General features: G+C 45.2%; 18 protein-coding genes, 4 long non-coding RNA genes and 2 other non-coding genes across 72 annotated transcripts; 12 read left to right on the forward strand and 12 right to left on the reverse strand.

Moving 5' to 3' along the window:
* The first annotated feature begins 34079 nt into the window (after positions 1–34079).
* On the forward strand, positions 34080–40383 carry LOC142924224 (uncharacterized). The gene is made up of 2 exons (XR_012941405.1): positions 34080–35370; positions 39400–40383. It is a non-coding gene; the product is annotated as an uncharacterized LOC142924224 (long non-coding RNA).
* A 30421-nt stretch (positions 40384–70804) lies between these two features.
* Positions 70805–116697, forward strand: LOC116940961 (zinc finger protein 385D-like). Its single transcript, XM_032951420.2, has 9 exons — positions 70805–70862; positions 76655–76853; positions 87695–87805; positions 93899–94043; positions 100732–101010; positions 107786–107970; positions 108616–108720; positions 110711–110815; positions 114271–116697. The coding sequence occupies exons 2-9, from the start codon at positions 76671–76673 to the stop codon at positions 114520–114522; spliced, it is 1365 nt and encodes a 454-aa protein (XP_032807311.1). The 5' UTR covers positions 70805–70862; positions 76655–76670; the 3' UTR covers positions 114523–116697.
* Positions 116698–130404: 13707 nt separating this feature from the next.
* Positions 130405–152937, forward strand: LOC116940960 (uncharacterized). Of its 6 annotated transcripts, none has more exons than XM_032951413.2 (19): positions 130405–130574; positions 131030–131063; positions 133211–133380; positions 134677–134780; positions 136337–136456; positions 136937–136981; positions 137228–137254; positions 138780–138860; positions 139315–139377; positions 141770–141796; positions 141940–141984; positions 142279–142314; positions 143770–143850; positions 144387–144480; positions 146692–146828; positions 148542–148661; positions 149576–149681; positions 150753–150855; positions 151535–152937. In XM_032951413.2, the coding sequence occupies exons 1-19, from the start codon at positions 130568–130570 to the stop codon at positions 151602–151604; spliced, it is 1470 nt and encodes a 489-aa protein (XP_032807304.2). In that variant the 5' UTR covers positions 130405–130567; the 3' UTR covers positions 151605–152937. The 6 variants fall into 6 exon arrangements, with proteins under 6 accessions (XP_032807304.2, XP_032807305.2, XP_032807307.2 ...); XM_032951414.2 differs by having other exon boundaries at positions 136355–136456; XM_032951416.2 differs by having other exon boundaries at positions 130406–130613; positions 130929–131063.
* A 19456-nt stretch (positions 152938–172393) lies between these two features.
* On the forward strand, positions 172394–185464 carry LOC116940959 (NF-kappa-B inhibitor-interacting Ras-like protein 1). Of its 2 annotated transcripts, none has more exons than XM_032951411.2 (4): positions 172394–172691; positions 176089–176191; positions 178541–178785; positions 182587–185464. In XM_032951411.2, the coding sequence occupies exons 1-4, from the start codon at positions 172653–172655 to the stop codon at positions 182821–182823; spliced, it is 624 nt and encodes a 207-aa protein (XP_032807302.1). In that variant the 5' UTR covers positions 172394–172652; the 3' UTR covers positions 182824–185464. The 2 variants fall into 2 exon arrangements, with proteins under 2 accessions (XP_032807302.1, XP_032807303.1); XM_032951412.2 differs by having other exon boundaries at positions 172661–172691; positions 176089–176187.
* Positions 185465–193413: 7949 nt separating this feature from the next.
* On the forward strand, positions 193414–205877 carry LOC116940958 (pituitary tumor-transforming gene 1 protein-interacting protein-like). The gene is made up of 7 exons (XM_032951410.2): positions 193414–193630; positions 195684–195733; positions 199073–199181; positions 200365–200476; positions 201139–201201; positions 203852–203898; positions 204352–205877. Exons 1-7 carry the CDS (start codon positions 193522–193524, stop codon positions 204390–204392), a joined length of 531 nt encoding a protein of 176 aa, XP_032807301.1. The 5' UTR covers positions 193414–193521; the 3' UTR covers positions 204393–205877.
* An 11350-nt stretch (positions 205878–217227) lies between these two features.
* On the forward strand, positions 217228–352686 carry CDK14 (cyclin dependent kinase 14). Of its 9 annotated transcripts, none has more exons than XM_032951406.2 (16): positions 217228–218244; positions 218804–218889; positions 221774–221805; positions 247264–247521; positions 251069–251163; positions 252765–252844; positions 265872–265966; positions 267414–267476; positions 270833–270956; positions 274301–274421; positions 280809–280902; positions 283490–283553; positions 288219–288267; positions 308084–308223; positions 309856–309964; positions 342313–345498. In XM_032951406.2, exons 2-15 carry the CDS (start codon positions 218835–218837, stop codon positions 309939–309941), a joined length of 1356 nt encoding a protein of 451 aa, XP_032807297.1. In that variant the 5' UTR covers positions 217228–218244; positions 218804–218834; the 3' UTR covers positions 309942–309964; positions 342313–345498. The 9 variants fall into 9 exon arrangements, 8 of the variants coding, with proteins under 8 accessions (XP_032807297.1, XP_032807298.1, XP_032807300.1 ...); XM_032951407.2 differs by having other exon boundaries at positions 218232–218328; XM_032951409.2 differs by lacking the exon at positions 217228–218244 and adding an exon at positions 218251–218657.
* LOC142924226 (uncharacterized) lies at positions 247422–291971 on the reverse strand. The gene is made up of 3 exons (XR_012941408.1): positions 291680–291971; positions 289623–291185; positions 247422–247546 (listed from the first exon to the last, which is right to left on the reverse strand). It is a non-coding gene; the product is annotated as an uncharacterized LOC142924226 (long non-coding RNA).
* An 11066-nt stretch (positions 352687–363752) lies between the features above and the next one.
* Positions 363753–367398, forward strand: LOC116940954 (frizzled-2-like). Its single transcript, XM_032951399.2, has one exon. It carries the CDS (start codon positions 364294–364296, stop codon positions 366088–366090), a length of 1797 nt encoding a protein of 598 aa, XP_032807290.2. The 5' UTR covers positions 363753–364293; the 3' UTR covers positions 366091–367398.
* Positions 367399–430568: 63170 nt separating this feature from the next.
* SUMO1 (small ubiquitin like modifier 1) lies at positions 430569–439794 on the reverse strand. Its single transcript, XM_032951400.2, has 5 exons — positions 439546–439794; positions 433864–433941; positions 432943–433020; positions 432113–432184; positions 430569–431621 (listed from the first exon to the last, which is right to left on the reverse strand). The coding sequence occupies exons 1-5, from the start codon at positions 439555–439557 to the stop codon at positions 431553–431555; spliced, it is 309 nt and encodes a 102-aa protein (XP_032807291.1). The 5' UTR covers positions 439558–439794; the 3' UTR covers positions 430569–431552.
* Positions 438293–449358, forward strand: LOC142924225 (uncharacterized). The gene is made up of 3 exons (XR_012941407.1): positions 438293–438830; positions 444688–444839; positions 447956–449358. It is a non-coding gene; the product is annotated as an uncharacterized LOC142924225 (long non-coding RNA).
* LOC116940953 (sodium-driven chloride bicarbonate exchanger-like) lies at positions 446313–526787 on the reverse strand. 12 transcript variants are annotated; one of them, XM_032951391.2, is made up of 29 exons: positions 526171–526787; positions 504288–504369; positions 499660–499809; positions 491194–491332; positions 490531–490691; positions 486061–486249; positions 482383–482817; positions 479737–479837; positions 478819–478884; positions 476998–477155; positions 475624–475711; positions 474222–474368; positions 472920–473020; positions 471094–471268; positions 469450–469583; positions 465759–466004; positions 463134–463239; positions 461744–461905; positions 460683–460796; positions 458707–458868; positions 455615–455866; positions 454425–454493; positions 452645–452818; positions 451686–451823; positions 451243–451272; positions 450558–450658; positions 449766–449870; positions 449143–449170; positions 446313–448300 (listed from the first exon to the last, which is right to left on the reverse strand). In XM_032951391.2, exons 1-28 carry the CDS (start codon positions 526234–526236, stop codon positions 449149–449151), a joined length of 3873 nt encoding a protein of 1290 aa, XP_032807282.2. In that variant the 5' UTR covers positions 526237–526787; the 3' UTR covers positions 446313–448300; positions 449143–449148. The 12 variants fall into 12 exon arrangements, with proteins under 12 accessions (XP_032807282.2, XP_032807281.2, XP_032807278.2 ...); XM_032951390.2 differs by having other exon boundaries at positions 446313–449170; XM_032951387.2 differs by lacking the exon at positions 449143–449170 and having other exon boundaries at positions 478819–478881; positions 526171–526785.
* A 2350-nt stretch (positions 526788–529137) lies between these two features.
* Positions 529138–529209, reverse strand: TRNAE-CUC (transfer RNA glutamic acid (anticodon CUC)). Its single transcript has one exon. It is a non-coding gene; the product is annotated as a tRNA-Glu (tRNA).
* Positions 529210–530033: 824 nt separating this feature from the next.
* Positions 530034–530105, reverse strand: TRNAE-CUC (transfer RNA glutamic acid (anticodon CUC)). Its single transcript has one exon. It is a non-coding gene; the product is annotated as a tRNA-Glu (tRNA).
* A 6999-nt stretch (positions 530106–537104) lies between these two features.
* On the reverse strand, positions 537105–590430 carry LOC116940952 (uncharacterized). Its single transcript, XM_032951385.2, has 6 exons — positions 578451–590430; positions 566333–566487; positions 563363–563484; positions 558520–558678; positions 546989–547050; positions 537105–542954 (listed from the first exon to the last, which is right to left on the reverse strand). Exons 1-6 carry the CDS (start codon positions 579293–579295, stop codon positions 541979–541981), a joined length of 2319 nt encoding a protein of 772 aa, XP_032807276.2. The 5' UTR covers positions 579296–590430; the 3' UTR covers positions 537105–541978.
* Positions 590431–590575: 145 nt separating this feature from the next.
* On the reverse strand, positions 590576–617723 carry PSMD14 (proteasome 26S subunit, non-ATPase 14). Of its 2 annotated transcripts, none has more exons than XM_032951382.2 (11): positions 617569–617723; positions 615294–615348; positions 611807–611878; positions 608173–608292; positions 606018–606088; positions 604300–604450; positions 596602–596709; positions 596350–596424; positions 594801–594926; positions 593411–593473; positions 590576–591754 (listed from the first exon to the last, which is right to left on the reverse strand). In XM_032951382.2, the coding sequence occupies exons 2-11, from the start codon at positions 615342–615344 to the stop codon at positions 591656–591658; spliced, it is 936 nt and encodes a 311-aa protein (XP_032807273.1). In that variant the 5' UTR covers positions 615345–615348; positions 617569–617723; the 3' UTR covers positions 590576–591655. The 2 variants fall into 2 exon arrangements, with proteins under 2 accessions (XP_032807273.1, XP_032807274.1); XM_032951383.2 differs by lacking the exon at positions 617569–617723 and adding an exon at positions 617434–617519.
* A 1761-nt stretch (positions 617724–619484) lies between these two features.
* Positions 619485–630508, reverse strand: LOC116940950 (uncharacterized). Of its 3 annotated transcripts, none has more exons than XM_032951380.2 (9): positions 630189–630507; positions 628164–628552; positions 627352–627480; positions 624988–625117; positions 624343–624521; positions 623870–623949; positions 623591–623715; positions 623266–623459; positions 619485–623096 (listed from the first exon to the last, which is right to left on the reverse strand). In XM_032951380.2, the coding sequence occupies exons 2-9, from the start codon at positions 628470–628472 to the stop codon at positions 622974–622976; spliced, it is 1269 nt and encodes a 422-aa protein (XP_032807271.1). In that variant the 5' UTR covers positions 628473–628552; positions 630189–630507; the 3' UTR covers positions 619485–622973. The 3 variants fall into 3 exon arrangements, with proteins under 3 accessions (XP_032807271.1, XP_032807270.1, XP_032807272.1); XM_032951379.2 differs by having other exon boundaries at positions 630071–630507; XM_032951381.2 differs by lacking the exon at positions 627352–627480 and having other exon boundaries at positions 630071–630508.
* Positions 630509–636050: 5542 nt separating this feature from the next.
* LOC116941150 (zinc finger CW-type PWWP domain protein 2 homolog) lies at positions 636051–644699 on the forward strand. Its single transcript, XM_076066129.1, has 6 exons — positions 636051–636749; positions 640934–641241; positions 642170–642320; positions 642408–642519; positions 643191–643286; positions 643501–644699. Exons 1-6 carry the CDS (start codon positions 636729–636731, stop codon positions 643749–643751), a joined length of 939 nt encoding a protein of 312 aa, XP_075922244.1. The 5' UTR covers positions 636051–636728; the 3' UTR covers positions 643752–644699.
* A 1072-nt stretch (positions 644700–645771) lies between these two features.
* On the reverse strand, positions 645772–936030 carry LOC116940948 (RNA-binding motif, single-stranded-interacting protein 1-like). Of its 12 annotated transcripts, none has more exons than XM_032951373.2 (17): positions 935964–936030; positions 935177–935273; positions 838877–839053; positions 707835–708022; positions 690738–690796; positions 681584–681675; positions 668830–668987; positions 667794–667873; positions 660910–661016; positions 658365–658408; positions 658062–658155; positions 656974–657024; positions 655835–655879; positions 652784–652894; positions 651832–651912; positions 649154–649223; positions 645772–648266 (listed from the first exon to the last, which is right to left on the reverse strand). In XM_032951373.2, exons 3-17 carry the CDS (start codon positions 839036–839038, stop codon positions 648208–648210), a joined length of 1401 nt encoding a protein of 466 aa, XP_032807264.1. In that variant the 5' UTR covers positions 839039–839053; positions 935177–935273; positions 935964–936030; the 3' UTR covers positions 645772–648207. The 12 variants fall into 12 exon arrangements, with proteins under 12 accessions (XP_032807264.1, XP_032807266.1, XP_032807267.1 ...); XM_032951375.2 differs by lacking the exon at positions 935964–936030 and adding an exon at positions 935666–935746; XM_032951376.2 differs by lacking the exon at positions 935964–936030 and adding an exon at positions 935477–935551.
* Positions 936031–972626: 36596 nt separating this feature from the next.
* On the forward strand, positions 972627–979984 carry GCG (glucagon). Of its 2 annotated transcripts, none has more exons than XM_076066132.1 (5): positions 972627–974730; positions 976387–976509; positions 977836–977955; positions 978433–978559; positions 979708–979984. In XM_076066132.1, exons 1-5 carry the CDS (start codon positions 974609–974611, stop codon positions 979714–979716), a joined length of 501 nt encoding a protein of 166 aa, XP_075922247.1. In that variant the 5' UTR covers positions 972627–974608; the 3' UTR covers positions 979717–979984. The 2 variants fall into 2 exon arrangements, with proteins under 2 accessions (XP_075922247.1, XP_075922246.1); XM_076066131.1 differs by having other exon boundaries at positions 972801–974730; positions 977833–977955.
* Positions 979985–981568: 1584 nt separating this feature from the next.
* On the forward strand, positions 981569–993699 carry LOC116940946 (uncharacterized). 2 transcript variants are annotated; one of them, XM_032951363.2, is made up of 4 exons: positions 981569–982221; positions 984787–984934; positions 989604–989840; positions 990506–993699. In XM_032951363.2, exons 1-4 carry the CDS (start codon positions 982153–982155, stop codon positions 990889–990891), a joined length of 840 nt encoding a protein of 279 aa, XP_032807254.2. In that variant the 5' UTR covers positions 981569–982152; the 3' UTR covers positions 990892–993699. The 2 variants fall into 2 exon arrangements, with proteins under 2 accessions (XP_032807254.2, XP_075922251.1); XM_076066136.1 differs by lacking the exons at positions 981569–982221; positions 984787–984934 and having other exon boundaries at positions 985957–989840.
* On the reverse strand, positions 991944–998704 carry MRPL10 (mitochondrial ribosomal protein L10). Of its 2 annotated transcripts, none has more exons than XM_032951364.2 (5): positions 998602–998704; positions 994472–994635; positions 993772–993936; positions 993501–993645; positions 991944–992692 (listed from the first exon to the last, which is right to left on the reverse strand). In XM_032951364.2, the coding sequence occupies exons 1-5, from the start codon at positions 998702–998704 to the stop codon at positions 992472–992474; spliced, it is 798 nt and encodes a 265-aa protein (XP_032807255.2). In that variant the 3' UTR covers positions 991944–992471. The 2 variants fall into 2 exon arrangements, with proteins under 2 accessions (XP_032807255.2, XP_075922252.1); XM_076066137.1 differs by lacking the exon at positions 998602–998704 and adding an exon at positions 997832–997949.
* Positions 994995–997825, reverse strand: LOC142924228 (uncharacterized). The gene is made up of 2 exons (XR_012941411.1): positions 997596–997825; positions 994995–997494 (listed from the first exon to the last, which is right to left on the reverse strand). It is a non-coding gene; the product is annotated as an uncharacterized LOC142924228 (long non-coding RNA).
* Positions 998705–998864: 160 nt separating the features above from the next.
* LOC116940945 (hyccin 2-like) lies at positions 998865–1027916 on the forward strand. 3 transcript variants are annotated; one of them, XM_032951359.2, is made up of 11 exons: positions 998865–999003; positions 1010021–1010102; positions 1010701–1010802; positions 1012623–1012811; positions 1017800–1017880; positions 1019872–1019987; positions 1020392–1020487; positions 1020640–1020753; positions 1020902–1020989; positions 1021490–1021649; positions 1021896–1027916. In XM_032951359.2, exons 2-11 carry the CDS (start codon positions 1010031–1010033, stop codon positions 1022732–1022734), a joined length of 1857 nt encoding a protein of 618 aa, XP_032807250.2. In that variant the 5' UTR covers positions 998865–999003; positions 1010021–1010030; the 3' UTR covers positions 1022735–1027916. The 3 variants fall into 3 exon arrangements, with proteins under 3 accessions (XP_032807250.2, XP_032807253.2, XP_032807252.2); XM_032951362.2 differs by lacking the exon at positions 998865–999003 and adding an exon at positions 1004635–1009129; XM_032951361.2 differs by lacking the exon at positions 998865–999003 and adding an exon at positions 1009204–1009352.
* Positions 1027917–1032485: 4569 nt separating this feature from the next.
* LOC116940944 (thyroid hormone receptor beta-like) lies at positions 1032486–1058145 on the reverse strand. Of its 5 annotated transcripts, none has more exons than XR_012941409.1 (9): positions 1057704–1058145; positions 1044983–1045166; positions 1042934–1043034; positions 1041884–1042031; positions 1038785–1039011; positions 1037535–1037672; positions 1035876–1036134; positions 1035369–1035506; positions 1033552–1033761 (listed from the first exon to the last, which is right to left on the reverse strand). XR_012941409.1 is itself a non-coding variant. In XM_032951358.2 (8 exons), the coding sequence occupies exons 2-8, from the start codon at positions 1045140–1045142 to the stop codon at positions 1033435–1033437; spliced, it is 1275 nt and encodes a 424-aa protein (XP_032807249.1). In that variant the 5' UTR covers positions 1045143–1045166; positions 1057704–1058144; the 3' UTR covers positions 1032486–1033434. The 5 variants fall into 5 exon arrangements, 3 of the variants coding, with proteins under 3 accessions (XP_032807249.1, XP_075922248.1, XP_075922250.1); XR_012941410.1 differs by having other exon boundaries at positions 1033588–1033676; XM_032951358.2 differs by lacking the exon at positions 1035369–1035506 and having other exon boundaries at positions 1032486–1033676; positions 1057704–1058144.
* Positions 1058146–1070519: the final 12374 nt, after the last annotated feature.

The following is a 1070519-nucleotide window of genomic DNA, read 5'->3' on the forward strand; positions in this document are numbered from 1 at the left end:
GGTATCTCCCATGTGCCGCGAACGTCGCTGCAATCGATTTCTACGAAACGCCGATTTTTTTTTATCGGAAGAAAGAATATCCCACGGGGATGAAATCAATGTCACACAAGTCTACACACAGCGGGTACAAAGAAACTAGGCGACCATTAACATTTGTAAGTTGATGTGTTATTAATCACCTACACTTGCTTTTTTTGTGGCGCACCTATAACGGCATTACCCGGAACGCAGCCGGTCTTGTGAGCTCGGCAGATGTGACGCTAAAGAAGTGCTTGGATGGAGGACCGCCATGTACGGATTGGCTGGCATAGGGCAACAGGACTGTGTGGTGGGAAGCAAGAGTGTAGTGCAGCAAATGCATTGCAGTACTGTACTTGGACGCTCCCACACATTCTTCGCCTTCAACACGCAGCACTCTCCAACGTAATGAAGTGTGCTCAAATAAATCCCATAACCCACACGGTGCAGGTAGAGCCGCCACCAACAACGGGTTGACAGCGGGTTATGCATACTCTTTGCAGCATCGAGCGGGTTATGTATGTGCGCGTCTAACATTGACGTACTGCACTGCAGAAAATGTGCAATGCCCGGGCAACTAGCGAGCTCTATATTATAACAAAGGCCCTCCCTTCAATACCGACTGAGCAGTAAGGGGTGTAGAAGTCTTATTTATTGAGAGTTCTTGGTCGCAATAACGTCACCTGCAGCGATTTTGAATACCAAAAGCAGCATACAGATGTCCATAGCATCGGCCCCAACGAGCGGTGATTATTACTACATCGACATCCTTCACATTATCTTTACGCACACCCATCGGGGCACCACGACTTTCTGGGATTGCGTAATTTCAGCAGCATTGATTCAACACAAGCAAACGCCTGACCGGTTTTGACAGTGTCTCATCAGCAGAGCCAAGCTTGCCTGAATAAATGCTGGTGAATTGCCCAGCTGATTTCTGACCTTTAACATCTGGCGGTTCAACCAGCATTGGTTCAAACAAGCCTGACTGTTAATGAGATACTGCGGAAACCGGTCCTTGCCTATAAAACAATACTCAACAGCATTGGTTCAGCAAGCCTGCCTGATGGTGAAACACTGTGTTCATTGATCCAGAGTTTGCTTGTTACTGTATTCCCAGAAGGTCGTAGGGCCGATGGGTTGTGTCAAAATGTTTTTTTGTTTTATGTGGAGAGACAGATAGATATATGAAGGATAATCTGTTTATATTATTTATATTCTCCACAATCACGCTAAATTATTATTTTGGGTGGTGATAATGAGCATTTGAAGCAAGCCATTAAACTTGTCCATTGACCATAATTCACCATGCTGGTCAATGCGAGTTGGTGGAGGAGGGGGTCACGACCAGATCTGATAGCACTCACTCTCACTTTTCTCCGCAGGGCAACGCCTGCAATGGAAATGCATTCATGTACAATAATGATTTATTCCTGTGACGAGAGCTCCGGAGTAAATGTAGTTCTGTTTTTATACACCAGGTGGAGACATTGCAGTGTCTGAGTCGTCTTTCATATCGTCGCATTGCCGGTTCGTGCAATCGTGTGGTGATGATGGTGATTGACGGCGATGATGATGTTGATGATGATTATATGCCATACCCGTCAACCCATACGGTTTACCCGTATTCTTGTACAGGGAAATTTAGTTTTCAGGTTCATACGGCGTACAGCCGTTTCAATACGGGCAAACATGTTTTGTCTGTGTTTCTCCCTTGTGATCGGACTTTATAGGATGAACGTTGAGATTTATAAGGGCACGGGGTGACCAAAAAGGTTTGAGATTTGAAAAGTTGTAGATTTGAGAGGGGTTTTGTAGATTGTAAGGGCACCACGAGAGTGGATACAACCTTCGATTATGCAGCTACCACGTAAGAACAATCTCGGGTCATAAATAAATCATGAGCAACAGCCGTGTTCGATCCACTGCTGGATGAAGGCCTCTCCAGACCATCGCCATATGTTACGATCCTGTGATGCAACAATCCACCTAGGACCTGCACACGAGCTGATTCGATCGCTCCATCTCTCTGATGGGCGGTCCTCTCGTACGCGTTCTCTTCTTTGGCTCATTATTCCTGACCACTGACCATCATACCTTCTCGTCTGAACCTGTCCTGCTCAAGCCACACTTATACTCATCTTAACAGTCGGATGTATTTGTTTAACCTGCGCATTAAATGTATAGTTTCAGAAAATCGCCCCACCCACACACTCCCGTAATATATATTTCCTGTGTAATACTGCGTTGGACAGTGTAACAGAAGTACAAATACCCACCAACAAAAAACTCAACACATTGGACGTTTCGGGCAATCACCCTTCTGCTATAAATGACCATTTCCCGAAACGTCGCTTGTACACATATACACTATTCCTATCAGAGGCAGGGCTTTTGACGAATGTGTTGAGTACCCCCCCCCCCCCAATAAATACAGATGCATTATTTCTCCAGCAATGATCGCGACCGAGCATGTACTTGCATAACCACTTGCCAGGCATTAGCCCGGCGGACTTATGGCCCCATAACCGTCGCTTTGATGAGCCTTCTAATAACTATTGATTGCCCCCGGGGCCACGGTTCGCGGGCATGTTTCGAGGTGCATGCCAATGTTCTTGAAAATGGATGCGCATTCAATGAGCAGGCAGCTCCGCTTTGTTAATCCTCATCAAAACCAACGGAGCGTCAACACCACTGCCACCAATCAATGAGCGGGGCCCCACTGCATGCAATCATTAAAGGGTCCGGCCCGGGACCGTGAGTCTCCCCCCCCCCCCCCCCCCCGTAGCCACGTGCTCTCCACGTGCTCGTGTTTGCAGTGGGGTCTTTTAAAGAGCGCCTGCGGGCTAAATGCACGATTTTCAAAAACACGTGTTACCTCCGTGCTAGCGGCAGTGTTTAATTAAAGCCCGAACATTCCGAAACGCTGTTCCGGAATTTATTTTTGGCATGCAACATCCATTTCGCCTTATCTTGTCCATTTAACCTGTTCATTAGATTATATAGGAAATATATAATATACACGATTAATCTTTTCGAGTATTGGATACAACAGTATCTAGTTAATTATGGATAGGCGTACCTATCACAGTCCTCTTAGTGGTAGTGTCTTATGCCGGTAATTCATACTTCAAACCAGCCTATAGCAGCTGCGTTCCTGAAAATATCCAGTGAGAGATGAAGCCCTGGCCATAGGCGTGTGTGCGTATTCAAGAGCGTCTCCCCTGCCTTTCGACGGATCCCACACGTTGTGCTTTTTAATCTCGCGTTGTCTGAACTCCTGCGTTACAGGAGCACCCCGATCAACCCCTTTACTGCTGAAGGGAGATTGATCCCTCCCCTGCTGCTGAAGGCTCAGCTCCCCATCCAATTCCGAAAGTCAAGCGAGAGCAGAATGCATTCGAGACACATGCAGATAATATCGTTACTAATTTCGTTTAGCATTTAACATTTGCTTAAAGTTATATATATATTTCAATCGACTGTCGTGCCTTCCTTTAGTTCTCGTATTTCCCCTTCCCCCCTTTCAAGCAAGGCGACGCTCCAGGGTGGGTCGACGCGTGTGTGTGTGTGTAGGCGCGTGTCCACGCGTGTGTTTCCCCAGCCTCCAGCAGCATTCCGAATGTCGGAGCTGTTCAACCTCGCGTTGTCTCGCCCTGGGCGATAGATTAATCCGCCTGGCGCTACAAGCCACGGCTTTCGTGTAATCTGCTGCAGATATGCCCTTTGGTAATCGCTGGCGGCGCATCACCCACGGCGTTACTGCTGTAAACTCTCTCACGTGGCCAAACTAATGCGTAACGCGTTGATAACGCCTCGTGAAAACAAACCACGCTTTAGGTACCGAGTTGATGTCCCTTTTGTCCGTTGCGTCGACTCTACAGCAAATGCAGCCCTCTCTGTACACCCCACCACCTGCCCCCTTACCCCCCTATAAATTAGTATAGGAAGACGACAGCGGGAATTGGACCATCAACTCCGTGAAAAACAGCCCAGTGAATGACACAATAGATGACGGGTCACTGATCAGTGGCGTATCGTGCCTAGTTGGCATGGGCCCTGGTGCAATGAATGATAAGGAATGACATGCGGTCCCCCCAGTCCAACATCCATGTAGCTCAGCGCCTGTGCCCTCTGGCTCATAGACCGCGATGCAATTGCACCGCCTGCACACTCGATAGCTAAGTCACTGTCAATGATGTCAGACTGATGTAACATCAGTGATTCACAGATTGACCTTCTGAGGGTTCATAATGACCTGAGCCCCACGAGATAATAAAGAGCCTTTTGCCACCATCCTCACAGTCATGGCCATTAGGGTATCCCTGCTCTTGTGAGACATTGCTCATCTCCGTTCACGGTCCCAAGTCATTGTTAGTGAAGATTCTACATACATGCGGCGGGAGACAGCCGTCACGTAATAAAACAACCACAAGTTAGTGCTAGTTTTATCGACCCCGAAGGGATGAAGTGTTGAGTCGACTATGAATTAGCGTTCACGCGTCGTAGATAAATCTATTTAATTACGAGGCATCATGTGAAAAATGAACCAGATCAGTTTTAGTGACGCTATCTATTAATACAATTCGATATGTAAGTGTGTGCATGTGTGTGTCCGTGCGTGTCTGTGCGTCTGTGTCAAAGTGGGGAGCACGGAGGGTGCTCTGAGTCAACTCATCCACCTGGGCTTGTCCCGTGATCTCGTGCCAGCGAGCATTCGACACTTCCCGTGCGCTCAAAGTGCACCAAGCCTGGCACATGCGCCTTGGTGATGTCGCAGTGGCTGGCGTTCCGAGTTCGATTCCCGCTCACGGCCAACATTCAGGGGCGAGTATCTTACCGGGTGCCGGGTCTCCCCACGGTCGACTCAACCGTATTACATATCTTGTGAGGGTGAGTAAATATTTGCTTTGGAAAGACAAAGGCAGCCGGGCGTGGTGCCGACCACCCACTCCCTTATGTGCCGTGCCGGGTTTAATCGGTGCAAGCTAACAGCACTTGACCAGACAATCTGTTACAGGCTACACGGGAGATCTCTGTATTTTCCGTGTATGCATCAGCGTGAATGTTTCATTTTGCCTGCTCGCTGCATATCAGGGCTATCTCTAACACTGGATCGCGCCTACGATCACCCGCGCCTCTTCCAGACAGGAAAATCCCCTCTCGGCGTGGGCTCTCGCAGATCCCTCCATTTACGGCTGAGTTTTGCCAGCGTCTCACCGCGGGGAGGCGGCGGGAGGTATTAATTTATGTGTATTAATTTCGGATACAGCATGCCGTGATAGCGTGCAGTCTGGCCCGTCTGGGGGTCATTCCGTTGGTAAACGTGAAGTATAGCCTCGTACAAAAAGAACCCACAGTGGTTCCCGTGAACGCAAATGGAAAATCTCGGGGTAAAATCTGTGATCTATCAAGTCTGCAAAATTCCTACACAAACGCACGCTCTGCACATTTCTCTGCAAATCATACACAAAGACGAAGAAGGGTGCTCCGTTGAGCCCATTGTGTGCTGTGACGGTGCTTTAATATATGCTCGCTAACAGCACTCGCCCCTCCCCCCACCTTGCCCCCAACAACCTCAACTTGACATACGCGCACATACGAGTCAACGGGCCCAACATGATACCCTGGAAAACGAAGACAAAGTTCCCCCGCGTAGCCTGTAACAGACTGTTGGGGAAAGTGCTATTAGCGAGCACCGATGAAGACTGGAACGGCTCACGAACGGGTGGGTGGCAAGCACCACGCCCAGCCGCCTTTGTCTCCCTCGTGGCGATGTTTTACACACCGCACCAGGTACTTATTTGAAGCTGAGTCGACCTAGGGGAGGCCCAGGACCGGTTCAGATAATGGTTGGGCGTGAGCGGGAATCGAACTTGGTACGCCAGGTTAGTAGCGCAGTGCACTCACCGCTACACCTCCATACGCATATGCACACAAAGACGCTTTCACAAGCGCACACAATTACAAAGACCCCCCCTCTTGAGCCGCTACTGACTGTTAAAACAAGTGCTGTGAGTGGCGCCACGGTGCAGATATGTTAACTCTCTCGCCTCGTATGCAGGAGATCGTGGGTTCGATTCCGACGTTGACGCCTGTATATTTGGACTTTGCATGTTCTCCCCCTGGTCGCGTGAATTGTCTCGGGGGCCATATTTCGTAACATGCGTTGAGAGTATTTGTTGCCAGGTCGCTTCTAAAAAGAGCAATACTGTATAGCTCAGTGGGCCTTACCTGGTAAATAAAAAAATGTATCGATAAAATAGATAGTGAGTACATATAAAGGCCGTGAATGGCGCACGAAGTGGTAACATGGCCAGCACCACACCCGCTCTCCTTTGTTTCCCCCGAACTGATGTTTACACATCGCACCAGGTACTCATTAAGGCCGAGTCAACCAACGAAGGTCACGTACTATGAACACGACGGCTTGAATTCCATGGCTAACATCAGTGGCGGGTACCCAACCGGCCCTGCACCACCACCCACCCCCACCACCAACGCCCCATCAAACATTCTCGTCACCAGCATGGTGAAGTATGATCAGATAAACCTCAGTGAATTGACAAAGCGATGCCAATTATGCGATCTCTTTTTTAAAATTTGCAGTCCTTGTGAAAGTTGAGGTTTAAATACATTGGACGATGTCCAAATGTGAGATTAAACCGAACTACTGCCAAAACACGTATTATAATTTGGTGCTTTATCGATTAAAAGCGCTTTTTGCAACTACATATACATTCGTGATGACGTTTAGAAATTAGAATGGCTTAATTTATGGATTTCAATTCAACATCCTCCTTCTGACTTGGCAGCGTTGGACATATACGTGTGTTAACAAAATAAGCTTCTTAGCAGGATTGAGACGGCAATTTATGCTCCATGCTCTTTTAATTCCCCACAGAGTGGTAACAAAGACACATTTTGGCCGGTGTATGGATATAAGATGCATGCTTGGAATTACATTAATAGACCGAAAGAAGAAAACGTGGATTAGAAAACATATGAAAGTTAAATACATCATTGTAGCTGTTCAGGATAATAAGCATGCGTGGAGGAAGGACAGCATCGCTAGAAGAGATGATACATGGCTGATGGCCAAGAATAATGATGGATTGACAACCAAGGGAGGGAATGCACCCAAGAGAGAATCCACCAATGGAAGATGTAGCGATGAACTCAGCTCGTGTGGAAGTCCTAGGTGGTGGTCTGTGACATCGGCACACAATTCCTACTCATGTGAAGGTCACAATAATTGTCATTTCAACTTCATGGTAAATACATACTTGTGAAAACAATGGACGAATAGTTTAGAATTTTCCATTTCCTGGCCACTATTTACATCGTAGGAACGTAAGAGATTGCTTCGGCTTGGGAAGGGGTCTTAATTCAGCAGTGGATTGATCATGCCTGATAATAACAATTATGGCCACTATTTTAGAATCTTTATCATTTCAAGACCAACACTGGATGGTCACATGTACTCAGGTCTTCGGAGAAGAGTGACATTTGGAGTGGAACATTTTCACCTGGAAATTCCCTTGAGATGGAACGTCTTGTTTGCTAGGGTGTCCATGGATTGATGATAATATTATTATGGCTGATGAAGACGATGATGATGATGATAAGGTTACACGGACGCGTAACATTTACTTAGCTCCACACACAGCAAATATACACACACTAAAGAGCGTGACATTGCACCCACAGATATGCCCCGCATGCGTATTGTTTATCGCGATGTAGTAGGCTGCGGGCAGCGTATAGCGAGGCGATCAGTTTTAAAGGACAAGGCACGACTTGGCAATTTCCACGATAACAACAGTCACAGGCAGCGCAAAGGCGTTTTCACACAACCACATCCACGCCTGGCAGTGATTTAAATATCCTATTTACAACGCCCCTGACTCTATATACAGGAACATGTTGACGTCTTGGACTCATCCATTTTTTTTGCAATGCCGCCAAAGGGTTGGAGAGGTCCTTCTTGGCAGCCGCCGCGCGATGACTGTTAATACGGAGAGGATTGAAGTCATGCGAGACGATTGTGTTCGCAATTGCTGCTGGCAGCAATTATTACTGGCAAGAAGGGGGAAGGCAGTGGCTGCTCACTTCATGCAGTAATAATTATTATCCTTTGCAATATATGCCAAGGAGAGACTCGTCAGTAGTCTGTGTCAAGAGGGCCCTGCTTGAGGAAACGTTTGTTTAATTATTTGACTTCGTAGGACGCAAGCGGAGTCCCCTAAGAAAACTCACGCTATGCCTAGAGGCTAACATTAAGAGATCCGCACACACAGGCCAGAAACCTACATGATGTCAAGCTACGTGTTCCACCAACCCCACCATAAATTACAAAACCTGCATTTCAACACCGTGGCAAATCGATGATAACAGTAATAAGTTGCGACTTGTGTCAGCAAATGTGGAAAACTTTGTGAGCGATAGATGATCTAGCAGTTAGATAAGGTGTTGGAGGGAGAGCGGTGGTGCAGTGGTTAGCGCTCCTGAGTGTTGCGTTAAGACTAACGGAGTTATGCACCTCCATGCAGGAGTTCGTGATACACATATCAACTAAAATCTTGCCACTATCTATACGCAGTTGTAAATTTATGAAGGGCCATTGCAATAATGACCAAAACTAGAATGCAATGAAGAGTTATGCTTTTCTCTCTAAGGAAGGGTAAACAATAGGAGATAAGTGTACACAAATGAAAGGGACATGAAAGGAACAGATTGCAGCATTGTCTATAACTGAGACCCCAGCAGCAACATTTCAAGAAAATAACGGCCATAAATCAGTGCCCGCGTTGGTACTGCTCCTCTCCCCGCTGGCAAAAGATTCACGATTCACCAGGTGGTACCGCTGCATTTTATGTCTGGTTTCCCAGCAAGCTTATGACTTGGAAATGTGCGAGCGAGCAATTGAGCATGTACAGAAATAAATAACCAAATGAACACATTACAAGAAGTCTGAGGACGCTAGGACTATGTCAGCGGTTCTAATGTATTATAATGTCTCCCGTATGGCGCGGGTGATAGTGGTGGTGGAACCCTCCGGGAAACGAAATTGATTTATAAATCTTGAAAATAAATAAATAACGATATATATTTTTTATATATACTCAGGCCTCTGCGGCTAAAATCGTCCACACAATAAATGTTGAATTCTCCGCATTAAACAACCAACAAACACTATGCAGTGGGCTATAGGGAAATGTTTGTGCCAGAGGAAATGCGAGCAATTTCGGAAATACATTACGCCTAAATTATTTGTTGCACTTCTGCACGCTATTTATAAATCATGCGCACAGCTATTCGTGCAGGTCGCTCGCGCCGCGCCTGCCTGGACACTGCTGCTCTGGCCACGCCATGATCTGACAGTTCACCATTTATTTCACGTGATGTCATGAAACCGCTGGCGTGTATTTCGCGCCTTAGCGGGACATGATGGATCGCTGTTGACTTTTATTTGCCCTCTTTTTCTATACCCCCAGAGTGAAGTGAAGTGCCCGGCGCAAGATTTCCACCGCGAGTGTTTGCTATTGCTTAACCCCTTGGTCCTAAAAGAAACATTCCACTGCCCCCCCCCCTCCCACTGTAGCAATGTGGTGGCAGCCAGCTCTTTGCTAAACGTTTATTTCCCGACGCGTTCGCCCAATGAATAGACGCAATTTTGATTTCAACAGGGCAAAGCTGTTTCTCATCTTAAACGCAACTAATCTCATCGCATATTGTATGATAAACAGGTTTTAAACTCGATTAGTATTTATATGGGTGACCACCAGGGCTTGCCAGGTGCTGTAGACGTGGGGGAGCTGCGAGGTGTAGCCAGGAGGTGCCAGCCTGAGTGTCAGCCACCCCGTGTGTGTTGTGGCGACTTTTCTCCGGGCACTCCGGTTTCCTCCCACGTGAAGCTAAACATCCATTAACGGAATTCGACAAACATTCCAAAGCAGGATCTCGCCTGAAACTTAGTCTAGAGGTTGAACGAGGCTTTTCTGCGTAAATAATCGGCATTATTATTGTCTATGGCCTATTCAACAGGAATGCGCCCGATCTCTTCATATTCCGTAATCTAGGTATATCTACGTCTGGATAGTGCTTGGATGAGTGAAAGTAATATGCGCAAACATGATGTCATCGGGCTGCGGGGCGACGTTATGGGAAGCAAAATCAACTGTTGAATATATGTTAAACTTATTTTGCACCACACGTAACCAAATAGCTGCCACGTCTATGTTCTCTGCCGTTACCAGACACAACTGACAAGCGTGCTTAAGTATGGTCCAGTAATCCTCAAGACACACACGGCGTTGGGAAGGCTTCATTCAGTAGTTGATTGACTGTACATGTGTATTATGATTATATTCTCCTGATTATGAGACGCACTTTTCTCTCTGTATTTTAAAGAAATATTTTGGGAGTGCGTTTTATAATCTGGTGTGTGTGTACGTGGCTAGATTTTAATAACTTTATTGATAGTGGGAACAACTTGGGATTGCGTTTTACTTTCCCGCGCATCTCTTAATCCGGATAATATTGTTTGCATTAAAAAAAAACCGTGGTGGTCCATGCTATCTAGGGTACAAACATGACTGCTGTTAGACATTGGCAACTTGACTGCTTCCTCTCGCCTGCCCCTCCATGAACAGGTAACTCTATGGAGAAGGGTCATTGCCCGAAACGTCGTCTATTATATTTTTTCCTTTTAATGCCACACACGCGGTCACTCACTGCGTTGAGAAGTTTTTTTTTCGCTCGGCTCGGGTGCGGCCGATTTCTGCAGCGCCCCTCTGTCCCGCGAGGCCGCTGTCCGTGGTGCTGATTGGGGCCGCGCGCGGCCTCCCAATGTTTATGTCGTGAATTATTTATCGCTGTTGTTTTATTAACTCCGCACACTGATGAACAGTAAGTCTCGGCAGTGAGGTGCAATCCTCGCGATCCACCACCACGCTACGTCTTTCCTCGTTACCAATTTACTCCCCATTTCAATACAAATTATATCGTGTCACGCTGCACGCGCCCGACGATTGTTAAACACTTATCATGTGACGCGTTAAGCAATGGACGCTGTCTGCGTCACGTGGATCACGTGTACACACGCGCGCGCATGTAGGATACGTGCACACACATGCACACAGATCTCAATCTTCATTCGAATCGGTTCTATTAACGAAGACAGCGTTAATTTCTTAGCGCGTTCACGTTGGACGTGTTTAACAATCATTGGGTACGTGCAGCACAACACGAGTTAATTTGTATATGAATTAGCATAACTTGGCATACATTGATAAAGGCGGAGAGACGTAGAATGGTGGTGGGTCGCGAAGACTCGAGTTTGGAAACCATTGCTCTAGGGTAAGAAAAACATCCAATCAGATTTGTGGTGAAAAACATCCAATCAGATTTGTGGTGAAAAAGAGCAGCTCACTTGTAGCAGAACCATTCAACAGGGTTTCAAAAAATGGAGACTTCGTGACCCACCATGGCCTTTCAATGTTTATCAAACGTCTCCCTCGCTCGCACTAAAACGATGTCGTAACACGCTCAACGCGTCCGATGATTGCTAAGCACGTCCCACATGACGTAGAGAGCTCCGATTCAGATTCAGGCGGAACTCTTTGTGTGCACGTGTCTGTATAGGTGTGTCTCGCATAATGTAATGCGAGCGTTCTCAAATTGAATCCGCTCTTTCCTCGTCGCGTGAGACGTGTTTAACAATTATCAGGAGCGTGCAGCGTGTGAAGATTTAACTTGTATTTTAGCGATGTAGGCTACGTAATCACAGAAACGCCTGCTACCAAGCAAGGTGGATCGCCAGGACTGGAGTCTTTTTTATCATAAGCGTTAGCATTTGTTATAAATCAAGGCGCTGTGCCGAGTTGCACCACGAGTGTATTTCACTGAATGCTGCTATTAGCCGCAGATCAATTTGTCTGAGGTTCCAATTTTTCTCGAGCAGAAATTATGAAAACACAATAAATGAAAGCGATCAATGGAACGCGTGCACTCCCAGTGGTGCACACGCGCGAAGAAGAAAATAAAACTCGCCATTAAAACTGCATCACCGCATAAGAAAATGCAAATTGTCATGAACACTGCCTTGTAGCATACTGTATATAAGAGACTAACGGTTCGTTCTGGAAAATACATATCTAAAGTATATTTTAGAGAGAGATAGCCCAACGATATTAACTGCCTTATACATTTGTGTAACATTCTCAAGCAGTTGTGCAAACGATTGGTAAATTTCACGGATCAGAATGCAAAATTAGGAACACGATGACGTACAGGAGAAACATAAATAGATAAGCGTTATTAATATTCTTGAGGCTTAAGTATGATTATTTAAGACTACACGCAGCCGTCTAATTGCTGTTATGAATATGCAAATACCCTGCGCAGGTGTGGCCCACTAACGGTTACTGAAACGAGCTCTGTATGTCGCTTCCCTTCCAAATGGACTGCGAGGTAATGAAGATCACATTTAATGCTTATCGGAGCTATAATACGCCTATTTGTTTCCATCGTTGTCATATATGCATTGCACGCTCGCCAGATCTTATAAGCAAAGCAAGGTACAACCTGGATAGTGTTTGGATGGGTGACCACGACGCATGGCAGTCGTCATAGGCGGCTGTGCTACGTGTGGTGTACAGGTGAGGGCGAGTCACAGTACAACAACATCTATTGGTGTACTGTCATTATATGCTCTCCGCCTCTACAAAGCCGCACTGATCAGCGTGGTGAATATGGTCTAATAACCCCCCCCCCCCATGACCGACGTTGCATGGGGAGGTCCTCATCCAGTAGTGGATTGACAAAGGGCTGAATGTGCGTGTATGATTAATTGTATTCTTGCATTCAGTTGAGTCCCACCGTACACGTTCTCTTCGCTGCTTCATTCGCAGATCTCTTTTGTAAAAGAAAAAGGCACGCGTTTTTTTTTAAATAAACGAGCACTCAGCTAGTTAATTCGTATTTATTGATTGACTTTATAATGACCACACGTGGTGTGCTTGGCTTCTCTAAAAGGAGGAGGGAGAGCGGAGGAGCGTGGGGAGTGTAAATGTTTTGGGTTGAGCGGTTTTACAAACAAACCTAAAAAAAAATGATCCAGAAATGTAAGCATGGCACGTTTTGGTGATTATCACATCGAGATTAAGCCGCTGTGTTGATGCTTACAGATATTGACTGCCCTCCCATTCCATTCTAAACATTGTTCACACTTCCTTGACAAATGTTCGCAAAACCCCGTGGCGCTCTTACTTTCATGCATTCGCACTGCGTGGCAATTGAATTCACAGGTGGATGTGTGCACTGAGAATATATTGGTCATCGCTTTCCTGTTGTGCAAATAACATTGATATTGCCGTTTGCATTATTGTTGTCGCATGTGCTGTTTTACAGTCGCGGTGAGTTTACATTTGTGGTCGTGATCTCGCGATGTATTGGTCCATATTTATTCATTTTTTTCCCATTAAAACGACCACGTGACCTAACCTCCAAAAATATATGGACCAGAGTATTGGCTGCGAAAACCTACATTTTAAGTTCGCATTGTATTGTCAAGTTGAGTGGCGATCAGAGGCGATTTTTCATGGCGATTCTCCCTGCGTGAAGCAGACACAGCCTCGCGGGCAAGAATTCATTGGCATGGTTCGGATGCAAACCTTGATCCACAACTCCACGTGGCCAAGAACGGCGTGACTTGGCTAAAACACGGTTCACTGATACATTTGTCGCTACCTCATTGAACTGATTAGTGGCAATGTTCGCGCGAAATTGTACTTGGTGCTGTGACCCCAAAAAACCGAAAAGCTAACACAACGTGAATTGGGGTGGTGATGAAGCGCTCGAGGGGGTTGGGGCGGGGGGGTTAGTGAGAGAGCTCGTTCTCATGGCTGGTTGGTTCGCATTCGCAGGAGAAGCGGCGAGTATTTTTGGCTAGTAGGTGATTCAGGGTGAGTGGAAAGCGTAATGCGAGTGGTTGTTTGTAAAGTTGGTTCGGGTTAGAGTCACTTGGCAGGTTAGTACCAGCAACCGGTTGGATAGCTGGTTAGGGCTATAATTTGGTTGGTTCGTGTGTGTCGGTGGAGCAGCGGACAGCGCACTATGCGACAAACCCGGTCACCCAAGTTCGATTCCCGCTCACGCCCAACATCAGTGACGATTATCTGAACCGGTCCTCAGCCTCCCCTAGGTCGACTCAGCTGTAAAGGAGTACCTGGTGTGGTGGCTACACATCATCACTGGGGAAATAAAGACGGCCGGGCATGGTACTGGACACCCACCCTCTCGTGTGCTGTTTTGTACGTTTGCCCACTGACAAAGAAATGATCAGTCTATAATTTTAATGGTAGGTTTATTTGAACAATGAGATACAAAATAACAACAACAAAATCCAGAAAAACGCATGTCAAAAATGTTATAAATTGATTTGCATTTTAATGACGGAAACAAGTATTTGACCCCTCTGCAAAACATGACTTAGTACTTGGTGGCAAAACCCTTGTTGGCAATCACAGAGGTCAGACGTTGCTTGTAGTTGGCCACCAGGTTTGCACACATCTCAGGAGGGATTTTGTCCCACTCCTCTTTGCAGATCTTCTCCAAGTCATTAAGGTTTCGAGGCTGACATTTGGCAACTCGAACCTTCAGCTCCCTCCACAGATTTGCTATGGGATTAAGGTCTGGAGACTGGCTAGGCCACTCCAGGACCTTAATGTGCTTCTTCTTGAGCCACTCCTTTGTTGCCTTGGCCGTGTGTTTTGGGTCAATGCCATGCTGGAATACCCATCCACGACCCATTTTCAATGCCCTGGCTGAGGGAAGGAGGTTCTCACCCAAGATTTGACAGTACATGGCCCCGTCCGTCGTCCCTTTGATGCGGTGAAGTTGTCCTGTCCCCTTAGCAGAAAAACACCCCCAAAGCATAATGTTTCCACCTCCATGTTTGACGGTGGGGATGGTGTTCTTAGGGTCATAGGCAGTATTCCTCCTCCTCCAAATACGGCGAGTTGAGTTGATGTCAAAGAGCTCCATTTTGGTCTCATCTGACCACAACACTTTCACCCAGTTGTCCTCTGAATCATTCAGATGTTCATTGGCAAACTTCAGATGGGCATGTATACGTGCTTTCTTGAGCAGGGAGATCTTGCGGGCGCTGCAGGATTTCAGTCCTTCACGGCGTAGTGTGTTACCAATTGTTTTCTTGGTGACTATGGTCCCAGCTGCCTTGAGATCATTGACAAGATCCTCCCGTGTAGTTCTGGGCTGATTCCTCACCGTTCTCATGATCATTGCAACTCCACGAGGTGAGATCTTGCATGGAGCCCCAGGCCGAGGGAGATTGACAGTTCTATTGTGTTTCTTCCATTTGCGAATAATCGCACCAACTGTTGTCACCTTCTCACCAAGCTGCTTGGCAATGGTCTTGTAGCCCATTCCAGCCTTGTGTAGGTCTACAATCTTGTCCCTGACATCCTTGGAGAGCTCTTTGGTCTTGGCTATGGTGGAGAGTTTGGAATCTGATTGATTGATTGCTTCTGTGGACAGGTGTCTTTTATACAGGTAACAAGCTGAGATTAGGAACATTCCCTTTAAGAGTGTGCTCCTAATCTCAGCTCGTTACCTATATAAAAGACACCTGGGAGCCAGAAATCTTTCTGATTTAGAGGGGGTCAAATACTTATCTCCCTCATTAAAATGCCAATCAATTTATAACATTTTTGACATGCGTTTTTCTGGATTTTTGTTGTTGTTATTCTGTCTCTCACTGCTCAAATAAACCTACCATTAAAATTATAGACTGATCATTTATTTTTCAGTGGGCAAACGTACAAAATCAGCAGGGGATCAAACACTTTTTTCCCTCACTGTATACGGGTGATATTTGTATTTGTCTTTGTCCATTCCCAAAACTGGATTTCCCTCCTCACCCATGAATATATGGCCCTTTCAGTTATGCCCATTTTTCGTTTGTGGTGCTCACGGACCCAGAACGTGCGCTTTTGCATCGGTGCAACACTGCGCGTGCTGCGTATATGAAATATTGTACAGCTTTAATGAAGTCACCTCTCGACATGAGTGGGATTGATGTATTTTCTGCCCACAGGAGCCTTGCACAGAGATGGTTTTATACAAGCATCATGTGTGTTCATTTGCCTAAAAGGTGAAGCGAGCGACCCATGAAAGGTTATTCAAAAATAATAATGAAAAACCTAAGACGCCTTCCACAAAGCGGAAAAATAATGTCATCTACAGGGCCTCAAACCCATTGCGTTGGAGGTGACTGTGGAGTATCATTGCAAAACATGAAGAAAGTCGCCAAATATCCCGATACAAGACCTGCATGAATTGTAATATTGACAATCACCGACGCGTTCCCGCATGAACAATTGTTATGAGTATTCTGTTCAAGGGGACCAAACAACGGCAGTACAGCGATGGATTCTTGAATCTGTAAAGAGCTCTGAGGGTCACCCCTCATGTGCCTGGTGGGTTCCCCGGTATTCTCCCACGTAAAGCCAAGCAATCCTCAAATGGACATGACCCCAAGTCCAGTGCAGGGTCTTTTATAACGATAGTCGTGAGTCTCACCGAATATTTTCTGGGTAGAGGGCATTATTATTATTGGGGATTGGAGCAGTGGTGTAGTAGTTGGCGCACAGTACGGGGTGGTCCAGATGTCTTGTAACCCCGATTTAATGATCTAAAACGTAATATTTTCTAATTAATAAAAAAATGTTAGGGGTCAATTATTCCGGGGTCACACGACATCTGGATCACCCTGTAGACTGAGCTTACATCAGCGGGGAGTGAAATCTGAACCAGTCCAGCCCCTGCCTTCTTCACTAACCCAGGTTGACCCGCGTGGTGAAGTATGGTCAGACAACCCCCGACACGGCGTTTGGAAGCCTTCATCCAGGAATGGTTTAATAAAATGCTCTAAATTATTAATATTATTGGCATACAGGTTTATTGATGTGCAGTTATGCGACACTAGTTTCTGGATGCACTCGGCAACATTTTCACAAACATTGTCGTCCCACAGGATTAGCGTGCAACCGCGCTCTGCGATTATCTGTTGCACAGGGTTAATCCACCAACAGGCACACCACGAAAATAATATACATTTTAAACATTGCTTTTAAAAGTCCTGTACACCAATTTAAATACGTACGCGTATTGCACATATGACATGTCCCCCCCTCCCCCTCTGTAAGATACACGGTCATCGCTTTCACGACATTCAATCACATGTTGAGAAGAGGATCATTTGAAGTCATAGGGCAATCTATACATTGTTCATCCCTTGCATATTTGACCACGCGCGCGAGTGTGAGTGCATTACAGCGGAGAGCCTTAACGAATAAAACGGAATCGCGGCAGATGTTACGACCCTCAAGAAAAACACTTTGCTTCACGTGGCGGTTCTTATCGGTGCATCGAGCCCCAGCGTTACCTCCAGTGGCGACGCAGGCGGTGTAACTGCGCGGGACCCATGCCCGATGGCTCTTAAGAGGGAACCGTGGGAAATTGAACAAAGGGGCCCCCTTTCATTCCTTGCACTCGCGTGCCCCCCCCCCCCCCCCCCACCTCTACCCACCTCCTCTCTCCCCCAGGGATGCCGCCGTGCTGTAAAGGTTAGCGTACAGGGCTTGCAATCCAGAGGTCACACCGGATTGATTTGATCTTCTGGCGTGGCAGTTGAAACAATGGGCACGTTTCTTCAGCCCCCCCCCCCTCTGCCTCTGTCCACCCAGCAGTGTTGAATGGGTATACCGCAGTTAGTCGAGCGGCAAGGTCATATTTTGTCGGGGTAAAGCGTGAGTAGTACTCCCTCCCCCACCCTTTCCAAGATGTGTGACTCGCGTGGAATAGTAGGATATCGAGGCGAGAGGTGGCTCTGTCGAGCTCCCTCCAGCGACGGTGGCGTGAGATTTATATTTTTTACAGCGCTGCAGCTTTACCTTTGCATTCGCACCATGGGAGCTCGACAAAGAACGCGCGCCTAGCCCAGCCACTCGCGATGGTGGCAGAAGCTTGCAGCAGAGAGTGGGGAAGCGTGGTGCATCGCGGCGAATTTAAGGTTCGGGCACGCATCGCTGCGTTTCCATTTCCCGGCCATTATACACGCCAGCGAGCGCGCAGCAGAAATGCAGCCTCCGGGTTTCAATGGGAGGAGGGGGTAACAAGGCGGCACTTTGAGTAATGAGCGCCCGGGGTGGTACACAGAGAGGGGAGAGAGAGGCGATGCCGGTCTGGCACACTCCCGGCCAGCCACGTTCCTCCCCACCACCAAAGCCAAGGTGGACTGACTGACTGCCTGACTGCCGAGTGGAGAAGACTCGAGCTTCAAACAACACAACGACGTCTACAATAACGCACTCGGCCGTTTGTGCATTAATGCGCAAAAAAAACCCCATCGACAGGTGCTGAACAACTGCACTGTGTCCCTCATGCTGTCCTTAGGTCACCGCCAATCTACGTTTCAGCGAATGTGACTGACTGACAGGCAGCAGTGAGACAGAGACAGACCGGTGGGCCCTTATCATGATGACTCATCGCTACAGCATTGTCACCAATGCCTACTGCCTGCAAAGTCTCCCTCTGGGATCACACAGGGGGCAGTCATGTCGAGTCCCCACTGCTGCACTCAGAGGCCCGTGAGGCTGGCAGACACTGAACAGGAGCAGCTGGATATGAGCGCCTTCCTCCTGCGGGATATTATATGTGCTTGTATCCAAACGTGTGCTTGTATCAGACGTTTCCAGCAGCGTAATGTAACTATGCTGGGGGGGAGGGGGGGCGGTAAAAACCCTTTGCACCGGTGTGCATCACGACGCGCTGTTTGTGTTGTGCGTGTTGCGTCACGTGCCGCGGGTAGCGTGTTTGTGACGTGATTCTGTAGTCTATGTGAATTGTATCGAAATCGCCTCTAGTGCTTTTTTTTCTGCTGGCAGTAATAAAGGTGGTGTAAAAGTAAAAGTTAATGTGTTGCTATATAGCCAGTACCATACAGTGGGATAACATACGACTTTTTTTTATGGAAAGGTATCCCTTGTATCCGAGTGGTATATTGCCTTGTGTCGGTAATCGCTGCTCCAAACCAGTCTAGCAGCGTCCTGGAAAACATCGGGTGAGGAATTATAAGCCCCGCTAAAACAAGAACGGCTAATATTAGGTGTGTTTATATCTAGCGTGCACTGGTGCTTCACTTCAGGATTGAGAGGGAGAGTCGGGGTATACAAACCAGGCCCTTAAATGTATAGTGGTGCATTAGGGTGCCATGCAGATCGATAAGTGTATTACCTCATTATCATTTGTGGGGAGCGGTAGTGCAGTGGTTAGCGCGCTGCGCTACGAACCTGTTGACCCGAGTTCGATTCCCGTTCACGGCCACCACCATCACCCGTGACGATTATCTGAACCGGTCATGGGCCTCCCCGAGGTCGACTCAGCCTCAGGTCGACTCAGCCTCAAATGAGTACCTGGTGCGGTGTACAAACATCGCCAATGTGGAGGCAAAGGGCGTGGTGCTGGCCATCCACCCCCTCGTGTGCCGTGCCGGCCTTAATAGGTGTTCGCTAACAGCACTTGCCCCAACAGTATGTTAAAGCCATAGGAGGATCTTTGTATTTTTTACCTCATTAAGATGGTCACGTAACTCATTACCTCATTAAGATATCACATTACAAATGAGCAGGTTTGTCTATTTAAGGGCACCTGGTAGCCATGGTTGTGGATCTGCTTGGAGAAGATGCCCCTTGTACCTGTTCTTTATACTGCACCAGTATATGCCTGGCTGATTATTGAATAGCCATTTTGGCCTTACCAGTACTTTTGTGTGCGTCTGTGTCTCTACACACGGGAAAAAACATGCTCCTTGAGTTAAACAAATGGGGAGCGATATTTCCCGTTCATGTGGGTTGAATTTTATGTTCCTGATAAATGTGTGGCTTATTGACCAGAGCACCCAGAATGTCGCATTTTTTTGGGCGTTTTTCAGATGCCAAGCAGAGACTGAGACCAACCAGCGCTTGGACAGAGGGGTCCGCATGGATAACAGGTGTTATAGGCTGCGAGGCTACGTCGTGGGCAGCGACAGAGACCAGTGCAGCATCATCCCTTCTTGTAGAAAGGCCGACGTGATTGCTACCCACCTTCAACCCGCACTGACTAACGCATGGTCAAATAGCCCCACAGGGAGGGGAAGGGCGGTGAAGGGTGGCTTATCCAGCAGAAGATTGACAAAAGGCTTCACGTGTATATATGTGCTGCATGGGTATTTTCATTGGCTCATTTCCATCCGCCACTGTGCGAAAGCCTCAACTGTGTTATGATGAGCAGCAGTCAAAATAAAACATAAACGCGATCCTTAAAAGTTTAGATGCATCTGGAAGTATTCGTTTATTTCTCAATGCAATTACCCACAATGTCACCCCACTTGCTCTACTTCATGATTATTGCCTTTATATATGGCTTAAACATAAATCTAACATTAGGCCAGAGCGATATTTTGTAATGTGTGTCTTAAAACATTTTACCACCCATATATGTTGCCGAAAATGATAAATGTTTTAATTATATTTTTACATCTTCTTCTTTGGTTCTTTCGGCAAAGTCACGTAGAATGAGAATAAAATAAAACAATTAAATTCTCAAGACGTTTCGGCCACAACACAAGTAGCCTTCTTCAGATGAAGGTACAAAACTGTCGGGACGACAGAGCTTCAAGGAACGCTGCTAAGATTCGTAGCGTCTTTAAAGCTGGTTGAGAAAAGTAATACCGGAAATTAGATGCCACAGTCAATCAAGGAACTTAGCATTGCAAACCCATCATTGTGAACATGTTATTTTAAAAATATGTTTTTGCATTCCCCCCCCGCCCCCCCATTATACAGTATTCCGGTTGTGGGTGCTAAATGGATCGTTACAGCTTGGGGAGACCTTCGTCCAGCAGGGGAATGACCATGCCTAATGATGATTAAAATTGTGCAACTGGCACCGTGCCATTAGATGAATTATATCAATTCAGAACTCTGCAGCGAACATTGCATCAGCCTGTGTCAGAGAACAGTCCCGGAAGGTCAGTCAAGATGATTGGTACCTGAGATCCATAAGCTGGCTACACTTGAGAATCTGGTTTGATCACGGGCGTCTGCCTGGAGTTAAACTCAGCGTCTCATCGGCACCGGCTCAGTGCTCCAACCCCCGAGCCACCTGGCCCCTCTATGAAAGCATAATGAGCCAAAGAAATCGCACGAAGTGACGAGAAAAAATCCCGGACTCGAGATATTTGCACAGTCTGCAACACCAGCATATGATAAGCCAATGCCTTTGTAATACCAGCATTGAACAAAGTTTAATTGTTTTAGTGTTCAAACAAGATTTTGCCGAAGAATGTGAAGCACTCATATTTGGTACGCACGTATGAAGTATAATAACGTAGAAACTCCTAATCGATCCACTGCTGAATGAAGGATGTTGTTTGACCATACTTCACCACGGTGGCCAGCGTGGGATAGTGAATGGGGCGATGGCGCTGGGGTCCTGCAACGTCACTGACGTTTGCAGAGCACGGTGCGCTCGCCTCTGTGTGCACATTTGAATGACAGAATCGTGGATGGGAGTAAAAATGTAGCATTCTCTATGGGGAGGACTTTCAAACGGCTGCCATTGTTCGGCGTTTAGAGTTGCAATTTCCATGAATGCTGCCAGAGAACATTATAATTAATATTTTATTGCAATGTGGCCGCACGCTCTGCCAAACAAGCAATTTTTTAAATTTACATTTTATCAGAGGTACTTAAATCCGTTTAAAAAGGAAGCCACGTGACCTGTCGGTCATCATCATTGCACAATTAAAAAAAAATATCGGTTACTGACGCGGCCGGGTGGTTACAGAAGGTGGAGCGTTGAGCCAGCACCTCTGGGATCCCGGGTTATACCTTGAGTTGACAGCCGCACATGATGAAATTGAAATTGGGTTCTCAAGTGCAGCAGGATGATGGTGTAAATCCGGTCATTAAGGACTGCACATAAAAAGCATGATTAAATTTGGAGTTGCATCTAACTTCGGCTAATTTTCAGCTCTGAATTTCATAAACATCAGTTTGGCTATATTGTTGGTTCTTTCGGTAAAGTCACGTAGAAGGGAAACAATAAAATAATAAAAATATAAAACAATAAAATTCTCACGACGTTTCGACTGCAACACAAGCAATCATCATCAGGTATGAACACCACAGCAAGAAAAATTTGAAAAAAAGTGGCGGGTTTTTTTTAACGTTAGCACCACGGAGAGCGATTTGGCAGTTATTCAGATGGCCGAGTCCATCTATGTTCGGAAAAGAGGAGGGGGGAGACGAGAATAATGGGATGCGGTCTAAAAGCCACCGTAAGCGTGAACAATCAATTAATACCCGAAATGGTTGATCAAATCCTTCCAATGATTGCTAAGCCAGAATACATCTTCTCGGTTGAAATTGTCTCTGTGTTTGTATATGTGGATAGCCTCATGAACGAATCTCTCATGGTAGCCAGATGGCTTGCAGAGAACCTCTGTCTTGGAGAAGTCAATGTCATGTGAGCCTATTGAATTATAACAGTGATCTGCCACGGCCGAGGTGTTGGTCCTACCGTATTTTAGATCTGCTTTGTGTTCACGGATGCGGTCCGAGACATGTCGTTTGGTTTCTCCAATGTAACTACTACCACAGAGGCAACTTAGTTTGTAGACGCCAGGGTACTGTATGTCCGGAATCACATCTTTTAAAGACGGAACCAGATCACGAATTTTATGTAATGTGTTTAATCGGACCTGGATCTTGTGTTTATTTAAGATTTTGGAGATTTTTTTTGTGATCCCCGCAATGTAGGGTAAAGTGATGGTTTAGAATGGCTCCTCAAGAGGGTTCTTCTTCATGGTTGGAGTGATAGCTTTGCGGATTGTGTAGTCTGAGTAACCATTAGCCTTAAGAGCTTGGTGTACGTGCTTGAGTTCACTGGCTATGTGTTCCTGGTCGGATATGCATTGGGCTCTATGCTGCAGAGTCTTGATGAGGCAATTCTTCTGGGATGGATGGTGGTAGGAATCCGGTTTCAGATAAGCATCCGTATGGGTAGCTTTCCTGTAGACAGAGTGGCTCATTGAATCATCAGGTCTCTTTTTTATTAGGACATCCAAAAATGGTAGCTTGCCATCTTTTCGACTTCCATGGTAAATCTGATGGCTGGGTGTATGGAATTTATGTGGTCGAGGAATTGGTCTAAAGCAGGCCGGCAATGTGGCCAGATGACAAAAGTGTCATCCACGTACCTCTTCCATAAGGTTGGGCGCAGAGTGGCAGTCTGGATGGCGTCCGTCTCAAATTTCTCCATGAAGAATTCCCTCATCAAGACTCTGCACCATAGAGCTCAATGCATATCCGACCAGGAACACATAGCCAGTGAACTCAAGCACGTACACCAAGCTCTTAAGGCTAATGGTTACTCCGACTACACAATCCGCAAAGCTATCACTCCAACCATGAAGAAGAACCCTCTTGAGGAGCCATTCAAAACCATCACTTTACCCTACATTGCGGGGATCACAAAAAAGATCTCCAAAATCTTGAATAAACACAAGATCCAGGTCCAATTAAACACATTACATAAAATCCGTGATCTGGTTCCGTCTGTAAAAGATGTGATTCCGGACATACAGTACCCTGGCGTCTACAAACTAAGTTGCCTCTGTGGTAGTAGTTACATTGGAGAAACCAAACGACTTGTCTCGGACCGCATCCGTGAACACAAAGTAGACCTAAAACACGGTAGGACCAACACCTCGGCCGTGGCAGATCATTGTTATAATTCAGTAGGCTCACATGACATTGACTTCTTCAAGACAGAGGTTCTCTGCAAGCCATCTGGCTACCATGAGAGATTCGTTCATGAGGCTATCCACATATACAAACAGAGACAATTTCAACCGAGAAAATTGATTATAGGCTTAGTAATCATTGGAAGGATTTGATCAACCATTTCGGGTATTAATTGAGTGTTCACGCTTACGGTGGCTTTCAGACCGCACCCATTATTTTCGTCTCCCCCCTCCTCTTTTCCAAACATAGATGGACTCATCCATCTGAAAAACTGCCAAATCGCTCTCCGTGGTGTTAACGTAAAAAAACACCCGCCACTTTTTTCTAATTTTTCTTGCTGTGGTTTTCACACTTGATGTTGATTGCTGGTGTTGCAGTCGAAACGTCGTGAGAATGTTATTGTTTTATATTTTTATTATTTTATTGTTTCCCTTGTACGTGACTTTACCGAAAGAATCAAGAATATGAATCCCTGCAGTCATGAAAGCTTTAAATACAAAATCAGATTGACTGTTTACGTGTAAGATATTTTCAGAGCAGCGTGTGTGGGTAAGTTGCGACTCATCTTGTGTAAAGAATCAAAAGGACACTTGACAGATTTATTTTCTCTTCTATAGCTGTACTCTGACAAATTTCACAAATGCTCTATGCAAATTGATTATTTGTCTAATGACAGCACAATTTTTATAAATTGGTGTAAAAAAGATGTAAAAATACTGTCTACAAAGTGACAAATACTAATAATGTAATTTTTAACATTAGCAATATTTGCTTTGTATAAGAGGTATTCTGTATCAACAGACTTGCTAATATTAATTCGTCCTTGCCAGCAAACACCTTACTAAACGAAAACGAAAGAGAATTAAGAGAAAAGGCGGAGGACTGTAATGGCTTTAATAACCACTTTTTTTCCGACGTAATGTGTTGTGCAGCTACCTCTGCGTCATCCCAGCGGCGTTGGCACATTGGCAGATTGGGCTGCCACTCTAGAACGCGTGCCGATATTTTTAGTTTTTGTGTCAGCCTGCAAATTTTCAAAACGCTGTTCGAGGCATTAAGCGTCCACGGATGGAAGGTGGATAATGGACGGCTTCAGTTCCCTTCACACTCAAATGCAGTTTAGGTGAGTCAGCCGTAAACTGCATTATTTTCCTCTTACATAACCTCTAAATCAGTGGTTCTTAACCTGGGGTGCAAGCACCCCCTGGGGGTGCGAGATGCCCTTTCTGGCATGGCAGACATGCCAGATTTTTAGAAGGTAAATGATCGAAAACACAAATTGAGCATGGGCACTTAAGTACAACTACTTTGTTTCATCAAACCCACGTATTTATGAGCATAAAAACAATTTACGATTGAGAACCAAAGGGTTGCAGGCTGCAGTAAAGGTTAAGAACCACTGCTCTAAATGCACACGGACAGTTCGTTGTTGTTGTTGTTGCATTCCACTACTGGATGAGAGCGTCCCTATGTAGTGGAGGCGATTTGCCCATACTTCACCACGGTGGTCTCTGCGGACTAGTGAAGTCGAGGAGCATAAAAGTGCAATGCTACAATTGGTGTTGCTGCCCTTGTCCTCAGAAAACAAAGTCCTCCTGCAGGAGTTTACAAAACCTGCTTAGCTTTATGCATGACGGTCGCTCATCTCAGAACTATGCCGGGCTCAAATCCGCTTAGCTTTATGTATGACGGTCGCACATCTCAGCACTATGCCGGGCTCAAACCCGCTTAGCTTTATGTATGACGGTCGCTCATCTCAGCACTAAGCCGGGCTCAAACCCGCTTAGCTTTATGTATGACGGTCGCGCATCTCAGCACTATGCCGGGCTCAAACCCGCTTAGCTTTATGTATGACGGTCGCTCATCTCAGCACTATGCCGGGCTCAAACCCGCTTAGCTTTATGTATGACGGTCGCGCATCTCAGCACTATGCCGGGCTCAAACCCGCTTAGCTTTATGTATGACGGTCGCTCATCTCAGCACTATGCCGGGCTCAAACCCGCTTAGCTTTATGTATGACGGTCGCTCATCTCAGCACTATGCCGGGCTCAAACCCGCTTAGCTTTATGTATGACGGTCGCTCATCTCAGCACTATGCCGGGCTCAAACCCGCTTAGCTTTATGTATGACGGTCGCGCATCTCAGCACTATGCCGGGCTCAAACCCGCTTAGCTTTATGTATGACGGTCGCTCATCTCAGCACTATGCCGGGCTCAAACCCGCTTAGCTTTATGTATGACGGTCGCGCATCTCAGCACTATGCCGGGCTCAAACCCGCTTAGCTTTATGTATGACGGTCGCTCATCTCAGCACTATGCCGGGCTCAAACCCGCTTAGCTTTATGTATGACGGTCGCTCATCTCAGCACTATGCCGGGCTCAAACCTGCTTAGCTTTATGTATGACGGTCGCGCATCTCAGCACTATGCCGGGCTCAAACCTGCTTAGCTTCCGAGAATTGATGCGAGCAGTTGCATTCTGAGTGATTTTGTCATAGGACACCTATACAACGCACGCGTTAAGAATGTAATGATTCATCGCTGCCCCAGAAATTTCATGGAATGCCATAACTCGGGGTCTTTATTGGATTCAATAATCACTTGATATTGTCTCGTTTTTGCCATTTCGTTGGCATTGTTTCTGATTTAATCGTCTCGCCTTCATAGTTTTGTTCGTATATGAGCATGAATGCAACATTGGCATAATTTAATGTATTTTACCTACAGTGCACACACGAATAAAATGTAAAATGGTTGAATGAACGCATCATTTACCTGCCAATCTCACAGCGACACATTGTTGTTACAAAAAATGTTGTCCAGAGACGAGTTTCCCGAAGAAGCCCCCTGCACGTGGAGTGGAACGTCGGACATCATTGCTGAACAACGCGGCATCAAAACCTGAAAACAAACGGGGGGGGGGGGGGCGGGGGGTGTGGCACGACACAGCACAACCACGAAAACCTTACAAAAACCTGTGGAAAGGAGAGGCCATTCCTCTCGGGTAACTATACAAACTTCTACCGTGTGAAATGTCACAACATTACCGTTATATATACTGTATATATGTAAAAAAACTTTCAACCGTACGTATCGTACTTTCATGTTGTCAAAAGTTATTTTGGTATGTCGGGCAGCAAGGCGCTGGCCTCGTGGAACTCGTGCGCATGGAATTGCCACAAACACAGCGGTCGGGTAGGCACACCAAGGCAGCGTGTTTAATAGACGTGGCAGGTCAGCCAGGGGTGTACCGCCAGGGGACACGCTCTCGGTAAGCCGGTCGTTTAATTTTAGCAGGTAGCAAGACCTTGTGTTCTTTTCCGCGCTAAGTTGATGTCACGCATCGCTGCAGGCACTGTAACGATAACGCACAAATAAGAATCGGAGGAAATTGAACGTATGGGCAGGGTTTTTGATTTGGGCTCTCGCTCTCTGTTTTCTCCCCCCCCCCTCCCTCCGCACCTCCAACTCCGTTTTACCTCGAAGCTCACGATCTCGTCTATTGATTGAATAACAGAAATTGCGGTCATACTTGAGCGAGCCGTTTTTTTTTGCTGCATGATCCGCCGATTGAAAATATTTCCCGGCGTACTATTGAAAAGGTCTTTTGACGTGCTGCTCAGTTGCTGTTGGGTACGGATGGGTTGGTCATACCAGCCGTGGTCAAATGCACCTCCTCTAAGGTCAAGGGGTCACCGATTTCCAACCCCGATCTCAGCCGTCCCAGTGACACGCTGCTAATGCAGCGACTAAGCTCACGTCACCTCTGGTCCCTCGCAAATGGAAACAATCTTCGCTCTGTTTGTTGCGAGAATGGAACGATGGATTGATTCATATTCTGTGCTCATATCGATTCAAAATTTCCGGGGTGGGCTCTCGCTTGCTCTCAATTGCTTGGGAACCATGGCTTTGCCAAGCCTCGTGCTGCCGAACGAAGCCCCCCCCTCCCCCCCCCCACACACACACATGTGGTGCCTTAATACACGGGTGTGTCAATCTTTGCTGTCTCTCTCTCTCTCTCTGTTCCTCTTCTCCTTGCGCTCAATCCACACTTTCGCTCTTTTCTCGTCTTGCCCACCCCCTTTCACTGGAACAAACTTCCCCCTCCACATCAGGCAGTCACCTTCGCTCACTAGTTTCCGCTCCGCAATCAAAACTCACTTATTTTCCCTCGCTCTCCCCACCACCCCTCAATCTCTCCTCTCTTAACCACTGCCGTTACTCTTCCGTCTTCACATTCTCATTGTATGGCTCTCACTCATTCCCCATGCATCCATTTAATTCATCATCATCATCTACTGTCATCAATTTCGCTCATCGAATTCACGCATCACAGATTTTCCCATTGCTTCCTCTCATCTATTTCATTCACCTCATCTCCACCATTACATTCACATGTTGTACCGCTGTTAATTATTTGTAAAACCCCTTGGTGAAGACGCTATGTACATTCCTTTAAAGATAATAAAAGGTAAACACCGGTGCCTTAACACACTGCCCCGGCAAGTATAACCACCTCATGCTCGGCCACGTTTGTATACCTGGGTCGTTTTGCTGTTGCTCTTCTGTGGGTCTGCGTCTCGCTCCCTTCCTCTATGAAATGAACGTGCTCTAATTACCTCTGACCAAAGGTAATCACTCGAAGCTCTTCAAGAAACGTACTCCTGTTAATGAACCTGTATCCCAGCACTTCTTAGTGCCGTGATCATTGTCCTCGGTGAGTTTACATGTCCACAACTGTTTATGTATCCAAGAAAGCGACAATACGAATGAAGTTGGCCGTGAAGGTTTGCAATTGAGAACATTAAAAATTAAACACACGTTCGTTAATTATGCTACTTGCATACCAGATTCTATCTCAAACCGGCCCAGTACCTGAGATCGGTTCGTAACTTCTGACCCAACTCCACACACAACTGGCACTCCTTAAACCAACTGGGTACTTCTGACCACTGTGTTATCACTGTTAAGCACCTCTAGACTATTAGAACTTAACAAGGCTAAATATACTATTTGTCAAAAGATCAATTATGATGGCCTCAGTGGCTTTATGCTTGCATCCATTGGCACATAACCTGGATTTCAACAAGTGATGCATCCCACATGTGCCTTGACTGTTACCCAGTCAATTAATACTTCACGTAAGACTGACAATTCCACAGTTCCTCCCACTATATTGAACGATGATATTCTTAGCCATAGTAAAGCCATTGATCTGCTTGGAACAACAATCTCGTCTGACCTGTCATGCCATGGCTTTACATTGTTACTAATCTGGCTAAGGAGGCATCAAAGAAGCGTGGTTTCCTTGTCCCTGCATAAGCCTTCTGTATCTTCGAACAATTATTACTACTGTACTGCTGTACAGAGCACAGATAAGGTCCACGCTGGATTCCTGCTGTCCTCTCTGGGATAAAGCCCCAGTACTTATTTTAATTGAGTAAAGCAGTCAGAGTGATTGATGAACCGATTCACTTCAGTCACTCGCTCACCGGTGGTCAGCCGCCTACTTGTCACTCACCTATCGCTACTACCACGGTGACTTTTCCCGTGAACTTCACCCATTGCTTCCTCCACCCACGTTGAGGACCCGGTCTACGAGACACTGACTTTTTCGTCTCTCATCCATAATACAGTGTGCAACCGCCACACTGCAGGTCAACACACTTCTGTTTCTGGATCTTCCCTGCGCACTGCTCAACATTCCTCAATTCAAGAAACATGCTCTTATCTATAACAACTTTGATAGTGATGTTTGCTGCTGGTCATTGGGCTTGTAAAAAAACAGTTTTCTAATTGTATATGATGGGTTCATGTGATCCCTACAGCCACTGGAGGATACTACCATTCACGAACAATGTGGAAAAAAAAAGATTCCTTGATTGAATAGTGACCCTGAATCGCAACGATGCATTAAATGGCCGTGGTGTAAATCATTCTATTCCCAACGGTCGGCATTAGTCAGTCAATGTGTGTCGATTCTATTTACCTCTACCCTTAAAGGCGACCAGACCGTACAGCGTATAAAAGCCCTCAAGCTAAGAAGAAAATTCAATTGAATGCGGAAAGCAAAGATAACACGTGAGGCCGAAGCGACACCCAGCCAAGCCAGCATTTGAAATTACACCCTTGCAATGCTACGATTTAAAGTACTATACGTGGATATGCGACTTCAACTCCAAACACCTGCTCGACTCGTCAGCATGTGTGACGATCCCAGAGCCAGTCGCTCCACCACACAGATGGCAGCCAAACACTCAAATCCCTGAGCGATGTGCCCCACCAGGTTTGTACGAAGAGGGTATATAGGTCAAAGCAACTCGATGCCAGAAGAAAGATATCGCGTTAAACCTTCGGAAAGCGCCGAACTGTAACTTATTGCAAAGTGTGTGTGTGTTTTTTTAACCGCCCTGTTTGCAGAGCCTCTGGCCAGGCTTGCTTCGCGGTGCCAGCCTTCCAGCTCGCCAGATTTGTCATGCTTCTTTTATATGCCATTATATTTCAATAACAGAGAGGAAGACAAAGAACCAAGGCAACGTATTTTTTCCACGCGACCGGCGTCAATCGACGACGATTATTGCGAGTCCAGAGAAGCAAAGACGACGAGGAAGGGAAAATTAAGAATGTGATTACAGTCGACTCTCGATTATTCGGCTAATGACGGGGAGGGCACCCGGGGAAACAATGAAAATCGCGGACAATGCACAAATATTCATTTTCCACGGATCTCTATGCCAAAACCCACGAATATAGATACAAATTATGTTTAAATTAAGAAAACACACTTTCCCGCTCCTGCGCAGAAGAGTCCACCCCACTAAGTGGATTGCAGAGCCGCGTCAATCAAAATCAATCAAACTCCACCACACTGTTGGAAATACATGCAACTACTGTACTTGTAGAGGTGATCACGTGGATTTCGGATTAACCGGAGCACATCTTTGTTCGGTTTAAGCACGTGACTTGTAATACACATTCCCAAGAATAAAAATGTATAACTGTTTGTAAGATAATAATTAATTCGGGGCTTAAGGGAAAATCCATTAGTTATTAATTTATGTGAAAATCTCAGGTGCGTGGTTAGTCTGGAAATCTGATATACCCACGTTGATAACCGATAGTCTACTGTATATAGATAGGGATGAATCGATTAAAATAAAAGAAAACACTGAACAAACGGAAATCAGATCGGGAGCGAATCAAGAAAATTATTTGAACTAGAGGAATCCGATGAGCTTTGAAGCTCTTTGTCCAGAATCAACCAGAAGGTACCAAATAGTCATACAAACGATGAGCAAAATGTGCAACAGACACCCCCCCCCCCCCCCCAGAGAAGATTTATCAGGCTTAATAAACAATGTATAATATATGGCAGCACTAATGCCGAACAGAAAAAAAACTTTTTTTGTGGAAGCAGCCAGCTGTTCCCACGGTAAGGGCGGCTGATGTCCAGTGTTAGTGCACACAGATCATTTGACTGAGGTCATGGGCTTGGGTCCTTGGGTTTTTTCCCTTGAGAAGGTTTAAAAGTACAATAAGTTTGTCAACCCGGTCACTGACGAGTGCACAGAATCTGTAAAAAAAGAAAATGCGCATTAAAACTTAATCACAAAGCATAAATATTTTCGTCAACAGAGCGGAGCAGCTGCTTTAGATCAAATATTGTTATTATTATTGGTGAGGACAGAATTGATTTTGTATTGTTGTTATTTCTAGAAAAAGCAATTATTAGTTCAATAGATTATTAAAAAGCAAAATAATTACGTACAGCCTTCTGTAACTGGAGGAAGGCCTTTTCATGTTGTGTTAGTTGTGCGGGCTGTTTGACCATACTTCACCACGCCAATATGTGTGAGTTGGTGAGGTAGGTGATCGGGACCGGTTCAGATATCACTCACCATTAATGTTAGCCATTGCTGGGAATCAAACTCTATGGGTTCATAGCACTGTGTGCTAACCACAGTGTCACTGCACCACCACCACCACCATATAGATTATTTAAGTCGCCTAAGATCTATAAATGCCTTCCTTTTGCATGTAGAAATGATGGAATTAAAGAATAAATGTAAAAACAATTGGTTTTCTTTTCTTAAATTAGCATTCTGAATTTAAAACAATTTCACACCAGCTCATTGTACCATGCTCCGTAATCTATTTGGGTTCAATGTGTGTTAATAGTATTCTACAGAATTATTGAATAGAGACTCTATCTGAGAGAAGAAACCTTATTTATTGCATAGCAGAGAGCATGATAAAAAGCACACTATTAAACGCCTTTGAAACTGAAAATGTTGATATATCTGAGGCACAAAGCCCACATGATTTTTTGTTTATCATTTCTCTTTTCATGACTGTTATTATTTTTGTTACACGAGGAATTGGATTCTTGTTCTCTGGCGATATTCGCTCACCAGGTGATCCTTTGTCATGATACACATGGTAATCAACAAGCTCTCGCACGCAGGCCCGGTCTCCATCCTCAAAAGCCCCCCCAACCCCAATCCCTGGCCTTTGAGGCTGCCAGAATTTGCAGGTGCTTCGGTATTTGCAACCGTCTTAGAAATCATAGGCAATTTAATTTCCATTTCGGGAATGTTCCACGACTCATTGCATTTGAAAAGAAAAGAGTAAAGGGTGCAGCCCTGTAATTTCTTGCTCACGTCACTGCTGGCGGATATGCCTCCACCACTGGGTAGAGCTCCAGAGAGCTCTTGTGCCAGACGTCTTGGAAGAGGTGGGAGTTTCCCACACTTTACTCCACCACACATGACCCCCAGTCTATCGACTGACTGTGGTCTGTCCATTTCTACTGTTGAATGAGCAGAGCTGGGGGGGAGCGATTAAAACAAAACTTGCCCAGTGTTTCAACGGCTGCGCTGGAATATTGGATCGCCTACCTCTGGATTGCGAGTCTTGTGTGCTAACCTTTACAACCGGGCAGCATCCCCAGCTCTTTAAGGATAAGAGACATTTTAAGCTCTCTTTTCATGTCAAGTGCATTATGCAATTCATTGGCTTTGGAATGTGTTGAGTTTAATGCTTAAGCTTCCTGAACACACAATGACGTTGCTGGTTACTTTAATAACATAGATAATTCGTCTGTCAGCTTGCACATTTTTTTGGTCATCCAACTTGCACGATGGAGCATGGTTAAGAAAGGGAAAGAATTCTGAACAGCTCCGTTAACCGCTGATAAGAGGATAGTCGGAGTGGAGGGAGAGGGCATTGGGAATGCGTGCACTTTAACCCCTACCCCAGCAATTGAAGGGGCTACTCCAATAACGATCTCAGGGCTGGGGAATAATCTCATTTCAAATGACCCATCCTTTGACGTGATTTTGGGTTGTACCTCGTGTTGTTCGGCACAATATCTGACATTTGCTGGGCGCTTCTGCAGGAATATGCGGACACCGTGCTGCGCCAACACGCGGTACAACCCCCAAAACACAGCAGAGAGCCAAACAGCACAACCCTAAAAAATGTACACGGTCACGTTATCCATCACATCCCAGATGATTTAATCAGGTACTGTTGGGCAATACTTTTGACCTGGCAACAACGCTCTGTTTTCAAATTGCATTAAGGTTTGTCATTTGTAAGGGCCTCTTGCAGGAGGGACAGACGTAGCTCAAGGTGCAGTGTGTTAATGTCCAACGGTATTTGAAAGTCCCACGTTGCCTGCGGCGAGGACAAGATTCCCGATCACGGGGGCCACGTGTATTGAGGGGATTCGCCGAGTTGGTCGTTAGGCCACAGAGATGCGACAGGACAATTGGAGCATTCAAAGTGACTGCAGGGAACAGCCATGAGAGTTACAGTTGCCTCGTTAATTTATGTTTCACAAAAACAAATTGGATTCGTTTGCAGCACTCCTAAGTGTTAATTGTTCCGGTTTTAGGTCGTAAATTGAGACGTGGTGCTGTTGTTGCTGTCAATGCGAGTCAACGAGCAGACCGGCAAAAACAAACAAACAAACAAACGAACGAAAACATGTGTTTAGGTTGCGCACACAGCGATGCATTGCATAATTACTGTAGATACACTATTAATGTGACGGGAACGGCTTGTACAGGCCGTTAGACAGGATGATGGCCGGTGGTCGAGAATATAATGGAATGGCAGCTAGGGGAGGGAACGTGGCTGAGAGGATGTCTGTCGTGTCAATGCAGCGATGAGATCAGCCGGTATGTGGGTGCTCGGTGAATTATTACATCACAGGATCACGAGAGATGGCGACGGCTTGAGGAGGCCTTCATCCAGAAGTGGATTGACCATGGCTGATGGTGATTTATTTTTAAAGAAGAAAATATGCTTGAGCTGTACTTGATTTATCTTCATCTTCCAACCGAATGCCTTTGGTAACAAATAACTAAAAATAGCACAGAGTTGTGTAGTATCCAGCAGTGGACTGATTGTGATTAATTATGGTAATGATGGCAAAGGGTTGAACAACCCTTGCCTTTAGAGTTTAGACATTTTGTCTATAATTGAACAAAACTCAGTTCGATGTCTCTGCATATTAATGCAAATATTATTTAGTCAATCAGCGTCTTGGCTTTCCTGTTAAATATTATGCAGCAGCATTTGTTTGAGCAAGGGAGCAAGCTGTGTACCGGTTTACGTATCTAGAATTGAGGTCCATTGTCTCAAATGTTCGCCCAGCTGTGAGTCATCAATTTACATTGGGGTCACTACAGTGATTTTGAGTCGAGGGAGGTTGGGGTAGATCCGACGGAGAGGGGGAGATCACGTGGGGGGAGAGGCGGACGGAGCAGTGGGTGGGAGGGCAAGGCAGCTGCGTACACTTGTCCCGCAGATAGGAGCCCAACGGGACCACAATAGGGACCTCTGAAAGCACAATATTTATTTTAGTCTGGCTCCGCGCAGCGAAAGGTGGAATACCCCCCCACCCACGCCTCCCGCCCCGCTCTCTGTATTCCTCTCCACTCCAACGCCTCCCTTCCCACCGAGAACGAGCAGCACCACCCTTCCTTGCCACCATCGCGCACCATTCCTATCTCTCAGCGGCACCGTGTGTCGCGCTGTTGATGTGGGAGGGGAGGGCAGGGGAGATGAAGTGTCGAGAGACGACTTTCCGTGTGGTGTTAGCGGCCACCGAAAAGTGGCATGATCCGATGAAAACAACCCCCCCCCACGAAATATAATAGGATGCTCCACAGATTATTGCTTATCCTCTTTAGGCCTCATTGAGGAACTGTTGCAGCTGCGCCCCGATTACCAAGTGAATAGGTGTGTGTGTGTGTGTGTACGGTACACTCTCTTTGAGGATGCTTCTGTGGTGTCATGGTTATGGCACTTGACTTGCAAGCCAGAGGTCTCCGGTTCGTCCTCCCCGTGGCAGTTGAACCAATGCTGCAAGTTTCTCAAATCTCCCTCCCCCCGCCCCTGCGTACCCAGCAGTACAAATGGGTACAACCACAGTGAGTCGATCGGCGGGTCGCGTGTGGTGGGGGTAACGTGAGTACTTCCACCTCTTACATCATGTATGACAAGTGTGTAAGAGTAGGCCATCCTACCCACTAGATTGGCTTTCTAAAGCTCCCTTTATTTTTTATTTTACGTGTAATTTAGAGGGGTTTTCTAGAGCTCTTTCGAGTAAAGATTAATTGTCCAGCAATGGAGCAAGCAGCAATTTCAGGGCTTCACCTTGACGTTCCATCCTTCACACTTTGTTAAGCGTTTGCGTCCCTTGAAAGCACAGACCTGGTAAAGTGGAAACCGTAATTCATTTGTACAATGGAGAGAAGCCAAATTGCATTAATTAGTATAAAATATAGTCATCACATTCTTAATAACCTTGATCAATGGGATGAGACTATTTTTGTTACTTCCACCCCCAAATGTCACTCCTCCCAGAAAACCTGGTAACATATACCCGTCAAATGTGGGTCTCAAAATGATAAACAGTATAAAATAGTGGCCATAATTGTCTATATACTTTTTTTTTTATCAGGTAAAGGCCCTCCAAGCCATCCCCATCTCTCACAATCCTGCCATATAAATAGTGACCATGAACAGCCAATTGAAAACTGTATATCCATGGTGTTTTAAAGTACTTGTACAGTATGTAATTTGCTGTAAAGTTCACATCCGAAATGGTGTGACCTTCAGACTAATAGGCGCTGCGTTTGTCGATGCCATAGGCCAAATCACATTTTTTTTAATTACCCGCAACTAAACAATAAAAATGGATAACTGTCACTTTGTAATTAGCCACACAGATCTTCCCTGAAATTGAGGTAGTGAATCTCAAAGGGTTTTCACGTGGTTAAATAAATGACAATGAATTTAATTACCCCTGCAGTAGATTAATTTCCTTAGTTAAAATGTTTAACTGAAGCTGGTTTGAATTAAGTTTCTGCGGCGCAGTGTACTGAGTACGTTCAGCAGGGTTATTTTAGGCACACGTAATAATCTGGACGAATATTCCTTCACCAAACATCCACGACTAAATGAGCACCGCTGCACGATGATTCTTCTGGCCCGTGCACGGGGCCGTGGCCCTAATTAATCAGCGCACGCGTTCACAAGTGGCGTTGCAAAGGGATCAGGATTATGGCTGGAAGAGTTTTGGTTTTTATAACAAGATGTTTCTGCTTTGCCCCACGAGTTCATCGAAAGTGTTTTAATTTACTCGCTATAGTAATGTGACAGCGCCATCCTTTCTCGCACGTGTTTCTACTATGGAAGCTTTCCTGAAAAGTTCTAACTTTCATTTAAAAAAAGGTTCACTCTCCTCTTCATCATGGGCTACTGAAGTCGGCTCCCATGTGCTCGCTTCCTTCATGCGGTAATGCTGATCCATGTTAAATAATGAAGAAAATATAAGATTGCATGTAACGGAATGTGATAAAGCAGCCAAAGGAGCTCAGTTGACCATCACTGGCAATGGTTGACAGGGGCCCAGGAATGTGAGCAGTTAATCCTTCTGGAGAGATGCGCTTTGGGCACCGTTAACGTCCACCTCCGTTTGGAAAATACTCTCCGTGCGCTTCGCGGTTTAATGTTTCCCGTGGAAAGCAAACGAGACAGCTGCTCCACTGATGGTGCACAATTATCAGCGGGCGGTAACAACATAGAAGGGAAATGTTGAAGTCTCGGGTGTCTCATTCAGGCGGCTTGCTGACGGACGCCACGTTAGCCATTTCATTCCTCCTAAAATAAACAAGGCGTTGAAAGTCCATGATTAATTACTATCGTGCAAATACAGGCACTAAATTAGGCCGCAATTCCAGTTATTGGGTGGACTTGACCCAGTGTTGTATTCATGTCCGAACCCATTTTGTTATGGCTATTGGGAGTGCACAGCAAGGGAAGGGAGGTGGGGTGGGGGAGAGAAATGTTGACAAGGAGCCCGAAGTGCAGAGCTGTAATAACGACATGGGTGTATATCGGTCTGGGTTGAAGCCTCGTCACCCTCTGAGGGCTCGTTGGTCCTCAGCCTGCCACGCGCCATCGTCACGCACGGCGGAGTGGTGCACCTAGCAAAGCATTTCAAGGGGTGGGGGGAGTGTGTTTCCCCTGTAATACAAATAAATTATTAAATTTTTACTTAAAACTTTCGTGACTGCAGGAATTCATATCCTATTGTTCTTTCGATAAAGTCACGTAAATATAAAAAAAAATAATAAAAAGAAATAAAAAATAATAATTATTATTTATCATTAGTTTGATCAAAACATATCTTCATTATTTTATTGTTATTTTTTATATCTACGTGACTTTACCGAAAGAACCATAGAAAATAAATTATTAGTAATACACGTTTTTTCTGGGAAGAAAATGTATTGCAAATAATTACGTTTTCGTTTACCGTATACTGCTAAAGGTATTTAAAATCAGAATATGTATTGATCTTGAAGGAATCCAATTAGCTATACAGCTCTTTTTCACAGATGTCCAGTAATTTCATAGATGCCCAGAAGTAAAATAAACATTCGAGATAAATTATTATACATTTTAAAAACTTCGTGAAACAAAAATCTCAGGAAGGACATACGGCATAAAGTAATTGTCCCAATATGTTTTTGGAGGGGGGCGATTAACCTTTGTTCTCATTCTGGGATCTCCATCGCCCATTACTCCCCCTTGCTCCCTCGCTCCCTCCCATGGCTCTCCCTACCCCCTCTCACATCGCCTGCTTCACCAGTGGTGTCACTCGGACGCGTAAAGCGCCTCAAGACGCTGTCGTATTCGGAAGCTATATCAGCAGAAATTGTTGCGGATGTTGTTTAACCGTTACAATTGAATTTTAAGTGAACGATTAAAAAAAAATACTTTAATGCATAGCAATGCATTTAAAATATCCGGTGGTTCATATTTGAGGGACAATAATGGGTATAATAAGCGGTGGAGCATAAGCGCAGTGAATAGCACGCGGCACGCACACACAATGAACCCAGAGATTTGAGTTCGATTCCTGACCAAGGCTTAATATCAGTGATGAGTGACATCCGGACCGGTCCCGGCCACCCTCTGCACCAACCCACACTGACACTGACAGCGTGGGAATCCATGGGGGTGGACACAGCTCTCTCGTGAGAGTGGACACACACAACGAGGGTCCGTGGGAGTGATGTAATCACATTTATTTTTTTGAAGACTGTGGAAAAATACCAAAGAACATTTTGGGCGTGTGGGGGGGGGGGGCGAGGTTGTGGGGGGGGGCAAAAGAGAACATTTGTATATGGTACACGAAGAATAAACAAATACGATGCATTATTTTTTTTTTAATTAAGACATGTAGCTCTGTTACTATCATTTTAATTTGAGCAATATAAACGATACTACGTTTATGGTTTGTTGTTTGTATTGGAGTGAATCCCGGCAGGGAGGGTTGGCGATTTTTTTGTTTGTATTTGTTTGTATTTGTACTTCTAATGAGGAGCGATCGTGTCGTGTGCTTGGCGCACTGCCCTACGAATCCGGCCACCCGAGTTTTATGCCGCTCATGGCCAATATCGGTGACGAATATCTGAACAAATCCTGAGCCTCCCCTAGGCTCACCCAGCCTTAAGTGAGTGCCTGCTGCGGTGCATTAACATCACCACTGGGCAGCACTGAGGAGACGAAAGGCGACTGGGAATGTTGTTGATCACCCACCTCCCTCCAGCCTTCAAAGGTGATCGCTTACAGCACTCGGATGTTAACCACCTCGCCTGGTATACAGGAGGCCGTGGGTTCGATCCCGATGCTTGTATATTTCGAGTTTGCACGTTCTCCTCGTGGTCGCGTGGATTTTCCTCCGCTTTTCCCTCCACATTTAGAAACATGCATTGAGAGTATTCTTCCGCTATACATTTCCACACGATAAGCCGCTTCGTTGAGCTCTCATTTGTGGCCAGGTCGCTTCTGACAAAAGAGCTATAAAGCTAAGCGGACCTTACCTGGTAAAATTAAATAATAATAATAATAAAATAGCTACGTTTTTACTTGCCTTCACAGTCCGTTAAAGGCTGTCTTTGTCTTGTTGTGTGTGTGTGTAAGGGAAGGGGCAGAGGAGGTGGACGAAACGGCGGGGTACTCTTTTCTTCTCCAGCCTTGAACCCAACCGGAATCGTCGTGTTCCTCCTCGGCACCCACAGTGACACACAAAGAACGAGGCCGTTGCCCGTGACGCACACGACGACCACGCCTCAAACGCCTTCAAGGGGACGACGAGCCCCAAGTGAAAGAGCGCCCGCAAACATCGCCGCTCTCAAACACCCACGTTGAGTCTCCGTGTGTCTGTGTGCGCGCGCGCGCGCGCTATTAACGGCGCCCTGTAGCAATACGCGTGGCGAATGATGATTGAATCGAAATGGCGCGCGCCTTGTTTGTCTTCCCTCGAGATGGCTCGTGCTGCTACCCCCCCCCCCCCCAATATTTCGCTGGGGCAGCGGGGGGGGGGGGGAAGACGTGGCGAGCTGACTGACACGCGCTCCTAAAGCTGAATGTGATACGTGCTTTGTACGCATTCATATCAACTCGTAGGGCATTTGTCTACAGCCTGTAGTCATCTAGGGCTTAATGCTGGGGATGGCCCGAAATAATGAGATGTTGTTGTATTCGTGAATATTTTTTCGTGGAATTCTACATTGCTTACCTAATCCTGTTTTATACTCGCAAATGTGTCTCATCTCCTTATCTACCCGGGTCTCTGCTGCAGACAATCTCAGTGCCTGGGGAGCTCAGCCCTCACTGCACCTCATCCCAACGAAATGAATTTTGTATCAATCTCTTCAGCATCTCAGCATCACTATTAATTTAGCTTTAATGGCTTGGGCGCTGGGTCAAAGCAAAGAATTGGGACCCCCTGTACAATATCCACTGTCGGAGCTGCCCCCCCCCCCCACTCACATATTTGTACCTCCTTTGCCTGGGCTCCTCTGCCCTCTGGAGCAGTTGCATCTCCTGCACACTTAAATTATTTAGATTATTTGGTTTCTTTAAATTATTTTACCTGGTAAAATAAAACATAGTTCAGTTTTATTTGTACGTGTTGTGTGATTTTCTTACCTTTCCTATACTTTGCACTCCTAGAGTGTTTTTGTATTGTTGTTGTTATAACACTCTGACCCGTCCCTCTTGGACATCTGTAAAAATAAGAGCTTTATAGCTCATCGGATTCCTCCAGCATTAATACATATTCTGATTCTGACATCGAGAGCGACACCACTGTTTGGCAGCACATATGATACAACGCAGAAACAGAGTTGGCTGCGTGTAGACTCAAAAACGCATGAATGAGGCCATTATTCCAAACACATTACAGTATTTACACTTCTTTTGCAACACCGAGTGGCGTCTCTGAGGCGCGGCATCCACGGTGGATATGATCAGAGCTTCACAGTGCTTTGAAGGGCTCATGAATTATTTTCATGGTTGCAATTTTCTCCAAACTCCTAAGGAACTGTAATGGTCAATATCAGTCTGTTGTTACGTGACGTGGTTTTTAGGCACATAAATGGCATCTCTGGAAAGCTATCTCAAAGTAAATACGTTTTATTGTGTGGGGGCAAAAACACATATATAATCCGCATATGGGTATTTGTGGAAAAAAATAATAATATACTGGGTGCTTCAAAAAAATGTTGACACTTCGGAGAATTTGCAACAATACCTCAAGAAATGTGACGCCTCTGGGCTCTGGAGACCACCTGGAGAAGATGCCAGGCCACGTGTTGACAATGATGGCGAACAAGTGGACACCCTTTGACTTTTTGAAGCTATTCGCATACATCTGTTATCATGTTACAGTGTATTATTCGTTATTTTTCCATTAAAAACGATAGTCCCGTATAAGTGTTAAAACATAATTGAAGCACCCTGGAGTTTCGTTTTGTAGAGCGTCGTTCATGAAAATTGCATCTCACAATCGCTGAAGAACCACAGAGGAGTTGCAAGGCAGCAGCCAGACAGTGAGCCGGTGCCAACAATTGTCACAACTCTGCGGTCCTCTCTTTATTCAGATGTTTCAGCCATCTAGTGAGTGCTAATACATGTGAGAGGAAACCAGAGCACCCAAAGAAAACCCACGCGTGCAATAGGGCAAATACTCTATCCCATACAGATGAGAAGGATGGAGATTAGTCCACGCTTTCTCAGTACACTGATGTTCACTGATTACCAGCAATTACACACATGTAGTGACGTAAATGGAGTCACTATGGTGTTTAGCGCCAGCTACTGTCACAAGAGTGGAACTGTGCGTCTTGAGCCTCTCTCTGGCACCAGAGTAGGTATGGCATGGAAGCGGGCCCTAGGGGGCATGGTTCTGGTGATGGGCAGACAGAGAGGGCAAGTGAGGACGTGACAGTCTGGGTGAACCCGAGAGGGCACGTGACCAGGAGAGGGTAGCGAGGGGGGCCAAAGATTGGCGAGAGGGACACGTGATATATGGCCCAGAGCCTTCTCGTAGGATTTAGAAAGGGGCGTTGCCGAGGGCGGAGCCAGGCTACGCTCAGAGGCATAAAAGGGAAGTCCTGAGAGCCGATCCGGGCTGTCTGTTGGAATGGAACCTGTCGGTGCTACGTCTCTTTGATCCTCGGTCTTCAGTCTTTACGCTCGGCATCGTGGGTCAGGCAGTGTGTTACTGACTGACCCGGTTATGTAGTTACCCCATTGTGGTCTAGTTAACCAGTGCACGTTTATGTAGTTACCCTGTTTGGGTGTGAGAATAAACGTGTTGCCTCCAAGTTCAAGTGTATTCCTCCGTAGAACGCACTACACATAGCTCACCAGGTTCATATCGTAGTGTGCTAGCCACCATTCTCTTTGCAAAAGGAAATCATTGATTGTTTTGCAAGCCTTCGATTCGTCCATTGTGAGCTTAAAAATAAAGATAAATACATTGATGCCTTTAGATACCCCTAGAGTATATGAAACCTATACTCTTTGTTTCTTTCGGTAAAGTCACGTAGGTAGAAAATTTAATTAAAAATATATATCACGACGTTTCGATCACAACACAAGCGGTCGTCCTCAGGAAAACATTTTTTATCCAGTAGTGGAACTGCTGAACCAGCGAGAGAGATGTTACAACAAGAGGTTATTTATGTGGCGATGGGCAAGCAAGCGGGGTCTGAGCTGGAAAGGAATTCCATCACCGGGGTACTGTAAGTCAGGAATGACATCCTGATCCCATCCGTAAAGGATGTCATTCCTGACTAACAGTACCCTGGTGTTTACAAATTGAGTTGTACCTTTGGTGACTGCTATATCGGGGAGACGAAACGACATATTTCTGACCGAATTCGCGAGCACAAATCAGATTTGAATCACGGCAGAACGAATTCTTCGGCCGTGGCTGATCATTGTTTCACCACAGCGGGTTCTCATGACATTGTTTTCTCCGATACCAAAGTACTCTGCAAACCTCAAGGTTATTACCAAAGATTTGTCCATGAAGCCATCGAGATATACAAACATAGACACAACTTCAACCGAGAGGATGGTTTTAAATTGAGCAACCATTGGAAAGATGTCATAAACCAAGTGAAACTTTAGCTGCCTTATAATTGTACAGCCATTTCCATTTCTACCAGTGGGTTGTACAGTACTCGCCCTCGTGCAGCACGCCATCGCCTCCTCCCGAACCCCCTGCAGCATAACAAAAGGCGGCTTAACTTAGCCCCTCCCCACCCACGACCCCTTCCTGGCTCCTCCCCCCCCTTAACTTAGCCCTCCCACCCACCCACGTCCCTTCCTGGCTCCTCCCCCCCCCTTAACTTAGCCCTCCCCCCCACCCACGTCCCTTCCTGGCTCCCCCCCCCCCCCCTCAGAGCTCTTCACTTGATACAGCTATTTTGCTATGACTGTTTCACCTGAAGACGGAAGCTTGTGTTGCCTCCGAAACGTCGTGATTCAATTTAGTTGTTTTCATTTATTTTATTTTACCTATGTGACTTTACCGAAAAAAAACAAAGAGTATGAATCCTTGCAGTCACGAAAGCTTCGAATCTAGACATCTTTAATCGTTGCTTTCCATACGCCATAATGAAGCAGAAGAACAAGAAGACATTCTACGCGTTATGCTATTAATGCACGCATTATTACGTCTAGACATCTGAAATATTCCAATTATCATCACATGCCCAGAACACGCACACACACTCAAATGCATAGAAACTTATTCCCGTGAAATTGTGCGTGCATATTTTTTTTTATTAAACTGGTGGACCAACAACCCCATCAGAACATCAAAAGGCCGCTGCGCACATTTGGTTCATGGATGGAAAATCAAAGACACAAGCCACAGCAGTGCGATTCTGGCCATGCAACCCAACACTATGGCCCACATAGTAAACTCACTGTAGCCAGATGAGGAATTGAAAGACTACACGAATCCTGAAGCCCTCTCGTGGCTATCAGACCTCAACGTTTGTGTTTAGCTCCTGAGCATGTTTCATGCCATAGGCAAGAGTAGAATTGAAGTAAACGAGAGGAGAGAGAACTGTGATACAGTCGCGCTCACTCAAAACCCCATGTGCTGCTCACCACTTATTCTGGTGACTGTTTGGTGAGACTTTGTGTGAGTGCAGAGTGTGAGGCTTTGTCAGAGTACAGAGTGTTGAGTCTCTTTATGAGAGTCAATTTCAAATGTTGGATTCTCAGATTTTGGGGCCAAATTTCCGATTTTTATTTTGGACTACTAACTTGTGTTGTTTTTGTATTCTAATTATTCAAGCAAAAGTAACTTCTTGGATCGTCAAAATGACATCACGTGATGGTACTTTTGGCCGGAAGAGTCACAACTGGACGTCATGGAAGTAACGTCACATTTTTTCAAATTCATCCAAAATTACACCTTTTTATGGTACAAGTGAAAACTGAACCAGGATGCGAACTCAGATTTTCACATATTGGACCCAGATTAATCTGGAAAATCTAGAAGACGTCCCGAGCAAGTCCACAGAATGGACGAACCGCACTGCCCCCATGCCTCTGTGCGTGTGAGGTCCTCGTGGGAAAAGCAGGAGCCCAAGGAATGCCCTATAAATAGTTCGCTATGCGGCCGGCAAACCTGAAAGTTACGAAGCCTCTTCTCTGGGTGCCCAAGGGAAATGTTACAGTTACACTCATTCCGATGTATGATAAGCTTTTGGTGGCGAAAACTAAAGTGTTTTTTAATCGTAAAGGTAGATTGCTTTTCACCACCACCGCCACCATAGTCACCCTCCCACCTCCGCAGCTACCGCCACCACATGGGACCTTTATTGCCAAGATCAAAGTATGAAAATCTGTTTTAAAACCTGTGCACATCTTAACACCTGTTTTTATTGCCAGAAAGGGTAAAACCTATTCTTATTATTTTCATATCACCACCACCAACAAGATCGCAGCAACCACCCTCGCGAGTACCACCACTCAATTACCACCACAAATTACACCACCAATACCAATGACAAAGATCCTCTGTGTAGCCTTAACAGGCGATCGGGGCAAATTATTTCAGCGAGCACCTATGAAGGCCAGAAGGGCACATGAAGGGGTGCGTGGCCAGCACCATGCCTGACTTCCTTTGTCTCCCCATTGGCGATGTCCACACATCACACCAGGTACTCATTTGAGGCTGAGTCGACCTCGGAGGAGGCCCAGGATCGATTCAGATAATTGTCACTGGTGTTGCCGTGAGCAGGAATTGAACTCGGGTTACTGGGTTCGTAGCGCAGTGCTCTAACCACTACACTACCGTTCCCCACAATATCAATACCACCAACAACAACACAAAGACAAATATCCCATATATAGCCTTAATAGACTGCTGGGGAAAGTACTGTTAGAGAGCACCAACAACACAACCACCACTTTCACCATCATTACTACCGCCCGCCACTGTTATTACCACTCCCGCCAACCCCAAAACTAGCAATATCATAATCCCACCACCATCACAGCTACAAACACCACTGTTATTTTCACCACCAACACCACTCCCGCTAATAATTGTTAACACCACCACCATTACCGTTATTGCCTCCACTACATCGCCCAACCTTTATAATCAACACCATAACCACTGTCACCACCCACCGCCACCGTTATTATTATCATCATCAGTGTCACCGCAATCACCACCGCCATCACCGAACGCCACCGTTCGGAGTCTGTCGCGTGGAGCGGCGGGCTAGAGGACACCTTCTCTCTGGCTGAGTGGGCACGGGTGTCTTCCTGGCGGTCGTTACCTTGACGGAAATGCGCGTGCAGTGGGCTCGTACAAGTGCCACAGAGCTGTCAAATGGCGTAGCATTTAAATATTGAAGAGCCGAGCAAAGCGGGGCCTGAAAATTGACTCTTTCATGCTTTCAAACATTTCTTTAATCCTTAATGTATTCCAATTAAATGATATTACGGTTTTTTTTTTACATTTCTTACGCGTGACCATGTCTTCCTTTCAAGGGGAATGTATTCCTGCGTCATGTTTACACGCATGTGCCTTCCCAATCTTTTTTTCTGGTGTTGTCACATGATCGGTGTTCTTTTTTATATCAGCGCGGGAAACTGTGTTATTTTAGTCTAGCTGAGCATTTGTTCAATTACCCAATGTTACCTTCCTGCTCTGTGACCGAGCGTGACATAATTGCCTTCGGAGTCTCCGCAACTCAATGAAGGCCTCATTCGGCAAAATGGTGAAGGTCACGCATTTAGGACACAAACACACATTTGGAAGTAAAGCATGGTTGTATCCGTCATACAGATTTGGATGGACGTTTTTTTGTCAGAATACAAATGAAAGCTCACGAGTGCGGTTTCTGCTTCAATCAAGCAATGGTGGGGGGGGGGGGTTGGAACAGCGAAAATGTTCCCGTGACTGATGGATTTTTCTCTTCCCCTTCCCATCTCGGGGTCGCGTGCCTCTCATCCGCTCATTACGTCGCCAAAAAAAGCACCGAATTAAACGCTTCCTCTTTGCTCCAATGCATTTTTAATTGCCATTGCGGACGACGCGTTTTTTTTTAGTGCCACTAAGAGGCAGAAACAAATAAATAAGCAAATAAATCGTGCTGATGAATTCGCTAAGAGCTCATCATCGTGTCGTCGTCAGCAGTTTAAGCTCTGGCTCCATTAGTGGCCGTCCCAAGCACTGCGCCTTAGGGATCAGGATGTGGCGGGAGCGCCGACAGGTTTGGGAGTGAATAAAATGTTAACTCATCCATCCGCTATTCCTCCAGTGGCGGCGTGGCATTAGGCAGTCGACGGAAGCGCACTTCGCACCTTGTTCTCGCCAGAGAGGGCATTTGAAAAGGCAGCCACTGTGTTTTGCATACCGGGCTGTGTAATCCGACAAGCAAGGATTATTCTCTCACTGAATATTGAACCAGTCGGGTCGGCTCAACAGTAAAACGAAGGGATGCGAGTTCAAATCCTACTGGGGAATTGATTCAGCCCAACATCCCTCCTGGCTCGATCCAAATGAGTACCACTCATGGGGAAGTCAACAGTGGTTGTCCTATAAATAGACTCACCCATGCCATAGGAATGTGATATTTCCACGATGCCATAGGAATGTGATATTTCAACGATGCCATAGGAATGTGATATTTCCACGATTGTCTCAGTGCTTCAAACAGGAGATGAGCGCTGCCTCAATGCTCATTTAAGCAGGAAAACACTTTTACTTTTGACTTGAATATTTCTGGATTGCTTGAAGTAGGCGGCACGTGGCTAGACTGGCAGCCAGTCACAATGAGAGGTGCATCGTGGACGTGGTATGTCGTGATTACAAATGTTTTCCCAGGTTGCTGTCTCAGACGGACAGACAGACTGAAATCAAGCCCCGTCTATAATACATTTTTTTCGTGTGTTTTGTTTTTTTGACGGGTAGAAATAACCTCTTTCACTCTTTTCAATGGGCTACTCTCGTTGTTATTGCAACGTTTGTCAGTTGTTCAATTAAGTCCACTGCTACCAACCACGGGGAGTGTTTTCGAGGCTGTTAATGTGTCCTGCAGACAATGCGAGCGGCTGCACTCCTGTGCCAGTCGAAGGTGGAGGACGTTCCCTGGGTCTGTTTGATGCGACCGAGTTTGGCGCCGCCAGAGGTTCGGCATAAACAGTCGTGGTCTAAAATATGAGTTTTCAAAGTTTATGCTGCGTATGGGGACGTTAGCGTTGCGGAGTAAATTATGGATATTCCCAGCTCTTACGAGACGTCTGGCTAGTGTGGAGGAAGAGGCCAACAAATATTTCTAGAATGTGCTCTCTCGCGCTTCCTCTAGTGGATGCCCTTTTGCCAGCAATGGTGAGAGCCAAGTGATTTCATGGCTCTCCCCTTCACCTCTATATATGTCTACTGTGGACTTGAGGTAGGGGTGCTGCAGCGGTAAGCTTACTGTGCTATGAATCCCAGCACCCCCGATAATTATCATGGTTGGCTACGTACGGTGCGAAAGAAGTTCAACACGGAGCAGCCCCAGTTCAATTCCCGGCCACGGCTCACATCAGCGTGGCAGAGTATGGTCAAACATCAGTGGCGCGACAAAAGGCGGTAAAATAGAACTTAAAATCATCATTATTATTCATACAGGACATTTCATACTTTAAAAGAGAGAAAATCGCAATTCTGCGGGAAGGTCTTGATAAAAAATGAATTTAAGATAAGAACAGAGATTTCCTTGTTAATGACTTGGGCGAGAATACGCGATTTTATTAATTACTGATTGAGGCTGATTAGGAATTGTCCGCCTTTGGGGTCCCACTGCTAGCAGCTGCAAGCTGAAGATGGGAATGATTATGACAATTACTCGTTCTTTGTGCACCGAGACATTATGTGATTTGAAAGATAATACTGTAAATGATGTGGTGCAGAAGTGGCTTACGTGCAAATAATCAGTGATTTAAAAAACACTTGGAGATGTTGGTTTTCGCAAGCATCAGGTAACCATTGCCTTAGAAAGAACACTTTAAAAATAGTGTGCCACGCTGTGTTAGTTATTTTCACTCTTGCCAAGAATTAAAGTTCATGTCGCTGTGATCGCAGTTGGTGACAAATGCTTGCGAACCAGTTATGCAACAGTGATCTCATCTTTGTTGGTTGGGTTTGTGTAACATTTTCGCTGTAGCAGCTTTTACTTTTAATGAAGGTAAACCTTACGTTATTACTATAGTGGGTGCTTGATTATTCATGGGCGGGTTATATGTGTTATGGATTAACTGCACTTGCCAATATATTTTTGAAAATACAATACATCTCTACAAGGCCTGGCTTCATGAGTAACTGCTCCTCACTCATTGGGGGTCAGTGACTCAGTCATTTGGTGGTTTATAGATATATGTATGATGTTTTGACTCTGGGAAGCCGCGTTAAATAGCATTTGCGAAATAAAAATAGTGCCTCAGTTCCCACATGGCCTCAAACACGCAGACTACTTTCAGTGACAATACAAACGGAGCCACATTCTACATATTCACCCCTATTCTGCATATATTACTAACATTGTTTTTGCATTAATTGCCTAATGTACATATATTGTATAAATTTGCACTATTCAATGAATGTATTGCCTTTTATCTATTACACTTTGTGTAATGTCGTTTGTTGCTGGCCGCTTGGCATGTCGGGCCTTTGGGCTGATTTAAACGTACTTTATATACTCCTTGGTTTTTTTCGGTAAAGTCATGTAGGTAAAATAAAATAATATAATAATAAAACAACTAAATTAAATCACGACGTTTCGGAGGCAACACAAGCTTCCGTCTTCAGGTGAAACAGTCATAGCAAAATAGCTGCATCAACTGAGGGGCTCTGAGACAACCGAGATTATATACAGGTTAAGGGGGGGGGGGGGGAGGAGCTAGGGAGGGAACGATGATGAGGTGCAGGGCTAGGTTAAGCCGCCTTTTGTTATGCTGAGGGTTCGGGGGATGCGGTGGTTCACTGCACGAGAGCAATGGACAAGGCTGTGAACTTATAAGGCAGCTAAAGTTTGACTTGGTTTATGACATCTTTCCAATGGTTGCTCAATTTAAAACCATCCTCTCGGTTGAAGTTGTGTCTATGTTTTTATATCTGGATGGCTTCATGGACAAATCTTTGGTAATAACCGGGAGGTTTGCATAATACTTTGGTATCGGAGAAAACAATGTCATGAGAACCCGCTGTGTTGAAACAATGATCAGCCACGGCCGAAGAATTCGTTCTGCTGTGTTTCAAATCTGATTTGTGCTCGCGAATTCGGTCAGAAATATGTCGTTTCGTCTCCCCGATATAGCAGTCACCGCAGGTACAACTCACTTTGTAAACACCTGGGTACTGTAAGTCAGGAATGACATCCTTTACAGATGGGATCAGATCACGGATTTTGTGTACTGTATTGAACCGGACCAGGATTTTGTGTTTGTTTAGAATTTTGGAAATATTTTTGGTAACGCCTGCTATGTATGGCAGTGTGATGATTTTGATTGGAGTGTCAAGTGGTTGTTTCTGTATGGTGGGAGAAACAGCTTGGCGGATAGTACGGTCAGAGTAACCGTTCATCTTGAGGGCCTGATGTATATGTTTTAATTCACTGGCCAGGTGGTGTTGGTCAGAAATGCAATGAGCCCAATGGTATAATGTTTTGATGAGATCATTCTTTTGACATTGTTTTCTCCGATACCAAAGTACTATGCAAACCTCCCGGTTATTACCAAAGATTTGTCCATGAAGCCATCCAGATTATCAAACATAGACACAACTTCAACCGAGAGGATGGTTTGAAATTGAGCAACCATTGGAAAGATGTCATAAACCAAGTCAAACTTTAGCTGCCTTATAAGTTCACAGCCTTGTCCATTGCTCTCGTGCAGTGAACCACCGCATCCCCCGAACCCTCAGCCCCGCACCTCATCATCCTTCCCTTCCTGGCTCCTCCCCCCCGCCCCCCCCCTTTAACCTGTATATAATCTCGGGTGTCTCAGAGCTCCTCACTTGATGCAGCTATTTTGCTGTGACTGTTCCACCTGAAGACAGAAGCTTGTGTTGCCTCCAAAAAGTCGTGATTTAATTTAGTTGTTTTATTATTATATTATTTAATTTTACCTACGTGACTTTACCGAAAAAACCAAAGAGTATGAATCATTGCAGTCACGAAAGCTTCAAATCCGTACTTTATATGTTTGCCAATTTTGCCATGTTATTTGTCTATCTGGGCCACCCTTCACCACCATTTCCCTGGATGATTAAAGTTCGCGGACATTTTACACAGCCGGAGTGGTAAAATGAGTAACCCCATTCCTCCTCTACAAATGGCACAACCCGCCGGCTTTGCTTGAGGCCTCCGGAGAGCCTCCCCCCCCTCTCCGTTTGGATTAGTGGTATGCCCCCTTTGGCTGGTTCGACTCATCCTGGCAACAGGTGCGGGATTTGCTGTCCTCGGTCTTCTCTTCACCCCCTCCGCTCGCATCACCCACCCCGCAACAAAACGGCCCCAGACCCTCCACCCCACGCCAGGGACACGGCCACTGGGAGTGTCCACTGAGTCTAAGCTGGACACCCCCATTCATTTTTAGATGAGGCTAAACAACATTTAGGACATATTGTATATCATGAGTGTTTTTGAGTGGGGCATTTTTCTTCCTTCAGCCAAGGGGCCGTAAATACTGATTGTGCTGATGATTGAACCTTTCGAGACGCAGTAACGAAGGAACAGTCGGCTCAGTACTGAGCCAGCAGCCAAGTAGTTGTGCACATTTACTACGATTACAATGCAGCAGAACGTGTCTTATCCGTGTAAAAGTGGAGGGCGAGCCTTGTAGACCCTATGTTGATTTGAAGCTTTCGTGACTGCAGGAATCCATACTCTTTGGTTCTTTCGGTAAAGTCACGTAGATAGAAAAATAAAACAAAATAAAAATATATCACGGCGTTTCGATTGCAACACAAGCGGTCATCCTCAGGCGGAAAAAAAAATCCATTAGTGGAACTGCTGAACCTTCCACTGCTGGAATATATATTTTTTTCCGCCTGAGGACGACTGCTTGTGTTGCGATCGAAACATTGTGATATATTATTTTCATTTTGTTTTATATTTCTACCTACGTGACTTTACCAAAAATACCCAAAGAGTATAGAGACCCTATGTGTAATGTAAAAGTGATGAAAAAAAAACTTGAGTAACACTTCGCTTACTTTCAAAGTGTAGATGCAGCCCTACATATACATCTAAAGCGACCTGATTCACTCTTGCAGAGATATGTTAACTAACTAATCAATTGGGACTACACCCCCAACTGGCAAACTAATGTCTTCGATCACTCTTGCAAGTGAGACTCTTATCTTGAGTTGTCATCTAGTTAAACAAAATAAAATTGAACATGCTTTGGTAATATATGCATTGTGGTCATCTATATATTTCGCCTATTGGCGTTCTCTGGTCTTAGACTATTTTAGACTAGGCCCTAAAGAAGGCTGTCTCTGGTGTAGACCAATCAGTTTAATCGACAATGCATCATATTACCAGAGCATGTTTTTGTTTACATGTTCACCACAAGTATGTGTGGTTAATGCAGACATGCTTCGTTGCAAAAAGTGTTATGTTTGGTGTTTTAACATCTTAACACCTCATTAGACCTCCTTTTCCAGTACCAAAATGTAATAATAGGATTTTTCCTCTTTTTTCTGGTAACAAAACTGAAACTGATAGTGCATTGTCTTTGAGCTGTACACCTTTTGGCGTCCTCTGGTCAAGCACCAATTGGGTCGAGGCTCAAAAGAAAGCCGTCCCTTGGTGTGGACCAATCAGTTTCAAGGACAATGCCACATATATTATCATAGTATGTTTTTTGTTTGCATTTTGACTGCAGGTATTGTGGTTAATGCAGACATGAATCCTTGTAAAAAGGTTTCAGTTTTGTTGCCAGAAAAAAGGGGAAAACCCCTATTATTATGTCTCAACACCTGTTTTATTTTTATTTTATTGCCAGAAAGGATAAAACCAATTCTTACATTCCAGAGCGTGGCTGTGCCCCTGCCCCTGTGGCAAAGCTCCTTGCCCCTTGCAGCCTCCATGGCCCCAGCGACGGTGCCTCGACAGTGGCACAGCGATTCAGAAAATATTCTCAGCATTGTTGATATTTGCCAGCATGTTGATACACCGTGCGTGATGTTCACACCGATAATTTATAGTCAACGATTCGCCTTCGGGGACACACATGCCACACTGGGTTTAGTGTCTTGGCACCAGTAGACGTTACAGAGCTTGGTTACAAAATTTCCACGTGTCGCGCACACACAAACAAGGCACTTGGTATACACAAACACAAGTACATAAATGCGTGCAGCAGATACGTGAATACTTTAGATGCTTAGGACACATAATATACAGTCCTGCTGGATGAAGGCCTCTGTTACACTGTGTCGGTCATGAGGGGTGTTAGACTATACTTCACCGTGCTGGTCAGTGCGGGTTGAAGGAGTGCCCTGCACCGTTTGAGATATCAGTTAATGCCACTGATGTTAGCCATGACCGAGAATTGAATTTGGCCACTTGATTTTAACCAATGCATCACCGCTCTCCGGGTGTTTTAAAAGATGAACCCAATTTCAAAGCAGTATATTTCACGATGGCAACATGTTACAATTACACAGAAAGTTACAAACGGTTTAATGGGTTATCAAGTTTTACTAACCATTTTATGAATGCTCTATGTGCCCTCTACCTGCTGTACGGACAACATCGAGACGATAGTTGAATTCGTCCCAAACGCCTCTCAAAGTGTCTTCTTGTACTGAAGTCACCGCTGCCGTGATTCTGTTTTTGAGGTCATCCAGATTAGTCGCTAATGGTGGCACAAAAATACCACGGTCTTTGACGTATCCCCACAATAAAAAGTCGCAGGGTGTGATGTTTGGGGATCTTGAGGGCCAAGAGTGTAGCGCCAAGTCTTGGGGTCCCGTGCCACCTATCCAACGTTGAGGCAGTGTGTCTTGCGAATGACTGAGGCTAGGGGCTGTTTATGCGCTGGGAGAGGCATCTAGCGATAATCATTTGAAACTCTATGCCCCGCCCTTTCAAGTGGTTGCAGAGATATAGCGATTTCAAATCGGATCCATCTTTTTAAAACACCCTGTATTGCTCGTGAGGTTTTTTAAAATATATTTGTATATAACCTCTCAGGCAAGCTTGCGGGTTGTACCACGTGCTGTTCGGCATGATGTCTGACGTTTCACGGCACGTGCCAAGAGCGTCTTCAGGATCTACAGTGCATTGTTTGACATATGTGCTATGCAGCTTTTTTGGCTTCTCTGTATCTATTTTGTTTTAACGTAAATTTGTTTTAACGTAAATTCTCTGTATCTATTTTGTTTTAACGTAAATTTTACGTAGATTGTCCGATGGCCAGAGCCTCATGGCTATGCTGTCGGTATGAAGGAGAGCGCTGGGCGAGGCTGCTGGCACCTTCGTTGGAGTAACTGTAATAGTCCACACGGTTATTCTCTTTGTTCTGGAGCAATTGCAACTACATTCATAGCTGCACATTTTCGAAATGTAGCCGAATATTGTGACAAATGAACGCCTTGCATTGTGACTGATTAATGCAAACCGATGCGTGCCGGCTGCCTTTCTGTGCCCGAGCCAATTGGTAGGCATCAGATCATTTTTCACACGGTTGATAAATTTACACTTAAATGATTAAATAACAAGCAAGAATACTTCGTCAATCCACTGAGAGTTTGGACAAATTGTAACTGTGAAGCTAATCAAGTTTTAAATAATGTTAATAACATCAATATACGGGCCTTTGTAAATCCAATTCAAGACCAAGGCCTCGCCACATGGGATTGTTTCATCATACTTCATCAGCCTGGTCTTTGTGGAAATGTTATCCATGGCCAGGAGCTGAACTCAGGTTGCCGTGCCCATTCTCCAAATACAGTTTAAATTTGTATTATTATCATCATGGTCATTATTTTCATTACTTTTAGGTTGTGCACAGTGCTTCAGTTTGACCGACTGAGCTCAGCCATTCACCGAGTCACAAGAACTGGAACATAAAATATTCACCTCTTATAGAGCTCACTGTAATTCGGATTTGGCGCTAATTGTTGCCAAGTTAATGCAATTGCAATGATTGGTGGCCGATTTTTTTGCGTGTTGCGTCAATTATCATTGCGCTTGAGTACGAGGCAATGCAAGTGTGATTGTTACAAATTGTCCCCTGTACCGCAAACCCCACGTGTGGTTGCCTCTCATTCCCATGGAACTCGATTATTCACGCCGATGACTCAACCCAGTGGATTACTTTTCCTCTGCCGCTGGCGTCTTTGGGGCCAAGTTAGTGTTCATTATTTTAAATTAAATGGAAATGTTCCTCCCGGTGGACTTGGAGTACCCATAATGCATTAACACCGGTAACAATTATTCCAATACGATGAAATCTAGGAGTGGCCTGCGCGCCCGAATTGGGCCAGGAATCGAGCATACTCGTAGCCGAGTGCATGCAGGCCCTGCCCGTCCCGTGCATCTGGCCCCAGCTCCTGATTACTCCCCACCCCCCCCCCCCCTCTCTGATATGTGATGCAACCTCCGACCTATTTAACAGGCAGGCAGTCGGCGGGGGTAATATTGAATCAATTTATTCCTGACAAGATCTTGACGTCTCGTTAAGCGCCCGGTGTTCGGCCGTAACGTACGGGCGTCGGTCTGCCGTCAAGTAGACTGGACGAGTACCCGCCGTGGCTGATAGTAGCTGCGCTATAAACCTCCGGCGAGTCCCGGCATTATCCCCGCAAATGAGCTATGCCGTGCCCCCCCCCCCCCCACCTCTGCCGGGCATTAATTTTTCAGGTCCACGAATGGGCGAATGGAAGGAAAGGGGGGGGGGGAAGCGCCGGGGAAAGGTGTTTTGAGCCGATAAGGGAGCTGCATTCACTCCCCCGCGCCGTAACTTGAGCCTATCGCAGTCAGCGACAGCCGTGTGTAATTGTGAGCCGCTTCCACTGCTCACAGCCCATGAATCAGTCCGTGCGGCACCGTGCCTCTCTGCTCTGCCGCGCCCATCATTCCTCGTCCTGAATTCAGGCCTAATAATGCTTTGGGAGGGTAGCGTTGGCCTGCTTGTTTGTTTTTTCTTGTAATTGTAGATCAACAGCAATATGCACATATTGTATAATATGCATATATGAGAGTGTCTGTCTATATGTATGTGTGTGCATCAGTATCATGTGCAGTGCATCGGCCAGTCATCTCAGTTAGTCAACCCATGGCACCTGGGTCTGTCCCGTGACCTCCTGCCAGCGGGCGTTCGACGCTTCACGTGGCCTTAAAGTGCACGTAGCCTGGCACAATCACTTCGTGACGAATAGCTGCTGCTATTGTTGCGTGGTCGTTGCCACGCGGCGAGTCATTTTTAAACGCGTTCCAAACTTCTCCCGCAATCTGACTTTGTCCTCTAGTTCTGTCCATGGGTTTTGCCTCTGGCCACGCCAGAAGTACTCTTCTGTTGCGTTCGCTTCGTCTCCGCTGCCGTTTCCTACAAATTAATTCATAAAAGCACAATTTACTTGCGTGCACGGAGCGTAACGCAGTGGCAGATGTCCGTTTCCGCCTGCACCATGAGGTTCAAAACATAATTGCTCTCTCCTCCCTTGCGAGCGCGGGTGCTTTTGTCTGCACGCTGTGATATAAGCGTTAGTTCATCCATTGCCTCATTCACGTAATAACGTTTGGGACCTGTGGTGTCGCTCATTAATGCAGCGCAGGAAAAATACAAATTCTCCCTCCATTTTTGTACATTGTGAAGTAATCCCTGGCCTGCTGACAGTTGCATTTTGTTATATAATTGTCGCCACATATAATTGTCGCCACATTTGGTTGCATTTTGCATTGATTGGAGGTTGAATACATGCAGTTCGACGATAATTGCATTTCAAAAGTCATACATTATGAAGTATATCAGAGCGTGATGCATTCACGTCCCCTATTCGTGCATACAGTGAGGGAAAAAATATTTGATCCCCTGCTGATTTTGTACGTTTGCCCACTGACAAATAAATCATCAGTCTATAATTTTAATGGGAGGTTTATTTGAACAGTGAGAGACAGAACAACAACAAAAAATCCAGATAAACGCATGTCAAAAATGTTATAAATTGATTTGCATTTTAATGAGGGAAATAAGTATTTGACCCCCTCTAAATCAGAAAGATTTCTGGCTCCCAGGTGTCGTTTATACAGGTAACGAGCTGAGATTAGGAGCACACTCTTAAAGGGAGTGCTCCTAATCTCAGCTTGTTACCTGTATAAAAGACACCTGTCCACAGAAGCAATCAATCAGATTCCAAACTCTCCACCATGGCCTCGACCAAAGAGCTCTCCAAGGATGTCAGGGACAAGATTGTAGACCTACACAAGGCTGGAACGGGCTACAAGACCATTGCCAAGCAGCTTGGTGAGAAGGTGACAACAGTTGGTGCGATTATTCGCAAATGGAAGAAACACAAAAGAACTGTCAATCTCCCTCGCCCTGGGGCTCCATGCAAGACCTCGTGGAGTTGCAATGATCATGAGAACGGTGAGGAATCAGCCCAGAACTACACGGGAGGATCTTGTCAATGATCTCAAGGCAGCTGGGACCATAGTCACCAAGAAAACAATTGGTAATACACTACGCCGTGAAGGACTGAAATCCTGCAGCGCCCACAAGGTCCCCCTGCTCAAGAAAGCACATATACATGCCCGTGTGAAGTTTACCAATGAACATCTGAATGATTCAGAGGACAACTGGGTGAAAGTGGTGTGGTCAGATGAGACCAAAATGGAGCTCTTTGGCATCAACTCAACTCGCCGTGTTTGGAGGAGGAGGAATGCTGCCTATGACCCCAAGAACACCATCCCCACTGTCAAACATGGAGGTGGAAACATTATGCTTTGGGGGTGTATTTCTGCTAAGGGGACAGGACAACTTCACCGCATCAAAGGGACGATGGACAAGGCCATGTCCCGTCAAATCTTGGGTGAGAACCTCCTTCCCTCAGCCAGGGCATTGAAAATGGGTCGTGGATGGGTATTCCAGCATGACAATGACCCAAAACACACGGCCAAGGCAACAAAGGAGTGGCTCAAGAAGAAGCACATTAAGGTCCTGGAGTGGCCTAGCCAGTCTCCAGACCTTAATCTCATAGAAAATCTGTGGAGGGAGCTGAAGGTTCGAGTTGCCAAACGTCAGCCTCGAAACCTTAATGACTTGGAGAAGATCTGCAAAGAGGAGTGGGACAAAATCCCTCCTGAGATATGTGCAAACCTGGTGGCCAACTACAAGAAACGTCTGACCTCTGTGATTGCCAACAAGGGTTTTGCCACCAAGTACTAAGTCATGTTTTGCAGAGGGGTCAAATACTAATTTCCCTCATTCAAATGCAAATCAATTTATAACATTTTTAACATGCGTTTTTCTGGATTTTTTAGTTGTTATTCTGTCTCTCAATGTTCAAATAAACCTACCATTAAAATTATAGACTGATCATTTCTTTGTCAGTGGGCAAACGTACAAAATCAGCAGGGGATCAAATACTTTTTTCCCTCACTGTACATTCTCCCACAATGAAGCACGTAATTTCACATGACACTTGTGAGATAGCTAATAACGTAAACGCATTTCTCCGCCCGATGAATACGTACAAAAAATTAGGGCGGCATGGCGCAGTGGTGGAACTGACTGTGGGCACACGCCACCTGACATTTTTTAGCCAAGTTATGAACTCGGCAGGTCATCTGTTATCGCTCGCACTGAAACTTGCGCGCCGCTGTGAAGTCATAAATCTGAGGCAGACGTCTGCGTTTGTTGATGTGGGTGGGCGGGGGGGCACCGAGCCAGTGTCTCAAGGTAATGGTGGTGTGGCAGGTGACGTGGTTGAGCCAGCAGTGCCCACGTCCTGGCCCTGATGTGCCAGCTCCATGGATTGGTTTGAGTCGATGCCCACCCAGCTCAAGGACGATGCCCAGATCATAAATAAAGCACTGATTGATCGTTTTCTTATTAATTTAACTGCAGGCGAGGAATCTGTTGTGATTCATTATTTTCTTCTTCAAAGCCAGACCTTGCTGACTGCAGTTATATAAGGTGATTTTTTTTAAAAGAAAAAATAAATCGATGTTGTGGACAGTTTTAGATTTTTTTTTACTTGAGCTGTGTTGTCAACACACACACAATATCCTGTGCACATCAATCAAAGCCATACTTATTTTTTTACAACTTAAAATCAACAAACGTGCACAAGTGAAAGGTAAAGGCGCAGCCCTGCAGTTGCTTGCTCAACCACTCCTGGCGGAGGGCCCTCCACTCGAGATAACTCTCGAGGGTATTCCAAAATATCAAGTACAGCATTTTGTTTTTTTAAAGGCAGATTATTTAGAAATCGACTTGAAAGTGCCACATAATACCGGACCTGGAAGTTTTAAATTTCGGTGACAAAAGTTTCAGCACAATTTACACCTTAGAGCATTCAGGTGAAACCTCCAAACCTTGTGTTTGTCTCAGGGTCTTGTTGATGCCAGAGGGAGCCCGACTCCCATTTGTAACCTGCGGTGGAGCCCTGCCCAATTTCCATGGAGAGTGACCGTTTTCCACACACACACTTGCTTTAAGAACTGGGATTAGCATGCCTGCAGCATCTTGCTCGCCGGAGCAACCATAAACAGCAAACAGCGACAGCTACCTATTAATAATTCAGCTGGTGATTTACGCCGGCGACACTGCCCGGCTTGCTGTGCAGATAAGTAAAGCCGAACTGTTCCATTCACACACGCAATCTGGGCGGCTTTTTACCGCTATTCGCGTGCAGCCACGGTGTCATTTTGAACCTGCCAGAAAAAAATAATCTGGAGGCTTCTAAATGATTGACGGGGGGCCTTTCCGGAGTCCTGATTATTTGGCGGCACTGTATTCTCCTAGATGAGCTGGTCATTTGCTTAATATTCCATTAAGTCTTATTGAATATTTGTGACTCTTAACTGTGTGTCACGTTTGTCATCTGTCCTGTTTTTTTCAGGATCGTCATCCTCTCGTTTGAGATTGCGGTCCTGGGAAATAATATGCCACTTAAGGCAATTCATTTACATGTAGCCCCCCCCCCCCCCCACTTCCGCTAATGTGAGATATTCGTCGTCCCAAGATGCGTACTGGATTTTTATACAACGAAGAGTGGTGGCAGGGTTGGCACTAGGCCTAAGCAAGCCCAGCAAACATTTAGGGTCCCAAATAATTATAAGGGTTCCCAGATTAATGAAAACATAGGAGCAAACCAAAAATCACCACGAAAATTTTATCCTAATAAACATAAAACAACGTAATGAACATAAGCTCATTCGTCTTTTATCACCTCTATTTTGTATTTCTCTTCTATCATCTAACTCTGTCTCTGGTCTATACCAGTTTACTGCCTTCTATCTCACCTGTATGTTTTCTCTCATCTCACTGCATTCCTATTTCTTGTCTCCACCTCTCTCATTTTACTACATCTCCATCTCATTTGAATCAGTCTTCTTTCGTCTGCCTACAACTCTATCTGCTGCCAGTATCTCTTCCAGGGAGGTCAAGTGGTTGTTCTACGGAAGAGACTCGCCCCCCACTCCCACCATCACCATAGGAACGTGGAATTTCCACCACTGGCTGAGGGCTGTAAAGAGGACATGAACACCGCCTCAATGCTCATTTCAGCAAGAAATCACTTTGACCGGACATGTCACTCGGATTTGATCAATGCAAGGTGAGAGGAGGGTCCCTAATTGTTTAGGGATCTCAATGGGCCAGCATCACCACCGATGCGCGTGCCTGTGGTGGGATGAGAGGGGAAAGGTCGTCTTTATGTTGACAAAAGTCGCTCTCGCCAAGAGGAGGCACTGGTCTTCAGCGCAGCACTCAACTCCCACGTGCGCGCGGGTATCGATGTAATTATAATGCTTAGAGGCAGCAGTTCTTTTTTTTTACAGCAGTTGCTTTTAAAAGACCTTCACAATTGACTCCGTGTGACGCCACTGATTCACGCTCATTACCTCGGGCTCGTTAACATTCAGCTTGACCTGGTGTTCTCCACCGAATCGCACTGTAAATTGAAATGTATCGTTTGTGATGGATTTTTTTAATTTTACACGTTAATTTTGCCCATTCCAATCGATTTGTTTGCATCGATACTCTTATTTTTTTCTAATTTCAATTCACACAAAATAACTTTTCGTTCTTTCTTGGGGGGATTTTTAGACGTTTACATTTTTCTTTCGTGTGGTGGGCAGTTGATCAGCGATGTTTACACAAGTTTTCGTCGAGGTTGGTGAGTGAGCCAGCGGACGGCTTCATGAGGAATCTGGTCAATATCTGAAATTCTCCTGGATAATGATCTAAGTGAGCTTTAGTGTTACTATGTGGTCCATGGTTGGAGATTGGTGACAGCAGCCACCACACTTGTGGGCTATTCTCTATGGCCTCTCAGTGTTGGAGATACCTGCACCTGCCACACTTTGTTCTGTTTGCAAGGATCAGTGGCACGGTTCCAGTTGCTCTCTACTGAGCCTCAGGATCGAATGCGAGTGCTTTGAGAGCTTTTGCTCGATCCAAAAGTTGGATCAATATCAAGAAGTGAGCCTGGCCAAAGCCGTTGATGCCACCACACCTCACCAATGGTTTATACCCTGTGCCTGATACCGCAGCTGCTCCACAGTGGACACACGGCCGCCAAAATTTGCCCTAATAGTGTCCAACCATCCTGTCCGAGGTCTTCCCCTTGGCCGCCGGACTTGCGGAGACCACTACAATGCCAATGTAAGTGAAGGACCTCCTCCCATCCTGCACACGTGTCCTACCCAAAGCAAATTATGCTCAGAATCATACCTACAATACTTATATTTCGGACTTCTGCATTGCTCATCCTGTTTTGCCACAATATTCTACTAATCGGATTCCTCGAGTTAAATAAACATTCTGATTCTGGCATTTCTAGCATCTGTCTCAAGTTTCAAGTTTCATGTATTAGGTATGGCCCTGTGAGCCATGCGGCTCTTGAGTCGGGTGCAACCGCAACAAACAAAATACAAACAGAGAACATCTTAAAGCAACGACGCGCACCAGAAACATCCTGGATAAACCAGCAAATCTTCCAGAAGAAAAAAAAAACGCATCACAACGCTGTGTGCAAAAATCCCAGTGTGATGCAAGTCAAGCAATAACAACCATAAGAAAATTTAGATTAAAGTTATCAAGCCAACTCCGAACTTCTGCAAGTAACATGGCTTAACCATATGTTTTCGAAATCACCAAAATAAAGCTATAAAAACAATGTAACAACAGTAATCATAGGAACTGTGATTCAAATTTAACAACAAACGATATACATAACATGTACGACCAAACTTTCAGCCATAGCTGGCAGCATGACACTCCCAGTGTATGATGTGTGAGTGAGTCAGTGGTAGTGTGAGTGAGTGTATGTATAATATGTGAGTGAGTCAGCATATGATGAGTGAGTGTATGATGAGTGAATCAGTGTATGATGAGTGAATGGGTCAGTGGTTGTGTGAGTGAGTGTATTATGTGTGAGTCAGCGTATAATGAGTGAGTCAGTGTATGATGTGTGAGCGAGTCAGTGTATGATGTGTGAGTGAGTCAGTGTAAGATGAGTGAGTGTATCACGGCCTCCTCCACCGCCATCACGGCCTCCTCCACGCCCATCCCGTTGCGTCCTCGTGGGCGATAAACGGCGAGACTCGGTGGCGACGGAGATGCCAAGCGCTGCCGCGTGTGTCAGACACCTGTGCTCAAATGCCACAACCAACGTCTTTCTTTTCGGGCTGCTTAGACGGAGTCCCGCTCTCTTGATCCATGCGGTAGTAGTAGAGATTCATTAATTGGTGACGCTGTTTTTGGCAGTGGTGCATAAATCACGAAAGACTCAACACGTTCATCGATAACACTACTTCGAAATGAAAATGTATGCATTCATCGCTAACACAGGCAGTACTCCTGGATTGTGGGACTCGAATCCAATGTAAGTGCTACTTGCGGCAGTGTCCTCTTCTGCCGTTCGTACACCTTGTTGTATTTGTGCAATGCGAGCAAGTAAGTGTCAGTCTAAAGACAGCTGTGTGGCGACGCATCTGTGGCTTTTGGACTGCACGGCACTCCGTCGATGTAAAACCACGAAGGCAAATTCCGCCACAAAAAAAAACAGCTGTTCCCACCTGGTCGTCTCCAACCCCCTCCCAGTCTGTTTCCATCTCTTCCCCTCCCCCCCCGCTCGTTTACGCCTGTGATAGAACCTATGTATATATGTTGAACTTCTTTCGCACCGTACGTAGACAACCGTGCTCATCATAAACCATTTAATTATTCATCATACACCTGCGTGTGGTTATTTGATGTAATCTCTTAATTAATTTAGAAATGTAAACAAATCTATTTCTTTTATTAGACACATACTGTACGTACACGAGTACAACGCAAATGTTCCATTCAGATAAACAAATGTTTGCAAGAATGTTAAATATTCACAGCAGCCAGTTGTCTGCTATAAACAATTCAGCTACAGTGCAACAACAACTTTCCAGTGACCAAGTCACCCGGAATGCGCTCGTTCTCATCACTCCAGCTTAGCTTCCACATCTTGGACGTTAAGCTGGCTTGAGCCTAGACAGTGCTTGGATAGGCGATAGCCACACACACAAACAGCAGGCGTTATAGGTGCTGTGGGCAGTAGAGGGCAGTGCCGCAATAGCCATTGTTGTTCTGCACACGCCTCCCAACTCGCACTGACTGATCAGCGTGGTGAAGTATGATGAAAATAACCCTTGCCAACTCGCAATGAGTGGGAGGCCCACATCCAGCGGTGGAATGGCAAAATCGGGCTGTGCATGCACTGCATGCACCGCATATACAGGTGTAGGGGTGTCAGGGGAAGGATTCCCACCAATAGGAGGGTTGGTGGGACGGTGACAGGAGAAGGGGGAGGGGTAATCGAGGAGATATAAGGAGAGAACTGGCGGGAAGAGGGGGCCTTGGGCGGGAACGAGATTGAGAGACGGCTGGAGGGAGGTGTGGATGACAGAAGAGGAATAAACACCAAACCCCCTGCAACCCTTGTGTCGACTCTCCCTTACATCTGGTGGCAGCGGTGGGATCTGGCAGGACGCCGGCGGTGCCTGGTGGTTCCGGAGTCGCTGCGTTGACAATTGGTCATGGATGTACACTGCTGCCAGCTGCTGCACCTGGCAGGGTGGAAGACACTGGGCACATTACAGGGTCGGTACTTTTGGCCAGGCATGACCGCTGACGTGCACCGATGGGTCGCTACCTGCGTCGAATGCGTGCGGCGGAAGCCACCACCCCGGGTTAGCCGGGCGCCCCTATAGCCCACCAGGGTGACCAGGGTCAACGAATTGGTTGCGTTGGACATCCTGGGACCACTGCCGGTCACGCCACGGGCAAATGAATACCTGTTTGTTGGTGTCGAGTACTGCACGAGGTGGCCGATGGCGTGGGCCCTCCCGGACCAAACGGCACAGACCATCGCCGATGCCTTCGTGGGGGGCTATGTCCTTGATAAGGGGGCACCAGAGCGGTTGCTCACGGATCGGGGCAGGAATTTCTCCTCACAGCTATTGAAGGACGTCTGCTCTATCCTGGGCACTAAAAAGGTCCGAACATCTCCGTATCATCCCCAGACCGATGGGATGGTGGAGCGGCTTAACCTCACCAATAGTGGCCATGCTGTCCCAAGTGGTGGACGAAAACCACTCCGACTGGGACCTCCACACTCCATCGGTCTTAGCAGCGTATTGGGTGGCCCCGCACGCGGCAACGGGGTTCTCACCGTTTTTCCTGATGTATGGACGGGATCCCGTTCCGCCTATTGAGGTGCAGCTGACCGACATTCCTGCAAGAGCCGACGCATGGCCCAAGGCACTAAAGGCCTCCCTCATTTATTTGAGAGAGGCCCGCCAGGCAGCCGAGGCCGCATCGGCCACCAGCCAAGAGAGCAATGTACGGATACGGGAGAGGACAGTGACAGCCAAGCGCTTTAAAGTCGGAGACCAGGCATGGCTACACTGTCCTCAGGTGCCGGTTGGCCTCTCACCGAAGCTGCACCGACCCTGGAAAGGGCCGGTCGAGGTCATTAAAGCACTCCGACCGCAGTGCGTCCAGGCGCAACTGGGTAAGCGACGATGGTTTGTACACCCCACCCGCCTTAAGCCATACATCTCTTCATTATCGTCACCGCCATCATCATCACCCCTACCTGGGCCAAGGTCGCCGGCCACCACTCGCCGACCGGCAGGGGGTTTGGTGCCCTGTGTTCCCTTGTCACCTACAGCGCCCCATGTGAGGGCTGACGGAGGGGCGGCACGACCGGGGGTCGCGGGGGCTGGAGAGACAGCAGCACCAGACGAGGCGACACCGGCGTCACCGAATCGGGGACCGCGACGAGACGGCGTTCGAAGGAGGGGGCCGCCGCGGTCATCTGCTGCCTGTGGATGCCCGGGCTGTTGCGGGACTCTGGCTGGAGAACCGGGCAGACCGGTTAATTGATTTTGTTGTATTGGATTGTATGGTTGTGGGGGGTTAAGGACGGTCGTCACTGTCAGGGGGGGAGGCTCGTGGGGAGACTCAAATGGGCCATGGGGTAGACAGAACCGAGGACGGATGTTTTTTCTCCGGGGGGGGGGGGGGGTGATATAGGGGTATCAGGGGAAGGATTCCCACCAATAGGAGGGTTGGTGGGACGGTGGAGAGAACTGGCGGGAAGAAGGGGCCTCGGGCGGGAACGAGATTGAGAGACGGCCGGAGGGAGGTGTGGATGACAGAAGAGGAATAAACACCGAACCCCTTGCAACCCTTGTGTCGGCTCTCCTTTACACAGGCAACAACTTGCAACACAAAAACTGAGTGAAATGAACTTTGACAAGCAGCTCCAAGCTTTACTCGAAACAAAATAATCCTTGACTTACAGAGACGGCGTTTGTGTGAGACTATAAATGGTCAACCCATTACTGTCCTTTACAATTACCCACCCAGACACGCGTGTGTATACACATGTAGAAGGCATGCAAGTGGTTCGCTACTCTCGCGATTCACAATACGGGGGAAAGGATTTAATGAACACTGTGATCGTGCGACCGCTCGTGACTGTAAGGGTCACGTGAACCAATTACTTACAACAACTTCTTGTTCTTCACGTTGGATTAGCGGTCGTCTGTTCCGGAGGTACAGCCATGCCACTTATGTGCCACTCAACATACGCGAATAAGAAACAAAATTATTTTCCGACGCAACCATCGTAAACCTCTGATTAGCACCTCAGATTCAGCACGGTTGGCTACGTACGGTGCGAAAGAAGTCCAACATACATACGAACGTAAGAATCAAATTCAATCCATGGAATGTGTGCATCGGTAGCTGTCCGTTTTTTTGCAGAGGGTACGGGGCTTCATTATGCTTTAAAAGCAAGCAGCAGGGCATCGGAGAATGTGGTGTAAAATATGTATAGTCATATTGCACTTGAAGCAAATTTAGAGGTATATTTGTGATGCATGCGAGTAGCACGTTGGGAGGCCCACGTCAGCATTTCGGGCCCCTTCGGCAACGCATCATCACGTCCCTCAGATCGCCAACCCGGTGTGGGATGGCATGGACATCGGCGCTCGTTGCAGCACAGATAAAATGACAGCCTTTGCTTAATCCTCGATAATGAAACCAAAGCTGTAGCTATTTATAACTGTAACAAAACCCCGTGTAGAGTTCATGGCTTGTTGCTGCCCAGCTCTCCGATGTTTCCAGGTTGTATAGCGGCGTGTGTTGCTCGGCTTGAAGTCTGACGTTACCGTTTTACTTGCTGGGAGCTTCTTCGGTTTTTGCTCCACGTTCCGCGAACTTCTAAAGGAACTGACGCTAATGCCGAATAGCACACGGTACAACGTGAGAGCACGCGGGAGATCCATCCCGTGCTTCGTCGGAGCTTTCTTGATGTATCCATTGCTGCCCAGCGCTGACCGACAACGACCACATTTATAAAAATGCAACATTTTCCGGTGTTTTTTTTTTAAACATTCCAACTTTCTCGTGCATCTACCGCAACGGGAGCAAGCTAGGGCGCGGCGTCAGATTGTGAAGTGGGCAGTGGTAATCCGGGTACATGGGGGCTCGAGTGGGGAGAGCCATGTGCACGAGGAATAACAAGTGGGTCTCCCAGTCCTGGTTGTCCCCACGCCCTGCCCCCAGCCGTGGCGTGCCATGGGTAATGATGGGGCCCCCCTCCCGGGCCAAGGTAGGAGGCGGCGCCGTGGTCAGAGGCCCGTGCTGCGGTTTTCGTCGGACCGTTGGATGGCGGTGGTGGCGGTGGGGGTAATGGGTTAGTTGGCGGTGGTGGGAGCCCTGGTGGCTCGAGAGTGGTCGGTCTCTGGCTGTGCGTGCAGCATGCATAAATCTTGCAGGCTGGATGGACACGGGATGGGACGTGTTTATGGGCTGAGGATTAAAGGATTCTCCCCAAAGATGCTTAGATTTACTGCGAGTGTAAGCAGGATGCAGCCTCACGCTTGCAAAGCCCCGGATATGCCAAACTGCTAACGTGCTCGTTGTGTGATTATATTTTTCTTTGCATTACTTCACGGTTCACTTTGTAATGTTAATGCTGATCGTGGTGCTGAGATATTGATATTGTGTACTTAGTCATGCTGGGATATCCGGACAGGTGGCCCAGCTGTAGAGTGAGCGGCTTGCATTTGGAAGATTTGCGAGTTGAAATCCTGGTTAGAGATTGACTCAGCCCATATTCACTTTGCGATCGATAACATGATTATCACTTGGTAGGGAAGTCAACAGTGGATGCTCTATGGATAGAGTCGCCTCCACCATAGGAATGTGGAATTTCCACCACTTGTTCAGGGCTGAGATCAACACCGCCTGTCCAACCAGCAGTGTAAATGGGGACACCACAGTTAGTCGATCAGAGAGTCGCCTGTGGATACTCTCACCGCTTCCAAGACGTTTGTCCAGTGTGAAAGAGCAGACCGAATACCCTCTAGAGGGGCTCTCTAGGGCTCGCTCTAGTGGAGGCCTTTCCACCGGCAGCGGAGCGAGCAAGCAACTGGCAGCGCTGCACCTTTGCTTCATCTCTGTGAACACCACCTGGTCATCGGGCGGCTGTCAAAGACGTGCTGATGAGACTTGATTGAAGCAAACGGCTGTTTGCACCCTTGTTCACATATGCTGATTTGACTGTGTTTTTGCATATCCCGTCCACGGCATATCAGCGGCGTTAGTTACCAGCTGAATAATTTAGATAATTTCCTCAGTGGCAGCGGGCGGGTGAAGCAGTGAGGAAGGCGTCGAATGTAAACGGTGGGGGCGGGGGGAGGGGGTTAGGGGGATAGTGGGGAGGGGGATAGGGGGCGGGGGAAGGAGGGCGTTGGGGTGGCAGCTCCTGCTTCTTTGGTGTGAAAAATGCTTGCGAGCATTTTTCGCGTGTACGAAGGCAATGAAATAACACTGCTCAACAATAATTAGGCATGAGGCTGTGAATTATTTAAATAGTATCTTGCCCCTGTTTTTTTTTAAATATATATCTACTGAATGCCTACGGTGCGGTAACCGCTACGTGCATTAATCCAGCTACCGTTGCAGTAAGGTTCCGTTTGACTTCAAACACCGTTGAGACTCTGTCCAGTAAATTGTCACAGGAATTACGTGAAAAGGCAAACACTGTAGGCGCCAGTTATGTGGATTAGAGGATAATGAAGAGTGGCGTTGTTCCACCGCCATACATTTTTACGCACATCAGTCACACCTGATGTGTGTGATTGAAAAAAATCAATTCTGGAAATATTTCACTGGTGCTAGATGTAGACAGGGAACTTGCCCTGAAGTAAGTTACAAAAAAGATATACAGCTCTCAAAATACACCCTTCAAATGATGTGATGTCAATTCTTTAGAGGGTTTTTTTTTACCATTCTGCTTCAGTTCAAACAACGGAGGAGCGATGGTGTAGGAGCCACGTACCTCGAAGGCTTTGGAGGGAAAAAAAGCATAGATCCATCAAATGGTGGCTCTTAAAAAAGATTTCACCAATTTTTTTTTGACAACTACGAATTTCTGTACAGATGGTGGCAAAGCAAGTAAATGAATTACTTGAGCAGGAGGGTTGATTGCAAATGGCCATGACCATTTTTCACCGTTGACTCATTCATCATTTAGTCATTCATCAGGCCCTGCTGACTGGGTTTGGTGTGGTGCCGTAGTTGGAAGCTGCAGTGCACTTTCTCTGCCTAACCGCTAATGGATTGGTGAGCGCCTGTCTAGAAAGCCGACCGACATATGCGGCCAAAACAAACGTTGCTGCGAAGTCCATCAGTGTTAAAAAAGTGTTTTCCTAAAGGTTGTTGGTTTAGTTACAGCGGTGGTGTTGATTTTATACAGGCTCGAAGCTCCAATTGACCTTGCTTGATAATATACAGGATGGCCCAGATGTCTTGTGACCCCCCCCCCCCACTAAATTCTCTCAAGCTTGAAATATTTTAACATTTTAAAGTATGGTTTCTTTAAAAAAAGAATGAATATATAGAGAAAACATGTTGGGGGTCAATTAATTGGAGGTTACAAGACATATGGAACACCCTGTAGGACTAAATCTCCCCAGATACGTCTAATCTCATCAGATCTCGAAAGGTAAAACAAGGTTGAGGCTGGTAACTACAAGAATAAGATACTTCCTGGGAACAGCAGGTGATGTCGATTTGGGTTGTGAGGTGGTCAGATGGTGGCGGTAGAACGATGGATTGTTAAATCCATCATTTGCGCGAATGGTTTTCTCTCGTTGCTTCAGTTTCGTCCCGCACGAAGCCAACAGCCTAATGCATGGAATTAGTCAAACATCCAGATGCAGGACCGTCTTTGATAAAGAAAAGTATGCGTCAATAAGTCTTCCAGCACCCACTATTGACATTGCTACAATTATCACCGTCATCCCGTCACCATGCATGATAACTGCAGGTTTATGTTGCCGTTCACCCTCGCGGTGTATACATTATATTATATTTCATTGACTCGAGTGCGTGCTGACGCAAACAAATACGAAACGCCGTGTAAAACGATCAGCGCACGGGCACGAGAAAATGATTTACATAACAATACGCAAAGTATATCTACAAGTATCGAATGACTGCGCCAGGCTATGTCAGTAGAATCAAAGGGAACAGCCGTTGTTGCTGGGTTTAGAAAACTCAAATCCTCTCGACCCACCGCCACGCTCCATCTTTCCGCGTTTAACCAATTTTCTCCTCCATTCAAATCGACTTGTTCCACGCTGCACGCGCCCGATGATTGTTGAACGCGTCCCACGTGACGCGCTAAGCAATTAACGCCATCTGCGTCAATATGGCCGAGTCAAAATTAAGTCCTCAGTTTTAAAGCTTTCGTGACTGCAAGGATTAATCTTCTTTGGTTCTTTCGGTAAAGTCACGTAGAATGAGAATAAAATAATAAATTGATAAAATAAAATAACACAATAATATTCTCACGACGTTTCGGCCACAACACAAGCGGCCTTCATCAGGTGAAGGGGACGAGACTGTCTGGAGGACAGCGCTGGAGTGAGAAAGCCACGCTCAGATCACGTCGTGATCTGTAGAAATTTGTCGTGATCTCAGCGTGGCTTTCTCACTCCAGCGCTGTCCTCCAGACAGTCTCGTCCCCTTCACCTGATGAAGGCCGCTTGTGTTGTGGCCGAAACGTCGTGAGAATATTATTGTGTTATTTTATTTTATCAATTTATTATTTTATTCTCATTCTACGTAACTTTACCGAAAGAACCAAAGAAGATAAGTCCTCAGTGTGTGCGTGTTCCACGAGACGCGGACGCCGTTAATTGTTTAACGCGTCACGTGGGAACGTGTTTCAGAAGCATCGGGCGCGTGCAGCGTGAGACGAGTTCATGCGTTCGTCAATGCTGGAGAGGGGGGGGGAATAACATCGGTAAACGCGGGAAAGATGTAGCGATGTGGTGGGTCGCGAGAACTGGAGTTTGGCACTATATATATATAAAAAAACAGCCTTACGGAGTCGGTGGTGACTTATCCGCTAACTCAAACGTGTCTCCCCCCCCCCAACGGGCTTGCTCTCAATGACAACGCGTGTGTGTGTGCTCGCGCGCAGAGAAGTCGCGCACTTATTTATTATTTATCTCACGTTTCTGCGGAGATGATGATGATGCTCCGTCGGCCGGCGTGAGATGGTGGGTTAGTGTGTGGGTGGTAGAGTCATGGCGGGGGGGGGGGGGTGGTGTCTGTAGAAATTTGATCCAGCTGCCTCTTAACGGCCGTTGAGAACAAGATGTGGATACGGTGCAATAAACACGCGCGCAGCAGCACGGTGGGAAATGAAAGGGGGGGGGGCGATGACAGCTCCCGGGGGGGGGGGGGGGCACGCTCTTTCACAGCGAGCCCTGCCCGCCACGGAGGGCAGGGAGCGCCTTGGCATCGAAGAAAACGCAACGCAGAGAGGGCGCTTCGTGAGTCGTCCATTCGTAGAGGAGGGTCGGGTATTTTTTGTTTGTTTGTTTTGCATATTGAAAACGGGGTACAAATTGTGTGTGTGTGTATGTGCTGCGTTTGGTTGTATGTTCCTAAGAGCAGAAGCAGCCACGGTGGTGGAAGCATTAGCCACCAGACGAGTTACCGCCTCTCCGCTTGTGAAGGAAGAAGCAGCCTTTTTAGTTGTACGGTATAACCACCTCTCTCCCTCGGCATTCCCATCTCCGCCACCCCACAGCCTCATTCCTCCCTTTTCTCTGCCCCCCCCCCCCCAAACGCCTTCCAACCCCATCACAAACCATTTCCTCCTCCTCATCTCCTCTCCTCCCACGATTCATCGCCCTGCCCTCCCCACAGCGACTCCCTTTCCCTTCCTACAACCTCTCCTTTGCCTTAAGCAAAAACCTTCCTCTCTCTCTCTCTCTCTCCCCTCCGCGTCTTGAGCCGCTCGCTGAAGGCGAACGGAATTACTCCGGCAGCTGGAGTAACGCCTCGATTGGTTGGAGCTCTGGAAAGGCAACGGGGGGGGGGGGCGGACGAGGTGGTGGGGGGGGGCGCCGGTAGCCCCTGGATTGGCCACCGCACTGCAAAGCAAAGAGAGCATCGCGATCGACTCCGCGCCAGAGTGACACACAGAGAGGAAAGGCAGAGCCAAGCACTTCAGTTTAGCGAGTGGGTTCGCCGGGTGCCTTCGGCGGCGTGCGTGAGTCGTAGGTACAGCGCGTTACTATTCTCATCATTATTATTGTTTTCATTTTCCATTATTTATTTTCCGCGTCCGCTAAACTCACCTTCGAGCGAAGTCGCCGTCCCATGAGGTTGCTGCTGCTGCTGTGTAAACGTTGCGATGGCTGCGATTGGACCTGGGCACCCAGCCGTTGTCGTGGGACTTTAGGGCTTCAAGATTCGTGCATCGCAAAGGTAACGATGGTGGATGGGGGGTGGGGGGTTGTCTTTTGTGTTTGTCTTCGAGGTAAAGCACGGGGGGGGGGGCCTCGTTTAGCTAAGCTAGGCTGGAGGCGTCAAAAAGTACGACATTGTGCCCTACAGGTATTGTGAGGATGCAATAAAGATTACCGTGTTGGCAAAGTGATTATGCGACGACATGTTTGTGAGTATATTATAAATAAAAGGCAAAAATAATATCGAAGCTAAGTCGCTGATGTGTAAATGAAATTTGAGGTATTTTCAGTAGAATTCACGTTTTGTTTACATGAAGTATCAAGTGGTAATTCTAAGGGTCAACGAAGTGTTTGGTGAGCTGGTCAGTTACATAACTATCAATCTGCTTTAATATACTTGTACTGTCACAATCTGTCATGGTGTTTGTACATTTATATACATCTCATATTAATAACAATGAAATCATAATGAAAATACATAATCGTTTTATATATAAATTGCTTGCCTAGATGCTGTTGATTAAATTATATCTACTTTCACCCACACCATTCTGAAAATTGTCGTAAATCTAATTTTAATATACTTCTAATTTGATTGAAGAAAGACAAAACAAAACTCCCCATGGTACAATTGTAAATATAATTGGTCTTATGAGAAGTTTATGTTTTACCCTGAAGAAAGAATAGAGTTGTGAAATGCTCATCGGTGAAATTCCTAAAACATGAAGATTGCATTATCCCTTGTGGTAATACATTGTTGATTTTTTAATTTAAAATCATGGAACTGTCAGCTCGGTGCCGCTAATGAGATTTTACTATCAGTGATAAGTGTTGACGATTTCCGTATCAACTGCTTGCGATAATATAAACAATATACCCACTCCGATTATTTGCGTAGTTTTCAAATAAGTGGATTAAATGTTGTGAAGCTAATTTCCCAAGTGTATACCATGCGTGCTTAATATTATGGAAAACAAATTAAATTCGCTTTCATATAAACATTTGTTCATTAAAGATACACTTTTCAACTAAAATGTTTGTTAACCATATATGTTGCATCTAAACTAAGTAATAGTACTTGTGTTCCGAGGGGAAATGAGTTTTATGCATTAATTAATTCTATTTATGAGACAGTTGACATTGCACAACATTTTCAGACTTATCTGCAGATTTGGTTATACGTTGGTGTCATATCATTACGCATCCTAATTTGGGCCTGAATAATTCAAACATGTTACCTAGCAAATGTCCTCGCGGCACTGGATTAATTTCTCACTGAATATTTTTTGGGTCGCTGTTAAGACGGGGGTAGGCGGTACGGTGACTGGTAGCCACAGCCACAGCAAGAGGTATGGTTGGTGTGGTGTGCCGATTGCGGGAATATTTATCTCGGGCACGCCAACCCGGACAGACCTCAGCTGAAATCATGCCACTGTGACACCACTCGCCATGCTTGTAGTTTTTTCTTGACCCTTCCTGCCGCCACCATCACCGCCACCGCCACCACCGTCGCTCAGTTGATTGGTGGTGCTGGTCACGGACAGCCAAAATGTGGAAATTGCAGTTGATTTTCTGACGCCCCGTGGAGCCAGGCAGCCCGGCGCGTAGCGGCAGCGGTGAATCCATGGCGATTGGCGATTACGATCGCTTGTGCGGGACGCGCATTAGTGGCTCTCACCCGACGAGCTAAACAAAACAAAAAATTCGGTTGCCGAAACGATGCGAGACGGGGGGGGGGACGCCTTGAAATTGCGCGCAGAAATTAAATTTACGTGATCGATCGTTGGTGGGCGCCGTGCATGAGTGAGAGAAGATGCGGACGGGACGTTCTTGTGCGCACACTGGCGGCGAGAGGAGCGAACGGGTACCACCGCGGGGGGATTGATTGCTCGGCCAACTTGTACGCCAAGTTTGCATATTAGCATCTCCTGCAGTTCGTGTAAAAGTCGAAGAGTTTGTTAAAAATGTGTGGATGGCAATATCGATTGACGTTTTTCCTTACGAGTGTTTCGTTTATAAATGATTTTCCTATCGGTGATCATTTATTTGTATAATTTCATCGAAGAATAGCTCCTCAAACTACATTGCTGTGTGTTTAGATGCTTGCATTCCCTATGCGGAATGGTGTTTAATGTACTTTGTGCATTCACAATTATATTGTAAATTTAATATTTAATTCTCCTAAATGCGCATATATTATGTTGTGTGTTTAATCTATGTGTAGGTGATGTGTTTATATGTAGGACACTAAATTATGTGATGACACCATTGGTCAAAACAGTAGATATAAATCTTCAATTGATTTTAAAGATTATTATTCACCTTTTCAGCTGCTGGGGAAAACACTACGAAATTATGAATTAATAATAAGAATGAATGCTTTTAATTATATATGTTATAACACTCATAAATGCAGTGAATAAAAATATATATATAGAAATGGTGATAAAAGCCCTTTCAGTGGAACAACGGGCAATGACTGAACCACATGAACTAAATTTGAGGCAGTGATGGAATATAAGATTAAGTACTACGGACACGTGAGCCCTTCATGATCTTCCCAATCATGATTCTTGCCGAGATAATTAGGTCGACATATTGGGGGTGGTGTATTTGGTAGACAATACCTGCCTTTGCCTACAGCAAAGTCAACCTCTTGTTTGAGAGCTCAGAATCGACCTGTACGGTGCCTGCAGCAGATTTCGGTTTGTATGTGTGTGAATTTTTTTTGGGGGGGGGTTAAGTACATTCTAATGCAGTCTTTGCTGGATTCGTGCGTCAAGTGCCGTGCACATTTTTGCATTCACGCTGCATTAATCAATCTTCGTGACAGCATGCGGTGTTGACAATTTATTATCGACAAAATTCTCGGTCGGGATTGTATGGGCAAATGGACCACAAAGTGCCTTGGCTTCCAATTACCCTCGGCATGCGGAACGTGTGGTCACAAAACACTTGTATGTAATTTGCGACGAGCAGTAATGCATGCCTTTCGCTATCGGACACCGCATTTTCTCAATCGTGTTATCAGACGCTGGAGAAAACAACAAACAAAATTACAATGACCCGTGGCGATTTTTTTTGCCGCACAGCGTTCTGGAGCCGACAATTATTACAGCTCGCGTGTTGAGATGCAGCGCTCCCACTCTCCATCTTAATGCATCAAGAGCTTTTCTTGTCAACCGCCGCTTCTCAAAACGACAATAAAACATGACATTGCCGTAGGGACAAAGCGTTGCTACGTGGCTTCTGCTTTGTAAGTTAAAAAAGGATATTTCCCCCCCCCCCCCCAGCAATGCAAATGCCGCGATTGAAAATTAAGCCAGGCCCTGGGTTTGGGTTCCAAGGAGCCCGTACAATGAGAAATGGGCACTGCGCCTCCCTTGCGAACCCTTCCCTTCGCAGTTTGGCTCGACTCATTTCCCTGGTTTTTTTTGCTCGAGCTCAATGTTTTCAGATAAAATGCAATCACAACATATATTTCTCTTTGGGGAGTGGAGCGGTGGTACAGTGGTTAGCACTTTGCGCAATGAATCCGGGGACCGGACTTAGATTGACAGCCACGGCTAACATCAGTGGCAGGTTATATCAGCATTGATCATGTCCTTACTGGTACCCTCCCTCCCCCTTCATCAACCTGCATGGAACCCATGACCAACATAGTGCGGGGGAGGCCGTCATCCATCGGTGATGGAAAATAGCTGGAATTTAAGTTCTCTTCGGAGGCTTTTAAAATACTTGTTATCGCCAGCACATATGGTATCGGGATCGGGGGTAACATTATTTGCTATTGTCTATACGCGCGGGAATAAAGCACGTATGGTTGTTGTATGCTATATGTGCGGTGAGTATATGAGGAACGTGTGTATACATTATTTTGTGTGCATTTGCATACATGTAATGTGTAGTGCAGGGCTTAATTTCATCTGCATTTGTTCATACTGGGGACCCGGGAAATATGTCTGCACCCTACGCACCACATCAAGCATATTTCTCGCTATGGCTGTGGCTACTCGTCATGTGCCAACGCTAAGCTACCAATTCGGCAGCATTGGTATACTGATGTACACGTGCCCACGTCTTGGTATTTTACTTATTTCGAACGGTTAAGTACCTGCCGTGGACACACCGGCGCTCATTCGCTAAGTGCGACCCATTGCCACGAATGGAGGAGACTTAGATTCATGGTAGACTTTGTGGCATGCTGCCGGCTCGGCCAGCATGTCAATTCATACCGACGGTGCCGCTAAAACCTACGATAAAATCACCCAGGGATGCACCCAATATCTAAAGATTTTGGAAGCTCAGCAGGCCAAAGCCTGGATGGACTGCCACCATGCATAGCAGGTCTTACAGACTGTGGGGCATATGCAGTAAAGGGAAATGCAGGAAAAAACATTTTACTGTAATCTGTGCTCCCTGCCTTCACCAAATCCATGCCCACTAGTGTCGTGACGTAATGTAAAATAAAACCACCATGGTTAGCACGGAGTGGGGAGGTCTTCATTGGTGGATTGACAAAGAGTCCGTAGATACAAACATATGCAAACATAGCGACACCATGAAAATACAGACATTTCCTCGCATATAACGAACAAGGCAGCAGATGGCGAGGTTTATTTTTAATTTGTTATGGGGCAATCAAGAAAAGAAGACGTCACTACAGTTAAATATAAGTGATTATTACAGATCACGTATTCGTGGCCTAAAAATAAATAACGCAACGCCAGTGGGGCATGTGCTGCAGTTCACCTAATGATTATAGTCAAACAATACACTACAACGTCCGTCTGTATTTTCCACCCCCCGGACCGCTCAGAGTTGACCACCATTGTCGTTGTCGTTCTCCTCTTGTGTCCACTCTGCAGGTGGCCGGGCCACCACATGCAGCTCAGCGCGCTCCTCCACGTACCGCTCCCAAACCCGACTCTCGCCTCCACCCCGTGCCACCCGCTGTGCCACCCGCTGTGCCACCCGCCATACCCGGCGGTCATGGACGTGAAGCCGATTCTGCCGTTCCAACTCGGGGCCACCGCTCCCATGGGCCTCTTCCAGAACTTCAGCAATGCAAGTAGCTCGCAGTGCGCACCCACAATGGCAAACAAAGATGACCCGTATATCCTCGGCAGACTGTTGGGGCAAGTGCTGTTAGCGAGCACCTATGAAGGTCGGCATGGCACACGAGGGGGTGGGTGGCCAATACCATGCCCAACCGCCTTTGTCTCTCTCGTGGCGATGTTTACACCCCGCACCAGGTACTCATTTGAGGATGAGCCAACCTCGCGAAGGTCCAGAACTGGTTTAGATATTCACGCTGATGATAGCACAGGAATTGAAGTTGGGCCACTGGGGTGTAGTGCAGTGCATTAACCATTGCACAACTTCTTCCAAAAATGACAGAGAATAAAGATCTCCCTTGTATATCCATACAAACCATTGGAGAAAGTTTTGTTAGTGAGCAGCCTTCAGTGCTGGCTGGCACGGCGCACGAGGTTGGCATGCACGTTAAAGACTAAGACACACAAACCCAAACACGAAGCGGGAAGGTCTCGCACCCATATAGCTTTATATAGGCAGCATGTTCTATTCTATTGAAGTTCGTTTTTGTTTTCAAGAAATGGGTTAACATGTACTCACGCTGATTAGCCTGCCTGCATTATAAATAGCAAAGACAAAGATCTCCATTTAGCCTGACAGACTGTTAGAAAGACGTGCTATTAGTGAGCATCCTTCGAAAGGCTAGAACGCCACACTTGCTTGTGTGGCAAACATGACGTCTAAGTATATGCCTTCCCGTTTAAGGCCGAGTTAACCTAGGGGAGGATCAGGACAAGTTTAGTCACCACTTGCTATGGATGTGAGCCATTGTCAGGAATTGAGAAACCTCTCTTTAGAATGGCTGCACCCGAAATCCACAGTGGAGCAGGATCGAGGGAGGTAAGACTTTCTCTGCATGAGACAGTTGAAATTATGGGATCAGAAAAATAGGAATTAATGACATGGGGGCATAGGCCATAGGCAAAGAGGCCACTTGCCCATTCATTTTTTGGAAGGGAAGCGGATAGAGTACATCTTACAAGAATAATAATGTAAAATTCTATTCAGGATAACCTCACTGAGCCTTAGGACTAATTTAATGAGGGTCCTAAATTCGTATGTTTGACTGATTCCTTTTTGAAAGAGCGTTTAAAAAGGCAAGTGGAGAGAATTCAGCGTCCTCGAAGAAATCCCATTACACATACGAGGAAATCACACTCAAAGATCTGCACAGACAGACTCAAGAATTCATCAATGTACTATGCGACACCTCGCAGCTCAGCAATTGTGCGAGGTTATACGCTGCAACAACTCTTCCATCCAAAGTGCTGGATTAGGGGCATGCCTTGCCGTGCTCAGCGCATTCTGCGGCCCCTGAATTAATATCCTTCATGGTTCTTTGACATGCCCCCGACCCCCCCCCTTCCCCCCCCCCCCCATAGCTGTTTGGCCCCCGGACTGCAAAATTGTTCCCACGCGCCTGATTGGAACAGCACCGGAGCATTCCCTGCGGATCTACTCGCTCCAGCTTGTTCCGATTTGCCATAGTTCCACTCTTACCCCTCCTGTCTCCCCTCCACCCACTCTCAAGCTCCCCCACCCGGCCTTGTTTTACTCCCGCCTCTTCCGCCTCCTCCACCTTTAGCAAACAATGGCCCCTTCTTAGCAAGTTTTAATGAAGGGATTACATCCACTATAACGTGCACCGCGTGAAGGAGTGCGGCTCTGCTTATTTAAATAATGCATTTACCACGAGTGCACTCAGATAGAAAAGGCTGTTCAGCAACGGGCATGTCACGGACATCACCACCTTGCCACTGATTGGCCACCATCGCGTCGCACGGCAGCGGATAACTTTGGAAAATGGGATTTTTTTCTTTGCGCGGAGCGTGATTGACTGCCCCGCAGGTTCAGTCAATCGGCCGACTCTTGCCGCTGCCACCGCCGCTGCAGCTGTACCTCTGAGATTCGCCCGTCTCGGTATTGGCAGTCCAGCGAATGGTATGCACAGTCCGCTAACCAATGTGTGCGGCAGTGTTGATAAATTGCACATTATAATTACTCTTACTTCTGTGCATCACCAATTATATGGCACTAATTCGAAATTTGTAAAAAAAAAATGTTGCACAACCGGTTGAATGGAGATGTATTTTTTCAAGTTTCACTGCCTATTTCATGCCCCGTCAAACAAGCACCCTGGGTTCATCCCTGAGCAGAGCTCGGTCTTGAGCCACCGTATAATTAGGTGATAATAAATGTATCTGTCATTCATGGTGGTGGGGGCGTGGGGGAAATCTGATAAAATAAAAAAGATCCAAAGTGATTGCCTTTTGCGTGCTGTTTTTCTGATGGAAGATTCCCGACATTCTCTGGAGACATCGTGCATTTCCGAGGAGAACTCTGTGAAAGTGATATCTCTTTGATTGTCATGCGCATCGGCCACTGGTTGTGCACTTTAATTTTGTATTCTAATAAGCCTTTGATTTTAGGCCTCTGCCACACGTGGCGCACGATTACAACAATGCAACTGTCACACGCCGATCGTGATTGGGCTTAAATGCGGGCATTCGCGTGAAATTATCATTCATCACCGCTCTCGGCCATCTCCGCTGTCCATTAGGCTGCACTTGCTCACATTAGCCCCGAGTGCTGGTAGCGCTGCGCTTCAGAAAAGGTCAGCAGATGTACTCGATAATTGTGGTAAGGCAGTGAAATTTTAACTCATGGGAGAAAAATAAGTGAATCGAGGATGACATTTCTGCAGCGACGTGGGTATTTTTTGTCGTCTGAATATTGCGCATTCTGGTGTCCTATGTGCATGAAAGTGGGCTTGGACAGAGCGTATTATGGTGAGAAGGGATGGTGGTCAATAGATGAGACTCATAATGGAACGTTGGGTAGAGGAGAGAACGTGCCTGAAAGGATGACCGTGATGGAGATTGAACAATGAGATCAGTCCTGCGCAGGGGGTAGATGTATCTTGCAAACCGCAGGACCACGATGGACGGTGACCGCATTGGATGGCCTTTTCCAGCAGTTGATAGTCAATGGCTGATGATTATGATGATTTTCATGTATGTGCTGTGTTTGCATTATATATATAAATAAAAACAGTTAACTCTTACGACAGCTGATGTGTGCCTGACACTAAAAGATCACATTAATTGCACATGCCTGCATACCCAATGCTGCTTTAAAAAACAAAAACTGTCTGATTTGTGAGAGTAAAAAAAAGTTATTTAACCCTTGATTTCATGGTTTCATCCAAAACGACGACACACATCCACCTGGGAATTGAACGTTTCATGAAACCAGGTGCTTCAGATACTGGTAAGGGCATTGCAAAGTAGCTGGTGGTGTTAGAGACATTCATTTTGATATTCTTGGTTCTTTCGGTAAAGTCACGTAGAAGGGAAATAATAAAATAATAATAAAACATAATATATTGTGAGAATTTTATTATATTATTGTTTTTTTATTCTTTTATTATTTCCCTTCTACGTGACTTTAACGAAAAAACCAAGAATATAAATCCCTGCAGTCACGAAAGCTTTAAATCGAGACATTCATTTTGAGTTTGTTTTTTTTCCCCACTGATTTCCAAATCCTCGTAAAGTTGCATCATCACACCATATCTATGGACATACAGTGAGGGAAAAAAAAGTTTTTGATCCCCTGCTGATTTTGTACGTTTGCCCACTGACAAAGAAATGATCAGTCTATAATTTTAATGGTAGGTTTATTTGAACTGTGAGAGACAGAATAACAACAACAAAAATCCAGAAAAACGCATGTCAAAAATGTTATAAATTGATTTGCATTTTAATGAGGGACATAAGTACTTGACCCCTCTGCAAAACATGACAGTACTTGGTGGCAAAACCCTTGTTGGCAATCACAGAGGTCAGACGTTTCTTGTAGTTGGCCACCAGGTTTGCACACATCTCAGGAGGGATTTTGTCCCACTCCTCTTTGCAGATCTTCTCCAAGTGATTAAGGTTTTGAGGCTGACGTTTGGCAACTCGAACCTTTAGCTCCCTCCACATATTTTCTATGGGATTAAGGTCTGGAGATTGGCTAGGCCACTGCAGGACCTTAATGTGCTTCTTCTTGAGCCACTCCTTTGTTGCCTTGGCCGTGTGTTTTGGGTCATTGTCATGCTGGAATACCCATCCACGACCCATTTTTAATGCCCTGGCTGAGGGAAGAAGGTTTTCACCCAAGATTTGACGGTACATGGCCCCGTCCATCGTCCCTTTGATTCGGTGAAGTTGTCCTGTCCCCTGAGCAGAAAAACACCCCCAGAGCATAATGTTTCCACCTCCATGTGTGACGGTGGGGATGGTGTTCTTGGGGTCATAGGCAGAATTCCTCCTCCTCCAAACACGGCGAGTTGAGTTGATGCCAAAGACCTACATTTTGGTCTCATCTGACCACAACACTTTCACCCAGTTGTCCTCTGAATGATTCAGATGCTCATTGGCAAACTTCAGACGGGCATGTATATGTGCTTTCTTGAGCAGGGGTACCTTGCGGGCTCTGCAGGATTTCAGTCCTTCACGGCATAGTGTGTTACCAATTGTTTTCTTGGTGACTATGGTCCCAGCTGCCTTGAGATCATTGACAAGATCCTCCCGTGTCGTTCTGGGCTGATTCTTCACCGTTCTCATGATTATTGCAACTCCACGAGGTGAGATCTTGCATGGAGCCTCAGGCCGAGGGAGATTGACAGTTCTTTTGTGTTTCTTCCATTTGCGAATAATCGCACCAACTGTTGTCACCTTACTCTTTGTTTTTTTCGGTAAAGTCACGTAGAAATAATACAAAATAAAATTATCACCTTCTCGCCAAGCTGCTTGGCAATGGTCTTGTAACCCATTTCAGCCTTGGAGAGCTCTTTGGTCTTGGCCATGGTGGAAAGTTTGGAATCTGATTGATTGATTGTTTCTGTGGACAGGTGTCTTTTATACAAGTAACAAGCTCAGATTAGGAGCACTCCTTTGAAGAGTGTGCTCCTAATCTCAGCTCGTTACCTGTATAAAAGACACCTGGGAGCCAGAAATCTTTCTGATTCAAAGGGGGTCAAATACTTATTTCCCTCATTAAAATGCAAATCAATTTATAACATTTTTGGCATGCGTTTATCTGGATTTTGTTGTTGTTATTCTGTCTCTCACTGTTCAAATAAACCTACCATTAAAATTATAGACTGATCATTTCTTTGTCAGTGGGCAATCGTTCAAAATCAGCAGGGGACCAAATACTTTTTCCCCTCACTGTATATACAATATATATTGAATCGTACAACCAAATCACCCTGAACGCACCCGCCTGTATCCAATATCACAAAGCTAAGCAGTTTGAGCCTGGTTAGTACATGGATGGGAGATTGTTTGGTCATTATTGAGGCGATTCGTATGAGGATTTGATGAAAACAGAATATTGCTTCATGTAACATCTTGGTGAAGGTAACACCTCCTGTGGCTGCAGGGGTCACATTTACCCTATTTCACACAATATATTCACATTAATAAAAAAGCACATTAATTCTTACACATGTAAATCAATACATGCAATGTGAAATAAAAAAAAATCAATATCATTCTATGAATTGATTTTTTGTTACACCTATTCTGGGCCTACCAGGTATTTAAAACTTGGGCTATAATTTGGCCAGGATTCGGTAGTAGTAGAGCAATAGATTATTAAACCCATCTGTGCAGAGTTCTCGTATGCGTGGGTTTTCTCTGGGAAATATGGTTTTCTCCCACATACCAACCCCTCATACATAGATGTATCGACAGTAGATATCCCCAACGCAGTAGCAATTTAAAAGAGAGTCTGGAATAATAGACGTATCATCGCAATTATCTGATTGAATTTGTGGGGCATTACCGCTTTATTTAGTCATTGCGGACATCATTGAAAGAGAATAAAAATATAATTTCGATAGACAAACGGGTCATGAAAAATTCCCCTTGTGTTCCCACAACTACGTTTAGAGAAACTGAACGTAATTATAGATGTTTGCTAGACGTTCCATTATCATCGCCATCCATGCTCAATGCACTGCTGGATAAGGCCTCCCGAAGTTGCTACCACTTCTCAGGATCCTGCCAGGTGTTTATGTGCACTCGCATGTACAATTGCCGAAGAGGAACTCTTGTGTGGCAGTGTACATTCTGTGTCTGGGTCCCCTTTTAAAAATTCAATTAAAATACATACAATTGCAGCCGTATTCAATCCTCCAAGGGATGAAAGCATCCACATGCCATGTTGGTGATGGAGGTCTTGTGGCCACACTTGCACCACGCTGGTCAGTGTCAGTTGGTGAAGTGGGCGGGTGAGTGGTGAGCAGGATTGCTTATGATATGACTTGCTACCGATGATCGCGGTGGACACGAATAACAGCGCGCTAACTACCGTACACCTTCACCCACATAAATTGCCATTAATAAAGTCCAAACGCTCATTAATTAAACTGATCTAACACCCTGACGTAGTGCACTAACGAAACACGGTCTCGAGACTCTGTGGTCCCAATACTCTGGGTGAATACGAGCATTATTATGTTTATTATGTTGCCCACTCTCTGTCCACCCAGAAGTATAAAATGAATAAACCGCAGTTATTCGATGAGCAGACCTCATGTGGTAGGGTAAATTGTGGGAACGTTTGGCCAGCATGGAAGAGCAGGCAACACCCACTGGAGGCGTTATCTAAAGCTCTCTCTCGTGGAGGCCCTGCAAATAATTGCAGGGAGGCACCTTTGCTACCTTAGCTATTGTTATGATTATCCTTGTTATCAGCATTGTTATTATCATTGTTATTATTATCATCGATATTATAATCATTGGTGTTCTTATAATTGTTATGATTATCATTATTATTATCGTTGTTATTATTATCATTTTTATTATTATCATTGGTATTATTTTTATTATTATTAACATTGTTATTATAGTTATTATTATCATTGGTGTTCTTATAATTGTTATTATCATTATTATTGTTACCATAGTTATTATCATTGTTATTATTGTCACTGTTAGTGGAAACAGTGGTGTGTGTGTGTGGAGCTATGCTGGCTCCATGGGCGGCTTGAGGTGCAATCATTTCCCTCCCGGGCACTAAACGAACCTCACCAAGAGAGGATTATTTTCCCCGATGCGGTAGGCTTTTTGTGACGACCTCATACCGGCTGAGATAAGCAAGCGAGTAAGCGAGTGAGGATTTTTTTCTTTTAAGCTGCTAACATTAAAAAAAGCCCCATTAAGCAAGATAAGATAGGAACTACCGTAGAGTATATTAGTATTTGAATTTCTTGATTGCTGATTATAATGGTTCCCACATTTCCCACAATTGTTTTCTGATGTGCATCTCCATGTGCGCTTTTAGAAAGATGTACACGTGGTGCAAATTGTACACATGCAGTTTTACGGAAAATTTCTGCACGCGTAAATAAAGCTTCGCAAACACAGATGTTATTACCAAGGTTATGGGCGGGGAAATGGAATTGTCTCATATCTTTTTTTCTTTGAAGCTCATGATGGAATGTTTTTTTTGTGTGTGAGATTAAAAGCCTTTATCAGAGCCAGCAGTTCTCATCGTTAATGTCAGTGAAGGAAGTTTGAGTTGTTTTCATGTAGATTTAATTTAGCACAAATAACAAAGATTCCTTGAAAAGCCTAGACAGGCTGTTAGGGCAAGTGCTGCCTGCAAACGCCTCTTCCAGGCTGGCATAGCCCATGAAGGGGTGGTGTGGCCGGAACCATGTCGAGCCAACTTTTTCTTCCCAGAGATGATGACCTTCGAGATGGACCAGGACCAGTTAAGATTTTTACCACTGATGTTGGACATGAGTGGTAATCAAAATCAGATTGTCAGGTTTGTAGCGCATTTTGCTAGCCACTATATTTACGCATAAAAAACACACACACACACAAGCACCCGCATATATGCACCAAGAGAGATTAATTAGTTCAGATAATGAGACATTAAAAGTATGCTCAGAATTACACTAATAGCACTGACTTGAACATAAATGAACATGGATCATTATTATACGATTATGACACAAACATTGTCAACATCTGCTACAATGATGCCAGCTTATGTTAGCGTGATCAAATATACATCCACGTGCACGGGTGTGCATGGCGCGTGCATATTTTTCCAAAATGTTTTAGGGGCTGTCCCACAAATTAGGCCACCACAAACTTTAAATATGAACATCGTCATAAACACAGGGTGTCATTTTGAAGACAATTATCTCCAGTTTTTACAAAACATGGCTTATATATGGTGTAAGCTAACGTTTTGACGCGCACACGAAACTGGACATGCCGTCACCATCCCAAGGTGTCCGTCCGATGTTTTTTTTTTCCACAAGCATTTCTCCCTTATCGATAAAGGCAGACAAATGATTCATATCTGAATCACAGTCCTAATCGGTTGATATACTGTTCCCAAATAAAAAAAAGCCACTTCTTGATGATAACCGACTGTCACCTACAAATATTTTTTTTAACGGGTCCGACCTGTACGTCCAATATCGTGAAAAGTAATAAGGTAAAGATACAGCCCTGCAATTGCTTGCTCGTGCCACTACTGGCAGATGGGCCTCCGCGAGAGGGATTTCTTAAGAGAGTCCCATATATATAAAAGGGTGTTTTGCTTACTTGACCATGCTGACCAGACATCTTTAGAAGAGGCAATCGTTTAAATGCCCCCACTGTTAAAATAAACTGAACCGGGGCGCTGTGAATCTCGTTCAGGAATTAATCTTGGCCGCGCTTGAAATGAAGTCATTGGTTGTGTCGTGCCGGCACTTTGATTTTTTTATTTGGGGACACGACACCCCCCCCCCCTTCTTCTTATTATTTTGTCCCCTGCAGCAGTGGTGCGGATGGGAGATGCCAACACACAAGGTGAATATGAATCCAAGGTGACTGCAAGGGAAGCAGGCGTATAAATTAAATTTTTGCATCAGAGAATTGATTTCAATGTGCTCCTCTTTTATCACGGTGATGGACAAGCCGATAAATGTGGTGATTAAGTTGCTAGCCGTGAGAGCGGAGCAGTTTTTTGCGGCTGAGTGCGACGGTACATTAATCCTGAATTGCAGAGCATGACCAGGATTTAACCTCGCCGGACCCGGCCAGCCAGCGTTACCACATGCTTTGTGATCATCTGCTTCAGCTGTGCCAGGGGAGACATTGCATTGGTGCTCATCAGCAAGTCTGGCTTGTCTTAGACGTGGCGTTCGTTGGGGGGTGGGTTTTGGCAGATGGGAAGAATTGGTATGTTGTATATAAATATTACCCTTTTGCACAACGTACATACGACTGGGCTACGTTGTAGGCAGCAAAGGACAGTGCAGCAATATCCATTGTTATGCTGTATTGTACTTCTATGCTCACACGTCCATGCCCTCTGCCATAATCGACTGGTACTGCCTTGCATGGTGAAGTATGGTCAAACACCCCTCTCCCATGACCGATGCGGCGTGGAGAATCCCTCGTCAGGTTGCGGATTGACAACAGAGCCGTGTACACATGTACACGTGCATGTGGTGTTGCACGTAGTGTTACATGTGGTATGCATGTGCACTTGCAAAACATGAGTAATCACGTTCTGCCAATGCCTGTGGGAAATGTCAATTGTGAGAGTCTCTCAGCTCAAGGGTCAATTATTCCTTCTGGGAATGAATTTTATTTATTTGTTTGCTCCAGCGTTTAATCTGATAAATCGGCATTTCGTGATTTATATGTGTGTGTGTGTGTTATGTCGAGTAAATCCCGGTCTTTCACTCCAGAAGACCGAGTTGTTGTTGTTGTTGTGTACACGGTGTGATGGACACAGAGCTGGGGCAGCTCACAACAAAAGCAACTTTCCCTGTGTTGTCGGTTTTAGAAGGGTGGAATTTATGTACGGCACTTCTGTTACTTGAGTCAACAATGCAACGAATTTAGACTTCAAAGATAACATGTGCAGCCCTGACATTGCTTTCTCATGTGACTGCTGCCAGAAGCACCTTCACTGGTGAGTCTGAATTGGTTGATGTAGTATGCCAAGTAAAGCATCAAATTCTTGGTTATTCTGAAGGTAACCTACATCCTTAACTGGTCGGAGGTGTACGTCCAAAAAGGTTATCGGTAAAGGTGCATCACTGCAATTGCTTGCTCACGCCACTGCTGGCAGAAGGGCCTCAACGAGAGGAACCTTTTAAGACAGCCCCAAATAGAGGGGATGTTGTCCTCCTCCTCCAAGCTGACTAGACATCTTAGAGGACAAAGTATTACCCACACTTTAACTCACCAACAACAACTTGCCCATCAACTAACTGTTATTGTTTGTCTTGCATCACACTGGGATTTTGTGCACACAGCGTTGTAATACGGTGTTTTTTTTCTTCTGGAAGATTTGCTGGTTTATCCCAGGATATTTCTGTTGCGCGTCGTCGCTTTAAGATGTTTCTCTGTTCATATTTTGTTTGTTGCGGTTGCACCCGACTCGAGAGCCGCATGGCTCACAGGGCTATACCTAATCAATGAAACTTGAAACTTGTGGTGAACCCATTTATACTTCTGGGTGGACCGAGGGGGTGGGTGGGGGAATTTAACGAACTTGCTACATAGTTTTCAAATGCGATGGAGAATTGGGCAGTGTACTGGATTTGTATTGTTCCAGGTGAAACGAAGACAGTACTTTCCTTCTGAGCTCCATTCCGTCACCACAGCGGCTTCACCAGAGGAAATGTTTAATAGCTAAACAAATAAACGAACGAATTAGGGACGACTCAACGTTCACATAATTCGGAGGAAGATCTAGTCCCTGTACTGACGGCTGTGCCCTGCGTTTCCCCACAGATGGATCCGGTGCAGAAGGCAGTACTCAACCACACGTTTGGGGTTCCCGCGCCACCCAGGAGGAGGCAGCTCATCACCTGCAACATCTGCCAGCTGCGCTTTAACTCGCAGGTCGAGCACCGTCGTTCCCGTCGCGTGAACACAGCAGGAGCACAAGGCGCGCCGTCGGCGCGACGGTTCGCCATCGCTTTGCCGCCGACGCCGACGCAGCGCTGCGGCGCGTTCCCTTGTGCGCTCTGCTAAACATTTACTTGTTCTCCAGATTTTTTTGTTTTGTTTTAAAGCATTCATTGCTCGTTGGCTGCCCGTATTGTTATTATCGCGTAGGACAAAGGAGACTGCTCCACTAAATAGAGCATTGATCTCTTTCAGCGGCCGTCTCGGCAGGGGGATGCTCGCGCGCGTGCGCTATGTGCAGGCTCTTTTTTTGTTTTCTGCATGCAGCGCGCATGAGTTTCCCATCAGTTATCTGGCTTAATAGACACGGAGAAGATCGATATGCCAATTTACTGTCAAACCAGAAGATGCTCCCAGCTCCAAGGTGGTGGGGGCAGGCGGGTGGTGTACGATAGGACGAGGTGTAAAAGGAATCTGGCTTCTTGACTCGTGCACTCATTAAATAAATCGCAAGTCACGGGAGAGTGCCCGCCTAATGAAATGGAGAAACAAGTTGCGTAAATCTGCTGATGTCTTTGAACTTTGACGTAAAGGACTTTTTTTTAATACTTACTCTGTTTTTTATATATATTTTTTATATTGAGGATTGCATTTTGCTGTCATCGCTTGTCCCCAAAAAGATTTTGGATATCGGCTTGTCCAGTTAAAATACCCCATTATAATGGAAGGTCAACGATCGGCGATGGGTTGATGGCTTAAGAGGCACTTGGAGGCACACTATTCCTATCACAGCACCTCATTAGCGGGTGGAGAGAAGTCTGGCAGACGCAGCAGGAGGGGATAAAACAAAGTGAGAGACACTGGCTCCTGCTAAGTGGTAACAGGAACATAAACCTCACTATAGAATAAAAGGAATACATTTTTAATAATTAAGTAATGTTGTGCAGGGACTGATTTTGGTATGGGATGCAGGACATTGTGGGGTTTACATTCGAAAGAGCGATGCTAATTATGCACAGCACCGTGAACACAAATGTAAGGCAAGTATTCATTTTTGTGTGACTTTAAGGCTACATAATTTTATGACACACACAACAAAATTCTGAATATATAAGACATCGCAAACTGATGTGCGGTCCTTCGACGGTGCATTGAAACCGATTCTGTTCACAAAACGCAATGTCTGCTCACAGGGTGGTGAATTGCAGTGTTTTACTACAAAGTCCTTGTGCGACAGAACAAATGACCTGCTCCCCAGGGCAATGGGCGGCTTGGGTTGACTCATCATTTCAGCTTGGCCATTTTCCTACGCAGTTTTAGTTGTCAACATCAAGGCCTGGCCGCCCGAATGAGCGGAACAAAAGCATCGGCGGCAGAGCCTGCTGCGGCGCAGTCAGACACACACAGGCACGCCGGCGTGACGGGTGGTGCACCGTGGCGAACAGCAGGCTGAGCTCGGCAGGCTGGCAGGCTGACAGCATGCGCGGGGTAACAGAGACCACATATGGGCATTTAATTACGGCTGTCAGTTTAATAAAGTTTTTAAAAGGATCCTCGCAGAGATAGGGTTTTCTGGATTGATTCTGCCCTCTGAGGTTTTCACGCGCGCGGTGCGGTTCTGCCAAGGGCTCGACCGCTGCTGGTCGCGCTACACGCGCCACGCCGGCTGAATGTGCGGACTGCAGAATAAAAGACCGCTGTCAGGGAATTGCCGTAAGCTGCCGCAGCAATTGCGAGAGATTCTTAAATAACGTTGCATGTCGACTGCTAATTATCACCTCATGCTTCAACAATAAAGGTTGTCTGTATAGGTATATATATGTACGTGCATTGAATTATGCGCGTATGAATGATTTGTTTATTATTTATGTATGTATGTTACTTATACGCTGCTTTTCATTTCGGACCATGCAAAGAAACGAGATGTACAAAGCAAGCAACAGATAATCTAAACGACAGAGAGTTAACTGAGACAGTAAAAATTGGATAGCAGCCAGTACAAAGAACATGCGTTTGTGAACAGCACAAACGAGTCAGTATTTACGAGACAGAGAACCAATTCTTGAATCGAACATTGCCCCCGAATCGTGACAATTAATCGAATGACTGAGCAAGTGCTGAATTGACGAATGGATTTGTGGCTTTTAATGCATTCGTGGGCAAGTTGCTGATGAACAAAGTACCAAACTGACAAAATAACTTATCAGATTCTCGTTAGAAGATGTGGTCTTGTGTTCCCTTGATTCTGAGACATCTGTGCCTTCAATGCATGTGGGAAAACGTGGCATCGCTGTTTGGGGAAAAAATATATATTTAGACGTGATTGCATTTTGATGTAATATTAATCTAAATTGCACTGTACTGTTCTGGAAAAAAAAAACTAATATCGTCTTACTCTTTGTTTTTTTCGGTAAAGTCACGTAGAAATAATAAAAAATAAAATTCTATAATAACATACGACGTTGCTATTATATAATTTTATTTTTTATTATTTCTACGTGACTTTACCGGACAAAACAAAGAGTAATACCTGCAGTCAGGAAAGCACCTAATCAAGTTTTAATATCGTCTTGTCTTCTGGAAAACGACTCATACTTTTGTGACAATTCCACCATTGACTCCAGCATTGCAACCAGGAATTGAACGGAGGACTTGTTTTTCCTGCTGCCAAACGGGTGGGGGGGAGAGGGATACGCAAGCGCAATAGCTGCAATTTCAGGAAAGTGCCACGTTTTGAAGCCATCGGTGTTGTCATTATGGCACTATTACTCCATCCCCGCTTCCCTGCTGCTGCTGCTGCTGCCCGGCCTTCGCTACGCCCCATTCCTTCAGTTCTCCCCGTGGCTCTAACCTGCTGCTGATGGGGGTCACAACGCTGTTTATTTTCATTACCGCAGGACCCCGCAGGCAACGCTACAGTCCCGCAAACGCAGCGCACACTTTGCATGGAATATTAATTGCCTACGATTTTAGAACGCTGGCTGCTCGTACTTTGTGGAAGAATTTGACACACACAAAATGTGTTGCTTTGACGTATGCACTCTTTTCTCTCTCGCTTTGATTTCATTACTGTAACATGATATATATTTTTTTTATTACGAATTGCAGCTTAATTGCGGTGACAGTATTAAGAGTCATACGTTGTAATTAAACCAAAATTATGAATGCAACATGGGCAAACACATGCTCACGTTCGCTGCCACTTTCATATTGAAATATTTTTTTACGGTGGTGTTGTACAAGAGGCCAGGCTTCAGTGTGCATGGGTGTTTTCACAATAAGCCAAACATTGATGTAGGAGGCTTGTTCCCCTGGGGAGAAATTGATGTGACTGGCTGTCAGTTTGACGTTTTGGAGCGAGGAATCACTTGGGGTGCCGCTCTGCCAGGGTGGCTGACTCGGGGATGCGGAACTAGGAAGCCACTGGGGCATGAAGTCAAGTAATTGGTTAATTATTACCGTGTACATTCAACCCTCGATCAATACTAATACAGTAATAATAACGATCGTCATTATTACTGAAAATAAACCTGGTCTGTAATACATTAATGGTAATTTCAACGTGTTTGCCTTTCATGTTTTTGAATCGTCTGCATTTATTTGTGTTGATTGTGTTGCGAATTAGATGCTTAGCTCAGGTCCATGGATAGCGCTATAAGACAGAATAAAAGCAATGACAATCCTAAAAACAATTTACATGGTGATGATGATGATGAGAATGCATTATTAGGTACTAGATTCCCTATTTAGTGACATCATAAGCTAAGTGATTTCTTTTATTTAGCACCGTATAAAATAAACCTCCAGGATAATCCGAAGCTTTTATGCTTTATCAAGAGCATGCAGGCATACAGCTTGAATCAAGGAATACACTTGTTCACATTATTAAAGCAATCAAATAAAATGTCAGGGTACGTTCTAGTATCCTGGCTTAACTAATATTGACTGACATCAATATTCTTTGTCTCTAACATGCTGCTTTCCATAGGCCAAAGTAAGCATTATAAAGGTAGGCTGGAAACCTTTGAAGGGAATCCACTAAAATATTAATATAAATGGAAACATACGTATTGCAGTTGGGTCAGAGATTTATTTTGTATATGCAGAGCTGCATTACGTACTCGAAGCTATCCAATCGAAGTACTTTATGTTGTCCCACTGGCATGTTTATGATTAACAGCTGGCATAAACGGAGCAATTTATACACGTTATTATTGCAGTATTTTAATTATATTCCAACTTTCAGGCCATTGAAGCACTTACCAAAGTAATACACTCTGTTTTACGTAAAAGCAGTTACGTCCGTCACAGATACGGTGCAATGCGTGTGCATTTAAAACGTCAAGACACAGCAGACTTGGCGAGAACTCACTCGTCGGTACATGGCCGAGCAATCCGATCCAGAGCTCGTGTGTGGGTTTACTTGCCACGTATTTTAGAACACTCGAACATACATCTGGGGAAAAATTAAACTATATTTATTGGAAGGCCACAATATCCATCTTTACAATGTGTGCGTTTTTTTAATTGATATTATTTCTAAATACACGGCATATGCATTTGAAGGTGTTTCCGCAATCTGTCATTTCCAGTGACAGTATTGTCCAATTTGTCAATGTGCAATCCAACAAAATGCATGCATTTCGCTCGGTTTTCTTCTGGCGAATGCTGGCGATAGCCAAGCCTGTGCATGCTCGTGGCGCAATAACGCAGCGACGTTGCGCCTCCTAAATTAGCTGTCAGCAGGTGCGGCCTGCTCAGTGCTGCACTTTGTCTGGCAAACCGGGCCTCAGCCCGCCGCACGCCGGAGCACTTATCTCCTGCCTCCGGTCGGCTAATTGAGGGCACCGCTGAGCCAATCATTAGGTACGAGCGCCGCACATCCATCACGTTGACTGCAGATTGCGTGGTTTTACTGCAACGCTGGCACCGAAGCTGAAGCCATTCTTGGCGATTCTGTCATCGCCCCACCACAGCTGCAGCCTGCACATCGACCCGATTAACAGATGTGCAAGGCCTAATCTAGGGTTTTCAAATGTGTGGGTCAAGTTCAGTGGCATAGCGTGGTTGACATGGGCCCTGGTGCAAGTCATTTAAATGGACCACCTATACAATATCCCCTCCTCCTCCCAACACCTGAGCCCCTTCCAACTCGTAGGCTCCGGTGCAGGTGTGCTGTCTGCACACCGTAGTTGTGCCATTGGTTCGCATGGCCAAGGAAGCATTGTGGAGGGGGCTCTGGGGAGCTGTAGAGGAGTCTCAATTACCCCCAAAATGAACGATGAATTGATATGTGTAACGTAACCAAAGTGAGCAGCTGGATGAGATGTTTGTGTGCAAGCCAGTTTAGTTGTTTTATTGAGTGTGTGGGGTCCGAGTTGTGGTGTTTATCACATATAATGCCCCTTGGGGTGCACTATTCTAAGAAAAGAGGGGACATAAATATGAGGTATGCAGTCATTCACTCCCTCACCTCTCACCCCTCTGATCAATTCGATAAATTGCCCTGATTTGAGGTTGTGCTTCGATTTTATAATTGGTTATTATTTTGTTTAGTTTATACTACCATGTCTACAGTCCTTGCCTTCACGAACCTGCACTCATCAGCATGGAGAAGTATGGTCAAATTAATTCCCATGACCCACATGATGTGGGGCAGACGTTATTCAGCAGTTGATTGACGCATTGATTTAATGGCATGAGCACAGATGGAGAATATAGTGGTGGGTAATTTTCAGGTGTGGTTGGAGGGTGTGCTGGGTCACAGCTGTAGTTATTGTTTTATACCCACACGTCTCATTGTCCTACCACTCCGTGCCATTCCCCTGATCTGTGTGTGCTCAGTCCAACGGCATATGCAACCATTATTGAATAGGGCCCTCACAGACAGGATTGTGGTTAAGATCCGGCCATTGTTTCTTCATGATAGCTGTGGAGAAAATCTGGTTATTGTGTTGAATTCAGTTATACCCTGCTCTCATCATTGAACAGCAGACGGACAAAAGGGCTTTACATATACAGTATATCATAAGTAGTAGTATTTGTATGCGGTAGTTAATGCTTGTACTGCCTTGTTGATTGTCACAGAACCAGGCCGAGGCTCACTATAAGGGTAGCAAGCACCTCAAGAAGATGAAGACGGCCGAAGCTGAGAAGGTGAAGCAAGGATCCCCGCCTGCCGTCCCCTCAGCCCAGGGACCCCCAGCCCTGAGCCACAGCGCCAGCCCGGCAGGTGACTGCAACAGGCCCAGGTTTTTTTTGGGGGGGGAGGGGGGAGGGAGGAATATTTTTCCTGGGACCCCAGACTCCAGAGGGAGCCACGGACAAAAATATGCAAAGAATAAGGACTAATTTATTGATATTATTGCTATGTTTGCATCGGTTAAAAAAATCTTATGGTTCAAATCTACTTTTGTTATTATTATACGGTAGTGTGCATCTAACCATTGCTGAAACTGGTTTGTAATTTGTATTGTATAATACACACAGATTCCTATCTGAAACCTGATTCCCACCACCATCCGGCATTTCTGACCAACACCACCTAGCCAGTGAATTGGAACACGTACACCAGGCCCTCAAGATGAATGGATATTAGGACCGCATTATCTGCAAAGCTGTTTCTCCAACCATGGAGAAACAACCCCCTGAGATGCCGATCAAAACCATCTTGTTACCTTACAGGCGTTACCAAAAAGATTGCCAAAATCTTAAACAAACATAAGATCCAGGTCCGATTCAGTACAGTACACAACATCCGTGATCTAATCCCATCTGTGAAGGATGTCATTCCTGACATGCAATATCCCGGAGTCTACAAACTAAGTTGCTCCTGTGGTGATTGTTACATTGGGGAAACGAAACGGCATGTGTCGGACCGTGTTCGTGAGCACAAGGCAGATCTGAAACACGGCAGGACTAATACCTCCGCCGTAGCTCATCATTGCTATTGTTTTTTTCCGAGACCAAGGTGCTCTGCAAACCTTCCGGCTACTATCAAAGGTTTGTTCATGAAGTGATGAAGCCATCCCGATATACAAACACAGACATAACTGCAACCTAGAAGATGGATACAAATTGAGCAATCATTGGAAGGATGTTATTAACCAGGTAAAACCTTAACTTCTTTATAGTTTGCCTTCATAATCGCATCTCCAGTTTTCTTCAGCCTCCTATTCCCAGCCCCGCTTACTTCCCAGCCCCTGCATTGTCAGCTCCCCATTCCCCCTACCCCACACCCCCACCCTCTCTATCTCTCTTCCCTGGCTCCGCCCCCCCCCTCTCTTACCTATATAGCCTCTTGACACAAGCAGCCCTTTTGCCCACTGCAGCAATTGTTTCTTGCTGTGGTTGTCACACCTGATGACGGACGCTTGTGTTGCGCCCGAAACGTCGTGATTTAATTTATTTAATTTGAAACCTACGTGACTTTTACCGAAAGAACCAAAGAGTATGGATCCCTGCAGTCACGAAAACTTCAAATATAGATTGAAACAATACACACAGTTTGTTGTTTACGCCGGAGTGCGTGCTGGTAGCGAGGGTGGGGGATTTTGCGCGTGGGAATCGGACCCTGCAACCGGGGTTCGATTCCCGCTCATAGCCACAACCAGTGACGATTATCTGAACCCATCATGGGCCTCCCCTAGTTCGACTCTGCCTCAAATGAGTACCCAGTGTGGTGTATGCACATCACCACTGGGGAGACAAAGGCGGCCGGGCAAGGTGCTGGCCACCCACCCCCTCGTGTCCCTTTCCGGCCTTCATAGGTGCTCGCAAACAACACTTGCTCCAACAGTTCTGTTAAATACCGGGGATCGTTGTATTTAGAGGAAAGGAGAGGGGGGGGGGGGGAATTTTCTGCTCTAGTGTCCTGGGAAAAAGATACCTGAATTGCAGCAAAGTGGTTACATCATTGTCCTGTTGGCAAGATACATCATTGTTCCAAGAACCACTCCTCAGTCACGAGTTAATTATGTGATCTTAATGAAATAATGCATGAGATATGATTGATGGCTGACTGTGAGTTTTTATTTGAAGTGGAATATGGGGACCACAATTACAAACCGATCATGTCATGATTGTATTTGTTTTCATTCGAGTGTTCAAAGGACAGGAGGTTAAAAGGATTGAGAGAATTCACTTGGCCTGCACACAGACCCCGACCATCTTTGTCTGTTCCTTTTGTTGTTACACGGGCGCTCTGATGATTAATTCACCGTGGCTTGTGATTGTTCGTGGTGCGTAATTGCCGCACGAAAAAAGAAGAATGGGTCATTGTAACATCGTCAATGTTACATTGACCTGAATAATTGTGCGGCACCAGTACGTTCGGAGAATAACTGAACATTTGGCACAGACCTATGCGATGCAATTCAGGGCAAGCGTCTTCTGAGCCACGTGTTTGTGTATTAAACACAAACGCTCGTGTAAACACTGTAACAATATCCCTCAAAGGACGCTGCCTCAAATGGTAAACCGATTTTACTCGGTGTCTATTTATACCATACATATGGCGAGGTGCTAAAATGACTAATTGAATCTGTCAGTTGTCACATTTTTTCTGCCTTTGAGATGAGCACGTGTCATGGAAATTTGAGCAGATTGCCGAGGGGGGGGGGGGGGGTGTTCTATAATTTCCGGTGTCTTATCGTACATGTGTGTAACACGTATGTGGATTATGTTTTCACGTGGTCAAATAAACCCTTTTTGTTTGCATGCAATGTTCACTTGTTACACGCTCGATATGAAGGATGTGGGCAAGTGCTCCAAATCGAGGGCAAAACACATTTATTGTGGTTAATCTTTGAGTCCTTTACCTGTAGAATGCAACAGCACGTGGTGTCACACACAGCACTCCTCAACCGAGTCGCCAATAACCACGTGACTGGTGTACAAGTCCAGCTAATCAATAACCCTGCCAGCCAACCACAGGCCCAACCCAGTTATCGCATGCTGGTGTACACACGTGCATTGATGTATTGCACAGCACATAAGGACTTTCACAAAACCACACTTTACTCCTTTGCTGCACGAGGAAATAATTAAAAGAGTGGTCCATTCCGAATGTGACACACACTGCTGCCAATTGTCTTTGAGAGGCACGCTGCTGTTTTGTACAATTCAGCACGCAGCAGAGGTGCATTAACGCGATGATTGTTTTGGTTCACTGGGAATGTCTCCTGGTGGAACCAAACCGTGCCACTCTTTTTCAGCGTTGCGTCAAGAGCAAACAAAAACTGGTCCAAAAGGCACGTGACAAGTATTTCTGTTACAACAGAAGTGCATGGCTTACCAGCACCTCCCCAGATGCCTTTGTCTCTGCCACAGAATGAAAATAAGGCTCAGAGGATTTCTAATTCTTGAGCTGCTTGATATTTCTAGGATGAGTAACAGCACCGACTTCACTCGTGCAAGCATGCACTAATAAAGCGTCAAGGTGCTGCCCTGGAAATGCTTGCTCATGCCACTGATCACAGAAAGGCTTCCACCGACGGGAGCTCTTGAGAGCCTCGCTGGAGGGTATGTGGCATACTCTATCACACTGGCCAGATGTCTTGGAAAAGGTGGGAATACCCACACTTTACCCCACCACGCATAACCTACCTATCAACTAAATGTGGTGTATTTATACTGTTGGGTGAACAGATGCAGGAGGGATGTATTAGATCCATTGTTGCAACTGCTGTGTCGGGAAATCGAACTGGCGACCTCTGGATTGCAAGACCAGTGTGTTGACCGTTACAACTGGGCATTTTATAGTCGTCGACATTCACATTGTTCATGTTGCTCAAGTTGTTGCCGTTGTAGCCGTCAGCGGTGCTGGCTTTGCCATTGCACTTGTAGCAAGGTAATGGCGAAGTCGGTTCCTGAATGACACCGCAATCACCGTAAGCCGGGTTTCATTCGCCACCGTGCAAAGCAATAGCACTGAGAGTGTCTGGCACGGTGCCCGCCGCGCCCCCCCCCCCCCGCTCAAGGTTGACTGAGCTGGAAATGAGCACTTGTCACTGGGCATGTTTACCGAATATTGAGGGGCGTGTGTGGTCTGCAATAGATCCGGCCTGTGTATGTATGTATGCTGATCTTCCTTCGCACCGTGCATAGCCAACCGTGCTAATCGGAGGTGCGGGTTCTCATCTCATCAGCGGCACAGCTGTCGAGTGTGCAGGCGATGCAACTGCGCTGGTGACCACAGACCAGAGGCACGGGCAACAAAAGGGGAGGGGAATTGGAAAGAGGGCCCCATTTTATTCCTTGCACCGGCGCCCATGCCAATGATGCTACGCCATCGCTTGTCATGTGCCACTTCCTTCTAAATGAATGCATCGCAAGAGCGTTTAACCCTTAAGTCGTGCAGACGTTTGCTGAATTGAGATATTTAGCTTTTTTCTGCCTTCGTATATGGGTGCGTATGTAATTGTGTATGTTTATGATGTGATGCGAAGCGACAGTGCAGTGGTTAGGGCACTGCACTATGAACCCGGTGACCTGGATTAATTCCTGGCTGTGGGTAAAATCAGTGGCAAGTGGTGTCTGAATCTGCCCTCTCCTTGGGTGGCTCAGCCTTATGTGAGCACCTGATATGATGAGTCAACATCGGCACTGGGGGAGGACACAAAGGAATCCAGCGTGGTCTGTCCACAACACTCGCTTGTGTGATGTTTAGGCCTTAATAGGTGTTTGCTAACAGCACCTGCTTTAGCAAACACCTGATTGTATTTATAATGAGGGTATGCAATCCAGAGTGAGTAGTGTTAACACATCTTGTAAAAAAAGCATAATAATATGCAGTCACCTAGAACATCTGCTGTGCCCATGACAGGGTGCTGACATTTTTAAGAGCCTCTATAAAGCCTGTCTCTGTGCATCAGCCAACAACAAGCCATCACTCTTTTGTCCACCTTAACTTGTCCATCTTTTACATTTCTTATGCAGGGTGTAGGAATCATCTGCTGAGGAAATGATTTGCATTGATTTAATGACGTTACTTTACCGTGTTCCTTTGTTAATAATCAACCGTGTGAAATCTTCAAATGCAGACTTTTAATTTTTATGGTAACGATTGACTTCAAAATTGCCCTTTTAAGTGTGAAGCTGTATTCATCAATTGATGGTTAACACATGGGATTTTGGATTAACCTAGCTGTTTCAGTGGAGATCAGTGAGTAATTGTGCATTTAAGCCCCTCTGATAAAATTGGTTAGATTTTTCGGTTTATTGATTTTCATCAAATGTATTCAATTCACAGAGGAAAGAAAACTGCCAAAGAGGATTACAGATTCCTTTTGTTCGGGAAATGTAGACATCGAGAAATAAAATAAAATATAGTATTGTACAGACCTCCGGCACTGTTTCATGATGGCCTCCCCATGCCACATTAGTAATGGCAGTTATATGACCATACGTCTACAAATTGATCAGTGTGGGTTGATAAAAGTAGGGTGGCCCTGGACTGGTCCAGATATCACACGAAATACATTTTAAGCATGGCCGACAATTGAACTCAGGTCTTCGGATTCATAGCACAGAAGATGGAACCACTGCGTCACTCAAAATATATGCGCCATATATAGTGTACAAAAATATATAGTTCATAAAAAACACGTGAGACAAGTGCATATCAAGCAGATCTCTCATCAATTTGCTAATTAAAGATGGAAGAGTGACATTTTAAAGAATGACATTTTTTTTTTACTTTTCTTTGTTCCTTAAGGAGACACTCAATTATCTGTTACATTATCCACTCACCATCTGTTCATGAGCTTTAGGTTTATGGCATGTCATCCCCATCTAGTGTCTGCAGCTGCAGTCTTGGCTAGTGACAAAAGGCCAGCCAGGAAATAATTTTCTCCTGACACGCAAGAACGACCGCTAATATTGTTTACACTTTGTTGCCTGATGCCATATTTCTTGAGGACAGTTCTCTACCCACAGCGATGCCCCCCACCACACCCCAATTGGCGTATTAGCGCGGAGCACGGTGGACACAATTCCTCTTCTGGTGGAATGATTCCAGAAAAAAGGCGGCGAGTCCAAGTGCCGCCGTATTCACTCCATGGCAGGTCAAAAGTTATCCGCCAGGACAACAATTGGGCACAGCGCCCTTCAGTGTGGGGTTGATTTGCGAGCGGTGCACGTGATTGATGGAATTGACATCACAGGTAGAGCTGAGCGCACGCAGTTCTGGTTCCCTGGAACGATATTTCAAACGCTTTCCCATGGTGAATCATTATTTATTTTCCATTATTCTAACTGCGCTGATGTACACATATTTAACACTGTCGTCGCTTTGCATGAAATATTTCAGGAATGTATAGGGCTATGCAAGTCATGAATATGCATTTTAACACCTCATAAGTCTAATTTCCTGATTTATTTTTTTAATGCAGATTTTAAAAAAAATCACCGTTATTTTTTTTCTTTTTAATTTATCATTCCTGAGCATCGGCCCAAAAATGTCAAGCGGTCAGCAACATTGTGTGGATGCCGCAGTGTTGCAGTGGTTAGCACACCAGTTCGGTCTAAATGAGTACACCTCAATTAATTAATCGTCGCCTATGGTTTGGTAAAGTGTGGATACTTTTGCTTGTGGATGAGTAAGCCAAAATACACTCTGGAGCCCCGTCTAATAGAAGTAATTCTGTCGTAAAATTATTGAAGTCATTCTGCCAGGAATGGCGTGAGAAAGACATTGCAGCGCTGCACCTTTATCTTTTACTAGCACTGTTCATGCATGTGCGAAGTTCTTGCAGTTATTCAGCCCTAGGCATATCAAACAGCACAAAACAAAAAAGCAAAAGCTGTGAGCCCATTTTGACATGCAAACAAGAAATTGCACCTTTCATCTCTTGCCTGATTGTGCGGTCCAATCAGCCTTGCCTTTAATTTACCCCCCACCCCCACCCCACGGTGTGCAGACCTAAGCAGTCAATCGTCCTCGCTGAGCCAACTCAATGAGGTCATGAACCGGGAGCTGGAGACATCGCTCCCAGCTGCCGCCGTTGCCGTCACAGAAAGCAACGACACTTCCCCGGCGAGTGACGCGGCGTTCCTCCCGCAGCCGCCTGGCCCCACGGTCCCTGCCATCACCGCCGACGGGCCTCCATCGTCCGAAGAGGGGGGCAAGGGCCAGCTGTTCTGCTCGATCTGCAAGCTGGCCGTCAATTCCCAGTCGCAGCTCGTGGCCCACAACAATGGTGAGACGCTGCAGCAGCAGCAGCCAGACTCGGTTGTGCACGGGGATCCAAGCAGCAACCCCTGTAGCGCGTAACCTTGTGTAAGGAGGGGGGGGGGGCATAAAAACCTAGGGGAAGGTGGGGGGAGGGCACAACACCATCAATATTAAATTAACAAACGTTCATGGTTAAATAGAATGATTCATGATATAATCTGACATTGGTTGTCATGCATTCTGCTCTAGCTCTCAGCAACTATGTACATTGAGGAAAGGCTGCAGCACTCATCGCTTAATTTGTACTAATTGTACTACTACCAACAGTTATTTTACTTCACCATAAGAATTTAGCAGGAGGGATGTGCCCCCCCCACCCTCGCCACCATTGATGCTATGGGTTTGCCAAGCAATGTGGTATGTGTTAACGCGCACAGAGATTCCAGTATTCAGTCCAGATACCATCTGGTGTTAGAGCCGCATTGTAATTGGCACCAGAATGTGATGTAAAATGTAATGCAACGTACAGCCCTTTTTCAATCCACTGTTACAATTATGGCCTCTCCACACCGTGTCGGTCATGGGAGTCGTCTGACCATACCTCGCCACGATGGTCTCCCGATTTCTCTCCTGGGAGGACCTCACGAGAGCTACAGACCGGACCGTACGGTGCTCCCCATACTGGACAAACCTATGACTTGTGGTGGCAGGACGTAAGAAGAAAGTGAAGCAGAAAAGGCAGGGTACTTTTAGATATCGCTCGTCGCTGATGTAAGGGCATGGCTTGAGAACTGAATTCGGCTTTCCCGGGTTCACAACACTGTGTGTTAACCGCTGTGACATTGCTACCACCCCATAATGTAGAATAATCGTGTTTTATCTATGGCACCCTATTTTTTTAATCAATAATAGTGTTACTATAACAGCGTTTGACCTGAAATGTTTTGTGGAAATTAGGATATTTATGCAGCATACAAAGAGGTAGAGATGCATTGATTATAAATCTCAGTAAGAGGAGGCATTAAAAAAAAACACACAAGAGATTCACCGTTAGTTCCAGCATCTTGTGTTGCTGCAGAATGTTCATATGCACGAACACATTGCCCTTTTCAGCGAGAGTCAGTGCAATGAGCGGTAATTTGGATATATTTTTCTCCGTGTAAGATGCCCACTAACAATGTGTTGTTGGTGAAAATAAGTGTACTTGCCAGAAAGTTTGTTCCGAGGCTATTTTCTTCAGTTTGTGTAAGAAGTTGTTACTGACGTGTATAGCCCTTCAGAGATGAGGTAAATTGCAGGAAACATGCCTGATGTTAGTGTCTCTCCGTGGGGATAAAACTGAAAATAACTTTAAGGGTCTTCAAATCAGATGGAAGTGGGGACGGGGGAAGGAAGAGCATCGTTGTTCTGTTAGCAGCATGTGTGAAATAAACAACAGATTCTCTGGGGGGAGTGGAAGTGAAATATAAGGTGAGTTGTCCTCAGCTTCCGTCGATTTGACACTGAAGCTTACTAGGGTGCCTGCTCTTTCACGCATTTTTATTTTTATTTCACATTTATTTGTGCACTGAAAATGTCGGCCGGATGCACTGTTTAGAAATGTCACGTTTAATATATATCAGAATGGCAAACGAACCATCAAGATCTAAGTGCTAAATTACTGTGAATTGCACCTTTTTGGTTTCATTGAAATAATGACTAATAATTTTCTCAATTTCACTATCGTTAGCCGAATGAAATGTCTCAGCTCATTAGTTTCGCAGATCTGTTGGATCACCTATTCTTAGGCAATTATTCTCCCCAGCTGCCTTTCCCACTTTAAAATTGAAGTTGATCTCGTGGTGTTCGTGCCAGACAGAATGACACTCATAGAAATTAGCCTACAAGGTCCTTGCAAGGTCGACACGAGGAGTTTAGGAGTTGTCCCGAAATTAAATGATACTAATGTGAAAAAATGTAAAACAACCATCTGACCCAGCAGGAGAGTTGGAGATTAATCCCAATATTCAAGGTGACTGGGAAACATTGTGTGTCCGTCTGAAAACACTTAATACGTTTTCACAAAAGCTACATAATCCCTACACCAGTCAGTGATAAATTCACCACACAGCTCACATATTTATGTGGAGAGATTTGTATACTGTAATTTGTGGACTAACTTGGAAACAAAATAGTTTATTTTTTTTACATTTAATTTGAAAAAATAGTGTGAGGCTTCATACGAGCAGGCATAGTGTATGTTAGGTTTAAGCAATCAGTCCGCCCCTCGCATTACGCGCTACGTACGTTCCTGAAAAACAGCGCGTAAGTGGAATCGCGCTGTATGAATCCTATTTTCCCATAGACATGTTATGAGGGGGGGGGGGGGGGGGCTGTACATCACCGAATAAAAATGAAGTATCATATTTTATTTCGTTATTCTAGCCCTGGATGTACAAAATACGTAAACAAATGTAATACTTAACAATAATATTGTTAACATCACAAAAATAACTTAATAAGAAGTTTAATAGTAAATACAATTTAAAAGTTTACGACTTACACAAATTACTTATTATAGTAATAGGTTTTACCCGTTCTGTCTATAACACATTCCTGCGGAGGGGGCTGGTAGGAACATTGGTTGCTCGATCAGTGGCCAGGGTCAACGGCGGCACCACGTGGTGTATTCCCCAAATATGCCCGACTGTGAGGGCGGGCACAAGCCGGCGTGAGTAGGTTAAACGTTGAGTTTTATAAGGACACCACGGGGTGACCAGCCCATCCCCACCCAGCCCCACCCCACCCAGCCCCACCCCACCCAGCCCCACCCTCCCCACCCAGCCCCTCCCCACCCAGCCCCTCCCCACCCTCCCCTCTCCACCCAGCCCCACCCCTCCCACGTGGACAGACATCCACAGACATACACAATTAATCCCCTGCCTCCTGTGAATTATTCCTGGTTGGGCTTCCAGTCCACTACGTTTCCTACCAGTAAAACAGGTGTTAGGATATTCAAACACCAAACAGAAACCTTTTGCAAGGAGTCATGTCTGCATTAACTACACATCCTTATGGCGAACATGCAAAAAAAACATTGTCTGGTAATATGATGCATTGTCTTTGAAACTGATTGGTCTACACCAGAGACAGCCTTCTTTAGGGCCTAGTCTCACCAGTGTCAGACCAGAGAACGCCAAAAGGAGAACAGCACAAAGACAATGCCACTATCAGTGCATTTATAGCTCGGGTGCAGCAGCTACATCGTGGGATACCTTTCTTTCCAGTATCAGTTTATTGCCAGAACGGATAAAACCTATTATTATACTTTGATACTTGCAAGAAAGGTCCCATGTTAAAGATTACTTAATAACGAGTAACGTCAGGGCTTCTTGAACGCTTCTGTAGGCTGCTTGCTTGCAGCAGCAGCAGCAGCACGACTCATGGCAGTAAGAGATCTAAGATACCTCTGCCCAATCCGTGAGACTGGGGCCTTGCCATCAGGCGGTGACGCCATCAGAAATATCTTTCGTTAGTAGAATTGAAAATTATTACTTTTATTTCTAAAAATTAAATGTTTTCAAATGTTTGTATTTCTTTTTATTGAGCACGTAACTGTGAAACGCATAGGGTGAGTGTGAAGTACGTCCTTAAAAGGTGAATCGTGTAACTGAATGCATGCTATAGGGGGGGAGGGGACGCGTTACACGAGGAACGCCTGTATTGGTAATTGTTTCTTTATACACATTACTGTGTCTAGTCAAAACCCCGAACCAAATCTAGGCTTATTTAATTTACTGGCTTGCCAGCTTGTTCATTGCTATTCATGTGAGCGTCAATGAGTGACAGCTGTGAGGGAGAATTCCTACCACAAATGGTTGCCAGGTAACAGCACTGGGTTTGACATCTCCAGGACAAGGCAGAGAAGAAGAGGCATCACTGTGCCCCTTAAATAGGCCTCATCCTAAAAACTAAACTGACAATGCAATCACGTTTAGTTTATAAAAGCGTTGGTTCATGCAAATAGAATCTCACAATCGCTGAGGAACCACAGACAGACAAGCTGGAAGGCAGCCAGGTGGTGCGTTAACACCAACAATTGCCTTAGCTCTGCAGTCATCTATGTATTAAGATGTTTTCAGCCAATGAGTGAGTGTTTATGTATGTGGGAGGAATCGGGAGTACCCAGAGAAAACGCATGTGGGTGAGGGAGCAACGCTCTATCTCATAAAGAAGGGGCAGATGATTGTATTCCGCACTTTGCTGTACCACATTCTCAGAAGGCCTTGGCTACTGGTGCAGGGGAGTACAGAGAGATGAAAGGGGAGAGTCAGGCAGGGGTGAGTTCACTCTCTTCCCTCGGCCTCGCCTACAATTCAACCTCTTCAGCAGGCCTCATCTTAATAACCAAAGTTCAACCTCTTCAGTTGTATCTCACCCTAGCAACGAGAGTTCACCTCCACAGAACCACCCATCAATCACTGCTATGCACTTACATTGATTTTGGCTGTACTGCAGTCTAATGCTACATTTCCAGTAGACTTTTTCTTTGAATAGGTGTTATCTATATTGTGAAGATGTGCTTGGAAAACGTATAGGATGGTAAACAATGTCAACACGCATTCACCTCATGAACAGAATAAAAACATCTACATTTTTTATATTATGTCGATGTATTTAGTTATTTGCGGTGCAGTGCAGGAGTATTACGCTGAAATAAGCTGCATGTGATGGATTCCAACTAATCAGAGTTATATTCAGGACACCACTGTAAAATCAATGTGTAAATCACAGCACATGAAAGCAGAAGCCGGTTTTAAAGAGAGAAACAATTCGGTTCTGAAAAACAGTAATACGTCAAGTACCACCGTTACACATGAATACCTTGAGTTTTGAAATAATTCATACTCGCTGTTAATGAAACTCACTTCAGATCAAGGAGACAAAGCAAATTTTTCGCTTGTCCACTGGCTCAGTGAACCAACAATGACACTTCCCCACGAATAACTTCCCCTTCTTCTAAAATTTAAGAAATGTCTCATGAACACTTAACACAACATTGCACTGAAGTTCTGAGAGGATGTGACTTTAAACTGATTATAAATTGTTTTAATGTTGAGTTTATGGATTATTCATATTTATGTATTCACTTTGGAAATTCTAATTTTTTAAATAGAGTTTCTGCTTGCGAAGTTTTGCAAAGATGAAACCAGAATGCCTGGAGAAAACCTATATTACAAGACTTAATGCATAAGATAATAAGTATTACAACGAACCGTTTTGATTAATGCAAATGCTTTGTGCATTATTACTCTGGCTTCCTCTCACATGTAATATACTCAATAAGGAATCAAATATTTAAAGCAGATCCATTCTTAAAAGGAGTATTGGCACCTCATTAGGTTATTGCTGAATAATTTAAGGACACTGATTACTATAAATTGAAAACAACTACATTAACTTGTGATAAAAGTATGTGCATCCTCAATAGATCGTGGGCAACAGAGAACAATATCAAATAAAAACACAGGCATATGCTTCTGGATTTTCTGGTGTGAAACAGACTCCCGTTTGTTTATATTTTGTTATACCCCACAAACTGCCAAGATAGCGCAGAATAAATTAAATACATTTAAATGCCTTTTGCCATTAACACGATGCAGGCCAGTGGCGTTTGTTTATAAAGCCACACCTAGACCTGCCATCCCTAAATTTAATCAAATACAGTAGGAAGAAAGATCGCGCACATATGTTTTGTACTTAAAAGCAATGTATCTTGGCAAATAGGTGTTTTGGAAAATGGCGTCAAATATCACAATCAATTGAATGAGCCAAAATAGTGGTGATGGAACCCATGTAACTTTTCTATTGTCCCTACTAATTATCAGAGGGTGAATTGGTTGTGCTGCAGTTCACGCATTTCACTGGGAAACCGGCGACCTGCGTTCCATTTCTGACCATGGCAAGTGGTGAATGATATTTGAACCAGACCTGCCAACCCTGCCACCCAACCCGCACAGGCCAGCATAATCCAACAGTGGCTTGACAAAGGTCTGAGAATTATACTAATTAGATCTGGGTGGCAATCATATTGCCACACCCTACTGATGAGACGCACACAGTCAAAACCATCGTAGGGTTTGCCTGCTTAACCAAATTATGCCTGAAAACATTGGTGAAAATTGGCCTGCCGCTTTTTTGTCAGCTAGCTGGACACACATTCTCTGTCATCCAGTGTTGCCGTGGATGTCTGGACTCGGGTTCATATTCTTATTTTTGTGATGGTGACAGAGTACAAAGGTTGAACACGAAATTTAACACTCTTCTGAAATTCGTGGTCCGCCAGGAAGTGTCTGTGTTGTTGGCCTGACTGGATGTGCTTCACATCCAGTTGAATTCTCGTCTCTCATCTTTTTGTTGTATTTACCTCCGTGATTTGTTCTTGACACCTGATGAAGGTCGCTTGCGTTGTGATCGAAACGTCGTGATTGTTTTTTGTTTTAATATAATTTTATTGTATTTCTACATACGTGACTTTACCGAAAAAAACAATGAGTAGTGAGGTTTACATCCCTTTATGCGGGTTTGGTTTGTGCAATTTTGCAATAAAAAAATCCAAAAACATTCACGGTACACTTCGAATTCGCGCATATGCTGCTTGGGGACCACATGTTGTGAAATTTCTGTACTACTTGGCAGGCAGACGCCTCCTTGTGCGGTTTCGCTTTGTGCGCCCCCCCCCCACTCTTACCGCGTAGAGAGATTAAAAAAAACCTCTACCTTGTTCGTAAATTTAAAACCGACCCTGGTGGTTGTGACAGGTGCGAGGCACAAGGCCATGATGGAGGGCAAGGAGGTGAAGGCGTCGGGCAGACCGTTCCCTCGCCACTCGAGCCGGCATAAAGCGGCCCGAGCTCGCACCAAACTGGGCCCGGCGCCACCGCCAAAAGCCTTCCACTGCCAACTGTGCGACATCAAGGTCAACTCAGAGACACAGCTGCAGCAGGTGCAGTTGTTTCGGTTAAATTTGCAAGCTTTTTTTTCTCTGAAATTTGTTTTGTTATGTCACAACTTGGGTTGTCTCTAATTAGCAAATGTGAACGTATTTGTTTTGTATTCGGATGCAGACTTTTTGATATGGTAATGTCTGATTAAAATTGTATTACGAATCATAACTGTAATTTCAACTATTGTATTTTGCTCTTTCTTAATTACTTTTAATATATACATTATTTCATAGTCTGCCCTATTATTAATTCATATTTGTAATGTTCATTTAGAATACATTTTCACATGTTTGTTCAATTACTGTTGTTTTTTTTCTATACCAAGGTTGTTTTTTCAAGTTAATTGCTTCGTAGTGATTCCATGCACAAATCCACTGGTCCATTACAGTTCATGGTAATGTGGCTGAGAGGTGACACAAACCCTATACATCCTTTATGAAGTGAGACTTTATTGAGTCTCAAAACCTTATCACCAGGGTCCTCCTTTGGCGTGACACGAGGTTGATCAGGTTATGTACTGATCCTTGTTCGGCCAGTCCAATGATCTGGTTCGATTCCATTTTTTTTTACCACAAAATGGTTCACCCCCTAATTTAAATACAGCGTAAATAACTGTGCGGTTGTAATTTACCTGTGTGCAACAGCACATGGCCAGTCGGAAACACAAGGACAAGGAGGCAGGGAGGCCCCCAAAGCCAAAATTCAGCCCCTACAACAAACTCCAACGACGCCAAGGGACACATCTCGTGGTGAGATTGACACCAGCATTTTTGGTATTTGCTTCCACAAGAGAATTGAATATAGGTTTGTCTCGCTTAACGGGCATTCTCTCTACGAGAATTCAGCATAACGAGAAATTTGAAATTTGACTAATTTGTTCGCAAAACGAGCAAATGTTCACATAACGAGCAGAGACTGATCGATCAAATGCGTTCCGTGGTGGCAGGGAGCACACTGTGGCCTCCAGCTGTTAGTTTACCAGTTGTACTGTGCTGAGTGTGCACGTGATTCACCATGTGGGGGAGGGGGGGGGCCTTGTGGTGGCGCTGTAATGGGTGGAAGGGTGAACAGGCACCTGCAAGCACTGTGGTTCTTCATGGGTGTAAAGTGTTATATTTGATGTTTTATTACTTTCTTTTTTAAAATTAATTTGTATTTCTCACGTAAAAAAAGTTTTTTGTAGAGTGGAACATTGTGTGGCTGAAACGTAACTCGGCTGTTAACATGGGAGTTAATGGGAACACGATGATCGTTTAATGAGGTTCACTTCGCTAGAAATTTTCGAGGAAGGTACTTTGTTCCTTTAGCGAGACACGCCTGTCAAACTAATATAAAATGTGACCGGTTGATTCCAAATCAGGTATCCAAAATAACCCACATTGTATATTTCTAGCGTTATTATTTGTGTGATCAATGTAATTCTGCGAATTTGATCTCTTGAGGGCCAAATGTTTTCACCATCTATTAGTAGCACCAGGCATTGGTGATGGATGAAAATGCATATGTTTGGCTAACTGCACACACCGCTTAAACGAGAACCCATTTGGATGACATTGACAAAAAAGTAATGAAGACCTCTTAATGGGTTTTTCCGAGGTGCGCGGTTCATTGTCCGAAGACTGAATTTTAATCAACATAAAGGCAGCCATGGAAAGCTGGCAAGCGTTAATCGTAAATACTTATGCGCATAAAACCGGTCTGCATGTAATTGCTAACCGCATGTGGCACAGCCATAATGCCACGTGTGTGTGTGTAATGCAGGGGTTACTAAAACAGCTTCCCATATTAGTATTGTGTTACTAAACCCTTACGACTGTAAGCAATTTGGCGACTGGGCATTGCCAGGTGTATTCCATTTCTGTCCGATTTTTTTACTCAGATTAGAAATGAAATCTGGCTACAAGTTTGGATTCTCATAAATTCAGCCCGGTTGTTGACTGGCTGCTGGAAGAAAAATCAGTTTCTGTCCAAATTCGATCCCTACGTCAATATGGCCCGACACTCGGTGTGTTTTATTATGCGCCGCCACTACCGCCACAAACCCTTAAAAGCATTCACGGCCGGCAGTTAGAAAATAAAAACGGGAAAGCCTTGGTGTAATCTCTTTGCGGGAGTGGCTTTGCACCAGATTGCTCTACTTTTCCAAGATGTGCTGTACTGAAGCACTGCAGATTGTTGGAACAGAGAAGACGCGGTGTGAAATTCTGAAATAGAATTCACAACATTCGTCTGAAAACAATCGATGAACTCCAATACAGGGAACCGCTGATAGAGTGTCAATCCTCACTGCTTATCTTCAACCGAGCACCGTGCTTGTGCTGCATGTGGCTAATGACAATTGTGAGCCCCTGTGGAGCAGCGTTGGTGTGAGCCTTGCTGCATTGCGAGATTCCACAGACTCGGGTTCGAATCCAGATTGTGGTGATGGAAATCATTGTCTACGTACTCGATAGCTATGCCACGATCTGCATCTCATCTTAAGACAAACGCCTTGTGCAGTATTCCAACATCAGCACTGGGTGTATCAAACGTGGCCATTTTTACATAGTACTGGCCACATAACCTCTTTGTGGTTTGTGTGGACCTGAACATGAACTTTGTGGTTTGTGTGGACCTGAACATGAACTCGCTTACAGCACATTCCTATTTATGTCCATACATAAAAACAGGGCTCTGTTATTATCGTCACACTATGTACATCCTGTAAATCACCACTACTGTGCCTTCTCTGTGTGGCAGCACAAGCTGGGGCTCACGAAGGAGCTGGCCGGGCCTCTTGCCACGCGCTTTCTGCCATCCCATCTCGCCGCTGCAGCCTTCCAAGCCAGCAGCGTTCACTACACGGTAAGGCCGACTCCACATCGCCTTTACCTCACCTCACTGCAGCCTGTAGCGCGGGGTTCCTTGTGGCACCAGTACCAATGTGTGTTTGTTACACAGCATATGCCATGAAGTAGGGCTCAACCCCTCATCGGGTCTACAGGAGGGTTGCCACCTGCCGCGGTTTTCCAGCTACCTCAAGAAGAAGAAATCCTCGTCTTGAAGTAGCTGTCTTGGGAAATCTATGCGTCTCCCAAGGACATTAACATTCCCAGTTTGTGTTACTTGCATAATAATACACCACACAAGCCAATATGTTTTCATCTAGTTCTTCCTTCTGGTATGAGATATTCTTTATTCATCTTCTTTGGTTCTTTCGGTAAAGTCATGTAGAATGAGAATAAAATAATAAATTGATAAAATAAAATAACACAATAATATTCTCACGACGTTCCGGCCACAACACAAGCGGCCTTCATCAGGTGAAGGGACGAGACTGTCTGGCGCTGTCCTCCAGACAGTCTCGTCCCTTCACCTGATGAAGGCCGCTTGTGTTGTAGCCGAAACGTCGTGAGAATATTATTGTGTTATTTTATTTTATCAATTTATTATTTTATTCTCATTCTACGTGACTTTACCGAAAGAACCAAAGTAGATGAATCCTTGCAGTCACGAAAGCTTTAAATCGAAATATTCTTTATTCCTTTGATACGTCTCAGTGTTAATGTACCATAGGTGGTAACCATAGGCTACAGTGACACATCTTCAAGGCTGCTGGGCATGATGAGCTCATGTTTGGGGAGGGTCTCATGAGCTCATCCATTTAGGGCCTGATTGCTCAGTGGCCAAAGAAGGCATTGATGGGTCCAACACACAGTTAGGCCTCGGCAAGGTAAGGTAATTTACCTTTTTTACCGGGTAAAAGGGTAAAGGTGTCGACATGCCAAGGGGTAAGGTAAAGGGTAGTAGGGTAAAGGTAGCTCAGAAGAATTACCCGGTAGGGTAAAGGCAGCGCGAAGTATTACCCGGTAAATACGGTGCCTTGTTTACTGCTAAAAGCTCTGTGGCGCAGTCCATGGCCGCCATTTAATAAGTAATATAAAAAAAAAATTAAACACTCTGTTATGACATCTACGAGTAATGGCAGAACTCCACGACTCCAGGAAGTGGCCCCGAAGCTTGGCATAACGTAAGGGACCGTGGCCAATTACAGCCAACGTTAGCTGACCGTGGACAATTAGACCCAAGCCGAAACATAACATGAAAAATAATGTTTAAAAATATGTTTTTATTTTATTTTTAATGATAGAATACAGTATTGTCATCAGTATGGCATAAGTATACTAAGTTCGCAGTCGAAACCACATTGGGAAGTGGGTTAAAATTGAGTTACAAGATTTGAGGATACAACAACGACAACGTCAACAACAGAGTGAGTTTAAAGAAAGCGTGTAAAATTGGAATAATCGAGAGTATTCTATAGATGAATAAAGCACTCTACCTAGCATTTACCTGTTATAAACCTTTTTCATGTGTGATACACCAGTAATTACCCTGTAATCGGGTAATTTGTATGGGGTAAGGGTAAAAGGTAGGGTAAAGGTAGGCTCGTTGCTTTTACCTTTTACCTTACCTGCTGAAGGGTAAAAGGTAGGGTAGAGTGATTGTATTGTGGTAAGGTAAAAGGTAGGGTAAAGGTAGGCTCGTTGTTTTTACCTTTTACCTTACCTTGCCGAGGCCTACACAGAGTTCAGAATGTGGTGGACAATGGCAGAATCCAAAGAGGCCAAAAATAAATATTGTCCTGCCTTAGAGCCTAAAATTACCTTAATATAGGCATGTGCCACTGACTAATATATATAAATTGAGATAACGTAGCTATCTAATGCAATGATTTTCTATGTAAACCAAAAAATATAATTAGGCAATGAAATTACCTTTTTTTGCGACTAAAAAGGTAAAAAAATCCCCACAATAGAAATAGCTGCACATTTCAATTGTGGGGATTGCAATGGAGCTGCCTCTCTTCATTCGCTTTACAACCGCAACACAAGTGATTTGTTTCGTGGAATTGGATTATTTTTATGTAAAATTAACATGATTTATGTGAAATTATTTCCCCCGCGTGTCGCCTTGCTTGGAACCCCGCGGTATTGCTGCCACCACCGCCACCACTGCCGCCGCCGCCGCCCCCGCTGCTTCTGCCCAGTGCTCTGTTAAATTGGGCTGTCTCCTCACCGGGCTATAGTGTGATCCATGTAAATTAATTTCAGGATGAAGGAAATAAAGGAAAAAAAGGCATGCATTTGAGAATATTTATTAGAATTTTAAAAAAATAGTTACATGATAACGATAATTTATGCGTAAAATAAAAAATTAATCAACTGTCGTTCTGTCACATTAGATCAATAAGGGATTAACTGATGGGATTTATTGTGGTTTGACTGGCAGTACTACAGCTAATTTATAAGATAATTACAAAATCTAATTTCATCCAAGTCTAGTAAATCCTTCATGGCCCAGAAAATGGCTTGACTCAGACTAAACCATCTTTAACACCAGTGCCTATTTTCAATCAGGTCTGCCCAGATAAGCAACCTGGAAAAATATCTGCACCCAGCACACCACATCCAGTATACCTCTCGCTATGGCTGCAGATATTAGTCACCTGCCTCCTCCAGTCTACCAGCAACCCAAAAAGTATTTATAGAGAAATTGAGCCCTGGCGGACATCAACGTAATTATCCTATTTGCATCATCAGTGCAAACACTTATCTCTTTTCCATAGGCACATCGAAGCCAAGCCAGCATGGGGCTCCCATGGTACAGATAGTTTTCCACTATTGTGCTCAACCAGAACCAACCCATAGTGCACTGGTCTCACAACACATTGATTTTGGTTCGGAACCAAACAGGGCCAGGGGCGGGGTTGATAATTCACGATGTAACACGATTTTTGTCCCTGGGTAGTAAGTGTTATATTTTTTATTGTTTATGCCTAGGAAGTATAGAAAATGGCTATTATTCCCCACGAACTTTGCTTTTGTGACCAGGACTTTATGTGAAGGAATGACACATGTACACGTTTTCTCGTTGAAAATAGGTACATTTCAAAATATCACTGGCCTGGTCACAAAAGCAAAGTTTGTGGGGAATAATAGCCATTTTCTGTACTTTTGAAGCATCAGCAATTATGAAACAACACTTACTACTCAGGGACATGTTTTTTGTTACACAGTGTAATGCATTAATTGCGTGTGATGTCAGTGGTATGGCTCAGTTTCTGCAGTGGGAAAAAAAACCTGGTGCCTCTTTGAGCTGCGCCAGGCTAGCTTGGCACAGCCCCTGCGTAGCTCAGTTGTGCTGTGGAAAAAGACGTATTTATTCAAGACGTATTCGTTCAGATTGCTGCTAAAACCGAGACATTTCACCGGGGTAGCATGGGTGACTCTTCCTGTGGCCCACTGTTTTCGGCGCAGGCAAAGATGGCGCTACATAAAGACCTCAGCAAGCCACTGATGGCGGCGATGGCGGCAGCAGGGTTCCTACCCTCGCCGCTCACCGCCACCGCCGTCGGCATGGCCTCTCCCATGGCCCTCCGCAGCGCCGCTGGCACCGCGGCCTCGCTGCTTGCGGGGCCAGGCCTCTCTCAGGCCATCCTAAGACCTGCACCGGGGCCAATTAGGACATCTCATCCGTGCACACGGCACATCGTCTTTGCCCCCTACTGAGTCCCTGGTTTTTTGTTTTACAGTTTCATGGAAATGTCTGGAATTGTTACATTTTTTGTCCGACTTATGTTTTGCGTGTTATTTTTATTATGTTTAAGTTTTCATGTTATTTCGATTTTTTTTCCCACCGCATCTCCTGCTGCTGTTTCTGACACCACTGTTGCAAGTGCACGGGTGTGTAATGCAACAAGACAGAAAACACGTGTTTTCCAAAAGTGATAAAGTTAACAATGACTAGTAATACGACAAAAATATATACTTCCAACTGTGTTTCAATGTCATGGTTTAAAATGAGAACCCATGCTAGTGCACTTTTAAAGACGAAGGCATTAAGTTTAAAAATGACGTCGCTCCTTCCTGCCAGTATGAAGCCGATTCGTCCAGCAAAGGATCTTCACTGCTTGGACAATGTCGGTGACCCATGGACGGCACTACTTCATGATAACCCTGCTCGCTCGCTACAATACTCTACCGCCAATAATTGTGGGATCGCTTTCCACTGTTTGTTTCGGAACTATCTGCCTTTGCACAAAATGGCTCCTTTGGACGAGGACGTGGAAAGTGGCATCTGCTTGTGGTGAAAAGTAGTATTTTTTTTCCAAAACGTGACCACAGGACCATGAGATGAATGAATGAATGCCTTGGACCTCTGCACTGTGTTTGGCTACATTGAACCAGGCAAGGCTGACTGCGGGACCTATGCAGGGAGTGCAAAAAAAAACACGTGGGCAGTTTGGTATTGAGGAAGCTCCCTCTCTCCCTCGTAAGCAATAATGGTGTACATGTTATTGTTTGTCAGCGCAGACGAGTTACATATTAGATGTGAAGACCGTATCTGTCCGTGCTGTTTCGTGTACATGAAGCCCCGTCTTGTGTGAAATGATAAGTGTGCATTTAAAACCCCACATTTAAACAAGGCGTCTGTTACGGATACTAAAACATGTTGTAAAATGTCGTAAGTCTTTTTCAAGTGTATGAGCGTGCGTGTCAATTATTGGTAAGAGTCGTTTTGTAAGCTTCAGTGTTAACAAGGGCGTCTCAATATTGGAGCATATTGAACATAAGTGCTATAGTTTCTGATGGCTAGCTGCTTGATCTGTGCCCGCAGACATACCCCAGGAGGCGCTAAGGATAATCAAACCCTCTCCTTTTAAACACAAATATATGTACGTACGGAACTAGTATGTAGTCTAATTCAGCACTATCACTTGAGAGTACAAATGTCTCAGTCACCCTCCGTTTTCCCTCCACAAAACACCTCTTCCCTGTTTCTTTCACTTCTCTAGACGTCCACCTTAAGTACCCTGTGGGTGCACCTTGAGTACCCTCATGTGGTGTCAGGATGGCTCAGAGTTCAGAGCGCTGAGCTGGCACTACTGAATTTCTGGATCCCAATTCTAGGTTTCAGCCACCTTTGATTAAACCAAATTCACAAGTGAATTCGTCACATCAACTCGTTCACCAATGACTGCACAAAAATCCCCATTCCATTAAATTTGGTCGGTGATTGATTTTGGCAGATTCCAGTTCTGAGAATAAAAAATGTTGGTTTGATTGCCATTCAACGAACTCCCAGTGGCAAAGCGAGTATGAAGCGTTAACTCTGTAATATCCGCTTCTGCGGGCTATTCTCCAACAGGAATTATTGCATTGCTCTGATAAAGATCCAAAAAGATACTCCGTCTCATGACACGACACCGATAGCACAATCGGAATACAATTGTGGCAAAACATATTTCTTTTTCTAAAGGTACTCTATGGGTGGACATTACGTGAGTGCATTTGTGCGCGCGGCGTGTGTGTAATAATAGCCAGGGAGCACGCTTGACTGTGTTGTACTTGCCTCTGTGTGCGCATCTTCGTGTATGTACTGTGACAGAGGCCCAACGGAATCAATAAAACCTTCAGTCTTCCTGTAAATAACGTAATGCATGTATGTGCTTTGAGAGAGGTGTGTTTTGGCAGAGCGAGGGCATGGAAACTTTGGGAATGTTTGCGTAGTTTGGTAAATTATTGTGTTCATTTAACGAAGCGCAAGGGACAATGTAAACAGCATCGCTCCAGGGCTGCTGTGCGCTTTAATGGCTCTTAACTGTGTAACATGTGCACTTCCACTCCAGAAAAGGCCCATAGGTACAGCGAAGAATACTAAAATGTATTAAAGATTCCTGCTCACGTGCCAGTTTCTGAACTTTAAAAAAGAATCGTAGTCATGCTGGTTGAAACTTAACTGTACGGCCCACATTTTCAAGTGCAGGCGTTAAAGTATCATTGATGATGGCGATTTTGTTTCGCTGTTTATCAGATGAATGCTGGTGGATGAGTGAACACGTGTTGAGGAGAAAGCTCTTCTCCCCTTTCAGCACTGCCAGTCAAAGCCACCAGGGAACACTCTTTTAGGAACATCACTCGTCGCCTTCACTTTAGTTGATGCGGTGGAAACCCTTTTAGAATCACTATCTCTTTCACAACAGAGACACGGGAAGCTCCAGTTTAGTAGGGACAGTGAACATTAATTACAAAAAAAAAACTCTTAAGAAAATAAATTCCAGCCATTCTCAATCCACTGATGGATAAACGCCGCCTCATTGCATGTCAGTCATGTACATTCTTTGACCCTACATTGACATGCTGATCAGCGCGGGTTTGGCCCGCTGCCTCAGGACGTCAAGTTTATAACGCAACCCGCTCATCACTGTACTACCACTATCCCAAAATACATTTTTATAACAGTTTGGGATTTTATCTGTGATGCAGTCACAACAATGGGACATCACGGTCATTCTCCACAGAAATAACCCGGGCAATTGTGGTAATCCACCTGTCGACGTTTTGCAAGCTAGCTTAGTGGTAAGGAGTGAGCTCAACACTAACCTCCCCCACCCACGACAGTGAGAGGGCAAGGTTTCTCATCAAGATGGGTCAGGATGTCTCAAAATAATCAATTCAGGCCTTTTTGTCTGTGATCTATAGAGGTCACCCAACATGGGGAGGCTCACACTGTCTGATCCGACAATGTGCGTGCTTCCACCAGGCTGTGTTGGCATTGACTTATGTATTTTGACATTAAAATGTAATTGATGTGATGGTTTTTCACTTCATGCCATCATCTGTGATTAAGCTGTGCTCATCAGTTCTGCTGGAAAAAAATTCAGAACAGTCAGAAACGTTCTCTTTTTCCTACTTATTAACCCAATTTTTAAGTCCACTTGGCTACTTGCAAAGAATCACATGCACCATGTCTTCCCTTTGATTCGCACCATTTTACAAGACAAATTAAGGAAAATTGTCACCAATTGCTTTTTTTCAACCAGCTACTGTACAGGATATGTCGCTGGTTCTCTAGTTAGTGATACTGAAACTTGGTTTCGAACTGGGGTTCTTAGCGATGCCAGCTTGATGCTCCGACCCTTGAGTCACCTGGCAACTTGACAATTTGGCATTTTACTCCACATAATGTTAAGGGTTACTTTTAATTACTCAAATCAAGTTTGGTTACTTTTAATGTTCAGTTTCGTGTCAGAGCCAGACTTTTTAAGCATTGGGGCACCGCAGCGGCGAAATTCTATATTCTCCCTCACCGAGTATGGAAGAGGTCATGGGTTAAATTCTAACCATGACTTCTGCATATTTGTAGTTTGCATGTTCTCCCCGTGATCACGTCGACTTTTCTCCGGGTCCTCCAGTTTTGCCCGCCACACTTAGAAATGTGTTTCGATTATTTTTCTACGATAAATGTACACATGTGATAAGCCACTTTGATGGGCTGTCATACGTGGCCAGGTTGCCGCTGAAATATAACTATGATCTCAGTGGGCTTTACCTGGTAAGTAAAATAGTTTTAAAAAAATGTGGTAACTGTGACTCCACGTAAGAGACAAACTCGAAGGATGTCGTGCTGCTGTGTTCTCTCGTTACTTCCGTGGTAATTTTTGTGCAGAAACTTTTCAGACCTATGTGGAGATGGCGACTCACTGTTTGAGAAACTCTGCATTGGAGTTTAGACAGAGAATATGGACAATGTTAAGAAAAACACACATGTCGATGAATGGTCGCACCTCCGAGAAGCACGGTCGGCTACGTACTGTGCAAAAGAAGTTCAACACACATACAGTTTTTTTCCGTCGCTCACTGCTTAACGGCCTGGCATTTGGAACACCTCTGGATGAAGAACCGATGTGATTTCCTCTCTCAAAGTACATTTTTTCCCTTCCACTAAAAATGTTTTAATTTAACCGGCTGCACCCTCCACCCTGCACCACCTAACTGCGCGTAGTGCTGGAATTCAATCCATGGCGCACTTAATGAACCCCATGTCTGGTATTTGCATGCATTATTGGCACTGGAGCGTGGAAATGGTTGTAGACACTGCAGTGTTGAAATGATGACATGCCAACAGAAAAAAAAAGCAACAGAGACAGTAGCGCTGCTGCATTGTTGCAATGGACGGCGGAATATTTAGGAAACCAAGGGCTGTGGTTTTCTCCCCTCGTTGCACAGTGCGTTTTCAGTCACGCTCCTGTCGCAGGTCGTCTGATGGATAGCGTTCTGCCTTGGACACCTTTCACCACACTGCATTAACTCGTGTATGTGTTTGTGACCGTAAGGCGATGCAAACCTCTTAAAGAGATGTTTTCACATCTGAAGCCCCATTATGTGAAATCTGATATTATCTGAATGTGATTGACGATATACCGGTTCTCACTTGGTGACCCGTTCCCTTCCATTATCTACTTGCAGAGTAAATGTTAAAGCCTCTTAAAAGAGTTTTGCAAGCAGCGATCAGTCATTTACTTTGTTTTATTTGAAAATCATTACACTCGAGCGGCTCCATTAAGTTCTGCACCACATGTTTACAAGAAGGCAATGTTTGGCACCTGGGATTGTTAATTTGGTGAAACCTCGGCGTACAATTGTCAATGCTTGCAAAGTGACCACATTACCCCCCCTCCCCCTCAGTTCAAAATCAACTATAATTCATCAGGGATGAATTCACATGTCAAGCCATACTCAATCTTGAACTAAATAATCTGCAGACATCGCCTGCAGCTTAAAAAAACATCCACGGAGATTTACATCAAAGGACCTCTCCCGATAATTATTTTTTTTGCATTTTCTTACTTGTACAGATCACACTATACATCCCTCTGGATGTGCACATGAGAGTATGTAGTGAGCTCCTGGGTTTTTTTTGTTAATCAGTCAGAGCTGGGCATGACTGGATTACACATAATAACCAGGCCACCCCCCACCCCCCACAGCTATAATCTTGTCTGCCAGGGCCCTATTCATTAATGTGGCTGCATAAGCCATTGGACTGGCACAAACTCAGTTCAGGGGAAGAACAAGGGGTGGTATGACAAAGGGTTACGGGCATAGATAAAGTATCATCTATGCCAGCAATTCAACACCATCCATGTATGCCCCAGTAGTCATCATCATCAGAGTCAGCGTGAGCCGTGATCGTGCTAAATAAATGCATCCCCAAACCGTCACAATCTGTCCTCCGATGAAATAATCCATCTAGCATCTGTAGATGAGCTACTCTAATCGCGCCATCTTCATGGTGGGCGTGAATTCCAGCACGTTCCCTTCATTGGCTGCCACTTCGCATTTAGTGTCAACCATTTGCTATTGTCCCTTGTTGCTTGTAAGGATGAAATTACGTCTCGAAGATGCATACATTATAATTCATGGATTCCTCTTTCTAACCAAGCGTGTTAACCTCTGATTAGCACGGTTAGCTGTGTATGGTACGAAAGAAGTTCAATATACATACTAAGATGCATCTCCCCATCCATGGTTATTTAGCCACTTTTGAGCTTTTTTGTTCCTCCCCCTTGTTTGTCATTGTCCTTGTGTTTATCCATATGCGTGAGCAGTACCGAGTACTATGCTTTGTACTGGAACTCACACTTTCATAATCATAATAATAAGGATCATAATCATGCCCTTTATTTTCCCAGGAAAGCCTTGATATCTGGCAGGAAACTAGAGTTCCCGGGCAATGGCATAAATACAAACGCATAACAATAATAATAAGCACATCTATTTGTCCAGCGCCATATTTCAGAGACAATGTTATGAGGCCGAGGCCTGTGGCAGTCCTCGAGTGCAGAAGCGCCGGTAACTTTTGGTCTAAGTTCTAAAACCTACACAAAATAATGCTGATAGACTCAGATCGAGTCAAGAGTGCATTGCAAAACGGCCCATAACCTGACTACCTTGCAGTCCAAGTCTGCAAACACCTGGCATTGCCAGGCAGTTTACAATTCAAATTCTAATCAGACTCAACTATGCTTCACTTCCAAGAGTTGGCGAGATTGGACACATTCCGAATGATTTTGCCATATGACAGGGGGTCGGCAACTAACATAACAAGTAGAGCCATTTTTTCGAATTCGGTAAAAAAAAGAAAAATATTTTCAAGAGCCGCAATGCACTGTGGTGGTGAATACGAGACGGTGGTCCTTAATAAATTAACGTCAGGAAGCAGTCCTTAAAGAGCCCCATGCGTCTCCAGAGCCACAGGTTGCTGACCCCTGCCATAAGACATTGAGTCACATGTGGAATTGCACAGGTTTTCCCTGTAAGTGCCGCGTGTTGCATATCTTTTTAGGATGCCGTGGACGTTCCTGGGGCTTGTAGAGCCCCAACTTAACCTCGTTGCAATGAAGATGCCGAAATAATGGCACGGCGTGGCACGGAATTTCAAAACAAACATGTTCTGAAGAAGCGTTTTAGCCCTTAGTCACCTGCCACCCTCTCGCCGCCACCACCGCTGCTCTCTCCTCTCCCGCCCCTCCATCTTTCCACAGCCTGACATCTTCAGGAATGCTCTCAGCGGGGACAGTAATTCCTCTCAGACACTTACACCCAGGCCGCGCCGATAACGGAGTTACTTTAGGACGCCGGGTGGCAATGCTGCTTGTGCAGAGACATGATGGTGAATGTGACATTCACCATCATGACAAATGCTATACTGGCAAAGTAAATATAACATATTTTTACTGGTTTTTCGTTAATTATATTTCAACTATTCCATTGGTGTCATGGTATGAAATGACGAGATTGAATTTTGGAAACATTGCAGCCAACAGTGAATTACCCTGTGTCATGGAATAGCCATGAAAAAGTATGGCACAGAACTACTGCTGAAGTTGTTTAAGTAGCCCTTTTTTACACTCAGGACACAGCTTTTATATGCCCTCAATAGAGTTTTCATTGCATGCCAATCGAATAATATAAAATCATTCTCATAGCTGGAATATGCCACGTAAAGTAAAACTCCATGTGCTTGGTTCTTTCGGTAAAGTCACGTAGAAGGGAAACAATAAAATAATAAAAATATAAAACAATAACATTGTTAAAAATATAAAACAATAAAATCATTTCATATCTTTATTATTTTATTGTTTCCCTTCTACGTGACTTTACCGAAAGAACCAAGAATATGAATCCCTGCAGTCACGAAAGCTTTAAATCAAAATTTTAAACTCCATGCTTTTGTGTGATGTTTTTTATTGTGTAGTCATCGGTGACCAGGCTGAGACCATCAATTTGCTACACTTGCGAATCTGGTTTAATCATAGGTGGTGAAAACTCACATTCGAACTCAGGATCTCAGCAGTGCTGGCTAAGTGCTCTGACCCCCGTATCACCCAGGCACCTCAACATTTGTGATATCTTCTACAGTTATTCTGAAACGTTATTTTAAAGTTGGCATGCCTGTTAGAGCCATGGTTCCCAAACATATGGTGAACCGAAAGTGGCTGCAAGAGACACACTCTGGGGATGTCATTCTATTCTAGATTTGAAGCTTTCGTGACTGCAAGGATCCATACTCTTTGGTTCTATTCGGTAAAGTCACGTAGGTAAAAAAATAAAATAACAAAAATATCACGACGTTTCGGCCACAACACAAGTGGCCTTCATCAGGTGAAGGGACCGTGCTGTCATGAGGACAGCGTTGGAGTGAAAACAGCCAAGCCCAGGTCGCGTCCTTTAAGCTGTGTGGGAGGAAGCAAAACGCTTTGACAAAGGAATTAGCATAAAAATGAGCATAATGTACGTAGGAGGTACATGGACCATGATGGACCAGGCGCGGGTGGGGACCATGACGGACCAGCAGCAGGGGGGGGGGGGGGGGGAGTAGAGTGAGTGAGTGGAGTGAGTGAGTGGAGTGAGTGAGTGAGTGGAGTGAGTGAGTGAAGTGAGTGAGTGGAGTGAGTGAGTGAGTGGAGTGAGTGAGTGGAGTGAGTGAGTGGAGTGAGTGAGTGGAGTGAGTGGAGTGAGTGGAGTGAGTGGAGTGAGTGAGTGGAGTGAAGTGAGTGAGTGGAGTGAGTGAGTGGAGTGAGTGAGTGGAGAGAAATAAGCAGCTGTGAAAGTTTGGGATACCACTACTTGAAAAAAATATACTGTACCACTGAAAATTAGTTTAATGTTTGGTTTGATTTAGAACATCTTTCCAATGATTGCATAATTTGAAACCATCCTCTCGGTTGAAATTGTGTCTGTGTTTATAAATCGGAATTGCCTCGTGGACAAATCTCTGATAAAAACCCGTGGGTTTGCAGAGAACCTTGGTATCGGAGTAAACTATATCGTGATCACCCACAGCGTTGTAACAGTGGTCAGCTACGGCAGAAGAATTCGTTCTGCCGTGTTTCAAATCCGATTTGTGCTCGCGAATTCGGTCAGAGACATGTCGCTTCATCTCCCCGATATAGCAATCACCACAAGTGCAGCTCAATTTGTAAACCCCGGGGAACTGTAAGTCAGGAACGACATCCTTCACGGATGGGATCAGGTCACGGATTTTGTGTACTGTATTGAACCGGACCAGGATTTTGTGTTTGTTTAGAATTTTGGAGATCTTTTTAGTAACGCCAGCTATATATGGTAGTGTGATGGTTTTGACCGGAGTATCAAGTGGTTGTTTCTGTATGGAGGGAGAAACAGCTTGGTGGATGGTACGGTCAGAGTATCCGTTTCTCTTGAGGGCCAGGTGTACATGTTTTAATTCACTGGTCAGGTGGTGTTGGTCCGAAATGCAATGTGCCCTGTGGTATAACGTTTTGATGAGATAATTATTTTGAGCTGGGTGGTGGTGGGAATCAGGTTTCAAGTAGGAATCTGTGTGGGTGGGTTTCCTGTAGACAGAATGCCCCAGTGAGCCATCAGGTCTCCTCTCAAACAGAACATCCAAGAATGGTAGCTTGCCATCTTTCTCCACTTCCATGGTGAATTTGATGGCGGGATGTCTGGAATTGATGTAGTGTAGGAAACGGTTCAAAGCTGGGAGGCCATGTGGCCAAATTACGAAAGTGTCATCCACACATCTCTTCCACAGGGAAGGTCTGAGGGTGGAAGTCTGGATGGCGTCAAATTCAAATTTCTCCATGAAAACATTGGCTATGACTGGTGATAAGGGAGAACCCATGAGGGTACCCTCATTTTGTTTGTAGAAGGTGCCATTCCAAGTAAAGTAGGTATTGGTGAGGCAGTGTCTCACCAGCGCAGGTGTTTCGGAATCTAGTCCATGTTGTACCAAATTTTCAATTATTTCAATGGTGTCAGATACCGGGACCTTGGTGAACAGGGAGACCACATCGATGCTGACAAGGATATCGTCAGGGGACAGTACAACGTCTTTGACCATAGAGACCAAATGGGCTGAGTTAAGTACTGCTGAGGAGGTCTTGCCAGTGAAAGGTAGCAAGGTATCTGACAGAAAACGTGCCAGCTTATAGGTAGGGGAGTTGATCGTGGATACGATGGGTCGTAGTGGAGTGCCTTCTTTATGAATCTTGGGAAGACCATAGAATCTAGGGGGTCTTGCAGCAGAAGGTTTTAAGGAGGGACGTTTAGTTGGTTCGATTAGGGAGGTCGAACTTGTGATGATCTTGTTGATTTTTATAGTTAGGCTATTAGTAGGGTCATTTTTAATTTTGGAGTAACTTCCAACGTTGAGTAGGTTCTGGATTTTGTTGTTGTACGAATCTTTATCCATAATTACAGTAGCGTTGCCTTTGTCGGCAGAGAGGATGACTATATCACTTGTTTTTTTTATTCGCGAGTTCAGAGCGTTCATTTTTGCTGATGTTGCTAATGGGTTTCTTAGCATTCTTAAGAATAGTGGCTATTTCAGCTCTCGCAACGTCTGCTTGGATGTGTCCTATGCCTTTAAGGGCCACATCGACCTGAGAGATGATATCATCTACAGGAATATGTTTCGGGGTGACAGCAAAATTTAGCCCTCTAGCCAGTACTGTTTTCAGATTGTCCGAAATCGGGGTGCTACTCTGATTAATGACGATTTTGTTAACGTCTAGTTTTGTTATATGTAGGACTGGGTTCTTCTTCGATAGGTGGTTGAATTTAGAAATCAGGTTAGCTTTGTATTTGACTGAAAGTGAATCGGCAGAAGAAGCAGTCATGTTGTCTACGTGGTTCCAATCAGAAGGTGACATTTTTTGTGTTAGCGTTAAATGAGCTTGTAGGAGAGTCCTGTCTAAAGTATCGAGTTCATTAAATTGGTGTTCATTTTGGTGCAGAATGAGACCATTTCAGACCCCTCTGGGAATGGGAACCCACAGTTTGAGAAACCCCATATTGGAGTTTAGACAGACAATATGGTTAAGGCCAAGGTAACTCTCCAATGTGTCTTTGGTTTGTACCGCGGTACAATCTGAAAATGCATTGGAAAGCTAGACAGCACCATTGTGAAGCCCTACGCAGTAGCATTATGGCAAACCCACATTTCCATGAATTCATCATTGTCTCTGTCACTCGTTGCATCACTCATGGACGGTCACGGAGAATACCAATAGATGAAGAGGCGATGTGATTTTCTTTCTCAACACGACCCTCGCTCATAAGGACGTGACAGTAGCCGTCACGGGGGGTTTCAGCAGGAGTGGGCAGACAAATAACGTCAATAAACATGAAGTGGTCATGCGTACGAGACTTGTAGCACAAGCAGCGCTTGCTTACGTATTTAATGGCGCATTCCACCACCCTTGATCAGAATGCACCGACACAATCAGCTCCTCACCAATTCCACCCATACTGCTGCTAATTATAATAATATAGTGGTTAGTTTAGTTCTTTTTCAGCTATGGCAGTCAAGGGGGGTTGTTTGGCCATAATTTACAATACTGGTCGGCGCAGGTTGGTGAAGTGGGGTTGGGGTAAGGGGGTTGGACTGGTTGAGATATTACACACCACTGACATCAACCATGGCTGGGAATTGAAACTAGGTCAACGGGTAAAGAGTGCAGTGCAATACCCTCCCACCCCTTCATAATAATAATTATGCCTTTAATTTCTCCAGGAATGCCTGAGTCTCAAGACTATTTTTCAGGAGGATCCTGTTACATTGGGATGCTTGATAATGTTCATCAATGATTGTTTGGATTAATGTTGGAGGAAATAGGAGTAGTGTACCTGTATAAAGACGCATACAAGGGGTGTGACACTCAGAGTTAGGTTCAATAGTCAATTGCTGTCCTGCCATTTCCTGGACATCTCACAGCCCAAGCCTACAATACATGATATTCCTTGGCAGTCTCCCATACAAGTGCTAACCAGGCTTTAATTCCGCTTAGCTTCTGTGCGCTGAAAATAATCTGGGCATATTCAGCGTGATTTGGGTTTTCCTGCTGCTACTGCTGCACTCCAAAAACCTCCCACCTTTTGCTACGCTGGGTGGGTGACCTCACAGCCACAATTACACATTCCATTAGTGCCATGCCGAGGCCATTATGTGACCCCCAGAGGTGGGGGCAAACACGAGGGACAGCGCCAATTTGTGTGACCAGTCCGACGGCGTGAAGCCAATTTTCCTGTCGAGTTGAGACCATTGACCGTGATGATGCAGGCGATGGTTGCCTCCGTTTTGGAAGTGCAGGAGGCACCAATTAATCTGTCCCATCTCTCCAGGAAGATCCCAAGAACCTGCAGCCTTCTCCCTGCACCTGCCGCATTACCATACAAATGCGACTACCCTGCATGAATGTTGCTTGACAAAGAGCATTTGCTACATCATATTTCAAGCGGCCGTAATCTGATTTCATCCCGTTCCGCTTATTTAAAAGGTTTGAATTATTATACAGGTGATAAGCCACGGTGCTCCTACCCCAAAAATAACCCATAAAAAATACCCCACAAAGGCAAGCTGGGACGAAACGTGACTGCCACATCACTTATGTGTGTTTGCTATCCCGAGTGATTTCAGAGCTCTTGCATATTTGATGGATGTAAAAAATGATGTTCTATGGTTTTTACTGTCCATTTTGTGATGCGCGTATCTCTGGAAATGTCAATGAACGTTGAGCTCTTTAATAATGTTTGTCATGAGCACAATAGCTGCTTCCACATATCTGATTGTCTACATCCATATATATAATTGCAATATGGCCGTTGAACAGATCACCAGGAAACATAGTTTCTCATCTCGGAAGCTAAGAAGGTGTGAGCCTAGATAGTGCATGGATGGGTAACCACCATGCAAATTAGATATTAAAGGCTGAAATACCGAAAGTCGTGGGCAGCAGATGCGGGATTTTTAATTACCGGCGACTGTCATCATTAGCGTGGATAATCGAGAGTCTACTGTATAAAGGTTTGTTATTTCGTTATCTGGGTTTGGTGGTGCACGCCTGTGATTTAGCACTTTAGAGGCAAGGTTGGTTGGATCACAAATAGGTTTGTGAACCTCCCACACCTGCTGGGCTGCGAGGTGGCCAGGAGATGGAAGCACAGCAATCGAGGTTCATAAACTCGTGTGTGTAGACCTTATAAGTGCTATTATCCCAAGGTGTGTGGTGAATTTTCTGCAATTTTCTCGCCTACACAAATACAACTTTATAAAAAAAATTATATCATTTTCCAAACATCGCAACGTAGCACGACCCTTATGAAGTAAAATACTGAAACTCAGTGAGGCTTTACTGGATAAATAAATGGCATCATCATTAATATTAATGTCCACATGCCAAACTTTACCTGGATCTGTTGAGCAGTTTATACCAAGCAGCCATGTCTCTACCGGTCTACGTTCTGGAAAATATTTGTACCCCCAGTGGACCACATCCAGTATACCCCTCGCGATGGTTGTGGCTACTGGTCATGGACCCACCTCCAGTATACTTTATGATCCCAACAATATTCAGTGAGCAATTAATCATTGGTATCAAGTGAACATCACAGGGCCATGAACTACTTGTAAAAATGAGCGCCCGCCGTGGCCCAAAAAGCACCAACATTCGTCATCTGCCGGGCCGTTTAAACGCGATCAGTACATTTAGCCAAATGGCTCGCGTGCAATTAGTGGGATGTGGCTTTTGACGGGCAATGACAAAGGTGCAAGCGCAACTTGTCAGTCAGGTGACCTCATGGGTTTGTGATGGACCCTAGGCAGACTATCCCACGGGCCGTTGTCAGTCAAGCATCTGCTGACGTCGTCTCTCTTTACGCAGCGCTGTCGCCTTCGTTGCCTGTCCTTGGCGGCACAGACGTTTGTTTCGACAGCTCATGCTCACGCTGCTGTGCTGCGAAGTCGCTTGTACGAATGCTTTGTGACTCCGTTGTCTTTAGCTCTACCGCCCTCTGCTGGCTGTGTTTTTTTTTAATCGCTTGCTAAGGAAACAGGTGGAAACGCGCAATGACGCCTGAACCTTATGGCGGGACCCCGGGGTCTCATCAGCCCCCCGGCTCTCGCATGAACTGCGTTGCGACGTCATTGTATGTCTGTTGAAGGCGAACGATACGGCAATCTGTTCCTCTCGACGATGTCTACACGATGCGCTAATCAAAGTTTAAAAGTTTTGTTTATGACTACGGCAATTTTGGCAACGACGGGTGCTTGGCGAAGAACTAGGAGAGGATTGATTTATGGTGGGTCGCGGCGTTTATGCGCGCGGTGGGACGGAGTTGCCAAAAAGTAAATTAATTCTTTACGATTTTGACCTCCGTTTATTCTGGACCCCCCCCCCCCCCCCCCCCGGGGTCCCGCCATGAGGTTCACCTGCCTGAAACCCACAGACGTCAAGAGCGCCACCAGACACGAGGGGATCTGCGGCTATTGGTGCGGAGAGGACATCAGACGGCGTCGACACAACCACGCCACGTGCAGTCAAACGCCCGAAGTCACAGACAAGATCTTCCCAACGACACGGGCACAGGAGGAGGTGTCGCGGGGCAGACATGGTGATTTAGAAAACGTTTTGGTTTAGCCGTATTTGTTTGTTGTAGTACAGAGTTAGACTGATGACTTTAATCTAAATTGGCTTATGGTTGTTATTGTTTGACTTGCATCCCACTGGGATTTTTTTTGCACACAGCGTTGATGTACGGTGCTTTTTTTCTGGAAGGCTTTGCTGTTTTTTTTTTCCCCTGGATTTTTCTGTTTGCGCTTAGTCACTTTAAGATGTTTTCTTGTTCATGTTTATGTTTGTTGCGGTTGCACCCGATTCAAGAGCCGAATGGCTCACGGGGCTACACCAAATAAATGAAACTGAAAACTGACACGGATAACCTTGGTGCTGAGGTCAGCATGGGCATCACGGCGAGTGATCAGCTCCTCACGGGAGCAATGGCGCGATGGACCACATGGACAACTCTGAATCGGATTCGCACCCAAAGTGGGCAGGTGAAGACCCCACTTGGCTCCACCAAACCACGGAGAGAGCTGCGACTGCTGTGGCGAGAATGGGGACCTCTTGCTCTGTTCGAGGAGGGCCCCAGCAGTAGGCGACCTGCGAACGCTGAGATGTGCTCGCCAAGGCGAAGGGCATTCGACTTTGATGGACGGACACGAGAAGATGTGAAACTATGGGGTCTCCATTCGAGTCTCTGTGAGTCTATTGCAGTGGTGGATCAGAGGTGGGTGGTTTGGCATGGGGGCGATTAACCCCTCGTTCCCTTGAGACCCCGAACATTTTACCTGAGAAAATTCGTAGATTGCTAATATCATTATGAGTATAATAAAAAATAAAAAGGCAATCTTATCCTTCAGGCAATCATACAGGTGTTCAGATGTTCAAACAGTAAATTAACACCTATTGCAAGGCAATATAATTTTGATACCGGCAAAAAATGGTCTCATACATATGCGTACTGTATATATAAAAACTATAAACTAAACAATTTTTTTATTTTCCCAGGTAAGGCCAACTGAGCTATGGTGCAATTTTTTTTAGAAGCGATCTGACCACAAATGATAACTCAGCAAAGTGGCTTATCATGGAGACATTGATATCAGCCACCTATTCTAAATGCACGTTTCTAAATGGGGAGGGGAAAAAAACCGGATGACCACGGGGAAAGAGACACCGCAAACCCCAAATATACAGCAGCAGGCGTCAGGGTCGGGATCGAGCCCACGACCTCCTGTATACCAGGCGAGGTAGTTAACATCTCACCACCGTGGCACCCTATGTGTGCGTCAGTAGGTCTCTCATTAGCTGTCCACGTTATCTATAACCTCCTTAGCCCAGACATCCGTGCTGTCGACTCCCCTGTCCTTGTTCATGTCCAGACTCAAGAACTTCCTTCCCCTTTGGCCTCTCGATGACTGCCTCACTCGTTCTGTCAATACAATAAGACAATAAAGACATCCCCACAGTTTCTGTGCAATGTCTTCAGATGCGGCAACATTTGGACGACGTATAAAATGCGCATTATATTGGGTTTTTTTTTTGCTCTATGGTTTACAACCGAGCGATTACTTTCCGATGAGATAACCAAAAGGGCCCCAAAGTTGGTCATGGTTGGCTGCACGCTACCAGCAGGGGGTGCCGGACCGACACGGCCCCCCCCCCTCCTCCACCACCCCCCACCACACCCCCCACTAAGCCCCCCTTACCCGCCCCTCGTCCTCACTCGCATCTTCCAACTGAGACTGGCCAAGTGGTCACGGATTGAGAGCAGCAGAGAGTGGTTGGTGGCGTCCGTGCGTGTGACCTCCTTCCTTCCTCCCTCCTTCCTACACTGAGATGCTTCACTGCATCCCGGCGGATGAATAGTCACTTGTGGGGCTGCTATGCTCGGTACGATTATCTCTTGATTCACAGCTTGGAGATGCGAAGGTTGGTGTTGGGGAAGGGTTATATTTGGAATTGATCCTTGATTAGAGGGGAGTCACCCCACCTATAACATGTTGAAATAAAACAAGTGTTCGTTTTTTTTTTAAATCAAGCCTGGCTCTGCTGATGAGACCCATCATGTAAATGCCGCTCCAGAGTTTGTTTGCTTAATATTATTGCCGATGCTTTGATATAAGTCTGGATGTAACGCGTTCATTGGCTGATGAGACTCAAGAAGCAAATTGTATGATCATGTTGAGGTATATAGGTTCGGAGGTCGCTTTATCCTTTATACGTACACGTCTCCATGAACTCTAGATAAGGCTGGTGTGAAACTCAGGCTGAAGCTCCTCTGCGGCTGGTCGAAGTTCCCACTGGCTGCCGGGAGCTGCTGTGCTCAGATCTTGATTTTCTTCCAGGACAACCGTGGGCGGACGTCTTCTACCGAAAAAGGTAAGGAGGGCATTAGTAGCGGCAAACGTGCTGTAGTGTCAAGGGGTGAACCTCTGTGCCTTCACCAACCCGCACCGGAGAGACCGGCGTGGGGAAGTATGGTCAAATTAAGCACCCCCACGACCCGCACGGCGTGGGGAAGCCTTCATCCAGCTGTGGATTGAGAACTGCGACTTGTACGCGCACGCGACCAATGTATTCGTCATTATACAACACTACATATGCATGCGCGATATGGGTACCTTAATTCCTACTCGGGCTGCATATACCCTTCTTCTGAGCTGGATATCGTTGAAAGGATGCATTCATTATTCCTCGGTATTTATTATTTCACTTGCACTGATGTAAATTGTAATGACAAATTAAGTGGAAGATTCCACTTAGGCTATTAAACAACCCGGCACTGATCACACGTACGAGTGAATCAACTTGCCATGTAAAATCTATATATATCACAATCGCTTATTCATATTTTGATGTCGTAGAAGGCATAAAATCTGCGGAGCTTTCAGCAAAAATGTTGCTGAGCCTCTGGTCATCACGATCAGAGGGGAGAAATAATTCAGAAAACCGAAGTTTTGAATTATAAGTCCTCCAAAGGGTAAGTCCGGGATTAGGTTGATTGGTTTCACTCGCAGGACAGGCTCGTGACGAAGTTCTACGTTGCTCCCAAGTCGCGTGCGAAACACTGAACAAAATATACGATCCCCATCGCCAGTGAAGCAAGCAATTGGCCTCGAGTGGAGGCGGTGACCCTAAAGGCAACAGAACGCTAGCAGTCCGCGTGACCTGTTGTGAGACAATGCCTTTCCACGGTGTTAATGATGCAGTTCGCCGGTGACCACATCACCTGGATTGTGCAAGATCTGCTCAGATCTTGGAAGCTAAGCAGGTTTGAGCCAGGATCGTGTCAATGGTGTGTGACCACCATGCCATACCAGGTGGCATAGGCTATGGGGCTACGTGGTATGCTGCAAAGGGGGGGGGGGGTGCAGAGAGAAACAAAAACATTGTTGTACTGTACTTGTGAACTCCCACGTCTATGCTCCTCCGCCTTCACCGGACTGCTACCGCCCGGTGTGCATAGTGAAGTATGGTCAAACAACTCCCAAGACCTGCGCCGTTGTGGGGAGAGACTCATCCAGCAGTGGATCGCCACAATGGCTGTGCAAGTTAACGTGATGTACATGTGTAGTGTAAACACGCGGGGAGAGTTGCCCGGTGCACGTGGAGTTACAGTGAGGTAGGTGCCCCTGTGCTGTAAATAGCGTCCGGAACATGAGGTGGGGGTGGGGGAGCAGGGGTTGGTCTCTGCGTCTCGAGTGGCATTTATTAAAATAAAGGGCATTGCAGTAGTGTGTCATTGTTATTGGAGACTATTTACGTCTTCCACGTTAAACACACGCGCACGGTGTATTGATGTACATGTGCATCCATTTTCTCCAATCGACTGCGAGATGAGGACCTCCCCACGGCTGCGCGGGTCGTGGGGGCTATTTGACCTTTATTCACCACACATCGGTCACTTTGGGTTGCTGAATGAGTGGGGCAGTGATGTGGAAACAGAAGTGCAGTACAAAGATGTATTTCGCTGCACGACCCACAACGTAGTCCCACATCCATGGTGCTCGCCCATCCCAATCGCTATTCCTGCTCGTGCCTGCTTGGCCAGCGAGCTGTGATGAGATCAGGCGCATTGTGGGTGAATTGGTCAACGGTGTTGTATTGATGCAGGCGCACAGCCATTGTCGTGGGTGTTCGGACACCCCACCCCCAATTTTTTTTTTAGATATAGCTAAGAGACACCCGCAACACTTTGGACAAAAACAATGTAATTTTGAGTTTGCAACGTTTTTTTTTCTCATCAGCAAGGTGACGTCACTACTGATTATGCTGATGACGGAGGCTCGACACACACAGTAGTGCACTAATAGTCGGCTAGCAGCGGAACAGATTTATAATTGTCGTGCAGTAGAACTATTTTCCGTAATGAAGTGGCAGAGGGGAGACGTTTATGAATCCTACCCGTAATGTAACCAATTACTACCGTTTACTAAGAGGACACCCCCCCCCCCCCCAAGTTCCACAGCGAGGCTATGCGCCTGCGTTGATGCCCACGTGAATCTGCCACTCTTGCGTCAAACCAGGTGCCGGGATTACAGGACGAGAGCCAAGGGGTCTCCGGGCCACAGGAGGAGCTCCTCTACCTCCCTCGAGATGTGGCGGCCTCTGCGCCCCTCCTCACCGCCTCTTCTCACCCTCTGCCTCCTCGCCGCCTTCGCACGATCCGCGCAGCACGCGCCGCGCTTGCAGCGAGGTGATCACGGTTGGCCGAATGATCAGTAGGTCGATTGTGCTGTCTCTTCAGGAGAGGCTGGAGGCCACGGATCCCCAAACTTTTCCCTCGTCTTGAGGCCGCTCTGTTTCACAATGTTGCCCATTTTGTCAGCGTCAACTTCTTGCTCGCATTCGGTGTCTTCGCTGTGGGGGACGTCTTTTCTGCGGGAACGTTCGAGACAATCTCTCACCACCGGCGAATCGATCTTGGTCGCCGGGTTCGCAGTGGGGTGTGCTAACCACTGCGCCAATGCTGCGCTTCAGATCGATCATAAAATATGGCAGATGCCCCAGCACTATGATCATGAATGTAAACTATCAACATTCTTAGAGCACAGGGTGAGAAGCCTCGAGATTGTTATTGATAATTTGAGCAAGTCACAAGAGGATGCTGCACTGTGTTATGCATAGACACTGGTGGCACTGTGGGTGGCACAGGACTGCGTGATGACCCCGATTCCCAGCTACGGTTGACATCAATGGCATTTATCATTACAAAAAAACACCTGTGCAGTTTCCTTTAGGTTGACTCAGCTTTGAAACGAGTACCTGGTGCAGCGTATGAACATCATCGCCAGGGATACAACGTTGGCAGGGCGTTTGTGCTGGCTAAACCACCCCATCATGTGCTGTGTCAGCCTTAATAGGTGCTCGCAAACAGCACTTTCTCCAACAGTCTATGAGGCAATATGGAATGTGTGATATACATCCTCTTTGACAATCTGCTTTGCTGTGTCATTCCTTGCTGGGTCATATTGTCAACTCTCGATTATCTGGGGTGATAGAGGGGGAGGGGTGGCCCAGATAAAACCAGAACACAGATACTCATACAAAACATATATAAGTTACGCTATAAAAACAGAAGTATTGCTTTACCTATGTAGCATGGGGCGGAGATAAAGAACGTGTTTTTGTATTTAAATAATTAATAAAATGTATTAAGGTATTGGGTTATTGAGGCAAGATTGACGAGCTTAAGGTGTGAATGATCGTGGAATTCCGAATTTAACTTTTTTACTTTTGTCCCCGAACACATTAATCCGCATCCCGGAGAATCTGTCCACGGACAATATTCGCGAGTTAGCAATCCGTTTTTGCATGCATTCTTCATAATTGTGTAAACATCTACATTGAGGCATGGTACTCTCATTTGACTCAAAAGCTCAGAGGCATCGTGCACTGAATTATAATAAACTCGCCAAGAACCCCCCTCCCCAGTAACTGAATGAACGTGGATGCAGTCGTTTGTGATTACATTTGACTCCGCGCCTTGCAGATGAACGCAGGACTCCTGTCGCATCGCCATGCTGTCACCTCCTGCCCCCACCACCGCCGCCCCCACTGTCGCCCAGCTTCCTGCAGCGTCGCAGTGTTGAGAAGGTGGCTTCAGAATTTAATCCACGGTTTAAGTCCCCTTTCAGATGATATCTGTCCCCCATATGTACGGCGAATGTTTCTTCATTTTACAAAACTATTCACAACTCTCTAATCAAACAATGTAAAGAATTGAAATAGAGTTCATACATTTCTAAAACAAAATGTTATATTATGGTCTTCTTAGCTTAGGTCATAGATCTTATATAGCTTATCTACAATACCATAGGACCCTGGTTTGTTTCAGTCAGTATGAGATATTTGTACTTGTAAATTACCCGCTTAAGTGCTGTGAATAACAGACTGGCTCACATTTGGACAGATGGTGTGCCTAATACTGTTGATGTATTTTAATGGCAACATGCACTGCAAGAGATAAAATTCCATCAGATGAATTGGGTGTATAAGTATTAACAGTTTTACCCCGTTTCCATGGACAGGTTTCTGTAATTGGGTTTTGAGTGGCATTGGATTAGAGACCCTGCTATTGCCAGGGTTCACAGCTCGTGTGCAGTGTCAGTTTATCGAAACAACATTCATAAAACTGTCCGTCACAAAAGTGGGTATGCGTGTAGCTGAGCTCATGTGCAATGAAAATCATTCGAACATGCCTTTCAGAAAACCTTGTTTAAAAGTTTTGGCATGAATCTTATTTTTTTTAAACCCACACAGCCTTATATATCATCATCATTAGACCTCCTTTGCCAGTACCAAAATATAATAATAGGGTTTTCCCCCTTTTTTCTGGCAACAAAACTGAAACCTTTTTACAAGGATTCATGTCAGCATTAACCACAATACTTGCAGTCAAATGCAAACAAAAAAAAACACTATGATAATGTATGCATTGTCCTTGAAACTGATTGGTCCACACCAAGGGACGGCTTTCTTTTGAGCCTCGACCCAATTGGTGCTCGACCAGAGGACGTCAGCTGTACGCCTTTTGGCGTCCTCTGGTCGACCACCAATTGGGTCGAGGCTCAAAAGAAAGCCGTCCCTTGGTGTGTACCAATCAGTTTCAAGGACAATGCATACAATATCATAGTGTGTTTTTTTTTTGCATTTGACTGCAAGTATTGTGGTTAATGCTGACATGAATCCTTGTAAAAAAAGGTTTCGGTTTTGTTGCCAGAAAAAAGGGAGAAAACCCTATTATTATAGCCTTATATAGTATTCTAATTCGACATACTGTACCTTAACATGATGTCAGTGGGGATGGTATCAAGTGCACAGGCGGTGCAACTGGACTGGAGCCCATGGGCTGGAGAAACCCAGGTGCCAGGCTAGTAAGAGGGAAAGGAATTGGACAGGGGGCCCCATTTCACGTCTTGCACCAAGGCCCCTGCCAACCACAATATACGCCACTGCACCGATTCCATCCTCCGCAATTTTAGTTCCGAGTGCTTCCAGCATTGCTCCACTGACAGAGCACACTGCAGGACTTCACGCTCATTCGTTTGGTTGATTTGTTCCTGGAGAGTTGGAGTGAAGGGACAGGGGGAATTTATTACTGAGATTGTTTGAACCTAGTGTGCCGTTGAAAAGTCTGATTGATTCCTTAGTTTGTACACGGCGATCAGGAGAAAAAGCTACCGGGACCCGGTGAGAAGGTTCAGAGGCCGTCCACATCTATCGCAGGACAGCCTGGTCCACCAGGGCCTCCAGGACCCCCAGGCCCTCAGGTATGAAACTTGATATAAAGATAAAAAATAACAATCGCTGAAATAATACTTTAAAATCACATACAGCCCTTTATCAGTCAAGTGCTGGATCAAGGCCTCCCTTACATCGGCCTGTCGTGAGGGTTCTTTGACCATACTTCACCATGCTATAGTATCGTTTGGTGAAGGAGGGGATCCATGATTCATTGGTTCAGATATCACCTATCGTTTATGTCAACCATGGCCAGGAATCAAACTCAGGTTGCTGGATTGATAATTCTAGAAAATGTTGTGTCCCACGATGAATGCTGTTGTGGACTGTGTAAAATGTTTCGATTTAAAGCTTTCGTGACTGCAAGGATTCATCTTCTGGGTTCTTTCGGTAAAGTCACGTAGAATGGAGAATAATATTATTTTTATTATTTTATCTCCATTCTACGTGACTTTACCGAAAGAACCCAGAAGATGTGTAAAATGTGTTTTTATTTTGTTTTATCTTAGGGTCCCCCAGCATTGCCTGGATTAATGGGACCTAAAGGAGATCAGGTGAGTGCAATGGGAATACAGCATTCTAATTTAAGTAAGCTTTTGAATGTGAGGTATGGGGAGGTGTAAGATAAGCATGTGAAATGTAAGTCACTACTTTGTAAAGTGGGTGTGAATGCAAGCGTTTTAACAGAGGTCTAGGTTTTTGTATGATTAAGTATACGATGATTTCGTAGGATACATGTAATGTACTTTTATAAATGTACCTGTGCATTGTCTAATGATGTTATTATGCTTTAATTAAAGGGGATGATCGGAAAGCGTGGAAAACAGGTGAATTCCTTCATCGTGCACATATGTGTATAAACACACAATAAACATACGTACATATATCAATGTACAAATACTGTACACATATGCAGTTACACAAACAGACCTTTTCTCAATCGGCCACTGTATGATGGTCCTCCCTACGTGTGGGACGTGGTGGTTATTTGAACATACTCACTGGTCAATATGGGTTGGTGAAGGCAGGGAGCATAGATGCATAAGTACAGGACAGTACAACTGTGGGTGTTACTGCACCGCTGTCTGCTGCTCACCAGGTAGCCCCGCAGCAGCCTATAGCAATTTTTGTTGCACGTGAGCAGGGCCGGATTAAGGTTCCTGTAGGCCCTATGCACTTTTGTTTCATAGACCTTCAGTGATAACTTTCTACAGTTGGTGCTGCTGTCCATGTTACTACCGCCGCTGTCACTGGCTTGTTTCACGCGCACTTCGTCCAGCTGCTGGACAGATGTCGTTACTGATACGTTCATTATTTAGTCTGTACCCCAATTTGATTGGAGGGCGCTGTGTGCCGCAGAAATCTCAATGGTAATTTCTCTCACCTTATGGAGAAAAAAACGATTGACATGACTCTGCCTCTTTGTTTCTACATTGTGCCTATCATTGCTATATACGTAGATTTATTCACGAAGATACCGTGGTTACGTTTTTTTATAGTAGATGATGACGCTGCAAAGTATTATCTGTATTTTGATTTAGCGTGCTGATCTTAAAGGTGCATTGAAACATGTGATACTCCGACTGATGCTTCTGTTGTTGTGGAGTAACTCATGCGGCCAGCTATGGTTTCTAGGGTTTGGTGTTACATGTTATTTATGTAGTTTATTTTTTAAAAAATTCGGTCACAGTCCCTATGATCACTGTTACGTTGCAATTATGGATTTATTTTTTGGTGATTTCTAAAACGTTTTTTGGTTTGGACATGTTTGTTTTGTTGTAATACGGAGTTAGACTGATGGCCTTAATCTAAGTTTTCTTGTGGTTGTTGTTTGACTTGCATCCCACTGGGATTTTTGCACACAGCGTTGGTGTATGGTGCTTTTTGAGGAATATTTTGCTGTTTTTTTCATGGATTCTCTGTTTGCACAGTCACATAGTCACTTTAAGATGTTTTCTTGTTCGTGTTTTTGTTTTGTTTGTTTGTTGTGGTTGCACCCAATTCAAGAGCCGAATGGCTCACAGGGCTATACCAAAATAAATAAACTGAAAACTGAAACACGGTCAGTAATTTTTTTAGTAGGCCCTTTAGTTTTCGTGGGCCCTAGGCACAGTCCTCCATGCCTCCACCTACTCCTCCACAGTGCATACTGTGCCTATTGGATAATATGGCCCTACACATGGATCACCTATCCAAGCACTTTCAAGGCTCCATTCTTTTTAGCTTTAAAAATCCGACAGGATCGCGCACACTCCGGACAATTTGATCGCAGGCAGGATCGGGAACACCCAGGGCAGGATCACTGTCGCGATGCTGCTGGGAGCACGACTGATGACCGCGTGTTTGTGCCAGGGCCGTCGTGGAACACCTGGGCCCAAGGGTGAGCAGGGTGGCTCGGGGCCCATGGGTCTGCCAGGAGCAATAGGGCCCAAGGTAACACATTGCACTGGCTAGGGTCGTGCCTGGAGTAAAGGTGAAGATGTGGGATTATTATTTTTCTTTTATTATATTATATAGATTTGCTATGATGAGCAACTTTTTTACAACATGTTGTTTGACATCACATAGGTGTCGGGAAAGTTGCACATTTCACGTCGCGTTAACGTGGTTAGAACGATTTATGCGGAGAGCAACCCGACATCGCGACAGCACATCTATCGATTGCTTTCTTTAAAATATAAACAGAACGCACACCGAAAGATATTAGCTCGTGTAAAGAATCACTACAACAGCGCGTAAAAAATAACTTTGCAGCCCCTGAAAGCAGCTGCAGCTGTAAGTACATTAATTCCACAGAGGGTGGCTGTGGGAAGGACAGGGGCAGTAATGAGTGTGACTTCCCGCCGCGGTGCGTGAGTGAGTGTGATCGTTGTTGTTCTGCTCGCAGGGAGACAGTGGAGAACCGGGCGTCCTGGGGATGCCAGGTCCCCGAGGGCCACCTGGTCTCAAGGTGGGCATCGGCTCGATATGGAAAACACGATGTGTGTGGCAGCTCCACTCTGTCTGCTCCACCCCAACAAATAAACACGATTGAATACACAAGATTTTGAACAAACTAGATGTACGTGCAATAACTTAACCCTCTCGTGCATGAATTATTCAAAGAAAAAACACAAACGAATGTTTATTTCAAGTGATTTTAGGAGTCAAAAGAACCCCCACCCCCCTCCCCCCCAGATTTGTTGAAAACGTTTCATATGATTTCACAGCGGCTCTAAAAATGATATCACGACAGTGAACATGATGTATGAATGGGTTAAACAAACAACAATTAACACACGGTGCGACCTGCAGGAGGCTTCCCTGCTAATTACTCAATGATGAAACGACTCACCCCCTCAGCTCGGCCATTAGATGCTATGATTCAGGGTCGTGATTGATTCAATAATGTTTTTTTACATTGTGGTGAATGCCGAGGGGACTCGTGGCTCCAGGGGTCACGTGAATATCTTAGATACAAAATATATGAATCGAACAAATATGGATGCTGACAGACATTCTTCGACCCATGTATCATGAGCTACAATTCGATGTTAATTAATCCTCACATCCTTTTTACTTGAGGCAGCTGCAATATCTTAAACAGTGTTTGGTCTTCTCCCACCAACCCCTCCCTCTGAGCAACACTTCCATGCTTCCACCGACTCCTCCATGCCTCCACCTTCTCCATGCCTCCACCTACTCCTCCATGCCTCCACCAACTCCTCCATGCCTCCACCAACTCCTCCATGCCTCCACCGACTCCTCCATGCCTCCACCTTCTCCTTCATGCCTCCACCGACTCCTCCATGCCTCCACCGACTCCTCCATGGCTCCACCGACTCCTCCATGCCTCCACCTACTCCTCCATGTCTCCACCTTCTCCTTCATGCCTCCACCTACTCCTCCATGCCTCCACCGACTCCTCCATGTCTCCACCTTCTCCTTCATGCCTCCACCTACTCCTCCATGCCCCCACCTTCTCCTCCATGCCTCCACCGACTCCTCCATGCCTCCACCTTCTCCTCCATGCCTCCACCTACTCCTCCATGTCCCCACCTTCTCCATGCCTCCACCGACTCCTCCATGCCTCCACCGACTCCTCCATGCCTCCACCGACTCCTCAATGTCTCCACCTTCTCCTTCATGCCTCCACCTACTCCTTCATGCCTCCACCTTCTCCTCCATGCCTCCACCTTCTTCTTCATGCCTCCACCGACTCCTCCATGCCTCCACCGACTCCTCCATGCCTCCACCGACTCCTCCATGCCTCCACCTACTCCTCCATGTCTCCACCTTCTCCTTCATGCCTCCACCGACTCCTCCATGCCTCCACCTACTCCTCCATGTCTCCACCTTCTCCTTCATGCCTCCACCTACTCCTCCATGCCCTCACCTTCTCCTCCATGCCTCCACCAACTCCTCCATGCCTCCACCGACTCCTCCATGCCTCCACCGACTCCTCCATGCCTCCACCTTCTCCTCCATGCCTCCACCTTCTCCTCCATGCCTCCACCTACTCCTCCATGCCTCCACCTTCTCCTCCATGCCTCCACCGACTCCTCCATGCCTCCACCTTCTCCTCCATGCCTCCACCTTCTCCTCCATGCCTCCACCTTCTCCTCCATGCCTCCACCGACTCCTCCATGCCTCCACCTTCTCCTCCATGCCTCCACCTTCTCCTCCATGCCTCCACCGACTCCTCCATGCCTCTACCTACTCCTCCATGCCTCCACCGACTCCTCCATGCCTCCACCGACTCCTCCATGCCTCTACCTACTCCTCCATGCCTCCACCGACTCCTCCATGCCTCCACCGACTCCTCCATGCCTCCACCGACTCCTCCATGCCTCCACCGACTCCTCCATGCCTCCACCGACTCCTCCATGCCTCCACCGACTCCTCCATGCCTCTACCTACTCCTCCATACCTCCACCTACTCCTCCATGCCTCCACCGACTCCTCCATGCCTCCACCTACTCCTCCATGCCCCCACCTTCTCCTCCATGCCTCCACCGACTCCTCCATGCCTCCACCGACTCCTCCATGCCTCCACCGACTCCTCCATGCCTCCACCTACTCCTCCATGCCTCCACCGACTCCTCCATGCCTCCACCTACTCCTCCATGCCTCCACCTACTCCTGCATGCCTCCACCGACTCCTGCATGCCTCCACCGACTCCTCCATGCCTCTACCTACTACTGCCGTGGAAATGTACAGCCATACACCATCCAGCCCATTTAAACCACTAAATTGCATCACCATATCGAAACCTCACATCTCTAAACTATTACGTGATGTATTTTAAAATAAATTGCCCTTGAAAAAATAGAGACATTATTGCGTGTTTTTTTTATTTCAGGGTGAACCTGGATTAAATGGAGACAAGGTATCTGGTTCAGTTACTATCTAATGGTTTTTGGATGGTTTGGTGTTGTGAGTTTGACCTCATCTACCTTTTGAAATTTAAGATAATGGAACTTAGACAATAATCATGGTATGTGCCCTTGCTTTACTTGCACTTTACGCCAGGGTGATGCAGGAGAGAAGGGTCAAACTGGCCTGCACGGAGAGAAGGTATGGGCATAGTTCTTTAAAAAATTAAGATGTGTACGTAGCTGTGTGGCTAAGGGGACAGATTGCTGAAGCGGCACCGTTGCGATCCTGGGTTGGAATCTTGGCTATAAGTATAAGTCTCAGCCTGGCCACCAATGACTTCACAATAACATGACATTTAGAAATAAATTAACGCACTAAGGTTTGTTTTACATTGTGCTTATGTATATGAAATAACTTTGGAGAGTAATGCCAGTAATATGAAAAATTGTATTGTACTTCTAATTCCATATATATAAACTGTATTTTTTGTAGGGTGAAACAGGGAGTCAAGGAATGTTGGGACCAAAGGTACAATCATCTATGTGCATTAAGCAAAATGAATATCCATGATACCGCTCGAACAATACATTTATAAAAAAAACTTAATTACCAGTGGTTAAGATGGAATTATTTATAACGTTGATTAAAACTCTTCAACTTCAAATAAAACGTAAATAAATTACATGACCTATATACATGTTATAAACAACCTTTGATGTTGTGCATGAATAAATGGATTTCATGTCTTTAGCTACTAATCATGTCATAGATGTCTTTAGGTACTAATCATGTAATATATTCATTGTGTTGAAGTTGAGGGTTTTGTATTGAACTGAGTAGTAAATACTTAACCACGTTAGAAACCTTGTTGATGGCTGCTGTTAATGTGAAAATACATTGGGAGTGGTGGCAGAGTGGTTAGTGCACTGCACTATGGACCAGGATACCTGAGTTTGATACTCAGCCACGACTTACAGGGGTCAATAATATCTAAACTAGTCCTGGGTCTCCCCCTCTTCACAGCCTTAGTGTATCGCCAGCATGGTAAACTATCGTGAAACAAAACTGATGACTTACAAGGGATCGGGAAGCCTTCTCCCATCAGTGGATTGATAAACAGTGCCGGATCATCCGAGTAGCAAAAGTAGCATATGCTATGGGCCCGCACTTTCAAGGGCCCCGCGCTAAATGCTTTCAAGCTATCAATTCCGGTTCAGTGATTCTGCACTTGCTCTATTACTATAGTACTATACTGCCTTGAACTTTGATGAACGACTGGGTTTTTAAGGTTAGCGATTTGTCGTATTATCTGGCTGTATAGAAAATGAAAAAATACAATAACTTTACTATGCAAGTAAAACATTTGTGTTTTATTATTTACGTGTTTTTTTTTTATTTAGGGCCCCATTATAGCATATGCTACAGGCCCCGCACTCGCTTAATCCGACACTGTTGATAAATGGCTATTAATTATGATCATTATGAGAATACATATAGACATGGCATGAAACACATGCTCAAGTGTCCTTCGAGGTATATTATAAATGGAAAATACCAGCCTCAGACGTGCTAATCACAAACATCACTGCTTTAGTATGTTAAGCTTTTTCACCACACCATCTTAATTCCTCCACCCATATTGAGCACTCGATCTACCAAGCGGACTATTTCATCTCATCTCTGCTGTGTTCAACCACCACACTGCAGGCCACGACATTTCTCTTTCCGCTTCATGTGCTCCTCGACTGGAAAGCGCTCCTGTCATCGAATTTTCATGAACATTACAGCTTTGCTCAATGAAAGAAGTGTACCAACTGTTACCAGTCATACCTTCAAGAGTGCTGTTTCTTGCTGGCCACTTGGCAACTTGGGCATTTAGGGCCCATTCTCGACACCCTCGATTAATTCAACAAAAATCGCAGGTTGTTTATGAAGCATTGTCTTGACACAAGTGTTTACATACGTGGGTGCACTGTGTGACAGGGCGACATTGGTCCGAAGGGGAGTGATGGACCTGCAGGTTACCGGGGCCCCATGGGAAAGCCGGGCAAGCGTGGAAAAGTCGTGAGTGCTGCACGTGGCAAGGCCATGACCCACACTCACGCGGCACGGTTAAATCGCGGCATCGAATGTGGCAGTGCATGTGTTTCCTTTCTCCTCACTAAGGGTTGCCACCTACGAGGTACAAAAAAAAAACCATGGTGTATAATGAGGATGTCTTAATATACCGGAAATAAGGAGAGCTATACATGTGAATGAAATGCAGTGGTGTCGAAACGTATTCTGTGGATTATAAGAGGCTCCGGAATGTAAGACGCACCCCAAACTTGTGCATGGTGTCATTTAAGTTAGGCAGATCGAGTCACATACACTCTGGATTACGAGACATTATCCCCAGTTATCGCTTTAAGAGAGAGAGGAAAAAGTGTGTTTTGTAATTCGGATAATACAGCATGATGCAAATTATAAAAACACGGATTTTTTTAATGTTATGAGAAGACTCAGAGATTCCCACCAACCCAACAAGAGGATGATCCTGGAAAAACCAGGACAGGTGGTAACCATCGTCACACTGCTCTTCTCATTTTGTCTCCAAGCAGGGCATGAAGGGAGAGCTGGGCCCTCGGGGACCGCCTGGGTTGCAGGGAGTTGTGGGTCCCCCGGGTCCTCCCGGACGGCCCATACTACCAAGTGGTACGTTGTGGCCTGCCCCCTTCCACCTGGGTGCCCACACCACCTGCTACCCCCGCCCCCAACCCTGCACTCCCCAAACAATGCAGCCTACTTCATTGTGGTTGGCGTTAAAGCAATCATTGGAAGGATTTGATAAACCATTTCGGGTCTTAATTGATTGTTCACTCTTACGTTGGCTTTCAGACCACATCCATCATTTTCGTCTCCCTCCTCCTCTTTTCCGAACATAGATGGACTCGTCCATCTGAACAAACCGTCAAATCGCTCACCGTGGTGCTAACGTTAAAAAAAACCGCCACTTTTTTCAAATTTTCTTGCTGTGGTTTTCACACCTGATGATGATTGCTTGTGTTGCAGTCGAAACGTCGTGAGAATTTTATTGTTTTATATTTTTATCATTTTATTGTTTCCCTTCTACGTGACTTTTCCGAAAAAAACAAGAACATGTTAAAGCACTCGTTAAATAAATGAAAATGAGCGCAATAATTTTATGCTGCATTGCATTGTGCAAAATTAATCAAGTGAACGATTAAAGTTTATTTGGTGAAATGGTACAAATTTTTTTAAGTTCTGCGAGCTCCGTTGATTTTTTTAACGAATTTAGATAGCTGTTTTATGTATGTTGTAACAGTAGTCATTTTTCACCACAGATTGCAATATCTCGCTGGGGCAATTTTCTCAATGGATGATGTCGTTTGCCCAGGGGAGATGCCTCTGTGTCAGTGAAGCAATGAGCACTGAGGTAGCCGGCCGTCAGGAAAGCCTGCACTGCCTCGAACGAATGCATACCCAACACGGCAGTTAATTGAATTGAGAAATGTCAATACCACTTTGCCGAATTAGTCTATAATGCAGCCATGGAAGGAGCAGAGCTTGCACTCCACGCTGCTGCTGCTGCTGCGTTATTTGAATACAAATGGCTCAATTCCTAAATTTGTATTTAAAGCTTTCGTGACTGCAGGGATTCATATTCTTGGCTCTTTCGGTAAAGTCACGTATAAGGGAAACAATGAAATAATAAATAAATATAGAATATATAAAACAATAAAATTCTCACGTTTCGACTGCAACACAAGCAATCATCATCAGGTGTGAAAACCACAGCAAGAAAATTTGAAAAAAGGATCAATTCCTCTCTAAATAAAAACTAGATTGACCTTACCTGCTTCTAAATGTATCCTTTATTATGGCGTTACTAAAGGACGAGGATTCATTTGCATATTGTTACAAAAAAATCTATAGCCATTCCAATTCCCTCACAAGTCAATGTGTTGTGTATGTTTTCCTAATGCGGCACAACATTAAATTATTTTCAGAGTTTGAAGCAGTAAGTTAAATAAAAAAAAATGCAATGACTATAGTAGTAATTTATAGCTCAGCGTCAATCCTGTGCAGCATAAATGTCTTCCCATACTGAGTTGGTCATTGTGTTAGTTTGTCCATACTTCACCATTCTGGTCAATACAGGTTGGTGAAGAGGGAGGGTGGCATAGGACTGGTTCAGATATCTCTCGCCACTGCTACAAGCTGTGTCTGGGAATCATACTCAAATGACCAGGTTTTGTAGCCCATTTCGCAAACAATTGGCACTTACTTAACAACCAGCACTGATCAACGTGGTGAATTATGGTTAAATAACCCCCATGACTGACATGGCATTGAGAGGCCCTCATACAGCGGTGAATTTACAAATGGCCTGCCCACGTAGAATAAAACCTGTGTACATATACTGTATATGGAAAAAAAAAAACTTCCAATTTCTCTCCCCCTGCCGTTTACTACTTCCAATTTATCAGACTTAACTTCAAATTTAGCAATCTTTGGAAGAACGTAATCAACCCGGTAATGTGTTCACTGTTGTGTTAGCCGACTCTCTGTGTTGCATTGCATTACATTTCTAAGTTTACTAGCTTTGTTTTCTCAAACTTCCAATTTCTCTCCCCCTGCCGTTTCCGTTTATTTTCTCTGCCCCACCACCCCCATCTATATAATGCCTCGCCACAGAGGCGTTGTTCTGTGTGTCTCTCTCTGTGTCTCTCTCCGTGTCTGTTTTCTCTCTCTCGCTCTGTCTCTCTCCGAGCTTGCATTCTTTAAAACCTGATGATGGTTGCTTGTGCTGCAATCGAAACGTCGTGTATTATTTATTTTATTTATTTCTACGTAACTTTCCAGAAATAACCAAAGAGTACATATATATGTTTTTTTTTTCAGATCATACGATCCAGACGGCCAAGGGCGAGCGCGGTTTTCCGGGAGTACCAGGCCCCCCAGGGAGGTGCTCGTGTCCCAGCCAAGGCAACTCCCTGCAGACACGCGCAGCCGGCGTGCCGTACCCCGCCGTGCAGGCCGTGAGTGGCATCTTCTCGAGACCCCCACTGAGCAATCAGCTGTTAAACCACGACCCTGCACAGCGATCTCCAAGCCGCAGGCGCGCGCTCGGTGCGAGCCGCAGACAGACCGAAGAAATCCTTGAGGACAGACCCATAGCATGCACAGGCTGCTTACAATAACAGTTCGAACTATCCATTTTTGTACGTGCACATTTACAGCCCTTCATCAATCCACTGCTGGGTGAGGGCCTCCGCATGCTGTGCGAGTCGTGCGGATTATTATACCATACTTCACCACACTGAACAGTAATGGACGTTGAAGATAGGTGGTATAGATGTGGGAGACTATAATTACAATACTAAAATTTGTATGCAATGCCCTCTCCTGTCTAAAGTGCATCGTATAGCCTATAACAGCTTTCATGCATGGTGGGCACCCACCTCAGCAGTATCCAGGCTCAACCGAGCTTAGGTTCTTAGATCTGATGAGATCTGATTATCAGAAATTGCCTTTATTCGAAATGTAATCAAGAATCAGTTATTTTTTGTTCCATTTTTGCAGTCTCGTTAGAAGAGTTGTATTCACTCCATTAGCCTAAATATAACATCTTCTATATTAATACAGGCCTTGATCTGGATGTCTCAAAAACCTCCAGGGTACTTCGCGACAAGGTAGAAAGCTTACATTTGGTAATGAGGTAGCTTTTAAGACACAAACAACATGAAAAATCAGAAAATTCGAGATTTTTCATTTTAAGGCCCCCACATCTCGATTTTTAAGTGCCCCATAAACATGTTTGTGCATCTCATTCAGAAACCGTTCAAAATATAAGATTGCGGTTTTTTTTCCTTTGATAGAGCATTTAACAGCAAATAAAATTAAAGCGAGAACCATTGGGTCTCTCCTTTTCCTGAAGACGACCGCTTGCATTGCGATCGAAACGTCGTAGTGTTCTGTTATTTTTTATTATTCTCGTGACTTTACCGAAGGACCAAAGAATATACATTGGTTCTATCTTTGATCATTTTTCAGATATTTCCAATTCAAGCGGATTTGAACCAATGAAGTTCAAATCTGAATAATTTAAAAACGGTAAAAGATAGGCGCTCATAGAGTATTAAGATCATTCATTTTTGTTCTTTCTAATAAGGAATGGAATATTTAAATTGAGTGGTTTCCGATGGGTACGTCTTTAAATATAACAAGTTGAATCAAGTCGTCAACACTTTTTGTGTTTTTTTTGCGGTAAAATACACATTTTTGGAGTAGTTGTTAGTGTCTGATCGTAGATAAAAGTTGTAATAGATCATATCAGATTAATTATTATGTTGATTAAACGTTTGCCTGGCGAAGACACGCTTCATTAACTAGTTAGTAGATACTTTAGGACACCTAAGGGTCGAAGAGGTTTATGTGTACCAAACGATTTTCAGCCAGGTCTGTCCAGGTTGGCGATTCGGAAAATGTTTCCGCACCTGGTACACCACATCCAATATTCCTCCTGCTACGGTTGTGGCTACTACGAGTCACGTGCCTACTCCAGTCTTCCAGCAACACGAAAAATGTTGTGTGACATTAACCCCATGTTACGGCTGTCCGAAGCTTTGTGGACAACTGCATGCCTTAAAAATGCAGTGTAGATCACCCAGCTGCTGGATCCAAGTCCCTTTGTTCTGATAGCCCTGAGCATACGCACAGTGCAGCTGAGCGTTCCTCTCTTGTGGCTGCAGATCTATGTGGTGAGCAGCCAGCAGGAGCTGGAGCTGCTGAGCTTGCCCAACACCATCGCCTTCTGCCGAGACGTGCGCTCGCTGTTCTTCAAGGAGCCCACGGGCTGGGTTCCCATCCAGGTGCACCCCTCATCAGTTCCTCCCTGAGCTATGCGGCCAAAGCCTCTAGTGAATCGATATCTCTGCATGTGTCCACTCAGTATGACCCAGTGTTTCAATAAGGTGTGCATGTGGTGATTCCGATGCAACTGTGTGCATTTTGCTGTTTTGTCACATTTTTGTTTTGTAAATGTCAGGCATCATTCAAGCGTAGCTGTGCAGATTTCATGTGAATGCACTTCTGGATGAGGCCTTTCCATGCTTTGCGAGCAAAGGGGGTGATTTGACCATACTTCACCATATATATCTTTACATGAGGAAATCTTCATATAATTTTCAATGTTTCTGAAAAATACATATATTTGATTTCTAAGAAGGAAAAACATTTTTTTTAGATATCTTGTAAATAATGCAATTGCACACACATATGAATGACGATGCTTTGCTGGATAAATTACTCTATTACTTAGGTTTATCCATTGGCTTTGATCGATGACTGCTCACTACGTCATGCAACATTTTGTCAAGCATTGTAAAAACAATCGTGCTCGTGGCCACCCTTGTTTACATTCAATATTCGGTGGTCATGCTGAGGTCATCAAACTCGCTGCACATACGAAAAGCTTTAGACTGTGGAAGACGACGTTCATTTATTCTCCAACGGAGGTCTTGGATCTTATTCTCATGGAAATGCTGGCTCAGGACTGCCAACCACAGACATTAGACCACCCCAAGCCATCCAATCATCTCGCATTCAAGACAAATTGCATACTTTAATATAAAAATAAGCTGTTTATTTTCACGACTTGATAGACGTCTGCAAATAAAACAACTTCGCTTATTAGTGAAATCACTCATTTGTAAGCCATAAATGCCAGCTGTTGCGTATATACCCTTCACCCCCTGCCATCATCGTTCCTCCACCGTCCTGTCAGCTCGCCCCTCCCCACCTCACAGGGTTCTGCGGAGACGGAACCGTACAGGAGGTGAACGGAGAAGAGTGTGACGACGGCAATGAGGTCGGCTCTGATGCCTGCGTGGGTGAGTCCTTGCATCTTGCTAAGCCAGGGGTGAGGAATATTTTCCTTACTGAGGGCCAAAGAGGACTTTTAAATACCTTTGGGCAGTAACCACACATTAGCACACACACCTCGACCACTTATGTCATTGTAAGAGACCCATACTGTGACAAAAGCGACTGGGCATGTTAAAATTAGAAACATGCTGTTCTAGGTCAAAAATGTTCCCCCCTAGTAGCCAATTAGTGCTTTAAGTGATGGTTAAATATTGTTATCGGGGCTGTTTCGCAGTGGTATGCCTCATGTGTTTATCCCATGGGTTGTAGGTTCCCCACCTGTATACTAAGCCCACGTTCACAGCCTAAACTCTTCGATCATAATTTCTACATTCCTAACACCTTGCTCCCCAACCTGTGACCCTTACAACAATGTACCTGTGCGCTTAACATGGAACAATTATCCTGACCCCTTGCAATTTTAGGAATTTCCACAGTTTGAATACACAATTAAATTCAAGCATCGATCATTGTTTAGATTGTGGTGAATACAGTTGCCTCTGGTGTTGCTGCAGGGTTTATATTACACACAAAATAAAAAGTAAAGCCGTGGATGAACACAAGGCAATTTGTCAGTCGGCCGGATCATCATCTTCATCGTTTATTTTATATATATGCCTCCCATGCAGTGCATCTCAAAATACCATCTTGAGGATGAAGATTATCCATGGTGTGTCAGTCATGGGAGTTGTTTGACCATATTTCACCACGTTGGTCAGTGTGGGTCAGTGAAGCGGAGGGGCCCAGACCCAGTTCAGATATAATTCGCCATCGATGATGGCCATGGCCGGTAATCGAACTCTGCTCACCAGGTCCATAGCACAGTGCACTAATCATCCGCTTCCACCCACAAACAAATGCACAACTTAAAAATAATAATCGATTTTAATCGGTGCGTCATTATTTACAAGGCAACTGTGTAAATATTCTGGAGCCAAATCCCTGTTCTACAACACCTACAATTTGCAGCTCACTCTTGTAAGACTGCGCTGCTTCGACCAAGATCAGCATGCTGTTGCCTCATGTTCCCTACGTAGACTGCAAACGCGCGTTCTGCGGTGACGGCCACCGGTGGGACGGGCTGGAGGAGTGTGACAGTGTCGATCTTGGCCAGCAAACTTGTGCCACATACTTGCCCGGGTGAGCACAGCCATCTGGCAACACTGCCCAAAATACGTCTCGTTTTGCCACCATTCGCTAATTACTAAGCCGGAGTCAGCACGTTCCTGTTCAAATGAGTGCTGCTGGGCAGTAATCAGTTGCATTGGGAGTCCTAAGCCAGTGGTGCAAATTCCACATTCACATGGTGGGTTTCAGTCTCTTCATAGGACAGCCACTGTTGACTTCCTACATTGGTACCTATTTTATTGACCCGAGGGGTGATGAGCAGAGCCTGTCTCTGATAACGGGGATGTGAATTCCGCCATGAAAATGTTCGATGACCACTCTGTATGGCACCTTTGATAAATCACAACAATTCACAGTCCATTGTCATTTCACCGCTGGATGTTGGTCTCCTCAAGCTGTGCTGGTCGTGGAGGTTGTTTGATCATCCCTCTTTACACTAAACAGTGCAGGTTGGGGAAGGGTGGACCCAGGACTGGTTCAGATATCACTCACCACTGGTGTTAATATATATCATTATATATAGGGAGATGATATTCTTTAATACAAACATTTGTGTGCAGTTTAAATTATTCCTTTGCATTTCTTGCACTGTGTTAATACAATATAGATGCCAACCACTTGAATAATTTATATGATGAACGTTTAACATAATTACAAGTGTGGTGTTGACTTCCGTGTTGTTACTTTGCAGCTCATATGGACAGCTGCGGTGCACCATCTTCTGCAGAATTGACTCCACAGCCTGTCGCTTCTTCTCTTGATCTGAAATCGTCACACTGGGTTGAAGATCACGGTATTACAAGGAACAAACAAGCCTTATATTACGGACATAGACATAACTTAACTTCTCACTAAATATTGTCTGGGTCACTGGTAGACTGGAGGTGGCATGTGACAAGTAGCAACAGCCATAGCAAGAGGTTTTACTGGATGTGGTGTGCCGGGTGTAGAAATATTTTCATGTGTTACAGACCTTGCCAGACATGGGCTGAAACAAACCTCTGGGCATGTATTTTTAAGTTGTCAAACAGAATGCCATTGAAAACTCCTGGAGGATTTATCGTGAACTAAGGTAAATTGAGACACTAATATACCTCACATTTCATCGAGCTGTGAAACATTCATACGCAATATAACATATCCAATCCATTGATGGTACCAAGAACAATTTGGTGGAACCTGACTTATTTGGACAGCTGTGGTGAACTGCTAGAGACACTCATCGGCCTCATGCAAAAGTTAAAGATGTGTCCTGCCATATTTTACTCACACCATTGTTGGGAGAAAAAAAAACCTGTCTTCCACCCTGGCCAAATGGAACCTGTACAAGTTATTGTTTCATTGCTGCTTAGCTACTAGATATTAGGAATTGCATCGTGCCTATGAATTATGCTTATGAATTACATTATGGTACAACGTATGCTATCGTAAACAAGTTCTTTTAAGTTATTTAAGGTGCTTTGAATAATACTTTACTGCTATTTGAAAAGACCAAAATGGGTTTTTGACAACGTGGTACAGTACTATGAATTGATTTTTTATAAACACTTTTAATGATACTTCTCTGTTGATGTTACACATGTTCTATTTACCTCATTTTTTAAAGTACATTTTCATCAATAGCAGTCTTAATTGTATCACGGTTGTATTTATTATGATTATTTTGACTTTTTTCATGTTACTATTAATTGGAAAGATTTAGTTTATACCGGATTTTATTAATAACAGTACATCATGTATGGCCTAGACCACTTTGTCATTGTCTCAAGGTATCCGAATGTGTAACAGATTTCAATATGCAAAATTTTGACGAATTTATTTTTTCATAGGCTGTGATAATGTTTCAACAATTGTACGCGTCTGTCCTTGACTGCTAGTGTGTAAATGAGCAAATTCAACTCAGCATTGCCGACATATCGCATATTTCTCAAGTACTGTACTGGAATGAATACTGTACAATGAGTGTAAAACGTGCACTTGTAGAATGCATGCTCCACTCTCCCCCCACCGCGTGTATGTTTACGCTTTGTACGCTAAAGGGAGAGTGAGTGTCCCGGGGCCCACGAAGAGGCCCGAATAAATTAAATTGACTCACCCAGGGAGAGACCTTATTTTCATTGCATGTCCTTGCCAGAGTGCATTTTTAAGTCATGAATTCACTTCCCTGCACCTTACTCATGGCTGCTACTCCATTAACTGATTGCTTCCTGTTCTTCCTAGCACCGGATAATGAACGATGTTTCTGTTTTCAGCCTTGGCTAGAAAATTAATGGCAACGTGAAAGCAACATACAAAGCATGGTGCAGGGTTGCTTTGCGATTTTTAAACCTATGAAATATTGTGTTCACTTAACGCTAAAAAAGGATAGATGTAAAAAAATGATAAAGGTGCAGCCCTGCAATTTCTTGCTCATACCATTGCTGACAGAATATACTCCACGAGAGGAAGCTCTAGCGTGCTTATATTTGGCCTCTGCTTCCACCCTGGCTGCAGGTTTGTAAAAGAGGTGGGAGTGACCCACATTGTATCACACCGCACACCGCCTGCCTGCCGATTGGTGTTACTAATTTATACTGTTGGGTGTAACAGGCAGGGCGGGAAAGTATACGGTATGTTTAAACATTTTTTAAAGGAGGGGTTCACAGCACAAAAAGGAAAATTGAGTGGCTCTGCTTCAAACCGCCACCTACCTTGATGTCACGGGCTTTACCCAGTTAAAACGGAGTCCGCAACGTACATGCATGGGTCCCTATATTTAGCGTTCCTGTCACCCTGTCCACAACAACTGCTGCCTCTGTTTTCACGACAGAGATGACCCGGCCATGGTGACGGGATGCAAATGCAATGCTAGCAACTTACAGTACTTGCCGCAAGACATCAGGGGTACAGTCAAACCTCATAAAGCCGACACGGTTAAAGCTGTAAGCTTCCCACTGCGTCGCAGCACAGTCTTACATTTCTTACATAGTTTCCCACAATTTACGGTTATTAAAACCCAGGAGCAATTTGTTTGGGCATTTTTTTTTTACATCTTAAAGTGTTCATTGTTGCATGAATGCTAAAAACCCTTCAGGAAAATTGCAGAAAATATTGTTTATCGAAAGCAACGTGAAGCCTTGATATTTAAGCACTTAAGACCTCGCTAAGAATGTTCTGTTTCGCGTGAAAAGTAATGGTTTATAATGATTAGATGTAAACATGACATTTTGGCAACCAACATTACAATTTTAAATAATACTGCAATACAGTATAATTGTGAATATAGTATATTGCCTATATTTAAAAAAATGTTTTTAATTCTTGAGGTGGTTGGGTCACTCAGGTAAAAGTGTTGAACGGACACTGCTGTGATTATGTTTTCCAATTTGGCCAGCTGTGACTAAACAGGGCTCTAAAGTGCAGGGAGTTGATGGTCTCCACCGGTCACCAATGACTACTCAAAAAAACCTGATCATATTAAATTTGGTTTTGTACTTAATTCGGTACATTTTACAGCTCTGACAAAAAAATACATTGCTTTGACTGTCATGCAACAAACAGTATGGTAGATAAGAGGTAACTTGAATACATTAAGTAGTCCTGTGATAATTACTTCTACAGGCTATTCCATAAGATGGTATGATGCACTGTTTACAACATTTGAAAACAATCTGAATGACACTCGTGTTAATAACCACAAAATATCACAACACTCATGAAGTTGATGGTCTCCACCGGTCATCAATGACTACTCAAAAAAACCTGATCATATTAAATTTGGTTTTGTACTTAATTCGGTACATTTTCCAGCTCTGACAAAAAAATACATTGCTTTGACTGTCATGCAACAAACAGTATGGTAGATAAGAGGTGACTTGAATACATTAAGTAGTCCTGTGATAATTACTTCTACAGGCTATTCCATAAGATGGTATGATGCACTGTTTACAAAAACATTTGAAAAAAATCTGAATGACACTCGTGTTAATAACCACAAATTATCACAACACTCATGAAGTAGTGAATTGTTAAGATAAACGATAGATCTATATAAATAATAATGCTGTACATGGAAAAGATGATTTATAAACAGCAAAAGGCATGATCGTAACTATCAGATTAGGCCTCCCATGATGTATTGCATGTCATGTGACAATCATACTGTGTGTACAATGCACAAGAGCCTTATTTTAAATGACCAACTCTAGAGTCAAAGTTTCAACAATATCTTAGCAACAGGACAACACCGATTTCAGCATTGTTATGAATAGTCAGTTCGATGTCATTAAAACCTACATTATATTTGAGCATAGAGAAGAATAAATGTATTAACTCTCATCAATTATACATTCAATAGTGCAGTTTGTTGTCGGCATTTTGGGCCTTTGGCTTGTGGTCAGCAACTGTTATAAAAACATGTATGTGTATGTTAAAAACCCACGAGTTGCTCGTTCATCCTTTTGGCCACGCTCGCCTTTCGCTCGTGCGGTTCCTGCCACCTGTTCCAGATGTATTAACAAACCGTCTAACCAATCTCCACGGGGAGCAGCATTTGCTCTCAAAGATACCCTGCCAAGGCCACCCTTGTCCAATTGTATGCCAAGGCTTAGACACGTCTCTAGAACGGCACATTTTAAATTACTCCATGGTATTTGTAATGGTATTTGCCTACCCACTGTATAATGCTCAGTGTTTCAAAGCGCCCCGTCCGGCGCGTTTAATGCCGGCGTATTGCTTTACGTCTACTTTGAGGCTGTTTTGCTTTGCACTTGATAAGCATGGAAAGAACGGCAAGCATCCGAGCTGGGACAAAGCCCTGACATCGGAGAATCCGTTGGGATCTCCGTGCCGTTGGGGAATACAAAACACCTGTTCTACATTCCACAGATGCAATTGTATTGTTTTATTTAGGTTTTTTTCGTCTTCTCAGAACGGCAGAATGATGACACAATTTCAATGGGACTACGGGTTGATGCTTGTGTAATATTGGAAGAGTGCAGTGTGTGTGTGGATAAATAACCTGAAATATCTGGAGGGCACGTTTGGGAATTTTTTTTGCTTGCAAGTGAGTCTAACATTACGGAAAAGCCAATAGCCTCTGCGCTTGAGTTACTGGTGCTGCAGATACGGAATGCGATATTCGCCTCCCTGCAGGAGCCGTGGGTAGATGATACCTACAGCACACCCCATGACTGATGTCAACAGCAATTTTTGAGAAAGCCAATAGCAGTGAAATTGGTCACCATCACAAAACAAAATTAATTTCAATAATACTAGCAGCCCGCACGTCCTTTGAACGTGACCGTCCGTCCGTCCTGCCATCCAGCCAGCCAGCGAGCAAAACTGTTTTCTAGTACATATAGTACAATGCTAGTTGTATTCTGCGCGTGTGTACGGATGCACGGTTAGCGCGCTGCGCTACGAATCCGGCGAAGATTGTCACGGCCAACACCGGTGGCGATTGTCTGAACTGGTCCCTGAGCCTCCCGTTGGTCGACTAAGCCTCAAATGAGTACCTGGTGCGGCGGGCGTGGTGCAGGCTACCCACCACCTCGTGTGCCGTGCCAGCCTTCATAGGTGCTCGCTAACAGCGCTTGCCCCAACAGTCTGCTAAGGCTACACGGGGGATATTTGGTTCAACGCTGTGGGATGCGGGCGACCTTGTCACGCAGATGTGCGCGGCGACGTCCCTACCGTGAATCTAGCCAGCAAAACTGTGTTTTTAACTGTATATATAGTATATATAACATAGCATAACACAATGGGGCAGTAGCGTACAGATATCATATATTCGGAGCGGAATAGATTTTCATGATGGAGGCCGTTGCCCAGTGAAAATCACTATCAGTTAATTGCTGGATAATCATCTGGCAACGAGCTGTAGCTGAAGCCTTGGTTCTCTATGCGGTTTACACTAATACACGCAAATTGTTCTTTGTATGCTACACACCACCAATAATTATAAAGCGATCAGGTATTCAGGTTGGACTGCACTGTCAGAGCGCAGGCAACATTAAAAAGATGCATTGCATTTGTGGTACTGAATAACACATTGGACTCATACTTAGCACAGGGAGGTGCACTGCGGCTATGTGAGCCATTTAGCTGGGCAGAAATTCGCCCAGAAGGTGTTTTATATGCCTCTCCTGTTGAAACTCCGCGGTCGGGGTTCTTTGCTGTCTTGAGCGAGATATGTGAAGTGTTTTACTGCCCCCGTCTGTTAGATTTTGGAAACGCCAGAAATTTAACTACAAACAATTGAACAAGGGATGTTATAATAAAAGGAGAGGATGCAAGGAGTTTGGCAGTGGGGACCACCTTATCCCAATAAGCTAGCATTACCCTTGGCTCTGACCAACTAGCTAAAAGCAGCTCCAGTGGTACTAACCATATCCCTAACTAGGCACTATTATTAGCCCTATCCATAAATGAGCAACCTGCCACCAGTACTATCCCCCTTACGCCACTGAGAAGCCCTCCCACTGACCCACAGCTCTGCCCCCATCTCCAGCGGGTGCGTATGGCTTTGTATTTGTTGCTAATTTTGTTATTCTCCGGTTAATGTGTTAAATCAAACAGCAACACACATCATGCCATTGCCGCTACGTCATGGACGTTTTACTCGGCGAAATGTAAGTATTACAAAGAGCTGGAGAGCTAGCGGCACCTGATGGTCACCAGAGTATATAAAAACTCATCCCTGTCACACTTCTGTCGAGTTATGTGGACATCCTGCTGTTTGCAGAGAAGACGCTTGGTTTCAATAAATGAAAAACACAGAGCAGTGTTACAAATGAGCAGCAATGAAAATAAACGAGCATATAAAAGGAGTGCACGTGTGGTGCAAGATCATCCTGAAGAGTGAAATAGGTATTATCTCGTAGATAAGAGCATCCCTCGGTCCACACCCAAGTTGCAATGCAACAAATTCTCCTGCGGAAGGAGCTGGTAGGAACGTCGGGTTGCTCGGTCAATGGCCAGGGTCAACAACGGCGGCACCACGTGGTGTATTCCGCAAATATGCCCGACTGTGAGGGCGGGCACAAGCCGGCGTGAGTAGGTTAAACGTTGAGTTTTATAAGGGCACCACGGGGTGACCAGCCCCTCCCCACCCAGCCCCACTCCTCCCACCCCCTACCCTCCCCACCCAGCCAGTCCCTCACCACCCAGCCCCTCCCCTCCCTCCCCACCCAGCCCCTCTCCTCCCCACCCAGCCCCTCCCCACCCAGCCCCTCCCCACCCAGCCCCTCCCCACCCTCCCCACCCAGTCCCTCACCACCCTCCCCACCCTCCCCACCCAGCCCCTCCCCACCCTCCCCACCCAGCCCCACCCCTCCCATTTTTGGATGCACGACGGACGGACGGACACAATAATCCCCTGTGGGCTGGTGTAGTAACCAGGAGGTTCCTACCAGTATCACTGCAGTGTCGCTTGCTGCGTGACGACGGTGACACTACTGGAGTGTTATGGCGATGCTCGTCAGAGTCAAATTAAAGTAGTTTTCTTCTCATTTACCTCACTTTAAATTCGTGCGTGTCTGTTCATCTCCTGCAAATGCATTTTGTAGCTACAAAAATGCTTTACTTTTATTTAAAGATACCCAAAGGGGCCGTCCATAAATGACGTCACGCACTGGGGGGGGGGGGGTCAGACATTTGTGACGATGTGTGACGAAGGGGGGGGGGGGTGAGAAATGTGACGTCACATCAAAATGCGCAACTTTAAATAAATATAGACAACACGTTCTACTTAATTAAATATACGTTTTAGTAAATGTTTTCTCCTACAACATCAGAGTGCAGCGCCACATTAACTTCGCACTACAATGACAATAGTTTAAAGCGATTTGAAGCATGTTTTATATTTTTTTTGGGGGGGGGGGGGCAGAGCTTTGTGACGTCATATTTGAGGGGGGGGCAAAAATCGTCCAAAATCGCGAGACGTCATTTATGGACGGCCCCAAAGCAATTCCATTTCGCAGCATGGATAGATAGTCCTCGGCACAGTGGTGCCAGATCTGGCTTTTTGTAAACCTCCATTCTAATATTAGTTACTGTCGTGTAAGACAAGTTGCAATTCTCACATTATAAGATAATCTGCATAAGGCCAGAACCTATATCAGGTGATTCACATACCACCACAAGTATACCATGACCTCAATGGCTCTATTACAGCCACAACCACCACTTTAAATGCACTGCCACAACCACAATCTCCTTCAATACCACCACCTTAATTATTACCATCATTTCCACCACAAGTGGGCACCACTTTTACAAACATCACTGCCAATTCCATTACACTGGTCTACAGCCAAAATGCTTCCGAAATAAATGTAGTCCAACATGGGACCTGCTTTCCAGTACCAAAATATGATAATAGGTTTTCCCTTTTTTCTGGCATCCTCTGGTCTAACACCATTTGCGACTAGGCTCCAAAGAAAGCTGTCTCTGGTGTAGACGAATCAGTTTCAAAGACAATGCATATTACCAGAGTATGTTTTTTGTTTGCATTCTGAACACAAGTATTGTGGTTAATGCAGATATGATTTCTTGTAAAAGGTTTAAGTTTGGTGTTTTAACATCTTAACACCTAAATTTCGATTTAAAGTTTTCGTGACTGCAAGGATTCATCTTCTTTGGTTCTTTCGGTAAAGTCACGTAGAATGAGAATAAAATAATAAAATAAAACAATAAAATTCTCACGACGTTTTGGCCCCAACACAAGTAGCCGTCCTCAGGTGAAGAAACAGGACTGTCCAGAAGACAGCACTCAAGCGCTGTGTACGGCTACTTGTGTTGTGGCCGAAACGTCGTGAGAATTGTATTGTTTTATTTTATTATTTTATTCTCATTCTACGTGACTTTACCGAAAGAACCAAAGAAGATCTTAACACCTGTTTTGTTGGCAGAAAAAAGGGGAAAATCTATTCTCAAATGTCGTCCAACTTGACTAATTCTGGGTCACTGAGAATGAAAATTATGCTTAAAATCTTTGATTGGCTCTAGTTTTCAAGATATGCTACTGGGTCAGTATATACGACCTTTGACTTGGGAATGGCGGAGGATTAGTGAGTTATAAAGGGAAGGGATTTCAATTGAAACCAGAAATTACTCAAATACACCTTTGACTGGATCTATGAATAGATCTATGACTGGGTATGGACAGTACTTGCTTTTTGAGCAAAACAATGAATGATGAAATCTGAACCTGGTATTGTGTCATACATGACATGAATTGCATCATGTTATTCCTAGAAGTCATGAATGGTGACATCATAACTAATCTTACAACCCTCTGCTGAACAAATTGCCCTATATCAGCTCTAGAAATCATACAGTGTACTGCTCTCTTATTTGTCAGTGTTTGATTTTGCAAAGGGACACATTTCTGGTTAGCCAAAGTGTGTGAACAAAGCAGATAACTTATGCTATGTTTGTGGTGAAGTGACCTTTGCATGGCAAAAGTGCAGCATAACCACTATGGTTATGGAAGCCTATCACCTTTATTTTGGCTGCAAAATTGGAGATCAGGAAAAGATGTGGGCCCCACACATATGCTGCAACACTTGCGCAACAAATCTTCGCCAGTGGTTGAACAGGAAAATGAAATCTATGCCTTTTGCAGTGCCAATGATTTGGAGAGAGCCAACATATCATATCAGCAATTGTTACTTCTGCATGGCACCTCCAGTTGGGAAAGGTGTGTCAAAGAAGAAAAAGTGGACTGTGCATTATCCAAACATTCCATCAGCTATACGCCCAGTACCCCACGGAGAAGGACTGCCGGTTCCTGATGCACCATAATCATTCTCAATTGAGTCAGACAAGGAAGAGGATGAAACTTATTTTACTGAACTATTAGGTCACATGACCCAGATTTTATACCATGCTCCTCCTCTGAACCACACCTCATAACACAAGGTGAACTGAAAGACCTTGTCAAGGATTTGGAATTACCCAAGAGTAAGGCAGAGCTCATATTCTTTGGTTCTTTTGGTAAAGTCGCGTAGATAGAAAAATAATAATAAAATAAAGTGGATAAAAATAATACAAATTAAAAAAACACTATTTTTTTATTGTATGCACTTTATTTTATTAATCTGTTTATATCTACGTGACTTTACTGAAATAACCAAAGAATATGAATTTACTTCACCAAGACATTGCAACAATGGAGAAACGCTATCAGGGCAAATGGAGCCCATCAATGCTTGCAGACTATTGCTGGACAGTGACAAGAGATGCTCCAATTAATGAATACAAGAGACAAGCCAAGAAGCACCGAGTAGACACTGAATAAGGACTAAACTATGTACTTATACTGTATATACATAATCGTTTTTTGCCTTTTGTTTCATAATAAAAAAAATTATATAACCTTTTTGCTGATTTTAAAAGTGTTACATGAACAGGACAGGTGACATGTTATCATGTAAAGCAACCATGAACATATGAAAAGACCTAGGTTTACAATTTATCAGTAAAACTCTATCTACGCAAATATCTTGGAAACAGTAGCCAATCAGTTGTTTTAATTGTCTTAATTGAATTCGGCACATCAAATTCCATAAACAGCACATTTGAAGCGCACGACGTCTAAAAAATTGCACACCAGTATTATCACCAAAATTCTGAATGTTACCATAAATGAACCTTATGGCGGTATCCCGGGGTTCCATAGTACCCCGGGGTTCCATAGTACCCCGGGGTTCCATAGTACCCCGGGGTTCCATAGTACCCCGGGGTTCCATAGTACCCCGGGGTTCCATAGTACCCCGGGGTTCCATAGTACCCCGGGGTTCCATAGTACCCCGGGGTTCCATAGTACCCCGGGGTTCCATAGTACCCCGGGGTTCCATAGTACCCCGGGGTTCCATAGTACCCCGGGGTTCCATAGTACCCCGGGGTTCCATAGTACCCCGGGGTTCCATAGTACCCCGGGGTTCCATAGTACCCCGGGGTTCCATAGTACCCCGGGGTTCCATAGTACCCCGGGGTTCCATAGTACCCCGGCTCTCGCATAGTGTCCGCGAAGCAGTCATTTTTAGTCTGTTGATGGTCGGCGATACGGCAATCGACTCATCTCGACGAGCTGTACACGATGCACTATTCAAAGCTGAATTTTTCGATAACGGATTTCGGATTGATTGGTACCCCAGTCGCGGAGTTAAGTTCACCCCTAGAAAAAAAGTGTCCCAGAAATAAAATATTTAATTGCCTCGGCCATTTTGTATTATTTGGTACCCCGGAGTACCGCCATAAGGATCAAATAACTACGATCGCTATAATAAAAATAACACCATGTCCAGAACACCATGTCTAGACTAAACCACTTCAAACATACCCAATCTTATTGGTGTAAGGGAAACAGGCTTAAGCCTGATTAGTACATGTGTAGTGGAGTAGAAGATACACATGGGTAAATTGGCCATATACAGTACATACAAACATACAAACAGTGTGGGTCACATAAGGTCGAGCAGGTGGTGAAGTCACGGGTGGCGTAATCAAACCAAAGTAATTAAGGGAGTCAAGGCACGAGGGCTGTGATTGGTCGAGAGGCTGTTAACGTTAAGTGGCGGCGTCACGAAGTCTGGGCCGTTGGACAGGTGCGAGCTGGCGGGTGAGGCACGTGGCAATTAATTAAGGCTGATTGGAAAGGGGATAAAACGCTAGGTGATTTGGACGGGGAGTTGAGTTGTTGTTGGGGAGTTGTTGGCGAGAGGTGGAGAGAGCAACGAGAGGTGGAGAGAGCAACGAGAGGTGGAGAGAGCAACGAGAGGTGGAGAGAGCAACGAGAGGTGGAGAGAGCAACGAGAGGTGGAGAGAGCAACGAGAGGTGGAGAGAGCAACGAGAGGTGGAGAGAGCAACGAGAGGTGGAGAGAGCAACGAGAGGTGGAGAGAGCAACGAGAGGTGGAGAGAGCAACGAGAGATGCGAAGAGGAGAGCCGGCAAATGTTAGTGAAGAATAGATTGAGAGCCGAACCCAGAGGACAATGAATAGCGATAGGGAGAGTTAGCGTTAGCAGAGTGGTAGTTACGGTATAGATAGGTACAGGGAGAGTTAGAGATGGACAAGTCACTGTGTGTGCGGAGATAGAGAGAGAACCACTGTGTGTGTGGGGAGACTGTGTGGGGAGACAAGGAGTATGAGCGGACGGTGCTGAGGGGAATTCGAGTGTTCGAGTTGGCGGAGCGCGGAGAGGAGAAATTATATATAGTGTGTGTGAAATTATATAGTGTGTGTGAAATTATATAGTGTGTGTGTGTGCGGAACAATGGATATAAAAGTGACGGTGGAAGAAAGGCGATTGTCGTCCGAGTGAATCCACGGCACCACACATGTGTAGTGACTTAACTCGGAGACGCTAAGACTTGGAGGCACTTCTTTGAATTAACCGAGCACCCGTTGCACAACACACACCCTACGCTGGTACACACTCTTATGTCGCTCGCCTATACACAACTCGACGTGGGTTAGCTAGCCTATACACAACACGAGCCGTCTAACACTGACGGCGCTGAACCGAGACAGCCAACTACCGTCTAGCAGCGCAATATCGAGTGAAGACGACAGTGACGATGGCGACGATCTTCAACAGCACGACGGGGATCTCTCTCCAAACGACAACCCCGAGCTCTCGCTCAGGGCCCCCTTTTATGCTCCCAGCGTGACCTCGCTCCGCCCTGGCCACGCCCTCTCTCTAGAACCTACTAGCGGGTTCCCGGGCTTCCCTCACGTGCCCCTTCTGTAACCTTTCCCCCTGATATCCCCTCTGGTGTATCACCTGGCCTGCTGACGTCAGGGCTGCTGTGAGCTGCAGATCCCCTTAACCCGCCAGCAGCCAGCGCTATGCTGCCACATTACTTATTCTTTGTCACTACACATGGGTGGGTGTTGTGGGAGTGGAGCTGAAATGTAGCCAGGAGATAGCAAGCAGTTGCTTAGTGTCACCCCCATGTACATGCCTGGTGGGCTTTCTCTTGAGATCTCCGTTTTTTTTCCCCACAATCCCAAACAGTAATCAATGGGATGTATTGGTAAAACATCACAATGCAGCACCATCCTGAAAAAAAAGTATTTAGACTAATTGAGGCTTTGCTGGGTAAACAGTAGGCATTACGGTGTTATTTATACATCATTCGGGTTTGAATAGTAAAATACATAGAGCAGCTATCGGTTTCCAATTGTAAGTATGAAAACATTACTCATGCAAACAAAAAAACATATCTTATTGACTACGTGATGCACATAATTATCAAAACGAGTCGATATTTGTCCTGGCCCTAAGCAGGATCATTAGTTTCATCCATAACCTCTCCAAACGTATTCAGATAACATTTTTTTCTCCGTGCAAAAATCGCAAATGAGCATTTCTGAAAGTCTATAAGACAAAATAAGAAAAAAAAGGTACAATATTTAGAAATGTAGAGAGATGTATGCTACATATTCAGTAAATGCAATTGAGCAGCCCTTCTGCTACGGCAGCGCGGAGCGGTAGTGCAGTGCTAAGTGCTCTGAACCTGGTGACCTGCATTCGATTCCCGACCACGGCTAACATTCGTGGCGAATGATATCTGAACCGATCCTGGCACCAAATCGCATTGACCAGCGTGGTGAAGTATTATATATATAAAAAAATTATCCATGACCTACACGGCTCGGCGAGGTTTTCATCCAGCAGTGGTTTAGCACAATGATGGAATTTATGTTTATCTTACAGTACATGAGCTTAAGAATTTTAATTACTCACACGCCCAGCATAAATCAATACTCTCGTTATGCATTATGTATTTTTCCCGTCCAATTGCAGCAGAGTGCTTGCGTGGCCATACAAAAGTCATTCTCACATCCTTCATACCAAAGTGTAGGAGGTCAGAGAGCACACGTGCGGTATATTATTACACACATACCCACATTCTCACGTACTGTATATACACAATTATATACATAACATACACTTCAGAGACAACTGCAAAGATCGAACATTGTAGCCTGCTGTGCCTTGCGCTGTTAGCGAACACCTAATTAAAGGGCGTTGCCTGCGTACGTGGTTCATACACGACGCCCGGCCGTCTTTGTCTCCCCAGTGGCAACGCTTATACAGTACTACACATCGCACTGAGGTACCCATTTTGAGGCTGAGTCGACCTAGGGGGAAGACCCAAAGGACCGGTTCTGGGAATCGTCACTGGAGGCTGTGGCGGTGTTGCGTAGCGCAGCGCGATGTTGCCGCCACACGACCCGCTCCCCCCACAGCCCTTTAACACGCAGTGACAGACACACTGACACACACACACTGACACACGCACTGACACACTGGCACACTGGAACACTGGCACACGCACTGACACACACACACTGACACACACACTGACACACTGGCACACGCACTGACACACTGGCACACGCACTGACACACACACACTGACACACTGACACACACACTGACACACTGGCACACGCACTGACACACTGACACACTGGAACACACACTGGAACAACAACAACCGCCATTCGCCACTAAGTGGCGGTGACGTCACCACGGCGCTTGTGCCAGGCTATGTGCACCCTGAGGCCACGTGAAGTGTCGAACGCCCGTTGGCAGGAGGTCACGGGGCAGATCTAGGTGCCACGGGTCGACTGACTAAGATAACTGGCTGATACACCACCTGTGCCCCCTACTGTGGCAACCTGCTGTGCTTTAGCCACCGGCGCTCCGCTCGTTGTTGTGAGCGTCGCTCCTCCACCCTGCATTGTTGTTGGAGGGCGACTACCTCCAACTTCCCAGTAGCGTCCTTCACGAGCCTCCTCCACAGAGGCCGATCTTGACACCGCTGGTACCAGTCATCGGCAAGTACACTCAGCTCCACATCCTCTTGTACCACATCACTCCATCTCTTCTCTAGCCCGTGCCACGCCAGTTTAGCCCCCTCGATCCGGCCGAACAAAAGCTGTTTCGGCATGCGGTGGCTGGGTTAAACCCAGGATGGATCATAGGCAGGCTTGCCTAAATGTTTCTAACCGGCGAAGATGTTCCATTAGGGGTGTCCACGTTTCGCAAGCGTAGAGAAGGGAGGGAATGACCGTGGCCGAGAAGACCTGAAGCTTAGTGCGGAGCGACAGACCAGGTAGCTTCCACACAGCGTTACGCAACCGATAAAAAGATATTGCCGCTCGACTGATTCGGAGACCTCTGCTGTTAAAGTGGAGCCGGTCATAAGCACACTGCCCAGGTATGGGAAACTCTCCACTCTCTCCACAACTGTCCCATCACCGATTGGGAGTTGTGGGGGTGGAGTGTCCGATGGTACAAAATACCCAGGCAGGTGCTTAGTTTTGGTGGGGCTGATGGTAAGGCCCCACCTCTTAGTGGCACGCTCCAGTCTCAGCAGCAGCGTCTCCAACTCCTCCTCTGAATGAGCAGCTATTACCAAATCATCAGCATACATAACGTGGTTGAGCAATAGGGAGCCATCCCTTGACCGCACCCGGGCATCAATCAGAGTTTCCCCGGTACAGCTATTGAAGGCTTCACGAACTACGTGGTCGAAATAGATGTTAAATAATGTGGGAGCCAGAGGACATCCCTGTCGCACCCCAAGGTGTACAGGGAATGGCTCTGACTCCCGGCCGCGTAGTTTTACCCGGGCCCGCTCACCATCATGAAGGTCCTTAATGATCGTGAGCAGAGGGTCAGGGACTCCAAATAGCACGACGAACAACCCAGAGCCTACTGATGGTATCACAGGCCTTGACCAGGTCAATAAAGCAGAGATGTAGGCCTTGTTGGAATTCCCTACACCTCTGCTGTAGCAGACGGACAGAACATATGGCAAGCCTCTCCTCAGCGTGCCTGGCAAGGCGATGTTGAATAATCCTTGCCAGGACCTTTCCCGGCACACTGGGGGGGGGGGGGGGGGGGGAAAGGTCCTGGCACACACACTGGCACACACACTGGCACACACACTGGCACAAAGACAAAGATCCCCCGTATAGCCTTAACAGACTGTAGGGGCAAGTGCTGTTAGCTAGCACCTATGAAGGCCGGAACGGTACACGAGGGGGTGGGTGGCCAGCACCACGCCCGACCGCCTTTGTCTCCCTAGTGACAATGTTTACACACCGCACCAGGTACTCATTTGAGGCTGAGTCGACCTAGGGGAGGCCCGGGACCGGTTCAGATAATCGTCACTGGTTTTGGCCGTGAGCGGGAATCGAACCCGGGTCGCCAGGTTCATAGCGCAGCGCGCTAACCGCTACACTACCGCTCCCCACACTGACACACACACTGACACACACACAGACACACACTGACACACACACAGACGCACACTGACACACAGACACACACTGACACACACACACAGACACACACTGACACACACACACTGACACACACACACAGACGCACTGACAGACACAGACGCACTGACACACACACACACACTGACACACACACACACTGACACACACACACTGACACACACACACACTGACACACACACACTGACACACACTGACACACACACTGACACACACACTGACACACACGCTGACACACGCTGACACACACACTAACACACGCTGACACACACACTGACACACACACTGACACACACACACTGACACACACACACTGACACACACACACTGACACACACTGACACACACACACTGACACACACAGACACACAAACTAAGACACACACACACAGACACACACTGACACACACACACAGACACACACTGACACACACAGACACACACACACTGACACACACAGACACACAAACTAAGACACACACACACACAGACACACACTGACACACACACACTCTGACACACACTGACACACACACTCTGACACACACTGACACACACACACACACTGACACACACAGAAACACACACACACAGACACACACAGGCACACACAGACACACACACACAGACACACACAGACACACACACTCAGACACACACAGACACACACAGACACACACTTGACACACACACACAGACACACACTTGACACACACACACTGACACACACACTGACACACACACAGACACACACAGACACACTGACACACACAGACACACACAGACACACACACACTCTGACACACACTGACACACACACAGACACACACAGACACACACTGACACACACACACTCTGACACACACTGACACACACACAGACACACACACAGACACACACACACACACTCTGACACACACACTCAGACACACACACTCAGACACACACAGACACACACAGACACACACTGACAACAACAACAACAACCGCCATTCGCCACTAAGTGGCGGTGACGTCACCACGACGCTTGTGCCAGGCTATGTGCACCCTGAGGCCACGTGAAGTGTCGAACGCCCGCTGGCAGGAGGTCACGGGGCAGACCCAGGTGCCACGGGTCGACTGACTGAGATGACTGGCTGATGCACCACCTGTGCCCCCTACTGTGCCAACCTGCTGTGCTTTAGCCACCCGGCGCTCCGCTCGCTGTTGTGAGCGTCGCTCCTCCGCCCTCCGTTGTTGTTGGAGGGCGACTGCCTCCAACTGCCCAGTAGCATCCTTCACGAGCCTCCTCCACAGAGGCCGATCTTGACACCGCTGGTACCAGTCATCGGCAAGTCCACTCAGCTCCACGTCCTCCTGTACCACATCACTCCATCTCTTCTCTAGCCCGTGCCGCGCCCGCTTAGCCCCCTCAATCCGGCCAAACAAAAGCTGTTTCGGCATGCGGTGGCTGGGCATGCGGGCTACATGACCCAGCCATCGCAGCCTTGCCTGCCGGAGGAGCTCACCGATGGGACCCTGCCCAGATCTTTCAAGGATTTGTGAGCTCCTCACACAATCCAGTCTGGTTAAACCCAGGATGGATCGTAGGCGGGCCAGCCTAAATGTTTCTAACCGGCGAAGATGTTCCATTAGGGGGGTCCACGTTTCGCAAGCGTAGAGAAGGGAGGGAATGACCGTGGCCAAGAAGACCTGAAGCTTAGTGCGGAGCGACAGACCAGGTAGCTTCCACACAGCGTTACGCAACCGATGAAAAGATATTGCCGCTCGACTGATTCGGAGTGAGACCTCTGCTGTTAAACTGGAGCCAGTCATAAGCACACTGCCCAGGTATGGGAAACTCTCCACTCTCTCCACAACTGCCCCATCACCGATTGGGAGTTGTGGGGGTGGAGTGTCCGATGGTACAAAATACCCAGGCAGGTGCTTAGTTTTGGTGGGGCTGATGGTAAGGCCCCACCTCTTAGTGGCACGCTCCAGTCTCAGCAGCAGCGTCTCCAACTCCTCCTCTGACTGAGCAGCTATTACCAAATCATCAGCATACATAACGTGGTTGAGCAATAGGGAGCCATCCCTTGACCGCACCCGGGCATCGATTAGCCTCCCATTATATCTGTACCATATGGAGATTCCCCCGGTACAGCTATTGAAGGCTTCACGAACTACGTGGTCAAAATAGATGTTAAATAATGTGGGAGCCAGAGGACATCCCTGTCGCACCCTAAGGTGTACAGGGAATGGCTCTGACTCCCGGCCACGTAGTTTTACCCGGGCCTGCTCACCATCATGAAGGTCCTTAATGATCGTGAGCAGAGGGTCAGGTACTCCAAAAGCACGAAGAACGACCCAGAGCCCAGGCCTACTGATGGTATCATAGGCCTTGACCAGGTCAATAAAGCAGAGATGTAGGTCTTGTTGGAATTCCCTACACCTCTGCTGTAGCAGACGGACAGAAAATATGGCATCTGTGCAGGACCGCCCTTTCCTGAAACCGCATTGGGGCTCCGCAAGCCTCTCCTCAGCGTGCCTGGCAAGGCGATGCTGAATAATCCTTGCCAGGACCTTTCCCGGCACACTGAGGAGTGAGATGCCCCTGTAGTTGTTACAGTCTGTGCGGTCCCCCTTCTTAAAAAGGGGGACCACCAGGGCATCCTTCCAATCCTGTGGAACCCGTCCAGTGGTCCAGACTGTTGTTATGATGTCATATAGGGCAGTCTGTGCACAAACGCCACCCTCCCTCAGCATTTCGCTTGGGAGATCATCTCTGCCCGCTGCCTTTCCTGGTCTCAGACTCCGGATCGCCTTCAATACTTCCTCAGCAGATGGCACCTCAGCCAGCCACTCACAGGGGGTGACTTCATCCAATATTTGAGGCACCGCAGCCTCAGCAGGGTCATCCTCACTTTGTGCCACGATGTTTTCCTGGCTGAGGGATTTTCCCTCCCCCAGGACCTCACAGAAATGCTCAGCAAATCTGCGAACCTGTTCCTGGGGGTCGGAAATTGGATCACCGTTTTTTCCCCTAATGATGGTAATAGGTGTGGCGCTGCAGGTTACTTTTTTGATGGAGTTAAATAGAGATTTGTGATCACGGGCCACTGAGGCAGACTCCATCTCCTCAGCAACCCGCGACCACCACCCATCCTTGCAGCGCCTCACGGCTCTCCGAACCTCCGAGCGAAGGCTGCGGTAAGCCTCCTCATTCTCTGACGTGGGATTCTGTAGCCGATGACAGTGGGCCTGTCGCTTTTTCTCAACCATCCTGAACAACTCCTCTGTCATCCAGGGTGTCTGGGGAGGTCTGGACCGCGTACCCAAAGCAGCCATTGCAGCTGCATGAGTCACAGTCCTAAACCTCGCCCATTTACCCTCGACATCAGGAGGAGTCGGGGACGATGCCAATCCCAGCCGCAAGCGATGATGAAATTCTCGCTTGCAACTTTCATCAGATAACTGAGACCAGGCCACTTTAGGTTGGAATGGGGTCCTGGGTGTACACCCACCACCGGAGTGGAAGAATGGCAGGCGCATCTTACAGATGACTAGTCGATGGTCAGAGGGCAGATCAGCTCCACGGTAGGTCCTGGTGTCAAGGACATGGGCTCGCATTCGCTGGTCCGTCACTATGTAGTCCAGCAGATGTTCTTGCTTGGACCCGGCATGCATCCATGATGTTGTGTGGATGCGCCGATGCCGGAACAGCGTGTTGGTAATTACAAGCCCATGGGCTGCACAAAAATCTAGCAGCCTCCTACCGTTGTTATTGAGCTGATCTGGCCCATGCCCTCCAATCACTCCAGACCAGGTGCCAGTATCATGACCAACTCGGGCATTGAAGTCACCCAACATGATGACTCTATCCCGAGGGGCCACTTTAGCCAGCACCTGTGACAGGAGGTCATAGAAGGCATCTGACTCATCGGCTTTGCCTGCATCCCTCCACGGATGTTCATCTTCGGTGGGGGCATAAGTAACCACGACCACCATTCCTCGCCTCCGGTTGATGGGAAGGCGAGCCCAGAGTAGCCTGGAACTTACAGCTTCCCACACCTCACCGCCACGCTCCCACGCCCCCTTCATTCTTTTGTTCAAAAGAAGACCCACACCCTGTTGTTTGGCAGTCTGCTGCCCCGAGTAGAGGACTGTCCACCCCTCATGGTGGCAGGAGCCAGAACCGGTCCACCGGACCTCCTGAATGCCGCAGAGATCCAGGCGGTACCGGTCCAGCTCCCGACAGAGGAGTGGCAGCCTCTCCTCTGCAGTGAGCGTTCGAACATTCCACGTGGCCACCCGTAGTGGCTTTTCGTTGTTTCTGGAGTAGCCCCGAGGGTAGGTATTCAATCTCCTGGCTCCGCCAATTGGGGTTTGGCCAGGAGACGTCATAGACGCCTGGCCCCCCGGGGCCTCCGGCACAAGCTTAGTTGTTACATATTTCAGTTTAATTCGTGGTTTCGTGGTAATTAATTGAAGGTGGAGGGGTTACCAGCCCCTCGCACCCGTCCAGAGCCCCCGTTTAGCCCCTGTGGTGGACACATATGCCATGAGGGGAGGAGCCAATCAAAATTGGATCTCCCCCCACAGCGCTGTCCACGACAGAGTTGCCCGTCCGGCACCGCGAGGAGGTAGGGGGTTGTTTTGCCGGACACACACACTGACACACACAGACACACACACAGACACACACAGACAGACACAGACACACACTGACACACACAGACACACACAGACACACACACTCAGACACACACAGACACACACACACACACTCTGACACACACACTCAGACACACACACACACAGACACACACAGACACACACAGACACACACACTCAGACACACAGACACACACAGACACACACACACAGACACACACTGACACACACACACTCTGACACACACTAACACACACACAGACACACACACACACTCTGACACACACACTCAGACACACACAGACACACACACACAGACACACACAGACACACACACTCAGACACACACACTCAGACACACACAGACACACACTGACACACACACACTCTGACACACACTGACACACACACAGACACACACACACTCTGACACATACACTCAGACACACACAGACACACACACACAGACACACACACACTCTGACACACACTGACACACACACAGACACTGACACACACACTCTGACACACACAGACACACACTGACACAGACAGACACAGACACACACAGACACACACACACAGACACACACTGACACACACAGACACACACTGACACACACAGACACACACTGACACACACAGACACACACTGACACACACAGACACACTGACACACAGACACACACACACTGACACACACAGGCACGTATATAAACTCGGCAAAGTGACGACAGCAGCAGAATTCTGCGGCAAGGGCGAAGCTGACGACGCCGCTGACGCCGCTGCCGCTGCTGTGCTCAGTTCGCTCCTCTCGAGCGCCGGGGCATGTTGTGAGAAGTGCCCATGCCTTTCCATTTCCCCAGCAGTCCTCTCTCGGAGCGGGTAAGTCTCATCATGTCGACGTGTTGTGCGTGTGTACACTCTACTGTATATAGTTTACACACACACACTTGGTGTGTGGATGTTGATCCTGCTGGTGGTGGTGTGCGTTGCCCATTGCCGCTGCTTGTGTTGTTTACAGAGTGAGACGCGCATCGTGGTTGACGTCCTCTGTAGTGCGGTGTTACGATGTCCATCGAGTACTTGTGGTTGTGGTTGTTATTATTATTAAGCCGTGCTGGGCGCATAGACACACCACGCACGCGTACTGTACTCTGCACATGCGACGCACATGTATGTACACCGCACAATACACATGTATGTACATCACACAACACACATGTACGTACATCACACAACACACATGTACGTACACCACACAACACAGAAACACACCACAGACACAACGCATACACACCACGCACAGCACATAGACACACACCACATACACGGCACATAGACGCACATAGACACACACCACATACACGGCACATAGACACACACCACATACACGGCACATAGACACACACCACATACACGGCACATAGACACACACCACATACACGGCACATAGACACACACCACATACACGGAACATAGACACACACCACATACACGGCACATAGACACACACCACTTACACGGCACATAGACACACACCACATACACGGCACATAGACACACACCACATACACGGCACATAGACACACCACATACACGGCACATAGACACACACCACATACACGGCACATAGACACACACCACATACACGGCACATAGACACACACCACATACACGGCACATAGACGCACATAGACACACACCACATACACGGCACATAGACACACACCACATACACGGCACATAGACACACACCACATACACAACACATAGACACACACCACATAGACACACACCACATACACGGCACATAGACGCACATAGACACACACCACATACACGGCACATAGACACACACCACATACACGGCACATAGACACACACCACATACACGGCACATAGACACACACCACATACACGGCACATAGACACACACCACATACACGGCACATAGACACACACCACATACACGGCACATAGACACACACCACATACACGGCACATAGACACACACCACATACACGGCACATAGACACACCCCACATACACGGCACATAGACACACACCACATACACGGCACATAGACACACACCACATACACGGCACATAGACACACCACATACACGGCACATAGACACACACCACATACACGGCACATAGACACACACCACATACACGGCACATAGACACACACCACATACACGGCACATAGACGCACATAGACACACACCACATACACGGCACATAGACACACACCACATACACGGCACATAGACACACACCACATACACAACACATAGACACACACCACATAGACACACACCACATACACGGCACATAGACACACACCACATACACGGCACATAGACACACACCACATACACGGCACATAGACACACACCACATACACAGCACATAGACACACACCCCACATACACGACACATAGACACACACCACATATACAGCACATAGACACACCACATACACAGCACATAGACACACACCACATACACGGCACATAGACACACACCACATACACGGCACATAGACACACACTACATACACGGCACATAGACACACACCACATACACGGCACATAGACACACACCACATACACGGCACATAGACACACACCACATACACGGCACATAGACACACACCACATACACGGCACATAGACACACACCACATACACGGCACATAGACACACACCACATACACGGCACATAGACACACACCACATACACAGCACATAGACACACACACCAGGGACACGGCACATAGACACACACCACATACACAGCACATAGACACACAACACATACACAGCACATAGACACACACAACACATCCACACACCCCAAACAACCCAACACATACACTACACAACACAGGCGAACAACACACACGTAGACGCCGGTTTGTTTACGAGCTGGAGCCAAAGGAAATCACTTTCACAAAAAGAATACCTCCAAAAGTATTTCAAGTTACAGGAATGTGCGGGCGATTTGTACCCAGAAAAGAAATCCGGTACATTGTGTTTTTATATCCAACCGGATTCTTTAGGGTAATTACGTGTATACACTGTATCAGCCTATTTGTTATCTTACGTCGTAACAATTTCATTCAATCCCAATACTCGTATATGTCAGTTTTTTTAAAATCTATGCGTGCAAAAAAAAACACTTTGTTGTACTCTACTGCTATGCCTCCACGTCTATGCCTCCCCACCATCACCAACCCAGCGTAACCAGCGTGGTGAAGTATGGTCAAATAAAACTCGCCACCCGTGCGGCGGGGTCAGGCGCTCATCCCGCAGCGGTTTGAGATATGGCTTTTAATACTAAAGCCATATAGACACATTAAATCAAGTAACCAAGGCCGTAGCCAACATTGGGGGGGGGACCAAATCTTCCTGGGGTCCCCCCCCCCAGAAAAAAAATCTAAATTTGAAAACTAATTTCCTGCCTAAAATATTTAAAAATTCACTAACAAATGGGATGGGCTTTTTATTTATGTATTACAATAATGTCCAATAGTGTATTGTATTATATTGCTCTTTTTTACCTTTTCTTGTTTCATTGTATGTAATGGCAGAGATTAGGGATTCATAAAGTACAACCATAACCACAATCACATCAACATAAATCTATGCATTGTTATATGAAGACAAGTCCAGATATTTTGGCCAAGGTTTAGCCAATTGTTTTTTATTTACATAGCATAGCAATTATTATTTTTAAATATTTTTGATAAAGGCATCTTGGACTTGCAAGGAACAAACACAAATCACCACGGCTCCACCCCAACTAATGATATGGTGTGTTGTATAAATAAGTAATATTTAAAAATACTTTTTTTTTAAACACGCTTTAATGAAATGTACCGTGCGAGTAATGGCAGAACTCCACGACTCCAGGAGGTGGCCCCGAAGCTTGCCACAATTTAAGGGGCCGTGTTCGATTACAGCCAACGTCAGTTGAGCGTGGACAATTAGACCCAAGCCGAAACATAACCTCTAAAAAAGATGGTTTAATATTTTTTTTTATGATAGAATATAGTATTGTCATCAGTATGACATACGTATACCAAGTTTGCAGTCGATACCACATTGGGAAGTGGGTTAAAATTGAGTTACAAGATTTGAGGATACGACACCAGACAGAGTTGAGGGATACACAAGACAGAGTGAGTTAAATAAAAGCGTGTAAAATAGGTCTACTTAAGCGAGGAATGGGGGATACTTGCTCCGCATTGACCTGACCCTCTGTTCCACAGAGCGCAGCCATGGGCAAAGGCTGCAGGGTGGTGGTTTGCGGACAGGCGTCTGTGGGCAAGACAGCCATCCTGGAGCAGGTGCTCTACGGCAGCCACGTGGTCGGTATGGTCACACACAGCCGTGGCAGGGCACGGGGGTGAAGTCACTCATTCACTGTGCCCAGTGTTATCCTCTCATACCCTTGGTTTTATGTGGACGCTCTTGTTTCCCCCCCAACATGTATACCAAAATACTCAAGCATTGACCAAAGTAGAATTTCAAGACGCCCATATCTATAGTTACACTCGTGCCTTGATATATATGTCATTGAGAAAACACTTTAAGACGCAGTGGAGAAAACAATTTGAATTGCACTGCAAGATGCCTTTGTCGTGGGAAACACCAACCGGAGGCGAGAAAAGATCGTAAAAGTTGCTCTGCACGTTTCAGACAGGGACCAAACACCTGAAATCTTGCTCACGCCACTGCTGGCAAAAGGGGCCTCCACGAGCTCTAGAGAGCCCCTCTGCAGGGTATTTGGCCTATTCTTCAACACGGGCCAGATATCTTGGAAGAAGTGGAATTACACTTTATCCCACCACACAAAGCCTGCCTATCGACGAACTGTGGTGTACCGATTTATGCTGCTGGATGGACAGAGGCAGGTGGGATTTAAGATATTTGGTGTTTGTTTCAACTACACCCATGCTGGTTTCCAACTCCAGTGCACTAACCATTACACCATAGCATCCCCCGTAATCATATATTTGAACTTTGCAAAAATCGAAACTATGTTCATCAATAATCTATGGCCATACATGGACAGTATTTCTGTGCCAATGACTAATAGCTCGTCATCATTTATCATCTACCTTTGACAGACACGTGTCTTTATTTTCCAGCTGTCTCATTCCATTTTAAGTTGCATATATTAAAAAAAACATACAACATTTTTTTAAGACCATAATTTAGCTCGGATGCCTTGTAAACTGAATCTCATTTCTGTACGCAGTTGGACAAATGCTACATTTGTAAAAGCTAAATTCCAAATGGTGAATTTTGTCCATTCATTTGGCAGTGCACAAAGAGCTCTTGTACACATGTCGAAATGTGACCGGTGCATGCACAAAGTGCTTCTTGTAAGTGACTGCTGCTGGATCCATTAAGTTGTGATGGTTTGAACAGTTGAGAATGAACAAGGCAAGAATTTGGCATCTTATATTACACTAAAATGAACTAGGAGACATCATCTATAGCACTGAGTTGGGTTATTGCCAGGGTTAGGGGTTAGGAATCAGTTTGGCCAATTATTACCATTCTGCCCTTTTTTCCCATTTGAGGGGTTCCAACCCGTTCTGAATTAATTTAAAAGTTTTAGAAGCCACTTAATAGTTTATATAATATAATTTATCTACAGATAACTGCATCAATGACCTTAATAACTTCTGATTCAATTCATCTGCCTACTCAACAAAAGCCTACTTTTTTGCCTAATTGCAATGTGGTTGTAATTTTTTAGGAACACCTCAATTATAGATACATTTTATTACCGGCTATGCCACGCGTTCTTTTAATTATTCGTGATGAACTGTCACTGCAGTGCATCAACCTGCGTTAGAGTACAACCTCAGAAGATAATGTCATAGAACTTATTTTGAAGCCTCTTCAGTCAGCCTCTTTATCCACATGAGGGCAACACAGATTATATGGCCTGGAGTAAGCATTTGTTGAATGGCAATGAAACAAAAACAATTATCATAGCTGGAATAGTCCTAATTCAGTGGAAACAAAAATTTTACGTAATAAAGTCTTCGTGCAGTTTTTTTTTTATGACCAGGTCTCCCAGACTGAGACAATACATTCATTACAGTTTTTTCGCAGGCAGCTGAAACCCAGATTCGAACTTGGGAATATATTAACTGTGATTCGGTGCTTTCGTGACTGCAGGAATTACTCTTTGGTTTTTTCGGTAAAGTCACGTAAAAATACATGACTTTACCGAAAAAAACAAAGAGTAATATTAACTGTGCCGAGTCACGTTCCGACACGGCCATAATGAGCCCCTTGGCCCACCCAGATCCCGTTAACTTGGCTAGTCATTCGAATTATAAAAACTGCCCCAACAAGAGTCAAACATAAGCTTGGATTCTGGAGTGATAGCATGTGTATGTGCATCCCAGGCATAGTGGTTAACGCACTGTGCTATGAACTTGACATTTTAAGTTAGATTCAAAGCAATGGATAAATATCATGGGGCATTATCTTAACCAGTACTGGGCCTCCCTTCGGGTGACTCGGTCTTAAATGAGTAGCATAGCGTGTAAAGAGGACTGTGGCAACAACAGCGAATGGACGTGGCGCTGGCTACACTGCCCCCTCGTACACCTTGCAGGCCTTATTAGGTGCTCACTAACAGCACCTGCCCAGCCCCGGCCGCATGTGTAGGCAACTTGGCGGATCTTTGTCCCCCAGGCTCCCAGATGCACGAGACACAGGAGGACGTGTTTGTGGCGTGGGTGGAGACGGAGCGTGGCGTGCGGGAGCAGGTGCGTCTCTACGACACGCGGGGGCTGCGCGACTCGCCCTCCGAGCTGCCCCGCCACTACCTGGCACTGGCCGACGGCTTCCTGCTCGTGTACAGCGTGGACAATGTGCAGTCCTTTCGCAAGGTGGAGGCACTCAAGAAAGAGATTGACCGAGCAAGGGACAAGAAAGAGGTGCCTTGATGCATTGCGTGTACACTGGTACCTACAAAGCTTGCTCCGATTTATAAACGTGCCCTGGACTAACATTCAAATAAGGTAAATGCACAATATGGTGGAGCAGTGGTGCACTGGCTAGCATACTACCCTTTATGCACCCAGTTATAATTATTATTTTAAATCAACTGTGTAAATCTACAAATACACATTATTGCTCTGCATGAAAGATATATCATATTTTAGGCTTATAATAAAACCTTGTCTTTATATACTAGTCATATAATATAATTAAAGGTTGTAAGTAATGGGTTGTTTTGAAAAATGGAATATTAAGTGCAAATTTACAGTACAACAAATCTAAATTCTTCACCAACCTCTGTGGATGGCTTATATCATTGTATATCATGAATATAGGTCATGAGGCATTGGCATAATCGTTAATGCACTATGCTATGAACCCGGCAACTCTAGTTTGGTTCATGGCCAAGTCTAACATCATTGGTGCATAATATCTGAACTGGTCCAACGCCCCACCTTCAGCAACCTGCACAGTCCTGCGGGAGGAAATATGGTGAAATAATTCCGATAACTTGCACAGTGTGGCGAGGCCTTCATCGAGCAAATGAATTATTGTAAATTGTATTATGGTATGTATATATATGCACAATGGATGTTGTCTGTCGATATGTAAAAATTATATCGTAGGAAAGTGTGAGTGCTGGAATTTTGATGAGTCTTAGTTAAGTGCATAACAATTATATGGCTAAGTGGCCCAGTTTTACATGTGTAGTGTTCTTCACGGAGGTACACACTTGACTTGGAGGCAACACATTTATTACACAGCCCCACAGGGCTAACTACATAAACGTACACACACTAACTAGACGCCAACAGGGTAACTACATAATCGGGTCAGTCAGTAACATCCTGACTGACCCACGATGCCGAGTGGAGACCAAAGATCGGAGAGACTAAGCGCCGAGGGTTGATTCTAGAGAACAGCCCCGATCAGGGCTCGGGACTCGACCTTTATGGGCCGTGGCGTGGCTGGGCTCCGCCCCTGGTCACGACCCCTTCCAGATCCTTCCCGAAGACTCTGGCCCCTACCTCACGTGTCCCTCTCCCCTCCTTTTGTGCCCTCCTTTTGGGCCCCCCTTGCCACCTGGTCCAGTCACGTGCCCTCTCGGGATCACCCAGACTGTCACGTCCTCACCCGACCTCTCTCTCACTATCACCAGGACTATGCCCCCCTCGGGCCTGCTTCCATGGCATATCCACTCTGGTGCCAGAGAGAGGCCCAAGACACACAGCTCCACTCTTGTGACGGCAGCTGGCGCTAAACGCCATAGCGACTCCATTTACTTCGCTACACGTATGGTTTTTCTCGAGGTACTCCGGTTTCCTCCCACATGGCCAAACATCTGAAAGCAACTCCCTCATTCATAGAAGTCTTAATATAGATTGAGGCTTTCCTGGATAAACAAATAGTAAAGATGGAACAGCAGGTCTTAATTTAAAATAGAATAACAAACCCAAATATAGATTTTAAAAAATTTGTGGATAAATAAATGACACCTATAACATATTTCTCGATATAGCCAGTTCCCTAAGGAAACCTAAGCATATGTGAATGGTTTGGAGTGTACCCCAAGCCTGTCTAAGCCATCTGCTACCCCCCTAAATATTGGCAGTGGGATAAACATAATTATTTTCCATGCATATTGAGTTAATCTTCACTCTGTGGAAGGTTGCTCATAGTTTGGAACTCCCTTCCCCTAGTCATCCATGCTGTTGTCCCTGCCCATGTAGAAGTGTGGACTCAAAATCTTCCTTATTTCCTCTTCCTGTGACTGATAATTTATTTCTCTACATTAATTAAATATGACCGACTGTTTTTATGACGTCTTGAGATGGAGTTGCATTTAGACGTCATATCAATCTAAATTGTGTTATATATCACATTTGGGCATCTTGCTAAATTACACTTTGATGAAAGTGCCTGCAGAGCAGTTTTTAAGAATCAAAGCAATCTGCTGCAGCATAACAATGTATTTAATGAAACAAAATCGAAATGACATGTGCATTAATTTCCAAACCAGTCATCTGTTTTGCTTTATTATGTAAGCCAGCCCAGGAAAGGGCACCTTCATCCTGCCAGAATTGTGTGGTATGTTTCAGAATTAAAACCAGTTGTGACCAAATTCTGGGTGGTTCTTGTTTTTCAATTGCATTCCTCACAGTCAGAATTCTAAATGTGTGCCAGCGATATGTAAAAACATTTACAGTGTAGGTTTTGTCCACTGTACAGTAATACGTTTATTTAAAATCGATTTTTTTTTTGCAATAAAACATTACGGGATATGTAACAATAAAACAACGTATTAGCCGAAGCTTATGCCGTCGAGGATGGGAAGATCAAACATAAGCCAAATCTTGGAGCCTTGAACCAAAAAAATGTACACTCGGACCTGTTAGACAGGACTTGCTTGATATGTAAGAGTGTGATAAATCGATGCAAAAAACGTGGTATGCTTTGATGCCACGTAACTTTTTCATCTAAAATCGGATAAGTATTGATGTGGATGAATTGTATATATAAAAAAATAGACGCACAGTAGTACAGTAGTAAGTGCATCTGCAATATGAAGCCGGTGATCTAAGTTTAATTCCTGCCTACAGCTAAAGTCAGTGGCGAGTGACATCTGAACTGGCCCTGGACCCCTTTTTACAAACATGCACTCACCATCGTTGTGAATTACAATAAAGGACTCATGACCAGTAGGGTGCTGGTTTAGGATGCCTTCATCCAGCAGTAGATTAATAAAGGGCTGTAAATTATAATCTTTTTCTTATTTTTTTGTAACCAAGAAGTCCAGCCTCCCATAACATAATACAAATTACATGTAAATCAGGTTACGAAATCCTTCCACCACATCCACATTGCATGGATGTTAATACCAGAATTCTTCACATTTCTATGCTGGAGTTCTTGTCTTATAAATAATGATACAAAAAATAAAAACCTTATAGACCCCACGTGTGCCTTTATGTAAATTTATTAAGTTGTGAACTAACTCCATACACAAAGTTATTTAATTCTATATAAGGCAATATGCCTTTGCTAAATGTTTGATGTTTTGATAATTTGATTCACTCTTCAACACACCGGTGGGTTAAAGTAGTGAACTAATTGTCTTTTATCAACGTGACACTTCTTTGCTGATTGGCCGTGTCAGGTGGTGGAGGGTTACGACACATTTATAAATACCGCGATCTAACCCAAAAACCTTTATTATGAATACATGTATAATGTCTGTTTTCTGATCCAGGCCTTCCTTGAAAGTAGACGTGTATTCTCAGCCAAGCTCTCACATTGTATAAATAAAGGACTTGTTTGTATGTATGTTGGTGAAATGCTTGTGGTAGGGCAAATCGTGGGTATGCTTAACTGATATGGATAGGCCAAGGGAAACCACTGAACACTGTAAAGTCTCACTGAGAATGAAAAAGAAATTGCGAATTTTGGCATGGGTGTTTCTCAACGTCAGTCTGCCTTTTCGTGATTACCAATCTTTCCTGTCATATGCAAATTAAGCCACTGCACATACCTAATGTTGATGTATGACAATTCTCTTCCGGTGCTGGGAGCTCTCTATATGGAGCAAAATGTCAGACTTGCTGAACAGCAGGAGGTGCAACCCGAAAAAACATTTGGGTGCTATACAGCAGAACTGCAAAAACGCTGTAGATGATACCATATCCGAAACAAGCCTGCTATGCCTCACCTCTTTTGTCCCCCCCCACCCCCAAATGCAGGTGACGGTTGTCGTCCTAGGAAACAAGAGTGACCTCCGCGCCAATCGGGCCGTGCGGTTGGATCAGGCCCAGCAGTGGGCCCGGATGGAGAAGGTGCGTCTCTGGGAGGTGTCGGTGACAGACAGGAGGACCCTGTTGGAGCCACTTGTCTTTCTCGCCAGCAAGCTAACCCAGCCACCCAGCAAGCCCGCCTTCCCGCTGCCCCGCCGCAGCAAGGGGGGCACCTCCGAAAACTGAGGATGCGTTTTTTTGCAGGGGTGCAGTCACCAAAAGTTATAGCCAAAATCATTGTACTTTTGAATCAGCATATTTTTCCCTTCAACTAGGCAACATAAATGTTGATTATGCCAATTATGGAACATATAAATGCAATGTAGCGCACATCGTGCGCTTAGAACCAAGTCAATAACCAGTAGTTGTGTAAATTTATATAAATATAGTACGGTAGAATTCCACGTATCTGTGGCCCTATTGCCCACGACTCCAATTATTTATTGCACCATATTCTAACGAATAGCCACCGGGAACCATTTGCTAGTAGGACATCCCTCAACTTCTGAAGTTGCGGCTGCACCCCTGGTTTGAGACATGGCTTGTCTTCCAGTTGCCTGTGTATTTTAACTCTCTTAGTTCTATCATTCTCATTATGTTATCACTTATTGTGTTCTTATTTTGGATTTAATGAAGTGGTTTGAGTGCTTTGCCATTAGGGCGCCAGATTGTGAGGGTACAGTGGTTTACATCCTGGCTTCTGTTCAGTGCTGCCGATAGACATTGTAATGTCTGCTGTGAATTTTTGGCATTAAATACCCTAATGCAATGATTAAGTTTTTACCACGTTTGAGTATCCAGTATTCCAGAGTTGTAACACAAAAAAAAGAAAAAAATATGGGTTCCTTATATTTTCCAGATTAAAAAGACCCTGTCATTACTATCAAGGTAATAATTGGCAATTGATCGTGATTAATATTCCTGACCTTCAGCAGTGTTTATACATTCAATCTCATTTCTGTAAATGAGTAGCTTGCGTTTGAAGAACCTTAATGACTTCCTGTGCCTCATACCGAGTCTTGCAATAATTATGGATTAAAATGTTGCTGCTTATGCGCATGATGCAATGTAATTGCGAATGTTTATTTGAAGCATTAATCTATATATTGAGCTGCTTGTATATACGGTGAAGTTTTAACCTTTGGCTAAAATCCATTCCCAAGGTGCTGAATTGTTTTTTTCTGCAAGCCGCAGCTCGTTTGAACGATTTCTGGTCCGATCCGATAAATGGCTGAATGTCTGGGTAATGTCGGTGTAACCTTCTACAAAATATTTTCAACAAATGAATTTCATAACTTGAGTGGATTATGATTGCAAGCATAGACTATGCACATACATGGACTAGAGCTATCATTTGGAAGCTGCTGCTCTGCGCTAGAAAGGGCATAGATTATAATAATCGGCTCAGAGAAAAATGAAGTGCTAACCTGAGATGAAATAGTTGGGGCTGCTTTTTGTTTAGTCTTTACTCGTGTAAACAAGTTTGTATTTTCTCGTCATATGCATTGTAGTGCACCATATGTTGTTACTATGTTTTTTGTTTTTTTAGAGTCTGCATGCTGAGTCGTATGTTGTTTGTTTTAATACTGAACTCTCACTTACAGGAAGTCTTACGCTTTTAAATCAGAATATAACGAGTCCCGAGTGCTGTAATTCGAGTGGTAAGCAGCTGCACAAAGGCTCCTTTACTCTTGTAACCGCATGCCCTTACCGCTGATGGTTATCACAATGACAAACTCCCTTGTTGTGCAGAGCCACGGTTTGCTGGAAAGTGGGATTTGTGCTGAGTGCGAGAAAGAAAAGGAAGTCACATGAGAAATGATGAAAGTTCATGAATTACGCTACACGAGTACAGTGCGTTATTTAATTAATTACATAATTACACTAGGTTTATGAAGTTAATCGAAAGAGAATGTGCAGTCCTCTGACAATCCACTGCTGGATGAATGCCTTACCACACCACGACGGTCAAACGGGTTCTTTGTGGTGTGTGGTGTCTAAACCCAAGTCTTAGGACTCACCCCTTCACTAACTCCCACTGACCAGTGTGGTGAAGTATGGTCAAACAGACCCTCCACCACGGTACGGGGAGGCCTTCATTAACATAATATTGGCAGTAAATTCCAGAAATAATGACAGTATATGCATTAAGCAGTATTTGTGTTGGGTCCGTACCTTAAAATGAGAATATGTTTGTTCTGCTCATTTGTTGCTGCCGTGCTGTTTTGTGTTCCAAAAGACACAACCAAAACAATGCCGTGAATTATTACTGCACTATTGTATTAACAAGCCTTTCATTGCATGTTCATGTTGGTCATAAAATATGCTGTGTTATACCTGCCATACCCAGAGAAAGATTTGCTGTGTAGGTTTATATGCATGCCAAATACAGTATATGCAATGCATTGTTATAAGCTATACATTTATTTATGACAGTGTTATTCGAGTTGTTGATGTATTACTGCGAGTGCTTGACTTATGTGTGAGGGAAATTTATTAATTTCGTCAACCTAACACGCAGTTCATTTACATATGGTTGATCTTTTGCATTTATTGCTTGTTGTTTGCAAATGTCTCCCTTTTGCAGAGCACTGTGAGTGTGGCATTGGTCTGTCTGTAGTTCTAGGAAAATAGCCTAATACTATAATATACTTTGGTGCTTTGATCCTGGTTTTGAAAATTGCTGTTCAACAACGATGACCGGTATTTTTTCATGCTCGGCCAAATGCTAAACGAACCAAAAAGGGACTTGTACTTATGGGAATGCACATCGCATGTAATCAATATATACCTATACATGCACAATAAACAAAACATTTTACACGTACACGTGGTTTGTTATATTGGAAAAATTACGTGCATCATTCCTTTCTATTGTGATTCTGTAAAACTATTTTCACCCCAAAATGTCACGACACTATAATATCAGTTTAATGACTAGCACATTGGATAGTGGATCATTCTTTTATATATAATTGTTCACGTTCTTTGTGAGACTCCCACTGATTTTACCCCCATCTTAACCACATGTCATTGCCTCATACAATAACCGATCCATGCCAGTTAGAGGTGCCTATCCAAGTCCCATTCTACATCATATTTGCCCGATGTAATGGAGGCAGGCACGGCTGCAGGCATTTTCACAAGTGTGAATTACTTTACTGTAGTTGGAATTGGTGTTAGGAGTCGGGTGTTACTGAGAGCGTTGTTTTTTCACATTGATATGCCATGTGTATTTGTGTTATGCAGTGGCGTACAGTGAGGGAAAAAAGTATTTGATCCCATGCTGATTTTGTACGTTTGCCCACTGACAAATAAATTATCAGTCTATAATTTTAATGGTAGGTTTATTTGAACAGTGAGAGACAGAATAACAACAACAAAAATCCAGAAAAACGTATGTCAAAAATGTTATAACTTGATTTGCATTTTAATGAGGGAAAAAAGTATTTGACCCCCTCTCAATCATTAAGATTTCTGGCTCCCAGGTGTCTTTTATACAGGTAACGAGCTGAGATTAGGAGCACACTCTTAAAGGGAGTGCTCCTAATCTCAGCTTGTTACCAGTATAAAAGACACCTGTCCACAGAAGCAATCAATCAATCAGATTCCAAACTCTCCACCATGGCCAAGAACAAAGAGCTCTCCAAGGATGTCAGGGACAAGATTGTAGACCTACACAAGGCTGGAATGGGCTACAAACCCATTGCCAAGCAGCTTGATGAGAAGGTGACAACAGTTGGTGCGATTATTCGCAAATGGAAGAAACACAAAAGAACTGACAATCTCCCTCGGCCTGGGGCTCCATGCAAGATCTCACCTCGTGGAGTTGCAATGATCATTTGAAACGGTGAGGAATCAGCCCAGAACTACACGGGAGAATCTTGTCAATAATCTCAAGGCAGCTGGGACCATAGTCACCAAGAAAACAATTAGTAACTACGCCGTGAAGGACTGAAATCCTGCAGTGCCCGCAAGGTCCCCCTGCTCAAGAAAGCACATATACATCCCCGTCTGAAGTTTGCCAATGAACATCTGAATGATTCAGAGGACAACTGGGTGAAAGTGTTGTGGTCAGATGAGACCAAAATGGAGCTCTTTGGCATCAACTCAACTCGCCGTGTTTGGAGGAGGAAGAATGCTGCCTATGACCCCAAGAACACAATCCCCACCGTCAAACATGGAGGTGGAAACATTATGCTTTGGGGGTGTTTTTCTGCTAAGGGGACAGGACAACTTCACATCAAAGGGACGATGAACGGGGCCATGTACCGTCAAATCTTGGGTGAGAACCTCCTTCCCTCAGCCAGGGCATTGAAAATGGGTCGTGGATGGGTATTCCAGCATGACAATAGCCAAACACATGGCCAAGGCAACAAAGGAGTGGCTCAAGAAGAAGCACATTAAGGTCCTGGAGTGGCCTAGCCAGTCTCCAGACCTTAATCCCATAGAAAATCTGTGGAGGGAGCTGAAGGTTCGAGTTGCCAAACGTCAGCCTCGAAACCTTAATGACTTGGAGAAGATCTGCAAAGAGGAGTGGGACAAATCCCTCCTGAGATGTGTGCAAACCTGGTGGCCAACTACAAGAAACGTCTGACCTCTGTGATTGCCAACAAGGGTTTTGCCGCCAAGTACTAAGTCATGTTTTGCAGAGGGGTCAAATACTTATTTCCCTCATTAAAATGCAATCAATTCATAACAATTTTTAACATACGTTTTTCTGGATTTTGTTGTTATTTTGTCTCTCACTGTTCAAATAAACCTACCATTAAAATTATAGACTGACCATTTCTTTGTCAGTGGGCAAACGTGCAAAATCAGCAGGGGATCAAATACTTTTTCCCTCACTGTAGCTATCCAGAGTGAAGGCGGTGCAATTGCACCAGGACACATGGGCTGGAGGGGCATCGGTGCCAGGCTACAAAGAAGGGGAAATTTGACGGGGTCATGCTTCATTCCTTGTACCAAGGGCTATGTCAACCTGCTTCGCCACGAGTGTTGAGTAATTTTATTTGCTGGCCAGAGTAGTTAACTCAGGCATTTTCTGTCTGTATCTTAGAGTAGGTCTCCTATAATAAATATACTTGTCTAAATTGACGTTGACTTGGTTGTAAAGGCAAACAAAGATTAATATAATTACCATGGTGGTTTTATCATCTCCATTAATATTATGAGCTCAATATGATAACAAGAATGGTGGTTATAAAACATCTTATCAATCTAAGGGATGAATGGTGGTATTCTTATTGGCTCTGACGATAAGTTTTCCCTGTTGCGATCAACAGCGCGGCTGTTCCACTCTCAGGATGCTACTGTCTGCTAATTCCGAGCATCCCATTGTGATGGCGTAGCAAAAGGAGTGAGGGCTACAGTTAGGTTCATGTACAGCCCTATGTCAATCTGCTGATAGATAATGGCCTGCAGGTCATGAGAGTTACTTCACCTCTTAGGTCAGCAAATATGGGTGTCATAGATGTGGGAACATATTAGATGTCCTGCCTACAACGTAGCCGCATAGCCAATGGCACTTGTGTGGTCACCCATCTAAGCACTATCCAGGATCATCCCAGCTTAGTTTTCGAGATCGGATGACTTATCTTAGACGATAATAAGAAGTTCAAGTTATGTTAACCAGGTGAGAAAGAGACCACGATTGTGCCATTTGTAAGAATGACCTGGGCAATAATATACCAGTAAGGGGCGATGATTGCTACGTATAATCCCAATTGAGTAAAATGCAGGTCACTTACGACAGCACACAATGGTTTACTCTAACAAATAACGTCAGGAGATATTTAAAGGCACCTATGGTTATTATAACTGAAGTGCGTTTAAAGTATTTGGCCACTATACATTTCCACATGATAAGCCACTTCGTTGAGCTATCATTTGTGGCCAGGTCGCCTATGAAAAAAGGCTATACAGCTAAGTGGGCCTTACCTGGTAGTAGTAATAATCAGGGCAGCCACTCGATTCAAACCGTGAACCTCTAAAACAAGGGGCGAACACGCTACCGCTAGGCCATGCGACCGCCCAAGAATACTCACGTAATTATTCGTCTTTACGTGGACATTCCTTTCAAACACTAAACCCTTATCGATAAAGTGGGAACATAAAATGCATTATGCATTAGTAAGACATTTAAGTGCAGCACTGCATTTATAATCAGCATGAAAGGTTGTACATTACTGTACAGTATATATACCTGACATCCCTGTGTGGTTCTAATACACCTCTTATAAACGAGTGAGCATGCCCGTTGTGTCCCCACCTGACTATTGAGGTGTCAACACGCTCAAATCGTATGCGTTTACAACACTAATTGTATTACATCTATTTGTGGGCTCATCGAATGCTGCCTTATCTCGATTATCGCCGAGTTTTAGGTAATGAGTGCTCTCTCACTCCAAATATGTGTACAAAAACACCGTGGTTTATTTATTACAAGAAGCCAAATCCACACATTAAAAAGTTAGACGTTGACAAGATTGTCATCAATCAGAGTAACAGTCTAATTTCCGACAGCCTAAAATCGGTACTAGCTAACGGGTTGAATTTTTCAGTAACCCTAAACACATCCCAGTGAATGATATTGCCCAGGTTGATGTAGCACTTAAGGGTTTGGGACACATTACTGCAGACGTGGCAAGATCGGAAATCGCTGCAATCCTCAAAAACACTAAGACACCTATTAGCAACATAAGTAAGGATGAGCGCTTTGAGCTTTCTCAATTAAAAAAGAAAAATGACATTGTCATCCTCTCAGCCGACAAGGGCAATGCCACAGTTATTATGGACAAAACCACATACAAAAACAAAATTCAGGACCTACTTAATGATAGTAGCTATACAAAAATTTCAAGAGATCTCACCAACAGCCTCGTTACGAAAACCAACAATATCATCACCGATTCGACATCTCATCGAACCAACCAAGCGGTTTTCCTTTAAACCCTCTGCTGCTAGACCACCCAGATTGTATGGTTTACCAAAATCCATAAAGAAGGTACACCCCTTCATCATATCGTCTCCACCATTGACTCACCCACCGACAAACTGGCCAAATTCCTGTCTGAGACCTTACAACCATTCACTGGTAAGACCGCCTCAGCTGTACTTAACTCAGCTCACTTGGTATCGTTAATTAAGGACATCTAAATATCTCCAGGTGATTTGCTCGTTAGTTTAGATGTAGTCTATTTGTTTACCAAAGTTCCTGTGCCTGACACCATTGCAATCATCGAAGATTTGGTCCAACAAGGAGACACTGCCTCACCAATTCACACTTCACCTGGAATGGAACATTCTACAAACAAGTTGAAGGTACCCCAATGGGTTCTCCCTTATCTCCAGTTGTCGCCAATGTTTTCATGGAAAACATTGAGACAGATGCCATCCAGGCATTCACTCTATGTCCGTCCTTGTGGAAGACGTACGTAGATGACACGTTTGTCATCTGGCCACATGGCCGACCAGCTCTGAACCAATTCCTCAACCACATCAATTCCATACATCCAGCCATCAAATTCACCATGGAGGTGGAAAAGGATGGCAAGCTACCATTCTTGAATGTTTCACTCGAAAAGAGACCAGATGGCTCAATGGGACACACTGTCTACAGGAAATCCACCCATACAGATGCCTACCTAAAACCTGACTCCCACCACCATCCATCCCAGAAGAATTCCCTCATCAAAACTCTACACCATAGAGCTCGATGTATTTCCGACCATCATCACCTAGCCAGTGAACTGGAACACGTACACCAAGCTCTCAAGATGAATGGATAGTCAGACTACACAATCCGTAAAGCTATCACCCCAACCGTTGGGAAAGAACCATCTGAGGACCCAATCAAAACCATCACCTTGCCATACATAGCAGGGGTCACCAAAAATATTTTCAAAATCATGAGCAAACAAGATCCAGGTCCGATTTAACACAGTACATAAAATTCGTGATTTGATCCCATCTGTGAAGGATGTGATCCCTGACATGCAATACCCCGGCCTCTACAAACTAATCTGTGTCTGCGGCAGTAGTTACATTGGGGAAACTAAGCGACATGTTTCGGACCGTGTTCGTGAACACAAGGCAGATCTGAACCACGGTAGGGCCAATACCTCGGCCGTCGTTGATCATTGTTTTAATGTGGTGGGCTCACACGATATTGATTTCTCTAAGACGAACGTACTTTTCAAACCCACTGGCTATCAACAAAGATTCGTTCATGAAGCAATCCATATATACAGACACAGACACAATTTCAACCGAGAAGATGGGTACAAACTTAGCAATCATTGGAAGGACATTAACAACCAGTTTAAGTCATAACTGGCTTTGATGTTCCCTTCCTGCCACCTTCCGATGTTAGTTGTTATTTTCGGCTCTCCGATTTTACATCAACAAGTTATATTTCTCACACCAACACAGCCACCTTTGCGTGCCGTACCTCCACGTGGCGGTGGCTCTGCTATCTTACATTAACATGCTAATCTGTCACATTAACATAGCCACCTCAGCGTACTCACCATGGAGGCCCCTCAACGATCTTAAATTAACATGCTAATTGTTACCTGGCAGCCCTTTAATTGGTGGAAACCCACCGCCAATCGCAGTTGCTGCCCATCACTTACATTAACATTGGCTGGCCCACCCATGCTGCTGCCATTTGGGCTATGCCCATTTGAAACCTTTATAAACAGTTTCCCTTTAGAAGCTAACCCCCTTTTCCTGATGACGACGGCTTGTGTTGCAATCGAAACGTCGTAATTTTTTTTGTTATTTTCTTTGAACCTATCTACGTGACTTTACCAAAAGACCCAAATAATATTATTACACTATGTCTGCAACATTTATCGATTCATTTCCACTCCCATAGGCTGCCAATGCCAAGACTGCTATCCACCTACAGTTATATTACAGCGCATTGTCATTGTACATGCTGTGCTGAATAATTGTCTTTCATGTCAGGATGATGTCATTTGTTTTATATATGTCAAATGTAGCTATTAATGATTATAATTGAAGGACGAATAGACAAATTATAAATATCCATACATTTACTTTCAAAGAAGTGGTTTCCCAACTCAAACAAGTATGGGACAGTGTTTATGTGTCCTTCCACAGCCAATGATGTATAATTCCACCCTTCTGTGGCAAATGTATTAAGAACAAAACCTATAGGCAGGTAAAATGTTTTCAATGCTGTCGTCATCCTATACCACGGCGTATTTTGTACTAAATCCAAGTTGTCCAACAAAATCAAATGGCCACCATAATCTCATAAATTGCATTTCTGCAGCTTGTTAAGTCTGATAAATGTTTCATATATTTGGAGTTGATAAAGTCTATAAGCTTTACTGTGCTAATTAGTGCTCAAATTTAGAGAGCCAAACATCTAAAATAATTTTTCTTTTCAACTCAACGTTTCATGAGATGTTGTGATATGTGCCAGGTGTGGAGGTGTTCCATGCAATGCAATAAACTCAGACACTGCATTTATAAACGATTAAACGTGAAAGGTTAAATAATCCTTTGGCAGAGATGAACACCTTATATGCATGCCTTGTGACATTGTATTGTCATGACACGTGTCAAGTACAGTATTGACAAATAATCTTACAACCTTCATATGTTCTTCACGTGTTATTGAGTCTTAACGAATTGCAGATATATGTAAACTGGACTTATATTTATATCAATATAGCAACCACCCGATTTCAGTCAGTTGTCTGTTTTCCATAGATCATAGAAATGACAAAGACTATATCTCAGAAGAAACTTCAGCTTGACTTGCATTTCTCCAGGAAGTTTATCGTAAATGTTTCACTGTTGATAAAAGCTTATGAACATATAATGAGCCATCATATGTTGAATTCCAGTTCGCATGACTGTCTAATGTCACAGTATTTTTTGGTCCACAGAGGTTGTTGAATTATTACACATTTTTAAACGGCGTCAAGCGTGATGAAGTCCAGACCAAATAACTCAATCATTCACATTCTGATTCTGTTGAGTCCCGTGGTATCGGGTGGCATATTGGCCCATTTAGAATTCCCTGAAAAACTGGCAAAGAAGACGTGGATTTTTATTTCGATTTAAAGCTTTTGTGGCTGCAGGGATTCATATTCTTGGTTCTTTCGGTAAAGTCACGTAGAAGGGAAACAATAGAATAATAAAAAAATAAAACAATACAATTCTCACGAAGTTTCGATTGCAACACAAGCAATCATCACCAGGTGTGAAAACCCACAGCAAGACGTGGATCTTATCGTATTTGTAATTTGGAGACAAATTATGACTGAACAATACTATAATGGTTGACTGGGGCAGTGTTCTAAATAAAATTATTTCAGCAAACTCAGAACTCCTCTAGACAAGAAACTATGATGAGCAGAGCCAACTACTTTATCTCAAGCGGCAGTACAATATACTTCGATAGTTTTTTGCGAATTGCATGACTTATTCTTACTAAACCAAATTGAAACCTGAGACGGAAAATGCCCCTCTCTCGGTGTCCCCCATGACATTGACGTGCCCACCACTCGCGACGTTCGAGATGAGCGTCGCAAGATTCAATCTTGAGATTTTTGCAAGATTCAATCTTGAGATTTTTGCAAGATTCAATCTTGAGATTTTTTGCAAGATTCACTGTTGCAGATTCAGCCTGGGAGGCACCGCAACAAGCAATATCGCTGCGCCGCCACGCCGGGGCGCTCGAGGACCACACAAGAGGACACACCGAGCGCTGGAAGTGATCTTATTGCAAAAAATATATTTATTTTATTATTACTACCACTACTACGACGACGACGCCGCACTGTAAGGAAGACCCGTCGACGTAGAGTTTGGGATAGGTTTGGGCATTCGGTGTGCGTGGCGATGGAGGCCCTGTGGACGATCCTGTGTGTGCTGGGCATCGCTGCCCAAACCCTGGCCCAAGTGAATTTCCCCTGGGACGGCCCAGGCCCCGGCATGGAACGGGGATACGGTGAGGAGTTTGACTAATTTTTGTGTACAACTCTCTGCTGTGAGAAAAAAAAAATCGATTACGGCGGTCAAAACGCGTCCGCAGATGTGGCGGTGTGATCTCACGCACGAGCATTGTTTGCCTTTTACGCGATGTAGGGGCCGTTCCTCGTGATTATTCACATAATTAAGCTTCGTCGTGGATAGGGAGGTGTGAGGGAGGTGGGGTGGGGGGGTTTAGTGTTGTGTTGTGTTATAGATGCGCGCTTTAATAACGTGGTTGTGTGGAGCGTTGCAAAGATGATGCGGTCGGTATACGGGACTGTAATCGTAGAGCTTTGTGGACGCCCTTAATAACACGTCCGAGAGGATTCCCTCTCGAGGGGGGAGATGGAGCGATGAAAATAAGCTCGTGCGATTCTGACAAATCTCAGGGTTATGAGAGAGAGAGAGAGTTGGTGCTTAGGAGGCCTTCGTCCCTTCGTGGACGATGGTGATGATGATGGCGATGAGGCACTCCACTGTATAATCTACACGACGTGGGGGGGTAGCGATGTATCACGGGTTCCGATTCCGCCTCTAAGCCACAGTTGACTGGGCAGAGTTTAAATGGAAATAAAACAAATATAAATAAAACACAAATAGAAATAAAACACAGGGCAGCCGTCGTTCATCGCTAAACCCCCGTCACCCCCCGCCGCCCCCGCCATATGGTGGGCGATGTCAGGAAGAGCGAAGCGCCTCGTGTCCCTTAGCCCCCGACCCCCACTAACTTTTACCACTTTATATTCACTCGCCCCCTACTAACCAGTGTGGTGAAGTATGGTCAAGACAACCCGAGCCCCCCCCGCCGCTACCGATACGGCGTGGTCAGCGCAGGGCTTCGTCCAGAAATGGGATTGACTAAAGGGCTGCAATGTTTTAAATGTTTTAACACTACTGTATAATAGTGGCTTCCTCGAGTCGAATTGACGTAAAATACCGTCAACAACATCGACGCTTGATTACACACGGACTAGTTGTATTGATACCAAGAGCAGCACTTTGGGATTGGCCCGATGAGAATAATATGGCATTGAAGCTAAACCATGAACGAACAATGCCCCTCTCATATCCCCGAATACACATTGTCATTTGGGATTTAATATTTTAGCTAATGGCCCCCTCTATTCTACACGACTACGCGTGCTAATGTGGACTCGAATTCTATAAAGATATAGGATTGATACGTTATGTATTCTGATACCACGAGTTTTATTCTAATTGGTGGTTAGTATCAGTTGCGTTACTTATTACGGACCAATTCAGACCTTTATTGGTCACCCCGTGCCCTTATAAATTGCAACGTTCATCATACAAAGTCCCATCACAAGGGAGAAACACAAACAAATAGACAATTTTTTTTGTATTGAAACGGCTGTACGCCGTATTGACCTGAAAACTAAATTTTCCTGTACAAAAATATGGGTAAACCGCATGGGTTAACAAGTATGGGATTTAAGTTCATTAGCCCCATTTGTAATTGGATCACAAAACCTACGGATAACCCTGTCCCTAAACAAATGCTTAAACCCTAAAACTAAGTCCTGGCTCCATGAACTCAGGAAGCATTTCCATATCACGGTCATAAATCCAGTCATACGTCTGTACGGCAAACAAATGTAAGCACATTTTCGATTTGCATCTAATACAGCAGTATACAATACGGGTTTACATCAGTGTAAAAATACAGGTTCATCCAGATTCAATAGAGTGAGATGCAAAAAAAACACACGACGTGGAACTAAGCCATTCTAAAGTAATTAAGTTATAAGAACCACTCACGTGAACAGTATTCTATTCTGGTGTATATCTATGCTCAGGAGCTAAATGCGAGATCTGCTTGTCTCGAGAGGTCATCAGGAGACTCATTATACTGTAGAGTTAAAACGCCTAATTGGTGCACATGATAGATGTTATTTTCAGGTTATATGGCTTTATTTTAATTCTATGACCATAGAACTAACCGTATGTAGTAAATACTAAGGTATTTTTTTTATTATAAATCATGCCCTTTGTGACTTTCTGTCGTGCAGGATGTGATGTGCACAATGGAAGTTGTGAGATGTGCGTAAGGGATCTGAAGGTAAGCCATTCATTTCTCCCCCATTTTGAAATGTGCCGCTGGCATCCTGTTAAGTGGCAAAGACATTTAAAGGTTGTCATTCAGAACTGTTACACCTTGCAGTGCACCAGCATGTGTGAGGTCAACCCTCAACAGTTGTCACAGAATACAACAGATTTCACATTAATAAGCCTTTTTTTCAATACTTATTGCACAACGTTTGTCTTCCCTGGAAGAAAGTGTTCATCACATCTCATTCAATACTGGCTTTTTAACGACTCTTGTGTAGAATGTTGCCATAGAAGTGAAACCCCAATTTTAACGGCCATTGGTGACTTTACCGAGATCGTCAATCTCATTTCACGTGAGAACTCGGTTTAATCACAGGTAAATGAAACCCAGATTCAAACCCAGCATCTCACCAGAGCTGGCGAACTGGTCTAACCCATGAGTCACCCGGCAATCTCCTAATTAATATTAATGTGGAAGTTAAATGTCATTTGAGTGCCACCCAGGATGATGCGTGATTAACAAACACATTAAAATGGTGGGTATAAGAATAGGTTTTCCCCCAACAAAACAGGTGTTAATATTTTTATTTAAAGCTTTCGTGACTGCAGTGATTCATATTCTTGGTTCTTTCGGTAAAGTCACGTTGAAGGTAAACAATAAAATATATATAAAACAATAAAATTTTATTGTTATTTTATTGTTTCCCCTTCAACGTGACTTTACCGAAAGAACCAAGAATATAGGTGTTAAGATGTTAAAACGCCAAACTGAAACCTTTTTCAAGAAATCATGTCTGCATTAACCACAGATACTTGTGATGAAAATACAAACAAAAAACATACTCTGATGATATATGCATTGTCTTTGAAACTGATTGGTCCACACCAGAGACAGCTTTCTTTAGAGCCTGGTCTCAAACAGTGTTAGACCAGAGGACGCCAAATGGCGAACAGCACAAAGACAATGCCACTATCAGGAGAATGAGAGCTCGGGGTGAGAAGCTACATCATGGGACCTCCTTTGCCAGTGTCAAAATATAAGAATAGGTTTTCCCCTTTTTTCTGGCAACAACAAAAGGGAAAACCTATTCTTATATGGAGCTGCTCACCCATTTTAACACTGGCAAAGGAGGTCCCATGATGAAAATGTTGGGTGCTTGTAATCTTTAGATACAACATTTTCTCTTCATAATAAATCCTTATTTTCATTCCTTTGTCAATCCACTTCTGAATGAAGGTCTCCCAATGGCTTCTGAGTCATGGGAGGTTGTTAAACTCTTATTTTACCATGCTGGGCAGGCAGTACAGGTTGATGAAAGAGGGACCCAGGACCAGTAAAAATATTGGTCGCCACTTAAGTTAGCTGTGACTGTTAAACTCTTGATTCATAACGCAGTGCACAAGCCAGTGCACCACCTCTACCCCTCTATATTCTCTTTTAATACCTTAAATGTTAGAATAATTGAGTTTCAGGAAGTCCTTGCGAAATGTCCTACCTATTTATGAAGCACTTGGAGTTCGAAATTTTATAAGCATGGGTGCGTTTAAGGCACTAGGCAAACACTTGCTTGTAAGCATCTTTATGTATTTTTTATATAAAATATTCTCTACTCGGAAGCAAATCTTAAGTGTGAAATGATAACCAACTTCACCATAAGTTGGCTTTGCAGAGTGAGTGGATAACTGTAGGGACATCTTAAAAATAATGAAAGGCTATTAGATTGGATATGCCTGATACATTAAACTGTCAACTGTATTACGGCAAAATATCACTTTGAACGGACATGTTACAGTTTAAGTTGCTGACGTATAGCATTTTAGGAGTCAGACTCGCTGCACAGCCACTCTGATAATTACGTCGTTTGAGAGTCCTGTGCTTTGCTGAAATAATAAATTTGTTTCATTTTCATAATGTAGCAATATTGCTAGTTGCCGATGACAAGATCACCTGGAATGTCCCCAATCCCATTAGATAAAGGAAGGTAAGCAGAGTTCAGTGTGGATAACGCATTGTATGGATAACAATGCATTAAACAGATGTCAGAGGCTATGAGGTCAGGTTGTGGGAAGCAGAGGGCAATGCATACAAATCTATCGTATTGTACTTCTCCGCCTCTTCATTAGTGTACCCCACCTGCACCAAGAGATGTAGGCCTGAAGGCCCAAGTGAACGCCCGACCAGGAATTGTACTCGCAAGGCTCCAATTATGAGCTTAGCATGCTGACCACCATGCCATGTTGGCAGGATAGTGAATGATGGTATATTGCTACAAAAGTGAAAGGGGTCCACCCGTTAGCATTATTATTGTATATCTCAAGGCTGTTGTTGGCTGTGCAGCCTGGCAAAACTAATGTATTTATGATTGAATGTTTTTTGTTTGGGCCCTCTAATAGTCTGTATACGCCAGGGGTCGGCAACCAAAATAACAAGAGACATTTTTTCCAATTAGGTAAAATTCAATATTTGAAGACACAATACACGTGAATAACGCCACGAGCCACATGCAGCTCCAGAACCGCAGGTTGCCGACCCCTGGTGTAGTAGGCTGTCATGTGTCCTTCAAACTTTCATTGAAAAATGACATGCATGCCTCCATTCTCTTGGAAGGTTGGATATGTTTTCGAATTATTAATATTGAAGGATACTCTGGACTCCTTTTGGGTTGTATTGATGTTGGTATGTTTAATAACAAATTACATTTTAAATTTGTTCTATAGAAATAAAATATATACGGAACTGCAATTGGCTGTGATGTACACGCACAAATGGAAAACCTTACCACTTTCATAAACATAACAAAAAATGTTTACGTATATTCATATATTTTATTTCAATAGTTATATTGGCATCTTATGAGATGGAGTGTCCATTCTGATCACGCATAGACCAGTGAGTCACCCTCTGTCTAAGTGACACACAATGCAAATTAACAGTTGTCACAGCTGAAATGTATCCACTTTAAGTGGATGTTTTTCATGCGATGCTTTTTTGTTGGGTTTAAAACACTAATATGAACCATTGTAATTTTATTGAAGCAACCTGGCCACAAATTATAGCTCAACAAAGTCGCTTATCGTGTTGAAATTTAAAGCGGCCAAATAGCCTTAACATATGTTTTTAAATGTGGAGGGAAAAACCGGAGGACCCGGAGAAAAAGCCACACGACCACGGGGAGAACATGCAAACTCCAAATATACAGGTGTCAGGGTCGGGATAAAACCCACGACCTCCTGTATACCAGGCAAGCTAGTTAACATCTTGCCACTGTGGCCCTGTGTTTAACTGCGTGTTGTTTTCTGTACAACAATGGTTTCTCACTCTGTGGGTGGTGTGGTGTGTCTCTTTCAGTGCCTATGGTGCAACAACAGCTCACTGTGCCTTGATTATCCGAGAGGCCACATTCTGCCACATGGGCTGAACTGCTCACTGTCCGATGTTCACTGGGGCATCTGCTGGAGTGGGTGCCACACCTCCCCGCCCCCCGGGGGCATGCTTCGAACTGAATGCAGAACATTCCTGCATGCACACTCATGCAGCCACGCTACTCACAATCGTTGTAACTTGGTGTATTTTTACTTTCGATAAAAGGAAAGAAACATGGTCCACTTGCAGAAAACTAAAACACGTCATACAATGAAATGTTATTGTTACGGTCACCTGAAAACACTCCATTTGTCCCCCTCGTCTAAGATGGATTCTTGATTTACACAACTGTTTCCATTTCTCAGCTCGTAAATTTGAATAATTTAGACATTTCCAAACTCCATAATATTAGGATTATGAAAATGTTTGGTTACTTTTTTTGGTTTTAACTAGATCACAGTCATAGATAATCATACATGCTACATAGGTACCTGGTTACTTTCGGTCAGAACGAGCATTTACGAGGCTCTATACAATAAAAAGAGATGTGCCTGGCATACTGACCATAGACAAATATTATCATTCTGCTTGCTCACCCATGAAAGGCACTGAGTCTCTTGATTCTTATTCAGGAGTTTCCTGCCAAGTTTTTGCAGTATAAGGAAAATGCATTGCTATGTCTGTTCAAATTCAGTATTTTGCAAGCAATTCAAATGTGGCAAATTTAGCCAATTGCACCAGCACACAATTACCTACTCTTGTGAATGACATCACAGGACCTTTTAATACCCACTGTGAAGCAGACCTTGCATATTTTTACGGTCAATCACCTGCAGTATTAATCAAGGTGGCCGATTCGAACCATAAATATCTGCAACAAGCTGGGAATGGGATAGTACTAGGCCATGGTTATAGACTTTTTTTGAAAAAAATACTTCACTAGTATTTACCCAGAATATAGTATATAAACTTTGAAAAGTAAATGTATTGAGATACCATATAAATCCCCGTTATATTTTAATACAACTTATTTATAGACCATATTTCAGCAATTTTTTCAGGTTGAATACCTTTGCCAATTAGTAGAATGAAGCATTGTTCATTAAATAAATTGAAAGAATGCAAGGAGAGGTCAGCATGAGATTTATCTTAACACGTGTGTGCATCTCAATGAAGCCAAACCGGAGCTCTGAGAGAATGATGGAGATGATTTTGTGGATGCATCTGTTGGGTAAATGAAGCTGAAAGTGTGTGTTTACGTGCCCATGTGCTTGCAGTAAATTTAGAGGTGATGCTCATCGCTGCAGCGGTCGTGGCTGGCGTGCTGGTAATCACCATCGTCGTCTGCTGCTGCTGGTGCTGCTGTCACTGCTGCAAGCAGCCTCAAAGGTAAGAATCTAAATAAAGCTAAAGCCAGTTATGCTTTATGGATGGCCAATGTACTTTTTATGACGACAAAATCCATTTATACATATTTAATTTAGTTGAATGCATGTTTGTTTTGTCTAATTTCTGAAATGACAAATGAATGCCATCTAGTCAAATGCGATTTTAATATCTGCCCATATATCTTTTGTAATTCCGTAGACGCTTTACAACAATACTTTGGCAAAATGCTAAAAATGTGGTATGCTTTGGCATTGTTCGTATTTCTTATTCAGTGATTAAACCTTTTGAAATCAAAGTAATGTAGACGAGTGTTCATATTGAACTAAATATAAGAAAGTATTGCAATGTAATTAAAATGTATAAACAGGGAAACGGCTCCTTGAATAAGCTTTATTAGCGTGACAGCTTGCACGATTGCACATATGGCTCCTTTCTAATGATTTTATAAAACCAATTTTCAAAGCTCTTAAGTTGTAATGCATTGCAACAATATTTTCAATATATGTTCTTGATTCAAGGGTGGATGATATGATTTAATTGATTGGCCAGTTTCATTTGTAGAATATTGTAATAATCTCAGAATTCACAGAAAATTCAGGACCAGCACACTGAACTGTATTGGACATTGCAGGCCAGGTTGAATGACGTGAGGTTGTGATTAGTTCTAGGGATGAAGAGCAGTGGTCTCGGGAGCAGGAGGTGAAAAAGCGGCAGGCCCAGAAGAGGTTTGTGTCTTTCTGCCGAACTCATTATATGCGGTGTTGGGCAGTACAACTATGCATATCCGACTGTCACGTAGCCGCCAATTAACCGGCCAAACCCAGTCCAGTATTTGTGCATGGTATAAGTGCCATATTCTATAGATGATCACTTATCTGACATTTTAACATATTTATCCATACCGGAGTCCCCAATGAGTTGGACATGCGACATACTGTATTTCGTGAAACAGTGTGTGTATGTATATACTGAAAATGTCATCAGTTTTCTGACTTTAGCTACTAACAAAAAAAAATATGTTATTGTCTGGATCTCTCTATATCATGCTACCACATTGAATTGCTATAATATGGATGTATAGAAATTCATTTTGAGTCGGAGCTTTCCACAGTCTTATGGATGTAACGTCCAATTCGTCACGCTAATTTGGGTAAGAAAAATAATGTATGCAACATTTTACGTAAATTTTATACGAGACTATATGTACAATAAAAATTCAGGTTATATAATCAACAAGCAATTTTCATATTTTTACTCTGTACATGTACAACCCTTTGGTCTATCTGCCGTTTGATGACTCCCCATGCCGTGGGGAGAATTTTACAATACTTCAACACATTGGTCAGTGAGGGTCGGTGAAGGCTCGAAGCATATATGTGTATACTTCAAAATATAGTACAATAATGGATTTGTTACTTTGCACTCTTCCGACCACGTAGTGGAGTCCCTATGTCACCTATGACAAACTGGCGTAGATAGTGGTCACCCATCCAAGCACAAAGCCTGCTTAGTTTCTGAGATCCAGCAAGATCAGACACATTTTAGGTGCTTGTATACTTTTTGTTCAGTGAGGGAAAAAAGTATTTGATCCCCTGCTGATTTTGTACGTTTGCCCACTGACAAAGAAATGATCAGCCTATAATTTTAATGGTAGGTTTATTTGAACAGTGAGAGACAGAATAACAACGAAAAAATCCAGAAAAACACATGCCAAAAATGTTATAAATTTATTTGCATTTTAATGAGGGAAATAAGTATTTGACCCCCTCAATCAGAAAGATTTCTGGCTTCCAGGTGTCTTTTATACAGGTAACGAGCTGAGATTAGGAGCACACTCTTAAAGGGAGTGCTCCTAATCTCAGCTTGTTACCTGTATAAAAGACACCTGTCCACAGAAGCAATCAATCAGATTCCAAACTCTCCACCATGGCCAAGACCAAAGAGCTTCCCAAGGATGTCAGGGACAAGATTGTAGACCTACACAAGGCTGGAATGGGCTACAAAACCATTGCCAAGCAGCTTGATGAGAAGGTGACAACAGTTGGTGCGATTATTCGCAAATGGAAGAAACACAAAAGAACTGTCAATCTCCCTCGGCCTGGGGCTCCATGCAAGATCTCACCTCGTGGAGTTTCAATGATCATGAGAACGGTGAGGAATCAGCCCAGAACTACACGGGAGGATCTTGTCAATGATCTCAAGGCAGCTGGGACCATAGTCACCAAGAAAACAATTGGTAACACTACGCCGTGAAGGACTGAAATCCTGCAGCGCCCGCAAGGTCCCCCTGCTCAAGAAAGCACATATACATGCCCGTCTGAAGTTTTCCAATGAACATCTGAATGATTCAGAGGACAAATGGGTGAAAGTGTTGTGGTCAGATGAGACCAAAATCGAGCTCTTTGGCATCAACTCAACTCGCCGTGTTTGGAGGAGGAGGAATGCTGCCTATGACCACAAGAACACCATCCCCACCGTCAAACATGGAGGTGGAAACATTATGCTTTGGGGGTGTTTTTCTGCTAAGCGGACAGGACAACTTCACCGCATCAAAGGGACGATGGACGGGGCCATGTACTGTCAAATCTAGGGTGAGAACCTCCTTCCCCCAGCCAGGGCATTGAAATGGGTCGTGGATGGGTATTCCAGCATGACAATGACCCAAAACACACGGCCAAGGCAACAAAGGAGTGGCTCAAGAAGAAGCACATTAAGGTCCTGGAGTGGCCTAGCCAGTCTCCAGACCTTAATCCCATAGAAAATCTGTGGAGGGAGTTGAAGGTTCGAGTTGCCAAACGTCAGCCTCGAAACCTTAATGACTTGGAGAAGATCTGCAAAGAGGAGTGGGAAAAAATCCCTCCTGAGATGTGTGCAAACCTGGTGGCCAACTACAAGAAACGTCTGACCTCTGTGATTGCCAACAAGGATATTGCCACCAAGTACCAAGTCATGTTTTGCAGAGGGGTCAAATACTTATTTCCCTCATTAAGATGCAAATCAATTCATAACATTTTTGACATGCATTTTTCTGATATTTTTTGTTATTCTGTCTCTCACTTCAAATAAACCTACCATTAAAATTATAGACTGATCATTTCTTTGTCAGTGGGCAAACGTATAAAACCAGCAGGGGATCAAATACTTTTTTCCCTCACTATGTATGTATGTTGAACTTCTTTCGCACCGTACATAGCCAACCATGCTAATCGGAGTTGTGGGGAAGGGCAACAATCTAAACACAAAGCATTTTTATAATAACCAGGTTTTAGTGTCATCATAAAAGTGACTTCACATCCATAATACCGTCGAATGTGTAGAATCTTATCCACTGTTCACCTTCAAGTCTAACTGCGTACGTATGTTTCCACTCAACAGGAAAGCCGAGCGAAGGGCTAAGCAGGATCAAATCCGCAAGAAATATGGTGAGTTGTTTTCGACGAGTCTGCACATTACATCATAGAGTAGGTACACTGCAGCTCTGCGTGTCCTGTTTACTGGAGGAAAACGCCTGATGATTAACACAGCTCGTTGCTTAGCAAAGCTCCACTGAGAGTCGTAAATGACACCAAAGTGCACTTTATTCAAAACATATCATAGCCACATTGGAATATTGGTTAATTATTCATTCCTGCAGCAGTACTAAACTATAAAAAAAGATATTTAAAATGTAGTTCATGTGAAACCAATGTGTGCGTAATGGACGATTATTACACACAGGCTGATTTACTGATTACGTTTTAATATTTTCTGTTTTTTATGCAGTTTGACAAACCCCATGCATTCGGTCTCTATCAAAAGTAGCTGTTATTGGATGCACTTGAGTAAAATCAGTGAACGCTGTACCACCAAGTGGGTTTGTGTGTGTTGTGATTCAGGTTTGCTGAAGGATGAGGAGGCTCACTCGCTGTTGATCTAAGAGCCGGGGCACCTACCCTTAAGGAGCGGTGTTCTCTGCAAGGTCAACCCTTCATCTAAACAGCACACGGGAATTTCTGTTTGCACGTTGGAATAAGCTGCTATCAGTGGGAGAGAGAGAGGGAGAGCAGAGTAGGTGGAGGAGGGTGAATTAATGACCATCCTGGGAGATCAACACATCAGCACCACTAGCTCATCTGTACATTTACTTCATCTTCCCCACCGCCCCGGACATCCCTCGCCACATTCTCAACCTATTTGTGATCTGACACGCGGTGAAATTGGTTTAAAGAGAGCCAGTGGCGAGCCATTAGTCTCATTTGTAGAGCCCCTTTTGTGTTTTATTAATCGCGACCTCCAGGTGCTTGGAATCGAAGCAACTGAAGAATTAACGTAAATTAACGTGCTCGTGTCATGGAATCAATAAGCTCGACCTGACATGATTGTAAAACAACAGCCGCTGTGGGCCTGTGTTTCTCAACTCAGTCCTAAATCCACCCCCCTCCCCCCTACTAGGGTCTGCCTTTTCTTGAATGACCAGTCTTTATATTTCTATTCAAATTAAGCCAGTGCACAGTGCATCCATGATACATAAAGATTCTGATTCTGAATGGTTGGTGATCCTGGAAAGCTGGAGTTGAGAAACATTGGTGTAGATGGCAGTAAGGTCACGTCTCGCCACTGATGAGTGATAAGCGGTGAGTGCAACCCAGCATCCGCCCTTCCTGCCTATCCATCCTGCCTGTCCAACCACGTCCACTATCACTATCCTGCCTGATCTGTCCACTGTGTGTAGCCCCAATGTCCACCCTCGCTACCTGTCCACCTTGCCCATTGAACCACGTCCACTTTTAAAATCCATCCTATTCATCCACAACATACATCTGCCTGCTGTGGCCCCCCATTTAACCCCCCCCCCCCACTGCCCATTCACTTTGGTTTTCCACCCTTTCTATTCACATTCATTACACTTGCTACAAGGATGGTGGTCTAATTGTCACAGGACACAGACACATTTTATTAAAGATAGAAAATAAGAAAATCATGAGTGATATTTTTTATTTAATCTTCAAAAAATGTGACCGTTATATTGTGCACAAATACTGTATGTATCTGAGATTATATTCCCATCGCTATTATGTATGCTACACACTGCACGTTGTTTATTTAGTTATTTTATTTTCTTCACTGATAAAACCCTTTTCTTTTCTCGTGTGTTTCAAAGCTAAATGTGAAAAGTTGCGTATTTTTTTTGTGTTCATAAAAATACACTTTAGTAATCAAATGGAATGCGTTTGTGAATTAACAACAGCTGTCTATATTGAATCTTACATTCCATGTTTTATTCTTAACGATTTACTTAGGTATCTTTGTATATCTCATGTGTATATGTGGCTACTGGAATGGTTTTGTTTAAGCTGTGCACTGGGAATTAACAAATGGTGTTGGGTTCAAATTAGCCTGCAAATAAATGTCCCTGAATCTCTTTTCCCTGTGGATTATGCTTTTGTTTCATTGTATGATGTTGTGTAGAATGGTAATGAGAATTGATCAATTTAAATTGTGATTACATTAAAAGAAGTATTCATGCCTTGAAATGATAATGATGCTTAATATTATAAACTGACTTTAAAACATAAATTAATTCACCAGGTGCAGTAGTTTATTTAACACAAATTTTTGGGACTTGCAAATATGTTCATCTCTTATATCTCAGGAATATCACTCCCTGAGTTGTAGGCTCTTTCCTGAGAACAGAGACATGGTTATGAATATTTTTTAATGAAAATGCTTGAAAGTTTTGTGGAAAATCATGCTTCAAAGATTAAAGATTATTCAGAATGCCTAGCACAAGGTGTTCCTGCGGACAGAACAAAGCCATGTGGCAAAGTGACCAAACACGGAAATTCTAGTTTGGATGGATTACTTTTTTAAAATACAGAATTGGATTAGTGTTTTTTCAAGCTGAATACAGCATTACGTTTTGTTTTGATACCAAATTTAGATTTTTGTCTTGCCATTTTTTCTAAGTGTGCACTCAGTATCATGGCATGAGATTGTGTCAATTTGGAACTCGCAGAGCATTGCATCACTGTTCGAGAACATCCCGAGTAGCGGATATAATATAACTACTTCTGAGATCACTAATGTGACCTTTATACTGTATACACATTTCCATATACCCTGCCTTAGACAAATGTTAATCTCATGACAGTGAAACCCTCCTCAGAACCATGAACTCGCTACACATTTGTTGACGTGTGGCTGAATTCAAACACGAGGGCTCTTAGCAGTGCTGGCACAGTGCTCAGCCACCTCCTTGCTCTACAACTTTATAACCTTGCATTTTTTTTGTGGTTCGTATTCATGAAGAACATTTGTTAATAACTTAAGTTTTTGATTTAAAGCTTTCGTGACTGCAGTAATTCATATTCTTAGTTTTTTCGGTAAAGTCACGTTGAAGAGAAACAACAAAATAACAAAATATATATAAAACAATAAATTTATGCAAACCGACACACCTGATGATGACCGTTTGAGTTATGGTCGAAACGTCGTGAGAATTTTTATTGTTTTATATATATTTTGTTATTTTGTTGTTTCTCTTCAACGTGACTTTACCGAAAAAACTAAGAACTTAAGTTTGCCAAGATGTATCTTTAAAGAAAAGCTATCTTCAGAAAAAAAACTGGCAGTGGATTGATCAGCAAGGTATTGTGGTTCATTTGTGGAAAAACAGCTTTTTAGCTTATCAGATTCCTCCAGTATAAATACATATTCATATTCTGAAATTTTGGCAATTTGACGTGATACCTCGAGATTTATTAAAGTATCACATCTTTCATTTCAAACACAGTTGATTGAATTTGTGCTTTGGGTCGCTTATCCAAAGTCATGTTCAGCCCAGTGTTAGTCCACTGCTGGATAAGGGCATCCTACCACTTTAGGTAATGGTTTTGTTCTACCATACTTCACGCTGGTCCGTGCACGTTGAAGATTGGGGGGTCACTTGGTCCGATTCCAATATCACTCCCCACCGATGTTAGTCGTGGATGGAAATAAAAATGAGGTTCGCTGGGTTCATCGCGCAAGATGCTAATCACTGCACCATCGCTTCGTGCCACAGCCCTCTGAGAAACAGTTCAATAGAAGTTCGCGGATGACGCACGCATTATTATGGCTGCAGTAAACGGTATCAAGCCAAGTTGTGCGTTTCCACGTGGGGGCATTGCTGAGACATAATTCACAACCTTTAAAAAAGTAAAAGCTTAGTCCCCCCGTAGCCTCGCCTCGCGAATCCTATTTTTGTTTTACCATTTCAAATTACTAAAGAGTTAATCTGTGCGTCGATTTATTAAACTCTCGTGCGACATTGCCTAAAGAAAGTTTGTTGTTGCCACGGTTTAAAATCACTCGCTCAATGATTTGTGTGCCCAATTGCATTCCCATTTGGATAGATTTCTATCCAGAAATCGGCACGTCGGTGATTGCGCGTTCTGCCGCAGCCGCGTGGTACTGGATCTGCGAGCGTTAGCAATAATACTGGGTGCTGAAATGGGCGAAGCTGGAATAAAATACGGGAGGCTTTAACCTTGTGGCTGCCAGGTGTGGTCTCAGCGGGGCTTACGGACACATGCTACATGGCAATGAGGCTCGGCTTACATTTACTGCCGTCTGGCCCACCGTTTATAATGATGGGCAGGGTGGGTCTTGAGATCCAGTTGCATTTATGTTTGTACCTTACTTTGTCAATCCACTGCTGGATTACATTGTACGTTACATTGTACCTTTGTCAATCCACTGCTGGATTAAGGCTTCCCGCGCCATCTCTGTCACGCGGGGGTTTGACGTTGTATTTTACAAAACCGCAACGCCACCAGTAAGCGTGCCTTATGGGCTTCATTAAATAATGAAATCACTTGTCAGTGTGAGTTGTCAATAGTGTTTGTTTGGTGTGTTATATGAATCGTATAATGCGGATACCTCTCGATCCACTGCTGGATGAAGGCCTCCCCACGCCCTTTTTATTTTAGGGGTGGTTTGACCTTTGCCCATAATTTACCACGCCGGTCAGTGTAGGTTGGTGGAGAAGGAGAGGCCCCGGACCGGCATATATCTCTCGCCACTGATGTTATCCGTGGGCAGGGATTGAACTCAGGGCGTTGGATTCAGAGTGCAGTGCGTGAACCACTGTTAAAGATCGTGTCCAGTGCGTATGGAATGAAATTACATTTTTGCCTTCAATTATTTTGCTCATCCTGAAATGTTACATTTAATTCTCCATTCGCACATGTTGCTTTGTAACAGTGTAACACGACGTGACATCAAAACGATTGTGACTGCTACTCAATACTTATGCTAAATTATCTAAGCTAACCCCGGCCAAGAGTCTAACCCTTCAGAAGCAGAATCTTCATTGAGACTGGAGGAATCCGATGAGATAAAAAGCTCTTTTTCACGGATGTCCAACCAAAAACATGTCTTCCGTCAGTGCGAACATCAAAATGCATCTTGTAAATGTGTCATCTGACAGATGTAGGCTACTGTGTAGCGGTGGCGCAGTGGTTAGTGCACTGCGCTATAAACCAGTCGACTTTGAGTTGATATCCGACCACGGCTAGTGATAATCTGTTATCTGTTTGTATTCGATTAGCCTGTACGTCATTTTACACATGAACAATTTGATTCAGATCCAATGTCTGTGCCTTCATATGAATACTGGCACAGTATACCAATATTCTATGCGTGCAACAAAACCCACCTTTGAACGTATATGTCCCCATGTAATCTATTTTCTCTCCCCTTCACCACCCGCACTGAACAGCGTGAAGTATGGTAAAACAACCCGTCTGACTGAGCGTGGTGGAGGACTTCATCCAGCAATGTACTGGAAAAGGGCTGAAGATTAGTGTTAATAACGTGGAATCAATACGTACATATTGATCCTGATGTTTAAAAAATACATCAGTGGTCGAAGTTTGATTTTTGCACACATCATTTGGCATTATAGAACACATGTTCCTTATTGATATACATTTTCCATATATATAAAACATCACATCGTTCGGAAATAATTTAAGCATTATCAGAATAATGGGAAGTAACATGTCATTCTGGCATGTGTATACATTACGGCCTTTACCCTATGATTTAGGTGCCCTGCAAATTCGCAGCCATCTCGCTTGCCTTGGCTATTTCCAATAGGATGAAATCTTTACCTCACGATACGTTAATCGAATCTCGGTTTTTATACTCATATGTAACATGCAATGAGTTCGCGTGACCCCTACATCATGCATCGATTGTTGGATTGTATCATGATTCGCTAAAATTAACCAAATCTCACCCCAACTATTTTCACTGGTCAGTGACAACCAAAATATGGTCATGCATCGATTGTTAGATTGTATCATGATTCGCTAAAATTAACCAAATCTCACCCCAACTATTTTCACTGGTCAGTGACAACCAAAATATGGTCAAATAACCCCCACAATCTGAGAGGTGTGGGGAAGCCCTCATACAGCACTGGGTTGACAAGAGGGCCGTACATGTACAGGGTGTTTAAAAATATGGACCCGTTTTGAAATCGCTATATCCCTGCAACCACGAACCGCCCATGAATGAAACTCTTACCACTTGAAAGGGCGGTGGCATAGAGTTTCAAATGATTGCCGCTAGACGCCTCTCCCAGCGCACAAACAGCCCCTAGCCTCAGTCATTCGCAAGACAAAACTGCCTCAACGTTGGATAGGTGGCACAGGACCCCAAGACTTGTCGCTACACTCTTGGCCCCCAAGATCCCCAGACATCACCACACCCTGCGACTTTTTATTGTGAGGACACATCAAAGACCGTGGTGTTTTTGTGCCACCATTAGCGACTAATCTGGATGACCTCAAAAACAGAATCACGGCAGCGGTGACTTTAGTGGAAGAAGACACTTTGAGAGGCGTTTGGGACGAATTCAACTATCGTCTCGATGTTGTCCGTACAGCAGGTGGAGGGCACATAGAGCATTCATAAAATGGTTAGTAAAATTTGATAACTCATTAAACCGTTTGTAACTTTCTGTGTAATTGTAACATGGTAACATCGTGAAATATAGTGCTTAAAAATTGGGTCCATCATTTGAAACAATCTATTATCATTGCAGGTGCATAGCCCATCGTGGGGAAGCTACTTCCATGAAGTTTGCTAACTTCAACTGCCATGTGCCACTTAAAGTATGCATTTTAGAAAAATATTGACCGTACATTTCTGAATAATGCAAAATGTAAGGTTGACAGCGTAAATGCATTCGCTCTGTCCGCCCGTCCGTCTGTCTTGAGGCAGGGAGGGGGTCACGACAACTCCTTTAAAGACTGTCCAAATGTTAATGGATTTGTATAATGCAGTGGTGTTGCTATTACAGATTCACCCTATGGACAAGCGGGGCAAATGGCTTTCATTGCCTCTTGTGATGTTGCCTTGGTGTGTCACCTATCACAGACCGTTGCAAGGCGCAACAGCTCTACAAACCACCCTGTCTGCCGCTCTATTACGCACAGAGTGTCACCAGTTGGCATTGACAGGTTCTGTTTGGCCATGGCTGCCGTGCCTTGGCTTGTAAGGGGTCAGAGGTGCGGGCTGAGGTGTGAGGGGTATTTATAGTAGAACCCAAAAATCTTGTACACAATGTTAAATATTTATGCGAGCGCACACACGTTTACGCGAAGGCACCGCACGAATGCAGTGCGATGCAAGGGCAAAGACAAAGCTGAACCGTGTAGCCTCCAGATAATGTTGGAGCGAGTGCTGTGAGCGAGCACCTATCAGGTGCATATGAATGTTTCGGGGTTGTGGTGAGTCGCCTTTTAAAGTGAAAGCACCGAGCACGTGGAGCGAACCGTCGAACATTGTGGCGAACAAGAACACGGTGCAACCCGAACACACAATGGAGAGAACCTAGGAAGGCCTGCACAGAGCACACAAGTAAGTGCTGCAGAGAGAACCACGCCCGGCCGCCTTTGTCTCCCTGAATCTAATGGACGAGCCTTTTTGCCCGTCCAAGGACGGGTGTATTGCAGTAAATCTGAAACTTGCAAGCGAAAATCAGACCGCGACGTGATATGTTCATTGCATCCATTCGTGTGTAATTTGTAAGGGCGCGGTGACACAGACTTATTTCATCTTAAAGTTATAATACCTTACTCTTTGGTTCTTTCGGTAAAAGTCACGTCGGTAGAAACATTTAAATTATTTAAATTATTTTTCTACCCACGTGACTTTACCGAAAGAACCAAAGAGTATGAATTCCTGCAGTCACGAAAGCTTCAAATCAAGATTATAATCCCTTGTTCATCATGAGGGTTCTGCCTTTGTAGTGAGGGGTTGTGTTGACGCCGAGGAGGGGGGAGGAGGCGCCCCCCCCCTATGTGGAGTGACGTCACCTGCTCGTGATTATTAATGAGGGGGCGGTGCTACATGTGGAGTGACGTCACCCGCTCATGATTATTAATGAGGGAGGGTGCTACATGTGGAGTGGCGTCACCCGCTCGTGATTATTAATGAGGGGGGGGTGCTACATGTGGAGTGACGTCACCCGTTCATGATTATTAATGAGGGGGGGGTGCTACATGTGGAGTGACGTCGCCTGCTCATGATTATTAATGAGGGGGGGGTGCTACATGTGGAGTGACGTCACCTGCTCATGATTATTAATGAGGGGGAGCTGGTCGACGTGGAGTGACGTCACGCGCGGGACACACAGACATTCTTGGCTCATTATAGTAGTAAATTACGCAATACACCAGGTACTCATTTAAAGTTCCAGACCTGTAGAGCAGCCGAGGTGATGTTTCTGATATCACTCGTCGTTGAATGTAAGCCGTGGCCAGGAATCAAACTTCAGGTTGCTGGGTTCGGAGCAATGCGCTAACCACTGCACAACTTCCCCGCACACATGCAATCGCACACAATCCCGTTAAGGTGGGCAACGTTTTAGCAAATCAGACTATCGACTAGAAACTGCGGGTATTGCCAAATCCATAATGGGCCACAGATTATAATTAATTGATGGGGTAATTAGCAATTAGTGCGGGCAGATGGAATCTGACCCAGAGCTCTCTGTTGGCTATTGAGTGGCACCCGTATTCCTCCGTTGTATGTCCGGTGGAAATACATTCTAGCCGTGAGAAGACCGGTCTGTGTATTTTAGTACACGTACAGCCCTTTTGTCAATCCACTCCTGTCCGAGGGGGGCTGCTTGACCCCGACTTCACCACGCTGCTCATTATGTGTTGCTGAAACCATTGAAAAGCATATCGACATTGGAGCAGATATAGTACGCTACAACAATTTAATTTTCCGCAACGCCCTCTGCTGACAAAGCGTCCCAGAAGCATTCCACAACACGTTTGTGTGTATTTTTTTTTATTACACGGCGGTCGCCTTTCAAATAAATATGCCAGGCTCGGCTTTGCTTAGCTTCCGAGATGTGGGGCATATCGGGGTACATTTACTTCCTCCTAATTACAGGCAGGCTTACCTGTGCGGGATGTTGAATATGCTTCGTGATTGTTCTTTAACGGCATCCTCCGTTGCGCATGACGATGTATATTCAGCGAGCTTCAACGTCCCGTGACTTCTGTCCATAGTGGCTGGTGCGCAGTGAGGGTGTGACGATGCATCCATTTACCGATCAACATTGATTAATTGTTCATCTAAACGTGGGAGATGGTGACGACTTGGGGGTGGACTTCATCTAGCAGTGGATTGGTCATGGCTGCTGCTGCTGATGATGCTCAAGCTAAACTATGCGTTGCATGTTATCGCGTGCGCATGAATCGACGTTTTTGCTTTCGTGTATGTTCTATGCAGTACGGATTATCACTTCTGCATCCGCTAGAGACCGCTATATTCATCGCAATATTTAAAGCGAATCTATCCTTGCAGCAATTATTGTGGTGTTAGTGCGTTTGAAAGGGTGTTTGGAGTGTTCATGTTCAGGCAAAATACATCGCATTCATTTGACTCAGCCCATGACTGCCTCTTTCTGCATCACATATTACCACTGTTTCTGAACAGCGCCTTCAGGTGCGTTCACATTTAGGCGCTATATATAAATACAAAATGTATTGTGCTGATAGGTAATTTGTCGCGTATAATGTATTTTTTTTAATATGGAAGAAAAAAACATGACAAGACAAAAATAATATTACATAAAGCGAAGAAAGGTCGATCTTGCGAAACCCTAGCTGCAAACGTGAGTTTAAAAATACGAGACTTATAGAAAAATAAGCAAATAAGTAGGCAATACGTTACCTTCACATTTCTGTTCCACCCCATAAAAAATAGCAGTTTTTGTTTACACATCCCATCGACCACACACGCGTAAAAAAATACGTTTAATGTTTATGTGGAGGAACATATATGTGCAGGAGGCGTATCGTCTGCGTATTTGTCGAACGGTAACGTTTTCATTCCGGCTAAAATCGGGTGAAAAGAGACTTTCGCCGGATTGAGAAACGGGCCCTCGTGTCGTGGAGCCCGCAATGCGATCCGGCTTCGTTGCAGAGGAAGAACCCACGTGAAATTGCACATTAAACATTTAAGGATGCGTCTTTGCCAGCGTCTAAAATTGGAGGCGTAACACGAATTAGGCCACGTGCACTTCGTCTCGTGCCCTCGTATTCAATAAAACCTTCCTCGATGCCCCTCACCTGTGCGACGATCTGATCACTCCGCTGCTGAATGAAGATTTTACGAAACCGTTGCCATAACGCACGCTCCTGCGATGGAATGCAAAGACAAAGATCCCCCGTGTAGCCTTAACAGACTGGTGGGGCAAGTGCTGTTAGCGAGCACCTATGAACGGTACACGAGGAGGTGGGTGGCCAGCATCACGCCCGACCGTCTTTGTCTCCCCAGTGACGATGTTTTTACACACCACACCAGGTTCTCAATTGAGGTTGAGTCGACCTAGGGACTGGTTCAGATAATCGCCACTGGTTTTAGCTGTGAGCGGTAATCGAACTCCGGTTGCCGAGCTCGTAGCGTAGTGCGTTACGGTTACACAACCGCTTCCGTTGACTACTGCGAAGTCATCATCCACCTAGCGCCTACACACGACCTGATTTCATTACTCTATCTCCCTGGTGGATGTCCTTTCGGATGCGTTCCATTCCTTGGCTGCCACTCTATCATTAGTCTTGCCCAATGTGCATATTCTCTTCGAGCGACAGTTTTAATCATTCTGAACGCGACGAGGCGTGAGTAACAGCGAACCCGCATGCCTAACACATCACGGCAGCATACAGCGGGGATAAGTACAACAAGGCGCTAATGATGCTTGCACTAAATTTCGATTTAAAGCTTTCGTGACTGCAAGGATTAATCTTCTTTGGTTCTTTCGGTAAAGTCACGTAGAATGAGAATAAAATACTATAAAATAATATAATAATATAATAAAATAAAATATTTTATTCTCATTCTACGTGACTTTACCGAAAGAACCAAAGAAGATGCTTGCACTCTTTTCCCGTGCATTAAAATTTCGTGGATAATTTGCGTCTGAACTTTGTAATGCGTTCGTGTGATTTAGGAGCGTAGTTGCATACAATTCAGTTCTCGCGACTCCACCACGTCACGCCTTTCTACGTCTCGCAATTTTAGGTCAATTAAAATTGACAGCCTTACACGCGGTACTTGCCTGATGATTGCTAACGACTTAATTCGCGTTTTTAAGCGGAGAAGATTGGTACACGCGAAAAGCTGTGATGGTCCGCGAGGAAACTCTGATTTAAGACAATGCCACCCATCACATCAAATTTTGTTCCGCACTTAATTCCGCTAAACAACAGCTCTGAGAATGAAAATAAACGGGTTGACCTTCATGGCAAGATTATTATTTTTAAGTGGTAGAGCAGGTGGGAAAGTTATTCACTCTACTCTGTTGATCAGAGGCCACTGAATGAATTTCAGAGGAAGCTCTGCGGTATCCACTTCCGTGGGTCGTTCTCTCACATGATGGGTTCCACTGCTCTACGACAAATCCAAATGAATACTTCGTCTCATGCAATGACGACGATAGCACAATCGAGACAACAATGGGGGAACAGATAATCAGGAAGAGCTGGTGTGTGCAATGAAGGGGCACGGCCCCACGTGGCGAGATGAAGCGACTCGAGTCGACGTGCCTCTGCATTCTCAATCCAGCACCACCGCATCCTCTTGCACTCCCTGCCCCTACATACACACGCTTCCAGGCCGAACTCATACATGCGAACGTACACAAGCACACACACGCACGTGCATTCTCATAATGGCATACATGTAGTGAAAACATAACTAGATTTTTGAGAGAGAAAAAATGCAGAAAATCCGAAATATAGTATATAAAAATCGGACATAGCAACTTATATCATGCCATACACCACAAGTGTACAGATCACGAAAAGTAACGCATTCAACATACTAGATTTGAAGCTTTCGTGACTGCAAGGATCCATACTCTTTGGTTCTATTCGGTAAAGTCACCTGAAGAAGGCTACTTGTGTTGTGGCCGAAACGTCGTGATTCTTGTTGTTTTATTTTTTTACCTACGTGACTTTACCGAATAGAACCAAAGAGTATTCAACAGACTGTTGGGGAAAGTCCTATTCGTGATCACCGTTTAAAGTCTGCACGGCACACGAAGCAGTGATGTAGCCAACAACATGTCCGATGTTTACACACCACACCAGGTACTAATTTGAGGCTCAGTCGACTCACAGGAGGCCCAAGACCAGTTAAAATATTCGCCACTGTTACTGGTCTTGAGCGGGAATTGAACATGGGTAACCGGGTTCGCAGCCACCGCTCCCCCCAAAGACAAAGACCCCCTGTGTAGCCTGAACAGACTGTTAAGGAAAGTGCTGTTTGCGAGAACCTATGAAGAACGGCACACTAGGGGTCACCACACACGCAGACACAGACGTGCATAACTCAAGCAAAGGCCAAGACAAATAGCCCCCGTTTAGACTTAACAGACTGTTGGGGCAAGTGCTGTTAGCGAGCACCTATGAAGGCCGGCACAGCACACGAGGGGGTGGGTGGCCAACACCACGCCGGCCGCCTTCGTCTCCCCAGCGGCGATGTTTTGACACCGCACCAGGTACTCATTTGAGGCTGAGTCGACCTAGAGGAGCGCTAACCGCTACACCACCGCTCCCCGCACACACATACGCGTCCAGACACAGGCCGCGAACACACGTGCACGCACACACACAGGTGCGCACACACACACGTGCACACACACACGTGCACACACACACGTGCACACACACACACGTGCACACACACACACACACGTGCACACACGCACACACGCACACACACACACGTGCACGCACACAGAAGCAGTGCACACACACTTGCACACACACACGTGCACACATACACGTGTACACGAGACCCGGGTGGGGTAAATGGAAACAGGTGTGCGGGGCTCGTGGGAGGCGCTGTGCTCTCGCTCTGAGCGCCGCGCTTTGTCGCCGTGCGCGCAATTCACTTCTCCGTCGCCGCTGCGCTGAAGAATTCGCGGGGTGCATCGCGCATCGAGTGATTAACATTGCAGGCGACTCTCCTTAAGCAGGACCTGGGAGAAAAATCAAAACAATGTCTGAAGATGGCGAATATGTATGATAATTGAGAGCACGCAAACCGGGTTTGGAAATATATTTTTATTGATTAATTCTGATTCATGCCCCGCGCGCCAGCCACGGCACCAATCAGACCCCTTAATTGGAACGTGTATCCCATGCTAGTCATTTGTCTCAGTTTATTTAATACAAGGGGAGCGGTGGAGCAGTCGTTAGCGCACTAGGCTCTTTCGATTCCTGACCACGGCGAACATCAACGCCGGGTGATATCCCTGAACCGTTATACACACCCCCCTCTGACAAACCCGCATTGACCAGCACGGTGAAGTATGGTCAATCAACCTTCTATGACCACCGACAGCGGTGTTTTAATTTGCAAAGGTCTGTATGTTATTATTCGTGTTATTATTATTAATCATCGTCGTCGTAATTTATCTTTGTATTATTGAACTAAGCGTGAACTCTGGACACGTATACGAACAACGTTGACCTGCATGAGTGTGTGCGCGCGCTGCCACGAGCGAGCACGGATGAAGATGATGCTGGCAATGATGATGATGGTGGTGGTGGTCATGATGATGACGATTGGGCTATGAGTGTGCTGGCCGCACGTGTGCTGGCTAGCGCTGCTATGGACCGGCTCTGGCCTGGCTTGAGAGAGAGAGAGAAGGAGGAGGGGGGAGAGAGAACTGGCTCAGAGAGACTGCCGCCCCTCTCTGCAGGCAGGCACTGCTACTCTGCGCGCTCGCAGCCACACGGAGTGAGTCAGTGGCCCGTGTCATTTCCGCCCCGTGTGCCCGGGCTGGAGAGCGCCTCAAACTATAGAGGATCGCTGCTCGCCTGATCGTTGTCTCTCTCTCTCTGCGCGTGCTTATCTCTCTCTGTGTATGTGTGTGTGCGCACGTATTTTACGCATACGAGTTCTGCGAGGTTGGCGGGTTAGATAGGAGATGCTGGAAGGGAGGTGCGCCAGCAGTCGATTTCCAAACCCGAGCCAGGCAACGATTTTAATTTCCGAGGCGTTCCCGAAGATGGGGCGATCTTAGCGCTGCGAGGAGCGGGCGACATCGACGCGCAGACCCAGCCGCAGGAGGAGGAAGCGGAGCAAGGGGAGGAGAAGGAAGAGAGAAAGAGAGGAGGAGGAAGGAGGGAGGAGGAGGAAGGAGGAGGAGGGAGGAGCAGCGAAAAGAAGAGCCTCTTCGCGTCTGCTTCCCAGCGCAACCCAGAGCGGTCAGTATCGCAGAGGCGCAGTGCACCCACCCGCGTCTCTTGCTAAAGACAGCCGTGCGGAGAGATCGCTTAGTAACAATACAGGCACGCATTTGCTCCTGTGTTGGTCATTTAATTAAATTTATACGTATGTTTTTTTCTTCCATTCGTGGAAGTACAGTGCATATTTGGATCTCAAAGACTTTGTGTGCTAGTGGAGCGGTTAGCGAGCTGTGTGCGCTACGAACCCGGCGACGCGAGTTTAATTCCTGCTCACAGGCAACACCAGCGACGATTATCTGAACCGGTTGTGGGCCTCCCCTAGGTGGGGTCAGCCTCAAATGAGTACTTGGTACGGTATATAAACATCGCAACGAGAGAGAGACAAAGGCGGCCCGGTGTGGTGCTGGCCACCCACCCCCTCGTGTGCCCGTGTATGCCTTCATGCTAACAGCACTTGCCCCAAACGTCTATTCAGGCTATACGGTGGGGATCTTTATATCTTGTGTACGCGTGATTACTTGTTTGTTAATTACATTGGCGCGTTTGTGTTGTTGTCCCCCCCCCCCCCTTTTGACAGTGTCGGTGGGACGGTGGTGGGTACAGAAAATATGAGCAAAATGAAGAAACTACGGCGCACACTGTCGGAAAGTTTCAGTCGGCTGGGTGAGTCTCCATCTATTATCCCGCAGCGCACGTTCCAAGCCACTCGCTCATCCTCATCATCCTCAGGCCGCCGCTATACAACGCGCTACTCGCATGGCCGTGATTACCAACATTCGGGTGCGTGCAGTGTGCGTTGGCTTAACCTGCCCGGGTAACGGGGTCACAGATAACAGGAGTCCCACCAAAACCATTTCCACTGAGAATCACGCGTCCGTGCCTCCAGTAACCGCAACTCACAATCTACAGTTGGGTAGACTCCAACATTGTATCATGTGTACCACTCACCACGCTACATGTCTATGCCCACGTCAACCTAAATGCGAACCTCGTGGGTGTTTGAACTGTGTGTATGTTGAACTTCTTTCGTACCGTACGTAGCATAACCGCGCTAATCGGAGGTGCGGGGGAAGGACAACAATCTAAAGGCAAAAAAAGCAGTTGTGGATAGCGACGTTAGTTCATCACAAAACGTTGGACCGTGGTGGAGAACTGTAGTTGACAAACACCACTGACTGACTCCAGTTGACACTCAACAGAGGTGGCACGGTCCCTACCGAGTTCCCCGAGGGCTTGGAGATGGCTCCCCCCCCCCTTACTAAAGGCTGCCATCCCCACCCCCCACTCCACATTCGTCTTGCCAAATCAAATATTGTTGGTAACAATATTGAACACCAGTGACAACTAAGCGACGACAGTCGAAGCTTACAGCCTTCCCTCGTATCCTACATTTGGGGGTGAGAGGCAGAGCAGGAATTACGATCGGGGAAAAAAAAAACAGATTGTATCGTTACTAATTCGGTTCAGCGTTTGACGTTTGTCTAAAGTTCGTATAACATTGACAGTGCCCTCTCCCCCGTTGGAGCTTATTTAATGCCCTCCCACCCTTCCCTTTAAATAAGGTCATTCTGCACGGCTGTGCTCTGAGAAAGCAACACACGTGATGTTTAATCGGGCACATTAATCTAATACGGAGCATTGATCTAATGTACCTGGCGTGGGCACTTGTAATTAAGGCAACTTGTACGAAATCTGCTCCACGCTGCTCGAGTTGTAATCGCTATTGCGGAGTGTGTTTCATTGTGAAGAGCCGTGACACTGTTGTTAGATGCGCTATTGTTCAGACGCGACGACATTCAAGCCCTGGGATTAACAGTGGCGTATGTCAGCAATACTACTCTACTGCTATTGTGGCGACTATGTTGGCCGTATCGCTTGCTTGGTGTTGATCGGTGGCACAGTGGTTAGCGCGCTGCGCTGTAAACCCGACGACCCAAGTTCAAATATAGGCCACGGATAAAGTAAGTCGTCATGCCCGTGTTCTTTATTGCAAGGCCCATGGGCCACTGGCGGCCCCTGGTGGCATTTAGTGCGGCCCCTGGGCATGCGGTCCCCGACAATATACAACGCGTGACACCACCCCCCCCCCACCATCATCATCATCTTGCTACTGTCAAACCCCCGATGGTTTACAATGTGTGGCGGCCCTCACACTGATGTCTCTCTCGGCGAAAGTGGCCCACCCCCCTCTGGAAATTAGTGAAGAACAATGATGTATGTCGAACTTCTTTCGCATCTTACGTAGCGAACCGTGATAATCGGAGATGTGCGCGTGGCGAGTGATATCACAACCGGACCTCACCTCCTCCGCCTCCACAACCCTTTCACCAACCGGCATTGCCTAGCGTGGTGAAATATGGTGAACCCCCTCCTCCCCTCACCGATTGACATGGTGTGGAGAGGCTCTCAATCAATGCAAGAAAGGATTTCTGATTATGTTGCCACGAGCTTGTTTGCCTGTCCTAGGACGGAAGCTGTAATATTTACGAAAAATTGGAGCAGAGTAATAATTGTACAGTATCTCGTGTAAATGTAATGGCAGTGAATCTTGCACAAAACATTGTCGTCAAACACTTCACTGCAAGTTCACTGTAGCACTGTATTAATGGCCGTGAATTGGCACAAAACGAAGTCCTAAAACACTTCACTGCAGTTCACTGTAGCACTGTATTAATGGCAGTGATTCTTGCACAAAACTATGCCATAAAACACCTCACTTCATGTCACTGTATCACTGTATATAACTGACCTTCAATTTGTTCAAATTCACTGCTCTGATACTTTATTCTCTTCTGCTTTCGTTCGCTGGGGTTGAAATAAATTGGAATTCGATACAATATCTGGAAAATCACTGAGAAATGTCTATTTTACCATAATGTAAAAGCATACATTAGACTTACCTTTTGTCTTAAGTGCTGAAGAAATAAATAAAGACACCAAATCCATATTCTTTGGATCTTTCGGTAAACTCACGTAGATAGGTTCAAAGAAAATAATGAACCTATTTATGTGACTTTACTGAAAGACCCAAAGAATATGAATTCCTGCAGTCACAAGAGCTTTAAGTCAATATTTACACCAAATCCTATTTGTTGCTGCGTATGATTATTTATTAGAATTCCCTTTCAATAAAGAAACGTGAAACTGAAAGCGAATTTGCTTAAAAAAATGTCTTTTGGCTCGACCTTATGCGTGAGTGTAAAAATCCACCCGCTCATGAATATTAATGATGGGGGCGTGCAGCATGTGGAGTGACGTCACGCACATTACACACAAACAGACATTCTTGGCTCATTGTAGTAGTAATGTGTGTATGTATGTATACATGTGCCAGTGGAGTGGTGGTTTGAAGCTCACTTGGCAGTGTTGTTGGTTTCATTTTGGAAACTTAGTGCAGCTCGTTGTTTATTTGCGTGCAGACTGAGCAATTGATTTCACATGTGCGAACGCAACGCGCGTATGGACGTATACGCTGATACGGGGTTACAGCATTTAATAAATGAAATTAACACGTCGCACGTGGGCGCATGTGTGTTTGTTTCACCAGCTTTGAAGAAGGAAGAAGTGGTGAGTGAAGAGGTGAGTGGACACATTGGGTGCCGAGTCGGTCTGTGCACGTGTGTGGTTGCATGTAATGTGTGCTCATGAGCGGAGTTTGGATGAAAGAAACCTCAATGTGTACAGACATGGACACAGTCCAATGTTTCCGTGACAGGCGGCCAACACATCGGTTGAATTTTCAGACTCCAATTTGCAAGTTGATTGTGGAGAGTTGGGTGATGAGCAAAGATGAACTCCACCACAGTGTGAGCCATTTGCAGCGCTGTCCATTATCCAATTCGCAGCCCTTTTTGGATCCACTGCTGGACAGTTGTAAGGGTACTACTGCACAGGTTATCACGGTAGTGATGTGTAGCTCTCCGATGTGTTTCCACGTTGTACCGCGTGTTTTTTCGGCGTAATGTCCGACGTTTTTTGCCTGATGTTCTGGGAACTTCAGTTCCTGATGAAATTCCCGAAGACGCTCTCAGCACGTGGAGCGAAATGTCGGGCGTCATGCCGCACCACACACTATACAACCCCAAAACACATCGGAGTGGGTCATAGGTATTGTTTGACAATACCTCACCACATTCGTGAGTGTGGGTTGATTGGGAATTTTGGCAGGGGGGGGTGGGCACAGATTCAAATGTCACGAGCCACCGATGATAGCCATGTCCGGGAATCAATCCCGGATAGCCAATTTTATAGCACAATTTGCGAAACACTACCCCACAACTCCACTCCATCCAGAGTAGCGGACAACATACATGGTGTGAGAACGCGAGCATTCCATTCCTGGTGTTGGCCCTCATTTTTGATGGGACAATCTCGCACGAGCGTGTGTCTACACAGCTGTGACAGCTCAGACCTTAATCCCCTTTTGTATTGATAACGAGTGCTTGTTTTTCTTAATGGTGTGCTTGGGATATAGTGCAGGTGCCACAAAAAAATAATCATGAGCTAATCATTGCTGTTGGCCTGCGTCGGAGTCGCGCGCAGCTTCGGTAAACATCCAATTGTAGGAGCCCAACGAAGCCGGAGAGAAGGCAGAGGCGGGCGTTAATCCGCTTGATTCGCACGACCAACCCTGCACACAGTCACGCGGCAGTGAACATGATAAATAAATAAATGGGAGAGTCAAAACGAGTGTTAAATATTGATTTGAGTGAAAAACACAAGGCAACCGTATACAGTGGTTCATAAAAAAATGATATTGGTTATTTGTGCAGTCACAATGTCGTTTAAATTCAACTTCGCGGCAAATTGCAGGCAACATGAAAGCAGCCCTTAAGGGGCATAATGTTTAGTTCTCCAGGTCAAGTACGTCTTTATAATTGGCAAACCACTTGTACAACGATAATAGCTCCTTCTAACTGACCTGCTGCAATATTCATCAAAGCATACTACTTGACGTGCTAAATATAAGACCTAATTATGGAAACTTCATGTGGCAATTTAAGTGTAAAATCTGCTTTCAGGCAGCCAGTTTGGAAGTTGGCCAGCTGTAATATATTGCCGTGGGGTTGTTAACTCGCTACCACAACGTGGCTTGATAGTTGAAGAGCGATATGTTTCCTTTCAATATTCAACGTGTTTAAAATGTAGGCAGAGTAAAACATCGCTTTTTTTTTACTTGAGGCCCATCGTTCTGCCGCTCTCTGTCACGCCCTGTGAATAGCGACGGGTCTCATTCCTCAGACCAATTAACGGCGACCAGTTGTGCGCAGAGTTACGGCAGTGTCATCCAGGCTTGGCAGGGTCACGCAAACACATCACGGCGACCCCCACGCTGCTTGTTCGCGACGTCGCGGCTCTGTTGCCACTTGCCCGGGTGCGAGAGAGGAGTGTGAGCAACTGGCAGCCCAAGGACTCCGATTATGTTAGCAGGAGAGAGAGAACAAATATCAATACAGGAATTACAAATGAGGCCGGAGAAAAGAATTGCTCACAAATCAAAGTTTTGTCCAAGTGCTCTTGGTTTGAACGGGAGATACGCCGCAAAGCAGTATATATTTAGACGGGCAGCAGAAGGAAAATTATAGTTCCGCGCAAATGAAAATGAGAGGTATTGATTGATTTCTGTACTTGACCTCTTTGGGTTATTGTGGGCAGAGTTGTAATTAGGGTCGTCTCGTCAGCCCGACTGAGAGTAACTTTGGCTCGTTTGTCCCACGGTACAGAGGGCTTGTCCACTCAATAATGAATTCTGAGCTCTTTCTGTCATGCAGTTTTGTGGCTGCTGTGCTTACAGACCAGTGATGGGCAATGAAATGTGTTTCTCTGCAATAAAACAATATTTGCCTTACAAAATATTCCTGCAATTTAATTAATGTTTCATTTCCGCCATTTATATGCCACATGTGAGTGGGATTTTTATGACAGTAATCGACAGTAGATTGTGGACTGACTTGAATATACCACCCCAACAATGCTAATTCAATTTTGAGATTAAAAATGTTTGTATTTCGATGGCCTCAGTTGTCTCATTTGTGACTGTCATTATCATCATTACGCAAGTTGCTGCTATCGTTTCCAATCCTGCAATGTAATAATCCACCCAGCCCCTGCACATGAGCTGATTTCATCATTCCATCTCTTCACTATACGTCCTCTCAGATGCGTTTCATTCCTAGGCTGCCACTCCACCGTTATTCTTAACCGATGTCCATCATCACTTCTTCACAATTACTGCTGGGTTTCTAATAATGGTTAGCACTGCCACGGACTGTTCTCTGTCCACCCGCAGAAGATGGCTCCTTCGACCAAAACGCTGCATCTCAGTTACGCAGTGTGCTATATAAACTTATGAATGAATGAAGAAACAAATATACCACCTTCAGAAATATCCCATCTGTAACCCAGCTCAGAAAAAAAGCAGCACGTACTCATGCATTCAAAGACAAGTCATGCAAGTTCCGCAATTTAGCGAAACGTGACAACGAGCGGCTCACGTAAAGGTCGTTTGGTCTCGGTCATAATTTAAACTCGCGATGAAACATCTTCAACGCGATGAACGCGAGTTCACTTGCTCGAATGGCCGGCCGTGCTGCCGCTTAGCCACGGCTTTCTCGGTCGACGACGTATCTGAAGAGGCAGCCGCCATTCAGCTCCGTGCAGCTGTTGAATCCAGACATATTTGCTCAGTCGTGTCCGAGTGCACCAGCCGCATATGTTGGTAGTGCCGGCTTTTTGATGCAAACCAATTGGGAATGAAGTCAGCGCTTCGGTCTGCTTCGCAACGGAATGCTAAGAAGCCGCTGCGATTCATCACACAATCAATGCTTGGCTTGCCATATGGGCTGATATTAAAATTGTTCTGGTGTTGCGTGTATTATTCGTGTATTGTTAAACAAGAATTCGTTCATCGCAGGCATTTGCATTTACCAAAGGCTTTACGTATCTGTGAGTTTTCAAACCCGACACGAAGATCGTAATGGATGGACTGGTATACATATTTTATGCGTAAAGTGAAGCTATCAATATTGCGAAGTTTCACGTTGTGTTTTTTTATATATTTGATGCGATAATTCAATATAAAGCAATGTACAGTAATGTCAGGGAAATTATAATTATTTTCCAAGATGGTCCACAAATGGAAGAACAAAGAGGAATTCATTAATTTATCTCTTTCCCACTTTATATTGAAATTTGAAATTATGAGAAAACGCAGGGGGGGCATAGGAAGTTTTAAACAACTGTTAAAAGTCGAGCTAAACATTGCAGTGATATATGTTGACCCTTTTTGTCAATTGGCGGCTGGGGAGAGAGCGAGTGTGAATGTGCTTTCGTAAGTGCCGCCTGTTACATCAAACATTGCGTTCCCACGTTTAAACTTATGATTATTTTCAAACAAAGAGCACCAGCAGCAGAAGTTAAATATAAACCTCACTCAAAGTATTTACTTTTCATTTAACAAAGTAATACATTGACCAAATTTAAATGACACGCTTACTGCATGTCGATATTTGTCAAACACGAGTTGTGTTTCAACAGCAGGGCCCTGGAGGGGGGCGGCGGGGTTGATGTGGTCATCAGTCCCACGTGACTTGACTTCCCATACTACGGATGTTTGTTAGTTGTTTTAAATATATATTTGTATTGTATTTGTGCCGAATATAATGCCACATATTCGTTTATTTTCACACGAATCAAATAAGTTTGATAACAATGTAAATATTGTGTGCCCTTGCCACGTTTTGTGGTTTTATTCACGTGCCTTTGTATTTTTTTCCATTTAGAAAAAATATACTTGCGATTTATAACGTATAATGGATATTTAATCTTGATTTAAAGCTTTCGCGACTGCAGGAATCCATACTCTTTGGTTCTTTCGGTAAAATCATGTAGGTAGAAATAAAATACACAAAGGGGAGAAGCTCTTCACAAGGCAGCAGATATCGTTGCTGCTGGCAACAGACATCGTGACTATCGCGATTTTCACCTGATGACGGGCGCTTGTGTTGCGTTCGAAACGTCGTTATTTATCTTGTTTTATTTCTACCTACGTGACTTTACCGAAAGAACCAAAGAGTATAATGGATATTGTTTACGACATTTGTTTACTTTCATACATTTTATTTGTCCGAGTATTTTTCTAAATTATTATTTGGCAACAGGGATCTCTTTTGTACCATCTGTGGAACGAGCGTGTTTGCCAGTTGGCAGTATTCTTAGCTCAGCCTGGTAAACAGTCAAAGTAAATTATACATGCAATAGCTTCCTGTCAGCTTATGGGAGTACAGTTTGAATATGCATGTGAATTTTTTTTTATTCTCCCCTTTGTGTATTTTCGGCCCAAGCAAAACAAACAGAACTTTAGTTTTTATTATGCATCCATCAAGACCATTTACGTGCATTCGTAATTCAACAAATTTCCTTTCAAGAAAAACAGTTCTGGTAAAGAATACGAATTTAAATGTATAAAGCGCCCTTAAAACAATCGTTCTCGGGGGGCTTCACGACGTATCGTGCAAGCGTTAAAATGTTTTAAGGCTTTGCACGCGTTTGTCATGAAATCCCTTTTCCCATTTTCCAAGGTTGAGAAGGGCTCCTTCTGTGTGTGGGCACAGCTTTTCCAGAAACAAGTTCCCCTCCATTGGCCAGGTTCCTCCCTCAGACATACACATATACATTTCCTCCAGATTCACGATCCATGCCTTCAAGAGAAACGCATTCCCGTGTTATATTCAGTTATAAGAAACTTGGAATGTTAATATGGTAAATTATATTATATTTACCGCTTTGGTTTTCTTTTATATATAATATAATTAAAAAAAATGGATTCAGCTTGTCGATGCGGGTCCAGGTACATTTTTGTCGCCAGACAGAGTGGCGCACTCCTCTGATCTCGCGCTTTGGAGGCAACGGTTGGTAGAATGGTGCAGACTTGTTAAACTCTAAAACCTTCGGTGCTTGCAGCATGGCCAGGAGATGGCCGTACAACACGTGGGGCTGCGTGCCCATCTGTGTGGACCTCTGAATGTTGTCACTTTGATATATGTCGGTTTTTCACCAGGTACCCCCGGTTTCCTCTCTTATACAAAATAAACCCCTTAAAATTAAACCAGCCAAACATTACAGAATTGATGGAAGTGTGGGAGAGGCATGTAAACGTTCAGAGTGCTCGATGTGCCGCTGCAGGACGCAAGAGTGGAGAAACGGATCTGACAGAACAATCAAAATACACGCGGGGAGAAACTATATACAGGAGGCACAATTACTAACTTTCTTTAAATACCATTGTCAAACAAGGACCACTTTCTCCATTAGGTACTGATTCGTTTAACAGAACCGCTTCAATTGAACCTCATTTATTCTTCACCAAACGCAAATGAGAGAGCACGTGAAACCGTAAATGATGTCCTCAACCCTCGAAAATATTTTTGACAATGGCTGTGAGTAAGCAGAATCTGCCGAGGTTTGACTTTAATTAAGGTGCTGCGCGTGCGACTGATTGGCATGATTGTTTGCACAAGGTACACATGGACAATTGTTAATAATACATTCCGATTGCACAATGTGCCGGTCAATTCCTTGACGACTATGCCTGGAATCTGCCTTGAAGTACCAGAGCGGCACTGATTAATGGCTCCTTTTCTGCGACTTAACCTTGGGCTGACATTAGTTTTTTTACCAGAAAAAAATACTTTTGGCCTCAAATGGATTTCAATTTGTTCATGAAGTCAATGAAGGCAACATTAAATGCAGAGTAGCGCTCTGCATTTTGTTTGGAGGTGACATTTCTGTGTAATTTGTGATATTTGGAAAGCACGTGTGTGCGTACATACCACCGTCTTTGCGCACAGCGGTAAACATGGAGGCTATGTTATGTTCCTTACGATTACATAACCTCTAGGAAATCATCGCCTCCTGCGGCAATCGCTATGAATGCGATTACTTGTTAGGAACTATTGATTTTGACTCCACCAGAACGAAGACAGCTACAGAGGGTCAAGTGTAAGAAGCGCAAGCGAAAAACTCTGAACAGTCGGTGGTGGGCGGCATTCCGTGCTTAAGGGCCAGCTGAGGCCACTTGGCTTGTTCCGCTCTAGAATGTGGCTCATTATAGAGCCTTGTCGTTCAAGGGATATCGTTCCTGTCATTCCAGAGCCAATTCCAGTCTTCCCAACTCTCATCCTGCAGAGCCTCTGCTTACAACTATTTTCACTCCCTGTACCGTCGACTATAGATCATGTTTTTAATGAGTGCATTTAGAATTTGTAATTGGACGCAGAATAATGAACTCGATGTAGAGCTGCCGCCGGAAATGTATTATGTGTTGCCAGGATAATTGGATGCATTTGCATTTATTTGGGTGGTGACGGGGCGAGTGGTAGTGCATTCCCACCCCTTGTTTGCAGAAGTACATGATTCGAATCCAGCATTCCCCTCCCCCTCTCCTTATTAACACCGCGGGTGTATTAAACATGAAAATGCACGCCGTCTTCTTCACAGTGGACGTCAAAGATTCTGTGATGTACAAACGTGTCAAATTTGAAAGACCCCCCCCCCCACACATCCCACAATTAATCGATTTAAACATACACGACAACCATTGCCCCTTCAATGAAAAGTTGTCAGGACGCTCGTGAGAAAGAGTCACGAGCCTCAGTTCGGCTCTCCTGGGTAAACAAGCGTGATGCTAGTTAATATTATGACATTGCACAACATGCAGGCTTTAATTTCAGACAGATCTGTCTTGGTCAGTGACCTGGAAAATGTTCGCAGTCGACACAACACATCCAGTCGACATCTGGCTGTGGTTCTGGCTGCTAGTGACACGCCATCTACACCAGTCTACCAACGACGCGTACAATATTTAGTTACACATTAAGCCTTGACAACATGTGAAAGCCTGCTAACAAAGTCAATTAATGCTCGGATATCACTGGCTATGGAGCAACTGTGCCGTAACGCTCATGAGCCCCAGTGGTTGACGTCACGCACCTGGGGGCGGGGGGGGTCAAACATTTGTGACGATGTGTGACGAGGGGAGGGAGGGTTTGAGAAATGTGACGTCACATCAAAATGCGCAACTTTAAATAAACATAGAATTAATCTTCTTTGGTTCTTTCGGTAAAGTCACGTAGAATGAGAATAAAGTAATAAATCGAAATAAAACATAGAATTGTTATAACAACGCTAATTGTTATAACAACACTCCTACAACATCAGAGTGCAGCGCCACGTTAAATACGCGCTACAATGACAATAGTCTAAAGCGATTTGAAGCATGTTTTATTTGAGGAGGGGGGGGGGGTCTGACTTTTTGTGACGCCGTGTGACGAGGAGGTGGGGGGGGGGTCAAAAATTGTCCAAAATCGCGTGACGTCATTTATGGACGGCCCCTTTGGTGCCCACTCACCATCATCGCCACAATCTCAAGAGCCGCTTTCCCACCGCAATGTCTCTTCGGCAAACAGACCAGCAGCACGCCCGGAAGGAGTAGCGTGATGTACTCAACACACCTAACTTGTACGTCTTTGCTTTAGCTCACGTAAGCCTGGTGGGTGCAGCAGCACGATGCACGCTCCAGGCCGAACATCGTCAGAAACAGCAGGGATTCGGCCAGCGGTTGTCGTTTGCCATCTCGGGAGCAGGGCCAGATTTAGGGGGGGTGTAACAGGACATTTATCCAGGGCCCAATATCCAGAGGGGCCCGATACAAATTTAAAATCCATTTCATGTTTATTAAGAAAAGTTAAACAGATTTTGCGTATTATGAATGTAATATGACACTCGTTGTAATTACTGGCGAAACGTCGTGCTCAGATTGTAAATGTTGTGGCTTGGCTCTCCAACACACCGGTGTGCTGTACTAGTGACGAATTGGCATGTTCTGTTTACGTGACAACCCTTACTAGTTGGCTGTGTCGGGTGGTGGCAGGTTTTAACGACACATTTATATATTTACGGGATCTAACCTAAAAAAAACCCTCTATTATTAACCTTTTAGTAATCCACTGCAGGATGAAGACCCCCCTCCCATAGTGTTGGGTTTGTTTGCCATACTTCGCCATGCTGGTCAGTATGGGTTGGTGAAGGGGATGAGGTGAGGGAGTTTCCATGACTGGGTAAGATATCCCACTCTGCCGACATTAGCCGTGGTCAGTGAATCAAACTCAGCTTGGGTGGATTCCTTGCACAGTGCACTGACTGCTGCACCACCACTCCTTTACAAATTCGCGAATGATATCTGTGCCCCCCCCCCCCCCCAGAGATCCAGAGACCTGGGTTGTGAACCCCCTTACCAGGAACCCCTACAGTCTGGCTTGCTTCAACAGAAAGCTGGACTTGACGAAGGCAGCTTTTTGCTCCACCTTGATTGATGCTTCGTACATGTCCGCAAGGAGTGTGCGGAACATCGCGATGAGCGGTAGCGCTATGTGATGCGCAGGCAACAGCTGTGCTTGCGTGGGCTGTGCGCGCTTGACGGTAATGACATGTGGCAGGCAAGATGTGCTCGTGAACGTGTCGCATTTGCGGGTCAACGGTTGAAGCAGGGCTACTTTGCCAACGAAGTTAATGGTGTGAGCATAAGTACAATGGGATCCATATTATCATTACACCACTTGGATCTCAAAATGCGTGTCATGTTAGTGGAATGAGAGTGAAAAATGAGAGCAGCAGAAAAAAGGTGAGAGAGCGCTGGGCGTATCCGTGACCTTTGTGGATTGGATGGTGAGCTTTGTGCTGGGGCAGAGTTGTGGGCAAGTATCCAACGCCAACAATTAAAGAGATGGGCTTTTTGAGGTGGACGGGTGGCAGAGAGGTCACAGCGCTGAACTGGCAACAGTGAGATCCTGAGTTAGAATCCAGGCAGCGGACCCCTGTGATTAAACCGGTTTGTCAAGAGCAGTCTGTTGTTGATCTCACTAATTAATGCACTCAAAATTTTTATCACGGAAAATTGTTTTCATAATTGAATATGGGTAATTGTCAGGTCTCAGAATTTAAAATATCGGTTGCTCTGACATGCAGTGAACATTTCCTTCTGTAGCAGAGTAGGTGGTAAAGTGGTGGTGTCCACTGCTGTGTGACTTAGAGGTTACTTGAAGCTGTCTCAGAAGTATTTCTGTGAAAGCCACTACTGTGGGTATTTTTCTAATGAAAGTTCCGAATTGATTCTTTGTCTTATGACTTGCCTCCTGAGGCACAATCGAGGTCACATTTTGGCAAAATACAATATTTCTTAAAGGCTGCATATTCAGTCTCGCCAAATTTACCATTTATGCAAAGGTGATGAGTGTATCAGGCACTTAGGGGAAGTGCAACCCATCATATTTTGAAATGTTTGTTCCGATTGTGATTGGGTTGTTATTTAGGAAGGTTGCTGTAGTTACAATGACAGGGTGGTCGGGTTTTTGTGTTTGTACGCAGCTACTGTCAAGGCCAGTATGGAATGGAGGGACGATTTGTGGGTTTGGCAATAATGTGGCTCTCAGGGCACAATCAATGGTGTTTGGCTTGGCTGGGCTTCTTTCTATTGTAAACTGCCGGTTTCAGGTTTAACTGCTGGAATTCAATAAAACGCCAGCAGCATTATATTCCGCAAAGCTGTTTTAATTTCGCTTGAGCTAATTCGGGGCAAGTCGCGGTTGTTTTTCTGCTGAAATGAACAATGATCTGGTATTCATTGCTATCAGTAGCCATGAGCCATTGGTGGATATAGCGAGGGAAAAAAGTATTTGATCCCCTGCTGATTTTGTACGTTTGCCCACTGACAAAGAAGTTATCAGTCTATAATTTTAATGGTAGGTTTATTTGAACAGTGAGAGAATAAAAACAACAAAATCTAGAAAAACGCATGTCAAAAATTTTATGAATTGATTTGCATTTTAATGAGGGAAATAAGTATTTGACCCCTCTGCAAAACATGACTTAGTACTTGGTGGCAAAACCATTGTTGGCAATCACAGAGGTCAGACGTTTCTTGTAGTTGACCACCAGGTTTGCACACATCTCAGGAGGGATTTTGTCCCACTCCTCTTTGCAGATCTTCTCCAAGTCATTAAGGTTTCGAGGCTGACGTTTGGCAACTCGAACCTTCAGCTCCCTCCACAGATTTTCTATGGGATTAAGGTCTGGAGACTGGCTAGGCCACTCCAGGACCTTAATGTGCTTCTTCTTGAGCCACTCATTTGTTGCCTTGGCCGTGTGTTTTGGGTCATTGTCATGTTGGAATACCCATCCACGACCTATTTTCAATGCCCTGGCTGAGGGAAGGAGGTTCTCACCCAAGATTTGACAGTACATGGCCCCGTCCATCGTCCCTTTGCATGTGGTGAAGTTGTCCTATCCCCTTAGCAGAAAAACACCCCCAAAGCATAATGTTTCCACCTCCATGTTTGACGGTGGGGATGGTGTTCTTGGGGTCATAGGCCGCATTCCTCCTCCTCCAAACACGGCGAGTTGAGTTTATGCCAAAGAGCTCCATTTTGGTCTCATCTGACCACAACACTTTCACCCAGTTGTCCTCTGAATCATTCAGATGTTCATTGGCAAACTTAAAACGGGCATGTATATGTGCTTTCTTGAGCAGGGGGACCTTGCGGGCACTGCAGGATTTCAGTCCTTCACGGCGTAGTGTTACCAATTGTTTTCTTGGTGACTATGGTCCCAGCTGCCTTGAGATCATTGACAAGATCCTCCCGTGCAGTTCTGGGCTGATTCCTCACCGTTCTCATGATCATTGCAACTCCACGAGGTGAGATATTGCATGGAGCCCCAGGCTGAGGGAGATTGACAGTTATTTTGTGTTTCTTCCATTTGCGAATAATCGCACCACCTGTTGTCACCTTCTCACCAAGCTGCTTGGCAATGGTCGTGTAGCCCATTCCAGCCTTGTGTAGGTCTACAATCTTGTCCCTGACATCCTTGGAGAGCTCTTTGGTCTTGGCCATGGTGGAGAGTTTGGAATCTGATTGATTGATTGCTTCTGTGGACAGGTGTCTTTTATACAGGTAACAAGTTGAGATTAGGAGCACTTGCTTTAAGAGTGTGCTCCTAATCTCAGCTCGTTACCTGTATAAAGACATCTGGGAGCCAGAAATCTGTATTATTGAGAGGGGTTCAAATACTTATTTCCCTCATTAAAATGCCAATCAATTTATAACATTTTTGACATGCGTTCTTCTGGATTTTCTTGTTATTATTCTGTCTCTCACTGTTCAAATAAACCTACCATTAAAATTATAGGCTGATTATTTCTTTGTCAGTGTGCAAACGTACAAAATCAGCAGGGGATCAAATACTTTTTTCTCTCACTATTCCAAATTGCCATGACAGGGCACATATCTTGTTGTAGGGCAACCGCTGTTGAAAACTAATTAGACGCATTAGGGGGTCTTTGAAACTTCGTTTGAACTGTTCACCCTAATTATTGACTTGAACACAGGATTTCAGTTTAAGAAGTCTGTATTTAAGTGTCTGTACACAAGTGTCCAACTGACAGAAAAATAACAATACATAATCATTAGGCCTTTAGAAGTCCTCTGCTGAATGAAGGCATTCGCAATATGCCACAAACTGTCATGCTTCTGAATAATAATAATAATAATAATCCACATTGCACCTTCACACGACCAGCATTCATCACTCATTGTCTTCAATGTACGTCCTCTCGGGCGAATTTCAGTATTTGTCACTCCATCATTAATCCAGTTTTTTTATGTCGTAGACATAATTAAATGACGATATAGATTTTAACTTAACATTTTAAACAGAAACTTGCATTTGGGTCAGGTTGAATGATGTTCAAGTTAATTTGTGCGACAAAGCAGTCCACATTGAAAACTGACAAAAGCTGAGTAACTAAGTACTGGAATAATAAAATATTTCGTGGGAAAATGAATTTAAACATAGCATGGACTCGACTCACACTGCCAATTTGTGATCCAGCAGGAAATAATGTAAGCACTGAAACATTGCATAAAATAATTACCCACATACAGTGATGAATTGCCTTTCAGAATTTAATCTCAGAAATGCACTATGCAAATATCGTTGTTTTTTGTAAAGGTCAATTCTCCAGCTAGCGTTACAATGCTGGGGATGCTTATATTACCCCCCCCCCCATCTATCAGGCAGCAGGGCTTACTGTGAGATTTCTTTTAACGCCTACACATTTTTGCCAGAGTATAATCCCAAGAATATTGCCATTGACCGCCGTGTTATCGCAGAATTGTTTTCCTCGCAAAACCTTGCCAAGTCCACGGTAGTGGAAACGAAGTAAACAGTCAATACAATCAAGAATTTGTTCTTCAGCTAAAATAATATCTCTCAACCTCCTTAAATATTCGATTACCGATGCAAATTAAGAGTCTGGTATGTCTGCAATAAAAATAACCGTTTTTTGATTGAACAACATGTTAAAACAGCTCTACATTTTGACCTGACCTTGTTAAAGGGTTTCATTAAAGACACATCTTCATCATCAGCAGCCACAATAAATCTGCTAACTGAAGGACCTCCCCAAGCTCTCTCCACTTCTTGCGACGCTGTGATATAATGATCCGTAGAGTACCTGCACACGAGCTGATTCCATCGTCCTCGCAAACCAAGGCCTAAAATAAAATCTATAATTTACAATAAATATCACGTGCCTATTTTGTCAGTCGTAGGCAGCCTGCTGTTTTATAAATTATCTGCTGCTCGACACCGTTGATTTAATTTGGATACGTTCATTCAAATGAAACCTTGGCCAGGCCCTCGAGAGTAGCAGAGTGCTGCTGCTTGAACGTGTCACTCATGTGTCTCTCTTAGCATCATTCCTCTGGCCCATCTTGTCTACTCCGTTCTCCCCCACCACCTCCAACTAGGCTGCACAGGCTTTGAATCCAAACCGCTTCACAATAACCCTTTAAATGTAACAGCAAAAAAACCCCATCAAGGCTAGCTGATCGAAGAGTATTGTAACGTGCAATGTGTACATGCACGGATGGCTCTTTTGCATTTCACTTTTGGATGATGGGAGGGGGGCGGCTTCATTCAGTAGTGGGTTGTTAAAATTTTATTTAAAACTTTCGTGACTGCAGGAATGAATGTTCTTGGTTCTTTCGGTGAAGTCACGTAGATAGAAAATGTAAAATTTAATCAAAATTTAAAATAAATAAATAAATAAAATGGCTTTCATTTTCTATCTGCGTGACTTTACCGAAAGAACCAAGAATATGGGTTGTTAATGTAGCTCGATTGCTGCATGTATATAATTAAACATCAGCATCGATATGGTGAAAACGATTTTACGGAACTGTAATAATGAACAGCCCTTTTGTAAATTCCATCGCTGGATTATGGCCGCCTCCACACGCCGCCGCACGCAGGTCGCTGGCGTTGCTTGGCGATATACTTCCCCATTCTAGTCGGTGTGTGGTAGGGAAGGTGGGGAGCATAGAAGTATAATGCAACAATACATTTCGCTGCATTGCCCTCTGCTGCTCACCACATAGCCCAGCATCCTACAACACCTGTTATACCACGGCGATCACCGACCATGGTAGGCTCGAGTGTGCTTTCGAGATCATTCACAATGAGGTTGGTTTTGTTTTCGGCATCCCTAGTCTGATTAATACGTGTAATATTGTACTCACCCATTGCAATTGGCCAGGCCTCTCTCTATTGTCCCTGTGACTGCTCTACCCATTACCTCCCTCTCATTCTCCCTCTTGCTCCCTCCCCATTCCCCATCCCTTCCCTCCCGAGACCCCCCCCCCCACCCACCTCCTGCCCCCCCCACCCACCTCCTGCTCCCCCCCCACCTCCTGCTCCCCCCACCCACCTCCTGCTCCCCACCTCCTGCTCCCCCCCCACCCACCTCCTACTCCCCCCCCACCCACCTCCTGCTCCCCCCCCACCCACCTCCTGCCCCCCCCCCACCCACCTCCTGCTCCCCCCCCACCCACCTCCTGCTCCCCCCCCACCTCCTGCTCCCCCCCACCCACCTCCTGCTCCCCCCCACCCACCTCCTGCTCCCCCCCCCACCCACCTCCTGCTCCCCCCCCCACCCACCTCCTGCTCCCCCCCACCTCCTGCTCCCCCCCACCCACCTCCTGCTCCCCCACCCACCTCCTGCTCCCCCCCCCACCCACCTCCTGCTCCCCCCCCCACCCACCTCCTGCTCCCCCCCCACCCACCTCCTGCTCCCCCCCCCACCCACCTCCTGCTCCCCCCCCACCTCCTGCTCCCCCCCACCCACCTCCTGCTCCCCCCCCCACCCACCTCCTGCTCCCCCCCCCCACCCACCTCCTGCTCCCCCCCACCTCCTGCTCCCCCCCACCCACCTCCTGCTCCCCCCCCCACCCACCTCCTGCTCCCCCCCCCACCCACCTCCTGCTCCCCCCCCCACCCACCTCCTGCTCCCCCCCCACCCACCTCCTGCTCCCCCCCCCACCCACCTCCTGCTCCCCCCCCCACCCACCTCCTGCTCCCCCCCCCACCCACCTCCTGCTCCCCCCCCCACCCACCTCCTGCTCCCCCCCCACCCACCTCCTGCTCCCCCACCCACCTCCTGCTCCCCCCCCACCCACCTCCTGCTCCCCCCCCACCCACCTCCTGCTCCCCCCCCACCCACCTCCTGCTCCCCCCCCCCACCTCCTGCTCCCTCTCATCCTCGGCGTGCCAGCTTAGCATGCCGAGGCGCGGCCAAGCAGGAAAATGCACCGCAGCAGCAGCAGCGGCAGCAGCTCTGCTTCCTCGCTCGCCCGGTGGGGCAGAAGCATTGAGCCCTCTGCCTTGTGAGGTCGCCCAGTCTCCCCCTCGAGCTCGAATGTTTATATATCTAGAGACGCCGCACGTGAGCACATGCATGCGTGCGTACACGTGCGCCTTGGTATGCGGTTCTCCCTCGTATCCCCTTGCAGTATAACCCCGTCGCTAATTTGTTTCCTTGTAACTAATGCATTTTCCAATACCCACCGTTCTGTGGTTAATGTGTGCGACTTGGTGAGTACCATTGAGCGTCGCGTGTGCTTCTGTGCTTCAGATCAGGCTTACATGAAATAAAACATATATCTGAATACTGTACTTTCAAATCACCATATTTAACATTAACCACACGTGCTATCATTTCCGTTTAGGAATAGGATTGACAGTATTGTGTATGTGAATGTGCATGCCTCATGTGAGCTCACTGCACAATTGCAGGACCGATTTATTCTGCTTTTTATTTTTAAATTGTTTCCATTACATTATTAGAGCAATCGGTGATGTTCTGAGCACCCTGGTTGTTTCGTGCATTAAGGACGCTTCTTGGGATTTTATGATGGGCTGCATTCAGTTGTGTGCTCTCGATTGATCATCGTCATTATAACCAATGTCATGGCCAGCCACCGGCATCACCATTATCGTGAGTGGGCTGTCATCATCGGTGCTAGTGACTCGGTGGAACATTGTGGTGATAATAATGTTGGTCACCAAAAATTGTCTCATTTTTTATACACCATATTCTGCAGCATTGATTTGATGAAACAAAAACCGTCAGGCACATTCCCTGCAAATTGTTAATCATGAGCTCGTTGGGTGAGCATTTGCAAAGGGAATGAGTTCCATTCCTGCCAATAATGGGTTCTGATTGATGCCGGCTATTCAATTCTATCTCCGAAGGACACTGCTTGTCAGTCATAGGCTTGGATTGAAGCCAAGATGATTGCATCACAGAGTGATGTAGTAATGTTCGTACAGGGGGAGAAAAAAAATAGGTCAGATGAAAAGCAACTGCAGCTGAAAGCTGTGATAGCGTCACTGTACGAGCGCTGCTTGCTGTAAACAGCGCCGCTGTGATGCATCTCTTGATTAAACGTATCGACGCCAACGACTTCCGTTACCGTGAGGGTCCTGCGGCAGGACTTTTCCTCAATCGAAGCAATTATAACCCGGAGTAAATATTTAATGGCGCGTTTGGTGTTGCGTTGCGTGGCGAGGTTGGATTGCGTTCGTTAAGATTCCCCAAGCGCCGCCGTCGAGCCTCTCGGTGCCTTTCCGAGCGATGATTCGCGACGCCAGCGGGGAGTCGAGGGTGGTGCACGATGGGCGCAACGCGCCAGTTGCAGTTCCACTTCCTGTGGCCCCCCCATCATGCGGCAAGCAGCCCCCCCCCCCCACCACCCACCGGCAGCTCCAAGAGCAGTCAATGATATTCCACGGTGATGGTTACCTTGCACCAACGCGCGCGGACGTGCACGAAAGAGTGCAGACTCGCAGAGGTGGCTAATGGTTCATGTTGCATCGGTCAAGGTTCCCGGCAATTGCCGGGAGAACGCCGAGCGCGTGGAAAGGATGTGGGAGCCATGAGAACGTGCAAACCTGATTTTTTGTGAAACGTTGGTACCATGTGAGCGTAGAGCATTCCCCATTAAGGTTAACAGGTTGGTAGGGATGCAGCAGTCGTCTGTGCGCAGTGTTTACGCTGGTGGTGTCTGTTGTCGATGGTTGTATTGAACAGTAGCTGGGAACTGCACGGTGGCGAGCGTTGCCTTTAAGGTAAAGACGCAGGCCTGCAATTTCCTGCTCACGCCACTGCTAGCAGAAGGGCCTCTAGTAGACGGAGCTATATTGAGCCCTCCTAGAGGATAATTATCCTCCTCTTTCACGCTGGCCTTATATCTTGGTAGAGGTCTTGAAAGAAGCTGAGGTGCCCACAATTTACCCCACCAACCACAACCTGTTGGGTAAACATAGGTGGGGGGGGGCGGGGGGGGTAGGAAACTTGCCCTTTATTTAACTTGTTATGCTGAATCTGAATGTAAAATTTTTAATGTTTGACAATTTGAACGATATACTCTTTAACTGGAGATGATTCTTCTGGGAGATGTACGAGCGCTCGTGCACATCTCATTTGTACGAGTAATTTGCATCTTCCTCAGCCACAAATCTGTCAATTGTCAAGTGGTCGCCACTCGCCCGAGCTATAAAGCGTGACAAGAATTTAATGACATTGCTGCTATGCAAGTTTTTTTCTTACGCGTTTTTTTCTTCATAAAAGTGATTATCCTAATTTAAATTTCCATTCTAATCCCATACAACATCCATCCCTATATGTTTTTTGTCATTATATGTGAATTCTTGCAGGACAGTTTTCTCTTTTCTCAACCCGTCCTTTGATCACCTCTTCTCAGCCGGTCTGATGACGCTGCCCTCCTATCTGAATGCCACAATGACACAGCGTAGTCCGAATTAGGGCACGTGAGCCCATATCAAATGCTACCAAAGGTGCTTGTAGACGAATACATTTTATCGCATGGTATTAATGTGTAATGCTATTAAGCACAATTGTTTCTCAATAACCATATCTTCAGGCGTTGATTTATCGTCCTCATTGAAATACTGTACTCAGTGGTGTGCCGTTGGCCTGGCGTTATTAGAACTAATTCAGTCAGTATATATATATTTCCTTATAATCGGGTGATAAATCTACGAGGTCACTTGTCTCCCTTGCAAAGGAGGGAAGAATACGAAGATTATCGTGGACAATTTAATATTGCAAAAGCGATGAAACGTGTAACATTTAAGGCGATGAAAAAATGCAAACACCGTTTGTATTGCACAACATGCTAATGCAATTTCAGTGGCATCTAAGGGGGAATCTGCAATTACCCGTGTTCACTCCCAACCATTTCACCACCATTCACAAGCACTTTGACTCGTGACCTGTGTACTGATGGGTGTGGCACCTCTCGATCGTGCGTTCAAGGCAAGTGTGCATGGTCACCGCACACAATCACGCGCCCCGCGCTGACATTTGCCGCACTGACATATTCGGAAGCCATTGGGAGTTACGCACTTTGAAATCTAAATCTGAATTGAACACTCATTTCTTGTGTTTCGTTTGTTTTCCTTCCCCTGCACACCTTCTGCTGCATTGGGATATTTGGCCGATTCCGCCAACGGGGAGTTGGGTTTTTGCGTGGGAGAAAACCGGAGAATCTGGAGAAATCCCACAGCGTACAGCAGGGGGGTAACATTCAGCACTGCCTTCTCCCTGTTCCCCTCATATCCACACACCCGTAACACGTGGCAAGCCGTGGTGGTCACGCATCCAGGTACTAACCAGGTCCAACCCAGTCACATATCAGGCAATTTAACGACGTCTGGCGCGTTTAGGGTGATTTACTCGTGGGTTCTGTCGTTTTATTTACATGTGGATACGTTCACGTGTCACTTAAATGGCATGCATGCAAACAGCAGTGTAAGAGAAAAATCACGAGAAGGAAGCATCCATTCTGAAGTGTAACACCTCAGAAAATGTAGCGCCTGCGATTAGCACGGTTGGCTACGCACGGTGCGAAAGAAGTTCAACATACATACTCAACCTTATTCAGTTGTCAAGCTATTGGGGAGTAGAACGTAACATCTGTCTCTCACACGCAAGCCGTCGGTCGCACGGCCTTCTTGGAGTTGCCATCTTGTCAGTAGCGTTGGTTCACCACAAGCATAAAAAAACACTGCACCGGTGTCGAAATTCGTTGTCTCGTCAACAGTGCGAGGCCTGCTTGAACCAATGCCGGTGAGCTGCCATTTGCTTATAGGCAAGGACTCGTTCTGTGAGCAATGGCTCCTGGTTTGACGCAAGCTTAATTATTTATTTGTGGCAAGTAAAACGGTCCCTTTCATTCTGGAGCGTTTCAGAACCACCGCACTGTTCCTGCAGAGTCATCAAGAGTCTCTGTGTGTGCATGCTTGCGTGTGTAAGGATAGTGTCGCGGTTAGCGCGCTGTACTACGAACCTGGCGACCCGAGTACGATTCCCGATCACGGCCAACACTAGTGACGATTATCCGAACCGGTCCTGGGCCTCCCCTAGGTCGACTCAGCCTCAAATGAGTACCTGGTGGTGCTGACCACTCGCCCCCTCGTGTGCCGTGCCGGCCTTTATAGGTGCTCCCTAACAGCACTTGCCCCGACAGTTTGTTAAGGCTACACGGGGGATCTTTTTTGTGTGTGTGTACTTTCCCTAGGACAAATGACGCACGAATACAGAGGCCACCCTCGCAGGGGGGGGGGGGGTCCAAGCTAAAGAATGTCAAACAATTACAGAAGTTAACCTGGCCTATTGAGTGATCTAAAACTGGCCCAATGAAGCTATAATGTAGCGTTGTGCGTGCGTGCGTGTTCACCACATTTTAGAGAGTGGTAGGGTAAAGTGGCCAGTTCACTGCCCTGCAAACTCGACGACCTGGCGCCTCGACCACCGCCACAACAAGTAAGGGTATGGGTGGGCAGGCTTGCGATTTAATTTACCCGGCTGCCTGGTTAATCAGTTAAATCGGTCAAATGAACACACTTAAAAATGTAGTTTACATTTACAGTGAGGGAAAAAAAGTATTTGATCCCCTGCTGATTTGTACGTTTGCCCACTGACAAAGAAATGATCAGTCTATAATTTTAATGGTAGGTTTATTTGAACAGTGAGAGACAGAATAATAACAAGAAAATCCAGAAGAACGCATGTCAAAAATGTTATAAATTGATTTGCATTTTAATGTGGGAAATAAGTATTTGACCCTCTCTCAATCAGAAATATTTCTGGCTCCTAGGTGTCTTTTATACAGGTAACGAGCTGAGATTAGGAGCACACTCTTAAAGGGAGTGCTCCTAATCTCAGCTTGTTACCTGTATAAAAGACACATGTCCACAGAAGCAATCAATCAATCAGATTCCAAACTCTCCACCATGGCCAAGACTAAAGAGCTCTCCAAGGATGTCAGGGACAAGATTGTAGACCTACATAAGGCTGGAGTGGGCTACAAGACCATTGCCAAGCAGCTTGGTGAGGTGACAACAGTTGGTGCGATTATTCGCAAAAGAACTGCCATTCTCCCTCGGCCTGGGGCTCCATTCAAGATCTCACCTCGTGGAGTTGCAATGATCATGAGAACGGTGAGGAATCAGCCCAGAACTACACGGGAGGATCTTGTCAATGATCTCAAGGCAGCTGGAACCATAGTCACCAAGAAAACAATTGGTAACACTACGCCGTGAAGGACTGAAATCCTGCAGCGCCCGCAAGGTCCCCCTGCTCAAGAAAGCACATATACATGCCCGTCTGAAGTTTGCCAATGAACATCTGAATGATTCAGAGGACAACTGGGTGAAAGTATTGTGGTCAGATGAGACCAAAATGGAGCTCTTTGGCATCAACTCAACTCGCCGTGTTTGGAGGAGGAGGAATGCCGCCTATGACCCCAAGAACACCATCCCCACCGTCAAACATGGAGGTGGAAACATCATGCTTTAGGGGTGTTTTTCTACTAAGGGGACAGGACAAGTTCACCGCATCAAAGGGACGATGGACGGGGCCATGTACCGTCAAATCTTGAGTGAGAACCTCCTTCCCTCAGCCAGGGCATTGAAAATGGGTGGTGGATGGGTATTCCAGCATGACGATGACCCAAAACATTCGGCCAAGGCAACAAAGGTGTGGCTCAAGAAGAAGCACATTAAGGTCCTGGAGTGGCCTAGCCAGCCTCCAGACCTTAATCCCATAGAAAATCTGTGGAGGGAGCTGAAGGTTCGAGTTGCGAAACGTCAGCCTCGAAACCTTAATGACTTGGAGAAGATCTGCAAAGAGGAGTGGGACAAAATCCCTCCTGAGATGTGTGCAAACCTGGTGGCCAACTACAAGAAACGTCTGACCTCTGTGATTGCCAACAAGGGTTTTGCCACCAAGTACTAAGTCATGTTTTGCAGAGGGGTGAAATACTTTTTTCGCTCATTAAAATGCAAATCAATTAATAACATTTTTGACATGCGTTTTTCTTGATTTTTTGTTGTTATTCTGTCTCTCACTGTTCAAATAAACCTGCCATTAAAATTATAGACTGATGATTTATTTGTCAGTGGGCAAACGTGCAAAATCAGCGGGGGATCAAATACTTTTTTCCCTCACTGTAAGAATGGGTAATAATAATAAGAGCAATAGGTGGGTTGTGGGGCACCTGGTTGTGAATACGGGCACTGAGTTCAATTTCTTGGCCATGGCCAACATCAGTGGTGATTATCTGATCGGGTTCTTGGCCTCCCATTGGTCATCTCTGCCTTCAATGAGAACCTGATGCATGGTGTAAAGATTAGCACACAGAGAGAGACAAAGGCAGCCGGGCATGGTCCTGGCCACACCACCCCCATGTGATCTGTGACAACCTTTAGAGTTGTTGCTTTCGGATGTAAGTTTGTCCTCAACTTTGACTCTGTGGACCACACTGGGGACTTGTGTCTTTGTTTACCTTGTTATGTGTTATTTGCCGTAATGAAATAAAGTGCTCTTCGTTTAGGAACAGATACAGACAGCCTTTGTGTGTGGGGGTTGCAACGGGAATTTTGTTCATTGCAGTAAACCACATACCGGCTTTTCAATCCAGACGCTAGTAATGGAATTCATTTTGTACGTTTCCCGTAGAGCTCATTGACGCTCTTTGCGTGAATGAGGAGCAGAGGTTGAGTGCTATAGGGGGAAGCCTATAAAAAATAATGAGCAAACGCTCCGTGGCTACGTGCGTGTGCGCGCCCCTTCTAAATGTCACGGCACTTTGGAAATATAACGTCTGAAATCGCTCCGATACGGATATCCAAACACCCAACGCGGCGACGCGCACAGGTTGTGTTTAAACACGCGGATGTGATGCATCTCTCTCTGAGTTGATGCTGGCATTTCCAGGATAAATAGGGTTTTGTGTTAGCAACACCAACCAGTCCTAAAGCAAGTGAAAAACATCTTTGTGTTATTTATTGTTCTTGTTGTTGAACAATTCAGTTATTTCCCTTTGGAATGTAAAGCATAAAAGCCCATCTTGTTTTCATTTCTGCATTAATAGAGAAAGACAAAGGCAGGAAATGCACTTATTTATATTTTACCCCCCTTTCAGAATGCAAGACATTTTCATTCAAGTGCAATTACATTCACGGCACAACAGCCTCTCCTGTAATTAGGTCTTCGGTGAAGTGAAGCTTCGACTAAGTTCCGTTGGTTTGCGCCGAAGCCCCTTTTAAATGCCCGCTCTTTCATAGTCAACACCAAGAGACGACTGCGTGACTGCAGATGGAATGGAGAAGAAAACAATAGAGCTCTAGTTTTATTCAATGAGCCCAAAACACCGATGGTTCCGTTCACAATCGACCGGCAACCGCTAGAAAGAATCGCCCTTGTTACCGGGCCACGTGGGGCCATTGAGGGGTGGGTTACCGCCATGAAGTATTCCTGTCAGCGTTTCTCAATGCGAATTGAATTGATGGAAGGGCCTGCCTCGCTTTGCCACTGCCCACGACATCTGCTGCGTGTTTACGTGAAACGAACATGCATTCCTTGTTTTCGTTATAACTGCACATTGGCAAAAACAAAAAAATCCTGCAAGCAATTCTTATAATGTTTAGATACTTATTTCTTTACTCCACTTTGTATACGGTAGTTATTGTATATTTATTTTGCAGTGGAGGGTGGGGTGGACTGCTCGAGTGAAATTATAGTAACCAAACAATAACCATTACCTACATGGTGGGCAGCCGAGGATAGGGCAGCAAAATCCATTGTTGTACTGCACGTCTATGTGCCGACATTTATACTCTCTGCCTTCACAAACACACTGCCCAGTGCGGTGAAGTATGGTCAAAAAACCTCGACAACCCACACAATGTGGGGAGGAACTGTGCAGCAGTGGATTGACAACCAATCAATACCTCTACTCTCGTTCACTGGGTCTCTCTCCTGCCTGTCATATGTAGCAGGGCATCATTTCAGCTGGGTCTGGCTGGGCCGGCGACCCGGAAAATATTTCTGCACACAACAACCCACATCCAACATACCCCTCGCTATGGCCGCGTGGCTATTAATCAAGTGCCACCTACACCATTCTACCAGCGATCCGGAAAATATTCAGTGGCAAATGTGAATCTTTGATCCTTATCCATCTGCATCCTTGCTGCGTTACACCGCGTGCTCAGCACAGGGTGCCCCTTGACCTTGTTTACATGAGCCCCATGCACGACGCAGTGTGTGATGGGTACAAAACGGCCGTCTCCATTTAATTTGCCAAATATTTCACATTTTTCCAGCCAAATGCCAACAAAAATAGGAACCAGCGGTGCACTGTGTAACCACGTGTCAGAGCCATTTGAAAAGGACTGCACTGTAGACATGTCATCTGTCAAGGGCAGTGCTGTCATATTATTAGGTTTATCACTACTCCATTGAGTTTTTCTTCATTTTCAGTGCTATTTTGTCGATGTGATAAAAATGTAACCTTAAATCTAAATGTTTTTCTATTGGTGTTTGATATATATATGTATGTGTGGGTATATATTTTCTGCCAGTCAGCATTGTTTTTTTTTAAGATTAATTTATCAAGTTGGATATTGACTAGCATTGTATAAAATATATAGTAATGTGAAGATATAATTGTATATGTGTGAATATATATGAACCGTCAAGTTATCATACTATGTTCAAATTATTATGTCAAATTTATATTCAGGTTATATATGCTCTGAGGTCATTCCCGCTATCTCAACCATTTCTTTATATCAATATATCTCTCCATGTATCATTGTTAAATATTGAATAGAATTTTACGTCCAGTAACCCTAAACTTGTATTATCTTTTCTAGATTTAAAGCTTTCGTGACTGCTAGGATCCATACTCTTTGGTTCTATTGGGTAAAGTCACGTAGGTGAAAATAAAATAACAAAAAATCACGACGTTTCGGCCACAACAAGGGGTACCTCTGCGGATGTGTATACTTTAACTTAGCTATTTCAATGAGCCATTTCAATGCTAAATTATATGCTAATTCCTTTGTCAAGGCGCTTTGTTTTCATCTCACACAGCTTAAAGGTCGTGATCTAAGCGTGGCTTCTCTCACTCCAGCGCTGTCCTCCAGACAGTCTCGTCCCTTCACCTGATGAAGGCCGCTTGTGTTGTGGCCGAAACGTCGTGATTTTTTGTTATTTTATTTTCACCTACGTGACTTTACCCAATAGAACCAAAGAGTTTGTATTATCTTCTCGCCTTGCTCCAGTTTTCTCCTACAAATGAGAAACATGACAGGAGATCCACCTACCTTTGTCTACCAATCTTCAGACATGTCTACCATCCAATCTACATACTTATCAACCAGTCTACCTACATCGCACTCCACTGTCCACCTCCCTATCTATCAACAAATCTAGCCACCCATCCATCTGCCTTCCGAACCACCTTCATCCGTACACGAGAGATGTTTATTATTATTACACTTGTGGTATTTCAATAAGCACTTCATATTTGTTCAAGCGCTGCACATTTTGTGGCCAACAGCAGCAGGACACACAAAAATAATATCGTCAGTCAAATTGATTTTGGCCCTGCACTTGGGAGGTTACCTCCTCCGTAAGTGGGGAATTAAGCAGTCGCCTAATTGTGACTTGCAGTAAAGTGCAATGCATCACTCGCATCACTGATCTTTGTCCAATACTGGACACGCTTTTGCAAGATGTGCAAATGGAATTTACTTGGCAAACCCCAGACACCATCAAATAGCTTTCCATCTGGTGACCCTAGACACCATCATCGTCATTACCGTCATCATCGTTGTCAGCATCATTAATCATTATCATCACTAGTGCATAGGTTTTCGCGGTTGTGCGGTATAGCTCTCTGATTATTTGCCGGGTTGTACTGCACTCTGTTCGACGCGACGTCCGACGTGTTGACAGCACGTGGAGCGGAACGTTGGACATCGTGCTCAACGACACCCGGTGTAGTTGAAACTCTTGCTGCTGTTGTCATGCTCGGCGATGCTGTTTCCACGTGAGCTCGATTGCTACCTTCACTGGAAATCAATGCCAGGCCTGTTGGAAGCCATGTACAAACACCGATGTGCCTGAGCACACCGCCCACACGGGCAAAGGCACAATCATCGGAAAGCTAATCTGTGTCGGTATAAATCACCCCGCGCTTCCCCAAACGCCCTACTAAATAAAGAAAATTACACGAACTCTGTTTGTTCTTCAACCCCCTTTTGTCGCAGATGTCCGTGTCGAGGATGTCGGGGGGCCGTGGCAGCGTCCTCGCCGCCGACCCTGTCATCTCCCAGCTGGAGACGATTCCCGAGGACCGGCGCGCCAAGGCGGCGGCGGTGGCGGCGCAGCGGCGCGTCCACAGCGCCTCGGAGCCGCCCGAGAGGCCCCCGGGCCGCGTGAAGCGTGCGCCGTCCGACACGGACGATGGCATCCGCACGGCGGGCAGAGACTCGCCGAGCTCGCTCCGCCATTCCAGTCCGGGTTCTGTAAGTGCTTGTGCCATCCGTCCACCTGTGTCATCCGTCCATTGCCATGGGACCATCCATTGTCATCAATTATTATCATGAGGATCATCAGGGTCAGCATCATTATTTTCTTCATTGTCTTTATCTTCATCATCATCATCCAACATCATAATCCTCCTCCTGACACCTCCACCCCTAATTCAATAAAATTCAGAACAAATGTAGATTTATATAGTGTCTAAATGTGACCATATCTCAACATGTTGTACAGGAACAGTGGGTATATTTATTTGTAGAGAGAGGCAATCCATCATAGGCAGTGGAATAAAAAAAGGTCTTGAGCCTGGACCTGAACATTTTGACTCGGAGGCCAAATGACAAAGACCACCCTTTCCCCACCCCCAGTTAAGCCTTGTACACCATAAGGGTGAGTGCTGTTATCGAGCACCTTTGAAGGTTGGCATGGCACAGTGCTGATGTTTGACATACTGCACTGGACATTTATGTGAAGCTGGTTTTTGCCCTAGGGGAGACCAGGGTAGGTTCAGATGCCACTTGCCACTTATGTTATCCATGGCTGGGAATTTAACCCAGGTCATAGGGCATCGTAGTACAGCGCAATAACTGGGGGGGGGGGGGGGGAGGGATATACTCCCCCCCTCTCCCCACTCCCCCTTTAGAGAAATAAAATACCCCCCGATATGCATACAAAGATTGTTGGGCAGACACCTGTGTGATTGTAATGTTTCAATGGATATGGGGCAGTGTTCAAATTCTGTGACGGTCCTGAAACATTGGTGGAAATTCCATGTTCTTATGGCAAGGGCAGTTTATTCATGGGACAGCCTAAATTAACTTTCCCTATATCTGTATTTATTTTAACAACCACAGAAGGATTGGCTGAATTGGCCACCAATCATCATTTGAAATTGCAACGTTCCGACAATATACCAAGTGATCTTACAAGTGCATCTCCCAGCCACTGCGGTACTTGCTTCTGATTGATAATGATAACGTTGTTCGATACATCGATGTAATGCATTCATTTGTTATCCCCCCCGCCCCGTTTCGATGGGTAACGGCATTTGCCCGCGTTGGCGGTGTGCTTAGGCTCGTCATCAGTGTCTGTGCGTGCCTTCAACTGGGCTGGGATTGATTTCCAGTGAAGATAAAAGCCGAGCTCACCTCTGAAAGGCATTGCCAAGCGAGAATACAGGACTAGCGAGGGTTTCAGCGCTAGACACATTTACGATAGGGTCTAGCGTTTTTTTTGTTCATCAAGCAAAGCTGAACAAACTATTAGAACACAGGATGATCAGTCAATATTAGAAATACAAAAACATTACAAAGAGAGTTACAAAGGAATGTAAAGACGTGCTTGTAACACCACTGTAATCTCACAACATTTTCCTTACAGGTGTAGATGCTTTTATTTTGTATTAATAATGCAATGTGGGTTTGGGCAGAACATGATGCTAGCATGGATGATGGCAAATGGTCGAGACTAACTATGGACTGGCAGCCAAAAATTGAAATACGACCAAGATAACGTGCACCCCAGAGATGGAGCGGTGAAATCAGCTCTTGTTGAAGTGCTAGATGGATTGTTGTATCGCAAAACCATGAGATATGGCAATAACATGGGGGGGGGGGCTTAATTCAGCAATCGGTCGATCCTGAGTCAAGATGATGATATCATTGTTATGTAATTCAATGAGGTAATTGTGCGGCTCAGAGGTTAGAGTGCTAAGTTGGCACCACTTAGACCTGGGTTGAAATCCAGGTATTTGCCTGTGCTTCAACTGGGTCCTCAACTGTCGTGAGTTGATGGTCTCAGTCCTGTCACCAATGTCAGCACGCAAATAAAACACGTCCAATTAAATTTAGTTTTACACCTAATTAGGCTTAAATGTCAGCTCTGAGAATTGAAAAGATCAGTTGATGTCATACTGCATGCAACTGATGGCTTCAATGTATCTCAGAATTATCTCCGTGATATCCACTTCTGTGGGCTGTTGTCTAATATCAAGGGTTACACTGCTGTGTGAGAGATCTGAATGGATTCTCTATACCTCGATGCCGATAGCACAAGTGGAATAAATTTGGAGAAAAAGATAACAGCGTTTTTTCTTTAAACAAATGTTATTTAAATGCAGACGTGCAAGCAAGAATAATGTTTAAAAGAACCCAGCTATCTTAGGAACATGAGGGCTTTGGCAATAACTGCATGCTTATCTGTCTTGTGCTGGATGAAACAGTCTTTGGTGAACACCCAATGCACACAGGCAGAATAAGGCTCACTGGCACAGTGGCTTATGTGCTGCAGACACGGCACACACATTAACCTGCCTGGCCTGAGGCTATGTGCTGCTTTCTCCTCTAATAATAATACTTGGTACGAATGTTACAGCCAGATAACTTTAACTTCATGTCACATACATCCATTATATTAATACATTATCGCATGCTTTTAAATGCTGATCACATCTCCCGTGCCCATTTTGCAGCGGAGGATTGGGGAAGCAATGTGGGGGTGGGTTCTTTCTTTTAGGGCATCTTCTGTTGTAAGTTTTCACCCAACGCTCTCTCTGTGGATTCGCTCGGCGCTTCTCACGCTCTTGTTCTATCTATCTCTCTATCTCTCTCTATCTCTCTCTCTCTCGAGAGAGATAGAGATAGATAGAGATAGGAGGAGAGTCGTCTATGCCTCGTGGAGTTGGCAAGCTTTAAATGAGCGCTAGGGACTCGCTGGCACTCATTCCCGTGGGTTCTTTGCCCAGCAGCCGGCTTTCCTTTCAACTTAAGAACTTCAAATGGGACTGCGCGCCCAAGGATTCTGTCTGAAGGAAGTGGATTTCTTTGGCCACCGCAGTGCAGGGCTTGCGGCCTGCCGTGAAGGCACTTACTTTCGTTTTCATTACGTAATAACCGTCGCGTGGGAATTATTTTTCAGCAGCTTGTGCATGCTGGTGAATAATTTTAACATGCTCCTGTGTGTTTGCAGACATTTCCATACCTACGAGTGGTCGTGAGTCATCGTTGTCTCCCTTCATTTATTTTTAGTCGTAACATTGCTTTGATAAATTGGGGTTAGATCTTGGCCATGGCTAACATTGGTGGCGTGTGAATTCCAAACCAGTCCTTGGGCCACCACCTTCTTTAATCCGTACTGACCAGTGTGGTGCAGCAACCAATCCAGGGGCAATGCGATGTGGGGAAGCCTTCATCTAGCAGTGGAATGACAATGGGTTATAATGATGTAATTACCAAAAACAGTTGCCTCGAAATCCCTGTTACATTACTTGAAAAAGTAGGCCCAATTCCGTGCTTATGTTGTAGCCAAATCTGGAACACCTGTAGCATCTAATCGTCTCTTCTTAAATTCTAGCCTTTCTGGGTTTAGGGCAGAGTTAAATGTCACAAGACATTGCTTCAAATAAAGATGAGGATGACTTTCTAGGTGCAACGCGATATACAGCAATAGCGGATAAAATTACAGCGCAGTTTAATGTTTTAAATTTTTTTTTTAAATGCTTGTGACTAACAACGCCCATGTGGTCTTTTACAGCCCACGAGCCCGAAGTTTGGGAAGGTGGATTCATACGAGAAGCTGGAGAAGCTGGGCGAAGGATCTTATGCCACCGTCTACAAGGGCAAGAGCAAGTGAGCCACACTACTTAGAGACCCCATCCATAACTGGCCTCCTAAATCTATTTTTTTATCTATCAGTTTGCTCAAATTCCAGCCGTATATTTCACAATTGTGTACACACACACACACACACCTTGCTTGCTGCATGTAGACGCTCCTGCACACACCACAAAACCCTGCCACCGGACGGATAAACATGGCAGCCGGTCTTGTGTAACCTTAAAGCCAGTGCCCTAGCAAGGGTGGGGCAGGCAGGGTGGCTGCCCCAGGCGCCGCCGGAACGTGCGGCCCAATTTCCGGAAGCCAGCTGTGCCTGCCGGTGCCTCAAATATTTGGTGGGGCTGTGCTGGCATTGCAACAGCAAGGTGGTGGGATGGGGGGGCAGGCGGGGGGCAAGGATGGCACCCTGTCCAGGCTCCACAATGTCCAGCTATGTCTAGCTTACGACTCTACCTAAAGCCGCGGATCCATTGGCAATGTTTTGCTATGTAAAAGATTAATACACACGTCACGTAACTGGAATTGCTCGTGTTGAAAGTTATTCAAATCGGCAACAAAATCACATTACACGAGGTGCTCTCAGCAAGCCGAGTTTCGAATGGGGGTGTGGGGCGTAAGCAAATTGAGCCCAGCAGGATCGCATCATTTTCCGTGGCCACAGGTGCTTTTCGCATGTTAATGCTTGCGAGCGATAGGGAATGCAGCGCAGCGTCTGCACTGCACTCCTGTGAATCTGATCATTCGCTTGTTTTGTGCACTGTGGCATGAAAAATAGTAGCTGCTCAGAAAAAAAGAGTTCTGCAGCCAATCAGTAGGCCCAGACACAGCCTAAGGGGGTGTGCGATGAGGAAGTCCGAGCAATTCACAAAGCTGTGATGGATGCCAAAAGTTTGAAACTTTACAATTTGTTCGCAATTTTACGGATATGTCTTAAAGTGTGCATATGATGACCACCACTTACATATGCAAGTCGCATTGATATATAACAAATTGCAACAAATGTATTATTTGTCAGCAGAAGATTACATTTTAGGAATGTAAAATAATCTCTTTGCCCAGGGCACGACTGTATTTACCTTAAATCCATGCAGGAGTGGTCTATCCCTCACCCTGTCCCTAACCACAAACCCTGTATGCCCCATTTCTGCCATTCATGGTTCTAGCACTCCCATTGCACACCCACGGCTGCACCCTCTTGTACCTCAAGGCCAATGCTGATGGTCGCAGCAGTGTTTTTCAAAACAGCGGTGTATTTCACGAAAGCTCCCCTTCCCCCTAAACCAGGTGGCACCACCACCATGTGTTATTGCTTTATCCAGGAACACCCGCACGGATCTCCGTCATGCACTCTTTAAACAGAAACCAAATGCTCCGGAGCCCAACCAGCGGGGTAGTAGCGTGGTTGGTATGGGTCCTGGTGCTAGGAATGAAATGGTGCCCCCACCCCACCCCTCTTCAATTTCCACTCGCCTCTTTGTAACCCGGTCCGTAGGCCCCGCTGTGCAGTTGTACCACCTGCGCACACGATAGCTACGCTGCTGAGCCGTAACGAGGCGAGGGAGTGGGTCGGACGGAGGGTGCACGTGGGGTCTCACTGCTTTGTTGTCATGCAGGGTGAACGGGAAGCTGGTGGCACTCAAAGTGATCCGGCTGCAGGAGGAGGAAGGCACGCCCTTCACTGCCATCCGCGAAGGTAAATGCAACGCGGGCGCCCACACTCCTCCCCCTTCCCACTGTCGCCTCAGAAGGGCCCTTTGTGCGTCGAGCTGGGCCACGAGTTATGGTCATGGATGTTTGTGTCTCTCGCTGGCCAATTGCACCTTCCTCCAGTCGCTGCCTGACTAGAGAGTGTTAGCCATTGCAAATTGAGAAACTGCTTCCCGGACAACATCCCTGGCCCTGCCCAGCGTTTTAAGTGCTTTGAAAAAGATGCCAGAACGCATCGAACAAATATACAATGTAATGGTATTCTACCGCATTGAATATATGCACTGTAAACTCCATAGCATGGAAGAGTAGGCCAAATTCCATCTAGAGGCACTCTCTAGAAGTCCCTCTAGTGGTGGCCTTCTGTCAACAGTGGTGTGAGCAAGTAATTACAAGACTGGACCTTTATTATTTTACCTGTATACCATGTAAGGGTATTATAGTAGATTTAACATGCATGATACACTACGTAACAGTATTCCAGTGCATTTAAAATGCATTTTATACATAATGCTCACCTCGATGATATCCTGACATGAAATCTCAAGTTTGCCGGTCCATCATATAGTCTCTTTGCTTCTTACTCGTACGCTGCGTATGCATACCGGAGCGTTCCGCCCCACTTGAAGCTCCGGCCTTGCCTCCACGGTTACCCCTTTGGCATGAATTCTCAGAATGCGACAGGGAACCCCATGCCGCCTACCACCCATCTGCATCTCGACCACGCGATGCACTTCAGCCCTGTGTGTATGCCGCTTGCACGCCACACCGTGTCATGGTTGGACTTGTATTAGCGAGCAAAGAGGGCGTCTGTCGACACATTCAGTGATAACACTGTAACGTCCTGTGTCTGTGACAGGCCATCTTGTGTCACGTGTGGAGTTGGGTGGCATGCGCCGCGTAATTTCAGCCCAACCGATGAAGCCCATGTTTGTAATGACAGGAAGCCCAATGATGTCGGTGTAGTCGTCCGAGCTGTCATTGCCATTTATTTTAAATAAGCGGCTGCGTTCAAAGTGAAATGGGAACACACGTTGGCCGCTTGACGTGTGCGTCGCAGTAGGAAGTTTATTAAAGCGTTCGAGTATCCTCGCACGTGGAGGATACAGCGCTGGACACACGGCACATGGCACACAGTGGGCACACACGAGACACAGCGGAAGGGTTTCTACTGCAAGGAGCTCAATAGAGCCACCCTAGAGAGCATTTGGCCTACTCTTCCACTCTCACCAGACATCCTGGAAGAGGTGGGAATACCCACCTTTTACCCCACCACACACGATCTGCCGATCAACTAGCAGTGCTGGACTCGTGTACTGCTGCGTGGACAGAGGCAGGTGGATTCAAGAAACTTTACCCATTGTTGAAATTGCTGCACTGGGAGATTGAACCGGCGACCTCTGGATTGATTGCAAGTGCAGTGTGCTAACAATTATACCGTGGTGAACACAACCCACCACAAATTATGCGACAACCATACAGGAAGAGAAATAATTGGGCAGGCAACTCTTTGAATTAGTCCAAGATATTAATCTTGGTAATGTATGAGTTGGTTTCTATCAAACTCTTTAGATTCCGATTCATTTTCTTCTGGCACCAACCCACAAACCTGCAAATCCACAAATCCTGGCCACTCGGGTAAAAAAAAAGGAAAAGTCTCCGGTCTCTTGAGCCGTGTGACAAAAAATGTTAAACTCTGAAGCCAACCCATGCGTATAGCAGTTGACGAACGCATAACATCACAGTGGGACCGAGGGCACTTCTCTCCCCGTTTCATTCCGCCTCATCAGACACAGCCGGCACACACAAAAAAAATGGCTACATTTTAAAACATCGAAATCCGGTGTGCGCACAGCAGGATGCATGTAAATGCCCTTGTTAAATTACACTTATTCATTTGCATTTTCTTTTGATTAAAACCTTTTTTTCTTTTAATGCATTGCAAACAACGTTTGCGCCAATTATCTGCGCCGCTCGGCCTTTCTATTACCGCCTCTGCGTTGAAGTTAAATTACCAGTGGCATCCTGCGCCGGGGCCAGAGGTCACGATCATTACGGTCTGCCCTGCTTTCCTGCCGCCTCGCATGCCTGCCTCTAATTAACTGTGCCGTGCTCACCACGGCCCTTTGGCGCACCCCGGCCACATCTGCCGGCTAAAAAACACCGCACGCAAAGAATGCGTCGCGTAGTTTTTATTTATTTATTACATATATACACGTACACCGGCGCACTCAATGAAGCAGTCGACGTGTCCACTGACCTCATGTGAGCATTGAGTGATCCCCCACCCCCCACCCCGTCGATCTGCATTGACACTCCTGGGCTAGAGGAGGTGAGAGTTTCATTTTCTCGTGCTCGGTATCCACCTCTCTGTTTGGCAGTGGTGCTGTGGTGGGGCACCTTTTCCTTACTGGGGACCGAATAGGAATTTCAAATACCTTTGTATACATGAAACAGACAGCTCAGGTCATGGTACATTTGAGTAATACAAATTTTACTATATAATAAAAAATATATAAAAAAATCCTAATTTATTGGCTGAAAATATCTTAAAACATTGAGGACTCCAGAGCTTGGGCAACTGTTTGGGGCTGGCTCACCCGTCTAGCTGTCTTCCAGCTTGTGGTTGCTCTGCGTTTGCAAGAATCCATTTGCATCAACGATGCTATATTAAACTAAACATTATTAATACTGTACATGTGGTGCCTAATGTATGGGTTGCTATATTACACAGTCGTGGTGCATTGGTTCGCATACAGTGAGGGAAAAAAGTATTTGACCCCCTGCTGATTTTGTACGTTTGCCCACTGACAAATAAATGATCAGTCTATAATTTTAATGGTAGGTTTATTTGAACAGGGAGAGACAGAATAACAACAGAACAATCCAGAAAAACGCATGTCAAAAATGTTATAAATTGATTTGCATTTTAATGAGGGAAGTAAGTATTTGACCCCTCTGCAAAACATGACTTAGTACTTGGTGGCAAAAACCCTTGTTGGCAATCACAGAGGTCAGACGTTTCTTGTAGTTGGCCACCAGGTTTGCACACATCCCACTCCTCTTTGCAGATCTTCTCCAAGTCATTTAGGTTTCGAGGCTGACGTTTGGCAACTCGAACCTTCAGCTCCCTCCACAGATTTTCTATGGGATTAAGGTCTGGAGACTGGCTAGGCCACTCCAGGACCTTAATGTGCTTCTTCTTGAGCCACTTCTTTGTTGCCTTGGCCGTGTGTTTTGGGTCATTGTCATGCTGTAATACCCATCCACGACCCATTTTCAATGCCCTGGCTGAGAGAAGGAGGTTCTCACCCAAGATTTGACGGTACATGGCCCCGTCCATCGTCCCTTTGATGCGGTGAAGTTGTCCTGTCCCCTTAGCAGAAAAACACCCCCAAAGCATAATGTTTCCACCTCCATGTTTGACGGTGGGGATGGTGTTCTTGGGGTCATAGGCAGCATTCCTCCTCCTCCAAACACGGCGAGTTGAGTTGATGCCAAAGAGCTCCATTTTGGTCTCACCTGACCACAACACTTCCACTCAGTTGTCCTCTGAAACTTTCAGATGTTCATTGGCAAACTTCAGACGGGCATGTATACGTGCTCTCTTGAGCAGGGGGACCTTGCGGGCGCTGAAGGATTTCAGTCCTTCACGGCGTAGTGTGTTACCAATTGTTTTCTTGGTGACTATGGTCCCAGCTGCCTTGAGATCACTGACAAGATCCTCCCATGTAGTTCTGGGCTGATTCCTCACAGTTCTCATGATCATTGCAACTCCACGAGGTGAGATCTTGCATGGAGCCCCAGGCCGAGGGAGATTGACAGTTCTTTGTGTTTCTTCCATTTGCGAATAATCGCACCAACTGTTGTCACCTTCTCACCAAGCTGCTTGGCAATGGTCTTGTAGCCCATTCCAGCCTTGTGGAGGTCTACAATCGTGTCCCCGACATCCTTGGAGAGCTCTTTGGTCTTGGCCATGGTGGAGAGTTTGGAATCTGATTGATTGATTGTTTCTGTGGGCAGGTGTCTTTTATACAGGTAACAAGCTGAGATTAGGAGCACTCCCTTTAAGAGTGTGCTCCTAATATCTGCTCGTTACCTGTATAAAAGGCACCTGGGAGCCAGAAATCTTTCTGATTGAGAGGGGGGCAAATACTTATTCCCCTCATTAAAATGCAAATCAATTTATAACATTTTTGATATGTGTTTTTTTCCGGATTTTCTTGTTATTCTGTCTCTCACTGTTCAAATAAACCTATCGTTAAAATTATAGACTGATCATTTGTTTGTCAGTGGGCAAACGTACAAAATCAGCAGGGGATCAAATACTTTTTTTCCCTCACTGTACTATGCTATTATCCCAGTGAGTTAAATTCCCGGCCACGGCTAACATCAGTGGCAAGTGGCCACTGACCCAGTCCTGGGCATCCTATTCACAAACCCACACGGACCAGAGTGGTGAAGCATGGCCCAACAACTGCCACGAGCTATACGGCATGGGGAGATCTTGATTCAGCAGTGGGGCGACAAAGAACTGTAAATTATTACGATTTATATAACACAGAATAATGCGATCAGTGGAAGGTAATGCATGATACGCTCTCATGAATTAATTATCTGAAACCCCCCCAAAAAACATTTTTGGTTTTACGTGATTTGAGAAGTCAATGGAATGACCCTCAATGTGCTGAACATTTTTCACGAACTGTAATTTCATAGCCAGTCTTACTCATCACATCAGACCCACCGCAGTGGGCATCATTCACGAGCGGGTTAAAATGAGATGAGCCCAGAGGACGTGCTCACTGGTGTGTGTTGGTGAGGAATGGGGGGGGGGGGGGGATGGGCGTGCTCACTGGTGTGTGTTGGTGAGGGGGGGGAATGGACGTGCTCACTGGTGTGTGTTGGTGAGGAGGGGGGGGGGATGGACGTGCTCACTGGTGTGTGTTGGTGAGGGGGGGGGATGGACGTGCTCACTGGTGTGTGTTGGTGAGGGGGGGGGATGGACGTGCTCACTGGTGTGTGTTGGTGAGGAGGGGGGGGATGGACGTGCTCACTGGTGTGTTGGTGAGGAATGGGGGGGGGGGGATGGACGTGCTCACTGGTGTGTTGGTGAGGAGGGGGGGGATGGACGTGCTCACTGGTGTGTGTTGGTGAGGAGTGGGGATGGACGTGCTCACTGGTGTGTTGGTGAGGAGGGGGGGGAATGGACACGCTCACTGGTGTGTGTTGGTGAGGAGTGGGGGGGGGATGGACGTGCTCACTGGTGTGTGTTGGTGAGGAGTGGGGATGGACGTGCTCACTGGTGTGTTGGTGAGGAGGGGGGGGAATGGACACGCTCACTGGTGTGTGTTGGTGAGGAGTGGGGGGGGGGAATGGACGTGCTCACTGGTGTGTGTTGGTGAGGAGTGGGGGGGGGATGGACGTGCTCACTGGTGTGTGTTGGTGAGGAGTGGGGATGGACGTGCTCACTGGTGTGTTGGTGAGGAGGGGGGGGAATGGACACGCTCACTGGTGTGTGTTGGTGAGGAGTGGGGGGGGGGAATGGACGTGCTCACTGGTGTGTGTTGGTGAGGGGGGGGATGGACGTGCTCACTGGTGTGTTGGTGAGGAATGGGGGGGGGGGATGGACGTGCTCACTGGTGTGTTGGTGAGGGGGGGGGATGGACGTGCTCACTGGTGTGTGTTGGTGAGGGGGGGGGGATGGACGTGCTCACTGGTGTGTGTTGGTGAGGAGACACTGTGTGTGTGTGTGTGGCTGAGCAGGAGCGAGTGAGCGTTGCCCGTTCGTTGTTGCGACGCGTGGCTGATGAGCATTGGGCAGCCACCGGCAGCTGGGCGTGGGTGAGAGATGGGGATGATCGGGAAGGGCTGCTGCATGGTCCGTGGACGCTGCTCGCAGCACCGGTGGCAGTAATAATTCGCGATGTAACACGCTTTTATGTTCCTGGGTAGTAAGTGCTATTTTCTAATTGATTTTGCCTCGAAAGTACAGAAAATGGCTATTATTCCCCACAAACTTTGCTTTTGTGACCAGGACTTTATTTACGGGATGGAATGACACAAATGCACACCACGTTTTCTCATTGAAAATAGGTAAGTAAAAAAATATCACTGTCATGGTCACAAAAGCAAAGTTTGTGGGAAATAATAGCCATTTTCTGTACTTTTGAGGCATAAGCAATTAGGAAGTAACACTTACTACCGAGGAACAAAAATATATATTTTAACATCTATTTCTATGACCAGTCACAAGCTAATCCCTTAGCTATTTCAATGCTAAATCACTAGTTGCCTCTGTGGATGTGTAGGTTTTGACTTTAACATAGCCATTTCTGTGACCAGTCACAAGCTAATCCCTCAGCAATTTGTACAAGCTAATCCCTTAGCTATTTCAATGCTAAATTACTAGTTGCCTCTGTGGATGTGTAGGTTTTGACTTTAACATAGCCATTCCTGTGACCAGTCACAAGCTAATCCCTCAGCTATTGATATGTAAACCCCTTTGTCAAGGTGCCTCACTTCTCCCAACCAGCTTAAAAGTCGCTACGAATCTTAACATCGTTCATTGAAGCTCTGTCGTCCCGACAGGTCTGTACCTTTCACCTAAAGACGGCCGCTTGCGTTGTGGCCGAAACGTCGTGATAATGTTATTGTGTTATTTTATTGTTTTATTCTCATTCTACGTGACTTTACCGAAAGAACCAAAGAAGAAGAAAATTTAGCATTTCTTTTTTTGTTTCACAGTGTCATGACATTGATAATTAATCTCGGCATGAGCAAGGGAGGCTGCTGTGCCCCAACACACGTGCACTCAGTGCAAATTAACACGCACGCGCGTACATACGTAGATAAAATACAGCAAGTTGACACAGTAGGGGCCACAGCTGGGTGCATCTACCAGTCATCTCAGTCGTTCAACCCATGGCACCCGCTGGGTCTGCCCCGTGACCTCCTGTCGGCGAGCCTTCGACACTTCACGTGGCCTCAAAGTGCACCTAGCCTGGCACCGACGCCGTGGTGGCGTCACCGCCACTTGGTGGCGAATGGCGTGGTATTGGTGTGTGATCTCTATTCCATGTACGTCCGTGGCCAAATCGCCCGATCTCGTCAGATCTCGGAAGATAAAGCGGGGTTGAGCCCTGGATTAGTGCTTGGTTGGAAAGGTGACCGCCATGCACAAACAAGTTGCCATAGGGCTGCGGGGCTACATGCTAGAGGAGTGCAGGAAAATCCATTATTGTACTGTACAGCTATGTGCCCGTGCATATGCTCCCAGACTTCACCAACCCACGCTGCCGGCGCGTGGAGAAGTGCGGTTGAATAGCCCCTCATAGCCCACACACCATGGGGGGAGGCTGTCGTCCAGGAGTAGAATGCCAAAGGTGCTCTATGTGCGCATTTAAATTGCATGATTTTCGGTACGAATAGGTCTCTCCCTTTGTGAAGGGCTGTAAATATTCCGTACGTTCCACACTCGACACACTGTGTATCAATCATGCACGTGAGGGTTGAGTAGCTTTCGCTTATTGCCACGATGACGGAAATAAATTCTGATTTTGGTATTCGTGCTGGAGCAAGCGCTGTTAGCGTGGCCGTTTTGTTATTGTTGGCACACAAAACACCAACACCATTTTAGGTTGAGTTGGCGGAGGAGATGCCGAGGCAAGATTCACTTACCAGAGGCAACTTATGTGTGTGTGTGTGTGCTCAGGAGTTGAACCTTGGCTGCAGAGTGGTATTTTTGTTGCTTATCACTCACCCCACTGTTCTGAACGACTTGAGAGAGAGACACACACAAATAGGTAAATTTAGATTGTTCATAGTTGGATTATCCAGGTTGTGAATTAGCGATGTTTTGGAAAAATAAACATCTTCATGGACACATTGGAGTAATAGCTGCTGCTCACTCGTCAGGGGTCAGTGACTGAGTGCCCATGTGACCTCACACATGTCTGCAAGTAAACCTATTTCTTTATAAAACAACAATAACAGACGAGTCATCCTACGCCTTCACCCGTGTTCCCAGATAATCGATTTCTGACGACAGCTGCAGTCTCTGATGTGTATGTTGCCAAAAGTTGTACCTGGGATGCAGGGATCCTGGTATACATATTGCGCTAATCGCCACTTCACTAGCACTGACCCACCTGTGATATAATAACTCCTGTAAGTAAAGGCCTCTCTCTGTCTTGGTGGTTTATTTATGGGAACATTTCTATTTTGTTTCGTCATGGGTGTTGATTGAACATATTTCACCATGCTTGCGAGCGTGGGGGGCTGGGGGGGGGGGGTTCTGATATTAGGAAGCCACTGGAGCGATGCATTTTTAAATCTAGTTTAAAAACGCATTTATTTTAAACTGCTTTTTGTGTTTAGTTTATTGTCCTTCCCCCCACCTCCGATGAGCACGATTGGCTACGTAGGGTACGAAAGAAGTTCAACATTCGTAATACACTGTACTTGTACGCGCGTGCAGGGCCAGATTAAGGTTCTTGTAGGCCTTCAGTGATAACTTTCTACAGTTATTGCTGCTCATGTTACTACCGCCGCTCTTACTCGCTTGTTTCACACGTACTTTGTCCAGGTTGTTACGAATACGTTCATTAGTAAAGTGTATACAAAGCCCTTGCCGTGTGGCCATAAGTAGGCAGGCAGCCAATGTAAGTCCGCAGTACACAACAAAATGTGATACTCTGACTGATGCCTCTGTTGTTGTGGAGTAACTCATACAGCCAGCTATGGCTCTAGGATTTGGTGTTACATGTTATTTATGTAGTTTATTGTAAAAATTCGGTCACATTCCCTGTGATCACTGTTACGTTGCAATTATGGCTTTATTTTTTGGTGATTTGGAAAACGTTTTTTTTTGGTTTGGACATGTTTGTTTTGTTGTAGTACGCGTTAGACTGATGGCCTTAATCTAAGTTTTATTGTGGTTGTTGTTTGACTTGCATCCCACTGGGATTTTTTGCACACAGCGTGGTGTACGGTGCTTTTTTCAGGAATATTTTGCTGTTTTTTTCTTGGATTTTCTATTTGCACAGTCACACATAGTCACTTTAAGATGTTTTTCTTGTTCGTGTTTTTGTTTGTTGTGGTTGCACCCGATGCAAGAGCCGAATGGCTCACAGGGCTATACCAAAAATAAAGAAACTGAAACTGAACTGAACTGATTATTTAGTCTGTGCCCTAATTCGATGGGAACGCGCTGTGTGCCACATAAGTCTCGAAAAGTTAATCTCCGGTGTTAATTTCTCTCACCTTATGAAAAAAAAAGATTGACATGACTCTGCCTCTTTTGTATATACGCTATCCTTGCTATATAAATAGATTTGTTCAAGGATATATTTTGATTAGATTTTTGTTATCATACAAACCAAAAAAATAGTCAAAAAAATCGTAGGCCCTTTAGTTTTCATAGGCCCTAGGCACAGTGCCTATTGTTTGTATAATAAAAAATGTAACCAAGATCTTCTTGAAAAAATATATTTACATAGCAAGGATAGGCACAGTGTATATATGGATAATACGGCGATGCGCGCGTGCAGTAAGAGCCCACGCTGTGTGCACCATGGCTCACGGAGACACAGGCTGGAGTCCTCCATCACACAATCACTGCAAAGGGCCTGCTTCTTTCAGCCGCAACCAACAGTGCGTGCTCTTCCCCCATCACATAATAAATTCATTTCTCTCGGACTCGTCTGCCAAAAAAAACCGCCCTCGTTTCCAACACATTCGGGATGACTTTGCGGCACTTAACTTTCTTTAATACACCTTGGTTGTCGACATGAATCCCCACAAGTGCCAAACGTGCACGCAAAAATGCTTTCTGCCGGCAAATGGGTGCAAAATGTTTACGTATTATGGTCGTTTTCACAGAATTGCAGCTACTTGAACCCGATGTCAAGCTGTAGCCCCGTTGAAATCACCATGGGGGTTGTGCACGATACAGAAACGAGCCTGCAACCTGCAGTTCTCCATTACGTGGTATTGGATTTCAGCTCGTTGAACCAATTTGGTAAAGATTTGTGAGGTCTGTTTTGAATTACGGATTTTGGTGTACAAGCGAGCACCAGTCTCCTTTGTGAATGTGCTGTGCTGCTTCTGAACATCTGTGGACATCTGTGAAAAAGTGCCATATAGCTCATCGGATTCTTCTAGTATACATCCATATTCTGATTCTGAACGGGATGCGTTGGCTTCTCCAGTGCTCCTGAGAGACACGAAGCCACTGTCCAGCCACTGGACCAAGCCCCTGGCTGGCATGATCCCTGGTAAAAGGAACGAAATGGGCCCACTCTTCCTGTCCAATTTCACCTACTCTTTGTAACCAAGTGCCTGAGCCCCTCCAGCACTTGACCCGGAGTGCAAATGCACCACCTGCATCCTCGATAGCCATGCCACTGCCCTACACTTTGTTGCCAGCCATTAGTCAACACAGCAGATATCTGTAGAAAGTAGGGCGCTTTGAGAAGGGACACCAAGAGCCGCCTGGACGTGCTTAATTTGGCAGCTGTATGTACGTTGAACTTATTTTGCACCGCATGTCGCCAACCGTGCTAATCCGAGGTGGTGCATGAAGTTGCACATTTTCTTAGGTGTTATACCTCAGAATAGATGCTCCCTTCTTCTAATTTATCTCTTACACTACTGTTTGCACACATGCCATCTAAGTGACACGTGAACGCAACTACTTGTAATTAAATGATAGAACCCACGAGTAAATCACCCTAAACGCGCCGGACGTCATTAAATTACCTGAAGTTTGGCTGGGTTGAGCCTGGTTAGTAGCTGGATGCGCGACTACCACGACTTTGCCTCGTGTTACAGGTGTGGAGATATATGTACTCATTGGCTAGCAATGAGTACAAATTAACTCCTGAAAGCATTTTCCGTGTCTTGGGTGGCTAAGTTTTTTGCCCACTTTTCTGTCCAGCATTTCGATAAACCCCAAGGAACAATCGGTTTATAATTGGATGGGACGTAAAGAGTATGAGCTCTGCTGTCATGGCCTGAATTTTTCCACTGAGTCCTTACTTAGGAAGGGAGTCGGGGTTGTGTGCATGGTGGCTGGATCATCTCAGTCTGTGCCAGGGCATTGGAGCAGTTCCTATTGTGTCTTAAATCTTTCCAATTGCCCGGGAAGTGTAGCATTACACACTTGAACAATCAATCAGTCCTTGACCCGGAGACTTGTCTTACATTCTTGTCTCCCTGATTTAATCTTCTGCTGTATGTAAACAAACCTGAAGTAGTCGGTTACATTTCCCCACCATATATGGAAATATTTTTTTTATTTGTCTGTTATTCTATATATATATTTAAAAAAAACCTAACTTACCTGATTTCTCATTATCACTACCTTATAACCGCACACAATATAGAATGCTGACGTTCCAGTCAATGACATACTAAAATGAGTGAATTAAGACTCATTTCAGCCCTTTGTTAATCCACTTGCTGGATGAATGCCTCTCCACGTTGCGTCAATCATGGGGGTTGTTTTGTCCATACTTCACCACGCTAGTCAGTGCGGCTTGGTGAAGTGGGGGACCCAGGGTGGTCCGGTTATCCCTGGATACTGTGGCCAGGGATACAACTCAAGTCTTCCGAGTTCACAGTGCAGTGTTTTAACCTTTGTGCCACTACTCCCCTACCAATGGCCTACCATACTATATTCTAATATACGTATATACATACATTTATTTATTTTATAATTGAGTGTTACAAACAAAACTAGTCTTTTTTATTGTACTTGCATACCACTACTCATACAGTCCCTTCATATCTGTAAACATTGTTATTTTATAATTTTGCTGAAAGCTCTGCAGGATTCCAGATGACTTTTTTGCATGCAAACATTACCAATACGCATAAATACGCCTCGGTACATCGAGGCATTTACATGTAAATCCACTCTCAGCGTCGTCGAACACTTTAAAATATGATAACAAAGGAACTTCACGCAGCTTATGTCAAGATCATAAATCTACGGGTTCTACAAATAGTGGTGGCCAGGTGAGGAAGCCATGTACAAAAAAACGAGATTAAACTAGGGACACGCTGAGTGGCCCTTGAGGCCCCGACTAAGTCGATATGTCTAACTAACGTCCTCAGGTTCGTTGACACGACATGCTGAAGTGCTAGTCCCACGGTGCTGCAGGCCGTTTGTGGGTGTGCGCGCTGATGAAGAGGTGGAACGGAGGACTCGTTTGTGGGTGTGCGCGCTGATGAAGAGGTGGAACGGAGGACTTGTTTGTCAGGCAGGGCTAATTGAGACGTTCTGAGGGTGACGCAGATAATCTGCAATGTGGTGGCTGCGTGGGAGCTTGTCTCCCCGCTTGTAGATTTTGGGATTTTAATGAAGCACTGAGCCAAGCCCCATGTTGGTGTCTGCCATTTGAAACAAACGAGGAATGTGAGCGATGTCTGCTTGAGACCTCTTCACTATACATCCTCCACTTATTACCTGACAGTCTGTTACAATGTTTTCGTGCAAGTGCTTGTGCATTAATCATGAAACGTGCGAATAAAAAAAATATTATTTAATCAGCATACTCATTGATTATCATGACGGTTTGTAAGTGAAATTTGACATGCAGGCATTTGCGACAAATATGATTCATAATAGATTTTTGGGTCAGGTCGCGTACGGTTTATAATTTGCAATGTGACCCCTAATATTAACCAAGTAAATAACGTGACCGCAAATAAAAAATGGATGTGGAACAACACTTCAAAGAGACCGGCCTGTTGTCGTACATTTTGATTTTAAAAAATCGTGATATATTCCTCTTTCTTAATGGCATTTTTATTCCCTTGCATTTTTCAAAACAAAAGAATGACATTACTGAAGTAGCAGCTATAAATACAGCGCCATCAATTTGACAAATGCGATTTTAAATCGATCGCCGGAGCCACCACGTTATTTTCTTCAACGCATTTGCGGTTCTGTTGGGGTTACTTGGTGTCTAGAGAATAAAGTGGTTTTCCTTTATTTGTTTTTCCAGCGTCGCTGCTCAAGGGGCTGAAGCACGCCAACATCGTCCTCCTGCACGACATCATCCACACGCGGGAGACGCTCACCCTGGTCTTTGAGTATGTGGTGAGGCTACCCTCACCGCGCCACCACCCCCTCGTCCTGGCCCCCCTCTCCCTCCCCCCATCGCTCCGTGACATTTCGCCAAAACGCAGCCACATGCACCACCACCACCACCGCTCCCTTCGCCCAGTGTTGGATGTCCTTGACCACTGTTCAAAACTTACAGTGGCGATATAATCAGAAAAATAAATGTAGGGGTGACGGTGCAGTCCTGCAAATTACCGTGCTCACACCACTGATTGCAGAAGAGCCTCCCAGAGCCCGTAAGGGCTCTTCCAGAATAATAAAAACAATAGTAATACTACTACTTTTCATCCACTTTGTCAATCCGCTGCTGGATGAAAGCCCCGCCATACCGCGTCATTCGTGGAGGTTGTTTAACCATACTTCATCATGCTGGTTAGTGTGGGTTGGTGTAGGGGAAGGCAAGGACTGGTGGTTTAGATATCAGTGGCCAGGAATTGAACTCGGGTTGCCGAGTTTACAGCGCAGTTCGCTAACCACTGGAAGAATATGCAGTGTCGAGTTTAACGATTCACGCCCCTTGCTAACCTATGAAATGTCACGATGGAGGGTTCCAAAGTCAACCAATAATTGATTCTCATCATCATCTCGTTACTTGCTACTCTTTGTCTTGTTTGATTTGTTTTACAACTGGCTCATTTGTACAGTTTTGTTTGCCCTATCAGCCTAAATGTAACGGTAGCATATATTGTACTTAATTAATTTTTTACATGCACAATTTTACACGCATGTCATGAGCATAATACACTCCTTTCATCCATGAATCACCTTAACGTGCCTAACAAAGATCATGTCATATCATTGAGTCAAACATTTATTGTATCTTTTAAATACGTGGTAATTTTTTAGCATAGAGTACTAAAATGTATTAAATGTGTGCATATCTCTCTGTCTTTATGCGTGTCTGTGTGCGCATGTGTCGTTGTGTGTGTCATCGTCTGTGAGTACATATCTGCGTGTGTGTGTGTCTGTCTGCGTGCGCGCGTGTGTGTGTGTGTGCATCTGTGTGCGTGCCTGTGTCTGTGTGTTTTTGTGTTTGTGGATCTGTGTGCGTGCCTGTGTCTGTGTGTGTTTGTGTTTGTGGATCTGTGTGCGTGCCTGTGTCTGTGTGTGTTTGTGTTTGTGGATCTGTGTGCGTGCCTGTGTCTGTGTGTGTTTGTGTTTGTGGATCTGTGTGCGTGCCTGTGTCTGTGTGTGTTTGTGTGTTTGTGGATCTGTGTGCGTGCCTGTGTCTGTGTGTTTTTGTGTTTGTGGATCTGTGTGCGTGCCTGTGTCTGTGTGTTTTTGTGTTTGTGGATCTGTGTGCGTGCCTGTGTCTGTGTGTTTTTGTGTTTGTGGATCTGTGTGCGTGCCTGTGTCTGTGTGTTTTTGTGTTTGTGGATCTGTGTGCGTGCCTGTGTCTGTGTGTGTGTGTGGATCTGGGCAGCGCACCGATCTCTGCCATTACATGGAGAAGTACCCTGGAGGCCTGCACCCTCACAATGTGAAGGTGGGTGACGTCTCGAGGAGCCACGCCACTTGGCTCTTCTCCTCCTTCTCCTCCTCCTCCTTCACCTCGTTCCGAATGTAAGGGGTCATCGGCGGCTCTGCTCTTCATTCTCCACTCTGCCCTGTTTGGGGGCGTCTTCCTGCCTTAGACCAACGCTCGCCATATCTTCCCAGATCTTATCTCTCCGTCTCATGTCTACCCTGCCTGTCTTCTGACTCTTGCCTTGCACGTCCCATCAGCAGGACTGTCCAGCCCACATTTTCTGGATCTGTCCTCAGGATGAGTATCCACCACCTCAGCTGCGCTTCTCTCATCTGTTCATTGTGTGCTGTTACCTTCATCGTTTATCTAGACTTCTCATTCCTAATTCTATCTGCTCTTTTTTTTTCTCTATGTGCAACATCTGTCCCTCTCTTCTTCGCAGTGCTCGCATTTATCCATTTATTTATTTATTTAAGTCTGTCACCACCAACGAACGTTAAAGCGATATGTTAACCATGTTTACACGATCACTCTCACTGAGTGTAAACAGCAAGGTGGTAAAACAACAACAACAATAGCAGTGTTGCTGCCCCACATTTAGCCATCCAGTATTACCGCGCGGGCTGAGTTTCATTTGTATGCCAGTGCTGTTGAGCGCTCCGATGAACTACGTGCGACATCCATGGGCATATACCAAACACACTTGAGCAGAAATTTTCCATGGTTTAGTTTTCACTGAAACTTTTCCATTCGCTGAACAGAAAGAAACAGAATTGTACGGCATATACCAGTAAAAAAAAAAGTAGCTATATTAGCAATTGGATCATGAAATGCAACTCGAGTTTGTTCCGTGTAAAAGTGTATGAAGTTATAGATTATGCAGATGTGGTTGTTGATTCGCCCAGGAATATATCGTTTGGTTTTCTTTTCATTTTTTTGGTGGAGAATACGAATGTGTAACAAAACAAAGTACAGATTTCAAGATTCAGCATTCGAGACTTCCCTTGGATTCGCATGCTCCAGTTCCCATGTTATGATGAGAAACAAATGTTGAGATGTGAGATAACAAATCCATTCCATAGCCCTGGTGCATTTTCACAGACATGGGAAAGAGTCCTTAACACAGCAAGCTGCCAGTATTATTAAGGACTTTACCTAAACATTAACAACTGAAATCGTGCCAAAACAAAACATACGTAGACGGTATATGTATACACATCATACACACACATACACAAAGAATGTGCAATTAACATTACGGCTACGGAGTCAGCTGAATTTCTAGGCACATGTGCGCACACTGTACACTGCGATCCCAAGAGCCCCTTCCATTAACCGGCAGAATGTCTCATAGCCATTTAAAAGTTATAACTTGTTTAACCATAAAAAAATTGTTGTAAATTTTATCCAGTTAAATGTTTGCAGTTTGTTTTTTCGAATAAGCAACTCTTGCTGTACAGTAGTGTAAACAAAGTAAGCTGCTCATTGTGGTTCCGATAGATGCTTCAAGCGTGTGCAGCGAAACGTTGGATATTGGGCCATAAGGACCTGCCGCGGTACAACCCAGAAACGCAGCACACCCGCGAATACATCCGCAGTGGTGTAAATCCATTTGACCAAGGTGTTGAGTTTCGTCAAAAAGATAGAAAATGGCACACCGTTGTGGCATAGAAATGGAGTGTGAAGGCCGGTGCAACTGCACCGCGGCCCACGGGCTGGAAGGGCCAAGGGGCCCGAGCTATGAAGAGGGGGGGGGGGGGGGTGGATGTGAAAGGTGGCCCCACTTCATTACTTGCACCAGGGCGCATGCCGACCATGCTACAGTGTGGTCAAATAACCCCCATGACCCACATGGCATGGGAAGGCCCTCATCCAGCGGTGGATTGCCAAAAGGGCTTTACAAGAGTATGCACATCATCATTATCATAATTTAAGTGAAGATAAGAACCCACCGAGATGTGTTTTACTGAAGCAGACCTCGAGGACAAATAATATTCGTGAACAAAAAAATATGTAACACCATATGCTCAAAATACATCACAAAAACGTAATTTGATAATTAAATCAAGCATGCACAAAATAATAATGAGATAATGCAACACTGAGCTTTTGTTGCACTGAATATAAAAACCGTTCCGGAAAATAATGCATTAAATCAGTTAAGTCACGTAGGTAAAAAATAAAGTAAATAAATACATAACCAACTTAATTTAGTTGTTTTTTCATTTAATTTTTATTTTATACTTTTTACCTATGTGACTTTACCGAAAAAACCAAAGAGTATGAATCTTTGCAGTCACGAAAACTTCAAATCTAGCATTAAATCAGGTCGTGTACAGGTACAAGAGATGGATTGTCGCAGCATCATGAGAGATGACGACGGCTTGGGGAATGCTTCCTCTAGCTATGGTCATGGCTGAAGATGATTATGATGATGATGTACATTTTAATTAAATAACAACTAATGTAAACATGCCTAAAGGTGGCTATATCAGTATCAATGCCAAGCTGGTCATATTGCGTGCGCGTCCCTCTGCACAGCCGTGGGCCCTGTAATGTCGCGACGTCGAGGCTTGGCTGGGATTAGAGCTGGGACGATTGGTCAATAAAGTTGACTTAACGAGTACAAAAGTACGATCGACTACTTTATTGGCCATCCCAGCCAATCCTTCACGAAATCGACTGCTTTATCGGCCACATCCAGCATAACATGGCTGATTATGCCTATGAAGTCATGAAGCACCGTCCATTACCTCTCATTCAGAGACACATGTGGGAGCAGGAGACTTATTCCCAACCATTCATGTTCTATACAATTGGTCAAGTGATCAATCCGATCATTTCTAGAGTAATACATCAATACATTGCCTACATTTTTGGATATGCCACTCGAGCTGAGACCCAGGGTCCTCACCCCAGCCCCGGTCCATTTGAAGTCTGCGGTGGTCACCGCAATGCTCCGCATGGCTGATGTCTCATGTGTTTCCTGCCCAGGCGAGTGTGACAGCCAAGGTCACTCGGTCGCCCTGAAACATATAAGTTGCATTCACTGAAAGGCGGCCCCTGTCTGTCACTGCTGACCGATATGGAGCGGGCGCATTTCATGATTCATTTCCTCATTGACATTCGAGAGCAGTGGGCACGGCGAAAAACCAGATAACCGGGGAGAGGGCGGCGGTGGGAGAGACACAACTTACTTGCACAGTGCGGGTATCGACAACAACGCAACGCGATCAAGATAAGCGTAAAATGTAATCGTCGTAAATAAAGTGCGTGGCGCGCGGGGGACTAACGGCAGTCTCGTTTCTCATTCCGCCTCCACCCCGAACCGCCATGATCCATGCTCGCGCCGCCACTCATCCCTTCCACCGCAGCTCTTCCTGTACCAGCTGCTGCGCGGCCTCGCCTACATCCACCAGCGCCGCATCCTGCACCGTGACCTCAAGCCGCAGAACCTGCTCATCAGTGAGACGGGGGAGCTCAAGCTGGCTGATTTCGGTGGGTTCCGGTGGCATCGGTGGGCGCAGTCACGCCGCTGGATGCACGCCACCGTGACGTGACGGGTGACCTCTATCGACTCTCCCCCCCCCCCCCGAGCCAGTGGCCAAACTCCATTTCTCGTGATCCACCACTGTACAGCACTGCTCCAAGTTCACCGGTTAACGTCAGTTCAAATACACATGAGGTGGTTAAGTGCTGCATTTGCCTGATGATTGCTGAATGCGTCACACCCAATCTTAGGGAATGCTTTCTATTATGATTGGTCTGTATCATTGCAGCGCAATGCAATTTGGATTTTTATAGCATCTAAATGCGACCACTTCTCAAGAGGTTGTACAGAAACAGTGGGCGTGTTCATTTAGTAGAGATAGGCAGTCGTTCATGAGCAGAGGGAAAATGAAGAAAGGTCTTCAGCCTGGACTGGAAACGGAGAGTTGAGTAAACAGCACAGATTGCGGTGGGAAGACAGTTCCATATTATTGGGGCAGTCAGGTCACAACCGACTGAAGGCTGAGTGGAGGCTTGCAACCACCCACACAAGAACTCTATCTTAACTTGATTCAGCACTTTCTACATCATGTGTACCACGCGCATACATACACACACACACAAATATCTACATTAATTAGATTCAGTGCTCGGTATGTTACGTGGGATGTGTTTATAAATCAGCGGGCACATGCAGTAACAACTTAATCTGTATTTGAATGGATGTAAATTGATATACTCTGAGAGACGTATTGTGGTAGGTCACCCTGAGCCAACGCTGCTGTCCTTTATCCAGACTGACAATTCAATTAGCATTTCCTAGCTTGAGGAATGTTGTTTAAACATGTGGTATAACAACAGTTGGTGTCCTATGGAAGAAATCGCCCCTGGCATAACAATGTGGAATTTTCTCTACGGACTCAGGCATATAAACAGAGATGAGCAGTTCTTCTTCATATGGCTGATGATGATATAGAGCAATAGCCATAATTTTACACTGAGGTGGCTGAGCCAGATAGTTGCATCAGGAGTAGCCGAGCGGAATCGCTGTGATCCCTGCCTTCCCATTTGTGAATCGGGCATTGCGTCGTTTTATGTTCGATGGTCTGTTCTGGGTGATCACGGTAGCACAATGGAGAGTTTTTTTTCGTCCACTTATGCATAAAGTGACTGCATTTGCTATGGTTTGTGCGGATTCGGTTTAGGGTGGCACGTAAGCTTCACAGAAGATCGTAGCCAAGGGATCTTCTGCGTCGGGTCCTTCACAAGGTGTTACCCCCCACACTTGCTTGGGTTGGAAACCGCTTTGGTTTTTACTAAAGTGTATCGCCGATGACCAAATCACTCCCACTGATTTTGTTAGATCGCGGAAGCTGAGCAGGGATTGATCCTAGTTAGCTCTTGTTTGATGGGAGATTGCTTGGGAATACCAGGTACGGTATCTGGGGGGTGGCAGTACAGTACAGCAATGCATTCTTTATTATATCTGTGTACATGCTTTGAGTGTAACCCACTCGTATGGTGGATGTATTCTATTGTCTGGGTACTTTGGTTTCCTCCCAGGCAAAGTCAAACATATGTTAAGGAAATTGGACAAACATTACGATTCAGAATCCCGATGAGTCTTTCCTGGGTGTATATAGGGCATTATTAATATTATAACTTCGTGAGGAGATCTTCTTCACGTATTTGGTGAATAATTTAATTATTTGCACAATATGCCTCATTTTCCCTCTTGCTCTTCAGAAGGTGCGAGTTCAGCCGAATGTGTGTGCAGCATCGCCGTGCGTTCACAGAGCTGTTATTTAGGGTCAAAATAGAAAACGCCTCTTGGTTATTGGTTGCCGAAAAAAAGAGCAAAAATACTGAGCGCCGAGAAGGATAAAGAGGGCCCTGTTCTGCGAGGCGAATGAACAAACAAACGAGCGATTGAGCGGGCGAGCGATCGTGGGGTCTCAGGTTTCCAGGAAGCGAGTTTGGGCCTTCGCCGATGAAAGAGGCTCCACAAAGGCAGGATTGAGCCCGCAGCGTCCTATAGCCCCCCCCTACACAGCAGAACGGTGGGGACATTTTAATGCTTCACAGTAATGCTGCCCTGAAGTAATGGTTGGCACACTGCGCTTGCAAATTCAGAAATCGCCGCTTCGATCTCCTCGCGTCACAGTTGATACAAGAGACACGTTTCTTAATTGTCAGTATAAATGCATACACCACGGTTAATCGACGATTGGCAGAGTCAGGTGTGGTGGGGTAGTGTGGATACTGCGTCTGACCAGTGTTAAAGAGTAGGCCAAATACTCTCTCTAGGAGCTCTCGAGAGCCTGCTCTTGTTGACCAGGCTCTTGTTGACGGCCCCCTGCCAGAAGTGACGTCAGCAGGAAATTGCAGGTATTCAGCTTTGCCTTTTAGTCATTAATTCTCTACCCAGTGTCTAAGGTAAACGAATTATGCACCAACTGCTTAATTCTAAGAACCAAAGAGTAATTCCTGCAGTCACGAAAGATCCAAATCAAGTTTAATTGTAAATATTTAGAAATTAAAAGTTTTGAGACATCACATTATAAATGTCTGACCATGAGTCCACAATCTTGGTCTCGCTTGCTCTCTCTCCATATTTTTTTTGTTCATGAACCATTGCTCAATCCGTCAGCGAACTTAATGCGCGTGATTTAAATTCCAGGCAGCATTAATGTTCGTAAATTTGCACACATGATCCCTTGTATAAAGGTGTCAGTTTTGGTGCCAGATAAAAGAGTAAAAACCTATTAATGTTCGTAAATTATTTTCGGTCTTTGTTTTTCTCGGTCGCTGCCAACGCAGCCCACAAAAGTTTACGTGCAGTAAATATACACTGAGGAAAGAGATTGCTGCATTTTTATTCTTCACATTGTTCATAATAATGCGGATATTTTAATGCAAATAGATCATGTAAATCATGTAGATCATGTAAATCATGTAGATCATGTACAAATGTGTTATTTCAACCTGCATGAGGTATCACTATAATTGTTTTGCCAATTTTAGAAATTTCCTGTAAATTACTCCATTGGGATTATACATAGCAATCACTGACCCCTACTGGCAGGCGAATGGCATTTGCAGGCCTCTGGGTGCTGATTCACCTTGTTCCCACAAGGGACAGCTGCCACTAGGGGTGCCCATTCAAATTTGTTGAGAAGAGAGGTGATGTAAATTGCTATGAGACGCCCTGGGTGTATAAGGAAGCACTATATATTAAAAAAATCATAATGAACTGTGTGGTGCATCTCATGTGCTACCACGACACGCGCTAATGAGCTGGCTGCCGTGTTCCTCGCGCGCTACTGCTGCTGGTGCTGTCCGCACGTCTGCAGGTTTGGCTCGCGCCAAGTCGGTCCCGAGCCACACATACTCAAACGAGGTGGTGACGCTGTGGTATCGGCCCCCCGACGTTCTGCTTGGCTCCACGGACTACTCCACCTGCCTGGACATGTGGTGGGTCCCACCACCCAGCCTCCACACCACACCACACCACTACTGCTCTGCTGCCCTTCTTGCCAGCACACTCCATGGTTTCTCATTTATTTCCCCGTGTGTGTGGCGCAAAATGTATCACACATGGCCTCTGATTTATCTGTCAAGGAGATCTTTAGATCTTGCCTGCTATTGGTAGCGTTTGCAAGCTATTGAGTCTGGAGAGAAAGTGCTCACTTTTGCAGGGGTTGCACTCATCTCACTCTGTGTCCCACTTCTGTCATGTGCTGCGCACTTTCTTACGCCGGGATGGCAGCTCCCATTTCTTGCAGGTCACCGCACCACGGCTTAATCACATAATTGCTCATCTCTGTGCAGCCGTGCGGAACGCCTCTGTTCGTTGTGCACATTCTGCAATGCCAGGGCCTGTGCCAGGACACGGGTGGCTCTAAGGTCTGAAGAATCACATTTAATTGACCACTAAGGGAATGAAACTGGGGACTAAAATGGCCAAGGAAATTTACTTTCAAAGAGTTATTTGTCATTTTATGAAATTAAGTTGTTGGCTCTTGACACCTGTGTGTATTCCTGTATATGCTTGTAAACAAACAATTTGCAATAACAGGTCTTGTGACCTGTTAAAAACGTATTAATTCCACTGCTGGATGAAGGCCTCCCCACACTGTTGGTCATGGAGGTTGTTTGACCATAAGGTTAGCAGGCTTGTGAGCGAGGGTTGGTGAAGGGTCGTACCACTGATGTTAGCCATGGCCTGGAATCAAATTCAGTTGGCTGGATTCATAATGCAGTGTGCGAACCACTTACAAATGTCGGTACTGTGACTCATGTGAGACAAATATATTTGCATGTACCAAACGCCACCAGGTCTTATGAATCGCAGTGGGATGTCATCTGAACAAATACAATGTACATTGAATTATTGTTGAATTTGTGCATTCTTCACTGAGTCAAAAGATGAAACTCAACTAAACCCAGTTTCCTGATCTTCTATTTGTGACCACAAGGGACAGCATTAGTTTTAATTGTCATTTGTTCTAAGGCATAGCAGTAATGAAACATGTTCGTAATTGAGGATTGCATAGAATGGCTGATATTTTCATGCATACAAAGGATGTCCTCCAGTTCTCAATTTCCACTGCAACCAGAGTGCATTGGTAAAGCTGAGCTTACACATTTGCCAGGCAGTACTCTTACTTTGAAATTCACAGACGATGACAAAATCTTTCGCTGTGGGATTGAGTATTAAATATAGATTCCCGGCTTTGTCACAAATTAATTATCCAATACTTTTACTTTTTTGATAAGGGACTCTGTGCTGCATTATACTAATGACTGTATAATTTATTAATGTAATTTAACAAGAAGTTTCATGTTTGGAATGTACTTTTTTATGAGATGGAACAAGAATAAATTATTTGCTTGTAAAACACTGTACTATCGGTGTTGTGTCTGGAATAATCGAGTAATAGGTTGGGGCTTTTCTTTTTATCATATCTACGGTGTTAATTGGAAAGTGCAAGGATAACGGTACAGCCCTTAAATTACTTGCTCATGCCAATGGAGGTAGACGGACTTCCCTGAGAGGGAGCACGAGAGCCCCCTTCTAAAGGGTAGCTTTGGCCTACTCTTTCACACTGGCCAGACACCTTAGAATAAGTGAGGGGTGCCTACACTTTACCCCACCACATGCGACGCTTCCCATCGGCCAACTATGATGAGCCCATTTCTACTGTTGGGGTGTGAACAGAAACGTTCCCATTGTTTACAGCAGCATCGCCTTCATTTAGATGTAAAAGTCAACCCATCACCTGGTTGGAACTTGCATGCATAGAGCTTGGAGGGTTGGGGAGGAGGGGGCATTACGAGTGAAGTGGCAACGTGACAGCATTAGTGTCACCGAGTGGAGGGGGATTTAATTCCTTATACTTCCATTACGTTGGATAGTAAACAACAACACAATCAAACGATTGTACATGCTCCTTTCCAATGTTGTTCATATCCAGAGAGCGGCGCATGTAATGAGCTGCTGCCTGGGCTGTTAAATCCATCTCCCGTCCTCCCTGCCGACCTTCCATCTTGCTCGACACAATTTTGCCGACGGCTTCTTTGCAGCCAGACCAGTGGCCTTATCTATTAAATGTGCAGGCCCTGCAACTGCGCCGGTGCTCACGGGCCAGAGGGGCACAACAGGCGCTGGGCTACTTAGAAGGGGGGAAGGGGAAATGGGAACTGAGGGTCATAGTTCATTGCTCGCGCCAGCATCGATGCCAATCGCATTACGTAGCCACTGAGACAGATGCTGAGCGCTAGTGAGGAGCCGCAGGGCAGCCGCTTGCGCAGATTGGACTCAACTTTTGGAGATTTTTTACATGTCGTCTGTGAATTGCGGTTCCTTATTCATTTGCGCTATAACATATTATATTGTGACGTATTACCCGCCGTGACATATGGATGATAAATCTGGGCATTGGCAAAAAAAAATGGAACTTATGCTGAAAATAAACATGGAGAGGTGTATGCTTGAAATTACGCTGAGAGACAGGAAGAGGAACCCATGGATTCGAGAACACACACAAGCAATGGCGGAGCCAGGATTTTCAGGTAGGGGGGGCAACCCCTCCAGAAATGAAAAATGATAGAGGAGTTGTTAGTAAGTAAGGACTTGTCCCTTGCTTTTTATTCGACACGGCTATGACGCAGCCATCGACCGAGAGTCGAATTCGAACCGCGTTGTGTGATCGGCATCGCGCTCGCTGAAGGTGTTGATGCCTTCAGGGAAGTCGTGGACTCTGTATATGCAACTGCGCACAATTTTGTGAGTCACTTATAACTGCTTTGCCGTTACTTATTGCCGGTTATGGACTCAGACTATTGTCCTATCATCTCATAGAGTCCCTGGCACGTAATAATATGCTACACAGTGGCAGTGGGGGTCGTAAAATGCCGATTTATTACTAATAAACCCCAATGATCTGATCGAAATTAAGGATTTCGATCGGATCATTGGGGAGGGCATGTGCCACCCCCCCCCCCCCCCCCCCATTGGCTCTGCCAGTGCACACAAGTGAGAAACGTGGTTTTGACTGTTCATATAAGTAGATGGGTAAGGGCAGGTTATTTTATTGGAAGGGATGATCGCTGGTGGTCGAGACTAGCGATGGAATGACAGCCAAAGGATGGAGCAACAGGACGGTTTTTTTTTCCGCGGAGATGGTACAATCAAATCAGCTCGTATGCAGAAGGCCGATGGGTTGTTACATCACGAGACTGAGAAACGGCGAAGGCTTGGGGATGCTTTTATCCAACAGTGGATAGATCATGGCTGATGACGACGATGATGAGTAGTAGATCAGACCCGTCTTTTACTCTGTCGCCAAAAATGACGATATTAAATTTGTAAGGGGTCAGTATTTTGCGCTTTCTCTTTTTATTGTTCGATAAGCAATGCAACTTTATTTAATATAGCGCTTTTCACAATAAAATTGTGACAGAGCTCTTCACACGTAATCATAACATTACATCAATACAATTTGAGATGCACAAACTAGTAAAATGTATAACAACAGTAGCTCGGGCTAGATCTGTATGCACGTGTAGCGAATGAGGGCTATTGTGCGCAAATGCATTTCTCTGTTGAAGACTCCTTGGTGTAAAGCTTTTATGACAGCGGGTTGCTTTCCATTGTCACGTGGCTGTGTGCACTATGAGGGCGCGTAATGAATGGATCTCAGTTTTTTTCCCATTTGGACTGGAGCGCTATTGTATTGGCACAGGTGTTTGTGCGCTGTGATGAAAATTGAATGGTAAAACAAATGAAGAAAATGCTTAGATTTTTTTTGCATGGCGTCTTTGAAATCAATGTGGCGCCGACAGTGAATCACAGCCGTTACACGTGGGCACATTTTACACGTACACACCACGCTGCTTTGAAAGGTTGCATGATGTGCTTTAGATAAAAATGAAAGATTTAATTACGTGCAAGGTGCTTATTGGATCTTACTCACCCGGTAAATAGAGATATTCTAATCATCATAGGTCGCGTCTGTGCTCATTGTATATATTAATGCCGTTGATATACTGCCGCCGTAATGTGCTCAGAAATATACGAACATGTTTATTCATTAGCTGGTATATCAAAGGCCGTAATGTCTCTGATGTGCATATAATTTCAGTTTATGGATGATTTAAACCAAAAAAATCCCATTCCGGCCAGTTAAGAATTTTCCAATACATTGAGTCTCAGCAAATTGTTGTAGAAGTAATTTTTAATTCCCCATGTACTTGAGTCTCAAGTCTCTCTCTCTCAGGCGGGCCCTGCATTGGAATGTTTAGCCAAATCCATCAGTAAGTGTTTGATTTGTTGGAAGTAACCAGACAACCGAGAGAAAACACACACATATGAGGGTGGCACTCAACCACTGCCGTTCCCTGGCAAGCACGACACAGCCCCATGCCTACAACACCTGGCAAGCACTGTTGGTCACCCAAGTATTAAACAAACTCAAAGCCTGCCTAACTCTAGATATCTGATGAGAATGGGGGCATTTAGGGCGATTTGGTCACAGGCAAGAATGACGACAGGTTTGGCCAGTGGTGGTAGGCATCTTGACATTTGAAAGTGGTCCAATGTGAATGTGTGCAATGGTTCTCGGTCTCAGGACACTACATTGTTTTACTTTCATTATTAAATTAACACCATCATTCCGCTTCGGTGCCGAAGCTGAACTTCAAAGCGGACGACAAAGGAAGGGCTTAAGTTACCAGCAGGGAGCAGAGGGCGGTTGGGGATGTTGGCGGAGCTTCGTAAAAGTGTGTCCTTGTAAGTCAGTCTTACATGAGCAGCGCAAACTTTTATTAACTCCTTGCCATCACGGACTTACCCACTCCCTGACTCCTTCCTTTGCCCTCCCCTCCACATCTCCTCAACACCTCATCATCCCATTCTCATCGTCCATCCCATCCCATCCCCCAGCTTTCCTTTTCTCCACGTCATCACGGGAGAAAACAGAAAGTGGGGTGAGGAATGGGGGCGGGGGGGGGCACTTTCCCGTCCGCCTTCTCGTGCTCGTTATGACCCTGGGAATGTTCCACGCCGGAAGCCAGTTGCCGAGTGGCCATCTGTCTTTCATCAGGGTTCAGTGGGAAGAGTTTTGCTTTGTTTAGGACCTAGCGGGGGGGGGGGGGGGGGGGGGGGTAGGGTCACGCTTTTTGGTTGCTCACGTTTTATTTCGTGACAATCCTCATTGCCCTCCACGAATCTTTGCTATTTTACATGTGATTAGAATTGCAATAAACTTAGTTTACCCATCGGTTTAGTCGATGGGTTGATTGCAATGCTCAGCTTGCCTTCGTGTATGTTGTTGTACAAAGACGAATAAGGCCTCCCTCTGACTGGGAGGTATCAGGCACTTATGATATTGATAATGACGAGTTGTGTATTACCGATGACCTTTGACTTAGACGTTTTAATATCACCAATTTTCACCATGCTAATATTATTGGATTTTCGACATTTCTGGACTGTGTTCCCTTCATATATATTTTTAAATGAAGAGTTGGGTTGAATGGTTTTGTAAAATGGTGAGATATCCAGGAAAGTTTTCAGGGGGGCTGAGGGGAGGAATTTGAGTATTTTGTGGAGTATTGAAATCCCATGGGCATTTTGTAGTTAGAATAATACACAACTGCGTAATAACAACACTGCATTTGAGTTTAGCTGTGGCTGAAGTGAGAACCACAAGGTGGCGGTATTGGCATTTATTGCTTTGCTTTTTGAACCAAGTCTTCCTTGACTGTACTCCTATAATAGGTTTTATTTCCATATGCAGTACAGTGCGAGCCACGTATTTAACTTGCTTTGCAGTATATGCAGAGCCCACGTGAGATTTAGTGGAGAATTAATGAAGCAACACGCGAGTGCAAACTCCCCTCGGCGAGAATGTGGAAGACTCAACAATTGTGCGACACATTTATACTTAACACGATCTAACCCAAAAGCCTTTATTATGAATAATACTGGTCGCGAAAGCCACCGTGTTAAAACGAATTGTGCGCTCGTGCTAACCAAATTATTAACATTATTCACGGTCCGTTACCAATCCACCGCCTCCTCTCCATATATCTCTCGGTCACGGGACTTGTTTGACACTACACTTCAACCGCGCGCTTATCGGTGCAGGTTTGGACACGTTGACCCCTGGCTGATGTTAGGCCCTGCGTGAGAATTCAACTCCGGGTTGGCTGGGTTCACGAAGCAACCCGTGCCGTCGCTTCCCCCATGCCCCCCCCACGACCATTTCGAACATTTGGTCCAAACTCTGTGGATTGTGCCGTCGGCTGTCTCGTTGACTCTCGATTCGCTTGTTACACCCCTCCCCCCTCTCGCAGGGGCGTGGGCTGCATATTCGTGGAGATGATTCAAGGCAGTGCTGCCTTCCCCGGACTCAAGGACATTCAGGACCAGCTGGAGAGGATCTGGATGGTGAGAACCCCAAAGAAACGCGCTGGCCAAACGAGTCATGCAGCGCACTCTCGTGTTGCGGTGGTGGCATTGGTGCACGCACACGGCCTGGCGCAGTGAGTAAAATGTTGAACGTGAAGAGGGTGGGGAGTGTGCCCCACATTTTACCCCAATCGTGTGTGGACCTGCCGAGCCGATTAAGGTGCTGCACCTCAATCGGCTGCTGGGTGGACAAGCGGCGTGCGGTAGAGGTTGGATTTTAGATACTTGCCCGTTGTTAAACCTGCCTTGCCGGGAGATCAGATCGAACCGGCGACATCTGCATTGCGAATCCGGTGTGTTCACCATTGCATCGTAGCAGCGACCCGCTCGACGACAATACATTCTTTATGAATTTATCATTCCATTCCGTGTGCTCTTTCCTTCCACCCAACGTCAGTCACCGCTCTGTAGGACTTCATCGCTTCGTGGCGGTGCGCACCCGTCGCTGCCTGGCCTGTGGTTGCCACTCAGTCGGCGGCGTTGCTGCTGCATAATGTCGAGCCCGGAGATTGGAGTGTTTGAAACCGGTGGCCTGTAATTAAATTCGTGCCATTCATGCCCGTACCGTGTCAACCCATACGGTTCACCCCATATTCTTGTACGAGGAAATTGAGTTTTCAGGTCCACACAGTGTACAGCCGTTTCAATACGGGCAAAACTATTTTTTTTGTCTATGTTTGTGTTTCTCCCTTGTGATGGGATTTTGTAGGATTAACGTTGAGAATTACAAGGGCACAGGGTGACCAATAAGGTCTGAATTGGTCTGTAATAAGGTAGCCACTGATAAGGGGTTGACAGGTATGCTGACCTGATGGGTGCACTTCTACCCCACCCCACACCCTCCCACACACGATGCAGACATGAAGGGAAATTTGGAGTAAATCAGCGCAGATTAAAGGGAGGTTTAATCTGCCAATACTATACTTTGATTTATTTTTTCTTGCATTTTAATTCCGTCTCCTGCCAATTACATCCCACTGTTGTGGTTATGACGAAATCACCCACCCGGTCTTGTCAACCCTCGGAAGCTAAGCAGATTTTGAGCCTGGTTTGTGCTTGGATGAGCGATCACCATGGACGTCGGGTTGTGTCATGGGCACCTGTAGCACTGTGCCGTGTGGTGGTCAACAGAGGGCAGTTTAGCAAATGAAATGTTTGTTTTCTGCTTTCATTTCCCTATGTCTATGCTCCTCTCACCAACCCGCGCTGACCGGCAAGGTGAAGTATGGTCCAATAACTACCATGATGTGGGGAAGCCCTCATACAGCAGTGAATTGGACACTCTTGCTAAAAGCAATATAGCATCACCTAATGTTATAACAGTCTGTATAAGATCGCACTAAAACTATTCAAAACTAAACTTTTTTTTATTTTATCAGGTACGGTCCACTTAGCTATATAGCTCTTTTTCAGAAGCGGCCTGGCCACAAATGATAGCTCAACGAAGTGACTTATCACGTGCAAATATATAGGAGCCAAATACTTTAAACACGTGTTTCCAAATCTGGAGGGAAAACCCGGAGGACCCGGAGAGAAAATCCACGCAACCACGGGAAGAATATTCAAGCCCCAAATCTACAGGCGTCAGGATCGGGATCAGATCCACAACCTCCTGTATACCAGGCGAGGGAGTTAACATCTCACCACCGTGGGGTACTAGATGGTGTGCCGTCTCGATTGCACTGCTATAAATGCGTTTCTCCCATGCCAATTAAAATGTTTTTATTTGTTGGCGTTCTGAAAGCTCAGATATGCCAATGTAAGTAAAAACCCATATGCTACAGTCATGGTAGACTGAGCTGAGACCATCAACCAAAAATTTTACCAAATACTGATTCAAACAGAAACTGATTAAACCAGAATCTAGAAACTGGTTTAATCACTCGTGGATAACCAATCAGTGGCGTGAACTCAGTGTTTTGACAGGATTCTTCTTCTGTGCCATCTGGCGACTTATCCAAAGGTTTGAATTGCAAAGTTGTGTTGCCAATTTATTTTTGCACATATGCGGGATCAACGGAGCGTGATGCTGCCCTCTCCTGGTATATGACTATAAAACCCAGAAGGTTTCTGCCGTGAGACCAAAAAATATTGAAACCTCACCATGTGGCTAGTAAATCGAAAACGTTTTTTTAAAATATCTTAACTACATTTTCTACGTTGTTACATTGCAAGTTTGTTTTATTATAACAGCTGTAATGTATTGTGCTATAGCTTCTGTGTGTTTTTATGCACAAAGGAAAACTATCATTTGAGACTGAATATATTTTGCAAATATTGCCGCTGATAGATAAAGAAATATTTTTATTCTGGAAATATATACTGTACACACACAGCCACACACACATGCGCACAGTAAAATAAATGACAGTGCTTCATTTCAACCGACGGGGGGAAAAAAATAAATTCTACTTTGAATATAAACATGAAAAGCCATTTTAGATATGACCACCCTTAAATTAATTTCACCTGCAGCCATCATTTCATTTACTGAAGAGCGGGGCCATCATACTGGATTCATTCTATGATGACAAAAGCCAATAATGTGAGCGTGTCTCTATCCCAGGTGCTGGGGACCCCGAGCGAGGGAAGCTGGCCAGGATTAAAGTCGATGCCTCATTTCAAAGCAGGTCAGGAACGGCGTGTGTCGTTTGGCTGCGTGTGTCTGTGTCGCGGCGCTCCCACTGCATTCTGGTCTTGTAACAGATTAATCAAGCATGATACACGCGTTGAGTCGTGTGTGTGTGTGTGAGAATCACAAGTTTAGATTAGTGCAAAAACATATTTTACACAGGTGGAAGAGTTAGACGAAACTATTGAGACAAAATCAATGAGACAACAAAGGAGATAATTGGTGCTACACGAAGAGAGAATAACACGGCACAGCCAGTAAAAAATAACACATTCCTGCGGAGAGAGCTGGTAGGAACGTTGGGTTGCTCGGTCAATGGCCAGGGTCAGCGGCGGCGTGGTGTATTCCGCAAATATGCCCGACTGTGAGGGCGGGCACAAGCCGGCGTGAATAGGTTAAACGTTGAGTTTTATAAGGGCACCACGGGGTGTCCAGCCGCTCCCCACTCAACCACACCCCTCCCACCCCCCACCCAGCCCCACCCTCCCCACCCAGCCCCTCCCCACCCTCCCCACCGAGCCCCTCCCCACCCTCCCACCCAACCCCTCCCCACCCTCCCCTCCCCACCCAGCCCTCCCCACCCAGCCCCTCCTCACCCTCCCCTCTCCACCCAGTCCCACCCCTCCCATTTTTGGATGCACGACGGACGGACACATTAATCCCCTGTGGGCTGGTGTAACCAGGAGGTTCCTACCAGTATAAACATAGTACATAAAGTAAAGATGAGACCAACACAATAAAACTGTGGCTGTCTGGAATGCTCTTCCGATATTAGGAAGCCACTGGAGCTTTGCACTTTTAAGTCTATATTGAAAACTATTTTTTTAAGAACTGATTTTTTCGTGTTAAGTTTGTCGTCCTTCCCCCACACCTCCGATTAGCACGGTTGGCTAAACACAGTGTGAAATAAGTTCAACGTACATACATTCAAGTGAAATGAACAGTACAGTACATACGAGACGGTAAATGAGATTCTATAATGCAATCGTGACCCTGAATTGTGAAAATCCATCCAATCATAGGGAGGGAGCGGGAGTTATTCTTCCTTTCTGTGTTCAGCGTCACTTCCATACATGAGCACTACAACCAGAGACTGAGCCAATGAGCCTCGCATACCAAAAGCCCTCGGGTGATCCCTCGGAGTATGGCAGACATGACACCTATCGCAAGTCTCACCTCCTTTAGCGCATGATTAGGCGAATTGTCATCGTTCGAGGTCACGATTCAACTGTTTTTTTTGTCTCATTTTAACTGTGTCGACTGTATCCACGTCTCAATTACACTGCCCAAGCCGTGTTGTTTGTACTGCTGTTGTTTGTACCATTATGTTGTTAGTCCCATTCGTTCTGTTTAATTATGAACAGAGCATTTGCATATAGCTTGCATAATTTGAGATTTATTCTCGGCAAACTTGATAACCCACACAACCTCATTGTCCAGAAAGTGCCCTTTTTTGAGAGTATGCAGATTGTTTGGCTATAGACTTTTTACAGCACACCCCCCGCCCTCCGCATTTGCAGACGATTGATTCGTATGCCCTCTTATTTAGTTTATACATAATGAGCGTAATCATTCTAATTGATACATTTATTATTTGATACATTGGTTGGTAGACAAGTGAACAGTATCGATTAAAACATCGATTTTTGTTTTGCTTTAGGAAGGCCGCTTAGAATGCAGTTGTCTATTTTGAGCCTCCTCCGTCTCCAGGCGGAGTTTTTATTTGAGCCTCGGAAGCCACACATGTTGTCTTTAAAAATAAGAGGATGTGCATGGGTGGGTTTATTTTAACGCAGGGTTTATATACACTAATTAAAGTGCTCCACCAACAAAAACAACGTAATGTAATTGTGGGAAGGGGTTATGTTTTAAAAGTGTTCCTTAATGCTGATTCGTGGCATGTATATTTTATTGCTTTTGCAAATGTCATTTGTATATATTTACGCAGTATTTAATGCATATTTACAGATCATATTGAATGTGCTTGATCTCATCAGATCTCAGAAGCTAAGCAGGGTTAGTAGTTGGATGGGTGACCATCATGCACAGGTTGTCATAGGGCTGCGGAACTACGTTGTGAGCAGCAGAGGGCAGTGCATAAAAACGCCTTTTGCCATGCTTTTATATTCCCACATCGATGTTACCCCACCTTCACCAACCTATCCTAACCAGCGTAATGAGGTATGGTAAAATAACCCATCTGACCCACACGGCATCGGGAGGTCCTCACCCAGCAAAGGATTGACAAAAGGGTTGTACATGTACATTGTCTAATACAAGTTGGGTGAGTAGCCACATAACCACTGGCAGTCTCATAATTGCTTTGCAGTATTGTAGTTTACACACAAATAGGCTATCCGTGAGTTTGGAAGTTTTGGAAGTCGCATTTATTTTATGTCCATATCTTTGCCTTTACTGCCGTAAATATATTCACCAGCAAAATGTTTTGGACACGTTTTTGTTGCCCCCACCACTAGAGGGCAAGAGATTTATAAACGCTGCTCTCAAAGCCTGGGCTTTTTGAGAAAAAAATATATTCCGCTGAAATCGAGACCCACAAAACACAGTGGTTTGTCAAGGTACTCAAGTAAACAAGCTGTAAAGTCTCACAGAGAAGGCCACATTTTTGCATTTTTTGGCTTAAATGTGTAAAACGGTCAACACCTTCACTCTCGGAATTCCAGCATTGCCAAAACTTTCTTGCCAAATACTCGCCGCATCCAGCACAGCCCGTGGGTTTGTCAGATCTGTCAAGAAAACCGACAGTGAAACGTAACTGAACCAACGAAATAGGAATGAAAAATTACACCGTTGTTCTTTCATCGGGGGAAACATTGAGGCGCATACTTTAGGCCAAAAAAAACCCCCACATAGACTTTTTAATTGTACATTTTTCAAACGTGACTTTGTTCATATGATCAACGCTGTTTTCCAGAGGAAGCCTAAAAGCTGCATCCCGTGATTACGATCTGCAGCGCTGCACTTATTGTGAAAGGGCCTCCCTGCCGCTTCTCGCATTCCACCTCCCCCAAAAAGAAGGGGATGATGAATGATGTCACGAAAGTTATGACATAGAAACGGCTGCCGCTGAAAGCAGCTCGGTCTTCTAATGAATGCTTTACAGTCGTTCGGAATGGCCCGTTGGTAAAGGCAATACTGAACCTCCGGCCAGCCTCCCTGGGGGCTCGGTCTTTTGGGTGTTTCTTTGCACGCGCGGTGGCCGCCTGTGAAAATAAACGAAGCTTGCAGGAAGCTTAGTTGCCGGTTGTCTGTAATTTTCTCCGATACCCTGGCAGGACGGAGGGATTGCAGATGACGTGCGATGTTTCCCCAAAACGCTTGACTTAATCCTTTCGCAGCCTCCAGTGATGAACAGTCAAGACGACCAAAGTCAATGAGCCAATAAAAGAGCGGCTCAAAATCCTTATGCGGATATCCCAGCGCTGAAACGCCAAACACCTATTTCAGACCATGCATATATTCACTGTATTATGGTGTGATTTATTTAACTGGGTAAAAATAAACTCCGGTTGTGAACTGCAATAGCATGACAAACAAACCTTTCCTCGGTACGTCCATTCAATTTGTGAAGTTGACACGGGGGCTTTTTTGTGATTGTCTTTTACGTTTCAAAAATTACTTTGAATTGCCATTTTAAAAGGGGGATGCAGTCCTGCCAGCTTATCGCGCAGCCAGTCATTGTGACGGACGTGATTATTGGGCGCCGCGGTGGCGAGATGTTAACTCCCTCGTCTGATATGCAGGAGGTTGTGGGTTCAATTCCAACCCTGACGCCTGTGTATTTGGAGTTTGCATCTCTGTTCCCGTGGTCATGTGGATTTTCCTCCGGGTGCTCCAGTTTTTCCCTCCACATCCAAAAACATGCATTTAGAGTATTTGGCTGCTACAAATCTCCACATGATAAGCCACTTTGTTGAGCTATCATTTGTGGCCAGGTTCCTTCAGAAAAATAGCTACATAGCTCAGTGGGTCTTATCTGGTAAAATATACATTTTTTTTTTTAGTTTAGATGTGCTTTCGTCGTGGTTTAAATGCACGGTCAGTTGTATCGTGCTCTCGGTTCCGTTGTTTTATCCTCGGTCGCTTTATCTCGACTAGATCTCCCACCGAGGTAGATTTCAGCGGCAGTGCTGGAGCCGGCTTGCCTGCGTCTGCTCTGCGGGAAGACCGTTGCGCATATAGATCGTGCTGATTACTTCAACGCAGGGTTTTCTTTCCTTCTCGTCATGTGTTTATCACAGCAGCTGTTTCCGTAGATGCGCTCAGATTGCGAGCAGGTCACGAGGGAATATCGCAATCTTGAAATGAACGTATGTAGATCAGTTTCTCGACAGGAGCATCTTGTCTTTTTTTACGAGAGAAAATCGAGGATTCATTGCATTACACTGTGTATCACAGGTTAGGTGTAACAATATTGTATGTGCTTAAAAATATATTAAACTTAATATATTAGTGGCTGGTGAAGGGTGGCGACCCAGGACCAGGGTTTTTAGCTATGGCTGGGAATCAAACTCATGGTGCAGTGCGCTAATAAATTGTATAAGAGTTCTTCAGCCATTTTCACGATGGGCCACGTGTGTAATGCATTAAACGTTTGTCGTTGAAGTCTTTCCAAACTAAAACCACGATGTTTATTTTGCAGATCGAAACCCGCAATTCAAGCCCAAGAGTCTGGGAAAGGCCTGGACGAAGTAAGTTCTACATGTCGCTGTAAAATCTTGATACAAACACATTAATTCAGCACAGTTCTGATAGAAGCAATGCTTCCTTTTACATTGCACTCTTAGGGGGAAGAGAGAGGGCAAATTCAGATATAAGCACAGCACCTTGGATATCATCACACCTGGCGAGTCCAATAGGGTATACATATTCTTCTACTGTACTAAATGCACGTGTAATGATGTATTAATCAATCAATTTAATATATTTTTATTCTCACAATGTATGCATCAAATAATGTTGCATTGTAATCAGTTATTTACATTCCAGTTTAACACGTAGGCTTTCGCGACCAATATTATTCATAATAAAGGTTTTTGGGTTAGATCGCGTTATTTATAAATGTGTCGTAACCCCCCTACCACCCGACACGGCCAATCAGCAAAAAAAAAGTATCACGTTGACAAAAGACAAATAATTCACTACTTTAGCCCACCGGTGTGTTGAAGAGTGAATCCACAACATTTACAGTTTGAGTACGACGTTTCGCTGGTAAATACATCCAGCATCATTGGGCAATTCGCCAGAATGGTAAAGCCCTCGCTTGCTTTGTTGTGGATTCACTCTTCAACACACCGGTGGGCTAAAGTAGTGAATTATTTGTCTTTTGTCAACGTGACACTTTTTTTGCTGATTGGCCGTGTCGGGTGGTGGAGGGTTACGACACATTTATAAATAACGCGATCTAACCCAAAAACCTTTATTATGAATATTTACATTCCGTGCAAATGATTGTAAATGCTAAGTGAATGTTACATTTAGGATAACGGAGCAAACACAACTGTACAAAAGAGGCAGGAAAAATGAGAAATAACGTAAAGAAGGTGGCAAAAAATGAACACGCGAACATAATAGATTTTTTTGGATAATTTTGACAATGAATTGTGACATCAATTAGTTGCAAGCCTTAACAGACTTTTGGGGCAAATGCCGTTAGCGAGCACGGCACACAAGAGGGTGGGTGGCCAGCACCAAGCCTGGCCGCCGTTGTCTCCCCATTGGCAATGTTTACACACTGCAACAGGTACTCATTTGATGCTGAGCTGACCTAGGGGAGGCCCAGGGCCAGTTCAGAGAATCCTCACTGGTATCGACTGTGAGTGGGAATCCAACTTGGGTCGCCGGGTTTGTAGCGCAGCACGCTAACTTGTTACACAACCGCTCCCCAACCACACTGATGCACAAACACACACACGCACGAGCTGAGCGGAGAGCTGGCCAAGAGCGGGACCCGTCTTGCAATTCATTGTCCGTTTTTTTTTTTTAAGCCGAAATTTTTAATGGGAGGGAAAACTGGCACGTCGTTTAAAAAGCATTATTTTCTCACGTTTGGCAGCGGAGTTGCAGCATGTGTCCTTGTGCTTCATGGGCCGGCTTGGCACCACGCATTGTCCGCTGAATCATACGAATCCCAGGAAACCTTTAGACAATTTATGAGAATGGGTTTTCGTTTACTGAAATGTGCAGTTGTGATTAATGCTTATTAAGAGTGAAAAAATCCACCCGTTCGAGTTCACAAACGCTTGTAAACAAACGCACATGTGCCCGTTTGCGCTTCGCCAGAGCGAGCATTCAAATAACCCTTGAAACTCCACCCACTCCTATGGTTTATGTTTTGCGTCTTCAACAAAAAAAACTGTGCTCATTTTAATAGGAATGCGCTCATCTGCACGCATGCAACAAACATTTGTGGTGGGGCGGGTGGGCGGGTGGGGGAGGTGGTCTTGCGTGGCACACATTCAATTTGAGCAAAACGAGAAATGTCGGAACGATCAAAAAGCTCCGTTCGTCCATCCCAGAGGGCAGGAGATGCCGGGTAACTCCCTATCCGCTTTGAAAGGGAAGCTGTTTACGGGCACTGGGAACATTCATGCTCGCACTTGCAGGCTCGCACAACGGAATTGGACAGAGTGATTGGCGAGCACGCGTCGCCGGCCCTCACCTCCCCCAACACTGCACCGCCAGACGTGTGAAGGACGCGACTGCGTTTCATCAGCCAGGAAGATGGCGTGGGTGTGCACGGATCAACTTTGAAGTGGTTGAACGTGCACCTCGCCTTGTTTTTGCCCCCAAGTGCGTGAAACGCCCTCGCAATAAGGGGGCAGTTTGTCAGGAATATAACGCAATTCAAAGGTACATTACAAACGCAGCCCCGATGTCAATCGCTGCTGGGTGAGGGCTTCTCCGAGTTTGGGCTGTGGCGGTTATTTGACCATACTTCACCAAGCTGGTCGGTGCTTGTTGGTGAAGGAAAAGGGCATAGATGCGGGAAGTACAGTACAAGAATGAGGTTTGTTACATCATGGGACTTAGTTTTGCCAGTGTTAAAGTATGACAAATGAGAATCGGTGTTACCCTTTTTTAGAAATGACAGGGTTTGTCACACTTCCCACAGCGTAGCCCCCAGAGTAGCCTACAAGAGCCTCTTATAGGCTTATAGCAGTGATTGCCCATCCAAGTGCTAACCAGGCTCAGACCTGCTTAACTTCCGAGATCTGACAAGATGGGCGGCATTTCTAGATGACTTGGTAATAAGCCTAATTGTGCATGATATACTTATATTCTTTAAGCACACCCAGCAAAGGGGAAATTCGGCATTGTCCAGCGGTGACGCTAAATTGCGTTCGTCATGCAGATGCTCCATGAGCGCAAGTGTTAAATAAATCCAACTTGAATGAGTCGGGGCATCCCGCTGGGTAGCGGTGTCACTGTGGCTCATCCGGGAAGAAACGATCCAGTCCACGTTGCGCCAATGCACCACGGCTGGCGAAGCCGGCTCGTGCCACTTTAACGGTGCCTCCCCGGGGCCCCATCCCACTGCGTGTGCGCGTGTGAGCTCGTACACAAGCGTGGGGAGATCTTGCGACACTGCGCCCTGTTAGGTCGCCACCTGTTGAGGGGACATTAACAAAAGCTGTGTCAGATCGCCGATGACTGGCACTCGGGAGTGCTTCCTTGCCCGTGCGACGTGACACGTTGTTGACGGTGTGAAGGCCGGTCTTAACTCACGTGGTGCCCTGGGCGGATGCAAATTGTGGTGCCCGTAGGGGACCCCGGTGGAAGGGTGGTTTGGCGGGAGAATGGGCAAGTCTGTGGCCGGGTTTTTGTCCCTCTGTGCATCTCCTTTTCTCCGTGGCGGTATTCCTCTGTGTCTCTATTTGGTTCAACGGGCATCATCTATCGTGTCTCTCGTCTCATTCATTTTCAGTACTCCTTGCGGCTTTATGCCAAGGGTGGCCACGCTTATCGCCCACCTCCGAGGTCAGGCATTGGAAGTAGTGGTGCACGGCAATAATCGATTACTTCATTTAAAATCGAGTCTTGTGTCCATGTTATCTGTGTAGAATCATGTGGGTAATAGTAAATTGTTATTAATTTGCATACCTTTTAGGCATTGGGTTCAAGTAACCCCGACTGCCATTGGAGGTCCCACATTTCCTGCAGTAGAAATGAAATAATCGATTTGTGATTATTCATCGCAAGGAAGTCAAATTGTAACAGGCTTTATAGTACAGTACACATACAATACAAGATATAGCATTTGTTTCATCCTTTTGCTTGCTTTCAAACGGTTTAGTTAGCTACCCATAACTGCGACGGAGAGTCTTCTGAAGCTCACTTGTGCTTGAATGCACGTGCTCAGCGTCCGCTGAGCCATTGTCGCGGCGATTAGCACACTGCGCGACAGTGTCGGTGACCTGAGCTAGATTCCCGGCCGTGGCTAACATCAGTGGCAAGCAGTGTCTGAACTTGTCCCTGTGTCTTTGGTGTGGTTCGCAAACGTCGGTACTGAGGAGACGAAATGGCCATGCATGGCACCCACTCCTTCGTTACCGACTCTGCAATGCTGGCCTTAAAGGTGCTGCTCACTAACGGCACTTGCCCCAGCAGTGTAATAAAATTACACGGCGGGGTGGGGGGGGGTGTCTCTGTATGTGTGTTCGGCATGCACTATTGCTGCTGGGTGTAAAGTACTATATTTGCCAATTTTTTTTTAAAAAAAGATGCTTCGAATACATGCAGCACATATGCACCAACATGAGTATGTGTGTACTGTATATATATGCATACAGCTGAGGCATTATGAACTGGTGCGTGTGAATGGCGTGAGTCAAGCTTGCACAGCCTAAATCCCACAGTGCTGCATTCACTTGCCAAATGTTGTGTGAAAAAAGATTAATGTGAAGCACATGAGCACCTGGCCAAACAATAGGACTGACAGAGGAAATGACAGGTGAAATGCCTTATTGCCTTATCCGGTATCAATCTGTCCAGCAGTTTAACTCAATCTGTCCAACACCAGTGAAATCAGGTGGGAAATGGTTTGACATGAGTAGAAATGTACAGTTAATAATGTCAGATTACTTTGATTTGCAGCAACGTTTTTTTTGTGTCGTGTTCTTGCAGTGATTTAAGGCACTTGCTGACAACCCTCTTACAGACGCTGCCCTCTGACGCCACTCTTGAGATGTGAGCGCCAACGACACTCGCACATTGCTTCATCTGCCAGGTGTGGCAGCTGAAACAATGGGGCAAGTTTCTTCAGCCTACCCGCTCCTCTCCACCTATTACCTCCGATGAGCGCGGTTGGCTACGTACGGTGCGAAAGAAGTTCAACGTACACCACAGTTAGTCATTCGCTGGGTTACGTGTGGTGAAATATGAGTACACTCGCCTCTTCCAAGGCAGCTGAAACGCATGGAAGAGTAGGCCAAAACACCCCTCCCCTAGAGGGACTCTCTAGAGCTCCCTCTAGTGGAGGTGCTTCCACCTGCACTGGCATGAGCAAGCAATGTCAGGGGTGCAACTTTACCTTGACTTTTAGTCCCAGCCAAATGGATAAAGGGATGCACATAGGCGGGTGTGGTGGGCAAATCTCGCGCCCTGAAGGTAGCAAGCAACTCACTGTTATAAATATATATTTAATAAAGGTACCCAAACGATTAAAGAGTCTCTTCGTCAAACTGTGAAATCTGTTGCTGAAGGGCATTGAGCATGCTAGTGAACATCTTTCGCTTTTCTGATAAAAAATCTCAGCTAGATCAAATATTTGTTTCCTTGGATCATTGTGAAGGGTTGACTCTTAACTCATGCCGTGCAATCTTTGCTGACTGCTTGTAAAGGATAGCAACATATTAACAACAACAACAAAACCCTCGTCCATTTTTTTCAAGAAACTGTATCTCCGTCCAAAGCGTTAGTGCAAACATCTCACTTGAAATTACGTTTTCCCAACTTTTCCCCTGGCACAAGTTGGAATTAGCGCAAGCCCAGCTCGGTGACGCACTGGCGGTGGTACGACCTCGAGTGAGGACTTTTTTGTGAATTTAATCATCTTCAAGCTAAAACGAGTAAGCGAGCGAGACAGCGGTGGCTCTTGATTCCGCGTCAACAATGTTCGCCCGTGCAGGCCAGGCCAGAAGCTTCAAGTACTGCCAGTTCTTGTGCACGCTTTTGCTCGCTAGCTCTTTTAGAGTTGAGACCACCCAAGGAACCAAGTATGTCAACCAAATTTGCAATTGTACGTCTTGGAGAATGTCAATAAGAGTCACAATTTGTAACCATAGAACACAGTTGGCACCTTTTTAAACTGTTTTTTTTTATTATAAATTCCTAACATCTTCAAAACAACACCCAGTTGGAATTATAAATATCTCTCCACCCAAGGTGCTTTGCCAGCGTTGAGCAAGGGAAGAGAAACGGTTTGTGTGTTTGTGTGTGTGTATTTGTGTTTACATTCCATCTGTGATGTGCCAGGTGTGCCATAGCTTGGTCAAACAGTTGGTGTTGAAGGAAAACTACTTGGCTGACCGCGACACATTGAAATATTATCTCTCAACACCACAGCCGCATGCTTCTTCGTGCATTCGTGTGCGTGTGGATTTACTAGGGATGGAGCTATGCAGTGATTTGTTGATTTAAATATTGCAGCTAAAAAGAAACACTTGGATTGGAGAACTTACCCAAGTAAAGAATCGTATTTTACGTATGTACAGTATGTATGTTGAACTTCTTCCGCACCGTACGTAGCCAACAGTGCTAATCGTAGGTATTGACTGTCAAGAAGAATTCAGTAAGTGGGCTTGTGCAGGAAGTTGATGGTGAGTCGCGGTTGAGAATAACGATGGAGCGGGAGTCAACGGAGGGAACAAGACTGAGAGCATGTCCACCGTGGAGAATGAGCAATGGACACCTGCTGATGATCAGGAGCTAGATACATTGTTGCATCACCAAGACTGTGAGGGTGGTGACGCCTTCATCTAACAGTGAATAATACACGGCTGCGGATGATAATATTGACGATGACATCTGTGGGAGTGTATAAACATATTTATTCTAAAAATACACAGTTTTGTTTCGAATGAGCTTCTGGTAACAGCTCAGGTTCATATGCTTTTTGTAGAATAAAACAGGTTCATATGAACGACCCGATCTCTTCATAAGAGCAGCAGATCGATTTTGAATGACAGTGCACAGCACTTATAGGCCTATAAGCCCCTTCTGAAAGTTATCCTGGTGCAAATTAATATGATTATTAATATAATTAGAATTATAAATAGGATTATTAATATAAGTATGAATATAATTATGAATATGATAATGTACATGATTATGAATATGATTTTTAATATGCGTATGCTTATGAATACGACTATGAATACGTATATGAATACGCTTATGAATACGGTTATGCTTACGATTTTGATTATGACCTTGATTATAAGTGTTTTTCAGCATAAATCAAGATTTTTCGTGGCAAGTGACGTATCGTCCAGTGCATCTTCGCATTTTCTTGGCATATAAACCTACGCCAATGTTGCCATTTGCCAGCAGCTTTACAGCTTTCGTGATCACTTGTGAATAATTGCACATTTCGGCAGCAGTTGTGGTTTATTCTTCTGATTTAGAGTGTTTCGAAAGGGGATTGAATTAAATGTTATGGGGACATAAGACATCTGTGCAGGAAGGAGTTTTTCAAGAATTTGCACTTCACTGGAAGCCTGCAAAATTAAATTACATCTCTGGGTTTTAAAAATTCCAGTGAACACCAGGTCTATGATAAACGAATTGGCAATGAACATCATTGATACATTCCCTCCAGGATTCTTTTGCAGAAAATAACTCAAGAGTTTTGGTCTCCTCTGCCTTGAACATAAATACGTATTGCACGTTCATTTTTTATTTCTAATTCAGCCATAATCTATCCACGGCTGAATGAAGAGGTTCCCTCAAGGTGTTACTATGTTTTGTGGTCTTGCAATGCAACGATCAGTCTGGCTTCCACACCTGAACTAATTTTGTCGCTCCATTTCCCCGATAAACATAACCTGCTCGCATATTTCCTGCTTTGCTTGATCCTCTGCCAGTAGTGTTGACCACCGACCAACATAATATGATAATAACTTATAATCATCTTGATTTGAAGCTTTCGTGACTGCAGGAATCCATACTCTTTGGTTCTTTCGGCAAAGTCACGTAGGTAGAAAAATAAAATAAAACAAAGAATACTATATCACGACGTTTCGATCGCAACACAAAGCAGTCGTCCTCAGGCAGAAAAAATAATCCAGCAGTGGAACTGCTGAACCAGCAAGAGAGCTGTTACAACAAGAGGTTATTTATGTGGCGATGGGCAAGCAAGTGGGGTCTGAGCTGGAAAGGAATTCCATCCCCGGACGCAAGCACGTCAGTTCTGTTAATGGGGGAGATAAAGGAGAGAGAGATTAGGGAGCTAAAATTAGCATGAAATGAGCTTCCGTCGTCGCATAAGAGTATCGCCCCCGCATATGTGCACAACAGCAGTGTTAATGGGAGATTAGCACTATGTTGATGGGAGAGATTAGGCAGGGAGATTAGGGGGATTAGCAAGTTAATGTCATGTCTATGTGTAACACAAGCTGCGGCGCTGCCAACTGCGCTGTGAGGCAAGCGCGTCCATGCAAGAGAACCACCACAACGGTGGTCGCGTCAGTGAGACACACAGCCCATCACACAGCCAGAACCATCGATACATCGAGGCTAAGGGAGCAACAAGATTGTCAGACAATCAGAGTAACGGCCCAATTTCCGATAGCCTAAAATCGGTACTAGCTAGAGGGCTAAACTTTGCAGTCACCCCCAAACACATCCCAGTGGATGATATCATTGCCCAGGTTGACGTAGCCCGCAAAGGTTTAGGTCACATCCTGCTGACGTGGTAAGATCTGAAATTGCCGCCATCCTAAAAAATGCTAAGAGACCTATTAGTAACATGAGCAGGGACGAGCGCTCTGAACTCGCTCAATTGAAAAAGAGAGATGACATTGTCATCCTTTCAGCTGACAAGGGCAATGCCACGGTCATCATGGATAAACCCACATACAACAACAAAATCCAGGACCTTCTTAATGATGGCAGTTATACCTAAATCAACAAAGATCCTACCAACCGCCTGGCTACAAAAACCAACAATATCATCACTAATTCGACTTCTCTAATCGAACTGACCAAGCAGCTCTCTCTAAAACCTTCGGCTGCTAGACCACCAAGATTTTATGGTCTTCCAAAAATCCATAAAGAAGGTACTCCACTCCATCCTATCGTTTCTACCATCAACTCACCTACCTACAAACTGGCCCGATTACTGTCTGAGACCCTGCTTCCATTCACGGGTAAGACCACCTCAGCAGTACTTAATTCAGCTCACTTGGTTTCTCTAATCAAGGGCATTTCACTGTCTCCAGATGATTTGCTTGTCAGCTTTGACGTAGTCTCTCTGTTCACCAAGGTACCTGTACCTGACACTATAGCAATCATTGAAGTCTTGGTCCAACAGGGACTGAATCCTGATGTACCAACTTTGGTGAGGCACTGCCTTACCAACACTTACTTGGCAGTGCCGCAGCTTGTGTTACACATAGACATGACATTAACTTGCTAACCCCCCTAATCTCCCAGCCTAATATCTCCCAACAACATAGTGCTAATCCCCCATTAACACTGCTGTTGTGCACATATGCGGGGACGATACTCTTATGCGACGACGGAAGTGCATTTGATGCTAATCTCTCTCCCTAATCTCCCCCATTAACACAACTGACGTGCTTACGTCCGGGGATGGAATTCCTTTCCAGCTCAGACAACGCTTGCTTGCCCATCGCCACATAAATAACCTCCTTGTTGTTGTAACAGCTCTCTCGCTGGTTCAGCAGTTCCACTGCTGGGTTATTTTTTCTGCCCAAGGACGACCGCTTGTGTTGCGATCGAAACGTCGTGATATATTATTTTTGGTTTTATTTTATTTCTCTACCTACGTGACTTTGCCGAAAGAATCAAAGAGTATAACTTATAATAATTAAAACTTTTAATGTGTCCTTAAACGACCTTCTCGAGATGTGTCCTGCCCAAGTTATTTTATTATTTTAAACAATCAACGTAGATGTCTCTCACTTGTGTATGTTCTTTGATCCACGCGTTCCTCGTTCTATCTCACAATGTCATTCTAAGCATGCTCCCCTCCAAGTTTTTGTTGTTGCACACTATTCGTCTTTCTGCCCATTCTCTGCGTCAGTTTCCATGTGTCTAATCCACATGTCATAGCAAGCGAGAGACGTCGGTTAACAGTGTTCTTCTTTATGCAACTCGCTACAGCATATTGCCTTTTTCCCTATCAAGGTGCATTTTCCAACAGCACGCAACCTGCTCGTGTAAACAAAGTATAAATAATCGGATGCGTTTCCCAGTTCTATTCCTCCAACATATATCTTCAGTTGTTTATCAAACCTGTTGTACGTGACCTACATTGGACTCAAATGTATGGTGAGCCCAACTTTACATCATAGTTACCAATTTTGCACTAAAATAATAGTTATGTGTGCTTTTTATTTTAATTGTCAATGTGATTACATAACATGTACACATCGACTGCATTGTTTGACAATGCTTGGCTTGTATGTATGGATGAATGTATCTTCTGTGCTGCAGATGTCTGGAAAGAGTTTACTGGAGAGTTATGTTATTTAGGGCACTGCTAACTCCCAAGTGTTTGACAACCATTGTGTGCCTTCGCTGCTGCATTATTTTGTGAACGAACATTTTAGCCCCTTTAAACTTTGAATCGCAACTCGGGCAGTGCTTGTGTTCGGGTGTTGGTCAGTCTGTCATTTTATTTTATGATCACCGTGTGTTAAAGAATACATTCGAATGTTTAGCAGCTATATGTATTTTCCGACTACCTTGACCATACATTTGCCTAGAGCCATAAAGCTTTCTGTTCAAGCTTATCTGGCCCTCGTGCCAAGATTTAGCACTTGGTCAAGACACTACGACTACAAACGCATACCGCGGCAAGGGCATACCACTTTAGAGAAGCTGATACCTGCAGCAACGTTAGTTTCAAACAGCTCGCCAGCTCGCGGTAATCTGATCTTTTTAAATCCCATTAAAAGACTGAGCTGAAGCTTTTGCTTAATATTTATATATATTTTTGTTGTGCTCCCCAGTGGGTTGTAGGCAAGCTGATGCCAGCTTTAAAGCCATTTGTAAACTTCTCAGTGTAAAAAAACATGTTGTGTTCATCACGTGCTGCCGTAAGCTCTTTAGCAAATTCTAATCGGATGAGTTTGGGGCTTGGTGGACGAAATCTCCCGTCAAGGCGCCGTGATCAGCGTGGCCGCATTTGCAGCATTTGAGCTGTGCTCTAATGAACCCATTACTCGCTAATCCCATGCATTCCACGAGGATGAAAATTCATCTCCCTTATTAAGCAGTTACCTAACTTACTCTCTGCTCTACATTGCAATGTGACTTGGGATGTCTTTAAGCAAATCGATCAGATATTCTGGTGATTATGTCTTGTAAGTTAGAGGAGTGGCGTTATTGGTTACTGGTTAGCATATTGTGCTATGGACCCGGTGACCTGAGTTCACTCCTGTCCGCAGCTGATAGCAGTGCTGTGTGCCATCTGAACTGGTCCTAGACACCCGTTAATAACCCTGTGCTGACCAGCATGGCGAGGTATGGTCAAACAGCCTCTGGGACTCAAGGGTATAGGGAGGCCATCATCCAAAAGTGGATTGACAAATGGCTAAATTATATTTTATTTGTTGTCATAGTTTTATTTTTAAATGAGCTGTTCTCACTGATATTAGTTTGGTTAAACAAAATGGCCAAACAAAATCAGGCTAATCTTTGTTATGAGAATATTAATCTCGAATATTCATCAAGGAAAGCCTCACAATGCTCTTTAAGGTAGATCCTGCATTGGGTTGTTTGGCCAATCCATGTAATGAATGGTTTACATACGAGAGGCAAGTGGAGTACCTAGAGATAACATCGCTCTTAAAAAGGGATAACGTTTTAAAACTCTTTTTGTGTACTGCCACTTCACATGAAAATAGGTTTGGGAATTTTAAAGATCAATTTGGAGCCAACAAACCTATCCTCTGAAATGCTTGTTTATAAAAAAAAGTTATTACGTGGGTAGAAATTAGATACAATTTATAAAGAAGTGATTAATGTGGTTAAGCTGAAGAAAGTGTAAACCTTTGTCAGATTTTGAAACGGTGATAATACTGATTCATAACAGTGATCAGCAGGAGCTTAGAGGGCATTTTCTGTTGCACACCATTTGGCAAATTTCATTTGAAAGAGGCTTCAGCAAAAGTGCCAAGCTGTGTTTATCTAGAATTAAAACATTCTTTGGTATAACATTTCCTTCCCTCATAACTTTACATTGAGTTTGTGTCTCTCTCTCTCTCTCTGTATACAATTATGCTGGAAACCCACTAAGTCTCACTCAAAATGTGTGATGATAATTATAGACAATTATATTAACAACGGGGTGGGGGGGGGCAGAGGATGTCCAGGGTTCGAGCACTGCATTGTGAACCCACCAACCTGACTTTGATTCCTGGTTAACGTCAGTCGTGAGTAATATCTGAACCAATTTTGGACTCCCCCCTCTTTGCAAATCCGCATTGACCTGCATGGTGACATCTGACCAAACAACCCCCACGAATGACACTCCATGGAAAGGCCTTCTATCCAGCAGTGGATTGACGAAGGGCTGAACATAATTGATATTTATTTTATATGAACACCTCGGATACATGTGATTTAATTAATCCAGTGGCTTTGGAGTTGAGGGTTGGTGAATCACGCAGGTTTGTGAACATTCCAAACTTGCTGGGCTAGAAGGTGGCCCGGAATGAGCAATTTTTGTCGAGTGAGTTCTAGAGCTTATCTGTACCCCCCTTTGAGTCTTATTTACGAATGTGCATGTATGCTATGGTTTCATCTCTCATGTAAGATGCTTATTAATAAGTATGTGTCCTGAGTTCCTGAAGAACCTGGGACTATATGGGCAACAATGGCTTACAAATCCCTTCACCGTCATACACAGGACAGGCAAAATACAGAAATAAAGAAACAAGCCAAAGTCATCGCCGTTCTGAAACCCAGATAGCCGCAAGACTCCAGCTGCAGGCCAATATCCCTCTTGTCCTGCACCTCTAAGCGAATGGAACGTGTCATCCTTGCCAGACTTTCCCCCATTTTCGGCCCCCATCTGCCTCCAGAAAATCTCACCCAGATCCAGCTGAAAGCTGGCAAACATACCCAAACATTGCACCTCCTGGCTTGGACATTCCTTCTCGAAGACGCCTGTGTGACTATCAACCGCATCAGATTATCAACAGATCGATGTGCAACATCTCCTTCATTAATGGAAAATTAGAGACAAGCCACAATGTGACTGTGGCCATGCAACTATAGATCGTATAGTAAACCACTGTCGTCTGTGCTATTGCAATGGAGGAGGAATAGCAAAAACTACACAAACTCTCTCATGAAGCCCTCTCGTGACTGGCAGACCTCGACATTGACATTTAGCTCCTGAACATATTTCCATATACAAGAATAGAATTGAAAAAGCTATTGGTCAAATTGCCCAATTATAATACACATAAATGATGCTAAAGAGGACTCATGTCATTTATCATGTAAAAGTCTTCTTGCATCTCCTTGAATAATCACATTACCGGCTTTATTCAATTTCCATACGTTTGTCAATCCACTTCTGGATGAAGGCTTCCCCATGCCATGTTAGCAATGGGGTTGTTTAATTGATTTAACCACACTGGTCAGTGTGGTTGTTGGTGAAGGGGGGGTGGCAGGACCGGTTTTGATAACATTCACCACTGATGTTAGCCATGGCCATGAATCAAACTCAGTGCCCGCATTCACAACACAGCACGCTGCCAGATCCCATTGTTAGTATTACTCTTCTTAAGTGGAAACTACATTTTTATGTTTGGTCATGTATGTTGAACTTCTTTTGCACCGTACTTAGCCAACTGTGCTAATCGGAGGTGTGGGTTTAACAGCTGATTGACTATGCAGCCGGGTAAAGGAAATTGCCAGCCTGCCCACCCCCCGCTTGTTGTGGTGATGGGCCGACGTGGGCGAGGCGGCAGTGAGACTCGATGTTCATGTTGTCACAGCTGTCTGGCCACAGCGGCGGAGAGAAAACCTGGCACTGGCGTTAATCAGGGTCAGACGTTTGGTTTCACACACACGCGCCATCTTTGGTGGTGGTGGTGACTCCGGAGGTGGCTGGGGCTCTGGGGGCCCTGGGTGTGGGGTGGGAGCGGCCAAGCTTCAGGCTGAGAAGGCAAATATCAGCGCAATCTATCTCCTAATCCTTGACCTGTGGTGGCTACTGGAGTGTATATGTTACATTGCACCCGTCTGAGCGTTTGGCCTGTTTTTAAGTTTCTCTCTTTAGGTATCCGGCCGCCATGGTCCCTTATGTTTACATATTTCTGTGTATATACACTGTGGGTGTGTGTGCATGTCCTATGTGTGTATACACGCTACCATGAGTGTTTGCGAGACATTGGAGCGGTGAAGTGGCGTTTGACACACTGTGTTACAATGCCGGTGACCTGTGTATGATTCCCGGCTACGGCTAACTTCAGTGGCAAGAATCGTAACCAATCCTGGGCTTCTGCTAAGGTTGGCTCCAAAAAGTGTGTGGTGATATGTTCCCTGTATGCAATAATATAAACAAAGGTATCTGTTGTAGCGCGTGGTGTGTAAACATCAGCACTGGGAAGACAAATGTGGCCCGGCACGGTTCTGCCCACACCACGCCGTCGTGTGACATGCAGCCATCAAATTGTGGTGCTCGCTTCACAGCACTTTCCTCAACAGTCTGCGGAGGCTACGCAACGGGGGGAACTTTGCCTTTTTTTGCTACCGGGACAAGTAATTCTTTAGCGTGTCCTACATGAGAACGAAGCAGGACAGGTTTTTTTTTTAAACAAATTAATTATTGGGAAATAGCGTGGGGCGGCACAACGTGGCAGGTCGACAGCAGTCTGGGGTGCGTTCTGCTGACAAGCGTTCCGTCGTTCAAAACTCCTCCAGTGCTGTAAAATAATGGGGGGGGGGGGGGTGCAAACGTTGAGTTTGATTTAGAAGTGGAAAGGAGACTTGGCAGCCAAGATTGGTAACAGCATCTCACTTATGTTCTGCCATTGCCGCGACATACTTTTGACATTGTTTCATGTTAACATTAAAGCTTTTATCAAATGCTAAATTAACTTAAAATGTAGACCGGTGCGGCAAGACGTACATGCTTTTCCTTAAATATAAAAAAGGACAATCGCTTAATGAAAACAAATACGCAGGGTAGAAATTATACCTCTTCGATTCGTATTTTTCAAAAAATGTTTTTGCAAACGTTCATTCGTAGCTACAGAACGAACACGTGTTGCCACACAGGCGGACTTCGGCTAAATTCCCAGCAATGCGTGTTTGTTTTGGCACCTTCCTGATCGAATACATTGGCTGCATGAGCTCTTGTTTTTCAACTCTTCAAGATTAAAGTTTTTTAGTTTCTGGTTAATCTGCCTTTTGTCTGGGAGTTATTTGTTAACCACCCTTTGGAGGACGAGTGCGGACCGACCCTTTGCAGCAGGCATGGACAGGCACGGCCTGTTGGCCTTCCGTAACCTGAGAAAATCTCCAAAATTCTCTTGCTTAATCCTCCCAAGCAAGGAGTGTCAACATGTGGCTCATTGTGCAAATTCAGTGACATTCAAAGCAGCGTCATATGTTTGGCAAGATGAGACCGGATTGATTCCCATTACCATTTGTATTACTGTCTTACACAGGGCTAGTACAGTATTTATAGGAACGAATTCATTGGAGGGCAGGTGTAGGATTTTACTTTGATAATTGGCACGTAGCGGCTCCCTCTTGCAAAGTAAGTCACGGGGTCTGAACGTTTCGTTTCACGAACAATAAGCGCGAGTAACTTCTGTAGCATCATGGAAGACCTTCTTGGTTCTTACGATAAAGTCACGTAGAATGGAAATAAAATAATAAAAATAAAACATAATAAAAATTATTATTTTATTGTTTCCCTTCTACGTGACTTTACCGAAAGAACCAAGAAGATGAATTCCTGCAGTCACGAAAGCTTTAAATCGAAATCATGGAAGACGTTCGAGAAGACTCCCACCAAGGAGGTGGAACGATGATATCAGCTCCTGTGCAGGTGCTAGGTTGGATTGTGTGGTCACAGGATCGTGAGAGGTTGGCGACAGCTTGGGGGGAGGCCTTCTTCCAGCAGTGGAGATATCATGGTTGATGAAGATAATTAGCTTTATTAACTAATTATTAACTCAACAAATTACTCTGAGAGTGAATCGGATCTTCGTCTGTGTGAAAACTTGCTCGCTCAGAACATCTTAACCATGTGGTTAGTCTGTCCAGACATCCTGGATAGCCTAAAAGTTACAGAATAATTCACCTACAATTTGATTTACTCTGCCCCTTTGGTGGTGTTGGAACTGGAAGTCCGTGGAGGTTTTCATTGCAGCTTGCTGTCTGCTTTATTTCCAAACTTCAGGAATGCACGTAGCCATTTTGTCAAATGTTGAATGAGGGCCTCCCCTCGCCATGCAGGGTTGTGGGGGTTATTTGATCATTTGATCACTATGCCTGGCTGGTGAAGGTGAAGGGCAGGACTTAATTTCACCCAGATATTATCCAGGTCAGCGACCAAGGACATATTTCTGTGCCCGGCACACCGCGTCCAATATACGTTTCACTGTGACTGGCTACTCCTCACACGCCGTCTATAGTTTATCAGCGACCCGGAAAAATATACAGTGAGACATTAAGCCCTGAGCGGGTAGCCATGGACATGGACGCATAGAAGCACAATACAATATGTACATACAGCAATGTATTTTTCTGCACTGCCCCCGACTGCCCACAATGTACCCCGCTGCCCACACAAGCACACACAAAAACACAGAGGCCCCGCAACAAGCAAGGGGCAGGAATGCATGTCCACTTAAGCTTTATAGATGACCCGGTGACCTCTGTTGCTCAGTGGACATGCTGGACATGCTGAAGTGCAGCACTTATAATCAGTTAGATATATTAGGAGGATTATTAAGAGTCAAGTGATGGGTCTGTGAACCCACACAATGGCCCGTGCAATATATCAGAGCGCACTCCACTTTATGAAGTCATTCATAGGGGGTGACTTTGTACGGCTTGACCTAGTCTCACGCATGCCACATAGCCGAGTCTCCCAAGGTCACATCGTCTACAATAACTCAATGCAAATAAATAACCGGGCAGATCACACCGTGGCTGAAGACATCACGTTGAGATGATTTTGTGAAAGTGAATTTGATATCATGTTCCTGAATCCATCGTGCAGAAGAAATAAGTGGCAACCTCAATAATGTGTGTTGACTTTTAGCAAGGCTATACGCTACAACGAACAGATGTTGCCATTTATTATTCTTAGTATAACGATGATTCCAATTAAGATGATGGTGGATAGCAATGGGTCCTGTTTGTGTTAATGCATGGGCAGCTGACGTGTAAGTAGAGCATTTATTAACTATTTTTTATTTTACCAGGTGAGGCCCACTGAGCTATATAGCTCTTTTTTAGAAGCGACCTGGCCATAAATGATAGCTCAACGAAGTAGCTTATCACGTGGAAATGTATATCAGGCAAATACTCGAAAACGCATGTTTCTAAATATGAGGGGGGAAACCAGAGGACCCGGAGAAAAATCCACGGAACCACGGGGAAAATATTCAAACTCCAAATATAGAGGCACCAGGGTTGTAATCGAACCCACGAGCTCCTATATACCAGGCGACATAGTTAACATCTCGCCACCGGGCAAGATCTTATCCCCCACCCCCCCCCCCCCTGCATGGGAGGAGGAGGGGGGGGGTACACTGGTTAGCACACTGCTATGAACCCAGTGATCTGAGCTCAATTCACGGCAACATCAGTCGCAGGCGATATCTGAACTGGTTCTGAACAATTGCCTCCCCCACTTCAACAACGCGCACTGACCAGCGTGGTGAAAAGTATGGGCAAACAACCCACATGACTGACTTGGCATGAGTCGGCCTTCATGTAGTATTGACTAAGTGCTGAAAGTGTATTGACTAAGCGCTGAAAATTATTATTGTCGATTATTTAAGTTTCTTTGTAGGCAACGCAAAGTAATTTAGAGTATTTGGAGAAAAGAAAAGAAAAACAGATGGTCAACAACACTGGCTTCCATCAGCAGTCCTCAACGTTTTGGTCGACACGTTGGCTTTGTGAAACGTTATATTCTGGGTGTTTATTGATTCCTACTTGTGCGGCACATTTAATTTGAAAAATCCCACTGCACTGACACAAAGAAGTGGTCAAATAATTCAAAACTACAAGCATTACTCCTAAACCCGCCTAAAGAAAGAAAATTCCGAAACTTTTCCTTTTAATTTCAATTAGTAAATAAGCACTGATTAATCTTGGCAGGTTCACAAGGAGTGCCAGAAGAGATGAATAGCAAAACCAAAAGTCCAGAAAATGAACAACGACGTTCATTCTTTTTGTGTCTGAGTGCACACACAGTTGGTTGCGCGCAGACTCCTGCAGGTGGGTTTTGGTTACGCACATATGTGTGTGCGTGTGTGGGTGTGTGTGTGTGGGTGTGCGTGTGGGTGTGTGGGTGTGCGTGTGCGGGTGTGCGTGTGTGGGTGTGCGTGTGTGGGTGTGTGTGTGCGTGTGTGTGTGGGTGTGTGTGCGTGTGCGCGTGTGCGTGCGTGTGTGGGTGTGCGTGCGTGTGTGGGTGTGTGTGTGTACACAATGATGGGGAGTGGTGGGGGGGCAACCATTTAGTACGTACGCATGGAGGGGGGAGTGGGGAGGGTTAACCCAAATGCGCACGCTTGCGTATGGGGGGGGGGTCTACTGACAATGTACGCAAAGGAAACGGGGGAAGGGGGAGTGAAGACTCGATAATAAACAATTGGTCTACATTGGCCTTCAAATGAGTTAGATAGTCCGGCGGTGGACTATCTGTTGCTTCGACACGTTCATATTATTAATCCTTGATCGATTCTGTGAGAATTAAATATTCGGGGGGTTGGGGGGGTGCGTCAGGCGTACGTGCGCAGGTGGGGGGGGGGGGTAAAAAGTCCGCGTGCGTACAGGGAGGGGGAGAGGGGTCAAATTTTGACAGACTTTTGCGCACCCACGAAATGGATGGCCCCTGGCTTTGTGGTTATCGCACTGTGCTACGAACCCAGAGGGCTGAGTTCGATTCCCAGAACACAACTAACATCGGTGGTAATGACACAAGCCAGTCCCGCCCCTCCCCTAAGTCAACTCGGCCTCAAATAAGTACCTCGTGCAACATGTAACCACCATGATTGGCCCGGCCACACCCACCCCTTTGCGCACTGAGTCAGCCTTAATAGGGTCTAAGTATACCATATAGGGGATTTCTCTCTTTGTCCTATGTGCACGTGTGTGCTGTGTGTCCTGTGTTTCGTACCCTGTGCGTGTGTGTCCTATGTTTGTTTGTGTCTCATGGTGTGTGTGCGTGTGTGTCCTATGTTTGTTTGTGTCTCATGGTGTGTGTGCGTGTGTGTCCTATGTTTGTTTGTGTCTCATGGTGTGTGTGCGTGTGTGTCCTATGTTTGTTTGTGTCTCATGGTGTGTGTGCGTGTGTGTCCTATGTTTGTTTGTGTCTCATGGTGTGTGTGCGTGTGTGTCCTATGTTTGTTTGTGTCTCATGGTGTGTGTGCGTGTGTGTCCTATGTTTGTTTGTGTCTCGTGGTGTGTGTGCGTGTGTGTCCTATGTTTGTTTGTGTCTCGTGGTGTGTGTGCGTGTGTGTCCTATGTTTGTTTGTGTCTCATGGTGTGTGTGCGTGTGTGTCCTATGTTTGTTTGTGTCTCATGGTGTGTGTGCGTGTGTGTCCTATGTTTGTGTGTGTCTCATGGTGTGTGTGCGTGTGTGTCCTATGTTTGTTTGTGTCTCATGGTGTGTGTGCGTGTTCGGACGGGTTTGTGCAGCGCTGCGCTAGTCCGATTCCCGCGTATGGCCATCTACACCAGTGACGATTATCTGAATCGGTCATGGGCCTCCCCTAGGTCGACTCAGCCTCAAATGAGTACCTGGTGCGCTGTGTAAACATCGTGACTAGGGAGACGAAGGCGGCCTGGCATGGTGCTGGCCACCCACCCACCCCCTCGTGTACCCTGCTGACCTTTAATAGGTGCTCACTAACAGCACTTGCCCCAACAGTCTATTGAGGCTTTACGGGGGGGGGGGTCTTTGTGTTGTGCGTGTTAGCATGTGCATACCTGTGTTATCTGACAGCACTTGCCCCCGACAGCTGACTGTCGGGGGGGGTGGTAGGGATCTTTGTACTGTGTACACAATGACCACATGCTGTGTGTGTGCACGTTGTGTGTGCGTGCGAGCAGGCTGGCACTCATTCCCGTAGCGGAGGAGCTAGCGTCGCGCCTGTTGCAGGCGCACCCCAGGAGCCGCATTTCAGCTATCGACGCACTCAGCCACCCGTACTTCAGCGATCTCCCTCCCAGGCTCACGGAGCTCTCTGACAGTGAGTGCACACGTAGACAGAGAGAGAGAGAGAGACACCGGAGTTTCCAACGGAGAGCCGGGTTCTCTTTATCCGCTGAAAAAAAATCTATTATGAAGTGTGTATTTTTCCCCCCGCCTTCTCAAAGTAATTACAAATATTGCAATTATGGCGGTGAAACAGGCTGCTAACGCAATGCATCATTCAGTCTAACCTTACTGCGAGGTGGGGAAGATTTAGCAGGGAAACTATTGATCTCGGCACACTTAAGAGGGCCGAGTAACACCTCACTCTGACCCCTACCCCTGTGAACTGAGCAACCTTTAAAGCCCCCCGCCCGCTGTTGCATTAATTCTGAGCTGTGATACATAGAGGTCTGAGCAGCGTCATCACTCTTTCAGCCGGAATGCCGAATTCAAAAGTGGTAATGGCAAATATTGATGGCTTCGTACGAAAAAAAACAAAAAATGTTGCGCACATTACATAATGAAAATCGTGTGGCGTGAGGTATCAGCTTTCTGTTGCTGTCAAAACAGAGGCCTAGCCCAATTATTCCATCTCGCAGGGCTTGGGAGATCCATCACCATGTTGTGACAAAAATAAAACCCTCGCTGCCATGTTTGTGCAAGTGCATAAGTGTCGCGAGTGTATGCAGGCGAGCACATGAGTGACCGAGCACAGGCGTGTGTGTGGCCCTGTGTGTTGTGTGTGAGTGTCCTGTGTGTATGATCAGAGTGATTTTGTGTCTTCCGAGTCTATGTATATGTTATGCATGTGCGCGTTTCCTGTGTGTGTCATGTCTGTATGTGTGGGGAGCGGTAGGGCAGTTGACAGCTCACTGCTCTATGAACCTGGCATCCCAAGTTTGATTTCCGCTCACAGCTAATATCAGTGGTGATTTATATCTGAACCTGTTCCGGACATCCCTTAGGTTTATTAGAGCCTTAGATGGGTACTTGGTGCAATATGTAAACAGCTTGCAGTGAGGAAATAAAGACAGTCGGGCGTAGTGCTGGCCACCCACCCCCTCATGTGCTTTGCCAGCTTTGATCGGTGTTTTCTTACAACACTTGCCCCAGCCGTCTATTAAAGGCTATATACGGGGGATCTTTGTCTTTTTATGTTGCGTCCTATGTGTATATATGTCTATTTTGTGTGTGCTCACTCGCAGCGCTTGCCCCAACAGGCTGTACAGTGATAGGGGGATATTTGTCTTTGGCTGATGTATGTGTGTGTCCTATGTATGCGGAGCTGTGGCGTGTAGTGGTTTGCGCACGGCAGTGCGAACCGAGAAACTGGTTGTGGCTAATATCAGTGGTTCATGATATCTGAACTGGTTCTGCATCTCCTCTAGGTCGTCTCAGCCTTAAATAAGTACGTGTACATGAGCACTGGGGAGAAAAATATCGTCAGATGTACTGGCGACATCACCCCCCCCCCTCCCCGTGTACAATGTCGGCCTTAATGGGTGCTTGCTAATAGCAATATTTGTCCTATGTGTGTATTTGTGCTGATGCCGTCTGTTGTTTCCTGTGGTTACATGTGCGTCCTATGTGTATATGTCCCATTTTGTGCGTGTGCGTTATGTGACCACCCTAGCCCCAACAGTCTGTTAACCCTTTGCGGCTGGATCTTTGTCTTTGCATCTGACAGTGACCTCGATATGCTCCGTGCCGGAGGTGAAGCTGCACGCGGAGGACAGCGTGGGCTTCTATGGGAAATTCAGCCAGAAGCACTGAGCAGCCTCCATACTGCTATGCAGGTACTGCCACACCACCACTGACGCTTATGCCTCCTTTCTGTTTTACAACTGAGCAGCAAAGGAGACTGCAGGTTTTTTTTCCACTGCAGAACTCGAGTCATGCTACTGACGTCACACACAATGAAACGACTTATGTCATTTGATTGCGTGTGGCCTGCTTGACCCCGAGCCAGATTCAGATGTCCAGTGAGGCCAGGGTTTCACGGGTTTGGCTCTGGCTCGGCAGGGCAAATGTCCAGTAGAAAACCAGCCATACAATGAGCGGGGGGGGGGGGGTCATGCTGGCATGGCTCGGATTTCCCTGTGGAAAAGGGGTATTTGACTCAGGTAGTAATGGCCGAGACTTGCAAAGTACTGCAGCGTTGTTATCTGAAGCCTCCTCATCGACATCTTGCACACGACGGGGAGCAGGCCAATCTTGCCGATCCCTCTATACACACACACATTCGTTTAGTGGTCCGTTGCGCTTGTATTACAGTCTGGCGAAGAGGGTTCCGCTAATTACAGGTTTCCTGTACAGGGTCATAGTCTTGTGAGCACGCACCACGCAGTACGTACGTACGTTTGTGTGTCCCCGGTTGTGCACGCACCACGGTCAGTATTTACGAAGTCTGTTTTTAGTCGCACGCACGTGACGCGTGCGTGCAGCTGCCTACACGCACCACCCCATCCCCCCATCGCCACTTGGTGTGCACAGGCAAACGCGGTGGCTTTTCGGCACGTCACTAGAGCAGCTGGTGTCCGGATGCATTTCAAGGCCTGCAGCTACACAGATTGCTCAGTGGGATCGGGGATTTGAAAAAAAAAGGTCAGGGCTGGGCTCAGAGGATGAATGTAGTTATTTACTTGTGGAGGCGTGAGGAGGGCCAGATGATCCCCCCTCGGTGGCCACCCACGGGATGGGGGACAATTTGGTTGGGGGGTTGTTTGGGGGCGGGGGGGGATACGAAGCACAATGGTGGTTACACTGAACGCGTGTCACATGGCATCAGCGTAGGCCTGGTATGTTTTTAGTCGGCCGAATATGAGAATGTGAACTCGAGCACAATGAACCATTCGAATGGATGTTAACTATTAGGCGTGTGCACTGCACGAAAACTGGAAAATGAATATCTCGTATTGTTATGTACTGACGTGCTGTGCTGCCAAATCCTAGTTTACAATTACTAATGCCAGCAAATTATGTATTATTACTCGCTATCTATTCATTAATCGGACTCGCTCATAAACCACACGTCCCTGAAAACAAATAAACTGTAACTTTCCAACTTCGTCATCACACTCCAATAGCCCTACTCTGCCATACGGCCGTTAGTTTTTCTTAGCCCATACTTAATTGAACGCAACACTGACAGGATCGTGTAATTTTTTAAATTTACTTTTAAAACAATTAGAAATGCATACATGAATTACGTTTAGCTGCTTTCATTTAACATTACAATATTCAAAGCATTTCATGCAAATGCAAGAAATCAAATGCAACCAAGTGGAAATAAACCGGTGGGGTAGTGTTATATTTCGCACACACTGAGATTAAACCTTACGGGATCACATTTTTTTTTATTTCAGAACTGGAGTGCCAGGTAGCTGGGTGTCCATGTGCGTGTCCTTGGGTGTGTGTGTGTGTGTACCCTCCGTGGCTTAGCGGTTCGCGCAATGCGCTACGAACTCGGCGACCCCGAGTTAGTTTCCCGCGTACGGCCAACACCAGTGACGATTATCTTAACTGGTTCTGGGCCTCCCCTCGTTCGGCTCAGCCTGAAATTAGTACCTGGTGTAGTATGTAAAACATCGCCACTAGGGAGACAAAGGTGGCCGGGCGTGTTGTTGGCCGCTCACCGCCTCATCTGCCTTGCCGGCCTTCTCAACGGTGCCTGCTAACGGCACTTGCTCATACATTCTGTTCAGGCTATATGGGGGATTTTTGTCTTTTGTACCCTCCCCCGCCCACCCGGGAGAGTGAAAATTGGCTGGGTTGATGTGAGTGCTGAATGTCGTCAGGGTCTCAGCAGGGGCAGATTAATTCTGTGGCGGCTGGCTGCAGCGCGACAGGTTCAATCGGATGGCAATCACGCGGGCGCTCGCCGCCGCCGCACAGTGAGGCGCGCAGCATTTTGGATTGCATTTTATTTATTTATTTGCTTACTTATTTATTGTCTTTGGCTTAAAATTTTACATTCTGGGACCGTGGCAGATTTTTCGACAGGTTGCCTTCAAGAGCGCATGCCCTTTTGTAATTGTTATTTGTGCGCTTTGTCGGTTTTTAATTTTGCTTCCTTTGTTCTGGTTGCACGGCGTGCAGTTTGATCATGTAATTCGACTTAATTTTGTCTTTTGGCCACGTTAGGGTGATTTGTCTTTCACTCCGTTCTTAGTCAATCGGCAGGACGCATGTGGTCGGGTAAAGTATGGTTAATCTCACTTCTATCTTGATTTGAAGCTTTCGTGACTGCAGGAATCGATACTCTTTGGTTCTTTCGGTAAAGCCACGTAGGTAGAAAAATGTATATCATGATGTTTCGATCGCAACACAAGCGGTCGAGCCTCAGGCGGAAAAAATAATCCAGCAGTGGAACTGCTGAACCAGCGAGAGAGCTGTTACAACAACAAGAGGTTATTTATTTGGCGAAGGGCAAGCAGGCGGGGTCTGAGCTGGAAAGGAATTCCATCCCCGCACGCAAGCACGTCAGTTGTGTTAATGGTGGAGATTAGGGAGAGAGAGATTAGGGAGAGAGATTAGCATGAAATTAGCTTCCGTCGCCGCATAAGAGTATCGCCCCCGCATATGCGCACAACAGCAGTGTTAATGGGAGATTAGCACTATGTTGATGGGAGAGATTAGGCAGGGAGATTAGGGGGTTTAGGAAGTGAATGTCATGTCTATGTGTAACACAAGCTGTGGCACTGCCAACTGCGCTGTGAGAAGCAAACGCGTCAACGCAAGAGAACCACTGCAACGGTGGTCGCGCCAGTGACACACACAGCCCATCACACAGCCAGAACCATCGATACATTGAGGCTAAGGGAGCAGAGGTGGCCATGTTATTGAGACCCAGCCCATTAATGCAGAGGCACCCAACAGGGCAATGTAACTCAGAGAGTCGGAGATAACAGCCAAACGGCAGAGAAGAATGGAAGCACCACAGCAAGTTACGACTTTGCTTGGTTAATAACATCCTTCCAACGATTGCTCAGCTTATACCCATCTTCTCGGTTGAAATTGTCTCTGTGTTTATATATCTGGATGGCTTCATGGACAAATCTTTGATGGTAGCCCGAAGGTTTGCAGAGTACCTTGGTTTCGAGAAAAACAATACCGTGCGAGCCCACTGCGTTATAACAATGATCAGCCATTGCAGAGGTATTGGTTCTGCCGTGTTTTAAATCTGCCTTGTGTTCGCGAACACGGTCCGAGACATGCCATTTCGTTTCCCCAATGTAACTGCTGCCGCAGACACAACTTAGTTTGTAAACAGCAGGGTATCACATGTCAGGAATGACATCCTTCACAGGTGGGATCAAATCACGGATTTTGTGTACTGTATTGAATCGGACCTGGATCTTGTGTTTGTTTAAGATTTTGGAAATCTTTTTGGTAACACCTGCTATGTATGGCAAGGTGATGGTTTTGATTGGGTCCTCAGATGATTGTCTCCCCATGGTTGGGGATACAGCTTTGCGGATTGTGCAGTCTGAGTATCCATTCATCTTGAGGGCTTGGTGTACGTGCTCCAGTTCACTCGCTCGGTGGCGCTGGTCGGAGATGCAGCGGGCCCTCTGGTGTAGTGTTTAGATGAGGGAGTTCTTCTGGGCGGGATGGTGGTGGGAGTCAGTTTTTAGATAGGAATCCGTGTGGGTGGCTTTCCTGTAGACGGAATGTCCCAACGAGCCATCAGGCCACTTCTCGATCAAAACATCCAGGAATGTAGCTTGTCATCATTTTCCACTTCCATGTTCAATTTGATGGATGGTGTTATTGTTAACCTGATTTAGTAATCAGGTTAACCTGATTTAGGAATCAGGTTAACCTGATTTAGGAATCAGGTTAACTTAACCAAATGTAAAGTTAACCTCGATGTATCGATGGTTCTGGCTGTGTGATGGGCTGTGTGTCTCACTGGCACGACCACCATTGCGGTGGTTCTCTTGCATGGACGCGCTTGCCTCTCACAGCGCAGTTGGCAGTGCCGCAGCTTGTGTTACACAGACATGACATTAACCTGCTAATCCCCCTAATCTCTCTGCCTAATCTCTCCCATCAACATAGTGCTAATCTCCCATTAACACTGCTGTTGTGCGCATATGCGGGGGCGATGCTCTTATGCGACGACGGAAGCTCATTTCATGCTAATCTCTTTCCCTAATCTCTCTCTCCCTAATCTGCCCCATTAACACAGCTGACGTGCTTGCGTGCGGGGATGGAATTCCTTTCCAGCTCAGACCCTGCCTGCTTTCCCTTTACTACATATATAATGTCTTGTTGTAACAGCTCTCTCGCTGCGTTTCTTCCTGGTTCAGCACTTCTACTGCCGGATTATTTTTTTCCGCCTGAGGACGACCACTTGTGTTGTGATCGAAACGTGATATATTATTTTTTATTTTATTTTATTTTTCTACCTACGTGACTTTACCGACAGAACCAAAGAGTAATCTCACTTCTTCTATGACGTCTAGCCAACGTGGAAGAGTAGTCCAATTACCCTCTAGAAGGCCTCTCTAAGAGATCGCCCTTGCGGAGGCCTGTCAGTAGTGGCATGAGCAAGCAATTGCAGGGCAGCACCTTTACATCCACTGCCTTGTGCTTTGATTACATTGCATTCCTTTGTCAAGGCTCACGCGTGTTAATTCGATTTTCATTAGAAAAAAAAAACCTTGCTTAATTAAGCAGCCTTCCTCTTATAAATATGATTTACTTTTATTTTTTTAAGCATTGAATCATACAACTGCCAAGTTCTGGGCTTTTGGTGAAGACTTGTCATTTTCTCTCACTTCCATAGAAACATTTCATTAGGCTGGCATGGTTAAATCCCAAGGTGTAATAACTACAGTGAGAATTACTGAGGCGTAAAGGTGGAGACCTGGCATCGACTAAGTTGGCACGCTGGGGCTAAACCACAGTCTCAGTCCCATTATAAATGCATTAAAACATTGGAATGTTATTTTACACTAAATAAAACTAACTTACAGTGAGGGAAAAAAGTATTTGATTCCCTGCTGATTTTGTACGTTTGCCCACTGACAAAGAAATTATCAGTCTATAATTTTAATGGCAGGTTTATTTGAACAGTAAGAGACATAATAACAACAACAAAATCCCGAAAAACGCATGTCAAAATGAGGGAAATAAGTATTTGACCCCTCTGCAAAACATGACTTAGTATTTGGTGGCAAAACACTTGTTGCCAATCACAGAGGTCAGACGTTTCTTGTAGTTGGCCACCAGGTTTGCACACATCTCAGGAGGGATTTTTTTCCCACTCCTCTTTGCAGATCTTCTCCAAGTCATTAAGGTTTCGAGGCTGACGTTTGGCAACTCGAACCTTCAGCTCCCTCCACAGATTTTCTATGGGATTAAGGTCTGGAGACTGGCTAGGCCACTCCAGGACCTTAATGTGCTTCTTCTTGAGCCACTCCTTTGTTGCCTTGGCCGTGTGTTTTGGGTCATTGTCATGCTGGAATACCCATCCACGACCCATTTTCAATGCCCTGGCTGAGGGAAGGAGGTTTTCACCCAAGATTTGACGGTACATGGCCCCGTCCATCATCCCTTTGATGCGGTGAAGTTGTCCGGTCCCCTTAGCAGAAAAACACCCCCAAAGCATAATGTTTCCACCTCTATGTTTGACGGTGGGGATGGTGTTCTTGGGGTCATAGGCAGCATTCCTCCTTCTCCTCCTCCAAACACGGCGAGTTGAGTTGATGCCAAAGAGCTAAATTTTGGTCTCATCTGACCACAACACTTTCACCCAGTTGTCCTCTGAATCATTCAGATGTTAATTGGCAAACTTCAGACGGGCATGTATATGTGCTTTCTTGAGCAGGGGGACCTTGCGGGCGCTGCAGGATTTCAGTCCTTCACGGCGTAGTGTGTTACCAATTGTTTTCTTGGTGACTATGGTCCCAGCTGCCTTGAGATCATTGACAAGATCCTCCCGTGTAGTTATGGGCTGATTCCTCACCGTTCTCATGATCATTGCAACTCCACGAGGTGAGATCTTGCATGGAGCCCCAGGCCGAGGGAGATTGACAGTTCTTTTGTGTTTCTTACATTTGCTAATAATCGCACGAACTTGGAGCACTGTCGTCCCAACAGTTCTGTTCTTTCACCTGATGAAGGATGCTTGTATTGTGGCCAAAACGTCGCGAGAATTTTATTGTCTTATTTTATTTTATTATTTTATTCTCATTCTACGTGACTTTACCGAAAGAACCAAAGAAGATGTTGTTACCTTCTCACCAAACTGCTTGGCAATGGTCTTGTAGCCCATTCCAGCCTTTTGCAGGTCTACAATCTTGTCCCTGACATCCTTGGAGAGCTCTTTGGTCTTGGCCATGGTGGAGAGTTTGGAATCTGATTGATTGCTTCTGTGGACAGGTGTCTTTTATACAGGTGTAGTGGAGTACGAAGGTGCGTGGTGGAGGCAGCGTGATTGCATGATCACACAGACAGTACGGGTTATCTTGGGTCAGCCTGTAGGGAAGGCAAAAACAGTATGGGTCATGTTAGGACAGCCAGGTGCAAGGGCTGGGATGATGAGGTAACGGTTGGGCCAATTAAGCCAGAGGACCAGCAACGGCGGTGATTGGCTGGGGCTGTTGTCAAGGGCGAGGAGGCATCGAGATGTCTGGAGAAAGACAGGTGTTTGAGGACGCGAAGCGTGGGGAGGCACGCGGGCCAATTAATTAGGGGTAATGAGAATGGGGATAAATTGGGGGAGACACACAGAGAGCGGAGAGTTGGAGTTGGGAGCTGGACGAGGCAAGACGTGGAGTTGGGAGAGCTTGGAGTCAACAGGGGGAATTGAAGTGTGGAGAGTTGAGAGACAGAGTTTGAGATACAGAGTTGAAAGGAGAGAGCTAAGCGATAGCGAAGCTGAACAAAGACAAAGTAGTTAGCAGTGGAGTGAGCATAGCGATAGCGGAGCTGAAGAGAATAGCCAGCAGTGGAGTGAGCATAGCGATAGCGGAGCTGAAGACGCTGTGTGCGAAGTCGCTGTGTGCGAAGCAAGCGAAGTGATCGTGGGGGAGTGGAGAGACAAAGGTGGCGAGCGAGTCGAGTGAAGCACGGCGAGCGAGCCGTGGCGACCTGGATATTGTGGAATGTGGAGGACATAATGAGAATTGTAAATAATGCGGCGTTGGAAGAAAGACTGAAGTTGTCCGAGTGAAATCGAACACTACACAGGTAACAAGCTGAGATTAGGAGCACTCCCTTTAAGAGTGTGCTCCTAATCTCAGCTCATTACCTGTATAAAATACACCTGGGAGCCAGAAATCTTTCTGATTGAGAGGGGGTCAATTCTTATTTCCCTCATTAAAATGCAAATCAATTTATAACATTTTTTACATGCGTTTTTCTGGATTTTGTTGTTATTCTGTCTCTCACTGTTCAAATAAACCTACCATTAAAATGATAGACTGATCATTTCTTTGTCAGTGGGCAAACGTACAAAATCAGCAGGGGATCAAATACTTTTTTCCCTCGCTGTATGTGTTCACTAAATGTAGGCTTCATCGCTCAAGTGTTTAGCTATTGCTTGGTTGATAGACCACCTTTAAGACAAATAGCACCAGTTCACTTCTCACTCATCGCTGACGATAGTCATGGCCGGTAATCAAACTGAGGTCGCCGGGTTCACAGTGCAGCACGTTAAGAGCTGCGTCATCACCAAGTTAAGATATAATTATAAAAGAGTGAGAACACCACATTGGTAGGGGGGGGGGTTAAACAAAAATTATGTGTATAATGTAGACAACATCTTAGGCTGCAGAAAGGTCACAAGGTCACAGTAATCTAATTACAAAAGGTCAGCGAACGAGGATGAGCTGCATTTGAGGCGGGTTTTGTTTTATCGATTGAAAGGACCTTTTGAGCTGTTTCCCAACCACTGATTGATTGGTCCGTGGATGAAAGGCCCTCTGACCTAATGGCCACCTCTTTGGCTTTTAATCATCCTTCCCAAGGGGGCTCATCCTGACCGTCATAGTGCCCCGTTAAAACCTCTCGTTAGCTGGATTTTATAGATGGAGAGAACACGTCCAAGAAAATGCCCGCCACGGAGATGGAATGATGACATCAGTTCATATGCAGGAGTGAGCTGGAAGGTAGCAGCACTAAAATTGTAAGGGATGATGACAAAGTGGGCTGGTGGCACTGTGATGCTAGCCACGGCTAACATCAGCCGCGACTAACATAAGGGGCAATCGATATATCTCAACTGTACCTTGGGTACCCCACTTCATCAACTTGCACTGACCAATGTGACATATGGTCAAAACAAGCCCACATGACCAACATGGAATGGGGAGGTCTTCATCCAGCAGTTGATAGACGACGACGATGATGATGATGATGAGGAAATGTAGATCAAAGTATTTCATTAAAAAAACACCTTTACGGAGCAAGGGGCACCTGCACAGCATGACCTGTCATTTCTGATGTTGAAATCGAATGGTTTGAAACAGGGTTGGCTGAATTATTAATCATACCATCAGTAACTTCAATAACCCTCTCAAGGAGTATCACTTCATAGTAATGAGCACATAGAATTGCTAATTCCTTCTTTGGTTCTTCCAGCATATTTCATTTGTACATATACATGCAGGACTAATTTTAGGTGAAGAGATGAATTAAGGTGATGAGACTGCAAAGTACAAAATTCGTAATTCTCACAAAGCTAAACTTGGACTGCAAAATAAATAGCAGGAAAAGTACGTAGAATCATACAATATAAACCTATGACTAAATCACCTGAAGCTTGCCCAATATCATCAGATCTCAGAAGCTAAGTAGAGTCTGAGCCTGGATAGTGCTTGCATGGGTGGGTAGTTTTTACGACTGTCATCAGAAAATCAGAGGTGGTTAATATTTTCTCCATTTCTGGTTTTTACGTTATTTCTCCAATCCAATTTTTTTCGGAAGACATTTTAGAATGTGGCTTTGAATATAGTGCATAACGATCCACATGCTCATTTCATAAAAAAACAAAGAATAGCATGGAATTTTTTTTTTTAAAACACGTCTGAGTAATGTCAACAGAGCTAAATGGAGGGCCATGATTGCCGATATCTTTGAGTAAGGATGCACGGCACATAGACCAAGAGATGTTTCAAATACAGATGTAGTAATAGTAAAGTATAGCCTTATGTTTTAAACGTAAAATTAGCAAAACATTCAGCACTGATATATATTTGTAACTACACGGCTGAAAATGTTTAGTATTGATGCATACTGTTTCGGTGCAATGATTTGATACATTTTCATATTCACAATGAAAGAAGATCACAGCTACAATAGCTATTTAAAAGAATAATAAATATGGCTTTTTTTTGTTGTGCATATTTCCAGTAACAATGTTTTTAAATATTTACACATTAAATATTAAACTTCATTTCTTGCCTTATATATACATGTTTTGTAAAAAGCAACGTCCAACATGACTATTGATGTTACAACAGCACAGCGAGCAAACACTCACTTTACAGATGTTTCTCTAGGGCAGGCCAGGCAAGCCCACAGGAAATGTTGTCCGACTAATGCATTACCTTGTTTTTACACGAGCGATAATTAAAAGGGAATGTCTCCAAGGCACTCACGAAACCAGCAAGGAGAAGAGGAGGAGGCACAAAACCCCCATCCCAGCAACCCCCATGAGCCACTCAACATCACCCCCCTCCCTCCCCCTCTAGCCCCCCCCACCATTCAGCCATTTTACCATCACAAGCTCATTCAGGATGGGAATTAATATGTATATATGCCTTCATTCATTTGCTGTGTCCTACCGATTGCATAATGGAATTAATTAACGCGTGTGTCCATTTGTGAATAGGGCATCAGCGGGACCACAGGGCAGTGTGGTCTCAAGCTCTGAATCAATCCACCCACAAACGCAGATGGTGGAACATGAGCCTTGACCGTGGAATCCATAGGCAGTGACTGTGGCATGAATGCAATTTTGTAATCACAGACCCCAGACCAGCAGCGGCCTGCTGTGCGTTTGTTTATCGCATTAGCCAAACGTTTGGACGGTTATTTAGCAGATCCCCTGTGGGACTTTGAGGCATCCCCGCAGAGCATCCTCCACTTCCTCCAGTCTCGTCCCATCCTTGTTGCCGCCGCCGCTGCTGCATTCCTTGTATTACTTTTACTACACAAAACACAAGCTTGGCTGAGGTTGTAACACGATTGTGATGCTGCGTTCCATTTCAACTACGTGTCAACCGTTTGACATATTCCATAAATGAGACATATTTTCTAAAACTATAGAACATTACTTGGAAAATCACACCCCTCGTGTATTTAAGATTCTGGCTAATCGCCTGATGAAGCTGGTTGTAATCAGAAAAACGTCGGACTCGAATTGTAAATGTTGTGGGTTTACTCTCCAACACACGGTTGTGCTGAAGTAGTTACAAATTGGCGCGTTTGTTTACGTGACAAACCTTACAAAACGGCTCTGTCGGGTTTAACGGCACATTTATATTTACCCGATCTACCCAAAACCACCTTTATTGTTTAGGATGATTTCGAAATTCTATTGAGGCTGTCTAATTTGTAGAACGACCCGTATGTAAACTATACCCATAATAATCCACATTTAGCATTAGCCTACTTGGTTATTTAAACATTTGCAGCAGATCACAGAGCCGCAATTCAGATTGGAGGAGATCATGTGAGAGGCAGCGAGCCAAACAGACGCGTGATACGGACAGCCTGGGTTCGCGGCTCTCGCTCGACCCGAGCGTCCGCTGTGTTTGCGTGTGCAGCTGTGCCCAAGGCAGGTGCGTCCTCTAAAGTCGTGTGGTGGGTTCCTTTCCTTTAAATAGATCCACTGCTGCTGCTACATTGTTGTTGTTGTTGTCGTTGTCAGCCTGTAACTTCCCACCAGTGGGCAACAGCCTCTCCCTACCCCCCCACCCATCCCATTTTATTTCCTTTCCTTCGTTGTTCTTGTCCAGCAGTGGCCTCCAAATAATTGTATTCATCTCGCTGCTGCCGTCTCTTCCGCTGTCTTCCTCTTCTTCTATCTTGCCTTCTTTCGGTATCCGTTTCGCAGTTTAATGTGTCCATCCAACGTCAGTTGTTCTCGTGGCATTGGTGACCTCCATTGTTTCTTTATTCCTTAACCTGTCTTTGAATTACTCCTAAATAATAATTTCTAAATATTTGTAAACTACTGTATTCAATGTGTTCCTTTAGAACAAATCTCCTTTGAGCAGTATTCATACTACAAACGATAATGCTTATTCTATAATCGTAACATTTTAACACCAATGTTCTTACTAATACTACCACTAAACCTACCAATTCTATTAACGTGACTAGAATGTTAATTCCTACAAATGAAAACATAACACTTCTTGTTGCCTAAACTTTATTGTCCTCTAAAAACAAGATGCATATAAAAATGCATCAGGTATTGCCATTCATGTTTATTTAAATTTCAGAGCCCTTGATGATTTTTTTCTATTAAAAAAAATCGATGTTTTACTTAAAAGATTTATCATCATCATGGAACAAGGTTTGTGCAAGACATGGCTTGGCTCTACTGTGTTTGGCAGAATGATGTGTGGAAAAACTCGCTTTAAATTAAACCGCAATTTAAGCGCACACTCTCTCCAACACTGTGTATTGACCCAAAATAACAAAGGTATAGAAATGTGAGATAGCTTGCAGCAGGCGAGACGTTTCGCAAAAGGAAGGCGCCCCATTCACGATCGGCCCCCTGGTCCACTCCGGCCTCGACGAGCTCTCTTGGCAATCTGTTTTCAATGATCCCCGCAGTTTGTTTGCACGGAGATTTGGCAGAAAGTTCTTCCTTTACTCTCCACACATTCCAAGGGCTCTAGCCAAAGGGGCCCCATGTCATGGTATTCGGGCCGTTTGAGCCACGCAACCCTATGTGTACATGCGTTACACTGATGGATATGTGTGTCGACATTGATGCGCACGTGTGCGTTCACACACTGTGCTGGTCTTAATAGGTGCTTGCTGCTTAACTAGCATCGCTTACGCCAACAGTCTTTGACTTCATTGGGAACCTTTGTATTTTGTTTTTTTTCGAATGTGCATACACTTGTTTGTGTGTGCGAGTGCGAGTGCATGTTTGTGCCCCACACACAAACACTTGCAAAAACACATGTGCCTGCACACATATTCATACAAACTCGCACATGAACAACAGCAACCGCCATTCGCCACTAAGTGGCGGTGACGTCACCACGACGCTTGTGCCAGGCCATGTGCACCTTGAGGCCACGTGAAGTGTCGAACGCCCACGGACAGGAGGTCACGGGGCAGACCCAAGTGCCACGGGTCGACTGACTAAGATGACTGAGATGAGTGGCTGATGCACCACCTGTGCCCCCTACTGTGCCAACCTTCTGTGCTTACGCACCCGGCGCTCTGCTCGTTGTTGTGAGCGTCGCTCCTCCGCCCTCCGTTGTTGTTGGAGGGCGACTACCTCCAACTGCCCAGCAGCGTCCTTCACCGCTGGTACCAGTCATCGGCAAGTCCACTCAGCTCCACGTCCTCCTGTACCACATCACTCCATCTCTTCTCTAGCCCATGCCGCGCCCGTTTAGCTCACCGATGGGACCTTGCCCAGATCTTTCAAAGATTTGTGAGTTCCTCACACAATCCAGCCTGATTAAACCCAGGATGGATCGTAGGCAGGCTAGCCTAAACGTTACTAACCGGCGAAGATGTTCCATTAGGGGGGGTCCACGTTTCGCAAGCGTAGAGAAGGGAGGGAATGACCGTGGCCGAGAAGACCTGAAGCTTAGTGCGGAGCGACAGACCAGGCTGCTTCCACACAGCGTTACGCAACCGATGAAAAGATATTGCCGCTCGACTGATTCGGAGTGAGACCTCTGCTGTTAAACTGGAGCTGGTCATAAGCACACTGCCCAGGTATGGGAAACTCTCCACTCTCTCCACAACTGCCCCATCACCGATTGGGAGTTGTGGGGGTGGAGTGTCCGATGGTACAAAATACCCAGGCAGGTGCTTAGTTTTGGTGGGGCTGATGGTAAGGCCCCATCTCTTAGTGGCACGCTCCAGTCTCAGCAGCAGTGTCTCCAACTCCTCCTCTGAATGAGCAGCTATTACTAAATCATCGGCATACATAACGTGGTTGAGCAATAGGGAGCCATACCTTGACCGCACCCGGGCATCGATCAGCCTCCCATTATATCTGTACCAAATGGAGATTCCCCCGGTACAGCTATTGAAGGCTTCACGAACTACGTGGTCAAAATAGATGTTAAATAATGTGGGAGCCAGAGGACATCCCTGTCGCACCCCAAGGTGTACAGGGAATGGCTCTGACTCTCGGCCACATTGTTTTACCCGGGCCCGCTCACCATCATGAAGATCCTTAATGATCGTGAGCAGGGGGTCAGGGACTCCAAAAGCACGAAGAACAACCCAGAGCCCAGGCCTACTGATGGTATCATAGGCCTTGACCAGGTCAATAAAGCAGAGATGTAGGTCTTGCTGGAATTCCCTACACCTCTGCTGTAGCAGACGGACAGAAAATATGGCATCTGTGCAGGACCGCCCTTTCCTGAAACAGCATTGGGGCTCCGCAAGCCTCTCCTCAGGGTGCCTGGCAAGGCGATGTTGAATAATCCTTGCCAGGACCTTTCCTGGCACACTGAGGAGTGAGATGCCCCTGTAGTTGTTACAGTCTGTGCGGTCCCCCTTCTTAAAGAGGGGGACCACCAGGGCATCCTTCAAATCCTGCGGAACCCGTCCAGTGGTCCAGACTGTTGTTATGTCATATAGGGCAGTCTGTGCACAAATCCACCCTCCCTCAGCATTTCGCTTGGGAGATCATCTCTGCCCGCTGCCTTTCCTGGTCTCAGACTCCGAATCGCCTTCATGTGCATTCGCACATGAATGCACTCACACACACACATATACAGGTTGTGGGTTAGATCCCTGACTCCTGCATATTTGGAGTTTGCATGTTTTCCCTGTGGTCGTGTAGATTTTTCTCCGGGTCCTCCAGATCTTCCCTTCACATTCAGAAACACGCAATGAGAGTATTTGGCTGCTATAAATTTCCACGTGATGAAAACTATTTTGCTGAGCTATCATTTGTGGTCAGGTCGCTTCTGAATAAGAGCTAAATAGCTCAATGGGCCTTACCTGGTAAAATATATAAAAAAAATTGTTTAGTAGTTTTTACATGCATGTACGTATCTTTGCATGTGTTTGGGTCTGAGTGTGTGCATGCGTGTGACACATGCAGGTACTCCCAAGCATGGCTGTGTGTCTGAGTGCATGCATGTGTGTGAACGTGCATGTTGTGTCAGGGGAACGGTAGTGTAGCGGTTAGCGCACTGCGTTACGAACCCGGCGACCCGGTTTCGATTCCCGCTCACGGCCAACACCAGTGACGATTTTCTGAACCAGTCCTGGGCTTCCCCTAGGTCGACTCTGGCTCAAATGAGTACCTCGTGCGATGTGTAAACATCGCCACTAGGGAGACAAAAGCGGTCGGGCATGGTGCTGGCCACCCACCCACTCGTGTACCATTCCGGCCTTCATAGATGATCACTAACAGCACTTGCCCCAACAGTATGTTAAGTTTATACTGGGGATCTTTGCCTTTGTATGCGTCTCTGTGGAGGCAATTCCGGTTAAACTCAGGGTTTGATCCCAGTGTACTGACTTTGTGCAACCTATTTTTCAACATTTAATGCAACCTTTCTAGTTTCTGTGAAAAATGTTTAACTTTTTTTAAAAACAATTTTGCATGTTTTGAGAGTTTCCTAGAAAAAAAACCTGCCTATGATTGCAATAAGTCGAGAGGCTTACGTTTCCAAAGTGACCTTTTATTTGCAAATGTTAGACTTGTTGAGGCATATTAGTGGCTCATGTTGAAAATAATTACAAAATAATAAGACAGCTCTTTGTGAATCCATTGTTGGGCGAAGGCCTCATCACACCAAGTCAGTGATGAGGGTTGTTTGACCATGCTTGTTCGTGTGGGTTGGTGAAGGGGGGGTGGGGGGGTTAGGGGGTTCAGATATCACTCGTCACTGATGTTAGCTGTGGTCGGGAGTTGAATTCAGGCCGCCAGGTTCACAGCGCAGTGTACTAAACCACTGCGCCAAACGCTTAACCCGCTTGAAAATCCTTGCAATCATGTGAATCGACATACATTTACAAGTCATCTTGCATTGCGTCCCTCCTGAAAGTATCACATGCCGATCTTTAGCTCACCACGTGTTCGACCCGGTATTGATATGAAAGAATTTACGTCTTTTAGCAAAGTATGCATACCATACTCAAGGAGGCATTTTTCCAAGTAAAAATACTTTCTCTTGCAAATATGCTCATCTTTTCATTTAAGGTAGACTTGCGTGCTGTCAGGATCTGCTTACAAATGTTTGTTGGCAATTACGTCGCCCATGCAACACTGGAGTTGGATGGAGCGTGGTCTCTTGCTTGTTTGTATCCCCCGTTACTCCGCTGTAAAGCTTAAGCGGTGCTGCCACATGGAACGTTATATGCCTCGCAGGAAATACTGCCAGTGTGCAGCTGCAGTGGGAGCATTACGCTTTGATCTGTCTGAGGTATGGATTTTTTTTTTTTGCATCGTACATAGCCAACCGTTTTAATCTCTTCTGTTTACACATTGTTATCCCGAGTTATTTTCCATGTTATCGCTGGCAATATGAAAACATTATTTTTTACATTGTGGTAAATGTTGCGGCCACTAGTAGCTGCAAGGATTATGTGACTCCATAGCATACAACACGTGTTTAATTATATGTGCATTGCCTTTTTGTCAATTAAATGCTTGACTTAAAGCTTTCGTGACTGCAGGAATTTATATTCTTCGGGTCTTTCGGTGAAGCCATGCAGATAGAAAAATAATAAAATTAATAAAAAACACATTTTTTTTATTTTTCTATCTACGTGGCTTTACCTAAAGACCCAAATAATATTAAATGCTGTTTGAGGGCCTCCCCAAACCACGGGTCGTGGGGGTTGTTGACCATACCTCACGATGCTGGTCAGTGCTGGTTTGACGTTGAGCACGTGTAAACATTGACATTGGAGCATATAATACAGTACAACAATTGATTGTTCTGCAATGCCTTCTGCTGACAATTTTGTCCCACAAGAGCCTTCACCACCTGCTATATGCATGGTGGTTGCCCATCTAAGCAGGCTATCCAGGCTCAATCTGCTTAGCTTCCTTGATCTGCCAGGATCGGGTGCATTCTCGGTGAATTGTTCACAGGTGTACAACATGTACATAGTTTAAAACATTGATTCTTAACACACCAATTCAATGCACATATGGTGAGATGGAAGAATCGACCTTGTACACTCTTAACATTCCCCAGCTCCCCTGATGCCTTTGCATCAATCAATCTTTATTTTACGTGCCAATATCGCCCTCAATAAAGTAGGCATCAGTGCACATTACAACGGAACTGAAACGGTAGAGGGGGCGTGGAGCAACAGGAATTAAAAAAAGGAAACCCGTCACGAACCTCAGCGGCTAACACCGACTGAGCAAAGTAGTATTGCAACTACTAGCATGAGAAAAGTAAGTAGTAAATTAAATAGTTGCCAAGCACCTTGCCTGTCTCGTTACTAAAGCGTCTACTCCACTGCCAGCACGATTCCTTTTCTCCATGGGAGTGCGTCCCCTTGTCTGCACCCGGCGCAAGTTGCCGCGCCCTCGCCCAATTGTGTCATCTCAACTGCCCGTGTGCCTTTTGCTTGGAGCCGTTAGCTCGCGCGAGAAAGAACAATTGTAATTGCAAGCCTACTCGAGCGCTTGCTGTGGCACCACAAAGACAATGCTGCACCTCCTGGGCAGAATGGAGGAGGAGGCACGCTGGCAGCTATGCAGGCCGTGTCGTGGCGGGTACCACGAGTATCGTGTCGTGACGGGTACCACGAGTATCGTGTCGTGGTGGGTACCGCAAGTATCGTGTCGTGGCGGGTACCGCAAGTATCGTGTCGTGGCGGGTACCACGAGTATCGTGTCGCGCGGGTACCACGAGTATCGTGTCGTGACGGGTACCACGAGTATCCTGTCGTGACGGGTACCACAAGTATCCTGTCGTGACGGATACCGCAAGTATCGTGTCGTGGTGGGTACCACAAGTATCCTGTCGTGACGGGTACCGCAAGTATCGTGTCGTGACGGGTACCACAAGTATCGTGTCGTGATGGGTACTGCAAGTATCGTGTCGTGATGGGTACTGCAAGTATCGTGTCGTGATGGATACCGCGAGTATCGTGTCGTGACGGGTACCGCAAGTATCGTGTCGTGGTGGGTACCGCAAGTATCGTGTCGTGACGGATACCACGAGTATCGTGTCGTGACGGGTACCGCAAGTATCGTGTCGTGACGGGTACCACGAGTATCGTGTCGTGGTGGGTACCGCGAGTATCGTGTCGTGACGGGTACCACAAGTATCCTGTCGTGACGGATACCGCAAGTATCGTGTCTTGACGGTACCGCAAGTATCGTGTCGTAACGGGTACCGCAAGTATCGACCGTGTCCGTCCAGTGCTCGTTGAGCTGCATTGGCTTCCAGTTGCCGAACGAATAGATTACAAGGTAGCCCTCATTACACACAAATTGCATGCTGCAAATGAACCACAATACCTTGTTGATCTCGTCAAGAAGCTTAAACCATCACGCAAACTCCAGTCATCCTCGCAGCAGCGGCTTTTGGCCAACCATCAAACAAAGACGTTCACTGCAATGTGCGCTTTCAGATGCGCTTCTGCGGCTAGCTGGAACTCTACCTTCCGATATTAGAAAGCCACTGGAGCTATGCACTTTTAAATGTAGATTCAAAACTCATTTCTTTAGAACCGCTCTTTGTGTTTAGGTTATTTTCTTTCCCCTCCACCTCCAATTAGCATGGTTGGCTACGTACAATGGGAAAAAAAAAGTTCTACATACATACATACGTACAAATGGAAGACTCCAAGTTTTACATGAAAGAGGCATGGGGGTGGTGGCAGGGAGAGAGCAGAGACTGGGCCATTCATTCTCTGGGGCTGTCGTGTGATTTGCAGCACTTGGTGTGGGGGGGGGTTACATCGCCCCTTGGGGCTCCGCAAGGCTCTTGGAATCCAACAGAAGGCAGCGTACAGTAATTCCTGGGCAGAACCTGACACTTTTCAGTTTGAGGGCATGCGTTTGTCTAAGGGTCACGCCCTTTGCCCCCCCCCCACTCCTCTCCCAAGTCATCCCCCTCTGCAAGGATAAACGAGCAATGAGGTGTTGCGGAAAATGCTTGGACTTATCTGCCTCTTGGTCTTCCCATAGTTTGCACTCTGCAAGAGCAGTGATTGATAGATGCCCCCTTTATTTATAATTTGCCATGTCTCCCTATGTGTCCCAATCCTGCTCAATCACGTTCATGTCTCCGGCGAGTCAATCACACCTGCATCTGTACAACATCGTTTACTGCATGTGCATTATTGGCATGTGTGTGCATCACGACATGTTATTTTTACATTGATAATGGTGATATATTTCGCGATAGAGCTGTCTCTGTGGACCCTTGTTGCCTGCATTGTTTTTCAGCCAGTTTTACATTTTCTGCACATTTCATGCTTTTTTATTAAATGTTTTTTTTATTGAAATGCTGTCCTCTAAGAAAACTAAAATATATATTTGACGGGCGCTTGTGTTGCGCCCGAAACGTTGTGATTTATTTTATTTAATACCTACGTGACTTTACCGAAATAACCAAAGAGTATGTATTCCTGCAGTCATGAAAGCTTCAAATCAAGATTGATATATATATTTAGTGCAATCCGAATTGTGTAATATAATTACATGGACTAGAACCTAACATATATTGTCCTTACTCTTTCCTTAATCCACGATTCAGCAGCAAAACGGCTCGCTTTAAAAATAAAAAAACGAACTTTCAAAGTCAGAATCAGAATATTTTTTGATACTGGAGGAATCCAATGAGCTATAAAGCTCGTTTTCACAGATGTCCAGGAAAGTAGCCTACACCTCAATAATAAACCAGACTCGTAAGAACATAACACAATACAGCTCTGTAACAGAACGCTGTCGAATATGCCGCTAGTATATAGTACTATACATGTAAAGCAGCACTGCAACTCAAATATGCGCGATTATTCTCGCATGGACATTGGTTGAGAGCATTACTTTTAATGTGAGCTGCCCTATGAGAAGGGTGCCCTCCATGCTCTGCGTTGCCTCGCTAGGCCCCTCCGCCGGGCTACCGTTTGGTATTAATAATAATCCTCGAGTGGAACTAATCCTCCCATAATTGTGTGTCGGGGGACGCCGGCAAGAAACAGGAAAGTCATCTGTTAGCCTCCTGTGGAGAGAGACGCTATTGAGAGTGTGACTTGCACGCAAGCGAGTGCGTGTGTGCGTAAGTAGGGAGCGGTGGTGCAGTGGTTAGCGCGCTGCGCTACGAATACGGCGACCCGAGTTCGATTCCCGCTCACGGGCAACACCAGTGACGATTGTCTGAATCGGTCTGCTAGGTTTACTCAGCCTCAAATGACTACCTGGTGCGACAAAGGTGGCGTGGTGCTCGCCACCCACCCCTTCGTGTGCCTTGCTAGCCTTCATAGGTACTCGGTAACAGCACTTGCCCTAACATTATGTTAAAGGCTATACAGGGGATCTTTGTCTTTGATATTTGCACATGCATGGTCCCACGTGGAGCACACCTCTGTGAGCATGTGTGACTATATGCAAATTAGTGTTTGTCTATATGCGCCTAGCTTAGGAGTGGTGGCATAGCTGTTAGCACACTGCCACTATGAACCTGGTCACGTGTGTTCGATTCTCAGCCACAACTAACATCAGTGGTGAGTGCTATCTGCACTAATCCTGGCCCTCCCCCTAGGTCCACTCAGCCAGAAATGAGCATCTTGTGCAGTGTGTAAACATCAACTGTGGGGTGAGACGCAGGAGGGTCAGCGGAATTCCATCCTGGCAACACCCCCACACCCCCAGCCTCTTGTGCAGTGTCCGCGTAAATAAGCACTCGCAAACGGCAGCACTCACTCCAAACAGTCTGTTAAAGGCTACGCGTTTCCCCCCCCCCTCCTCCCAATGTATGTTTTCACGTGCGTACACACAGCTGTGAGCACGTGCGTACACGTGCATACACGTGTGCGTGTATTCGTGCGTGCACGTGCGAGGGTATGTTCGCACATGTGCGAGTCGATCGTTGTGCACAACAACGGCACGCACATGTGCGCGCTCACGATTATACTGCCCGACAGAGAACATTTCATCCGTGGCTCGTGGTGTCAGTCTGCAGTGTGTCTGGGCACTTGTAGTTACCGGCGCGATGTACCGCACGAGTCAACGCGGCTTGCGCACATGTTGTGACTGTACATGTGTTTTTTGTGCTTGCACATGTCTGCCTATTATGTGCGCAACTCTGTGCCTAGTACATACACACACACACGTGCGCACACACACGCGCGTGTGTGTGCGCGCACGTGTGTGTGTGTAGTTGCATTCGAGAACGCGGTAGTGCAGCGGTTAGCGCGCTGTGCTACAAACCCGGCGACCCGGGTACGATTCCCACTCACGGCCAACACCGGTGACGATTATCTGAACCGGTCCTGAGCATCCCCTAGGTCGACTCAGCCTAAAATGAGTACCTGGTGCGGTGTGTAAACATCGCTAGTAGGGAGACAAAGGCGGCCGGGCAGTGATGCTGGCCACCCATCCACTCGTGTGCTGTGCCTGCCTTCATAGGTGCTCGCTAACAACACATGCCGTCAAGGTATGTACAGGCGAAATGGGGAATCTTTGTCCTTGCGTGGTTGCATGAGCGATGGTACAGTGGAGTTGACATACTGCATCACGAACCCAGCTACCTGAGTTTGATTTCTGGCCACAGTCAACATCAGTTGTGGTTATGTAAACTTTTTTTTTTAAATCGTGCTAGGCATCCCTTCGGTCAACTTGGCCTTAAACGAGTACCTGGTACCATGTGTAAATAAACAGAGTACTGGGGAGACAAAGGCGGCCAGGTGTTGTGCTGCCAGCCCCAGTAGGCTTTCGATTGCAGCTCTTGCCATAAACAGTCTGGTAAAGGTTGGAGCGTGGGGGATGGAGGATCCTGACTTTGTTGTTGTTACATGAACTATGGTTATCTCTAAAGATAAGAGATTAACTCATGGTGATAAAGCACACTTTCCCAATGAAAGTGGAAACCTAACCAGCCTTCTGTAGGGGATGGTGGTTGTTGTTATAGCATGTGTGTATGCGGATGTGTGTGTGTGGAGATGCAGGCAGTGTACAACAGAAAATTCCAAAACCGTGAGCTAGGTTTGGTTAAGGTCATCTGATAACACTGACCTTCAGTGGATTACCATTTAGGGCAGATCTTTCCGCACAATCACCGTAAAAAAGCCGTCATCCCTTGCATTTGTATGTGGCGCTTGTCCTACCTTTCACCACGTAGAAAAATTCGTTCATGGATTCTAAAAAATAAAGACAACTCCGCACGGCTTTGTAAGCTTTCTGCGCGCTTTCCATACACTCAGGATCCTGCCTCGGTGTGATGTGGACTTTTGGAGGTTGCCGATTCTTCGATGTCCTGGCATGGCAGTTGAAACAATGTGGCAGTTGAAACAATATGGCAGTTGAAACAATGTTTGGCGGTTGAAACAATGTTTGGCGATTGAAACAATGTGGCGGTTGAAACAATGTGGCGGTTGAAACAATGTGGCGGTTGAAACAATGTGGCGGTTAAAACAATGTGGCGGTTGAAACAATGTGGCGGTTGAAACAATGTGGCGGTTGAAACAATGTGGCAGTTGAAACAATGTGGCAGTTGAAACAATGTGCCCTCTGTCCCTCCAGCAGCACAAATGGATAGAGCCACAGTTAGTTGATCAGCCGGTCGCCTGTCGTGGGGTAATGTGTCAGTACCTCATCCTCTACCAAGACATCAGGGACAGCATGCAAGAGGAGGCTAAAATTACCCTCTGGAGGGGTTCTCTGCAGAGCTAAACTTGAAGCAGTGGCATGAGCAAGAAAAAAACTATCCGGACTGCGCGTTTACATTTACAAACGCAGTTCATTGGTATTCGGTAAAAGTAGTAAGTACTTTTTGTTGTTTTCTTTCATTGGGTAGTTTTAAATAAATAAACATGTGACCTCTCATCCAGCTGGCCTCCTTCAGAAAAATAACATACCGACGATGCTCCTGAAGAATTCCAGCTGGCCAAATCGTTTTATGTCGTCAAGATGTAAAAAAAATAAATCCTATAATATTGTTTTAAGACAACAATACAATATTTGGAACAGCAGCAGCACAATCACGTTAGATATGTGTAACTTGTTCAGCTGCACATCATATGGTGCTCGGCAACTTGCTTGATATCCATCATGCAGAAATACATGTGCATGTACGATCGATCCACTGCTGAATGAGGGCCTCCCGACGATATGCGGGTTGTAAGGTTTTTTTTTTTACCATACTTCACCACGGTATTCTGTACAAGTTGGTGAATGCAGAGAACCAAAGATGTGCGAGCGTAGAAATACTGCACAAACATTACTTTTTTTACTGTACTGTCCCCTGCTTCCCACCACGTTAGCTATTGCCTCCTGTAGCAGCGTGCTGTGCAAGGTAGTCGTCACCCCCATTATTACTGGACATCTGTGAAAAGGAGCTTTATAGCTCATTGGATTCCTTCAATATAAATAAAAAATTCCGATTATATTTCTTGAGATCCGACGAGAACGGGTGCATGCCGGGCGATTCGGTCAGATGCTATTGTGTGCTGTAATGTGGTATAATTACTTGAAATGAATAACGAATGTCACGCTTCTTTTGTCGGCAAGCAATCTGCGGTCCCTCTGTTCCGCTGCCACGAATGTGTTTGTTGTCCTGTCAAAGGATGCGCGAGTGACGCGTCTCGCGCTTCGCAGGATCCCATTGCAATTACGCTAGTGTCACTTCACGTCTGGCGCATCCCGTGAGGTCATCTTGGGTTCAGGGGGGCCAACGGTGACAGAGTTGCAGATAAGGTGGACGTGTGCCCTCCCCCGCACGGAGCGCTCACGCCTGCCCACCCCCCATCATCCCCGTTCGGCAGATTAAATGTCAATTCTCAAGGTATAACCTTGCCGGTTTGGTGAATTCATACAAAGAATGTATCCGCACATGTAGAGACCCTTTTGTTAGGCCACTGCTGGATCAGGGCCTGCGCAAGCCCTTTTGCGTTGTGCGGAGCTAGTTGACCATATGTCCGCCATGCTGAACAGTGTGCAGGTTGGTGAAGGCGGGGTGCATAGATGTGAGAGCATAGAATTGCAGTGCAATAATTGGATTTGCTGTGCTGCCCTATGTTTTTTTCAGCTTGTTTATTGAGTGTTTGAGCCTGCTGGTCAGGATTCGGCAAAACCTAGCTCACTGGCTACCAAGGAGCCCCACAGCCTATAATACCTGTTATTCATGATGGCCATCCATCCGAGCACTATCCAGGCACAAACCCGCTTAGCTTTCAAGATCTGATACTATCAGATGCATTTGGTTACAGGCACATACAGGGAATACAATGAATAACATTAAATATAATAACGGGTATCTTTTTTTACTGTCATCGTTATCAGCAGTCGTGACCTATTGACACAATGCTGGATGAAAGCTGTCACCATCTCTCATTGGTTCTGAGATGCAACAAATAATCCATCTAGGTCCTGCACACAAGCTTACTATTGTATTTAACAGGGAGTAAATTCCTCCTGTGTGCATTTTCTGCAATTTGATTTTTTCAGGAAGGTCTTTGTTTTCCTGATGACCAACTAATCAAGAACACATTTGTATGCTTTTTGTCGTTGTTGTAATACCTTGAAACTGAACCAGTTTTAGTGATAACCTCCTTCATTATGTATTACTCCAAAAAGCACAAGCGATGGAGATTACGAACTTTGTCAGGTGCTCGAGTCATGTGGTGAAGGCATATAGAGAGGGGTAGCCTCCGGATGTTTTGTCTCATTAACACCGATCTGATCACATGCGTAGAGTGAGCTGTTAATTTCGTCATTGACATGGTTGCATCTTGAGCTGTGTGTGTGTGTGTCCAGGCCAATTACACAATTTCTCTCTGCCTGTTTATCCAGCCTAATGGAACGACCGCACCTCCGATTAGCACGGTTGGCTACGTACGGTGCGAAAGAAGTTCAACACACGTACATGATGTGACCGATGCGGTCACACACAAGGGCCATGGGTGCAAGCCAAAACCTGATAGAATGTTTGATTAATAATTTCCTATTTACCGTACGGTTCGTGACCAATGCTCTCTGAACCTTTAAAAGTTAATTACAAATCACACTGAAAACCCATTAATTACCTTGCATGAACTTTTTCGAGGTGCAACAATTCATTTCATGGCAATTACTTACTGAGCCTAAAGACTCTTCTTTTTCAGGAGGCTCCTGCTACTTTGGCCAATTATGTTGAGGAGTTTTTGGCTTCACGTGGAAGGAAACTGAAGTACACAGAGAACACGCACGACACGTACGGCACTCAACCCTGCCATCTCCTGGCCATCTCGCAAGCCCCATGCCTATAACAACTGGCAGCTTTATTGGTCACCCATCCAACTCTAATCAGGCTCATCAAGCACATTTAAGGTGATTTGGTTGAAATAAAATGAATAAATGCCTTGCAATCGGCGTTAAATTCAAGCAACCAGCCAAAACCATATTTGTGCTTTGATTTAATTTTTGTAAGGCAAGCACAAACATTGTTAACAACAAAAACATACATTTCTGCGGGTTTCTGTTTGAATCCCTAGTAATGCATGAAGTACATGTTGCATCTGTTACGAGTGCAAAGTCGGAGACGTAAGGATGGCCGTTTTTATTGTGGTATTTCTAATACCCATGGGATCTGAGTACATAGAACTGTGACTAAAAGAAACCAGGCAGAGAGGGGAATGCATTAGATGTTCAACATCTGGGCCGACGCCTGCCAACAAATGACAAAACACGGTCATGTAGGAACACGCCTCAGATTATATCTTGTTCCTATAGTGACTGATGGGCTGTTTTGCCAGACTTTATCCTCTGCTTTATGATGCTTGACATGTCAATACATAGGCCGTTTTGGGCATATTTCATTTTCTGCTATAGCTTGTTCAATGATAAATCGCCTCCAAAGTGTCCGTTTCGTGACGACCGTCATTTCTTTCCCGAGCGAACTGTTCAGTACGAACGTTATGCTCGCACACTCGACGAGCACGCGCTATTTTAAGGCACGGGCGACAACCTCGATCAGTGGCAGCAACTGCTTTTCCTCTCTCCTTATCCGGGCCAGCTAGCGTGTGTTTTCTTGCAGCCGGCACGCGATCAAGAGCCGATGTGGCCGGCGAGCGTTTGTTTGATGTAACCAACACATGGTTCGAGGAGGAGTTTGTCGAAAAGGCTTGTGCGTGCATGCGTGTACGTGCGCGTGTGTGTTTGCGTGCGTTAGTGTGTGTGTGTGAATTGCACGTGAATGTGTCCGTGCGTGATGTATAAATCAGAGGGATTTATGCCTGCTGGGATCGGCCGTGCTCCACAGTCTTGCTGGCCAATTGTCCCTGGCTGGAGGGGGCCTCTTTATGGCCAACGAGTCCGGCTTTGATGATGAATAATTTGGCAAAACTAAGCCTTTGGTGGCATCAGCTGTGTCGATACCATGACAGCGGTGTCTGTTTAAGAAAGGAATTTTTATTGTGTGGAAATGACCTTGTTGTAACAATGCGAGCCTTAAAAGTCACAAGAGATCATTTCAGGTTATGCCACATTCTAGAATTTTTTTTCCATTACTCTTGCATTTCTCAAAATAATTTTACAGCGTTTGGGCAGTGGCTCTAATTCACATGCAAGTAATAGAGAATTGTGTGCATTAAGAGCCATTATTTGAACATTCTCATTGGATAACTACAACTGTCCAGTTTTATAAACAATTCTACTTCACGTGGGGAAGCAGTGGCACAGTGGTTAAGAGCACTTTGCTGTGCACTCAGTTGATTTAAGTACGTGACTAACATCAGCGGTGAGTGATATCTGAGCCGGTCATAGCCATCCCCTTCACCAACCCACACTGACCTGCATGACGAACTACGGTTAAACAACACCCTTCGGTCAGCAGTGTATTGGCAAAGGGATGAAAAATACTTAGCGTGTGTTGTAGAGACATTGAGCAGGTTGTGAGTTAAGGTGATGTAAGCATCAGTCTGTTGTTCATTTCTCGGGACAGCTCTCGATGCCACATTCAGAGAGAGCACTGCTACATAATGGGCTGAATGCGACACATAACCATCAGTGTCCCTGCATCCCGCCTGTGTCCTTGCCCCCTATGTAGGCAGTGTGCATCATGTTAATTAAATAGTTGGATTTACTGAACCATAAATGTTATGGTGCAGCACTTTTGCCTAAGCGCTGACTTCTTCTTAAACCACATTTCGTGGGTAGTTCCTTCCTATTCTCAGTTTTCATTCCTTCTCTGTTATCCTTTGCTTTATTTTGTCCCGGCATTCCATCTTCCATAGCTCCTCCCTACTCTCTTGATCTGACATCGCATTCTCTGTCTTTTTTCCATTTTTTTTGCACCGCAACCACAAACGTCAATCTGCTCTCCTCCTCCTGCTCAACCATCTCTGCTCCCTGCACCCCCCCCCCCCCCCCCCGCGCATGTCCAGGTCCCGCTGCCTTCCATACCCTGCCTTGGCGTGAGGCACCCCACATCCTTGCGTGCCCATATGGTTTTGCGTTCGAGACCCCGCAGAGCTTCTGATCTGGGTCCCTGCATGAACATGGCCCTCATTCTTCAGCATTTGCCACGGCCGTCTTTTGTCTCCCACCCGGCTCGCTATGGGCTCCCGTGTCGCTGAATATGCATGCGCCCTTCCCCCCCCCGCCTCCCACCATTGTGCCTGTGTTCCCCCAGACCCAGGCTCCCGCTTTTCACTGTAGCGCACGGGGGCTAAAGAGTTTTGCCCCCCCCCCCCCGCCGCTATTCATCATCTCAAACAGACTTCTTTTCTCCCTCTTTTTTTAGTTTTTTTGTCGAGTCGTCACTGGCTGCTTTCTTCCTCCCCCTTTTTAGTGCCGGCAAATTTTCAGCAGCCGTATGCAAGTGCCTTCGGAGGGCCTCTCAAGGTCAATAGATGTGGCCGTCCTAACGCCGGTTAAGGGCGTTCTTCAATGCAAATTTGATGAGTTCATAAAAGTAAGAGTAGATGATTTTTTTTTTAATCCAAGCACTGGACAAAAGTAATACTTTCCACTGTTTTATCCTGAATGTGCATGTTTAGGTAAATTACTGTATTTCACGGTAGAGGTTAGGTTCCAGTTGGCTGAATTTTGTAGGCAGATTCTAATGGCACACGTCAATTTTTCCAGACGAATGTCAGGAGCAGGAAGGCCAGTGCTGTCCATATTATTTACTTCTTGTTAATACGAGGGTTGCTCAAAATCATGTTGGGAAAGAAATATAAAAATGGAACACTCGCCGATCACTTAATGATACACCACAAGTGAAGCACTCGGCGCTTAGAATACACACACGACGGATGGTTACAACAGTATTCTACACCTCATTTTTAGAAATGTTTTTTCACGCGCATACTCCAATGTAAAGGGCCCAAAAGGCTCTTCTGCTGCCCTATTATATGACTGCCTGGGACTGTGCATAGATTTACGACTGTGTCGCGCCTCGATAAGAGGCTGGTGTCTCCGCAGGCTGCCCGTTTCTCCACGGGTCGCAGGACACTTGTCTCATGCCGACAGCTTGAGATGGCCCTTTGTCTGCGCCTCCCCGAGCCTCCTCAAGGCACTGTGGTCGATGTCGCCACCACTACCGCCACCGCTGCCACCGTGCTCTATTTCTCTTTGACTTGAGCATGTGTTACTGTGGATAAGATTGGAACTCACAGAGTCCCCTTGTTCATTTTGGGTGCCTTGGGAGATGATTGCTTGTATCCACGTGGTAGCTGGCAGTCACAATTTCATTATCATTATTGTTACCACTTCTAACAGTAGCTCGGTATAAGGCTGGGGTGTTTGGCAGAACATCGTCAAGCTCAAATCCTGGCCAGAATCGGCTTAGCCCATTATTTTTCCAAGGCCGGTAAAATGAGCACTTTTAAGTTAACTTTATTTAGTAGGTAGCCAACAAGGGCTGTCTTACAGAAATACTGGCCCTTACGATATAAATGTGGATTTTCTACCATTGTCCATCAGAATAACCATGCATCTTCACTTCTGGATACAGATCTCCCTTTTTCCCCACTATTGCTCAAGGTCCCGTGATGCCACAATAATCTCACTCCCGCATACGAACTATTGGCCGTAAGAGTATTCCATTGCGGTGCGACTGCTGCGAGGTTTCGTAACCTCTCCTCCCTTCATTCCATTGAAGTATTTTGCAACCGATGTTACATTGTCAATGAGACCCCCTACTCGCCCATGCTGAGTATTTACACATTCCTGGAGGGAACCCACCACTGGCCTTTGCGCGTGGTGTGCTTTGGTTTTTCTCTGCGCAGCCCCAACCCCCCACCACCACCGCCGAGTAGGACTCCGCAAAAAGGACTCCAGGCCTGGGATTCCAAAAGCTCTTTTAAACAGTGGCGGGGTTTGAGCTGTAAAAGCCATTGAGGCTTGAACTGTCCAGCATTAACATATCGCAAGCTGCTTAGCAGCGGGGCGTACCCGAAGTATTTACCACTGGTTGTCTCCGGGGTTTACTGTAAGGAAGCAGCTGTTTAAGCTTTGACTCTGCTCATGCAACAATTTCTGACAACTTAAAATTGCCCGTCTGCATCACACACACAATTCGCCCGCATTAAGCCACGCATGCTCATTTACACACAATTATCGTGGCACCACCGTGTTATCTTCGGAGAACCAAGCGGCCTCGGCGCAAAGAAAGTGTTAAAATGCGTTACGATCTGTAATTACCTCTGATGGATAGACCTCTGATGGATAGGAGTTTACGCTGTTTGATGAGGTAATTTAAGGTGGGGGGAGTTGTGGGGGAGGGGAGCTGATTGACAGAAAAGGGGCACTGGGGCAAATATTTGCTGTTTACTTTTGGTTAGCACAACATTTTGGGAAATAACGGCTCCAGGGGTGACCCATTGGGTTCATTGTGTGTGTGTGTGTGGGGGGGGGGGTGCACACAGTTGCCCTGGGAGGACCATTGGGAATCTGTGGTGAGATAACAGGGAGTGAAACGTAGTGCAGTAATGCATTATCTCTCGCCGCTCTTGTAGTTTGGCAAGAAGGGGAGGCAAAGGATGCAAACCAGAGCAATTGGCTGGTTTTGTTTTTGCATTTATCAGCAGATGCACAAGGGTGGGCTCTGCCATCACGTGAAGAAGGATTATGGGGGTTACACAATGGATGGTTTGAAGGGAATTAAAGGAAAGCCTCAGCTAAGAAAACTGCGTGATGTCACATACAGAATACAAAGTATAATAATTAAAATATCTGTACGTGTAGGTCAGCAACCTGCCAGCCTTGTACAAGCCATCTGAAAGCCTAAAAAAAAAGCAATACAGTAATGAGAAAATCTAAATGTATTCCCAACAGTGGGCTAGCATTATTGGCACGAGTCCTGGCGCATGAGAAAGGACTTCAATTCGAGATCGTAGACGAAACATTCTTTAATTCAACCACCATAATGTACAGCCACAGCGACCCCAGCATGAGAAAGGCCCCCTTAGCGGCACCCTGCTCTCTCTTTATATAGTCCCAACCAGTTCCACCACCCTTGATTAATTGCCAATTATCCAACCCACCCATTAACTACCTGTACACGTGTTGCCTATTATGGATGTGAGTGCAGACTACTCTCCCAGCCCCATCATTACTCAGTTGTCTTTGACAGAAGAGTTCTACACAAGGGATGAAATGGGGGGTGCCCTGTCCATGTCTTCCTCTCTCTTACTTGGGGCCCCTCTGACGAGTTGGCCTCTCTGGCCCAGGAACTGCTGGTGCAGTTGCACCACCGGCACAATGGATGCGTTTATTAAAACAACATTGACAACTTCTTCTTGGTTCTTTCGGTAAAGTCACGTAGAATGGAAACAAAGTAATAAAAATAAAACATAATAAAAATAAAGTAAACAGCAACATTCGCTGTGACTGTGAAATATAACCTCAGTTTCCCTGGGTTTTTTTTTACCTTTATTTTTCCATCGCAAACTCCGTGGCACTGTGCGCAGAGTGGCTTGCTGAGGTAATTTCCTCGCGGCGGCGTGCGAAGTGACGCCGTCGGTGGCCTCCAGAACAAACCATTGGCCCTCGACTGAGAAGGAAAACACATGCTAGGGAGTTAACAGTTTCCAACTAAAGTAGAGCCCAAGTGCCTGCCTATTCTAAACACACTTCCGAAGCAAGGGAATACACACGCTTGCATTAATGCTGTTTAGTGAATGAGTAAATATATGTTTTTAGTGGGGTTGTGAGGTGGAGCGGTTGGCGCAGTGGATAACGCATTAGATTCCTGGCCATGGCTGACACCGGCTGCAAGTGACCTCTGAACCGAACCCGCACTGACCAATGTGGTGACGTATCGGTAGACAACATAACGGTGTCATGATTCATTGATTTATTGATAGATTCGCTCATTATGAAACAATTTCTAAGGTGATTACATACAGGCATAGAATCATGCGTGCGAGAATCTATTTTTTTTCTCTTCAAAATGCAACCCTGAATCATTACATTTTAATTCATTGAGAGGAGAGCAAATACTCATTGCAGGTCTAGTGTTTGTCATCAGAAACAACAGCAGAAACAACGGTAACGCTTTCAAAGATTCGCGATGAAAACAACGTAGAAGAGCGGAGACGGGTACACACCACTCGGCCAGCCACTTTTGCTTCAAATAGTTTGAGGTTTCGATTGAGACGAGGAAGTCCGTGCAATAAGAGGGACTTGTTACGGCGGTGCACGTAATCGGGTGCCTCAGAGTCTCGGTTCTCGCTTGCTGCGAGTGTCTCGGAAGGTCGTGCACACATTTGCGGGCGAACTTCACCCCGCGAGAGCTCGAGCCAACAACAGCGGTGGCCCGGGTTAAACGCAGCCACGCCGAGCAATCGCAATATTCCTCCGTGGCGCCAGGAAGAGGAAACTTCAACTTCCACTGAATCTTCATCGTCCGTGTCAGGGGGGGGGGGTGAAGGCGCACACTGTGGTGCCACTGTTGGCTGTCAGTGGGAGAGCTATGACAGGAATGTACAAGAAATGCCTCACTCTGGCTCGGCTACACCGGGGGAAGCAAACGCTTTGTTTGAGTGGAACGCTCGTGTTTCGCCCTGTGCTCATTTACATTGCCCCCCCCCCCACAACCCCGATGTGATTTGTTTAAGAAATAACGTGTTGAGCAATTGTCCGGGCAAAATTGTATATTTGGTTTGTGGTTGAACAATATATTTCAACCCCTCCCCATAATAGGTTTTTGTGTGTGTATTAAAATACTTAAATGCCAATGACCACATCACCATGAATCTTGTTAAATCTCAAGCTAAGCAGAGTTGAGCCGGGACATTGCTTAGGTGGGCTATCATAAGCTGCTGATATTGTGGGCAGCGCAGTAAAGTCCATAGTTGTACTGCACTGCTATGCTCCCACATTATTATCCCTGCCTTCGACGATCGCCTTGGTGACGTTTCATCAAACAACTCCCATCATTGGCACGCAGTGCCCCGCGCTAAATACTTTGAAGCTATCAATTCCCGCTCAGTGATTCTGGACTTGCTCTATTACTATAGTACTATACTGCCTTCAACTTTTATAAACGACTGGGTATTTAAGGTTAGCGATTTGTCATATTATCTGGCTGTATAGCATATAAAAAAATACAATTACTTTACTATGCAAGTTAAAAATGTATGTGTTCAAATGTTACGAGTTTGATTTATTTATTTAGGGCCCCTTTATAACATGCTACAGGCCCCGCACAAGGTTAATACGGCACTGTTGGCACGGTGTGTCCCTCATCTAGTAGTGGAGTGATCAAGAGCTGCACGTGTATAAATGATGGAATAGCTTGTCTTGCCATGGTGCTCAACTTGAGGATTGTTTTCATTTTTGTTTTAATTTCAGCAGCAAGGAGCTGTGCAAAAATGGTGCCGGCTGGAAAGTAAAAAGCTCCCCTTCAGTAACACGTGGTGAATCAGCCCTCCCACGACCCCCGTTGCATCCGTGCAAGTATTGAAGCTGAAAGCACCTTCTCAAGAAACGCAATATATTTTAATAAAATGAGCTCCAAGAGATGTGTTATTTGGGTAACCAACATTTTTTTTGAAAGAAATAAAACAATCTAGTTCTTTTCGGTACCAAAAAGTTGTTATGAAAGGGATATTTTTGCCTTACCTAAATGTCAACCAAAAATATCAACGGACGCATGCGTGAGAACATCACGGCCTGCCCCATAAACGTTTCTGTAAATGGATGCTTATGTACAGAATCGCGCAATATTTTTGTTGACTAAAAAAATAAAAAAGTTTGACATATCTCGTCAGTGCTCATAGAGAACAGAATTATGTATGCCCGGCATGAATATGTTCGATTTAACTTTTGTCCCATTTCGTTACCCTCGAGAATATTTTTTGTTATTACTGCGTGGCTTTTCGCTGTTGTGCTGGATAGCTCTCTGATGTGTTTTCGAGTTGTTCAGTATCATGTCCGATATTTCGCTCCATGTGCTGGGAGCTTCTTCAGTCATGGAACAGAAGCTCCCGTGGAAGGCTATGTCGAACGAACATCATGCTGAAGAACACGTGGCACAATCTGAACATTCATCGGAATGTAATCACTTTTTTGAGAGTAGCTCTGAATGGGTGCACACTGATAAATGTCTGAATAATTGTCTATATATTCGGTACTACGCACCTATATTTGGCAAAGCAGCATTCATTAGTCCATGCGATTTGTAACAGGAATCCAGAATGTTATTTTGTTCTGTCGGAGTTGATTTGCAACTCCCATTTATTCAGCCACCAGATTCAATAAAATGTAAATAAATGTGCACGATGGAAGCTTGCAACATGACAGCACCCAATGCAACCCAAGTATTTGTTTCATGCGAAGCACCAGCTCTCAGACACTGCTCCACACGCCTCCCCTCCAACGTCTAATGCCCCAACATGTTCCCCTTTATCAGTTTACTTTCGTTGTATGCACATTATGATATTGGTAATCAAATGAACGGAATGGCAATTACGCACTACAATAATAATTGAGGAATGGGGAACCCCAGGGCCTTTGGGCCATCTCAGCCCATGACTTCATTTAATATGACCCAGGGGCCACATGAGCCCTGTGACTTTAAAAAAAAAAGTATTTATCCATCCCTGCAAACATCTCGGCTGCACTAATTCGTAACCGTGGTTGATTTTGACCTGGAAAAGCTGTATTTCTCATTTAAGCGTCATGCTCTTGTCACTCCTGTCAATGCAATTGCTTCTTTATACTCGGTCGACGTGCTTGTTACTTTTCGCATTATTATGATTTGGTTACCCAACGGTGTGTTAATGTGTGGCCTACCGAAAAGTAACCTAAAGTAGTTTTTAGCCCAGCTTAAGGAAAGGGCACACACCCTTGTGTTAATTGGTCGATGTAGGAGGCCATGTCCAGGTGAAAGAGCAGCACTGGTTGAGAATCTTGAGTGTGAAGGAGGATGTTTCATCCTGTATGTATGGTTGTCAACTGTTATGCTTTTCCCAGGGTCATCAATGTGTTTTTTTATAGTTTTCCCCTTTTCAAGTATTCTGAGATTATTCTTTGTCCCATTATATGACCCAGCATTTTGTATCTCAGAGATAGAATCCCTGCCTGTATGACCTGGCCTATGCCATCATACATTACAGTAAAGCCATTTTGGCAAAATGACAGGCCATATTTAAAATTGCACACGAAAATTTACAGTATGATATTTTTGTACCATTATTATTGACACACAAATGCACACATCCACATCGATGGCTCTATAACCATGTACAGTATTATCTCTTTTTTTACATTTAATTTTTTATGTTTATTTTGATTAACGTACTTACTCGCACTCTCTATTTATGTTCACATTAAATAATTATGTTTCAAGAAGGTCATCATCACAAGGTAGAGTTGGTTCCGGCCAGTGCGCCTGTGATATGAAACTGGGATGGACACAGATGGGAGGTGAAACGCACCTGGCCCATAGACTGATATCTTTTGCTACGCCATCCCAGCCTCTCATCCCACCGCCACGTTTATTCTCCTCGACTGGGCGCTATTTTCAGAGATAAAATCCCCCCACACTTTTAAAATCATGGCAATGGATCAATAACATTGCAAGCCAACGTGGAGCCTGTTGCAAATTTTGGGTTTTATTTATAGCTGTAAGAACATTTGTGGCTTTTGGAATCATTCCAGTTTAATTTTTCTTTTTCATTAAACAAAATCTGTGTGTGAATTTATATGCACAGTGTATGCTCACTCGAATTAACGATGACCAGGGACGTGTTCATGACATTATGCTTACATTACAACACGTGACAGCTGTGATATATGAACTTTAGCCTATGTGACCTATCCTGAATCGAGCTGACGTCGTCTGAAACATGGCAGGCCTGTGCAATATGTACATTACCAAAGTCACATATCAATTTACACCTGGTCTGTGTGCCAAAACAGAAAATTGGATCGTGTGAAAAATTCACCGCAGGTGGGCATCAGGCACGAAAGTTCAAAACAGCGTTTTGCAGGAGTTTTATCTCCTGGGTGACATTGGGTATAATTTCAAATTTCACAGCAGTTGTATTACCATCGCAGAACAAGTTGTCACACTGGCAAAATGTAATTAGCAACACCTGCAGCAAAGAAGAAAAAAAAACCGCTCAGGTGATGGCTTGCTCTAATTGTAACACACAGAGTCATTCCGACGATCGCGTGATATTTCGTTTCAAAAATCAATTTTCACCTCATTGCACCGCCTGCACTAATTTGGTAATGTGTGGCTGTTTACCTGTGAGAATCACAATGTGCTGTGTGCAGTGTGAAAGGTGGCAAGCAATTTTTTTGAGGTGTTATCAACTCGCTGCAAACTGGTTAATTTGTTAACATGAATATAGATATGGTTTTGTACATATATAGTATATATAAAATTATAACGAATACGTCAATTTTGGGGAACTATATGAAATATGCCCCTGATCGTGCCACAGTAATGTTTTGGTGTCCTACGTAACAGTTTAATTTTGTATTATTCTGATTTGTTCATGTTTGATTATAAACCCAAATTAAACCACTTGTCCTGTTTGGTTGTCGGTTATTGCCACTGATATTGAATGTTTGTTTTTTGTTTCCCTCCCATCTGCCAATTATTTCGCCTGCCACTCAAGTATGTATTGACCGATGCAAACTTGCAATGGGGGGGGGAGGGAGAAAAAAAAACAACTGGCACAGCGGTCCACATTTTTTTTCTTCAAAATTGACATTCAACTACAAAGATTATCTTCATCAGATATCCTATTGAAGCTGACCGACGTAAAACAGCGCTGAGCTTACGGACGACCTTGATTCTCAGGGCGAGTCCGTTGGCCCGAGTGATCACCTGACAGGGTCGCAGCACGTGACTGGCCCCGGTAGGGCACACACAACTCTTGCACCACGCACTGGGGACCTCAGCACCCAACCTGCTCAGCTGAGCCTTGGCCTTATGTGGGCATGGCTTTGTGAGCTCGTTGACAAATGTACGCGAAAAGGAGTTGTAAGGATATTATGAGCACAGTGCTGGACCTTCTGTATGGCGAGTCGGCATTTAATGATTCGCTGGTGAGATGTATCAACATCAACAGTGGATAGACAAAGCTGTCAGGCACGGTGCTGGCCACCACTCCCACGTGTCACATGCTGTGCCAGCCTTAACAGGCGCCAGAACTTTCCCCACGGTCTGTGTGTGTGTACAGGAAATTTTGTAGCATTTTCAGCACAATTACAAGGCTTCGTAGGAACACAACGACCTACGCTTAATGGAACGAGGGTCAACTGTCTCGCCTCGTCAGCATGGTCATAACCAAGGTCGTGGGAGTTGACATTGGGGCTCGTGTCTGGCGCTGTGAGCACGGGAAAGGAAAAGCAGTCAACAACTGAAAACGCCATGCATTGGCAATGGGGTGGAGGTTGAGCAATTTTGGGGTGGAGCAGACTGACCAATCAAATGTTATCTGAATCCTTAACTAACCAACTGGCCATCCAGCCTCTGGGTCAAGCTATAACCAATCAGCAAACCAACCATGAAGAATAACCCTGCCAATGACCATACTACGACTCTTAGCGCTAACTCTGGGGCATTGCCATTGTCCCTAACGCGTCTTGTTAATGTTTCAGTTTTGGTGTTCTCAGCAACAACACGGTTAGAGGTTTATTTTCACCCAGCAGTGGATAGAGAATGGCTGACGGTGACGTTAAATTGACAAGTGGTGAGGATTTGTCCGTTCTTCTGCTGGGGTGGAAGTGATTTTATTGCTGTTTAAACTGGTGCTGGAACGTGCCGAGTGAGTGAGACGTACGGAGCTGTCTCGTTTGTGCCTGTTTGTTTCTCTAGTTTGCCGTGATGTAACTGTGAAGAGCAAATATACTCCTGGTGTGCATCACGAAAAAGCCCTGAACCAATGCCCACTGCCTCTAAGACGCCTATGTGCAAGATGTCGCAAAAAATCGTGGGCTTATCTGTAGGCTACAATTGTGGCGATATGGTGAGATTGATGGCTGTCAAAATTATAAATGCACTTTACGAATGGAAAGAAAACAAAACGTTTTCTGAAACACTGCCCCCCACCTGAATGCCAAGGCGTGGCTCGTTTTATGCTGATCTTTGTTTAAATTGGCTGTGAAAATGTGCTCGATTTTGAGTCCTCATTTAAACGTTGACCTCACGGAGTCACCCAAACGATATTTCTCTCAAAGTCACTCGATAGACCCCTTGGAAAAACGGGTTTATGGCTGTGAGCACATCGCAAATGTACCCAATTTCATCAGCTCTCAGACACTTGAGGGTTAAGCCTGTTGTATACTTGGAATGGCGCCTGCTAGAACTTGCCGGTTGTTGTCAACATGGGACGATGAGGTGGCCAGGTGATGCCAGTGTTGAGTATCACACCCTCGCATGCGTGGGTTTCTCTGGGTACTCCAATATCCTTCCACATGTGAGACGTTCAAGGAATTGACAAACATTCCAATGCGGGACATTTCTGAAATACAATCTTGAGAACTCAATATTTCACATGATACAAATATGTGCATGTAGAGGAAGTTAATGCAAGGGTATTCATGAGTTTGTATGTGACTGAAAGTTTTTTTAAAATACATTTTTGTCATCTTTATCCATATTTTGCTATCGGCATCGTGTTGAATCAATTTTGATCCTCGGAAGCGGATACCATAGAATTACTGCCAAGATCCCGAAGCTTATATCGACTTAAAAACCTATTTGCTGCCTTCTAAATGCATTGATTCGACGAACAATAAATGGCACATTTATTTTTTAATATCGGAATTTGAATAAAAACATTTCTCACTAGCATTACACAGGATCACATTTACAGCCACAATGTTCCCTCCATACAGTTTATCCATGCATAATTTTGAGGTTAGTAATTTTAGTTAACACCTATCAAGGCTGGAATAGCCCGCAAGGGGGTTTTGTCACCAAAATGACTCCCACCTGCCTTTGTCTCCCCAATGCTAGCGTTCATACACCACCAACAGGTACTGTTTAGACCTCAAGGGATACTCGAGAGACCCAGGGAAGATTTAAACATCGCTTGCCACCGATGGCGCTATGCACGCACCACAGAAAGCAAATAAAAGTGAAGAGACCTGCAATCGTTGCAAAAACGTGGAGTTAGGGTTGGGGTTTGGATCAATAAAGCAAGTCAGCACTAGTCACTGGTTGGCCAGCTGGTTAGGGTGTAAGGGTTCGCGTCGGCGCGTGTGTTGTTGGATAGTTGGTTCGGGGTATGGCTAATGTTTGGTTGGCTAGCGTGCTCTGCCAAAAAGAAACAGCTCCTCCTCCCCCAGTGCAACGGCGGGGAATGACTTTTCAGTAGTCGGTGAATTATCGTCTCTTGACGTTTATAGGGCCGAGTCTGCTGATCGGGATGACAAGCGCGCAGTGGAATGCGCTTGGCTCTCTGCCACTCCACGCTGACGCTGCACGGCATTTCCCAGCAGAACGCGTCTTCATTACTCTAACTACTACTCCTATTGTTACTCTACTATTATTCCTATCGTTACTCTACTACTATTCCTCTTGTTACTCGAACTGATACTATTCCTGTTGTTACCATCACTGCGTAATTACGATAAAAGTTTCGTTTCAGGACGAGGTGATCAGCTGGTATTGAAACCGAGTTCGGTGATTTGTAAGAAAAAAATAATGGCAGTTGATTGTCGATTTTAAAACGCGATGCACTTGGCCAAATTAAAGCCACAAAAGTTGTATTTTTGCATTTGGTTAACTCCATGCATTCACGTATATCGATTGTTCACGATTCGAATATCATAGCTCAACCGACTAGGCATATTAATGCTCATAGCAGCAAGTTGGGGGGTGTGGTATGCCTTTTTTTAACCCGTGCGACTTTTTGAACGATTGAGAGCAGCCAGTGATGATGATACAGTTGAAGAGGTGGAACACTGTACCTTGGTAGTCGGGTGAATGCATTGGGGCAGCATAGAGAGAGAGAGAGGTCAAGAGTTGTCGTCTGCGTCGTCGCAAACGGCGCAAAGCTCAGGAAAGTGGAGATGTGAATGACAACACCACAGGGAGAGTGCGATCAAAGGAGGGCAATAACAGCCTCACTGCGTGAAATGGAGAGGGCCGCATAGATAGTCTCTCTAACTATAACGTTTTTTTATTTACCAGGTAAGGCCCACTGAGCTATATAGCTATTTTTTGAGAAGCGACCTGGCTATCACAAATTATAGCTCAACGAAGTGGCGTATCATCTTGTGGAAATGTATAGCAGCCCAATACTGTAAACGCATGTTTCTAAATGTGGAGGTAAAAACCCGGAGAACCCGGAGAAAAATCCACGCGAATACGCAAACTCCAAATATCCAGGTGACAGGTTCGGGATTTAATCCACGACCTGCATACTAGGCGAGATCTCGCCACCTTGGCGCCAGTCATCAAAGGGGTGTCAGCAGATCGGAGGAAGCCGAGAGTACTCGGGGGTACTGATGGAGTAAAGTGGATCGACTTCGTGTCAAACTCAATCGAAAATCAGCGCGGTGTGAACTCGATGTTATAGATAATGGCTAAGAGACGAGAAGATTGAGGTGATTGGGACAGTGTTTGAAAAAGTCAGATTAAAGGCAGCCCAGGAAATTCTCGGAGTATGAGCTATGGGGAGCAAGAATGAGGGAAAGACTGCCAACACGCCACAGAGAGAGAGGATTAGTGAAGACCTGGAGAACATTTATCGTGGGCAGTATTGGAGACTTTGTATGGCTTTCTGCTTCACTATTGACGCTTCAGGATAAGAGAGAGATAACATTCAGAAGGTCTTGTACCAATGAGACCACATTTATATTTATTTTTGTCATTTATATAGGAAACAGAAGCCTGGTCACGTTTTACGAACTGACAACGGAGTTGATTGTGGGGCTTTTTTTGGGCGGTAAGTATGTACATATATATTTTATTAGTTAATATTTTGGATATGCCACTTGGGTATTCTGGTCTCCCTTGGAAGAGACATTTGCTACACTTAATGGGCTCTCACCTGGCATGAAATGAATCTTATAAATTCATTTTCAACAATGCGGCATGCACTTGTTCTTCGATTATGCATGCATTACACGGTTATTCGCTGTATAAATGACCTGTATCTCGCGAGAGCAACTACACGAGCACATCACAGAGCCGATTACCCATCACTTCCATTGTTGTGTATTTCTCAGAGGCTGTCTCGACAATTAACGAAGGAGTAAGGGAACTCGTAGCGATTTCCATGCTTTGTTATTTGAGGAAAAACGACAACACCAAACATAACACAATTAAGGTTCAGGGATGAGATAGGAAAAGTTATGTTGGGATAAAGCATAAAAAACTCCCACTGACAAATGCCGAATGTTTGAACTGCACAACAAAGCAAAGTTAACCGGGAGTGCATAAGTTTTATTTACCAGTAATCGTAAATGGAAAATGAAATCAGATATTACTGATGCTACAATGCTACATAGGTTTTCATGGTTGTGCTGCATGGCTCTCTGGCGTGTTGGCGAAGATGGCGGTGTACAGAACGAGGAAAAAGATGCTGTAAGGTGACACTGACGGCTGCTCCGTGCTTCCAGTGTTCAGGGGCCTGCTTAAGGCGCGGCTCCGCCTGGAGCACGCGTACCACACACATGCCGGTGATGTGCAGCGCGTCTTCTTCGAATGCTGGAGGGCCGTAAAAGCCCTCTGTACCAGCGTGGACGGCACCCCTCGTGTTCACCTTCTGAAGCGCTCGCTCGTCACCGTGGCGTGCGCGATGACCACCACCACCACGTGACTTTACTTTCGTGTTGTGCGCGGTGCATTTAGCGCCACAGCGCGTGGATTTATAGCGATGATTTGTGTTGCTGGTGACTTTGTGTATTTCATATCGGAATCGCCTCCAGTGCTGTTGCTGCTGGCGGCAATAAAAGTTGTTTAAAAGTCAAAAGTCTGACGAGTTTTCGGATTGTACCGGACAGACATCATGCCAAACAACACGCTGTACAACGCAGAAATCAATCAGTGGTTCTATCGGGAAAATGTATATAAATATAGCTTTGTAAACACGCAGTGTATCACGTTGGTGGCACAAGTCTCATTTAATGCACACTCTTTCCCATTCATATTCAGCGACTATGTGTGCGAGTGGCTGTCTTAGAAATGCATTCGTATTTGAACACTCTAACCAAGAAAGCCTCATGACGCTGTCGCTGTCTTGAAACGTTTTCTGGAACACCCTGCTTGGGATAATGATGATGATGGGATATTTGTTTTTATACATGTGTGTGTTTTTGCAACATTTTTAATGTATGGAGAAAACCCACACATACTGTAAGAAAAGTATCGAACTGCACACGAATAATGTTGTATTTTGTAACAACCCTTAAGTGGTACCTGTCAACCCATCGACCCGCAGTCTGCCACAAGTGACAGTAAAAAACGACGTGAAGCTTCCAACACCCCAGGCGCTAGGATATGTAATATGCATATGAATAAAGGTTCCATGCTTACATGTTACAATGCTGTATAAATGGATTGCAATTTGATGGTGTTTTCATAGAAAAACCAATGCCGATAACTCAAGAGGCCATAGCTAACGTGTGGACGTATTCCGGTAATGCTGCAGGGGTAGATGGACTGTGCAGTGATAACACATGATATGCCCACCTGTATTTAAGGCAGTAGAGAAAGTAGTTTTTTGGCACGTACGTTACATTTCAATATCATTCTCTTGTGTGCACAATTCTCAAAAAACAATCCGGCCAACCATCCAAAGTGAGATAGCTCGACACGTTCAGATTGCACCGTGTGTTTTTCGACATGAACTGCATGGACGCGAAGCCCCCCCCCCCGACCCGGCGCGTGGAGAAATATAATTAATCGGACGTTGTGTGGAACAACTTACGACAAAACCCACAAACGCATCGGAGAGCAGTACAGCACAGCCAAAACAAAGGCTCTCCGACTTAAAATACGTTTTGAAACCCAGTTAAATCTTGCAACTGCAGTTTACTAAGTAGCCCACGCCATTGCTGCACCAGGGCTGGTGAGAAGCTGTAAACCTAACACAATATGTCAACTTTAAATTGGCACGGGGGGTATAATGATGAGGCTCCTTTTGTTATTGAAATGAGACGCGGGGAGGCGCAGCCAGGGCTACTTTCACGCATAACAATGCCAACCCGGAGTTGCTACGGGGTAACGCGTATTCACTCTGAAAGCCAAGGGGCGGTTTTGGGCGAAATGTGGCGAGCTGTCTCCAGGCACTGTCCGCAAAGAGAAGTGAGAGTCGATGGGGAATTTTTGACGGTCAACGCTGGCAGGACCTTGCTGAAAATGAAATGACAGTGGAGCACAATCAAAAATAAAACCCCACCGCAGTTGTTTTGAACATTGCCGAGTGGGTAAAACGAAATTAACGTGCTAATGGTTCAAGCATTGGCCCTTCTTCGGCGCACAGAGGGCAGGCAGATGAACTGACTTATACTGTATTTGAACATCACGCAGAGGTGGGTGCCATAGGAAATTTGGGAAATGATAGGAAACATCTTCCTTTCTGTCCCGCATGGGCTTGCATCCAAAATGTTTTATAATCCTGTAGAACTAACAGTTATAGCACTAAGCCTGTTCTGAAAACCTGTTTGCTTTAAGTTTTGCATTTAATTGGCCTCTATGTAAGATATACGCTTTTATGCATTGTTGGTCATGATTAAAATATCCGATATACACGAGTCTGTACTTATTTGGGTAGTTGTATGTCACCACCCTGGTTAGGCAATGCATGCATCACTAATTTTCAGTCTTCAGGCACTACGTTTTAGGAGATTGAAAGACTTAACAGTTGCCTACATGCAATTGAGATATGACGTCAACGATCAACTGAGTTCGAGTCACTGAGCTATGTGAAGGCGATTTAGACTTCCTGGTGACTAAATTATCTTAAGTCGAAAGGAGCAATGGGAAGTTTTGGAAGTTTGAAGTTATTATTTTGTTTTCACCAGGTAAGAACTCAAAGAGACCAGGACAGTCTCATTTGCAAGGGTGACCTGAGGCATTCGTCTGTATGTATGTTGAACTTCTTTCGCACCATACGTCGCCAACCGTACTAATCGGAAGTGCGGGGGGGGGGGTGAAAGACAAGAAACTTAGGGGGCCACTCTTCAGTCCCTGCCTGTGTAGTGAGAAAGGGCGAGCTGGGCCGAGACAAGCTTGCCCTGCGCTTTCTGGAGGAAGAGGCTGTCGTGTGGCTGCATGGGCTGATGTCTATTCAAGTGAACATCTCTTGTTTGTATTGTTTACGCTGTGTAACTGCGCAGTCACGTGTTACGGGGTTCCTTCAATTAAAAAAAACAGAGGTCGACAACGGCTATGTATTTTTCCCAAAGCGAGTACATTGCGGGTGATTTTCAATGATGGCTAATTTGGCGCGTGATGGCTTATTGTTGCGAATTATGTCAGGGGGTCTTCAATGTCCACTGTGAAGCAGATGGCGTGTATTATTATGATGACGATTAATAACTCCCCGCAGTAATAACCGTGAACGTCTGCAATAAGCGCTTCCACGAGGCTACGTCACTACCCGTGGCTTAAACACGATTATAATTATAGCTCAGCAAGAAGGTGCTGTAGAAGATAAGCTGCTGTGTACAGATGCATTCCCTGCTTTTACAAAATGGCAGTTTATAGCATGCAGAATGTTCTTATCGCCCACAGTGTCATTATTATTCACCAAAAGGCGAACTAAACGTAAACCTTAAAAAAATGTTATTTTGAATACATGTTATGGCTGGCCAAAACTTTTTTTGGACATCTTTTTGAAAGATCCATCACAATCCTAAAGTTATATGAATTTGGTGCCTCTACAATGCAGTGAAAATGTTTCTGAGCCATTTTTATGTCTGATGATGAAGATTACGCTGTAAATTTTAAATTTGCTTAAGCAGAGGACGCATTTGAAAATGCCACCTTTTAATATCTATCTACATTACTTGGCCATGAACATCCTATCTTGGTTTGAAGCTTTCGTGACTGCAGGAATCCATACTCTTTGGTTCTTTCGGTAAAGTCACGTAGGTAGAAAAAAATATATATATCACGACGTTTCGATCGCAACACAAGCGGTCGTCCTCAGGCGGAAAAAATAATCCAGCAGTGGAACTGCTGAACCAGCGAGAGAGCTGTTACAACAAGAGGTTATATATGTGGCGATGGGCAAGCAAGTGGGGTCTGTGCTGGAAAGGAATTCCATCCCCGGACGCAAGCACGTCAGTTGTGTTAATGGGGGACATTCGGGAAATAAAGATTAAGGAGAGAGATTAGCATAAAATGAGCCTCCGTCGCCGCATAAGAGTATCGCCCCCGCATATGTGCACAACAGCAGTGTTAATGGGAGATTAGCACTATGTTGATGGGAGAGATTAGGCAGGGAGATTAGGGGGTTTAGGAAGTGAATGCCATGTCTATGTGTAACACAAGCTGCGGCACTGTCAACTGCGCTGTGAGAGGCGAGCGTGTACACGCAAGAGAACCACCGCCACGGTGGTCGCGTCAGTGAGACACACAGCCCATCACACAGCCAGAACCATCGATACATCGAGGCTTAGGGAGCAGAAGTGGCCATGTTAGTGAGACCCCAGCTTGTTAATGCAGAGATACCTAACAATGCAACTCAGAGAGTCGGAGACAACAGCCAAACCGCAGGGAAGAATGGAAGCACCACAGCAAGTTACGACTTTGCTTGGTTAATAACGTCCTTCCAATGATTGCTCAGCTTATACCCATCGTCTCGGTTGAAATTCTCTCCGTGTTTATATATCTGGATGGCTTCATGGACAAAAGTTTGATAGTTACCCGAAGGTTTGCAGAGTACCTTGGTCTCGGAAAAAAACAATATCGTGCGAGCCCACTGCGTTATATAAATGATCAGCCACTGCAGAGGTATTGGTTCTGCCGTGTTTCAAATCTACCTTGTGTTCGCGAACACGGTCCGAGACATATCTTTTCGTTTCCCCAATGTAACCGCTGTCGCAGACACAACTTAGCTTGCTTGCCCGTTGCCACATAAATAACCTCTTGTTGTAACAGCTCTCTCGCTGGTTCAGCAGTTCCACTGCTGGATTATTTTTTCTGCCCGAGGACGACCGCTTGTGTTGCGATCAAAACGTCGTGACATTCTTTTTGGTTTTATTTGTATACCTATGTGACTTTACCGAAATAACCAAAGAGCATGAACATCCTGTTTCAAATACCTCGTATACTCCCTTCTACTTTAAATCACGTACTCACCAGGATGTATAAATGATGTTAACCTTACTTTTTCACGAACTCAGCTGATCGTTGATGTCATCTCTCCGTCAGTTTTGACGCTAGCTTCAAGCTCGACTGAAAATTCCAGTAAGGCATCTTTCAAATCCCTCAATTTCCTCAAAACGTTCATGCTTAATGACGGGAAATTGACGTATTTGAATCTCCTCCACAAAGGTGGCGATGTAACATTTCCACGTGCTTGGGTGGCACTCCCCCAGTCGCGCGAGCACGAGGCACCAAGTTCGACTGCCTCCCCAGGCGCACGTTGCCAACCCATGGACCGTGGGCGCGAGTGAACGGGGCGAACACAATTCACGCGCACCTCTGCACATGCGCACGTGGCCATTGCATTCAGTGGGCGAATGCACACTTTCACTGTACCAACAAACAGACAAAATGTGTGTGTGTGTGCTTGTGTTTTGTACTCCCTATCATGGATAATATAAGTAGCAAGCAATAGCTGAGCTTGTACCGGGCCTCTTATAGGTTGGCTGAGCCATACATGAATTTCCTATGAGGTGTGTAAAACATCAGCAGTAGAGAAACAAAAGGGACAAAGCCGTGGTATTGGCTACAGTACCACCACCGTCACGTGCTAACAGCACACATCCCAACAGTCTATAAGGCTATACAGGCACTCTTTTGTGTGCGGTCAAAACTGTTGAAATTGTAAAGCACTAACTCTATCACCATAGAAGGTTTCATAAGACCACAATACCACTTTTCATGGAGCGAGGAGGGTGGTTCAACCCAAACGTATTGCCTCTGTTGATTCATCATAACTGAGGGCATGGGATTGGAACCAGGGAACTGTAAACACCAGACTCAAAAAAAGGCCAAAATTGAAGAAGGCGCGATGATGCAATGGGAAGAGGTGAAAATCTGCCTGAGGTATGTATGTTGACCTTCTTTCGCACCGTACGTAGCCAACACCGTGCTAATCGGAGGTGCGGGGGGAGGACAACGAGGCGATGCGCACAAGCCAACCAGCTCTGCCTCGAACCCTCTCAGTTCACTTCCGAAACAACGCGCGGTTACAGCTGTGGAACGCACAACTGCAACGGAACATCACCAGCCGCAAAGATGTATCGTCTGCCAGAGGAGCCGTGCACAGCTGATGACGGAAGCACCATTACTGGCTGCGCGTGGGCCTGTGTAGTTGGTCGTCATTGATCTGAATAATTTTCTATGATGGACACGAAATGAAGCCGACCATGAGTACTAGCTCTCACACTGATCATACCATTAACCAGCTGGCTAAACCAGACATTTAGTCTAGTGCCCTCACTAACCGAAAACAATCAACTAGCCAAGCAGCCATGAGTACCAGCTGTCTCACTGACCATTAGCCCTACCCCTGATTCCACCTCCGAAAACTTGATCAGGTCATCCTTTTTCACTTTTGTTTTCATTAGTTTCGGTGTTCGTGAAAAAGGCCAAATTTCCACCTCAAAAGTGGAAAGAGAATGGCTGATTAATGACAGTGTTAAATACGTTTATACCATGCTGATTTTAAAGGTGAGGATTTGTCTGTTCTCCTGCTGGGGTGGAAGTGACTTTGTTGTTTAAACTGGTGCTGGAACGTGCCGAGTGAGTGAGACGTGCGGCGCTGTCTCGTTTGTGCCTGTTTGTTTCTCTAGTTTGCCGTGATGTAACTGTGAAGCGCAAATATACTCCTGGTGTGCATCACGCAAATGCCCTGAACCAATGCCCACTGCCTCTAAGACGTCCACACTTGAATGCAACATGTCGCGAAATCACCGACTTATCTGTACGCTACAATCGTTGCGATAGGGAGAAACTGGTGGCTTATAAAATATAGATTTAGAAAATGTGACACATTCATTAAATTAAAAAAAAAACTTTTTTTTTACGCTGCTCACACCTGCATGCTAAGCGTTGGGTTTTGTGTGGTTAAATTTGTTTTAATTTGCTGTTAAGTTTGCTTGTTTGTGAGTCGTGTAGATGTTGACCTCAATGAGAGCCGTCCAGACTCCGTTCCGTTTCCCAAACTCACTCGATCGACCCCGTAAAAGCAGCTTTATAGAAACTGTGCATATAGGGGAAAGTACATGTGAACGCATTAATGGGGTTTGCGGTGTAACCTGTATTTTTTTTTTAAGACTTGGCGAGCACTGTTCACAACCAAAAAGTTAAGTGTATACAAGAGGGCATTTAAAATGTGTGTCCGGTGTAATGTTACCCTAACTTACATAGTTTCACTACTGACTATAGTTGTACTCTGTTTATACAAAGACAAAGTTCACCCATGTAACCGTACACATAGTCAAATGTGCAAGTGCTGTTAGAGAACACCTACGAAGGCTGGATGGTACAAAATGAGGTGGTACTCATTTAAGGCTGAGTCGACCGAGGGAAGGGCCAGCATAGGCCCATATAATAATTGCCACCGATGCAATTTATAGACATGATGAATATAAAACTCACGAGTCGACTCACCTGGTTTGTCGTTAATTGCGGTAACCGCTGTGCCACCACTCCCGACATAATAAAAACAACAACCACCATTCGCCACTAAGTGGTACTGATGTTACCAGGTTACTTGTACCAGGCTAGGTTTACTTTGACATCACATGAAGTGTCCGAGGCTCACCGTAAGGCCCAGCTACCTACATAGTTAACTTACAATTTAACCCATACACAACAAACAAAATCACAAAGTTCCCCCGTAAACACACTGTTGGGGAAAGTGCTGTGAGCGAACACCTATGAAGACCAACACAACACACGGGATAATTGGTAGCGTGGCCAGAATCACATTTGTTTCCCGAGTGGTGATGTTTATACACCGTATCAGGTACGTACTCCATATTCTTAGTTCTTTCGGTAAAGTCACGTTGACTTTACCGAAAGAACTAAGAATATGAATTACTGCAGTCACGAAAGCTTTAAATCAAAAGGTACGTACTCATTTTAATACTGAGTCGTCCTATGGGGAGGCCTCAGGACTTGGGACCAAAATATTCGCCACTGTTATTGGTAGTGAGCAGGAATCAAACTAGGATTGCCGGGTTCGTTGTGCAGTAGGCTAACCACTACACTACCGCAGCCCAGAGAAAGAAGACGCATCCATTCACACACACGCCGGGAAAAAAACCCGCAAATAGCTCGATTGTGTTGAGTGCGGTTAAAATTACGCAATTACGAGACACAACCATGCTTGACAAACGCAAACAGAGGAGTGAGTGGGAAGGCGATGTTGGAGGGGAAGGGGAGGAAGGGAGGGGAGGGTTTACATTGACCAGATTAAACGTGGGCCGAATTGCAAAAGTGCGCGCGGCATGAATGCCCAGCTCTATGCGTCGGCGGTGAGTGGCGTCTTCGGCTTCTTCTTCGTCTTGTGGCTCATGGAGGCGGCAGACGGAGCCACTCTCGGCGCAATGTCGCCTGACGGGTATGACAGGCGCGCCGTGGAATGCGCTTGGCTCTCTGCCCTTCCACACTGACTTGACACTGTACGGCATCTCCCGGCACAAGGCGTCTCTGTTATTGTATTATTATACTGCCGTTATTATTACTACTATAGTCATCACTCACCACTGCTTCTGCGGCTGCTGCTGCTGCTGTTGCGACTGCATTATTACTCGAAAGTTATGCGCTGTTCAAAAAGAGCATTTGATTGGTGCTTGGTCATTTCGTGTTTACAGCCCCGGAGCCAGTGGTACAAATTACACATTCCTCTGGCGGGGGCGAGTTTATCCATAGGACAACCACCGCTGAATTCCCCACAAATCGGCACTAATTTTAGCGACCCCGGAGGGATGATGGCTTGAGTAAACCCTCAAGCGGGGTCATGACCTTATCAGGCAAACTTCCGACTGCACGTCACTCGCGATATCGCTGAGCCACCTGGCATTGTCACCGTCCTGGAAAATCCCGGGAATCTGCCGTGCTGTAATGGTTAGCAGAATGGCTTTGTAATCCAGAGGTCGCCCTTTCGAAATCCCGTAGCGACAATTGATTTGGCAACATTTACTGTATTAATATCCTTTGGGTCTTTCGGTAAAGTCACGTAGATATAACAATAAAATATTTACTTTTATTATTTTATTGTTCTATCTACGCGAATTTACCGAGAGACGTAAAGAATATGAATCCTTGCAGTCACGAAAGCTTTAAGTCAAGATTTACTGTATTATTACATTCTGCCTCGCCTCCCCGCCTCCGTCCGTCGAGCAATATAAATTAGTCCACCACATTAGGTTGATCGGCGGTTTGTGTGTTGTGGTGTAAAATATGGGTACTCCCACCAACCGAGAGTCCCCTATAGCGGAGGCCATTCCGCCAGCACTGACGTGAGCAAGCTATTGCAGGGCTGCGCATTTACCTTTCTCAACCGCAATTTCTCCTCAATCCCTGCTTCGTAGCCCGACCCGTGGGCCCCTGTGCAATTGCACCGCCTGCACACTCGATAGCCACTGCCAGATCTGACTTATACATGTTTATACAATTAATTTTACGCGATGTGGAACTCGATTGCTTTTGGGTTAAGTACGCTTTTGAAACGCTTATCTTTCCGGCTGGTATTTTCTCGCGAAATCAATTATGCGAAGCACATTAACATAACTAATTGCGCATCGTGTATGTTTAAGTGCGGTTCTCAATTAGTGGATCAGCTGTTAATGAACTAAGGTTATGGATATTTATCGGTACTTGCATGCATTGTGATTTCTGGAAAAGAAAACAATGACAAACGTTAACATAATTGAGGATAGTGAGTGAGATAGGAAACGTTATGTTGGTTAGAGATTAGACATGAAAATCTCTACAGCTGAAACTGCACAATATCATACAAGATTGAGATCTAGAGAATGTACAGTTCTTTGTCAATCCACTGCTGGATGAAGACGTGAAGGTTATGGGAGTCATTTGACCATACTTCACCAAGATGGTCAGTATGGGTTGATCTTTCAAACGCTTTTTTTATACATATATAAAATGTAAACCTTGGAAAGCCCTGCTTGGGGTGTTATTGGACTTTTACGAGTCTCTTATTTGCGTGTGTGCAGAAATCAAAGTGTCTGGAGAAAACCCGCCGCCCATACACAGAGGAACTGCACAGAATGCACGTGAATGTATTTCGTAGCGACTCCTAAGTGGTACCTGAAAGCCTGACGCCTGCCACTAGTTGACAGTGAAATGTGATATGAATCCTACAGTACCCCAGGCGCTCTGAGTTCAATGTAAACAGTAAGAAAGGTGCGATGCTTTTTTTTTACTTTGCGGGAGTTAAGCGTTGGATTTTATTTTCCGGTCGACAAGCAGTGCGATTATATTATTAAAGGTTGGTATCATTGGCTTGGAGTGATAAAGCCGTCCCGCAGTGGTTAGCTCACTGCATAATGAATCTGAGTTCTATTCCTGGCCATGGATAACTTCAGTCGTGAATGATATCTGAATTGACACTCGACCCCCTCCAGTAACATGCATTGACCAGCGTAGTGAGGTATAGTCACAACAACAACAACCGTCGTTCGTCACTAAGTGGCGGTGACGTCACCATGGCGCTTGTGCCAGGCTATGTGCACGTTGAGGCCACGTGAAGTGTCGAACGCCTGCTGGCAGGTCACGGGGCAGACCCAGGTGCCACGGGTCGACTAAGATGACTGGCCAATGCACCACCTGTGCCCCCTACTGTGCCAACTTACTGTGATTTAGCCACGCTCCGCTCGTTGTTGTGAGCGTCGCTCCTCTGCCCTCCATTGTTGTTGGAGGGCGACTGCCTACAACTGCCCAGGAGCGTCCTTCACGAGCCTCCTCCACAGAGGCCGATCTTGACACCGCTGGTACCAGTCATCAGCAAGTCCACTCAGCTCCACATCCTCTTGTACCACATCACTCCATCTCCTCTCTAGCCCGTGCCGCGCCCGCTTAGCCCCCTCTATCCGGCCGAACAAACGCTGTTTAGGCATGCGGTGGCTGGGCATGCGGGCTACATGACCCAGCCAATGCAGCCTTGCCTGCCTGAGGAGCTCGCTGATGGGACTTTGTCCAGATCTTCCAGGCGGTATCGGTCCATCTCCCGACAGAGAAGTGACAGCCTCTCCTCCGCAGTGAGCATTCGAACATTCCACGTGGCCACCTGCAGTGGCTTTTTGCTATTTCGGGAGGAACACCGAGGGTAAGGATTCAATCTCCTGGCTACGCCAAATGGGGTTTGGCCAGGAGACGTCACAGACGCACATCCCCCCGGGGCCTCCGGCACAAGCTTCGTTTGATATCTTTTTCGTGGTTTAATGGTAATTTATTTGAAGGTGCAGGGGTTATCAGCCCCTCGCACTTGTCCAGAGCCCTCTTTTGTCGCTGTGGTAGCTACAAACGCCATGAGGGGAATGGCCAATCGAATTTGGCCCTCCCCCCATGGCACTGCTCACCACAGCGTTACCGCCCCAGCACCAACGAGGAGGTAGGGAGTTGTTTTGCCGAACTTCTATTGTCACAAAAAGATCCCCCGTATAGCCTTAACAGACTGTAGGGGCAAGTGCTGTTAGCGAGCACCTATGAAGGCCGGAACGGTACAGGAGGGGGTGGGTGGCCAGCACCACGCCCGACCGCCTTTGTCTCCCTAGTGGCGATATTTACACACCGCACCAGGTACTCATTTGAGGCTGAGTCGACCTAGGGGAGGCCCGGGACCGGTTCAGATAATCTTCACTGGTGTTGGCCGTGAGCGGGAATCGAACCCGGGTCGCCAGGTTCATAGCGCAGCGCGCTAACCGCTACACTACCGCTCCCCACATTGTCACACAACCCCCATGACCGACAAGGCGCGGGGGAGGCCTTCATCCACAGTGAAATAATTACTCAGATTATTCATTGTTTACCTAATTGACGTAATCACGTATACTTGTAATGCGTACGCGGGACACCCACCAACATGGTAACAAGGCAGCTTATAGAAAGTAGTACGTCAAGTAAGCTTTTCACCTACGTAGAGTGAAAACATCATTCCCCTGTGTTCACAAATTATATATGTATTTATGTATGTTGAACTTCTTTCGCACCGTACTAAAAATACATATAACTGGCCAATCTTCCCAAGCAGGACTCTCAGACCCCGTGAAGTCTTAAGTCGCACGTTTAAAATAGAGGACTGTTCACTATCGCGATTAGTTTACTTTATCCCCCCTCCCCCAGAACCTCCTCCGTCAATGCTCACCGAGAGCTGGTGAGTAGCTGTAAACGAAATACAATGTCAACTTTAAATTGGCACGCGGGGTATAACGATGAAGCTTCTTTGTTATTGAAATGAGACGCGGGGAGGCGCAGGGAGAAGCTACTTTTGCGAATAACAATGCCCGACCCGGAGCCACCAACGGAAATTCGCTGGGAGTCGCTTGCCTTTTTACACATGGGATCAGTTCACCAACGTTGGTTTAAAGGAGCCCCGGCTCTGCTGATGACACGTATAAAGTCGAAACCGGTATTGAGTGTGATTGTGTTCAACCAATGCTGCTGGAAATATGCATTCCCAAATCATCGTGAGGCCGATGGGATGTAAAATAGCTTTTTTTTATGTGTAGGTGGAGAACGCAACATGGGAAGAAGGCGTTATGCCTGTTTTATTTATTTTCTTTGTACAGCTCATGAACGGTTTTGCTTAACATTTGTGCGTTCTCTACGCGACGAGCAGAATTCAAGAAGAGTGGAGAGCCACGTGGGGTTTCTCCTGCCACTTTGAGAGACGGGGGAGGGGGGCGCGCATGGGTTAGAGAACAAACACAGGTTAACGACATCACTCAAACTTGTAAAGTAAGGGGGGCTTGGGCAGGGACACGTCGAGCAGTTACTTTGATTATTACATCGCATCATCTTCAGAGACGGTGACGCCTTGGTGAGGCATTCATGCAGAAGTGGAATGATTAAGGCTGATAATGACTGCGATTTCCTACCGCCTGCAAAAGTCGGGAATTTGCCCAAAAAATTTACCACCACCACCACCACAATCAACAGCATTCTCCTGAAACATTACGGGCCACTTTTTGTGCACCTTGTGAGACTGGGCTGAGGCTCTGTGGATACAGCTCATCGTCATCACAAATCATCATCAACACGCCGTGACTGCGGAATCTTTTTCTTAGTTTGACGCGCTTAGAGGAAAGCGACCAAGCCGAACGACAGGGCCCAAGCGCCGTGTTTATGTGCCGGCGTAACTCCGTAATTATCGGGACGCGCCAATCCCACCCGATCATCCCTTCCCCCCCCCCCCCGAGGGTGGGGGGGGGTGTGCTCCGTTCCCAGTGAGAGAGAAAGAGAGGGGAAAAAAACCTCGCTCAGCTGCAACCAATCGCCAGAGCTCGGTCCGCCAAAATCTGGCACGAATTAGCTGCCAGCTCGCCTATTGGCTACATCCATAATCGCCACGCCGCTTGAAGGCGCTCCGTTCGACCCCCCCCCCCCAACATCTCAGTGCTCGCCCCCCCCCCTCCACCGACCCACCCACATCCACCCACCCCCCACACATCTCCCTCCCCCCGCCTCTCGCTGCATCCCATCCACCAAACCCAATCCATTGCGCGATCAGATTTCAGTGCGGGCCGCCTCGAAACGGCGAGCGCGACGCGAACGCGGCACAAAGGGCTCGGAGCGCAACTTATCCTGCGTCAAGTAGCGCAGTGAGTTCATAGGCATCTCCCCCCCCCTCTCTTCCCAATATCGTCTCCCTCTCCACCACACGACGAGTGGGCCGCCTCTACCTCCTCCCGAGTTGTTGTTTAAAAGCGAGTTAGTCCCTTTGTTTCGACGCCGTCATCGCCACCACCACCATCGCCGGAGTCGTCGCCCGGATAAGAGTCCGGGTGCCGTCTGTGTGTCGTGGTTAGTGAGGTTTTCTTTTGTTGTTGTAAAAGTTTGAGCGGCGTGCGGCGAAACAAGGGGGAGTGGGGGGGGGTGGGACGAGTGCGCGAAGAGAGGAAGGCGAAATAAAAACTCGACAGGAAGAAGAAGCAGCAGCAGCAGAAGCCAACCGCGGCGGTAGCGCGAGTGACGCGGGGAAGAAAGACGCTCGACACATGGCGCGGGCGAGGCAGCGCAGCGGGCTCCCGTCCCCAGCCAGGACCCACCACCACCTCCTCCACCACCACCACCTCCTTGTCGTCGTGGGCTGCGCGCTATTGGCAGCGCAGAGCCCACGCGTGGAGGCGCAGGCGCACGGCGAGAAGGGCATCTCTGTGCCCGAGCACGGTTTCTGCCAGCCCATCTCCATCCCGCTTTGCACGGACATCGCCTACAACCAGACCATCATGCCCAACCTGCTGGGCCACACCAACCAGGAGGACGCCGGCCTCGAGGTGCACCAGTTCTACCCGTTAGTCAAGGTGCAGTGCTCTCCCGACCTCAAGTTCTTCCTGTGCTCCATGTACGCGCCCGTGTGCACCGTGCTGGAAGAGGCCATCCCGCCGTGCCGCTCGCTTTGCGAGAGGGCCCGCCAGGGCTGCGAGACGCTCATGAACAAGTTCGGCTTCCAGTGGCCCGAGCGGCTTCGCTGCGAGAACTTCCCCGTGCAGGGCTCGGAGAACATCTGCGTGGGGCAGAACCACACGGACGAAAAGGGCGGCCACCCGACTCCTCCCGACCCGCACCCAATTCCGCACGGAGACTCGTTCACTCTGCCGCCGCACTACCGTCCCGGTGGGCCATCCTCCGGCGGCGGAATCGGTGGTGGCGGTGGCGGTGGTGCCAGTGGCGGCGACTCGTCGAGCTATCAGTTGACCTGTCCCCACGTGCTCAGGGTGCCCAGCTATCTCAACTACCAGTTTCTGGGAAAGAAGGAATGCGGGTCGCCGTGTGAGCCGAGCAAGTCCAACGGGCTGATGTACTTCGACGCAGACGAGCTGTGGTTCGCGCGCATGTGGGTTGGCGTGTGGTCCATCCTGTGCTGCGCCTCTACGCTCTTCACCGTGCTCACATACCTGGTGGACATGGAGAGGTTCCGCTACCCGGAGAGGCCCATCATCTTCCTGTCGGGTTGCTACGCCGTGGTGTCGATTGCCTACATCGTGGGCTTCTTCTTCGAAGAGAAGATCGTTTGCAACAAGTTCTTCGAGGACAGCTACAGCACTGTGGTGCAGGGCACCAAGAAGGAGGGCTGCACCATCCTCTTCATGATGCTCTACTTCTTCAGCATGGCCAGCTCCATCTGGTGGGTCATCCTCTCGCTCACGTGGTTCCTCTCGGCCGGCATGAAGTGGGGCCACGAGGCCATCGAGGCCAACTCGCAGTACTTCCACCTGGCCGCGTGGGCTGTGCCGGCCATCAAGACCATCACCATCCTGGCCATGGGCCAGGTCGACGGCGACGTTCTCACGGGCGTCTGCTTCGTGGGCCTCAACAGCATCGACGCGCTGCGCGGATTCGTGCTGGCGCCGCTCTTCGTCTACCTCTTCATCGGCACCTCGTTCCTGCTGGCCGGGTTCGTGTCGCTCTTCCGCATCCGCACCATCATGAAGCACGACGGCACCAAGACGGAGAAGCTGGAGAAGTTGATGGTGAGGATCGGCATCTTCAGCGTGCTCTACACGGTACCCGCCACCATCGTCATCGCGTGCTACTTCTACGAGCAGGCGTTCCGCGCGCAGTGGGAGAAGTCATGGGTCGCCCACACGTGCAAGAGCTTCGCCGTTCAGTGCCCGCAGGGACACTACCCCAACATGAAGCCGGACTTCACCGTCTTCATGATCAAGTACCTGATGACGCTCATCGTGGGCATCACGTCGGGATTCTGGATCTGGTCGGGCAAGACCTTGCAGTCGTGGCGTAACTTCTACAGCAGACTGAGCAATAAGTCGCACGGCGAGACAACGGTGTGACCCGCGGGTGGTGCGTCTAGAGCCAGAACTCTTTCTCTCTCTCTCTCGTTTAAAACAGCGCGCTTAAACTACACAGAAGGAAAGCAAACAATAAACAACCGAAACGTTTTAGATTTTGTACAGATGATGATAATGATGAATTTGTTTAACTTGTTTTTTAACTCTCCATGCGGCGAATTTTTAGGGATATTTTTGGGTTGATTCACCCAACATTGACTCGATGAAATATCTCCCATCGTTCAAATTACGTGTTTTTTTTTAAATCATTTTAGTTTGCCCTATATATTGCTAAACATACGCGCGTTAAAGCCGTCTCGACGGACGGACTGAACCTATACTTGATTGGACTGCAGAAGGTTTTTAATACAGTAGTTGTTCCCGTGTAATGTGGGTATAGACTTCGCTTAGAGTCATAATTTTGTGTGCGTATCGCATTACCTGCTTTCGAAGATAAGTTATTTATTTTTGTAACGTGACCCTTGATTTAACTCTTTTATTTTTTCTTGGTTCTTGTGTAACTCTTGGGCCAAGCTTGGAAGCAACCACACACACACACGTGATGTGTCCGATTGTGTTTTAATAAAATAACCATAAAATATAATTATTCTTATGATGCAGGGAAATGCGAGGCCAATAAGACGGGAAAACAAGATTCCAGTGAAATGTCCATTACTCTACGTTGTCCCGTGTTGTAAACCTGACCCTAAACAAGTGTCGCTTTGTCTTAAATTCACCGTCCGTTGCCTTAATAATTCACAGCCTCTGGGAGACGGGCACTACTAACTACATGACTACACGTGTACAATGTAAGTGACTTACGTCTGAGACCGCTGTACAGACTTTGTGCATCTGATTGACCCCCCCCCCCCACCCGTGGATTTTGGGGACCCTCATCTAGCAGTGGATTGCCAAGGGCTGTACAACTCTCGTGTACGTGGACTGCTGGTGGAAAAGTTTGGTGGTAGTGGTGGTGCCGCCGATGAAATGTATTTTTCTTACGAAGTCAAATTGCAGTATTGGCGCCTGTACACGATTCTTTGATCAAGATCCATCAAGAACGATGTCTTCACGCATCCCATTTTCTTGAAGGGGGTTTGATGCCAGCCTGACACCCATATAATGCAACATCACACACACACACGTGCAAACACGCACTCACGTTTCTCTCCTGATAAGCGCTGCAAAGTAAATGTGTACAATATTTTGCTTTGACGTATATCTCAATTTTATTTTAAAGTAATAATGATAATTATAAAGATGTATTATAAACACGGACTCTTTTTTTGGAAATAAACACTTCTGATTTTATTGTTTTGGTCTTTGCAATTGCTGGTAACATCTGCAGGCAGTTGACTATTACGTCATCGTAATTCTTCCGCATAAACTATCACCTAATTTAGTTGTCTGCCAAATGTGCTTCTAAATGTGCCGCTTAATTACAACGCTGTGTATATTTCATCCAGGTCTGTCGGGAACAGAAACCCAGCTTTGTCTTCTGTTCACGTTGCCTACTCCATTTGACCGGCGAGGATTTAAGTCCCGTGTAATACTCGTGTGAGTGTGCGCATATGTGTGTATGCTTTCAACCAGCAGTGAGCTCATTGAAATAACATATCTGCTTGCAAGGGAGAAGCCGGTCTGGGTCGTAATGAAAACATACCTTCAGGATGAGCCACGAAGTCTGTAATAGGCAGTGGCATTATAATAGATGGCTAATTGTGGCCCGATACTGTGCAAGCAATTAGAGTGAAATCCAGTACACCTATTGCTGTGGGGGCAGAGGGCGGTGCTACGTTGTGAGCAGCAAAAGGGAAGTGCAGAAAAAAAGCCATTGTTGTACAGGGTTGTGTTCGATCACCTGTGCTTCCTGCCTTTTGCAAACCGGTATTGACCAAACGGTCAAATAACCCCCACGAGTGGCACTGGATATTGAGGCCCCCCCTTGTCCAGCGGCGGATTGACACGACCAGCTTGTGTTTGCACGCAAACTAAAGATGGACTTGTGTAAATGCTCCCAACTTGGTGAACAATGTTGCCAAATATCAATGACACTGACATAGGAAGTAATGTTTTTTTTATTTTGACAATTAGACTCGCGGGTAATCTACAGAGAGACTTCAATACGGTATGTGTAGCTCCCGTGGTGTGGATGTTTATTATTTGACCATACGTCATGCTGGAGCATGAATAGTATGGGAGCTGTAACCCACTGTGGTTATTTGCCCTTCCTCACCCAAGCGGCGTTGGTACTGCAGTGACCTGACCTTACCGCCACTTCATAATGTCACCAATGTTTTCTATCTCCCAAGATTCAGTGGCTCAAGTCTTTCAAAGCCTCCGTCATACGAATACACAGTATCTACAAATTATCGACACGTGGATGAGCCGAGACCGATTCCAAAACTGTTGTTTTCATCATTATGATCATCAGACAGTCTAACCGCTGCTGGATTAAGGCCTCCCTACCACATTACCATCCCTTCCAATCCACCGCGCTTACCATCAATTTCACTCGTGGCACACAAACTAATTTCGTTGCTCTATCTCCGCGCCAATCGTCTTGGATGCATTCTCTCCTTTGGCTACCACGCTGTTACCAGTCTGTTATTTTATAGGGGGGCGGGGAGGTGGGGATTTTAAGTTCCCATCATTTTATGTGGATGGCTTCTGTCCGCTTGCCTGGATAGCACTGTGGTCAAAAAGGTTGAGAGTTCAAATCACAGTGGGGGTCCACTCGTCCTCCCATCCTTTCTTCACCCAGCTGAGGTTGACGCAAGCGAGTACTGTACCACTTTCTGGGATTTCAACTGTGGTTTTACGATTAGGCTGTTTCATCAAGAGAGCGTCTATTTCCACCATTGGCTCTAGACTTTTAACAGGAGATTGGTTCCTAATGCGAGTTTGAGCTGGATACTACAATTGATCTGACTTGAATATCATCGATGCATTGGATGGTTGATTTGATAGCTGCATCGCTGCGAGCATTTGCTTCTCGCTTTCCTTCTAATTACCCCTTGCGCAACATATTTAAAATGTACTCCTATCAAAGGAGAGTGTTGTAACTGAAAAAAAAATGACTTTCAAAGCCCAAGCACATGCACGGTGGCTCATCGGCAAGCGTGACTCGTCACGAGTCTGCGCATGAAAAGGTGGCAGATTCTTCTGACGTGAATGGTGGTTGCTGGCAAGTGTCAAAGCTGTGTGCGTGTGAAACCCTTCGAGGCAGGCGTTTTGACACGGCCCAGAATGTCCATGTGCCACTGCTCCGCAAGTTTTTTTTACCATGCGTGGTGACATTGGAGAGACGTGTGGGCCCTGCGCTTGGATAGGCGATGCCGTGCTACGGATGATGCTGATGAGGCTGTGAAGGTAAGAACTGCACTCCTGCCCCGCATTGACAGCTTATGCTCCCACATTTTTTTTGTTTGTTCTTGCAGAAGAGTAACATTAACGTATATGTTAATGAATAGTGGAATAACACGTGAACTAACATCTCCGATGACCAAATCAACCAGACTGTACCCCATTGCCGGTCACATCTCTGATGGCTAAGCAGAGCCGTAAGAGTGTTGGGGTGACCACAATGCACAGTAGGTTGGAATTAGCTGCGGTCAGGCATTGGGCAGCAGTGGAGACCGTGGCAAACATCTATTATTGTGCTGTATTGTATTGTACTATTATTCTAGTGTATCGTACTATTATTGCACTGTATGGTACTATTATTTTCCTGTACTATTGTGTTGTACTATTGTACTGTATTGTATTATTAATGTACTGCATTTTATTGCACTATCATTGTACTGTATTGTACTATTATTGTACTGTATTGTACTATTATTGTACTGTATTGTACTGTATTGTACTATTATGTACTATTATTGTACTATTATTGTACTATTGTACTATTATTGTACTGTATTGTACTGTATTGTACTATTATTGTACTGTATTGTACTGTATTGTACTATTATTGTACTGTATTGTACTGTGTTGTACATTATTGTACTATTATTGTACTGTATTGTACTGTATTGTGCTGTTATTGTACTGTAGTGTACTGTATTGTACTGTATTGTACTGCACCTTTCTGTGCTGCCGCATCTATGCTCAAAAGTCTAAAGGAGAAAATTGTGGCACTTATACATTTTAGTTGGAAGCATAAAAACAACCGCGTCCAAGCTAACGTTCGTCTAATTAGCAATTCTGCACAATTGTTAGAATTTACATCACTTGTGTTTTCAATATAGGAGATCTGTTATAGATCACGTGTGACTTAGATGCTCCGTTGTGATAACGTGAAATATATTTTTGATTTGTCAAATACTGCTGTAAACAACGCGTAATAATGTACAGCCCTGTGTTGCTGGGTGAATGCATCCCTTTTTGGTCAAGGGGATTGTTTAACCATATACCTTACCACTTTGGTCGGTGTGGGGGTGGTGGTGGGAGGCCTCGATCTGATATCACTTGTCACTGGTGTTCACCGTCATTGGTGAATCAAACTCCGGTTGTCAGGTTCATTGTGCCGTCTACTGCGCTTTACATCCAATCAATGCGATGCGTCACTAAATCACGTGATATAACTTTGATTTATAACGGCGTGCATTTAACGTGCATATTTATTGTATCCATCGTGTGTGCATGTCATTCACGACTGCAACTTCTTGGGCACTGTAAGAATATAATCCCGATTGGCCTTATTTTCTCCATCCCATCAGGTGATGTATTTGCCAACAATAAATGTTCTGTTTAGTAAATTTTCACGCCCCTCGCACGCAATCTCAAAATGCCATGGCCGTTTGTCTGCCTTTGGAGAAAAATGGTCATTGTATGACGTTTATTATTTTTATCGTGGCTTTTGAATGGCATGTTGAAAGCTGCTTAGCTGTGAAAATCGGTTGTGGATATTTCGCAGTGATGCTTGACATCTCAGACAGAGGATTCTCATAAAACTTCAAGGACTTAAACAATATGACTGCCTTGGGGCACATTGAAGAGAAGGGGGCTCATGTGTTGCTGCTGGAGCGAACTACGGCTGCTCCGCGAAACGACGCAGTCAACGAGCCGACGTTTGCGTAAACAAAACAAAAAAACCCGGTTGGAAAGCGCCAGCGTGTGGTTTAGAACGTGTGTTGACAATGGCTTGAGAAGAAAGAGTTCCCAATAAAACAAAAACACCCCCCCCCCCGATCGGCATCAGTCAATAACGGCGCACAGGAGCTGATATGCTAATAAACAAATGATAAAGCATTCAGTAAATATAACCCTCATGAATGCGTTCAACATGGAGTGTGTCTGGTCTTCAGTGCTGCCTGTTGTTAGCCGTGAACGGGCTGAATGAGATTCTTCTCGAGTCTCCATTCCCGATATATTATTTGCATTTCTTTCAAAGTTGTTTGGAAATGAAAAAAATTGTGGTTGTGGGACTTTCATTTACTACAATAAGTGTAAATTTTGATTTAAAGCTTTCGTGACTGCAGGGATTCATGTTATTGGTTCTTTCGGTAAAGTCACGTAGAAGGGAAACAATAACGTTAAAAAAACCGCCACTTTTTCAAACTTTCTTGCTGTGGTTTTCACACCTGATTATGATTGCTTGTCTAGCAGCCGAAACGTAGTGAGAATTTTATTGTTTTATGTTTTTATTATTTTATTGTTTCCCTTCTACGTGACTTTACCGAAAGAACCAAGAATACAATAAGTGTATTTACATATCTATAGTGTGGAAGATGTGCCAACATATGCAAAGATTGCGTTCTCACCAGGTCATAGATAATGGCATAATCAAACAACGTAGACTGCATTGTGATTAGGTGTTTAGCTATTTTGTGATATTTTAGGTGTTTATGAAAAATTATTCTTTATAAGCCATTTGAAAAAAAACGTATATTAGAGAATATAGTCATACACAGTTTATATAAATAATGAAACTGATGTGGAATACATTCATCACTGATATGCACATTGAAAGTAGTAACAGTGCATATTAAACTATATTTTACTGACATGTGCCATGCATGATAGGTATTCTTTGTAATATCTCAATCTGAAATTTTAAGGTCAATTCATCCCAATAATTACATAGATTAACAATCAATTGACCACAGAGGGGCTTTTCAGATGTGGCTTTTTGGTATTCAGCCTCACGCACCGGCTCCCAGTTTATCTCGCAAAGCAGGGACAACGCCACAAGTTGCACAAGGGAGGGTTGCATATCAATAAATCGATAATTTGTGTGCTTCTGAAATCAAACCTCCGCTGCCCAGTGTGAGTATCCCTGACAAAACCGGCGGAGCTGACTGCTGTGGCCTCTGGCCCAGATATCATCTTCAGCGTGAGACGCGTCACCCAAAGGGCTCATAAATCATAAATGTGCTGATCTCTCCTGAGAACCCTGCTGTTTTTTTGGAGATATTTGAGGATTAAACAAAGCTTGGGCAGTTCACAGGGGCTGACATTTTCATAGCCCTGCCTAGAGACCTTTTTGTAGAGAGCAACATCGCTGTGTGCGCTGATGCATCTGCAAGGCATTAAAAAAATAAGAACATTTGACCCGAGTTGTGGAGTGACCCCTGCCATCCTCTCCCTCCCGAGCCACTCCCCCAACTGTGGTTAATGTTACCTGCATGACCACAAGAAATCCTGCCAGCAGCTCGTTGACACATTTAGTCTAAATTCTTGTGATTTTATGGCTAAAGATTTACTGCGCAGTGTGCAATATATCAGGGGTAAAAAAAACTCACTTGTACAAATTATTTTTTACAGGATCCTGAGAATTTTGGTAGATGGGATTTCAAATGAATAATCCATTTACAGTGCCCATGAGCACAATAAACAATGTGCTCTGTTCCTGCTACGGAAATATTCTTGAACCAATTGGTCTTCCCACATCACCATGCTGTGTCAAAACGTTTGGAATTTTTTTTCGTAGCTTTCTTATGTAAAGGGTTATTGTCGCTAGAGTTGCTTATTAGCAGGAAAATCGGAAAACCGGTGAGGAAATGTGAGGTGCACGATCCAAGTATTACGTGCCAATTTGAGCAGCAGGATTGAATGCCAAGTAATGGGCCACAGAAGAAATCGGTACCACCTGAGGTGGTGAAACCATTCGTGATACCGATTTCACCAGTATTAGAACCAGTCCAACGAGTGCATCGGTCGTACAACTCTTGATTTATTGGACAACGTTTGTCCATCATTCCTCATGTAACTTAACATCCAAAAATCGTACAAGGATTCACAATGCATCATGAAAAAAAAACACCCACTCCAAAATAAAGTTTAGTTTTTCTAGTGGTCGTAACCTGACCTAAAGAGCTGGCAAACATTTGTTTACGTTCAAACAACCCCCCCATGACCCACTCAGCATGGGGAGGCCTTAATAGAAAAGTGAACGTTAAAGGGTTGTAAAAACAGCATCAATAATTTTCACGTGATAACCGATCAAATTTAAAAGGTTCACAAATTAGAGCGAACACAGTTTTTCCACCTTTGTGTCGACAAACTCAAATATATCGTCTGCGCTGAATAAGCTAAAGTTATTCCACTATTCTTACACTATACAAATATATACCTATATTGGAATATGCAAAACACGCCGTATTGTAGGTTGTTGTTTTTTGTACGTGGCTTATTTTAAAGCGCAGTTGCGCAATGAAGGCGACCGCCACGGACAACTCCCTTGAGCCATCGCAATTATTGTGGCAGTTGGTCTGGGACACGTGGCGAGTTGGCAAACAAGAACGATTCTTGTTGTACCGCAGCCTGGTCCGTGGTGCAATACTCGTTAGCGGCCAGGGCGATGTGCGCGCGCGCGCGCGTTTGTATGGGTTCATGTTGCTCAACAAGATCCATTGGGAGGGATGGACATATCGGTGCCCTGGCCTGGTCTCGTATTCTCCCAGGTAACATTATAATTGCATAGAGGTGGCCCAGTGGCTCAGGAGTCCGAGAGGACTGAGCCGATTTCTCTGAATTCCAGAGTTTGAATACATCTTTTGGACACTCATGAGTAAACCGAGCTCTCAAGTGGAATAGTTTCAGCCAGGTCAACGGTGACCTGGCTGAAATCATGGCGTCACACTCCACTTTAAAGGAGCGGTTACCAATGACCTAGGTGTGCGTAAATCCCATAATCTTAAATCTCGTTTCTCATACAATGTGGCTACATTTCAACTGTGAGCAAGAACAAGAATAGCACTTTGCCATGTTATGCACACACCTTTTCAACAGGGCATGTGGGAAAGTGAGCCCCCTAGTGTATGGATAAAAAAGAGTCACTTTAGGAGAAATCTGAAGTAGTTTTGTAACCTCTCCTTCCATGGCCGTTATCTAACACGGGGTGAGAGCAATGCTCAGCGATAGTTCCGAATGGAGACTTAGCCTTATGATATGATAACAATGACATAATTGTGATTCACATTTGTAAACAAGCATTGTGTTACACGTGCAAAGGCTCTTCGTTTGCAATGCAAACAGAAGCAATGCGGTCCACTACCTGTGCGTCAATGTAACAATTTAGCATAAGTTGTTGCTTGTGGACTCTGATCAAATATCGCACAATGCGCCGATCCCATCAGACATCCGAAGCCAAGCAGGGATGAGCCTGGATAGCGCTTGGACGGCAGTCCGCCATGCGTGTCAAGTTGTCGTCGGCAGCTTTGGAGCTGCGCTTTGTGGTGGTCAGAAGAGGGCAGTGCTGCATTACATATTGTTGTGCTGTACTTCTGTGCTCCCAGGACTATGCTCCGCGCCCGTCTTCTCCAACCCACACTGACCAGCATGGTGAAGTATGGTAAAAAAAAAACCGCGTGGCTTGGCGAGGCCCTCGTTTAACAGTGGATTCATGAAAAGGCTCTACAAGTGCATTTTGCTTGTGAACTTATAACAAACCTGTTGTTTCCTTCATTGCTACCCGGCAGTGGAACATGATCTTACTGTCTCGATGTGAAAGCGAGGTAATAATTGGGAGGTTGTATTCATAATGCCGCCTATTAAGATGTTTCGACTTATTAACATATTTTTTCGTAACGTGTCTTAATTTGAACATTGCAATTGAATACTCAAAATAATCCTAACATTTGCTCAAGGATGTATATGTTATTAAACAAGTACTGAGACCCAGGTACATAGCTCTCAATGTAAACGGTAAAACAAAGGTAAAAGTGCAGGTCTGCAATTTCTTGCTGATGCCACCGTTGATGGAAGGGGCCTCCACTAGACTGAGCTCTTAAAAGCACCTATAGATCGTGTATTTTTACCTCCTCTTCCAAGCTGGCGAAAATCTCAAAAGAGGTGGGAATTCCCGCACTTTACCCCAGGACACATGACCTGCCGATCAAAACTGCGGTGTGCCCCATTTATCTCCTGGATCATTGCTTCAACTGCTGCACCAGCATTTCAAGTCAAGTGTGATGACCCTTCTTACACTGCGGGAGCTTTCCAGCTCTAAATATTTAACGTGTCAAAAAATAATTGCCGCGTTCTTCAGAGAAATATTTCTATATTTCTTTTTCTCCCGTTCAAGTTTAGCAAGATATAACGGCACTTCTGCAGTCAGGCTGGTAGCGCCAAGTGACTAATTCTGCTTAATACGCGATGACTAAACTCTTGAGCAGGTGGCTTCACTAGGGCAGGGCCTGCTGGTGTCCGCTGGCTTATGGCGCGCAGAGAAAATATGGCAAAGGAAACGCTGTGGAACGTCCGGGATGGGTTTATTTTCAGCGGCAGACGGCTGTAAGGCCTCGTTATATGAGCACACGATGGGAATTAAGTTACTAAGCCAGACTTCCACTCTTAAGTTCTGAGCACCCAGCCCAGGTTGACTTGGTTGGTTCTCGAGTGCTTAAAATGCTCTGAAAATTGTCGATAATCAGGTTGAACATCTTTCATCGTTTTCTCCAGGACTTACGTTTCTCACTGAATCTTTTCCAATTCGCTGGGAGATTGGATTAGGCACATGCTTAGAAGCCACGGCCACAGCAAGAGGGTATACTGGAAGAGGTTTTCTGGGTGCAGAATTATTTTCTAGGTTGCTAACAAAGACAGAAGCAGCTGGAATGAACCTCTGCTTGTGCACTAAGCCCAGGGTGGGTTGGTTTGTGAGCGCTTTAAATGGATGCGAAGCATGACGGCAGCCAGTTCTTCCTCTCATTCTCTCATCGTATCTTCATCAATCAATCAATGTTTATTTATCACATGGAAAGTCCCGTTTCGCTGGTTAGCCAGCAAGTATGCAAGGGAGATCTGTAATGCATTAATTCGGAACAAGAGCATCAACGTACATCGCTCGGATCTGATCGTGTAGGGCAAGCTGAGGATCGCAGCCAAAAAAACCCACACGAAGCTTAATTTCCACCGATGTCTGTCCGCGTGGACAAACGCGTAAACATATTTCCACGGCCCGGCACACCCCATCCAGTATACCTCTCGCAATGGCTGTGGCTATCTAATAGTCCCGTACCACCTCCAGTTTACCAGCGAGCCAGAATATAACCGGTGAGAACTTAAGTCATGTACACGCAGCTTCACGCGTTGCCCTTCTGCCCGAGGTTCCTGCCGTACGCAATCGTGGACTTCCTCCTCCCACCACCCACCCAACCTTTCATCGGTGATGTCTGGCGTTAATTATGGGAGGGCTTACACAGTGCTAACTATAGGCCTCCCCCCCCCCCCAGCGAAAGTCCATCTGGGGCGAGTTACTCTGTGCGTGGTGGGGGTGGCCTCCCAGACAAGTTATTTTTGTGATCGCATGGCCGCTCCAGGGTGGAAATTAGGGCGGCAAACCACAAAACGTGTCTACCTCGACTTGGCCAGCCTTGCGGAACAGAGTTTCGCACCAGCAAATAAATTACTCTCCAAACGGCATCAATTACTAACGTTACGGGTGCGTTTGCGTTGCTAACTCAACGGCACGGAAACCTTTTCTTTATTACCTTGGGAATTGTTGCCGTGAAAGCGAGGGCGTTATTAGCCGCGCGTTTTGGTCTTTAGAAATAAACACTAAAAGAGCGCAGCTGCCTTAACGCGCACAAAATATGACGTTGCGATTTTGATGTATCAAGCTTCTACATGTGACTGCAAAATGATGTATCAAAACCGTGTACATATTGATTTTATCGAGAGAAGCAGTCGGTCATAAACTAAACAAAACTATAGGCTACTTTTTTTTATTCTACGAGGGAAGGCCCACTGAGCTAAATAGCTCTTTTCAGACGCGACCTGACCACAAACGATAGCTCAACAAAGTGGCTTATCATGTAGACATTTACTTTAGCCAACAACTCTGATGTCGATTCAACATATGGAGGGAATAACCAGATTGCCCCAGAGGAAAACAAATCCACGCGACCACGGGAGAACATGCAAACTCCAAATATACAGCAGGCTGCAGGGTTGGGATCGAACTTACGCACCTCCTGAATACAGGGGGAGAGAGTTAACATCTTGCCACCGTGGCCCCATAGCTAGAGGGTAAAAACGAATGAACTTGGGCCCTGGACGTGAACGGGGGAAAGGAGCCGCTGGACAGACTGCGGGGGGAATAGGGGTTCAAAATCATGGGGACAAGCAGAATATATAGGACGAGCGACCTCCCACTGAGCGAGAGACCACTGGGAACTTCGCCAGGAAGCATTGGTCGCTAGAAAAGAGAGTGTCTGGAGGGGGGGGGGGGCAGAGTGATGTAAATGGAGAGAGATAGGAACCAGTTCATAGTGGATCTTGAAAATTGTGTGTGGAATGTTGAAATCAATCCAGCAATGAATTAGAAGCCAGTGGGTAGGCTTTTGGAGTATTGCGATGATGTGGTCTGGTTTAAAGGTGCGGAATTAAAGGTCTGGCAGTGGCATTTTTTATCATGTGGAGTTTGGTGATGAGGGATTTGGCGAGGCCATAGGAGACGGTTACAGTAGTTGCGTCAGGATGTGTTGAAGGCATGGATGCTGGAGATGTTGCACAGATGGAGGCATGAGATCATGTAGAGTTAATATCGCTGGAAAGAGAAGGAGAGCTCAGGATCAATGACAACTCCAATATTTTACACATTTTTAACCAGTGTCCTCTCGGAGATTACGAGGTGCAGGCCTCCCCAAACCATTATCAGGCCTCACGATCCCGAATGCAACAATCTACCCATGTCCTGCATTCTAAAACGGCCACTGTATCGCATGCTTTCTATGTGTTGAGTCTATGGGTCTCTGAGTGGTGAGTCTATGGGTCTCTTTGCGGTGAGTATATGGGTCTCTGTGTGGTCAGTCTATGGGTCTTGTTTGTTGTCCTTCCTCCGCACTTCCAATTGGCACGGTTGGCTACATACAGTACAAAATAAGTTCTACATACATACAACTCACTAGTTTTACTGCCCACTCACTAACCCTCCCATCCACTACCTCACCAATCCACTCATGCATTCATCAACCTGCTTACTCACTCACATGTTCGCTTGCAGCGGGCTCACTTCAGTCATTCAAGGAAGAGCTTATTCTCTCACTCTCCCATCCACCTAATGGCCCATCCATGCATCCCGCTAGCTCTCCCTCTGCGTGCCAAATAGCCCGGAATGTTAGTCGCCAAAGCTTCCTGGGCATCGCAAAGGTATTCAGACGCAGCTGACTGCCCAGATACGCAGTAGCAGTGGAGTCCTATGCCACGCACTCGTAATCGCAGGCCCTGCAAAAAATATATGGCAAGTTTCTTTGTTGTCTGTCGCTGTATGAAATGTTGAGAATTGTTAGTGTTATTGCAGATGGCGCGATGAAATCTTTCGGCGTGCAAGAGCTCGGTCGATCTTTGCATTGCAAGGCCATGAAGATTGGCGATGGCTTGGGGATACTTTCATCCAACAGTGGCTAGATCATGGCTGATGATGATGACGATGATTTTCAAAATCGTGAGAGGTATTGCCGTCAAAAAAAGATTTTTAAAAAAGGAATTGTTTTGTGATGACAATCCAATCGGTTAAAATGACTTTACACAGCTGCCTTCAAGGTCGGCAGGGCAAACTTTCACCGGTATGCATAAACCACCAGTCTGCATTCGCACACAGACTCTACGCAGACAACGGTCTTGATGCCACCTGTAGCAGAGCAAATAATGAATACCTGCTAAGCTTTATTTACCTTCTCCTGTGACGCGTCCAAGAGGACGTGCACAGAGTAGATGGCATCTTCTCGCATGCAGGTGCTAGGGACCTGACCATGGCTTGCGGGAAAGAGACATTTATCCAGCAGTGGATTGATTGTAACTAATAAACCGGGCTCTCACTCCTGCGGAAGACGAAGTGCCCCGTGTGTGCAATGCGCACACACCTGCCACAAAATGCGAGTATACCCATTATTTTAAGGTCGCCCTGATGCACAAATGGATGGAACACCAAGGGAACCTGAGCTGGATGCGAACGGATTCTGATCCCCTGAGTGCAGAGTGGGCCCTGGCACGGCATGAAAGGGAGTCCAGGAAAAGGGGGTTGGATGGAACAGCCGCCTTCAAAGGAATGCGTCCGGCTGCCAAAGCCACGCACTTTCATAGCTGCTGTATTGGGAACATAATAAAGCAGTTGGATAACCGGCCAGACCCGGAAAAATGTCATTGTTTAAATTGTGATAATGAAAGTAATAACGACCATGAGTGTAACAGGGCAAATAATAATGTGATGTTAATTGTAGAATATGAACAGCATTTAGAATTTTTAAAATGTGTGCACACTAAGTGCTATCTCATTATGTGGCTATTTAACGGAAAGCATTTCAATCAATCGACGGTTATTAAAATGCTAATTATGTGCTGGCCGGTAAACCTTTTATGGAGTTGATTGACTCAGTTGCTACTTTGCATGTCAGCAGCACAATCCCATTATAAATAAAGCTCCCAATTATGCAAGCTGTGTGCTGGCATGAAATTAAGCAGTGCCATTTGCCAATTGCTTACTTTCAATAAAGATGGCATCGAGTTTGAATTGCGTCACCTAAGATATCATTACAAATGCAGTACCGCTAATAATGATGTTAAACTCGCACTGTCACTCTTAAGCGACTGCACAATTTTGTTTCAAGTGTCAGACGTATTGTGGGGAAATTATGAAAGGATTATGAGGAATTCATGGAACAGTTGTGTGACCCCTCCCAGAGACCGTGATCTATGGATTAATGGAATTGCTGTGGATTGGAGCAATCACTGTTCATTTCTGCTCTTTTAGTTACCCCGAATGATGAAAGGTGCAGCGGTGGCGTGGTGGTGCGGTGGCTAGGGCATTGCACTCTGATCCCGGTGACCCGAGTTCAATTCCTAGCCATGGCTCGCACCAGTGAAGAGCGGTATCTGCACTAGACTCTCCCCCACCGCCCACCCACCCCCACCCCTTCCTTCACCAACCCACAACTAACCAGCATGGCGAAGTATGGTCAAACAACCCTGATTATGACTGGCATGTTGCAGTGGATTGACAAAAAAAGACTACATATTATGGTTAAGTTAAACGTTATAATAGTCAAAGAGTGCAAAATTAGCTCAAAAAGTCGGGGTGGGAGGAGGGCATGGGAATAATTGCTCGAGCGACGGTTGACAGTCATGCTTTTAAATTGCCATCGTTGCTCTCGTGTGTACGGAGTTTCCCCGTGTAGCCAGTGACGATTACGGGGAGCGACGGGTGGATTTTTTTCCCACACCCAACGGGGTGACTGGCAAATAAATATGTATTGCACCGAAGCCTACAAGAAATGCGTAGGGGCCTACGCGCGCTTGCTGGAGCAAATTGTGGAGGCAAGCAGCAGCGGTGAAGTGCGAGGACAAAGTCTGCCACGTGTTGTTGCTTTCTTTTGTCAGGGTTCGTGATTTTGGCAGAATTGTGCCCTGGGCGATTTTGGGGGGTTTTTTTCTCTCTCTCTCTCTCCACCCAAAAATCACTCGGATTAATTGTGGAGGGTGTGGGGAGAGAGGGGGGCACTGCAACCACCCTGTGATTGTGATGCCGTTTTGGTGAATTTGAGTAATACATTATTGGGATTAAGTAAAATGGATGGAGTTTTTATTTTTACTTACAATGTAAAATAAACCACGGTCGTTGCAATACAAGGCATGTAATGCAACGAGAAACGGAAACTGATCCAGTTGGCATTGCCACTATGCCTTAAGTAATACATGTCAATAACATACTTGCAATAAATACACGTAATAATATTTACTAAAGCTGCTAGTCTGGTCTAAAAAAGGTAAACATTTGTTTTGAAGAATGTTTTCATCAAAACATTAATTTTAAAAATCTTACACAGTCCATACTGTATTAAACATATATACAGTAATGCAACTTGGTCTAAACAATAATAGTCATACAAATAAAACTCCAGAAATGTTTGTCCGTAAATTATTATACAATTCTTGTTTGATCCTGTAATCGGTGTGTGGTGGGAGTAAATTAAAGTGAGAGGACTTCCACTTCTTCCAAGACGCCTGGTCAGCATGGAAGAGTAGGCAAAAATACCCTCTAAAGAGGCCGTATAGGGTACTTTGTGGAGGCTCTTCTGCTGGGAGTGGTGTCAGCAACAAATTGCAGGGCTGCACTGAGTCCGACACCACTGAGAGTCTGGGTTCATATCTATGTTTCAGCCACCAGTGATTAAAATCAGGCTCATGAGCTCATGGTGTCAGCCCATTCAGCAGTAGTAATTACTCCAAAAGCAAAGCGATAAAATTGCATTTTCAATCAAGTCGAATAAATCTCCGCTGTAAAAACACTATAACATATTAATTTCACTGCCACTAAATTGTCATAGTGGCATATGAGAAATTAGTGCCCCCTGGTGTGGATAAGAGGCAATTTGAAGGGCCCTTCCAGAGTTTATTCTCAGATGTGGATGACACTTCTTCTAGCGCGAACACCGAATGGGCATTTTCTTAGTCTTCCTCTCATTGACGTGACATCAATGTCCATACTTTGAATGTAAAGATAAGGGCACAGCCCTGCAATGTCTTGCTCACTCCACTGCTGGCAGAAGTGCCTCTTACTAGAGGGAGCTCTAGAGAGGCCCTATCAGAGGGAATTGAAAGTTGTTTGGAGACAAAATACAAAAACATCATTGTTTTTAAAGCCACAAGCAATGTTTTTGTTCTTTGTTTTAGCAGACGAGTCTTGTAGGCTGGGGTGATCAGTGATGAGAGGGGCTGTCCACCACAGCCCCTGATGGATTGTGCACAGGCCATGAGCGAACACAGCCTCCCAAAGGGGGGTAACTTTACTCCCCGGACATGGGGGAGACCTGATAGGGCACCTTCATCTTCATTTGCCACGCTGAACATTGAGATATTTTAAACCTTTCATTAATGTTATTATTCTTTCTGAGAAGATTAAATATATATAACAAAAAGAAGTTTCTTTAATAAAAATAATATTGTGTAGTTCTCGTTTCAAAAAATAATAATTATTATTATGAAAGTCTGCCCGAGGCCTTTTCATTGTATTGCAGGTAAATTGGTATGGAGAATTGAAAGGATATGAGCAGATCACGGTTGAGTGGCAGTGAAGTGTGTCTTTAATACGAATGCACTCCAGGTTATTTTCTTGTTTCCTCCCTCTTTTAAACTTTTATGTAATGTGAGATCAAGTCCGGACATCAAAGACTTTTAGTTAAAAAAAATGTCCATATAAAAAGTTCACGATTTGTATAGGCCTCACTCTGTTTGACTTGGAGCGAGACCTAATTCCCAGAGCAGCCCTCGTTTTCAAACATTCATTATCCAACTCAAAAAGCCCAAAAGCAATTGTACATTTGCATGTGAAAAAAATATAGTAATTCAGAACGAATTATAAAACAAAGGATCCAATGTAATGCATGCTACCTGGGGCTTCTAGAGACACCTGTTCTATAAACGAGTTAATACATTGGTAACGAGCACTGGCTCCAAATTATATAAATCACTGAAAGAAACAACCTGCAACTGTGCACACACAAATGTAAATATCTGCAAATTGAAAGGGAAATGCGAGTGCACGTTTGCATGTGTGCGTGCGCGCATGAATGTCTGAGGAACGATCAGCTAGCTCTACACGCGTACACAACGGCATCTCTATTGGCAGAGAGGTGTGGTTTTAGCACAAGCAAAGCTGCTGTTGAGTGAAGCACAATTATAACGCTGATCCATTCCGACCCCTGCCCTTTTTTCCTCCTTCAAAATAGCCATTAATTGCCGAGTCTTTCTACATTGTTCGAATTAGTGTTTCGCCACAGAATAAATCGTCATATAATTGTGAAAAAAGTATTGTGCCTCTAATAATAACTTCATGGCAACTGGAATTCCAATGCAGTAGAAACTGGATGTCAGCATAATGTAAAACAGTAGAGTTCTGATATAAGTGATTACATAACACTGGTGGGGAAAGAGCAAAGGGAAACTTCTGATACAAGCACACCTAGACTTGTTCCCTAGTGGTATTCTTATATCCACCTTGTACTGACGCCGTTTTTTTGCGTGAGAGGTCACATTTTTTTGTCCATATGTTGCCCGCTTAAAAAAAAAGCATTTCTAGGCAGTTGAAAGTGAAAAGTTTTAATTCAGAATCAGCAGCACAGAAATATCCACAGGTTGTAACATCAGCGAGGTCACACTTGTTATGCACAACATAGATATGCGAAACAGGCAACTCTGCATGGCTCACTTAAAGTCTAGCAGTGGTTGGCAGAGAGCACGACTAATTCTACCGGCTGACTTAATTCTGCACGGAAAATAAAACCCTAAACGGTTTTGACATTGGGCCCATATATAAATAAATTAACAGCTGCAAACATGTTGAATGGGAAGTGCCACGGATCAGGTGAAGGTTTCCACACAGCCTAGAACTTGGAGATGAGAGGCGTAAGTGCTACGAGTGAACGTGGCTTGCTCCAGCAATCTTTCCTTGCTCTACAATATTGGGGCCAGTGACTGTGTGAGTGGCACGCTCGCGAGATGACTGCACTGGATTTCTATATATTTGTTTCATTTTAAAGAAGACGTGTGAACATTTGCTGTGTTTTTGTATATATAAAACTGTACTGCGTGACAATATAATTTTCCTCAGCGAGCACTAGTGTTGTAAGAAGGGATTTCATGTCAATATGTATTTAAATTCTGTTAAGGATTTAATTTTTGTTCGGGTTTTTATTTTCAAGAAAAACACAGTAATAGATGGTCTGTTAAACTCCTATGCATAAATCCAGTTTGTAAATATTTAGCATACCTTTTCTCGTAATCAGCAGAGGGCTTTATTTTAATGGTCAGTCACGGCTCGGGGGTTTGATTCGACAAAAGCACAGCAATTACTCGTCGCTCGGCCGGTAGGCATGTGGCTACGAACTTAAAAAAATAGCCTAGGGATTGTAATTAAATTGACGGTGAAAGAACCCTCACTGTGGCCACTTGGGTGGTGTTTCTAATAAACTTGGTGTAAATGGGGAAGAACACAGCAGCAGAATAAGGGAAGAATCGTGCAAAGGGAGAGTGCGCCTTGACACAAAATCACTAAACCTGCCAGTGTGCCACTTATACCGACGATAATCGGGTTGGATGGTGCAGAAAGACGGTAAAATTTGGCCCAGTGTTACCGGACTGAAGTTGCCAGATGTTATCTGTGCGTTTGAGTCACAGTTGGAGGAAAGCGGTGTGGAGAGCTGGTAGTGAGCTGTTGCTTGTTGGGTGCAAGTACGATACATGTACACTTTGTGTGTTTTACCTGCCGTGGGGATCTGTGCTCCCTGAACAAGGGAAGCCTGTTGACCGTCGGCATTAAATACGAACTGTCACATTTTTTTCTTGAGAATAGCGATCCAATTTGCTGAGTAAAACTGCTTATAGTTCACAAAGCCTGGTCCTGTGACCAATGTGATATTCTGTTTCTCCGCGTGCAGGTAGGAGGTAGATGGTCAGAGGGACGCCAATTTAATTCCAATGTGGCCCAAGGAAAAAACACCACCATGTTTACTTTGCTTCGCCTTAGGCCTGCACAAAAAGGAAATATCTGAGGCATTGGGTTTAAAAAGTAAACAGCCGTGCATACAGAGAATGTACGTACAGAAAATGTTTATACATATATTTTTAAACGTTTGAAAATGTAAATGTTTGTGTAAGCTACATATCAATTATACGAAAGGTACAGGTTTTTGACAGATGCCTTTATAAATTCTGTCAATCGTTTCTTGTGGGTAATTGGCTGGGCGCTCGGGTGTGCAGAGAATTATAATGCTGATACATTCAGCAGTAAATTCGCTAGATGCAATTTCATTGACGTTTGGAAAAGTGTCTTCGTAAAGTTCAAAAAAAGAAGCCAATGTTTATAATTTATTCACCGTGCGTTCTCACATGTCCTCATGAAATATATAAAGTCTCCAGACAAAGTCAATATTTTTAAATATTACATTACTACATGGGGTTTTTCTATAACTTAATGTATTTTCCAACTTTATTGGCTGTGCCATAATTTTTGTACATTTTAAATAATGACTTAGAGCTTTAATTAGTGACTTGGAGCTTGAATGATCTCTCAGGGGAAGTCATTCAGCTCACGTGTGTACAAGCATACACAATCGCAAACACGTGTGTCATATGAGAAGTCTCAGACCCTCCCAACTTCCTCACGAAAGTGATGGCAAAGTGTAATCTCTTTTCTGCCAGTGTTCAATCAAATCCATGTTTAGCTGATTAGTGTTACTTTTATCTTGAGTTCTAGAGATGTAAATGTCCTTGGTATGATGTTAAACTCCGATTAGCACGGTTGGCTGCATACAGTGTGTATTAAGTTCAACATACATATACACAAACTGCACACAAACTGCACACAAACTGCACACAAACTGCACACACTGCACCCAAACTGCACACACACTGCACACAAACTGCACACAAACTGCACACAAACTGCACACAAACTGCACACAAACTGCACACAAACTGCACACAAACTGCATTAAAACTGCACACAAACTGCACACAAACTGCACACAAACTGCACACAAAGTGCACACAAACTGCATACAAACTGCACACAAACTGCACACAAACTGCACACAAACTGCACACACACTGCACACAAACTGCACACAAACTGCACGAAAACTGCACACAAACTGCACACAAAGTGCACACAAACTGCACACAAACTGCATACAAACTGCACACAAACTGGACACAAACTGCACACAAACTGCACACAAACTGCACACAAACTGCGCTCAAACTACATCCTGCCATCCTTCTCCAGTCATGGCTCAAGAGTACTGTGTTGTGAGGTTTTCTTTTATTTACATATAGTGGTGAGTTGATCAAGAACGTTTGTACATTCACGTTGAAGTTGGTGAACCGGTGGATTCATTCAGGAGTAGCCTGGAGAATGACTGAAGTGGAGCCTGGCGTTGCCATGTGGTCCATGATTGAGATTGTGACTACGGTCGCCCTGTGGGCTATTCATTGTTTTGAGTTGTAATGGGATGGAGGGTTTGAGCTTGAGCCATGGAGATATCCTTGGGCAGAGAACTGAAGAAGATTAAAATGTATTATTTGTTCTGAGCTCAAAAACCTGTGGCAGATGATGCTACAATTTCCGTAGAGTTCATTTTACAGTATATAGTGCATTCTGATGAATCCCTGCAGGACTTGAATCGTGGCGTCACTGCACGTGGCTTTAAGTGAGCAATGGCCGCCAATCCCCCCAGATGCTCACTTTCCAACATTTTAGAAAAGTGGCGCGCGGTATCTTTGCACGCTTCACTCTCATCCAAGTCACCCCCGCCCCCCACGAGCGCAATTCCATCCCTCCGAGCCAAACTTTACAACAATTTCAAATGTTCTTGCATGCCCCACAAGGGCCTCCCGGCGGATGTAGTCTCATCCTGAAATGAACACCCGTGGCTAAGTTTGTAAAGTGCCCAGTAAGGGCAGTCAAGGGCAGTGTCAACCCTCCTCGAATGACCTGCGATGTTTTTCGCGGCTCTGGAACGAGTGCCAGCCAGCAGTGATCCGCTGGGGCTCCTCTGGCCAGTTATAATGAATCACCTCAAGTGATTATTTAATTTGTCTCACACCGCTTCAAGTGACAAAGTAAAAGTGGTCTCCCTGTCAAAAACGATCGTTTTTAATGGGACGATCGTTTTTTAATGAGAGAAAAGAACGGATAATAAACTGTAACATGATAACAAATGTAATGTTAATAGCTTCAAAAAGTCAAAAGAGTCTCCACTTGTTCGCCATCATTGTCAACACGTGCCTGGAATCTTCTCCAGGTGGTCTCCAAAGCCCGGAGGCACATTTCTTGTGGTATTGTTGCAAATTCTCCGAAGTGTTCACATTTTTTTGAAGCACCCTGCATATAGAATGGTTCCCATTTACGACCCTGGGCCAGTGGTGGAAATTCTCCATTCCTATGGTGAGAGGTAAGTCTCTTCATAGAACGACCACTGTTTGCTCACCGACAAAGTGGTAATCATTTGTATTCACTCAAGGGGGTTGAAAGTCTGAGACGACCACCGGCTGGGATATGAACTGGGAGCCTTCCTATTGCAGGCTGCACACTCCAGTGCACCGCCAAGGAGGAGTTGTTTTTATTAAACACAAGTTGCACTTATGGTGTTCTGTGTAACCGGCGACTGAACACAAAGTGAGAATTGTTTAGCCCAGAAGGGAGAACAGAAACTTGGTATTAGAAGCCATTGCTGAGTCTTCATAGATATTGAACTCTGTGGGCAAACTGGGAACAACAAACAATATATTTATTCCCAGCCCCTTGTCAATCTGGATGCCGGTTATTGGGATGTATTTACCATACTTCACCATCCTGGGCAGTGCTGATTGGTTAAGTGGTTGGCCTGGGATGGGAGGACGTGACCAGTTTTGATATAAAACTAAACCTTTTTTTTAATTTTACTAGGTAAGACCCACTGAGCTATATAGTTATTTTTCAGAAGCGACCTGGCCACAAATGATAGCTCAACCAAGTAAGTGGCTTAACATGTGGAAATGTATAACAGCCAAATATTATATCACTCGTCCCTGACGTTAGCTGTGGCTTGGAATCAAACTCGGGACGCTTGGTTTGTTGTGCAGCACGCCAACTACTATGCCCACTCTTCCCTTCCGGAAACAACAAGTAATAATCCAAAAACCAGTCTGACATTGATGACATCAAGACTTAAGACAATTACGAACAATGGAAAAGTATTATTTATCAACATTATACCGTGGGGGGAATTTGTATTATTTTATTAATTGGATGGTGTCACTTTCAAACCAGCAATACATCTCGTACCCAGCACGCTCAACCATCAACCCTCGCCACCACCGCCTCCCTTCATCCCCCCCCCCCACCCCCCTTCGTGAGGGATCTCGTCGACACTTTGGAACGCGGCGTGTGTCGCGAGGTCTGGTGTACGTTCACCCAGCGGGGGCCGCCTCGAGAGAAACTTTCATCCGAGCGCGATGCCGCGTCTGGTGCCACTACGTTATGAGGATAATTGGATGTTTAGACACAGACAGCCGCTGTTTTTGGTTTGTCCGTCTCTCCAGGGGAAGAAACCAATCGGCAATTCTGAGCCGTTTCCTGCCTCTTCTGCTCACGCCGTGTCGATGTTGCTGTTATAAGACTGTAACTTTCCGCTGCTGGGGCAAGGAGCCCTTCATCATTTTCTTCTTTTTTTTCTCTCCTTAGTTCTTCGTGTCCAGTAGTGGCCTCACATTTCTCTGATTTCGTTTTCACTGCACATCCATTCTGCCGTCGACCTCTCCTTATCTTCCCTTCTCTCGCTCTCCGCTCCGGCGTCAATGTTGTCTCTCATTTCTCATCAGCTGTTCTCGTGACGTGTCCTGCCCCAGCTACACTCGATTTAATTTTGCTTTAACGTCAACATCAGTTGACCCCTGCTATTTATCTTACTTCTCTAATTTCTTAACATATCTCCGTGAGAAGATGAGCACCGTATGAAGCTCTTCTTTCTTTTTCTAAGTACAGTGAACTACTTTTGTGGCCCTTCTATCCACAACTCTTAATTTCCTGGGCTTTTGCCAGACGGGTTCCAAATAAATTGCGTTATCCACAATCTCTGTGGATAAACAATCCGCATGTATTGTTGATATAATGGGTGAAGCAGTGGCGCAGTGATTCGTGCATCGTGCTATAAACCGAATGACCTGAGTTCGATTCCCGGCCCAGGGTTGACATGAGTGGCGAGTGACATCTGATCGAATCCCACGTGCCCCCTTGGACCCCTTCTTCCCCTTCACCAACTGGCGCTGACCAGTGTGGTGAAGTATAGGCAAACAACACCTCTGACCAACGTGGCGTTAGCTCTCCATCCAGCAGTGGATTGATAAAGGGCTGAAATTTTAACTATTGTCATGGAGTGTACATTACAGATAATAAGATGAACACTCCTCTAATCTGCACATTTACTTAACTGTAATGGATATAGGTATCACTGTACATACGTGAATTAAAGCACGAATGAAAACGTCGAGGTCTTCGCTTGCAATCGTGCCAAAAAATGTCCTGGCATCCCATGCATTTGACAAGGTCCTGCTAAAAGAAAGTGGCTTTTAATTTGACGAAGGCGATCGCCATCAATAAAGCACGAGTTTAATGAGCTTCCCAGGAGAAACTAAACCAAGGAGTCAGCAATTAGCTCACTTTGTTTAGATTCCTTCTCTTCCCGTTTAACCCCAACACCTGTCATCGGTTTTAAATAGGTGCTAGGAGCTAATTGTAGCTACGGCAGTGACATTCTTGTTGCTCATTCAAAGCGAAAAAGGAGAGAACGATGTATCTCCCAACAGTTGACTTTGGCTTGCACTGTTTGTTTTATCTGGCAACAAAGTATCGGGCTTAGGAAACAAGTGAAGTATGTCACCTTTGTAAACAGTCTGAAAACACCGAGCACCTGAACGGTACGGGCAGCTCTCCATCGCTCATCTGTACTCGGGGGGCCCCGCACATGACCCAATTCAAGGCGAGTGCTTTTCAAAGTAGCCGACGCGCTTTAAAAACTGCACCAAGTCTAAACACAGCTGGCGACTGTGGCGGAACAAAGTGAAGGTCTTTTCCTCAATCCAATATATGCTGGTGCAGATTTATTAAGGCGTTTCAAATGCGTCAATGCTGTTACAGATACTAAACTTAGATGTCAGGTGATTTCGCGAATTCATAAAAAGGTGGGGCAGCCGTGGAACGGTGGTTAGGGTACTGCACTTTGAACCAGATGACTGAATGTGATCTTTGGCCACGGCTGATAGCAGCGGTGAGTGACATCTGAACCAGTCCTGGGTCATCTCTCACCTTCACCAACCCGCACTGACCAGCATGGTTTGAACTTTGGTCAAACAACCCTGATAACTGACATGGTGTGGAGCAGAGACTGCAATTTTAACTCTCAAATACAAGCAGCTTGTTTAGTATACATGTGCAGCTCTTTTGTCAATCCACTGCTGTACTGTTAAAGTATAACATTTTATATTATTATACAATAATACGTGTAAAAGGACAGACGTAAATAGAAAAATGTGAAAACTTCCCTGTGCTCTAATTAGCATCATGGTGGCACTGCATTCCATTGGTGGAGCTGAGCCAATGATGATGCAAATTCAACATTTCTATAGAAGGACCAGTGGAGCTACAACGAGCCTATTGTTGGCCCTCCATATTCTCATGTACATAGTAGGCAGAGCTTAATTTCAGCTGAGTCTGTTGGAGTCGGTGATTCAGAATATGTATTGTGTCTGGTACACCTTCAATATACCTTTCGCGATGGCTGTGCCATACTAAGAACGTGCCTATTTCAGTCTTCCCATGACATGTAAACTATTAATGGAGAAATTAAACTCTGGTCATAAGTACCTGTGAACATGGTAACGGGTAAGGTGACTACTAGGGGGAAGAGTTGCACACGGGGCATTCTGAAGTGTCCCTGTGTTTCCATGCACGTCCCTAAAGTGTTTTTTTGTTTCTGTGGGGCGGTGCAGGAGAGTACTGAGTGCATGGCCAAATGAAAGTGGCCTTGAACCAAGGGGGAATGGTGCATTAACAATTCGTGGCGTTTTCCCAAAGAACAGTCAAAGTAAATTTGGCTCTGGGTCGATGATTGTAACCGGTGCCATACACCCTCCAAACCAGTTGGAATGTTTTGATTTGCGTAATTTATATAAAAGTTTGTATGTTTTCAGGTGCATGGAAACTGACTTGTGATTGGATATTTTTTCACTTCTGCATGGTGTTCTGTTTACAAAATTGAGCTGTATGGCATATGGACAGGTTATTTTGTTATAGTGTTGTTGTTTAAGTCTGTGTGTGATCCTTACTGCATGGGTGAGCAAGGGCTGATATCAAATTATCTATTTAAATTAAACACTGCATATTTCAAATATAATATCTCGAGGATAAAATGTTGTAAAGTTTGGTATAGGTTGACAGTAGCGATGCAATTCTGTTCATAAACAAATACCACTGCTTAGTAGGAAATAATACATATTTATCAGAACGAAAATGCATTAACAAGGTTTAATGAACTATGAAAACAAGCAGTGTGAAATTAGCGTTCAGTTTGATTCTCAACCACAGCTCACATCAGTGACATCTGATTTGGTACTGGGCCCCATTTTTTACAAACCTGCCCTGACCAGCGTGGTGTATGGTAACAATCTAAATTAGTATTACTAATAATGGTGGTAAAAGGTGTACATCCATTTATGCAGCATTTGGCAAATTCCTTTGAAACATCAGAAAAGGAAATTGCAGAATACTATATCATATATTACTCTGTTAAACTTTCAAACTTGAGAAGGCCATGCTTTGCATGAGTACTGTATACTGAAACCAAGCTGGAAGCCATCTCAAAGTCTTTTAAAAAGTACCGGTCGTTAAAACACAGACCTGGCTCTGTTGACGGCACAAGAAAAAGTGAAAAACCCCATAACTGCTCCTCAGGACTCCTTCCAAAATCGATCATTTATATATATATTTCTTTACGGCGGCAGCCGTTAGAGAATAAAAACATAACGCACAGATTGTGCCTCTCCTTCTGGGACCGATCACGCCGGGCCTGAGCAAGGGTTGCAGCCAGGATGGGGATTATGGTGGCGTAGAGGGGAAGAGATGGGGCAGAGAGGGTGGGGAGCACACTGGCAATCCAGGATGTAAATGAGGCATGGATTGGACGGTGCACCGGGGTCTTGGTTTGGGAGGGAATGGGGAGGGGGATACAGTAATACCTAGCGGCAGGCAGCAGTGGCACAGCCACTTGGAAAACGCATTAATCATGCGCGGGGCCCTATGCGTTGAGCGCTCGCTGCAAGGCTGGAGATGTGTGGGCCTCGGCTCACATGGCAGGATGAGAGAGAGAGAGAAAAGAAAAGTTGGGACATAGCACGGGCCGCTAATTGAGATGAATCGTGGTGACGATGGACGTGGTGAAGCTGGGGGTTGTTTTGTTCATCGGAAAAGCAAAAAAGGGCACCTATGGAATACCGGCCACAGTTGGTGGATTCTTTGTGATCACTGCAAACAGGAGAGCAGCATGGGGCCGCTTGAATTCGCTCACCCGATTGCAAGGAAGGCCCCACGGTGCTTGAGGTGCATATTGTGTTGCACTCGAATTTTTTCGAAGGTCAAAAATGAAACTGCTGAAATCAAATTCTGGTACGAGGTGAATTGTATTATTGCCCTCTTCTGTGAATTGTAAATGGGCATTGCTTCATGATTCTTTAATATTTCATGATGGTATCACTTTTAATAATAGCAGGACTTCATAAGCCCGATGAAGGGGTTGGTGTCATAAGGCATATACATTTGCAATTAAATGGAATTTGTCATAAAACTGACTCTCAGTGGTACACCGTATTTGAAATTTTTATTTCAAAAATGCAATTATTCAGTTAATTTCATCCAACAGAATACCTGCTGTCTTCACAATTATAGGTTAGATCATCACTGAGTTTTTACATCATCCCAGAATTAAATGTGCACAACATTTGCAGGATTCTGTGCAAATATAATTTATTTTTCAAATGTGGAAATGATTTTGTTTTGTTATCATCTTCTTGTAAAAATATAAATAAATCACCACGGCATACATTTCCAAGCAAGTTGAAAGGCATGTCCATCCATGGCCGTTGTGCCTTTTGAAGCAATTATGTAAACAGCGCACATGACAGATGCGTATAATTACACTGTAAGGCAAGAACGCCTCCTACAATGGCAGCGGCTGTCTGCCGCGAAATTCCTTGCCCAAGAAAAGGGTCACCAGAGCTGTGTGCACCGCCCGCTTGCACATCACAAACACGAGGGGGAAGTGAGTTGGCGTTTGACGAGGGCTGGACATTTATCACTGTCTCGGAGAGGGCAGGTTGGGGCTTTATAAGTCAGCTAAAAGAGAGAGAAAGAGACCCGACCCTGCGCTGGAAGTGGGGTGTAATGGTGGTGAGCTTTTGTCTGGGCGGGAGCGGGGGGGGAAGTTCATAATTACAGAAATGGGCCCCGACTGTGAAAAGCCTGGGTCATCCGAAAGCAGAGAGATTTCCACCGCCGCCATTACCCAAATACCTGCTGTTGTTGTTGTTTTGTTGCTAAGGACGGGCATGTCTGTTGCAACCTGCGAGAGGAATGTCCTGGCATGTGTCTAAGCCATTTAAAACTAAAGATGCTCTGATTTTAGTTGAACTGGAGCAACAATTGTGTGTGGTGGCGGTACTCTATGTAGACACCGTGATCGTTAATCATCAGCATAGCCCTATGTTGTTTTGGGGTATCTGCATTCCAGCGCTATGCTCTATCGGAAAGATTTGTCATAACCATTGCCCATGCAGGCTTTATCGGCACGAGTTGTGTCTGCGAAATGGACAACAATGTTAGATCTTCTTGGTGTAACGCTTATCCGTGCCGCGCTGGACTTTACGGGGCACGTAAATCATTGGGTAGTTCCCAGTTGTAAATTTATACACGGGCACAAAACCCTTGAGCCCTTTCGCAAATGCAAACTCATAAAGTTATTATCTGATGCAGACAGGAGTGTTTTAGGCGTTTAAGTACCCACGCTTTTATCTGTTTAAAGCAGGAAGTTAAAGAGTAGCTGAGGGTTAACCGTGCATCCAGGATGGGATGCTGTTTGTAGAATGCTGTCACATGGCTTTTGAGCGTTCTGGCAGGTGTGCGTGTGAGATGCTTTCACATGCTGGTATTTGGATGGTGACCATGAGAGTGATGATGTGCGTTGTCATGTGTGCGACTAGGGAGAGCATTTGTAAAAGCCCATCGGACATGGGTGGGCATGAGGACGTTGTCCATCCGATTCGTGCGAGAGCCCCAAGCAGAGATAAATTACGATGCCACTGTGAGGCGGCTGGGTAGGGAGTTCGTCCATTTCGTGTTTTGTTTTCAGGAAATGTAATGCAGCAAAGGATTGCAGCTGCCACGTCCGTAACTGCTCACAGCGTTTGAACACAAACTGATCACAGACGTACAGCAAAATTCTTACACCAGTCTGGCGGTGCTGTATGAGGATGAGATGAGCCGGGCTGCTATTGATATACAAATCTTACCGATTCTTTGAAGCGTGCAAACATTCCGTGGTAACGCTGTCAGACCGTTCATTTGTTTTGCCAAAATGACTGCTGTTGAGAGCAAGGTCTTTTTTTAAAGTCTGTTTTGTGTGCATATTATTTGCTAAGCGTTGGTGTAAAAATAAAAGATAAGGAAGGAAGCTGCTCCGCTCCTGGACATCCCAGGGAAATCGGCAGCGTGTTAAGGGAGAGACGCAACGGCCTTTTATTGAAAGGCTTCAGGTGTCAGGCAAGCAGGCGATTACACTCATTCATGGTGAGTTCCAGGCACCAACGGAATGATAATAAGTAGCGTGGAGATAAGGAAACGGGTTGTTTTGTTAAAGGGAATTTTAAAGAAAAGACTTGTCGTATAATCCGAACGTTTTGCATGTCCGGTAGTGTTGTATGTGACGTGCCTGTATCCAAGGCCACAGCTATGGAGTCAACATTGGGGGGGACCAGATCTTCCAGCGGGTCTGGGGGTCCTCTCCCCCAGAAAAAAATCTAAATTTGAAAACTAACTTCCTGCCATTTTCATGCCTAAAAGATTTTAAAAATTCACTAACACATGGGATGGACTTTTATTTTTTTACAATAATGTCTAATAGTGTATTTTATTACATTGCTGTTTTTTCATTTTACCTTTTCTTGTTTTTACTGTATGTAATGGCAGAGATTACGAATTAATAAAGTACAACCATAACCACAATCATATAAACAGAAATCTATTTTATAGCAAAAAATTGGGGGGGAGGGGGACATTTTGAACATATTTGAATATTGGGGGGGATGTGTCCCCCCCAATATACAGTGAGGGAAAAAAGTATTTGATCCACTGCTGATTTTGTACGTTTACCCACTGACAAAGAAATGATCAGTCTATAATTTTAATGGTAGGTTTATTTGAACAGTGAGAGACAGAATAACAACAACAAAATTCAGAAAAACGCATGTCAAAAATGTTATAAATTGATTTGCATTTTAATGAGGGAAATAAGTATTTGACCCCTCTGCAAAACATGACTTCGTACTTGGTGGCAAAACCCTTGTTGGCAATCACAGAGATCAGACGTTTCTTGTAGTTGGTCACCAGGTTTGCACACATCTCAGGAGGGATTTTGTCCCACTCCTCTTTGCAGATCTTCTCTAAGTCATTAAGGTTTCGAGGCTGACGTTTGGCAACTCGAACCTTCAGCTCCCTCCACAGATTTTCATTGGGATTAAGGTCTGGAAACTGGCTAGGCCACTCCAGGACCTTAATGTGCTTCTTCTCGAGCCACTCCTTTGTTGCCTTAGCTGTGTGTTTTGGGTCATTGTCATGCTGGAATACCCATCCACGACCTATTTTCAATGCCCTGGCTGAGGGAAGGAGGTTCTCACCCAAGATTTGACGGTACATGGCCCCGTCCATCGTACCTTTGATGCGGTGAAGTTGTCCTGTCCCCTTAGCAGAAAAACACCCCCAAAGCATAATGTTTCCACCTCCATGTTTTACGGTGGGGATGGTGTTCTTGGGGTAATAGGCAGCATTCCTCCTCCTCGAAACACGGCGAGTTGAGTTGATGCCAAAGAGCTCCATTTTGGTCTCATCTGACCACAACACTTTCACCCAGTTGTCCTCTGAATCATTCAGATGTTCATTGGCAAACTTCAGACGGGCATGTATATGTGCTTTCTTGAGCAGGGGGACCTTGCGGGCGCTGCAGGATTTCAGTCTTTCATGGCGTAGTGTGTTACCAATTGTTTTCTTGGTGACTATGGTCCCAGCTCCCTTGAGATCATTGACAATATCCTCCCGTGTAGTTCTGGGCTGATTCCTCACCATTCTCATGATCATTGCAACTCCACGAGGTCAGATCTTGTATGGAGCCCCAGGCCGAGGGAGATTGACAGTTCTTTTGTGTTTCTTCTATTTGCGAATAATCGCACCAACTGTTGTCACCTTCTCACCAAGCTGCTTGGCAATGGTCTTGTAGCCCATTCCAGCCTTGTGTAGATCTACAATCTTGTCCCTGACATCCTTGGAGAGCTCTTTGGTCTTGGCCATGGTGGAGAGTTTGGAATCTGATTGATTGATTGCTTCTGTGGACAGGTGTCTTTTATACAGGTGTAGTGGAGTAATCAAATACGCATAGGAATTGGCCATATACAGTACATACAGACAGACAAGGAGAACGGGTCACATGAGGTCGAACAGGTGGTCGAGTCACGGGTGGCGTAAACAACCCGAAGTAATTAAGGGAGTCGTGGCACGAGGGCTGTGATTGGTCGAGAGGCTGTTAGTGTTAAGTGGTGGCGTCTGGATGTCTGATGAAGGGGACAGGTGCGAGCTGGCGGAAAACGGCCAGCGAGCCACGTGGCAATTAATTAAGGCTAATGCGAAAGAGAATAAAACGTGAGGTGGTTTGAACGGAGTGGAGTTGCTGCTGGGGAGTTGTTGTTGGAGAGTTGTTGCTGGGCAGTTGTTGGTGAGATACGAAGAAGACAGCTGGCAATGTTAGGGAAGAATAGATCGAGAGCCGAACCCCAAAGACAGTAAATAGCGATAGGGAGAGTCAGCGTTAGCGGAGATAGATAGAGTCACTGTGTGTGAATAGATAGATGGAGTCACTGTGTGTGAATAGATAGATGGAGTCACTGTGTGTGAATAGATAGAAGGAAAATCACTGTGTGTGAATAGACAGACAGGATACTGTGTGTGAATAGATAGAAGAAGAACCAATGTGTGTGGAAGGAAAGTCACTGCGTGTGAAGAGATAGCGGCGATACTGTGTGTGAGGAGATAGAAGACGAACCACTGTGTGTGGAAGGGAAGTCACTGCGTGTGAAGAGAGAGCGGCGATACTGTGTGTGAGGAGATAGAAGACGAACCACTGTGTGTGGAAGGGAAGACACTGTGTGTGAAGAGATAGAGGAAGGAACACTGTGTGTGGAAGGGGATGCATGGACGATGCTGAAGTAAATCGGAGTGTCCGAGTTGGCGGAGCACGGAGAGAATTACTGTGTGTACGGAACGATGGAATAAAATTGACGGCGGAAAAAGAGATGGTTGTCGTCCGAGTGAATTCACGGCACTACATTTGGTGTCAGAAAAAGTACAGAACACGCCACGATGTCAAGGAAAGCGGCAAAGAAAAAAAATGTGCCAGTGGACTCGGGCGGCGACAGCGACAACGACGATTTGCAGCCCGGCCAGATGGCCGGCAGTACTCCGAACGGTGACAGCGGTTCGGGTGGTGCTGAAGGCCCGGGATCGCCAGAGGATTGGTGAGTCCTCATGACCCAGTGGGAGGCCAGAATGGAGAAGTTGTCGGAGGAATTCCAGAACTTCTTGACAGAGAACCGCATTCAACTACCCGTATCGGGTCCACCGCCGGAGGTTGCCGCTCAGCCGGAGCGGTTGGAAGATTCTGACGACGAAGACGACCAGTCGGAGGGACCGCCACGACGGCTACACGTACAACGATTTGAGGCCAAAGTGGGAGATTGGACGGCATTCATACGAAGATTCCGTGCGGCTTACGAGTCCCTGAATTGGATGGAGAGTGCCGCGTTACGAGCACTGCCGACGGCATTGGATGATGACTCCTTGGCGACTTTTAACGGACTCCCTGCCGCTGTCAGAAAAACATTGGACGGTGCTATTGCGGCAATGAGGAAGGTCTACGAGCCGCGGTCGGTCGCCAAACGTCGATTTCAACAGAGGAAACGGGAGGCCACGGAGTCCCCCCTGGCATTTCGCAGCGCCTTGCTGGCCCTCGCCCAGGTTGCGTACCCGGCGATGGACGAGGAGGGCTGGGACTCCCTGCTGCAAGAGAAGATGTTACAGCTGGCGAAGGAACTGAAAGTCGTCTTGTCACTCCCGGACAAGGATGATGACGACGATGTGTCATCGTTGCTGATCGCCAGGAACATACAAGTCAACCTTGATATACGAGACGAACCAGCGGCAGCGGTAGCGCAGCCGTCGCTGACGACCCCTGCCGGGGCTGCGAGCACGGTGGTGGTGGACGAGGCGCCGCCGATGACAGCGGCGGCCGGGGTGTCGACCGGAGACCGACGGCGTCGTCCCGGGGCATACGGAGACGGCGTGCATCGGACATGCTACGAGTGCGGGCGGAGGGGTCATCTCGCCCGCGACTGCTGGAGACGAAGAGGTGGTCCTCCGTGGGCGCCGAACAACTACGGCGGGCGGTTCCCCCAAGACCAAGGATCCCGGGTGAGTAGAGATGCATTCAATACACGGCTGCCCTATCCACCTCACTCATCCGCGTCATCTCAACCGTATTCATCGGGTTCGGATAGTACGCATGGCTGGGATATGTGGGGCGCGTTGGTACATCGTGTGTTGGGGGCCGCGCCGGGATCGTCGGATGTGATGGCATGTATTCAAGGTGTTATGGTACGGGTTATTGTGGATACCGGGGCGTCGGCAACTCTCATTTTGTTGCAAACTTTTCGGTCGCTGCCGACGTCGCCTGGATCGTTAGCGCCAGTGGAAGGGCCATGTGTAGCGGCAAACGGGGGTAGTTTAGGCATTATGGGCTGCGTGGTTGCGACAATTCAAATTGGGGAGGGTATTGTGACAGGAAGTGTTTTGGTTTCAACGGCCTTGGTGGTACCGTGTTTGTTGGGCACGGATTTTTTTGCAAAAGATGCCAATTAAGATTTCAGTGGAAAAAGGTTGTTTGGAATTACCGTCGGGGAAATGTATGAAATTTTTGGGGACGCCTTCAAAATTTGCGGTGGCGAACGCTGTGGTGCAGGCCCTGGTGAGCCGCACCGTGCGCATCCCCCTTGCATCGCAAATATTGGTACCGCTACGGTTAAAGAAGGAATTTCCTTGGGATGAGCTACAGGAGGGAGTGCTGTTGACACCCTCAAATGCTGTGTCGAGAATGCCCACCGTGGTAGGAGCTTTGACCATAATACCAACTTATTGTGATCCCTTCATTCAAATTGTAAACGCGGGGCATGAAGAGGTTGTTATTCAAGGGGGCACTACGTTGGCGCACGCAACGGGTGCGCCGGGTCCAGAAACAAAAACATGTTTTGCTACGGGGCAGGATGAAATGTTGTCAAGGGAGGAGGACGATCCGGAATGGTTAAGAGATCTTTACAAACAAAACCCAGAGTTATCGCCTGTGCAACGGTCGAGTTTGCATGCGTTGCTAGTGGAATTTAAGGATGTGTTCAGTTCAGGGAAATAGGACGTGGGTCGAACGACGTTGTTGCAGCATCGTATTGACACGGGGAACGCACCCCACATCAGGCTAAATTCACATCGTGTAGGTCCTCTTGAGAAAGAATGTATTCGGCGATCTCTTGATGAAATGCTAGAGCAGGATATTATCGCCCCATCGTCCAGCCCGTGGGAAGCCCCTATTGTCCTCGTTAAAAAACGTGACGGAACCATGCGATTTTGTGTTGACTATCGGAAATTGAATAAAGTTTCGGTGGCGGAAGCGTACCCGCTTCCACGAATTGATGATTCGCTGGACGCCCTGTCCGGCGCCAGAATCTTTTCGACCCTCGATTTGTTGTCGGGCTTTTGGCAATTGCCCCTGGATAAAGAGTCAAGACCTAAAACAGCATTTCGGACACCACAAGGATTGTATCAATTTAACGTGCTCCCGATGGGACTCCACTCAGTGCCGGCGACCTTCCAGCGATTAATGGAACTCGTGTTGTCGGGCCTGCAGTGGGAGTCATGCTTGATATATTTAGATGATGTGATTGTTTTCAGTAGGAATTTCGATGAACATTTGCAACGGCTGCGCGCCGTTTTTGGCAGAGTGCGGCGCGCTGGATTGAAATTTAAACCACAGAAGTGCCAATGGAAGTGCCAATTGTTAAGAACATCGGTGAAGTATTTGGGGCACGTCGTTAGCGCGTCAGGAATGGCCACTGATCTGGAAAATACGAGTTGTGTGCATACATGGCCAGTGCCGAAAACAGCAGGGGAAGTGCGTAGCTTTGTGGGCTTTGCGTCGTATTATCGGCGGTTCGTTAAGGATTTTGCCACGATTGCTCGACCATTGCATACGCTGACCGGGAAAGGTGTAAAGTTTCAATGAGGGATTGCTGAACAAAAATCGTTTGAAGCATTGCGGGCCGCACTGGCGGACGCACCGCCGTTGGGATACCCGGATTTTCCGAAGCGATTCATACTCTTTGGTTCTATTGGGTAAAGTCACGTAGGTGAAAATAAAATAACAAAAAATCACGACGTTTCGGCCACAACACAAGCGGCCTTCATCAGGTGAAGGGACGAGACTGTCTGGAGGACAGCGCTGGAGTGAGAAAAGCCACGCTTAGATCACGACCTTAAAGGTCCTTATTTAGATGATGAAGGCCACTTGTGTTGTGGCCGAAACGTCGTGATTTTTGTTATTTTATTTTCACCTACGTGACTTTACCCAATAGAACCAAAGAGTATGGATCCTAGCAGTCACGAAAGCTTTAAATCTAGAATTGAAGCGATTTATACTTGACACGGATGCCTGTGATACGGGCATAGGCGCGCTTTTGTCACAAATGGTTGATGGCGTCGAGAGAGTGGTGGCATATGGCAGCCGGGTGTTATCGCCGGCGGAGCAAAAATACTGTGTGACGCGTAGGGAATTATTGGCGATTGTCCATTTTGTGCGCCAGTACCGACCGTATCTATACGGCAGGGAATTTTTGATCCGCACTGATCACGCGGCGCTACAGTACTCGCTGCGCGTGGATCAGCTGTCGGGGCAAATGGCTCGCTGGATTGAGACCCTCCAGGAGTACTCTTTCATGATCCAGCATAGGAAAGGGACGCACCATGTAAACGCGGATGCTTTGTCGAGGTTGCCGCAACCGGCTAAGACATGTCGGTGCAAAGAGGGCTCGCTGCGTTGCGGCCCGCCGCTGCAGGAGGTCGCTGCAGCGGGTTCGGGGGTGCCAGGGATAATCCCTGGAGCAGAAATTGGACTGTTGGGGTTGTCATTGACGCAGTGGAAGCAACTGCAGGTGGAAGATCCCTCGCTGACCAGGATGAGGCTGCGTGGCTCTCGTTCAAGGGGATCAGAGGATCGCCCATTTTTGATGTTAACAGAGGGGTTGCTTGTTCGCTGGGATGTGGAAGCACAAAAATTTTGTATTGTTGTCCCGAAGGTGTTGCGGGGGAAACTGATTAGCGAGATACATGAGAAATTGCTGCATCTGGGGGAGAAGAAGACCGTGTTGACGGTGGGGAGTGAATTTTACTGGCCGGGAATGTTAAACGATGTGAAACAGCATGTAAAAGCGTGCCAGGAATGTGCGCGGACGAAAGCGCCGGCACGGCCATATCGTGTCCCTTTGCAATCGATTCAAGTTTCGAGAGTGAACGAAATTGTGGCACTAGATATTTTGGGTCCATTCCCTGTCACCCCCCGAGGGCACAGATATTTGCTCATCAGGGTGGAATACTTAACTCGTTGGCCGATGGCATGGCCGCTAGTAGACCAGTCAGCGACGTCGATCGCTGAGGCTTTCTTAAATGGATACGTATTAGATGAGGGGGCCCCGGAACATTTGCTTACTGACAAAAACAGAAATTTTTCATCGAAATTGATTAAGGACGTGTGTGACTCGCTGGGGTCCAAAAAGATCCGGACGTCCCTTTACCACCCGCATACTGACGGGATGGTCGAGCGGCTGCATAGGACGCTGACGTCCATGCTTTGTCACCAAGTAAACACCGCTCAAGATGATTGGGATCTGCATGTTGCAGCGACGCTGGTCGCGTATAGATTGGCCCCGCATGCCTTAACGGGGTACTCGCCATTTTTTCTGATGTATGGACGGGAACCGGAAGCGCCGGCTATTGTAAAATTGGGAATTCTAAAAGGGAGAAATCTACGACGGTGCCTGCTCCGACGCAGGTGGCTTTGGACCGTCTAAGGGAAGCCCGAGAGGCTGCATTGCAAAATACGGCACGACGACAAGCCGCTAACGAAATATTGTTCGGCAGGCAGCGGCCACGAGAACCGTGGAGTGTTGGAGATAAAGCCTGGTTGCACTGCCCCATGGTGCCGGTGGGAACGTCCCCGAAGTTTCACCACCCCTGGCAGGGGCCCGTTGATATTGTGGAGGTTTTACGGGATCAGAGTGTGCGAATAAAATTCGGTCGTCGGACATGGTTTGTTCACCCGTCGCGCCTGAAGAAATTTGTGTTACCATATGATGCGTCATCCCCCATCCGAGAGCGGCCTGTATTGGATGTGTCCGACGAACCTGTGGGGAGGTCACAAGTGCGCGTGTCCCAGAGATCTGCCCCCCGTGTGCCTGCAGGATCGCCCTTTTTGGGCAGGGTTACCGACCGGACGCCGATTGAACGGCCACAGATCCGGACCAATGGCTGTCCCGACCGTGAACGACAGACAGCCCCGCCAGCTGAGTGTCGCTGGGACAGGGATGGGCGCAGGGTTCATTGGCAAGACGAGCGAGGCCCTCCCTTACCGCAGGGTATCCCGTGCAGGGGAGATGGACCGGCAGCGGGAACCCGTTCCAGGAGGAATACAATACATTGACTTTGGGGGTTGGGAATTCTGTATAAAGGTGTTGTGTGCGTGTCGTTGTGTGATTGTACAAAATGGTTGTATATTGCAAATGCGTTATGTATATATGTTGTCATCGTTCCGTCCGCTTCACTCCACTACTCCAATTCGAGTATATCGTAGCCGGGGACGGCTAGGTTCTTTCATCACGGGGGGGGGGGGGGGGGGGGTGATGTAGTGGAGTAAACAATACGCGTAGGAATTGGCCATATACAGTACATACATTCAGACAAGGAGAACGGGTCACATGAGGTCGAACATGTGGTCGAGTCGCGGGTGGCGTAAACAACCCGAAGTAATTAAGGGAGTCGTGGCACGAGGGCTGTGATTGGTCGAGAGGCTGTTAGTGTTAAGTGGTGGCGTCTGGATGTCTGATGAAGGGGACAGGTGCAAGCTGGCGGAAAACTGCCAGCGAGCCACGTGGCAATTAATTAAGGCTAATGCGAAAGGGGATAAAACGCGAGGTGGTTTGAACGGAGTGGAGTTGCTGCTGGGGAGTTGTTGTTGGAGAGTTGTTGCTGGGCAGTTGTTGGCGAGATACGAAGAAGACAGCTGGCAATGTTAGGAAAGAATACATAGAGAGCCGGACCCCAAAGACAGTAAATAGCGATAGGGAGAGTCAGCGTTAGCGGATATAGATAGAGTCACTGTGTGTGAATAGATAGATGGAGTCACTGTGTGAATAGATAGATGGCGTCACTGTGTGTGAATAGATAGAAGGTAAGTCACTGTGTGTGAATAGACAGACAGGATACTGTGTGTGAATAGATAGAAGAAGAACCACTGTGTGTGGAAGGAAAGTCACTGCGTGTGAAGAGATAGCGGCGATACTGTGTGTGAGGAGATTGAAGACGAACCACTGTGTGAGGAAGGGAAGACACTGTGTGTGAAGAGATAGAGGAAGGAACACTGTGTGTGGAAGGGGATGCACGGACGATGCTGAAGTAAATCGGAGTGTCCGAGTTGGCGCAGCACGGAGAGAATTACTGTGTGTACGGAACGATGGAATAAAAGTGACGGCGGAAAAAGAGACGGTTGTCGTCCGAGTGAATTCACGGCACTACGCAGGTAACAAGCTGAGATTAGGAGCACTCCCTTTAAGAGTGTGCTCCTAATCTCAGCTCGTTACCTGTATAAAAGGCACCTGGGAGCCAGAAATCTTTCTGATTGAGAGGGGGTCAAATACTTATTTCCCTCATTAAAATGCAAATCAATTTATGACATTTTTGACATACGTTTTTCTGGATTTTGTTGTTGTTATTCTGTCTCTCACTGTTCAAATAAACCTACCATTAAAATTATAGACTGATCATATCTTTGTCAGTGGGCAAACGTACAAAATCAGCAGGGGATCAAATACTTTTTTCCCTCATTGTATATTATAATTACGGCCTTGCCTGTATCAAAGAACCGTCATGGTGCTCCAGCATGTTGTGACAACAGCTGATGCAAACGCATCAAACATTAATGGAGGGGCGCTACACAAACACAACGCTCCGTATTTGTGAAATGGCAAAATAGACGATGTTGCTTCCAAGAGCATCACCTGTATATCGTCGTGAGTCCGTCTAGTCACCTGGATTTTCTACAAATCACTGTAACAAACTTCCCTCTCCACATTAAACAGTCACCTACGCTCACTAGTTTCCGTTCCGCACTCAAAAACTCCCTCATTTTCCGTAGCTCACCCCACGACCCCTTAATCTCCCCCTCATATCCGCTACCGTTACTTTCCATCTTCATTTACTCATATGGCTCTCATTCCCCATTCATTAAATCCATTCATCATCATTTACTGTCATCAATTTCGCTTTCACCGATTTCACGCATCACAGATTTTCCCATTGCTTCATCATTTATTTCCATTACATTAACATGTGCTAAAGTATTGTTAATTTGGTGTTAAACGCCTTGAATAAGGCGCCATATAAATTATTTTAAGATAAAAGACATCACAACGAAAACTCAAAATGCCATTGCCTATCAATCCAGATAAAAAAAGCAAACTCAAACCAATTTGTTTTAAAATTGGATTTCTCAGCTCCCATTTCGCCAGCATTCCTGACATGATGTGGCATAAAGCACATATAAGCAGAGCTCCATTCTATGACTTGCTCCTATAAATAATAGAAAAAACTCTCCAAGCTTTCCAGACCAATATTATCCAGGAGTATTTATTTAAGAAAGCAAACTCTGAACTGGTTTCGACTTTCTGTGCCTCAACAGCAGAGTCTAGATTTGTTAGCATAGAAACTAAAGGCCCTTGCTGGACCCTTGCTGGACTCTCTTGATTTCTCGAAACTTCTCGAAACTTCGGCACTTAGTCACAACGAAGCAAAATTGGTTTGAAACTAGCGAGCAATCGATGCAGATATGAATCTCTATGTGTACCTCATCGCTTCCTTCCACAGTGCCAATCTAGAAAACATTGAATTGCTTTATCAGGAGCGCTGAACTTTCCTGTCATTTTATTATTACGCCAGTATTTTTCGATTCTTTTTTTTTAAACTCACACCAGATTTACTGTGACTATATCCGCTGTCACCCTAAAAAATACCTTTTTTAAAAACTCATCCATACGCATGGATTCTGTAACACTTTCCAACATGTGTTTATCCTCTGAAGTATTTAATTACCAGTACGGAAGCCAACTGGTAGAAAAATATTTGCAAACAGTCTTTTTTCTCCAGGTTTTTTCTCTCTCTCTCTGGTTTCGATCAATTCTCCCCGTTTTCAATGGGATAAGTCCCTCACTGCGTCACAACTTCATATGAAAAATGTTGTTATTAGATCATATTCACAGCAGTTACAGCACCTCCCTGTTTTAGACGACGGACGGACCTCGTGCATAAATGTTCTCGACATGAGTTTGAAATCGTAAAAAAAAACGACTGTTCACAAACCTTTAGCCAATAATAACCACCTTCGGAATGCATTATTGTATATTGAACTTCTTTCGCAATGTACGTAGCCAACCGTGATAATCGGAGGTGCGGGGAAGGACACCAAATTATAAACAAAAAGCAGTTCTAAGAAATTCGTTTTCAATCTAGATTTAAAAATGCATAGCTCCAGTGGCTTCCTAATATCGGGTGGAAGAGCCGTTCCAGACGGGCCGCAGAAGCGCATCTGAAAGCGCGCAACGCGGTGACCGTCTTTGTTCGATGGCCAGCCAAAAGCCACTGCTGCGAGGATGACCGGAGGTCACGCGATGGTTTATGCTCCTTGACGAACGGGGGCACAGCCTCGCCAAGGGGTCACGACGTGCATAACTTGTATGGCGAGCTGCACACTCGCCCGAATCAACTCCAAGTTCTCTCACCTCGGCCTCTTGGCTCCTTTAAGCGGACTCACACGGGAGCACGAGGCGTGTTTCTCATTTCCACCTGCCGATAAAATCGAGAATATGATGGCGTTTGTTATTATTGTTATTATTATTTTTTGTAAACAGGCCCGAGTAATTGGGGGGAACTGCGGTGGCTGTACAGGGTGCGTTGAAGGCCTCTTGTATTGAGAACACACCCCAACCGGCAGAGCTCTTGGCTCAGCCGAGTTTCACGTTTGAGTTTTTTTCTTTCTGCGGCACGGTAGAATAATATTTGGTTTTATAAGGAGTTGCTGGTAAAAATTCACGTCGCCAAATTAGAAAGGAAACTCCACTTGTAAGGAATATTAACACGTCTGCATCAGATTTTTGTTTATTTGTAAGGATTTTTTTTATATATATACACGAGGGCAGAAATACATGGATTTTCCCCATTGCATGATCTTCTGGCCGTCACAATGCTTCGCCTTCTCGTACACATTTTAACATCAGTTCAGTCAAAAATCGTTTACTCTACTTAATGAACGAAAAGATTGCCAATAATCTTGTAAGGTTTTGCTTTAATACATCATAAGGGTGTTTGCTGATGTGACGTTTATTTAACTGTATTCTTCCTGAAATAAGCAGGCTCCAGGGATTGCAAATATTTGGTATGTTGGGTACACTTCGCTTTCGTACAGGGCATACAATGCGTGTAACTTAATGCCGCACGTGAGATTTTACCAGAGGCGCAGCGCGTACTCATTTGGCACAATCTAGATTTTGAAGTTTTCGTGACTGCAGGGATCCATACTCTTTGGTTCTTTCGGTAAAGTCACGTAGGTATAAAATAAAATAAATAAAATCACAACGTTTCGGGCGCAACACAAGTGCCCGTCATCAGGTGGAAACAACCACAGCAATAAACAATTTGCTGAAGTGGGCAAAAGGAGGCTGCTTGTGACAAGAGGCTATATATAAGTAAGAGAGAGAGGGGGGGGGGGGCAGGGAGGAGAGACAGAGAGGGTGGGGGTGTGGGGTAGGGGGAGTGGCGAAGTGCAGGCTCCAACACGAGCCCGAGTACGACAAAATCTTTGTCTTGTCACCAGTAAACAACAAAACACTTGCGTCCACTGCCTTGCGCACTTCCATATTAAAGTGATGCCAAACAGGCTGCTTGAATTTGCACTCGTGGTATCTCGCCAAAAATCCAGATATAAAGGCACTCGCACCACTCGAGTCACTCTTCCAGAGCCAAAACAACCACGTTTAACGTTGGGCGAGAGCAGACACAAACATTTTGCTCCCTAACGGCTTCCACTGTGCCCAAAACTCTCACTGTGACAGTTCAAGTTCCCTCCGTGTGTCGGGGATGCTGACCCCCGTCTCCCCGCTCATCTGGGATCCACCGCTCCCCTCTTCCGTGTCCTGGGGAGGGCCACTGCTCACCGACTCCCTCCCCACCTCGCTGCGGCCCCTCAGGGCATGATTTAAAGGGCTGGCGCGTAGCCACCAAAATTCGACGCGGCTACCTGCCCGGCGCCGCGCACCAATCGCACGCACGGGACCCGGGGTCGGGGGTCGGAGGGCAGGGGCGTCACTCGTATGCGCGCAGCCGATTGGAGGTGCCCCGAAGCAGGTTTAAAGGGCTGTATGAACAACCTGGCGGGTACGCTGCCCGTGCACCTCTTGCACACGATAACCTTGAGCTACACAGTTAATCTCGCGTGCACGCCGCCCGTCTACCTCGCGTACACGTTAACTACGAGCTACACGCAGCGGCGAGCGCACACACGCAGGTAGAATACACACTCGTGCGCAAACACAGGAAACCACACCGAGAAGGCTCACAGCACCATACACCCCTCTCCGCACTCGCAGGGACGACACGACAAGGTTTATTGACTACTGGCGATTTATTCTCTGCGAATAATGAAGCTAAACTACCCATGTCAGTGTGGGCCAGCAGGGCAGGTCTAACCTATCTCCCGGCGGTCTGGGACTCCAATCTGTCCCGTCTCTCCCTAATCGCTCTTCCTAAGGGATGTTCCCCTTTACCTCACCTCCCTCTTACGTACTCACGGTTCGCCTCCGGGGTGCATGAAGCCGCGGAAAGGCGAGGCTCCACGTAGTCCTTGCTGGGAATGGGGCCTGGCTGCGCTGCGACTCATCTCACGGACGATCCAGTAGCAGGCACGATGACCCCTCCGCTCCTTGACTCCAGAAGAACCCGAATCCCTACCACCACCTCCTCTACCCTTTTTATCGTATTTACATCAAAGATAATGTGCCGCTAATCCGCTGGCCTCTCGTCCAATCAGGAGCCTCGGATTTCCTGCTCCTCGCTAATCCGATCGGTGCTCTCTCCGACGTCCGCTTTTTACACACGCTATGCAAGGGGAGGGCCCCCTGCCTTCCCGCCGCTCGCTACTCCGCCCCACCCCTTACATGCCTGCTGACCCGCATGTGTTTTGGGTGCCTCCTATCCGTGGTGGCTCAGCAGCCCCGTCGTGACCATGCAACTACAACCCAAGTCACGGCGCCGCGGTGTACGCTAGCCTCGGGGGAGGTCGCCCAATTCCCTGGTCGCAGGAAACCGTGAAGTTTGGTCCCATGAGAGGGCTTCTGGGTGAAAACCTGTCGGCCACGTGACCTCCCCTCGAGGCTCTATGTGGGGGTGTGTGTGTGTGTTCATGTGGGGGGTGGTGAGGGAAGAGCAGCGTCGACCCCGTCGCTCGGAGGTGGCGGCGTCGCGGCCACGGAGTGGTCAGGACGGCCTCGCTGCTGCGGCATCACAGTGGCAGGCACGGCTCCGATGGAGCGGCTTCGCTGCTGTGGCACCACACATGCGCTCTCCGTTTCATTTCCAATCACGGGCCCCTTCAAGTCGTCAAGCAGTGTCTCCCTTTTTTTGTGCCTCTAGGCCTTTTCCCCCAGCATTCTTCCTTCCAGAGCAGTGGCTCTCAACCTTTTCGGATAGTCTTGCCAATCAAAAAAGACGTCTTGCGACGCCTCCAACCCTCCCTCCCTCCCCCGCCCCAGATATTGCAATGTGAAATCGGTATTTTTGTGTGTTGACGCTGCAACGTGGTGCTGATGTTCTCCGTTTTACCTGCACGTGAATCACTATGTGAGCTGAACTGCTGTTGCAGAACCCCCATTCAGCAACCATCATTCACCTTTGAAAATATACGCACTTCTTCCTTCTATATTGGTCCCTCCAGCAAGTGATCCCGTCTGACATTGAGTCCAATACTGGTACAGCTCTTTGGCCATCTCTGGCTTTGTGCGAGTCACTGTCAAATATCTCACTGAGTCCCGAGTTCTTCAGTAGCATAAAATATCACCCATATCTTAAGGCACGCACATTAACAACAATAATGACATGGTTCTCCGATGGGTGTTTTGGCTCGTGCTGATTGTTATCCGCCAAACAACACGCCGCTAATACAGCACAGCGGTGAAAACCTACACAGTAATAATGACACGAGTGGTAAACCTACCCTCCTTGTGCACTGTATGCGTGTGGCTTCCAGCACCAACTGTTGTTGCCCTAATTGCCCGACTCGTTAGGGAGGCATTGCACCTTCGTATAAAAGTGTTCTTTGTTTGCAGCCTATCCTTGACTCTTGGAATTGTTGACATTTGGCCTTCATGTTTGTGAGAACTGTTCACACCTTTTGGTTGTTCCTAAAAGTCGTCTATAATCAAGAGGGGTGAGGGCCTTTAAGTCGCTATCTTCTGTGCCTGTCAACTTCTATTCCAAGTCATAGCAGAATTTTCTGTTAGAATGGAATCTATGAAATAAATGTATAACTGTATTTGAAGCATTTTGATTTAAAGCTTTCGTGACTGCAGGGATTCATATTCTTGGTTCTTTCGGTAAAGTCACGTAGAAGGGAAACAATAATATAAAAAAATTTATAAAACAATAAAATTATCACGACGTTTCGACTGCAACACAAGCAATCATCATCAGGTGTGAAAACCACAGCAAGAAAATTTGAAAAAAGTGGCGTTTTTTTAACGTTAGCACCACGGAGAGCGATTTGGCAGTTATTCAGATGGACGAGTCCATCTATGTTCGGAAAAGAGGAGGGGTGAGACGAAAATAATGGATGCGGTCTGAAAGCCACCGTAAGCGTGAACAATCAATTAAGACCCGAAATGGACGGATTTGATGAACCATTTCGGGTCTTAATTGATTGTTCACTCTGACGGTGGTTTTCAGACCGCATCCATTATTTTCGTCTCCCCCCTCCTCTTTTCCGAACATAGATGGACTTGTCCATCTGAAAAACTGCCAAATCGCTCTCTGTGGTGCTAACGTTAAAAAAACCCGCCACTTTTTTCAAATTTTCTTGCTGTGGTTTTCACACCTGATGATAATTGCTTGTGTTGCAGTCAAAACGTCGTGAGAATTTTATTGTTTTATATATTTTTTATTTTATTGCTTCCCTTCTACGTGACTTTACCGAAAGAACCAAGAATATGTATTTGAAGCAGCACACTTTTTGTACTGGATTGAGCGACCAACGGCTTATTGAGTTCATAAAGTGCCATGGGATGCCCTGCATGAAAAGCGCTACATAGAACGATCTGTAAGGGCTTTGAAACATTGGCCCAAGTCAGGCTGCAGAATCATGAGGGCCACAACACTCGATGCAGGTGGCCAGATGCATCTCTTCACATCCATGCACCCCTTAAGCACGCAAAACCAAAAGCACCAGGTGTCCGGAGCGTTGATGGCGCTTAAATATTTGTCAGTAGACCTGAATCCTTTCATCACATCTGCATCGACATTTCGACGAATACCTACGGCAGGTTATTATAATTTTACGCTTTTTCACTGATTGTTTTAGTGACGATATATATGAACAAACAAGGTTATAAACAGTTGTCCATGACTTAATCCAAATTTGTTTCATAAGGGACACCTTTGCCATGACATTGTTTTTTTGTCAACCTCTTCAATATTTCTCAGTTTTATAAAGTGTCGCACTCATTTTTTATGATTGTTGCTGAACAAAACCCCAAAGTGCCAAGCGGTCAGCAACAAACAGCACTATTAAACCAGGTTTTTTGGGTTAGATCGCGTAAATATATAAATGTATCGTTAAAACCAGCCACCACCCGACACATTTATATAGTTACGTGATCTAACCCAAAAAAACCTTTATTATGGATGATATTGGTCGCGAAAGGCTACGTGTTATACTGACTAACCTCTGTGGGGAGGATAATTTTCTACAAAACAAGAAAATTGGAGAAACTCCGAATTAAGCGGATGGAGCTGTTATCTTCACCGGTGTTCCTCAAAAGATACAGAGATTCAAAGGTACGTCATCACATCTTTTCCTCTATTTAAGGAACGCAACAGGAGAATTTCTCCACAAATCTGGATGACGTCTGATGATGCTAGTTGTAATTACTGGTGAAACGTCGTACTCAGATTGTAAATGTTGTGGCTTTGCTCTCCAACACACCGATGTGCTGTACTAGTAATGAATTGGCATGTTCTGTTTACGTGACAAACCTTACTAATTGGCTGTGTCGGGTGGTGGTGGGTTTAACTACACATTTATATATTTATGCGATATAACCAATAAAAACTTGTATTATGGATGATATTGATTGCGAAAGCCTATGTGTTAAACTGGATAGAGGCTTTAGCAAGGACACAAAAGCAAAACGACTTTGACGCCTCCTTAGCCAGATGATTAGCAGCCAATTCTATGACAGGTCACATGAGTGTGTTGTGCGAAACAGGTTCATGGTTTCAATATGGCAAGAATATTGTTGTTAAACTGATTGGAGGAACTGTGGAATTGCCAGCCTTGCACGATATTCTCATTGATTGGAGGTTTTTTGGTCGTGAAGATATGTTTTTTTAAGTCAGTGGTAATTGATGATATAATTATCCGTGCATTTGGCAGCTTATTGCCTATTTCAGCTTGTGATTTAAATGAATAACGTCAACTACCGCATACATTGACCATATATATTTAAAGCCCAGAAATCCAAGCTTGCAGATTAGAGTGGACTCCAGGTTACGGAAGCTTTAACTGTGTTAACAATATCAGCCGATTTTTCTACCCTCTATTTATCTTTGCTATAAAGTATTGCCATTGACTGAAGCAGCAGCGTAGCATGTGTATTTTCCTTTATAAAGGCAGTATTAATAAAAATGTGTTGAGCGTTTTGTTTCAATTGCCTCCATCGCCAGGGGCCGTTATGTGGCCAATGGCTTTGCTGGTGAGTGAAATCCCCCTGCAAGTGGAGTCGTGCGGTTAGGGTCGTTGCTTTTCAGAGTTGGTGTTTGCCCCTCTCTCGCCACCCTTCATGAAATTCCCCAAGTCCAGTGTGTAAACTAATGCCCTGGGCAGCATTATTACTACCCTTGCTCTGAATAATATGTAAACATCGCATGAAGGTATTATTAGGCAGTAAAAAAAAAATCATACATTGTCATTATACATTTTTGTACTATATCCTATTGTTCAAAACAAAAAAAACAACAATGTTGTGCACGTGCAATCTTAAATCATTTACTGTATAGGGTGGCATTTGTGTGGTTGTAGCACTAGCTTTCAGATAACCACCTCTTTACAGGGCGCACAAACGTTTAATCAACTAATTTGATGTCGACAATGTCTCTCCCCCCACCCCTTCCCAAAACAACATCAAAAGTAAACATTTTTCAGTCCGACGCTGCCACCGCAGAACATGGCCAGGCTCTTAATGATGTCCATTCGCAAGGACTGTTTCGTTTTAATCACAGCTCATCTACTTGAAATAGCTGCAAACTTCATGCATCTTGCCTTTGATATTCTGGTCATGTTTGAAGCACCCCCGGTTCGTATTTGAAAGGCAGGATGGGATTTTTAAGCCGTGTTGATCAAAGGACGTTGAGCATGAATTTTGTTGACACCTATTTAATGTGCACATTTTTTTGTGCAGTGATCTGATTTGTTTTCTCTGATGTCGGCTCAAACTTTATTCTTTTTCTCAAACATTTGTTTCTTAATCGTCACCAAATGCGTATTAGACATTCACGAAGCAACAGCACCAGGTGTCCTCGTTGTACGAAAGGTCTGTGGGAGCGGACAAATGGCGTTCTGGAATGCAAAAAAAGAGTCATTACTGCTTTCGAGAGCAGTATAAATAAATCTACCCAACCCTTATTCATGCATTAATAACCATTAGCTGCAAGTATAAGTAGGATTTGAAAAAAACAATTAAAACGTTTCAATAGATAGGAACCAGAGAACATTGGCCATCTATTATTAAGAGGCCATTGCCATGAAGTCATAGACCAGGGATATCTGGGAGTATTTATTTTACTTGTGGATAATTTGCAAATTTTTACATGAAATTGACAACATTGCCTGCTATTGTGAATGATATCGCAGGGTCTTCAAGGATGTATATGTGCATTTATAAGGCACTTAAATGCCTCCACAGCTCAAAAGGACTTCCATCAGATCGCATCTCATCTCAAACCTTACAATGACCTGCGGCAGGCAAGCCAAGGGAACCCAGTGGCAGCTATTCCAAGATGTACGTATAACTATTTTGAAATTGGTATTGGTGCCAGAAGGAGATGATGCCGCAATGTGATTTTTCCGATTTAAAAAAAAGCACACGTTTGTGGGTAATTTGAGACAGTTTGGACGGTAATGTCGGCACACAATGGCCTGGTCTTATTTTAATAATGTCACGAGATCGTTAAGGTCCGCTGTGATGCAGCAATTGTGCAACACCCGGAGCTGCTGGCCTTGAACTGCAAAGACTTCTGCAACACGCGGAAATACGCTGCCGCAGTGGTGACCGAGGGGGGTTAGAACAATCGACTTCCAAGTGCCGCCTCGGTAGCGGCACAATAAACACGATGTCACCAATCCAGCCCAAAACATTCCCGCGAGGCAGCCATCTGTTCGATGGGTGAGACTGAGCAATTGCTTGTCTCCCAAGTTGTTCAGCCCTTCCTCAGACGCCACACGCAACTGTGTTTTGCTTTATGGAGGGGTCTTCAGGGGTGGTCTCTTTATCTTGGCATATCTTTCAATCCACCACCACAGTCTGCCCGCTCAACTCCACACTCTATCTGCTCATCTCCAGCCAGCCCGGATGTCTCTACGAGATTTCCCCTCCCATGCACCGTGTGAAACGGTGCGTTGTTGCATGGGTGTGCCTGGCACCACGCACCTAGGTGCCCCATTGAGCTGTAGTGTCCTCGCGCCGCCTGTCCGTCTGCACCCACAGCATTGAACTTTCCTCTTTCGATTGTATGTGAAATGTCTAGTTCAGGGCGTTGTTTAACCTTTCTCGATTGCGGGACACATTCGGAATCTCCTGGCCATCTCCGTCACATTGTCGCGGTCACCTGTTCGCCGCCACGTGTCTGTGTACACCCGGTGGCTCGCGAGCCATCAAAACCACGCCACGGGATGTAGGTTAAACACGGGGCCTCGTCTTTTAACTGTATATTTCCAATTCTCCAGTCGACTGGGGTTGATATGTGACGAGTCGCCACAACCGTAATGAGGGGTATGATAAACGACCTGGAACTATTTTCCAGGTCGTTTATCCGGACACACTCTTGGCTGAGATGAAGCCTTGGCTGTACTCCCCTGGTATAGTTGGTTAGTTTATTGTAATGCCGTATAAGCGGTTGCATAAGTCAAAGTACCGACAACGCCAATTAGCGTGACCCCTTGCTTGTTCTGCAAACTCGTTGATGGTTATGTTGAGAGTTGCCACATCTGCCGTTATGAATGGCATCGCGAACCCCCCGGTTGCATTTTTTCCTCGTGCTTTGTGGTTGGCAATAAAAAGGCCTGTTTTGGTAGTCTTGCGTTGGGCATGCGGAGCACATGACCAAGGAATGTCCACATTCTCTCTCCAATAGTCCCCGATGCTGGAATGAGATAAGCTCTGAAGAGGATATCTGCAGTTGTCGTAACGTCAAATCATTGAAGTTGTAGGATTGTTTTTGGCACATTTGTTGATAGAGCTATTTTGTTCATGCTCGGTTGACTTAATGAAATTCCATGATTCAGCACTGCACTTAATTATGGGCAGCACGTTACTCTCGCAGCTGTAAGGTTTTGTTTTTTGTCGCTTGGTTCTTGCCCATATAATTATGTATTTGACTGTGAGGTGACCAGGAGATGCCAGTAAAGCCATGCATTACAAATCTGTCTGTGAGAAGCATTCAGCGTTACCCCCTCGTATGCTTGGGTATTATCTGGGTACGCCAGTGACCTCAAACGTGACGCCACTCATTGATGATGAAATTGAACAAACATGTCGATGCAGGATCCTCGTGAAAAAAACACCCAATTATCAGCGTGACTTTTCTGGATAAATAAAGTGCATTTTTACGAATGTATGGCAATGTTGCCGTGGTTTAATATTTAGCGCACTAGACTTGTAATTCAGAGGTAGCAGGTTCACTCTCGCGCCTTGTGCTTCAGTCGAAACACTGGACACGTTTCTTAAATCCCCAGGCCTCTGTCTAACCAGAACAATAAATGGACACACTACAGTTAACCGATCAACAGGAACTATGTGGTGGGATAGAGTGTGGTTTTCCCATCTCTGCTAAGACGTCTGTCTATCTAGAGAGGCTCTGGAGCTTGCACTACTGGAGGCTCTTCTGCCACTGGCACGAGCAAGTCATAGCAGTGCTGCATTAAAAAAACAAATCGTTATTGTATTCTCGATTGAATGTTTACTGTTTTGCTTAAATCCTATTTTTATTATCTTATTTTCAGGGTTATGTATTTTTTTCATGATACAGTGTTTGATTTTCAGGTATCCCTTTGCATAATATACATTTGACCCAATGGGCTATTATTTGGTTAATAATTATATTTTTTTAAATAAAGTTCATGCCGATCATGGTAATGCATCCAAAACCATCGAGTGACTAGTATGTGTCCATAAGTTCACAGTGGCAATATATCTACCTCTACCCCACCACCACCAAACAAGGAGCTGACCTGGCCCCACATGATGTCCCTAAAACATAGGTATGCATAGCCACTACAATGATCGACCCGGCAAGATTGTCATGCTTACTGCAGCAGCTACTCGATTCCTGAGTGCATTACGCGATAAAGCACAGAGCAGTTTGAGCAAAACGTCATCGTATGTTGACGTTAAATCCAGTCATGAAAACTCAAGCCTCCGGATGAGGAGCTTTATTGACCCGCCCCTAGTGGTTATCTGTGAAAAAGAGCTTCATAGCTCATCGGATTTCTCCAAGATAAATAGAGATTAAGATTATTGGCCAAAATTTGATCAACACACTCGCACTTATAAATTATATCTGTGTGAACGAGACAATCTTGTCAGGTGGTGGATGATGAAAACTACCAAGTGGCCTAACCCAAAAACAAATATGAATCACGACGCTCCTACTTGGTAATCTATGGACGCTCCACTGACAAGCGTGTGGCCTGTCTCGCGTACGCGATGAGGAGGGGGATGGGGTTTTGACGCCGGCTCAGATATGCGTGGGCTTTTCAAATACATTCCCTCTGCTGCGTGCGATTAAAGGCTTAGAGAATGGCTCTGGGAGAGGGAGACATGATGGCATGTAATTATGCCATATAATCCATTCATCTCCGGACTGGTGACTCAGGGTGCCCACATTTCGTTCAAATTTCAATGTGAGTGATCTTTAATATGATTCACGGTGGAGCGGCCACTAGTAGCTGGTATGACAATGGCATTGTTGTGGGTCACGTACAATAAAAAAAGTTACGTGAACATATTTAAAAGAAAACAATGTTCTATTATGGGCTTTTTTCTAAACTGGTTGAGATATGGTATGTTTTGACTCCTAAGTAGGATTACCACATCCGTGACTCTGAAAAGTTATGACCAAACCAGCTGGAATGCACTTTATTTTGTCAAATCTCGGAAGCTAAGCAGGCATGACCCTGGATGGTTCTTGGATGGGTGACCACCCCTCACAGCAACAAGTTGTTATAGGCTGGTAGGCTACGTTGTGGACAGCACACACACAACTTACACTGTGCGTGGACGCCCTCATACAGCAGTGGATTAACAAAATGATTGTACATTTGCAAAGTCTTGATTGGAATTATCTGTATGTTTGCAATATATTCAACCAAATGGAGTTTTGGAAAGCCATTGTTCCTCACTCCATTTTACTTGGAATATTGGATTACGAAACATAGAAACAATCCTAATATGGAATCCTTATTCTCTTATTTTTTATAACAAGGTAAAATTTGAACATTATATGCGTATGTTGAAAAAATATATCATATTCAGTGCACTACTAACATGTACACATGCTATAATTCTCTCTAGGCGTTCAATAATTAAATCGATTGGCGGTAGCCCGGGTCACCGCAAAATATTGGTGGGCCAGACATAGTTTAAGGTTTTTTTCTGGGAGCATCGCTGGTACCACCACCCTGTCCTGCAGGAGGGCGACGCTGGGAGCGATGACGACCACGATGTCGATCCCGCCAGCACGACCGTGACCGCCGGCCGTACCAAGAGAGCGCCTGGTGCGCCATTGCCTCCAAGTGGCCTCGCTCCCAAAGACAAGGGGGGTGGCCGCCCCCGTAAGAAGCAGAACGTGCTGGGGAATGACCAGACCAGCATCCTGATGCCAGCCGTTGCCACGCACAAATCCCCAGCAGCCTTCCTTTTTTATGGGTGTTTTGCGTGTGTTTATTAGTTCCATATTTGGCGTGCGTATCGGGCTCAGTGACATCTCCCGTCTTCATAGGCCTCCTGGTTTCGGAGTTATGGAGGTTTTGGTACCCCCGGGTCACCGCCAATCGATTAAATTAATCCCTCCCACATCCCACCAGGCAATATCGATGATTTGTCATGATTCAGTGTGACGATTTTATTCAAGAGTTCATTATTTTGTACACGCTATCATTTAACTCACTGTCTGTTGTTGTTGTTGCCATTGTATCCTCAAATCTTGTAACTCAATTTTAACCCACTTCCCAATGTGGTATCGACTGCAAACTTGGTATACTTTTGTCATACTGATGACAATACTATATTCTATCATAAAATAAAATATATATTTTTTAAACATTATTTTTATATGTTATGTTTCGGATTGGGTCTAATTGTCCACGGTCAACTTACGTTGGCTGTAATTGCCTACGGTCCCTTACGTTATGGCAAGCTTCGGGGCCACTTCCTTGAGTTGTGGAGTTCTGCCATTACTAGTACATTTCATAAAAGCGTGTTTTTAAAAAAACGTTTTTTTTTAAATATTACTTATTAACAATGAGGTTAAGGGTAACAGGTGAATTACAAGACGTGACCCTTTTAGATACAACATACAAATCGAAAAGCATCGATTCTTACACATGCAATATGATGTATGTATCATGAACATGTATGAACACTCATTAATTTGCTGTAAACATCTGAATATTTAGAGGACTGCAGAGCATGGGTAATCATTGGTGGCACAAGCTCACCGCCTGGCTGCTACCTTCCAGTTTGTCTGTGGTTCCTCAGTGAATGTGAGATGTAATTTTCATGAACGACACTATATATATCTAGACATTACTATTCTAAGAATAGATATTAATCGATACATCAATTCATCTTTCCACCACTTAATGCTAACTCGTAATGTGCTTCTTTGTGAAGCCTTTCCCCATCCTTGGTTTTCATGCATTTTTGATTGTCATAGGAAAATCTCACACCAGTAATCCATTCGTATTCTATCGGGAATTTCCCGTATCTGAAATCACCTCTGCCTTTTAATATCTACAAGTCTCTTGGCAAACCTGACATACCCTCGATAACACTATGTAACACAATTTTTGTTCCTGGGTAGTAAGTGTTATTTCATAATTGCTTATGACTAAAAAGTATAGAAAATGGCTATTATTTCCCACAAACTTTGCTTTTGTGACCAGGACAGTGATATATTGAAATGTACCTATGTTCAATGAGAAAACGGGCGAATTTGTGTCTTTTCGTTAACATAAAGTCTGAAAAAACAACATGAATAAAAATTAACATGTATTTATAATAAAGTAATACAAAAATTACTACAAAAGCTTTAGAAATAATTAGTTTTTCGAGATTTACGGTTATACTGTGATCAGCCCCAAAATGTAGTCTCCCATCATGTTCTCGTATATCCTGGTGGAAACGCTCGCCTTGCTCCTCCGAGTACGCTTCCATGTTCTCCTTGAATTTATCAAGATGAGCATCAAGGATATGGACTTTGAGGGACATCCTACAGCCCATTATGCCGTAGTTCTTCACCAGAGTCTCAACCAGCTCCACATAGTTTTCGACCTTGTGATTGCCCAGGAAGCCACGAACCACTGCGACAAAGCTGTTCCAAGCCGCTTTCTCCTTACTAGTGAGCTTCGTGGGGGATTCATTGCACTCCAGGATCTTCTTTATCTGTGGTCCAACGAAGACACCGGCTTTGACCTTTGCCTCATAGAGCTTAGGGAAGAAATTTTGATAGTACTTGAAGGCTGCCGACTCCTTATCTACAGCTCTGACAAATTGTTTCATAAGGCCAAATTTGATGTGCAGTGGTGGCATCAGCACCTCCCGGGGGTCCACCAGTGGCTCCCACTTGGCGTTGTTCCTCTCCACAGAGAACTCGGTCCGCTGTGGCCAGTCCCACCTGTGGAAGTGCACCTTGGTGTCTAAATCTTTTGTAGTATTTTTTTGTATTACTTTCGTATAAATACATGTTAATTTGGATTAATATCTTGATTTGAAGCTTTTGTGACTGCAGGAATCTATACTCCTTGGTTCTTTCGGTAAAGTCACGTAGGTATAATATAAAATAAATCACGACGTTTCGGGCGCAACACAAGCGTCCGTCATCAGGTGGGAAAGCGATGGTCTGCTGCTGAGGCAGACTGTTTTAAAAGGTTTGAAATGGGTGTAGCCCAAGGGTCATAAAGAAGTGGCCGGGACTAGTGATGTTAATGTGATACATTAGTATGTAACTTTAAGATAGGAGAGCGGCCTCCTCGACGAGGGCACGGAAGTGGCTTTGTTGATGTGAGAGATTAGCATGATGTTAATGTGAAATTGAAGAGTGGTGCAATCCAAAGGCATGAGTGCAACCCAACGGGTGCAATCCAAAGGGCATGTGAGCAAGAGAGTGCAATCCAAAGGCATGTGAGTATGAGAGTGAAATCCAAAGGACATGTGAGCATGAGAGTGCAATCCAAAGGCATGAGAGTGCAATGCAAAGGACATGTTAGCATGAGAGATCTAAGAGAGAGGCATAGAGAGAGAGAGAGAGACAGAGAGTCGGAAATAACAGCTGATATAGGCAGGTAGGATGGAAACATCACAGTCAGCTGTTATTTCCGACTCTCTGTGTATCTCTCTCTCTCTCTATGCCTCTCTCTTAGATCTCTCATGCTCACATGTCCTTTGCATTGCACTCTCATGCCTTTGGATTGCACTCTCAAACTCACATGTCCTGTGGATTCCACCCGTTTGGGTACGACCATGCCTTTGGATTGCACCACTCTTCAATTTCACATTAACACGCTAGTCTCTCACATTAACATAGCCACTTCCGTGTCCTCGTCGAGGAGGCCACTCTCCTATCTTACAGTTACATGCTAATTTATAATATTAACATCACTAGCCCCGCCCACTTCTCTATAACCCTTGGGCTACACCCATTTCAAACCTCAGCAGCAGACCATCGCTTTCCCAACCTGATGACGGACACTTGTGTTGCGCCCGAAACGTCGTGATCTATTTGATTCATGTTGTTTTTTTCTGACTTTGTGTGAACGAAAAGACATAAATTCGCACCGTTTTCTCATTGAAAATAGGTCAATTTCAAAATATCACTGTCCTGGTCACAAAAGAAAAGTTTGTGGGGAATAATAGCCATTTTCTGTACTTTTGAGGCATAAGCAATTAGGAAATAACACTTACTACCCAGGAACAAAAAAAATAATTTGTTACACAGTGTAATTGTCCTAACTGCCCTGAAGTAATTAAAATGTCCAAAGTATTGGAAGCACTGTCCTAGATGGGCATAGAGAAGTTTGGTGATGTAATAGTGTCCCCATTCGCGCACAGTGATTAAAGAACTGTCTCTTGCCCATGAGTTTATCCCACCCCCTTCCACCCCGCTTGGGGTGGTATTGACTCCCTTTGGCTTTACTTCGAGCCTCCCGAACATTAAACATTGCACGTGTTCTATTGTTTCGCTGTTATGCATAGAATAAATAGTTAATCTCGGGTGCATTGGCATTTGCGATTGTGCTGAAGACGGGAAACGTCAGACATTGTGCGGAACGACACGCGGTACAACCAGAAAACGCATCGGAAAGCAACGTGGTAAAAATAACTAAATGCATGAATGTGATTGCTTTTAATCTTCTTCAATTCTTGCATCCTACCACTGTATCAAACCACACCCTCCCACCCCCACCACCAAGTTTTAAATCCTGGATAAAATAATGATCTTCACAAGATTCCATTCACTGTGACATTTCAAATCCACGCTACTAACAAGCGCTCAACCGCTATGCCGCATAAGCACAACCAAAACGCGCACTGCATTTAATTGTAGTGCATTGCATCATTCTCCTATGACAAAAAATAGTATTGCTGAATTTTAATGCTGCATCTTTTGCGTACACCGATGGAAGGAATAATCTGCAGTGTGACAGTAAGTGTATTGCCTGCAAATCGTAGCTCTCCACTGTGTTTTATAATAAATCTCCCAAAGAAGCTCCCAGCACATGGAGTGAAACATGGGTCATCGTGCCCAACAGCAAACGCTACAACCCGGACACACTTGGGAGGGATCTGCAGCATAACTGTAAAAACCTACGAAGTAGTTTATGAAATCATATTCAAGCAAGCGTTCATTTCGCATGAACACCGGGAGCTGTACGTGCCACATATCACCGCAGAAAGTTGACCCCCGAGCAAAGCATGCGCATTGTTTAATCTGCAAAAAGAACCAAAGTATTTGGGTTTTTTTTCCCCTTGTGACTCGGGTCTCTGTCGGACAGGCCTGGGCTGGAGCTGTGCATTATGCTTCACTCATGTGGCCAAGGTCGCTAATCTGTCTTCTAGCCCAGCCAGACGCGCGGGATTAAACTATGATACCCTCATCCTGCTTGCGATGGCACGTGCGGCGAAGCGACGGTAGCCCGGGGCCAAGCCGTAAGCCTCCCGCAAAAACTCGGCGGCAATCTTTTACAAAAGGAGGGCAATTACAGTGCAATCCATTTTTTGGGGGGGGTTTGTTGAAAAAGCTTGTCTCTTTTCACTCGCTCACATGTTTGATCTATTTGTGATTAATGATGTGCCGAATATGTTTTGAAGAGACGTGCCTCTTGAGTAAACATGATATGAAAGAGCCATGCTGTGTTAAAGGATTAAATGGTTGGCATGTGTGTCAGTTTGCTGGGAATTATAACTTTTGACGAATCACCTTATATATGTTGAAATAAAAAACGGTCGGCTTCATAAGAGAACATAATACAATATTTTGCGATACATATTTGTACAGCGGGGTATGTCGCTCAATAAAACACATCGCTTCAAAAATGGAACCATGGCTGATGTCTTTGGTGACATCATTTGCCAGTAATAAACATTCCCAAACCCGCACAATTTCACACACTGCCAATTGTACAAAAGGACAAAAGCATTCTTGCACTCAGACTTCTTTTTGGCACCTACATATACACGCGTACGCACGCAGGCGCACAAATCGTCCTCCACGAATGTCTCGCACGCATACAATTGTTGACAACAGCCAACATCAGACATATGCAGGCGCCCTTTCATCCTGCGGTGCATGTCGGCCCATTATTACCAAGCGTATCACTGAGCATGCGAATCGTTCTTATATTTATTTAAAATGAATCTTATGGCGGGACCCCCGGGGTCCCGAATAAACAGAAGTCAAAATCGTAATGAATTAATTGATTTCTTAGCGACTCCGCCCCACCGGGCACATAAACGCCGCGACCCCACGTGGCGCGGATCGTTCTGTTGTCGTGTCGTCCTATTGTCGTGTCGTTCTGTTGTCACGTCGTGTCGTCCAACCGCAACAGCGAGGACGAATGCGCAGAAGAAACAAAACTTTGAAACTTTGATTAGCGCATCGTGTAGAGCTTCGTCGAGAGGAATAGATTGCCGTATTGTTCGCCTTCAACAGACTAACAATAATGTCGCAACGCAGTTTATGCGAGAGCCGGGGGCTTATGGGACCCCGGGGTCCCGCCATAAGGTTCATTAATGATGTTTATATATGTTTATGTATGTATATGTGTGTTTATACTCCTCACATTACGTCGGTTGGATTTTTTTTTTTAAAACCCGCATAAAATCCCATAGGCTTAATAATACATTGCAGTGGGTGGTTGTTGTATATGTAGGTCATGGTGCCCTGCGCCATGTGGCAAGCGGCCAACACAAGCGACGATTATCTGAACCGGTCCTGAGCCTCCCTTAGGTTGACTTAGCCTCAAATGAGTACCTGGTGCATTGTGTAAACATCTCCACTGGAGAGACAAAGGCGGCCGGGCAAGGCGTTGGCCTACCCACCCCCACGTGTGCCGTGCCAGCCTTCATAGGTGCTCGCTAACATCACTTGTCCCGAAAGTTTATTAAGGCTATACGGGGAATATTTGTATTTGTCTTTTCTTGCCCTGCAATATAAACCCAGCACTGGTGACTAATATCTGAACTGGTCCCGGCCCCCTTTCACAAACCAATACGCAGCAGCTTGGTCAAATATGGTCAACCCCCCCACAGAACTGACGCATTGTGGTGAGTGCCTCGTCCAGCAGGAATCGACGGAGAATCTGAAACTGTTTAATTAATTGTTTCATAACAACGTTCGTCTACCGCTGTGTTTAAGTTGTCGGCGTACATTAAGTAAACATTACTCATGGATCTTCATGCTTCCTGTGTAGGAGTGAAGTCCATGTGCAAAACGGTGGAAATTGCTGCTTCAGCTCTTTGGAACCAATTACATTCTCCAATGGCACAGCGCACCTGCGGGTACACGTTTACTCAGGTAATGCACTGCAACGAGACAATGCGCTTCACTCGTCCAATGTGTCAGCTTCGCTCAAGGCACCCGTCAGAGTATACACAACCACAACATCCTCGTGTTGTTTGTTTTAATGAAAATATGTATCGAAGTTTGGGAAGACGTTGGCGAGTTGGGGTCCCGCACGCTGCCTGTCTGCCAGCCTCTCCGTTTGCTTCCATTGCTGGCGATGTGCCACGCTGGAATGTTTTTCTGCAGCTGAGAAAACAACATTCTTTCAATGTTGAGGTTTGAGCTGACAGTCCAGTGAGACGCACAGTTCATAAAGAAAAAACTGAAACAAAAAAAATATATTTTTTCAGTAGCAAGTTTAGAAGAACTTGCAGTAGACCTTGACAGGCTTAAAGTTTGCCGGTTTGGGATTTGGGGCTGGTCAACTGGTGCCACATTGATAAGTGCTACTTTAAAAGTGATTTGTGAAAACAGATTCTCATTGCCTTGTTTTAAATCACGAAAAAAATGTACTTGCCAAATAAATCACGGGATATAACTCCTCGGTGAACATTGCAAAGCGATGAGTTTTTGAAAAAAGAAAGTTATTTTACATCATAATCGTTAAAAAAAAGTTTGCGCTGTGGTAATGTGCGCAACGTACGTGTTTTATAGCGTAATATTTTCTAAATCTACGTTATCAAACACGGCTGTAACAAATTACTGCAGACACGTATACAAAAAGCGGTGTTGGGTTTCGTATTACCATTTTCGTATTCATGGAATATTTTATAAGGCCCGGTACATTCGAGCCCAGGGCATGAAGGAATGAAACGGAGTTGGCAAACAATCATGTTTTCTTTGGATTGGCCAGATAATGATTTTCTTTTGAGTTTCACTCCAATAATAATACATCTTGGTTAAGGATTGCGGACGTGATAATCCCATTGAGGTTTGGGCTTAGACAGAATGTACGTTATCCTGAGAGGTGAAGAATAGCTTTATAGCTACATCCAACTCATGAGTCATTTGTTTTCCTCTTTTATTCCATTTAATGGTATAATACATTAATAACATTTATTAAATACATTCAGTACGTATAGTATTCACGCTATTCCAGTAGTACAAACGCTATAACGAAGGTGATATGCTTCATAGATGGGTATACTCCAGCATTGTCGGGGTGATGTTTGATCTGTAGCTTTACCCAATTGAGCAATTTGTAGGTCATTTTATAAGTTTGGCAAATTTCGACCGTGATGTCGGCTCACACGACCTCGCTTGTTTTTCGAATAACATTACAGGATCTTTAGCGTCAATTGCGAAGCAGATGCTGCAGAGTATTCTATGGTTAATACAGCTGCGGTATTTTAACGAAGGCGGCGGCTGGCTTCGAACCGCTAGGAGAAACATATGCATAGATACAGCAGTGGGTAACATGAAGAACGGTGTTCCTAAGCTGTCACAGGTTGCAGCTGTGAAACCGAATAGGTAGTCTTCAAGTAAAGTTCACGTTTTCATGTTTTTTGCCGTGACATTTAGAACTCATGGCTAGAGCTGCTTACATTTTGTATTCAGGTCAGAAACCTAACACACAACAGAGTCAGGAGACACTATTGGCTGATAAAAGATGACACCAGTAATGAGGAGGAACATGCCAAACAGCTTCTGTTTTATTTAAGAGGATAAATATTTCTGGAGTTGTGAACCGCAGATGATGAATCCAGTATGCAGGTGTGGGCGTTGCTGAATACCTGAATGAAGTCACTATGGGAAATGTTTGCGTTTGCTATAAATGCACGTCTTGGGACATGGAAACGCTGCTACAAACATCTGAACTAACACACTACTGTGCCACAACGCTTTTGTTAAGCATTATATGGTATTTAACTTTTCAGTTGAAAAAATAAACTTCTAACAGAAATAATATACAGTCGTATTTCAGTAACATGGAAATGCTTTTCTAATAGTTGTGGTTATGGGTAGGGCTGGTGTTTGGTTTGGTTTGGGGTTATGGGTAGGGTTGGTGTTTGGTGTGATTGGGGTTATAGGTAGGGCTGGTATTTGGTGTGGTCGGGGTTATGGGTACAGCTGGTATTTGGTTGAATAGAGATCGAACCTTAATTGCCGAGGCAGGTGTCACCAGTCCCTCTTGAGAACACTGTGACATGATAAGGTGCCACTAAGCTACACTCACCTGTCTGTTGCTGCTACGATGTTATGTTTAATGATACGATATCACATTTCAAGATATGATCAATCATTCTCGGGATTCCCATTCTCAAAGGGTCATATTAATTTCATCAATCGGTGCCGAGGGGAAGGAGCGATGGTCTGAGATGATGGGAGGAAAGATGAGTTATGGGAGGCGGTGATGGGTGAAGTAAGGAGGAGGGAGGTGATGTGATGTGAAGTGGGGGGAGTGATGGCGAGCGGTGATGGGGGAGAGTTGTTAGTTGATGGGCGTTGAGGGGAGTGATGGCGAGGCTGTTCATGTTGAGGAATACAAATGCGAGAAATTGACTGGTAGGTGCCACAGGGGCGACTAGGGGGCGCTAAACGGGAATTTCCGATCGTGGAAAGAGCGAGTTGATGGGGAGTGTGGTGTGTGGTGTTGGTAGTAGTGGTGGTGGTATTTAGGGGTTTGTGTGTGAGCCGTGTGCTGTGCGAGCGAGGGGGCGAGAAAGCGTTGGTTGCGTTGTGGATGATATGGATGCATGTTGAACTTCTTTCGCACCGTACGTAGCCCACCGTGCTAATTGGAGGGGTTTGTTGGAGAGATATAATGGTGGCGGAGGGAGGGATTTAATGGGTTGTTAGGAGGGAATCAATAAATAAGTAATATTTTTAAAAACACTTAAAAAAAACCCACGCTTTAATTAAATGTACCGTACTCGTAATGGAAGAACTCCACGACTCCAGGAAGTGGCCCCGAAGCTTGCCATAACGTAAGGGACCCGTGGTGATTTACAGCCAACGTGAGTTTACCGTGGACAATTAGAGCCAAGCCGAAACATAACATATTTAAAAAAAATGTTTTTAAATATGTTTTTTTATGATATAATATAGTATTGTCATCAGTATGACATTAAGTATACCAAGTTTGCAGTCGATACCACATTGGGAAGTGTGGTGTTTGAGTTACAAGATTTGAGGATACAACACCGACAACAACAGACAGAGTAAGTTAATAAAAAGCGTGTAATAATAATACATCGGCCTGTGTGACACAGGAGGGAGTGATTGTTGAGGTAATGGGGCAAAGAATCAGAATCTGTATTTATACTGGAGGAATCCGATGAGCTATAAAGCTGTTTTTTTTTACAGATGGCCAGCAGGGGCGGGTAAGAACGTTGCAACAACAAACAGTACAACAACATGCTAGTAGTTTTAAGTACAATGAAGGTAAACGAATCAAGAGAGGTGGGTGTGAAAGGTGTGGATGTAGGGGGGATGTGATGGTGGGTGAAGCAGGTGAGAGACGAGAAAGAGTGAAGGTGAAGAGTGACTTTGTTGGTTGAGAGCGAGAGGAGAAGAGAGGTGGTGAGATGCCCAGGGGGATGCAAGGGGTGAACGGATGGTGTTGGTGATGGAGGTGTTGGTGATGGAGGTGTTGGTGATGGAGGTGTTGGTGATGGAGGTGTTGGTGATGGAGGAGAGTCTCTTCTTCTTTTTGTGTAGCTGACGCAGAGCGACAACCACAATTCCACATTCAGGTGGTCAAGCCAGACACCCCACGTCAGGCGTTCAGTTGCAGGAGGATCCTTGTCCCAGTCGTCCCCTTAGTTGTTTGGCCCTGATGATGAGGAGCCGCCGCTTGTGTTGGGGGAGATCGATGATCGATGTTGGGTCGCCGCCTTGGTGGCATTCGTCGTGATTTCTCACTTAACAGAGTGGGCTGTGTGAAGGCTCCCATCTTCTACTCCAGAGAGGAGAATGATTGGGGGGCGGTGATCATAGCGAGTATTTGTGCTGCGATAGATTAAAACTTTTTTTGTTGTTGCGAAAAACAAGAGCTCTATCAGCCTAATTAAATATCGACAGAACTTTCGTTTCAATCAGGTGACATCCCAATGGGACTGCAAGACAGACCTGAATCACACGACCATATATATAAAAAACACAATTTAACGACAGTACGAATTTCACGTGGTGTTTGTAAAAATGCATTATTGGGTAACATTTCTGTTGGGAAAATTCGTTTCAAATGCTCGCTGTCTCTGTTAGCATGTTTAAACCCATATTTCTGTGTTATATTGATGCTAACAATGATTTGCATGACTTTTAGATGTTGAAGGCTTTTTTTTTCAGTGAGAGCTTCATAATTAAGTTTCTTTTACCCTGTCCACCCATGAAAAAAGCGTGAGAAAAGCGTTTTGTACTCTGTTTTTTTCGGTAGTCACGTTTTGTACGTGTTTCGCCATAACAACAGCGCCCCCTAGTGGCAAGATTATAATTTTGTCGCTTTTTCAAGCCTGGCGTGGTTTTGGAGGGGGGTTGTAACAAGTTTTTGCGGTTTACCCTTCCTGTTTTTAGCATTAAACCAGTTTAGGCCACACTTGTGAGCATGAGAAATGGCTTTGGAAGGCAACATCGCCCCCTGGTGGTAATATTTTTTTTTAAAATACGGTACTGTACAAATGTAACAAAATTAAGATTGTCTTCCCCCTCCTGGCCCTCAATAATTAACAGGTATAAAAAGATATGGTGCTCTATTTATTATTTATTTGCCTTGTATGAAAGTAAAATAGGTATTAAAATGTATTGGATTTAAACCCTTCGCTTTTACCCTCTCAGGCCCACTCACTTCCCACTCTCACACGAAAGGCTCGGGTTGTGTTTACAGAACTGTCGCCTCTATGACTGAGACTTGAGTTCGAGTCCTGGTTAAGTCATTCCTGAAGCACCCAAGTCTCGAGTCATGTATTCCAAGGCTACAGCAAATAAAATCAGAGCCTCCGACGGTTGAGTGGGGAGTGTTGTGTGTGAGCTTGTGAGCTATGCAAAAGATCTTAAAGTAAAAAAAGCTTAAATAATGTTTAAATAGTTAAGATTCGAACCTAGGGTGCTTTGAAATTTCCCACTCTCCTCCAATCAACCACCACAGGAGCCATGATATATCCGTCTGTGACTTAGGTAACTGTGATATTAACCTGACATAACCAAGTCGAGGTCGACTGCAACTAACATATAAGGCATAGCCACAGCTAGGAAATGCTGGATTCAGTGTACCGACGCAGACCTGTCTAAAATCAATATTAATGTAGAATGTATAGATGCACATGGTAATTTAACCAGAACGCAGAGCTCCAACTGTCGTGGGACTAATTTCTACAACAATTTTGAGGACTTAGCGAACCACTGTCCTCCCATCCATATCGTGTTCAACTACCATACTGGAGGCCAAAACACTTTCCTTTTTGCATATTTCCACACACGGATCGGTGTTAGATTTCCTTACCATCGTCTCACCCCCCCCCCCCCAAGTTCTTATAACATCGCTTAATTGAAGAAATATCAAATGTCATCTCTTCGAACTCCAATAGTGCTCTGCGGCGGTGTGACGCATTAGCAAACTAAGCAAAAGCTAAGCAAAAGCTTAGTTTGCTGTGTCTGCAGCAAGCGTGTATGTGTACCTGTAGACGCACACGAGTGTGGGGGCAGAGCAGTAGTGTAGTGGTTAGCACGCTGTGTGGGGGGAGAGCAGTAGTGTAGTGGTTAGCACGCTGCACTACAAACCTGGCGACCCCAGTTCAATCCCCACTCACGGCCACCACCGGTGACGATTATTTGAACTGGTCCTGGACCTCCCCTAGATTGACTCAGCCTCAAACGAGGACCTGGTGAATATCGCCACTGGGGAGACAAAGGCGGCCGGGCATGGTGAATCGAAGTCCCGGGCGAAGCCAGGTAGTCAAGCTAGTTACTTACCGGTAACCTTCAGGTTACATTGCATATGCTTTTTAAACTATGGAAACGCTGTAAGTTTACCCTCTTGCATCAAAATACACCCACAATCGACATGTTGAGGTCTCCTTTTTTAATTTTATGTTAAAAGCCAACAATTTCAATGTTTTTATTAACAATAGGAGCTTGTACAACATACATTTAGCACAAGTGGTGTAGGGGAGTTGTCCCTCTGCTGACTGGAGTATGGTATAACATTTGAAACGCCATGTTAAACTTACAATAAGCAAAACCACAGCAAAATGAAAGTTGTATAATACAAGGACAATATTGCTTTATATTTTACAGCTTCTGTATGGAGTTTCCAAGACAAATTGTGTCAGTGAAGTACAAATGCTGCCCGTAAAATGTAAAAGCAATACAAATATGGATGCAAACCTTTTACAAGGAAATGGATATTTTCACGATGCACAAATTATTAAGCATAAAAAAAAGTTCAAGCATTTTTCTAAACCAGTAGTTGTCGTTAGCATACTCCTTGGGGGGAAAGATAGTTGGCTTATGTTTATATGCAATATTAAATTAATGCACACAAACTATCCTGGACCTAAACAGCTTTTGGCTAAGGTTAATGTTCTTTGTGCCCCATCAACTGTCCAACAATATAAAACATGCTTAACCGACACTCAATTGATCATTGTAAAGGTATGTATACCTGAACAAGTGTCGATAAAACTGTAAAGTTAATGATAGGAATGGCTATCTGCTAGATAACCTGAAAACACTAGCAATTGTTATTTCTCAAGGTATTTATAACTGGACAAGCATCTAAAAAAATGAAAAACTACAATTATGGCTATCTGCTCATACATGTCAAGTATGCCAAAAGCACACATCCAAATGAACGCATGAGTCTGCTTTAAACTAAAGCATCCAAGGTAAGTCAATTATCAAACATTAGTTTCTTACCGATATTACTAAACGACGTTTAATGTGTCTTAAAAAAAATTGTTTGGAAAAGCAGTGTACTGAGGGAGAGGCAAGGTTTTGGTGCTGGATAAGATCCCTGCTAACAGTGTTTGCGGTGGGTATGTGGTGTCTGTCAAGCCGTGTGCGTCCCTCCCATCTGCTCCTGGTACACCTCGATCACGTCTTCATCTTCCATGCCAAGCTGCAAAGGATGCTCAATTATAGGTAATCAGCAATGAACAAAAGCATACAAGAATGCATTTTTGTAGAACAGTTACATTGCAAATGAAAGCATGCGTAAAATAGTTAAATAGTGTACGTTTCACACTTCCTAGGTTCAAGTTTTCCATATTTAAATACTTCAAACATTTTATATTAGATCAATTCCTACCTGCCTTTCTGATGAATGTGTAAATCAGTGGGCGACAACAGCGGTGGTTAGCACCACGTCAATTATAATACATTTAATTGACTTATTGGCCACACATTTCTAGAGATCCTGTCGTGCCAGTTGGAACTTGATGCAGAATCACTGTGTTGTCATACCTTTAGAAATACTTTGTGCTACTTGCATATAACGAGTTGATATTAATTCATCCAATAATAATGGTAGGACTTCATTATATTATGTTCAGCTGTCTAAAACATGTAAACTAGGATTACCTGAATTGTACAATACTTATTTTTCCTTACCTCTTTTGGAGTTTGTTGGTCACTGATTCTCTGTCCTTCAAAGAGGAACCGCACAGAGTTTGCTGGCACACCCTAAAAGGAGCACATCGGTATTTGTTATGACCAAAACACACATGATGAGGGTTACTTTTCAATATTGTATTCTAATGATGTAAGCAATCTCTAATATTGTTTTATGGTTTGAAATCAACCTAAGCCAGCATTGAGAGGTGCACACTTAATTACAGAAATACAAGAGCACGTAAATTGGAGCATGTATACAAATAAAAAAAAACAGTGAATTGAGTAACTGGGCTTGGGCAAAACATGTTGCTTGAATGAACAATGGCTGGTGGTCAAGGCTATGGAGTGGCAGCCAAAGAAGGTAATACCTTCCCAAGTGAGGATACCCACCAGAAACGCTATGATGAAAATGGCTCTTGTGTAGGAGCTAGACTAGCACTGTGAAACTTAGATGTGATAATGGCTTGGGAAAATATCCATCCAGCAGTGAATAGTTCATGGCTAATGAAGCCAATTACATGCAATTGACACTTCATATGTTAGAATTGTATGAAAAGCAGTTAATTGGCTTTCCAAAAGTATGGGTTAACAGGCAATAGCATTACTCTACACCATGTGAAGAGCCAGGAATGATCGCTATATTTGTCCATTTCATGCTATTGTAGAGTTGTCATGTAACTATTTCAATGACAGCCAGTAAAACAATGGTGTGCATAAGTTGTAAAGGATCTATCAGACAATTTACATATGCAATAAAAACAGCATACTAATGCACGTTATACTGTTTACAATATTTCTGTATATAAGGATACAAAGTGATGTTTTACCTGTCTCTGGCAGTATGATTCCTTAAGTTTTTTAAGCTGTGTAGTCATTTTCACCTTGAAGTGAATTTCACTGTTGTCCTGAAATAATCAAATACATTTACTGGTAAATTAAAACTCCACTGTGTTGGCCACTGTCCAACATGTTTCATAACTTTAGTTTAATCGATCATATCCCACAAATTTATAGCACATATTTTAGATTTTCATAGCAAGAAAAAAGTGTAGCATACATAAATATTGCTGAAAAGTTTGGCTCAAGATAAATATAAGCACAACAAAAGTCACGTACAAAAAGTTTGTTCAATACGAAGTATTATTTAAGGGACAACTGAAAAACACAACAAAGTATTCTTTCAGAAAAATGTATTTGACAATGAAAAGCAAAACATTTACATGCCTAAAGAGAAAATGTTTAAATAAACACATTGCTTGCTATGACATGGATATGAATTGTATACAATGACAATGGAACAATAAAAATGTATCATGCAAAGATGAACCTGTTGCAATGAGGAAAAATGGGTTATGGAATACGAATTAAGAGACATTAAAAGAAGAGAAATTCGCTTGGGCAAGACATCTTTAGGAGAGATGGCTGAAGGCCGACACGGGTTATGGAATGGTAGTCACAGAAATAACACACCTGAGGGTTGCCAACAATGGGAGGTGGAGCAATGAGATTATCTCATGCAAAGCACCGATATGTATTGTGGCATCACGAGGCCATGAGGGATGGCAATGATGTAAGGGAGGGGTCTTCATTCAAAAGTGGATTACTTTTGGGAGTTGCTGATATGATTTCAGAAATTATTTGACAGTATCAACACAAAATTTTAACAAATCAAAGGACCTTCAACTCATATTCTTGAAAATGTTTCGACCCACTATTTAGAAAACTTATGGTATGCAATGTGCAACAACCTGTCCAATCACTTTGAGCTTGATGTATTCTCCTTCCTTTGTTTCAGGTTTTTCTCCATCAGCAGCAGGCTTCGTTTCCTGGTACGTAAAGATGCACAGTCAATGAAAAGTGACAAGACACATCATACGCTACATTTGCAATTCACACGACTAGAGTGTAGAAACAACAGATAACCATGTGTACCCATTGAGCAACTTTTAAACTATAAATGAAAGGTTTTAGAGTCAAACAATGGTTTTTCTCCACTCCAAATTAAATAAGATTGTACAACAATTTTTAAATATAGCCAGGAAAGTTTTACAAGGTGTTAAAAAAATCACGGAGAACCAGCTTGGGCTGTTATGCTAGGAAACCCACTTCTAAAGTTTGACATGAAACCAATAGACAGAGTAACTCAAACTCCACATGATAGGTCATAACTCAACTTGCTGTACTGCCACAGTTTCCTGCAGGAAGGCATAATTTACACCATGACTTAAAACTTAGTACGAGGTGAACTGCAGGTATGTTTAGTTGTGACTCACAATCTTCTCATTATTGTCAATTCACTGCAGCATGAGCACCTCCCAACACTGTGTGGGTAGGGAGGGGGGGGGTCAATCCTGCCCAATTTCCGAGATTTCTCAAGATCAGAAGAATCCTGGGCTATTTGGACATAAGCCTTCATTTTGATGTATAAGTATAACTAATTAGTTAAGTAGTGCCATTACAAGTTTTAGTGCAAGGTTATATGTCTCGGTTCTCCCAACTAGTGAACTTCATTCTTAGCAATGTGCGGCCAATACCAAAATGAAAGTAAGCAGTCAGACACCCTGCTAAGTCTAAGATTAGGCAAGTTAGCACATGGCACACTTAGATGTACAAGCAATTAGCACGTCTTTATAACAAGAGTCTGAAAGGCAATGGGTTCAAATAATTCCAACAGCAGCTAAAATCACCAGCAACTGTTGCTCAATTACATATCTTTACAGCATGAGTGTTCCCTCTTTAGATACGTGGGTTTTCTCACACATGATATAAAAAACACTCAAAAGGAAATGGCCAAACATTCCAAAAATAATTATTTTAAGACTTGGTGGGGTTCTCCTGGGCAAAAGTTTTTCACTACAATGCACGACACATTACACTACACAGCATCCTACACTTTAGTATGTAATGGTCATTACATTGCACATTTGCATTATACAGTAAACGCAGACTGATAAAATAGGGTAAAGGTGCAGTGGCCACAATCCATTGATGAATGCCGTTACAAGTTTAAATTATTAGCCCACGTGTCCCTCTGTGTACTCTACATGTATTTTAACTGAGAAGGCGTGGGTCACAGGATTAATCGAAGGTTGGTCGGGGTTTGGTTTAAGGGTTAGTGTTAGGGTCATCGTTAGTCTCGATAATTATACGTTTCCATGACCAATGGGAACTTGGGCTGGGTCAGCCTAGTTTGGTTCAAATCCTGGTCTTGGGCGTGGGTTCCTATCCCAAAGAATGAGTCATGAGGCTCCATTGACTCATCCCTTCCCCTCCCTCGTCTCCCCACTACGTTCCGCGGTTGTGCAGAGGGGTCGGGAAGCAATCCCAAGTTTGTTTTTAACAATGTTTAACATAGGCTTGGGTTAGATTAGCCTCATCCATGATATATGTCTATTTTATATATTTTTTTGTCGTTTAACACAATCAAGGTGCTGAACTTGAGCAAAAGTTAGTTGCTCCATTCAGTGCACGTTCCGTGTCTGCGTTGACCCCATGACGCCTGACACCAGGGTTGGACAAGGGAAAACGAGTGGGGCACTAGGTGAAAAAGGGTGAGTAGGGGAGCTTGGCTCCAAAGTCAATTATAAATTGTCAAAAAAATTACAAAAACAAAGGGACTGCATGTGCATCACTTGGGTGTTCGGTAGTGCCGGTAGGGCTGCCGTGTGAACACGAACTCACGGGGCCAGGATGTGTCGAATTACCATGTTAGTACTGTATACTTGTCTGGGGTCATGGAAACACGAACATAAGAGTTTGCGTTTCAAGTTTGATTAAGGGTGTGTGTCTTAACAGTTGGGACGTGTCTTTAGAGTTCAGGTCAGTGTCTGGAGTTAACGCACGTTAAAGTAGTGTCGAGGTCAGGTGTTTAAGAGCAAAGATAAGTGTAGAGAGGCTGTCTAGGTGTAAGCGTCTGAGCTCGGGTTAATGTGTATTGAGTCTGGATCACGGAGAGCGTCCGGGTCCAAGTCGGGGTCTGTATTTTGAGGACGTGTTTGAGTCCTATTTGAAGGTTTGTTTTTAAGCTGGGTAGATAGGCAATCTGCATTTATTGTTAAGAGTTGGGCTGTGGTTAATAATTGTTTATAATAATGTAGATACATTCATGTATCCAGGAAGGTCACACCGAGACTCTCCCCCTAAGGGGTATTTGGTAATTCCATAAATGTTTTGAATGCGGAAACAGTGGTACTTGGAGAAACACCTGCATATGAAAACATTCGACATTCTGCAGATGAACCCATACGTGTACATAAATTTGCTACAGTCCACTGCCATCTCCTGAGTTGAGCAGTGAACAGATTTGCATGAACCTGCAGTTCTTTCGATACTGTACATAGTCCTCGGCTTATGAACACCAGACTTACGAACATCCGCAGTTATGAACCAGCTTCCATGAGATTATGTTTTAACATCGACTTGCCAACACTTGCTAACTGAACCGCTGAGTGATCCTCCGCGAGATGTAGTTACGACCTTCCGCTTGGAGTGTGCGCGCACACACGTGTGTGTAAAAGTGAGTGTGCATGTGTGTGAAAGTGAGTATGTGCGCGTGTGCACGCCCATGCCCCCATGCATGTGTGTGTGGAGCGGTAGTGCAATGATTAGCTCACTGCACTACCAACCCAGCGACACAAGTTCGATTTCCGCTCATGACCAACACCAGTGGCTCCACTGTCGACTCAGCCACAAATGCGTACCTTAGTGTGGTGTGTAAACATCGCCACTGGGGAGTTAAAGGCGGCCGGGCGTGGTCCTGGCCGCCCACCCCCTCGTGTGCCGTGTTGGCCTGCATAGGTGCTACTCGCTAACAGCACTTGCCCCAATAGTCTGTTAAGGCTATATGAGGAACCAATGTCATTGTGTGCGCACGCACGTACACCCGTGTGTAAGGAAAGTGAAACTAAACGGACTCCTCTACTTACGAACGAGTTAGGTTCCAGAGGTGTGTTCGTAAGTCGATTTGACTTATTGTACGGCATGGCCATTAAACACGGGGAATGGCTTTAAAAGTTGTATAATCTCCTGTAGATGCCACTGGTGCACAACGCTTTATCATGTCCACTTTATTTTTCGTCGTAATCGTGTCTCTTTCACCACTCTCATGCTTCGGAGAGAGTGGGGGTTGATAATGTTCGTGAAAAGCACAGAGAACGTCGTAGTGAACCGCACAGCGTTAATCGCACAGCGACGACACAACAACAATGATGATGATGATGGCCTAGGCAGAAATGCCGGGAGTGCTGGGTAATGACACCGAACAACCACCGCTATCCATTGAGCGGCAGTTGAACTTACGACTCTCGGTACGAACAGGCAACTGTACATACGAACAGGTTTGTTCGTATCTCTGAAAGTTCGTAAGTAGAGGAGTTAATGTAAAACTATATTTTTCTGTTACTTTATTGTTTTAGTTTCTATACAGTATCTATGACAGTATTACATGCAAATTTACAATATTTGTTATTCATGAGTTTAACCATGCTTCCCATTTTTGTTAACACGTAAGACATTTTGTAACATTGACCTATGTACATTTAGATTATAATGTGCTGATCTTTAAAGGTGTATTGAATTTTTTTTATTCTGCTCCTGACACTCCTGCTGTTATGGAGTGACTCATGCAGCCAGCCATGGCTGCAAAGTTTGGTCGTACATGTTATTTATATCGTTTATTATTTAATTTGAATCACAGTTCCAATTATCACTGTTACATTGTTTTTATAGCTCTATTTTGGTGATTTTGAAAACGTTTTGGTTTAGCCATGTGTGTTTGTTGTAGTACAGAGTTAACCTGATAACTTTAATCTACATTGTCTTATGGTTTATATTGTTTGACTTGCATCCCACTGGGATTTTTGCACACAGCGTTGAAATACGGTGTTTTTTCTGGAAGACTTTTTGTTTTTTCCTGGATTTTTCTGTTGCGCGTAGTCACTTTAAGATGTTTCTTTGTTCATGTTTTTGTTTTGTTGCGGTTGCACCCGAGTCAAGAGCCGCATGGCTCACAGGGCTATCTACATATATATAAAAGGCAAAGTTGTGAATGTGTCTGTTCAAAATGTTTAGCCTACTTCCCGACATGCAACAAACTGGAAATTTGCCATGTGGGTACTTTCCAGACTGTACACCATGCAAAAATGATTAAAATACACTTTTTTGGGGGAGAGCTCAATAATGTATATATTTTTTGCACGGCAAGTGAGCTGTGACGTCAAATCTGTCACGTGACCCGCGCATGCGGAAGCGTAACGCATAGTAGTGTAGTGGTTAGCGCGCTGTGTATGTGTCTGTGTGGAAGCGTAACGTATTGTAGTGTAGCGGTTAGCGCTCTGTGTATGTGTCTGTGTGGAAGCGTAACGTATTGTAGTGTAGCGGTTAGCGCGCTGCGCTACGAACCCGGCGACCCGAGTTCGATTCCCGCTCACGGCCACCACCGGTGACGATTATTTTAACCGGTCCTGGGCCTCCCCTAGGTCGCCTCAGCCTCAAACGCGTAACTGGTGTGGTGTGTGAACATCGCCACTGGGGAATCCAAGTCCCGGGCGAAGCCGGGTAGTTAAGCTAGTACCTAATAAATAAAACTGAACATACAGTACATTATTGCGTTCCGACTTACGAATACTTCGACTTACGAACGTATCTCGAGAACCAAGCTCTTTCGTAAGTCGATGACTGCCCTACTCGATTGCATGTGCACGCCACGACGCCCTGGGTAAGTGTTCGCATGTAAAAAAAAAATCCATGTTTGTATTTACGTATACTGGATAGTCAGTGTTTTGAGTTGGTGTTTTGAGTTCAAGTACAGTGTTGTTAAAGTTTGATTTAACTTAACAATAGAGTTGGGGACTTGGGATTAAATTTGTGTATTGTTTATGAAGGTTGGTCATTCGAGGCTGAGTCGCGATATAGCTTAGTGTTCAGCCAAGGCCTGGGTTAGTGTTTACAAACTGTGTTTAGTGCAATGGCCGTAGTCTGGGTTTGATGATTTGTCTGGGTTGGTGATTCGCGAGGATTTAATAAGGTTGTGAATTTAATATTTTTAGGGTCTGGCTCGGAGTAAATTTAGAGTCAGTCTTTTAAATCACGTGCCGAGCAAAGGTTTCGATTGCAATCGTTTCACACACAGCTTCTGAGAAAAGTGTTTAGAATGCGTGTCTATAGCGTAGCCCGCGTTCAGGCAGAGCCTTGCGAAGCCCGCCCCTACAGTTCGTGTTTTTAGTGCGCGCTTAGGGCTAGAGTCAGATGGTCGGTGTTCACGGGGTTATGGTTCATAGCCCGTGTTAATGGCTAGTGTTGATGTCCCGCGTGCAATTGCCCGACGTTGCCCAACGTTGCCCGCTGACGATCTTTTCTTGCCGCCTCCATCCCGATGAATGGGGGCCCACACTGTGGCCTAGCGCAGCCGCGGCCTCGCCTAGGGCACGCACCTGATCAGACATCGTGAAGCGAGGCGGCGTTGAGAGCGAGTCCCGCTGCCGAGCGCTGGCGGCCGGATGTCCCTCTTTGGTCTTGATTTGGAAGAAGAAAAAACACCCAACGACAACAGCAAAGAGCCGCGGCGCGAATCGTTCGCCGCAAACAAACTCGGGGCTAGGAACGACAACAACGACGAAGGAGGCGCGAGGATAAGACGGCCCCAGCGGCTCGCGACGGCGTGACGTCACGAGTGGATTTCCTAGCGCGGATAAGCAGGCCGACGTTGACCCCCCCCCAAACCGCGCGCCCCATTGGTCGAGAGTAGGCCATGTGATGCGTGTATGGAGGGGGGGAGGGTGTACGCGCGCGCGTCCGTTGTGGGAAATATAATCGTACCCCTGCCTGGAGATTTCGATTCTTTTAATCGGCCTACTGGTGTAATCGACATCAAGAAACGATTAGTTGTTGGTTTAATTTTTGTGACACTTTTTTCAAATTTTCTTGCTGTGGTTTTCACACCAGATGATGATTTTGCTTGTGTTGCAGTCGAAACGTCGTGATAGTTTTATTGTTTTATATATTTTTTATTATTTTATTGTTTCCCTTCTACGTGACTTTACCGAAAGAACCAAGAATATGAATCCCTGCAGTCACGAAAGCTTTAAATCAAAATGTAAAGGGTGTTTAAAAAAATGGACCCGTTTGTAATCGCCATATCTCTGCAACCACGAAGCGCCCACGAATGAAATTCTTACCACTTGAAAGGGCGGGGGCATAGAGTTTCAAATGATTACCGCGAGATGCCTCTCCCAGCGCACAAACAGCCCCTAGCCTCAGTCACTCTCTAGATGGTGACTCCAGCGTACAAACAGCCCCTAGCCTCAGTCACTCTCTAGACGGTGACCCCAGCACACAAACAGCCTCTAGCCTCAGTCATTCTCTAGATGGTGACCCCAGTACACAAACAGCCTCTATCCTCAGTCACTCTCTAGATGGTGACCCCATCGCGACACAAACAGCCCCTAGCCTCAGTCACTCTCTAGATGGTGACCCCAGCACACAAACAGCCCCTAGCCTCAGTCATTCTCTAGATGGTGACCCCAGTACACAAACAGCCCCTAGCCTCAGTCATTCTCTAGATGGTGACCCCAGTACACAAACAGCCCCTAGCCTCAGTCATTCTCTAGATGGTGACTCCCACAACACAAACAGCCCCTAGCGTCAGTCATTCTCTAGATGGTGACCCCACCGCGACACAAACAGCCCCTAGCCTCAGTCATTCTCTAGATGGTGACCCCAGCGCACAAACAGCCCCTAGCCTCAGTCATTCTCTAGATGGTGACCCCAGCTCACAAACAGCCCCTAGCCTCATTCATTCTCTAGACGGTGACCCCAGTGAACAAACAGCCCCTAGTCTCAGTCACTCTCTAGATGGTGACCCCAGCACACAAACAGCCCCTAGCCTCAGTCATTCTCTAGATGGTGACCCCAGCGTACAAACAGCCCCTAGCCTCAGTCACTCTCTAGACGGTGACCCCAGCACACAAACAGCCCCTAGCCTCAGTCATTCTCTAGATGGTGAGCCCAGTACACAAACAGCCCCTAGCCTCAGTCATTCTCTAGATGGTGACCCCAGCGCACAAACAGCCCCTAGCCTCAGTCATTCTCTAGATGGTGACCCCAGCTCACAAACAGCCCCTAGCCTCATTCATTCTCTAGACGGTGACCCCAGTGAACAAACAGCCCCTAGTCTCAGTCACTCTCTAGATGGTGACCCCAGCACACAAACAGCCCCTAGCCTCAGTCATTCTCTAGATGGTGACCCCAGCGTACAAACAGCCCCTAGCCTCAGTCACTCTCTAGACGGTGACCCCAGTGAACACAAACAGCCCCTAGCCTCAGTCATTCTCTAGATGGTGAGCCCAGTACACAAACAGCCCCTAGCCTCAGTCATTCTCTAGATGGTGACCCCACAACACAAACAGCCCCTAGCCTCAGTCACTCTCTAGATGGTGACCCCAGCTCACAAACAGCCCCTAGCCTCAGTCACTCTCTAGATGGTGACCCCACCGCGACACAAACAGCCCCTAGCCTCAGTCACTCTCTAGATGGTGACCCCACCGTGACACAAACAGTCCCTAGCCTCAGTCACTCTCTAGATGGTGACCCCAGCACACAAACAGCCCCTAGCCTCAGTCACTCTCTAGATGGTGACCCCAGCACACAAACAGCCCCTAGCCTCAGTCATTCTCTAGACGGTGACCCCCCACAACACAAACAGCCCCTAGCCTCAGTCACTCTCTAGACGGTGACCCCCCACAACACAAACAGCCCCTAGCCTCAGTCATTCTCTAGATGGTGACCCCACCGCGTGCTGCAGCTCAGCAAGGCTGAATCCGTAATTGCGGTGCAGCGTGCGTTTCAACGGCGTTTTGGCATTGATCCGCCAGTGTCAAAGAGCATTCGTCGTTGGTCCCTACAATTTAAGGACACGGGGCTGCTGTTGATGTAAGGGGCAGAGCACAGGGCGACCACGCACCTCAGAGGGAAACGTGAGAAGAGAGGCGTACGGGACGAATTCAACTATCGCCTCGATATTCTTATTCAACGTGACTTTACCGAAAGAGCTAAGAATATGAATTACTGCAGTCACGAAAGCTTTAAATCAAAATATCGCCTCGATGTTGTCCCGTACAGCAGGAGGAGGGCACATAGAGCATTTATAAAATGTTTAGTAAAACTTGATAACTCATTGAACCGTTTGTAACTTTTTGTGTAATTGTAAGATGTTGTCATCGTGAAATATACTGCTTTGAAATTGGGTCCATCTTTTTTAAAACACCCTGTAATGTGCCATAAATAATTTAGATGATCTTCTTGGTTCTTTCGGTAAAGTCAGTGACTTTACCAGAAGATGAATCCTTGCAGTCACGAAAGCTTTAAATCGAAATTTAATTTAGATTATTTATAGTTTTTTTTGCCGCTATAAATTTCCACATTATAAGCCACTTTGTTGAGCTCTCATTTGTGGCCAGGTCACTTCTGAAAAAGAATTTAATATCTAAGTGGGATTTACCTGAGAAGATACAACTAAAGTTTAGTTTTACTTGTATATATTTTTCAAAGTGATTCATTTACCTTCCCTTTACTTTCCACTTCTATCATGCTATTGTATTGTTTGTTGTTTAACGTTCTGACCCGCCCCTCCTGGACACCTGTGAAAAAGAGCTTTATAGCTCATCGGATTCCTCCAGTATGAATATCCCGATTCTAAATTGTTGCATTGAGTCCGTTTGGACGAATAATTATACGGGATAAGACCGATGATAGTAATACTATTGTCATGTAGGTGGTGGTTGTTGCTGGGTTTGTCGATGTTTATCTTCACGACCTGGCTGTTAGTTACTTTATTTTGGGTGGGGGGGATGTATTTTCTTGTGCTTTCGACACGGAGCAGGTTTCGCATATCCTGTGTCATTACCGACCGTGATCTATCTACTGCTGGATTAAGGCCCCCTTTCCAAAAAAATGTATGGCTGTGAATTTATTGTGGAAGTTTGCCGGCCAATTGTGGAAGTGAGGCCCTCCCAGTGAGTGGGAACAGTGGGAATGGGTTGAAAATTTAATAGTTTGTGTGACGCGCGTGTGATGGGTTTGGTGGAGTCATAAGAATTCAGGGCTTGCGTTTATAAATGTAAGGAATTCTTGAATATGAAGATTGTTTTTTTATGTGGGATGATCCTGGATTGTAAATCTCTCTCTTTGCGAATTGTATTATTGGGCGGTTCCTTTATTGTTAAGCCTGCACGTCCACATTTTCACACATTTTCCCCGATCGTAAAGTACAGGGCTCGTGTGTGTGTGTGATGGGATTATTTTGGGAAAAATTAAGCAACCGTGTGTGGAATTTTGGATCCTAAGTATTTGTCTGTGGGGAGTGGAGCGTGAGTTTGCGGATGTAGGTTTTTATTTATTTTCCGTGCCTTTATTTATCCCTCCCCCCCGTGGTATATTCCAGTTGTGCTGTATCATAATGAAATTGAGAAATTTCCATTTGGGTGTTTTATTGCCGCTAGCATTGCATCAGACTGTCAGAGAACCACTGTGAAATTTGAAGTTACTGTACGTCAATATACTGTACCTCTTGATTTAGATGTTAAAGGCCTCGACCAGAATTTTGTATTTCTGTACTACATTATATTTTCATATTTCTCAATCCAGTACAGTATCGAAACTAATGTCGATCCTTTACATGTAATTTTGTTTGGATTGCAATGTTCTGTATATTTAAATGTGTAGTCTATATATTTTAAACGTGTGGATAGTTTCTTATACACGTGTATTTTAAGGCTGTGCTCCATTTGTGTTCAGCCATAAAATCCTATTGGCTTGCCACTATCTGGAGACATGTGTTGCAATTGATAATGAACGGTTAAAGTATAGCTGTGGTCTACTGCAGAAATCTCTACTAAAATAAGTCATCACAGAATACTAATTTAAGTACTGCTGCATCGCCATTCCTGTGAAGGTGCGAGATACTGACGGTACAAGAGCGTGGCATGAAAAATACACAACTAAACACATGAATTAGGTATAGGTATGTTGTTTACATGAAGGATGCAGTTGTTGCCAACGATGATGTGTTGCAATAGGGTCATGTTTTGTTTCAGTGAGGTTGTAAGGTTCGGATTAATGCACTCAAGACTCGAGTATTATTCACATATATGTCCATTGTACGACACTCCACTGAAACAGGCCATCCTATGCCAGGCAGGGCACATGGCTTAAGAAGGTCATTGACTTATACGCGATGTTGATCAGTGTGGATTTGTGACGGCGGAGAGCATAAACGTGGAAGCACAGTATGGTGCAATGGATTTTGCTGCATGGCCCCTGCTGACAACGAAGCCTTGCAGTAGCCTATAAACAGGTCCCTGCAAGGTGGGCTGGTAGGACAAGTCTCTGCGCTGTCTATTGCTGATTTTACACCCAACAGCACGATATTTCACTTCGTTAAAGTATTGAAAGGGGACGGACGGACGGACACATTAATCTATTGCAGGTTGGTACACTCAGTTTACAACTTCGTTCCTACCAGTACTAGTACTTTATCTCTGTGATGAACGCTATCACTTTCCATCGTTTTCATGCAGGGAGCGCTGCAAACCTACACGTGCCCCCTGCATGAACGACGGAGGCGCAGGGACAGACGTTGGATTACGTTGGAGTCGATCTGCAGACGGCGGTCTTCTCGCACGGCCAGCAGCTCTCCGTCGCCTGATCTCGATCCCGCAATCCCAAACAGGTGAAAGTCCGCATCGAACCGAACCCCCCAAGCAAGGCTATCGACTTAACGACGAGAGAAAATTCACACGAAATGTCCTTTTCAATTAAGTCTTCCAGATGTAAAATTATATAAGCTTTTAATTAAGAAATAAACGTGTCTAATTCAAAACAATAAAATTCAAAGATGTTTCATTTTAAAACTTCAAAACAGAGCATTGGGTGCTTGCGTGAATGCGTCGGTCATGTGCAATTTCGTTTGTGACTTTCCTGGCCGAAGGCCGTCAACGGTTGTGAGGGGCGCCACAGGCACCCCCGAACAACCCCTAGTTTTATATAAGGTGGCCACCCACTCAAGCACTACATATATATTCAAACATGCCTAGCGTCCGAAATTGGGTGCATTCCAGGTGATTGGGTCATTGGTGTTTTGCGTAACCAGCTTTATTTTGCAACTGTTGAAATGCCATCTCCTTTCAAAAAGCTTCCATTTGTTTCAAGATCGTTTTTTTTTGTCCATGGTTATATAATTGTGTTATTACGGACTATTGAGTTGCACCGAAGTGAGTGTTGCACGTTGCTCATTTTAGTTGACAAGCCAGAGCCAGCTGTGGAAATTCCACATTTGTATTGCTGGTAGGGACCATGACTACAAACAATGCCGGTTTATCACCAAGCAAGGTTTCTCACTTTAGTGGCACTGGAGCAGAGCCACCAAGCGAGGGTAAGATTGAAAACTAATTTCTTTAGAACTGCTTTTTGTTGAGTTTGTTGTCCACCTTAGCACGGTTAACTATATACAGTGTCAAATAAGTCCATCATACATACATACCAAACGTCCCGATTTGGCAGAAAGTCCAGGCGTGAAAAACGAGATTTTGGCCCTGGTTTAAGATTTTCTGGCTTCATGCTAGACTTACGATGCTGGGAACGGGTGGGGTTGATGGAGAGGGTTCTGCGAGCATACCACCTTGTGTCCCAGTTGAGTCGGCCAAGTTAAGCCTGGCTGGTGTTTGAACTGAAATATTCGTAATTTTCAGTCAATACATATTTTCTATCAATTCAATTTGAACAAATAACTGGGCATGCTGTTTATATTATCACAACATTCAGGTACCTTACACAAACACCAGAACTATAATAATAATAAGTAGCACGTGTCGTTTGTTGTAGAGGTTCATAGTTCTAATCATGCTTACTGCAGATGTATTAACCGTGAAAATGATCTGCGCTGTCTTCGTCGCAGTGGACGCTAAAGCACTCCTGACATTATTCGCAAGAGTAGACCATTGTGTTCCAGTGTCAGAGTCCAAATTTTCCATATTCCAAAATTACCCACGAATGGCTCAATTGGGATTATACATTGCAAACATCACCCCCTACTGCCAGACTAAATGCCCCAGGCCACTATCCTGGTCTCTTCAGTTCTCACCTTGTTAAACAAAATAAAATTAATGACAAGAGCGATCTCACAAATAATAAAACACACTTGTGGTTCCAGTTTTATTAATTTATTGCTTTCCTCATTAAAAACGGGTCATTTCACATCTTTACAAAATACGAACGTTTCTGTTTGAAAGATGTAGCTCAAATTTTTTAAACAAACTCCACTGCTGGGCCCAGAGATAATGAATCTAGGAAATGTTGGCTTTTTTTGTCACATCCACAATGTTACTGTTCACTGCCTATTTCTAACAGCATGGGACCAACAGTGGCAGTCAGAAATGCTGTATTGTGTATCACTGTGGACCCTAACAGCTGTCCCAAGAGCCTTTAAACTGGGCTCTTTGTACTGTGGATATTGGACATAAACATGCCTTGTGGCACGTATTTTTGTTAACTTTTCTTTATTGGGCCAGGTCATGAAATACTACAGGAAGGCCAGGTATACAGAGACACTGATTTTCACGTTTCTTGTCAAAGGTAGAAATTACACGTAGAAGCTGTTGAAAAAGAATCTTTAAGTACAAACATTAAAAGGAAGAGTTATACTACTTCACAGCCTAATTCAAAAGGGCATTATAGATCTGTAAAAATCAACACCGCTTGATTGCGAAAAGGATAACTGGTGCTCTTCACATTCACTGGGAGAATCCACATTCGGGCTTCTCACGGTTACTATAAATGTGTTATTTCCCAACAGGCAAAATTACTCTCACAAATACAATATTTCACTTTACCTGGTGGGTAGATTCACCTGCTAAAACACAGTGTCAAGTGAGAATTATAGCCCAGCTTGCAAAATGGGGGGGAAAAAACCCCACCCAGGTCCTTTTAGTACAACTTTAACCCAAAACAGCCGAAGGAGTGCTGGGTAACAAGTACAGCGATCGTCAAAATCACAACCACTCTACATATGGTCATTCTTCATTATCAAGTTTTCCAAAATTGTCTGTGTTGATCACACTTAAGCAGAAATACAATGGAGATTTGTTGACAAGTAAACTGCATTTATAAGACTTGAGTTACTTAGAAGAAACATAATTAAGGCGACTGGATCAAATGTTGGCAGTGACTATAACATTTCTGATGCGCAATGTATAAAACATACAGCTTACAACAAAAGAAATATACACCACCATCACACCAGTGAAATCTCTTAAATAAATTAATCCTTAAAGGAGCATTTATCATCATCTGATAAGCATTTTGTTCGACAAACATCTCCCAAAAGTACCATAACGGTTTTCACCAAAATAATGTCGATTGTAGCTGTTATCTAAATATACAAAAATTATGAGTGAAAATTAAATAATGTATGATCGACATGTGCTGTAAACAAAAGCATTAAACAAGTATTACTCAAGGACTACGAGTAAGTGCTATTGAAGGAAGTACTGGAACAAAATACAAATGTTTTTTTCATCATACTGATGTTATTCAACAGTGAATCGTTTGAAATCAAGGATGTGCTTAATTACATGGCAGTTTACTTCAGAAGGAACGTTGCAGTCTTAAGTGATCAATGCGAGTCCCTTGGGAAGGGTACCCCCTGTCCATGAAGCTGCACTCGCAGTACTTTGCAGTGATTTTTAATTCAAGCTTCTGCATTGCACAATTAAACCTTCACAATGTAAATCAATGTGCATCGTGATCATCGTGTTCATTAAGGTGTCGGGTTTTTTTTCATTTCATCAGGGCAACAACCGACCCCTTTCTCCGACACCTTATTTCCTTCTCATTGTTTCACAAGATTCAACATTTTTCATTGTTGATGAACGTGTGCCGACGACAAGTTACGAAGCCATGACAAATGAAACGCCATGCTACTCTTACACGCCGAGCAGGACTAGACGGCACAGCAAGGGTGGCCGAGTGGGACTGGAAATCACAACCGTGGTGGTGGTGGTGGAAGCCGCTGACTGCGAGGCACTGCAGGGCGCCACGGGATACACGAGTCATCACACCGAGGTTTCCGAAGATACATGATGCTCGACATATCCTGGCACCAAGTTCACCTTCTTGCTGGGGTTTTGCCCGGAGCTGCAAAGTTTATCACGCAAACATGTGATGAGGCTGTAATTAGATCTTTGTCATAAACTGCGCTGGCATTTATGCCAGCCAAATATATTTTTGGTTTCATAACAGTTTGTTCGAAATTAGATTCACATACGTTTCAGTAATGCCTTTTAAGAAACACAAGCTGCTTAATGCCATTCAACGAGAGGCGATCCATGGTTGTTCATCATCACATGTCACGTCTGTATTTTCTTAAAGTCTTTCAGTCATGGCCTTGCATAAAAATGAAATGTTTTAATGAAAGTAACTGCATTCCTTAATTGTGTTCAATTGTGATACGCTTTAGTCGGTATGAAGGACGTACTGGTCATCTGCAAGTGATGGACTGCCTGCTCTGAAAGTATAGCATTTACATACAAATCTATATTTCAGTGTCAAATATTGGCTCTTTCGATAGAGCTTCATTCGAACTATTTATTCAGATTGCAGTTGGAAATGCAGAACCGTACATCATTACACTTTTTACTGGGGGCATTCACTATGTGCTGGTAAACATGAACAAATAAGCCATCTTCTATTAATATTTAAATAGAATATTAATAGTCTCTCCAAATTGAATGGCAGTTAATTATGTTGTTACATATAAATCACTCTGGAATAATAATGCATGCAAAATTAACAAAATAGCAGAAGTCTGAAAATGAAAGAAAAATAACGAAAAGTTCACCAACTGATGAACATTAACAGATGCTGTAATCGTGTATTAAATGGCAAACTGTTTTATAAGAGGGCATGCATGGGAAACCATGCAAACAAACTCAAAGTTGGCATTTTCAAAATCGGCACACGGTGGCAGACTGGCTTACCATTTGTTAAACAGGGGAAGGGGATGAGCTGATGACGGGGATGGGAATGAGAGTGTCGGTTAATGCTAAATATTAAACACGTAGAAAAATGTAATTCCAAATTAAATCTACAAGATGATACCAAGTTTGTTACAATGTTCTTATGCATGGAATCGCATGACTCAGCATGTTGTCGTGTTTTAAAATCTTTCATAATAAATTACAGCCCTTCATCAATTCAGTGCTGGATGAAAGTCTCTCCATGCCATGTCAGCCATACTTTGCCATGCTGCTCAGTGGGGGTTGATCAAGGAGGCAACCAGGACTGGTTAAAATATCACTCGCCACTAATGTTAGCTGTGGCCAGGAATTAAATTCAGATCGGTGCATTAACCACTGCTCCACTCTTATTAAAGAGCCTGAATACATTTCAATCAACTTTTTTGCACATTCCATAAAAGTCATCCCATGTTTACCAACAGCAAAGCCAATTACTTCTTCAGCCTTATCTATGGGTTCCTTGTAAATTCTTGATGAATATTAATGCACAACGGTGATATCCCAAATGTATAACATTTCTGTATTTCACCGTGCTAAAGGTATATATGTTTCGTTAATTTGCAAAACATAGTGATGCGATTCACCTCTCGACATCCACGTGAGCATTGTCAGTATTTCCAGCCAGAGTTTTCCACACCGCCGTCTTGGACATCTCCTCCGAGATGTTGATGATGGAAGGGTCATGATGGCTGAAGTTCAAAACGCGGCAAAATGGGCATAACTGGTTATCTGGGCACGATGGTGCATGCTTCTAATCCAGCACTTTGTACACAAGGATTGGTGAATCACAAGTGCTGCAAGGTTGGCAGATGGCCAGGAGATAGCACAGCAAATGGGTTTGTCAACCCATCCGCGCAGTTGTTTTGTGTGTTATTCCCTTGTTTATGTGGGGGGTTTTCTCCCAGTACTCCCGATTTCTCCCATATGCAAAACGTTCCTTCAAGTAATTGGGCACGCATCACAATAAAAAGGCTCTCCGGAAAATGAGTCTTGCGACCTAATGACTCTCTCCTGGATAAATAATAGCATTAGTATTGAATCTAAAGATGCAAACAATGAATTATATAAACCACTGAAATAAAGTACACAGTATATTAAAATATTCAACAATTCATATTAACGGATGCGATGTTTAGGGGCAAAAGTTATTCTTTGTATCAGATAATATTATATATCTTCTTATCTTTAAGGCAGTATTATTGGTGAATGCTTTGAGTTTTTGTTGTGCTCATGCACCAATCTCAACGCAAAGCATGTTTTTGTAAGCAAATACATAGCGCTGTGCAGGAAATTATGCCGTTTGGCTGTGTATTACATGCAGTGTCTATTCTGCATTCATAATACCGAGCTGGCAAATAGGAAAGATGTGGCGTCACCTGAACTTGATGCCCTTGACAGGGATCTTGAGAACGTTTCCTCCTTCCAGTGGAACCTGCACAGTGCCGACCTCGGCCACCTCCAGTATGCGCTGGGTCTCCTGAGGCACACGGTCATGCACGTTAGGACGATTCAACAACGAACATTAACCACAACGCGCCACCATTGATGCAACTGCCACGGCAGATCGCGCCCTTACGACACGCGTTGCCATTTTGCATGGACACATTTTTATAATCCAACGGCTAATATGAAAGTTCTTGAGATGTATTTCTTCCTGAAAATCTGAGAATTTAAACCCATTCCAGTAACCGCATTTTCTGAACATGTAGGGCGTCAAGCTAAACTGAAAACGATATTTTTTTACAACAGTGGTTGCATTGCTCTGCCTGTTTATGGACACACTTTGGTCAATAGCAAGGACGTTGTGGTTACTCACAAATAGAATAGAACAGCTGTTCAGTTCTCCGTGGCTTTGTGATGCATGTTGTTTCACACGAGAACGCATTTGTATAATAATGTAGTGGAAAAAAATGATTATTATTTTTTCTTCCTTCGTGTATGTTTGGAGACTCAAGTGCCGTTAGCATTGTGCCTTTTAAATAAGCAACAGAGACAAGTGGGCATGCAATGATGCAAGGGAACGCTCGGACATCGCCGTACACGCTGGACGTTATAACATACCCGGCTCCGGCTGCCTCCGCTGTTGCCGAGCTATTTGCGTAATGTTTGTGATGGGCCCAGGAAAAAGAAACAGGAAACAATGATGAGGACATGAGCCGCTGGGTCCCTAGTGCTGTGCTTATGGAGACTTCATTGGTGGAACATTTTTGATGGGCTTGCCGCAATATGTCGATACCACGATATAAGGGGTCCAACAATAATCGCATCGTCTGTTTTGCAAATAATAGTCTCACGTCACGATTATCGTTACTCATTTTAGTTTATAAATCAAATGACAATATTCGTGAAATAACAAACACAACATTTAATATTTCTAAAATACTGCACCTATTACCCGTTTGAAAGAGTGGTTTGTAAACGAGTGCTCTTTGTGGAGTAATCGAGGGTGGGCTTGATTGCTGTTTGCCCACTGTGTGTTACTCGAGGGGCGGTGACGCACACACCTCGCTGTCCTCCTGCTCGCGCAGAGCGTCCTCCAACTTCTTCTTCCTGCTCTCGGGCATGAGGTCGTCGAGCCAGCTCAGCTCCCGCTTGGTGAAGCAGAAGTCCAGCAGCTTGCGGATGAACACCAGCGCCAGGACCTTCAGCAAAATCAACGAGCGCACGGACGCGCGTGCTCACGAGTCGCTGAAGCCTCAGCAGAAAACCAAACATCTCCGTCATCCAGAGGATGGCAATAACCGAGTGTTGGTTTGCGAATCTATGTATGGATCTTTGAGTGTGATTCCCCTTTTATGCCTGGATGGTTATCTCTGGGTACTCCGGATTTCTCCCATATGCAAAACACTGCCTTAAAATGTAATTGGCCAAACATCCCAATGCAGGACCTTCCTCAAAAATAGTTGCATAACTCAGCGGGGCCTTCCTGGATCAATGACTATTCATGCCTGTGTGTCCAGATAGCGGGGGATCAGGCTGTCATGCATAAAACAGCTGTTATAAGTTGTGAGCAGCAGAGGCCAATGCAGCAAAATCGAGTCGTGTATTGTGCAATGCTCCATCGTCTTTGCTACCTGCCTTCACCAACCCACACTGACCAGCGTGATGAAATTGCCAAATAGCCCCCAAAACTCACATACGTCTGGACAGGCCCTCATCCAGCAGTGAATTGATAAAAGGGTTGTACATATACATTGGTGTTTTATTAAAATCGCGCTTTTAGAGAAGCATGGCCAAAGAGGGTGGGAGAAGGTCCTGCTCCAGACTGTGGACTACAGGTCACTTGAAGCGTTTGCAAAGGGTAGCTAATATTGCGTAGAGAGGTCGTCATCCGTCAGTGGATTGACAAAAGGGCTGTCCAGGTCCGTTAATATTATCGCTGCAATTGGCTGTGCGTCTACCGACTGGGGGGAGGGGGGGGGGGAGATTAGGCCGCCGAAGGTGCTCGTGCTCACGACGGTACCATCATGGGGAAGACGATGGCGGCGGGCGATGCCTTGATGACCCAGAGCAGCACGAGGCAGGTGAACTGCACGGCGGTGAACAGGTGCACCTTGCGCAGCGGCACGTGGCGCAGGTAGATGAAGTCGGGCTGGTGCTTCGCTGGCATTACGAATAACTTGATTCGGTCGAAGAACTGTTACGACGACCATTACAAATTAGTAACATTGTCAACATCATCATCATCATCAGTGTGAGCGTCACAATCATCCCCATGGCTCGAATGGATAGTTCATATGAACAGCTATGAGGTGCTTAAAGTCATGATAACCCAAGATACTATCCAACATTACTGTAATAATTATAAATATAGTAATAGGACGATTTGAACTTGTAGATGTGAAAAGAGTTAACGCACAATCATTGCTTGTGTTCGCAAAGGCCAATTCTTTTTTAATGTTTTATGGTGCCCCGTTGGATGACATTGGTGATGGAATGTCAGGCAGTATTATAGAATGCGCCTCAAAAGGATGACCACAAAAGAAACGTTGAGCAATGAAATCAGTTCATGTGTAGGAGTTGGATTGCAGAATTGCAGGACTGTGATAGATGGTGAAAACATGGGGACGACTTCATCCAGCAGTTTATAAACAACAGCTGATTATCACGATAATCAATTTATAACATTTTTGACATGCGTTTTTCTGGATTTTTTTGTTGTTATTCTGTCTCTCACTATTCAAATAAACCTCCCATTAAAATGATAGACTGATCATTTCTTTGTCAGTGGGCAAACGTACAAAATCAGCAGGGGATCAAATACTTTTTTCCCTCACTGTACATGCTTATATACACGGGTGGAGCAGTGGGGCAGTATGATTCCTGGATTCCTGGATTCCTCTAGGGCAAATAAAGATTTTGATTCTGATTATCACTGTATTGTGAACCCGGAAATCTGGGTTAATTTCCCTGCCGTTGCTGCCAATCAGTGGCGAGTGATATCCAATCAGTGGCGAGTGATCTCTAAACTGGCCCTGGGCATCCTCCTCCACCAACCTGCACTGACCAATATGGTGAAATATGGTCACACAAAACAATGACCGGCATCGCCTTCAACCAACAAGGGTTTGTTAATAACTTTTTTATCATTATGATTAATATAGAAAGTAGTACAAATAGGCAACTTTACTCGCAATGCCACATTCAGCAGTGTAAGGCGACACCGGAGTGGCACGTGCCTGAAAAGAGTGAGTGGGCCCCTTGTGATATGGGGCCAATAGCGCAGTGAGTGCATGACTCACAGACCCAGCATTATAACTCCGAGTAGTGGAATACAGGGCTGTACATTTATTTTCTATAGCCTGTTCTCTTAAAACGCGGTAGTTGCGTTTATGAAGAACACCGCGTTATGGAAATATTGCGTAATAATAAATTAAACATAGGGTAAAGCAGTCCGCGATAACGTGTGAGATACGTATGCAGGCTGAACAAAGACTGAGGCGCGTGGGTAGCAACAGCATCCTACCTACAACCGCTTATTCCTACTCTCTCGATGTAGTTCCGTTCACTCAATCGTGTGATATCCAATTCGTATCCGCGTTATATCCAATTCGCGTTATCAGAGAGCAGATTATACTCTGAAACACGGATGGGAACAAGAAGGATTGCTAAGCGAGTGTTCGGTGCAGAGGGTGAGGTGAGTAATTTCTGCCAGTGAGTGGGTGCCACCGTCATACTTAAGTTTTGTCGTTTGACGAGGTGGAAACTAACGAAAGAGACCGATATAGTGACATTCACCTCACCTGGATTCCCTTCAAAGAGGAGGCCCCCATGTACAGGAAGACTCCATACAGCACCGGCATTGGGATGAACTGTGGCACAGGGCGTGGTTACGTCAAACTGGGAAAATGCGTTAATAGCGTGTTCTGAATGTTTAAAACACGACTTAGCCAGGAACATTTTCTGTTAAAAAAATAATTGTTTTCAATGGTTATCATGAGCTCCTCAACGCCAAACCCCACAACATGTTCACGCACGGTACAATATTATTCAAACTAAAAATACATGATTGTGTTCAACGTGCTTTTTTGACAGTTTAAGTGTGAAGCATGATTGTTTCTATTATTGTATATACATTAACACAATAAACCAAGCTTATAGGATTTTAATACCCCAAGCGAGTGCCCTAGTTTTGGTGCAATTGTGGAATCAAGTGCTATTATTTTTGCTTATTTCAATTAGTGTTTAGCCATTCCAGCATAGCACCATTTGATGTAACCAATAAAATGACAATGAGGTACTGTCCTTGATATTCCCAAAGCAGCCCAACTCTGTGAACATGCACCCAATATAAAACGATTGTGAGAAAAATACCTCTTAGCAATTAGAGGGAAAAAAAATCCCCAATTGTATCATGACTGATGAAATACTGCAGATTGCGCAGTGACTTAAATTATTAAATGTGAATCAGGTCACGTCAAAATGTCCTGCTCAGAGCAGCAATGGGGCAGCCAAACTTCAAGTTAGTTTGATAGCTGTTGACTTCGCCACAAAGGATTACTATTTTTTTTATCAACTATGGCTGGACGACAAGCCGAGTTAACCGCTGACCTAGAATTGACCTTCTAACATTCCAATCCATCGGTCAAAATCTACCCAGAGCCACTAGGATGAATAGGCATTAACAAACGCATACAGTACACATAGACCATCAATGCTAATTATAATATGACCCAATCACATAGAAAGTACCTGATCACATAAAGATGCATGCATTACCACCATGCACGGCAGGTTGTCGTAGGTGAATGAAGGGCTTTGCTAGGTGGTGGTCAGCAGAGGGCAGTGTAGTAAAATCAATTATTGTACACGCCGATCCATACATGCGTCTACATTCGTGCTCCCCTCCAAGTCACCAACCTGTATCGACCGGCATGGTCGAGCACGGTCAAACAACCCCAAGCACCCGCAACAGCATAGGGAGTCAAGTCACCTTAAGAACACCGGTCATGAAGACGGAGCAACCCATGAGCACGAAGATCATGAGCCCTGTGACGCGCTGCTCGCGGATGCCCAGGAACTTGGGCTGCTCGCCGGGTGCGGAGCACTCCGACTCGACCTTGAGGCTGTTGACGTGCGAGATGGAGAGCACCGTGGCCGCCACGAACCACGGGAGCCCCATGATGGAGCACACGGCCAGCATGATGGCCACCCACAGCAGGTCCAGGTGGTAGCCGCAGCCCTTCTGCAACACGCCACACACATGGACGGGAAAAAAACGCGCGCTAAGCAATCGGGCTCTAGAGCGACGGGCTTTCCGAGGAAGACACCAGGTGAGCTAACAGGTCAGGTTTCTGAGCTGGCACCGCCGAGAACCTGGGTTCGAATCCAGGTAAATGTCGTGAGTTGGTCTCAGCTTACAAAACACATTATTAAATTGGTTTTTCACAATTTGTCAAAAATTACAGGTCCGAGAAAAAAAATTCAATTAAGTTTGAATGCCATGTGATGAACACTTTTATAGAAGGGTTTGTGGTTAAGTGCAGCACCTATCGTGTGGACAAGGGCTCACTCTTGAAGGTATATGAGAAGTAGTTCTGTTATTTTAAATTCCATGGGGCTGTTCTCTAAAATGAACTGCTCTGCAAAAGTTCTAAATGGACAATTTGGCTCATGATATGGAATCAATAACTGGAAAACTGAGATAAAATACCCAACATTTAAATAATTATTTGTACAACTTCAGACCGTGACTACACAAAAAACATCGTATTAAATTTGTCTTGTGATGAAATTTACTCTCAGTGGCAGACTGGGTGGGAATGTGCTGCCCCCTACTGTGTAGACGAGATGTCACTTGAAGGCATCACAGAGGTAGTTGTGGTATCCACTTAAATGGGCTGCTCACTAGCATGAAGGGGTTGTACTGCTCTGCGAGAGATCAAAGTGGGTTTTTTGCCTCATGCTACGATAACGATAGCACAGTCAGGATAAAATTTTGGCGAAAGAATATCTATTTTAAGTATGGGCCTCCTTGCTCCAACAAGTAGGCAATGCAACAATACAATTATCGTATTCTCGGTTCTTTCGGTAAAGTCACGTAGAAGGGAAATAATAAAATAATAAAACATAATAAAATACAATTCTCATGACGTTTCGGCCACAACGCAAGCAGCTGTCCTCAGATGAAGAACAGAGCTGTCGGAGAGACAGCGTCCTCATGAACACTGCTAAGCTTGCAGCGTATTTTAAGCTGGGTGGGAGGAGGAGAGCGCCTTGACAAAGGAGTTTACATATCAACAGAGGAATGTAGCATATTGATGACATGCAGATATGGGGTTAGTCACTCCTTGTGGAATGTGTAGGCAGTGGGGGGTCTCAAAGTCATTATTATATAGGATTAGCAGTAATAAAGGGAGGGAAATTTTTATAATAAAGAACTGCATATCAAGCTAGTGCATTATGTGGAAAACAAAAAAGGAGTTTCTAAAGAACTGCAAATACCCTACTACCATACAATAAACCGATGTGTAAAAACGAAATATAAACTACATCAATATAATCAATGTACTCAATATAATCTCCAATAAACCGAGTTATTAACATTAAGTAACTGGGTATACACTACACTATATAATGACTACCATATAGTAAACTGATAAAAATATATATATATAAACTACATCAATATAATCAATAAACTCAATATACTCTCCAATAAGCTGAGCTACTAACAATAAGTCATTATATATTACACTTCTATGTCGAAAAAAGTGGCGTTTTTTTCCCTTAACGTTAGCACCACGGAAAGCGGCGAGCCAACGTGTTAAACTCAAGTTGATTTGTTTAACCAGGTTAGAACTCAAGAGACCAGGTTGGGTCTCATTTGCAAGTGTGACCTCAAATCAAGGCAAATGATTGCATTGTGGTGGGGGTTAGAGGGGGGAGGGTGGGCAGGTGAATCATTATACATCTACTCATGAATAAGTGTCAGGGCAGCGCTCTCGTTTATCGATGACCCAGGGATAATGGAGCAAAATCACATTTTCCAATGATGGGAACCGAGTTTTCTCATAGGCTAATGTTCATTTCCCACAAAGGATTGTTTATTTTATTGGCGCTGGACCCACGATGTGTCTAGTCAATCCCTGGCCAAGACATGCACTCCAAACTCTAATTCTGAGTCAAGCACCTTAAAGGCAGTGCCACCCAGCCTGATCGTACTATCACATGTGCAAATGAATAAAAATTGCAAAAAAAACCCGTACTTTTTGCTTTTAATTCATACACATTTACAGCACTTTGTTAATCCACCGCTGGATGAAGGCCTGGTTGAACTTATTCTGACCATGTCACCATACTAGCCAGTGTAGGATGAAGGGGCGGCGGGCGGGAGGGAGGGGTGCCCAGGATCAGTTAAAACACCACTCGTCACTGGTATTAATAGCCATGCTTGGGATTAGAACTTAGGTGAGGTTTATATACGCCACCACTCGCCTGTAGTTTTCATAATATCATTGTATTTGTTTACGCAAGTCAAGCCGCATTGAGTTTTGAGACTCATTTTCAGGAGGGTCGTTGCTTCGGTGCTGTTGGGCAACGGCACCGAAGCCACAAATTCCACCGTAGCCTCTGTTTCAACCTCTCGCTCATCAACACAGTACCGAGTTCGGGCCAGGTTTTTCTTTTGCAAAAAAGTTGGCCAACATTGCACAACATTAAGTAATAACTGCAGTTTTATAAATATTTTTTGGTGTAAAAACTTGTGGATGATGGATTTCAAATCACATTTGGCTTATTTTACTGTGGCCTTTTGAGACGTTAAATATTAACACAATTTAAATACATTAATGTTTGCTCTTTGTCAAGCTGTCTTGGGCTTGACGTGCATATTAAATCTGACTGAAAAACCAATACTCATTTGGGCCATGTTACACGCAAGAAAGGTTAAGTATATTAACACACGGTTTTCAATATGTTTGATCGCCTCTTGTAAATATGAATGTGCAGACGATTTCACATGTCACACAGAAACACAATCACAGGGTGACACAAGGAAACGCACACGGGAAGGTTGGGGGGCACCTTCAGCTTGTGCTCCTTGCGGTTGATGATGACGGCCGTGATCTGCTGGTCCATGAAGACCAGAATGGTACAGAGAAGAGCAGGGATGGCAGCAGCCAGGATCGTCCACCACGGGTTGGGCCCAATGGGGTCCACGATCCAGCCCCGGTCATCCCGCGTGGGCTGGTGGAATAGGAAGGATGGCTCGGTTAACGCACAACCATAATTCGTCTCAAGGCCATGAGGACATCAGCCAGGCTTGGGTTCATGGCCGGGAACCATTAGGCCACGGTCAATGCCAGGAGCCACAAGGCCAAGTCGAGGTCGAGATCAGGGACCTTTTAAGTCGAAGCCACTGTCACTGTCAGGCGAGGTCAGGGCCTCTAGGCTGGCTGATTGGCTACATTGAGCACAGCCCGTGGTTGCAGTACAAAAACTGGCAAACACTTTGAAACAAAAACTGATCAATTACATTTTGCCACACCCCACAGCCAAATGTCAAGGACGAGAGCTGATAACATGTCTTTAAGGACACGACCCTTACAAAAATGTGCCTGCACGCACAGGCGCGCTTCCTGCTTCTCAACCAAACTTATGGTTTCCATCTTTCTTGACTGGCAATCACGTCATGTCCATTTAGGTTGTACACAACAATACATATTATATATTTTTTTCCAACGGTTCTGAGACCGTAGTGGGTGGATTTTTTTTCTGCATTAGACCCTGCCAAAGAGTAGTCTGGAGGACCCAAGCCTGTGCTGGACTGTTATATCTGCCGTGCAGCAAATTTCCTTCTCATTTATCCGTTTTGGCATGAGTGTTGGAAATATGTGAACAATCCAGAGTGTAGAGAATACGTGCCAGATGGGTTGCATAACTTCAGGTTGCATTGAGCGAGTTTATTTCTGCACCAGGAACCATTAAGCCATTAAACCAAACTCACGCAGGCCAAGATCCACACGTTTCACACGAAACTTTCAGAATTTTTTTACAGCAGCTACAGGTCACACAATTCATCTGATGTGGAACGTTACATAATTCCAGTTATATATTTTAAAAAAAATTACTTGTATTACATGTTTCAATGTAAAATTAACTTGGCAGCAAATTTTAGACTATTGTGAAGGTCAAATTGAAGTGTCTTCTGCTAATACTACAAAAAAAGCAATAGGGCCACACATTCATCTCCAATGCCGGCTCTAGGCCAGTGGTGGAAATTACACATTCCCATGGCAATAGCCAGACCAGTCAATGGGTGATCACTGTCAACCTGTTACAACGTGGTCGTGGATGGTAGGTCAAGTTGACCCCCAGCTGGAATTTGAATTTGCAACTGCTTGATCGCGAGTCAAATTTCTCGAGCCAAAGGGCGCCCCTCGGCCGGAATTAGAAGGCACGTTACGAACGATGATGGACTGTGCAGGGGCATTGCGAAAATCAGCAACCATACTTCTGTACAGTAAATTACAGTAGATGCTCACTCAACTCGTATTTTATACTTTAGTTCTTTTATGTTTCTATGAAAAAAAATCATTAAGGGGTGAGAGGTCCGGTAACCTTGGTGGCTATTCAATGAGACCTCACCCCCTCTTTTAGGGTCAATTTCAAGGCCATATCTCTCCCATACACACAAAATAAAAATACATAAAATAAAAAGTACAGCTCTGCAACTACTCATTCACACCACTGCTAGCAGAAGGGCCTCCACTAGAGGTAGAAATTGTCACAATTTACCACATCACACGCCATCGGCCCATCGACGATAGAGGTATCCATTTATACTGCTGGCTTGGCAAGAGGCAGCTGGGGAGGGGGAACGTAATAAACGTTCCCCATTGGTTCAACTGCCGCGCCAGGAGTTCGAATCGAACCGGTGACCTCTGTGTTGCAAGTCAGGCACCCATTACCACCGCGGCAGCATCAACAACCTGTACAGCGTGCGGTCCGCGGTCACCGTGGTTCCTGTACGCACGTGAGAGCTCAGTGGGCACCATTACCTTGAATTCGCTGGGAACCTGGAGCTTGGGCGAGGGGATGCCCAGGAAGTAGTCGATGACCACCATGCTCAGGATGGTGAGGAACACGGCAAAGTCGCTCACCGTGGAGCGAACCTGCACCACAATAGCAACATCACCACCGGCATCAGCCATGATCGCTTCACTGCTAGATGAAGGCCTCCGCAAGCCGTAGCCACCTCTCACAATTCTGCGATGCAATAATCCGCTTCGCACTTGCACATGGGCTGAGTTTTAGCACTCATTCTCCCTCAGTGTGCATCCTCTCGGGAGTAAGTTTCCTCCCTTAGCTGCCACTCTGTTATTATTCTTGATCATCGGCCATCATTCCTTCTAGCGACTTATCCTGCCCAAGCCCACTTACTTTTCTTAATAGTTAATCTGATATCTATAACCTACGTATGTTCCCCGATCCACACGTCCCTCGTCGCGATTCCAAGGATGCATCTGTCCATGCTTCATTGCGCACTTTTTAGTTTTTGTTCGGAAATGCCCCTCTGTCCGATCCACCCCACGGACACACATGCAGCAAAACGGCCAAATCACGTCTCGTCAGGTTTCGGAAGCTGAGCAGATTTAGCCTGGACCGTAAATGGAAGCCAGACTCTGAGAAATAAGAATACTGGCAAAAAGGTCCGATGGTGGAAGCTAGACTGTCTGAAAATACCAGGTATTATAAGCTTGGGCTGCGTGGTGGCCAGGAGATGGCAGTGAAACAACAGATACTTGAATCTATCTGTGTGGAGTTAAGAATGTTACTCGTTCGACCTTTGTCTTCATGGTGGGTTTCCTCCGTATTCTTTGGTTTCCTTCCACATTAAGCCAGACACTCAGTAAAATAATTGTGCAAACATTCCAACAGAGCAAGATTCTCTTAAAAAAAGGTCTGGAGACCGAGTGAGGTTTTCCTGGATAAACACAGAGTTATTATCAAAAGTTCAAACAATTAGGACCAAAAATTATAACATCGTGCTGGTGGTTCGAAACAAAGGCCGTTAAATTATTATTGATGGACCCAATGGGAGTCACTGTCATGTCCGCACCTTGGTGGGAAAGTAGCGCATGGTCTTGAACTGCTTGAGGAATCCGGAGAGGAAGAACGTGGCGAAGAAGAGGATGATGGACCAGAAGAGGACGTCAGGGATGTAGGGCCCGTGGTGGCCACACGCCGTCCCCACAAACTGACCGTGTAATTCTAAGCATTTCTGCACGACGAGAGTGGACGAGGACACAGAGACACCAGGACACAGACAGATGAACAAAGTGACAGAAATGCAGAGCAGAGACAGAGACGGCAGGATACAGAGGCAGACCAGATACACAGAGGGAAGCAGAGGCACAGAGACACACAAGACAGAGATACGGAGAGAGACACAAAATATAGAATGCACACAATACATTGGAGTCAGAGATGCCTGGCGCTGAGCAGCGCAGGGCGTGAATGGTAAGCCTCATGCATCAACATCACTCTGCCCAATTCAAACAAAAACGAACCAGCAAAGTTTAAAAACTGTGTGCACATTAAATAAATAAAAACTTAAATTAGTGAGGCAAGGTCTACATGCGCTGGTTTATGTGTACACACAAGCCTGCTGTTAAATATGAGCAGGTATGGAATCACTAAATATAAGCATGGATTACCAGTACATGCTGCACTTAAAATACAACTTAAGGAACTGTGTATGACATATGCACTCTCCGTGTTTTTATAATGTATTTATAAACAAACTAACGCAAGTATTCGCAAGCGTGTCACATAAATACAAAAATTCGGATTTCATATCTTTTGTAGATTTTCAGATCACGTAATAATTCATCGCGTCTTCGTGCTGGGTGTCACCCGATGCCGGATGACACCGCTTTTGGCGGGAAAAGCACGAAAGTGATGGAATGTATGTGACGTCATTTCCTGTGGGGTCAAACTTTCGGCTCAATTTTAGGAAAAAATGTTGTATTAATCTGAAAATTAGCCACACATCCTTAGTATCTATGTATATACATAAGACAGATACTATGCAAACAAGTATAACAATTCATTGACAGACAAACGTATTACGGATGGCAGGAACAAAAAGAAGATTTAAAGAATAATTCGAGAAAAGCAAGTTAAATATCTTGGATATGTAATGAGATAACAAGAGTGAGAATATAATAGTTTGACTTGGAAAATTATCGGTACAAGAATCCGGGGATGACAGCGAATTTGAACAATTGTGTGCAATTATGCCATGTTCTTGAGGAATATCACGGGCAGAGTTAAATGGAAGAATGCCACCATTTCCAACGTCTTTGAGAAAGGGCAAAGCACACCGACAGTGAGATTATAACGGACGTGCGGTCACCGTTGGGTCCGTCTACACCGGGGCAATGGCGTCAGTCCGCCGCTGGGATGAGTGAGATTTAATAAGACACCGCCAAGGAAGGAACACTCACACTGACTGTCAGGTTTCCCCAGGGAATGCTGTCCGCCGAATGGTTCATATTGCTCCATGCGTCCAGAGTTTCGTTGCTCGGAACACTCGGCTCGACGCACACACAGCTGCAACAGAAATGCACGTACGGATATACGCACGCACGCACATTAAAAACCCACGCCTGCAAACCTGGTTTCGGTCCTCTGCAGGCCGACGCGCCGGGTACACTGGTGGCCGTGTGCTTGTGGACGGCAAAGCGACACTACAGCAGAGCAGGACAACGTGCACTATTTTTTTAAGGAATTGATGTGCGCATAGCTTAGCGTCACGTAACAGCACAGTGTGCAGCCACGACTAGGTTACACTTTGTTGGCGAGACAAATGGGCCGTGTTAAATCAGTGATGTAAGCACACATCTCTCAGTTACGTGCGACATGATGTTGAACGCAGCTCCGTTGCATAACACAAACAACGGGTTCCCTCCCTCTCCCTACGACATGGTGCGAGTTTATTAATAAGTAAACAACAAGCGGTGGAGAAGCGCTCCGCGCACTGCACTGTGAAACCGGCAAACTGGGTTTCATTCCTGGCCACGACTAACATGAGTGTGGCGAGTCATATCTCAACCCGGTCCTGCACCACCTCCCCTCATCACCTTCACGAACCCGCACTGGCCAGCGTGGTGAAGTATGGTCGAGTGAAGCGACACGTCACAATCAGGTATTTACCCAGCGGTGGTTTGACCAAGTGGCTGTAAAATATCAAACGAAACACGGCACCGTATTTCGGTCTGCATGCACGCATTTATTGTCCGGCACCGTCGTTTTCACATCCTTTCCATTTTTTTCGCAACACGTCGCCCGCAAAAAATAACTCACAAGTGGCAAAAGGTGGCAGGGCTACATGACGACTGGGAAATGAAAAGTCTGCTGACGTATAACTGTACGGGTGACCTTTCCCTTGATCTTCTTGGGATGGCAAATTACACACCCCAATACCAGCGGCAAAGCAACAGCAACCCCCCACCGCCTACCCGCCCAACCCCTACCGCCCCCCCCCCCCTACTGATTAGCGTGCCTGCCAACCACACCGGCATTACAAGATTACATCCACAATTAAAACTCTCTCTGCCTCGGCGTTGGTGAAGCGGCGTTTGTAGACGCCGCTCACGTTGGCACAGACTCATGCACGCGCAGAGTGATTGCCGCGTAGCGCACCGCTTTTGTCCGCGGGAGGCATTTGCGGCTGCGAGCATAGGGGATTGTATTTCAGCCGGCGCACTCAGGGGCTTAACCGGGGCAGACGGCTGTGTGTGTGCATACGTGCGGTCACGTGGGCCCATGTGGGCGTCTGCATGAGGGATAGCCTGTGTGTGTGGGTGCCTGTGTCTGACTGTGGGGGAGCTGTGGCACAGTGGTCAGTGCATCGAGTTATCAACCCTGGGTTAGATTGCCATTCACGGCCAACATCAGTGTCGATATCTGAAATCGCCCCGGGCTACCCCTAGGTCTACTCAACCTTAAATGAGTACCTAGTTCAGTGAATACACATCAGCAATGAGGAGATGATGGCGACCAGGCGTGCTGCTGGCCACACTAACCGCATGTGCAATATTATGGCCTTCAAAAGAACTTGCCCCAACAGCCTAAAAAGGCTAGACAGGGCACCTTTGTCTTTGTGTCTGACTGTACATGCCACGAGCCTGGCCAGGATTCCGAGGTGCCCCCGCAGTGCATTAATGTGAACCTTGCAATGGCCTTTGGCTCCATATTTGCATGCATATGTTTGTTGCTCAATTCAGAACTATAATCAGAGTACAACCGAGTAGAATTTGAAAACAACTCACAATTGTAAGAGGCAATTATGAACTTCAGAGGGCTCTCAGAGGATGAGCCACCAACTCCACTTGACCTCCAAGTCTGGCATTTCCGCCATGCTCGGCAATTATAATGAACCAATGCTTTGTGTGTGTGTGAGCGCGTGTTTGAATCCATGGTGTGCGTGTCTGTATGTGTTTAATTGTGTATGGGGAGCGTTGGCACAGTGGTTAGCGCAAAGCACGATAAATCCGGCGACCGAAGTTGGATTCCTGGGCATAGATAAAATTAGTAGCAAGATGTATCAGAACCCTAAGGTCGACTTCACATTAAATGAGTACTGTACTTGAAGCAGTGTGTACAATCATAATTGCGGAGACAACGGCAGCTAGGTTTGGTGGTGGCCACACCAACTCCTCATGCGCTGAGCCAGCCTTAAGAGGTGGTCGCTAACTACACTTGTTGTAAGAGCCTGTCTAAGGGTATTCACGGGATCTTTGTCCGTATAAATGTGTCAATGTGGAATAGTGAGAGGCCCAGCGGTTCCCCTACTGCCCACTACCACTGTTACCTTGACTTGTACATGAACAGCAAGTTTTAAACGAAACTTCCTGGGATTCCCTTGTGTAAAAATCAGCCTTAAATAGATTGCCTGGCGCAGTGTGTGGACATCAGCTGGTTAAACCAGCCCCTGCGTGCACCGTGCTAGCCTTAATAGGCGCTCGCCAACAGAACTCACTTCCCTGCCCCCCGTCTCCATAATCATAGTCTGCAGGGCTAACCGGCAGACTTCTGTCTTGATGCTCGCGTGCGTGCGGGCGGCTTACGAGTATTGGGTGAGCAGCTCGGGGTCGGCGTGCATGTTGACCTCGTACGTCTCGCCCAGGTGCACGAGCTTCTCCAGTGCCTCGTAGATGAAGATGATGCAGATGAGGGAGGCGAAGGCCTCCTCGGTGAAGCGTGTGATGTAGCAGACGAGCGAGCTGGCGTCCGTGGCCACGAGCAGGAGGCAGAGGAACGCCGTCCACAGGCCGATGCACGCGCGCAACGACAAGTACGAGAGATTGTAGTCCCTGCGGAGGGCGGCGGGGGCAGGAGTGAGATGGTTTATGAAAAAAAATACCAACAGGGCAGGTCTGCTCCTTGGGCAACCTCGTGTTTAAAATTCTCCATCATCCATCATGATACAAACGGGGTGTCACTTTGAAGATCCAGTAAAAGCTCTCGAAGTCGAAACTCTATAAACTCAGAATTCGAGGTAAGCTGGAAGGCTACCCAATAAATACCGAAAGAAAATTATTTAAAATATAATGTCAAGCCAGGACTGGAGAGGGATGGAGACAGGAAAAAGATGGAAAAATAGAAAGACAGAAAGTTATTGAAAAATGTTTTTCAACCCGGCAATACTTGGGCACAGAGAACCCGATGCCAATGATGAAATGAATACATTTAAAAGTTGCAAATGGCACTGTTACGTACTGCACGCATTATGCATACCATCATGTTATTCATCCAGAGGAGTGTGTATCTACATTACGCATTTATCTGCCCTTTTAACACAACATGAGTCCATCTGAGTATCGTGTGTTATTCATTTAGCAAAAATAATTCATGTGCATTGCATAACAACAGTTTTTCTGCTGTGCAAAGTTATACGTGCAAACTGCTACCATTGCCGTTCAGACACACAGGCTTGTGCAGCACGTTTTTTTTCCCATCACTAAATTCCCAATTAGGCTTAGTGTGTGCAGACTGTCACACGATCTGGCATGAAATGCCTTTAATCCAGAAAAAAATCCCCCCATCGACAGGAAATCCCGCAATGAATGACCATGGCAGTTTCACCAACTGCCGCCGTCATGTCACAATCCTGAACCGAACGATTCAGCGGCAGGAGGCCACAGAGTAGGCTATTTTACCACGAGCAGAATTTAGACCCGCACCGCCACTGTGCCGCACCACCATCCCCCCCCACCTCCCCTTCCCCGTCGGCCAATCCAGCTGGCGGTGGGGAGAAGCCAAGAGGAGGCGTCGACTGTAACTCGTTGCCATGTTTGGTTGGCGGCTCGATGAACGGTTTCACTGGGGTCGCGATAGCCGGGTGCAACACAGACACGAGTGATCTGCGCTGCACCGCGTGCGTGCTCGCTCAGCCAGAAACCCCGTATCCTCGCGAGCCAAATAAGTTCCTCGCTAACCGCGAGCGCTGCACGTCCTTGTCGCGTCAGGCACGAGCACCCCAAGGGTACACGGGGATCGTGCACGCCGCAGCATTCAGCGCTCCCGTCGGGCCACGCCGCATGAACAGTGGCGGCGGCGGCGGTGGTTCATGGCTGTGAGCCAGCGGCTTGGATATAGTTAGGGTTTGGTGGATCACATAGTGAGGGAGCCATTCAACTGCACAGTAATGTGGTGCCCAGAAGAGGCAGTTAAAACACGTCTCTAGCAGGTTGTCTGCGGGGTTTGATGCCACGTTTCCACCAACACTGGGATATGAGCCAAAGTGGTTTGTGAACCGTGCCAGTGGCCTCACGCCAGGTCATGTAGCTCCATCGCTGTACAGTGCGGGAAAAAAGTATTTGATCCCCTGCTGATTTTGTACGTTTGCCCACTGACAAAGAAATGATCAGTCCCTCCACAGATTTTCTATGGGATTAAGATCTGGAGACTAGCTAGGTCACTCCAGGACCTTAATGTGCTTCTTCTTGAGCCACTCCTTCGTTGCCTTGGCCGTGTGTTTTGGGTCATTGTCATGCTGGAATACCCATCCACGACCCATTTTCAATGCCCTGGCTGGGGGAAGGAGGTTCTCACCCAAGATTTGACGGTACATGGCCCCGTCCATCGTCCCTTTGATGCGGTGAAGTTGTCCTGTCCCCTTAGCAGAAAAACACCCCCAAAGCATAATGTTTCCACCTCAATGTTTGACGGTGGGGATGGTGTTCTTGGGGTCATAGGCAGCATTCGTCCTCCTCCAAACATGGCGAGTTGATGCCAAAGAGCTCCATTTTGGTCTCATCTGACCACAACACTTTCACCCAGTTGTCCTGTGAATCATTCAGATGTTCATTGGCAAACTTCAGACGGGCATGTATATGTACTTTCTTGAGCAAGGGGGACCTTGCGGGCGCTGCAGGATTTCAGTCCTTCACGGCGTAGTGTGTTGCCAATTTTTTCTTGGTGACTATGGTCCCAGCTGCCTTGAGATCATTGACAATATCCTCCCGTGTAGTTCTGGGCTGATTCTTCACCGTTCTCATGATCATTGCAACTCCACGAGGTGAGATCTTGCATGGAGCCCCAGGCCGAGGGAGATTGACAGTTGTTTTGTGTTTCTTCCATTTGCGAATAATCGCACCAACTGTTGTCATCTTCTCACCAAGCTGCTTGGCAATGGTCTTGTAGCCCGTTCCAGCCTTGTGTAGGTCTACAATCTTGTCCCTGACATCCTTGGAGAGCTCTTTGGTCTTGGCCATGGTGGAGAGTTTGGAATCTGATTGATTGATTGCTTCTGTGGACAGGTGCTTTTATACAGGTAACCAGCATTAAAATTATAGACTGATCATTTCTTTGTCAGTGGGCAAACGTACAAAATCAGCAGGGGATCAAATACTTTTTTCCCTCACTGTAAATGGGCCACGTGGCTCCCTTCATTAAGGGAGCTGCACACCTTCACCAAGGCCACCGTTGGGACCAGTTGCGATGTCGTCGCGGGGTTAAGAGTGAGAAACATGAGGTCGAGGGCAACTGTCACTTAGGTCAACTTCAGGGCTGTGTTTTTGTTGAAATGTAGGTTCCCTCCAGAAAGGAGAAGAGGCAGGATCAGGGAGCAGGGAGAAGGGGGCAGATAGCAGGGGACATAAGAGCAGGAGGAGCTGAACCCATAGAGATGTGCAGCTCTCAATAATGACGACGACTTCGATCGTGCCGTAACGTGGCAAGCCATTACAAGGGCGCTGAACAATAACCAAAGACATTACGCATGAGTCATTGGTCCATTTCAATGAGAAGTAGGTGTAGTTGTGGCTATTGCAAAGGTCAGTAGCTTTGTGTGGGTTTTTAAAACACTGGAGTGATGTTGGATACTCGTGCCTCCCCCCACGTGGATAAACTAAAGCACAAAAGTGGCCACTTGAAATGAAAACAGTTTTCGATACTCAGGGGTTCCCACGTGGCAAATAAATAAATAAATCGTTGCACGTAAAAAAATAATAACGTCGGGAATGAGAATTGTCATTGTGTATTATATAATTCTGCGTCGAATTAGAGGGGTTTTGCCTACAACATCTGGCAGGTCACCTGCATTGATTCGAGCAGGCCAGACTCTGCTGTTTGAGACACTGTTTGCCAGAGTTTGCGTGTGCTGAATTGGTGCTGCTGAGGTTATGTGCTCACAGAAGGCCGTGGGGCTGATGGGTGTGTAGAAGAAATACTTTTAAGTTTCACGTGGAGAAACAGATGCATGAAGTATTGCCTGCTTATGTGCTTTGTCAATGTGGAGTCGGCGGCAGCACTCACTTGCAGAACTTATAGAGGATCTTCTCAAAGACGAGCACAGGCCCCGTGCTGCCCAGGATGGTGAGCGGCTGCCCCGCAAACAGCGAGTATGCGATGCCCGTCATGGAAGCCCCGAACAGCGACTCGATGGCGCTCTGCGGGGAAAGCACGCGTCACCGGCTCACCGAGATGCACGTGCCTTCTGAGTCGTAGGACGCACGTCGGAAAAGTTTGCACACAAACACGTGCCTCTCCCGATCTCACGCCGTGGTTTTTAAACGCTTCCAGGTGCAAAGCGTTTATGCGTTAGCTCTTTCATTCTCTTTCACTCTGTTTGTCTGTCCACGATAACCTCTCATAAAGATTATCCATATTTTATGAAAAGTACCAAGTTGTTTAAAAAAAATTCCTCTCTGAATACTATAGCACATGTTGCATTTGCAGTCTGTAGTCCACTCCACTGAACCTCTCTGCTTTTACTCTGTTGTCTTGAAGCAGAAAAACGTGCTTCCGGACACAAACATAGCCTTGCGTGTGTGCTAAGGTTATTCTGTGAACTCTACACAGTCACACGGCTGTAAGCGAGCTCAAAGGCATCATAAACAATTTTAATTACCGGATTTAATTTTGCAACCTACATCCACCCATTGCACCTGGTCATGGAAAAGTTAAATTATTCATTCATTTGAGAGCCACTCGTGCCTTCCTGCCGGATGAACAAGCTCGCAAGGCAAGGCAGGAAGTTTATGCGAGTGCTTTTTTTCACTTTGTGACTTCTCTCTGTTCTAACAAAGAGTGCGCAGCCAATGTACGAGCCACAAGCCACAGCACAACTGTGGCCATACAACCTAAACTACGGACCGTATCGTAAAACCACTGCAGTTTGCGCTCCTTCAACTGAGGAGGAATAGCAAAGCTACACGGACGCTCTCCTGAAGCCCTCTCGTGGCCAGCAAGACCTTGACGTTGGTAACTTAGCTCCCGAAATGCATTTGCTGCCTATACGCTGGAATAAAATGGATAAGCAAACGTCTTGAAAATGCAGTGGCAAACCAATGCAACGACAGGGATGACAATGTGTATGTGCTGCTGACGGTCACAGACGAGAACTGCCTGCTGCAACATTTTTACTAAAAAATATATATATGCTGCCACCACTCATTTCAACACTTGCCAGCAACACTCGTAAGTATGCAGAATATAGCTCATGCTAATTTACAACTCGCTTTATTTCAGATAATGAAAAAAAAGGCTAGATTCTTATATCATCAATTTTTTTTAGCAAATGCTCACTGATGGCTCCTTCACCAACAATGGGGTAAAATCGCCCAGGCAATGCCATGCGATGCATTTGGCCATTTCATCAAAATGGGAATCTTATTTCCCTACACTGCTAAACTTTTGAATTTTATCCCGTCATGTCTTATCCCAAATTACTTATAATTAGATTCAAGAAACCCATTAACTCTTGTCTAATTACAACCTCAAAGGTGCCATTTTATTGCCGATCACTTTGCGTTTTGGACCTTTTTTCAGCAGCCGAGATAGATAAATCAACAACAAAAAAACCCCCGGAAAGCAGATGAAGACTGCAAATCGCACGACTGCACTTGCTGCTGAATCCACAAGTTGTCGGGAGTGCGCTGCGAGTATCGAGCAACTCACGATGCGTCCTTCGGTGGCCTCCCCGAGCAGCCCCCCGAAGGTGATGACTGGCGACATGCAGGCGCAGTACAGGAAGAGGAAGGAGGCGATGCACTGCAGGTTCAGGGAATCGCGATAGTCGCTCCAGTAGAACGGAATTTTCCGCTTGATGTCGCGCACCAGACCCCCGAATATCCTGTCGCATGCACGTACACGCACGCACACGCATGCATTCACACGACGGATATATGAACGAATGGAAATTTAACCCCCACTGACTGCGCCATCACTCGGGACCGCATTTTGTTGCTCTGTACAACAACAGGGGATGGTGGAGCGGTGGTATAGTGGTATGCACACTGCGCTCAGAGGCCAGCGAAATGAATTTGATTTACGGCCACGGATAACACCGGTGAAGAGTGAAATCCGAACCGGTCCTGGGCACCCCCTTCCTTCATCAACCAGCACCAACCATCGTGGTGAAATATGGTCATACCAACAGTTGAGTAGGGAGGCCTTCATTCAATAGTGGATTTGCAGGATTCATGTGGGCCATCCCATTTCCACTAACAGGGCTTTTCATTGGCTGAGCCTAAGGATTTCCAGTCCCCCAACGATGGATAAAATATATCCATGCCCAGAACTGTCCACTGTGCTGTGGGAACACCATGGTCCACAAACACAAACAGGAAAAACGTCTTGCCGGCCAACTGAACGGCTAAAGTTTAGAATAACCTTAAGTTTTTTTTTCGTCTTACATTGTTCCACAGAACTTGATTTATGGAGCAAACACACAATGCAGAAAATATGTGTACTCTGCGCTGCAAGGATTTAGCAAATAAATGTGCTGTTCAACTCTGCTTAAGCTTTCACTTCACTGTAAGGCAAACTACGGTTCCGAATGGTGTGTGACCGTACGTATAATCCGAGGCATGAATCGGTGAAGGAAAAAAGGGAACACAAATAAGCTCTCCGAAGGGAAAAGACAAGTGCACGTTTGCATAAATCCACACGCGCGCACACACAAGGCACACGCCCGAGCAGACACATCCTCGCAATCCAAGGCCGCTGCTTTATGACGAGGCAGTGACGGTGCACGCCGCAACACGGGGCAGAGTCATTAGCGGTGACCCCGACGACCTGACGGTGGTCGGCCTCGCGCCGCGTCAGCTCGGGGCGCAAACGCGGCGCGGAGCGTCGAGGGTGAACGGACGCTCGTCTCTCGCGCTCCCGCGAGGGGCGATGTTCGAAATCGAGAGAAGAGCAAGCCGTACCACCCGCTCCAACGTTACACTTCATCTCATATGAAATATCGAGTTCTACGCTCGACCCTTATAATGCTGAAGTGGAAGCCGTCTCGCTTCACGTGAAATTTATTTCAAGGTTCCACTGTTTTGTTTAATATTCTGACCTTCCATGGCATAATGAAGATTTGTTTTTGCTTCTTAACCCAGGTCTCCCTTATAAAATCTGAATCTCTTGAGCTCTCAGCTGCTTCTGATTACATTTCAAGAATTAATGGATTGTGCGTGTTGGTAGCGATGGAGGTGTTGCAGTATGAAAAGGCTGCATGTGGTGCGTCCTGATTTACAGGGGCATGTGGTGGCATGTGGGGTACACAGGGGCATGCAGGAGCAAGCAAGGGTATATGTAGGAGTGTGCAGGGGTGTGTGTAGGTGTGCCGGGGTGTGTGAGGGCATGTGAGGGTGTGCTGTGGTGTGTGAGGGTGTGTCAGGCTGTGTGGGTGTGTGCGAGGGTGTGTGCGAGGGTGTGTGCGAGGGCGTACGAGGGTGTGAGTGGGGGTGTGAGAATGTGCAGGGTGCGTGGGGGAGATGCTGGCGGCCGACCTGCCAGTTCTCTGCAGCTCGGGTCCCGCACCGTGGCTCTCGTGCTCTGGCTCCAACGCCTGTGACGCGCCGTTGACGAGGCTCGGCAGCTTGCGCTTCTCCTGTCGAGGAGCAGCGCGGGGGGTGGGGGGCAGGCAGGTGTGTGTGTGTGCAAGGAAAGAAAAAACAGGAGGTAAGAAAAAACAGATGGACGTCATGGAACGTTAGCCCTTACCTTCAAAAGCACGCTTCTGAACTCAACATAATGGTGCCTGCAACTGCATCAATCTGCGGATGCAGGGAAAATAACTGAAACAATTTAAAGAGGTGTTTAGAATAGATCTAAATTAGCATCTGGGATAAAATAAAAATAAAAACATTTATGGATATCAGCAATGTACTGCAGATGTTACAACTAAGATTATTATATTTCACTGTACTTTCCAAAACTTTAAAACCGCACTCTCTCTCACCAACTCCCCGCAAGTATTAAACATTTAGCGTGGGTTATAGCACCTCGTGCAAGAGCCCGACCACAAACTACTGTGGCTTGTCAGTACCACAGAGTCAGTACCATACACATCTGGAGTCAGTTAAAACATGACTGCTTTGAGAGGTGTAAAGAATGGCTCAGGGGTCAGATTGCTGATGTGGCACCGAGTCCTGGGATCAAATCTAGACCACTGCCTGTGATTACACCAGGTCTGCAAGTGCAGTGTCTTGATGGTCTCAGAACCAACTTTAAGCAATCACATTAAATTTGCTTCCGAGAATTAAAATATCGGATTGGTTCATATGCTTGGTTCTTTCGGTAAAGTCACGTAGAAGGGAAATAATAATAAAGTAATTAAAAAATGTTTTATTATTATTTCCCTTCTACGTGACTTTACCGAAAGAACCAAGAATGTGAATCCCTGCAGTCAAGAAAACTTTAAATCGAAAAATCGGATTGGTTGTCGTGTGACCAACATTACTCTCATACGCAGGCTGAGCGAGAAGTTGATGCCCCCTACTCTGTGGACCAGAGACGTCACCTGAAGGGATCCGAGACAGCTCTGTGATGTTCACTTTTGTGGGGCGTCCTCTAACTGGAAGAAACGCACTGCTGTGTGCGAATGGATCATTCGTCTGGTGACATGATGCCAACAGCACAACCGGGATAATATTAGGTGGGGGATGACAAAAAAATATTTTTAAAAACTTCTTTGCATTGTGGGTAGTATAAAATGCTGTGCAGGCAGGATCGGTGCCATCGGTCAGACATTAACTTTCCACTCTATCATTTCATGCTCGCAGGCATCATCGGCAGGAGAGGGTCCTCACCTGAGAGGGGACATTCTTTGGGGGCTCTATCCGGATGGAGGGGTCCCACTCCCCGGGGGGCAGCACCGTCACCTGATCCAGGAACTCGTCGATGCCCGACAGGAGGTCCTTCCTGTCCTTGGCCTTGTACGCGACATCACTGAATATCTGCGATGTGAGGAGGAGGAGGAGGAGGAGAAGCAGCAGCTGCTACAAACTGACGAAACAATGCACGGCACCTCGGAGCAACAGCTTCCTCCTTCGGGGGGCTTCCGGGCATTTACGACTTGTCAGCGAACAAGGTGCCCGTGGTCGTGAAAAATTATTTCATAGTACGCTAAGTTACAACGGCCACAAGCTTTAATCACCCAGGTCTACCCCGAATGAGACATTTAGTCTCAGTGGGCTCACATCTGGTTGTAGTTACTACTGCTGCTGCTACCACGCCTAAACCTGCACACTTAATACCGCCTGCACTCTGCGCGTAACCAAATCAACTAAGATGCGCCCGATCTCGCTTAGATCTCGGAAGCTAAGCAGGGCTGAGTCTGGACGGCGTTTTGATGAGTTACCATAATCCTCAAACGGGTTTTCACTGTGCTTGTGGGGTTACGTGGTCAGCTTTAGACGGCAGTGCGGCAACATCCACTGCTGTACGGCAATGATAAACTCCTGCATCTCTGCTACACCGCTTGCTTTCATAATCCTGCACTGACCAGCATGGTGAAGTATGGTCAAACAACCCTCACAACCAACCCGTCATTGGGAAGGCCCTCATCCAGCAGTGAATTAAGAAGAGGGCTGCACATGCTGCCTACCGACAGAGTGCTCCATTTGCAGAATAGCCCTCTCCCAACGTTATGCTCATTAGCATGAATCCACGGGTCGAGTAGGCACACTGCTGTAGCCTTTAAAAGCCGATGACCTACTTTGGGTGGTCCTTTGAGCCGTCACTTAACACGCAATTATCCCATATCACTGCCCTGCAATTCTCGGCCCTAAGTTGTAGTTTATCGCATGCCAAGCGCCAACGCTAATTCTCAAATGGCAGCGTGCGGTCACATTACGTGCTTCTGCGGAATGGTCACTCTGTTACCAGTGCACGATGGCACGTCACGGAGGAAACGAGGGTCAACAGAGGAATGGCCATCCAAGCACGCAAGTGCAAGAAGGCACACCCCAACGCACGCACGTTCGAACCTCCCGATGACGTTTCCTGCGTATGCCAATTTGGTTACTTTACTGCACCGAACGCCATGTAAATCCAGGATTAAGTTACACAATTCTAATCCGTCCAGAGACGTATTTGCCTTAAAACCGCTCATTTATAAGCCACAAAGAATGTTTATTCCTGCTCATCACCCTTCCATCAACACAACCTCCCTCCTGAGTGGAACGGGCTCAGGGTCGGCGTCAGGCTGACCTCATCTGACATGAGGGTGGCGATGGATCGGCCGATCTCGTGGTACTGGGTAGCCTTGCCCGACGGTCCCAGCAGAATGAAGAGGAACCTGCACGAGAACCAGAGGCCACATTTTCAAACAAGTTTAGAACAGCTGGGCTTCCAACTAAACATTATCCAAAATGTGTGTTTTTGCATTGAACAGGGCCCCATAGTTTGTATGGAGCCCTCTTACTAATAACATCTGGTTATTCAGAAACATTTTGTAAACAAGCAAAGCTGCTGATGAGGTCAAAACTGGTCCATATTTTGCTCGCTTAAACAAATGTTTCTGGATAATATTGCTCTGTAAAGGCCATAGGCTGAGGGACAAACAAATATTTGAACGTATATTTGTGACGACACAGGACAAAGTTCTTATTATATTTATATTGACACCAGGGTTTCTGTGGCATCGGACACAGTCGCAAAGATGTTTAAAGCCTTCTTAATCCCCACAGTGGCCATTACGAGTCGAATACCTGGCCAGCAGCCTGCTGAGCTTCTGTCAGTGCCCAATTAGCAAGTGGCTGGACGTGTAAAAAGTTCAGAAGGGGGCGCGTGAGAACGGAGACCCAACCAGCAGGAGGGGAGGAGGGGCCCAAATATAGTCGCCCCTGGCCCATGGCCGAGGATGATGTTAATCTCCACTGTGCACACAATCCAACCGGTGCCAATGTTGAAACTGCGTTTGACCGAGCTGTGGAAACAGATTTTAATTTCTTCCAAAAAAGGTGCCCCATCAGTCATTTGGGTTGAATGGACATGTATCACACATTTATACCAACATCAACGCAGGACAATGTCACATATCTGACTCACTGGGAACTGTGGTGTTATCGGTGGATATGTTAAATGGCTGAACATGTTAACATCTCAAGAATATGACGGTTGTACTCAGCAGGCATAAAAAAATATATAGTATGCAAGAAAAAAGTGCCCACTGCTTTAAACGTGAGGAAATGCTTAAGAAGTTAGCGAATTAATACGGGAATAACAATAATTGTACTCTATGTGAAAAGGTGGGATTCGAGAACATCGATATAAAATGACCGATACACCATGCACAAATATACTGCACCGAGGTGTGGGCAGTTCATGGGTCAGGGCAGAATGTGTGCACTGTTGTGCTGTAATTTGTAGGCCACGTCTATCGTGCGGCAGCAGTGGGATCTACCGGAAGGTTAGAAAACATTCGTGAGGTGTGGTGGCATCCACAGCTTTGGCCACGATGACACGCCTGATCTTGGCTGTAATTTAGAACCTGCTCTCGCATTTTATTGTACTTTGTTCAAAGTGGAACCCTCGGCAGATATTTCCCCCCCCCCCCCCCCCCGCTTTGTTGAAATCGCGCACCGCGTGGGGATGGGGACCTCCGCGAGCCCAGAGAGCAGCACGGCCGGAGAGAGGCGCACAAACGCGATGACCGGACGCTCCAGGAAGTCCACCTCCCCCACCAGAACGTTCGACGCTTCCGCTCCTTGCGGGATTTTACGCAGGAAGTTCAGGTCCACCTGAATCAGCACGGAGCGAAACTCAGCCACTCGCCAGCGTGCGCGAAACAAAACCCCACTCGTTTATCGCTACAATAACAGCTGCCACCGGGCATCACATTGGCACGAGCACAGCAGGGCACTGGAATGGCGGGGATTAGTTGCGATTGCAAGGAGCTTCGAGTTGCAAAGGTGTTTAAGCAAGCACCCTATAAATGCAAATCCTGATGTCCAGGGCTCAACTTATCACTGAATATTTTTCGGGTCACTGGTAAAACTGGAGTTGGCATGTCACTGCTAGTTGTCAGAGCCATAGCGAGGGGTATACTGGATGTCATGCGCCGGGTGTGGGCATTGTTCTGGGTCACCGAACTCGGACTTTAACCAGAATGAAATGAAACAAAGCACATGTGTCTTGCTTCATGAATGTTTGAATGTTAGTCCAGGAAACAGTAATTACATATTGATATTATGAATGACAACATGGACACTGATAAAGGAAATGGAACAAAAGCTGAAAGAGAAATGCATGCAAGTAGCAGGCGCATGCTCAGAATGAGAGACAAAAAGGGGAACATGTGGATCAGAGAATGTATGCAAGTTAAGAAAAGTCACTTCAGAAAAACAAATGGGCTTGGACAGAACACGTGGGAAGAAGGAATGATGGAAGGCGGTCAAGACTAACAATATAGCGGCAGCCAAAGAAGGGGAATGCACCCAAGAGGACATGCACCATGGAGAGATGAAATCAATTCATTTGGCAGGTGCTAGATGGATCTCTGCATCAAGAGAGCAACAGCAGTGAATTGATCATGGCTGATGATGAAATAGAACTAAAACCTTTTTATGAGTGCACAAATGATGCGCACACACGCATAAAAACGTGCCCAAAAATAAATATTCCTTGCTCAACCTTATAAATGCGGTGGCAGGTGCTGTTGGAAAGCACCTATTAAGGCTGGCACAACAAAGGCGGAGGTAGAGTATGGCCAGAACTATAACCCCTTGCTTATTACTGCCCAATATAGATGCTTTACATAAGACCCCAGGTACTCATTCAAGTTTCAGAATATCTTGAAGCACGAGGTATGTCCATAAACTGTATGAAGCAACAACAATCACAACAACAATCACAACAACAATCACAACAACAGTAGTGGTGAGGTCACCACAGCGCTTGTGCCAGGCTAGGTGCAATTTGAGGCCACGTCAAGTTTTGACGGCTCGCTGGCAGGTCACGGGACAGATTCATGTGTTATGGGTTAACTTACTGATAAGACTGGCAGATAGATGCATGCCGCATACATGTAAACATATATACACACGGAAATATGTTCATGTCATTGAAGTGGTATTCAAAAACATGTACATTGGTGCCTTTCCGTGTGGAGTTTACATGTTATACCCCTGTTCTGCATGGGTTTTCTCCTGGTTCTCCGGTTTCCTCCCAACAACTAAACAAACATCATACAATGTAACTGGTATCAGCCAATCGTTCCAATTCAGATGTTTTTATTTATCTACAGGTCAATAAATTTGGGATTGCACATGGCAACATCACAACATCGCCCCCCTTACTGTGAAAACTTGGAAGGACCTGCCTGAAAGTCTTCAGAGTGGTAGTAATAATAATCGCCATATATCAAACATGAACCCTTCCCCAGCATTTGACAATGCCACTTACGACAATGCCAGGCCATCCTTGGTCTGGGGAGATACAGCCACAATGCCATGTGGCTGAGGGCTGCTGCTGGTATAGATGCAGCAACCAGCAGCACAGCAGTAAAAGAACAAGGCACGCAGAAGACAGAGGAGGCATTAGAGGCATTAGGAGATTCAGACAGCAGGAGGGACAGACAGGTCACGCACAAGGATGTTAGTGCGATAACTGGCAGGGGTTTGACCGCTAATGCTGCGGTTGCTAAAAAGGCATACCGCGATACTTTGAAAAGAAATACATTGGGATGCCTCATGCTGTTTTAAATATGCACAGGCGGCTGTGCGCTGATTATAACTGTGTAACCAAGGCGGTTATGCCTTCTTAACTGTTAATTGCAAGGTCTTCGGAGCTCTTATCCGCTTGCTCGATTATAACGAGCGACGCAGGATTAAAGGCAGAAACCAATATGACACCTTTGTAAAATAATAATGTGTTTTGAAAATAAAGAGATTATTTTGTTGTATTAAAAATACACGAACATTATCACAACTATGCAATTATTTACAGCTAAGCCTATAACACATCTGACTGCACATTTTTACTGCCGTTTATTTAACGGGTGGTCCCCTACCAAGATTTTCGAAATAAATTCAACCGTTAAACTCTTCCACGACATTTATTTAAATAGCTGCAGGATTTTGCATGGCTGGCTGGCTAGCGATCTATAGAGAATTATTGTCGTACATTTAAAACTCACTAAACCAAAACACTGAGGAGACGGCCTTTGTGGCTTACCCGAAATTCTGGCTTCATCGAGTCCCGGCTTCGACAGGTTTTACTGCTCGCTGTGCAGTGGGGGGCCAATTTACGCGACGTTTGAGATTTTGAAGGAGATGGTCACAGGGCATTGCAAAAATGGAAGGAGGAGGCTCGCAGTCGAACCTTGCTGAAGTCCACAGTGCTGGACTCCCCTGCGCGGCCCTCGCACACCTTGTCTCCATCTGCCAGGTTCCCGGGAGCCGAATGTGGCGAGGTCAAGAAGCCTGGCCCACGTCCCCACACGAGCACACACGAGCGCCACTTTGATGGACATGGTCATTATTTAACCCCCCTCCCATCGATGCAAAGCATCTTGATTATTCAGGGATGAGACGGGAACGTTGTCCTTACCGAGGGGCCAAACAGGAGTTTAAAATACCTTTTGGTGGGCAACCATACATTAACCACACTCTCCGATAATTTATCTCAATAGAAGAGGTTCTTGTTTTTTGCAGTGACAGACATGACTAGAGCGGGTAAAAACTTCTAAATAGGATTGATAGATCGAAAGTTTTCCCCCTCCAGTGCCGTGCTCGCAGCGACAGATAAATATAATTTGCGGGCTGTCTGAATTATTAGGCCTTATGTGGCCGTGGGGGGCTGCATGAAATGAAGTGGGGGACCGTAACCAGTCCACGGGCAGTAGGTTCACCAGCCTTGGATATATCCAGACAGAGCGTGCAAAGTCTTAAACAGTCCGAAAATTGTTATCCATTGGCACACCATGCACAACGCGTGCGCACTCTCACGCGGAACGCATTCATGCCTGTCGGGTTCAAATGAACCATTCCTCTCGAGCGTACAATGGGCTGTTACGGTTAGTATTCACACCGCCAAGATCGCAAAAACACAATAATGAAGGCAATCTACTCGTGTTAATTGGCAGCCATTACACGTTCATCACATTTTCACGCAGTTACTGAGTAATGACCAGCAAGTACGTTTCAGGGTGTCGGATATTTAGCCACCCGTCAACTGCAACGCATCGTAGAAGACTAGAAAACATATTGCAGTTGCGCTACTGGCACACTGGCACAAGCCAAACGATAAATGTAGACATTTCTCAGGAGCGCAAACCCCATTTGTCAGAGAAAGGCTACTATGTGACTGTTTGTCACACGACAGTGAAACCGATATTTCAAATTCTTAGAGTTGGAATTGAGCATTTTTTTTTTATTAATGACCAGGCTCAGAACCATAAACTCGCTACATTTGAGAGTCCAGTTTAATCATGGGCGGCTGAAAGCCAGATTTAGAACCCTGCTCAGCGCTCTGCTCTCTGCAAAGCAAAATTACTAATTGTGCGCATTATACGCACACACACTACACAGACAATTCTACGTTCAGCTGGGAGTTAAATGGACTTCGTGAACGTGTGAAAAATAATCGCTGTCTCATTCGCAGAACCATTTAAACCGCAGATTAAAGTGTCAAATGACAAGTTTTGTATTAAATACGAGGTCACTGAAGGGGTCATTTAATTCCTCCGTTAGGGCTGAAGACAACAGTAATAAGCCATTAAACCAGGTTCCACAATCTTCGTGGTAACTGCTCAAACACACGTGGGGAGTATAAATGGGAGCCCATCAGCAGGTATGCGGGGTTAAATTAGGCGAGACGTAAACGAATTAGTTCAAGGAGATCGAGGACGTAATGGGCAGCCAAACGTAGGTCGGGCTCTCGACCTGACGAGCACAAGATCCTCGCTCTGTTGACATAAGTGTTTAACTTCTAGGGCGACACGCACGCGAATTACATTTTACTGCGACCACACGGCAGGGCGCAAAGGCCAGGGATATGCCCGGCACAGCCACATTGTGTTGGATGGAGGGGGGGGGGGTTGAAACTGTTACATGCTTCCATAAGCTGAGATTGCTACAAATATTTGCTCTCATGTCACCTTGAGGCAAGTTCACGTGTTTGAGGTGGTGTCAATATAGCCTTAGGGCAAAGTTTTACAATATTGAACTGGAATTTGCTCTCCGTTCCAAGGCTTCAACAGTCTTACGTTGAAGATTGATAGGCACCCATGACGTCAGAGATGTTCCTGGGTGTTTCACCCGTTCACACGCGACCACTACTTGTCCTCTGTGACCGCGCTCACCGCCGCTGATGAGGAGCAAGGGCACGAGTCAAAGTTCTGCTTGTCTCGGGATTGCCACAGGGTGACAGCATGGACCTCTAATATAACGCTTCGGAGAGTCGTAGAGGATTCACTTGACACAGAAAGTGAGTAACCGGAGCATCTTCAGATTAAATTATTCAATTGAGTAATACCTGATGCGAAAAGGGACTTGCATTTAACTTCCTTGTATTTAAAGTCTGTAACAAGAGATAATGATGGGGATTCTAGACAAGCCAAACTCGTCGGTTTTTTTTCAGTCAATATTTTAATCTTGATCAAAAATATTTGGCTCTGCTCTTTGTACAAACAACACACACATGGTGCAGTTTGAAAACAATTACTAAATAAGGAACCCATCGAAAGTCTTTATTTTTTTACGTGGCAGTTAATAACCATGTATGTGTGTTGAACTTCTTTCGCACCGTACATAGCAAACCGTGCCAACCAGGCCACGCTTCAAAGAATGGGGGCTTTTGACCAGTGGTTAAAATTAAAGCATCACTCTAGCCTTGTCTATTCCTTAGACTGTAGCAGCTACACCCATGCAAGTAGTAAATAATGCTCATGCATTTCTGTTAACTCAAGCAAAGCAATTCGTGTTTTTATCATTCATGTACCTCTGCGACACACTTAAATGCACTTACTATTGGCCCCGGCAGCCAGGCGGCTCTGCTCCATGCAGGCTCTATAGGGATTGGCCAGGCACTGGCCGCCACAGCTGCAACAACCCTGGTGGAGCGCAGCGCGCGCCGGCAACTCCTCTAGCACAACGGGGAGCACCACCGTTGAGCTACGGCGCGGCTCGTCCCAACTTTCGTCATCGCCGCCGCCGCTACCGTCACCACAATCGGCTCCGGCCGTCGACCTATGGCGGTCTCCGGCAGGGGCTTCCCGCCCGCGGGAAGGTGCCGCGCCGCCTTTGCCCGCGGCCAGGCTACGGGGCCGCTCGGTTGCGTACTCGGTGGGGGCGGTGCCATCGGTAGGGGTAGGGGGGGGGCTGTTGGGGATCGAGGCGCGCTTCTGGAGCAGGTTCGCACGCGAGCAAGTCAGGGAGGCCCGGTGGGCGCCGAGCCAATGGCCTTGAAGGGGTGAGACCAGGGAAGGCGGAGAAGGGGTGAGCAAGGTGCGGACAAGCGAAGTAGCCGGGTAGGGAGCCGGGGGACAGGACGGAGAAATAATGGGTGGAAGGGGAAAGGTAGGGGCCACATGGGAGAGGGAAACAAGGGGTTGGACAACGGAAGAGGAGAATAAGGTTTAGGAAGGTGATTGTACAGGCACTGTCACGTTACATCGACGCAAATAAAATGGTGGAGGTTTATTTTTTTCAAGTAAGGTCACTGGAGGGCTTTGTTGGTGAAACATCAACAAACCGTAAAGACATTTTTCAGCTGTAAATATCGAAAGATATGTCTGTGGCAGCTGCGGCCCATAATGCGCTTGGGCTTTCACCACAAAGATCAAAATTACATAATTGCATGACCGTTAACTTGCACTGTTGAATTGCACTGAGGGCACTTTAATCTGGAACATACATTTCTGACACTGGTATTTATAAAGCACTTAATCCAGGCCATGTGAGTAGGGATTTAAAAATGCTTTACTACAAAAAGGAGCAGTGGATAACTCATTACCTCTAAGCCTCTAGGGAACTTCATCTTCTCACTCTGAGAGAGAAAACATTCACCTAAGTTCTATTAAAATCTGTTACGAATCACGTTATTTTAATGAAGTGCAATGTGGGATATTCTCGACCCTCCATTTCCTCTGTGAAGGTCGTTATGAGTGACTCCGTGCCAACTGCGTGGTATCGGCCAATATATCTGGGGTCAATTATAACAGCAATGACAACAACAATGGTGTGGAGGGGTGGGTGGCTCAGAGGTCAGAGCACTGAACTGACACCACGGGAATCCTGGGTTTTGAATGTAGACAGCTGTCCGTGATTTAACCAGGTTCAACATTGTCCAATTCGCGAAATATATGCACTTTATACATTGTATTAATTATTATATAATATTTTTATTGGTCTCAGATCGGTCACCAATGAATGCACGAAAAAACCCCATCCATTCAATTTGGGTCTGCACTCAATTTGGCTTCAATTCCAGGTCTGATAATTAAATATTGCATAACTATTTTACATACAAAAGTTGGTATGTAAAATAATGTAGGAATGCTGTTTTCTACTATGTGGATCATAGTTCATTTGAAGGGATTCCAGTGGTAGCTCTGTGATATCCACGTCTGTCAGCCACTATCTGTGAGAATTCGGAAAGGATATTTGAATATACAATGGACATGTGAATAAGAGCTCATCGGATTCCTCCAGTCTAAATACAGATTCTGATGCCGATATTTTATCTTAAGACATGATGATAGCACAATTGGGATAAAAAAATAACAGCATTGCCAACTGAATTTACAATCACATTGTGATTACAATTCATTACGGATGACACATTTACATTTGGAATCGACCCCAGGTCTGCTCAGCTACAACACAAAAGTGTTGTCTAACAGAGGAGAATAAGATGAAGTATCAGTCAAACGGAATGCTAAACTCCTCCAAGGAATTTCAACACCAGTGTTTTGGAAAAAAGAAGAATATTCCCTTGGACATAAGAAAGGCACCTTTCTTGCAACACAGATGAGTGGAGATCTCATGAGTAAGATCTTTACAGTGCCATGGGAATCCACACTGCCAGGCCATTACATATATTTGCGTGTACTCTAGCAGGGGAGTGAGGAGTGGTGGCACAGTGGTTAGCTCACTGCACTATAAACTCAACGCCCTAAATGATATTCATGCTCACAGCTAACACCAGTGGTGAATGATATTGAACTGGTCCTGGGCCTCTTACCTAACATACCTTACTAACCCATACTGAGCAGAATGATCAAGTATGGTCTGGTATTAAAAAAAATAACCCCATGACCGACAAGGCATGGGCAGTTCTTCATCCAACAGCGGACTAACAAAGATATGCAAGTTGTTTCAAATAAGATTCCTTCTGACGGACTCGAGGTGCAACAACAGCCTCATCGTTTTTGAAGGGTTGCGTTATGACACTTGCACCAATTAAGCCTGTCTCCGTGGTGATGAATCACTAACACAGGGTCAGGCGCCCTGCTGTTCTCACTGGCCGTGTTTACAACAAAATTACTCCACTGAATTCTCTAGGATCAATTTTCCTTCCGTTGTAAAGGTCATCAATAACACCATCCTGGGTTCACTGTCCATTTCCAATCGCATCTTGCTCAATACGCACGCCCCCAGGGTGAACCAATCATTCTGCCAATGCGCAGCACAAGCAAAAACACATTTCATTTATGACCTTCGCAATTGGAATTTAAGGACAACAGGCACAGAGTCAATATATATTTTTTACAACCACAAAAGTTCTAACAAAAAATAGGCTACATTAACTGTTTAATCAACATGATCTTCATCATGATTTTCTTCATTATTTTATGGTATTATAGATATTACAAGTCACGTAATGTTTTTTGTTCATATAAGCGCCGCTTATTCATTAAAACATTTTTTGGTAAAAGTCATGAGATAAATAAAGAATATGCAGGACCTTCCAAAACACATTATACTTCACGATTAGGATAACAATTATATTCTCAATCATCTGCAGGTGACAGATCCCATCCAATCAGAGTCAGTTACAGTCAGAATCTTTTTCCTGGAGAACTCAGTACACGACTGCAAACAAACAACGCATAAATCACAGCATACGATACCTACCGGCAGTGCCCGATACGTTATGGAACACGAAAAGTTACTCAAATCGCACAAATAGATTTTTATTCAACAAAAAGTAATTTTCCCAACATCTTATTGGCGGCCCAGCAACTGGAGGCATAAAAATATCGGGTCGCAAAAAGACATTAAACATCCTGTTACAAACATATTAAACATCCTGTTACAAATACATTATAGTCCTATACTCTTTGGTTCTATTGGGTAAAGTCACGTAGGTGAAAATAAAATAACAAAACCAAAGAGTATGGATCCTAGCAGTCACGAAAGCTTTAAATCTAGAATACATTATAGTCCTCTTACACTCTACGTAGCATTAAGACAACGGAGCGGGGTCAACCAAAACGAGACGGGTGTAAAGAGTAATCGTCCTGGTAGGCAGGGCCTGCGAGCGGGCAAGTGCGGCAACATGTGTTCGGGAAGGGCAGGAGCGACTGGGCAAGGGGAGCAATGGGTGGTAGGCAAGAGCAGCGGAGGGCAGGGGCAGCAGGTGGGCATTGGGTGGGGGGGGGGGGAAGAGGGGGCGGGGGGGAGGCTGCGTGCGCCGTCTCACCGTTCTTCTCCAGCAGGTGCGTGTCCGAGTACTTCTTGCCCATGTCGGCGAGCGAGCGTACGATGGGGATGCGGTGGCTCAGCTTCTTCTCGCTCTGGTGGTGGTGGCGCTTGAGCAGCGCCTGGCGCACGCGGTCGCGCACGGCCACGTCCAGCTGCCCCGACGCGATCTGGCTGTCGAGCACCAAGTCTGACGCACACACCCGCGGCCGAGGTGGCGAGATGTTAACTCCCACGCCTGGTATGCAGGAGGTTTTGCGTTCGATCCCGACCCCGATGCCTGCTGTATATTTGGAGTTTGCATGTTCTCCCCGTGGTCACGTGGATTTTTCACATATTGCCATTTAGAATCAACGTGCGTTTGAGAGTATTTGGTTGCTGTAAATTTCCACATGATAAGCCACTTCTCTGCACCGTCAATTGCGGCCAGGTCGCTTCTGAAAAAGAGCTATATATATATCTCAGTGGGCCTTGCCTGGTAAAACAAAAGAATAGGTTTAGTTTAGAACACACGTGGCCTTTGGTGACCGCTCTTACGGCGCGCAGGGGCTGGCGCGAAGGTGCCACCGCAGGCGATAGGTAGAGACACGGCCAGGCGAGCGTGAGCTCGCGCGCCAACCGACTGCCTGGCCAGGGGAAATGTTATTAGCGAGCGCCTGTTAAAGGTGGCCAGGAGGTAGCCAGGAGATTGCAGTGCAGCGATGGATTCTCGAATACATCTGCGTGGTATTATCTCCCTCGAATTCTGGTTGGCTTTTCATGTACAAAACACCCATGAATGGAATTGGCCAAGCATCCCAATGCAGGAACCGCCTCAGGAAGAGTCTTGAGACAACAGCGAGACTTTCCTAGATAAAGCGAATCATTATCATACATCATCATCATCATCCATCATCATTTTCGTGATCCACTATTGGATGACGCTTCCGCAATTTGTCACCAAGTGAGCAGCAGTCTTACATGAATCTGAAGCTTCATTAATGAGAATCAAACACTTCAAAGTTATATTAAAGCTCATTGAGATAGCACCAGCAATGCCACTTCATTGGCATATTGCAACATATCATTGTGACATCACTCAAGTGTTCTAATGGAAAAATTGACCGAAACTTTAAAGTATTTTTCTCATCCACGAAGCTTAAACGTCTTGTCGGAAAGCTTAGGACACACAGCCTAGGTGTGTAGCTACAAGATAAGAGCGCGTTTGCTTTTAAGATTACTATTTCGCTTAAAGCACACACAGTTAATTGGATGAGATAAGATTCATTTATATTGTCATTTGACAGATGTGGGTTGCACAAAATACCATCAAAGATACATACCGGTTTAACAATAACACTATTTTATTAATATTATAAAAGTCCAATTGCAACAAGAACTTTAGCTCGACTTGCGAATGGCCTTGGAAAATAATGCCTATATTGCCATAATCATAAAGCTATTTAGTATGCACAGGTAAAGATTGGTTATGGTATCTGCCCTCCAAAAGGATTTGTTATTTTATTGCAGTGTGCCAAGTACAGGTCCAAAGGCTCAAAACCCCAAGCCAGCCATCAACAAAAAGCACCATTAAAGTTGTAATAGATAAGAGTAAATGGACTTCTTGAATTGCGCAAAGTTATAAGAAATTGGAAAAAGAAACGGCAGGGTTATTCCAAAGTGGAAGCAGTGCGAGGCGGAGAAGCAGAAAGAGAAGCGGTTTAGACCTATGGTGTGGCGGTGATGGTTGAGAAGAAACAGTCAGTATCTGGTAGACCGAGGGATTGATGAGTATATTTCACAGGAACTGTAACCACGATGGTAGCGATAGAAGAGTCAAAAGGAGGCACAAGAACGCCGGTGAGCGAGTGAACTTGAATGAATCGGTAAGCTCGGGCTCATCCACCAGCTTAACTGCCGTACGCCGATTTCTTCACAGCAGAATATCCCCGTGAACCGACAATTACCGTGGCACCAGAATAATAATAATAACGCTTCATCCTACAGTGTTACCACGAGCGATAAGCTCAGCCATCGATACAACCTTAAGAGTGGAACTGAACCCAGGAAAGCACAACTCCGTGGCATGTGTAGGGGGTGCTGTAAACTTAGCTCTGAATTGGGGTATAAAGGCAAAGGACTACCACTGCAGCAAAAATCAAGAACCCCTTGATAAACCGCATGTGAACACATCTTTTACGCAATCGGGCATTTTCATCCTACATTTGGAACCAGTAGATACTTCAAAGTACGTGACTAACGTTTACACTGGACAAAAAAAATAATTAAAGATGACCAGAAAAGAGAACACGCACGGCCTTTTTGTCAATCCACTGTTAGATGAAGGGCCTCCCTATAGCCAAGCGGGTTTTGGGCGGATCACTGTGGGTTGGTGAAGGTGTTGAGCATAGATGTCAGTGCGTAGTTGCGTGCAACAAGATATTTTTCTGCCATGTCATTTGCTGGTCACGTCGCCCTGCCACAGCATATATTTTATTTTATGCACGGTGGATGCCCATACAAGCACTATCCAGGCTCAACTCAGCTGAGCTTCCGACATCTGACAATACTGGGCACATTCTGGAAAATGTGTTCAAAACAAGCAGAATTTGTATTATTACCATCATCAACATCATCAATAAAACATGAATAGAGTTTCCTTTAAGTTTTCCAGGAGATTTGAGTCAAAATAAATTCCGCTTCACATCATGAAGATAAATGGTGTCGACACAACCGTGAATTTCACGGCGGAACGGTGGCCGATTGTTGAAGCGCAATCAACAACCGTGTAACTCGTTACCCCGCGAAGCACACAGCCAACTCCTGCGCGCAAAGAGAGGATTCTGGTCTCCCGAGTTCTCACTTGGTTAAATAAATAAACCTGAGTTGACATGAACCTCGAGTTCATTCACCCCTACTCCGTGAGCGCGTCTGGGGTCACCTTGGGCCAATGCATCCCCCCCCCCTTCGCTTACTTACTTATCGATTTCAAATATTTTGCCAAGATACAATCCCGAAGCGTGACATCTCATTTACAGTGCCGTCCTGGAAACGGCACACATGACGGGGTCGCACACCATTTGGTACGCTTTGTGAAATCGGTTTTTTTTTCTCCCATTCTTTTGATGTTGTTTTCTTTTTACGTTTCACGTGCACAAGTGCACATTCAAAATAGGCTGCCTGCATGCACACTTGCTTTGAAATTCGTTGTGGTAGGCCTTTGCAGTTGGCATAAAGTAGACATCACCCACCAAATGTTGGAGACTTAAGAACCTAATCGGTCAGGCGAGTAATCCGATTAAGCGTGCCGTAACCTAAACGGGTAGTTCTTAAATGTCTCATGACCCTACTTTTCGCCTTTGACCAAACTATCTGGAATGGGCCCAGATCTCGTCAGATCTCGGATGCTGAGCAGGATCGAGCGGGGACGGCGCTTCGATGGGATGGGCGACTGCTCTGTGCACAAACAGGTTGCCATAGGGCTTGCGGGTCAACGAGGTGGGCAACAGATGGCAATGCAGAAAATACACGGTTGTACTGTACTTCTATGATACCATGCCTAATACTCGAGGCCTTAACCAAACCGCACTGGCCAGCGTGGTAAATTACGATCAAGCAACCCTCACGACCCGTACAGGTGTGTGGAGGCCATTATCCAGCAGTGGACTGACAAAAAGAGTCATACGTGTGCACCATGTTCTCCATTACACATGCACGCACACACACATGTTCATGTTAATAAAGGCATTTTCAACAACTCGCACAATTTTTCAGTTCACCACAAAGGGTGCATTATTTATAGACGAACCGCACTATCGATAGAGCAGGAAACCTACACTGCTGACAGAGGCAGTGACAGACGGCCAATGAGCTAACGCCGTTTCCCAGCCCTCCTCCTCGCATGCCCCACAAGCTACGGAATCAGAAGGCCCGATAACAACGCAAGCCAAGTCGAGCTGTACCTTAACACAGGGAACACCCTTACACTAAATAAATACAACCATAACAATACACACTAGCACCAGGGTTGAGATTACGGGATAAGCAACACCGAGCCGAGTCACTTTGCAACTGGACTTTTACGCGAGTTGATTCGTTATCATGCAGTCATATTATACTGGGTCCAAATTCTGCATTTAAATTCTAAGTAAATTGCCAAACCACCCATAATGTGCACGATCTTGCAAGATCTCGGAAGCGGGAACGAGCCTGGATAGTGTTTAAAGGGGCAACCGCTATGCACACAACAGGTGTTGTAGGCTGCTGCAGAGCTACGTTATGGACAGTAGGGTGCAGTGCAGTAAAACCTATTGTACGACACGAAGCTCCAACGTTCATGCTACCCACCTTCACCGACCTGCATTAACCAGCGAGGTGAAGTATGGTAAGAAAAATACCCCATAACTCCCACGACATCCGGTAGCTGACACCTCGCAGCCGCCCTCACCCAGCCCCCGTTAACCCAAACCCTCAACCCCTTGACCTTCCTCACCAGCGATCTCCTCCAGCGTGGTGGCCTTCATATCGAGCATCACGGTGCCGTTCATGATGCAGCTGCGCAGCTCGAAGAGGCTGTGCAGAGACAGCGTCGCCACGTACGGCTTGCTCCACCGCTCTCCACCATCCTCCACATCCTCCTCAAACTTCAGCCACCTGTAGCACGTCAAACACGGGGGGGGGGGGTGGTGGTGTGGGGGAGTATATGCTTCTGCACCAAACAGACCATCGCCGCTGTGTGACCCAGCAAAATTTGGGAGGGGGGGGGGGTCTCTCCCTGGGCCCCCCGCGGACACCAAGTATCCTGTAAACGTACGTAATCAACGTCACGTCTTCGACCAGTCCTGTTTGAGGAGCAGACGTTAACCAAAGTGGGCGGCGGGGTGCAACTCGTCCGCACGGGAAGCGGAATTAAAAGTGACGATTACAACGATGTGGGCTCTGTCGGTAACAACTGCAGGGACACAGGTGCAGGTGAAGAGACGAGCAAGTGGAGTGGTGGCCGAGGGGTTCAGAGGTCAGAGCACGGAGCCAGCATTTCCTGCTACAGAGCGATAGACAACTAGCGGCGAATATTCTAAATGTAAATTCCTCCTTTTCGTGACGTATATATTTTTTAAACGCAAACGCGCGACCCTCCGCCGCGTGCGTGCCTTACCTCGCCGTTTCCCTCCACTCGCACTCCTCGCCGTCGCGCATGCACAACTCGTCCATCTCCGTGAAGAGGTCGTGGGACACATGCTCCTCGTCGTCATCCTCCACGCCCAGGATGAACTGCACGCGCTGCGACGGCGTGTCTGTGCACGCAAGCGGTGCAATTTTTTTAGACGTCGTCTGCTTCAGAGATTAAATGTGCTGTGTATTATGGATTTTGATGTGCTGAATTCAAATGACAATTAAAATAACTGATGGGCTACTGTTCCCAAGATATTTAAGCTTTTTACATTTTACGTCTATGTATATTGTGTAAATAGTAGAGTTTTACTCATAAATTGTAAACCTAGGTCTTTTCATGTGTTTATGGTTGCTTTACATGATAACATGTCACCTGTCCTGTTCATGTAACACTTTTAAATCTACAAAAGGGTCTATATAGATAAAATGTATTATAAAACAAAAGGCAAAAAAAACTATTATTATTATATACAAGTACATAGTTTAGTCCTTATTCAGTGTCTACGTCTCGGCTTGTCTCTTGTATTCATTCAATGGAGCATCTCCTGTCACTGTCCAGCAATAGTCTGCAAGCATTGATGGGCTCCATTTGCCCTGATAGCGTTTCTCCATTGTTGCAATGTCCTGGTGAAGTCGCTCGCCATGCTCATCGCGCACTGCTCCACAGTTATGTGGGAAATAATCTAGATGAGAGTGCAACATTTTTTTATCTTTAGTGACATGTTGCAACCAAGGCTTTTGTATGCCTTGAGGAGGTTTTCCACCAACTCCCTGTAGTTGTCTGCCTTGTTGTTTCTGAGAAAATGTGTTGCCACTAACTGGAGGGCTTTCCATGCCGTCTTTTGCTTGCCACGCAGTGCACTGTCAAATGAATCATCTCGAAGAAGTTCCCGAATCTGAGGACCAACAGAGACACCTTCCTTTATCTTAGCTTCACTTAACCTTGGAAATTTTCCACGGAGGTACTTGAAAGCCGCTTGTGTTTTGTCCATTGCTTTGACAAACTTCTTCATCAGACTCGGCTTGATGTGGAAGGGTGGTAACACAATCTTCCTTGATTTAACAAGTGGTGGATGCTGAACACTTTTCCTCCCAGGCTCCAATGACTGTTGGAGTGGTCAATCTATCTTGATCTAGTGGGAATCTCTCGCACGACTATCCCATTCGCAGAGAAAACTTTGTGTATCTAGTCTGCAGACCAAGCAAAAGAGGCAACATCCTTCGAGTCGCTACAAAGCTGCCACTGATGTTGGTCATAATTTATGCACCTCAAAAGTTGGTTCATGTTGTCATAGGTTTCCTTCATATGGACTGCATGACCAACTGGAATTGATGGCAAAACATTTCCATTATGCAGCTAAACAGCTTTAAGACTAATCTTCGATGAATCAATGAACAATCTCCACTCATCTGGTTCATGAACGATGTTGAGGGATGCCATCACACCATCGATCTTGTTGCAGGCTACAAGATCACCTTCCATGAAGAAGAATGGGACAAGATCATTTTGACAGTCACGGAACATGGAAACCCTCACATCACCTGCCAGAAGATTCCACTGCTGCAGTCTGGAGCCCAACAGCTCTGCCTTACTCTTGGGTAGTTCCAAATCCCTGACAAGGTCTTTCAGTTCACCTTGTGTTATGAGGTGTGGTTCAGAGGGGGAGGATGGGAGAAAATCTGGGTCATGTGACCGTGATGGTTCAGGACCAGAAGTTCATTCCTCTTCCTTGTCTGACTAAAGTGAGAATGATTCTGGTGCATCAGGAACCGGCAGTCCTTCTCCGTGGGGTACTGGGCGTATAGCTGATGGAATGTTTGGATAATGCACAGTCCACTTTTTCTTCTTTGACACACCTTTCCCAACTGGAGGTGCCATGCAGAAGTAACAATTGCTGATATGATATGTTGGCTCTCTCCAAATCATTGGCACTGCAAAAGGCAAAGATTTACTTTTCCTGTTCAACCATTTGCGAAGATTGATGTTCTAAATCAAACCAAACATTAAACTAATTTTCAATGGTACAGTATATTTATTCAAGTAGTGGTATCCCAAATTTCACAGCAGCTTATTTCCCTTCACACCAACATTATGTAAACTTCCCCCCCCCCCCCCCCCCACTGTGCCGGTCCAGTACATCATTGTTATGCTAATTCCTTTGTCAAGGGTTTTTTTTGTTTCCTCCCACACAGCTTAAAGAACGCGACCTGGGCTTGCTGTCTTCACTCAAACGCTGTCCTCTGGACAGTCCAGTCCCTTCACCTGATGAAGGCCACTTGTGTTGTGGCCGAAACGTCGTGATTTTTTGTTATTTTATTTTTACCTACGTGACTTTACCGAATAGAACCAAAGAGTATAGCAGAAGTTATCTGCATAGCAGAAGCTATCTGCATAGCAGAAGCTATCTGCTATGTTTGTGTTATCGTTCATACTGACCCGGTAGCATATCTTGAAAACTATAGCCAATCAACAATCTTAAGCATAATTTTCATTCTCAGTGACCCAGAATAAGTAAAGTTGGACTACATTTATTTCGGAAGCATTTTGGCTGTAGACCAGTGTAATTAGCGCCACGCGCCTCGCGCCGCGACCAGCGCTGGATGAGATTTGAGGGGAGCCCCGGGGCTGCTCTAGTTTGGCGAGCCCCCCTCCCTCCTCTCTCTACTTAATTCCTTCCCTTGACTGTTTTACTGCTACCGATGCTCGATGCCAAATGATCCACTGTCACGTCAATTCCAGTTTTTTATATGCGATGTACGAAAATGTCAAAGCTGAAAGAAATTAAACTATTTTAAATATTGAACACACATACTCATACTATGATTATAATAACCAAATTACCCGCAGGCTTTATCATAGGAATGCGGTATTGCGTTTCATCCACTAAAAAGCAGAGTGTAGATATATTTTTATGGGTGCCTCAAAAATCTCGAGCCCCTGTGTTCATTGGGAGGCACAAGTGTTACCACTGTGCCTCACAGCAAGAAGAGCCTGGGTTCGATTTCCCAACTTGGGTGCCTTTCTATAGTAGGGAGTTTGTATGTTCTCTTCCTGTTTTTCATGGATTCTTGAGTTTCCTCCCACAGCTAAAAAAAACAGGCAATATTACTGCCATTGTCTAAATATTCCAATGCGGAAATATTACTTGTAAATTACTCAACCAGGATTATACATAGCAACATTTCCTCCTATTGCAAACAGTTGGCTGGACCTTCCTGAAAAATATGTCTCAAGTTTCCTGGGTAAAAAGACAAAATAATATTAACAGCACAATTTTTGCTGCTTTCCCACCCCGCCGCAGTTGGGAGACACACGGAGTTCGTGTCCCCATACTCCCATATCACACAACCTTTGGGGGAATGAGAGCACTTTACTACAGGGTCAAAAGGCTGCCAAATATTTACACGTCCCTATGTTAAGGACCTCTCTCTCTGTGTCTCGCGTTTAAATTCCAAGCATGTGCCTCTCCAAGTCTCTTCTGTGGACTTTTCAGATTTAGTTATGAGTAGGGTTAGGGTTATTTTCCGTGTCAATAATTTCTGATCCGTGCAAAATAGCAGGCAATGTACACCAATAAAAAATGTTCTACTTGAGTCACATTGGAATTTTAGCTTTTCATTATCAAGTTAGAGATATGCTACTGAGAGATAGCAAGAAGAAAACATGGATTAGCGAATGTACGTAAGCTTGAGAGATCACATTGACTGTAAAGAAAAGTCAGAGTGCTTGAGCAGAATACATCACTAAAAGAGGTGATGATGATGATGACGGTGGTGGGAGACACACGAGGGAGTGACAGCCAAAGGAGGGAACATGCCAGAGAGTACGCTAACCACAAAAACGGATCGATATTAGCAGGAGCTGGATTGATTATTACATCACGTGACCATGAAGGATGAGGACAGCTGGAGGAAGGCTTCATCCAATATGGATGATTATGATAATGGCGATGACATCAGTGAAATTTGGCAAATATACCAAGTAGGACTATCCTAAATAGCATGCAGGGAGACCAGTCTGGATAAAATAATAGCGTTAGACGGAATTATGTTCCACAAAGCAATAAAGAGGTTTTCTGCAGGTGGCAAAGGGAAGTGAATCCCAGGGTGTTGTGCTGGAGCGATGCGTCGTCATTAGCGTTCTCGGTGTGCCAAATTGAATATCAAACAATTTGCACAGCCATTTTTTTGGTACCACGCCATTGTTTTTTGCAGCAAAAGTGGGCCGGTCTGCGCGTGCTCGCGCGACGAATGCGTTCATCAATCAACCCCAAGCGAAGCCACCTGTGCGCACACACGCGCGTCTCCACCCACTCGGAGGTCGCAAGAATAACGCGATCGTCCTCCGCTCCACGCGCTCTCTGCGCAAGCACCAGCTCAAAGTGTAACCCCCTGAATGCACACGGCCACTCCTGCCACCACTACCAAACATGAGAGGTAAATAAAAAAAAATCACAACCAGTGGCTTAGCTATCGAGTGTGCAGGGTGTGCAACTGCATTGGAGCAGATGAGCCCAGGCACCGCACTACAAAGTACGGAGGGAAATTGAAGTCCCATTTCATTCCTTGCACCAGGGCCGATGCCAACCACGCTACGCGACCGAGCACAATGAAACATAAATGAAGATACAATGGTAACTAACTGACACTGCCTTGCTCGCGCAGTTGCAATTTTTAGATCCTCAAGGCACTTTCCTGGAAGGTGGATCGCTTAGATTATTATCTGCCACGGTCAAGCGGGACGGCTGTCAATGCGTCGCGGAGTCGTCACAAATTATTCACGGCGCTTCTTTTAAAAAGCGTGGGCCTGGTGCCCGCTGCCGGCTGGCACGGAGTGGCGCTGCATATATTTAGAGCTCGCGTGGGCCCTCGTGGGATTACTTTGGCTTTCTCCGCACGTCAGGCCACCCGGCAACACCGCCGTCTGGGCGGGAGAAAACAAAGCCGGCAGAAAACAAAGCCGGCAAACCCCCGCGATAAACCGTGGGGGGAATGCTGCTCATGACGTCCCCCCCTCCAGCGTCCCCCCCCCCCCCCATAGACCGGCCTTGCAGCATGACCTTGTTTGAAAGGGAAGCATACAAAACAACTCAAGGAGGGGCACGGCACAGACAATGTTGGACAAACTTTAAACAAATATCAATGCGGAACAGAATGCTCACGATGAGATCTACTTTTGTCTGTCGTGCATTCTGCTCTAGCTATCACCCCCCCCCCACCCCCATGTATGTGGAAAGGCTGCAACTTCCATGGCTTAGTTTTGGTTGTGCGCTTGGTATCGTGTCCATTCCCACTTCAACAATTTAGAATGGGGGGGGGGGGGGGGGGGCTGAGCCTTTGGCAGAGGTGGGGGGCGGGTGAGAAGGGCCAACCCCTCCAGCCACTCCCCCCCCAATGCTGCGAGGCTGCCCGAGACACTCGTTCATTGATACGCCAGAGCCGAGGGGAATGAATGGAGATTTACCGAGATCAACAAATAGAGAAAAGAGCTACCCTCAAGCAGAGCGGCATTACATGGTGTGGCAGGGCGACCTCGAACGCAGCAACACATTGAGCTCAGAATGCCCCTACGTTTGCACGTTGCCATGGACACGGGGGGGGGGGGGATAATGTATATTTTTTAAATAGTTGAGGGAATTTGCTTTTGATTAATGTTAACGAGTGTACCCCTCGTGCGACCGACGCGCACTGCCCCCCGTGTCCGGGGCAAGATTTGCGAGCGTGACCGCATGCGATCCTGACGCGAGGGGTCTTAGCGCGGAGGAGGATTTGTTCTCACGGTTTCCCAAGCTTCTGACAGCCGGCACGTGGAGCCACAGCGACTGCGCTAAAGGGCAGCGTGACGTGCCCTCGTGGCTCCGAGTCACTCCAGTAATGCTCCCTGTGAAATCTTAATGACCAGCCTAAAGGTCAACCTAAACTAAACACCCGTATGGAATTATGTATACAAAAGCAATCCATACATATAAGTGTATACACATGCTGAATACCAAACATGCTTTGCATAAATATTATATGAATAAATAGGTACACTGTATATGCTATAATTGCTGCCCCATGCTGGGTTAGTGAGGATGGTTTTGACCATACTTCACCACGCTGGGTCAGTGCGGCGTGGTAAAGATGGGGGCCAGGACCGGTTCACATGTCGCTCATCACTCATGTTAGCCATGGCGAGGAATCAAACTCACGTTGATGGGTTCGTGGACGCAGTGTGCTCAACACGTTAAATGCAATATCAAAATAATAACAATGATAATTATGCTTTTATATAGCGCTGCCAGATACCCTGAGGCGTCTCAGATCGTTTTACATCACATCTCATCTCAAACATCTAAAAGGGCACTGTATCATGTATACAGTACTATTCAAAGTGTAGTGAGTCCAACTGAGTCGCAGATGTTGTTCTTTAGAGGCAACACATTTATTCACAACACGTATATACAAAAGGGGTAACTGCCCCTTTACCAGATACAGCCTAGGGTGGTGACCACTCGGCTAACTCCACTACACACAGGCGTTACAGCGACGATGGACCAGACCCTCACGCGGGACCCGGCCACGTGTTGGTGCCTCTTCAGACGTAGGATTTGGAGCTTCCAGCTTGCAGAACGAAGCGACCCCGGTCCCTCTCAGGGACCCACCTTATATCCTCCCGGGTCGGGGCCGGCTCCTCCCTCGGCCCCGCCCACCTTCACGAGCGTCCCAACTCCCTCTCGATCCCTCCCAGGACACGTGATCACCTTCCAGCCCCCCCCCCCACCTGAGGGCCTCTCTGTGGACACGCCGGATCAGGTGCCTCGAGGGTCAACCAGAGTGCCATGGCCCGGGGCAACCCTGTCCCTGGGCTGACACTCTCTCGCTCCCCCTGGTGGGAGCCCGCACTGCACGCCATGCGTGGTGCCGAAGCTATCCCAGCGCTCACCAAGCCCCGCTAGGGCTGGTACTACACCCACCTACGGGGTGTACGCGGTGACGGTGGATCGCACGCCGTGCTCTGCTGCTAGAGCCGGCCTTATTCAGCAACACACACGGTGCTGTCCGCGACGTAAGTACATCGCACGCCGCGGCCCTCCCGGGCCGGCACCCCACAATGACATTCTCAATGTCACTACAAAAGTATACCCCATATAGCTGCGACAGTTTAAGTCTCTGTTCCCACACATCAACGTCGGCACCTAATATAAATGTCAAAGCGAGCTGTGATTTACAGGTTATTCATGATGGGCGTTCGGCTCGGACTGCACACAAATGTAAGATATTCACTTTACGTATTAATACAGTGCATGGCTCATCTCAGTTCGAGTGTACACACGCGCGTGAGTGTACATGCGGGTGTGTACACTCACAAGGGCGTGTCTGTGCGCGTGCTATTCTGGATGGAAGTCCCCGTTGCCGGGCGTGCTCACGAGCGAACGCGTGGCTGTGAAGCGCCGGCTATGTCACAGCTGCTACCATCTTGGCCAACAGCTGCCAACTTAGTCTACGTGAACGGCGTGGCTGAGATTCCTCTCCCCGCACGAAACTCCACATTCCCAATGCGGTGGCGGCGTCAGCGAACCGGTGATGGCATCTTGTTTCGTGGAAAAGTGGCTGGGACTCTGCGACCGGCGCTTGCTGCCGCTAGACGAGACCGTAAACTCGCCACGTGCAACGCAGCAGGGTGAGAGAGGAAACTGGAAAGCAAAGTGGGGCAGTGGAACTCTCCAGGATGCCCCCAGGCGTTTTGCGACGCCAACCGAATGTAAATGTTGTACGTCCAAGCTGCTCGGAGCAACAAAGACTCTGGCGTCTGTTCCCGTTTGGCTTGGGTCATTGCCCCGGAGCTGTGATTCACATCTGAAGCAATTTCTGCACACATCCATTTCGCTCCACTGCCCAATTTCAGTTTCACTTGATATTGAAAGCAATGCAGCATTGCGATTCAAGAACAATGTTTCTCACAAGTACAATATTACCTGGATCAGATGCGTGGACATGAACAAAATAAAAGAACAAGTAAGCAAGGAGAAGGCGCATGCTTGGAATTACACTGACGGATATAAAAAGGAACACATGTATGAGAAAACATAAGCAAGTTAGAGACATCTTTTGAACTGTTAAGGAAAGTAAATGGGATTTGGCAGGACACGTTGCTAGAAGGTTTGAAGGCCAGTGGTTCAGACCGACATGACATCTTTCATGGAGATGGAGCGATGAAATCAGCACGTGTCCAGGTGGTGGGTGGATTGTTACACCGCAGTACCAAGAGAGCTCGTGATGGCTTCAGGAGGCTTTCACCCAGCAGTGGATAGATCATTGCTGATAATGGATATGGTGATGACGTTGCAAGCCCCTGGTGTTTGAGGCGCTGCCTCTCAAGCGTGGAAGCTTAGCCCCAATATCGCTGTGGGTTTCTATGGGAAGACTCCGCATTTCTCCATAATTCTGAATAAAGGGCTGTGCCTACCTTGGCATCCAGACTCCGAGTCGTCTGCGTTGGCCTCTTTGTCACGGACCCGGCGACGGTGGTGGTGACGGTGGCCTCCGCGGTGGCGGTGACGGCGATGGCTCCTGCGGCCCGAGGGCACGTGTAGGCCAATGTACACCGTGCGGTGAGCTGCAAGCAGGACCGACAAGGGGCAAGTGTGGTTAGGCGAATGCCTATTAGAATCAGAAGAATCAGGGTCTTTATTTAGACTGGAGGAATCTGCGATGAAACACAGATGTCCAGTATGGGTGGGGGTCAACAAGTTACAATGGCAAACAATACAAAAAAACTATAGTAGTGAACAATTGTGAAAAAGGTAAGCAAGTCACAAATTATAAAAACAAATATTAAAGTAATACATTTTTATGAGTCTGATTAAAGGCTGGCACAGCACGCGAGGTGGGGGTGTGGAGAGTTCCGCGGCTAGCCGCCTTTGTCTTCCCAGTGCCAGGGATGCGCTGACACACCTTTCAAGTTATTTTAGGGCTGAGGTGGCATAGAGGAGGCTTCAGGCCAGGTTCTGGAAGCAATTGTCACCGGCAAACTTGAGGTCCACAACGATTTCTGGATAGATATGTAATGCAGTGGGTTCGCAAACCCATGGTCTGCGAAACTGTTGCAGGCAGTTACATTGGGGAACCTAAGCGACATATCTGGGACCGTGTTCGTGAACATAAGGCAGATCTAAAAACACGGTAGGACCAATACCTCGGCCGTGGCTGATCATTGTTTTAATGCGGTGGGCTCACACGAAATTGATTTATCTAAGACGAAGGTACTTTGCAAACCCACTGGCTATCAAAGATTTGTTCCTGAAACCATCCACATATACAGACACAACTTAAATTGAGAAGATGGGTACAAACTGAGCAATCATTGAAAGGACGTTATCAACCAGTTTAAGTGATAACTGGCTGTGATGTTCCCATCCTACCACCTTCCGATGTTGGTTGTTATTTTGGTCTCTCTGATTTTTCATTAACAGGTTAAATTTCCCACACTAACACAGCCACCTCGCTCACCGAGCTCGATGTTGCTGCTCTCATCTCTCACATTAACATGCTCATCTCTCACATTAACATGCTCATCTCTCACATTAACATGCTCATCTCTCACATTAACATGCTCATCTTTCACATTAACATGCTCATCTCTCACATTAACATGCTCATCTCTCACATTAACATGCTCATCTCTCACATTAACATGCTCATCTCTCACATTAACATGCTCATCTTTCACATTAACATGCTCATCTCTCACATTAACGTGCTCATCTCTCACATTAACATGCTCATATCTCACATTAACATGTTAATCTCTCCCATTAACATGCTCATCTCTCGCATTAACATGCTCATCTCTCACATTAACATGCTCATATCTCACATTAGCATGCTCATCTCTCACATTAACATGATAATCTCTCACATTAACATGCTCATCTCTCACATTAACATGCTCATCTCTCACATTAACATGCTCATCTCTCACATTAACACGCTCATCTCTCACATTAACATGCTCATCTCTCACATTAACATGCTCATATCTCACATTAACATCTTCGTTTATGACCCTTGGGCTACACCCATTTTAAACATTTAAAACAGTCTGCCTCATCAGCTGTCCCCCTCTTTTTTTCTTCCTGATGACGAACGCTTGTGTTGCGGTCGAAATGTCATGGTTTTTTGTTATTTTTTGTTATTTTCTGCAAACCTATCTACGTGACTTTACCGAAAGACTCAAAGAATATGTTGCAGGCACTCCGATTGTTTTTCACAAAACACAAAAATTAGATAATAAAAAAGGAATTAATTATTGTCATACCTTTTTTTATTAAGATTTTACAGTACAAGCAGATTTAGCTTTGAAACATATGTTGTTGGTACACCATGGTCCACAAAAGCTTTTGAGGGTTCACATTGGTTCGCAGGTTCCGGAAAAGTTGTGTCCCAACTCTAGGGATCGCCACTCTGAATGCTGCCCATGGCGCTGTACAGGCCCATCTGTGTTTGCAAAATAAAATATAAGCTGTGGTTTCTACGGTGCTCAATAGTGTCTGCAAGTTTCGTTAACAAGGGGGAAAAATGTGCACGGTGACACGACTACGAATACACGGGATTTTTTTTTTGTAATGGTGAATAAATAACAACTGTCATTGCAATTTTAGCCAACATTGTTGCTCTAACTGGCCCTAGGTTTGGTCACCGTTCTTGTGGAGTGGCGGGTGTCAGCCTTTACATGGCCCACTCTGTTAAGTGAGAAATCACGACTAATGCCTGTGTTAGCCACGGAGGTTGTGACAGGTTAATTTTTGTTCATTCCTGTTGCTTTATGCCCCTGTACCGTTCCCGCTATAATATATGTATGTTGAACTTCTTTCGCACCATACATAGACAACCGTGCTAATCGGAGGTGCAGTTATGTGCACCGATGCCTACATTATTGAGAGCAATATTGGCACGTTAAAAAAACGGTAGATTTTTTTTTTAATGCCATCATCAACACAGCGACCGAAACATTGGTCAACAATCTCCCAATCTCCAGAGCAACAACTCAACCATGATTGTGTATCGCCAGGAATTCAACTTGAGTTGCTGGAATTGTGCGCGAACAACTACATTACTGGTTACAAGTAAACAAACAAATCAAGTCGGTAAAATAATTACTCGAGAAGTAATTCGCAACACACACACATTTTAACAAGTCCAATACCGCAACAAGGAGATTAAACAGCTCGTGCAACCAACACTAGACACAATTCAGCCTTCCGTCATTCACAAAGAGTGACAACTTTAATTTTAACAAGACGTTTCATGTCAGCGACTTCTAATACATGTTTCCTGGCCGCGGAATGAATAAGCGAAAAAATAAAAAATATATTGCGGTTCGCTCCCGCCATAGTGAGCCGCCATTCTTTTGGGGGTGCAGTGGTGGCTGTGGCAGAGGGGGAGGCTCAGAAGGAATGTGACAACAATGATTCAGCACAAATGTATATATCCTTAATGCGGTAAGCATTGGGAAAGTTCACGCTAGTGCCCTTGGCTGGCCCTGTTCATTCTCTGTGCGGAATATAAATATTGAAACTTGAATGGACAACTCTGGAAAGTCATGGAAAGTGAACGTATCGGCAGAGCTCCTCCGTTGACGGAGATGCTGACCCCTGCCCTGCATCTGAGACCTAACCACTTCCATGGTTTTATACGCAGCACTGTGAAGGGTTGTCAATGGGCTGTGGCAGGGTCTGGCTCCCACAGGGACTGATGGAGGGGTAAAAGGGGGATGGAGGTGAGAGGGGATGGGAGAAAAAATGGATGTGACGATCACCAACTCTAACCCTGCCCTTAGAGCTATACAGGCCGCACTGTGAGCTTGGGAAAAATGTTTGTAACGTAAAATAGGCTGTGGTTTCCAGGGTGCTTAGCAATAGCAGTGAATGTTGTTAACGGGAGGGCACTATAACATCACTAGAAATACAAAAGATTATTTTTTGTCCCAGTCAGTGTTCAAAAGTAACAAGCCTTATTATATTGCAAGCAGGTCTTGCGACTGGTTGGTCGAGTTTTTTTTACTCTTCACAAACGTCATGGCATTTCTAACATCGACCTGTTTGGCAAGCATTCGTCAAGTGTATGCATTTGAGTAGCTGTGCTAAGTCTTGTCTGTCTAATAATAATCCAAAACAGGAAGAAACAATATTTGACGAATTTTTTTTAATGAAAACACATTTTTAAAGCATTTGGAATATACAGCATTTTGGATTATTAGAGCTCGCGGATGCACCTACCGCGTGCTGTAAAACAGCAACAGGGTTTTTGAGACAGATGGCAGTTTTCAGCTGGGATTGCCACCTCTGAGGCACAACAACTGGAACATATCATGAATAGAAGAATACCTCACATCACTGGGAGAGGGAAGAATTACATGTAAATACATGGGCTTGAGTGGTGTATTAATACTTAACTGTATGATGCCAGAAATCTTGCAGCGAAGATTACACCAAAATCCTGCCCTCAAGGGGCCAAGCTAAAGTCACTGCTGTGCAAACCACGATTCTACAGCTATCCCTGTAGCCATAGCCATTGTTGCGTGCAGAAAAGAACCGGACGGAAGAATGAAAATTTTACATCTGGGGCCGTTAAGGGGAAACACAAAGGTAAAAAAGCAGACTCATGCTTACAATCCGGGTTAAAAAAATCGACGGGTGAGCTGCTGCTTCCTTAAAACAAACTGAGGCTCTCTTATTTAGTTTTTGTTTTATCTAAATTAAAAATATATATCCTGGCACAAGAGTTAACTTATCCCAGCTGCTTGGCCCGGACGGTTGGAGTGCAAGGCTCACAGTTGTAAATTGCGCGTTAAAATCTTGATCAGGTATCAACTTGACCTACTTTCCTTTAGGGGTGATTGTAAAAAAAAAATCTAAATTCTACATGCGGCACACCTCCGAATAACACGGTTGGCTATATACGGTGCGAAGGAAGTTGAACATACGTGTACATACAGCCACTGTCATGCTGGATTGGGCTACCGTGTCACCCAGTGCTCTCAATGACCAAACTGTACCGTGACCACAAAGTGGGCACACGTGGCCCTTTGCTCACCTTCCAGCTCCTCCTTCTCGAAGTTTGTCAAGAGGATGGCGCTCGTCTTGCCCCGGTCCAGCACAGCCTCATCATCGTTCCTCTGAAACGGAGGCAATGGTGGTGGGGGTAGGGGGTAAGGTCGCCACGTTAAATCGAAACACTGTGCAGCAGGAGTGGCACCAAGTACAGAGGGAACAAAATACATATTTGTCCAGGCCCCAAAGCTAAAGTGGCCCATGAAAAAAAATTAGGGCTGTTTATTCATACTATCAAATATGAACAATGTGAGCATTACTACCTTCATTATTTGCTGTTAAATTGGGTTATTTTCATACCCTTGTGCAATTTACATTGTAAAATTCGCAGATTTTAACTTGCATTGGAGTGCTTTCCAGCAGCGATGGTTGGGGATTGTGTGTAAGTGTGTATGTGTGTAAGTGTGTGTATGTGTGGAGGTCGACTCGGCCTCAAACGAGTACCTGGTGCGTTGTGTAAACATCACCACTGTTGAGACAAAGGCGGTCGGGCGCGGTGCTGGCCACCCACCCCCTTGTGTACCATGCCGGCCTTAATAGGTGCTCACTGAAAGCACTTGCCCAACTGTCTGTTAAGGCTATGTGAGGGATCTTTGTCTTTGTACGTCTGGGGCCGAGGTGGTTGGGGAGTCTCAAATGCCCACACAGCCTTTAATGCGGGCACCTCTTCAACCTTTACAATTTTTCCATTCAGCCGACAGTGTCCTCATGGCATTTCAGGTTTTAAGACTGGCCATATCAAGAATAATGTAGAACGTTTACAAGGTATAAAAACTGTTGAAAGAAGAGTGTGTTTGGATTTTTTTTGAGTCATTGCCAACTGAAATAAACCAGTTCAACGCTTGTCTGATCAAACGAGAGAAAGTCTAAACACAAGGCGAGAGTTTTCTGTGCGAGTGTGTAAACTTTTACTTGAGAGAACCACAACATTGCCGAGCCTCATTTATCATTCCATATTATAGTCGCGGTAGGTTTTCATGAATAATATAGAAACAATCAGTTCGATTAAAAGCCACGGCAATTCCTATCGACGTCGGGTGCCGATGAGGATTGAAAATAAAACGACGAGAACATCCACCCTGCGTACACCTGTGGCTTAGCAGCGGTCACAAGGCTTAAGGACTCCATGACACGTGAAATTGCATGCCCTCGCATCGTCTGCCACAGCTCCACGTAGAACAATGCAGATGGGTAATGTGGATATCGAAATGTGTAAATCGAAATGTGTAAAACAAGTACGTTCATGTACAACCCTTTTTGAAAATCCACTGCTGGATGAGGACCCTCCCATTGGTCGCACAAGTCGTGTAGTTTTATTTTAACGTACTTCACCACTCTGATCAGTGCGGGTTGATGAAGGTGAGGAAACGTACAAGCTCAGTACAACAATGGATTGTTCTGCACCGCCTTCTGCCATCAAAAGCGTAGCCCCACTGCCTACAACAACCTGCTGTGCCTGGAGGTCGCCCATCCAAGCACAATCCAGGCTCAACTTCACTTGGCCTCCAAGATAATGCTGAGATTAGGCAACATACAGAGTAAAAAAAGAAAAACGTTATGAAAGCAGGAAAAAATATGTTTAACTAAATATATAAATTACTTTGTGGTTTGTTAAAACTTAACGGAAAAAAATGTTGATTGTGAGATAAAGCAGTCACGTGTAATCTAAACTTTGACCTAAGGGCAACATGTGAGAAACTGTTGCATGTGATTGAACATGCATACAATTCGTGGCCCATGAGTGGTGCTGCACAGGAGGCAAGACGACCCTTCTTTCTGAAACTGAACCCATAATTGGGCTATTGAGCTCGCTGAAGTGACTTGCTCATTTCCATCTCGATGGACCTATTAAATCACACTAGAGCTACCGAGAGCTGTCTTTCATGAGAATCTGAGCCCGTATGTGAATCCCATCGCATCTCTAAATGCGAAAGAGGATCGGTGGTAAAGGTTAAGGTGCAGCTCTGCAATTGCTTGGTCACGCCACTGCTAGCAGATTTAATTTCAGCTCGGTCTGTCTGGGTTGGCAACCAGCAATTGTTCTGCGCCTGGCACACCACATCCAGTACACCTCTCGCTATGGCTGTGGCTAGTGGTCATGTGCCACCTACACCAGTCTACTACCGACCTGGAAAAATTATGTGAGAAATGAATCCCTGTTAACGATGGAAGCCAACATTCTGCATACAAGCGATGCAAACAGTTACAGTGAGGGAAAACAAATTTGATCCCCTGCTGATTTTGTATGTTTGCCCACTGACAAAGAAATTATCAGTCTATAATTTTAAAGATAGGTTTATTTGAACAGTGAGAGACAGAATAACAAGAAAAAAATCCAGAAAAACGCATGTCAAAAATGTTATGAATTGATTTGCATTTTAATGAGGGAAATAAGTATTTGACCCCTCTGCAAAACATGACTTAGTACTTGGTGGCAAAACCCTTGTTGGCAATCACAGAGGTCAGACTTTCTTGTAGTTGGCCACCAGGTTTGCACACATCTCAGGAGGGATTTTGTCCCACTCCTCTTTTCAGATCTTCTCCAAGTCATTAAGGTTTCGAGGCTGACGTTTGGCAACTCGATCCTTCAGCTCCCTACACAGATTTTCTATAGGATTAAGGTCTGGAGACTGGCTAGGCCACTCCAGGACCTTAATGTGCTTCTTCTTGAGACACTCCTTTGTTGCCTTGGCCGTGTGTTTTGGGTCATTGTCATGCTGGAATACCCATCCACGACCCATTTTCAATGCCCTGGCTGAGGGAAGGAGGTTCTCACCCAAGATTTGACGGTACATGGCCCCGTCCATCATCCCTTTGATGCGGTGAAGTTGTCCTGTCCCCTTAGCAGAAAAACACCCCCAAAGCATAATGTTTCCACCTCCATGTTTGAAGGTGGGGATGGTGTTCTTGGGGTCATAGGCAGCATTCCTCCTCCTCCAAATACGGCGAGTTGAGTTGATGCCAAAGAGCTCCATTTTGGTATCATCTGACCACAACACTTTCACCCAGTTGTCCTCTGAATCATTCAGATGGTCATTGGCAAACTTCAGACGGGCATGTATATGTGCTTTCTTGAGCAAGGGGACCTTACGGGTGCTGCAGGATTTCAGTCCTTCACGGCGTAGTGTGTTACCAATTGTTTTCTTGGTGACTATGGTCCCAGCTGCCTTGAGATCATTGACAAGATCCTCCCGTGTAGTTCTGGGCTGATTCCTCACCGTTCTCATGATCATTGCAACTCCATGAGGTGAAATCTTGCATAGAGCCCCAGGCCGAGGGAGATCGACAGTTTATTTGTGTTTCTTCCATTTGCGAATAATCGCACCAACTGTTGTCACCTTCTCACCAAGCTGCTTGGCAGTGGTCTTGTAGCCCATTCCAGCCTTGTGTAGGTCTACAATCTTGTCCCTGACATCCTTGGAGAGCTCTTTGGTCTTGGCCATGGTGGAGAGTTTGGAATCTGATTGATTGATTGCTTCTGTGGACAGGTGTCTTTTATACAGGTAACAAGCTGAGATTAGGAGCACTCCCTTTAAGAGTGCGCTCCTAATCCCAGCTCGTTACCTATATAAAAGACACCTGGGAGCCAGAAATCTTTCTGATTGAGAGGGGGTCAAATACTTATTTCCCTCATCAAAATGCAAATCAATTTATAACATTTTTGACATGCGTTTTTCTGGATTTTTGTTGTTGTTATTCTGTCTCTCACTGTTCAAATAAACCTACCATTAAAATTATAGACCGATAATTTCTTTGTCAGTGGGCAAACGTAGAAAATCAGCAGGGGATCAAATACTTTTTTTCCCTCACTGTATGTGGTGGAGTTGCAGGTCAGCACAATACCATTTGTGCACCGCTTTGGTATTCAGATGTTTTGACAGTGTCTATCATACAAGATGTAGTGTTGCGTCCCGGTATTTTATTGGTATACTCCCAAGGTTTCATAAAAACTTTGGTCGCGAAAACAATCTACCAGGGCATGCTGTGCTTCTTCAAAGGTTGCTGACTTGCTCGCACGTACTTCCACTCCCAGGCAAACCAGTTAAGTGAGGGTTCTGTTACTCTACCTGATGGTCGGTTCGGTTACTCGAAGAATCAGACAACATAATCATTGGTGATGGGCGGAGCTTGGTGACATCATCAAGCACGTCACATTGGACGTTGGTTGCAAGGGGGGTTTCCAGCCTTCAAGAGACAGGCTGTGATTTTTTAAAAGGGCCCGAGTAATCAACCACAAAAAAGTAAGTCAATTATAATTGTTAGCCAATTAATTGACATAATCAACCAAGTGCCCGAGCTCTAGTGCTTTCCCATCCCCCCCACTAGATTCTGAGATTCCTCAAGGCACAAGCCTGCATGTGCTCACGCGCTACTATCAGTTATGCCTCTAAAAACAGTCATCATCATCAGCCACAGTCAAACCACTGCTGGATTAAGGCCTCCCCAAGCCACTGCCATTTCTCACAATCCCGTGATGTAATAATCGAACTAGTGCTTGCACATGGGCTGATGTGAATGCTTCGAGTCCATAAAATGCATTGATTGATATCGCAAGACAGCACAGACAGCGCACCCTTTGTGGATTTGTGGATGAAGCCTTTGGGGCAGGGTGGTGGGGAGGGGAGGTTGGTGGCATTGAAGGTGGTTTGGGTTTCCGACGGGAAAACTAAACCTGACCTTAAGCACTTCCAAGAAGCGATAGGAACGAGCCATGACCGTGGTTGGCAAGAAAGGTTCCACCGCATGTGAAGTGGGCTCAAATGGACACTCAGACGTACTCTTGGAGGCAACACATTTATTAATACCAACACACTAACACAAAGAGGTAACTGCCCCTTCACCAGATAACCTATGGTGGTGGTCCATCAGGCTATTTACACTAACTGCACTGGGAGTAGCTACGGTGGACGGGACCCCGGTTTGGGTCCCGGTCCCCGTGTTGGTGACTTGTCTTCGGACGTAGGGCGTAGAACGTAGAGACTCGAGGATAACAACAGCAGCCGCTCCCACTGGGGGGCCCGGCTTATATTGTGTGGCGGGGCTCGCTCCGCCCCTAGTTACGACCACCTTCTCGAATGCTCGAGGAGGATCTACAACTTCACACGTGGTCCCCCCAGCCCCGCTTTGGGGGTCCCCGGGTGGACGCCTCCGGGCACGTGTCCTCCATGGTCAACCAGAGTGCCATGACCCCCTTGGTATCTCGTTCCGGGGCCGGCACCCCCGCACCCTATCCTGTAGGGGCTGGCACTGCACGCAGCGCGTGGGGTGCCACTGGTTGCTGTCAGTCAGTGCTCCAGAAGCCCCGCTAGGGCCGGTACTGCATCCCACCTTGGGTGGTGTCTGCGATGTCGGTACATCGCGCGCCGCACCTCTCACAGGCCGGCTTCACACAGTGACATGCAACGATGTCACTACACATGTATGGGCACTGGCCAAAAGACAAAGTGATTTGCACCTCAAAATGAGCATTGAGGAGGCGTTCATCTCCTGTTTACCAACCCTGAACCAGTGGTGAAAATTCTACACTCCTATGGCGGAGGTGAGCCTCTCCACAGGACAACCACTTGACGTCTCTACAAAACGGTATTCATTTAATGCCCCCTGGAGGGATGGATGGGATCCTACAATCACCAACCAGGATTTGAACTCGCAAACCTTGCGATCGGGAGCCGTTTGCTCGACCACTTGGCCGCTTGGCCGGTTCCACAGCTCTTGCATCGGACCTCAAAGCGCATTCGGTGGCATGAAGAAGTGGGGATTTTTGTTTGCTGAAGAAATACTTTAAGACTGATCATTCCAATGCAATAACCTTTTTTTCGTAAAGCTATGTCAACAGTGACAAGGCAAATATGTTTAAAAATACCTCATGGTAATCATCATTTACACTCCTTTGTAAATCCACTGCTGTATGAAGGACTTTTCAAGATGTTGTCGGTCATGTGAGCTTGTTTGACTATACTTCACCACGCTGGTCAGAGTGAGTTGATGGAGGAGGCGGAGGGTGCAAGACCGGTTCAGATATCACTCGCCACTGATGTCAGCTGTGGCTGGGAATCTCAATGGGATCACCACGCTCATAGCACAGTGCGCTAACCACTGCACCAGCGGTCCCCCCCCCCCTCAAATATAAAACAGCTCAATGTAAATTACATTGTTTAATTTCTACAAGGGAAAGGTTAAATGTGTTATTAAAGTATAATCCAGATGGAGAGACGGTGCCACCGTGAAGCGAAAGCATAACGTTTCAGCCACTGTTGGCACATTGGCGCTCACGATGGAAGGCTAAGCCCAGGGCAACTCGATCATTAACGGTGCCCAAAATTGATAGCGGCCACGCGTCGTCACGCGGAGGTTCCCGTCGCAAACCGCCGTAAGAATTCCGCACGCGTCTCGCAGCGTCTTGTGCCGCCCCGACCGTTAAATAATGCACGGCCAAGGAACAAAAGCGCATGTGGCCAATCTACGGCCGATTCAAGCTCCCGCTGAGAGCCAAGCTTTCCAAATGCCAAAGGTGCGTTTGGAAATTCTAAAGGTGTACAATATGTACAAAAGATGCATTCCTTTTGGGAATATTCCACAGGAAGTGATGATCATCAGCTGGCCGGTGGTCGAGACTAACTACGGAGTGGCAGACATAGGGAGGAGAATGCACTCAAAAGAACGTCCATCGCGTGGAGGTGAAGTAATGAAATCAATTCGCGTGCAGGTGCTAAGTGGATCGTTACATCGCAGGACCACGAGGGATGGTGACGAATGAGGTGGCCTTCGTCCAGCAGTGGATTGTTTATCATGATGATGAAAGAGAAAATACTATATACAACATTAAACCTGATTTCCAGATCACAGGAGGTAATTCAATAGAGATGTGCACCCATTATATAGGTATGCAAAAGAATAGACCATTGTGTATCGTCATCAAAGCGGAGCTAATCAACGTGATCAAGTATCACTTGCAGCCTTTACATGACCAAGTATCCCCCCCTTTACGAATAAATCCTCCACTTTTGTGCATGCGTATCAAAGCTTGGGACTGTGGCGTCGGTGTATAAATGAAAGCCAGGGGTGTCTCTTACTTAAGAGAAGGTAACAATGCCACGTGCAACAACACCTCTGCTGTGCTAGGAACCTGGATGAAAACCTCAAGACAGCATCAATCCCAAGTGTGTATTGACTTTCCAACACTCATCATCAGCAGCCATTCGATCCACTGCTGGATGAAGGCCCCGAAAGTCGTTGCCACCTCTCAATTCTGCGATGTAATGATCCAATTAGCACCTGCACATGAAGTGATATAATTGCTTAAACTCCTCGGTGGACGCACTTTTGGATGCGTTCCATTTTTATTTTTAAGATTTATAGGATGCGGAATTTAAGATGTTAAGAGCAGGGGTTGGAATTTAGGACGTTAAGAGCAGGGGTTTGCTCATATTCTTGAGAGTCATGGAGGTGAAACTCAAGATGGTTTTGGCACCTGTTGAGAAGAGACAAATAACTAAACTAATAAACATTGTTTTATTTTACCAGGTAGGACCCTCCGAGCAATGCAGCCCCTTTTCAGAAGCAACCTGGCCACAAATGATAGCCCAATGAAGTCGCTTATCACTTGGAAATTTAAAGCAGCCAAATACTCTAAATGCATGTTTCTAAACGTGGAGGGAAAAACTGGAGGACCCGGATTAAAAATCCACCTGACTACAGGGAGAACATGCAAACTCCAAATACACAAGCATCAGGGTTAGAATCGAACCTACGACTTCCTGTACACCAGGTGAGGTAGTTAACAATTCGCTACCGTGCCACCCATGTTTAGTTTTACGTGTTTTTTTTATTTTAATGAAAACTTTTTCCGCTATTGCAATTGCGCTATCTTATTTTGCATTTTTCCTTCAAGGTCTCTCCCCCCCCCCTTTGCTCGAGACGTGCATTGTAATGGTGAAGGTACGCAACACACACCACAAAAATACAACAGCTCTTATCTAGTAGCTTGCAATATGCCTTTGCCAGAAGTATTCCATCTACGCAATGGAGGCCCGTTCAATGCAAAAAAAAATCGATAGATAACTGCTGAGTTGTATATTTAAACGAGATGTACATTTTCAAGATTAAACATTGCTGTTCGAGTCATAAAAAAACATATCGCCTGGTCCAACCTGTGAGCATGGAAATAAAGTGCAGAATCCTCTGTATAGCAGTGAGTTTGAATGCAATATCGACACTCATTATCATGCAACATACAAAGAGACGCTCATAAAGACGAAGACAGAACATATTTTATATAATTAATATAAACAAGCGTGTGTACCGTCGGCGATAGTCCACAGGAAATGTGTTTACAAGCCGATTACAATACACACCGTGATATTCAAGGTTGCAAGCTTTTATTCGCAGTAACAAACCAGTGGTGTGTTGGTCCTGGCTGTCCAGAGCCAGCACAAGGCTGCCTTGTCTGCCGTTTGTGTTTGTGGTTCTTCACATTTAAACCAAAAGCCACGCAGTGTCATTCTAGTCCTGCCATGCAGCTGCCATGTGTCAGGGATGTCCTGAAATCCCCTCGGCTGAGACCAACAAGCAGACAAACACAGACAGAGAGATGCAGACAGAGGGAGGTGCACAAAGACACACAGACACAGAGATACAAACACAGAGGCATACAGAAAGAAAGAGGCACAAAGACACAGACACAAAGAGATAAACAGACACATATACACAGATATACTACATGGAGAAATACAGAGACACTTAAGACACACAAATGCACACAGACTGACAGACACTCACATACAGAGCGATGCAGCGCTAAACAGAGCACCAGCAGCCTCCTCATCCCTTATGCGACAGTAATGTGATTCGCCGTGCCTAATGGAATTGGCAATCACAATACAACATACAGTACCATATATACATACACACTGACACACACACACTGCCACACATACAATGATACCAAGGCACACACATACACCAACACACACACACACACAACGATACACACATACACACAGGTCACAGCGCTTTGCCAGGCATACGTCAATCTCTGCCCGACCTACGGGCTCTCCCCGGCTTTGTTGTTATTATTATGCATTACATAGGCATCGTGATTTTGTTGTGGTTGTTGTTATTACCATGACTATAATTGCTATTATCGTAATTAAATAGAGCCTCTCCGTTCACTTACGAGAGGCGTTGCAGCTGCTTCCATCGCCTCCGCTGCATCCATGCCCGAGCTGTACTGCCTAAACGCAATGAGCGCAGGCCGGGAGGAGCCGCACTCTCGTTGTCACATCCGCGGGGAATTTCAAGAATCAAATAAAAATCCACACAGCAGCGGGATTCTACAATGTACGTAAAGGGAAAAAAAATAACCTACGTATTTTGAAGAGGGCTGGTTGCCAATAGATGCCACACCCTGCTGATGAGACTGAGAAAATCGAAACCAGTTGCTATACCATTATCCGTCTGCCTTCGCTATCCTGTAGCCTCCGCTCCCTCCCCCTGGTCCCCTTGATGTGCGAGTCCCCCCCCCCCCCCCCCGATTTTGTAAAGGCTCTTGAGATCCGGTTGTATGTAGATGCACAAGATGTATTGTGCGATGGTTGTGACTGCATGCTGACACTGGGTTCAAGTCCAGGTTTTAGGTGTAGGGCTTTGTTTTGTCCTTATACTCCCTTGTGCCACTGGCGTGACATTTTCGAGACACGAAGCAATGTTCGTTCGGAGCTTTCACACAAATTATAACTGGAAGATATCATCCAATTACTTTCTTGAGCTATTGGCTCCCCTCGTATCCACACTAGAGATGCTGTACTGTCTTTCACAATCGGCTACAGTAGATTTTCAACACGTCACTTCAACTAATATTGCTTAGTCCACAGAGTTGGAAAAATAATCCGATTTAACGTGAGAGAAAAAGTGAAAAGGATGGGATTTGTGTAATCATTCATGACAACTGTCAATCGATCACTTAGAGATCAGGTGAGAGCCCTTTAACAACTCTCTTTTGAGGTATGAGATGATCAACTTGTGAACCCGTTGCATCACGAGTGGCTCACCAGCACCTCTGAGAAGCTGGGTTGATATCCCAGTAGCCACCCATGATTAAAATGGGTTTTCAAGTGCAGTGAGTTCAAAGACTCACCCAGTCATTAATAATAATAAAGCATCTCAGATTGTTTTGGTATTGCACCGATTTGGCCGAATTGCAGCTCTGAGAGTAGGAAAAAAACTGATTTAACTGTCATGATACAATTGAGTTTGGCATCAATGGCATCGACAGTGCCGACCTCTCCCATTTTAACCTTGACTGATCATCGGCAGCCGAGATCCTTCTACTGCTGGATGAAGGCTTCCCGGCGACCAGAATTTTATTCCGGCCGTGGCTAACACAGTGGTATTCTAAACCACCGAATTTAAACCGTATTTATTTAAATGCAATATCATCACCGCCTTGTCACCCCCTTTGCCAACCTCCACTGGCCAGAGTGGGGAAGCGCGGTCAAACGTGGTGAGAGTCTTCAACAAGCAGTCGATTGACAAAGGGCTTTGAATTTATATTATTTTAAACATTATGTATTCCTTCCAACGTCACGGATGTCAGGATGTAGAAGTGAAGCGATGGCAGTATAAATGCAGTAAATCATTACTTTCAGAGTGCGTGCTAGGAAAGCTTCATCACCGTAATTACTGTGGATGTGTAACAGGGGCCACACTAATTAAACTTGGTAATTTCCCCGATTCAAATTATTGCAGTGTCAATTACAAGACAGAGCTGCCAACGCACGTGACGGCTCGGGAAATTATGCAAGGTTGTCTCTACCTGAATGCATGCTATCATTCAGCCCTGTAAACTCGTGACAGTTTTAATTTAAAAAAATTCAAATAACCCCATATATATATACGCCCACATCTTGCAATGCATTGTCTGGGGCAATAATAGACGCCTCGAACAAATACATTCTCTGCACTATGAATCACTGCTGACATTCATGCAGTATTAATGTAAAAAGTAAACGAGCAGCCCTCCCGGCAAATTGCTTGCTCACGCCACTGCTGGCAGAAGAGCCTCCAATAAAGGAAGATCAAGGCAGCCGCCCCCCTCTACAATGGTATTTCGCCTGCTCTTCCATGCTGGACAGACATCTCGGCAGAGCTGCGAGTGCCCCACGCTTACCCCACCACTTGGAACCTGCCGACCCACGAACAATACTCGTGGGTGGACAGAGGCGGAGGGATGCAAGTAACTTGCTGTTTCACAAACTGCTACGCCCTGCGACCCAATTGAAGCTGTGACCTATCGGGTCTAGATGCAGTGAGGTCACCATTATACCTCGGCAGCTTTCCTTTGTTACCAAACTCCTAAAAAATAAGTAAGAAGCTTGATCGGTGAATGTGTTCTGTCGCCTTCATTCAGTGGTATAAACTCCATTAGCTGAATACCCTTGCCACTCATCTACTGGTTCCCTCCCTTCACTCTCCCTCTCTATTTCCCGATTACACTAAAACACAGCATACTTGTACCGATACATAAGATTTTGTCTCACACCTGTTGCTCTCATATTATATTTGCACTGTGTTTTTAGACTCGCGCGTGTGAATCATTGCAGTCACGAAAGCTTTAAATCGAAATTTTTTATGACTGTTAAATACCTCGTTTGTTAGTTGTGCAATATTACATAAGGCCTCTATACTCGTTCACTGCAATGTTGGTGTTTTTGTCTTTGTTTTGTTGTATGTATATGTTAGTATGCCGAACTTCTTTCTCATCGCACGTAGCCAACAGCGCGAATCGGAGGTGTCGGGGGAAGGACAACATACTAAACACAAAAATCCGTACTCAAGAAATTAGTTGGCAATCTACGTGCTCGCGACGGATCTCCCATTTTAAATATAGGCATGCAACTGGCTAAACGGGATTATCCGAGTAACAAATAAAATAAGACTTTAACTATTACAGCCATGTGTTCATTAACTGCCATAGGCGTTATTTGACCTTACTTGACCTCACTGGTCAGTGTCGGTTTATCAAGGGTTGGGGGGGGGGGACTCAGGACTGGACCTGATATCAGTCGCCACTGATGACAGCCATATAACTCGGATCACCGGGGTTCACAGCAGAGTGTGCTAACCACTGTTTCACAATTCCACGAACAATTTGCATACAATTGCGCAAATCTTAGTTCAACTTTTCAAGCTTTATTTCGTACACTTGTTGTCAGCCAAATAATAGTTTTTTTAAATTATAAAGAGTTACAAGTCAGATACCACCCTGACTTGGCGATGCAGTGGAATATACAATGAGGGAAAGACGTATTTGATCCCCTGCTGATTTTGTACGTTTGCCCACTGACAAAGAAATGATCAGTCTATAATTTTAATGGTACGTTTATTTGAACAGTGAGAGACAGAATAACAACAAAAAATCCAGAAAAACGCATGTCAAAAATGTTATAAATTGATTTGCATTTTAATGAGGGAAATAAGTATTTGACCCCTCTGCAAAATATGACTTAGTACTTGGTGGCAAAACCCTTGTTGGCAATCACAGAGGTCAGACTTTCTTGTAGTTGGCCACCAGGTTTGCACACATCTCAGGAGGGATTTTGTCCCACTCCTCTTTTCAGATCTTCTCCAAGTCATTAAGGTTTCGAGGCTGACGTTTGGCAACTCGATCTTTCAGCTCCCTACACAGATTTTCTATGGGATTAAGGTCTGGAGACTGGCTAGGCCACTCCAGGACCTTAATGTGCTTTTTCTTGAGTCACTCCTTTGTTGCCTTGGCTGTGTGTTGTGGGTCATTGTCATGCTGGAATACCCATCCACGACCCATTTTCAATGCTCTGGCTGAGGGAAGGAGGTTCTCACCCAAGATTTGACGGTACATGGCCCCGTCCATCGTCCCTTTGATGCGGTGAAGTTGTCCTGTCCCCTTAGCAGAAAAACACCCTCTGAATCATTCAGATGGTCATTGGCAAACTTCAGACAAGCATGTATATGTGCTTTCTTGAGCAGGGGGACCTTGCGGGCGTAGTGTGTTACCAATTGTTTTCTTGGTGACTATGGTCCCAGCTGCCTTGAGATCATTGACAAGATCCTCCCGTGTAGTTCTGGGCTGATTCCTCACCGTTCTCATCATCATTGCAACTCCATGAGGTGAGATCTTGTATGGAGCCCCAGACTGAGGGAGATTGACAGTTCTTTTGTGTTTCTTCCATTTGCGAATAATCGCACCAACTGTTGTCATCTTCTCACCAAGCTGCTTGGCAATGGTCTTGTAGCCCATTCCAGCCTTGTGTAGGTCTACAATCTTGTCCCTGACATCCTTGGAGAGCTCTTTGGTCTTGGCCATGGTGAAGAGTTTGGAATCTGATTGATTGATTGATTGCCTCTGTGGACAGGTGTCTTTTATACAGGTAACAAGCTGAGATTAGGAGCACTCCCTTTAAGAGTGTGCTCCTAATCTCAGCTCGTTACCTGTATAAAAGACACTTGGGAGCCAGAAATCTTTCTGATTGAGAGAGGGTCAAATAATTATTTCCCTCATTAAAATGCAAATCAATTTATAACATTTTAGACATGCGGTTGTTCTGGATTCTCTTGTTGTTATTCTGTCTCTCACTGTTCAAATAAACCTACCATTAAAATTATAGACTGATCATTTCTTTATCAGTGGGCAAACGTACAAAATCTGCAGGGGCTCAAATACTTTTTTCCCTCACTGTACTTCCGCTGTAAGATATACGGATGCTGCCACTACTGCCTGAAGTTTGGTATTTGGCAGAAGTAACACAATGGTTAGCACACTGTGCTATAAACCTGGTGATACGATTTTCATTTCCGGCCATGGCTAACATCCCTGGCGACTGATATCTGAAAAGATTTTGGAACTCCATCCCCTTCGTTTGCCCGCACAGTGACCAGAGTGAAGTATGGTGAAACAACCCTCATGACTGACATGGTGTGGTGGGAGGCTTTCATCCAGCAGGGGATTGACAACAGAGCTGTAAAATCTTGACTTAAAGCTTTCGTGACTGCAGGAATTCATATTCTTGGGTCTTTGGGTAAAGTCACATAGAATAAGAGAGCTGTAAATTATTATCTCAGCATTATTAAACCTATTTCCCAACCCCAATCCTATCCATCCCACCCCCTTGTTTCAGACACGTAAACATTGCACCCATTACCATGGTCACTACACAGCCCCAAAAGCAATTCCAATTGATTACTGTGACACAAAAGGCCCTCGAAAGCCCTTGTGCCCGGGACTGGACATCGCACTTGTCAGCACTACCTAAAGATGCTGAACTGTGGCAGTACCCCTACGTCGTGACTAATGTAGACACGCAGCATGATTTAAAAAAAATGCATTATGACCTTAACTGCTTTTTGTGTTTAGTTTATAGTCCTTCCCCGACACCTCTGATTAGCACGGTTGGCTACGTATGGTGCGAAAGAAGTTCAACTTGCATACAAACAACTAGCTTTTATAGGTCATATGAAGTAACCGATGCAATTACTATGTTTTACCCCCTCAGGTGGCAACGATATCAGCTCTGGGCCATGCACTAATTTCTTTGGCACGACTCCACTCCCGGCCTTGTGCACAACACAGCTGCTGCCACTACCCACAACGTTTCCATGGTTTCTTTCGTTTGAGCAAATTGATGGCGGCATGTTTCATATCACACAGCTCTTGCCGACGTTAATATGCATATATTTTTTTAATGGGGGAATGAGCCAGCAGCATTCCTGGAATTTGCATTTCTCACGTTTTAATGAAACCTTTCCCCAGAGCTTTGGTGTTGTGTCAGTGCAATCACTCCTAAATATTCTGCGGATGTTTTATTTAATTCAAGGTTATATAATGTCCTTCTGGGTTTTTGTGTGTGTCTGTGTGCTGTCGCGTAAATGTATATATTTTACAACTTGGCGTATTAAATAAGTCTAATTGTGAATTAAATTCGTCCGTACGTACTCTCAGTACGTCAGTGCAGTTCAGCGTGAAGAACGTGAGACATTCCAATGCACATAAAGATCTGCAAAAAAAACCCCAGCAGAACTAAGCCCCTCCGTCCTGCCTGTGACAAAGCCACGCACAGAATGTATCTCAGAAGCGAAGCAGTTATGAGCCTGGTTGGCACCCAGATGGGGAACCTGCCTGGAAATTCATTACCAGGATACGAGGTGGTGAGCAGCTGGCAGTCCACCAAAAGATTCATGAATATATCTGGGCGTAGCTTTGAACGGTATCCCCCTTGCTATAAAAACATTTTCTCCGGATACTCCACTTTCCTCACACACACACCAAATACTCGCGAACAAAAATGGCCAAGCATCCCAATGCCAGACACTCTGGGGAAAAAAAAAGAGACTTGAGAGTAGTTGAGGCTGTCCTGGACCATAGGGATTCTCCACTATAACTGCAATGGAGGTACGTTAACACTAATATAGACCCAACAGGAGACACCTACCTATTCAGGGTAAAGTACCATAATAAAGTAACTCCAATCTCAAAGGATTGCTTTATGGAAGCCAACAAACTCAGCTCTCGCCTCAAGAGAGAAGCGTTTTGCTCTTGCAAACATTAAACTTAATCATTTTAGCGGTGTAGTCTTTGGGTAATACGGTATTCAAATTCTTGCTGGACCACCCATTAACATATTATGTAATTATCTATTTTACATACGTGTGGGTTTCAAGTTGCCAAACACTGGCGAATTCCCACTTCTTTGTATGATTGATAGTGGTGAAAGATCAATGCAAAATTGCTCACAGCTTTTTTCAAAGTCATTCTTTTAAACTTAAGAGTTGTGAAAGCCATGCTTGTTGATAGAAAACAGACATAATCAATAAGTGTAAACCCTCTGTGATATATCTCGATATAAATTAATACGCTACGTGTGCATTCCGCCTTGCTTTATACTTCATGTAATGCTAGTATTTAAACAGTAATACGAATTAACAGCTCATTGCAATCAATCCACCACTGTATCAAGGGCCTCCCCACGCTGTGTTGACCGTGAACGTTTTACCATACTTAACCATGCTGATACAGTGCAGATTGGCAAAGGGGGAGAACCGGTTCAGATAATCACTTGCCACTGATGTTAGCCATGCCCGGGAATCGAACCTATTTACACGGGTTCATAGATGCAGTGTGTTAACCACTGTGCCACCACTCTACTCAGGGTACAGAATGAGACACAAATTTGTCCTGTAAATTATCTTTTTGACAAAGAAGCTGCATGTGTTCCTAGAGGCACAATGTAACACGTTCCATAACCGAATGCCTTAACGTTACTCCTCACTTTCCATGTTGGAAGTCAAATGTCCTTAGCTGTTTTGAAATCTCAATATTAAAAGTCATGTTTATTCACTGGCCTTTCAAAAACATTTTCCAGTTGCTATCGTTTTTAGTTATTAATTGTATTTTGTTTAACACCGTACAGCGCTTTGGCACATTTGTTTTTGTGAAAGACGCTATACAAATATATATTATCATTCTAAAAAGGCCTAAACAGTCCAGATTATACAAATGAAGCTATTTTGTCAATCCACTGCTGCATGAGGGCCTCTGCATGCTGTGCAGGTAGTGGGGATTTTCCTTTGACCCCTGCTTCTCGCTGGTTATTGCAAGGTTGGTCTTCACAGGGGAGCATAGACGTGGATATTTATGCAGTTCTCTGCTGCCCACTACCCAGCACAGGCATCACATTAAAGCTCTAAATCAGCTTCAACACTGATTAGCTTCCGAAATCTGGACGTATCCCCACCGATTTTGTCAGAGGCTGGTTTTCCATACCATGAACCAAATGTGCTAATCTGTAACATTTTACCATCACACGAGGTCCAATTCACCAGTTTCTAAATTGCACTTTTTATCGTTAAATGACTCTGTGCTGGCTACAAATTAGTCACAGCACTGCAATATATACCACACTCTCTGGTTAGCGCACTCTCTGTGAACTTGGCAGCGAGCAGTTCATTTTCTGGCCACGGCTAACATCAGTGGCCAGTGATAGCTGAACCTGTCCTGAAAGCCTGCCTCCCCAACCACACACTTATTTTTCAGCGACCCGCACTGACAAGCGTGAAGAAGTACAGGCTAACTGCCCCCATGGCTGACATGGCATGGGGAGACTTTCATCCAACAGTGGATTGAAAAGGGGCAGTGATAACTTTTTTTAATGAAAATACTGTCGTAATAAATGAGACGCAGATAGATGAAAACGCGGTTTAGAGAACATTAGGTCAAGATGTTATGCAATCTGCTAAGTGTGCATGAGAAGGACTCATCTCTATAAGGTATGATGCCTTGGTGGTCAAGAATAGTGGTGGAGTGGCAGCCAATGAATGGAACGCATCAGAGATAGAGCACATCCACCGAGGAGATGGAGCATTGAAATCAATTCATGTGCAGGTGGCTCGGTGGATTATTACATCGCAGCATCATGAGATTGAGATGGCAGCGGCTTTGGGGGGATTAAACATGGGTGCATTATGAGGATGACAAATATAGCAGGTAATACACGTAGTCCAACTTGAACTTGTAACGTCACATTCAGACGTGTCAGGCGACACTCGGAGTGGCAAATGCACCTGAAAAGAGCGAGCCCTTTGTGGAATGAACCAATGAGTGAGTGTGTGAATGCCGTGACTCAGTAGACCAAGCCCCTCTCCCCGCACGTGGTAGCATACAGTGCAGTACTAAACACAGTAAGCCACCAGATAACGTGAAAGTACGGAGAAGATTACTTGTCTACTTCACCACCCTCAACAGCCCATGCTGACCAGTGTGGGGAAGTTTGATCACCGTAACTCCCATGACCTACGTAGCATGGGGCAGGCCCTCATCCAGCAGTAGATTGACAGCAACAAAAATCCCCAAACACCAAATCCTGGTATCCAATGAAAATTGTGAGGCTTATTCAAATATTGTAGTTTTCACCCCAGCCTGTAATGTTAACAACACTGTATACTTAAGATTATGTACATACAATTACAAAATAAACATGAACTCATACAGCAAACTTATTTGTATTATTGAAACACGTGTTTATTAAAATTCCCCTCGCCTTGTACATAGCGCATACGAATTCAGGTTTGGTCAAAGCGTGTGTGTACGTTACAGACAGCTGCTGTGACACAATGGACAAAGGAAATAACCGTGCTTTAAATGCGCACTTTAATGTTGACGTATAACAACTCTTTTTATAACTTTGGGTGGCTGTGATGGGGATAACAAAAACCCGACGGACTTCCTCGACCGGTGGTGGCCGAAGTTCATGTCAATAAGCAGCAACACAATTGTCACCACACGACAGCGATCACCACCTGAGAGTGTGCTGGCGCTGTCCACAAAGCCAGCTGGAAAGCTTGAAGCTGCGTACCGATTAAACGGGGGGGGGGGGGGCTCTTCCCATGTTGTAGAATAAGGTTGGATTGGGGGGGTTCACCAAATATCGGCTCGAATTCAGGTCCTGATAAACGTAAACAATAATTAATATTAAAAGCGAATTAATACCACTGATATTCATCATCTGTACATCCCTTTCTGGCATTGCCCCCCCCTCTCTCTCCAATGAGCCAGCCATCAACAACAAACAGGGGCGGAGCCAGGATTTTGACTTTGGGGGGTGGGGGGCGACTTCAATATTCTGAGATATCCAGTGTAATGTTTTCCAATGGGCGCCACAAATGTATAAAACACATTTTATTGGATTTGAACGCAGAGTTTATTAATAGGTCAGAGCCGCTGATGTGGCTAATAAGTTCGATAAGTTCGAAAGGCTGCCGCTCAAGCAGCCTGCAGGGCAGCACAAGGTGGCAGCCTGCAGGGCAGCACAAGGTGGCAGCCTGCAGGGCAGCACAAGGTGGCAGCCTGCAGGGCAGCACACAAGGTGGCAGCCTGCAGGGCAGCACACAAGGTGGCAGCACAAGGTGACAGCACAAGGTGGCAGCCTGCAGGGCAGCACAAGGTGGCAGCCTGCAGGGCAGCACAAGGTGGCAGCCTGCAGGGCAGCCCAAGGTGGCAGCCTGCAGGGCAGCACAAGGTGGCAGCCTGCAGGGCAGCACAAGGTGGCAGCCTGCAGGGCAGCACAAGGTGACAGCACAAGGTGGCAGCCTGCAGGCAGCACAAGGTGGCAGCACAAGGTGACAGCCTGCAGGGCAGCACACAAGGTGGCAGCCTGCAGGCAGCACAAGGTGGCAGCCTGTAAGGCAGCAGACAAGGTGGCAGCCTGCAGGGCAGCACACAAGGTGGCAGCACAAGGTGACAGCACAAGGTGGCAGCCTGCAGGGCAGCACATAAGGTGACAGCCTGCAGGGCAGCACAAGGTGGCAGCACAAGGTGGCAGCCTGCAGGGCAGCACAAGGTGGCAGCCTGCAGCATTTTGCAGCAGCCGGATATCCGGTTATCACGATTACCGACTTTCCCAAAATTTCAGGGGGGGGCTAAGCCCCCCCCAGCCCCCCCTGTGGCTCCGCCCCTGACAACAACAACCAACTGCACTTCCAAACACGGCCAACACCAGTGACGGACTGTGTGGGAACCGGTCCCTGGGCCTCCCCTCGGTCGACTCGGCCTCAAATGAGTGGCCTGGTGCGGTGTATGGTTAACATCGCCACTGGGGAGACGAAGGCGGCCGGCCGTAACGTCGGCCACCAACACCGTCTGTGTTGTACCGTGCCGGCCTGCGTACGTGCTCGCTAACATCACTTGCCCTCAGCGTTTGTTTATAGATACCAGACTGATTACGGAATGACAATTTCCACTCAATGACTGTTTGACTACAATATTGAAAGTCAGGTGGGAACAACGTGCAATCAATCAGGAGCGTGTCAAGCTATTTAATAGGCGTATTGAGATTGCTGGGTGATATGTAGAGGCTTTGAAATACAATTTTGCTTTCTAGTGAACTTTCTCCCCATCTCATTTGAGCGGGGTATCTAGAAATGGGACCACACTACAGCACACAATTAGGGCCCATGAAGACCACGAGACATCAGGACCTCTTTAGTTATGTGGAAATTTTCCGAAAGGGAAACTCCCGTGCCATACGGCAAAAGTGAAGTTTATCTGAATTAACATTAGCAAGTGGTACACGTACGTACATACATACACAAATTACATGTAAAGGGACCTTTCGTGAATCCACTGTTGGGGTGACGATGATGATGATACCACCTTTTCCCACCTTACGCCGTGTTTGGGACATGGGGTGGTTGTTGTTGTTGTTTGACCCTAAATCACCAGGCTGGTCACTGGGTTCAGATGGTAGCCGCGGCCAGGAATCGAACCGGGGTCACTGAGCTCATAGGGCAGTGTTCGAACCACCACGCCACACATCACGCAAAGCTTAATATAGTCCACGTCGGGTTAATGTTACCGAGCTACGGATGGATATGCCAGAAAGGCTTGCTCACATTTGGCTACAATTACAGTCTTCATAACAAGACATCCAAAATTGTTCTAAGTTGTAATGGGACACAAAGTATAAAAAAGGGCGCCGTTAGCGAAACAAGTCGCAGACCATTGAGAGTGGCGTTAAAGCCGATACAAAGTGGGGCTGAGCTCGCTTACAAGTTTATATACTTATACAGTCCACCGTGCTGGCGTGGACTCATTCACACCAGGGTACAGTTTTACCGTCTTGCACACACACACACCATAAACAACGATTACAAAACTGCCGGATATGAGACATAACCAACCACGTGTCTACACACACACACCACAGTCACACATTGATAAAATACTAAACTACAGCATTACGCACACTACACATACCAAAGGCCACACTATACACACACACATTACAAGCGCACTATAATTAGTACAGTACTGTAGACCACACGACACACACACACTACATACCGAGCACTATGCACAGCACCCCCGATGGAGGCCACATTGCCAAAACTTCCCGCTCCAAGATACGCAGCCACACACACACACTACGTGTCGACTACGCATACCACTCACGCACAATATAGACCAAACTATACACACACGTGCTATAAGATCACCGTACCTACAAGGCGCACGCCACGTGTCTACACACACTATAGACCACACTGCCTACAAGACACACGCCACGTGTCTACACACACTATAGACACAACCACACACACACTATAGACCACACCGCCTACAAGACACACACGCCACGTGTGTACACACACTATAGACACAATCACACACACTATAGACACAACCACACACACACACTATAGACCGCACTGCCTACAAGACACACACGCCACGTGTCGACACACACTATAGACACACACTATAGACCACACTGCCTACAAGACACACTATAGACACAACCATACACACACACTATAGACCACACTGCCTACAAGACACACACGCCACGTGTGTACACACACTATAGACACAATCACACACACTATAGACCACACTAACTACAAGACACGCCACGTGTCTACATACACTATAGACCACACTTCCTACAAGACACACACGCCACGTGTCTGCACACACTATAGACCACACTGCCTACAAGACACGCCACGTGTCTACACACACTATAGACCACACTACCTACAAGACACGCCACGTGTCTACATACACTATAGACCACACTTCCTACTTCCTACAAGACACACACGCCACGTGTCTACACACACTATAGACACACTCACACACACTATAGACCACACTGCCTACAAGACACACACGCTACGTGTCTGCACACACTATAAAGACACACACCGTAGACACACACGCCACGTGTCTGCACACACAATAAAGACACACACCGTAGACACACACGCCACGTGTCTGCACACACTATAAAGACACACACCATAGACACAGTACCAACCCAAAGAGACCATCATCTCACCGTTGACAGGAGAGGTTCCAGCACCGGCGTCCCCCGATACTGCGCGTCTCTTCGCTCATAATCCATGCCGTCCGCTGCTCGCCACCGACTCCTTTGTACCCTGAGCGGATGGTGGTGGTGGTGCTGATGACGATGATGAGTAACAACGTTGGTGGGGATCGTTGATGACTATAAATGTAGAAGCAGGACAACTAACGGCAGCAAGTAGCGAGTGGCGCGACCACCACTTGAACTCACTGGACTCGCGGCTCACGACTGGGACGCTTCATGCGCCGGCGTGCGAAGGACGCGTGTGAGTGCCTGTCTGTCTGTGTGTGAGTCGAGTGTCTGTCTGTGTGTGAGTCGAGTGTCTGTGTGTGTGTGTGAGTCGAGTGTCTGTGTGTGTGAGTCGAGTGCCTGTCTGTGTGTGTGAGTCGAGTGTCTGTCTGTGTGTGAGTCGAGTGCCTGTATGTCTGTGTGTGAGTCGAGCGCCTGTCTGTGTGTGTGTGAGTCGAGTGCCTGTCTGTGGGTGTGAGTGTGAGTCGAGCGCCTGCCTCTGCGTGTGCACGCTTGAACGTTCGGCTCGGGCGCGCCGTTGTGAGTGTGGAAGGCGTCCCCCCTTATGACTGGTCCGCATCCTCCCCCTCCGCCTCCTCCTCCTCCGATGGGCGTCTTCTGCTCGCACCAATCGCCGCAACGTGTGGGTGAAGGCGACGCTCGTGTCACGCTCGCGTTGCGGGGTGGGACGTGGGGTGGCTGGGTGGGCGACAGAGACATTGACGTGGGAACGACGAAGCGATCCTGGGCTGCTCTCACCTCTAAAAGAACAATTCCGAATAGACACACACTTGGTGGGTTAAGTATGGTGAAACAAACTCCCACGACTGACACGACCGTGGAAAGGCATTTACTGGTAGGAACGAAGTTGTAAACTGAGTGTACCAGCCTGCAATAGATTAATGTGTCCGTCCGTCCCCTTTCAATACTTTAACGAAGTGAAATCTCGTGCTGTTGGGGTGTAAAAATAAAATTGCGCAAAATTCCAATGTTCCTACCAGCCCACCCTGCAGGGACCTGTTCCAGACGAGTGGGGTTGGGGGATATGAGGACCAGGGCAAGTTCAGATATCACTTACCCACTCATGCTGTCCGTAGTCGGGAATGCAACTTGGGCGGGCGGGTTCATTGCGTAATGAGTTCACATGTGCTTAACGAAGGTGTGTGTATATATAGAACCTTAATGGAATAATCCATGAATGTTTCATTGATTTATTTTGGCTTAAACCAGGCACGTGCGCAACATGTATATAATAAAATATGATGCTGCGCACACGCACATTTAGTGCGAGTAATTTATATTTTAACTGCAACGCTATTAACGTCAGACTCAGACTTTATTTCAGCGGATAAGGTCCATTGAGATAAGCACAGCTCTTTTACAAGGGGGCGACCCGAGAGCCCTACGCCGTCGGCAGTGGCGGCTGTGAAAGGGCATTGCGGGGAGGTAACGAACAAACGAGATGCCAGTTTCGACAATATTCGAAAATATTAAGTAACAGCCCCTCTATGCATGGGTAAGTAGGGTCGATGGTGTGGAGGGACATCACTATTTCTATAACACTCCCACGAGACACACACACATGCCATTCTAGAACACTCACACATGAGCATTCCTGCCAGTGCCCTCTATTGATCGGACACTGACATAATGAGTCCTCTGGCCAGTTGAAAGTTCTTGTGGCCACCCCACCACCGCGTGCGCGCAGTGGCGGCGAGCCTAAGAGGTGTTCGCACACAGCACTTTCCCCAACAACATTGCATAGGCAACACGGGGGTGGGGGGTCTTTGTGTCGTGGCTGTGGTTTTTATTTGGCACTCCGGTGACACGCACTGTGAGCGCACCAAGCTAGAACCCCGGTAACGTGGGTTCCATTTCCGACCACGGCTAATGATATATAATCGGCGAGTGATATCTTAACCGGTTCTAATCCCTCCCCTTGGTCTGTTCAGTCTTCAAGTAACCTGGTGCGATGTGTAAACACGAGCAGTGGGGAGACAAAGGCGGTCGAAAGTGGGGATGGCCGTAGCACGTCACCCTTGTACGGCGTCCTAGTGGCCTTCATTGGTGGCCACGAATGACGCTTTCCACAACAGCCTGTGCGGTTATACACGGGGGACCTTTGTATTTGTTCTAGCTTTTAACGCACCACTAAAGTGTGAATCATATCTCATAAAGACTCTCTGTGAATGTTATAGAGGGGAGGCAGCATCAAAATGTAAACAAAGGAACACATCAAAGAGTGGGTTTGGGAAATATTCCGTACACAAGATCACCTATATTGCCTTGTGTTGAATCCCAATGATGATAGGTATGTGTAGTCCTAAAATATTTACACTGTGTGTGCGTGACTGTGTTTTGTTCCAAACTCCCATGGCCATTTGGTGACACTCATATTCATCACGCGGAATGCGCGCCAGAGATCTCTGAAGCTAAATGAGGGTTGAGTCTGGATGGCTACCGGATGGGTTGACCGTATTGTGCAAAAAACAGGTGCAATAGAAATTACGGACGCTAGAAGACATTGCAGAAATATCCCACGGTTGGTTTGCACTCTCTTGTCCCACCTTCACCAACCCGCACTGACCAGCGTGGTGATGTATGGTCAAATATCTCCCATGGCTCGCAATGCGTGGTGGGATGGCCCCCTCTCTCACCCAGCAGTGGATTTACTAAATTGGGCCGGACATGTCATTAAAACCCAGTGTGTGTCTTTTCGACAAAAATTTAGTTACATTTTCTGGAGAGAGGAAAAAAACCGACACAAAGAATTTTCGATTCACGATGTGTACAAAAATACAAAATTGCGCGAAAAAACTGTACAACGTTTTCTTATTTTATTATTTTATTGTTTCCCTTCTATGTAGCTTTACCGAAAGGACCAATAATATGTACAAAATAGGTTAACTTAAAGAGGAAAAAAAAATCAAGTTCCCTGACCGGGAATCGAACCCGGGCCGCGGCGGTGAGAGCGCCGAATCCTAACCACTAGACCACCAGGGATCCTATACACCGCCCAAGCAGTGCTCTATGTATACAACATTCCAACGTGACTATGTGTGGTGAAAATAAATCGTCATTATGACGATTACTGTAACATGTAAGACTGTTGTTTTGCTGAAAGTTCTACAAGATACACACGCAGAGTTCGTAGAACGAAAGGGGAAATGGCAGCTTGAAGGGAGATGGAGGATAATGGGATAATGGAGCTCAGTTTCGCCCCCTATAGGACGCCAAGGGTGATGATGACTCCGATAATTCACACGCGCGTCCCTTCTGTCGGATGGATTGGGACCGTTCTTCCTTCCCCACGCCATGCGAGTTATTGGGCCATACTTCATTCACCACGCTGGTTAATATGGGTTCGTCTAAGCGAGGGGCTTATTACAATGTACAATCCACCAGTGGAATTGGTTGGGCTTGCCCTCTGATGCGCACAAAAGCTTGCAAACCCTGGTATAGATTTAACAACACACAAAGGCGCGCAGCATTGCACGTATCAAAAAAAAAACTCTTCGGCCTTATCCAGACCACCAGCTCAACGTAACTGCGTGTGTGTGCGTGTGGTAATTTCTACGCTTAGAATGTATCCAACCAACTTAAAGGAGCTGATAAAATATGGCCACATCACTACGCGTAGCCATGACGCAACTTTAGACCCGGTTAAACCCTCATTAGGACCCATGAGTAGGGTACAGAAATAAATGTTTTTTGCCACGGCCATTTGCCTCTGGTAGAATCCATATGTGTGCATAATGGTTACATGGGTCTCAAAAAGAACTTAAAAAGTGGGATAACTGAAACAATTTTACTAAAAAAAAATCAAGTTCCCTGACCGGGAATCGAACCCGGGCCGCGGCGGTGAGAGCGCCGAATCCTAACCACTAGACCACCAGGGATCCTGTATTGAACTTAATAAAGAATTAAAGCTTTCGTGACTGCATAAATTACTCATTGTTTTTTTTTCGGTAAAGTCACATATGTATAAATACCACAAAATTACATTAAAAACAAATCAATCACGACGTTTCGACCACAACACAAGCGATCTTCATCAGGTGTAAAAAAAACAAATAGCACATAGGATGACATCAACGCAACACATAGCGTTAAACTGCACGGAGGTAAATACAACAAGAAGATGAGAGACGAGAATTCAACAAACTTAAGAAAAAAATGTTTTACGTGATACAAAACCAGTCGGCCAACGACACAGTTAGACACTTGCCTGGCAGACCACGAATTTCAGAAGAGTGCTAAATTTCGTGTTCATCCTCTGTGTCGTTGGCCGACTGGTTTTGCATCACGTAAAAATGTTTTCTTAAGTTTGTTGAATTCTCGTCTCTCATCTTCTTGTTGTATTTACCTCCGTGCAGTTTAACGCTCTCTATGTGTTGCGTTGATGTCACCCTATATGCTATTTGTTTTTTTACACCTGATGAAGATCGCTTGTGTTGCAGTCGAAACGTCGTGATAATTTTATTGTTTTATATTTTTATTATTTTATTGTTTCCCTTCTACGTGACTTTACCTAAAGAACCAAGAATATGAATCCCTGCAGTCACGAAAGCTTTAAATCAAAATTGAATTTTATACCTGTTAACCCATACGGTTTACCAGTATTCTTGTACAGGGAAATTGAGTTTTCAGGTCCATACGATGTACAGGCGTTTCAACGCGAGCAAACAAATATTTATTTGTGTTTCTCCCTTGTGATAAGACTTTGTAGAATGAACATCGAGATTTATAAGGGCACGGGGTGGCCAATAAGGTCTGAATCGGTCTGTAATAAAGCAGGCACTGATAAGGGGTTGACAGCTCCAATGACTTCCTAATAATCGGGTACATTCCGGGAGATTTTTTCGCAGGTTGACAATACGTGTAACATCAATACGGTGCTGTAATCATGATCTTTGTCTCGGGAAAAAGCTTGCTGAGTCTCAATACTTTTAAAGAGGGGGGGGTCCTGCTCCGTTGGTTATGGTTGGCCCTATCTATTAGTGGTTGTTTGTTGGAGGAAACAGGAAAGACCGGAGTAAACCCAACGCACATGAGGCATAATACTCAAAAGTTGTACACGTGATGAAATATATCCGTGCGGCGACCTTCCTTCTCCTTCTGCATATCCACACGTACATAGAAATTGATTCCACCGGAGTACTCTATTCGCCTTCCACCCTTACCTTACCCAAAAAGATGTGTTTATGTCAGTGCCATAAGCAAGAGTCAGCCTTGCCGAACAAATACTGCTCGTTTACCAGATGTTACTGGTAAGAGCACTCCCTCTAATCGACGGACCCCTGTCAGCGCAAAGAATCCGTTTTCCGAACTACCACCTGGACACCTCACAGCCCAACTCTACACCATCTGGGACACGCGCAACACTCATCAGCAGTATTCTTATCTAAAGTACAAACCTCTGCTTATCTCTGGAAATCTGACCGAGATCCGGCATTTTGTGTAGGAGCGCCCCCTGCCTTTCAGTTCAGTTTCAGTTTATATATTTGGTATAGCCCTGTGAGCCATTTGGCTCTTGAATCGGGTGCAACCACAACAAACAATAAACAAAAACACGAACAAGAAACATCTTAAAGTGACTATGTGACTGTGCAAACAGAAAATCCATGCCTGTCTACAGCTGTCTCATAGAGCTGATGTTTGATATATATGGCCACAATCTTGACAACATTTGAGATGACGATCAAAACAACAAGGCTTGATGCATTCTACATGCAGTTATCCAGCACTCACCCATTCACTCCAGTAACTCGCTCACAAAAGGTCAGTCGCCTCCTTATCACTCTTCCATGTCGACTGTCATGGTTACGGCTCCCGTGAATCAAGGCCGTAGCCATGGAGTCAAGATTGGGGGGGGGGGACCAAATCTCCCAGGGGGTCTGGGTGGTCCCAACCCAGAAAAAAATCAAATTTGAAAACTCATTTCTTGCCATTTCCTGCCAAAAAAATATTAAAAATTCACGAACACATGGGATGGACTTTTTATTTATTTATTACAATAATGTCTAAGAGTGTATTGTATTGCATTGCTGTTTTTTTTATTTTTTACATTTTCTTGTTTCATTGTATGTAATGGCAGAGATTAGGGATTCATGAAGTACAACCATAGCCACAATCATATCAACAGAAATCTATGCATTGTTATATGAAGACGAGTCCAGATATTCTGGCCACAGGTCACAATACTTCTGCGACTTTGGAATTCCCTCCTATCGTCTCGACCCCCCATGCTCTTATGACCTTGCTCAATTCAAGGAACGCTATTAACTTTAGTAATAAAATAACTTTAGTAAAAACATTATTTAAAGTGCTCTTTATTGCTGGCCGCTTGATGTTTTTTGGCGGTTTGTCATGTGCTCAGAAACTTTTATTTTAAAAAAAGTATAGTGATGTCACACTATTGTGGTAATTGAATCGGAGGATCGATTCAATTACCACAATCGTATGGCTCGCTGTCTAGACATCCCCATTGGCGTCTGTTATTACTCTGAAACTCGCCTATTCACGAAAACAGAAGCCAGCAATTTTGTCATTGAAGTTTCCTTTATAAAGCAAACATGAACATACAAGAGTCTGTTTGACCGAATATGAACAAAATGGCACTTTGGTAGTCCATCACTAAATGAGGCGTTGGTACAATACTACTCAACAGCGTGTCTTTCAGCAGGACAACTCTGAACTGGTTTCAATATTCCGAGTCTCATCTACAGACCGTGGCCTGTTGACTCGGTGTGATATATTGATGTCATGCATCTTTCATTTTCATTATTATACCCATCATCTACTAAGAACGATGTGTAAATATTGCATTTTCGTTTGAATGGAAGATTGATAAACACCCGGATAGGTTGAGATAGGCATGTGCCCTGGTGTAAGGAATGAAATGGGCTCCACCTGTCCGCCTATCTCCCAGCCACATCCTCTTCGGAGCCCAGCACCAAGGCCTCTATGGTCCGTTGGTCCTGGTGTTGTTGCACTGAATGCACATCGCGAAGCTCCGCCGAAAGCGCATCAATCATCCTTTTACATAAGTGCAGTTTTTTATAGAATCCGGCAGATGGCGGCTGACGCCTTACTACGCGATACTATCCATTGTCTTTTGCCGCCAGGGTATATTTTTTAATTCATGAATATCAACACGTGCAGCACATACAATTACGCACATTTGTGAGAATGTAATATTGGTTTGATAACTTCATAAATATGGTGTGCATTAATATAGTGCGCCATTTGAAAAAGCTGTAATTTATCTTACACTGCGAGGTGAGATGCTAACGCAGGGCAATTCAGTTACTATATACACCTCCAGCAATCCAGGTGCGAGCCCTGGCAATGGTCATTCGCGCCTGGAATAACTGTTACCTGAGCCTGATGTGGCTCTCCTATAGATCAACTCGGCCCAAAATAAGTACCTGGATCGGCGATGTGTCAGTCCCTCATTGGGGAGTGCGTCGTGCTGAAATGTGCGTCTTTCTGACCATTGGATAAGGACCCCTCCACGCCTGTGTTATTTGATCATCCTCCAAGTGCGGATCGGTGACGGCGGGGGGCATGGACGTGAGAGCATATAAGTAGAGTACAACAATGCACTGCTCCTTGCTGATCACCACGTAGCCTCGCAGCGTCTAACGACCTGCGCGCGCAAGGTGCTCACCCATACAAGCATCATCCCGGGTCACAGCCTGATGAGCTTCCAAAACCGTGCCAGTTGGTCACAGACGAGGGACTACATTCTGGCTGAAATAGCCGTGGATATGACTATCTCAGCTGGAGAAGAATGTTGTTGCCTGGTTTACTTCATATGTTGGGAAGTTTGTGTTTAGCCATAAGTTGGTGGCCTTATTTGCCAAATATGTGCGGGGTTTCTTCAATAGGATAGGAAGAATTTTGATTTAAAGCTTTCGTGACTGCAGGGATTCATATACTTGGTTCTTTCGGTAAAGTCACGTAGACGGAAAACAATAAAATAATAAAAATATGATTGTTTTATATTTTTATTATTTTATTGTTTCCCTTCTACGTGACTTTACCGAAAGAACCAAGAATAGGATAGGAAGACTTACTGCGTGAGATAGGCGTGTATCAAACCCTTATATTGTGCTCATAGAAAGATAAAATTACAGATGCAGCCCTGAAACAGCTAGCTCACGCCACTATTGACGGAAGGGCATCCACTAGGAGGAGTTCTCGAGAGCCCCTATGGGTGGTATTTGACCAATAAAGCCCTCTTCTATGCTGACCAGACATCTAGAAAGGGGTGGGGATACCTACATTTTGCCCCACGACACACGACCTACCGATCGGACTAACTGTGGCGTGCCTATTTATAAACCACTGACTGGGTGGACAGAGGCGGCGGGGGATTTAAGGGGCTGAATCACATGTCAAGGCAATGTGTTAACACAACGGCTCCGTCGTCTTCGACCCATGAGAAACATAGCTTTCCTTTTGACATAATTCTTCACGTAAGTGCAGCACAAGTAGCATGTTTTCGCTAATAAAACATACAGAAAGCACATATGCCTTGTAAGAATATGTTCATTGTATTCTCTGTCTTTAGTATTAAATAAAAGCGCCAAGTGTTGATGACAATATGTGCCACAACCTGTAATGAAGCGCAATTAATACTAAGTATTCAGTTATAACCAATGCAGCAAATTAGTCTTGTAATTAAATGTAATTATGTTCTCATATACATCGTATTAACATCGGAAATAATTGTAAGCTTCGCTGCAGCTGTCTGCTGGGACGGGATGTCCTTACCGCGTCTTTTCGTGTACTTTTCCTAAAACACAGCCTTACAGATTTGAGACGTATCTGTAACGCTCATAATAATTCGCAGTAATTTTCTATCCACTGCTAGATGAAGGCCTCCCAATGCCATGCCGGTGATGGGGGATTGTCTGATCATAATTCTCCACCCTTCGTCAGTGTGGGTTGGTGAAAGAGGTGGGGTGCTCAGAAACGGTTTAAATATATCACTCAAGACTGAAACTCCATTCGCCTGACTCAGAGCGCAAACCGCTACCACACCGCTCCCCAATTAGTAATCTATTATTGCGCTTTATTTCAAATTAAACGTATCGTATGTTTGTTTATTGTACTTGTCAAGCATGATGTAGGTTACTGCAGTATTTAGAATTGCAGTATTTTTGTTTCTACTGAGGTATATATAAGTACTGTGTCAAAAGTTTTGAGCATAACATATTGAGAATGTTCGGTACGGCACTGTGCTTACATCCATCCCTATGTAAGTGGATGTATGTTGAACTTCTTCCGCACCGTACGTAGCCAACCGTGCTAATCAGAGGTGCGGGTGAAGGACAAACAGCTAAACACAAAAAGCAGTTCTAAAGAAATTAGTTTTCAATCTAGATGTAAAAGTGCATAGGTTCAGTGGCTTCCTAATATCGGAAGAAAGAGCGTTCCAGATGGTCGCAGCAGCGCATCTGAAATCGCGCGATGCGGTGACCGTCTTTGTTCGATGGATGGCCAAAAGCCGCTGCTGCGAGGATGACCGGAGTTTGCATGATGATTTATGCTCCTTGACGAGATCAGCAAGGTGTTATGGCTCATACTCTTTGGTTCTTTCGGTAAAGTCACGTATAAAATAAAATAAATTAAAAAGTAAAAAAATAAATCACGACGTTTCGGGCGCAACACAAGCGTCCGTCATCAGGTGGAAGACCCACATCAGGTGGGACACCCTAGAGAGAATGTTGTGGTTCGTTCGGCAAACGGAAGCCAATGCAGCTCGGCCAGCACTGGACGGACATGTTCGGACCTTGCGGTACCTATCAGGCCACGTGCTAAATAATTTTGTACACGCTGCAGTTTGGTGATGTTTTTGCCAGACGTCCCGTAGAGTGGTGAGTTGCAATAATAGAGCCTTGTCGATACTCTGCTACAGGCCACCGTGTTGGTTATGTCACGACTCAATAGTGGTCGAATGTGTCGAAGAGCCCTGATATGAAAATTGCATGCTCTGACTCTATTCTGCACGTGGTGATCAAACGACATATTCTGGTCGAGTATGGTGCGGAGGCTCTTTAGATGAGTATAAAACTGAATCCTGTGACTTGAAATACATGTTTGGTATAAATACATATAACGGGAAGCGCGGCCATTCGAATTAAATTCCCCGCCACGGCTCACATCAGTGGCGAGTGGTATCTGGAACCAATTCTGCCTCACTTCACCAACCACGCAGCACAATCAAGCGTGGTCAAACACTAACTCCAATGACCGATACGGCGTGGGGAGGCCTTCATCCAGCAATGGATTAACCAAAGGTTCTGAGCAGAAACACAACACGTGGACGCATGCAGAATTGGTGGCACTATATAACCTTTAATAATACAGCCATCAAAGCGCTCGCAACATCATTACGCTATACTTGATATAAATACTCCGATATGGTATTGTATATTGGTATTGTAACATTGCAATACTGCATTTAACGTTATGTACACAGCATACCGCTCGTTATACTATTACACAGTTCGAAACAATTGCTAGTGTAATGTAAAAGCGCGTAAGCAATTAATGAGAATACTAACAAACATATACGCCATGGCAAACAAAACCAACCGAAAAGAAAATTATAAAATGAGAATCCCAAGTCACCCCTGGCCGCCTGTCGCACATGCGGACGTCTTCTATAGCTGCCTGCACTTGTTATGACGTACAACGCTATTCGCAATAGCAGCTGTAGAGGGGCTCTCCAGGGCGGCCCCCTTGTATAAAACAAGGGCGCTATTCTGATTGCATTTACTGGAGAACAGTTGGCGCCCGCTCAATGGGAGGTCGCTCCTTCTCAGCTGCCACTTCTACTGCCTGGAATTACACCCACCCACCCACCCACCACCCACCCACCACCCTGTAATCCGTGCTGCCGATTCCCTGCTCCAGTTGAAGTCTCGGCTGAATACCCAACCTATTTCCACCTGCATTGGACCGTCTTCTATAATGTAATCATTACAGTTCACGACTATATGGTTGTGTATACCCTCCCAATTGTCGGTGATTTCCAGTCATACGCACGTGCTACGTCAGAAACACCAGTATTCGTGAGATGCATCTGGACTGAGACACAATTTACATCATATAGAAATCCGCCACGATCAATCCACTGCTGAATGAAGCCCGCTCCAAGCCGCCGCCATATACCGCGATCTCGCGATGCCCCAATCCACCCAGCATCCACACAACGAGATGATGTGATCGCTCCATCTCCCTCCGTGGACGCGCTCTTCACGGACGCGTTCCATTCCATGGCTGCAACTCAGTCACTATTCTTGACCGTTGGCCATCGTCCCTTCCATCGGCGTGTCCTGCGCAAGCCCGCGATGCATTTTTCGAGCAGTCTAAATCGTGACTTTCAACCTGCGTGATCACTTAAACCTCGCAGCTCACGACGTGGTTCGGAGTGGCGTTCTGCGCTCTGTAGACTCGGTAAGACGCGTGTATATGGCCCGTGCGTATTTGTGTGTGTGGTTTAAAATGAGCAGCCAGTGCAGCGTGAACATCAGACGGCAACAGTGGCCGAGCGTGGTTGTAGGCCCCAACATCTTCTGGTATACCGAACCTGTCTTAATAGGTCCATGCCCCCAACAGTCTACAAGATTACATGGGGACCCTTCGTGTCGTTGCTCCATGTGTGTCTGTTTGGGGAGCGGTCGTGCGTTAGTTAGCGCACTGTGCTACAAGCACCGGCGACGTGGTTTCAACGCCTGCCCGTGGTTAACACATCAAAAGGTGAGTAATACGTGAACCTGTTTTGGACCTCCCCTGGGTCGACCCAGCCTTGCACGAGTAACCTGTGCCATGTTGTAACCATCGGCACTTGAGAGACAACAGCTTGTCCGGCGGCTCTGCGGGCATCTTTGTGCCTGCCTTGTATGTACTTTTTCTTTATTATAAGCGCTCTATGACTTTACACGCGAACATGTGACATGCAAGATTCACGGCGTTAAAGAGGAACGGGCTTGTTGCAGTCACCATACTCCATCCTTGAATGGCACACCCTGTATATTGCGCCCACACACTACGTGGGGTGTACAGTGATTTCGAGGGTGTCAGGCACATCTAACGTGTTGTTGGCGCATGGCTTCATTTCTGGTGGAAACCTGCCCCGATGTCAACGGTGCCAACAATGGGCGTAACAACTCCAAATACCGCAACCCATCCATTATCGCCGTGATGGGCCATTCCACGGTTACGAAAATTGCAATGGGAGGAACGCGTGCGTATTGTTAGATATGGCGATGAAATCATGGATCGCACCGCTCTGTCGCGTGACACAATTTAGGAACTATAAAAGTCCGAACGATGCTTAACCTCCAAAGCCATCCGTCTTGTTGACTCCTTTACCTACCTCTGTTCAAGTCCAGGCTCCAAAACAAACCTTTTGACTGATCGCCTCTTGCTCTTTATAGAATAAATCTCCCACCCCTCCCCCGCCGTCCCTGTATATCGTCTTGAGATGCGACCCCATTCAGACACTATATATAATTCCAAATTATATTGTATATGTACAGTAGTTGACATTGTCAGGTTCTCTATCCAGCGCTGTAGTTCCATTACCGTCTCATTGATTACATTATGATTCAACGCAAATGCATATATTCATACATACACTTACATGGAACTATAACGGACAATTGCCAAACTATTTTAGTGTTGTTTCTTTTCGTCACGAATTATTTCCAATATGGCAAAACAAACATCACGACGGGACGCAGTTTCTACTCAGCATTATTGAGACAATAAGCAGACACGTTCCATCCCTTGGCTTGCCACTCCGTAGTTTTTCTCGACCATCTGTCATCGTTATTGTATTTCAATGTTCAAGAAAATGACGGTGGCAGGAAGCCAAAGGGATGGAACGCGTCCGAGAGCATGGAGGAGATGGAGCGATTAAATCAGCACGTATTCAGGTAGGTGCTAAGTGGATCGTTGCATCGCAGAATAATCCACACGTGGGACGATGTATCGTGGCTGCTGATGACGACGAAGATGATGACTGAGTATTGTTATGAGTACTATTATTTTACGAGTCACCGTAGCGGTATTATATGTGTTGTATACTTGTACACGTGCCGAATGTTGATGATACGCTCAGCGAAAACATCGGCGCAGCACCGAACAGCGCTCGCTGAACGCGTGCTATCCTCACGACGCCTTATGTACCGTGCGTGTGTTAACATTGGAGTAGATGATTTCAAATGTGCGACACGCGCACACATACTGTTCCTTTACGATGTTTGTGTTAATCACGCTTTATAGAGGCTACGGAAATATGATGCTCGCGAACTAAATTGGCGCACTTTGACAGCAATAAGCCTAATTTCTCAAATGTAACACTGCTGCTGCTATTAGGTGATATGCGCCGATATAACCCTGAAAATAGCATATATCTGGCATGCTTGCATGCACACTAACACACACACATGCGCACACACACACGCGTACAGCCGGGTGTGTATGTGCAACCAATGATAGAGCTTCGACGAGCTCAGCTTAGCAACATTGAATATGCTACAGGTTATAGAGAAAAGTTCCGCTTAAGCTCATTTAGAACTTATTTTAGAAATGATTTTAGACCCTCCAATATATCACGTGATCCGCACACGCTTGGGAAGTCTCATCCAGCAGTGTATTGACATGAGGGCTGTACATGAGCGTGCACGTGTTGTACTGTATATGCTAAATATGTGGTTGGAAATAGACGACGCGTGATTAGGGGCTGTCGAAGCCCCGTGGTGCATTGACTGCAGTTTACAGCCTACCCCTATTATAACAAAAAGGAGATGACATAAACCTATCAAGTGTTGCAGCCAGTCAGCCTCTAGCCGATACTCAAGTTTCAAGTGTATCTTGTTTAACCAGGTGAAAATCAAAAGACCAGGATACGTCTAATTATCAAGAGTCAACTGGGGCATTGGTTTACCAGTAGTGGTTTGGATGTTTGGTATGTCTACCGGTAATCTCAATTGAGTAATTGACGGCTAATTTTAGATATTTTTTTTTATAAATGTGGACCTGACGAACGGCCTGCACAAGTGGCGAACGTCCTCTACCGCTTTACTATTTGGGCTGTGCACAGTCCGATCGTTTTATTTAGCTATTGGTCGCACACGTTACTCTTATTATGGGGCGGGCGGTAACAGTGCGAAAATAAAGTGCATTTTAAAATAACAGAATTCGACATAATTACAGGCAAAATAAACAACGAACGCGTTTTCACCATTGAAAAGAGAATAGAGAGATATAAATGTCTTGGATTTTCAGGTTTGATTTTGAGTCCATGCTCCTGCACTCGCGGTTGTGAGATCCACGTGTAGTATATATACGTACATGTGTATACTGTGCACGCATCCAGTCACATTTGTAAGGGAATAAATATCACATTCGTGGTTATGATAAGCGGGTGTCTTTCGAGCTACCGCTCACGCAATTGAGTTTTAAATTAAGTGTAACTATGCACACAGCCACGAATACAAAGCAACAGTTTACAAACCTCGGCGGCTGTGTGCGTTTTTTTGTTTGTCGGCAAGGTCACCTATCGGTATACGTGACAAATAGGCCGAGGTATAAATAATCGGAGTGGAGTGGAGCTACAGTGGAAAAGCGCTATGTGGTATCAGAACCTGTCTTAGGCTATCTACCTTTCACCAACCGGTACTGACCAACGTGGTGAAGTATGGTCAAGCAACCTACCGACGAAAGGCCTTCATCCAGCAATGGATTGCCATCGGGATGCGAGTTATCATTTCATAATTATTATTTTTATAATCGAATGTTGATGTTCTTAAAGTGATTTCCCGTCTCTTGCAAAACCCCGTAGTCGTCTTATAAGAGCTGCTTACTGCCGAAGCTGTAAAATAGGAAGGAGCCGATGTATTTAGTAACATAAGGCTTAAAGACGATTTCTTATTTTAACGAATTGCCCACTTAGTGTTACAAGTGTCCGGTATATTTTAGCGCATTTCTCCAGAAAACTTCATGGGTAATTACTCTAAAGGATGTTGACGATTTTACATTAAACTGCACCCGCTTTCAAATCGATATATCGTTTGCTTTAAACACAATCTAGTAATAAAATCATGAAATCAAATGCCCGTATTATTAGGAGAAATCGGTCTCATCTTTTGCAAAACTCACAGAAATCATACGTGTGTGTATATACCGTATACTGTATATATAAATCGAGCACGTCTTTGAAACGACCTAAAGTAATACTGCCACAATGTACTATATATATGAAGAGAGATCAATTTGTAAACACAACGAGACATCGTACAATCAGCATAGGCCGTGTAACACGAATGAGGCCACCCATCAACACTGAGAATGAGTGTGTGTATGTATGTATATGCGCGGAAATCCGGCAAAAAACACCACTGCATTTGTCATTAACACTGCCTTACAATAGAAACAAATTAACTGGCTGGACAAACAAAATATAATACCGACGTTTCAGGAAATTACCCTTGTTCAGAACGGGACCATTCTATATGTTTCTCATGTAAGAGTGTTAGATCCATTATTTAAGGGCGCGAATGTCGAATGCGGTGATTTTATCTTTAATATATCTATGTTTGTGCTTGTGTACTATTCCTAACACAGTTCGTTACTTTTGTTGTTGTATACATTTGTATGTACTTGTACATGTGTGTGTGTGTGTTTGTGTTGTATACAATGTCATCGTTGTGCCGTCGCGTTCGCGGCTTTGCAAATGACCACCGCGAAGCTACTCGGCCCCGTAGTAGCCGTAGCACACCACATCCTTCAGACAACTCTTGTCGAAATCGGTCGAGGCGGGGGGTCCCGTGGGGCCCCCCTTCGCCACGGCCACGCACTCCGCGTCTACCCCTGAGAGTCGCCGCTTCTTGCCGCCCCCACCGACCCCTCCGACCCCGCTCTCGAACACCCCAGAGTCCGTGGACTCTGCCGACTTGCTGGATGGGGGACTCTCCAGCAACTTGTCCGCCCTGAGATCCTGCTCTGGCACGGGCCCGGCCGCGCCGATCTGCTGCAGCTCCTGGAACATGGAGCCACCTCCAGCCGATGACGACGACGAAGACGACGTTGTCGACGACGTTGACGGAGGCTGCGACGCACCTGCCACGGGTGCGATCACGGCGGAAGGCGCCGTCGCCAAACCCGACTGCTGCTGCTGCAGAGGCGACGGCTGCTGCAGAGAGGCCGCGTGGTGGTGGTGATGATGGTGGTGGTGATGGGGAGCGCGACTCGACCACGGCTTGCCCCAATCGCTGGCGGCCGCCGCCGCGGCTGCAGCCGCCGCGGTGTCGCTCGAGTAGTAGCCGAGCGAGCACGCGGAGCTGGGCGGCAGCGCGAGCGACTTGAGCCCGTAGGGCAGCTGCAGCGAACCCCCGGCTCCGCTCCCGACCCCGACGCCAACTCCGGCGCCGTTGCTCGCTCCGGCCGATCCCACGCCGCCAGTGTCCGCCTCGTACGCTTGCTGGAACGGTCCCACCAGCCAGCGCTGGACGGACGCCGGCCCGCACCCGCCCAGGTCACCGCGGTCGGCGTCGGAGAAGCCGGCGGCGGCGGCCGCGGCGAGCTTCGAGCTGTACGCGGACGAGCCGAAGCGCTCGGCGAGCAGGGAGCTGCTGTCGTAGCGCGGCCCGCCGAGCAGCGAGTGATGCCGCGGGACGTCGTGAGGTGACGGCGTGAGGCGGTCCGCGTCCAGCCCCGGGTACATGCTGCGCATGGGCACGAACGCGCGCACGTGTTAAGAAGGAGCCAGGGGCGCGCAGGTGCGTACGCGCTCGTGCGCGCCTGTTGCAATCGCGTGCGATAATGAGCGGATATAGCTGTGGACGTATGCAGCCGCCCGTATACTGCCACGTGCAAGGCAAATACAAAGGTCCACTTATAGCCTAAATTCACTTTTGGGGCAAGTGCTGTTAGCGAGCACAAATGAAGGTCGGCACGGTACACGACGGGGTGGGTGGCTCGTCCGACCGCCTTTGTCTCCCCAGTGGTGATGTATACACGCCGCACCGGTTACCCGTTTGAGTCGACCTAGGGGACGCCCAGGACCGGTTCAGAGAATAATTAATCGTCACTGGTGTTGGTCGTGAGCGGGAACGAACTCGGGTTGCTGGGCTGCAGCGCAGAGCGCTCGCCCGTGTCATGATCACACACACACATACACACGTATGTACACAACCATGCGCACTAGGTAATTTGCACGCACACAGTCGTGCATGCAAGTGCGTACACGTGCGTGTACACGGACACGTGCGCACACAGGACCGCGTACGTGCAAGTGTACACACGGGGTACAAGCTACAATTGGACACAAACGCGTACCCCCACAGCCACGTGTACGCACAGCCACGTGTACGCACATGCATACATGACTCGGTGCGAACGCATGCACACACACGGCCATATACGCGACGATGCATTTAGTCGACGACAAACTCAAAAAACGCGCGCGCACACGTGTGCATTGACACGACCAAACACACCCACGTACACACGAATGCACAACCTGCAATTTGCACGACCACACACGTGTCGACACAGGCATATTCAAACACGTGCACGTTCAAACGCATGTATTTTCACACGTTCGCACATATGTATGTGATAACACAGACGTGTGATCACATACATCATAGCAACATATGCGCATACTCGACTATTTACACGCAACTAAAGAGATCATGCACGTGCAGGAGACATATGTGCATTCACACAACACGAACACATGCATACGCATGTACGCATATGTGCACATGCGTGCATACACCACATACACGGCCATACATAAACGTATGCGCATACATGACTACAGACCCACATACACACAAATGCACACACGTCTGCATTTAAATTAAAACAAAGACCCACCCTAAAGCCTTAACAGACTGTTGGGGCAAGTGCAGTTAGCGATCACCTATGAAGGCCGGCACGGCACATAAGGGGATGGGGTGACCAACACCATGCCCGGCTGCCTTTGTCTCTCTAGTGGCGATGTTAACACACCGCACCAGGTACTCATTTGAGGCCCTGGACCGGTTCAGATAATCGCCACTGGTGTTGACCAGCACTCCCCTGTCACAAAACCTCACGAAGTTGCAAGCGTACACACACACGCGCGCGCGCAGTCATATATGCATATGTACATAACCTCGCAGCGGTCACACACAACACAGCCGAATACAGTGCTTCCACCGTATGGACATTTAGGCTGTTTGGACAAGCGCTGCAAGCGAGCACCTGTTAGTAGAGGACAACGCCAAGTCGTCTTTGTCTTCATCAAGTGTTGATGTTTTCACATCGCACTGGGTAATGGTTTAAGGCCGAGTCAACCTAGGGGAAATCCCAGAACCGGGTTTGTCATTACTCGCCACTGACGTTAGCCGTGGTCGGGAACGGAACTCGGGTCGCCCGGGTTCGTAGCGCAATGCGCTAACCACTGCGCAAATGCTCTCAACGCAACAAAGGCAAATACCCCCCATATAGCCTTCACAGAGCGCTGGGGCAAGAGCTGTTAGCTAGCGAGCGCCTATGGAGGCCGACACGGCGCACGAGGGGGTTGGTGACCAGCACCACTACACACATAGCCCCCAAGGGACAACCAGGCACAACCCACACGCAGCGAGCAACGACTTCGGTGATGGTTTCGTTCCCTCGTTTGTGATATTCGGGCGCAGTACGGCGTGATCCATGTTTAGATACCCCACTGATTTATTTAATGTTCTAAGCAAATACGACCGGCTCTGTTAGACCGAGTGTTATCAGGAAAGGCTTGACATCTTTATTACGTGCATTGAGATTAGTGAAAAACATGTAGAGGTTTTGAAATATTTTTCCGCCTATATCCCTTCCCTATTGTTTTAGCGAGGTATCTATAAATTGATCACCCTGTACATGACCACTAATCAATCAATGCATAGTGTGCTCGCTTGTAAAATTGTATCTTAAACCCCCAAAACATTACATTTAGAATGTATTTCTGATTCAACTTCAACCCTTTCGTATTTCTCGCGCTTCTATAAACCGCAAAGTAAATGAACAGAATGCTAATTATCATTCATGTAATTATATCCAGGAAAGCCTCACTCTTTTCATGCAGGGTCCTGCTACATCGTGGATGTTTGATCACTCCCTCTTCAGGAGAGTCCTCCATGTAGAAGGCAGGCCAATTACTCCGTGGAAACACCACACAGATGAGTGGATAACGCTAAAAAGTCTGGTGCACAAGACGGAAAGACGAAGCCGCTTGTTGTACTGCCATCAGCTGTCCCCCCCCCCCCACTGCCCAGCGGGTCTGGGAGGTAAACTAACCTACGTGATCCACCAACCCCATTGCGTGCAACGCGATCTTGTATACTGTTCTGTATATCCTCTGCGCATTGAGTGTATACTATATGTGTGAGTGTATCGTTTCGTGTTGGTGTCACGAGGACGGGTACCGTCGCACATTCGCGACCTAGTTATACCAAATAAACATTACCTTCATTTATCCAGCAACGCAGAAATTAGTATCAAAAGTATTGTCCATGAGGGTCTTGCAACATTGGGATGTTTGGTCCAATTCCATGAACGAGCGTTTGGTTTCATGTGGGAGAAAACCCGAGACTGTCCAGATAAATCCCCTCGCATTGAGGGGCACGATGCCCAAAGCTCCCCACAGATAAGATGTAATAATCCAATGCTCTACTGCAATCTAGTTTTGAACAAAACACTCGTCTGACATAAGGGGCAACTCCATATAAATTACGTGTAAAGTCAATAATATTAACTAAGTCACCTTAGTAGAGGAGTTTAAGTACCTCGGGTTCTCTTTCGCGAGTGATGATGGTACGTGGGAGCGGGAGATCGGCCGGCGGATCGGTGCGGCGTCCGCAGTGTTGCGGGAATAGTACCGTTCCGTGGTAGTGAAGCGGGAGCTGAGTTCTCGAACAAAGCTCTCGGTTTACAGGTCGATCTACGTTGCCACCCTCACCTATGGCCATGAGCTTTGGATAATGACCGAAAGGGTGAGATCGTGGTTACAAGGGGCCGAAAATGAGGTTTCTCCGCAGGGTCGCCGGGCTCGCTCTCCGTAACCGGGTGAGGATTTCGGTAGTCCGGGAGAGCCTCAGAGTCGATCCGCTGCTCCTCCAGATCGAGAGGAACCAGTTGAGGTGGTTCGGGAATCTGGTAAGGATGCCCCCCGATAGACTCCCCATGGAACTCTACCGGGCAAGTCCCGCTGGGTGAAGACCCCCGGGGCCGGCCCAGGACTTGCTGGCGGGACTATGTCGCTCGGCCGGCCTGGGGACGCCTGGGAATTCCCCAGGAGGAGCTGGAGTCTGTCACAAGTGAAAGGGAGGTCTGGACCGCCCTAGTCAACATGCTGCCGCCATGACCCTCGCCAGGACAAGCGAATTGAGAAACCAACGAACCTTGACCTATTACCTACAGACCAATAGCATAAGCACAGTTGCAGTGTTTACAATTGCTTACACTCTTTGGGGTGATATACAGCGTATACGACTCATCATAGCAAAGCGAGTCCTAAGAGAAGGGCACTTCATGAATCAAGTGAAATAATGCGAGTTTCTTGAATATATTTTTTAATATCATTATCGTCACCATCACTTAAACTGAATGCATGCATTAACACGTACATTGTGAGTTAAGCGCGTATGTTTACGTGGTTACGTAGGATTTTGATGAAAAATGTGATTGTCATGTATGATTTTTTTTGTTAATGAGATCAAATCGCAAAACTTACGAGTCGTAATTGTCACGAAATCCCTTCGCGAACGGGTTGTGGTCTATTTTCAGCTGCGTGATCTGCGGAATAATAAAAAAAGGCACATTAGTCAGCATGGGTACGGGTGAGTGTCTTTTCTTTCAAACTAGTTGAATAAGTTCGTTATTTTTTTTTACTTTATTAATATACACAGACGTTGTACGTTTTGTTGGAATTACTGTCCAGTGCAACGTCAAACATACGCACTGACGAATTAACCACCCAGTTCAGTACAGAGTTTGTGCATGGTGTATCATAACCCATCTTTCACATATCCGCTGAAAACTCAGTCCCCAGCGAGTCGGATATGCAACATAGCACTTACATACATGACGGGCAGTTTAAAGGTTATGAAAATAAAGAATGCTGTATGTAATCGTATTTCCTTTTCCATAACATTAGGATGCTGTCCTGAAACACGCGCCACTGTTAAGGTGGTCGGGTCTGGAAGACCTCGACACGTAATTTACTACTATAATGAGCCAAGAATGTCTGTGTCCCGCGCGTGACGTCACTCCACGTCGGCCAGCCCCCCTCATTAATAATCATGAACAGGTTACGTCCTCCACATGGACTCCCCCCCTCTTTAATAATCATGTGCGGGTGACGTCACACCACATGTAGCACCCCCCCCCCCCCTCATTAATAATCATGAACAGATGAAGCCCCCCCACTCCATTAATAATCATGAGCGGGTGACGTCACTCCACATGTAGCACCCCCCCTCATTAATAATCACGAGCAGGTGACGTCACTCCACATGGGGGGGGGGGGCGCCTCCTCCCCCCTCCTCGGCGTCAACTCACAACCCTCACAACAAAGGCAGAACCCCACGTCACGTGATCTCCGTAACGACATTGAGACATCGAAGTAAAAAGGACGTCATGATGCACAAGGGATTATAATCTTAAAATGAAATAAGTCTGTGTCACCGCGCCCTTACAAATTGCACACGAATTGATGCAATGAATATATCACGTCGCGGTCTGATTTTCGCTTGCAAGTTTCAGATCCTTGGGACAGGCAAACGGCTAGCAATGTATATTTACTTACAAAATGTGACCGTTTGATCCCTTTTAGGTAATTCGATGTTTAATGTCTTGTGTGAGGTCATGTAAGAGCCTGCAGCATTCATAGCAAATAATCTACGTTTACCAAAAATAGGTTCCTCTGTGAATGTTTCGTCTTTTGAAGAAACCACTCTTAAAAGGTGCTTCCCGCATAATTTTGGCATGTACTACTACTAAACTTCTACCTGTAGACCCATACTGCATATACGGCGTGCACCTGTAGGGCCATATACAGGATTAATCCGTCACAAATATAAATGTCCTCATTAACCCACAAAAATACGACACGGGTCACATGAAGCGCTGTTAATGTCGGTGCTTTGGCTTGAGCGCAGCTCGGCCGCGTTTGTCTCCCAGGTGTTCATGTTGACAACGCATTACATGGGCCCTGCTTGTTTTATATCGATTCTACCTAGGGGGAACGTCACTTCAGGATCAACTACTAATTGTCACTTTTATCGTGCACCACGTTCGGGAATCGAACCTGGCTAAGGGGGGCGGGCGGGGGCGTCGAGCACGTCACGTTCCGCTCCGCGCGTGCGAGCGGGTGAGGGCTTGGCCCACATTCAATCGGCTTTAGCGTCACACTCCGAGGGGGGGGGGGGGTGGGAGGGGGGGGAATTGATTGGTTCACTGGTGACGGGGGACGTCTCTGTGTCAGTGTTTAGCAGGAGACTTAACGCGATTCAGCACTTGTAATCTGACCTGCCCTATGAGTGAAACCACTCAACTTTCATCCGGGGCCGTACATTTCGGGGGCATGAATTCGAAAGTGTATATATATTATTTTTGGGGTGCTTTCTAGTTGAATGCATTTCGACTCGACTATACGCCAAAATTTCGCCATTCTGCATGGCCCTTGAAGAACATTATAATAATTTGTCTCAGTTACCATTGTCTATATGTATTGGACGTGTAGACTATAGGTGATATCAATCACCACTGCAAGCTGTTCACTTTACACAACACTAGGCTCATTACGATATATTCAACGCACTGATCATTGCTATATCCCAAATATAAAACGGAACGTCCGTGCCAATAACAGCTGGCAAGTTCACCGGCATTTGTTCGAGCAAGCCTGTCGGCTGATGAGCCATTGTTTCGTTTTCTACTTCTCGTCTCCGCAACGACTAGAATGCTACTGCTGTGTTTTTGTTGCAGGGATGTGCAGACAATGAGGATATCGGACGACGATGGCCTCCGTATAGCCGTACACAGTGTATAATGTAGAGCTGTCGAGTGCCTATTCAACCAGATACGGTGCCCGACGGGGATGGTGTGGCTAGCACAACGCCTGACCGACTTTGCATACCCAATGACGAACTTTACACACCGCACCAGAAACTCATCTAAGTCGCAGTTGATCTAGGGGGAGACTAAGGACAGGTTCTGATTCGACTTTCTGCTGGTCTTAAAATATAAGGAAACGGCTCTTCATCTCGTCGCTATATGTGTAACTAAGCTACGTGTCCAGGGCTCTCTAACACGAGTTGGAACCTTAGTTGGTGATGTTTTTTTTTAAAAACATTACTTTAAATCGTTCAATAGCGCTCTAGCGACGTTACTTAGGAGTCATACTCAGCAGTGACATTAATGGAGTGATCTTGGAATTATTTTCTAGTATTTTTTTCTCATGAATGTAGCGTCAAATTTTCGTAAGGAAGCCCTGGGACATAATCATATACTTTATAATCTGATTAAAAAAATTATACTACTACATGTTATGTAAATATGTACACTATATGCATATTCTAAATTTGAAGCTTTCGTTTTTTCGGTAAAGTCACGTAGGTAAAATAAAATAAGTGAAAACAACTAAATTAAATCACGTTTCGGAGGCAACACAAGCTTTCGTCTTCAGGTGGAACAGCCACAGCAAAATAGCTGTATCAAGTGAAGAGCTATTTTGCTGTGACTGTTCCACCTGAAGACGGAAGCTTGTAATGCCTCTGAAACGTCGTGATTTAATTTAGTTGTTTTAACTTATTTTATTTTACCTACGTGACTTTACCGAAAAAAACGAAGAGTATATGCACATTCTTTGGGTCTTTCGGTAAAGCCACATAGATAGAAAAAAAATTAAAAATATATCACGACGTTTGCGATCACAACACAAACAATCGTCATCAGGTGACAAAATATAGCGGGAGAGCTACTGAGGCAGGAAAAATATAGCAGGAGAGCTGCACGATTTCCTCGATGTGGCGGTGGTTTTCGTTTCCCCTACATTTCCATGCTAATCTCTCACAATACAATGGCCACCTCCGCAACTTCGTCGTCCTGGAGGCAGCTCAGCTCTCTGATCTTACATTGACATGCAAATTTCATCTCTAGCCCCGCCCACTTTGCTTATCAGTTATTTTCGACTCTGAGTTATATTACCAGGTTAAATATCTTTACATTAACAGGCTAAATGTCTCACTAACACAGCCACCGTTTCTCGTTTTTCCTCGATGTGGCGGTGGTTTTCGTTTCTCCTACATTGACATGCTCATATCTCAAAATACAATGGCTACCTGCACAGCTTCGTCGTCATGGAGGTAGCTCAGCTCTCCGATCTTACATTGACATGCAAATTCCATCTCTAGCCCCGCCCACTTTGCTTATGACCCTTGGGCTACACCCATCTCAAACCTATATAACATCCTGCCTCAGCAGCTCTCCCGCCATATCTATTCACCTGATAACGATTGCTTGTGTTGCGATCAAAACGTCGTGATATTTTTTATTATTTTTCTATCTACGTGGCTTTCCCGAAAGATCCAAAGAATATGAATTCCTGCAGTCACGAAAGCTTAATTAGTTTTGCTTCCTGTTTTAACCATGGACTTCACATAGCCAATGATAACCACTCATGTTATATGATATACGTACAGACTGGATCTCCACAAATCTCATCTCTGTACTTGGGTTGCCACTTGACATTGTATTTCAGAATCAGAATCTTTATTTATACTGGAGGAATCTGATGAGCTATAGTGCTCTTTTTCACAGATATTCAATAGAGGCAGGCCAGAAAGTTATAACAACAAACAATTCAAAACGCTAAAGGAGTGCAAAGTGTAAGAAAGTTAAGCAAATCACACAAAAAAACTAAACTATTTTAATTTACGAGGGAAAGCCCACTCAGCAACACAGCTCTTTTTCAGAAGCGACCTGGCCACAAATGATAGCTCAACGAAGTGGCTTATCGTGTGGAAATTTATAGCAGCCAAATAATCTAAATAATCCAAAAGCATGTTTCTAACCCTGGAGGGAAAAATCAGAGGACCCGGAGAAAAATCCACGCGATCATGGGGAGAACATTTAAAGTCAAAATAAACAGGCGTCAGGGTAGGGATCCAACCCCCTGACCTCTTGCATACCAGGCGAGGGAATGTGGAAGTCTTCCCGGGAGATTAACCCCCACCCCCCCCCCCCTGTTTTTGTCAGTTGCGCAATAATACACCACTCAAGACAATTAATTTACATGCAGTTCCCCCCCCCCGCCCCTCCCTTTTGACATTGGGAGATATTCTTCTTCCCATGATATGTCCCGGTTTTTTTTTTTCCCCGCAAAGGTTGGCAACTCGACTGTGTGCCGATTCATGAGTGAAACAGGGCGTGATGCGAAGCGGTGAGATGAGACGAGATACATCATCTCTGTAAGCCGTGGGGGTGCTTTTTTTCTCCCCATTCGCAGGGGAGGAAAGCAAAATGGGTTTTTAGAAATTATCTCGCGCCACTTGGAAGCTAAGATGAGCAATTAACGCACGAGCTAATTAAACTGTAAGCGGCTTCTGTAATTCCAAACACGCTTCGTCTTGTTGTTCTTTATTGTAAAGGTGCAGCTCTACATTGTATTGCTCTTTACAATGCTGGCGGACGGGTGTCCCCTAGTGAGAGTTATATGACCTCTAAAAGACAACCTCTAGAGAGTATATCATGGGAAGATTATTTAGGCCTACTCGTCCACTCCGGCCAGGCGTCTCGGAAGAGGCGGGTGTATCCACACTTTATACTCTCTGGTTCTTTCGGGAAAGTCACGGAGATAGAAAAAATAATAAAAGAAAACACGACGTTTCGGTCGCAACACAAGCGGCTGTCTTCAGGTGCGAAAAAAATATCTGCTGTTGTGCCGCTTGTGTTGCGACCGAAACGTCGTGTTGTCTTTTATTATTTTTTCTTTCTACCCACGTGACTTTACCGAAAGAACCAGAGTGTATGGATTCCTACAGTCACGAAAGCTTCAAATCAAGATTACCCACACTTCATCCAACTACAGTACACGCGATCTGCCAGTCGACTGTGATTTACCAATTTATATTGCTGGGTAGACAAAGGCGGGGATACTTAAGAAACTTGCACATTGTTTCAATTGCCAACGTCAGGAGATCAAATCGAACGAGTGACCACTGGATTGCAAGCGCGAGTGTGCTAATCATCACGCCACGGCAGACTGTCATGGTGCTCCAGTAAGTAATGATATGTGGCGCGTATGTCGGTGCCTACGACACGCATTATTAAGACTACGTCAATCAGTGCGACTCCCCACGGTCCGTCTTCGATTGTCTACGAATCGTCTGGCACGTTGCGCAATGCGCACGTGAATGGGGGACATTGATAAACAAGGGGAGACGATCATGCGTGGGGAGGGGAGCGAGATGGAGTTTGAGAAGGTCAGTGCAATTAAACGGCATCAAATATATTGGGCATGCTGTACAAATAATAATCCACGCATGCCAACAAATCAAGCCACCACCATCCAAAGAGTTTGTTCCAATTGGGCTCCGCGAACAAATAATCAACTACGGTATTAAGTTATTAAGGGATGTTGCTTACTGGCGATAAGGACTTGCTAATTAACTGAGCCCCCCCACCACCACCACCACCACGCTGAATGCTCAGCCGCCCTTCTGCAGTTTTAGTCACCGCATGAATTGTTGGCACACATTTTTTGTTCGCACAATTAACGGTGGACGTCGCAGCCTTCATTCACACAGGGGGTGAGAGGCAGAGTGGATGGAATGCACGCAACACATCCCTGTGTTGCGTTTCACATTGGTTTCAAGTTTATTTAACATTCACCCCTCGCCCCCCCCCCCCGCCCCCCTTAAGAACAGGTGACACACGCTGCAGGGCTGCCCAATACGTACAAGTCACGTTTTCAATGAGGGCGATATTTTTCCCGTGAGTCCCTGAGCCCCAAAGTCGCAACGGCATTCGCTTGAATTTTAATTTAAAGCTTTCGTGACTGCAGTGATTCATATTCTTGGTTCTTTCGGTAAAGTCACGTTGAAGGGAAACAATAAAATAATAAAAGATATATGAAACAATAAAATTCTCACGACGTTTCGACTGCAAGACAAGCAGTCAGCATCAGGTGTGAAAACCAACGGCAAGAACATTTGAAAGAAGTGGCGGTCAGTATGTATCTATTTATTTATTTATACACGTTAGCGCCACGGATAGCGATTTGACAGTTTGTTTAGATGGACGAGTCCATCTATGTTCGGAAAAGAGGAGGGGGGAGACGAAAAATTAATGTATGCTGTCGGAAAGCCACCGTAAGCGTGAACAATCACTTAAGACCCGAAATGGTTTATCAAATCCTTCCAATGATTGCTAAGCCATAATCCATCTTATTGGTTGAAATTGTCTCTGTGTTTGTATATTTGGATAGCCCCATAAACGAATCTCTCATGGTAGCCAGATGGCTTGCAAAGAACCTCTGTCTTGGAGAAGTCAATGTCATGTGAGCCTACTGAATTATAACAGTGATCTACCACGGCCGAGGTGTTGGTCCTACCGTGTTTAAGGTCTGCTTTGTGTTCACGAATGCGGTCCGAGACATGTCGTTTGGTTTCTCCAATGTAACTACTACCACAGAGGCAACTTAGTTTGTAGACACCAGGGTACTGTATGTCCGGAATCACATCTTTTACAGACGGAACCAGATCACGAATTTTATGTAATGTGTTGAAACGGACCTGGATCTTGTGTTTATTCAAGTTTTTGGAGATCTTTTTTGTGATCCCCGCAATGTAGGGTAAAGTGATGGTTTTGAAAGGCTCCTCAAGAGGGTCCTTCTTCATGGTTTGAGTGATAGCTTTGCGGATTGTATAGTCGGAGTAACCATTCGCCTTAAGAGCTTGGTGTATGTGTTTGAGTTCACTGCCTATGTGTTCCTGGTCGGATATGTATTGGGCTCTATGGTGCAGAGTCTTGATGAGAGAATTCTTCTGTGATGGATGGTGGTGGGAATCCGGTTTCAGATAAGCATCCGTATGGGTAGCTTTGCTGTAGACAGAGTGTCTCATTGAACCATCAGGTCTCTTTTTTATTAGGACATCCAAAAAAGGTAGCTTGCCATCTTTTTCGACTTCCATGTTAAATCTGATGGCTGGGTGTATGGAATTGATGTGGTCGAGGAATTGGTCTAGAGCAGGCCGGCCATGTGGCCAGATGACAAAAGTGTCATCCACGTACCTCTTCCATATGGTTGGGCGCCGAGTGGCAGTCTGGATGGCGTCAGTCTCAAATTTCTCCATGCAAATGTTAGCTATAACCGGTGATAGGGGGGAGCCCATTGGGGTGCCCTCAGTTTGTTTGTAGAAAGTCCCATTCCAAGTGACGTATGTAATGGTTAAGCAGTGTCTCACCAGGGGAGGTACCTCAGTGTTTAGTTCTTGATGAACCAAGTCTTCAATGATTGCGATGGTGTCAGGTACAGGAACTTTGGTGAATAAGGAAACTACATCAAAACTGACAAGCAGGTCGTCTGGTGACAGGGAAATACCCTTGATTGTCGATACTAGGTGAGTAGAATTTTGTACCGCAGAGGTGTTTTTTTCCAGTGAAAGGCCGCAGGATTTCAGACAGAAAACGAGCCAGTTTGTAGGTGGGGGACTTGATAGTAGAGACGATGGGACGAAGGGGTGTATCTACTTTATGCATAGCTAGCAACCTCAGCAAAGATGAGCGTTTTGAATTATATAAATTAAAAAAGAGGGATGACATTGTAATCCTCTCAGCCGACAAGGGCAATGCTATTGTCATCAATGATAAAATAGAATATAACAACAAAATTAAATAATTACTCGACGATGGCAGCTATACAAAAATATAAAGAGATCCCACTAACAGCCTCATCACACAAACCATCAAAATAATTTCTGATTCAACCGCATTAATTGATCAAACTAAACAGTTTTCGGTGAAACCTTCTGCTGCCAGGCCACCAAGATTATACGGCTTACCAAAAATACACAAAGTAGATACACCCCTTCGTCCCATCGTCTCTACTATCAACTCCCCCACCCACAAACTGGCTCGTTTTCTGTCTGAAATCGTGCGGCCTTTCACTTGAAAAACCACCTCTGCGATACAAAATTCTACTCACTTGGTATCGACAATCAAGGGTATTCCCTGTCCCCAGACGACCTGCTTGCCAGTTTTGATGTAGTTTCCTTATTCACCAAAGTTCCTGTACCTGACACCATCGCAATCATTGAAGACTTGGTTCATCAAGGATTAAACACTGAGGTACACCCCCTGGTGAGATACTGCTTAACCAATACATACTTCACTTGGAATGGAACTTTCTACAAACAAACTGAGGGCACCCCAATGGGCTCCCCCCTATCTCCGGTTATAGCCAACATTTTCATGGAGAAATTTGAGACTGACGCCATCCAGACTGCCACTCGGCGCCCAACCTTATGGAAGAGGTACGTGGATGACACTTTTGTCATCTGGCCACATGGCCGGCGTGCTATAGACCAATTCCTCGACCACATCAATTCCATACACCCAGCCATCAGATTTACCATGGAAGTCGAAAAAGATGGCAAGCTACCTTTTTTGGATGTCTTAATAGAAAAGAGACCTGATGGTTCAATGAGCCACTCTGTCTACAGGAAAGCTACCCATACGGATGCGTATCTGAAACCGGATTCCCACCACCATCCATCACAGAAGAATTATCTTTGTGAACACAAAGCAGACCTTAAACACGGTAGGACCAACACCTCGGCCATGGCAGATCACTGTTATAATTCAGTAGGCTCACTTGACATTGACTTCTCCAAGACAGAGGTTCTTTGCAAGCCATCTGGCTACCATGAGAGATTCGTTCATGAGGCTATCCACATATACAAACACAGAGACAATTTCAACCGAGAAAATGGATTCTGGCTTAGCAATCATTGGAAGGATTTGATAAACCATTTCGGGTCTTAATTGATTGTTCACGCTTACGGTGGCTTTCCGACAGCATACATTAATTTTTCGTCTCCCCCCTCCTCTTTTCCGAACATAGATGGACTCGTCCATCTAAACAAACTGTCAAATCGCTATCCGTGGTGCTAACGTGTAAAAATAAATAAATACAAACCGCCACTTCTTTCAAATGTTCGTGCCGGTGGTTTTCACACCTGATGATGACTGCTTGTGCTGCAGTCGAAACGTCGTGAAAATTTTATTGTTTAATATATATTTTATTATTTTATTGTTTCCCTTCAACGTGACTTTACCGAAAGAACCAAGAATATATAGGCATTCGCTTAGTTGACGTGAGATCCAGACACAATACGTTCTGTGCAATGTGTGGAGTGGAATGAGAGAATGGTATATGACATGCGCCCCGATAATTTGTCTACACCCACGCAGTATCCCTTGGCTGCCTTCCCACAGGACCGACCTCCCCATTTCTATTTCTCACCACCCCGCAAAATCCCAAACCCTCTTCCAATGCAACTCCATCGACTCAATTTTCATTCGACCGCAGACTAACTCAATCACATCTCAATTCAACTTAAAAAAAACTCTATAGTTTTCAAATTCACTCCAACAACTCAGCCTCTCAACTTCACAACACTAACCCAATCTCTGTCAACTCCACTACACCAAAGCAATCACGTCTAAACTCCACGAAAACCAATCCAAATATGTATTAACCCCATCTGTCAAACCACCACTCAATTCCACTCCACCAACATAACCACTTCTCAACTTCACTCCACTCAGCCCATTCACAAAATCCACTGCACCATGAAAATAAACGGAGCAACTTTCCTGTGCGTGATTTCATTGCAGTCTTCAAATGCTGCGCAAAGTCCCACGTCAAACAAAGTTGCACATCATTGACCCATGGTCATCTATGAGGGCCCATCATTGAACATTAATAACTAATAATGAGGCCCGACCCCTATCTCTCCCTTGTCACCTAGGAGGCCTGGTTCAAGAAGCTCAGCAGGAAAGCTAGGGAAGGAACGGGTTTGTTCGGTCTATAAAAAAAAAACAGGGATTTGAAATAAATGAGGGTGAATGAAAATAACGAATTCGAGTGTGTTATTTGTCTTCATTAAAGACGGAGTCATCCAATTTTATTATCACACATTTCCTCGTCGTCACGTGTATAAGGAATCGGGCATGTTTAACCAGTTTGTCTTCACGAGCACGTGGCACCCAGTCAGCTCGGAGCGCTTGTGACTCTGGTAGCAAAACCATTTTAAAATGTGGTTGAACCCAGTTGTTCTGTCTCCGATGAACGTGCAGCTTCGTTTATTACGTGCTGAGGCCGTGTTAAACACAACAATACGGGCAACGCCAGAATTGTTGATATAGTGATATTGCGGGAACTTTTTGCACTACTTGTAAAACTCCTCCATCAATAAATATTTGCTCAAGATGAGGGTGCTTCTTTTCTGCTGTCATGTGGTCTGGAATTCCCTTTGTCTAGCCGTACACACTGCTGATACCATCTGTTCAATGCCAGGGGATTACAACTTTCTTATACATTGGCACTCTCCTAATCTTAAGAATTCTCTTCATACAATATTCTACTGTAACGTATATAATTCTACCCCCCCCCCCCTCTCTTTGCTTAGAATACATTTCTCAAAACTCCCCTTCTCATTCAAAGTCTCCAGATGTGTATGTACTGTATTCCCTCTATATGTAAAGCGTATTGAGAAGTGACCTAATTTAGAAGCATCATAAATACAAACTTCATTGCAAATTGTATTGTTTAACCGGCCAGCTGAGTTCCAGCCTCAGCCCTGGCTATCACCAGTGGCGATTGATAGGTGAATCGATCCTCGTCGAGACCCTGGCCGCACCTCACACCTTTGCTCCCAGCTGTCACCAATTGGCGCTGACCAGCGTGCTGAAGTTTGTGTCAAATAACCCATCAGCGGATTGACTCAGAGCGGTAAATCTGTGCAAGTTTAACATTGGTTAAAGGGGACCACAATGCGCATTTTTTTCAGGAACTGCTAATGGGTTTTTGCATATATATATGCACATACGCTCTATGATTTTTACACGTTTTTTTGTGGTGGTGGTGTTTGAAACTTATGGTTTTCAGTCCCGCACTATTACGATGGGGGGGGGGGGTTTCTCATCATTTACAAATGTGATTGTTGGTGCAAACGACGGGCTGGCGGGGCGTCTCACGTCCGTGTTCTGGTAGGCGGTGACCGCGATGAACTGTGTCTCGGGGAACGTGAAGGTCTGAGCTCGTCCGGGCTGCGTGGCGTCCTCCACGCCCTCCTCGTTCACCTCAACCACGTGCAGTCGCGGCTGGTACTTGTGCAGGGACTGCAACACGATCATCTGCGAACAGAAGAATTGCATCCGCGTGCAGGCAGCCGTGGTAGGGAGCACGGGGAGCAGATGTCACGAACGTGTGTAAAACGTAAAAGTGCTGTTGGTGGCTGGCCACTTTGTGTTTTGGTCCGGTGGTTAGCAACCGTGTTTTTTTAATGAATAAACACATCCTTTCAGAGCAAGGCCAGGTGTGCTTATATCCAAAGTCGTGTGCTTGTATCAGAATTTGCCGTTTACCTCCCACCACTAGTGTTAATGTAAGCATGCGTTGCTTACAAGAGATGTGTGTGCTTATACGATGTAATTCACTATCATATTTCGCAGGCAATGGCGTATTGTGGTTGTCTTGAGCCTTGGTGCACGTCATACTTATTTCGCACGACTGATGTCGATGCAGCGCAACAACTCTACAATTACACATTCAGGTGGTCAAGCCAGACGACTGCCACAAGAGCAGAGGAGTGTATCGCCGTGGTGATGTCTCCTTCGTATTTGCGGATCGGGCATTGCGTCGTTATTAGTTGCACGTTCTGTTCTGGATGACCGCAGACGGACACTGGAGAGTTTTAAATTTTCCATTTATACATCATATATCCGCATTTGTCAAGGTTTGTAGGGATGCGATTTATGGTGCACCATGAGCTTCGTGGAAGATAAAAAGCAGGGATCTTCTGCGTTGGGTTTTTTTTTCTCAAGGTGTTTGTTTGTGAGTAAAGTTTTCGTGCAAGTAATGAAACGGGACACCCTTTTCAATTCTTCCCCCACCTCCCAGTTCTTCGTAACCCGGCGTCTGGGTCCCTCCATCCCGTGGGTCCTGGTGCAGTTTCACTGCTTGCACACTCGATTGCTACGCCGCTTACGCAAGGGCGTTCATGGAAGGATAGGGTACGCAACTTGGGAGCTGGGGATAGGGTAAGCAACTTGGGAGCTGGGGATATGACATTGCAAGACAGTTCTGGTACCGAGACATGCACTGGAGTGGTAACCCAGAGGTCAGCGACGAAGGAGAAGCAAGACCTCGATCCAGTTGGATGTCGACTTAGTAAAAACGACGGCGTATAGCAGAAGGAAGGAAGCGATGGCGAGGCGCGGAGATATCGATGGCACTGCCGGTCATGAAATATTGACCTTGAGTCATTGCCATGCAAGGCATTATCATATGTAGCATATGTGTGTGTTGTCATTTATGTAGGGGTGTATGATGTATACATATAGGCTTGTGAAAGAAAACCAACTAGGAAATACTAAAATACAACATCAGCACTTGCGTTAATGAATATCTTATCATATCAATAAATCAATGGCCATTCCTTCAATGAAAGTTCAGTAGTGCATAATTTTTATTCGCATTGACCATTTTGGCGTTTTTCTGTTTGTTCAATTGAGTGGTCGCGTGCATCCATCGCTGTCCATCTCAGTTGCGATGCCTCCTCGTTGTGTGCTTCGCGGGACAAACGATTGCGCGCCGCGAGTAGGGCTTAGCACAGGCAATACCGCGTACAAACACATCACGGTGTGGATTTACATCGCTTCTAAATGCGACCGCATCTCGATACGCTGTAGAACACCAGTGGGCATATTTATTCTATAGACAAACAGAGGCGGGCGGTCACATGCAGAGGGGAGAAATGAAGGTCCTGCGCCTGGACTTGAACACGGACAGAGTCAACAGCACGGACGGCTGGGGGAGGGGGGGGGAAGGGAGTTCCAGACAATTGGGCAGAAAATAATGAGCGACCTCCTACTAAGCGATGGCTGTCTGGGGGACATAAGTATCGAAAATAGCTCAATTAACTTCAAAAACTCGACATGAGCAGGATAAAAGGTTCAGCCCTTCAATTGCTTGTTCACACCACTGCTGGTGGCCTCCAAGCGATGGGACTCGATAGAGCCCCTCTAAGGAGAATATTTGGCCTACTCCTCCACGCAAGCCGGACTTGAGTAAAAGACAAAAGATTATCCGCGTAAGACGAGGCGCAGACCGACCATCACAATCCGCAACCACCTTCCACGTGTGGAATCCACAATAGGGACTGGCCGTGCAGGCTGGATTGACACAAGCAACACCCAGGGAGTAGAGTATGTATATGGTAATCCGTCAGTATTCAATAGGCGTTGCTTTGGAGACGGGTGATGATTAATTATCAAAAGCATCATTCCAATGTGTTGCTTATTCGCCCACTTAGAGGAAGAAGGAAATCGTCATTGACCTTTTGCCCGACTGGCATTGTTTAGGTATGTCATTTGATGACAAATTAAGTGCTATGACTTTGGATGAAAGCGCTATGAATTTTTTTATTATTTTGAAATATCAACGTATTTAGTTAATATGAGGAATGCAGTTGTGTGCATGATGAGTATGCAATAGTCACGTCATGGTCATGTAGCATACAGTTAGATCGTATATTTCGCTTCGTAGAGAAACAGGGTATGGACACCATCGTCAAATAGAATAGCCATTTTTTGTTACTTAATATGATTATTGGTGGGATTTAGTATATGTGTTAACCACTGCATTCTACCGCATGTTTATTAAAGGCACACGCAAATTTGCACGAGCGACGAAATATGGATCAAAACTCACCTGCGCCAAACCCAACACATCGTTACGAATGTGAATATTATGATGGTACTGGGGGGCGAGATCTATATTTAAGCGACACGTGGATCTTTTTCAAGCAAAACATTGCAAGAGGCGTAGAGAAATAACGGGCACGGTAGCGCAAACGAAACTAGTAGACACCACGTTACGTAATCTCTGATGTTTGTATTACCAAAATATTTTTTTCTCTCCCAGAGACCCAGAGGGAATCTCTACCGATCTGCAACATTTAAAAATAAAAATCGCGAACTTGCCCTACCATCTGCCCCTCCGATGTGCTCTCGGGTTGTGCCTGAAGAATGTTCAATTCCGAAGGTGCTCTGAGCACGTGGAGCGAAACGACGGACACGATTTCGTACAACACCGGGAAAACACATCGCAGATCTGGACGGCACGACGGCGAAGGTGTCCACGCAGTGAGATGTTGAAACACATTTAGCCAAAAAAAAATCCACTCGAGTCTCCTGGCCTCCATGTATATGTGCTCTAAAGAAGGGCCATTGCTCGAAACGTCGCCTAGTGTATCCGTTTTATTTCAAGGCCACATAGTGCCATTGACGAACGTGTTGAGTTTTCAGCTAACCGCCCCCACCCCGCCTAGCCTAAGCGGCGTCACGAACACCTCAAGGCCCCCGTGATCGAGACACGCGCTTCGTGATACAATGTGTTTAGTGCCGCTTGCGTGGAGTTCCCGAGGGGTGGATGTCAGGGTAGAGGCTGGCCGCATCATCTGTGTGTGCGTGTAATGGGTAGCGATGGGGCGCACCGTAGGGTCTGGGATGATGCGGCGGGCGGGGCGGTGCTGGCTGTGGCGTGGGGAGGAGGACAAGGAGAGGGTTAGGGGTGGGAGGTAGTGGTTTACTTATGAGAGTGGGGGTGGGTTCGCAGGCGCGATTACAAGTCCGCAACCCGTTTCTCACCACGCTCCGTTCCGCTTCGGCTGGCGCCTTTCTCACCCCTGTGCGGCAATGGATCGGTCCCAATTAAATAACTCCCCCCCCCCTCCACTCTCCCCGCCAACCACTCCCCCCCACCCCACCCCAGCCATCCCCCTAACACGCACACACACACACACGCGTGGAATCACATCGCTACACTCCGCAAAGCCACGCGTGGATGCACGCGTGCGGGGTTTAGACCGCGAGCTTGCGAAGCTGCCAATCTGCGATGCGCTCGGGGGGGGGAGGGGGGGTGGGTGCAATGATGAAGGTACAGATGTCTGTGTAGCAGCAGGTGCAGTGGGTGAGTCAGCTAAGTTAACGGTGCTACGACAGTTCCACGTATAGTGAGCGAGTTAGGAAGGCCAGTTGTATGTTGTAGAGTGTTGATGTATGCAGGAGGCGCGTTAGGTCGGTTCGCTCTAAGTAAGCGCGTAGGCATGTGACGTATTATAGGTGCTGTAGGTGCATTTAAAATGAGCATTAGCCTGGTAGGTGTGTTAAGGTAGGTACGTTTGTTTGTTAGATGTGTTCGATACGTGTATTAGTCTACCAGGGATGTGTGTTCGTCCATTTTGTGTAGAAGATTTCGAGGGGTGTTCGTCACTTGATGGAGTCAGGTGGCTGACTTCAGGTATGGTGTGCTAGCCTCTGTTCGTGTATTAGAGGCACAGGGAACCACAGAGAAGCGGGAAGGCAGCCAGAAACCGGGGACAACAATTGTCCAAGATCTGTGGTCATATACTGGGATGTTTGAGCAACTCCAGTAATCAACGTTTCATACTTTGCGGGAGGAAACCGGAGCAGTGCGAGGGGGGGGGGGAACCCTTTGTCCCTGTCTTGTACAGATGGAAACAGATGGAGATTCATCCACTTGCTGTACTGCCATTTTACGACGAGCCAGGCTATGGCTACCTATGTGCTTCTACGGTATCGGAGGTTTCACGACATCTGCGCGATCCACCAAACCTCGCTGCTGCCTTCCACATTGCTGAATCACGAGGCCACGTGTAGCGTAGCGACCACCGTCGTAAATATGTCCCGCCACGTACGTGAGTCGACCTCTGCGGGTGGTGTGAGAGCTCTCTTGGCCCGCGGAGTGTGTCTGTGTGTGTCTGTCCGGTGCGGTACGTGCGTGCGTGCGCCTCACCTGTCCCGTGTTGTTGGTGCCGCCCTTGTTGTTGGTGAGCTTCAACTTTCCAAAGGAGATTTCCTGTCGCATCCAGTGCGCGCCCGTGTTGGGCGAGTCTGGGTGGAGGTACATGCGGTTCCCTGCGACACACGGCGCAACCCGTCTGCTTTGAAGGCATCCCGAGCAAGCAACCAAACAAAAAACCACGCGATCACCAAATACGAACGTCGTCGCTCACTCTGTCCGACTCTGCCGACGAGCCTCGTGAAGGTGGAAACCGGGTACAGATATTTTTTCCTGGTCAAGTAAATACTGCTGGGAAGAAAACAAAACGACACTCCCTCGAGATGGCTCGAGATGGCTTGGGATGGTGGACTAAAACGTAATATTACATCTCAGAATCAGAATATGTATTTATACTGGAGCAATCCGATGGGCTATAATTGCTCTTTTTCACTAATGTCCAATAGGGGCGGGTCAGAACATCACAACAACACATTTTTAGAAACAAATAATAATCTACAATAATGTATCGTGTGCTGTTGTTGCAAGGCAGCGGTGGGACAATGGGTCGCGCAAAGTGCCACGAATCCGGCTATCTAGCTTCAATTTCCAACCAATGACAACATCAGTGGTAAGTGCCATCTCAGCACCAGGGAGACCAAGACAGTCAGAGGTTCCGCGGTGATGCCACACCACCACCCCGTTTCTGCGCTCGATCTGCCCTTACACTCGATCCGCTTAACAGCATTTGCCCCGGCAACGTCAGCCCGTAACGGAAGGACCTTTTCCTCTGTAGGTATATGTGTATATACGTATATGTGTATACGTATATATGCATATATCGCTGTGCGCACTTTAAGTGATACCGATGTCATACTTTAATGGGACAGCAATAGACCAATACTTATAACGCCACTCAGCAGGTGTCACTCGCGCCCGCTTGTCTCATTTGCTGCGGTGAGAATGTCATTACTGCGCGATGAGATGCGATGGGCAATCGCTCCGGCCATGCGGTGAGTGCAGTATGCAAACAAAGACAAATATCCCCCGTATAGCCTGTAACAGACTGTTGGGGCAAGTGCTGTTAGCGAGCACCTATGAAGGTCAGAACGGCACACGAGGGGGTCGGTGGCCAGCACCACGCCTGACCGCCTTTGTCTCTCTAGTGGCGATGTTTACACACCGCACCAGGTACTCATTTGAGGCTGAGTCGACCTAGGGGAAGCCCAGGAATGGTTCAGATAATTATCGTCACTGGTGTTGGCCGTGAGAGGGAATCGAACTGGGGTCGCCGAGTTCGTAGCGCAGCGCACTAACCACTACACTACCGCTTCCCACACACGCGCACAGAAACACCTCCCCACTTCATCAGTCGTAAGGGGGCAAAAGCTGTTAGCGAGCATCTATTAAGGCCGGATCGGCACACGACGATAGTAGCGTGGTCAGCACCGCGCCAGACTGCTTGTGCCCCCCCCCCCCCCCCCGCAGGGATGATGATTGCACACCGCATCAGGTACTCGTTGAAGGTTGAGTCGATCTAGTGAAGGCACAAGCCGGGTTTAGATACCGCGTGCCATCGATGTTAATTACTGTGTCCGAAAACGCTAGAAACGCGTGTTTAATGGACAAACACGTGTGTTCACACACACACGCTCACGTACATGTACCGTAGACACACATGCCCTGCACAGACACACGGCAGACACAACTCCCGGTATATGGCCCTTGAGACTGTTGGGGAACACCTTTCTTCGGACGTACGTGGCGAAGCCAGCACCACGCCCGCTCGTCTTTGTTTCCCCAGTGATTACGTATACGCACGCGAAGCGTGAGATAGGTTCAATTCACGCGTGCCGCTGGTGTTCTCCGTGACCGGGAATAGAACCCAGGCGGGTGGGCTCTAGGTGCATTCCGTCTCGCACACACACACACACAAGTACAAACGCAGACACTTACACAAATACACATTGGCACGAACACCTTATAGCACGTATAGATGTACACCCTCACTCGCTCCCACGTATGCGTACGTGTATACAGGCTCAAAGACATACACACATACACATTCACTGTCACACACAAAGAAACAGATCCCCCACGTAGCCTTTAACAGGCTGTGGGACAAGTGGTGTTGGCGAGCACCTATGAACGGGGTGGTGTGGCCAGTACGATGCCGGGCCGCCTTTGTCTCCCCGGCGCTGATCTTTACGCGCTGCACCAGGCCGAGTGAATCTGGGGGAGGTCCAGGACGGGTTCAAGATATTCGCCAGACCAAATGTTGGCTGCGAGCGGGAATCGCCGCGTTCGAAAGAGCAGTGCGCTAACCGCTGCACCACAGCTCCCTCGCGTTGTCGTTTAGAACGACCGCCGTTCACCACGAAAGAGGCGGGTGGCGTCCCTACGACGCTTGTGCCAGGCTAGGTGCGCTTCGAGTGCCACACTAAACGCTAAAACATACACGATCCCTTTAATGCTCTCCAACACACACAGGACAACCATTTCCCGGATAGCCTGAACAGACGTTTAGGTGCAAGCGACGTTAGCGCGCACCAGGCACTCAATTGAGGTTGAGTCGACCTCGTGCAGGCTCAGGACCCGTTCAGATAATCGTCACCGATGTTGACCGTGAGCGGGGAACGAATTCGGGTCGCCGGCTTCGTAGCGCAACGGGCTAACTGCTGCTACACGACCGCTCACCTACAGAAGTACAAAGACAAAGATCCCCCCGTGTAGCCTTAACAGACTGTTGGGGCAAGTGCTGTTAGCGAGCACCTATGAAGGCCGGAATGGCACACGAGGGAGTGGGTGGTCAGCACCACGCCCAGACAAACACACACCTCGTCACAGACGCACTCCGACGTACGCTCACAACAACATCAATCTAAATTCGCCTCCACGTTGTTGTTGTTGCTGCTGCTGCTGAAGCAACTTTGGGGCTGCAGGTGACACGCCCGCACGCACGCCCGCACGCACGCACTCACTCACCCTGCACGTTGGTGTCCGCCTTGCCGCACGGCACCCACTTGCCGCCCTGGAAGCGCCAGTGGTTGGGGTCTGCAAGAACCACGTCGACGAAGATGTTGTAGTGCGCGGTGGGATCGAGGCCGGACACGGTGAAGCTCAGGAAGGGGAACATTCGCCTGCGGGGAAGCGGAGAGACCCCACATCCCTCGCTCAGCTACATTCACAAATACCACTCTCACATCTCAACTCAGCTACATTCACAAACACCACTCACATCCCCACCCAGCTACATTCACAAACACCACTCACATCCCCACCCAGCTACATTAACATACACCACTCACATCCCCACTCAGCTACATTCACAAACACCACTCACATCCCCACTCAGCTACATTCACAAACACCACTCACATCCCCACCCAGCTACATTCACATACACTACTCACATCCCCACCCAGCTACATTCACATACACCACTCACATCCCCACTCAGCTACATTCACATACACCACTCACATCCCCACCCAGCTAGATTCACATACACCACTCACATCCCCACTCAGCTACATTCACAAACACCACTCACATCCCACTCAGCTACATTCACAAACACCACTCACATCCCCACCCAGCTACATTCACAAACACCACTCACATCCCCACCCAGCTACATTCACAAACACCACTCACATCCCCACTCAGCTACATTCACAAACACCACTCACATCCCCGCTCAGCTACATTCACAAACACCACTCACATCCCCGCTCAGCTATATTCACAAACACCACTCACATCCCCACCCAGCTACATTCACATACACCACTCACATCCCCACTCAGCTACGTTCACAAACACCACTCACATTCCACTCAGCTACATTCACAAACACCACTCACATCCCCGCTCAGCTACATTCACAAACACCACTCACATCCCCACTCAGCTACATTCACAAACACCACTCACATCCCCACCCAGCTACATTCACAGACACCACTCACATCCCCACTCAGCTACATTCAAAAACAACACTCACATCCCACTCAGCTACATTCACAAACACCACTCACATCCCCACCCAGCTACATTCACAGACACCACTCACATCCCCACTCAGCTACATTCACATACACCACTCACATCCCCACTCAGCTACATTCACAAACACAACTCACAACCCCACTCAGCTACATTCACAAACACCACTCACATCCCCACCCAGCTACATTCACAAACACCACTCACATCCCCGCCCAGCTACATTCACAAACACCACTCACATCCCACTCAGCTACATTCACAGACACCACTCACATCCCACTCAGCTACATTCACAGACACCACTCACATCCCCACTCAGCTACATTCACAGACACCACTCACATCCCCACTCAGCTACATTCACATACACCACTCACATCCCCACTCAGCTACATTCACAAACACCACTCACAACCCCACTCAGCTACATTCACAAACACCACTCACATCCCCACCCAGCTACATTCACAAACACCACTCACATCCCCGCCCAGCTACATTCACAAACACCACTCACATCCCCGCCCAGCTACATTCACAAACACCACTCACATCCCCACCCAGCTACATTCACAGACACCACTCACATCCCCACTCAGCTACATTCACAGACACCACTCACATCCCCACCCAACTACATTCACATACACCACTCACATCCCCACTCAGCTACATTCACAGACACCACTCACATCCCCACTCAGCTACATTCACAAACACCACTCACATCCCCACTCAGCTACGTTCACAAACACCACTCACATCCCCACTCAGCTACATTCACAAACACCACTCTCACATCTCAACTCAGCTAGATTCACAAACACCACTCACATCCCCACCCAACTACATTCACAGACACCATTCACATCCACACCCAGCTACATTCACAAACACCACTCACATCCCCACTCAGCTACATTCACAAACACCACTCTCACATCTCAACTCAGCTAGATTCACAAACACCACTCACATCCCCACCCAACTACATTCACAGACACCATTCACATCCACACTCAGCTACATTCACAAACACCATTCACATCCACACTCAGCTACATTCACAAACACCACTCACATCCCCACTCAGCTACATTCACAGACACCACTCACATCCCCACTCAGCTACATTCACAAACACCACTCACATCCCCACTCAGCTACATTCACAGACACCACTCACATCCCCACTCATCTACATTCACAGACACCACTCACATCCCCACTCAGCTACATTCACAGACACCACTCACATCCCCACTCAGCTACATTCACAAACACCACTCACATCCCCACTCAGCTACATTCACAAACACCACTCTCACATCTCAACTCAGCTAGATTCACAAACACCACTCACATCCCCGCCCAGCTACGTTCACAAACACCATTCACATCCACACTCAGCTACATTCACAAACACCACTCACATCCACACTCAGCTACATTCACAAACACCACTCACATCCACACTCAGCTACATTCACAAACACCACTCACATCCCCACCCAGCTACATTCACAAACACCACTCACATCCCCACCCAGCTACATTCACAAACACCACTCACATCCACACTCAGCTACATTCACAAACACCACTCACATCCCCACCCAGCTACATTCACAAACACCACTCACATCCACACTCAGCTACATTCACAAACACCACTCACATCCCCGCCCAGCTACATTCACAAACACCACTCACATCCCCACCCAGCTACATTCACAAACACCACTCACATCCCCACCCAGCTACATTCACAAACACCACTCACATCCCCACTCAGCTACACTCACAGACACCACTCACATCCCCACCCATTTACATTCACAAACACCACTCACATCCCCACCCGGCTACATTCACAAACACCACTCACATCCCCACCCAGCTACATTCACAAACACCACTCACATCCACACTCAGCTACATTCACAAACACCATTCACATCCACACTCAGCTACATTCACAAACACCATTCACATCCACACTCAGCTACATTCACAAACACCATTCACATCCACACTCAGCTACATTCACAAACACCATTCACATCCCCACCCAGCTACATTCACAAACACCACTCACATCCCCACCCAGCTACATTCACAAACACCATTCACATCCCCACCCAGCTACATTCACAAACACCACTCACATCCCCACCCAGCTACATTCACAGACACCATTCACATCCACACTCAGCTACATTCACAAACACCATTTAAATCCCCACTCAGCTACATTCACAAACACCACTCTCACATCTCAACTCAGCTACATTCACAAACACCATTCACATCCCCACCCAACTACATTCACAAACACCACTCACATCCACACTCAGCTACATTCACAGACACCATTCACATCCACACTCAGCTACATTCACAAACACCATTCACATCCACACTCAGCTACATTCACAAACACATCACCGCTCAGCTTGCACTCACAGACGTAAGCTACGCTCACAAATAGCCGCGCACGAAACTGCTCCTTTGCAAGACCCCTAAACCCGTGATGTGAGATCTGCCCGCTTTCTGTTGGCTTCGTCGTCATACTCCGAGGGAGGCAAATTACTTGGTTCACCGACGGCGGGACCCGTGCACTCTCTGCGTGTGTCGCGCGCTACCTACATCGACAATGTGGAAACTTCATACCGATCCTTCCCTTGGGACAAAAAGAGCGACAACTCGGACGTGTATGTGCGCTACGTTTAGGACGTGACGGTGGCGAGATGTTAACTACCTCGCCTGGTTTACAGGATGGGCGTGGGTTCGATACCGACCCTGGCGCCTGTTGTTGTGTATTTGGAGTTTGCGTGTCTCTCTCCCCGTCGCCGCGTGAATTTTACTCCGAGTCCTCCGGGTTTTGCCTCCACATTTAGAAAGATGCGTTTGAGAGTGTTTTGGCCACAATGCGTTTCCACGTGATAAGCCACTTCGTTGAGCTATCATCTGTGGTCAGGTGGCTTCTGACAAAAAAAGAGCTATGTAGCTCAGTGGGCCTTTATCCGATAAAATAAAGATTGCCTTCGCGCCCTGACAGAACATTCACAGAGTGTACATCAGGCAGCCACGATCGATCTACTGCATTTAGAGAACGTGTTTTATTCTGCTTATGAGCAATTGACATGCGTGGTGAGAGATGGCGCGGGGAGGAGGCCTTTAGTCCAGCAGTGGATTGATAGTGGAGCTGTTAATCGTGTTTACATACACGTGTGTGTACATCCACGTGTGTTTACATACACGTGTGTTTACATACACGTGTGTGTACATCCACGTGTGTTTACATCCACGTGTGTGTACATCCACGTGTGTGTACATCCACGTGTGTTTACATCCACGTGTGTGTACATACACGTGTGTGTACATACACGTGTGTTTACATCCACGTGTGTTTACATCCACGTGTGTTTACATACACGTGTCGGCTGTGGGAAACGTGGTCACACGCACTTTGACGTACAGCGTGGTCCAGATGTCTTGTGACCCCCATTTAATCTTCTTAAAACTTTTCATTTTTAAAGGAATGTTTACTTGAAACAGAAATGAATATGCAAATGAAACACATGGCAGGGGTCAATGAATTGGAAGGCGCACAAGATCTGGATCACCCCGCACTGTGCATATCGCCAGCGTGTAGTCTCCCTGCACATGCGCACGTGTGAATTGCACGTAACACGTGGTAGACTGGCCGGCAGGCGACCGCGTGCATCGTTTAGACATGACACAGAGACAGAGATAGAGCGAGAGACACGAGGCAAAGACAACCGTAGCCTTGACAGGCTTGTTGGGGCAAGTGCTGTTAACGAGCACCTATGAAGGCCGGCACGGCACGCGACGGGGTGGGTGGTCAGCACCACCACGCGCGGACGCCTTTGTCTCCCTAGTGGCGATGTTTTAACATTACACCAGGTACTCGATTTGAGGTTGAGTCTACCTAGAGACACACACACACACCTGAAATCCTGCTCATGTAACATGCTTCGTGTAGACACACAAAACGTATTAGACCATGTCACCATTGCAATCGTTCATCATTCACCGTGCGAGCGAAGCACTTTAAATCATAACCAGCATCGTCGTCGTGATGAATCCACAGTTGGATGAAAGCCTCACGAAGCAGTCGCCGCGAGAGAAAACAACCGATCAAATATTAAGCGAGTAGAGACCACGTACGTACTCGTTGGTTCTTTCGGTAAAGTCACGTAGTTAGAAATAAAATAAAATAACTCCGTGACTTTACCGAAAGAACCAAAGAGTACGGATTCCTGCAATCACGGAAGCTTCAAATCAAGATAGAGACCACGTGTTAGTAATTGCATGCGTGTCCACCGCAGCGCACGACGCAACGGCGACGCTGATCGTGATGACGGCGAGAAAGATCGCGTCGTGAAATGAGGCTGGAACGCACCGCACGCGCGCGCCAGTCCACGCACGTGCTTCCCTTGCACATTGCATATCGAGCATTTGATTTATGGACGACGTTTTCCATCCATTACGTACTAAATCATACTTTCGGAGTTCTTTGTCAATCCACTGCTGGATGAAGCCCTACTTTGCTCTGTGTCAGTCACGACCAAACTTTGCCGCGCTCGTCAGCGCGGATTGGCAAAGGAGGGCGCGTTGCCCGGCACGGTTGAGATATGACTTGCCAAGGATGTTAGCCGTGGCGGGGAATCGAACTCTGGTTGACAATTTCGGTGCGAAAGCGCCAAACACTGCGCCACAGCTCTTCAAATGCCTTGAGACTATTGCATACAATGTAAACCAAATTTACCTGTACATAATGTGCATATATGTGTACACACAAGTACGTGCGTTGGGGGATTGTGATCATACACACACACGGAATGTAATCCTACATTTGACCACTGCCCGTTACAAGTTCTGAGCACAATCACAATTATTATTCTCATCACTTATAAGCAAATAATTTGTTGCTGTTGCGTTGGCAGCGATGCACACGCACGGTTAACAAAAAATAAAACAAATTCGTCAATAACACTGCGGACTTTAAATAAAATCAACATATAATAGGCGACGTTTCGGGCAATAACCCTTCTTCATAGCACATTCACGGTGTTCTCTGAAGAAACTATGTGACGTTGATGTGCTATGAAGAAGGGCCATTGCCCGAAACGTCGCCGATTATATATATATTTTATTTCAAGACCGTGTTATTTACGAATGTAATTCTATTATATATAAGCGCGGTCGGATTTACGAATTTAAACCAAACCAGTGTCACGTCTATTCGACGCGGTGCTCATATATATAGATATATATGGCATAATATAGATAACACCATAATATACTGTATGTGTTGTCTATACATTTAAATGCGTGTTTTTGTTGCTGCTATCGTGCTGCGGTACAGATATCATTACGAATCGGAATGTATGGCGTACAAAGCGATATTTTAAATACGGCGTCAGTAAAATCGCCTCCACGCAGAGATTTGGTGATAGTCTCAGAGCGGCTGAAGATGCAACACATTGCAGCGAACGTCATTTTAACTATTAAACCAACCATTCGGCAATATATACCAGAGGGCTGACCCGCTGCCCAACGATGTGTGCATTCGTTTGTTTTGATGATGGTGATAATAATGCAGTAATGTACGTCCCTGCAGTTACATTCCGTGGTGAAGTATGGTCAAACAAACACGACTGACACTTCATGGGGGAGTCGGCTTCACCTAAACAGTGAATTGACCGAGGGCTGTATATGAATTTCAGTTTATTATCGTACTTATGATTTACATTCGTGTATATAGGTCGAGGTTGGGCTATCACTTCATTTCGTGTTCAAAGTCTCCGCCTTTCACCTCTTCACGCGATACCTTCACGAACATGATGATTTGGTACGTTTTCTCCATTCAATAACAACAACCACAGCAACTACACAACCACAGTATGTACTCGGCAGTAATAATTGAAATAAAAAATAAGTAATCTATATATTTTTTTAATAACACCGACCTCGTTATCAATCGATTCGTGAAGTGACGGGGAGAGAGAGCAGGTTGCTCTCACGCGCAAATATCGCGCCTCGTAGTTAGCCCGTGCGAGTGAGTGTGTGAGTGAGGCGTGCAGGTGAGTGTGTGAGTGAGGCGTGCAGGTGAGTGTGTGGGTGAGTGTGCAGGTGAGTGTGTGGGTGAGGGTGCAGGTGAGTGTGTGGGTGAGTGTGCGAGTGAGTGTGTGAGTGAGGCGTGCAGGTGAGTGTGTGGGTGAGTGTGCAGGTGAGTGTGTGGGTGAGGGTGCAGGTGAGTGTGTGGGTGAGTGTGCAGGTGAGCGTGTGGGTGAGGTGTGCAGGTGAGTGTGTGGGTGAGGCGTGCAGGCGAGTGTGTGGCTGAGTGTGCAGGTGAGTGTGTAGGTGAGTGTGCAGGTGAGTGTGTGGGTGAGGCCTGCAGGTGAGTGTGTGGGTGAGTGTGCAGGTGAGTGTGTGGGTGAGGGTGCAGGTGAGTGTGTGGGTGAGTGTGCAGGTGAGTGTGTGGGTGAGTGTGCAGGTGAGTGTATGAGTGAGGCGTGCAGGTGAGTGTCTGGGTGAGGCGTGCAGGTGAGTGTGTGGGTGAGGGTGCAGGTGAGTGTGTGGGTGAGTGTGCAGGTGAGTGTGTGGGTGAGGGTGCAGGTGAGTGTGTGGGTGAGGCGTGCAGTTGAGTGTGTGGGTGAGTGTGCAGGTGAGTGTATGAGTGAGGCGTGCAGGTGAGTGTCTGGGTGAGGCGTGCAGGTGAGTGTGTGGGTGAGGCGTGCAGGTGAGTGTGTGTGTGTGCACACACACACACACCCACACACCCGGGTGCGGTCAAGGGATGGCTCCCTATTGCTCAACCACGTTATGTATGCCGATGATTTGGTAATAGCTGCTCATTCAGAGGAGGAGTTGGAGACGCTGCTGCTGAGACTGGAGCGTGCCACTCAGAGATGGAGCCTTACCATCAGTCCCACCAAAACTAAGCACCTGCCTGGGTATTTTGTACCATCGTACACTCCACCCCCACAACTCCCAATCGGTGATGGGGCAATTGTGGAGAGAGTGGAGAGTTTCCCATACCTGGGCAGTGTGCTTATGACCGGCTCCAGTTTAACAGCAGAGGTCTCACTCCGAATCAGTCGAGCGGCAATATCTTTTCATCGGTTGCGTAACGCTGTGTGGAAGCTACCTGGTCTGTCGCTCCGCACTAAGTTTCAGGTCTTCTCAGCCACGGTCATTCCCTCCCTTCTCTACGCTTGCGACACGTGGACCCCCTTAATGGAACATCTTCGCCGGTTAGAAACATTTAGGCTGGCCTGCCTACGATTCATCCTGGGTTTAACCAGGCTGGATTGTGTGAGGATCTGGGCAAGGTCCCATCGGTGAGCTTCTCCGGCAGGCAAGGCTGCGTTGGCTGGGTCATGTAGCCCGCATGCCCAGCCACCGCATGCCGAAACAGCTTTTGTTCGGCCGGATCGAGGGGGCTAAACGGGCGCGGCACAGGCTAGAGAAGAGATGGAGTGATGTGGTACAGGAGGACGTGGAGCTGAGTGGACATGCCGATGACTGGTACCAGCGGTGTCAAGATCGGCCTCTGTGGAGGAGGCTCGTGAAGGACGCTACTGGGCAGTTGGAGGCAGTCGCCCTCCAACAACAACGGAGGGCGGAGGAGCGACGCTCACAACAACGAGCGGAGCGCCGGGTGGCTAAAGCACAGCAGGTTGGTACAGTAGGGGGCACAGGTGGTGCATCAGCCAGTCATCTCAGTCAGTCGACCCGTGGCACCTGGGTCTGCCCCGTGACCTCCTGCCAGCGGGCGTTCGACACTTCACGTGGCCTCAGGGTGCACATGGCCTGGCACAAGCGTCGTCGTGGTGACGTCACCTCCACTTAGTGGCGAATGGCGGTTGTTGTTGTTGTGTGCAGGTGAGTGTGTGGGTGAGTGTGCAGGTGAGTGTGTGGGTGAGTGTGCAGGTGAGTGTGTGGGTGAGTGTGCAGGTGAGTGTGTGGGTGAGGCGTGCAGGTGAGTGTGTGGGTGAGTGTGCAGGTGAGTGTGTGGGTGAGGCGTGCAGGTGAGTGTGTGGGTGAGGCGTGCAGTTGAGTGTGTGGGTGAGTGTGCAGGTGAGTGTGTGGGTGAGTGTGTGGGTCGGTGTGTGGGTGATTGTGCAGGTGAGTGTGTGGGTGAGTGTGCAGGTGAGTGTGTGGGTGAGTGTGTGGGTCGGTGTGTGGGTGAGTGTGCAGGTGAATGTGTGGGTGAGTGTGCAGGTGAGTGTGTGAGGCGTGCAGGTGAGTGTGTGGGTGAGGCGTGCAGGTGAGTGTGTGGGTGAGTGTGCAGGTGAGTGTGTGGGTGAGGCGTGCAGGTGAGTGTGTGGGTGAGGCGTGCAGGTGAGTGTGTGGGTGAGTGTGCAGGTGAGTGTGTGGGTGAGGCGTGCAGGTGAGTGTGTGGGTGAGGCGTGCAGGTGAGTGTGTGGGTGAGGCGTGCAGGTGAGTGTGTGGGTGAGTGTGCAGGTGAGTGTGTGAGTGAGGCGTGCAGGTGAGTGTGTGGGTGAGTTTGCAGGTGAGTGTGTGGGTGAGGCGTGCAGGTGAGTGTGTGGGTGAGTGTGCAGTTGAGTGTGTTGGTGAGTGTGCAGGTGAGTGTGTGGGTGAGGTGTGCAGGTGAGTGTGCAGGTGAGTGTCCGGGTGAGGAGTGCAGGTGAGTGTGAGGCGTGCAGGTGGGTGTGTGGATGAGTGTGCCGGTGAGTGTGTGTCTGTGTGGGTGTGTGGGGAGCGGTAGTGTCGCGGTCAGCGCGCTGCGCTACGAACTCTGCGACACGGGTTCGATTCCCACTCACGGCGAACACCGGTGACGATTATCTGAACCGGTCCTGGGCCCTCCCCTAGGTCGACTCAGCTTCAAAAAGGTACACGGTGCGGTGTGTAAACATCGTCACTGGGGAGACAAAGGCAGTCGGGCGTGGTTGCTGGCCATCCACCTCCTCCTGTACCGTTCCGGCCTTCATAGGTGCTCGCTAACAGCACTTGCCCCATCAGTCTGTTCAGGCTATACGGGTATTTGTCTGTGTGGGTGAGTGAGTGGAGATGCGCGGAATATTGATGAAATAGCGTAGACCCGGACCTCCGTGCTGTGTTTTCACGTACGATCAAAATATGTTTTAACCATCCGCCTAATAGCTATGCAGACCAATATCATCCAAAGAGCATAGGTTTTGTACAGTACATGATTCAATTGATGTTTTATGTCGTCCATTGTCTCAATTGCAAAGGGATACCCCGGTAACTGGCGTTAAAGTAGGAGGCAGTACTTCCAACTTTGTACAATTAATTTGGCATCAGGATAAAAAAATAAAAACTCGGCAGACTAAGGCAATTGTGAGGCGCGCAGTGGTCATCTCTTGATAATCACGACAGCATCGATCCCTTGACGTCCACATGACACCGAACGGCGAGCCCTTTGTCATCACCGCCACATTCTTACCGCGCCGCCGTATCGGGAATCGAACCGTGAAGTGTTTGCTTCGAGGTGAGCGCTGGGGGCTTTTGTTGTTGTTGTTTAAAGTAGAGACCAAGAGAGAATGTCAGCGGCAGGTATAAGTAGCGGGAGTCTTTGCAAGTAGCGTGATACAAATGAGCCTATTAATATCACACACACACGATGTATATACGTTGAACTTCTTTCGCACCGTACGTATCCAACCGTGCTAATCGGAGGTGCGAAATCTTACAGTTTCTCATTCTTTTGATAAAATAAACGGGACACACCTCTGCCGATGAGACCCACAAAAGTCAAAGCCAGCCCTAGTGTTTCTTTTTTCTTTCCCCAGCTTCAACAACATTCTGCTGGAAAACACTGGCTCGGAAAGCTGATATGCTGATGAGCCATTATGTAATTTTGTTTTTTAATGTTATAATACGACGTGTCTGTTAATATACTAACATTGTCTCACGAAATGGTATATAAAAAAAATCATATTCGATAGGCGAGTTTAATAATATTAGTTTATAAATGTCTACCTTACACAGATAGACATAGAGGTTTCCTCCACTAAGAAGCACGAACAACTTAACTCGTTCGTGAATATCTTGCACTCACACAACGCGTAATATATAAAATCGTACATACCGTATGAATATACACACACATACGCGCGCACAGCCGACATGTAACACTCGCATGCCCGCTGTAGATAAACAGCGCACGTGCGTATGGATGCATGCAACGTTGCAGGTGTCCCGATATTATTGCCCCATACTCACCGTTATATTAATCATACGATTACAATAATAATCATCAGCCATGATCAATCCACTGCTCGATGACTAACCACCCCCCCCCCCTCCACACTCACCCTTCCTCTCTCCCCGCAACGTTGAAATCAGCCCGTGTGTAGATGCTAAGGTTGGGACCGTTACGTCGCAGGATCGAGAGAGGCGCGTAATGAACTCGCGCCGCAAATCGCTGCAAACGCGCGCACATGCGTTGTGGTCTCAAACACGGTTCGAGAACGCGTTGACTACTTTCGTTCACCACTTTCCGATGGGTCGCTAGGCAGACTTGAAGTGGCACGGGAATAGCATCCACAGCGAGATGTATATTGGATGCGGTGTGCCGGATGCTGAATTACATATATATATAAACAACAAAAAATTACTCCGGGCAGCTGGCCAGAACAGACCCGACTAGAATTGATCATTGGCTGCTTCTGTACACGTCGTAAGACTGATTGTGGCGCAATGCTGTCGTAGTGTGACTTTGTTTAAAGGGGGAGGGGGGGCATTACACAAACTCAAAGGGGAGAAGTACTACACGGTCAAAGCTAAACCAATATTAAAGACAAAAAACAGAATTAGTGATGATATATGATCGGCTTCTGTCTCATGAATATTGCTCTAGCGCTCACCCCCTGTATATATACATTGAAAGGCTGCGATGTCGAGCTTGTCTGTTAACTGGCTATAAGAATGTTGCGTCGGAGGAAGCTAAATTTTCATTTTGGGGGGGGGGGGGTGCCTGCAGCCCCCTCCCAACCACCAACGCAACGGGGCTGTGCGGGAGACAGACGGTCCCCGGCTTGGCTCGACATCGACTCTGTCGCGCGCTCACCTGCCCTGCTTGGTGATGATCATCTCCGTCTGGTGGCGGTGGAATTTGATCCACAGCGCGCGGTTGCACAGATACACGTGCGCCTTGCCCGGCACCAGCCCCGCTTGCGGTGGCCCCAGCGAGTAGAAGGAGCCACCCTGGTGGTACCCGTGCGGGTACTGCTGCGGGTAGGTGTACCCGGAGAAGGGCTGTGACGACGACGAAGACGGCGGTGGTGGAGGCGCCAGGAAGGTGCCGTAGGGGCCGCCCGACAGGACCGACTGCGGGCCCATGTAGCGGCCGGGGCTGCCCATGGTGAAGGCGGGCGGCCCCGCCACCTGCTGCCCCACGTATGGGAACATGACCCCCGCGCTTGGCGCAGGGGCAGCCGGAGCCAAGGCGAATCTATCGGCGGTGTCTTCGAACGTGTGTCGCGTGTCGCAGCTGAGATCGCCAAAGAGGAGCGGGACTCTGCCCTGTTGCTGCTGCTGCTGAAGATGATGCTGCTGCTGCTGCTGATGATGATGATGCTGCTGCGCTTCTTCCACCGCCACCACCTCCTTTGGAGCCGCAAAAGGGAACGCCCCCGCCTGCGCGCTCATGCCGAGTCCCAGTCTGTGGAGCGAGTCGACTGTGATTGTGTTCGGGGAGGAGCCGGGCTCGTCCCTCCAAGAAAGTTCCACCTCGAGGCCGGGCTGGTGATGTAAGCGCGTCGAGAAAGTGGGAAAACCCGACGCCATGCTCGAGGAGGAGGAGGATGATGAACAGGGAGCGAAGTAGGCTTGATGTGCCAGCTGCATCCTCGCGAGCGGGGAGGGCAAATGCCCGACTCTGGGCAACTGGGTGGACGATCCGTGCTCTTTCATGCCTCTCCCTCCAGCCACACAGAGGGCAGACAGAGAGAGAGAGAGGAAAACACACACACACGTGCACACACACACAGCTAGGCACACACAGGCACGCGTACACACACGCGACTCATATAGCACAGCCCTGCTCCATTGGTCAGCTGTCACCTCGCTCCATTACCCTCGGAGCCTCGTGTTACCGGAACTTGGCGGGGGGTGGTCGTGCAGGTTTGGTGGATGCTGCGAGGGTGAGCTCATCGTGAGTCAACCGCGCAGTGCGGCCACGGTGGCGTGATCGAAGATTTGTTTTTTTTAATCGTCGTTCGCAATAAATGGTTGTCAGAATGAAATATAGCATTAAACAAACTGACTCTTTTTTTTAAGCCTAACAACATTAATTAAAACTGAATTGTCTAACCCCGGGCGTCGGTGGAGACACGCGTAATAACACACTGAAACGTGTATTTTTTATTTTTTTGCATAAACACAAATGTACGAACAGCTATTGGGGAAAAAACAATAATAATCTTGTTTGTTTTGCAAAAATCAACCGCAAAGTGGTTTTGCTCTTAAAGAATTCTGGCCAGATATGGCTACTTGGAATATCTCTGTGTACCTAATCCCCACACCTCCGATGAACACATTTGGCTACGCACTGAGCGAAAGAAGTTCATACATACTGTACATGTGGAGGAAGATTGTGATATTCGACTTGATTCTAATCGTGTTCTACAAAGGCTACAGAGCGCACACTTTGCACAAACACAGTCGAGTCTATTACGCATACAATATCCACAGGAGATACAAACCCAACAACTATTTTTTTTTAAATCAAAACTGGGTTCACAAAAACACTATCACCGAGGTAGATTGGTTTTACTCATAGGGAAAGCTCATCGTAAAGTTCTGTATAATTGCCCCAAGTCTCGCAATGCGCACTTACAAATGTGCGCTCCAAACAACATCGGCGAACCGTGTAGCTCGCCTCCCGTCGAGTGTGACACCGAAGCCCACGGAAAGCTTGCACATTCCGCTACGGGCTCTTAGGAACCTTTATCACCGTTAACCTATACCACTGTGTTGACCGTCGACGCATTTCACCGTCTAAATCTCACGGTGGATTCCAGTTCACGGTCAGTTTTTCTTCCTCTGTTTTACCATCACACCGTTTCGTGCTTGAATTAAGCTGAAGCGGCCCTGGCGGATGGGGAGCGAGCGAGCGAGCGAGCGTTGGGGATGGACAACCAAGCCACAGTATCACCGCGCGCTTAATCCGGCACAGAAATAACACTGCCGAGCCTCTCTCGATGTCTCCATGCGAGCGCGGGTGTTTGTCAGTCCAGGGGGCTATGCCCCCACCGTCATGCTTGCACGGGGGAGGAGGAGAGGGAGTATAGCTTACGAGTGAAATACACGTATCAGTCAACGCCAGTTCTAAAATGCACGGTGTGTCCAGAAAGGTGTCATTTTATATATTTTTTTTTGCCGAAGAGAATTATAATTAGACATAAGCTTGAGCTACGTCGATAAAAAAAATAAACTGAACACGCAAAAAAAAAAACGCGTGCAAGTGTGCGAATGTGTTAGCGCGTGACTTCTCGCACCCTCTGAACCTCCACGTGTCGAGCCCGCGCGGCTTTGGCGACCCACGCGTTCGCCAACATCTCGGCACTCTGCTCGTGCCCAAAGCTGCTGCCGTTACTCCGTGCTCGTGCAGAACGCTCAAGCGTTCGCGTGTTTTTATTGATTTATAATAATAAAAAAACACTTGCGCAAGGTAAGCACACAAGCGATGCGGTGCCAACGTTGCAAAACCGCAGCTCAACCGGCTATATAAATTGCAATTATGAAAATAACTGAATACATCTTACTGGGCAACATTGTACACTCGCAACGGAGGCTACTCCTGCACCCGTAGTTTAGGACGCGTTGGCGGTCAGGTGGCTCATCTGTTGGGCTTAGACGCGCGGTTCCGGATAACACATCTTGGTTTGACTAAATCACTCGATCTGGTCAGATCTCGGAAGCTAAGCAGGCCTAAACCTGAATCGTTATTGGATGGATGGGCGACCGCAACACATGAAACAGGTGTTGTAGGCTGCTGGGAGGGTATACGTTGTCAGCAGAGTGCAGTGTAACAAAAGTCTTCTATGCTACACAATCTACGCTCATCGTCTTTACTCACCCGCACTGACCAGCATGGAGAAGGAACACCCCCATAATTCATGCGGCGTAGGGAGGCAGTCATCCAGCAGTGGATCCGGAAAGCGGCTGCATCTAAACATTTCTCTCCATTAGCGGTATGGGTTGAAATAGGGCCGCTACGTGACATCGGGGAGGGAGCGTTGGTGATAATGTGCCCCCTTATAGCAGGAGGCTGAGCAGACAAACACCTTCATCGCAACTTCAAGTTTTCGTGACTACAGGCATTCAAAGAACCTATCTATGTGACCTTACCGAAAGACCCAAAGAATACCTTCATCACAAATTCACCTAAACACATTAGTACCCTCACTCATTTCACTTGACTTGGCTAAATATCCCAATGCAAATACTGGAATTATTCCGACTAATTTTATTTTCAGGACACGACAGGAATGCCCGTTGCGCCGTGGTTGTCACACTTCTCTACAAACATAGCCACCTGAGTTCGATTCCCTGCCATGGCTGACATCAGTGACAAGTGATATCTGAACGGGGCCCGACTCCGCAACCCACTTCATAAGCCCGCACTGTCCATCGTGCTGAAGGGCGATCAAATACCTCCCACTACCGACACGGCGTGGGGACTTCATCATCCAGCAGTGGATTAAAACAAGGGGCCTTCAATCCCGGAACGCGCTGAATGAGGATCTCCTTTGAAAACGAGGCGAGTCGTCTCAAAATGGGATCTTACCTCGTTTTTGTTGTTGTAATATCACGGTTACTAAACATCATCTCAAAGGCCCCAAAACGCCAACGGTGGCAACCATCACTTTTGAAAGTTGTAATAGATAAGGTTGAACACGTCTCTTGGATTGCGCAAGAGCTTGGGTGACGAGACGATGGGAGGGCATTCCAAGGTGGACAAGTGCGAGGGAAGAAGCAGCCAAAATATTTTTTGTGATCTGCAGTTTGGTGGTTGAACCAACTGTGTGGACGAGCCAAAACAGCCAATCAGGTTAAACCGAGTTCTCAACATGGGAGGAGGGGGAGGATGAAGCAACGGGTGAAGTCACCATGGTAGTAGCGATAGAAGAGCGCTATGTAAGTGACTGACCAACGGTGAGCGAGTGACTGGCGTGTTTAAGTAAACGTGTGTGCTGGATCGTCAATCGATCTGACTGATTTACGTTGAACTAATAGACATGAATGAAGAACGGTTGGCACGTGTGTTTTTGTTGTGGGGTTTTTTTCCGGCACGACGCTGCGGTGTTGAAAAATCCTTTCCAGTAGCGCAAGCAGCCAGGGGGCAGAGCTGCAAGAAGCGAAGTCGCGAGTGCAATCCTCCCAAAATGATCGGTTACAGCCGTTAATTGGGCCGATGAATTCCGTAACTAATTAAAGCTGGCCTCCTTCGCATATGCAAATGAGCTCATTAATGTCAGGAGATTATTAGCGGCGTCTTTATTCTGAGCCACACACACACACACCACCACTACCGAGGAGGCAGGCGCACGTGACAGTTTTCAAGTCAAAGGTTGATAAAGGGCAATTAATGCCGAAACTTTTCCCCATCAGCCGCGTTTTTTTTCCTAATACATACGGATAATTAATTTTAGACAAGGTCATATTCGCGTTTCTCGACACAGACACACACACACGCGCGCGCGTATTCAATTCAATTATATATCCGTTCAAGACACTTTGCGTGCAGGTGTGTAAAAGGACATGGGTCCTCTGAAAAAGCGCATACGCACCTCATAATAATTCACCGATAGCTCAGCGCCATTCTATCTTGTGTGATACTGCGTTGGCAGTGGTGCTCGAGCACGAATTATACGACAAAAACTAAACACACCCATAGCGTAGAGAGATAATCTCTATTAATTACAGTGATAATAATTGTGGCGCCCGTCATTGAACAAAAACGGTCACCGCGTCGCGCGCTTTCAGATGCACTTCTGCGGCCGTCTGGAACGCTCTTCCTTCCTACATTTGGAAGCCACTGGAGCTATGCGCTTTTAAATCTATAGATTGAAAAATCATTTCTAAACGATTAGCACGGTTGGCTACGTACGGTGCGAAAGACATCAGCTCGTGTGCAAGGTGCATGCTGTCAGGTAGATTGTTACATCATAGAGCCGTGAGTCCGTAAATGTGGATGTTTGCCCGATTTCAGTGAACTCAGTGGCGTGACGATCGTTTGTCAGTGAAATTGTAATCAATCTGTCACGTGAGCCTCCTCCTATTCCTCGAGGTGTGTCTTCATCCATGTTCGGAGCATGGTTCCTAGCACGAGAGTCGTTAACGCAGATTTCCCGTGTCCTCAGGGATTAATTCAAGCCGCGCCTGTTCAGTGGGCCACCCGAACACATGTATTTCATCACCCGACACACCGCATCTAGCAACATTAGCGAGACTTTACTGTACAGTTGTGTTGCTACTAGGATCCTGGCCTATTACTATTCAAATTGGACTAACCCAGGAAAGCCTCACTACTGAGTCGCATGACTCCGTTTTAGTTGCCAGGAAGGTCCTGCCAAGCATTTGTAGTAGGAGGTGATGGTTTGCTATGTACATTCATACATTCATATTGCAGTAATTTGCGGGTAATCTTTAAATTTGGAACCATTAAGCCTGCGCACAATGGCCTACTCTTGCGAACGACGTCAGGGGCTCTTTAACGTCCACTATGAAGCAGACGGCGCGTATTTTTACGCTTATTACACCCATGGTAATAATCAGGGCGGCCGGTGGATTCGAACTGCGAACCTCCGTGACAAGCATCGAACACGCTGACGCTAGGCCACGTCACGTAAAAAAAAAACTACATTGATCAACGAGTCGCCTAAAACAAGTAGACAAAGACGGCGATAAAACAACTCACGTAAGCCTCAATGCCCCATCCAATCACGTCATTGTGTGGCAACGTCTTTCGACGTTACACGTCATGCGCCGAGTGATATCATGTTGTTGTGCCACTTCAAGCGTAACGTTAATACCTCAAATTAAATACTTCCGGGAACAAAGGCATCTATATCGGAAACCCTAACTTCAAAATATGAATATGCACAATATTTCTTTACTTACTTAACCAGAGTAGAGCAGCAGTCTACCCGTTGAGATTTGTTGTCTGATTTCTTGTTTAAATAGACCTGGGAAAATTCTACGAGATATGAACAGATTACTAGTGGGCATAACAACAATACATACATTTGGCAATATTTCGATGATGTAGTAATTCATCTGACGCCATCTAATAATGCATTTACTTATCGTATTGCATCCCGTTAGAAATAACTCACCAATTTCACCATTCACACAGCCTCGTAGCAGAACATATTGGCCGTAAAATTCCTTCCCTTAGTGGTGGCGTTCTTACATTGTGGAAACAACCACAGATTAATTTCTCATATTATATTTCCAGGGTCCCACCTCCCCCCATCCACCCACTCATCCCCCAGACCCCGCGGAGATAGTTTTCGGAGCTCAGCCCAGAATTTTCTGGAGCTCCATGTTGAAATTAATCCCTGGAAACAAATGAATGCATAAGACAATGCATTTACACGTTGTGAATGCACACCCGCTCTTATTTGTCAATCTAAGAGCCTCCCCCACGACCCGCACAGCATGGGGGGTTTATTTAACCATACTTCACCACGATGGTGAGTACGTGCTGGTTGAAGGCGTGAAGGCATAGAAGTACCGTTCAACAATTGATTTCGCCATCACTGCCCTCTGCTGTCCACCACGCGGTCGACAGCAACCTGTTATGCGTGGCGGTTGCTCATCCAAGGATGGATCCAGGCTCAAATTTCTGCTCAGCTTCCGAGATGTGACGAGATGGGACGCATTGTGCGTGATGGTCACAAGCTATTCATGTTCCGACATGACACATTGATGTATTGGTGGTACACCGGTGCAGCATAACACACCGGTCCTCATAAAACAGTCTAAAATCTAAATTTAAGTAAGCAAATCTGCGTATTATTCTTTAATTGACCCTGTCGCCAAGTTTGACGCGATTCGAAAATTTACTTAGTCTACTGAGACGTGCTAAAAAAAGAATTATTTATTGATCGTTGACTCGAGGAACCGTTTCACCAAGTCCAGGGCACGATTAAATCTGCCTTTGGACCACGGAGCAGCCAATTGTCATCAGGCCGTGAAGCTTCATGTTCAGTCGCTCATAAACATTCGTCTTCCGAAACAGCTTCGACATCATGAGAACTGAGTTTGACGCACCACCACCACCACCCCGCAAGATTTTCTGACCAGGGTTGCGAATCGAGGAAAAAAATTGATTGCGAAACATTTGTTTTTATAGACCGCGCACCACCAGTGTACTGCCAATACGTTCAAATGTTCAATGTAGGATTGTTTATTAGGTAGCAGCACTGCACTTCAAGGTCACTACAGTGCAGGATAACGCTCAACGTGTGCTCTCATTTTCATATCAATAATGGACATCTGTTCATAATAACAACACTACAGTACTGCACTGTAATAATAATAATTTTATTTTTTTATTATATTTAAATTACTGAACCAGGCTACAGTCTACATTATAGACTGCCAATATGCTTACTAGCTTAAAAAACAGGCTACAATCTACATTATAGACTGCCAGTACACTCACTCAGTTTAATGACCATTGCTACAGTGTACATCATAGACTGCCAATATGCTTACCAGCTTAAAAAACAGGCTACATTCTACATTATAAACTGCCAGTACACTCACTCCGATTAAGAACCAGGTTACAGTCTACTTTAATGTTTTTGTTGTTATTTCATTCTATTTTACTTTCATTCACTTTATTTTTTATAATTATTTTTCTATCTATGTGATTTTATCGAAAGAACCAAAGAATGTGAACTGTAATGAAAGTAGAGTCAGCCTGCAGTGCGAATGGACTAGTGGCCACGGGAGGCAATGACAGGGGAGTCAGCCTACAGTGCGAATGGGCTAGTGGCCAAGGGAGGTAATGACAGGGGTCAGCCTGCAGCGTGAATGGACTAGTAGCCACAGGAGGTAATGACAGGAGATTCAGCCTGCAGTGCAAATGGACTAGTGGCCACGGGAGGTAATGACAGGGGAGTCAGTCTGCTGTGTGAATGGACTAGTGGCCACAGGAGGTAATGATGGGGAAGTCAGCCTGCAGTGTGAATAGACTAGTGACCACGGGAGGTAATGACAGGATAGTCAGCCTGTAGTGCGAATGGACTAGTGGCCACGGGAATTAATGACAGAGGAGTCAGCCTACAGTGCGAATTTACTAGTATCCACGGTAATTAATGACAGGGGAGTCAGCCTACAGTGCGTATTGACTAGTATCCACGGGAGTTAATAATAGGGGAGTCAGCCTGCAGTGCGAATGGACTAGTGGCCACGGAGGTAATGACAGGAGAGTCAGCCTGCAGTGCAAATGGACTAGTGGCCACGGGAGGTAATGACAGGGGAGTCAGCCCACAGTGTGAATGAGCTCGTGGCCATAGGAATTAATCACAGGGGAGTCAGCCTAAAGTGCGAATTTACTCGTATCCACAGGAGGTAATGACAGGGGAGTCAGCCTGCAGTGCGAATGGACTAGTTGCCACGGAGGTAATGACAGGAGAGTCAGCCTGCAGTGCAAATGGACTAGTGGCCACGGGAGGAGATGACAGGGGAGTCAGTCTGCAGTGCGAATGGGCTAGTGGCCATGAAAGGTAATGACAGGGGAGTCAGCCCACAGGGCAAATGGACTATTGGCCATTGGAGGTAATGACAGGGGAGTCAGCCTACAGTGCAAATGGACTAGTGGCCACAGGAGGTAATGACGGGGGAGTCAGCCTGCAGTGCGAATGGACTAGTGGCCATGGGAATTAATGACAGGAGAGTCAGCCTGCAGTGTGAATGGGCTAGTGGCCACGGGAGGTAATGACAGGAGAGTCAGCCTACAGTTTGAAGGGACTAGTGGCCACGGGAGGTAATGTTAGGGGTGTCAGCTTGCAGTACAAAGGGACTGGTGGCTACGGGAATGATCGAGAATAGGAGCGTGATCAGGTGACGGAAGAGAATGGCAGTCTGCTGGTGGAGCGAGCGTCCAAAGTCAGCGAGAAGGTTCAGGAAGGGGGGCGTGGCACACAGGGTGTTAGGCGCGATGGTAGAAGATGCTTCGATCATAGGGTGGTTAAATCTCAGTCAACCTTGTCGTGTTTGTGATGGTAAGGCCTCCGAGGTCTACCTAAACTTGTCAACCCTTGTCCTTTTGTATAGTTCGTGATTAGTTTTGTTTGTTCAAGATGTGCACACAACCATGGGCCAAGAATGTGAAAGAACTCAAGGGATTAGAATAGCGCTTGTAAAAGTTACTGAATACGCGTCGCAAAACATGTGTGGGCATTTTCAAGACACGTCTTTAAAGAAAGAGTGAACACAATAAAAATGTATTTACATGAAGTGCAGAGGTAGGAAAGCATGGATGTGGAGATGCGTTGAGTTATGCTAAATTTAAGGTACATTTCAGATTGATGGTTTAGCTGTCGAGTGTGCAGGCGGTGTAACTGCACTGACACCCACGGGATGGCGGGGTGTATGCGCAGGGCAAGAGGGGAGAGGGAACATGATTTGCCGATACTCTACAACCACAAAGGGCCTTATCATTACAGTACCCTGCTCATGATAGGTTAACGTTTCGGGCAACGACCCGTATTCAGTGTAGACAGAAGAGAAACAATGGTTAACTTCTTCTTGTCATATGGAAATAGCAATGTTAACAAGGGCACATTGAGTTTAGACATCCAGTCGATTCGCTTCACTGATAGTAGGAGACAGTACTTGCACGCACGTACTGTTGCCACACACACCGTTGCCATGAATTGTTTTGAATGTGCACGCAAAAAATGTTCGCATGCGCCACTGTCAACGCAACTGGATAATATACTGGTAAACCTACAGGAGGGTTTCGCATTTGAGATTTTTGTCTAATTCTAACAATGAGCGTTTGGCACACGTGGGAGGAAAGCTGGGTACACGAGGTGGTAAAACTCCGTACGGGGCGATTCAAGAATAGTTTTTCGGCTATATTCTGACCGTGGCACAATCCGACTGTCAATGGAAACCTCCTTGCCACACGAATAACCGGAACCATTTGGTTCGCGTCGAGTTAAGTCGTGAACTCACCCAGCACGCATTACAAAAGAGGGACGCCCTTGACAATGTTGTAATTTGTCAATAGCATCAACTTCTCAACAACATGAGTATAATTCACATGCCCTGCACACTACAGCTCTTTTATTAATCCACTGCTGGATGAATTTCTTCCCCGCTGTGTGGAGCCACAAGGATTGTGTGATCATATTTCATCACGTTCATAAGCAGAACCCAAAACCAGTTCAGATATAACTCACCATCTATGCTAGGCATTGCACCTAGATCTCCGGGTTAATAAAGCAATGGGCGACACGCAGTACCCACCGATCCCCCCCTCCCTCTCATCACTGCTTTACAACAGCAAAAAAGGGCAGGCTGTCGTTTCGGGCAATTACCTGACTTCAGAGAAAAAAAGAGATAGCAGATCGATGCAGCAGACTGAATTATAGTTGGACTGCAGTTCATTGCATTCACGAGACTCGCTGCCAAGGCAAGCGCTCACAAGTGGTGAGTAGTGGGGGTATGTGGACTGCACGTCTTTTAGAGAAGAGTTACCTGTTAAGCCGACTTGTTTCTGCCATATCAAAGCTCGCCAAAGAACACTTTTCTCTAATCCGCTATTACCCTGTCAGTCCACTGCTGGATGAAGGCTCCCGAAAACGTGTCTACTGGGGAGGGTATTTGACTATACTTAGCAGGCTGGCGATTGCGGGTTCGGGATGTCTAAAACTCATCGTTCACACTAGCCATGGGCGAGAATTGAACTCGTCGGATTCAAAACGCAGTGCACTAACCACTGCGTCACCACTCCACTTGCAAGCTTCCAGTGTACTTTTGTCTAAATAAGGTTATAACGTCGATGGAAAGCCTTCGGCATATATGCACAACAAAGGAAACCGATACAATTGGCTAAAATATTTTTGCCGTCGTCTCAACAAACGTGTGGAACCCTAACGCACGTTGGCAAAAATAATGAGTAGATCGATTGCAGATTACAACCCAATGTGGATTACAACCACATGTTAAAACTACCAAAGCCACGTTCAACCGACGACATTCTATCATGTACGATCATTGGAATACCTAGGTCTGCATTAATCACTGGCAATCACAACCGGGGACTGGGCTCATTCACGGGACGACTTCGGGCAACGACGAATGCAGCCCTGTTGCTTTTAAACGCCTTTAAAAGTCTAACGCCAGAGATGAAAGACAAAACGTCTGATTCAACCTTCGCCGCACGTGGAAAACCCCGCACATTGATAATGGAAAGGCCGTTGACATTCCGAAATCGTCTAAATCAAAAACGCGGCATAAACAAAGGCGGGGATTTATAAATAAATGAGAATCGCAACACCTCCGCCTTGATTAATACATATGGCCCTTTTGCTCTCTGTCTCACGAAATAAGTTCATAACAAAACCCATCACCGGGCGTGAAATCCGCGGCTTTCGCATTCAAATCCTAGCGCGCCGGGACGGCGGCAGCGGCCGGAGCTATTCCCTACGGAGGCACCGCGCCCGGCAGGGGAGGCAACGGCCAATTATTTTTCTGTCTGAGAGAGCTCGTGATTCAGCCCGGCTCTGACAGCTCGCCCCGCGCCGGCAGCATCATTAGGAGGGACTAATAATCCGGCCGCGTAATAGCTTTCACAACGAGTAACATCAAAACCCCCTGCGCGGCGGCGGGTACCTGAGCCGCGACCAATGTTCCCCTTTGCGCGCCTACGAGCGTACAAGGGGGGCATTTTCGTGGTGTGTATGCGCGGTGCGTCGTGGTGGTGGTGGTGGTGGTGAAGGCAACGCATGGGTGGACAGGAGGGGAAGGTGGTCGTGGGATTCATCAGCTCATTATGGGCCCCGGCGTGTGGGTCACGGGGCCCAAGACGCATAGGGCTAATAACCAAAGCAGGCGTTACGGGCATTAGGTGCGTGCAATTTAACACGACGCATAATAGACGGTGAAGCGAGGCGTGTGTGGGGGGGGGGGGAAGCCATGGGAGATGCGCAAACTTTGATGAGATTGTTTCTTTTGTCTTGCTTTTGTTTTTATTTTTTATATGGAACGCCACCTTTTCGCAGCGTGTACACAAACTGCGTTAAAACGTCAAGATGTTAAAACGATCAAAAGTAAAACGGCCACAAAAGAAATGAAGCGACAGACTCGTCGATGGAACGAGAAAATTGTTTCGAGTGTAAACTATAAGGCTTGTTGCTTATTTTTGTGTAAATATACGTCGTGGGTATTACAGATACTTTAATAACCTTAAAATTCAAAAAGATTTTCAACAGCATTCACCTTTACATAGGTTGAGACACAAGGGGACTCCAACGCCGCAGAGAGAGGACGTCTCAACCTTTCTATTGCTCCATCACACCTTGATCAAACATGTCCTCGCAACTCTCACTATGCGCCGTATGCATGCTGCATAAAACCCACAGCCAGTAAGATGGGGGGGGCGTAGGGGAAATAAAATTCAAATTTGGTGGCAAAAACTGAACGTCTTTGAAAGGCAAGCTTATACTTTTGTGTTTTTCAGGAAAGTGACCGTTATTTTATTATACATATGGATCGTCATGCCCTTGCCGCATGGCTTTAGCCATCGTACATAGCAGTAAGAGATACAAACACCAGTCCACTTTGACAAGCACATCGAGCCTCCCTAGTTTAACACGCTGCCACCGTGTTGAGAAGTGACCCAGGTGCATTTAAATACGAGGACAGAACCGACAGGCAAAAGCACTTGAGTCACATGTTCTCCAAAAAGTCAATTCCCCCACCCCCCAACACTCCACAATGATGATAAGGTTTACATTTATTTCCCAATCAGATTCCATGTGATGCTTTAACAACATTAATTTGCATCTGAATAGAAAACAATGGCAAAAACATGCTAAGGAAGCTCCTTTGCGGTGGGTTGGGGGTGGGGGGGGCACGACAAACGCGGTTTGGGAAACTCTAGCTTGTCTTTCTGTCCATTAAGTGTGTTTGGCCACAATGGATGTGTGATGATGTGTGCTCTCTGGAAACCCTAGGCTGGGCAATTTTTCCTAATCAGTGGCATTTAATTAATAATTGTTGTCTCGAAGAGCAGGAGCCTCGTCACTTGAAGACAACAGTGTCCAGCATGGCCCCAAGGCACTGCACGATGTTGGAGGACATCAGCACGTCCACGTGCTCTTCTAGGTGTCGCTTGGGGTCCTGCGAGAGGCAACAGAAGCACATTTTACTCACTTCGTTAGAAAGCATGCCAATTAAAACAATAAATGAACTGCGCTCGTAGTTATCACAATTCGTTCAGAGTGCAAAGCAATGAGCGGATTTATTAATACATGACAAGCCCCGCAGGAAAAGTTAAAATGCATTAGGAGTGAAAAAATACAAGGTGTCCATTATGTGCTGTCCACATGTGTTACGAGGGACGTTTAAGTAAAACACAGATTAATTAGTGTCACTCCTTCATTCATATATACAACTTGGATTTAAAAAAATGTTGCTTTTATACACCGCCCCCCTAGCCTGCACTTGCGTGCGCACACAATTGCATCATGAACAATGGAGGCATACACCAACAAAACTCCGAGCATGTTTAACTTTATTAATCTGTACAACGAAAGCCAATCTCCAAGTGGTGGTCCCGGAGAAATTGACATGCACAACTACCGTATGCGACATCTACCGCATGCGACGTCTACCGCGACATCTACCGCATGCGACATCTACCGCATGCGACATCTACCGCATGCGACGTCTACCGCGACATCTACCGCATGCGACGTCTACCGCGACATCTACCGCATGCGACATCTACCGCATGCGACATCTACCGCATGCGACGTCTACCGCGACATCTACCGCATGCGACGTCTACCGCGACATCTACCGCATGCGACATCTACCGCATGCGACATCTACCGCATGCAACATCTACCGCATGCGACATCTACCGCGACATCTACCGCATGCGACATCTACCGCATGCGACATCTACCGCATGCGACGTCTACCCCGACATCTACCGCATGCGACATCTACCGTATGCGACATCTACCGCGACATCTACCGCATGCGACATCTACCGCATGCGACATCTACCGTATGCGACATCTACCCCGACATCTACCGCATGCGACATCTACCGTATGCGACATCAGTTTGCACACATAAAATGTCAACTATCCAAAATTGGCTTCTTCGCACATATTGAGAGGTCTGCTGCACAACACTTGAAGATGACGTTGGATACTCTGGATATATCATCACTTTGCTCGTCTTCCCTTCGAGGGGTGGGGACTGTGAACGTTGGTACAACAAATGCCGAAGCACCCAAACGCTTGTCTGCAGCCGTCGACGAATTTCGCAATTTGAACGAGACATTTAATTAAGAGCGACTTCGCTTCTTGTGGGCGTACGCAGACAGCAGGTGCTACGATAGAGGACGCAATTCCTTCTGCGTACCGTTAACGTTACCAAAAATTGCATTTCTCCGGATTTTGCTTGAAAGCCTTTCGTAAATAATAACCAGTCCAATGGGATGCATTTTGAGCAAATGCGTACCTATTCGAATCAATAGGAATGCAATCTCAAATCAAATGCACACTTTTGTAGCAACACTGCGTTGTGCTTTAAAAAAACATAACAATTAGGTTTTCAGATCATGTTTTTTTTTTTTTCGCGTGGCGTGCGAGAGTTGCAGTTGGGAGTCCGAAGGAGAGACGTAATTTATAGTAATCTTCTGTCCACGTATGTGTATCAAAATGTATCGTAGCTAAAAGAAACCAGGCACAATTACCCCACATTAAGACAAAACACCGTTTGACCAAACAAGTGTGCGCACCCACAATGCACGTAAATTACCTGTTTGCCAACATTCTTTATAGCCAGCTGCTCTGGAGTCATTTTGTCTTCCTCTTCAACAGCCTAGAAAAGACCAAGGCAACAACTGTGATGAGTACGAGGTTTCATATCCGCCAAATCCCCTTCCTGCTAAAACAGAATATAGCGGTGCTGCGTTGGCGTTGGAAATGGCGCGCGAGCACAAATAACCAAAAAAACCCTCCATAAATTCGTCAACAGCACTGCCCCCAAAGAGGGAATATACACACATATATACACACACAAGTGATATTTAGAGCAATAGCCCTTCTTCATAGCAGAGAGATATAGTGGACAGAGATTGAGTGAACAACAGTTATATATTTCGATTTAAAGCTTTCGTGACTGCAGGGATTGACGCTGTCGGAAAGACAGCGTCCGGCAGCTCTGTTTCTTCACCTGAGGACGGCTGCTTGCGTTGTGGCCGAAACGTCGTGAGAATTTTATTTTATTGTTTTATTTTTTTATTATTTCCCTTCTACGTGACTTTACCAAAAGAACCAGGAATATAACAGTTATATAATGCACGATATGCCATGAGGCCTTCACTGATATATATACAATGTTTATAGATGAAGAGTCTAAAGGGTATATTAAACGTTAGCCATTAGTATACATTTAGCACCAGTCAAACCCTTTAAAAGTAAACAAAAATGTACAGATCAACTAATTTATATTAAAAGCAAAGTGACTTGTTGCTCAAATGACCATTGAGGCAGTACTCATGTCATGTTTACAGCACTGAAGCTAGTGATGGAAATTCCACATTGCTATGGCAGGGGTGAGAGTCTACCAATAGGGCAACCACCGTTAGCTTCACCACAACGTGGTACTCATTTCATTGACGCTGGAGAGAATTTGAACTTGCAACCTAACTCAGAGTAAAGTTATCTATATAACTAGCTTTACTACCCGGCTTCGCCCGGGACTCGGATGCACCACGCCTGGCCGCCTGTCTCCCCAGTGGCGATGTTCACACACCACACCAGTTACTCGTTTGAGGCTGAGTCGACCTAGGGGAGGCCCAGGACCGGTTCAAATAATCGTCACCGGTGTTGGCCGTGAGCGGGAATCGAACTCAGGTCGCCGGGTTCGTAGCGCAGCGCGCTAACCGCTACACTACTGCTCCCTCCACACACACGCACGCGTCCATAGGTACACATACATGCGCTTGCTGCAGACACACACAACTTTTAGGGTGCGTACGGCAGTAAACGACTGAAATAATAAAGGAATGCTGCGCAAAGAACGCCTTAGACCTGCAACACATTTGTATTTCACTTTCACATTTTCCTTTCATATATACAGATGAAAAAGTTGCAATCGCTATGAGCCACTTTGAGGAGTTCTGCGTGAGCAACCCGGCCACCACCTTATTGTAGCACTTGGCCAGATCCAACATCTCTTTGACGGTGCTCTCGTTGAGCTTGCAGTGCTCGTTGTACTCGTGCAGGGAAAGGCCATCCATCCAGCTCTTCTTATGTAGGTTCAGCAGCATCTGCATACAAAGGCAAAGATCAGTCACAGTCTCATATAGACTATTCGCGCAAGCGCTATTGGTGAGCACCTACTAAGAGGTGTGATCAACGCTGCGCCAGGACACCTCTGTTTAGCTCGTATTGATAATCATAGAATGTGCAGCTAGTAATTTTTAAGGCTGACTTAACCTCGGGGAAGCCCTGATCAGGTTCAAGAACCACTTGCCAAAGATTTTATCTGGGGCTGGGAATTGAACTCAAGTCACCGGGTTCATAAAGCAGTACGCGAACCGCCGACGCCACGTACGCGCGTAAAGCGCTTCCATTTTGCTCTTGTTGAAGAGCACCTGCCGAGGACAATGGGATAGCATGGCCAGCCCCACGCTCAGCTGCCCGAGCCTCCCCAGGGCTGTTGCTAACGCCACCACACTAGGTACAGTAATTACTTTGGCTTCTGTTGACCTCAGGGAGGATTGGGCCTGGTTCAGTTACGGATTACCCACTCGTGGTCTAGACGCTCGGCAAGGGAACCTAGGTAGCTATGAATCAACCCCGCCGCAGTGTGCTAACATCACGACGTCTCGCACGAAGACACACGCACGTACAGGCAGATACGGCAAACGCGTAGACATGCATACATCCACGGTATGTACTAGCCGGAAAAAAAACATCTTCGTGAGAATATTTAGTTCCTGCATTATTGTCGAGTGTGTCGCTCAATACTGAAGCAATCAACACTTTTGGTAGTGGGAAAAAAAACATAATATTGATACAGTGCTTTGATGCTTTGCTTAATAATGGGAAGCTGGTGAGAGCTTATTAATTACAGTATTTAGGCATTTTTTTAAAAGGTTCTGTCAGTCAAACACTTATGTAAGGGAGCACTGGCTAGAAAGTGAATAATTGAGTAAATGAGAAGCGCAGGGCCCAAATGTGTGTATTCTCAATTTATATTGCAATTCATCAAGAGTCGCAATAACTGATGATGGTATTGATACTTAAAATCAATTAGCTTAGCATTTATAAATAGTGCAATAAGTTTAGGATTAAAAGCAAATCATGAAAATTAAACTATGAAAATTAATAATAATTCTCTTTGGTAAAATGTTTTACTTTTATTCCCTAGATTATTGCAAACTATTAACATTTCTTTAACATATATTTACAAGAAAATTTAAGTAACCCTTTCAAATGTTATGAAATAATGGATCGATTGTATATGTATTTAACTTTCGAAATAAAGAAAAGTGATAACAGATGTGTGTTCATTTGAGCTCCACTAAATCTCAATCTCTTTAGCCACTCATGGTTTGCCAGAGGGGGTGGCTTAAACTTCCTCAAAGGTGCCGATTACGGGATAGGGCAACCACCGTTAGCATAACGCTTTGGTTACGATTAAGACACTGCACACCACCATCTTCCGATGTATTAATACGCTCTTGCCTTCTGCTCCAGCTCGTTTTTCCTGTAGTTGATGGATATTGAGTAGTAGTGCCGGTTGAGCCCATGAATCAATGCCTGCAAAAAATATATATAATATATTAGACCATAAGTGAAATCAACGTGCGTAAAACAACGTAACTTATAAAGGAAAAACAGAAAGGAAGCAATCAGCGCCGCGTCATGGCATCCGACGAAAGCAATTCAAATGGGGTTCAAAAAGACGCGTGTGAGGGAGAGGGCTTGTCGATGTACCTGGATCGAGGGCTTGTTGAGGTGGCCTAGGTTGGAAGTGGTCTGGCGTGGTTCATGTCCGAGCACCATCATGTTGGGATTTATCAGTCGGAAGGCATCGATGACAACCTGCAGTGAAGACATGCAAACTACAGCCTCTCGCGACACTGCATTCCTGTTCAGCCTGCTGTTTCAGTGGTGCACCAGCCCAAGGACTGCATTGAGACTTCACACGCACGTAGAAGACGTTCGAAATTACACCGGAGGCAAATGCTGCCGATATACACAGTGCTGCAAAAGAACACGACTTTCGTAACACCTTGCACAAACTATGCAGAAATAAAAAATGATATTAATGAAACTGCTAACCTCAGAAACCTGGTTTTCAACAATGAATTCTAAAATTAAATACCACATTTCTTTTTCACCTATCTCCACTTTTATTCGATACATTCGGAAATAAAGTTATACCCAATGCTATTTGCCAGATACAAAAAAGGACACCTCCTGATGATCCATCTCCAATAGCATATTTTTTTTACTCTTCGTTGGCATGCCCAGACAAGAATGAGAAAATGACTCGGGTACGAGTCTCAACGTGCCAATCCCCAAAAAAACCTCCCTCCGCTATATCTACTTCCAATCCACTACTCACTAACTCAAAACTCGATTTTTGCACGGTACATTTTCTAAGTAAAATATATGTACATTTAACTAAATGCATCAGTGTATGTACAGCCCCCCACATGGATATATCACGACTGAAATGTAATTGTTCCAAACTAATAATGTTAACTTCCATCACATTGAAACCCTGAGAGTAAAAACTGGGTATTTTGGGAATCAACACAGGAAAATGGATGACATTAAAATTAACAGTCAATCTTCATCTCAGCAGGAGTTTAATGTAATTTTGCTTATACGCATCGAGCTCTTTTCACAAGGCATTGTAACATCTATCACAGCATTTCATGTCCGGGTAGGACTTGAAATGTTCAGCAGATATATTAAGTTTACAAAACTTCAAATTGACAGATATTTTGCAAGTTTTTTTTTACCCAAAAAATGTTTTTTGGAATTACTTACATACCCTTGTTTAAATTGTAAAAGGACAACAAATGATATTTTTGGTGTTGTAAAAATTACCATTTCTGAAAGAAATAATAAAAATCAGGCAGTTTGGCTATTCATTAACCTCAGACAGCCTGCGAGTACCATATTCTAGGAGGGAGGGATTTTTTTTTCCAGTGCACTAATGAGCTCAGACGAAGGGGGAAGGAAAGCTGAGGTGTTAATTAAACCGTCATTATCGCACATGCCGTGTGGCTGAGAGACCGGCCCTGCTGCCTTGAATGGCAGGCGACTCTCCAACCACCCCCTCAGGGCGGCTACCCGTACCCTCACGCCACAGCCACCCCCCCTCCACCCTTACCTCCCACCTGAGGCCGAGGCCAAGGCCAGAGAGGGTAGGGGGTGGGGGAGAGGCAGGGGCTGTTCTCCCAGTGTCATCCACCTCGGGCGTGAGTTCTGGGGCAATTTTTGCGCTGGGTGCCGTTCTCGTAACGGTTACATTCACATGTGAACCGCTTCACGCCTGACTCGAGAACTCATTACGGTAAAGCCTGCCAGCAACTGTGCCCAGGCACTGCATTTTTTGAGGACTTTGAACTGGAGTGGGTGCGTGTGCGGGCGGGTGAGCATGCAAATAGGCGCGCGTTTTTGGACTCAAACGTGAGCGTTGCGTGGGGTTACACTGATCGACCAAGATTGCCGCAGCATAACGCTTTGGAAAAAAACTCTGAAATTAACTTTGTTACAATCGATGTGACATAGCAAAGAGGTAAAATATATATACCTAAAGTTTTACAACTTGCGCAAATGTTCAATGCGGTGGTCTTGCTTATTGTAGCTAACATATGACAGCATAATTTCCTCGAGAGTCATTTTTAAAAAGCAACAGTTTTACTTAAAAATCTTCATGACAAAAAATGGCCCCGTGTTAATGTACCCTTACTGCATCTGGCATGTTTTCAGGAACAGGTTATAATTAAAATTGGTGATCGTGTGAATGCAAGGTCCACAATATCGCTTTTTGTTTAACATGTTGCATCGTCCACGGCTGTTCTGCACTGCACATTTTAAGTATCTAACCGACGACGATGTAGTTTTATCCAGAGGCATGCCAGCCCTCCACACACGCTCTCCCCCCACACACAAATCTCCTCCCCTCTTCGTTCACGGCGTGGAACACGCACGGGTGAACTGTGCCCGCGGGGAACGCGAGCTCCTAGCCTGCTTGCGCATCTCAAACCTCCAGCCGCGCGACACCGCTGAGCTAAGAGTCGAGGGCTCCCCCTGTATTTGTTGTTAATTAACGTTAAAGCAGCTGCAAAGCACGCCTGATCGTCACGGATAAAATTTAGCCATATGGATATTTTACCCATTTGTGCTGGAATTTTATGGTGAAATACTAAAACACTGAGCCGCAATTTGAAACATTTCTACGAAATGTAACAACGTGCAGATATAATTGTTTTTATATAAATGCAAATATTCGCCAAATGGCCTCCTAAAGTATATACACGTCAATAAAAAACAGAAGTATATCATATTTAAATGTGAATTACACAAAATAATTAAAGCCACTAAAAAGTATACCTATCGTTCGATAAAACTAAAACGTATTGCCAGAGAAATTAATATTTTTTCAAAATATATTTTGTTTTGCCGACGGATAATTAGTAAACGTTCCACACCCGATCAGGTGAAATCTAATACTGCTGTGTTCCTGTCAGGCGCAATCTGATGGGCGGTATCAAGGTCTCCGTGATCAATCCGATATCATCACAGATGCCAATAACTGCAGTGTAACACGCACACTCTCTGAACCTATGGCGGAAATGAACAAGCCAGTTTTCTCTTACACCCTCCGCCTGCTGTATGAAATGACAGGAGGCGGCGGGAAGCGCGGTGACACTGCCCGGGCAATGCTCGTGCAGATTATAAAACCACCACCACTGCCGCTGCTGCTGCTGCTGCAACGCGTTGCCTTTGCTTCCAGGGATGTAATCTAACCTGGCCCTGTCCGAATAGCTTATTTTAACCCTTTACAGGTTAACACACGCCAGTGACACATTTTTACTATCAAATATACAGCAAGCAGGTTAAAAGTGGTATTTAAATATGAAAATAAATCATCGATATTAAAAAATATATACTTTCAACAAAACTGTGAACAATGTGCAGTTTAACGCCTTTTTTTGTGTCGCATGCCAACTTAAGTAACCTTTACAAAATAACAATTATTTATTGTTATTTCATGAATACAATAAACATTTAATCTCCGAAAGATGACTGAAGTTTGGTGTCAAACCAACTTAAGCCATCTTTATCAGATGCATTGCAAAAATAGGATCATATAAAAAAATAAAAATGACATACAGCACGAATGTACACGTACTGTACACTATACATATAAAAAGGTGTCATCTGCACGTTTGTGTACCATTTTTGGTGCTTCGGTGCTATTATTAACGGTGGTTTGGTTAAAGGTCGCTGGCCTGTAAGGGATTGAACGATTGCTGCCGCCCGAAGGCTCAAGCATGGCTGAGAGATTGTGCTTTGGGGCCGCTGGGGCCCAGTTTTTAGCGGCGGCAGCGCTGGGTGGGTGGTTGGAGGAGGGGGGAGCAGCGGGTGGCAGCTGGTCCGGGGCTCACCGTGGCACTGTGGCCTCGGGCAGTTCACAATCACACTCCGCTCTGTGTGTATCGCGTATCCATTACGCTACAAGCTGTGAACACACTACAGGCACATAAACCCAGCGCTCTATTATAAATCCACGGCGAATCATCGCCTTCCATTGTAAAGATCTACGCAACAAAAAAAATGAATTCAACATGAAAAATTAATTTGCATGTCTAAAATAGCCACGTTCGCAACCTTCAATCAAGTCCAGTTTTATCTCGCAAAGTGATTCACTGCGGCATGGTCAACAATTTTTGAAGCGCTCTTCTAACCCAAGTGGTTAGCGTCTATACATTTGAGAATATCGATGGAAACAATCGCTCTTGCAAGAATGAGCAGCCAGTGCATATGGGCAGCACGTCTAATCCAACAAAACATGCAAGCTAATAAAGCCTCAGTCAAGGTACATTCACTGCGACTTTGGTTTCGGCACATACAATTTAGCAAGTTGCATTTGCACATGCATGACGGTTCTTTGTGTATATATATAAAAAATGTTCAATACTTAAAAAAATACGACAAAAATCAATTCCCTTCCCACAAACAATGCTCTTATCTTACCCCAACCACCCCAACTCTCAAGTCCCAACCAGAAAGAATCCATAAATAAAAAGGGTAGGGACTCGGCACCATCCCAGAGCACCTTTCGCGCCAAACTGAGCGGCAGCAGCGCAGAGAGGCTGCACGGCTGAGTGCTGACATTTAGCACTTAAAGTGGCCGATTTTTACGCGCGTCGCCGGCATCGACATGGCGGGACGTCACGGCTCCCGGAGGCCCACTGCTGACCTGCACCAAACCCGGGGACGGGGTGAGTGGCAGGTCATGGGCAGCGGTAGCGACTAACCGGGTGGGTACTGCCAGGCTGGAGAGGGCAGAGACCAGCACACCGTGCGAGCGGCTGAGCAGTACCTCCAATGCGAGTGTAACAATCGAGTCGGCTTCACGATTAAAATATGAAAAGTTGAGATGACCGACGACAACCATTTGGCATTCGTGACACCTTGCGAGGTTTAATATTCTGCTGATGAGCTGTATCAGTCAACCGTGTAAAGATTGAGTATGGCAATGTTTTTGTCCGCAATTAAATGCCTGCAAACTATTTTTTCAATTCTAACATTAACTTTATATAAATGTTGACGTTATACACTCAACATGTAAGGATCGTGATTCAGAATCCGAAGTGATTTGCGCCTTGTGGAGTATGAAATAAAGTATCTTGTTTTTCTTACTAATAGTTTTCCTCGGTTCACATATGTACATTATCATCTATTGCTCGTATTAAACAAAGTATTCATTATGCACCTACTTTAGCAAGGTTACCGAGAGGCACGTTAACTGTTATGCAATAACTACATATTCTTTTGAGGTCTCGTATGGTCACGGTTCAGATACATGGCTCATTATAAACTAATGTCACCAGATGCTGCTGAGGAGCACGCTAACAGGCGGTGGTGTGGACAGCACTCTTGACGTCCACGGGCTGATTAGCTGCATTATGTCAGAAGAGAGATCATCAGAGGGAGCAGCACGATGGACTTCCCAGACCTGCCTTGACAGCAAGGGGTGATTCTGGCTGGCGCACACTGCAAACCTTCACTACCTCAATACGTCCAGTGTAATGTTTAAAAGTCCCATAATCTGCACTATCATCAAACGAATGCTTTTACTTGATTCACTTTTCAAAAGTAATAAACATTTTACTGGAGAAGACACTGAAATGTGTGTAATTACCGCATACAACTCAACTTGCACTTTATGGTGTCGAGTTATACCATGCTGAAATTCTGTCTGCAGGAAATGTGTATCCACGTAATAGTGTACCTACGACTGTCTAATGTAAAATGTGCATTAAGGAACATGTAAAAACTTTGGATAGATTGTGGCAAGTTGCAAGCCGACATAAAACAAAGGGGAAAAAAATACTCAAAACTGACTTTGATGCAAGTAGGAAAAAAAAATCCGTATTAAAATTCAATCTCGCTAATCCCACGTTAAGCACAAAAAAAATGATCTTCCAGCTACACAGCCGTTACGCAGTGCAGCCAGAGGCAATTGGTTAAATCCTCCGCAAACCACACTTTGTTTTAACATATAGAATGTTTCAAAAACTTGTTAGACATCAGGAGGATGGGAGGGATGTGATGCGACAGCCAGCCCTGCAGGGATACCAGCAGACGTGTGCATCCTAGAGCAGCTAAGACATTGTAAATTACCGAGGCATGAGAGAGAGAGAGAGCGGCTCAGTTTGTGTATGCAAAACTGCGAGAGAATTATACAATGCAAATGCCACACTTCACATGCAACATTTTAAACCATTTCAACCATGCCATTAAATGGGTCAGATCCAAAATAGATATTTTCATGGTTAGCACATTAAGGGCTTAATGAACCTTTGTGATAAAAGACTTTGAAGGCTTCAAATCATTCCGCCGCCCAGAATGTACAGCTGACATTAAAAATAACTATAGTCGTTTTCACGACGGCTGGCAGATGAGCTATGGCACTTTGGCAAACGAGAGGAGAAGATAGGGTCTCTTATGTATTACTCCGACTTAGATGATGGACATTCACCTGCAATCTCGGCAGCAGCCCTCTCCACATGCCCGGTGAGAGGTGAGAATAGAACCTACAGGCGTTCACACCTCACAAATTAAAGCTTCGTGGTGAGCAGTGGCCAGGCCTGCTACTGTGCGTTACAGAGAGCTGTCGCAGCTCTCAATCCGACATCATGATTTTATATACGTCCGTATACACTGTATCCATGTATCTACTACCTACGTGTGTGCAATGTGTATTTTCTGGTTATTTATTCGTTCTCGAAGCTGGCGTTTTGTTATTAAGTCTTGTTGTTAATGACCATAGAAAACACTCAAAAGCGGCACTTTGTTTAAATGAGATGACACCAAAAAGGATTATGTTTATACGTGTGTTATTTGAAAGAAAAAAAAAAAACAAATAACAAGGTGTGAAAAGGGCACCCATTAATGTATCGCACTTCACAAGGTAAAAACAAAATTGCATTTCCTAAACACGATTCTCCATATTCCAAATGATAAGCTGTTGCCACATTGTGCAGTTTTCAGGCAACTGAAAGCCATTTAGAACAAAGGAAATTTACTTTTGGGATGTATACATCATGAGAGAAACATTTGTCCAACATTAAAATAAAATGTGACCACAAACTATGACCAAAACCGAAGCTCGAATGATATCTTATATCTCGTTAATATACCCAAGCTAAGGAAATACACAAATACACCACCTATATAACCACACAACCCGAAGAGGCATCTTCATTTTCACTGCCCGCTTCAGGAATAGAACCTAAACCCTCCTGGTTACCAGATAGACATTCTTCCACCTAGCTGATTACATGATCAATACCCAGGCCGCTGTGGCTCCCATCTGATGCACCACCTGAAGACACTATATGTTGCTGCAGACAGGGAGGCTGTGGAGCTGCTTGGGGGCTGGAAGCAGTGTATGCCTGCACAGTTTGCCGAGCGCACATCCAGGCATTGGCTGAAGTGTCTGTGCCATAATCACAGAGCACTTCCTTTGAATAAATTGTTCACCATGCTGACAGGTATGGCTAGGATATGGTCTCTCTTCCTTGCTGTTTAGATACTGAATAAAGTGTGCACAAAATATAATATTATTGAAACGTACAACACATTGGCATGTATGAGAATCCTAGGTCTTATGCTTTGAGGAGAAGTGAAGTTCATTCATTGGATATAAATTTCTCATGGAACAATTTCCAGACCTCATAAAGCCCAATCAGGAATAGGGGGGGGGGGTTATTTTCCAAAGCTCAGCCCTGGATGGAATTGGAATTAAGTCAATTGCTCTAAAGAAAAAAAATCACTCACGTTCTGGGATGGCCAGGGTTAAAGGCAGGATGAAAACTCGCTCGCGTGTTCAGAAAAACAGACAACACAAAAGGGCCAGGCCGAGTAAACTCAAAGCGATACCTTGCCCTTGACGCTCTGGATGGGATCGACCACCACGGCGACAGCTCGCTCCGACAGCGCCTCAAAGCTCTGCTGTGTGTTGATGTCGACACCTGAGAGCCAACAGCCGAACCCCGGGTGGCTGTGGTACCACCCGACCACCATCTCAGGCCTGGTGGTAGAGAAACACAATGTCTTGGCTCTCTCTCTTCGTCTGAGTGTACCTGACAATAATGCGCTGTGTAGTACAAGATTTTGTAAACAAGTTCTGAAAATATCATGCAAACACATGGTATATGTAACTTTTCCCTAAAAAATCTGTCTTCAGATGTATTTATTTCTCAGTATGGAAGCCGACGGGTACCTGTGAGGTCAAAAGGGACTTGCATATTTGCAAAGTCCTCTTCCCTTTGGTTTGTCTCCAGGTTTTGGGGAACTTTTGATTGATGCGACCGGTTTTCTATTGGGTAAGCCCATATATGCAACACAACTTTATACAATAGGTTCGTTCATATTCGATCATCTTTGCGAGAGATATAATGCCCCCCCCATTATGGACAGAATTAAATAATAAATACATCCAAACCTAGTTAGAAATCGTTAAAAACAGAACGCATGAATGATTGCAAATATGTTAATGACGACAATATTAAATGGTAGTCATGAGCAATCAATATATAGCGTAGTCACAAAATTAGAGGTAGATTAAATAAATAATCACTGTATGCTACCATGCTTTAAACAATGAGATATTGCACTCTTTACAGCCTTAGGCAAGTCAATGGCAGGCGAAAAGTCAGCAGTGTTCTAGTGCTCCCAACCAGCAGAGCTTAGTCCGTGAATCCCATGTTTTAGCACCTTGGCCTCACCCGCAACGAACGGCACAGACCATTTAAGAGTTCAATTATCTGCACAGCAGCAGTGGCAGTGGTAGTGTTTAGCAGGGGAGGGACTGAATCTTCACAGCTTATGCAGATAGCCTCTCGTTACTGATTGTAATTTCCCCAAGCAAAGGGGCATGGTGGGGGGGGGGGGGGGAAAGCCTGGCAGCCAGGGGGTCGGCAAGTACAGACAGGGCTCTGGGTGTCCGACAAACCGATGACGGAGCGAGAATGGCTGGGTGTGAGTGCCGAGAGCTACGGGGGCTGCCGGGGTCTGGCCAGAGATGCTCACACGATGAGGCATGCTCAGCCGTAGATAAGCGAGGACAATGTCAAGCGAACATTTGTTTTAAATATCCGTTTTGTCTTCTTCAACGTGTTGCTTCTTAAATGCATGCATTGCACAAAGTAAATACATTATATTTCGATTTAAAGCTTTCGTGACTGCAAGGATTCATCTTCTTTGGTTCTTTCGGTAAAGTCACGTAGAATGAGAATAAAATAATAAATTAATAAAATAAAACACAATAAAATTCTCACGACGTTTCGGCCACAACACAAGTGGCCTTCTTCAGGTGAAAGGAACAGATCTGTCGGGACGACATTGAAGCTCTGTCGTCCCGACAGGTCATTTCCTTTCACCTGAAGAAGGCCACTTGTGTTGTGGCCGAAACGTCGTGAGAATTTTATTGTGTTATTTTATTTTATTAATTTGTTATTTTATTCTCATTCTACGTGACTTTACCAAAAGAACCAAAGAAGATAAATACATTATTTCGAAGGTAGCCAATGTTATGCGAGTTGCTTCCATAAAAAAAAAATGCTTTGGCGATGGTGGTTGCAAAGCCAAAAGCTCACCGGCCGGTTTGCTTGAGCATATCCAACATCTTGGCCTGAAATACGGGATCCACGGCTTCGACGCTCACGCCCTGCGCGATAAGACAAAATCCGCGCTCTATCACTGAGCACATTCGTTAGGAGGAGGGAGGGGGAAATCGACAAACCAGCTCAATGAAAACTATTAATGTGCAGAACGATTGAAATCCATTAATGGTTACAGCAGTACCTACTCAGCATCATGTGATGCATGCGCACCAAAACTGGTTTTACCGTTTAAACAGGGTTTATTAAAAACACACATATCAAGTTTTCAAAGAGAACACAATGAGGAAAGTCAAATCATCGTAGTCGATTCAAGACCACACTAATTGACAACTCACATGGAAATGAAAATCCTCAACGAAAAACAAAGTGCATTCTTTTACATAAAATCTAATTTAGACAAGAACTAAATGCAATAGGATTTTAAAGCTGTGAGTGTGAAAATGTTTCTTGTCATATCTGCCCAAAGCTTTGTTTGCTAAAATGTATAAGGACCGAAAATGGTTTAAAATAGCAATTGTTTTTTAAATATATATTTAAATACCTGTCACAATGTGGGCAGTGGAATAAAAAAAGATTTGTATTTGAACGGAAGTATAATTGTGTAAAAATATCCTATATTATATTTGAACAAAACATCAGATAAACATAAATCTAATAGTATCTTGCAATGAAGTCAGATGCTTCACCAACAAAAGAGTAAGTGTGGTGTACTTCACATAGCAAACACATTGTCTACATGCTGCACTTTGCCAAAAATGTGACTATGTTAAAATAAACGTGTATAACATTCCGAGACAAATTTCATTTACCGCACCAAGTATTGGTGATAACGACAGCAACACTACCACATACACGCTCATAAACATTGATTAAAAATGTAAACAAATAAAAGTGACATTTTCTGCCATGGATGTGACCTGTCACTGAGAAAGAAAATCATTGGCCGTGGTCATGGTGAACGTAAGAGGGAGAGACAGGCAACAGGGCGGGTTCATGTTCAGTCACGGCTCGCTAACGCGACCTTTGCAGGCGGGCCGCAGCAGGGGGTGACCGGGCCACGAACCGCCGGGTGTGACCGCGCGCCAGCGTCTCCTACAGGCGCCCGCTCGAGATCAGATGCGTGGCAATTGTCGCCCCGTTGTGCTCCGTTGTACTCAAGACACGGTCAATTTTAAGGCGGCTTGTTGCTCACCTTGACAACTGCTGTATGACCAAAGGCAGGACTACAATTGGTTTTCACAGCTTATGCTGAGCTGCACTTCTCACCCATGCCAGGTGCAATTTTATATACCGGTGGGTAAACTTACCCCATCACAAATAATACACATGATCATAGCCAAGAAATAAGGAAACCACGACTCACGGGTATGGTACTTTCTGCAGGGATTGTCGAGACACATGTTCAAATTCCGCTTTACTCAGCTTGTATTTGGCCATTTTCCAAGGTTTAAAATAATTGGAAACAAGACATCTTCATGCGTTTGCTCTTAGCAAGTAAAGTGGAGTAATGGCCATTGATGAGTTAGATTAACACTAAGACTTTTAGCCACTACCTAAAATTTGTTCATATAAGCAGGAAAGAAATACGTGGTGTGCAATATATATAAAAATGCACCGTTTTCACTTTGATATTAAATAAACTAATTTCCTACTTTAAGCCAAATGTAACATTTGTAGAAGAGTCTTAAATCATCCTGTGTGCAATGGTCAAGACAATTAATACCCAAACCCACAACAGATATGGGCATTTACACCCATAACATTACACATTTATGCTATGCCATCAACACAACACTTCACTGCTGTTTTAAATACTCCACACTTACATTAGGTGTTTATTAAGTGCCAAGATAAACGAAGAAACAATTGGAAAATGCTTTTCTCACCTCTTGCAACCACAAACCCAAGATAGCCTGACACAGGATTTTGACTATGTGTAAAGATTCACATTAATTGTTTAACCATTTTCACTGCACAATGCAGAATGAAAAACAATGAAATTGTCAACATTGTTTATAAGGTACTTTAAACCACGCCTGTGTTCTACGCACATATCAGAGCATGTTATTTGTCTGTGTGTGCACATGTTGGTGTGAACTCGTGCGGCAATGCCGTACAGAACACATACCGTGCCGGACTGCGGCATGGCGAAAACGTCAATGACGCGGACTGTATAGTCGTCCACAAACTCTCCCAGCATCAGGCCCATCACCTCCATCGGCACACCTGCTCGCCCATGCTTCAGCATCTGCGAGTTGGATAAAGGTTCGTTGGTCAACACTAAACCGCCACTTTACTCACAAGTGAAGCAAAAACTATACTGCTTTCACTTTACACCTTCGCGCACTCATAATCGCAGCACAAGAAATAATTGTTTCCCAGTGAGTCAATGTCCTTAGCAGTCACAATTGTAGATCAAAACAAATCTGACCAACAGTGTGAGGAACATTAATCGGGCACAACAGATGGGACTGATTATAAGTTACACACTCAGCTGTGGAACAAAGAGAAGGGTGAAAACATATCGTTTGTATAGGTGTGTTTATAATAAACATGAAACTAATTTGAGGTACACCATTAAAAAAAATGCTAAAAAAGTGTAGACCTGAGTCCGCCATGCTTTTCCGATCCATGTGTGTACAAGTGATAAGCCTTCTAAATTTGTCATGAGTTACCCTTGATCGGATATACTTTGACTATTGGCTAGAAGGCAACAGATTTTGGCATTTTTATTGTTTAAAGAATTTGTTTTGCTGCTCTGAACTCTGCCTTGCACGGGCTCAATAATCAACAGTGAGAAAAGAAACGACAAAAAACTGTCAACAGCTCGTGATCCCTTGCGATCCTGTCCCTTCCAATCTCCGGCAGGCCAGGCCGATCAATACTCATATCCAACGTGTGAAGACTCCATCCCCCTGCAGTGGGGGGGGCGTGGCGGGCCACTCCGCCACACCCAACCCAGCAGACAGTCGGGCCCAGCGTGCACCTTGCACGACCTGCACCACCACGAGACGCTAAACTGTTGATTCTTTATGATAACTTCACTTGCAATGATGTGACATCTATCTTGTTTGTTTACATATTACTACGACAGTACACCTACATCTGTTCAAATGCTTCGGTAGCTTAGTTTTGTAATATGCGGTGTGATCAGTCTGGAATTAGTTTGCCCAAGCGGATGTACATTTAAGGGAATTTAATATTAAACTTTGTATTAACATTGGTTTATCTTTGCAATATATTGGATTTCTCATGGGATGCAGTGTTTTGGTTTTGATTTATATTTCCTTAATTCCTGTACTTGATTGTTTTGCCTTTGTTATTTGGTGGCCCAGGCATTATTAAATTAAATAAACTTGTAACTAGGTTGTTCATCCTCATCAAATATGAACAATCCAATGCTAGAAAAAGGCCTTCCAATGCTAGATAAAGGCCTTCCCAAGCTGTCGGCATCCTTCTTGGTCCAACGATCCAGCCAATACCTGAATATGTTGGAATCTCATCACTCCATCTCAGGAATGGACTTCTTTTTGGGTGCTTTCCCACTTTTTGGCTGACACTAAGTAGTTATTCTAATCAACTGGCTATAATCTCTTCTTGCTACGTGTCCTATCTAAGCCCACGTACTTTATTAACAGTAAAAATTATGTCTTTAACCTGCATAGGTTCTCGAATCCACGTGTTGCACTTTCTGTCTCTCAGTACGGTACTTTCCAGTTCACCTCTAACGCCGTACAAACTTGCGCATCAGGAACATATTCGAGCCAGGTGAACTGGAAATATGTTAACGGCGACATTAGCAGCACAAAATACACCGCCTGGAGAAGGTGGTGTTATTCGCTAGATGCATCGCTGATGCATATGCATGAGCGACTGAAAAGGCAGGCGCAGCACTAGTAGCGCTGCAATTGATGCCAACTAGAGCTGGAAGGGCAGCAGCCAAAGAAAGGAATGCTTCTTTGGATGCCAAATACATCCACCCAAGAGATGGAGCAAATAAATGGGCTCACATGCATGTGTTAGGTGGAGTAGATTATTGCATTTTAGGATTGTAAGAAATAGTTATAGCTGAGGGGCAGCATTATCCAGCAGTAGACAGATCATGGCTGATAATGACCATCATGCATTACTAAAATTACATGGTATGCCATTACATAATATTACAACACAGGAAATAAAAAAACGTTAACTATAATTTAATCATGGAAAATTATAACACAGCTTAACAACTTTACACATCAAACACCACATTACTGAAAAAGCAATGCATGCAGCATGTACAATTGCAGCCACAATTGCAATATTACACTTGCATAAGCCACAACAAGCCTTGGAAATTAGTGCAGTGCGAGAACAAAATGAAGAAAACATTTGGCTTATTTGTGTGCCGCTCCACTCCAGGAAAAAGCAGGCGATGCATGATGACGAGCTGGTGACGTCATGGCTGTTGCGTTGCTAAACCCCTGGAACTGGAAAATAAGCTTTCTTCTGTGCAAGAGTCTGGCTGTAATGTTTAAGATTTTCAGAGAGCAAATGTGCATTTTTTTATAAAAAAAGTGGAAAAACGCCCCAGCATGCATTTCTCCATGCATCGTTGTGCTCTTTTGAGCATATGTTCCATCCTCTTCACAAGTGTCCACCTTTCGGATCCATAAGTTATAGCAGGTAACATTCACAAATTCAAAACTTTCCTCTTCAGATACACTGGAATGTTACGTTTCATTATGATGCGGAATATATCAGACTGTGACTGATGAGCCTGGCTGCTGGCTGCTAATGCCTGCTGCTGCTGACAAATCACATCCAAATGTGCCGTTCAGTTTGAACTTTGCACGTGCCAATCAATTCAATCACTACTGGAATCGAATTTTGATTTTATTATTGATTCCATGATTTTTGTAATAGTTAAATCGATTTCGAAAACAATTATCTTAAAACAAATATGAACACGTTTTGCCATGACCGACTTATGCAGTTCAGTCAATCTGTGATGCCGATGACGCAAACTTGAGGTCTGCATGCAAGAATTTTTAAATCAAAATGTTATTTTTAAAAATGCTGTTCAATATTTGAAGAAAATATATATAAGCCTCACATGCCATGTCATTTCATCCGGAAATAAATATATTGGCCAACAAGACCTTCAATGCGACAATTTACTGGAGATGTATAAGTATCTATATGCTACTGCATTTCAAAACTTCACACATATGGAGTGCATTGCTTATTTCATCTTGGAATAAGCTGTCCTGGTTGGGAACCAGCGTGACGTGTGTTTTGTCCTGCATTAAATAACATAACTGGTGGTGAACACAGCACGGGTGTTGCCAAAAGATAATGTGGTGTTTCACCAGCATAAACCTCAATAACAAACTGGAAATAGTCGACAAGCTATTAAATTGTATGAATAATAAATGAGAGTGAATGATCATAGTCATAAGGGTTACGTACAGACTTCAGGGTAGTCAATATAGTGCATTTCAAACCAAAGTAGGTTTGGCTTATGTGTGATTAATAATGGCACTTATGTACACCGAGTTCATCTTTATCACAATCAGCCACGATCAATCCTCTGCTGGATGAAGACCTCCCCCCAAGCTGTTACCATCTCCCACAATCCTCCGATGTAGCAACCACCTAGCTATGTCTGCTATTTTCTCACCAGAGAAACCAAACTGCACTGTGTGTTTCAATGTGAGTACGCCCCTCGAGTAATTCTACTGCAGCGACAAAAATCACAAGGCGTGTGAACAATAACAAACCTTGAGCAAGGCCAGAGAAGAGATGTACACCTGCTCAGCTGTGTCCACTGCTGGGGCATCACTAGGAGGGCCCTAGAAGAGAACAGAAACAATTTCGGAGAATATGAAATGAGGGAACTGCTGATAAACGCCATGTAATATGAATTACTTACAACCACACCTGCCTGACATAAGAGTGAAGGATAACTTCTCATTGATGAAATATAGCCTGTGTATTACAGAATTAAGTTAACATTACCGTATACAGTATTTTAGATTATTGTTTTGAAAGCTGTGAAATAACACTTGCATCAACCATGATCAAATAATACCATAATTATCATTTTAATAATAAAACTTGAATTTTGTGGCCAGGGCACGTTTCAATATTGCTATTCTGCATTCCTCACACCGCATTCGACAATGAATATCATACAGCATTCAACCACAGCACACACATCTTTCTTATGAGCCATGCTTAATTTTAAAATGCCTTACAAGAAGGAAACGTATTGAGGCATAATTAAAAACTTGATTTTAAAAAGGGCATAACTGCAGTCATAATGGCAGATGGTTCCATAATGTTCAAGTAAGGGGCCATCCATTTAATACGTAAGCAAAAATCTGTCAAAACTTGACCCCTCCCCCTCTCCCTGTACGCACGCGGACTTTTTACACCCCCCCCCCCCCACCTGCGTACATACGACTGACGCACCCCCCTCCCCCCGAATCCTATAGAACGGCCGATATTTAATCCACGCAGAAACGATCAAGGATGAATAATATTAACGCATTTTAACACCCTCCACCCTCCATGCTTACATACTAAATGGATGGTCCCTAAAATGACAAACCCTCTGCCACTGCAGCGAACCAGAGGGGTTGGTAGGATTACCAGCAGATGAAAGTCTGCACGTCGGAGTGCTCTAGACTGGCTGAATGATGTTCAAATTATTTTGTTATCCAAAAGTACACGCTATCAGGAAACCACTTCTTTCAGACTCTAAGGCGAAAATAATATGTTGTGGCAAAGCATGCAGTAGCATGTTCAATACAAAAGTGTAAAGTATGGTACCCGGTCTGATCTCTCACGGTCCTGCCATCACCAGTCAATTATTTGCAGAATGTCTGCTACCAAGATGAGAGTGTTTATCGATTGGTCTTGCTACAGGTCCTGATGCATCATAGGTCAAATGGAGTGTGTGCCAAGCCAAAAGGTAATACATAATCACTTGTTTAACAATTGGGGATGTGGGCTGTGAAACAAAGGATTACATTATGGATTTTAATGATTGTGGTCAAAATAATATCGTAATCGCAATTCATAAATACAACTTTAAAATATGGTACAAAGCTATGCACACGTATGTCTAGCTGGAGGAAAAAAACAAGTAAAATAATTATAAAAGTTAAGGAATTAGATTTCAGTATACAAGTTATTCAGCAATCATTAGTTAAATCAAGGTCCAACACCAACTTCATAAGCTGCCTAAGTTTCTTAATTGCTGTCCATTTTTAGGAATCAAATTTCACAGTTTTGTCTGAACCTCACCAATGCCAAGACCTTTACAGCACAACTTTTTTTTACTCAAACAGCTTTGAGAAGTTGAGATTAATAAGAACAGCGGTGAAAAACAAATTCTGCTTCCAAAAAAAATCGATGGCAGCCCCCAGTTATCCAGGATCCCTGCTGCGCCAGCGACTCATTTCAAATTAGCTCCCGAGTAGCCAATTATCGGCTCTGCACTTCCGGACGGCTGCTTGGCAGCACGTTACAGATGGCATGTTGTTTACACTCCTATATTATGCAGCCATAAGAAGCTGCTGCCTACGATCAACTTTGCAGTTGCCTTCACTCAACAAAACATTGCGGGAGAATGTGTTTTAATATATTTTTAAGAACAATATGGCCACAGTTTAGTGTGAATTATAACTATTTTAAAATTAATGGCTAAATAGCATTGATTTAAAAAGCAACAATCATTACTTTAAATGGCTAAGAAAGACCATGTATGCAATGCTCAGTTATGTTTCTAAAGTAATATGGAACAACATATCTTGGTAATTGCTTTATAGAATTGCTTTTGAAACTGGCGTTTACATTTTAAAAAAAGACTACGTTTGTCATAACTGCTTCATTTCGTGAATTGAGTGCCATACTCAAAGTCATTACTGCACAAGTTTAGTTTTTTACATGCTAGATCGTGGTTGCAGTCATCTCAATAAACGAACACACAAAGTGCCACGTTTATATCAACAAAGCATTTCAGACATATCCTGCTAATGAAAAAGCTGACCACAATTAAAACCCATCAGACCCCGTCTCGGCGCTACGCGTTAAGATGAAGACTTTAGGACGTGACGCTCTAAGCAACAGAGAAAGCCCTCAACGTGCAAGGCAGACCAGCGCTCAGCCCTGGGGAGCAGATGTTAGCCCCCACACAGTGATTAGGAGCATGCGGCATGTCGCCAGCGGATTAGCAGGCGCGGCTAGCTAACGAGGCCTGGTGCTTCCTGCCTGGGACCGCCCGCTGTTTCAATATCACACCCCACAAATGAGCTCTTCGATTCCACACAGGGGAGGGCGGGAGGGAAGTTTAATCATTGCATTGTATACTAACAGTAATATCAACATAGGGGGGAAATAATTTAACTTTCAAATGACATTTTATTACATTAAATACAAAGAATTTTAATTAGAAAAAGAATCCCGCACAAATTCAAAGCCAACGCATTAATAACAGTGCCTGCTTTAAAGAGTGGGGCATGGCAGCCCCCCCCCCCCGCTGTTCTATTTAAGTAAGCCAAAAGGAAGGCCAAATTAATTTAATAGACAAAAAATAATCTTACTAAATGTGCTAAAATTAATTATTGTACCCTGCAGTTTGAGATATAGGTCTGAAATTGTGTGCAGTACACAGTAATACTGTCGTGCATAACTAGTGACAGAACTTTGAAAGAGTTGAAACAAATATCTTCGAAATAAAATAATAAAAGTGAAATATATGGTATATAATGCATTTACACTCACTGACAGGCACATGTATACCATAAACATATAACCAATACAAATTCTATACACGGCAATCTGATTTGTGGATTTTTACATATAGACCCAGAAAAAAGTGTAAATTATTGTGATGATAGGATTGAGCTGCAACGTTGTGTTGAATAGTTAATTGCTTATAAGCTCCTTAGTCTTTCATACGATCCACTTACACCAAAAAAATATGCACTTCACAAATGCAGAATGTCACTTTAATATGGACACCAAATAAGAGCAGCACACACACTGGTGATTAAACCAACATTTAGATGTAAAAAACAATAAACACCAGTAACTTCTTTGAATGAGTTTCCCTTAGAGGTGTAAATGTCAATTTGCACTTACAAGGCAATCTAAATAATGGTTGAAGGGGTAATAGCATCGTGGACTACCAAGAACATATACACAAAAACAAGTGCCACTATGAAACGGCTGTTGCTGAGAGTTGGATCAAAACAGTACCTGGCCCAGCCCCGACATCCCACCAGCACCCAGTCTCAACAGCCGGTCCATGGCTCTGCAGAACAGAAGGATGAATGATTACTTATGTACCACACTCTGCGTTCAAAAATTAAAAGTGTAATTAGACCACAGCAGTCGGAACCTTCAAAATCACACTGAGTGCACCCAATTGTCAGACCTTGGAAGTAAAGCAGGGTTAAGCCTGGATGTGATCCAGTCATTATATTTTAGCCGGGATAAGGTAAATTGAAGTCAAACTAAAAATTATGCTGCTGAATAAAAATGACCAATGGACGAATTTTTATAAAAATTATATCCGCGTTTGAGTGTCAGTGACTTAATTTGAATTAAATGTTTGTAATTTTACAGGATTTCAGTTAGTGTTGGGGTTTTGGGATTGTGTTAAGAGTTGTAAATACTGTAGATTTAGGGGTAGTGTTCGGTATGGGTCTGTGACGAAAGCGCCCGGAAATGAACTCAATCCCGTCAAACCTCAATTTAAACATGATTTTGCCTGCATTGCGCATTAATGTGTGAATACTATGCATACATGTGTAGTAGACGTATTGGGCAGTAGAGGCCATTGTCGTAAAATTAACCATTCTGTATTTCCTCCACCTTCACCAACCAACATCAATCGTCATGGAAAATATGGGAAAATAACCTTCATGGCTCAACCGCAGCTGAGAAGCCCTCATCCAGTAGTGAATTGACAAAACAGGCTGCGCATGTAAATGTTAGTTATGTATTGGAATCTAATAATAAGCTTAGCTGGGTTGAGGAATAACTTCAGTTAATTTAAGTTTACATGGGGTCGGGGTAAATTTAGTTGGCAATACAAGGCAATACTATTTGAATTTAATGCATTCAAATGTGACTGAATTTCGAGATGGTGTTACATGAAAATAGGGGCACAGACAGGTGTAGGTTTAGTTTATGGGTGGTGTGAGGTTATATAGAGTATATGAAAGGCTACAAAACTTACATTGCATTTTTTTTCTACAGTGCTCCAATACATTTCACCTCACTATTATTGAATAATTGTACTGTAAACTTTGGAATGTATTGTCGAGTCATTACGTCAAACAGACATTTCTGCTTCAGGCAGAGTCACGTTTATCAGTTCCATCCTGAGTGATTCTCATGTTATTATCTAAAATACTTATTTGTTATGGCACCTCGAGATGTACTGCATGGGATGTGGTTTAAATAATCAAGTACAATTATATGAACTTCATAATCTGCACTTTAGGCAACATTGGGCGGAGTTAAGGAGATCAAAGAGAAGAGGACTTGGGACAGGGAGACTGGGTGGGCATAAAGGTACCAAGGCAAGGGAGATTGGCCGACAGGAGGATCTGGAACAGGGTTGTAACATTGGAAATAAACAGGGCATGATAGCGGGGAGAAATTGGATGGCACTCGGGGGGAACTGGCAAGAAACAGAGACATGTGTATCGGGATAATTGGGGCAGAAAGAGCATGATTAATAGTACGGGAATGAAAATGGATCAAAAAATATTGGGGATGGATGGATTAGTGATCAACATGAGGGCCGATAGGGGGAACGTGATAAGTGAGACTAGACATTGGAGCGACTCAGAATCTTTTAGACTGGGTATAGTGAGTGGGGATAAAGGGTAATACGAGTTAGGTCGATGGTTGGTTAAGGGAACCGGAATAAGGGGATCGAGTACTGTATAGGGGAACCGGGATTGGAATAAATACGATTTAGAATGAACCGGGGAAATGGGAATCCGGAGTTTGTGATAACAAGGATCAGCAAGCTGTCATTAGGGAGACTATGACTTGGAGGGATTGGGCTAGAAGGGCTGGACATAGGGGAACTTTGTAAATGGAGCCCGCCAGTATAGGGACTATGATAAGGGGAATTTCAAGTCAAGCCGACCGGGGCTGGGAATGTGGAGGCCAGGGCTAAGATCGCGTATAGAGTGGATGTGAGTTAGTGTGACTGTGCATACGGGGATTGTTTAAAAAAACGGAATCAGGAATAACGCGACTGGGAATAGGTGGACCAGAGATAGTGCATCCCGATGATAGTGACACACGAGCTAGTGGGCTAGGCGAGGTTGCTTGGGGTAAGTCGGCGAAAACGGGGCTTCGCGGGGTCAGGGCTCACCTCAACCCGGCAGCGCGACCAGACAAGACCGAGGCTCGCGCGCGGCCTTCGTACGCGCGCGCGCCTCTCACCCGCGTCTTAAGACAACCACACAAAGCGCGAGCGCACGCAACGACACTAAACTGCGAGACTTACGATAGTTTTTTTTGCGCGCGAGCGACAACCCAGAAGGAGAAGGCCGACTTAAAAAAGACGCAGGAGTTTTCAGTTCTTTTTTTCGCGACGCGACGCGGCGTCGGTGAATGACGAGCAGAAAAAAATTAGAACGGAGGAGCGAGGGGCACGACGGGAGCAGGGGGGAGGGAGGGAGGGGGAATTTTGAAATCTCGAAACTTTATTGACAACACCAACAGCCTTTGTTTTTTTTTTCAATTAAATAACAATATTTTTTGTTTGAATAACAATGTTTAAAAAAAAATAACATTTTTTTTGTTAACATTTCTGGCAAAAAAAAAACAGGTGTTAAGATCCATAATACAGGTCTTTTTTTTGGGTGAGATCGGGTAAATATATAAATGTGTCCGGTACACGTTAGAAGAGCACACAAGTAAATGTTGTGGCTCTGCTCTCCAACATACCGGTGTGCTGTACTCGTAACGAATTGGCTACGTTCTGTTTACGTGACAAACCCTATTACTAATTGGCTGTGTCGGGTGGTGGCGGGATTAACGACACATTAATATTTTTACGCTATCTAACACCCCAAAAAAACTATTATGAATACTGGTCACGAAAGCCTACGTGTTAAACTGACTAACCTCTATGGGGAGGTGTTAAGATGTTCAAACGCCAAGCAGAAAACATTTTGCAAGGAATCTTATTTTATATCTTGATATTGGCAAAAAAAGGTCCCATTTTGTAGCTTGATTTTTGGCTTCCCGGATTTTCAACACGTTACCGATTAAGCTATACATAAATGCACATTGTTTATTAGTCGATTGACCGGATTGCGATAGGCATTATAGAGATAGACCGGTTGGTGTGGGGATATTGTTATATGATGTGCGTGTGTGTTATTTGAAATACAGGGCGCGGGATTGATCAGGCATGTACACGGATGTGAATTAATCGTAACTCTCACGATAGATACGTAGAATGTGTCGATTATTTACCATGCGTGGCCGCTATTACATACCTGTCAACCCATACGGTGTACCCATATTCATGTACAGAGTTTTCAGGTCCATGAGGCGTACAGCCGTTTCAATACGGGCAAATATTTTTTGTAATTTGTGTTTCTCCGTTGTGATGGGACTTTGTAGGATGAACGTTGAGATTTATAAGGCCAAGGGGTGACCAGTAAGGTCTGAATAGGTCTGTAATAAGGTAGGCGCTGATAAGGGGTTGACAGGTATGCATGTAGACTACTTGGGGGAATGTTATGTTATTTGAAATACAGGACGCGATTGATTAGGCTTGTACACAGATGTGCCGATTATTTACCATGCGTAGCCACTATGAGCCGTATACACGTGCACCGATTAATCGATTCCCAGTACTCTACATGTTGCCACTCACCACACGCTTCTCGAATCATTGCGAGTGAAAATCGATTACTGTGCTGTATTTACAATACGTTATCATATTTTCAAACTATACCTTAAAAATATCTTCTAGAACGTTCCTCAACGACTGTTGCCTTGAAAGGAAACTAGAAATGGCCCTTGATCACAGGGTGGTTTTTGTTGTTGCTATTTGTGATTGGGCACACTGCGAACGGCAGTATCACCAAAATTTGTTAAAAAATATTAAGCAAACAAGCATACCTAGTATCCACGAATCGATTTAAATCGATTATTACGACCACATCAGGGCACTTGACATTAGGTCATCTCTGCAGACCGAAAGGGCACCCCCAGTGGCAGCTGCCCCTGTGGTCACAGAGGTGACGACTGCACGTGGCCAGCAAACGGGTATTCGTCTGCTAGCAGGGGGGGGCGATGATTATGTACATTTATCCACATTTATCCACTACCAATACACGTATCGAACCGTGTACGAAATAGTCTACAGGAATTAACTATACAAACAAGATGGTAAAAACGATAAGATAATCCATTGTTTGTTTTATTAAATCGTGACTCTGATTGTGACAATAGATCAGAAACACGGACACAGACAAATACAATGCAAATGCCGAAATTCATGATTGAAGGCATTGATGCATGCTGGGAATACACCGATACAGAACAGATTGGAGCCACATTGGACCACGGAACAAATGAGTTCGTCATTACACATTTTGGAAATCTACTTGTTTATCCAGGAGAGCTACACTTCTGTGTAGGACTCTTTTCACAAGGGCCATGCACTGGGTTTTTATTTTAAGATGTCAGCCAATTTATGAGTGTTTTTACAAGAGGGAGTGAACCGGAGCATTCGGAGAAACCCCACACACGCAAGGAGACAACACTATCCCTGTACATATGGAAGCAGATGGCGATTAGTTCACTTGCCGTACTGCCTTCTGGTGAGCCAGGGTATGGGGCCACCTTGACGCTGAACCAGACGGAGCTTTACAACATGTGTGATCCACCATCACTGCCTCCACAGTGCTGATTACACCACTAGAGACATCAAAATGACTATTGAGAAAAGTGGGCGTGGGCAAGACACATTATTGAGAGGGATGACAGATGAACAAAAATAGTAACAGAATTGCAGCTTAAGGGGAGAATAAGCCCGAGAGGATAACCATCCTGAAAATGGATGAATGAGATCCGTTCATGTGCAGGAGCTTAATGCATTGCAGGACCTTTAGGGATATAAAGTTGTGGGAAGGCCTTCATCTAGCAGTGTATAGATGATGGAAGGTGATTAGTGAGTAAAAAAATACATTATAATCAATTGTCTTAACCATTTAGTCCAATTAACAATTTGGAACCCAGTAACTGACGTCCAGCACAACCACAACACAGTGCACAGAAATAAAACTCTCAACGCAGGTGATGACCCATAGATATCGTTACCTCTTACCGGTGGTACAGATATCAAGTGTGCATGTGGTGCAAATGAACAAAAGCCCCACGGACCAAGGGCTCAGGCGCTGCGCAAGAGGGGGAAATTTGGACAGGGGCTCCAAATTTATTCCTTGCACCAGGACCCATGCCAACCACAACTACGCCACTGACGGAGATTAAGTCTAAAGATATGCTACACAGTTAGTAGTTTCCAAATGCACAAACTATCTTGAGTTAATTTGTTTTAGTATATAACAAATTCATGATTGCATTGTTTTATGTATCGGACTACATATCTGTAACATCACATAAAAGGGGCAAACATCGTAAAAACTTTGTAGCAAGTAGCATATTCAATGTCTCAAAGTGAATTCAATTGCGTCTTAAACCTGCATGTATGCAAGTGTAAACAAATGGTTAAAATACAATTGGCTTGGCCAAGATTGGAATGTGAGCAGTTGTATGGGGCTCTCAATGACAGACGCTGAAGATCTTAAAATATGGAAAGCATCTGTTATGGCCATCAACCCTTAGTTATGAGCGTAACACATGATATCCAGATCTTAAACTTGATATTAAATTCACAACAAAACGTGCATTTCCTAAATACAGTAGAATGTATCGGTAAAGGACATTGTTACCAACACTGTACATTTACATAGCCAAAAACCAGCGAATTAATGTAGATATTACTATGATCATTGTCTGTATGCGATAAAAGCATCCTTATGAAATGCTGAACAGAAATGTAAAATCTCTAAGAACAAAAACCGACTGATTGATGTGCAGGCGTTCTCTCGCATAACGCGCCCCTCCCCATAGTGTGAATTCGCAGTTACCGCGATTCAAATTTTAGGAATATACTTCACAGCTTTGAGTTTCAATTGTTAATTATACAAATTAAAAATTAACAAATATTTCTGATAGCGTCACCGTGTCATAGCAGCGCCCAGTGTCAAGGGTTGGGCATAGCCATCTTAGATCTCCTCCTGCATTACACGTGCTGCTGCTACAAGCAGCTCACAGAAGTTTTCAAGAAGCCCTTAAGTTACTTAAGTAATCTTTGCAAGTAGTAATCTTTTCAATTTATTAAACACCTTAATATTAACATTGCACAAAATGCTTAAAAGGCATAACATTTATATGTATTTTGTAAATCCAGGGCGAAAACAATGCAATTAAACACTTGAATTTTCTTTGGAAACGCTTCCCTCTTATAACATGTCTATGGGAAAATAGGATTCATACAGCGCGATTCGTCTTAAGCGCTGTTTTTCAGGAATGCACGTCACGCGTTATGCGAGGGAAGCGAGTACTTCAACAAATCCAAAATACACTTCTTGCACGGTGGGTAAGGAATACCATAAACATTCTGCAGTTGAAAATTGTTAAGTAATCACATGTAATAGTGTCTACTGTGGCATTACTGTATTTTAATATCTGGAATTCAAATAATAACAGCCCGCAGTGTGGGGAGGCCGTCATCCAGCAGTTAACAAGTGCTGTACATTACTGTGTTTTAACACCTGTTATAACATGATAATAATAAAAAAATCACAAAATTTGGTAGAATCAAAGTCCTGTTATTTACATATTTTCATTAGTCATAAAAGGCTACGTTTTTGTAGATGTGTTCCAAATCTGCCAATATATTTTTTTCACACCGCACAATGACATTCACACAATGACAAAAAAGTGAACAGTCAAAATAAGCACAATTAAATTCTACATATGTGGAGTGTACAGTCTGGCTGGAGTAGAACAAGGTGGCTTGTGATCACAACGGGTGGGCTGTGTTGCCTCGGGCGGATTTGACACGTCCTAATGAGGCTGGCGCGTCTGCCTCAATCCCCAGCCTCCCGGACTCTCATGGCACAGCAAGAACACATACTACAGCATATCTCTGTATTCATCCTATTTGTACAAATACATTAAGGAACGGTCAACACTTTCCTCATCTGCAGCAGATATTCACTAAAAATTTACACGTACACAATTTTGCTTTGTCTTATTTATTTTGAAGCATAACAAAGCGTGATAAGTGAATGACGTGTTTTCAGTGCTCTCTATTAGTGTACATCTTTAAACCATATGGTGTGATGACTGCAGAATTACTGTTTGCAGAACGTTTAAAAAAAATGTTTAGAATAAGCGGCAGCTGGAACTTGGAAGCTGAGAGGTTGTATCTAAATCACAATGGTAAATTTACCGAGCACAACTGTAGGTTTTCATACACATTTACTCGTTTATATATCACTCTTTGTGTAGTAATAATATTTACAAATCAGTTTCACATGATTCAACGGTGTTCTAACACACCATATGAAGCGTTAAATGGAATGGTGTTACAATATACGGCACTTATGTCAATGGGGTTGTGTAATAGTGCCCTCTCGTGGAAAGTCTGCTTTTATACCATGAGATTACCAAAATCCAACTATATTTGCAATGCATATAGTATGACTCCAATAAAGTGCACTTTCATAACGAATTGCATAATTTTGTGGCTTTTCCCCTTCGGTGATCTCTATATTTTGGACCGGCACAAAGTTGTTAATAAGCCAATTGTAATGCAAGAGGTCACATGATCCCAAAATGAGCTTGAAAATGCTTTCTGTATTCTTCCTTCAGCTCAGCGGGAAATGTCTGTCCACAGACAGCACATGCCGCTTCTGTCTCCTCTGAACACATGCTGGGCACATTCTGCAAAGTGATTAATTAGAAAAGGTGAACATTTAAATAATGAAGGAAATTTAAAAAAAGGTGTTTAATTATTCAATACATCCTTCAAATGTGAAAAGTATGTTTTAAAAAGATGCGTGGATAGAAAATACTCGGCACATTTTTATACGCTTACGCAAAAATAAGTTACCTGTATGATCAACCTCTGAAATGCCCCATTGTCTGAACAGCCTCGGTTGATCAAAGTGAATGTGTCTTCCAGGGGTAATGGGTCTGCTTTTCCCGATACATTGCTCTTACTCCTGTAATGAACTGCATTTACATGGTTGCTGGGTAAAACCACTTTAACGGGAGAATGGGGTTCTTCCGAGGATTGTAATGGAGCTGTGGCAGGAGAAACCAAGAATAGTAAGGCAAACCGTTTAGTCATCACAAATGCAATAAACGAATGAGTAAAACATCTCTTGTATAAGTGAAGCATAGCGAGAATGCACAAGGTTTCCAAATCTACTTACAGAAACCAGACGTTTGCTTCTTTGCTGCCAGTTTTTGGAGCAGCCCTGATTGGCGTTTTGCCAATTGCTGTAACTTAGAAAACTCCTCACAAAGTTGTAGGTAAATGTCCTGCATTTCTGTCAAACTATAAAAAAAACACAAGTAGAATAATTTAGAAGATAAAGCAAATGTTTAAAATGTATAACTATTTTACATTTTATGTAGCCCATTAAACAACCGTCAAAATTGTGTAACCATCATTGTTTTTAGCAACACACCATTTGATATTTTCACTTTACCTATTGGATGAGATGAATTCTTGATCTGTTCGTGAACTTTCAGTTGTAAAGGAGTTAGGAACCTGCAATTTTAGTCGCTCCTAATTGCAAATAAGAAATGTTATATTTAGACCACAAGGAGCAAAACAATATTTTCACAAACACATTCTGATATATAGTATATATCACTACGTAGGAAATTGTGGTACATCTAATAATGCTTCAGCAATGTACATCTGAGTCTTCATACCTTACCTATAACATATGCAATATTAAGCATATTTAATTGTCATAAAAATTAGCTAAAGACAAAGCACATATACATTATAATGTACTCAGAATGTGGGTCATATTGTGATTATATACATATTCAATGTGCACAAGGATGCTAAAAAAACGGCTACCAAACATTATTGCTGTATTGTTACAAGACAACCGAAATAAGAACATGACAAGGACAAAAGTTATTCTGATGTGTTTGGCATGTCCCTTACCGTGAGTTGTAACTCTCTGTTGTGACTAGCCTCAAGAGATTTCTCCAGCTCCTTGACCTTGCTCTCTAGCTCACACACTTTGCTTTGTTGCACCACCTCTCTATGCATGTCCACCTCAGGGGATGCAGCAAAAGGAAGAGACCTTTCCTGTGTTTGGGGACTGTACAGCTGGTCCCTTACTGCATGCATACACACACAGCACATACTGAGTACAGTACTTAAAACATACGTAATGCCAATATAGTGGTGCGCTATTATGACTGTTTATAATATTTGATATTGATAAAAAAAATATTAGGTTACAATTTGTATGAGGATACATACATTTGAAACGGCATCAGCAAGAATATTATACACACATCACATTAAGGAGGAATGCACAATGTGCGGCAACAATTTAAAAACAAGAATATTTCAAGCAGGCTGTGAGCAGCTGAGGGGAGTGCACCAAAATACATAGTTTGTCTGAACTATGCTTTTATGTCGATGCTCCCCGCCTGTACTAACCTGCACTGACAATCATGGTGAAATATGGTCAAATAACCCAACATGACCTGTATGGCATGGGAAGGCTCTCATCCAGCAGTAAATTGACAAAAAGGCTGGACATGTGAGTGTTCTGTGTTGAGTGAGTCAACTCGGCACCTCTCAATGTCTCTCTCTCTGTCACCATCTGCAGGAGCTCCACCTCCCGAGCTTGCAGCTGCTCAACAGTCTTCTCCACCTCCATCTCCAGGCTCTCAACTTTTTTCTGCAGACCATCCACCTCATTGTTCTGTCAAAGGAATATGCTTACCATGATGCATTCACAAGCTCTGACAACTCCAATTTGACGCTACAGTATAATAATAAAAAAATCTTACATTTTTGAAAGAACACAATTTGTACTTTTATATAAAATGTCCATGTATGAATAAATACGTGAACATTTAAAACCAGTAAATGTAAGGCAGTTTTATATGTACTATTAGCTAAATCTTTACATTAAGTGTTGACAAAACTGCTTTCACTTAATTTTTTAACAAATCTGGTACTAAGTGCAGTGAAATCTTTGCAAATAACAGTCTGTTTGCTTGGTGTGGATGTGTTTACAGGGCCTAATTCCTTGATTCCTGCAGCTAACCTTTGACATTACTTCAGACTAAATGAAACCACAACATTTATCTTTCAGGTCAGTATTAAATGCTGACATACAATCTATGAATGTTAGTATATTAGCTCAAACACTTAGTCCATTGTGCACTGCTCTAGTAATATCTGTGCAGTTATTTCACTGAAGAATGGATGAGTACACTACTTAATAATCAGCAGACAGGCAAGACAATTTTAGAATTTCCAAAATAAAAAAAACATAGTTGCATGCCCACTGCACGTACCATTCACATCAGCGGAGCATTACATTTTGAAATAGCATAGCAAAATCAAAGACGTACTTTTGAAATCCATGCCAGTCATGGCTAACACGTAACATTGTGCCTGGGAAAATCAGCTGTAGACCACATGTTTCAAGGGTTACAATGTAAGCTTGATGTTGAGCACAGCGAGACAAGGTGCCATTTGTGTATGTGTACCGTTAGCTAAGTGCCATTAAGGAAATAACTGAAAAGGCCCGATGAGGAGCTTTAGAGAGTAATTTTGGTAATGACCGAAAAATGGCTTAAACAGGGTTATTCTTCGGCTCACAACAGACTAGTCTAATTGTAAAATGTGCAACCGAACTATTATCGTTTGTGCCCAGTTGAGAAAGCATTATTATAACCTTTACACTCGTGTTGAGAATGGGTTTATGTTGTGTATGTGTCACCACTGTTAGGACTACAGCAGGTTGGCACAGTAGGGGGCACAGGTGGTGCATCAGCCAGTCATCTCAGCCAGTCATCTCAGTCAGTCATCTCAGTCAGTCGACCCGTGGCACCTGGGTCTGCCCCGTGACCTCCTGCCAGCGGGCGTTTGACACTTCACGTGGCCTCAAGGTGCACATGGCCTGGCACAAGCGTCGTGGTGATGTCACCGCCACTTAGTGGCGAATGGCGGTTGTTATGTTATGTTAGGACTATTGACACCAAATAGATTGCAGTATTTCATAACTGCATGGAACAATACTTTGCGAAAGTTTAATTTAATCTGGCTATAAACATTTCATATTTTAAATGTCTTAAATGGACCGAGTCTTGCTTCCATGGAGAAACCATAAACATTAAGGTATCAAAGGTCTGGATCTGAACATGATCTATTCTCCACACAATAAAACTAGTTAAAATTTTTTATTTGTATTCAAAGTACATATTTTCAGTCTACACTCCTCCCAATCATGATATCCAAATCATATATGTGGGTGTACAAAGTGTATATCTGGTAATCCATTGCACTGCATCATCACCAGCCATTCAATCCACGACTGCATGAAGGCTTCCCCAAGCCATTACCATCGCCCACAAGTCTTATGATGTAATAAACCATATATCAACTGCACATGGGCTGATTTCTTCACTCCATCTCTTTGGTGGATGTCCTCTTGGGATTCTTCCCTCTTTGGCTGCCACTGTTATTAGTCCCGAGCACCAGCTATCATCCTTTCTAGCAAATTGTTCTGCCCAATTACTGTTCTTAGCAGTCAATTTGATGGCTCGAACTTGCATATGTCTCTAATTTTGGAGAACTGGCACGGTGATTCGCACACTGTTCTATGAACCCGGAAACCTGAGCTCAATTCCTGACCATGGTTAAAATCAGTTGTGAGTGGTATCCGAACCGATCCTTGAGTACCCACCTTCACCAACTCACTTGGAATAGTGCGCAGCATAGCCAAACATCCCCTGTGACTGCCAAGACGAAGGGAGGCTTTCATACAGGAGTGGATTGATAAAGCGCTGCACATCATCATACAATGTGTATGTTATCTTATCCATGTGTTCCTTTATATATACATTTCGGTATGATTCCAAGTATACATATACTTATTGTGGTTAGAATACCTGTCAATAACTACATGCAGCATGCTTTCTTTACCTTTGCCTGCAGGCTCTTAAACATCTCTTTCTTCTCCAAACAGTTATCATGATATGCTTGGTAGGCCTTGTTTAACTGTTCACTCACGTGACCATTTTTTCCATCGCCAGATACCACTCCATTCTTCCCCTACAAGAATTTCAGAATACATTTTTGTTCAAATGTAGCATAGGCTATGTCGCAATGTATGATGACGCTGCAACTGTACTGTATTTCCTTGTTTGTAAAAATATCTACGCAGGCACATACTTGTATGCTCTCCCCAGGACAATGCTACTACGATACATCATGAACTATTTGTCTAATAACAAAAAATGGGTCTTGATAAAATTACATGAAAAAAATACCAACAATATCACATTGCCAATAATTATGGTAAGCATTAGATTTTTCTTAACATGATTTAAATAAAGTTCCCACACCTCCCTTATCTCAATTTTTTTCTCATCAACAAATCAGACAAAATGCTATACACATGAAAAATTGTCTAATGCAGTTTCCCAAATTCCAGTCCGAGCAACCCACAATGGTCAGACTCTTGATGATTAAATGAAGCGTTTTCTCGGACATACGGGACATGCTTCCCAATCATCAGGCATGTGCAGCTTATAATGACTTCATCTGCATTCATATGGCTATAAATAAACGTGAAAAAACCATGGCGAGTGATAAGGACAGAATTATAGGACACTACGACCGAATCTATCAATTTACCAATAAGCTTTTAACACTGGGCGAGGAACAAAACTTGAGTAACCCTTCTTGGTCTATCCAACAGATGCGTTTGATCGTGCACGCGTAAAGCGGTGTACCTGCTGCAGATTTTCCAACTGACGAATCTTCATGTCCTGCGTGCGCACAGTCTGTCTCAGGAACTGGTTCTCACGTTCGGACTGCTGCAGGCGAGTCTTGAGATCTCCGTATGCCACCAGCAGCGCGCCATGCGAGCCCAGCCTGTCCTCGGACTCATTCCTATGCGAAAGTCCCTGTGATGGCGTTGGAACTTGCATGGGTAGGCGCAAAGGCTCCATGCCAGATGATCCTTCCATCTTCTCGCCTTCTAGCTCAGTCTGGCTGAGGATGGAGATGTCATCGTCCGAGCTGCTCTGGCTCTCTATCATGATGGTGCCGGTGAAGACCCTCTCGTCTTCGCAAGCAAGCCCTCCTCAACGTTTTGTGCTCAATGAGGAAAAGCAGTGTCCTGGGCAGAACACATATTATCGTTGTAATTATGGACATGATAGGTACTACGAGAAAATAAAGTTCTCCCATTGATAACGCTCATGTGGAGTGGGCAGGACGGTGCCATATCTTAAAATAACACAGGTAACTATTTAAATGCTTACTTTTAGTTTTAAAACGCTAATTAAATAACTACTTGACTGCATTGGCAGACACCAGGAGTCTACCTGGCTAAAAAAGTGTCATGAGCAGAAACATATAATTGTCAGCAAAACGTCGGACATAATGCTGAAAAACACAGTACAACCCCAAAACACATCACAGTGATATAGCACAATTGCGAAAACCCACATAATAGAGTAAAACTGGTGTTGACGGATTGATAGGTCATTAACATGAAATAATTCCAGGGTTTAAAAGATGTTATTTCACAGTTAAAAGTTCCTTGAATACTCCATGTGTACCATACACCGTTATCAGTAGCTTTATTCTGTATTATAGTAACTCTCAACTACAAGCATTCTGATGAACAGAAGAGACTCTGTTAATTAAAAAAATCCCTAAGATTAGCAACGTACGAACAGTCCGTCAGGTTGTTTAGCCAAGGTCGTAACAAAGCAGTCCGAAGTCGACTTGTACGAGTAAAAAGGTAATTTGCCGCGACAGACTTACATAATTTCTTGCAAAACAGATCGATGTAAAGATGGCATAAGCTATGCAAAACAGACGTAAGGTGGTGAATTAAGACACTTTAAAACGTTTTCCGACACCTTTTTGTGTACATTCTACAACCGTGCATTACTCATTTCCTTATCTTCGATCCGGCCAGCTGGTGCCGCAGTCGAGCTGAGCGGCTTGCAAGTTGGAAGGTCATGAGTTATAATCCTGGTTACAGGTGAATGAGTTATAATCCTGGTTACAGGTGAATGACTCGGACCAGCATCTTCTTCCGGGGTCGACACAAGTACTGTGGACCACTTTGTCGGGGAAGTCAACAGTGGTCGTCCGCTGGAGACTTAAGGAATATGGCATTTGCACTACTTCGCTCAGAATTGTTAACATTAGTGCTCATTTGAGCAAACGAATCACTTCCACTTTTCCAGGAAAGCGCCCCTAATCGCATCAATTCCTACACGAGCACGGCATTTGGAGATGTTATACAATAAGTAAATCCACAAATTGCGTATGGCCACAAAACCATTTGCAGGGCACTAGTGGCTCACGTACCAGCCCGTGTGTCCATTCACTGCTGGATGAGTATCTCACCGCAGATCGTGGGTGTTATTTGACCATACTACGCCACTCTAGACTTAAAAGTCGCTCGTGTTTGCTTTATCAAAGGTTATCTACACCACAATCTGACCAAACTAGAGAGGCACATTTCGCTAACATGTGTGTGTGTTTTTGTTAAACGGTTATAGCAAATAGATCACACCCCAACAGGGTCCACCGGGCACCCCCCCCCCCCCCCCCACCGGTGGGGTAACTCAAAGGCACAGAGGCCAGCAAAACGCCGCAGCCGTTCGTCGTCTTGTACCTTCAGCACCGTGAGACAACTCGGCTAGGCCTACAGGCCTCCTCCTCCTCCCTCCACGTCCCTCCCCGAGTCACCCGCGGTGTGAGCGAGTCTCGAGCCACGAGAGGCCGCGACTCACACGAGAGGAGAATTGAGATGAGATGGCGGCGGCGGCGGCGGCGACCGCTGCTGGATCGCCCAGGCTCAATTTCGGCCTCCGTTCATCGTTATTGCAACAACAACAACAACCACCGCGCGTCTTACGAGCTGCGCAACGACGGAAGAAAGACAAAAAAAACTACGTATATGTTTTTTTGTTGTGAGCAAAATACAAAAAAATAACCCTTCCCCTACCGCCGTGAAAACTGGAGCAAAGAAAGGGAGAAGGGGGGGGGACGTGAGGTGGTGTTTCAGCAACGACGGCGTGTGCGGTAAAGCGCATTGGATGCGTGGCTTCCTGCTCACCGGGCAGCAGCAGGTCGCGTTGTCCACACGCGATTACCGCACACTCTCGAAACGACGCGCAGCGAACGCAACCCCACCACCACCACCCACCTACCCACCCACCCATCGCTCTCTGAACCGCTTACGACCGTCCCAATGTCGGGAAGCCAAGGAAAACACCAGCGATACGCATCGTTTAGTAACGTTAGGTCTTATATAAACCCTGGTCAACAAACCCCACCGTTTATTAGTTGCCTACGTTATTGCAGACCCATTCAGACCCCCCACCGCCGTGTGCCCTTACATATCTAAACGTCCATCCTTACGAAGTCTTATCACAAGGGAGAAACGGATGAATTAAAACAAAATTTGACCCGCATTGAAACGGCTGTACGCCGTATGGACCTAATAACTAAACTTATCTCTACAAGAATAAGGGTAAACTGTATGGGTTGACAGGTATGGTGGTACTTTCATTTTATGAAGTTCGTATTCTTTCCAAACTACTAAAACCTGCTCTCGTCTGCTTCATTATTGTACCATTTTCATCCTGGTCTGCCTGCAATAACTGTTAGAGGTAATAATATATTCCCATTCTGCTGTTTTCCAGTTGTATCTCCATTCCAACCTATATCTCAATTTAATTACTGTACTTTATTTTATCGGGGTTCCCTTTGCCGCTTTGGTAAACCTGGGTAACTCTTGAAGATTAGGCTATGCTGGTCACCTGGTTAAACAAAACAACTTAACACTTGTTCCGTTAACTTTTTGTACGTGAAGTTAGTTTTGCTTGCAATTATCTCGAGCCCAACTTTGCGACCTTTCCTTTAGAAAGTTATTCTACCGCTTCCTGTCGTTAATTTGCATTTGGTTGTAATAAATATTGTACGTTCCGTTGACATTCTTAGATTGTCATACCTGTCAACCCACACGGTTTACCCGTATTCTTGTACAGGGAATTTAGTTTTTAAAAAAAAATGTCTACTGATATGGGGTTAACAGGTATGAAGTTACTGTATATCATCTTACACGAAATGGAACAGAAATTGAAAAGTGCGTTGAGAGGCAAGGAGAGATTGCATACATTAACACATAAAGAGGAAGATATGGATCATATAACATAGTGAGGGAAAAAAGTATTTGATCCCCTGCTGATTTTGTACGTTTGCCCACTGACAAAGAAATGATCAGTCTATAATTTTAATGGTAGGTGTATTTGAACAGTGAGAGACAGAATAACAACAAAAAAATCCAGAAAAATGCATATCAAAATTTGTATAAATTGATTTGCATTTTAATGAGGGAAATAAGTATTTGACCTCTCTGCAAAACATGACTTAGTACTTGGTGGCAAAACCCTTGTTGGCAATCACAGAGGTCAGACGTTTCTTGTAGTTGGCCACCAGGTTTGCACACATCCCAGGAGGGATTTTGTCCCACTCCTCTTTGCAGATCTTCTCCAAGTCATTAAGTTTTCGAGGCTGACGTTTGGCAACTCGAACCTTCAGTTCCCTCCACAGATTTTCTATGGGATTAAGGTCTGGAGACTGGCTAGGCCACTCCAGGACCTTAATGTGCTTCTTCTTGAGCCACTTCTTTGTTGCCTTGGCCGTGTGTTTTGGGTCATTGTCATGGCCCCGTCCATTGTCCCTTTGATGCGGTGAAGTTGTCCTGTCCCCTTAGCAGAAAAAAACACCCCCAAAGCATAATGTTTCCACCTCCATGTTTGACGGTGGGGATGGTGTTCTTGGGGTCATAGGCAGCATTCCTCCTCCTCCTCCAAACACGGCGAGTTGAGTTGATGCCAAAGAGCTCCATTTTGGTCTCATTTGACCACAACACTTTCACCCAGTTGTCCTCTGAATCATTCAGATGTTCATTGGCAAACTTCAGACGGGCATGTATATGTGCTTTCTTGAGCAGGGGGACCTTGCGGGTGCTGCAGGGTTTCAGTCTTTCACGGCGTAGTGTGTTACCAATTGTTTTCTTGGTGACTATGGTCCCAGCTGCCTTGAGATCATTGACAAGATCTTCCCGTGTAGTTCTGGGCTGATTCCTCACCGTTCTCATGATCATTGCAACTCCACGAGGTGAGATCTTGCATGGAACCCCATTTGTGAATAATCGCACCAACTGTTGTCACCTTCTCACCAAGCTGCTTGGCAATGAACTTGTAGCCCATTCCAGCCTTGTGTAGGTCTACAATCTTGTCCCTAACATCCTTGGAGAGCTCTTTGGTCTTGGCCATGGTGGAGAGTTTGGAATCTGATTGATTGCTTCTGTGGACAGGTGCTTTTATGACACCTGGGATCCAGAAATCTTTCTGATTGAGAGGGGGTCAAATGCTTATTTCCCTCATTAAAATGCAAATCAATTTATAACATTTTTGACATGCGTTTCTCTGGATTTTGTTGTTGTTATTCTGTCTCTCACTGTCCAAATAAACCTACCATTAAAATTATAGACTGATCATTTCTTTGTCAGTGGGCAAACGTACAAAATCAGCAGGGGATAAAATACTTTTTTCCCTCACTGTAATATGCATACACACATTAAAGACACATTAAGAACAGCATGTGGGCTTGGGCAGGACACCTTGCTAGAAAGAGATGATGGCCTATGGTCAAGAATAAATAATAGTCGAGTGACAGCCGATGGTGGTGTACGAGCCAGAGAGCACGTGCACCATGGAGACGGAACGATGGCATTATCTTGTGTGCAGATGCATCACGAGGTTTAGATGTCTTTGGATGGCTACGGGGTTGGGAGGCCTTCATCCAGCCACGAATCGATCATGGCTGATGTTACTAATAACAGACGAAATTTGCAGCGCAGAGAGAGTGAAAATCAAACTAATCCCAAACCGCCTTACATGGTTTTCACTGAATGCATGATGGGCGTTTTTCGTGGCTGACCCACACGGTTATCCCGTAGCTTTGTACATGGAAATTTAGCTTTCGGGTCCATACGGCGTACAGCCGTTTCTATAGGGCATTTATTTGTTTATTGTGTTTCTCCCTTGTGATGGGATTCTGTCGGATGAACGTTGACGTTTATAAGGCCACGGGGTGACCAATAAGGTCTGAATTGGTCTGTGATAAGGTAGGCCCTGGTAAGGAAGGGGTTGACAGGTATGCGATGGCAGTGAAGTCTCGCTCACCTTATATATTACAATAGCACGCATAGTGACGTGAGTACATTTTGACAATCATCAGCCATGACCTTATACGTGTTTGTCCACGCCGTAGCGATTTTTAGAGTATCAAAAAAAAAGTCCTCGTCGCCGAGAAATCGGCCACGTTGTGGTTGTGGGCTATTCTTTTTTCACGTGCGCCTTTAGCACAGTGAGTACGGTGCTGCCGTCAGCGTCAGCCCCAAGTTCGTCACTGCTGGGATTTTCCCGTGGCCTTAAAATAATAAAAATACCGCCAGCCCCGAAAACGTGCGAACTTGCAACACGCACACATTGGCACAAACACAATTCGAAACGCTCGGCCACGTTCGATTTCACATGAACAAGTTTGTGCGGACTGTGACGGCATTCACAGCGGGTGTGTTTGATGTCACTGTTCTATTCTGTGCTTGCGCCTATGGCAGCAGCAATTTGTTCAGAAGCTAAATGCCAATGTCGAGAGGTCCTTTGCTCGCCGAAAAGACGGCTTCCCGAGAGAGTTCGTGGAGTTTTTTATATTCCTTCTCCGTTGCGGTAGTGCAGACTACAGTGGTTTTACTATACGGTCCGTAGCTTGGGGGTTACATGGCCGCAATCTCACTGCCTGTGACTTTTTTGTCTTTCGTTTTCGGTTTATGAAGGTGTGCGCATCGTTCTGTCACGTGTCCTTCGAATACAACGAATACCGTCATTCACTTGATGTCAGGTATAATCCATAGACTGGTATACCGATGAGTCCATCATCATTCACGGTCAATCGACTGCTGGATGAAGACACCTCCCCACGCCGTCACCGCCTCCTCGCGATGTTGCGATGTACAATAATCAGTTGAAAACGTAGGATTTCGGGACCAATATCCATAATAGAGGTGTTTTGGGTTAGATCGCGTAAATATAAATTCGTCGTTAAACCAGCCACCACCCGACAGCCAATTTTCTTTCGATTAAAAGCTTTCGTGACTGCAGGGATTCATCTTCTTGGTTCTTTCGGTAAAGTCACGTAGAAGGGAAATAATACAATAATAAAAATAAAACATAATAAAATACAAAAAAATAAAAATCTGTTTTAATTTATTATTTGCGTTCTACGTGACTTTACCGAAAGAACCAAGAAGATGAGCCAATTTTCTGTTTACGTGACAAACCTTACTAATTGGCTGTGTCGGGTGGTGGCGGGTTTAACGACACATTTATCTTTTACGCGATCTAACAAAAAAAATACCTCTGGGTGATCATTTTCGTCGCTCCATCTCCTATGTGGCCCCACTCTCCATTCCTTGGCTACAACTAATTTCGTATTCTTCACTATCGGTCCCTTGCTAGTCAGCTGAATTAGTTTAACCAGGTGAGAGAGAACTCACGAAACCTGCTAGACACTGGTACTTTAGTCTCATTTGTTTTTATTCCCAAAAGGAATAAAACAAATAAACGTTGCGTGGTGGCTCCCCCTGCTGTACATTTGCCTCGCTTACAATTGAGTAAATTGTGGGAAATGCACGTGTAAGAATGCAATTTCCAGATATTAAAATAATAATAGGTTTTACCCTTAATGGCAATGAAACAGCAGGTGTTAATATGCTCAGACACCAAATAGAAACCCATACCTGTCAACCCATCCGGTTTAGCCGTATTCTTGTACAGGGAAATTGAGTTTTTCAGGTCCATACGGCGTATAGCCGTTTAAATACGGGCACATTATTATGTCTATTTATTTGTGTTTCTCCCTTGTGATGGGACTTTGTAGGATTAACTTTGAGATCTATAAGGCAACAGGGTGACCAATAAGGTCCGAATTGGTGTGTAATAAGGTAGGCACTGATAAAGGCTTGACAGGCATGGAAACCTTTCGCAAGGAATAAAGTTTGCATTATATTATGAAAACATAAGAATAGGGTTTATCCTTTATGTCAATGAAACATGTGTTAAGATATTCAAACACCAAATAGAAACATTTTGCAAGAAATCATGTCTGCATTAACCACACGTACTTATGGTGAATATTGAAAAACATGCTCTGATATTTAATATATGGCATTGTCTTTGAAAGTGATTGGTCTACACCAGAGACAGCCTTCTTTATGGTCTTATCTCACCAGTGTCAGACCAGAGAACGCCAAAAGGCGAACAGCACAACGACAATGCACTATCAAAGCATTTATCGGTTGGGGTGAGCAGCTACAAAATGTAATTTTTTAGATTTCTATTTGGTGTTTGAACATCTTAACGCCTGTTTTATTGCCAGAAAGGGTAAAATCTATTCTGATTATGTTCCAGTTTCACTTCCCAAGTTGACCATTTGTTGTACCACAGTAGAGTCATTGCCATGCGGTTTCCCGTGCGAAAAGAATGCAACAACGGGACGGAAAGCACAATACTGTTTGTTGTTTTACTGTACAAGTAACATGGCAGTGTGAATGTCGGACAAACTTCTATATACCAATCGATTTAACTGACTTAATTTATAGCAAGGTTAAATTAAAAGAACATCTGAAACTTGTTGATTTTAACCCACTTTAAGGCAATCATTATTATAATACACAATGTAAGGTTATAATGAGTATGAACGCCTTTCCAAAAGCCACAATCCATCTCGTCCCTGCACATGAGCTGATCTATTTGCTTTGTCTCCGCGGTTATCGCGATCCTCGCGGGCGTGTTCCCTCATTTGGCTGCCCCTCCGTCGTTAGTCTCGACCACCGGCCCATCATCACCATCATCACACCTTGTAGCGAAGCAGAGTGAGAGTTTCGTGCAGGGTGGGAGTGTTAGTCACGTGCAGGGTGAGAGGGTTAGTCACGTGCAGGGTGAGAGGGTTAGTCACGTGCAGGGTGAGAGGGTTAGTGTCACGTGCAGGGTGAGGGTCACGTGCAGGGTGAGGGGGTCACGTGCAGGGTGAGAGGGTTAGTGTCACGTGCAGGGTGAGAGGGTTAGTGTCACGTGCAGGGTGAGGGTCACGTGCAGGGTGAGGGGGTCACGTGCAGGGTGAAAGGGTCACGTGCAGGGTGAGGGTCACGTGCAGGGTGAGAGGCGCGAGCGCTGCGCGAGGTTCACGACGTCTCGGCAATGGCCACAGCCAAACGGAAGGTGACGTAATAGCTCCAAAAGCCCGAATTATAATTGCAAATACGCCTGATGGTATCATAATTATGCATTACAAATGTAATTGCCACTGCCAAAATACACACTAACACAGCATCCTTACCTTATTATTTAGTATGGCAAGATGAAATGTGCAACATTATACGAATATACTTGTACAGTATATCGAGGTTATTAAGCCATTTAATGGCCTCTGTGTGTGGGGCGGCGGGGGGGGTGGGTAATTTCCGATGTTAATAAAATGTGTATACATACAAGATTGTTATATTAAGACGCTGTACCCTTACTTAATCGCCCGGAATCTGCCCGTCAGAACTCTTGACGCGAAGAAGCCTAGTGCCTGGACAGTTCTCGGGATGGGTTTGTCCAAAGGTTACACGGTCGCCAGCAGAGGGCAGTACAGCAGTAGAGCAAAATCTCGCCGTACTCGGATGGTAAATGTTTGTGGCTTGGCTCTCCAACACAACGGTGTGCCGTACTGAATTGGCATGTTCTTGGCTGTGTCGGGTGGTGGCGGGTTTTAACGACACATTTATCTATTTACGCGATCTAAACCAAATAACCTCTATTATGGAGAGCAAAATCTATTTGCACATCACTTCAATGTCACGTCTCGTGCTTTCTCCTCGCCTTCAGTGACCGGTGTGGTGAAGTTACGGGCCCAAAAAAAAATAAGCCGACGGGGTGGAAGGTTCTTATCCAACAGTGGATTGACAAAAAGTATTGTACAGTACTGAACGTTACCATATACAGTGAGGGAAAAAAGTATTTGATCCCCTGCTGATTTTGTACGTTTGCCCACTGACAAAGAAATGATCAGTCTATAATTTTAATGGTAGGATTATTTGAACAGTGAGAGACAGAATAACAACAAAAAAATCCAGAAAATCGCATGTCAAAAATGTTATAAATTGATTTGCATTTTAATGAGGGAAATAAGTATTTGACCCATCTTGGTGGCAAAACCCTTGTTGGCAATCACATAGGTCAGACGTTTCTTGTAGTTGGCCACCAGGTTTGCACACATCTCAGGAGGGATTTTGTCCCATTCTTCTTTGCAGATCTTCTCCAAGTCACTAAGGTTTCGAGGCTGACGTTTGGCAACTCGAACCTTCAGCTCCCTCCACAGATTTTCTATGGGATTAAGGTCTGGAGACTGGCTAGGCCACTCCAGGACCTTAATGTGCTTCTTCTTGAGCCACTCTTTTGTTGCCTTGGCCGTGTGTTTTGGGTCATTGTCATGCTGGAATACCCACCCACGACCCATTGTCAATGCCCTGGCTGAGGGAAGGAGGTTCTTACCCAAGATTTGACGGTACATGGCCCCGTCCATCGTCCCTTTGATGCGGTGAAGTTGTCCTGTCCCCTTAGCAGAAAAACACCCCCAAAGCATAATGTTTCCACCTCCATGTTTGACGGTGGGGATGGTGTTCTTGGGGTCATAGTTAGCATTCCTCCTCCTCCAAACACGGCGAGTTGAGTTGATGCCAAAGAGCTCCATTTTGGTCTCATCTGACCACAACACTTTCACCCAGTTGTCCTCTGAATCATTCAGATGTTCATTGGCAAACTTCAGACGGGCATGTATATGTGCTTTCTTGAGCAGGGGGACCTTGCGGGCGCTGCAGGATTTCAGTCCTTCACGGCGTAGTGTGTTACCAATTGTTTTCTTGGTGACTATGGTCCCAGCTGCCTTGAGATAATTGACAAGATCCTCCCGTGTAGTTCTGGGCTGATTCCTCACCGTTCTCATGATCATTGCAACTCCACGAGGTGAGATCTTGCATGGAGCCCCAGGCCGAGGGAGATTGACAGTTCTTTTGTGTTTCTTCCATTTGCGAATAATCACACCAACTGTTGTCACTTTCTCACCAAGCTGCTTGGCAATGGTCTTGTAGCCCATTCCAGCCTTGTGTAGGTCTACAATCTTGTCCCTGACATCCTTCGAGAGTTATATTTCGATTTAAAGCTTTCGTGACTGCAGGGATTCATCTTCTTGGTTCTTTCGGTAAGGTCACGTAGCAGCGTTCATTGAAGCGCTCTCGTCCCGACAGTTCTGTTCCTTCACCTGAAGAAGGCTACTTGTGTTGTGGCCGAAACGTCGTGAGAATTTTATTTTGTTTTATTTTTATTACTTTGTTTCCATTCTACGTGACTTTATCGAAAGAACCAAGAAGATGAATCCTTGGAGAGCTCTTTGGTCTTGGCCATGGTGGAGAGTTTGGAATCTGATTGATTGATTGCCTCTGTGGACAGGTGTCTTTTATACAGGTAACAAGCTGAGATTAGGAGCACTCCCTTTAAGAGTGTGCTCCTAATCTCAGCTCGTTACCTGTATAAAAGACACCTGGGAGCCAGAAATCTTTCTGATTGAGAGGGGGTGAAATACTTATTTCCCTCATTAAAATGCAAATCAATTTATAACATTTTTGACATGCGTTTTTATGGATTTTGTTGTTATTCTGTCTCTCACTGTTCAAATAAACCTACCATTAAAATTATAGACTGATCATTTCTTTGTCAGTGGGCAAACGTACAAAATCAGCAGGTGATCAAATACTTTTTTTCCCTCACTGTAGATGTAGGCCTTCCTCACACCGTGTTGGTCTTGGGGATCGTTTCACCACCCTGGTCAACGTGAATTGGTGGGAGCTCAGGACCGTTTCAAATGTAGCTCACCATTTAACCGAATTAGCCATTGTTGGGAATGGAGCTCGACCACCGGGTTTGTTAATAGCACAGTATGCCTAACCACTGCGCCACCACCGTCCATGCTGCCACAATGCATTACCACAAACATTCAGTGTTTAAGCCTTTTAATAGCATGGTTCGTCTGATTTATGTCTTTTTTCCCTCACTGTATCCTTGGAGGAATGCTACATTTGACTGTTTGCAATAATAGATGGAAACATAACTATAGGTATCCCACGTATACAGTATGACGAAATGTCGTAAATCGGAATGGCTTTTCGCATTCATTTAATGCTAAAACGTTACGGATGTGTTTCGGACAGTCATTTAAACTCTACCCTTATTCTAAACATTTACACCTGTATCACTTTTCACAATACAGAAAAACATACGTAAGGAATATGAACAGTAAGCGATGGAGTGATTATTTATTTGAAACAAAAAAAAGAATTAACCTTTTCAGGGAACTCACCAACGATCTGCGTGTTGGAATTATTGAAAAAAGTGATGTGGAGGCATTTGCTGTTGCATTGTAGGAATCCCGTGACAATGTCGCGGATGGTTGATGCAGCCTCCCTGGGTGCTTCTTGTTTGATGATAATCTCGTGGTGCGTGCCATGTGCAATTTCGTTCACGCGGAAATTCGATTTCGTTAATGGAAAAGCGTCCATTATTTGTTAATTGCGTTAACGTGAAATTTCGTAAACCGAACGTTCGTAAATCGAGGGAAACCTGTAATTCCTATAGTGCTTTAGAATTTTCTTAATTCGCCTCAATATAATTTAAATGTTCATATTGCATGCCTATATTGAAATGTGTTGCTGCATTTATTCTTAAGGTTCGATTTACATGTACATTAATTCCATATGAACCCACCGACAGCATAATTAACATAAAAATAAAGCAAAAAAAAGAATATAAAAAACGACTTCACAATTGTGCACTCACCACTCCATCTGTTTACAAGATTGCAATACCTCACTGGTGGCCCCTAGGGAATTGTCAGGTCATTGTCGGGCCACCTGTGAATTACTGCTCGTCATTAACATGTTTATAATAATCCACCTGCAATGATGAGATATAGCATCTTCTATCAGTGCCTTGTGCTCACAAAGCCGTGGTCTAGGGTTGCCCACCTCTTGAGGTACAAAAAACCGGGACATATGAAAATATTCTCTTATAATACCGGAAGAGAGAACTACGTGTAATTTACAAAAAAAACTGGGACTTAATTCTTTTATAATCCGGGAGGGTATTCTTGGTTCTTTCGGTAAAGTCACGTAGAAGTGAAATAATAAAATAATAAAAATAAGTTTACCGAAAGAACCAAGAATATGAATCCCTGCACTCACAAAAGCTTTAAATCGAAATTCAATCCGGGAGGGTTTACAGATTACTCAGGACAGCTACTACCTGAAAAAGAGTAGGAACAGGTGGCAAACCAATCGTGGTAGTGTGTGTCACATTTGTCACTGCAGTACAACCCCTCAAGGAGAAGCAAGAGGCTAGGCGACCAAGAGAAAGAGGAGAACTTGGCCTGGGTGCAGTGTGAGCACTTGGAATGTCAGAAGTGGCGGTCCATCTCAGTCAAGGAGATGGCGTCCCTTGCGGTCGAGCTGCCATGGTATTGCCACATGAACGGCGACGTTTCCCACAGTTCTTGTGAGCACCCTGAGGAACCGTACCCCAGCAGTGAGGAGCTCAGCCGCGACGGCCTGGAAGTGGTGTTTTCTCATAATTACCAAACAGGCAGCCTCGTGTGGGCGAAAATGATAGGCTATCCTCGGTAAGGGTTATCAGTGGTTATTTTCTTGCGTATTGCAATATGTTCAGGAGCTAAATGCCAATGTCGAGGTCTGCTAGTCATGAGAGAGTTTCAGGAGATCATTGGCAACAAGACAGTACGTCACATTTCTTTGTATGTTTTAAAATATGTATTTTCAGTTATTGGTTATTCAAACTTTTGTTGTTGGGCGACATTATTACATGCTATTTCTCACTTTCTTTTTTTAAATTAATATAGCATCACATGATTTCGGTTTTCAATATAACTGTATTGTAATTTTCAGTGCTGAAATATGTAGATAATATTTTATGCAAGAGTAGTAACACTGCTTATTAGGAAATAAATATGCGTATTGTTAAACCATTTAATAACATAAAACTGCGAACGTATTAATTCCAAATGCTGTTGTAAATTTTGTATATTATTGGGAAAAAAACCTTTGTAAATGTTAAAATGTGTTATGGGAATGAAAAGTAAACAAAGATGCATGCATTGGATTTAATGTATATACAGAAAACGTGAATTAGGGAGCGTGCAAGTGAAAGACGTAATTTTGACCTTCGGGAAAAAGTATGTGGGTTTGGGTAGGACACGTTGTTCGAAGGGCTCACGGCCAGTGGTTGAGACGAATGACAGTGGCAGCATAAGAGGACTTTCACCAAGGAGACGGAGTGAATAAATTAGTTTATGTGCAGTTGATAGATGTATTATGACATCACAAGACTGAGAGACGGTGATGGCTTGAGGAGGCCGTCATCCATTATTGGATTAATAATGATTTTCCGATTGTGGAAACATGTATTTTATTTAAAAACGTCTTTATCAGATGTTTAACATTTTATGAAGGTTAAGAAAAATGCACAGTCCCAGAATGTGCTAGGAACTAATGATTATGAATTGATGTTAATTATCCAATGTTATATTACAGATGGCCAGCTGTTGTGTGTCCAGACCCAGACAATGGCAAGGATATGAACCAAAAAAAAAATTACGTCAGCTATCATGTGGAATACCTTGGTCAACCACGGACTAGAAAATGGATTAACGTACAACAAATGGAACCATTTTCTCAACTAGAGGTATGCAAGCACACACTGAGTGAGATCCCTGAATTCCATTTTTGCTAAATGTGTACTCTACTTTATCTAAACACTGCCATCTTTCAGAATGTACCCTCTCAAGCCAGAAACAGGGGTTGGCTGAATACAGCACTAAAAGAAGCGAATGAAATGATATCAATATCCTGTGAAGAAAGACTACATTTCTGTCACTTTACAGGTAAGGAAGGCTGGGAATGCAAAGGCATGCTAATGGAAATTATAAGACAAAAAATACAGGAACACCTCTCGAAGCTGGACTAATTGCCTTGATTCTGGTAACTGAAAACTATTAATGAGCAAATACTACAATAATAGTACAATTAGATGTCAATGTAATAAACACCTAATGAATATAATACTTAAAATATCATAAAAAAAGGATTTCATCCTTGCCACAATCACTGAAACAGCAGGTGTAGGCTGAGTGAGGTTCACTGAATGTGGAAGGCTTATGCACTCTTTTGACAGGCTGAAATAATGTACTGTATTCTTTTTTTGTCAAATTAATGTAACAAAAAATTAGGGTAAGAGCACTAACAACAGTACATGGCATCCGTTTCCTACTGGATCTCGTTTAATATGCGAAGGAACAGTGTTCGGGTTGGATTTTTTTTGGCTGAAGCTTTTAATATTTGTTTTGGGTATTCCTAGCTTGCTCTGAGTTCCAATTTACTCGAGTCCAGCTTTGACAGGTTTTGCTATGTCATATAAGCAATGGATGTCTTTGCACATACCGTATATTCATGAGTGTGTACCAGGATTGAATTCATGGTCTACTTTTTTTGCTGCAAACTGTCACTTGAATGTAATGAATTAACTGTTGTGTTTTTTTACGATTTTAACCAAAAGGTTATAACGGCATAGGTGAAGAAATGTTGCAAGAAACACATCACTTGCTCATGGAGGTGGATGTATTGAATGAAAATATGATCAACAAAAATAAATGTGAGTCAAGTACTACATTTTTTTTGCATATCAATTCCTGTAAAATGTATTACTGGTACTTTATTATGTAGAATGCATGCACATTTGAGATAACCTAATGAAGAATACCTGTTCAGTGACGTGCTGACATTTCACTAAATTCGAAGTCTTAAATTAGCTATATAAACATTATTACGTTATTAAGATTATCTGTATTTTGCTGATATGCTTGCAGCCTTACACACAAATATATCGGATACAAAAAATTTAAACTCTTGTAATGAAGAAGAGAGTCGTCTGAATCAAAGTTTATTTCATGAAGAGAGCTTTCAAAATGTAGAGGACAGTCCAGAGGAGCTTGTGAAAGCTAAAACAATCCATTCAGACGACTCTGTAGAAATGCAGCATTCTAGTTTATCCAATGAATATGAGGAGATGGAAAACTTGCTGGAAGAAACAGCTGCCTGGCTACAAGATGATGGCTAACACCACAGCATTTAGTATTTTAGCACTTGTGAAAAGAATGTGACATGCAAAAACATAACTAACCAAACTATATTCTATTTCATTTATTTGCTGTGGAATTTAAACTTTATTTCCACGTAATATGCACAATATTATCTGGCAAAGTTGCATATAATAATTACATTGTAAATGTTAATGCTGCCGCATGTTATGCTAACTCACCGTTTCCCCTTGTTATTACTGTGGTATATAGTATATTCTGACAAAAGGAATTCAAGCACTTCTTCTTGGCTGGACATGGTTAATAGAGCTAACATCTTTAGGGAGCTTTTGCTTCGTCCAGTTGTGCCGATGAATCTTGACATTTTCAAAGAAACAATTAGCATATGATGCTGATAAGTATAGTTTATGTACTGTGTTTCTTTTGGAATACAGTGATGTATAGCGAAATATCACTTGCATTAAAAGTGTTATCTATACAAATTTGAAACTGTAACACCTGTTTTAATTTGCTATGTATTTTCTATATCATTTTTGGTGCAGTACAGCAATAATTTAGTCTATTTAAATGCACGAATTGCTGGTGACATGTAATGTACTTTTGCTGTAATTAATTACACAAAGGCTTTTAAATGCTGTAATGACTTGTAATTACAGTACAGAAAAAGGGCCTTTAGCTAAAGAGTGGGGCATCCATTGTAATTAATCAAACAAGTTAGCCTGTATGTGGAGATTACCCTGAGGCTGTTATGAGGTGGAGATATAGAAGCAATGACCAAATACGGATGAGATTTAATTTTCATCTCCAATCTCCCCACCGAAACTCAACATGTCAATTTTACAATGTTTATTAAAAATATAAAAAAAATTGTTAATTGTAGAGTTCACTTGTTTTCTGTTTTATTATATGGTTTCTTAAATTGGCTTACTAATAAAATCCTCATCCAAATGCTCTTTATTCTATGACAACCAAGTGTGTGTGTATATTTAAAGGCAACCATATATTGTATTCCCTGTAAACCAATGGATGAAACTAAAACAAAACAATTTTGATTTTACCAGGTAAGGCCCACTGAGCTATATAACTCTTTTTCAGAAGCGACCTGGCCACAAATGACAGCCCAATTAAGTCGTTTATCATGTGGACATTTATAGCAGCCAGTTTTTTGCTCCACATTCTAAATGTGGAGCAAAAAACTGGAGGATCTGGAGAAAAATCGACGCAACTACGGGGAGAGAGACATGCAAACTTCAAATATACAGGCGTCGGGACCGAACCCACAACCTATATACCAGGCGAGGTAGTTAACATCTCGCCACCATGGCGCCACCAATGAAGGCCTCTCTATGCCACTGATGTTACTCATGACCGGTAATTGAACGTGGGTCACCAAGTTCAGATTCCATACAAGAGAGAGAATCGGGTAAATAATAAATCTGAATTAGAAACATCACAGGCCTTGGGGGAAAAAAAAACCCGGTGTGAGTTAAGATGCAGCTGATAAAATCAGGACAAAAGTAGAAATGGTAATGGAATTTCTAACGGACAATAGGCAATACTGTCGTGCCAAATGCGGAAGTCTTTGCCCAACTGTGAGTGGGTAATAACCAGTGATAATAATCGAAAGAAGATATTGTCATAGGAAATTGAATTTGTGCTATGCTTTTTGCCAGAAAATTCATGACGTGCCATCAAACACTGTACACACATCGATCACACTTTTTACACAATTTTCAAGTGTTAATCATGAGACACCGAGGCGATGCGTTCTAAACAACGAAACATTCATTTCGTAAAATGCACTGATAATATTGCCACACACATCAATTGGTGCTACGATTTAAATTGTTCTACAATTTAAATTGTTCTACAATTTAAAACTATTGAAATTTTTACGTGAATATAAATTTAACTCCGGAATGATGACAGTATTACACTGAAAATGTTGAACTGAAATTCAAGCAGGAACAAAAATAAAGTACATTGCTTCACGTGGGAAAACAATTACATTCATAGAGTAAAAAGAGCAACCCTGAAACGTTTATTGCAACATTTTTATTTAAAACAATTGTCAAGGGCTGACAACAGAGTTGAAGACAGTTTGCAGAATTCTACAGAAGCGTGCACTACAGCTACCTACCATAAAATCGAAATAAAAACCGACAGCTATCTGATGGGGAGTAAAAGAAAACCTAAAACAAATAACCCTTTCCCTGGCAAGGTTGTGGCACAGGAACAGCAAAAATAAAAATCTCTCTGTTGTTCATATAGACATCTCTATGAGCATCTGTACAAAAAGGTCTCCTCTTTATAAATAAAAACTTACTTAACTTAGTAAATGGCTGTAAAATGAGATGGAACTGATTTTTTTATGTACAGAATTTTTTTTACGGCTGTAGACTGTAAATGATGTTTTTTTTCACTGCAGTCGCGTTTTTTAACGGGCTTGGTAGAGTTTAATTAAAAGCTTACGCAGCGTTGTTTTTATTCAAACATTTAAATTAGTCCAAGGCGCTATATAAGTAACTTTCTACAAAATAAAAAAAACACAATACACTTCATTTAATGCAAATAATAAAGATGAAGTACAACATTCGTGTGATGATTACAGCTGCAAAAACTTTTAAAGAAACTTTAGCAAGCCAAACATTTAGACTCTACACAATGCCACAAACAAACAACTGGGATTTTGCTGCAGAGGTTGGAAGTTAATTGTGTATAATTTACATACATTTTTACAGCATTGCCAATTATTTCAATTCTGCACCATTCCACGTCCAATCTTACAACAATCTCACACTTGTCGACCTTACAGCACCATGCATCAAGCGCTTTTGTTGCTCACAACAATCAACCAAGACATAACATCAAACCATTCAACCACTCATTTAAAAACAGTGACTAACAACAAAAATGTATCAACAAATCAACATTCTTTTTTACGTTAAAATGTTTCCTCAATGACAATTTGGAGCTATGAAATTCCTGATTTCTCATAATTAAAGGGACGCCTCTTAAATTTGTAATCTGATTGTCGCAGTCAGGCAAGCAGCTGGCATAACACCACAACCTGAGGTAGATAAATTGCAAGCGCTGCCGACTCAATTGTAGATGAAGTCAATTTAAAGATTTAATTGGAACAAACGACATACATCATGGTGTGTGATTTATTGTAAAAGTAATGCTTTTTTTAAATACCTTTTGTGGAGAATGAAACTTAATTTCATAGCTTCAAAGGGGTTTTTGTCACCATCTGTAGTGAAATAAATCTATAGTTCTTTGAACATGCGTATATATCACGAAAAAAAGTAGAAGAAACATGGTCCGGCCAAATAAACAACAAAAAAAGAACATGTAATGCATCAAGAAACACATATCATCGACAGGGAATTGGTTTGCACATCTTTGGTACTGATCAGAAACGTCTTCTCATGACAAATCCACTGATTTTCAAATTAAATTCTACATTGTTCAATTCACAATTGTATACATTTAACCAAATCATCAGCTGCCATACTTAAAGCATGTATAATGTAACCACTGTATTTCATTAATTCCCAATGAATGACTTGAGTTTCAAGACATGGTTCATGATAATAAAAAAAAATCGTTTGCCCTCTGCTAATGCTGCCCTTTATGTGTCACCCATCAAAAACATTTCATTGGAAACGCCATATTCCCCATTTGATTTAAACTCATTAAAAAAGCTTTCTTTGAGATTTACAAAATGTTTTTCTTTTTTTCATTTTCATGTAAAGCAAACTTAAATCGAAATAAAAGCATCTCTAGTCTATGTTTCTAAGCTTAGCAATTGGGGAAAAGTAAACTCTTCCACAAATGAAGATCTACTCTGAAATGTTGACAAAATGCTTTTCACTAAATTTTGTGCCCCAAGCTGAGTGACCTAAACTAATTAATCATGTGTTATTTTCTGAAAAGATACTAAAAGTTAAAAAGCTTAAGGCCAGTGAGAACAGAAAAAAACATCTTTATCAAATATTCCCCAAGGAAAGAGAATCCAACCGCTCGTAAAAAAAAACATGATAAAAAATAGCAACTCGAAAAACTCTTCAAATTTCTAGTTCTTAAAACAAAACTAAACCTAATACTAAATCTTATCTTGAAGGAAAAAGGGGGACGAAACAAACTTAACATAATGCAAATAAAGAATGCATCTCTCAATAGTATACTTTTTAAACTCCAGCTTGACTCGAGACTTCACCCATTCAAGCCACTCGCAAGGTCTATATCTTTTCACTTGTTTTGTTTTTCAACCTAATATTTAAGTCAATACGTTTGACAGATTCTCTTTAAAAATAATTCTTCCATAGCAAAATAAAGGAATCTGAAGATCATAGCAATCAGATGAACTATTTAGGTTCTTCGAAAGAACTCATACCAAAAATAGCAGTTTTAGGTAATTGTTTCATGAAATAAAAAGTTCTTGTTTTCCTGCTTGTGCAAAACGGACACCTTCTACGTGAAAACTTGCTGTAGCAAAAAACCTTGATTGGAACACACTCTCCACATACTTTCTGAAAAACAAAAGTAAAACTCGTATTAAATTAACAAATCAGCCACATAATGATGTTTTTGGTCAACTTTTTTTCAAATATACATGTAAAATGAAATATATACATACATTGGCAATGTAAGAGGCTTGTGTTTAGATTCTCCGCATTTCAATCACTCCTGCTCACATGCAATGTCATGCTGCTTTGTTATGTTGCCAGGCAAACATTTATGTTGTGTGCGTTGTGAAGGGGTATCTGTGCATTGCACAACATAAATTAGCAGCAGATTAACCATCATGCGTGAAGGGCAGGCAGAATGTAAATGGATAAATTAGCCCCAATGGGTACACACATCACCCACATCACCACAAAAGCACGGATGTTTGCAATATTTGCTATATGAAAAACGAGGTTATATTACGCATGTATCTTTTTATTACATTGTAGCAATGTACTCTCCCATTTGGCTTATATTTATGCATATATGCATTATCATCGAGTTAGTCTGCAGTGTTAAGTGTTTTGTTTGTTTACCTTCTTTAAAAATATGAGAGACTTTACAATTAAAACTGTGAGAATGTGCCAACATTTAATTAACTTAATGAATACTACTTGTGCTTTTTATATCCATACAAGCAACACACTACATTTCTTACTTGTGTATGAGAACAAAAGTAAACAAAAAACTGCATGCAGTGGAAATAATGTACCATCATCCACTAAAACTTCCATGCATTTGAATTCACTTGTCCAGTTGGACAACAATGGAAAACTATTTAGAAATTATGGTTTGGACTTTAGAGTAAAAAAAAACTATTACAAATGGGAAAACTTTGGCTAGGTGAATGTAGAAAAAAAAACATCGTCTATATTGACCATGCTCACCCCTAACTCTGACTGTCACTTGCCCTGCTGATAGGTGTAGGCACCATGATCAGGTGCTGTCTCTACTTGCTGTTGCTGCTGACCTCCATGCTCCTGCAACACACGAATAGCGGACAACATGAAGCAGACATTCTTTGTCCGGCTCCTTTCCTCGTACCTGTGGATGAATGCCTTCACGTGTATTTTTCATTGTATGAAGATGCTAATATGGTAAAAGACATAGGCTGGCGAGTAGCTCTAACAGGGCTTAGCACCATGAAACCTGTTTATCATATTCTTGGTTCTTTCAGTAAAGTCACGTAGAAGGGAAACAATAAAATAATAAAAATATAAAACAATAAAATTATCACGACGTTTCGACTGCAACACAAGCAATCATCATCAGGTGTGAAAACCACAGCAAGAAAATGTTGCTGTGGTTTTCACACGTGATGATGATTGCAGTCAAAACGTCGTGATTATTTTATTGTTTTATATATTTTTATCATTTTATTGTTTCCCTTCTACGTGACTTTACCGAAAGAACCAAGAATATGAATCCCTGCAGTCACGAAAGCTTTAAATCAAAACCTGTTTATCAGTTTGCGTTAATCAAACACAGCCTATGAGGTAAAACCTCTTGAAGCTGGACTCGGTGGGAGAGCACAAGCTCACCCCAAAGATCCAAACATCGCGCCTCCTGGCTTTGACATTCCTCGAAGATGATGATGTACCATCAACCACATGAGAACATCAACAGGCTGATGCACACACACCTCCACACATGGAAAATGAAACACAAGCCACAATGCTAGTGGTCGTGCAACCTAAATTATAGACCATATAGTAAACCACTGTAGTCTGTGCTCCGTCAACGGGAGAAGCAAAACTACACGAACTCTCTACTGAAGCGCTCTTGTCGTGGCTAGCAGACCTTGACATTGGCATGTAGCTCCTGAACATATTGTCGCATGAAAAAACAGAACCCTTACGCCTGTGTGTCTACCACGTGCTCTGCTCGTGACGACCTTGTGCTCTATTGTTTTCGATCAATCATTTTCAACATAAAAAATAAGGAAACACATGTAACTTGTAAACATTTATATTTCAGCCACAATTATTTCCACTACCTATGGGTATAGGGAATATAATTCTGAGTGTAGACGAGATATACAAAAATGTTCTAGTGCTTATTGCAATGAAACCACAGATGAGCAGCCACCATAATGGAATGCAATGCTTATATTTTTCAGGCCCACACCAAACTGAGAAAATAAATCTATTAAACGTTTTCTCTCTCGATAGACTCACGAAACCCCTGATCTCCATATTTTAAAGTCGAACATCTCTTCATTCACCTGCACATAAACTATACACACCTCTCCCATGGTCTTAAAATACTTAATGGCCTTGTTTATTATTTTCCTCTCTGGTTTTTGCATTCTACTTCTTGGGAAGTTAGACAAAGGCAGCATTTGTTTAAAAGAACACACTGTGCTGATGATGATCAAAATGTTGAAACTAGTCCACTGTGTGCCTGTTTAAACAAATTACCCTGGAAAACACTGGTGCTGAAAGCAGACGGACCTAAACGTTATGTTACGGTATAAAACAGACTTTGTTAATGTGTAACGTTACTCAATTACTAAACACAAAAAGCAATGCAATATAACTGCTACAATGAAGAAGAAGCTGCTCATTGTTCCCTACTGCTCAAAAAGTATATAACATCCCTCTGTTTCATCATCAGCCATGGCCAAGTCACTGTTGGATTAAGGCCTCCCAAATATGCCCTCATCTCTCAGGATTCTGCGAAATAACAACCCTTTGTTTACTGTTCACAATTCCAACTCTGTGCTACTGTTTGCAATAAATTGTGAAATCTACCTACTCCCTACTGAATAACAAAAAAAAGTATCTGCTGCCTATTCACCTCAAGATGTAAATATTCATGGAACTACTGCACACGAGCCGATCTCATTGCTTCATCTCCACCGTGATCATCCTCTCAGGCGTGTATCGCCCTTTGGCTGCCACTATCACCAGTTTCGACCATCGGCCATTATCCCTTCTAACAATACATTTTGCCCAAGGACACTTACTTAATATGATGTCTTTATCTTGCATATGTTCTCTAATCCCCTTCCTGCCTCTCAGTGTAATTCCAAGCATGCACCTCTCCATGCTCCTTTGCACACTTTTATTCTTTTTCATTTTCTCTGTCAGTGTTCACATTTCTGATCCACACTTAGTGTCCTTTGGAAACGTTTTGAAAATGAAATACCAAAATAATTCACACCAACGCAATCCTAAGCCTATATAAAAGACTCACCTGCAAACGCACTGCAAAAACCTCTCCCAATGTCTTCAAAATCGTTCACGACCTCGGTTATGTTTAAATATTTAAACATGACCGAGGCCATGGAATATTTTTACTCAAATATTATTATTATTATTGTTACAGATGGCATTGACAAAATAGTAGCAAGAGAAACCAAATATTTCATATAACACTCATTTTTGTTTAACCATACCTCACAAACCTGCCCCTTTTATCACATTAATTCATATAAAAAGTTGTAACATTTTTACATGCCAATTGATTTGCCTCAACATAATCTAACACGAACCCAACATAATTTCAGATGTTCCTGCCAATGTGACGTTCCTTGTATGATGCAGTAGCCATGCCAAACCGTGAATCAGAGGAAATGGGCCTCACCTCCAATGTAACAGGTGTTGGAGGCACAGGGGTGTACTGAGGGATGTATGTGCCTTGCACAGGGCCTGTTGCTGGCATATACTTCAGAGACAAAAAGAAAACAAATGAGTGCGAAGATTAGAATAAACACATCAACATCTGTTGTTTCAAGCAGGAGCCTAATTTTATTCAAGCTCCTTGCTAAATTCACACAGGTTATATTTGAGCGAGCAACATTGAGTAATATATAAAATACACATTTAGGAGACCTGCGTGCACACACACACTATGGTCCTGTGTAATTCAAGTCAGAATATTATGTAAGAATTAAAGCCCCGTTTTCATCTTAAATTTGGCTCAGATAACACAAGACAAGGATGCCATGTGATTGGCAATTTTACAAAATGTATACCAATGTATTATTTATCTCTACCTGAAATTGTTTTTCTATCTCAGCTAACAACTGCTTTCTCGTATGCAATGTGGTTTAAATTTGCAAATGGTTGCATACAAGGCATGTATATAATTAATCATGGCCCTTATATTTGACACTGCATAAATCATCCTGATTAATAACCCCTTTTCCAAGCTGTGTTTGAAGAAAACAGGTGATTACTCATAGAAAGCTGCTTATCTTACCACGGTAGTATTTTGATAAATAATCCCAGTAAGGCCCCTTCATCTTCCCAATATACGGTTCTAGATACGCTAAACAATAATACTTTATGGTTTATTCTGTACAGTTGCATTTTATGAGATTTGTGCAACACACAACCTAAAATTTGAACCGAGGGACACGACAATTATTTTCTCATTTGGAATATTACACGAAGATATTTGTATTTCTCCCTCTCCATTGTAAACACAAAACGATTATTTTTGTGCCGTATTTTACACATCATACTTTTGGCCCGTATTTGCGGAAAAAAAATGAAATGTGTTGGGTAGAGAAGGAAGGAGGCTGCTCACTCACTGTGGCGGTACTGCCCAATGAGAGATGGGACATCTGCTGGGCCATTGGTCCCATCATGCCTGTCGGTTGCATGGACATCGCAGTCTCCATGGGGGGCGTCAGCACAGTGCCCTGGATTTGTGCGGCAAAAGAGGATAATTGCCATCTGATCACACGCCACGCCATTAATATCTGCTCACAATATCAAGCGGCAAGCAATTAGTCCTTTGATGCGGAAATGGTGACAGTGATAAAGTACGTGTTAATCTGGAATTATAAAGGCACATGCTTTTTTAATATATATAACTGGGTTGCTCATGCACATACATTAAATGGCATTCCCAAACATAAATCAATGCGGTGTGTGTGTGGGGGGTTATGATCTGTGATAAGAAATGTAGAATGGTTTTCAAGGGTTTTATTTTATGATTTTCCAGCCAAAGCTACTCGTGATGTTCTGACGTCCTTTGTATTTGTGTATACTACTTTGTGACCACACGGTGGTGCTAAGTAGACAGAGTAATGCCTCGCGAGGATTGTATTTCATCATCAAAAATTGCATCCAATAATATGCAATATGTTGTGGTTTTTTTAAGTAATACATTAAATTGCTGTATAATACACAATAAAAATAAGAAAAGTCACCTATTTAGGTCAATGAGGCACCCTTGCAAAAATGTTAGTCTGTGCTGGACAAGTGCCCACCAGATGCAGCTTCACTTAGTAGATGTAAAGCAGGCCAGGAAAAATAATTACACTCTTATGTATCCGAGCCTATTGACTGCAAAGTTATAAGCACTGCAGGAAATCCTTAAGGTATGATAAACCATGGCACTTATGCCCCCGAAAATCTATTAATTTGGCAGAAAGTGAATATGTTAATTAATGTACAGTCGAAATACCGGGCAGAGAGCACTGTGTTTAATTCTGCAAATATAAAAAAACCTGACTCGGACAAAATTACGCTGTTCCACTATTTGCCCTTTAATTGAAACAAAAAAACTTTTATTACGGGCATTGGGAATTTACAGCATTTAAAGAGTGCGTCCATGTAATACATGGGGGATGTTTTAATAACATTTTCCATATGCGTCATCAAAAACTGATGTGCAACCATAAGAGAATTGTATTTCTAATTTATGGTTAATTGATGCATCTGCAGACTAATGTCTATTCTGTCCTAAGTGTGCTGTTTAGCGCAACATCTGCGTTCTCACAGCTGTTGGAGTGGAACAGTTACGTCGCTAAAGGCAGTGACCTCATTTTTTGTGTCTATGTACCCTTTATGTTCCCATTAATGAATCACTGTCTGAACATGAGCAGTATCAGAAAGCTCTTCACTGTAGATTATTGCCATTTCAGCAAATGAATCTGCCACTGGCCACGGCCTGGGTTTAAATTTCCATATTCTGAATATTTGAGCGAAATTATGAAACATTTTACGATCCAGATGAATTGCAATTTTAGATGATGTACGCTAATTTAATGTATTCATCAACTAAAGAAATTGTCCCAAATTCAATTGACGTCTGACAATTATCTAACAAGAACATTTGCATGCATTACATTGTATTTCCGCTGATAACTGTTATTTGAATTCATTCTATATTTAGACAATTTAAAGTACAAAAGGTAACGGATACATTTAGTATTATAATCAAATAACACAGGGGACATTTTAATTAACCTTATCACACCAGCATAGAAATGGCTGTGATCCTGAGAGAAAAAAAAAAGTGTAAAAAAAAACCTTGTGGCAATTGATTCACCTCGAAACCCTTTATGTGGCGTTTAATTAATTCGAAATACGGCAATTCTCAGTGCGTACAATGTGTACAGTATGTTTAACTCATTTTCACCTTGTGCACAGTTATGTTCAAGGTTAAGCTAGCTCTGCCAGGAACATTGGGTAACCTCCAGAGACGGGTATTTTTTTTTTTTACCAGCGGCTGGCTGACGCTGCTAGAATCAGCAGAAGACACCGGCTGGCTCCTGTCTGCCTTTTCACATGTACACATATTGCCATACCAGCCGCTCGACTGACGTCAGCCAACCATTATCTAAATGACTTTGGCTCACTCTTGCACTCTCGCCTGCCGCGCCTACCACCGATCGACCCCCAGCATTGATTCATTTGACTGTATCCGCATTTATGATTGGTGATGGGAAATGGCTGGCTTGCCCAATAATTCCGCACGGCCATGCCAGGGCAGATGGCTTCATCGTCACATTCACCTTGCCCTTCATCTCTCTCCTCCTTTACCGTGATCTGGTTGCATTAACAATCGCCATTGACTCTGGAAAGGGGTGCGTGCTAAGTGCAGCATAATCGGCCACTGGAGGAGGAAATTATATTTAAGGAAGAAATTAGTTTAGTGAGAAACTGCACACAAGTGCACATAATCACACATAAATTAATCAGGAGCCTTCAACTACAAACCCATGTCCTTGCTTGTAAAGGCAAATTTAAATTACTATATAACTACAGAATCTAACTTTTTGACATAATCTTGATAACATCGATCTAAACATGCACATGTAAGCAATGATTGTTTAATCCTCGGTAAAAAGAGGTGCCAAATGTGAATAGCATGAACAAAACTGCATAATGTCTGGCTTCTCGTGCACAAATAGACGGTGTCGTAGCAACGGGCAGATGTGTTTTGATTTTGTAATGGCCAGTTCCAGGCAAATGGTTTCAATCATGTGTGACGGCAATGAGAGACACACGTATACATGCAGTCTTATAGCCGCTATACCACCATGCAAGCCTTTGTAAAGTAGAACATGCATGCATCCAGTCTAGACTTGTGTTAAAAGTAAAATGTACATACATTATGTATATATTTGAGGTGTTAATTTCCTTTTTTACTGATATATTACATTCAAAGATTAAATCATCTTACTTTCGTTGTACAGTGAAATAAAGTTACGTGCTTAACTGTGTTATTAAAGGAGAGTTGTTTGGGGGGAGGAGGGGGGAGCAGGAGGGGGGAGGGGCCATGTACATGCTGGGGTTCTCGTGAATGCATGCGAATGGGCACAGGTACGGTGGATTATTATGATATTTACATTGGTTTGGAGAGTTCTACTTCCGTTCTCTTCTATATAAACCAGCTGTGCAATTGTGATGAAAGCAAAAGAGGGTTTTCTTTCCATTAATCTTAACCATTTTGTTGGTATTCTATTAAATTAAATAGAATGATTAATTACAGTACTTACTCGCTTAAGTTTTAATCTACATGTGATAATATAAGCAATTTAATGAAAACATTAAAACTACATTACACAACGATGTTCATTGCCGAGATGAAAATAAAACAATTATATTTATCGGCTTATGATATTGGCAAATTGAATTGTTTTATAGTTTAATGTATCATTTTCCTCTATATGGAGGACACAACCTTTAAAAGCAATATAAAACAATACCCAGTGATGGCTATAAACACATGATCCATTGCCGAGGTCATATTTTTACAGGAAATAAAACTCTGCAGTTTGTGAGCCGAATACAAGAATGCCTGGCACCATGCAGGTGTGGGATGTTAAACACGGTATATTCCCATTACTTTACAGATATGATTCAGAAGCTAAAACCCCTTTTATCCTCCTCCCCTGATCAGATGCTGATCATATAATTCGAGTGTGGGGAAAAAAAAAAACAGCGTTATTTTACAAGCACATACCAATTCATAATTTACTTGGGCATTCTGTCCGCTGTTTATTTTTACGACACTTCCACTGCCATTTACAGCTTCAGTGCGTTCGTTTTTTTTTCCCTTCCACTTTCCCATTACGGAATCGGTGGGACATCACGCACCGATGGCATGGTCAAGGCCCTGTTAATGTACAAGGCCAGGCTGTGGACGAGCTAAATTAGCAGGGAACATTCTTTCGGAGGCACCGATGGGAATTCTGTGGCTAATTTGCCATCACGAGAAGAGTGTGACCGCTAACCTTAGCCTCCTGCAACGGTCATGGCCACGGTAAACGTTACAGCCAGAAGTACCGTGTTAACCGAATGACTGTATCACATTAATTCATCCACATTTGCAATATTTTTTTGAACAACCGGCAGCAACAATACAGACACCTCAAAGAGGCCTTTGCGCCAGTGGCAATGTAATTGGTGCAGTGCTGCATAGTAATAGACACCACTGTGCAAGGGAGATTATAGGCATGGGTGGTGGCGAGCAGGTGGCTCTTACCGCGGGCTGCATGACATAAGGCTGATGGGGCATCCAGGATGTACTCTGCACCTACAAGGGGACACGAGGCACCCAATTGCTCGCCATGTTCCACGCATTGTACGCAAGACGTTAAAAATAAAGAAGAACCACAAAAGGCTACTCTTTTCATACTGCAAAGTCAATTCAATTAGCAAGCATGAATAATACACGTGCAGTGGAGTTCCACTATGCTGCCATCTGTTTAGCTTTGACACAAAGCTTAATTAATCACTGACTGATGTTATTCTTCCATGCGCCCAAATGCAGCAGGCCATCCAATGTTAACCTGTTTACCCAGCGAGGACTACAATACTAGTTCTGTGCATTGCATCCGACAGTTAGATAGGGACACGGAGTATTTACAAGAGGTATTCAAATTGCATGAGCAAACACAGAGACATCCCACTCGTGTGGAATTTCATTGTACAAAATTATAGGCTCTCAGTTTCCCATGCTTTGTTAGAACACAGTACCACATTTTCCCCTCTCTGAGATGAAGTATTACAAGTGTTTTGTTTAAAGAATCTTGGCAGAGGTTCCCTCTCAGTCACAGCAAAATGGAATTGAGGAAGAATTCATGATTGATACATTTTTAAATAAAGGCATTTGAGCAAAACTGCATATCATCGCAAAGCAATGTTTTTTTCTCTATACATGATATTTATATTTCTCAGAAAATGTGAATGACTGCTTTAGGGTCACTGCAAAAAAAATGGCTTTGGTTTCACCATCGCACAAAGTGGAATAACGAAGCATCCTTCCCATGTTCATATATCAACTCAATGAAATACGTCTGACTCTGCTGATAAGACCCAGTTGGTCAAAACCGGTTCAGAGTTTCCATATTTTAACAAATGCTGCTTGATAATATTGGTATGAAAAAACAAAAGGCGGATGGATGAAAGCATATTTATTTATTGATTTACTTATGTGATGACACAGAATGGAGTTATGTTTATGTATACTTTTACAACTTCAATTGCAAACTCATTGGCAAGCAGCACCACGCAAATTCACACTCATGGGCACTTTCATTTTCACAGCATGTGGGTGTTACACACACACACCTGGTAAGTGGAGACGGGGGAGGCTAAATACGGCGTCATGGACGTCTGCGCTATCATCCTGTTTGTCGCAATGCTGTACGGAGATGGGTAGAAACTGCAGGAGGAAAAGTCGAACATGCGCGGTATTAAATTCAGGTTTTGGTAGAAGAAGAAAAAATAAATAAACCCCACACACAGCCCAAGTGCTGTGTGTGCAGTTTCTGTGCACACCACGGTGTTTAATTTCATAATCCGTACAGCTCTTATTCGCTGAAAAAGTCGCCTCCACCAATGTGGGGATGGCTAGTGCGAGCAACCACTCACCCATTTTGGATAGCAGTGGGGTCGTATGTGACGGCGATGCCGGTCTGAAAGGCAGAGAAGCGTCGTGCGTTAAACAAACAAAAAACTCAGCTGGCCATGTCGAGCAGGGGAAAAAAAGGCACTGAATATAAAGGGTTACAATTTATGCACAACTGCACAATGCAGAGGCTGTCTATGCATATCTAGCAAAAAGACAAAACCCATCTGGCATGGAGTTAGCGAGGTGTACGCTTGTGTTCGCACCAATTGGCGGATGTCCCATTGTGCGCAGATTTAGTAAACACCATAAAACACATCGTGGAATTATTGCTGGATTATGTTCTGGAAATTTTAAATTTAGATCCTTTTTTTAAATGTGTTCATTTTGGAATTAGAAAATCAAAACCATTCTCCCAAAATAAACTCACAAGGTGCTTGATGTGAACACTGTACAAGGGAACCGACATAAAAAAACAAACCCGGTGTGCACGATGACTGGATGTCAGAATTTTAAAGAGTTGATCCTGTAGCTTGAGTCGTGACAAATTAAATGTAATGTCTTGTGGTTGAAAATTAAAAGATGGGATGTTAAAACTACAAAGATAGCGTGGATATAATGCGAATGAAGGGACTTTGGAGGTAGTACAGTGACATCATCTTCTGGGCTTTTTCTCCGATTCAAGGTGATGCACTGCTCACGGGCAAAAGGTCATTCCGAATATTATGGTGCATATGTCATAGCGTATAACCTGCACGGATTAAAAACTTTTTGTAAAAAAATTCAGCTCTATTTCTACATTTTGATCCTTATCTGCCTTCAATAACTGACCTAGATCGACTCGCATTCAGACTCGATTTGAGCTAGTACACCCCATTGAGCTAGCAGGGTCTTTTACAAGGACGGTCAGCCCACAAGACTGTTTGTGCTATGTTTATTAAATTGTGTCCCTCCAACAAATATCTTAATTTGTAGCAAACTTGTTGGATGTAACTTTAGTTTCCCCCATATTAAACTTAAGCCCAGCTATGCAGCCTTCTTTGTTAAATTCTTCAATCATTTCCTCTAGTTAATTTTCACTGCTTGTTTTAATGACTCCACCAACAGCAGATCCTCCAATATAGTAAATCTTTTCTCGTTGTGTTTACACCTTGGTTTCCTCAATCCCATAAAAAAAACAAATATCTAATATTGCTGGGAATATCCTTGGGGACAGTGTATGTTTTATTGAGCATTTTGTGTATTTTGAATCCTTTACACACTGCATATATAAATTGAAATGTTTTTTTCATACAAAAATTTGATGCATGTATCAGGAGCTTAACAATCAATATTACGAGAAATTGCTTGTAATTGAGAAATCAAAACACCATCACACCCCTACATTATATAAATGTGATTATAAAATAAAATAACACAAATGCCAAATAATTAACTTAATATAAATTAAATCTGTCATTCTCGCACTGTTAACCCTCAGATGCAGACCTGAAATACTGTTCTGTTGGCCTGGTCTGGAGCACCCGTACAAGTAATAATGTACATTTGCTCACAAAACATGACCATCTGATCCCTTTATATAATAAGATGTTAAATGTCTTATGTAAGGTCATGCGTGTATGCCAAAGTCTCCTGGGCTAAGGGCGGTATCCCTAGGGTTGAGAATTTCAAACATTGTGGTTGATGCGAGGACGTAAATTTAGCTGGCTCTGTTGAGGTTGGTGATGCAGTATACCTATCACTATGGCGGTAAACCAATTAGTCACATGCTACCTTCAAGTCTATTGGCGACCAAGAAAATGTCCAGTGAGAAATGAAGCCCTGGTAAAATGGTTCGTACACCTGACTTGCAATTCAGAGGTTGCTGCTTCAGTCTCCACGGGCTGGAGTTGACACAATGGGGCAAGTTTACTCATTCCCGCCACCTCTGTCCACCCAGCAGTATGAATGGGTGCACCGCAGCTAGTCGATCGGCAGGTTGCGCGTGATGGAGTAAAGTGTGGGTACTCCCACCTCTTTCCGAGACGTTTGACCAAATAATCTCTTGGAAGGCTCTCTAGAGTTTGCTCAAATGAAAACCCTTCTGTCAGTAGTAGCATGAGCAAGCAATTTTCGGGCTGCACCTTTACCGAACATTTAGACAAAAGACATCCATGTCAGGTCTCTTGGACTCAGGGCTGTATCCATCGAATTAAGAGTTTCATATCTGTTCGCCTTTTGGCATTCTCTGGTCAAACACTGGTGAGACAAGGCCATGAATAATGCTGTCCCTGCTGTAGGCAAATCAGTTTCAGGGACAATGCATATATTGTCAGAGCATGTTTGTTTTCATGTTTTGCCACAAGTACGTGTGGTTAACGCAGACTTGATGCCTTACGAAAGGTTTCTATTTGGTGTTTGAACATCTTAACACCTGTTTTATTGCCAGGAAAGGGTAAAACCTATTCTTGTTTTTCATCATTGACACTGGCAAATGGTCCCATGGATAGTTTCATATCGTTTGGCTGATGCACACAGAAAAGGACATATGGCTTGGCAGACACGGTGACACGGAGAGTGCACACTCACTTCCCCTTCCCTCGGCCAGGCCCGGCCGTTCTGCGTGTACTTGCTCTGACTCTGCCTCTTCTTTTGCCCACCATCGGCAAACTTGCACAGCAGGGGCTCAGACGGCGCTGGAGAATGAGCGGGGGGGGGGGCAAACGGCAGTCAGCATTTTTATTTTTATTCAGTAAATTTGGAAGAAATCTGTTCCAACATCAACAAAAGAGAAAGCCATCATTTTAGAGGGCAGCCCAAGCGTATCGTTAGAGGTCTGTGACAAAGCGTGAGCGCGTAACATACACGGGCGCCAAGGGAGAAGGAGCGCGATAACGTGGTCTAACGTGCTCCAACGTTAAAATCGCTGAACTTAGGTAGGAGGGGATGAAGTATTTAAAGTCGTGTCGCAATTTTCTTTTTTTATATAGGCAACTTGCTGCAACGTATCTTCGTAAGAATGTCAGCAAAATGATATGATAGCTACACTCGATTTCACTAGAACTAAACAATGAAAATGTGACAACTGTTTGGTAAACTTTAGGAGTGAAATCTTGACTTAAAGCTTTCGTCATAATAAAGGTTTTTGGGTTAGATCGCGTTATTTATAAATGTGTCGTAACCCTCCACCACCCGACACGGCCAATAAGCAAAAAAGTGTCACGTTGACAAAAGACAATTAGTTCACTACTTTAGCCCACCGGTGTGTTGAAGAGTGAATCCACAACATTTATGTTTATTAAATCGCTTGCTCCCGCTCTATTTAAGACTGGGAGCAAGCGAGGGCTTTACCATTCTGATGAATTGCCCGATGATGCTGGATGTAATTACCAGCGAAACGTCGTACTCAAACTGTAAATGTTGTGGATTCACTCTTCAACACACCGGTGGGTCTAAAGTAGTGAACTATTTGTCTTTTGTCAACGTGACACCTTTTTGCTGATTGGCCGTGTCGGGTGGTGGAGAATTACGACACATTTATAAATAACGCGATCTAACCCAAAAACCTTTATTATGAATAATATTGGTAGCGAAAGCCTACGTGTTAAACTTAAAGCTTTCGTGACTGCAGGAATTCATATTCATTGGGTCTTTTGGGAAAGTCACGTACAGTGAGGGAAAAATGTATTTGATCTCCTGCTGATTTTGTACGTTTGCCCACTGACAAAGAAATTATCAGTCTATAATTTTAATGGTAGGTTTATTTGAACAGTGAGAGACGGAATAACAACAAAAAAATCCAGAAAAACGCATGTCAAAAATGTTATAAATTGATTTGCATTTCAATGAGGGAAATAAGTATTTGACCCCCTCTCAATCAGAAAAGATTTCTGGCTCCTAGGTGTCTTTTATACAGGTAACGAGCTGAGATTGGGAGCACACTCTTAAAGGGAGTGCTCCTAATCTCAGCTTGTTACCTGTATAAAAGACACCTGTCCACAGAAGCAATAAATCAATCAGATTCCCAACTCTCCACCATGGCCAAGACCAAAGAGCTCTCCAAGGATGTCAGGGACAAGATTGTAGACCTACACAAGGCTGGAATGGGCTACAAGACCATTGCCAAGCAGCTTGGTGAGAAGGTGACATAAGTTGGTGCGATTATTCGCAAATGGAAGAAACACAAAAGAACTGTCAATCTCCCTCGGCCTGGGGCTCCATGCAAGATCTCACCTCGTGGAGTTGCAATGATCATGAGAACGGTGAGGAATCAGCCCAGAACTACACGGGAGGATCTTGTCAATGATCTCAAGGCAGCTGGGACCATAGTCACCAAGAAAACAATTGGTAACACACTACGCCATGAAGGACTGAAATCCTGCAGCGCCCGCAAGGTCCCCCTCCCTGCTCAAGAAAGCACATATACATGCCCGTCTGAAGTTTGCCAATGAACATCTGAATGATCCAGACAAATGGGTGAAAGTGTTGTGGTCAGATGAGACCAAAATTGAGCTCTTTGGCATCAACTCAACTCGCCGTGTTTGGAGGAGGAGGAATGCTGCCTATGACCCCAAGAACACCATTCCCACCGTCAAACATGGAGGTGGAAACATTATGCTTTGGGGGTGTTTTTTCTGCTAAGGGGACAGGGCAACTTCACCGCATCAAAGGGACGATGGACGGGGCCATGTACCGTCAAATCTTGGGTGAGAACTTCCTTCCCTCAGCCAGGGCATTGAAAATGGGTCGTGGATGGGTATTCCAGCAAGACAATGACCCAAAACACACGGCCAAGGCAACAAAGGAGTGGCTCAAGAAGAAGCACATTAAGGTCCTGGAGTGGCCTAGCCAGTCTCCAGACCTTAATCCCATAGAAAATCTGTGGAGGGAGCTGAAGGTTCGAGTTGCCAAACGTCAGCCTCGAAACCTTAATGACTTGGAGAAGATCTGCAAAGAGGAGTGGGACAAAATCCCTCCTAAGATGTGTGCAAACCTGGTGGCCAACTACAAGAAACGTCTGACCTTTGTGATTGCCAACAAGGGTTTTGCCACCAAATACTAAGTCATGTTTTGCAGAGGGGTCAAATACTTATTTCCCTCATTAATATGCAAATCAATTTATAACATTTTTGACATGCGTTTTTCTGGATTTTTATTGCTGTTATTCCGTCTCTCACTGTTCAAATAAGCCTACCATTAAAATTATAGACTGATAATTTCTTTGTCAGTGGGCAAACGTACAAAATCAGCAGGGGATCAAATACTTTTTTCCCTCACTGTAGATAGGTTCAAAGAAAATAACCTAAATTAGCAAAAAACGGAGGAGCCTCTTTTTTATTCTTCCTGATGACGAACGCTTGTGTTGTGATCGAAACGTCGTAGTTTTTTGTTATTTTCTTTGAACCTATGTAAGAGTGAAGTTAAATTGGTTTGGAACGAACCGTAACATTTTCTCCGGGTCTCCAGGAAAAAAGGTAATTAGGGTTTTGTAGCTTAACCTATTTCAGCTTTCCACTTCAATATCTGTTCAAGGATAATGTAAAGGCGAGGAGGAATTCAGCATAACTAAGGATTGCCAGTGCTGTACATCTTATAAAAAAAACTAGCTCTGTGTGCCACAGTTAATATTATTTGAAATATTTCTTGCGCAAACTGCTGATTCTGACATTACATGCACCGCAGCACACTCACGGTGTGAGTTTAAAAAATAAATAATAAAAGCCCAAACATTTCTGTTCTCCGGTCTGCGTCAAGGTTACCAAGTGTGACTCGAGCCGTGGAATCCATTTCAGAAATCCCCGAGCAGACAGCAACACTAAATAAGTTTGTCTCAGTTAAGGTACAACACAAATTTAATAACTTTCTCTGCATACCATGTCCTCCCATCCACATTAAACATTAGGGTAAAAAACATAACTGGAAAAAAACACTAATTTATCTGCATGCACAGCAATGTTTTTTTTGCCTTTTATTATATTTTAAAATAAAAGTACAGTTTTCGTGGATTTCAAGAGTACAATGTCATTTGTCATAAAATAATATGCTATGTGAATGTTAAAATATGGAAAATGCACGTTACCTTCTGCAGTATATTACAGGCCATGCTCTCCATTTTGAAACTTAAATTAATCAAGCGTAGAGGGCCAATGAAGAACACATTTCTCGACAAAAAAATTCAATTCCAATTTTATTATTACTTCATTCTTAACTGGCCCAGGGTTAATAAGAACCATACAATTCTCACACCATCCTGGTCCCTATGGTGAAACGATGCAGATTTTAAAAGCCAAGGGGGTGGTGTGGCCAATGAAGCCTCCAGCTTCTCCTCCCCAACTCCCCCGCCCCCCCCCAGTGCAAAAGGAACGCACTCTGCTCGTAAAACACTCTGCTGGGAATGTGCTGAAAGAGCAGATCGGGCCACATGATTCCCCCCCCACCCCCACTAAATCTGACTGCTTTTGTGATGTCAGCAGGGCCAGGTATAATCTGTGATGGCATCTCATATGCCACACAAGCTGAAAAGGGTCGTGGGGACATCTTGATATTACATTGTTAACTTCTTTATTGAATTAAACCAAACGTTGGTAATATTTCTTCCTGTATTAATTTGTGTGTGATTTTATGCCGAACAGTATGAAACAGAAATTGCATTCCTGGCGGGTACAGAGTCCCGGCTTGAGCTCGGTGGAATTCATTAATACAAAAGTAACTCTTGCATAATGGTAACATTGAATCAGTGATAGGCAGGTGTGGTCCACAATCAGTTTCAAGGACATTGCATATATTATCATAGTATGTTTTTTGTTTGCATTTTGACTGCAGGTATTGTGGTTAATGCAGACATTAATCCTTGTAAAAAGGTTTCAGTTTTGTTGCCAGAAAAAAGGGGAAAAACCCTATTATTACATTTTGGTACTGGCAAAGGAGGTCTAATGATGTAGAAACTAATCGGATGTTAACATTTTTCAGCTTTTAAATTGCGAAAAAGAAAGGTGCAAAAAAAAAGTCTGAAACTAATGTAATTAACTTTGTTTAAACATTTAGCTTCCCTTTGAGACCTGCACACACAGGAAATGACAATGTATGCTCAATATGTGTTGTACCCTAAAAAGAGGGCCCTATTTTTTTCTCAGCCCAAATATAGTTTGTATGAAGGTGGCCAAGACTCAATAATGTCAGTCTCTCTCTTTGTGTATGTGGACGTGTGTTTGTCTACACGTGTTGTTGGGGTAAATATATAAGTTTAAGCAAATAAGTGGCATTCTCTTGGGACAAAAGACACTAGAAACAAGGCTCAAATTGAAATAATTGTAAGCCTGGCTTTGAACTTCTACACCAGATGACAAATTCAAAATATCCCAAGTAAAGTCTGCCTTGAGTGGGTGACTTCGCGAATTAGTGCACAACATATGCACTACACCACAGTGAGGGAAACATGTATTTGATCCCCTGCTGATTTTGTACGTTTGCCCATTGACAAAGAAATGATCAGTCTATAAGTTTAATGGTAGGTTTATTTGAACAGTGAGAGACAGAATAACAACAAAAAATCTAGAAAAACGCATGTCATAAATGTTATAAATTGATAGGCATTTTAATGAGGGAAATAAGTATTTGACCCCCTCTCAATCAGAAAGATTTCTTCAAGGGAGTCCTCCTAATCTCAGCTTGTTACCTGTATAAAAGATACCTGTCCACGAAGCAATCAATCAATCAATCAGATTCTAAACTCTCCACCATGGCCAAGACCAAAGAGCTCTCCAAGGATGTCAGGGACAAGATTGTAGACCTACACAAGGCTGGAATGGGCTACAAGACCATTGCCAAGCAGCTTGGTGAGAAGGTGACAACAGTTGGTGCGATTATTCGCAAATGGAAGAAACACAAAAGAATTGTCAATCTCCCTCGGCCTGGGGCTCCATGCAAGATCTCACCTCGTGGAGTTGCAATGATCATGAGAACGGTGAGGAATCAGCCCAGAACTACACGGGAGGATCTTGTCAATGATCCCAAGGCAGCTGGGACCATAGTCACCAAGAAAACAATTGGTAACACACTACACCGTGAAGGACTGAAATTCTGCAGCGTTCGCAAGGTCCCCCTGCTCAAGAAAGCACATATACATGCCCGTCTGAAGTTTGCCAATGAACATCTGAATGATTCAGAGGACAACTGGGTGAAAGTGTTGTGGTTAGATGAGACCAAAATGGAGCTCTTTGGCATCAACTCAACTCGCCGTGTTTGGAGGAGGAGGAATGTTGCCTATGACCCCAAGAACACCATCCCCACCGTCAAACATGGAGGTGGAAACATTATGCTTTGGGGGTGTTTTTCTGCTAAGGGGACAGGACAACTTTACCGCATCAAAGGGACGATGGACGGGGTCATGTACCGTCAAATCTTGGGTGAGAACCTCCTTCCCTCAGCCAGGGCATTGAAAATGGGTCGTGGATGGGTATTCCAGCATGACAATGACCCAAAACACACGGCCAAGGCAACAAAGAAGTGGCTCAAGAAGAAGCACATTAAGGTCCTGGAGTGGCCTAGCCAGTCTCCAGACCTTAATCCCATAGAAAATATGTGGAGGGAGCTGAAGGTTCGAGTTGCCAAACGTCAGCCTCGAAACCTTAATGACTTGGAGAAGATCTGCAAAGAGGAGAGGGACAACATCCCTCCTGAGATGTGTGCAAACCTGGTGGCCAACTACAAGAAACGTCTGACCTCTGTGATTGCCAACCAACGGTTTTGCCACCAAGTACTAAGTCATGTTTTTTTGCAGAGGGGTTATACTTATTTCCCTCATTAAAATGCAAATCAATTTATAACATTTTTGACATGCGTTTTTCTGGATTTTGTTGTTGTTATTCTGTCTCTCACTGTTCAAATAAACCTACCATTAAAATTATCGACTGATCATTTCTTTGTCAGTGGGCAAACGTACAAAATCAGCAGGGGATCAAATACTTTTTTCCCTCACTATACATGAATACCATCTAACCCATAATCCAGATAATTAAATGTAGAAAACAACGCTTTAAATAATTGCATGTGCATTATGTTTGCATTATTCAATGTATGTTTTTTCTCTCTTGCAAATTAATGAGTTACTTATGCATAGCTGCAATTGCATCTGTTTCACCACATTAAATGCGCTGTTTGATAATTTTGCCTCAATAGTGCAGGGACCTTTAATGTTTTTTTATTATTATAAAATGCTATTTGTTGAAATAATTGTTCGTCAAATGCAGCTAGGTGCTCATTGAAACATAAAAGGTTAGGTTTAAATACCAAGTTCATGACAAAAATAATGACTTTCGAAAAAAAAAGCAATTGATTTTAATTCCATGCATCTGTTGCGAAAAGTATTACGTGAATATATAGTTGGTATCGTGTGAACGTATCGGTAATGCAATTGCAAAAACGCAACAGTCTCCAAAGTGAGGGTTTTGCTGGTGAGATGCTGCGATTGTTACCTGGAACACCAGGTGGGATTTGGATGAACTTGCCATTAAAATGCTGTATCACTGCTTCACATTTCTCCGTGGACTCCATTCTGTTGTAGAGAGCAGACTGCGGTGAGCTCAGCGAGCCGCACTCAACCGTACGGCAACATTAACGCAGCTGGACATTTAGTGGAGCTTTCAAACAAATAACGCAGTTAACGAATAACAAAAACAGCCAGTTCGCAAACAGAACAAAATAAGGAAGAGTAATACGCAAAAGGCGATATCTTGCATGTCACGTCACATCACCATAGTTAGTATATAATTCACACAGTCTTGGAGGAAAGTATAATGCAATAAAAGAAGAGCATAACAGTAATGACCATTATGTAGAAATTGTTTAATGGACCATACCCATCTGATAAGGCTCAACAAAGTTGAAACTGGTACCAGAATATACTTTGTTTGAGCAAATAGGTGTGGGATATGCTGATCTGGATGTGCCATCAGTGAACAGGGTTCAGAGCCAGATTCAAATCTCGATTAAATGAGGAAAACACATCGCTTTGGAGATTTTCCCCATTGTGTATGGTGAAGACATCAGCACCACCACGTAGGATTTCAAAGGTTGTCCTGCTTCGCTCTCCAATTTGTTTTCGGATTGTACTGCTTGTTTAGCTCAATGTCCAACGTTCCGTTTCACATGTTGGGAGCTTTGAAAGTAAACCCAATTCAGTTCAGTTCACATCGGACAGCTACGGCATTGCCACAATTCGACCTAAAAGGGGCATTTGCCATCATAAGAACCTGCCCCAAGTGTTCCTTCCTATTCACCAAAAAACAACACCCATTTACCCGCCACGCCATTCGTCTTTTAATTTCTCCGCCCATGGAAAACCGCTACGATGCCGTGGGTGGACGTGGGGGACACGCCCTTGGCCTCAACGCACCAGGGCGGCGGTTGTTGTCGCATTCGTGTAAATTGCGACCTCGCGAAAATATGGGGGGCAGCATCTGGAGGTCGGGCCTTGCTCGGCCCCCCCACCCCGGGCCGAGCGTGACTTACCGCGCGAAGCCGACCCCGCGGCTCGTGCCGTTGGCATCGCGGAGGATGCGCGTAGAAATGACCTGGCCGAACGGCTTGAGCATGCCCTCCAGCTCCTGCTCGTCCATGGACAGCGGCAGATTGGAGATGTACAAGTTCGTCGGGTCCTGCTCCTGTTGCTAAAACCGAAAAACAAAAAACGAATGTTATTTTAAAATATAATTAAACAATACACCAGTGGTGCCACCGTCTAGGTTTTTAACGGTTGTGCTCTGTAGCATGACCCTCCAATGCGTTTTCAGTCACGTGTTGTTCGGTGCAATATCTGACGTTACGCTTCACGTGCTGGGAGCTTCTTCAGGAACTTTCTCAAGAACTTAACGGTTGCTGAAGAAGTTACCAGCACATGGAGTGAAATTTCGGGCATCATGCCAAACAACGTGTGGTACAGCCAGACAACACGTTGGAGAGCTATACGGTACACAAGAGTTGGGTGGTCCTCATATCTACTGGTGCAAATTCCACATTTTGACAGTGGCCAGTCTCTCTCTATATATAAGATAACCACTGCTGACATTCTACACATTTGAGCTAATTCAATTTATCCCAGAGGGCATAGCTTTGCATGGTTTCAATGAGCCACTCTGGTGCAAGGAATGAAATGGGGGGCCCCCTGTCCAATTTCCCTGCTCTTCGTAGCCCGGTGCCAGGGCCCCTCTGGGGCTGTGGGCGTCAATGCAGTTGCACCGCCTGCACACTTGATAGCTACACCATCTCCCTGGAGGGTAAAATGGACAGAATCTGACCAAACCTGACAGAATCGAACCCCAACTGGGATTTGAAGTATTCAATAATGGTCCATCCCTTGTGCTTAAAACTGCAGTGCCACCCAGCCAGATTAATTCAGCTTTGGATCACTTGTAGAGTAATGTATAAAAATGCATGAAGTAATGTGAGTGTGCAAATTGTATTCTGCGAACAGAAGGCATATGCTTGTACATCATGCATCTATAAAGGGTGTTCATTAAGGTATCATCCATTATTATCGAATTATATTTAGACAGCAAGTTTGCGCAAGGTCGATAAAACGACACACACGTGCGCGCGCACGCACGCAGCATTATGAAGATTTTAGCGAATGAGTCTTGTGCCTCTAAATCCCCATATATTAGCTAAGGCATTGGTGATAGACGTCGTATTGAGGCCTTGGCGAGTCCCAGGTGCCTGCCAAAATTGCAGTTCTGATTGTTTAATATATTTAGGTGAAATGTGCTGTTGAAGATCACTGTAAGGTTTTCATATTTCGACACAGGCGTTGCCTTTCGCATTTTCTATTTAATTTACCAGGCAACTTCTACCAAGGTATCAGCTCTTCTTCAGAGGTGATCTGACCACACACGGTAGTTCAATGAAGTGGTTGCTATCATACGTGGGAATTTATAGCAGCAGCCCGATAATCTAAATGCATGATTCTAAATGTGGCGTGCAAAAACCTAAGGATGTGGAGCCAAATCCACGTGACCACCATGGGGTGAGAGAATGCGCGAACTACAAATATACAACAAGCATAAGGGTCCGGGATCGAAACCACGACCTGCGTACTAGGCGAGGGAGATAACATCTAGCCATGTCAGCACCCATATAACCACAACATTCAACCAATCAGTTCACACGGATAATTCTTCAAGAATGTATGATACCTTTATTTACACCAACGTATTGTCTTGCATTACTGGTCATTAATAATAATAAAAACAAGTTCTGCTTTAAATACTGCATTTGATTTGCCTGAATAACCAAACAGAAAACTATAAACAACCATATGGCTCTGCTGCTATGCATATTAAATATGAATGAATGTTTTTAATCAGTCGATAGACCACAGCGAAATGTTTAAAAACTGAGGCTGTTATAATCACTATTGAATTGCAATTACAAGTAGAAGGCAGGCATATGTATACGCAATATGCACATGCACGCATACATTTTTGCATTTATGGGTGCAGTTTATTTACAGCCATCTGGTACAAAAATAATCTTAAGAATAATTTCAGCAGCATTGTATATGCGGGTGGAATGCGCGATCATCTGAGAGATTGTATATCAAAAGACTGCTGATATGCGCTGTATTTCTACAGGAAACAAAGGTTGATGGCTGGTATAAATCACTTCAAAACCATCTGAAAGCATCCCAGTCAAATCAGACATAAAAGTGTGTCTTCCTTGCTGTGTCTGTTCTCTTTTGTGCATCAGCCAACACCTCGGTGCTCTGATTTACATGCCTGCGGAGGCGGACATAGTAGAGTATTGTTGAGAATTGTTTCACGAACACAATTAAATATATTTGTTGCAAGGACATAACTGTTAAACGTGGCAGATTATTGATGCATAGGGCAGTTATTGAAAGCAGACTAGGATCTAAATAACGAAATATAGATGCAGATGACAGCAGGCTTAAGTGGTTTTTGGAAAATTGAACTTCATAACGGAAATGCACACACCAACGTACCTCGAGATGGATGTTTTAAATCAGTGTAGTATATTACCCACTACGACATTTGGATTAGAAATATGGATATTGACAAATTAAGTGGAACAAAGGATAAAACGTGAACAAAGAAGCATGGAGTAGTTCAAGCTTGCAATGACGTTGAAAGACAGAAAGAGGAATCCCATGGATCGGAGACAATGTTTGCTAATTAGAGACATCATACTGATTGTTAAGTGGGCTTAGGCTGGACAGGTCGCTAGGAGGGTTGAGACTAATGATTGAGTGGTAGCCAAAGAAGTGAACATGTCTGAAGAGAATGGCCACTGCAGATTTCGTGTTGCGATTGCTAAATGGATTGTTCCATCCACTGGGAGCCGGTGAGAAGTGATGACTGATTGGGGAAGTATCCATCTAGCAGTAGGTAGCTCATTTCTCATGATGATGATGATTAATAGTACCGATTTACGTCAAAAAATATCAAGAAAGCCAACATACAACTTCATACCGAGTTGATTGTAATGTAGCACACGCAGACATGGCCATGGAGACCGGGCTTGGATGAAGTAAAATAAAATAAAAAAAGTGCTTCCATTTTATTCATCACTTATCGGAGAGTTTTATAGCTCTGATATTCACCACAAATCAAGACGTAGAGACGGCAGTGGAAAAATAAAATCTGCTTCGAGGGCTGATGCAAACGATATGGCAAACCCGAGACGCCTCGCGTCTGCATCTGCCCACCTGCTGATGACCGTCTATGGGCATATGTTTCACTTGACATTGCACAGTCAGGCAGGCTGCCACAGAGCCGAGAAATACAATTTCCAAGCGGCGGCGCAGCACGAACGTTCTGCGTTGGTGCACGCTTCGACAGGACGCGGCTCCGGCAAAAGCCCCGCCGTCTCCCTACGTGATGCCACGCGCACGTGGCAGCCATCCAAGCACCTGCTCAAGATCAGCACGGGATCGCAAGGAGCACTCGTGCCAGCTGGAGAGCTTGGGTTTATTTGTTCTTATTTAAATCGTTGGATTATTCCGCAACGAGGAGAGGCCAGCACTTGAAATGTTTATATTGTTGAGGTTATAAGTGTCCACACAGTCACGGTGATTGCTATGCTGTATTCAAGTGCACTTGTGGACACGCGAGAAGAGGCTTTTGTGATCTCTAGTGAGGCTGTCAAGTCAAGAATTTCCAGCAGTACGAGCTTATGGGGATTTCTTATAATTGAACACACGCACAATATGGATCAGTTCCAATCTGCCGCCTGCCAGTTCTGCACGAGTTCACTTTTATAGGGGGCGGGGGGGGGGACATGCAAAAGTTCCCGAATGCAAACTATGCACATCTGAAATGAGTGCTATCTTCTAAGCAGCCATATGTTTGATATTGTTGCAAGAAACCCCTCTCAATTTAAAGCGACTGTTTACCAATTGTGGGGCGATGTGTTGATCAGAATGGGATAGGTTAGACACTGAAAAAAACCCAAGAGCCTTTTGGGAGAAGCTTCTGAAAGCAATGACGAGCGGTGAGGCTTGGTAGCCGGTGACCAAGCCCAGAGAGCAAGGACAGTCAAGTGCCGTGTTTGGGACATGTCAGGTGAAGAAGAATATCTCACAAGCGCGGAATTGAGGAGAACTGCATGTAAATTCATTCTCTGGAGCGGTGTATTATCATGCGACGTATAAAACCAGGACTTTAAATGATCCAGGGAAGACTTACATTCACTTTTTTACGTGCGATTTTCTTGAGAAACTGTGTTATCTTGGTGTGGTTTGGGACTGTTCTTTCTGCCATTTTTCTGCCTTGCTCAAGCTTGGGAATTAGTATACTTATGAAATATGAACACACTACTTTACACATTTATTGTGAATGATTTCCTTTCCTACGCTCTCAGTATAGCCGTTGTTTTTTATTGTTTGTTGTTCTAACTTTCTGACCTGCCCCTGCTGGACATATGTGAAAACAGATTTATAGCTCATCGGATCTCTCCAGGGTAAATAACGATTCAGATTTTCCAGGACAACTACTTCAAAAAGAGTATGATTTGGGGAAAATTGAATGGGTGGCAACCCGAGCCATGGCGTTGACCTGGCTGGGCAAGCTTCATCATCCTGCGGATTGGTTATTGCGTTGCAGCAGGAAAGCACGGCCAGATACAACCGCACACGATATTTCCATGCGGATGCAATTAACAGCTGGAATGGGCCTCTTGCAAGGCTTTCCTGTGACCTTCAAAGTGGCGCCAACATTGCACTAATGCCACAGCCAAACAAAGTCTGTCGTTACTGTAAAATTGATTAACTCTTTTTTTTTAGGGGGGGGGGGGGGAAGCCAGGCATGAATCAAGAAAATGAAGAGGAATGGGTGGAAACCGTGCCGTCAAAGTTCATTATTTATTTTTAATTCATTTAATTCCGTGCAGGCATTAAAGCGTATGATCTTAATGCGGCCGCCTAACACTTCTCGCAGCTGGTAATGCGCTTTTGCTTTCATGGACAATTTGCGCTGCCAAACAGCATCAGCTTTACCGTTTGACTCTGGCTTTGCCGAGCACTGTGCATGTCACCGTCCTAGATTAACCATCAAAACATCATTCAAAGGCAAATGGAAAAACCGAATGCCTTTTTAAAACACTCCAGGCACAGCGGATGTTGAATCAGGCTTGTTTTTATAGCGCAAGCGTAGGGAGATTGCTTCCTCGTCACACGTCACTCAACTCAAAGGTCACCGCAAAACAACAAAATTATTATTATTATTCCCTCTAAATGCAACTGGAAAGGCACACTCGATGAGAAGAGTCGGCAATATTTTAAATGTGCTGGCATTTTAAAACATGCGTGCCACGTTATATGTGTTTGTGTGTGCACGTATAAATATATGTACACAAATATCGAGATTCCATTCCAAAAAAGTTGTTCTTTTGAGTCTGTTTCATATTTTCAACACCTCGCAATCCTCTGGATCTCATAATTGTGTGGACATGCAAGCTACACATTGTAATGTATACCATTGCACAATGCTGCACATACAAGCATAAGAATCATGAAAATTATTCTTTACAGCCATCTGTCAATCAATTGCTGGACGAATACCTCCTAAACCCTGTCAGTCATGGAAGTTGACCACACCTCCCCACGCTTGTCAGTGTGGGCTGAACTGTGCATATATGCAGAGTACACAGATGTAGAGCGGTTGTATTTGGCCACGCTTTGTATACAAGACCTTATTAAATGAGATAAATTAAGTTCCATGTTATCATAAACTGCAGTCTGGTGAATATAACTGAAAGATACGTGCAGAATTGCAAAGATTCTACGTTCTACATAAAGAAACTGTGACCCCAAGTATTAGGTAAAACAAACTTTGAGCTGTATCGAATTAATTTATCCTGAAATAGAATGTCCTCCCTTGTGCCTACACTGGATGAATTTTCAGTTTTTTTTTTAAATCTCATCGGTAGACAGCCAACCCACACGTCACTGCACTGGCGCACAGCTATCGGGGCTGAGCGCGGGGGAAGGTCATTTTAAGTGAGGTTGATAGTGGTGGGCTTAGAAGAAGATTGTGCCCTTTTCTAAAGATGGCAGAAGAGACAGTTTAGCCGCAAATCACTCCTGATAGTTGCTGTGCTCTGGGAAGTAAGAAAGTTATTTCCGTCACCTAAGATTTAGCTGGGAAGAAAGTGTACATCAGAAATAAATTAGAACAGTTTTCATCTTTTCAAAGAACACTGAGATTGCGAACATAAAAAAAAAACCTAGTCAACATCAAATGTACACGGGATTTGCTTATTTTTTTAAAGGAGGTTTGTTGCTTGTTTATAAAAAAAAAAACGTAGACCTATTCATGACCCTCGGAGTATGTGGCTCATTGCTGTAACAGAAGACAACCCATTGGCACATTTCATCTGTTGTTTATCTGCCCACAATTGCATCTCACTGTGCTAGAGTGCTGCTTTCCTTTCTGGCTCCGCTGACTGTCTGGGAGCTGTAAAAAGTCTCACCAGTGTACACCGCCGTGCTAATAGACTTCCTTTGTTTGAAATTGGGAAAGCACCCAACTAATCACTCGTTTAACATTTGCTTTTCCTCTAATTATTAACGTACGTGCGGGAGTAGGTAGTGCTGGCCACCCACCCCCTCGTGTGCCGTGCCGGCCTTTATAGGTGCTCGCTAACAGCACTTGCCCCAACAGTCTGTTCAATCTATACGGGGGATCTTTGTCTTTGTGTGCACCTACGGAGGCCGTTCACCTGAAAGGCATTCTATTTCAAACCCCAAAAATGTTGCAGAGTGTATTGTTTAATGATTTATGAAAAGTAACCATGTAACTGAGTTATATGAATTGCTGCATATATCAATCATTATGTGCCATCGTGGAGAGTCTGCATACTAAAACCAGAATGACTCATGATGGTGATGTGAATCAGTGTTTTGTTTAATTCAATTTCATTTTTACCCAGGAAAGCTTCACTCATTCTCAAGACTCTTTCTTGCAGGAGGATTCTATTTAGGAAATGTGGCTGATTCCTTTGAAACATTTATTTGTGTCTGGGTAAAAAAAATGAACTTTATCAATGGGATTATATCCTACTTGCTATACTGCCTTCTCGAGTTATCTCACTGTCCCTGCAGATGGGCGAGGCGTGCAGATGTCAGCGATATTTACCAGCCCCTTGCAAGTCACTGGGCTACAGATGCCATGCAATTATTTTACATTTTTCTTTGATCTACATGAATAGGGTCCTGCATAAAAAAAAACTGATCCCAACTTGCACATCTCGAGGCAGAGAAAATGTGAGCAGAGCGTTCTATCGTACGGCTCCTGCAGATGCCCCATACGGCGCTAACACTTGCACACTTTCCAGGGAGATGGCCTGTCGAAGGGAATTTAAGTTTCCACCTTTCTCTGCCAAACGCTCTGGCAACAGCAATGGCTTCCTGTCAGAACTTTACCCCCTTTTTCACAGGGTTTTGTGTTTTTTAAAGTGCCATTTCCGTGCCTTTAATCAAGGCCCTGCTTGGGACTCACTCCCTGAGTGAGTGCCTCTGGGTTCCTAGCAATTCACCAGATTAATGCAGGGTCCCCCGCTCATCGATGTGAATGTAACTGCTGCACAAAAGAACATGCTGGAAAATAATAGCTTTGTTTTAATGCAAATCCGTGCCTTTTCCCCGATCACTCAATAAAGCTACTTCCTTCCATTTTAATGCCATTCACTAAGCTAGAATCAACCGTTTCATTTTCTAAAGACGTTTCTACATCAATAACAGAGCTTAGCTCTCTTTCTTTCTGATCCCTACCTAATAAAGAGCTCGGTGTAGCTGTTTGGAAGGAAACGTATGTGGGTAGCCAGGAAGCTTCATGGCCATTTACAAGCACTGGGCTGAAACCTCTGCCATGATTATTTTGGCATAAAGGCTGCGGAGAAGTCAAACGCGATATTATGCACCGCTTCCGAATTAGCACGCTTCAAACTGCAATTTCGTCTGCTAAACTTTCAACAGCTCATTTTTCAACAGCCAATTTTAGAGACTTGCTTTAACCAACCAACACTAATGAATTCCTTCAGCAGGAAATATTATATTTAATGTAAAAAAAAAACTTTTTATATATAACAAAAAATGAATGAACGAAAGTTTATAAGTGGCCATGTGCCGGCGAGATTTCCATGTGAATAATATTCTAGGTGTGAGAGTAAAGTATACTGTAACGCCTTTTGTGTCAGTGTGAACACTTTTGTTTTAATGAATAACCTGGGCGAGCAATAACGCAGGCCCCGGCTAAATGACTTGTCAAGCTCGTGTTAATGGGTCCTCGATGCTGGAGTGGCTTTTTGACGAAAAGTATTTGGAGTGCCCCGCAAAGATCCATCTTTCCCAAATGCCACCCCCCACCCCACCCACCAGCTTGTTCCGGGCTGTATACACTGCCATTGAATGCTACTACAAAGCCTGCGTTTGAACCAGCCGCTGATCACTTGACATTTTCCCCTAACTGCGCCCATTGTCCTGCCAAGGAGCGCGAATGAAAAGCGCGCATTGTTGGTGGCGCTTGTGGGATAAAGGGGGGCGGAAATTTGTGTTTAGCTCTGCCAGCCCTTCCCGTTTTACTCCTTCCAGCTTTAGCCTGACCCTCCCGGTGGCTAAATCGCTCCGAGCCGATGCTGCGCAGGCATGGAGCGTCGCTTGAACCGCACCACTGTAATCCACCTCCACGACGCACGACAGCCCTAATGGACCACTTTGCAGGTGCTGTGAGGGCGCTAATCTGAAGGTGCCCGGGGAGCACCTCTGTGGGTGGCGTCACTCTGAGGACCTCGCGTGTAATAATATTCGCAACAAAAAAAACGCCGCGCAAAAGCGCGGCGTTGTGCGTGCACGGTTCACGCCGCAGCGCCGCACATTGTGTCCCCGAGACCTTTGGCTTCACTTAATTTTTATTCGCACGCCGCTACGGTTTCGCCCTCTCGCGCGCTGCTGTGCACAATGAGCAGCCTTATGAGACGTTTTCGCGCGCGGGCAGGGAATGCATGAATGGACGAGCTGATTTTGAAATATTTTAACTGACGTCACCGTCCTCTAATCCCCCACGAATGGCTGTACAGTGTAATTTTATTTAAACGGAAATGACTCGAAGCCCGTAGCGCTTCTTGTTGAATGCGACGTCCAGGAAACAAAGCTTTAGCCAAAAGAAAAAAAAGCAGATGCGGTGTCTTGTTTCTTTCAACCGATCAGCATTTGTTATCAGCTTCGGCAGTGTAAAAATTGTTGGGAGGAATTTTTTGCCTGAGGAACGTGGGGGAAGCTGGCGCCCAACGAATGTCTAAATTTGATCACAGTCTGTTATTAAAGCTGCCAATTCACATTTGAAAACCAAGCCAAATTCCAACAATTTACAGCCCGCCTCCAGCATAGACCAGAATAATAAACATCTGCAGCAGCTAACCATATTGAAAATGCGAAAATATATAAATTTAAAAACTCCCATAAGACGATTTACACCTCTAGCAGGGCTGTTGTAAGTGCTTTAACAGCTGTGGAGAAAAAAAGAGTAACAGGCAACATTCATTGTCCTTGACAACTAAGATATTCCATATTCGTCGTCGTCATGTCATGCATGACACCAGTATGGTTTTGCCATTGGTTTGTTATTTCCTAATCCAACTCATGGGCAAGGATGGGTGACCACTGGTACCCTCTTTTCACTTTTTAAACGGACTCTTGAGATCCTGCAAAACGTAATGCCGGGTACTCGTTCCAGGTCAAAATAACCGTTGTGGTTGAGCAGACGTCGCAATAGAGGAATACGAACTGACGCCTTCATGCAATCTGAATGTGTGATGCAACATTGCACTATGGGCAGAGATTCATATGATACAACAGTTATGTCTTATTTTGCATTGAACAAACTGGCAGAATGAAATGAATCGCACGCAAATTACAGTTCAGAATATAGCGACTTTAAAACTACGAGCTTAAACTAATTTAATTTGACCAGTTAAGGCCCACACTTTTTCAGAAGCGACCTGGCCACAAATGATAGCTCATCGAAGTGGCTTATCATGTGGTAATCGAAAGCAGCCAAATACTCTAAAAGCATGTTTCTAAATGTGGAGGGGAAGACCCGGAGGACCTAGAATAAAATCCACGTGACCACGGGGATAAAAATAAGATTCCAAATATACAGGCGCCATGGTCGGGTACGAACCCACGAACTCCTGCATACCAGGCGAGGTAGTTAACATCTTGCACATAAGGTTGTAACAGGCTTTGGAGCTACACTGTGCACGGTAGAGGGAGGTACAGTAAATTTGTCATAACGCTTTTACTTCCATGCTTCCACATCTATGCTCCTCATCTTCACCAACCCGCACTGACCGGCGTGGTGAAGTTTGGTGAAGTAACCCCCCATAAACTACAATGGTGCAGGGAAAGCCCTCCTCCAGTAGTGGACTGATAATAAGGCTGTAATGTACAATGAGGTTCAATATGAAGCATTCTTTACACAGAAGACCACACATTTGTAAGTTTACCAGCTTAGCGAAACAAAAGCATTTTAATATATCGGCATCATAACAACCAACATATTTGCATAGAATTAGACGAGCACGGATAGTTTCTGGCTGTGACGGCACACAGGGACAATTGTGAATGTGTGAGCTGTAGCTCAAGCAACCAATCATTCTATTAGATCCAGAGATTAATTTTATTAATCAAACAAAATTTATAATCAATTACTTTCGCCGGTCAATTACTCACCCCTATGCGTCAGGCCTAGTGTAACGTGGTGGATATGATGCCAATGACACGTTTAAGGCCTGCTCATCATGTCCAATCCAGCATCACGTATGGCAACAGAGGTGAGACTTTTGTTTCCCCCAACAATTTTCATCTTATCCGATTAGTCGAGTAATCAAATTGATAATCGGTAAGAGTATTTGACTACTTAAACAGCTCGGTTAGAACTGGGTGGGAACACAATGATTTAAATGACCACTTTTCTAAGCACAAAAAAATAAACCTAAACGAAAATGAAAGTGTTGTTATCATCACCAGTTTGTTTAACAAATTCAGTTTCAGGACATTTTCTAACTTTGGATTTGGCCCATCGCAATAATGTACCTTGCCCCTTACTGAAAGTGCACTCAGGAAGGGGAAATTGATGATGAGGGAGGCCACGGAACACGTGCGGCACGAAGCCACCGATCACTCTGCCGCTGCCTCACGGCCTAAAATGACACAATCTGTGTTGAAGCTATCAATATGTCCCAATAGCAGAGCATCAATATGACATGGCAATGTCTTCGTGTCTCACTTTGCCGTGACCTACGTAACGCGTTATGCGACACACGCACGCACATACAGGTGTCAGACTCATTTTCCTTGTTAGACCAATTTTTACTCTCGTAAAATCAATTTGACGAAGTCTCTTCGCTGACAGCTCCGTGGTTACAAACCTGAGAATTGCAATCAATCAATCGGATGGGATTTTCAGTTTCATTAATAGTGCTAAATACATTGCACTCACAAAACCTGTGCAACGTATAATAGGTAAAGGTGCAGACCAATTATAAGCCACTGCTGGTGGAACGGCCTCCATGAGAGAGAACTCCAGAGAACCCCTCCAGACGGAATTTGGCCTGCTTTTCCATGATGGAATAGGTGGCAATCCCCACACTTCACCCCACCACACGTGGCATGCTGATGGACTAACTGTGGTGTACCATTTTAAATTGCTGGGTGGACAGAGGTAGGAGGCGGGGGGGGGGTGGCAGATTTAGGAGGCGTGGCCATTGGTCCAACTGCCTCGCCGGGAGGTCGAATCGAACTGGGGACCTGTGGATTGCAAGTGCAGTGCGCTACCCATTAGATCACAGCACCATCCCCAGGACTCAATATTGTACTAAGGTGAACTGGTGCCCGTTGAAAAGGAAGATCGTACATGAGGTGCATAGGTTTTTACTAAAAGTGGACATGCTGCTGAGATGTGGTGATTTATAAGTGAAATAAATCCTCCATTTCAAATAAAATGACCGATACAGACTGAGATGGCCAGTGGTAGTCTACAGGCGATGCTATGGGCGATGCTCCAGGCAATGAACACAAGTAAAAGACCTGCACCTCCGAGTAGCACGGTTTGCTACGTATGGTGCGAAATAAGTTCAACATACATACAGAACGTGTCCATGCGGCAGGGCTTTATGAAGCCAAGCGTTGGACACTGGTTACTCAAGAAAGTAACATTTATGATTATAATTTGCAGCTATTTGTAAATCCACTGCTGCATGGAGGCCTTATACCACACCGTGACAGTCACGGGGGCTGTTTGACCATACATTGGTCACTACGGGGTGGTGTATAGGGGAGAAGCCCATGACTGGCTCAAACATGACTCGCCAAAGATGTTAGCCATGACCAGGACTTGAACTCAGGTAAACGGATTCATAGCTCGTATGTTAACCACTAACCCACACATGCCCATCCCCACCATGTAATGAAATTTAAGGAACAGTTGACTTTTAATATTGTATAGCTATATTGCTCAATTATTTTCGGCCACGAAGTCTTACGGGATATGAAACAGTGGATACCAGTTTAGGCATATAAACAAAATACAGATTTAAAAACTTGCTTTTGAAGTTTTAAAGTCTGCTTTATTAAGTCCATGATAGAGTTTTTGAACTTCAAAATGTTGGCCTGGTGTCTACCAACCCCCATCTGTTCCCCATATTGAGGATTCTGCAACAGTAGTGCTGATGGGCAGCTTTTAAGGGGACTTACCTTTGCCATCTGTGCCTGCACGCCATTTGCCTTGAGGGCCGTCACTGCCTTCTGGGCGGCTGCAGGGCTATCAAAATCCACAAAGCCATAGCCTGGGAAAGAAAGACACACAAAGAGACCGCCACAATCACCACCACCATATATCACACCACCATCATCACACCATCAAAATACCACCATTGCCACCACCATCGCCACTCGACGAAACCACCATCACCATATAAAACATAGTATTACCCACTTCACCAACGCAGCGGTATCATTACCACCTGCACCAGCAATATCATCACGAGTAGAATCATCATCAGCAGTAATAGTATCAGCAATCAGCATGCGGAGCAAGAGCATTACGATCAGAAAGTACACTAAACATTTTTTTTATTTTACCAGGTAAAGCCCACTCAGCTACATAGCTCTTTTTCAGAAGCAATCCAGCCTCAACAAAATAGTTCATTGTGTGAAAATGTATGGCAGCCAAATATTATAAATGCACGTTTCTAAATGTGGAGGGAAAAACCGGAGGACCCGAATAAAAATCCATGTGACCACAGGGAGAACACGCAAACTTCAAATATACAGGTGTCAGGGTCGGGATCGAACCCAAGACCTCCTTTATACCATGGGAGGTACTTAACATCTCACCACAGTGATGCCCCTAAGTATAATCAATAGTAGCAGAAGCAGGACCATTATCAGCAACAGTGTCATCATCAGCAACAGCAGAACCATCACCTCTATCACCATCATTACATAAAGGTGCGACTCATTTGCCAGGTATTTTTTCCCAGAGTGATTATTATAAGTAAATAGTATATGCAGTACAGTATATATTACCAATAACCATAGCAATCTTAAGCACAGCATGTATGCTGCCTAGAGCTAATATTGAGTCCAATTAATTGCCACTCGGATTTTGATAGATTTTCTAGCCAAAGAGTCTCTCAAGGTCACATCAATAACCAACTCATTTTTCTCAAATTTATCCGAACAATATATTCCCATTTATACTCCCAGTTGCTCTGACTGATGTGACCTTAGGCATCCCATCCTTTCACCCGCAAATCTGACAATACGGCCAATCCAACAGAATACAGACTAGTCTCTCCTGAAATTTCACAGGCGAGCACGTGCACCTTGATCTGCAATCCGTCGCACAGTTTGACGAGACACTGCCATTTCACGGGAAAGCATTTTACAAATATAACACCTGAATAAAATATATGTATTTAAATTAATTGACAGCACTTGTCGATCCACTGCTAGATGTAGGCCTTCCTCACACCGCGTTGGTCTTGGGGATTGTTTCACCACCCTGGTCAACGTGAATTGGTGGGAGCTCAGGACCGTTTCAGATGTAGCTCACCATTTAACCGAATTAGCCATTGTTGGGAATGGAGCTCGACCACCGGGTTTGTTAATAGCACAGTATGCCTAACCACTGCGCCACGACCGTCCATGTTGCCACAATGCATTACCACAAACATTCAGTGTTTAAGCCTTTTAATAGCATGGTTCGTCTGATTTATGTCTGAGTCCCATTGGTCTTATCAATAAAAGAGCAATGAACTGCAGTCAACATAATGAAACTACACTTTTTGTATGACTATTATTGATTGATAGGCATTCTAGCAATAAAAACTTTTCAAATCACCGCATCACGGTTTGCATTTACCCTTGCTATTTCGCAAAGATATTTCACAAGGGCAGGCAAGACATGTCCTTACTTTTGTAATTATTGTGGGGGGGGGGGGGGGGGAGAAATTCACAGCTTGGGCGATTACATTTGAACTAAGGCTCACTGCACGTGAGTTGTTATCGTTCATCACTTGCATAAGAAATATATGAGAAGGCAATTTTTTTGTTCAAACGTAATTTTGTTTTCCCTAGGAATTAACGCGGCGCTGAAGCCGCGCCTCATCAAATGCCCACGCAACACGACGAGTGGACAAACTGGGCTGTTAAAATGCATGCACGGACATCCTCATTAATATGCGCTGCTGCAATGTGGCGCAGGAGATACAGCAAGATCAACCCTCATCAATTACTGCGCTTAGTTGCCCCCTGAGACCCGCTGTGTCCCGTACACAAGCAGTATTTCTGCCTTGCCTGCTCCAGAGAACATTTCATGCAACAGCAAATGATGCCCCACCCACTCCCCCTAATTACATTCGCAGCACAGGGGAACTATAGGTATAATTAGAAACCACATTAGACAGTACGAGATAAGAGGCAGCACTCCATGCCTCTTGGGTTGTCGTTTTCTACAAAGGTTTGCATCCCATTTTCCGAGGAATCAATAGCGGCTCTAGAAGGTAAATATGTATAATTGCTTGTCAATAGCACCCTTATTTTATGCAACCGCGTTTGTTTTTGTATACACGCCTTGGGGACCCAACTTAATAAACAGTGAGAAATGTGAGCTAATGAGCGAGTGCGATACTGGGAAGAAAAATAAAAATGCAACACATTCTTGCGGTGGATCAACAAATAACAAGTAAAGTATTCATTTACACCATATGTTTTACAATTCTCCCCCATTTTCAATATGAAATTATTAGATAACATCACAATTACCATCCCTCCTCCTTTTACACAATTACAAGCAATTTCCTGCGGTGACATCGGAAGCCTAAGAGGTTCCTTCTCAAATGTCCCTTTGATAGGCTCGGCTCACAATTTCATCTCAGCCGGGATTGCGCTGGGACACGCCCGCACACAGCCCTGAGCCAATGCCACATCCAGTAAAGTTGCATATTACTCCTGCTCTCGGCTGCGAGGCACGCCAATTTCAGACACTTTGCGCTATGTCCTTTTATACCAAGTTCACATAACCTCCATCTGACATCGAATGAGAGCGAGTGCTTCTTCAGCGGGGTTATTATATTTGTGTTTGGATACGTATGTCTATATGTATTTTTTAAAGACACTAAAATCGAAACAAAATCCCAAGCGCTTCACGTGCCCTTTGCGTAAATTTTATAAATCCCCCCCCCCCTGCTTGCTGCGAGAGAACGTCTCGGAGAAGATGCCTTTAATGCTGTTGTGCCTTCCACGACCCCCCACGATCCTCGGCACCTGCTCCTAGGAGCGTGCACCCCACGCCCTGCCAAACAAAATCATCTATTATTTACCAGCGCCAATGCCACCACGACGCCACGGTGGCGCACCGCGTGGCGTCGGTAAACGGCGCATTTCTTTGTACCGTGAAAACAACCATCACTTCCCTGCTCGGCGACAATGCGAGCAGTGGGAATGCGCCCAACCTACCCGGCAACCCACCGTCCCACCCGCTATCCCGTCCACACGCCAAGGCCGACCGGCGATCAAGCTGGGCCCCCTCTCTCGTCTCAAAATATCTCAGGAATGGCATGTTTCCCCCTAAAGGCCAAGTGTGACTCGAAAGCAAAGCGTGCGCAGCTGAGCTGGCAACACAAGGTGGCATTTAGGTCGTTTAATAAATAAGCTCGCCGTTGTTACCCGGCCTTCACAAAAATCGGGGGTCTTGCACACAAAGGAAGGCAAACAATATAAAAGGAAGGCTCACCGGCATGCGGTACATGGCCACAAACACTGCAAAAATGTTATGAGATTGAAGATTGGTGACCTTTCGTAAAGAAATGTGCTGACGAGCCATTTCACCGCAGCGCATTAAAGCACGCAAGGTTTTCTGTGAACGGGTCAAAACATTTTCTCAGTTGAGACAATTGCATCAATCAGTCAGTCGGTGACCTTTATTTTACCAGGCGAGATCCCTCGGAGAGACAACAAGTCCCTTTCACAAATAAGACCCAGTCGTCATGGTCATTTGTAAAGATTTTACAACAACTTGGCAATGTGTTTTTTTTCTTCCCCCCCCCATCCCACTAAAACAATAACACGGAATAATAACAATAAAAAAATAATAACCTCGTAGAGGAAATCCAAATGTAATAGGTAAATTGGAGAAAATGGATATGCGAGTCTTCCTGGGCACGCCGTTGCTGTTAGGCGGAGTGGAACATTGGATGGCTACAAATGCATTAGATGATTAGACAAGAGATATAACCCTGCTTGCCGGGCCCCAAAAAAGGCAGTTCTGATCTAAAAGAGCATTAATCTTGTGGGGGCATACGTTGCATGCAAAATGAATCCAGCACAGCCGTATTCCTGATACACAAAAGCAGCTGCATTATGCGGTTACTACAGAAAAGCATTCTGTCCAAAAACCTTTACAAAATATACATTTAAAAGAGACACTGACAGCTTTAATTGGTCCTGGATAAATATGGGAAGCCGTTCCCTTAGCCACATTTGAACTCATTTTGCATAAGCGACGCAAGCAGTTCAATAACAAGATGATGGAAATATAAGACGGATATATGCAATTAGTTTAATGCAATCAATCAGGTTCTTATCTCAGGCAGGTGAGAGCTCAATTTAATTGCACTGGAATTTCAGGCATTCTTTATCACGTGAGATTTGTTTGAGAAACCTGCTCGCATTAAAAGGGGAAAGATGGCCACAGTAACCAAAAATTGATGATACGCTCTGGGAATCATTGACAATTTCAAGATTCAAAAAAGTTAAACTTAGCTTTTAAACACAATGGCTTGCTTGTATTCCCTCAAGGTGATGGATGTCAAAAGCTACTGAATACCACTCCGTAACAAATTCAAGGGTTGTTGCGTATGGAGAAACTCACCCCCACCATTGTAATGTGGAATTTTCAACACTTGTTCAGGGCTATGATCAGGGCATAAGCACTGCCTCAACGCTCATTAGGGCAAGAAGTCACTTTGAATTTTGACTATTCATACATTTATTGAGTTATTTAATTATTCAAACACATATGGATTTAATCGCTCATCAGAAAGAGGAAGTTCATGCGGGGGTGCGGGCTGGCGTGCGTTTCCCTGGCTAGACCCACACACGAGGCTCACTCGTGAGGGTCAGCTGAGGCTACGGTGCAGCGTTCACTTTGACCACTTTAAGACGATCGCTGTGCGTTAATGCAAAATTAATAGTTACCGTGCATTAGCAGTTATTTGCGAAGACCCGTCTATCGTGACAGAGCCAGAGAAGCGGCGGGGACAGCAGAACGTCTGCCGCATTACCATTATCATTGCCATCGCCAGCCACGCCTCAGTCTGTGGGAAGGCTCCAGAGATGAAGCTGCCCCCGCCCCCCCTGCTCTCCACGTCGTCCTCCTCGCAGCTGCACCCCTTGGGACTTTTTTTCCCGCGAGGTCACGCCTACGGCAACTGGCCCCCACAACTACTTTCTTCCCCCCGAGAGAACCGCACGAGTTGCCCTGGAATATCTTCTACACGACGAACGGCCACTTTCTGAAGCCATGGGGGTGACGTAGAATTTATGCGAAACCCTCTCGCAGGGATTGCTGTTTTTTGAAATTTGGCTGAATTTAATTTGTACTAAAAGCTAAAAAAAAGAAACTTTTTTTTTATTATCTCGAACGACAAATCAAGGAGATGGGTAAATGCTGCTCCTGCATAAACGTTACGCCAAAGCAGATCTAGATTGTTTGCCGCTGATGTCCGCATTTGCATTGGATACAATAACACTTCAATAGAGCAGCGTGGGTCGTTAATGAATGCCCGGGGGCAAGAGAAAGTCCGCATTTAAGGCAATTACTTCCACGTTACGGACAGGTAACAAAAACAACTCCTCTACTTCTATTTCTGGCGGCAGTTCTACATTTTGATTTTGTAGCCTTGCGGAGCATTGCTCAAGCAGAAAGAGAGAGAGAGAGAACACACAGTCTGACCTTATATACCTAATTAATAGGCCTAATCAGAGAAAGTAGGCTGGCTTGGGCTGGCTGTTGCTTCAGGCAAATTTCATTATGCAGTGATATTAAATTACCATCCATTATTTACTGGTATATTTTGACTGGTTTCATTAGGGAAGATAAGCTTATTGCTTTTATTAATTTCAAGAATATATTAAACGCACCCAAATCGGTCGCCACCACTCCTTAACAACAGACAAACATTTGAATTCCACGACAATTCGCGTGGTATTGGTCCCATTGTGTGATTTCAATTTCCCCAAAAATGTATGGAGCCTACTTTTCCTTTGGACGCTGCCATGGCGTAGCGGTTGGCACACCGGCCTTGCAATCTGGAAGGTCCTCGGTCCGATTCCATTTCCCGGCGAGGCAGTTGAAACAATTGGGGCAAGTTTCTGAAATCAGCCCCCCCTACCCCCCGGCCCCATCCCCTTACCTCTGTCCACCTAGCAGTATAAATGGGCACTCCAGAGTTCGTCGATCGACAGGTTATACGTACGTACGTACTATTCTATGGTTCTTTACGTATGGTGAATTTATTCCGTAACGTACGTAGCCAACCGTGTTAATCGGAGGTGCGGGCAAGGTGTGGTGGGGTAAAGTGTGGGTGCTCCCCAGGGGGTGCTCCCCCCAACTACCTTTCAAAATGTCTCGCCGGTGTAGAATTGTAGGCCAAAGCACCGCCTCGAGGAACTTTCCAGAGCTCCCTCTAATGGAGGCCTTTCTTCTGCCAGCAGAGCATAACCCAAAGAATTGCAGAACTGCACCTTTATTTTTTTTTATATTTTTCCTCTACTCGAGTACAAGTCACGTCCTCATCGTGGAGCAGGCGAGACTGCCAGATTTTTGCAAAAAACGCGTCGTGCTCTAACAATAACCACCGCTCATGTTTAGAGGGGTAATGTTTGGTAAGGCACGCAATTCTACCATACGCTGTTGGATCCAGCCTCACTTGGCTGCATAAGTAACGCTGCACTTTAGGCGCTTACCGTTGGAAGACGTGACACACAATATTCTAAGTGCATCGCTATATTTGGAAGGCTTTCTTACGGCTCTGTACTTGACAGGCGAGTGAGCCCACCCAGTGAGCTGTGGAAAAAGGCCCTAAGTGAGTGCTGTTTGCTGTAAACTCTGTGTTCAATGACATCAACTCGAGATCCATATTTAGAGCGCCACTACATAAGCATGCAAATTAATCATGATTGTGGTTATCATGCTTATGTGTGTACAGACCTCATCAATCCACTGCTAGATGAAGACCTCCACAAGCCGCGTCAGTCATGGGGTTTTTTCTTACCATACTTCACCATGCTGGTCGGTGCGGGCTGGTAAATGGGGCGCACCCAGGAACGGTTCAGATATCGCACTCCACTGAAGTTAGCCATAGGCAGCAAGTAAACGCGGGTTCACTGGGTTTAGAGCACAGTATACTAACCACTATGCTACTGTTTGTGGTAATGTTACAGATGTTTATTCCACTAGGCAGAAAAAAAATCGGAAGGAAATCGGATAACATCTTGTTTCGAGCCACGTTGTTATGTTTCCATATGCAAAACAACGAACATGTTTGTACAAGCAGTAAAATGAACGCTGTATTCATTTAGGAGTCGCCTTTCAGTCGTGAGTTGCGAAGGGTATTAAAAAGAAACACGTTTAATTGATCTAAGCATCCTAATGTGTGGATTGTATGATCCTACATTTATCCCAACGACAATGCAAAACAAATTTACGAGCTTAATAACTTTGCACCAACAGTGCCTCTCTGGGAACATGAAGTTTCATTTTGGTTTCTTAAAATTACAGGAGTAATATATATTTTTTATGGCAGGTGAGCACACGACAATTTACCTATGATTGTAAGCATTCATTATCCCCAGCAATTCTTCACGACAACATTTTGTTGTCACAAGCTCATAAAAATCGTGCCGTCGGTTCTGTCGAACAAAATGTTCCGGGTTTACTCGGAGGCTCTTTCCTGAAAGGGGTAAAACACCGCTCGGATCCTGCGCACATCGGACATTTAACGCCACGCCACGACATAATTGCACGGCCAAAGAGCCCATTTTACAGAAACAGGCCTAGCGAGCACCACCAGATTATATCTTGTCAAACAGATGCTGTTACAGCTGCCCAGTGGACATGGAGGGCAGCGGGTGCACAATACAGTGCGCAGACTTCAATGAAGTTTGACCGTGTGACGTTGCCAATTTTTTTGCACTGTCTGCATTTTCTTTCGTCCCCCCCCACCACCACCACCACCACCGCCACCGCCTGCCCCACCTCTCACGACTTCCTTTCAATTCACGTCAGTTCCACCCTCGGCGAGCAACGCTCGGAGAAATCTTAAGCGAGCGTACGGGGAAACTTACTTGTTTCACGAGAAAATAGCAAAACCGCAGAGACCGCATTGGAGCTCTCCATAACGTTATGCAATGAGTGACAATGCATACCATTAGTATGCATTTCACCGCTGTCGATGAAGGGATTTCGTTTGAGGAAAAAATGCTGAGCGCGGTACTTACATGATAACATTGCAATGCAATGTGTGGTGCACGTTGTGAAAACCACCCGACCACCAGGCAGGAGGTTTTTATTTTACAAGTTCTGATATGATGCCTAACAACAAAGAATAATCCGTTTGTAAGCATTTCAAATGCCAAACAAATCTTCGCATGTGGCATGCAGAATAGCTGAAAAAACGCAGACTTGAGGTTTTTTTTACTTCTTCACTTGTTGTTTATGTCGTTTATTGTGAATATTCGGTCACAGTTCCTATAATCACTGTTACATTGCTTTTATGGCTTTATTTTGGTGATTTCGAAAACGTGTTTTGGTTTGGCCATGTTTGTTTGTTGTAGTACAGAGTTAGACTGATGGCCTTAGTCTCAGTTTTCTTGTGGTTCATATTCTTGGTTCTTTCGGTGACTTTACCGAAAGAACCAAGAATATGAATCCCTGCAGTCACGAAAGCTTTAAATCAAAATTTGTCTTGTGGTTGTTGTTGTTTGACTTGCATCCCACTGGGATTTTTGCACACAGCGTTGGTGTACGGTGCTTTTTCTGGAATATTTTTGCTGTTTTTTTCCTGGATTTTCTGTTTGCACAGTCACATCGTCACTTTAAGATGTTTTCTTGTTCATGTTTTTATTTTTTGTTTGTTGCGGTTGCACCCGATTTAAGAGCCGAATGGCTCACAGGGCTGTACCAGATAAATGAAACAGAAACTTAGTTTAACATGGCTGATGCGCGTACAAACGGCACACATCGCGATATGGATAGGGTGTATTTTTCACAATGAGAGGATTTGACTACATTGGAATTCTTTTTTGTATTCTAAATTTTTTAGTTCTCATACAAAACACGTACCTTTGCACTGGTTGGTATTTTTGTCCAATATCGCCTTCGTGGAAACGATCTTGCCATACCTAGAAGAGAGGATGACAGAAGCAAGAACCGGTTCGTTATTTCAGCAGCCGTTTTGCAGTGCAGCGCTCTCCATGTCAAACGCGGTTGTGCGCACGCACACTCAAGGCAGCGTGACCAAAAAAGAGGCGTGGGAAAATCACGGCAAGCGGACATCTTGCTTCCCCTCTCACTAGGTTCTACATTGCAAGTTTGGTAAGAACACGAGCCCTTTGATTTTAATAATACGTTTGTATTTGTAAATACTCCGCCGGATAAAGTCCTCACCATGTCGTGTCAGTCATGGGGGTTGTTTGACCACACTTCACCACAGCGTTCTCATGCGAGTCAGTGAAGTGCGAGTCCAGACCGGTTCGCACATGACTTGTCAGTGATATTAGCCTTGGTCGGTAATCGAAGTCAGAGCGCAATGCGCTAACCACTGCACCACCACTCAACTCGTCTTTTGAATTACTGCCAGAATTTTTTTTTTTCACAAAGCGGTGAATTTTCCATTGAATTGACTCATCAGTGGAAAGTGTGGGGTAGAGAGGAAGATAAGAGGCATGTCACTAATCAGCCACGCACTAGCACACACAACATAGAATGATCCACAACTCACTCACAATGTCCTAACCGCTCGCTGCTGCTGCCGCTGCAAATCCAGGTGCAATCGATGATTCAAAGGCAATCCATTTTCGGCGCGGCGGTTGTGTAATATCACGGCAGTTCTTGCGCCATTCCGTGGATTAGTTATGCATATTATCAAACACAACTAACAACAAAGCAGGTAAACGTACGTGTGGGGCAGTAGCAGAGGAGGGGAAAACGGCGACGCACTTTATTTAAAACGACTCGAGCTGTAAAAGAAATTGAGCCAATGGACAATAAAACGTGCTATGTTCCGAGCGTGGGGAAAAAAAACGGTTTCATGTATCAAAAATTGCCCACTCAGTAAATTTTAAATCACAATTAACTTACCCAGCATGTGAATGTTTTTTTTTTATTTCCCAATGTTAATTTTAAACTAATTTCCCCCAATACCATAGGCAAGCCTTTAAACATATTGGCTTTGTCGTTCAAGCATTTCAATTACAGTAAAAGATAATAAATCTCATTACATACGTATATTCAATACTTACAATCTAGGGAAGGGGGGTGGTGGGGGGGTGAACTCTTAAAAATGACAAAAATTTTAGAACCTATTTAAAATATGTAATGGGTTATACAGACTAAAATATTTTTCCATCTTCTTTACTGCCCCAAACGGCTATCTCCTCTTTACTGCCCACACATTTCTCCTCCCTCAGCTGCAGTTCCCCACTGCAAAAAAAACTTTCCGCGTCCCGTGAAGCCATTCTGCTTCCAGCTGAAATCCAGTCATTTACCGGTCCCTATTAGCACAACATTTACTGGAAATCGTGCGATCTGGGGGCCTGCGCACGGAGAAGCGGCGTCCACGAGTACCGCGCCGCTTGCTTCGTGACTCTGTCTCGGCCTCCCACGGTTCGACAATTTCTGCTCTCCGAAAAAAAATATGTTTTGTTCCACGGCAAAACTCCCACGGTTGTGAAAATCAATTTTTACGTTTTATTATTCTTTTTTTTACTCTCGTGCACAATAGCAATGCGCACCCTTCAATGCGAACCAATTTGGCGAGCCAGTAAAATTGCAGATCGGAATTATGCGCGAAATGTGTGTGTGTGCGTTTTGTTCACTACGCAAATCTAAGCTTGGCAGAATTGTTCGTCGATGTGATGTGTTCACACACAGCCCTTTACTGGCATTTAATCTCTCGTGTTACATAAATGTGCATTCTATGCAGTTTACCTTCCACAAAAACAACGTGCCGATTTACATTATCCACTGAAATGAAAACAAGCCTGAAGGTCTATCTGCCAAAGAGCATAGTTAATTCCAGTGTCACACGAGGAAATTAACATGTACCTCACACCGCTTCTCACGTTGTTTTACTTGGCTGCTTTAAACTTGATTCTCCGGGCATCTCACATTTCCACCGAATCCTAATAATCTTAAGAACTCCAGGTTGCACATCATCCGTAACTTGAGTGAGTGTTCTTTAGAAGTACTCCACTGCACTGCATAAAATGGAGCAAATTGATCGCGTGCAAGTGACTCATCTCGCCAAGCTTAGCCGAGTCTCCGGTGAGCTGACAAGAAACAAGAGAGCATGTGCAACGCTCACTCTTATCCCGGCGATCATGACTCTACCGCTGCCTCCAAAACCAGCGCTTGTGCCCATTTCAGAGAGGTGCATACACCTGGGTCAGCACTGCCTGCAAATGAGCGCCCAGTTCTGTGGTTAGAGTGCTGAGCAAAGCAGGAGGAAAACACGGAAAATGTGGCGTTTTGTGCGGCTGCAGATAAATCCCTCTCTGCCTGCCCCACTGGTCAATGAAGCACAGTGCACGTGGGTTTATTATTCCCCATGTTAAAAGAGCGCCAGATAGCAGCACTTGGCCCGGTGCAGGCGGCCCACACGGCCACACTCGAATGCGTGCTGTGACGTGGGCATACGGACACACATGCGGGATAATTCCCTCTGTCAAATAATCAAAGTTGAAGTCATCATCACATGAGCGATAGAAGCCGGAAAATGTCTCAGCTCTGGGGCTTCGGTGTAAGTTCGCCATGTGTGTTTTTTTGCTACTTGGCATTTTGTTGTGTTTCAAAAAGACTATTCTCCCTGCCACCACTGTGTGTCTGTAATTATCATACAAGTACGCACAGAGACAAAGATCCCTGGTATAGCTAGCACTGAGTGCTAGGTCGGTATAGCTTACACAGAGTATTGAGTCAAGTGCTGTTAGCGAGAACATATGAAGGCCACTGCAGCGCATTAGGTGGTGGTGCGGGCAGGACTGTGCCCGGTCATCTCTGTGCCGCCAGTGCTGAGATTTGCACACTGCACCGTGTGCTCATTTAAGGCTGAGTCTACCTCGGGGAGATCCACGACCGCTTCATATATTGGTCGTCGCTAACGTTAGCCGCAGCCAGCAATGCAACCCAGGTCACAGGGTTTGGAGCGCACCGTGCTAACAATGACACACCATCGCTCCTCGCACGCACAGCCTCACACGCACGTGCGCTAGGCGGTATGGGAGCGGTGCAGATGACCCAACTGTTATGCACCAGCGGTGCATGCACAGCGGCCGTGAGTCAGGATAAATCATCCTGCCCCCTCCGGCCCAAAAACCGATCAGCGATGCACACACACATTATGCGCATATGCCTGCATGAAAGAATGAATAAAATCGGGGGTAAAAGTTCCCACACACGTTTGACCGGCGCTGAAAACGCGCTTTATTACCGCTATTATTATGTTTACACACATTCGTGTTGTGCAATACACTCGTTTAATTTGAAATGCTTATGGGGGTGTTGTTAATTCCCCACGACGGGATTAACAAGTCCTGCCCGTGTCTCCGGATCATTACGATGCACCGCGCCGCTCGCCCTCTGCTGCGCTGTGGCCTCGATACGCCCGGTTCGATGACCTCCGCCAGAGTCGATCAGATGTTAAACGAATGACATTGGGCTGCTTACAAATTCGAGGGGAGGTGGGGGGGGGCAATGTGAACGTGTAAAAAAGAATACATATGTTTGTTCAGTAATTTTTTGACCCAAACTGTGATATGGCAGTGCAAGAAGGTCCTCCTCCTACTAACAGGAGATCCAGCTAGCGATGCTTTATTATATAATGTATATTTTATACAATCTACATGCGATTATCTATATATACACACACATGTGCAAACATGTATACAGTATATAGGCATATATTTATGTATACACTCCGGGCTAGGCTTCTCACCGAATTATTTGCAGGTTGCTGCTAAACCGTAGTAGGTGGCACATGACGAGTAGCCACGGCCCGCAGTGAGAAGTTTACGAGATGTGGTGTGTCGCGGGAAGAAATATTTTCCACTGACCTGTTCAGACCTCGCTGGGGTTGAGCCCTGTGCATACCGAGCAAGTGTGCCTCACTGTTTATGGATATGGTCGGTGGAGCGGAAGTGTCGTGGTTCGTGCATTGCGCTGCAAATCCGGTGGCCTAAGATCGATTCCTGGCCATTGCCAACATTAATGGTATATATATTTGTAAAATGTTCTTGCCCCCTCCCCCACCCCCCGCTAGGTCGACTCAGACTTAAATGAGTGTGTAAACTTCAGCACTGGGGAGATAAAGGCAGCCAGGCGTGATACTGGAAAATAATTGGGACAAAAAGAAAATAATAATATGAGTGGAAATAAAATGACACAGCCTAAAATAAGTGCAGTAGCCTACTCATGATGCATTAATATTAGCACTAAGGAGACAAAGGTGACTGGACATGCATAGTGCTAGCTTCAATGTCCCCAGGATTAATAGGCACTCACTGCCAATATTCTACTCAATAAGCTAAAGAAGAGATTTTCAAAAAATTCCATTATGCTTTAAAACGATATCCATCACGTGCACAGGCATAGTGCACAAACACACATTAATAAGCGTTTGAAGTTTAATTAGCAAATAATATTCACGTTGCGCGTGCATAACATATTACCTCATCAATGACTGCATCACGGTACCGCAGTGCATGAAAAGAGGATTTCCAATTTGCTCACTGGCAGAATTGCAATTGATGTAGTGGGGAAAAAAAAACATTATTTACAGCCCTTGTCAATCCACTACTGTGCTGGATGAAGGCCTCCCTGAGCGGGTTGAAAAGGACCAATCCAAGTATCACTTGCCAATGACATTGGCGGTGACTGGTAACAGAACTCGGGTCGTCTGGTCCATAGTGCGTTGCGCTAACCACTCCGCCCCACCTCTCAATCTCACCCAGTGTACTGCATCACTCTAAACAAACAATTCAAGGGACTGGTATGGTCTGATGGCCCTTAATTAAAAGTGCAAGAAACCATAGCTTCGGTGTGACTTCAATCATCACCAAATATTTAATACGAACACAATCAAATTTTGAGCTCGCTGGACGGTGACCTCTAGCAATTGCTCCCTTTATAAATGTGACCTTTTCCTTTTGTGCGGGGTCTTCACAGATTTATCCAAGGGGTTGCTGCTTCATTGCTTCCCATCCCTCTACAACTTCATTGGTGTCAAGGAACCTCTTTGACTAGAGGACAGCCGATTCCTCATTACCAGCAAATGGGTGTAATGCTCTCGATGTGCGAAGGGGGGGGGGAGAGGCTGGGCATTTGTAGATAAATTCCCTCCAGGCTTCGGCTTGGCAAGTCCATCCGGGAGGAGCGAGCCACATAAACGAAAGCGCTGCCCCCCACCCCCACCTCCACCCCCCTCCTCTTGACACTTCACGTATTACTCACTGCTAGCCTTGAGGCCATAGCCTGTTATGGGGATGCACTGCATCACCCGAGACATTGCTGGCAAATCAAAATACGCTGAAGCACCGCGACTTTGACAAGTATGGCACTCCTGAGCAACACTTGTCAACCTTGAGAAGTCACTTTACTTTTTATCAGAATGAAAAAAACAAAGACCTTCTGTTTCTGCCGTTCACACATCTTGAATATTATTAGACTTATTGAATAGAGTGATATGTCATAATAATTATTCTTGTTATAGGGGGACATAAGATTAATTCCTGGCCATGATTAACATTGTTGGCGAGTGATATCTGAACTTGTCCTGGGCTCCGCTTTCACTAACCCGCACTGACCAGCACGGTGAAGTATGGTCAAGCAGCACCCCAGTTCACCGTTTATAAATAATACTATTTAACCACACGTACCAAACTAAACAACACCGCGTTTAATGATAATTAAAACGTGTTGATAAAAATGAATAAAATTGGACGCCGCAAAAGATCCCTAGACATTAAACCGCGTCAGTATCACACATCACATACATTGCCTAAAGACCTCTAATCTTCCAAGCCACGCGCCTTTAAACAAACCCCCGCAACCCACACGGCGCGGCCACGGGAGACCGGGGCGGGCGCGAGGTGCGCCCGAGGAGGATTATCACACTCGTGCACCACGGCGCAAGAGGCGGCGAGGGATTAGTCCACCCACCGCCCTTTGTCCGCCGCTTCCTTCCGCTTCCACTCCCTGGGCGAGGTCCCTTTAACACTGAAGGGTGGAGGTGGCCCGTTGCCTCCGAGGGGAGGGGGGAGGGCGGTGGGACTAAATACCGCGTCAGAACATCGCTCCGAGAGCCCGGGTTCGTATCTGGGTCTAAGGCGTCCATGATTAAACCGGGTTCTTGCCGAGCGTGGCGAGTTGATGGTCTCAGCCCAGTCAACAAGGCTGCTAAATATACCTGAAACATTACGTATTTTTTTTATAATTTGGTCGGCTCTGCCATGCGACTAACACCTCTATAAAAAGGGAATGTGAGAAGGTGACACCACCTTGCAACACGTTTTGACTTCAGTAGTTCTGTGACATCATGTTCCCTTACATGGGGTGATGTTACACTGCTTCATGCAAGAGTTCCTTGTGACCCGGCATCGAATGGCACGATTGGGAGAGAAAAAGAACAAAACCTCAGGACGTTTCCAGCGTTGCACGGTGGGAAGGGAAGCGCTGGCACTCTGTGGCATCTGCCGGACCAGAAACATAAATACACAACTTTCTCTGAGGCTGGCCAGTGTAGCCATTTGTAGCATTGTGCCGAGCGATGGCATTGCAATTCCCAGGCCGTGCCCTTATTTTTGCCAGCTCGCTTGACTTAAACGGGCCAATGTGTCACGCACGCGAGGGTGCGCGCACGTCCGTGTGCAAAAGTACGTCCCCGTGTTCCTAAAAGAGGCCGGAGGTTAGCAAAAACACCCGCAACAAATGTGAAATGCTCCCGAGTAAATTAGTTGCACTTTTGCACGGGAACCGTGTCGCATTTGGAAACCGCGGCTCTTCGCGCGCGGGCGGCACGCTCACGCCTGGCGTTTCACACGCTGCTTCTGCATGCCATCCATATTGTTCCATCGTTCTCTTGTGCCTCCTGGCATATGGTCGGCACTGTGTGATGCGCTATAAATGATCACGGGTCGACAGTGATGGTTGCCCAACACACAGGTGCGATGATTTTACAGCGGCGTGTTTTACAGTCGCAACTACGACCGTGGGATATAGCCTCGCACACGGCTTTAGTCAACAAAGCAACACCGGTGTTAGCAGTGAAATTCCCGCACTCGTAGAATTTACTGCCCCGTCTCGCATTCGGAAGGTCGCAAGTTCAAATCCTGCTTGGGGGGGGGGGTGACTCAGTCCATCACCCCCCTCGGAATTGTTAACATGAGTACCACTTCATGGGGAAGTCAACAGCGATTATCTTATGATAGACTCCCCCACACATAGGAGTGTGAAATTTACAAATAGTTTCCCGGTGGCTTCTCATAAAAAAAATGGCCGATGTAGTGACAGTAATTAATGCACCGTGCCATGAACTCGGTGACCCTGAATCTGATTCCCGGACGTGGCTTGCATCGGTGGCACCAACCTAGTCCTTGGAGCCCCACTCCCAACTACCTCACACGACAACTTTACAAACTCGACACGGACCAACGTGGTACGGTCAAACAACCCTCACAAACGAGAGGCATGTCTAGGATCCTCATCTAGCGGCGGATTGGCAAAGGGCTGTGAGTTAATCTATTTATTTCCAGCAAGTGGGGAATTGTAGTCGCTCGAACGGCCGGTGGTTAGATGCTAAAAGTGTTGGCAGAGTGGCACACCAAGCAAAACGTTTTGGAGGGAGAAAATTATTTCAGGAGACATTGTATAATTATATAAGCGCGCAACTTTATCTGTCTGCGATGAACGCTATCACTTTCCGTCGCTTTCATGCGGGGGCGCGCTGCAAACCTACGCGCGCCCCCTGCATGGACGACGGATGGCGCAGGGACAGACGTTGGATTACGTTGGAGTCGATCTGCAGACGGCGGTCTTCTCGCACGGCCAGCAGCTCTCTGTCGCCTGATCTCGATCCCGCAATCCCAAACAGGTGAAAGTCCGCATCGAACCGAACCCCCCAAGCAAGGCTATCGACTTAACGACGAGAGAAAATTCACACGAAATGTCGTTTTCAATTAAGGTTTTCCAGAAGTAAAATGATATAAGCTTTTAATGAAGAAATAAAATAATCTAATTCAAAACATAATACAATTCAAAGATGTTTCATTTTAAAACTTCAAAACGGAGCATCGGGTGCTTGTGTGAATGCGTCGTTTGTGTGCAATTTTTTGCAACTTTCCTGGCCGAAGGCCGTAAATGGTTGTGAGGGGCGCCGCAGGCACCCCCGAACAACCCCTAGTATAATATATACATATAAAATAAATATCAACAGTTATCAATTATGTATTTACAATTTCATAAATGATCTACGACATAAAAACAGCCGTCTAAATATGCCGGGAGGGAGAGGCAGGTGGGGGGCACTGGCCATTTTGACCCCCCCACAAACCCGTCCCTGCCTGGGTGTGCCAATGGGTACTTGCTTGTATTGATCTCATAAAATACATTGCTTTAAAGTAAACTGAATTAATACAACCACGACCTCAATTTTATTTTAAAGTTCAAACCAACATGGGAATCGTTCTTGGGATTCAACGGAAATTCCGAAGGCTGACAGCCAAACTAAAGCACGCCAATAAGATGGCGGGCCGTGCCACTTGTGTTACAAGAAAGCGTGGACACCCAGGCTTCAGAGGGAAACGTTCTTTCCTTCTCCAGTTACGCAGCTTCAACACGTAATTTCAAACACCTTTTTAGTGGTTGAAAAAGACATCCAGTTTCTCATCAAATTAGACCTTACAAAATAACTCTCAGATGGATCGTTAGGCCAGAATACAAGCTCTCTGTATATCGTCTGCACAGCATGACAAACCTCAGGGGTTAGCATGACCTGGGATTGCTAATCCTTTCCGTGTAGCTTAGAGTATAAAAATTTAAACATGACATCTGTCTCAAGGTGCCTATCGGAAAACAAAAACATAACTGCAATTCCAGTGGCAGAAAGATAATTAAATGCCACACCGTTTGGTATTGAACGATGACAAAGACACACACGTGACCAAGTCAAGATGATATCTGAGCCATGATGGCCATTGTGATATCACAGTGTGAAAAAAAATGTTGACTAAACTAATTACACGATACAATATGGTAAAAAAATATATACAGTTTCATTCACAACTCATCCAAATGTCTCTTTTCTACCTCAGCGACAGACATTGCCCAATTAGTCAAGGACACCTGAGGCAAAAGCTTTCGATATTAGGCTGTCTTGTGTTAATTCTATTTCTTTAGCATCACAAGTAACCTGATTTCTGAAGGCCGTGGCCTCTCTCAAACCCTTTGAAATTAATTATCGTCTGTTGTACGGGATGAGGCAGCTTGCCCGGCTACACAATGAATCTGCTGTAATGTGATTTTCAGAGGGTCTGCTTTGTGAGACGCTCCCCTAATCAACTTCTCCTCCCTTCCCATCTCCCGCCGGGATGGAATTTGCATGAGGAGTGCAGATAAGCTGTTGCTGTGGGCACCTTGAACCTGTCATTGATGGGAGCCCAAACCCGTGGTTTGTTGCGCCTGTGTTGCAGTGAGGCGCAAGCCACAGATACGCTATATTTAGGGCAGGACTTTTCTTTTGAAATGGAAGCCAAACCATTTGGAGAAATATAAAATTGCTAAACCCGAAATGTCACGCTGTGGCAAACGTTACGAAAATGAATGGTACCACAAGGCAGCGCAACTCGTCATGTTCTCACTGTTCATCTCTTTCATTTTCCAAATGTACAAGTACATGTGCTTTTAAAAATATTGAATAATGCCATAAATAACGGAATTGCTAATACAAGAAGTGTGTTTTTTTCCCCTTATGGTGATGAGTGTACGTTTATTTGAATAAATCACTCTGAGGGTCAGTACACATTCCCCTTTGGAAGGAGGAAAAGTGCATTTTGTTGAAGCCATTCGCAATTTTTTCCTGGCCGTAGAGGCCGGGTTTCCTGGCAGACCAACAGGGAAATACGAACAGCCCACCAAACTTCCCAGCACATCACCCCACCCCGCTGGAAATCTTCTGGGAAACAAAAGAACATCCAAACTCAAGCACTTCCATCTTTAGTTTTGCAATTTATTTGCCTTTTACCAGAGAGCCAGCCGTGAAGGATGCTTATTTACTTTTTATGTATTTATTTTCCTACAAGCAAAAGAGTGCAGGCAGCGGCAGGCGAATCATGCATCAAGGACACGAGTTACAAATGTATTCATTTCAAAGTCCATCTCTTCCCTTGCATTGGATGATCAGCAAATCTAATATGAATGAATATCTGCAAGTAAGAGAGCCGTTGTAACGCTTTCACATTTTCATTTACACTTCAATCAGCGACGTGCACGGGCCCAACGTTAGGCTACGCTTTCTGCCAACGGAGTGAGATTTAAATTATGATGTTAATACAATGATGAATCACAGGTTCCATGCTACATTTATCACCCCATTGAGAAAGCCAAGATTGTTTTTTTTTTGCAATACATTAATGTGCATGAAATGAAATAGTTATTGTACCTCAAAGCAAAGCATTCCTGGATGTGTTGCCGCTTCTGCCGTGTATATAGATTGAGCTTCATGCCCAAAAACACAGAGATGGAAAATGTTAGTAAACTGTTGAGCGATGGGGCAGTTAAAAACATTTGTATCTCGGAAAAAGTCAGAGCCTGGAAAATCCGTATTAAATTTTAAATCATGGTATTTCCACTGAATTTGTATGCAACATGCACGGATCACCTCCCTGTCACGACGCAGACGTAGTGAAAAATCGTCCAATGCTCATGCAAAAGTCTCGGAGTCTGTCCCCAGTTTCACACCGCTAATTAAAAGTGTGCCAACTAAGGAGCCCAGAAAATGGCTTAAGCTTGGGCAACGGTCGATTTGAATGTCGCATTAAGTGCAATGCGGACTGGGCTGGGTGACGGTTCAGGGTTTTCTGCCCATTAGTTTTCTGTCACCTAAAATTCGTTAAAGTTCGGTGCCAAACCGCATGCCCCGTGGAGAAAAATTTGCATTCCTGTTTGAAACCGACGGGCGCGCTTATCAATTCTGCAAAGCAGGAGGGCTTCTCTCCCACGCACTGTTGCCGCATTCCAAGTGATTAGCACAACAAGTCGGACAGATTAAGTTATGATGCATAATTTTAAATGCATTTTGTATGGAAAATTAAAACCTACATTAATTGTTGTCATACATTTCACGGCATATTATTATTATGGAAATTATTTTGAACGAGCGGAGGGAAGTGCAATGAACGGTTTTCTGCACACCCTTTTATATTCGTCTAATTATTACACCTAGCTTTTATTTACGACTTGCAATTGTAACTCCCGTCAACGTATACGCAATTCTGTCTCCCCAATGCGTGCTCGTTTTTATAAACAGCATTACGTACTAATTTGATTTTAAATATAAAACAATAAAAAGCAATCCAAATTGCATATTTCTCTCCCAAGAAAGATTAATACGTATAGTTTCTGCGACTGCGTATCGTTATCACGGAAATGCAGGCCGCTGGGAAACACTTTGTATGCAGTGTTTTTGCAGGAAATGAAAACCAGTAGTGCTGACTGCTCATGAATATGGCCCATCATGCAGGACGAGAGGCAACATCTCTTGTCAAGCCCAACTGCCACGCTTCAGAGTGGATCACAAGCCCCATGTGCCGATACGTCGATCACTCACTATAATAGCGTGCGACGACACGCACAAACCTTGTCTTCTGCGCCAAAGGCATAGTTCGATCAGGGAACCCTCAAAACCTTCCCCTGCAATTGTGTGCTTAAAGGAACGCAAAAAAAAAAACACACCACCCTAGACCACTGCACCAGTAATTGAACAGGCTTTCACTTTGGTGAAAGGCAACGCTGAAATTTTAGAAAGCCCAAGCCGGATCAATTACAGTTGCTTATCTGCTGTGTTTAAGAATCCTTCGATATTGCAGCGCAGCTGCTATCCGTTAAATTCCGACATTGCTTTCCAAAGATAATTTCTGTTCTTTGTCCTGGAACCGTGTTTATAATGTTGTGACATGGGTCTCTGCAAATGTCCCGACATCGCATCTTAAAAGACGCTCGAGCCATGAGCCGAATTTAAAGGGCCCTTCGGATGGTAAAAACTTAAATACATTCGGCTTTATGCACCACCCACTGCTAAACTAAATTCGGCAAGCTTTGGTCCCACATACGTGATCTTTTTTTTCTTTTATGTTTCTTTTTGTATTCCAACAATATTTTTTCAAAATCATTAAACCTTTCTCAGCAAACCCATTGCCATGTAATCCGGGAGGTCTCACTCAGATTAATGCGTTAAAAATCAATAAACTGTCACAAAAATGTCTATTTCTTAGCCGTTTTTGCTTTTAGTGATACAGCCCAAGTGTGTTGCTTTCAAGTGCTGCGCGAATCTGTGAATCTCTTCGATTCGCCCGTTACAGCTCTCAGTCGGCTGTGCATTAATGCGGTGGCTCCAAACCATATTTAAAACATGACCAATGATCCCAGTGGGTTGTGAGTAGCAATTTGGGAGTCTTATGCATACAATTATAGGTGATGATGGCTTCTTAAGAGTACATTTCATGGTACTAATCCTTCACTAGAGGGTTGTTCTCGTGAGCTTTTTTTAAAAAGAAATATCCACATGGCTCTTCTAAATCTCGCAGCATTAAAGGGGAGTGTCTAGGGGGACTCTGTCTAACTTTTATACAGATATCCCAAAATAGTATCAAGTCTTCCGCCGTCACAATTGAAGATATCCAGATATCCATGGGACATTGCCAACCATGTACAGTCTTAACGGATTTATACCCGAACAACCCTGCCAAAATTGCCAGCTTTAACGCAAGAAAAGTGGGACTTACTGCCAATGCTTCCAAACTTAAATGTTTTCTGAGGGTAAAGCTAATATATGTACAACTTTACAGTAAATATTGACCGCCTTCCAGAATTACCTTACATGGATGGTCTGCTATCACACATAGCTGATGCAGAAAATCAGACGCTGAAAAATATTTCCGCTCCAATGCAATGGGACTCATAAAAGAGCTGATTTGAGCATGGACACGTCAGTGCTGAATGTGTGGCCGGTTACACATGCATTTGCTGCTCAACATATCTCAGCAGCTAAGCAATGTTGAGCATGGACAGTGCTTGGATGGGAAACCACAATGCATAACAGCCATTAGAGGCTGCGGGGCTACATTGTGGCAGCAGAAGGCCGTGCAGCAAAAGCCATTGTTGTACTGTACTTCTATTCTCCCTCGACTATGCTCCCCACGTGACATCTGAACTAGGCCTGGGCCCCCCAACTTCAGCGATCAGCAATGACCATTGTAGCCAAACAAGGCCCTAAAATCCACAGAGCATTGGTAGGGCCTCATCCAGCAGCGGATTGAAAAAAAGGCTCGATATGCACACATGCACATTTTAATCTCATGCGTGAGTGCACGGGTGCGAGAGCAGCAAGAAGAAGAAGGGCAATTTCATATCGGGATGTCCGCAAAATGGCACCCGACCACTTGTTCAAACTGTAGACATTGTTGTGTACCATAAGAATATGGCGCATCTGCCAGCCCTAATGAGTCACGCTTTGAGGATATGTTTTTTGAACCGTTGAAACTTTTACAAGCTTCTGATTGGCTCCTTTGGAATGCAGGCCCAGCAGCCTCAGATGGGTTTTATTTTTCCCACACAACCAGAACCGGCTCCAACACAAATAACAAACACGTGCAGCGTTACATAAGGCCCTGCCTGGCTGCACAACAGGTGTGAACAATTAACTGGTTACCGACCCATGTATTTATTTATATATTCCCATTGCAGTGGTGGAGCAAGTATGGTGGAAGGCCTCTCCCACTGCACATAGCGAGGGAAGTTCTTGGCGAGACGACCCTTAAAAAGCATAGTCCTGAAAACAGTCGCCTCTTTTGAATCACAGGTAGGCTTCAGCGTAAACCCCACGGGAATTTGTGGCTAACACATAAATCCTATAACCTTATAGCAACATTGCAAAGGCCTCCCACAGCTGGGTCTTTCATAGAACACACAAGTATATCCATTATGTGTATATATTAACTCCGCTTAGCTTCCTTGCTCTTTCTTCGCGGGATAATAAAGCTGGATAACCTCATTTCGGTCATACATTGCCCACAGCCTTATATGCAATCTTGCGATGTCGTGGCGCAGTGTCGTGGTGATCAGTCAGAGTGGCACGAGTTGCTTTTGCTCGTGCCAGAGAAAAAAAAAAATAATAATCCATGGAGCCCCTTTGTGTGGTCAAAAAGCACAAGGGCAAGGGGTGGGCTGCTTTTGGCGAACAAAACCCACGCAGCATCGCTCTCGTCGCAACGGCCTGGCCGGACAACTGCAATTCCCTCCTGCTCGACGCTGTAGCCCCGTCTCGCTTTTTAAAACCCTTCTTGAGAAGGGTTCTGCTAAATAAATAAAAAAAACCGACGGCACGATGAGAAATACCTATCGGAGTGGAATATGAATTAGTGCTGGCTGGAAAACGGAGGGGGGGAGGTGGCGGGGGTGGGGGGGGGCACACACTCTGCAGTGGTATGCATTGGTGGCTCTACTATGCTGATGAGTCCTACTAATGAAGAAACTAGTCCACAGTTGTGCATCACTGCTGCTGTCAGTAGGTCATGTTGATGGTGATTTAAGACAAGAGGACCACAATGCACTCCTTCAGGAAATGCTGATGTTTTTTTTTGCATACGCACACATGGCTGTTTGTGTGTGTTTGAACCGGTCCTGGGCCTGCCCTAGATCAACTAAAGAAGGCCACAGAAAATATCAGCGGCGAGTGATACCTGACCAGCATGGTGAGCTTTGGTCAAACCACCCACATGACCGAAATGTTGTAGGGAAGCAATCACATAAGTAATGTATTGACAAAGGGCTGTAAATATTAACGAGAATGTATCAACGATAAACAGGTAAAACGTGCAGTGTGTTGGGCCATGATTTATATTAAGTGATGTACAAACAGTCATTGTTTTTATTTACCTATTTGGAGTGAAATCCCATAATGCGTGTGGTGAGAAAGCAGGCAGCTAAATCCCACGCATGCATACGTGAGCCACAGGCGGCATAAGTGCAGCACACCAGCAGTAGTCCACGTAAGCATAAACGCAATTAGTATGGACCAATAACTCCTTTAACCATCATAATTCGTTAACCCCAGTTAATTAGCAGCTCTGCGGACATGGGGTCAGAGTTAAAGCCGGCTACGATAAATTGGCTGGGCGAGTTAAAGAAGGTTAACAAGGCACTTGTCCACGGCAATGTGGCTTCCAGTGCTCCCTCTACTTGCTCACCACAACTGTTTCTTTGTGGCCATGATAAAGGCATCTTTATGCCAGTTACAAATGTGCACATTTAGGAGAGTCTTTTAACACGGCCAACAAATACACTTTTGTGTTATCGCTGGGTGATGGAAGCACGTTAATCCAGACTGCTGCTACTGCTAACTGCGTCTAAGCGCTTCAACAAATCGAGAAGGTAAAGGCGGGGCCCTGTAATTGCTTTCCTGACACCACTGCTGGTGGAAGGGCCTCCACCACATTGAGATCCAGAGAGTCCCCCGTAGAGGGTACATTGGCCTACTCGTCCGTGCTTGCCAAACGTCTTGGAACACATGGTAGGACTCACACTTTACTCCACCACGTGATCGACTAACTGTGGTGTACACAATTATAATACCGGGGGGGGGGGTGGTGGTTAAGAAACGTTCTCACTCTTTCAACTCCTGAGCCAGGAGGTGGGATCGAACCAGTGACCTCTGGATTGCACGTCCAAGCGTGCGAACCATTGTCATCGCAGCAGCAACAGCATCCCTCAAAATATTTTACGCTTGGTTAATAATAATAAGAGCTTTACTTATGACTGTCAAGAAAATAACAAGGTTACCTTTTACGATGGGGTTATTTTCTCTGACTGATGTGACAGGTGGACAGAGCATTTCTGTTACTGCGGGGAAATGTGCAAGTTGGATGTTGTTGCAGTCAAGGCCAAACCTCTTTCAGCTCCCCCTGCAAATCCATTATCAGGCGCTCGCCAATGGAACAGGTGCACGCCGTTTTAATGGATGCTGCACCTTCAGGCTTGCTCGATTATCAATTCAATTTCTTTTAACATTTAACCAGGCGAGGACCCATTGAAATACAATATCTATTTTTTTGAGAGGGACCTCGTTATCTGCGCAAGAAATGTGCGGGCTGTCGGCATTTATTTATTCTCTGGCTAAGTTTACGTCTGAATCTTTCCTTTTTTTGTCATGCGCGACTCTGTGCTTTGGGAAGGGGCACTGCGTGGGTGACGAGACTGGTGGCAGAATAGCAGCCGCAAAAGAGCGGAGAGAGCACCCAAGAGGACCTGACCGCCGTGGAGATGGAGCGATGAGAGCAGTGTCTCGTGCGTCAGGAGTAAGATGAAATTGTGGAATAACAGGGCAGCGAGGAATAGTGGTGACGTTGATAGACATTCATATGCAAGCAGTGGAAAGACAACAGTTGATGGGGAGGTAAAAGTAACAGGTGGAGGGTGCAGCTTAGAAATTGCTCGCTCACTCCACTGCTGGCAAAAGGGGCCAACACAAGAGGGAGGAGGTCTGGAGAACTCTTCCAGATGGTATTTTGGCCTCTTCTTTCACACTTGCCAAAACATCTTGGAAGAATTGGGAGTGCCCACACTTTACCTCACCACACACGACCTGCAGATCAATGAAGTGCGGCGTGCCCATTTGTTTCTGCTGGTTGGAACAGAGGTGGCGGAGATTTTAGAAACTTGCCCCACTGTTTCAACTGCTGCGCTGGGAGAAGGAATCCAAGCGACGACCTCTGCATTGTGACTCCCGTGTGCTAACCATCACCACCGCTGCAGCATCCCGGCAAAACAGCACCGTGAAGGATGGTCATGGCGTGGTGACGCCTTGACACGCAGCGGTGAACAGATCATGGACCATTGTTACGGTGCTCGTGGTGCAAGTGAATTGCTGCTTGCGGCACTGGTGCGCGAACTCACGGCTGGCACAGCTTGGTGAGGTCCTGGTCGGTGGTTCCGGGCGGAAGGCCTCGTATGTACAGGTTGGTCTTGCTCAGGTGGTCAGCCAGGATGCCGTTCCCTCCGCCCCCAGCGCTGGTGCTGCCGCTGTTGCTGCTGAGCGTGCTTGGACTGGCAGGAGCCAGGGGGTGGTTGCTCGCCGCATATGGCTGCAGAGTAGCGGAGAGAGAGCGGAGGACACAGGGCACGTGGAGAGAGAGAGAGGCGGAGGGAGATAGGACAGAGAGGAAGACAACGTCAGCCATACATACAGCTAACAGTGAGTATGTGTACAGTAGGGATGCTACCGGTTCCTGGTTTTCTCAGGGGATCGTCTTCTTGTTGAGGAAGCTGTCCTGGGATATATGCAAGTCTTCCTGGGACAATCAAAGTGCCGGTGTTTTTGTCAGTTGCATTATAATACACCACTCAAGGCAATGCAATTGCATGCAGTTCTCCCCTATTCTGGTCTTGGGAGATATTCATATTTCAATGACATGTAGGTCCCAGTTTTTTTGCTCCTCAGGTGGAAACCCTTGTATACATCCCTTTAGGGGAATGCCTATAACATTACAGAACTAAGCGCTCTGCTAATTTCATGTAGGGTATGTTGATGTTAAGCCACAATTTGCCAATCACCAACATATAATACAAAAACATTCTATAGCCAGAGAAGCCATATTAGGTATCAAGGTTCTTTGTCAAAATAGTCCCACATTTGGATGTTTTGCCAATACCTTTGTTTAGGTTGTCTTACATGTGAGATGATACGAGAGTATATGCACGGCCCTTTGTCAATCCACTGCTGGATGAAGGCCTCCCCAAGCCAATGCATGTCAGGGGGTTATTTGACAACAATTCAACATGTTAATCAATGTAGGTTTGTAAAAGCAGGGACCCACAGAAGTGGTAGCTTATAAAATGGAGTGCAGCAATGGATTTTGCTGCACTGCTCTCCGAGTTAGAAAGTCTTTTTTTCCAGGACACACTCCAATCAGGAGTTTAGATTCGGTTGAGTTCAGAATTGGATCAACGCAATGTTTGTGGCAAAGTTTGTGAAATGGTCAGGTGAAACTGGACCGAATCAGGTTCAATCTGAACGTGACCAATTAACAGTGGGTCACGTCCTGGTCGTCCGACCGAATTTTTCTTTGTTTTACAATTCAACAATGAAGAATTAAAAACAGGCTGCAGGAATGATGATTTGTGAACCTGTCTATCTGCACCTTTGTGTGTTTATCCCCCCTCGCATGTGCGATGTGGCTTGCCTGGGTCCTCTGGTTGTTTCCCCACACAAGAAGTAAAAACATTCCTTCATTAAAAAGGCAACGGTCAAAACATCCCAATGCAGGATATCATTGAACAAGAGTATCGATGCTCCTTGAATCCCTTTCTGGACATACACTGTTTACGCAATTAATATTAATTCAATTCCAATGTATTGGGGTAGATCAAAGGACCGATCCAGGTCACAGCTACAGAATTGTGCACCGGATTCGATGGGGGGTTCAGAATCAGACACTGAGACGAATTAGTGCCACTGGCCGTGCACCCTCTACCAAATATAGTGACGTTTGGGAAAAAGACACTCCCACTATTCTGAGAAACTTGTCTGATATTTTAACGATGGGCACAAAGATTGAGAGTGGTTAAGCATTTCCGCACGGCATGTAACAGTTCATCCCCCACAGAACAGAGTTTAATCCTGGTTTTTCGCATATATATTTTTTGTTTCTCATTTTTTCTCGGTACAGTTAGTTGACCACATTAGCCTACATTTTTCACGAGCATATCATTAGCATACACTCAGCATACATGGAAACAATGAATTCTTACACAAGCCGATGGATCTACACGTATCACGTGCATACGAATTAGCGGGTGTAATGATGCATACATTCATCAATTTATATTGAGCCTTCTAGTTCAAATCGCATTTGTAAGAATCAATGTTTTATTTGTATGTTTTGCGAAAAGGTTCACATGACACCCTTACAGCCACTAGAGGCCGCTACAATCACCGCACTATTTAAAAAAAATGTGGTTCTTGATTAAATTGCAAATTTGCATCGCAACAATGAATTCAATCGTTAGGGAAGGCAAATCACTACGCATCTTACAAGAATACATTTTAATCGATTAATCAATACCACATTAATTGATGAATACCCACATATTGCCCTATTGCAAGGGATGGGGGCACATCTCTGTACTGCCCTGGGGTAGTATTATTATTATTGAAATATTGTTGCTGTTATTTCCAATTTTATTTTATGTCCTCAGGTGTTTATCAACCGTTCACCAACACAACTATAATAATAAAGAAGACAGGACAATCCAAAGGAATACTTTTCATTACGCAAAAAAATCCCCACGGACACATCCACAACATTGCAACTGTTGAGAATAAACAACTACCAGGCATTTACAAGATGCACCAGAGCTCTGCATACATTAATACGGCATTTCATTGAATTTAACAACCGAGGCTGCAACCTTCACTATCCCCAAATTCATTGCTATACTGATGGCAGCTTCTGCAGCGCATGACCCTGCTGCCCTTGGAAGACTAAAGTTTCCGCGCTGTTCTAAACAAGTGATTGAAGCTGTGTACGGATGCTGAAATATACAAACTCTTCGTGTTGTTTATTTCCAGAAACTAAAATATGTATCACTCCCACTAGAAAATTGTATTACTCTGTTCATTCCCCACTGACCAATTATTCTCAAACACATATCTTGACATCTGGATACACTCAGATCAACATTTCCAGGCACGTGCCAAAGAAGTCCCAAATTAAACTTAAAATTACATTGAGGTTTTAAATTTTTAATATTTTATGTAACACGATTTTCCCTCTCCGCCCACAAACATTTGCCAATGGCCTGCTTCACACTGCTACTTGTGTTTGGGGTCAGTTGTACAGTAGTCCCAAGCACCGAGTTGTCAATTCCTCCTAAATTTCAACAATGTCTCAACAATTGATACTTGTTTTGTTGTTTGCAAACATTGTCTTTTCCCCCAATTCATTTCAATTGCTGTCAGTGTCATGTCACAAGATGAAATTTCACGGAACGGTGAAACCCTGTGTTTTATAGAATGCATCCCAGAATGAGATGGCATCAAACCGCTTGTGAAATTCATCCAAGTGAGCCTTTTTATTTGCATGCCCTGCGAAAGAAAAATGTTCATAGCATGGCAGTCAAACTGATTTTTTTTTCATTTGAATTCTCGAAGATGGAATTTAGCCAAATTTAATGAAAAATCTAAACTTGTACCTAAGAACCCTGTTCATTGTATGGATTGACTGCCCAGATTCGAATCCGGGATCTCAGTGATGTTGGCTCAGCACCCTGATCTCAATATCTGAGCAATATCTGTGCATTTCTTGTATCATCTTTATATAAATGTAGAATTTATCGCATACTGACCCTTACATTCAACACCTATGCAATATCAACCCCACCCCATCTGTCAAGTTTTCCCATCAACTGGTTTGCAGGTGTGTTGTAGAATATTTCATCGGAGAATCATGAGAGATCACGGCAGCCTGGGCATGCCGTCATCCAGCAGTGAATCAACTGATGCTCAATACGATGATGTATGTTGAACTGATTTCACACCGTAGATAGTCAACCTATGTACAACCGTGCCAATCTCAAGTGCAGGGTGAAAGACAACAAGCTATCAATGAAGATATTAATCTATTTCAATCTAAGACAGGGATCAGGTCTGTTTTGTAAGATCACGCTACATTCCACAAACTGTGCAACGAAAACCTTCTCCTCTGATGTTTCAGTTCCGTCGAATAATATTGTTCAACACTACTATCCACACACACACACACGCGACCCCCAGTCCCAACAACAAAAGCAGCACTGGGAATTCCACAATTGATACGTACAACCCCTCTAAATGTCTCTTGTTGATCCAGAATTGGGAAATGCTTAAGTTACGTTGAGAAACAGCCTTGGAATGAATACAAATGGAAGCAGCAACGCATGCACTGCAGAAAAGGCACAACAGAATCCACCTCAGACGTTTTTTTTCCTGAACGCTCCATGATATTGCAACAACAATAAATGAAAAAAAAACGCCCGTTACCCTTGTCAGTGGTTATACAGAGGACACAATGCAATGTAGATTCCTGGACCACACAAGCAATGCGGAGGCACAGGGAGAGAGAGAGAGAGGTTGCATGCTTGGCCACTTCTGCTGCTAGTGTTTTTGCTCGCAAAAAAAAGGGGCAGCCAAATGCCGCACAGGTAGCGAGGGAATGAATGAATAGCGCGCACTGTACAATGAAATTTATGGTTTGTATACGAGCCCTTTAAACAAAACGCCCACGGAACTGGAGCGTGGCACGAAAAAAATTGCACAACCGGTGTGTCCCTGTTTCGGGCGCACGTGTCACGAGTAATGAAAACAAATGGAGCAGTAATCATAACAATTTAAATACGCCGGCTCGCGTCACCGAGATGTGCACCCTGAATTATGGCAAAAGCCGGCCATTAATCAGGGCAGCCGCAAACCCAAAGACACAACAAACTAAAGTAGACTTATCTGAGATTGTTTTTAACAACCCATGACACTATTTAAAACCCCAGATACTTGTTTTATGGTGTTCTGCTGTTGATCAAAGGGCCAGTAAAAGGTAGAAACCAAGACATTACATCACTGTCAAGTCGTTCATGCATGCTCCGTTGCAAGTGGGTCCTCTATGTCAATGCCCGAGTTGTGTTAAAGGACACAGACCCGATGTTTCCTTGCTCAGAGCCATTAAGCGAAATAAAGGAAAGAAAATTCCCTCTATTTCCCCCGTCCGATACAGCATCTCATATGGCCAAATAGTAACGTAAATTGATGCTCGTTTAATAACAACTATCCACTGCTGGATGAAGACCTCAGGGCTTCCTCATTCTGTCAGTCATGGTTGGTTGTTTGACCATACTTCACCATGTTAGCCAGTGTTGTTGGTTCGTGAATGAGGATCCATCACAGATATCACTTTCTACTGATGTTAACCTTGGCTAGGAATCAAATTCAGGTCACCAGGTTCAACAGTGCAGCGCAAAAACCACTGCGTCGCCAGCGCTAAAGTTGCAAGTGCCTCCATGGGGTTGCACACCATGCACACTCGCTGCAATAGATCAAGCCTAAAATGCGGACCCGGCTGTTAGTACCTGGCAATCAATCGCTTGGTAGGAAGTGATCATTTTTGTATGGAGCAGATCACGCTGTTCCGAACAACCGTTTGGCCTTCGATGGGTCATAACTATCGCCAACTCATAGCGTGACTTGTTTTAAACAATCAGGCAAAATATTTTGGCAAGCTGAACAATGTATTAATTGGACGACCGGTTTACCTAAACTGCAAGACGGGCCAAGATTTTACGAGCAGAATTTCCCCAACAATATTTCATCCTGTGCAGGAAATTACTGCGTGCGGGTGGCTGAACTGCACGACATCGCAGTGGCGTTCTGAGATTACACAGAGATTCAAAAACATAACACGATGACGGCCCATGCCTGCCAAGAGGAGTGCGGTGCAGTTCAGGGACCGGGGGAGGGTTTATCTTTCCTGGCCGACAGGGTCATGGAAAAAGACTTTCTGCTCGGCAGTAAAATGTGGCCGAAGGAATTAAGGAGATGGTTTAGTCTGTAAACTGCTGGCTCTAGACAATTTGTCACAAGGTCACGTGCCCAAAAACAACCAAATCAGCGACTGATGTGCACATCGCACGTACGGTACGAGGAGTGAATTTATAAGGGAAAGGTTGTGGTGGTTTTGTGGCCGCAATCTACTGCCCTGATTCCTGGGTCACTCATCCTGTCTGATGAGAGCTGCAGGGGTCCGCTTTCATCTGTTTACCAGCCAAACTGATTGTGCAGATTTGGCCACAACAGGCGACCAAAGCCATACATCAGTGAGCAGACACCCGCAGCACTCTTTAAAGTTACATAGCTAAGTTAAAGAGGCTTCCCAACGAGCAATGCATTGCGATGTTGAGTTTTCCACTTGTCAATTAAACTAAGGTGCTGATGCGTTCTGTGGCCACTTGGTATGCTTCTTGTGTTTATCATCCCAAAAGAAAGCTGTCATCCCACTGAAAAGCAATGGAATTCAAACAATCCATTTCCTTTATAAGCTGAAGTGATCCAACTGAATTAAAACGTTTATTTTGCAAAGAACTTGGACTTAAGGATGATGGTAATGATGTTACTGACACCATTGTGTCAGATTTTGTTTTTGTAAAACCGCCAAACACCTATTCACCACTAATATGCAAACAATACACAAGCCAGTCTTACATGTTTGAAAAAAATATACAGTAAGAATGCTCCATTCACCTGCAAAGTATACATTGCACTCTGCTGTATTTAATATTTGATAGTGGTTTGCCTGTGAACTTGATAGTAAGTTTCCTACTGCTGTTAAGTTCTTAAAACTGTCAGGCAACATTTTTGTAAAACCTCACCTCTACCCCCCAAAAACCTACCCCCCCCCAACCTACCCCCCCCAACCTACCCCCCCAACCTACCCCCACTCCCCCACCGGTAATGGGCCGAACAGCGTGCTCTCAAACTGTCCAAAATGAGAAAAACAGCCATACACGAAAACCATTATGCGAAGTGCAAAGCAATTACAGTGGCAAATTACTAAGCAAAGAATTTTAATTGACATAATCCTACTCACACTCCCCATAGTCGATAACGCACTGTCAATAATGGTTGTGTGGAAAATGAGCCGAGATCATTTGTGCGAGCGCGCGTTTTGCATGGGCACATTGAACCAACCCAACCGGATTCTCTAATTCTATTTCAGGGCCCGCGCTCCTGTCATTGTGCAGCAGAGGATGATGGATGATGTAGTCCCTTTGCTGCTCTACAGAGACTTATGGCCGCAAATTCTCTCCCCCCCCCCCCTTCGCACCGCACCCGTTCCCCACCCCGCGATCCCCTACCCCAAGTGATGCGCAATGAGCAGCTATGCCCATTGCGAGAAGATGCGACCAACGAGCTCGTCAGGTCTGCGTGTTGCTTTAATAATTCCCCAGCCGAATTTTTTTTTCAAAAAGTAAGAGAGGTCCCCCCCCCCGCTGCCCCCCCCCCCCCCCAATATTGTGAATGACACTCCAATGGCTTCGACAAGCAGTTGAAGAATGTAAAATGTCTTGCCCAGTGGAGGAGTTCCCCCCCCCCACCACCCACCCTCGAGCCGTTGTTTTTTTCTCTACGTGGCTTTACCGAAAGAACCAAAGAAGAATATGAATGTAAATAACGATCACCGCATTTGGCACGCACGGTTCCATGCCGTGCGCGTCGTTTGCTCAAAGTGTGAGCATTATGTAATGAAGATAATGCAAGGACCTACTACATTGTTGGGTTGTTTATATATCGCTGCGGCGTAATTAAAACGAAATAACAATTAAGTCAATTTCACTTCTTTAAAAGTACAGTCTCGCGAAATATTAAATGACAATTACAGGGCATCCAATTACTTTTCATTTTAGTTAAGGCAATTTGTCGCAACGGAGGTAGACAGAGATTTTATGAAAGATTTAAGGCTTTTTTTCTCTATCTCAACCTTATTCAATCTCAATTTTTTTTTGTATATCCACACGCCTCATTAAGGCAATCCAACGCCAAACAAACCCTACCCCCTGTGGATGGCCTTGCGAGCACTGTAATGAGGAGACTCAATTAATGCAGCCCTTGAACGCGAGGACACCCTGCACCCTGATTCTTCTCCCCAACCCATCTCCGCCCCCACCACACACAAACCAACCCCGTAACCTCCCCCCCCCCCACAACATCTCTTGACACGGCAAAAGGCCCGGTCAACACGTCGACCAACCTCAAGGGGCGCCGCAAGTTGGACAAACAGATGAGCATCTAGTGACCAGCGCGTCTGTCGACGGCACTAAACGCCCTCCCGGACGCAACGGTGGTGGCGCTTCCATTTGAAAGCCACGCGTGTGGGGACACGGACACATTTGAAATTGCATTGTCGTGTTCGATAGAGGTTAGAAACTCAATTTGAGAGGTTAGCAAACCAAGTGCTCTGGGACCTATGCTGATACTTAAAAAAAAACCCACCGCCACAGCCGCATATATGCAGGCAAACGCTGCGTGTATTTGCGCGTGAAATACGTTTGTTTGCGGGGTATGTTGTTGTTGAAGACTAAACGCGTTTAAGTAAATGCAGTCTCTACCGTTAATAGATTGCCTATACACACAAATGTATTTTGTGTATAGTGGTGAAGCACTTAGTCAATGAATGGGAGAGTTTAATGTAATTTGTCTCGCAAGAAGTGAGGATATTTTGTTTTCAAAGAAAAGAAGTGCGACTGTCAAGTGTGTATACATAAAAAAGAACGCGCGCACACGTTAAATTACTGAAAAAACCCACAATTAGGGAGCCAAGCTATATCTCATCATCACTGTCTTCATCATATTTAACCCGTTTAGCATTCCAGGTGCATGGGAGCCAAGGACAGTTAAATTGCAAGATATGTAAGCAGAATACGCGATTCATTTGTTGTCCCGTCCTCCGAGATTAGGCGAACAAAGCCATGCCATGCGCCACTGCAGGTCGATAAATAATGGCACCAAATACTATTTATATGCATACAATATCCAGACTTGTTAATTTGGAAAATAAATTTCCCTACCAAAATCATTTGTTTCGAGATTATATTGAACATTTAATAGCTTGTCACTGGCGAGCATGAACATCACAGGCACCTTATCAGAGATGAATGGATCCCCCACGCTCCAATAAACACCTTCACCTTCACATTCCTTTTCATTTTCCTGTCCATTCTATTCCATTTAATTCTGTTCCATTCCTCTCCCACTCCAATGCCATTTCAACCCAAATCAGTTCAATCCATAACAATCTGTGTCAGATTCTGTGATACTTTATTATTTCTTAAAGGGTACAATATATGTTTAATGATGTGACTGAAGTCATTTTTTCTCCCATATAATTTCCTCCTGTGGCTATTCTCTTCTGTGTCCTGCAGTGAAGGCTTAATAATTTTTTGGGTTAATTCTGTACAATAGACTTGACGCATTGAGTCTGATCGCAACGTATATGCAATGTCGTATATATTTACATACTCGTGAATAATAATAATAATGTGTGGCCCTTTGTCAAAACACTTCTGCATGATCGACTCCTCATGTTGTGTTCATCATGGGGATTTGTTTTACCATAATTCTCCATGCTGGCAAGTGTAGGGATAGTAAATGGAGGGGTCCTAGGACGGTTCAAAAATATAATATACCGCTTACATGCGCCAATTACAATCACGATTTGGAGTTATAAAGCATCAATATGTGATTGCAGCTCAAGACATACAGTAGGTACAACTCAGGTGGAAAATTGGAAGGGTTTGGTGCGTTAAATGTTATTTTTGCCAGTAAAGCACCTGACATTTTTAAAGTGAGCCATCACTTTATGCGGATATTAAAATAAGTGTTTCGCAGGGATTAAAATGTGTCACTGTATTTATACGGCAGGCTTTATAACAAGTGCACTCCCCGAGATAGGAATTCGTTTATAAAAGACAAATAAAATACCGTGCATCACAACCAATATTTACTTTCATTCGTATAAAAATATTAAAGATGTAAAACCGTTTTTGCCAATACAAATAGTAATAATAATGTAGAAGGCACCCTTAAGCAATGAATCTCAGAGCACCATGCATATAGATGAGGAAACTAAGAGAGCAGTGACCGGAGTAAGAATGACTACAGAGACAAGATCGAGAACGAGACAAAGCGGCCATTTTAAACAGGTGGTAGGGTATTCAGCCGGGACTTCTTCATCGACCGCGAGTTCCTGACCTCCGGTGGCAGGGAATTCCATAGCCTGGGCGCCATGCAAACAAGAGCCAGGTGGGGTCACCCTAGGTTTGCAGCCTGCAGCGCGGTTTACGCTGAGTTAGGGCATGATCAGTGGATCTCATCTCTGCTTTTCATCTTCCACGAAGCTCCTGGTCCACCCTAAACTGCATCCAAAAGCCCTGGCAGATGCGGATACCTGATGCACAGATGGAAAATTAAAAACTATCCAATGTGTGACTGTGGTCATCCAGAACAAACCATACAACATATAACGATACAATGCCTGATCCACAAATACAAAGGAGACATTACAGTGATACACTCCGCTGCTCCTGACAAGGTTATCTGGCTTGACCACCTGAATGTGAAATTTTAGTTGTTGCTCTGCATCTACATCAGCCATACAAATGATGGTGGATCTCAGAGATCTCCATGGAGGAGTGTGTGGCTGGGTAGTGGAGTGTGTGGCTGGGTAGTGGAGTGTGGCTGGGTAGTGGAGTGTGTGGCTGGGTAGTGGAGTGTGTGGCTGGGTAGTGGAGTGTGGCTGGGTAGTGGAGTGTGTGGCTGGGGAGTGGAGTATGTAGCTGAGTAGTAGAGTGTGTGGCTGGGTAGTGGAGTGTGGCTGGGTAGTGGAGTGTGTGGCTGGGTAGTGGAGTGTGTGGCTGGGTAGTGGAGTGTGTGGCTGGGTAGTGGAGTGTGTGGCTGGGTAGTGGAGTGTGTGACTGGGTAGTGGAGTGTGTGGCTGGGTAGTGGAGTGTGTGGCTGGGTAGTGGAGTGTGTGGCTGGGTAGTGGAGTGTGTGGCTGGGTAGTGGAGTGTGTGGCTGAGTAGTGGAGTGTGTGGTTGGGTAGTGGAGTGTGTGGCTGGGTAGTGGAGTGTGTGGCTGGGTAGTGGAGTGTGTGGCTGGGGAGTGGAGTGTGTGGCTGGGTAGTGGAGTGTGTGGCTGAGTAGTGGAGTGTGTGGTTGGGTATTGGAGTGTGTGGCTGGGTAGTGGAGTGTGTGGCTGGGTAGTGGAGTGTGTGGCTGGGTAGTGGAGTGTGTGGCTGGGTAGTGGAGCGTGTGGCTGGGTAGTAGAGTGTGTGGCTGGGGAGTGGAGCGTGTAGCTGGGTAGTGGAGTGTGTGGCTGGGTAGTGGAGTGTGTGGCTGTATCAACTGCTAGATGTATGGTTGAGCAAGCCAAGTTAAAGCTTTGAAGAAGTCATGGTAATAATAAAATAAGAAGAAAAAAGGGAAAGAGCAAAAGATGAATAAAAACACTTGTTTAGTTGTTTTCTTAGCTTTGTAAGTTTGAGTAAAAAAAGCTTAATTATACAAAATAATTAGTTCATTATTTAACTGTTCACTTGAGGTCATGCTATTTCGTTCAGATTTGGGAAACAATACACCGAATGCCACACTGATATTCTATTTTTTAAATAATGGAACTCAGCCCATACATGTTTACATCTATACATTTTAATTTAAAACAGGCACTAACTTTACTCTTCATTTACAACGCAACATTTTAACACGGTGGCTGAAAAAAGGTACGCACTGCAATACTAACGCACTACAGCACAGCAGGCGCAAAATGTTCCGTATATTTTTTACAATATAAAAGAGGACAGATGAAAACCATCCGATGATGATGTCGGCACACAAAATGTGGCGTTGATGTGTGTTGTCTGGAACATTCCCTTCTATATGACAATCACAGGCATGGGCAGAGGTACGGACCAGAGGCACGCGCGGTCCACAGCGTTCTTTGACATCGGGCAAAATGTTATTTCAGTCATCTTCACCATAATTCGTATGAGGTGACTTGATGCGAACGGAAATCATCACGAAGCTTTTTTTTATTGTTGTAATGGAAGGTTTTACTTTTAGACGTTGAAGGGGTTTTTTTTCTTAACACTGTGTAACAAATTTTTTTGTCCCTGGGTAGTAAGTGTTATTTCCTAATTGCTTATGCCTCAAAAGTACAGAAAATGGCTATTGTTCCCCACAAACTTTGCTTTTGTGACCAGGACAATGATATTTTTAAATGTACCTATTTTCCAGAACATTCCAAATAGATTCAGTGCTGAGTAAACTTGGAGTAACTTGGAGAACTTTCCGGTAATATAAATAGCAGTATATGTAAATACAGGGGCCTTAAGCCCACCAGTTCAGTTTAGTTCCAGCTGCCTAAGTGGATACATATCTGCATTTTTCTGAGATGGTGTCAAGAGGCTGCAAGCATCCGGCCTGCGGCCAATTTATCAAGACAAGAGCGACAAAGTACTCTGTGGAAGCATCTGCTAAGATGTGTGAGGCCTACAAAGCATGTTTGGGCATGTCTATTGGGGATCAAGACGAACCCTGGGCACCTCATTTCACCTGCGAGCAATGCAAAAAAAAAACCTCTGGAAGGTAAGATGCACAATTGTTGCTTGGAATTTAATGTTATAACATTTAAAACAAATGTAATTGTAGAAGTTTTTAATTTTAAAATGTTTTACAATTTTCAATGGTATTGAAAGAATATATCATATATGAAAAATGTCGCGAAAATCTCTTACACATTAGTCATGGATGAAATAAATGTATCTTTGTAGGATGGTACAGAGGGGAAAAGAGAGCCATGAAGTTCGCTATCCCAAGAATTTGGCGGGAACCCACTGACCACTCAAGCAACTGCTACTTCTGCATGGTGGACCCTTCCAAACATCGAACTGGCAAGAATGCACCTGCTAGCACATATCCGGACCTTCCTTCATCCATCGCTCCATGCCACACTGCCATGAGCTCCCCATACCCACTCCTCTGGAGAGAGAGCAGCCATCTTTAGAAGAGAGCAGCAAGTCAGAGAGCGAGCAAGACGTTGTAGATCCAAATGACAATTTCAGAGGTGGAGGTGAGGAGAGAAACCCATACTACCCCAACCAAAAAGACCTCAACGACTTGATCAGAGATCTTGGTCTCACCAAGTTCAATGCCGAGCTTTTGACGTCGACTCAAGCAGTTGAACTTGTTGGATGAAAGTGTGCAAGTCGCAGATCAGAGGAAGTGTCACCAACCTTTTTGCAGCTTTTTCACCCGTCAAGATGGGCTCTGCTTCTGCCACAATGTGACCAGTCTGTTCGAGGCAATTGGAATCGCCTGTAACCAGAATGAGTGGCACCTCTTCATTGATAGCTCATCCAGGAGCCTCAAAGCTGTGCTGCTCCATAACGGTAACAAGTACCCGTCTCTTCCCCTGGCTCACTCGGTGCACCTCACAGAGGATTACAACAGCATCAAGACCTTGCTGGATGCCTTGAAGTATGAGTACAGCTGGGAGGTTATCGGAGACTTAAAAATGGTGGCATTCCTGATGGGTCTCCAAGGTGGTTTTACCAGGTTTCCCTGCTATCTTTGCCTTTGTGACAGAAGGGACACCAAGGCGGACTACCACAGGCGGGACTGGCCACAGCGGACCGAGTTCTCTGTGGGGAGGATCAAGTGGGATCCACTGGTGGACCCCCGGAAGGTGCTGATGCCACCACTGCACATCAAATTGGGCCTTATGAAACAATTTGTTAGAGCTGTATATAAGGAGTCAGCAGCCTTCAAATACCTTCAAGACTTCTTCCCTAAGCTGTCTGAGGCAAAGGTCAAAGCCGGTGTCTTCGTCGGACTACAGATAAAGAAGATCCGGGAGTGCAATGAATTCCCCACGAAGCTCACTAGTAAGGAGAAAGCGGCTTGGAACAGCTTTGTCGCAGTGGTTCGTGGCTTCCTGGGCAATCACAAGGTCGAAAACTATGTGGAGTTGGTTGAGACTCTGGTGAAGAACTACGGCACAATGGGCTGTAGGATGTCCCTCAAAGTCCATATTCTTGATGCTCATTTTGATAAATTCAAGGAGAACACGGGAGCGTACTCAGAGGAACAAGGCAAGCACTTCCACCAGGATATACTGGATTTTGAACGCCGCTACCAAGGAGAGTATAACGATAACATGATGGGAGACTACATTTGGGGGCTGATTCGTGAAAGTGATTTACAGTATAATCGTAAATCTCGAAAAACTACTCACTTCTAATTCTTTTGTGGTCATTTTTGTATTACTTTAGTATAAATACATGTAAATTTTGATTGATATGTGTTTTTTCTGACTTTATGTGAACGAAAAGACACAAATTCGCCCGTTTTCTCATTGAAAATAGGTAAATTTCAAAATATCACTGTCCTGGTCACAAAAGCAAAGTTTGTGGGGAATAATAGCAATTTTCTATACTTTTTAGTCATAGGTAATTACGAAATAACACTTATTATCCAGGAACAAAAATTGTGTTACATAGTGTAATTAGTTATCTGTGTTTACTCAATGGTGTGATAAAAAAAAACATTTACACGTACGAATTCATTTCATTTCCGCTGAGAATAAATTACAAGGTTAGTCAAGGGTTACGCGACGGACCTTTATCTTTGAAACTGAATGTAAAGTTCAAGAGAATATCTTTAGAGAGTTGGTAAACCTACATATCAAGAGATTTGTTATTATGTTCAAATTATGCCTGCTTCATTGCATGCTTTTAGTGCTCGCAATGCATTTGCTTCGGATAGGTGAAGAGAAAATGTAGGTATTTTAACATGAGCAAAATCATGATTATGGATTGAATTCTACATTAATACTTGGACACAATACTGTGGGATTCATTTTTGGTAGGACAAAGATAGTCAAATGTGATATTATAAATGTAAAATAAATATTAAATGTAATGCTGCCAATGTGTTACTGGTAGATATACATGACTGTGCTTGTAATGACGGTGTTTAGTGTGGCAAAATCTAATTTTATAACTATTTAAGAAAATACAAAGGCATTAACAGTAAGGTGGTTTTACACAAAAAAGTACGTGTTGTTGTCTATTTAAATAAAATACCTCGTTTAACCGAGACAAGCATCGAGTGTCACGTAGATTTTTTTTCTGTAAGCACTTATTTTAAACTGACCAACAGTTGTAAAATACGAATAAAGCACATATTTTAAACTGACCGACTGTTGTAAAATATGAATATTATAGTTTTTAAATGTCAAGCCTCCGAATAACAAATCACGTGTTCAAACCAGTATATCATTGTCTTGCCCGTGACGTGCTTGCAACACAATGTTTCATGTGCTTTAAAAATGTGGGAGAAAAATTACATCATTTGAGCAAAAGAGAAACCATTTACTCAGTAAAGTATATGGAAAACTTAAGTAGCTATGCTAGCAAGCATTGAGAAAAATGAAGGCTTTTTTCCGTTGCAAAATTGGCGTAATACACTTGCATTATACCGGTGTTGCTAGATAAATTCTTCCACGCCACTAAATGGAATTGTGGTAAATGATGTTGTTGAAACCTTTAATAGGACCCAGCTTCACTGGAAAGAGTGAGAGGGTTAGCACAGAGGTAGATTTGTGAGTTTTTAAAAATGTTTTTTTTACACACCGTTAAAAAATATACAAAAGTTTAATGTGACCTAAGGATATAAATGTTTTATTAAAAAAACCTTTCAGTCTCTTGAGGCGGCTCTAGGCCAGAGAAACCGCCCAGCGGATGACGAATCGGTTGCTTTGTGAGGAACTGTATTTATTCGCTCTTCAACGTCAGCGAGCCTGGCGCTTGATCTGATAAAGAGATATTTTTGACCGCATATGATTTGTGCACAATATTAATTTATTACAAAACATGGCATCCAAGTGATATGCGGCTCACAGCAGCCATAAACTAACACAATTTATTTGGCCGTTCATCAAGCGACAATGCATATAACAACACGTCGTCACACGTGCCACTCAACCAACCCAGGAAGTGCCCCCGAGTTGATTATTATTTATGCAACTTCCAGGATTCTGACAATGCAGGCTTCGGGCAGAGCCATTTCTCAAGGATAGACGCAAAATGCGGTGCAACGGAAGTCTTCACACGTTCCAGACAAACCGGCGTAAGATAAAGCTGTCTAATTACGCTGTTGAGGCGCACGGAGCCACGGCACTGCAGCCCACCAGCTGTGCTCAGTCAAAAACCCAGAGATTGCTCACAACACAACTAAGTTAGGCCTCCATGGAGGAGGGGGGGGGAATAACACAGTGCTGTGTACACAAAGACAAATATCCCCTCTTTCTGCCTACATAGGCTGTTGGGGCAAATGCTGTTAGCGAGTGGCACACGATTGGGTGATGTGGCTGACAGCCCACATCAGCGAGCTAAGTCGATATAGCGGAGGCCAAGGATCCGTTCGGATGTTCGCCACTGATGGTGGCCATGGCCAGGAATGTAACTCGGATTGCCGAGCACGTAGCGCAGTGCGCTAACCGCGACATTACCACTCCCGACATGTATGAGGCCCTCGTTTTTTTGTGTGTGAGCACACACACTCACCTGCAAACCATAATCCCTTCCTCACCGCATAGGACTGTCCCGATAGCCCTGTCCACCTTTTTACCACGCCTCCCATCGAAGCCTGGTTTTTTCTCTCTCTCCCGCGCTCTCGCTCGTTCTCTCTCGCCGAGAAGTCGGCTGCTTTCGCCCTTGGTGGCAGCTTTTGTTTAATCGCTTGACGCACCATGCTGAGATTGCGCCGCTCCTTTCGCGGTTCAAATGGGGAGGGCGACTTGCTTGTTGGGGGAGTTTTGCACGAAGCAGATAGGGAGAACGTGGCTGGGAGAAAAAAAAACTGAAGACAAACAAAAAAATCCGCTTATTCCACTGAAGGGTTTTTTTGTCTGGTTATACGAAAACCCTGTCAAAGCTGTGAAATTGCTCTTTTAAAAGCTTAAAGTTGTGCATTTGATTCAGTGTAAATATCAGCCTGTATCACACTGTGACAGCGAAATCCAAAGGTTCAGTGCATTAGACAATGGATGTTTGTATGAGCACACGCGCACATGCTGCACACACTTCCTCCGAGCGCTTAATCCTTAAACGACAGTCAACTTTTGCCTTTCAAAGCCCGCATGCTGTACTGACCTCTGCTGCCCTTCCTTTCCAATCAAATACATGATCTCATGTTTTACAAAGATGCTTTATTTTCATATTTCCCCCTGGCTATCAAATCTGAGCACATTTTGTCCATGGCTATACAATTTGCCGTTTTCACTAATGAAAGGTGGCCGTGGGAGGAGGTTATTTGTACTTTTAAAATCCAGATGGAATTTGTGCAGTTAAATTTTTTTGATTATTTGTGCAAGCTATAACTGGCTTGCCAATTTAGCAAAAAAAAAGCTCTGTATATATAAAAAAAGTGCATTACTAGACTGTTAAACTTATTTTAAAATATATTTTACTTTTGTGTCCAATTTGCCAATGTTAACGTCTCGCACGTGACACTTTGCGAAGTAATTTTAGTTTGGGACCCACTTGGGAATCTCATTGCCCTTCCATTAAACGAAGAAACAACAGTTTGCAGAAATACTTCCAAAACTGTCTGGGAATATCCTGTCTGTGCACGGACAAATTAACTGGTGAGAGTTTTTGGAACACCTGACATCAGTTGTGACTGACAAATTAAACTTGAGAAGCACAGAGAGCTATCAATCATGCAATTGAGCATGCCTGACGTTGAACTTTTGCAAAATGCGGGCTGCCTCCTTCGCAGATGTGCGGAATGGAGTTTGACTCCAGTGCATTGTTTTCAGCTGTGAAGCATTCTCATTTATCTCCCCCCCCACCCCCCATTAATTTTACAAACATGATATAAACAAGACAATGATATCAGCTCATGTGCAGGTGCGACGTTGATTATTATACATTGCAGGAATGCGAGAGATGACGGTGGCTTAGGGGAAGCCTTCATTCAGCAGTGGGTTGACCACAATGATTAACCACATTCAACAGATGATCGTCACATTAAACTATGGTAATATACAAGAACACATTAGTGTGGAGTGGTGGTGCGGTAGTTAATGCACGGTGTTATAAACACACTTCCATGATTTCGATTCCCAACCACAGCTGACGTCAGTGGTGGGTGATATCCTTAACCAGGCCTGCGCCCCTACCTTTCACCAACCCGCACTGATCAGCGTGGTGAAGTTTAAAAACGGACGAAGCCGGCACAGCACGGAAGAGCTTTCATCCAGCAGTAAACTGACAAAGGGGAAGTATTTTATACATTATTTATTTGTACGCAAGAACACATTCCATTTTTGGCTTGGAATGGCTTTAAAAAAAAAACATGATCAAATATAATTCGTGTGTTTGCTCTAACAGCTTTGTGAGTTTATTGGACTTGATGTGCACCCCATAGCCTCTTGCCCAGTACACATCACCCCTCCCAGACACGGTAACAAATTCCCTCCCACTCACAAACCCAAAAACAGGCAGCTGGCTGGTCACGCATGATGAATGAAGTTCACCCAACCTCACCCCCTCCCCCTTGCCCCCTCTCAGTTCCCGCTCGAAACACACCCAGCCGCTTGGCCGCACTCTCCTCTGTTGCACCAGGTCGCGTTTACCTTTGCAGCCAAGATAAACTAGAGCTTAACCCGACACACGTGTGCAACTCATGCTAAGAGGCCTTTCTCGCACACGCGACAAAGACTTCCCCCGTGTAGCCCCAACAGACGGTTGTGGTGGGTGCTGTGTGCAAGCACCTATGCAAGGCCGGTGCGGCACACGAAGGGGGTGGGTGGCCAGCACCACGCCCGACCGCCTTTGTCTCCCGAGTGGCGATGTTTATCACACCGCACCAGGTACTCATTTGAGGCCGGGGCTGCCTAGGGGAGGCCCAGGACCGGTTCAGATAATTGTCACTGCAGTTGACCGTGAGCGGGAATCGAACTCGGGTAGCCGCGTTCGTAGTTCAGTGCACGAACCACTACACTACCGCTCCACACTACCGCACATGCGACACACACACGCAGGCAAATCTTCAAACTATGCCTGCTTGTCATTCAGGGTGGGCTTGGTACACTGGGTAAGTGTGCACCATATATGCTGGTCTGCTGGTACCAAGTGTTGACACGCATGCACCTCTGCAAGCTTCACCTGGTGTCACGCACGGTGGACACACTGGCATGTGTATATGCAAGACTACAGGTATCAAAGCATGCGCAAGAAAGCATGTGCACGCACATGCACGCACACTCACTTCTTAAAACTGTGGGCTGGTGTCACACAAGCTGACCACCACACTGTGACGTGTTCATAACACATGCTAGTCTAGACGCGTGTACCAAGCATGTACACCGACAGCAAAGAGACACCATTCGTGGCAGTGATGTCACCACAGAGCTTGTGCCAAGCTAGGTGCACTATGATGTCACATGGAGCGTCAAAGGCTTACTGGCAGCAGGTCATGGGACAGACCCAGGTATGATGGGTTAAATAGCGAAATTACTGGCCTGTGTACACAAAGACAAATAACACCCGAACAGCATTTAACAGACTTTTGGGGCGAGTGCTGTTAGCGAGCACCTCTGAAGGCTAGCGTGGCAGATGAGGGGGTGGGTGGCCTGCTCTACACCTGACCATCTTTCTCTCCCCAGTGCCGATGTTTTACACTGCATCAAGTACTCATTCAAGGCTGTCGACCCAGCGGAGGCCCAGTACTGGTTCAAATATTCGCCGCTATTATTGGTCGTGAGCGGGTATTCAAGTTGAAATCGCCAGTTTTGAAGTACGTTGCACTGACCACCACACTACCGCTCCCAAGACAAAATACAAAGATCCCCTGCATCGCCTTCAGAGACTTGTTTAGCAAGTGCTGTTAGCAAGCGCATATGAAGGCCGGCACGGTACACAAGGGGGTGGGTGGCTAGCACCACATCCGGACGCCTTTGTCTCCCGAGCAGCGAGATTTACGCATCGCACCAGGTACTCATTTGAGGATCAGTCAGATAATCGTCACTGGTGTTCGCTGTGAGTCCGAGTTGTGAGTGGGAATCGAAGTCGAGTCGCCGGGTTCGTAGCGCAACGTTCTACCCGTTGCACTACATGCACTACATGCACACACACACGTGGGCTTCTTCAAACCACGACTCGCATCACGCTAGGTGGATTCACTTGGAGATGTACACAATACACGCAGGTCTGCATGTACCAAAGCATGCGGATTATACACACGGACATACACACACCACCCACGCGCAGTGTTAGGCATACTCACGGGAGCAGACACGAACACAAGTGCAGGCGTGCACAGACACACGCACACGTTGACTATAATTGCTGTTTCATGCAAATAATGAGCTTGATGGTTTATTTTCCATTCAGTGGTTCATGTAATTTTTACAACGTTGTTCCCAATTACTGGCACCTGCGGGGCCTGAGAGCTGCACTATTTGTTCTGAAATGGCGCACCTAGGACACGGGATAAGAATGCAATCAAACATGACATGTAGGGTTATCTCCCGTGCGATGTAGAAGCCTCCCCACCTCTTCCCAGGCATGCGGAGAGAGAGAGAGACGTACACCATTTCCCTAAACTTCTCCATGCACTCAAATATTTAACCGATTTTTGCCGCATTCGCAGAGTGAAGGCAACTTTTGTTTTGTCATCTTATGTCGAAATTGACGCACGCACACGCACAGCGTAAAGTCACATTCAATTCGCAGTCGGTTTAATATTACCAGTGATAGAAATCCCCCTAAAATATATATGTAAATAACGGAGCACGTCAAAACCACACTGACATTGACAGGCATGATTAGTATGCACACATATAACAAAAAAAAATCTGTACTCGTATGCCACCTCTAACAGGCGAATTGACATGGATATGCAAATCCTGAACTGAAAAGAAAGACCGGCAATGCTCAACATTTATCGGAATAAACAAAGCAAAGCCTTGTCTGCAGATCGCAATTGGGAACACTTTGCTCCACGTGTAAATCAAATAAATAAAATCGCAGCTGCTATTACAAAGGCGGTAGTTATCAACAGAGAACTATTTAAAACGGTTGACAGCAACGGCGCTGATGATTAACAATGCACACTTCAGTTCTCTTGCTCATCCGAAAGCTCCTTAATCCACATCGAGATTCGAATAGGCATGAAATGTCATTAAATGCGGAAAGCCCTTCGATGTCCTACCTTGCGTGTCACATACATCCCGTTCTGGTACTGGATGTATCCGTTCCTTGCTAGAGTCAAAACCATTCTTCTGGGCCAGCGACTTCTATTTCAGAGCTGCAGGGTTCCGGATAACGTTAAACAACACCTAAAACCGGTTCTTGCGGAAGACTTGCAGCGGCTGCTTTTTTTTGTTTCTCTCTCTCTCTCTCTTTAAAAACCAAAAGCCGACTTCTTTTGACGAGAGGCAAGAGTACAGCGAGCGGTATTAGCGAGCGGGTTGGGAGAACACGCGGTACGCCAGACACAGCGGACGCGCACTCAAGACAAGCTGCCCGAGGTTGGGCAGTCGGGCAGGCAAAAAGCGGACTGACGAGCGGACAGGCGAACCAAAAAAGAAGAAGCTGCAAGCAAAGAGGGGCAAGGACAGACAAGACAGACAACCCGCGCCGCAGCCAGACACAAGGGCTGGTTATGGAGCCAGACACGCTTCGCTGGCAGTAGTCGGGACAGCTTTGCTCGGGCTGAGGAATGCAGCCTTCTCGCAACGCCACACCGCCTGCCACGCCTCGCCGTAGCACACACAAGAGGGCTCCGTCCCGTTCGGGAAACCCAAGCAGGGCGGAGAGGGAGGGGGGGTGCTGGTGGTGGTGGTGGGGTGCAGGGGGAGAGAGGTGGAGGGGGGGGGTGTGTAAGAGGCTGGGCTGAGTTCGAGGTGCAGAGGATTGGGTGGAAGAGGGTTTGCGTGAGGTCATCAGCGAAGGGAGGAGCCGCTCGTTCGAGGCCACTCCTCGTGCGTTGGTGCGCGTGCACCAACTGTGGTGTGCACCCCCCTCGCCCCCCCCCCCCATCGACCCCCCCCCCTCGCCCACCCACACATCTCTCAGCGGATCGGAGTGAGGTCATACGAGTGGGCTGGGCTACGGTACCCAGCGCCACTCCTGTTGCGATTGTCAGTGGCAATTTAAAGGCGAGCTGGGTTCGCTGTTTGGGGGGGGGGGGGTTGGCGAGGTGCGGCGGCGGCGGCGGGGAGGGAAGCGATGATCCATCTCAAACGCCACACCCGACTCCTTTCTGCTCCAATCACCGGATATCTGTGCGTTCTCACTGAGGGAGGGGGCCAGGCTTACATCTGACAGCACTTAACATGTAGCGTGGGGAGAGAGTATGCGTGTGTCCGTGCGTGCGTGCGTGTGAGCACACGCATGCTTACACGCACGCACACACACGCACGCGCGCGCACGAGCACACGCATGCGTGTGTGCGTGCGTACCGCTCGTACATGGAAATATTTTAATAGCAAACACTATCATTGTCAGAGCCAGGCGATAGTCTCAAGTACTGTGCGGTACCATCGTGTTATTTTTGGCGGAGGACAGTTCGTATCGAGTATGACTGGCCAACGCTATAGATTAAGATGATTTTTTTTTACATTTAATAACTGTAATACGTCTCGTGCGCACAGAATGGAACATATGGAGTAATTTAAAATGTGATTTTAGAAAGGGGCCATGAGCTGCAGGCAATTCCAGGTTTTTAAAACCCCACGTGGCAGCTGTCCGTGGCGCTAATTGATAACCAAACTGCGCAAACCAAATAAAACGGGTGCGCCAAATTGGGAGGGAAAATAGACAATTACCGGCTTGTCATCTGTATAAAATCTAATCATTAATTGCACTTTCGTTACGTACTATAATAACGCACGCTAAAAGTCACAGACAGAAAAGAACCCAAATATTCTATGGTATTAAAAAAAAGGAAAGTCGAGATCATGTATCCACGCTGAACTCAGATTAGTACGGTTGGCTACGTACGGTGCGAAAGAAATTCAACATACATACAGCTCTCATGCAGAATCGGGCCTCTTGTTTTCTTCTAAAACAACCATTCGTATTGGATTCCAATGCAAGGCCCCCATAATGTTTCCCCACCTCGAGCCAATCTGCCAATTGGCCAAATGCAGCCATTTCTGCTATGAGTTTCAGGGGCGCCCTCGAGTGAACTTACTAATTCTCAGATTTTAAATGCCTCGAAACGGGACACCAGCCCATTACCTCTGGATTGTAGGTCCCTATCAGTGGTGCATCTATTGAGTGTGCAACTGCCCCAGAGGCCAGAAGCTGGTAGGGTCCAGGGGTTGTTGGGCAACAAAGAAGGGGAGTCGGTGGGGGGGGGGGTGGGAATTGGACAGGAGCCCCATTTCATTCCTTGCTTCAGGGCCCATGCCAACCGTGCTACGCCACTGTTGTCTACAGCACAGCAGCTGCACACGATAGTCGGGAGAATGTCTGAATCTGAGCCCAGTATAAGAACGCACTTTGTCACATAATAGCGCTGACAAATGGGCCGGAGGCGAAGCGTTCAATGCCATCGTTAATGGTGTAAATGGGCACGGCCTCGTCTGTCAGTCTTGCCAGTGACGTCTACGAGAAAGCCAGTCTGGAGCATGTAGTCTCGCTGGCACTGGATCAGCAATCGCGCTGAGGATGTGCGTATACGATGAAAGCCTATGGCACACAGACCATAGGTCGAACACCACTCCAATTACGACCGACATAGCCCCGTAGCACAGCTATATTATCTCGCAGCAATTGTTTAAGCGAGCAAATTCTGGACCAACGTATGTATAATGTTCCATAACAAAGCATAATACGTTTTTATTCCACTTGAAAAAAGGCAAGAGGAAGTTGCTAGTGTGTCCCTCGGTAAGCAAACGCACGTCAGCCTCCTAGGGCCAGACATTCTTACGCTGCACATATTCCAGGTTCGTACACTTTATATAATGCACCAGAATCTGGATTTATAATAGCAACTCTCAAGACACTGTAATTCATCTCACAGAACACCTATGTCTTGTGTCACGCTCAAGCCATCTCATAATTTAGCTGTGTAAACAACCACAACTCGAGTTTACGAGGAAGGTCAAGTCACATCCAGTATGGACCACGTTTTACAATTGACGTGGCAGAGCTAGGAGCTCTGCAGTGCCACGTCGACACCCTTACTCCTGTGCTGGATCAAGGACGGACTGGACACCAATTCCTCTTGTTCCACTGCACAACTGAGCCATGCTGGGGCCATGCCAAGCCAACGCAGCATGGCTTAAGAGGCTCTAGAATTTTCCACTGCAGCTGTACTGCTGACGTCACACGCAACGTACGCGTCATTAGCGTCCTGCCCCCTCACCCTGCTTTCCCCGAGCAAGATTCATATGTTTCGTGAGGCCGCCGTATCACGGTTTGGTTCTGGCTCGGCACTGCCAAATAGCCAGTGGAAACCTACCCACAACCGGGGGGAGGCCCCCACGTTCACTCGACTCGGATGTGCCAGTGGAATAGGAGGACAAGATGCGCTCAGCAATGAGCGCTGATCTCTGCGCAAAGGCCCGTCAGTCGTGTATCCCTAAACCATCAGTGACACCGGAGCAATCAGGTGAGCATCTGGGCCAATCAACGCTTCAATTGGTCAAAAGAACGATTGCACGCAGTCCGCATGTGGGGCGCAAACCTCAAAGACAAACAAGATTAACTGCGAGCAAAATTACTCTAATCCTTTTCCGTCCTATTTGATTCCGCAATAATTGAAAAAAAAATACAAATTAGTTCTGCAGTTGCTGCGCGTGAGCATGAGAGCCAATGTTAATACAAAGCAATTATTATTAAATCTACGGAACAGAATAGGCTATCAGTGTCAAGGTTGTGCCTTTATTTGCTATGCACTGGAAAGTGGATGATTGGAGAGTGGGAGGAGGAATATAGAGGGAATATTCGCCGTTCCACCTCATTTAACACAGAATCATGTCGGGTCACCCGCACATACGAGTGCGGCGTGTGGGTGTGTGTGTTAGTGCGTGTGGATGTGTGGATGTGTGTGGATGTGTGTGCGTGTGGGTGTGTGTGCGCGTGTAGGTGTGTGTGTGTGTGAGTGCGTGTGGATGTGTGTGTGCGTGTTGTCCGGCAAAACAACCCCCTACCACCTCGCGGTGCCGGACGGACAACTCTGTCGTGGACAGTGCTGTGGGGAGAGGGCCAATTCCGATTGGCCCTCTCCCCTCATGGCGTCTGTGACCACCACAGTGGCTAAACGGGGGCTCTGGATGGGTGCGAGGGGCTGGTAACCCCTCCACCTTCAAAAATTACCACGAAACCACAACTTAAATATATAACTAATAAGTTTGCGCCGGAGGCCCCGGGGGGACAGGCATCGATGACGTCTCATGGCCAAACCCCAATTGGCGGAGCTAGGAGATTGAATCTCTACCCTCGGGGCTCCTCCAGAAACAACGAAAAGCCACTTCGTGTGGCCACGTGGAATGTTCGAACGCTCACTGCGGAGGAGAGGCTGCCACTCCTCTGTCGGGAGCTGGACCGGTACTGCCTGGATCTCTGTGGCATTCAGGAGGTCCGGTGGACCGGTTCTGGCTCCTGCCACCATGAGGGGTGGACAGTCCTCTACTCGGGGCAGCAGACTGCCAAACAACAGGGTGTGGCTCTTCTTTTGAACAAAATAATGAAGGGTGCGTGAGAGCGTGGCGGTGAGGTGTGGGAAGCTGTAAACCCCAGGCTACTTTGGGTTCGCCTTCCCATCAACCGGAGGCGAGGAGTGGTGGTCGTGGTTACTTATGCCCCCACCGAAGACGAACATCCGTGGAGGGATGCAGGCAAAGCCGATGAGTCAGATGCCTTCTATGACCTCCTGTCACAGGTGCTGGCTAAAGTGGCCCCTCGGGATAGAGTCATCTTGTTGGGTGACTTCAATGCCCGAGTTGGTCATGATGCTGGTACCTGGTCTGGAGTGATTGGAGGGCATGGGCCAGATCAGCTCAATAACAACGGTAGGAGGCTGCTAAATTTTTGTGCAGCCTATGGAGTTGTAATTACCAACACGCTGTTCCGGCATCGGAGCATCCACACAACATCATGGATACATGCCGGGTCAAAGCAAGAACATCTACTGGACTACATAGTGACGGACCAGATGATGCGAGCCCATGTCCTTGACACCAGGACCTACCGTGGAGCTGATCTGCCTCTGACCATCGACTAGTCATCTGTAAGATGCGTCTGCCATTCTTCCACTCCGGTGGTGGGTGTACACCCAGGACCCCATTCCAACCTAAAGTGGCCTGGTCTCAGTTAGCCGATAAAAGTTACAAGCGAGAATTTCATCTTCGCTTGCGGCTGGGGTTGGCATCGTCCCCCACTCCTGATGTTGAGGGTAAATGGGCGAGGTTTAGGACTGTGACTCATCCAGCTGCAATGGCTGCTTTGGGTACGCGGTCCAGACCTCCCCAGAGACCCTGGCTGACAGAGGAGGTGTTCAGGATAGTGGAGAAAAAGCGACAGGCCCACTGTCATCGGCTACAGAATCCCACGTCAGAGAATGAGGAGGCTTACCGCAGCCTTCGCTCGGAGGTTCGGAGAGCCGTGAGGCGCTGCAAGGATGGGTGGTGGTCGCGGGTTGCTGAGAAGATGAAGTCTGCCTCAGTGGCCCGCGATCACAAATCTCTATTTAACTCCATCAAAAAAGTAACCTGCAGCGCCACACCTATTACCATCATTAGGGGAAAAAACGGTGTTCCAATCTTCGACCCCCAGGAACAGGTTTGCAGATTTACTGAGCATTTCTGTGAGGTCCTGGGGGAGGGGAAACCCCTCAGCCAGGAAAACATCGTAGCACAAAGTGGGGATGACCCTGCTGAGGCTGCGGTGCCTCAAATATTGGAAGAAGTCACCCCCTGTGAGTGGCTGGCTGAGGTGCCATCTGTTGAGGAAGTACTGAAGGCGATCCAGAGTCTGAGACCAGGAAAGGCACCGGGCAGAGATGATCTCCCAAGCAAAATGCTGAGGGAGGGTGGCGTTTGTGCACAGACTGCCCTATATGACATCATAACAACGGTCTGGACCACTGGATGGGTTCCGCAGGATTGGAAGGATGCCCTGGTGGTCCCCCTCTTTAAGAAGGGGGACCGCACAGACTGTAACAACTACAGGGGCATCTCACTCCTCAGTGTGCCGGGAAAGGTCCTGGCAAGGATTATTCAACATCACCTTGCCAGGCACGCTGAGGAGAGGCTTGCGGAGCCCCAATGTGGTTTCAGGAAAGGGCGGTCCTGCACGGATGGCATATTTTCTGTCTGTCTGCTACAGCAGAGGTGTAGGGAATTCCAACAAGACCTACATCTCTGCTTTATTGACCTGGTCAAGGCCTATGATACCATCAGTAGGCCTGGGCTCTGGGTTGTTCTTCGTGCTTTCAGAGTCCCTGACCCTCTGCTCACACTCATTAAGGACCTTCATGATGGTGAGCAGACCCAAGTAAAACTACATAGCTGGGAGTCAGAGCCATTCCCTGCGACAGGGATGTCCTCTGGCTCCAACATTATTTAACATCTATTTTGACCACGTAGTTCGTGAAGCCTTCAATAGCTGTACCGGGGGAATCTCCATTTGGTACAGATATAATGGGAGGCTGATCGATGCCCGGGTGCGGTCAAGGGATGGCTCCCCATTTGAACAACCACGTTATGTATGCCAATGATTTGGCAATAGCTGCTCATTCAGAGGAGGAGTTGGAGACGCTGCTGCTGAGACTGGAGCGTGCCACTAAGAGATGGGGCCTTACCATCAGCCCCACCAAAACTAAGCACATGCCTGGGTATTTTGTGCCATCGGACACTCCACCCCCACAACTCCCAATCGGTGATGGGGCAATTGTGGAGAGAGTGGAGAGTTTGCCATACCTGGGCAGTGTGCTTATGACCGGCTCCAGTTTAACAGCAGAGGTCTCACTCCGAATCAGTCGAGCGGCAGTATCTTTTCATCGGTTGCGTAACGCTGTATGGAAGCTACCTGGTCTGTCGCTCCGCACTAAGCTTCAGGTCTTCTCGGCCATGGTCATTCCCTCCCTTCTCTACGCTTGCGAAACGTGGACCCCCTTAATGGAACATCTTCGACGGGTAGAAACATTTAGGCTAGCCTGCCTACAATCCATCCTGGGTTTAACCAGGCTGGATTGTGTGAGGAGCTCACAAATCCTTGAAAGATCTGGGCAAGGTCCCATCGGTGAGCTCCTCCGGCAGGCAAGGCTGCGTAGGCTGGGTCATGTAGCCCGCATGCCCAGCCACCGCATGCCGAAACAGCTTTTGTTCGGCCGGATCGAGGGAGCTAAACGGGCACGGCCCGGGCTAGAGAAGAGATGGAGTGATGTGGTACAGGAGGACGTAGAGCTGAGTGGATTTGCCGATGACTGGTACCAGCGGTGTCAAGATCGGCCTCTGTGGAGGAGGCTCGTGAAGGACGCTACTGGGAAGTTGGAGGCAGTCGCCCTCCAACAACAACGGAGGGCGGAGGAGCGACGCTCACAACAACGAGCGGAGCGCCGGGTGGCTAAAGCACAGCAGGTTGGCACAGTAGGGGGCACAGGTGGTGCAGCAGCCAGTCATCTCAGTCAGTCGACCCGTGGTACCTGGGTCTGCCCCGTGACCTCCTGCCAGCGGGCGTTCGACACTTCACGTGGCCTCAAGGTGCACATGGCCTGGCACAAGCGTCGTGGTGACGTCACCGCCACTTAGTGGCGAATGGCGGTTGTTGCTGTGTGCGTGTTGGTGTGTGTGCGCGTGTAGGTGTGTGTGTGCGCGTGTAGGTGTGTGTGTGCGCGCACGTGTGGGTGTGTGTGTGTGTGCGCGTGCGTGGGTGCGGGTAGAATGTAATAAAGCACCTCACCAAGGGGCAAAGCTAACAAACCAAATGCCTCTCCCAAACTACAAAAAAACGCAACCAGCACTCCACGCAAAAGAAAAAAAATCGGACAGGCCTTTAAGTATTAAAACCTCGGGGGAGGTGGAGTCATTAGTTGGGAGCTGGGAGAGACCTTTTTTAATTGAGTCTAAAGTCCAAACAGCTTTAGATTGACAAGGTTACGAGAAGGTGGCTGAAGTCTGTATATTCCAATTCAGCGCTTGTAATTAGTCCCCATGCCCCATGGTACGTCTCCTTTTTTTTCGCCTCCCGCATTGCATGCCTCTTCGTGTTCATTTGTCATGGCCAGTGGAGAGACATTCCTCTCCCTCGTCGCTTAATAGTTGAGCCGTTACGAGCCAAACTATCTTAATATTAATGGGGGGGGGGGGGGGGGGAATTCATGAATTAATAATCTCTATGCAGGATGCTATTGTGCACGGCCACAAATCAACAATGCCTTTCTCGTGCCAATGCAAAAACTGTACGCTATTATTTGCAGGGACAATGTTTTACTTAGAACTGTAGAAACATTTTGCTTGCTCGATCACATTCCTTTAAGCCTCTGTGGGCATGTGCGGCTGAGTTCCCATGCTAAACCAAACCATCTGCAGCTCGCAGCATCTCTCTGTGCTCATGCCATCATAATGGATTTAATTTCCCAAAGGCAATAAATTACATAGGAAAGCCGGCGCTGCTCGCGAACAATGCGCTTTTACATGAAATAATAAGGCCGCCAGCGTCCAGACATGACTATCTTGTGGGGAACTGACAAGCGATTCCAGCTTTTATTACTCATACTCGGGGGCTTGCATCCACGCAGCTTTTTGCTACATGCATTGATATCCAGGGGAAATCGTGTGTGGCTAATGACAGGAAATACAAATGTCCAAGCACGCGGCACAACCAGGCACATGGTTTGCGTGTAAAATAAGGTCACGGCTGAGTCATTGCTGAAATAAAGTCTTACAAACGTACCGGTTCATGTTTCTCAAAAAAAATAACGCAACCTCACAACTGCATAAATACCGATGTTGTGTTTTTTTTTTACCCCTCCCCCCAAAAAAACTTTAAGACGTACAAAAAAGTAAGGAATGGGTTTTTTGAGGTCAAAATAGTCTGAGATGTGGCAATACTGGGAATCACTTTCACGTTGCTAAATCCACGTGTTTAACAGGAATAACAGGATGGATTTATTTTCATAATGGCTCCAAGACGTGATGCCAACCGGTAATGGCAATTGCAAGGTCTCCACAGAAAATGACACCCGATGCAGAATTGATATAACATCCATTAGACTATATGCTTTGCCAATTCAGTGCAGGACATGCACATGTGAAAAATAGACACACACACAATGTAAGTGTTATTGGCCAAACATTCCAATATGCTGAGAAAATTAATTGAAAATGTTTCAATAGAGATTACACCTCGCAAATATTGTCCTCGATCGGAACAAAAACCTTGCAGAATCCTCCTCCTGAAAAAGAGTCTTGAGACTTTCCTGGGCAAGAGAAAATGTAAGTAATATAAAATGAATGAATTAATAACATTCCGGCCCCAAATCTTCCGTTTATGAACGTGCAATCACAATAATATTCGTGTCAAATAATTAATTTGAAAAAGCATCACTGAGACGTTTGTAAATCCGTTGCTCGACGAGGGCATCACCACTCACTGCGGTTTGCGGTGGTTATTTGACCATACTTCACCACCCTGGCCAATGTGAGATGGTGAAGGTGGGGAGCATATAATTACAATACAACAATGCATTTTCTGCACTGCCCTCCGCTGCCCACCATTTAGCCCTTGTAAACTAGACTACCTGGAGAAATCCATATCCATATATATGATGAGGGGATATGCACAGGGAAATGTATATACCCACGTGCTATACGGTCCGCTTCCAGGTCACATCACAGCCCAGTGAGTCATTTGCAAATTTCACAAACCAGCGTCATCCACTAACTCTGACTTCAAGGCGCTGGATAAGAGGCATGCACCACCACATCTGAAATCTGCTGTCATCTGTCAAACGGTGTTTGATCGATTCATGCTTTAAACATAGCGTGCACGCTCACTACACGGTATTTAACTTTAGGAGCTCAAATATACAGGGTGGACATATATTTAAAGGATTTTTTTTATAACATGCGTACACAAATTATATATCACAAGTCTGTCATCATCATCATCAATCAGCCAAGGTTAAACTACTGATGGATGAAGTTAACCCAAACTGCAGCCATCTCTCGTGATCCTGAGATCGAATAATAATCCACCTCGAAACTGCACGTGAACTGATCCCTTAGCTGCCACTCGGTCATTATTATTGACCATTACCAGAATCCCTTCCAGTGACGTACCCGTCCAAGCACACTTACTTTCTTAACAGTTTGAATTGTGTTTTTGTTTAAAGCTTTCGTGACTGCAGGGATTCATATTCTTGGTTCTTTCGGTAAAGTCACGTAGAAGGGAAAAAATATAAATAGTTATAATTATGTTTTTAACCTTGCATACGTTTTAGTATGTACGTCACATAAACTGCAGAGCTACGGGGGGGGGGGGGGGGGGTGTTGTAAACGAATTCAAATGGAAGCAGCTCAAAAAAACAACTACTCAGGATCGCGGTTTAAAATGTGCTAAGATTACAACGGCAAACGCGCGGAAGATGAAGATGGAGAGCCACCGGCCACGACTTCACACATCTCCATCCGACACCGAGTGAGACTCGTGACTGCCCTTGTGCAGTAGAACACAGTGGCACCCTTGCACACAAAAAGACAACAGGGCGGCGCACGTTATTACAGTCCCGTATAATTTGTGTAATGAACATTATATAAACAATAAAAGCCAAGACGTGAATTAAAGATGGATATTGAGGCAGGTTGAACAATAGCAGCTGGAAGCCCCCTTTGGCAGAGATTCAAGTCATCAGCTCTGCCAAACCCATCGCAGTGGGATTAGGACTTATGTTAGCGGCAATTACCAGCTTATTAGGCGCTTACATCTACCAAACAGTGTCATCCACGCACACTTCATAAATGATGCAAACACAGATTTAATTCAGCCGGCACAAAATGCGCCTGTGCTATTGCGACTCGGCATGAGGCTGTGCATTAGGACATTATTACGTTGCCTTAGCATATTGGAGGCAATAACCACAGTCAAAATTATAAATTGAAACTATTTTTCCTGTAATAGCTGAGCTAGCAAACACCACTTGCTACCGAACGCCTTAACGGCGGAACTGTTTGACTCGCTAACACTTTTTTTTTTACGTAACGATAAACACCACTTTGCATTGCCCCCTTTAAATTGGCGACGGCAAGGGCGCCACCGTTTTCAAGCGTGTTCCGCCGTTGCAAGGGGCAGTAATGCCATAGTTACCGACGTAATGGCCAACTCATAGAAAATATAAACGAACAAAGGATCCCATTCTTGTGCACGGTTCCTGCACTTTGACACCTATAGGGAGCACCGCAGGCTAGAGCCCAGCTGCAAATGAAATGCAATCCTGAGCCATGGGAGTAGCCAATTCCATGCTGTGGAATGCTTCTTTATGCGCGCTACATCCCAGAGTTGTCAGCCACAGTAAAAAGACGAAGGCGTTGGCAGCTTTTCCCTCGCCACCTGCGGAGAAGTTAATGCAGAATTTCCCATTGTGCGTTTGTTGCAGTTGCGCAGATTTCCAAAGTCAAAGAAATTCCAAGTGGCTGCGTTTCAATTATATAGAACAGCTCGGAAGTAATGTATGGTGCATTTATTATTAATATGACCAAATAACACTAAACGTTTCCGATCTTGTCAGATGTCTGATGCTAAGCTGGGTTGAGCCTGGCTAGGGCTTCGGTGATGATGACTTAGGGCTTGCCAGGAATTGTATCCATGGATTTGTGAGATGGCTAGGAGATGGCAGTGCTGAGTGTTGTATGTACCATGGCTTTTTTCCAGGTTCTCTGGCTTTGTCACACATGAAGCCAAACTCTTCTTAATGGAATTGACCAAAACATATAATTCTGAATCCTCCTCAAATAAAATCTTGAGATTAAATACTCAGTATTTCCCGAGTAAGTTTTTTTCATGATTAATATAACTGTTAAGTTATTGATATTAATGATATATAATTTGTTATACTTAATGAGAAAAAAAGCTTTGAAATTAATAAAAGTGCTGATAAATATAATGGCATAACAATGTTTTTTGGTCCTTAAAGCTTTTCAAGTTTCAATTAGATGTTGTTTAACTAGGTCAGAATAAGTCTCATTTGATGAGTCTCATTTGCAAGAGTGACCTGGGGCATGATTCTTCTTTAGTAGAGAGCGAGATATTTGCTGTGTATAATCCCAATTGACACATTTTGCGGGGAATGTTTTGAATTTGGCAAGTTTTTAACCTTGACGCCGACGCACAATGGCCGACTCTTGCGAAGGACGTCAGTTTCGTTCGATTTTATTTGTTACACGGATGATGATCCCGTTTAGCAAGTTGCTATTTTACAGGGAGATCCGTTGTGAGTGAGCACGGCAGCAACAAAAAAAACAGGGGATCTTAGTATCCACTGTGAAGTAGACGGCACTTACGTTTATGATTTGCGCAGTAATAATCATGGCGACCACTTGATTCGAGCCGTGAGCCTCTGCTACAAGTGGCGAATGCGCTACTGCAGGGCCACGCCACATTTTCGATTTGAGATTACAATCGCAGACAGAGTGCAATACTGTCTCGTAATACACCGCGTACATAACTGCACCAATAATCAGCCGTGATTTATCCACTTCTGCCGCAATATACAAACATAATATAAACAACTACGTTTACAAATGTTCTCTATTCACAGATATTTAAACCTGACTGATACAGAGATCCAATGTCGAAAGCGAGGCGACCGTGGGAGAGGCATAGGACAAGCGGTGACCTCCAGTCATGTGGGAATTGACGTGTCAAGATTGAAGGGAGTTGATAGAAGATAAAGAGATATTGAAGACACGTGATAACCGTTGAAGGATTTGTAATCCGATATAAGAAGTTTCGTGCATTAGTTTAGAATGCGCATCCAAAGGATTACTCATTATCCAGCTTTCAGGTCTTAGCTCCATAACTCTCCTTCGTGACCTGTCATCAACTGCGATACGTAATCGTGTGCTTGTTGCAGATTATCAAAGGTATAGGGGAGCATGAGAGGTTTCAGATGCTTCGGTTGTAATAAAAAAAAAGACGGGGGCACATTTCTCAAGGCCCTTCCTTTGTAAGAGCAAAAGGGCCTTTACACGCCGCTACATCTGGAGAGAAACATTCTGCTTCGCAATCACCGAGCAGAATCCTACACCCTCCAGCGACACTTTATTTTTGGAAGAAAAAAAACCTACAGAAGAGAGGAAAAAAAGCCATCAAAGCCGACATCCAGAGCCTGTGGAATCGGTGGTCACATTACATGCCACAAAAGGGGATCCATGGAACAGCATGAACTGAAACCACAACATCGCGCTTAGGAGAAAAAAATATATTTTTTTTAAAAAAGAGGGTCGCCCTTCGTGGTTTGTGTCTGTCACTGCGGCAACCATCAACACCTGAACCAAAGCGCAGCGGATGGGTGAACCTGCCCCCTTGAACGCGGGCGTGACGTGAAGACGCTTGCCGCTGAGAGAGTTCAGACTTTTCCTTCTCCCCGCTGGTCCCCATAACCTCCCCCCCCCGCTCCCTTCATACTCCCTTCCCATTCTTCCTTTGCGCGTCCAAAGGTGGGAATCACAGTGCCCCAGGCAACGCTAACATTGTAAGCATTCGCAGGTAGGGAGGCGATTGTGGAGGAGCTAGACGGTAGCGTTTTCTAACAGGGGCCGTCGATCCTGTAGGCGACGTTTTCCCGTCGGCAGTTCAGCATCAAAACCCTCCCCCGCAGCGCAGCTTAGCGAAGAACGGTTGATGTAAGATTTACTGTAACTTGTTGCTTTTGTGTGTTGATGCGATTTGCAAAATTAACAGCGTGTGCAAGGGAAGGAAGCATAAAAAAAACTAATTTCGCTGAAATGTCAGGGGATTCTCGGGGAAGAGAAGCTTAATGCTGAAAAATAGATTAGGAAACCTATCGGGAGACAAAACAAGCACGCAGGAACTGCAAACAGTGTAAACACTGAGCGCAGTGAACAAAATCATGTAATTTTAAATCTAATTTATTTATTTTTCAAGTTAAGTTTTCGGCCTTCCACATTAAGTATATTACCGCCTCCAGCCATTGTATTACTCTGCACTGTGGAGGCGGAGAAGACTGGGCCTAGGACTCATTTCTTTTGGGGATAAGAACACGCGAGCGATACAGCCCGTCACACCCATGGGCTAACGCCTTGGGCTTAACTTCCCAGCTGTAGCGATCGCCGCATCTTTTGCTGCTAATTACAAAGCGAGCAAGCCATGATTGTGATTAATGAAGCTAATCTGCCAGTAGAAAATCCATGCGGCGAGGTGCTGGCTTTTTCAGAGAAAAAAGGGGAGGGGGCACGCAAGCAGCGGAATTATGGGTTATCCTAGGAACTGTGCCCAGGGGACACTCGTTTCAGTTCATCTACCACAACAACAAAAAAACCACGGGGAGAAGCCACAAAAATAGGCCACAGATGGCCGTGCGGCCAAATGGCCGAGTTTACAAGGAAGCTAAAGGGAAGCTCTTAAGTAATTAACAAAGGTTTCTGCTTCCTGCATCCGAAGCCAACGCTTTGGCAGCAAACCTGGAAGAAGATCACACTTTGGCGAGCATTTCAAACCAAGGCAATTCTGAAATTAAACTTACAGCCGTGAAATATTTCAAAGCGCCATCTCAGCACTCCATATTCACTCCACAATGCACGACCGCAGAAGACAGGAACATCCAATTTGATTTTTCCTTAACGTTTGAATGTGCCCACACTAAAATATAAATTCAATGTTTATCCATCTTTTAAATAATAACAACCGTGGAGAACACACCTGCTTTCATATTTCCCAGGAATACATTTTTAATTGGAACCCATCAGACAAAACATCCAACCAACTTCAACATTCAGCATTTCTGCCCTACGAGAGTTTCAACTTTTCTTCCCAGGTACGGCAGCAGAATGGCCTGCAAACGTGCTCGCATACGCGGTGCGCACTCCACCACTGGGATACATTCTCAACTTGAGAGCAACCGGCATCTTCGCACAGTCTCCAAACAGCTTGCCTTCACTCACAATTAGGGCTGCGGACAGGGTCTCGCTGTCCACCTGCTCGGCAGATGTGTCCGCTGCTCCCATACGGGGCCTAGGTAATTAGATGGGAGCGCTGCCTGCCTGCCCACTAGGGTTGCCCCACCTGAGGTACACAAACATCCAGGACATATCATGGGAAGGAGAATATCTCACAACAGCAGAAGAGAAGAGTTGCTGCCATGATTTAATGGTGACTTCTGGACGCAATCCAGAGGTTGCCAGTTCGGTTCAATCTCCCAGCATGCCAGTTCTCAACCCCCCCCCCCCCCCACTTCTGTTCACCCACCAGTATAAATGGGTGCATAGCAGTTAGTCGATCGGAAAGTCACGCATGGTGGAGTAAGGTGTGGGTACTACCACCTCTTCCAAGACATCTGGAGAGCATGGCATAGTCAACCAAATCCAATCTAGAGGGGCTCTCCAGAGCGCCCTTCAGTGGAGGCCCTTCCACCAGCAGTGGAATGAGCAAGCAACTGCAGGACTGCGAACTTTTTTTTTTTACCAGGTAAGGCCCACTGAGCTATATAGCTCTCTTTCAGAAGCGACCTGGCCACAAATGAAGCGGCTTATCGTGTGGAAATTTACAGCAGCCAAATATTCGCAACCTATATGCAAACGCATTGTCTTGAGTGGTGTCTTATCATCCAGACGGATTAAAACAGGGACCTCTAATGTTCGGGAAAGACTTACAGATTTCGCAGGACAGCTGCCTCAAGAAGAGGATGTGATCCTGGGAACGCCAGGACAGGTGACAACCTTACCGCCCGCCCGCCCACCTGCCACCTTCTGTGGGTGAGTAAAGTGGAAGAGCTGGGCCCGGATGTGAGAGCGAGTTGTGGGGCCACAGTGAGCATCACGACAATGACATTTCCTTTGTGCTGTCACACTACAATGTTTTGAAAGGAATTAGCGACACACGATTAATCATATAGGGCATTGAGGTGCAACATTACATCGATTAATATAAATATTTTACGATCAAGTCGTGCTCGTGAGAATTGAATATTTTCAATGTGCTGCTTGTAATAGATTTGCACGATTCCTGCAGCCACTGGTGGATGCTAAATGCACTGTTACATTCACAGCAATGTTGATAAAGACACTCAATTCTTGAATTGCAAATTTAACTCAGGTCACTGGGTTCAAAGTGTGGTGCATTTACCGCTGTGCGACTCTTCCACCAAATTATGCAAATATACATGACACTGAAAGAAGAATAAAAAAAAACTTCAAGTGGAGAAATTAGAATCGCATATGACCTAGAGCAAAAATATCATGAGCGAAATATATTTGTCATCTTTGCACAAACCATATCGTTCACGTAAAAAAAGACGCAGTGCGTCTCAGACGCGAGTAGGAAACTCTTGAGAGGCTCCCATTGTGAGCGCGTTGTTACGTATTCAACAGAGAAGGACGGAGAGAAGCCCGTTACGCCCCCCCCCCCCCACCCAGAACTAACGAGAGCCACCTTCAAACGCAAACTTGCTGCTACGTGGAAGTCGAGTGGCTTATGGCTGCATCCCAATTATTCTCAAGATGTTCTGGTGAGAGAGAGAGAAAAAGAGTCCTAAACCAACGCAGCGGCGCTAACACTGCTTAATATTACGTAGACATTCCAGGAAATTAAATTAAACGCGATTAAAAAACTTGGCACAAATGTGCCTTAACTCACTTAAGTCGAAATGAAAAATGAATGAGACTGTTATAACTTATTTCTAAAACAGCTATGGCTTTGTTTTATTGATATAAACTAAGTTTAGATTTTTTTTCACGCAATTATGCGTCACTCTGCAAAAGCACATTAAACACTGGAACAAAAATGTAAATAAGTGGTAAATGGCAGCCAGAGGCATGCAGGATTTTATATTTTGAGCAGTCTACGAGACATATGTTGCGAAAGCAATCTCATAAAAAAAATCTCAAATTAAATATCTACTATACAGTGTCAACACTTCAGGCCTGAAGGAGGTTTTTAAATGATTTCCAATAATCCTTTTAGAATGGCGCTGCCAGCATCGGCTGTATAATTTTGTTAAGACGTGTAACATTGTGAGCTTTCTGTGGACAGGCCCATCTGCAGCACAATAAAAAAAAGTGTGAGTTTCTAATATGACTGTCGTACCATGAGGGAGCGTGCTACATCATTTCAGAGCCGCACGGTCACTTTCATTCCTCAGCGCTGCAGATAAGAGACAGCTTTGGTCAGGCATTCAGCACAGACACAAACCGTATTCTCCTTTGCTTTTTTTTGTACTTGAGAAATAATAATAATTAGTTGTACCACCCAACTTTTGGCTGACAAGCAGACACCAGCAACGATGATTAGTTTAGGGTGACAGGCTGAAATGTAAAGAAGGCTCCCGCGGGCATTCGTACCACAAACAAGCGTGGGTCCCGTCGGGTGATTAATGGATGATGCAATTGCATGGCTCCTCTCTCCCTTTCCCCTACGATGTGACCACCTGTCCAGGAACACAAGAGGCTGTGTGAATTTTCCTCCTTGCCTCCTGGTACCACCAGCTACCAGACACCCCCACCCCGCCTCAGCCGGTTCAGTCCTGGCAGAGGGCACGAGGTGAGCCTCTGTGCTTATGATCTATAACGAGTACCACTCACCCTCCCCTCCACCTCAGTGCCGACGAATGCTCGAGCCATTGGTGAACACTCGAGCCATTGGTGAACGCTCGTGGCATTGGTGAACACTCGAGCCATTGGTGAACACTCGAGCCATTGGTGAACACTCGTGACATTGGTGAACACTCGAGCCATTGGTGAACACTCGCGCCATTGGTGAACACTGAGCCATTGGTGAACACTCGAGCCATTGGTGAACGCTCGCGCCATTGGTGAACACTGAGCCATTGGTGAACACTCGAGCCATTGGTGAACATTGGTGAACACTCGTGACATTGGTGAACGCTCGTGACATTGGTGAACGCTCGTGACATTGGTGAACGCTCGTGACATTGGTGAACGCTCGAGCCATTGGTGAACGCTCGTGACATTGGTGAACACTCGTGACATTGGTGAACGCTCGAGCCATTGGTGAACACTCGCGCCATTGGTGAACGCTCGTGACATTGGTGAACACTCGAGCCATTGGTGAACATTGGTGAACACTCGAGCCATTGGTGAACACTGAGCCATTGGTGTACACTCGAGCCATTGGTGAACACTCAAGCCATTGGTGAACACTCGTGACATTGGTGAACACTCGAGCCATTGGTGAACATTGGTGAACACTCGAGCCATTGGTGAACACTGAGCCATTGGTGTACACTCGAACCATTGGTGAACACTGAGCCATTGGTGAACACTCGAGCCATTGGTGAACATTGGTGAACACTCGAGCCATTGGTGAACGCTCGTGACATTGATGAACGCTCGTGACATTGGTGAACGCTCGTGACATTGGTGAACACTCGAGCCATTGGTGAACACTGAGCCATTGGTGTACACTCGAGCCATTGGTGAACACTGAGCCATTGGTGAACACTCGAGCCATTGGTGAACATTGGTGAACACTCGAGCCATTGGTGAACGCTCGTGACATTGATGAACGCTCGTGACATTGATGAACGCTCGTGACATTGGTGAACACTCGTGACATTAGTGAACGCTCGTGACATTGGGGGCGAGGGCTGGCTCACCATGTGGCTCTACTCTTGGCCCACGCACTCTGTGTCCCTTGCGCACGAGTTACGTCCAAGCAAATACGGACGATTTAAAACTTCGTGGAGAATTTACAACCTTAAAGGGCAAGTGCAAAAGACTTGCCAAAAGGCCAACTTAGCGCCCTGTTTATCAACCTTTCCATGAATTCCGTAACCTCTCTGCAAATAACTGATACGCGTTGTGTAATCATCGGTGAGTAGATTTGATTGCGCCTATTAACTGGGACTTTAAAACAAAAGCATTCACTCAAATAAATAAAAACATTTTAAGTACTGTATTTATTTGTGGAATCGCTTTAAGTGCTCTGAAGCGCACTGCCACATCAGCATGGGAAGCAATTAAAATATTCTCCGCAATAATATCCGTTATTAACATATGCATTTGCACTGAACGAAAATTAAGTAAACCGATTAAGTTGTATATTATCTGAAGTGCTAACATACAGCGCTGGTTTTTAGTTTGCTCACAAGATATATGAGACGCGAGAAAATACCTCAATCATACGCGACCACAATATGTACGGAGGTACAAGGGTAACCGATTACAGAAAAATTTGATCAACAAGCGACCGCTCCTTCAAGAAAAGAAAGGGCTCTGTGTACAATGTGGCATGCTATTTAATGGGTGACCCGAGGCAGAATAATTTATATTCAATTTCTGATAGGTAAACAGCCCAAAGCCCTATCTGAAGCTTATTACTCTTGATTGTTTCAATGATTTTGGCATTCTTTTCGGTAATCCAGTTACGTTCAAAAAGAACCTCACAATAGTGGCGCAGAGTGGGTCTGCGTTGCCACTGAATGCGATATTTATATCGAAACGCTCGCACGCTCGTCGTTTACAGCTTAAGCTGCTTTTAACCCGTGACATTTAGAGTGTAAATTCCACTACGCGCCACGGAATATATCCACGTATGACTCATTAATTCTATTCCATCAGCTGTTGAAGACTACTATTATCCATAAAAACGCGTTACTTTTGTCACATCAGCCTGACAACCAACCCCCTCCCCCACCCAAAACATCTCACGTAATACGGCTTTGTGTGTGCCTGAAGAAAAAGTACAATTTAATATTTACAACGAGATTAACTTTTTTTGCATTTGTTTGGTAAAATTGTAATTTGTGCTGCCTACACTTAATAATTATGTTTTGACAGCACTGTTAGTTCAAATGGATACGAGCAGATGGCTGTACAACAGAGCATACACACCCAGCTGACTAAAACAACACACAGCCAGTGAATTACTTTGCACGTTTTGCACATGCTCGTGACTTATTCCCTAGTTTAATATCCAAAAACAACCTATGAATATGAAAATAAATAATAATATACATAAACATTTTTTATACATTAAAGAAAGGCAGAACACAAAATATTTTTTAGCAGTTTTATTTCCACATGGCAAACTAGGCTATACAGTGAGGGAAAAAAAATATTTAATCCCCTGCTGATTTTGTACGTTTGCCCACTGACAAAGAAATGATCAGTCTATAATTTTAATGGTAGGTTTATTTGAACAATGAGAGACAGAATAACAACAAAAAAATCCAGAAAAACGCATGTCAAAAATGTTATAAATTGATTTGCATTTTAATGAGGGAAATAAGTATTTGACCCCCTCTCAATCAGAAAGATTTCTGGCTCCCATGTGTCTTTTATACAGGTAACGAGCTGAGATTAGGAGCACACTCTTAAAGGGAGTGCTCATAATCTCAGCTTGTTACCTGTATAAAAGACACCTGTCCACAGAAGCAATCAATCATATTCCAAACTCTCCACCATGGCCAAGACCAAAGAGCTCTCCAAGGATGTCAGGGACAAGATTGTAGACCTACACAAGGCTGGAATGGGCTACAAGACCATTTCCAAGCAGCTTGGTGAGAAGGTGACAACAGTTTGTGCGATTATTCGCAAATGGAAGAAACACAAAATAACTGTCAATCTCCCTCGGCCTGGGGCTCCATGCAAGATCTCACCTCGTGGAGTTGCAATGATCATGAGAACGGTAAGGAATCAGCCCAGAGCTACACGGGAGGATCTTGTCAATGATCTCAAGGCAGCTGGGACCATAGTCACCAAGAAAACAATTGGTAATACACTACGCCGTGAAGGACTGAAATCCTGCAGCGCCCGTAAGGTCCCCCTGCTCAAGAGAGCACATATACATGCCCGTCTGAAGTTTGCCAATGAACATCTGAATGATTCAGAGGACAACTGGGTGAAAGTGTTGTGGTCAGATGAGACCAAAATGGAGCTCTTTGGCATCAACTCAACTCGCCGTGTTTGGAAGAGGAGGAATGCTGCCTATGACCCCAAGAACACCATCCCCACCGTCAAACATGGAGGTGGAAACATTATGCTTTGACGGTGTTTTTATGTTAAGGGGACAGGACAACTTCATCGCATCAAAGGGACGATGGATGGGGCCATATACCGTCAAATCCTGAGTGAGAACCTCCTTCCGTCAGCCAGGGCATTGAAAATGGGTCGTGGATGGGTATTCCAGCATGACAATGACCCAAAACACACGGCCAAGGCAACAAAGGAGTGGCTCAAGAAGAAGCACATTAAGGTCCTGGAGTGGCCTAGCCAGTCTCCAGACCTTAATCCCATAGAAAATCTGTGGAGGGAGCTGAAGGTTCGAGTTGCCAAACGTCAGCCTCGAAACCTTAAAGACTTGGAGAAGATCTGCAAAGAGGAGTGGGACAAAATCCCTCCTGAGATTGTGCAAACCTGGTGGCCAACTACAAGAAACGTCTGACCTCTGTGATTGTCAACAAGGGTTTTGCCACCAAGTACTAAGTCATGTTTTGCAGAGGGGTCAAATACTTATTTCCCTCATTAAAATGCAAATCAATTTATAATATTTTGACATGCGTTTTTCTGGATTTTTTTGTTGTTATTCTGTCTCTCACTGTTCAAATAAACCTACCATTAAAATTATAGACTGATCATTTCTTTGTCAGTGGGCAAACGTACAAAATCAGCAGGGGATCAAATACTTTTTTTCCCTCACTGTACATTCAAACATTTACCAATTATATTCCCAGATGAAACTCGCCCTCTGGACATTTTGCAAATGCATAGGTCGTGCATGAAGCTATACCTAATTGGAGGAATTATGCTGTCTTAACCTCATTTGTGTGCAGCTTCTAATGCTCGGTAATGCCATTACCATCGGAAGCATCAAATGGCAAAATCATTACTGCAATGTAAATCTGATGGCCAAGCTGCATAATTCCATTTGAAGCAAGAGGCAGACAGTGCCTCATTTGGTAGTTGTTGGCTGGTTATTAGCAAGAAAATCAACTGTCAAATTTAGCCATTGTGGGAAACAATGAAAGCCATTGAAAAACAGAGTCAAAAGTGCACCTTCGCTGATGGCCCACTAGCTTCTTTCATTAGTGTTTTTTTTGCTGAATTCAGTTTAGGGTTTTAGAAACATTGTGATTATATGTATAATGGGAGCGCAGGTGAACAATTTGCTCCAAATTTAAATGTTATTTTACTTTCAACTCCTTCTTAAAATTATCCACTTTAGAGCATTGCAGTTGCTAGCACTCTCACTCAATAAACATTAATCCAAGATTTCAATCCAACGCGCCATATACAGCAAGAAGTTGAGATATAAGTGCTTTGAGGTCCTTCGCTAGTCAGCAATGGCATAGCCATTGGGCGTGCAGGCGGTACAACTGCACCGGGCTACGTAGAGGGAGAAAGAAATGGTAAGGGAGGGGGGGGGGCATTTCATTTCTTGCACCCGGGGGCCCATGCTGGCCACGCTACGCCAGTGCAAAGCAGAGTAGCAAAGTGGTGGTATGTGCGTGTTGTACAGTTAGCATAACGAAGAAAAGGCTCCCCGTGCCTTGGCCTTGTCATCTGGAAATCCGAAAATAAGCCATCTTCACCTCTTCCTTCCGCTCCTGCCTGCCTTTTAGAAAAATCAGCAGGAAGCTACATATCCTGCCCACATCCTGCTGTCATAAATGTTCCCGCAGTCCGACTAAGGGAGAGCACACAATGTCTCCCAAAATGCAAAGCGCGCTGAAAATAAGATCCGCTTACATAAACAACTGAAATTATTTGTCAATATCCATCCCCTCTTTGTGCAATGAAAATAACCGTTACAATGCGTCGCTATATGTGCGCTAAAAAAAAAAAAACTCCAAATATGTGCGATGAGAATTTTAACCAGCGCTCTAGCATTACATGAAAAATGAAATGCATATGGAAAATAACTCAGTCGCCTTTGTAATGTCAAATGCTTTGCAATCTCATAAGAAACACATGGTCCATTTTCCCATTTGGGAAAAAATAACCCATTGGCTCCTAATGCTACCACCGCCTGCTGGGACGCTGCTCGGAGATGCAAAGGGAGCAACATTGCCTCCTTGGCCTGCAGTGGCCTCCATCCTGTCCCCGGAGGGACAAACGATTCTCCTGTGAAGCCGCTGGATTCAGGAAGATCCACATCATTCCAAGGTCAAGCGAGGGATGAATGCGGGAAATTCCTGGCTCATGTGTCAACGTTGTCGGGAGCAGGTCATATCGCCACAAAGCGATCTACGGTGCAAGCACTAACCCGATGGCCCAAATGCACACACACACACACTGTCGTGAAGAATGTTTCTTCTCCAGGCACTCACCGTGCAAGCTAGACGCTTCTATATAATGAGTAAAACGTATTTTTTTAGGCACAATGCAGATTTTTTTAAAATATTACCCTATGCATTTTACTCAACACTATGCATATAGAATTACTCCTCTGCAGAGGTTAAAACACAACAATGAGAAACCTGATACAGCATTGCTGGGGCCGTGCAAGTTATTCAAAGTCATATGACATTGGAATGATTTTAAAAGTACGAAGGAAACAAGAAATCAATTCTAATCTTGTGACAGATGCTCGGGTCAGCTAAAAAGACAGTGCGAGGCTTGGTTGCAGAAAAAGTGCTCTTTCAAAGGCAGAGATTGAGCTGCAAAGAAAGCAGTCTTCATTGGTCACAATGGCCATAGATCTGCGTCGCTGCGTGCAAACTTAACCCTGTCCACTGCCAGATTTTATCAGGCCCCTGGCCGGGAGGGAGAGGAAGCGATTTCGCGAGGACGGCACCATGCATTTACTCTGGCCACAAATGGACATGAGCGAACACGGGTTTTGGGGCTACCCTCCGGCCAGCAGTGGCAGCAGCTGTTCAGCGTGCAGGTGGTGCAACTGCGCCAGGGCCCAGAGGCCAGAGTAGTCCAAATACTGGGCTAAGAAGAGGTAGGGGGTGGGGTGGGGGCAAAATTAGACAGAAGGCTCCGTTCAATTTTTTTGCACCAGGCAGGGCCCATGCCTACCACGTTACGCCATTGTTGGCAGGCATTGCTACATTGTGCTGGGTAGTGTCACAAAGATAAAGATCCCCCATATAGCCTTAATAGAATGTAGGGGCAAGTGTTGTTAGCGAGCACCTATGAAGGCCGGAACGGTACACGAGGGGGTGGGTGGCCAGCACCACGCCCGACCGCCTTTGTCTCCCTAGTGGCAATGTTTACACACCGCACCAGGTACTCATTTGAGGCTGAGTCGACCTAGGGGAGGCCCGGGACCGGTTCAGATAATCGTCACTGGTGTTGGCCGTAAGCGGGAATCGAACCCGGGTGCTCTGGGCATTGTGTTATGGTAATCTGGGATTTGTTCAACGTGTTAAATAAATCATTGATTCATTATATTTAAACATATGATAGAAGATGCTGCAATGATGTAATGGTTAGAAAATTATACTCCTGAGGTCGCTGATACAATTCGATCTCGCAGCAGAGTGGTTGAAACAATGGGTTATTGTCTTAAATTGTTACACCCAGCAATACATATGAGTAGAATACAGTTCGTTGATCGGCAGGTTCCGTGTGGTGGGGTAAAGTGTGGGTAATCCCACTTCTTACAACTTCAAAGCTGTATGAATTAGCATAGAAGAGACGGTCAACATAGTCTCTGGAGGGACTCTCAAGAGCTCCCTCTAGTAAAGGCCATACGCCGGCAGTGGCATGAGCAAGCAATTGATGGGCTGCACCTGTAATTTTACCTCTCACAATAACTCTCGTGATTCAATTACTTACTTACCGTGCATGAAGAAGGCACAAACGTGAAATACGCTCTGCAATATTTCCCCGGGTAATTTGACCGTGTAATAAAAATTATGCTGAAAACAATGCACATTTAAGATTTCGTTACATTTTACAGAATTTAAACACAACTTGTTGGGCAACAAAACTTACAGCATGAAAAAATAAATCTTCCCATGTCATGATAGGAGTTTAGTAATTCACCCTACCATTTAAAAAAGGGGTGCAGAAAAGGGAAAATCAACTGAGTGTGTTGCAATATTTGCGGAGTTAACAAACTGAAAAAGTGGCATAAGATCTATTTAACCACAGCTTTGTTTGATCTGAAGCCAATCTCACTTATCACGCTCTCCAAGGGCCAGTGCTACTGATCTCACTCTTTAACCCCAATAGTCTAAGGAGTGCAGTCACCCCTACGGGAGTGTGTGTACACCAGCCAGCCAGTCAGAGAACCAGCGAAGCTAGTATGCCAGCCAGTGAGCGCGCAAATGAGTCCGGCAGAGAGTCAGGCAGCCAGCCGCCAGCTACATAGCCAACCAGCCAGTCAGTCAACCAGCGAGCCAGTCAGCCAGATACCGAGCCAGCCAGCAAGTCAGCCAATGAGTCAGTCAGATAGCCAGCCAGCTAGCCACAAAGCCAGCCAGCCGAAGGGGCAGTCAGCCAACCAGGTCGTCACACAGAGGTTGGGTACCATTAATAAATCACGAGGATCAAAGCAGAGTTAAAAATCAGACATGTAATTAGCTGTTCTCCATGCTGCAATTTTGCGCCCGCGTTCGTTACGGACTTGTGCGCCCTATTTGACATGCCACAGGAGCAGCTCAGCTCCGAGGTCCAACAGAATGTAATACACAAGCACTAATCACCACGGCTAAGATGGCTATAGCCACAGGTATTGAACTACGGCTGTGGTCTTAAATGATTCCTTGACAGATATATCGGTCAGACACATGAATTACTGGCGGTAGAATACGATTAAGGTGACAGATTGGCATTTTTGAATAATTTGCTAACACGATTTTATTTAACCTCTCTTGTATATGATAACTTCTTCACTTCAACCGTAATCCATTGCTTCTTTGGGTAAAACATTCGAAGAAAGACAAAGACGCTCATGAAATTGTGAACATTTTCAAAGGAGCGCTTAACAGAGCCCCAATCTTATCTCTCATCCTGAAATCCAACACGGCGCTTTACTTTAATGGCTCAGTAATGCAGTAGTTTTCTTTCTGTATTTGAGAAAGTGCAACTTTTTTAAATTTACGGCAGAAGCCTAATATAGATAGATGTTTTGTTCCATTCGCACAGATCTCTTTCTTTTTTTTCTCTTTTTTTCTTCAGTTCCAAACAAACATTGTGAAGCAGCTAGAGCTAAAGAGTGCTGCATTCACGGTGTCATACGTGTGCGTGTATGAATCAGCATCAGCACAATATGCTCGAGTTTTTTTTTTAATCCCTGATCACAGGAAATGGACATCACTGTAGTCCTTGGAATAATGACTTCCCGTGTTGGTCCAATACCAATCAGTGGTTTATAATGGTTGCACTCCAAGATTGCTATCAATTGCAAACCAAACAGCTCAGAAGAGATGTGCATTAAGGCAGTGGAATGGAAATTGATTTGCTTGGTGTAACTTGTGCAAGAACGCCTCTTTGCAAGATCCCAATCTTGATCTGCCTTCGGGGTTGGACAAATGAACCATGCCACACGGTACTGTGCTATACAGAGAAATCACCCAATGCGCTAAAACCTAAATCACTTTACACCAGTAGGCACCCATGTAGTTACCATCTACGCAGCTCCATAGAATAAGCATGAACCATTGCCGGCTATACCGATAGTCTTAATTCAGTCGGGTTTGTCTGGGTTAGTGGCCATGAACATATTTCCACACCCGGCACACCACGTCCAGTATACATATCGCTGTGTATGGCTACTGGTAACATGCCTCCTGCAATTTACCAGCGACCCTCAAAATATTCAACGCGAAATCAAACCCCTGGCGATGCCAATTTACTTTGCATGCAAGCGCACTGTTAAATCTCCCTGCATATTCCCCATTGTGGCTCAGCGGCGATTTTTGTTTGTTTGTTGTTATATGCGCGGCTTAAGAAACACGCACACGTAAACTGCCGGGAGCCCACTACGTGATCCTTAATTCCTGAGCGGTATCGGCGGCGGCTGTGGTGGAATTTGATGAAACCCGCAGCTGTCAGACCACATGTCCCAAACGCCCATGTCACAAGACGGCCAATTGCTTGGACGCCTTTTAGCCGAGCTTAAATGTTACACAAACATCGGGGGGCCGGGGGGTGGGGGGCGGTCCTGCGAACTGACCGCACACGCCCCCACAATCGGCGCCACACATGTTGCAGACTCCCACTCCCCCTCCACAAGACGTTCCAGACGGAGGGGAGTGGGCCTAACTGCGCAGTTGCTTGCCAGAGAGAACCACGCTGACGTTGATTTAGAGAAGTTACGAGAGGCGCCTCTGAGTGGGTGGGGTTGGAGGGGGTAGAGAAGGAGGGGGGTTGGAGGAGGCGGGGGTTGGGGGGGGTTGGAGAGGGGGGGGTTAGAGGAGGGGTAAGGGGGTTAGGGGGGTTCAGAGGGGGGGGCAGAGCTATGTGTAGCGCTCTCCCCTGGGCTTTCGACATGTACCGTAGTTTGGCATAACGACGCCACTGTGCTTGGGAAATGTAAGCGGGCAAAGCGTTCGATTTTCGTCCGCCGACAAGTGGTGAAGGGAGGGCGTGCGCTTTCGGAAAGTACCCCTGTGTAGTTCTCATTACCCATGCACACACAAAAACACACGCCCTGCCCTTTCAAAAGTAGGACGAGAACATCAGCTTGCGGAGTTACACATTGGTCTAATTAGGATTAGTTGTCAACCCTATCAAAGTTGAAGACATATTGAGGCTCCCTATTATCTTTGTCTGCTCATGTGGTAAACAGCTTACGCAAAAGGCTATTTGTTTTGTACCTGGAGAAAATAAATGAGTGAATTAGCGTGCACCATTTCTTATGGGTTGATCCTGTGGGTTCCACTCCCGAGTATCCAAAGTCCATGGAAGCAGGATAAATGAAAACTATATTTCCCACCGCCTGGCCCGTTGCAGTTAAACTACTGGGTGATGGCTCAAAGACCTCATGCTGGTGGCCCAGCAGTCGAGAACAGCCTCGGGTCACGTGAAATGTCTGCCAGCTGCAGTCTCGGGGGGGGGGGTCGGTTTATAGCAAACAGAGGGATCCATTAAGAACTATTTCAAGGCCCCGTTGCCAGGTGTAGCAAAGGATTTGGCTGTATCAGGTGTGCGGAATATGCCTCGGCACTTATCTGCGCGTTTGCAGGAGTTTCCGCCACTGCTTTGAAGGGCGTGAGTTGCCCAGGCACCAAAGTCGGAGTTTCCCGCCCCCTCTCCACCCCTCTCCACCATAATAATGCACATTGTGTACTGTACGTTGCATCAGGTGTGAAGACGGTGACTTTATAAACTTTAAATTCTTGAGAGATCACAAAATGGAATGCAGGAATTCTGGTACGCGCCCTCGTTTGGAGACACGTGTGGCGTTTACCCATTAAACGCAACCAAGTGCATTTATTCAATGTATGCTGCCCTTTCTCAGGAGTAGTATAAAGAGTAGCTTGAGACAACAGATGAACAACAATAACTAGCATTCGCCACTAAGTGGCCGTGATGTCAACACGGTCCTTGTACCAGAATATGTGAATTTCAGGTGCAGATACATCACACATGCAGGTGGGAATCACCATTGTATTTACGCAGCATGGAGATAGCAAGGACAAAAACACTTCTGCAACTAAATGAAATTGATACTATTGCATAATTTCCAAACATTTTTTTACAAGATAAGAGTATAGAATAGCTGTCAGCAAAACGCAAATGCCCCAGATACCAAATATATAGTTTCCAATAAATTGTCACTGCCTTGCCAACATTAAGATAGCATGGCCTTTCAGTGTAATGTTTAAAATAAGCCCAGTGACTGGCAATAGGCAATGGCACAACCGTGCATATATACACAAGATTATGATCGTGGCCTAAAGGTATAATTTATTTAGTAAAATAGGTCTGACAGATTAACTTTTATTTTTCCAGTGGGTTTAATGTACATAGTGTAAGCAGTATATCGCATAAAAGCCACGTGCAAGATCTTTCCTTTCGGCACTATTTGGTTACAGGACATCCATCCTTCCACGAATTCCGATAAGAAACCCAAAACAGAATCAACGGGTTTCTTTTTCCCCGGTCTCTGTTTTTAGCTTTGTTGACGCAGCCTCCGTAGCCTGTAGATACATTTGTGCCGTTGAAATGTGCGCGTTTATAAAATCGTCTCTTTTAATCGGCTTGGCTTTACGGGCGCGCAAGCCGGGAGAAGAGGTGGCGTTTGTGCTTCTGGGTTCAAACGGCAGCATTCTCTTTGAGTGCTCGTGTACGGGGGCAGTACACAAAGCCACAAAAAAAACAACAGCAGCAGCAGAGACAATAGCATCACAGAGAAAGAACTAATGAAGGGAAATGTACATTGTCTGAAATAAGCAACCACTTTATTAACTTTACTTTTATATAAAATCGCGACATTTATTCAATATTAAGTGGTACTTTCTATTTTCGTTTACTTGTTAATTAACTTTAGATTGTTGGTGAAATATGTACTGGTAGATTAAACCAGTGAACAGCACATCCGAGTTACGTGAGGCCATACATCACACGAGGAGCAGTCATTCGTTGGCGCAGTGCTGTTCGTAATTTATTTTGCGTTGAGTTCCTTGCTCATTTACCCAATGCAATGTTTATTTTTTCTTTATTCATTCATTTATTGATTTGTCATTAAACAAATAGGCACGTACGTGTACACACACACAGCAGGGTCCACACACCAAAATATGATTAATTACACAGCTACTAAGTAACACAAAGTGCACGTATCCAATTTCATTTTAGTAAAATAATCAAAAACAAAGAGCACAATTCAAACAGCTTCAAATCACGAGAATGGAGTCTCAGTGCCACTCCCCACGTTCTCTGTACGGACGACGATGAGCACATGCGCTTGAGATTTGTTTGAAAACAAAGTTCCAGCAGTCAGCATGCGAGCCCTGTTTGAAGTCACAGATGCCTCGGAGTGGCCAAACGTAAGACTGATTTGCTAATTGTGTTTAAATATACATAATGCCACGACTAACGTTCGCCAATGAAGCACAGCGCTCTCTATATGCGTAAATTAGTTATTATTCCATAATTGTGTGAGATTAGAGAGGCCAACATTAGTGGTGTATTACAGAACTAGCTTTGCTTTCAATACATAATGCTTAACATACTCACAGTGTTTTTACTGTGAACAGTGAGCATATTCAAATGAGTTAATTGATGAAAATTAGCCCCCTTTAAAGCATCGGTGCATGCGTGCCATAATCTAACAATTAGTACCATAGGACAAGCAGTCAAAATGTTCCCACCACGTCCAACCAAGAAGGGTATCCTTAATTATCTGACAGGTAAAGTGTTTACTTGCCATTGTTGATGTGAAACATCGGCTTTCCAGAAGAGTATTGGCACAACATCTGGCAAGTCACCAAATTGCTCTATTTTACTTGACATCAATGCCACCATAAAAAAAAACAATTCTGTTACTTCTGCAAATTGATGGGACAGCCGGTGTCAAGCTTTTTCATCGAGTATTGCTGAACCCTTTTATATCCTTGATCTCCATGCAGTACCCAAGTTGGACTTCCCTTTAAAACCGAAAAACTTCAGAGTGAGTGGCATGTGCCATCCCTCCGGGACCACACTACCAATCCATGATGCGTCAGTGTCTGCACATTTACTTGATTCCCTTTTGTATGCGCAGAGTCGAACTCTAGCTCTGAAATTAAAACCGTGAGCTCCGAATTATTTAAGACCCACAGAGCTCTGCTGTCGATTTTTGCGTCTTCTTCTTCTTTGCATTAGCTGTTAACAAAGCCCAAGAAACTTGGACAAACCGTCCATCAGCGATGAGGCAATAATCCTTGTCAACAATCTGTGAGCCAGCCAATACACTCTGCTTTTCAAATAACAGCCGAGCATTTTGTCACGATGACTGAGGAAAAGGAGAGTAGTAAGGCTCTCCCGGTTTAACACAGAAGCTGTACTCTCGCCGCTGCCTCATTAGGAAAATTTTGCTGACACCGCTCCACCCACGCGTTTACAGCTTTGCCTAATGGAGTATGCAAAAGCAATTCACGAATTTCTGTAGGAGCCTCGGTTTAAATCAATCGCCTAAGCCCAAGGCAATGGCAAGGATTATAGAAGGTTGCCGACCACGCAGATTTTGCATTGATTACTCGCGCGCGTTAGCTTATTGATGTTGACAATTTCGGATTTTAAACTGAAGGCGTCGCACGCATAACAGAGAGGGTCGAGTCTGTTTGCTCAATCCTTCAGCGTTTTCGAGCGATTAATTGTTTAACAAGGTGCTTCAGATTCCACATGCACGCTCTCCGGTTTCATTGAAATTCTCGATGGTCAAAACCAGCAGTGGCCCGTGCATTCCAAGCGTTAATTACATAACACGGTTACGGGGACATATTTAAATAAATAACGCGCTTACTTTTTAATTTCCGCAAGGTAGCTGAAGAACGAATGCTGAAATTCAGGATGCGATAACAACCATTTAAGTGCCACAGTCGTGGCTTGGCTAATGGAGCCTTTGCAGTTGGACAGAGTGCGTGATTTATTTTGTTACGAGTGAGCAAAGGCAGGACAGCTCCATTTGTTGCTATACATGGTCTTGTGTGGCCAAAAAGCCCTTTGTGTTGTGCCCCAAGTGTGATGCGAAACGTGTAAATATGTTACTTGGCAAAATCTCAGTTGGCAATGTAGCGCAAACCTAAGTATCGAGCAGATGTTCATAAAAACTTGCACAAATTATTCAACTAGCACTAACACCATCGTGCGATTAAAGCGTTTTTTTTCTTTCTTTCATGTCACGAAGTAAGGCCATCACTTTAAAATAACCGGATACAAATGTGCAGTGTTTGTGCACGTGCGTGCAGGAGCGTGTGTAATAGCACATATTATAAGGCTATTTCCTAAAAAAAACCATGCACTTATTTTGCACAAACCATTGAAAATGTGCTCATGACATCATAATCACAGCCACCAACTCATGATAGTCGGTCTGTATATAGGCCACATGAGGACAGCACTTTGGTCTTGAACAACCGTGTTCGGTTGCCTATTATTTGACGATCGTCTGTCGAGTCTTAAGACAAGACGAGGAAAAAAAGAAAACCCCTATAAATCTATCCTAACAAGATGTTTCCACTGATACTGTGGACCCTTCGCATGTTTGATTTCCACCCGCGGCTTTGCTGCTATAATATGAACGTTGAGACGCTCGTAACCCATATTTCTGGGAGGCATAAGCAAACCTGGAGGCGTCGGCCACCTGCAAATTAAGTAGAGTGGTGTGTACCACGGCCGACAAAAGACCTTCACTGCTTGATACACGGGCCTGCCTGCCTGCCATTTGACTTGAGTCGGCCGTTTCTGTGCGTGGCATAAAAAAAAATCAATAAGTCCGTGCTTAAGCGCGCGTCGGTGCCCAATGTCACACGCAGAGCAGCTGGTAACTCGCTGGTGAGAAGAGAAGAAAAAAACAAACCCCACTTACTCGCTGATGATAATATGGCAAGCCGAATAGGCCCGGTGTGACAGGCGCGCGTTCGCACAACAAGCACGCCGTCGCATGCATGTAGGCGACAGAGGACGCTTAACCAAACAACAAGACGACGCTCGCCAAAGAGCAGATTGTTCCATGCGTCACGGAAGCACAAGAATGTTGTGCCTCGGCTACACTCCGCCGGGTCAAATACCTTGGCATTGAGTCTCTCTCTCTGAGGAGAAGAAGAAGAAGAAGGTTTTAAAGCTATACCCTGTATTAACTGTGCTCGGCGTCTAAACTATTGACGTAACTAATGAGGTATTTTTAAGCTAGTGGACCATTAAATGAAGCGGATAATGTCCCCATGAGCAGAAATGACTTCACGCGCATGCGTGCTTCAACTTGCAGTTCCACCGATTTTACAGCCATTTCCGATCCGGATCCCGTTCAAAAAAAAGTGTGTTTGTTTTTCCTGAATAAAAAAAAACCCCATTCCCATTGTGTTGTGTAACTTATCGAGACATTCACGACTGGATTATGCAACCTAAAGCATCCCTATTTGTTAATTGAGCAGCAATACAAAAAAAAACACAAGCTCAATAATGATGAGTTTGCTATCATTGCCACAATGCAGTCCACCACTACCCCAAGAACGAAAGAGTAATAAAATATGGCCCTGCCTGACTCTGGTCGAAATCTAAATCAATAAAATTTAGAACTACCGGTTTCTGAAATTCTATAGACATTTGTCCACAATTTGCCTCAGGACATATATCTGGTCTATCTATCCCTATCCGAGTGTTAACTCGCATTGACTCTCCCTTTGGAATATTTTAGCAGCATTTTTCATTAGTTTGAGGATTGTAATGTTCGGCGTCTTCCCTGCAATCGCGTGCACATTTATCTCTTCAATAATTCTTCACATTGACTTCCTTTCACCCATCTTTGGCCTGAGAAGTGTGATATATATATGGATACACGTCTTCATTTGAAAGTCCTGTCTTTCGCACAATATGAACCAATCAAACAATTACACCGTTAACCTCGGGCGTAACATTGTGTGCGTGGCGATGTCCTTTTACGCCTAGATTTTAAAAGTTTCATGAAACAAAAAAAATATCGCCAGTTGCACCGCAACGACTTGGGAACTGCACCATGAAATCGGCAGACCTGAGCTTCGCTCCTGGCCAAGGCTGACATCGGTACCACCGAATGATATCTGAAGACGAACCTGGGACACCCCCCCTTCCCCCACTTCACCAACCCGTACTGACTGGCTTGCTAAAGTATAGTCAAACATGACCGGAAGGCATGGGAATACCTTCATCCATTAGTGGATTGACAAAAGTCATGCATTATTATCATTCTTTTTTTATTATCGACTAATAGGGAAAATATATGTATGGCTATACGTTGGATGAGTTATGAGGTGAATTGTGATTGTCATCATTAATTCGCTTATGTCATTACCTGTCTAAATGCAATGTCTTCCCATTTCTCGCTTATTCCCAGCATTGTAAAGTTGGACCGCTATCTTCTCTCCCACTTGACTGGTGTGAGTGCTGACCTACTTTTCATGAATAGGATCTCAATGTTTCGGTTTATCACCCTGTTTATTCAAATCAAACTCACAACTGGCAGCTTTTGTACTTTTTAAAAATAATAAAAAAAATTACGTCTGAGAAATTAATGCATTGAAAAAAAGTAATTTTCTTACAATTTCACATTCCCATCTGGCCAAATATTTTTTTGTCGTATTTTCCTCGATGAGACTAACCGGATAATTCCATTAGGCTTCTCTATGGGTGTACATCAGTCAATTAAGCAAATTATGTGGTTTGTTAGGTGTATATGTTTCGTTGGCTGTTGAAAAAAGACCATTCTGTTTAACACAAATTAGGCTTATATCCTCTGTTAGTCATCCTAAATATTTTCCCAGGCTGTTGCAGAATATTTTAAATGGAGTCCCTAAGGAGAAAACAAGGTTAAAAGGTCTACTCTGTGGCTGAGTTATGGTTCTAGTCTCCTAGCGATATGCACCCCAGAGCATCATTTATGCAAAAGCAGTGGTAAGGCCTAGGCTTTTATGCCACAGCCTAGCAATGTGCTGATTGAAGGTCTTACTGATGAACATTTGTACTTTCGTCAGCATGTCATTAATTCTCTGCTCTCACTCACGCGCATTATCTCAGCCCTCCAGCTTCCTCACATCAATTGTCTTATTCGTCTACCTGTGTTAGAAGTGCTTTGGTTTCGGCTTAAGCGTGATATTTTTTTGACATTCACAAATAAACACTGCACCGCTAATGGCTGTGGGGGCAGTGCGGCGCCACAGCGGATAGTACACCGCACTTTGAGCTCAGTGACCTTGAGTGTGATTCCCAGTTACGGCTAAACATGAGAACCTGTCCTTCCTGCCTACACTCCCTCCACTTTGACATCCCACTCTGACAAGGCCATAGCCATGGAGTCAACATTGGGGGGGGGGACCAAATCTTCCAGGGGGTATGGGGGTCCCCCCCCCCAGAAAAAAAATCTAAATTTGAAAACAAATTTCCTGCCTAAAATATTTAAAAAAATCACTAACACATAGGATGGATTTTTTTTTCAAATAATGTCTAATAGTGTATTGTATTACATTGCTCTGTTTTTGTCTTTTTTTACCTTTTCATGTTTCATTGTATGTAATGGCAGAGATTAGCGATTAATAAAGTACAACTATAACCACAATAAAATAAACAGAAATATATTTTATAGCAATATATCGGGGGGGGGGGGACATTTTGAGCATATTTGAATATTGTGTCCCTCCCAATATATATTATAAAATTACGTCCTTGCACTCTGACCAGCATGTTGAAATTATGGTCAAACAAGAACATGGCGTTCATCCAGTAGTGGGTTGAGAAAGGACTTTAAATGGTCATTTTATTCCTACGAGTATTATGAACAATTGTACAAACTCACCCAGCAAGCTTCGACTCATAAAACCCATGTGTAGTTATTGCCGTTTACATGCATCCTGCTTTTTTGTCACCGAATCCCTTGATTACCACATTTATGGCCAAGTTGAATGGTAGTAAATTGTTTGTTGCTAATTACCAGCCTTTTTTACCGACAGTAAAATTCCCAGGAGGAGTTTCCAAAATCCAAATATCCTACAAGTACAGACCAATCACAGCATAGGCTTGTGCTCATTCTTTTGCCGTTAAGTTGCAAACAATTCTGAGGGCATATTTACATGATCATTTTAACACATAGGCTTTCGCGACCAATATCATCCATAATACAGGTTTTGTTTTGGGTTAGAGCGCGTACATATATAAATGTGTCGTTAAACCCACCACCACCTGACACAGACAATTTAGTAAGGGTTGTCACTTAAACAGAACATGCCAATTCGTTACTAGTACAGCACATCGGTGTGTTGGAGAGCAAAGCCACAACATTTAAAATCTGAGTACGACGTTTCGTAGTAATTACAACTAGCTTCATCAGGCGATAGCCAGATTTGTTGTAAATGTTGTGGCTTTGCTCTCCAACACACCGGTACTAGTAACAAATTGGCATGTTCTGTTTACGTGACAAACCTTACTAAATTGGCTGTGCCAGGTGGTGGCGGGTTTAATGACACATTTATATGTTGACGCAATCAAACACGAAAAACCTGTATTATGGATTATATTTTCATCTGGACTTTTTTTACGTATCTGTTGAAAATTGCCCCGGGTCTCCCTCTTCACACTGCAATGGAATCCACACAAAATTACCATCTCTAGTTCACGTGTTTCGCTGATTTTTGAAACTCTTTTGCCAGTCTATTTTTTTTTCCCATTTACCTCATTGGAACTTAAGGTTTAACCTCTGCTTGTACATTATTATGTGTATCATGATGCTACACATAGCAATTGATGTAAAATAATTTCAGCCAACTGTCAATCCACCGCTGAAGGTCTCCCCACGCTTTTTCCGGTTATAGGGGTTATTTGACCATACTTCTTCATGGTGATCAACGTAGGTTAGAGAAGTGGGGGTCGCGGGCTCAGGGCTCGTTCAGATATCACCCACGAATGATGTTAGCCGTGGCCAATGGATAGAGCTTAGATCATCAGATCCTTAGCGCAGTATATCACTGCTGCGACGCCAGTATATGTTTTCGTGCATCCATATGTAAACCCCCATTATGTGTCTAAAACCATGTGTGCATGTAAATTAAATATGAATACTCATATAAATAAAGTTCTATTATTTCACCTCCACTTAATGTGAAAATTGTATCGAATCAAAGAGGCATGAGACTTCACCTCATTAAAGCAAGGTTTGAGTCAGGCATTATTTACTTTGCTTATACATTATTTTGATTTCCTGCACATTTCAGGCAGAATCTCGATCCGAACTAATCTAACAAATCGTAGTGCACCTCCATAAATCTTGAAGTCGCGTCTTAGCAACGTCTCTACAATGTCGTGAGGTTTGCTTGTGACCTTCTTTTTCATAAACAAATTCTCAAATAACGTAATCATTTTTTTTCATCCTTTGGCTCCGACTATGCATATAAAATTTAGTATCAGCCAGACTGCCTAGCTCATCAGAGCCTTTTCTACCAGCTGGGTCCCATCCCACAACGGCCCCTGTGAGGCCAATAGCATGACTACACTGTTCGTATTTTCAGCAAAAAAACATTCCTGTCAGCGTGACCCAATCCTGTCCAGGGTACGTGCTCGGTTTCTGCTTTTACGGCTCCACTACTGCACACTGCCAAATTGCATGCACGTTCACAGGTAACACCCTTTTCTGTGTGCTTCCAATTAGTGTTTTTTTTGTTTGCTGGCAAATCACTACGATTCGGCTCAGTGGTCTAATAGACACTTGCTTGTGTTTGATATCAGCATTGACCAATTTGAGCCTCTGGTTTGGCCCCGTTGATAATGTGTTACGGGAGGATTGTCAATAAACCTACCGTCCTCTGCGAGGACATTAGACCGTCCACTCGGATTCCGTAGAGGCATGACACTCTGTTCAAGCGGAGGCCATCATGTGCTGGTATTCCAGCCAAATATACCAATAAAATTAGCCCGGCTGCAACGTCCTCTTCCCTCACCTGCCGAGAGAAGACGCCTTTTTAAGAAACAACGCTTGGTGGATTATTGCATCACAGAATGATTCGAGACAGTGAGGCCTTCATCCAGCAGTGGATCGATCATAGCTGATGGTAATCAAAAAACCTGAAGGAGAATTCTCTGCATAAACTATTCTCCAATCTTCACGACAACAATTTGCACTGGCTTTGAAATCATTTATAGCAACTGTGGGTGAGGTTAAATCACTTTGGGAAAAGGTGAAAAAAGTAATGCTGAAATATTGTAATTCAATTTTAATTAAATGAATATTTTAGCACATTGAAATGGTATCTATGCTTTGACATTTTCACACTTTAACGACCACGGGGAGGGAGACATGCACACTCCAAATATACAGGCATCAGGGTCGGCATCAAACCCACGATCTCCTGTATACCAGGGTAGGAAGTTAACATCTCACCACCGTTATGGAGGAGTGGTGGTGCAATGCTTAGCGCACTGTTCTATAAACCCAGTGACTTAAGTTTGACTCCGAGCCAAGACGAATATCAGTGGTGATTGATATCTGAACCGGTTGTGGACCTCCATTCACTAATACGCACTAAATAGTACAGTGAAGTAGGGTCAAAGAACCACCACAACCAACATGATATGTGGAGGCCTTCATCCAGCAGTTGATTGACAAAGGGCGATAAATTATTATTATTGAGTGATAAACACGAAATTTCAACTTTACATCCAAGCTTAAGGTAAGAAACACCGTATTCTTCCATGGCGTTTTGGACAAAAATAATAATCAGAGCCAGCCGCAAAGTCAAGTCAAGTGCGCTCGGTGACCTTAACAACAAAGGCAACGATAGCATTTAAATAAAGTTTTAGATCGCATTTGGTGTACCCAGAGCCCGCTCATTTCAGGGAAACAGCTGTGGACGCTTTATGGATCAATAGGCAGACAGTGTTCGAGGAGACGAGGATACCGCACTGGGTACGTAACCTTGTGGCTGTTCTGGAGAGAGAGATAACCCTGGCACAAATGAACAAATGAGTTTAACTGCCCGCTGAGTGTCTGCCAGAATATGTATTCTATTCCCACAGCTCAAGACTGGCCGCTTGGTCCAGCTGTTTGTGCACTTAACAACAACAATAAAACCCCCAATATAAATGGTTACAACTATTGGGCTGCTCGATTTGCACCATTCGGCAGAGCTTGTCAAGAGTGTGTGGCCGATATCGACTTAATGCACGTGTATATACACACACACACCCATAAGGAACCAAGCGTCTCTTAATGTCAGCATTTTGCTTTAAAATGTGAACGTGTACACAACAATGCAAGAACACGGTGTACAGAACAAGAAAAAAAATCAACTCTGCGCTTCGAAAAAAACAGAAATTCCACACAGCTCCGGTCCGGCCCCTTGCCATTAATACAGCCGCACATGCCGCACCCACCCACCCCACACACCCCCCCCACCCCTATTCACATATCCGACAGAGGCGGCTCAAATGGCCAGCTTCATTACGCGCACTGAGCGGCACGGGGAAAAGCCCTGCGTTTCCCCGGCTCTCGTGTAATTAAACCCCGCCAGCCCCGGAGCTGGCTCAGCATCCAAGGGAGCCATCAATATCGGGGCGCGCGTGAGGGTGCGCAACTGCCCTGTAATATCAGCCAGACACCAACTTATTGCAAGACTCAACGCAAGCCACGTGTATGACCGGGCGCAGGCGTGTGGCGGTGGGTTTGCGTGCACCACACGCTGCACTCGAAGGCCAAACAAAAAAAACAGAGCCGGAGCCATCATTGCGTTCGAGCAACGTTTCAGGCAGTGAGCAGGGATGAGCTCAAATGACATCTGCGCCACGGGGCTTGCCACGTCACTGCCGTAGAAACGGCACTGTACATCGTAAGATCAAATTATATCGCCAATTCCCGCGGCTCATCCATCAATGCTCGGAGTGCATTCGCCGCGATCGCAGAGGCCAAATATGCTTCGTGTGGCGGGGAATTGATCAGCAATGTTGCTATGCTCGTGTCGAGATGGTGAGTGGATGAGCCAGTGGACGGTTTCAGGAGTATCCTGGTGAATATCTGAAATGTGGCCGGAGAATGATTACAGCGGGCAGTATTTTGCCATTGTGCTTTTGCTGTAAGTCACAAACACAGAGGTGTGCCACGCCTGGGAACTGTGTTTAATTAAACAGACACATTATTTTGAGCTCTCGGTGTGGTTTTTCATTTGAGGTACACATTGGTGCGTTTCATAGAATTGTTTTTTTTCTCTGAGAAATGGATGTACACAATAATGTGACGGCAATTGCGGCACTGAAAAATGTTGCATCATGCTGTACAATACTTAAAACGTATAACGTATTCCATTGCTATAAGAAATATGTTAGAGCACAATGCCGTTTCATTTCTATTTTAAAGCAAAGCACAATGCAGTTTCATTTCAGTAAAAAAAAAAATCCATGTATAATTTAAAGTTGGCCATAACCCAACCAAAGCAAGTTGCATGCTGTCGAATTTTTATTACTGAAACAAGCTAGGGCATGACTACAATACGTCAGGTTATAACTGCAATCTGTAATAAAAATTTTAGCTCACGGCTCTCTTTCACGTTACAATATCAGAGGACAACCTCATTAACTTGATGCCATAAATGAAGAAATACAATGTTTCATCTCCCAGAACTGTCGAATAGTATGCTTGGGGAGCTAAAAAATAAAAAAAATCTCAAAATGAACAATAAGTTTCCGCAATCCACGTATGCCGAAGGCACTGCTCCCAACCTTTTTAAACCAATTAATATTATATACACGATGTGCCTATTTTGTAGAAAACAGTTATAAAGGCGAAAAAATTTGCCTCTGCTGGCAGTACACTACCACTGACAATATAATGCATTAACGTCAGCATGAAAGCAGGTAATTACGTTTTCTAGCAGCAATATTTAAATACACACAAAGTGATATTTTAATTTAACTCCTACTGCTCCATTACGGTGACAGAATGGCATAATGCCTGGCGTTCCCGCAGTTTATTCCTTATTTGTATTGTCACTTACGAGCGTGGTGTTGATGAAAAGCAACCGTGTTAACGTGCTCTCATCTCAGCCAGCTCCGGAGGAGAGGGGCGTAACGTGGTGATGTTCACCCCGCACCTCCTAGCAGATTAAAAACTAATTTCTAGATTGAAAACTGATTCTTTTTTAGCTGTTTTCTGTGTTTTCGTTTGGCTACGTACGGTGCGAAAGAGGTTCAACGTATACACCACGTACATAGCAATGACACAACTACAGTATGTCACGGAAACAACGGAGGGGCTTTTTTAATTTCTGGAGTAATTAAGGAGGTGATGATCTCTGGTATGTAAACGAGACCTTATCACAGTGACACCCGTCTATCTCCTAATCCGCTTTGATCCTCAAACCACATTGCTAACATAACACGCAGATTAGCCAGCAGATTAGCAGGCGTGTGTGTGCCAGAGACCCCGAACCGCAACCCCAAAGTATCCACGGCTGCGACAGTACGCACGGTTCCCAGAAAGTGGGCAGAGGGCACTTAGATTGCATTTCTGTGCCGCGCCGGTGACGGCAAGATTAGCGATGTTAGATAAATGTTAGATAAATGGTCAGATGTTCCCGAAAGCGGGAGAAAGCGGCCTGTGAGAATATAAAATAATTGCCTAAACGGAACACTTGGAACATTAACTAAAGCGAAAGAATGTTTGGAGAGCTGAAGGTTTCACTCTGCCTAATCAGTTAATTCGTGCAACCTAATGACTTTGTGTAATGGCGTTGATGTGCTCTCCTTGGGGTAATTCCACTTGGGTTAGTTTGTATGCTGTGATACAAGTTTTTGCTGTACATTATATTACATATATTACATATAAATAAATGTTGGTGTTGTACTCAGTTACCTGAATTCAATAACTGGCCGTGGCTCACATCAGTGGGAGGTGGTGTCTGAATGCGGGCCTCCCGTTTATCAACCCGAAATGATCAAACAACCCCCATTACCAACATAGCGTCGGGGGGGGGGGGGGGCTTCATCAGGCGATGATTTGACAAAGGGCTCAAAAGTATATGTATTAATTATTGTAGTTGGAGAGGAAGGGCAATTTTCAAACCAATACATGTTTATTGTTGAAGCCAACTATACGCACACGCACGATCCTCTTTAGTTGAAAGAATCACATTTGAAGACTAACAAAGCATGATATGGTATTTGAGTGCACATGCAAATTGAATTTCTAATTTGTTTTTGCATACCCGAGAGGCCAGTGCTATTAGTAAGCCTCTATTAAGGTTTGGACGGCAAATGAGGGTGTGTTGTTGCCATCACCACACCGCGTAAGATACTCATTTTAGGCCGAATTGATCTAAGGAAGGTCCAGGTCAAGTTCAAATACTATTTGCCAAGGATGATGTGCATTAAGGCCAGGAATTAGACCTGGGTTGCCAGGTTCATGCACACATTCACTGAACTGACCCCCCCCCCCTGCCCGCTGCCCCATATGGCCGTATAGACTGCTGGGGCAAGTGCTGTTAGCGAGTAGCTATCAAAGCCGGCATGAAATATGATGGGGTGGTGTGGCCAACATATCACTCCTGGCCATGTGTGTCTCCCCCAGTGTTAATGTTCACACACCACATCGAATACTCATTTAAGGCTGGGTCAACCTACAAGAAGCCCAGGACACGATGATGCTGACGACGATGTTAGTCATGGCCAGTAATGGATCTCAAGCCACTTGTTTCACAGCACGGCGAGCTGATCACTTCACCACCACTCCCCATGCTACACACAAACACACTAAGACTCAATTCATATAAAATGCATACACTTGATTATATATTAAGTGCAATATATGCATTTTAAATGGACCGTTAATGCACAAAAAATTGATTATCTCTTTGCTCTTTTAAATGTAACATAAAGCCAATTCCTTCATGCCCGCCGATGCCACAAGTGGAGCTGAACCAAACCACGGCGGTGCTTTTCAACCGCCGAGGCGGCAGGAACTAGCGGCAAAATACTCAAGTCTCCCCCCTCCACCACATCCCCAACTCACCCCGCTGGCTAGCAACCGTCATATATCAAGCTACAAACTCCGTGTTATGAATTGCGGACATAACTCTGGGCTCGCCTTTCAGCCGAGGAATGCTCGACAGACACATCCAAGCGGAACAGCTCCAGATACTGGGCGCTTGTTGTGCATTAGCGTGACAAACAGCCGAACCGTGGTTTCTTTTGCTTGCGTTACAAAGTGCAGAGTACAATTCCCCCGCTTCTTTTCGTTGACAAGTTCGAGCTCCGCGCATTGCATTCTGTTCGTCTGTCCGCCTGTTAGCGAGCAGCGCGGGATTACCTGTGCGCCGTCAGCCACCGCCAACTCGCCAGGAACGAGCAGCGAAATTTGTGGTGGTCGTCATTTCTTGAATACTTTGCGTGTGCAGGTGTTATTACGTGTTTTATACACTGCATATATATACTGTACACATATATGACGGCCAGCTCAAACATTGTTTTGTGAGAGTATATCGCGCTGCGAATAATGTTTTTGCCTGTCTAATATTCAACGAATGTCTTGAATGAAATATCTCGCTTATAACAATTGTAATAAAATATGTGCTGATAGCAAATACAAATGTTAACTATAACAATACGACCGAGCTTATCCAGCATGTGAAGACAGACTTGACAATTTTGATTTCAAGCTTTCGTGACTGCAGGGATTCATATTCTTGCTTCTTCTACGTGACTTTACCGAAAGAACCAAGAATATAGACTTGACAATGTTTTAACAAGGAGTCACTTACTTGTCAATATTCTTGGGAAGGAATAACACAGTATATACAACCTTGTTATTCTTTAACATTGAATGATCGCCATTTAGTAATGCTCTTATACATATGCCATACAATAATAATATAAATGACGTCTTTTCCCCATGCAAAAAATATCAATGTTTGCGTATACATTTTAAAATCCATGATCAACTTGGTTTAACCGCAATCATACATTATACATAAATATGTATCATAGCGCATGGATGGCATTTGCTTTGCATGTACAATATCAGCTTGGGGTTGATGGAAAAAAATATATACACAGCTTGGAAAACTAAATCCCAAAAGGTCATCAGACCAACAAAACATCGAAGACCAACAAAACAATTACAAACCAGGACTCCTGTGCTGAGGAGCCACATAGAGTGTTTCTCACGCAGGACACCCCGGGACCGCAGCCTTTGCAATTGATCCCAACTGCTGCATAAGCATCATCACCCCGACCATCTCCACGTGGAGGCAGCCGACACCCCTAAAATCAAACTGACACTGATGTGCCTTCCCCTTCCCAATCGACATCAGTGCAGGACCGACAAATTAAGTTACGCGTGGTTTTAAGCCCGTGGAATTCTTCCACCGGACCGTAGCGATGCCACCAACTCAATGCTGGGCGGCAACGCAGAGCGCAACGGCGGACAGATGCGCACGTAATTATTACACGACATACTTGGGGCGAATGTTCCCAAGCGTGCCAACACAGTTCACGTACCTGTAAGGGTTAGATCATCAGTTAACAATGCTCGCTCTAATGCACCGGACGACTTTCCTGCAACGTAAGAAACCACTGCACAGCTGTCAGCAAAAAAATATCTTGCAGCAGCGGCTGCTGCAGGAGCAGCAACAGCAGCCCCGGGACCAACGACCTAGCAGCTGGTCCATCTCCAAACATTCCATCACTTTCCTCCTAAGGATAGCCACTCTGCTAGACGCACGAGCCAGCCTTGCGTTTACTGCACCTTGGCGGAGAGGCACGACGGGTAGTAGTAGGCGGTGTACTGGGGGAACATCGGTTGCTGCTCCAAGCGCTTTCCCATGAAGTCGGCGGGACACATTTGGCGGTTTCCCGCTTGTGGGAACTAATCGCCTCGCCGGAGCTCTGGAAACGCTCGCTCGTCGCTCGCGGAATACAGCGGCGTGGTCGGCTGCTGTCACACGCGCACGTGTACGCGTGCGTTCTATCTGTCTGGCTTGTGTCGTCTCTCACTCACGCGCGCGCGCGCTCGCTCGCTCGCTCTAGCCCAATTTGGTCTCTCTGCTGCCACGCCTGCTTGAGCGCGGGCAGACGAGGATAGGCTGCGATCGGCAGCTTAAGCGGGAACTTCCTCGATTTCCGAACCCTCCCCTCGCAGCGTCCACTCCGGTGAACGCAGCGCACGCGCGCACGCCAGCGTGTGCGTGCAATCCCCAGTGCCCCCTCTGCTGTTCCGTTACAACCGAGTTATAATGAAGCGAGCCCGCCGGCTGCAAGTGCAGCTGATGCCCGCGTTGTGAGTGAAGCAAAAGGAGATGGCCCAATGTCAAACACCGAGCTTGTGCACCCACTAACAAGCCTGATTGATTGATTGCTGATTGAGCGGCTATCGAATAGCCACAGGAGCTCAGCTACAACCGTCAGGAGCACTGCTCTAATTAAATTAATGCCCCTAAAGGAGCCCGACTCATACACTGCAGACTCAAAAAATTAAGTGGAATGGAGTACAGCAATATAGAACTTATGCTTGCTCTGTGCATAAAATAAAGTTGTTGTTTTTTAAGCATAAAACTCGATTTTTTTTCCTCTCTTCCCTTTGGCTCAAAGGTCAAAGAGTTCACGTTTCCAAAAGGGGCCGCATATTGCGTGGTGCCCTCGAGTTGACACTGGCACAGAGTTTCGACAAGGGGTGGATATGATCGCTTCTGTGGCTTCTGGAGCTGCCTGTTCATCTGCAGCAGGGACACATGCAGTCGGAGAGGGGAGGACTAGGACAAGTCAGCTGGATCAATTGATGCTGTACTCTTCGACGGTTCTGGCAAAACCCTGGCTGAGTGTTGTTAGCTTTTGCACATAATGGAATTTTTTAATAAGTGCCAGTAACAGCAATTTCCTCATTAGGATAAATTATAAGCCGCAGCCCACGTCAGTTGCTGGATGGTATGTAAATATGGCATGTAAAAGTAAAGCTGCGAAAATGTAGTGAGTGAAAAAAATTCCATACTTAAAAAATCCTGCATAAATTATATTGTGACAATTTAATGCACCACTAAGATTAATCATTCGCTAATGCATGTGCTAAATCTGACAACACTAGAAATGTCATTTTTTCTCAAAAGATTTATGATAGGGGGGAGTAGTGGCACAGTGGTTAACGCAGTGTGCTATTAACTACGACTAACATTGAGGGGAGATTCTAGCCGAACCAGTCCTGTGCATCTGTTCACCAACCTGCACTCACCATCATGGTGGAGAAAAGTTGAATTTCCCCCGTGACTGACACAGCATGGAGAGGTCTTCATCCAGCAGTGGATTAACAAATGGCCATAATGTATTATGTAGTATACTGTGAATACATAATAATATAGAATACTTAATTATTCAACTGAAAATTTTACTTCTTCCGAACATCTGTTTTTATGGAGCGATTACATAAAAGAATGAGTGAATTGAAGTTGAAAAGTTTCTACATTGAAAACTAGAGAATCGAGCGTAAGCCTGTGTTAAAATGTAATACCCTGCTTGTATGAACCCTTTTTGACTGATCCTCATCTATAAACCACGCTCCTCTGAAGGACAAAAAACCATTATGGCCATTGTCATTAGCAAACACCGCATTTCGTCCTGATGTATATATAAACTAATGTTTAAGCAAGGGAAATGACCCATATTCATGCTAGAGTTTCATTTTTTTACTGCTATATCATAAACCGGTACATTATGGCGAGTTAATTTTATACATGCAAAGATAAGCTCAACAAAGACAAAGATTATATGTGAAGTAAATGAGAGTCATGTGTCTAGACTTTTATCGACTGAGCCAAAAGTAAATCAATGTTAAATTGCGCCGAAACAATTAGCAAATACTTTTCTTTTCATATTCTACATCCTCAGTATACGCGGAGCGTTCAAGAATATGAAGTTAATTGTTGTTTACGCAGCACACACACACACACGCTTTCACTGACATCTGCAAAATTTCACAGGTGCAATTTAAATTCTAAATTCTGCAGTGTACCCCATTTCAGTGCAGATTATATTTATCACGCTTGTGTACACAGGAAAGGCCCTCGCTGACTCTCAACTCTTTTTTTGCTGAGAAGATCCTGCCAAGTCTCCGCAGCGAGGGGGGCGATGTTGCTCCGTGTATTCCCAATTGAGTCATTTGCGGGCAAAATTTTTCATCATCGGGATGTACATTGCGTGCTTTATTTCTTTTTAGCTTCGCGAAGAAGCCAAAGATCCTCAAGAAAAACACATTCAAAACTGAGGCAGAACATACGAAAAAAAACTCCCCACAGAAAGACATTCCGAGTCAGGGAATCGAAACTGGGGACCTCCTTACTGTCAGGCACGAGTGTTACCACTGCACCACTCTGCCTAACCCCAAACCCCCTTCCTATCCTCACCCCGCTCCGACCCCTTTCATCGACACACACAGACCGGCATGGTGAAGTACAGTGAAGACAGCTCCCCATGACTCACAAGGCATGGGGATGCCTTCATCTAGCTGTGGATTGACAAAGCGCTGTAAATTAGCATTCTTATTATGCTTGACACCAAAATATGGATAAATGCAGGGTTACTATTACGGAATGCGTGGAATTTGTGCCGTATGCTACGGCAACCGATTTAGCAAACTCCACATCGATTCGTTCCACATCTGATTTGCATTGAAACTCACCATTTATTAATGGCGTTTTATGTCATGCAAAGCAATTGCATGTGCAGGATGGTAATGCAGATATTTTTACATTTTACTTACTGTTTCATTTACATCTTTCCCGGGACCAAGAATACTAATTTCTGCTTTCATGTTGCGGTTCATGAGATAATGGTAAACATTTGTCACAACAGTCCGACACTAATCAGGCTCAGAGAACAGAGAGAAAAAAAGGGAGCTATTGAACCTGGGACCATGCTCCTGCAATAATAATAAAACATTGTCACAAGTGCCGCACGATTGTGCAAGGCAGTCACATGAGGGCCCTGCTATCTCGGGAAGAGTCTGGAAAGGATGGGTCCTGCCGGGAACTGGCACTGATGGATGAGATGCTTTGTTATGCTGGGACTTGCACTAAGAGCGAATTTTCAGCATTCGCTTAAACACTCACCTATGAGCGCATGTGCGTGCACGCGTGTGCAACGCGTGCACGCGTTGCACACGCGAATCTTTGCAGTGACAAAAAAAATATTTGTTGCCACGTCTTCGCGAAAATAAAATTCAAATAAAACCTGCACCCCCATTGGTTGCATTGCACTGTGCAGACATGCATGCAACACACGCATTATTTACGGCTTATGACGGAACATGCAAACGTGGATTTGTGGCATTGTATTAAACTGCAGCAGCGTGTTACAATATATCTAAACCAAACATTAAAAATACGGTCGGAAGCACGTCGTAACACGGCTATTTGTTTTCTGAAATGGTCTAAACAGAAAAACTAAAATGTATTAGTGGACCTAACAATTCGAAATGAAAGTTCCTTGACTTCCTAATGCATATAAATAGTAGGGTAACGAGGCTGCTGGATTGAGGAGGGAAAATAATAACGTAAAACAATATATTCTAGTTTGAAGCTCCTTCTGGGAGGCTGTAAAACATGTAGTCTGACAGCAGAAATAGCTAATTAAATACGGTCACAGCCCCCCCTTTTGAACGTACCGTGCAGCCTTGCCTTCCAATTACCCAGGCTGCCTTATGGTTCTCCATCTTGGCCCGGTCCCCCGGGCACAGGATTAAAGTGGCTCGCTGGAGGAAGACGCTCATTTCTGTAGTTTTGCAGCCGCTTCCGGGGCAACAGCCACTTTAGGTAGCCCGGCCCAGCGCATAAGCACCTTCTTTATTATTACAATGAAACGCAAGGCCATTTCCCCTTATACCGTGTCAAAACACCGCGTACTCGTATCGCCTGATGATGCACAATCGCGACGGGGCAATGCACAATGAGGGAGAGGCGAGGAAACAATTTGATGCAAACACATATATCTAGAGATATACACCAAGATATCATTATATATAGACGTATAGGCAGACACAAATATGATTCTGACGTGTATCTGATGTGGCTCAGTACACACACATATCACTCTACTCCCCGCTGACATGCTCTCCGCTCCAGTAACCGAGGCCTTCGTTCTAAACCCTCCCCAGCCTCTGCTCAATCTAAGGTCGCTCCTTCGCTGCTGCTGCTACCTTTATATTCCAAAATTCCCCCCCCCCCCCGGCCATCCATGTTGTTGACTCACTGGCCCCGTTCAAGTCTCGGCTTAATATATTTCCCTTCAGAAAATGACTGATCGCTATAATAAACATATATATGGATGTGCATTAGAACGTGTATGATCAGTCAATGAGGTTTATTCATAAACAAAACCATTTAATCGACTACTTTTTATGATTGATTAATTGGGTCTCTTTAAAAATTATGGGCACTCCGATTTACTTCCAACTGAAGGCAGGAAACCCCTACGAACCACGCCAGAAGTTGCACAGGTGCTAAAGCTGATTACGTCACCAAAACCTACCCATCACCTACCATTCAACACCCCACGTGGCAATAGCGGTGATACATTTTTTCCAACGATTTCAATGTAATCCGATTAGTCTAGTCATCGAACCAATAAATGGTGGAGTAATCTATCAGTTAAATGTACACATTCTATCTGTTTCCGAAAGTGCTCTACGATGTGTATGTCCTACTTTCTGTACAGTGTCTTGAGATGCAGTTGCATTTTGACACTATATAGATGCACATTTTTATTATTAATTATACTATATGCCAATCACCCACTAACTCATTCCTTTGTCCAGTCATTCGTTCAGGTGTTGGTTCATTTCGACGTGTAGCAGAACATGCACCGCTTCATTTGTCCTCTCATGAATTCGGCAATTCGTTTTGGACCAAGCAGATATGAAATACAAAAGCAACTGGAGTAAAATAATTTTTACAAAAATCAATCTCGAGTAATAGAGAAGATATACGGTGGGTCTTTAGTCTATATCTGAAACCACGGAGAAGGGATCCGGCAAACTCAACATCAGGTGGAAGGCTATTCCAAACTGTTGTGGGAGCAGCATATCAGAGGAGCGGCTTCCTGTCATTCAGAGATTGATAAGAGATTAATAGAGAAGGGAGTTTTTTGCTGTGGCCGTTGAAGCTGGAGGGAGAGTGGAGGGAAATTGTGAGAGGAATTGAAGAAGGGGATTAATAATTATTGAAGGGAACTGGTTAGCACGTTTGAAAAAAAAGAAAAAAATATGTGCAGACTCAGTTCTGCTTAACTATGATGTATTTTACATGTTTCTGTAATGCTAAGGTGCAATACCTTTGCGTAAAAATACAGCATTGTCTTAAATGGTATGGGAAAAGTTAAAATTTCACATTAAAATGTTGTATAATGTGTTTTCATCGTAACGACTTCACAAATTCGGAATTCACATTGGTTGCTGTACTCTTGGAGACAGAATTCCCCAAAGTGTTCACAACAAGCCTAATTGAAATTTGTGAAGCAGAAAAAGGCCAAAATTTTCCAATTCACGATGCCTTTTTTTAACTACTGCCATCAATTTATTTGGCCAGTGCATGCGAAACACTATTATAGCTGACAAACTACGACCTAACAATTCTACGGTATAATTTCAGCTCCAATAGTTGTGATGACCGATCAATCAATCAATTAAATATTATGAACCTACAATCGTCTCTCAAAAGCCACTGGAAATACGGGGCCCTATTAATGATGGTTTGGAATTCCAGGAGGAATTCTTGACATGCGTTCTCGAAGCAAGTGAAGGGCACATGTGCTATTGATGTAGAGAATCATCCTGTGTATTCAAACACAGAGACACCTTTATTGAATCATGTTTACCTCTGGGAGTACCTCCGCCTGCACAATTGTAAGCATCAGGCGAATTCGCGAAGCTGTTGTGAATTTCCTTCGCCTGAAGTCAAACGCACCGCTTTCAGTCTTTGTGGCGAGCAAATGTATCTGCTGCCTGCTAAGTGCAACTGCACACTGGTTTTCCCATCAGTGAGACAAGTACAGTTATGCTATTACATAGGTCATTATACACAGCAAGTCACTTAATCTCGATGCCTTATTCCCCTTTTATGTGATTTACCCTAAAAATCCACTGCAGTCGCGTTTGACGTCACAGCAAAATAAAAAGACTCCTATCTCCCCATGCATCCCCAGCCACTCATCCCCCTTTCGCACGATGAAATTACGCGAATGAACGAAAGCACACGGGACAGCTTCGTGATTTCAAACTTAAATTGCAGGTGTTCAAAACCAGAGTGGTATCATAGATTATACAACACGGCCAGACAGCTTGGCTGTTAGTTATTATTTGTCGGCGCTGCCTTGAACTGATCACTTAATGGAACGCTACCGCATTTGGTTTAGCACAGTGAGAGAGAATTTGATTCTGAATGAGAAGAATGCATTGTGCGTGCGGGGGTCACCTGAGAATACCAATTTATCCACGTCCACCGGGTGAAGTGACAAATGATCAGAAAATACAATATCAGAAAACGCACCGCGTAAGATTTCCACTGACGCCCCTGGTGTTGCCGCTCTCAAATCACACGAGGCGCTTGTGTTCGCGCTTTGCATTCATAGCGACGGTACAATTGAAAGAGAGAGAGAGAGAAAAAAAATGTTACCGTTAAAAAAATCCCTCCAACACAATTCATGAATATACTGAATAATTTAACCACAATTCCAAAAAAGAAACGAGGATTTTTTTTTTAGGTCACCCAGAGCTGCCAGCATAAACATGTGCAGTTTAGAGCCAGAGTATTTGGTTAGGGCATAGTTTTAAATGTTTGCGGCGGCATTTCTTATGATAAGAAACAGACGTCTCGCCCAAGCAAGTGGGGTGCAGGGAGAAAGGGCATGGAGACCTTGTATGATCTGGCTGATGTTGGACTGTTCAGCTGCTTCATATAAACAATTAGGCTCCAGTTAATGCGCTCGCGATTTACGACGACCCCTGCTTACAGAATTACTACAGAAGCGCTCTTTATTGCCTGAGATCTGTGTTGTATTCCAAAGGGATGTTCTATACGGTCCTCTTAAGCAAGAATCAAAAAGACGTAAATGAGGCCCTTGAAGTAAGTGGATTCTCCGATGCCTTCTCATTCTTTAAGCATCACAATTGTCTGGGGAGTATAGCAATAGCTAAATGACACTGGCTATCACAAGGCGGAGGCTGCTTTTAAGATCTTGCTGCTAGGCAAAATGTTAATCTAATGTTAATACAGCCGATTTATACACCCTTCAAACCTTTCCGACTGTTCAGCCTTGTACGTATTGTGGATATAACACAAGGAACAGAGAGCCCCAATGCCACCTTTTTAGGACACCTTAGAGTAATTGCTGTTAGCGAACACCTATGACAACCGACGTCAGAAACAACCAACATTTATCTACAGACCACAAGTGATGGGCGTACTGCACTAGACAGAAACTCTATATCGGATGACTGCACATCTGGTATTTATAAATCAATGTAAGAGATATACATATTCCAATAATAATAATCATTATGATTATTCATTTACAGCCCTGTGGGAATCCACTGCTAGAAGAAGACCTCCCCATGCCTTGTTGGCCACGGGTGTGGTGTGACTGTGCTTCACCACGCTAATCAGTTTGGGTTGTGGGTGGGGGGCATCTCAGGTGTGGGGCACCCAAGATCAGTTGAACACCTCTAGAAGGGTTTCGCGACCAATAAGATCCATAATAGAGAGGTTTTTTTTAAGGGTTAGATAGCGTAAATATAAATGCGTCGTTAAACCCGCCACCAGTCAACGCAGCCAATTAGTAAGGTTTGTCACGTAAACAAAACATGCCAATTTGTTACTAGTTACAGCACATCAGTGTGTTGGAAAGTAAACCCACAACATTTACAATTCGAGTATGATGTTTCGCCAGTAACTATAACTAGCATCAGCAGGCGACAGCCAGAGTTTAAATATCACTCGCCACGCATCTAAGCAATCGCTGGGAATTCAAATTTAGGTTTCAAGGTTCACAGCACCACTCCACCATATAGATGCCTATAATTTGTATCAATTACCTCCATTGTACATATGGCCATGACTAGGATTTGGATTAGAGATATCATATTATGAGCGATTACTGCTCATCATGTAATGGTGCATCAAATAATCAATTAAAATATACCATTACATTCATGATAGGTGGATTAAATAATTCGTCAGAGAATTGAATATACGATTTTCGCAATTGTTACGCGAATGTCACATGGGGCTAATGGAGTGGATAAAACTGTTACAAAAAAAATCAAGAGAGACAATGAAAATAAGACAATAGAAATTTGATTATTGAGTTTAATTTATCATCATTAGCCACGATCAATCCACTGATGGATAAAGGCTTCCTAAAGCTGCTGCCATCTCTCACAATCTCGCATAGCACCTGCACCTTTACTTACATATGCGCTGATTTCATTACTCCATCTCGTCAGTCAACGTAGTACTCTCGGATGCATTCTATTCCTTTGCTAGACTTGAATGGCCATCCCGGAATTGTGACAATTCAGTGAATCACTGCGGGGGTGAATCTACATGCCCGCTTACTTCCATGATGCTAAGACTAGTCATTAATGTACGTCGAAAAATATGTAAACACACATCACATGTTTTCACGTAGGTGATTCTTGAAAAAAAAAATCCTTTTCCACATTCATAAATTATAGAAGTCAAATACACATGACCCAGCAGACTGCACTTCCTGCAGAAGGCCTGTGCTTATATAGCACTATCGCTACAAGGATTAAGCTGTCAATTATAATGGACTTGGGTGCAGCTGAGCTATTTGCCTGGCTGGAAATATCTCCGACTCGGAGACACTTTACAGGGGATTAAGTACATAATGTTTTTTTCTCTCTCCCCCTATACTTCTTTTAAGCCCGATTAAAGCATTTCTCCGTGGGTATTCACAAGACTACGTGTTCCTTAAATATCGCGCTAATTTTTTGAGGACACACAAGGATCTGAGAAATCGAGGTCTCAATGCCGCGTCCTGTCCGCACTCACACCCGGTTGATTTAGTGCTCGGTAAGCACTTATGCCCCCACCGTGTAAAATCACTTATTGGTGCGAAAATGCCATGCGGCTGGTAGTGACACTTGCGCATGACATCTGTTAAACATCAACTGCTAAGTAGATGTTAGACGTAGGCAGCCCTGCAGAGATGTTTTTCACAGTAGCTTAATTATGGGCTACATTTAAGCATCTGTGAGCCGTAATTCTCGCTTCCACTTCTATCAATTTGCCATTACCACCGATTTGTTAATTTCGCATAAAAAGTTCGGCTGTTTGCAGTTTAGCAACACGATGAGCACACTGCGTTGTGGCGGTTTAGAACGAACCGTTTGTATTTAAGGAACGAAGAGCCTTGTGTCATATTATAATTATTCAGAATACTAATAATGTTAAATAACACAACATTTTAACAGTCGTTGGACTATCATCCAAAAACATTGCTTAGATAGTGCAACATTACCATATCCTAGAGACGGCTGGTATCAGATGATCAATGCATGTGGATGTGACACAATGGAAGATCAACACACAATAGATCCGCCAGGAGGCAAGGTAATGCATTGGGGAAATGTAAAAAAGGACTGCTGGCATAAGTTGTTCCAACAAACAAAAACGTAACGCTCAGCGATATCTCAGCATTACACGAGCAGCGTACACATTTCTAAAACAATACATGACTGGGAATATGTTTTAAGTATAAATGAACACCCTCACGCATGAGACAAATATATTATGATGTCTTGGACCGTGCCCAAACATAGTTTTTTATTCTTTTGCTATAAATGCCACACCACACATTTTAATGCAAAGCACACTACATGAGAAAACATTTGATTTCTAAAATAACATCTCTCTTGTAATGTGAACAACAAAAAAATTGCATATTTCAGAAAACAAATACAGTAATGAGCATTGTTGCGCAATGTATATATTTTTTTCATCTGGGAAATACTCGTTTCAGCACTGAGGAATCTTCCCATCGCAAAGTTTAACATTGCAATTTTCATCCCACGCTGAAAATTGCTAAGTGGACTTGCAGTCTTCTTAACTGCTCCCCAAATGTCACGATTAAACAACGATAAATGTACATGGGGTCCATATATGTCTACCCTGCCAAGGAATATATGACCCCGTATTTATGAGCTTTCGTCAATAAATCCAGCAGCAGAAAATTGGACTTTTAATGTTGAAATCGAAATGGCTCGAAAACGATGTCAATCATTAGTATGGAGAAGAAAGCTAATGTGTGCATTTTTTAAAAATGTACTAAACGCATTCATTCATATTTTAAATTAAATCTTTCTTTTCACCGTCATGATTTTCATGTTCATATCTATGCATCAATAAATAAAGCTAGTGATTTAATAATCAACTATATTTTTTTTCGTCACCATGTGCTCTCGAGTGTAAAATATCCACATTTTTAACGAGAGTCTGCCATCACACACTTGGCCATACCACACACCAATGTGTCGCCACAACAAAAAATATCGCTAGCACTCAGTAGATTTTTGCAATTGTGCTGTATAAGGGCGCCGCAGTGGTGAGATGTTATCTCCCTCGTCTGGTACGCAGGAATTCGTGGATTCGATCCCGACCCTGACGACGCCTGTACTTGTGAAGTTCGCGTGTCCTCTCTCCCAGTTGTCGCGTGGATCTTTCTCCAGGTCCTCCGGTTTTTCTTTCCACATTTAGAAACATGCGTTTAGATTCTTTGGCTGTGACTATAAATCCCACAAATGATAGCAACCACTTCGATGAGCTACAATGTGTGGCAGGGTCACCTCTGTGAAAAAGAGCTAAAAGCTCAGAGGGCTTTTCCTGGTAAATTAAATAGTTTAGTTGAGTATAGTTCAGTCCAATGTGTTACGGGGTTGTTTCATGTGTTATTTGTCACGGTGTCTGATGTTTCGCTCCGCGTGATAGGAGCTTATTCAGGAAGCGTGCGTTATGCACAGGTGAAAACCGTACACCGGAGATAAAAAAAACTGCGCACAGCAGCATCAAATGACGCACGACAAGCCTCAACTTGACCTCCACAAACGCATAATTGCGAGCACATTCATCAAGCAAGCACGCGGATTGGGTCCTCGCACACCTTTAACCGTCTTTCCTTGCTCATTTTTAAAGAGACAATAATACATTTCAATGCAAATTTTCCTCCTTAACCTCAATTTGCCTTGGCATTGCACGGGTAAGAATTACAAAGTGGGCCTCCGAGCCGCAGAACGGCAAAAGAAAAATTATCTCACCTTTGAATTCGTTACCTCTCGTCGTTTTCTCAAAAATTGGTAACAGAGGCACTGCACAAAAATCAGGACATGTATTTGTCTTCTTGTTGGAAGTCAGAGTTTCCACTTTTGCATGGTGCTTGGCTACTTGGATTTTCTGTCTCCAAGTGCTTCTATTCTGTGCCTATTCTCGAGTCACAGCCACTGTCTTCACATCTCGTTCCACCGAATCCTCCCCTCTCACCCTTGGTCTGCCTCTCCTCCTTCTACCCTGCACTGGAAGCATCTCCATAGCACTTACGAATTGCACCTCCTTTGTCTCTTCTCAACACGTGCCCAAACCATGTACGCCTTGCTTCTCTTACATTCTTGAGAATAAGTCACGCCCGTTCATGGCTTTGACTTCTCAGTTCCACCTACTTTCCCTTTGAGATATTCCCAAGAGCCACCACGGCATTCTCATCTCTGCCCTTTCAAGCAATCTGCCTTTTTCTTGGTTCTTTCGGTAAAGTCACGTAGAATGAGCTTGTCTTCCGGACAGACCTGTCTCTTCACCTGAAGAAGGCCACTTGTGTTGTGGCCGAAACGTCGTGAGAATTTTATTGTCTTATTTTATTTTATTATTTTATTCCCATTCTACGTGACTTTACCGAAAGAACCAAGAAGATGAATCCTTGCAGTCACGAAAGCTTTAAATCGAAATCTGTCTTTTTTTATTCCTCGGTGCCCACGTCTCTGGCCCACATAACAGCACTGGTCGTATCACTTTTCTATACATTTCCAGGACATTTCTGAACAAATTTATATTATATGTGTGGATTTACCTACTGGGTATCTTGAGAACTGAACAGTTGACGTGGGCCGCGTTTTTTTTTATACCTTTGAAGGCCTCGTGGGTCTTTTAATTAGGCAAATTTTGGAATTACATTGTTAAGAGTACAGATGACATACTCGTTGGTTCTATTCGGTAAAGTCACGTAGGTAAAAAAAAAGAGTATGGATCCTTGCAGTCACGAAAGCTTCAAATCTAGTACAGATGACCTTTAAAACTTAATGTCAGCCACATTTCATTTGGGACATGCAGAACAAACTCGCAGTCCTAGGCTTGAGGCAATTTACAGAGAACCCTAATAATGACTTGATGAAACAACACATTATTTGGTTATGCTGCGTTGGCAGTGGTGCACGAGGAGCATTACTGTAACAACAAAGAACTCAGCACACTCGTCAACAACACTGCCATAAAAGGGCCATTGCTTGATAGGGCCGATTATATATGTTTTCTTTTAAGGCAGTGTTGTTGGTTAAAAAAAATAGGCTAATTAAAAGTAATGGCAGGTCTTTTTTTATGCCATTGCCAACAAGGGAGATCTAAATCCTTCGGCCGACTGACCTTCACATTTAAATGACAATAAAAAAATTTGCGATACTGCATCAGCAGTGGTGCAGTCGCAAAAACATCAAAAGCTATGGAGATGGGCCATTGCCGGAAATGTCACCTACTATATATATTTTCTTCATGGTGGTGTTATTGAGGAATGTGTGAAGTCTTTATTCACGTATAAGTTCACTGAAGAAGCAGTAACTACATAAAGAAGATGCACGTGGGTTTTAATAACCCAAAATGTATCCTATATTGAAAAATGTTCTACACACGATACAAAAAAAACTAATTTTATGGGGCATAGACAACAAATGGGGTTAAATGAACTCAGGTCGCTGGGATAATAGTGCAGTGCATTAAACACCACACACTCTATGCACAAAGCTTCCGTAGGGTATTATAGACTGTTGGGTCAAGTGTTGTTAGCGAGCGCCTATTAAGGCTATCGCAGTGCACTTACGGGTGTGACTAGAACCATGCCCAGCTACCTTTGTATCCAACAGTGCTAATTTTAAACAACACGCCAGGTACTCATTTGAGGATAAGTTCCACCTAGAGGAGACCCAGGACTGATTTAGATATCACTCACCACTGATGTTAGTCGTGGCCGAAAATTGAACTCACGTCACTGGGTTCATACCGCGGTGGAATAACAGCACCCACCATCTTTCCCCCTTGTCTACATAATAGGACAGTATGGTGAACCACACAGAACAAATGTTGACTTTAAACTTTTCGTGACTGCAGGAATTCATATTCTTTGGTTATTTCAGTAAAGTCACGTAGGTAGAAGAAAATAATACAAATATAGTGAGTAAAACTAAAAATAATACTGTAGCCTGGTTCTTAATCGGAGTGAGTGTACTGGCAGTCTATAATGTAGACTGTAGCCTGGTTATTAAGTTTGGTGAGTGTACTGGCAGTCTATAATGTAGACTGTAGCCTGGTTATTAAGTTTGGTGAGTGTACTGGCAGTCTATAATGTAGACTGTAGCCTAGTTATTAAGTTTGGTGAGTGTACTGGCAGTCTATAATGTAGACAACCTCGGTGAGCGTACTAGCAGTCTAAAATGTAGACTGTAGCCTGGTTCTCGAAAAGTCGTGGCTTTTTCATTTCAGACTACATTCTACATTATAGACTGCCAGTACACTCACCGAGGTTAAGAACCAGGCTGCAGTCTACATTATAGACTGCCAGTACACTCACTCCGATTAAAAACCAGGCTACAGTATTATTTTTTCCTTTTTTTATCATTTTTATTCACTTTCTTTTTAAAAATAAATTCTATCTACGTGACTTTACCGATAGAACCAAAGACCAACTTAATGATGATGAGTCACGAACAATAGTTCTTTATTTGTATTCCATTTTGAATGTTACTTGGCTTATACTCCATTGAGGTAAGTAGATATCCCTAATTTCAACCAGGTGAGAGGCTATTCAGACAAGTCTCTTTTTAAAGCGAGACGTGACATACAAAAGAACATCAAACAATTTCCACAATGGCTTGTATTTGAAAGCAATTGTAGAACAAGACAATACAACCAGATATCCAAATCTTTTTTTTTTTAGAAAATTACATTTTCAATGGTAGTGCCTGCAAAAGTTACTTAGTGAAATTGTGTAAAGTTTGAGGACCAAGGAAAGATGATAGCTCAGAAAGCACGTGTTTATCTTATGCGTTTAGCAAAAGCATTAACGATATGGATCCCTATTTTAATGTTATCGACATTTTTTGAGAAAAACTCAGTCTGGATGTCTGTGAATGTTTGTTGCTCAAATGGATATTTTTTTTTTATTAGAGTATATAAGTTTTAGCCCTAACTCAGGACCACCAACAGAAGCAGAGAGAGATTACTTTTATTTTGAGCTTTGGGACACTTTCACTTTTAACCTGCGGTAAATAATAAACTTACCCTATTAAAGAGGCAAGGCGCTCACCGATAAACATTTCCATTTCATACCGATTTAAAATATACACCGAATGCTATACTGGATATTTATACGGTGGCGGGACACCCAAGAATTTTCCCGTCATTCAGTTAACTGTCAAGAAGTGCTGCAGGTTCATAAAAATGTGGCCCATTGTTGGACGAGGGGGGATTTTTTTCTTTTTGAGAGGCTCCTGGACTGTGTTCTCCTGACTGTGTGTCTTCTATGGGAGCCGTCATGCGAAACTGACGGTCCTTTTCTGCTCGCAAATGCCAGCCATTCACCTTTCCTTTTACCTTGTCTTGGCAGGGGTCAAAAAGGAATGTGCTGAATGCTCTATACAGTTTGTGTGCCGGTCTAAAAGTGAATGATTCCTAAACTCCCAGCGTCAGCTTTAGTTATTGTTTTCGCTCTGATGTGTGACAGATGCACTAATAAGTCAAAGTGGGCAATCAAGGTGGCTGTTTCTGTTGTCGGTCTAACACTCACACCTGGCTTTTCAGAAAAGTTCCACGTTGCGAATGGGGAACCGCGAAGAAAAAGAAAACAAATACTTGTGCAAGTCGTGTGTTAGACAATGAATCAATTCGTTGATTACAATCGATTGTGTTTTTTAATGTATGTTGAACTTCTTTCGCACCGTACGTAGCCAACTGTGCTCACGATTAGTGCGCCGAATTCTGAGTGTAAGATTCTTGCAATTCACAGCTGTTGTGTATAATTAGTTCACGTGACCCCTGTCGGTGCCACAGCGTATTACAATGTAAAATTAAAAAAAATCTGATCGAAACTGTGTCGCCTGACTAAAAACGGACATACCGAGTTGGGTGATATTTGTGACGCCTTGAAAATTTGAGAAGATGCCACTGCACGTTTGGGTCAATGGAGGAACTGTTTATTGCGCGATTCTAACTTTATTTTCAAGGCATTGATTCATGAGTCACATTGTGACAACAAGTCTGGTGATAATAATACGTAAACAAACAACAAAAAAACTGATGTATTCAAAAGCAACAAAGTACTGCGATCTCATCATCATAGTAACATTGGTCCTCCCATAACCGCTAGGTCTCAAACATGGATCCTGTGTGGACGAACCTCCTCCACTCGTTGCCAGCGCACTCGTGATTGTGGCCTCCGGCTTGGGGACTGTGTCGCAGCGTGAGGCTTTATCTTGCATTAGAGAAGTGGGCATTGTGGCTCAGATTTGAGTTGGGGGGAAGGGGGGCGGGGGAATATGGCCATCCTATTCAACACACATTTATAATGCATTTAACAGTACATCACTGTTACATGTCAAAGTTCAAGCTCTAAAAATGATTGGTTACTCCTCTCGCCGCACGCTCAGCACAAAAGAGCGAACGCTGGGTGGCCGAGGCAGCCTGGCCGCCCTCCCAGGAGGCAGTCTCCTTTCAGAAGCAGCACTGATCCAGCTCTAATGGACTATGGCTTGAACAAATCTGTGTGAGTGTGTGCGTTGTGCGTTGAGCGGTTAGCGCGCTGCGCTACGAACCCGGCGACCCGAGTTCGAATCCTGCTCACGGCCATCAACAGTGACGATCATCTGAGCCGGTCCTGGGCCTCCCCGAGGTTGACTCAGCCTCAAATGAATACGTGGCACGATGTGTTAAACATCGCCACTAGGGAGACAAAGGCGGCCGGGCGTTGTGCTAGCCACCCATCCCCTCGCATGCTATGCCGGCCTTCATAGGTGTTGCTGGATTACAGCACTTGCCCCAATAGTCTATTAAGGCTATAGGGGGGATATTTGTCTTTGTGTCTGTGTATCAGGTGGGGAATGGTGGTGCAATGGTTAATGCACTGTGCGATGAACCGGGAAACTCTATCCCAACCCATAGCTAACGTCGGTGGGCAATGGTGACATAACCTATCTTGGGCCTCTCATAAGTTTACTCAGCCTTTATGAGTGCCTGGTACAAAATGTGAGCATCAATGCTGGGGAGACAAAGGTGGCCAGGTTCATGAATGGCCACACCACTTGCTCGTGCACCATGCTGACCTTAACAGGTGCTCGCTAACAGGACTTTACCAAGCAGGCTATGTAGGCATACACGGGGAACCTTTGTCTTCATGTGTACGGTGTCTGGTGGTTAATGCATCGCACTATGATTCCTGGCTATGATGCGTATTTGTAAGTGAACATGGCCACAGTCAACCTGTTCCTTAGGTCATCATTATCATCATCATCATCCACGATCGGTGTGCTGCTGGATGAAGGCCTCCCTGAGCTGTCACATCTCCCACCATGCCGTGATGTAATAATCGACCTGGTCACTACACACGAGCCGATTTCATTGCTCCATCTCTTTGGTGCACGTGCTCTTAAGACGCATTCCATTCCGTGGCTGCCACTCCATCACTAACCTAGCACATCGTGTGATATGTCCTGCTCAATACCATTTAAAAAAAACTCTTTGAATGATATAATTTACCTGGGTATGTTCTCTCAGCCATGTAATACTCTGCTATGAGATATGGACCTTAGGTCAACTCAGCTTAAACACATGAACCTGGTGGTGCCTGATCAACATGAGCATAGAAATATGGGTCGAGATAAGGGGAGCGATAAAGAGACAGTCAGCGGTTTGTGCTGACATTCTATAAGACTTAACAAAGAATCTTTCTATTCGTGCGCAATAACCTATATATCTTGTAATGGCTCACAATGTGTACATTCTCCCGGTGATGGTGAAGTAAAACGACAAAACCAGATGAAGTGTTTGCATACTGTGAATCTCGTGAAATTAAAAAAAATATATAAATATAATGTTTAGAAGCTGCGAGAATGAGTAAGTGCCCATAAAATATTCTCCACGGCAAATTCAAGTGTCTGATAAGCACAGATTGCTTCATGGCCACCTGCCCTCTCGCTCACAGTTGTTCACATTTTCAGCCCATCAACGTGTGATTTCCAATTAGCTAAACACCTTCAGTTAGCTGTGCGGAGCAATTAGCACTTTTTTTAAATTCCATTCTGCAACTCAAAATAACTACAGTAATTTCTCTACGCATTTATCACGGCGCAAATGCACTGCCCACACGTAGACACCAGAGCAATCGTCGACAAAGGAACTGTATAATGTCGCAATGTTTTCCTCTTTGTTAAGATCCACACCCAACTTCGTATGACCTTGCACAATTCAAGAAACCATATGAACTCTAATATATCGAGCTGAAATCCCAATTGGGGGTTGACTCGGCCCATTATCCCTTTGGGGTCGATAATGTAAGTAACAGTTTGTGAGGTACAGTAGTCAACAGTGGTTGTCCTCTTAGAGAGACTCAACCCCCACCACAGGAATGTGGAATTTCCACCATTGGCTAAAGGGATGTAAATAGGAGATAAGCACCACATAACCACCACCTCAATGCTCATTCGAGCAGGAAATCACTCGGGACTTTTTTTACTTCTACCTAAATTGTCCTGAATGTTGCTAGCCACGTGGCATTTTGGGCCTTTAGACTTGTGCTCAGAAACCGTGGATAAAAAAAACCCACCTGCTCTAGAGAATTAATTTGTAGAAAAAGTCCCGTGACCGATTCGTTACAAGGGGTTGTGTGGATAGACACTACAGCAGGAGGTATCTTTAAGCGTGAAGCCTCGTAAGGAATCCTGATGGCCACATTTTATCAGGTGGCTTCTCACGTGGGCATTGCCTCCACATTCCATCGCGGGCCCCATGTAGAATTCCCCGCAGACCCGAAGCAAACATTTCTCATTTAACTGACCGGCCACTCCACCAATCTCCATTCCCAGGCTTCCCAGCTATGTGTGGAAACCTGAGCCCACAAGTTGGATGACCTGAGCCAGTCCCTGGGAGTGCTACTGGAGGCCCCGTGTGGGCATTACACTGCCTGGGGTCACAGTCTCCTATGTCTCTTTGAAGTCCCGGGCAAGTGTACATTACTCTCCATATGCTGCCCACAACATACAGCTTATTTTCTGTAACTGCGCGATGCTTAGGTTTTTGTTATTTTTCATTCGTTTTTGTGACCTATCGGTCGGGGAGCAAATGTTTTGTTCAAATGAGCAGCGAGATTGTGTACAATAAAATGAAAAGTAAGCATTTGATTTAGAGGGCATTGCTGGAAAGGTTACATTTACTGAACAGCTGGCATCGTATGTTGTATTATACTTGATTGAGGCAAAACAGAATAACATTTCATTATGTGTGCCTGTTTGTGAGCGGATAAGACAATTCCATTACAATATATATTCCTTTGACCAAATTACCCAGAATGGGTACAATTTTATTGGAAGCTAAGCAGAGTTGTACTTGGGCAGTGCTTGGATTGGTGACCACCATGCATAACAGGTGTTACAGGCTGTGGGGTTATGTTGTTGGCATCAGATGAAAAGGCAATTATTGTACAGTACTCATATTATTCCATGTTATATGTTACCGACCTTCCCCAACCCACGGTGACCAGTCTTGTGAAGTATGGTAAAAAAAAATATCCACACAATCCGCACAGCATGGGGAAGTTCTCAACCAGCATAAAAAAAAACTGACAAAGGGCTTTTCCATAATAGATCTGTTTTTTTGGGTTATTTAAAAAAAACCTCTTATGGCTTTTCTACTACTACTGTACTCAAATATGTCCCCGTACGTATATGGACAGACCTGTATGTGACTGTTATGCTTTGTCTTTAAATAATGTAGAGTACGTATGTATGTGTGAATAGTGACAATTGTTTGTGCTATACACCACTCCGGTATCCGTAGGAATCGATTGTTTTTAATCTGGATACATCGCTGTGAGTTCAAGCGCGTGAATTTGTTGGCAATCACAGCTCGCGAACTGAGATTCCTGCGAATGTGATGCAAATAAAAAGCTAGGAGCGAAGTTAACGAAAGTGAAAAGACGGCTTAATCAGCCACACCATCAGCGTAACAGCTGAGCGTTTGGTGAAAGTCCTAATTACTCACACTAACGAGCCGCGATCTTTCCATCATCGTCACGCTAAGGCTCCGCCCGCAAACGCAACGCGGCTCTCGAAAGTGGCCGCGGATGGACGAGACTAAAAATTACCCCTCGCCACCGAAGGCGGACCTCTGGAAGGGCCGCGAACTCGGTAACACTGTCAGCGACGCTTCCCCTGACAATTCATCACGAGGACAGCGCTGCCATGGACGCCCAGCGCCCATAAGCAGCAGCAGATGCTCACGATTGCATGCATAAGTCTACTGTCACAACAGAGCAGATTAAGAAAACCAGACTGTGTCCCGAGAGCTAAATTCGATGGAGCAGCTAAGTGCAGTTGGCAAAAAGCAACAAACAAACAAAGGAGATAATTCGATACGAGAGGCAACGCTGACTTAAGTACCTTTTTTTCCTTCTCCCGTGTAGAAATTATTTTCAGCTTGGTGTGTATGTATGTTGAACTTGTAGCGCAGCGCATTCAGTATGCCTCTCGCTGTGGCTGCGAGTAGTCACATCCCACTGACTCTAATACGAACCGGCATATTTCCACATCTAGCATACCACATCCAGTATATATACCTGTTGCTATGGCCGTGGCTACGAGTATTCAGTCACGTGCCGCCTACGCCGGTCAAACCCTGCGACCCGGAAAATATTCATAAAGAAACTTAAGCGCTGCTCGCAAGTGCAATTTGCACGTGGCTCCTTTGGATGGACGTGTAGAAATGTTGACCAACACCTGACCGTGCGTCAAGTGGACCTTGGCCTATGGTTGGCAGGAAGAAGGAAAGTGGTAGGAAGCAAAAGATCAGAGCTACAGATGATTGCATCAATTTGGTTGCAAAAAAAACCTGGAATTACTATGAAGCTTTATGGAGCCTGTGGTCCCCTGGGTTGAGTTACACTGCTGCCCTACAGCCGTGGCAGTGACCCCAAGTTGCACCGTTCTCACGGGAATCGCACCAACTCATTCCACACCGCATTGGGCAGAGCAATGACTTAAGGCGGAGTAATATATATCACACAGCACATGAGGAATGTGTTATATGTACACAGCATTTTTAAAGCCCATTTCATATTTATTGTTATAGCTTTACCAAATTAGCCATTGTAATTACATGCATTTCATCATGCAGCAACATGACTCATATATATTTGTAAAAAAAAAGTCTGCCCACTTTCAATCCACGAATGTATAAAGGACTTCCCACGCTAAGCAGTCATGGGGTTTTTTTTTTACCATACTTCGCTATTCTGGTTGATGTGGGTTAGTGAAAGGGAGGGAGGGTAGGACTTGTTCTGATTGTAGCCGAGCGGTGGTGGCTATGCATGCCTGCAATGCAGCACTGTGGAGGCGAGGGTTGGTGGATTGCACAAATGTTGTGAACTCCCTTTCAGTGGGAGTCGTGGTGCCATACCTTGGCATGCCAGGATAATTCTTTACAGAAAAAATGTGGACTCCACCTATTCCATCTATTTGAGATAGAGTCTTGCTCGCTCACACACAAGTGCAGGGGGATTTTTTCAGATGCTTGGGTTTCCAACCACATATAATTAATTGGCCGATAATACCTTAATATATAAAAGATCACAGAGCTTTGGTGGGGGAGTAATTTTCCACTGGCTTACCACCTGGCTACCTTTCCACTTGCCTGTGATTCCTTGCACCTTTGGGTCGTTCTCTCTGTTTGAGAGTGAGCGATTGCTGCGTGCGTTACAAGTTAAAATTATAGCAAAAATGATTGTATTACGCCACTTTCCACTGATGTTAGTTGTGCCCACGTATATAAGTCAAGTGGCTAGGTTGATAGCACAGTGTGCTCACCACCACACCACCCCTCCACCCAACAAATATTATACAACCAAAACACAATTTGCAACTTCTTTGTCAACGCAATGCTGGGTGAAGGCCTCTCCGACACCGTGTCAGTCATGGGAGTTGGTTAACCATACGTCACCATAATGGCCAGCATAGGATGAAGGAGGGTCCGGGACCGGTTTAGGTATAATTCACCACTGAAATTTTCTGTGGCTGGGAATTAAACTGAGGGTTCATAGCTCAGAGTTCTAGCCACTGTGGCAATGTTCCACCCCAAGTGAATTAATATTCTGTTATAATTAGCAGACGTAATGTTTTACCCACCTCCTGAACAATTCGATGAGTGATCATAATTCGAGGTCACATTTAGGTTCAAGAATCGATTCTTTTTTATCAGTTTTTACCGTCTTGCTTGTGTAGTGATTAGTGACATATAATGGGTCACTACGGCGCGTAGCGCTGGTTACTGAAAGAGAGGGGAATTGTGGGTGTAGCCGCCAATCAGCCAGCAGAGCATGCAATGCCATGGAATGGGTCACTCGGGTGCGTAGCGCTGGTCGCTGGTAGAGAGAGAGGGCATCTGAGGATGTAGCAGCCTGGTCGGCTAACAGGGCACGTGATAGGCCGGGGTAAGGGATGTAGGGCAAAGGTGACAGAGGGGATACGTGGGGTATAGCCCATAACCTTCTGGTAGGTTCCAGAAGGGGGCGTGGCCGAGGGCAGAGCCAGGCCACGCTGGGGGGCATAAAAGGGAGGTCCCGAGGCTGGATCGGGGCTGTCGTTTGGAATGGAACACATCATGCTACGTCTTCATCCCCTCAGCGTCGTGGGTCAGGCAGCGTCGTGGGTCAGGCAGTGTGCTGGCCGTCTTGACCCATCTGTAGTTATCCCATGTGTGAACAGAAGTGGTTAAGTATAGAATAAAAGTACGTGCCTCCTACTATTAGTCTCTCCGAAGTGACTCGCTACATTTGGTGGCAGAAGTGTTAACGATAAATTAAAATTCAGGAAAAGTTCCAGTATTAGTTAAAATGTCAATGTTAACGAGGAGGAAGACCTATACAGTGTTGTCCTCGAATGAAGAAGACGGCGGGGAGGTGATCCCTCAGACAGCCCCGGGACCTCGGAGAATAATCCAGAGGTGTCGCTCCCGGCGGAGCAGCGGGAGGGAAACGACGACTCCTCTCTGCTGCCGTCAGGACGAGGACGCCGTGTATGCAACGCGCGCCTCGCAGACCTGCTGTCTGCGGCGGCAGCACTGGTGGTAGAACTGGAGGTGGAGGAGCCGGAAGAAGACGCGGCGGTTCGAGAGCAGCGGGTGGACAGCCCCGCCGCTGCCATCAACCGAGCGTGGGAAACGGTGGAGCCCCAGCCCGCGCGGGCGACCGCCATTTTGTTGACTGGGCGGGAAGCGGTTCCCACCAAATTCGACTTGCCGCAAACTTCGCGCGCGGAGATGCCCACCCTCAAGAAGCGGCTGCCGTTCGTACGGGAGTTTGCAGCCGTGGGGGGCAATTGGGCTACCTTTCAATGGCGTTTTTCTGCTACGTGTGAGCTCGCGGGATGGACTGATGTTGAGGCACTGCGAGCGCTCCCTAATACCTTAGACGACGATGCCTTGGCGGTATTTTATGCAATTCCCCCAACGGACAGGACGATGCTGTCACAGGCATACGCGCAGATGGCGGCAATCTTCGATCCGCCATCCAATGTGCGCCAAAAGTTTGCAGCGCGAAGACGGGGGGAGATTGAAACGCCCCTCGCCTTCCGCAGCGCGCTAATATCGCTAGCCCAAGCCGCATACACGAAGATGGAGCAGGCGGAGTTGGACTCCCTGGTGCTGGAGAGGTTGTTGAAGTTGGCCCAGACGTTTTTCTGCCCGACACAGAGGAGAACGACCTGACTTCGATGAAAGGTGGCTCGATGCATTCAGGCCCATTGTAATATGTGACGACAAGTCGGGGTGGCTGCTTGTGCAGAACAGTCAGGGGAAGTGGACGAACCAGAGAATAAGGAAGCCCCTCAAATTTTTGCATCGCTCTTTGGGAGTTCGCGCGGGAAAGTCGACGCGGGACAGCGATGCGAGCGGGAACAGCAGGGTGGAACCTTACCTCCACCATGGAGGGCTTCCGTCACCTGTTTTAAGTGTGGCTTTTAAGTGTGGCCTGTGGGGCCACAGTCAGGTTTTAGCGGGTGGCGGATGGCCACAGCATCTGGGGCAGTGGACTGCATTAAGGCACCGTATCGTGGCGGTGGCGGGATCGTCCGTGGTTGTGGGGACTGTGCAAGGTATTGAGATGCGGGTGCTCATCGATACAGGAGCGTCAGCTACCATCATTTCGGAGTTTATTTATAGGACCTTGCTGCCAAAATTGAGTGGTCTTAGTCCAGTGGGTAGTCCATGTGTCACTGCTAATGGCGGGAGTTTAGGTATTGTGGGCCAAATATCGGCGACAGTACGGATTGGAGATATTGAAATTACGGGCCCGGTGTTGGTTTCGAAGTCATTGGCGGTGCCTTGTTTGTTGGGGACTGATTTTCTGAAGATGATGCCCCTTAAGATGTTGGTTGACCAGGGGTGTGTTGAGCTGCCATCAGGGCGTCGATTGACATTTTTTTCTTCCCAAACTCGGTTGCGTATGGCTAACGCTACGGTTCAGACCATTGTAAGTGAAACTGTTCGAGTTCCCCCTGGTGCACAAATGCTTGTGCCCTTGTGGCTGCGGAAGCAGCTCGATCGGGAAGTAACTGTGGTCGGGCCCAGACAATAGCGAGGGGGGATCAGGATCCCTTCCTCCAGGTATTGAATGCTGGGCTGGGTACCGCGGTTATACAGGCAGGTACGGTTTTTGTCCACGCGATGGCCACGTGTTGTGGAGAGACCAGTGATGTGGCCACTCAGGTCATGGCCTCAGTAGAACAGGGAGTGGTGTCTGATGAGTCGTGGATGGATGCATTATGTTCTAAAAATCCAGATTTGTCTTGGGAGCAGAGGGGCGAGTTGCGTGCACTATTCTGGGGATTCTCAGACTTGGTTAAAAAGAGTAAATACGATATTGGCCGCACGTCCCTGATGCATAACCATATTGATATGGGTAGCGCCGCTCCTATACGTCAGAATTTGTTTCGATTTAGTCCCAAGGAGAAGGACCATGTTCGTCAGGTGGTCAATGAGATGTTGGCCGCCGATTTCATTTCCCCTTCCACCAGTCCGTGGAGAGCGCCCATTGTCCTTGTTAAAAAGGACGGAAGTTTGAGATTTTGCAGAGATTTCCAAAACTTAATAAAGTGCATACCCGCTCCCACGGATGGACAATTCGTTGGATGCCCTGTCGGGTGCGCGGTTTTTCTCCACCCTGGATTTGTTGTCAGGGTTTTGGCAGTTGCCTCTGGATGAAAGTTCCAAACCAAAAACCGCGTTCCGAACACCGCAGGGGTTGTTCCAGATTAACTGCCTTCCGATGGGACGTCACTCGGCTCCAGCCACGTTCCAGCAACTTATGGAGTTAGTACTATCGGGACTTCAATGGGATTCGTGTTTGATCTATTTGGATGACGTGATCGTCTTTGAACGCACGTTTCAGTGTTCAAGCCGCAGAAATGTCACCTCTTGCAAAAGTCGGTTCGCTACCTGGGTCACATTGTTAGCAAGTCAGGGATCGCCATGGACCCCAACAAAACTGCGTGCGTGCGCACGTGGCCAACCCCCATGTCAGTTGTGGAAGTCCGTAGTTTTTTTGGGTTTGCATCGTATTACCGCCGCTTCGTGCCCGGGTTTGCAATGGTCGCGAAGCCGCTCCACGCTCTCACTGCAAAAGGCCAGAGGTTTTTTGGTGGCGGGAGGAGGAGGCCGCATTTGTTTTGCTGCGCGACGGCCTCGTTAACGCACCTCCCCTTCGCTACCCCAATTTCTCCTTGCCATTCGTGCTGGACATGGATGCCAGCGACACGGGAATTGGCGCTGTGTTGTCATAGGTGGAGAACGGGGTGGAGAGCGTAGTCGCTTACGGGAGCCGGGTAATGTCCCCCGCAGAGCAGCGCTATTGTGTTACACACCGCGAGTTGTTGCATATTGTGAATTTTGTGCAGCAGTACTATACCTCTACGGTAGACAGTTTGTGGTAGGCACGGATCACGCCGCCCTGCAATATGCACTGCGAGTTGACCAACCGTCCGGGCAGCTCTCCCGATGGTTAGAAATTTTGCAGGATTACTCTTTTATAGTTTCCTACAGGAAAGGGTTGCGCCACTGTAATGCGGACACTCTGTCACGATTGTCACCAAAGGGACAGTGTGCGTGACTGAAGGGTGCCGGTCGTTGTAAACCAGCAGGCACAGGAGAGCAGTGCACCATTGTAGCGTCGGTGGACGCTCCACCACCCATAGCGACAGTCGCTTGTGACAATGCAATTGGTCTTTCACACGAGGAGTGGGGGCGCCTCCAGGTGGAGGACGCCTCCCTACTAAAGATACGGCACCACGTCAGTACGACGAGCAGTGGGCAGGGTCCACGGGGTATGTCCCCCGTGGTCCTCCGAGATGGGCTGGTTATGAGATGGCATGCAGAGGTGCAGCATTACTGCATCGTTGTACCAACTGCTCTGCGGGGTAGAGTTACGTAGGCTGTCCATGTGTGGTTGATGCACCTTGGGGTGCAGAAGATACTGTCAACTTTGAAGCGTCACTTATTTTGGCCCGGGATGTTGGAGGACGTCCATAATGTACTTAAGGGGTGTGTGGAATGTGCTCGCCGAAAGCCTCCGCCAAGGCTGGCCAGACCATCATTGTAGTCTATCGGGGTGCCCCGTGTAAATGAGCTCGTTGCCCTTGACATCCTCGGGCCATTTCCCACCACTCCAAGGGGAAAAACATTTTTGTTAGTGGTGGTGGAGTACCTGTCACGGTGGCCGGTGGCATGGCCCCTGCCGGACCAATGGGCTGCGTCCATCAGGGACGCATTCCTTCATGGGTATGTGTTGGATAAAGGGGCCCTGGAACGTCTCATTACAGACCAAGGTGGGAATTTTTGTTTGAAGTTGTTAAAGGAAGTCTGTGATTTGTTGGGTACAAAGAAAATTCGGACTTCGCCCTACCATCCCCATACTGACGGGATGGTAGAGCGGCTGCACAGGACTCTTACATCCATGTTGTGCCAACAAGTTAACAAGGCACAGTCCGATTGGGATATATACGTTCCGGGTGTTCTCGCGGCTTATAGGATGGCCCCTCACGCCTCTACTGGGTTCTCTCCTTTTTCTCTGATGTTCGGGAGAGAATGTGACCCCCCCATGGAAGCCCAGTTGAATATTGAGCCGAATAGAGAGTCACTGTGCCGGGACTTATGCACTGTACCCTTAAATGATTGACGGAAGCGTGGGAGGCATCCCGAGGAAATTTTGCCAAGTGGCAAGCTGCGAATGAGAAGCTGGCAGGGCTCCGGGAATCCGGAAACCCGTGGAAACCTGGCAGAAGGCATGGCTGCATTGCCCCCAGGTACCCTTGGGCACATCCCCTAAATTGCATAAACCATGGCAGGGCCCGGTTGAGGTGATAGAGGTCAGGAGGCCACAGTGTGTTCAAATCCAGGTTGGTTGCAGGCGTTGGTATGTGCACCCGTCGTGGCTGAAACCTTATTTCCCACCTTGCCAGGTTGTTTCATCCCCATTACCCGAAGGCCGGGTGTCTGATGTGTCCAATGAGCCCGGGCGTGCGACCACGGAGGTTGTGCCTCAGCGGATTTCTGTTCCTCCGCCCACAGGATCCCAGCACCTGATATCCGCGGAACCACAGTTGAGCCATCTGAAAGCCGGCCAAGGAGGGCGGAATGACCGACACCCGCTTGTTCTTCTTACCCCCCCCCCCCCATTAGGCATTTTAAGGTCGTCCCCGGGGTCCCCGGAGAACTCGCTCTTGTCCCACCTGGGGGCCTGGCGATGAGGACCCGCTCAAGAACTGTTTGTTTTAAATAAACTGCCTCAGTCGTCCTACTCTTTGGTTCTATTCGGTAAAGTCACGTAGGTAAAAAATAAAACAACAAAAATCACGACGTTTCGGCCACAACACAACTGGCCTTCATCAGGTGAAGGGACCGTGCTGTCACAAAGACAGCGTAGTCGTCCTATTTATTCTGACAACGTCTGGCAGGTGGTCACAGACATAGGCCGGCTGTGTTTGCCAGTTGAACTGGGTCCTTTCTGTGCTCGTGGGCTGTGGTGCGCCGGCGGTCGTTGGGTCTTGTATATAGTCTGGGGGTTGGGTTTATTACCGTGCGTTCGCGAATGTTTTTTTTACTGTTTCTGTTGATTGTTGTTAATTGACTCGCTAGGGGGATGATAGTTGTTGTTGTTGTTGTCGGGTTTGCTGTTGGTTGGTTGTTGCTATCATCCCGCTACGTGGGGTATGGAGGCCAGCCAGAATGGCTGTTTTTTAAGGGGGGGGGGGTGATGTAGTAACATAGAATGGGTCACTATGGCGCATAGCGCTGGTTACTGGCAAAGAGGGGAATTGTGGGTGTAGCAGCCGATCTCCCAGCAAAGCATGCAATGCCATGGAATGGGTCACTAGGGTGCGTAGCGCTGGTTGCTGGCAGAGAGAGGGCATCTGAGGACGTAGCAGCCAGGTCGGCTAACAGGGTACGTGAAAGGCCGGGGTAAGGGATGTAGGGCAAAGGTGCAAGAGGGGATACGTGGGGTACAGCCCAGAACCTTCTGGTAGGTTCCAGAAGGGGGCGAGGCCAAGGGCGGAGCCAGGCCATGCTGGGGGGGGGGGGCATAAAAGGGAGGTCCCGAGGCTGGAACGGGGCTGTCGTTTGGAATGGAACCCGTCGTGCTACATCTTCGTCTCCTCGGCATCGTGGGTCAGGCAGCGTGCCGGCTGTCCTGACCCGTCTGTAATTATCCCGTGTGTGAACAGAAGTGGTTACGTGTAGAATAAACGTATGTGCCTCGTACTATTAGTGTCTCCGAAGTGACTCAATACACTTGTATAATTTCTCACTTGTTCTGTTTAATGTGTGGTTGCATTCACCCCCCATTAATGCACATTTCTCATGGGCATATAATTAGCATATACATTGCATACATTGTAAATCATCTATTCTTACGTGCACAATGCAATGCATGTACCATGAGCACAAGAATTGATTTTAATTGATTAAACTAATGCGTCATTACATTCCTAATTATTTTATCCTTATAACTTTTTCATGCCGTCATGTACTGGGACTGTTTTTTGGCTTACAAACACGAAACATCGCGATACTGGGACACTCCGTACCAGACTGCATGGGGGGGGGGGGGGGTGGGGGGGGGCTGATGACTTACACACGAAGAAGGTGACTTTGCGAATAAGAGCCCGGTCTTAATACAACACAATGAGTCAATCCCTCACCCAACTGCCAATCTCCAGATAACGGGCCAGTGCTGCCATTCGTAGAGTCACACCCAACCATCCCCCGGCCCTGTCCACCCCAAGCCAAACACAGCCCCCCCCCCCCCCCCCCCTCCACATGACATTTATCAGCAGGATCCAGGCCAGGGTCGCGGATGCCATGTAGCAGATGTGACAGCCCACCCGTGTGAACTCCAGTTATCTGGTGCTCTGCAGTGCAGGGAGGGTATTGCAAAGGCCGGTCACTGCGGCTGCACAGTTTCACAAACAGCAGGCACTAATGCCCCGTTTGGCAACTACCGCGGCTCCTTAGCGAGAGTGCGGGTATTAAAACAAACTTTTTTTTTGCGCCACAAGCCATGCTGGAACGTCCAACTGGTGTCAGCGTTGCGCGCGGTACGCTGACGCAAATTGATGACACCGATTTGGCCCGCTTGATTATTTTTTGGGGGTGAGTTGAAGTTGATGAAATTAAATAACGCTCCGTGTATTCAATCCCTCAGCATCAGTGCTCGGAGCCGGGAACTTTCTCATCAGCACCACTGTGCTCCGCGTGTGCCACACGCACCTCAAGTTCAACTGCCATTTCTGCTGCCATGTTGACGCCTCACCAAATCCACCGTCACGAGTATTCATTTTTTTCTCTCACAACACGAGCACATGATCATTCAAAACACATTCTCATTATGTGCACCTTGCTCTGTGACATGTGCACACCAACCCAGCAAGAGAATAAATTATGCTATTAATTTACTCAGGAAGGCTTCACTGAGTTTCAAGACTGGTTTGAAGAGGATCCTGCATTGGCATATTTGGCCACTTCCATGAATGGATATTTGGTATGTGGAAGGAAACTGGGGTACTCTGAGAAAACCCATTACCACGATTACGTAACAAGCAAAGTTCTGCACGGCTACATTCCAGAACATATTGCTGTACTGGCATCCTTTGGCCACCTAAAATGACATAATGTGCTTTTCCCAGGCATTCTCTGATCTAGGAACTAATCAGGCTTAACCTTGCTTAGCTTACGATATTTGACGGGAAATAAATAATTTGGGGAGATTTGGACATAATGTGCCACATGAGGCCAATCTGTGTGGGAGCCCTTCGCATCATCCACCACCACCACTGCTGCCAACACCACCACCACCACCACAGCCACTGCTGACACCACTACCACCACCACTGCTGCCACCACCACTACCACAGCCACTCTGACACCACAATCACAACCATCGTCTCCACATCCGTCGCTACCACCACTAAAGACAAAGATCCACCGTGTAACCTTAACAGACTGTTGGGGTAAGCGCTATTTGCGAGCACCTATGAATGCCGGGACGACGCACTAGAGAGTGGGTGGCCAGCAACCACGCCCGATCGCCCTTTGTCTCCCCAATGGCAATATTTACACACCACACCACCGCCGACTTGACCACCAACCCACACCGCCCAGGTGCCGATCACGCAGCTGCGGCGGTAGGGGGGCCACGTCCGCGCTTGGGCACCCCGCCGCTTTCATCGGCAGCCAAGCCCAACAGCCCTGGCAGTGCCACGTGTCTGCCGCCCACGGGCGCCGGCGGTGCCACGGCGGCTCCCTTTAACGCGCATCCGGTGGAAGGAACCAACACGGGCGGTGCGGAAGGAGAAGTAAAAACGTGAAACCCCGGGGGAAACCACACCCCGGTGGTGCTCCGCAAACCAAGGCCGGGCTGCTTGCAAGGGGTGTACGACTCGATCCGTTGTTAAGGAACCTAAATTGTGGCAACGTGCGCATTTAATGAAGGCAGGGCAAATTTTATTGGGGGGGGGGGGGGCGTGGGGGTGTTTCTCTCTACGGTATTAAATCTATAAATAAGTTTAAAAGTTTCATGTTCGCGGAATTAGAGTGTAATTTTCTCAGTTGGTTGTTTAAAAGTGCCCCCCCCACCCCCGTGTGTGCGTGTGCGTTAATGTACACAGGAAGTGGTGGGGTAGTGGTTAGCGCACTGCGCTACGAGCCCCGCGATCGTAATTCGATTCCCGGCCGTGACTAACATAAGTGGCAATTATCTCAACCAGCTCTGGGCCTCCCCGAGGTCGGGGCGTGTAAACATCAGCATTTGGGGGACAAAGGCGGCCGTGCATGGTGCTAGCCACACCACCCTTTGTGCCGCCGTGCCAGCCTTAATAGGTGCTCACCTGCAGCACCTACGTCTGTTTCGCCTATAGGAGGATCTTTGTTCTTTGTGCGTGTATACGCATGTTCTCAACAAATGTCACATTCTTGAGTGTGCGAATACTATTAAATGTGATTCATGAATAATTTGATCCAACATTAATTTGTTTCTGAAGCACATCTTTAAGGAGTACCTAATTTGCAAAATGGAATGAGTTCATTAGGAAATCAATTCAAACCCAACTCATTAGTCAGTTCAAATATTTCACTGGTTCTCAAAGATTGGTGTCACTACTCAATGAACACTCCGTAATGTAGAAATGCCAAAGCAGCAGCAGCGTCATCATCCGTGGTCTACTGCTGGATGTACATATCCCTATGTCATCTCCATCCCTCATGGTCCAATGATGTCGCAATCCATCTCACTCCTGCACATGAACTGATCTCATCCCTCTATCTCCGATACGGCCATCCCTCAGGTTCACTCTCTCAATTGGCTTCCTTTTCACCATTGGCCAATACCCCCTCTCCAGCGATGTGTCGTGAACAATCGGCTTTCTTTCATAAACAATGTGCTTTCTGTGATTTAAATTTTGCTCCCCATTCTGTCCTTCAGAATAATTCTAGAACGCTCTTCTCCGTACTGCTGTGTACACTTTTCAGCCGGCGACATGCAATGGTTGAAAACTTTATTCTCTCGTTGCTGCTCTTCCGTATAACTAAATACGTTCAATTTCCATTTGGTGTTGTAAAGTCAGTGTGATCAATCGCTAATCACAGGTATTAACATTTCACCGAATCACCCAAAAAACCCCCACCCACTTGCCTTGCAAGCGGAAACTTTCGATTGCCTGCAAACGTATGCATTGCATCACATTTCTGAATCCTTATTGGGATTCTGTGGGTGTTTAAAGGTAGAAAATAAATTAATGTTTCGTGCCGAAAAACATTATATAAATGAATACAAGGAAAGACACAAAGTAAGCGGACAGTCAGGGTGACGATGCAATTTCAGATTGAAATACGGCTTAAGAGCAGACACTTCCATATTGAAATCGTAGCTTCAAAACATATCCGTCAACGCTTTAAACGGGACCGACTTGCTGTGCCCTATGGACATGACGGGGCACGTTAAACCAGGCATTTGGTAAACACTGGATGCGGTTGTTCGACTGGACGGAACGAGACAGGAAAAAGACACTGCTCCACAGACATCAGCAATTATTGTAGCGGCTTTGTAACATAAGGTAATTACAAACAAGCGGTCTTGTATTATTTTCTGCAAAATCACCATAGTATAAACACAACTGGAAATGACTTGAGGTTTTTTTTTAACTCCTTGGCTCTAGAAAGTGCCTTTGGAGTCCCTTGCCTTGGGCCTTTTGTTGGCTGCCAAAATTCTGCCTGGCGAGCGATTTCAGCATAATTGTGCCACGCCAGGCAGATCAGAACAATGCAATATTCACTTTATGCCCTCGCCCGGGACAAACCCCCCAATATAGCAAGGACACAACTAATGCTCACAGCTACAGCGAATTAAAGTGAAATTACTCATCTGCAGACTCAGTGTTAAATTTCACCTCATTACAGGAACTGTGAGCACATGCCGTGAAATTACTAACCCTCGTATGCATTCCTGAACACCGGAACGCATTTTTAAAATGTGAAAGTTTGTTAAAAAAAAGTATATGTTTGATAAATATATAAATAATCCGCCGACTGTGATATTGTTTCTTAGCTTTGTAAAGCAAACACATTATTATTGCACGCTGCCATCTCGCTGCCGCTATGCTGTTTTGCAATTTTGACTTTTGGATGCGTACAAAACAAAATGTGTGCATGCTATCCAAATGAAATGCTCCCAGATCTTATGAAATAAATTAAGCGGCACAACTTACATCGGCACGGGAATAAAAATAACAAAAAGTCAATTGACTCTATTACTCCATAGGAAATTAACTGCTCGGTAATAATCTTAGAATTTAAACAAAAATGTTTAACATGTACACTATTTCTTGGCCTTATTCCGTTGAGAAATGTATTCTTGTGCGAATTCAAATAATAATAGCAATAAAACAATTACCGAAAAAAATGTCTGGAAATAATGTATATATGTATGTTGAACTTCTTCCGCACCGTACGTAGCCAACCGTGCTGATCGTAGGTGCGGGGAGAAGGACAACAAACTAAACACACACACACAAAAGCGAGAACTTCGAATAAAACCGCTGATTTGCTTGGTCGGTTCCTTGGCAGTGTAAATTATTTTCACGGCGAGGTGACTGGTCAAAGGACAGGAAATTGCATCACAGCTGGTGGCGTTGTGCACCGTTATCATCAATGGCAGACGGTGCCAGCTCTAAATCACCAGCTCTCCTACTCCTCCTCCTCCTCCTCCCATGCGGAGCCTCACAGGCTCCCAAAATTATGACGTGGGGAATGTGCAGGCAAAACCACCCCCACTGCGTGCCACACGCGCTCGCAAAAAATTCCAATGTCCATCTCCTCCGCCGCATCGTGTGTGCCATCCTCCTTGAGCACAATTCAAACCTGCCCACCCGTGCAGCATCCGTCCCCAATTTATTACCATCTGTCCAACTCCTTCACACCCGGCTGCTCCTCAAATACATTGCCACCGCACTGTATGTGTACACGCCTTTCAAATCTTTCTCAGTGCTCAGTGGAGTATTCCACGTTTTGATAACGCTCGGCTGTAACCTTCGTAATGAAAGTCTGTTGTTCATATTTAGCTGCAGATAAGTAGGCGCATCGACAAGTACAATAATTGGCAAGAGCTTAAAAGATCAGAGATAATTGTGTGGCGGGGACAATATTTTTTATATTTAAATTCGTGTTCTTGGATGGACTACACATACTCTGATTGAATACGGCTGCTTAACAGTGGCTTAGGTCTGATCTTCCAACCTTCCTATGGCATTTGAAAATCAAATGGCAAAATATTATAACTGTAAATTGAGATTGATAATCCATTCGATGGTATCAGGAGTTGCATGATGTAGTGCGTTCGTACTTTCTGTGCTTGACGAGCACTGATCGGTTGCTCAGTGGTCGATTATGTGAAGAACAAATTGAACTTCACCACATTTACAATAGGGAGAGGGCCTTAAACCTGACGAGGGCATATTGCGCAAAAAAAGGCGTTGACCAGCAGGAATTTTCTGCGTCTCCGCTGCAATTCCGTCTTATTTAACTAACAACGGCGGCTAATGGTTGCCGCACATTGCGGTTTCAAGCGCGGCGCGGTGATTGATGCGCATCGGCGACTGCAGCAGAAATAGTGGCGACGGAATTAAAGTCCGGCTCCTCTCAGCCACGATCTCAGGGCCACTGAACCAGCAAATTCCTCACTGGGGACAATCCGCAGCCTTTACTTGTGCTGCACTCTGCATGCACAATAAATCACAATTAGTCAGCCTCTCTCCTCCTTCCTTTCTATTTTACAGTGAATATATTATGTGCTGTGGCCAGCAAGCTGTAACTCATCCGACCAATAATTTAGATAGTACCATTGAAATTAATCTTTCTTTTGTCCAAACATACTGCTGTCACCTTCAGTAACTCCATTACTTGGGCACTTATAATGTACAGCCTATAAACAGCAGGACGCAGCAAACGGGATTGTTTATAATTTTTTGTATTGAATTCTATAGCGGTAGTGTAGAAACACTTTCAATAGCGGCTTTCATTCGAGTCTTATTGGTATTTGATAGAAAGCCATGAATTGTTAAATGGATTCTTTTTTGCTTAGAGTGAACAATGGCTGGAGCAGGACTCACACATGGCTACTATATAACCTGCTACTACATTTAAAGGATTTAAGTTGATTAATACTACACAGTGAATTTGTGTTTTCACTTTTCATTGTTATATACTTAATGACAAGTGCAATGCACCCTTAAGGCGCACAAATAGCACGGACTCACCCCCGTTCCTTACATATGCTGCAGGGTCATGAAATGACTTTGTAAAACTTGTGTGATAACTGCTATTAATGTGCAGTGAGCAGAACAGCGAAAAGTTTAGCTGCCTGAGGTCACGGAATGCACCGTTGGATGTTTTTGGCAACTCCTGAACATTACGGCAGTTTTCCCATCACCAGAATTGATTGAATGATCTCACGAAATCTCGGACCTTGGTCGTGAGCCATTGCGCTCAGTATCGCGCTGACATTTTTAACCAGAAAAATCACCAAGGGCATGTGTGTGTGCATGGTGAGTGGGGTTTTTTTTCTTTAACAACCACAACGAAGCACCCGAAAACACAATGATAAATCAGCCAACGCGTCGGCACTCATATCACTGGGCGAAATGACATAAACAACAGGCACCCTGCCTGACATGAAACGCCCGCAGATTATACGGCAGATGACAATTTTAAATCAGTATATTTCTTGTTATAATGCGATTATCTTTATTATTACAGTATTCACTTCCTCCCCACAAGCATCCAGCAGTGCCATAGCGCTTGCAAGTGGCGCGGTAAGTCATTGGGCCATTGCCTGCCGTTCGAGGTCGTGCCATGGATTGTGTGTGAATGTGTTCTTTTTTTAAAAAAAGAAAAAGCCGTTTAAGCAGTGTATTGGAACACCCTTTACACGTCTGCCAATTTAACCGTCCTCCCTGGGGAGGTGAATGCGAAAGGTTAAACCGTCAGATCAGCCACAGAACCACGTTTGTTGTCTTCCCACAAACGTCCCCCCACCCCCCCGTTTTCCAATAAAACTTAGCAGCCTTTCCTCTCCCTCCATAAATTATGGAAGAAAACGTCACAGTCCACCGTACACAGTATATGCCCGCAAAAGAAACATTGCATCTCGATGGACTCCCAATTGGTTATAAATAAAGGTTTTTTTTTTATATGTGTGTCTTTATGCAACACATGCTACTTATTTGTTGAGAGAGCCCTTTTTAACGAGTTATCCTTGACCTCACACATGTTCGCGGTTAACAGTTCGCCCGTTCCTCCCCACACTCGATTCGCCGCGAACTCCCAACCCAGGGTGTCCATCTCTTGCTCACACACTGCTGCTGCTGCTGCCCTCTGAACACTACAGCAAATTGTTGGTCATCGCGCGGAGCGCAGGACGGCGCGCGCCCCGCGTGAATTGAGTAACTCGTTAAATATGCATACATTATCGGGTGTAATAGCACGGCTGAGACAAAGGCAAAAAAACAGATATACCAATATCGCAGCAATTAGTAGCTACTTACTATGCTTTACCTAAATTCTCATATTTTTTCAGTGCAGTGCATTTCCGCGATATATTTCATCCATTTCATGTTCGCGTTATTATCCCCAGCGTGTTATTTTATTTACATACCCGCTCCTTACCCGGCATGTAATTATTCCATTACAGCATTTTTGCCTCTGTCCGTGAGATGCCCTCTCTTAGCGCTCGTGCACGGCTGGGTCACCCTGGTGCTGGCTGCGTTTCCCGCATTAAAAGCGAACGCCGCAGTAAATTATTACCACTGGATGCATTTTATTATCACTGTAGCATCCTGCCTCAATTCATTAGAATAATGAAAATGTCTGCTTCGCGGTGCTAATGCTCGCATTGCCGTACGCGCGCACGCACGCACGCACACACACATGTTGAGGAGTATCTCGTGGAACGACGGACACTGGCCGAGTCAGTTTTCCGATATGTTTAGTCGCACGCAGGCGCGTTAAGCCGAGCGATTTCAACATGTAACTTGCACACCGTCGACGGTGCATTTCATGGCAATTCTTGCCAATGGCATCGCGGGTTATTTTGCAGTGTGCCAATTCATGGAATCATAGCCAAATTACAGCCTGTCGAACAGAACAGCTCATCAGTCCTTTTTACAGCTCTCAGCGGAAGATTGATGGCAGTCTGATGTTGGTGCTGAGCAGAGACACAGACATCAACACTGCACGAGTAGACCCAAATTACCTGCGGAAAGGTTTTTTTTTGTCCAAGTGTTTGTTTTGTACGCTTGGCCCAGTCTCACGCGTTTATTGTCGTGACAAGTCCTCGTTTGCCGAGAGCTAATTTCTGCCAGAGTATCGGCGCTGAACTCCAAGCCGGCATTGGTGCAAGCACATGCAAATTACGTATGTCACGTACGTTTTTAACAAAGTAGATAACTGTAATTTTTATTTATTTAACCTTTCATCAATATGCCAGAAAGGGGTGGAGCGCCGGTGCAGTGATTTGCGCACTGCGTCATGAACCCCGTGACATGTGTTTGATTCCCAGCTAAGGATAACATCAGCGGTGAGTGAAATCTCAACTGGTGCTGGTAGTCATCTCGGGACCTTACTCTCGCCCCTCTTCACCAGGCCCGCACTGGCTAGCCTGGTGAAGTATGGCCAAATAATCTCTGTGACCATCATGGTGTGGAGAGGCCTTCATCCAGCAGTGGACTGACAAAGGGGGCTGCAAATTGTTGACAAGTTGCTAGCTTGTGTGTACTTTGTGTGTCGCTCAAAGGGCTGTACATTATTATTCATATTTTTTTTATGGCAGAGCTGCATGTCACTGTGAGGAAGAAACTCAGAGACATGAAAGGATTCCTTCCTATTGTTTAACCTCAATGAGACTCATTCAGCAGCAGCCACTAAACCACACTTGTCAACCACACTGATGAATTAATCATTCACCCTGCATCTATTTTTTTGAGCTGGTCTTATGAGGAGCAAAGCTGGATTGAATCAAGTGAACATTTATTTTATTTCAATATACTGTACAGCCACTTTGTCAAGCCAATGATAGATGACGGACTCCCAATTAGGTATCGGCAATGGGAGGTGTTTGACCATACTTCACCATGCTGGTCAACGCAGTTTGGTAAAAGGTAGGGGGTGTCAGGACCAGTTCATCTATCCGTTGCCACGAATGCTGGACACGGGCGGGAATTTTCCGCGTGTCGCCAGGTTTGCAGCACAGTGTGTCTAGCTACTGCGCTCACTGCTCCACATTTCTTTTTAAATATTGAGTTGTTTCTCGGCTCTAATCAGCCCGGTGTATTAAATGGCCTGCACACAAATGTTATTTTTGTTTCCCCAGAGGGCAACCAGAATGCACCCAATGGTTCACTTCTCATTTTTACTTCCCCACACGCAATTTGATGAATTGTCACCAATTCAGGGGCAACAATTCGATTTAACAATCGATTCTTTGTTGGTGGGGGTTTTGTTGTTGTTGTATCACTCATTCATTTGAGCAGCCTCAAGGCACCACTTGTTAATAATTTTCACCAATCGTAAACGATCAATTCGTACAACTCTCGAACAGTGGAGTAGCCGTGGCTGGCATGAGCCCTGTTGTCAAGAATGCATTTGAACTCCCTGTCTGCCTTCGGCCTTCATTGTAGCTTGGCACCCATGGCCTCTCCAGCCCATGGGCCCTGGCGCAGTTCCACCGCTTCCACACTCGATGGCTAACCACACCGCGAATGACTTAATGCATGCCATCGTAAGCATAAATAATTTAAATAAATAAATCAATGAATCCTTGCATTCCTGGCAACCACAGCTCAAAACTCAGGATTGCAATGCAATGGGCGACAGCGACATAAGCTAACCGCAGTAGCAACCTCCTCTGCTCTTAAAGCCACATATCAGAGTTCACCGTCGTTGCTGCCTCTCACTCACAACGTGCACCATTTTTATTCGTCTCGTTTCAGAACAATATTTCAAGCTCACAATTAAAATCGCAGCTCTATCGATTGCGTATATGCCCAACACACAACACGCCCGAAATGGAAATGTGCACGGTCATGTTCTAAGGTAGAGTGCGCGCACGCACTGCTTACACCTTTCCGCGCCGACTCTGCAGTTTGTCAGGATGTGAAACCTTCCCCTTTTAATTTCCTCCAGTCTATTGCCGAGACTTCCTGTCTGCAACCAGACACCAAAACACAAACTGCCACCCAATACATCGGTCTGGGTTTGTGCAGCTGCGCCTCAGCGTGAAAGCGCACGGCGCGGGGAAAAGGCACGAGAAATCATCAAGCGCCTTCACCGGTGATGTAGTGCGTGGCGGCACGGCGCAGCCACTTTGACTGTGAAGGGATATTTAATATAGTGTTTCCTGCTGGCTGGATGTGGGCGTCGGGGATTTTAAATTACAAATAGCAGGGCTGCGGCAAAACCAAGAGGGGCATCAAGTTCATTCAGGCGTCAGCTGCCCCCCCCCCCCCCCCTTTGACCACAAGGTCAAAAGGGGCGCAGAGGAGGACATCACGATAGGGAAAAATATTCACCTTGTGTGTTTTTTTCCTGAAGGGTTAAAACTAGGAATTAGTTAACGCGTTGTCAAAGAGTTGATGGGACTGTTTAATTGCACTTCATACAACATTGTCAATGAATTTATTGAAAAGTAAATGGTTTCCTTATTCATGCTTGTCTGTTGGTCAGTGGGCAACACTAATTAAGCAAAGTCTTGCAACATGCTGTTCTCTTTAGCGGTTATCAGCCTTGGCGTTGCTTTTGCCGCGATGTCACCATGACAGCCATGCTCACAGTTGAGATCCGTCTTGCTGCAACCGAGGGATGGTTTGCAATTCCCTATTCCCTCTTTATTTGCCGCGTTCAAACACGCACCATTGCACACTCTCTGCCATTCGTTCAAAATCTATTGCTTCGCGACTCGCAGATGGCAGTGAGGCAGGCGGTGGTCAGTGCGCTGTTCTCTTCATTCAGCGTTTTAGCCTGCCCTCTTACAAAATAAACGTGGATTTTGAAAGGAAGAGATTTTATTTGCTGCTTTTTTTTGGTGCACTACTCATCGTCGCAACACATTTGGTTCTCAAGTCATAAGCAGAATGAAGGACAGGCATCTTTTAATAAATCAATAGCAGTGCGATTTCAACACTTCAGTGCTGTTAACAAAGCATATTTTAATGGATATCACCTACCTTTACACACAAACATGCGGCTCTTAAATTGTTCTAGGTACGGAACAATGAACGTTTATCTGTTCACATCAAATTACCACGCTAAGACTGAAAATAACATTTATATGTGAATAGCTGGAGGAACTCGAAACAAACAAATCACAAAAAGTCGTGCACACACGTCAACAATAACACGATTGGTTTGTACAGGGTTAGTAGTTTGCATTCAACATACTGTGACTATTGTTTAATATTTGTTACGTTTTCGGCCAGGATTGATTGCAAGATGTTAAAACAACAACAACGCTTCCAAACATTGCAAATGGAGATTCAAGAAACCTTTTTAAAACACTTTGCTCTCAGATCATGGCCAAATCTACCAATGCTAATTCAATTTATAACCCATTTCCCACAATGATACTGTACTTTAATGCATCAAAATTGCAAAAGCCTCGATGTAAAATTATCATTTTGTCACGTAAGAGTAATTCTATCTGGCTCATATTTCCAGAACATTGGCAGCTGGATTCATGGAAGCTGGTGGCCCTATCTCTACAAATTACAAATTGCTGCATTAATTTCCAGTCTAACTCTGCCATACCGTGCAATTAAGTAATGATTAGTTAAGATTCATTACCATAATACTCACCGGAGTTATGTAGCTTAATCAATTCCTTGTTAACATTTAACCCATATATTATAAAAAGAGGGTTTCTCAACGGAATGATACTATGAATTTGGTCAGCTTCCAAAAGTGTGGTTATCTTCCACGTATACGGTATCGCTGCATGATGCTCAATAAATGGACAAACGTGGTTTTTTGTTGTAATTGGACGTGTGGTATTTGCTTTAATAAGAAGACCTACGTGATTTGTAAGAGGATGATAGGAACATGAGCTCCCTGGACTCCATAAATCAATGTCTAGTTTTTAAATAAGCAGCATGGCCCCATCGCTTGTGCTCGGATTCTTCACATTCTTTATCTGAATGGTAGAGCTAGCGGCTAAGGTGAAGCATTGCAGAGGCGAAAAGTAAATCCTGGCATGGACACAGGTGGAACCACCACCATCATCGTTATCATCATTAGCCATGATTTAACCACTGGTAGAAAAAGTCATTTACATTTCTCGTACCACTCCCGATGCAAAAATACATCTAGCTCCTGCATACAAGCTAATTTAATAGGTCCATATCCATGGTGAATGTATACTTAAGCGTGATTTCTTCTCTGGCTGACACTGTTGTTAGTCTAGAGCACTGGCCATGATTCCAATATGCCCCCCCCCCCCCCAATTGAGGTGAGGTGACAGCATTTAATTTGTGTGGTCAGCACCGGCTGGACTGGAGCCCCCAATGCGTCAATTTTACTGCAGTCCCCTTCGAGAGCCGTTCAAGTGGACTTCAGTGCACTCGGCAGGCCCAGTCTTAGGCTCGTCAACGCATGGGCAGTTCCACAAATTAGACGACCTCGCAATCCAACAAAAAAATCATCATCCTAATAATACATATCACCATAATGATTACATATATGTAATTTAGAAGGGGTTCATCTACAGATGTATAACATATGGCTCATAATGGAAAAGGTTAATGGTTTGACACATATACGAAATTTAATCTACATTCACCATCATCTCAGCATGGGTAAAAAAAAAATAGTTCAATTGATTAGGTCCGACACCGCGGCAGTTTTAGCATTTCTAGATTATTATTAAAGGGTCGACAACTTATTGAACAGCTTATTTCTACGTGAATTATAGTCCTAATTGGTTGATATACGATGCCCAAGTAAAAAATAAAAGGCTTCATGCGTAGACTAATGATTACCCGCATATTTAAAGTGTCTGAAATGTACGTCCAAAAATTGGCAAACAGCCCTCTTGTAAAACAACGTAGATCGCCGGTCTCTCCAGCCAGCAAACCTGGTGTGCGTGGCACACTTCAGCGTGGTTTATGTTCTGCCGCTCCACCTAGAATGGCCTTTAAAAAATAAAAGGCAAAGAGGAGGATCCGATGACATCATTCTCGTAATGAATATAAGGGTAAAACATTTCAAAGCCCGTAATTTATCGACCAAATAAGGGTGGCGAGGTGTACGAGTGCATTTACGCTTTGATTTTCAGCTTCTGCTTATGTTGTTGAGGGCCTTTTTCATTTCATTTCCCACCCAAATTTCACGCAGCGTGAAACACTTGCCAACGGGTAATTTGTTGATTATGCATATTATCCACGAACTAACGCAATGTTTTTTTTTTTCAAATGGATGTTATCAGCATGGAGTGCTCGCTGAAGCTGCTAAACCGTTTGGCGCATCCTCGTGAATGTGCTATATGTTGGTTTGGCCTGAATGTAAATTACCACGGAGACATTCGCACTCGCCACAGTCGTCCGCTAACGCCCTATTAGGGAAATGCAGTTTAATCATCTACAGGCGATCGCTAACGTTGCGTCGGGCATTCAACTGCGCAACCGCGGCACTCCACAAGAGGAGCTTCCTGTCAGCCTCCGTTTGTGCTGGGCTGGGGAGGCGGTCGATCCACGGCTGCCATTGCCTTCCAATGACTGTCCAGTTTGTGTGTTCTCGCGCTATTCATCGTGATGTCTGACGTTTCGATCCATGTGCTTTCAGACTTCTTAAGGAACTTATTTCCATTCGTGAAGAAGCCTCCAAGGAACAGCGTTCACTTCCTCAAGGAGCTCCCAACAAACAGTGCACGGTACGACCCGGAAACCCATCAGAGAATCAGAGAGATATACAGCAGCACAACCACCGGAACTTACACGATAGTTCTGGAGCAGTGTTGTTGATCAATGGCCGCATGAATGTAATTGGCGTAGAGTAATGATGTCCAAAATGTGTCAAATTACGTGGGAATGTGAGCTTACAGTGAGTGAGCTTCCCCGCACATTATTCGAAGAGCATGGCAGTTTACAAAGAATGTTTCAATTAAAATAAAATAAACAGGTCCCCTTTATCAAAATGGATGGCCACCATTCCAACCCTTCCTCACTGTTAATAAATGCACTGACAAAACTACGTGTTGTTTTAGGAATATGACACTTTCTTGGGTATGTTATCGCAATCAAGTTTCTCAGGGCCACCTTTGACCTGGCCTGTAGGACTCGTGTAATCCAATCACTAGTGGGGTTCATCCCTTTTCAGGATTTCTACAAACTGTGTAGTGAAGACTCGAGGACACTTTTTAAAATAAACAACATTCCTCACATTCAACCGGTTGGCCCTGAAATCCGCCACTTAAGGCACGATTCACTGAAATTCCAAGAAGAAGAAGAAGTTCGAGAAATATCACCACGTCGGGTTTTTGCGGTTGTGCTGCTCTTTCGCAATCCTCTGGCTTTTTGGGGTTTTACCGCACGTTGTCTGCTACGATGTCCGACATTTCGCATCACATGCTCGGAGCTAATTTGTAAAAATGCATTGGTGAGATGAGCAGAAGGAATTGCTCGGCTTACTCGAATACAAAATATATTCGTATGAGTTAAGACCCTTCCGTTTTCCGTAAAGACTGCCACTGTCATGGTGTGGTGATCTTGATGATTATTTATGCATTGCTTGCAGTTTGTTCCCGACTATAACTGTCTGTAATTTGATATAAATTCATCTCTTGGAGATTATTTCACATTAAAATGTATTGAACCCATCCCGAAAAAGCACGTATTTGACAATATGTAAATATATACAGGGCACATTTGTATGATGTTTGCAAGTAGGATAGTTTTTTTTGGAATGATGTAATTTTTATCGTCGTATTTCCAAGTAAGTTTCAATTAAACAAATAGCACTTACAGTGAGGGAAAAAGTATTTGATCCCCTGGTGATTTTGTACGTTTGCCCACTGACAAAGAAATAATCAGTCTATAATTTTAATTGTAGGTTTATTTGAACAGTGAGAGACAGAATAACAACAAAAAATCCAGAAAAACACATGTCAAAAATGTTATAAATTGATTTACATTTTAATGAGGGAAATAAGTATTTGACCCCCTCTCAATCAGAAAGATTTCTGGCTCCCAGGTGTCTTTTATACAGGTAATGAGCTGAGATTAGGAGCACACTCTTAAAGGGAGTGCTCCTAATATCAGCTTGTTACCTGTATAAAAGACACCTGTCCACAGAAGCAATCAATCAATCAGATTCCAAAACCTCTCCACCATGGCCAAGACCAAAGAGCTCTCCAAGGATGTCAGGGACAAGATTGTAGACCTACACAAGGCTGGAATGGGCTACAAGACCATTGCCAAGCAGCTTGGTGAGAAGGTGACAACAGTTGGTGCGATTATTCGCAAATGGAAGAAACACAAAAGAACTGTCAATCTCCCTCTGCCTGGGGCTCCATGCAAGATCTCACCTCGTGGAGTTGCAATGATCATGAGAACGGTGAGGAGTCAGCCCAGAACTACACGGGAGGATCTTGTCAATGATCTCAAGGCAGCTGGGACCATAGTCACCAAGAAAACAATTGGTAACACACTACGCCGTGAAGGACTGAAATCCTGCAGCGCCCGCAAGATCCTCCTGCTCAAGAAAGCACATATACATGCCCGTCTGAAGTTTGCCAATGAACATCTGAATGATTCAGAGGACAACTGGGTGAAAGTGTTGTGGTCATATGAGACCAAAATGGAGCTCTTTGGCATCAACTCAACTCGCCGTGTTTGGAGGAGAAGGAATGCTGCTTATGACCCCAAGAACACCATCCCCACCGTCACACATGGAGGTGGAAACATTATGCTTTGGGGGTGTTTTTCTTTTAAGGGGACAGGACGACTTCACCGCATCAAAGGGACGATGGATGGGGCCATGTACCGTCAAATCTTGCGTGAGAACCTTCTTCCCTCAGCCTGGGCATTGAAAATGGGTCGTGGATGGGTATTCCAGCATGACAATGACCCAAAACACATGGCCAAGGCAACAAAGGAGTGGCTCAAAAAGAAGCACATTAAGGTCCTGGAGTGGCCTAGCCAGTCTCCAGACCTTAATCCCATAGAAAATCTGTGGAGGGAGCTGAAGGTTCGAGTTGCCAAACGTCAGCCTCGAAACCTTAATGACTTGGAGAAGATCTGCAAAGAGGAGTGGGACAAAATCCCTCCTGAGATGTGTGCAAACCTGGTGGCGAACTACAAGAAACGTCTGACCTCTGTGATTGCCAACAAGGGTTTTGCCACCAAGTAATAAGTCATGTTTTGCAGAGGGGTCAAATACTTATTTCCCTCATTAAAATGTAAATCAATTTATAACATTTTTGACATGCGTTTTTCTGGATTTTGTTGTTGTTATTCTGTCTCTCACTGTTCAAATAAACCTACCATTAAAATTATAGACTGATCATTTCTTTGTCAGTGGGCAAACGTACAAAATCAACAGGGGATCAAATACTTTTTTTTCCCTCACTGTAGTCAATTCTTACATTTAATTGGAAACCTGGGTACACTACCAAAATAATTCAAATATATTCGAGGCATATTGCACTCACATCAACGTTCATAAAATTATCGTTGTGTCTGTTAACGTACTCACATTTTTAACAGAATACTACCACGCAAGGATTCTGCACTTTAAGTACTCATCCTAAAATACTGTTTACATTTTTTGGAGTCTTTAACATTTGAAACTGGCTGTAGATGACAGTAAAAACAAAACTCATACATATGTTTTCGGAACATTCAGTCAAGCTAAACAATATTGGTAAAAGGAGAAAATGTAGCAAGCTAAATACACGTATCGCATTGGCAATTACTTTCCAAGACACCCCGCTAGATTTGTAAAACATTATACTGACAAACACACACCTCGATGCTGAAAATCGACCAAGGCAGCATTGCACCGCAAAGAGCTGAGGAATCATAAGTTGTTTCACTGTTGGGGTGGACGAATCATGTTTCCTTGGGCATGAAGGCGTGAATACAATATTTTTGTAAAGCCACAGAGAAATGTAAACAATGTCAAGTCCATTGCCATGGAGACCAGCAAACAGTTGGTGGCCGAGTTTAGTGAAGGCACGCCCTGGTTGGGTTGTTGTCTAAAAAATAAATACCCAGTGACTCACCTTGCGAAAATGGCATTTTCATGCTATTTATTGACTAAAATGCAGGTGGGCAGGTTTCTAGTGATGGTTCGACCATGGCTGGTGGGTTTTTGTTCACATAGTCCATACGTTTCGTCCTTCTAAAAGCAGGCCTGTGCTCTGAGACATTTAAATGAGCGGAGGGAAAAAAAGCCGCCATTCCAGTTTATCTTCTCTCGTTTCACAAGCCACAAATGCCTCGATCTGGGTTATGCTTTGACGTCAACATTCCACAACGCAGTTCAATGAAATTAGAAAAAAACACAATCTTATCACCTTGAAACATGTTTTTTTCCTGGTGAACTTTTAAAGTTGTTCTTAGATTTTAATAAAAGAAGATACCGTTGGTAGTTGGTGGGAGGAGGTTGGAAATGCAAATGCCATTCAGATAGAATGTTCGAACTTCGATATCATCTTCTCAGATATCAGAAGATTCCATTTGATGACTCAAAGTATAAACTGAGCTTGATCGTATAGGCGCCACACAACAACACAAGTTTCCCAATGCGAAACCTTAGCGACCCGTTTCAACACATCTTTAAATATCCACGTACTAGTGCAGGTACTCGTCCGCGTATACCGTATTCATCATCGTCATAATAGTACATAATACAAGGTCTAAAAAAGAAAGACATTACATGTAATTTGACGAATTTTCATAATTTTATCGGCATGTCGCCTCGATGACTGCCACTTTTGTAGCAGGGCTTGGGGGCGTTAACACACACACACGTTAACACACGTTAACACACACACACGTTAATACACACACGTTCACACACACACGTTAACACACACACGGACACACACGGACACACACACACGTTAACACACGTTAACACACACACACACGTTAATACACACACGTTCACACACACACGTTAACACACACACGTTAACACACACACGGACACACACACACGGACACACACACACACGGACACACACACACGGACACACACACACGGACACACACACACGGACACACACACACGGACACACACATACACGGACACACACTAAGAGTGACTCTGTCCGAGGGTCGTTTTGTGGAATCGCTGGGTGGTGGTGGCAGCGGTGCTGGGGAGACGTGCGAGAGCTCATGATGCTTCATTTAGTAGATTACACGGGGTCAAATGATGTAGATTACACGGGGTCAAATGATGTAGACTACACGGGGTCAAATGATGTAGATTACACGGGGTCAAATGATGTAGATTACACGGGTTCAAATGATGTAGATTACACGGGGTCAAATGATGTAGATTACACGGGGTCAAATGATGTAGATTACACGGGGTCAAATGATGTAGACTACACGGGGTCAAATGATGTAGATTACACGGGGTCAAATGATGTAGATTACACGGGGTCAAATGATGTAGATTACACGGGGTCAAATGATGTAGATTACACGGGGTCAAATTACGTAGATTACACGGGGGTCAAATGATGTAGATTACACGGGGTCAAATGATGTAGACTACACGGGGTCAAATGATATAGATTACACGGGGGTCAAATAATGTAGATTACACGGGGTCAAATGATGTAGATTACACGGGGGTCAAATGATGTAGATTACACGGGGTCAAATGATGTAGATTACACGGGGTCAAATGATGTAGATTACACGGAGTCAAATGATGTAGATTACACGGGGTCAAATGATGTAGATTACACGGGGTCAAATGATTGATCGCTCCAGTCATTCGCAGACAAACTCTGACCGAGAGATTTCATTAATCGCGGCCAAAGTTCACAATTAGCGATGTGTGTGATCCTCTTCAGATGAAGACATTGAAACTGAATACTTAAAACATATATCTAATTATATTTCCTGGATCAAACTCATGAGGAATTAGTAGTGAATGGAAATAACTTTTTATATATATCATTATATACTTGAGAGCAAGTTATGCCCAGCAATTTATCATTTTACTGTGCTGGGAAACATTTCACTGTAAGTGGCTACTCATGCAATTAAGGGTTTGCAGCTCTGGTCATGTTTTATTCATATACCAGTATGATTAATGTTCTCACGCATTAATAATCAGTTAATTACGTATTAATAAACGCATTCAAAAACCATGTATAAAAAGAAAGGAATGTAATCATACCGGCCACTTGAAATTTAGTGACGAACAGTTCTGAAAACGCAATTTATTTGCTGATGTTTATTTGTCAAGGGATGTTTGTTAATACCTGCAATAATTTTCACAAATATCTATCAGGAGATGTTGATAATTTACCTCCGTTAAATGTTGAGTAAAGAATATTTGAATAAGTGGTGGCCACCTTTGACGATTTACGGCGATAAATCTCACGAGCATAAATTCATCGCAGATTTTTTTTGGGCGGTGGAACGGGTGGTAAATAACAGTGGGAATCAATGACATTCGAGCCATGCTAAAGGACCGCAGTGAGTGAACCGCAAACGGCGCGACTCTGTGCAATACGTCATTCCACGTTCGTGGTAGAAGAAGGGAAAAAAACAGCTTCTTGCGAAGCGAAAACAGTCAACTCATTTAAAAGGCGAGTAAGCGGGCTCATGGCCCCTTTTACTTGCTTCACATGGAAGCTCGTTTAAGACGTCTTCAAATGAAAGCAGCAGAAAGATTCCGATGCGAATCCCGCTTTATTTGTTTGCAGTAGACTCACAGCGGAAATCTGGACTAAAGTCAGAAAGACTTCGTTGCTTTTAACTCAGATTGGTGGAGTCCCGCAAGTTCATCGGAGATGCGAAAGAAGCTCAACATACACAAATATGTACAACCCCAGTCACTGCAATTTTATTCCCCCATTTTCACCCTCTCTTTGCACAAAGGAGAGGAATTGCCATTTGATAATCTCAAGAGGTGCGTGTGTGGAGCACACCCCCAGGGTTCACAACGGGGCAGAAAATGTTCCGCAAAGGAATCAAATGTGGACTCTCCACAGGCATCAGATGACTTAAAAGCCATAAACTCGCTTGCACAAAAGCTGTCGCATAGCTCGCTACACGGACACCTATCTAAAAGGTAAAACAACAATATCAGGTTATTACATCGCATGTAGGTGTTGCTCCTCCTTGTCAGTATGGGTTTGTGATGCTGTAGAAGTGTTATTTGGTAATATAAGCACTGCCCATACAACCTGACTGCATGCCTGTACGTGGTTACTTCAGCACAATCTACAGTGCGTGCACAATGTCCCGTTACTCCCCCTCCCCCCCCATTGTATAAGTAACTAATGAGTCAATATAAACGACAAGTAACACAACACGATTGAATGCAATTGTCTTCTTCCCGGCAATTATTTTCACTCAAGTTGGGTCAGATATCCTGGCCCTCTGCCTTCGCATGGCTTCACCACTCCGAACCGCCTCTTTCTAGGCCTGCCTCTCAGTCTTCACCCTGCTGCTGCTGCTGCAAGGGGCAGAGACCCAGAACCAACAGGGAATTGATAATATAACAAACATATTAAAAGTGCTTAATAATTTCCCGACCTTTGTCGATCCACTGCCGAATGTATATTGAACTTCTTTCACACTGTACGTAGCCAACCGTGGTAATCGGAGGATCAAAGCATACCCATACTGTGTCAGTCACACAGGTTGATTGATTATACTTCACCATTCTGGTGAGTACAGTTTGGTGAAGGGGTAGGGGAGGGGGCTCAGGACTAGTTCAGATAATGCTCGACTCTGATATTAGCCACGGCTGAGAAACAAACTCTGGTGTTCTGGTTCATAGTGCAGTGCACAATCCACTGCATCACCGCTCCACCCCTTAATGGGATACATATTAGCGTGACTAGAGTACACCTAATGCCTCCTTCCCCTATTTTTATGTCTGTACAAAAAACATAAAAGTATTTTTTTACACAATCCATCGGCCACATGGCCTTCTGGGACGGCATTGGTTCAATGCAAGCAAACTCTGGACGAGTTTCAACATACAGTGGCTCATCAGCAGTCACGCTTGCTTGAACCAATGCTGGCGAACAGCCTGATGCTTGTAGGCAGGGATCATATTCCAATGGATCACTTACACACATTTCACAAGGTCCCAGTACTCGCAGCTTTCACAATCATTGTTACTTGTCCCGGGGGGGTTAGTGTTGCATGTGCCATCGTTCTCGTGTCAAAGGATTTAATCCAACGCTACGACTTGTGTGATATTGTACTTGTACCTGCCATTATACCGGAGGATCAATTTATAGATACCCCACTGATTTCTTACGACCCTCTTTTACTTTCACGTCAATGGTCGATTGGAAGTTTTGAGCAAATCGCACCAGCTACGTTGGATATTTTCAATCGGGAGAGTGTAAAAATTTGTAATATGTGTATTAGGATAAGGATTATTTGAGTAAATGGGTTATGTTATCTTAAAATGTATCCAATATTATTTTAATGGGGTGTCTATAAATGGATCACATTCTATGGTTAGCTGGCAAGCACAGGTCAACTAAACACAAACGTAGGCAAAACAGGACATTGCGGGCAAGGCTGTGTACGTTATCTGCAACCATGCACAGTCCCGTGAAAACCAGATTAAAAATTCCAGGAAAGTAGAATGTGAAAGTCCACGAGAAGCAATTTGAGGGTGCAGTAATTAAAGAGCATTCAGCAAATTGTCTGGGGTAATTCCCACACGTCTAGCCATGGGGTTGCCACGAAGATGGTCTACTATTATAATTTAAATTAAAAAAATGCACGAGAGGCGTTAATTTCCCCACGAACAAACATATAAACAAAAACAAACATATAAACAAAAACAAATATATAAACAAAGACAAATGGAGAAAAACGTAGGTTCGTGTGAAAACAACACCTACAATTAAGACTTTTACACAGTCTTTACTGCTATTGCTTATTATTGCACTACTGTATGTAAATGGAATCCAGTGGCATCGCTTCAGTGGGCTGCATCCTGCTACGAGACTCTCACCGTAGTTTAAATCGGCCCAAGGGTTCCTTTTAAAAATAAATCAAAATTGTATCCTCATTGTGCTATTGGCTTCAAGTAATGAGATGAAGTAGACATTCGTAGCTCTCGTAGAGCAGTGTGACCCTTATGAGATCCGTTAAGTGACCTCAGGTCCACACAGCAGAGGGCAGGACTCTCTCACCTGTTCTGTATATGAGATAAATCGAGATAAATCTTCATAGCATGACAGTCTAACCGATATTTCAATTATCAGAGCTGGAGTTTAGCCAAACTAATAATTAAATTGGTTCTGCACGCCATGTGGAACCAAATTATTGTCATGGCTTTTTTTGTCTGCAGTCAATCATGACCAAGCTGAGACCATCAACTCACTGCACTTGAGAACCGAGTTTAATCACATAGAGGCAGCTGCCTGGATTCAAACCCAGGGGCTCAGTCGTGCGAACTCACCGCTGTGACCTAAGCCACCTGGTCACCTCATGAAACGCTGATCTATTGGGATAATGTGTGTACAACTTCACTGAGGACTCTGGTGGAGCATCAAGGACATTTAAAAAAATATATATATCCACTTAGGTTAACTAATGGAATCTAAATACGTTCAAGTGAGATTAAATAACCTTTACTTTCAGAAATTCAACTGAAGGTTTAATGTATAACTCTCCACACACCTGCGCAGAAACATGCACATGCATGCACATATGCATGGGTAGTTTCTATATTTTTTTTTCCCAAAAGGGTTAAAAAAAGGATAGAAATACATTGCAACAATAAAATCCAACGGGGTCTCCCATTGCAAAATAAACAAGTGTGGGGTTATACCCTTCATATTACACAGAGCTCAGCCCCCATGTGCAGTATAAACACAATTAGGCCATGTGGAGTGGGATGGGTTATCCAATATGACCTGTACAGTTCCACGTTATTGAATGTAATTCATTTAACAATAACATAAAAACATAACGTATTGTTTAGTCTATTGCCTATTAATGGCACACGTTCGAGAGGATGCTCGTCGAGGAGATGGAGTGATGAAATCAGCTCATGTGCAGCTGCTGTATGGATGATTGCATCCCAGGATCATAACATAATGGAAACGACTTGGGGAAACCTTCATCCAGTAGTGGATTGGTTGCTGTTGCTGATGATCATGATGATTGGTTGCTGTTGCTGATGCTCATGATTGGTTTATTGGCCACCCAGACTTAACCGTCAAACAAAATAAATAACGCCTGCATACACATTTTGGAGAAAATATTAAAAAAATGTGTTTTACCTACAAATCCAATTGATGATACATCTGCAGACAGAACATCTGTTGGGGGCGTGGGGGATGGGGTGTATAGTTTATATAGAAACGAAACATGTTTCACTGAGACACCCTGATTGATAAAGGCATTGCTGGGAGTCCAATATGGCTCTGAACTCCGAAACGTTTCTTCAGAATTAATCTTCGGTCACGGTGCCAGGTTATTTATTAAATATCAGAGGAAAAGAAGCTACAGAGACGAAAGAAATGAACGAAGCCAAGAAGCCAACGTGCACTCGTCAAGTGCTGCCACAGAAAGCGTGAACCGGTAATGACTCGTGTGTGCTGGGTTGACGATGTGGTTTACTGAGAATGTAAAAAAAACCTCAACTGCACGGTAATAAATGTGCCTACAATAACAACTTCCTGGCCATAAATTTAATACCTTGAAGCTTGTGGGACCGTATGTTATGTAGATAAACAAAACAGACTCGGCAAAAAAAAACATCGGAATTCAAAAGACTGACATAATCACCAATGTGTCTAAATCTAGATAGATATCAGTAAGAAAATAACCCTGTGAAATGTTCAGGTTAAATTTTCTTTAATTGAATACACGAAATAGTAATAAAACAGAACAATAATGATCTACATATAACAACTGGCAACCATGTGGGGTGTATTTATATTATTTCTTAAAGGGATTTGCCGTGGTGTCACGGTTAGCACACTGGAACTGAAATCCAGAGGTCACCCGGTTCAGAATAGAGGAGGCCAAACACCCTCCGCAGACGAGGGTCTCTAAAGCCCCCTCTCGTGGAGGTCCATGCACCAACAGTGACGTGAGCAAGAAATTGCAGGCTGCACCTTTCCCCACATTTTTTAGCTCGACACAACACAAAAAAATTGAGGCTGCGACGCTGACTTCACCTGTGGTATCTGCAGATGTTACCTGCACATCCAGAATTGGACTGTTCCCCCCATTCGTCTACCCTTCATCACTCGCTGACCCTCTGACTCCTTTGACTCCCTGTCGCTGACCTCATACATCGTGACAACGTGAGACCGAGACAGACTATAACTGCTTTTGAAAAAGCGTAAGTGATGATGCCTGACTGTCACTTTCAAAGAAGGCAAAGTTAATCACAGTGGCCTTTTAAAAGTGTGCCCTGCAGTTCAGTGCGTGTCTGAAAACTTGGACCAATGTCTGAAACTTGATGGTCTCGTTCACTCAGCTTGTATCCGAGCCTCACGTAGATTACCATCTCTGGATATATTAGTATCGCTGTGGGCTGCAGTCAATGTGTAAATGGGGAGCAGGCATCAACGACGTACATGATATGCGACTTTGCTCTTTGATGTTTAATATCTTCCAGTTTGCAGGCATATGCTCAGACTTTTCTCATTCAAAAAAGTGAAAATATATTATTTCTGTGGAACAAACAACACACCGCAAAAAGGTCACCCTGGAATTGCTTAATTTACGTTAATAATGTCAAGTGCTGTTTTTATCGTGTTTTTATGTCCATATTGTAACCACGATTTTTAAAAGTATTAAATACGACATGCCCTGTGTAAACTGCAATTTCATACTAATCACTGGTATTCAATGTAATCATTTTAAAGCTGTGTTTTGTCAAGCAATAGCAAGTGTATTTAAAAAAAATCCTATTAAACTGCGGGCAAAGAATATAACTGCTTTGAATTGTATGCTTAAATGTTTCAGACATAACGCAGAGGAGATAATCTATGGCTTGAAAAATAATTGGGTGCGGTGGTGGCATTGGGGGTCCACCCACCGCGCCATGAATCCAGCAAACCTGAGTGGGATTCCCAGCGATGGCAACATCACCAGTGAGCAACATCTTAAGTCGTTTCTGCATTGACCCCTTCACTAGCCCACATTGACCAGCGTGGTACAGTTTTATCAAACAACCATAGTGACTGACACAGCATAGGAAGGCCCCTGTACAGCGGTTGATTAGCAAAGGGCTGTACATTATATATTTTTTTATCATTATTATAATAATTATGGGATTTCTAATCAGCAAAAGCGTAACGATATTCTACCAGAATCGGCAGCCAATGAGCATTCCTCACCAGATATTTGACGCATCACTATTAGGCTGCATTAGGCACGTGATTAATAGCGACAGCGATAGCTAAATGTGTATACTGGATGTGGTGTACTGGCACATGCATATTGTCCAGGTCAAACCTGGTTAAAATGAAGCCATGTTCGCAACCTTCACAGCTCCGACACTTCCTGGCCGTCGCCATCCTCCCCAGCTGTGGTCGGCAGACACCGCACACTCAGCTCTCGTGACCAACGACTCGTGAATGCGCTTAAAACCAGAGCCAGGAGAGCACCGCCCGCCGGATGGATGAATGACTTCCCCCTGGCACCTGTCACATGCGCTCTCCCTGAGCAGATTGCCACGAAATGCAATCGCTACCCCCGTCTTTGTTTGGGAGGAGGCCGCCATTATTATTTTTTGTTTTGTGATAGTTTTGTTGTTGTTGCCTTTTGTGCTTTTAGTGTGCAGTCAGCAGTGACTGAAGCGATACAAGGCCATGAAACTCCCAGCAGATAAGAGGCTTTTTGTAGAAAAGGCACACTATGTTTGTATTATATATGTGGCTACACACACTTTCCTCTGAGTTTTGTATGCCGGACCTCAAGTTAATATCATATAAGTGCTTTGGCTAAATAGTGACCCAGTCAACTCGTCTTATTATTGAACTACGCAAAGTTAACGCGTGTGCCATTCGTGCATTGCGTTGCACCCATCGCAATGGGGAGATGCATTTTCACTAAGAAACCATGAAAAGGTGAAGCGTGGAGGAGTTAGTAGGTATGCTGAGATATGAAACCGATAAACCCGAATTCGATTCCTGGCCATTGCTAACGAATAATGTCAGTGGTGAGTGATATGTGAACTGTTCTTGGCTCCTCCTTCAAAAATCCACACTCACCAGCACGGTGAAGTGTGGTTACGAAAAAAACAACCCATAGCTGACACATTATGGGGAGGCATTCATCCAGCAGTGGCTTCACAACATCTGGAAATTATCATTATTCATATGCAACAACAAAAAAGGCGAATACCAATTGCTGTAAATTTTTTACACGTTATTACGACACGGGGGAGTAGAATCGATTCGATTTTGTGTCGGATTTAAATTATTAAAAAATGGAGAATAATGATTTTACTTTTTTTTAATATGCCGGTATCGATATGTCAGCTTTATTTGCCATTGTAAAACGCGTGACGTCAAGCAATATGCGTTGATATACGTCTCCACTTTTATTGAGATGCTCAAATGCCCAATATACCGTTCGCACTGAAGAATACTGTAAGGCAATTTCCTTTGCAGTCACTGCTAAATACATTGCTTAGATTCCTTTACCACTCAGTAAATCGGAGTGAATGTAAAACGGTTAGGCTCCATAGATATAAAACGTGTTGTTATTCAGAGCACTTCATGTCTGGAGATATGAACATTGTTTAATGCTTTTCATGTTATTTTTGTAACTATTATTTTCCCCTCTTGCCAATTATATTTCAATCTTGCAATTGGTCTCGTATCGCAAGACAAATACGTCTTGATTTGGAAACTCTCACAGTGAGCGACGTGCTAAAGTGTGCGAGGACAGTGGCCCCAGAAGTTGTTGTCGCAGAATGACTTTAACAGGAATGGGGTAACTTCAAGAGGCCCTGCAAAGAGTGTTTTTTTGTTTGTTACTGGATGCAATTGTGAACAGCCATATGAGACATGAATACATCTAATCGGCATGACCATTGGTTCACTGCAGCTCAAAGACTCACCCCTACAAGGCGTGTAGTGAAGCTAGGAGATGTCCACGTGCTCGGCATTTGAAGGCCTGGAGACCAGAATCGGTGATTTCGCCGACAATGTGCTCAGGGAGGCAGTTCCACATCCTGACATCAGAGTGTATCAATCAAAGCAGCATTTTGAATCGTCAGAGCTGGACTAAGCTGCATTAAGTGGAAAGTACATTTTAATGTGATGCGTTATTTTGCGTTGAGCCATTTGTGACCAGATTGAGACCGTCAACTCGGTGTGATCGAGAATCTGGTGTGATCGAGGGCGCCTGTTCAAATTCAAACACAGAATCCCACAGGTGCTGGCTCAAAGGGTCTGACGTAACACGAGCCCGCTGGGCCACCCAGCCTCGCCTGTTTCGACATTTTCTTTCAAACCAAAAAAAATCTCCATTGCAACTCGGTGGAAGGTACAAACGTAGACTAAGCCGAACGTTTTTGATGCAGTGGGAATGTGAGATAAAGTACACAGTTTTGTTGCCGTGATTAGCATTGACTGTAAAAGTTGCAGCTCTGGAGCATTCTCTCCGACTGAGAACTCCACAAAAAATCGGACCGCTCTCTCCGCCACCCTTCCATTGTCTTGCGCATCCCCACACGTCAACAAATCCATACTTCACTCTTCCTGCCTTTATCACTTCCCCCCCCCCCCATCTCCCCACACACTCACTCTTCTTCTTTACACTCCGCCTGCCAGCAGGAAGAAATCCCTTTGATCTGAAAGCCTCCGCACCAGCTAGGTAATGGCCAAGGCCCTATGGGACACACTGTCGAAGCTGCTTGAGGAAAACATACCATTATCTCCTTCCTTCATGCGTTAAAAGTACGAATTACGCTTAAGCTCTCCCTTCCCTTGGTCTTGCTGCATGAGCTCCACTTTAGATCACAGATCCTAAGCTCTCATGTCTCCAGTGATGTGATCTATAAATCACAGAGCTGGTAACTTGACCATTTTTTCCATCGCCAATGGAGAAGCTTCAGCTATCCCGATAACCATAATCTCTCTCCTCCTCTCTGTCTGTTTCGCTCCCTCATCCCGTCGCCTCCCCTGCCACCCTTTGCCTCCATAATGCAGAAACCCTCCCATTCCCATTCCCTAATCTTCACTTTTCCACATCTGATTAAAACGCATCAAAAACACAGCCTGATGCTGTGCCAAGCGCGCAGAATTACTCTCTCCGCCACTGAAGGAGCGCTGCAAACAAGATAAGAATCGTAACTTCAAAAATAAAGCCCTATATGAAGGAGTCAGAATAAACAATACATGTGCACGCATTCAATAATATTACTGCTTTAGGCATAAAAAAAAACTAGAGTCAACATTTTGCTTTGATGTTCTTTTGATTAATGGCAAGTAGTTGGTTAAAATGATTTAAATATAATGTTTATGTAGCCAGTGTTAATCTTCACCAAAGGGCCTATGACTTCATAACCATAACAAACGTGGCATTGACACAATCTCTGCATTTTGTAAAATAAAACTCCGAGGGACTTTTTCACGTTTCAAAAGGCAAAACACTACGCAGTTGGCACGGGGAATCCAACTGTTCCTACATGTATTTGTGAGCCGTGTCATCGGCTAGGTGGTGTGAAGGTGGTGGTTGGAGGAGGGGGGGGATGGGAAGAGAAAGTGGTGATGCAACAGCCATCATGACGATACAATTATTTCATAGGTCCCTAATCATGCGTGATAAAAATATATATATATATCTTTTTAGAGATGTTATGCTTTAGAGAGAAAAAAAACTAAATGTGTAAACATAACCATGTATTTCTTTCCTAAGTACTGCAGTGCGTGTCTATAAAACGCTGCTTCGTCTGTTTTTTCATTCATTCAATATTATCCGCACGTCATCAGAATTTTTGTGTCAAATGCAGGTCACTCCCATGAATTTCAGGTCTCTGAAATCTCTGCATTACTGAATACGTGTCCCGAGAACCCTATGATTTGACATATAATTACAGTAATTTTCTTAGTAAATGGATGGTATGGTTCTTTAAAATTACATGGTGGTTTGTACACAATATTGCAAAAATGCTTTTTTTTCACATTTCAATGTGTTTGTGTGTTTTTGTTAAACAAACATGATCCACTCAAAGCCCTAAACAAATAACATTCCCCATCGTCTTTCTTAGCATTGCCCTTGACAAAGGAGAGCAGAATCATCCTTTAATTATGATGTATAGCTGGCACAAATCCTAATTTAATAAAATTACACATTGCTATTGTTGAAATCCATCAAAAGAGAAGCTTTATAACATTCACAAATGATTCGCAACACAGTCCATCAAAAGGCAAGAGGTAGCGCGCCATCCCAATTTTCGTGCATTCAGCACTGTGCCCCCACAAAGCCGTGGCAATTCCCTTCATATTTGAAATTATGCTGTAAAGTTCAAGGTCAGAAAGCTCACCCTTTCATATATCTCCCATAAGAGAACTGTAACTTGATCTGTGTCACAACCTGTTTGTTTCTACATCAAACCGCCGTGTGCACTATCTCTGCAGTCAAGGAAGGTTGTACCCTTAGGCCTTTCATTCCTAGCCAAAGCGTTTCTCTCCCAGCCTGACTGAAAGCGCTTTTTTTTCACCCCCTCCTCCTCGCTTAAACCAAATATTTACATTAGACGGAGGCTCAGCAGCTTCTCTCCGCCTCCCATTTCCAGCAGCTTACGGGATAAGTCACTCACTGATGCGTGCAGTGGCTTTTGAGAGCAACTCGCAGTGAAATAAAAGGATTAGGCTGGACGACGGAAACAGCAGAGCATAACAGCAACATCTGAGCCATCGGCGCCCGGCAGCACCTTCCATTTCTGTCACGGGAGAGCGACAGCTCGTGAAGTCCTCATGCTGGCTCCTCGCTCTTGTCTGTCTGTCTGGCACCAACGCTACACGGTCATCCGCTATCTCGACAAAACAGTTTTCCTTTTGAGGGAGCAGTTTTACCAGCGTGTCTTCGGATAGACGTCGCGTGAGGCTTGCTTAAGTTATGAATTTGGCGCGTTCGCTTTCAGAATCAATGCGCTGGTTTGTATGGCAGTAAGGAGAAATAAATGAGCTGATTTGAATAATAAAAAAACACATTGACGTTTCGTATTTGATCAGTTGAGTAACTTGCTGTTTTCCAAATTACAATTTATTTCTCTCTTTGACGAACACTGTGGGGATCGCGTGCTGTGGTTTTTTTGACAGTGGTGGCCGCGTTGTAAAGATCCGTGACTGGACAGGAATCCATCACGTGTAGCTTATTTTGACTTAAAACTCACCCAATATTCTAAAAGAAAGTTTGAAAAAAACAACTCATTCGCGGCATCTAAAGTGCATTTACATCCCGTGTGCACGCGGGCAATGCTTTTCTGGAGAACATATACTGTTATATCAACCCTCACGATTTTCCCCAAAATCTTTTTTTCCAAATCAGCAGCACTCATATGACGTGGATACGTCAACAGGATAACTGAAACACGTGACATGTCGAGCAGCAGCCTTAACTGCTGCTGTTATTATACCTGTTGAACGTTTGTTATTATTTTCATCACTACGCTTGTTCACCCAGGAAAGCCTCACTGACTCACGACTCTTTCATGGGGGCGGGGAGGGGTACCTGCCAAGTTTTCTATGTAGTAGGGAGCAATGCTTGCTACGTTTAATCCCGACTAAGTCATTTGCGGGGGGGGGGGATAAAGTCTGCAGGGATGACAGTGCATACGGGAAGAGGCCCATTAACTTAGAACTGCGCTGCAGTCTCTACGAGATTACTTTGTGACTTTGGTGGGTTTTTTTGGATGAAGCAGAACAATGGACTGCCCAATGCCAACTCGTCTTTTGACCACCTTCTCTGATAACAGCACAAGCTCACAGTGCACTTCCTATCATTAGGCCCGTGTTACTTATCACACCAACCTCGTCTCCCCGACTCTCCCTAATTATAATTATCTCGTTCCAGCAGGGCGATTAGCCCCTAATGACACCAGAGCCAAGTGGGTAAACACACGCGATATCCGAGCAGCCGGCCAAAAAGCGGGGGTCATTATGAGAATTACTCGACCCAAGGGTTCTTCCCCCCCCCCGTCCCAGATAACTGCCGGCGTCTTTCCTCCCGAGGCTCCTGCGATTTCCCGGCACCAGGGGAGGCAAGGGGAATGTGGAGTTACGCAATCAAGATTCCTTCCAAAGAGAAAAGAAACGAATACCCCCCCCCCCTCCACACGCATAACGCACACACGTGCCGGCCGAACACTCCACGGAAGTTCAAGGTAGTGGTGTGGTGTTCAAGGTAGTGGTGTTCAAGGTAGTGGTGTGGTGTTCAAGGTAGTGGTGTGGTGTTCAAGGTAGTGGTGTGGTGTTCAAGGTAGTGGTGTGGTGTTCAAAATAGTGGTGTGGTGTTCAAGGTAGTGGTGTAGTGTTCAAGGTAGTGGTGTAGTGTTCAAGGTAGTGGTGTGGTGTTCAAGGTAGTGGTGTGGTGTTCAAGGTAGTGGTGTGGTGTTCAAGGTAGTGGTGTAGTGTTCAAAATAGTGGTGTGGTGTTCAAGGTAGTGGTGTAGTGTTCAAGGTAGTGGTGTGGTGTTCAAGGTAGTGGTGTGGTGTTCAAGGTAGTGGTGTGGTGTTCAAGGTAGTGGTGTAGTGTTCAAGGTAGTGGTGTAGTGTTCAAGGTAGTGGTGTGGTGTTCAAGGTAGTGGTGTAGTGTTCAAGGTAGTGGTGTTCAAGGTAGTGGTGTGGTGTTCAAGGTAGTGGTGTGGTGTTCAAGGTAGTGGTGTGGTGTTCAAGGTAGTGGTGTGGTGTTCAAGGTAGTGGTGTGGTGTTCAAGGTAGTGGTGTAGTGTTCAAGGTAGTGGTGTTCAAGGTAATGGTGTGGTGTTCAAGGTAGTGGTGTGGTGTTCAAGGTAGTGGTGTGGTGTTCAAGGTAGTGGTGTAGTGTTCAAGGTAGTGGTGTGGTGTTCAAGGTAGTGGTGTGGTGTTCAAGGTAGTGGTGTGGTGTTCAAGGTAGTGGTGTAGTGTTCAAGGTAGTGGTGTAGTGTTCAAGGTAGTGGTGTGGTGTTCAAGGTAGTGGTGTAGTGTTCAAGGTAGTGGTGTTCAAGGTAGTGGTGTGGTGTTCAAGGTAGTGGTGTGGTGTTCAAGGTAGTGGTGTGGTGTTCAAGGTAGTGGTGTGGTGTTCAAGGTAGTGGTGTGGTGTTCAAGGTAGTGGTGTAGTGTTCAAGGTAGTGGTGTAGTGTTCAAGGTAGTGGTGTGGTGTTCAAGGTAGTGGTGTAGTGTTCAAGGTAGTGGTGTTCAAGGTAGTGGTGTGGTGTTCAAGGTAGTGGTGTGGTGTTCAAGGTAGTGGTGTGGTGTTCAAGGTAGTGGTGTTCAAGGTAGTGTTGTGGTGTTCAAGGTAGTGGTGTTCAAGGTAGTGGTGTGGTGTTCAAGGTAGTGGTGTAGTGTTCAAGGTAGTGGTGTGGTGTTCAAGGTAGTGGTGTAGTGTTCAAAATAGTGGTGTGGTGTTCAAGGTAGTGGTGATCAAGGTAGTGTTGTGGTGTTCAAGGTAGTGGTGTTCAAGGTAGTGGTGTGGTGTTCAAGGTAGTGGTGTGGTGTTCAAGGTAGTGGTGTGGTGTTCAAGGTAGTGGTGTAGTGTTCAAGGTAGTGGTGTGGTGTTCAAGGTAGTGGTGTGGTGTTCAAGGTAGTGGTGTGGTGTTCAAGGTAGTGGTGTTCAAGGTAGTGTTGTGGTGTTCAAGGTAGTGGTGTTCAAGGTAGTGGTGTGGTGTTCAAGGTAGTGGTGTAGTGTTCAAGGTAGTGGTGTTCAAGGTAGTGGCGTGGTGTTCAAGGTAGTGGTGTTCAAGGTAGTGGTGTGGTGTTGAAGGTAGTGGTGTGGTGTTGAAGGTAGTGGTGTGGTATTCAAGGTAGTGGTGTGGTGTTCAAGGTAGTGGTGTTCAAGGTAGTGGTGTGGTATTCAAGGTAGTGGTATGGTGTTCAAGGTAGTGGTGTGGTTTTCAAGGTAGTGGTGTGGTGTTCAAGGTAGTGGTGTTCAAAGTAGTGGTGTGGTATTCAAGGTAGTGGTATGGTGTTCAAGGTAGTGGTGTGGTTTTCAAGGTAGTGGTGTGGTGTTCAAGTTAGTGGTGTTCAAGGTAGTGGTGTGGTATTCAAGGTAGTGGTGTTCAAGGTAGTGGTATGGTGTTCAAGGTAGTGGTGTGGTGTTCAAGGTAGTGGTGTTCAAGGTAGTGGTATGGTGTTCAAGGTAGTGGTGTGGTGTTCAAGGTAGTGGTGTAGTGTTCAAAATAGTGGTGTGGTGTTCAAGGTAGTGGTGTAGTGTTCAAGGTAGTGGTGTGGTGTTCAAGGTAGTGGTGTGGTGTTCAAGGTAGTGGTGTGGTGTTCAAGGTAGTGGTGTAGTGTTCAAGGTAGTGGTGTAGTGTTCAAGGTAGTGGTGTGGTGTTCAAGGTAGTGGTGTAGTGTTCAAGGTAGTGGTGTTCAAGGTAGTGGTGTGGTGTTCAAGGTAGTGGTGTGGTGTTCAAGGTAGTGGTGTGGTGTTCAAGGTAGTGGTGTGGTGTTCAAGGTAGTGGTGTGGTGTTCAAGGTAGTGGTGTAGTGTTCAAGGTAGTGGTGTTCAAGGTAATGGTGTGGTGTTCAAGGTAGTGGTGTGGTGTTCAAGGTAGTGGTGTGGTGTTCAAGGTAGTGGTGTAGTGTTCAAGGTAGTGGTGTGGTGTTCAAGGTAGTGGTGTGGTGTTCAAGGTAGTGGTGTGGTGTTCAAGGTAGTGGTGTAGTGTTCAAGGTAGTGGTGTAGTGTTCAAGGTAGTGGTGTGGTGTTCAAGGTAGTGGTGTAGTGTTCAAGGTAGTGGTGTTCAAGGTAGTGGTGTGGTGTTCAAGGTAGTGGTGTGGTGTTCAAGGTAGTGGTGTGGTGTTCAAGGTAGTGGTGTGGTGTTCAAGGTAGTGGTGTAGTGTTCAAGGTAGTGGTGTAGTGTTCAAGGTAGTGGTGTGGTGTTCAAGGTAGTGGTGTAGTGTTCAAGGTAGTGGTGTTCAAGGTAGTGGTGTGGTGTTCAAGGTAGTGGTGTGGTGTTCAAGGTAGTGGTGTGGTGTTCAAGGTAGTGGTGTTCAAGGTAGTGTTGTGGTGTTCAAGGTAGTGGTGTTCAAGGTAGTGGTGTGGTGTTCAAGGTAGTGGTGTAGTGTTCAAGGTAGTGGTGTGGTGTTCAAGGTAGTGGTGTAGTGTTCAAAATAGTGGTGTGGTGTTCAAGGTAGTGGTGTTCAAGGTAGTGTTGTGGTGTTCAAGGTAGTGGTGTTCAAGGTAGTGGTGTGGTGTTCAAGGTAGTGGTGTGGTGTTCAAGGTAGTGGTGTGGTGTTCAAGGTAGTGGTGTAGTGTTCAAGGTAGTGGTGTGGTGTTCAAGGTAGTGGTGTGGTGTTCAAGGTAGTGGTGTGGTGTTCAAGGTAGTGGTGTTCAAGGTAGTGTTGTGGTGTTCAAGGTAGTGGTGTTCAAGGTAGTGGTGTGGTGTTCAAGGTAGTGGTGTAGTGTTCAAGGTAGTGGTGTTCAAGGTAGTGGCGTGGTGTTCAAGGTAGTGGTGTTCAAGGTAGTGGTGTGGTGTTGAAGGTAGTGGTGTGGTGTTGAAGGTAGTGGTGTGGTATTCAAGGTAGTGGTGTGGTGTTCAAGGTAGTGGTGTTCAAGGTAGTGGTGTGGTATTCAAGGTAGTGGTATGGTGTTCAAGGTAGTGGTGTGGTTTTCAAGGTAGTGGTGTGGTGTTCAAGGTAGTGGTGTTCAAAGTAGTGGTGTGGTATTCAAGGTAGTGGTATGGTGTTCAAGGTAGTGGTGTGGTTTTCAAGGTAGTGGTGTGGTGTTCAAGTTAGTGGTGTTCAAGGTAGTGGTGTGGTATTCAAGGTAGTGGTGTTCAAGGTAGTGGTATGGTGTTCAAGGTAGTGGTGTGGTGTTCAAGGTAGTGGTGTTCAAGGTAGTGGTATGGTGTTCAAGGTAGTGGTGTGGTGTTCAAGGTAGTGGTGTGGTGTTCAAGGTAGTGGTGTTCAAGGTAGTGGTATGGTGTTCAAGGTAGTGGTGTGGTGTTCAAGGTAGTGGTGTGGTGTTGAAGGTAATGGTGTGGTGTTCAAGGTAGTGGTGTGGTGTTCAAGGTAGTGGTGTGGTGTTCAAGGTAGTGGTGTTCAAGGTAGTGGTATGGTGTTCAAGGTAGTGGTGTGGTGTTCAAGGTAGTGGTGTGGTGTTGAAGGTAATGGTGTGGTGTTCAAGGTAGTGGTGTGGTGTTCAAGGTAGTGGTGTGGTGTTCAAGGTAGTGGTGTTCAAGGTAGTGGTATGGTGTTCAAGGTAGTGGTGTGGTGTTCAAGGTAGTGGTGTGGTGTTGAAGGTAATGGTGTGGTGTTCAAGGTAGTGGTGTGGTGTTCAAGGTAGTGGTGTGGTGTTCAAGGTAGTGGTGTTCAAGGTAGTGGTATGGTGTTCAAGGTAGTGGTGTGGTGTTCAAGGTAGTGGTGTGGTGTTCAAGGTAGTGGTGTGGTGTTCAAGGTAGTGGTGTGGTGTTCAAGGTAGTGGTGTTCAAGGTAGTGGTATGGTGTTCAAGGTAGTGGTGTGGTGTTCAAGGTAGTGGTGTGGTGTTGAAGGTAATGGTGTGGTGTTCAAGGTAGTGGTGTGGTGTTCAAGGTAGTGGTGTGGTGTTCAAGGTAGTGGTGTTCAAGGTAGTGGTATGGTGTTCAAGGTAGTGGTGTGGTGTTCAAGGTAGTGGTGTGGTGTTGAAGGTAATGGTGTGGTGTTCAAGGTAGTGGTGTGGTGTTCAAGGTAGTGGTGTGGTGTTCAAGGTAGTGGTGTTCAAGGTAGTGGTATGGTGTTCAAGGTAGTGGTGTGGTGTTCAAGGTAGTGGTGTGGTGTTGAAGGTAATGGTGTGGTGTTCAAGGTAGTGGTGTGGTGTTCAAGGTAGTGGTGTGGTGTTCAAGGTAGTGGTGTTCAAGGTAGTGGTATGGTGTTCAAGGTAGTGGTGTGGTGTTCAAGGTAGTGGTGTGGTGTTCAAGGTAGTGGTGTGGTGTTCAAGGTAGTGGTGTGGTGTTCAAGGTAGTGGTGTTCAAGGTAGTGGTATGGTGTTCAAGGTAGTGGTGTGGTGTTCAAGGTAGTGGTGTGGTGTTCAAGGTAGTGGTGTTCAAGGTAGTGGTATGGTGTTCAAGGTAGTGGTGTGGTGTTCAAGGTAGTGGTGTGGTGTTCAAGGTAGTGGTGTGGCGATCCACGCCAGTAGGTATGGTTGGGCGTTGCTACTTGCCCTGGTTTTTTTTTGCAGGATCGTCCTATTTTTGCTGGAGCTGTCCCTAGGAAATCGGCAAGTCTTTCCGAGACATGAATAGTACAGGTGTTTAGTCGGTTGTGTAATGACAATGCACTACTCAAGACAATGTATTGACATGAAGTCAGTGATTAATTGCTCACGGAATATTTAGTGGGGGCCCCAACTCCCAACCCCCAGACCCTGCAGGGAAATATTTTATCGAGCTCAGCTCAGACAACTGTGGCTGAAACTTCACGCTCTTTTTTTCTATCTCCGTGACTTTACCGAAAGACCCAAAGAGTATGAATTCCTGCAGTCACGAAAGCTTTAAGTCAAGATTTAAACGCTCTTACATGTTGTTCTTCCTTCATCTGGTACCGATATGTCCCGGTTTATATTTGATTGCGCACCTTAAGACGTGCCAAACCCTAGAAGACACGGTGCGCCCCGTCACGCAAACGTACCGCCAGCGAGTAAGTGTAGGCGGCGTGAGAGGGCAAGCAGGGCGAGTGAGCGGCGTGGTGGAGCCGCGGAAACTGATAGCCGCCCCCTCCCCACGTGGCAAGGCCAGCACCCCACTGCGACGCGTAGGCAGGCCCCGTCTTGCTCCCACAGTGCGGCCTCATGGCGTGGCCACCCACCTGCGGAATCAGAGGAAGAGGAGGAGGATGAGGGAGGGGGGGGGGTTAAGCATGTAGAAACCGTTACGTGAAATGTAAATGGTGCTTTGTCAATCTGTAATAATCATCATCGTCATTGGTGATGTCATTTGTTATCATCATAATCATTGTCCAACGTCTTGAGATGTGTTTTTTTTGTATTTTGACACATTAATAATACTGTATTGTATTGCATCCTCATCGTCATTGCCATCATCATGATCAGTGTCCAGTGTCGTGAGATGCTGTGCGTGTAGATACTTCGTAAATTAACGTATTGTATTGCATCCTGCTCAACAACATGGTCACCATATTCTTGGTTCTTTCGGTAAAGTCACGTGACTTTACCGAAAGAACCAAGAATATGAATCACTGCAGTCACGAAAGCTTTAAATCAAAATCTGTTCATGATTATTAATGAGGGAAGCTGGTCGACATGGAGTGACGTCACGAGTGTTGCACACAAACATTCTTGGCTCATTATAGTAGGTAATAATAATGGGGGGGCTGTCCATTTGGAGGACGTCACCTGCTGATGATTATTGATGAGGGGGGGGAGTCCATGTGGAGTGATGTCACCTGCTCATGATTATTAATGAGGGGGGGGGAGTCCATGTGGAGGACGTAACCTGTTCATGATTCATATTTTTGGTTCTTTCGGTAAAGTCACGTTTATTGTTTCCCTTCAACGTGACTTTACCGAAAGAACCAAGAATATGAATCACTGCAGTCACGAAAGCTTTAAATCAAAATTTAACATGGTCACCATCATCATGATCGTCATCATCATCATATAGCATCCTGAAATATTGCATGTACATGTTGACACTTTTTAAATTACATTTGTATTGCATTGCCTAATCTTCATGGTCATTGTCATGATCACCATTATCTTCTCAGCAGAAAATCACCTCCGTTCGGTGTTGCTACACTAATTTGTGCACCAACGTCAGCAGTAGTTGTCCAATGGATGGACTGGTTCCTGCTACAGTGAAGCTTTAACGCCAACCTAGTGCTCACTTGAACATTCACGCACTAATCACCCTGTCATAATCCATAGAAAGCTGTGGACAATTGCTGTAACACGCATTATACGCTTTATTCTTTCAAGCCACTCAGACTCACTCGGACTTATACAGCAATGTTAGCCAGCCAACACAAAAACCTAATAACTGGCGTATTCCGTCATGTCAGTATTGGTTCTTGCAGATTCATATACTTTTCCTTATGTACCAATTAAAGAGAGAGGCAGCCACTAAAATTCAATAATGGAGGGCCTAACCACGACTTTAAATCATATGAACGACGCTTCAAACTCACGCTGAAAAGCCAGGGACCCACAATTTTGGTATTCACGAGTCCTGACTAGAGCTGTTGTTAACACTTTCCAACTAAGTTTGAGAGCGTTCACGCATTAGCTCTGTCTGTCTGTAACATGGGTCGCGAAATAACTCTCGCAACAATGATCCTATACAATTCATATTTTCGTATGAAGTTGCATTGCTATGAGGAACCTGCCCTACGTATACAAGAAAAATTGCCAAAAAATGTATGGAAACATTTTCACCAAAAAACTTGGTCATCAAAAAGCAGCACTAAATAGAAAAGCCCTTTTTGGCCGGGCCAAGAACAGCGCACACCGTGCGCACCCTCGGCAGGGTCATGGTTTTGACCCGCGACATCGCGACATCGCGTTGTCCTCCTTTCGTCGTACGAGGCGCCTCGTAAGCCGTAAACGTCGTTGCCATTAACCAATTACTGTACACCCTTGGACAAAATGCACGCTGTTAAAGGCAATACAGAATAAAGGCGATCGCATGATTTGTTTTTCTTCCTCGTTTTTAGATTGCATATTCCTTCGAAAAAAATATATATTAACTCAATGTAAAATTAACTTACGATTGAAGGTAATTCTGCATTGTTTTCTTCGATGGATGAGTGCACCTATGTGTTGCATGCGTGTGGGGGTTTCCCCCCCCCCCCCCCCCATTAAAAAAAGCCGGGGGCCCTTGATCACTATTGAAAAGTTATTTATTATAGACGCCACAGCGATGTTTGAGACAATTATATTCTCAACGGTGACCGGCAACAAACACAAGCCAAAGCACTTTCATGTTCTAGCACCAATGTCCCTGCTGCTTTTTTGACAGTAAAGTACTCTGTGCTTCTACTCGTGTTATGAAAACCAATGCTGCAGAGATCACTGTGGTACATTAAATTCCAACAGAGGGAACAAACTGGCACCTCACAGATTAACTGTCATCAAGTCCCACATATCTCATCGTGTTGTTGTCCTCCTGCTCGGTTGTCCACATCCATGTCATCATTATCATCAGTCATGATGAATCCACTGCTGGATGAAGGCCTCCTCAAGCTGCCACCACCTACTGTACCACGATCCTATGATGTAAGATGTAATATACCACCTAGCTAGCACCTACAGACAAGTTGATTCCTTCGCTCCAACTCCCCAGTGGACATCTCAGATGCGTTCAATTTCTTGGCTACGACTCAAAACAAATTATAAAATTAGTAAAAAAAATGTTTTAGCTATCTGGTAAACATAGCCACCTGTCGTGGCTGCAGCAATCACGTGAACCCGTTACGTACAACATACAAATCTAAAATAATCAATTCTTACACATGCAATTCCATACATGTATCATTTATAGGTTAGGAATCAATATTAACGGATGACTTCATTCACCATGGATCTGCATAACAGATACAGTAATTTAATTACATAGGAGTGATTCTCACCAAGTCCTTTCATAATCAGTCATGTTCCATCCACTGCTGGAAGAAAGCCTCCCCGTGCCACCACCGTCCATTATGACACCACGATGCCACAACCCATGTCACTGCTGCACATGAAATCATCTCATCACTCCCATCTTCCATCACCGCTCTCTTACATTGGTCATCACCCCTTCTGGCCATGCGTCCTGCCCAAGCCCATTTACTTATTTTTAACAGTCAATATAATGTCTCGAATTTACATTTGCTCACCGATTCATGCACTCCTCTTTCTGTCTCACAGTATCATTCTAAGCATGAACCTATACGTCCTTGTGAGCACATTTTTAATCGTGTTCCATATTCTTTGTCAATGTCCATAATTCGGATCCGTACATATACGCAGCTAGCTATATGCTCCAATCAAAACTTCTTCAAGCCCCCTGACACGTTGCTTTTCACGATCAAATTCAGTATATATTTTTTCAAAAGCACTCATTCCGGGTCTCGTTCACCTCTTTAATTCATCATTTTAATTCCGATCCTGCTTCGATATTTTCCCCGAGGCACAAATACTCCTACACCGTTACCATTTAATAGTTGCGTCTCCAACAATTATTTTCTTTCTCTGCTTATCAAAAAGGTCCGTTAATTATAGTTAATTGCCCGAGGCTGCTAGCCGTCGCCGGATTGACATCATTTATGCTGCCCGGAATGCTGGGCATGCCGCAGTCGTTCCCACGCTCGGCTGATTTCACGTGGAAATGGCAGCACAGTAGGATTAACGCACAGGGCTTCAGGGGCTGCAACCCAGGGGCTTCGTTTCCGAGGGGCTTCCAAATATAATGATATAATCACTGCTGTATAACGGTTCTAACGCAAAACTGTAGCACGATGATACGTTTTACAGGTTGTTTTGGTAAATACAGCCATAGCATCACTATCCGTACTACGACCAGTTGTGTGCAGAAATGTAGATTAGTTATCGTTTTTTTTTTTTACCTTGATTCAGCTTGACGATTCATATGCCACATTTACAAGCCCGAACTGAAATAACCAAAGTAAATAACGACGGAGTGTTTGGCATCAGGCACGGGTGGCGGTAAAACAGTGAAGGGAAGAAATTGCCCCGGGCCTCCATAGAACGTAATCCAGCCCTCGCGGGCAGAGGGTGAGAAGGCGTGGGCATGGTTGCCACCTCTGAGGTACAACAAAACAGGACACATCGTGTGAAGAATGTCTCTTAATTCCAGAAGAGGGAATAACTTCACGTAGATGCATTGTCTTCAGTGGTTTTATTATTATACAACTGACCAAGAACGGGACTTTTGATATCCTGGGAAAAATTACACATTTACCAAGGCGGCTACCTCACAAAGAGGATGACCCTTATTTAATGAGGACAGGTGGTAACCCTAGGCATAGCCTGAGTCAATGTAATCAGGGATGCTTCCCAACTGCCTCGTGGCAACCCGGGACGATGAACTTTGAACGATGCTCCAAACTCTTAAATTCTTGAGATAAATCACGCAGCCTTTAAAACTGTGCATACATTCACCCTCACATACAATGTGCAAAGCGTTCGTAAACAGTTGAAACTTTCGAAAACAAAAAAATGTGAATTATTCAGGGACTTTGTGAAAGGGAGAACATGCCGGGCTTGCACCGCGGCCACCCTTGTGCACAACACGCGCAGCGATTTATGGCATTTCTCCCCGACCCCCAGGGACTATTTTCTGAGAGAAAGTTGCCTTTGAATCATGGGATTCCCCCGCTGGTCAGGCCGGAAGAGAACGGTGCCGAGGCCGCGTCCATGCATCACGGATCCGCTCGCTCCGCGGATGGGCCACCTGGTTCATTGCCTGCTTCCGAGTTCACGGAAAGCGATGGCCCTGCCAGTTTTTTTTTATAAATTCGCGACGCAACATCGCCAGGAAAGCAGCATCAGGTGTCCCTTTGATGGTCACTGAGTGCCGCGTGCCAAAAAATAATAATTAAAGATTGTTCACTTTGGTTAAAGGTTAAAATGAGAAAATGTGCAAAAAGGAAGGTCTGTCAGGTGCTTAACAACAACCGCCATTCAGCACTAAGTGGCGGTGACGTCACCACGACGCTGGTGCACATAGCCTGGCACAAGCCTGGCCAGGTGCTTAAACCCACTCTTCAACAGGCAACCAATTTTATTGATTGTTTACCAGCCAGTAAGACATGAAATTCAACATTTTTACAAGACAAATAATAACTTTACTTCCGCTATGCTTACCCCAGAAGACCAGGTATAATAAAAAAGCTACTAAATATTCAAGTGCTGCTCTTCCCATTTTCATTCAAATGCGAACACTTTAGATGTTACCCTGGGCCATGCAGCCACTTGGGCTATCTGCATGCAGCCTTCGACACACTTCCCATTAATGCATGCAATGATGCATAGGTGAATCAATTAAAATAAAATCTTACACGCACGATACATGCGTCAAATCGTGTTCGTAAGCATTTTTAAAAATGTACAAGTTATGCAAGTCAGATGCAAATCATATACTAATTTTGTATTTAGGTTAATGGTGTGGACAATGCTTTCAGACTGGTGCGGATAAGTAAAGTGAGGTTTATAGATGACCACGTGACGAAGCTACCCTCTTTCTGGTCCAGGATATTTTTCTCTTTCAGTTTTCTGCGGTGGCAGCTGGTGCAGATGGGAATTTGCTGTAACAGTTATGAATATGGACTGACACTGCCATAGAAAAAGCTATGCAAACAGGACATAAAACATGAATGCATTTCTAACAAGGTGGACATAACTTCGATTATATTTTTACTATATAAATGTTTTTGAACTGTTTATTCGTATTATTTAAATATGTAATATATATTTTAAATACTACATTTAGAACCTTTATTAATTGTTTAAGTGGAGAGGGGAGGAGAAGGAGTACGTCTTTTCTACTCTCATGTCCAGGTCAAAAATATCTAAATCTAGCCCTGGTTATGACCACACAAATACTTAAATAATTAATCAAATCGTTATAAGCTTGGGGTGGTGGGGGGGGGGCAAATTGCTACATGCCTAAATGGCAACATACTTGTTACGTATAACACACGCAGAGATGGTAGACCACTCCCCTCCACCCCTGCACCCTACCATCAAACCCGAGTAGTGTGTGTGGACAAATTCACATCAACCGAGGTATTCTGCAAGGCACGGGACCGTGACCTTCACCCTGTGTTGAGTCCACACGAGCTTCCTCGCGATTACCTTAGTTTGTATTCCTACTTTCCGGCCCACACAGCCGTTTCCAAACTTACTGAACAAATCAATCAACAAAAACTATATATTTTTTGTATTTTATCAGGTAAGGCCCGCTGAGCTATATAGCTCTATTTCAGTAGTGACCTGGCCACAAATGATAGCTCAACAAAGTGGCGTATTTTTTTATTTAAAGCTTTCGTGACTGCAGTAATTCATATTCTTAGTTCTTTCGGTAAAGTCACGTTGAAGGGAAACAATAAAATAATAAAATATATATAATACAATAAAAATTCTCACGACGTTTCGACCATAACACAAACGGTCGTCTTCAGGTGTGTCGGTTTGCATACATTTATTTATTTTTAAACGGTGTATTTATTTATGTATACTAGGCGATGTAGTTAAATAAATACACCGTTTAAAAATAAATAAATTTATGCAAACCGACACACCAGAAGACGACCGTTTGTGTTATGGTCGAAACGTCGTGAGAATTTGTATTGTTATATGTTTTATTATTTTATTGTTTCCCTTCAACGTGACTTTACCGAAAGAACTAAGAATATAAAGTGGCGTATCACGTGGAAATGTATAGTAGCGAAATAATCTAAACATACCTTGATTCTAAATGAGGGAAGAATCAGAGGACCCAGAGAAAAATCCACGCGACCACGGGGAGAAAATGCAAACTCCAAATATAAAGGTGTCAGGATCGGGATCGAACCCACGACCTCCTGTATACTAGGCGATGTAGTTAACATCTCGCCTCCGAGCGACAATAATTGTAAATTAAGCACCAACGAGTCCTTTAGTACAATAGACTGTAACGCAGATAGCTCCAGATAAGATTCATGGGTCTTAATTCACCATTGAATTTTGACACTGGCACAGTGAATAGCGCATTGCATGAAAAACCCTCTGCTTCCTGAGCTCAATTCCTGGCCGTGGCTTACATCGGTGTTGAACGATATTGTGACCGATCTTTGGGCCACTCCCCTATCCCTTCACCGAGCTGCACTAAGTCAAGTATGGTGAAGGGATGGTCAAACAACGCCCATGACTAAAACGGTGTAGGCCTTCATCCAGCAGTGAATTGAGAAAGTGCTGGACAATAAAATTATTTTCAATTACATTGCGACACTGTGCGAGTTGTGTATTTTCAGAGGGGTTAAAATGTAACATTGAAGTCACGGGTAATTTTGATAAATACTGTGCAATCGTTGATGCTGTGTTTTGGGACATTCATTATCTAGAGCCTTACTTGTTGACAGCACTGTTACTTTGAACTGATGTATTCAGTCTTGGTCTTATAACAGAAAATACAACAGTTATTTGTATTTGATTGACATGCCTAAATTGATATGTGTATTAATAATCTAAATTTAGATGTCATACGCATTACTTATATATTTTTAATGCGTAGAATGCTCAGTGCGCATGGCTTATCTGGAGCAGCGACCATGACCAATCGGATGAAAAATTATATCGCAAAGTTGCACACGATTGCATTTGTTAGCTTTGGTCACAACCGTAGCAAGTAAATAAATAAGTAAATGCGTTAAGAGATTGTGCGATTCGACTGACGAATATGACCACTTTTCATGTGAATTCATTCCTAGTCCAAGAATAAAATCCCAAAATGATTATGGTACTATAAATCATCATCATCATGCAGCAGTAACCACGGTCAATCCACTGCTGGCTGAAGGGCCTCATGCCCCCATCCCTCCAAAGCCGTCACGATTTCTCTCGCAATCTATAAATATTACACGCATAATGTACACCCCACTTTGCGGCATGTGCATGTGCGGAGGGAGTCACACGGGCATGCGAGCTGTGATGTACTGCGTGCAACAGTTATTTTTGGGGAGCTTATTAAAGTGCTAATGACGACCCATTTAAATTCAGTCCCCTGGCCGACACAGGAGGTCCAAGATAAGTTAGTCTAGGATCAGGGGCACGACAGAAGCCACGATTCCATTCATCACTCTCTGAGCAGGTGAGCGTGCAGCATGCCTTTGCTGCAGAGGCTTTGGCTCTTTGTTCGGAGCACCAGGCATAGAGGTACGAGCGTGGCTGCCTAATTGAGCAGAAAGTAGCTACAATGGCAGCAATGAATTTGTCACAGCGGGCTTTGCATTTTCAACCTGTCAATCACTGGCCAATCCGAATGCCGTGCCGATCCACGTATGCAATGCATTTGCGCGCGATATTGCATGGACTTTCGGCGGGCCTGTAGTTACCACGCACGACATGTATACAGCACGTGTCATTTGTACGCCAAATGTAGTGTGGCGATTAAGTAGCAGTTTCTAGAACCCACAGAGAGGCACACGCGCGCACACTTTGAACGTATATGTTTATCACGTGCTGTTGCATGCAAATGCATCATTGCATAAATGATAAAGCAGCGGAACGGTTTCAATTTATTACAGCTGACATCCGTTTTACTTCGCGAATGTGCACCTGCCAAAATACAGCAACGGAAAACGTATCAGCAACCAAAATAAACTTCTTGGAAGATTAGTCTCTGCCACAATTTAACACCTGTTCTATCCCAGCCAGCAAACAAACAGAAATCGCTGCCATTCACAATTAAATAATAGTGACATAAACCAAATAACTACATTAATGCCTTGATAAGCACTGACAATTGCTTGGGGAGGTCTTATTCCAGCAGTGAATATGTCATGGCTGATGATGATGAAGCACTGCTTGTATCACGATGCATCGATACGTATCGAATCTACTGCATTGCATGACCTGTGTAAGAAACAACATTTTTAAAGTTAATATTCGTTGCATATCATCGGTTTTGCCTAACCCATGCAGCCAATAGAGGCCACTACATTCACCATTTGCGCTAAGTATGCCGCCAGGCCACGTAGGGTAATGAAGGCTCGCTGACAGCAGGTCACAAGCCAACCCAGAGGTTAAAATTTTACAGAGTGAGGTAGACACTGCGCACACACGGTATCCAACAATTACCTCTCCGCCCATTGCTGTGAGAGCACGACCCTCCAGCTGCTACCTCAAACAGAATTTTGGCCGCTGGGAAGCAGCTCCGTTCGAAGTAAAAAATATATATATGGTGACACCACTGGCGCCAGCCTGCGGAAAGCCTCTGTAGCTTCAAGGCCATCCACTCCACATGAATCCACACTCCACACTTCTACAGTCATTTGCCTCCTGCCCCTCCCAACCTCAATTTTGTCGAGGCTTATGATTCCATAATTGGAGCCAGTTGTGGACTCCATGTAGCTCCATAAAGCATTCGAGTTTGTGTTTGAAATCACTGATGGCATACATGTTGGGGGTGGGGGGGGGCAAAGGGGCCCAGGTAAAAGCCAAGCGGTAAAACAAACTCAAAGCGTTTTCTTTGCAGCACAGCGAAAACAATGGACACACCGAATGTCTTCAGCGTTGTGATACACATTGCGCAAGGTATACACAACGATACAGCTCGTCTGCATTGCCTTTCATAGACTGTTGGGGCGAGTGCTGCGAGCCAGTACCGACGAAGCGCGACATGGCGCACGAGGGGGTTGTCATGTCGCTCCACACACACACACATCCAGACAGAGAAAAAAATGCATTCACGCATGCACGCACGCACGCACGCGCGGAGTACATCATTCAACACCAAGTGAGCGGGCACGAGCCCTTCTGGCCAACGTTAAAAGGCGAGATGAACACATCAGCACGGTAGTCGTGGGGCCACCACTAAAGGCAACTCTCGGCCAAGACGCCAGGCCGACTGGCAGCAATGGCAAGAGATGCAAGCGGGGAAGCAAGCGCGGCCATAATCTCGGGGAGGACTGCCGTGGCCTTTGCAGGCAGACCCGCAGCCACAATGCCGTCTTTTAGCGCCACAAAAGAAAGTCTTTCTCCGCTGGTGCCCCTACTAGCTGCGCTCTTAGCCGCTGGCACTGCACAGACGGGCACATTAAGATGCCTGGGTAAGATCAGCCCCCTTGGTACACTGGCTCTGACATATTTACGGCCCTTTTCAAAGCATCCCGTTATGCATTACTGATTCAAGCCTTCAAAAAAGGGGATCTTTCAGTAGCATGAAATATTACCAAGCATCGTTGGTAGACGCAAAAGGCAATTTTATACAAGAAACACAAAGCCTACAAAATAGTCGCATTAGTCTGTCAGTGACAGTGCTTCTTACAATGTTGTACGTGATGTTTTCTACGATAATTTTTTTTATTTTATTCTGAACAATCCACCATTGTTTGCTTCATCCTGAGCAGCGTTTTTTCACCCATTCTAAGATGAAGCAGCTGTCAGTCACTACAATGGATTAGTAAACACAATTCAAAACAGTGTCATATATCACGTCCCGTTACATTCATATCACAGCCTACATCCAACACCTATATGGAAACGTATGCTTAAACTATATACAAACTGGGAAGAAAAAAAACACTTCCAGAATTTCTGATAAACCATTTAATTTCCGATACTTAAAAAAACATTTCCGAATCATATTTTAAATTTCGATTTAAAGCTTTCGTGACTGCAAGGATGCATCTTCTTTGGTTCTTTCGGTAAAGTCACGTAGAATGAGAATAAAATAATAAATTAATAAAATAAAATAACACAGTAAAATTCTCACGACATTTCGGCCACAATACAAGTGGCCTTCTTCAGGTGAAAGGAACAGAGCTTCATTGAAGCTCTGTCGTCCCGACAGGTCTGTTCCTTTCACCTGAAGAAGGCCACTTGTATTGTGGCCGAAACGTCGTGAGAATTTTATTGTGTTATTTTTTAAATTTATTATTTTATTCTCATTATACGTGACTTTACCGAAAGAACCAAAGAACATAATATTTTAACAAGGAAGTAGAGCGGCGGTGCAATGGTCATCCCAACAAAGCTATGGGCAAAGGCTAACTGAGTTCGATTCCTGACCGTGGCTAACATGAGATGAGTGATATCTTATCTCGATCCTGGGACCCCCCATTCACCAACCCGCACTGACCACTGTGATTAAGTTTTGCCAAACAGCCCCCATGAACAACTCAGCGTGGGGAGGCTTTCATCAAGCTATGTATTGAAAAAGGGCATCATTATCATAGCATTATTGCTTTCCGAATGTTTACTGCTAATGCAAAAATTAATACGGAAATAATAAATAAATCAACACGACCGGATGCCTACATTCCTTAATCCATGTTCCTCGATCTGTCTCTGAGCGTAATTTCCAGCATGCACCTCTCCATGCTTCTGTGCGCAATTTTTTAAAGCTTCTATTCCATTTTCTCTATCAGTTTACGCACTTCTGATCCATGACACGGCCGGTAATATATACGTACCGAATGAAAAGTGCACGAAAAAACACGCAAGAAAAACGCTCAAAAAAATACGACACCGCCATGAGCCAGAAGCCTACTTACTGCACTGACGCGTGTTTAATTCTAGCAGGGCAGCAGCGGTGTTGGAATGCCCCAACAGGCGCGCACTTCCCGGTCGCCCGCGCTTCTGCAGTGGCCCGCGGTCGTGCAGCTCCATTTATCACCACGAGTGGCAAAACTAATTACCGCTTACACCTCGCGTAACGGTCGGCAGTCAATGCAGTTTCCTGCTCATGAGCTTGGCAGTTTGATTGCTGTGTTCGGGAACTGCAGGCAGCAGCCACGGCGAATGAAGAAAGAGTTCCTGCGCCTCATCTCTGACCATGACTGATTGACGCTGCAATTATTTTCCACGCTTTCTTTCCAATTATCAGTCTTTTGGCTGCACACAGATGAATAAGTGTACAAAATAATAATTTTAATAATACACATCGCTTATTCGACGCGCTTCTGGACGAACAATGTTTGGCCATATTTCACTGGACCGGTAATTCACTGGCTGGTGAATGGAGTGCAGAGGATTGGTTTAGATATCACTCGCCTCTGATGTTAGCCTCAGGCGGGAATCAAACTCAGCTCACCGGATACATAGCATAGCCTGATAACCACTGTGCCACCGCTCCACTTGTGAGATTAATAAAAAAAGCACATTAAATGCTTATAGTATAACACGTTTTCCATGGGCTGGTCAGGGACATTCCCTGCATTTAAACGCGCTCTTAACTTATGCTGGAGGACATGTTTTTGTCTCTTTAACGGTGAGATTTTTCTGAGTGATAAAACAACGTCGCAAAGCAACTCGACTCGCCACCGAAAGTTTTCACCATCATTCAAAATTGAAAGTGTCACCTGGTTTATCCGTGTTTTTCAACTTTGCACATTGCAGAGTAATACGATGTGTCATCAAAACTTATCACACGGTGCCATTCGATCCAGGGTCATAACGGGCCAATTTATCACGATGCCTGCGTGCCTGGAAGAGGACTAAAATAAATAAATAAAAGTTGTCCTCGCCTTAATTCTCTTTCAGACTACTACCCGCCCCCCCCCCCGCCCCCCATATCTCTCTATAAATAATAAACTGATGGTATTTTGGCGCAAGGCTGCAACGAGCCGGCGAACGAGCAGAGCACGCGGCGTCCGCTCATCCGCGCAGCGCCTCTCGACGCCCGGAGATGACTCCTGGCAGAGCAAAGGCCGCCTGCGCGACCAATTTCCCATCGCTCGCGTCCCTCCGGCCATCACGTGCGCTGGCATGTGTCGCTTAAAAGGTCAACCGCTGAGAAGGTTAAGGTTACGAGAGCCCGTCGGGATGCGCGCCTTTTGTTACTCCCTTCCAACGTTTTGCGTTGTTTAAACTTGCATCGGCGAAAGCCTTGTTAGAAGCGTGTTTGCTAGTTTGTTGAGTTCCACCGCTCCCCCCCCCTCGCCTGAACCACCCACATCAAACAGCAAAACCGAAACAATTTCTGCGTCAGTCGACCACTGCGTTATTTCACTGACGCGTGAAAAGAATGTACGTGGATGCCCTCTCGGTGCGCTCTGTCACTTAGAGGCTCCAGTTTGAGTGGACGGCATGATCCTCCATCTCAGGTTTTACATTCTCGGCTGTCACACATGAGCTTCAGTTAAATACGTGGAATAGCGATCACAGTTGTTTCATCATCAGATATTCCTCCGCTGGATGGTAGCCGACCGGTTCTGCCTCCAGTTTCCCTTCAGGAGCACCGCTCTGGTGATAGGCAAGCACCGATTAATCGTTATTACGCATTGTTGCTTACTCGTCCTAACGATTCAATCAATCACCTGCACTCATCGCCGACGAGTGGAAGAGACGAGGCAAGAGATTGCCTCCCCCCTCAAACCAGAGCCACGAGCCGTAGCCCCCTCCGGGATACGTTTGGCAGCTGTGACGCTATCTAAAAATTCGGGCTGCAACGGAAAATGTTATCGTCACATCAGGAGCACCGCATCCTGAGCTCTCCTGCCCCCACCGACCCTCCACCCCCCAGCTCCTCGTCTCCCACCGTCACCCGCGCATTTGCAGGTCTGCCCCTTCCTCGTGCCACGAAACACAGCGGCATCATGTGCACTCTGCAGGGCAGCAGTCGCTGCAGGCTGACAATTGTAAATTTCCCACAGAGGGGAGTGCATCTGCAGGCACCGTACAGCTGTCAGTGCCCGCCGCCCCCTGTTCCCTCTGCTCATATCCTGGCTGACTAACGCAGTTAACATCCGCTGGGTTAAAAGGGCAGTAAAGTCCCCCATGGTTTTCCGGCCATGTGTAACACGGTCCGGTCCCGACTTCGATCCTGTTGGTCATATGCCCCCCTCCCACCCCCCCCCCCGCCCCCCAAATAGTAAAGTGTACGCTTCCGGAAGGTTTCATCATTTCAGTGGTTTTACAAAAACACACACTGTCGTTTTGAAAGATCAAAGGAGCATTCCCGTAAGATGTCTTTTTTTTCTACTTGTTGTTGTTGCGCTTGTTTCAGTTTCACTTCCTATTTTAACAATGCTTGTGTGCTGCAGCGAATTGTGATGTTGGACACTTTTGTGCCCGGAACTTACGAATGTTTTCTCATTGCCATGGGTGGACAACTGCATCGCGAATATAGCCACACGTGTTGTTTTTACATAGTACAATCAGTCAAATATTTCAACGATCAATGTTAATCGGTGTACATTGCCTGGTATTAGCTGTTATGACATATGGATTAGAAACATAGACAATAGCAAATAAAATCTAACAAACATTTTTTTCAAAGAAACATCGAGAGGTGCATGCTCATAATTATGCTGAGCGGCAAAAAGAGGACACGAATTGGAGAATATACACAAGTCAGAGACATCACACGGGTGCCACAGTGGCGAGATGTTAACTACCTCGCCTGGTTTACAGGAGGTTGCGGGTTAGATCCTGGCCCTGGCGCCTGTATATTTGGAGTTTGCATGTTCTCCCCGTGGTCGCATGGATTTTTCTCTGGATCCTCTGGGTTTTCCCTGCACATTTAGAATCAACATGCGTTTAAAGTATCTGGCTGCTATAAATCTCCACGTGAAAAGCCACTTCGATGAGCTTTAATTTGTTACCAGGTCGATTCTGAAAACGAGTTATATAGCTCAGTGGGCCTGTCCTGGTAAAATAAAAAATAGTTTAGTTTATAGCTTAGTTTAGAAAGAATTCAGAAAGGTAAGCGGAGCTTGGCAGGACACATCGCTAGGATGAATCTGGTCTAGTAGTCGAGACTCATGATGGAGTGGCAGCCAATGGAGGGAGCATGCCCAAGAGGACATGCAGTGGAGAAGGAGCAACGAAATAATCTCATGTGCAGGCACTAGATGCATGTTTATGTGTATTGCCAGACCATGAGTGATGTTGATGGCTTGGGGAGGCTTTTATTTTGCAGTGGATTGATCATGGCTGATGATGATCATCATCATCATAATCATCTGCATTGAGAGGCCATTATTACGGCACCCACGCACTTTCTGGATGTTGTTGAGCCAACTTGCCGTCAGTGAGCACAGAGAGAAATGCACATCAAGCACCACGCTGTACCGGCACTGCAAAGTGCTTAAATCAGACAGGAGCGAATATTTACACACACTTCCCTGCATTAACACGTTTATTAATAATGTACAGCTATTGGAAATGTAAGGGAAACAGGACCGATTCAGATATCACTTGCGGTTGTATGTATGCATGTATGTTGAACTTCTTTTGCATCGTACGTAGCCGTCCGTGCTCATCGGAGGTGCGGTTGATATCAGCCGTGGCTGGAAATCAACCTCAAGTTGCCCGGGTTCTTAGCGCAATGATGCCGACCACTGGGCCACCGGTCCCCATCCCTTTCCTGCGTTGCCCCCCTTCAAAATTCCACACGCCGCAGCCTGCCCCTTGGCGTCGGCCACAGAGTATGCAGGCCAATTGATTCCTTGCAGTCACCTCGGGTTTACATTTATCAAACGTTTTAGGAGAGGCAGGCACGAGCTAAACCATGTAGCTGCACCACTCGATCTTGTTTGTAGAACATTGTCCCAAACACGTGCAGTTGCAAATGCCGTAAGTATTAGGGTTGCAATTGTAAGCACCACTTCAACATGTGTGTGCTTGCCTCGAATGAGTTTCTATTTAAAACGTTTGTAAATCCACATTGGCCTCGAATGGAATTTCCAGTAGGCACGCACATCAATAGCACGGCTTCCTGTTTAATTGTTAAATTGGAAAAGGGCTAACGCACTCGTGCATGCTGGCCCATGTCAGCCTCTTGTGCCGCGCTTTTGCCCATTTTGCTTGACTTTGTTCTAAAAGTCTGGAATGTTCCGTACTACAGCACCCGGCTTCATTTTGTTCAATGTCAAACTAGGCAATGAGACAAAAGCCTGAATGATGAGCGTTGTTTCCAACGGGAAATAAAAAAAAATACACCATCCGAGATAGTGCGAGCCGTTGTTCGGCCTACATTTATAAAACGCCACGTTATCCAAACAAGTCGTTTGCACCGTATAAGCAAGGGCAAATACTCAAAGGCCAAACTCGGGAAAAGGGTGGCAACCCTATTAATTGCATTTGGGAGTACACGGGTTTTTATCTCTCTCTCTCTCTCGTCCACTTTTAAATTGAAAAAACACCAGCACGGGATGTCAGCGACCCCTGTGCGACGCGAACTGGCAGCCGAGGCAGTGCGGCGCGCCGCGCGTCCTTCGGGGGCATCTGCGACCGAGCCGCTGCGCGTGCAGACGTGGATCCGAGTTTCGTCTCTCGCGGACCCAACGGCGACGGTTCGGGAATGACACCGTTTTCAAGGAGTCGCGTTGAAAAGTGTAAGGAAGAGCCACGCGAACAACCCCCCACCACCCTACCCCCGGCGTCAACCGTTCCCTCTGCCCACCCTGAACCCCTCACCGCCCCCACCCCCACCTAACCACACTGATCCCTCAGGGCAAACAGCTGGTTACAGGAATGTTATGCAACAAAGTTCTTACAGGCAAGCATTTAACCGTAAGACAAGCGGAGAGGATCTATTCGTGCGTGTGTGTCCCTGCTGCAAAGTAAGATAAATTGTGCTTATTAATGAAATGTCAAATTCATGATAAACGCAGCCCTCTGGCCAACCCAACAGACGCTCCAACGCCAGGGGCCATTGCATCCCCTCTCACTGTTCAAAGCCTTTATATGGATATTTATAAACTCACGATTGTGTTTGCAAACAACGTTTGAGAGGATATTTGCTACTTATTTTGTTGCACTTTAGCTCGACAAACATTGACTTTTGCTGAGCAACGCTGATTATAAAGTTTGCCAAAATAAAATCTCACAACAGAAAAGGTCAATAGAAATAGGGGGGGCGGCGGGGGGGGGGATCCCCCCAAACGGGTGGGTAAATAAAAAAACATGCACACCTCGTCACAACTGGAAGTGACCGTCATGCCCTTCATAGCTAAGCTCGAAATTTGCCAGACGCCCGTGACAGTGATGATAGAGACGATGATGAATATGGTGGTGACAAGGATGACAATGAATTTATTTCATTGTTCAATGCGCCAGGTTGTGCTGTGGGAAATTTTATTCTCATTATTCCGCACACGTCATTCATGTACCCTGAAGCACACCATATTGCACATCAATAAAAACCGGCATGTCTGTCTGGCTCGGAGCTTTCCCAAGGTCCCCTCTGAGATTCTGTTCACATACAACATTAAAGCCACGAGGAAAAGGAGGACGAGGATGAGGCTATCACGTTAAGCAAAGAATCCAAAACATTTAGAATATTCAACAGAGGCGCTACTGCTTGATGTATTAGCATCATTTCAGTCTGTTCTTTGTCGTGGATCCCATTTGCTTAAAGGTAAAATTTGCACTCATTCACCTCTGCTGGCCTGTTGTCTGAAACTCCCTTCCCCAGCAGTTTGGAAAAATAGCTTTATAGCTCATTGAATTCCTCCAGTATAAATAAATATTCTGAAAAATAAATATTCAGAGTTTGTGCTGTAACCTCGCTGGCCCTGGGCAAGTTTAGGCTCAAGAAGACATACCTCTTTTGTCCTTTGCTTATGACTGACTGCTTCTATAAAATAAAAATGTGCACGGGTTTCTGTACAGCATCTTGCGATTCGGTTGAATTTAGACACAATATAAATCCCCGTTATGTTGTATAACTTGAGTGGAAGTGAATGCTCGAGTTTTATATCCTGGTCCAGGGAAGCTGCCGTGGTGCAACAGAGTTAGCACACTGGAGCTGAAATCCAGAGGTTGCCAGTTCGAATCGATCGTTCCAACAATGGCCAAGTTTCTTAAATTCCTCTCAACCTCCATCCACTCAGCAGTGTAACTTTGGTACGCTACGTGATTTTTGTTGTTGTTTCATTTATTATAGCAGGTCATACTTGGTGGGGTAAAGTGTGGATACCCCAACCTTTCCCAAGACATCTGACCAGCGTGGAATAAGAAATCCAAAACACCCTCTAAATGAGCTGTCTAGAGCTCCCTCTTCTGGTAAGCCCTTCTGTCAGCAATAGCACGAGCAGTAAATTACAGGGCCTCCACCTTTACTTTCGAACGTACATTTTACCGGTGCAGCGGCAGAACCAGTGAGATGTACACTTTGAGATGCCAAGAAGAAAATGTAATGCTGGTTGTTTTCATAAAATATGAGGCAGTTATTTGGAAGGACCAGCTGCTGGACACTCTTCATTTGTTTTTTCCTGATTTGTACCGGGAAATTCCGAACAAATGAGAATAACGCCGACATCGCTATATATGTTTTTTTGGTAAAATTGCTATCGCTCGCGATATTTTTAGATGCTATTGTGTGATCTGGCATGCAATAAAATAAAAGCAACAAAGTTCAAAATGGGTAAGGGAAGCGATGCGTATAAATTACCATGACAATATGAATATTGTAATGAAAATAAGGGAGAACTTTTGCATGAATTCACCTCAAGGACAAACACCCAGTCCTTTTGAAGCAAAACTGAAACAGATCACAATCACAGGACTTTTTCATCGTTTTTTGGCTAATAGCTTTCCTCAGCATGTGGCTTTGATTCATGTTGCTGCGAACCCATGGCGCAGCATTCCATTCCTCTGATGCTGCAACCGACACAGTTGATGCTTTTGTGGCAAAAAAACTCCCAGTTACATCTGTGTGAGCGGAAAAAAAAGGAAAGACAGAACGCATGGTAACATTTGAAAATGGATGCGGCATAGTTTAGGGAAACAGAGAAATTAAAGCTAATAAAACAAACTCTGCCATGTTTGTTGCATAAGGAGCCAGTGAGCTGCTATTCCATCTATATGTTAATACATTAAATATAGAGCAACGAAAACCCAAATCGGGACACTTTACTTCGTGACACGCTGCTGCATTAAAACAGGTATTTCCAAGCGATGGCGAAGATTGAACTTTTGACTGCTAGAATGTCTCAACGCCTCAAACAAACAACACCTCGTTTATTTCTGTTACAAAACAAAGCGTTTGAGGGGGTCACGATGACTGCTCAACTTTTATCCACGCAGTGGTTTGATTTAAGTTTTGTTATTATTGTTGTTCGGTGGAACAGTGGAGTGGTGGTGCAGTGGTTAGTGAACAGCGTTATGAAGTTGGTGACTCGAGTTCAATTCCCAGCCATGTATATCGCCAGCGGCGAGCGATTAACCGAACAGGTCATTTTGCACCCACAACCTCCTTCACCCAGTTGCATCAAACCGCACTAACCAACGTATTGAAGTATGGTCAAACAATCCCCATGAGTGGCATGGTGTGTGGTAGCATTCATCCAGCCGTGGATTGACGAAGGGTTGCAAATGAATACAATACGAGTCGTTATTTTGTTATTCTCCCTTTGAAAACTCTGTCATGATAACATAGCTAGTTTTGTTGGCGGCAAAAACTTACGGACGAAATAAGGCAATGGCAAAATATGAACAGATGATCCCTTCTTCAATGTAATGGGTTTGCCTAGCCCACAGTGAGCTCTCGTAACAGATGCCAACTTGTGCCCTCGAGAGCAGATGAAGGGCAGTGCCTGCTACCTCTCCGACCACTTAAATCTCCGAAGGATTCAACTCTGTTCTTAAGAGACGCAGAAACTACTCACATCTGGTCGAAAGACTCGGTAAACCGAAAGCGCAATCAAAGTGCCACTGCCTCAACATTTCCACCAGTCCTTCTTAAATGGTTAAGGGTGCAGCCCTGACATTGTTTGCCCAAACTACTGCAGGCAGACGGGCCTCCACTCGAGGAAGCCCCCTGTGGGGGGTATATTAGCCTACTGTTTCACACTGGCCGGTCCTCTTGGACCTGCCAATCGACCGAGGCGTACACATTTGTACTGCTCCGTGGGCAGAGGCGGGAGGGGATTTAAGAAGCTTGCCAAGTTGTTTCAACTGCCGCGCCAGGGGATCTGCTTGAACCGACGACCTCTGGCATTGCAACTCCAGTGTGTGCGAACCCATTCCTCTCCGTCCTTCCAAAATCCACGGAAATTTTCTCATCTCCGGAAAAGCGTAGAGCGTCTAATTAAATACAAAATTAATACTCGCATTGATTCCATTGACTCCAGGCTTGATGAAGTTGAAGAGGACTATTGGCAGAGGAACTGTTTAGGCTACGCATCGGCAGATTTTAATTAAAGTGCATTGTTTGACCTTCAACTGGGAAGCGTTCATCACCTGTACATTTCTAGACAAATTACATAATTTGTAAAGTGGACGTTGTAGTTATAGTTGATACGCGTACAGCCCTTGTCAAGTCACAGCTAGATTCAGGCCTCCCCATGCCGTGCAGGTCTTTATTTTGGTGTATAGACTTCTGCTATCCGTCGTGTGACCTTGGAGCCTCTAACAAATGTTATGCACGGTGGTCAGCCATCCAAGCCACTATCCAGGCTTAAACCTGCTTATCTTCTGAGATCTGACATGGGCAGGTGCATTTTGGTTAATTTGTTCAGAGGTTCGAATTGGTAACTCTATATTTTTTCTAAATACTGCATCATCATCACAAGAGCATAATCTTGTATTACAAACTGACAACGCACGAGAGATATATTTTTTTCCACAACTGGGTCTTTCAGGAAGCAGACTGAAATGTTGCACAATAGCAAGCATGACAGTACAGGGCCCACATGTACATTTTTTATGTATCGGCGTCACTGATATTTTCACAGCCGCTCCATTAAGGATGTGCTCTTTTTCCACTCATTTCACACTTACACATCAAAACAGGGGGTAAAGCACTGCTAAGCTGGCAGCGTGATGATGTAGAACAAGCCTAAATGACTTTTACTCCCCCCCCCCCCCTCCTTCAGTGTGTACGGACACAGGAGATTAAAGGGCTAAGTCTGTAGTCGGCCGCGCTGTTGCGATGCCCCCCCCAACCCACCCCCGCCTGGCTTCACATTCCATCGTCGGTCCTGCCGGGGCCACGAAACGAGCCACCCTCGGCAGGCGAGTGTGAGCCTCGGAGATATACACCGCACGTACGGGAGGCACTTTGCGCAAGCTTTCACACGCGTTTCGGAATAAGCGAAGCTGCTCTTTGAGGACCAAGAAAAGCGGACTAAAAGCAAGCAAGCAGCAGCAGCGCGTCGTGGGGGTTGGAGGGGCGCTAAGAGCCACTGCTGCCGTCGTCAGGGACGGAGGTGGTCGGAGTAGCCGGAAAACTTGGCGGGTACCCGCGCGAGCTCGGTGGGAGGTATATGGCGCTGACCGCAGGCGCCGGCACCTCTCCAAGACCCTGCCGCGGCCGCCCGGCATTAACTTCATCACTTTGTAGCAAACAACGGCAGGCTGGGAACAACAAGCAAAGTCTGCTCCTCGGTGGGGGTTGGGGGGGAGACAACGCGATCCTCGTCGTCGCACAGACGCGGGCACCCAGCGTCAACCTGGAGTCCCCCTCCCCGTGTCGCTGATGCGTTAATCAATCAAGCTTCCGCTGCCCGCCGCTCCTTTTAACAAAGGGCACGTGCGTTGAGCAATGCGGCAGTTTGAGGGCACAGGATGTACACCCCAACGCACGTTGAGTTACCGCCGAGAAAGCGTGCGCTCCAGTCCCACTGACCGTGTGAGCTCTTTCTAAAACGCACATCCTCCCGAGTTTTAAATGTACGCTTAAAGTATTCACGCCATTTGACATTAATCTGGGGCCGGGGGGTTTCGAGAGCTGCCTCTCGTCGAGATCGTGCTGCCAGCAGTGGAATGAGAAGGTAGTTGCAGGTCCTGCGCCTTTACCTTCTGTATTAATTTACAGCCCACTGTAAATCAAGTGATGAATGCCTCTCTAACTCTAACCGTGTTTGGTTACAGGAATTACTTGACCACACTTCACCGTGCCGGCCAGTGTGGGTTGGTGCAGGTGGATGAGGGGGACAGGTGGCGCCCCAGGATAGTTATTCACAGCCAAGAATCAAACTCATGGATCAGGTTCAACAACCATTGTGCACCACTGTTCCAACCCCCCACCCACCCACCCCAACAATCGTTTTAATTTAACACAATTGTTCAAGTGGTGTATACCCTTGAGAAATCACCCTGAGCGTAACTTCACCATGCTGTTCAATGCACGATGGTGTAGGTGCGAGGCTGCGCGTCATGCACGATCGGTGCAGCTATCACTCGCTACTCATTGTCACAGCAGCTAGCTATGGGCCAGGGAATCGAACACAGGTCGCTGGGTTCACTGCGCAGCACGTGAACCACTGCCGCTCCTCACACCCCCCCCCATCCCCCTCCGTGTTATTGGATCCAAACATTGTGTACACTAAGTGCATATAAACGCATCCATTCGGCCGTACTCAGCGGACGCCGTGGAGAATAACTTTCCCAGCTACAGGCCTCTTATCGCCTGCGAGTGAATACAAAACATGTGTGCGCGTACGCATGCTGGCGAGGAGGTTGTGCACAGTGCTGGTCTCCATGCGTGCAAACGCTGCGAGTGCCCTTTGGGAGAGGGAACAGCAACTTATAAACATTATTGAACTTTACACTCTATTTAGAAGGACATTTAATTTTTTTCGGAGGCACTGCAAAATCAAAGTTGTTTTTGCATGCTTGCCAATGATACAAATGCTGTGCGGTTGGTTTTCCTGCAATCGCCCAATGGATTTTTTTATTGCAGGGACATATACCAAGGAATGCTGTCTGCTGTGATGTGTGGATCATTACCGACCACAAACTGTTCTCGAGAGCAAGCCATGTCACATCGTTACAATCAGAGATTCGTTTCTCACCGAATATTTTCCAGGCCACTGGAAGACTGGAGTTGACCATAGGCATGGCGAGAAGTCTAATGGATGTGTTGTGCCCCGTGCTAAAATATTATCCGAGTTGCTTTTACGCATGGTTAAAATTAAGTTAACGGTACAATAAGCCAACGACCTGAGTTAAATTCTCAGCTATGGCTAATATCAGTGGTGAGTGATATCTGAACCAGTCCTGGGTCCGCCTTCACCCGTCTGTACTAGACTTTACCACTACTGTGGTAAAGAAAGCCCCATGGTGAACAAAGTGTGGGGAGGCCTTCATCCAATATCTGATTGACAAAGGACTGTAAATTATTATATTTATTAATAAATAAACACTACATCTAAACTGCATACGTTATATAACTGTTCCCACACAAGTGTGGTTATTCAGTAATTGCATCATAAGACCATGATGTATGGAAATGGCTTGGGGAGGCCTTCATCCAGCAGTAGATTGATCATGGCTGATGATGATGATCCTGGTGTAACATACTGGGATGTATCCAATGCCAATTGCCTGTAATGCAGGTGCATGAAGAAGATTGATCGATTCACGTAAACTCACCGTATGAAAAAAAGATAAAACACAAAAATGAAAGACAAGCGCAAGAGAAAAAAAAAACGTCCAAACGAAATATGCTCGAAATGTTCCGAGGCCCCTTCGTCTCGCCGTGTGTGTCAGGCACAGCCCCCGCAGGATGTCTACCTAATCAGGGTTCCTCTCGGTGCTGCAGGGATGCATTTTAGAGGAGCTCTCAGCTTCATTTTCCACTTAAAGTCTGTCCCGGTAAACCAAGCGACCGGGCATGCCTGTGATTAATGGCCCTGCCGCGGCATCTTCCGTGTAAAGATCTGGGGGGGTTTTTTGGGTGGTGTGGGGAGGGGGGGGGGGTTACTGCTGACAAGCACTTTTAGAGAATTAAATTAGTTACATCTCATTGTGCGCTCCAGCTGGCTCCACGTCACTTTGACACGGCCTCGTGGTGGTTTTCATCCATGACCTTTTAAGAGGAGTTTACCGTGCTGCGTTGTGTAGTTGTGTTGTGTTTGGGGAGCAGGGGAGCAGGTGAAATAGGGCTGTGAACGTAGCCCAAAAGTCCCATTTGGAAATCCTATTGCCATTTTGGAAACACAAAATGTCAAAGAGGGTCTAGCAAAAATGTCGTCTCCTTTTCCACACATGTAATATTGTTAATAGTTATATTTGTTCTCATTTACATGTCAAACCAATGTACTGATAAAAAAAAATCGTATAAATTCCCTTGCTGTATTACTGTTTCCCAATGTCATGCCAAAAATGGGATTTCTGACCACACTTCATTTGAATGGTCAGTGCTCTTCAGTGAAAGAAGGGGGCCCAGGACTCTTTCAGAATCACTTGCAAATGATTTAAGCTATGCCAGGAAACAGACTTTAGGTCACCAGGTTCATAGCACAGTACGCTAACCACTACATAGAATAAATATATACGTGTGTTCAATTCAACATGTGAAGCCATTGTGGTATGTTAAATGTTAAGCCATGTTTGTTCGAAGAATTTGATGAAGTCGTAATTCAGAATTGTGACGTGACTCCATAACCTATTGCTTTTTCCAACACTGCCAGGAATGGTAGCACCTCTAATGGCTGCAGCGGTGATGCCAACTTATTACATACAAGGACAAATACATATTGCAAAACATCAATACTTACAAATGTGATTCAATACAGTACCATCAGCTTTAGAAATTATGAATCGATGCATCATTCAACCCAAAGCGAGTTATTACAACTCTAGAATCAAATTACCTTCCAATTACTTTTGTTTAGAGGCATTTGATGATGGTCTCCCTACACTGAGTCAAGCAAGGGTTGGCTTGGTGGAGGTGAAGTCCCCAAGGAATGGTTCAGATATCCACTCGCCACTGAAGATAGCAGTGGCCGGGAATCAAACTCAGATTAATTATGTGTGGAGCAGTGGCGCAAAGGTTTGAGCACCCCCGTGATCTGGGTTCGATTCCCGGCTAACATCAGTCGTGAGTGATATCTGATCTGGTTGTTGCCCCCTCCCCTTCACCAACCTGCACTGATCAGCCTAGTGACTCACGGTGAAACGACCCCCGTGGGTCACAGCTTTAGGAGACCTTCGTTCAGCAGTGGATTGACAAACGGTTGAAAATGTTTATTTTTCGTGTGAATAACAAATGCCATTTAAACGACAAAAAATGCGTCGATCAAACGAGCACACTTCCTAGAGATCAACGTTACCGCGCCCCCATGCAATGCCTGAGAACACACCACCCTTACAAACAGTATCATGGACTCGACAAACTCAACCCAGCCGACTGCAACTCTTCCCATCTCCCTCTGTTACCCTCCACACGCGGCTCTCCACTCCAGCAACCAAGGCTATCTATCAGAGACCCCTATTTGAACCTTCACTCGGTGGCGGGTCGCTCATTCCTCTCCGCTGCCTCCTCCTGGTCTGGAACTCCCTTTCCTCAGACATCTGTGCTGTTGACTCCCTGCCAGTGTTCAAGTACATAATCAAGTCCTTTTTTTGCCTATGGCTGATTGCCTCTCTCTCTCTCTCTAAATATAAAAGACAATTGCCACTGATTTTTGCACACCGTTGTGCGATGTGGCCACGTTATACAAATCTAAAATTAGATTGCGATAGCAATTAAGCACATAGAGCATGAAGACTCAGTGGCATTTTTTTTCTTTACAATACTTTATATTGCCTTGTTATAACAAGGTAACCACTAATTACTCTCAACATATATCCAATTATTTAAAAACGGTGCTCTTTCAGTGTGGGGCTTGCATTTTCTGATTCCTCTTTGCAATGTCTATTGGTTAACGCATTCATAAAAAAAAGGTAACACTCAGCTACTGAATATGGATGTGCTATTACAAAAGCGACCTGGGTTTCTGTAATTTGTAATAGGCTATAGCCTCAACTGTAATGAGTACTGCAGTGTTTCCTATAGCATTAATTTGCGTTGAAAAGTAATGTAATTGTCTAATTGGCTCCCTTGTTACCGCTGTTAATATTACGAAAATGTCACAGAGATAACTTTACAGCGCGCACCTTGCAACGAATACCTCACGTGTATCCTGCCCCGATGTCATTAAAACATACTTAAAACACGTGCTGTATTGTAATAATGAAAGCGTTATGTTTCTATTACTTTCCTAAGAATTGAATGCAAAATTGAATTAGCGTTATTCCTCATTAGTTACAATTTGTTCAGTCTCTGTAGTTATCGCTTCGGGCGCCTTTCTTTTGGTCGCCGGGAGAACTGTGCGCAGCATCGGCAGACATATTCGTGAGTGTGCACAGGCACACGTGGACAAACGCAGTCACATGTATGGGCAGAGACAAAGATCCCCCTTATAGCCTTAACAGACTGTTGGAGCAAGTGCTGTTAGCGAGCACCTATGAAGGCCGGCTGGCACGGCACACCACGCATGGCCGTCATTGCATAAACACTTTGAACGACGCGCGGACAAACACCAGGAGAAAGACAAGGACAGACGCATGGACCGATGCGTTGGGAGACATGAGGGCAGATACGCATAAAGACACAAGGACAAACTCATGAAGAGATGCAGACACATGGACAAAACAGAGAGACACGAGAACACACGGAGAGACTAAAAGACAACACAGAGAGAAATGTGGACACGTTGAAAGACGCAACGACAGACGTACAGAGAGACAGACACCGGTATACAATGATACACAATACCTACGCCGCTGAGACAAAAAATAAGCACAGCCCTTCTGCCAATAGACTGCTGAATTAGGGCCTCCCCACCCCTTGACAGGTGTATCTGACTATACTTCACCACACTGGTTATTGTATGTTGGTGAATGCGGGTGGGCATAGACGTGAGAGAGTAAAATGTTAGTCCAAGAATGGATTGCGGTGCACTGCCCCTGTGGTGTCCACACCGAAGCTCCACAGTATTTTACAACACCTCTTTTTGCACGCTGGTTGCCTATCTCAGCATTATCCAAGCCCAAACCTGCTTAGCTTGGAAGGTCTGTTGACAACACTGAAACCCTGAACGTATTAAATATTTTGAAATGAGTAATATACCATTTTTTGGCATCATAGCACAGACAGAAGAAGTGCTTTATTCACGTTACCCGGTTCAGTAGACCTGATCTCGCCTGTTGCCAAGTAAGAGTGTCGTCCTGGAGATTTTTTTTAAAGAAAAAGTTTGGCTCATTATAAATCCTACTCTCTAGGACCCAGGCTTACTCCACACAGTTGAAAACAAAACTGCTGAATATCATCCGCAGGGAAATTATAAGAGGGCACCGAATACGAGTTAATACATTCAATAATTAAACATGAACGCTCCGAGTGCCCACAGAAATGGGAACAAAAGCACCAACAAATGTACCCACTGGATGCTGATGTAAACCCTGCGACGGAGTTCTTGTTCCAGAGCGAAAGGCGACCCATCACCAAATGGGTCTTGGGAGGCGAGCAAAGGAAACGGCAATCCCGAGCTGATGGATAAATAAGCAACGAGGCTTAGGGCAACCGCGGAATCGCTCGAACCATGAGCCGGAGGTTTATTAGCGAGTTAGCCCCATTGCCCCAGAGCTCTGTATGGGCCACAAGGCATGCCTGCCATGGCGCTGTAATAGAGCCATTTATTCCAGGGCGGCCTTGTAAACAAAGCCGTTCGGTGTGATTCCGCGCGTTACTCGCGGTTGTAAAAATCGCAGCTCCGACGCGGGGTGCACTTGGCACGACGGGCCTGAGCGGATTATTTATGAGGTGCAAACGGGTAGAGGGGCCGGCGGCGTGGTTACGTGTGTCTGCTGCGGGTCAACGGAGAGCGTAACGATCGCTGTAAATAACCAGCGGGAACGCGCAACAGGGGCGACCCCGTCACCGGCAACACCTTGCGTGCGAAGTGCGCCCCACCATGTCCCCCTCGCCCTCTCCCCCCGAATCCACACCCTGTACAGTAAATTATAGGTTTACAAAAAAAGACCCCATCAATGTCAGCGCACCGGAATAGAGCGCTGCTTTAAATAGACCTCAAGGAACTGCACGTTCAAGGGTCCTGTGGAAAACGCCTTAAATTGAACACCGATATACCCCAGAAAGTTTTCTGTAAGGTCATTCAGGGTTCTTAATTTTCACAAAAATGCTGCCACTGTGCCTGTGACATTTACTCATATCTGAGAATGTCCTTTAACTTTTTGAGATGAAAGAAAAATGTGTTGAAACAATGTGACTTTTTACGATAAGTCGTAATGATTATTTTTTTTACCATTATTTAAGAGTACTTGAATGGAAATGGAAATTTTAAAAGATGAAGCGAGAGGTTTGAATATGTAAGACGTAATGCAATAAATAAGATGAATGTCAAGATTTGTAAATGTGGACGAGCTGTGAGTGACAGCTAAGACATTGCAGAGCCTTTTTTTCCCAGGTCATGACAACGTGAAGTATTAAATTAACAGAGGACATATAAAATTGATGCAACAGATTTCATTTTCTGTACTTTTTCGATATGGTTAAACACCGTCGAAAAATCTAATTTTTCAAAAACGTTCATCGCAGCACGAAAACCTCTAATGAATCTAAACATTTGCAGCCACCCCCATCACCAATTGTACTTCAATTTCCATACCTTTTATTCGAGATACATTAATCAGATACCAACATTTTATCAGAAGTCTTCATTTTTATGAAACTAATTTTTCACCTCCTATTTAATGATGTTGCGAGAAAAAGTAATTCTCCATCTGTCTGGCCTCAGGTGGCCAACACAAGCCAGTGAAACCAGAACATCAAAGGTCTGCATAATCTTCGCATTAAAGTGTGTGAGGGGGGTCCTCTGGAGTCTGATGAGCTGCCACGGGGAAGCAGAAACTGCAGATGCTGGCAGGCCATCTGCTGGAGAGACCCTGGAGTTGTTTGGATGAGCGGAGGCCACAAAGCACAATTACCATTTGCTAAACAACTAATCTCCTTCATTAAATAGGTCGGCGGCATACGCACGTATACTCCTGGGATAAACATTCACGCTCGCCCACGTTTGCAAACACCGGAGCTCGTATGCCACCGTCGTGTGTCATTTCATGTTTGCAAATCAAATGCACGGTGAATTGCTGCTCAGTGCATGCATTTTATGTTCGGTATAAATTGAAACCCCTCGTCATTGGAAGGCAACATTTTATTCCCGGAAAATAAATTGTGCAAGCATATACAGGTCAATAATTGTATCGTAGCAAACATGTATGTGTCCAAACATGTATGTGTCCAAACATGTATGTGTCCAAACATGTATGTGTCCAAACATGTATGTGTCCAAACATGTATGTGTCCAAACATGTATGTGTCCAAACATGTATGTGTCCAAACATGTATGTGTCCAAACATGTATGTGTCCAAACATGTATGTGTCCAAACATGTATGTGTCCAAACATGTATGTGTCCAAACATGTATGTGTCCAAAGGGAAGAGGGTTGGCTAACACCAGAAGATTACACTTATAATTGGGAGAAAATTGAATGAGTAGACTGCACCATGAAGCCAACAACCTGATTTAGATTCCGGTTGTGGTTAACACAAGTGATGAATGATATCTAAACTGGCCCTGGAAAACCATTTTCACAAAACTTTTTTAAAAAAGCAGAACGTTTCAGAGAAGTATCCCATCATACCAGAAGAGGGAATAACTAAATGGAAGTTAATTGTCTTGAGTAGTGCATTATGCAACTTCCAAAACACAGGACTTTCAATGTCCTGGAAAGACAAATACATTTATCTGGACAGCTACCACAAAAAAAAAGACAATTCTGGTATAACCAGGACAGGTGGCAAGAGCCAGCCGAGAATTGTCAAGAAGCCATGTGGACGTTGTATCGAGTGTGATTCTGGGGTTTACACGCAGGGCCTACATTTCAGCCGGGTCTGTCCGGGTCGGTGACCCAGAAAATATCTCCGCACCCGGCACACCGCATGCAGTGTACCTCTGACTCTACAGCTGTGGCTACCCAGTGAAGTGCCAACTATGCCAGTCCACCAGCGAGCCAGAGCATTCTTCGGCCAGAATTTTAAGCCCTGGTCACGTGGTGGCAACGGTTGAGTGGCCGCCCGTGGGACCGCACCATCTCACTCCGGCGCGGAGCGGTGGCCCATGAAACAAGACAAGCCCCGGTCGGCGCTAGCGAGTCTGGGCAGCATAGGCAGGAGGCTCTGGAAACTGGATTAGCGGTTATCCTTATCAATATAAAGGGATTTTCGTGAAAGTGATACCTATTGAACGCGATACGACGGCAAGCTTTGTGTGCATCCGAAGCCTGTGTACTCCTCCAAACAGAACAAAGTGAAATAAAGCACCGACGACTGAATGTCTCTGGCAGCCTGAACAAATATTTCCTTTCGGTGGCTTAGGATACATTTTTGGGGGTTTTGCCAGAGCCGTTATGTGAATATGGAGAGTGAAAAAATCAGCAATTAAAGTTTACTCTTAGGAGGGAAACACATAATTGAGTGGTATCCAGTGAAGAATAAAAAAAGGCTTCCTGCGATAATATGGAAATCCGATAATATTAGGCCGTGACAGTTGCCCGAGTGCAGTTTTTTTTTTTAAGCGAAGCAAATTTCAGTTTCAGGCAGGCTGAAGAACGGCTCATTAAAATGGGGATTAGTGGCTCTAATGGCTTTCATTACTGAATGATGATGGCTTCACTGTTAAGAGCAGGATATCTCAACACGGGGACCTGCCACGTTCGCACATTGCCAAGATGACATTAACATTCAGCGGAAACGATCGTGTGTGCCCAGGCGGCAGTGTGCACACCGTGCCACGCTGCAACAAATCAATACTGCATGAAATAGTTTAGAAATTAAATATACTGGCATTTTTTTTTTACAAACTTTTGCAAATAACACTGTAGTTTGAACCATTTTTAAACTAACATGTTAATCGTGCCAACTGACCAACACTATTTGAACACTTCTAAATTGAATTTTAAAAATACGATAAACTCAAGATGACATTGATATAACAAGCCGTACTTGTGACACTATAATTATTAGAATCATAAACAGCCTTGATCTACCAACTGCTGGATGAAGGCCACCCCGCTTTTTCCGATGCAACGATCTGTCAAGCGCCTACACGTGAGCTGATCTCATCGCTGTAGCCGGCCCCTTGGGTGGTTTTTGCCGCTGGCTGCCGCTTCATCGTTAGTCTCGATCATCGGCCATCGTCCCCGAAAGCCATGTGGTTTTTTTTTTACCCAAGTCAAATTGCTTTTCTTAGCAGTCAATATGATGTATCTGATTCACGTGTTCCCATCTCTATCTCTCAGTTTAATTCCAAGTGTGTTCCATTCCACGCTTCTCTCCGCACCTTCGAGCTTTTGCTCAATTGTCTTCGTCAATGTACACGTTTCTGATCCATGTGCCACAGCACATAATGTACACTGATTAAAAACTTTATTCTTCAAACGCACATTGCTAGTTGCTTTTCATTATTAAGTTCGGTTTCCAAAAGCACCCCGACTGGCTCTCATGCGAGGGCAATTTCTCTTGTACCCTTGCAGGCAAAACTCCAAATCCCATCTCAACTGCATTCCTTATGACCACGGCTGCCAGCCGCCGGTATATTTTATTGAAAGTTGCCAAAAAATGAAGTGTACCATGGCTCTGTCCAGTTATTAATTATCAAAAGTGTCAGTGCTTTAAATATAAATATTATTTTTTTGCTTACCAATCTCCCGAAACGAGAAAGGTGTTGATTGCTTTAGGTGATGGCTTTCGTGCATATTCTCAGTTTTCTACGATGCCCGCCCCCAAAGGAAGGCATTTTCTGCTGCAATCCAACGTGTAACTGTGATGTCATTAATGTGCACTGATGATGTCATAATGATGCCAATATGATGAATACATACAGTGTGCCCTTGATAAAAACAAGGGGTGGATATACTGTGTCAGGTTTTATTCAGGACCTCGAAAAATAAAAATATTTAAACAACTGAATCGCGCTCCCAAAGCTCAAAAGCTGAACAACGTGCAAAGCGATGCTGACTTGTTGATAGCATCATCTCCACGCTGCACCAAAACGTCACGCGCCAGTGCAGCCCCAGTTTGCTTCCGTGCTGTAGCGTTCGCTTGAGCATTCCAGAATTGGCGTGGGACTTTCCTCGGTGGTTTTAGAGGTATATATATATTTTTTATATAGATTTTCTTCCGAATATATAAAAAAATCAATCTTAATGCCCTTATATAAGCTGTAAACGGAATAAATATGGTCTTCATGGAAATAGCGGGGTGATGTTAAGAAAATGGATAAACCGGGGCACCTCACCCCTGTGATGGCCCGGTATTTTTAGGGTGCACTGTAAAAAGGTGGTTTCAGTAGAATGAAGCCATCCTCTGCCTGCGTGTCAGCTATAAATCAATGGCAACCACTATAGGTGTAACAATGCACCTATGCACGGATTAATATCGATTCTTAAGCTCATGATACATGCATCAAGTTGCATCTGTACGAATCGATGTGTTTGGATACATACACGCAGTATGTAATGGGTTCATGTAACCTCTGCTGCCACGGCTAACCACCACATTCATCACAATGTAAAAAAAAAGTGATTTTCTTCAAACGAATCGTGACCCTTGGTAACAACTCTCACAACTAGGACATGATCTCGACCGTGCACGCGTGCGGGTGGTAACAGCGTAGCGCGGCGGTTAGCGCACTGCGCTCCGAAGCTGGGGAACCCAAGTTCAATTACCGACCAACACCGGTGTGACAATTGTCCCAACCGGTCCTGGGCCTCGCCTGGGTGGAGTGTGCGCTCACAAACACTCCGTGCCACGACAACCGTGGCGACAGGGCCCCGTGGACGCGGATTCTCCCCGAATTCCGGTGACATTTTTTCGTGCTTCCGTTTCGTCGTCTGCTTACCCGCGCCTACGAAAACGTCTCATGATATTAAGGAGCTGCACTTGTACTTTGCGCGGTGTACTCAAGGATATCTCCAAACTTCATTCGTTTCACCCTCCCCCATCACCAACTCGCAGAGTTGCTTACTAATATTTTCTCACGTTCACCAATTTTTCTTTCTTCTGAGTGTTATTTTCGCCATTACCAGATTTCACGTGTCCGATGATTGGCAGACATAACGCGAGCACCTTACAAGGGTTGGAATCGGAGAAACCCCCGTGTCTACTATTTTGCAGAGGCTTTTAGGTGCAAGGAAATTAGATATTTAAATATTTATATAAGACGCTCGTAGCCCTGCACAGCATAATAATGACTCGCGATTTAAAGTGAAGGTGCCACACGTAAAACGCATTTGTCATTGAGATAAACTACTTGGAATGCGCGGGATTGGTTACCATCAATGACATTATTTGAAAGGGAAAACATGTTCACGCGATTCCTTTCGGTGGCTCACATCGCTCCGAGAGTTTAAGCCAACAGTTTCACTGCCGTTCTGCTACGATCACGTTGCCCAACCTCAAATACATGCACATGGAATGTGTATAACCGCTTATGGTGAACAGCGGATGGGGATAGAGGGGTACTTGTGCTGGAGAGGAGCTGTGGCTTACCTTGCTATGGCCACAATGAAAACTGATTGTATGATATTGTATTACCGCTTCTCATGAATATCGCCTCTGGGATATGAATCGGGATTAATTTAGACTCAATGAAATGCAGCAATGACACATGTTCTGCCTAGTAATCACGGACGATCCTATTCGGCTGTAATTAATGTGACGAAATAACAACATCGAGGGAGTAATTTTTATCCCCGAGAAACACTTTGGGTAATTGATTTATAACAAATCAGCAAATTAAGCAACCAAATAAGACGTCGCAGGTGCTTCATCAGATACGAAATAAAACCACAAAAGCCTACCCGCTTGCCCGCCGCCGGCCGTCACTCTGCACTCTTCCATGCGGGAAAGCAGAAAGCACTCTCCCTTTTCAAAAGCAAAGAGGCACGCATCGAGGCTGCCAAGGCACAATGGCAAGCGAGATAAAAGTGACTAATTTTAAAACTCATTTCCCCTCACCGTCCAACACAATTTGCGGATTGCCGTGGGATGAGCCGTGGCGAGTGTGGGAGGCAGGGCCAGCTGGGGGAGTTGAATAATGGAGCATACATCCTATCCATAATAAATCACGTCGCTTTCACTCAAATTACTTTCCATGCCATGTGCTCACGTGCGCCGGTGGACTTTGCAAGAGGAGCGCGCAAGGAAGAAAAGAGAGGGCATTTGTTTTAAATTGAGCTTTCTGCGTGCATATTGATGTTTTCTGTGTGTGTGTGTGTGTGCACGCTCGCGCATTAACATGACTTGCATGAATGTTTTATCATCTGGGCTTTTTGAAGGCAAGAGAAACAGGCGAAGAAACTGCATGCACAATTGACACTGTGTTGGAAGCAGAGATTCGCGACTTCCAAGGTGTTTCCCTTACATTGTGGCCAACTGTTTGTGGTCAGCTGCGCCCTTGACAAAACTCACGTAGTCCTGAATAATAATTTACACTGCTGGACGAAGGCCTCCCGGCCCCCTTGCCATATCAGGGGTTCTTGGGCCGTGATTCGTCACGTTGGTCAGTGTGGGCTGGAAAAACGAGGGGAGGGGGTGGGGCTGCTGAACCAGCTCAGATGCCACTCTCCACTGATGATAGCCACGGATGGCACTATAATTCGGGTCACCAAAGTTCACAGCGTGGTGCGCTAACCACTGTGTCAACGCACGCCCCGACCGTGTCACATTAACGCCTTTATAATAATAATAAAAATATCTACTTTGCACGCAGTGCAAATGTGAAAGCCTGCCAAAACCTTTCAGCGACAAAGCTCATTTCAACTACCGATGGGTTTAAGGGGAAATCCGTACGGTTAGTTTCTCGGGAGAAATATATTTGCGTCTGTGGGAACCTACTTGTATGTTATCCATATAAATCCAAGATCTCTTCACAGGGTTCTGAGCGTGTGATTAGATGCAAGAACAGACTTGTACAAGTTACAATTGAATTTTGATTTAGAAAAAAATATATGCGCCAGTCTTAATGCACGATATGCCAGTGAGGCCGTTTTGAGTTTGGTGAATTCATTCGGCCAATCTCGTCAGATTCTGAAAGCTAAGCAGTGTTGATGCCTGGATACAATGCTTGGATGGGCGACCACCATTATATAAAGTAGATATTATAGACTGCTGCGGGGCTATGCATTTGACAGCAGAGAGCAATGCAGCAAAATGCATTGTTTTACTTAACGAGCGAGATATACGTTCCATGCAAATTGCTCAGTAATCTAAAACGTGTTAAACGATCATCGTTTTCCCATTGACTTCTGAGCTAAAAGCTGAGCTACGTTTCAGCCCCAAAATACTCCACTCGTGAACAACTTTTTTAGGTGAGAAATACAAATTCGAATTTTTAAATAAGGAAATAAAACATCACGTGTAACACTTACCGCACACGAAGAACCACAGTGCTTTCAGGTGCCTGTTCTCAACATCTGCACTTATTACAGCGTCGCCACCGACTCCACTGACCCTCCCCTACCCACTCATTACAGTACCACCATGAGGCCTACCTCCCCCATACGACGAAACACGCGGGTACGCAGCATATGAGAGCTGGTAAACAAACAGCTATGGACCCCCCTGCCACCACGGGATGCATTCAATCGAATGGGTCTCCGCTCGCTGAACGAACATTTTGCTAATTTAGCAAACAAATTGGTCGAAATTCAAATCGCTCGTCATGGCGATTTCTCACAGAGAGAACGCTCGTTAAGCGAGACAACGCCTGTACCCTGTATGCACCCACGTCTTTGTTCGCCTGCCTTCACCAACTCGCCATGGCCAGCGTGGTCAAGCAAAGGTCAAATAAAGGTCAAATACACCCCAAGAACCGTCAAGGTTGTGGGGAGGCCTCATCTAGCAGAGGATTGACACGTGCACGAATTTCATTCTCACATCTTACTGGAGACCCTGGCAAAAGGAGATATGCTCTTTCTCAAAAGATGATCCAGGTAAACATTTTTTTTTAATTCAAATACAAATAAAATACTGGCCAAAGGAGACGTGTAGCCTGGTGGATGTGTGTTGCTCGCAATTTATAATGCAGCTCTTTAATTCATGTGTGTGTTTGTAAGTGCGAGCAGCCTTGTGGGCGGCACGTGCCCCCTAAAAGAGGGCCATGGATTTTCTGTTAGACATGACATGGAGCGGAAGCCAAGTTCAGAAAGTAAAAGTGTCCAATTTGGTGAAAAATTATAACCCAATAATTTCCATTTTGAAGTGCTGGATGCTCAACATATGTACATGTGTGTGTGCTTGTGTACGTGCATGTGGGCAGCGGTGGCATAGTGGTTTGGTTGAGCTATGATTTGTGGCCAGGTCGCTTCTGAAAAAGAGCTTTCTAGCTCAGTGGGCCTTACCTGGTAAAATAAGAATTAGTTTTAGTTTTCGCAGTTTTAACCCTAGCCCCTTCCGCCGACCACCGTCACCAACACGCATTGGACAGCATGGTGAAGTATGGTCACATTCACTGACCATGTTTACCCAAGACTGTGGATACATTTGATCAATACGGTCGTGTTTAAACATCTGCATTGGGGAAACAAAGGTAGCCAGTGTAGTGCTTGGCACACCACTGCCTTTGCACCGACCATAATAGGTGCTCGCTAACAGCGCTTGCACCAACAGTGACGTGAACTAGTCGTAGTGTGCATTCGTCCAAGGTTTGAATCCAACAACCGCCCCGATTAATACCTGTGCGTGTTTTCACCGCAAAATTTACGCGCCGTCTACTTCACGGTGTACATTAAAGATCCTGTGACATAATTCGCAAGAGTGGGCTTTTGTGGGCCAGCATCATTGGCCAAATTTGCCAAATAAAAAAAAATACCCACAAATAACTCAATTAGAATCTACACGGAGATAATCGCCCTCTGCTGCGATTAAGTTGGCAGGACCATCCTCAAAATGAGTCATTACACTCAGCAAGGCTGGGTAAACAAACGTAAGACTAATAACAACAATCTGTGTAAGCTACATTGGGGCGGGGGGGGGGGGTCTTTCCTTATTTATGTGTGCGTGAGAAAGAGTTTCTGCTCATTTACTGTCTGGAAAGACAAAGGTGACTGTGGGTCGTTGTAGCCACACCACTGTTCTTGAGTGCAATTTTAACCTTAATAAGCCTTTGCACTGATATTTTGTTATGCTTAATGGGGGATATTTGTCTCTTTGTATTAACACGGCAGTGGGTAACACCCAGCCAATTAGGTGGATTGAGATTGAGTCCACCAGATAATGTAAAATAGCTATAAAAAAGCCACAGTACCATGAGCATGGCCATAACAATTTGTTGATTCTTTAAATGAAACACAACACTAAAAAATGGACAATAAGCTCAACACCTTAATTTTAGTACTGCCTGATAATAACGGTTCATATTGCCGATGAAAAGAGCTTTATTAGCTATCTTACAACCTATTGGCAGTGCTAACAAGTTATTAACTAGCTCGTTACATTGGGTTCGACGTTTGCGTGGTAAATGATAATGTCAAAAAAAGGTTTCAAATGCACCATCTGCGTAAGTGAATACACGTGTAATTACTTAATGAAAATCCATAATGAGGCACAATGGCAAGAGCCGCTCGCTGATTGAATGGCCAACAGTCGTCGTTCAGTAAATATCGACACGGAGAGTGCCACGTAAAAATCAGTGCCACGTAAAAATCAAATCTTTACGCATCTACAAAATTTTTGGTAAAATTGATGGTCATTTGCACATCCCGGGGACTGCAGCTGAACTCGCGTTTAATTAAGCTTCGCAACACAACCCCAAACTGAACCTCACGAACCCCAGATCTTGTTATACGCACATTTATTTTAATTAATCCGTGTGGAGTGTTTGTGTTTTTTTTCTGGCGAAATAAACAAAAAGGTGCAAATTTACAACTGAAGCAAAAAAAAAACTACTGTGTGTACACAAATGTAAATACAGATACACGCGTTCTGCATACGTGTGCATTTTTGGGGTAAAAGAAAAGTAGGCACGCTAATGAAAATGCAGATGAATTGAATTATCAGCGTTGCTGTGTCGCACATCATCATCAGCAGCAGCAACAGCAGGAACAACAGCTCCTAAGACTTACGCTACAACTTCATATGCTCCATTATAAGGCTCTGCTAACCTTTCCTGCGACATCAATCGGAGCCAATTTGTCAAATTATGGTGAAACCTGCAGACGTGCGTGCGTACGCATGGATTCTCAGCAGGCACACCAATAACAGGCCAGTTAAAGACCCTCCATGGAAACGCATCTTGCTCAGTTTCATTAGCCTGTGCCATGACCCTCTAATAAGCATTGCAAGCCACAGAGATTAGCAACTTACCATCAACACCTTCAGCGCATGCAAATTGACTGGCCAATATATGCATGCAGCACGTATGTATGTGTGTTTGGTAGAAGAAGCAAATGTAGAGTTTTTTTCCAAAATGTATTTAACGTGGTATGATTTGCATGCATAGACATATATCTGATTAATCAATATATTTACTTCTTTACATTTTTTGTTATTCGCACGGGGCATTACGTGTTTAATGATTATGACCGTAGCGCGTTCTAATTAAGTTTTAGTTTACGGCAGGCAGTTTGTATTTTCTTTTTTTCCGAACGCCGTTTAACACGTCCGACCAAATGCGCGTATTGAGACACGCATACGTCTTGCGGCTAAAGCACACTCAATCGCTACTCACCCACACCGTTCTCCTGTTTGTACGGCAACGGCATTAATAGCGAAACATCGTACATTGCAATAACAGCACACCTAGTACGTGAATAAATAACTACACTAATTAATGCATCCCACGGTGATGTACAGTACATGTTTTCTGCAGATTGAACTCCAGGGACTCTTCGTATTGGCTCCATTATTTATTTATATGTGTATATTTAGAAAATTATGTTATATTTTGCACATAATTTACTGAAGATCTGGCGGTGGGGGAGGTCTAGTGGGCCCCATGCCTTGGTCACCGCGTTCGTTACACCCGCAGCTGCTGTTGCTGCTGTCCGTGGTGCTACACACTCAGGGGTATTCGACCGTGTGAGGTTAGTGATAAGCCCCGGTTGTTTTATTACCCGAGTCCTCTCTTGCAAAAGAGATTTTGCACTTCAATGCGTTCTCGCCCGGCTATAAATAAAGGATTTGATTGACTGCTCGCGCGTCTCCCCGTGTGCGCGGCGCGTGGCCAAGGTCTTGGCATGCCCCGGCAACCTGTGTCTCCGAGGGGGTGCATGTGGCCAGCTCTTGGCTACTCGCCGAGTAAACACAGACAAAAGCAACAAAAAAAACACGGCTCAGCGAAACCTTTCCCGGCAACGTTTTTTCCACGTTCCGCGTAATCCGTGAACATTTTCTATTCAATTTCGGCCACGCTTGTTGTCACGATTAAAAAGTATAAATGACCACTGGTTTGCCATCTGTTACAACCGCCCCATCTGAAGGAAGTGTTCCGCCAGTAGCCCTTACTGAAATTCCCAAGATATTTTGCTGCGTTGAGTAGAAAAATAAAATAAAAATTGGTGCAACTTAATTAAGCCGCAAGTATTTTTTTTTAAATATAAATCCTTTTCCCCATTTATCTTTGATGAAAAATTATCAATGCACTATGTACATGTGCAGCCCTTTGTCAATCCACCGCTGGATGAGTGAGGGCCTCACCGCACCATGTGGAACGTGGGGGTTATTCGACCATACTTCACTACACGGGTCAGTGCGGGTTGAGAGAATGCAAGAACAGTAAAATATCTATTTTTGCACTGCCCTACGCTTCCAACCGTATTGCACTGCAGGCCTACAACAACCTTGGTAGTCCAGGCTAAAACTCGATTAGCATCTGAGATCTTATCAGATCGGGCCCATTATGGGTGATTTGGTGGTTACACTATATGTACTTACTACGTTCAAATAGTGTCAATCATAGCAACTTAGATCAATGGCCAGCATCTGTATGTACTGTAGAGATCAAGAACGGTGCCATAGTTGATTTTTTTAATGTATAACCCAGAATACTCCATCAGAGTGAGTGATGAGTTTTTTTATTTTGTACTATGCACTCGGGAGTCTTGCTTTGTTAATTTTGCATTTAGCGCAAAATGGCTGTGAACGCTGTTATCAACAAATACATAAGATAGCCGTGGCAATGAATGCCTCTTGGAAGGGAAAAAAGCCAATGGTATAAGATTGACATTTTCAAACTAAAAAAAACATCATCTTGAACATGATCTCATCGCCATTTCTATTTACCACTACAGTCTGCCAAACCTATCACCGCGATTATGCCTGGTGCTCGATCCCAAAAATCCCAAATGCTACCGCCACTGTCATATGTACACGAGAACATTGTGCTAAGCTCCGATTTTCTAAACGTGGGAGATGAGTTGCAATTAAGCCTATTACTGCCGTGTTCCTTAATCCAAATCATTCTCAACCTCGAGTCCTCGCATGTCCCCCATGGCCCTTCCCTTCCGCCCCCCCCCGCCCCCCATGTTTACCAATCAACAGATGTGCTCACCGCATCATTACCTGATTTACATTTGAATTGGCGAGTATTGGTAAATGCGCAAAGGCGGACTGCGGGGAGGAGGCGTGAGAAGTGGAGTGTGCGAAGTTTGGGCCCGTTCCAGTGCTCAATGAGGCCGTGCAAAACTTGACAAATTGCCGTGAGAAACTTTCCCGAATAAATAAATAGCGTTTACCAAAAAAAAGTGTGCAAAAAAATCAAATTGGGTCATTAGCTTTCGCACAACGTATAGAGTTTAACTTTGTTCATTTGTAGTAATTAGCAGCGAAAATGATGAAAAACAAGCACAGCAATTTAACACATTAAACCCGTAAAAAAAACTGCTGAAAAGCAAGCCTATTAATGGTTGACTATTAGATAAACGTTAATGAGAATGTGTTAGATGGAGAAGTAATTTTGTAAGTACAGCTACTTTCATTATGGAGATGTACTTTACATCACTTAAACTTAACCTTAGCACCCTCCTCATGCACTGTTATAATTTCCGTAGCTCTGAACGTCTCTGCTCTCTTGTGTGCACTTAGTTTCCACGTTGCCCGCCATACAATTATGGAGCACTTCGCCATTTACACAGGGCTGCCACGATCACATTATCATTAAAGTGTTGGTGAACCTTCGGTGCGTCTGAAATTGAAAAAAAAAAAACACTTGAATGGAAACAATTTTGCAGATGATTTGCATAAATTTGCCAAAACTACTTGCCAGAATCTATGGAAATGCTGATCTGTCAGTGAAGAAACGCGATTTTGTTTTTGATCACGAATACAATTGTGATGGCCACTAAGTCCACACTGGTGCAGATCCGTTCGTTCGATGGCGTATAACTCCGTCTGATATTTTGAAAGGCAAGAATGGCAAAATAAGATAACACAGACCAGTGTGTCCACTTATTCTATTTTAACAGCCCCCTTTTCGCCTCTCCGCTAGTTGTTGACCACACTTTACCGCGCAGGTCAATGCGGGTTGGTGAAGGGAGTGCCCAAGACTATTTGAAATGTCACTCACCATTGGCATTAGCTGTCGCCAAGAACTGAACTTCGGTCACCAAGTTTATACAACCATTCCACCCCCACTTTTTTTGCTCTTGAACCAAAATAATAATTTAGTTTTAAGAAACCAGCGAGATCTTGGAGTTCTTATGAATATTGGAAGTCTTTGTTGTTCATTATTGTTCAAAGAGCCCATAACAGGCTCTTAAGAATAGATATCTTGCCTCAACTTGAAATTCAATTTAAATGTTTATATATCACTATGATTTCATATTTTATTGGTCACATTTGGTGAACATTGTTTTTTTTACGATTCATTTAAGAACCGTTACTTGGAAGAAAAAAAAGCGTGCGCAATAAGTCAGCGAACGACTCGGTTTCTTCAACTGCAGCTTTAAATATCTTACTAAGTCAAATTAAAGGGCGTCAACTTACACAGGCACACAGCCGCGACAGGACAGCCCAACAATTGTGTGCGCTGAATCGCATCGGCGGCTGACATTTTCAACATTCGAACGAGCCTTCTTGAAAAACCTATGATTTTACTGTAAAAAAAGCCCTCTCCGAAACGCCGGCGCAAGACTGCACGGGCAAGCCGGTGCTTTTCTATACTTATCATCGTTATTGTTGCCGTGCATTTCTCCAGCCGCTCTGCATGTCCACGATAAACAAATTACACGGCGAAGATAAACCGTTTTGTCCTTCCCGACTGCGCGCGCGCACGCACGCACGCACGCAAACCACCGCACAAAAGCGCCGCCTTGGCCCAAGCTCAGTGGTCTCGAGGATCAGCTCCAACTTTAGCGGCGGCTTTTGTGCAGTGTACGGCTGCTGCGCTCTATTTATTAGGCTGCCAGGTGCTCCGAGTGAGAACACACATAGTACAAACAAACATGAAAAGAGCGCGCTGTTGATGACACCTTGAGCAAACTAAAATAATTGACCGAATTTCACGGTTGTTGTTGGGAAAAGGGGTGGTGGTGGTGGTGGGTCGTATATTTTTTCACTCGATATTGCTTCCATGTGGGATCTTCAGCAATAGCACAAAGTAGAGCCGTGGCTCTGAGCTGCAGCGGGTCATATTTGAAGCAATTTAACGCACACACAAAAAAAAACCATGATGTATACCTATAATAGATTCAATGGCCCCAAGCGTAAGTGGCCATAAATGCGGAAAGCACGGCGGTAATGTCACTCCAAAGTCACTGCACATGTGGAGCATGGCTAAATGTCCCATTGTGTGTATTTTATTTACATGTGGTGCACAGACATGTAGATCTGTGGCCTTTCAAGTCAAACCGCTGCTGGATGAAAGCCTCTACATGCCAGGGATATCGAGCAAAGCTTCTCTATGCTGGCCAGTTTGGGTAGGTGAAGGGGGGTGGAGGGGCTGGATTAGAATCAGTTCAAATGTTACTCATCACTGATGCTAGCCGTGGCCTGGAATCGAACCGAGGCGAGCGATTTATAGCACGGTGCGTTAACCGATGTACCGCCACTCCACACCGCGTTGTATAATAAAATAATGAAATTAATAAAGTAATAATAATTGTGCAAAGCTACCCGTACATCTACGAAAGAATGTTCCATTGTCTATAGAGAAGAGAGAGCTTGCAGTGTCTCAAAGACATATTTCTTGTTGCATCCGCTTATCACGTCTAATGAATGGAGACAGAAAGACGGACGAACACATGTGAACACATCTCCTCCTTGTTATCATTGTTTTTTTTTGTAATATAGGACCTTTCATAAGCGAGCCTCAAAGCACAGCAGACAGCTGGGGGTGGGGGGCCAGGAATGGCAGCAACAACATCATCATCGTCGTCGTCGTCGCACTCAAATCAGCGCACCTGAACGAGAGGAATTTTGGAATTTAGTCACAAAATCAAATTGGAAATTAGATCACGATATTGGCGGGCGATTGTCGCATCTTGTAAAGGGATGTCGTGGGATTTTGAACGCCCGATTTTGTGGCAGCTCACGTGGTCCGGTGGTCTCTGGCAGGAATTACTGAGCATCTGAAGGAATCGAACTGACGTCTGTGAATGTAAACGACAGCGCCTGGCGTGCATTCTTTCTGTACGGCATCTTGAGAAGAGATTACATTTCGTGTTTTGGTTACTGTGCTTGTTTACCCAGACAAAAATAAAAGGTCTGAGCCTCGCGATTATTTTTCAAGAGGGTCCTGCCAAGTTTCCGCAGTCGAGAGCGACGATTGCTACGAATATTCCCGTCGAGTACTTTGCGGGTCATTTTTCAAGGTTTGGGCCGTTGACGCCGGCAGACAACGGCCTTAATCTTGTGAACGACGTCAGTGGATCTTTAACATCCACTGTGAAGCAGACGGTGGGTTTTCTTATTGTTAATACACCGGCAGTTCGAACCGTCAACCCCTGCAACAAGTGGAAAATGAGCGTAACCGCTGGGCCAAGTCACCGTCCAGACCATCACATTTATACACTGTATATATCCACAATTATATTGCATTGTATTGAGGATGCCAGTAACTCGGCCACTCAGCCATTCCATTGCTTGGCCTTCGCTGCTCAATGACCGTTTTGAAAGCATACTGGGTAGCGCTTGCTCTAGGTACAGCTGCCGTGCTAGGAAGGCATCAGACAAGCCGCATAACCTGGGTGGGTGTGCATTTTGTGTCCTAAAAGCGTACCCATTTTATTTTGTTGCCAATTGTGTCACGTGCGTTTGCGTTTCCTTTCTGCACAATGTGTGTTGAGACAGTTTGCTAGACGGATGGCCAATGTAGCACTAAACATTGAATTTATACATGCCAAAACTTAAGCAATTATTTATCAATTTGGGAATCTAATTTTCCTAACTGATGGAGTGATAATGATGTAATTTACACATCAGGCGTGCGTTCCATGCTGCGGGGAAAATCGGTGAATTAAAAGATTATTTTTGGTTCCGAATGCCATGCAGACTCTCAACAAATGGAAATGCATTACTGCAAATCTGAGAATGTGGAATTACAGTTAAAATCTTATTGCCACAGACATATGGCATTGGCTGATTTTATATCCTACTGCAGCAGTAACTTTTCATGAATGTGTATTCATAAAGGGAAGTGTCTTGATTATATATATTTTTCTTACATAACGTTACGTGGCTGTAAAACTGCAAAACCTGTACCATCCTGAAACGAGACAACCGTTGACCAGAAACAATTAAGACTCCACTGCCACATCTGGAGACAATTAAGCAATTTATTCAATTGGGATAATTGCTGTGACTTTAAATTGAAGTTCTTCAACCCCACAGGAACATTTTATTTGTCACTGTGGTAGCTCGGGTATGGCAGCTTAGCTTATGGCAGTTACAGATTTGGGAGGAAAAAAAGATCTTGCAACGTAAAAAAAAATGCCAAAGTCATGCAGAACAATCCAACTCTGAGGTGATGCAAACAACCTCTCGGACTCGGAGCACGATCTGGGAGGAATTAGCAGGGAAATGTGATACAGATTTTTTTTTTCCCTGTCACAGAGGTGACCTCTGTGGATTGTATAACTACAGGGGATGTCGGCCTTGACCAATACGTGGCTGTGGCCCACCTCGCTCTCTCTCTCTCTCTCTGGATGTAAATATTACAAGCAGGCAAGTGCAGCCGGCACGTACTTGCCAGCTTTGATTATGTACGTGCTCCAACGCTGCATTCGCAAATAACGGTTACAGCAGGGCACCATGAGGAAACACTCAAAGCCAGCCGCCACTCATAAGATGCTGCGTCGGAGCCGAGCTGAGGAAAATCGCGCCGGTGTTACGAATTAACGGGGCAGCCACTTTCCTTTGTACCACCCTCTGCGATGTTTATAGATGCTGTGGGGTTTTTATTTGTGCAGAAATGCGGCCAATATATTCGCCACTGCGCTTTTACACTTTGCATAATTTCACTCCGGCCAAAACACAAACTCGCTTAAGAAAATAGTTATGCAATTTTTTACTTGCAAATTTTAAGACGTGTTTTGGATAGTTATTGGTGCGTAATGTTTTACTGGTTAAAAAAAATGAAAATGTGCAATGACACTTACAAATGTGTAATGATGTATTTTCTTTACTGAGGGAAAATATTTTGCAAAAATATGAGGCAAACACATATCTAATAGTGCCTCAGATGGGCATTGAAGTGTGTAATGTTTATTGAAAATAATTTCAACTCTGCATGATAATAAAATGCTGATGCTTACAGCAGATGTTCCAGTAACATCATCCAGATTGTAAATTTTAACATCCAGCTTTTAATGGGCAGCATTTTAATGGGCAATAATTTAACGGGCAATATTTTAAAATGAAAGAACTAAGATTTAGGTTTAAAAAATGTGACTTATAAAGACCTAATGTTGAATTAAGTATCAAAATTTCTGTATCAAACAATTCCTCTTCAATAATTGTCATACAATTGTTCTACAGATAAACGTATCAAATCTACCAACACTGCCCTCTACAGAGGAGTTCTGGTCTATAACTGCATTCCAAAGTGGCTTTGGTTAATGGCGTTAGCACTTCATTATGGTAGCATTGTAAACGTACGCATTATACATTTATAGACTTATTGTACGTTGACCTGCTAATCACTGTGAATTAAAAGGAATGACTGAAACAAGCAGCTCCCTTTGTATGCATCCATTCCCTATAAACTGCTCGCCCACACATTATTAAGGTAAGCTCCTTGGCTGGAGGCTCTCGTCTTTAATACAACTCTGCCTAACTTCCTAAACGCGCAAGGTAAAAATCACTCAGCCTTAAACCTTTAATGCTGGTTTCTTTACTAAAGCAGCTGCAGAGCCTTGCGATTAGCGCGTTCACCACCGAGTGCTCCTGCTGCGCACAGAGCCCCGCGGCTCCAACTGCAACGGGCAATGCAACGGGAATCTGCTGAACAAACCATCAGCATCGTCATCCATGCTCAATCCACTGCTGGATTCACGCCATCCCGCGATGCGACAATGCACGACGCGGCAACCGCACACGAGCCAATTTCATTGCTCCGTCCGCTTCGACAAACGTCGTCCCGAGCGCGTTCCACTTGCTCGGCCGCCGCTCCGTCATTATTCTTGGGTACCACCGACTTGTCCTGCCACTGCCCCCCCCACCTCCCCAAGACCCCTCGCTTTTCTTCACGGTTTGGATGACGTTAATGCCGAACGTAAATGCCGCAAGGGGAAGAGAACGCGATGGGGTTGCACGCTCCGTTGCTTTGACGGTCTGGCCGGCGAGAAACGTTTCCCAGACAAAGATCCCCCGTATAGCCTGTAACAGACTGTTGGGGCACAGTGCTGTTTGCGAGCAGCACCCGTGAAGGGCGGCACAGTACACGAGGGGGGGAAGGTGGCAAGCACCACGCCCGACCGCCTTTTTCTCCCCAGTGGCGATGTTTTGCAAACACCGCACCAAGTACTCGTTCGAGGCGGAGTCGACCTAGGGGACACCCAGTACCGGTTCAGATAATCGCCACTGATGTTGTTCGTAGAGCAGCGCGCTGACCGCTACACTACCGCTCCCCACAAGAGGTTTCCCAGCACGTGGTGCGACCCACCACGTCAGACTTCGCCCACCCAAAAAAAGACAAATCACGTGAGTGACGTCAGGGGGCTGTTTTTTTATTGTTATATATGTCTTTGCAAAACAATATCAAGAGTATTCCATTGGCAATCTCACCCGAAAACCATGAAAATCTGCCCGTTAGCATTGGTACGCCGTGTGACGTTCTTGGCGTTTGGTTTATGGGTTTTTGGTATTTTGATGAAAACATGTGAAGTGTTATGAGACCTCCTTTGCCAGAAACAAGATATAGGAATAGGTTTTACCCTTTTAACTGGCACAAAAACTGACACCTTTATTCAAGGCATCATGTTTGCAATAACCACAACACAAGCAGTCAAAATGCAAACAAAAAAGACAACTCTGATAATAATATGCACTGTCCTTGAATTTGATTGGTCCACACCCGAGACAGCTTTTCTTAGAGCCTAGTCTCCATTGGTGTTGGACCAGAAGACGCCAAAAGGCGTACAACTCAAAAACAGCGCACTATCAGAGTATTGATTGCTCACCCCGAGCCCTCAATACTCTGATGGTGCGCTGTTTTTGAGTTGTACGCCTTTTGGCGTCTTCTGGTCCAACACCAATGGAGACTAGGCTCTAAGAAAAGCTGTCTCGGGTGTGGACCAATCAAATTCAAGGACAGTGCATATTATTATCAGAGTTGTCTTTTTTGTTTGCATTTTGACTGCTTGTGTTGTGGTTATTGCAAACATGATGCCTTGAATAAAGGTGTCAGTTTTTGTGCCAGTTAAAAGGGTAAAACCTATTCCTATGTGAAGTGTTTTTTTGGTATTTTTTTATGAAAACATGTGAAGTATCTTTGGTTGGACAGACGGGCAAATAAAAAAAAATGCCTATCGGTGTTCTTAAAAAAAAGGTCAAAAGGTAAATAAACCCTCCCACCACACCATATTTTTGCACAATACCACGAATAAATCTCAATGGACTATCGCCTACATAAATAAAGGACCCTGACTGATTGCATGATGTTGCTTTTAAAAGTGAGCTGCCTTGAGGGTCAACCATGGGAAAGATAACTCCCTCCCTGCCTCCCTCGATGCCTTCTCATGCCGGCGTCACCCACAATCTCGGACGCTAATCCACATTGAGGTTTATCCTGGCAGGATGTTTAAGCTTTTTTGATTATCTGATTTCTCCCTCCTCGCCTATTTAAATTGTCGACATGGCTTGGTTCGCCGCTGTTTGGTCTCGTTGTCCGGGCCGTCGCCTCTTTCGCCATCTGTGTATATCCCGAGCACCGTTTGGGCCCACCTGCGCGTGCAAGGCTCCCCGCTGCACATGGCTACGCAGCGGCACAGCATGCACCGCGAATCTGATAAGGCACTTTGCCAGAGCCAATGCATTATTAAAGCTTATCCGTCTGATTACTGATATTGGGGCCCGGAATGCATTGTGCAGTGTATGCGTGTGTATTGTGTGTGTATTGCAAAATGTGTGTGTTTTTTTATCAACTTTACAATACTTTATTACTAAATTGCTGGGGGTTTTTTTCTCCCAGACTGCCACATAATTCAACGTTTGTTCCAGCCTGCCAGACCAAGTTGGAGGAAAGTATTGGCTTCACTATGTTCACTGTATTTATTTTCGCGTGATATTTTAGTTTTACGTTCATTTAATGTCCCCCCTCTTCTCGGGGACGAAAACATAAATGTGATCTATAATTGTGGAATATTTACATTTTAACAACACTTACATTTTGAGTTTTAAAGCTCGAAGACTTGCGTAACGATTTGTGGCCATTGTCACGACACCTTTTAGTAACCTGTCGCCAGCTGCATTACGCAACTCTGAGTTTGGAAGGAGAAAAATTTGTTGTATTTCTATTCAATTCTTGCCAACTTCACCACAGAAAATATTTTTTTTCCCCAAGGATATACAGAAACACACGTAGCGTCAGATCCAGTCTACGGGAATGCAACTTGTCTCTCTTAAGAGTCGGTCCTCACAGCCAAAGACCAGCGCACATGAATGTTATACATGTCTCCACTTCAGAATCCTGCCCATGGCTCACATGGCCTCACCGCTGCTCTTCACTTTTTGCCAAAGGGGGTAAAAAGAGTCATCTCTGCCTGGGATTTCGATTAATTTTTCGCAATTCGTGGTCGAGATCGTAATCAAGAATCGCTATTTTCTTTTTGTCTACTTTTACCCTTCTAGCGACGTCCCCGGAATCATGTCGTGCGCAGGTTCTACTCGGATTATTACATCGCACGATTTTTAGAGATGATGGCGACTTGGGGAGGGCCATCATCCAGCAGTGGATCGGTCATGGCTAACGATGAAGATACCATTTTTACCATCCCATTTTCATTCCTTGCTGCGTTTTCTTCCTTTGTATATGTTGTCTCGGGAACGGCAGCGAAGCTCACCTCGAGTTTCTCAGCCTCAGGTGATAATGCAGGGACACCGGTAGATTCATTGAGAAACTGAAATGGGCTCGCAGTGGCGTCATCGCTAGCGCTTTCTCACATCGGGACCCGTAGACTCACACGGAGACAAATATATTCACATTGAGACCCAGAGATTTAATAGTGACAGTGAGACTTACAGACAGACCCAAAGACTTGAATAGCAATAGAGAGACTTACATAGAGAACCAATGACTCACAGAGACCCAACAGACAAAAAAACTATTTTTACTTATATTTTACCAGGTAAGGCCCACTGAGCTATATAGATCCTATAGCTCAACGAAGTGGCTTAGCATGTTTCTAAATGTGAAGGGAAAAACAGGAGGACCTGTGGAAAAATGCACACGACCACGGGGAGCGAGACACATGCAAACTCCAAATATACAGCAGGTGTCATGGTCGGGATCGAACCCACGATCTCCTGCATACCAGGCAAAGTAGTGAACATATCGCCACCATGGCACACCACATAGAGACTTTGTAGGCTTACACCGAGACTGAAAGACTTACATAGAGACACAGATACTTAAATACCAGAGAAACCCAGAGTCTTAAATGGAAAACGATAGACTCACATAGAGACCCATGGACCGACATAGATATCCATTGATAAACATTAATGTGATATCAGTGGCTTCTTCGCAAGACGGGAGAGCACGCAGCCCACACAGCTTCCCATGAGACCTGGCTGGTCTGTTGGGAGCCCAGCGCCAATGCAGCCTCATCATCATCATCGCACGTTGCCTGTGTGTTCCAATTATAAGTTCATAACGATAAAAACCCGAGGCAAACTTTGTTTCCTTCATAATCCTGGTGTCACAAACAAACGCTGGCACACGCAGTGCCCTGATTTGCTGTTTGAGAACTGGAGCATGCCCAGCCAACTGCTGGCGGCAGGTTAGGCTTGGCATTGGCAGGTACGCGAGTGGCACGTACCTTTTCAAGCTATTGCCACACTGTTGTTTGGCACAAAGTGCAAAGTTTGACCCCCAAAGTGCTGAGATCTTCCGTTCACGTACATAGAGTGAAATGTTGTCAGATCGTGCCTAACCACGCAGGTTCATTTCCTGACGAAGCTTCCTGGCACGCGGAGTGAAACGACGGACATCGTGCCGGACAACACGTGGTACAACCTGTAAACATGTCGAAGAGGCAGGCTTCTGCTATACAGCCTGTCACTGCAGGCGCTCTGTGAAAAAGCCCCGCGAGATTGTGTTGCTACACGGATTACATTGCTCTCCCCTATTTTTCACCACTGGACACGAGGTCCATCCGAAAGGGTCTGCCCTTTCCAAGTCACCCTGCTTTCCATTTTTCCAATCAACAACTTGTCGAGTGCCGCTGTTTTCACTCCGACATTCTCACGAAGCCTAAACTTGGCTCTCTCACCCTTTCTGCCACTCCGGTTCATGGCGAAAAAAAGCATCGGTAATTGGTATGTGCAGAAAATAAAAGTCTTATGTTTCATTCCCTCAGGACCATTCCCAAGGAGGCCCAAAACATTTCTCCCGATTCTTAAGAGGACTCTCTCAGCAATGGTTTCTCCTTTTGAGTTGTCCCTCAACGAATATATTTATACCGCGGCTCAAGGAAGCCATTGAGGGCATGTGCAAGGGGATGGTTCAACAAGTTACGAGCCTAATATAGAATGAAATAACAGAGACCATTGATTTTGCAGCTACCTATGCAGCATGTTGCATTGGCATCCAGTTGCTTGAATGAATACATTATGAGGTCGCACTCATTACACACACAAAGCGCTTGCCACAAATATACCACAACACCTTGTTGGTCTCGTCGAGGAGGATAAACCATCACGCGAACTCCGCTCATCCTCACAGCGGCTTTTCGTTCGCCATCGGACAAAGACGGTCACCACATTGATCACTTTCAGATGCGCTTCCGTGGCCGTCTGGAACGCTCTTCCTTTCAATATTAGGAAGCCACTTTAGATATGCACTTTTCAATCTACACTAAAGAGTCATTTCTGCTTTTTGTATTTAGTTCTTTGTTCCTTCCCCCACACCTCCGATTAGCATGGTTGGCTACGTACGGCGCGAAAGACATACATGTTGACTCCAGCTAAACAGTCTGCGCACAATTATTCTGAATTGCTGTATTCCTTATTCACGCGTCGTCTCTTCTGCAGGTAGACGGTGATGGATGCGGAAAATCGAACACTGTGCTGTCATCTAATTGGCGTTACTAAATAATGCTGAGCCATACATCGAATGAAAGTACATCATGCACACACATCAGAAGGAATATAATACTCATGTTAAAGTGAATAATTGTGTATGTATATGTGCATCTCAGAACATTTGTTGTTTAATCCAGCAGCAGTGGATAGAGCATGACTAGCGATAATAATGACAGGATGATGAAAAAGCCTCTGTGCAGTGAGTTCATATTAGACTTAGTCTTTCAAAGTCACATATGTCATTTTGCCAAAAAAACATACGCCAAAACAGTTAACAGTCCCTGAGGTTTTACCATGCACAAACTGGAATGTCTGTCTCATACCGGCGGTTAATTGCTTTCAAGTGGAATTTTGGGAATAAAATGTAAAAAATGCACTGTAAGTCAAATGGAATTGTAGAAGAGTGTTTGGTAGGCATTCAACAGTGCATCGATTCCTCAATTAAAATGCATTCTTACACTCAGGATACATAAATCATTTAGTGCACGTGACAATCGCTTATTTTGGCATGACATATCGCTAAAAAGAGATGACGGTCAATGGACAAGACTGGAGACGATCGCTACGGAGACGAAGCGATGAGATTAGCCCATGAGTAGGAGCGAAATAGATGGTGGGACCATGTGAAATGGTCCCACCATCTATTTAATCTAGCAGCAGTGGATAGAGCATGACTGGCGATAATAATGACAGGGTGATGAAAAAGCCTCTGTGCAGTGAACCCAAACATCTTTCACACCCTGGATGAACCGATGATGAAAACAAAGACAAAGCTCCCCCGTATAGCTTGAATCCACTGTTGGGGCAAGTGCTGTTAGCGAGCGCCTATGAAGGCCGGAACGGCAAACGAGGGGGTGCGTGGCCAACAGTACGCCCGGCCGTCTTTGTCTCCCTCGTGTACAACACATGTGTTAAGGGACATGCAGCCAGACGGATTGGGCCATGCATCTCAGAACATTTGTTGGGCTTGTGGGGTTGTGCTTAGATGTCAACGGTTCCAAATTCTAGCAACTGCTGTGGATCTGTGATTAAAACAGGTCTGCTGCACACGGACTCCTTCGTCACTATGTGTATGCGAATGATGCGCTAACGTTGAGTTTAGGATTGTACAGAACTGTGCAAATGCGAGAAAAAGAGAACCAATGCGAGTTTGAGACGGTAAAAACAAGGCAGAAAAAATAATAACCACGAAATGTGAAAATTAATCGAATTACTGTGGGGGGTAAAGGGATGCCATGCCTAATGCTCATCCCAGAGTTATATGGTTGCGAGTTAAATTCCTAGTTGGGAGTTGACCCAGTTCATCATCTCTCTAGGGTCATTTATCGCAGCTCCACATTTTGGGAAGTTCATAGTGGTCATGCTCTATAATTCCTGGTCCTTGCCATAGGGATGTGTAATTTCCAACATTGCCTTCATCCATCCATCCATCCATCCCAGAAGAATTCCCTCATCAATACTCTGCACCATAGAGCTCAATGCGTATCCGACCACGAACACATAGCCAGTGAACTCAAGCACGTACACCAAGCTCTTAAGGCTAATGGTTATTCCGACTACACAATCCGCAAAGCTATCACTCCAACCATGAAGAAGGACCCTCTTGAGGAGCCTTTCAAAACCATCACTTTACCCTACATTGCGGGGATCACCAAAAAGATCTCCAAAATCTTGAATGAACACAAGATCCAGGTCCGATTCAACACATTACATAAAATCCGTGATCTGGTTCCATCTGTAAAAGATGTGATTCCGGACATACAGTACCCTGGCGTCTACAAACTAAGTTGCCTCTGTGGTAGTAGTTACATTGGAGAAACCAAACGACATGTCTCGGACCGCATTCGCGAACACAAAGCAGACTTGAAACACGGTAGGACCAACACCTCGGCCGTGGCAGATCACTGTTATAATTCAGTAGGTTCACATGACATTGACTTCTCCAAGACAGAGGTTCTTTGCAAGCCATCTGGCTACCATGAGAGATTCGTTCATGGGGCTATCCACATATACAAACACAGAGACAATTTAAACTGAGAAGATGGATTCTGGCTTAGCAATCATTGAAAGATTTTGATAAACCATTCCGGGTCTTAAATGATTGATCACGCTTAAAGTGGCTTTCAGACCGCATCCATTATTTTTCGTCTCCCCCCTCCTCTTTTCCGAACATATATGGACTCATATTCTTAGTTTTTTCGGTAAAGTCACGTTGAAGAGAAACAACAAAATATATATAAAACAATAAAAAATTCTCACGACGTTTCGACCATAACTCAAACGGTCATCATCAGGTGTGTTGGTTTGCATAAATTTATTTTTAAACGGCACGTTTATTTATTTATTTATAAAAAACGTTGGCGTCACGCGCAGCGATTTGGCAGTTTGCCCAGGACTAGTCCATCTATTTTTTTGAAAAGAGGAGGGGGAGGCGAAATTTTTTATAATGTATGCTGTCTGAAAGCCACTGTAAGCGTGAACAATAAATTAAGAACTGAAATGGTTTATCAAATCTTTCCAATGATTGCTAAGATAGAATCCATCTTCTCGGTTGAAATTGTCTCTGTGCTTGTATATGTGGATAGCCTCATGAACGAATCTCTCATGGAAGCCAGATGGCTTACAAAGAACCTCCGTCTTGGAAAAGTCAATGGCATGTGAGCCTACTGAATTAGAACAATGATCTGCTACGGCCGAGGTGTTGGTCCTACCGTGTTTAAGGTCTGCTTTATGTTCACGAATGCGGTCCGAGACATGGCGTTTGGTTTCTCCAATGTAACTACTACCACAGAGGCAACTTAGTTTGTAGACACCAGGGTATTGTATGTCCGGAATCACATCTTTTACAGATGGAACCAGATCACGGATTTTATGTAATGTGTTGAAACGGACCTGGATCTTGTGTTCATTCAAGATTTTGGAGATCTTTTTTGTGATCCCAGCAATGTAGGGTAAAGTGATGGTTTTGAAAGGCTCCTCAAGAGGGTTCTTCTTCATGGTTTGAGTGATAGCTTTGCGGATTGTATAGTCGGAGTAACCATTAGCCCTAAGAGCTTGGTGTACGTGCTTGAGTTCACTGCTTATGTGTTCCTGGTCGGATATGCATTGGGCTCTATGATACAGAGTCTTGATGAGAGAATTCTTCTGTAATGGATGGTGGTGGGAATCCGGTTTCAGATAAGCATCCGTATGGGTAGCTTTCCTGTAGACAGAGTGGCTCATTGAACCATCAGGTCTCTTTTTAATTAGGACATCCAAAAAAGGTATCTTGCCATCTATTTCGACTTCCATGGTAAATCTGATGGCTGGGTGTATGGAATTGATGTGGTCGAAGAATTGGTCTAGAGCAGGCCGGCCATGTGGTCAGATGACAAAAGTGTCATCCACGTACCTCTTCCATAAGGTTGGGCGCAGAGTGGCAGTCTGGATGGCGTCAGTCTCAAATTTCTCCATGAAAATGTTAGCTATAACTGGAGAAAGGGGGGAGCCCATTGGGGTGCCCTCAGTTTGTTTGTAGAAAGTTCCATTCCAAGTGAAGTATGTATTGGTTAAACAGTGTCTCACCAGGGGGGGTACCTCAGTGTTTAGTCCTTGATGAACCAAGTCTTCAATGATTGCAATGGTGTCAGGTACAGGAACCTTGGTGAATAAGGAAACTACATCAAAACTGACAAGCAGGTCGTCTGGGGACAGGGAAATACCCTTGATTGTCGATACCAGGTGAGTAGAATTTTGTACCGCAGAGGTGGTCTTTCCAGTGAAAGGACGCAGGATTTCAGACAAAAAACGAGCTAGTTTGTAGGTGGGGGAGCTGATAGTAGAGACTATGGGACGAAGAGGTGTATCAACTTTATGTATTTTTGGTAAGCCGTATAATCTTTGTGGCCTGGCAGCAGAAGGTTTCAACGAAAACTGTTTAGATTGATCAATTAATGCGGTTGAATCAGAAATTATTTTGTTGGTTTGTGTGACGAGGCTGTTGGTGGGATCTCTTTTTATTTTTGTTATTTTGTTGTTTCTCTTCAACGTGACTTTACCGAAAAAACTAAGAATATGAATTACTGCAGTCACGAAAGCTTTAAATCAAAATATATGGACTCGTCCATCTGAACAAACTGTCAAATCGCTATCCGTGGTGCTAACGTAAAAAAACCGCCACTTATTTCAAATTTTCTTGTTGTGGTTTTCACACCTGATGATGATTGCTTGTGTTCCAGTCGAAACGTCATGAGAATTATATTGTTTTATATTTTTATTATTTTATTGTTTCCCTTCTATGTGACTTTACCGAAAGAACCAAGAATATGAATCCCTGCAGTCACGAAAGCTTTAAATCAAAATTTGCCTTCAGGATGTTTAATGGTCATAAGCTCTGTAAAATGCACATGTTCATTAATTTACATACTTTATATATAACCAGTAAGAGTCAATTCAGATTAACCATGTTTTATATTCACCCATTCATTCATCAAGTTTATTACCAGGTAAGAGCCCATTGATAATAACTGCTGTATCTCTTCAATGAAGGCAGATCTGGGTAAATCAAATCAACAGTAAAATTTAATAAAAGAGTGATAACAACCTTAAATAACATGATAAAATTTGATAATAATTCGAATTAAAAGGCAGCATTTAATTAGAACTTCAGATTTCAGTAAGATACCTTGTAAAATAGGATGCATTATAAGTTAGAGTAAAGTTAAATCTCTTACATTCATATTCTTGGTTCTTTCGGTAAAGTCACGTAGAAGGGAAACAATAAAATAATACAAATATAAAAGAATAAAATTCTCACGACGTTTCGACTGCAACACAAGCAATCATCAGGTGTGAAAACCACAGCAAGAAATTTTGTAAAAAGTGGCGTTTTTTTTCTTTTTTCCACGTTAAGAAAAAGACGTGGAAAATGTATCCAACCATGTCTGTGTTCACGACTGAAGAGACAACCAGACAGTCTGCCAAACATTTGTAATATTTTTCTGATTATCTGAGTGTATCTGCAGGTAACAGGTATAAACCTGAAAGTGGCAGCAAATTCTATGTATTTATATGGGTATACGGGGATCTTTGTGTTATGTGTGTGCCGCAGCATAATCACGGTAAAACATTACCCTGCATATACAAGACTTGAAGTGTTTAGTAACTATACAACTATTTTGCATTTGTTTGGTGACAATCTAAACACGTTTTACAAAACACGCGAGTAAAATGTCAGCGCAACCGCTCCAAATATTTAGTGCATTTATCAGCAAAGCTATTTACATTTTTTACCCTGCAAAAACCCCATTTCATGGAATTTATCCAAAAGAACAAACCCTACTGCCATCATAATCAGGGAAAGACAGGATAATAACTGCCATTCACACATGAGTGGTTGGTGACATTACAGTAGTGATTGTACCAAGCTAGGTGCACTTTAAGGTCATGTAAAGCATCAAGGCGTCCTAGCACGAGGACATGGGACATATCTCCACCTGGTTAAATCAAATAAACCTGAAACTTGGGATCCAGCTTGTTGTGGGGTTAACTGTCTGAGATGGCTGGCAGGTTTCACCACCTGTGCTTCCCCAACTGTACCTGAAACCTTGCTGTGTTTTAGCCGCCCAGCAATCTGCTCATTGCTGTGAGCGTCACTTTATCCACTTCCCATTGTTGCCAAGAGGGCATCTGCCACCAATAGCCCCATAGCATCTCTCACGAGCCCCTTCCATTGTAGAGGGCACCACTATTACCCGTTTTTGGCAGGTTAAATAATTTTCAAGATGTCCTGTATCACATCAGCTCATATTTTCTGGAAGCCCATGTCGCAGCCATTTCGTCCTTTTTATTCAGTGACAAAGAACCTGCATGGGCATGTGGTGGTTGGGGATGTGAGATACGTGACCGGACCAATGCAGCCGCGTTTGCTGAAGGTGCCCACTGATGGGACTGTGTCCAGACCTTTCAGGGATCTGTGGGTCCATCACACAATCCAACCTGATTATGCTCAGGATCGATCACAGACACGCCATCCTAAATATTTCAAGCCAACGCAGGTGTTCCTTTAAAAAAAAAAAAGGCCCCGGCTTTGCAATCATAGGGAAGAGACGGCATGGAGCTTCATTTGGAGTGACAGGCCAGGCATATTCCATGCACTGTCAAGCAGTTGATAATAATATAATGCCGCTCGATTGAGCCAGAATGAAACCTCTGCTGCCAAACAGGAGCTGGCTATGAGCACACTGCAAAGTACAGAAACTAACCACCCACTCTCTACAACCACCCCATTGTTCATAAGAGATGTCAGAGGGTGGGGGTGTTTTGTTTTGCAGGGACTGATGGTAAAGTCCCACCTATGTGGCATGCTCTAGGTTCAGGAGCAGTCTCCTACTCCGTATCAGACTGTGCATCAATGTCTAGGTCATCAACATGCATAGCAAGGTTGAACAAGACGGAGCCATCTCTCGTCTACAGTCAGGTATGAACCACCCTCCCGTTGCAACTTTACCCAATTAAAATGTATCTGTCCATCAAATTCAGCTCCCTGTGAATGCAAAACTTGTCTCACCTTTTGCTGGGCTCGAACCCAGATGCGCTCCAGTAACACTGGCTCAGTGCCCCTGGCAAGGGAATCAAACCCCACTGAGCCACTTAGGCCCGTCGTCATGTGGCCATGTTTTCTGCTCGCAGACAGCCAATCGGGAATTCAATCGAGCAAAATGGTCTCAGGCACTCGGGAATTCAATCGAGCAAATGGTCTCCTTACAACGGGTGGCTGTGTTCAGTCTCAGAAAGTGTTGCCAGGAAATCTAACTTGCCAAGAAGCCCAAACGTCGCCAGAGCTGCACCCATGATGTTACTGCACGGTCATCTGTGAAAGGATCTCAACTGCCAAACAGCCCCGCGAAGGCCTTTTACTCCACGACTCAATGTGCCACTGCACAGATCTTCCATGAAACTTGATTTGAAGCTTTCGTGACTGCAGGAATTACTCAATGGTTCTTTCGGTAAAGTCATGTAGAAAGAAAATCAATTAAATCATAGAATACGACGTTTCGATTGCAACACAAGCAGTCGTCATCAGGTATAACTACAATTGAGAGAGAGACAAAAGACAGACACGGAGACACATAGACAGACACACAAGCAGAGAAAGACGACACAGCGACACACAGAGAGAGTATCTTTCTGTGAGTAAAAAAAAGTAGAAATTGTGCAGCCCTGCAATTGCTTTCATGCCATTGCTGGCCTGTTGATGGCTGAGTTCCCACCAGAGGGAGCTCGAGAGAGTCCCTCTAGAAAATATTATATATTCTCTTCCACACTGGCAGATACCAACACTTTACCCAACCTGTCGGTTCAGCTCACTGCACAACCAAACAGCCATGCCGATGGCATTTTGGTACAAGACTCGATACACTATTGCAAATCTTCCACGGTATAGAGGTAAACAAAATGCTAACTTTTAAAGAACGATCTTTTAAGGAATGCTACCTTAGAGTTTTAATAGATGTGAGTGTACACAAAAAGCATTCTTCTGCGGAATTTACGACACTCAATGCTCACAAAAGATGCATTTAATGAAAAGATCAACAGTGTTAATGGAAGACCTTCGGGCACTACAAAACTAGGTTATAGGTGGTAAAAATGCAATGCATTACTAAGCTACTTAGTAGGCACGTTTAGCAATGCATCAATTCGGATAATAAAGTCCATTCATACGCTCACGATGTAGTGCATCGCATGATTTGCGGGATAATTTCTTATTTTAAATTCATGCGTTTTTGTACATTGTTGCTTCACATTGACTCCTTCAACCACAAGAAGTTGCTACATTTGTAGCACAATGTTTATAACGTCCTTTATTCTCGAGACGGAATCACGATTCATCGACCCAAAACAATGCATCGAATGATGAGGATAAAGGTACAGCCCTGAAATTTCCTGCTCACCCCTCGTTGGCGGAAAGGGTCTCCGCTGGAGTGAGCGCGAGAGAGCCCCTCTAGAGAGTATCTTGGGCCACCCTTGCACGCTGGCCAGATATCTTCCAAGAGATTCGAGTTACCCACAGTTGACCTCACTGCATGCAACCTGCGGAATGACTAACCGTGGTGTGCTCATTTATACGAATAGGCGGATAAAGACGGCAGGGTTCGCAATTATGAAACTCACCCCATAGTTGCAACGGCCATGCCAGGAAAGTGAAGCGGAAACCGCTGGACTGCAAACCCAGTGTGTGAACCGATGCGAAAAAAGTTGAACGTACATGCATACAAAACACCACTGCAGTACTTAAGAACACTAACGATACTCTTTGGTTCTTTCGGTAAAGTCACGTAGATAGAATTATTTTTTTGAAAATAAGAAAATTTAATGAAAATAATAATTAAAAAATGTTCTACCTACGTGACTTTACCAAAAGAACCAAAGAGTATGTATTCCTGCAGTCACGAAAGCTTCAAATCAACACTGACGATGCATTGTAGACGTACGGTGTGTCAAAGTCTCCACAGTGTGTGTGCGCGCTTCGCAACCCAGCAGACATTCACGCAGCTGAGGGCGCACGCAAACCCTTCGGAACGAGTGGCGGGTTTGTTTTCCGATTTGGACGACGTTCAATGAAGCCATGAGCCATTGTCCTCGCGATTCACACGAGTCCCGCGCAGAACGGTGTCATCGCAATTTAAGTTCGCCTAAGGGCTGCATCGCACTGACCTACGGCTACAATCCTTCTCGTAAAAACACGACGGGCACAGCGCTCATAACTCACGAGAGCACATTTATTAGTTTATTCGCAAATGTGCATTCCATTACCCGCGGCACAGCCACTCCGAAAATTGCCACTAGGTCTGACGAGCATGGCGATGCGGCAACACAAACACCGCGAGACACGGTGTGTGCTCAAGCGCTTGGATTTCCACTTCTATTTGCTACCCCACTCACCAGCCGTCAACATCCACACGTCCCCTGCTAACCCTTTGCCTGCCCAAAGTCTTTGGCCAGCAAGACTTTTGGGGTTTCGAGTGCAGTCGGCAGGCACCTATTTAAGGTCAGAATGCCGTATGATGGGGTTACTGTTTTAGCGAGCACCATGTCAGCCTCTCCGGTGCTAATGTGTATACAACCACCAATGTACTTGTTTAAGGCTGCGTTGACCTAGGGGAGGCACATGACTCGTTCTAATACCACTCCCCACCGATGTTATCAGTGGCTGCGAATAGACAGAGGTTGAGAAGTGAACATATAACGATCCATCGATTAATCGATTCTCGAGCCAGCGATACATTCATTAACTTCGTCTGTGTAAGCATTTACGTGTTTTTATGAGTGTAGATTGTATGTCGTGTAACTTTTTACCCGTGGCAAAACCCCAGAAAGGGAAGTAAAGTCAGTTGCGCAAAAAAGGGCAGATGGCACGAGATGACCGGGAAAGGGGAAAAATGCCGCGACAGAAGTCCCCAAAACAGACAAAGAGGGCACGGCTCCGGATGAGCAGCAGGAAGACAGAAGAAGGGCTGGGCAGGAAGGGAAGGAGAGGGAAAAGGAATGAGTGGGCCAAGATCTCAGGGATGAGAGGCTGACCAGATTGGAGCGAAAAGAGAGAGAGAGAAATAGAAGGATGGAGCAAGCAGGAGTGAGCCGTACAAAGAGAGAGGTGGGATTCAGAGTGGCGTGGCCAACACAATAGTCACGTGATTTACGGGAGGATCCAGCTGATTCATATTTATAGATGGGTTACACAGTACAGTGCTCCTGCAGCCACTGGAAGCTTTATATTCACCGCAACATTACAGAAAACGTACATCTATCCTTGAATAAAATCAGGATTATATTGGGCAGCGCAGCGGCACTATCCACTACACCACTGTCACACACCACTTTTCACAGCTCCACACACGCACACGTCACATGTGCTTGCACACATCTGTACAGGCTCCGGGTAACGCACACATGTGAGCATCCAGCCAGCAGTCCATTCTGCTAAGCACCTTCTCCGTGTCATAGCCAAAGTGAAATTGTGCACAGACCTAAAGATGCCCGGGTCCAGGCGCTTCTTTGTTAGATCATCTGGAGTCTCGTGAACAAAAGATCCGCTGTATTTTTTCTGCGTTATTTACAAAATTGTGGCAATGTTCTCCACAGGCAGTTCATTGTGGTTTGTTGACCAGTTTTGTTGCTGGATATTCCAACTGGGACACTTTGAAGAAGCAAGCTGATTGTTTTTAGAGGTGACAAAATCCTCTAAATTGCACACGCCCAGCTGTCACTCCAGGGGTTATTGTGATATTCTTGTAGCTGTTTTTGACAGCTAGATTTATATATTTGTATTCAAGTTAAGATGGAGAGATTTGACATTTTCATGGATGTTTTTTAAATATTTTGAGAACCACTAAATTCTCTTATGATGCATTGGAGTTTCGTAGCAGTAAAACTCCTCTTATCAGTCCCTAGGAATATGTGCACCCGTAAAAATCCACGCATTTTCCTATTATCTGTGCATTACATTATTATTGTCATCTGAACAATTGCACGGATAAGTGGAAAGGAGCTGGAAATACCGGCAAAGTCTTCCTATTTTGCAAGCCTTTGTGCAATTGCATCGCCCAGAAGTGGTTTCCTGGTATTTTATTTCTACTATCCATGCCACGGTGTGGATAAGAGGAAGTGATCCAGACGCAGTGGGAAGTCCATCCTATTATCCGTGTTTATCCACACTTCACCACTCGGATAAAAGGGAGTACAATCGTAAAGAACACAAATAACTGCGCATCTGCCCATTGTACCTCCCTCTTCAAATTATATTTCAAAAAAACTTTTACTGTACTTTATATTCATTCGAACAAAAAAAAGAAAACCAATTTCACTGTACTCTTTCTTTCGCAAGGACTGGTTATGCCTGGCGATGCCACCATGCACTAAAAGCCAATCTTTTCTAAAGACCCTACTCCAGGCGAACATTGAGCGCATTTATCAACTCCCACTTGCCTGGTCGGCATCCCACGGAGCTGATGTTGTTTCAAGCGAAAGCCCTCTGCACGGCATCTCGCAGGGCAAGGCGCTGTCTGGACGCTACGCGCCAAGCAACGACCCCGCGTCTGAATAGGATTGCGGTCTTGTTGGTTTCGTCAGCGACGCCGACCCACACGAGGCGTTCAAATCGATTCTTACACCATTGTAAACACCCATGAGAGGTGTTTTTTTAAAGATCAGATCACGTAAATTTAAGTGTGTTTTTTAAACCCTGCCACCACCCAACACAGCCAATTAGTAAGGTTTGTCACGTGTACAAAACGTTCCAATTAGTTATGAGTTCAGCACACCGCTGTGTTGGAGAATAAACCCACAACATTTACAATTCGAGTACGACGTTTCACCGGTAATTACAACCAGCTTCATTAGACGATTAGCCAGAATTTTGGAGAATTTCTCTGTCTTAAACTCTTTAATTGTCCGATAACACCTTAATATGTAGAGGACCGCAGAGTTTCTTGCGCTGGTATGCGGCTCTTCACGCCTCTGAATCGTTCTCTCCCTCATTGGGGAGTGAGCAAATACTGTGCACGTCTTGAGTTTAAATGATTGTTATTATTGATATTGATGCCCGCATAAAATCATTACTGTCAGCAGGGATGTGTCTTTTGATATGCGCAAAACTTCATAAATTAAAATCAATGCTCGCAATGTGTGCATAGAATCATGTGTGATTCACATCACCCCTGCAGCCACTCGCTGTGATATTCATCTGAATTGAAAGAAATATTTAGATTTATGTTCCAATAGCCGTGATACTCACTGAGGATTTAAAACTACAGTTAACTCTTGAATACCTGTAGGCAGATTTATTATCGACACTGCAGATTAACCGTGCTTACGAAAAAAATGAAGTACCACTAAGCACGCGTATTTAATTATTAGCTGCTCCTCATTCGTCGAGGGTGAGTGACACGGTGTCCACGTGCCCGCCAACACATTGGCAAGTAACCCAAATTATGCAACAATTAAGCCAACCACACATTGTACGTCTTCACCCCCCCCCCAACTCTACGTCGGTGCGCAACAGGAATATTTGCACAGCCTAATCCTTCACAGGTTGTGAATTGCTCCATATATTTGTTTCACGTGGGTCACCCCCGCACCACTCATTACCCCCAAGGTGGCCAAGACTTGACTGCATTATCGTGATTACTGAATGCCAGGCAGCCAGCCCCTTTGCTCATGCGAGACGAGCACCCTACGAACGCCTGACACCGACAACGGATGATTAACACGACGGCCAAGTTAAGGGATCTGTAATCAGTTTGGCAGCTTCGCAAGCTTTCCATCGATTTGCTTGCTTACACACACGGTCAGGCGAGACAAAGGTGCCCTTGTTGGCATAGCTTATATAAGAGGGGAAGGGCCCTTAAAGAGCGTTGTACCTTCAACGTGAGCTGCATGTTTATGTACACACATGCACATGGGTAACATGGATGCGTGTATATGTATGTACCCACATATTTGCGTGTCCATAAATATGCATTCTTCTGCAATAGGGTACTGCCTTGATAAGGCGAAGAAGCTTGTGGTGGTGGTGCCTTGTAGCCCCGGGGAAATATACTCGATGGGAGCAGCCATACCGGTCTGGGTACTCGGCAAGAATTGATACAAAATGTGCTCCCTTTGGCCAGTGTGGTGAAGTATGGTCAAACAACCCCCCCCCCCTTCTTCCGTGCCATAACTAACACGCCAAGTGGCGGTTGCTTCGGGGAGGCCTTCATCCAGGAGTGGATTGCGTATGGCTGATTATGATGCATGCATGAATTCGAGTGCAAGCATTGAAACCACACGCACGCACGGCGGTATTGACAAACGCCCTGGTTTATCTTTATCGAGTATAGTTCGTGGGGGCATCTGCTGTTAGTGAGCACTTATTAAGCTCGGCACAGCACACACAACAGAGGTATCGGCAGCATTATAGCCGGCTACGATAGTTCCCCATTGCCAATGGTGACCAGGCTATAACGGGTGCATGTTTAAGGCCGAGTTGACCTAGTGGATGCGCAGGACAGGTTCTAATGCAAGCTGATACTCTTCTTCTAGCTGGCAAGTAATTGAATCTGGGTTACCAGCTTCATCACATGTAGACTCACACCTGTGAACACTCTCACACCTATGAACAATCACGTTCAAACAAAGATTTCCCATGTAGCCGTTATAGACTCTTAAGGCAAGTGCTATTAGTGAGCAACTCTTAAGAATGGCATTGCGTACCTTGCCTGGCCACCTTTGTCTCTCCAGCGCTGATGTTTATACACACGAACCAGGTACTCACTTAAGGCCTAGTTGACCTCAAGGAGTCCACGAGCTGGTTCAGGTATTCATTAACGATGTTGGCCGTGAGCAAGAGTCGAACTCAGGTCACCGGCTTTGCACTGCAGTGCGCTAACCACAAAGCCATTGCTCCCCACACTGATGAAAGCACACTGATGCGCAAACATGCACACACAGCCTCCCTGCCAGAAGGGCTGTTAAGAATGAGTGGAGGTGTGAGCTGATTTTCCATGCGCTGTGGGAGGGATTGGTGTGGGATGGGTCACCCAGAGTTTACATGATTATCCATTTACTCCGAGGGAAGCAAGAAAATCAGTGCTGCCTGTTAAGGCTGGAACACAGCCCAACCCAACACATACCGCAGGTCCCACAGATAAACTGCAAGTGACTGGAAACCCCACGCACGAATACATCCCGTCGCTGAAAAACTAATGACGAAAGCTTCAACGCAATACGCAGACGATAAGAAAGGATACGCCTGATCAGTGGCGCAATGGTTAACGTGCTGCCCCATGAACCCTGGTGACCTGATTTCGATTCATGGTCATGGTTTAACATCAGAGTCTTGGGTGACACCTTCACCAACCCGCACGGGAAAACTAGTCAACCCATTGCCTCCACTTCTTGATTCCATACGACTGCGTAGGTTTTAGCGGTCTGTGCTCCAGCTCTCGTGTTTTACCTAGGTAGGTGGTTTGATGGGCGCCGCGGTGGCGAGATGTTCACTACCTCACCTGGTATACAGGAGGCTGCCGGTTCGATCCCGACCCTGACGCCTGCTGTATATTTGGAGTTTACATGTTCTCCCTGTGGTTGCGTGGAATTTTCTCCGGGTCATCCGGGTTTATCCCTCCACATATGGAAACATGCGTTTTCGAGTATTTGGCTGCAAAAATATTTCCACGTAATAAGCCGCTTCGTCGGGCTATCATTTGTGGCCAGGTCGCTTCTGACAACAATAGCCACACAGCTCAGTGGGCCTTACCTGGTAAAATAAAAAAAAATAGTCAAACAAATAGTACGACATGATGTCCCATGTTTCACGCCCCTTTGCTGGGAGGTTTCTTCAAGAATTTAATCTTTATTTTATTGGATGACAAAAGAGTAAGTGCGTAATGTTACGTGTAACGTGTATTTATATATATTACGTACATGGTATATGATGAAATTAGCTCATGTGAAAGTGCCAGGTGGCCTATGGCGTCACAGGATTATGAGAGTTGGCGACGGATCGGGGAGGCCTTTATCACTGGAGTGGATTGATCACGGCTAATGATGATCACGATGACATTTTACGAAAGTAGAAAACCCATTGTCTGAGAACGTAACATTTTTTTGAAAAGGCTCTGAAAAATGAACATTGCCGACTTACAAAAACGATCTAGCTTCCCATCTTGCATTTGCTCACAATGTAATGAAACTAACGTACACGGTAAAATATTAACGCAATTTATGGCCGGCTTACCGATGAGCAACACAACATTTGAACAAGGCAAAAACGATGGGCGTGCCCGATCCCAGGCGAGCGAGCGTGCGAGAGAGATGCGGCGAGCGGGTTTCTTGTTGCAGGCAGATGGTGGCGGTGGTCGGGTTTAACCAGCCAGCTGCCAGAGTCGCCGTGCCGAGCCGAGTGGCAGTTCGCCGACGCCAGGGCACCGCGTTCCACTCTGCCACGTGCCCCCGCGTCGTTCCAGGCACTGAAGGCCCGGGCACCCGCGGTCACCGCTGGCAGCCCGAGAGTTGCCTCCCAGTGGGTCGCTCTACCCAGCGGTAAACGTTCGGCATAAGCAACGTAAGCAAAGGAATAGAGAGCCCAAGTGGATCAGGGAGGGATCTCGTGTTCGCTCCCCCGTGGGTCACTGTGCCCAGTGGTGGTACTAAGCATGAGCAAACGAAGCAAACGAGTAGAGCCCCAAATAGTGCAAGGGGCCCGTGGATTCATGAAGAAATATGGGTGCCCGAATTCAAATCGTTATCTAAAAAAAGCGAATCTTTTTTTACGAACGCTATTAAAAGTGTTTTATTGTAAACAGTCCATTAATGTAACTATTTCACGCAACTGCGATACAATCTCCCATCGCGTAACGTCTGTAGTTATGCGATGCACCCCAAAAAAATGAGTTTCTGCTTGGGACCCCAGTGGGCTGGCACCATCACGCCGGCTCAGGCCCATGCCTTGGCCATGGCCGCCGTGCCACGTGAGGCCCCCTCCCGCTGCGGCGACGGCCATGGCCGATCCGATTGCCGCACAGCGGAGAGAGCTCTCCCTTCAAAAGCTGAGGGAAAAAGGAACCCTCACTCGCAGCCGCCATCGACAGAAGCGACAAAAGGGTGAGGGGCAATCAGAAGGGCAATGGAGATGCCTCCAATCCAGTGGCTGCAGTCGAGGGAGAGACCGAGGGTGGTATTGGGAGGGATGCGACGAAACGAGGCTTGGAGGACGGTGGATGATGACGAGAGAAGAGGAGCAGGAGATAAGTAGAGTAGAACCCCCGCTTAACGATGGTATAATTGGTTCCACAAAACCGGTCGTTAAGGGATTTGGTTAAGCGAGTATAGGAAATACGCGTTAAAAGACTTAATTCGTTCCGACAGCATCGAAAGTTACCCTTTTTCACCCAAAAATTGTACTTTACACTATTTAAACAAAGATACTAACAACAAGATATACACATCATGTTAAAATAAGCATTGTTAATTAATTAATTAATATTTACTGTACCTACAACAGCCCCCGTCGTCAGCAGAGGAATGGTCGGTAAGCGAACACGTTGGGCTCTATGGAGGCCTGTCATTAAGAGATTAGTCGTCAACAGGGGTGGTCGTTAAGAGGTGTTCTAAGAGGCGTTCTACTGTACATGTAAAATATGAGGAGCTGACACCATGAAATTACAGGACTTTTGGTTTAGCAGCGGGTTGTCATTAATCGTGATTGCTTATAACTATGGGTGTAACAATACACTGATTCGTCGATTTAAAAAAAATATTCCTAAGGCTCAAGATAATGACGTATCGAAGTGCGTAAGATTGCAAGTTTTACGAACATTCTTTGGTGCACTTGGAGACCTAAGTCACAAACCATCAAATCGCTGGGAACGGTAAACCATTCCACCCCTATGTATAACACAATCATATATATGACAGGGTGTTTCAGGAAACTCATTCGTTGACAAGAAATTGAGGACAGCATAAATATTTTCTCCAACTTATAGAGAGAGCATTTTCCAATGTGGTGCCTTGAAAACATTGAGTTGCTTGGAGATAAATGCAACTTATCATCTTGAGATGCCAACGCATCTTAAGAAGATGCGTAAATTTGGAGATAGTTGACGAGTGAAAAGTGTTCTATTGGCTGACGCTGGCTGGACGAAGAACACTCACAAAACAATCATCAGTGATGTGCACATCGTGTTGCAGATAGAACATTCCACAGGGTGGGGAAACCGACGTTGCATCAGAAATGCACAGATGTGGGAGCATAACAGTACAATACAGCTTTCGATTTTGCTTCAGTGCCCTCTGCTGTCCACTACAAAGCCCCACAGTCCTAAGACAGCCTGCTTGTGCATGACGATCATGCAGCCGAGCACTTATCCAGGCTCAAGCCTGCTGAGTTTATGAGATCTGACGAGATCGGAACATTCTGGGTGAGCTGGCCAGAGGCAATGGGCCCCTCTCTGGTTATAAATAAAGGGAACGTATTCACGATGCGTAGCATAGAGTTTCACCAACACCAAATTAAGTGTTTATGCTCCAGTCGGAAGGAGTTATCTGGCCATTCGTTATCAACCACGGTATTGAGCTGAAAAGTAAAAATACAATATTACCTTAGCTTATTAATGTCCCCTTCTCAAAGCAGTTTGAACACTCCTTGTGTATATCTGTGTATGTACACACACACACACGAGGACGGATATAAAAAGACATGAGGCACAACCAGATGCTCGGTGAAACAGGAATATCGCAGCCCCCAGAGGGGAGGCGCTGTCTCTGAGTCATACACCAGCGCCAATTAATTGCTTATTTTTAAAGGGCACGAAAGCTGCCCTTCTATAAACAGACAGCCCCAGTTAGCCCCATAGACAACACCACCACTGATGTGTTGAGCCGGGCATTGAAAGTACGTATGCCATATGGGTGTCGTGGAAAAGTGAACCTCACAGTAACGGAGGAGGCCAAACAAATCTGTGTTCTGATTTCAAACAGTGAAGGCACTTTGATTATGGTTTGGCAGTAGATGTTAGGAACACATTTTTATTTTAATTAAAGACTCCTCAGGCATTAAATATGCATAACAAAAAAACCTAAGCTTTTGTTCATCCGTCTATTATGTTCATTTTTGCTCGAAAATATCCTTTAAAATGTTGCCTATAGGGAGGCAATGCACACACATCCATACATACACACACACATATACATGCATACATATGGCGTTTTATACAGCCATACAACAGTGTGCCACATCTAACGGCAGCTAAAGTCTTGCACACATGGGCTGTCGAATGTTAACGTTGTCAAAAAGTCTTTCATAAATATTTTATTGCTAGAGATTTGTTTTTCTTCTAAGCAACGTTACACTATTATTTTGAAACGAGGGGGGGGCGGGGAGGGCAAAATAAAAAAAAATGAGCGATTAAAGCAGCAAATTATTTAAGCTCAGGGTGGCTTCTAACAACCCACAACAGAGAGTGTAAGTCATCAGGTTACTTTGTTGACGTGTCCTTCGTTACGAGTCATCGGTTGTTTCAGTGGATGCCCTTTGTTGCATCACGATTTACGGCGATTAATATTTTGGTTGTGGGTGATTTGTTTGGCTTTGGTTGTCATTTTACTCGCTCTCACCAAAAAATAAAACTCCCAACATCCTCCACGATCGACATGCATTACGTCAAGATGAATACTGCACATTTTAAACACTCAACTTACTCTTTGCAGCTAGCAGTGCATCGCCGCATGACAGCGAGTGACCACGGAAAATGGCACAAGACAGTTTTTTTTCCCTAAAATGGGAACTGTGAGTTGACTTCTTGAGCGCCGCACGCAACCTGTCTTTCCACATCCGCCAAATCTTCTTCAGTCGCTTGCGAGTTGGCCAAAAATGATCCGCGTGATCGTGTCGGTCAGTTGCAGTGGCAAGATGGACTGTGAGGTCCAAAACTAAACCGTATTTGACGCTCAATTCACAAACCACGAAGCCCGGACTACGTTCGTTACCCTGCGGCCGTCTGGAACGCTCTTCCTGCCGATATTAGGAAGCCGCTGGTGCTACGCACTTTAAAAATCTAAATTGAAAACGAATTTATTTAGGACAGCCTTTTGTGTTCAGTTTCTTGTCCTTCCCCCCGCACCTTCGATTAGCACGGTTTAGCTCCATACGGTGCAACATAAGTTCAACCTATAAGTTCAACATGCATATACCCACCCAGATGTTTCTGCTGCGCGTCGTCGCTTTAAGATGTTCTTTGTTCATGTTTTTGTTTGTTGCAGTTGCACCCGAGTCAAGAGCCTCATGGCTCACAGGGCCACACCTGATAAATGAAACTGAAATGAAACTGAAAAGCTCCGTACGGTGCAACATAACTTCAACATGCATATACCCACCCTTAGCTCCGTAGCAAACGCTAGAGCCACTCTTGCTGTTCCCATTTTAGTCAAGAGGAAAACTGTATTGTTGAAAAATCTTTAACGGCCATAAAAAAAGCCTCTAAATAAATTCCGTTTTAACTCAGCCATCGAGTACCGATCACAGGGGATCGATTCTTCTCCCGCAAATGACTTAGCGTGCAGCTAGACGTGCGAGTTTAGCGTAGGGTGAATTTAAAGTCCCATTTTGTATATACACTATAAAGGGTGATCCATTTATAGATAGCCCACTGATTACTAAAAACCCTTTGTCCCTCTCTCCCACTTTCTTCCAAATGCTATTCCAAGAGGTGTAATGAAATTGGTGGTAGACATGTAGAGGCATTGAAATGAAATGTTATTTTGTCTCCAATTTCTCCCAGTCATTTCAGTTGGGAACCTAGAAATATATCACCATATACCTTATTTCGTGTGCGTGTGTCTATATATATCTACGCCAAAGTAAAACTGGTGCTGTTTCATATGCAGATTCAAACATTTTTTGTACCACCAAGAATGAAGAGTGCTTCGTTGTCCAGCCTGATTTCGTTTGTGAAAGTAAAACAATATTTTCACATCCTCACATTCGTGTTTTACGTAATCATTAGTTAAGATACATATCAATGAGGCACATGCAATCGTGCTTATTTTTATACCACTTTCAGAAAGTATTTATAGTTTATCTCGCCACTATATAATAAGGTCGAACGCCTTTACTTTTTGAGAACAAATACTTTTGCAAGACTAACTTTAGCTTTGCTTAAAGCCTTCGAAAATAAGAGAGGAATTAATAACCATCATGAGGCCTGTGGACACACAATCATACAAGGTGACCAGTGCATGGTGGGACAGCACACACATTGAATCCATCTGTGCAAAGCAGTGAGCATTATCCCCTTATACGAGCAGGTTTTTTTCTCTCTCCAGGTATTCTGGTTTCCTCCCACTTTCCAAACATAAATAAATTTGGCCAAATAATCCAGGGCAGGACCTTCTTTAGACTCAAGACTTTGCTCGAAAAATAAATGACGTTTTTATTATTAATATTAATTAATAAAAAAAAAGAAATATGAAGCCATTATTTTACATCTACATGAGTCAGACGCATACATCTGTTGAAACCGCAAGGCCAAAAATATAACAGCGATTCCACATTCTTCATTAATCAAATTAGATATATTCACGTACTACCCCCTTAGTAATGCAATTAGCAAAAATGATGCAAACTCAGGAGCAGTGAAGTTTCGTTAAGATGCACAAGCAATTAGATTCTGCTCACTGTTGGGTCAAAACAAATTAAAATTGCCATGTCATCTGTATTCATTTGACCAGAAATAAATAACGATCTGGCCTGGTAGCTCCAGATATTAATTATGACATCTATAAATGGTGTACAGAAAACACAACCTTTTAACCACCATCAAAACAAACACAGCAGTGATCACTGAATGTGCGCATTGATGTGCAAGAAACAAAATATATAAATTAACTTAAAAACTACATTTTACAAACATGCCATTACTAATATTTAATTGCTATTTACAAGCATATACACTAATCATAGTGTTTAGCTTCAAATAAAAAAAAAAATCCTCATATTTCAAATTATGTTAAAATGCATTTACCTACGAGTAAAGTTAAAGTGATTGCCTGCTGTTCAAATGAGCACGGCAGCGGTGCTCACCCCCTGTTTATAGCCCTGAGCCAGGGGTGGGAATCCCACATTCGTATGGGGGGGGGGGGGGTGAGTCTCTTCTCCATAGGACAACCACTTTTGTCTTCCCCACAAAGTGGTATGAAGGAAGTGTATCGACTCTGGAAGGGAGGGATGATGGACCGAGTCAAACACCAACCGGGATTTGAACTCGCAAACCCTCCCATCGCGAATCGTTTTACGTACCAGCGGCAGCAAACAGCAAAAAGCCCATACACGCTTACGTTTTCTCAAATATCTCTTTCCACGTTGTAGTGAATACATTTGTCTGGCTGTACAGGTATGGTCGCACCAAGTTGCTGAGGGCCCCACAAGGGCACGGGAGCAGACCTCTGACTAAACCCTTCCTGAAACAAGTACAAATTGCCTGATCGAATGCCATTGCAAGCTATTTAAGGAGAGCACAGGTTAAGATGCAGATATGCGGAATTGAAAATGACAGCGGTCTTGCAATTGGGACAAGAGGTTACAACTGTAATTTCGGATGTGCAAATATTGTAGTGGCAGGGAATTCATTTTTACACTCTCGGCTTTCCAGAAAGTCATTATATTGAGTTTTTTTAGTTTAACACATGCAGAGCAGCAGAGATTATGCACTTGAAACAGGACCCCTGGGTTAACACAGCAAGGGGCATTATAAGGATTTATGTAGGCACCTGGCAGACTGTTCAAAAGTTCTACCAATCATCAAAAAACCCAAAATGTCGACGTAAAAAATGTAAATTTGATCATTATTTCAAAGCATTTAAAAAACTGTTTCAAACGTCAAATCAACATGGGTAGCTTTACATCGTAATATTAGAAATGTGTAGAACTCTTTGAAGCAAAAACTGAGGTGGCATGTTCTAAATCACGCCGAGGGACAACAGGAATATGAAGTCGTCGATTCGAGGATGCACCGCATACGAGACACGGTCACATCGACGGATAAGAAGAGTGAGTGGCCTTGGGCGGGACACATCACGACGGCCGTCGGCCGAGACTGATGACGATGTCTGTACATTAATCCCCCCCCCCCCCCTCTGGTCTGCGCACCTGATTGGCTCACAATTGATGACATCACATTTATCTCTCTTATTTAAGAACGAAACAGGAGGACTTCTCCGCAATTCTGGCTGTCGCCTGATGAGGCTGGTTCTAATTAGCGGCGAAACTCGTACTCGAAATGTAACTAATTGGTATGTTTCTTCACGTGACAAACCTTACTAATTGGCTGTGTCGGGTGGTGGCGGGCTTAACGACACATGGATATCCACGCAATCTAACCCCCCCCCCCAAACCACCCCCCCCCCCTCTATTATGTACGATGTCTGACGCCACGTGTCGCCCCATGTGCTGGGAAACATTCTTGCGCAAAGACTGCGAAACCAACGCACCGGGCCCCCATCGCGTCCTCTTACGGTGCGCGCGCTTCACGGTGGCGTTTACGTTCGCCAGGGACGTCATCAAACCGTTGAGAAAAGCGAGGGGGCTTGGGAGGGGGGTGGGGTGGAGGGGGGTGGGGCAGAACAAGTCACGAGTGACGGCAGCCGGCGGGGCAAGATTAACGACGGAGCGACGGCCGAGGAGTAGAACGCGCTCGGGACGACGTCCGTCGACGAGGCCGGAGCGATGAAACCGGCTCGCGAGCCGGTGCCGGTGCTGCGCGTGGATTGTTGCACCGCGAGACCATGGGGGGAGATGGCGATGGCTTAGGGAGGCAAACAAACGGTGCATTGCAATTTTAGCTGGTGATTTGTTATGGTATGTTTTAAACAACTGACAAACGTTTTTGTATATTTGTATATTTGCATGTTTTTTTTTTGGGGGGGGGGGGGCGGACGGTGGGAGTTCCTATCAGAGTAAAAATATATTTCATTATGCAAAATACATATTTCGTACAAAATCTTTGGAATAAAGCGGGTTTTAAACAGTCACTGGCATGAATAAATTTATTGTATTAGGCACGCAAGCAATGGCAAAACTGTGTCAGTTTCATTTATGGGTACGCAGATTATTATTATTTTTGTTAAAAATCACCAAAAAGTTAAAATGCACCAAATGTGTAATTTATATCAGATGTAATTATTTATCTGAAGCTGCACTGCAGCTCATTAAAAGTAAATATGCTTTTACATGCTCTACCATGATAACTGTGCTGGCATAACATGCATAGCAGCAGCACTGCAGTAATTACTCAATCAAAATATGCACAGCAACATTTCAGTTACAGGGTTGCAGAATTTAATAAGCGGTATAGCGCAAAACGCTTACAGCCATAAATTATATGCAACTTCTTGATGACGTAACCCTTAACGAGCAGATTTTGTTTTCGGTACATTAAACCATTTTCAAATCGGCAAACAGATGACAACATTCATTGTTATTTCCAACGATGATTACGTAAAGAGAGCAATAAAACAAATCAGAGACGAATCGCATCGGCGGTTCGTGCCACGGGCTAAGGAGGAGAGCGAAGTGAACACTTTGGGCCAAATGCGAGGCTGACACGCGTCATTAGAGCGGCCGCGACACGACAAGCGCGTGCATATTTACACTCGCAGTGACGATAACATAGTGCAACAATTACATATTTGATAATTAGAACAACAACAAACACAGCAAACACGTTATTAACAGTCATTAAGACGAGCGCAACAAACTTTTACGATTATCGCGTTGGCTTTCGCGATCAATATTATCCACAATAAAGGTAGTTTTGGGTTTGACCGCGTAGATAAAAATGTGTCGTTAAACCCGCCACCACCCCACACAGCCAATCAGTAAGGTTTGTTGGAGAGTAACCCCACAATTACAATTGTTGTGAGTGATTCTCCAACACACCGGCGTGCCGTACTCCTAACGAATTGGCATGTTTTGTGTGACCAAGCATCCACCCGTGTTTACACCTGCTGTTGTGCTGCACCACTGGTCTTACAAGAAGCAAGGGTCGTTAATAATTAACATAGGTTCCTACATTGATAAGGGTACTTATGAGCATACGTTATTGGTGTTGTTGATACAAGCAACCCGCACGTGACCATCCATCCGTTCTTCCTTCCCTCCCAGCCAATCTGACATAGAGCCCTGTCTCTCTCCACCCTTCTCTTCGCTTCTCTGTACTCGACTGTATATACCAATGTATCTCAATTTCTCGCTGTGTCTCTCTTTTATTCCTCTGTTCCATCTTCTACCTCTCTATCTCCCTCTGCATTCCTCTCCTCCGTCCACTGTATCTCACCCCCCTCCCCATCTCTCTGTTTCTCTCACCTCTCACCCTCACTCTCTTTATTCCAATCTCTCCCTTTCCCATCTCAATCCCTCTTGCCCTTCCCTATTCATCCCACTGCTGGTCGCTCTCCCCTTTCTGTTTTGCTCTCTTTTAACCTCTCCGTTTCGCGTCATTTCACTCTCTCTCGGGCCCTCTCCTCGACGTTCCTCTCTCCGCCTCTCCCTCCCTCCCTCAACCTCCCTCCTTGCTGTATCGCATTGGCGCGGGTTAGACGGAGGGGTGACACCAGCACGATGCACGAACCTCTGGCTCAGCGCTGTGGGATGCGGGTGACGTTGCCATACAGAGACGTGCACGGTGACGTCACCGCACGCGCAATCACGCTTGCTCACGTGCCAAGAATCCAGCCGGCCAGCCAGGAATCCCAACCAGCCAGGAATACAGCCAGACAGTGGCAGAGGTGCAAAAGTCGTTATAACAAAACCTCAACGCACTTGTCAATAACACTGCCTTAGAGAAGGAGGAAATATATGATAGGGCAATTTGCCATTTCATAGCAGAGATATCATTCTCTTTGCCCTCTTTCGGGCAAATCGAGTATTCATATACCTTGCATTTAATAGCTAACGTAATTTTCAACAAAGATAATCATTTTGGAATCGAATAGCGCGGCTTAATCACGACAATGTATGAGATTGCGAGGTGGGAGATTCCGTTGCAGCCCCACAGCATCGATATACAAACAGCATCGAGAGAAGCCTCCCTCGATTCCAAGAAGCACTCGCACCGGAGCGCCACGAGCAAGATGGGCCCCCAAAAAGTTCATTTCTTTTTCAGATGGGCGATAATGCAAACGTCCATATTTACATCACTGGCCGGAGCAACTACTGAACATTTCACGTAATGTGCCTGACCTTCATCCCCACAATGACGTTCCTCTGTGCTTCGGGTGGCAGACCTGAACATTTCCACCGCCCTATCCACACAACTTACTAAGTTACGTTAAGTTACCAACGTTAAGTCGGCAAATATGATTCCATTCGATTTTTACCTACATAGGTGGTTTCATGGGCGCCTCGGTGGCGAGATGGTAAATCCCTCGCCTGGTATACCAGAGCACGTAGGTTCAATCCCGACCCTGACACCTGTATATTTGGGGTTTGCATGTTTTCCCTGTGGTCGCGTCGAATTTCCTCCAGGTCCTCCGGGTTTTCCCTCTACATTTAGAAACGTGCATTTCGAGTATTTGGCTGCTGTACATTACCACATGATAAACCACTACATTGAGCGGTCATTTGTGGCCAGGCCGCTTCTGAAGAAGATCTGTGTAGCTCAGTGGGCCTTGCCTGGTAAAATAAAATAAAAAATATATTTAGTTTATATATTCTCACACACTTTCTACCCTCGTTTTAGTAAATTGTTATGACGATGACTTGCTGCCTCTTCTCTCCAATGCCTCGGTCACCCACGCCTTTGTTCCACAAACCTACCCACACACACGGCAATTTAGACACCGATCGCTCAGTGGGCCTTACCTGGTAAAATAAAAAAATAGGTAAATAGTAAATGGCTCACTTAGAGGGCACTAAGATTTTGGGTTTAAAGCCAGTCTTTTAGTCACCTGTTAACCCTTCCTGCTCCGAGGCGACTGCAAGTTGCAGGGTGGGTCTCGTTCATCACTGAATTTCGGAAAGCGCAAGCGGTTCAGCATTAATTTTATTTCGAGAGGCATAGCGCCGTTGTTTTTAAAGACACTGTACTCACCGCGGAGAACTGTCGCGACACAACCGCACTTTTTGAAAGCTGGCGCCAAACTGTGCCACACGTCCTCCCACATGCCCTTGTGGGAGCCTTGGTACGTACGTGCACATCATCGGAATCGAACCATAAGAAAAAATGTCATTCAAACGGGAAAGGGTTTATAAAGGGTTAATAAACCGGGTTCTCAAATGTAGATTATTGATTTATCTCAGCTTGGTGACCCAACGATTGTACACAAAAAAAAATCCATGCTGTTAAATTTTGGTTTTCACCTCGTTTTGGTTAAATTCCATTTATGTGTAATTAAAATGTAGCGATTGAACTACCATGAGCCGAACGTTTCCCTGGAGCGGGTGAGTGTGGCCGAGTACGCCCAGTGCTGGGTGACCCGGCGCTCTGCGAGGGTTCCAATGGGACACATCATCTCAAGGCGACAGCACTACTGGAATACAATTTAGGAAAAGCACACTCTATAAATTACCGAGCTATACAAAAATGCAACAGAACCACAACACGTACCCACACAAATGAGAACACAGAAATCACGACCACCTGACTCTTCCCCTTTCCCACCCCCCCCCCCCCCAAATCCTGTGAAGTTTTCGCTCACCAACGAACATCACGAATGTGACTCTTTCGGGCACAACCTCTGCTCATTTTAAAGAGAGAGGGAGGGAGGTCGCAACTTTAAGTCGAGTGATTCGTACCGATCCTTTACCTAGACTCGCAAGGCATCATGAGGCCCCGAGCTTCATTAGAGGGACCGTGGCAAGAGAGAGCGCTGGTGGAAGCAACAATCGAGTGTCTGTCCGTTCACCCAGTGGCCACGCTGCTGCACACAAAGCCTCTGGCCCGACAGGACACCGCACGGACCAGCAGGATCAAGGCCCCTTGAACCCGGAGCCCCCCGGAGCTTTTTAATTGCAAATGAAGTGGTCAATGCAGACGGAGGCTTTGGAGAAATCAATGGCCGCGGCGGAGGTCTTTCATTTCAGATCTCCAATGCTGACCTGCATTGGAGCATGGGCCAGGGAGGAGCCCTTTTGGTGCCGCAGTTAGCGGTGTCACCTATCCTTGTTTTCCCCGTACTCTCGTTGAGATTGCAGTCCTGGGAAATCCGTAAGTCTTCGCAAGACGGTAAAAGTTTCCGATCTTCGTCAGTTGCGTAATGATCCACCCTTCAAGACAATGCATTTGCACGTAGTTCTACCCTTTTCGAGCGCTGCGAGATATTCTTCCTCCGATGATTTGTGTCGTTGGTTCACTGTACCTTAGCGGCGGCAACCCTAGCTGCATTGCCGGCGATGAATACGTTAACATTGGGGCAGTTCTGCAAATTGGATGACTTCACTTGTCGAAAATTCTAAATAATCCCAATAATACGCACAATAATTATAGACCTGTGTCAATCCACTGTTTGATGAAAGCCTCTCTGTGCTTTTTAGGACTTTCGTCAGTGCAGTTTGCTCGAAAACAATAACACGTGTAGTATCATTTTGAAAGTTGTCATCTATGGCTTTACAAAGTCAGGTTGTGCAAGTGTATCCGACGTGGCGGTAATTTATGGCCATTTGTCCCTTATTAAGAAAGGAAGAAAAAAAATATTTATCTCTGAATCGCCCTGCCAATGGTATGTATGACGCAAACTATGTCCAAGTAAAAGCCACTTCGTGAATATGCTGATAGTCACCCACGTCTTTGAAACGTCTCGAAAGTACGTCCAAAACCGTGGGACTACCCCATTCCACAGGATGCACTTTTGACTACTTTGATTTTTCCGACTGCATTATCAAACACCAGCTTCGGGATAAGTGGCCGGTTACAGCATTTACATTTCATTTTCCAACGTACAATTGCGATAACCGGACAGACCTGCATAGTGCCTACAATGAAATATCTTTGGCAGGCAAAGTGCTTCTGTTCAACGAACAAGACAAAATCACGGGCAACGGAGACAAAATATGCAAAACGGACTCACAATGACGGCGTTCCCCCCCCCCATCCCCAAATAATTCAGTGAACAACACAAAAAAACTGTCTCAAAAAACACCTCCGCTCTCCCACATTGCACGGGCGTACGCGTTGGCAATCTCACAGTCTCCGTTGATTTAACAAAAAAAATATGCATTGTGCGATCTGTGATGAGCATTTATCGCCGTGCTCGCTGTACTCGTCACGCGGGTGCACTGACTGTTTTATACGAAATCAAACTTCGACACCCCTCTCTGCGCCAGTTGGCGTAGGAATGTGAACCTCAATATCCCAACGCCCCTCTGCTGTAGATGCGGTGGCGGGCGATGTTTTATTGCGAGAGAAAAAAAACACCACAGACACTCTCCTCTCGGACCGACGCAACTGCTGCAAAGCCTGCAGCAAAATGCACTCCGAGTGCAGCACAACAGGCGTCTCGAGATAAAAGCACCAGTTGGCTCTAAAGGAAGCTTTCCAGCCCGGCCTGTTTAATATTTAAATACAACCCCCTTGGTCAAACAATAGCTTGCTCAAATTTTTATATGCCCAATGTGTTGAGAAAATGTTCGTGTTTTTCTGGCCCACCCCTATAATTGAAACTCTTATCATCAAAAAGTGTCCTCCTTGGCACTTGTTTTAGAATAATTGCGAGCCGCGCCGCTAACGGCGCGAGGACGGTTTCTTTCTCCTCGTTAATACGTGCGAGCGCTAATTGTTTCAGCCACAATTAATGCGCGGGGGAAAATATCACGTTGCGAAAACGACGCTCAATTAACGAACAAACGGTGGTGTGTGCAATTTCTCTCATCGTAAAACGTCGCGCTGCGTTTTTTTTTTTACGCAGCTGATATTTCATTAAATTTACTCTACATGCTAATGGAAACATTATTGTGGAAGATAAACACCCTTAAGGACAGCGAGGCCGGTCTATTAATGGATATGTTCAAATCCAAATGCTTCTTTGTGTCAAACAAATGGCTGAATTTAAGTAGTGGAGGATGCTATTGACTTTCAATCACTTTAAACCCATGACAACTGGAGGGCTCTCTTCCCTTGAGTGGTGAGAGTGGAGGGCGCATTAGTGTGTGTGTGTGTGTGCATGCGTGTGTGTGTGTGCGCGTCAGAGGAGGGAGGATGAGGGAGAGTGTATGTTACCGTTTCAATACTTGAGAGTCTGCTTGATACTTCTAATGAACTTCTCCAAAGAAGTACAGACACTTTTAATGCCACAAAGAAGAAAAGCTGTCTGAAAACTATGAAGTTGAACAGACTACGGCATTAGGGTGTTTTTTTTTATCATTAACTCTTCGGGTCAGCTCAATGCAAAATGTAACTTAAAATTGTAGAGACAGTGACAGGAAAAGGCATTTTGAGATGTGATTGATGCGTATTTTTGAAACCAGCCACAGACCATCTATTACGTGTCGTTCAAATGTACACACATCCCCTGTCCCACTTAATTGCATTCTCATTACGGTTTTAATAATTCAACAATATCCTTTAATCTTTAAATGGCTCTCCAATATAAAACGATGCACGATTTTTCAAATCTGCTCAGTTTTTTTCCATGACTTTATTTTAGTATTATTGGATTGTTCTTAATGTGCAATTAGGGTAACCCATTGGACAAAGCCTCGTTTTTCAGCTAAAAGCACTCAATCAACGTGGGATCAATCACGTGGCTTATTTTCCAATTATTCACAAAAATCCAATAGGAAACCAAGCGATGCTGTCCATTTTGCAGGATACATCCACGCAAGCTTTAAGCCTTCAGTGATGCCCTGTGTAGCTGCCCAAACGTTCAAAAATAACTACAGCGTGGCGCGCTCTCATTTAACAATCATTATTGCATTGCAAATCAGCGTAACCTGATTAACCCACGGCGGTGCTTTGCAACGCGCAGTAAAGGTCAGGGGGCTCCTCTGAGCAAAAAGGCATTGCCAGCAAAAGACGGCAGAGCTCACGCCATGTGCGATGACACAATTTGACGAAGCAAAGGGAATGAGGAGTTGGGAGCGGGGGTTGACGGGGTGAAATGATGGGACTGCGTAGGTTTTTACGGTTGTGCCGAGCGGCTTCTTCGACGTGTTGCCGGGTTTGTTGCACCAGCGCGCGTTGCATGGCGTGATGTCCGATGTTTCACGCCACACGCTGGGAGACTATTCGGCCAAACTCGACGTTTGGCTCTTGAGCTCGCGGTTTGAATGAAAATAAGCCAATAATGAATGCGTTCTCAATGGGTTTATTTCAGCCACTTGGTTAATAAATAAAGCGTACTGACTTGACTGGCAGAAGAAACGCCACAAAATGCATGGTATGGGTAATACATGATATAACAGGAGGTGGGGAGGGTCGCGGACGAGTGGTATAAGGAGTGTGGGGAAGGAGAAGAAGTTGGACGGGATGTTAATGGTCCGGACTGAGGGGGGGGGGGCTGATGCAATACCGCAAGTGTTGTCGGGAATAACAAATCGCCGCGTGGGGGCGCTGTGACTCGTGAATTGGGCCACGAGGTGGCTGAATCTGAGGTTTTGTCCTGGAAAGTCGTGTTCAAAAAAATAGAAAACTGGATGATGGCCTGTGACGGTACGGAACAACGTAACTTAGTCGAAGACCCGACGCAGGAATGAGCTGGTCGGGCAACGCGTGGCAGGCTACCAGCCTCAATGTAGAGTTAAAATGTTGTGCGGATTGCCGTTCAAAATACAAACTAAAGAAAGACCAACAAAATCCCATTGTGCCGAAAAGTAGACTTTTATTGGGTCTCCACCCAGGTGATTTAAGTGGATCAAAATGTCATTCAGTTGATTGTGTGCGGTCATCAGCTGGGAGATGACACAATGGAAACTAACAAAAGTGAATTATAAAATTCTTCAATTAAGACACTTCTCATTCAGTGCACCTCGGGGACACGGGGTTGAATCCCTGCTTGATGGTTGCTATTTGTAATGTAAGTAATCCGTAACGCTTTTGCAATGTACCACATATGATACTATTTTAGTATGTGTTAATAATACGCACTTCTGCAGTTAAAATCAAGTCCAATGGAATTTTAGTGTGATGATGAGCGTCGATTGCTTGGTCCCTTCAATCTGTGAAATTGGGAAGAAGTATCCCTTCATATTTCTCCCCCACCCAATCCCCCACCCCCCACCGACTGTGGCGCCTCTTCACACCACTAATACTTGCACCACATCACGCGCAGACACCTGGTCACAATCCAAGCGTAGCCCACAGTGGCCAACAGCGCACACGGCTAGCGGCTCGCTTTATCCAAGGCACGAATTATCCGAGTTGCAGGTTGACCGCGCTTGCGAAAACATCCTTCGCTGCTCCACACTCGTCGCGGGGGCAAGTAAAACTATGAAACTATTTTTTTATTTTACCAGGTAAGGCCCACTGAGCTATATAGCTCCTTTTCAGAAGCGACCTGGCTATCACAAATGATATCTCGACGATGTGGCTCATCACGCGGAAATGTATAGCAGCCACATAATTAATCTAAACACATGCTTATAAATGTGGAGGGACAAATCTACGCGACCACGGGGAGAACATGCAAACTCCAAATATACAGACGTCACGGTCGGGATCGAATCCACGACCTCCTGTATACCAGGCGAGGTAGTTAACATCTCGCTACCGTGGTGCCCTTATGAGACGAAGTGCCCAGCTGACCGCGAACATGTCGACTGGGAAACCGATTACTCCAGTTCTCCGTAGTTTATGTTTTTATCGCCTATTTTACGTGTGTTTTTGCATTTTCCGTATTTGTTTTATCCTGGGACAGCCCTCTGCTCTATAACCCTGGATTGTCGAGAGTTGAGTGCGCTTGCTTCACCCGAGCCACCCACAGGCTGAGTGTCGCTTCAAACTGTTGTCAATTTGAATCCAATATTGCTGTAAAGCAGAGATCATGTGACCAATATTAGCCAATTAAAATGTAAACAAATAATTTATCTTCCATTAAGAAGGGGCATCGCCCGAAACATCACCTATTAACAATGTTAACTTTCAGGCTATGTGATTGCCAAACGTGTTGTTTTTCAATTAAAATGTGTCACCATTAGCAGCAAGGTCAGTCACCAATCAGCAGGTTGTACTTTTTACAATGGAGGCAGTTGACTGACAAAATAAAAAATATAAATAGAATTTAGGAAACAATGCATGTTATTATTTTTTTACGATGGAATGCTTTCAATATTTTTTCCCGGAATTTTTGCAAAATGTTCTTACTTCGGTTTTACATATCTAACATAGTATTTGGCCACTTCAAAGTATTTGGGGATACACGTTTTCTCATCTTGAGAGTTTAAAGTGAACAAAACTGATGTTCGGTAAGAGAGATGGATTGCTTTGGAATTCAAAGCTGCAAAAAAAAACAGCAACTGGCATGCTGTGCCCAGTCAGAGAAGCCCATACTGTGAGTTATCATCTACTGATGCACACCAATTCATCAATTGAAATCGATTCTTAAACTCACAATACGTGCATCAAATCTGGCATTTACGAATCAATTATTTCTGATTTTACTGATCACATGGCCATGCTACATTTTGGTTAACTCAGCGAACGCAACCGATTCAGTGAAGTAATCACACAGCTGACTCCGAGCCCACGTTACACCTCGCAGTTATGGCTTTTAATAGCACAACTTATGAATTCACGATTCTGTGGCCTAATGCTCCAAGCACCCGAACACCCCCAACATCTCTCTCACACGCGAGTGTGAGAGCGTGCGTGCCTACACGTACGAGACTGGTTTGATAGTTGCTACGTTGTGAAGAGCGAAACAAAAACTGGGCCGATCGATGCTTTTGCATCATGAAATCACACAGCCGTGCATGCACGGAGACAGCTTCACACAAAGGAAACTGTGCCATTGCCCGTCAGATGCACGCTGTGATGATATTGAAGTGTGGGGGTTGTAACGGAGGGCTCAAACATGACTACAATTGCAGCCGTAAAACAGTCCGTTCACGGGACATGGTCAATGCAGGCTGCTACCCAAAGTCTTAAGTTCTTTGTATATTTTACTGTCCTGTATCACAGAAGCCCTCTGTCCAGATTTATGCGAGTATCAGTGCCACATGATGTTCAACATCGAAGGTGTAAGCCGAAGCAATTGTCGTCGTCCCTTTTACGTAACGTTACTGAGAATTTTTCAGAAGAGGCAAGCTCTACGCATCTTGCGATGCACAGAGAGCCATACCTCACACTCAACTCCATCAGCGGAGATCAAGAGGTCATCAGTGTGCTGCCGCGGAAATCAGTCTGTGCTCTCTCTACAGTCTCTTGCTGTCGTCCTCCACAGCACACACTCTGCTTGCTGATATGCCCTGTATAAGTACACAAGGACTTGCCACAACACAGAGCATGGTCAACATAGTGGGGCTACATGTAGTCAAGCACCCACACACACACACAGCCACTGTAAAGCCACACAGCCAACTGCGATTGGCCAACACCTATTAACGTTGAAATGGCACAAGAGCAGGTGATGTGGCTAACACCATGATCTTGAGCTCCGTTCTGCTGATGTTGACGCACTGAACCGGGGGATAATGTAAGGCTGAGATGACTTAGGGGAGGGCCGGGACGAGTTCTGATAACACTTACCACTAATGTCACTAATAGCACATACATATTTAACAAGCTTTCACGAAAAATCCTTATTCATAATCGAATCATAATAACTATTGTTAAATGTCGATACGTGCTCTCCAACACAACGATGTGCTGAAGCTGTAAAAAACACTGGCACGTTTGCTCACGTGACAACTTTATTAATCGGCCATGTTGGGTGCAGGAGGGTTTACAACATACATTTTACTTGCGTAATCTGACACAAATATCAATTATGAAACACACACACACATATATATCCATATAAACACGTAAAACAACCACAACACAAACAATGTTAGCCAGTAATACTCGGTACAGTGTTATGGGCAGTAACATACACAGTAACATACACAGTACAATGACAGTAACGTACACAGTAACATACACGGTAAAATGGCAGTAACATACACAGTACCATACACGGTACAATGTTATGGCCAATCAAACCAAATCTAATTCCTGCACATGCATTATAGAAACACCAAAGTTATAACAACACGGCGTCTAATAAGAAACAAATATGAAAACTTGTCGAAAACATCACACATTCAACCGCATTTTATGGGTCTCGCCACAGCACAATCACAGATGTAGTTCTATTTAAACACCACATCTATCAAAATGCAGATGAAAGGCACAATGTATCAAACAGATGAAAAAACAAAAGCCCTCTGTTTCAAACGCAGTGCATTGGGGAGTAAATTTAAACGGGGGTCACCCGCGGATGAAATTATCCGATCACAAAAAAGAAGCTCACGATGGGCTAACATTCCATAATTATAACAATGTCAGTCTATTGCCCCCTCCGTAGCAGCAGATTAAAATGGAGCATTAATTAACAAAAAAAACAACCCTAAGCGGGCTTGGATGCCATGGGTCGCGACAAGGGATGAACGACGGAGCGATGTCTGAGAGGACGTCCAAGGAGAAGATGGAGCGACGAAATCAACTCCGGTGCACGAGCTCGATGGACGGTTGCATCACGTGACCATGAGGGATAGGGACGGCCTAAGGAGGGCATCATCCAGCAGTGGATAAATTATTGTTGTTGGCAGTTATGATTACACAAACTTTATGAATGAAATTCAGGGACGAACCTCCGTATCTGACGAAGATCATCATTTTCGGAGACAAACCATAGAGGTTACCCAAAAGCAAACATGACAAATGAGTATAATAAAAGTTGGATTTCTGATATAATACATATATGTTGAAAGTGAAGATGATATGTTGCGTGAAATAAAAGTCCCTTTCTGCTGAAGAAATACGACCACAACATTTGGAGTCAGGTCTGCGGTTTCCCCACCCGATATTGTGAAGTCGATTAAAATAAACTGAAATAAAAGGAAAAATGAATGATTTAAAAAATTGGGCTGGGGTTTGTGTTATTGGGAAAGTTTTTTTTTAAGTTGGCAAAACTCTTCTACTTTCAACAGCAGTTCCTGAATCGGCACAAAGGTGTAAACCGCATATGAACCAAACAGCAAAAGCACTTGATGTATGCGACAGACAAAAACGTAATAACAAAAGCAACTTTGTTAACCCATTTACTAATTCCCTTTCATTCTCTGGCTGTCAGTAGTTTTAGATCAGATATTTTAGAGGCAGCAAAATATCGGAGAACGTTTATGTCATTCAAAGAACCTTTATTCGGCTGAAATAAGGGAGTCAGATGGCAAGAGTAGATCCAATTATAAGCTTTATAATAGACATGTGACTGAAGACCACTTAGTGAAATACTTTCGGAAATGTGGTTGCACTTGGCAAATTTGTTTATGGCGGTGATAGCATTTCAGCAGTACACGGTGCAACTCAAAGGTGGGCTGTATTCCAAAGCCAGACAATTATTAAAAACTATAAATATGGAAGTTATTTACGAACGTAAAAAGTTATGTATTTTTAAAATTATTAATGGGTCTGTAAGATAAGTCAGGATATATGCGCCACAATTCTGATTATTTACAATCCAATTATGGGCCCAATTGGTTTATCTGTTTACGCTAATCGAACCTACTTGATTGAATAATTATCAGGCAGATTCAACGTATTCTCAATATGTGAGAAAAAATATGTGGGATCATTTTACAATTGTGCGTCATCCTACGCCGAGACAAATGATTATCCGCTGCAAAGTTGCAGATAATCTGGATTGTTGATTATATTCCTCATATAGCATTATCTGTTAACTATCCATAGTCAAATAACATAATGTGAAAACTATCATCCACTTTGGATGATAATGAGATAAAGATACTTTAAACACCGTGTCAGTAATGTACAACGTGGCACATATTACCAACCCTGCAGCAATTTCAATGGACCCGCAGTACTGCTGCATTACAGCTGTAATGATGAAAATTAACAATGAATTACAAGTGCTATTAATAAAACAGCATTGATTTCAATCTACAAAAAAAATGTGTATAAGATAACAGCACTCACATTCAGTCAACTGTGCCTGTATGAAATATTAATTGAATATGAAAATGTGCAATTACAATTTCATTGCTTTTTGGCAATATATTATAAAGACAAATTTCCGGACCAAGTCTTATGCATGCCACATTACTCAAAGACTTTGTCATCAGACTCCAAGTCATCAATACTTCGAGACGTAAGCTTATCTGATACACTGATACTGTGCACAATCTGTGCCACTGCTGCGTTATGGCAGCGATGGGTCGTGGCACAGTGCTGTGAACCCAGCAACCTGGGTTCGATTCCTGGCCACAGCTCTCAGTCGCGATATCTAAACCAGTCCCAGACCCACACTTATAGTGAAGCATGGTCAAACAACCCCCACGGTCAACGCAGCCGATAATCAAACTATTCGGGTTTGCTGGGCGTACTGCGATACCCACTGTGCCATCACTCCTTCACTGAAATACTCTGTCCAGCTCTTTGTTAATCCACTACTAACCCTCAACGTGTCAGTCATGGGGTTTTCTTGGCCAAGCCTCACCACGCTAGTCAGTGTGGGTTTATGAAGGGGGGTGGGATGGTTGGTGAAGGGGGTTCTTATTGTGCAGTACGCCAACCATTGCACCACTGCTTCACCCACTGAAATACAATACACCTCATAATATATTCATTTCAAAGAGCCAGAGGTTATGAGAACTGGACAGGTGCCTTCCTATGTGAAAGCAGTGTTTGTCTTCACCTACTTTTCTTTAGAATATACAGTCATTGACGGTGGCGTTAAAGTCGTGTGGATACAAGGCTTACATGACAGTTTGAGGATAAGAAATAAGGATTTTAAGGTCGATATATTTATAGACATTCCCCCTCCCCGCCCCCACAACAACATTGAAAAGGATAGTTTAACGTTCCATCAATATTTCGGGCAACATTATCTGCCGTGTGTTCTTATTTTGGACCCTATCCTTAAGTCGTGCATCGTGGTTGAAGTTCTATTGACAAGGTTCCCGGCCACCTATTGGTTATTATGACACGGTTGCCAGGAAAAAAATGCCTCGTGCAATTGTTATATTAAACACGATTTAAAATATTTTGTATTTTACCAGGTAAGGCCCACTGAGCTATATAGTTCTTTTTCAGAAGCAACCTGGCCACAAATGATAGTTCAACGAAGTGGCTTACCACGTGGAAATTTATAGCAGTCAAATACTCTAATCGCATGTTTCTAAATGTGGAGGTAAAAACCAGAGGATTCGGAGACAATTCCATGCGACCACGGGGAGAACACGTAAATTCCAAATAAACAGGCGTCAAGGTCGCGATCGGACCCACAACCTCCTGCATACCAGACGAAGTAGTTATCATCTCAGTACCATGGTGCCCTATATTTGCGCAGTAACAGCAAATTACCCCCTTGTATCACAACTCTTAAATGTCGATAAGCATGGTATTACAAAGACGGCATTTGTAATTCGGCATTATAGTATAGGGCAGTGATGCTTCGTGGGTAGTGCATTTTCTGCTCGTTGCAGAAGTTTGAAGTTCGAACCGCCGGCGTGCCCCGGTTAGTACCGTGGGTGTATGTAAGCATCGTCCACTTCACGATGGATATTAAATATTACCGTGGTGTTATTGATAAAAGGCAACGTGTACTGGCGTCATGGGCCAAATTTGGACAATTATTCGCAAATTACTGGATTGTAACAACCAATAGCAACACTTTCCCCTTCTTGGCATATGAATTAATGTCCATTTGCTGGCTGGTGCTTTGTTCACCTTGTGCTGCACAGCTCTGAGACGTTTTGTTCCATCATGGGTGCAATATAAATGCAGATGTTATTGTTATTTACGAGTACACAAAAGCGAAGGGAATTTACGCAAAGTCTCCCATGAACGGGAAAGGGGGAGGGGTACAATTGCACCAGGGCCACAAGCTCAGGGAACACCCTACAAAATTCCAAGCATTTTTTTTTAAACATGGGAAGGGATGGGGGGGGGTGGAAGAGGGTCCTCCAGCCAGCATTACTTTGTGAGGCCCCAAATTTCCCTCAACAGGCCCTGTCCACACACGTGCATAATCAAATGCCCTTGCAGAATTGGCGTCTCGTGAAGGATGGCCAGTGGTTGCGGCATAGAGGGCATCTTTGACTTGCTCTCGATTTAACAAATCAATCGCTATCAATGGCACGTCCAGACGAAATGGAAGGCAGGGCAGCAGGGCAGCGTCAAGAACACTTGTTCTGGTGGGGCGCGAGGCAGCTTAATGGCAAATCATGCTCTCTCGGTCCCATCACCCACACACACATATAATCAGAGGACACATACAGTGGGCTACAGCATGAAGATGTACACGTACAGCCCTTTTGTCAATCCACCACTGGATAAGGGCGAAGTAACGCTGTGCGCACCATGGGAGATATTTAACCTAACTTTACCACGCGGGCCAGTGCAGGCTGATCGAGGCTGGGAGCATAGATATTGCCGCGTAGTACTGTCATCAGCATCATCGTCATCAGCCATTGTCTATCCACTGCTGGATGAAGGCTGTCACCATCCCTCACAGTCCGAGGCTGCTGCCATCAATTACTCTCCTGCACATATGCTGAGCTCATTGCTCCTTCTCCCGCGATGTCATCCTTGTAGACAAATCCTCTCCTTTGACTGCCAACCCAAACACCAGTCCCATCCGCCGACCATCATCCCGAACAACGTGCGGCCAGAAATGTCTTAAGGAATCCGACTATCAATCTGATGAACATTATACGGTGCGAAGAATTGCCACCCGATCTTGGTGCAACGTAACATGCGGTTGACCGAGCGTTACAAAGCAATGTGCCACTGAGGGAAATTCCCAGGGCCTGAAAAAAACAAGCAGCCAACGGGAGGGATTTCAGAGGGGGCCCCTGAATGATGAAGGTCTCCGAGTGATGTGCTGTGCAAAATCAGCCGCTATTATTCACTGGTGCCCCAAACATCTCTAGTAACGCCGGGTCCAGTGCCACCCTGCAGAGAGGATCCTACGCCTTCTTGTGTTTGATTCCAGGGGTGTGCTATACGAACTGAAATGACGCGTGCGCTGTAACTTTATTCCGCTACGTCGCAAATTCAAAGGACGACCGGATGATAAATGAGGACATTTCCACGGATCTGGTAAAAAAAAAATTATTGGTGGTACGGTGGAAGTTAATTTCAAGCTTTGGCTTTTATTTTCGAAGGCTTTATTTATTTATTTAAGACCTGCCCGGTTTTTTTTGCAATGCACCAGCTCCAGGAGTTAATGAAAATCAAATGCAATGCTAAATGTGATACGAACTCTAGCAGCTGGCATAAGTTCCACAGAGGTTTCTTACGATGTATCAATGGAAAAAAATATATATTCTTTAAGTCACCTGAGATATGATGAGGTAGAGCTATGATAAGTATAGAATTATATGAATTCATATGAAATTATCTCTCTGTCTCTCTTTGTATTATAATAACTCCCCCCACCCCGCCACAAGAAAAAATTGTATAGTTTTAAAATATTGTCGTGTTAGTATCCTTAATTTAACCCAAATCAATATATGCCTGGAAAGACAAATGATACATTCCTCTTTTACAAGGGTGATTTGGGTCACCATAATGTAATACTCATACAAATTGAACCCTAAATAGGCCAAGAAAAGCATAAAAATTCTGTATGGAATGTACAAAATGTTAATTCAAACCCTTGTGATCTCTAATTCAAGTTTCAATCACATTTTGTTAAACCAGGTGAGAACTCAACATCTCTACTTGATTCACAGAATGCAGGCAGTGGGTACTTACAGCAGCAAGATGATGAGAAAACACCCGCAGCAAATTGACCGTTGAGACATGGCCAACAGAGAGATAATGTGGGTGAGGAGACTCCAGCAAAACCAGTGGCATAGTCCTGAGACAACACAGCCAAGAAGGGCCTGCGATGGAAATATGGGTTTCAGCCACCACTGGTTAAACTAGGTTCTCAAGTCTAGTGAGTAAATAAATGGGTTCATTGTGTTGAGCAATGATTGCACACAAAATACACCTATAATTATGAAATATTCATTTCAGGTTGATTACAAACACAACGAAATGAACACTGCTGGCAAGACATACAGAATGTATGCCACCTGACATGAAGAGCTCTATACAATAACATCTGGTAACCCAACAATATGTATTTAACTAGCTTTACTGCTGGTCAAGACCCAGAAGGTCAAAATCGGTCCAGAGTTTGCTCGCTTGCCAAATCATTTCGGTCTCAAAAAGCCAATAGGCCAATGCTAACACATGACAGTCTGAATAAGAAATACAGTAGTTTAAAGTAAGTAATTTTACATGGCCTGCTCTCTAACACAAGGCAGTGCACCGTTCACTATGTGAGATCCAAAGGATTTATATTTGAATCTCCTAAGGCAGAAAGCACAACTGAAATATAATTGGGAGCGCAAATAAAAAAAAAGTGTGGAATCGCAGCATAACGTTCACCTTTCAGTTTGGTATTTCTGCCGATGAATGTGTCAGGGTCGTAACTTAGTGATGGACTCACAGGGAGGGCTAGCTGAGGATTGCGAATTAATGGGAAGTTTCCAAAACGTGCGTAATTTTATAAAGCGTTCAAAAATAAATTAATATTTTAGCGTTCTTCTATTTTAAGTTGTTAATTTATTAAAATTATTTGTACAATTTTAATCGTTTTCTCATTCCATATGCATTGCCTCTTATTGGTTTTATGAAAGAAATTCAAATTTTAATATTGCCTTCGCAAGCAAGAGTCAAAATCCTGCTTGAAATGTGTCTCCTAAGAGGTAAGTAGGCAAGCGAGAGACATGGCTCAGCACCGGTTTTTAAATTCCTCATGCCAAGGTTGGCTGATAAGATAATTGAGCATTGATTGCCTAACAAAACATCTACATTACATGTAATTTGTATCAGTGGGCCATCGAATGGGTAACTCTGAAACACTTAAGTCGGATGGCTTTTGCAGCACACACAATAGGACCGGCTTGGTGAAGCAAGCAGCGCAGAACCTGGGCAGTGCTTGGATGGGCAACAGCCATGTATTACAGGCGCCACGGTGATGAGATGCTAACTACTTCACCTGGTATACTGGAGGTCGAGGGTTTGATCCTGACGCCTGTATATTTGGAGTTTGCATGTTCTCACCGTGGTCGTGTGGAATTTTCTCCGAATCCTCTGGTTTTTATCTCCACATTTAGAAACATGCGTTTAAAAGTATTTGGCTGCTCTAAATTGAGCTATCATTTGTGGCCAGGGCGATTCTGATAATGAGCTGTATAGTTCAGTGGGCCTTACTTGGTAAAATATAAAATAGTTTAGTAATAGTGTAATAGTTTAAATAGTTTAAGGATTACGGGGTGTTAATTAGGGCTACACTCTGGGCAGCAGGGAGCGGTGCAGAAAAAGCCAATGTTATACTGTATGTCTATGCTCCTCGTCTTCACAAACCTGTACGAATGAAGTATGGCCAAATAACCCCGACGACCCGCACGCTTGTAGGGAGGCCCTCATCCAGCTTTTATTGAAAAGGGGCTGTTCATGTATCACGGACAGTCTTCAACATAATGAACTTAAACGACCTAGAAACAAAATTAATATATATATATTTTGTTCTAATGCTATGAAGACATCCGGGAGGACCTCTGCGTTTTCACAGTAATTGCTGTGTGTGTTTCAGATACAGTACTTTACATAAATGCAAAGCATGCAATACACTCACACATGTAGGCTAATGAGAGCTTCAAGGTCAGAAGCTACAGTACAATTTCTGCAGAGCCTCGAGAACCAACTACTGTACAGGTCTCTTCTTCTTTGGTTCTTTCGGTAAAGTCACGTAGAATGAGAATAAAATAATAAAATAACACAATAAAATTCTCACGACGTTTCGGCCACAATGCAAGCGGCCGTCTTCAGGTGAAAGGAACAGACCTGTCGGGACGACAGACCTTCGTGAGAATTTTATTGTGTTATTTTATTATTTTATTCTCATTCTACGTGACTTTACCGAAAGAACCAAAGAAGATGAATCCTTGCAGTCACGAAAGCTTTAAATCGTAAATGTACAGGTCTCCTTCTCTTTATGTGGGTTCGGTTTGTCCGGTTTTGCGTTTATGCTCCTCACCTACAGTATTTCTACCCAAAATACGCGATATGCGGTATGAATTCACTCATATGCGGCGATGCGGTCGGACGTGGGACAACACTGTATACTGTGTGTACTGCGTGTGTACTGCGTGTGTACTGTGCGCGCGAATCGGCAGGCAGCTGTCTCGTGCGGTTTCGCTTTGCGGGCCCTTTTTTTATGAACGCATCTACCGTATAAAGCGCGGGAAATTTGAATACATAAGGGGGACCCCAATTTCCAGGAACTGTGCTATACTGTACCCATCGTATCATGTCATCATCAGGCATAATATATCCACTGCTGGATGAAGGCCTCTCAAGTTTGTTTTGGTTTAAGCAGGCGAAAAATCTCAAAGCCATCATAATCTCCCGTGGTCTTGAGATGCGACAATCCTTCAAGTTGCTGTACACGTAATCATTCAATCTCCACCACGGTTGTGCTCTCAGATGCGTCCTTTCATTTGGCTGCTGCCACTGCCCGGTTAAGCCTCGATCACCGGCCATAATTCAGATTGAGCAACGCGGCCTGCATGTCCAAACCCACTTTACATCTGTTCTTAGCAGTCAATATGATGTCCCTAACTTACATGTGGTATCGAGCCCGCTAGCTCCTTTTTGTTACGTCTCAATGTAATGTCAAGCATTGCACATCTCAATCCCCAAAAGGGATGGTGATTTCACACCTGTTCATTTACCTGTGTCCACTGGGCTCAAGGATGAGTTGAATTTTTTTTTACAAATTAGAATATTAAATATTGAAATATCTCACAGTTTTTACTTTTTTTTTTTACAAATCGCTCATTCTTGAGCTGATGTAAGTGCCGCTCTTTATTGCGTTATTGCATGCATTCCGGTGTGCAGAGTTAATAATTGAACTGAAAAGCCGCTCTTGTTGGCCTTGCCGTGAAAGAGGCCCAAATCGACTCCGACTCGCGGCTCGAGGCCACCTCTTGCTGTGCCCGCCGCGTGTGAACCTCGCGCGCGATGATGGCCAGCGCAGTGTCGGGGGGTCTCCGGCCCAAAGAACCTGGAACACCGCGACCAACTCACGTGCAGGATCCATCCCTGAGCCTGAGCCAGTTCTGCAACAGACTCAAAAACGGTTGCTGTTCGTTCAGAGAGCCGACTTCAACGCGTGATCGGTGCGCATTCGTGATGCACTTGACTCGTGAGGGTGCGCAATAACAAATATTCTTGCTTGCTTACTTAATAGTCTGCGGTGGTGCTTTTTGGAAGTAAAGTAAATACACGGCGTGGTCCCGCGTGCTGGCTGCGTTTGCGATGCGCGGCTTGGCTGGCTGAACTGACGCAGCAACAAGGCTTCCACTCCCGTCCAATTATTATAACTATACATATTCCGTATATATGTTTTTTTAAAAGGTGACGTCCCCCTCCCTATGAGTCTGAGCATCACCGCGTGTCATCGTCATCGCCGTCGTCATCATCATCTTCGACAGCAGCAACAGCCGTGATCTATCCACTGCTGAATTAAATACTCTCAAAAGTAAATAATAGTGTGTGGGGGGTTGTGCTCTGCGTGCCACGGCCCCCCGTTTTCAACTTTAGGATTTCGTCAAAACACCCTTCTCTATGCGTCTCATCATCACAGTCTGCATGATCCATCCACTGCTGGACGAGGACCCCCCCCCACCTTCCCACTGAGCCGTCGCCATACCTCAAGACGCTGCGATAACAACAATATACCCAGCATCTATCCGCACGTGAGATGTTTTTATCGCTCCATCTCCGCGAAAGATAGTGGACGCCCCCTCCTCGGGCACCTTCCTTTCCTTACCCTTCCTTGGCCCCCACTCGGACGCGAAGAGTCTCGACCACCACCAGCCATCACCATCATCATCCATCGACGCGTCCCGCCCAAAACCCCACTCACTTTTCTCAACAGTCAATATTATGCCACTAAAGCCGCGTTTATGTGTTCTCTAATTCAACGGTGTTCACTCTTTCAGCCTCCCAATGTAAATCCGAGCGTGTCGACGCCGATAGAGCACGCCAATCGCAGGTCTTGAAGACGCTGCATTGAAGTTCAGTAAAAAATAAAGCACATCAGTTTCCCGGTCCGCTCATAAACGTATTATTTCTTCGTCCTTAGACCCATGGGGCTTTTCAGACCAATTTTAACCGGCAGCATTTGCCGACAAAAAAATATACGTTATGTAAAACTCATCAGCCGACTCTGCTTGCTAATACGAATACATGTCCGTCTTTGGTTTCCCATATTGTTCCACAACAACAAATATCATAATGAGTCCGTAAATCAATTGTATGACGCTGTGCCATTGTGTATATAATTGTTTTTTTTTCATGGGGTAATTTATCACAGTACACAGACAACATGCATGACATGTGTGTGTGTTATGTGTGTCCGGCCCTGTATCAGTGCGTTGTGTTTGGTGTGGCTAGTGACAATGTCATACTGCAACATCGACGAGAACACGGTCTCATTGCGCGACGATGTGAATAGGCAATTATAAGTGGTTCGTTGTACTCGTTCTCCGAGTTTACGAGAGGTCTCTCCAATTCTTGATATACCGATATGAGCACGTGCAGCCACATATCACACGGGCCACGTGTATACAGTCCATAAATTAGCTGAAATGCGCGTATAATTCACGGTACAACGTGCGCAATCATAAACATGCCATATCGTGCGTAATATACACACACACATTTACTGACATACAGACTACATATATACATTCCTCACTCATACTTGCGAACGCATGCACGCTTGCGCTGTGCCATCATTTCCATATTCGCATACACACGCATAGACGCATACACGCGCACACATACAAAGATGACCCGCATAGCCTACACAGGCTGCCGGGGCAAGTGCTGTTCGCGAGTACTCCCTATTCAAGTGCTGTTAGCGGGTACACACCCGCGCGCGCGCGCACACACAATAAACGCACGCACAAGAGACACACGCACACGCGCGCGTGCACGTCACCTTTCGCTCGTCCTTGTCGTGGGGTCGCCTGCGCTGCGAGTCTCCGCTCTCCTTGTTCACGGCCGACTCGTGGGGCACCGTTGAATTCGCTGGGGCACTGACAGGGGCAGAGGGCACGGGGACAGGTCGAGTAAGGTTAGGGGCAGACGTTGCTGCTGGCTGCTCCTGAAGCTGCTGCTGCTGATGCTCGAGTCTGTTGCGCTGACAATGAATGATCCCGGCGCCTCGCTCCGCCTCGCCTCCCTGCGCGGACAGCCTGCTCATCACCACCTCCTCCTCCTCCTCTGTGCCGGGACGCACCCTGTGCCTCGCTGACCCCGACCAACGCCCGCCCGCGTGCTGTTGCGAATAGACAGCAAGCGCGAACACACTCCTCCTCCTGCCTTTCACTCCCTCCCTCCCCCAGTGCGCCCCCTCTACTCAACCCCAAGTAACCCCCCCCACCAGCACCACCACCACTACCGTACCCCAGCCCCACAGTATACGCACCCCCTGCCTCCTCTTACACCACCACTGCCACCGAACAACCACCACAGCGCCTCCCCACCACCACCGGAACCCCCCACGACCACTACCCCCACCATCAGCACGACCGTGATCTCCCCCCACAACGCACCACCAAACACAAACCACTCTACCTCCACGCCCTCTTGGCCAAGTGCTCCTCCCTTTGTCACGCCCAGAGCCACAAGCACCGCTCCACACACACACACAACCACCCATACCCCAACCACCAACCACCCTGAGACAACCGGTGAAGTCAATAGTACAGCGTTCAACAACCAACCCCTTCTCTCTCTCTCTTTGTGTTCCCGCGTGTGACTGACTGTGTTTCAGTGACACGCACGCACAGAGGCATGCTCTTCCCACTCCACCCCACCCACTCCAATGCCGCCCCATGACCTCCCCCTCCTATCCCCGTAATGGATGCACTGATGGATGATTGGGTAGATAAATAAGTCATTGGAAGAATGAGTTAAATGATGGGTGGGTGGATGAATGAGTTAGATGGCTGAATGATGAGTGAGGGGATGGATGAACGAGTGAGTAAATGGATGGATCAATTAGTGAATGGATGGATCGGTGGGTGGATTAATGAGTGAATTGAAAGTTGGGTAAATTAGTAAATGGATGGGTGAATGAGGGAATGAATGCATGGGTGGATGGATGGATGAGTGAATGATGGATGAACGAGTAGGATAATTGAGTGAATCTACCACAACGGGGCGCTTGGTGGCGACACTGCGCTGCTGTCCAGGCAGGCACGCGTGAGGCTAACGGTGTCATGGGGGTGGGGGGGGAATATCAGTATTATTATCAGTCATGATAAACCCACTGCTGAATGAACGCCTCCATAAGCTTCTGACCATCGCTCACGGTCCTACGATACAGCAGTAAGTCGAGCGCACGCACAAGCGCTAATTTCGTCGTAATATTGGGGCGCGTTCCTTCCTTTGGCCGATTTTTCCTCCTTCCGTGTCGACCACCGCCCGTCATCCCTTCTTGCAAAGTGTCCTGCTCCCAAGCCCTTATGAACTGAACAATCTTAACAGTCAACGTCTAACAACGTTTTGAGACTAGGCTCAAAAGAAAGCTGTCTCTGGTGTGGACCAATCAGTTTCAAAGACAATGCATCATATTATCAGAGTATATTTTGGATTGCATTCTGACCACAAGTATTGTGGTTAATGCAGACATGATTAAAAGGTTTCAGTTTGGTGTTTTAACATCTTAACATCTGTTTTGTTGCCATAAAAAAGGGGAAAACCTATTCTCAGTCAACGTGATGTCTTTCACTGTCTATGTTCTGTGATTCATTTTGATGAGTAGTGGACAATCGCGGAGAGAAATATGGAGTGATGTATTCTCGAAATTGCATTAAGACAAAACCAAAGAGATCTAAGAGACATCCATCTCATCGTGTGCGTAGAAACTGATTTTTTTCTAGATTCGTGTATGCTATACGTGAACGGGGGGAGCGGTGGCGCCGTGGTTAGAGCACTGCACTACTAAACCCAGTGATCTGAGTTCACGTCCCGTCCATGGCGAACGTCAATGGCGAGTGATATTTGAAACCATTCAGTCTTGAGCCCCCAATTTCAACAAACCATGGTAAAGTATGATCAAACAACCCCATGACCCAAGCAGTAATCAGCAGTGCATAGTTATTACTAATTATTGCTATGAACTGTATGTACTGAATGTAAAAAGTCACTATCTGCAGCCGCCAAAGACTGCTACATTCACAATGTTAAAAAGTGAATACAAATTTATGAGGATTCGTGAAATCGAATCGTAAATAAATCGATGGTTTAAAAGAATGCCGACCTTGAATCGCAATTATTAATTCAAATGTTGTGGGTCATAATTGGAGCGCCTTAGCCGTACACTCATGGTCTGTCCCCCTACATTCCTCCACCCATTGATCAGCGTGGCGAAGTATGGTCAAACATGGTCACACAACTCGCAGCTAGTCGATTCATCCAGTAGTGGATTGACAAAGGGCTGTTAAAACCAAGCCGTAGACTTACGCCTGTGCCACGCATTCGGGTCGGCCACACAGCACAAACATATCCATTATATGCCTAAGTAAAAAAAAAAATAAACGCAAAATTAGCGTGAATAATTGCTCTTCTAGCTGAGCTAAAGAGCTTTTATGTGAACAGCGCATCGTCAGAATTTCACGAGTGTCTCTATCACGGGTGGCGTGATGACATCAGCGTTTAGACACGGCTCATAGGCCAGGTCATGTCAAATTAACAACAGAACAGCAATTATTATCCTACAACCAATTTCACATCGCAACGAACGTGCCCGATCTCGGAAGCTAAGCAAGGTCAAGCCTTGACAAATAACCCGCACGACACTCCCCCCCCCCACCACCACCCCCCGCCATGCGGGTCGTAGGGGTTATTGTTTGACGCTGGTCAGTGCGAGTTCGGCAAAAAATGCGCAGCAATTAGACGTACAAACACCGAACTAGAGAACAGCCGTGGATTTCGCTGCTACGCTGTCCTTGTGTGTCCATCCCTCATTCCCGCAGCGCTCTGGCAGCATGTCTGTGCTGAATAAGTGGACCGCTCATACAAGCACTGCCCAAGCCCCAACCTGCGAAGCTTCCGAGATCTGACGACACATTGGGAGGAGGTGGTGGTGGTGGGGGGGGGTATTCTGAGCGATTTCGTTCCACAGTGGAACGGGGAGGAAAATGTGACGAGTTACAGAAAGATAAGCGTCGCAGCATCAAGACACCCACTTAGTACACATCAATATTGTATTTATGTCAAAATACACCACCATGTATTTTCGTTACTAAAAAATAAAAACATTATTTTACAAACAAGTTCCCCTTTTATATTGGGGGGATTGGGAGCGGTTTAAATTTAATGGGGGAGAGGGGGCGGGGTGGGATTTGGTCTTCCCATTGTTATGACGTTTGTGGTTTTTCCCGGCCTCGTATCACGAGACGAATGACGGATTCGGATCTCTCGCAGAGCGCTGCAGCGGTTCGTGTTGTAGAAGAACGGCAACCCAATATTACAGAGCTACCTCCGCTCACATCCTTTCAAGTGACCTCTGTTCCACACAGCAAGGGGCAACGCTTTACACCGATTTCTTTACGCTTGGAGGTGAAATTTAGCCAAATAAAGTGCAAAACCAAATTTAACGTGATGCTTTTTTTATCAGTCACTGTTCCAGAATCTCACCTTGAGAACCCAGCATACGCCTTTCGATGCACAGGGACGGTTATCACTATGGGGTTCCCTTGGGTAGACTGAAGGGCACTGGAATGGTTGAGATGTAATGTAATGTAAGGTGCTTCGAGATCCGAAGCCATTTAAGCGCGATGTACGTGAAATCAATCCTCCATAAGCAGGTTTCATCGTCACATGCGCCTGCCTGGATTCGAACCCAGGCTCTCAGCGGCGCGGGCTCAGCGCTCCGACCTCTGAGCCGCCCGGCCACCATCCTGCAAATTGATGTCTTAGAGACTGTGACACGCAGCGAATGGGGCAACCCATGCGTCAATGAATGAAGTGGGACACGCACATAAGGAGGGAACGCAATCAATGCAACAATTCACACCTCAATTACATGTGATGCTGCCCGGGTCGTAAAAGCTGTATTTCTCGGAGGGAGGGGGGGTGCGGGTGGGCGTTGTGGTTGAACTTGCACATAAAGATTGTGACCGATGTTGTGTTCCCAAACGCGAGAGTGTCGCTGCAGGGCAAGACTAAATTACACACTGCTCCACTGCGGCCTCCTTGTTTGTGCTCAGAGACGATCTCCAAGTTGCCATTATGTCTCGCCAAGTTATTCCAAGGGTAATTTCAGGTCCCAAGCTTGGAAATAGTACACTGAGAGACAGAACGAGGAACAAATGGATCAGAGCACATACGCTGGGTTAAATTGACCGTTATGCCTGTTAAGACAAGGGGGGGGGGGCAGAGTGCATCACGGCTTGATGGGATTCTAGCCAATGGTTGGGAATACGGTAATGAAGCAGTGGCAGCCAAGCGGAGTAGGCGTGGGGGGGGGACGTGCCTAAGAGGACGTCCACCGAGGAGATGTAGCGATGTAGTCAGCTCGTTTGCAGGTGCGATATCAACTAGTGCGCCGTAGGATCGTGGGGGGGGGGGGGGATGACGGTTAGGAGCGATTGTATGCTTGACATTACACTGAGAGGCGGAGAGAAGAACACGTGGATAAGGCGACACAAATATATATATCAGACGTCGCATTTAGTCTTCATGCAGCAGTGCGGTGACCAAGCCCCTGAAGGAACCCTGGAGAAGCCGATCGTGTTGTGTAGCTGCCCTAAATGAATGAACTCTTTCGTTGGATCCAGCAGGAGCTGCTTGAAGCAGAATCCCGCGTACCATGTTGCCCTTTATTGTGACCTCGCGATACGGGCTCAATCCACCCTCACCCGTGAACTTTCGACTGGACCATCGCTCGCGAGCGGCGTGCGGTGCCGGCTGCATAATGGCACGGCAACGCTCTGTGTTTGTGTGCGGGCCCATTAGGGCGGCGACGATGCATCGATTGTTGTTTAAAGATCAAAATGCATCGGTACATTTGGTATGCGATAGGTTTCACTTGAATCTCGCAGCCACTATAGTTCGCGAGCTACATTCATCACAGTGTTAGAAGACATCTATTCTTGTATCGAAACGCGAGCAATGATTCCCGACAATTCATAAGAATCACACACTAATAATGCACCTTACTCACGTCAGCCACAACCGTACAACCCCTCCGCTATCTCTATGAATTGATTCTAAAAAAAAAACATTAACAGCTCCTTTTCAATCCGCTACTGGAGAAGAAAAGACTACGCCACGCCGTGTCGATCGTGGTGGTTGTTTGACCATACTTCACCACGCTGGTCATTGCAGACTAGTGAATCGATCGAGGTGGGTGGTGGGGTGGCCGGGACAGTGTGTTTAGATATCACTTTGTTTGTTGGCCGGGGTCTGGAATCGACTACAGCTGGCCGGCGGTCATCGCGCGGGGCGCTATCCAACCGCTCCACCATCACCCACCGCGAATATTTACGGGTGAAGTTTAGCGACTGGCCCCTAGTGGCTACTCGTGGCTCATCGGGGATTCCCCAAGCCGTGCAAAACTCAAGAGGCAAGCGGTGTCTCTATGATGACGGTCACGCTGACATAGACTCCTTATTTACAGACAGTCTGAAAACAGGATGGCTTTTCATTATATATGCAATATAACACGCGCTTGTAGGGTATTTTAACTGCGTGTATACCTTTAAAAAAACTCAAATATAATAACAAATTACATGCACAGCAAATTAGACGTATTATAAACGAAATAAAAAAAAAACTTGAATCTGTTAATACGTGAATACCAATGGTTTAATTATAAAGGCAGGAAACCCCCACAAAACTGCTACGCCAGCAGTTTGAATTTCATGAAAACTTTTGTGCATGAAGAATGCAATAACCTTGAAAATGAATTATGAAACAGTTGAACAACAAAGAGCATAAAATGCTATTCTCTAATTAAAAATCACGATGGAACCGGAGAGCAAATCTATTTTTTCTCAGACATAAAACAATTCAATTTCTCATAAATGGAAACAATGCTCGTGTGCATTCTGTATTCATAAATATCATGCTTACTATAATGTAACCCTTCCACGGCATGTATAGCAAGGTTAAGGGGCAGCCCTGCAATTTCTTGCTCATGCCATTGTTGGCGGAAGGGCTACAACACTTGAAGCTAGGGAAAACCGATCTAGAGGGTTGGCACCACAAGTTTTTTTTTTACGATTAAACTAAACCATTTTTTACGTCATTTATTTTACCAGGTAAGGCCCAATGAGCTGTATAGCTCTTTTTCAGAAGCGACCTGGCCACAAATTATAGCCCAATGAAGTGGTTTATCATGTGGACATTTATAGCAGCCAAACACTATAAAAGCATGTTTCTAAATGTGGAGGGAAAAACCGGAGGACTCGGAGAAAAATCGATGCGGCCATGGGAAAACACGCAAACTCTAAATATACAGCAGGCATCAGGGTCGGGATCGAACCCACGACTTCCTACATACCAGACGAGGTATCTATCTACGTGACTTTACCGAAAGAACTAAGAATATTAATTTCTGCAGTCACGAAAGTTTTAAGTCAAAATTCAGACGAGGTAGTTTCCATCTCGGCACCGCGGCACCCACATTTAACGCCACTCCACGCGACCGTCTGATCGACTGACTGTGGTGTTTCCCGTTCTACTGCTGGATTAACAGAGGTGGCGGGGGCGGGGTACAAGAAACGTTCGCCACTGTTTCAACTGCCGCGCCTGGAGGTCGAATCGGCGATATCTGGATTGCAAATCCATTATGCTCACAACTACACCACGGAAGCATCCATCCAGTACATCGACAAGAGTGACTGAGTGGCTGATTACATTTCTACTCAGGTTCTAGAAGGTGTATAAAGCTGAAATTCGGCACAAATATACGACTGTACTGTAGTCAAGTGTATGTCGTTTTTAACTTGAAAAATCCTAAACTTGGAGCTTCCCACACACACAAAAAAACCGTCAGTGGTTGATAGGTTTCACTCATAGGGCAATCTCAGCCTAAAGTTCTACACATGATATAAAATACTGTACATATGAACCAAACAATTAACCTCCCTTGGAGTATGACGCTCAAGCCAATACAAAGCCACATAGCTCGGGTGACTGGTACTCTGTACAATAATAACATACCTCACAGCCCTTTATTAATCCACTGCTGGATGGAAACATCACCACTCTGCATGTGTCGGCCATGGAGGTTGATTGACTATACTTCACCACAACGGTCAATGCTGATTTAGTGAAAGGGGGAGGGCAGAGTCGATTCAAATATCACTCGCCAATGATTTTAGCCCTGGGCAGAAATCAAACTCAGTCCGGCCAGTGATTCCTGGCTGCCATCACTGCGCGCCATGCAACATGCCGCATGTTCGAGGTCACATTGGTTTCACGATGCCATTAAGAACAACGGAAAGGAGCAACAAAGCGCGGCATCGCTAGGAATGCTGATGTCTCTTTGCGAAAGCCGAAACTTCCCAGACTTGGGAGTCGAGCGTCGCGATGAAGCCCCATCGACCTGCGCGTTCACGCACGGCTGCCCCGTGTCGCGCCTGTGCAGAGACATCTCCACGGACCGAGCGCCGAGGCGATGCTGCTCCGACATAAAACCATTGTGATTTATTATTACCCAGGAAGGGCCTCCCGAGTCTCACGACTGGTTATTCTCTTTTTCATGAGGGTCCTGCCAGGTTTTTTTTATGGGCAGGAGCAATGAGTAATTTGCGGCTATTTTTGTTTTCTTCAGACTTTGTTAATTTGGACCGCCTTTTGGCGTCATCTGGTCCAACACAATGTGAGACTAGGCTCTAAGGAAAGCTGTCTCGGGTGCGGACCAATCAATTTCAAGGACAGTGCATACATTATCAGAGTTATGTTTGTTTTACATTCCAACCGCAGGTAGTGGTCAATACAAACATGACTCCTTGTAAAAAAGGTGTCAGTTTTGTTGCCAGATAAAAGGGTAAAAAAACAATTATCATGTTTTGCTACTTATATTCTCAACAAAAAATGTATTATGTTGTGTACAACTCATTCAGCTCATCATAAGGAAGAGCATCAGTTTTGATCAACATTCTGGAACACTCTTACTTGAATGAGTTTGACACGCCACATCCATCTCATGTTTGTTTCCATATGATTGTTTCATAAACCTGTTCACATTATTAGAGTAATATAGACCCGGTAGAGAAATATCAGGTAATTATGAATATGCGCACCTTGTTCCCGAGTGGCAGTGCCTTACGCCGAAAGTCTCTACTCCAAGCCAGCCGAACGACATTTCGGAAAATATCGAGCGAGAAATTAAGCCCTGCATACGCTATTATCATCAGCCATGATCAATCCAAGTGCTGGATTAAGGCCTTTACAAGGCCGACGGTCGTCCTCCCGTGCTTGTCGTCCCAACGAGTGATGACGTGTCCTGCCGCAGCTCATTCACTTTTCCTAACAAGAGCGATGTCGCATGCTTACTCTAACCCTATCCGCCCCATGTACCCACAAAAGCAAAACAACGTGATGTCTCCAATGTGCGTATTAACGTGTCTTTCCTCTCACCCCCAGTGCCATTCCAAGTGTAGCGCTGTAGATGGGCTGCACTTACCTGCAGTGGCAGACAGGGCCCATCAGGGGCGGTACCTCGTACCGGCAGGGGGGCCGCTGCATTCCCCAGCCCAAAAGCAGGAGGGGGCTGTGGGGTGTCCTGGGATCCCCCGGGACCCCGCCCCTCCGTTTGGGAGGTGTATAAAAGCAGGACCTCTCCAGAGGTTCGGGGCCAGTCCAAGAGAGAAGCCAGAAGACCAGCCAGCCTAGGATCCTGGGACCCTTAGCTCCGCTGTCCTTGTAAGGGCCGGGTCCGAGGAAGCCGGTGGTCGAGACCCGTACCTTGGCTGGGTCGGGTCAGGTAGCCTCCCCTAGGTTACTCGTAGCCAGAGGACCTGAGAGCGTAGCCGGTGTTAGGCACGTTGGCCGGAGGCTGTGTTCCTAGGCTGTATATGAGGACTGTTACTGTTGTGCGTTATATATAATAAACACGTGGCCTCTACGAGTGTCTCCAATAACTCACTACACAAGCATGCCCCATCTCCACGCTTCTTTGGGCACTTATCACCTTTCCATCGTTTTTTTTCTGTCAGTGTTCACCCGTCTTGCAGGCAACGCTTTCTTCTTGGACTTTGTGGTTAATACATGCGTGGTATTAACCAGGGCGGTCGCTGGATGTTAACCGTGAACCTTCTTATAAACGCTTTCTTCTTTGACTTTGACCGCATCCTCACCATCCCTCCGTATGCGTCCGCACCGACGTAAATAACAGGCGTGAAAGGCTTCGGGGCTACGTAGTGGGCAGCGGACGTCGGGTACATAGCAATCCATTGTTGTACAGCACTGTACTGCAATCCTATGCTGCCCAGCGTGGTGAAGTATGGTCAAACTCCCCCACCCCCCACCCCACCCCATTGATCGACCGATCTTCATCTAGCAGTGGATCGACAGAAGGTCTGGCCGTAAGTTCATTATTAGAAACGGGTGCTCGTGACGAGCACGACGATGATGATTGATTGATGGACGGATGACAGTGATGATGATGTGGAGCGGGGGAGGAGGCCGGGGCCTTGACGTCCCCGAACGATGACGTCACAGTGTGGAAACCCCCCGCGTGTTGCCGGCTTGTAACCACGGCAAAATAAGTTAGGTGGTCCAGTCACACACACACACGACGACGACACGACACACACAGGGCACAACACGACACACACAGGGCACAGCAAGCATCGCCCAAGGCCCGTGGCACACGCCGGAGACGAGACTAAAAGCGCGTTTGCGCATAATAAGGGCGTAGAGTGGCCAACGATCGGACGGGTTTTAATTTAGCCAACCGCCCGGGGAGAGGTGGATCGGTCAGAAACTCCCCCCCCCCAAGAAAAAAAATAAACCAAGCCACGTTAAGAAAGAACGAAGTGGAGGTGAGTGACCAAACAGGTCAGGGGTTAACACTCACCCACCGGTCTCTTGACACACACACACGTACGTACGTACCCGAGCACGCCGACATTCAACCACCCCCCCATATGCACTGTTCGACGTTCTACAGATCGAACCTTCTTCTGTTGACGGAGACCCCACCAGCCAAGGGACCGCGATACACGGAGCGACCACGGGCTGCACACATGATTTTTCGTATTAACGGCATCATATTACCCGACACACACCACACTGCGGTTTACATTGTGTGGTGTGGTGTCTGTGCGTGTCACCCCCACAATTCCCAATTGGTGATGGGCCAGTGTGGAGAGAGTGGAGAGTTTCCCATACCTTGGCAGTGTGCTCATGACCGCCTCCGGTTTAACAGCAGAGTTCTCACTCCGAATCAGTCGAGCGGCATTGTCCTTTCATCGGTTGCGTAACGCTGTGTGGAAGCTACCTGGTCTCTCGCTCCGCACGAAGCTTCAGGTCTTCTCGGCCACGGTCATTCCCTCCCTTCTCTACGCTTGAAAAACGTGGACCCTCCTAATGGAACATCTTCGCCGGTTAGAAACATTTAGGCTGGCCTGCCTACGATCCATCCTGGGTTTAACCAGGCTGGATTGTGTGAGGAGCTCCGAAATCCTTGAAATATCTGGACAAAGTCCCATCGGTGAGCTCCTCCGGCAGGCAAGGCTGCGTTGGCTGGGTCACGTAGCCCGCATGCCCAGCCACCGCATGCCGAAACAGCTTTTGTTCGGCCGGATCGAGGGGCTAAACGGGCGCGGCACGGGCTAGGGAAGAGATGGAGTGACGTGGTGCAGGAGGACGTGGAGCTGAGTGGACTTGCCGATGACTGGTACCAGCGGTGTCAAGATCGGCCTCTGTGGAGGAGGCTCGTGAAGGACGCTACTGGGCAGTTGGAGGCAGTCGCCCTCCAACAACAACGGGGGGCGGAGGAGCGACGCTCACAATAACGAACGGATCGCCGGGTGGCTAAAGCACTGCAAGTTGGCACAGTCGGGGGCACAGGTGGTGCATCGGCCACTCATCTCGGTCAGTCGACCTGTGGAACCTGCTGGGTCTGCCCGTGACATCGTGCCAGCGGGCGAAACATCGGCTCTGGGGAGACATAGGCGGTCGGGCGCGGTTTGCTGGCCACGCCGCCCCCCTTCGTGTGCCGTTACCGGCCTTCGTCGGCGCTGCTCGCTCACAGCACTTGTCCCCAACAAGTCTGTCAGTGGGAATGTGTGCGACTGTACAGGAAGGCAACTTGATCATCGTCGACGCATTCGCTCCACTAACTGCGCGATAAATACTGTGAAGTACGTACAGGATGGTCCAGATATATGGTGACCCCCCCCCCCATACATTGACCGCCTAACATTGTTTTTGTTTACCCCTTTCCTTTGCATATCAATTTCTGTTTTAAATCAACCTTACTTTAAAGTGTACCTATTAAGTTTTTAGAGACTTAAATGGGGGGGTCAACAAAGGCGTGCGGACCCAGACCCTGCAGCTTGCGATCGCTTTGTTGTAAGTCACGTGAGAGAGAGAGAGAGTGCGTGTGCGTGTGCACTGCGTGACGCGCGTGTTTTATATGGGAGCGGTGGCGCAGTGGTTAGCGCGCTCACTTCGCAATTGAACCACCACTGACTGGGCCACCTAATTTCGGATAGCAATGAATGGGCGGAGTGATGATTATTGGTCTGCAATAGTCCTCGGGGAACAAGCCCCCGAACCCATCGCGCTTCACCAACTCTTATTGACCAACATGGGGAAGTATGGTCAAACTACTCCCAGAGGTATTCATCCAGCAGTGGATTAGTAAAGGGGTATACAGTACATTATTACTGTATTATTGTGTGGGAGTATACTGAACCTCGTGATGGATATACTGCATTGGCGTTACAAACTGAATGTCATGATTATTAAATGTAATGTCAATCAACGCAGTAAAGTAACTCCAATACCAACGGTCAGGTAATTTAACACGCATTAACTTATGAACATACGCCGCAAGGTAGAGGCATCATGTTAACTATTAAGAAAGGTAAGTGGGCTTGGGCAGGGCAGGTCGCGAGAAGGAAAGGATTGATGGCCTGTGGTCGAGACTGGTGATGGACTGGCAGCCAAGGGAGAGGACACGCGCCCGGTAGCTCACCCATTGAGTGCTCTCGGGCAACAACCCTTATAGTAACTATAAGGGTTGGTGCATCTCAGGACCACGAGAGATTACGACGGCCTTGAGGGTTTTCACCTGGTTGAACCAACAAAAAAACCTTGAGAGGCCTTAAACCAGCAGTGAATAGATTATGGCTGATGATGACACGATACGATGGGTAGAGTATAGGGGAGTTGGAGCGATTCGATCAGCTGCTGTGTTGCAAGGTGCGTGGTGGATTGTTGCATTGTATGGCCGTGCGATGTGGTGACGGCTTTGGGAGGCATTCGTCCAGCAGTGGAATGATCACGACTTATCATTTGTTTAAACATATATGACGGGTTGATGGTACGAGGGAAACGCTCTCATACTTGAAGATATTCTCCAACTGCACTTGAAAATAACACGAGTGCACCAGCCGACGTCCCGTCAATAGTTAACTCCATTTCTGAACTTTGTTTTGTTAGTTTTGGCTATTTTCAATTGGTGACCCAGCTCACCCTCGCGATTGAGACTATACCGGTCTCTTGGGTTATCGCCTGGTTAAGCAAAATCAACTTGAATGTATAAACAGGCAAACCGGTTTTGATTTGTATGAGCACTCTGAAACAATTGCCCGCAGGATTTTATTTTGGTGCTTGTGTTTACTTGTGGGGAGCGGTGGTGTAGCGGTTAGCGCTACGCTGCGCTGCGAACTCGGCGACCCGAGTTCGATTCCCACTCACGGCCAACACCAAGTGACGATTATCTGAACCGGTCCTGGGCCTCTCTTAGGTCGACTCAGCCTCAAATTAATACTTGGTGCGGTTTCTGAACATCGCCACTAGGGAGACAAAGGCGGCCGGGCGTGGTGCTCGCTACTCACCTCGTGTTCCGTGCCTGCCTTCATAGGTGCTCGCTATTAGCACTTGCCCCAACAGTCTGTTAAGGCTATGCGGGGGGTCTTTGTCTTTGTTTTGTATCCGTACTAGAACGCATATACGCCATATCCTGAGAGGGAGTCGTCCCGTGTCCAATTATGTGTTTCACTTCACTATACGACTTTGTAGTCAGCCAGATCAAAGTTATTTTGAGCCACCGTAGAATGCGGCACAGTGGTTATCTCGCTGCGTTACGAACCCGCTGCTTGAGTTCAATTCCTGGCCACGGCTCTCGCCGCTGGCAAGTGACACCCCCACGTTCCTCAGCCTCCTCCAACCCGCACTGACCCGCGTGATGAAGTATGGTCAAAGAACACCCATGAACGATATGGCATGGATGGGCGGGGGGGGGGCTTTATTCATCATGGATTAGGAATGTGGCTGTAAATTGTTATTACTCCGCCACTCTTGGTCCAATTATTTGGCTCAACTATCTCACTGTAAAATGATAGTTGCTCTAAATCAGTGGTTCTTAATGTTTACTGCAGCCTTGCAGCCCTTTGGTTCTCAATCGTAAAAAAATATATAATGTTAATAAATACATAGGATTTCTGAAACAAAGTAGTTGGTCTCACGTGGCCGTGCTTAATTTGTGTTTCGATGATTTCCCTTCTAAAAAAATATATGGCCAGGAGATCCGTGCACCCCCACCCACTTTGTCTACATCAACATCAGCCGTACGAGGAAGAGTTTTCTTCTCATTATAACAGCCGGCAATGCCGCTGTGGAGACGAACGCCCTTGCAAATAATTTCCGTGTGGCGTACGCATTTGCGGCTGCGTCTGAATCGGTCGTTCCTGGCAGTGAAGCGGTTCCGCGTTTCCCCACGTAACTTTACAGCTGTGTCGTCAGCAGTTTAAAAGTTTCTAGATTTGAAGTTTTCGTGACTGCAAGGATCCATACTCTTTGGTTCTATTCGGTAAAGTCACGTAGGTAAAAAATAAAACAACAAAAATCACGACGTTTCGGCCACAACACAAGCGGCCTTCATCAGGTGAAGGGACCAAACTGTGTCGAGGACAGCGCTGAGCTCAGTTTAAAAGTTGTTCGCCCACATACCGAACTTCCTATAGATTGCCCCCTGTTTACATAGCACTCGCATGCGTTCTTGTCGGTACTCGTGTGTGTATAATATGCTAACACAATAACGTCGAAAATAAACCGTAGGTTTTTTTCATTGAATATCCGTGTTTTGCGTTACTTTGTGGGGGGTGATGTAGTAGCAGTGGTACGAACCCAGCCACCCCAGTTCGATTCCCGCTCAGCCTTAACTGAATACACGGTGCCTTGTGTAAGCACCAGCACTGGGGAGACAAAGGCGGCCGGGCGTGGTTGCTGACCACCGACTCCGTCGTGTGCCGTTCCAGCCTTAACAGATGCTCCACTAATAGCACTTGTTCTAATCGTTTGTTCAAGGCTACACGGGGGATATTTATATATTGTGGGGTACAGTACATATACTTTCTATCATGACGCATTCACAGCGGTATGTGGAGCGGAGCGGTCGCGCAGTGGGTTCGGCACTGCGCTATAAATACGGCGAGAAGAGCTTAAAACCCACGGCTCACATCAGTGGGGAGTGATAACCAAACCGGTTCTGGGTCCCACGCTTTTCAGCAACCCCCACTGACTAACTTAAAGTATGGACACACATCCCCAAGACCGCCAGGATCGGGAGATCAAGAACTGATTTGTGTGTTTAGTTTGTTGTCCTTCCCCCGCACCTCCGATGGGCATGGTTGGCTGAGTATGGTACGAAAGAAGTTCAACATACATATACTGTATCTTCATCCAGCATTGGATTGACAAAGTGGCGTAGATATCTACGTGACTTTACCGAATAAAACCAAAGAGTATGAATCCTTGCAGTCACGAAAGCTTCAAATCTAGAATTGGCTATAAGTTATAACGTAATCTGAGTTTTTCCTTTAGTGGAGATACATGTATTTGAAGAATTGTCACAGGCAGTATTAAAATGTACCTGTAATAGTGTGTTAGTGGTTTATTGACACGGTATTCTGGGATTGCCTTGTATGTTTTGCTACCGAAGAGACCGATATAGATACCATTTAATTGTGTATGTTATGTCCAACAAAACTCTGATAATTACAAATATTGTATTCTTAGTTTTTTCGGTAAAGTCACGTTGAAGAGAAACAACAAAATAACAAAATATATATAAAACAATATATATATTTTGTTATTTTGTTGTTTCTCTTCAACGTGACTTTACCGAAAAAACTAAGAATATGAATTACTGCAGTCACGAAAGCTTTAAATCAAAATTTACAAATATTGTGTTGACTGTCAGGCAATGAACATAGAGTAGGGGCAGGTGTATCTCCGATGAGCATGGTTGGCAATGTACGGTGCAAAAGAAGTTCAACATACATATGTATTGACCTTCGCAAAAACTGGATTGAAAAATTACATTGTAAAAACTGACGCGGTACTCATACAGCAGTTGGTGCTACCCCCCAGTGTGCATTAGAAGGTCACTTAAAGGCATCCTAAAGAAGTAGTTCTGTGATATCCGCTTCCATTGCAAACCATTTTTATGCACGTGTAGTGTAATAGCGCCGGCTGGTGGACAGCAGCGGCAACTGTGGTGGACAGACAGCACACACGCCGGTGACGGTGTGCACGGTGTGTGTTGGCAGAGAGGAGGAACTGGGACAAAAGTCACGGAGGACCCTATCGGGAGGCCCCTGGAACCTGCTAGCGGGTTCGAGAAGGGAGGCGCCGTCAGGGCGGAGCCAGGCCGTGCTGGGAGCATGAAAGGAGCCGAGAGCGGGGGGCTCAGGGCTGCCGGTTCTGGGAGTGGACTCGTCTCGTCGTCGCTAACGTCTCCGTTAGATATTGCGCTATGAAAGATAGTAGTTGGCTATCTCAGTGTTAGACGGCTAGTGTTGTGTGCAGGCAAGGATAAGCTACTGTGGAGAGTGTGTGGACGAGACCGTGAAAGTTATTAAAGAAGGTGCCTCATATAAACTTTGTCTCTGAATCGTTGACACTACGCATGCATTTATTTAGATGCACTGTACCAGGGGCGACCTGACCAAACATGATAGCTCATCGAAGTGACATACGTGTGAATGTTTAGTCACAGCCAAATATTCTGAGAATGTTTTCTACTGGTAGGAACCTCCTGGTTACACCACCAGCCCACAGGGGATTATTGTGTCCGTCCGTCGTACATCCAAAAATGGGAGGGGTGGGGCTGGGTGGAGAGGGGAGGGTGGGGAGGGGCTGGGTGGGAAGGGAGGGGCTGGGTGGAGAGGGGAGGGGCTGGGTGGGGTGGGAGGGGCTGGGTGGGGAGGGGAGGGTGGGGAGGGGCTGGGTGAGGAGGGTGGGGAGGAGCTGGGTGGGGAGGGTGGGGCTGGGTGAAGAGGGGCTGGTCACCCCGTGGTGCCCTTATAAAACTCAACGTTTAACCTACTCACGCCGGCTTGTGCCCGCCCTCACAGTCGGACATATTTGCCATTGACCGAGCAACCCAACGTTCCTACCAGCTCCCTCCGCAGGAATGTGTTCAATGTGGAGGGCAAAACGGAGGGCCTGGAGAAAAATCCACGTGACCGCCACAGGGAGAGAAAACACGCAAACTCCAAATATATAGGCATCGTCAGGGTCGGAGATCGAACCCACGACTTTTTGCGTACCAGGTGAGGGAGATAACATCTCGCTGTTTAGGGCACAAGTTCCTTGCCTGTGTATTTCCATAATCACAGAGTGTTCCATTGTGTTTAGCAGGTCTACAGAGATGGATGACGTATTGCTTCAGGACCTTGTGGTAACCATGCATGAGGAGGCGTTGCTCCTCAAGTTTGGCATACGTTCATTCACTTCGATCGCAGTGGATGGTAAGCTGCATGTGCAATGTCTGCATATAAATTACATTAGACTAAATTGTGTTTGCCTCTAGTTTGTTGTGATAAGCTGTAAATGTATACACGATGCATATAAAAAAACAATTTTCTAAAACCCAGTTAATAATTGGTATGTAATGATTCATTCCACCCCGGCCATCAATTCAATGCATTATTATAATTTTGAGTCACAAGTTATAATTCTTTTGGTAATTTTTTTAATCACCTTTGTTCATATTATTTTATATTTTCTGATTCCTTTCTGCAGTGTATAGTTCACTCAATTGTCATGAATGTAACATTAGCATATGCTCTGCATATAATATGCGCGCACATAAAATAGATCAATTCTCACGCATGGCTCGACGGATGTGTCACGAGCCTAAAAATCGATGTTAATGGATGCATCACTCGAGGAGCAGCCGCGGGTGGGAAGGTTAGCACATCGGGCTCGCCACCCAGAGGGCGCCGGTTCGATTCGATCTCCCCGTGCTGCAGTTCAGAACCAGAATATTTATACTGGAGGAATCCGATGAGCTATAAAGCAATTTTTGCACAGATGTCCAGTCGGGGCGGTTGAGAACGTTTCAACAACAACAAAAAATGCCAAAAAAAACCATGATGGTTAGTGCAAAGTATAGGAAATCACAAAAAATGTGCATTTTTTTTTATTTTACAAGGTGAAGCCCACTGAGCTGTGAGCTTCTTTTTCAGAAGCGACCGGGCCACAAATGATTGATCATCGAAGTGGCGTATCATGTGGAAATGTATATCATCCAAATGATGAAAATAATCTAAACGCATGTTTTCTTAATGTATTGAAACAAATGGGGAATGTTTATTAAATCCCCCCCCACCCCCCCACCATGTCTCTCCACCAAGCAGTATAGATTTGCACTATAGTTTTGCCAATCGGAAGCTTGCGTGTGCTCTTGAGCATGAAAGAGCAAACTAAATCCCCTCTGGAGCTCACTCTGCCGGCTGTCGGCGTGAGCGAGCAATTGCAGGGCCGCACCTTTGCCACCTTTACCCATCACCGATTCACGCTTTTGAAAAGTCAAACAAATCCCATCAAATCTTTCTCCAACCCACTAGAAAATTCACGCGACGCACCAAGCGAGGGTGAAAATGCCAGCTCAGCACCGCGTGCTCGTAACAGCAGCTCTGCGAGTGAGGATGCGCCGTCAGAACGGTGACAGCTCCAGTTACGGAGCGAAAGAGCGAGCGCGCACTCCATCTCGTCCAGCGACTCCAGCAACCAGGACGATGAGATGGAGATCGACGAATACCAACTGGAGGTGGCCGAACAGGGGCTGCAGGGAAAGAATGGCATCAACTGCCTGCCAATGGGCTCGGGGAAGACTCGCGTGGCTGTCAACATCATCAAGAATCACCTGGAAAAAAATGGCCCGCGAGGCAAGGTCACCTTTTTGGTGAATAAGGTGAGATGTAAACCTTGGAGAGAGAGAGGGGGGCCCTCCCACGCAATGAACTTTGTTTCACGCTGCTGCTCTGTAAATACAGTTGATCGTCGATTATCCGGAGCGCGATTACGTGGCTTCCAACATTAACCGGCGGTCCCTGGAGTGATCCGGCGGAACCGTCAAAACCGCTCCAAAGGCTCTACTAGTACGGCGATTGTCAAACACATGCTGTCGAAACAAGAGCGTACTACTTACATCGCCCCATGCAGAGTCTTCGGAATTGGAGTCGTAAGTAGGGTACATTAAATATGGTCACTTTTAACAGTAGGATATTTTTTTCGTCTATTTGTATGTTTATACCAATTTCATATAGTAAACAAATTGAAAACACTAAAAACATACACAACATCTCAAAACATAATGCTATGCAAGAATGTGCAAAAATAACCTAATTATTATCTGGCGTTTTTGAAAATCCAGTGGCCCCTTCCCCCCGTGAAGCCGCCGGATAATCGATGATCTACTGCATCCACCTCGCACCTACATGCAAGCTGAATTCATCACTCCGTCTACACACGCACAGCGCTTGCCACAAATGAACCACAACACCTCGCTGATCTTGTCAAGGAGCACAAACCATCACACGAACTCCGGTCCTCCTCGAAGCCCCTTTTGGCTCGCCTTCGAACAAAGAAGGCCACCGCATCGTGCACTTTCAGGTGCGCTTCTGCAGCCGTCTTGAACACTCTTCCGATATTAGAAAGCTACTGGAGCTATAGTGCTTTTTAATCTAGATTGAAATCGAATTTAATTAGAACTGATTTTTTTGTGTTTCGTTTGTTGTCCTTCCCACGCACCTCCGATTAGCACGGTTGGCTACGTACGGTGCGAAAGAAGTTCAACATACACACACACTGGACGTCCTATCGGACCTGTTTCCGTCCTTTGCTTGCTACCTCATCAATAGCCTCGACTCCACCGGCCATCATCCCTTCCAACACTGTGTCCTTCCAAAACCCCATGCACTTCCCTTCACAGTAAACACGGTGTACCCACGTGCTCCCCTCCGTGTCTCTCGGGCTAAATCCAGTCGTGCATCTCTCCAAGCTTCTTTGCGCACCTTTAAGCCTTTCGTTCTATTTCTCTGTCGGTGTCAGCACTCTCTGATCCACACATCATGGCAGGTAATGTGCAGCAGTGCGTTCGACATCGTCACGTCTCGCGAGCTAAGCAGGTTGGAACCTGGATAGTGCTTGGATGGGTGGACCGCCATGCATCCAGAATTATAGGTTGTGGGGCTACTGAGTGGGCACCAGAGGGCAGTTGCAGCTAAATCCATTGTTGCACCATATGTCTAGGCTCCCACATCTTTGCTCCCCACCTTCCCCAAGAAGCACGATTGCTCATAGCTGATGATCACTCAAGGCGCTTGACATAGCCTACACAATGGCGACACAATAGAATGATTTAGATGGCAGGGGCGTACAAGTGTTGAGGAATGAGTTGACAGCGGTAGAGGGGTATGTATGTCGAACTTCTTTCGCTCTACATTTCAATTTAAAGCTTTCGTGACTGCAGGGATTCATATTCTTGGTTCTTTCGGTAAAGTCACGTAGAAGGGAAATAATACAATAATATTTCATTATATTACGTTATATTATGTTTTATTTTTTATCATTCTTTCGCACTGTACGCAGCCAACCACGCTAATCGGAGGTGCGGGAAATATTTAGGAATCACGAAAGGGGAGGATCGAGAAACAAGAAGGGGGGCGAGGGGAGGAAAGAGAGTGGGCAATAGATGATGTGATGTGGATGCTTTTCCAGGTTCTGCTTGTGGAGCAGCACCTGGACAAGGAAATCAGGAGATGGCTGAAGGGAAAGTACACAGTGTAGGGTGTGAGCGGAGGTACTTGGCTGCAGCAGCCCTTCTCGCTCATGGTCAGGGACAACGACATCACCATATGCACGGCACAGATGCTGCACAAGGCTTTGGTCGGGGACAAAGATGATGAGGACGACAACGTGGAGGAGCGAGAAAGCCCTGAACATCGGTTCTAACATTACTCGCCACTGATGTTCCCCATGGCCGAGAATCGAACTCGGGTCACCGGGTTCATCGCACAATGGGCAAACCACTGCGCCACTGCTCCACCCCAAATGAAATGAAAATGCCGTCACTATATTGATGGCAAAATGAAATTGTATTTACTTGTCTATTGGAAAGGTCTGCGCCAATTTAGATGCCTGGGCAATTGAAACTACCAAAGTCAACAAACTGGCACTGGAAAAAAGGACAATGGAGGTGGCTGATAAGATAAAAGAGGAGAGAGAATAAAAACCGTAAAAGGCAAAGAAAACATGGGCAGAGTAGAGAGAAAAATCTACATTTTTAATTAATAATATTTTTTCGTTAAAACGGGCGCGTTTTCGAGATATATATGCATGTACGACAATGAAACGTGCCGTTTGAATTATTCACGCGTGGACCAGAGCAGGAATCCCATTTATTATTGAGTCGAGCGCTGTTTCATATTCACCGGGCCCTTAGTGAACAAGCCTGAGGCACCCATTTGGAACTTTACACTGAGTGTTATTCAATTCTAGCATCGAGTGATGCCACATAGCAGTGCCAAGAGACCACTATCTGCCCTGTTTATTCCTCGGCCCCGGTGTTATTAATTTGGCGCAGGTGAAAAGATTAGTTTTACTTTCGGCCTTGTATTATTTCAATTTATTTCATCTGGCGTGAGGGATTAAAAAAAACAGAGAGAAAATAGCGACGCTGCCAGACTTGGACACTGAAACGCATCTTGGGGTCGGGGGGGGGGGTGTTTCACGGGCATTTGCGACCCCCCCCCCCCGACTCTGCCCCTGAGATACATAATATACGTTAGGAAACCATATATCTGACTGTGTTGTCATTGGCCTTGGTCGTGACCGAAGACGACGCCGCTGAGGGCATCGTGTCTTCCGTCTGTGTGCGAATGTGGCCACGAAGCCCAGCGCGCGAGTCGAAGTTCTTCCCACAAGCTGAAGAAAGGTTGCCAGTCGAGACTCCGGTTGTTGACGTGGCACTCTCGGCAGGAAAACAACGCTCAGGCCCTGCCCGTATTTTGAGCTGGGCACACCAGCCCACTGCCCGGAGGCATGCCTCCCTCTTCGTTAAACCGTCGGTCGTCGCTGCTCCCTTTGCGTTGTGTGCTTCCGCCCACCTCGCGGCGGCGGGATTTTTTTTGCGGCGGGACCCATTCGGCGACAAGATTGAGGAAATTATGATTCGGACACAAAGCAATTGCGGCATCGATTTTTTTTTTTTTGGGACGCGTTCGGCACTCAGCGGTGCGAGCAACGCGCGGTTGAAATGGAGAAAAGAGGCGACGCACTGCTGTGCGCGCGCTGCACGCCCCGGGAATTTTACCAACAACGAGCAAACAACTTGCATTCACCTATTGATTACCATGATCACCATCATCATTATCAGCCATGGTCAATCCACTGCTGGATAAATCCCTCACCCCAAGCCACCACCATCTCCCACGGTCCAGCGATGTGACACTCGACCCAGCACCTGCACACGAGCTCAAAAGCGCATCTATCTGGGATGCGTTCCTTTTCCTTGGCTGCCACTCTTTCATTTTTTTTTTACCATCGATCATTAATTCTTTACATTCCACTTACTTTTTTCCAGTTTGAATACTGTCTCAAACCTCCGTGGGGTTTTCTAATCCTTGTGTTCCCATTTTCATCCATTAACTGCAATTCACGCATCTCTCAGTGCTTAATTGCGCACTTTTTACAGTTTTTGATAAATGTTTACACGGTAAACTTGTAAGCTTTGTCTGAGCAGTGTAATAATATCACTGCACCCAATTGAAAAATAACGCTTACCCTGTGTCGCATGAAGGTGTGGAGGAGAAAAATAGGCACCTGCAAATTGGCACTGTGTATCTGCGCAAGTGCAACGATGCCTTGATGATCAGCGAAGCCGTCCGGACGATAGATGCCTACAGGGATCTGGAGCAGTTTCCAATTTAACGGAGCCCAAAAAAGAATCAGGATGAGACTGACCAATGTCTGTCCAGAATCTTTGAAGGTTTGGTAAAATGGAACGTACAATTTTCACTCTACATTTACATGACTTGCACGTGTTTTCAGGTTTGTTTTACAAGGTTTTCCCGCATGAGTGACCTTTAGATAAGATCGTGTCGGTTTAATATCAATGTTTTACTATAGCCCTCCACCACCCGACAGAGCCGATCATATCAAGTTTCTACGCCGTGGGAAAGTATGCCAATTGGTTTGGTTTATTAGCATCTAGTCCAATTAACTAAAAACATTAATAATCCATCAAGGGACATATTTGCCTCGTGTTACATTATAAATATTATTCTTAGCTTCTTAGCAATGACCAGGAAAAATATCTAAAATGGTAAGAGTGATGACCTAGTGGCTCAGCAGTCGGAGCAGAGCCAAAACAACAATAATAAACACAATTTATAACCCGCACATATTTTACGTATCAGACGCATAGTTCCATCAAGAACCCAGAGGAAGTTTCGATTTAGCATATTTCGGTTCCTGAGGTCCTAGCTTTGCATAATAATATAAATTATTTGTTTGTCTGCGATGTGGCACACATCTTTCAAACAGAGCGGGTGGGAAAGTGCAGCACCCCTCTTCTGGATAAGAGGTCACTGGAACAAATCTCAAAATTAGTTCTTTGATATCTCCTTCCATGGACCATATTCTAACACGGGGTGATAAATTGCTCTGTGAGCTATCCGAACGGTTTAGTCTCACGATATCATTCCGACAGCATAATTTCAATGAAATTGCCGATGAGACGAAAAAAGTTACATTATTATTTAAAACCAATGGTGCGTATTTATTTTTCAGAACACAAGGCGGATCTGCATGCCCATGCAATCGACCCTCGGTTTGAGAATCCCAAGCTAGAGAAACTGCAGACTGCACTGGTCCGCAAGTTCATCGAAAATCCAAATTAAATCTTGATTTGAAGCTTTCGTGACTGCAAATTCGCGCGGGATCATATTCACGCGCTTGCGCTCCAATGTCCACGCGCTCACAGGCTGGGTCAACAAAAACGAGCTCTTGCAATGTGTTGGACTGAAAGCCAGGGCCATCACAGGCACAAGCAACCAGGCGGGGCACATGACACAGGTGACCACCTTTGCACGTCTTCTGATCACACTCGTTTCCAGCATTTATTATTCCCGTCAGAGTCGTGGTTTGGCCAACTGTTTCAGGAGTGTCGAGCTGTCCTCCAGCTCTGCACAGATGGATTCAGCCTATAGGCCCAATCCAATGAGTGGACCAAATCTAATTGCAACCATTACTGTGCTGCCATCTCCTGGCACCTTAGAGCCATTCCAGCAACATTAAGTATTGATGTGTCACCTATCCAAACACTTATCCAGGCTCAAGCCTGCTCAGCTTCTGAGATCAAGCACATTCAGGGTGCTTTTTTTTCAATTTCCAAACCCATTGGGCTGCAAGGTTGTGCACAGATCACATCACAGCAAATGGGTTTTTGAATTAACCTGTGCCGACTTTGGAGCATTATCCCCTTGTGCCCATGGGCTCTCTCCTGGTAATTGTGTGCTCCTGTATACAAAACACTCCAAACTCAATTGGTAAAACTTCCCAATTCATGACCATCCTGAAAAAGACTTGCGATACAGTGGGGCCTTTGAGGATAACTACATTGCATTATTATTACTTGTGGAGTGTGCCTCATATTAAAAAAAATCAAAGTGAAATACCCACTCTCATCTTTCTCCCCCATCTCCCCTTTTATTTTTTGTTTGAAGTACCCACGAACCGAGATGCTGTTGTAATTTCCTCGTGCTCATTGTTACATGTTTAATGGCTATCGTTGACAAACGAAATAAAACATAACCCGTGACGTGGTTGCTGAGGCAGGTCTTGCTGTCGCATCAAATCTTCACGGTCAAGAAAATATTGTAATCTATTCACTGCGCCACCAGCGCTGAGTTGTAACCAATAGTTGCTCATGGTTTTTTTGTGTTTGTCTGTTTTGTTTCTGCTTGGCTTCCAGGATGAGCAAAGAAAGGTTATCAACAACTTTAGTAAGGGGAGCATCAACCTCCTTATTTCCACCACCGTGGCTTGAGGAGGGCCTGGACATCAAATTATGTAACCTTGTAATTCGCCATGACCTGGTTACCACCGAGATCGCCATGCTGCAGGTGAAATAACTTTTTGTTCCCTGCGTCCTCCTCACTCAAAGCCACTCCTTAGTCTTGGTTGTGGCCATGCAACGAGAAAATTATGAAACGGCGTAATGTAGGCTCACGCTTCATCCTGCAGTTCCAAACGAAGCGAGAGTGGCTTGGGAGACTGTTACACAGTGTCTTGGTGATCAGCACGCTCGCCAGCAAACTGGGCCTGTTTTGCCCAACCCTAGCTGCCGCCCGGTAATTTCCCTTTAGGAATTGGCAAAGTCTGCTGCTCTTTTGTGCAACATTGATATTACATATCGAGTGCCATATACTGTTGCGAAAGGTTATTGTCGGCTGTGCCGCGTAACTCTCCGATTTGTTTTCGGGTCGTACCGCGTGTTGTTCAGCACGATGTCCGACGTTTCGCTCCACATGCCGGGAGCATTTCATCATGCCGAACAGCCGCAGCACAACCCAAAAACACATCGTAGAGTTATCCAGTGGTATATTCTCCAACTTCACACTATTTTTTTTATTTACCCACAGTTTTGTCCCTGCATAGATAAAAGTTGGAAAAGAGATCGTGAATTTCATTTCCTGGCTCAGTGAAGGACAATTAACTGAATGTGTTGTACAATAGCATTGCCGCAACAATTTGGAATTACGTAGCGTCTAAATGTGATCACATCCTGAGATGCTGTACGGAATAGTGGGTGTATTATTTTACGTTTTATATAAATAGGCGGTTTGTTAAAGGCAGAGGAATAAAGGAGAGTGTTGAGTCTGAATCTGAACGGGGGTAGGGAGTCAACAGCATAGATGGCAGGGTGAAGAGACTTCCAGACCGGCAGGGGAGAATGAGCGACCTCCTAACGAGCGTAGGATGTACGGAGGCTCTGCTAGAAAGCCTCGGTTGCTGGAGCAAAGTGTGCATGGTGGAGAGTAGAGTGAAATCACAGGGGAGAGGTATGTCTGTTGAACTTCTTTCGCACGATACGTAGCCAACCGTTGCCACCTGCATTCATTCATCACGCACAGTCAGCAAAGGACCTTTGCGCCAAACGTGTGACCTCTTGCGACAGCATACGCATAAACTTCTGCTGCCATACACCGGCGTCTTCACTGATTTGTTCGATCCACGGATCACGGAGTGGGGGCAGGGTGGGGGCGACCACGGTGGCGGCGCCATTCCTTTGAGGCTCCGAGTCCACTTGGAACGTCGACCGCCAACTGAAGTGCGCAATTTGCAGGAGGTGCGGGTAGGCAGAGGCGTGTGCATCGAGGCGTCGTGCCGATGGTGACTGCGATGTTAGAACCGGGATTGGATTGGGTGCCAAGCTTGCGCTCAAACTCTTCCCAGGCAAAGGGGCGGGCGTGAGCAGAGGACAGCACCCACGTGTCTCTGACCGGGACGGAAGATGTTGGAGCGCGAGGAGACAAACGAGCATCGCATCGAGCTGATGAAAAGAGCCATCGACGAAATTCTAAAAATGACGAAGGAAGATGACCTCATGGAGGTCAGCGCCATGCCCCGCCGCCGCAAGCATACAGACGTGAACACATCATTTCCCAATGCTAAATAAATGTATAACTTCAATTAGTAAGCGGTTAAAGGTGCAGACTCTGCAATCGCTTGCCCACGCTACTTCTGCCAGAAGGGTCTTCACTAGAGGGCGCCCTAGAGAGCCCCTCTCCAGTGTATTTTGCCAACTTAACCGTGCCGGCCAGACATCTGATGGAGGATAGTTGAGCTCCATAGGATAATGCACAGGTGTGACTTGCCACTAAATGTCACTTACACCAGGTGCTTTTAATTTTCAGGCTCTGGATGAGTGCTGCGTTGAGTGGACCCTGACACAAATTTTACCTCAAGGCCCTTTCATAAGCAAGTGCCCAGTGTTCTATCACAGTGTTTCTCAACTCCAGTCCTTGTGACCCTCCACCACCACCAAGACCCCATGGTACAGCTGTCTTTGATTATATACGAACCATTGGGGGCATCCCAGGTGAGGTGGCTTCACTTGCATATGAAGAGATAAGATTGGCAATCACGAGGAATGGAACAGAGAAACGCTACCCGAGCAGATGGGCCGCCCCTGCCATATCTGTATTCTCGTACAGCTCTCATAAAGTTGAACACAAACAAACCTTGGCCCCCGCTGAGGACTCAATATATCACCTACAGCCCACCCAGCCACCCAAATAGGAATAACGAGGCAGACCGCAAAACGGGGGTCGTGGCGAGCGGCACAGCAATTGATGAGCGTGCAGGTGGTGCAACTGCCCAGGTGCCAGGCTACGAACAGGGAGGGGGCGGCGGGGGGTGGTGCGGGAAGGGGCAAATTTGGACGGGACACCACATTTCATTGCTCGCGCCAGAACCCATGCCGCAACCGATACGGCACCGGGTCACGGATAATGGCTGACCTCGTTGACTTTCTCTGCTGCAGATCGAGAGACTGCAGCTGGAGGCCCTGCGTCAACGTCAGATGGAGGAGGAAAAGGAGTTGGCGAAGCAGAATGAGAAGCTGCCCGAGACGGTGCTGATACTCTGCAAGAACTGGGAACCAGCCCCTTTGCGGGGGCAACCACATTAAAACCATTAACGCCACGCACCACGTCTGTACTCTCCAGGGTTTCAGGTTGTTTTCATTAGACAAAGCTTTGCTGTTTGTGTGCGCGTGTGTTTCTGCGTGTTTGTGTGAAATGTGTTTAATGTGTAGCTTGCAGTGCTGCTGCGGAGGCTTTGGTGGGTACGCTGCCATTTGTTGTCAGGTTCTTCCGAGCATTTGTTCGGCATGACGTCCGACATTTCACTCCCCATGCTGGGAGCTTCAGTTGGAGATGTCACTCACTTCCTCGTGATCAGCTGAATGTCCTTTGTCACCAGGACGTCACCAGAAAAAATCCTTCACGTGGTCTTTCTTTATCCTTCACACAGTAAGGGGGGGGGAGGGGGTCAAACTTCCCTATAAACTCTGCTATGAGATTGTTTGTCAAGTGACAGTCAAACCAATACTTTTATTAATTGTCAAAGATGGACTTTTGCCAAAACATTGAAAAACTAAATTGAATATAACAAGGATTAATTTGTGGTCAAGCAGTGACCCGTCGACTCGCTGCACTTGAGAACCCGGTTTAACCATGGGCTGGCTGTCCAGATTTGAACCCTGAGTCCAGCAGTGCCGGTTCAGCACCCTGACCTCTCAGCCACCCAGCCACCTCCATTATCGAATTCTAATCAGATAATTCACTCGGTTGGTCACAACGTGACCCCCGTGTCGAATCTGGTGACAATCGAATCTATGCTCGGATGCTTTCATGATCTAATCCAATTTAGATTTTTTTTTCTGAAAAAGATTTGTGAATCTGATTCGAAGAAAAACAAACTGTAGCTTCACGTGATTCTTTTTTTTCAATACTCAAAATGATTGACTCGCACCTTGAATGTCAATGTTTCCATATTGCTAGCCGCCTAAATCAAAAGCTGTAATATGTGATGTCTTCTGTTTCGCAGAGCTCTCTATTATTTAGGGCCACAAATCCACTTTGAGAAGACATTTAAAGACTTGCAGCCTGGGTGCATCATCTGTTGTGGCAAGTGCAATGAGGTAACGTACCCTACATCGCCATCACTATCATCATCATCAGCCATGATCTAACCACTGTTAGTTGAAGACCTCCATAAGCTGCTGTCTTCTGTCACGGTCCTGCGATGCAACAGTCTACCTATCACCTGCACATGAACCAATTGAATCACCGTGGTCGGCTATCCTCTCGGGCGTGTTGCCTCCTTCGGCTGCCACTCCATCCATAGCCTGGACCACCAGCCATCATCCCTCATTTAAAACTATTAACCGTTTTTCATTTAGCAAGGAGGCCCACTGAGCCATGTACATGTCGCTCTCTTTCAGAAGCGACCTGGTCACTAATGATCGCCCAATGAAGTACACCAAACCCATTAACTTTCCCCCAAAGGCCGTAGGATGATTGGACTGTTTCCCATTGTAATTCTTTTCAGCTTTTGTTCCATTGAATGCATGTTTCTGATCTATACGTCATAGCAGGTGATATACACCGATTAAAATGTACCCTATATATTTAGTTTTTACGTACCCTATGTGTTTATTAAACGTTCAAGAATTTTTTGCCGAATTAGTCAATGTGTAGGATAACAATGAAACTGTCACGTGGTGTTCCGTACAAGTGTTTTGAAGATCTGGTTATTATTATTATTATTGTTGTTTCAGCTCACTTGGTAAGTTGAATAACAATTGTCACAATCAAATTTATAAATTAATTACCTAATTGCTATATTTGGCTGTGAGAATGAACCAACAGTAATTGGCGCGTCGTTAAACACTTGTCCACCGCGTAACAATTTCATTTGTTTAGCTGAGTCAAGTGGCGGAGGGTTGCGCGACAGTAATTTGTCCCAGATCTTAATATGTGGCCTAACTCAAAAAACGATTATGTATCGTAATGTTAGCTGAAAAAAACAGCCACGTGTGAAATTATTTGTAATCTTAAAAGTTTGGAAGCAATAGGTTGCTAAGTAGGGGATTATTTTAGAACTTATCCTGAGCCTCCATCCCACGCCTCTTCACCAACTCACACTGAGCAGCGTGGTGAAGTATGTATAGTCAAACAATTCCCCCCATGATGAACACAGTATTGGAAGGCTTTCATCCAGCAGTTGATTGACAAAGGAATGTGCTCCCAAACACACTTTGCTTATTTAAAAAAAAACCTATACAAATTATGTTGAGTAAGTAGCGTTGGATGCGAATGTTTTAATGTTGAAGGTGGCTGATGCTATCATCCCTAGTGCCTTTAGGAATGGGGTTTCCAAATAATCTACAAGAGCTTGCCGCTCGCTAATCTGAAAATTAAAAGCCTCGTCATGAAGCTGGAAAAAATGGGCGCTAGAAAACAATTCCAGAAGTGGAAGGAGGTCCCGTTCCAAATCGACAGTTTCAACTACAGCAGATACTGCGAGGAACTTGAAGACTTCAGAGCCAACGGCAACGATGACGACAATGATAGCAGCGACTAAATCACCCTTTACGTTGGCCGACCCACACTGGACGATAGCGTGGTGAAATATGGTCAAACCCTCACTCTCCCATGGCCGACGCATGCCAATCATTACCCCCCCCCCCCCCACTCAGTTCCCTGGAAGCTCTAGATCCACCAAACACGACATAGGTTGCGATTGGTGAAGGAGCAAAGGGTTGCTCAAGATCACCGGGTACAAACGGGACGCCTTCTGGTTGTGGCCATTGTCACGTAGCACACGCGGACTCTGTTGGGGTCATTCAATGTTTTTATTGAACTGGAAGCAGACTTGGTGGAAATAAACTGGGATATCGTTGGATAAAAGAAGAGAGCTCTTTACATTTAAATAGTGGAATCATTATCCACCGTCTAGGAGAGAGGTGGATGTGGCTTGGGGAAGCCTTCATCCAGCAGTGGATTGGCAATGGCTAATAGTGATGATGATATCAAAATAATATTGCTCTCTCAATCCCATTGCAATTATGCATGCTCTCAAAATTATCCGCGTTTGAAATGAACCAACATTATTATCTCTATATTATTGGTTATTTTGGTAAAGTCACGTAGGAGGGAAACAATAAAATAATAAAAATATAAAACAATAAAATGCTCACGACGTTTCGACTGCTACACAAGCAATCATCATCAGGTGTGAAAACCACAGCAAGAAAATTTGAAAAAAGCTTTAAATCAAAATTATTATCTCTGTTAATCAATTTCTGGATGAGGGCATCCCAACATCATGCGGGTTGTGGGTTATTTCACCATACTTCACCACTGTGGTCAGTGCGCTTTGGTGAAGTTGAGGAGCATATTTGTGGGACCACAGAAACAGTACAACGTGGGTTTCGCCACACTGCTGTCCTTGGTGTAAACATTACTCATTTCACTTGGCCTTTAACTAAATTAATTCAAAGCATATATGGGGCATGATGTGTGGGGTCAGATTTAGAATTAATGTGCCGCTACTTTCATGCCTAACAGAGCAAATTTGGTCGTTTGTTCTTCTGTCGCAAGAGGTCACACGTTTGGCGCAACGGTCCTTTGCTGACTGTGCGTGATGAATGAATGCAGGTGGCAACGGTTGGCTACGTATCGTGCGAAAGAAGTTCAACAGACATACCTCTCCCCTGTGATTTCACTCTACTCTCCACCATGCACACTTTGCTCCAGCAACCGAGGCTTTCTAGCAGAGCCTCCGTACATCCTACGCTCGTTAGGAGGTCGCTCATTCTCCCCTGCCAGTCTGGAAGTCTCTTCACCCTGCCATCTATGCTGTTGACTCCATACCCCCGTTCAGGTTCAGACTCAACACTCTCCTTTATTCCTCTGCCTTTGACAAACTGCCTATTTATCACAGTTTGTAGCTTGGCTTAAGTAGGCCAAACGGTTTTGGCAGTGACTCATTAACAAGGTGCAATTAGTTCTTCTTTCGTGCGGCGTGTTGCAGAGATAAGCAACTCATTTGTGGGACGGCAACAAATGTTGTAATTTGGTGCCATTTGACGGCATTGGCCGGGAGCTGATATGAATCGCTTTTGTGCCGCCGTGCAGTGGTCTTGACGGGCAGGCAGCACTCCACCACGTGCTCCGTTGTTTTATTCCACTCCACAACACCTCGCTGATCTCGTCAAGGAGGACAAACCGTCACGCGAACTCCGGTCATCATCGCAGCGGCTTTTGGCTAACCACCGGAAAAAAGACGGTCACTGCATCTGCGCGCTTTCAGATGCGCTTCAGCGGCCGTCCGGAATGATCTTCCCTTATTAGGAATCCACTGAAGCTACGTACTTTTAAATCTAGATTTAAAACTAATTTCTTTAGAAACTGATTTTTGTAATAGGGTTTTGCCCTTTTAGCTGGCACAAAAACTGATACCTTTATACAAGGGATCATATTCTTAGCTCTTTCGGTAAAGTCACGTTGAAGGGAAACAATACGGTCGTTTGTGTTATGGTCGAAACGTCGTGAGAATTTAGATTGTTTTATATATTTATTATTTTATTGTTTCCCTTCAACGTGACTTTACCGAAAGAGCTAAGAATATGAATTACTGCAGCCACGAAAGCTTTAAAACAACGGATCATGTTTGAGGTCTCATAATGTAAAGGCTTACCCCGAGCTCTCAATACTCTGATAGTGTGCTGTTTTTGAATTGTACGCCTTATGGTGTCATATGGTCCAACACCAGTGGAGACTAGGCTCTAAGAAAAGCCGTCTCGGATGTGGACCAATCAAATTCAAGGACAGTGCATATCATTATCACAGTTGTTTTCTTTTTGTTTGAATTTTGACTGCTTGTGTTGTGGTTATTGCAAACATGATCCCTTCTATAAAGGTGTCAGTTTTTGTGCCAGCTAAAAGGGTAAAAACCTATTACTATATCTTGTTACTGGCAAAGGAGGTCTCATAATGTAAAAAATGATTTTTGTTGTAGTTTGTTGTCCTTATTCCATTACCTCCGATTAGCACGGTTGGCTACGTACAGTGCGAAATAAGTTAATCATCCATACACATAGATGGAACTATCTGCCATCTTCCACTTGTAAGTCTTCAGCAAAACGTTCCGACTCTCAATGTAACACACCCAGCCCCGTGTATTAGAATTGTAGCAGTTGAAGCTCACCGCAAGTGATGTGATGAATTGCCAGAATTTTGGCTCCATGATTTGATTCAAGATTTAATTATTTTCGTCCGTCTCGGTTTTGTTTCATTTTTACCAGCGCGGTTATTATTTTTCCTGCCTTTACCATGCATATTCGTTCACTTAATTCGCATAAATGTAACATTGGCGTCTCATTTGCGTACGATTTGCGATGATTCTGCGTGCGTATCACGGGAGTAGTCATTAATTTTATTCGATAAGGTAACGCGTTGTTGCTTTCCAGCCATGTGTGTGTCCGTATAATCATTCGTAATGACCAGCTGTCCTTATTGTATTAGTGAGCTTGACCTTTATATTCCTGTGTTTGTCGGTAAATTGAGACTCATAAAAGCATTTAAATTTGTGGACAGTATTGTCCGACAAAATAATTTGAAAATGGTTATTTGTCCAGATACACGCAGCGGTAACCTTAAAGAAAAGTCCTGCTAACCGCTATTTTAACTGTGCAATTTTAAAAATTCTAAACTTGCATCAAGAAAATATCAGTTTTGCACTTTTAACTTTTTACATTGTCGATGTTTGCATGCAGCGAATGGTTAATGAATGAAAAACAACGGTTGTGAATCAATCTTGTGTTTTCTTATTGTCAAAATCGACGGTACATTTGGTATTTTGCGCCATTCTCATCACACAAGCTTATCATGAAGGGCGCTACGTCTCACAGACAAATAACGAGTCTGCAGTAGTTTCACGGTTTTGGGTGTGATGTTGCTGTGTGGTTTCACCCAATTTGGTAACCTACGAGTATGAGAATAGGTTTTCCCATTTTTTTCTGGCAACAAAACAGGTGTTGAGATGTTAAAACACCAAACTGAAATATTTTACAAGGAATCATGTCTGCATTCTGACCACAAGCAAAAAAACATACTCTGATAATATATGCAAGAAAAAAGGGGAAAACCTATCCTCATATTTTGATACTGACAAAGGAGGTCCCGTGATGTGGTTGCTCACCCCGAGCTCTCATTACTCTGATAGTGGCATTGTCTTTGTGCTATGTGACGCCGTTTGGCGTCCTCTGGTCTAACACCGTTTGGGACTCGGCTCAAACGAAAGCTATCTCTGGTGTGGACCAATCAGTTTCAAAGACAATGCATATATTAACAGGTTTTTTTTTGCATTCTGACCACAATACTTGTGGTTAATGCGGACATTATTCCTTGTAAAAGGTTTCAGTTTGGTGTTTTAACATCACAACACCTGTTTTGTTTGCCAGAAAAAAGGGGAAAACCTATTCTCAGATTTTGATACTGGCAAAGGAGGTCCCGTGATGTAACCAACAAGTAAATAACGCTGCCAAATGTGGAGCGTAACTCCGACGAGACACACACACAACTTTTTTTTTCTCCCAAATAACGTCACAAGAGGATCCTTAACATTGTGCCATGGCGCAAACCGCGTGCACCTCTATTGAAGACACCCGCAGTAGCAACCAGGGCCGAAGCGCAACTCTCTGAAACAAGTGGCAAAACGTGCTGCCGCTCGGGCTGTTCCATGTTGGGTTGTGGAACGTTTAAATACAGCAGCGTCTCCTCCAAGTGCTGCTGCACAAGTCAGGGTGGGGGCGGGGGGCGCATTTTAGGAGGGGGTGTCTGACGCGACATGAACTCATGTGTCATAGGTTGGCCTTGGGTTCAAGTTCGGGGCGGCCACTGGATTCCATCCACGGACCTCTGCAACCAGCGACGAACGTGCTACCGCTGGATCAATCAACCAAAGTTTGGAGAAAAAAAAGATGAAATATATACTAAAACCCCAACGAGAACCAGAGCCTTGCATGTCATGCATATTCCATTTGTAACCTGAGCCTATGACCAATTGCAACTAATTTCGTAAAATCTCAGAAGCTCGGCCGGTTTGAGCTTGTGCAATGCTTGCTTGGCAGGGTGTCCATCCGCATAAAAACAGGTGATATAGGCCGCTGCAGAGGGTAGTTCAGAAAAAAATGAATTGTCGTGCCGTACTATACTTCCACAACTATGTCCACCTGCAGCCCGCACTGAACAGCGTGGTGAAGTATGGTCAAATGATAAACAAAAAACGGGCTGCATATATACGTGCATTTGTAATCCACAACACCTTCACCGGGTGTCAAGAGTATTTTCCTGGTAGAGTACTGCATTGGCCTATCCGGCTATTACCAAAATAAGCATTTTGTACGTGGGAAGAAACGCGCACCTGGATAAACGCACTGAATTAGCGGACAAGTCCAACATCCACAGAGCCAGGCAGTGTTGCTAACTCCTTCAAGTGGAAAATTGCTTAATGACCATTGACAAAAATCTCCGGATGTTGCTAGACGGTCAAATATCTCACTGGACATGTTACCAAGTATTATGCACGATGTAAACTCATGACAGGACCCTGGATAGTTCATCAATAAGTTGAGTCATGTCGGTGGACAATTTATTAAATATGTAACACAGTAAAATTGATACAGGTTGCATACATGGGGTCGTGTCACTGGAAAATGTACTTAAATGATTGTGAATTTGTAATTTCTGTAATCTATTGTCAGAAAACAAAACAGTAATACAAATGAAATCAGCAACGAAAATCACGATGTAACATTACCTAACAAAACCACACGATGCGATTACCGCCTCTTAGATTGTACGCAGAAAACCGTGGTATCGCGGAAGAGCGCGTGAATGAAACATTGCAACGACACGGGAAAAAAAAAACACACACACACGCATCGCACGCTCGCGTCGGGAGCGAGACACCGGCCCTGGATGTGAACTGGGGCATTCGCGGCTAGGTGGCCGTGGGGAGGTCTTCCGAGGCACTCGTGCGACGAGCGCCTGGCGCCTGTGAGGCGTCTCGCGCAGCTGAACTTTGATGCGCATCACTGCCGACGCAAATCGCGCCGGCCGGGCTCACTGTTTGCCCACGTGCAAGGGGATGTAACGATGTATAAACCAATTAAGGAGCTACGTCAAGAAAGCGAGGCGGCGTTCGTCACGGAACTCGCCGCGTTCAACGCCTGCTGTCTTTGCTCTGACGAAGGGCCATTGCCTCAAACGTTGAGAATATTAACGGGGGTTTTTTTCCATTCTGGGATGAAGATTAATACGGTGAACTTTTTTTTTACTTGCGTAGAATGTAATAAAATACCCTGGCGGACACTAAACAAGGACCCCAATAAAGCGATAGCATTGACATAATGCAAAGTTGTTTACATTAGTAGATTGACGTGGTTTATAATGTCCCTTTGTTATCTGTACAGCAGTATTATTTAACCCAGGGCGGCGCAGAGGTAAATTGGGTGGCTTACTGCGCTATATGCAGTGAGGGAAAAAGATATTTGATCCCCTGCTGATTTTGTACGTTTGCCCACTGACAAAGAAATGATCAGTCTATAATTTTAATGGTAGGTTTATTTGAACAGTGAGAGACGGAATAACAACAACAAAATCCAGAAAAACGCATGTAAAAAATGTTATACATTGATTTGCATTTTAATGAGGGAAATAAGTATTTGACCCTTCCGCAAAACATGACTTAGTACTTGGTGGCAAAGCCCTTGTTGGCAATCACAGAGGTCAGACGTTTTTGTAGTTGGCTACCAGGTTTTCACACATCTCAGGAGGGATTTTGTCCCAGTCCTCTTTGCAGATCTTCTCCAAGTCATTAAGGTTTGGAGGCTGACGTTTGACAACTCGAACCTTCAGCTCCCTCCATAGATTTTCTATGGAATTAAGGTCTGGAGACTGGCTAAGCCACTCCAGGACCTTAATGTGCTTCTTCTTGAGCCACTCCTTTGTTGGCTTGGCCGTGTGTTTTGGGTCATTGTCATGCTGGAATACCCATCCACGACCCATTTTCAATGCCCTGGCTGAGGGAAGGAGGTTATCACCCAAGATTTGACGGTGCATGGCCCCGTCCATCGTCCCTTTGATGCGGTGAAGTTGTCCTGTCCCCTTAGCAGAAAAACACCCCCAAAGCAAAATGTTTCCACCTCCATGTTTGACGGTGGGGATGGTGTTCTTGGGGTCATAGGCAGCATTCCTCCTCCTCCAAACACGGTGAGTTGAGTTGATGCCAAAGAGCTCCATTTTGGTCTCATCTGACCACAACACTTTCACCCAGTTGTCCTCTGAATCATTCAGATGATCATTGCCAAACTTCAGACGGGCATGTACATGTGCTTTATTGAGCAGGGGACCTTGTGGGCGCTGCAGGATTTCAGTCCTTCACGGCGTAGTGTGTTACCAATTGTTTTCTTGGTGACTATGGTTCCAGCTGCCTTGAGATCATTGTCAAGATCCTCCCGTGTAGTTCTGGGCTGATTTCTCACCGTTCTCATGATCATTGCAACTCCACGAGGTGAGATCTTGCATGGAGCCCCAGGCCGAGGGAGATTGATAGTTCTTTTGTGTTTCTTCCATTTGCGAATAATCGCACCAACTGTTGTCACCTTCTCACCAAGCTGCTTGGCAATGGTCTTGTAGCCCATTCCAGCCTTGTGTAGGTCTACAATCTTGTCCCTGACATCCTTGGAGAGCTCTTTGGTCTTGGCCATGGTGGAGAGTTTGGAATCTGATTGATTGATTGCTTCTGTGGACAGGTGTCTTTTATACAGGTAACAAGCTGAGATTAGGAGCACTCCCTTTAAGAGTGTGCTCCTAATCTCAGCTCGTTACCTGTATAAAAGACACCTGAGAGCCAGAAATATTTCCGATTGAGAGGGGGTCAAATACTTATTTCCCTCATTGAAATGCAAATCAATTTATAACATTTTTGACATGCGTTTTTCTGGATTTTTTGTTGTTATTCTGTCTCTCACTGTTCAAATAAACCTACCATTAAAATTATAGACTGATCATTTATTTGTCAGTGGGCAAACGTACAAAATCAGCAGGGGATCAAATACTTTTTTTCCCTCACTGTACCTGGATACCCGAGTACTATTCCCGGCCACGGATAACATCAGTGGCGAGCGATATCTGAACAGGTCCCTAGATACCACCCTTTCCCAATTCACACTGACCCGTCTGGTGAAGTATGGTTAAATAACCCCATGACAAACACATTGAAATATGTAGGCCTTCATCTAGCAGTGGATTGACAAAGGCCTACATATTTTCATCATCATTAAAAACCGAATTAAAAATTAAACTACTTCCTTGGCTTAAAAATATTGGGTTCGCTAAGTAGTACTGCTTTACAACAAAATGAATATAGGCATGTAGTACCAATAACCCATCTGTTTTAATTATAGCACGTGACAGGGGAAAGCGTTATCTGTCTGTATTTATCCTGCAGTGTTCCAGAGTCGTGTATTACTTAGGCAAATTGAAATGAAGGCGATCGCGCGCTTTATTATAATTGTGTTTGCAGGAACATTGCCCGATCGATTTAAACAAATAAAAGTGCGTTCCCGCTCAGAGTGAGTTGCAGAACTCATCTCCAAATTACAACTCAAAGAAAGTGGTGGTAATTCCACATTCATATGGTAGGGGACCACTTTATCCCTGACAAGCACCATCAATAGACTAAAGGATTCGGTCGTTTATGAGTGACTGGCGGATTAAGGCTCCCCCCGCCCCCCACGCCTTGTCGGTGATGGATGTTGTTTGACTATACTTCACCACGCTGGTCACTACGGGTTGGCAAAGCGAGAGTTCCGAGGACAGGTTAAGATATTCCACTCGCCGCTGATATTGGGCCGCTGAGCATATTACAACTCTACCACCTGCACTTTGCATTTCCTTTATGATATAACAGCTTATATATCAGCAAATAGCAACAATGGCATATGGTTTTACGTGCACCTGTTTGCTTTGCCTAAGTCGCGGAAGAGGGCTGGGGAGTAATTTGTTGAGCAATCTGTGTAATAGACCGTGAAACTAATCGAGTCGTGCGCGTAAGCAAACCGCACGGCGTAATTAATCCGTGCAATTGATTGCACGGATGCTGGGGCCAGACGTGAGGACGGAGGGCTATAAATGAGGAGCGGACCACTCTGTGAGTTCACGAACCTGCCTCCGGCACCCCCGACTCTCGCCGCACATTCGCTAACCAGCAGCACGTCCGGCAAGTATTGACGCTGACGACGCCACCCTCTGAGCAATATATGTCGACCGCTCCGCAGGAAGGGGTGACAAGTGCCGTTGTTTCTCCCGCGTGCGTTTTCGAGCCGCTGTGTCCCGTGTTGTTCGGCGTGATGTCCCCGCCTCGTGAAGCGAAACGTCGGACGTCGTTGCAGTAGTGGTGTTTACGAATTTATTTGCGTGCATTTTCTTTTTCACGTGCGTTTGAAAGTTCATGTCGCGGTTGCACTGCGAGCCCAGCGAAACCTGAGTTCGATTTCCAGTCATGGTCAACGTCAGCGGCGAATATCCGAACCAGTTATGGGCCTCCATTAGCTCGACTCAGTCTTAAATGAGTACCTGCTTGATGCGGTGTATAAACAATACAATTCAGGAGACAAATGCAGCCGGGCGTGGTGCTGGTCACATCAACCTCCTCCTACATCATGGCAGCCGAAATAAATGCTTGCAAACCAGCACTTGCCCCAGTAGTCTGTTAAAAGGCTATACAGGGGATATTTTCCTTTTGTGTGTGTGGCGTTTGTGTAGCATTTATCACGAACATTGGGACTGCTTGTCATCACCAAAGACATGTGAGACATCCACCACAGCCTGCACAAATAAGCATCCGTGCTAGGTTAGGGAGAGCACTGAAGTATCTCTAATCCACCTTGAGAAATATATAATCACTTAAATTATACACGTACAGTCACATCCCTTTTTTTTGTCAATCAATTGTTGGACGTTAGCCTGCCTGCTCACACCAACGTACCCCCCGCATTCAAGCGTGACCCTGCTGACCTTCCGAGATCTGAAGCTAAGCAGGGTGATTCAGAAAAGCCATAATGAGTGTTAAAGTCTAATTTCAGGAGGGTCATTCGTTGGACTCTTTGGCGAATACTTGATATTTTTAAAAAGTGTATTGTTGTTATTGTTTTCCCGCTAAACTTTGCTATGTACATCTGCCCTGCTACTTCTGCCAGTGACCATCGGTTTCTACAACACCCCCGGCGCGCCTGATGATGTGAATGGTTCTCCCCGTAGAAACAATGAGCGACGCGGGATTCCTGGCGGCACCGGTGCTGCTGCTGCTGCTCGTCAGCCTGGCCTCGGCGTCTCTGGAACAAGCGGCATCACGCGACGATGACAGGTGACCCCACCGCCCCCTACCCCCTTCATCGCGTGTCACGCCATGTCAAGGAATAAACAAACGGGAAGGGTTAAACAAAAAACCTGAAACGCTGTAGGGGCAATTAAAACAATCCTACCGTGCCTGCGATTGGGTTGCAGCAAACGACTTGATGTTAAATATTCGCTTCGCGTTCCCTATAATTCGGTGTAAAATAAAAAATAAAATAAAAATGTATTTCTTTTTTAGGTATTTTATGCAATCGGAAACGGACGCTGAGTTTTCGATGCGATCCAAACAAAGGTGGTGACTTTTTGTGACCAAACTTGGGTGCAGAGCGTGTGGAGGGGCGTTTTTGCAAAACAAAATCACAAGCAGCACGACTGACGTCATTGCGACATATATCTCATACATTTTAATTGAACGTCAAACGCAGCGGTGCCATCATCACAGCACTATGGCAGCACACTTGACAATACCGTGACAATAAAGCCTTTTTTTTTGCTTAGCCATTAACATTCCAACACTGAACAAGCGTCTTCCATTCTGCACAGTTTCTTGTCACCTTCATCTAAATATTCTCATCTCATCTATAGGCCTCATCATGCTGTCTCCCACTCTTTCTCCTTGCTTGCGTTGGCCTCAATGCTGTCGTTAATCTCACCCACTCGTCTGTCATCTGCTGTCTTAGCTCGATGTGCTGCCCAACTCCGTTTCAGTTTTGGTTCACTTTGTACATTCCATCAGTCGCCACAGTTTAACTTCTCAAATCTTCATTTCTAAGTATTGTCCTTCGACATTTCGTTCTAAATCCTCCTTTCCTCTACTCCTTGGCAGCCTCGTATCTCTCTTGCTTGCTTGCTCCTTCGTCGAGGACAAGGTTGCTATGCCCTCTAAGTTACGAGTTGCATAATACAAGAATCTAGAAGTTTCACTTTTTCATTAACTACGTTTCAAACTGACGCAGAAAATCCTCGGACACAGAGCCCGTGTACTTTATTATAAGATAAGAACTGTTTAATTATTGGGTCGCACGTTCCTATCAGTGACATCCGGCAGCAGACGCTTAGCACAGAATAAGCCGAAACTTGGAAGTGCCGACTGATTGGTTTTCCACCTTCCCTGCCGTACATGCACACGTGCAGCCCTGTTTGTCAAACCACTGCTACATGGTGACTTTACCGCACCAGCTGTGGCTTATCTAACCATACCTCACCATTGTTTAGCGGTGCGTGCTGTTGGCGAAGGCGGTGAATGCGGTCGTGGAAGTATGGAAGAAGTGCAGTCGATACAACAATGGATTTAGCTGCACGCTTCGAATACCGCCCGCCATGTAGCCATGCTGCCCTATAACAACCCGTGTTTGCATGGAGCTCACCCATAAAAGCACTATCCAGGCTCAGCACTGCTTAGCTTCCGAGATCTAACGAGATCCGATGCTTTCCGTGCGATTTGGCCATCGCTAACTCGACTTGAAGCCAGGTCTCACAGCTGAGCGATCATCCTCGCAAAAATCGAAATCTCTGAGCAGATCGATGCTCGCGACTGCTCGCGACTGCTCAAAAAAGACGTCTACATAGAAGCGAGTCAGTTCAAACACCGCCGAGTTGCTCGGGTGTTGAACCCGGATTTTGTGTTTTTTATTCACCACTTTTGCTCTGCCCTCGAACCGCGCAGCGCCGAACGTCCGCTGAGCAAGCGCCACTCGGAGGGAACCTTCACAAGCGACTACAGCAAGTACCTGGAGAACAAGCAGGCCAAGGACTTTGTACGCTGGCTCATGAACGCCAAGCGTGGCGGGTAAGGTCATGGTGTACCACCTGCACAGTCCTGCCAGTAAATGGGGAACGTGGGGCCAACGTTGGTCCAATGGTTGCAACCGCACGCTAACGTTGGCACAACGTTGCACGTTTACCAGGCTTCTGTCAATCCACTGCTGGATGAGGGCCTCCCCCGGTCCCTTGCGGGACGTGGGGGTTATTTGACCATACTTCACCACGCACCTCAGTGTGGTTGCCTTTGCTATACATCAGACCACTGACCTCACCATTTTGTAATTTGTGTGCCGTAAAGTTGAACGAAACTTGTGTTTCTAGCTGAGCATAATCATAAAAAATGTATTTGTTTCTTTTCTGACAAACTTATTATTTTTTCTTCTCATCATTGGTTTTCTTCACTGAGATAGTTTGTGCTATATTGTGTTCGCAACTCAGGTGTCTCCCTTGTAAAAACATATATATATACTTGTGTCTTCATTGTCAATGAGGTTCATGCGATAAAGTTTATTTCATTACATGCATGAAACTGGTGTCCTCAACGGCGATGTTCATCCCTTTGTCAATCCACTGCTGAATGAATGCCTCCCAAGCCGTGTCAGTCACAGGAGTTATTTGACCATACTTCACTAGGCTGCTCAGTGTGGATTAGTGAAGGTGGGAGGGGGAGACCCGGAAACTAGTTAATATATCACTCGCCAATGAATTTTGCTGTGGCCAGCAATTGATTGTGCAGTGCGTTAACCACTACACCACTACTCCAACCGTCAACAGCAATACATAACGTAAATCCCATGATGCTTTGCGAGTTAACAGGACATCTCTATTCTTTCGCATATTATACGCAGCCTTGGAGAAATTACATGAGTATATTTCACGTATTAATTTGTCATACAGCACGTGGCAGGATAACCAAATACACACATCCATTGGCCCTCAGGTTGTAGAATTGCACAGTGGGGGGCCCGTCAGGGAACGTGCATTATAAGTCCTTCCTGGGGCAAAGGAGAGAACGTGCCCGAAAGGACGTCCTCGGCACAGTTGGAGCAACGAGTGTGGTCTTCCCGGCTGGGCCACGTGGCGAGCAAAATCTTCTCTCACCATGCGTTCACCGTGCACCACGCTCGACTGCCCGCGGTAGTGAGTGAATTGCGAGTGGCCTGCGAGATCCCACGTGCTAACTGGAGCGATGAGATGAGCTCGCGTGGAGGAGCTACAGACGGCTCGTTGCATCGCGTAACAGCCGAGAGCGGCGACGGCTTTCTGTGGTCTTCATCCAACGGTGGATAGATCGTGACATGATGATGACGACGGGACCGTGAGGAGGTTGTGCCTGTCCCTCCTGCAGCAGTGAGCTGCAGCGGAGGCACGCTGACGGCACCTTCACCAACGACATGACCTCCTACCTGGACGCGAAGGCTGCCCGCGACTTTGTCAGCTGGCTCGCCCGCTCCGACAAGTCGCGCAGGGAGTGCGTGCGCAGCATCGCGTGCACCCGCAGCGTGCACTGGCATCCAGCATGCACCGCTAACCACCAGCACGCACTGCTGAATCTCCAGCACGTATCACTAATCCCCAGCATGCACCACTAACCTCCAGAGTGCACCAGAAACATCCAGCATGCACCGGTAATCTTCAGCATGCAGCAAAAACCTGTAGCACGCACCAATAAGCACCTACATGCACCGCAAATCACCAGAATGTACCGTGTTTCGTGTTTTGCCCTTCTCCCGCACCTCCAATTAGCACGCTTGGTTACGTACGGTGCGAAAGAATGTCAACATGCGTACAGTACACACGTACATACCACAAATCTCCAACATGCACCGCTATAACCTGCATGCACCGCGAACCTCCTGCATTCGCCACTCGCCTCCGGCGTGCACCGAAATGAGAACCTTCGGCCTGTGAATGTCACTCACGATGACCCCACCTCCCGCGTGTGCAGCGGAGGGGATCACCTGGCCGAGAACTCCGAGGACAAACGCCACGCGGAGGACGTGAACGCGCTGCTCGACAGGACGATGGCCAAGACCTTCGTCGAGTGGCTGGAGAAGCAGAACAGCAACGACCAGGCAAGAGCTGAGCAAACCATGAACAAACCCAGCTGGCGGGGACAGGCACGTCAGTCGTCTGTCAGGGCCTATAGAATATGGCCTAAATCAGTGTTCTTCATTGCACGGCCCTTCGGGCCACTGGCGGTGCCTCGTGGCCTTTAGTGCGGCCCTTGACGTGCAGCTCCCGACAATACACAAATGTGAAAGCACCCTATCATGATGCTGTCAAATCAAATGATTTCAAATGTGTGGCGGCCCTCACACTGATGTTTTATCGGCGAAAGTGGACCACCTTTGAAAATTAGTGTTGAACGTTGTAACAAAAAAGTAGCTTTATTATGGATTGACTCACTCCTGCCATGGGCGTGTGAAATTTCCATACCTGGTCGGGGCTGTCAACGGTAGGGGAGCACCACTCCACGCACGTTGGAGCTGGGGGGGGGGGGAAACTTCTGCTTTTGATTTAATGTAAGGACTATCCGTGCGCATGTCGTACTTGGATTTGCTGTCATGACCAGATTTGTGCTCCGTAATTCTGTTCTGTTCATGCGTATGGCAGCAAAAATATGTTCAGGATCTAAATGCCAATGTCGAGATCTGGTGCGGGCAACAACGAGAGAGCTTCAGGCGTGAGCTTGTGCAGTTTTGCTCGTCCTCCTACGTTAACAGAGCACAGGCTACAGTGGCTTACTATACGCTCTGTGGTTTGGCGTTGTATCGCCACAGTCGCACGACTGTCGCTTGTTTAAAAATTTACATGAATGAGATGAACGCGTCAGCCTGTTGATGGTCTGACCTGGTTAATGCCGCGCTCAGTAATCATACATTACAATAAGGCCGTATCCTCTTGAATATAAGACCACACTTACCATATATCCCTGAATTTTAAGCAAAATTTAGGTGCATATCGTATAACCTGTAAGGTGTGTGGTGACTAGATTTGTCTCACGCCATCTCACACTTACGCTGCCCGCCTCCTTCACAAACCCGCACTCGACTGACGAGCTCGGTGAAGCAATGGTCAAATAAATATACAAATAAAACCCCCCTCCCTCCCCCCCCTGCCACGACCCGCACGCACGGTACGAGAAACCCCTTCGTCCGCCCGTGGAGTGATAGGCGTCCACTAAAGTCGCCCGTTCGGTGTGTCCGTCCGTCTCTCGCAGACGGACTGAGGTGAGGAGAGAGACGGAGAGAGGGACGGAGACGAGGGAGAGAGGGGAGGGGAAGCCCGCTCGGCCAACTCCACCGCGCCGCCTGTCATTACGTGCCGCGTTTCCCCCGCGCCGCCCCGGTGGCCTCATCGGATTCAAACGCAGCCCTTCTGGCTGCCGCAATTCGCATTTGCCTTCTACCCACTAAACACCCCCACCACCCCCCCCCCCCCGTGCTTTTACGCCTGTAAATAATTCATTACAGAAAATGGCAATAAATTAAACATGAATCAGTTCACTGCGTCTGTTTTGGTATAAAGTGGCTCTCGCCGTATTATGGGATTCCTGTGCCAAAGGTGTGTTTTTGTGCGTCAGGCCCTCATATATTTGACGAGATTACGAGATACAGAAATATATTACTATTAACCCATGTGATGCAAATTATTTGTCAGATTTGAGATGTATTGTGTTGACATGTTGAATGTTGTAGGTTGACCCATGACCTCTTTACGCATAAATGCTTAAAAAGCAACGCTGGGTTGTTACCATTGGCTCATCACCGTGTTAACATATACGCGTATTGTTACTTTCATCCCAATGCGTAACTGTACCAAAGATAGGTGAGGTTAAACCGTAATATGTTTTACGTTGTATGTATACGAGTTTGTAGTCGTGAAGAAGGTTTTAAAGTAAAGGGCAGGGACACATCACTAGGAGGATGATGATGATGATGATGGCCGATGGTTGAGACTAATGGGGGAATAAATGGAAGATCAAAGAATCGCCCAACTGCGACTGTGGAGAAGTCAAAAACCATCAAAGCACATCACAGATGAATGCTCCATCCATCCGCATCCTGTCGGTATCACTGAAATCCACACTGCATCAACCCCACATCATTGGACTGGACGAGCAACCTTTGCATTAATTTATGACGGTCATTAAGAAAAAACGAACTGTCGCTTTTCACAATGCCATAAGGAAGAAGGATGGAGGAACGACACACGTCGGAAAAGGACAGACACTGCGGTGGTGGCGCGACAAGATTGAGTCAGGGGCAGGAGCAAACCTCCAGAGGCGATGGTAATTACGTGGGAAGACGTTCATACAGCAGTGGATAGATTATGGCTTTGGTTGGTGGTGGTGATGCTTAGTTTGGCGATACTCTGGTATGGAGGGTGGCACAGGTGACAGCGTCTCCAAACAATTCCACACCGTCTCCCGTGACCACCTATTTGAGATGTATGACATAATCACTGGAAATATGCCTGCTCCCATTGTATTTTGCCAGCTAAGATCACATCAGATGTTGGCAGCTAAGCAATGGTCGGAGCCTGGATAATCCTTCTGGGTGGGTGACCACCACGGACGCGAGGTTGTCATAAGCTGCTGCATGGCTGTGGTGCTTGCTGGTCAGCAAAGGGCAATACAGCAACATTCGCTATTGTATTGTACTGCTATGCTCCCACGTCTATGCTTTCCTTATTCATCAGCCTGCACTTGACCACCTGAATGTAAAATAGTAGTTGCTGCTATGTATCTACATTAGCCATACCAAATGAAGAAGCCCGCATCAACCAACGTGAAGTGTGGTCAAACAAGCCCCATGACGACACGGCGTACGAAGATCCTGATCATCAAGCAGTGGATTTGCAAAGAGGTGGACATTGCAGACCTCATGCCTGTGGCCCAATGAGAGATGTGCGCCGCCTGGCGGACAAAGGCGCGGTACTGCGTTTAATGCGCTAAAAGGTGACGGCAAATTCTCACGAATCTTCACGTTACTCAGAAGCGCAGTTTCATTGGCGTTTGCAGTTTAAAAAAAAAAAGACAACGAATCAACTCGCTGGTAATCGGTCTGTGCGTTATAAACGGGAACCTTACGCCTCATAAAATGCAGTGGATGAATGGAGGCGTTGTGTGGATGTGTTCCCCAGGAAACGTGGCAGGCTAACGTTCTAACGTTGCATTTTTACTAGAGGTGTCTGGATATTAGTTTTCGGGTATTCGTCGACATACTTCCGGTCTGAAAAACATCGTCGCAGCCAAAGTCGGGTAGGGTTTTAATGAGCGTGTTCATAATGGGTGTCGCCGTAAGAAAAAAAAATTAATATCAGCCGGAGCTGTTCGAGGCTGAGCTCTGGAAAACATCTCTCGCTCTCCGACGAGAGAGAAATTCCTGAGCATGAGGTGTGGGGGGGGGACCAAGCGAGGCGGTTTGTGCGGTGTTGGTTTTTAGGGCTCGCAAATTGACCGCAGAACTCACATTTTGCTGAGCAGCAGCGGTAATGTTTCACCACAGCGCCCACGTGGTTCGCGTTTTAACTGCTCTCTGTGAAGGCATGTGACCGAGTGCCGGGCGAGGCTGGGTCCAACCGAGTTTGCTCCGCTGTTCCTGCTCCTTGCAAAGCTTACAAAATCTGGGCTCTCGGCTCAACCCGATCCACCGGCACCGCCATGTCCTCCTCCTCCTCTCTCCTGTGGCGCTGCTGTTGCTGCGTGCCTCCCGAGGGCACGCCAGACGAGGTGAGAGGCAATTTGTGGAAGAGGATGTGATGGGGCTCAAACACGCCGTTTGGTGATGCTGCCTGTGCGTTGGCAGTGGTGCACAATGACGGATAACACGAAACAAACTCAACACGTTTCGTCAAAACACACTGGCTTCAAACGAAACATATTCGAGAGGCGACGTTTCGGGCAATGAACCTTAATAGCGTGGTATGAAGGGTCAATGCCCGAAACGTCGTCTGAGCATTGTTGCAGCCATATTCGGTTTGGGTTTCAATGCAGCGTTATTGACGAATGTGTTGGAATTATTATTACTCCGTAGTAATAATGCTGTATCGCATTGCGATGTGTTTTCGGGTTGTACGGTGTGTTGTTCGGCACGATGTCCGATGTTTCGATCCACGTGCTGAGTGAGAGCTTCTTCAATTCTCTTCCTGAAGAAGCTCCCACCATATGATCATCTTCTTTACACGAATACCGCTGTCTGTGTTCGCTAAGTATGTGTGTATCTCGGGTGTGTATACCTCGGGCAGTTATTGAAGTTGGCCCGGGATCAACATTCTGGGAGGTGTATCTGTATGTTTAATACTATAAATACCATTCGGATTTATATAGCGTCGAAAAAAAACAACGGCGTCCAAATAAATTTAGATTTAAAGCTTTCGTGACTGCAAGGATTAAACTTCTTTGGTTCTTTCGGTAAAGTCACGTAGAATGAGAATAAAATAATTATCATTTTACGTGACTCATTCTACGTGACTTTACCGAAAGAACCAAAGAAGAGGCATCCCAATACCCCGTGCATTTGCATATATTTGATTTACGCATATATACTGTATGTATGGAAATATGTGCATCCTGGAAAAGAGGCAAGTTCTGCCAAAGGCAGAAGAGAAGCCAGAAGCAAGGCATTGAGCCTGGACTTCAACAAGGGCAGGGAGCCAACAGCACGGACGGCGGGCGGGCGGTGGGGGGGAGGAAAGTCGGTTCCAGACTACAAAGGAGCACGAGAGAGCTTCCCACTGAGTGAACGTTGACCGAGGGCTGCCACTTGAAAGCCACGTTTGCCCGAGCAAAGGCACGGATGGAGATTAATTGTAACAGAAGGTCGCCATCACCGGCAGCGTTAGCAGCACGGGCACGCGACGTCCGTGCAATAGTGTCGTCTAAGCAAGCGCCTTTGTGGTCGTCGTGAAGTTCTGCCTGCTGGTTAAAGTTGCGACCGTTGTTTCCTTTGCGATAGCAGTGGAAATTATTTTGTCGATGTGTGCGATCGTGGGTCACTTAGTAAGTTCAGCAGGTTTTTTTTTACAGGCCAAAACAGTATTTGTACTTGCTAACATGCGGGATGTCTCAGTCAAACACGCCTGTGGAGAGGCCACAGTCCAAACATAAACACAAAACGCTGTACCCAGCACTCGCAGAGATCTCGCTCGCTCTCGCCATGTGCTCCGGATTATTGGATGAATGTTTTTTCCCCCCTCCACAGTAATTATATCATCAGCCAGAGTTTTGGGTGGAACGCGCGTCTTACACATCGGTAGGTCGTGTGTGTGTGTGACCAGATTGGTATACATACGCAGTAGATTGTGTTTACATCGGGCGCACATTCTAGGATGAGCGCGTCTTTTCTTTCCACGCTCGATGTGCGGTTCTGTTGCGCAATGGTGCGAGTTGTGTTGGACTCCAGCCCGCGTGCGTGTTTTTTTTTTACTGAGTGTATTTGTTTTTTTATTGTGAAGCGAGTTACTTGTGCTCCAATTAACCCGGCTCTACCCGGTTTTGCCACTCGCTGTTATTATGCATTCGGAGTTTGGTAAGTAACATTATACCCCGTTTAGTTATTATCGATTGCAATTAAACCCTGCTGTTTCTGGTTTAAGTAATGTTGTTTTAGTAACAACAATAATAATATTATCATAAATTGCCTGTGACTGACACGGATTGTGCCCGATGTCGTAAGCTAAGCAGTAATGAGCCTGGACAGCGCTTTAGATCGGCGACCACTATGCATAACCGGTTGTTATAGGCTGCGAGGCTACGTATTGGACGAAGGATGGCAGTTCAAACTAAATTGTACTGTACTCTGCTATGCTCCAACGTGTATGCTCCCCACCTTCAACTACACGCACTGGCAAGCGTTGTAAAAAGTGCGGCCAAACAACAACCCCCATAACTGGCGGTATTGGGAGCCCTTCCCCCAGACGTCGATTGACAAAGGCGCTGTAAGTTCTGTAACTCATTGACTGTCACGAGCCCGTTCATACCGCATGAGCAATTCAAGAGGTCACTGCAAGTCTGCAGGCAGATGGTAACATCCCAAGCAACACAGCGACGTGGCAGTGCTGGTCACGTGTATTTGATTTGCACAAAAGAGCACGATTTTAGTGAATGTTGGCTCTTCAGTAGCATATGATGCATGTCCCCCCCCCCCGCCTTGAAATAAGCATACGTTGCAGGGTGGTTGTAGCAGTAGATCGACAGACGGAGCCGCACACGCGCACGCACAAGCACGCATGCATCCGCGATGCCTTGGGCCGACATTTGGGGCCCACGTTTCGTGTCCTTCCGTGAGCAATGCAGAGGGAGCGGCTGGTCCACCGGGGCGGCTCGCTCATCCCTGCCAACGAGCAGGCCGGCGACGGCGGCGACTCCGCCGAGCAGCCTCCACCCAACCGTGGGTCCGTGGTCTCCGCTCGCAAGGCGCGACCTCCTCCTGCTTCCGCCGAAGGTCTGAACCAAGGCCGTAATTATAAATATGCTCAAAATGTCCCCTCCCCCCCCTCCCCAATATATAGCTATAAACAAAATATAATTGCTATGCTATGGAAATAAAAAGAACAATTTGCCAAACCTTGGCCACAATATCTGGACTTGTCTTCATATAAATCAATGCATAGATTTATGTTTATATTATTGTGGTTATGGTTGTACTTTATTAATCCCTAACCTCTGCCATTACATACAATGAAACAAGAAATGGTAAAAAAGTGAAAACAGAGCAATGTGATACAATACACTCTTAGACATTATTGTTCAAAAAAAAAGTCCATCCCATGTGTTAGTGAATTTATAAATATTTTAGGCAGGAAATTGGTTTTCAAATTTAGATTTTTTTTTCTGGGTTGGGACCCCCAGACACCCTGGAAGATTTGGTCCCCCCCAATGTTGACTCCATGGCTACGGCCTTGGTCCGAACCGCCAGCGTCGCCGAGATTGACCAAGCAAATTGGTGCTCGCCGTGACTCTCGTCGGGACGACATCGGGAGCGCTGGCGGGCTCTGCGTATCTCTAATCCAGCACCGTGCAGGCAAGGGGGTTGGTGGATCACACAAATGTTGTGAAACTCGTCTCCTGTAGGCGTCGAGGAGGTGACATAACCCTCACTCGCCAAGAGATGGGGGGCTGTCCATAAATGACGTCACGCGATTTTGGATGATTTTTGACCCTCCCCCCCTCGGCACACAGCGTCACAAAAAGTCAGACCTCCCCTCAAATATGACGTCACAAAGCTCTGCCCCCCCCCCCTCCCAAAAAAAACACATGCTTCAAATAGCTTTAAACTATTGTCATTGTAGTGCGTATTTAATGTGGCGCTGCACTCTGATATTGTAGGAGAAAACATTAAAAAGTCTATTTAAGTAGAACGTGTTGTCTATATTTATTTAAAGTTGCGCATTTTGATGTGACGTCACATTTCTCAACCCCCCCCCCCTCGTCACGCATCGTCACAAATGTCTGACCCCACCCCCCCCCCAGGTGCGTGACGTCATTTATGGACGCCCCTGGTAGTTCGAGCCAAAAAATGTGGACTCCACATTTTCCGGCTTTATGGGATGCAGTAATATCCCCCTGTTGTATATGTCGGTTGTGATAATTTTGATGAAAATCATAAAAAATAAATGAAATTTGGAATTTGCGTAATTATCCGAAATTATGTTAATTGATGTAATTATGCGCATAAATTATGCTAATTCGAGAGATACTCGTTTTAATTTATGCGAGTAGGTGTGATTATGCTAATGCAAGCCGTTATGATAATTAGGCCCCGCTTCGCTGACGAGGGTCGCATTATCAATCGGGATCATACAATTAATCGTATGAGGTTATGCCAGTGTGATGCAAGCATGCCAGAGTAACTCGCTCGTTGTTTAACTTCGTATTAACGCCTGGTAATACAATTATTCTCGCTTTAACCTTTACTGAGTGTATTAGTGTGTTTATGTCAGGTCTCCAAATTCAGATCTCACCGCAGAATACAGTTCTCGTAAATAAGATTATTATGCATGGACTTCTGGAAAGAAGCACGCAACCGCTTCTGCGTTAATCAATTTTATTCTAAACGAAACTTTAACGTTATGATATGCGAACCCTCAAGCTTGGAATTTCCAACACAGCATCAACCCAGCAAACATCAACGATTGCGTTGTTTCACTTTGGCAACCGCACATATGATTAATTCCACCATGTAACGTGAGCTTAATTGGTGATAGAGAGAGTTGTTAAAACATGCATGCACGCTATTCTAAACAAAAACCTTAACACTCTAATATGCAAATTCTTGTACTTGAAATTGTCAGCACAGTGTTACCAGCGATGTTCATTTCATTGATCTATCTCTTCAACCCTCAATAATCACGTTGTTAATTGGATAAAGGAATAATTGATTACTTCCTCTGGGTACCACGAGCATATTGAAAATACGAATAAAAGTCCTTAAAAGTTCATCCGACGATATTCATGCGAAATGGCAGTCAAAACAATTATTATTCCCCAAAGGCAAAAGTATATGTCAATGGATTCATTGGCAAGATTATGCCATTTAAAAGAAAACGAAAAAACGTACGACTTAGTTGCTTCTAAATTACCTTATCCACATAACTCAATGGCAGCAATGTTCTTCACGATCAGTTGATATTTAATGCACCACCTTGGAAGGTCACTCTTCTTGATTGTCCCGATATGCGTGTTGTGTGTCTTCGTGAAGCAGACGCCGCGTGATGCGTCGTGAGGGTGTGAGTGTGGGGGAGGGTGATACGAACTGCTTTGTTCTCTTGCTCAGGGCGTCGGCTTGGCTGCTCGTGCTGGCAGATACAGGCTCTTTCCGCTGCTGGATGGCTGCGCCGCACGCGCTCTCTCCGTGGAGATGCGCGCGACCACAATCGCCGCTGGTTCGCTGGCAGCAGCAGGCTCTTTCCACTGCTGTAGTATCTACGCACGCGCTCTCTCTGTGGAGATGCGAACGATCACGCTCTTCGCTGGTTCGCTGACTCTTTTGCTCACGGGCGGCTGGTCAGGCTCTTTCCGCTGCTGGATGAGCCAAGTCGGCACACGCTTGGCCGCTGGCAGCAGACGCTCTTGCTTGGTGGCGCTGGTCGCGCTGCAGCTGGAAGCTGGCACTCGATGTAGAAATAAAAGTCTTTGAGCGATACTTCGTCTTTCAGCTCTGAACTCACGCTCGTTGATACATCGCTACTCGGCGAGCCTCGCCATTCTCAGTTGATCGCGGGGCCCCTTGGAGCCAACCGCTCGCCGCCCTCTTCTGGCTCTCGCCGAGCTGTTCTCGTTGAACTGTCCAGAGCCTATATGTGTGTGTCATGCTGCTGTTTTATCCGGAAAAAAAATCTCTCCCCTCTGCGCGTGGGTGGGAGGGGGTGTGTGCCGTCCGTGTGTGGGTGTGTCCGTGTGTGTGTGTTTGTTAAGCCATCTGTTTTCCTTCATTTGATCACCGTGCCCTCCTCAAGGTGTTACATTCCTTGCTATCCGTGCTGCGGGAAGACAAAGGCAGCCGGGGTCTTTCCTTCCTATGGAACACAGTCTATCTTGGCTGTGTAAGCCCGTCCCATTTGCCTCATCCCTTCTGGATAACCCTGGATTTAACACTGCATCATTATTGTTGTTAACGTACCCAAGATTTGTGATTTAACATTGTATTAACTTTTGCTCCGCCTGTATCCGGGGGGGTCCGCGCTATCATGCCTGAGTCATCATTTACTTTATTTTATACCCGGTGTCCTGAGGTTAGAGAATTCGCTTTGACTTAGGCATAACTCGGACTGCCAGGATTATTCTTGACGCTTCGGTCAGGTCGTGTAGACAATTGTTGAAGGTGAAAATGACATTTAGTATCGAATTAATAAATGGGTAATGATTCACTGATGTAAATTGTGGCCTGGTTTTTAATTGGAGTAAGTGTGAGGATCGATAATGTTAGCTTATACTTGTTGTTGAATCTTGAACTTTAACCGTTGTTTTAATAGCAAATAAGAGGAAAACTGTTTAACTCGCTTGTATGCGTTGGTCTGTCTGCGCTGATGGAGGGGGGGGGGGGGGGGCGAACTCTCAAGCTTGGATTTCCCCCTCCCCTCTTGCTGACCCCGGAGTTGCTGCGTAACATCAATTTTGATGTTTGTTTGCCCACCCTTTGGCAATCTGGAGATGTGGGAGATAGTCGCTAACCTCTTTTTGCACTGGAGTTTATTATTTATTTTAAAAAAATGGCCTTTTTACGATCTCCATCTGCTGTTTGCTGGTCCTTGGTTTGTGTTTTTATTTATTATTTCGGTTACTAAAAAAATATATATAGGCAAATATTATTGATATTGTGGAAAAAGGGCCGTATACAACACCCCCCCCCTCCCCCGGTTTACATTGGTGATGCGGATCTCGAAACGACGTAAATCAAAGCAATTTGATCTACGAGAGCTGCACAAAGATAACGGAGGGTGCGGTGGTGCTGTGTTAATGCGCGCATCTTCATCCTAGACGTACCCACAATGCTACATTAAATTACTTAAAATACTGTACACAACATTCGTGTTCAGCAGTAAACTTTAACACAAATTATACAGGGCACAATATTATACAGTACACTATTAAAAAAATCACCAAAATACATAAATAATATACAGTACTCTTCAGTACAGTACATTCCTGTATGCGCGAGAGCCAACTAGTTTGTCTACAGGGTAGGTGAAAGCGAAGGCTGAGGCTACGGATACGAGAAAGCATGATGCTGTCAGCGACGTGTGGGTTCAGGCGACGCAAATCTGGAGCAACATGACCACACTCAATGATAGCTGGCGCCAAATTCTGCCACACGCCCTCCCGCATGGCCTTGTGGGAGCCACCGTGTGCCAATAAAGTAATTTTATTTCAGTTTTTCTTTGGGTTCCATTCCAATCATGTACATGTACGTCATCGGAACGGGAAAGGGTTAATATGTGGGGAACTACAGAGCTCGAGTCATTCTCTGTCGGTGCTACAAGTTGAAATAATAATAATTATTGATGGGCCCGTGCTCCACATAAGTGATTCAAAAAAGCAACGTCAATCCGGTTGGATTTTTCACCTTTGCCCATTCTGTGGTGATGGCCACACTCGCTGGCTGCTGTCCGCAGCACTTGACAGGCACGGCGGAGAGGAGGATAGAGGGCGAGCGCTGACCGTGCGTGCGGTCGGGGTGCCCGACGTGGACTCCCGCGTGACGGATGCGGCGGAGACATTCGCGAACCTGCAGGCCGAGCACATGGGGGTCGCCCGCGCCCGGCAAGACCTCTGCAAGAGCGCGTGCTGCGGCAGCGCCGCCAGCCAGCACGGGCTTGCCGAGTGCCTCCGCAACCTGGAGCTCCGGCACGGTGAGCGGTGCCGCGAGGGGCATTTTGTCCGATTGGGAATATTGGCTCGGGCGTCGGCGATGGAGTGAACAATGCTGGTCGCGTTTGAGTACACGAACTCGCCTTTGTCAGCCACTATTTTTCTTACCACTGATATCTCCATCGTGACCAGCATTGTGATTTTTCAGAAGTAAAGCCTGTAAGCTCGTGTCCATAATCATGTTATGGCTTATAATGAGGTACTTCTATTATCTGACATGTTATCTGACATGTTAAGAAAATGGGCTTGGGCAAAATATGTCGCTAAAAAAGATGATGGGAGGGTGGTTAAGATAAAGTCACGGATGTCAATGAAGTAAATGTACCCAGGATGATATCCACTATAGAAATGGAGCGATGAAATTCTATCATATGCAGGACCATTAAGAGATGGTGACAGTTTGAAGAGCCTTTCATCCAGCATGACGAAGACTACCTGACATGTCACAAATTTTTAACAGATTAATATTACAATACCAAGTTCATTTCAGTAAATTTGTAAAGAATATGGTAACAGATTTTATTGAATGTTCACATTTTTAACATGAAGCAGTTCTATTTAAAAATCTAAAATTTTGTACGTAACCTGCAAATAATATTTTACCACTGCCCCCATGAGTTTACAACTGTTATTTTCAACCCTACAGAGACGGCGCTTAAGATGGAGCTCAAGGGCTACAACTTCTCATTGGTGATGAAAGACGGAGGCGTGGACATGCCGACGAGCGTTCAGGAGGCTGCTCGACTCGTTTCCGAGTTGAGCACACGGGCGAGAGCCTTCCTGGGAATGAGCACGCGGCTGGACGAGATGATGGCCGCCCTGCTGCGCACAGAGTCCACAATCTCCAAGGAGGTTACTGAAACCAACAGAGACTACGCGGACAACGTGCGGGCGCACGACAACATGCAGAGGAGCCTGGCCGAGTTACGGCGGGGACGCAAGGACGTCGCTCGCTACAAGCAGGAAATAAACAGCCTCTTGCTGCAGGTCGCTCAGATAGCTGGGGTGATGGAACAAGCTTCCGAAGACTAAGGATCAGATTTCTCACATTGCAGAATTGGCCAAACCACGCATCACCCTAATCTTGGGTAGGTAGGAGTGGCAGAAACAACCGCGCTCACCGCGAGCACAGGATAAGGGAGAGAAACCGAGAGAAAGGAGTGAACAGAAAGGGAGATGAAGAAACACGGAGAAATAAGCAGAGGAAAACAAAAATCGGGCATATGGAGTCGGGGGGGTCAGAGAGAAATAGTAAAACTAGACGCACGTAAAGAGACAGAAAACGAGACAATGAGACAGTGGGAGACGGAGGGAGAGACATTGACAGAAAAGGCAGAGAGGAAAACAGGACTTGTTATTAGGTGGTGGTGGGGGCGATAAGACAGACTTGATAATTTAAAAAAACGATTCAGCTTAAATTGATTCTGAAACATAAACCAGATAAGTGGCATTCAGTCCAATAGTAAAATGTGCTGTCCGGTGCACCCTTAATTCTTGGTGTCGGAAACACACCTTTTGGCAAAGAAAAAAAATATTTGGCTGGCCAATAATATGGAATGATCACAAATGTGATATATTTTGCTATTTTATCCTGTTATATTCTACGTAATCACATCATTGTAATGCAGCTACCTTAAGAACTCCTGCACAAGCATAAATGAAAACATTCTTTGAATTTAAGTACTGAATACCAACATTCAGTCTCGTAAATAGGTATTGTTGCAAATAAACCATGGCATTTTTTTCATAACAGGTCCCTGCAGGGTGGGCTGGTAGGACAAGTCTCTGCGCTGTCTATTGCTGATTTTACACCCAACAGCACGAGATTTCACTTCGTTAAAGTATTGAAAGGGGACGGACGGACACATTAATCTATTGCAGGCTGGTACACTCAGTTTAAAACTTCGTTCCTACCAGTATTATATACACTTTGTATGTTTTATTCGATAAGCTTAAAGTTTTGCACATAATCAAAAATCGGAATTTAAATGTACCCCACAATTTGGTTGTGCAAATAAGTGCGTAAGTTATATTTGTTAGCACTGCATTAACCCAACATGAAAAAAAGTATTACTGGAAACATATCACGTGTCACGGATTTTATTTCATGATAAAATAAACATTCCAGGGTTGTTATATTTTTTTCACGAGCAAATGTACAAAAAATGCTACTGCCATTAACGTGCCCTATTAAGATGCAGAGGACAGCATAGGATATATTCAGAACGTCCTCGAAATAACGGTGATTTTTTTTGCAGAAAGAAATGTGCTCCAGAAGATCAAAACACAGCACATTATGCGACTTGCTAATTATCTGCATCTTTGCAATATGCAGAAACTGTCATTTGCCAAGTAGTCCCAGTTTCGTACTGAAGAAGTAACCATAGCTTTCGACTGTGCATTCCCGATTTAGTTTGTGATTATGTTCACGTTTTTTTTTGCTAACTTTGACGTAGTTTTTTTATTTTTCTGAACATAGAACATTCCAAATTGTGAATGAGATGAATCTGATCCTCATGGACATAACAGGGTTTTGTTAGGAAAATTAATATTTTACCGGGGTACCTTAAATTGAATTCGTCCGGTATTTTGACAAGACTATAAAATGCGCTTTAACTCGACTCGTCAGGCTTTGGCTCCGTTGTCTGCTGTGAGATATGCTGCTGAAATATTCGGCTGAGGTTCTGAGCAGGTTGTTGGAGCACGGAGCTGGTCTGCGAGCACACGTGCGACAGCGTGCCCACCAGTTGGCCCTGTAGCACCTCCAACTTTGGCAGCTTCGAGTAGTTCAGCAAACTTTGCTTGCTCATCAGCACATCGTCCACGCAGCCCCCTGGGAGGTTTGGAGAAACAAAAATAACACAATGGGACAGTGTCATTAAGTCGGGTAAACATTATTGTTTTTTTTTTAAAGTGGTTGGAAAAAAAGCCCCACTCATACTTATGTAGAACTTATTTCGCACCGTACGTAGCCAACTGTGCTATTTGGAGGTGCGGGGGAAGGACAACAAACTACACACAAAAAGCAGTTCTAAAGAAATTAGTTATCAATCTATGTTTAAAAGTGCTTATCTCCAGTGGCTTCCTAATATCGGAAGAGCGTTCCAGACGGACGCAAAAAACGCATCTGAAAGCGTGTGATGTGGTGACCGTCTTTGAGCATGGGGTATTGCCTAACTTTTAGTTTTTACAGCCCCAGAGCCAGTGTTGGAAATTCCGCACTACTTTGCCAGGGGTAAGGTTGTCAAATACAACATACACACAGCCCTTTCTGTCAATCCACTTCCTGATAAGGGTCTCCCCAAGCTATGCGGGGGGTTGTGGGGGTTATTTGAAAACAGTCAATGTGAAGGTAGGGAATGCAGATGTTAAGTGCGTAGAAATATTGTTAATCAATATATTTTTATGCACTTTCCTCTGCTACCCACCACAGCTCTATAGGACGATTGTTGGACGACCACAAAGTGGAACTCGTTTTTGTCAACTCCAAAGAGATGACACTCACATCTACCGCAAACTGAGATTTCCACCTGCAACGTGCAACTTTCCAATTACGAGCCACACGACCTAACCCTACTGCGCCAACCAGCTGGCTGTGTATGAGAAAGGGTGCAACGATATTGTCCTTAAGGAGTGCTCACCTAAGAGAATAACCTGTGGGACTGCACGCAGCACTCGCAGGAGTTCCCGCACGCGAGGTTCATGACTCACGACCAGAACGTTATGGCAAATGAAGAGTGGTTTCAAGTTCTTGTATTTGCTGTCATTCAGGAAATACTGTACAACCTGTGAACACATTTTGTGCCTTTAATAAACAAAAACATTCGCTTTGCCTTTTAACTACATTTTTATACAATTGTTGAAATGTTTTTCATTTTAGACACGTTCAATCACTCAAATATTTGCGGTCACCTTGTTTGGAAATATCTTGGCATAAATGTCGTGCTTTCGAAGGTGATGCCTAAACATCACCCAGTCTTCATCCTTCATCGGTCCAAGCTGGCATATGGTGACCATGCGATTTTCACGGAACAACTTCTCCACCTCCCTTTCCAGCAGCATCTCAAGTTTGTTCTTCTGCTCTCACACAGACATGCCATCCCTTATGCAACCAGCGGTCAAAATGGTTTTGAGGATTGCATATATTAAAATGATGCAAATGGCTCATACGGTTTTTTTTTCTTCCAACATAGCCATCACAAATAGACAATGCTTGAAGAACACCATATGGTAAATGCAATCGCATTTGAGTACAATGTTTAAATGACCATATTTGTCCCGACCAAAGATAGTGTATTCTTACATGGGGCTGCTAATGAGCATTGTGCATTACATGATCATATGGGTCAGAGAACATATCAAAAGTTATTGACGTAATTTTTACTGTTAAGAAAAGCGGGCTTGTGTAGGACAGTCGCTAGAAGGGATGATGGCGAGCGGTCAAGACTACCGGTGGAATGGTATCCAAGGGAGGGAACATGCCCGGGGGAACATTGTATGTATGTACGTTGAACTTCTTTTGCACGGTACGTAGCCAACAGTGATGATTAAACGGAACGAGAATGTCTGTCTTAACTCAAAAACATTATGCCTGGAATAAGACAAGATGTACCTCTTCCATCACGTCGGCAGACTTGATGCATTTAGGGGGCACCAGCGGCTTTGGAGTGATGACTTTTGTCAACTCGAGCACTTTTTGCTTCAAGTATGGAATGGGCCGTTTGTGGCGTGTCACTGCCCTGGCGTTTCTCACAAACTCCAGCCGCGGAACCCAGCCTGTGGGTCGACCCCACAAAAACAAAGCAGAGCAAATTATTAAACCGTATTTCACACGTCAATGACCAAAAACATGTAAAATGCACCCGATGTCATCAGATTTCAGAATCCAAGTGGGTATGAGCCTGAATAGTGCTTGGATGAGCGACCCCCATACACAACAGGCATTATCGGCTGCTTTGGGGATATATTGTGGGCAGAAACGGGTGGTGCAGCATAATCTACTGCTGTACTGAACTGTTTATCTCCCACATCGATGCTCCCCACCTCCATAACCAGCATCGTGAAGTATGGTGAAATAACTCTCACGACTTGCACGATGTAGGGTGGCCCTTATCCGGGAGTGGATTGATAAAAGATAGAAACTTGTACCTCACACATCACATTACACCTCATGGATGATGAAGAAATACAAAATCAGGGGCCACATGAGACACGGGTAACGTGACAAAGTGTGGAATGGGTGCTGGTCAAATACTCTGGTTGGCTATTTACAGATTGACAAGTTGTCAGCAAGTGAAATCTCAAAATTAGCTTTTCAAACAGTACCAATTGCCTTACATGTGATATGCAGGAGGATCAATATTGTATTACAGAATTTCATAATCAGAATCTTTATTTATCCTGGAGGAATCCGACGAGCTGTAATTCAGCAATGGCCACAATGCTCCATATACACATGAGTAAAACGAATAATGTACAGGCCTTTTTCAATGCACTGCCAGACAGAGGCCTCCACATGCTGTATCAATCTGGAGATTATTGGCCATACTGCTAAGAGGGAGTTGGTGAAATGGGGGATAGGCAGGGACAGGCCATATTTATCTCAATAAACCGAGGTCTATCAAAACTGTGCAGATATAATTCGTCATCGAGATAAGTGGTCGCTGTAAATATTACTCAGGTCGCTAAACTCATAGTGCAGTGCGTTAACCAATGTCACCACCACACACATTAGTGCTATGTAGGAAAGGTACTGCAATTGTATAGAGGATAAAATATACAACACATCCATTAACGCAAGACTCGCAGAGGCACAACGTATAGCACTTCGGGCATTTTTTCTCATTAAAGAAAATGTCAGCTTTTGCCACTCAACCTCACACTAATGCTAATATATTAAATGTACAAACCACTATCACAACAACTAAGCTGATAAAAAAACAACCGACATCACTGAGCAGGGTTTTAAATCCTAAACCAATTTTGGTGAGAGGCAACAAGCAACACGTATGCCACTTTACATAATTACTAGACTTAATAACATCTCGGGAAGGTGTTTGTGCATATGGAACCGAGCGGTGAAACTAATTCCCCAAATCAATTAGGGACTCAGGAGTAGTCGAATAATGTTTTATCCATTTCCAGACGTTTTAAGTATAATTCCATCAATTGGTACATTTATTTAAATTCAATTTCAATAGTAAAATGTCCCTATTAAAAAATGCATCTCAACAGTTGTAATGTCACAGTTTTCACGTGATCGTAAATCACACTGGCATATTATATTGTACGGTATATACTACAATAAAGTTTTGCTGGCTCTCGGGCGGGCAAGTGCACAGCAGTGACGTTACCGCGCACGCCTGCGTGATAACGTCACCCGCATCCCCTACACAGCGTCGATTCGGGTTCGTGCGTGCCAACGTCAATCCTCCCTGTAACAATAGGTTTTACCCTTTCTGGCAATAAAACAGTTTGTGTTAAGATGTTAAAACACCAATCAGAAATCTTTTGCAAGGAATCCCGTCTGCATTAACCACACACGGTACTCGTGGTGAACATGCAAACAAAAACATGCTCCGGTAAAATATGCATTGTCTTTTAAACTGGTCCACACAAGAGACAGCTTCCTTTAGAACCTCGTCTCAAAGTGTTAGACCAGAGAACGCCAATAGGCGAACAGCACAAAGACAATAATAGGGTTTTTTACCCTTTTGTCTGGCAACAAAACTGATACCTTGTTTTTTGTTTGCAGTTTGTCCGCAGGTATTGTGGTTAATGCAAACATGATCTCTTGTAAAAAAAAGTATCAGTTTTGTTGCAAGAAAAAGGGTAAAAAAACCTATTATTATATTTTGCTACTGGCAAAGGAGGTCTCGTGTAGCACAAAGACAATGCGCACTACCAGGGCATGTATAGCTCGGGGTTGAGCAGCTACAATGTGAAGCCTCCCCTTCAGTCACTCCGCCACCCCGGCCCCGTATCCCACGCAAATGCGCTGGCAATGATTGTCTTGACCTAATGACCGCTGTAATGCTACTGATGATCCTATTAGAATGAGAATCTGTGTTTATTCTGGAGGAATCCTCCGGGTTGTTCCATCCACATTAAGAAACATGCGTTTACATTACTTGGCTGCTCTACATGAGCCACTTCGTTGAGTTATCATTTGTGGAAAAGATCGCTTCTGAAAAATAACTCATGGCTCAGCGGGCTTTAGCGGGTAAAATGTTTAGTTGAGTGATTTTCCTACCTTTCCTATATTTTGCAAACCTATAGTTTTGTATTGTTTGTTGTAACTTTCTGACCTAACCCTGCTTGGCATCTGTGAAAAAGAGCTTCACATCTTATCTGATTTCTCAAGGATAAATATTCTGACAATCCAATGACCACCTCGCCCGGAATAATTACGCCCGTGTGCTCAGCAAAGCCCGAGTCTCAAGACTATTTCGAGAGAGTACTGCCAAGATTTACGCAAAAGGTTATATCACTAAGTGAATCGCACTTGAGTCATTTGCAGGTAACGTTTTAGCATTGGGATGTTAGGCCGATAGCAGTTACATTGTACGAGTTGTTTAAGCCATGGGAGGGGGCATACGAAGAAAAGTGTCCGAGTCGTGAATCAAACCCAACAACCTCCTTGCTATATTCTTAGTTTTTTCGGTAAAGTCACGTTGACTTTACCGAAAAAACTAAGAATATGAATTACTGCAGTCACGAAAGCTTTAAATCAAAACCTCCTTGCTGTCAGCCACAAGTGTTAACACTGCGCCATCCTGCCGCCCAATTAATGCGCCAATCTCGTCAGTTCTCGAAAGTTAAGCAGGTTTGAGTCCGAATAATGCTTGGATGGATGACGACCGTCGGGGAAAAATAACAAGCTGTTATATATATTCGTGGTGCTACGTTCTGGGCAGTGCAGTCAAATCAGTGCTGTACTGTCGTCACGTCTATACTCCCCGTCATCACTCACCCAGTGACCGGCGTCAAGAATGGTTAAACAACCCCCGCAAATCCGCACGGCGTAGGCAGCTTCTTTTCGTCCAGCAGTGGAATTGCCAAATAGGTCGTAAATGCGCATATGCGGACAGACCTCTTAGCCAAGTAACATGCCATTTTGCTTGTGCGGTATTCGCCGTGGCAGCCCGCTCACGACGCTGCCTGCATGCCAGCTCGAACTCCTCGACCAATTGCGATACGAGAGAAGCGAACACGGCCGCAAACTTCGCACGTGAAGTGTCCAAGGCTCGCCGACAAGGATGTCTCGGGACAGACCCAGGTGGTAGATGCACCGTGTCCCCTACTGTGCCAACTTTGTTGCGTGTTAATCCGCCCGGCGCTGCGCCCGTTGTTGTGAGCGTCGCTCCTCTGCCCCTCCGTTATTGCTGGAGGGCGACTGCCTCCAACTGCCCAGTAGCAGCGACCTTCACGAGCCTCCTCCACAGAGGTCGATCTCGACACCGCTGGTTACCAGCCGTCACGCACGTCCACTCAGCTCCACGTCCTCCTGTAACCGCATCAGCTCCGTCTCTCAGTCCAGCGCCACGGTCGTGCCCGTTTAGCCCCCTCTATGCGACCAAACGTTCAACAATGAGCAGTTTAATTACGGACGCTAAAACACAAACACCCCCTCCCGTTCGGAACACACACACACGAGAGACACACACACGAAACACACACACACGAGACACACACGAGACACACACACACGAAACACACACACGCGTCAGATTAACAACGCACCGCGGGCCCACGCCAGCCCGCTCCTCGTGAAGGTCGCCATCTTACTCCGGGGAGTAACCGCCCCGCCCCGCCCCCCCCGCCGCACAACGTCAGCGCTTCCCATTGGCCACGCGACTTGACCAATCGGCGCGGCTCGTTATAAGTAAGCCCGCCTCCTATTGGAGCACCAAAAAAACAAAACAAACTCAAAAAAAGGTTTCAGCGGCGACGGCTGCGGCGCGTGGCGCGCGGCTTCGGGCTCCCCCCCCCCCACACGCGCCTCACTCCGCACCGCCTTCCCGCTGCATTATTTATGTCGCGGCTGCAATTGCAGCCGCAGCGCTGTTGTCTTCTCGCTTATGTAACCGTTCGTCTCAGACGAATGTTTCGTCGCGGCGTCCGGACGAGTCGCAGAGGCCCCAGGTGAGTTTCGGCGGTCTCGTGTAGGGGTGGTGTGTGGTGGGGGGGGGATAATCTCGGTTTAGATTTCACAGAGCGGATGGGTGCCGAGAGGCCACTTACTGGCTGAGGGGTTTCAGCTCGCCGGCGTCGCTGACCAATGGGAGCGCGCAGTTGGGGCCGTCTCGGTCGACACGTCGTATGGAATGTAAAAGGCTCGGGCTGTTTTACTCATTGCGACTGGCTTCCATCTAGCAGTGGACTGACTCGTACAGCGGTAGTGACTGGCTTCTATCTAGCAGTGGACTGACTCGTACAGCGGTAGTGACTGGCTTCTATCTAGCAGTGGACTGACTCGTACAGCGGTAGTGACTGGCTTCTATCTAGTAGTGGACTGACTCGTACAGCGGTAGTGACTGGCTTCTATCTAGCAGTGGACTGACTCGTACAGCGGTAGTGACTGGCTTCTATCTAGCAGTGGACTGACTCGTACAGCGGTAGTGACTGGCTTCTATCTAGTAGTGGACTGACTCGTACAGCGGTAGTGACTGGCTTCTATTTAGTAGTGGACTGACTCGTACAGCGGTAGTGACTGGCTTCTATCTAGTAGTGGACTGACTCGTACAGCGGTAGTGACTGGCTTCTATCTAGTAGTGGACTGCCTCATACAGCGGTAGTGACTGGCTTCTATTTAGTAGTGGACTGCCTCGTACAGCGGTAGTGACTGGCTTCTATCTAGCAGTGGACTGCCTCGTACAGCGGTAGTGACTGGCTTCTATCTAGCAGTGGACTGACTTGTACAGCGGTAGTGACTGGCTTCCATCTAGCAGTGGACTGCCTCGTACAGCGGTAGTAACTGGCTTCTATTTAGTAGTGGACTGCCTCGTACAGCGGTAGTGACTGGCTTCTATTTTTTTTGTCGGAGATTTGTTCACGAGGCAGTTCGGATCTGCAGGCGCAGGCGCAGTTTCAACCGAGAGGATGGTTTCGGATTAAGCAACCATTGGAAAGATGTTCTAAATCGAACTAAACATTAAACTAATTTCAATGGTACAGTATATTTTTTCAAGTAGTGGTACCCCTAACTTTCGCAGCTCTTATAAATTCCCCTTTCACACCATCAATAGGTAAACTCCCCCCCCCCCCCCCCCCGCGCCAATCGGCAAGTCCACCGGCACGTCCACCACCTCTTTTCTAAAATCGGCCAATCAAATGCTAATTTTTTATGCTAATTTCTTTGTCAGGACACCTTGTTTGCTCGCACACAGCTTAAAGGTCCGCGATCTGAGCGTGGTTGTGTTTCGCTAAATTCTCCTGTTTGATTTGTACTAGGTGCCTCGGTGAATGTATATGCTCTGACTTTAACATAGCTATTTCTGTGACCAGTTACAAGCTAATCACTCAGCTATTTCAGTGATAAATTATATGCTAATTCCTTTGTCAAGGGGTGCCTCTGCGGATGTGTATGCTTTAACTTTAACATAGCCATTTCTGTGACCAGTCACAAGCTAATCACTCAGCCATTTCAATGCTAAATTATATGCTAATTCCTTTGTCAAGGCGCTTTGTTTCTTACACAGCTTAAAGGTCGTGATCTGAGCGTGGTTTTTTTCACTCCAGCGCTGTCCTCCAGACAGTCTCGTCCCTTCACCTGATGAAGGCCGCTTGTGTTGTGGCCGAAACGTCGTGATAATTTTTATTGTTTTATATATATTTTATTATTTTGTTGTTTCCCTTCAACGTGACCTTACCGAAAGAACTAAGCATATGGCTTCTATTTAGTAGTGGACTGACTCATACAGCGGTAGTGACTGGCTTCCATCTAGCAGTGGACTGCCTCGTACAGCGGTAGTGACTGGCTTCCATCTAGCAGTGGACTGACTCGTACAGCGGTAGTGACTGGCTTCTATTTAGTAGTGGACTGACTCATGCAGCGGTAGTGACTGGCTTCTATTTAGTAGTGGACTGACTCGTGCAGCGGTAGTGACTGGCTTCTATTTAGTAGTGGACTGACTCGTGCAGCGGTAGTGACTGGCTTCTTTCAAGCAGTGGACTGCCTCGTACAGCGGTAGTGACTGGCTTCTATTTAGTAGTGGACTGCCTCGTACAGCGGTAGTGACTGGCTTCTAATTAGTAGTGGACTGCCTGGTACAGCGGTAGTGACTGGCTTCTATTTAGTAGTGGACTGACTCGTACAGCGGTAGTGACTGGCTTCTATCTAGCAGTGGACTGACTCGTATAGCGGTAGTGACTGGCTTCTATTTAGTAGTGGACTGCCTCGTACAGCGGTAGTGACTGGCTTCTATCTAGCAGTGGACTGCCTCGTACAGCGGTAGTGACTGGCTTCTATTTAGCAGTGGACTGACTCGTACAGCGGTAGTGACTGGCTTCTATTTAGTAGTTGACTGACTCGTACAGCGGTAGTGACTGGCTTCTATCTAGCAGTGGACGGCCTCGTACAGCGGTAGTGACTGGCTTCTATTTATTAGTGGACTGCCTCTTACAGCGGTAGTGACTGGCTTCTATTTACTAGTGGACTGACTCGTACAGCGGTAGTGACTGGCTTCTATTTAGTAGTGGACTGCCTCGTACAGCGGTAGTGACTGGCTTCTATTTAGTAGTGGACTGACTCGTACAGCGGTAGTGACTGGCTTCTATTTAGCAGTGGACTGACTCGTACAGCGGTAGTGACTGGCTTCTATTTAGTAGTGGACTGCCTCGTACAGCAGTAGTGACTGGCTTCTATTTAGTAGTGGACTGACTCGTACAGCGGTAGTGACTGGCTTCTATTTAGCAGTGGACTGCCTCGTACAGCAGTAGTGACTGGCTTCTATTTAGTAGTGGACTTACTCGTACAGCGGTAGTGACTGGCTTCTATTTAGCAGTGGACTGCCTCGTACAGCAGTAGTGACTGGCTTCTATTTAGTAGTGGACTGACTCGTACAGCGGTAGTGACTGGCTTCTATCTAGCAGTGGACTGCCTCGTACAGCGGTAGTGACTGGCTTCTATCTAGCAGTGGACTGACTCGTACAGCGGTAGTGACTGGCTTCTATTTATTAGTGGACTGACTCGTGCAGCGGTAGTGATTGGCTTCTATCTAGCAGTGGACTGCCTCGTACAGCGGTAGTGACTGGCTTCTATTTATTAGTGGACTGCCTCGTACAGCGGTAGTGACTGGCTTCCATCTAGCAGTGGAATGACTCGTACAGCGGTAGTGACTGACTTCTATCTAGCAGTGGACTGCCTCGTACAGCAGTAGTGACTGGCTTCTATCTAACAGTGGACTGACTTGTACAGCGGTAGTGACTGGCTTCTATTTATTAGTGGACTGCCTCGTACAGCGGTAGTGACTGGCTTCTATTTAGCAGTGGACTGACTCGTACAGCGGTAGTGACTGGCTTCTATCTAGCAGTGGACTGCCTCGTACAGCGGTAGTGACTGGCTTCTATCTAGCAGTGGACTGACTTGTACAGCGGTAGTGACTGGCTTCTAATTAGTAGTGGACTGCCTCGTACAGCGGTAGTGACTGGCTTCTATTTAGTAGTGGACTGACTCGTACAGCGGTAGTGACTGGCTTCTGTCTAGCAGTGGACTGACTCGTATAGCGGTAGTGACTGGCTTCTATTTAGTAGTGGACTGCCTCGTACAGCAGTAGTGACTGGCTTCTATTTAGTAGTGGACTGACTCGTACAGCGGTAGTGACTGGCTTCTATTTAGCAGTGGACTGCCTCGTACAGCAGTAGTGACTGGCTTCTATTTAGTAGTGGACTGACTCGTACAGCGGTAGTGACTGGCTTCTATCTAGCAGTGGACTGCCTCGTACAGCGGTAGTGACTGGGTTCTATCTAGCAGTGGACTGACTCATAGAGCGGTAGTGACTGGCTTCTATTTATTAGTGGACTGACTCGTGCAGCGGTAGTGACTGGCTTCTATCTAGCAGTGGACTGCCTCGTACAGCGGTAGTGACTGGCTTCTATTTATTATTGGACTGCCTCATACAGCGGTAGTGACTGGCTTCCATCTAGCAGTGGACTGACTCGTACAGCGGTAGTGACTGACTTATATCTAGCAGTGGACTGCCTCGTACAGCGGTAGTGACTGGCTTCTATCTAACAGTGGACTGACTTGTACAGCGGTAGTGACTGGCTTCTATTTATTAGTGGACTGCCTCGTACAGCGGTAGTGAATGGATTCTATTTAGCAGTGGACTGACTCGTACAGCGGTAGTGACTGGCTTCTATCTAGCAGTGGACTGCCTCGTACAGCGGTAGTGACTGGCTTCTATCTAGCAGTGGACTGACTTGTACAGCGGTAGTGACTGGCTTCTAATTAGCAGTGGACTGACTCGTACAGCGGTAGTGACTGACTTCTATTTAGTAGTTGACTGACTCGTACAGCGGTAGTGACTGGCTTCTATCTAGCAGTGGACGGCCTCTTACAGCGGTAGTGACTGGCTTCTATTTAGTAGTGGACTGCCTCTTACAGCGGTAGTGACTGGCTTCTATTTACTAGTGGACTGACTCGTACAGCGGTAGTGACTGGCTTCTATTTAGTAGTGGACTGCCTCGTACAGCGGTAGTGACTGGCTTCTATTTAGTCGTGGACTGACTCGTACAGCGGTAGTGACTGGCTTCTATTTAGCAGTGGACTGACTCGTACAGCGGTAGTGACTGGCTTCTATCTAGCAGTGGACTGCCTCGTACAGCGGTAGTGACTGGCTTCTATTTAGTAGTGGACTAACTCGTACAGCGGTAGTGACTGGGTTCTATTTACTAGTGGACTGCCTCGTACAGCAGTAGTGACTGGCTTCTATTTAGTAGTGGACTGACTCGTACAGCGGTAGTGACTGGCTTCTATTTAGCAGTGGACTGCCTCGTACAGCAGTAGTGACTGGCTTCTATTTAGTAGTGGACTGACTCGTACAGCGGTAGTGACTGGCTTCTATCTAGCAGTGGACTGCCTCGTATAGCGGTAGTGACTGGCTTCTATCTAGCAGTGGACTGCCTCGTACAGCGGTAGTGACTGGCTTCTATCTAGCAGTGGACTGACTCGTACAGCGGTAGTGACTGGCTTCTATCTAGCAGTGGACTGCCTCGTACAGCGGTAGTGACTGGCTTCTATCTAGCAGTGGACTGCCTCGTACAGCGGTAGTGACTGGCTTCTATCTAACAGTGGACTGACTTGTACAGCGGTAGTGACTGGCTTCTAATTAGTAGTGGACTGCCTCGTACAGCGGTAGTGACTGGCTTCTATTTAGTAGTGGACTGACTCGTACAGCGGTAGTGACTGGCTTCTATCTAGCAGTGGACTGACTCGTATAGCGGTAGTGACTGGCTTCTATTTAGTAGTGGACTGCCTCGTACAGCGGTAGTGACTGGCTTCTATCTAGCAGTGGACTGCCTCGTACAGCGGTAGTGACTGGCTTCTATCTAGTAATGGACTGCCTCGTACAGCGGTACTGACTGGCTTCTATTTAGTAGTGGACTGCCTCGTACAGCGGTAGTTACTGGGTTCTATTTAGTAGTGGACTGACTCATACAGCGGTAGTGACTGGCTTCTATCTAGCAGTGGACTGCCTCGTACAGCGGTAGTGACTGGCTTCTATTTAGTAGTGGACTGACTCGTACAGCGGTAGTGACTGGGTTCTATTTACTAGTGGACTGCCTCGTACAGCGGTAGTGACTGGCTTCTATCTAGCAGTGGACTGACTCGTACAGCGGTAGTGATTCGCTGCCATCCAGGAATGCATTGACTCCGCAGTCGTGACCCGCTACCATCCAGCAGTGGATTGAACTTGGCTATTAAGAATGAACTCTTATAGCGCGTTGCATTAAAGCAACGCTACTGGGTTCGGTCGCGTCAATGTATGATGAATGATATCGGTCGCGAAAGCCTCCGTGTTAAACTTTAATAGTCTTAACATCACCACTGTGGTTGGAGCCATGAATATGAGATGGCCCTTAATAGAGAATGTCACGAAGCAGTCCTTAACCAGCAGCTAAGTGGGCAGTCTTGGATTAAAGCTCTGTGACCTTTAATGCATCATACTACTGCGCTATTAAAATTACTCCCGAGTTTCCTGACTGGCCGCTGGCTGGCTTCCTCTCCACCCCAACACAAACTTATATGAATGACCGCGCGCCATTGGCAGCAAAACTCGCTGGGGAACTGGCTAAACGCAATTTCCCGTGTAACGAATAAACATTTGTTTGATTTGAAACAGGGGAATAAGTTCCGGAAGGTATCTAATAGGTAGCGACATCGAATCGGTGGGACTAGCGAATACAGTAGGCTGACAGGGTTAATGTAAAATTAGTCAAACTTTTGTGCTCTTATTAACGTAATTATTTTTGGATTGAATTCCTTTCCAGCACAGACCCCGCTTGCTTGCCCATCGCCACATAAATAACCTCTTGTTGTAACAGCTCTCTCGCTGGTTCAGCAGTTCCACTGCTGGATTATTTTTTTCTGCCTGAGGACGACCGCTTGTGTTGCGATCGAAATGTCGTGATATATTATTTTATTTTTCTACCTACGTGACTTTGCCGAAAGAACCAAAGAGTATGGATTCCTGCAGTCACGAAAGCCTCAAATTAAGATTGATATAAAAATACACTAACAATAGATATTTTCTTGGCACATTCCATCAAAGCGATTACTTTTAGTGCTTCGAGTATAGGATTGTGAGGAGAGTGTGGAATATACAGCTGTCTGTTCTTGTCTGTTGCAGCGCAATGTGTTTTCTGCTAGTTATTAATTATTACGCTTGTTTTTGTTTTACCAAATCCCCCAAAAATATCTTGTTCTTCTGGTTGCCGACCCCTGGACTAGACGGCGTAGGACGAGACTTATGAGCGTGTTCTGGTAGGCTAGTTATGGTTAGTTATAAAGTCCGGTTGGATAGTTAGGGTCAGGGATAGTGCCAATATATGTATGCAGAGTTAGGGTTAGCGTGAGTGCTAGGCATTGGTTGGCTAGTTAGTGTCAATGTTTCAGGCTACTTTTCTAGTTTGTTCAGGCTAGTAGTGCACAATGTATGGGTGTGTTAGGTCGGGTTCGTGCTTGGAGAGCTGTCTAGTTAGTGGCAGGGTTACGGCTATTTCTCCGGGCAGTATGGCTGGTTTGCCAGCATTAAGGCTAGTTGCTCTGTAGGTTCTGATTGTCCTTGGCTTCTCTTTTCCATTGCCAACGACTGCATATAACCATGAGCTTTTGTGTTCCCTAATTTCCCTTTTATCAAATGTTCCTTACCGTTTTGATTCTGGTGAAGTGGGAAAATTCCAAAGCAATGTGTTGTAACCACTTCGTCTAGATCTGACTCCATCACTCAGTGTTGAAAACGTTTAGTTTTTCACCTTTGTAGAGCATTTTGAGGTGTGGTTACATTTAGAAGATATATGAATAACCCTGTTCTTCTTGGTCAGTGCTCACACGTGCAAGTGATTTATATGAGAATGACATTTAAAAATGTAACATTGAAGAAACCTTTTGGAGTTGGCCGTAAACAAACATTGGAAGTGTGCAGGCATGTGCAAACACTTTGAAAGTTGTGAACAAAACTACAAGCAGCCATCGGGGATCCGTCTGAAGTAGAGTCGCTATGAATACTATCTATTGAGGGGGACCAGCATACGGTCTACCCCTCTGCCCAAGAGTTGGAAAAGCAAATATGTAATTGAATCCCACCCGATATAATAACACAATAAATGGTGTGATTGTGACCATAACACCGGTCCTCCCATTATGTCTTGCATATCACCACCGATTTCCACGGTTGGCTACGTAAGGTGCGAAAGAAATTCAACATACAGTAGATACAAACATCCACATATATATCGGCGCACAGCCTTGTTTTAGACCACCAACTGTAAGCAGCTACAATTGTGGCCATTCTATTTTAGACAGCAGCAGGACTCCCTCATGTACCATGTGCCATTACCCAATGAATTTTGCACCACACTCAAAATATTGAGTTTCAACAAGGGGTTGGTTGGATTCCAAAGCCATGAATGGCAAGTATCTGCAAGTGACCTTGTGAGGTCTGTCATTGCCGTTCACCGTAAATGCATCCACAAAGCACCATTGGAGCTGTTAACCAATACACAATTGTACGCTGTTGTGCACAATTGTACGCAGTTGTGTTGTGAATGCATAGATATACCGCTGGCTTGCAGTGCCACGAATTACAGACTACAGTTAGGTACACTTTTGTTGATGGCACCAAAATAACACTAGAAAATGTCACAATAAAGCATTTGTCAGCACAGATGAGTAACCGCGGTAGTCATCATCCAGCCTGTCGATAGTATAAAAATAATTTTGAAATATCACGACCGTAGTGTAATGTGGAATCCAAGTAACAGTGAGATTTTGAGATTTCTTAAATTGTTCAAGTATCGGCTGTACTTTGTAGTGACAATGAAAATGTAAGAATCATGTTGTAATTCACGAGATGTAAAACATTTAAATAGTAAACATTTAAAAACTGAAATGTATTGCAACAATTGACTCGATACCTAGCTGTAATTTATTGACCTATTTGACAGTACCTGTCACTGGATAGTGGTCGATCAGGAGGAAATCAAACATTTGTTCGCTTGCCCTTTGTTGTTGGGTTTTTTTATCACTGTGAATTGAAATTGAATTTTGATATTCATATCAAATGCGATAGGGTTCATTGCACATGTACAGCCGTTTCGTCAATCCACTGCTGGGTGAGAGCCTCCCCCACACCATGTGATTTGTAGGTGGGTTGGTGAAGCTGAGAAATGTAGACTGAAGCATCGTAGAGGACAACACATTATTTTGCATAGCCACTCAGCCTGTTAATGCTTGGCGGTTGCCTATCCAGGCTCGACTATGCTTAGCTTCTGATCTCGGGCATGCGGATTCATTGTACCACCAGTTTATTACATCATTGCTAGAAATTTTCTGATGGTACTCATTATTTCATCACAGTTACAAAACATCGTAGTTACAAAAGCAACTGTCCTTTTCACAAGTGCAAGATAGTATAAATAATTGTGTTAATGTTGCTCAGTGCCGTCACAGTTACTCTTCCGTGTTTTACTTTCAAAGATAGCAGAACTGTCAAGCAACATGGTAATTGTGCCACGGGCATGCCTTGCAAATGACTCAAAGAGCATCGGTAAGTTTCACCGCATGAACATGTATTAACTTCACTTGCAATGAGGCATGCATTGGATGCATAATTATTGCAATTTTGGCATCTTAGCAGTTCATGAGAAGGATTAAAGGGTGATGATCAGGGTCACAATTTGCGCATCATGTGCCTGGGATCTTATTATACTGATGTCATTTTCCCGCAGTGAGATACTTGTGCCTGCATTGCCACTTATCTAAATGCAGATATATACAAGAACCTCCTTGAGCAACGCAGTGGTATTTATCACTGTCGTGGGACTACTTTCACTATGCAATTATGTTCCGTATCATGATGGTATTTAATATGACATTGCTTTTCTAATGTGTATGTCAAGTTATGTTTGTGACTGCAGTATTGTCACGATTAAGGGATTATATGTTCTTTTATAAATAAAATACCAAGGGCTTCCGTAGAGCAGGTGTTGCACATGAAGGTATGCTCTCGTTTTGTCAATTAAATGCATTGCTTTTGAATACAGCACATTTCAGTGAATGTTTAACACCCATTTACTGATGCATATGCATGTCATTAGCTCCACTGCATATGCTGCTTAAAAAGAGTAATAGACTGATGCAATAATGATATTGTAATTGTCCTCATGTGCAGTGCTGAATAGGTCATTCATTCATCTTTGCGTGAGCATTTAACTTAGCAGCTTCAGATAATGTCATTTGACAACTTGCACATGACAAAGCTGCGCTTATAGTTATTCCAAGTTTATATTTAGCCACTTCATAAATGCAGTATTAAAATGAAAGGCTCAAAGACCAAAATAAATGTTGATGGATACTCTGTGGTAATCCTATTAAGTAGAGGGCTGCTGGATTATCCAGTACTATATTTTTTTCAGGGCTGCACAGTTGGTTAACAGCGCCGGCATTCGCTCTGCACGTGGAAGCGCCGGCATTCGCTCTGCACGTACGAAATGCTGTACACGCAAATGCTTGGAATTGTGTGTAAGCAATCCTGCCGAGCGTTGTGAGGTGCGTGACGCTCACAATACGTACACAGCAATCTTGTATGTAGTCAGCTGATGCGTGACGTGCTCGCTGGGGAAATCTGCGAGGGGGTGGGTGGGTTAGCACTTGTGTAATGTGTCTCACCACAGTGCTATTTTGCTATTTGGGCAGCTTGGACATTGCTCTTATTACCACCGAGTGCGGAGCCGCTCCGCAGTAGTCGGCACATGCATTCTGGCAGCAAAAGGTCAGTGGTGGGCAGGCACTTGACTGTGCTTTTGTGGTATAGCAGTGCTGCATAATGTACAACGTTATTTTCAGATTTTTATATGATTTTTTGTTAAATGCATTGGAAGTTTGCGGCTACTTAGAATGCAATTATTGTCGATGCTTGATGTTTATTGACTAGCTTGAATGTAATTGTATTGCATTGATTTACATAGGAGTTTTGTTTTTAAATACGTTCTTCCTCGTACATGCTTGCTAATAATAGTCAGCCACTGCTAATGTTGTCATCCTGCGTTAGGTTTGCGCGTCTCACTCGTCAGCCACACTTATCCAAAGCCTGGATTTGAATGAATGCATGCCATGTGAGGTTCTGTTGAATTAAAAAGAAAGAAACCCGTCGGATTTTTTTTGCAACAGCAGTAATTATTTTAAGATTAACTGCGTTCGGGCCCGATCCTTCGCTTCTTGCCTCGGTTGATGTTAATTTGCAAATTTCTAACCCATTCAGGGCCATGTATCTTGTTATATTGGCAGAGCTAATACATTGCCACGGGTGGAGCGCTGGTATTACAATTTTGTCATTCATCTCTGTGGGAAGGCGTATTCAGAAAAGCCAGTGATGCAAAGAGAATTCATATATGGGTTTTTTTTTAAACCTTACCCATTATGGTATTTGTGCTTTCACAGGACATAGACCATGGATAGCTTGAGAAAAAAGGTGTTCACCATGGACAGGGGTGTTGTGGAAGAGTGGCTGTCCGAGTTTAAGGTACAGTTTTACAATGTTATATATTTAAATTCACTGTCCAGACATGTTTTCAGCATTGTTCCATATGCTTGGTGGAGCAATGGAGCGGTTGTGGTCAGTGCTGTGCACGATAAACACGGCGACCTGAATTCAGTATCCGGCCATTGTCAACAGCATCAGCGAGTGATATCTGAACCACTTCTTGACCTCCCCTTCACTAACCCCCACTGACCAGCGTGGTGAAGTATAGTCAAACAACTCCTCAGCCGTGGGAAAGGCCTTCATCCAGTAGCAAAATGACTGTACATTTTTTAAATTGTTTTGTGTACTTTCCTAGATGCTTTATAATAGCATTTTGATTATTTACCATATGTTTGCTAACATAAGCTTGAAGGATCGTTTCCATGTATGTCACTGCTGCTAATACCAGTGTCTATATGATGAATACAATTTGCTTGCTCACATTAAGTAGACGTTTTGTCTTGATGGATGTCTTTATTGCTTTTGCAGGGGGTAAATTACCACGTGCTACGTGGCAGACTGCAACGCTGCTGTAACGTTCATCATACTTAATTATGATAACACAAGTGGACATTTTCCATCCATTCCTCATTTTCAGGCCCTGCCCGAGACCTCCATCGGCAGCTATGCGGACAAGCTGCAACAGAAGATGACGCTCATCTCAGCACTCTACAAAGTGATCCGAGAGGCGCACAGTGAGGTTAGCTTGTGGATGGCACACTAGACTTGCAATCCAGAGGTCGCCGGGTTCAATCTTCCGATGTGGGACTTGAAACAATGGGAGTTTCTTAAACCGTCCCCCCCCACCACCTCTTGTTCAGGTTATGTGTGGTGCACTAAAGTGTGGATATTCTCACCTCTTCCAAGATGCCTGGCCAATGTAGAGCGCCCTCTAATGAGCTGCCTGTCATGGAAGGCCTTCCACCAACAGTTGAGTGAGCAAGACATTTCAGGGCTGCAACCTTTACCGCGTCAACAACGCCCATGAGTATGTCCACCATGGACACAGAATCTGGATCGTTCAGAATCAGAATCTTCATTGAGACTGGCTGGAGGAATCCGATGAGCTACGAAGCTATTTTTCACAGATGTCCAGTAGGGACAGGTCCTAAAGTTGCGACAACAGTACAAAAACTGATAGGAATGACATCAGCTCACATGCAGGTGCTGGTTGCATTGTCACATCGCACGACCCTGAGAGATGGCGACGGCTTGGGGGAGGTCTTTTAAAAAAATAATCGTTCTTGCTCAGGGTAAAACACGTTGTCTTCTTGAGTAATTTTAAGGTCTCAGCTCAGTTGTTGATGATTGTTTACAATAATGGAATAAAGGCTATCGGCTCATATTTGATAGATATACAGCTTGTCCTTTGCTGTTGGTCACAAGTTTGAACATTTTATATATATGTAAAAAATACTTTAAAGCTACAGTCAACCACACCACCATAATGTTCGATTAAGGCCACTGTTTTCACCTGAAATGCATGAGAGTGACGTTAGAGTGATGTCACTCGAGTGCTATAATGGCATGGTTGAGTAACTTCAGTCTTAATTTAACATAAAAAAATATTCAAACTTGTCATACAGCCCAGGATTTACAGCCTAGGTGAGTATCTACAAGATGATGGCTATTTTGCTTTTTTGGCCCATGACTCCCTTTGACATGATCCAGGCCAGCTTTAATTGTACACAGTGTACCAAAAAAAATTGTTCCTGGGTAGTAAGTGTTATTTCCTCATTGCTTATGCCTCAAAAGTACAGAAAATGGCTATTATTCCCCACAAACTTTGCTTTCGTAACCAGGACAGCGATATTTAGAAATGTACATATTTTCAATGAGAAAACGTGGTGTGCATTTGTATGCACTATGCTTTTTAGGCATAAGCACTGAACAAATAACACTTACTACCCAGAGACAAAAATCGTGTTGCATAGTGTCATGTGCCAAGTGAATCACTCGCCACTCTGTACAGTCGGTTGCAGGAAACCGAGCCCGAATGAAGGGATGTTGAAGAATGCCCTGTGGGTATCTCTCCCAGGAACATCGCCAGTTGTCTCGTAAAAAAAAAAAAATCTCTCTCGCAAGGGTTTCAATTAGTTTAAGAGCCTGGCTCTTGTGCTTGGAACACGTTTTAACTTCGTCACCATATTGTACAGGTTCTCAGGCCATTGCTAATGGTATTAATGGTAATGTTTATTCCGCCTGAACGTAATCCTTTTAAACATGCACTGTGCAATGCAGATATACTGTGGGATAAAAATTATCCAAAATGCACTGAATATGAAATAAAGAAAAACTGCGGTTCTTCATTTGCTCCTTTGAAATTAGGTACCCGATAGCAACCACCACGTTATAGCGCTTTCCTACCATACCAAGTGACGTCTTTAACAAAACGCTATTATGACATGTTAAACAAAACCGTTGTATTTATTGCACAATTATGTATGCGGACGTGACCTCCTGGGTTTATTTTTAACGATGTTCTCTCCGTGCGCTTAATGGCTTGCCCTTTGGAAACAGCTGCTGGAGCCCGTGTGCCACCAGCTGTTTGAGTTCGCCCGTAGCGGGGAGCCGCGGCTCCGTCTCTTCACGCTGCAGTTCCTGCCCGTGCTCGTCGACCGCTACCTGACGGGCTTGGCCGCCGCACAGGGGCCGCGCCCTCGCAACAACGGCTGCGCGGAGGCACTGCTCCTGGGCCTCTATAATCTGGTGGGCACTTACAGTGGCGTACGCTTTTTTTTTTGTTGGGGGTGGGTGGAAGGGGGGGGGGGGTGTATTTGACTGAGAAAAAATATGCGCACGTTGTTTAGTTTGTTGTGGGGGAGCGGTGGTGTAGCGGTTGGCGAGCTGCGTTATGAACCCAGGCGACCCGGCTTCGATTCCCGCTCACGGCCAATACCAGTGACGATTATATGAAACGGTTCTGAGCCTCCTCTAGGTCGGCTCTGTCTGGGGCGACAAAGGCGGTCGGGCGTGGTGCTGGCCACCCACCCCCTCGTGTACCGTTCCAGCCTTCATAGGTGCTCGCTAACAGCACTTGCCCCTACAGTCTGTTAAAGCAATACGGGGGGGGGGGGGGGGTCTTTGTCTCGCCCGCACGTCCGATTAGCACGGTTGGCTACGTATGGTGCGAAAGAAGTTCAACTTACGTTTACATACAAATAAATGCACGCGTTAGGCAGCGACTAAAATAACTCCTATAGAATGACCTGAGCTACTTTAGAGTGGCTTGAGACAACTTGAGTGTATTCTAATATTTTGGACCTTGTTCTTTTTGTCCACGTACAATCACTACATTCATTGTGTTTTAAAAAGATAGACCCGATTTGAAATCGCTATATCTCTGCAACCACGAACCGTCCATGATTAAAACTCTTACCACTTGAAATGGCGGGGCATAGAGTTTCAAAAGATGGTGACCCCGCAACACAAGGCGTTCTGCAGTTCAGCAAGACTGAATCCGTAATTGCGGTGCAGCGTGCGTTTCAACGGCGTTTTGGCATTGATCCGCCCATGTTAAAGACCGACAATTTGAGGACACGGGCTGCTGTTGATGTAAGGGGAAGAGCACAGGGCGACCACGCACCTCAAGAGTAAAACGTAAGAAGAGCGGCGTTTGGGATGAATTCAACTATCGCCTCGATGTTGTCCGTACAGCAGGAGGAGGGCACATAGAGCATTTATAAAATGGTTAGTAAAACTTGATTACTCATTGAACCGTTTGTAACTTTTTGTGTACTTGTAAAATGTTGCCATCGTGAAATATACTGCTTTGAAATTGGGTCCATATTTTGAAACACGCTGTATGTACATGAACTGATGGGTGCAGTGCTGAGTAGGAACGCACATGAAGACTAGAACAGTGCACGGGGGTGGGGGGGGTGGTCAGCACCATCACACCCGGCTGCATTTTTGTCGTCTCTGCAGATGTTTACGCAACGCACCAGTTACTCGTTTAAGGCTGAGTCGACCTCGGGGAGGACCAGGAACGGTTCTGTTATCACTCGCCACTGAAGTTAACCGTGGCTGAGAATTTAACTCGGGCGGAGGTCATAGCGCAGTGTGCTCGCCAATGTTGTTTAGTGGTTTATTGTCTAAGACAAATTGTAGAAGAATTGATGAGCTATTTGGATGAAACTATTGTGAATAAAACTGTGCCTAATTTTTTACTGAATGCATATTTTTGTTGGCATTTATATAGACATTTTGCAAACGCTACATGCACGCAACTTGTGTTAAGCCCAGTATGGTGTGTGTTATCCTTGAATTATTTCTAAGAATTGGCTGTTTCTATTATTGCACAGTTTACAGCAATGGCATGGCTAAAATTACTACTCTTTTATGGTAACACGTTTAATGTCTCTCCCTCAGCAGGTGATGTTTTCTTACTGGCTGCGTAGTATATCTGATGGAAATGCTACGGTTTGCTCCCCGCTGGACTGTAGGCTAGAGAATATCCCAACAGACTTGGATAATGATTTGCCTTAGTGAGATCGCTTCCTTTGGAAGAATACATTTTTAATGAAAATTGCTCAAATGTTGCTTGGTTTTCTAGGCAGCTGTTAAAATGCATAAATATTTTAAGTATTTATGCATGATGTGTTTACCGTAAGGAACATTTCCGACTGTAATAGTATTTTCTTTTTTTTATTGTGGATTTCATCAGATAAAAGTTGGTTTTTGGTTTCAGAATGGTGTTGTAAAATCGAAAAGCAAATTAATTTTCAAAGTTTCACACATTTAAAATACGTGGCTTCAGTGTAACGAGTCTTGTTTTTAAAACAGTATTTTAATGCATATTTGTTCATTGATTAGTCTAAGAATTATTTGGCACACACGACTGGGTTAAAAATGGAATAAGTTTTAAGTTCAAGTCTAATAATTCACTTGACCTACATACCAACTGTGTACAGCTTTAGAAGGTCACTGCCTGGGAATACCGAACCAGCACTTTCATTTCTAGATTTGAAGCTTTCGTGACTGCAAGGATCCATACTCTTTGGTTCTATTCGGTAAAGTCACGTAGGTAAAAAATAAAACAACAAAAATCACGACGTTTCGGCCACAACACAAGTAGCCTTCATCAGGTGAAGGGGACCGTACTGTCACGAGGACAGCGTTGGAGTGAAGACAGTCCAGCCCAGGTCGCGTCCTTTTAAGCTGTGTGGGAGGAAACAAAACGCCGGTCCTCTTGTGCTTCACGGTCATTTTGTGCTAATTCCTTTGTCAAAGCGTTTTGTTTCCTCCCACACAGCTTAAAAGGACGCGACCTGGGCTGGACTGTCTTCACTCCAACGCTGTCCTCGTGACAGTACGGTCCCCTTCACCTGATGAAGGCCACTTGTGTTGTGGCCGAAACGTCGTGATTTTTGTTGTTTTATTTTTTACCTACGTGACTTTACCGAATAGAACCAAAGAGTACAGCACTTTCATCTTCCTTCTATGCGACGAGTCTGGGCGTTTACATCATGAATGTAGCAAGCTTCTAATTGTACAACTAGGTTGTGGGTTTGATCCCAATCCTGACACCTGTATATTTGGAGTTTGCATGTTCTCCCGTGGCCGCATGGATTTGTCTCCGGGTCCTCCGGTATTTCCGTCCACAAATAGAAACATACGCTTGCTATAAATTTCTACATGATGAAGCCACTTCGTTGAGCTATCATTTGTGGCCAGGTCGCTTCTGAAAAAGAGCTATACAGGTAGTCCCCGACTTACGGTGGAGATTCGTTACGACGACCTCATCGTAAGTCGAAAATATCTTAAGTCGAAAATGGCCTAGCCTACCCAGGAGGCTTAAAGAATGGTGATAATTTAGCAAAACAGAGCAATTTACAGTACCGTACTGTATAAACTATATACTGTATGTATTTATTAATTACAATACTGTATTACACAGTAAATTTTAAAGTAAAAACAAGGTAAATTCTTAACCTTCCTATATGAACTGCAATTTCATAGAAAGTTTTTTTCAGGAAACAATCCAGCTGCTATAAAAACTTTTAACATGCATTGAACGTATGTATCGTATCGTGGTAACCCTAAAATGAAATCGCTAAAGCTATGTATCATACATGCATTGAACGTATCGTAACGTATCATATTCTACTGTTCTCACCAAGGTTTTGTCCGTCGTCTGCATACTTGAACGATGTTAGGTTGTTGATGACTACATTAACTTAGTTGTCGGAAGAGGAGGATGGCGATGATAAAGTACAGTATCGTACCTTGTACGCCGCTGCGTTTGCCTGCCGCGCGAAATTACAAATATTTGACAATTTTGTCATATCGCTATCACCATCGTAAGATCGAAATATTGTAAGTCGGACCATCGTAAGTCGGGGACTACCTGTATAGGTCAGTGGGCCTTAGCTGGTGAAATAAAAAATAGTTTAGTATTATTTTAGACAGAAAGAAGAACACACAAATCATGTAAAAATGCAAATGATAGATTCCTTATTCTTAGCTCTTTCGGTAAAGTCACGTTAAAGGGAAACAATAAAATATATATAAAACAATAAAAAAAATTCTCACGTTTCGACCATAACACAAACGGTCATCATCAGGTGTGAAAAGCAACGGCAAGAAACATTTGAAAGAAGTGGCGGTTCGCATCTATTTATTTATTTATAGAACGGTGTTTTTTTACCTATTTAAAAAAAACGTTAGCGCCACGGGCAGCGGTTTGGCAGTTTATTTAGAAGGACGAGTCCATCTATGTTCTGAAAAGAGGAGGGGGGAGACGAAAAATTAATGTATGCTGTCTGAAGGCCACCGTAAGCGTGAACAATCAATTAAGACCTGAAATGGTTTATCAAATCCTTACAATGATTGCTAAGCCAGAATCCATCTTCTCGGTTGAAATTGTCTCAGTGCTTGTATATATGTGGATAGCCTCATGAACGAATCTCTCATGGTAGCCAGATGGCTTACAAAGAACCTCTGTCTTGGAGAAGTCAATGTCATATGAGCCTACTGAATTATAACAATGATCTGCCACGGCCAATGTGTTGGTCCTACCGTGTTTAAGGTCTGCTTTGTGTTCACGAATGCGGTCCGAGACATAGATGGACTCGTCCTTCTAAATAAACTGCCAAACCGCTGCCCGTGGCACTAACGTTTTTTTAATAGGTAAATAAAAACACCGTTTAAAAATAAATAAATGCAAACTGCCACTTCTTTCAAATGTTTCTTGCCGTTGCTTTTCACACCTGATGATGACCGTTTGTGTTATGGTCGAAACGTCGTGAGAATTTTTTTTATTGTTTTATATGTTTTTATTATTTAATTGTTTCCCTTTAACGTGACTTTACCGAAAGAGCTAAGAATATGAATTACTGCAGTCACGAAAGCTTTAAATCAAAATTTATAGATTCCTTGTTGGCTTTAGAAACGTGAGCGGACTTGAGCAGGACACGTTGCTAAAGGCGATCGATGGCCAATGGGTGAGACGGGTGGTGGAATGGCAGCCAAAGTTTGGATTACACCCAAGAGGGGTGACTACTGCGGAAATCAAAAGGATGAGATCAACTTATGGGCAGGAGCGAAGTGATGTGGCGTCATAGGACCATGGAGAAGAGTGACGACGTGGGGGATGGCTTCTCCCCAGCAGTGGATGGATAATGGCTGATGACGATGAACGCCCCTGTATTGTGTACACAGTATGTGTTGAGACGTAATGCGCGTGTTGTTTGCAGGAGATCGTTGAAAAGGATGCAACCAGTAAGGTCTTGGCATTTACAATCCCATCACTGTCTAAATCTTCCATCTATCATGAGGTGAGGACATTATTTTTTGCAAATTGAAGAACTTAACTTGAGCGATGTTCTCTAAATTAAATAAGGAGATACAGGTTCTTTAAATATTATTTTTTTAATTGTGTACTGAAAGCAATTTAACACCAAAAAAGGTGTGCCTTACTCATTGGGTTTAACATTTACTAACATATGAAAGCAAATTCGTTTTTTTCTGAATATCCCTTTGGGAAAATCAAATACACTTGTTAAGCATCTGCCGTATGCATGCATGTGTTTGATTTATTGGCACTTATTCCACGTGTGCGTACCTGACATTGCTCTCGATATTTCTCCTCAATGACTGTTCTTAATGAATGTTTAATGGCTCCCATCCTTTACTTGTAATGTTTCCTTGTTTGTTTCACCATAAACACACGTGCGCACATATCTTGGGCCCAGGTCTACGACAAGTCCAACTACACGCTGCTCAATCAGTTCCACCCATGTCGTGAATGCTTTTCTTGCATATGCAGATTTTTCCCTTTCAAGTTAACACTGAACAAGCTGTGATGGTCGTGTTCTAAGCCAGCGGACTGTGTATTATCTCTTCAGAATAAAAGCGATGTGAGCGGTGCTGTTCAGCATTTGTCTTTGAAATCACACGATAATTTTTTATTTGTAAAAATGCTAATGGGTAGCATGATTCCAATGTCAGGTTTCTGAGAGGTATTTTTTGTAATGATTTTAAAACAAATTTGCAAAAAAACGAAACTGATTAATTTTACTGCAAGCTTTTTAAAATCACCTATCTGTATTTAATTTCCAGCACTAATACTGTACTCTCATGTATTCCTTAAATAGTTTTAACGTAAAGTGGCCAGCTTGGCCCGTTGCTCACATTTCTTGTTATGTTGAAAGATGAAAGCATATCTTGTGAAATTACATGGGGTGCTTTGATATATTTATTTAAAAAAAAACATTAACAAAGACTGCTGCTTTCAACAAGATCACAACAAAAGGCCCTCTCAGTAAATTATGCATCTCGCTTCTATTGGCTTGTGTGGTAATTGAAAAAATATAGCTCTGCAGCTGAGATGTTTTTTTTTCTGAAATGGCAAATGCTGGATGTGATGAGTGGAGGCTCTGCCATTAGGCAAGTGGTATTGCACTAATGCATACGATTGTTTATAGGGTATGACCCATGGCAGTGATTGTGTGGGATGTGACTTTGTAATTGCTGACAGCGGTCATGTGACATTAAATAGAAAATAGCCTTCGCTTACAAAAATAATAACACTTTTGCCATTTCTTAAATGTGGGGTATATTTTGTAGTCGCCATCTAGCCAAGGATTAGATAACACGTTTTAACATACATATGAACACATTTTAAAATGTTTATTCTCACCTTGGTGTAATGTTCCCCAAATAATCTCCAATTTTAAACATACATGCTGTGTTGATAATGAATTCCAAATTCACGTTATAAATACTGTACTTAATAAATTTAATGACTGTACTTTAAGGTTGCGATTGCTTAGTCACTCACTTAACGAGCTGTTTTACATTCTCTCCTCCGCCCCATGCTTGAATTCTTATGTTCAGATGTTCCTTTTAATGTCTTAACAAAAAGGGTCATCACGGGACATGAGTCATTAAGGCTTTCGTTGTGCACAAGCAATATTGTGCATCTGCTGAGTGCCTGACGTTACAATGCCTCTGTCAATCTGCCAGCCAGTCTGGCACTGTTGTTTAAGAATGACCCATTTTCGGAAATACTCTTGCAGCTCATGTTCAAATTTGCAACTATCACTTTCCCACCACTTAAAAGAAAAACCTGCAACAAAACAAATAAAATGCTATGATGTTGACTCGTTAACGCAAGTCGTTAACCAAAATGATCTGATGGCTGTATAATGCTGTTGTTAATCTAGGAAACAAAGTGGGAAATTCAACGAAGCGTTGAACAAATGCCCAGTCTGTTGGTTGTGACTCGTGGTTTTGATTGCGTGGGTGTGCATGACCGTGCGCCCAGCCAGGCAGCATGGGCTCCGTGGCCATGATGGAGGCCACGTTGTCTGGGCGAGATGTAGTGAGAGTGGCCTATGCAGGACCCCTGCCACACAGAGATGCCTTTTCTGCGCAGAACAGGTATGCGTGCATGCGCGCAAGGTGTGACGCACTACATGTACAGCCAGTCAATTCACTGCTGGATGAGGGCCTCCTCTTGAAGCGCAGGCAGTGAGATTTATTTTATCATACTTCACCCGCTCTTCAGTATGGGTTGGTGAAGGTTGGGGGACGAATTGCAGAACGATAGATTTTGTTGCACTGCCTTGTGCCCACAATGCCTCGTACACCTCTTTTGTATGCTTGGCGATCACCCATCCAAACACTATCGAGGCGAAATTCTGTTTAGCTTACGAGACCGGACGGGATCGGGCTCATGCTGGGCAATTTGGTCAGAGGCTGATGCACACAGCACATTGCAGTACACCCTGGGAAGTGTGTGGTGGTTTTGTTGTCCATTGACTTTGGGTTTTTCTCACCAACAGGTTTGAGGTGCTGACCTTCCTGCTCATGTGTTATAACAGCGTCGTGGTCCAGATGCCCTCGTCCTCCTACCAGGCGCTGTGTTCAATGTGCTCCCAGTGAGTGTCTCTCGCTTCGCTTTATTCAAACGCAGATTTTATTTTCACCCCCCCCCCTCTTCCCTCCCCTCCCGAAGCACCGCGGTTGCATTTGATGTCATTGTGGAGTGGTCTCCAGTGTTATCCGTCTCATGAGAAGCCACTCTTCCCAGGGTGTGTATCAGCGGATTTCCTCGGCAAAAGCGGATCTGGAAGGAGCCACGCGCACGCATAGCCCTCTCCCCAGAGTTTATGGTGCAGCTGCTGACTGGCATCTACTACACCATGTAGGGATGCGCACTTCATCACTCCGTACTTTATGTTATGCTGTCAATTTAGTGACGTACACTTTTGCGCTTGACTCATTACATGACTGTACTACTGCGCCCCCAAACGTCTTTGCGCGTGTGTGTGTGTGTGTGTTCTTTTATGCAGATATAACGGTGGTTGGGATCTGGGCAATGAAGCACTGGACAATGTGATATACCGAGCTCAGCTGGAGTTTTATCCAGAACCCCTGCTGGTTAGCGTTTGCACAAACCCTTGGGATTTTTTTACATCTCTTTAACCAATGTATCACCGATTTAAAACAGTTTACTGCTTTATAAAATAAATCCAAATTGTATCTCACTTGCACTGCCAGTATTATGAGACAAAGGACCCATTCGTATGGTCACACTGCAGTTCAGTGCCACCCTCCGATGCTAGAGAACGGCCCACACGTGGGGTTCCACAAAACTTCTGAAGATCTCTTCAGGTGACCCCTTTTCCATATAGTATTGGGCAGCACTTTCCATCACTTCACAGTCAAATCCCGATGATTATTTTAACAGTTGAATATTTGCTAGCTGAGGCCAGGCTGGGACCATCTACTCACTGCCACTTGGAAACGAGTAATCACAGGCAGCTGGCTGGATTCAAACCCAGGATCTCAGCGGTGCCGGCTCAACGCTCTGACCTCTGACCCACCTGGCCACTTCTCACTCATGATGCTATAATTCCCTTAACTTTTGTGTCGCGCAGGTGGGTAATGCCATGAAAAACTCGCTGCGCTGGGATGCTCCTGACTCGATGGACCCTAAGCAGCAGGTGATCCAGGTGGAAGTGACGCCCACTCTTCGCAGGCTTTCCAGAAACGCCGTCACCAGCGCATCCATACGGCGACACCGCTGGCGGAAAGATGGTCCGGGACACATGCGCGCACGCGAACATGCAACACACAGAATATTGGATACTGATCATCCTTTGTGAATGGATGCAAAGGCACTGCACTATTTGCTAGAGAATGACCGTGTAAAATTACTTGAAAGTCTTATCTCATCTGAGGTGCAGTCTGATGTGTCCACATTTTGTATGCTAATATTTGAATATGCCTAGATGTGGCTGCTTTCATTCAGTTGTTGATGCCAATGTCTTCGATTACTTTCAGTGCTGGAGGGGAAGGTTGTGGAGGAGACCTTCGAGATTTCCGAGCCTGATGAAGGCTTTTCTTCGGGAACATCCAGTGCCAGCCATTCCGCCGCCATTGCTACCAAGTTACCTGGTCCATCATTTTATCAAAAGGGCATAATTCGGAGAGGCGTTTGTCTTATAGGCACTTGTAGTAAAGAGCCAGCAGGGGAAACCCAGCCAGACTTCGGGAAGCCGTTACCTGTGCATCCTTTATCTGAGCCTGGAAAACCATCTTCATTGCGAGCTGTTCTTGAATCTGGTAACCAGCCGCCCCAGAAGGAGGGCATGGCTGACAGCTACAAGCTACCTACTGGACAACGGACAGCCAGTGAGTCCGGCAGGGCCTTTTCCCTGCATACAAGCAGCAAACCATCCCCGCCTCTCCGCTCCGTGACAGAACCCGGAGGCAGACACTCAGTAGAAATGTCAACACCGGCAGCTCTGCTCAAGGCAGGTGGAAAGGAAGTATCCTGGCATGCCCTTAATCCGAGCAGCAGCCAGTCCTTGCTGCCACACAAGGATGAGGATCCGGGTCTGGCTAGCACATCGACCGCCGCCCTGAGTCGCTCGTTCGAGTACGTCGGGGCATCCGGAGGAGCGGGCTCCGAGCCCATTGCCACGGTTGGTGGCGGGAGCGTGGCAGGCAGGAAGCGGGGGGGCCGGCATTCGACGAGCAGCCTGCAAGAGGAGCGCCTGGCCTCGCAATGCACCGACGCGGAGTCGCAGTTCCTGTCTCCTAGCCGGCAGCATGGGCAGCAGCAGCAGCAGCAGCCGCACTCTCCCAGCTATGGTGTCCAGCTGGTCACGGAGGTCTAAGCAAATTAGTATGGCTCATGGCAGTTGTGCAGTAAAAATAGCCGATGCGCTTTGCAGTACAAGTGAACGCAAGGATTGTGTAGGATAATTACACAACATGTCCTTTAACTTATGTGTTTTGAGGAAATTAGCTTTTTTCAGAGTTAACGAGTTATTGTCTGAAAAATGCAGTTTATGCCTTTAAATCGGAAAAGAGGAAATGCCAGGAACATTACTTTTCTAACTATTTTGTGGGCATTCTAAAGGAAGTATGCAACCCCAAAAACAAATAGCTCTTATTCTGCAAATACACACGGAGGCTTTGTCCCCTTGGCTGTCCATAAACAGTTGGAAGCTTTGTTCATTAGAATAAAGAATGTAAAGTGACTGGAGATTTCTAGTGACATCATTGCAGTGACCATTAAAGAGTGATGTCACCTGAGTGTGCCTGAAAATTACTTTACAGTAGTTTGTTTTCTCATGAACAGTGTTAGGCAGCCTTACACACAGCTTAGGTATCTGCAAGAGTTGTTTGTCTTTTTAATTGCTTATTTATATAAAAATATGACATTGTAAGTAGATGGTAAATTATCTCAACCATCTCGACCGTTTTCTATACATGTATACAATGCAATTTGGATTTATGCAGTGTCTAAATACAACCAAATGTCAAGATACTGTACAGAACAGTTAGCATATATTTGATAGAAAAAGATAGTGACAAGTAGAGAAAAAGAGGAAGGTTTTGAACATGGAATTGAACATGTGCAGGAACTATTCTCTTGTGTATAGCAATATGTTGAGCTGAATGCAAATGTTGAGGTCTTCTAGCCACGACGAGAGGGCTTGAGAGAGTTCGTGTATTCTTAGTTTTTTCGGTAAAGTCACGTTGAAGAGAAACAACAAAATAACAAAATATATATAAAACAATAAAAAATTCTCACGACGTTTCGACCATAACTCAAACGGTCATCATCAGATGATGACCGTTTGAGTTATGGTCGAAACGTCGTGAGAATTTTTTATTGTTTTATATATATTTTGTTATTTTGTTGTTTCTCTTCAACGTGACTTTACCGAAAAAACTAAGAATATGAATTACTGCAGTCACGAAAGCTTTAAATCAAAAGAGTTCGTGTAGTTTTGCTATTTTACTGTGGTCCATAGTTTGGGTTGCATGGCCACAATCACACTGGCTTACCTTTAATTTTCCATTCATGAAGGAGATGTGTGCATCGGCCTGTTGATGTTCTGATGCGGTTGATGGTACACAAGTGTCTTCAAGGAATGTCAAAGCCAGGAAGTGCGATGTTTGGGTCTTGAGTGAGGTGTTTATTCTGGACGTCCACGTTGTTCCATTCGGTTCACCAGTGTTCCTTGGGATCTAGGTGAAATTCTATGATGGTGACGGTGAACCTATAAGGGGAAACACGACTTGAGTCTGCAGCAAGGTACATTGTTGAGGTCTTGATTGATGAGTAGGTGGGGCGAGGACTTGCCAGCAAATATGTCTGGGGGGGAAAATAGTTCCAGGCAATGGGGGCAGAAGAGGAAAATTAGCAAATGTTGACTGGGGGCTTCGACAGATGGCCTCAGTTGCTGGCGTGGAGAGTGCATGGACGAAGTGAAGCGAGACGGGAAAGTAGAGGTAGGTAGTGGTCAAATCCGTGGAGGATCTTGAAGACGCTGAGTGCGATATTGGTATTGATACGGAATTGAATTGGGAGCCAGTTGAGGGATTTCAGCACTGAAGTGATGTGTTCTTGTGGGTGAGAAGTCTGTCCGTGGGATTTTTGCATCGTCTTGAGTTTCGAGATGAGGCATTTGGGGAGGCCGTAGAGTTGCAGTCGTGGAGTTGATATGCGATGAAGCCATGGACGAGGGTCTCGTAGAATAAGGAAGTGTCAGATGTGGGAAGCGATGCGCAAATGGAGATATGAGGTCCTCCAGAGTTGCGATTTATTGGTAAGGGAATTCCATTTTTCACGCTCTTTGCCGGTAAAATGTAGCCGTTGCTGGGTGTAAACTTTTTGTGGATGAGCAAGGCAATACTTCCGTTTGGTGACATTTAGGTGGAGGAAGTTGATAGCAATCCAAAATGAGACTGCATGAAGGCAGGATGTGGGAAAAAGGCCTTTGAGGTTGGGCCCATGGAGTCAACGGCGATAGTCACGTCATTGGCGTAGAAATGGTTGACATAAAAACCGGAGTTTATTTTGCCCAGCAGGAAGAGAGATTGACGTGTACACATGGACGGAACCATAGCTGATGAGATTTTCCTTTGTCTAAAATGTGTAATTTAATTTTCCCACGTATTTATTGTTTATCACGATCACTACGAAATACCAATACTAGTGGTACTTGTCCTCTCTCGTTTATAGTCAATTCATTTCTGTAATATTTGACTTTTATGAGTTCTAAATGTGAATAATTTTCTTTATTTAAAAAAAAAAGTTTAGTTATACTGCATTTGATTCTGGACCCAACACTCTGAAGTAATGTGTCACGTAGCACTAACTAAAATGTACATTACTATTTTGGTCATGTACATTGACTTTGGTGTGGGGGTTTTTCTGTATATATGTAGTTTCAAAATATATATCTCGCGAATGTGGCGTGCAGGTGACTCGCTGAAATGTATGCAGCGTCGCGTAAGAATGGCAAAAGCTGTGATGGGGGGGGGATGTGCACAAGTTGTGAAAGTGACGGCAGCTTTGTGTGCGTCGTTTGTTAGTGCGTGTTGCAGCGCGTGGTTTTTTTTATTTTCACAGGCATACCTGTGTGATTCGGAGCATGCTGATCATCCATAGGCGTAAGTCGGCCTTTTGCTCTGGACTTCCGTTTCAACGTGTGTTATTTCACAAGAACATATCTGATAATTATATTCACCATATTTATATTTGAGAAGTAGAATGAATGTCGTGCAGTGTTATGGTTTCTTTTCAAAACGTATTCATTTTTATTGAAAGTTTGCCACTAATAGTTTTTGACATTCCATCTCATTCCAGTGCAACATTACACATTCCGTTTAGTCCATGCAATATGGTTATTTACGTATTGTAATGCATATTTATTTCCCTGTATACATTTATTTTTCATTACTCTGTATCCTAAGACCGATTGTTACTTGATGGTTTTTTTTGTATTTGATGTATTTTTACACTAGTGATGTCGACACCGCAGTTGTAAGACCTGTCACTGCCGTAGCCTGTATAATCGCACCTCCGATTAGCGCGGTTGGCTGTGTGCGGTGTGAAAGTTATTCTACATACATACATGTATTGACCTTGACAAAAAACTAAATAAAACAAAAAAATACATTGTTAAAAACTGACGTGGTACTCTTACGGCAATTGGTTTACATTTTCAGGAGGTGGCGTAAGTGTAACATCGTCGCCCACAAAGAATGCTAAGAAATGGCTGCATTGTTAAAATGACTGCATAACGGACATTCAATTATTAATTATGTCTACTCTGCGGCGCCTTGTCCATGTCTCCACCATGATTAGATTCAAGAATAGATTCGGTCGCGTTTCTACGGTCTCATTTGTATTGTCTGTTGCATACGTTTTGTCGACACTGCCTCATTTGTTTCCATTCATTTGAATGTCAAATTTGAATTTAATTTTGGGTTAATTTTAAGTCATTCTTAAGCATTTCAATAGGGCGCGTGTTATCGCGAGCATAAGAATAGATTGAAAGTGATGAACAAGAAGCTGCTTTGTTCATTTTACATTCCTTCGTCCGTCCACGACTGGATGAAGGCCTCCCCTCGCCCTAAAATTCGTGAGGTTTATTTGATCATACATTCCCATGCTAGTCTGTGGTTTGAAGTTATGTGGAACACATAGACATGGGGGCACAGCAGTGTTGTACAACAATATATTTTTCTGCACTGCCTATATGCTGCCCACCGCGTAGCCCTCTATTGTAGTGGGGGGACAGGAAGGGCTGTGCAGCGGTGCTTACTTTACAAGGCTGCAAGACAAATCGGTTTCACATGCTGGTACTCGTACAGCCCTTCTGGGAGCTGCTGCCACGTAATGGTTAGCACACTGGACTTGCAATCCAGAGGTCACTGGTTCAATTTCAGCTTCCGGCATGGCAGTTTAAATTATTGGCAAGTTTCACAAACCCCCCCCCCCGCTACAATTTTGTTCACCCAGCGGCATGATTGGGTACACCACAGCAGACCGGTAGGTTGCGTGTGGTGGGGTGAAGTGTTGGTACGCCCACCTCTTCCAACACATCTGGTGAATGTGGCAGAGGAGCCCAAACACCCACTGGTAGACGGCAGTGGCGTGCGCAGGCAATTGCAGTGCAGCACCTTTGCCATATTTTAATACAACCTTAGAATTTTTTTTGTATTACTTGCAAGGACAAATGTAAAAGTTTTCAAGGTTTACATTCGAATGCAAAATAATTGCCAATATGGAGAGATTGACTCTGGTGAGATATAAGGAATGAAATAACTGAGAATGAATTAAAATATTGTTTTAAACCAAACCAGTCTGACATCTTCACCCTGCTGCGACTTGCAAATAAAAATCCAATGTGGATTTCTAATTTGCTCTTTTGGTACCTGGACTCATTGACAGGGGTGGAGCGTTGGCACAGTGCTTGGCACACTTTGCTGTAATATTCCAAATGTGTATATGTATGTTGACCTTATTTCGCACAGTACGTAGCCAGCCGTGTTAAACGGAGGTGCAGGGGAAGGACAACAAACTATACACACAACGCAGTTCTAACGAAATGCGTTTTCATTTAGATTTGAAAGTGCATAGCTCCAGTCGCTTCCTAATATCGGAAGGAAGAATATTTCGGACGGCCGCAGAAACGTATCTGAAAGCGCACTCTGTAGTTTGATGGCCAGTCAAAAGCCGCTGCGATAGTGACGTGGCAGTGTTGGCCATTCTTGATTTGAAGCTTTCGTGACTGCAGGAATCCATTCTCTTTGGTTCTTTTGGTGAACTCACGGAGGTAGAAATATTTCCACCTCGGTACAGTCACGTAGTTAGAAATATTTCTGCCTCGGTAAAGTCACGTAGGTAGAAATATTTCCAACTACGTGACTTTACCGAAAGAACCAAAGAGTAGTGTTGGCCATGTTTATTATTTCGGAGGGTCTCTTGAAAGAACATTTTAGTGAATAGTGCGTAAAAATCATTCGCGCAGCACTATTAAAACCGTTTGTTTTGAACTTGGCCCGACAGCTGTGTTCTTGCTAAACTGTCAGCTCTGTGATCGATTGTTGGCAAGCGAGTTTTGATTTGTTGAGTTGCTCAGTGCTGAACTGTCGCGGGAACAGCGGCGAAGATGGTCCACTTAGACTTGTAAAACAGGTCCTCGTGGATCTGGCCACAGCAATCGCTCACCACCCTTGGTTGCTGCGACAGGACACTCGCTACGTTTATACCGAGAGAGACTACGAACCCAGGGGACCCAGATGAATCATAAATCTCCATCTTACAAGTGACAATGCAACTGGGAGTTTTGTTATTATGCACTTGAACTCCCGGCTGTACTTTGTGATTAGTTTTACTTTCGTTTTTATTTATGTTTTGCTTATTTTCCACAAGGGCGTGTTCATTGCGCAAAAGGGTCTGTTTCACATTGCCACTGTGACGCAGATTTTCGGCGGAGCGGTTCGCGTATAAAGCACATCACTTTGAAAGTACAAAACGACACGTCTCGTCAGAAAACTCTGAAAATAACTTGAGCATTGCAACAAACCCATGAGTCCTTCCTATGTGCAAATAAGTACGCTGCTAAGTTACGCAAAACACTCTCCGCTTACGATCCTTTACAGCCAAGGTAACCGTGTTCATGTCGCACTCCAGTCTGCAGGGGAAAGGTGTGTGCCAATTGAGGGCTGTCGATTCACATTTTGCCACGTGCTCAATCTCTTTCCAGTGGCGTGCGTGCTCCAATACTAGCCAGTCTCAGCACAGAGGCATGGATAATTACTTTTTTTGTTGGTACCTCAGCACATATGTCCTTAACACTGTCTTAAAGGTCTGGATAGGATGCTGTCTTGGCTGCCTCGCGAGTTTGCGCGGTAAGGAGCCATAAATTTAGTAGGTACGCAAAAAATCTGTCAACTTGAAATCCTCCCCCCTCCCTGTACGCACGCGGACATTACACCCCCCCCCCTCACACCTGCGCACGTACGCCTGACGCACCCCCACCCCGAATCCTATAGAACGGCCGATATTTAATACACGCAGAAACGATCAAGGATGAATCATATTAACGTGTTTAAGCAAACAGGTAGTCCACCGCCCGACTATCTAACTAATTTGAAGGCCCATGTAGACCAATTAATTATTATCGAGGCTTCACCCCCCCCCCCCGTTTCCTATGCGTACATTGTAAATAGACCCCCCCATACACAAGCGCACGCATTTGGGTTAACCCCCCTCCATGCGTACGTACTAAATGGATCGCCCCTAAAGTGGCTTGGTGGTTGCACCATTGTCTGGGTCAGGTGTGAGAGAATGGGGAAATCTTGTTGGTTCTTTCGGTAAAGTCACGTAGAAGGGAAATAATAAAAGTAAAACACAATAAGATAATTTTATTATGTTTTATTTTTATTATTTTATCATTTCCCTTCTACGTGACTTTACCGAAAGAACCAAGAAGATGAATCCCTGCAGTCACGAAAGCTTTAAATCAGAATGGGGAAAGTCTATTTGGTGACTTAAGAAGCTGCCTATCCAAGTGTGTCTGCCACAGTCGATTGCGATTCGCACGGTTGGCTCCGTACGGTGCGAAAGAAGTGCAACATACATTAAGTAATGTCTGTTTAAGTAGGGGAAAGTGCAAACTGAATTTAGCCCAATGAATTTTTTTTTAAACACGTCCCCGCATATCAAGCACTATAATGCCTGTAATTTATTTCGCGCAGTTTAAAAGCAGAACTTCTGTGCTGCCTTTGACCAAAACACCTGGAACACATCCAATTTTGTCTGTCTGATCTCAGAAGCAAAGCATGGTCGGGCTCTCTCGGATTGTTGACCACTGTGGATAAAACAGGTGTCATGCGCTGCTATGTTTATCTTCAGGGCATATACACATTGCAGCCCCTCACAGATGTGGCCTGATTTATCATTAATTCCTATTCTATGTTCAAAATGATAACTAATATATTCAACACTGACATCTGAAACCTGTTCTCAATGTCAAATGGATTGCTACTAAGCTTATCCGATGGGGTGAGGGTGGGAGATAGGTGGCACAGACATTAGGGCACACCAATGCACCTGGCCATGTGAGTTTGACTTCAAGCCATGCCTCACATCAGCGGCGAGTGATGTCTGAGCCAGTCCTGAGCCCTGCCCCCTTCACCGACCTGCACGACCGTAAATTGTGGTCAAACAACGTCAGTCGGCAGTGGATCATCAAGACACTGGTTTTTTTTTCCATATCAAGTTTCTCTCGTTTAGTCATTTGAAACAATAAATATCCTTTCACTTAAGATGTACCCCAAAATCCCTATGTTATGTTTCAAGAATTAATACTGAATAAGGCAATATTTAATTCAATCAATGTTTCCCATACGTGGGAGAATGTTGCATCTGATTGAAAAACTCTTCCTTCCTAGGACATTATAAATTAGCAACTAGATTCACGTCACGAACAATATTAATATAACTGTTTTGACCGATACTAAATGTTTTTCATTCCACACTCTAATCGCACTATTTCACTCAGTTTATTGTATTATTTACAGCTTTATCTTGTTACCTCAATTTCATTTGAATGTTTTATTTTGTTTCTATACATATGCACGTTATATTTCGTTTGATCTGTTAATTATTCTGTATGCTGTGCTCTAAAACCAAAATACACTTAATCTCCCTTCATTTTAAATATACACATTGATTCATTAATGTAACCCGCAAAGTGTTGTGTAGCGATATTCACACACCGACAGTGTCGAAACAAGATTATAAATAGCTTCCAGGATTATTTAGTGCTGCCATAACCCTATACGGAGACAATCTCTGTATCATGCAGCGCAATAACAAGAAAATGAAAAAAACATTATGACAAGCTATATGTTGACATCTTCCTGGGATCTTTGTATACATTTGCGCTTTTTAGTATTGTCATTCGGTTGACATTTATATTGTATGCCAGTTCTTAAATATGCAAATACAGGCATCCGAAACTGTGAAAGTTTTGTAACCTGGTTCATACTAAATTGGGTGACAACCAGGGTTTTCCAGGTGCTGTGTTGCTGCGAGGTGTAGCCAGGCGATGACAGTGCCGAGTGTCATCCCCTTCTACACGTGGTCGATTTTCTCCGGGCACTCCAAGTTCCTCTCACATGAAAAGCCAATCCCTCATTTATGGAACTGACTAAACATTCCCAATGGAATAGCCTCCTGAAAAAAAATTGTCCTGATGCAGTAAGGCTTTTATTTGGTAAACAATTTGCATTGTTATTATCATTGTTATTAACAACTGGCGTCAGCATCATTTTTAGCTTCACAATACTGATAATTCATTGCAGGCGGTTGCCGGTTGCCGAGTGGTTTATGATGCACGTCAAATGTGTTTCTCCGTCGGTGTGCAGTGGCGCGTCCGTGGCTCGCGTCCGGGCAGGAGACGCCACCTCTAATTGAGGAAGTGCAGGCTTTGATGAAATCAACTGCAGCTGTAGAAATACGAGTAAACGTCTGGCAGTTTGGTCCCCCTGGCGTAGCGGACACATGAAAGCCCAGTGTTGCGGCCGCGGGGTTCAGAAAAATGACATCGGCACTATAATTTGGCCCGGCAAAGCGTGCGAATGAAACGCCGAGAATTGGGCCACGGCAAAGTTCATCTTCTATGGTTCTTTCGGTAAAGTCACGTAGAATGAGAATAAAATAATAAATTGATAAAATAAAATAACACAATAATATTCTCACGACGTTTCGGCCACAACACAAGCGGCCTTGATCAGGTGAAGGGACGAGACTGTCTGGTAGGACAGATCGTGGATCAAGCAATGGCAGTGGTCCACAACAAGCCTGCTCTCTACGGAGCCGGAGAGAGAGGCCAAGTACAATGAATTCAGATGACATCGATACGAATAACAGGAACACGACTTGCCGAGGAGCATGAGAACGTTTGATCATCAGAGGAGTTATCTGATGGCAATGCCCCCTGATCATTCTGTAGGTTGGTTGGACAATACATTCTTGCAACGTGAGCGAAATATTTAGAATTATATATATACAATCTTAGTATGAAAACAATGAGAATAGGTTTTATCCTTTCTGGCAATAAAACGGCAGGCGTTAACATGTTCAAACACCAAATATAAACCTTTTGCAAGGAATCAAGTCTGCATTAACCACACGAACTTGTGGTGAACATGCAAACAAACATGCTCTGATAATAAATATTGTCTTTGAAACTGATTGGTCCCATGTAAAATCTTGTTTCACCTTTATTTAAACCAAAAAAATATCATGCTGGAGAGAGAGAGAGAAACTCCGTTCATTGATGATATTGGCATAGTGGTTAAAGCGCTGCTCTGTGAACCCTGCGAACTGATTTAAATGTATTGGCCACGGATAACATCGGTGGCGAGTGATAATGTGCACGGACAAACGTGGTGAAGCGTCGACAACTCAACCAGCAAGATCCACACAAAAAAACACATGGACAATTCATCCAGTCCACGACTGGATGAATTGTCGATGTGCTTTTTTGTAGATTTTTTGTGAGTTGATCACAGAAAGTGAAATTAGAATACAAATAGAATTTCACATGGCAGTACAGTATACCGATTTTATTTCACGTTTCCGTTTTATTTAATAAGGAACATATTTATTGGGTGCAAAGGTTTGGTAAAAACTGAACATGCAAAGCATTCAGATTTATTTGATTTTTTTTATACAGATAAAGTGTTTTGCCTCTCGTATACCTGAGTAAAATGTTGGCATCATCTTTCGTACAACATAGGTATTGGTCATACGGTATTCGTAACAGACCTAGTGTACTCAAATTTCATTTTAAAAATACCTTACACATATTTTAGTGCTTTTTGAGAAACTATATATTTACACTGCTGATAATGTACTTTTCCCCCAAAAAATATAGCATTGGAGCATTTACAAATTTACGTCAAATATTTAACATTTTCAGTGCATTGAAAATAGACGGTCCATTGCTGTCACAATATTTGTTTGCAACTGAACCCGCCATACAAACCAATCTCTATCGAATTCCTCCTCTCTTTAGTGCTACCCCAACTAGACAGCCGAAGACTGTCCTGCTGTCCTGGTGTTAGGGTTGCCACTTCTGAGGTACAAAAACCAGGACATGTCATGGCAAGGAGAAGAATATCTGACAATACCAGAAGATTTAAAGCTTTCGTGACTGCAGTAATCCATATTCTTAGCTCTTTCGGTAAAGTCACGTTATTGTTTCCCTTCAACGTGACTTTACCGAAAGAGCTAAGAATATGGAATACCAGAACGGTTAAGAACTACATGTAAATGCATTTTTAAGTGGTTTATTATTACGCGACTGACAAAATAAGCCAGGATTTTAATGTTCTGGGAAGACTTACAGATTTCCCAGGATGGCAGCCACTTCAAAGAGAGGTTCCTGGGAAAAGCAGAACAGGTGGCAACCCGACTTTGCGTCGCCACGTTGGCCCACAAGGCGACCTAGGACGAGGTCGGCCATGCACGCGCGTGTGCCAACCCTCCTTCGCCGCACTAGTCCTCGAACACCTCCAGGAAGAGCGGAGGGAAGAGCTCGCTGGGACATTCCACCTTCATCTTGAGGAAGCGGTCCGTGTGGCTGACGCTGATGAGGCGTAGGTCGGTCACCTTCATGAGCAGCTTGGGCCAGAAGAAGGGCATGCTGTGCTTGCGCCGCTGCACGTAGCGCTCGAAGGCCAGCAGGTACCGCTCCTGCATCCAGTCCACCTTGTCTGGCCTCGACAGGCCGGCGCGGTCTGCGACGAGGACGTCAGACGTTTCACGTCCCGCTTGGCTATGGTTGAATGCATTCGTACGTGAGCTCTCTGTCCATCTGCCCGTCTGTAATGAGGGGGGGGGGCCCCCACAAGAACTCTTTTAAAGTTGATCCAGTGTGAACGAAATTTAAGTTAGAAATTGTGTTCATAATTACGGGCTTACGCTATCGATCAGCCTGGGTGGGCTGGAGGGGGTGATTTGACCATGGGTGAAGGTGCTCAGGATCTCAGTTCAGATATCACTCGCCACCGATGTTAGCCATGGCAAGGGATCAAAGTTGGGACTCCAAGTCCATAGCGCAATGTGCTAACCGCTGCACCGTCGTTCAAGAGGTGCGCACATCTGTCAGTGGAATAAATGCATTTTTTGTTATCCGTTGGATGCGTTGAAAAAAGTTCCCGCCTGTATTCACTTACATCACTGCACTGTATATTCAGCATGTAATTCGCGATTGTCTGTAAGTGCAGATAAAGGCTGGTGATGGACCTCGTGCGTGCAATGTGCGTATAATGGTACAAGATAAACGATGTGGAGCGCATACCGACTCAGCATTGAGGCACTCACTTCGGGGACGGTGCGTGTAGATTACAAAGAAATTCAACAATGCGACAGACAAAAATAATTTTTTTTAAAAGCACTCAACTGGCTTTTTCCGACAGCAGGCACAATGAGGCGACCGGCACAAGCGCACGTTGGCCGTGTGGGCGCAACACACACCAAGAAGGGCGCTTTAAGTCGCCGGGACTATTTCTAAAACCAAACTATTTTTTTATTTTACCAGGTAAGGCCCATCGAGCTACGTAGCTCTTTTTCAGAAGCCACCTGGACACAAATGATAGCTCAACGAAGTGACACATCACCCAAAGCAGTGGCTCTTAACGTTTACTGCAGCCTTGCACTCCTTTGGTTTTCAATCGTTAAGAAATATCTAATGTTAATAAATGCATGGAGGGTTTGATGAGACAAAGTAGTTGGTCTTACGTGCACGTGCTTAATTTGTGTTTCGATTATTTACCTTCTAAAGAAATCTGGCCATGTCTCCCATTCACAAAAAAGGGCATCTCGCACTTCCCGGACGTGCGTGCACCCCAGGTTAAGAGCCACTGCTCAAAAGGCATGCTTCTAAATGTGGAGGGAAAATCCGGGGGACCCAGATAAAAAATCCACGCGACCATGGGGAGACCATGCAAACTCAAAATATACAGGTGTAAAGATCGGGATCGAACCCACGGCCTCCTGTAAACAAGGCGAGGTAGTTAACATCTCACCACTCTGGGACTGTTGAGAAGTCAACGAGTTTGCGACTATGTGAAAGAGCATGCATGCATCTGCAGCTGGGATCGAATGCCATTTCAAATGTTACCAAACGTGAACTCGGAATTGAACAACGTGGACCTTTTTGGCATTCACGGTGTCAAGTTGATGCCTTCTCTCACCACGAGCACTGCCGCACCCATCTCCCACTGCAACGAACGCTTCAATCCACTAATATTATTCTTCACGCTTACGATGACGAACGTGAGTGAGGAGCTGGCAATGGGCCAGCTCGTTTCTCATAATGCATTTTTAAGGGGCCTCATTAAAGTTGTGTGTTGTTAAACTGCTCATTTATTTAAGTGCTTTAATTTAAATTCGTATTTGAACGATTTGTTGCCAGTAAATTAACGCACCTGACTCGAGATGGCTGGGATGCCCAGGGGTTACAGAACCACTGAGACACTGGCTTTTGCATCCAGGTTTCAGTCAGCTATGGTTAAACCAGCTTCTCAGGTGCAGTGAGTTGATGGTCTCAGTCCGGTCACGGATGACTACACACAAAAAAACATCACATCAATATTGTGTTTTCACTTCGTTTGGTGAAATTCTAGCTGTTGAGAATAAAAAAAAAATTGTTTGACTGTCATGCGACGGCTAGTACTTGATAGCTTTGGTACGTGGGAAAGTGAAGTGCCCTAGTATGTGGGAAATAAAATCACTCGAAGGGATATCAGCAGTAGTTCTGTGATATCACCTTACATGAACCGTTCTTGAACACGAGTGATGCACTGTCCCTGTGAGAGTTTCCAAACGGACACTTCACTCCATGGCATAACGCCGATAGCACAACGATCAATATCAGGGGGAAATAGGAAAAACAATAAAAATAAGTGACAAATATAAAAAAAACCCCATCGCACCTGAAGACACGAGCAGCACGGCCTGCAACAGAGCCACCTCGGTGTCGTCGAGCTCAAAGCTGACGAGCGACCTCCCCAGCTCGAAGATCGAATCGGAGATGTCTCCCAGGCCGCCGTGTTTCAGCTGCTGGCGCCTGACGGCCACCTCCCCGTTGAGCGTGAGCGTGTCGCTGTCGGCGTCGTAGCGAACGGCGGCGCGCAGGGACATGATCTCCATGCAGCAGCCCTTGAGCAGGATGATCTGATCTTCGCACGGCAGCTAGGCGCGCACGTGCACATCGAATCGAGTCACGCGTATGTTTGGCGTTGGAGTACAAGTACGTCAGGCACCTCCGATTAGCAAAGTTGGCTACGTGCGGTGTAGAAGAAGTTTATCATACATACGTCAGGTACCACCGTATTCCACAGACGTAGTCTGCAGGAGCGTACACAGCCAGGGAAGAAGGTGCCATGTGGTTTCCGAATTGAGTAATTTGCGGGTAATATTTTACTTAAATTTGGACCTTGACATCGTTACACATGGCCTACAACTTTTATGAATGACGTCAAAGGCTCTTTAACATCCGCTGTAAAACAGGCGGCGCGTATTCACGTTAATATATCGGCAGCATTAATTAGGGCGGCCGTTGGGGCTCAAATTGTGAAACTCTACAATAAGCGACGAACACGCTGTAACAGGACATAATGAATCGGCGACAATTCATGAAAAGTGTTACATTTTCATGGCCGTATATGGAGAAATTGGGCGTGGCTTTGCCCAAATACTGTTATTGGGGTGCTTTCTTGCCCAAATAAGGAATAGTGCAACGGGAATCGTCAGCTATGGTCACTAAATACTCAACCATAGCTCGATCACTGCTTGATCAATGATTGATCACGCCCAATTCTTCCATATATCATTCATTCTGTCGCGGATTTTTTTATGTCCTCCTCGGCCATGTCACCGCCCCCCACACACACAGAGGGCTTCATCTCAAGGACCGGGCCAACGACCGAGAAAATACTTCCACGCCCGGCACGTCCACATTCAGTATACCTCCAGCTGCGGATGTGAATACTAGTCACTTGCTTACTCCAGTCCAGCAGAGCCTTTTTCGGCTGTTAACGTGAAAACAGGGCATGAAGAGGTGGTGTGTCCAGCACCCGCCCTGTCGCCTTCATCTCCGTAGTGCTGACGTTGACTGCACAGCACTGGCTATGTACTCATTTTAGGCTGAGCTGACCTACTGGAGATGAAGGTTCAAATTCTAATTATCGCTGGTGTTATAATGGTCAGGAATTTAACCTGAGTTCTTTGAATCAGCCGACAAATACACGTTTCTCAATCCACAGCTGGATGAGGGCCTCCCCACGCCGTATCGGAGTTATTTGAACATACTTCACCATGCCGGTTAGTGCATGTTGGTGTAGGCGGTGAGCAGAGACGTTGGATTCTAGAATCACAGTCGAAGAATTTGATATTGCTGCATCGCCCACTGCTGCCCACCATGTAGCTCCGCAGCAGTAGCCTCTAACACTTGCTGGTTGACTCAACCAAGCTTTATCCAGACTCCACCCATAGTTAGCTTCTGAGATAAGATCAAGCGCATCTCGGGTCGTTTTTTGGGGGGAGGGAGTCATGGGACAGTCACGAAGAGTATCGCGTGGTCAAGCTTCTACCTCCAGGAATCCCGTGAGCTTCTTGGCAAAGTCGACCACTCTGGTGATGGCCGGGGTGATGATGCTGGTGAAGAGGCTGAATGCGGCCAAGTCCACCATCTCTCCGTTCTGTGCCGAGGGCCGGCCTACCCCGTCAGGCTGCGGGGAGACAGCGCCCGTGAAATTATCTGCACCCGAAGGCGATTTGATTCTGTTTGGCAAACCTCAAGTGAAGTCTCTCCGAGATGAGAACTCCAGAGGATCCCTGTCTCTGCAAAACTGAAGACCCCAAGTTCGTCTCGCTCTTGTGAATAAAAAAAATCATGGCCGTGTGGGATTTCCCCCATTAAATGACATCATAGCAATTACACCCAAAACACATTTGATGTCTTAGTCCCTACACAAAACCATCACATGTCCACAACCATCAACTTGAAGACAAATGGGGCTTTTTTTTCTTCCCACGGGCAATAAAGGATTGTAACAGGCTACCGAAAGAAGCGAGAGCCAGTTCCTCTAGCCCTACATTAAAAAATATAATTTGATAACAACTCATCGGGAGCAGACAAAGGCACAGTGCGTCCACCACACTCCCACGCAAGTGGAGGAGCGACGCGGGCTGTTACACTCCACTATCGTCGTGAGCTGCGCACGACGTGAAGGTGCCTGGGGCACGCCGAGTGCCACTGCAGTTACACCGCCTGCACACTCAATTGCTATGGTAACGCCTAAAGGTCCGTGCTTGAGCCATCGAACGTGCAACTGCGCTGCACGCGACGGTATCGTTTATATGTCGGGGGGCAGAAGTCTCTGCAACCGGTTGTGAGAATATTCTTAGCTCTTTCGGTAAAGTCACGTTGAAGGGAAACAATAAAATAATAATATATTTAAAACAATAAAAATTCTCACGACGTTTCGACCATAACGCAAGCGGTCATCATCAGGTGTGAAAAACCAACGGCAAGAAACATTTGAAAGAAGTGGCAGTTGCGCAACCGGTTGTGAGCAGTTGCGCAACCGGTTGTGAGCAGTTGCGCAACCGGTTGTGAGCAGTTGCGCAACCGGTTGTGAGCAGTTGCGCAACCGGTTGTGAGCAGTTGCGCAATCGGTTGTGAGCAGTTGCGCAACCGGTCGCTCACGGTAGAGACTTCAGGCCCCAGTTTGAAGCGGCGATCTACTCAGCGGTTTGGCTGCGGCGTGGACCCGCCGTGACGCGCAGGGCTTAAGCCACCACGATATCCGCCCCCCCCCCTGACCCCCCCCAGTTGTACCAGGAACTTTCTCTTGTGCCTCCAGTCTCCGCCCTGAGCGTTGGAGGAGGTGTGCGCCTCGGTAACATTCTGGATGAGCGCCCACTCCTCGGGGCTGGGCACTCCCCACGCGTCGCCGCTCATCGTCGACGACTCCCTCTGCGCCAGCCGCTGCTGCTGCCGTCGCCGCTCCCGGTTTTCCTCGATGAGACGACGCTTGGCCACGCGCTTGCGGTCGTCCAGCACCACTGCACGTGCGCGAGAGCGAGAGAGACAGTGTGCAACCGCCCCGAGAAAACCTCCACGGGCACTGTCGGCAGATTCCTTGGCGGTTGGCACGGCCGGGCAGGAGCGCATTAATCACTCAGTGCAGAGGTTCCCCCGGTTCGAGCCTAGTGGCCGCCCTGGTTAATGGGACAATCACGAAATAAATGTGTGCCGTCTGCTTCGCAGTGGACGTTAAAAAAATCCATTGTTGTTTAACCCTTTCCAATTCTGATGACGTGTACGTCATCAGTCAAAAATGAAATAATTTTATTGGTACGTCTTCAGGTCGGAAGACTAGGCTATGCGGGACGGCATGTGGCACAGGTTGGTGCCAGCTTTCATAGAGTGCGATCGTGTCGCTACAGTTCTCTGCGGTGAGTACAATGTCTTTAAAAACAAGGGCGCTGTGCCATTTTGGCGAATTGCCCGATGATGCTGAATGTAATTACCAGCGAAACGTCGTACTCAAAAAATGTAAATGTTGTGGATTCACTCTTTAACACACTGGTGGGTTAAAGTAGTGAGCTATTTGTCTTTTGTCAACGTGACACTTTTTTTGCTGATTGGCCGTGTCGGGTGGTGGAGGGTTACGACACATTTATAAATAACGCGATCTAACCCAAAAACGTTTATTATGAATAATATTGGTCGCGAAAGCCTACGTGTTAAACTGTGCCTCTATGGATAAAATAAACGCTAACCGCTTGCGCGTTCCGAGATTCAGCAGTGAACGGGACCCACCCTGCAACTTGTAGATATCTCGGAGTGGGAAAGGGTTAAAAAAATAAATATCGAAGGCCTTGTGTGCTGGCGTCACGACCTAAATTTCCCGAAAGAAATTAGGAGTTGCAATTTACCAAATTGGGTAAAGCCACACAGCAACATCGCCCCCTACTGTGAAACAGCTGCGCACACTACTCGTCTGTAAAACACAGTTCCTTTGTGATAGCCTCATGTTGCACGAATGTCGGGAATACCAAATGTAGGAATGTTTTGTTTTGAATTAAAGGAGCACGGGTTGGTTCGTGGATCACACAAATGTCGTGAAGCTTCCTTCGCGTGGCTATCGAGGTGTTCTACACTGGCTTGCCAGGAGAAAGCGGTGTAGCAAATGTGCACTCCCATCTGTTTCATCTGTATGGGATAGAGTGTTGCCCCCTCGCCCGCATGGGTTTTCCTCAGAGTACTCCAGTTTTCTCTCAAATGTACTCATTAATTGACTAATAACACCTGAATGTGTATTTTTTTTCAACTTCTTTCACACCGTACGTAGCCAACCGTGCTAATCGGAGGTGCGGGGGAAGGACAACAAACGAAAAACAAAAAAAAAACAGTTCTAAATAAATTAGTTTTCAATCTAGATTCAAAAGTGCATATCTCCAGCGGCTTACGAATATCGGAAGAGATCGTTCCAGACGGCTGCAGGTGCGCATCTGAAAGCGCACGATGAGTATATATAGAGGACCTCAGAGCTTGGGAGGGAATTTGGCACGGGTTCACCGCGTGGCTACCTTTCCCACTTTTCCGTAGTTCCTTGCGCCGCTGAGCCGTTCTCTCTCTTCCAGTGAGCGAGTACCGTGCGGCGGGTTACAAGTTGATACTATTATTATTAACGAACAGCAGTGCCCCCAGTGCCCCCCATGCTCCCCCCCCCCCCGTTCACCGGGGTAGGGAGGCAGTAAAGGTCAAGTTATCGAGGTCAATGTAGCCAATGCTGGTATCGCTTCCTTCCTTCTGCCAGATCCTAAAGCAGTTGCACAGCCGACACCCGATCTCCAAAGTATGCACTTACAGTGTACCACTTGTGGAGTTTTATTTTGAGGGTACGAATGTCACCCTCCCCCTCCCATATTGAGTGCCCTGCCCCGCTCCCCTCCCCCGTGATGCCCCTTGATCACCGAGTCCTATAATCGAGGTGGCTTATGGCTCAGGGTTTAGAGGACTGAGCTGGCACCATTAATACGACTATACGTGTGTGTATGTGTGTCACAGTGGTCAGACGATTCCAACAATTCAGGTTTAAAATTTCGATGATAACTCTATAGGTAACTGTTATGTGTACTTCATCGGAACCACCCCAGGTCGACTCAGCCTAAAATAACGACAAAATTACTATATGGTAGAATTACGACTGGTGGGTGGACTAGAGTACTAACTCAATCATTAAATTCAACTTGTATTTCTTCAGTTTTACACGTAGGCTTTCGCGACCAATATTATTCATAATAACGGTTTTTGGGTTAGATCGCGTTTATTTATAAATGTGTCGTTATTATGAATTGTATTTCTTCATGGTACCTTTCTTAAAATCAAGGCCTCTGTACATAAATGACTATATATTACACCGTTCTTCTTAGCCTCCCATTATAATCGATCTGACACCAGCTCATAGACCCAGACTGGACAGCTCATGTATGATTGGTCAGTGGGAGAGCAAGTGCAGAGCTGGAGGAAGGAGAGGACAGCTCCACGGAGATCGGCCGTGCCGTGGCCGTACCCTCCCGTGTTGCTCTTTTGTCGCTCCACTGCCGGACGAGGGGTTGCTTAGCAATATAACACCACGCTGCATGGTCACTGCGGGATGACGAAGGCGGTGAAGCATAGAGGATGGAGCACAGTACCGCACAGCAAATGCATTTTTCCACACTGCGCATCTGCTGACGACAGCCCTCGACGTCCGTTTCATGCGTGGCGGTTGCCCGTCCGAGGCGCTCGAGCCGGGTCTGGAACCTCGCCTGCTTAGTTTGCGAGCTCCGACACGAATCTGGCGCACGCCGGTTGATTTGGTCACGGGCTCTCGAGCGCGCTTGGAAAGCTCTGAATGGACGAGCCGCGGTGTCCCGGGTTACTCACAGTCGGTGACCATGCCGACAGCCAGACACTTCTTGAAGCGGCACTCCTGGCACTGGTTGCGGTTGATGCGGTCGACGGTGCAGGTCTCGGAGAACTTGCACACGTACATGACGTGCAGGCTCTTCTGGATGGTTCGGCGGAAGAAGCCCTAACGTGGAGCGACGCGGTTCGTGGAAGAGACAGAGGGGAGAGAGGAGGCGGGTTTGGGCGGGGGGGGGGAGAGGTACGGAGTTGGGGTGTTGGCGGTTGGCAGCAGAGGAAACATTTTTTAAAATGGCAAAAATGAGGAGCGAAACCCCGGTGGGCTGGATAAATGACGGTGAAAACGACTAATAACTGAATGTCTTTGAGGCGGCCGAATTAATATTTGTCACATTAATGAGCAAAGCGGTCTAAATTGACAAACCAGCACATGCAATACCTTAACCCGTAAAGCGCAACCACGCATCGTTTTTGGCTTTCCCCCAAATGTGATCCCAATTGTACGATCAGCGGGCATGACGTCAGGAGACGTAGAACCAACGCGGACCTCTCACGGAGCAGTGCAGCCCTTTGTGTTAGAACACGGCCCTTGATAAGGGATACCACCGAGCTACTTATGAAATCTCATCAAAGTCACCTCTGGTCCACACAGATGATGGCAGCACTTTCTTACTCACTCTGTGCCACCAAAATAATGTATTTTTTTATTTCTCAGGGCTGGAATTTAGCCACATTGAGTGCAGGATAAAAAAAAAGAAAAAATTACGCGATGGGTTGTGTTTTTTTTTGTGTGCAGTCATTGTTGGTGACTGGTCCGAGACCATTGAGTCGCTCGACATTTGAGAAGCCCGTTTGATCAGAGGCGGTTGTCCCGGTTTCGAACCCAGAATCTCACTGGCGCCAGCTCAGCGCTCGGGACCTCTGAGCCTCTGAGCCACCCCCCGGCCATTTTGCATCACAACTCGTTTCTCACGGCGTCGGTATCCGGAACGGGTTTTTTTTTTGTTTACGGAGAAGCCGGAACTTGCTTGCTGTGCCCGCGTGCGTGGAAGAGGAACGGCATTGCACCTTGCATCCCTCGCAGGTGATGCAGTGGTAGTGGTACCCCGTGGCCTTGTCACCACACACAGCGCACGGCTGCCCCTCCAGGAGGTAGCTGGGGATGTACACTGCGAGGGCACACAGCACACGAGACGGTTCGGAACGATCGGCTGATCAAGTAACGCTTTTTCCCGCTTGCGTTTGTCCTCGGAAGTATTTCCTTTAAAACAACAGTGCGGAAACCGATGGGTAGCCATCATATACGTGAATAGCCCTTGTTGACTTTTAAAGGGTTTGTCTATTACTTTATATCTACTGATGGGTAACTGGTCATATGCCCATTTTAGTCTGTTCATCTGTAAACATTCTTCAAAGTATGTTTGTATCAGGGCCGGCATGGTGTATAGTGCAGTTTTAATCTATTATTTACTCAATCCCTCTGGCCTTCTCCATCTCTCTGCTGCGAGGAAGGGAAGTTGCCCAAATTGTCACTTATTTTATATTTTGTCCTGCTCTGTAGAGCAGTGCTCTTGACGGATTTGTTGAGTTTTGGCTCTTTGTTTGGTGTCTCCGAGTTTTGGGAAAACCCTTTCATAAATTGGAGCAGTTTTGAATAGTGTATGCTCATAATACTATCAACACATTTACTACAGATCTGTCCATATCAGATCACATTTACGAGAGTTATAGTACCACTCCAGACAAGTGGACAGAGTAATACATAAACGCCTTCAGCCTTAGTTGGAAAGTATCTATAGGAATTGGTTATCCTTCGTTAAACATCACGACACAAAGTTTGCAGGAAATTACACATTCACTAGGAGACCTTGAAAATTACAACTCTCAATGTCACATGATCTGAACCAAATTCCGTTGGTGCATGAATACTGAACGCAAAGCCATAATTTTATTGTCGTAATTTCATACCTGTCAACCACTTATCAGTGCCTACCTTATTACAAACCAATTCAGACCTTATTGGTCACCCCGGTCCCCTTATAAATCACTACGTTCATCCTACAAAGTCCCATCACAAGGGAGAAACACAAACAAATAGACAAAACAAAATTACCCGAATTGAAAGGGTTGTACGCTGTATAGAAACTAAAAACTCGATTTCCCTGTACAAGAATACGGGGTAAACCGTATGGGTTGACACGGTGTGTAAATTTCATCTATTTGTCCACTGTGGGATGAAGGCGCCTCCCGACGCCATCTCGGTAATTGGAACATTGGTTCGTGCTGGTGGAGTAGGCACCCAACACCATTTCAGATATCACTCGCCACGGATATTAAGCGTGCCTGGGGATTGAACTCAGGTCACCAGCCACCAGGTTGGTGCCGCAGTGTGCGAGCCACTGTGCCCCGACACTCCACCCCACGCACTTTCTGATGCCCATGTTGGCGAATGTTTAAATACAGGGGGGTGCTTCAAAAACAATGTGAACACTTTGGAGAATTCGCAACAATACCACGAGAAATGTGCTGCTGCCTCCGGGCTCTGGAGACCACCAGGAGAAGATTCCAGGCCACGCGTTGACAATTACGGGGAACGAGTGGAGACTCTTTTTGAAGCTATTAACATACATTTGTTATCATCTTACAGTGTATTAACCGTTGTTTTTCCATTAAACACGATAGGTGTTAACATTTTTTTAAGCACCATGTATTGCCTCATTCCTGACTTTGCCTCCGCCACCAACAATGAGGCATATTGCCGACGCTGCGCTTCAGCGATTTGGTTCGATCTGGGATATATGACTATTTAACTAATCGATTACTCTCCCGATCATCAGAATCGATTATATTACTCATCGGAAAACCCGAGCGTAGATGCGTCGAAATATCTCACATCCGTTCCAGTTCTGCGAGTCTTATGTGAGTCTATTATTGCCTGTGTTCGTCTATGGGTCTCTTATGTAGGTCATTGGTGACCGGACCATCAATTCGCTACACCTGAGAACCAAATTTCATCGCAAGGTGGCTAACAACCCTATTTGAATCCAGCAATCGTACCGGTGTTCTGACCCCCCACCACCACCACCACCTAATCCACCCAGCCACCTGAGCTCTCACCCTTCTTCCCTTGCTTGTCGTCGTTGCCCGTGCGCTCGGGGAACTCCCGCTGGAGTTGTCCGGGGTCCCCGTCCGCCGCCGCCGCCCCGTCGACCCGCTGGAACTCCGCGCCCGAGTGCCGGGGCGTCGCGGCGCTGCCACTCCGCTCGCCCGTGTCCATCTCAACCCCGCGCAGGCACGCGCGCTGCACCGACGGTTGACAGCAACAACGCGCGGTCACACGACAGACAGAGAGAGAGAGACAGAGACGACCCGGGGGCAGGTGCGCGCCGCTCGGGTCGCGTTCATCCACTCAGCTCTTGTTGATCACCGTTCAGGGGCTCGTCTATCCATTGTGGAGCGTGCAGCCGGCTCCTCGGTGTGTACAGACCCGTAACGGCGGTGGTGTAGGGGTGGGGGGGGGGGGCAGCTGACGACTTAGCTCCCCATTCTAAGAATGTTGTGGTCAAGTCAAGAAATGTTGGTACAATATTTAAAACAAGCGGAGGGGCGCTAGGTAAAGTGCAAAAACGAGGGGAAATAAGTGGTGACCTTCACAGACGTTCCTCGTGATGTTAGAAGCTATAGTTATTATTATTTTTACTACTAATATGTTTGTTTACCCAGGAAAGCCTCACCGAGTTTCAAGACTCTTTCCAAGGAACATCCTGCCAAGTTTGTTTTCAGTTGAAGGCGATGTTGCTATGTGTTATCCAAATTGAGTGATTTGCAGGTTACTTTTCAACGTCGGAATGTTTGGCCAATACCACTTACTTTGTATGTGTTTTTTTATTGTTTAAGCTACGGGAGGACACTGGAGAACTCGTAGGATACCCATGATGAAAAGGGGGACACATGTAAACCCCACAGAAAGGTGCCAGAGTCTGGAATTGAACCTAGGCTTTTCTTGGCGTGAGGCACAGGTCTCGGCAGTGCGTCATGCTGTTTCCTATAAACCCAGGGGTCTAGAGCTCGAGCTGAATGTACGACAGACATAAGCAGATTGTATCATTACCCGCCAAGATGTTGTACGGTCCCACTTTATATAAAGTCACTCACTCTGTGTCAAACTCGTTTTCCGTGGGTTTTGTCCGGGTGAATCTCAAGATTCCTGATTCTTGTGAGTCCCCAATTCTCAACAATGCTGATGTTGATCACACAGAGTAGATGAATGGGCAATACCCATTCATGAATTTAAAAGTGAATGGTGCAATGAAGATTTTCAAATGCCTGTGCCCTTCACGTAATTACAGCGCTCTTGCCCACAGCTTATAAAAGGTCAAAGCGCAGCCCTGCAGTTGCCTAGTCACAACCACTGCTGGCAAAAGGACCTCCACGTAAGGGAGGGGGGGGGGGTCTAGAGAAACCCCGTCTCAAAGGTAATTGGCCTCCTCTTCCACACCAGTCAGACATCTTGGAAGAGTTGAGAGTATCTCGCGCTTTACCCCCACGACCGACTGCGGTGTCAGAATTTGTACTGCTGCGTGGACAGTAGTGACGGGGAATTCGAGAAACTGTCACCATTGTTTCACGGAGCCAAATACCTGTGCGGTGCCGATTACCAACGCCACGAACGTTTTTTTTTTCATACAAAGCGGAGCGGAATGGGCGATCTGGAATCCGTACATAAGTGAAGCGTGCAGTGAAGAATTACAATGCCACGCGATAAATGACAGTGCCTGTATCCCCAGAGTTCATGCATCCTCTGAATACGTTGCTTGCTGTTGCTGTTGGCACGGGCAAGCTCCACAGATGTGCGCACTTTCTGTCTCAGCTGAGTGAACAACGCTGGCGTCAGTGCCATCTGCACGCCACACGCGTCATGGGCTCCAAAAACGTAAATCTCGAATGCAGGTTTAAAGTGCAACGTTTAGAACCGATTAAGAGGTGGAAATGCTCGAAATGGTGCTCACCTCAGGGGCCGATCTTCCTTGCCGCGGAAGGGAACTGCACTTCTTCTAAGCCACCGCGAGACGCGGCATTTTATTCGGTGGCCGATATAAAAAAAAACCGCGCTGAACGCCGCCGTGAAATGTACCGCTGGTCGCCAGGACCCCGGATTGTAGACGAGGGCCATCGCTGGGAATTGAGCCAGCGACGCGGCTGTAATGCTCAGAGCGCGGAGCTGCGGATACATTACGCTCGCCGTAAACAGGACGGGGAACTTTTGGGTGGCGAGCTGTCTGAGCACATAATAATTTGAGCTGATAAATATTTGCGGCGGTAAAAGTGTAAAAATAAATAACCCTCCCCACCCCCCCCCCATTACCGTGCTTTCTGTGCTTTCTGTGCAAGTGTGTCAAGCGGTCATCCTTTAAGGCGGGGTATGTGAAAATTCAGTTGTGGTGCGACTTATTTGCCAATGCTTTTAACGCGAAGATGGGTGTCAGACGAAGGATGTTACTCTGAATGGGATCTAAGACATTTATTAGTCAATCAATGAATTAATTACTATGCAGACCTTTGTCAATCCACTGCTGGATGAATGCCTCCCCACGCCGTGTCGGTAACGGAGGTCGTTGCGGTTGTTTAGCCACGGTCATCAGGTGGGGGGGGGGGGGGGGGTGCGGATCACACGGGACTGGTTCAGATATCACGCGCCTCTGATGTTCGCCACGGCCAGAAATCATCCTCGGGTCTCCCGGGTCCATAGCGCAGTGTGCCAACCACCACCGCACCACCGCTTGCCCGCCTTCATTCATACCCTTAGCATAATCTACGTGTTGCAGACTACACATAGCTCGACCGTGCCGTAATGTTATTATTATTATTCTATCACTCCCATAGAGACACCTCGACAAAGCCAGAGGCCGGTAGTTGAAGAGAGCTGCTTTGCAATATGATCGTTTTATTTGCCCTTTCCGACCAAACGATGCAACGACGATGAGTCGCATCTGTTTTAAGCACGCCGGTCTCTTGCACCGCAAGCACGTGCGTGGAATGTCGCTGGCAAAATCGAGTATTTGGCTGCTGTTAAATACAAAAAAAAATGCCGCGTGATAAGCCACTTCGTTGAGCTATCGTTTGTGGCCAGGTCGCTTCTGAAAAGGAGCTGTACGGCTCAGTGGGTCGTACCTGGTAAAATAAAAAATATATATTTATAGGTTTTTTTTTTAATTGACGCCCTCCCGCTGGGCAATCTGGGGGTTTCCCCGATGCCGTAACTGTTTACTTGCTCATTGCTCATTTGAATCATTTGGCAGGACCACGGGGTCCCGTAAAAATCAGGTGAATAATGATTATTTTTCAGTCCGCCCACTCGTGATCGCCAAGAAGTACTTTTCGATCCCCGCCGATTGCCTCGACTACTATCCAGCCATCCCGCCCAATCTCGTCGCCGAGTTGGACGACGACAGCAACGCGCCGCCCGCCCAGACTCGCGCCAACAAGCGCCAGCAGCAGGCGGCGATCACCACGATGGGCGCCACCCCACCGGCCAAACGCGAGCCCCGGGGGGCGTCCGCCGCAGTCGCGCGCCCTCCGGTCAGCCGTCGATCCTCAGCTTCTTTGCCAAGGCGAGCCCGCCCCTCCAGGCAGTTAATTTAACGTGTTTGTGAAATTTTTCAACTTTTTATAAAACTTAGTGCCCCGAGTAGCTCTCGACGAGGCCAATCGATTGACACTAGTTTTGTTGTTGTCGGTAAGGCAACAAGACTCGTGTCGCTACGTGGTTTTTCCCACCCCGGGGCAGTGATGGGACCCCGGGGTCCCGCCAATTGCTTCATTTATCCGTTGTTGGATTTTCATTTTTAAAATATGTACACGGGAGTTCCACCCCTGTAGTGTGATCTCGTTTAACTCGGGAGGTGGGCATACGAAACTCAGTGGGGGGGGGGGGGGGGGGGGGGGGGGGCACGAGGCAGCCAATGCTAAAAAAAACATAACTTTAAATAAATGTGCAACGTGAAATAGATCGAGTGACGAGGCTGTGTGTATTGTACCGATATTTTGACCGCACTGTAAGAATCTATGAGGGCTTCAGCAGGGAGGGGGTGCTCAGTCCCCTTCGAGCCGCCCCCCTCTACCTCCGGCCCCAACGCTGCAGGGCCGCACAGTCTCCACTGGGAGTGGGTTACCTCCATTGCAGTGGAGCGGCCTTCACTGCTCAGGCAGTGGCGGTGAGCGAGGGATTGTCGGCCGCGTGCACGCGAGGCCCATCGCACGCATTCCATCGCGACGGTGGTCATCGACAGCGGTGTTCTTCATTGCAAGGCTCGCGGGCCACTAGCGGCCCATGGTGGCCTTTAGTGCGGCACCACAACAATACACAAATGTGAAAATCCAAGGGTTTCAAATGTGTGGCGGCCCTGACACTGATGTCTTATTGACGAAAGTGCCCCCCGCCCGTCACCTCTGAAAATGAGTGAAGAACACTGATCTACAGGATGCTCCAGATGTCTGGTGACCCCCCCCAAATAATGGAGCCCTAACATTTTTTTCATTAGCATATTCATTTCTGTTTTCCAAGGACCTTACTTAAAAAAAAAGTTGTAGAGAATCAAGTGGAAATGACACGACATCTGGACCACCCTGGACATTCAAACGGCGCGGACCACAGTACGCACACGGCCTCCCTGCGGTGGCGCGGTGAAGGTGACATCTCAACAGATATAACCACCAGATCGTCCGCCCCACGGTCAGTAGCGTGACTAGCGTGCGGGCAGGGGGTGCCTTGCCCCCCCCCCCCCCCCCTGGTGGCCAACGCTACGAGTTGGGGCCCTCTTTGACAACCACCGCGAGATGTGTATTGAAAGGTTTAGTATTGGAAGTAATCGTTTTTTCCCGTAAAGAAACGTAGTGTAACGTAACGAAATGTAATTTGTTTTGAATGACAGTAACTTGAGTAAAATGATGACGTCGTCCCGCACCATTTAAGACAGGAAGCAGGTGGATGGCTTCACTATTCTGGCTAATCGCCCGAAGATGCTGGATGTAATTACCAGCGAAACGTCGCACTCAAATGGTAAATGTTGTGGAGTCACTCTTGAAACACACCGGTAGGCTGAAGAAGTAACTAATTGGCGTTTTGTTAACGTGACACATTTCTTACTGATTGGCCGGGTCGGGTGGTGGAGGGTTGCCACACATTTCTACTTTACGATCTAACCCAAAAACCTTTATTATGAAACATAATCAAGTTCAAAAACATCATATTGACTGTGTAAAAAAAAGTGTGATTGGGCAGGATGCATGATTATAAGGGATAACGGTTGGTAAACCAAGACGGACGACTCAGTGGCAGCCGAAGGAGAGAACGCGCCCGTGCGGGAGTCCAACGGGGAAGATGGAGCAATGAAATCTGCTCCGTGTGCAGTAGCCGGACGGATTTTTGCATCACGAGACCGTGAGAGATGGCGTTGGAAAGATCGTGGATGACGCTGATCACGATCATATACGTGGAGTTGGTTAAATTATTGCAGTTTCAAAGAATGTTCGAAATTTAAAGCCGTTTTTGAAAAAACGTGATGGCATTATCTGGTGACTGAATTGTTTTGACTGCACCTCAGTGAAAGTCTTCAAGCTGAGGGCTCTCGTGCGATTAGGGAATCGCACTTGGTAATTTTTTGTTAAAAGTCACACTTTTGGTACATTTTGATATTTACTTTTGTTATATTAGCAAGAAGATTCCTGCTTGCTTGTTTATTCATTAATCTATTCACTATTTCACTCACCAACAGAACAATACACATACAGTACAGGCATTTAGAATTATATATAAAATATTGGTCCATTTATTATATAAATTAACCCATTTGGCCTTGAACTGCGTGCATACTGTACCTCCTATCTTTATGTGAGCGAACTCAACGGCACGGAAAAGTTATTTGTTTACATAGCCTTAGCGGTTTATGTTTCTAGGAATATATGTTATCAATCGCCGTTGGCTGTCGGCTACGACACCAGTGCACAATGGCCTACTCTTGTACCAGACTCTTAGAATAAAGTTTGGCGAGTAGACAAAAAAAAAGAACGCTTGACATTTCCTACACCGCAATGCGACGTCTGAAATTCTGCCCGGCTTCTTTGGGGTGAAGGATTTTCCGTCTCCAGCCGACCGCACGCCTCAATGATCAAGCGCTTTGGATTCGAGGATTGGTGGATCACGCAGCGATTTTATAAGATGTCAAAATCCCCTTTGACTGTAAAAGGGTTTTCCAGAACAGGGCAGTACAGCAGGTAGGTTCGTCAGCCCATCTGTGTGAACTTTTGATTGTTCTGGCCTATGCATGTCAATCAAGCGTGCTGATCGTAAAACCATTACATAATCCTCACCTGCAGAATGTTTTTTGTTTGTTAATACAGTGAGGGAAAAAAGTATTTGATCCCCTGCTGATTTTGTACGTTTGCCCACTGACAAAGAAATTATCAGTCTATAATTTTAATGGTAGGTTTATTTGAACAGTGAGAGAGAATAACAACAAAATCCAGACAAACGCATGTAAAAAATGTTGTAAATTAATTTGCATTTCAATGAGGGAAATAAGTATTTGAGCCCCTCTCAATCAGAAAGATGTCTGGCTCTCAGGTGTCTTTTATACAGGTAACGAGCTGAGATTAGGAGCACACTCTTAAAGGGAGTGCTCCTAATCTCAGCTTGTTACCTGTATAAAAGACACCTGTCCACAGAAGCAATCAATCAATCAGATTCCAAACTCTCCACCATGGCCAAGACTAAAGAGCTCTCCAAGGATGTCAGGGACAAGATTGTAGACCTAAACAAGGCTGGAATGGGCTGCAAGACCTTTGCCAAGCATCTTGGTGAGAAGGTGACAACAGTTGGTGCGATTATTTGCAAATGGAAGAAACACAAAAGAGAACTGTCAATCTCCCTCAGCCTGGGTTCCATGCAAGATCTCACCTCGTGGGGTTGCAATGATCATGAGAACGGTGAGGAATCAGCCCAGAACTACACGGGATGATCTTGTCTATGATCTCAAGGCAGCTGGGACCATAGTCACCAAGAAAACAATTGGTAACACACTACGCCGTGAAGGACTGAAATCTTGCAGCGCCCGCAAGGTCCCCCTGCTCAAGAAAGCACATATACATGCCCGTCTGAAGTTTGCCAATGAACATCTGAATGATTCAGAGGACAACTGGGTGAAAGTGTTGTGGTCAGATGAGACCAAAATGGAGCTCTTTGGCATCAACTCAACTCGCCGTGTTTGGAGGAGGAGGAATGCTGCCTATGACCCCAAGAACACCATCCCCACCGTCACACATGGAGGTGGAAACATTATGCTTTGGGGGTTTTTTCTGCTAAGGGGACAGGACAACTTCGCCGCATCAAAGGGACGATAGACGGGGCCATGTACCGTCAAATCTTTGGTGAGAACCTCCTTCCCTCAGCCAGGGCATTGAAAATGGGTCGTGGATGGGTATTCCAGCATGACAATGACCCAAAACACACGGCCAAGGCAACAAAGGAGTGGCTCAAGAAGAAGCACATTAAGGTTCTGGAGTGGCCTAGCCTGTCTCCAGACCTTAATCCCATAGAAAATCTGTGGAGGGAGCTGAAGGTTCGAGTTGCCAAACGTCAGCCTCGAAACCTTAATGACTTGGAGAAGATCTGCAAAGAGGAGTGGGACAAAATCCCTCCTGAGATGTGTGCAAACCTGGTGGCCAACTACAAGAAACGTCTGTCCTCTGTGATTGCCAACAAGGGTTTTGCCACCAAGTACTAAGTCATGTTTTGCAGAGGGGTCAAATACTTATTTCCCTCATTAAAATGCAAATAAATATATAACATTTTTGACATGCGTTTTCTGGATTTTTGTTGTTGTTATTCCGTCTCTCACTGTTCAAGTAAACCCACCATTAAAATGATAGACTGATCATTTCTTTGTCAGTGGGAAAACGTACAAAATCAGCAGGGGATCAAATACTTTTTTCCCTCACTGTAAACATATTAAGGCGCCGCCTTTGTTAGTGACTCTCAGAAAGTTGCCGACTGCTCGCCACAGAGGCACCCTGGGACTATTGCCAGGTCGATCAAGAAAATGTGTTCTCCTCGGGGGGGGGGCGCTCTGCACATTGTGTGCCCGAGCGGTGGTGCCCAGGGTAGACACCGCACGTGTAAAGCTGTGAATGTTTACCCTGCTGCTGCCCACTCGTGCGTGCAAGGAGACCCGAGCAGGAGGTGCGCTGGGTCCTCGAGGTTTCGGCCAACGAGCGCGAGAGTGGCCATCTGTAAAATTAAGTCGTGCCCAATGCGCCCAAGCTGTTTGCGTAACATCAAATTCATTATTTGAACTTTTTTTTGTTGTAAATTTCACCGGCTGCTCCCCGAGTTAATGGATGGACAAGAATATAAGTTTACATAACTGTATCAATTCACTGCACCATGCCATTCGTGACGGGTTATTTGACCATTATGCTTCACCATGCTGGTCAGTGCAGGTTGGTGATAGGAGAGGCCCAGAATCGGTTCAGATATCACTTGCCACTGATGTTAGCAATTGCTGGGAATTGGTATTCAAGTGGCTGAGATTATAGCCCAGTTCATTTATCTGGCTGTTAATACAGGGAGTGTACAATGCCACCTTAAAGAAGAAGCATTGTTCCACACGCATGCCTCCTTGCAGGGTGGCAGCTTGATCCATTCTATTTGACGACTGCTTTTCGATTTCTTTCACAAGCTTGTAAGCAAAGGTCACATTGACCTCTGAATATTTGTTCCACTGTTCTCAGAAAAAAATAATCCGACTGATAGCAAATACTCCGGTTTTATATCAGCTCTTTTTGGTGCCAAGAAATGTAGACGGAATTGGCGAGTGTGATCATGGGTGACTGGCACATTGCCCCGTATAAAAAAGTCGCTTGGCTGGCTGTGTCTAGGAATATAGCAACGATACCTCATTCTGCTGTCAGTCATGTGGGTTGTTTGACCATACTTCAACATGCTGTGGGTGTCCAGACACTCACCAACGTGTTTACATGTTGTCAAAGATATCGATACGTTAAACAGACTTTGTCAGATTTTGACTTAAAACTTTCGTGACTGCAGGAATTCATATTCTTTGGTTCTTTCGGTAAAGTCACATAGATATAAAAATAATAATTAAAAAAACCAAAGTGAATTACGATTTATAGCGTAGCAAATTATATCATGAGCCAATCAATTGTGGCTGCACCCCGGAATACGAAACTTGTTTTACCAGGTAAGGCCCACTGATCTATGAAGCTTCTTTTCAGAAACGACCTGGCCAAAAATGATCGCTCAACGAAGTGGCTTATCACGTGGAAATGTGTAGCAGCCAAATAGTCTAAACGCACGCTTTAAATGTGGAGGGAAACACCGGAAGACTCGCAGAAAAATCCACGCGACCACTGGGAGAAAGACATGCAAACTCCAAATATACAGGCGCCAGGGTCGGGATCGAACCCACGAACTCCTATATTAATTTGGTAGCTAAAGCGACCACCATTCACTCTCATGGAGATCTGTTAGCTGAAGCGACTTCATTCACTCGGTTAGTCTCTGCTGTGCATAACACTGGAATATAACCAATAAACACTGGGAATCATTCACTAGTCGGACACCTCCAACATCCAAAGTGTGGCTGTGCCCTTGCTGTGAACGCTGTTGGGTCCAGTGCTGAGCAACTTCCATACGTTTTGCTCTGGATCACTCACCATTCGCTCTGAGGTCATGAGGTCAAACATTTGCCACGTGTGTGTGTGTTTGTGACAAGCACTCGCTAACAGCACTTGTCCCAACAGTCTATGTAGGCTACATGGATTATTTTTGCTTTGCATTTTTAGTGATTTTTTATACAAATATTAGTTATTTTCAGAGCAATTTGCACATGTCATCGTGATAACCCGACGCAGTATAGGATACTAGAATTGTTGACAAGTTTCCATCATGAATATTTAATAGTTATTATTGTTACACATGCGCTGGAATTCAATGAAGCCACAGCTCACCGGACGGTGGATGTAGTGGAGTAGCGATGTGCGGTGGTCTGCACACTGCACTCTGAACCCGGCGACATGAGTGTGATTCCCGGCCACGGCTAACATCGGTGCCAAGTGATACCTGAACCAGTCCTGGGATGCTCCCCACCTTTAATTAACCCGCAACGACCAGCATGGTAAAGTATCGTCAAAGAACCAGACCTGGGAATGGTCTTCATCCAGCGGTAGACTTGCAAAGGACTTAGAAATTACCATGATTATTATTCATTAGTTTTTTTTGGGTTAGATCACGTAAATGTAAATGTGTCGTACACCCACCTCCACTTGACACAGCCAATTAGTAAGGCTTGTCACGTGAACAGAACGAGCTAATCAGTGCCGGATTAAGCTAGTGCAGGGCCTGTAGCATATGTTATAAAGGGGCCCTAATTTAAAAAAAAAACACGTAAATATAAAAAAACACATTTTTTACTTGCATAGTAAAGTAATTGTATTTTTTCATTTGCTATACAACCAGATAATACGACAAATCACTAACCTTAAACATCCAGTCGTTCATAAAAGTTGAAGGCAGTATAGTACTATAGTAATAGAACATGTGCAGAATCACTGAACCGGAAATTATAGCTTGAAAGCATTTAATGCGCGGCCTGTAGCATATGTAGCTACTTTTGCTACGAGGATAATCCGACATTGGTGTCAATGCGCTACTAAATCAGCGCACTGCTGTGTCACAGAGCAAGCCCACAACATTCACAATTGAGCAGGACGTTCCACCGGTGACTACAACCAGCATCGTCAGGCGATTGCCAGACCTGTGAATATGTCTTCCTGTTCAGCACGTTCCGGTCACGTGACGAACCTTACGAATTGGCCGTGTCGGGTGGAGGTGGGTGCACGACACAATTACGCGATTTAACCCCCCCCACGCCCCCCCCTCCCAAAAAAACGTTATCATGAATAATACTAATTGCGAAAACCTACGTGTCAACATTTATTAATGTTATTATTAAGCAATTCGGCCTACTGATTAACCTGCTTTTACAGCACATCCAAACAGTGTGTGCGTCGGCTCCTGTGGAACAACGGCAGGCGGTGTGGCGGCGTTCACGCACCGGGCCACTGGGTGAGGGCTGGTGACGGGGGGGGAGGCACTTGCTGGGTTTATGTTTTGTGCTCTCACCTGCTCAGCGAGCCTGCCTCCAAGCAAGCGACGATCACAGTTGAAACGTTACACAAGTATCGCCCCCTATTAACCTGCACAAGTACTGTTCTTACAGGGCGCGCCTGAATAGATCGCACGTGAATAGAACACACCGGAATAGACTACGCCTGAATAGATCAAACATGAATAGAGCCCACCTGAATAGACCACACCTATTCTTTGGTTCTTTTGCTAAAGTCACGTAGATAGGTTCAAAGAAAATAACAAAAAAACTACGACGTTTCGATCGCAACACAAGCGGTCGTCATCAGGAAAAGGGGATTAGCTTCTAAAGGCAAAATGTTTATAAAGGTTTGAAATGGGCGTAGCCCATCAACCGAGAAAATGGGTACAAACTGAGCAATTATTGGAAGGACGTTATTAACCAGTTTAAGTCATAACTGGCTGTGATGTTCCCATCCTACCACCTTCCGATGTTAGTTGTTATTTTCGACTCTGGTTTTACATTAACAGGTTAAATTTCTCACACTAACACAGCCACCTCACGCGCCGACCTCGAGGTTGCTGCTCTGCGATCTTCCATTGACATGCTAATCTCTCACATTAACATAGCCACCTCAGCACGCTCGCCGTGGAGGCCCCTCAACGATCTTACATTGACATGCTAATTGTTACCTGGAAGCCCTTTAATTGGTGGAAACCCCACGACCGTCACAGTCGCTGCCCACCACTTACATTGGCTGCTGACATTTGGGCTATGCCCATTTTAAACCTTTATAAACATTTTGCTTTTAGAAGCTAACCCCCTTTTCCTGATGACGACCGCTTGTGTTGTGATCGAAACGTCATAGTTTTTTTGTTATTTTCTTTGAACCTATCTATGTGACTTTACCGAAAGAACCAAAGAATACGAATTCCTGCAGTCACGAAAGCGTTAAGTCAAGACCACACCTGATAGATCACACGTGAATATAGAGCACACGTGAAATGACCACACATGAATTTAGAGCACACCTGATAGATCACACGTGAAATTACTACATCCTAAATAAAGCGCAGCTGAATAGACCACACCTGATAGATCACACGTGAATATAGAGCACACGTAAAATGATCACACGTGAATATAGAGCACACCTGATAGATCACACGTGAATATAGAGCACACCTGATAGATCACACGTGAAATGACACCTGAATAGAGCGCACCATTCAATAGACCGCACCTGAATCGACAAAACCTAATAGATCACACATAAATAGATCACACCTAATAGATCATACGTGAATAGGGCACACCTGATAGATCACACGTGAACCGAGCACACATAAATAAAACAACACCTGAAGGGTGCAATGTGATATACATGTCATAATCTGCCGGTGTCTATCCCCTACTGGCAGAAGGCATGTGCAGGCAATGATATTCCACGAAGTGTCATCGAAACGCCGCAACGCCTCGACATTTCAGTTTTGTTTCATCGCGAAAGTTTACCCCGGGCATGGCATGAATTGAACATCGCAAAAACAAAAAAAATCACAAGCGTCAAGTGACGCTTTGACACGGCGGATTGTGAAAATTCGACGGCAACAGCAAGGCGTGTGGGACAGCGCGGCGTGAATGTATTTAAGAGCGATCGCAAGTGTGCACCTTACCCATGGGACAAAGCTCTTACTGACGTAACATGTCGCATCCCTTCATCCACGAGATCATTCCTGGTGGCGACTACGAGCGACGGTGCTTTTGTTTTAGTCTTCAGGCCGAAAGCCGTGCCACAGATCCCACTGCGAGAGATGTTGCGGCTGCGGAGAGGGCCAGTAACTTCCACGTGCGTGCAGCGTGGTGTTTGGGATTGGGGTGGGTGTGGGTGCAGTGTGGCGACGAGAGAGAGAGAGAGGAACGGATACTGTGGTGCATCTGCGTGCGCGTGCGTGCGTGTGTCACGGCGTTTGAGCTTGTGGCTCCTGGCAGAGAGGGAGGGAGGAGGGAGGGAGGAGGCACTTTTCGTGACGTCTCAACATTGGAGTTGGCCGCTGTCCACGCTCCGCTCCCAGGAATTTCACGTAACGCAAAAATACCGATAGGGAACCGACTACATTTTCTCCCCGTGTCAAGTAGTCTGCCTGTTGTCAGCTCTGGTATATTACAGCGCGCATGTTGAAGCCCGATGAGCGTTTGAGTTGTGGCCAGATCGGACACATTCGGTCAAAGGATTCCTGACTAAGAATCCCAACAGCACTCAACAAGCACTGTCTGATTTAAAGCTTTCGTGACTGCAAGGATTCATCTTCTTTGGTTCTTTCGGTAAAGTCACGTAGAATGAGAATAAAATAATAAAATAATAAATACAATTCTCACGACGTTTCGGCCACAACACAAGTAGCCACAACCAACTTGTGTTGTGGCCGAAACGTCGTGAGAATTTGATTGTTTTATTTTATTATTTTATTCTCATTCTACGTGACTTTACCGAAAGAACCAAAGAAGAAGCACTGTCTGGCCACAGCAACAGTTCGAACGTGCTGAACTGTGACAATAAAACAACATGGAATGGATTATAGCGATTGCTGACCTACAGCGAACTCGCAACTTGTTTGGTCTGGTGACAAGTGCAGTCATTTGTGAAATGAGATTCTATGGCACCCAATGTTATCTTGCGCTGTTGGTAGTGTCGCGTGGTGGCGTATGTGGAGGGTTTTATTTAGGGTTGGGGGCCGTCCATAAATGACGTCACGCACCTGGGGGGGGGGGTCAGACATTTGTGACGATGTGTGACGATGGGGGGGGGGGGGTTGAGAAACGTGACGTCACATCAAAATGTGTAACTTTAAATAAATATAGACAACACGTTCAACTTACTTAATTAAATAGACGTTTTAATAAATGTTTCTCCTACAACATCAGAGTGCAGCGCCACATTAAATACGCACTCCAATGACAATAGTTTAAAGCGATTTGAAGCATGTTTTATATATATTTTTGGGTGGGGGGGGGCAGAGTTTTGTGACGTCATATTTGAGGGGGGTCTGACTTTTTGTGACGCCGCGTGACGAAGGGGGGGGGGGTCAAAATTCGTCCAAAATTGCGTGACGTCACTTATGGACGGCCCCTTGCCAAACGTCTGACGCACAAACACAAAACCAAGGCTTGTATTGGGCAAAATTATATCTCTAAATACCAGAAGAGGTGATTAAACTATATGTAGATGCGTTGTCTTGAGTGGCGTTATTATTATGCAACTTGACGAAAACCAGGACTTGTCCATTGAAGGCAGATTTCCCAGGAGAGCTAACTCACTTAACAACAGGGCATCCTGGGAAAATCAAGACAGGTGACAGCCCTATTTCAATTCGTCCCACTCATCCGTGGCTTCGTTAATTAAAACCGACGCTTAGGGTCGCAATAAATGCGGTGCATCGAATGTATCGCTCACAGGTTAATGCAAATGACACGCGCATTCAAACATATCGCCGTTACATTCAGACCCGATGAGACACTAACGTCGAGAAACAATACCAGCGAGATGATGTAAAAATACATTAAAATTAACCACGAACTCGGGTCGCGGTGATTCATCTAATCGCTCGGCATGGCGAGAGTTACAACCCTCTTTGTCACTCCACTGCTGGATGGAGGCCTCCCCTCGCCCGTCTCGGCCAATTATAATTATTACCGCATCGCGCGCTTTCAGATGCGCTTCTCCGGCCGTCTGGAACGCGCTCTTCCTTCCGATATGAGGAAGCCGCTGGAACTGTGCACCTTTAAACCGTCTCGATTGAAAACTCATTTCTTTAGAACTGCCTTGTCGTGTTTGATTTGATGTCCTTCCCCGCACGTTCGATGAGCACGGTTGGCTACGTACGGTGCGAAAGAAGTTCAGCATACTATTTGGGGCCGTCCATAAATGACGTCGCGCGATTTTTGACGATTTTTGACCCCCCCCCCCTCGTCACGCGGCGTCACAAAAAGTCAGACCCCCCCCCCCTCAAATATGTCATTGTAGTGCGTATTTAATGTGCCGCTGCACTCAGATGTTGTAGGAGAAAACATTTATTTAAAAGTTTATTTAATTAAAAGTTGCGCATTTTGATGTGACGTCACATTTCTCAACCTCCCCCCCCTCGTCACACATCGTCACAAATGTCTGACCCCCCCCCCCCCTCCCAGGTGCGCTACTGTAATCACCCGTGAAGGGGAGTCTCACTTAAGTCACAGGCAGTGTTGACAGCGTGCAGTGCGCTAACCACTGCGCCACCGCTCTGGCCCCATTACATTTTTTTACACGGCTTCAAACTCCCATTGTGGCTCGTGATTTCAACTCAAGGATGCCCTCTATGGAGAGAAACTGGGAAACACGTTCTCGATTTTCAACTCAGGAATGTAACCATTCGTACGAATAAGATACACTTTATGGAATCAATACGTGCATTGAAGCGTCATGCATCTTTTACGTAACGGACTCACAACACCTCTGCAGCCAGTAGAGGCCGCTAAATCCTTCACATTGCAAAAAAGCCAATTCAACTGCGGAGTCACGTACTGCTTCGCGTATTTAAACGGTGTACTAAAAGCAGGACGTTGCACGTGACTTCTCAGTGTGACATACACACATACATATGCCAGAATGTAACGAGAATATATTTACACACAACGCAATGTCCGTTACATTGTTTCAATTAACAATAATGATTTACAGCCCATTCTGTCAATCCACTGATGGATGACGGGGGGGTGTTTCACCATACTTCACCAAGCTGGCAAGCGTGGCTTGGTAAAGGGTGGTTGGGTTCAGGACTGCTTCAAATGGGCCCATATTACAGTGCACTAACCACTGCACCACAGCTCTCCTGCACACCACAACGTCGCTCGGATATATTTGCACACATATCATAGGGGCCGTCCATAAATGACGTCACGCGATTTTGGACGATTTTTGACCCCCCCCCTCGTCACACGGCGTCACAAAAAGTCAGACCCCCCCCTCAAATATGACGTCACAAAGCTCTACCCCCCCCCCCCTCCAAACCATATTTCCATTTTGAAAATAAACCATGGTTCAAATCGCTTTAAACTATTGTCATTGTAGTGCGTATTTAACGTGGCGCTGCACTCTGATGTTGTAGGAGTGTTATAACAATTAGTGTTGCTATAACAATTCTATATTTTTAGCTCTTTCGGTAAAGTCACGTTGTTATATATATTTTATTATTTTATTGTTTCCCTTCAACGTGACTTTACCGAAAGAGCTAAGAATATGAATTACTGCAGTCACGAAAGCTTGAAATCAAAATTCTATATTTATTAAAAGTTGCGCATTTTGATGTGACGTCACATTTCTCAACCCCCTCCCCCCCCTCGTCACACATCGTCACAAATGTCTGACCCCCCCCCCTAGGTGCGTGACGTCATTTATGGACGGCCCCATACCACAAAGACACCCCTCCCCCCCACGTTATTCTGCGCAATGCACACAGCTCCCTTGTTGTTGCCAATGCACTGCCGGATGAACGCCTCCCCATGCCGTGTTGGTCACGAGGGGTTGGTGTCACCCATACCGCACCGCGCTGCTCAATGCGGGTTTGGTGATGGCTTCAGACATCACTCGCCACTGGCGTAGTCGCGATTCGAGCTTCTGTCAGTCCACGATCTCAGAGTTCAGTGCGCAAACCACTGCGCCACTATTCACCCCCCCCCCCCACCCCCCACCCCCCACCCCCCACCGTGATCATTTAATATAACGCGACAGTATCATCATCATCGGGCATTCTCTATCCACTGCTGGATGATGTCGTTGGCGTTGCTGAACTGGAATATGGAATAATGTATGCACAGCAATCAGTAACCCCTCCTTAAAAGAAGTCGTGAGGCTCGGTGAGGCTCTTCTGGGTAATGAGGCGTAATGGTTAAAGCGACCCCCTCACAAATCCAGCGCCGCCACCATCCATCGCTTCATCTGCTCTTTCAACGCTACTCTGTGCAAAGACAAAGATCCCCCGTGTAGCCTTAACAGACCGTTGGGGGCAAGTGCTGTTAGCGATCACCTATGAAGGCCGGAACTTCAAACGAAGGGGTGCGTGGCGAGCACCACTCCCGGGCGCCTTTGACTCCTTATTGGCGATGTTTACTAAACGCCGCACCAGGTGCTTATTTGAGGCTGAATCGACCTAAGGAAGGCCCAAGACCGGTTCAGAGAATCGTCACTGGCGTTGGTGGGGCCGTGATCGGGAATCGAACTGGGGTCGCAGGGTTCGTAGCGCTCCCCACGTGCTATAAAATCAAGCTATGCGAAGCATGCTTTGTACTTGTGCGTGAGCCAATACATTGCATTTGAAATATCACAAATCTGGGATTAATATGGATTTTTTTTAATGTAAATAATCCTTGCTCGTGATTTTTTTTTAGTATCCAGAGAAATTACCATTCCTCATCATCTTGCTGCTCCGTGTCTCCCCAGGAATGCAAGGGGGTGGTAGGGGCTTAGTCACAAGAGAAAATAAATCATTGCCGGGACTAACTTCCAGGTTCAACTGCAGTAACCTGCCGTGGAAAAAGGCGAAAGGATGGCTGGCATTCATTATTTACGAACCAGAGAACGCAAGTTTGTACCCTCAGGGTTATCTTACTTCTGCAACATCTTTTGCTATTCCATGAAGGTCCCAGAGTAGGGAAAATAAAATGCGGAATTCGATACGTTTGTGTGTGCAGTGCATTGGATGTGTACCGTATTGGCTGGATTATAAGACGCTCTGGAAAATAAGACACACAACCCAAACTTTGCGTCCGGTGTCAATTATACCCACACTCTAAGTGGACGCTGTGTTGTGTGCTCTCTGGATGCTGCCTGGGGACTGTTTCGCAAAAAAACGCATTCTGTGAAGACAGCTGGAAGACCAGAACCAGAGTGCTGATGGAGTGGACTGCGACTGGCAATACGTTAATGGTTGAACCTTCCGCGAATATTTTACAGTGCACTCTTCCAGTACGGGGCTAATAATGTGTTAATAATGTGTTAATAATGTGTTAAGGGAGGGCTGACTCGGATAAAACTAAAAAAACAAAGGTAAAACGATACGGATACTATCTACTCTGAAACGAAAACAATCAACACAGTTGGTAAATAACACTACTCTAAAAGAGTAAATATTATAGGCGACGTTTCGGGCAGATATTTTCCACTCACCAGATATATCTTAAGTTGTATAGAACTTGCTATTGCCCCGAAACGTCGCCGATCATCATTGTTTTCCTCTCAAGACAGTGGCCTCGACGCGTATGTTCAGTCGTTTTATGAAGATGTGTAAAAGGATTTATCAAAACGTGTGGGGCTTTTATTCGTTGTTGTAAAAAAAACGATGAAGTCGCGTATGTGGGCGGACGTGTTTGTGCAAAAAAATGACGCTTGCCAACAAAAACACGAAGAGGCCTCTCCGGTGCCAAGAGACAAATTCTTGGGTGCGTTACAATGACGAGGCGTGCCAGGTCCTCGTGTGGGTGTTTTTTTTTCTTTCCGTGAGTGGGCCGAGATCGCAAACACTTAGCGAGTGTAGACCACCGTCGCCTTCGGTCCATTGGTGTGCTTCGGATCTGTTTGTTTGCCGATGGGAAATCAGCGGTGCAATTAGCAAATCAGCAGTGGTGTCTTTGTCGCGGAAGCTCGCGCATAATCTGTAACTAGGATCACAAAGCCATTGCCAGCTGACGGTAGGTGCCTTGCATCGTCTCCCATTCAGGCCCGATACTGGCAATTGAGTTTGTTTTTAGATGACAGCCGTGAGGGTGCAGGTGGTGGTACAGTGGCTAACACGCTGCGCTATGAACCCCGGCCGACCTGAAGTGGATTCCCGGCGACGGTCAGTGTCTAGTGACATTAAAATTGGTCCTGACCCCCCCCTCCCCATCTCCACCAACAACCCACGATGGGCAGCGTCCTGTGAAGTGTGGTCAAAGAACATTCATGACTAACGTGGCGTGCGGCTGCCTTCACATGTTGGTGGAATCTAGGACGCATCACCCCCCCCCCCCCACGTCTTTTAAAGGAAGAGTCGGGGATTTGGCTTATAATCCAATACACGCGCGTGTGTGTGTGTGACAAGTCTCTACCGTATATCTTTATTCGTACCCGGGCACAGCTTTGATGTATGTTATTTTTTCCGAAGCGGCGTATTAATGGGGAGAATACGAACAGGATTAAAGCCTTGGTTGATGGCTGTGCAAAACGGGAAGGGGTGCGATGTCTCAATTATTTCCTGCCTCTTATGAAACACGAAATCCTCATTCAGGGTAGTTGTGGAGAATATAAGTAGAATAACGTTTTCTTACCATATATGTCTCCCCCGGGATACCAACAAATATACACGTACATTTTTTTGTACTCGTCCAATTAAATCGATCACATAGTAACATTTCCAGCAACATTTGTTTAATAGCCTACAAGCAAACTGTGGACTGGTTTCGATACGTGGAGAGACAGACATGGGCAAGAGGCGTATTGTCTGCCGATGTATTTTGTTGCCGTGATATAAACTGTGCTGGTGATAGGACGGCCTTCCAGATTTTGCAGTTTGAATCCGGAAGTCCGCCCTGGTTATCACTGCAGGTGTAGCAACCATGAAAAAGACGCTCTTCTAAGAACAATGGGTCATCGTGTGCCGGCATCGTAGGTCCAGATTTGGCAAAACAACCCCCCGTTAATTACTTAATTGGGAAACTCATACCGATCGTTGCCCGCTTCTGCTAAAACCCATCGTTAAAAAAAGAGTACTGAGACTCAGCGACGCTTTTCATGGGCAAGCATTAGTTTGGCAATAATGATAATAACGTCTGCTTATTTTCTGGCCATTTGCGCCAGGCTGCAGCTGCTCTGGTTTCGCCAGCCCCCCGATGTCATTGCCGCTTGCTGTGAAGCGATGCCCTCATAATGGTGGAGAGGGGGCGCTCGCGCTTACGCTTCAATGGGGGTTTTCGCTGTGCAGTGAAGGAGCCGGAGCCATGCCAATTGTAAGTGAACGCACCCCATCTCCACCCCCTATTTTTTTTTACATAAATATTAAAACACACATTTTCTTTTTACTTGCATAGTAAATTAATTGTATTTTTTTATTTGCTATACAGCCAGATAATACGACAAATCGCTAAACCTTAAACATCCAGTCGTTCATTAAAGTTAAAAGCGTTTATCTCCATAGAGCAAGTGCAGAATCACTGAACCGGAATTGATAGCTTGAAAGCATTTAGCGCGGGGGCCCTTGAAAGTGCGGGGCCCGTAGCTACTGCTACACGTGGTGTAGCTACTACATATGAAGCTACTTTTGCGACTAGGATAATCCGCACTGCCCCCACCACCTCCCTTCTCCCCACCCCCACGGGTTTCCGTTCTACACCAACGTATTGACCCGAGAGGAAGGACAATTGCCCAAACACTTCGCCTGTTACATTTATATATTTTAGTTTCCCTTTTCGGGCAGTGTTTGGTATTGACGAACGTGATGAGTTGTTGTTGTTGTTTACTTACTGCATAAAGTGCCACCCCGCAGCGATGGGGGTGGACTTTGTTGAGAGCTTTGTGTGAAGCTCTTATTTGGTGTCATGTGTCATCCATGTTGTTTCCCCTGGCACGGGGCAGTTTTGCTCGCTCAATCCGGCTGTTGTTGTTGTTGTAAAATCTATCCACTGAGTACTCACTTCCTGTCAAGCAGCATGGCCTCGACTGGGATTTTCAAAAGAGGAAACTGAACCCCACGGGCAAGCTGCTGTCAACCAGTAGGGTAATTTCCATGTTGATTTACATTCACGTTCAAGTCAGCAACAGTGGTCATCCACTCATGTCTGTCTGGTGTTTGAATTTGCTTGTCAGCTTCAAACAGCTGGCCCACAGGCATTGTTGCTTTCAGCACGCATACAGTCTCCATACTTTGATATTTTTCTGAATGATTTTTTTTAAAAGCGATTCCCATCACAAACAGAAACTACTTATACCTCAATGGGGCATCGCCTGGATCTATATCAAAGTATCAATTCACAAGTCAGGAGCAACCCATCATATTCACAGGGTAAATTTGCATTTCATGAGTAACCTGAAGCTGTCGTTCAACTTAGGACTCCACAGGATTAGTGCGGTGAAACATCCCAGTCGTTTCTTTTTGCAGTTTTGGTTAACAAAAATGTGGAAAATTATATATTTTTGTAACTTGAGATTTTATCTTTGAATAGTGTAACATAACCCAAGCATTAGGTTTAAAATTGTTAATACATAATGATTCATAATATATTTATAATTGCTGCTTCCCTTCGACCGGGGAGGCAGCCACGATAGGGTCAAGTAGGGCAGAAGGGGCGCAGTCCACGGATCCGCATGGCTTTTGAGACAATAATCCGAGCCGTGCTAGGCAGCCTTTGTAATGAACCAGAAGTGCCTGGGCACGGCCTTGGCACGGCACGGTTCTGGCTTGGATTCGTCGTGGACACGTGGTATCGTTCAGCACCGATGAGGCTCTGGCCATCAGTGCCCCTGGACTCTGTCAATGGCCCTGGTGATGGCTCTGACATTGAGTGGACGAGAGCGCCAGCCCACAGGGATCGAAGGAAATGACGTTCCCCACAAACAGTGCGCCGGTGTCGGACGACCGCGAACATGCGGCCTTTGGGGAAATTTACTGCGCTGGGTCTGACTCTGTCACGGTGCTGTTTTGACGTGCAAGCTTGTGAGATCTCGAAGGATACATTTTTTATCAGTCTTATTTCATGGTTTTTTGTTTCCTTTTCAGCTGCGGACCGTGGTGCTGTGTTAAATTACGCCCCGTTGTACATTTATATCACGTGCTTTAGTTGCAGTATTTAATACGTTGGGATATTTCACTCGTATTTCTCTGTTGAGTTGAAATGTAGATGGAAGCAACTATGCCTTTAATGTATGTAGATGGAAGCAGCTGGGAAAGAAATGTAGATGGAAACACGTATATACAATTAAAGAGATTTATAGATTTAATGCATGGCAAAAAAACAACCTGGGAAATGTGTGAGTCATTGGGGGAGAAGGCACGACATGGCTTCATTGATTAATTTCTCCAGCTTGCTTCAATAATGAACTCCTTTGGCGAAATTCCTTCTGCTCCCTCGCCGCGTCACGCAGAGATTGTTGAACCCACATCCACGTGTTCTGCTAACGCGATTTGCGGAACGAGGGCAACCGCGCAAGTTCGACGCGCGGGTTATAAACGAAGCGTTTATCTCACATCGAGTGATCAGAATTTCCGCAAGGAGCCGATTGTCTGTGTGTTTTTGACCGCTGGCCCAATATTCCAAGGTTGTGCAACTCTCGCAGCGCGCAGCGGTAATTCACGAGGCTCGCGCCTCTTCCTCCAAGCGTTCAAAATCAACGAGAGGACGGCGTCGTTCGGCAACAGGCGGACGGCGTTGACATCTGCGGTGCCGGCCTGCCATGCGAGTGGGGGGAGAGGAGAGGGGGCGGGAGGCGCCGAGCTGGCGGCAGAAGACGCGGCTGTGACGTGGGCCCAGCATTGACGAGCGTCGCTGGTCGCGGGCCGGGCTGCGTTGATTGTAAAGGTCACACCTAGCGACCGACCGAATATGAAAGAGTCTGTTTATGGATCAGAGCACCTTTGATGGGCTCTCGGAAAGGAAAAATAAATACAAAGCGGAGATTTGTGGAGGTTTATTTTTGTTGTTGTTGCTGTGTGCTTTGAGAGTGGCTGTAATGATGGCAACGATATGCACGATGCATTTTTGTTGTTTTGTGCCACAATACAGCCCCTTTAAACTTTTCGTGGTATTTTTTTTAATGTGTTAATTTAATGCTACAAAAGGCAGGATTGGAGAGAACGCGGCCGAGAGAGAATGTTCACCGTGGAGATGGAGCAATTGAATCAGCTCATGTGCAGGTGCGGAATGGGAGGCTTTCATCCAGCAGTGAATTGATCATGGCAGATCATGATGATGATGAAAGGCAAGATGAGGTCAGTGGAAAAGTTAGCTGTTGCGTGACAATTCAAAGCCCCTCGTGATGATGGTGTCAGAGTGATGTTGGTTTTTCTCCATGCAGATTTGATTTAACAAACATTGACATGCCCGAAAGTCACCCTCACCTCATTCTGTACGTAATAATGGACTCCTTCGTCCCATGCAGGGAAGTTGTTTTCATAATCCTAAACTCATATTGGTTTTTCGGTGTGGTTTCTACCATGCCACGATCACTTGGTAAGAAGAGACACTTACACCGTGATATCCTCTAGACTCCATGACAACACAGGTGTTGCTGAACCAGCACAATCCCTGTGTGTTTTTACAGCCACCGCCAACGGAATGAAACATTTGCCAAATAAAGCAGCAGCCATTTTCGCAGAGAAGAACCAACATTTTTTTGGGGGGGGCTTTTGTTTTCACAGCACATCCCGGGCATGTACAATTGTTGTGTTAAAGATTACATTCCAGCCAAATGCTGGATCTGGAAAAAATAAAGGTAATGGAATAATTTCCTCGACAATTTCCTGATGGCTTCTCGCAGCGCTGTGATTGGTCAAGCTGCCTCGAAGCTGATCCTGAGACATTGCGATGGATGTACGAAATGCATGCATGTATGTTGAACTTCTTGCGATGTCTCACTGTGACAGAGGACCATGCTCTGATGATGCCAAAGATTCAACAAACACACCGCTACGTTTCCAGCTCAAGCGAGGGGTGGTCCAGTAAAACCACGGCATGTTTTAAAGCAGCATCGTGAATGCCGATGCCGCCGTGGTGCAATTGTTAGCGTACCGGACTTGCAATCCAGCGGTCACTGGCAGATGTTCCTTAAATCGCTCTCACCTCTGTCCATCCCGTAGTATAGGTGGACGCAGGACAATGAGTTGATCGGCAGGTAATGCGTGTGTTCTGAGATGAAGCGTGGGGTATTATCAACTCTTTCCAGACGTCTGGCCAGCATGGTAGAATATTACAAATACCTTCCAGAGGGACTCCCTCCAGTGGAGGCCCTCACGCCAGCGGTGATCTGAACGAGCACTTGGGGGACTGCACCTTTACACGTCATTAATGCCGCAGGGCAGCATTTCACCCGGTCTATGGCGTCGTGTTACATTTATCAAGGGCAACAAAAATGTGCACAATACCGGAAAATCTTGAGTCATCGAATTTCAATAGTGGTGGCAGTGTTCGACTCTCCAAGTGCTGCAACTGTGGAATTTGTGCCAAACACAGTTGAAAAACGTTCTCTTACAAGTCAATGCTACTGACCGACTCAGTAGGCCATACACTTATATGGCCTTCTCGTGGATGACGTTTTTTTAATTTCCTTATTATCAGTTTACTAAATGAAATCCCGATGCCATTGAACGGATCACCAAACTCCACAGGGGCGGTCTGTCAGTGGCTTGGCGGCGATGCTAACAACGCGTGTGAGTTTGAGCAGTGGTGCAGTGGCCAGAGCAATGTGCTGCGAGTTAGATTCCTGGCCCTGGTTCAACATCAGTGGCAAGTCATATCTAACTATGACTAAACTATACTTTTTATTTTACCAGGCAAGGCCCACTGAGCTATATAGCTCTTATTCAGAAGCGACCTGGTCACAATTCATAGCTCAACGAAGTGGTGGCTATTGGTGTGGAAATGTATCGCAGCCATATACTCTGAACGCATGTTGATCTTGAATGTGGAGGGAAATACCGGAGGACCTCGAGACAAATCCACGTTACCACGGGCAGAGCATGCAAACTCCGCGTATACAGGTGTCAGGGTCGGGATCGAACCCACGACCTCCTGTATACCAGGCGAGGTAGTTAACATCTCGCCACCGGGCCCATCTCTCCCTAAATCGACTCGTAGTCTGACCAGCGCGTTGAAGCATGGTCAAACAACTCCCATGACCGACACTTCATGGGTGGAGAGGCTTCATCCAGCAGTGGATTGACACAGTGATGTCAAATATATTATCAATATACCTGTACGGATTCCCCACTGATAGACCTATGGCGTTGCATATTAATGTGCTGACGGGGGTGTTGGGGGCGGGGGTGTAAGCAAACCCCAATGGCATTGCGTGTCTGAATGGTAGAGGTAAAACGCGTACATTTGTTTCTTATCACTGTTTCTGAAGACACATTTTTTAAGTGCTCACACCTTAACATTTCATGACGTCGCATAAATAAGTCAAAGCGCTGAACAAACTCTCATTAAAATGTAAGCACGCATTTAATATTAACGATTACATTTTTAATTAACAAACAACGAGGCAGTGAAGACACTGCCCTTGGCATGCCGGCCATGCGTCTATGTAGCCACGATTCCTCTGTGATTTTTAGTGAGGCCCGTATACTTGTCAAAAGCCCAAATGGATTCAGACGCTGAATCTCTCTTCAACCAAGGCTGTATGTAACTTGTGAGAAATAATTAACACGGCTCCTGAGGTGGTGCAGCGTTTTAATCGCCCAGAGAGAGAGAGAGCATTGTCGATGTTTGAC

This window comes from Petromyzon marinus, chromosome 10 (assembly GCF_048934315.1).
Source record: "Petromyzon marinus isolate PM22_M1 ecotype Great Lakes invasive population chromosome 10, UKy_Petmar_22M1.pri1.0, whole genome shotgun sequence".
Lineage (NCBI taxonomy): Eukaryota > Metazoa > Chordata > Hyperoartia > Petromyzontiformes > Petromyzontidae > Petromyzon > Petromyzon marinus.

Excerpts from the sequence above, each read along its gene's own strand:
- GCG (XM_076066131.1), top strand. The coding sequence starts at position 974,609 with ATGGTTCTCCCCGTAGAAACAATGAGCGACGCGGGATTCCTGGCGGCA. Across the intron at positions 974,731-976,386 it reads GCATCACGCGACGATGACAG|CGCCGAACGTCCGCTGAGCA; the intron begins GTGACCCCACCG and ends CGAACCGCGCAG. Across the intron at positions 977,956-978,432 it reads TCCGACAAGTCGCGCAGGGA|CGGAGGGGATCACCTGGCCG; the intron begins GTGCGTGCGCAG and ends CCGCGTGTGCAG.
- LOC116940944 (XM_032951358.2), bottom strand. The coding sequence starts at position 1,045,142 with ATGGACACGGGCGAGCGGAGTGGCAGCGCCGCGACGCCCCGGCACTCG. Across the intron at positions 1,043,035-1,044,982 it reads CGACAAGCAAGGGAAGAAGG|TGTACATCCCCAGCTACCTC; the intron begins GTGAGAGCTCAG and ends GTGCCCTCGCAG. Across the intron at positions 1,037,673-1,038,784 it reads GGCACAAGAGAAAGTTCCTG|CCTGACGGGGTAGGCCGGCC; the intron begins GTACAACTGGGG and ends GTCTCCCCGCAG.
- LOC116940961 (XM_032951420.2), top strand. The coding sequence starts at position 76,671 with ATGCAGCTCAGCGCGCTCCTCCACGTACCGCTCCCAAACCCGACTCTC. Across the intron at positions 87,806-93,898 it reads AGCTGCGCTTTAACTCGCAG|AACCAGGCCGAGGCTCACTA; the intron begins GTCGAGCACCGT and ends TGATTGTCACAG. Across the intron at positions 101,011-107,785 it reads GCTCGTGGCCCACAACAATG|GTGCGAGGCACAAGGCCATG; the intron begins GTGAGACGCTGC and ends TGGTTGTGACAG.
- LOC116941150 (XM_076066129.1), top strand. The coding sequence starts at position 636,729 with ATGGCCACAGCCAAACGGAAG. Across the intron at positions 642,321-642,407 it reads AACCATTTTCTCAACTAGAG|AATGTACCCTCTCAAGCCAG; the intron begins GTATGCAAGCAC and ends GCCATCTTTCAG. Across the intron at positions 642,520-643,190 it reads ACATTTCTGTCACTTTACAG|GTTATAACGGCATAGGTGAA; the intron begins GTAAGGAAGGCT and ends TTTAACCAAAAG.
- MRPL10 (XM_032951364.2), bottom strand. The coding sequence starts at position 998,704 with ATGGGAAGCGCTGACGTTGTGCGGCGGGGGGGGCGGGGCGGGGCGGTT. Across the intron at positions 994,636-998,601 it reads CGGGCTGGCGTGGGCCCGCG|GCTGGGTTCCGCGGCTGGAG; the intron begins GTGCGTTGTTAA and ends GTCGACCCACAG. Across the intron at positions 992,693-993,500 it reads CCCACAGGTTATTCTCTTAG|GGGGCTGCGTGGACGATGTG; the intron begins GTGAGCACTCCT and ends CAAACCTCCCAG.
- LOC116940953 (XM_032951386.2), bottom strand. The coding sequence starts at position 526,236 with ATGGATTATGAGCGAAGAGACGCGCAGTATCGGGGGACGCCGGTGCTG. Across the intron at positions 486,250-490,530 it reads CACGCTGGAGGAGATCGCTG|ACTTGGTGCTCGACAGCCAG; the intron begins GTGAGGAAGGTC and ends TGTGTGCGTCAG. Across the intron at positions 475,712-476,997 it reads GAGGTCCCCATCCCCACGCG|GTTCCTCTTCATTCTGCTGG; the intron begins GTGCGCGATTTC and ends GTTCTCGTGCAG.
- LOC116940952 (XM_032951385.2), bottom strand. The coding sequence starts at position 579,295 with ATGAAAGAGCACGGATCGTCCACCCAGTTGCCCAGAGTCGGGCATTTG. Across the intron at positions 547,051-558,519 it reads CCGCCTACCAGAACACGGAC|ATCACGCAGCTGAAAATAGA; the intron begins GTGAGACGCCCC and ends ATTATTCCGCAG. Across the intron at positions 542,955-546,988 it reads TTTCGTGACAATTACGACTC|CATGTACCCGGGGCTGGACG; the intron begins GTAAGTTTTGCG and ends GCCCATGCGCAG.
- PSMD14 (XM_032951382.2), bottom strand. The coding sequence starts at position 615,344 with ATGGACCGGCTGTTGAGACTGGGTGCTGGTGGGATGTCGGGGCTGGGC. Across the intron at positions 611,879-615,293 it reads GGATGTCGGGGCTGGGCCAG|GGCCCTCCTAGTGATGCCCC; the intron begins GTACTGTTTTGA and ends GTTCTCTTCTAG. Across the intron at positions 596,710-604,299 it reads TCCAGAGCGTCAAGGGCAAG|GTTGTCATCGATGCCTTCCG; the intron begins GTATCGCTTTGA and ends TCTTCACTGCAG.
- LOC116940959 (XM_032951411.2), top strand. The coding sequence starts at position 172,653 with ATGCCTTTCCATTTCCCCAGCAGTCCTCTCTCGGAGCGG. Across the intron at positions 176,192-178,540 it reads CTACGGCAGCCACGTGGTCG|GCTCCCAGATGCACGAGACA; the intron begins GTATGGTCACAC and ends TTTGTCCCCCAG. Across the intron at positions 178,786-182,586 it reads GAGCAAGGGACAAGAAAGAG|GTGACGGTTGTCGTCCTAGG; the intron begins GTGCCTTGATGC and ends CCCCAAATGCAG.
- LOC116940960 (XM_032951413.2), top strand. Across the intron at positions 136,457-136,936 it reads CAGGACCCCCAGGCCCTCAG|GGTCCCCCAGCATTGCCTGG; the intron begins GTATGAAACTTG and ends GTTTTATCTTAG. Across the intron at positions 137,255-138,779 it reads TCGGAAAGCGTGGAAAACAG|GGCCGTCGTGGAACACCTGG; the intron begins GTGAATTCCTTC and ends TGTTTGTGCCAG.
- LOC116940946 (XM_076066136.1), top strand. The coding sequence starts at position 989,276 with ATGATAGCTGGCGCCAAATTCTGCCACACGCCCTCCCGCATGGCCTTG. Across the intron at positions 989,841-990,505 it reads CAACCTGGAGCTCCGGCACG|AGACGGCGCTTAAGATGGAG; the intron begins GTGAGCGGTGCC and ends TCAACCCTACAG.
- LOC116940948 (XM_032951366.2), bottom strand. The coding sequence starts at position 935,440 with ATGAGCAGGCTGTCCGCGCAGGGAGGCGAGGCGGAGCGAGGCGCCGGG. Across the intron at positions 681,676-690,737 it reads AAATACCAACCAGTGCAAAG|GCTATGGCTTTGTGGATTTT; the intron begins GTACGTGTTTTG and ends TTTCTTTCCCAG. Across the intron at positions 648,267-649,153 it reads TGCCTACACCTATCAGCAGG|AAAGTATGTGGAGAGTGTGT; the intron begins GCAAGTGACAGT and ends TTTGTTTTTCAG.
- LOC116940958 (XM_032951410.2), top strand. The coding sequence starts at position 193,522 with ATGGAGGCCCTGTGGACGATCCTGTGTGTGCTGGGCATCGCTGCCCAA. Across the intron at positions 195,734-199,072 it reads TGTGCGTAAGGGATCTGAAG|TGCCTATGGTGCAACAACAG; the intron begins GTAAGCCATTCA and ends TGTCTCTTTCAG. Across the intron at positions 199,182-200,364 it reads TCACTGGGGCATCTGCTGGA|TAAATTTAGAGGTGATGCTC; the intron begins GTGGGTGCCACA and ends ATGTGCTTGCAG.
- LOC116940950 (XM_032951380.2), bottom strand. The coding sequence starts at position 628,472 with ATGATAGAGAGCCAGAGCAGCTCGGACGATGACATCTCCATCCTCAGC. Across the intron at positions 624,522-624,987 it reads AGAGAGAGAGACATTGAGAG|TAAGGGACCAGCTGTACAGT; the intron begins GTGCCGAGTTGA and ends GTATGCATGCAG. Across the intron at positions 623,460-623,590 it reads GAAGCAAACGTCTGGTTTCT|CTCCATTACAATCCTCGGAA; the intron begins GTAAGTAGATTT and ends CTCCTGCCACAG.
- CDK14 (XM_032951403.2), top strand. The coding sequence starts at position 237,070 with ATGCATGCGTGCGTACACGTGCGCCTTGGTATGCGGTTCTCCCTCGTA. Across the intron at positions 252,845-265,871 it reads CTTCACTGCCATCCGCGAAG|CGTCGCTGCTCAAGGGGCTG; the intron begins GTAAATGCAACG and ends TTGTTTTTCCAG. Across the intron at positions 308,224-309,855 it reads GCTCACGGAGCTCTCTGACA|TGACCTCGATATGCTCCGTG; the intron begins GTGAGTGCACAC and ends TGCATCTGACAG.
- LOC116940954 (XM_032951399.2), top strand. The coding sequence starts at position 364,294 with ATGGCGCGGGCGAGGCAGCGCAGCGGGCTCCCGTCCCCAGCCAGGACC.
- LOC116940945 (XM_032951359.2), top strand. The coding sequence starts at position 1,010,031 with ATGGATAGCTTGAGAAAAAAGGTGTTCACCATGGACAGGGGTGTTGTG. Across the intron at positions 1,010,803-1,012,622 it reads TCCGAGAGGCGCACAGTGAG|CTGCTGGAGCCCGTGTGCCA; the intron begins GTTAGCTTGTGG and ends CTTTGGAAACAG. Across the intron at positions 1,019,988-1,020,391 it reads GCCTTTTCTGCGCAGAACAG|GTTTGAGGTGCTGACCTTCC; the intron begins GTATGCGTGCAT and ends TCTCACCAACAG.
- SUMO1 (XM_032951400.2), bottom strand. Across the intron at positions 433,021-433,863 it reads AGCTCAAAGTGATTGGACAG|GACAACAGTGAAATTCACTT; the intron begins GTTGTTGCACAT and ends TGATTATTTCAG. Across the intron at positions 431,622-432,112 it reads ACCAACAAACTCCAAAAGAG|CTTGGCATGGAAGATGAAGA; the intron begins GTAAGGAAAAAT and ends CATCCTTTGCAG.